The 1,151,354-nt window shown below is 41.1% G+C and overlaps 11 protein-coding genes and 8 long non-coding RNA genes across 45 annotated transcripts in view; 8 read left to right on the plus strand and 11 right to left on the minus strand.

The window, feature by feature from the left end:
- Positions 1-515: 515 nt before the first annotated feature.
- On the minus strand, positions 516-18,850 carry LOC310770540. Of its 2 annotated transcripts, XR_014552250.1 has the most exons (4): positions 18,691-18,850; positions 12,782-12,859; positions 5,114-5,168; positions 516-687 (listed from the first exon to the last, which is right to left on the minus strand). It is a non-coding gene; the product is annotated as an uncharacterized lncRNA (long non-coding RNA). The 2 variants fall into 2 exon arrangements; XR_014552249.1 differs by lacking the exon at positions 5,114-5,168.
- A 189,489-nt stretch (positions 18,851-208,339) lies between these two features.
- On the minus strand, positions 208,340-263,582 carry LOC310770553. The gene is made up of 3 exons (XR_014552265.1): positions 263,503-263,582; positions 227,941-228,052; positions 208,340-209,034 (listed from the first exon to the last, which is right to left on the minus strand). It is a non-coding gene; the product is annotated as an uncharacterized lncRNA (long non-coding RNA).
- Positions 263,583-384,365: 120,783 nt separating this feature from the next.
- Positions 384,366-409,303, minus strand: LOC310770566. The gene is made up of 3 exons (XR_014552277.1): positions 409,256-409,303; positions 408,686-408,757; positions 384,366-384,552 (listed from the first exon to the last, which is right to left on the minus strand). It is a non-coding gene; the product is annotated as an uncharacterized lncRNA (long non-coding RNA).
- A 360-nt stretch (positions 409,304-409,663) lies between these two features.
- On the minus strand, positions 409,664-572,925 carry LOC310770528. The gene is made up of 13 exons (XR_014552230.1): positions 572,532-572,925; positions 565,309-565,491; positions 519,152-519,262; positions 512,828-512,954; positions 510,321-510,443; positions 501,223-501,271; positions 500,165-501,108; positions 492,076-492,195; positions 474,362-474,480; positions 459,027-459,158; positions 433,178-433,332; positions 415,409-415,543; positions 409,664-409,890 (listed from the first exon to the last, which is right to left on the minus strand). It is a non-coding gene; the product is annotated as an uncharacterized lncRNA (long non-coding RNA).
- On the plus strand, positions 562,004-592,970 carry LOC310770521. Of its 3 annotated transcripts, XR_014552213.1 has the most exons (7): positions 573,804-573,818; positions 574,467-574,600; positions 576,925-580,584; positions 590,664-590,946; positions 591,906-591,995; positions 592,548-592,660; positions 592,757-592,970. It is a non-coding gene; the product is annotated as an uncharacterized lncRNA (long non-coding RNA). The 3 variants fall into 3 exon arrangements; XR_014552212.1 differs by lacking the exons at positions 573,804-573,818; positions 574,467-574,600; positions 576,925-580,584 and adding an exon at positions 562,004-562,835; XR_014552214.1 differs by lacking the exons at positions 573,804-573,818; positions 576,925-580,584 and having other exon boundaries at positions 574,168-574,600.
- Positions 577,417-738,072, minus strand: RAPGEF2 (Rap guanine nucleotide exchange factor 2). 12 transcript variants are annotated; one of them, XR_014552132.1, is made up of 31 exons: positions 736,412-738,072; positions 684,576-684,646; positions 680,481-680,537; positions 675,192-675,275; positions 656,339-656,414; positions 654,274-654,441; positions 651,604-651,621; positions 622,546-622,677; positions 612,432-612,609; positions 611,978-612,114; positions 610,491-610,649; positions 606,950-607,102; positions 606,498-606,662; positions 604,132-604,239; positions 603,839-604,042; positions 603,624-603,732; positions 602,316-602,562; positions 601,569-601,726; positions 598,266-598,506; positions 597,727-598,110; positions 594,640-594,851; positions 594,394-594,517; positions 592,726-592,749; positions 590,600-590,823; positions 589,953-590,138; positions 588,176-588,328; positions 586,891-587,116; positions 584,802-585,361; positions 582,071-582,376; positions 580,402-580,561; positions 577,417-579,252 (listed from the first exon to the last, which is right to left on the minus strand). XR_014552132.1 is itself a non-coding variant. In XM_083630984.1 (30 exons), the coding sequence occupies exons 1-30, from the start codon at positions 736,478-736,480 to the stop codon at positions 580,536-580,538; spliced, it is 4,728 nt and encodes a 1,575-aa protein (XP_083487110.1). In that variant the 5' UTR covers positions 736,481-738,072; the 3' UTR covers positions 577,417-580,535. The 12 variants fall into 12 exon arrangements, 8 of the variants coding, with proteins under 8 accessions (XP_083487110.1, XP_083487104.1, XP_083487111.1 ...); XR_014552133.1 differs by having other exon boundaries at positions 580,383-580,561; XR_014552130.1 differs by lacking the exon at positions 651,604-651,621 and having other exon boundaries at positions 580,383-580,561; positions 585,033-585,361.
- On the plus strand, positions 607,057-627,210 carry LOC310770547. Its single transcript, XR_014552258.1, has 3 exons — positions 607,057-607,137; positions 610,382-610,467; positions 626,903-627,210. It is a non-coding gene; the product is annotated as an uncharacterized lncRNA (long non-coding RNA).
- LOC310770522 lies at positions 736,062-741,702 on the plus strand. Its single transcript, XR_014552215.1, has 3 exons — positions 736,062-736,371; positions 739,654-739,724; positions 741,462-741,702. It is a non-coding gene; the product is annotated as an uncharacterized lncRNA (long non-coding RNA).
- A 22,691-nt stretch (positions 741,703-764,393) lies between these two features.
- SPMIP2 (sperm microtubule inner protein 2) lies at positions 764,394-799,980 on the plus strand. 6 transcript variants are annotated; one of them, XM_083631406.1, is made up of 6 exons: positions 764,394-764,615; positions 766,060-766,172; positions 768,629-768,852; positions 772,020-772,078; positions 785,044-785,158; positions 789,386-789,875. In XM_083631406.1, exons 2-6 carry the CDS (start codon positions 766,163-766,165, stop codon positions 789,452-789,454), a joined length of 477 nt encoding a protein of 158 aa, XP_083487532.1. In that variant the 5' UTR covers positions 764,394-764,615; positions 766,060-766,162; the 3' UTR covers positions 789,455-789,875. The 6 variants fall into 6 exon arrangements, 5 of the variants coding, with proteins under 5 accessions (XP_083487532.1, XP_083487530.1, XP_083487531.1 ...); XM_083631404.1 differs by lacking the exon at positions 766,060-766,172 and adding an exon at positions 799,858-799,980 and having other exon boundaries at positions 764,396-764,615; positions 789,386-789,446; XM_083631405.1 differs by lacking the exon at positions 766,060-766,172 and adding an exon at positions 794,166-795,235 and having other exon boundaries at positions 764,396-764,615; positions 789,386-789,446.
- On the minus strand, positions 788,168-832,886 carry FNIP2 (folliculin interacting protein 2). 3 transcript variants are annotated; one of them, XM_083631062.1, is made up of 18 exons: positions 832,546-832,858; positions 813,954-814,080; positions 811,931-812,053; positions 810,878-810,978; positions 810,719-810,790; positions 809,842-809,942; positions 809,618-809,707; positions 807,070-807,141; positions 805,452-805,569; positions 804,055-804,256; positions 803,217-803,305; positions 801,476-801,622; positions 801,205-801,374; positions 798,872-800,060; positions 797,561-797,717; positions 795,992-796,192; positions 795,242-795,357; positions 788,168-790,951 (listed from the first exon to the last, which is right to left on the minus strand). In XM_083631062.1, the coding sequence occupies exons 1-18, from the start codon at positions 832,656-832,658 to the stop codon at positions 790,873-790,875; spliced, it is 3,267 nt and encodes a 1,088-aa protein (XP_083487188.1). In that variant the 5' UTR covers positions 832,659-832,858; the 3' UTR covers positions 788,168-790,872. The 3 variants fall into 3 exon arrangements, with proteins under 3 accessions (XP_083487188.1, XP_083487190.1, XP_083487189.1); XM_083631064.1 differs by lacking the exon at positions 809,618-809,707 and having other exon boundaries at positions 832,546-832,886; XM_083631063.1 differs by lacking the exons at positions 809,618-809,707; positions 832,546-832,858 and adding an exon at positions 817,354-818,576.
- Positions 832,887-832,931: 45 nt separating this feature from the next.
- PPID (peptidylprolyl isomerase D) lies at positions 832,932-846,590 on the plus strand. Its single transcript, XM_083631313.1, has 10 exons — positions 832,932-835,216; positions 836,991-837,131; positions 841,801-841,907; positions 842,571-842,759; positions 843,138-843,260; positions 844,030-844,136; positions 844,295-844,436; positions 845,478-845,564; positions 845,651-845,693; positions 846,094-846,590. Exons 1-10 carry the CDS (start codon positions 835,132-835,134, stop codon positions 846,180-846,182), a joined length of 1,113 nt encoding a protein of 370 aa, XP_083487439.1. The 5' UTR covers positions 832,932-835,131; the 3' UTR covers positions 846,183-846,590.
- Positions 844,488-864,518, minus strand: ETFDH (electron transfer flavoprotein dehydrogenase). Its single transcript, XM_083631195.1, has 13 exons — positions 863,590-864,518; positions 859,498-859,641; positions 858,568-858,797; positions 858,015-858,096; positions 857,242-857,360; positions 856,432-856,509; positions 854,970-855,116; positions 853,282-853,422; positions 852,352-852,495; positions 849,730-849,898; positions 848,238-848,420; positions 847,403-847,624; positions 844,488-847,200 (listed from the first exon to the last, which is right to left on the minus strand). The coding sequence occupies exons 1-13, from the start codon at positions 863,621-863,623 to the stop codon at positions 847,037-847,039; spliced, it is 1,857 nt and encodes a 618-aa protein (XP_083487321.1). The 5' UTR covers positions 863,624-864,518; the 3' UTR covers positions 844,488-847,036.
- A 30-nt stretch (positions 864,519-864,548) lies between these two features.
- LOC310770512 (uncharacterized protein C4orf46 homolog) lies at positions 864,549-867,761 on the plus strand. Its single transcript, XM_083631432.1, has 2 exons — positions 864,549-864,779; positions 866,541-867,761. Exons 1-2 carry the CDS (start codon positions 864,651-864,653, stop codon positions 866,694-866,696), a joined length of 285 nt encoding a protein of 94 aa, XP_083487558.1. The 5' UTR covers positions 864,549-864,650; the 3' UTR covers positions 866,697-867,761.
- Positions 867,762-869,940: 2,179 nt separating this feature from the next.
- On the minus strand, positions 869,941-900,128 carry RXFP1 (relaxin family peptide receptor 1). Its single transcript, XM_083572109.1, has 18 exons — positions 899,867-900,128; positions 893,743-893,898; positions 891,928-892,017; positions 890,449-890,554; positions 888,440-888,511; positions 887,171-887,242; positions 886,376-886,447; positions 879,417-879,488; positions 878,211-878,285; positions 877,762-877,833; positions 877,284-877,355; positions 876,931-877,002; positions 876,100-876,171; positions 875,446-875,517; positions 873,874-874,103; positions 873,352-873,762; positions 872,522-872,740; positions 869,941-871,313 (listed from the first exon to the last, which is right to left on the minus strand). The coding sequence occupies exons 1-18, from the start codon at positions 899,910-899,912 to the stop codon at positions 871,051-871,053; spliced, it is 2,244 nt and encodes a 747-aa protein (XP_083428235.1). The 5' UTR covers positions 899,913-900,128; the 3' UTR covers positions 869,941-871,050.
- A 36,811-nt stretch (positions 900,129-936,939) lies between these two features.
- TMEM144 (transmembrane protein 144) lies at positions 936,940-963,591 on the minus strand. 2 transcript variants are annotated; one of them, XM_083631326.1, is made up of 14 exons: positions 963,394-963,585; positions 961,510-961,712; positions 960,076-960,198; positions 957,674-957,773; positions 956,870-956,950; positions 955,996-956,074; positions 955,259-955,344; positions 954,854-954,972; positions 953,350-953,469; positions 952,247-952,344; positions 943,130-943,183; positions 940,024-940,991; positions 938,670-938,896; positions 936,940-938,590 (listed from the first exon to the last, which is right to left on the minus strand). In XM_083631326.1, exons 2-12 carry the CDS (start codon positions 961,646-961,648, stop codon positions 940,908-940,910), a joined length of 1,083 nt encoding a protein of 360 aa, XP_083487452.1. In that variant the 5' UTR covers positions 961,649-961,712; positions 963,394-963,585; the 3' UTR covers positions 936,940-938,590; positions 938,670-938,896; positions 940,024-940,907. The 2 variants fall into 2 exon arrangements, with proteins under 2 accessions (XP_083487452.1, XP_083487453.1); XM_083631327.1 differs by lacking the exons at positions 936,940-938,590; positions 938,670-938,896 and having other exon boundaries at positions 940,580-940,991; positions 954,863-954,972; positions 963,394-963,591.
- LOC310770572 lies at positions 936,940-1,042,253 on the minus strand. The gene is made up of 2 exons (XR_014552283.1): positions 1,042,075-1,042,253; positions 936,940-937,080 (listed from the first exon to the last, which is right to left on the minus strand). It is a non-coding gene; the product is annotated as an uncharacterized lncRNA (long non-coding RNA).
- Positions 969,606-990,856, plus strand: GASK1B (golgi associated kinase 1B). 2 transcript variants are annotated; one of them, XR_014538659.1, is made up of 6 exons: positions 969,753-970,175; positions 970,992-972,324; positions 984,012-984,226; positions 986,982-987,208; positions 987,767-988,588; positions 988,666-990,856. XR_014538659.1 is itself a non-coding variant. In XM_083572140.1 (5 exons), exons 2-5 carry the CDS (start codon positions 971,355-971,357, stop codon positions 987,972-987,974), a joined length of 1,620 nt encoding a protein of 539 aa, XP_083428266.1. In that variant the 5' UTR covers positions 969,606-970,175; positions 970,992-971,354; the 3' UTR covers positions 987,975-990,856. The 2 variants fall into 2 exon arrangements, 1 of the variants encoding a protein (XP_083428266.1); XM_083572140.1 differs by having other exon boundaries at positions 969,606-970,175; positions 987,767-990,856.
- On the plus strand, positions 1,006,812-1,017,610 carry LOC310770509 (uncharacterized protein). Its single transcript, XM_083631429.1, has 4 exons — positions 1,006,812-1,006,862; positions 1,009,534-1,009,611; positions 1,015,362-1,015,477; positions 1,017,396-1,017,610. The coding sequence occupies exons 1-4, from the start codon at positions 1,006,857-1,006,859 to the stop codon at positions 1,017,556-1,017,558; spliced, it is 363 nt and encodes a 120-aa protein (XP_083487555.1). The 5' UTR covers positions 1,006,812-1,006,856; the 3' UTR covers positions 1,017,559-1,017,610.
- A 106,778-nt stretch (positions 1,042,254-1,149,031) lies between the features above and the next one.
- The window catches only part of GRIA2 (glutamate ionotropic receptor AMPA type subunit 2), a 74,478-nt gene continuing 72,155 nt past the window's right edge, over positions 1,149,032-1,151,354 (minus strand). For all 4 annotated transcript variants that reach the window (XM_083631110.1, XM_083631111.1, XM_083631112.1 and 1 more), the window contains exon 16: positions 1,149,032-1,151,354. This exon is cut by the window's right edge and continues 167 nt beyond it. The gene's annotated coding sequence lies outside the window, so the exon portion shown is untranslated.

The following is a 1,151,354-nucleotide window of genomic DNA, read 5'->3' on the forward strand; positions in this document are numbered from 1 at the left end:
ATCGGTGACGGGATGGAGGGAATCCTAATCAGATTTGTGGTTAACACAAACTTGAGAGGGATATCATAACTAACACCTCAGAAGTCCCGAATAAAATTCAGAATACCCTCAATAGAATGGGAAATGAGGCTGAAACTAACAAAATGAAATCCAGCAATGATAAATGGATAGTTCCACATTTAGATTTTTAAAAAGCACAGGAAAAGGATGTTCAGGACTGCAGTCAATCATAAGCTGAATATGAGTTAGCAACTTGATGTGGCTATAGAAAAAAAAACTCATTCAATTTTAGGCTGCGTTCCATGTTACAAGAAGTAATAGTTTGTACTAGTCATTTTGCATTAGTTGGAAAAGGAAACTATGTGAGAAACATTCTATAAGAAAAGGTATATTTAGGGTGGTTTCAGCAAGATTTTACTCAGAAAAGACCCACTGAAGAGGACAAGACTAGATGTAGTCAGTTCAAATTTTAGAAGAATAGATTTCAATTAAAATTAAGAAGCATACCTTGATGATGAGAGCAGTTTGCCAAAGGGACCAGTCATAAGGGGAACTTTCCCTTACAGGAGGTCAACAAGCAGAAGATGGGCATTATCTGTTACTTATGCCAGTTCAAGACTTCAAACAGTGAATCGATACCCTATGGTGAACTCTGTAAATCTGTGAATAATTTATTTCTCCCACTTCCTAAAAAAAGGAGCAAAAATGTCAAAGGAATCTCAGCACAACCATCCAGCTACTTTGCCATGTTCTCCATTGACATCTTCAATATATAACAAATATGTTGCCCTTAAAGCACCAATGTTACTGTTAGTTCAAATTTACAACTCAAGGGACAACTCCACAACATTCTTTTTCAGATTACTGGATGCTGATTATTGGACCCCATCTCTTCCAGGTTCACCTATAGACATTGGGTGCTTCTGTGGATATTGTTTCCACCATGGCCTACAACCAGAACTAGCAACACCAGGGTAATGAGGACAGAGCACACTGGACCATGATCACCAGTACACTATCTTTATAGACAACTCTTCTCACGTGAAGAAAATTGCCTTAGCTTCCCAGGAAAATCTCTCAGGCATTATTGATCCTCCCTTTCACTTTTCATTCTGCTTATTGATTTTCATTTTAAGCAGGTTGGTAGCAAGTGCTGCTTCACTCATTTCTGGCTGGTGATTAGTAATAAATATCCACACAAAGGGATATCATTATCGGATTCTGCAGGGCTGATCTGTAAACACAAAGCAGCTTATGAGAGTCAAATAACGTAGAAGGAAAAAAGGACATGTGGCATTGCGGCAACCAAGAAACCATTTTGCACAAAAATATTGGCATGTCAAAAGTGTGGGTTGAGGTGTTCTGTGTGGATTTCTGCATAAGGCAGTCATCTGGTTGCATTTCCATCCAATCAGTTTGCAGATCAGCTCACATTTGCCAAAGCACTGGGAAACTTCAGCCATAAATGTGGGGTAGGCTTGGCAAGTGGTGGAACCATCATATGATACTTTTAACTGAACATTCACCATTGTTTCTCAACACACAATTATCCTTCAGTATGAAAATACTGAGAAAAACACACATGCATGCACACCACATTCCAACAAATTTACCATAAATATGGGTTCCTTCATATGGGGCCACAATCATGACCCTATGCTGAAGGTGCATCAGTTGAATCATGCCATAAATAATGGAAAATTTGTGGGAGTAAGTTTTCTGATTTATGGCTAGAAAATGGTTTGGTGGACTGATCCAAAACTTGGCTGTGTAAGAGAGGAATGTTTGAGGATGCTCCATGCCAACACTGGCATAGAAAGAATATTTTTGAAAATACTTATGTTAAACACATTAAAATGTGATGAAATTAAATTTATGAGATACTCTGGCATGTTGACAGCTTGGTGTGTGTTTTTCTTCCATAGATTTTTTTGGGTGTTTTTTTTCAGAAATATTTATCAATTCATATTCTGACTTTGAGGAAACATTTGTTGTTTTAGATCCATGGAAAATTTGGTATGTACTTTTACCTATAAGACATTTTGTAGGGGCAGAGTTTGGTAATATGGTGCCCTGAATGAAAACAAAATTTGATGCCATAGATATTTCTTATTTTCACAATAATTCATTTTGGTACAGTTGTTGTTTTTTAATGGATCTTCTCAGTAGGTACCCATATAAAAAGGGTTATCATCATCATCGTTATGCCCCCTTGGCATGGCACTCTAAATCTGCCCTAAATTTGGCACTGCACATCAGTAGTTTAATTAAAAGGACCTGTTTGTGGCCACTGTTAGTCAACCGAGTTGCTTATGCTATTGTCAATGGTCAACCATTTCTGGCCAATATTAGCCTCTGGAGGTATAGAACCTTGCTATTTCTAGGCAAGATTCTGATAGACCAGGCCTGAGCTATGTAGAGTTTATGGTTTAGGTGGGCCAAGAGGTTAGAAGTTAGGTATAAAAGGTCATGGGGAGAAGAAATCAGAGGAGATGAGTACAAACAATTTGAGAGAAATGGGGGGCTGGATTTCTGTTGGACAGCTTTTAAAGATGCAAAAGAGCTTTTAGGGGAAACCGTTCAGGAGCATAAGGTTCATGGGACAATTGAGTGTGGCATATTATTATATAAACATCATTTTCATACTGTGGTAAGTGTAAGAAGTAACAAGTCCTGCCCTTGTTTTTGATGCAGGCCATTTTGAAGAAGAATGGAAATGGTGGGTAATAATAATAATAATAATATTTTATTTATACCCCACCCTCCCCAGCCAAGACCGGGCTCAGGGCAGCTAACAACCAATAATAAAAACAAGTTGATTAAAATACAATTTAAAAGATTAAGATACAACATTAAAACATTAGGGTGCAATCTCTTCATAGGAGGAGAAAGGAAAAAGAAAGAGGGAGAGACAATCAAACTGATTCTAAGCCAAAGGCCAGGTGGAACAACTCTGTCTTACAGTCCCTGCGGAAAGAAATCAGGTAAGAACCTCTGCAGCCTGCAAATTCCACTGTCAAGTCATGAGTGCCTCCACTATTATTTCTGGGTTGGCAGTTGCATCCCAACTCTTAACCCATGGGATTAATTAACAGTTGGCTCCAAATGGAAGGCATGTGAATTTGGGAGAGGTCTGTTTAGGTCAGATCTGTTTAGGCCAGCTGTAGTTAATAGATGCTTTTGAGGGAGCAGTATAATAGGATTCAATTTTAAAATGGATTTAAATTGCATTCTATAGTTCTAATGTGCAGTTGCTTATGTCTGTAAACGTTCCTGGGATCATATCTGATGAAGGACAAGTAAATACATGAAACCTCCAGCTCCTGAGTGAAAAGAAGGACTGAAGATTATCACACATTTCATTATTCTTACCAAATACATCACACTTCTAAAGCTCACAGCCAGTACATTAAGATTTCTTTCTATATATCTATCATGTTTAAGATGCCTATTTTACTAGTAAAATTGCACCCCCTGTACTGTCAACTGCATCAGTGCTTTTAAAAACAGGGAAAGATGATTCCCACACAAACACCTCCAACCAAGCAGCACTTGACAGTACCTGGAAAATTTGGTTCTTAACAGAAGTCTGAAGCGAACTGAAATTGCCTTAGTATATTTAAAACGAGTATGTGAAAAATCATGTCTTGCTCATGAATATTAAATTTATTCTTATTTTAATCTTCTTGATGGAGAGGGGGAAACCTTTTGCTATTAGGTTGTTAATATTCTTTCCCTTTTAAAAATCTTCCTGATGGCCATATCTGATGCATATCTTGGTGCTACTGAAAGGCATTGTTGGCTCAGCTCCCTTCTAAATTCTTCCTTCATAATTAAATTTCAGGTAATTTCTCCCCCTTTTAATTAAATGCGCACTGAATGTGTAATGAAAAGCAATGTATTTCTCTGTTGAAGGTTCTTCAGAGGGATTTCTTTTTTTTCCTTTTTTTTTTACAAAATGAAAATCCAATTGCTGCACCAAAGGAAAATTAACTGTAATCTTGAGCAATAAGTGCAATGACTTGGGAACAATAAACAGCAGCGCAGTGAAGTGAAAAATAGTCATGCCTAGGGACAAAGATGAATCAGGACTGATAGAAACTTTGGAGTAAGTATGGCAAAAAAAAAAAAACTAGCACTGAAAAATATAGGCTTCCTTTCCAGGCAAAAGGCAGCAGGCATGTAGTGCTTTGTCTCAAAGTGCTCAGAGCAGAAGTGAGGCACCAGAGGACTTCAGAAACTATTATTGACAATAGTGCAGCAAATTTATTCAGAAATAAGTGTGATGAATTTATGACACTATGAAATTAGGTAAAGATTTATTTCCAGGTTCATTAGCGTTAGCCAAAAATTCATCAGTAGTTAACACGTTCTAAAGGAAAGCTCATGATCAGCAATTCACTCAGAAGTTGTAACTGAGATCTGGTAAACACTACAAAACCACTGAGCCTCTTGGGCTTGCTGATCAGAAGGTCGGCAGTTCGAATCCCCGTGATGGGGTGAGCTCCTGTTGCTCAGTCCCAGCTCCTGCCAGCCTAGCGGTTCGAAATCATGCCAGTGCAAGTAGATAAATAGGTACTGCTGTGGCGGGAAGGTAAACAGCATTTCCGTGCACTCTGGTTTCCGTCACAATGTTCCATTGCACCAGAAGCGGTTTAGTCATGCTGGCCACATGACCTGGAAACCTGTCTGTGGACAAACACCGGCTCTCTTGGCCTGAAAGCAAGATGAGCACCTCAACCCCATAGTTGACTTTGACTGGACTTAACCATACAGGGGTCCTTTACCTTTACCTTTTTTACTACACAACTGTAGGCATGCCATGTAGGTCTACAATCTGGAATATGTCATGCTTGGAATGAACTAGTTCATTTGAGCTAGTTCAAAAATCTCTGAACTAAGCCTGAAAGTCAATACTATATTTTCCAGGAGCTAAGTTCATTTTGGGGTAGAACATTGGATGATTTCTTATTCAACTTCACAGTGAGGGAAGAGAGGGGCAGTCAGACGGGGCAGAAATTAATCTTCTCAGACTGGAGGAGCAACAGGGAAGAGTAGGACCACGGCCTACAGCCTCAAAGCTAGAACCAACCAAGCCTATGTCCTCACTTACCAGAGATGTAAGTCAAATGCAGCCAACCCACATTCCTAGTGGAATTGCTTTTCTCCTTTAAGCAGTGATAAAGAGCAAATATCAGAAGCATGAAAGTCAGTCAACATGGAATGAGAAGATAGAATCGGGATTCAAGATGACCTTAACAGGTTGGAGAACGGGGTCCAAACTAACAAAATGAATTTGAATAGGAACAAATTAAAGGTTCTACACTTAGACAGGAAGAACCAGATGCACAAATATAAAACGGGGAACACCTAGCTTACTAGCTGTACATGTTAAAAGAATCCAGTGGTCTTGGTGGACCATAAGCTTAACATGAGTCACCAGTGTGATGCAGCAGCAGAAAAGGCTGTATCAACAGAAGTACAGTGTCCAGATCAAGGGAAGTAATAGTACCACTCTATTCTGCCTTGGTCAGACCACACCTGGAATACTGTGTCCAGTTCTGGGTGCCACCATTTAAGAAGAATGTTGACAAGCTGCAACATGTGCAAAGAGGACAACCAAGATAACCAAGGATCTGTAAACCGAGCCTTATGAGAAACAGTTGAAGGAACTGGGTGTGTTTAGACTGAGAGGAGAATTGATAGCCATCTTCAAATATCTCAAGGGCTGTTACATGGAAGAGGGAACAAGCTTGGTTTTTTCCACCCAGGTGGGGAGAACTTGAACCAATGGCTTTAAGTTACCAGAAAGGAGATTCCAATTAAACATCAGAAAGAACTTTCTGTCAGTAAGAGCTGTTCAACAGTGTAACAGTCTCCCTCGGGAAGTTGTGAGCTCTCCTTCCTTGGAGGTTTATTAGTAGTAGTAGTAGTATTAGTAGTATTAGTAGTATTGTTTCCCTCCCATTTGACTGCTTTCCCCCAGCCACTCTGGGCGACTTAAGCATATATAAAAACATAGTAAAACTTCAAGCCATCTGTCATGGATGCTTTAGCTGAGATTCCTGCATTGCAGGGGTTGCACTAGATGGCCCTTGGAGTCCCTTCCAACTGTACAATTCTATATTTCTATGATTTGGAGAGCCATACGTAGGTTCCTCATTCCTGCCCCAGATAGACAAATTCATGCAAAATCCAAATGGGATGGCATTCTATGCAATCTTCATGATGGTGTGTGGGTGGCAATGAAGTTTTTTTTTCAAAAACCAAAACAAAACCCAGTGATTCATTCAGGGATTGTGTGAATTGGTTCTTACTCAGTTTGATTTACTGACATTAGAGTCTGATAGTACTCAGAGATCAGGATTCGGCACTTATCTTCACTGCATGGTTTAGAAAACAACACTGGCCCCATTTCCATATCTGTTTATATGAGTAACAATGGCCTTGACCTGGCTGGCTCACAGGACCATTTTGAAAATTAACACGATACTGATGGCAGCACATTATTAGCGTCAGCTTCAAATGATGAGTATTCATGTGGGTTGCATAATTTTCTGGAACATTTATCCTGCCACATTTCTCTAGCTTTCTATATTTCCAATGCTTTAAGTCTTCATTCCAGTAAATGTAAAACTTTCCAAAAATATTTTTAACAGCTTTAAACCCCTGTTAATTTTCTAATCTCCAAATTTGAGTTTTTAAGTTAGCTCTATTCTCATTTCAATTAAACTTCTCCTTTAAGCCAGAGACCTAACATTTTTGGGTCAGTGATTCATTTCATGATTACTGGTTTTCATGAACAGATGGAAATTATACTTTGTTTTCCAAGGATTACCTTCAATCTGTTGTTTGTGTTTTCATGTCCATTTCACTAGTGATCATTTATCTGCTTTCAACGCAGTTCCATGCATGTTCAACCTAACATCCATTCTTGTTTCATTCAATATTAGGTTGATTCCAAATAACTACAGGAACATATATTTATTTTAACAAGATATTTCCCCTATACATTCATATATTCCACCCCCTGACACTTGCATGTAAAACAGAATTAAGAGGCAAGGAGTTGGTTTGTTTTTCCATTGCTGATCATTCTAACAGGATAATTTCTGTCATAAATTTTGAAGTTTCCTAATGATTCCCTGCTAACTGTACAGCAATCTCAATGAAAGACTGATAGCTTATCTGCAGATACATGGCATTAGGAAGCCATCAGAAATCATATCAGTGTGTGTGGCACTAACAAACCAATAAATTTCATCTCTCTCTCTCTCTTTCTGTATCATCTTTCATATAAGAGGAATGTAAGATGTGATTATTCTACATTCCTGGCTAGCCTCTTACTTCATAATACAAGTGTCTGTACAGGCAAAGCGAGAACATAAAATAATTGGAGAACTTTATCTCCTGCTGTCCTAGCAGGTAATAACTATTCCTTGCCCTACCCTCCACCATTTCCTAGGCATGCAATTAGGAGACAGTAAGACCAATATAAAGCATCAGCACAGTATTTACCGGTAGTTATTTTGCGACTAAGTTTTTTGTTCATTTTATATATGTGTTGCAATCTTCAGGGGAGAAATGTGTTGATTATGTAGCCAAGACAGCATCACTTATGTACATGTGTAGTATCACCAGATTCAGGGAAATGTCAAGGTTTTTTGAAGTACAATGAAAGCCTCATGGGGAGAAACCCACTTTCCAAGATCAGCCCATTGAGGATTGAGTAAGCTCAGTGGCCAGGAAGGATGGAGGAGGGGATGTAATGGAGTATTATTGGCAGGTGGGGAGGACAAATTAAATAAGCTTAGATTTTAAAAGGGTAGAATGAAGGATCCTTTGGCTTGGGCTCTTTTAACTCCCAAGCATAACTGGCATCAATCAAAAGAGAAACTCATAACTAGCAAGAGGAATAACTATTGAAGAAGGGGGAGGATCAACAAAAAAAAAGCTATGAAACAGCCATATGGATTTTCCATATGGATTTTAAAACCTTGTAGAGAAGTGGTGTAAGGGAAGAGTAGCAATAAATAATTTTGGCTTCTATATAGATGGCAATTTTCTGTTTGACATGTTAACACCTGTCGCAGTAGACAGCCTAACATCACAAAGTTTCATTTTGAAACAATGCAGGAACTAAATATGCTTGGCTTTGACTGCAGGCAGTGCATATTCCACCACCCTTCCAACTCTTAGTAGGCTTTTCTGTTGTACAATAGCTACATTTTGATAACAAATATTCTAAAAAATAAAAATTCACTGGTTTCTTTCATTAGAACTGAATACTTACAGTCAGTGCTGTATTCCTGCTTTAATGGGGAATAGCAGCATAGTTTGCAAGAGGGGAAATGCTAGCAACAGACAAACACACGCACACTTTTTCCTGATGCTTTCTTTCACTTGACCCTTGAACTGCTGGAAATATTCAGTGTGATCCATTGTCTTAATGGCCATTCTGAAGCTTTCTGCCACTGTCAAGCCAGTTGAACACAGCTTTGATCTGGCTCACCGTATTCTCAGACTCTTCACATCAAACATATTACAAGCTCGCCAAACCCAGCAGGCTTTGATGCTGTGCATTTCTCAAGCAGCAGCCAAATTGTAAGGTGCTTCTGAAAAGCAGGAGGTTTTGGAACTATTTATGATACAGTATGTGAAGCGATACTGGCCAAAGGGGAAGGAAGCAAGAGCCTACTAGCTACTCAAAAGCCCTTGGGCATGCCTAAATTTGCTCTCTCCCGACCAAGGAACTCCTACACAAAAAAAGACAGAATATTTAGCTTCAGGGCAGGATCTCCGCCACACACATCAACTCTCCTCAGCTTAACACACTTAACCCTGGCCACAGTCTGCCGCAAACCAAAATCAGGAGCAAAAGAGATACAGTCCACAACGGTGCCTGTAAAACTGGCGAGTTTGTAGGAAGCCAGCTTGTAAAGCCAGCATGTTAGAAAGAAGCAGGCTAGACACAAATGCCATATATAATCCAAGTGAGATGCGAGCAGATGGGAAATGATCAGGCAAGGGAAATGTAGCTCTAGGGAGGGCACAGCAGGTGGAAAAGCTTCAGACTTCATCTCTTTTTTACTTAATTAATTTAAGCTTTTTATTTAATTCATGAATAACTATTTAATAAACAGGATATGATGACAGTTCTACCTCAGGTGCAATGCCTGCATGCAGAAATATTACTGCAGGACTCACTTCTGGTGTCTTTCCTTCATCATTTGTGCAGGAGGAGGATGTACCCATGCAGGAATGAGAAGTCTGTGCAGGCCTCCCACATCCCCATCCAGCTCTTCATGCAAATTATCATTAATACTCTGAGAATCATTAAATTCCATTGTGCAGGGAAGCAGAGCTGGATGGGAGCATGGGAGGTGTGATTAAACAAAATGCTGTATATTAGACAAAAACACATTAAAATGTGTATATTAGGGGAGAGACACACTAAAATTCTGATGAATTTTCATGAACGTATTATTCCAAAGAATAATTTGGAAACAGATGCAGAAATGTGGCAAACTGAGCTAGTCTAAAAAAATGTGACGGTGACAGAAATCAAAATTTACACATTTATCTGTTGCTAAAAGGAAATCTACCCTCCGCCCCTTTAACGCATATGCTATATCCACGTCTTTTAGGCCGTGTTCTACCAGTCTCCATATTGCTTTGCTTTGTCTTGTAGATCTTCTAAGTTCTTGTTCAATCTGTTTGTGTCTTTCTGATGTTTGCTCCAGATCACCATCATATCAACCCTTTGTAGAAGTACTACTTTCTGTGCAGACTGTCACGTGCTGGGTTAGAGCTCCTTAGTGTTGCATGCTCTGACTTGAAGATGCTGTGCTTTCCTTTTCTATTATTGGCCATCCAAAAGTGGCACTAAAAAGGACCGCAAAGCCTCTTTCTTAATAACTTTTACAGTCTGTGTTCATGCTGAGCCATCATAAATGTGCACCTGCTCATTTGCCTGTGAGGGTTTTCACGTTCTGTGAGCCAATGGCATGCTATTATTTAATATTTATATTTCATACTGCCTTACCAGAAATGTACTTCAGACTAGCCTACTTCTGGCACCATGTGTTATTGCTAGTGAAGCAATGCTAGAAACTGTTATATGTTAATAGCAAACACTGTGTTGTGGCTTTGCAGAAGAGCATTCCCTATTATGATGTTAAAGAAATCTAGCTGGGAAGAAGCCTTATTGAGTTAAATCGAGCTTGCTCCTAGGTAAAAAGGTATAGGGTTGCAGTCTTATATAACACTCCAGCTTGTTCTCTTCCACTCCCTCTGTCTGCTACTGCCATTATCCTTTCAGTCATCTCTAATATATTTGCATTTGACTGTCCCCTTCTCTTACCACACACAGATGGATACATGAGACCAAACTCAGTTATAGCTGTTAAGACTATGAACTGAAGCCCTCCAGGTGTGCCTGGAGAGCAACTCCACTGAACTGAAATTTTAGCCTTCACAACATAGGAAAATGGCCAAGTAAACAGCTATTTTCGTGGAGGAGGGTCAAGATATTAACTGATATGCATGAAATTTCATATATAGCTTTATAATCCCTAGTGTAGTAAGATAAGACCTTTGGAGCAGGCATTTTCAAAAAAAAAAGTTTTTTTATGAATCGCCCTAGTAGGGCAGTAATTGTTCCTTGATAATTTGTCACCCCCCTCCATGATGGCACCTGGGGAGGACCGCCCCCCCTTTTCTACACCCCTGCTTCTACCTAATGCATGGTACCAGCCTCCTAGCCAGTGTTAACATTCCTAGAATCATTTCCAATGGCCTGTCAGGTCTTATCAATGCCTTTCTTCTTCATGAAATCTACAAGATTATTAGCAATAACTTCAGCAGGTTTTTCTCTCTTTGAGCCTTTCTCTTAAGTGGTAAAGATATCTTCCACATGCCTCACTGCACACAGAATAATGCTGTTCTGTGGTGATGCTGTGGAACTGCTTATTGAACTGTCTGCTCTCAGCATAACTTGAGTTGTATCTTCATGGTCATAAAAGAAGATGCAGTTGATTCAACTCTTCTGACAAAGATAATCAAATTCTTGATCCAGGGATTTCATAACTTTTTCTTGGATCTCCTCTTGTCTCTTGTCTCCATGATCAGGCCAGCATCCATAAAAGCGGAAGTGGTGATAGCAGCTGTGGCATGCAGGCCAGAACCAATCTGATGCTCTGCATAGCAATATTATGTATTTCTAATGTGATGTACTCATTTCTTTTTATTATGAATGGAAAATGTACTTGCTTTACCTTATATCAATTCACAACTTCCATAATTTCCATTTGGGCATTAGCCATTTGCTTTTCATTTTAATCAGCAGAGAAAATTATTTCGTCTGATATTCTTGAAGCATTCTGCTTACTTCTCTGCTTATATTCAACAAGCCTTCTTTTCTTGTCTTCTTGCCACTTCCACTTTTTGTTATGCTCCAGCATATTACTTGGTAAATGTTTTTAATGAACTTTATGCAATTTTGCACACATATTTTTCACAAACAATTAATAAGACAAGTTTAAAATCAATAGTTAATAGAAATTACACAAAAATGTAAAAAAGTGAGAAAAAAAGTCAACATTTTTATGTAGTTGTTTACCAAGCAAAACTAAATTTAACCAACATATATTTTGAATTCCCATGTCATGTACAACTTTCTAGCACCCCTCATTTTTGGAGATTGAAAATTGAAAAATTCAACACAACTACTAGTAGGAAAAGTGGAGTTACACAAGGTAAATTTTTTGAGAAAAATTCAAGGGGATAGCAACAACAACAATGAGCACTCACACTTCACATTGTGGGTGTCCTTTGCAGGATCGTGTGTGGTGCTACAGTTCCCAGGGAGCTTACTGGCAAACAGGAGCTGGCTTGCCTCTCAGTGTTAATTTTTGGAGGTTCACGCCCAGACTCAGTAATCAAGTTTCTTGCTGGGAGGTGGGGCCAGCCCCATTTATAAATAGGGGGTGGAGCTGACAATAGTCAGGCAGTCAGCTCTGGAGAGTCACCCTCCCTACCCTCCCTTTGTTTAATGTTTCTTGTTTGCAGGTTAACTTTTTCTTCCTGTTTAGCCAGCGCTGCTACGGTCTTTTGACTGGTTGCTGTTGAAGGACTAGGAAGAAATTTTCCTGCACTGGCAGGTTTTGTCTTCCCCATAGCAATTCGTCACAACTTTGTGGGTAATGGCCTTGGGTGGAATCCTTTAATCTTTTCTTCCCTATATGGTGTGTGTGGGGACACGGGTGGTGCTGTGGTCTAAACCACAGAGCCTAGGGATTGCTAATCGGAAGGTTGGTGGTTCGAATCCCTGCGACGGGGTGAGCTCCTGTTGCTCGGTCCCTGCTCCTGCCAGGTACCGCTCTGTCGGGAAGGTAAACAGCATTTCTGTGTGCTGCTCTGGTTCGCCAGAAGTGGCTTAGTCATGCTGGCCACATGACTCGGAAGCTGTCTGTGGACAAACGCTGGCTCCCTTGGCCTATAGAGTGAGATGAGCGCCACAACCCCAGAGTCGTCTGGACCTAATGGTCAGGGGTACCTTTACCTTTATGGTGTGTGTGTGAAGTGGTGACTCACGCCCCTGCATTTTTATTCCTTCCTTATGATCCCTGGGGGCTGGGGCTGTCACCGCCTGATCACACATTAACAATTCTAATACTAAGATGATGATAAATATATTGTGTGTGTTTTTTAAAAAAGTTTTAATGCTTTTAATTGTCTTTTAATTGCTATTTTTCTTGAAAAAAGAGGTGCTGGGACTCACCATGAACACCTCCCTTGTTCTCTTAGAATGGCAATGGTACGCATCTGAAAGGTGCAGAAACTGAGTTCTGGCGAGTTCCTGCTAAAAAAAAAAAAAAGCCCTGTAAATGCCACACTTTTTTAACAACAAAAGAGGTGCCGGTTCTGTGTACCCTTGATTACCTCCTGGAAAAAGCACTGCTTTTATCTATAATTATGTTTGTACATTGTTTGGAGAGCTTTCTGATCATTTCCTAAATCATCATCATCATCTCTTCCTGCTTTTCTACTAAATGTACTTAGAGCAGCAAACAATAATAAACCCAAACAGTATACTAAGTAAACCATGCAAAATCATGATAGCAAAGCAAGTGCAAAATAAGATAATTATGTTTTGCAGTAGTCACTGTTGGAAGCCTCATGTATGCAGTCTGTAAAACTTAAAGAACCATTTCAGAATTTAGACGGATTGAAAATGGCTGGTGTTGGGAAAATTGTTCCCCCTTGTTGTTTTCTTTTTCAGTATTAAAAAGAGAGAAAAAGAGCTCTCTGCCGTCCAAAGCAATGGAACCTGCACATTTCCCCCCTTTGTTCTTTCAATAAATTATTAGGCAATTTAAACCAGATAGTGTTCTGGTGCTGCTGAGAATTGCATGTCAAGGCATGTGGTAACTTCTACTTCTTGGTTTTCATCCCTGTAATGATTTTGAAGAATAACACTAGTAAACAAAGCCCTACAGGTAGGAAAATAAGCTTTCTTTGGGTTTGTTGTATTCATGCTGCTCAGTGTGCATTGAAAATCCAATTCAGTGTGTGCTGCAAAAAATGTGCTATGAAGGGTAGTTGGTTTTGTAAAATGGAAGGTTTCTAAATAAGACGTTTACCCACACAATGTTCTCTGCTATTTTAATGGACAAATTTTAATGAATAGGCATCTTGGAAATGGACAATGATCTTTCTCAAAAAGCACATCTTTCTCCACGGTGGTTGACCTACAATTTCTTTTATACAATGCAGACTTTATGCAATGCCATTTCAGGAAGCAGGGGAATATTGCTTCTCCCTCCTCATGTTTCTGACCAAATGCAATTATTCTCCAGGGGCACCTATAATTCTGGCCAATTCACAGCTTATACACATACTGAATAACTACTATTACAAACTAATTGTCCTATAGACTAGGACTACAACCCTTCCTTATGTGGGCACAATATCCATGCATGGAGGGATTCCCCATAGGACTCTCCCCCCCCCCAACTCCTACCCTTGCTCTGTAAACATACAATGTTCCAGGATAGACTAGGAAATGGGAGCTCTGCATCTTCCATCCCATTCTTTGCTCAGTCAAGCTCTAGAGTAAAGTGTAACTTAACCAAGAGGAGAATGAGGGTTAGGTCAGCTTTGTATGGCTCTCCTATTCCCTACACAGCCCTAATGAACTGGTTGTGTGTTCCTGAATGTGTGGAGTAAAAAATAAATAAATCTGTTTATCCCTCAGCCAGTGGCGTAGCGTGGGGGGTGCAGGGGGGCCGGCCGCACCGGGCACAACATCTGGGGTTAGGGCAAATCCATGGGTTAGGGGGCGCAAATCCACGGGTTAGGGGGCGAAAATTACTTGCCTTGCCCCGGGTGCTGACAACCCACGCTACGCCACTGCCCTCAGCAGATTTCTCTGCATGCTGGAACAGCAGCACACAGAAGATAGTTTGGTAGTTCTGTAAACCAAAGACAGAAATCCCTTTGTTGAATTGATTGTATGCGACTATGATAGCATTGCTAGAGTCATTATGAAGTATAAAAGCTACAGCAAATTCTCTTAAAATATTTTTTTGCTGCTTAAATCTGAACATATTCCCATGTGGGCCTTTTAGCATTTCTTCAAATTTCATCTTTTTCCATGAAATGGTACCCCTCATGATAATGAATGAAAACCTGAGTTTTATTTGGTTTCTTTAATAAAAGGAAATTCAGAGTAAAAATTGAGAGATCTTCTCCATGTAGAAAGTGAAATGTGAAGAAGCAGGAGAGTTCTGTTCCTTGACTTCCAACTATTAATGAGGGCAGTGTTGATCAATACATAAATATTATACTAGTATTTGAATATTTGTCCCTTCTCTCTTGGTACTCTTCTGAAATCCTATGCAGAATTAAATGAGGCTGCATTTAATACTTACTTTTGAGTAAGCATGCATAGGATCACATTGTTAATTGCTTGAACTCCATATTGTTTTGAAGATTTGGAGTGTTCCTAATTACTAATTTAGGCAGTATTCTAAGCAGGAGGGAAATGGTGATATGTTATGCCTAACAGGGCTTGAAAAAGAAATGACTACTTCAGTTGGTTCACAAATTTTCAAGGTTATATCCTTTGAGTAAATGATGCATGTGGTCTTGTGAGATCTCTTACATTATAGAGAATAGCTTCTCTGAATTCATCCGCCTCATTGTGAAGCTCTCTAAAGACCCCTTTCCATGTTAGAATGGTCAGTAACAGAAGTGAGTTGACAAGTTACTCCCCTGACTGAAATTATAATGTGGAAAGGGATTATATGTATATATGCCTACTGGGAGCTCAGGCACAGGCCTGCCAAGCTGCTCTCCAAGTCCCAGTTGAGAAAACTTGAGACTTCGTGTGATGCATTTGTATTTGTATTTTGTGAATGCATGGGGCAGGTCTCATCTTTAGCCAAGAAAGCACCATAATCCATAAGTCCACTAATGTTGTCCACAATTTAGACCTGCTGGGCAGAGATAGGATTGCTCCAAAGTCTTCTTGCATCAAATATGTGTCAGTGAATGGATTCTATGCTGGCATAGCGCCCACTGTTGTGTGCCAGCAGCATCTACCTCCGTTGGAACCATTATACTAGAAAAATGCTGTCAGTGCAATGGGGAAGTGGGTGGAGTTTGGATTGTGACAGGGAGGAATTCTGCCGTTCATCATGTAACAGTCTCAGGGCAGATCATGACGTTCATAGTAGCATGGAAATCATAACTATATCGCATCATCTTGGCTGTGAGTCCTGGGAGATCTGCACTCTGGCTTGCAGGTCTTTTCCCACTTGGTCTCAAAGGGTGAGGCCCTGACTGACTATGGCTACAAAAGCCAAGGTTGCTGAATAAACTATTGGGCTGGCATATTGAGATTTCCGTATAAAACCAAGGTAGCTAACCTTTAATCAGAATACAATTAATACAAAAGCTGTGTGTGCACTTCGGAATGCCTGGTGGGATGCAAACATTTCAAACTGGTGATGAAAGTCGGGTAATACTGATATCAGGTAAAACTCAGGGGGAAGAGTGATCCACATCTGTGGTTCAACCACCAAGAAGGCCCTGTCACATGTTCCTGGTATGCCAGGCTTTATTTGGTGCCAATGCAACCAGAAGGGTCTTTCTGGAAGACCTTTAATCATGGGAGAGACATTCCTCCAGGTAACTAGGTCCTGAAACTTAATCAGGGGTCTTGATGCCACTCCCACATACAATGATGGTGCAATGTGAAACCTGAAAAAAAGAGGAAGCATACATAAAAATATGCCCACGGAAGTTAATGGACAACCCAGAATGCCTGAAAACAAGCAACTTTTTGATGGGAACTTGGTGATAGATTGACAAACTGCATATAGTCAGGAAGAACAAAATGAAACGAAGAGCTGATTAATAACGCTTGTCCTCCTACATGTTTTATAGGTACACTAAAGATGACATTCCACTCTGCCTGTTGTTCCCCTCATATTTCCTTGCAGGATATTCATCTTGGAGCTAAATAACCAATAACTTCAGGAAGATCTCACACAGCCGCCGCCAGTGTAAGTATTGTTACAATGACAACATCATCTCCCCAAATCAGTAGATAATGTACTTCCAAATATAGATACCAGGGAGGTTGCAATTTGAAGAATACAGAACTAGCCTGGAATTAATTATAACTGGGGGGAAAGAGGAAAAATTCACTGAGCAATTGCATTTACCTGCTGGGAGTCTGAGTAGTAGGCAAAACTAGTTAGATGAATGAATAGTCTGATGTGGTATACAGCAGCTGCTTATTTACATTCCAGTGCTGTACTGAATAAACATTATCCAGCTTTCAATAAATATATGTTCCTGTTGTTATCTATAACTTATTCTAACATAATTTTACTATTTCTGCTCTCTGAATTTTTAAAAAGACATTCATTAAAACAGTTTCAGCATTATCCTTCCACTTATCTGCTATATGCAATGCATTGATCTGAAACAAATTATTCATTATATGTTTCAGTTCGGCCCTCCAGATAATACAAATGTAAGACCACCAGATCCCTTGGCAAATCATATCCCAATATTTCCCTGATTTGTTTTGTAACTTTCCCCCAGAATGTTTGGTGTTTTTTAAAAAATATTTGTTGCAATGCCATCATATATGCATAAAAGCTGTTGGTCTGTTTTATAATTCACATTTCCAGGGTTTTTCCATTGTTGAAATTAGGTTTCTGTTGTTGAAATCACATAGTGTTAAGTGCTGCTGAAACATATTTGAGAGACATATTCCTTCAGGATTATGCCTATCAGTTTATAGGATATATTATACCAAATCAATTCTCATGCAACTTGCAGTGCAGCAAAACTCCAAGCCTTCCTCCCATTTAGTTTGATATGGGCAAGTTGCCAGGAAATCCTGCCATTATTTCCTTATTCGATACCTTAATTGTTTAATATTGTTTGTGGCCCAAGTTTCTCAAACTTTGATCTCGCCCTGACATGTTGCATGATTAATGTGATAACTATGCATCTTTCACAATATTGATGGAAAAGCAGTCTTTTCATTTTTATATTGATTGCCACTTCTTGAAACGAAAGTACTGTATCTGATCATTACATATCTTGGTGATATTATGGGTGAAATTAAAAGGCCCTCCAATGAAACAGAAACTGTTTGTGGAATGGACTGAGGTTCCCTCTGCAGCACCCCCCCTCGTCCTCCACATGCCGCCCCCTAATCTGCTTGAGGTGGTTGCCCCCCTCCCAGCAGATTTTGGAGTTTGTGCAAGGGGTACTGGAGAAGAAAGGAAAGAGAAATTCTCTTGCAAAAGTGAAAATGTTTTCTGGATTTATCGAGACCTACATTCTTCTATTTATGAAATATTCATGTTAAAGATTAGAAGTAGAGGCTCAGTTTTGATCTGTGCATATCCCAGCTTTCATTGTTAACTTTGTTCCATTTTCTAACAACAAAACATGGAGTTGGATCTGTGGGAAGAGTTCCTCTCATATTAAGGGCATTTCTGGCATCCACTAATGGAAGTTCTGTCTCTTGCAGCCTGATACCCCCTCCCCACCAAATGCTGCAGATGGTTGGGGACCATAATGCAATACATAGGGTTCTTACATTTGCTTACTCTAATACCTAGCTTTATCAAAATAGGCTATTAGGTTTCTCTAATTTAATTGTAACGTGCAAACAAAGCATCCTATATAAATATTCCTTAGCATATTGACTACATTCTGATTTTCTAAATATACACACATTTAAAAGGCTAACTCCAGGCAAATTGTAGCCATGAAATGATGGTGGTGATGACTGATTATTTTATGATCAGGACAAAACACAGAGATTATCTTTTTGACCTCACCACAGATACCTATTGGATATCTTACCCTTTCTTGAAGACAAATTTACTTCTGCTGTGCCTGTCACCAAAACAGACAGGAATCATAATACTTAAAGCACCTGCAACTGATATCACAATAACGTGTTTGTCATTTGGATACACTCAATCAACACTACTTTTCATCATCTGATGAAAAGGATTGCTGTTTATGACTTCCTAAAAATGAAATTATTAGCCTCTAGCTTTGAATGTTCCAACATAGATGCTACTAGGCAAATAGTCCCCAGAAGCATTTGGAGAGGAACATTTCTAACTTTTTTATAACATCATATTTTACCTTTATGATTTGCTGCTTTGAAGGTTGATCCTTGAGGGTTTATTTTATTTTACTTTATTCCTGCACAAGGAGAAAGTTTGAAGCATTGTCTGTGCTAGCCATCACCAATGTGGTACCTTCCAGATGTTTTGGCCTATAACCCCCAACAGCCTCAGCTTCCCAGCTGTGGAAGTTGCAATCCCAGACATCTGCAGGGCACCAGGTTGCTGAAGGCTGGTCTTCTTACATCAGAGTGAGGTAATAAAATGCTGATTGGCAAAATGGACTGTACCACTTCAGACTGCATGTAGGGGATACATTTTTAAAAAAAGAGTTGTTGTTTTAAAAAGAGTTTGACTGCATAACACTTCCCCACACTTAAAAATCTAGCTTGGCTAGTTTTCTACTTATCAATATTTCTGTTTTGTTTTAAAGGAAGGATCACAGTTTTCCCCACCTGCAGGATGAAGTTGTGTTGTCAAGTACCTCAACATTCTGTCTTGTTATTTCCATTTCATTCTGAGGCATATGTTGAACCAGCCTCACACATTCCTTCAGAGGAAATGGAGAAGCAACAGCTTGACTTGAAAGCCTCAGAAGGTTTGTGTACCCATGTTATCACCAGCTGTTATCGGAAATTAAACAATGTCTGTGTTTTGAATTTTCTCTTTACTATTACTCATTATATAGTACAACACAAGAAGTACAAATGCCCACCATCTGCGGTTTCCCTCCCTCGCTTAAAATACTGTTTATTGAAAATGATCATGAGTGGACCAGACAGAAGACTTTGCTCTTCCTGGTCGTCTCCGAGGACTTAAAAGGCAGGCCCCATCTGTTCTCCTTTCCTCAGACCATTCCAAGATTTGATTTTCATTAAAAATATTTTATTTATGGGAAATGATTCGGACTTGGTTCAGATGAGCAACTTGATCATAAATAACTTAACCAAATTATATGCTCTGAAAATAGCAGCTTATGCCTTGATAAACCCCATTGCCTACCCCTCAACTGCCCTGATTAAATTGAGACATCCCATTGTGAGGTCACAATCCCATGCATTTTGCCCCAAAATATGTGTTTTGGGGCTCAGTGATCTCACACAGGTCATGTGAGTCATGTGGGAGTGCAGCTGGAAAGGTGCACATTACAGTTTTTGGCCTCAATATGTTGGAGTGCAGGACCAGCAGCATAGACTCTTTGCTATGCCTTAGGCTTGAAGTCCAACGTTGACATAAAGATGTGATTCTGTGTTCTTGGGATACACAGAGAGGTTGCACGAGGGAGAAGACTTGACAGCAACTAAGGCTAAAACTTGGGCTTAGATAGGCATGTAGTAGATCCAAAAGTGTGTTTAGGTGAGCCGGCATGATGACCAATGAGAGGAGGTTAAAATGAGGAAATGAAAGGGGATTGGATAAATTCCAGCGTGGCATTGGGGAGGGGTTACAGGAGAGAAGACCCAGTAATATGTCAGGGAAGGTTCTGCTAAGATGTAGACTGGGGCATGTAAACAAGGATGATTCAACTGGAAGATTTATCTTATAGATGCTCTTTCTGAATGTATTTATCTTTCAAGAACAATAACTATACCAACTGTCTTCCTGGTGACTCATGCTGTTTTTCTTGCATATGCCTAGTGTTCATCAGTATGTGGATGATACCCAGCTCTACCTCTCTTTCAAATCAGAACCAGTGAAGGCGGTGAGTGTCTGGAGGCGGTTGGAGGATGGATGGTGGCTAACAGATTGAGGTTGAATCCTGACAAGACAGAAGTACTGTTTTGGGGGGACAGGAGGTGGGCAGGTGTGGAGGACACCATGGTCCTGAATGGGGTAACTCTGCCCCTGAAAGACCAGGTGCGCAGCCTGGGAGTCATTTTGGACTCACAGCTGTCCATGGAGGTACAGGTCAATTCTGTGTCTAGGGCAGCTGTTTGCCAGCTCCATCTGGTACGCAGGCTGAGACCCTATCTGCCTGCAGACTGTCTCGCCAGAGTGGTGCATGCTCTAGTTATCTCTCACTTGGACTACTGCAATGCACTCTATGTGGGAACCTGGACTCCTCACAGCTGCCCTCATTGCTGAAGCCTCACTTACTGGGGTTGAGTTGTGGGAGCTTCCAGCAAGTTCTCATGAGAACTTTCTGGAAGCCGCTGCCATGACACCCTAGTGAAAGGAATGGGTGGGGCGCTGCGGGATTCTGTCACCTGAGACAGCTGCTTCCGCCTGCCTAATGGGTAGGCCATTTCTATCTGCATCTATATTTGTGTAAAATTTCTGGTTTATGGACAAAGTTTGTGTCTGGAGCTCAGTGCAGGGGCTTTTAGATGCATAAACCATCATTTGGTGACCTTTTGATTACCCATCATTTTGCCTTATTATCGTTATTGCAACCTGGTAGTCCATCAATCAACTTCCTGGATACTCATGACCTCACTGACAAGAAGGCCAAGCACAGAGAAATCAACTACAAGACTGGATGTAACTTCAAGAAAGAATGGTCATTCCCATGTTCCTGTGCTTTAGCCAAAGCACTCTTTGGTTTGCCCCAAACACAAAATGGAAGCTAACAGCAAAAGCCTTGTAACAGCATTTCCATTCATGAAGGTTGGTTTTGCGTGTTATTTTACTAGTACATCCATGCATGCGTGAAAAATAGTAAAACACCACACACAAAAGGATCTTGATGCAATCACATGTATGTACAATTGCTTTTCCTTTTCCTTTTGCAGTGTTTTATCACAGCAAAATAGACAAGGAAAGACTCACAAATGCGTGATAGGAACTCAAAGAGGCAGCAGATTCCACATGTACTACATTCAATTCAAAATTTAAAGGGGGGCAAAAAGAACAATGAAGGATTCCTAATGCATCAGTTCCACTTTGGAAACAAGATGAGATAATTCAGAACTACAGGGAAACTCCTGGATGAGAAGATCACTGAAAGCATCACAAGTTACTAGCAGCCTCTCTTGCCAAAGTGTTCATAATTCAGATTATTCATAATGCATCACAGCTCTTGTGCATAAGGACTCTTTTGTAAGTCAAAGCAGTTAGTCATACAAGTTCTCTGGAGAAATGTTAAGGCACCAAGAGAGAAAGCAAACAGGTAGGTAGTCTAGGTTTATTCTATGTCCTTCAGCTGGTTGTGATGGTTTTTTCCCCTCCACTGTAGTCAGAATCAGCAGTTGCTTGCTTCTGAAGTTAGAAAAGTAGATATATTCAGTATTCAGAGGAGAAGCATGGAGAGAGGATGTAATGCAGTTGACAAGTAAGGAATCTGTTTTTGCAGAAGCTGCCTAGATACTTTTAAAAGAACTTTTGGACACCAGAGAGAATATCTCACGCTGGGCTTTCACATCATTAATCATGCTAGAGGTGGCTATTGGTAATGACAAGCTGCAAATCTGTCCCGCTGATTATTCTTCTATCTCCAAGTTTTAAAAGTAGAGTTTGACTGACATTCGTAATAGCCTCTCCTCCTTGCTCATATACACTGCTTCTAAGTCTCTGGTACTAAGCACACTCTATTTTTGGCCTCCCTAATCCCAATTTCCATTTTTCCTCCATCTGCCTCAAAAAGCACTAGCTGAAGACCAGCGATTTTTACAGAAGGAGTGAAAGGCACCTCTTACCCAATGAATGCATGAAACGGCTGGCTCTCCGAGCTGGCTGTAACTACCTTGGCGGTGGGAAACAATGTTCTACATAACTGCACAGGCAGCAAAGTGAATAATGAAATCCACAGCTTTTATGAAAACCTCAAGGACGGAGATAGGATTTTCTCCCTCCACTCTATCATCATTCCAGATGAACTATCAGCTTATGGACTTAATATGGTAAAATCTGTAATTATCTAATTGCTTCTAAGGCTGGAGAAGCAAGCTGGCTCACACTTTGCTTTGAACTAGTTAAGCGTGAGGCCTGCTTCCGCTTGAAATTGCCTGCCTGGCATCTCTTTTCATTCTCTACATTTGCAAAGAAATCAAACATGGGGAAATAATGCCTTACAGCCTGAGGGCCACATTTCCTTCTGAGCAACCTTCCAGGGGCCACATGCCAATGATAGGCAGAACCCAGAGGCAAAAGTGGGCAGGGCAATGAATGTGAAGTTTGTCTTTGTACAATAGGGCAGGTTCTACACATGCTCACTTGCCCATCTCTACCATCCATCCAGGGAAGCAAGAGGCATGATTATAGTTCAAGGACACATTCCAGCCCAGCAAAAGCACACAAGGAGGGCATGCAGCAAGACCAGTCAGTGGTGCAAGGTCTGACTGAGGAGAATCCTGAGCACCAGATACAGAGGCTTGAGTGAGGGACACTTTTGGCCCCTGGCTCTGAGGTTCTCCATCCTGGAAACAGAAGGTGACACTGGAGCTACAAGGAAAGGAGTGGATGAAGAACTGCTGTGCTCTTCTGTGTCCCAGTAGTAGTTGTGACTTTTTTGCTTACCATAAAAGCAAACTGCTGGAGAAACTGCCTGCCCATAAAAGCAACTGCTGGAGAAATGGCCCAGAAGTTGGCTTTTCAGAAAGGAAGGCACAGTATCATTAGACTTCTCTCCTTCAAATAATAATAATAATAATAAATTTTTATTTATACCCCGCCCTTCCCTGTTCAGAAAACCAGGCTCAGGGCAGCTAACAACAAATTTAAAACACTTAATTGTGATACAACAAAAAACAGCACAAAATATAGTATAAAAGTGTGAATAACAATAAATTCAAATCCTAAAATCAATTTAGGGGAAATCCATCCAATAAACATTAGATGATCACCAGGGCTAGCTGGCTAAATTAGTCCTATTTGGGCCAGCAAGGAGGCCAGGGGAGAATTAGCTGTGGGATCCCAGAGCGGGTAATCTTCATAAAAAGGGGAGGGGGAGGGAAGGAAGGGGAATAAAAGATCAGGCTATATTCAAATTGAAAGCAAGGCGGAATAGCTCTGTCTTACAGGCCCTGCTGAAGGAGGTTAAATCATGCAGGGCCCTGGTCTCATGGGACAGAGCATTCCACCAGGTCAGAGCCATCACTGAGAAGGCCCTGGCCCTGGTGAAGGATAATCTGACTTCCTTAGGGCCCGGGACCTCTAAACTATGATTATTCATGGACCTTAAGGTCCTCTGCGGGGCATACCAGGAGAGGTGGTCGTGTAAATGGAAGACAATCTTATGTTCCTTACTGAAAGGAAAACTATACTTGACATTATCTCATGATAATGACAGCATCAGAAATAATTGGGATTGAGTAGAAATAATTGGGATGAAACTCAGTCTACATGTATAATGTCCCAAGCTTTCAAATGTTTTCTATAACCTGAACTCTTTAGCTCACTCTTTATGAATGCTACCAAATTTTCATTTGTTTGAATGCGAGTCTCCTGTGAAGCTTTCAAAAACCCATGTACCTGTAGTCTCTAGTACTACTTGGAGCAAGTCCTTTAACATCTTCAGATGAGGGGATATACTTTCATCTATTTACCAATATTAATGTTTTTTTCATTATTCAGAGGCATCTTTGTAGCCAATGGAGTTTGCCTCAAGACAAATTTTGGAAGGTTTTACAAAATAAATTTCCTCCTTCAATGTGAGTTTAGAAGGGTTGACAACTGAACTATAAAGAGATTTTCAGATCTGAGTGAGTTTCCAGAGGCACCAACAATATTTTCACACTTAAAAGCAGCAATGTATTTGATACACATTCCTCATACTGAAAAGGAGCAATGTATTTGAGGCAGATTCCTTACATGCTGTTACACCATATTTCCCACTCTCTGTTTTAAAGTGAGGTCTGTTATTACTGCACATTTTGTAAATCAGTTGACTCCTTCTAACACCCCACTCCCACACACAGACACAAACTTTGTCCATTATTTTTGGTAGCCTTGGATATGGCTATGTTGTTACTGCCCAATGATCATTTATGCACAAAATGCAGGAAGCTCTTTCCTTCAAATGCTAAAAATTCTCTTTCAGAAACCACTTGCCTCCAGCCAAGAATCAGAAAAGAAAGAGATCAGGGTTTCTTTTTATTGTGCTTCTTCCCTTGAAAGACTCTGAATAGCCTGCATTGAAATATATTCTATTGAAACTATTTAGGTTTCCGTGGTGGAAATGTTCACTCAATCTCCTCCACAGAATATTGATAGTCTTTCTCTTTTTTATTTTGTGAAAGGGAGGCAGCAACTAAAGAATATATTTCAATTTCCCAGATGGAATACATAATTTCAAAAGGTTTCTTGTGGCACTTTTCCCCCTCAGTATTCGCATTGCTCTTTTTAAAGTTTTGATTAAGGGGCACACCTTTTACAATAGGAGGCAAAATGTACACTTGAGAAGCTACAGCTTTTGAATTGCACTTGGAAAGAAAGGGCAGCTAAGACGAATGAATTAGACGCCTTTTAAAGTATATTTTGTGTGAGTGCCTATCTAAAGTCTTTCAGGGACCACATACCAATCCATGGAAACAACCTGTGAGTAAGAGCTGCCCTATGTGTGGATGACTCTCATTGAGTGGAGAGATTTTGCTCACCACCAGTTGCTTCTGGTGACAGACTGTAGCACGGAAAAATCTCTGTCAAGAGTAGAACTCTGCATAGTGGCATTGTCTGTGCTCTCCATTAGGTATGGAGAACCTTTTTTGGGCTGACGTCCACATGACCTGGCTGAAAAACTGATGGGTGTTGCATTGCAGTAATGCATAAGGCCATACCCACATGCATCCACCCTCAACACACACAAACATACAAAGCTATTTTTCATGGAATATGTTTATTTCTTAGGAGCTTCACACTGATATCACCTTCTATTTTCTCCTCATGCTTGAAGAAAAAAAAATCTCCACAAACTCAAATGATAACATACTGTTACAAAAATTGGAAGCCACCCCCCACAGGGCCATAGGCATCTCAAGAGGGGCTTGTTCCTCATAGCAGTGCAGCACTGGAGCCCAAAGCATCTCATCCAACCTGCCTTCAGCAGCCTGCCTGAGATGGATCTCTTTTCTCTCCTCCTCCTTCTTTTTCTTCTTCTTTCTCCTCCTAGCACACCTTGTTCAAGACTCTCTTTCCCTGTCACCTCACCCCCTCCCCATCACCTTGGCAACCCCTGTCTTAGATGGGCCATCAGCACCCTTTGTCATGTTAACGGCTTTGCTCTTCACTAGGCTGGCCAGGTTGGTTTGCATAAGCCAGCTCAGGGTTTCCTTGTCTAGCACAGTTCTGCAGTGAGTATTTTCATGCATATCCCAAATAATCAAAATTCTACCATTTATTAATTTCCTGGGTTTAGCAGGGTCCTCCCTATAACACCATGCAGTTGCAAAATTCATGATTCAGCTATGTATGCTGTGAAACATCTGCTATGGTTCTTGTGGTGGCAGTTAACAGTTGCCATCCAAGTTTGCTGAATGGAAAAATGGATACAATTTTTGTGGGTCCTGGCAAGCTCCTGCTCAGGCAAAACACTATAGGAAATGGAAATCAGAGATACTACTCAGCAATGTGCATGGTCATGTCTAGGTTGCCATCAAATCTGGAGTGTCCTTCTCAAGTAGAACATACATTATATAGTCTAATGTAGGTGTCATTAAATCTTCCAGTTTTGGATTCTCTCGATTTCTCATTTTCCCAGTCTAAAGTGCAGTTCTCCACATTTCCAAATCAGTTTGAAGTGCTTTTTAAAGTTCTCTTGAAAATTCATCGGTATCTTAGTGCAAATTTCTCCTAATACACCAATGTTTCAATGCAATTCAATAAACACATATATGCACACTTTACCCTGAGGTATGCATTTTTTTTCATTCAAATTGCTTGTCTGGAGAACTTCACTGCAAAATTCAGAGAAGTGCAGATGTCAAAGTATGATCGTGCTTTGGTTCATGTATTGTTTCAGAAAAACTGAATTAGGTAGATTCGCCTTCAAATGCAAACTAAATCAAATTTCTCCCCCACCCCAGTCTAAATCTGGGGCAGCCAAAGTGGTGCCCTCCATATCTTGATAGATGACAACTTCCATCACCCCTGAACATTGACCATGCTGGAATTGATAGCAGTTGGAGCTCAGCGGCATCAGGTGGACACCCTGTTGGTCTACTCTGGTCTAGATAATTTTGATGTGATTACTGAATATTTTCTATAGGGCTTCGTACATCCTTATGCAGAATCTCAGGAATTGCTGAAGTGCAGTAGTTGGGGTTTTTTTTTTTTTTTTGCATGGCCTGTTAGCCTCTAGATATACTAAGAAATTAATTATAAAGAAATTAATGGCATATACCTCCAAATTAATCCCTTTAAGACAAATGTGTAAAATTGAAAGTTAGCTTAACTGAGAGTAAACCCGACTGAATTCAGTAGGATTTGCTCCTGAGTACACACAGTTAGGATTGCGGCCTAAGTCTGAAGAAGTGGAGGTCTCTAGATTTCAGGAGAGGTCTAAAATGTGATTAATGTACTATTTCCTGGGTAAACTATTCTTTTTGGCAATTGTTTTTTTCTAAATAAAACTACAAATTATCCTATCATCTGTTTTAAAATGACAAATCTGATGCTTTAAAAAAGAGAGAGATGGAGAGGTGCCAGCTGTGGTGGGAAACTCTCTACTTCACAATGAAATCTCCTTCCCAGTCACGGGGGATCTTTCTAGTCTTACTCGCTATGTAAGAACTCACTATTGAAAGAACAGTCTGTCTATTACAAGGGTTATATTACTAAAATGTGATTTATATGTAAATGCCAGTGACCTGATTTTCTTCTTGAAATAGTCTATATAGCTGCTTTTGGATGGGTGAGGTGTGCCTGTGTGTTTTGTGTTTTGCAAACCTAGCCATAGCTATCAAGCTAAGATGTCCTCTAGTGGCAGTGCGTGGGTTTGGTTGAACAAGGCTTGTGGAGTTATATATTTGAATCAAAGTTGGGAGTTTAACTTGGGGTCCGTACTCTTGGGATTCAAAAAAAGCTCCATCGAGATCTCTTTTTCTTTTATCTGTTTTCATCTTGCCTTCCTTGAAACCTTGCATCACAGAAAGACTGCAAGGAAAGGAAAGGACGGGTCTCCTGGCGGATCCTGTCTTATGTATTCAGCCAGAGGGCTTACTTTAAGTTACATGAGTCAAGAGATATTCTGTCTCCATAAGAAGTTAAGTGAGTTGTCAGGCCTGACCCCTGCTGACTGGGGAATGAGGGACCAACATCAGAATCATACAAGAAAGCTTTATTTCTGACATGTTTGGTGCAAGAAAGAGATTCATTAGAACAAAAATCCTCCCCCAGAAGCACTTACCTCAAGCAGGTACTTTTATACTCTAGCACATATTTGCTTGTGCTCCCTCCTGGTGTAACTTGTCCAATTTTTTAAAATAAAAAATACCAATTCCTTGCTCTAGAATAATAGAATTGTAGAGTTGTAAAGGACCCTGAGAATCATTTAGCAGGCACCTCAACCATTGATATGAAGACTGAAAAGACTTTCCAAGGAAAAGTCAAACAGATTAGTGGAACAATGAAACACACATTACCTTTGTTTGTGGTTGTACTTATGCTGACATTGTATCACTATCAGGGGTGTGAAGCAGATTTGGATTAATCCTAACACCTGAGCCAAAGGCAATGGCCTGTTGGCTATGCAAATAAAGTCTATTCTATTCTATTCTCACCTGAGCCAAAGAGTGGTGCATCACAAAAATTCTGGGCCTGTCCAAGGTGGACCAAGGTGGTCCAAGGATCTGTATTAGGTGCCAGTAATGGAAGTGGGGAACCTCCTCTCTCCCCAAGTTTCAGTGAGTTGGACAGCCAAAACATGCTACAGACATTAAATCACCTGTGTGTATGCTTTGTATATATCTCTTTTTTTGGGGGGGGGTGGAGTTATTCATTAATCTCTTCAACAGTAACAAAAGACACGACTTTTTTCTTAAGCATATTTTATATTTCATCACAGCAGCTTGTAGCATTCTGAATGTTGACCCCCCCCCCCCACAAGGCTCCTTTAACTTGAACTGAGCTGTGAACTGAAAAGGGGATAAACGTGAACTGGATTCATTCCTTTAGGGACATGTTTCAATTGAACAAAACCTAATTTATTTTTAAAATGAACTTTCCAAGTTCTGGTTGGCGCTAAACCCTAGTCTTTATAGGCTTGTACTGCATGTGATTGTGAAGCGTTTCCATCTGAATTTTAGCTGCCTGTAATAAGATTCTTGCAGCACTTTTTGAGAAAAACATTGTTTCATGTCTCGTGAATCCTTAACTGATGTGTCCACACAAAGGAAGGTCCCTTAAGATAAAAATCAGTCTGACAGTTTGATGGCTCTCGTTTTTGTTGATGTCTAAAAAAAACTACCTCAAGGGTTTATTTCTTGTGCTGACACCTAAATATTATCTAAGTTATGATGGACACTCTTAAATACTCTGTGGAGCCATCCACTTAACTCCCTTTTATCATAGTACTCCATCATGGCCCTATAATACATAATTTTGTTGCAGCTGGAGAGCCCTATATTAATTATGCTTCATGGCTATTAAAACCCAATCTTGTTCTGAGTCAGACGGTGGTCAAGGCTCATAAGCTTCACTGTCCTACATAACAAAAGGTGCTAGCCACCCGTTTAGGAAGGAGTAGGGACTGAATGCCGTCCCTTCCTGAACAGGACTGCACACTTGGTTTCTAATCCAGCAACAAGAGGCAGGTGTACAGCCACAGATAGTTAGAAATATGACCAAGCATTAGGGATTACAGTGGTACATCAGGTTAAGTACTTAATTCGTTCCGGAGGTCTGTACTTAACCTGAAACTGTTCTTAGCCTGAAGCACCACTTTAACTAATGGGGCCTCCTGCTGCTGCCGTGCCGCCGGAGCCCGATTTCTGTTCTCATCCTGAAGCAAAGTTCTTAACCTGAAGCACTATTTCTGGGTTAGCGGAGTCTGTAACCTGAAGCGTATGTAACCTGAGGTACCCCTGTATTATACACCAGCACCTCTTGCCCAAATGTGTGTCCTGATTCAGTAGAGGAAATGAATAGGAAAATTTGAGCACTTGGGGCAGTATTCTGTCATACAGTTCTTTTCTGCCACTTTCGTGAGTAAATCACAAGGAAACAAAGGGGGCGGGGTTGATATGTCAAATGACATCCACAGTTGTGTTATACCATGTCCTCTGGCAGGAGTGAAATTTACACAAGTGAAATTCATGACACAGCAGTATCTTGACATTTCCATTATGCAACAGATAATGCAGTGTGAACTGAACATTAGAAACCAGAACAGAAGTGCTGACATTCTAAGCAGGAAGCCTAATGCAATAACCCCCACTTCTGAATGCACTCTTAGTCTGATGGACTTTGACAAAAGCTTTTTGGAAGTCCAGATATAATGTGTATTTTATTCCAAGAATGGGGGATTTCATGATCTTGTAATGACAGGCTCCTGCTTAAAAAATAAAGTCAGGGAATTAGAAATAATTTGCTTGTGCCATCATTTTAATAATGTTATACTTTTTTAATAAAAAAAAATCAAATCGTGAATAATTGAACTTTTTACACAGTCTGAGTTCACTTATAAAATCAAAGCTGTTAAACCTTTTAGCTTTATGACTTCTTGATAAATGTGGGCAGTCTTTGGGGTAATGTTTTCCTCCCCTCTTGCCTGAAACAAATTAATTCCAGGGCTAGGGCTGCAGATAAATTGTATGATATTTAGCTTTCAGAAAATACTCTTTTTCCAAATGGAAAATATTTGGCAGGCAGTTAAAGCTAAATGTAAAAAATATGATTCCCTGTTAGTTCCAAGATGCCATAAATCAAAACATAAAGCCCAAAACACCACACTTGTGCACTAGCATCTATTAGAACAACAGGACAGTACTGCAAATTATTTAAGAAAAATGAAACATTACAAGGCTTTTAAGTGTGGCAGGAGAAAGTTTTGTCCATGATAACAGTTACGGGAATCTGGTGAAGTAGAGGGTGTAGCTGTGCCAACACATAGGGTGTTTTTTAAACAGTGGCTATAGAATTCCTGCTGTCATTCCCATCTTTACAGTTAAAGACTCTAGTATTGAGCATAGAATATTGAAGAAGAGTTCTGTTAAGTATTGATCTGCAGTAGAGCATGTCATTTGATCCTGGACATCTTTGGCTGCCAGAACAATTTTTGGAATGGTATGAGGCTATCTCCCTTTGGCGGATTCTGATCCTGGGTTGGGGCACTTGTCAGATGGGGATGCAGCTTCCTGAACGTGTTTGTGCAATGAGAACATTGTCAAGCTCCTACCCAGGCAATGATAAAAGGTGAGTACACTTGGGGTAGCATTGACAAAATGAGCCCCACTCTTGGCTTGGCTCAGGACTTAGCGTCTCAGAATGAGGAAATGAGATGGCAAAGCATCCAAGGTGGCAGACCACCAGGGATGTCAGAGGATTCTGACAAAAGCAGAAAAGGAGCAGAAATGGCAGATCTTTGCTTATCTGCCACATGTCTGGAATGGAAGTCAGTGCCACTGAATATGATCGGCATTCACTGATGTTGTTGCTTTCAGTCCGCAAATGATTTGCATTGTGCTTCCTTTGCACTGGAATGAATGGAGTGATGTAATGACAACATAATTTTGCCACAGTGGACAGCGAGATGCTGGAAGATGAACTGCAGCGGAATGGAAACGATGGAGAATGATGCCTTCTTTCATCCCTACAGATCACACAATAGGTTTGTGGTGGTAGTGAGATGTGTGAAGGCACAGGGGTCATTAGCTCACACGTGCCAGCTGCTTCCATCTATACCTACCTCATATTTCAGGTCTTTCCTAACTCTTTCATAAAGACAAAAGGTGGTAAATAAAGTGTCTCTCCTCATGCCAAGAAAATCAGAGGCCCATAGAATACGGGTTTTTATTTCTTTAATAAAGGGAGCTACTGTTTAATAATATAAAATGAGTATAAAGGAAATCACACTGAAAGGCAGCAAGTGTATACAAGGATGCTGCTCACTTGAGACTCTAAAGCATTATAAGCTTTGGGATTTTCTGCACACAGAGAAGTATAAATTATGGCTGACCAAAGCAAGTCTGCAAACATCTCACTGTGCTGAAACAACAAGCTGTTGAGAGAGGAGGGAGGAAATCCAATAAAAGAATGGAGTAACTTTTAGCAGGCAATAAGTTATGATTTGATTCCTCACAAAATGTTTAAGGAAACCTGTTTTTGTGGCATTCTGCAGATTTGCCTTTCTTTTGCTAACTCTCAATGTGTGAACTTTTCCATTTAATCTGTCAACTCTGCTGTTCGTTCTGTAAAGTAAATACCTTTCTATAGAACCAAGGGCAAGATGTGAGAAGTTAAAAAGATAATATCGTTCTGTGCCATGGAATCAAAACCATTTGCATGGCAACAAGAAGTGTCCTGGCATTTGTTGTTGGGTGGTTTTTTTGGGGGGGGGCAGTGGCTGTTCCTAGCTCCTGCTCCTTCAGTTCAATAATACACAAACAGAAACAGGGTGCCGAATATGTAAAAATACCACAGTCTTCGAATGGAAGGTGCAGTGCTCTGTTGTTGAATGATCAGTCTCTTTCGTTGCTGTTAGCCTACTGCAAGGCACTCTGTGTGTGGTTCCACAATTATTTGATACATGGCAGCCCACAATCTCTGTATTCATTATCATTCATTTTTAAAAGCCTTGACATCCATTTGTATTTCCCAAAAAGAAAATGAAATAATAATTTAATATACAAGGTAAAAAATAGATATTTTGGTGAAATATCCCAACAACTATCTGTCTGCATAAAACAAGACAAAAAACAAAACAAAACAAAACAAAACAAAACAAAACATGAGATGAACTCAACTACTTCACCTTGCATTTACCTCAGGCTAATGTTGCTTATGGTAAAACAACTAAAGGCATGTTTTGAATTTCCTGGTTGGGCAAAACATGGAAGAAGGGAAACAACAATTGTTTTGATGAAGCCTAGCAAAAATTTCTTACAGGGGTTCTGAAGAGTCCCATATCAAACATTCCTCTCCATTGTATACCACCACCTGCTTATAAAGCTTTCACAACAGTACAACATTTTATGGCAGATTTAAAATGTGTGGTGTAACATCTTCCCCCTGGAGACTTAGTGACCTACTTCACTTCAGTATGTATGATAGCACAATACTTCAGATAAATTCTGTCACAGCTGCCAAGACTTCACTGCCAACATAGTGGTGGGAGGGATGCTCCTGTCGAGGTCACCCATTGCCAGGTGAGGAATCTCTTCAGGGGATTCCTTGTGCTAGCTTCCTGGGAATATACAATGTAAGAAGATATAATGGCAATTGAAAACTGCTGTTAGCTCAGTAAAAACTGAACCAGACTCCATTTAATTGAAATAACTGCCGTGCGTTCACACACTTCCTGAAACATCAAAGTGTGAGGAACAGATGGGCTGTAAGAGAGAGAAATCCTTTTGGATAAAGAGTCCCAAAACATGCTATAATTAGTAGAAGCATCAGGGAAAATTATTAACACAAGACAAGTAAATTGATCAAAGTTTTCTAAAAGATTGTGAGATTAGTGCAATGTGACAGTCCTAATTTGAATTCATTTTCAGTCTCCCTCCTAATCCCCGAAACAAAATATTGCAAAATACCATCTGACAAAATATCAACAATAAGAAAGCAGATTGGCATCCTACCCTTCAGTCTTACTAAACCAGTGGGGTTCCCCCCTCCATACTCACATTTTGTTTATGCATCTTCTAAATTATAGAAACGGCCTGCAATTCCAGTTGCAATCCAGAACTGTACAGCACTAAAGGCCAAATTCAGACAAACAAAGTGAAACTGTGCATTCTCTTTGTCAAGGGGGGAAGAGATGAAAAATGTTTATGGTGTGATGGGATCAAATTAAGGATTAGGAAAGTGATGATGTGGTGTGAGATGAATAAATGATTAATGGGAAGACGTATATACACCCTGCAAGCAAATGAAGATGAATGCTCCATAAAGACTGGACATAGTCTAACTGCTGCATAGGCTTTGTGCACGCAAATCAAGATGAATGCTCAATGTACAAGTAATCTGGAGAAGCACCTCAAAGGAGGATACCATAGATAAAGGGTTATAGCCAACACTAGTCATACTCAAAGTGCACCCATGGAAAGCAATGGATTTAAATGCTTTTACTATCACTCAAGAGGTGAATATGTTTATTACAGGTGTATCCCATCATTCCTCGCAGAGCATGGGGCAGCTAACAGTCTTAATCCACTTTATCTCCCTGGATTCCTTTTGAAGTGTGTTCATGTATTTAGTTATGGAAAAGTTATATGCACAAACCAGTCTTCTGACTTGTCCATGGAGATGCACTTACTTTATTTCTTCAAAGAAGTGATGGAATCTGCCCCGATCCACGAATTTTGTGTTGATGTTTAATGATGTCTAAGGGACACACACTTTTGTTTATTGAAAGTAGGTGTCTGTTACGAGCATGCATAATACTATTAAAAGGAGGGTTATCCATAAAAATAACTTTAAGAAGCTATCAGTAGCAATCCTATATGTTACAGTTGGTAACACCATACTCCTTGCAACTTTCACCAAGATGAAAACAGAACCTAAAGCAGCTGGGGTGGAGAAGGGTCCATTATGCTGAATTGATTTCTATGTGAAAGCCGGTGAAGAAAGCCAGGTCCAAATCAACTCGCATGCAGTTCTAACAGCATTCATGTTGTGCTTGATTTATCTAATCAACAACATTATACACCCTCTGGACCTAAATGTAACTCAGACTGCTCCTAGGTGAGCATGACCTACAGAGTTCTCCAGATAGATCTCCTAATGAGTTTAGAGCAAATAATGATGAAAATCTAACCAGAAGAGAAAGGTAGTGGTGCAAAGGGCATGGTCAATAAAATGTTCACAGAGCTATACAAACAATGCAATTTCTTCTTCCACAACTTAACCTGAGGACTAGAGTGAAGGGAATTTTAGTTCAATTTGTGCCTGATTTACTTTTGACCTTTCTTTTTAAAAGTAATACAAAAGGAACTGGATTGCTTAACAAGAGGAACAATAAATAATCCTGCATGATTTATTTACTCATTTACGATTAAGAAAGTAAAGGTCAGATAATCAAGCACTGCTTTTCTTTTCTTTTCTTTTCTTTTCCTTTCTCAGTCACTTGCTTTGGAACAAATAATTGCATGCTTCAATTTGCATCTCTGTTTAGACAACTTCACTTACTTCAGTCCATAGATAACTCATGGAACCAAAACCTCACAAACAAACAAAAATTTGCAGAAAGCAAGCCAGGTATCAAAGGTCTACCTGTATCATTCATGTTCTGTTGAATAAGATAAACGTATTATGCACAGAACTGTTGTGAGCTACTTGAAATGCAAAAATTAAATATTCATATCTCTATTTATCTCCACACAAAACCCCTCCTCCTTCAAGAAATCTCGAGAACTACCGTATTTTTCGCCCTATAGGACGCATTTTTCCCCCTCCAAAAATGAAGGGGAAATGTGTGTGCATCCTATGGGGTGAATGCAGGCTTTCACTGAAGCCTGGAGAGCGAGAGGGGTCAGTGCACACCGACCCCTCTCTCTCTCCAGGCTTTGGGCAGCTCTCCGCAAGCCTTGGGAGCCTGGCAGGAAGTCGCGCCGGTCACCCAAGGCTTGCAGGGAGCTGCCTGCATCCTGAAGCCTGGGGTGAGAGGGGTCGGTGCGCACTGACCCCTCTCGCTCTCCAGGCTTCAGCGAAACATGATCCTCAGCCTACAGCTAAAGGCAGGTATGGGGAGCCTCTTGTCCTGCCTCCTGAATATTGCTGAACTACAACTTCCATCTTGGTCATGCCTGCTGGGGCCGGTATAAGTTGGAGTCCAACAACATCTGGAGAGTTGCAAGGTCACCATTTTTTATCTAAGGTTATAGAAGCTAGAGAGAGAGAGAACTGGTCCTTGAAATACATCCACCTTACAGATCAGCACCCATATACAGAGTTCCCTACCACCATTTCCCACTATCTCTTTTGGTACTGCTCAATGTGTGGACTGCAGCTATTATGTGGTAGTGATTTCCATCCCTTCCTGGTGAATACCATTGACATGGATTATGACCAGACCAAGGAATGAAGAGACAAGATCCAGAAAACAGGTTGCACAAGTTCACATTTATTAACATAACATCTGCAGGGTGAATGGAAAAGTGTGGGAAACTAATCTCAATTGACGCCCTGGGCAAGCCAAAACCTGTTGATGGCAAGGGGCATGACAATGCATAGCTCCAATGACTGGTCCTCACCCTCTGGTGAGGATGGAGGCCCCACAGTACCAGGCAGATGAGGTAGATTGGCCACAAGAACATTCCATATTCATAATTTATTTCTTCTTCTTTGGGAAGATACCTGTGTAGAAAATAAGGCTGGAGCAGAATTCAAGGAGAAATAAATTTGGGGAAATTTGTGGGAAATCATTTTTTGGTGAGTGTCGGAGGATTTGTTTGGGAAGTGATTCTGTACTACACTTGTGGTACAAAAACTTCTTGACAGTAAGAGCTGTTCGACAGTGGAATTTGCTGCCAAGGAGTGTGGTGGAGTCTCCTTCTTTGGAGGTCTTTAAGCAGAGGCTTGACAACCATATGTCAGGAGTGGTCTGATGGTGTTTCCTGCTTGGCAGGGGGTTGGACTCGATGGCCCTTGTGGTCTCTTCCAACTCTATGATTCTATGATTCTATGAAATGGTGATTTGGGAATTGTAGAATTAAGTAGATTTCTCCTGGATCACACCACTGTCCATATTCATCTGTTTTCAACAGCAGCCATCCAGATCCCCATGGGATCTGATAAGCAGGTCATCTAAGTGTTGGACTTCTTTTGTCCTTTGACTGAGGAGAGGTATGCTATTTTGAATAAAGATGTTTCATTGAGATTCTCCCAATTGTTCTCCAGCTGATTGGCCCAGTTCTAGCTTATCACTGTAAACCTTGAGATGTATCTTCTTGTCAGAGCTACCCATAGATCATTCTCTCATCACAGCTAGATGGAATTCCATGTTATCTATTCTGAAAGAATCTCAGGTTGGCCAATAATGTGTTGGATTCCAAATCAAACACTAATGTGTACCACAATCTATATTATCTATTTATAGGTATTAATTATGGACTTCGTTGGAATAAAATTTGCACAGTAGGGGGATTCCTCTGCTGTTGCCAGATGGTATTTGTGTCACTTCCACATCACATGCAAATCTATCCAGTGTGTTAGATATCCCCTCCCCACTAAATCTGAACTCGTAATATCAAATCTGGCTTGATACATATGAAATGTTCAAATAGAATGCTATATTGAAGACATTTATTTCTACTGAATCTAGATTCTTGACCTTTATCGTTTATGTTGTGCATTAGCTTAGCTTTGATTTAATAGTTTAATATAATCCTTTAAAGGCTTCCTCTTGATGCTTTTCTTGTTCAAAATGTGTAACTGCTTGAAAGATTTAAAAGAAAAGAGATAAGGTGAACACTTGACTAACAGACTCAATTTTCCTGAATCATGTCTATGTTTCCTCTTTTCCAGGCTAAATATATCCAGCTCCCTCAAATGTTCCTCACAAGGCCTGGTTTCCAGATCCTTGATCATCGTGGTCACCCTCCTCTGCACAAGTTCCAGCTTGTCAATATCCTTCTTAAATTGTGATGCCCAGAACTGGACACAGTAGTCCAGGTATGGTCTGGAATCCAATTTTCATGTCACCGGGGACATGGGTGGCACTGTGGTCTAAACCACTGAGCCTCTTGGGCTTGCTGATCAGAAGGCTGGCAGTTCGAATACGCGTGATGAGGTGAGCACCCATTGCTTTGTCCCAGCTTCTGCTGACCTAGAATTTTGAAAGCACGCCAGAGTGAGTAGATAAATAGGTATTGTTGCAGCAGGAAGGTAAACTGTGTTTCCATGCACTCTGGCTTCCATCACGGTGTCCTGTTGCACCAGAGGTGGTTTCCTCATGCTGGCCACATGACTCGGAAAGCTGTCTGTGGACAAACGTTGGCTCCCTTGGCCTGAAAACAAGATGAGCTCTGCAACCCCACAGTCAAGTATGACTGGACTTAAACATCCAGGGTTCCTTTACCTTTACCTACCATGCCACCACTTTGGGTGGTGGCAGGTCATGGAGCTAGAGAAGTGATGATAATGGGCAGAGATGTACTGGTGTACAAGTAGAGTGTGTTGAAGTTTTCAGAAATATTCTTTTATGGAGCTACCGATTCTCTAATATTACATACTGAGAAACCTCCCTTCCCTCATAAGATCTTTGGATTTTATTTTGTCCTTTCATCCTCTTTCTACCAACCAATTGCTTGTGTGAAATAGGAACATGGCTGTTTGTGCAGGTGAAACATGGTTGCCAGAGACTAAACCTGATGATTTTATGGGAGACTTGCCATTTAAACGGTATGTCTGTTATTTGCACAGTACAATGAAAAATCAAACCAGCACAATACTGTTACAAGACACTGGAAAATCAGATTGAAAAACTGAAATGAAAGCCTTGGGGGCAAAGTTCCATTTGCAGAGTGTTTGATAGGTGTCCACTTTCATTTCTAACAGGACAAATAGATTACACTTTTGCAATAACTGGATGATGCAATCTAGAGCAAGAAATAGTTCAGACATGAAATTTGGAGCCTATCCAGGTATGCAGAAAGAGATCCAATTAGAGGCCTCTCAGCATACAAACTATTATTGTAGGTATTTTTTAAAAAAATTATAATAGCCTATGCTCCTTTTTTCACAACCTCAAAATGCCTTACAAAAATCAACTCAAAGAGTAACAACTAGAGATAAGTATATTCATTCATTTCTATGAAATTTATTCTACCATTCAGTTATGACTTAGTTACAAGGTGCTTATCTTTTTTGGGGGGAGGGAAAGATTTATTTTAGAATATTGCTAATGACTTTTGCGCACATTCAAGACAACAACAGCAACTCCATCATACAAAAAAGTTTGTTCCTTTGAGGTTTTTTGCATGCGTATGCTGCCTTTCTGCTGGAGTGTGCCAGGTGTGATCCTGCGGGCTGCTGATTCTGATAAGCGTGAGAGCTGATACACGGAGGGATGCTTTCTAAAGTCCAAGCATCCCAGGACATGAATGGTATTCAGTGTTAAAACTAATTCCTTGAATTGGTCTTGGAAGCAAATAGGTAGTGGGAAATATTAGTTAAATCAAAACACCAGAGTTGTGAGGGTTGGGGTTTTTTTTGTTTTGTTTTTGCTAAATATTTATCTCTGTACTGGTTCTTAGACATCTTGGCAACCTCTAATATAGATGTAGCCAATGTGGTGACCTCCAGATTTTGATGGACTGCAGTTCCCATCACCCCTGACCAGAGCCCATGTTGGCTGAGGCTGGTAGAAGCTGCAGTCCAATAATATCTGGAGGTCAGCATGCTGCCAACCCCTGGATTAATAATGCACAAAGAAGATCTCCCCAATGAAACTTTTATTTTTAGCATGCATTGGCTTTCTACCTTCTATGGGAATGCTTGCCAACGGAATGTGAGTTTGAATTCCAAACAATACCTCATACATAATCGAAATAAGGTTTCATTTATTTCACTAATCCATCCAAATCCATTTTTAAATGGGAAAACAATCTGCTAGAAGTTAGTGTATTGCGATAAACAAGCCAGTATGAATAGCACTTCTGTGTGTGTCTTGCAACCATTTCCCTTGAACTATGTGACCAAGGATTTGAAAGCACGGGTGGATTTATTATAGGAAATGGGTTGTATCCAACCAAGTTATACTCAGAGTAGACCCATTGCAATGGAGCTAAGCTGTGTTCATTAATTTTAATTGGTCTACTTTGAATATATCTAATTTGGATGTAATTCAATATCTGGAAACTCAATGCATTTCTTGAATGTGTGTTGTGACCATCTTGGTGGTCTTTACCTTTTCCTGTGGCAGAGTGCTTCCTTTAAGTAGCTGTGTGATATGTGGCAATGCAACAGTAGAAATTTAAAACTGAATCTCCCCAATGGGAAAAGGACTATCTGCATATTATGTAGCTATGAAAGCATAGGAGTCCTTCCAGAAAAAAAGTGCTCAGCTTTTATATGCACATTATTTTATGAGGTGCATGGGGTGTTAGGGAAGGCGTAGTACCTCTGGTGGAGGACACATTGTGCTCCTTCTGGGATAGTACATCTGCCTTTGGTCCCTACCCTCTGGGAAATGGCTTTGAATGGCTGGCTAAACCAGGTGAGGGTAGCCGATGGGTCTCAAATCCTCAGTGTGTTAGGGACTTCATCTGCATGTAAAGACAGGCTCTGGCAGATTGAGCAAACATGACCAATAATGGGTTCTACAGTCAAGAAGTAGAGGGAAGTGAGGGGCTTGTCAACCTGGGAAGGCAGCCCATCTAGGAGAAGGGAAACCCTGGTCTAAAGAGCAAACTGTACACAAATCCAGAGTGGAGTCTGTAAGACGGTTGGATGGTGTCTGGTACGCTTCCTTCCGGCAACTCCTGCAGTCAAGCTGGTGCCAAACATATTCCTCTGCTTTCCTCTGGACCATTATCAGCAAGGCTGAGGGGAGGTCTTGTTGTCTAGGCAGCTCAGGACCTCCATACACACTGCCTGCATTTCTACCCCAGGGAGGTCACTTTGGCACTGCTACTGCAGTGGTTTGACTTCACCTCCGGAGGTGCACTCCATTGTCTCTTGAGACAGATGGATGCCAACAATATATTTATTTATACCCTGTCTTTTTCCCTGACAGAGACTCATGGAAGCTTACAGATAAAAATAAGAACAGCTAAAAAATAGAAAGAAAAAATTCCTTAAGAACAATTATTGATTGGATTGAATTAAATCTATCTATCTGTACGTATGTGTGTGTGTGTTTGTGTGTGTATAAACACACAAGCGTGAGAGAGAGAAATGTAGGGACCTTACAGTGTTGGGGTTTTAAATGAACATTTGAAGGTTCATCATGAATGAAGAAGGGACTGAAATAGCACAAGATGAATCTATATCACATATAGCTGCATGAAAAGAGATCAAATAGGATTTCTCAGTTTGATTATGTGAACGAGTTTTCTTGATCCTCAAGCTTCTGTACTCCCCACTCCTCCAGCACCATATGAGCCAGAATTGGCAATATCTGCTTCCCATTTAGTAGTAGCAGTGGCTTACTGTTATGACCCTAAAAGGAGTGTGGCTTGTGTAAGCTACAGTTTAGTGAGACAAGCCAGACTCAGACCATGGTTTATGGTCTTGGTATATTAATAAATCAGATTTTACACTAATCTACAATTTGTCATTTTGGGAGATACAATAAACTGCAGCTACTGCTAAACAGGAAGTGGATTCTTCCAGTCTCCTTCTTGTTGTTGTACCAGGATTGGGGTATGGAGTGGGAGACTAGGGCTTCAGCAGGCTCATTCATATATCACAAAATGGTTTAGCAATACAGTCGTACCTCTACTTATGTATCCCTCTGGATACGGAATCTTTGTGTTACGGCCACGGCAAACCCGCATGCGCAGAAGCGCGCCTCTATTTACGTAATTTTTGGAGTGCGAACGGAACCCCGGAACGAATTAAGTTCGTATCCAGAGGGTCCACTGTATATTCAATCTGGGTGTGAAAACTAGCAGGTTAAAAGCAAGTTTAGTAGTTTTGTTGTTGTTTTTACCTTGTGAGCAGAATGCGCCATAGCAAAATGTTGCAAGCCTTTGAGTGTCTCAGAAGGAATAAAAGCCACATTTGCTATTTATTTGAGACATACACTGTTGGACAATAAGCGATGATGATTGTGTGTATCAAGCATCTGTTAGTGCAGGGGAACAAGAAGCTTTTATATTTGAGTCAGAATGGGACAGCAGTGTTCATTAAACAGCAAATACAAAAAGCTTACATGTTTACCTTTTAAGCCCATGGATTCTGTTCTGATTAGTCTGAATGGCAACTGAAAATCATGCAAGCAGTGTAATTTTTCAGGAGGTACACAGGAGGAACAAGAATCCTACAAGAATGACATTGGTAGGATTTCTGCCCAAGTAAAAGTTAACTGGAGTTATTGCATTTTAGGAAGAGGTAGGACAGAACAAGCAAAAATGTCTATTTGGAATAATAAAATAATCAGTACAGACAGTTGCTGCTGCCTGCATTAGAAATTAAAAAAAACCACATAAAATCCATACAAAATAAGCATGTGTCAGGTGGCTGTAAGCAACTCCCACAGCTGGTTGCCAGGAACATACAAAAACAAGGACAAGTTCTTATCATCTGCTTTTTATTCAATATTTACATAGGGTGGCTTGGAACATTCCCCAACCCCCTTCTCTCTCACTTCCTCATTTGTCATCAGCATCATCTTCTCACTTACTGCCATCTGTCTTTGAGCTCTTTGCTCTCCTACTTTTAAGGCTGGCCAGGTTCTGGGAGATGGTGGGTCTGGAATGCTTTCTAGTGACGTGCCAGCCAGCTGCTGCTCCAGCTCTGCCTGTTCCTCCTCTTCCATTATTTCCCAACTTTCCCCCTCGTCTTCTTCTGAGCTGTGACCTCCCTGAAACCCCTGTTGTGATTCTGAACTGTCTTCCGCTTCTCTGGAAGGGTCAGGCTGGGGAGGCGGTCTCCACCATTCCTCCTCTGCCCAGTCCCTGACAGCAGGTCATGATTTATCCACTATCCAGAAGCTGCTGAACTCAAACTCCTATTGTTCCTATTGGCCATACAGCTGCTGAGAGTTGTAGTTCAGCAACATTTGGAGGGCCAAAGGTTCCTCACACCTGTTTTATTGGATCAGTTTCTTCCTGCTTTACATTTCCACAGAATTCACAGTACAGATTGTTAAGGCTGGAGAAGGAGGGAGGGAGTGATTACATTTCAATCTTTTACTGCAGTTCTTGTGCTGTGTCCCACCCAGGTATATAAAGCAGATACCTTGCCAGAGATATTAATCCTTCACATGAGCTGAAGGGCAAGAACCAAAGGGCTCTCATCCTGTGGCTTGTCACCTGTACCACAAAGACTGCGGCAAATAATCAAGACACACAGGGCACAGAGTTGTTGAGATTTGCAGTTTTTTTTCCTGGAGAAGATCCACAAAACAACTTTGATCCTGGTCAGGACTTCCCTATTGTGCCTGCAGCTTATGTGACTCCACCCTCTTTATTACTTCCAAAGAAAACTTGCACAGGAGAGCAAGGAACGGCCTTCATTTGAAATCCTTTGGGATTCTGTTTTTGCTGCAGCAGCTGTGCGTTCAGAGATAATCTAAGCCTTAAGGCTTATCTGAAGTTTCTACAAGAGTGGTGGTTGGCAGTTTAAACTGCAGTATGGGGATTAGGCGGTGCTCCCTTTGTTGAGTTCTCTGGGTTCCATTTATACTTTTTTTAATTATGTGGATTTATTTTTAAACTGCTCTGGGTGACCGTGGCTGGGATATTTAAAGTTTTATTTTTTTCATACCATTTTACATTTTTAATGCTATATAACTTTTTAATTTTTATTTTTATTTTTCATGGGTGTTTTTTTAAAAATAAAATGCCCAGGTTACATTTCCACCACAACCCAATGACAAATAATTTAAAGTGGGTAAACTTTAGAGGCAGAACATACATTCACAATACCAGACTCTAATAGATTTCATCTCCTAGAGAAGGAAGAGGCACAAGTGTCTCCAGAGAACTTGAAATTTCAAGACTAAGAAGGAAAACTCATAGGCAATCATAAAGGTTTCAGACAAAAGCAAACAGGTTTTCATTCAGTAGCCAAACAATGCTTTCTTGATGCAGAAAGGGCAACTAAAATTGAAACTAGCTGAAGCAGATATCTCTGTTCAGCTGCTTTAATTCAGAAAGAAAATACTAATAATGATTTTCCAGGTAAACATGTAGTGACAAGACTATGCACTGGTCCCAGGAATACATTTGTACAGTGGTGGCTGGTGTGGAAGACAAGGAGGCTAATGGTAGGTGGCACTAGAGCAGGTAACAGGCAGAGACAGAGCAATGATCATTGGAGCCAACTAATTCTAATTTCCCCCCAATCCTTCTGCTGAGTTCTGTGAGGGCAAAACTGCAGCCAAGGAGAAGGAAGCTAACAGCCAGGGCCACATCCTGAACTGCTGGTAAGCAAGATGGCAAATGTAGGTTGGCTGAGGGCAAATGGTGGCTGGTGGGATAGTGCCACACTTGCCCTAATGGACCAATCTCCCCTGCATTTATAGTTGTAGTAGTCACCTCATGAAGCAGCTTTAACTGTTCTGAGACTCTGTGTGGTCTGTCTGCTTTGACTCACACTCCAGTTTCAGTGGTTATTCAGCCTCTGCTTAAAAACCTCTCATGATAGAGTCTACCACCTTCTGAGGCAATTTGTCACACTGTCAGACAGCTCATACCATCTGGAAGAACTTCCTAATGTTCAGTCTTAAGTTCTTTTTCTCATCACTTGAACAAGTTGGTTTGGGTCCTGCTTCTGAAGCAACAGAAAATATTGTTGCTCCATCATCTATGTGATAGCCCTTAAAATATTTGAGGAGAGCTCTTCTCAAGGCTAAACATATCCAGCTCCTATAACTTTTGTTTATCGGTTTCCAGGCCCCTCACCATGTTTGGCACTGCATTCCAGTTCACTGTTATCGTTCTTAAACTGTGATTCCCAGAATCTGTAGCACTGCAGGTGACCAAAGCAGCATAAAGTACTACCATAATTTCTCATGGCTCGGAGACAATACTTCTGTTGATGCAGCTAGAATTGCTTTTGCCTCCCCGTTCCCATTTGCTGCCACATCACACTGCTGACTCTTGTTGAGCTTGTGGTCTGCTAAAATCCCTATATCAGGTTTTTTTTACATGTATTGTTGCCAGGCTAGATGTCCACTATCTGACTCTGACTCTTGCATCTGACTCTTCCTATCTACATGCTCAACTTTACATTAATCTCTGTTGAAATTATTTGTTGTCGTTAGTTTTGGCTACTAGTAATCCATCTTCCAATATCATCTTGAATCTTCTTTCTGTCCTCTAAGGTATTAGCTCCCATACTTTGTTTGGAGTCATAACCATGTTTCATGAACATCCCCTCGGCTTCTTCTTCCAAACAATTTATAAAGATGTTAAACAACATCAGGGCCACACCGCTAGTCACTTCTCTTACTGGTGAGGAGCTGTTCATTATCATTGTTGGATATGATCTATCAACGTTTTATCAGCTACCCAGCAAAAAATATCACAGGGACCTTGTCAAAAGCCTTGCTGAAATCAAGATAAACTAGGTCCATAATATTCTCCTGATAAGTTTTTTAATTGATCAGGAAAGAAGGTACAGTTAGTCTGGTGTGGGTAGTTCTGTGTTGACATTTTGTAATCACAGTATTCTCCTACTCCTATGTTCACGGGCAACAGAGACTACTTAAGGAATAGCACATGGTAGTTTGCAACTCATCTTCAGATGATAGGGTCATTTTGCAGGTGCAACTGGAAAAAAAGAGCTATTGGGGGTCCAAAAGGGGCTTCAGGACATTTAATGCAGCAGACTAACATGCTAGAGACATAATGTTAGCTACAGGGGGCCATTCTGGTAGAATAAAAGGGGAATTATGTAATGGGCCTAAATTAGCCAGTCAGCTATTTATTTATTTTTTAATGCTCTGGCTATATTGTTTCTCTCATTCTAATTGGCTGGATAGAGATAATTTGTTACAAAAAAACCAACATGATCACATTCTACAGTACTTTGGCAGAGCCAAATCAAAGCAGCCCTCACAGGTAGTAATGAGAACTTCAGCATAACGATATTTTCTATGAAGCATTTCTAAGATGTTCCCTGCAGTACTTTAAATACTAGTCTTTCAGAGAAAAGAAAGCTATGCCACGGCTTTTAGTTGTTGTAATAAAGCACTCACCAGCTGTTCAGCCCATTTGCATTGCTCCAGGGTTTGCTCCTCCTTGGGTTGTTGATGCAATCTGAAGTTGATTTCATTTTTCACAAGAGCAGTGAGATGCATACCTTCAAGAGCACTGGGGCAGAGTGGAATAATTTCCATTCTGAATTCAGAAGTGAAACTTCCAAAGGGCACAGGGCTAAATCCTTCTTAGTTTACCCTCAAGACAGTTTGGATAATGTTCAGTGGTTTGGGTAATGTTTTGTATGGTATCTGCTTAGTATTTTCTACCCAACATAGTTCTGTTGTCATCATGTGTGAAAATCATAAAGATCCATGAGGAACTGTGCCCGGGGTCAATGTTTTTGAGGTGCTTGCAAGCTCTGGATCTCTGATTTCTACTTCACAGTGTACCAATATAAGCTTTCATTTGATAGTGGCTTGTGGGGGTAAAACCATGCAAATCCCAAAGATCTATTTTAATTTTTTTGGATCCACGTTTTAACCAGATCTCTGTGTGAGAGAGAAAGAGAGAAAGAGAGAAAGAGAGAAAGAGAGAAAGAGAGAAAGAGAGAAAGAGAGAGAGAGCTTTGTGTTCTTTTACCTGTTGAGGGGAAACATACATGGGGTTAGGGTTGGGCAAATCTGTCAATTTTGATTTTTCACTTTTCCAATATTTAATTCATTATCCACATTTTCAATTTCTCTCTCTCTTTCTCTCTCTCTCTAAATAAAAAGTTCCTCATGAAAATTCAACATTTTGGTAGGAAATTCCAGGGAAGACTGAATGTGGTTCCGAGTGCTCGACCACTGCAAATGGTACCTTCACCATTGTTAAGTGTTCCTGGAAAGCTCTCCATGGCCCTTGTCGACTCTCTCTGGTGTACTGGTGTATAGCATCCCAGACCTTTAGAAATATAAGAGATATGTGAGTTTGTAGTGGTAGTTGTGTTGACATATTTTCCCAGCACAACTTTTTCTATTTCCTTGTGGCTTCCTACTGTTTTGAAAGACAGCCAGTTCTTGTCTTGAAAACTCTAGCACATCAAATTGAAATCCTTTTATTTTCCATCAACATTTCTACAGATTCTGCAAAATTGCAACAGAAGTCTCACCTTGTTTTCTTTCAAATTTCAGAATTTTGGTGGGAATCCAAAATGATATTGCCTAAAATAAGGAGTCGCTTCTTTCTCAAGGTTAACCAAAGAACACCCTTTGGGGCTTTGGAAGAATTTTATATTTTAACTAGCATTATGTAATAAATAATGTAATAAAATAAGCAAGAATTTTTTGGAACAAGCATATTTTAAAAGTATCTTATAATCCAAATTTTATCTCTCGTGTTTTTTGTTTCTTTTATTTTTCTGACTTAGAGTAGTTTCTACATTTAAATTAATAAATTCCAAAATTAAAAGTCAGAAATTATTTAATTGCGCTACATTTGAGAATGAATGGCAGTATTTCTTTCTCTCTCTCTCCACTCTCTCTCATATAGATATATAGATATAGAGAGAGAGAACCATTAAACATTGTACCTTAAATTGTGATTGATGACAAATCTTTGGAAATGGTGTCAGTCCAATTAAGTGGCTTTGTGACATGCTTGAAGCATTGATTGTTATAAATTGAATAAGAAAAATCAGCATTAATAGTTTAAAGCATTCAGGCAAAAGGGAAAAATACAATTAGTCTGAGACAGAGAACACAACATAATCTAATATGCAAACAAATAAAGGGTTTTTTCTAATAGTTATTGGGGATTTTACCAAGTTTTAAATTTTTCATGGTTTCTCACTCCCAGCTCTACACACTACTCCTCTGACTCCTATTTGTCCTCTCATTTAAGTGTTGTGGCTCAGTCTCAGACTTGGTGATTATTATTTAATGAGCAAATGTCCGCCTTCAATTCCAGCTATTTGCTGGGTAGCGCAGTTATTATGTGTTCACTTGCAAATTTCCTCTTCTGTATCTATGATCTTCCACTGTGGATTCCATTATCCAGACAGCTATCTAGACTGCTATCGATCTTATTTAAGTATCAGTGTTTTGAGCTGTTACATATTGTTGCTAATATATAGGACTAAACTTCAGTGCTCATCTGCTGAGTTATCGATTCAAGGGGGCTGCATTGTTAACAATGGAGAAAACTTTTTGTTACAATTTTACCTCAGTGTTGTGGCATTTAACCCATACTCTGTTAATACACTTCTCTTTGCAACTTCAAGTGCTTTGTATGTGTGTGTGACCACATATCTGCACCCCTCTTTTCTGTTCTCCAACCCACAGCACCCACAGTGGCAACTCCCTATCTCACAGTGTCTCTCAACTATCCCATTTTTTTCACTCCACAGCTGTCTCTATACCCCCACGTTACCCCTTTCCTATTATTAAACAATTACCTACTCTTTTCTCTCTGTACTTTCACTGCCCACTTCACTCCTTTTCTTTCTACAGTCTCTCTGTGTGGTTGTGTGTTGCATGCTCTGATCTGTCCACCCATTCTATTCCTCTTCATGCAATTCATCAGCAACACCAAGTATTCCTCACACCGACTAAACACCAGAAAAAGACGGGGTGTGCACCATTGCAACCTATTCAACAGGATGGAAAAGAATGATCCTCAATTCCACTCCATATCTCTGAATCCAGAAAGGAGAAGCAATGCAGGTACTTCTTCCTTCTATAGCCCCCAGCCTTGAGCTTGGAGTGGGCCTTAGATAAACTTAAGTGTATAAATACACAAAACTGAATAATGGATATTGCATGTGTTGAGTTGGGACACTCTGAGAACTTCACCCCTCTGGTTCTGCAATAGCAATGGATGCTTCTGATCATCTGACTATTATCAGTAGAATCTAGTAGACCAGGAATGGGGAACCTGGAGCCCTCCAAGTATTGCTGGGCTATAACTACCCTCACCCTTGACCATTGGCCATGCTGGCTGGGATGGATAGAATTTGGAATCTAACAACTTCTGGCTTTGCTGAATCCCCTCGCCTCAGCCCCCCTTCCTCCCACTGTCCAGACTCTCACTTGGGAAACTGGGGAGGGTACAACATCAGAGTGGTGGGGGAGCATGCTTGCATCAGAGTAAAATATTAGAGGATGAAAAGCCACAAATGAAGGTTGCAGCAAAACCATATATCTATAGTGCCCTGTACAAAAACAAAAACGCAACAATGGAGAATTCTTAATACACTGGTATTATTAATTCTGTGGTAAATCCTCTCCTCCTCACAGAGGGGAGGCGTTGTGATCGGGAACCATTCCCGCACGGAGCAGGAGGCATTCCGGCCCCTGCTCCATGTCACCGCTGACGCGCCACGCCCCCAATAAGCCTGCCTATCAGCAGCAGGCTTGAGGGTGGGGTTTAGCCGTTTAAACACGGCCACGGCAGCCCCTTCCCTCATTGCGCTGCCAGGGTCTTTCTGATCCCAAGCGAAGGGGGCAGGTCCTCGAATCACAATATATCTATATATATCCACAGAATTGATAACTCCAAAATCTAGACAAGGACAATTTTGAAAGCATCCCCAGTAACACTTCAGCAGCAGCAGATATACAATTAAAGAGGAAAACATGACTTTGAAACTTCTTGTAGTTTTAATTTCAGGTATCCCTATTTGTACATTACTGCTGGGCAGTGTCGTATGTTTTGCCCCCATCTCTTTAAGATCAGCCACACAAGACTAGTTGGAGAAGCAAAGCAACATACATTGCAAAATGAGGTGCTCATATGGCCATAGAAGTTTACATCAAGTTTAGACAGGACATTATAGCAAGCACCTTTCAGAGTGTTTAAAGAGCTTTATGTACATAATCTCAGTAATCCCTATAACCAAAGGCGGGTCAGTGGTGTTATCCCCGCATTGCAGATGAGGAGGCTGAGGCTGACAGAAGTTTCCCTAAAGCCACCTAGTGAGTTCATGACAAAGGTGAGACTGAAGCAGGGACTTTGGGGGTCAGGCTTTAATGTCATACCCTTCACTCTATCTGCAAGCAAAGCATCACATATTACAAAGACAAGGCAACACACTCTGTGCTGCCAGTGTAGTGCACAAAGGGAACCTGCACTTCCCCCTTCGCAGCACGATGCATTTAATCTGTATCTGGCAATGGGGCTGTTTCTTACTGCTTCTAAGCAATGCATGAAGCTGTTCTAAAGGAGTGGGTCTAACAGCTCCCAGACAACTGAGGGGTTAATGTCTGAGGGTGTTAAACTATTGTAGGAAGGTATAAAGCTAGTTATCGCTGTTAAATTGATGGATTTTGATATCCAGCAGAGCTAGGAATTATAGTTCTAGGCCATTTTTTGGAAGGCGTAAAGATTTCTTTTTGAAGGGGAAGAAAGAATTGAGTGATCAGAAATAGAGTACTTCTATTTGACTATTCACCCAGGGATAAAGGACTGTTTGCTACTGTAGAATTTTGCATGTGAACTAATTAGTGATTCCAGCTATTGCTTAGCTTCGGTAGCTTAGTTGCTAGCAAACGCATGTGATGCACTGAGATGAAGGAGCATCAGAATCTGCTTTCATCTGATTATTTAATGAGCAACATGTGCATTTGTTTGCAATAAAAAATGAAACAAAAATAACAACTGGCTTGGGCTATTGTGCTTAATATCTATGTATTGATTTTCAGGCATTGTTGCAGGTAATGATGAAAGGGACATTATATATATATAGAGAGAGAGAAGCATTATGATTCACGTGTTACAGAGAGGTGAGAGGATCTGGTTTACCTAAGGCCTTCAGATGAGTTTAAGGCTGATGTGAGACTTACACTAAGGATGAGGAACCTGTGGCCATCCAGATGTTGTTGGACTATAGCTCCCGTCATTCCTGAGCATAAGCCATGTTGAATAGAGCTGATGGGATGTCCGCTCTTCTTCAATGGCGGGCAGTTAGGCATTGGGTAGGACTTTGTCTTGGCTGGAGGGGAGGTTGTAGCCTCTGCTTGCCCCTCCTTGGTTAAGGGTATCTTGTTAAAGGGATCTGGGAGGAGTAGCTTCTGTCTGATGCCCAGATGGGGGCTAGGGCCATAGCACTCCCCCCAATGGGGACCCCTGAGTAGGGTCCCTCTACTTGATGTAGGTCATGAGCCCCCCCCCCCAAGTTGTGGTTTATGCTTAGATGCACTCTCAGAAGATGGACTGGAATGGTATAATTTGGCTTCACCCAATGCCTATGTCAAACCGTTCACATCTGTAACCAATAAGTATTGTGGCCTATTTGAACCCATAAACTATATGCTGTTGTCTTGTCTGGTTATTCACTCCTTAGGGAATTATGGGGTCACAGGGTCTTGGCCACAATTGAGTTCCAACAATGCCTGCCAGGGCACAGGTTCTCCATAGCCCTCTGCTCATACTAGTACAGTGCAACTCTACACACATCTACTCAGAACTAAGCCCTGTGGAACTCAATGTGGCTTACGTTTGAGTAGATGTGTAGGATTAAACTGTTAGCCACTGTGTACCAAAACTGGCATATCACATTTATGTTAACACATTCCTATTGAACTAGTTTATGAGATGCCTTAATAGAAGTATGCACTATGTTATTTGTGGATCCCAGCCCCCAAGTGGTATGAACTTTTAAGCACCATCAGAGATCCCCATCTTTCCCTGGTGCTATGTCAGGTATTCCTTAAGTTCAGATTGCATACAAAGGAAACACAGCCATCACTCCAGTCATTCTCAAAAGTCCAGCTTATGCAATTTACAATTCTCTCATGATGCATTGTTCTCAGATGATCCCTGGAGATTTATTCATTCATGCAGAGAATGTATTGTAAGAACCATAAAGCTGCTGCTTTTTGGCAGCAATTTCTTTTATTGTAGCTGCAGTCATAGAAATAGCCCACCCAAGAATGGTGGTTGTATTAATAGAGAGCTAGTTTATAGAATAAATTATCTACGTGGATGGGTCCTCAGGGGCATCTAGAGAGCACTAGGAGGAGAGAAAATAGAATGATAGTATCAATTGGAAGAGACATCAAAGATAATTTAGTCCAACCCCCTGCCATTGTAGGAAACACGTTCAAAGAAAGCTATGTGAATGTGTTGTAAGCATCAGGTGGGTTTTGCCATGTTGTGCCAAGCAACATGAAAGGTAGAATCTTGAGTTCCTCTGTTGACATGGAAGTCAATAGGTGTCTAATCTCTTATTAATATTTTTATCAGAAATACATGTACATGCTGCCAGTTGAGATCTAATTTCTAATCAACGGGAGGTAGAAGACTGCTTAATTTCTTGAATACAAAGCAAAATAAATACTCAAGTTTATTCATTAATTCAATTATTCTAATAAAAGCAAACTAATTATCCTTGTCTATGGTTACTAAGGCTTGTTTCTCCCAAATAGCTTTCAAAAGAGTAGCACTGTTATGCTGTTTTTCAGAATGCTAACAAAGCTAAACACCTTGGATGTCCTCCACGACAACAATCTAGCTTTCTTTGAAACTTCCTGAAACATATGTGGATAATTTCTGGTACTTTTGGATTGGAGCTGTGCCATATTCTCTTGGGCTCATTCTTCTTCCGGGCTGTTTCAAGTTCTTGACCACATCTTGATTGCATGCATGTTGCTTTTGCCTCATTTTGCCACAAACAGTTTATTTATTAGTAAAATACTACACAAAAAGAACCTTGGTGCAACCAGTTATCACATCAATACTCATTTTTTCAGTGTATTATCAAAGTGCAAATTCACTTTGATATTGTGGGATGGAGGGAAAGGCATGAATATACTGAAAGCTGAGCCAAACTATACATGATCATCACTCTACAGAATTCAGAGGTATATAATTTGAACAATTGAGGGCTTGCAACATTTCCTTTTACTAAAGAAAGCAGAAGACGAAGGAATTCAGATCTTGGCATTCCAGGTATGGAAAGTTCTCCCCAGTGAGGCTCACTGGCTGACTTCTTTAGATATATTTAGGCATCTGAAAAAAAAACATTCCTCTTCTCCCAGGCCTTTGGCTAATTAAACAATATATGGCCTTTTAAACTGGGGGGAAGGGAGTTAATGTTTTTGTTTGCTATTATGTTTGTATTTTTGTGTTTTTATATTGTAAACCATCCTTGATCTTTGGATGAAGGGAGGTACAGAAATTTGATGATGATGATGATGATGATGATGATCATGATGATGATGAAGAATTTCAGAAGCTTTTCTAATCTTTGGCTATTTCTTTCTTTTCCTGAGATTACTATCATTGCATTGGCACTTTTACATTGTACAGGACCATTATCAGCCTTCACTTATCTCATTCCACTTGAATGCTAATCTTTTATACCCCTTCTGTAATGTAGTGTTAGACCACAATTTTTCAAAGGGACAAATGAAATACTCCAATTCACACTCCATCGCTTGGTAGATTTAATGGTAGGTATATCTTCTATGCATTTGTCTATATCAATCAATAGCTTAATGGAGTATCCATGTTTAGAGCCAGTATACTTTTAAATACCAGATAATGTTGTCCAAAAAAAATGAAAAATGACAACCTATCCCATTGACTATTGGTGGAACCATGACATCTCCACTGGAGGAGAATTCTTATTCTAATCTAGGGCTATACTTATATTATTCTGCTTTTCTGCTTTTGCATGAAATCCAATACAGGAAAAACAACTCTCACATGCTTACAAATAATGACCATATATATGGAGAGTCTTAGTGCCTGCACAGACATTGATTGGTTTAATGAGACGTGGTAGGAAGAGCCAGCTTTAATAGCTATTATTTTCTCCCATAAACACCTGTTTCACTCTCTTTCTATTATGTAGTTCATCTTCTCCTTTTTGCTAAAGTACTGCAATGTTGCATGTGTTTACTTCGTTTTAGCTTTTGTCAGCTGGGCAATTTGCAGTGTAAACTAGAAACATGGGCTGAGCTCTGTCGTTGATTTTCACTCCCAAATCTTGTAGCCACATAATTATAGCATTTCTGATAAGGATTACATTCTCTCTCTTAAATTCAGCAATCTAAAAGTCATGTATTGAGCTTTATAAATTCAGAACACTTCACAACAATTTGGTCATCCAGTTTGCAAAGTCTGTTTCTAATGATCATTTATAAATGTATGGTGCATTTTTAGTGTTATTACTAGTAATGAAGAGAATTCCCCCAGCCAGGCTCAGTACTGGCAAGGGAGGAAAATGAACCATTTGTTTCATTGCTCGCATTCATTTTTGTTTCAATTTTTTCTTCTAAACTTTTGGTTTTGCTGCTGCTTGTGGTAGTTCACAACACTGGAACACACCTCTGCAGCGGCCTTCTGAAAGCTACCATATTATTTTCCCAGAATGCTCTACCTATTGCATTATTTTTGGGCTGCCACAAAAAGAATAGCTGACTGTCTGGTAGCCACCATTTTTTGGGGAACCAATGTCATTTTCCTTCCACCTTCCCAAATGTCCCAGAATGTTACACAGAATGTTCTGGAAAAAGAAAATGGCAACTGAATGGAGGCAGGCAAGAAGATGGTAGATATTGTAATCCCATTTACATATGTGGAGTAGTGAATGGATACAAAGACATTATGAGAGAGAGAAAGAAATGAATCCTATTCATAATCTTGGTTTTAATTTTGTGACAAATGAAAATTGAACTCCATTCAGTTCATTTTGTATTCGTTATGAAATAAATGCATACCCTTTCTTTAGTATACAGAAAATAATGTCTCTATATAATCCAGAAAGCAGATTGCACCTATATTACAAGGCACCGGCAATCCACTGGCCATTCCTTTCCATAGGAATTCAGAATTTACCAAACCTATTTGGAATGATACTCCATTTTTTCTGCTTGTAAATCATAAAACTTTATAATATAGATCTTTCAAATGCCTGTGTAAAAAAACAGAGATAACATTAAAATGTGATGAGAACAGAAGCTACCTCTTCATTTTTAATTACCTTTCTTGTCAATAAACATAGGAAAGCATGGAGATAAAATGCCTGCTGGAATCTAGGAAATTATATGTGAAAATGCGAATAAAACAATCACAAGGTATTTCATGCTGTGGCATACAGTGGCTGCCACACACATTCTCTGTATAACACACCTTGTCTAAGGACACAACTTGTTAAAACACCACCTGAGAAAATAATTCATTTAAGACCAAAGGAAGAATACATGCGATGGAATACAATAGATCAGGGATGAAGATTCTGTGACCTTCCATGTTTCAAGAGTCAAGGGGGTCACGGGTGGCGCTGTGGTCCAAACTACCAAGCCTCTTGGGCTTGCCAATCGTAAGGTCGCAGTTCGAATCCGCGCAACAGGGTGAGCTCCCATTTCAGTGCACTCTGGTACTCATCATGGTGCTCTGTGTACCAGTAGCAGTGTGGTCATGCTGGCCACATGACCTGGAAAAGCTGTCTGTGGACAAACACCAGCTTCCTCAGCCTGAGAAGCGAGGTGAGCATCCCACCCCATGGTCGCCTTTGACTAGACTTAACCATCCAGGGGTCCTTTACCTTACCTTTCCTCAAGAATCCAGCTCCCATCAGTCCCAGCCACCATGGCCAAAGCCTTTACAGAATGGTGCCTCCCACCCACTGGAAAAGAAGGGGTGAGTGAAGACCTACACCAGGAACAAAGAGGGGGAATAAAGATGTACATCGGGAACACAAGGGGAGTGAAGATCTACTCTGGGGACAAGGGATGAGTGAAGTTGCATCAACAGCAGGCAATGTACTCCTTGGAGGCTGCATCTGCTGCCCAACACCTGCAGAGCCAAAGGTTCCCCATCCCTACTTTAGAAGATGTAGTGGTTAAAAGGTATTTTGAAAATGTGAGCCTGCCATATCGTAATTTAGCCACACACTTCTAGGCCACTGTTAGCCAAATACTACAACTAGGTTATAGAATTTCATGTTGTTCTTAAGTGGCCATATCATGGACCAAGGCTGAGGTAGGGTGCATGGACCTGCAAATTTAATACGTCTATATGCTCCAATATATCAAGGTAACAGAAGTATGGTTGAAAGTGGTTGTTCCAGCAATACTCTGTCATTGCTTGATAAGTGGTCTATAGAAATTAATCAGTACTCCACTGATGATTAGTTTGTAGGAAGCTCAGTCTCTTTACCCATTATTTACTGTGGTAGCAATGCTTATGCGGGAAAAATGTCATTGCGACAAAAGAAATATGAATATGAAGCGTATTGTAGGAAAGGTCATTAAAAACCCAGAGCTAAATGGAATCGTATTTAAATTATATTTTATGAATATATGAGTGGCAAGAATGTACCTAGTTAGAGGAGAGAATGAAGATGATATATTAAGGCAGCAAGCTACCTGACTTATGAACAGAAATAAGCCTTATAAGACAAAGTTCTACTGTACACGATAGAAGTTAATAACCAGAAACATGATCTAGTAAGTCTTTTTTAAAAAGTCAAGAGATGAAAGGTTAATGTGGTAATTAAAAACCAAAAGAGATGGATACTAGTGACTTTTGAAAGCATAAAAGTCAACAATTGCCAACAGTTCACACTCTAGGGTACATTGCATCTTCTAAGAACATCCCCCTTTGAGTTTAATGAAGCTGCACATTGGTCTCTTGGGGTGTGCTGCTTTGAGAAGTAGATATTCTGCCTTGGGCCTGCTACTGAGCTCCATGCAGTTTCCCATTTTTTGCATGGCCGTTACTGGCAGCCTAACTCCACTAGCCAAAGGCAGAGAATTTGAACATGCACAGACAAATAATCAGCCAATGAGTTAGCACTATATAACAAGCTGAAAATAGCTGTGTTCAGGCACTTGCCTGAACACGCAAAACAGTTAACACACATGGGGCAAGGGTGCACACATCCAACATCCTCAGGCACTTGAGTTGCTCTTCATATCATGAAATTATCACACAGGACTGAAGACGGTTTTTAAGCTCGTTCAGTTGAACACACTTAGAAAGATTCCCCATTATCATCAGTGGTGGGTCTTAGGTTGTGGGTGCACCACTTCCCCATCCACAGTTTTATGCTGTGATGCCTGAACACTGTGTTCAAGCAGACACTTGTACATAATGGGCCTTTATAGCTACCAGTAGGTCACCCTAATCTTCAAGCTTTTGGGTGAAGTGGTTCATCACCCTGTCCTGAATCATCAGCGTATTCAGGCGACTCAGCTACATTAGTAAAGAAACAGTGATTTGAATGCGCTATAAACATGGGTACCAGATGGCACCAGAAAGAAGAAAATTTTAAAATGCGGTTTTCCATAGGGATTTCCTTCTTTTGTGATAATGATCTAATTTCTGATTTATTTATAGCGTTCCCCCCCCATGTCTATATCCACCCCAAGCACCCCATTAGAGGAGTTGCCAACATGTCATCCACAGGTGTCAGTTTGCCTGCCAGTACCCACCATAGCACTAGTGAAAGATCTCAGTAAATATTCATTCTGCATTACACCATGCCCTCGTGGCATCCAATTTGTAATATACCATGCTCCACAGCAGCTATTTTGTGACTGGAGCCCAAAATTCCAGATGTAACCACTGTATCCTCAAGCGTAGGTTCATTGAGCAAGAGAAAACCATGGAGTCTTGCTCAAGGGCGCTCCCAAACTTGTCTGTGACTCACCTCAGACTGCCAGCCATCCCTCAGCCTTGACCATCACTCCACAAGTCTTCAGGCTGCCTGAAACTCTACATGAAAAATTCACAGAATTATAGAATTGCAAGGAAACCAAGGACCAGCTAGTCCAACCTCCTGCATTGCAGGAATCACAGCTAATCATCTTCATGTATGACACAGAAAGCTGGAACAGCTGGAGGGAGACAAGACAGAGGCTGCATACGTACCATACAGTTAAAGTACACCCCTTCACAAAGCATCCTGGAAACTCTAGCTTTTGGCTCACAGACCTACAATTCCCAGCACCCTTAAGCTACAGTTCCCTGGTTCTTTGGCAGGGTGTGGAATGGGCTTTAACTGTGCCTTAAATGTGTGTACACAGCCAGAGTAAGATCAGAGCAGGGGCCCATGCACAATGGCGGAGCAAGCTGATTGGACACCTGGGGCGTCGTGTGTGCCTTGCGCCCAAGGGTGAGGCCAGCTGCTGCAGGGGTGGGGCCAGCCACCTGCGGTGCGGGGCGAGCCAGGGCAGGATGCTCCACGGAGCATCTGACGAGTCTGCCTGCCTCCTCCCACTCAGCTGCCCTACAGCTCGGGCGCACTGCAGGCTCCACGGTGAGTACCGCCCAGCATTTTGTCACCCCCCTCAGTGGTGACACCTGGGACACACTGCCCCCACCACCCCGCTTCCTCTGCCCCTGCCCATGTAACATGGGTTATTGGAAGAGGTCTTGTTGCTGCCATTTCTGTGGTCCCTTCTGCACCGTGGCTGGCAATGTCTATCCTTTCTGCCCATTTAACTATGTGGTTATATGCCACATAAGCAGCATCTGGGTAGATCGCTGCTCCGAGTCATGGAGCCTGAGAATTCCTCTGTTGTGATTCTTGCTTGCTTGCTTTTTCTTTTTTCTTTCACAAAGCACAGTGCAGGAATGTAGCTGCTCTAATCTTAGATGGGAAAGTTATTATGACAGTATAGCATCTGACATCCTCAAGCCTTCAGATACGGACCATTAAGTAGGCTTTAGTGTCTGTTTAGTGATATACATAAAGCTTTCAGCCACAGGAATCATCTGTGCTCATGAGGAATGAAATATACAGGCTTTTTTCATAAGCGACTTGTATGGATAGATCCATGTTTCAAGAAAGTACAAGGATTCCATCCACCCCCAGTAGAGATTATCCTTGGGGAAAAGAAAAAAAACCTTAAAATGATGACTCCACCAGGGATATGCCATACTGTGGATTTTTTCCCCTTTCAATTTTATGAACTATCCATCTAAACTATTATACATGCCACACGCTTCTCTTTTCAGATGAAATGTGTAGTACTTTGGTGATAAACGAAGCATATCTTTAAAGTTATGTGAAATATACAGCTGGGAACTGAGAATATTTGCAGTTTGGAAAACAACCCATCATAGAGTCTTTTGTAATTGTTGCATAAATGTGATTTTTCATTGAACCTGAATATTGCATTTTCTAGGCCCCCTGAATATTTATCTAAGGTGGTAGGAACTAGTTGAGGTACGCAAACTATGGCCATCATACTTCCTGTCCAGTTGCAGGTAGTCTGCAATCACATGTATCTTATAAAGTGCTTTATTTATTACATGGGGATCTTTCCCAGTTTCAGCTGATGCATAGGGCTGCTGTTCAACATTATGCTTTCTACTACAGTGGTACCTCGGGTTAATAACTTAATTCGTTCTGGAGGTCTGTTCTTAACCTGAAACTGTTCTTGACCTGAGGTACCACTTTAGCTAATGAGGCCTCCCGCCGCTGCTGTGCCACTGCCACGTGATTTCTGTTCTCATCCTGAAGCAAAGTTCTTAACCCAAGGTACTATTTCTGGGTTAGCGGAGTCTGTAACCTGAAGCATTAACCCGAAGCGTATGTAACCTGAGGTACCACTGTACAGGGAAATTCTGTGCCAGCTACCCAGAAGTGAGATGCATTAAGAAGTTCAAAGGGACTTATTCCATGTATAGGACTTCAGCTTAAACGTCACTCCAGCTAGCTTGGGAGAAGATACTACCTCATTTGACTCTTTTGGGTACTTCCCTGTGATTAAACTCTGATGCAATACCATGTGTACAGTTCTATTTCTCTCTACAAGGAAAAAAATGTTACACACACACACACACACACACACACACACAATCATCCTATTCTTCCTCCAAGAAGACCAGGCTAGTGTATATGGTTATCCCCTTGTCCTGGGACCCTGCATTTCTTTCTTAAGCATAACTGCACCTCCATTCAGTCGAAATTCAGGCAAAGGCAAATGATGATATTGACGATGACTTTGTTATATCTCACTCATTTGGCTGGGTTGCCCCAGCCACTCTGGGCAGCTTCCAACACATATAAAAACATAATAAAGCATCAAACGTTAAAAGCTTCCTGAAACATAAAGCAACTTGACTCATGATGCTTTTATTGTTACCAGATTAAATTATATGATGGAAATGTAACAGTGAAGTTTTCAAATTTAGTAAAAAAAATAAAATTCAATAACTTTACTCATATCTGCAGAAAACTGTAGAGAGGGAATATAGGTTTTGTGCAAAGTACAGAACATGTTGCTAAAGTGATACTTGTGTCCTGAAACGCAACTTGTGTTTTTGAAAAAAATGTATATTATGTACATTATGAGAAAACCTCCAACTTTAAAAACAAAAACAAAAAACCCCCACAAACAATCCTGATTCTTTCTTTCTTTCTTTCTTTCTTTCTTTCTTTCTTTCTTTCTTTCTTTCTTTCTTTGTTGGCTCCACTCATGGAGGGAAATTGAAACAGGCATTGTGGTCTCAGTTGAGCTTCGGTTAGATGGTTGCATGAATAAACCCCTTTAACTGTTTGGCACAGTGCTCCGTCTTTGCTAAGATGAGAATGGGGACTCAATTACTCTGTTATCCCTAGAAAAGATGGCCTTTTCAGGTCTGGATTGTGGTGTGATGGAGCAGAACAGGGAATATCTACTAATGGAATAATAAAAGGATTTCTCCTACTCCCTACCCCCGCTTCTCCTTTCGGCTAATGAAACTCCTTGTGGGATTTTCATGGACTGAATAGCTGACATTAAAATGTGAAATCTTGAATGGGGAAGGATCATTAATAGGCATGGCAAATACATTCTCCCCCCTCCCCTGTCCAAATGTTTAGAAGCTAAAGAGCTAATTCTTTACCCTTTGCTGCATCTGTGCTTTGAAAATGGCAATGTGAATTCAAGTAGCTGTTGAAATGTCTAAACGGGTTACGAAATATTTCCAGCTGTGGGTCTACTTTGTCAGAAATAACTTTTAGCTTATGTGCTCTGTCCCATTGTTCAGTTCCCTTTAGGTAATTAAACTCAATTTTAGATAGCATTAGAGCTAAATTATGTTGGTAATTATAGTACAATGATAAAACCCCAGGCTATTGATCCTAGTGATATTTGTACTTATCTTTTATTCAGTGCACTGTTTGAAAATGATTTATTACTGCCTTAGGCCATAGTTAGTGAAACGAAAGCTCTGAATTTAGAATATCTATTAATACCCATTGGGGATCCAAAAGGCTCTGTCTTCTATCTTTGTCCTAAGATCATAGTTACATATGTGATTGAATGGAGTAGGAAAGACTCTTTAGCCGCACTTTTTAACAAATAACCAAGGTGTCATCAGATTCTTTTTATGCACCATCTGTGCAGTTACAAAATTAGCGGCTCCAGACGGCGAAGAAAGAAAGCTATTTAAAATGGTCAGCAGCATTCTCTGTTATTGCATTCGTTTCAGACTAGTTAGATATGCCGTGCTGGTGGCGACATGTGCCGTTTTGTAGAGCTGGAAACCAAAGCTCTGCAGAATACACAGACAGAGCTTTGCACAAGCAGAAACTTCAGTGTTAGGATACATGTGTATCCTTACCATGTCCTTTGTGGGATGTTCAAGCAATTACTCCTCTTCACACGCCAGCCGCAGGCACCAACGTGTTTGGTGGTTTTGCCCTTTTATATTGTTTTGATTCCTGCACTGTGCTTTTATTGTATGTTTCTTTTGTATTAGGAAAAGTTGTTAAAGTTTTGCTACTGTTGTGAGCAGCATGGAGCTCAACTTAGACCCCATCTGCAGTACAGTCGTACCTCAGAAGTCAAACAGAATCTGTTCCGGAAGTCCGTTCGACTTCCAAAACATTTGACTTCCAAATCGTGGCTTCTGATTGGCTGCAGAAAGCTCCTGCAGCCAATCGGAAGCTGCAGAAGCCCCGTCGGATGTTCAGCTTCCAAAAGAACGTTAAAAAACCGGAACACTCATTTCCGGTTTTCAATCGTTCGGGAGTCAGAAGGTTTGACTCCCAAGGCATTCAGGAGCCGAGGTACGACTATATACTTTAAAGCAGAACAGGCATGGCTCCCTGCAAAGAATTCCCCTTTCAGTGTGGTTTAACAGTCAATCCCTCTTCACTGGGAACTCTGGGAATTGTAGCTGTGGGAAGGGAATCAAAGTCTCTCCTAACCTCTCTCAGCACCCTTTACAAACTGCATTTCCCAGGATTCTTTGCAGGAAGCCATGGCTGTTTAAAGTGGCATGATACTGATTTAAATGTATAGTGCAGATGGGTGCCACAGTTGCTGGAAAGCTGTCATATTAAATCAAAATCAATGTGGAGTTGCTCCCTATAAGGGGAATCTTGGGCAAACATGAATTATGTGCAGGTTGATAGCAGGAGGCATGGCTCTTGGGCTGAGTGACAGAGGGCAGAACTACACGACTCGCCTCAAGTATTCACCTTAAAATGTGTCTAAAAATGGATGAATCTGTCCATTTCAGTTCATGGTTTATTTATTTTAAAAGACCGCATGAAAATCCATTGGCATTTTAGTGCATCCCTCCCTAAAATTTTGCCTAATATACAAATTTTTGCAGAACAGTTTCCCATAACATTATGCCTTGGACGGGTTGTTCTTTTCATTAATATCCACATTTGTGTGCACAGTTTGACCCAGTACACGCACATATATATTTACACATTACTTGGCTGGAGAATAGCAACAGTTGGAAAATCTTGGAGAATGGCCGTATCTTTGTTCTTATATTGTTTTGGGAAGTGCTAATGAAGAGGGTTTGCTTTTAAATATGAACTGAATCAAAATTCTTGCCCAGCCCTATGTATGTAAGAGTTCATCTGACCGCACCCTCTTAGTATATGTCCTAATGTTGAAGAAAATATTGCCCTTCCTTCTCCTGTATAATTCTCCCCCAGTGGAGAAGTTCTTAATTGTGCACTGGGTATGCTGCATAAAGAAATGTTTTATTTCTAGTGATACCAAAAGTTAATAAATCTTCAAAACAGACAAGGCAAGCTCTCCTTCACGCCACACATAATTTATGGAACTCTCTACCAGAATATATGGTAATGACTACTAGCTTTGATGACTCTAAAAGATAAGTTCACCATGGGAAACCACCGTCTGGTGAGGCAACTAGAGGAAGGCAATGTCTTCTGTTCATTCCCCTGTTTGTGGTCTTTGCAGAGGCAGCCTGTGGGAAATGGGATACTGGGTAGAAGGACCTTTGGTCTGATGCAGTAGCAAACACGTTGTCAGTCAGAAAAAGAAATTGGGTGCACTATCAATATTCCCAGTGTTATTTTTCTAGCGAAAGAGGTGCTGGAGATCACCATGAACTTCTCCCTTGTTCTCTTAGAATGGCAATGGGGCCCACCTAAGAGGTGCCAGAGCTGAGCTCCAGTGAGTTCTGGCTGGGGGGGGGAGCCCTGAATAGTCCTCTGTTTGTTAACAAAAACCAGCATTCCCTTGTGGAAACTACAGGGCATTGACAACTTTTAGTGAACATCTTGAAATCCTGTTAAGTTCCTTTTTGACTTGAAAAGTCTTCAAGAAATGTTTTGACATGAATCAGATCAATAATTTTGTTCCAAGTCAAGCGGACATACAAGTGCACTGATGAGTTATGTTGACAAACTACATTTTGTGTTTTATGGTTTTGCAATGGCAGTCAAGGATAAGAAACCCGTTGCCCACTGTAGCAGAAGCAGAAAGAGAGAGCATGGGAGACTTGAGGACATGGATGCTGCATTCTGCTGATTTAGCCCCTCGATCCATCTAGCTTTGTATTTTTGACATAGTGACATAGGCTGGCCATTGTGAGCACGGGGTGCTAGACTAGATAGGCCACTTGCCTCATCCAGCAGTTTATTCTCATGCTCTTACAACCCTGACGAGCAGTGGGTCGCCAGAGTGTCAGAAAGGTATCATTCCCATTCCTATCTGGAGATACCAGGGTTTGAGCCTGGGGCCTTTTTCATACAAAGCAGGTACTCAATTGCTGAGCTCCTTCTCCTTCCCTGTTAGAGGAGTGACTGTTTAATGCTTTGATAACTGGCACAGGAAGGCCTCACCCATAAGGCAGTGAGTGGGCTTCCTGAATTGCTGCATGGCCAGAGCAGTAACAGCAGCACTGAAGGCATTTCGGAACAACTGCGGGGATTACTCTGGAACTCCAGTGGAGATGCAAAATTCAGCGTACAAACAAAATCAGGTATGCTCAAATGTAGTTAGATCTGCCTGAATGAGCTAGCCTTCTTTCATAACTTCATAATATTTGATAGTTGATGACAACATGGTGATATTTAATGGGGTAATGGCTGACTGTTGCAGTTCATAGATTACGAGCAGCACACTTATGAGCCCTGTTTCCCACTGTCAGTGCTGGGCTACCTATAACCACTTGACGCAATAAAGGTTCAAATCAGTTCCATAACTATCTTCTTACTCTTCTTTCTTTGCTATTGGAAGGTGAGCCTGACCTGAACACAAGGTTGGAAGCGCTAGCTCATTTAACTGACAATCAACGTTTTTCTTAGCCTCCTTTGATTTGATTTGGCTACAATCACAAGTCCACTTACCTGAAAGTGAGCCCCATTGAATTCTGTAGGACTTATATCTATCCAGATTAAACTGTGAGGGTCCAATCGCATACCCACCAACCTGGCAGAAAGTCCTCAGTGGGACTCACTTCTGCATGGGCATGCATAGGATCACCTTCACTACCAGTCATGTGTGTGGTATGTAGGATAGCCATTCAAGTCTTACAAGACAGGCAGAACATAGGGAGGAAGGACTGAGACCCCATAGAAGCAATAACAAAGCAATATCAGTTCCTCTAATAGCAAAATTTGTTTGTGGGTGCTGATAGGACTAGAGACAAAAGAGGGGTTACTAAGAAACAGGAGGGAGGCATGCTTGGGGAGACCCCAAGATTGCAAGAGTACCAAAAATATTTAAAGGGGACCCCCCAAAAAAAATAGTTTAAGGAGAACTGAGCATTTTCAGTTGCCACAGAACACTGATTTTTTGGGTGGGTGGGTGTAAAATAGGTGGGAAGACAGAATGAAATGAAGACTATACTAGACAGTGTGAGATGGTAATTATCCATAAGATCAATACGTCTGTCTGTCAGTAATAGGAAAACAGATATTTAAATATGTACATTGTAAAGTGTTAGTACATTCAGAACAAGAACCCTTGAAACGTGTACCTGCCTTTTGTGGAAATTTCTTGGCTGAATGTAAACAAGGAAATTGACATATTGGACAAAACCTGAATCTTTATTAAGAAGGAAATATTACTCAGTGTAGTTTCCTGGAATAGTCGTAAATATTTTGAGGTTCCTTGGTATATCTGCTAGTTTTTCTTATGCAGCCTCCTCATTTTGGGCAATAGAAATCCCAGGAAACAACTTTTCATTACAGAAATCTCAGTGTTATGGAATATTTTCATTAATTTAGCAGTACAGAAACACTCTGTTACCACTAGTCAGTTAATGAAGGGAGTTAATGGTAAGCAAGCATACATTTTATAAATATTTGCTCAACTCCGGGACTTAGCTTCAAAATGAAACTGATGACATACTTTTTGTGACATGCCAGTGAATATATTTCATTGGTCCTTTCTGACAGCTATGAGGAGTAAAATTAAATCTCTCAACAGGAGTTTTAATGAAGTCTGATGGGACTAGTGCATTACCAACATAGTATTCCTAAGGCTAGCCTTTGGCTCCTATCTATATCAAGAATATGTTTAATTAGTTAGCTACCTTATACAACCGTGCAGGTTTTATTTAAAAAAAAAACCCACATAACTTTACTGAATCAATATCATCTACATTATTTTGAAAATTATGCGCTTGGTTTTACTGCTTTTTAGAATAACGAAAGACACTTCAGAACATGATATGTGACACACTGCTACGTTGTGTGCTGAATTTAGTAATAACGTTTTAAAATATTATTGGTACTTTAAGGTCAAAGAGTAGACCAGAGGGAGAACGGTCTTTCCTCTCATCTGAGCTCTACACACCACCTCCAAGGGGCCAGAGCAGAACACTGTGAAAACACACCACCTTTGTGAGTCCCTTCCTCCCACACACCAGTACACATTGACACAGAAAATTCACTTTCTGCGGTGTTTACATTTTCCAGTGCACAACACAATGTGCACATCTTTCCATATAACGACATTCCATATAGGACAATGACGTTTTCCTTTCCTTTCTTGCTTGTAATCATACCAAAAGTTATTATTAATTTCCAGACTTCTCTCAGCCAGTCATTAACAATTAGGTGTGTATTTCTCTTCCTCCCCGCCCCCCTTTTTGGGCTAGCATTAGTATCACAGATATTAGGAGGCTGCTAATTAGCAAGAGCTGTCTTAGCAGAACCTGTCTTCTGTTCACGGCTCATTTGTGCTATCCCTACCAACAGCATGAAAGGAGATGTTGATGCGGAGAACCTACACTTAGCATTTGGGTTGCAAGCTCAGTGCACCTGCTAAAGATTTAACTGCATCTTGATCTATGTCATTACAGAATAACCTAAGACAGGAGGAATAGTGTGCTGCACTGTTGCTGCTGTTGTTGTTGTTAGACCAGCTTCAACCTGAGTTCACAGGGTGGTGTACAAAAGTACAGTAAAATAAAACACAAGATCAACAACAAAACGGCAAAGCCATCCTACTTACTATTATTCCTCCTACCATGAACACTCTTTCCAGTTCAAGTCATAACCTGGAGTAACATAGGAAGTTACTCCCGCCATTGGTCCATCTGGCTCACTATTGCCTCTGTCCCAGGCATGAGGAATGTCAGCTTGGCGGCCAAATGTGGCCCTGCAGACCTCTGTATTGGGTCCTCCGGACCCTACACATGCCATAGCCCTTCTTCACGCACACAGACCCTCTCGCTAACCCACACCTTTCCCCAGCTCTGCTTCAAACTCTCCTTGAATGTTTTTGCTTGCCTGAAGTGTGTCCTTGAACTCCAATGATCCTGAAAAGGGTCCTTTCCCCACTGGCTGGCAGACACTTGCTTGGCTTTCAAACAGCGGTCTGTACAAGATTGAACCTGAGACTGAACCTGGGAACCTGTTGCCCAGCAATATCCCTTACTGAGGTGGTCTCTGGCATGGCATTCAGGGAACCCAGGATGATAGTTCTGGGTGACTTCAGTATTCATCCGGAGGCAGCCATGGGGTGTCATGGCCTCCATAATAACCGTGGAGCTGTATCAAATGGTGTTGCAGTTTGTCTACATAAGCTTCCAGGGACATGTATCTTGCTTAGTCGAGCGAAACAGCAGGAAAGTGTTTATTCTGAAAGGAGAAGGAAAGTCCAGGCTCTCTGCGTACAGGTACTGTCAGATTTGCTGCAGGTTTTTGTTATTTTGTTATTTTGCTAAAAGGAATGTAGTTCAGGAGGGCAAAATGCCTTAGGGAAGAGTGTTTTCTGAATGCCTTTTGCCTACTCACGGCTAGAGTTGTTTAAGTTGTTTTCTGTGAAATTCCATTCAGAGAACTGAAACCTGTCACTACTCCCTGAAATTTACTATGGCTCCATAGGATATCTTCAGATCCTTCACCGCTAGAATTCAATAGTCATAAACACTTTGAATGGTAGGCCTGTTTGAGATGGGGCATGGGGGACAATTGCCTTGGGCCTCACACATGCATGAGGGGGGCTTCACCTCAATACTGACATTGCTACGTTGTCAACTCATTTTCTCCCATAATTTTCCTAACTTCTCCCAGAATCCCAGTAATTTCCATAAATTGAATAGGGTGGGCTTTCTTTAAAAAGTTTTAGATGATGACATGGTGAAATTGGCTGAGAAGGTATGTGTCATCTGGAACACGAGACCACAACATCCACAGGCCTATTCTATGTACCAACCACTCTGTAATTGTTGTGATTTCTCTGCCCCACTTTGTCCATTTTTCTCCTGTTACAATTTCAGAAATGATGGTACACCTAGCATTGATAAAAGAGCCAAGCAGCAATCCTATACCTATTTACCTGGGTGAAAGCACACAACTTAGTAGGACTTGCTTTTCACTAGACATGTATAGGATTACACTGTCAGAGGATAATTTGCAATTTATCTATGGCTACATCACTAATGTTTCCTATTTCTCTGTTTGAATGCTGAATCTGCCCCTCCTCTACACTCTAGGCGAAAATGAATACAAAGAGGTAGCAATTAGAAGCAAAATGATGAGAAGTAGGTTCATATGCTCTCTACAAATTAATTGTGAATATTTATAATCTGATATTATGAAGCTATAACTATTTTCCCAGTAATTTATGCACTTGGATAAAAGCTCCCTGGGAGAGAGCACACTGAAATCTATAATGTTTTTCTTTAAAAAATTATTTTACAGACATATGTTGTATAATGAAGTTCATATAACACCTTGGTGATTAAATAAAGCATCAGCCCCTTCATTCTTTTTTTCACCTCATTAAGCATTTTACAGCTGCAGCTAATGAGAGAAAATAATCAATAATTCTGAGACAATTGAAATGGACTCTTGTTAAGCTCGGGTCATAGACTGAATCTACAAATTCTGCTTTCAAATTATAATTTACATTTTCCTCTCACATCAGGGGCATATGTAATGTAACACCTTAGCACAGCTGAAATAAAGATTTAACAAAATCACTTCATCAGAGTACATCCAGACCACATTGAAAATTGTGTTGTATTTTCACAGAGTGAATTGCAGAAACTGACAGGAGTGTTTTAAACAAGAGGAAATATACTATCTCTGCAAGACTGCTTATTTTTCCAACCAGAAGCTGTCCTCAAAAGCTTTAGAGAGCTTTTAGGAGGAGCAGAAGCAGAGGCTATAAACCTGCCAGGCAGTTTGGGATGGGAGATCATCATGGAAGCCTTCCCAATGCCATTGGAATTAGCCATGCAGCCTCTGGTACCTGTACCAGGAAACACTGACCCATTAATTAATGTTGTCCCTCCACCTGCACAACTATTCTCTTTCGTGGTGTGTGTGTTTATATTCTTCCCTTATATATTGTTCTCAAGTATGTGTCATGTCAGCTCATCAATACGAAATAGTTGTTTTTAGCAGAGTCATTTTACTTGGCACACACACTCTAGATTTACACAAAGGTTTCTCTCTCTCTGAGCCCAGTGTGGGGCCTTTGCTTCCAAGTCCTTGCTGTGTTTAAGCCTTCAGCCAAGTTCTAAGTTCAGTTGTTTTGAAAACCCATGACCACAGATTATAGGTACTATCCAGTGCTGTATCCTCTGCTGATGGAATGCATTCTTCAGTAGAACAGGGAGAGAGGCAATTTCCAGTGATTCCTTCTCCAACCTGCAGCTTTCTGTGTCACCCCCCCCCCAAAAAAAAAGCTGAAGGGTTGGGGGACACAGGGGGCAGCAGGAAGGAGAAGGAAGTAGCAAAATTTGCTTCCCTCCAGGTTCTGTTGATAGATGCCTTCTGCAAACTAAGAAGGTAGTGTTGGATACTGTGTGCTTGTTTAACTATTACTTTACTGGTTTATCACTATTTTATTTACTATTCCTTTATAACAAATGAATTTTAAATCAATTATAAATAATAACTCATTCATACATTCATTCATACATGTAATACATGTTATGTTAACAATGATACACAAGTAGCCATATTCATTATAAAAATATATTTACAAATAAACATCAACAGCATTATGTTATTGATTCACTTGTTCTATTGTCCACATACACCTTCTTCTTCCTTCTCATTCTTATTGTCACTATTAAATTAGAATTGTACATATAAAAATAAAGGGAGGTGTGGACTAAGTTTTATCTAAAACAATCAGATCTTGTTTGCTGTTGGGGAACACCACAATTCTCAAGGGGAAATTGTATAAAGGGACACCAAATTTCCAAAAATGCATTTCTTCTCCCATTTGAAGCTTATGTTCTTAAATAAGATGCCAATTTAACCAACACAACAAAGTCTAATGTATTATTAAATCAATATTTCTAGTGAGGTAGTACTAAAACTATCAATTTTGGGGGAAGAAACACTGTTGCTTGTGCTTTTATAGTTGTTTATGCTCCCCTTTTCCGTGATATGATATTTTGTAAACCACTTGGAGGTTTTGTTTTGCTTTTTACCATCAAGCAGCATAAAAGTTTTAATAAATACATAAATAGTAACAATGGAGGGTCTTGCAGTACATTGTTAAAATAATGACCACAATTTTGAATTATAATCTTATTCCACTAGTTTTGTGCATGTGAACAAGTCCAGCACATTGGAAAATATGTTTCACATTCTTTTTTTATACCTCCAACACATTTTAGCATTTATCCATCACACCAATAATTACAGGAGTTAGGTACTAACTTGATGTGGTTGAAAGCAATTGTCTCTTATGTTCCCATTTACACTGACTTTATATCTCTCCCCCCCCATAGCTTTTCCCATGTTTCCATAGGAATATTACTCCCAATATCTTGAGCTCATTTTTTCATGTACTCCGCTTGTTCTTGTTCACAATCTTTTTCACAAAAGATGATATATTTTAGATATCTGTTGTTTCTTTATAAATTTTAGAACTATTTCCCATACTTGAAAATACTCAAATGGTTGTGTTCTTCAGGAACATAAAATGTTCAGTCATATTCCCACTTCTTATGCAATCCTTGCAATCTAAACAAATTAATTTATTCTCCAGTTTTTAAAACTGTAATCTGACTGCAACTCATCTGATACTGATTGCAAAGGAGAGATGGTTGGGTTTACCAGACATTCATACTAATCTTTAGTCAATTGGATATGAGAAATTATTTTTAACTTCTGTTATCAATTAACTATATCCCTCCACAACATTTTATGTAATGGTTTTGTCAATATTTTCCCCTTATATTTCCGTTTTTCTGAATGCATTTCAATTGTCAGCAAATTAAGTGAATATTTTATTTATTTTGAAAAAGCCAACACTATATTCCAGACAAGTTATGCTAAATTTTGTTTTGTGCTCACTATGACATTACTTTCTTGGGTGCTCTATAAACTGTTGATCATTTAACCCATATCACTAACAGGATAACGGTTAGGATACTGAAAGTCTAAGTGAAACAAGACTGTAAAGTGTGAACTTTGTGACAGATTCTCAGATTCAATACTTAAAGAAAGAAAGAGAGAGAGAAGATATGCCTGAAGTCAGACATTTGAGACTAGGCATTTCGAGGCAATTTGGTTTTATGGGTTAGATAGGGGCACAAATGTTCAAATGGAGGGGAGGTCCTCTAAGGAATGTTGGCAAATGACAGTTCAGATTCATCAGTATTTATAGCATTAATGTTATATAGCATGTTATATAGTGGATTGACCTTTTCTACAACAAATGGCACTAAAATTGATGGTCCTGATCTGTGTAATGTGTGCATGCTTTGTGTTTCATAGTGATAATGCTGATTTACGTTTAGATCTAAAAGGAATGTAACAAAAGTGATAGCTTCAGGGGGAAACTATAGCCAATGTGGTGAACTCTGTGTATAATAATAGACTGGGTTACCATAGTAAACTAACTCATATGCTTTAGTTGACTAGTTTTAATTAACACTTTAATTCATAGGGAAGCTTTTTTAAGGTTTAATGTTTTACTATGTCTTTATATTTGCTGGAAGCTGCCCAGAGTAGCTGGGGCACCCAGTCAGATGGGCGGGGTACTTGAAGAGAGATACTCCATCATAATATCTGATGAGCCTCGAAACATGGATATTGCTTGGTTTGTCAATCTATCTTAAATTACGACATCTGCAATAATTTATTTATTTTATCTCATTCCAGCACAGATTATATAAAATAAGCATATGTCCCTGGTGTGTAGCTGTAGATTCCACACATGTTGGTCTCCATTAGAATTTCCAGGTATACACATATGCGCTGTCAATCAGTCAGTCAATCTTTCTGCTTGTCTTTCTTCTTATTTATTTATTTAGAGCAAAACACTGGTCAACAACAAATTTGTTGTCTGCATTTTTTCAGTTGATTTAGGACGAATCTGATGTGCTGAATCCAAAAACCACATTGGTTTTGCTCAGTCAGGTCAAGTTTTTGAGCTATGGCCACATGTCATTTTTTTACGTTTTTGTTCACATGTACGCTTGTGTGGAACATTTTAGAAGAAGTTGGTGGGGGTAAAATGCAATATCGAATAATTGTTTTGATTGGAAATGATTATTTTAATGGCAAGAAGTATTCAGGTCTGATAGTTCTGGGTGATTATGTCGAAAAGGGATCAGTTTGAAGTCATAAAACCTCGAAATCTTCCATAAATTGATGCGGCAAAGCATAAAGTTGGGGGATCAAAACTAAGTTAATGGGGCAGCCGCCCCACGAAGTATCCTGATCTTCAATCAGCATGTCGTCCTGTAGCTCATTGTGATGAAATTCCAGCGCCTATCTTTGGAGAACTTCCTGACATTAGTGACGAAGATGCCTCCAGTGTTGAAGGACATGAAGAAGAAGAAGTGGTTCTTGAAGATGATGCTCCGCATCCATTTTCCCAAAAGGAGTTGAATGATCTAGTTCGCGACCTCAGCTTGTCAAAGGACTCTGCCGAACTGTTGGCATCCAGATTGAAGGAAAAAAACCTCCTCTCTGACAGTGCTCGCATCAGCTTCTTCCGCAATAGGCATCAAGAGTACCTCCGTTTTTTCTCAGAAGAGAAGGACTTGGTGTACTGTGCAGATATTGCACAGCTTCTGCTCAAGCTTGGAGTGCCACAGTGCGAACCCAAAGATTGGAGACTGTTCATTGACAGCAGCAAGTGATCACTGAAATGTGTTCTGCTACACAACGGCAACCAGTTTGCCTCTATACCCCTGGCTCACTTAAGTACACTGAAGGAGAACTATGAAGCGGTGAAGTATGTGCTGGAGAAAATTGGTTATGATCAGCATAAGTGGTTTATTTGTGTTGACCTGAAGATGGTGAACTTTTTGTTGGGACAACAGTCTGGCTTCACCAAGTACCCATGTTTTCTATGCATGTGGGGTAGTAGGGACCGTGCTCAGCATTACACGAAGAAGGACTGGCCTGTGCGGGAGGAATTGGTGCCTTGCAAAGAAAGGAACGTCATCAACGACCCTCTGGTGGACAGAGACAGAATACTCTTCCCACTGCTGCACATCAAGCTCGGCTTAATCAAGCAGTTCACCAAGGCTCTGGACAAGGATGGTGACTGCTTCACTTACTTGTGCCAGGCTTCTCCGGGATTGACCATGGAGAAGTTGAAAGCTGGCATCTTTGACGGTCCTCAGATCCATCAGCTCATCAGAGATCCAGAGTTCGGAAAGTCAATGAACAAAGTGGAACTGGAAGCATGGAAGGCATTTGTTCTGGGAGTGAAGAACTTTCTTGGCAACAATAAGGCCAGAAACTACGCAGAACTTGTCAACAGAAACCTGGGCTGCAACATGAGCCTCAAGATGCACTACCTATTTTCGCATATGGACCGGTTTCCTGAGAACCTGGGTTCAATGAGTGATGAGCAGGGGGAGAGATTCCATCAGGACATGAAAGAGATGGAGACCAGGTATCAGGGTCGCTGGGACGCAGTCATGATGGATGACTACTGTTGAACTCTGAAGAGAGACCTCCCTGCCGCTGAGCATTCCTGGAGTTCCAAGAAACGGAAGTTCAAGCCCTGAAGTTTGAAAAATGGTGAAGCAACATGCAATTTACGTGCACTTACCTTTATCAATGCCCACCATTCAGTTTACAGTAAACCTGACCTGATAGAGAGAAACGGATGCCATTTCCTGATTCAGCAGTGCAAAAATACCCTAAATCAGTTGTAGAAATCTAGACAACATTCAAAAAGTAAGAAATTGTTGCCCAGTGAAATCAAAACTCAGACACCAATTTCTACACAGGAATCAGCAAACTTTTTCAGCAGGGGGCCAGTCCACTGTCCCTCAGACCTTGTGGGGAGCCGGACTATATTTTGAAAAAAATATATGAATGAATTCCTATGCCCCGCAAATAACCCAGAGATGCATTTTAAATAAAAGCACACATTCTAGTCATGTAAAAACACGTTGATTCCCGGACCATCCGCAGGCTAGATTTAGAAGGCAATTGGGCTAGATCTGGCCCCCGGCCCTTAGTTTGCCTACCCATGTTCTACACTGTTGTTACTGCGCTGACCAGCTGGCACAGTTTAGTGGCAGGAGGTGCCCGATGCAACTGATCCTCCAGCAAAGCTCATGAAATGAGCCCTGCTTCCTATATCTCTGGCTGACACAGATTGAAGGAATGGCTATTCCCAAATGCCAGCTGTTGGGAGAAGATGCCTGATGGAACTGGCTTATCACAACAGAACTGATGGAGTGAGCATGGCTTGCTCCTCCTCCTGCTCCTCCTCCTCTTCTGTGCCTGATGGCATGTTGGATAAAATGCAGAGAGGGAGCATAGCAAACATGAGGTTAGATGCAGTCTTGGTCATGCTTTGTGTAGATGCATTGAAATTGTCAAGACTTAGATTAGTTATATGTTATATTAGCATCTGAAGAAGTGTGCATGCACACGAAAGCTCATACTAATGACAAACTTAGTTAGTATCTAAGGTGCTACTGGAAGGAATTTTTTATTTTGTTTCGACTACGGAAGACCAACACGGCTACCTACCTGTAATTAGTTATATGAGTTACTTTAGTCCCACTGATTTCTGTTCCAGGAGATGACATCATGGTGACTTCAGCTACCAGTGTCACTGTCATTGCCTCCTATGGTGCCCACAAAAGATCTCGATAAATGCTCCTCCATAATCCATGACCTTCACTTAGTAGTTTACAATTTATCACATTGGATAAATCAGATTTGATTTAAAAACCCCATTAAAACCATATAACATAATTGAAACAGACAAAATATTACTAAAACAAGTGCTAAGCAAACAAAATATCCAACATGACATATTCAAATATAGCAATTTTACCTGGATGTATGGATGTACAGTATGCCATATAATTTTTCTGGTGTGCAGTGAGACTTGAACATATTGTGGAGACCACACACTGGTATGGTTTCTCTCTCACACAGATTCACTTTTTCCCAATAAGACCTGAGTTGCATGTGAAGCTCCTCCCACAATCTACCACTTTCGGGACCAGCCCGTCTATGAGGCCAGGTGAGGCGATTGCCTCAGGCGGCAAGGTCCACTGGGGCAGCAGATCTCAATGTTGATCTTTCTTCCCCCCCTTCTTTTCTTGATATCTTCCATAAATCTTTCTTCTTGACTGGGGGGGGGCACTATTTTGGGTTCTGCCTCAGATGTCAAAATGTCATGGGCCAGCGTCAACTTCTTTGGTTTTTTTGTGTGAGTGGTGATAACCCTGACTGTAGCTTTTCCAACATCTTAAGCATGTAAGGCCTCTCTCCAGTATGGAGCCTCTGATCTGCAATAAGATACAGTGGTACCTCGGGTTAAGTACTTAATTCGTTCCGGAGGTCCGTTCTTAACCTGAAACTGTTCTTAACCTGAAGCACCACTTTAGCTAATGGGGTCTCCTGCTGCTGCCGCGCCGCTGGAGCACGATTTCTGTTCTCATCCTGAAGCAAAGTTCTTAACCCAAGGTAATATTTCTGGGTTAGCGGAGTCTGTAACCTGAAGCGTATGTAACCTGAAGTGTATGTTACCCGAGGTACCACTGTATTCCAGTTGCTTGAAGCATCACCCACAATTAGTGTCATTGTCCTATGCAGATTCTTCCAAAGCCTTGTTTAGCTATCTCTCCAAATATCTGAAGTCAATTGAAATTTTACCACAGCCTGTCTGTACACAGATCCTGATTTTTCTTGTGCATGCATTTCTCAGTAACAGTAGGGCTACAACTGTGCCAATGCTTTCCCCCATAGACTGGGCACTGAAGTGGCTTCTGGCTTCTGGATTCTGCATGGATATCACTGTCTTCAAATGATTAGAAATAAATAAATAAATTTAAAAATGCAAGTCTGCACAGCCCCAAATGCCTTGCATAAGTGATTTGACAGAAATGAAATTCAGGCTGTGCTGCATTTGTTCAAATTTATTTTGGCTAAAGAGTCGAAAGGGAGAATTCACCTTCAAGAGCACAAGTCAAAAGATCAATAGAGTCAGCATTTCAATTTACGCTTTCCTTCCCAGCTCTAGAAATCCCTGATCACAAAGAGATGTTGTATGGTATTTTCTTGTACATTAAGAAAGGCATTTAAAATATACAACACAGGCTTTGGGGAAATTGTTTAGACTCCCTTTTGCAATCCACCTGACTAAGCTTCTAAAACTGCATTTAATCTTTGTTTTAAAGCATCAAGTAGCTTGTCATCCCACCCCTTTACAACTCAAGGCATAGTTCAACGAACTCCTGACACAGAAAAAAGAATTGCACCATATCCATGGAACCTAAGGCTGAACTGTTGTTGTTGTTTTAAAAATGCATTGGGAACCATACATCTCTCCCTCTCTCTTGATTCCAGTGGTATATTTGTTTTTGCTCCTTAAGGCAGATTTCCATTATTGATTCCAAGTGGGGAATATTTCACAGATTGACTTATATAATGGCTACAGAAAGATGATTTCAAGTTATCTTGGGGCAAGTGTGTTCAAGATCTACCAGCACCAGCCCCCTCTGTGCAATCTATCCACTTCTTTGCCCAATGAACTTCACGAGCAGGGGCCTACACATATATCCACGTGCATATATAAGAAGCTCCAGTTCATGCAAATGGTTCCCTTTGGGTTTGTGGTGCAAAACATGTTCCCGGGGTTGAGAATCTACCAGACAAAAATCTCTGCCAGCCAATTTCAGGAGGTAATCTGTCTTCCCAGATGCTTGAGAGATTCTGTCCTCTGCCCAGTTTTCCCATCCATATTTACTGAGCAGCAGCAGCTAAAGTGAAAGTCTGTGCACATCCATCTATGCATGCATGCATTTCCAACCTGTTATGCACATTTTGAAATAGCTGCCCTGCCTAGAGTCGTGGATGTCCCGAACATCAATGAGGAAGAACCAGGCTGGATGCCTTGCTTGCATGCTTTGGGTGCCAATGGGTATGTTGAACATTCTTGCTTCTACAAGGGTAGTGGCATGGATTCATGTCATGTTAGCATGCAAGGTGAAAGAAGGCACAAGGAGGCAATGAGCAAAACATTGCATAAACTGGCTGACTCACCCCAAAGGTTTGCTGCCTGGCACTCCGCTGACACATGGAGAATCCACTGGCTGTCCTGCCTACACAATAATATGAGATGAACTCACCATTTCTTTCTTTTTCCTCAGTACCTGCCTGCCTTCTCTGTTTGACTGCTTAATACCTCTCTTGGATTGGGAAGATAATTGACAAGGAGCATTGCAGTGGTACCTCAGGTTAAGAACTTAATTCGTTCTGGAGGTCTGTTCTTAACCTGAAACTGTTCTTAACCTGAGGTACCACTTTAGCTAATGGGGACTCCCACTGCCGCCGCACCACAGTCATGCGATTTCTGTTCTCATCCTGAAGCAAAGTTCTTAACACGAGGTACTATTTCTGGGTTAGTGGAGGCTGTAACCTGAAGCGTCTGATACCCGAGGTACCACTGTACTTAGTATTCTCATTCTCTGGTTCTCTCTGTGTGTTTAAGCTAGAACAAGGATCAGATTTTCTCCAGTATGTGTTTGCCCTATTTAGATGTTTGACCATATAGATCAGTCTATTGACCTAACTAGGATCCTCAGCCCTTGGAACCTGCATTGCCAGGCTATTTGGAATAAATCACACCCACTTTTCCCACACCTGAAGCTGCTCAAGGGAAGAAGAATCCAGAGTGTACTCTAAACATGCTCCTAATTCTTATTTTTCATCAAAAAGTTTGTACCTTGTCCTGCTGCCCATGAGTTTTCCTGGCTTGAACTGCATCTGCAGAGAAAGATTACTCCTTTGCAGCCATGCCTTGACATCAAACTAATGACACAAAGGGGTATTTTTTATTTTACAGGCTGTTCTGAACTCATGCTGGACTACAAAGGAACAATCTAAAAAATATCACCCAGTGTTTAGAATAGGTTTGCACTGCAATTTTTCAGAAGGCATTTTTCCCCTTTGAGATAATTTTGTGATTTCCTCCACCCCAGAAGAAGACAGCACTGCAGAATTTTCTCTGTACTTTCCCCATCCTTTTTGTATGGTTGCTGTCTTTCTCTCTCACCATGCCTGGAACAATGCAAAATGATTGCCAGGCTGCCAGCGCAAATGCTGTGACAGCCACTTGCAGCAAGAGCAACAAAAACCTTAGGGGAAATAATATGTTCTCATGTCACTACCCCTGAGAAACTCCCCCCACCCCCACTTTTCTCAGCCTGCAATAGGGCAGAGAATTTCAAGAGGCCATTTTCACACAACTCTAGGTTTGTTTTGTTTTTTTTTCTAGTGATGAGCTAGGGTCTGCAATAATTTACTGAAGAATTATTCCCCTTTTCAACCTTGACAGGGAGTTGCACCCTCAGATGTTAAGGTCAGTAGCCTCTTCTTTCACAAAGAGCACATTCTTGTTGGAAAGCTGCATGCAAGGATCATAAATCCATCACTGGCAAAGAAATGTGCTCTTCACCACACTAATCTGTGGACCTCATCTTCGGATAAGTACAACCAGTAAGGTTCTTGCAACATCATACCCTTTTTCGTTTGTAGAGAATCAGAATTTCATCTCCAGCAATACAAAAGCCTTTTCTGATCTTATGATGGAAAGCTCCTTACAGCTTTATAAATCACTAATAACACACTGAGTCAGGCAGCTCCCACATCCCTTCTTCCATGTACCTAGCAGAGCACTGCAGAAGCTCGGCTGCATCAATCTTCAAAATGTACAAAAATGTACAATTCCTACTGCTTACTCATCCACTGTCTCTAAACTTTCTTTTCAATATAGGCGACACAGTGCACTTGAAGGGGAAATTGTTCAATAAGGTAATAAATTTCTTACTCATATCTAGAGAGGTTTGTGCTTCAACTGTGTACAGTTAAATGCAAAGCTTTTGTTCGCACTGATAAGTTAAATCTAACTTGCAATCTTCACTTTGAGTATTTTTGTTGTTGTTTGTTGTTGTTGTTGAAATACCTTTGCCTGAGTCAAGTGTTCTAGTAGTTTTCTTTTATGGAAACTGCCAAAGTACAAACCGTCATCCCAAAGTCTGTGCATAATGGATAATTTTCTGCTGTCATTCTCTCTGTCATAACCAAATCAACAGGTTTATGGGTTATTGTTGTTTTAAGTATGTATAAAACACATACATCTTGGTTCTTGTTACAAATTTATGTTACAGGAAAGATGTATTGATTCCCTAATGGGAAAGTAAAAACATAAGCAACTTCTTGCCTGCATTCCAGGCTGCCAGATGCACCCCTGACTGTATCTGATACCTGCTCTGTCTTACAATAGCAATAAATCAGAGCCTGCTGGATCAGGCCAATGGTCCATCTAGTCCTGCATCCTTTTCTCACAGTGGCCAATCAGATGCCTATGTGAAACCTGCAAACAGGACCCGACTACAAGAGCTGTGATTTCCAGAATATGGTATTCAGAAGCATTTATACCTCAGACCATGGAGACAGCACATACGTCATCATGGCTTGTAGCTACACATTCAGTCTTAGATGCAAGCAGGAGGATAGTTTGTAGAAGCTCAGCCTACACTTGAGTAGGATCCTGACAGGGACACATGCCCGATTGGCATGTTCTCTCCCTCCTGGTCAATCATTCGGGAGCTTCACAAGCTTTTTTCCGTCCGAACATCACAGCGACCGATGCCAACCGACACCGGCACACTTAGGGATCCACAGAGTTTGTGCAGTTGTGTAACAGACCTCAGCAACTCAGCATTTTGGCTAATCTACTTTATTTACATATAAACACACACGGAGCACTACAACGTGGCTCCCTCTCTCTCTAGCATCAGACCGCAAAGAGAAAAAGAACAAAGGAAATAGTCCCACTTCTTGGAACACAGTAACACAAGCATCCTGTCTCCATCACTTCCCACTCTGTGGAGTCAAAACATATACTGTCATGTGAAAGACAACAATCCCATGACTGCAATCATGGAGCAGGAATTCTAACACTTTCCCCTCATTGCAAACTTTCTTCTGGCAATGCTCTGTCCTGTTCCTGTGCTTCTGACATTCTCAAATGCAGACTGGGTCGTAGTTGTGGGGTGAATTAGGGAAACCATGCCAGGTTCTGTGATCCACTTTGGGATAGGTTTGGCAGCCTTCTCCAATTTGGTGTCTTTCAGAAATTTTGGACTACAATGCCCATCAGTCTTAAGCAGTGGTCAGGGATGATGGGAGTTGTATTCTAAAACATCTGGAAGGCATCAGATTTGGGAAAAGCTGGTGTAAATAGCTGGAGCTCCAATGAATGATTTTGTTTGTGAACTTGTACAGTTTGATGGCATTGGGTGAATATGACTTTAAGTTGGTGGTTCTCGCTAACAAGATGATTCTCATCTGTATCATCTCTGTTAATGACAAACTGCATTTTGTATCATGTGTAAATTGCTACACTAATTTGTTTGGGAATGAATCCATCACCAACATGGCAGGTGATAATATCACCTTTCAATGAATCATGGCTTCACTGTCTTTTGCTCTCTCCCTTATGCATGATCCTTAACACCTTGATGGTACAGGAAAGGTCAAAATGAAATGCATGCATTGCTTGTTGCATCCTCCTGAAATTTGCTATTGATCTGTCCATTTCTGCCACCAGAAGTTAAAACAAACAAGCACCTTCACTCACAACTCATCTGAACAGGAAGAGGAATATCAGGTTTTTTTACAATGGAAAATGTGATAAATTCAAGTGTTCCCCTACAGATAGTTTAATTAGTTTCCCTTTATTTCCTTTCAGTGCATCAACATGACAGCTGGTGGTTGATCAAGCCTACACTATATTCCAATTCCTTCCAAGGTAAATAGTTCATTTTTACCTTACATTCTTCCATTATCTCAATATAGGTTTTGAAAATCAGAACACATGCATTGTTAGGCTGGCTAAACCTTTCACATATTTGTGAGTAACTTCTAATCATATAACAGCAGTGTTGATCCCTGGATGATGCTGGTTTTATCTTAATGGCCCTTTTATTGATATGTAATAGGGTTATGGAAAAAGATCAATGACTGCATTCACTCTGTTGTTTCATAATGAGGAGAAGAGTTGGGGAGAAAATCGTAAGAAAAATGTTCATTGGTTTAAAAAAATGTAAATTGCTTTCAGATTCCAGCAGACAACTTGAAGACATGATGTAAATACAAAGAGAGGGAAATAAGATGGCAAAATAAATAGAGAAAATGCAATCTACCAGCCAACCTCTACTCATATTGATAATGAGGTTTCAGAGCTGCCTCTTAGCAGAAAAGTTCTCCTTCTTTAGTCTCCAGAGGAAATTATTTGTCAGACACTTCTCTCATTGCCACTGACACATATTCAATTGTGTGGGAGCATTTTGAGTAACTGTAGTTGTTGATCTTCAAATGTATTAATTGTTTAATTGCTATATTTGTGCAGTGCCTTTCAACTAATTAAATGAAATAAAGCTAAGCAGATCACAGTAATCCCTTTGTTTCTCACTGTCTTACTCCTTCCCCACATTTCAGCTGTGGGAATGACATTTGCACCCAGCCCTTTGGGGCCAGTAGCAAATTATTTTTGCCTAAGCCAAGGGGAGGCTGGCTCTAGCCAGTTTTGTCTGATATCTCCTCCTCCCACTTTTCAGGTGTGACTTGGCCAATCATCATGGACTGGTTGGACGCCGAGGAATGGTGGAAGGAACCAGCTGGGCAGCCACCAAAGGAAGAAGGTTCAGAGCCTGGGGAGTGCTGGTGGGGCAACAGGGATAAGACTAGGAAGAGAAGGTGTTGAAAACTGAAGAGGTAACAGGGCTTAGTGAGCTGGAAGAGTCTGTGGCAGAGAGAAGTTCAGAATCAGAGAGAGAAGCTGAAGCAGGATAGTGGGAGGAGGGAAGCCAAGAGGCAGAGATGAGTCAGGCTGGTGAAGGGTCACATGTTGAGATAAGCTCTCTTCCCCAGTTGTTTTCCAACACCAGAAGGGGCATAAAAAGGACAGAGAAGAGTTTGGCTTCATAGAGGTGCAGTCTCTGATTGCTTGGGGAAAGCCCTGGAGAGGAGAGGACTTAGATGGCTGTGAGAAGGCAGGGACTTTCAGTCTCAGCAACTGATTTTCATTGAGTAAGACTACTGGAAATGAGCTGCTCTGCTCGTTAGGTCTGACACTCAACCAAGTCTGTGGAGATCATGTTTCTGCTAATAACTCCAACTTTGAACTGTGTGTTTACTGTGTGTTTACTGACCAGCACACTACTGTGACAATATTACTTGGCTGCTACTGTGGTCTGAGTTCCCCAGTGCTACGGAAGACTGGGACTAGTCTACCATGTTCTCAGTGGTATCAGTGGTGGCATTTTGAGGGTCTCACCACTTGTTTCTGTATCAGCTCTACTGGCAATGGAGCTGTTTTGGTTTATGTGAGGATTTGCTTTCTTGGAAAGAGAAGTTTGGAAGACAGATCTCTTATTGTCTAGCAGCAGAGTTAGCACAATGGTTAGCAACATTTTAAAAAAAACTTGGTTATATTTGCATCTGCCCTTATCCACCTTTAAACTAACATTCACCACAAAAAATACTTAGGCTAGAATAAATCACAGATACTTAGCTTTGCAAATAATATTTTATTCACAGAGTTTCCAGAAGTTACAGCAAATAAGTCTCCATCTATTGGAAGTAAAACAAAAAAGAAGGAAGGTTCCAAATGACTAAAAAAGAAAAGAACATGGTTCTTTACAAAAATGATCATGTCAGCTTCAGGTTAGCAGAGATGCATGTTTTAAAATCTTGCTTTTGGAAAGATTCACTTCACTTGTTTTTTCCTGCAGCTGAGAGCTATTGGCCACATGGCTCCTTTTTTGCTTGTTCCAATGACTAGGAAAAGGAAAGAAGATAAAGTGGGGGAGCATGCTAAGCTACACCCACTCTGGTAATCCGAGTACAGGTTAATCCTTTCATGCACACAAGTGTGAGTCAGTAACTGTATATTACAACAGGCTTTCCCCTCAGTTTCTCTTCCCTCCCACCACCCCAGGTATTTTGAGCAGCCATAGACACTTTAGGCACGCAATTTGTTTTTGTTTATCTCACTGCCCCATTAGTCATTTTGGAGTCCTTTTTATATTTTCACTTGAAAATTGTTATGTTCGGCCCTAAAAGAGAGTCAGTGTGGTGTAGCTGTTAGAATGCTGCACCAGGACTTGGGAGACCAGGTTCAAACCCCGTTCAGACATGAAGCTCTCTTGATGACCGTTGGCTAGTCACTTTCCCTCAGCCCAAACTACCTCACAGGTTTGTTGTGGGGATAAAAAGAGGAGGAGATGTCCGTATGCTGCCTTGAGCTCCTTGGCGGAAAGATGGTTCTGTAATAAATGAATGAATGAGCCTTGAAAATCAAAATAAAAATAGTGTCTTGGTCAAGCATCCTCCTCCCAATTGATGTTTGTGTGTAGATCCCCACACAGTCTTTTTTATCCTGGTCTCTTTCTTTGATTTGATAATAGATTGGAGATTACAGTCTGAGACTGACTCAGTCTCATGGGCAGTTACGGAGTTACTTGAGCAAGTGGATAATTTCACAATGACAGATCACAACTGGATAATCCTCTTACTGATGCCATCATTTTCTGTTACACATATTGACAACCAAAGATCTGAACACCCAGTAAAATTCTGCTCTTTAAGGGTTTTCTTTTTTTATGGTTTGTGTTCATGCTGCTTGTTAAAACAGTATACATTTAAAATACATTTTAATATATTTGATACACATTTTGTTTTATTTTTTTAAATGAAACAATGTTCAGATTAGAAAGGTAAACATGTAAACACCATAACACCTTAACAGCATATCAGTCAGCTGATTTCTTCAAGCTTAGCCCCTGACGCTGGTTTTGGAAATGCTTACTCATATAGTTAGTTATTTTTCCCTAGAAATGTCCCTTTTGGACAGGAATGGGAAACAGTGACTCTCCAGCTGTTATTTGGCTACAGCAGCAATACGGGTTGGACTCAACTTCCAGCATCCTATGCTGTGTTGGGTGGGTGGAAGTCCAACACCACCCAGAAGGCTACACAATCCCCATGCAAGGTTTAGGGCTTGCACATGGATTTAATGGTTGGTAGGCTGTCAGACATACCCTACGAAAGAATTCTAATAAGTTGCTTATTTCATTTTATTTATAAAACACCCCATCTCATCCAAGTGACAATATTCAATGTGAAAATTGAACCACCAGAAAATTTTCTCTCTAGAGAGGGTTAAAGCAGGTCAGAACAAATGTAAAGGAAAACTGAAGTACAAATGCAGAATAATAATAATAATAACCCTGCTGGAATATAAAACATAACTAACTGAAATCACTTTAGGAAACTCGTCCAACACTTTTTAAATTTAGCCAAACTTACTTGAATGTCCAAGAAAAGTTGTTGTCTAATGGATAGTGCAAAGATCATGACAGGATATAAGGGAAGAATTGGTTTCTAAATAGTTACCTTGTCCTAAGTGTCAAAGGAGATGACAGAAAATGTTAAAATTGCAGGGCCAAAGAGCAAAAGTAAGACTGAACTATTGAAGTGCTGACATTGGACTTCCCAATCAGCAATGCATGTTTCATGAAAGCTGAGCTGAAATGGACAAGGGGAGTGACTTTCATGAACACTTTTGTCCCCTTTTGGCAATTTTTGCAAGATTTTCTGAAGGCTTAAATATGTTAAGGGTGCGACAGTTGTGAAAGCAGCTGGGCTGACACTCTGCCATGAAAATTGCCTCAGCGATGTGATTTCCCACCCCTTCCCCACATCAGTCTTAGAGCAAGGGCAGAGCTTCACACTTTCCAGTTGGATGCAAATGTTCATCAAAAGCCCATTAGCTTCCAACTGATTTCTTATTCTTTGCAGTGTAGACAAAAATGAGCAAAAATGGGTGATGCAGGCCTTGTAATAAAGCTGATGCTGATTTTCTACAAGTGGTAGGTACATTTGTCCTAAAATACATGATTTTGGAGGAGGTGGAACAGTTATACATATAAGTTGATGACCAGATATCAAATTCTGGTTAGGCCAACAAATGTTGTTTGTTGTTATATGTATATTGTCAGCTCTGTGGAATCTTTTAACTATGTCTAAAATTTTGAGAGTTTCCAAATGGGGCTCTCCAACAGCTTCCAAAAACTGTAGAAATGTCAAAATTAACAAAGATTGCGCAAGTAAGTGATGGAAGTGAAATCTTTTAATTGAGTTTGTTAACATTTATTAATTTTTTGTAAATCCATAAATCTGTAAATAGAAGGGGAATGTTGATATGTTGGCAGCTTTACCATCAGCCATTCCCCGAGTCCATCTGCAGCTCCTTCTGCCCATTCTCTCTGTAAGGAAGAGACTGACATGCACACAAACCAATACACCCCTAATTATACTTTTGGGTGGCTTTTAATTATATCCTGCTTTACAGAATCAGTCTTGGCTAAAAAAGAAATCAGAATATGCATCTATGTCTAAACAAATAAACAGTGCTGCAATTTTCTGTCTATGTGCCTCATAATAGCTAAAATTATAATCATATACCTGTATACTTAGATTTAAGTGCCATTTAGTTCCAGGCAAAGAAGCATAGGATTGTGGCAACAATATTGTACATCTTTCATAGAATCATAGAGTTGGAAGGGAGCACAAGGCTCATCTGTTCCAGCCCCCTGCAATGCAGAAATCTTTTGTCCAACATGGGGCTTGAACCAAGTCTCATGCTCTGCCAACTAAGCTATCCATAGTCAACATTACTTCTAATTAAGTATATAGTTTATTTCTGTCATGTATTTTCCCTTTTATTTATTTTATTTCCCTTCATGCGCTGTGTGTGTGTGTGTGTGTGTGTGTGCGTGCACACACAATTATGCATTACAGATTGCAGGGTGAATAGCTTGCCAGATGTGAAATTTGCAGATGTTACCTGTCTCATGGATAGCCTGGTAGATAGTGCTGTGGAGGAGTCAGTGGTCATGGTGCCTGTTGCCACCAGTGACATGGGGCCATGTAGCTATGAGGTCCTAGAAGCAAAATTTAGGTTACTAGGTAGGATACTCCAAGGCACCTTTCTCTAGAGAGGTCAAAGCACTACAGGTCAAAACGCAAGTGCCAAAGACGCTTGAAAAGAGAGACTGTATACAAATGTTTATATACTGGTGCAAGATGCCTCCAAGTCAAGATGGGTGAACTGGAGTTCTTGGCCTTAGAGGATGGCACTGAAAGAGTGGGCAAAACTTAAATAGAGAGAACCAGTGGGACATTGGTACTTGTACATCTAAGAGGGCATCAAGATAGTAATCGCCAAAGGGAAGGACTTTGCCACAGAATCATTGTAGGTGGTGATACAGCTCAGCTATTTGCACATATTGTATACTCATTGCAAATACCCAGGTATCTTCCGACAAAAGGCTGTGCTCTGTATTTCCTTTCTCCCTTATTTTCATTTCCCCAAACTTTATCCCCCCGCCCCGGAGCTCTATGCATTCTGTCAGGAAAATCTGAGACTCTCTCTGAAGCAGGACCATTTGCTATTTATTTATTTATTTATTCTCTCTCCCTGCCCCCTCCTTAGGTATTAGGAGTCTCTTTTTTCACACTCCCAAGGCTTAAACACTATTGCAGCATACGTTTGAGGTATAATCCATTTCATAGCTTAGTTCCCATGATAGCATGCTTTCTCATTAAGGCAGCACATCATTTTTTCTCTCAGCCATGCATATTAACAGTTTTCATACAATGTGAAAACTCTTTGCAAGAAATCAGGCCATTTTTTGGAATTAAAAAAAAAATTTTTAATTTAAACATAATAGACACTGCAAATGGTCTGCAAATCCCAAATACACATTTTCCCCCTCAACTATTTACTGGATAATTTCCCCATGGATGGATGATGATAATGAGATCTATGGGAGAGAACCTTGCTTGAATTTCCCCACAAAATGTATTGATTTATCTCATGCCTTGGCTGTTGCAATGGCCTAGGAAAGAATTATTCGATTTAAGGGGGGGATGTTTAATGACTATTATGGTACCCTCTTCCCTCTAATACCTGAAGACCCATTCAGGAAACATACAGATAGATGAAGGGTAGTTTGGGTCATCAACTTCTATGTGAACACTATCTCAAATTCTCTTCTAGTGACTTTCTAGTAGTTAGGTTTCTAATAAATTATCAGCTAACTACTGTTTACATTGCTTCTGACACGGCAAGCGCTAACTGAGTAACCATTTCAAAGCAACTTATGCTGCAAATATATGGGGAAACATGCAGTACTGAAAAGAAGGCAAAAATTAAACCCACATTCAAATAATATTCTCTGCAAATAGTGGAACCCCACAAGAACTTTCCAGGTGACAACAAACAATTGTCTTTCATCTGCTTATGACTTGGTGGGGATTTTTTTTTTCCACCCAGCAGACCTGATTTTTATCCCACTTCTGCCTTGAAGGCTGACTTTGACAGGTAGAAGAGAGATTCCCCTATCAGTCATCTAATGCCACAGTGATGTCAGGTGATTGACAGATTAGTGGTCCTGCTTATTGTAAAAGTTGGTCCATAGAATGGGGATAGATAGTGACTGAACAGCATTGACCTTCTCATGTATCAACTGATGGGTGGGGAATTCAATCTTGATTTCTGTGGGGTTCAGGTGCACAAGAGAGCTACCTTCTATATGCCATGTGTCATGAGGAGACATCCTGGCAAGGGTAGTCTGAAATGAATGAATGGGATCAGGCTGTGGAACTGGATTCTGGGAAAGGGCCCAGAGATTTGGGAGGTTCTGATCAGGATGCTGGGGAGGGGCTGAGTAAGATGTAAGGAAAATCTCTCTCCTCAGCACCATAAGACACCTCAAGAACTTGATGTGATTCTACCCTAGCCCCCCATCACTGAAGTGCTCCCCACCTCCATGGAGGCAACTGAGACTAGATGGGAAAAGTGAGCCAGCTTCAACTCCATCTCTTCTTCAAGGATGTGCTGCTGCAAGTGTGAACATGAGCAGATCAAGCCTACTCCCAGGAAGGCCTGCTTGCTTGCTGAGTCCCAAGATTTGGGAAGCCAACCACGTGAGTGATTGTACCTGCCTCACTCCTCCCAAGCTGAGCACGTTAAAGGGGCATGTTAAGTGTTGGGACAACATCTTAGCTTATACCTAACCCTGTGCCTGAAAGCTCTGATATAACAACTGACTTGCATACCTTGTAACCTGACTGATGTTCAGGCCGTGTAATGATTTCTGGAATAAAGTGTTTGGCAATAATCGAGATGAAAGTTCAGGTGCAGCATCCATGAGAGCAAGCCAAGTCATTATGAGGATTAATAAAACCCTCGTTTATTTATCTTCCCCAGATGATCTCACTCTGTGTATCCAATTCAGGCTTTGAATAAAGAAACCTGTATGCACTTAATGTTTTGTTTTACAATATATAGCAATGGGAACCATTTTTGTCTTTGGGGATTTGGATGGCAGACACTCATGCACACCTCGTAATTCACTGCACACATGAGGACTCCGGTTCACACACAAAGCAGAATAATCACAAGTCAACTTCACTTACAACAAGCAGAAAGGTCTGGAGATCCTTCAGGCATAAAACTTTATTATTGTGAATTATATTTATAACCTGCCTGTCTTTCATAATTGTACCCAAGGTGCGGGCTCCCGAGTAGCCACCAATCTTGGCCCAGAGCAGACCCAGCTTAGTTTCAGCAAGGTGGTGTTTCTGGACTATGAACTAGGTCATGCAATATTTTGTAATATATATTAGAGTCTTATTGAAACCGTAAGTGTCTTGAAAGATCATGGCCTTTTCACTGACCTATTCCTCATTCAAGTAAAGAAATATTTTATTTTTATTTAGCAGAGTTCAGTGTTCTTCAGTGCTGCTAGTTGCTTAATCAGGTCATTTAACTCATCAAAGAGATTTCTTCGCAATGGCCATCATTTCCCCTTTCAGTTATGCAATTTTAAAGTCTCCTAATCAGAAAAAAAGATCATTCAAAAACAAATTATGGTAAATTTTCGGTAGGTTCGTTACAAGCTTGACATTTTTATTATTTTCATCAAGATGATGAGCGTTCCTATATAAAACCTCAAGGCAGGGAATATTAAATTAAATGGGTAAATCACATTAAAAAATAGTTCATAGACTATGTCTTCATTATGTTGCCCAAAATATGCCCTGTATGCAGCTTGTGAATTAGGCTAGTTATGCATTTAAATTGCGTAGGTTATGATACATATTTATTACATTTAAACTAGGCAAGGGTTTTGTTTTGGCCCAAGCAACCTATTAAAGGGAAAGACTGAGCAATTATATTTCACTAATGTTTGTTAAAAAGGGGGGGAGAGAAGCCTACATTCTGTTATTATTTTCTGATCTCAGCTAACTGGAGTCATTTAATTTGGGTTGAATAAAAGAGCAACTGTGATGGACCATGAGGTAAGTTTGGGTGGTTTAACAACCAGTGCTGAGTCTGTGGTGGTTTGTATATCATGGCACCTTTTTAAGGTTTTCCTGCTGACTAGAATTCACACCTGCAGCATACAAATGCCCATCCATCCTTTCCAAATTTCCTCACATAAATGGTAGATGCCAGTGAGGGCTGCCTTTTTTCCTTCTTGGTTTTAGCGATAGCCCTCCCTCCCTATTGTTAACAATGGATGGTATCAAATGTTAATCATACTTGGATTACGACTATTGAAATTAATGAACCTAAGTAACTTGTTCATTGATTTCAATGGGTCCCTACTGAGAATGAGCTCGTTGGATATCACCATGTGTATTCCATTGGAGAAAGAACTACTTTAGGGATGCTCAGCTGCCCCAGTGCCTTGTTGTTATCATCCAGCGCAAGCAGAGGCACTGGTAGCAATTTATTGCAGACTTTACGCAAAAAAGCAGAGTTCTTGGTATCCAAGAACTCAGAAATTATTATTAAAACCATGGAAACATAAACACGAAACAGCTGTGAACTGATTAATCATTTAATTCTCCGCAACCCTTACTAACTTTTCCCCCATCACAGACTCTCTTAACTCACTCTTCGCTGACTCAATTTAGTTATCTCAGCTCATAATGTACATGAAAGTCTCTGCCTTTTCTAACGGCTGTTTAGTTCTGCCATCACTCAAAAGAAGCTGCTCTCAATGTTCCATAAGGTGTATGACAAGAGTGGGCATGGCTGGCCCAGCCATTAGGCAGCGTGAGGCCACTGCCTCAGGTCGCCGAAGCCCCTGAGGCAATATCCCTGTGGGTGCCCTGCCTGTGTCCCCACCTCTGCCAGAGGAAAAGAAAACAGCACTACCATTGGCACCAGTTTGGAGTTAGATCATGTACATTTTGGTGGCAATTTCACTCAAAATCAAGTGAAATCTTGCAGAGATCCTACCAGTGGCAGCAGCGGGGGTTTTTGCCAATGTCAGATGTGGCAGAGCACAAGGCAGCCTGGAAGTGAAAGGAAAGTCCAGTGGTGTAAAGAAAAACATTGCATAGGAATTTGGAATGTAAGATCCATGAACCACAGTAAGCTGGATGTGGTCAAAAATGAGAAATATACACCACTTGATGATGGTGAATGATCGGTAGCTTAACAAGGTAAAAACAGAGCTGCAAGGGACAGATAAAACTTGTTGGACAATCAGTTCTATCACCTTTTCGAAAAAATAAATTGAAGCTGATGTCTTCCCAGTTCCTGTGGAAATACCTCAGGAACTTTGCAAAAATCATCCACATTGGTGGAACAGACAAACAAAATCTCTTCAAATGAGGAGTGATGCTTTGTAGAGCTGGGAAATACATAGCGGAGCATTCAAAATTATATGGTTTCATCCAACCTTGTAAAAGTTCATAACTTTTCATTATAATTAGTGCATCGATAAAACATGGTTTATATTCAGAGCATGAATATAATGCATGTGGGAGTCCTTTTGTTGTCTGTAAGCTTTGACCATTCTCTGGCATTCATATTTTCAGATGAACCTCACTCTTTGAATTCAGGTTGTCAGAACATATCTTTGTCATGCCAGATTAGCTTATCTCAAAAGACATGCAAACTTACCTTGATATCAAAAAGCACAGAGTCCACAGCAAATTATTTCCACTCATTCTATCTTCAATGCTATGATCATAAAAGTGAAGTAGTGAATTAATAATGTGTGTGAGAGATACTGATCTGTTTGCTTATGGATAAAAGTTATTTCAAAGTCATATCTTGTTTATCTATGACTATTTTGCCTGAACGCTTGCATATTTAGCATCTAAAATAGAGTATTAGAATCCCATTAAATTTATTTCCATAGCTGGCTATCCTCATAGTAATAAATTGCTGGCTTTAGGCTCCCTACTTTAGTAATGTAAAGACTACAGCCTTGGTTATATGAACTCCCTGGAAGTTATCAATATATGGACAGCAAGGAATTTGTTTAAAGTGGTCTAAACCATACATTAACCATATTTAACTTAAGTTCACATTTGGAACCATGAAGTGAATTCTTTTAATGCAACTTTTGTTTGGGAAATGGCGAGCCCTTTTAAAAATAATAATAATAATAATATTTTAATTAATTTTAATGTCAGTAAATTAGTATTAATCAACAACAATCCAGAGCATGTTAAACATATTAAACATATTAAAAGAAAACAAAATCAAAGCAACACAAATCCATAATCTAGTAAGCACTTATATCAGACAAGAGGGAGTGCATTTCTGAAAGGTAGAATGTAAGTTTAAATACAGTTGCATATATAAATTGAATATAAATGATCTAAACATAATCAAACAAGAATGTATTTTCTTCTAGGAACTGGGGATACACTCATTCCGTTGATGTTGGAACCAAAGTAAAGGGGAGGTTTCAGACCAGCCAGATCCATTTATAAGCAGGCAGTGGAGATCGTCCATGTTTTTCTCATATTTGTATGCTCCACAAAATTGTATCACATAGAAATAAACTTACCCCTTTCCCTCTGACCTCTAACAAATATTACATTTTAAGCTAGTTTCTTTGGAAGAGCTGTTTCCCAAACTACATGATACAAGTAGCTTAGGTTTATATATCTTTCCAGAACCGTGCTATGGTGGACTTTGCAGCTTTTAGTAGATGATATTAGTTCCATAACATGAAGACCCACACTTTCATGCAAAAACAAGTTCAGGAGAGCCAACCGTGGGGCGACCTATTGTGTTGCTTGGTTCCCAAAGCAGTTTGGCGGGTTTTATCAAAATGTTAGATTTCCAGGGGTAACCCCTTCATATGGTCCCCCATTCATAATCAACACACACACACACACACACACACACACACACACACACACACGACATTTGTAACTCTACACACATCCTGTTTTCCATCCATTTATTGAGAATGTAATCTGTTTAAAATGTCTTTGCTTAGCAGTGATTCTGAATTTCATGCCCTTGACACAAAATTAAACCTTGACATGTGGATCTGATGCCAAGCATTTCAAGTAGAAACTTAGAATTATCTCCCTTACTTCACAGCAGGTGACTAATACCTACTGATCCAGAATGCAGATTTTAGTCAAACTGCATGCACACTAACTTAAGAGTCACATATTTAGCAGTGCCCTTAATTTCTCTGCTTACCATTGCCGCATGCTGTTTCAAACTGTTGCCATTTAATTAACTGATAAATGAACACAACTAAATTGCTCCAATCTGCAAAATTTATGTGCATACGTTACGCACACTGACAGTAGCCCCTAGTGAGGCAAATGCCCTTGCTCATTATATAGAACACGTATGCAAGATTTTGCAGGTTTGGGGCTTAACACTGATACTCGTTCTGTTCAATTACTGCTGGAATAATTACACAGATAGTACAATTCTGTATTACTGGCTGTATGGATAGTCCCTAAAGTGTGAAGTATAAAAATATAAAAAATAAGCTGCAATAACAAATAGAAGTACTGCAAAAATATCTAAGCTTTTTATATAAAAGTCTGAAGAAATAATAATTTCACTAAATTAATATTGAGGTATTCTCATTCCTTTTGGCTGTTATTCAGAAGACATCTGAAGGCAGCCCTGTTTAGGGAAGGTTTTAATGTTTGATGCATTACTGTATTTTAATATTTTGTTGGAAGCCGCCCAGAGTGGATGGGGAAGCCCAGCCAGATGGGTGGGGTATAAATAATAAATTGTTATTGTTATTGTTATCCCTTTAATACATTATTTTGCTAGCCTTTGCAGTCATTGAATGTCCAAGAATAATGAAAGCTTGTCAACTCCACTCCTTGGCCTGCATGCATTTGTTGGAACGGGAGCAGAGGAATCTGTGATGCTCCAGATGTTCTTGGAAAGGGGTGCCCAGGTAAGCTTCACCCTACATAATCAATCACAAGATGTGGCACACACTAACCACCAAGGTGGGACTGGTAGACAAACGAGGTCTGAGGAAAATACATGGGAAAGTAAAAATAGTCAAAGACAAAAATGGAATTTCATGTGTAATGATATTGGAGGATCTGACTGATAAAGATGGTACCTTGTGTGAAATGATTTGGGAGGCTCTGACTATGTTAGAGAAGAAACAAGAAGGGAGGGCAAAAGGTTTAAGACGCTACCCTTGATGGATTGTTTGAACGAAAGACTTTGTTCTGATATGCGAGATTGGATTCCAGGACAAGACCAGTCAGCCCCTATGGAAGGAAGAAGCCTTGGCCAAAGAACATAAAGAAGAAGATAAACAAGACTGGCAAAATAGACTATTGAACTATGCAGGACAAATTATTACAAAAAGGGGCAATTGTTTAAAGCATATTTTCTAAGCTTTGTGTACAGATTTTTACATTAGTCTAACTTTTAAAAGTCACTTGTTATAAGATGAAGACGGTTTTAAAAATGGATTGTTAAGTATATAAGGTTTTATGGACGTGAATAAACAAGTATATTATAATGGAACCAAGAGGGGGAGTGGAGGGAAGTCAACCAAAATTTATGGTTCAATTTGGTTATGAATTTTGTCCCCTGTTGTTGTTTTTGTATTGTTATTTTTTGGAAAATCAATAAATTGTTATCAGACAAGAAGAAGAAGAAGAAGAAGAAGAAGAAGAAGAAGAAGAAGAAGAAGAAGAAGAAGAAGAAGATGCAGCACAAATACTGTTTGAATGGCAATGCCCATTAACTTTGGGGGTGGTGTTCCCCTCAAATATTTTATTGGGGAGGGCAATATTGGCTCCTATGTTGTTGGACTACAATATCCAACAGCAATATCTAGAGGTCCCTTGCATTAGAATAAAGGCGCTCCATTTTTACAGATGTAGGAATCAGTGTCTCTACAGTTGTTCTAATCAATGAATTGGGTATGATGGGGTGGAGCTTCTTCCTCCATGAATGTGAAATGGCCGGTAAGGGGACTATGCTTTCTCTGCCCCTCTGTAACTTAGGCATCAGTGAAGGAATCCCAATAGCATCATTAATTTAGTCCTGAGGTGATGAGGGGGAGAAATATCACAATTAATTCAGTTCCATTGCAGGAGTTCCTCTCCTGGTCACAGAAAACTTGCTGCCCCTGAGTTGCTGACAGACCGCTGCTATATCAACATGCATAGGGTGGGTCTTTTAAAAGAGGCCCCGTGGAACATGTGTACTCTGTATCGATGGGGCCTCTTTTAAAGGACTCACCCTGTAGAATCACTAAGAGGAGGATTGGTTGATGGCTGCTGGCAGCCAGAGAGGCTCCAGTGTCACATAAACCCAGTGCTTTTTTTCTGGGGGGATTCAGGGGGACGCATACCCCTAAACATTTTGTGAACATAGGTTTGGCCTCATTGAGGGGCAGTATTTCAATATGAGTAGGAAAAGGAGAGTACTCCTAAACATTTTTTTTAAAATAAAAAAAGCACTGCATAAACCTAGGCAGAGGGCCTTCTCGGTAGTGGCACCTGCCCTGTGGAATGCCCTCCCATCAGATGTCAAGACAATAAGCAACTATCTTACTTTTAAAAGATATCTGAAGGCAGCCCTGTTTAGGTTTTTAATGTTTAATGCTGTATTGTGTTTTAATATTCGGTTGGCAGCCTCCCAGAGTGGATGGGGAAACCCAGCCAGATGGGCGGGGTATAATTATAATTATTATTATTATAATTATTATTATTATTTTATCATCTATTGTGCTCCCATTCTCCAGCAATGATTGAAATAGCATCCAAAAATTATCAACCATGAAAGAAAATTCTTATGGGTGTGGTTCAGGGGTTTTGCTGCACTTATGTTTGTTGTATTGTGTTGCAATTTCAAGGTGGCCAAATTTTATATTTCTCATTCTAAAAATCATCCCTACAGTGCCTTGGATTCTGCAGCCCACTAGAATGTCCCCATTTCCTAAAAATCTTCATACACACAGAAATGTGGGGAAGCTTCCTACTGTGCATCTTTTTTAAAAAGTGAAGTCATCTTACTTTTCAAGAAATTGATGTGGGATTATTATGTTAAGAGCTAAATTGATAGACTTCTTTTAAAGACAGAGTCAGGTAGTGCACTGAAGACAAAACAAGATAATTTCTGCCATGGTTTTTTTTCCATAACTGATCAGGAAGGCTTCACAGCTCTGAATAAAAGTTTAATCGACAGAAATGCACAAGGTTAACCACAACCTCATAGCAACAATAAAGTAAGCTTAATCCAACATCTACCAAAATTCTAAAAAGTGTTGAGTAAGAATTGGTGTCGGGTAGAGTGGTGGGGGAAGGAAACTTTTTTCTCAGGGAAAGAAACTTTTTGAGGAGTTGAATGATAGGTTTTGGCAGTGCACGAGAATAAAGCTAACATGTGAAGCATTTCTTTTTCACACCACGAGAGGAAAGATTTAGCAGTGTAACAGCTGTTCTAGAGAGGTGCAGAATTAGAGACCTGTATAAATAAACTGACATGCATCTATCATTTATTTTTTTCTCTCCTGAATTCCAGTGAAAGCTCATGGCAAGTCTCTGGAGACATAAGCAGATCAGTTTTCAGTATATCAAAATGGATTCCACAGTCACCTTATAGAGTGAGGCTAATGAAATAGTGTTGCTGCAGAACCATCATGGTGCAAACCATTCAGCCTACTGGGCAATGTTATCAAATATTTGTTCATCTCATTTTCAGTTCTTTGTATGTTTGGGTCAGGAACTGCGACCCATGTTTGCCATCATGTTTTGCATATAAGCCTGCCACTGGTCAATACTGCAAAATATTCTGCTTCTGTTTTGATAGGTGGTGTTGGGGGAGAGATAATATGTGTTGATCTGATTGTTCATTTAGTTTGTATGCTAGCTAAAAGGCGCACACTTCTGGCAGATTGTGAGAGACTGACTGGCACAGTTTTGTTTCATATTTCACTTGAACTTGAATCCTGAACTCTGGTCCTCAGTATTCATTATGGGAAGTTGAATAATGCTATGCATAAACTGGGGTAGGAGTAGCTGATTGCCACATTTCAAGTCTTGACAGACCTTTCTTAAATAATAATTCAGTACACCATATGTGCTTAACCAGAGGCTAAGAGCTACTGAAAAATTGTTTTCAAGATTTAATGGATTAGTCTTGTAATCTATTGTTGATGTAATCTATGGTTGGTGTTTCAGATCTCAGCTCTGAAATATATTTATTTAAAGCATTCGTATCCCATTCTTCATAAGGAAAAAAGGTTCCAGGAGGGGGTTTTTACAAACAACAATAAGACATGTGTGCGTATTTTTGTGTGTATGTGTGTAGGCATGTTCAGAGCATGCTGCCAAATTTCAAAAATCAAACAATAAGGAGCAAGGTTTCTATTTCAGAGGGTGCGGTTTCCAGGCAAATTTACACACCAGCACTGCTTCTGGACAGACAAATCCAATGGAGAACAGAGGGGGGGGGGGAAACCAAGCTATTATTTCCTATGTTCTGCCTGCTTGTGTTGGCATGGCAGGAGGGTGTGTGTGTGTGTCTTTCCCCAATTTATTTGATCTTTTATGGTTAGTTTCCTGAAGAATGTTCCCTCCCATTGGTGTCAGAGTGGGATTCAGCCAATCACACCCATTCCTGGCACACCTTCCACTTCAGTTGCTGTAGATCATCAAATGGAAACACAGTGTGAACCCCAGTCATTGATGTAGACTTTTGGCACTTGAGGACAAATTAGAATTTGCGAAGTACTTATCTTTCAGAAGAATGCAGGATGAATTTTTCATACTCTTGGAAGGAAAGTACTGTATGCTTCCTTTTACCATAGATTCTCCCCGCCTCTCCAAGCATAGGAAACCAGAAGTTTCAGCGGCATGGTAAGCTCTGAGAATCTTATATCAGTGAAGACACCTTTGTCTTTCTTCAAAATTCCTCAGATATTTCACTTAAGGAGGAATGGTCAAATTCTTAGAATTTCACTTCTGGAAATGTTTGTCTGGCATCTTGACTACTGCTGAATTCAGCCAAGGAGAACTTCTCATTTGCAGAAATCCTCCAGTTCCTCTAAAAAAAAACTTTCTTTCACCCTTGAGCTATTTACAGAGGGAAAGAACAACTAGTACGCAGCTTCTGAATCTTTATGTTTCCCCTGGTCCATTTGTTATGATACTTTGGATTGCTCCTAACAAGGCAACTTTTTGCATTATTAATTTTATTGTGTGTTACCCAAGACATCTTGGGGAATACCACATTTGTCAACAATAAGTGTTGTTGTGGGAGGGGAGGGGCAGATACAGAAAAGTACAGTGTGCAGTCGGAGGAGTGGGGAAACAGTGTTTTAGTGTCTCAGATACAGAAAGGACAAACAATTAAATGTGTGGATCCTTGAGACTAGGCTGTTGCTACTCTAATCTCTTCTTCTGCATTATAGCTACATAATTAACACATGTGCTCCCTTTTTCTCATGTCCACAGCTTAGCTCATTGTCAAAATGAAAATGCTGGACATTTGTGCTAATTCTATTAAGCAGGATTTTTTGTGTGCTGCTGAAACCTCATTCCAATTAAAACTAGTGTTGGGTCATTTGAGGTTATGGTGACCTTTAATTGACTTTCTGAAATTAAACTTTGTATGCACATGCTGATCAAATACCCTTCTGCTCATAAGAAATACTTTCCTCCTGCTTTTTCGCAGTAAGGAGTGGTTTGAATTCTTTGTAGGAGGCACTGTTGTTTGCAGGTCATTGTGCGCTACAGTGGATGGAATCTTTATCTGGTCACATTTTAAACACCTATTTGAGTTTGACATTTTAAACCAGAGCATTGGATAGCTACATGCATATGCAAATTCCAACCTGCTAGAACTCAACACGTGGATACACAGCATGAGCAAAGACGGCCCCTCTTCATTTTATGCAAAGGAGAGAAAGGTGAGAAAGGTAAAATATCTAACCCAGTTCTCCCTCCCACTAGCACAGACACAATCAGTACTTTGTATTGTTCCCATAGTGTGTGCCCCAGCAGGGGGACTCACCATGAATCTGGGCCAGACCTTCAGGATTTCTTAGCTGAGCCAAGAAGTTTTATCTATCTGACATTCTTTCATGACAATTACTGAATTATGCAAAACTAATACTCCCGTTTTGAAAGCAGTATTTTCAATTGCCTCTTTAGTTGTTTGTTTTCCAGTTTCTGTTGCTTTGAGATGAATGTGCATCCTCCTAGACCTATTGATGCTTGAAAGCTCGTAGAAAGCTTTCCTCCGGCTTATATGTAAAACAAATAGTGCATATTATCCATTTACTTAATATTCTCGAATCATTACTGAAACTGAGATTTTCTTCCCAACCTCTTCTTTCCCTTGGCCTCTTTCAAGCCATTGTCTTGGGTAGTGATTTTTTTTAGCAACATTCGGCCTAACTTTGTCATGTTGTAGACCACTTACTGTATTTGTACCTAATGCTCAGAATAAAGGTAAAGGGACCCCTGACCATTAGGTCCAGTCGTGGACGGCTCTAGGGTTGCGGCACTCATCTGGCTTTATTGGCCGAGAGAGCTGGTGTACAGCTTCCGGGTCATGCGGCCAGCATAACTAAGCTGCTTCTGGTGAACCAGAGCAGTGCACGGAAACGCCGTTTACCTTCCCACCAGAGCGGTACCTATTTATCTACTTGCACTTTGACGTGCTTTCGAACTGCTAGGTTGGCAGGAGCTGGGACCAAGCAATGGGAGCTCACCCTGTCATGGGGATTCGAACCGCCAACCTTCTGATTGGCAAGTCCTAGGTTCTGTGGTTTAACCCACAGTGCCACCCGCGTCCCTTTAATGCTCAGAATACTGTACAATTATTATTGTTACTATTACTATCATCATCATCATCACTGCTACTATATTTATTACTCAACCTTTGCCAGCAGGTCTCAAGGCAGGTTGCAATTCTAAAATAAGAATTAAAAACAGTGGAAACAGATCAAACTCACAGAAATAGAGTGGGTCCTGAGAACACACATATCAAGTGCCAAAGGGCAGGGTTAAGAGGTACATCTTCAGCATTCACCAAAAGCTATGCAGTGAAGAGGCCAGATACACCTCTGTGCAGAGGGAATTCCACAACTTAAGGGCTGCCACAGAAAATGTCCACTCTTGAGCCACCTCCCACCTTAATTTCTGAGGCAGGTGAGACAACCCTATGGTTGTCATAGAAGCCATGAAGCCCATTTGAAGCATCATCAGCACGGATATTGAAGTCCCCTAACACTATTGTGAAAGGATTCTCCAACACCGCCTCTGAGACTCCTTGCAAAAGCTCAGTTAGGGAGGTTGCAGTGCGGCTGAATGAAGGGGATAGGATACTAACAACATCCATGTTCCGCTAGGTGACAAAGTCAAACACTCACATCAGGAATGTTCTGTTCTCTCCAAGCATACTGAAGAACTACATTTCCCTGCATCTTGATCATTCTTAAATCACATCCTTCACCTTCTTTTTGATGCATTGGTATGCTAACATTTTTTACTGATTACAGCTACTTGACGCTGCATCATTTTGTCCTGACATCCTGCATTAGACTACATCGTTTTGCCATTCTGTAGTTTCATTTTCTCAGTCTAACAACATGATTAAAAAAAAGGAAAGGTGGTGTTTACTTTCACTTTCTGAAAACTATACTGCACTTAACAGTAGTAATGCCAGGTATTGCTCTCATTCCCAAACTGAAATTACAGAGACCAGGACAATCTGTTTTTCATACTGTATTATTTTCCTGGCGGGTTTTTATTATAGAAAATAGTCTGCCTGCTTGCTAACTTGTCCTAGACTTGTTAGATCATAGGATCTGTTACACCTGAATTCCGTTGACAGGTTTTTTTCCTACCCGTTCCAGCCCCATCCTTCGGCTGTGTTCTAATCTGTGTTGAGAATTATGAACCAGAAGAATTAAGCAGAGATAACATATGCAAACACTGAATATAAATCAGCAAACACTAGATAATAAAGATTAAATCCAGATAACTCGGGGATGAAAGATCTTCCTCATGCTCATTAATATGTGCTACGTGTGCATTATAATTTCATTCTTTTTTTCTTTAGTTGCATATGCACAAAAATGGCAATTTAAGGGGAGCATATTTGGTAAAATAAAAGGCAGTGGAAAAGCTATTTCTGTGCTAAATTATTCCAAAAGGCAAAACCTGCAGGATTCAACCTTATATTAGCAGAATAGCAAGAAAGTAAATATTTCCAGTTCCAGTCAAAGTGAGCCTGAGGTTGGAAGGGCTGGGGCACATGTAGTACAAATGGCGTGACAACATCTAGGGATCAAAATGGCCACAACTTTATTGATTACAGATGACAATAGGCTTTGACATCCCAGCCCAATTGCTGACTGATTACTTCATCAGGTTCAAAGGGTGTCCCCTCCATGTGGCCATTTGGGGAGTTCTATGACCTTTTAGCCCATCTGGGCATCCAGACAGAAACCTTCACCCTGGGAACTGGGTTACTCCTATAATCCTAGTCATGCTTAAAGAGGGGGAGAAATCCAGACGCTGCTACCTGTTTCATTCTAACAGTTAAATGGCTCATAATGCATAAACAAGGTACATAAAATGCTTGAGCCAGGAAGTTTGGAAAGCTTTCTAAACTTTGCTTGTGGTTTTGCTCTTCATAAATTATTGACTCATTGTTCATATGTGAGCAAAACTTAATTTATACTGTGACATTTCTGTATGAGTACAAGAGGAGGCCATCACACACACCAGCTTGCAAGGCTATATAAGCAATTAAATAGTGCTCTTATGGATGATTCCTCCACAGAGCTGAAAAATAGGCCTTTTCACTTCACAAATGCTCAATGTACAAAGGGAAAGTTCAGTATAGCCTTAAGGCGCTCTGGTTAATCTGCAAATCATTTGTATCCAGCCATGTCTTGCAATCCATTAGTGCGCCATGTTTTTATGGGAAAGAAGTCCAGCCATTAAGTTGTACTTCTTAGAACAGCCTGCTGATTTCTAGATCATGCATCCTCTGTGTACATTTGTCTTTTATTTGGCTGGAGATATGCCATAGAAATTCTTGGGTGTAGGGGACTCGGTGACAGCATAATCATGCATATTGTATTAGAGTTCTAGCAGGCAAGCACATTACAGAAAAACAAGATTAATTTAGTTTGGCAGCACAGACACAGCAACATTATATGAATATTCACAGTTTGTATTGTTTTATGGACTTTTAAGTTCATTTTTATTTGTTCTGTTCATAGATTTGTAACTTTATGTGTTCTGTCTCAATTATTATGCTATGGTGTACATCTCTGATTGCTTGTTTATGTATAGCACAATTGATTTTGCTATTACCGATGGTAAAAGCAAACAAAACCACGATGGGTTGGAACCAGATTGAATTGGTTGAATTTAATTCCCACTGAAATCAATGGGACTGAAATCATTATTAACTTGTTCTGTTGGTCTTAGTGGGCTGTATCCAACACAGTGCTAGGTAGTACCTTTTGCACATAGAATGACTTCTACTACACGATGGGACTCTCCACCCCTCTCCGCCTCCTGTGTGTTCCATAAATTCATTATGGTTTTTTTCTTCCTGTCTTGGGAGATGGGTATTGGGGATTTTCCACTACCCAGTGGCTCAGAAAGATAGTGTCCATAGACCCAGAAAGGTTGTCAACCCCGGTCTAATGACAACATAGGTAATAAGTTCAGAAGACAGAAGTAAGAAAGAATGCTGACAATCAGAGGTATTCTATACCTTACTTTTTAGGATTGAGCTGAAATGAGGGGTGTGCGTAGTGGGGGGGGGGATAGTTTGCTCCCATGAGTCAGGGGTCCTCATTTTAGCAAAATTTGTGTACATATGAGAAAAGGGAAGATTAAACCATCTCCCACTGTACTTTGAAGCAGTGGAGTCCCAAAAACAGCCTCCACCTGCTGCTGCGTTCTGTGTTGTGGGATGCAGATATGTGTAAATAAGTAGAAAAAGAAAAGTCCATAATTTAGAAGGTGTAGTGGAAAGAACAGGTTGCTTTCCAATACAAAGCTTCTTTAAAAAAAGAAAAGTATTCCTGTTTAATTTGCCTTGACCTTCATGTTACAAAGCAAAGGCATTTATCAGCCAGCCTGGTTTCCTTCCACTGATTCCCCCCCCCCCACACTGCAAAAGTCTGTAATTAGAAACACCTGAACCAGAAATGACATAAGTCAGGTAACTATATAGGGATTTAACATGAGACAGGTTTTTCAAGCCCTTTTGGGAATACTGCCTTTCAGCCTCATCGTAGTATTAAAGAGCAATTATTTTATGCCCTGAATGCTTTTGACAATACAAGTAGGAAGGGAACACTCCTGAAATATCAGAATTTTTGAAATGAAATCTTAGAGAAGTGAAGATTCAGAAGCAAATCTACACCTACAGAAAGCTGCAGTGACTTTGCTAATAAGGGTTCTACACAGTTTCCAATTTCTGAATTTCTATCCTTTCATGTCACACTCACCCCCTGAATGTTAACTGCATTCTTCACTCCCTCTCCCTCTCTCCCTCTCCCTCTCTCTTTGGAGAAGACTGTAACCCCCCCAGGGCATCATCTAGATGTATATCTTTATTCTGAATCAACTCTATTTACATAGCATACCTCAATCCAGGAGAGTATTAAGGAATATGAAATCAGTGGATACATATCTCTGAAAAAGGATAGTGATTTGCCATTCATTTGTTCATTTCAAATATTTATAACCAGTCTTTCCATAAATTAGTATCTACTCGGTAGCTTTGCAACAATTCATTTAAAAGCATAATAGAGCATTTACATCCTAAGACCGGCAGCAAAAACTATCAGCAGTTGCACTTGCCTTGTCCAGCCTTTTGGGCACAACCATGGAGTCCTTGTGCCAAAGGAAGATGGAAAACCAGTTTGATGAGAATCTAAAAGATTATCAAGGTCAGCCAGGAAAGCCTAGAGCTGGACCACCACTGTATGTTCCAGCACTTTACCCAATAACAGTATGTCTAACATTGAGCAAATAGTTGGTGATTTCCCTTCCTCCACTGCCTGGAGCACTGAGTTGTGGGCTGTGTCTATTCTATGCTTCACTATCACATGGAGTTGACATGGCCACTAGCTTAGATTGCTTTTAAAGGGTTAGGCAGACCAACGGAGGACAGGTTTTTCAATGGGCGTTTAACCATGATAGACATGCTCAGTTAGTATACCTCTGAATAACTAATATGCAGACAGACAACACGTGAAGAACGATGCCTCCCAACCCTGCTTGTGAAATTTGTGGATGAACTTGACCAAAGTTGGAACCAGGGCACCTCCAGATATGGGAGACTACAACTCCCATCATCTCATACAACAGACCATGCTAGGTGGGGTTGAAGGGAGTTGGCATATAGCAAAATATGGAGACATCAAATTGCTTGCCCCTGCTTTATTGTGAGAAATGAAAAGGGTATGTTTCAATTAGGTTTTCTGCAGGCAAGTTCTGGATCAGACCGAAAGGCTGTGTAAATGCCACTGGTTTTAGCTCTTGAATAAGAATGTTCTACAGTGGTACCTAGGGTTACATACGCTTCAGGTTACATACGTTTCAGGTTACAGACTCCGCTAAGCCAGAAATAGTGCTTCAGGTTAAGAACTTTGCTTCAGGATAAGAACAGAAATCGTGCTCCGGCGGCGCGGCGGCAGCAGCAGCAGGAGGCCCCATTAGCTAAAGTGGTGCTTCAGGTTAAGAACAGTTTCAGGTTAAGAACGGACCTCCGGAACGAATTAAGTACTTAACCTGAGGTACCACTATATATCCTAGTGAATCTGTGATTCTTTCGGGATGCATTCATTTGAAGACAACAAAAAAAGCAAAGTAAAGCATCTTATAATGTTAAACTATGCAAATAAAATATGTCATTTCCCTGCCCTCTCTTCTTCATACATTGTATGTAAGTGCCAACATCTGAACCTAAGGAATAAGACAACCTTTATGACAATTTAATCAATATCATAAGCTTCGTGCAAACTCTGATTGGTGATGCTATTGACCCCAGAAACATGATATCAGCTATCAGCCTCATTCTATACAAATCTCTTTTCTAGGTAATATGAGGCAAGTGCTTCCATTTTAAAACATGTCATTCCTGGGTAATTGTTTTTCAGTGCATAAAATAAGGCATTTAACAAGGTTGTCTTTCACTCTGGGTGACGGGCAATAATGAAACGAAGCTATTAACTGTAGATCCTCTATCATGTTTACACTAGTTTAAAAAGGAAGAAAATAATTTTTAATTGGCTTCTTTTTGACAGGTGTAGATTCCATGACAAACATCTATGTATATTCCATGAGATTAAAAAGAAATGAGACCATATTTGCTTTTTCTTATCTGTTTCTAGTCAAACTGCTTTGACAGCTGCTGGATATCTGGGCTGCTTCAAGCCAAGGAAACTGATATGATGGTTGTACAACAGAAAAATATAACGATGCAGAAGATTTACTCCCAAAGCTTGTCTTAGGAAGAAGCTGTCAAGGAAATAATAGTTTTCAAGAGAACTAAAGTAATATCCCTCTATATAAAAAAGTTAAAGAAAAAGTGCACATATCCTAATAGATAGTTTTACTGCTAAAATTCCAGCTGTTCGTCTCCTGCAATTAATCCCATAGATTCTCATCATGCTGCTACTGCTAAAAGTGTCAAAAGTGAAATATACCTTGTAATTGTCCAGTGCCTAAACTCTTTCTCTCTTTATGAAACATAAATATACGGTTCCTTCCTCGCCATAAATGCATCATATGACAAATAAGGGGCGTATCCTATAAAGTGTTTAATTAGTTTGAGCTTAGCAACTGGTGGGGGGAAACTCTGAAACATTATTAATCGTGTTGCTGGCTTTTTACAGCCTTGGTGTAACTGGTCTCCATATTGATGAAAAATTCTTAAAGAACAGCAGAGGCTGGATCTCACACCAATGAAACAAAAAGAAATTAGCCCAAAGCAAATATTGATCTGCCCCAGTATCCTTCCAACAATAAGCTGAAAACTGATCATAGAAAACAGATAGAGGATTTTGAGCCAATTATTTTTATTCTTTTCTGTGGGAATATTCTTTTCTAGTTTTGACTTTTTTTGTACCAGTAAAATGGGTTGTTGTTGTTTCATTTTTTTTAAAAAAGGTTGTATTTCCTTAACATCATGAGCACAATCCATTTTTAACAATGTTGGCTTCACAACTTCCATCCATTTCTGTTAGATCTGCACACCACTTGCTGGATGGCTTCCTTGTATGATTTGTGAATGTGGAGCATTTAGCAATAATTTTTTGGCATAGCATATGTTTACTTGGTGTTAGTTGCACTATATGCAGAGGGTGTGCACAGGACTGGAGCTTTAAAGATGGAAGTGACTAGAATAGGTGCTTTTTTCTGGGGGGATGCCCAGGGACACATACCCGTAAACATTTTGTGAATCTAAGTTTGGCCTCATTGGGAGGCAGTATTTCAATATGAATAGGAAAATGAGAGTACCCCTAAACCTTTTTTAAGAAAAAAAAAGCACTGACTAGAGTGCACCATCACTTCCAAAGCAATGAATTAATAACACCATCTGAAAGTATAATATTTGACCAGGGCTTAGGTTTCTTTTTTCTTTCTTTTTTTTAAAAAAAATGTGATTTAAAGAGGAAGTCATGAGAAACCATGACAAGTTAGATAAAATGCCAATATTTTATTTTTGCTGCATCTACATGATATTGTTGACATATGGGGGAATGACTAAAAAAAAGTCATCTACATGAAAAACTCCATATCATCAATCAGCACAACAGACAATGTGCAGGTCTAGTACCTTTCTACCTGGTGTGCTAGGGTCTTTGTACCTGTACACAGGAGAGGATTCAAAATTGGTGTCATGGAATTGAATGATTTCCACTTACGCAGTGGAATGTCCCTCCCCTTTCCTGCCCCTGCACACACTCTTCCCCAGCACTATCACAAAATCTGCACCCGAAGTGTGGAGGAAAACCCAGAGAAGATCTGGGGAGTGATGTGCGGAGAGGAAACTGCAGGAAATTTCAATTGCATGATCAGAACTCGCTCCATTCCTGCTGTGTCAGATTTAGGATGCTGTGGGCAGTTCTACTACACAGGGCACCAAGCCAAAATTGTGAAGATCCAGAATTGAGAAGATCCGTTTGGGGGCACCAGTTTTTGGTCTTGGGCCATATTACCAAAGTCTGCCCCGACTCATAGCCCATTAGCCAGGCATAGGCAAACTTGGCCCTCCAGATGTTTTGGGACTACAACTCCCATCATCCCTAGCTAACAGGGCCAGTGGTCAGGGATGATGGGAGTTTGCCTATGCCTGCCCTTAGCTGCAGTCTGAAATAACACATTATCATTTTACCATTTTCATTTCACTATGCTGCTTGTGTAGTCCTGTGGTTGTTTTTTTTAAAATAACCAATGTGATGATTATATCTGCCACATATTTTTGCATTTGTTTTAAGTCTAAGACCCTTTTCAATTTTTTAAAGAGCAGCAGGTGTGAATACCAAAAATTACAGTAAACAACAGACACCTCAACAACAAGTTCTTGCTCTGATATTTGCTTTTTCATATATGTTTATTTATTGTATGTTTCAAGAAGTGAATTTTTATCCATGCTCCACTCTGGGAATATGTATCTTATTGAACAGCTTCTCTGTCTCTGTCCTCTTCCCCCTCCTGCAGTGCTCAGTAAACCATCTGCAAAAAAGAAAAGAAAACTGCTATGTAGCCAAATGCAGACAAGAATCACCAAAAAGCCTAAAGATTAGTTTGTGCTGCGGGAAAGTAGCAGTTCACAGCAACTTTCTCTCCCTCACCCCCTTCTCTTTGCCCTTTTGGTTGAAGGGCACACACGGGTTATTGTAAATTCAACAAACAACTTGGTGTTGCTCACTGTGAATTAAGGTGTCTGAGTCAGACAGTATATCATTTTACAGCCAGGTGAGATAATGTGTAACCCATATAAGTTGCGGGGAGTTTTATGAAGATGTGTTGCTATATTTATATTGGTGTCAGTGGAGAATCACAGGTTTGACCAGTTGGGCAGTGGTAAAAAAGTTTTTTAATGTTTGGAATTATATGTTGTCAGTTTTATTATACATTTTTAGATAACAATTAAGATAAGGTTAACCTTTATTGTGCAATCGGTTTATTTAGTTGATATTGTTATACAGATTTAATAAATATTTTCAATAATTGTTTTGACCTGGCATCTAAAATGAAGCAAATCTGGAATTAGGCAAATTTCTCAAGGGAGGCACCACCTCAGAAAAGGCCCTTTCTCAGTTAACACTCTTAATGTTAACGCCTCAGTCCAGTCATAAACAAATCAATTATACATCTGCTAATCAATCAGACAATGAGGAAAGTGTCTATACAACCATTAAATGACATGAGTCAGCAAGACAAGGAACAAATGACCTCTACATTAATGAGAAAACTCACATAGGAGTGAGTTTCCAAAGAGTTGATTATCTTTAAAATGAATTAACGAAATGTTTAGAATTTGCAATTGTTCTTTAGATCTTATGGCAGGGGAAATTGGGTATCTGGTGAAAATGATTACCTCATGGACCTATAGAATTCAACAGAAGCAATCTTTGGTCAAGAAACTCTGGCTTATGGTTTAAACAGGCCTCAACATCTTTCATAGGGGCAGAAAGGGCTCTCTGTGCCTGGACTCTGGAATGTCGGAAGCAGAAATGTTGACATGATCTCAGCTGAGTTAACCAAGGGCACCAGTGTGGAGATTGTTGTGTATTGAGTCAAAGGATTTTATATCTGTATTATTGTTGTCTGTATTTGCATTAGGGTAAAGTAACTGCCTTTTGGTTCCAGAGGGTACAGCTACTATTGGTTCATTTAAGCTGCTGTATTTGGATCCTCTGTCTTATTGGTTTCCTCCAAAAGGCAGGACTGTGATTGCCTGATATTGTTCCCTCCAAAATGTATCCTTTCTTGCTAGTTCCCTGTCCCTATAAATGTAGCTCTCCCCTCCTCAGTTCTCAGTCTTGTTTGCTGTAATAAAGAAGCGTTACTACAGAACTGTCTCCAGCATATTATGTCAAGAGAGCTGAAATCACAAACCCCACGTCACAACAACTGGCGACGAAGGTGGGATCCGGAATGCTGAGGAGCGGTTAAACGCAGCCCTGCCTCAGAGTCCGGATTGTAGCTAAGAACAAGACTCACTGGCCGGCTGAGAAGACGACCCTGCCCACAGGACAATGGAGAATCCAAGGGTATTGGAGCCCTTCCAGCCATCAGAGCCCCACACGTGGGAAGACTACGTCGAACGCTTTGAGTTCTTCGCAGTGGCTCAAGGGATCACCGATGCCAGCAAAAGAAGGGCCACATTCCTGAGCTACTGTGGGCCTGAGACCTTCAAGCTGGCCAAGGCATTGCTTGCTCCAGCGAAGCTAAGTGAGACACCTCTCAAAGATATTCTTGCCTGCCTGACAAGCCATTTGGCGCCTACTGAGACCAAGATGGCCCGGCGGTTGGAGTTTCATAAGAGGCAGCAGCGTGCTGGGGAGTCTGTATCTGCATTCCTAGCTGAACTGCGGAAGCTCGCTCAGCACTGCGACTTCCAATGTCTGGAAGAGACTCTCCTGGATCGGTTTATCGGTGGTCTGAGCAGCAAGAAAGCCAGAAGACGCATCGTGGCTAAAGAAGAGGTTACCCTTGCTTCAGCCTTGAAGGAGGCCGCTGCCACGGAGAATTATGAAAGAGAGGAGCTTGATGCCAGTCGCAAGGCCCCTAAGATAGAAGTTGCGCATGCCATGGACGAGCTAGAGGCTACTCCGAGCCAGAGCCCAGTCCGTGGGGTTGAGTCAGTGCGTCAGGCCTGCACAGTGCACAAAGATCACCGAGGCAGGTGCCCTGGTTGTGGCGGAAACCATGAGCGGAAGAGTTGTCGTTTCCGGGATGCTATGTGCCGGACGTGCGGGAAGACAGGTCACATCGCCAGGGTCTGTAGATCGGCGGCGCTGGGAGCGACAGGAGCAATTAGACTGGAGCATCGCAGACCGTCCACGGCAAACCATGTTCTAAAGGACTGCCACTACGTAACGGAGATCAACGGGAGGGTCGTGCAGTTTCCAGCGCAAGGCAAGGCACACGTCAAGGTGAAGATTGAGGGTCAGCTGTGCGACATGGAGGTGGACTCCGGATCTGGATTCACTATCGTGTCGGACCAGACCGCGAGGACATTCTTCCCCAGGGGTAAGTTGCCCCCTCTGGAGCCCTTCCCGGCAACCTTGCAGTCATACTCAGCGGGCCGCATCCATGTCATGGGAATGTGTGCCGTGAGAGTACAGTTCCGGGACAAACAGGCAGTACTCAAACTGGTGATTGCGAAGGGCAGTCGCCCCAGTCTCCTGGGCACTGACTGGTTCCCCGCCCTGGGACTGAGTATATCAGGGCTTAATTCAATCCAAACCTGCCCTGAGATGAGCGAGGCATTATGCAAAGAATTTGCCGGTCTCTTTAATGGAAAACTGGGTTGTTATAAAGGGCCCCCAGTTGACTTCGAATTGGACCCTGGGGTGGCCCCAATCCGACTCAAACCAAGGCGAGTGCCATTTGCACTGCAACCCAAGATCGAAGCAGAGCTGGATAAATTGGTCAAGCAGGGAGTTCTCTCACCCGTGGACTCTGCTAAGTGGGAGACTCCAATTGTCACGCCCCTTAAAGCAAATGGGGAAGTCAGGATCTGTGCAGATTACAAATGTACTATCAATAAGGCACTCAGGGGAAACTCATACCCCATTCCAGTCGTATCACATCTGTTGGCTAAACTGGCTGGGGGCAAGGTGTTCGCCAAAATTGACCTGGCACAAGCTTACCAACAGCTGCCAGTAACCCCACAATCAGCGGAAGCACAGACTATTGTCACACATAAAGGGGCGTTCAGAGTTAACAGATTACAATTTGGAGTTTGTGTGGCCCCAGGGATTTTTCAAGGGCTCATGGAACGCCTGTTAAGAGGTCTGCCGGGGGTCTTGCCATTTTTTGATGACGTTTTGATTGCTGGAAAAGACCCACAGGAACTGGTTGCGCGTGTCCGTGCAGTGTTGCTCAAGTTCAAGGAGGTGGGGTTGCAACTGAAAAAGGAAAAATGCAGTTTTGGGGTGCCAACCGTGGATTTCTTGGGGTTTAAAATTGATGCATCAGGCATCCACCCCACAGATGCTAAGATTAAGGCCATCATCGAGGCACCACGACCACAGAACAAGACGCAGTTGCAGTCATTCCTGGGACTTATTAACTTTTATCATTCGTTCTTACCCCACAAAGCTTCGGTGGCTGAACCATTACATCGACTGTTGCAGAAAAAGAATGTGTGGCGATGGGGGCAGGGGCAGCAGAAGGCTTTTGACTCCTTGCGAGGAATGCTGAGTAGCAGGAGCGTCCTTGCTCATTACGATGAGTCGAAGCCGCTGGTCCTGGCATGTGATGCCTCTCAATACGGCCTGGGGGCGGTGCTGAGTCATAGGGAACCGGATGGGTCGGAAAAGCCCATCTCTTTCTATTCCCGTACGTTGTCGCCCACGGAGCGCAACTATGCTCAAATTGACAAAGAGGCGCTTGCAATTGTGGCAGGAATCAAAAAGTTCCATGATTATGTGTATGGTCGCCATTTCTCCATTGAAACGGACCACAAACCACTGTTAGGGTTGTTCAACCCGAACAAACAAACGCCACAAATTCTCTCCCCCAGAATGTTGCGTTGGTCTATATTCCTGAACGGGTTCCAGTACACCTTGACCCATGTGCCGGGGAAACGGTTGTGCCACGCTGATGCGCTGAGTCGATTGCCTCTTCCTGGCGGGAGCAATGTGGATCCTGCTCCAGCGGAGCACATAATGATGCTGGAAACACTTCTGGGGGCTCCTGTAACGGCTACTGATATAGCTGAGAAAACGAGGAAAGATGCTGTTCTCTCCCGTGTGCTCACTTGGGTGGGGAGGGGGTGGCCAGGTGGTCCGCATGAAGACAAATTCAGGCCTTATGCGACAAGGCAGCACGAGTTGTCCATGCATAAGGGTTGTCTCCTGTGGGGAGATAGGGTGATCATCCCAGCACCACTGAGAAACAGGGTTCTTGAGACGCTTCACATGGGACACCCGGGAATGGTCAGGATGAAGTCGCTAGCCCGATGTTATGTGTGGTGGCCTGGAATGGACCAGAACATAGAACAATGGGTACGAACATGCAAGGCATGCCAAGAGGTGCGGCCAGAAGTGGCCAGAGCACCAGTTCACTGGTGGAGCAGTCCAGATCTCCCTGGAGCCGGCTGCACTTAGATTTTGCTGGGCCATTCCAGGGGAAGGTCTTTTTGGTTATTGTCGATGCATATTCCAAATGGTTAGAAGTGGCGATGGTCCCTAGCATGGCATCAGCTGCCGTAATCAAGGTGTTGAGGCAGCTGTTTGCAACCCACGGGTTACCTGAGACCATTGTATCAGATAATGGGGCAGCTTTTGTATCCCAAGAATTCAGGGCATTCTTGGCTGATAACTTCATAAGAGGGGTCACATCCGCGCCCTTTCACCCATCCTCCAATGGGCAGGCTGAGCGCATGGTAAGAACAGCCAAAGAATCCATTGCGCGCTTAATGGAGGGTAACTGGTCAGCTCGCATCGCGCGAATGTTATTTTTGCAGCATGCGACGCCGTGTACTGCGACAGGCAAGTCGCCAGCTGAGCTGCTCTTGGGTAGAAGACTGGTAACGGTGCTGGATTATGTCCACCCCGATAAAATGCCAAACCGTAATTCAAGAGAAACCCCCCAGGCTGAGGCTGACACAACAAGGTATCTCGCCCCTGAAGATCTGGTCTGGGTGAGGAACTATTCACGAGGTCCGCGGTGGGTGGCTGGTGTGGTCACCCGGACTAGTGGACCTGTGTCCTACTATGTGACCTTGGAAAATGGGCAAGTTTGGAAGAGACATATAGATCAGCTGAGGCGCCGGGCGCTCAGCAGGGAGGGGTCAGATAATTCATCCCTGGCTAACGACGCAGAGCTGCAAGACCAGAGTGAAAATGGCCCAGAGGTGCAGTCACCAGGGGCTTCAGCAAATGAACCAGGGTCTGCTAGTCCTCAGGAGGACGAGGTACAGGTAGGGGACCCTGCGATGTCTGGGACTCCATCTGCTCCTGACGAAACCCCTATAGCACCCCCCCTACCACAGGTAACATCCAATCCAGAACCGGCAACACCTGTTGTCAGGAGATCAAGTAGAAGTTGTAGGCCCCCACAGTACCTGAGAGATTACGTCTGCAGTGCTCACTAGGGGGGGAGGGGTGTTGTGTATTGAGTCAAAGGATTTTATATCTGTATTATTGTTGTCTGTATTTGCATTAGGGTAAAGTAACTGCCTTTTGGTTCCAGAGGGTACAGCTACTATTGGTTCATTTAAGCTGCTGTATTTGGATCCTCTGTCTTATTGGTTTCCTCCAAAAGGCAGGACTGTGATTGCCTGATATTGTTCCCTCCAAAATGTATCCTTTCTTGCTAGTTCCCTGTCCCTATAAATGTAGCTCTCCCCTCCTCAGTTCTCAGTCTTGTTTGCTGTAATAAAGAAGCGTTACTACAGAACTGTCTCCAGCATATTATGTCAAGAGAGCTGAAATCACAAACCCCATGTCACAACAGAGATCATGCAGGATTTGTTACCTTTTAAGAGCTAGTGGCTTTGAATGACCTTCCTGGGTCTCACATGCATCTTGATAAAGCTCAGGAATGCATGCCAGTCAATTCCCTAAAACAATGGAAAGAAGGTTTTGTTTTGCAGTTTCTTCCTTCTGCTCTAGCATTTATTGATTAATTTTAAATATTTATATGCCACCTGTCATGCAGGCATCTCCAAACAGTGTCCAACATGAATACAAGATACAATATAGAATTTCAAAATACAAACACGGAATACCATAGCATTTAAATTCAGCACTGTGTGTGAATCAAGCCTATGCTTACTTGGTTGCACTGAGCAACTCACAGATAACACATCTGTATATACTTATACAAAAATGAATGCTAGTAAAAAAATTATTAGAAATATTATTATTATTAATTACATAAATATGTATAGTGCCCTTCACCCGAAGATCACAGGGAGGTCCACAACTGAAAAATACAAAATGAGAACACAAAATATATAATAAAACAAAAACAAACCAACAACCCCTCCCCCACAAACACATAGAATCTTAATCAGCCAACGGCCTGGTTATAGAGAAACATTTTTGCCTGGTGCCGAATGATATGTAATGAAGGTGCCGGGTGAGCATCCCTGGGGAGAGCATTCCACAAATGGGAAGCCACTGTAGGCCTGTTCTCATCTGGCTGCACACCAGACATCTTGCAGAGGAGGCACATGAGGAAACGCCTCAGATGATAATATCCACTCACCTAGAACTCTGGGTGAGTGGTCTGTACCACATGGTGTGCCTGTGGTGGTTCATATGGGGAGATTTGGTCCCTGAGGTACTGTGGTCCTGAGCCATTTAAACCTTTATAGGTCAAAACCAGCACTTTGAATTGGACCCAGAAATTAAGTAGCAACAGGTGAAGTCAGGCCAGCATTGGCATTCAGCTTGCCCCTGTGATCAACCCATAGCTGTCAACTTACAGATTTGAAAATAAGGGACCAACAGCCAAAATAAGGGATTTTAGTCAACCAGTTATAAAAGGGACCAGATAATTTTGGAGAGCAGCGCCGGTTTTTAGCCCTTTGTTTCCAGAGGTTGCTGCTCAAGACACCAGACGCGCCTCCACCTCCTCCTCTCCCTCCTCTCTCTGAACTGCTTTCTCTATGGCTGCCCTCGCTCTCCTCTCAAGGCTCCTCATCAATTCATAGACCATGCCAGGCTGCCCATCCCATTCGGGTCCTTTGGCGGCACAGCCGCAGTACGGCCTAGCGGGAGCAGGAGCGGTGGTGACGGGCAGAGGGGAGGCCTCAGGCAGGGACGCTCAGTTCGGCGGCCATGAGGAGGATGGTGGCGGAAGGGCCCGAGGCTCCCACCAATCCCGGCGGGGAGGGGTTCCTGGGGGCCGAGGCTGGTGAGAGGAGGCCGGAGGGGGGGCGGGCCAGCAAGCCAACCAACACAGTTGGAGCCTCCCTCCTCCCTGGCCGGCAGGGAGGGAGGGAGAGGAGCTGCTTCCTTTGAAACCCGGGAAATTTAAGGGACATCCATCAATAAGGGACAGCAGCGGGACATGGCGCTGGGATAAGGGACTGTCCCTCCAGATAAGGGACGCTTGACAGCTATGGATCAACCTGGCTAGTGAATTCTGCACCAGCTGAAGTTTCTGAACCATCTCCAGAGGCAGCCCACATATAACACATTAGAGCAGCCTTTCTCAACCTTGGGTCCCCAGATGTTTTTGGCCTACAACTCCCATCATCCCTGACCACTGGTCCTGTGAGCTAGGGATCATGGGAGTTGTAGGCCAAAAACATCTGGGGACCCAAGGTTGAGAATCACTGCATTAAAGTAATCTAACCTAGAACATAGATGTCAGAAATTAGACTATCTCTGTCCAGATAGGTCACAGGTGGGCCACCAGCCAAATCTGATAGAAGGCACTCCATGTCACTGAGGCCACCTGAGCCTCAAATGACAGCAATGGGTCCAGAAGTACCCCCAAGCTGTGTAGAGGGAGTGAGCCCCATCAAGAGCAAGCAACCTTCCACCCATTTGTTTGATTAAAGAACAAATCAGAAGACAAAAGGTTTCGTGGGTGTTGGGAAGATCAAAAAGAGATTGCATGAAAAGAGTCAGAGTTCATCTCTTGCTCACTTCTTCACTTAGTTTTATTGTTATTGCATAGTGTCACTTTTAATATCAGAGTCCACCATGTCTTTTTTGCCATAAGGGACTTCTTTGAGCATGTTTGGCCTCCTGTTTTGAAGCTGATTGTAGCAAATTCCTCCAACTTTGGGTTGGATATCTGGCTCAGTAACAATTGAGAACAAATCTCAGCTCCTATACGCTGGTGGTAAGCAAGTACAACTTGTGACACTGTACATTGCATTTATTGCTCATAATAGATGATATGGAAGTGAAGGCATAAACTTTTACTTACGATTTCCCTTCTCCTTTTCTTTCTTCCTGTGTGTGTTTCTATCAATTTGGAGAATTGCAAAATTTGCCTTAGTTTCATTTTGCTTTAATGTTGTACAAATAAGTTTCTGTCGGAAAGTTGCAAGGAAATGTCTATACAGTGCCACCGGCTTTTTGGCAACCTGTCCATAATCTACAAACGCACATTCACAACCATTTCTGTGCATTTCAGAAACATTTGTTAACAACTCCAGTCACCTTAACATAACCATAAATGCCAGCTGAGAATTCCACAACAGCTTGTTGCCATGGATAACTTCAACAAGAATGTCACACCAAATGACAAGACATTAAATAAATCTGAATGGTGACATTTGTGCCTTTAAGATCCTGGGCTTCAGTGTATGTTAGCAAAACTTCACCTGTTTTGAACAAAAGCACTGTGGAAACTCCAAAACTGCAGTGTTGAGTGCAGAAATAGTCCTTCTTAGTATTAATAGAATACATTTGCAAGTGGCAGAAATGTCACGTTTGCCTGGTTTATTGGATTTTCTGATAAAAGATGAAGAAAGGAAAATGTTGTCAGTCATCTAGAATGAAGCAGTGAATGTGGTTAATCAATTTGACATGTCATCTCCTCCCGATACACATGCATACATATTTGTGCCTTGTAAATACATGTGAAAAGGCTGGAAAAAATAGAATATGGCATTATCATTTGTATCTAAATCTGTCTAAATCCGATCACTTTCATGCAAAGCAGGAAGACGCAACAACAACAACAACAACACTATTTCTGATGTACTCCTTTAGTCCCTAAACTGCCAAAAGTGACCAAATCAAGAAGATTAACCTATTTAGACAACACAGCAGTCAATCTAGCACTCCGTGCCACTATTCATTGTGAAGAAGGCAAAAAACCCAATCTGCGATCCAAAATGCAGATTGGGAAAATTTCCTACATGGCCCCCTAGTGGTGACCCCAAAGCACACTGGGCAACAGGTAGGGAGGGCGGGTGCTGCTGCAAATGGAGAGGCTGCAGGAAAAGCAGATTGTCCCTTAATTAGGGATCAAGCCCTGCCCACTTAGTCAGACCACCTTAGAAATGCACCAATCGGTGCAGGGAATTTACCTGCTCTGCCTCTCTTGCCCAACAGGCATCCAGCCTTCTTGGCACCATCAGGGCCTTTTGGCTGAGCGTTGCTTTGTTCTCAACTAATATACACCAAGAGAACTGAAATCCTCAAGAGATCTGCATAGCACATAAACTACAGAAATTCCCTGTGCTGCATAAGCTGCCCACACTTCTCTTTCTGTTGAGTAAAATGGGAATATTTAAGCTCCCAGGTTTAAAATCACACAACACATTTCCACCAAACCAATAATGAAACACTTTTATTTTTAAAAAACCCAGTTTATTTTCCTTTTCTTGACACAGTCATAAGAAATAGTGAAAATAACTTCTCCTTGCCAAATCTTTAAACTGCTTTTGCTCAGTTATTTCATATTTAATTTGTCTGAAGCATGGAAACATTTTACACATTATGCGCCTTATGAATGAGAAGCTCCATGCCAAATATCACCACGATAGGATGGATTCTATTAATTTAAGGAGGAATAACAATTGTGTGTTTATACATTTTCGTGTGCTAAAATATGAAGAAGGAGTTGTGTGTAAACTATCAATCTGTTCCTATGGATCTCTCCATATATCAAATGAATAGTAAACTCAAAAAAAGTTTTCAGGAAAAGTTACCTACTGCGAGGGATATCTAGAAATCTAGGCTTTCAAGGCTTTCAAGGCTTTCAACAAATCAACTTCACTGCTTCTGTTTCAAAAACCATTGTGCTTGGGCAGGATGAGTGGTGGAATCTATATGAATAGAATCTGGTAAAGTGGGAGACTTATAATGTGTTGTGGCAGGAGAGAAGCCATAGTTCCTGTAGATAAAGCCAACACAAATTGCCAGCAAACCACTTCAGAAAGCATGAACTAATAATGTGCAGAATGGAAGGGAGCATGGGCAACCCATGCTGGCACCCAGTGTAACAGGGCTAACCAGGAGTAGCCAACATGGCGCTTGTGGGCATCAGTGTGCCTGCCAGTATCTCCAGTGATGCTCAGAAAAAGGTCTCAGTAAATGTCACCTTAAAAAAAAAGACAATGCATGAGACAATTTGTTCTTCCTTCCCAGTTCCTGTTTGCACTGGTTCAGCCTCTTCTGCATTGAACATAACCTTGTACACTTGCCCTGTTTCAGGGGTTCGCAGACTGTGGCCCAGGGACCACCAGTGGTCTGTTAGCATCATAAGAGGTGGTCTTTGGCATGTATGTGAAGAACACTTGCAGTCTGAATTTCATGGAATTCAAATTTTGAACAATAAAATATAGTATGAGAAATGCTAGCAATGAAAATACAGTTAAAAACCATACAGAATCCAGCATAGCACGCTGCAGATGCTACAAGTTGGAAAAAAATATTACATGTTTTTCTAAGATCCTCAGCAATTTTCAAGTGGTCCATTGGGAAAAAGCCCCGCTACACTGGATGCCAGCATGGGATGTTCATGCTGCCTTCTATTCTAAACAGAAGAAACATGTGAGGAGGCTCTCTTTGTGTGCTGATGTAGGTGCATTTTTGTAGGGGGGGGGGTGTGTGGAGGTAGACATGCCTACACCATTTTATGGCCCTGTCTCATTCTCTATGATTTTAAATGTAGCAGCCATTATGTGTAAAGCTGCTGCCATTTTGTGTAAAGCTGCACACCCATTTTGTGGTGGCCATTTTGTGACTCGCACCCATGGCACTTTCTTAAGATTCCAAATGTGCCCACTGACCCAAAAAGGTTGGCAGCCCCTGGTTTATGCAAGCCAGGGATCTCCATAAAACACAGTCAAGTGAACTAAACCACAGACACTAGAAAAATATTTCACACATGAATGCAGTATAGTGGTTAAAAAGCAACTGAGCAATTATACCATTTACAAATGCATCTGTGCCCAAAGTTCCAGCAGCAAAGGCTCTGGCCCTTCATTAGCAGCTTGTCCTATATATTCCATTTTTTTAATGACAAGATTAGCCCTTGGGTTGGATGAATGAAATACAAAATGAATTATGTGAGATGTTAAAACAAACGAAGACCTTTTGCAGTCATAACACTGGCCGCAGCATAAACGAGGGGAAAAAAATGTTTCCCTTGGATTTAAAAATATACCTGTAGTACTTCAGGTGATTGTTTTCTTACTGACTTCAGATTGTGAGTCACAAAGGGTCTGCAAGTTTCATTTGATGAAGCAGATCCCTCCAGGTCCAATTATAGAGGGTGACATTCAATCAACCACTGCGGGTTTGCTTAGAAATGTTGTTTTCCTAGGACTGATGTGGATAACAAGAGAAAATAAATAAATGAGTGCTCAGAACATAGAAATGCATCTTTCAGTTAAAGCAGCCAAAACTGTAGCAAAATATTTCTGTGAAATCAGTTATTTTGTACATACATGCATGCATGCCTATATATTGTTTTGCAATACAGGTGCCCTAATGTCTTATCTCTTATATCAACTTTAGATTAAAATGTGTAATTAGTTACCAGCATTGCTTCAGTTTGCTTCCTTATTTTTTTATATAAAATGTAACAGTATTCTCTTTAAGGCAGTTAGAAATCTCACAGCTATTTATTCTGGAATAAAAGGGAAAAAAATGATAAAAAGAAGTGTGCAGTTCTCTGGTCACTGGGATATCAAATGGAGTTCCCATATAAGAGAAAGAGATCCATCATCTCCACTATTACTGGTTCCTCTGCAGGACTGGGCCAACCAATGTTGTGTGGGGCCAAAAGCAGGTATAGGTGTGTCTGGACCATTCTGGGAAGTGGTTTGGATCCAAAGCCATCCTAGTTCACACACAAACACAAAACCTGAAGAATATTAAGGCATGCTTCTGTTTAAAGTCAAAAGAATGATTCGGCTGAACTGGGAAACTCAGAGGCTGAGGCTTATAGCTTAGTTATGGGACCCCTACATTTCTTTCCAAAATTTTGAACACCACCCTAAGCAACCCAAAGTTTCACAACATGTTTGGAGTACCAGTATAGTCTATGACTAAACTAGGTGAAAAATACTGCATCACAGAACTAAGTCTGAGTTGATAATACCGGCTTCCACTAAAATCAAGTTAACTTGTCCTAAGGTTATTGAATATAGGATTCTAATCCTTCTGTCTTCAATGCTTAGAAGCTTCTTCACACCAGTGTTGCACCAGTTAATTAAATGTGAGTTTTGCTGCTTTTATTGACATGCCAGCTTTACCCTGGAAGATGCATTGCATTCTTCTGCATGAAATAGACAGATCTTCTGATAAACTTTAGCACCATTACTAACTAAAATAACATTAATGGCAGTTATTTTAAAGGACTGATAATGATCACACTCCCTGGTGACCTGTCCCAAATATCTTTTGGGGGAAGCGCTTTCATCACTCCATTATTCAGTGTCATGACAGTCCTTTCAGATTCATGGACATTTGGGACAGCTTTAGATAAATTCATCATTTCTAAATCCTTCACTTCTAGCAATGAACTCCTACAGTTGTGTGTTCATGTGTTTTATTTACTGGGAAGTCAAGGAAGCCCATCTTTCAGAAATGTTATTGAATGTGCAATGCTCTACAGCTTTGGATGTGATAAGTAGCATGCATCCAAAACTGTTTTACGTCATTTTATGTGTACATGTAGTTATTATACCTTTTCCTCTAATAGTGAACTCAGGTAAATTCTCTTTAGATCTTCATGTTCTAGCCATATGGCTATGCCCAGTTACTCCATTCAACAGCATGCCCTTGGACTCCCAAGATTACTCCAAATGTGAATTTAAGTACTCACATCATAGCATCACATTTTGGGCAAAGCTGGGACCCTGTCACAAGCAGTCCATCCCTTTTAATCCCTGAGGAACAGGAGAGGTAGATTGCAGGGTTTTAGCAGCACACAGAGCCCTTTCAAGGCACCTGAACTCAGGTAGAGAGTATCAAGAAAAATGGAATCAAAATGGAGCCACTGAAAAACAAGTGGAAGATTTTAGCATACTGTACTTGGAGGGAACCTTAACTTTTCAGAAATACAACCCCCACATACCTTCCCCCCCTTTTTTTACAAAACACCCAAAACAGTGAAGAGAGGACTGAGCATGTTCAGTAGCAAAGGGGTATTAGTATAAAAAGGATAACCAGGGTTATGGAAATGGAATGGAGTGGCTTCCTGTAGGAAGACATGATAAGCTAGCTGGAATTCTTCACAGGAGCACATTGCAATACATTGCAGCATTTTTGCTGCACACTCTACAATTGTATAAAATGCCATTTCAAAACAAATGGCATTGGTTTCTGTGATATACCTTATGTTGTAAATTGAAGGTTTTTTGTGATGTGGTAAAAAGAGAAATCTTTGAGGCAGCCTGATTTCAAATTGTGTCAGGACATATTTCCACATAAAATGGATCCAACCATGTACTTTGGGACTCACAAAACCCAAACGTGCGTTTGGGGTGGGCGGGGATGTCATCCATCTCTTTTACATTATACATATCATCAAATGCCCCTGAAGCTGAATGATTTATAACACAAATTTGTTGTATAAAAATATGAAGGTTGGAAAATTCTTATGATCTTAGCAGATGGTGTGGTGTTGCTATGCTGCTCACCTGATGTTTGTGTCAGGGACCGTGCTGAGGAGGGCTGCACTGAGGAAGAATGGTGGGAGCCTCCCCCTCCCCCTGCTCCTGCTCGTGAATCTTCCTAGGAGCAGGAGGACAGTATAGATTTGGAACAGTGGTTTGCAGAGGGACATAGTTCAGAAGGCAGAAGCTGGGAAATACTGGATGGGGGACAGCTAGGAGAAGAAACACTGGAAGAGAGAGGGTTAACAGATTCACAGTCTCTGGACAGCATTCCTCCACTCAGCCCAAGGTGAAGAAGAGCTCAGAAAGTGTCAGAACAAAAAGCACAGGGGATACAAGCTCATTTTACAAGACGTGGGAGTGGCGTAGATTAATAGGGATGGAAGGGGGTGTGATCCTTAATTGGGAGCGCCGCCATTTCTAGGAGATGTGTTCTTTGTTCTCTCACTGTGATCATTAAAGTTTCTAACTGGTAGGGCGTTCCTTTCCTTGATCTTCTTATCTACTTCCACAGAGGGGAGGAAGCTGATTTCCTGAAGCCTGATAGTTTGTCTGGCTGAGTCACTGCTGCATATTGGAACAGAGAGGGGCAGGAGCACAGTAGAAGTGAGGTTGGCATGGAGGAAACACACCAGTGGAGCCAATCCAGTGCTACTGCTAGTGCATTTGCACCATGCCTACATTGCTGCCCCACCTCCCCATCCCTGCATACTGCAATGCCTCAGCCAGGTGGAGGTCAGGTGAGTGACAGAGCCCCACCACACTGACCACTGCATGCTATAACTTAAGTAGAACCATGAGTAATTAGATTAAGGATCCATCAAGATTTCTCCAGGAGTCTGTGAGGAAATGTGCATCTTGCACTACCCACCATCACCACCTCCCATCTTCTGACTTTAAGAGATTTTGTGTCCTGTAAGATTATACCGTTATTGTTATTGTTCTTCATTAAAATCGCCTTCCACATATATGTGTCAAGGTGAGGGACAAGATATAATAAAAACAGCAAAGAAGATAACAGCACCTGAATTGAAAAACAATAAAATGAGGCATTCATGGCAGGTCCACATACAATAGCATTGTACCAGCTTGCGGGGATGTAACAGATTGCCTTTCTTCTAGATCACAATGATAGTTCTACTGCCTTTGGGAGATGGTACTGCTGCCATCTATTATAGAAAAGGTGATGGATCTGGTAAATGCAAGAAACAATGGAATAGAATACAGACGTGAATTCCTGGTCTTGGTCATTAAAGGAAGAGAAAGTCACACCTGATTTTAATAGAAGTGCTGAAAACCAGGATCATATGAATGGAGCCAAAGCTAATTGAATTGAACCTAATTCCTCAGACATAAAGTTCTCTAGTTTATTGTAATTGTACATTTTCCCACCAACTACAGTCTACTTAATCTAGAAAATAAGTGGAGCGTATGTGTGATACGGATGGGGGTGTGTGTGTGTTTAATTTGCATTTTAACACAAACCTATTAAATTCACAGTTCCCCAAACAATAAACAAACCAGAACTCATGATCCATCACAATTCACACTTCCCTGAATTTTGTGGTACAGTTCAACTAAAAATGATGTCTAAAAACACATAATATTGCCTGCAAAAATGTGTATGTTTGGAGATACACACAAAATGCACATAGATATATACATATTCGGAGAGAAACACACATTAAAATGCTGAGAAAGTTTCTGTGTGGTTAAATGGCATGCTTATTTTATAGATTAATTAAAGAAAATGTGAGTAACAAGCTTATTGTGATGAAAAAAGTGGCTTTTAAAAATCTTGGTTTTTTACAGAATAATGAAGTGGTGTTAAAAAAAGAATCAGAAAGGACAACGATATAGCATGAAATGGGAAGTGCAATGTTCAGTGGACCAAAAGTAAGAGAAAACTGAAGACTTATTTTCCTTATGAAGAATTTTGCATGTACCTTTGGTCTTGTATAAAACAGCATGCTGAACATCTGCAATTGAAGAAGGAAGGTCACAATTACTGGCGGTAGAGGCTGTGGAATGAGCTTTTAACTGCCAAGAAATGAGTAGCTGGCAGGCAGTTACAAAAATAAAACATTGTGAGGCCACAAACTGCAAAATGTTCTACAAATTCATATTCAGGAGCTATTCTACACGTGCGAACTCCATTGAGACCACAGAGATTTCAAATTCATTTTAACAGATTAAAGAAGACCAATTTGACGTGCATATCCTTTTGTTCATTCAGATTTGCACCCAACTTTAGTCCTATTCAGAGTTCACACCTCATCTGATAGAAACCACAAGAGGGGAAGAGCAGGACTGCATTTGCTACCCCTGCTGTCACACGCACACGGATGTCACACTAACCTCCACATCCATGTGTTGGGGCAGAAGATGATTACACAGTGCTAGTTTCCCAAAACATCGTTATTCAAAGGTCCATCATCTGCAGAATCTCATCTGATTCAGAGGATTTGGAGAGAGTGTGCAGAACATGGTTGTCATCTACATACTGGTGGCATTGGGCACTAAATCCCTGAAACGACATATTCGTGACCTTGTGGTCCAAATTCCCCCAGTGGCTTGATATTGATGTTAAAAGTATAGGGAACAAGATGAAACTCTGATGTACTCTGCAGCACAACTACCAAGCAGTCAAGCAGCAGTCCTCCAATCATTCTCTCCGGTAACAGTAATGCAAGTCATCAGCAAGTGCACCTAGGCTCTTTTGGTTCTGGACTCCATGGACTCCATGACCTCAACCTTCCTCCAGTTTCTTGTAGGTACCTATAGCTCACATACAGTGAGTGAGCCATCCATCCACTGCAGTGTGGCAAAACAATGCATTTGATAACCAACAGGGCACACCCAATCCATTCTGGAGTAAGGTTCCATGTGATTAGGAAGTATCCTTGTAATACGGTGAGTTACTATGACTTTGTTGAATTATTTGGATGGGGGTTTTTTTGGCTCTTGTTTGCTTTCTTTATATGCTATTGTGATCAGTGCTATTTTTCTAGAAAAAGAGGTGCTGGAAGTCACCATGAACACCTCAATTGTTCTCTTAGAATGGCAATGGTGTCTACCTGAGAGGTGCTAGAACTGAGTTCTACCTGGAACAAAAGCCCTGATTGCAATATTTGCTTTTTAAAAAGTGCTATTGTGATTACAGTGGTACCTCGGGTTAAGTACTAAATTCGTTCCGGAGGTCCGTACTTAACCTGAAACTGTTCTTAACCAGAAGCACCACTTTAGCTAAAGGGGCCTCCTGCTGCCGCCGCGTCACCAGAGCATGATTTCTGTTCTCATCCTGAAGCAAAGTTCTTAACCTGAAGCAATATTTCTGGGTTAGTGGAGTGTGTAACCTGAAGCTTATGTAACCTGAAGCGTATGTAACCCGAGGTACCACTGTATTGTGAGCCACTCTGAGCTCAACATTTGTTGTTGGAAAAGCAGAATACAAATATTAAATCAAATCAAATCTTGTGCTGGGATCAGCGAGTGTGGCGCCAGTCTCCCCCTCATGTTATTACCGCTGCATGAGGTTTCAATGCCTGAGCAGTGCATTTGAAAGGAAGCATGTACCCTCCAGGCACAAGTGTCCCTTAGCATACAGCTGCTGTGCTGGAACTGCAGAATCTAGATGCAGTAGCTTCAGAGTAATCAACACAGCCAAGTGAGGGCTCTCTGGTTAAAGCAATATGGTACAGTCATATAAAGCCAACAGTATACTGGATCTAAAACAGCAACTGGGATTTACTGACTAAATATCTCATTTAGATTGGCATGCTGCGCTACAGGTTTGGATGCTATTTTATATGTATCCAAGCTGCCTAATATTACATGCATATACATAGCCATTATATCACTCTTGTAAGAGTGAACTCTAGTGGTGAGAGGTAAAAGATATGGAGCCAAAAGAGAACCACTTAGATCAAAAGGAAATGACATGCTTTTCCTCTTAAAGGATACTCTAAAAAGCAAAGATTTTACTGTGAATAAAGCACCTTATTGCCATCTGTGTGTTTGAGGAACTAGCTCTGAAAAGCAAACAGGACACAGGGTCAGGAAATCTGGGATCTGTTGCGAAGAAGGTCTATAGATAACTTCTGAGACATTCAGTGAGAGACCTAACATCTTTGTATCTCCCACCACCACCACATTTGTAACATGAGCATCTCAATCAAAGAGCCCAATATTTGAAAAGTTCTAAAAGATCCAGAGATCAAACATTCGATGGATGTACAAGGTATTACTGCTGTTGTTATAAAACTTGTCTGATTAAGCTGTTGGGACCTTTTTATTGAAATGATAACAAAAGAATGCAGACAGTATTAAGCGGCTTTGATTTCAAAAGGGGTTTGAGGCAGCCTCACACAATAGATGTACAATAGAAAAGATTAACAAATAAGGTATAAAAAGCCTCCAACCTTGAATAAATAAAACAGATTAAGTGACTAAGCACAGCTTGTGACAGCATATATTTTAGTAGACTGTTAGGGCAGATGAAAATGGAGTAGCACTGGGTGTTTGCAGCTTACTCAAGATTTTTCATTCCAAAAATGTATATGCAGGGATGAAAATTCACATGCAGGGAGATGTTTTCTTCTTGAAAATGAAAACAGGATAAACCAGCAAGCAGAATAAACATGCAAACTAAAGTCTTTGAGGTGAAGTTGCAGGATCTGAGGCATGCAGCAAATGACCTTAAAGGACTGTTTCGGTATTCAAAGCAGTTCTGCATACGGCCTGGCCTCAGATTTAGAGGGTGAAATGATATTTAAGGGAAGCAGGAAGGAAATTGCTTGTGCTGAGCAGAAACAGGCGGGCGATTTTTGTGGCCGTTATGATCATCTTTACCTGAGTTTTGAACACCCCTGTGAAAGGGTGTGAAAGTGTTGACAAGAAGGAAAGCGTCCCCATTTGCTGATGCAATTGGGCAAATGCTCTTCTGTCCCAACTGAAGCAGCTTGCCAGAATGGGAATGTGCTTTGGATACACATCCAAATACAATGCAGTTTAGTTAGACCTCTGAATGTAGATGTCCATCTGTGCTACATTACTTTTAATGGAATGGGAATTGGTGTGCTCGTCCAAATGCCTATCCCCATCTACATTCTGCCTCCACAAGGCATGTGTGACCATGTGCAAATAGAAATGGAATTAGGAAAAAGACTTGCCAGCACAGTATGGCAAGATAGGGAACATTGAACCAGTTGCCTGTGTTAAAGTTTAATGCTGTATTCAAGTATATTGTATTTAGAAATGCTGTATAGGAAGTTTGTTTGTTTTGCCTTAAGCACAGGGCTAGTGTTTTCTGTTGTGAATGAGCTAAACACCTTGTGACCAATCTAATGACTAGAAAGTCACAAGACATAACAAAAGATGTAACCTGAGAACCACTTACCTGGAGGTTGATTGCAGCACATAGGTGCAGAAGCAGACAGGCAGATGCAGGGTATTGTTGGAGAGATACACAGAAACTTCATTTTAGTAAATATGCTTAATACAGTCATAATTCGACTCCCGAACTCCTTGGGAGTCGAATGTTCCAGCTCCCGAAAAATCGAAAACCAGAAGTGAGCATTCTGGTTTTCTAACTTTTTTTGGAAGCTGAATGTCCGGTGCAGCTTCTGCTATTGTTTCCAGCGCACCTGCGCAATCGGGAACCAATCAGAAGTTGCACCATGGTTCCTGAACTTTTCGGAAGTCGAACAGACTTCCAGAACAGATTCCATCCAACTTGCGAGGTATGTCTGTATCTCACTTTGGGAGCAGAGATAGGAACTTTAGGGAACTGAAACTCATTACAATGTATGACTTTGTTATTTTGTAACTAAGCGTTTAAGACTGTTCTGCAGTAAAGCTTTAAGATTTCTTCTTGTCTTGTGTAATTTCTACACAAGATCCAGAACAGGCTTATTTGCTAACAGCCTGGACAATAGAAATGAATTCACTCTTCCATGCGGCTCTCTGAATGAAAAGTGTTCTCATCCTTGGATTGCACTATGGCAAATAAACAGAAAAAAATGGTTCTTAAGCATAGTTATATTACTACTAGAAGGAAGCAGTAAGCCATGTTGGAGTCATCTGGACAAATAAGATGCAACCAACTGAACAGTGGGATTGCTTTAATTTGCTACAGAAAATTTAAGAAACAGAACCAGCAGAGTACAAAGTATGTTTATCTTTCTGCAGTGGAATAGCAGAAATAATCAGATTCAGCATTTCAGCTCAATAGGATCTTCAAGTGGTTACTTTTACTCATATGTGATTTTAAGTGTGCTTATCTTTCAACATATACAAACAGCTCAGTCCAGCATTTTAGGCTAAGTGACTTTGGAGAAATTGGTGGGTGATGGATAAGATGATCAATCTACCAATTTAAAAGGAGTTAAGCATGCCAAGCTGAAAGGCACAGATTTTCAAGAAGTGAAGCTTTTCAGAAAGAATGAAAAGAAAGAGAAAGTGAAGATGGTGTAGGAAAAGGTGTGGGTAGCGTTGCAGACAGAAGGGCTTGCTTAATGCATTTCACCAATTACAGAAACTCCATCCAAATCTGAATGTTGTTTTGCTCCAAACAGTTTACAGTTCACTGAGCAAATACACTGGACCAAGCTTTCCTCTTGCTAGAAATTGCTCTGTGAGTTGCAAAACATGTGCAAACACATACCTCATGATGAAAGCCTGGCAGTGCTCATGAAAAGAGGCAGCACAAGAAAAGTGATTGGTATTCTAGCTAAAACAGTATCAAAGAAAACAAAATGGAAGAAACTGTGTTGGGGGGGTGGGATATAGCATTAGAATAGAATGGTGTAGTTCTCAAATCCAAACAGAGACCAGATTGCAACTGAAGGTAGGCCAAAATGCCAAAGCTCATTTGCACAGGTATATCCATCCTCCACAAAGATGGATTTGAGCCTGTGAGTCCATTCATTCATCATGTAAATGAAACCTAAGTTTCCGCAGGGTTGTTTTTTTAGGGAGTGGGGTAGCACAGAAAAATGTTCCTGAAATTTTCAGGGTGGGGTGCTTAGATGTAGGCTGTTTTTCAAGTCTAAACCTGCACAGTGGATAGTGTGAGTGGGACTCTGTAAGCTGGGTGGGAAGGGCCCAGGGGCTGTATTTCTCTATCACATAATAAGAACATGTTGCCTGGTGGTTTGCAGAGAACAAATGTATTGATTTTGAGTATTTTTCCAAAAGCTGTTTCAAGCTTCATTGAGATATATCCAGGGCCGTCTTTACCTGGGGGTGCAAGGGGTGCAGAGCACCCGGGTGTCGAATTCTGGGGGACACCAAATGTATACATACTGCTGTATACTGGTCCCTCTCGATTGGCAGCAGTGAAAAGCAATGGAGCGAAAGTCTCCCCCCCTCCCGTTGCTCTGTTACTTTGGCTCCCCCCCCAAAAAAAGAGCTCAAAAAAAGTTAAACTAAACTAAATTTTGGAGCGCTGGGCAGATCTTTACACCCCAAGGCACATATGCTAAAGACGGCCCTGGATATATCCATGCAATGAAGGGATACCCTATTATTGAACATATTGTACAGTATATTTAATATGATGATCTTTTCCAGTCCCTGTTTCAGATATCCCACTGAACCTTTAGATTGTGATGCAAGAATACATGCACCAATATGTGTTGTTGTTTTTTGCTACAACGATTATGTTTCATCATATTACAAAGCAACATAGCAGAGGAAAGCAGTCTGCAGGAGAAAGACGGAGCAGGGGAAGTAAATGACACACAGTCTCCTGTGCCAAGAGTGAACTCTATCCAATGGTTTTCCATGACTGAGTGGAGTTTCTCTGGCTCAGGTACCAAATGATGCTGGTTTGCCTCTGAAATTGTCAGCCAATTTAAAATTTATGCTTTTCCCTTTCTCCGCTCTTTTAAGGGTTTCAAGATGAAAATCATATTCTTTGGGCAGGATGCCCTTTTGCTTGGCAGAGCACAGAACATAATGAGGTTTTCCTTGTTCCTGTAACTTGTAAACAGTACAAAACACCTGAAATTCCACCCCACCCCTTTCTAATCCCTATTATTTGTCCATACATCACCTTAGTTATTTTGACTAGGGAGGAAAGGTATATGCATACCCAAAGAGCAAATAAGGAGTGGAGAAGTAAAAGCATTTTGGTTTTGGTTTTTCCTTTTTCAGAGATCCAACTGCATGCTGGCTTCACCCACAACAATACAACAAACAGGATGTTACCTTAACAACAACTGTAAGCGACTAGCCTGTGCTTGTCACACACGTTGCTTTCTTTTCTTTTCTATTTTACATTGTCTTGTGCGTGAAATATCCCTCCCCCTCCCCCCGCACTCCCATTTCTCATTTTCACATCTGACTGAACCGCTCTCAAAAGCTGACAGGAAACTAAAACTTGATAAAAGGAGAATCATGATCGCACGTTTCACTTGGAACCACTTGCACATATCCCAGACTGACAGAATCCTTGTCAGCTGAGGTGTGCGTATGCTTAGTATGCTTGAAGCATGACTGTGGCATAGTTATCTACAAAAATTGGAGGCTCTGCTCTGCTGTGGGTGTAAATTAGTCAGGCTGTACTGAAGGCCTGGGACTCACTCGCACTGGTTGAATAGCAAGCTCAGAACAGTAAGCTGCCAAGGAGTTCTCACATGAGGTGACTGGTGCTTTAAAGGTGAATATTTAGTTTCTAGCAGAGGTAGAATTCACTCCTCTGATGATACGAGGCACTCATTCCATTACATCAAATTGTGACACCCAGGCCCACAAGCCATACCAACAAAGAAACCTGCAGTATTCTGGAGCCTGCTGTAATAATATGCATGTATTAAGAATCCTGTGTGGTTTCTTAACTAAAACACCCCCCCCCCCACCTTATGAAATGTTACTGTTTTAGGTTGCAATCCTAAACACAGTGGACCTACTTCCAGTAGCAAAGCTAGAGATGCAGTTTGTTTCCTGCTTCAAATACTTTTTCTTAAGACTACAATCCTATACCTATTTACCTGGGAGTAAGCCCCACTGAACTCAATGGCACTTACTTCATATTCCATGTACAGTGGTACCTCTACTTATGAACCTGATCTGTTTCGGGGTGCCGTTTGCATCCCGAAAAGTCCATAAGTAGAGCGCCGCTACTGCGCATACGCAATAGTGCGCTTCTGCACATGTGCAAAGCACGCAGATCGCTTCTGCGTGTGAGCGCGCAGTGAAACCCGGAAGTATACACTTCCAGGTTTGCCGTGTTCGCAACCCGAAAATCCACAACATGAAGCGAACACAACCAGAGGTATGGCTGTATTATCTGCCTCTGGTCTTTGGTCCTTGGCCCATACCATTTTCAGAGGCAGATTTAGGAGAGCGTGACCAGTTTGCCTGCACTGAGTGCCAAGCCACAAGGCTGCTGCAAGGGGCATCACAACAGTGACTTAAACCAGAAAGTGAGAGGTGGGGGAGAAGCAAATATTGGCATTGCACAGGGTGAAATTTGAAATCCTAAAGTCTGCCACTGCCGTTTTCCTGCAGTTTAAAACAACCCAGAAATAGCACATTTATGTGGCTTTCACCCATAAGTTCCCTACACCTGGTTTTTTTAAATAAATAATAATAATTAAACAAAATGGTAGCTTTTTGTGTGTTTTCAAGGGAATGTGCTTTCCTTTAGGGGAAAAAAACAACCATGTGGTTCCCCTCCTTCCATTTTTATGCAATTATCAATAATATATTCAATCAAATTTATTTCTGAAATTAGAGGGTAATAAAACATTATGCCTTATAGCACATAACTCAGCTATATAGCAGTGGCCAATTCCAAATCAGCGCTCATCAAGCTTTGGAATAAGAGAACCAATCAATAGCTAGTGTAAATCTGCAATGAGCTCCCACTCATTTATGCCATAGCTGAAATTCTGGCATGCTGTGCTCACTAGATATCTACTTAATATGGATTAATACCAGCTAGGTAATAAATTCTTCAACATTAGGATTGAAATGGAAATGCTGACGGAGTGTTAACTACCCTTATACTGATGAATGTTGCTATGACGGTACAGTAGAAATCTTCTGTGGTACTTGATGTCTTTAATTTCCAGGATGCATCCTCTCTCATCTTAAACACCTGCTCACAAACATGATTGAACATACTCTCTCCAAGCAGCTATCTTTAGCTTAACACTCTCTCTGCTTAGCTATATATTGTGCACATTTTGATGGCGCAGAAAACACTTTAAAAAAATATTGTGAGCTTGTTGTGATGTTTGACCAACCATCATTCTATATTGTATTGGCTCTGCTGAAAGGCTGATCATATTAAGCCAGTTTTATATGTTGCTTTGTTGGTTATACCAGTTCATGCAGCTCCTCTAGTTGGTGTGTGTGTGTTTGGACTCTGTGCAGTTTGTTGTTTTGGCAGCTGAAGTCCTAAAGCATCCAAATGCACTAATATATCCAATTTCACATCCTCTTACCACTTTGCAATACAACTATATTTCAAAATAAGCCTTTGCAATCTCCTATTAATGCTTGGTGTGCCACCAGATAAGTGCTTAGGAGGATGGGCCTTATTGGCGGCTTGTCAAAGCGTGACTGAGAGATGGTCTCTTTAACTATAGTGCTTTTCTGTTTTTGGCCTGAGAAGGAGTTTATGTTTATCACAAATTATTGTCCAGTGCACAAACCCCAGACTATTCTTTCAGCAAATGCAAAGCCGCTTCTAAGTCTTTGGTACCTTGACACCTAGTCCTTTAAAGACAATTACAAAGACATCTCTTTCTCAAGCCCTACCTTTTGGGGCTCCTTTGCAAACTGGAGAAATGGATGTGGACAACACACACACACACACACACAGAGAGAGAGAGAGAGAGAGAGAGAGAGAGCGCAACCAGTTCTATTGGTTACAATATACAGCGGGTTGCGCTGTGGTCTAAACCACTGAGCCTCTTGGGCTTGCTGATTGAAAGGTTGGCAGTTCAAATCCGCACAACGGAGTGAGCTCCCGTTGCTCTGTCCCAGCTCCTGCCAACCTAGCAGTTTGAAAGCATGCCAGTGCAAGTAGATAAATAGGTACTGCTCTGTCAGGAAGATAAATGGCGTTTCCATGCACTCTGGCTTCTGTCATGGTGTTTTGTTGTGCCAGAAGCGCTTTAATCATGCTGGCCACATGACCCAGAAAGCTGTCTGTGGACAAACACTGGCTCCCTCAGCCTGAAAGTGAGATAAGCACCGCAACACCATAGTCACCTTTGACTGGACTTAACTGTCTGGGGGTCCTTTACCTTTTACCCTTTTCCAGCTTTTTTCAAGCCTGATTTTGGTGGGGGAGAAGACCCCACAGGCACCAGGGAAGGACCTTGTGGGCACACTTGAACCCACTGGTGCTGCATTCGCAACTCTGCTCTATTCTAGTTTTTCCTTCCAGATGATGCATATAACTCTATCATGAGCCTCATCCTAGATAATATTCCACCATACCTTTCCAGATGGGTATCATCACTTTATTCCCTGCAGCCCCAATTATTATATAATTAAATAATATATATTCTATAATATTATACAAGTACACTAGAAAAAAAGTAAAAAGTAGAGACATCACCTTGCCAACAAAGGTCCGTATAGTAAAAGCTATGGTTTTCCCAGTAGTGATGTATGGAAGTGAGAGCTGGACCATAAAGAAGGCTGATCGCCGAAGAATTGATGCTTTTGAATTATGGTGCTGGAGGAGACTCTTGAGAGTCCCATGGACTGCAAGAAGATCAAACCTATCCATTCTTAAGGAAATCAGCCCTGAGTACTCACTGGAAGGACAGATCGTGAAGCTGAGGCTCCAATACTTTGACCACCTCATGAGAAGAGAAGACTCCCTGGAAAAGACCCTGATGTTGGGAAAGATGGAGGGCACAAGGAGAAGGGGACGACAGAGGATGAGATGGTTGGATGGTGTTCTTGAAGCTACCAGCATGAGTTTGATCAAACTGCGGGAGGCAGTGGAGGACAGAAGTGCCTGGCGTGCTCTGGTCCATGGGGTCACGAAGAGTCGGACACGACTAAACAACTAAACAACAACAACAACAAATACAAGTACATGAAGAGCTGCATTACTCAAGGAGACAACCAAAGACTCAAGAATGCAGTTACATATATCCTCTGCTCCAGCACAAAGGTACATAACATGGTGTAGACCAGAGAATATGTCAATGCAACGATTATGATAAAGGGCGTTGTTTTCTTAATGGATGCATATTATTCACTTTCCATGCCATACAGCTGGGTTCCTATTTTTGTCATTTTATTAATTCATTTAGAAATAATATTTCGATTCTACTGCATTCAATGCAATGTACAGCCATTATAAATTCAATTTTCTGGAGCCCATACAGTTCAGGCAATTTCACCTGGAGAGAAATAGGGAAAGAAAAATGATGGGAGAGCAGAACTAATGTAAAAGAATAAAGTCAAAACAAGATAATTTCTGCTATCTATAGGAAGTGTTTTATATAAAGCACGTATTTAAAGTCATGCTTGAATTTATGGGATACATAAATTTGACTGAATATCACTATGGCCATATGTTGAGTAACAAAACACACTGGAGAGCTGCTGCTAGTGCAAAATGCAGCTGCTTCACTGCTTACTGGGGCAGATCATCATCACCATGTTATGCTGATTTTGACAACATTGTGCCAGGTGCCAATTAGCTACTGAGCTAAGTTCAAGGTGCTGATTCTGGCATGCAAACCCATATAAAGCCATCAGTTGATGATAGTCTGTGTGCTGCACTTAGTTAATTCTAGGTGCTTTATAAATGAGTTATTACTATTAAATATTTGGCCTCAACTTTGTCTGGATAGCAATTCTAATATGAACTCACCTGATCTGTACATCCTGGACCAATGTGCAGATCCAAACAGAGTTATTCTTTGTATTTCACACTTCACAGAATTTTGCAATGCAGTAAGCCATAGGGCGCTGTGGTCTAAACCACTGAGCCTAGGGCTTGCCAATTGGAAGGTCAGCAGTTTGAATCCCCGCGACGGGGTGAGCTCCCATTGTTCAGTCCCAGCTCCCGCCAACCTAGCAGTTCAGAAGCACGTCAAAGTGCAAGTACATAAATAGGCACCACTCCAGTGGGAAGGTAAACGGCGTTTCTGTGCGCTGCTCTGGTTCGCCAGAAGCAGCTTAGTCATGCTGGCCACATGACCCAGAAAAACTGTCTGCAGACAAACGTCGGCTCCCTCGGCCAGTAAAGCGAGATGAGCGCTGCAACCCCAAAGTCATTCGCAACTGGACTTAACTGTCAGGGGTCCTTTACCTTTACCTTAAACATGCTGGAAGTATGTTCCTTTAAAGATAATGCCTTTGCAAATCTCTGCCACTAGTACTATTTTTGGAGCTGCAAACTTACATTTATGGCAATCTCCTATATTAAGGATGAGACACGCCCCCCTTCATTTTGTTTAAATGGTTCCTTCAGTCTGGACATCAGAAATTCAAATGCCATATTGGCCCTCCCTACGGACTCTGATGAGGATGGTAAGGGGAAGGAAAGGGTCATGGATCACAGCCCTCCTGCTCAAGTCAGGACTTTCTGTTGAATATTTTCCTCTAGAAGTCTTGCAGCCCTGCCATTTCAACTCTGGGTAGGTACGGGCTAGCCAAGTCCTGGGAGGTCACTTCTCGTGTCAGGTATGGGAAAGAGGAGCTCCATTGTACAGACTGAGCTATCAGGAGAGGAGGAAAGCCACGCCTTTTGTCTGAGACAATAGTGGCACATTAAGAGGCAGGAGAAGGCCTGGGTTCCATGAAACTGGGTTCCACAGTTCTCAGCAAGACAAGCATGTGAGCCAATAGCTGGACTTTCCCTGTCTTGTTGAAGAACATGGTGGGTGTTGGAACAACTTCATGCTTCTGTGCATGAAGCTTTGAGCTTATGATCTTGGAATTCTGACCAGTGACTTTGTCCCTTATCTGTATTTAGAGATTCTTGAAGCTCCTCTCCTAAGTTGGTTAGATGGTTGCACATTTTTTTGTGCCTAAGGGTTTCTGGACTAATTTCTGATCTTCCCATTTTTCTGAGATTGTACTATGTGCCATCTGGAATAAAGCTTGGCTTCTTTATGTATAAGAAAGTTGTTCTTGGACAGGAGCAGCACACCAAGTTCTATTCTCAGAGTCCATCCAATGTACCTGAGAGAACATTTGTTCTGAAAGGTTTTTCTGGGATGTCTTGTTTGGTATGTGTAATGTTCTGCTCAAAGTACTCAAATTCAATGCACATTTCAGTTTTTCCATATAATAGCATAATGGCCATCTGTTAGGCCGGCAGGATGCCTAATCAGAAATTTGTTATGCAAGTATAAACAATGCATAGAAGAACTGTTGATGGAACAGGTTGCTTTTTCTTTAGCCAGAAGGCTCCTTATGTGTGCAACTTGCACTGAGGCGCCCCTTTCTACTTAATCTATTTTGTCTGCTTTCCCAGTGTGATTTGAACAACTGGAAGGCAGCACATGGAGAATGAGATGTGCTTAAATTTCAAGCATGAATCTCAATTCTGTTTTAGTGTGGTGGGAAAAATATTTTGTGAAGTTTGCAAGAAGGCAGGTCCTTGTTTGGAATGTTTTACAATCTGCAAAGATAAAGGACAAGCAGGAGCAAAACAATAAATACCCTACAACATCCCTTAGTGCAAAACAAGAGGCAACCATTTTGACAATATACATAGAGAAGGTACATGCACCCAGATCCTGCAAGCTGTTCCAGGATATTCATGAAGCAATCCTTTCTGAATTTTTATTTGAATAAGTTTATATGTACAATTCTTAGTGGCTTAACATGCTGGAATAGGGAGATTTGAATGGCAAAATGGTTTTGTGGGTTTCCAGGAACTGGGCAGATTTTCAACATATTGAGTGTTGGTTGGATTTGTAGTAATATATGACTTCTATCATCACACCTCAAATAAAAATGAGCCATTAACTGGCTTGAACTATGGATCACAGCTGTATTAGAACCCAGTTCCAAATTTCAGACCCTTTACTGCAGCAGTTTTCTTCACCTCATTCTACATCATCCACAAAGATTTCCTAAGGCCCCAGAAAGGCTTTTTGATGGTCACTGGTGGCTTGGCTGCTGGTGGGAGGAGGGGATGTGGAAGTTTCCTTCCATGACCTTTCCCAAGTTAAAGGTAAAGGTAAAGGTACCCCTGCCCGTACAGGCCAGTTGTGTCCGACTCTAGGGTTGTGCGCCCATCTCACTTAAGAGGCCGGGGGCCAGCGCTGTCCGCAGACACTTCCGGGTCACGTGGCCAGCGTGACAAGCTGCATCTGGCGAGCCAGTGCAGCACACAGAAACACCATTTACCTTCCCACTAGTAAGTGGTCCCTATTTATCTACTTGCACCCCGGGGTGCTTTCAAACTGCTAGGTTGGCAGGTGCTGGGACCGAGCAACAGGAGCGCACCCCGCCGCGGGGATTCGAACCACCGACCTGACGATCGGCAAGTCCTAGGTGCTGAGGTTTTACCCACAGCGCCACCCGCGTCCCTTTCCCAAGTTAAGATTCAACCTAACATTTGTAAGCCTGTCTGAAACAGGAGAACATTTTTTTCCTGTCACGTTTCAATAAAACCAGAGAAAGGAAGCATTATTATTTTTATTTGCCATTTTTCAAATGGAATTTGGAATGTATGCATTTGCCTTCAAGCCTGCCACTCCTGAGGGAAAAACCCATGTTTGTATGTGTCTGTAATGAGAATCTGTAGATGTGGGCACAGCAGCCCCCAAAGGGAAAGCATTTATCACATGGATATAGATTAGAAAGGTGTCAAGGTTTGAATCCAAAATGGATGTATGAGCAAGGCTTCTTAAACTTAGTTTCTGACTGAAACTGATTTTAACCATTGAACCTGAAGTGAATGCTGTGCTGATACCACTCTACTTTACATAGTACATTTCTGCAACAATACGAAGCAAGCTAAAATCAGCATTCAGATAGCTTGTACTCTTATCAACAATGAAGCCTTCATCGTGACTTTCCTCTGTTTATCTAACCTCTTCTGGTTCAGACTGTTGAATATACTGGCAGCCATAACATACTTGTGAAAAGAGTTTTGTGGACAAAGGTATATCTTCCACACTAAATTTGGTTATTTCTCTTGATTTCTCTTTTATATATTCTAATTTGTAAATGGCATTATAGACTATTAATGGCTATTAGTTCTGCCTGTTATGCACTCATCAATATAAAATATTTATCTAATGGATAGGGAAGCCTGTGGCCCTCTAGATGTTCTTGGATTCTAATTCACATCAGATCTAGCCAACATAGTCAACAGTGAAGGATGACTGGAAATATAGTTCTGTGACATCTGGAGGGAGACAGGCTCCTTATCCCTGCTCTGTCTAAAACTAAGATTTGCAGTCCAGCATCTTTTACTTGCTGAGAGCATAAAAGTTCAGGAGACAGTCTATCTTTTCTATTTCCACAATGCCCATCTCTCAAAGCAGGTGATGATAACAGCAACTGGCTTTCTAAAGTTGACAGACAAACTAAGTAAGGCACCGGAGAAGGGCACCTCCATTCTTTAGCAATATTTATTTGTTTATTTAAAAGATTCCTACAGCACTTTTCAATGAGTACTGCCATTGTTCCAAACAGTTTAAACATGACCAAGAAAGAGAGGTTTTAATGAGTAAACATTAGGTCTTCCAATAAAGGTATTTAATGAATTATTCAATGTGTGAATTAATAAATTATTCAATTAGAAAAGGGGTGTGTGTGTGTGTGTGTGTGTGTGAGAGAGAGAGAGAGAGAATATAAAACATCCCACTAAAAAAAAATCATATTTCAGACCATGCATTGCATGGAAACTACAACTAATCCAGAATGCGGTTGTCAGACTGGTGACTGGGAGCTGCTGCCCAGACCATATAACACCAGATTTAAAAGATCTACATTGGCTCCAAGTACATTTCCGCCCCCCCCCCTCCCTAGAATTAGGGTTGTTCGCTTTGACCTTGCTATGCCTGTCATGGGGTCATCTGCTCTTGGGGCAGGGGCCTGGTAGGAATTTTGTCCATCTGGCTGATTGGCTGGGGCCATTTGGTTTTTGCCTACTGCGTAGCAAATCGTCACAACTTGTAAGGTTGCGGTTAGGCATTGGTTTATGGTTTGGTTGGTTGAGGGGAAGTGGTTGAGTGCCTGCCCTTGGAAGGTTGAGTGCCTGCCCCTCTAATGCTGCTGCTGCAAGGGATTCCGTTAAAGGAATTGGGGGCTAACTATTGTTTGTCCACTCTGTCAAGGGGGCTCGGGCCATAGCAATGAGCTCCTGGCTGCATTTGGTGTGAGGGCAGGTTCCCTGCTCCGTGTAACCCCCAAGTGTATTCCCCTATTCTGACTTTCGCATCGTGCGGAATGTCAGTCTGTCCCCCATGGTGGGGGCAGATAGTCGCAACTAATGCCTAAGCAACCACTCACAAATTTGTATTTCAATAAAGTTGTGGCCAAAATTATGCCAAAAATCTTAAACAAAAAATTCTGTGTGATGTGTGAGTTGTTGGGGTGGCCCTGGGGACCTCGACACGCAACAATTAAAATGTTGGTGCTGACTTTTAAAGCCCCAAATGGCTTTGGCCCTGTATACCTGAAGGAACATCTCCAACCCCATCGTTCAGACAAGGGTGGATCTACTATGAAACTAATGAAGCTTAGCTTCAGGGCCCTTAATCCCAGAGGGGTCACAAAAGCAACTTTAGTCCACATGGCTTAAAATTTTGGGATCTCATAGACCCAATTTGAGTGGTACTACTGCAGGGTATTGGACTACTAGATGAGCCTCAGGGTCCCTTCCAACTCTGCTTCAATGATTTTTTGTTGTTGTATATATTTCAACAGTCCCAAAATTTGACAGCAAATAGCACAGATGTTGTAAAAGTGTGGTAGCCTGCCATGGAACAAGCCCACTGCAGAAGATAACAGTGGTTACCCAGACCTTACTTCTGTGTCAGGAATGAGCCAGCTCCCAGTGCAGAATTGCAGTTAGCTCCCAGTGAAGGGGTACAGCCAGCTCTCAGGGAAGATTTGCAGACAACTGAAGGAAGCAGCCAGGAACAGAGAGGGTTAACTTTCATGCAGGATGATCAGCAGAAAGACCTAACTCCCCTGCCCCTAGGAATGCCTGGTGATAAGAGAACGATGGGGCGTGGGCGGGAACCCAGTTGGAGTTCTTGGGAAGTTCAATCAGGCGGGAACAGAGACGGAAACAGTTTGTCAGAAAGGGAGGAAGGGGAAGCTGATCCAATCTCTCCTCAGAGTCAGTTCAGGGGAGGGTTGCTAGACAGGAAGCAAAACAAGAGACACTGGGTTCGTAAGTTCAATTTTTGGCCTTTTACGGATTAGAAGGATTAGAGGGACCTATGGTTTTAATGCATATAAACAGCTTCCTGTGTTCCTCTGAAGAGCAGTGCCATACCCTACTACTGCATAGGATATATTGCATAGACACACTATAAAGTGCTGTGCTCCATGTAATAGCAGATATTTGCAAACTGGCCCACAGTTCCTAGACTATGATTATACTGTTTATGACAAGCATATTTTCCATGTAACAGGTGGCTGTGAAACGAGCTAATATTTGCTCCTTTTATGAATGGTAAAAGTCAATGTTTAACAGTGCGGCACATCAAGATAGGAGCTTTGCATAATCCTGTTTTTTGGTGCTGTGGCATGTAATTGTGAGCATGGTAAGAGTCCCAAGAAAAGGGAGACACTTGTGTCATTCTGTCCACCACAAAGGAACAGTCATTCAGTCTGCTCCACCTGTGCTTTTCACATTCAAACTGGTATCAGCAGTGAGAAGCAGGAAATGAATAGCACCGGGTGTAAGAGAACAGGTAATTGTCAATATTAGAACTGTCTGAGTATGCCCTGGGAGGACAGCTTAGATAGATACACACAGTCACTGTTTAGGGTCCACCTTTGATGTTTTATGATTGATTTAATTATTCATTGTATTCAAGTATAATCCTACAACTGTCAGGATGTGCCTTTTTGCTTTCATGTTGACTTCTGTTCATATTTTGGCAGCTTCAGGCATTCAGATGATGACAGAGAAAGCATCAGTCACTTCTCTTTGTGTATCCTTTGTAACGTGGATAGTAAAGGATTTGCTCACTCGTATCTCCTGCGGTGAGATGGATGAGCTCCACATGAATCTGAAGATCAGGCATCCACATATTTACTGCCTTCTCAGTCCACTTTCTGGATGAAGTGGGCTCATGCTTTTGAAATCTCATTCTAGAACAAAATAAAATGTGGCAACTCTCTGACTCTTAAAAGAAGAATCTCCCTTTGCATCAATGGATGGACAGACAAATCCATAGGCAGTGACTGCTTTGATCTCTCTCCCATCATAGAAGTAGAGGTGGTGTGAAATAGGGTGGGGAATGTTTTTTTAATGTTAATTTGAACTGTTAGTTTAGAGAAAAGGCAAACAAGAGCTGAATGACAGAAGTGTATAAAAGTATGCATGGCTCTCAGGGACTGGGCAGAGGAGGAATGGTGGAGGCCGCCTCCCCAGCCTGACCCTTACAGGGAAGAAGAAGACAGTTCATAATTACAACAGGTGTTTGAGGGAGGTCACAACTCAGAGGAAGATGAGGGGGAAAGTTGGGAAATGATGGGAGAGGAGGAGGAGGCAGAGCCGGAGCAGCTGGCTGACACGTTATCACTAGAAAGTATTCCAGACTCACCATCTCCCAGAACCCAGCAAGCCTTTAAAAAGGAGACCAAATGGCTCAGAAGCAAAAGGCCCTCAGTGCCAGCCGCAGAAGGGATAATGAATGAGGAAGTGGAGAGAAGGGGAGGGGAGACTTACTCGGAGCAACGCCATTATTCCAAGACATATCTGTCAACGTTTTCCTTTTTTTAAGGGAAATTCCCTTATTCCGAATAGGATTCCTCACAAGAAAAGGGAAAAGTTGACAGTTATGTTCCAAGAGGCTGCCTTTCTAAGCCTCTCTCTGTGAACAGTGAATAAAAAGCAATTGGTAAGAACTTCCTTGTCTCATCCATTCCTGGCAACTTACTGTGGGGGTTGGATCCTCTGACGCTTGACAATGGCGTGGTGAATTTGGATAGAGCCAAGTTTTTCTCCCTTTCTCATAACACTAGAAATTGGATACATCCAATGAAGCTGAATGTTGTAAGATTCAGCACAGGGAGAAGAAAATACATATTGACACAGTACATAATTAAACAGTGGAATTTGTTCCCACAAGAGGCAGTTTATGGCCATCAACTTGGATGGCCTTAAAAGAGGGTTAGATAAATGCATGAAAGTTAAGGCTATCAGTGGCTGCTCACCCTGATGGCTATGTTCTACCTCCACCGTCAGGTGAATCCAACAGGCGCTTCTCATGTTTTCGACACTGGATCAGGTGCTACAGTTCTAGCCTTTTTTTAAGTTTTGTTTGCCCAGTACCCCTGGTAATTCTTTGCTTCATTTTCTGTAATTAAAAAAAGAAAAAAGAAAAGAAGCAACCTCATGCAATTTGCAGACTTACCCACTCAATTGTAGAAAGGCTTCTTATTTCAGAAGGGATGGCATGCACATAATTCCTGCCTAGATGTTATTTCCAAAGAAGTAGTCAAAGTACTCGAACCAGAAAAATACTATTGACAAAAGTTTATTATCTACAAATCCAATATTGCTTTCTGCTCCTGCCTATGTAGGGAAAGGCAGAAATTGCTAAGAAGTCCACCAGAGAATGACTGTATTAATGGAAAATGTATATTTTGGTTGACTTGTGATTTCTTGGGAATATTACCAGAGTCGTATATTAAAGGGAATTAAAGACAATCTGTCTGATCTTTGTAGCTGGATTATGCAGTGTTGGAGCAGAGTTTACAAGCGAGCCAAGAAAATCAATGATTAGAAAGTATAAAACATAATTTTAATTTAGAAGAACTAACATGTTACCAAGAATTTATTTTGCACTTGGTTAATTGCTATTTTCCATCACCTGTGAACTAGCCCACTATGAAATGATCTCTGTTTCATTACTTGGACCAGTGGTTCAATCAGATGCAAAAGATCCAGCCATGGATATCACCTATTTTATTTAAATTCATTGTGCAAGGGAGAGAGCAGGGCAACACTGTATCAGAAGAGACTTGAGCTGCATGAATGCATCCATGGGATGCTCTGATGGCATTGTTCCTGGAGATCAAAGTAATGTCACTGGCTTTCTTGTACTTGTGATTTGTATGTTTTGTCATTTCAAGGACACCTGTGTGATTTGGTTTCATATGCCTTTTGTGTGTGTGAAGGATAGCAAAGCAAATGAAGGCAGACAAACAAGTAGCAACACTGGTAAAGCTAGTAAAGGAAAAGGTAAGGCAAAGGGCATTGCATCAAATCCCACTGAAATGCTCTATTTGTAACACCATTGCCACCCGTTAATAGTCTTTCTCTGTCCTTACCAGTTACTTTTTCAGTCTGAGGGACACATGCTGTCATGCGCAGCCTTCTGAGGGCTGAATGCGAATGCCGAGCGAGAGTTAAAAAGTGGTTGAGATGATAGTTGTAACTTTTAGCTTTGTGCAGTAGACTACATATTCCAGCAACACAAAAACCAGAGGTTTCTACATGCATCTGTTCATCCTCAATCCAGGCAAGCAAAAGGAATGATCACAGTTCAGGTACACATGGTGGCCAGCCAGAAGCAGTTGAAGAAGTTGCAGAACAGGGCTGGTGAAGAGTGTGGCATGGCGGGGTAGTGTCAAAGATCAGATAGAAAGTCCTGGAGGGTCATATTCAGGGGGTGCTCAAGGGTACGCAGTACCAGCACCTCTTTTTTGTTGTTGAAAAGTGTGGCACTTACTGTAACAACTTCATGGTGACTACTGGCACCTATTTTTCTAGGAAAAAAACACTGGTCATATCCCACCATGTTCCCTATTTCTGTTCTATCGAAACACATTGTTGGATGTGACACCATCGCAGTTTGAATGCCACCAGCGGGAGATGAAAAAGTAATAGTGTGATGGCACCATGGCAAGTGGTGAATTTATCTAGACATAATGGAGGGTTTGAGAGAACTAGATACAAAGATGTTGTTTTTAAGACAAGTCCCTTGTTCTGTACTGGCTTCACAGTACAGGCTGCACAAGTGACTGCTTGGGGGACATATCCTGCACGAAAGCCATTGTTGTATTATTACTATTGCTTGCAATGCTGCCTATGCCTCCATGAACAGTGCTAAGTCTAGGATAAACCTTCAATGGCATCCCTCTGCCTTACCTGAATTAGGCCTTAGGTTTTTTGCCCTCATCCCAAAACTGCTTCAAGACTTCAACAGCTTCCCTATAACCAGAAGATGGAAATGAGAGATAGAACTGTATTTCATCTACATACTGATGACACTTTAGCCCAAACCCCCTCTCAGTGGATTTATGTAACTGTTACAAAGCACAGGGTTAACCTGAGATGCCCCAGGAAACAAGGACCAGGTATGGTTACTACAAGGTCCAGAGAACTAATAGAGTCTCTCTCTCACACACAAACATCCCTAATATATTTCCTGGTGTAAATCAACTACCAGGGTGTTGGGGGTAAGGCTGTTTATGTCCAAACATCAGGTCAGAAACCTTATTGGAATGGTTAGATCCCCAAGACATTGTACTATCCTTCTGATAACATTTTTTCAGAACAGTAGGTCATAAAATAGTAAAACAGCAATAGTCAGTGAAATAGCTTGGTTGTGAATTAATTAGCTAATTATATGGTCTATGCAGAAATATGGAGAAAGTATGGCGCTTGTAGTTAAGTCATCTATTTTTAAATACATACATATGGAATGGTCACTGGTAGCCTTAAAACATCCTCTTGGTTTTTAATTCATGAACCAATCCTGAAATAATGAAAATGGAGAGAAAGAATGAGAGAGAAAAAATTTGTCTTGCACCAAATGGGGGAAATTCCTTTCCTTTCATACAATATCTAGTTCTGCTCTAATTTCTGTAGCATTTCTGTAGCTTTCCTTGTTAAAGACCAATTACAACATCAGTGTGGGAGTTGCTTCCATATGCTTTCTTCATAACACACAGCTTGCTGGAACATAGACAGTGTTTGTATAGGAATGAAACTATGTCATAGGTCCTGCCCATGTTGTTCCTTAATCCATATGCTATTAAGGGAGTATGGGAAAGAGTAGACCCAGCCCTACCATTAGGCAGGATAAAGAGGTCCTATCAGGCAGCTGGGTTGTTGGTTTTTTTACATTTTGGGGTGCTTTTTAATGTTATAAATTATAATAAAAGGAAACAAGCAACATTTAGAGTATAGTTCACAGAATTAGATTGTCATTCTACGGTTAAGAAAAGAAAGCTACATTTTGTTCAAGTAGGTTGATATCTCTCAAAAAATAATGTGTTTGAGACTCTTGGAAGGCAAAGACCACTTGTGCTTTTGCTTATATGAGGTAATAATGGGAATCATATTTCTATAAACTGATCTTTCCAGTCCTCTAACAATGGATCAACTTTCCCCAGCACTCTTCATTAAATTCTATTGTATCAGCCTTGGGTATTATACCCTCTTCAAGATTTTCAGTGTTTTCAGCAGTCTCAATAGATGCTTCAGCTAACATGAACTGAATTGTTGCTGGCATCTGCCTCCCTTGAGAGTCAGTGGAGTGCGCCTCCGGCAGGGGGAGAAAAAAACCACTGTGGTAGCAGCACCAAAGTAACTTCTCTGGGATGTGCAAGCCTGGGCAGTGTGTATGGAGGTCCTGGGCTGCCCAGACAACTAGATCCCCCCTCGGCCTCACTAATGTGGTCCAAAAGAAAGCAGAGCAATACTGCAGCTTGGCTGCAAGAGTTGCCAGAAGATCACTCACCCTCTTGGTACAGTGGCATTGCGTTACAGTGGAGGCTCCTTCAAAGCCTCAATGAGGGAGCTCAGGATCAGCATCCTATATGGATGAGTGGAAGAGCCATAAGTATTATTTGCTGGGGTCTGTTTGCATTATTTGCTGAGCCCCCTCAGAAATTACACCAGAAAGTCTTCTATAAACTGACTTTACCACATATAAAACAAGGAACCACTACCACCCCACTGTTTAGGTTGCCCCCAAACCCAGATCACAAACTCTTATTTATACAAACTATTATTTTTAGTTTGAGGAGCTCCCTCTATTCATAGACTGAGATACTATCTGCACTACTTTCAGGGTTGTTTCTTGGAGTATAGTTGACGTAAAGTTGTGTCCAAACATGTCCTCCTCAAAGTAGACCAACAAAAATCAATGTACATAAATTAGTCAGGACTCTGAGTATGACTTGTTTGAATACAACCCATAGTTTATGGAAATGGTTAGGCCAGATATTTTACTAAATTCCATTGATATAATGCACATTCTCCAAGTCATGATGGGTGTTATGTATACTGACTTGGAAATGTGCACACTTCTATCTTCATGGATGGATGAAGTCTGATGAATGTGCACAATGGTCAGTTATTATGCACATCAACTGCCATCCCCCTTAACATCTCTCTCTCTCTGTGTGTGTGTGTGTGTGTGTGTGTGTGAGAGAGAGAGAGAGAGAGAGAGAGAGAGAGAGAGAGAGAGAGAGAGAGAGAAGCTATTGCATCATAAAGTGGGTCTCTCAGAAGTAATGTTCTCATTATTGTATTATGGACATTTAGAAATGCAATTTGAAACAAATGTACCTGTTTTTCCTCTGTCAAGTGCTGGAGGATTTGGGAGCTTGGATTAATGGTTATTGCCAACTTAATTTGATAATGTGAGTAAATTTTGGATTTTCAATGTGTGGTTTCACATATTGTTTTAATTGGTGATCTAGCTGTACAATAAATGTGTTGAGATATCTCCTTTACATTGTTAGCACTCATTCCCTTTTAATTAGCATCATTGTAAGCGGCATCATTGCTTTCTAATTTGAATCTTTTCCCAGGCCAGGCTTGCAAAATGTTTTATAATAAAAACAGAAACTTTATTTATTTATTTTTGAAAGTTTCCTGCTTGCCAATCGTATCCCATACATCACAGTCTAATTAGAGGCAAAGAGCTTTTTTTTTCTTTCTCCTCTCATTTTGGAAGTGATGTTTGAGAATGGGAGGTAGAAGTCCGTCTTCAGCTGCCAGATCTACTCTGGACCCTCCCATCTCTCTGATTAAAAGTCTCCTGAGGTCAGCAGCTCATTCGCTTATGCCAGGAAATGACAGTTGCTGACAACCAAAGGCAGACTATGGCTCAGTCAGTCATTGGCTTTATGGTATAAAACATTACCATATTATGATTAGTGGTCTTAAGTAATACACAACACAGCCTGTAATAAATCATCCGGTAAGTCTTTCATCTAGCAAATGGCTTACTGAACAAGAAAAGAAATGACGATGTTCTCCATCGCATTGGCAGTGCCTCTCTTTGAAACCTGCCACTGTATCTGGCATTCAGGGACACCAACTCATGGGGGCTGAGCTGCTTTGCACACCCAATATCTTTGGGGAGGCACACACACACACACCCCATGTTGAGGGGGCAGACGAGGCCGAGTGCAGCATAGTGCATCTTCATGGAAGGAGGCTGAGTGGGAGAGAGGAGGAGCTGCTGACCACTGAAGCCATACTGCAGTCAGCTCAACTATCGGCCTCCTCCCGACAATGCAATGTGTGATGTTACATGTGCGACCCCGGGCTCCCCTCATTCTTTGGCGCAAGTTGGTGCTTCTGCTGGCATCAATCGTCTTATACTGCCTGACTTGCTTAAAAGATTGTTCATTACAGTGAGCCAGCCATCTGGGCTCACATTGATAATCATTTAGTCCCTGCCTTCCATGCAGGTGTTCCTTTGGTTGTGCTCTTCTCCCCTAGAGAATTCCAGACAGGGAGACAGGCTGCAATCACAGTGTTTTATCTGGCTTTGACTCCATCTCATGAGTGTGAATGATAGCGCCATTACAAGTTTGATGCCTCTTGCACAAATATGATTCCTCCCTTCCAGGATGTCAGAGTGTTTCACCACCCAGAAAGGCGTATTACCGTCGGTACAATCATATAATGTTAGCGCCCTCACAGAGTAGAAATGGATTACAGGATTATAGAAAGACTGACGTTCTTAGGCCTTGCCATATGCTTAGTGAAAGATTGGGGAAGGAATGATTAGGGCTGGTTCAAGGTTTGGGCAATAGGCTTTCCAGTAATAGTGGTTCCCTTGACATCAATGGTGGGCCTCCCCAAAGCTGAATCCTCATGATCTATGGTGCACAACTGCAAACTGGCAGCCATTTTAATTACCCAGCTTTCCCATTGCTGTGCTAGTGGAGCCCCAACTGCACCACCATCTTGTCCCATCTCCATTTTAGAACCTTTCACATTGTAAATGCTTCTATACAAAGCGTCTTCTCTGTGAAGCTCTTCCAGTTCCTTTGCATGCCAACAAGTTTGCTGTATTTGCTATTTAAAAACAACAACAGCTAATCAATGCCAAACATTTCTGTGTATGTTGAGAGCAAACAAGTACTCCACAGCTGCACAGTTAGACGGTGGTGTTTTTAGATGCCAGTTCTTATGCAGAAGACTTCACAGTGTACGTCTACCTTAAAAATTCTGCATTACTTTTGGTGAGAAATATACCCCCCCAGACCTACTTTATCAGTGCAAAGTTCTTGCAATTTCCCTTTCCACAGTCATAAATTACTGCAATGCTATATGTGTCCCTTAAATATCCGACTTCTGTGTTAACAACCATGACTACACATTTCTACTTCATTGGTTTTCTTTTGAGCTGGCAACAATGCATTAAGTTACCTATAATGGAAGGATTTGGTGGTGGCATGAGGCCACAGCAAACAACTCATTTAATTGTGTCTGAGAGCAGGAAAGCTGGGCTAGTGATATAAAGAATCAAGATAGTACAACTTATTTCTGAAAAAAACTAATAGGCCATGTCTGCTGCCATTTATAATGAGTCAAATCTGATATAACACCATGGATTCCAGAATCTCATTCTGTACTGGGGCTGAATTGTGCCACCTTCCCCCACTTTGTGAATACTATTCACATTTCAAGCCCTTTCTGAAAACATCATGCTCATTATCAGCCCCTTAATCCACCTTTCTTGGTCCTTTCTTTTTTTATACTAGAGCAAACTTTAAATGAGGGGGTTGTGGCAATCAATGAAAGAGCTCTTCCGTTGATAATGCTATGGGTGGAGCAGACAGCAAGGATGTTACCCACGTTTTCTTAAAAAGTATTTAAGATGCTTCAACTTTCCCTTGCCTTCCTTGTTTCTTCTTCTTATATATACACTGACACACACATACATCTAAGTTGATGGCGCAACGGTAAAAATGGGGTTTCTCATAAGTGCAACCAACTCGAAATAGGGTAGGCGTAGCCAATGTGCTGCTCTGCCAATATTGTGGACTTCAGTTTCTGCCATACAGCATAGGAGTCGGTGCCTATGCTGCCAGCCAATTCACTCATGGCACCAGCATGCCTGCTTTGCTCGTCACAGCACCTGCTGTTGTCACACTGCAGTTCATGTGGCCACCTATCAGCAGCCATGCAAAATGCAGCATGACAACTTTTTTTCTTACAAAAATACGATATACAGTAGTAAGACATTGTTCCATACTTTGTTTAAGAGAATTCACTTTGTGTATTGGAACGTTCTCACTTAGGTATATTTTCTTTTTCTTTTTCTAGTAATATTATTATTGAGATTTTATAATTGCAAATATCAAATATCATATACCATTATCCAATCCTACCTTACCTTACATTTACAATCCCCTCCCTCCCCTACTGTCTTCCCTCATCTTTCCCTTCTTGTTTGTTACATTGTTTGTTGTATTCTGCATGCATATATACTGTATATAGATGTATTTTCTGTTCCAAGAAAGCAATGGCATTTGGTTTCATGAACATCTCCAAATCCCACAGTGAATTGGTTGCTTGTCTTTGATCCCAAGCCATCTGTTATCCTCTAATGTAGCTGAGTGTAGTCCAACATGAATCTCTTGAAAATGGTCACCACTGTACCATAGCTTGCTTAATTAAATGTGTTATTGCTTCTCTATGTGTGTGTCCAGAACCACTCCCAGCCATATCCAGAGGACAGCAGCCAGGTGGAACGGAATGCCCTGTTATCACTGCTGCTTTATATACTTGTGCTATTCCAGTGGAGCGAATCTGGATCCATATCTCAGGACCTGAATATTATTTACAATTTTGCATTCTTATTCATTCTTTTATGAAGATTTTCATTAGTCTGTATTGTAGTATTCCATTTTATTCAATCACATTCCCAAGACTGAAAATAACATACTGCAGAGAACTGCCTCACAGTTTCAGTGGGCAGATTTATTAGATTCAAAGCAATTCATATTGTAAAAAGTGATTTATACATGCAGTGTATTTTAAGAAGTGACGTATCATTTATAAAGTGTCCTGCAAAATTAAATTTTATTTCATTTTTCATATCCTTGTTATACATGGCACACTTGACCATACTTTCTTGTTCAGTTGTATTTCTAACCTATATTCTGCTGCACAGTTGTGGCAGCAGATCAGTTCCAGCAGAAGGTCCCCAGCACGGGTTTATTGTGAGTATTTCATATAATTTTGAGAAGGGCTGATGCTCAAAGTTGGAGCATCTGCTTTGCATGCAGAAGGTCCTAGGTTATATCCCTGGCATCTCCATGGAGGACTGGGAAGCCGTAGAGTGTCTCTGCCAATCCATCTAAACAATACTAAGAAGGGGGCTTCCTATGTTCCTAATTTCTTATGGTTATCCTTAGAAAGTCTTCATTTATTTACTCTGGAAGACTGCAAAGTGGGGAGAGCATTGCAGAGCCCAGGAGAGCTAGACTCATTCTCATTTAACTAAGGTGCAAATGGTGGGGAACCCATCTGGACTGCAGGAGGAAGAAGAAGGCATGGCTTCACCAATACGGACATGAAAACACAAAAAGAGCAAGGCAGGGATTCAATATAATAAGGGACAAATATATTAAGGGACACTAAAGCAGCAGAATCTAATTGAGGCTAAATCAGCAGCCTAAGTTGACACGCATTGGGCATTTACCTATTTCATTTAGTTTTAATGCATCTGGTTCTGCATGTATTCAAGCATGTCTCCAGTTCCACAAGTTTTCTATAATTGCTGCTGCATTAACAATTTCCTATTGGTCTCAGCTGCAGAGCATGTGTGGCACCCAAAAACAAAGAGTGTCCAAGGCCACACACAAGTATCTTTTTGAGCTGGACGTTACCCTACAGGCTAGCAGTTTGACATTCCTGGGTTGAAGGACTGTTCAGAGGTCAATGAACAGGAAGGCCATGAGAATGGGTTCAATTGCTCTTAAGTTAATTTCCAACCAAATTCCATTCCAGATTGTTGCAACAGTGCCTCTAAGATTCTGCAAGATTCATGAGAATTCCTGTTTCCAGGGAACAAATTATTAATACAGACAGTCCTCAGAAAATAAAAATATTGTGGGCGATGAGAGCATCACTCAGTGTTGTGATAGGTATGGAGAGTGTTCTAACCACAGCAAAACAAATGAGGTTGTGATCGATTTATCAATCTAGTAATTCGCATGTGATGTCCAAAACTGAATATCTCAAAATCATCGACTCAAGGCAAGGGTGTCTCATCTTACTAATGTCTCTTGGTGGCTGTAAGATGAAAATATACCTATTTTCCATGTCACAAAATATAATAGTTTTGACTTGTAGCTTTCAGTGAAATCTGATTTCATACTGAACACAGCAAATATTAGTAAACATTACACATGTGGCGAGGGGAAGAGGGTTAATGGTTTATAGATTTCTTTTCTGGTCTAAGAACATTGAAAGAGCCAATAGTATTTACTCTGTTTAATGAAACCATGTACCCCTGTTAAATGTAATTGTTCTTGTCAGTCTTCTGCTTGAAATTGCACTACTGCTCTTAAGTGGTAAAAAAAAAAAAAATCCTGTCTACAAACACAATAGTACTAATGCTTATAGCATATATATTGTTAATTTCTAGCATTCTGAAAGTCTCTGAAAGGCTGTCCAGAAGGAAACAATAGCTGTGAGCTGAAGAATTAAACTGCCACTCAAATTTGAATTATTTGTTGCTTAGAAAGAACGATAACACAAGTATGGAGGACCAATACTGGTTTCTTTAAAACAAATTTGGGAATTGCTTCCTGTGAGAAAAAGTGTATTGGTAATGGTAAGTGTAATTCTGAGTATTCTAATACCTTAGATATCTGAAATCAGATTTACCACATCCTCAACCTGGAGATGGAAAGACCAATCTATTTCAAGGCCATGTTGATTTTGCATTCGTCCATTCAATTCCATTTGTCCATTAATATGTGTTGGGTTTTTTAAAAAAAATCCATGCAAAAATTAGATTTAAATGCATATTTAAATATTTTTTAATCACAAAACACATATTTCAATACATATTTTATCTCCATGTATGTATTGCTATACATATTTTATGGGGGTGCCTGGACTGGAAGACGTGGTTCAGTCCCTGATTCAGCACTTTGGAAAACACCCCACTTCATTCCAAAGTTAGCTGACTGATTCAGTTTGGGGTTGATCCAGTCTGCTTCTTCCCTTCCTTCAACTCACTATTAATTTTTCCCCTTTTGACAGAAGTGGATGAAATTTGCAGACATTCTACCTCCTCCAAAGGGGCAAAAGCTTGTCAGATTGGAGCTAAGTGGGTTCAGGTACTTTTTTGGTTTTTTTGCTGGGCATCTTTAAAATATGATTTATTTACTAACAATCATTTTTCTTTTATTTGGGGCAGAGTTTGATGATATTTGCAAGCAAAGTTGTCCCTTCTGAGGGCATGAATCCCATCAAATTTCAGAAGGACAGCTGTAGTGGTTTCTCCACAAGCAATTACAGTTCAGAAGCAGCAAACAAACAAACCCTTTCAGCTAGTGTTTTGTGACCAATTGGTCGAAAAATTACAGACATGAGACAGGCACCCCAAGCAAAGAACCTGCCAAATTGCTTGCAAATAATTCCAAGGCCTTCTGTACTATACACCTTTAAAATTCATTTTGAGGTTGTAAGAACTAGAATGGATTCAAATTCTGGATATGATCATTCCTTTTGATTTAAACTTGCCCATCAGTGACAATGGAGTTCTCTCTCTCTCTCCCTGGAGAGCCAGTGTGGTGTAGTGGTTAAGAGCGGTAGTCTCGTAATCTGGGGAACCGGGTTCGCGTCTCCGCTCCTCCACATGCAGCTGCTGGGTGACCTTGGGCCAGTCACACTTCTTTGAAGTCTCTCAGCCCCACTCACCTCACAGAGTATTTGTTGTGGGGGAGGAAGGGAAAGGAGAATGTTAGCCGCTTTGAGACTCCTTAAAGGGAGTGAAAGGCGGGATATCAAATCCAAACTCTTCTTCTTCTTCTTCCCCTCTCCCGAGTCTGGTACATGTTCTTCCTTCTTGCATCATCCTGAACTGATCTGAATCCTTATATGTTAAGCTAGAGACATTGCTTCACTTTTAGTTGATGCTTTTCTGTAGCATTTATTTAACATCTACATCACCGAGCTATCACAAAACATTTCAGGAATCCCCTAACTACACAGATCCTGCATCACTTCTGAAAAGCCTCAAATTCCTTTAAGGAACTTCACTTCAGTTGGGAATTCAGGATACATCTAAATCCAATGCACACCCTTAACATCAAAACATGCATTTTAGCAGACATTTGTGAGGTTTCTTGAGCTGAGAATTGCCTGGGCTGAAAGATAATTTTGTTGCAATTCACACAGTAGTTTGTGAGATGCAGTTCAGGAACATTCACATTGGTTTTCAGAGAAACTGAATTCTTCAAGTATTCCTCTCTTATATCTGGTACTTTTCTGTGTGCTCCATACAGATCCTTTCATGTTCATCAAGCTATTATCTCCATTTAAATAAATGGGATGACTCATGTGAATGTGGGACATTCTTGTACACATATTTCATGCACTCAGATAAGATTTCCGGACTAGAGCACAGACTTTGATTCAATGCTCAAAATTTACCTCTGAATATGAGACCTCTGCCTACAGTAAAAGCTTAAGATAAACAAATTGGGTAAGTTGGCAACACATTTATAGGACTACACATTTATTGAATGACAGCCAAAAAAGAACACTGTGAATTGCTGTCAGGATATTTTTTATCCTTCGGTGCATATTTTGATCAGCTGAAAGGTCTGGATATTTTTGGTGATGAAAATCCATAGTAAGCAAAGTACTGTACAAATAGAATCTCTGTGTCTGCATTTTTACTGACAGCACAATTTTGAGATGCTTTATGCAGTTCAACAAATCTATTGGAGATAAAGAGCAATGGAAAGTAATTTACAATTTCATGGACAACTCAAAAGTTTCAACAAGCAGAAAAGAATCAATCAGATATCCTTGAGATTCAGCTCAATCAACTAAAGGGGGCTTGTGTGTGGACACACCATTCTCAAGCAGGCAAATCAGGACATGGTAGCATTAGCTAGCTGAGACAGGGAAGAAAGTGTTATGAAGTCTAAGTCTGGATGCTGTAATGTATCATAGGACATGACTAATGTTCTTGAGACTTAAGTTCCAGCTTCTAAACCATAAAAAGTACATCTTAACAGGACAATGAAGAAATACAAATTAATACAAATAGTAGACAACAAGACGATGATTCGGAGCAAGAGATACAAGTTGTAGTAAAGTCAGTGGCATTCTCATGGGAGGAAGCGTGGGATATAAATTTAGCAAACTAATAGTAATACTACTAGTAAATCAATGATGTGTTGGGTTTTGTTGCACTTTTCTTGCTTTTGAGGTGGGCAGACTCTGAGGTGAGTCCTTTCATTCTGCAAATTATATCTTCCCAGGTGCCCATTGTTTCCGAAAACCCCAAGGAAACTTCAGCTGGGCTTTCCTGTGTGGGAAGTGTGGGAAGCCAGAGAAGTCAGGAAAGTTGTAAACCATGCTTCCAACAGCTCTTTTTTTGTTTTGTTTTTAAAGAGAAGCCTTTTTACTTTTAAGGAAATCAGTGTGGATTATTATTGTTCTTGTTGTTATCAAAAGGAATGACTTTGCATAAGAACAACAGCCATAAGTGTGTCAACTCAAGCACTCGCAACTTCCTGTACATTAATTAAAGCCCAAGGGAAGATGGAATGTGATAACTCCTATAGGCTTTTTCAGATCAGGAAACGTGGAATACGACAAGGCTGCGGAGTAGTGGGGGACATGTTCCATGTAAATAAAAAGGAAAAAAACCCAAAACATTCAGTACCCTTGGCCATCTTCCAACAAAAAGGTAAACTCAACCCCTCATCTACTAAAATTATAAATAAATTCATAGGGGAAGGTTTCTTTTTTAAAGAAGCTGAAGGACCAGTTTTAGCACAGCTGTCCTCTGAAATCATCTGAAACATACCAGGTACATATATCTCCTATGCCTGTTGATGACAATACATTCATGGTTTCTTGTGACATACTTTGTTCTCTCATATTGCATGATGGAGGGGACTGGGTTTTTTGGGGGGTTGAGGGGGACACATAATGAATGCTTGGAAGTTTGGAATAATTTCTTTTGATGAATACTTGATGCATTTGCACTGTATAGCTATTTATATAGATATAAATAATTATACAGAAGGCGCCCTGACCCTCCAGAGATGATTTTTGACTGACACAAGAGGCTGCAGCACCAAAGAGTGGACAGGAAACTTTCCTCCCATGAGTTTCCCTAAGGCTGCAATCTTAAGACTTGGGCTGGTGGAAGCAGATGAAAGCATTTCATCTATCTTATCCCAAACCCTGCAAGACTCTTTTCTGTGTATTGTTTTGTTTTTAATGTTTGATGTTTTAGTATGTTTTGATATATGCTGTGAGTTTCCCAGAGATGGGCGGGGTGTTATTGTTGTTTGTTGTTGTTAAAATATGTTTTCTCCCGTTGTTCTCAATGGAAGGGAAATAAATGGGAAGAAACTATGCTGGCTCTTTGCCATAGTTTATTCCCTGGTTTGGGGGCATGTTGGGGGACTGGAAAGTCCACTCCCCGCATGCCTCCAAACCACCCTGTACATGCGTTCTATTGGTGTTGATGCTCAAAGGGTTGTGAAATTTGCTGCAGCAGTAAGGAAGGGAAATCCAACATCTGGTCTCCCTCTCTGAAGTGTTTACTCTCCGTTCTCTGTCCCCCTTAGAGAGAGAGAGATCTGATACCTATGTCTCCTTGGGTGTTCTCCCTGGGGCTATAGGATTGCACAGTAGGATCCAAGCTACCAATGTTAATTGCACCCTTTCCTTTCAAGCCTTCTCGTTTCATATTCTTAAAGAACCATTTAAACATTAATACAGATGTGTGCTTTTGTTTTGAGTCCCACAGTATAGATTACAAGTAGCTGACTCAGAACTCTTAAAAGCTTCTGAAATGCTGTCAAAGGACAAAGTTTTCTTGAAGTGGTGTTGTGATAGCAATCAACCCACCCCATCCTCACCCTGTTATTTACTGCTGAATACTTGATAAGCCTCAGTCAAACCGTTGAGTCAAGTTCCCAGTACCACATTTAAAGATGCACCTCTGCAACCCAGGGGAGATCAAGAAGAGAGAAATCAGAAACATGAAATGTTCATGTGCATGAAATGTACATTTTCAGTTGTGAAATAGAAATGTGCTTTTAAATATTTAGAAGCTTAGGTTAGCATCAGGGATTCTGACAAGGGTGGAGTAGTTGAGCAAACTTTAAGGGGAGGAAACAGTATTTTTATATAAATATTTACAAGTAAGGAATAGTTGAGAAGATTCTCCTGTGTTGATCCCAAACAACAGAAACATAGAACATATTAAGATGGTGATTTTGACTGGACCATTTTTCATTACTTTAAAAATATGATGTCTTTATACTTGTTCACATAGCACACTGAAGAAAGGTGTAAGCCGTGTCTACGCATGTATAAGTGTCTGTGTGAAAGAGTGTACACTTGTTGATTAGTACAGCTCAACTATTGTGTATACAGGCACACAGCCCTCTACTGCCATTGTACATTGCATGTGGAAAAATTGCAGAAGTGTACAGTTTAACTATTGTGCACACAAATCATACACCTCTTGAATGTGATGTGCAAACACTCCTTTTCTCATGCTAACCCAGTCATTTGACTCACATTTCCAAAACTTTACATGTCTATATATTTCCGGTCCTGATGGTCAGCTGAGTACGTTAACTCAGCTGATGGATGCATCCACTGCATGGATAGACAGAACACAGCTCTTGAGTTTTCCTCTGGATGCTGCCTACTAGAGGCTTCGTTGTAAAGGGACCAGATCTGTGGCATTCATCCAATATTTTCAGCGGACTGAGTACCACAGATGGAATTGTTCCTGTTTCATTATTGTAAGGTAAATGTTAGAAGGATGCAGCCTAAGCCAAATCAGCCAAACCAGCAGGCTCACCTGTAATGATAGTTTAATGGAGACTCAAGCTGGTCGAGGAATGCAGATACATTTTCCTTTTCCTTTATTCCGCTCACTTACAATTTCCCCTTTTGATAATAGCCTGCGCAGTTTATCCCTCAGAGGTAGCGCAACACGAGGAAAGAAATTGTAGCTCTGCCACTTGCCATGTATTAAGCTATGTCCTCCTGACTCTGAAATATTTAGAAAAACAATCTTGCTGTGACCAGCATTGTATTTTCTCCTCCTGATGGCAGCATTTGGAGCTGACGACCACAAGCCCTACATTAGAAATCGTCTCCATAGTGAGTCATCATGCTGCTCACTAAAATGGTTTAATCTTCTGCCACAGTGCTATTCTGTACCATTCATATTGCCGCCTATTACATAAATTAGATGCGGAGTCCTGTTATACTTTGCTGAGTGATAATATACCCCTCTCTGAGACATAATTGGCATTACCACAGTACCAGGCCAAGGCAAGCAAGGCTTTTATTTCCTATAAGTGGCAAAAAGTTTTCTCACTCACTCCCCCCCCCGCCCCCGGCAAAAAAAATACTGTGTTTTTTTTAAAGAAAATAATAGGTAACTACAAAGCACATAACAACCAATTAAGTTTATGCTCAAAAGAAATAGGTTGAACATAGCTAAAGCTCTGCTATTAAATCCACTTGCACACAAGTGGATTCCACTGCAGGCTATGGGATGAAAATTCAGGCACAAATTGTTGTAAGCTCGCAGCATTAAGAAGGATAATGGCTTCATTTGCTTTCATCACAGCTGACAATCAAAGTTACATTTCTCTGCAAAACTGTCCTTTCACCACTCCCCCCACTCCAGCTTATCAAAAGGCTTGTGTATCTTTTGCTGCTGTGGCTGAGCAGATCGGGACTATGCTACCTGCTAACACAACTCTGAGCATGATTAGAGAAAGACACATCAAATGAGCTCAGGGAAGGGATCTCTGGGGAGAGCTGCTGAGGATACAAGTCATTATTGCGGTATCTCTCTCAGGAATCCACACGTTACAGTAGTTTCTCCTCCTCCTCCTCAGGAACCTGCCAATGACATCTCATTTTGAGTGACATGGTCAGGGCTCGTGGACAAATTCCACAGTCACCGATGCAATTACAAATTCTGCGGTCATCCACCACCATCAGGTCTGAAAGTGGAATTTGGCCCATATGCCTAGGGAAGCATCCTTTTGTGATATATGGGTGGAATATAAGGAATCAGGTTTTTAAAAAATCAAATGCAAGCAGCCTACAACCTTTTCCTCTGCGTCAAAGATTCTGGTCACACACAGTTGAAGCAGAATGTGCATTACTGTGTGTCAAGTTTGGGGGGTGTAATTTGGCTATGTAAAATGTAATGTTCCCCCGACAGTCCATGTTAGGAATAGTAAAAATATTACTAGAGAGAGTCTTTATAATACTCAATAATGCTATGAATTTAGGAGCGGGTGTGCTGTATGCTTGAGACATTTCTAATTCCTGGAATAGTCAGACTGACTAGCTTCCTGGTGAGGTAATGGCCATTAATGTACTAAGGAAGTAGATCTGTGCCAGACAGCAAATGGATGTCCCCACTTCTTCAACTTACTGGTAGTTAGAAGGACAAAGGCCAGAGTTGAGAGTTGAATTATGTAAGCTACAATCTGGAAGCTGGCAGGCTGCAGGCTAGGCAGATGAGGGACAGAGTCATGCCTGATTTCTGCTGGAATCCAAGGCGGTGGCTATGGGAGAAGCAAGACCCTATTGGGGTGTTAACGCTGTGAGCCCCTCCATCATAGGCTCAGGTAGTATATATGTGTGAATAAACCATACACCACATTCTGAGGAAACTGAACCCCTGGAAATCTCGCACCACTCGGAGATTGTGGGTGGTGTGCCAGCTTAGTTGAAACTGAAGTCCCATTGATTCCAGTGGAAGTTAGGATGCATCCAGACATAGGGATTATTGCATTAGTTTTCCTGATGCTAATGCTTCTATCCTGGAATATTCTAGTATTCCTTTTACACTGCACACTACCTGCTACATTATGGAACTGTGGCTAAGTGACTGATATACTGGCATGTCATGCTACAGTTTTAAGGTGGGAATGAATTGTTTGGCAGGATACTGCCACAAATCTAATCGTGTTAAATTACACTGCAAAACTCCTGTGATTTTCCTGGTTGAAGGGTTTTCCCAGGCTGCAAACAGATATTTGTTTGTTTGTTTGTTAATAGAAGAAGATGATGAAGATGAAGATGAAGATGAAGAAGAAGAAGAAGAAGAAGAAGAAGAAGAAGAAGAGAGATCAGCACTACACTTCTGTTAAATTCCACTACTTTTCCAGAAGTGGCTTTTATGTTGTGTGAAAGATCACATGAAACAGAGAAATTATCAAGTAAGGAAACATTGGAGAAATGAAATAAAGTGCTTTCTGAATCTTCTTCTTCTTTGGCGATCACTCATAGCCAAGTAAGATTGTCTTCCATAAACACGGTTTTAACAATGAGTCTGTAGGTGACTGTGGAGGCCAATTCTGGATCCATACGTCCTTCCACAGTGGAGACGTCAGTTTCCAGGCGGGAGTTGATCATGGTGTGGATTTGCCAAGTGTGCCTTCCTCTTAGCACATTTCTCCCTTGTGTCCTGAGATCGAGTGTCTTCAAAGCCCATGACACCTTTGGTAAAGCCTGTTCTCCAACTGGAGCACTCACAGGCCAGTGTTTCCCAGTTGTCAGTTTATACTACATTTTTTTAGATTTGCCTTGAGACAGTCTTTAAACCTCTTTTGTTGACCACCTGCATTACACTTTCCATTTTTAAGTTCAGCATAGAGTAGTTGCTTTGGAAGATGATCATCAGGCATCCGCACAACATGACCAGTCCAACGAAGTTGATGTTGAAGAATCATTGCTTCAACACTGTTGATTTTTGCTTCTTCCAGTACACTGATATTAGTTCGCTTGTCTTCCCAAGTGATGTGTAAAAATTTTTGGAGACACGCTTTCTGAATACAGCCTTAAACACCACACTACTTTCCCCTCAAATTGGAGTCATCATGTTCATTAATAAAAATATAGGTATCATACCATATGTTAGCATTTCCACTCTCATAATTTTAATGAAATGGTTTCAAGAACTTGCATACTTTGAGAACAAAGCATTCACCTGCCACAATCCCTTCTGCAGTGCAGGGAAATTGAATTTCTAAACGAAGCTCACCAAACTGTGTTCCCCTAATGTTCATCTTTTTTTGAAGGAGAAAGACTTGTTTAGTCCTAACTTAGAAAAGCGTAACTATCACAAAGTGCACCACTGATGTGCCTTCTCACTGGGTACTTTGTTCCAATAGTTAATCATCCTCACTGTTAAAAATCGGAGACTTCTTCCTAATTCAAATTTGTCCAGCATTAACTTCCAGCCATTAGTTCTTATTATGCCTTCTCCTGCTAAATTAGAGTCCTTTATTACCCCATTACGTTTTCCATGTAAAGGTGCTTATTCAGTGCAATCAAGTCACCGCTTAATCTTTGTTCAATAAACTAAATGGGCCAAGCTTTTTCCTCAGAAACATGGAACTCACTAAGATGTGCACCCTTCTGGGGGCCTTTTCGGTTGGTTATAGACAATTCTTGCCCATTTGTAAGTGTACCCAGGACTAAACATACTTGCATTTCAACCCCAAAGATACCTGTCCTCGCAGTAAGAAATTGGACAGTAAGGTTTTCTAAAGACTGTGACTGTAATCTTATGCATACTTTCCTGGGATGAGGAATGGGAGCTACATTCGATTCAGTTCACATTTAAATGCAATTCTGAATAGTGAATGCTTTATGAAACAATCTGAGAACTAAAACACAGCCGTCCTTCAAATTCGTCCTTTTCCCAGTTTGGCAATGCACTTCTCTAGGAAAGTTATGTGTACAAAAAATGCATATGCTCAATGCATATACTGGGTGTGCATAAAAAAACATACATTTGTGAAAATACCATACAAAGTTCTGGTTTGCTGCTCTGTCTGCCTCTATACTGGCTGGGGCAAATCTGTGGCCTGTTCAGGCCAAGAGAGACAGCCTGTCTGATGCTCCTGCATCAGTCACTTGTGGGTAGGGTGGGGGTGGACCATCTTTTTAAGGGTTGGGCAGACGCCTCCCTCCCTCTTCTTTTCTGGGCAGCAGCACCCGTCCTTCCATCTTGTCTCTCAGTGCAACTTGTTGGCTACTTTGGGGCTGTGTAGGCACCTTTGGCTGATGCACCTCTTAGTGGGCTGATTTCTTCACCTACTCCATCCTGAATATCTGAGTGATGTATATTAGATGGCCTGCTGTACTGTTAATTAGGATAATATTGTATTTAATTTGGTCACAAATTAAATTCATGCTTTTGAATTATGGTGCTGGAGGAGACTCTTGAGAGTCCCATGGACTGCAAGAAGATCAAACCTAGCCATTCTTAAGGAAATCAGCCCTGAGTGCTCACTGGAAGGACAGATCGTGAAGCTGAGGCTCCAATAATTTGGCCACCTCATGAGAAGACTCCCTGGAAAAGACCCTGGTGTTGGGAAAGATGGAGGGCAGAAGGAGAAGGGGACAACAGAGGATGAGATGGTTGGATAGTGTTCTTAAAGCTACTAACATGAGTTTGACCAAACTGCAGGAGGCAGTTGTCAGGGAGAGGCAAACGGGAAAAGATGAAAGGACAGAAACCAGCAGTTATAGAGAGCCTAAAGAGATTATCAGCAGCTTGTCGTCTGACAGTCAGCATGACGTAGAGGGGGAGGAGGATGAGCCTGGGACAAGTCATGCTGTACACAGAGGAAGTAAGGGGAGGAGTTTTCGCAGACTTGCATGCTGGGTGCGGAAAAGGAGGAAGTAACATTAGAGGGAGCAACTGCGCACAAGGGGAAGGAGGTTAATGGAAACACTGGAGATGTACGTTTGAACTTTGTCAAATAAATCAATTGTTTGGAACTGGCTGGGAGCCAGTTATCTATGGCCAGCTGGACAGCACTAAGCCTCTGACAGCAGTGGAAGACAGAAGTGCCTGGCGTGCTCTGGTCCATGGGGTCACGAAGAGTTGGACACGACTAAATGACTAAACAACAACAAATTTGGTCACTTTTGGCAGTTCAAGTGCAGGAAGAAGAGTACAGTGGTGCCTCGCAAGACAAAATTAATTCATTCCGTGAATTTTTTCGTCTAGCGAATTTTTCATCATGCGAAGCACGAAATCCCATAGGAATGCATTGAAAATCAATTAATGCGTTCCTATGGTCAAAAAAAGTCCAAACAAAGCCAAATTTGGTACAACAAGAGTTTATTAAGTGCTCTTTAAAGTCACACATACTGTAAAGAGCATTTCAAAATTCAAACTCAGAATTTTTTTTAAAAAACAGCAGAGTGGCCCAATGGTCACAGAAAATCATAAAAATGCAGAAAAAAAACAAGCTTCCAGATTCTTGCAAACCCCGCCCCAACTGTTCCCCCAGCCACCCAGCACACAGAAATTCAAATCCAGAATTTTTTTAAAAAAACAGCAGAGTGCCCCAATGGTCACAAAAAATCATAAAAATGCAGGAAAAAAACACACAAGCTTCCAGATTCTTGCAAACCCCTCCCCAACACCAAATCCTTGAATTCCAAACACCCCAACCCAAAATCCAACCCCCCCCAAAAAAGTTTTAAAAGCTTAACTTACCAAATGGCTGCAAAAGAAGTTTTGGAAAAGCTTCAAAAATCACCAAAGTCTTTAAAAACCTCAAAAAAGGCTACTATGTACACTGCGTTCTATGAGTTGCTCCTCAAAGTCAAGTCGCAACTGTATTAACGGTGTTAAGAAAAAGGAAACAAACTTGCAAGACGTTTTTGTCTTGCGAAGCAAGCCCATAGGGAAATTCGTCTTACGAAGCAGCTCAAAAAACGGAAAACCCTTTCGTCTAGCGAGTTTTCCGTCTTGCGAGGCATTCGTCTTGCGGGGCACCACTGTAGCTGTGCTTCAGCCTTTATATATCTTTCTGGGTGTTTGCTGGGCAAACTTTGGCTGTTCATATATCTGAATCTGCAGCATGTATGGAGCAGTTTGGGCCAGGGGAATTTCAAATCGTCCCACTTTAAAGTGGCCAATCACTTCAGGGGAGTGGAGCTAAGACTCAGATGAAGTCTTCACTCAGGTCCAATCCCATGCATTTAAATTGTCCCACTTTGTCACCCAGCACCACAGTCACCTTCTGGGTCTCCCTCCCTTACTTATTTCTTTGTTCTGGTATTCACTTGACCTTGCTATGAATTGCCTCATTCATCATAATCGAGGCCAGAGTGAAGTTTGGCCCTCAGGCTAATTGGGCCTAACTGGTGTGTTTTTGCCTTCCTCATCACAATCGTCACAACTTTGGCCATCATGGAATCCCTCCTCTTTGTCAAAGAGGAAGCACAGGCCTCATCCACCCCTCTCTGCAGCAGCAGTGTATCCCATTAAAGGGATCCCAGGAGAGGTGCACATCTGTCAGATAGTATCAATTTGGTGTATGTCATAGGACATCCTTTATCAAGTTTGATCACGGATTTGTCCAGCCGGTGAGCTGGACAATGTTGGATGTGCCCAATGCATATGTCCAAACATAGGTAAAGGTAAAGGGACCCCTGACCATTAGGTCCAGTCGTGGCTGACTCTGGGGTTGCGGTGCTCATCTTGCTTTATTGGCCGAGGGAGCCGGTGTACAGCTTCTGGGTCATGTGGCCAGCATGACTAAGTCGCTTCTGGTGAACCAGAGCAGCACACGGAAACGCCGTTTACCTTCCCGCCAGAGCAGTTCCTATTTATCTACTTGCACTTTGACGTGCTTTCGAACTGCTAGGTTGGCAGGAGCAGGGACCGAGCAACGGGAGCTCACCCCGTTGCAGGGATTCGAACCGCCGACCTCCCGACCGGCAAGTCCTAGGATCAGTGGTTTAACCCACAGCGGCACCCGCATCCCAAACATACATCCCTAATAAATAAAGTTGTGGCTAATTTTGAACCCCAGGTCCTTGTCCAAGTCTTTATTTATTTGTCACATGGGATAAGAGGGTGGCAGGTCACATTGCCTGGGTACGCAACTTTGCTTGTGTTCTAGTAAAATGTATAACACACAGCAATACTTAGGATTGTCTCATACTTACAAATGCTAAAGTGCATTTGTTTAACCATTCACTATAAGTTAACATGGTGCAATTTCATTCTCAGCAGAGGTCCTGCAAATCTAGACTTGATGTGGTACTTTCCCCCCACTAAGTTTGAGTTAACTCTTCTGTGTACCATTTCCCATATAATGGAACGTTGGCTTATATATATTATAATAATGGTGCCCACTCTAAATTCAAATTAAAAGTTAATTTCAAATGTGAAAAGGTTGGCCATGCAGGTTGAAGTTGAAAGCACTGAGCAACTGTCTGTCAGACAAGGGTTTTTTTCCTGAGGCATATGTGGAACTATGATAAAAACCTGGGTGGACTGAATCAAACAGCAGAGAGAACAGCTGGGCCCCAAAGGAGTATAGAACACTGAGAATTCATTGGTGAAATTGCTAGGGAACTGCCTATAAAATGCAGTTCAAGTAAAAGAGATTCATAGTAAAGTCAGACGGTAAAGAGCTGTAGGGCTCAACTGCTATGATTAAGCATGAACAAAGCTCAAATGGGATATCTGGTATTCTGTTGCATGCATTGTATTTGATGGAGCAAAGGAAATGGAATGTTTAATTCTTTGTGTTCATTTTCATTACAAGACTTCATGGACCTCTATGACAGACACCACAGAAGGTAAGCAGCTTTTTTTTTAAAAAAAAAAATTAAAGCAGTGAGCAACACAAAGCTATTTAAGAAAATCTAAAAAAAATATTTATATTATCATAAAATTTAGCAGTCACTTGTGAGTAATCCTGTACACAATTACCTAGTAGTAAGTCCTTTTGAAAACCATGACTTACCCCTAAAATAAGTTAACTTAAGGTAGTTCATAGAAGGTAAGTTTTAAGTCCTTTTCTACCTCCAGCTAGGAATTAGGGTGGAAATTCAATTTGGTATGAATTTAAATGTGAATTTATCTCATTCCCACTTCACAAAACAATCTGAGAACTGTATTGCAACCATTCTTCAAAATGTGCATTACTCCAAATTTGCCATGAAGTTCTTCAGCTTGCAGGGGCTTCCTACCCACTATGCACCTCACTGTGCATTGATTCTTCTTTTTCCCTGCTGGGACACAATGTACCCATCTCACTTCCTCTCTGAGAAAAGGGAGCGACTAGGACAGGTTCAAACCACATAGAAAAACATCTTGCAGTCTAAGCTTGGAACATCCAACTTAGACCTCCTTACTGGTATGTCACATCCCTTAACCTTGGGTGAAAGTGTTACTATGTGAATCCGACCATTAAGGCTATCTAAGCTGGGTGCTTTAGCAACCTTTATGTTTCTATTCAAATAATTTAGAAACACTCACCATTGTGGAACCTAAGTTATACTATCTGGGTTTTTTCTTGCTGTTGTATGGAAAAGCACATGAATCTGACCTTTGAAGAGTTTGTAAGTAGACCATTTTTAACTTACCAAACGTGTGGTCTGTATGCTAAGGGAAGTGGGGAACTTCGGAAGCAACTTAGAAGGGAATATTTTAAAGCTCTAACAGCCTATATTTCCACGCTTTACTTTGCTGCTGATTTTGTGATTTTAAATTTCTGCTGGGGCTTTCCCACCAAAGAGTACTAGCCCCAAAACCTGGATCTAAGCATCCAGATTGTTCTGTTTTTATTCTACTGCATCTGTCTTTCCCTTTAACCAAAATGCAACATACCAACAAAATGATGCACACCCATGTGTAAATCGGCCCTGCTATTCCGAATTAATAGTTGTGAAGTTCGCCATGTTGATTAAACAGCTCTCAAACTAGTTATGCAGCAGCAGTTTCTTTGTGTTGTTCAAGCGGTCGCATCATTCGATAACTAACCACAATCCTTTGCATGTCTGCTCAGGCCTGTTTGAGTGTAATGGGACTTACTCCTAGGTAAGTGGGGGCCAGACTGGAGCCATAGAAAAATGGTTCAGTATGAGGGTTCATTTTTCATATTGTGTCAAAGTAGTATTTGTTCCTGGAGAGATTTGAGCATTCATTTCTCACATTTCAAATAATAATAAAAAAAGGCTACAGCACTTCTAGAGATTGACACACCAGAAGAAAAAGCTTCTGCAAGAAACTGATAAATTAAGCACCATCAGGTGGCTTGCATCCAGAGGTATGAAAATGGATGTAAGAATGAAGTGCCTATACTGCTAATATAGCTAGCAAAGACTTTTTATAAAAACCATGTTATACCAGAGATTTTAAATGACCCTGGCAACCAAACGGTATTGAACTTCTGATATTAGGTAAGATGATTAAACCACCAATTAACAGCTTTTCTTCAATGAAACACCATGGGGTTAATTGCCCTGGTTTTGATGTTGTCAGGATGCTTAATTGAATTTGGATATTTTACGAACAAGGTAATAACTGTGTGAATTATCCTGGCCAGTGATGCTCCCTTCCTGCTGCCTTTTATCGAAACAAGCCACCTCTTTATGCCATGGTCCCTACCTTGTGTTAATCAGTTACAAGCTAGTAAAAAGGTAAATGGACAGTAAGATAGTAGCTAATGCTTCGCAGCTTAAGACAGTAGTTTGGTAATGTTGTATCTTTAGGCCCAAAATAAAAGTGGCATTTCTGAGATGTATCAACTATATGAGATACATCTAAGTACAGTGGTACCTCGGGTTACATACCGTCCCCCTTACGAATGCTGTGGGTTATGTGCTCCACTAACCTGGAAGTAGATGCCCCTTGTTGCAAACCTTGCTCCAGGATGTGAGAGGAAGTCGTGCTCCGGCGGTGCAGCAGCAGCAGGAGGCGCCATTAGCGAAAGCGCTCCTCATGTTACGGGCAGTTTCCAGTTACGAACGGACCTCCAGAATTGATTAAGTACATAACACGAGGTACCACTGTAAACGAAAGCAGCTACTCACCATGACAGCTATGTTCTACCTCCATGTCAGGGCCATTTGGAAATACACAACGAAGAAACTTGAATAATAAGAATCCTGCTCATATTTTATTCCAGAATATATTTTTATTACTTTGAAAACACCCTCCCCTCACTTTTGCTCAGTATGGGAAGAGGGTGTGCCTTAGAGGAAGATGTTGATACATCTGAGCTCCTCAAGAGAGCATCTACTTGGCCTTCTAGATAACCTTGATCTATTCTATTATTTCTGATAAATATTTTATATTTTACTTTTTCCCAGTGTTGACAGAATAAAATGATTTATTTATAGGGTTAACCTTTACACAGTACCAAAAGCAGCACATTTGATATGTTCAAAGGTTTGGGAAATGAGAAAACAACTTTCATTTCCATATTGACAGGTGCTGTTGATCTCTGCAAGCTGAGCGGATCTGATTTCCAGTTGTTCCAATGCATATGCACAAAACTAACATTAAACTTCAGTGGGGAAGGTATCTTCTGAAGTCCTAGTTTTCCAAGGATTCATAGGTCTAAAATTAAAATTCTGCAAAAAGCTTGCCCGTCTCAAAATCAACTATAAAGCAGTAATTATATAGCAGATCAATTATGATTATCCTACAAGCTCCAGCAAAAGACGTGGCATTTTAAAGCCTGCATATTGATTGTGTTTCCTGCATCTGTTTATGGTGACATTTGGATAATATCAGGCTTATATATAACACTACAAAGCCAGAAGCAAATCAAGACGTGTCATTACTGTAAGCTGATGATGTAGAAGAACAAGATGATGATTATAAACTGAGTGTCAAATAAAGGAGAACTTAAGTCAAAATAAATGCCTTCTCTAACATTCCTGAAACCATTTCCTAGCAGTTAGGCATAATGTTCCACATGATTTAATAGCATATTTTACATTTAGCAAGTGTTCTAAAGGACACACCCTGTCACAGAAAGGCACACTCAAGACAATTCTTGTAAGGTAGAAAAAGGTGAAAGACATTTCCTTCTTAAATCCATCACGGCTGCTGCCACATTGATGCTGCATCCATGCCATGAAACTGTAGTTTGGACCTATAACCTACAATTTCCAGCACCTTTAACAAACTACAGTCCCCAGAATTCTTGGTGTACATACAGCCTAGCTCTACTAATTCTTGGAATCCAAATCTGCAGAGTTTGCTTATAAAGATGATCATATACATTCATTCTCCTTAAAAGCTTGAAGTATGGACAAGTGAATGAGACAAGTCCAGAGTGGGCAGAGTACTTAGTCTGTTCGAAGGATGTGAGACACAACAAAGGACAAAAATAATGGCTTGCATTAAAAAGAAAACAGTGATTTCCACTGATCCTAAATTGATATCTTATCATCATCATCATCATCATCATTATTATTATTATTACAGTGGTACCTCGGGTTAAGTACTTAATTCGTTCCGGAGGTCCGTACTTAACCTGAAACTGTTCTTAACCTGAAGCACCACTTTAGCTAATGGGGCCTCCCGCTGCTGCTGCACCGCCGGAGCACAATTTCTGTTCTCATCCTGAAGCAAAGTTCTTAACCTGAAGCACTATTTCTGGGTAAGCAGAGTCTGTAACCTGAAGCGTATGTAACCCCAGGTACCACTGTATTATTATTTCAGTTTATATACCACCCTTCAACACAAGATCTCAGGGCAGTTCACAAGATAAAAATACAAGGAAAAAACACAAATAGCTAAAACAAAAACCATGGAGAGGTTGAGGAGAATTAACAAGGACATATTCCTCCAGGATGTTGAACATTATTGAGGCTCACCTGCCACATCTGCCCAGAGTTGTGGGGCCTTGGAAGAGGCATGAAAGGCTCCCTACCCATATTGTGGGACCCACATTTTGGGTCTATGCCTTGTCATGTCCCTTGAAAAGAGCAGGGTTCAGCTTGCCCAGGGCTGAAGTTATGGTAGCTTCCCACTCTTCTCATTTCCCCTAGAGAGTATTACTAAAAAAGTGACTTTAGTTCAACCCTTCACTGGTGTCTTGCCTCTATATTCCTGGATCTAGTCACATCACAGAACTTTGGTTAGATTGAGAATCACATTTCTTTTTACTTTAATACATAGATATATGTGGGTCCCTTTTAATGCTAATATTTCCTGTTCTGAATTCAGAATTACCTGTGCCTCTGATTAAACTAGGGAGCAGCTGTTCAAGAAGGGGGGAAACATCCCAATTGTAAACTGTAGAAAAAGAAGCGAAAGAAAGGAGGGGATGTGTATAAGATCTGAACTAAGTACTTCAAGGTTGTGGTGAGTGATGTCTTCCCTTGTTTCTAGTAATTATCCAGGTGTGTGCCTTTGTGTTAAGCATGAAGATTTATCACTTAGAATGCCCTAGTTGGTCATGAGACCAAATGAATCACTTTTTAGAAATGCATAGTTAAAACTTAACGTAAGTCCAGATGAAATTTGGGGGGTGCTTTAAACTAATGTATATATTATTCCTTTTCCCACCCCCTGTTTTATTCTTTCCTGGTTTTAGTGCCTTTTGACTGATACCATACAATGGAAACCTGGATTAGAGCAGTGGTTCCCAAACCTTATTCCCCATGGACCACTTGAAGACTGCTGAGGGTCTTGGTTTTCTGCCTCTTGTAGCAACCATGCTAGATGCTGCTTGATTTTTAATTGTATTTTTATTGCTTCTTTTATTTCTTGCATATTATATTTTATTGTATTACCATTTAAATTCCATAGAATTTATTTACTCATTATAACCCAAAGCGCTACGTCTATCCCAATGCTAACGGAATAAATATATGTATCCTAGATCTTAATTACTTTTTAAATAATTTTAAGTCTTAAGTAAGAGTTCCTATATTGTTTTTACATTTTTACTGCTTTTGCTTTTAAGTTAGCTGGACTGGAGAGTGGGTGTTAGGAAGAGGGCTGCTTTCTTATTTCTTAAACAGCTGATGCAAATAGCTTCATATTACTTCTGTTTAGTGTTCGCAGCACTCTCATTCTCTGAATCCATTGCAGTGCAGTGCACCATTGGATTCAGAGGCATGCTTGTGTGTCCAGCCAGCTAGCATGGGTGCTTCCCTTCAGTCCTTGCATGGAATTCTGCCCTTTTCCTCCTCCTTTCCCCCAGCAGCACTTGCAGAAAAGAACTCCTCTCCTTCCACTTGCAGTGTCGCCCCTCTGCTCTCCCTGACCACTGCCAGATTTACGTATAAGCTAAACAAGCTATAGCTTAGGGCCCCACTCTCTTGCCCCCCCCCCCAATATACTACATCTTAATTGTATTTCACTATTAATATACTTTGTTAAGTTGTGGGTGAACATATCAGACAACACAGCGATTCTTCAAACAGCTCTTGTTTATTCACAGGCCAGAACAGAACAGAACTGAAGGGTTCAGCCAGCCTGCTTATACAGAGCTCCAGTACAACGCAACTGTTACAACTTTCTGTAACTATCCAATCACTGAACATCACTTTCAATACCTTATTTGCATATGTGGACCTGAGTGAAAACTATCTACAGTATCCCCCTGCTAGCCCAGGGTGAGAACTTCAGTACATAGTATACTTCTTAATTGTACGTGGTACCTCGGGTTAAGAACTTAATTCGTTCTGGAGGTCCGTTCTTAACCTGAAACTGTTCTTAACCTGAGGTACCACTTTAGCTAATGGGGCCTCCCGCTGCCGCCGCACCGTCAGAGCACGATTTCTGTTCTCATCCTGAAGCAAAGTTCTTAACCTGAAGTACTATTTCTGGGTTAGCTGAGTCTGTAACCTGAAGCGTCTGTAATGTAACCTGAAGCATCTGTAACCAGCGGTACCACTGTATTTCAGTTCAACAATTACTTTGATAAAATACATATTTTGTTATGTGCAAATGGCTTTAGATACCTATTAGGTCCATAAATTACTATATAGCATATATTCAACATAAAAAACAGTGACCATTCGTTGTTGACAAATGACTGCTGGACATATAAAGGGCCCCATTACCTTCAGTAAATCCACCCCTGACACTGACCATTGCAAAAGGCACTGTTTCCTCTTTCTTAACATCAGGCCAGCAGTAATTCTACCCCAAAAGCTACTGGGCAGAGAGACTTATGATTTGCCGATGGCTTATCATTATCAAACAAACCAGGCCATTATCAGTCTTTTGCCTCTTCAATGACCTACCCCCCAGAAAGCCGTTGCCAGGCTGGCCTCATGAGGAAGCTAGTCAGTATTATTTCCAGCCCTTGTTAAATTCATGAATTTATGGGTTCGCTCAAATTCTATACCTTCACTGAATGTAGATATTATGGGCGGGCCCTGCTCCCCACAAAAGCTCGTAACAATATTTCTGTTAAAATGTTCTCCACAGAGCAGTAGCTATAATGCGGTCCCCATTTTATATTAAGGAAGCTACAGTAGGCAGCAGGGAAATAGTGAGAAAGCAGTGCTAATGAGTTGCATCAAGTGGATCACAAAATGGCTGCCCCACCCCCCAGTTTTCAATAGACTGATACAAAAGCAGCATTCTAGTTTCTAGTGTTTACTCATGAAGGAGCCATATTCTACAACACGTATTGGCTCAACACAATTGACTCAAATAAACATGTCTAAAGAAATCAACTCACCCACTGAATATATAAATAAAAGATGTTGAAGTGAGTCCAATACCTGTGAAGGATATCTGATTGTGTATGCAATTTGTCCCTATTGAATGCAATGAGAATTATGTTATACTCTCGCGACATATGATGCTCCTGCCGCTGTTTGCCTCATGGTCCTGGCTGCATACCGTAAGGCCGTGAATATAAGCCGCACTTTAACTTTTCACGGTTGGAATTTGGGGGAAAATGAGGCTTATATTAAGGCCAATATGGTATTTCCTCTAAGTAATGTGAGAATTGTATTCAGTTACAAGAAATGCTAAATGATTTACGGTATATAAAAGCCTACGTTTCAAAACAGCCTTTAATGGGTGCTTTGGTGCATAGGTCAGTGGTGGTTATCATATTACATATTCCGTCCTGCGTAAGTCAAATATTGCTGTATGATACCTGTAGTTACTTTGTTAATGCATTGTTGATTAAAACAATAAAAAACATATCCCCCAAATTATTTTAATGGCTATAATCCTTAATGCCAACTCTTGGAAGTAGTGCCATCGATTTTGAATGGTAGTACATTTTTATTTTGTCATAATAAAATATCTCCTATTCTGAGCATTTAAAAAAGAACAGTACCACTGGTACACAATATTAATCTTGTAACAAAATTAATAGATATTCTTAAGCACACATTAAAATATCAATATTTCCAAAGGTGTATGCATGTTAAATAATTTATTCCAAAAATCCATAAAGCAATTTCTCTTCCACTAATTATGCTACTGCAAAAAGCCACCGTTTTAAATTCAGAAATAACAAAAAGCCCACTCTTACCTAAGGTGACAAACTGAACATTCTAGTTCTGCTGCCATCATTCTTCCATGCATTTCTTCATCCATATCAGCTCAGGATCATGTCTGTGACAGAAGTTAAATGCATTGCATTTAAAAGATATAGTCCTTTCCAAAGAAGCAGCGATTAAATCACAGTATCTGCACCATGTGGTTGACTTAGTCAGACTTGGAAGAGAAGAGTATTTGTACTCTCCTCACATATGATGAAAGATAAAAGTGTAAAGAAGTAATCTCCTGAACAAACTACATCAGTCATCTGTACCTTCCCAAAATAATGCTCGTAATTAAGAATACTGCTACCTTGGTCTGTTTTTTAAAATAATAGGGTTTCACATTTTTACAACAACATGGTTTAGTTAGCTATCCTACGCCAACCTTTATCTCTAAGTCTCCTTTGAGATCATATTTTCGCTTTGGTTATTTGTTCTTTCAGAAGCTGGCTGGATACATAACTAGGTCTTTAAGTTAATGTTAAGATAATTATGTTACAACATCTTGTCAACCTTAGCCTGTTGTCACTATTTGTTGAGGGCTACGCTACATCCGGAGAAGGACTCTGCACTCCTGTCATCTTGAGTGCCTTTGTCAATGCATCTCCCAGCATGTAGCTGCTTCTGCAAAACACGTTGAGTGCTGCTGTTCATCTCAAATGAGAATTAATGTGCCACTTGGTTCCAAAGGTTGTCTGCCAGTGGGTGTGATGAGCTAGCTATGCGGAATCCACTGCTGTTCATTGTCACACTGATCTTTTAATTTGTGACCAAGACAACTTTGACTCATTATTTCTCAGTCTTTAACAGAATGACAGTGTTGTATGTACAAGTGCCATTAAAAAAACCCCTCTGTTTTATTAGTCTCACATTCTTTTGGCAACATACAGAAAGCTGTTCTGCAAGGGAACATAGTAAAGTGTGCTGGGCCAGGTTATTACTGAGCCAGTATGGAGTCAGACTGAGAGCAGATATGGGTGGCCATTATGGACACTCTGGTGACATCTAGTTAGGTTTTTTTTACTGGAACCTCAAGCTCCACCAAGCAGAACCAGTACAAAATAGCTGTGAGGAGGAGGAGTCAGATACAAAATGGTGGCTCAGGTTCACAGCTTACTGCACACCGTGAACCATACACCAGGGTGACTTGCACGTACAAGTACAAATCTACATTTGAGTTTTGACCTGACAAGAATTTAAAACTTTGTGGAAGTAATACCTGCAATGTTATCAGGCATACTTGGTTTAAATACATTGTTTTATCCATATTAGATCAATTTTATTCTGTCTACTTGTTTTGAAAGTTAAAATTCTTTTAGAGGAAACATTTTCTAGACCCATTTCAATCAGGACTTAGCACAGGCTTTGGGACAGAAACTGGTTTGCTCTTCCTATATGATGACTTCTGTCAGGAGACAGGAGAAATGTGTATTGTTACTTCTTGGCATCTCAGCAGCTTCCAATACCAGTGACCATAGTATCCTTCTGGAGTGGCTGTATGAGCTGGGGGTTGGGAGCACTGCTTTGCAGTAGTCATTCTCAGAAGGCAATGTTTGGGGAGTTTGGTTTGGCCCCATGGAGTCTACAATGCAGGGTTCTTCAGGGTTTGATTTTATCCCCCATGCTGTTTAGTATCCACATAAGGTTGCTGAATGGGGTCATCTGGAGATTTGGAATTCATTGTCAACAGTACGATGCTCAGTTCTACTTCTCCCTTACATATGCATGTGTGGCAGTGGGTGTATGGGTCTGATGTCTTGCTTTGGTAATGGACCAAATGATAGCCAAGAAACTGAAGCTCAATTCAGATAATACTGAGGCACTGTTGGTGAGTGGTTCCCTAAACTGGATGAATAGGAAGTTGCTTGCTACTAGTGTGGTTACACTCCCTCTGAAAGTGCAGGTATGCAGCTTGAGGGTACTTCTAGACACATTGCAGTTGTCCAAGGCTCAGGCAGCTTCAGTGATGTGGAGTGCCTTCCATCAGCTTCGGCTGGTGGCGCAGCTGTGCCCTGATCTGGACAGGGATAACCTAATGACTGTTGTGCCACATGGCCTACCTCTGAGCATAGTTCAGAAATTTCAGCTGATACAGAATTTAGCAGCCAAGTTGCTCAGCACGGCAAAACAGTTTGAGCATAGGAACCAACTCCTACGGGCTGAGGTCCTCCATATAATATTTGAGGGAGCTGCCCCTCAAAGTTAATGGGCATTGGCATTCAAATGGTGTACAAGTGCCACATCATGTGATCAATTATGTGGGGCAGGGCTTACCTTGAGGCCCCCCCCCCCAATATTTTATTCAAGTTGGAATCCCTGAATTTGAGCATATAACACCAATCCTGACCCAACTGCAGTAGCTGCCACTTGGTTTCTGGGCCCAATTCAAAGTTCTTGTTTGGACCTAATGGCTCAGGACCACAATACCTCAAGGGACGCCTCTCCCCATAAGAATTGACTCAGAGCCTAAGACCCTTCCTCATGTTCCCCCTCCACAAGAAGTTCTGAGAGTGGCAACATAATAGTGGGCCTTTTCTATGGTGGCTCCCCATGGAATGTTCTCCCCAGGGGCATCATTATAGATCTTTAGGTGCTAGATAAAACATTCCATGATAACCAGGCCCTTTAGCCTTTAGCTATCTGTGGCCTTTTGGAAGTAGGTGAGATATTTTAATGCCCCCTTCCCTTGCTTTTAATGTATTTATGTGGGTGGTGGGTTGCTGGTTTGTTTGGATAGTTGGTTTGTTAGTTGTAAGTAACTTTGGTTTGCCTTGGGCAAGATAAAGTGACTAACAAATTTAATAAATAATAATAATATTTTCTTATGCTTAGAGGTTTTTTCTGATTGTATGTTATATACTCTTGGGAAATATAAATAAATAAATAATGTCCATATTTTACAGATGAGGAACATAGAAGTTGTTGCGATCTACATGAAATCGGTTCATTTCTTTCCTAGTTTGACAGAAGATAACATGTAAAGGTTAAAGCAATTAAATTACTGTAATGTGATGAAATGTGATAAAAGCAAGCATAGCACGACTTCTCTGCCCTATCTAGTATTTTCCATCAAACTTAAGAAAATTAATTAAATTGCAATGTGTGTGTGTGTGTGTGTGTGTGTTAATAGCCTTTCATTAAAACCTTGCTCTCCACTTCAATTACTGGAATTTAAACTGTCATATAGTTATGTAACAGAGCACCTATCAGCCCTGTATCATTCCAGCAGTTGAACACAATTAGTGGTTGTATTTAATTTTTGATATTCATTATTCGACCTGGGCAACCATTGTTCCCTAATTAACAACACAAGATAGTAGTTGCAATCCAAATTTGCCACATGTTTGCTCTTTCTATTTTTGCAATAGTATTGCTGATGCAATTGCAAGTTGAGAAGAACAGCGTAAAAAGTTGACGAATGCTGCAGACTGAAATCATAGATCTGAGAAGATCCTTCCTGGATCAGACCAAAGCCTTTTTAGGCCAGAATTCCATTTTGCACAGTGATCAGCCAGATGCCCATGGGAAGCTCACAAACCGGACCAGAGTATGAGAGCCCTCTTCCACTGGTGTGCCTCAGAAACTATTATTCAGAGGCATGCTGGAGGTACTGTATAGACAACATGGCTAATAGCCATTTAAAGTTATTTCCTTCATGAATTTCTCTAATCCCTTTCTAAAGTCATCTAAATTTATGACTACCACTGCATTTTGTTCTAGTGAGTGCCATAGTTTTAACTGCCAGTGAAACAGCAAAATTTGGAAATATAAAGTTGCCACTATCTAGGCTGAAGTCCGATTGATCTATCTTTTATCACTATTCTACAATTCATTTATACCTGCCAAATCATGATTTAAAGAAAGCAAGTAAATTCTTCAAAAAATGCATTGTTTCTAAAATGGCCATCCTTGGGGGGGAATGAATAGGTGCTTAGGTGTTTGTGATCATTCCCCTGATATTTTCCTACAATGAAAAAAAGCCAGGCATTTTCTCTTGCTGTGATTTTAAATAGCCTGTGGGACGGGAAAGTGAGCTCTTGCCTTGCAGTGAGGGATGTAAGAAGGCATCAACTTCCATTTCACCTTGTATTCATTGCACACAACACTATTTCTTTTCATCTGCCATTCGCCTTCCACCAAAAAAACTGTTCATCACACCGTCTACTTTGGCAAAATTATGCAACTCACGTAATTAATTACATGATTTACGTGAATTGCATTGTATTGCTCCACCCAACCCTTTCAGTGCAAACGAAATGCAATGCAAATGGCGAGGGACATGTAATCGATTATGTATCATTTGCTGACTGAAATAGTCACAACAAACATACATTTCATAGAATCATAGAACTGCAGAGTTGGAAGGTCATATAGCCCCTGCAATGCAAGAATCTTTCGTGCAACGTGGTGATCGAATCCATGGCCCTGAGATTAAGGGCCTCATGATCTACCAACTGAGCTATTCGCCTTCTTGTATTGCCAAATGCAAGGTGGTTCTTTTAAAATGAGATTCAGAAGTAATACAAAACACAAGTGAGTGAGAAGATTAAAGTTTTTATTCTAAACAGCAAGCATTAGATACATACCAAGCAAGCACCTCAATCTGCCACTTGGAAGCCCTCAAGAAGTGGTGAAGTGACTCTTCAGGTAACCAAAGTTTCCACAGCCATCAGTCCATGCATGAGTTTCTCTCTAACACTCTGCCCACAACCATCCGATTTATAGATAGCTAACCTGTGTGGCTTGCAGATCACTAGCTACGTGGAGATTATTCATTATCCACCCTCTCCCAATGCCTCACTTTCTCCAAACAATGTCCAACATCAAAGAAGGTACTCATCACTATAGCTTCCTTCCAACAGATTAGGACATTAAAGACCATGGGTACTCAAACTAAGGCCCAGCGGCTGGATCTCACCCAATCGCCCTCTAAATCTGGCCCACAGACGGTCCAGGAATCAGCACGTTTTTACATGAATAGATTGTGTCCTTTTATTTAAAATGCATCTCTGGGTTGTTTGTGGGGCATAGGAATTTGTTCATTTTTTCCCTTCAAAATATAATCCGGGCCCCCCACAAGGTCTGAGGGACAGTGGACCAGCCCCCTGCTGGAAAAGTTTGCTGACCCCTGTTAAAGGCTGTTCTCAGCCATCAAAGAGCTTAACAAAAGATAGGGGAAAGGAAGGAACAGGGGGCAGGAAGGATAATACAAATATCTTCTGGATAGATTGCCCATACACTTATTTATTTATTATTTTTATTTAAATCAGACTAGCAAGTGAATTTGACTTCAATAGTGGTGGCCCCCTCCACCACTCCTGTGGTCAATATGCTCCTTTAGTGGATCTAGGGTCGGAATAATGATTACCCATAGCTCTTCAATACTCAGCACTGTACCCCACCTTCCAGCATCCATTTATGAAGACAGCTGCCTTATTCTAAGGGCAGGTCTGGCTCTCCACCATCATTATATCCCTCAGTCTTAATTTCTGCTGTTGGAGGCAGGGCAAGAAGACTGAAGGAGTGGTGCAGCAAGGTATGTAGTGCCACTACCCTTCCTTGTTTCTTGAAACTTTCAAGGAAGGAGCAGTCTAGCATCTCTGGATTAAACTCCGGCAGCTCTCATGAATATGCAGTAGCCACTATTTCAGACCCCTCCCCCCAGTTTTCTTCTCCACTTAGGGCAAAACGAAGAAGAACAGGAGCAGTTTTATCCTCCCGGAAGTCATTGCGCTTAACAGTACAGAAGTGAGACGCTTTACTGCTTTGAGGGGGAGAAGCAAACTGCTGTTCTTTGAAAAGTTAGGTAGGTATAAATTCACCTTCTTACCGCACAACCTCAAGGGACTAACTTAAAGCTCATAATGCCAGCTAGAGGAAGCCAGCCAGCACTTTGAGCAATAGTACGCAAATACAAATAGTCCTAAGTGACTATGTCCTGTGACTCATAAAATCAGCTGGAAACTCATCTTAGTGGCAGCTGCAGGTTTGTTTAATCTTTCTTCCTTCTTTTCTTGCAGTCTCACAGCATCTATCAAGTGTGCGGCTTTTATCACATGAAATACACCTGGGTGACATTTGCTTAATGGTTGGACAAGTGTCGCTTTCCAAGCACACACACACACACACACACACACACACACACCAGCACATCTCCTTCCCAATGTATTTGAATTCATTTTTTTTAAAAAAGGGGAGGGAGAATATATTTTTAAGAGTTGTCATATTGGACTACAGATTTATTCTGATGGTATTAGAAGTCACATTTCCTTCCTTTCTTCAGATCAAACCTATATAAATGGAAGTAATAGGATTCCTCCAAGCTTCTACAAGAAAATAACACAGACAACCAAATATAAGGATGCCTACTTCAATAACACACTTGGTCAGGAAGGTAGTACTGTTGAATGAAACCATTAGGATTTATTGATTTTTTAGAAAAATAAAATTGCTATTTTAGAAAAGTTTTATTTTGCTATTATTGCATAGAAGTTACTACAGTTATTGTTTTTTAGGGTCTATATGTTACTGTGTGTGTGGTGGTAGTATTAGCTCAAATGTATGCTGCACGCCACCCCCAATATCTGTGTGGTACAATATTTCAAGGGCGTTTCAGACATGCTTACTCAGGGGTCATGTTTCCTTTTGGGAATGAAACACAGCGGAGACTGTGGTGTCTTTATGATGCATGGTTTATTTACACATATATACAACCTGAAGCTATGATGGAGGGGCTCACAACAGTAACATTCCTAGTGGGACTTGCTTTTCCCATAGCCAAAGTCCTGGATTCAAACAGACATCAGACATTGTGCTTCTTCCAGCCATATATCCTCCAACATTTGTCTGATGAAATTAGGGACTTCCTAAGGAAAAGCAGAGGGCTGGCAGGTGGCGCTGTGGTCTAAACCACAAAGCCTAGGGCTTGCCGATCAGAAGGTCAGTGGTTCAAATCCCCACGACAGGGTGAGCTCCCATTGCTCGGACCCTGCTCCTGCCAACCTAGCAATTTGAAAGCACGTCAAAGTGCAAGTAGATAAATAGGTACCGCTCCGGCGGGAAGGTAAGCTGCGTTTCTGTGGTCTGCTCTGGTTCGCCAGAAGTGGCTTGGTCATGCTGGCCACATGACCCGGAAGCTGTACCCTTGGCCAGTAAAGCGAGATGAGTGCCGCAACCCCAGAGTCGTCCGCGACTGGACCTAACGGTCTGGGGTCCCCTTACCTATAAGGAAAAGCAGGACATTCTGGGATCAAATAAGAAACTGGAATGGCTTCTGTAAATCTGGAACTATCCCTGGAAAATAGGAATACTTGCAGGATGTGCAGTCACAAAACTCTTAACTCTAACCTCTGTCACTTAAACTGTGGCTTTATCTATTCAGTGTCAGGCACCAAACATTTGCTGTCTCGCACCAAGTTCCTTTGATCTTAATGGATCATCTTCCAGGCTATCACCTCAACAATCAGTGCTAGCCTAGCTTAATTAGCATTTAACACATGCTAATTACAGGATTTAGAAGTGTCGAGCACACTTCTAAATACACACCTAGTTTTAACACCTCGTACCTTAATTCTAACACTAGCTCACACTGAAGATTATAGTGGTCTAGCACCCACAAACTCATAACAAATATATGTATGGAGGTGGGACAAGAAACTCCTATTCATAGTGCCCAATTATTAGGGCACATGGTGCCTCTTCATTGTGTAAAGGTAAAGGTAAAGGGACCCCTGACCATTAGGTCCAGTTGTGACTGACTCTGGGGTTGCGGCACTCATCTCGCTTTATTGGCCGAGGGAGCCGGCGTACAGCTTCCGGGTCATGTGGCCAGCATGACTAAGCTGCTTCTGGTGAACCAGAGCAGTGCACGGAAATGCTGTTTACTTTCCCGCCAGAGCAGTACCTATTTATCTACTTGCACTTTGATGTGGTTTCAAACTGCTAGGTTGGCAGGAGCAGGGACCGAGCAATGGGAGCTCACCCTGTCGTGGGGATTCGAACCGCCAATCTTCTGATCGGCAAGTCCTAGGCTCTGTGGTTGAATGCAGTGAATGCAGAAAATGAAATTTGTGTAGTTGTTATTCTCCAATACAATGGAGATGCAAATAGTCCCCTTTTAACTTTGGCTCCAGCACACCCTATATGAATCCATGGCAACTCCTCCTCTTTAATTATCTCCTCAAACCTTTCTTTAAGCACTTTAAGTAAGGTGAGATGGATGCCATGAAGGGAAAGAGCTTTTTTCCCCTTTCCCTTTCCCTTTTTTTGCTTTGGTGCCCCAGTTATGAGAGCCAGCTCAATTACTGTATTATCATTGTTCAGTTGCCAGGCGTTTTATTCACCCAGGTATTTTAAATTGCATAGGTCGCTACTGATAATTCTTCATGCGTTTCTGTCCTTTTGGTTGCTGGATGACATTGTATTAGTATGCTTTTATGCTGTTGCAAAGCATCTTGAACTCCAGTAAATAAACAAATACATCTTGCCAGTGGTTCCCAAATCCCCCCCCAGCCACCGCTGCCACCAACACTACTTGAAAATTGCTGAGGGTCTTAGCGTACCACTTAATGATTTTTCTGCCTCTTGTAGCAATTGCAATGCACCTTGCTAGACAGGGATAGCCTAACTTCTGTCATCTATGCTCTGATAGCCTATAGGTTAGATTACTGCAATGCATTATACATAGGGCTGCCTCTGTAGGATGGTTTAGAAACTTTGGCTTGTGCAGACTTGGTAACCAGGTTGTTCACCAGGACAAAACAGTTTGAGCATGTTACACCAATTCTGGCCTGATTGTACTGGCTTTGCCTGGCGCCTTCATTACATATCTTTCAACACCAGACAAAAATGTTTCTCTACAACCAGGTCTTTGGCCAATTGACATTTTGTGGGCTTTTAGATGTTTTTTGTTGGAAGGGGGTTATTGGTTTTGTTTGTTTGTTTTATTGTGTATTTTGTTGTGAACCGCCCTAAGATCTTAAAAATTGAATGAATGAATGAATGACAACACAGATTGTATAAAATTCTGGGACATATCCTGGAGTGCAGTTTTAGTACAGTACATTGGCCAATATGCCAGGCCTGAACACAGTTCAACTTTTTGTTTCTGTTGTTAGTCATGAGATTTCTTCCAAGTGCATTTTTCTCACAGATGCAATTCTTTCTTTCCAAAAGAAAGCTTCTCAATTAAATTAACATCTAGTATATCTCTAACGCTTCAGTCGGTTCACACTCAGCCATATAATCTTTGCAGAGTGATAAGTTATGATTGCTGATTCGGAACTTATATCATTCTTGGGCTTATTCTCTCTTGCCATATATTATTAACGAAGTTGCAGGAGTCTTTAATTCGGCTCTTGATAACATTAATGACCCTCTATGGATCACAGTGTTACAGTGTGTGTTTTAGGTCACTTTGATGCATAGCTGATATTACAAAGTGAGCAGGGTTGGAGGCTTTTATGGCAATAAAAGGCTTTATAAGACCTTTTCAGAGACATAATTCCAGTGATTTTCATGGGTCTTGCAACTGGAGCCTGAATTTTAATTGTGTTTCCTATATTGACTGTTTTAGTTCAGGGACATATTCCTTTGATAGATTGCAGCAGCAAAGCTAGTCAGTTTGCTGAGGGTCTGAGTTTAAATTAGAGAAGGGTGATCAACATGGTGCCTTCCAGGTTTCATTGGAGTCTAATTCCTAGCATGCCTAATCTTGGGCCATGCTGGCTGGGGCTGCTGGAAGCCACAGCTGGAGATTGCCTCAGAGCATTTTTCATGCTCAAGTATCTTGACCAAGATCCCCACACCACCACCATAGCGTTATATTCCTTCTCAGTCTTCTAACACTCTGCTATCCTTAAAGTGAGGAGTATCTGTATACTATGCCAGCCCTGGATCTGTCAGTCACTTTTGTTTCTGTTATGTACTGAGCTGAATCCTAGAACAATAGGATCCAGAATGCAGTAGTCTGATTGGTCCGCAGGAGGCACCCAATCCCGCTCCAGGTGGAAGTGAATCAGCAAACTGACTGGCCTACAGGGAGCAGCCAATCAGGCTTCTGGAAGAAGTGAATCCGCAACCTGATTGGGCTACAGGAGCAGCCCGGAATTAGTCAATCACACGGGGCCCACTGTGTAAATAATGTATATATAGCTAGACGTTTTGGGGAAAGTTTCATTCATTGCTACTACGACCTGAATAAAGAGCATGAAATTCACACCTGACTTCGAGTATATTTCACTTTCCTTCCCGTTGTCTCTGTTCTTGGGGACACAGTTAAGAAAAGAATGGAGGAGGAATACACAAGTTCATTTCCACTCTCCCTTCTGCCCTGCTGGTGAGAGCCTAGCAGGGTGTGAGGTGTTATGGGCACTTCACATGCCTTTGCCAAACCCACCCCACCCTCCTATAGAACTTCAACCAGGGCCAGGCCATCCATGAGGCAGACTGAGGCAGCTGACTTGAGTGGCAGACTCCTATGGGGCAGCACCTCCACTGCCCCACCCCCGGCCGGTGCCAGAGAAGCAAGGAGATGGGGCAGCAGATTTGGGGGGGACGGGACACCTTCCCATTTCGCCTCAGGCAGTGAAATAGGATTGGCCACCCTGATTGCAGCCTTAGCAAGTTTGGGGTTGGGGTTTTTTCTTCCTTAGGAAAGTTAAGAGGAATTATTGCTCTTTGATTTTTCTGGCTTGCGTTAGAAGCTGTTTGCTTTTCAGAGGTTACACGGGGAAAGTTGGAAGGAGTGCACAGAATGTTAAGTGGATCTCCAGGGCAAAAGGCAGGATTTTACATGGCTTTAATTAAGTACACTAACACCATAGGGCACAAATAACTTTTCCCAGCAGATGGTTTATTTCTGTTTATTTTGAACTATATTTCAGCATTTTATGTAATTAAAAGGTACGAGCTGCTGTGGATTATTTGCCTTAAAGGTTGCTTAACTTCATAACATGCAATATTTTAAAAGGCACTCGCAACTGAGTGATGGGAAAATATAAGTCAATTACTGAGGAAATGGAGGTCGTTGTGGATTTCTTGTGGATATTTGTTTTCATCTAAATAGACCCAGGGCCAGTTCTTGGAATCATCTTGATGTGATGAGACATCTGGTAAATGCTTGCCTTTTTCGCCGAATGTATTTTTTCATCATGCACCCTGTTTTGTTTTGTTCCTTTAAGTTTGCTGACAGCCCAAAAGCTGGCATGGCTGGCCTATTTTAAAGTCAGGAATTTTTGTATTCTAGACAGCTACTCAAGTGTCATTCCAGCTTGTTGAAGGCTCCAGCAGAGGGCATATTTGCCTACTATCACACATTCCCAAGGATCACACAAACACACATATGCACACACTTGAAACTGTCTAATACTTAGTCATTCCATTGGTCCATGTAGCTTGGTACTGTCTACACAAACTGGCAGAAGCTCTCCAGGGTTTTAGGCAGGGAGATCTCCTGCCCTTCATGGAGTTGCTGGGGATTGAACCTGGGATCTTCTGCATGCAAGGCAGATGTTCTTCCACTACAGCCCTTCCCTGAGAAGGACAAAAGTTCATTCATATGGTTTTATGTACCTTCCTCAGTACATAGCCTCTAACTTCATGGAGTTGCTGGGGATTGAACCTGGGATCTTCTGCATGCAAGGCAGATGTTCTTCCACTACAGCCCTTCCCTGAGAAGGACAAAAGTTCATTCATATGGTTTTATGTACCTTCCTCAGTACATAGCCTCTAACTTCATACTCCACCCAGATCTGCCTCTGGACAACACAACTGCTTGACCGCCTCACAGATTGGTCTTCATTCTCCATTTTGAGTTCAACCCTTCCTTAAAATTTCACACCACTAATTCTGCTGTTTCGTGGATTTCTGAAGTACATATAAAGAGGGGCCAAACTAGATATTTTAGAAGCAAACCCATAGATCTTAGAACCTTGAAAGAAAAAAAGGGAAAAGCTAAGCCAACCTGAGTAAGCGCAAGAATATTGTGCGTACAAGTCTAGCTTCATGTCACTTCCCTAATGGAAGAAATCATCTTCATCATAGCTGCAGAGCTCTCAAAGTCATTTTCTCTGAGTTCTGTCACAGGATGGGCCATTGACATTACTTTGGACTAACTAACAGATGTGTTCCATTTCTTTTAGGAAACAAAATGTTTTTCAAAATATTTATAGATGGCTGAACATAACCAAATACCATAGCTGGGTACTATAACAACAAAATGAAATAAATGGGGAAATGATTTTTTCCCCCAAGAGGGAATCTGATATTACCTGGATTTATCCATCTGTAAAGGCCTGCAGACAAAGGAGTTTTTACCATCTGGCCAAGAAGGGTTTGTCCAACTTCAGTCAACAGTGTGCTCTGCAAAGCAAGTACAGAATATATTGTAGGACTATGACTTCTAGGTCTACCTGTGTGCTAATATAGCACAATAAAACAGGCTTAGGTTTTGAACAAAAACAAGTGCTGGGGTCAGTCACAAGTATGAGCCATACAGAGAGGACTAAACAGAACTTGTAATTTTAGTTCTAAAACATAAAATGAACACAGCCGTAATAAAATCTTCAGACAGCTCAGGTGCATTTCCATTTGTGTTGTTGTTGACGCAGTGTATAATTTCAGGGTCATAAAGCTGATCTTTGTGTCAATGCCATGGAAACCTGGCAATGTTTCAGTTTTTTACTTCCTAACCCAATAAATGGTAAATAAACATCTCAGCTGCAATTCTCAAACCACTCTTTTATTATTTTGCAATCCCATTTTAAAGTAGTTTAAGTGATTTTGCTATGAATCACACTGGAGAAAGTGCTCTGAGCCTTAGGATTTCATCCTGATGATCTTCACTGCAAAGGTAGTACAAACAGCATTTACTTCAATCTGGTGCAGTGAAATACAGATTCACCTGCTGGTCAAATTAATAGGGAGCAAGAGTTCCTTTCTCAGTTGTGTGGTGTAAATCAGGGATGGGAAACCTTTAGCCCTCCAGATTTTGTTGGATTCTTGATTCCATCAGCCCCAAGGCCAATCTCAAGGATCATGGGAGTCCAACAACCTCTAGAGGCCCACAGGCTCTCCATCCCTGATGTAAATGAAACACCAATGGCAACATGTATTCTTTGCACCAGTGGTTTGATTGTGCAGGATTCTAAATCATGCAGAGAGACAACTCCCTGCTGCAGCCATTTATTGTCAAATGTGTGCAGGGATATGGGGATGTAACGTTAAGAATGTGATAGAGGAAGTAGGGCCAGTGAGAGCATTTCTTCTGCTACCCAATCACATGGTTGGATTTGCAAAAGTGGGGATGTCTAAATAGTGATACAGTGGTACCTCTGGTTAAGAACTTAATTTGTTCTAGAGGTCCGTTCTTAACCTGAAACTGTTTTTAACCTGAGATACCACTTTAGCTAATGGGGCCTCCTGCTGCTGCCATGCCGCTGGAGCACGATTTCTGTTCTCATCCTGAAGCAAATTTCTTAACCCGAGGTACTATTTCTGGGTTAGCAGAGTCTGTAATCTGAAGCACCTGTAACCCGGGGTACCACTGTATTGCTAACTGTCTGACTGAGATTGTTATAGAGTTTGGGGGTGCAAGGGCACTTATAACTGCTAGTTAGTGCATATTAGAAATTGATACACAGTAGAATTCAGATAACATGTGAAGTATTGAATGGAAGATGCTAGGACAGTGAAAAATACAGGCTAGAGCCTCACCTGGGATAGAAGTCATTAGGAATGATAGAAGGTGTTGGAAGCAAGCCATTAACTCATCAATGAAAGCCATCATCAAGCCAAGAGATTCTCTGTCAGTGAACAGAGGGGTGGTGGAGTTCCCATGGTTCCCATGGCCAGAGAAAGGTTTAGGATTGTAGATTCCATGATGTAGGAAAACTTGGAAGGGGGCCAGCTGCGCCCACAAGAAAAAAAATGTGTTATTGGGTTTTTTTCTGGCATGGGTCTTTGGAGAGGAGAAGGATGGAGCCAGAACTCCAGTCTAAGGCCATGTGGGACAGATCTATCTTGGCAGGCTGGGACAGGAGCCATGGAGATGGCATACCTTGCACCCCAATGCTGTGCTGCTATGGGGAACAAGCTGCTCTGGAGATCTAATGCTCTGAACTCTCTCCATTGAAGGCTGTAGGTATAGATATCTGTAAATAAACCACATTTCTTAAAGACACTAGTCTCCACTGTGTTTTGATTTTGCAATAGAAATGCAACCCTGGGTGAGTGCCTGGAACCCCTGGAATCTCATGTAGCTGCTCAGTGGAGATTGGAGTTTGTGCTCATATAGTTTATATGTTTCAAATCACGGGCAACCAAGATAGCATCCTCCACATATATTGAACTACAATTCCCATCAGCCTGAGCCAGCATGATCAATGGTCAAGGTTCTTTTGATGCACTGTTAATTAAATTATCAACAATAAAACTGTATGGTGTTGTGGTAGGTCTGTTGTTACAGGGCAGTGGTGGTGAACCTTTTAGAGACCGAGTGCCCAAACTGCAAACCAAAACCCACTTATTTATCGCAAAGTGCCCAGAGTTGTTGAGCTTTTCATTGAGTTTTGGGGGGAGAGAGAGAACAGAAATAAATGACAAATAATACCTTTGCTGGAACTAACATGCAGCACAGACATCATCGTCTGCCAAAGTGCCAAAAATACTAGCACAATAAGGGTTAAAAAATGAAGGCTGTTACACCCAATCAGAAACAGCCACTGATGCAGCAAATTGAAAAACAGACCAATCACTGAACACAATCAGCGGGGGGGGGGGGGGGAAAGGTTCCGTATTTCAACAGCAGACACAAGCTGTAGCATGGGTGGGGGGAGTGGGAGAACAAATGGGGAATAAACTACAACAGCACAGATGGGCTGATGGCGCACGTGCAAGCAGTGAGGGCTCTGTGTGCCAAGTCTGGCACATGTGCCATAGGTTCGCCACCGCTGTTATAGGGCCTGGGAGACCTGGGTTCAACTCCCCATTTAGTCATAAAGGTCAGCCTAACCTACCACACAGGGTGGTTGTAAGGATTAGAATGAGGAGGAGGAGATTAGTACGGTAAACAAATCATTTAAAATACTGGGAAAAAAATTTATTGTGGATTTTTAAATCACATTGTTCTGTGAACTGCTTTGGAAAGTGTACTATATAAATTAACAACTGACTCACAGCAATCTATTTAGCAGCTCAGATAGTTATTATGTGGGCACAATGTTGAGATTATTGGAATTAGAGATTGTTCATTAAGCTGTTGCATTCTTTCTGTTTATTAAAGCTTTGGATTGTTAAACAATAAATTGCTAAACTGTCAATTGTATTTTAATGCATTAATTTATTGTAATGCATAAGATTTTTTTATTATGTATTGTGATTACGATGGTTAGCAAAATTCACTGTTACTGTATTTAGTTTACTGTCACTTTGTTTTTCTATTGTGTGAAATGTGGTATACATAAAGAATCCCCACTTACCTAGGAACATGCCACATTGAATTCAACAGGACTTCTGAATGTGCATGGGTTGGATTGTGTTGTATGTCCATGAAAGGAGGCCTAGGATTCATTTTCAACAACTGTCGTTCTGTTGTGTGGGACAAAGCAAATAGATTTCAGTCTAAGACCACAGATGGGACTAGCACTAGTAGCCAAGCAGCAGTTTCAGTTCCCACCAAAGTCATATCCTCTTGAGTGCATTCCTTTACTTAGCTTCACATAAATGAATGCTTTCTTATGGTTTACCGCTATGGAGAAAAGCAAAGTAGGGCATTGTTGCAGTGAGGAAAGAAGCTGCCCTCTAGTTGTGATGCTGTGTAGTCTGGTCCCTCTTAAGAGGAGCCCTGGAGGTGAGTGCAACACACCCTGAATTTAATTCCCAGAGGCTGTTGAATATACAAGTGTTCATCCCAAACATCATAATAACAAATGTTTTGATGGCTGTTTCTTCGATGTATCACTGAATTCTTTTTAAAGACAATTAGCATTGCTTTCCTTTGGACCACATCAGCAAGGCTGGGAGCAGGGACTCAGGACCTCCATACATGTGGCCCCAGGGAGGTCACTTCAGTGCTGCTTATGCAGTGGTTTGACTTTACCCCTGGAGGCATACTCCACTGTCTCTTGAGACAGACAGATGCGAACAACAAAGCATATGACACATCATATTTTCTCAATGTGTCGTCAGTTTTATGGGAGTGTTTAATGCATGGCGTAAAGTTATCTTAACATCAGAAAAAAGCAAGCCTTGATTAAAACAAAAACAAAAAGCAGTCCCCAATCCAAATGGTGCTTTTGGATGGCTTCCATTGTTGAAGTCAAACACCTAATTATGCTTGGTTTCTTTAGTCCAACTCATAGACTGCTGCTTGTAAGCAAAGAAATTTGTTTTCCTTATCCCATCTGGAATTAAGTAACATATGTTTCAGTCTGTTTCTCAAAAAGATGATTGTTGGGCAGTTACTTTACTGACAGCTGTTACCTGAGGCTATATATGAACTAATTATCCTCCAACAATGATAACCGCAAGCATCAAGTATATCTGGTAGTGTCTTCAGTAAGTTCTCCAAAGGCACACTACACTGAAGAATAAAGGAAAAGTACTGCACTGTGGTATTTTTACAGTTGGACATTGCGATGCAGGGACAGGAAGACATGCACAACTGACTTGAACATCTGTGTTTCACTTCAGGTGTAAATGTCCCCAGAGCTAAGGCAGAATCTGTGTTTGTCCACAGAGATCTATATGGATTTTAAAAGCATCACATGCTCATTTCTGAAAAAGCAAGGGTCTCAAATGTGTGGGGAAGCCACAGTTGTACAGATGAAGGCTCTTTCTGGATCTTCTTATGAACCAGTGGAAGTGGAGTGTGCATTATGCTGCTCCCCCACTGCAGTCATAGTCTCTGAAAGGGGCTAGGCCTTTTCTATATGCCACCTAATAATAAAGCTTACCTGCAGCTTACAGCAGGTTGGCGGCCCAAGGTGGTGCATATTTACTCAGGATTCAAATGCCTTAGTGACAGGAACCTATAGGTTTGCTTGTGAAATTTGGCAGAATGTCATGTATATTTCTGGAGCTGAATAAATAGAGTAAGTCTCACTGGATTCAGAGATGTTAATTCTCTATGAAGAGGAAGGGTGCTAGCTGAGTGGTAAACCATGATTTGCCTGCAGGTAGTCCCATGCTGAGTTGCTGGCCTGTGCAGTCAGGGCTAAGAGAAACTCATACCAGGCACCCTGAAGAGCGTTTCCCAGTCACTGACCAATGACTAATATGGTATAAGGGCTGTTTAAGATGATCTGCTTGTTGGGCATTCATCCTGATTTGTTTGCACAAAACTTATGCCAAGGTTTGACTATGTCTAGGCTTGGTTCAGCATTCATTCTGATGTTTTTGAGGAGGTTCTACAAAATGCTCATTCATAATGTTTTTCTTGTGCTGTGTTTACACATCTTCCTTTTAATCATTCATTCATCCCACATTTTTGATGCATTCCCTTATCACATTACTAGATGTAAAAAAAAGGGTGGGAAAGGGCCAATATAAAAAGTGCATTTATTGCATTAGACCAGGCTTCCTCAGCCTCGGCCCTCCAGATGTTTTTGGCCTACAACTCCCATGATCCCTAGCTAGCAGGACCAGTGGTCAGAGATGATGGGAATTATAGTCTCAAAACACCTGGAGGGCTGAGGTTGAGGAAGCCTGCATTAAACAGAGCACTTTAACACATTTTATGTGTGCAAACCTAAATGTTGGTATGTAATTGAATCCCTTCCCCAACTAGTGACAGTCTGAAGGTGACAAAAGGTAGCATCCGGTGTACCTATGTTCTGAGTGTGCATAGGGTTTCAGCCTAAGGATGCAGTCCTGAACTGGACACAGTGGGCCTTTCTTCAATGTAAGAAAGATGCACAAAATTTCAGCCCCACATGGCAGTCATATAATTAAATTATTTCAGTTGGATAAGGCAGTTAGGAGTTACAGTGCCATAACTTGATCTGTGCCAATAAGTGTGCAAGTTGAAGTGGAAAGAAATGTGTGGAGTTGGGACATGATGTAGGAAGACTGGAGGAAAGTCCAGTTTAGTCCAGATCCTATGGTGCTGGAGATCCATATAGATCATCTTGGGCTCGTTGGCAGAAAGGTGTGATACAAATGTAATAACTCATCATCACACTTATAAAAGAGTAAGCCCCTTTGGATTGCAATGGTACTCGTTTCTAAATAGATGTGCACAGCAAGTTTTTGAGCATCAGATACTTTTAGAATCCAGATGAAAGAAGTATTCAGAGGTGCATTAGCAGGGTAGATGGCCATATCATATAAATAGTAATGATGTATTTTAAAGTAAAGAAAGGAGATGTTTACCAGAATATTGATAGCTTATTAATCATCCACTATTTGATGCCAGCATTGCTCCCTACAGATCATATAAGGTTTTCTCATCTGCTGTTAGATACAGGGCCATCTGTTTCTGAGCATGTACTGTTTTAATTATCTCAAGGCTTGGCTACTTGGCAAATGCATCTATCTTGTGGGGCTCCTGCGGTTTACAGATTGATGCTTGGATACCATATGGGAGTTGTGACTTGAACTTTCATTTCTAAGAGCCCACAGGTGTGTAAATACATTTATCCTGGTTGTTCAGGATTCCCAATCACATGGAGTGCCTAGGAACACACAGCCATATGTGCATGGGTTTAGTTTTCAGAATGCACAGACACTGGAGATGGCTCAATGGGGGTACATGATGATTGGGGCGAGACAGTGGGTGTGGTCCCATTTCTCCCCACACTCATTAGATCGCTGAATGCATAGGGGGGGATCATGAGTATAGTCCTCAGGGTGGTAACACAAATTTAGAGCTCAGCTATGTGAGAAAGACTGGAACAAAAACCTCAGAAAATGTGAAGTTTACAGCTAGTGGTCTAAAACAAATTATACAATGAGTGATCTCTGCGGCTGCTGCAACAATTTAAACAAACACTTTTGGTTGTGAAAAATAGCCAGATAACCATGTTCCTTAACTACACCACATATTCCTGATCTAACAGGGGAAAGAACCATTAAGTATTATGGGAAGGAACATGGTTAAAATTGTTTTTGTTGTCAACTCTGACACAGTAATATAAGGTTAAATAGGCTCTTCTAAGGCAATTGTTTAGATTTTTCCCTCTTAAAGCACATTACTATATGTATATGTATAATAATGTGTGTATGAGTGCATATAATAGGCAGAAAGCATTCATTTTAGCAGAACTGGTTTTTTTTTTTTAAATGCTTCTCAGTGAGATCAAGGAGATGAGAATTAGAGGGAAAATCAGTACAGATATTGGAAGTTTTATTTTCCAACTATTTCCAAAGGATCCGTAACTTGGATTCCCTGTCCCCCATATCTGCCATACACTAGTCAATGTTTTAATTATGCTGTCCATCATGACCACAAGACCCCTTTCCTGGTCAGCAACTGTTAGTTCAGACCCAGCTCGGACATCCTGAAAAACTCCTGATGGGGTGATCTAGAAGTTCTAGCCCAGTGTCTCTTCAAGGTTCTGCCTATTTGATCTTTAGATATTGGGCTGCATGACATCATATTAAGATCCAGCTGGTCCTTTTTAATGGAGCAAGCACATAGTCCTATTCTGTCATGAACCTCCGAACTATCCCCGTTTTTAGTAGTGCCCCAGCACCACAGAAAAATGAACATATGACCTGGATCTTTAACTAGATATGGGTCTCTAACTAGACAGATTGTCAAAGCCTTTAGCTGCCATATCTATTTAGAATATAGAAAAAGGTCAGCATAGATTGAAGCCTTAAATGTAACCAAAAGCGACAATTTTCTGCGTTTTATTGGAAGCAGTGTGCCAGGGCCCTAGCAATGCACGATGCTGTAACAATTATGCCTTTTAATGGGAATGAAATTAACTCCTGTCACCGGTACTGCTGAAAACTGGGAGATTTGCACACTGCTAATGTAAGTGGAACAGTAACCTCTGAAAAGAGACATTGTTATTAGCTGTACATCAGGTTTCACATAGATACAATGAAACAAAGAGAAAAAGATCAATGAGGCAAACTGCTGAGATACACCTTGACAGCCAGGGCATAACAATAGAATTCTACACTTAAAGTGTGTGTGTGTTTGGTGGGGAGGTTTAATATATTAAAGGCTTCCTCCTATGCTATTCACAGGTCCTCAAAAAGGTACAAAGACTTGAAATCAGTGTTCGGGGGGAGAGAAATAACTGAAAGAACAGGGCTGAATGTATATAAGTGAAACTGAAAACCCAGAGTTCTATTTAGTAAATGAAATCAACTGCACACAGATTTTGCATATGCCAAAGAAGAAATATATTGTTTCACAGGTTGGCTTGCTCAAATGCAGTCTAGTATTATAATATTTGTTGCTTTGTTTTTAAGAATCTTGTCTTAGAAGGAGGTGAGTCTTCAGTGTTGAAGAGGCATAAAATTGCAAATGAATGCAGAAAATGTCTCATGTCTCAACTCTTGGCACCCCAGTCTATAGATAAATGATAGGACTATGCACTAGGATGGAGGAGAAGTTTATTTTGTTCATATCTTAATGTGAACCTGCCTTACTGACAGTTCCTGGACTGGAAGAGCTTGACCCCAGTGGTTCAGGCACTGATGGTTTCTAGATTAGACTACTGTAATGCACTGTATGTGGTGTTTCCCTTGCATTTGATCTAGTGCAGAATGCTGCAGCACAGTTGCTGACAGGCGTGAGACCCTGTCAGGATATAACATCTATGCTCAGAGATCAGCATTGGTTGCCCATAGCTACTGGGTCAAGTGAGCTATGGACCATTAAGCATTCAGATCTATGTACGGATTAGTGGCTTAAAATGCAGCAAGGTCTCCCCCTCCCCAGGTGCCTTGCAAACCACATTTGTACATTGCTGTACACACCAGAAAGCGGGCAGCGGGCTCTTCACTCAATGTGCATTTCCCACTTGTTTTTTCTGTGCCTGCAACTCCTCTAGCTCCCATTCATCTGCACATACACAATGGCTTCCTCAAATGCACACATCACAGTGGATTGGCTTACGTTTTCAAATCAGAAAGAAGCTAGTTTGAGGGGAAACACATCAAACAACAGTATTTCTCAAGAAACTACAGGATAAATATGGATTGCGGTTAACATCATGTCTACATGGCTTCAAACACCTGCGGTGGAAGCACGCTGCAGCCACAATAAACAGTAATGTGCACACAACTTTTGCCTCCACTGCCTGGGGGAACTGTGCTTGTTCACATCAGCCTCAGGAGAGGCCATGCATTCCTCTGTACAACAGAAAATGGATCCTACTTCGTGTATGTTACTGAGCTAATTCAGAGACCATGTTAGCAAATTGTTTGGTTGGAAAATTATATTCTTTTTATGCAATTTCTAATATTGCCTTCTCTTTCACCTTTACGTCTTTAATGAAAGTATCTTGAATTAGATATCTGGGGTTGGATGGGCAATTAAAGTAGTCTTCATGGTTGCAAAGAGACTTAAACTTCAAGGCAGGAAGGATAAACTCTTACCATCTATTACTCAGTGATCTGAAGATCTCACTTCTCTTTCTGAATTTCAAAACACATCTTATAATTGTAAATCTCATTTGGATACCTATTTGGGCATATGGACTGCTTCTGCTAATATATGTGTTAAGTAGGTATTAATGGACCTGACCATGTTTCTTTTTCACACACACACCCCTAGAGTTGATAAAATATCTGACTGCTCTTGTTAAACACTGTTTGATTACTAGGAGGTGCCTCAGGTCTCTTCCTCATAAGCCTGAATTTCCATGTGTTCAAATTAAAGGTAAAAAAATGTGGTGGTGGCAGCCCTCATGTTCAAATAACCAGAAAGGTGTCTTCCAGTTGTGTGGGAATCCCTTGCAGATGACCACAGCACCTGGAGACAATCAGGTTATGTATCCACAGCAGTGACCAGAGGAGGAATGCATGCTAGGAGGAGCACTGAAAGAAGAAACATCATGGTATACCTGCATCAGCAAAATTGGCTGCCTTCATCTGCCCCAGCTGCAACAAACTGTGTCAATAATTACAGCCACACAGTAGATGCTGTAACTCTCCAATGGTTTGGCTTCATCCCCAAAGTCACACTCCTCCATTGTCTCCTATGACAGATGGATGCCAACCAACCATCTTCCAGTCTGTCATTCCTTGTAAGGTAGGCGGGAAAGAGTGTCATTGATTTACACATTTTCATTTTTAAAAAAACCTTTTCCTTTAAAAACAATAATTAGAACGGTATTCTCTTTTTCTGTTTGATTGATTTTTCCATATTTCACCTTTTCCATTCATTTCAGTTTCCCAATGAGTCCAATAAGAGAGTCAGGAATTCCTCTGCCTATAACTTCAGAATTTTTCAGTTGGAATAACATTTACAGGCATTTACTACCCCTTCATTCAAGCATACCGCCCACATTTCCGACAGATGGGGGAAACAATCAGGGAACTCAAAGGTACTTGAAGATCCCCACTGTCTCAATCCACTGCCTAAAGAAAGCATGGGGGGGGGGGGACGGGACACAAACAACAATTCCAAAAATGGGCAATAGTACAGAAAATGGCCTAATGTGGACCTAGCCCAGAGTCCAGACTGGGTTGAGGATAAGGGTATTTCTACTCAGACTTACATTAAAGGTCTAGAATTCAAATACAGTGGTACCTTGGGTTACAGACGCTTCAGGTTACAGATGCCGCTAACCCAGAAATATTACTTCGGGTTAAGAACTTTGCTTCAGGATGAGAACAGAAATGGCGCAGCGGCGGTGTGGCGGCAGCAGCGGGAGGCCCCATTAGCTAAAGTGGTGCCTCAGGTTAAGAACCGTTTCAGGTTAAGAACGGACCTCCAGAATGAATTAAGTTCTTAACCCGAGGTACCACTGTAGTGGGTTGTATCAAATGAAGTCATCCCATTTACCCAAGGACTTCCAGTGAGCAATGGAGCTTCCTTCCCTCTCCTTTTTGTGTATTTTCCCTGCATCCTCTGCCCCCTCCCTAGAAACCCCAGAACAGAGGGGAGGAGAGGGGACAGAAGGTTCTTTTCTTCAAGCAGAAGACCTTGCCTGAGGAGGATGACACAACCTTATATCCTTTTAAAAAATGGCATTAAATTGATTAAATTAAAAGGATTGCAGAATGCATTAATGACTTCCCTTACATCTTCCTAGAGTGATATTATTTCTGCTGAATTTCCTTCATTTGAACTGCTCTCTCTGGAACATCTCTCTAGTCAGTTACCTGGCAACCTTGACACATTCAGGCTTTAGCTGCCATCTGCGTCATTTTCCTCACCTTTAGCAAAAAAAAAAAAAAAAGGCCCTCATATATGAGCACAGGCTTAAGGTGGGTTTTCTTTTTTGAAATGCAGTTACTCAAATGCTATTCAGAAGGTTTCTGTGTCCTCTAGGCCCACAAGATTAACCAAGGTTCAGATCAGACAAATTTACTTACCACAGGTTTATCACTGTGTGTCACAGTGGCAAACAAGGTATTGTTATGTTTAATATTCCATCAAATCATTCCCAGCTGTCTCCACTGCTGTATTTCACTGTATGAAATATAGACATTGGGTGGAATTTGAACTGAGTTGATTGGCTTGAGGCCCAGTTTAAACCATTGTGAAAAGTTAATCATCACTGGAGTCCCACTGATTTCAATAGGAATCAAGTTCAACTAACTTAGACTGCAATCCTGTGTCTATTCAGAGGTAAGACCCTTTACATTTAGTGGATCTTACTCCCAAGTAAGTGGAGTTAGGCTTGCAACCTTAGTCTGGATTCAACCCACGATGTCTCAGGAAAAGCACTGCAACTCCAGCTTCTATCAAAATCAAAAAATAGTTATGTTCCAATGTGTTCCTGTGTTCATTTTTGTTGCAACAAAAATCCACCATAGGTTCATTGCAAATTATACTGAGGCATCAATAATTTATGAAAACAAATTTCCAATTAAAATCTCTAAATATTTTAAATACAGACTGGAGCAATAGTTACCGGAATCTATATTCCTGCATAAATCAAAATGAACTTGGGCCAGACAGATCAAAACAGTGTAATGTTTTCTATACTCCCTTATTATGTTTAATGCAAATGGTTTGGGTGGGGTGGGGTGGAGTGTACAATCTGTCCTTTTCTCATGCAGCTTACCACTGCCTACACAAACACAAGCACGCACACACACACACACACACACACACACACAGGTAGTTGCATATCATGTTACTGTCTCAAGAAAAGTAAATAATTTGATTTTAGCACTAAGATAAAAACATTTTATTTCAATCTCAATAATTAAGTCATGTTCCATTGCCTTTTATTTGGATCTCCTATCCAAATGAGGATAGAATGTCCTACAATATCCATATAACATTGAGAAGATCAAAACACAGTCTGTCTTTTCCTTTTTTTCTTTTTTTGCTTTGCTTTCTGAAGCATGAGAGAAAATTGTAATTTACTGACTTTAATTAAGCGCATCCCTCCTAGCCTTTCAAATTCCATCATGTTTACAAAATATGTAAACTTATATTCAGTACAATGCACTGAGTTTTCTGGGGCACAGTGTACCCTTGAACTTGGCAATACAAGGACAGGATAGGGAGAAAGAATACGTAATCTCTACAAGCAGCAATAACAACTACCCACTCCTTCTTATTCTGTTGTTTAAAGGCTATAAACCACTGTAGCATGCTTGCTGAGGGTTCCATCCTATATCAAAGACACACTGGATGATGGGCTATAGGAGCCTTTCTCAACCTGTGGGTCCCCAGATGTTTAACTACAGCTCCCATCACACCTAGCTAGCAAGGCCAGAGCTCAGGGATTATGGGAGTTGTATTCCAACAACATCTGGGGACCCACAGGTTGAGAACTGCTGGGCTATAGGATTCGTCAGAAGCTCTGCAGTGCTGGCTCATTTCAAGGTGTGGAATGAAACATAAGCTATCATTGTAATAATACCACCACTGGTGAGACATCTCAGATATGCTGGCAGAGCATTCCACTGGAAAACCATGCCACCTGGAGATATAGTCAAATAACCCTTGGAGGGCTATAGGTTCCCCTCTCCGTTTAACAAAGAACATCTTTGGGGCAATTTGATTTTCTCTTCCCTCCTCAAAACTGGCAAAATGCCCTGCACTAACTCATCCCCTGCAAATGGGATGGTGAATTGGGGGGACTCATGCACAATATCTCTAGAAAGCTTAGGAATATGTTTAATTGGATGTCACAGTGCTTCTTTTGTGTGTGACTAATTTTGCTTATCCCCTTTCTGCTGTGGAAAATCATAGTTTGTTATGTGGAAGCAGACCGTTTCTCCCCACTTCTCACAAAAAAAAAGAAAATGGCAAATATATTTTATGCCAGTGGAAAAGAGCTGGCATTTGAAATGTTTCCTTGAGAATAGACAAAGCTGATATCCATTGTTAAATCTCTTTTACAAGTTCATGCCTGTTCATCGCAATTCAATATAGTATTCAGTTGGAAAGCAATACTTTATTCAAGATTGTTTTCCTTAGGTTTGTATTCCACATATTAATCAGAAAGCTGCTTATGCCTGTAGGTTATTATCATTGGCACTGATTTGTTTTCCCCAAAACATCTTCATAGGAAAGTGGCATGGTGCAGATGGATGCCCATCAATTTGTTCCAGCCTACCAATTATTTCATAATAGACATGAAAATTAATTCTTGATTAATTAACCTCCAGCATTATTTTTAAAAAACAAAAAAACACAAAACAGCATTGCTTATCAGCATGTCACCTATGAATCCTTCAGATCATCCTTGAGCACTCAACACCTTGGAAAGAAAGGAAGGATGGAAGAAAGTACATTTGTAGCACCATATGGTTCCAATCATTATCAGTTCAACCATGCAGACAAGTAGGAATGCAATCTGAAAGTTTTACTCAGCCCAGCTCACTGCATATTTTTAGCTTAATATTCAATGGGAACACTGTTGAGAAAAAGTTGAATATTTTGTTGTGAGACCTTTTTCTTACTAGAAAAAAAACTGTTTACTCAGAGTAGACCTATTGAAAATAATGGACCTAACTAAACCATGTACATTAATTTCAATGCATCTACTCTGAGTAAACTTAGTTGCTGAGTAAACTTACAGGGAAATGGCACAATTCATTCAGGCCAGCCATCTTTGAGATAGACTGGGTTTTTTTAGGATTGGCTAAAATGGGGTAACCAACATGGTGCTTTTCAGATGTTTTGGGCTAGAACTCCAGTAACATGATTTTGCTGCCCCAGCCAGCATGGCCAACAGTCAGGGATGATGGGAGTTGTAGCTTGAAAACATCTGGAAGACATCATATTTGCCTCCCCTGGGCTAAGAGTTGCTCAAACTGAGGGACTAACAATGGAGTAGCACGTATATATTGCCAGAAGGGCCCTTATTGGTTTCTTGGGTTATGTGGTTTGGATAGGCAGACAAAGTCATAGTATGGTCTTTGGCCATTACAGGCCAAAGCACAGCACAGATTGGTACGGATGACTGACTGACAGCTGCTCCAGTGATGCAGAGAATAAGACACCATTGCCCTGCTCCTAGAGTCACCAGTTCACAAGCCTATGTGATGATTTATGCAATGATTGGGCTGATAGAAGGTTTTGTAGACAAAGGGTGTAAAAAGGATTCCCCCTAAGGTGAAGGTAAACTAGCAAGGATCCTTTTCTGGAGCCTTAAAAACCAGCCTTTGGAGGCATTAAATGAGCTATATTAAACATTCCATCACATTGACAAACACTAGATAAATATTTCTGGTTTTTTGAGACGTTTTCATGCATGTTCAACCTTAAACATGTAAACTGAAACTCATTAGCTCAGCTCTGTTTGTATTAGACCAATGCCAAATCATAACCACACACATTAATTCTCATTTGCCACCCATCTGTGAAAACTGTATCAAAACTAGGAATGGTACATTGATTGTATGCTGGTCAGCCCCATCTGCAGTCATATGGTTGTCATGTGTCCCTCTGTGCTGAAGTTGGTTAGCCAGTCATGGTGCTGTTGCTTGGGGAAGCAGAGATGACCCTACGCCATGTGCAAACTTATCACAGCATGTATGCAATCAGTTGGTGAGGCAGGTAGTTCCCTTACTTCATTTTGCCTTTGTAAGGAATATATTATCAGTCCATCACTTCCTAGGATTTCTGGTGGGTGTCAACTATGTTAGCATTGTCCTGAGCACCTGACAAGATGGTAGCTTACATAGATCCATGTTGTTATCACATAGCCAACACCGTGCATCCTCCAGATGTTGGACTTGACTTTCATGAACCCCAGACATCATAGAACAAGACAGTGGGAATTGTAGTTCAGCAACACCAAGGGGCCAGCATGTTGATCCACACCTTGCTTAGCATATAATCGTTTGTATTCACCCCTTGCTTCCATATTACAAAGTTCAGGTTATGAGATGTAGGAGACAATTCAGAATGAGACATAAATATAACAAAAAATATTATCCTTTCTGAATTTAGACAGCAATATTATGAAGGCATTGTTTGTTTTCAAGACCTCAGGGGATCATATTCTACCCACTCTTTTCAGACTATTTATGGATTGTTGATTCCATTATAATCCCTTCCAGAACGCATGACCCTTTAATAGCAACCACTAAAGCTCTGTGTGAGATGGACACTCTCAGCACCTTTAAAGCTATTTAACATTGCTCCTTGAGAATTGAAATCCTTCCAGACAAAATCTGGCAAGTTAATTATCTAATATTTATTGCTAGAAATAAAAGAATGCAGTGTAATAAAAGGTAATTGGGGGATTCCCTTTGAGTCAATAATTTTTGCTCAAAATAAAGTGCTGTAAAATAGCAAGAATAATAGCAAGATTATTCTAGTCCGATCCTTTAACTCTGGTGTGCTAAAGTTTGTCAGAGCTTGTTGGTTTATACACTTAAGCAGATGCAACATTGGATTTCAGGAATGGAACTAATAGTATTATCCAAGCCACACAGAATTCATAAGAGAAGATATCATTGAAAGTGGGCAGGACCAGTCTTATAGGTGGTGTGGTGAGATACACTGCTTCCAGATCTCCAACTTAAAAGGACTAAGCGGGTGAAGTGATTTATAAATGTTGGCTATGACTGAAGCTCTGTAAATGTGCACAGACATCAGAACATAAGAAAAGTTATTCTTTTAGACCAAAGGTCCTCCTATTCCAGGATCTTTTCCCCTACCTTAGCCGGCCAGATTTTTGAGAAAGCCCACAAGCAGGGCCTATGCATGTAGACCTTTCTGATACTGCCAAGAACTGGTATTCAGTTGAACACTCCTCATTTGGATGTTCTTTACTATCATCCTTTGACAGACCTATTCCTCAGGGGGTTGTCTAATCCCCTGTCAAATATTCTCTAAGTGACGTAGTATCTTACTTCCATATCACGTAGTAAATTCCACCAGCAGAAAAGTATGTACTCTGCAGATACCAGTTGCTATCAACATGCTATTGTATGGCCCAGGCTGGTTGAAGGGCCCAGTGGCAAACCTTAGGATCTCAAATTTCAGCGGTGTCCTGCACAACACCAAAATTTGGTGCCCCTCAGCCTATCACACTCCATTCTAAATCAAAGTTGTGGTGTCCCCTTTGGTGCCCCCAAGGCTCAGCTCCCAGACTCTGGTGTAAAGCATATTGTACTCCAAAGATCTTTCTGCCCATTTTAAAAGAAGAAAACATGAAGTGTTGGTCTGGGAGCTGAAGGTCAGGTAGGAATAGCCCACAGACCAGAAGCAATGACACAGGAAATATTGAAAGAAAGGAAGACCATTTCCTTTTTTATTTGCCATTTATTGAAAAGCATTACTGTTTAAAATTGCATGAAGTTAGCTTGACCATAATTATGTGACCTTCAATGATAGCAGAAATTTCTCTTGAGTTGCAGATGTGCTTCTGATTAGCTGAATGTAATGTGGATAGTTTCTATGTAATAACATTCACCAGCAAAATAAATTCAAATGTCAACCCTTTAACATATTTTTAATACAGATTTGATAGCGGCTTTCACAAGGCATGGTATTCTATGCCTACTGCCACGGGAAAATATTATGGGCTGTCCCATAGCAGTCAAAAATCATTTTATTGATTTAATATACTTGATACATTTTTTTAAAAAGTCAAGAACTGCACTCGAACTTTTAGGAAGTACTAAATGTGGTGAATGACTAACTTCCCATCAGCAGATTCCTCCAGGATGTGTGGATCAGGCCTGTTTATATCAGAATTTGCAAACATCTAATTCCTCAAGCATCCCTGGAGGTAATCTCTTGTCTCTTTAACTGATGAATGGAAGTTGATAAAGTGAGTCTCATATCGCCTGGCTGTGCCCAAGATTTTTAAATTGTTCTTCCACCTCTACATCTAACATCTCTGAAACTGAGTTTAGTCATGATCGCCTATGGCAGTGCATTGAAATGATGACACATCAGCGAGATCTATAGCGAAACATAAAAAAAAATACTAAGGAACAAATAGGTAAAAAGAGTTTGTTTTCCTGACTTCTTTCATGGCAACACTGCAACAAGTCCAATAAATTATCAAGTGCAATGTTATCGTTGCATGATAGTGATAGCTATAATAATGTCATCTTTCCCACTTGACCAGTATAGCTCAAAATACTCTTGTGTTGCCTGGTATTCAAAAATAGACAGTAAACTTTTATTTTCAAATATGAATGCTGCACCTCTTAAAGATGGGTTCTGATAACCATTGTTTGCCACAGTAGGGCTGTGCATAGAAACACACAGGTGTTTCTACAGTGCCCAGGTGGCACTGTAGTCCCAATCCATGGGTCCTGGATGGAGCCTATTCACCCTAAGCTGCCCTGAGGGAAGCCACTTGTGAAGGAACAGCACCATGCTGGATAGAACCCTCCCATTTAGCAGCGGTTGAGTGGGAGGATCAGTTCCTGCACAGTGCTGCTTTGGGGGCAGGAAGGAGGAGAGGCCTGATGGAAAAGGCACTCCCATACTTTCTTCCATGAAGATACAGCTACCTATTAGGTCCCTCCTTTTCACGGTTTCTCCTTCTCACTCATATTTGCTTCTCCTGCCTGCCTGCCACCTTGCTGCTTGACTCTGGGCAGGTCTAGATCAACTTTGGACAGCAACTCCCAGAATCCCTGACTATTGGTCATGTGGGCTGAGGCTGATGGGAGCTGTAAACCAAAACATGTGGGGAGCACCAGGTTAGGGAAGGCTGGTCTACAGATTCCGTTTAAATGGATCCTGTTCTACTTTAAACTTGCTATAAATCAGTCAGAGACGTGACTAGGCAGAAAGGTTCCCTTAAACAGCCTTACCTGCTTAATATTTTGAAAGGAATCATGCTTAATATTTTGAAAAGAAGATTACAATCTCTAAGCTTTGGACAATTAAAATTATTGCCATTTTAAATCACTTTTCTATTATTTTTGATACAGAGTAGTCATTTAATACACATCTTCATTTTCCCTAGAATCTATTCTAATGTCAAACCATAAATCAACATTTGCTAGTCTTGGTTCCCAGTTGGGGAACTGTATCTAAATCTCTCACTCTGAGAAACAATGCATTATGGGGAAATTCATAATTTCTCACATATATCTTCCAACTGCCAGCAGTCAGGCATTTTTGTTTACTGTTCCATCCCTCTATGCAACTTACTTTCTCAGTCTTGACCTTTCTCTAAACTCATTTAGTATTTTCTTCTTTGGCTCTGCCTGCTCTGCTGTCTTTTGAAAATACTTCATATTAAACTGCAATCTAAATGTCAGATTTCATGCTGAATTTACTAACATTTCCATGTTTGTTTGTTTATTTCAGGGCGTCTGAACTATTCTTGGTAGGTTCAGACGTGCTCAGGTTTACCCGTTGCTGCAGAACCGAAAGTTTTTTGTGCATTACTGGAGAACTTCAGTTTATCTGGAGCTGACTTTGTGTAAAATTGCTGGGTGGCTGGCAGAAATTTCCATCTCAAGTTCAAGTTCTGTGAGCAAATTTAGAGGCTGCCAAGTGTGATGGAAGCCTTATTGCTTGAGACCACTGGTTACTGTGGTTTCTGTATCTAGATAATTTCAGGCTTCAGAGGAGACATGTGCCTTGTGTTCCCCTCCTCCCCACATTTAAACTTAAGAGATAAAAACAAAAACAAACTGTAAGCTAACCATATGAGACATACTCCAGTAGAGCACACTCTGAGACATACTCTACCCCTTTGGCACCTTTTGCATTTTTTGCTAGTTGATTCACTATTTAAAAATTGAACAGGACACTGCTTTGGACAGAAACCACCAAGCCACTCTCATTTCAAGCCTTTAAGTTCCATGGGCTGATAACAGGGAGAAAAGGCATTGCATTTTCATGTGAACATAAGTAATTCTCACTTCCTGAAACAGTACATGAACCAAAATGCAGCAATCCATTGACATTTGCACTTACTGAATTTTGCAAAACAGTTCTTCAAATTCCCCCCTCCCCCCCAAAAAAAATGTGTTTAAAACTGCATATACTCGAGGAAACATGGCTAATTTGGAGCTTGTTTGTTTTTTGGTGAAAATCATCATCCTCTGTCACATGCGCCCTTTCCACAAAATTGTACCCAAAGTGGCTCACCACATATCAAATGAGCAATAAGTTTTTAGCACATTAGAAACAATTATAAATCACCATAATGGGCTATACTCATAACATAACACTAAGCAATCAGTTCTTTCTGTGCAAGTATTTCTGTTTGTGCAACCAAACTTCTACCCCTTCTACCCCCCCCCAGCCTACATCTGTTCTAGGGATTCCCCCAACCCTGCGGAGCAGATTTGGGGAGGGCATGAGATATGTCAGTGGGAAGGCTGGGGGAATTCCCATTGTGGTAATTTGTGGTAATCCTTCTGCTGATGAGATGAGTTCCTAGAATGCTACCCAATATCAATAAGTACGAGAACGAATATATATATATATTCAAACCATACAAATAACACACACACACACACACACATTACATCAGGGATGTCCAACAGGTAGATCGTGATCTACTGGTAAAAAGCTCAACAACTCTGGTAGATCAGTGTCAGGTTTTTTTTTAATAGTGGGAGTAGTTCTCAGTCTCTTGAAAGTTGGAAAGTTGGACATGCCTGCATTACATACAGTACATGAAAATTGCTTTCAAACCAACTCTAGTTCCCGTCATCAGTTCAGCCATTACATGGCCCCTGTTTATCACTGCCTGTCCTTTGAGGAAAGTAAAGTAGCTCCAGGTAGCATCTACAAGCTACCCAGCCTTTGAGGACAACAAAACCATCTGTGGGAGCTATTTAAGTTCACCTTTGAGGGTTGGCTTTTGTATTTCCCCTTCATCATAATGCCACAGAGGTGTTCAACAATGTCCTCCTTTTCTCCATGCCTGCTCTACACCTGCTAGTTGTGGTCAACTACTATACCCTCTAAGCAGAAACTTACAGAGGTATAGTTCTCAGATGTTTTCAGACCAGGAGCAGGACACCTGTGAAAGAGGTGAAAAAGAGGCTTTCAAGTTAATTTGTGACATAGTATGAGGAAAATAATCAAGCAGGGGTTGCTTTTTTTCTACTTCATTTTAGCCATTTAAATATTATTTTACTTATTAACTTCATATATCCTGCCTTTCCTCCCAAAGGAGCCTGTAACCTTTTGCATCTTTTATTGCATTTCTAATTAAAAGCTAACATCTGTATTTAGCTTTTGTTAAAGCTCACCATGTTTTACAAGTCGAACCCACGCAGTCAAAACTGACATAACCATCACTGAGCTTAGTGGCGTTTACGTAGGAAATTAGCCATAAGATTGCAGTTATGCTGAACCTAATAAATTGGTTCATGTGACCATGGCTATGGACTATACTTAGGAGCATGGCTAGGGGGCCTGCCATGATGAACATTGAAGAATTTACCGCTTCACCACTGGCCATGACCAGGGTAAGGTAAAACCAACCAAGGCAAGGAGTGAAAAGTCCTTCTTCATGGGGCCAAAGTTGAGCAGACAAACTGCTACTTTACTTTAACGAGTTAGTCACAGTTCCAACGATCAGACACTTAGATCAAGACAAAAGGAGTGGCACAACCAATCCTTTTAAATTCTGGGTTTCACTTGAACTAGCTTAATAGGCCTACCTATTACGGACACAGTTTAATAGGCCTACCTAGAATTCTAAACATAGGAGTCCCAGAAATGTATGCAGGAAGAAGATGGTGTGGATTGTAGAAAAGTTCTACAAATCCTAAAGGCCTTCTCAAAGGCAAAAGCTGTTTTTTTATGAAATTCATTAAGCCTAATTATTCCATCATTTGCTAAGACACCATATGGCATCAATAAATAATTTTTGTGCATTCCTGCTAGCCCTCAAAAACAGACAAACATATATCAAGTACTGGTAATTGAATCTGTTTCATTGTCCTTTGAAATATATCCATGCCAATTAGCTTCCTAGAGTTGACTGGCAACGTCTTCATCACTTGGCTGATGGTTGTGGACATCTCAAGGGCACTTATTCCTTGAGAGAAGCTGGGGTACTTTGCTAGCATGGCTCTACAATATATGCATCTATTCCATGCTACAAAATACTGGGGCATCTCTTTCACCTCATCAAATCACCCTGTCAACCTAAGCAGCTACTGAATAGAAGTAACCCTTTTTGATGGTGGTGGAGAAGGTCATGAGAAACAGGGTGTCTCAAGGGTGGGCCGGCCCTGGAGTTTTATGAAGACCTTAAGTAACATTTCACTTTTGAAAATGCTTGTGCGATTGGCCATTCTGCTTACTTCTGTATCCCTGCTAATTTAATTCCCCATTCATAGATGACACTTCAGAAACTCATCAGAATATTGTTGTTGGCATCTGTCTGTCTCAGGAGACAATGTAGGAGTGTGCCTTTGGGGGGTGAAGTCAAAATATAGTTAGTACAGTGGCTGACAATAACAAACGATCCCTAGGCTGACAGCATTAGCTCTCAAGCATGAATACAGTGGTGGTTCGTTAAATGCATGATGTACGGTGGTCTATTAAAAGTTCAAACACTTCAACATGATTTTCTATGGGTACCAACACAGAGACACAAGCTAATTATTTATTTTATTTTGATCTTCTGCCATCCCAAAGACTCAAGGCAACAAATACCTTAAAATGTGAATGGATGTAATAATGCAGCATAATATTTTGCCAGCCTTTTAAGACTTCAGTAAGATACAGTGTATTGTTATAATATCACTTGCATTCCAACTTTAAACACCCTGTATGCTACAAGGGAAATTATGCCATCAGTTTTCATGATGTAGCATTTTTCAAGTCCTCAGATACCTAGATTAGCTGCTTCTGGGTATACATTATGAAGCACTTAAGGTTACTGATTAAAGGGTACCGGTTTCTCTAGTGCAATTAGATTGCTTTTAGAGAGTGTTCTTGTGTCTCAAGAACTGTAGTGATAAGCCATCTAGTCAAATCAATATTCCATAGGACCTGCCAAGTATTTGTCTTCATCAGCATAAAAGGCATATCACCTTATTCTATAAATCAATCTAAAATAGAAAAGAAATCTGGGACAGTATGTTTCATTTACCATCTGGAAATGGCTTCAGAAAAATATCACACAGCAAACAATCAGTCTCACTTTAAAAGACTTTTTTTATTATTATAAACGTCTTTTCAGATGGTATCTTATTCCAGCCAGATTAAATTGGATTTCTCCAACATCTAACAACATGTGCTGGACATGTAAAGCTGCACATGTTGATATTATGCACATATTTTGGTCAGGCCCAAAGCATTGTGGGACATGTTTTGCCAACAAAGCCACCAATGGTGTGCTTGGAATATATAAGAGATCATGTTTTACCAAGAGTTGCAGGGAAAGGGTCAGGCAGGAAACTTTGGAAGCTACTTTGACCTGCCCCACCCCCCTTGCAATCTGGTGGGATCTGAATTTCACAAAATAAACAAATTAAGCAAATATTTGAATTTTTTTCACCAAAGAGTACTTGCCCCAAGCATATATAGCTCAAGGGTCATCTAGTCCAACCCTTTGCAGTACAGAAATCCCCTGGGCCCATAATCCAGATATAGGTATAAAAAGAGAGTTTCCTGGATGCCAAGTATCATACATACAGCAGAAAGCAGCCTATAAATTCAGAAGTGATTGCGTCCTGCTTCCTGTTTAGGTTAACTTAACTTTTTTTAAAAAAGTATCTAGCAATGATTTGATGACTTAGTCATGCAGGATTCTACGGTGAGTGACTCTCTCCCTGACTCTGACCTCCATGGGATTGCTCTGCTAGTCTTATACATTTCCCCCTTTATTTGTCTAATAATAATAATAATAATAACTTATTTATACCCTGCCCATCTGGCTGGGTTTTCCCAGCCATTCTGGGTGGCTTCCAGCAGAATATTAAAATACAATAATCTATTAAACATTAAAAGCTTCCCTAAACAGGGCTGCCTTCAGATGTCTTCTAAAAGTCTGGTAGTTGTTTTTCTCTTTGACATCTGGTGGGAGGGCGTTCCACAGGGTGGGCACCACTACCAAGAAGGCCCTCTGCCTGGTTCCCTGTAACTTGGCTTCTCGCAGTGAGGGAACTGCCAGAAGTCCCTCAGTGCTGGACCTCAGTGTCCGGGCAGAATGATGGGTGTGGAGACACTCCTTCAGGTATACTGGACCGAGGCTGTTTAGGGCTTTAAAGGTCAACACCAACACTTTGAATTGTGCTCGGAAACGTACTGGGAGCCAGTGTAGGTCTTTCAAGACCAGTGTTATGTGGTCTCGGCAACTGCTCCCAGTCACCAGTCTAGCTGCCGCATTCTGGATTAGTTGTAGTTTCCGGGTCACCTTCAAAGGTAGCCCCACGCAGAGCGCATTGCAGTAGTCCAAGCGACAGATAACTAGAGCATGCACCACTTTGGCAAGACAGTCCGCGGGCAGGTAGGGTATCAGCCTGCGTACCAGATGGAGCTGGTAGACAGCTGCCCTGGACACAGAATTGACCTGTGCCTCCATGGACAGCTGTGAGTCCGGAATGACTCCCAGGCTGCGCACCTGGTCCTTCAGGGGCACAGTTACCCCATTCAGGGCCAGGGAGTCCTTCACACCTGCCCTCCTCCTGTCCCCCCAAAACAGTAATTCTGTCTTGTCAGGATTCAACCTCAATCTGTTATCCATCCTCTATCATTCATCTTTTTCTTTTAGAAGCATAGTTCCTTTATCAGTTTTTTAAATTAAAAAAAAATGTCTTGCATTCACTGTAAATGGTTAATTTTTCTCCTATTTTACCTTAACTATTTCTACCTAAAACTCCTTTATCTTTCAAGTTTTATTTTCCTCTCAGTTTAGCCTGAAGATTTGATGTGGACTTTATTCCAGGCACATTAAGGTTTGTGTTGCTCCAGGTAACTGCTGCAGCCCAGGAAGGGGTAGAAAATTTGAATTAGCACAAAGAAAGAGCCTGGCAATCAACAAACCATTTGTAATAATGGGGTGGGGAGAGAGGAAGCAGGAATCTACAGGAAAATGCTGTTTCATGCCATTATTATCTTGAGGCTTTATTGTTTCATTGCAGGTAATAGTGAGGTGTGGGCGGATAATGTGATTTCAGAGCTAGCAAAAAGCACTAAAAAAAAGAAATCTAATGTATTTACCTATGGAAAAATCTCACACCGTTCTTCCTCTTCTTTGTCTTTTAATCTTGCTCCCATTTGTTACCTCTGCCATTTTCCTTTCTTTATCAGGAAAGAATTGGTGTGTTTTGTGGGGATCTCCTCTGAGCCTAAGTTCTTGGGAAACAGCAGCTCTCCTTTTCCCACAGAAGCTGGTTTTGAGGTTGGCTCAGAGATGCCACAGGCTGCTGTGTAGCCATAGCCAAGTGCCAAGAAAGCATCACTTTTTTCCCCCATTAAGCAACTCAGAATCAAAGGGGACTGGATGCTTTTCGCCAGTGCTGCCAGAGTACAACTTTCTGCCAATATAGCTGCTAGATGTGAAAAGTTAGCAGAACCACAGAGCAAGAGAAGACAGGAGAACTGTGTGCTGTGCCTCTCCCGAGCTCAGAGAACCCCTCTTCCTTGTTATTGCCACTTTATATATTCCTGGCATTTCAAATAGAGTTGATCCTTGGGCTTCGATGAAGGCCAGATCATTTCTCTCTTCCAAGTATACTTTCCAACTTCACACTTCTCTCTTCCAGCTATCTTTCGACGAAGTCCCTTTGAAAGTTGTGCCTGAAAACTGTAGAAATCAAAGAAATGCTCTCAGTATCAAAATATCACTTGTATCGGGGGGGGGGGCGGGAATGTCAAGTACCAAGCTTTTCCAATATTGCCAAACATACTTTGGAATGAGTCAGTCATTCACCACTGAAGCAGCCACCTTGGGTGCAGAATCTTGTGGGGTAGCACCTCTGCCTGCCCCTGGGGCTGTGGGATGGCAGCTTCTGGTGACATCTCATGAGATCTTCTTGAATTTGCACCAGAAGCTGCTGCAGCAGCAGCTGTGTGACCCTGGTGAACAAAGTGGTGCCAGTGCAGGGACAGTGGCACCTTTCCACTTCGCCTCAGGAAGCGAAATGGGGAAGGGCTGTCCCTGCTAGTTACTGTATGCATGATTGCCGAGCCTTCCTTTTGTGGCATTCTTGCATGGATGCCTTCAAACATTTTATTTTATTTTATTTATTATTTTTATTATTTATATTTCTTTTTTTATTGCATTGCATTGCATTGGCAACTTGGCTTACGTTACCCTCGGGTAATGTAAACTTTGGGTTGCGAAAGCGGCAAACCTGGAAGTGTTTTGCCACGTGCGCATGCACAGAAGCAGTCCCTCTGGTTGCAGAAACCTCAGGATCCAGCCGGAGCTCCAGAACAGATCCCGTCTGCAACTGGAGGTACCACTGTATATGCCAGCCACCTTGGAAAATAATTGTGTGAGCAACATAAAATCATTGAATAGCATAACATCAAGAATAAAATTACATTCATTAAACAAGTTACAGGTAGGTAGCCGTGTTGGTCTGCCGTAGTCGAAACAAAATAAAAAAATTCCTTCCAATAACACCTTAGAGACCAACTAAGTTTGTTATTGGTATAAGCTTTCATGTGCATGCACACTTCTTCAGATACCAAAGATTTTTTTATTATTATTCATTAAACAAGTGCAAGATACATAACAAATCATTAAATCAGATTAACATGGCTGGTTCACCCCCACTCTCCAGGGAAAACATAGGTGAACAGATGAAGTTTAGGAAGGTGTCTAAATGCCAATACTATTAGTGCCTCCTTGAAATATATTGGGAGTGCATCCCAATGGGCACTAAATAATAATAAAAATGGCCAAGGACCTCTGGGTAGTTAAGTCCAGTCAAAGGAGACTATGGGGTTGCAGTGCTCATCTCGCTTTCATGCCAAGGGAGCCAGCATTTTTCCACAGACAGGTTTCCGGGTCACGTGGCCAGCATGAGGAAACCGCTTCTGGCACAACGGAACACTGTGACAGAAACCTTCCTGCCACAGCAGTACCTATTTATCTACTTGCACTGATGTGCTTTCAAACTGCTATGTTAGCAGGAGCTGGGACCAAGCAACGGGAGCTCACCCCATCGCAGAGATTCGAACCGCCAATCTTCTGATTGGCAAACCCAAGAGGCTCCTGCATCACTAAATATCCTGGTGTTAATGGACCTAAGATGAACCTCAGGAGCACACAGCACTACTAGAAAGGTCTCCACTGAGGACTAAGTGACTAAGCAGGGGTTTACGAGGTAAAGAGGGCTTTAGGAAGGGCGCTTCCTAATATGCCATACTAAAAGGCTTTCCAGATAGGCCAATCCAAAGGGACTGCGGAACATGACATCAAAAATGAAACTCATATGCACAAAGCAATGACATTTAAAAAGGGGCGGGGATGAAATCACCACTGGGGTTGTCAGAGGATTCCAAAGAAAACAGAAACAGAAATAGAAGGAAATAATGAAAATCCCTCACCCTAAATCATATTCATGCAAGATTATGAGTACATTCCTCATGGGAAATTGTGTTCCCCATACTCAGTGTCGCCTCCCCCAATCTCAGGATGTATTATGGCCCTACTCACTTCCTTCTGAAACTACCAAAAATTCCATGTTGGGGACATTCCACTGCAAGGAGATTGAAATAATCTTGTTGTAATTGTTATGTATGCAGCAACTGGAGTTGCGGAGCTGTGCTGCCTTTGTTTTCGTAGTGCATAGCAATACATTTGCAACTGAGCAAATTGATGCAATTTCCCTAGAACTTCCAAGCCCTAGGAATATTAAATTATTTTTGTATTGATCAAACTTTGTTTGCCTGCAGAGCACTACACAACTGCTTTAACTTTGAAGAAAAAGCATGTCGGAATAAGTTCAAACAAGGAGAACCATCTTAAACAGAAATGGCATATGGAGAGTGTGCATTAAAGATGCAAAGAAGAAGCAGGGAGAAAAGAAACCTTGAGATCAGATAAGAGGGCAAAAACTGTGATTGGGCTAACAGTGAACAATGGCTGGAATTTCTCCTGCATTTAATTCTACCAAATCATTTCACTCATAGCATTTCAATCAACCAATCTAATTCAGCTAATGTTCAAAAATTACATATGGTTCATAGACAAATGGCAGCAGCGCTGTGCAGCATTCTAAGAGAGAGTTAGCAAAACAATCCCATGGCACCCAATTATTAAACTTTAGTTCTTTTGAGGTCGATATACCTCACCTTTATTAAATCCAAAGACCAGTAACCCATGCCTCTGTCTAGCTGTCGATGTTCTAGTGTGAGTGCAGAACTGCCCACAGGCTGTTTCCCAAACACTTGCATGGAGGGAACGACTCAGCATGGTTAAAGAGATAACATGTGCAAAGATCACACCCACACACCGCAGTGAATGAAGAAATGCTCACATGCAGGAATTCTGGGCACACAATTTAGTACCCCTTTGGCTTTGCATAAGTATGCTCATACCCTTCAACTTTCAGAGGAAAATAGGGGGCATTTCTTACTCCCCCACAACTGACTCACCCTCCTCGACCCATCATTTTTGTTTTCCCCTCCACCACATAGCATTTCCTATTACGAAAAGGGCAACCAGCACCACACCAACAGGCCACAGCAAACTCTCTCTCCAGCATCCTGAGACACTCTTGACTAATGAATTGGAGCACACATCGATCCACTGAAAATCCGATCATTTGCTCTGGTTCAGTGGTAAAGAACAGGTTTTCCCAGGAAAGTGGCAGGGCAAATGGAAAACCACTCAGACCCATGCATTCTAAGCACAGGACAAGCAGAAGTGTGGATGACCTAGGGTTGCCATATTTCAAACAGTGAAAATCCGGAGAAAAAAGTTGTTGATCCGACATGGGCAGTGGTGGTGAACCGCCTAGTACCCAGAAAAGGAACACTTCTCTTGGGGAATGGGAATATACTGGAATATTTTACAGGCCCAAGTCCTTAAGACTAGGGTTCACACACGATTGAGGAGAGAGAGGGGAAAATCAAAGATAAAAAGGGAGTCGCTCACATTCTCCCTGCTGCAACCCTACATATTTCCTTGAGTATTCATTTCGTTTTCTTATATGTAAAATTCCTGTTAAAAGCTATTGGCTCGGCAACTGTCTTAACTAATGGATTATGGGTTCATAAACAACCGTGTCTTCTCTTTTATGCATTTATTCTTTGATGTTATTTTCCAGCTTGTTAATCTCACTAACTTTACTGTCTTCTGCTTTTTTTTATTAGAGTTATTTCCATCTTCGTCTAATAACTCCATTTCACGTTTGCTGAAGTCGTTAAGTCTGATGGCTCTAGCTCATTCTTTCCACCTACAATAAAACTCACCTTTAATCCTCTTTCATCATCTGCTGTGTTTCTGAACCCCAGAAGGAAAAAAATGCATTGTGTCCTTTTGTCTCCATATAGAGTCAAAATTATCTCTTCCTTCAGTTTGCTAACAGGGCTATAGCAAAACCAAATACTTTAGTCTGATGTCTTTCCTAAAAGGTATATTAAATATAATTAGACATTTTTGCTGAGAACAACCATCTGGCACTGTGTAAAGGCTTCTTTTCAGTTGATTATAGTCTGACCTTCTAGCTTTTGTACCAGAGCTCTCCAAACTACCTTGTCTGCAAACAGATCCCAAGGGGCTTTTTTTAATGCAATCATTTTCATCCTACCTTCACTTTTTGATAGCAGTTTTCTGCCCAAATCCATTGCTAAATCCATTGCTAAAATACTAAACTCCTTATACAAATAGTTTCTTTCCCCTTTACTTGGACACATCAAAATGAATTTCTTTTACACTTGAGCTCTTGGCCAGCATGAAAATGTCCTCCAGTCTTTATTTACATATTTGCTTTCCATACTGCTGATTTCCTGAAGTTTGCTTAATGGAGTCATAGTATTCTTATGTATTTGATTTGAACAAATGTAGTCCATTTAACACTTGTGGGGTTGCATTATTATTACTATTGTCATTAATACTAATAATAATTTACACCCCACTCATCCTTGGGGGCAACATGGTATTTCCATTTCCCTTATCCTCACAACAACAAACATCCTGTAAATAGGTTGGGCTGGGAATGTGTGATTGGCCCAAGGTCACCAAGCATGCCAGAAATTAAACCTCGTCCTCCTTGATCCTGATCCAACACACTAAACACTACATTCTAACGGCTCTCTCATAGTCTTTTCTTTAACTTCATGTAGCTTAGTTATTTGGTATCACTGTAGTCCCATCAGGTGTTCTCTGTGTAGAGTGACACAGTCATTCAATATGGTGTGCCTTTCAAAACGGATGGAATACAGGCATGCCACAAACCCCACGACTCATAGACATGACTCATACTATTTCTTCATGTTGCTTCTGTGAGCCAGCTTGACCTGGTTCAGCCTTAGCTGTGGGCTGGAAAGATCCGTGGTCAGATCCTCTTCCAGCTACAGCTTCATTAAATGGCCTTAAAGGGTGCATTATTCTCTCAATCTCAGTTCTACATTATAAGAATAGTGAGCTGTAAAGGACTGCTGATAGAAATATATTGAAGTCCTGTGCATATTAACGATGCTGCATAAACTATATTTATTCAATAATCCTGTTAATATGACCTTGTGTGCAGATTGGTCGTTTGTCTCCAAGCCTGATCTGATTTTCTGGATTTATTATTTCCTGTGTTAAAATACAGGTTCTTGCCCCACCTTTCTTTACCCCATCACAGTTTCATTTAGAGTATTGAATATCTTTCCTGGGTTCTGATTGCTAAAAATAATTAATTTCCATTTGTTTTCACTTAATTGCTTTTGCACTCTGCCATCCAGGTGACACAGATAATCTTTTAAAAAGAACCTCAAATGACATTTTGCCTTGTTTGTTCTGCCTCCAAATTTAACATTTCATATTCTTTGGAAATCTGGTTTACCAGCTTTTGTTTGAAGCAAATCTCTAGGTTTGCCTTGGGTATGCCTAAGAAAGTTTGTACTTAGGGTGCAGACTTTTATCCTTCATAGTGCTGTGAAATTCAGAAAAGTTCTACTTATATGTGAAATGAATCATTCATGTATCAGGCTTCTGCAGTTTTACCCACATAATCTTCTCTAAATAATGGCTCTGTTGTTAAAACGGTTCATGGAAGAGATTGAGAGCTATTCTGCATCCATTTCATACTTCCTTAAAAAAACAAAACAGTGAAGAACAAAATTCTAAATTACACTAGTTTGGGGAACTAAATGATGATCCTGTTAAGCCGCCATCAAAATAAATGAACCGTTCCTCCTATACTTTATCTATATCTATATTGGGGGGCTGGGAGGGGGCAGACTTTATGCTTATGCAATCTACTTTATTCACCCAGGCTCTACCAACATGGAGTGAAGTGCAACAGACATTCAATAAGACTTGGAATCTCTTTGGGTTTTTTAAGTACCAGAACTGAACAGAGTTCAGAGTTTATCCATTCAAAAATCTGCTCTTTGTTACTGACCACCTCCTTCCCAGTCTCATCATTTCAACAGTTTGGTTTGGGTGGGAGAATGTATTTTGTTGTTACTATTATTAAATATTGGAAGTCAGAAATCCTTGACAATTTACTGAGAATCACCCAGAGTGGATCCCAATGTATCTTCTGCCAAGCTCTGATCTATGTATATCATGAACACACACAGTCAGAGTATTGTTAGAGAAAGGATGGTTCTTTTTGGATACTATAATTAGTCATAGCATTAATTAAAAAAAAATTGAAGTAACACAATGAGCACACAAATGGGGTGAAGCCAAAACAGCCCAAAGAAAACTACAAAGCACTGTCATTTTTTATGCCCCTGGTGCTATTGGTGATAGCTTGACATAGAGGTTCCTACTAAGAGAGCTGTTCTAGGGGTTTATATACTGTTGGGGTTACATAAATCACAGCTGGTATTGAGATGATACATCCATTTCCACCAAAGTGAACTGTTGGGGCCATATCTGGTGTTTGGGTGACACATCAGTTTCACACCAGATAGAAGACTAAATAATACTAGGCAGGGAGTCAATACAGATAAGGCCAGTTTATATTTCTTATTCCAGGTTCCATAAAGTGGGTAAGTTCTGACCAGATTTTCCTAATGGGTGAAAAGGTTTCTGCTTTAGGTGTTCGTTTCATATTGTTTGTGAAGTTACCCTCAGCTGTTCTTTGTGCTGGTTTTAAAAATAGCTTAGCTGATTTTGTAGTATGTTTGTAACACACCATGAGACATGTGTAAATGGTAATAACGATATCATCATCATCATCATCATCATCATCATCATCATCATCATTCATGCCATTGTGTAAGTAAATTAAAGAGGGTGCGTATATAATCTATATAGTTTTTCTTTGCCTGTATACTGTTTTCTGTCTTTACCTTCTTTCTCTCTCTTCCCCCCCCCTCCCCCAGGCAGAGCCAGGTCAGTGCACAGAGTAAAAGGAGTGACTCTGTCTCTACTCATCTGTGAAGTATTCAGATTCAGTGAGTGAACTGTGCACTGTTCTCCTAAACACAATCCAGCCTCTAGGCTTCTTTCCCCCGCCTCTCTTGCCCAAGCAGCAACTGCAGACTCATGTTGAAAATCCTCATAAGACGATAACATAGAACCTTGAGAGTGATACTAATTAAGTTATTAACATTCAGTCTCTGAATTTCATAGTCAAGAATCAACAAACAACATTTAAGCTACTATAATGATAAATGTTCTACACATGATAAAGACCCTAAGTGGGTGAAAGTTTGGCCTTGAAAGAAAGTGGGTAGGTAGTCCTCAGATGGTAGCATAGAAATGTACTATTGTCATCAGGTTCACAAAATAACCCACACTGAATGAAGCCATTGGTTCTAATGCAAACAACAAACATTTCAAAATGTTGTGGCCTTTCTCAAAAGCAACTACAGCATGCCTATATCTGAAATGACAATGAGATCCTAACTCGTAAATGTAGCTTCAGAATGCTTTAGGATGAACTCACCTCTTTTATGTAGCAAACTATATAAGATATGATTTTTTTAAAAAAAGATTAAGGCATTCTACATAAGGCATTACGAGAGTAAAAATACACGAACCATAGAATTTTTGTCTAACGAGCTGAAGTGGCAGCTTCATTATCCTGCAGCACCAAAGCCATCTTCCGCTGCCACAACAACAAAAAAGGCATTAGAACACCAATAATTCTATATAAAGGGAAGGATTCAATGTTGCACTGTTATAAATGGTTCATCAGCACAAGAATTTCTACTTTCCTAACACCCTTCTCACTTCCCATCATATGCTGTTCTCCCAATCCCCCAGAGTCAACTTAGGGGGACACAGGGGGGAGAAGCCCCTTTGCACCAGCAGAAGTCCTTGAGCAGGCTTCTGTTAGCAGGACCAATTAGCTGAATCCAGCCCAAAGTCTCTAATTTTCACCATACTTATTTTACATATATTTGCGTGCACCTTTAATGTTTTATTAGGGAGCTTGACCTCACTGACATTTTGAATACCTCCTTAGCCTCTTCACTCTGGAAGACTCTAGGCTGCCAAGAAAGTGCAAAACAAGGACTCAGATGCACAGGGCATAGAAAGATCTAGACTGTATTTGCTGACCTTGATTCAGATTGATCAGTGTGTTACTCTCCCCAGTGATACATATCAGCATGAGGCCTCCAGGACACACAAATGTCTCTCTCCTTCTGCCTCACCTCTAACTCCATTAAGTCATCTGTGGCATGACCTAAGTTACTTAGCATTAGAGCCCCAAAGCTACATGCCACCAACATTACCACCAACCAGTATGCACATTAGTATCCATTACCGTGGTGTAACATTCAGTTCCTTTTGCACACAACCCTCCATTTTCAATCTGCATTTTATTTACTTGAAAAGCCCATGACAAAATATCTGAATACCCAGTTGCCTAAACAGCACAATCTGTTCCTTGATCCCCTGTTCTCTCCCTTCTCTCCTTAAGTAACCTAACCTTTAAGAATTATTTCCTTTGAAATTAAGTGTTGTATCCTCATGGGTTCTCTTTTCTAGTCTGGTTCCCCTTCTTATCTCCTAACCTCCAGGCTTCATTGCCTCATAGAATCATAGAATTGAAGAGTTAGAAGAGACCATGAGTGTCATTGTTGTTATTTTGTACTCTTGGTTATAGAACTAAGAGAACCCATGGGTACACACAGCCTTGTTTTCCTCCTGCCAAATATCTCACTCTGAAGAGAACTCCCACCACAGAGAGATCAAGGAACCAGAAGGACTTCACCTGAATCCTCTGTTGTCCATTGTAAATTGCCCAAACAACTCTGATGACTTAGCACCTAAGGTAGTCCACAAGCTTCTACCCCAGAAGAAAAAGCGTGCTTTTCTCTCTTCATTTTAGGTGAAGTGTATGTTCTCTAATCAGCAGTTGACAGATGGTAGATCACATTCTACTTCTGGAACTCTGGGTTATTTGTAGCAGATTCACTTCCAATCATTTATCAATAGCAGCAACAACATAACTTCCCCTCTTCTTAATTATACTCCTGAAATAATGAAAGCTGGGGATGGTAACCAGGAGTGAATTCATGTGCAGAAGAACTGTGAGCTCTGTTCAGGTCTAGTATTAGAAAAGCCCAAACAAATTCCTGGCCTAAAAATTATTTAATTCTTAGTGTATGTCTGTTGCACTTAACTCCACAACCTCAGAGTTCTAGTAAAAAAAATAGAATTCATAAACCTGAAATCTGCCTTCTCCTGCAAATCTTGTTGTTCCTATTCTAGTTTCTGAGCAAATCAAGCTGCACTGCTTCTATCCAGTGCTGTTTTATTCAACCTCCCAGTCCAATTTGGCTCACCATGCTCGCCTGCTAGTATATATCACACTTCCCTTGCAATATTTTGTATCAAGATCCTCCTGTCTCTGCCATTCATTTCTATTTAATCCTAAGGTTCCCAGACCAGTTTTAATGCTGCCATTGCAATCTTTTAGTTCTGGAGCAACTTGCATACCAGTCCATCTCTCTATTTTTGTACACTTGGTGATTTTAAGCTTTAGTCTGATAGATAATCTCCCCTAGTATAAATGTAACTAAGGTTGCATACACCCTATACCTTTAAAGCATATTTGAAGCACATTATTTTCCTCAAATAAATCTGGGCCCTGTAGTTTACCCCTTGTAGAGTTACAGTTCCCAGCAATCCTTAACAAATGAGGGGAAAGAATGTGTTTTGAATGTGTTTTAAAGTTATAATTTGTCCTGTGACTTGCTATGACTCTTAACACAGGACCCCCCAAAATACACATCAATTGGGTATATGTGCATGCATGTACACACATCTACATGTGGGCCTGAGGTGAGATTTTAGACGTGTTCTGCTGAACACGGTAGGAAGTTTCCCTGCTATCAGGAGCCCTTCTTCCAGGATGGCTTCTAAGTGAGTTCACCCTTAAAATCTGCCTTCAGGTTTTCATGCTGAATTCATAAAGGTTTACAGTGGAACTGATATATCCTAGGTTGTTGGGGAGCAGACTTGCTCACATGGTCTCTTACCCCATTCAGGGCCACACAAATTTGCCCCAAATGTTTGAACAGGGATAACACCACCCACTAATACTAGTTAGCTGTTAATACTGAATGTCTAAACAACTAAAACATTTAAGGAAATACTCATATTGCCGTTGCTACTTCCTGCTCTGGCTCCTTTTCCATCAAACTAAGGACAACATAGTTGCGACTAAACTTTTCAAGACACATTACAAGAGAGTGAAACATTTAAGCTATATGTGATAGGGGTGTTCTGCCAATATGGTTTTCATGTAACCTCAGTATATTTAGTTTTTAAAATCTCTGGAAAGCACTTAAGAACACCTGCGATTGTTCTATTGATTTTCGTAATATCGCTTGATATACTGATTAAATGATTCAGACATTGATATCTGTTGACTGCAAAAGGTCTTTTTCGTGAGAATCTCAGAGTATGAAAAATGAAATGGGAGAAAAGGAGTTGAAATGATTGCTTAACACACTAATGCTTCCTGCCTTAGTTCGCTGATCCTCTACAGTCTTTAGTGCCATAACTTTGAATCCCATTGTGGGTTCAGCCTTTGAGACCATGGTGAGTTTCTGAATTTATATCATGTTGCCATGGAGGTCATTTTTCTTGGTGATAAGGTGTGTGATTGCTTCTAGAGAGAGAGAAAAGGAGGAAAAGAATTGGTAACATTTTACAGTCTTTGAGTATAGCAACCCATTACAGACTGAAAAGCTGATATGAACTGAATTTGCTCCTGGGTGAATGTGAAATTATTCCATTTCTACCTTTCTCAGCAGGTGTAGCAACAGGTAGATATCTGCCAAAGGCAACAGGAGTAACACCTTTTTGGCATGGAAGAATATCTACCCATTTCATAAGTAGAAATGAAGGGAGAAATTATTGTTATTACTATGGTATTACTATGGTATAACTTTTTATTAGAACAGTGGTGGCAACAAATACATTTGTGTAATATTTTGTCCCTTTTTTTCTTGTACAGTCGTACCTTGGTTCTCGAAGGCCTTGTGACTCAAACCTTTTGGCTCCTGAATGCCGCAAACACAGAAGTAAGTGTTCCGGTTTGCGAACGTCTTTTGGAAGCCGGACGTCCAACTCGGCTTCCACAGCTCCCAATTGAGTGCAGGAAGCTCCTGCGGCCAATCGGAAGTTGCGCCTTGGTTTTCGAACGTTTTCAGAAGTCAAACGGACTTCCGGAACGGATTCCTTTTGAGAACCAAGGTACGGCTGTCTTGGAATATAGTGGTATCTAAGCCTATTGAGAGTCGTAGGGCAGGGAAACCAAACACAGGTGGAGCTGAAGCTACTGACAGACAGAGCCAAATAATTGAGTTACACAGGAACCAAACTGGGACTGAGGAGGTAGAAGTGGTTACCAATGCCACCATGGGCATAGCCAGGATTTTTGTTAGGGGGGGCAGGACTTTTGTCAGGGGAGGGCAGAACCAATGTGGTCAGTTAGTTAGGTATTTCTATTTTTTTACGTGATCTGGGGGGGCAGCTGCCCCTGCCCCCCTTGGCTACACCCATGAGTGCCACCCCCCTCCCGATTGGCAGTAAGGAGTCCAGCCGGCATGTGGGGACTGGTTGAGACTGAGATGGGCAGGACACTATCTCATCTTCCCAAATGGACCATCCATCATTACAGGAGGTCAGGATAAAAGTAAACATAAACACTGTATTGAAATGTTGCTGTAATCCTGAAACAGAAATGCTGAGAGCACAGGCAAGAGTGGTGACTTTTTGTCCCAGCCATGGTCCACATCTTCCTCCATGAGATGGGAGACAATTGACTGCAGCAGAGATACTTGTGAAAGTTCCAGTGAAATTTAGAGCTCTGATTTTCAAGGGTTCTACATTACACAAGCAGCCTTCTTGAGTCCAGGGGCCTCCAGACTTCAGATAGTCACCTCCATCTCATGGAGGGTGGTGGAGACTGCAACCAATGGGGTGGGAGACAGACCAGAGCTTTCTTTTTCCCACTCTCAGCACTGCTGTATTTGGTTTCTGGAGTACTATAGTGCCTGAAGGCAGACATCAGATTTCTACCAGGTGTAAAACTTGGACAGGATCAAAAGAGTTACATGAAGTATAGTGTCCTGATATAGTGTCCTGATCAAGGGAAGTAATAGTACTGCTATATTCCGCCTTTGTCAGACAACACATGGAGTACTGTGTCCAGTTCTGGGCACCACAAGCTGGAACATATTGACAAGCTGGAACGTGTGCAGAGGAGGGCAACCAAGATGATCAAGGGACTGGAAACCAAGCCTTATGAGAAATGCGTAAGGGAATTGGGTATGTTTAGCCTGGTAAACTGAGAGACTGTTTGATAGCCATCTTCAAATATCTAAAAAGCTGTCACGTGAAGGATGAAGCAAGCTTTTTCTCTCCTGCTTCGAAGGCTAGGACCTGAACCAATGGATTCAAGTGACAAGAAAGGAGATTCTGACGAAACCTTGGGAAAAAAACTTTCTGAGCTGTTTGACAGTGGACTCTCCCAAGAGGTGGTGGACTCTTTCCTTGGAGGTTTTTAAGAGGTTGGATGACTATCTGTCATGTATGATCTAGTGGAGATACCTGCATTGCAGGGGGTGAAATAGATAACTTCTAGCTCTAAAATTCTGTGATTCTAAGAGTACTACACAAGAGGAATTTTCCGTCTCCTTCCAATGAAGCCTTCCATGCACACACAGAGAGGATCAAAACCAACAAATCACAGGATTTCCCAGAGTGGCATTCCAAGAGCCACAAGTGGTTTCTGCTAGAGGGAAAGTAATCAACCTATATTAACACATAAATACACATTTTGCATCAGTGTATAGGATTCTTGAATTCTGAAGCCTTAATAGCAAGATGTGATGTATTTCCTTCCTTCAGCAGTACCCCAGTCAAAAAAAAATATTCCACAATTTCTGCAGTAACACATTTTGTATTTTTGTGTTGTGGATCTAGAATGGGAAGTAGGTCATTTGGAAAAGAACTACTGACTAAGCAATTCTGAAACAACAAAATAATAATAATAATAATAATAATAATAATAATAATAATAATAAATTTTATACCCCACCCATCTTGGGTATAACAGCAACAGAAATGTTCATAGATCCACATTCCAAATACTTTCCTCCCCCACCCCATCACCAACTGCTGCTCATTGCCATATAGGAAATACATCCATTGACAACTTCTTGATGGAAGACAAATACATTTCTATTGATGAAATCCAGGCGGGGGGGGGAATCTTGTAAAAAGTTCTTTGTCATCATCAAAAGGCAATAGAAACTGTGACAAGAGTGAGGGATATATTTTTAAAACAACAAACTTTTTCATCTTTTGGGGGGCAGAGCACCAGAGGTAGGCATAAAGAATGCCTGGTGACTACTCAATGGCAGGATCTTTTAGAACCTATACCAGTGCCTTCTCCAATGTCTCATATGCAATAAAACTTTGGTCAGAATGAATTTTTTATGCGATTTGATCCCAAAGAGGGAAACACATAAGTGCACACATACTGCTCTTCCCCAAGTGGCAGTAATCTGTTAGGGGAAGAAGAAGAAATGGCCTTTTTGGAGATTCATGTAGTACATAACATTTATTTGCTTGATGAGACCTGTAACCCTGTCTCAATGGCTCTGGAAAAGCTACAAAGTTGTAAATCATAATAAAATATGGTATTCTGAATCCTCACAAAATAGGCAGTTGCCAATTCAGGCTGGTTAGTCTCAGGTAAGTCCTTTACATAATTAACAACTCATTCTCCCTCGCCCTGCAACACTCGCCAGTGGCGTAGCATGGGGGTGCAGGGGGGCCCGGCCGCACCGGGCGCAACATCTGGGGGTTAGGGTTAGGGGGCGCAAATCCACGGGTTAGGGGGCGCAAATCCATGGTTTAGGGGGCGCAAATTACTTGCCTTGCCCCGGGTGCTGACAACCCACCGCTACGCCACTGACACTCGCTAACCAAATTATCTCCTTACATCGGTTTGGGGTAATATTCAGGACCACATTTCTCTTGAGGGGCAACCTCTGGTGAGTGATTCCAGAGGAAAGCAGTGGGCAGATATACAAATTTGATTCATAGCTTATGTAAAGGTAAAGGGACACCTGACCATTAGGTTGCGGCATACAGCTTCTGGGTCATGTGGCCAGCATGACTAAGCCGCTTCTGGCAAACCAGAGCAGCACATGGAAATGTCGTTTACCTTCCCGCCAGAGCGGTACCTATTGATCTACTTGCACTTTGACGTGTTTTTGAACTGCTAGGTTGGCAGGAGCAGGGACCGAGCAATGGGATCTCACCCCGTTGCGGGGATTCAAACCACTGACCTTCTGATCGGCAAGCCCTAGGCTCTGTGGTTTAGACCACAGTGCCACCCATGTCTATCCTATAGCTTATGTACCATAGCCTAAATTCTAATCATGCAAAACCAGAGGTTTCTGCCCAACACCCCAATCACACCTCCCTATTCTCTATCCAATGAGAAAGAGGCATGATCACACCTCAAGAACCAATCCCAGCAAGGCAAAAACTGGAGGCAGGGCTGGTGAGAGGTGTGGCATGGGGAAAGAGGGTGTGGCCTAGGGAGAGGATGGAGTCCCAAGGGTTAGATGGAGAGTGCTACATTTGGCCTCCAGGGTTGAGGCTCCGTACCCCTGCTTTGTATGATGTATGGTGCTGTATTTAAGAAGTCCTTTTACTTCAAAAATCTAACCAGGTTTTCCTTGGATGGTTTACAACAAATACTGACTTATTTGCCTTGAAATTCTCAATCTAATCTAAGTAGGGCAAGGAGAGGCTGCATGGAGGGCTTAGTGTGCTAGATCCTGAATAGCAATCAGCCTCTTCATGCATTGCCACTCACGTTGGCTTGTTGAGTGTGACATCTGCAAAGCATATTACACTCATCTGAAGACGTGTGCATGCACACGAAAGCTCACACCAATAAAAAACTTAGTTGGTCTCTAAGGTGCTACTGGAAGGGATTTTTATATTTTGTTTACACTAATAATGACAGTGATCTTTATAAAAGGACAGGAAGCTTATTTTTATTTATTAAATTCATATCCTGCCCTTCCTCCCGAAGGATCCAATGGTGCCACAGGTAATGCCACTAGGATCGAGGATCCCAGCTTGACGGCTGAAGCCCTATAGACACCCTTCTGTGAGTCAGGCCCATTGAACTCACTGGGACCTACTTTTGAATAAACTTTTATTGGATTGTACTGTTTATGCATTTTCCATTCATATGTTGAGAAGTAATTCCCATGAATAAAAAAACAACAACAACTGATGGCAATTTTAGAAACTGTCATCAAATGGCAGCTGTCACTGAAACAAAAGATATCGCAATACGTATGGAAATACTGACCCCTTTCCAGCCTCAGACTTGTGGGCTTTCTGAAAAAAATATATAGTTCAATTGCTTTACTTCTGCAGTTCAAACACATATCGGGGGGGGGGGGAGCTGCAGAAATGGCTTTCACAGGGCAAAATGGTTGTACAGCTGTTTCCTTCCTATCAATCACCTTTCCAAACTGTCTTTTAGAAAACTGTTTATAAAGCCCTGGGAAAGCAAGAAGAATTGTTTTGTGTGACATTTTGGGAAATGGCTTTCTGTAGCCATTTTATAACCTCTTCTGGTCTGAATGTGAAATCAGCAGAAGTTTATATCAAGCTTTTGGCTAATTAAACAATCTACAGCCTTTAAAACTGTGGGTGTGGGGGTATATTTTGTTTGTTTGTTATTATGGTACATATTTTAGTGTTTTTATGCTGTAAACTTCCCTGTGAACCTCAGATGAAGGGCTGTATAGAAATAATAATCATCATCATAATGTAATGTGTGATAAATTGCCAATCGTGCAATAACAATAATCAGACGGTGTTCACTGCAGAGAAGAATACAGATTTAAAAGGTTCTCTCCAGAGATTCCTGATGCTTTCACTTTCAAATCTCTATTGTTTTGTAGTAAATATGTTTTAATAACCTGATATTATTTTCATTCAATAATTGACAATTTCCTTTTTTCCTTGAAAGGAAGAGGGTTCAAGGCCTCGAGTATCACAATTACAGTAGTTTTAAAAAATCACTTACATCTTAATAGTTATCATTCCCCTTGGTAAAAAGACTGTAATTTATCATTTATTATGACAGATGTAACAAAGTCACTTATAATAAGACAGAAATGAAAGTATCACCTTAGACATCATTTTAAAAGAAATTCAAGTCATTAAGGATTTTAAAGATAACTAGTAGTTTGTGATGTTTAACAAATCATATCAGGTGTAAAGATGCAATCCTCCTCATACACAGCCTGGCCTGGCTCTACCATTGGGCAGAGCGGGGCATATGCTTCAGGCAGCTGCTTTTGAGTATCATGAATGGGTAGCAAATTGTTGGGTTTTCCTGGATAGTATCAAACTAAGTCATAAGCAGAAACCAGTGCTTAACTTAGCATTTACTAAGGTAAGTACATTGATTTCAATGGGGCTACTCTGTGTGCAATAATTGACACCCCTTAGAAATTATAATTGCTGCAATTTTAAGGCCAGGCCGAGAGAACATTACTCTTGGAATTGTCTGTCTTCAAAACAAAATGACTTAACATTGCTTATTATTGGTTGCAGTCAATTATCATTCGGAGCAGACCCAATGAAATTAATGGCCATATCTAACTGAGGTTCAGTAATTTCAGTGGGTCTACTCCGAGTAGATACTTGTTGAATACAACCTTATGTACCATGGCATCAGAAGCAGGGTAGTAACAAAATATATTAAGCCATGTACACTTGGTCTTTTAAAGCAGAAGCCATGATAGTATTCAGATTTGAGGTTTATTGCATTAGTTTTACTAATGCAGCCAGGGCTGGTCCGTGGCAGCGGCAGCCTCTTCTTCTCTCTGCAGCAGCCCACAGGAGGAGGCCGGCAGTAGAGGCCATGGAAAGGCAATGGGATGCTCTCAAGTAGCTGTAGTCACCACTTGGGACAAGAGCTGGCTCATCCTCTTCCACAAGTTCAGCAGCAACAGCACCGGTGGAAGAAATAGGGACATTCTGGGATCAAATCAGAAGGCAGTATGGCTTTCATAGTTCAGAGGCTGTCCCTGGAAAATCAGGACATGGTGTGTGTGTGTGTGTGTGTGTGTGTGTGTGTCTGCACACACACACACACACACACACACATTTTACTGCCTTTTGCTTAAGTTTAGCACTGTAGAGTCAGTAAAATAGAATAGACTTTTAATGTTCTGGTAGTACAGCTCATATAAGAGCATTAGAAATCTAATGATGGTTTGTTTTAAGATAGCAGAGCATCAGAATTCTAGCCAGGGTACTGTAATGCCAATTACTAAATCACCTCACACGCTCTAATTCCGCCTTTTATATCAATGACAGTTTTCGCTATATGAGAATTTAAAGAGTGACCTTAGACTGCATCAGATTAATGGCCTGTCTAGCCCACCAACTGGCACCTGTCTCAAAATCAATTGCTGTGTGGCATACTGATGCCAATTACTTGAGAGATCAAGTAAAAGGAGGTGTGGGGTGGAATGGAACTCGGGACCCCACATTTGCAAAGCACCTCTGAGCAATTGTATAATCAATCCTGTACTGCTGTGTGCCATCAGAGTTAAGCATAAGAAATGGTTTGATTTAAACATTGTGCCTAGTGTAGCACACGGAAGATTATAGGTAAGGGTTGACTAATCGATACGTCCAATGCTGAAGAAAATAGGCCAGATTTCCAGCTTTTGTCAATTGACTTTGCAGCCTCAAGTGGAGTAAATCTATTGAGTGGAGTGAATCAATGGAAGAGCATTGCTTTGCAACTTTGCAGCCTTATTTCCAAATATTCTGGTTGCTGAAAGATTGTTCCCTTGAACTGTGAAGTAATTTGAGGGCTGGAGTATAGATCTGACTCATAAATTATGCCAGTAGATGCCATTATATAACTATAAAGTCATTAAAATAATCAAATTCTACTTCTATTCACCTGCTTCTATTTATATTCTTCTACTCCCCCAGATGCAAAAGATGTGTTGTTGGTCTCTGTAAGAGTTTTATTGCTTTATAATTCCATCAGAATTATGCTTGAATTCCTTGGGTTACAAAATGCCCAAATTTCCAGTAAAATGTGCATCTGTCTTCCTTCTCCTCCTCTGCATTTTCTTTAGCACTGAATACACCCCTAAAAATTAGGTAGGGGCTTTTTGCCAATATTAGAGTTGCTGGGGGAAATCTAATAATTGGAGTGGGAGTGAGGGGCTTACTAATAGAAGACAAGGCAGCCAAAGGATTGCACTTTCCACTATGCAATTCTATCTCCGAAGCACAACTGAACTTAATGGACCTTGTTTCTGAGTAAGCAGATTATAGCAGTAAACTTGTAGAAGACCCAAAAAGGCTTGATTTCTGAGCAGTAAATAACATCACTTGGCCCATTTCTCTCATAGAGATGCCTGACAGACACTTTCTCATGGAAAACAGCATGATGGCTTAGATTTTATTAGATTTCCAGTGGCCTAGAGCAGAGAAATGTCCATTGTCCATTGATATAGTGGTTAAAACTCTATTACCGTATGTATGTACACAGAAACAAGGTAGGTATGTATGTATGTATGTATGTATGTATGTATGGGGTGTTGGATATGCAACAGCAAGGGTCATTTGCTTGTAATTTAAGGGATTAATTCTATTCTCAGTGTACATCTGCTACCCAAGCCAGTGGGTGGAAGTGTGGTATGGCAACCAGTCAGAATGGCATGATCTTCACTAAGGCAGCAAATGCTCCTATTGGTTATGTAGTTCTTAGGGAGTTTACCCCTGTATGTTTGTTTGCATATCTTACACTATTCTCAACAAGGCCCTTCCCTGAAACCCCAAACACCTCTGTTTCTTTCTCCTCAACATATACCCTCATTTTTGTTCTGTTTCTGTCAGGGTTGATTTTCTCTCTGACTCTGTCTGCATTAATTAAGTGACTCTGTTAATGTATGGATAAGAGTGGGTTATGCATAAATCCAACCAAGCTGGTTTCCAGTAAGCTTCTAAAGTTTCTGTTACATTTCACAAAAGGAGGTAGACTGCACATACTGTAAGTCTCGTTGACAAGCCGTAAGCCTCTGAAGATGCTTCCTCTGCTTTGTTATCAGAAGTTTCATTCCTCCAATCAGTCTCATCAGGCTGGGATTTCCTTTGGTCTTCCCTTTAAAATTCATAGTGAATACAACAGTATTTATTCTCGTCAGTGGTGCTGTTTCATAATCATTGACAAGCCTGGCAGTTAAAAATTCATAGTAAGGAAAGCAGCTCATTAGAGCTTTCCTTTAAACACTAATACATTCCTGCTCAAACAATTATATCACATAATTGTTCCAACTCACAGCAAGGCTCTCAAGCCAGTAATTACAGATTCACCCAATGTCTCTTGTAGCTTTTAAACCCCCTGGAGTGAAGCCAAAGTTCCTAAACACCATTATATTTTTTTAAAAAATCCATGCAATATTCATATCTGAAGTTGTGGTACTATACACCCTAATCCAAAACTCAGTTAAACTGGAATATTTGGATTCAAGGCAATTTGATCCCACTGGCTTCATTTGGGTCTGTCACCAACATTCAAGCAAGTCTCTCAGATTCTATGCTTTGCAGCTGACACTTTTCACCATATTAAAAAAATTACAACTCAGTTGTAATGAGATGCATAGTGGAAACGAGCCAAGGATCCATTGGGAAGATCAGAACCCTATTTTGAAAGCTGTGCTTTAGCCCTGGATTATGTTACCTAATGCGAGGTAACATCCCTTAGCACAAGGGTGCCAATTTGAATAAAATATTGGGGTGATCCAAGTAAGCTCTGAATAACTGATCACATGACAGGGTCACAGACACCATTTGAGTGGCAATGCCCATCAACTATGGGGGCCCAGCCCCCTGAAATATTTTATCTGGGGGGGGTGAAGACCCCACAGCCCCTCAGAGTTGGCTCCTAGACCCAAGCACACCCATTTCCCTCATATTCATGTGTAGGTTCTTAGCTCTGTACTTCTAGACAGGCTGAAGCCTGAAAGCTAACAAGTCCTTCAAATCACAAGCCTAGAGCCCTCATCTGCCTGTCTGAGGATTCCTGAGCACAGTGAATGCAATATTTTGTTATTCTGACAGAAGTTACCCAACTATCTACTCCAGGAGTGGGAAAACTCAGGCCCAGACACAGGTTCAGCTTGTGGCTTTAGAAGGTTCAGTGGCTTGTCTAGATAGCAGTGTTCCTCATTCCTTTGTTCCACCATAGGTTTGGTAGCAATTTGACAATATACAAAAGACCTTTCATAAAATAAGACATTATTTTATTATTCATTATAAATCAATATTTAGAAGACATGGATGATTGTTTCCAGCATTTTGGGGGGTGAGGTGGGGATCAGCGACTCAGCATTGCTTGCAGCTGTGCTCAGCTATGATTCTCCTGGGATATTCATTATGTATCAGCCGAAAAAAGCCCTACTCCAGCTTACTGACAATGAAGTATCTAAACAATTTTATCTCCAGAAGGCTGTTCTCCCACACAGCAATTCCCTCGTTACAATGCTAAATATTACTCACACTTCAAAATTTTCTTCAGTATACCACAAATATATGATACAATTTCACCATGCTTAAACATTTTCAGTTAATTAATTTCATTGGGATATTTAGGCACATGATTGAATCTCACCCACAGCTTAATGTTACAGGATTGTGCCAAGCAGTAAATCTCTTACGTTCTACCCTTCCAAACATAGGGAGGAGAGGTAGATATGTGGAAGGGTAGGGCAGACTTTCAGTACTGTTCTGTGTGGCATTTCTGAATGTGTTATTGGTACTGCCCCAGCTGCCACACACTTGAAATGGGACCACTAATGTCCCTATGGAGGATGGCCACTAGCCACAATGACTATCTTCTACCTTCCCTGTCAGAGGAATTGCAGGTGGACAGAGTGCTGTTGTGTTCATGTCCAGTTTGCAGGTTTCCCAACAGGCATCTGGTTGACCACTGTAATAACAGAATGTTGAACTGGATGGGCCTTTGGTCTAATCCAGCAGGCTCATATTATGTTCTTATGATGCTTTGTAAGTACCTGGCATCATTTCCAGGGTCATTTTATGCTAAGAGCCCTGCTCCTGCCTCTCTCCACCTGGCCCAAGGTGGGGCCTGACAGGCTTCATAAGGACTGCTGCTGCCCAGCAAAGAGTACTGCTTATTCTTTTAAATTGCTTTTGAATTGTGTTTTTAAAAATGTCTTTCTTTTTAAGTTTTAACTGGTTTAGATGGGTTGATTGGCACCCTATGCCCTTTAAAAATGTGTTGGGAGGTTTACCTTCCCTTTCTTCTCTAAATGGCTCATCTCCCAGGCGATTACCTCATCAGGAAACTGGCCTGGCTTATATTTTAACATTTGCCTTGATTAAATTCTAACCCCTTCCGGACCCAGAAATATAGGGAGTCTAGTATTCATTAACTCATAACACTATGATTCATTGTCCAACCACCTGAGTATGTCTCTATTACTCTATATGTTCTACAGCTGTTTACTGATGCTTTGAAAAGATACAACCAAGGTTTACAGGGTATTCTGTGCTATACCCAGTGCCATAGCCGTGGAGGATTCAGACTGCATTTGGGCTTTGATATCTGTGTCAGAGGTACCTTTCATGTGAGCAATGTATAATCTAGTCAAACCTATGTTTAAGGTTGAGCTTCCTCTGTAGAGTGCAAGCAACATGACAAGATTTTTAAATGTCTTTAAAATGCATCTTCAAATGGATCTAAAAATATCTAACGAGATTGCTGCCTCCTCCTAAGAACTTCCCCAAGCAACCTGACTTTCTTCAAAGTTCCAGTGGGAACTCATTTTCTCTCAAGAACAACAAGTTCTCAGCCATTGCTTGAGGCAGGCTGGTTCTCTATTCTCCATAGTGACAAAGCACACCAAATGTAAGCATGTTCAAAATTCTACAAAGCATAACTTTCATTTTGTGTCCTGATGATTATTTATATCTGCTGTGTCTGTGTGCCATCTTTTGTTTTCTGTAGATGGAAGAAGAAGAAGAGGAGGAGGAGGAGGAGAATTATACATCTGTGCCTAACCTAGGAATAACAGGACTGGGGTAACCGTGGGCACAGCTTTATGAACTTTGATGTAACAAGGATTTGCAACAAATGTTTTTAATGCATTAATTCAGGGTCAGCAAAACCCACTGTTGAGTTTGAGGTGTTATATTACCTATATTCTTCTCTTCAAGCCACATATTTCCTGGTATTTAGGGATAGCTTCCTGAGTCACAAGTGGCCCAGCCCCACAATTGTAAATGTGTGGACCAGATTAATTCCAAAGGTGCTGCTGCCCTCAGTGCTAGGTCTGACAGCCAAAAGAGGTGGTTCTAAGGAGTCTCCATTCACCACAAAGGTGTCTCTGACTGCTCACCAGTGTGGTTGCTTTTATCTCTGAATTTTCCTGCCCTGTCCTGCCATTGCAAACAGACCAAAACATCCATTTCCCAGCATTACTCACATACTTTCATCTGAAGTAAACAGTGTTGAGTATACGGTGGTGGTTGTAGGAAATCTCTCTAAGCCAATCTCATCGAAGGGCAAAAACTTCCTGCTTGGTTATTATTATTGGTAATAGTTAGAATAAGTTATTGATTGACTTCTATACAACCATTTCAGAACAATTTACAATAAAAAAACCATTTAAAACAGTTAAACAAGCACACACATTTTTTTTATAAAAAAAAGGCATTCATGGCAATGTCCCATTTATCCAACTGAAAAAACCTGTCAGAACCAAAATATCTTTAATTGTTTCTGGAAAGTGCAGCTAGCAGGTGCCTGTGATATCTTAGCATGAGTGCTGTTTCAAAGAACACCAGCAGCAACACCAGAAGCCCTGCTCCAAGTTACTGCAGAGCAGGCTTCCGAGATCTTTGAAACTTGCAAGAGCTCTTCCACACACCACAGTGATATACTGAGTATATAAGCTGCTTTCTCAAGTAACCATATATGAGTGGCTGCTATTACAGTTCCTTTAGTGGGTGCCAAAATCAAGTCACTTCATACAGGCCCAGCTAACTGTGGCAGTGCTTCTGTCCAGGGTGCTGAAAATTCTAATGGAGCACTTCCTTGAAACACTCCATGAGATGCTGTTGTTCAGGATGCACAGGCTTACAGGGTGACCTTTGAAGCATTTAAAGAATTGCTAGTTTGTCTTAAAAATGAAATGCATTGAGTTCAGGTTCTGGATGGGCCACTTTGAGGAGCTGAAGATTGAAACCATCCCACTGAGCAGTGTCCTAAAAGGAAGGACAACCTGTAGCCTCCTCTATCTAGTCTGAAGCAGATCCAGAGCTTGTCTTTATGCACATGGGGAATCTTGTCGTCTAAGTCTTCCATGTTCATGCCTTATAGTAAAGCACCTCTGCCACCATTGATATAAGCTAGGTTTGTGCTAATGCTGACACATTTGTATAGGAATGGCCTGTATTGTGCTTATATCTTTCGAAGAGAAATATCTCATTCTGATTTTTAGATTCAACCTGCCTTAAATCCTAGTGGCAAATGTGCTAGATAAATATTGAAATATTATTTTACCTTATTATTAAAATTTATAGATATGTGATGTTCTTGAATGAATAAATGGTATGAACATGAACTTCTTTATTATGCTAAATGTTCACCTGTCATGTGGCTGATTATTCTTTTTTTTTTTAAAAAAAAAGATATTTTCCAAACACTTAACACAGAATATAAAATATGAGCTAAGGGAGAGAAAGAGAGAAGAAGGGGAGGAGGCAAGGGATCCATCCAAACTTTAATTGCCATGAATTTCAATGATATACTTGTTAAAATTCAGCAATTATTTCAAAAGCACAGATGAAAAGAGAGCAAATTAGATGAAGTACTAAAGAAATAAATGTCCCCACTGTCTTTTCTTTAAATCTTTTTAACTGCCAAATTAATGCTCTTTCCACTGCACTAATGTTGTTCAGTCGTGTCTGCTATTCCAGTCAGGGGGTAATTCTAGGTGTCTCTTTCCCTAAGGATATATCTATTAAGATCTCTTTTCATTTGTAAAGAGAATTGCTTTAATTTGAGTACTAATTGCAGGGAGATCACATGAGCTGCCATCTTTTAAATAGCTCTCAAATCTGTTAAAATAATTCCAATAATACTTACTTTGTGGATGCTTCATGATTGCAACACCTTGCAATCCCTTAATAATGCTTCCATTTCTGTTCTTTTTAAAGAGAAAGATACTAACTTAATGGTAAGGTTTCCATTTTTCCTCCACACTGTTATGTTAGTAGAGTTGTCATGTATTCAAATTAACGAACTGAAATACAACTACAGCGTTTTTAAAAACAACAATAGTTAAATCTACAGAGAGCTTTAAGGTTGTCCTCGCAAAGATATAATACTAATATAAATACTAATAAATACTAATACTACTACTAATAATAATAATTTATTATTTATACCTTGCCCATTTGGCTGGGTTTCCCTAGCCACTCTGGGCGGCTTCCAGCAAAATATTAAAATACAATAATTCATCAAATATTAAAAGCTTCCCTAAAAAGAGTGTGTCAGAAATCCTGGAGTTGTTTCTATCCATTGAAATGACTGGAGAATGTCATTTATAAAGGAGCTCTAGTCCAAATGAGAACACACACACATGGCTCTAGATCTGGGTGAGTGTGTGTAAATGTATTAGGGAGCCCAGCATGGTTGATTGGTAGATACGATGCACTGTCTTTGTGAAGCCCTGACTTATGGGCAGTTTTCAGTGCAGTGTTTTCTAACATAAAGACCTGAGGCAGTAGTTCTTAGAATATATGAGAGATGGTGATTATCATTTAATTGAGAAATAATTTATACTTAGCCGAAATGCAGCGATATCAATATTTTGCAAATAACTCTTAAGTCCCCTTTGAAGTGATAAGACTATTCCCCGAAAGAGACAGAGAATGATTTATAACCACCTTCAGTTGTTCCATTATAAAACATATGAGCTGTACATCTGCTACGCATAAAGGCAAGGAAGAAGCGACTTTTATTCCTTCCTCAATCCCTCCACAGCAGCCACCACTTCAACAAAGCCTCTGGATTATAAGCACATGGCAGCAGGCTTCTATGTAGGCATCTTTAACAAATACACAAATGGATGCAGTGTGTGTTATTCCCTAGCTAATTCACTTATTAACTGGGGTTGTGCAATCTTGGCTGGAATCCTGCCAATCAATTGGACACAAGGGACTGCAGGAGCTCAACATCCCCTTCCTTGTGCTTACCAAACAGTTGGTTTTTATGTTTGCTTCTTTAAGAACACAGCTACTTGAGTCAGACCATTGCTCCATCGCTCAGTTTTGCTTACACTGTTTGGCAATGGTGCTCCAGGGTTTCAGGCAGACTCTCCCAGCCTTTCTGGGAGGTGGTGGAGATTGAGCATGGAGCCTTCTGCTCTACCACTGCGCTACCACATCATGTTCCATTGGAATACAGCACATGCATGTTTAGGTGCACACTTTTTCAGCTGTGGAAAATGCTGACCGTAGTTCTTCTGCTAAAGAATTATGCTTCCATTTTCTTTCTGTCACCTCCATTTTGTGCAGGACTTGATGTGAACACCGGCAGCATTACAGAAGAGCTTTTTGTACTTCTTACTGTACGCTGCTATATTCTCATTTTTATCTGTCAGTCTGATAGAGTGCACAATTTTTCAGGCATAGTGTAGGCAATGTGAAACAGAATATACATGCTAGGGTAGTAGCTTTTTACATTGCATGTTACAGCAGTGTTCTTCTAAAATGCCCAGAGAGCTTTATGCTTTTCTCATCCCATTCTTGACAGTATAAACTCTAAGGGAACTCTGGATGACAAGGATTTATGAGACTCCCCATCCTAACATCAATGAATCACAAACACACATATATAATGGCACCTTCAAATTCCGGGGGGGGGGGGGGCTGACGTTACTATCACAATTTTAGTCTCACACCCTTAAACCAAAATGCAGGTAGAAGCAGCCATACAGAAGGCCAGGAGGATGCTGAAACATTTCCTTATTATCAGGAAGAATGAGACAGTTGCATAGGGGTGTCACACAAGTTATGCTCAGATGCCCATGAAGCCACAGATTTTTAGCTGCCAAGACATAGACTAGAATTGTTGTTCCTGTATTTGGAATTTGTTTCCAAAATGAGGGCATTGTATTGCAACAGGCCTAGGTATTATCCAAAGAGGTATCTGAACAATTACCAATAGCTTTGTCAGCGTCTATAAATAGGAGCAGAAGAAGATGCAAGGGAAGGGAAGGAACATAGCAAGTCATAGGTGTCAGGGAGCATGAAGAAGAATGATTTCCTCAGAAGATAGAAGAATTGTATGATACTTCTACTTCAGCAACTAAATGGCAATTCAACAGCCCAATCACATTGCATAGTCCCAAAGTTTGAACTCATCTTTAGTTAGTGAACACTGAACCCAGGTCCTGGGACAAATGTAAATATGCTTTCTTTCAGACGAGGGCTAATCTTGGATGGTGTCTTCACACTTCCAATAGAGATCAGAAGGGCAAACAACCCTACGAAATAATTATTTTCTGTTTAACTTAAATAAAGACCACAGTTTCAAAGCTATGTAGTCATGAATGCTTTTCACGCCCTATATACAAAATAGCTTTGTCCTCATGAAAGCTTCATTACAAAGCAGCTTAAATATAATCTTGAAGCCATAACCCTCAGCAAATGCCAATTCAATAACACTATACAAAGATGTACAACAATAAAGAATCTGGCTGCGTTCGTACAATTTCCTAGGGGCTACTTAACATTAATCTTCGTATTCTAACAGCAGTGCTGGAAAATGATAGAATTTCCTGGTGTGAAAAACATTTATGGTTGATTAGCCATTTCAAATTGATTTTGTGTGTCTCTGAAAATGGCAGAATTTACACAAACAATACTGCACAAAAATTGCAGGCAAGCTGCAGTTTCTATTTAATGGTCAGTGATGTGGAAGCAATTGCATATAAATTAAAAAAGGACGTATAGGCAGGAAAAAAGGCATTTTCCTAAGAAAAAGAATAAGCCAGATGTCAACAATAAGAAGTACATGGTGGAGTTTTGTTTTAGTAACATAATTAACAGTGCAATCCTATACATGTTTATTAAGTTGCAAGGTCCGCTGTTCAGCGGACTTACTTCTTGGTAGATACATTCAGTCTAAATCTTTTTTCAGTAAAGACTATTACATTTGGTGTTTCAGGGATATACTATGTTCAGTATAGGAAGCTGCCTATAAGTCAGTCCCTTGGTTCAGCTAGCTCAGTACTGTCTGCTGGCATTGGCTTTCCAGGGTTTCACAAAGAAGACTTGGAAATGCCAATGGTTAAGAGCATATTCCTATATATTTCTACTCAGAGGCAAGTATCATTAAGCTCAATGGAACAAACCTAGACAGCATCTTAAAAAGCAGAGATATCACCTTGCCAACAAAGGTCTGTATAGTTAAAGCTATGGTTTTTGCAGTAGTGATGTATGGAAGTGAGAGCTGGGCCATAAAGAAGGCTGATCGCCAAATAATTGATACTTTTGAATTATGGTGCTGGAGGAGACTCTTGAGAGTCCCATGGACTGCAAGAAGATCAAGCCTATCCATTCTTAAGAAATCAGCCCTGAGTGCTCACTGGAAGGACAGATCGTGAAGCTGAGGCTCCAATACTTGGGCCACCTCATGAGAAGAGAAGACTCCCTGGAAAAGACCCTGATGTTGGGAAAGATGGAGGGCACAAGGAGAAGGGGATGACAGAGGACGAGATAGTTGGACAGTGTTCTCGAAGCTACCAGCATGAGTTTGACCAAACTGTGGGAGGCAGTGGAAGACACGAGTGCCTGGTGTGCTCTGGTCCATGGGGTCATGAAGAGTCGGACACAACTAAATGACTAAACAATAGAAGAATTCGAATAACAGTTGTAATGTAGCAAACACTATGGTCAATATGGACAGATACAAAATATAGATTATGAAATAATATGCAGTTGAAAATGTTGACAGTAGGATCCAGGGAAGGGATGGTGGGAAGTCTTGAGATTCAGAGAAATCTCTTTATATGGATATGTGTTTGGTGTTGTTATAACTTTACACTTGTAAAATACAACGATTTTAAAAAAAAAGTCAGCAAAAAAGTGTCCTCTTTTTTGCTCTTCAAAATATGGCACCCCTATGCCTGTAGGCTGTTAATTCATATGCAAACCAGAAGCATAACTCTGCTAAAAGAAGGACCTTGCTGCTGCACTAAAACAAGCTAAGCCAATGAGACAGGTCCCACATTATGTACAAAAGGCTGTCACTTTCACCATTATAGGGCAAAAGCATTTGCTACTTATGTCAACCAATGATGAAAGCCAAGAGATTGGCAGCCAATTATATAGCCCCACTGTGATTATGGAAGAACACAAAGCATTGTTGATTGCATGGGTGTTTAATACAGGGGTTGAAAGGTTGGCAATCAGAATTTAATTGATACACAGTAGCAGATACCTAAATAAGGTTAATAAGCTGCTGAGTTATGCTCCAACAATCAGCTGTTCTTACAATGCATTATTCTGGCATAACAGTGGGAGGAAAGACATCTGAATCTCTCTGCAGGTATCAAAATTAATTACATCACTGTATGAAGAAGTTGGAAATCTAATCCTTTTAATTGTAAGCACAGCTACATGCTGATATGTCAACTTAGTTTTGCATTTAGAAGTGAACTTCTAACAACAGTAGCCATTGAGCTATAATCAAAGCACCATTGTGGTTGAGAGTGAGTGACAAAACTGAAAAATCAAAAAACAATTTAAGTGCTAAACTTAAAAAGCGAGAACACCAACATGAACTAGCAGTTAAAGTGCATATTCAATGATATACAGATATATGCTGAAAAATATAATCAACACGTAACCATGAAAAATGCAGACAGGAAGAAAATTATGTGCAAAAAAAATAAAATGTGCCTACTATGTGCTGTCTTTTTACAAGAGAAGCCCAAAAGATTTCAACATAACACAGACCAAGTGAGAGAATGGCTGCTTACCCCTTTCATGGGTGGACAGCAGTTGTAGCTTGGCTAGCCAATTGGTGATTTCCCCAGGCCAGTGGGGTGAGTTTGACCGCCAATAGAAAATTTGAACTGGCCAATCAGAGGCTCCACCCAGTAGACAGTGCCTCTGGACCCTTGGAACCTTGGCCAGCGCCTGCCAAGACATGTGACAAAATCTTCGATGTGCTTCATGAATGCATCCTGCATGAAGAACCTTGTTAGTTTGTGCAACACAACAAGAATCATTATTAGACACAGCAACAGCATTGTCATCATAAGTTAAACAGAACAAACCATCTATAAACTTTGCATGCAAAATGTCCTCTTTGCCTTTCCTGATGACACAGATGCTCCTCTTGAAGGAAATCTCAAAGCCACGCCCAGTCAGCTGTGGGACACTGAGCAAATTGTCTGCAGCACCTGGAACATAAAGTACATCTCTGATGGTAGTGTGCAGACTTGCCAGTTTCACAGTCCCTTCTCCTGCAATTCGCAACGTCTTTCCATCTGCCAGGTGGATCTCTCCATCTTGAGGCTTGAAGGAGATAAACAGGTTCTTATCATTTGATAGATGGCGGCTGGCGCCAGAGTCAATAACAAATCTGGCCTCGGCCTTTGGAGCAGCTTTTCCAGCAAGCAAAACCTTGTTTTCCACCGGTGTGGGCTTTTGCTGCTTGCCCCCCTGCTCCTGGCCATCAGACTTGCCTTTAGCCTTTGGTGAAGCTGTGCCAGCAAACAAAGCCTTGTTTTCCACTGGCGTGGGCCTTTCACCCCCCTTCTGCTTCGGGCCATCTGCAGGCATCCATCTCTGTTTACTTCTGGCCTTCCGGCCTCTGCAAAGTTGACCTTGGCTCCCATGGGAAACAGAGCTCTCAGCTGCCGACTCCTTGGCTCCCCCTGGAGGCTGGAATGCTGTCTGGGATGACATCACAGTCAGCTCCCCCTGCAGCTTGCAACCAGTGCCCTCGGCATCCCTGCATTTACTTGCATTCTGGGAAACAGCCAGGACCTCCGACGCAGTCAAACTCTGGGCTGGGATGACCAGCAGATGAGCTACTTTCAAAGCATTCCACATCTGACGTGCAGTCGTATTGCAAGCTAGCGTAGCAATTTCCTCCAGAGAGACGGACAAGACTATTACGTGCATGGCCCTCGAATCTCGGGCCTTCCATCTATCTGTCAGAGGAACTGGAGGGGCTTCACACACAGTATGCCACACTCCAAACTGACGCAGCAAACTCTCACACCATTTTGCCCAGGTCTCATAATTGTGCCTGTTTAACTTTGGGCACTCAGCAGCTTCAGAGGCTTGGAAAAACTCCATTCCAGCTCTTTACTTGAGCCATGAGTCTTTTTCACTTCAGAGACTCCTTATCGTGGCTCCCATTAATCACGAAGCCTGCTTGGCTCGACTCCCAGGCCAATTAGGCGGCCGGAGTTCAAAGAGGCTGCCGCGGCAAACAGAAAAGCCTTATTTGCTTTCGCTTTCCCACACATACCTCAGCAGTCTGTCGCAGTCTTACTCTCCTGTAAGTGCTGTGAATCTGGGCCCGAAACCTGTTGTTGGGATACTGCCAGGGAGATAAAGTCCATCATGACTCTACGTCGTCTCTGGACGTCCATCGATCTCCCGTAGACACGCAGTATCAGCAATTAGCAACACAAGCTCCAGAAATAGATTGCCACATTCCTGGGCTGATGCACGCTCTATCAGCAGAATTCACACAGCGAAAGATGCACAGCAGGAGAGCATTTTTCCAAGTTTATTCAGCGTTGGTCAGAACAAAGAAAAACATGACTGCCTGCTTGCATGTTCAGGCAAAGAGAGAGAGAGAAACGAAAGCAAAGACACAACAGAAACATCCTGTGAACAGGAAGTACGCAGGCTGTGACACAAACATCCTGCTCCCTTTTAAGGTGGAACGGAAATATCCTAACACTTTGGGCTGATAAAAATTAGCAGGGAGGAGACAGCCGTCTGGGACGGGGAGGTGATTAATGCCTTCTATTGAGAGGGAGTGGTTCCCGCCTGCATGAAGGAGGCAGTGGTAAAACCACCCAGGGAGGTGTGATTTGCACCTTAATTTCATATATTTAGGCACCAGGTGAAAACGCTTCTCTATAACGTTGTTTGGTCTGATTAACAATGGCCTTCTAAATGTGTTTCGGGGAGGGGGTTATTGGTTTATCTTTGTTTTTGTTTTATTATATATTTTGTGTTCTCATTTTGTATTATGTTGTCATCTTTGAATGAAGGGTGGTATACAAAGTTAATATGTTATTATTATTATTATTATTATTATTATTATTATTATTATTATACAACAGAAACAATCACCCACTTTTGCCTCTGGTTCCATCCACCACTGGCCCATGGCTGGTTGTAGCAACTTCTTGTCGCTTTTGATTTCCCAGTTTTCTGGCCTCTATGTGCTTTTAAGGTAATAACTAACACATTAAATTGTGTGCAGAAGCTAAATGGAACTAGCAATTCACTTGCTATCAAATCAGAAGAAATAAATAGTTCATGGAGTTGCTCTCACAATGTAACATTTCTAGACAGAAATGCTGGTGTTACTCCATGAGGTAGGTTCAGGGTCGGCTCTGGGATCCAGTGGGATCCCTGGCACAATGCCACCTAAATACCCTCCTTTTCCTACCCTGGGACCTCCTTTCCTACCAGTTTATATATATATTTTAAAAATGTAAAGAAGACATAATCAGAGCAAAGGGAAGCCCAGGGTGGGCATCAATAGTGGTCTCAGGTTGCTGGGGTCCAGGCCCAAGCTTGAAGGTCCTGGCACTTATATTAGCATTATCTGTAGGATCACAGCTAATGGAATCAGGTTGCTGCAAATGAAGTCCCAGAGATAAGCTTTCTGTGCTGTGTATTTAGATCAAAAATGGATACGTGCACGTCACTTTCCAATTGATACTGAACATTATTTTATTTCCCTAAGCATTTTCTATACTACTTAATGCTGTAGTCTCTGTACTGTAAGGTTGCAAAAGATATAATAAAGTTTAAATCAGTTAAAATAAACCAGAAATTCAGGAAATTTACTTAAAACACTTCCTGGTATTCACCAAAGGCAGAAACAAAATGCCCATTTTTGAGTCATCACCCTGTGATATTCTGTAGGTTACAGTGCCACAAGTAGAATTTTATCCAGGTCTATATAGGGACAGGCAGCTTTTCAGGTAACTAGATTACACTCCTTTTTTGTTTTAATTGGGAAAATGTCCAGTTAAGCAGCTCATAGATCTGAATCAAAAATGCTAGCCTGCTTTGAGCCAAAGTGAATAAAACACTGAATTTCATGAAAGCAAAAGCAAGTTGTAAAGTTATTGCTGTGAACTTGCCCACTATCTAACCTCATAATGTCTGTCTTATGAAAGACATTATAGGTCTTCACAGAATCACTCAACTTCCCATGTTTAAAAAAATATATATCAGTGAAGTACTATAACTTCATAAAGTTCTAGTTCAAATTCACACCCGTGAGAGGTAAAGTTGATAACAAGTGAAGCGTTCTTTGTTACAGAAGTCATTCCATTCTTTTCTGAAATACAAAAGGATGCCTTTTGAAATGCCACTATATGCACTTGCTCAAATGACTCCTGCTGAAGTTGCTAGAGATGCTACATTTAGCAGTTCTTAAAAATGACTTCAATTTTTCTAAGTTCTGATACAAAAATCACTGTAATCCCAGTCGGGGGTGCCAACAGAATTTTCTGGGCCCAGTACACTGCTTGTGGATTGGGCCCTCCAGCCAACTCACAAAATTTGTGGACGCCGATTTGCATGAAGTTTACGTGTGCATTATGTCATATGCAAATTTGTGTCACCTTTTGCAGGTTAGCTATAGAGTGGCTTCTTAAAGAGTGCCACAAGAAAGACATACCCTCCAACATTTCTCAGACCCTCCTCAACTCCTATTTTTTTGTGGGGCCCCCACCTGCAGAGAATTTCCTATCAGAAGAAGGGTGAGCATCACCACAGCTGCACCAATGAGACACAGCACACACACCCTCCACCGTCCCAAGAAAACCCCTTATTCCAGATTTTATGTTATTCTTTGGTAGATTTACAAAAACAAAAGGGGGGGAACAATTAACACACCAATAAATAAATTTTAGAAAGGGGCAAGATTAGACCGGGACACACGAAGCACTTTTCTTTAAAAAAAATCAAGACTCCTTGTGCTCCACTCCATTCCCCCTTTCTTCCCTCCCAGCCCTCTGCCTGCCCTTCAGAGCAAGCATGTTGTGTGGGTCTGGGTCTTGGAGTGGAAGCCTCTCCTCCTCTTCCTCACCTGCTCTCTAGCAGCTGCTACAAGCTGCCAATTGAGGAGGCCAGCAGCAGCGGCCATGGAGAACCAAAGGGAAGCTCTCTTGCAGCCGCTACAGCCACCAACGTTCTCACTTGAGAGAAGCTGTTGTGTACTAAGCTTGGATCCTAGAACAATAGGCAAATAGGATCCTAGAATGCAATAACTGATTGGCTTGCAGGAAAAGACCAAACAGGCTCCAGGAGGGAAGCAGAATCAGCCAGTCAGATGGGGATACATTGTGTAAATAATGTATATAAAAGCCTGAGGTTTCGGGGGCAATTTGATCACTGTTTTACAAGCTGCAATAAAGAGCATGAAATCACTACAGGACTCCGAGTATATTTCAGAAGCATTAGCTCATCCTCCTGCCCAAGGTTGGCAGGGGAAATGGGGACATTCCAGGATCAAATCGGAAGCCGGGATGGCTTTTGTAATTCTAGGACTATCTCTGGAAAATCGGGACACTTGGAGGGTATGGAAAGATGCATCCTGCAAACTACAGAGTTTTCAAGGACTAGAAAATGAGGCAGCTATTCCTTATTTGTTCTAGACTTCCTACATCCATCATATGATTCACTATCATTTCCACTTGTGATGAGAAGTTCAAACTACTTTCAGACTACCTCCCAACTCAGACATAAGTTCTGTTATTTATTTATTTTTGAAGAAACTTTATTATTTTTTACAATACAGACAAAATACAAACAACACCAAACATACTGATGATACATACTGATACAGGGAGGGGAAGGAAATAGAAAATAATACCTTACATTAATTCATGTGGTGCATCATTTATAGTCACAATCCAAGACATTGAGAAATCACTTTATCCTAATCTTCTAAAATATATCCTCTCCACAAGCTTAATTGGACCATTGGGGTGGGGTGGGGGTCTATGTTCCATCTCTGTTGTATTGATGTATGTCAAAAATTTAAACCAAATGGTATAAAAGTGATCTGATTTAAATTCTCCTTTAGTTACTTTTCTTTGTTATGTGAGACACTCAAAAAAAGCTATATCCCAGACTCTGTTATTTAATGTGATTAATGTATCTAGGGTTGCAACCTCAGTATTCAAACCAGCCTTTGGGTGTATAAACCCACATATCAGCAATAGGACATAGCTCTCATTTTCTAAGGTCCTTCTTTTGGAGTTAACCTGCAGGTAAAGTCTCCTGTTTCTTGCACATTCATATTGCTTCTCACTAATAATATGGATTGTTGTACCACTTGCTTGCATTTACTGTTGGCAATAACAATGGAGCTGCATACAGAAGGTTGCCTGAATTGACAGGCTAAGTTCTGACTCTAATGACTCCTTATGTTAATATTCTCCTCCTTCACACGTCTGCTGCAAACTGCTAGCAGCTAAGTGAACCTTATCGAAGTGAACTTTATGCAGTGTGTTTTCTATTCTTGATTAGATAAAGATTGCACTAATCGCCTTGAAAAGTTCGAATCCATTTAAACAGCCTCAGGGTGGCTGACCATTTCATAGCTAATCCTCCCATACAATTAAACAATTAAATTTTAAGCCTGCTTGTTAGAAGAAATAGCCTTATCCAGGAGCTGGTTTTTTTTCCATTCAGTGCACGCAGCTTGCTGAACCACCATCTTGAGGGGGGAAACAAAACAAACCACAACAAAACTATTATACATTGATTTTTAAGTTTGAAAAAAGATTTGGGCCATTTTTAATTTTTGCAGTTAGAACAGCAATTGGAGCCTAGCGAGCAAGCACACCCCGAGGTGCTGGATAGCACCAGTTTGTCAATGCAGGGTGGAGCATTTCTTCTGATTTAGCAGTGAATAGTGGGGAAGAAGAAGAAGAAGAAGAAGAAGCGGAAGCAGCAGCACCTCTTGGACCCATCACTCGAAATCACAGGACAGTGGGAAGTGTGGATGAGCCCATTGTTAGAAATAATTGCATCTTAATGTAATGGATTTTTGATACAATGAAATATGGCAAATTTATGTGATGGAACATCTTGCCTGTAAGTTGAGAGCACCAAGCAAAAGGACCAAAAGCAAACAAATTTCATAATGTGTACTGAGTACGTTGTCATGTTGGATGATGTATTTCAATCTCTATTGACTCATGGGACATTTTGGGGAAATTACACCTACGTGGGCCAGAAACTCTGAAAGAGAATGAAACTAATTATTTGGTTGTACAATTATAGACTGCAATTTACCTCTCTTGTTTTTCTCATCCATTTGCTGCTTTTCCTCCCATTTTGGATTTGTTTTGATACTGCTGTTTTGCTGTATGTGTATGTTATGTGAGCTTACATAAATGTGTATGTAAAAATCAGTAAGCACATTATAAAAAACCATCATATAAGGAAATAAAATATTGGTTTACAGACCTCCTTCTACTTTCCTTATAAATCCTCACCATGTCAAAAGCAAAAAGTTAAACAAAGCAAATTAACCTGAAAAAAGTTGGGTTTAGAGATCTAGTATTATCTGGAACCGGTGGGGATTGTAGTCCAAAACTTATGGAAGCACCAAGTTGGAGGAGGCTGAGCTAGGCTACTCTAGCAGTTGAGAGCAACTATGCAATTCGTTTGTATTAAATCCCCAGGAAAATCCACATCTTTTACAGGTGGCTCTTGTCTAGTAAGCATATGCCCCTTTAATATTTCATTGCATTGTCCCTATGTACTGTGCTATTTTAAAGAACAATAGCTGTTTCAAGCTCATGTCAGTGCTTTGCCTCCTGTTTCAAGAATTTGGAAGCTAAATATTGATTTTCTAAAGAGAGCCTGGTATAAATTATTCACGTGAAGTCATAAAGAAGCAAGTGTAACAAATGGGAAGATGTAGACTGCAATGCAACACCTACTTGTGCTCTTCAGTTGTAAAGATCCTGCTCAATTCAATAAAAAATAAAGTTACTTTGCTGCAGCTGCACCAAAGTTTTCGGACTGCAATCTCAATCATGAAGTTTCCAATATGCTATCAAAATAGAGGGGATGGGCAGAGTAAAGCTTTGCGAATTTTAATTGTTGGCTTTGTGTACGAAAACATAGGCTCTCAAATGCAAGATGCAAAGTTCACATTCATCTGTGACCGCTTTCTCTTTCTCAAAATCAATAGAAGTCAGGGACATCTTTATGTTTGCCAGGCTTTAACAAAAATGTGAAATGTAGGGATGATAAAGTTTATGGTGAAACGCAGTTGGGGGAACTTTAAATAAATAAAGTTTACTTGCCTTCTTGTCATGTAGTACAAGAGCTTTTGGGTGCTTATCTCTGGTGGGTTTGAGATTAAAAAATTCTTTCAGACCAACTCCTGTTGGGCTTTGCATTTGGCCCACATTATTCTGCTTCTCTGGATACCATCTGAAGCCTATTGATATTTTCCTCCTTGGAAAAAGTTACTGGAAAAATGTATATTTGGACTTTAATATGAATTAATGTGTACCCAAAGCTATGTATCATACCCCACTTTCACGTTGTTCAAGATACATTTCGTCAACATTATGGCTGATTCCTGATGTGGTACGCTATTAATACACATCTCCATACAAATGACAATGAGAAGCTATTTTGTAACAATTTAGCACATATCAGTTATACGGAACCCAAGACTGCAATCTGATACACATTTACCTGCGGGTAAGTCTCGTTGAACATAATGGTCCTTGTATATGCAGAGGATTACACTGTAAGCCTCACTGATTTCATTTGGAATTGGGGGTTTTTTATTCTTCAAGAAATGCTATTGCTAAAATAGAAAAGATAGACCACAGCTTTCCTGCATATGATTTTCTGTACCCTCCCCCCCTATACACACACACAGAGAGAGAGAGAGAGTCAAAAATTGTAGGAGAAAGAATCGTTACAGTACAAAGAATCCCAAGAAAAGAAACCAACTCTTATAAAAGTGAATTGATTTCTCTTATTTATTAAATATAACTGTTTCCCAGGAGGCTAATGTACACAGTTCTTCAATCCAATTTTATATGACTGGAGAAATGTTTAGCTTTCCAGTATATCAATATAAGAGCTGTTGCTTGGCTTCATTTGAAAAAAACCAAACCCCACACATATGAATAGAAAATTCCCCAAAATAACACATACTGTATAAGGCAACAATGCCATGGAGCATAAGAGCTATTAGATTTTTGTCTCTGAAGTAACAGAGAAGACTGTCCTCAGAGAGAGTGGTCTGACATCAGACAGCTCCTATGGGTGGCTGTGGAAAGGTCCACAGCAAGTTCCTCTTTGACTTTGCAGCGGGAAAAGATAAGTCTTTCCAGGTGTATTTCATGGTTTTCTGGAGGAGGATGCACAGCTTTGCCATTCCCCAACATGCCCCAGAAGGGAAGGGAAATCACACCGGTCCTTGAGGTGATGTGCTTTATTTCCCTCTCATTGGTTCCAATGAAGAAGACTTTACAAAATGACAAGAATGAGAAACTTGCACAAAGCCCCCGCCTTCCACCCAGCCTGCATGAGCCTATCTTCATTTCTCCCTCTCTCTCCGCTGCTTTTGGATTTCTCTGTAAAAAGCACTAATTGTGTCCAATACCATTTATAACCTTTACTTCCACCTTGATCAAAAGGCAGAACAACCATGCAGTCCCACAAGACACTTCAGTGTGCCAACTCTTTACTTTGCTACTGAGCTCTCATCATATCACTGTTGTATGGATTGCTGATTCGGGGGTTATGGATTTTTTTCTGTGTTGTTATTATGCTTTAGTCCACCCTGGGACCTTTTGGTGATGAGTGAGTAGGAGATACTACTACTACTACTGATGATGATGATGATGATGAGATTTACCCCCCCCCAAAAAAAAGTCTAGTTCCTGTTGCATAATGTGAAAATAGTAGTGTTACTGCATGTTTAAATTCTCGTCCACTTTTGTTCATTAAGTTATTTAATGTTGTTTGTTGTTATTTCTATAGTGCTTGAAAAACAAAGTACACAGCAAATGAAACCCAAAGTAGCCCTGCATGCCGTATTTCAATATAATATTTTGCCTTGCAAAACACACATCCATTTTGTCTGCTGATGTAATGCTTTTAACCTTTATTGTGTTGCAGGCATTTCTCTTTGAGCTCAAAACTAAGCTTATGACTAAGGAGCCTTTCAGTGGACATTGCAGGAAGCTTCTAGCTTCTTTTCTGCACGCACCTGCAGAATCCATGTTCAGCATCCTGCTGTCCTTTTCCACCCAAAAGCTCAAAATCTATTTCTTATCCCTGCTTTCTAGGAATACCTTATATTTTTTTCATGGCATAACTACAGTCTATTTGAATATTTGGTGTGACTATGGGGGGAAGGCCAATGGCACAGCCCCACACACATGAAAGAGCTAGTAAATAACTTACTTCTTTTGGTCTTCAGAATGACCGCTCCCCGCTTAAAACGGGGGGCGCCCTTTGCGTGGACGCGTGCAGCCCCTAGATCTGGAGCGGCTCCATCAGCATAGGCTTGGCTTTGCCTTCCCTCAGATGGGATACCTGGAGGTCTCCGCCTACCTCAGTCAGTTGTCCAATCCCACCTGGGGGAAGCGTTGCCAAGGAGACCAGGCCAGGTAGGGGAGGGATTACCTGCCCACACAATAGAGGGAGGATCTTACCTGGGAATCCTCACTTGGCTCCAGAGCTTCTCCCACCCTACCCACCCTCAGTTAATGTCCTATTTTGCAGGTTGACTTTTCTTACAGGTTTTGCAGGTTAACTTTTCTTCACAGGTATGCGGGCGCTGCTACGTTAAGGTCGCTGTTAAAGGGCCGGAAAGGAATTTCCCTGCATTGGCAGGTTTCGCCTTTCCCGTAGCAAAACGTCACAACTTTGGCGGTATCAGGCCTTGGGCGGAATCCTTTTGTCCATCTTCCTCTTTGCGGCGGCGATACCAGGGTTCCCCGTTAAAGGGGTTTTCTGAAGGGAGGCTTTGACCGTATGCCGAAAGGTCGTCATTGCTCTCCCCTGCGGCGGCGGCGTTATGGGGGCGGCTATCTCTCTTGAACATATGTTCTCCAGAGCCGGCCCATCCCCCCCCACACTGGATAACCCTGATGCTCCCTAGGTCCCCGGCTGGGGACTGGGGAGGGAGAACGCCCAATGCCTGAGCCAAGGTCTACCCACATTTGAAATTTAATAAAGTTGTGGCCAATTTAATCCCATAGCACGTTGTCTTGAGTCGTTATTCCACATGACGGGGGGACCGCGCGGGATCTGGGGACTCCGCCTGTCCACGCAATAAAAATCAATCCAGTTCATCTTTGGTTGGACAGACTTCAGAGTGCTGCTGTTGAGCATACAAAGTGTTAAGCAACGGTACTTTTGAAGTATGTGCATTAATAGATGAGTGTGTTGGTCACCTTTAAAGACTTAAGGCACCCCAAAATATTTTCAATAATCTGTGGATCTCTTTGGGTTACATATCCCATTTCAAGGCCTGTGCATTTGATGTAGTGAAGAACATTTTGCTTAGCTGTCAGAAGGTGAGCAAGGAAGCAAAGAGCTTGTGTATTATGGGAGTGTGAGACCCAGCTAAACAAGGTCAGGAATTCAATCTCAAGAAGCCTATAAAACAGAACATTGAATTTGTGGGGGGTATAGGTGAGTACAGGTGGATGACAGAAGACATTAATTTCATTTAAACATTTATTTCACATAACATTTTGTTTACTAGTAATAAAAGTCCTTTAAAAACAAATTACACAAAAGATACATAGCAATAATTAGTAAAATTGAAAAAGTCTTCCTAAAAGAAAATACCTCCAGTATATTTTGGCATCATATTTCTATATGCTTCAAAGCAACAAAAGTTATTTTTTCATTACAGTGGTACCTCAGGTTAAGAACTTAATTCCTTCTGGAGGTCAGTTCTTAACCTGAAACTGTTCTTAACCTGAGACACCAATTTAGCTAATGGGGCCTCCCGCTGCCGCCGCGCCGCCGGAGCATAATTTCTGTTCTCATCCTGAAGCAAAGTTCTTAACCTGAGGTACTATTTCTGGGTTAGCGTATGTAACCTGAAGCGTATGTAACACGAGGTACCAATGTACTGGAATTCCCATGAATAAATTGCATACCCTCCAACATTTCTCTGATGAAAATAGGGACGTCCTATTCCATAATAATGATAATAATAATAATAACAGTGGCTTCCAACACATATAAAAACATAATAAAACTACATAGGGCTGCCTTCAGATGACTTCTAAAGGTTGCATAGTTACTTATCTCCTTGGCTCTAGGGTCATACCATCTAACATTTCTCCAATGAAAATAGGGGTGCCCTAAGCAAAAGTGGGAACTTCTGAGATCAAATCAAAAAGTGGGATGGCTTCTGTAAATTCGGGATGTCCCTGGAAAATAAGACATTTGAATGGTCTGAAATTGTGGCTATAGATATCTAGGGCAAATACTTTGTTTTGGATGTACAGGGGCATTGGGTGGCAGACACTTCATTCCCCCACATTTTACTACCTCAAAAGGCTAGAGAAAACTCTAACAGATCCCTAGAAACTTTCACTGATTTCTCCCTCATGTATGGAAGGTTGTAAATCAATCAAAATCCACCTCGGATCCACTTGGAAACTCCCTCTAGTACAGACAGTGCTCTGGATCTGAAGCAATAACCACTCTGAATGAAAAGCCTGGCCTGGCCACATGCTCTGGGCCCCGTCTCTTCCTGGGGTTGACAGCTACTGTTGCCATATTAATCTTCCCCAGATGCAGGATGACTACCATCAGGACCACTACCATCCTGCTAAGCATTGCTCCAAAGCCAAGTGAAGCACACCCATCAACCAGACCACAGCCATTCCCAAACCCATTTTTCGGCTACCAATGCCTTTCTGGCTACTGCTCTACTCCCTGTTATTGGTCATCCATGCTAAGAACCACAACCAAGAGGCCAGTGTACTGAAGCCTTATATGTGCTCAGTGGCCCCCAGCTCCTTCACTGCCTGGTATGTACATGCAATGCACACCCTACACATTGGCCCTGTGTGCCCTGCTTGTCCCTTGGCTAACCACAGCACTATCCCACCCACTAACATCATTTAGGCTTGAAGGAAAGGACAGATCTGCTTTTATCCTTCTTTGCTATTTTCATGTGGTACCATATTGCACCACTATTGTGCAATGTAGGGCAATCTTCTCCCTCCCACCCTCATACAGCCTTCTAATCAGTTTCCTGTTTTAAATCCAATCTTCAAAGCTTCGTTTTTCCATCTCTGTGTGATTGATTCTTTATGTAAAGTGCTTTCTGATGACATGTAGGAGGAAAGCTATAAAAATAGAATTGATTTGTATTCTATTTATGGCTAGAACTCTGCCAATAAAATCAGCCATAGCTGGAGCCTGCAAGCAATATGGAACAGTGAGTAGTTTAATTTCTTGCTTTGTCAGTGTAAGTTAGGACCGTGGTACTATGCTCAGTTTGCATATCTTGGGCCTTATATTATTCATAAGATGAGAAGGTGAAGCTAAACATGACAAGGGAGATGAACTTCAGACCTTTCAATTTTATTATGAGCACATTCACTGTGGTTGATGTGTCTTGACCGATGACTTTTACTGTGATTGTTAACCATTTCTCCTTTGAGGACTCTTGACTTAATGAACTAACTTCAGGTGGCTTTAGATATTGGCTCCGTTCCAGAGAAAGTGAAAAGCTGTGCAGATGGTACTTGTGTGGCCTTTTGCATGTACAAATATATAGGTTGGGGATTAAGATCGTGCACACTGGCCATATCCCTTTGTCACAAGTGATCTCTATGTCCTCAATTTCCAAGCAGTTGTGTCATGCTCCCCAAGGCACATAGGCTAGGAAAGTGTGATCTGTATACTGGAAAAAAGCAAACTACAAATTACACATTGGGAGCCTTGGTTACTCAAGTTTACTATTCCTAACCAAACTACAAACCTCATGCTCTCCAGCAGGAATATCATTTGCAGCCTGAACCTACAATGGAGGGGTTCACAGCATCAACACCCCAAAAACGTTCATATTTTTCCCATAGCCATAGCCTTGAATTCAAACCAAAATCAAACATTTCCTTCAAACATTGCTGTGACTCTCTCTCTTCAGCTTTCTGCTTTACTTCACTACTAAACTCTGCTCTAAACTCTGACTTTTTCTGTTGAGATGCCCCCCAACCATTTGCCCTCTCACACCAAGCCTCTTAATCACCTCACCAGGAAGCTAGTTTGGCTGTTTCCAGGAATTAAAAGACTTGATTAGCTTTTAACACTTGTTGGAACTAGGGATTAGAAACCTTGATTAGCTGTTAACACTTGTCAGATCCAGGAATTAGAGGGGTCTGGCACCCCACCCAGATTCATAACAATACTAGTAATATCAGCCCTCATCAAGAAGTAATTGTATAGGAATACTTGCCCTTTGTATCTTCCTCCTTTTTCAGTTCATAGCTGAAGGGTTCAAAGAAAATTAAAACGTTTGAAGAAGCATCTTTATTCTTCCAACAGCCAGCAGCAAACCTAAACGTGTTAAATGTCATTTGTATGTTTTCAGAGAACTTTTGTGTCAGGCATTTGTGTCCATGGATACAAAAGCATCGCTTCAAATAACATCCATTTTGAATCAGAAAGAAGATGATCAAAATCTTCCAGGTCTAACCTTTAGTATTTCCCTTGCTGTATTTCAGTCAATCTTTTGTAGGAAAAGATCTTTACATACAGTAATGGATGTGCAACCTGCTGCTGCATAACTGTATCTCTGGATCAAGACCATTAGCTGCAAAATAACAATGAGCTGAAAGATTTCTTTCCATGTACGGTATAAGAGGAAGGAGGCTCTGATATTTACTTGACATTCCCCACGGAAGCTTCAAGAAACTGCCATCTTGCTTCTCAGAACAGCCAGGAACTTTACTGACAACATATTTTTTTAAAAATCCTTTTCTGTGATGTTGTACAACGATGTTTGACGTTCAGTGTGAATTAGTGCTGATGGGAAAATTACTATCTATACTAAACATTGTTTCCATCATCCCATATGGATTTAGGGGAATGCGACCAGTATGGTCACGCTGGGCGTGGAACCTCATAGACGCCACAACTATGATGTAGAATGGAAAGTGATAGGCCAGGGGTGCCGAATTTTGGCATTGCACAGGGCGCTGCTGAAATTTGAGACCCCCAAGGTCTGCCACTGCGCTCTCTCTCTCTCTCTCTCTCTCTCTCTCTCTCTCCAACTATTACTACTGCAGTTTCTCCTGTTTATTCTGTCTTCCATATGTCCAGGATATGGCAGAAGCAGGGTGAGAAGACAGAGCAGTGATTACTAGGCTAGCACAAACCAACTTGGCTGCTGCTGCTACAGCTAAAACTCCATAGCCTGCTCTTCAGCCTCTACATCCCAACTCAGTGTAGTGTTCTGAAGCAAAGAATTCTTCTATGTTCTGTCGGTGATGCTCTGGAATATGAGAAAGGCCTTATAAAGAATAGCCCCTGTATAAAGAATGTGCATCAATCTCTCACTAGAGACATTGTTAGAGAGAAATGGTTAAGAGAATGAGAGAAAGCCCTACAGGAACCTAATAACCCTATAACCCCTGTGTGCCAGTAAAGCAAGCAAGGATTGTAAAGCTGTACACATCTGTATTTAGGGTAGAGAAGATTTGTGTAGCTGGCTGATCAAAACCCTTTATTTAAAAAATGAAGTTTACTTCTAAGGTTTTAAGAAGTGATTATCTTGTGCTGTCATAAAATTTGTTTAGCCTTAGAGCAGTGGGAAATGATATATGGTTAGCCATCATAACTGGAACACTATTTGGTAAATAATTCAGAGGCACTCTGGAGTTTTATTGAGGACAGTTTGCCATTGTGAGTACATGAAAAGCTGCAAATAAAGCATGGATTTAAGTATGCTGACTCTCTTCACAACCAAGGAGACAAAAAGAAGCTCTTAATCAAAAGAAAAGTTTCACTGAAGGGTTAATGGACTGAGTCATACACCACCGCATGTACTGTGTTTCAGAGAAAACAATTAAGGGTCATTTTCACGAACCATGTATGTCAATGAAACTGTAGGATTTATATTGTCTGAGAATGAGGCCCAAGTAATGCACTTATACCATAGCTATTGCAAAGTGAAATTAAAAACTCAAGTGCTCTTGGATACAGGAAAAATAAGAGTTAAAGCTTTAGTATTGTGCTTAAAAACGTGCTAATTTATACTCACACAGCACAATGTATTTATTACGTGGAGCAGTATAAATTGATCATGGATGGAACTTACTCATCTCCATGCTTCTTAAAGTGCTTTCAGTTGTGCTAAAGTGCTCATACTGTGCTGTCACTCGAATACCTTAATTGTGCCTGAAACTAAACTCGGAGGTTGTTTAAATCTCCCCCCCCCCTTTTTTTCTTTTACATTGTTCAAAACTTTATTGCTTGTGAGTAAGGGCTGTTTACTATATACAAAAATGAAAAATGAGCCTCACACTGGGTCCAAAGGGTGTGAAATTCCTGAAAGACTCAATTCTTAGCAATCTGTTGTCCAAATTCAACGAGCTGTAACACTCTTTCCTAGTGCAAAAAGTTTCAAATCTCTTGCTGAAATTTTGTTGTTGTTGGAAATGCTGGATTACAGGAACAAGAACATATATATTTTTTCCTTGTCACAAACTTGAATGATGACATATATCACATGATTGATCCATGGAGCAAATAACAACTCCTATTAGGGAGTAAGCTCTGTTGTGATCAGTGAGGTTCAGTCCCATGAATATGGGTGAAGGACTGCTTTTAGAGAGCCAGCCAAAACATGTCTTTGTCACAGTTTAAATCATTTATAAATCATTTATTTCACAGTTTTTTGATCCAAGAACTGTGTTGGCATCTGCCAAGTGGAATGTACTTTCATAAACTGCCAATCTCCATATAATTTAGGTACAATTTTAATACAATGCAACTGTATCTTGAAAAGCTGGTGTTGAATCTGCATGCATACAGACTTTGAGATATGGATGGAGAGTATTGATCCATTGATGAAATGAATGCAGTGATTTGCAAGGGGGAAGGAACCCAGGTTTATTTTTCTTGTGCAAAAGATATACCAGTGGGACAGAAATGTCACATGAATAATCTAGCTGTTTTTTTATGAATGTAATCTAAGGCCAAATCCTCACAAGCACTATTTCTCTGAATTAATTTATTTATTTAACACCATTTAGATGCCACCTGATTGTGGCTTACAGACTAACAAGGCCACGCAAGAAAGGCATGGAGGGGAGAGAGATCTTTGATTGCTGCAGCCAACTGGAGAGGCGGTGCCTTTCCCGCAGGGCATTCTCAGTCTGCTTGCCTCCTCCCACTCTGCCCACCCTACAGGCAGAGGCATCATGGGGGAGGCTGCGTGCAATCTGTTTTTTCTGCGCAGGATCTTTGCGCAGCTCCATTTGTGTGCGGGCAGCGCAACGTTACACAGGAGGAGCATAAGGCGCGATGTTTCATTGATGTTAAAGGCGCAGAGGGGGATATTGCTTCAATCAATCAATCAATCTTTATTACGGTCCAGAGACCCATAAGCTTTTACTAAATATCCATTGCAACACTCTAATCGCGATAAACTTGCTTTGCACGGACCCTCAGCACACTAGACTCATGCTGACATTTTCCGACTCGGCTACCCCTAAAAAGCTCCTGAAATATAGGGCCGTCTTACAGGACTATAATATTGAGTTGATGTGTGTTTTTAAAGACACAGAACAAAAACAACTACTGCCAAACTTGTCGTATAGCCGGACCAGCCCCAAGCAATCAACGCCCTCTCTGCCAAACGGCTTTTGCCATAGGGCCATGATTCATTTGGAAGGGCCGTCAAAGATGGATACATGCAGTGAACCCAGCCATAACACTCCCTTGAAGAGGAAAACTTTAAAGCAAAAGGGCCAAACACACAAAGAATGCCAGCCCAATCTAGATGATTCAAAGATAGGACACTCCATTACACCTTTGGCAGATCCTGAATTTCACCACTCTTTACCCCGGCTGGAATCTGATCAGCCAATGCCAAGTGACGCTCCTCCCAAGAGAAATGTGACACACCGAAAGCCGGAGACAGTTTTAATTGTCTTTGATGAAGACCCCCCTATGGCCCCAGCAATTCAGATAACACCGTCGATGCCGGGAAATCGGGAAAATGCTGCAACTCAACCCCGAGAACAACACCGTGCATATCCTAAGAACGGTTGCATCACCAGTGGAAGGGCTGATAACAATTTCCCCACCACAATGAAGCCAAGCCAATTATGGAACTTGCAGCCTTAACATTATCTCATGGAACATAGCGGGTTGGGCCAGGAAACTAGGGGACGTGCCATTTCGTGATTATATAACGGGTTTTGACATAATAATGCTGCAGGAAACCTGGGCAACTGACGACAGTTCTCGACGGTTACCATGCCTATGAAATCAAGGCCTCTAAACCACTCAGAAGGGGACGACCGAGGGGGGCCTAGTAACTCTGGTTTCCACTCAATTGGCGTCACAGGTTACTGAGTGCTCAGTTTTCAAGCAGTTGGGGATCACTTTGCATCTGGAATCCAAAAGTATCATTCTTGTTTTAGCTTATATCCCACCATATACAGTGCAAACACAGATCGAGAGCACATGGTGTCAATTCCTTAGTTTCCTGTATTCCCTACAAATTAACTACCCCAGATCGCCATTTTACCTAATGGGAGATATGAATGCCAGAATAGGCTTAAATGATGATAGCCTGGAAATAAAATTCCCAATATTAAGAGATATTACTTCAATCGCCGCACTCTTCCTGTGTAATGTTGCACCATCCATGCGCAAATGAAGCTGTGCGAAGACACTTTGTGTAACGTTATGGAGAGCTCTGGCTGTTAAGGCTTGATGCTGGTAAGGCTTGTGTCCTGCAGCAGCACTACTATGGAGGTGCTCCAGTTCCTAGAAAGTAGCCCAAATTAGCACACACACCAAAAGCTACTTACAATTCTTTTCCTATCCCCTTCATATCTGGTATATTAGCATCGCTAATCCATGCAGAAAATGAACAAAATGCTAATTCAGACTATGCAGTTGAATATAGATTTTTTTGGGGAGGGGATTCTATAGCTGTTTTCTATGTTCAGCAGCACTAATCTTATTATAAAACAATGTCTGTTCATAACCTTCAAATAATGATGCTCCAAATAACTCAGGAAAATTACTATTTTATAAGACTTCCGTCCAGTCTAATTAATGCCCACTATTGTCATGCAACGCTTGATTAGAACTGTCATAAATTCAAGCAATTTCTTTCCTAGGAGCACCTCCCGGGGGGGGGGGGGAGGATGAATTAAAAACAGACATTAGTTCAAATATAGGGATTTTAATATTATTATTTTTGCTAGCTAATTATACACGTGTCTCATGAAAAATTATTGCTAGGCCAAGAGGTTCCACCCCATTTTTAACTGCCTCTTCATTGTTTCCTGTCATCTTTTTCAGTCGTAAGAACCATGATATGCAAAAATCAGCTTCAATCAAGGTTTAGTTCAGTTAAAATTAAACCTCCTTTTTATTTGTCTGGAACGTATGCCTGCATATCTGTATGCAAACAGGTCCATGTACTTCATGCATAAGCAAACAGCTCAGTGATAGGATCTGGTTCAAACTAAATGTCCTGGACAGATGAGAAGGGATGTGAACATTAATTTCTTTCATTTTGTGTGTGTGTGAGGCGTGTGTGTGTAGAAAACACAAGCCAGGACCATGCATGAACCAGCCATGATGGCAGCCCATTTCACTTGTTTTCCTCCCACAATTCTAAGCGTGTGGAGCAGAGAGTGAAGCCATCCACATGTAGAGGGAATGTCTTCAATGGGTGAGCCTGCTGTGCACATCAGCAGTGGAAGGAGTGTCGATGGTGCTCTCCTGGTGGTGGCACTACATTTGCTGGAACTGGGTGTCGCGCAACGGTAAATTAATCAACGCAGAGTCTTCTTTATAAACAGAATGAAATTTTACCTGAAGAACATAAACTTGCTCAGAAACAGCATAGTTAAAGAGCATACACAGAGTACTCATAGCAGCTATCTGACTCTTCACAGAGGCACAGTCTTAGTTACTGATTCACTAGAGTCCTGGAGCCACTCTGTCTGCCTTAGCTTTACATAGCAACAACAACAGCACAACAGTATTCCACAGACTACTCCATACACCATCCATACAGCTCTCTGACTGAGGCCCATAGAGAGGCTGGATACTTTTTATAGGGAGAATGAGTCAAGATGAGTCACAAGTCACAGTGACTTAGCAGTTTGCTGTTAACAGTTAGTAGTTAGCCAGTTTAGGCTTGAATGATTGTGTCGGCCTTGCCTTACTGCTTCTGCTCTTAAGAACCTTTGTCTCATGAAGAAGAAGAAGAGTTTGGATTTGATATGCCGCTTTATCACTACCCAAAGGAGTCTCAAAGTGGCTAACATTCTCCTTTCCCTTCCTCCCTCACAACAAACACTCTGTGAGGTGAGTGGGGCTGAGAGACTAGCCCAAGGTCACCCAGCAGCTGCATGTGGAGGAGCAGAGACGCGAACCCGGTTTACCAGATTACAAGTCTACCACTCTTAACCACTACACCACACTGGCTCTCATGATACTGGGATGGTTTGGGGCAAGGTGGCAGAGAGGTTGGGGGAGCTCGAGGTTGGTGGTAGCTCACAGGTGTGGGATGCTGCTGCCACTGCCAACCAGGTGCTCCCCTGGCTTCACCACCACCTCTCTCTACCCGATCCCTGTTCTGGCAAACCCACCACCAGTGGGAGGCTACGGCTTCTAGCCTGCCCCACACATGCTGCAATTACACTTGGTTTCAAACTGTGGGGGGAAACCTAACCACGCACAATGGATTTTGTCTTTAGATATTCCCCCATTGTGTTGATGGGACAAAGTGGGAACAGGGCCAGTGAGTATAGCCATTTCCCCCCTTCACATGTTGCAATTAAATTAAAATCCTCTAAAACCTAGGTCAAGTTAAATTAGTACATCCTACATTAGTGTTTTATAAGACCAGTTCATCATTTTATAAGACCAGGTGCATCATTCTGCTATCACTGCTAGCGGTTGAGCCAGAAAGAACCAGGCCAGGCTAGTTACCTCTAGTAGAAGTTGTGGCTCCAGTTCTTAAAGCACAAAAGTCTTCATGTGACCTGTCAGATGGCAATGGTGGTTGCTTGTGAGTAACCAGTCAGGACTCCGACCTGTCTTTTGCAGGTTTTATTTTGGTGCAAAACTATTTACAGTGCAGTACCACAAGTTTGGACACGGGTGGCACTATGGATTAAACCACAGAGCCTAGGACTTGCCGATCAGAAGGTCGGCGGATCAAATCCCTGCGACGGGGTGAGCTCCCATTGCTCGGTCCCTGCTCCTGCCAACCTAGCAGTTCGAAAGCACATCAAAGTGCAAGTAGATAAATAGGTACCGCTCCGGCAGGAAGGTAAACAGCGTTTCCGTGCGCTGCTCTGGTTCACCAGAAGCGGCTTAGTCATGCTGGCCACATGACCCGGAAGCTGTACGCCAGCTCCCTCGGCCAATAAAGCAAGATGAGCGCCGCAACCCCAGAGTCAGCCATGACTGAACCTAATGGTCAGGGGTCCCTTTACCCTTTACCTTTTACCACAAGTTCATGTCTGCCTCAATCGCTAGCAGAACCTGGGAGTGGTCATTTCCAGGTCCTCCCCCAACATAATAGCTTAGTCACCCCCAGCCTTTTCCTTCCTTCTTTGCGTTTTACACCTCTGCACAGGGTGGGCGACGGAAGAGGTGTGCTTCCCTCCTTACTAGCTTGACCAGGAGTGGTGCTGAGGCTCCCAGCAGCATCCTCTGGTCCCTTCTCCTCTTTCCCACAGGAGGTGTGGCTTTCCCCATCACAGGAAGAGGAACTGCGTCGCGAGGTTTTCAGAGGTTCCCTGTAACCCAACTGCCCCTCAGCTTCCCCTCCCTGACTTCCCAGGCAGTCCCCTGACATCCCCCATTTTTATTTTTTCATTAGGGAAAAAAACTGCCTTCCCCTTTCATTCTAGCTGCCATTGAAGCCTTACTGCCATTACTGCCATTGAAGTGTCACTGAAGTGCGGGCTGGGGATTGTTAAAATATACACACTTCATATATGTGTACTAGGGGAAGAGTCCTATTAGTTGTGAAAATACCATAACAATATTGATACTGGCCAAGTCTTTATATATGTGAGATTCAAACATGCTCTATGTGCTCCTACGTCCAACTGAATTGTAATTATTCCCTGGCAAATACATAACAATGAGCAGCTACACCCATACCACAAAAGTCATTGATTCACGCTAAGCTGTACTCAGAGTAGGCCAACTGAAAGTAGTAGGCCACCTGAGGATTGGCAGTTGTTTCATGCATCCTAATTGTAAAAAAGAAACAAAAGTTAAAGAGTGGAATGAACAAAAGGCACCAACTATTCCCTTACTCCCTAATAATTCCCACCCTGCTCTTCCTTTCAACTACCTTGTAGATGTTTATTTTGGAAGTGTTTGCTTATCCTGGAGATGCTTGGTATCAGATCAGTAAAGGCACACAATAGCTATGGCTTTCACATGTAGTTTTACAGATTTCTTGCCTTTGCGCTAGATTTCCACAATAAAACTTTTCAGCCTTTTAGAGCACACCAGCTGTGCCACTCAACAAGAGAAACAAAAAGGTTTCACATTTCTTCTAAAGATGTGCCCTTCGAGGCCTGTTTTTTTCTAACTTACATTCCATTTTAGCTTTCCTTCCCCCGCTATAAAACCCTCAGAGTTCACCTGGAAAACAGCAACAATAAAGATGCAACTGTTAAAAGGCACTTAGCGTACACCTGTTTTTGAGGTGGCCAAGGAAGATGTAAAATACGCTATCAGAATTAAAAATAGTGTGCACATTCAGGATGACATTCTGTATTTTCCTTAGCACTGTGCTTGAAATTATCCTGCTTTTTCGCCATTCTTTATCAATTTACAAGAATAGAAACTAGATCCAAAAATTATGAAAGGGAAGAGAGCATAGTGCAGAAATTCTCATCTGTGGGGGTGCAGGTTTCAGTTGTGATTACTGAGGCAGAAATTCTGCAAAGTCAATTCTCAGTGAGGCCAGCTTCATGCATGCAATGGTACATCCTGACCACAAAACTGCCAACAACCAGTTTGGGAGGTGCCTCATGTTGACTGTTATAGTGAAAAGCAACTAACAGAGAAGATGCAAGGAAGGCTCTGCACATAAAGCAAAAAAAAAAAACAAAAACCTGGGTTGAATAAGTGTTTTCAAGGACTGTAGATGGCTGAGAGATGATGGGGTGACAGAAGGTGGGTGGGGAAAAGATGAAACAGCCTAAATAACACATTTTCCCCTATATAGCATGTATCATAATGGATATGCTCTCACAGACTTTTTTCGACTCTGCCCTGTAATGCATTACTGCATAAAAGTCTGACTAAATGGGAATTTGGTTTGAGCCCAAGGGGATTTTCTCCCACATTACCCTGCTTTCAAGGTGGCCAAGAGGTGCTTGTCAATGTCCTGTCACTCATTCTACAAATCATCTTTTCAGTGGCCTGCTATTATACAGCCTTCTTGAGTGCCTGTGTTTGGTAAAAAAAAAAAACCCTTGATGGGCTTTCCTGTAAGGACAAAGACATGGGGAGCCTATTTGCTGTACACCGGACAAATATATAATCTGAATTCTTTTTATTTTTAAAGAAATATGGGGGTGTGGGTGGTTTTAACATAGAATTGAGAAGTCCTCTTAAAAACAAAATCTGCATCTGCATCTGCATCTGCATCATCTCAGGTCATCTCAGCTAGCTTCTGTAGCTTCACATTCTTTATAATTAAAGCTCAGGGGAACACATCATGAGGTAACTTCTCCTAGGAGTCTTATTCACATCAGGAAGCACACACAGGAGTGGAGCATGCAGAGCATTGAATAAAAGCTTAATGAAGAGAAAAATGCACATACCACCCACAGTCATTCACAATGGGAAGGTAAGCTCAACCCAACAGTCACCTAAATTATAAGGAAATTCTAAAGTGCCCAGAGAAAGAAGCAGAAAAACAGAAGCTCCTTTCAGGAGAAGAAATGTTTTGAAAAACCGGAGGAGAGAGGTTCTGGCACAGAACTAACTTTCATGGATAAATACCAGCTAGACCCCAGTTTTCCAAGGAGACAGGTGCAATTTGTCAAGTCACAAGTTCCCCCAGCCCTGCTCAAGAAAATGAGTACAGGCACACTCACCCACACACTTATGCACATCCCATTTGCTTGCAATTGCATTCATGCGGGGCACTGTGAAATAAATAAATATATTGGCCTTTCCTCACTCAGTGCTGCTGTCCAGAAGTTGCCTAGGGCTGCTGCCCAAGCAAGCGAAGGCAGCCTTTGATTGACCAATGGCACAGGGTGGGATGTGCCTTCTCTCTGCCTCACGTCCATGCCCACATCCTGGCACCAGTTCTGCTGCCATTGCACACACTGGTTCTCCGCAGGCAGGCAGGCAAGCTCAGGACAGGACAAGCAGTGGCCCCAAGCAATTTCCAGGGTGAGTCTCTCTCTCCCTCCCTCCCTCCTGCCTGTGTGCCTTCCCTATTAAAGTGGGGTGCTCCCCACTTACATGATTTCACTTATGTGGGGGAAGGGGGATGTAACTTTCAAAAAGCAGTATAGGCAGTATAGGCATGATAAATTAAGCTCATATGCCCTGCCATAAAAATATAGAAAATAAAGCAACTGGCAGGTTAAAGGATGCTTAGTGAAGTAGACTATCTAGCAACAGTAGAAAATGATGTTCTAGATATGTAATTTTAAATTTTCAAGGGTTACATGGGAAGACAGAAACCAAAACAGGAAAAGGCACTGGAAGGTGTGTGAAATAATGTAAAATAAGGGTATATCTCTTAATATTATTTAAACACTTTATCCCATCTCCAGTTAATTTGCTCCTGTTTGCACACAAATGATGAGACAAACATGGCTTGGGTTTAAAATGGGCAACATTTTGCATTAAATATAAGTAAATCTCCATGGAGGGAAAAGCTTATTTGTTAACAAACAGACCTTTGGAGACACCAACCAATCATACTGCCCAACTGTCCCGATTTAAGTGGGACATCCCAGAATTAAAGAAGGCATCCCGGCTTCTAATGGGATCCCAAAATGTCCTGCTTTTTGGTCTGGTGCTTTGGTTCAAGTCAGCTGGCCCATGCCATAGCACTAGACCAAAAGATGTTCATTTTTGGTCTCACGCTTTCATGCAAATCAGTTGGCTCCCGCAAGAGCTCAGACCCAAAGAATGAGCATCCTGATTTTGGTCAGCAAGATATTGGAGGGTATGACCTATGTGAGTTTTTTGTCTCGGATAAAGCAAATACTTTTTGCTGCCACTACAATATACAAGCAGGCCATGTCAAGAGCATACACTCCATCCAAAACAATGGCGAGCCCCCAAAAGATATTATTGTTCACTTTACCTTCTTCAAGCTTAAAAATGACTTATTTCAAAAGTTTGGGACACTGGAAGTTATAACAGAAAATTCAACAATAAATTTCTGCCAGGATCTTTGTGCAGTAATGCTGCAACACAGGTGTGGGTTTAAAATTTACACCACCCGTTCAAACAACTTCCACACAACTGGAAGCTAAAAATTATTAAATCAACTGGGACTGCAACCAAATGAAGATAAACAACTGAGAGAAGTAGGCCACAGAGAGGAAGACACAGAACTCAAATAAGAGTTATTTTCCAAACAATTGATTAAGAGTTATTCTCTTATTTGTGTTTGGAATATAAGCATGTAAAACATGTTCTGCTTCTTGAGGGAGGGGGTATGGGTTAATGTTTGCCTCCCCCAGTTTCATCTTACCTCAGGAGCATTTGGATCATAAAAGAAGAGATGAACTATTCCACTCTCAATCGATAGATGTAGGGATAATTCTGTTGGGAAGGATGGGGGGATTAGGGAGGGGGGAAATTAATCCCTTTTGGAATTCAGAGCATCTTTCTTTTGTGCTGATGGGATATGAAAATAACACTGAAATTACTAAGATGCATAACTCACACTGTTAGTGGCCTGGTCCTAGCTTGAGACTGAAGACCTCTCAGAGATATAGCAGTTATCTCAATGTACCAGACCAAGAGTTTAGATGGGACAAAAAAAGATAATTAGATCCATGTATTTTTACTTACTGCTCCAATGTTGACAGACACTGCCTGAAACACAACAGCATGGATTTGACATTGGCTCATGTCTCTCTCCCATTTCCCCTCTCCATCCCTTCTGCTGTATTTTTTAGAGAACTGTAATAGAAGGGACAGTTTTCTAAATCTACCCTTTCTATCATGTTCTTGGATTCTATGCAGATAGCAGATAATTCATAGCTTTCCTTCAATTCACATACCCTCTCCATATTCTTATATTTGCCTTCTTTTTCATTTCAACAAAACATTTGCCAAGTTAAGCTTTCATAGTACTGAAAGAGGGATCTTGGCAGACATTTGGTTTGGTTGCTAATTCTTCTTCTTCTTCCGTCCCATAAATTGCAAAAGGAAACATTGCCACCAGCATACAGTTTTTTCACAATGAGCTATGAGTATGACCTCTTGGCAGCAGCTGACCTATCACTTTGGCCTCAATAGATGCAAAGGGATTTTTAAGCGTGCCTCAAATATATGAGCTCAATTAGTGAGGGGGCAGGGGGGTGTCATTAGAGCTTTGATACTGACTAACCTCAAGATCACAACCCTGCTTAAATTTTGAACTTCTCTGCTTATGTCACAGATATAGAGGTGTACCCAAAAGACAGCTGAGAAGTCTATGTAGCTGTGAGAACATTGTTTGAAAGAAAAGCATTGGTAATTAGATTTTTGAATATGTTAAGAGAGAAAATAGTTTCAGTAAAACACACGCAGCATCCTGGCTGTATTTTTGAGCTGCCCACACTATATAACCTGATGTGGCTGGGCTTTGGATTTAAACCAACTATCATAGTATTTGTAGGCTACCTTTTAGGGCCCAGACATTTAAAGATGACTTACACGACAACATTCAATTTACATTTTTTAAAAAAATCCCCAAATAAATCTTAAAACAACTAGCAGCAACTTTAAAGTACCAGAAACATTTCAACAAGTTAGTCTAAAACAACGTTAAACAGATCAGTGATTTAAAAGCAACAACAACAGTAAATTAAGGCATTTAAGAAAAAGCAATCCAGAACACATTTCTTAAGGTCCACTTATAGGCTTTTCAAGAAGAAAGCAGGTGCAATTCAGCACAGAGGGAATTCCATAATTGGGGGTCAGAACAACAAAAAATAGCCTTTTTCTCATGCTTGCTTATTAAGCAGAGGTTCCATTACTGTTTTAATTGGAATCAATGACTAGCCTTACACATTTCTATAAAACATGAAAACTTTTTATTTATTGATTTTATGTTAGCTAATTATTATTTTCACAACTTTGCCTTGGTTATCAGACAATGCTTTATATCGGGCAGGGGTGTGTGTGTGTAGAGAGATCTAAACTGACGGACAATCCCAATCCATTGTATCATATTGACATAATTTGCACATTTTTTAATTTATGTATTAATTCATATATTTAAATATGTCTTAACATCAACCACCTCTGTATATATAAAGGTAACAAATGCTGTGCAGTGGATAAACAGATATAACAGATGATGAAACTGAAAAAATACTTAGCAAATAAAACAAAAGAATCCCTCCAAAGCAAAAACATAGGAGCACATTTTGAAAACAACTTTAAGAGTCAGAGATCCCCGACTACCAATGGCTTGCTGAATCCATTGTTTTAACAAATGAGTTGGTCCAGTTAACCAGTTAACAATGAGTTATCCCATAGCCTATCAATCAATCACGAACAAATAATATCTTTTTTTCGATATTTGAATTTTTATTGATTTACAAATAAAAGATAAACAAAAAATAAGAAGAAAATAAAAAGAAAAGAAGAAAAAAAAATAGTACACGTTACATGTTTCACATCAGATATTTCACATTTCCATCTCTTATAAGACTTCCTTCAGCTTGTCCGTAAATCATTCGTGGTAATAATTAAGATTACGCATTTCCTAGCTTATATTGACAATATATATCTCTCTCTCTTCTATTCCCTTTAGTCAATAACTCTTCGTCTTTCACAATGCTTCTTTAAATCCCCTTAACGTTGTTTGTCCCTCACTTATATATTCCAGGTAATCTACATATTTTCCCCAATCCTTAATGAACTTTTGGTCTCTTAAATATCTAATCTTTCCTGTCAATTTATCCAACTCCGCGTAGTCTAATAATTTTGCTCTCCACTCATCCACCGTTGGTATTTCCTGCTGTTTCCACTTCTGGGCTAGCGTTACCCTTGCTGCTGTAACCGCGTAGTACACAAATTTACAATCCTTCTTTTGTATCTCGTTCCCTAGTATCCCCAATAGGAAGATTTCTGGTTTCTTTAAAAACGTATATTTTAGGATCTTCTTGAGTTCAATATATATTTTTTCCCAGAATTCTTTCACTTTTCTACACTCCCACCACATGTGGTAAAAGGAGCCTTCCTTGTCTTTGCATTTCCAGCACTTATTACAAACCTTGTACATTTTCGATAATTTTATAGGTGTTATATACCACCTATAAAACATCTTCATGACATTTTCTTTTATTGTCGTACATGCTGTAAAGTTTAATCCATCTTTCCACAGTTTTTCCCAATCTTCAAATTGTATACTATGGCCCACATCTCTAGCCCAGTGAATCATAACGGACTTGACTTCCTCATCTACTAAATTCCAATCTAACAACATCTTATACATTTTAGATAAAGTTTTCACATCATTGTCTATAATTTCCGTCTGAAATTTAGAGTCTTTATCCACATATCCTCTTTCTTTGCTGTCTTTTTTAAACATTGCATTTATTTGGAAATACTGTAGCCAATCAAATACTAGTTCTTTAACCTGCCCATAAGGTTTCAATCTCCATTTCCCACCTTCTTTAATTAATAATTGGCTGTATGTTACCCAGTTACTTCTCATATTAATCTTTTTCACACTTAACACTTCAAGAGGTGATAACCAGTGTGGAACTTTAGGCTCCAACAGGTTTTTGTACCTTTCCCATATTTCAATTAGTGGACCTCGAAAGATGTGGTTTTCGAATCCCTTATGTACTTTCCTTTTTCCGTGCCACAAGTAGGCGTGCCAACCGAACCTGTTGTCGAAACCCTCCAGATCTAGCAATTCATTGTTCACTAACTTGACCCAGTCTTTCAGCCAGCAAAGACATGATGCCTCATAGTATAATTTCAAATCTGGCAGGGCAAAACCTCCTCTTTCTCTTATATCTGTTAACAATTTAAATTGAATTCTCGGTTTTTTGCCCTGCCAAATATATCTTGAGAGCACCCTTTGCCACTCCTTAAAGACTCCATTCCCCTTAATTATTGGAATGGTCTGAAATAAAAACAACAACCTTGGTAGCACATTCATCTTAATTGTGTTAATCCTTCCCCAAAATGACAGTTTTAGTCTTCCCCACACTTCTAGGTCCTTTCTGATTTCTTTCCACACTGTTTCATAATTATTCTTATATAAGTCTATATTTTTAGGGGTTACCCAAATTCCAAGATATTTAACTTTTTTAACCACTTCTATCTGTGACTGTTGTTGAATTGTTTCTATTACCCTCTGATCCATATTTTTGGCTATCATTTTCGTTTTCTTCTTATTTAGTTTGAAGCCTGCCACATCTCCGAACAGATCTATTTCCTTTAAGATTTCTTCAATTGTAGCTATGGGATCTTCAGTCATTATTACCAAGTCGTCTGCGAATGCTTTAATTTTGTACTCATTATGACCGATTGTTACTCCTTTTATTTTTTTGTTTTGCCTAATTGAATTCAGAAGGACTTCTAGCACCGTTATAAATAGAAGTGGGGAAAGTGGGCAACCCTGTCTCGTTCCCTTCTGTATCTTTATTTCTTCCGTTACTACATTATTTATGATCAATTTAGCTTTCTGCTCCCTATAAATTGCTTTTATCCCATTAAAAAAATCTTTGCCCACTTCCATATATTCCAAATTTTTCAACATAAAGTCCCATGCCACATTATCGAATGCTTTCTCTGCGTCCACAAACATCATTATAGCTTGTTTGTCATACCTGGCAGACAGATATTCTAACATATTAATTATGTTCCTTATATTGTCTCTCATCTGCCTGCCAGGAAGAAAACCCGCTTGGTCTCTGTGGATAATTTCTGATAACAAAATCTTCATCCTCCTCGCCAGAACTCCTGCAAAGATTTTGTAATCTATATTCAGCAGTGAAATCGGTCTATAATTTTTGACTTGGGTTGGATCTGCATCTTGTTTTGGAATAAATGTAACATATGCCTCTTTCCATGTTTCCGGAATTTCTTCTTCTCTTAGGATGTTATTCATAACCTCCTTCAATGGGTTCATCAAGATGGATTTCATCTCTTTGTAATAACCCGCAGTGAATCCATCAGGTCCTGGGGCTTTTCCTCTCTTCAATTCTTTGATTACTTCTACTATCTCTTCTGTTTCAATAGGAGCATTCAATTGTTGTTTTTTATCTGTTGGTATTTTCTGCACCCTTTTATCCTTCAGAAATCTCTCTATTCTCCTCAAGTTGTTTCTCTCCTTGTTTTTGTAAAGGCTTCTATAGTAGTCCAAGAATTCTTTCCTGATTCCTTTTGGATCGCTTATTTCTTCTCCCTCTACTGTAATTTTATTTATTGTGCTCTGTTCTTTCCTTTTTTTGATTTGCCACGCAAGCCACTTGCCTGGTTTGTTTGAGAATTCAAAGTTCCTTTGTCTTAATCTTTTAATATTCCATTCCACCTCTCTATTTATTATTGTGGCAAACTGGGCTTGTAAGATTTTGATCTTTTCTTTTATTTTCCGACAGTTAGGTTTCTTAATTAGTTTTTGTTCATTGTCCATTATCTGCTTTAAAATTTCCTCTTTTCCTCTCTCTCTATTCCTGTTTTTAATTGCATTCTGCTGAATGAAGTAACCTCTTATTACGGCCTTGCTCGCGTCCCAAACCACTTTACTCTTTGTTCCTTTATCACAATTATCAGCAAAATAATCTGTTAGCTTCTTCTGTGCATTTTCTACAATTTTTTGATCGTCTAAAAGATATTCATTTAATCTCCATCTAAAAGTTCTTTTCTCAAAACTCTCCAACTCAAATTCAATCGGATTATGGTCTGAAATTACTTTGGGTCTAATTTCTATTTGTTTGGTTCTTGGTGTCAATTCATTTGAAATCCAGACCTGATCTAACCGTGACAGCGACTGGTTTGGTTCCGAATAGAAAGTGAATTGTTTATCCAACGGGTGTCTAAACCGCCAGATATCTATCAGGTTACAATTTTTTACCATTGAAAAAAAAGATTTTGGTAATTTCCCTTCTTTGCTTGCTCCTTCTCTCCGTCTATCCATTTCTAAGGAAACCACCCCGTTCATATCTCCCATTAAAATAATTTTCTGATCCATGTACTCGAGTAATTTCTCTTCTAGGTTTTCGAAGAATTCAGTTTTGTTACCATTTGGTGCATAGACCCCCACTACGACCAGATTTTCTCCTTGCCAATTGATTCGAATCGCAATCATCCTTCCCTCATTATCCTTAAAGATTTGTTTGGCTTCAATCTTATTTTTAACATACAATACCACCCCTCTTTTCTTTTCTTTATCTGAAGATTCAAATTCATTCCCTAATCTTTTGTTAATTAGAATTTTTTTGTGTCTTCTAGCCACGTGCGTTTCTTGCAAACAAATAATATCCAAATTTTTCTTTTTCAAAAATTGTTCAATTTTATTCCTCTTTTTTTTATTATTCATCCCATTAATATTCCAGTTCCAAATTTTTAACCCCATGGTGCCCACCATTTGCGTGAGTTTCCTTTTCTTTATAAATTCGCCGAGTCTCCTTCTTCCTCCTCTTCTTCCTCCTCCGTCTGTCTTCCACTCCTTTCTTCTTCTTCCTCCGTTTTTGGTTCTCCTGGTGATCCTCCCTCCGCTCCCTTAGCTCCATTCACCTCTGATCTTAATTCCTTATATTTCCTCAAAAATTTCCCTGTTTCTTCTAAATTTGACAACCTGTGTCTACGAACAAATAATATCTTATGCCTGCAAAGTTTGTTTTGCTTTGTTTTTCAGATGGTCTTTCCTCATGCCTTTGTAGTTTGGTGAGGTCTGGAGTAATCAAACAAACCATGATTAAGAGTGCTAGGTACACATGTAATGCCAAACCATACTCAAAACAAACCAAGGTAGACAGGCCAACAAAATATCATGGCTTCAGATCACAATTTGTTGGCAATAAACATATTGTTACAGGCCACCTCAATCTCCGAGCTGTGTGAGATTCCAGGGGTACCAGGCATGCTTACCAAGGGCTGTGTTTCCTTTTGGACAATGGCCTTCTTAATGGGTCATCACCCATTTCTTTGCACTCTTTTAATGGTCCATCTCTCCAGGCAATTAGTTCATCAGGAAGCCAACATAGTTTATTTCTTAACATGGCTTATATTTTAACATGCTTAAATTGAATGATGGTACCCCAGAATTAGAAGGGAGATCCAGAATTAGAAGTGGAGTCCAGGCACTCCACAAACTGGTTATAATACCATTGTTAAGTCTCTAGGTAGGCTTCACACATAACATTAAGCCATTATTTAATAGTTTAATAAACCATGATTTAGTGTTATTTTTCAAACCAGGACAGTTTTGTAAACATTTTTCTATACTCTCAAATTCTTGGATATTAGAACATTTGTATTCAATGTGCTGAGGCTTCTGGGGGAAAAAATGCTTTTCTTGTTTTCAACATAGGCAGAAAAGATCAGTAAAATATAGGCTAGATAACAAAGAAAAAGTATATCTATATATAGGCTATAAGGTTATTTGGTCAGAAAGTGTTTCAGGACTTGGTCAGACAAGTTCAGAGATTAAACAGCTCATTCGTTTCCTAAGGCTCCAGAGTTTATCTGGGCTTAGCCATGTTCGTCCAGAAATCCTTAAACATTGCCCTTTGGGAGTGTTTAGCTTTTATATGAGCAGTAAATTGTTTCCAAAGCTCGGCATCAAAAAGTTTTGTATTAAAAGTCCTCTCTCCATATATGCAGAGAGTCTCCTTTTACAATCCAAGCTGTACAATAAAATAAGGTTTGATTGACACAGCAAACGCACATTATGACTAGACCAAACTTCTGTTCAAAACTGAGTAAATCTGGCAATATTGTTGATTATGTGACCAGTCAAGAGATCTAGTGAAAAAATGGGATCAACTGGTTGCCTAGAGTAGACAGAAGCAATATAGGAGCAAAGGATCGCAATTCTGGAGGCAAAATGAAGTCTCTGAAAAACTGAAACAGTCTTCCGAAGTCTGCTTAACATAAGCACGTAAGAAAAGCCTTGCTGGATCAAGCCAAAGGCCATCTAGTCTAGTATCCAATTCTCAGTGGCCAACCAGATACCTACGGGAATCACAATACCCAGAGTGGTTTAACAATCAGTCCTTCTTCCCAGGGAACGCTGGAAATCGTGGGCTCCTAATGATCTCCGTATCAACCTGTAACTATGGTAGGGGTTCTTCTGTAGCCCAAAGCTCTCCTAGTGGGGCTTATGTATTCACTTCCTCCTCCTATGAAGATGTTCCTCCCAACGGAGACTGGAGTTGACACCTTTGACCAGCACAGTGGTACTTTGCTTTATGAACTTAATCCGTTTCGGAAGTCCGCTCTTAAACCAAAGCGTTCTTAAACCAAGGCGTGCTTTCCCATAGCAGCGGGGGACTCAATTTACAACTGGAACACACTCAGCAGGAAGCAGAACATGCTTCCATGGCAAAGTTCACAAACCAAAACAACTACTTCGGGTTTGCAGCGTTCTTAATCAAAGTTGTTCATAAACGAAGAAGAAGAAGAAGAAGAAGAAGAAGAAGAAGAAGAAGAAGAAGAAGAGTGGTGGTTTGGATTTGATATCCCGCTTTATCACTACCCAAAGGAGTCCCAAAGCGGCTAACATTCTCCTTTCCCTTCCTCCCCCACAACAAACACTCTGTGAGGTGAGTGGGGCTGAGAAACTTCAAGAAGTGTGACTGGCCCAAGGTCACCCAGCAGCTGCATGTGGAGGAGCAGAGATGCGAACCCAGTTCACCAGATTACGAGTCTACCACTCTTAACCGTTACACCACACTGGCTCTCACTTAAGCCACACTGGTTTAAGAAGCTGTTCTTAAACCAAGGTACCACTGTATAAAGCTCAAGATCTCCAACTAGAATGTCATTTGGTCCTAACGTTCGAGTCACTATTTCAAGGGTGTCAAGGGTATATGTCAAGGGTGGGGAATCTGTGAACCCCCAGATGTTGCTGGAGTCTCTAATTCCCAGCATTTTGGTGACTAAGGCTGCAATCCTACACCTGGTTTCCTAGGAACTGACCAGAATAGAGTTGTGCTGTATAAGGTCAACTTATCTTACCTTACCATATCTACGTAGCATAGGTTGCTGTATTTGAGATATAATATCATGTAAACAGCCTTATCAATCTACTTTTTAAAATTTAGTTTGCTTTGCTATGCAGTGGGGTTTAAATACACCTCTTAATTAATTAATTAATTACAAATGCACAGCAAAGTGTTCTGCTTCCCATTCTCCATATTTCATTTCATCACTGCAACTTTATTTCCCTTTAAATGTTTCTCATCTCATTTCATCTTATAATTTCTTCGCCCTTTTCAACGTCTTCAAATCACATTCATGCTTAGGTGTGGGGGCGCCTAATTCAGTGTAGCTAATTGTCTGGTAAATGAGCAAAATGAAAAGAAAAATGTAGACAATTATGTTGTTTAAAATATGTCAAGGTAATTGTCACTAAAAATATCCCAAAGACTGCGGTAAAGTTAATCTTTTCCCTGTCACGTGGTATGTTATCTAAACAAATTACCATGGGTTTGAGAAGTATGAATTGTTTTGACTTGTACTTTGCTTATTTATTCTCTAAATAAGCCCCATTTCCCCCCGTCCTTAAATATAGATACTTGCGGGGAGGGGTTGCATATTCCATGGCATGTTACTAATTTTGTTCTCAGCAAAGGTTATTATTGTATCAAAAGCCTTCAAAAGCCTTCTGAGAAGCCCTTAGGAATGTAAATACATATTTTCTATTTTATGCTAACAGGAATAGATCTAATAAAGATTTATTTAAAATATTATTACGGTAATAATAATAATAATAATAATAATAATAATAATAATAATAATAATTTATTTCTTGCCTGTCACCAGTAGGTACCAGGTCAGTTACAATAATTATTATTTTTTAAAAAAATCAGGATTAAAAACAGTTAGAATAAATTACAATCACAGGAATAGACAGAGGGAGGATGTCCAGAAAACACAGAGATCAGGTGCCACAGGCCACAGTAAAGAGGCTTATCTTCAGCATTCACCCAAATCTGTATAGTTAAGAAGCCAGAAGCACCTCTGTGGGGAGGGAATCCCACCACTTACTGTATGAGCTGCCACAGACCTCCAAACCACCACTGCCTGAACGTCTGAGGGCAGTGGCACTACAAGCAGTGGTTCTGCTGTGCTTAACATCTGAGGTCTGAATATGACGTCCCCTGCCCTCAGGTTTAGAATCTATAAGACATGACACAAAAGGGAAAGGGATTGGGAGGGAGAAGGAAAGAAGGTACTTCAATCACTATTATTGTGATTGTACTTTGTTTTTATTATTGTGTTTTAATATTGTAACCCTCACTGGGATCTTAAGGTGAAAGGCAGGTTAGTTGTTGTTGTTGTTACATATAGGGTTCTTGCAAGGACCACCCAGAAAGGAAATATTTGAAGGAGAGATGGAGCAAAACATTACTGGTCTTTTAAGAGAACAGTCATACCTCATGTTACGTTTGCTTCATGATACGTTTTTTCAGGTTGCATTCCACGGCGACTCAGAAGTACCAGAAAGGATTACTTCCGGGTTTCACTGCTTGCACATGCACAGAAGCGCAAAATGATGTCACGCACATGCGCAGAAGCGGCGAATCGCGACCTGTGTGTGCACAGATGCGCCACTGCGGGTTGCATTCTATTCATGTTGCGAACGGGCCTCCGGAATGGATCCCGTTCACAACCAGAGGTACCGCTGTAGAAGGAGAGGCCCTAAAGTACCATCACAATCTCCCTCAAGCCTGGCGGAATGGCTGCCGCTGAGGGTTGAAGGAGGAGCCAGGTGAAGTTGGTCTTTCAGCATTTGACTGCTTCCGTTACATCATTGACATGCAGAGATATTGTGGCCCAACATGATTGCTGGGGGTTGATGGGAGCTGTAGTTCAGCAACATCTGGAGGTCCAAAGGTCCCCTGGAGCTGCTTGAAAACACTAAGCCACACTGGCTCTTGTATTTTCAAGAAAGTACAAAGAGTACAGTTGGGTGGAATTGTGAGGAAGAATAAAAATACAATGAAATAAACAGAAAAAATGTGCAGGAGAGGCAGAAGTAGCAGAAGGCAGATATGAATTAAAAAGAAGTGAATTAAAAGTAAAGGCAATTGCAAAAGTGTAGGAAAGGAGGCTGTAATGAACTGTTTTACTGTTACATTATTTTCTGGCTCCCTGACTTAAAATATGCTGGAACATTGCTGCGCTGTGGTAGTATGCTGTTGCCTCAATGTGGCATTAAGCCTTTTTATTGCACTGAATTGGCATAGTTGATGGTATATCCCAACTAAGTAATTGTGTTCCAGTGCAGTAGGTTTTGTGATTGGAGTGTTAATTATCTTATTACAAGATAGTTAAAGCATTTAGCATCTATGGTGCAACTCCACTGACATCTTTACCATGCACAAGGCTATTACAGTCTCTACTAATGAGTCATCATACCACAGAATGAATCCAGAACTGGAACAGCAGATGGTGTCCCGATGAATAAATTCCCTTCTCCCATAAGTGAACCTATGTGAGGTGCAGTTAATCTGTAGAAGAGAACAAGAACTATCACAACATAGAGGCAGGACCTGTCAATAGTACATCTATGAAGGGCAACCTGCAATCATCCTCGACTGTAATAACTCATCCTCAGGAAAGTTACAGTAAAAGTCCATTAACATTATGCTGAAAATATCTCCATTAATTTAAAATAAGTAGGAGCTGTGTAACCAAAACTGATTATGACACTTTTAACTTCTTAAGTGGCTTTTATCCTAAACTTTATAAACCAGACAGAGCAATCCATAATATTGCTGTAATGCCTAACTAACAGCATTTAATGATGTCTGATCATTAGGTTAATACATAAATTAGGCATTTTGTAGCTCAGTAAAAATAAAGATAGCATTTTATATTTCATTTTTTCTGCTTTTCATGAGCTGTTAACTTTTGGTTTAAATGCAGAGTAGAACACTCAGCTCTGAATGCTACATCCTGAAGAGGCTACATTTGTAAAAATTCCCTGTTCTATACAACTGTGAAAGACACAGGAGCCATGCTGTCCTTTGCCTCTGGTCAATCTACTATTTTATGTTTGTGTAATGGAGCTTTTTGGACATTTCTGTGTATATTATGTTTGTGTAATGGACTGTGGACACTAATGAGAAATGATGGCGCTCAGTACCTTGTCAGATGAACCCATTTACAAAGTAAATTTGCACAAGGAAAAGAAAATTGATGCATTTATGAATTCACTGTCTCAGGATGCTAGTTTATCATTTTGCTGCTGCTGAGATAACTGCACCCGATCAGATAAAAAGGCTGATAAAACTTGAAGAACCCGAACATAAATGTTACCACTAGAATCTATGAAGACAGATGGCCACGCATCTCACAAGGCTCAAGTATTTATGATACACACTCAAGTTGGTCCACAATCTAGTTAAGCCCATGTAATTCTGTTTCAGGGGAGATATCAGAGGCATTATCTCCTTTGTTGAATTGACTAGAGTAAGGAGTCTCCTTCTGCTCTTCTGTTTTTGCTGGAGAGAGACAATGACGTTACTTGCTAGCTCCCTTACTGGTGTGTCGTGCAAGCCTTCCATGACAGCATTTTGCACATACATTAGCTAGCTGTAAGATAAGTCAGCATTATCAAGGCTTTCATGATTTCATTTGGCTTTTGACACAATGTTCCCCCAATGCAGCCACACTTTTCTCTGCTGCTCCAGCAATATCTCCACTTTCTGCTCTCCTCCCAAGGGTCCCAAACAGCTGGTATACTTCCCAACCATGGTGACCACCTCCCATTTTTATTCACCCAAAATGCAATGACCAATATATCACATATGGTGCCATAGCCGAATCAGGTCAGTGAGGTCACCTTCTGAGCCACTGGGGCCCTCAGCTAGTGGCTGCCCACTGGTGCCAGGCCTAATTATTATCTCCCACATTGCAGGTGGAGGGACTAAGACTAGGAGTGCCGTGCCCTGCCTAGAAGCCAAACTCCACATGGTGTCAGTCATGTAGCTCCACTTTTAAGTGTAGGGTTTTCTTTGCCCGGGTGGTATGCTTGCTGATGTGGATCACACAACTGCCAAACAATTTAAACAATTTGGACCTTTGGGGGGAATGACAAGTGAGGCACAGGGAACTGTGACCTCCATCTCTCACTGTCAGAGACCAGGCTGAGGAGTACAGCTCTGATGAGGAATGGTGGGAGCCTCCCTCTCCCCCTGCTCTTGACCAGGATCCTGAAGCTGCCCAGGAACAGTGGAGCAGTATAGATTTTGAACAGTGGTTTGCAGAGGGGCATAGTTCTGAAGACAAAAGTTGGGAAGAACTGGGGGGTGAACAGCAAAGTGAAGAAGAACAGGAAGAGAGAGAGCTGACAGACTCTCTCTCGCTGGAAAGTATTCAGCCTATCAGTCCAAGGTCACGTCACACAGATAAGGTGGCTGCACAAAAGGCAGGGTGGTTGCAAGATCAGGTTGCCATTAGAAGTGACTAGGGGGGAAGTGGGTGCAATCATTAACTGGGAACACCTTTATTCCAAGAATGGATGCTTTGTTCTTTTGCTGTGATCATCAAAGACTCTTTAAATGGTAAGCGACTCTTTTTGCTTTGTCCTGCTTATCTGCAGCCAAAGTGGGGCATAGCTGTCAACTTTTCCCTTTTCTTGCGAGGAATCCTATTCGGAATAAGGGAATTTCCCTTTAAAAAGGGGAAACATTGAGGGCTATGAAGTGGGGGAGGAAGCCAAGTCCCCGGAGCCTGACACCCACACTCTAGGATCCCGATCCAGATCAGGGTCCCCACACTGGTTATTAACACAAGCAAACTTTGCATTTAAGGGTGTGCCACATATAATCTGTCCCTAAGTGTGTGAGTTCACAGAATAGGAGCCTTTCTGATTTAGAACTTAGCTATGACACTACAACTCTCTCAGATTAGTGCCTGAGTAGCGATTACACTGACAAAAGTTGTCTCTGGCTTCACCCTGGCATGACAGCTGGTATAAATGTTGAGTATAGTGTTATATTCCAAGTTGGGCAGCATCTCAAAGGAACTGGGCCAAAGTATGACTTTCTGTAGAATTTTAAATTGTAGGCAGAGAAAAATGCTAGCTTCCAAATAACTTCAATGCAAAGCTCAACTGCATTTTTCTTCTAGCGTTGTTTTATTTCACTGCTACTACAGTTGTTTTCCCCACAGTCTCTATGGGAAACCATAAAATTTTCATTTCTGTGCTAAATATTTAAATCATATCAGACCATTTAACATTTTACAGAATCAACATGAAGGAACTATGCAATTACTTTCCAAGTTTTACAGAGAATATAATTCTGAGTGAAGCAATCTTTTTAAAAAAAATCTCATGAACTGGAAGATATTTGCTCCTCTCCTAACATTAAGGAAAAACTTCCCTCCTGTGTGTATGAGAATGTAAGCTAATGACAAACCTCCAAATCTGGTCTATCTCCTCAAAACTTATGCCATTTTTTGGTGCTAGTTTTGTGCCACAAACACCATCTTTTGAGGCAATACCAGATTTGACAGCTTGGTATGTGACAGGACTGTGATTATGAAATGGAATAAACCTAGTCAAGCACACTGGACATTTAAAAAAACAAAACCCAGTCTGCCCCCCACCCTCCTGTCCATGTCCACAGCTTGTGTGGCTGAGTGATAAGCAATGTTCATAAATGGAACCAGCCACAGTGATATTTCTTTCTCTGTTTCTTTGTCTACTAATGGATTGCACAGGGACTAGCCCAAACCTTTTTGCTTCCAAAAGTGAGCTCAGGTAACATACCCCATTGAACCCAATTCACATATTTAAGGGAGTACAAAGGAAACCTACCAGCTTGTCACACTTTTCCTGGCTAAAGCAGGCCACCGGCTGAAAGCAATAAATGCTTCTTTACATAATGCATAGTTAAACTATGGAATTTGCTCCTCTGAGAAGTTCCGATGGCCACCAACTTGGATGGCTTTCAAACAAGATTAGATAACACCGTGGTGTATAAGGCTATCATTTCCTGGGAATTCCAACTGAGGAGAGTGCTGTCATGCTGAAATTCTGCCTGTGAACGTCCCCTAGACTTCTAGTTGGCTATCTTCTGTGTGAACAGATTCTGGACTAGATGCACCTTTGGCCTCATCCAGCGGGATTATTTTTATAGGATTTTAATAAAAGGTAATGAATTAATAGAGGGGGAAAAGGAGTTCAACAGTTTTAGATGGGAATCAGAAAAGAAGCGGAGATTATGGCTCGACAAGAGGCAAATGATTAAATACCATTCCTTGGTTGAGATTGTCAAAGCAGATTTGTTACTGCATATATAGTTTTAGGAAAGCAGGACTATGAATCTTCTGCAGTGGTTGCATAGTTTATTGTGCAGAGAAAGGTGCTCACTCTAAGAACAATAGCAGACAGAACTACAAGCAGCAAATATATTTTCACACACCTCTCAAATTTATAAAGAGCAACTGCTGTCAGAAAAATAATATTACTTGGTCACTTTAATAGCTTTTTTCTCCCCATGGCAACCACATCTGACTGCAGCAGAGGAAAAAAACCACTTGCAATATGATCAGTTCATTGAGCTCGCCTTTCAGTGTTTGGGCTATTAGGCCAGTTCTGTTTCTCTGAGCATTCAAGCAGATGAAGGAATCACCCCAATTATTCCTACTCTTGCTTTTCTTAATACTACAGTCATTGTGTTTTCCTGGAATCTCTTCAGGAACAAACTGCCTGGCATGTATCAGTTTCTTAAAGGCTTCGCTGTAAGGAAGTTTGACTCAACAGTACTGTTTCAGTGAAAACATATCTACTGTCAAATTCCTGCCTTCTCTTAAAAATCTGCTTATGTATCTTGTGTTACTAGTTTGTTTGCATACCATCACCAGAAACCAGTAGCATTTAGCCCAAGGACACATGACGCAATAGCAGAAAGTGAGGCACTTTAAATATACTAGGGTTGCCATATTCCCAAAAGTGAAAATCCGGACAGAGTTGTTGAGCTTTTGGGTGGGGGAGCATCTTCCCCAAAAACATTTGTTATGGGTCTTTTCTTACATTTTTAAAGGAATATATATATATATATATATATATATATATATATATCCCAACTTACCATGCATCCAGGACATATTGCCAATTCAGCAAAAATCTGCCCAGATGCCATTTTTGTGAACAATTCCCGGACGTATGACAGCCCTAAAATATATGAATATATGCAAAGCAATTTCCCTTCTTCCCAAAGTATTCACAGCAGATCCACGCAGTCCTGAGGGCCACTGAACACATTACATTTTTCAGGTATAAACAATGTGTTTTAAAAGTACCAGTACAATAATAACCTGCTCATATAGCTAATACATATTTCTGGTCATGTATATTGTGTGTCAAGGTCCCCAAACCACCCTTGAAATAATTCACAATAGACACAGAATTATGGTTTAAGGTTTTTTGGCATAATTTTGGCCACAACTTTATTGATTACAGCTTGTGAGTGGTTGCTTAGGCATTGGTTCGACTATCTGATTCTGCGCTCAGGCAGGACCAGAACTGACAACTGCAGCACTGCAGAAGTCAGTAAGGGAAAACAATCTGGGGGAGGACTGAGCTGTACACCAGTCTCTAACCTCACCCCCAAAGCTCCCAGGGGCTCTGGCGTGAACCTAGCCCCTTGACAGGGGTTCGGACAAGAGCAAAGTGAGCCCCTGGATTCCTTTAATGGAAACCCTTGCAGCAGCAACTTGGAGGGGCAGGCACAGCCAACCACATCCCCTCCACCAACCAGCAGAACCAATGCCTAACCGCCAACCTTTCAAAGTTGTGACGATTTGCTATGCAGTAGGCAAAAACCAAAAGGCACCAGCCAATCAGCCAAATGACAAAATTCCTACCAGGCCCCTGCTCCAAAGCAGATGACCCCATGACAGGCATAGCAAGGTCAATGCACACCCTAAATATAGGGATGGAGGGTGGGTGATCCTGTGCATGCAGCAAAAAGAGGAAGCTCAACGACACATGCTCAGATATACGGTAAATACACTAAAAAGTGTAATTTATTTTAAAGGATGCTTTGGATCTAGTGTTTTACTATACAGTGGTACCTCGGGTTAAGTACTTAATTTGTTCCAGAGGTCCATGCTTAACCTGAAAATGTTCTTAACCTGAAGCACCACTTTAGCTAATGGGGCCTCCTGCTGCTATCACGCTGCTGGAGCACGATTTCTGTTCTCATCCTGAAGCAACGTTCTTAACCTGAGGTAATATTTCTGGGTTAGCAGAGTCTGTACCCTGAAGTGTATGTAACCTGAAGTACCACTGTAATAGGAATGGGAAAAGGGAGATAGTCTAGCCACAAAGCCTGCATACAAAAAACGGGGGGGGGGGGGCGAATCATCATTGCAATATACAAAAACTATTTCGGAGCATAGGAAACTGCCTTATACTGAATCTGACCCATAGTCCATTTGACTCAGCATTGTCTACACAGCCTGACGCTCCAGAGTTTCAGGCAAGACTCTGTCCCAGCCCTAACTGGAGATGCATGCAGAAGGTCCCAGGTTTTATCTCATTTATGTTATGTGTAGATGCTGAACAATAAATGTGACAGTGGTCACATCAAGAGGGAACACCAAGATAGGATGAAGCTCCCCATTTTTCTACCCTTTATAAAATTCAAGAGAGTTCAGCTTCAGCATCTTTTTGACTTGTAATACTATATCTTCTGATAATTTCATGCAACGGTTTAAAATAATCCACAGGTGCCTGTTAAATTAGCATATTTTTAATGAGGCAGAATACAGAACACACTACAGGACAACTCACGCCCTACTGGGTCCCACATTGCAGGGTTGTGAGCCGACTAGCTTGCTGGATAATAAGTAGAAGAATGCAGCATGAATGCCCAAAGAGATTTGAAAGCAGCTGTTGCACCTTGGAGCTTTCTCTTATGAAAAAATTCTATTTATATATACTCAAGGAAAATAAAAAGCAACCTTTCCCCAAAAAGTTTTTTAAAACCTTACATTAAAAAATAACCATCACAATTAGAAGTTGTAATGTATCCTTTATTGTGATTTAACAAGTAGTGACAGGAAAAAAATAAATTCAGTTACTGGGTTATCTATATTTTTAAAAATGATAAATGACTGTCAATCAGCTAATTAAAATTTTTGTTTTTGACCATTATAATGCTATACTAGCTGCATCCCTCTCAAAACATGGAAATAATGGTTCTTCAGTTGAGCTTGAGCATTTTCAACCTCTTGGTAGGCTTGGCCCAGGATATTTTGCAGGTGAATTGTTCCAACTACTAAGAGGTCCCATTTTTTTGGCTATTATGCGGTAGGAAGGAGGAGAAAATCAGTTCAGTTCTCATTTAAAGGCAAACCTCTCTAATTCACATTTTCCAAAACACTACATGAACTGAAATACAGCTATGAGGAACCCAGTCGCCTTCTAAATCCGGCCTGTGGACGGTCTGGGAATCAGCGTGTTTTTACATGAGTAGAATTTGTGCTTTTATTTAAAATGCATCTCTGGGTTATTTGTGGGGCATAGGAATTCGTTCCATTTTTTTCTCAAAAAAATATAGTCCAGCCCCCCCACAAGGTCTGAGGGGCAGTGGACCGGTCCCTTGCTGAAAAAGTTTGCTGACGCCTGCAAAAGACCATTGCAAAATCTGGAGAAGTGTGTAATATGACTGGGAGTCGTGTTCCGATTTGTAAGCAAGTTTAGGACCCAGCCATTCTGCTACGAAAAGCCGACAAACGAAGTCTTCTCCCAGCCCTAATAGAATCTCTGTGACACAGTCCCAAAGCATGGTTTGAGGGCACATGATGCAATTGAATCTAATCAGGTTTCAGTCTGGTTAGTGACTGAGCTTCATAATGGAAGCGAGGTGGAATATCAACAAATCTGAAATCTCGGCTGTGTCTTGAGGAACAGAATTCTCCCCTCCAAACCTAGTGCCATTTTCTCCTACAAATCAGTCCTCAAAGAAGGTATATCAAGGTGTTATTTTCCATGACACAGCTGGGGTAGCCCATTGACTGATATTCAGAACAGAGGACACCACCAATCAAAACAGTGTAAAGCAAAAATCCAGGTGTTAAAACTGCTGAGACTAAGACATCCCGAGGCAAAGTATTCAGCTATTCAGTGTATAGAATAGTGAGAACACAGCACATATTAAATACTGTTCTCAAAACATTTTAATTATAAATTGAATCTTAATAAAAGGAAACCCTGTGCATCAAAAACAATACAGATAGCCTCTCTGAATCCGCAAATCATTTTAGATCGACGACGTTACCAGGGATTCAAAATGACTGATAATGTTGAAGTTCCATGTTGAAATCTAATGAACTGGGATACCTCATGAGAACAGAGCCTTTCTCGCCACTGGGCACCAGGCTAAAATTAATAACATGAATCACTTCACACCATGTAAACGGCAGCAGGGGTTAAACAACACATAACCACAGGAACCAGAGAAGCACTTGCCAGACATACAAAATCCCTAATTTAACTGTAATCATTTTAGAAAATGTAATGGAGATGTGACAGAAGGCACGTTGGCTAATTCTCAGCAAAACAAGGCATCGAAACTTGCTTTATATTGATGTGGATTGCTGGTCAGTGCCACACAACATTCATCTCTTCAGCAGTTTTCCAAAAGTCTGACAGAGGTCCTTCCTAGCCCTGACACATTAAGTCCGTTTTTAACTGAAAAAACCAGCACCCAGACTTTGGCATAAACACCACATGTGATAGAGGTGCCATATTTCAAGAGGAAAAATCTGGATACCACAAAAGTTGTTGACGTGTTGTTGTCTTTTTAGGAAAACCCCAAAACTGTTGAGCTTTTAATTACGAAAATGACAAAAAACCGTGATTTCTCGGTTTACTTGCCAAAGATTCACCGCCTTCCGGAAATTCCAGGTGTCACTTCCACCTTTCAAATCCCGACAATGTCTGGAAAATCCTGGACATATGGCAGTCCTACACTGTTGTCTTGTCAGCCCTAAAAAAGAGAGTTTCAATAGGTGTAGCCTGCATTGTAAAAGAATTAATGACTTCTGTAAGGTACAAATCAGACAGAGGAAGTCTTATTTTTCTCCCTCTATGGAACTTTTTTTTTTTACCCATTATTTTTAATCTTGGATTTTATTTGCTTTTATCTTGTAAGCTGTTATGAAGGACCTTTGGAAGAAAAACAACCTAAAAATAGAAATAAATAAAACATTTGTTTTAATTTAGGTGTTTATATAGATATATAAATTAGTTATAATGTGAAATAGGAGCCAAGGCAATTTGGGCATTTGGAACATCTCACCTAGAAAAAATAAAAGTCTGATTGGCTCACATACCTCATTTTCTTGATAACATACGGCCACCCATTAATTGTCCTCTCTATTTAGAAAAAAGAAACCCCACACTAACATTGCAATACATTGTTTAAATAGACTCTCAGCTTGAGTTGCTAGGAACAAAGGTGGCTAAAATGGAACTGCTAGAGGGTGTGAAATTAATAAAGTCTAAGTGAAATTAGCATGCTGTGTGACAAGTTGACAATCTAACAAGCTGATTACTGTATCCCAGGAGCAATTATCACATAGCAAAGGGAGAAAGAAATATATGAGTGAAAGCAGCTAAGAAATATGCAGCGAAAGAGAAAGGATAGAACTTAAAAGCAACCCATTAAATGTCATAGATGGAAAAGCATGCTACTTTATGGCATTTAAAATGCAGCAAACAGGTGAGCAATTAGCCAAATAACCTGCATCAGGCACATAGCAGATGGAACGGAATGCAATTACTGGGTCTTTCAACTTACTGCACCTTCAAATCAATAGCACCAGAGACTTAAAATAAAAAAGGCTGGGCAATTCAATAGGATAAAAGTAGTAATACAAAACGGTTAGTCCCAAATCGCAGGGGGCTGGCAATTTTTGGCTAAAATACTGAGAGCCCTGAAACTAGGACTGCAAGTTTTATTGTGAGGTTTATTTCAACTCAGAATGTGTTGATAATCAACAAACCTTCATCTTAAAGTTATTTGCTGGACTGCCTCAATTCTGCCTCTGAATGAGAAAACAGTACCAGAGGTCTTCCTCAAGTACTGACTCGATCAGTCAGTGAGGTTTGTGGCTTTGAAATTGTCTCCTTCAGATCTACATCATGGTAATATATTGCAAGGATTTCTGAAGTTTTTCTTCTATTGGCCTTTCATTTCCAAGATTGTTTACCTTTTTATTGCTGAGTTGATACTGTTCTAATTTGTTTTTGTGGTCTTGTTTATTAATGGTCTATTTATTCATGGATTTTTGTATTAGTTGCATTCCCCCCCTCAAAAAAGCAACTTTTACCATTAAATAAATTAAATGAAGACCATTAAATAAATTAAATACAAATAAAATAAATATAACATACCCTCCAACATTTCTCAGATAAAAACAGGAACATTATATTCTATATCAGGAAGCCTCTCCTGTGTTTGATCTCGTTGCAGACATATATGTCATATATGCATATACAGCTGTCACCTTGAGCCAATTACAACTTCTGCCCTGAACCTACCCCACACGATTGTCATGAAGAAAAAATGTGCAATGGAAGAGATCATGCACAAACCTTCAACAGATAAATGGATTGAAATAAAAATTTAGCTGTAAGCTGCTGCCTCGAGTCCCTGTCAGGGAAAAAGGCAGGATACAACAATAACATCAACTGTGAGAATGACCAGGAAAATATCAGAGAGTAAATCCTATTGAACTCAGTGGGACTTAGTTCTGAGTAGAAATGCTTAGTACTGTGCAGTGTAAAGCTGTACAGTCTTTACCCTGGGAGTAAGCTCCATTGCATATAGTGGGACTTCTGAGTAGACATGCAAAGGCTTGCAGTGTAAGGCTCCATCAGCACTCCACATGTTTCCAAAATTGGCTGGCTGCTGAAGCATTGCAATTAAGGAAGGTAAAATGGTTTGGGGGACGCGGGTGGTGCTGTGGGTTAAACCACAGAACCTAGGACTTGCCGATCAGAAGGTTGGCGGTTCGAATCCCTGCGACGGGGTGAGCTCCCGTTGCTCAGTCCCTATTCCTGCCAACCTAGCAGTTCGAAAGCATGTCAAAGTACAAGTAGATAAATAGGTACCACTCTGGTGGGAAGGTAAATGGCGTTTCCGTGCGCTGCTCTGGTTCACCAAAATCGGCTTAGTCATGCTGGCCACATGACCCGGAAGCTGTACACCGGCTCCCTCGGCCAATAAAGCGAGATAAGCGCCGCAACCCCAGAGTCGGTCATGACTGGACCTAATGGTCAGGGGTCCCTTTACCTTTAAAGTGGTTTGGATACATTTTGCTTCAAAATTATTGGAAGGGCTTCGTATGCCAGCCTCACCATTTCCTTCATTGGTGAGGACTCCATATTTTCATCTACACACACACCACTTTTAATTGTTCTCTGAGACGTGAAAGGGAGGAGAAAGGAAAATTAGGACATTCCAGAATCAAATCAGAAACTGGGACGGCTTTAATTCTGGGATTGTTGCTAGAAAATCGGGACACTTGAAGGATATGAAATAATCAGTGGAGTTGCCACATGTTTAATTGTTGTGCATATTTGAGGGTTTTTTTATTACTGCAACAGGGGATGTAAAAGGAAATATTAAAAGTGGTCCTCCCCCTCCCAACCAGGAGTGGTAACTTCTGTTTTTTCCACTGTTATGCTACCTTACGTTCCCTTCAAAACCTCACAACGTCTCATTAATTGCACTTTTAATAAAGTGCAGCTGTAAGTTTAATCAATTAATTGATTCCCTCTGGTGATTTCCCCAGAGCTGGCCCCACTATGAGGCAGCCACCTCAGACAGCTGATTTGTCATGACAGGGGAGAAAATTGTTAGTTAGGAAAAAGGCAACAATATTATATTAACTTTCAGGTGCCTGTGAGATTTTCTGCCTCAGTGCCAAAATAACTTGGCTGCCCTTGGGTATTTTGCCCCTTGACTGGAATGGACTAGGTAGAAATGCTGTACCACCTCAAGCAACAAAATGTTTTGAGCCAACCCTGGCCTTCTGCCACATAGTAGGCATGGAATCACTGAAGGTAGTTTTTACCCAAACTTCTGAAATACTTGGATCTGGTTCTAGGGACAGCTGAGGCTCAAGACAGGAATAATAATAATAATAATAATAATAATAATAATAATAATAATTTATACCCCGCCCATCTGAAGAAGAGGCACTGTAGCAGACCTTTTTGGAGTTGGCTGCATGGAACTAACTCTGGGACAACCACTACCTCAACTGCTCCTCTCTGAAAGCCATGAGATAAAACCACAGTGTTTATTTTGGGTTGGGGGGATGGATATTGTGACACCTAATAGAAATAAAATTCACGCATCCCTATAAGCCCAACACACACCCATGATCCTTCGGGCTGTTAAATGTCTTCTTCCAGCAGAAGGGACCCTACTTTTTGAAAACCTGCTTTTACAATCAAGCAGTGTATAAATTTTATTAACTAAATAAATACCTGGGACAGGAAGAGGACTGGGAAATAAGTGGGGAGTTTTTGCCTCATATTTTCCTCAATAACCTCATCACCATAGCCTTCTCCCTTATTACCGTCCTTCTCAAACTTCTCTGTCACATCTCTACTTCCAACCAGCCTCCCTTCATAACTGTTGCCTGGAGCTGGCAGCTGGGCAAGTGTCCTCTTGCCTAGTGTCTCATGTAGCCTTCCACCTCACAGTATTCCTCAAGGCAGCAGGTGCTTGGGCAAGGTGCCTAGCTGAGGCAAAGTGAGCTTTACTGGCTTAGACTCAGGCAACACAATTATACCCCTTCCTCAGCCCTGCTCTATTAAAGAAATCCCCTTCTCTGCTTTGTTCGGAGCTTCTTGTTGTGCCCCAGCAAATATACAGAGTCAATTTTCCCTAGGGGAGAAGTTTGTGTGCAGGGTCTTTCCTTATAAAATTCTTAGCACCTCTCTTAGCTGTAAGTGCTACATAAATATAGTAATAGTAAATAGTAAATATTCTTTAACTGGTTGACAACTCTGCTTGAAACATGACTTTTATCATGATCTTGAAATCTATCAGGAAGGAATTCTGAGAAAAGCAGTAGCATTTTTTTAAAAAAAAACCAAAACAAAACAAACCCCACAATTCTGGAACTGTTCGATTCTGTTTCTGTCAGAGATGAAGGACTGACTACTTTACTCTCCGCTCCAAAACAGGCTACAAATATTTGAATGGGAAAAGGCTGTCACAACACTCAGCAGGAGAGCAATCAGCACGATGACTGGTAGAGTCACTGCACAGTTTTGACATTATCTGTGTAACTGGGTTCTTCATACAGCAGCAGTAGGCCCATTTCAGCAGGAAACGGTGTCATTATTAAGGTGTTATGGATACAGCCATTAAAAGATGTGGTAGATTTGTGTTTTCAGTGTGAGCCACGCTGCACAAATGTGCTTTTGGCAATTTTCATCTTTCTTTGGAATAAGGGAATATAGGGAAATGACACATGTATTACCTGACAGCTTGCCCACAGGGGCATCATTACAAACGTGTACTATGGAAAATCAAGATAACATTTCTTTCCTTGAAAACTGTAGCTGAAACCTGTCAAGTTCAGCTCTCTTCCTGAGCATAACAAGCTGCTGCTGTTACTGCTGTTGCCATAGTGCTCCGGTGGTCTCAGAGATTATAAATTATTCTCCAAGATTGCACTTTTTACATTTATCATTTGCATGTGTTCCGGAAAGTGTTGTTTTGAACATTTATTATTTCTATAACCAAAGTTCCCTAAGCTGTTCACCATGGCTCATCACCTGACAGGAATACAGTGGTACTTCGGGTTAAGAACTTAATTCGTTTTGGAGGTCTGTTCTTAACCTGAAACTGTTCTTAACCTGAAGCACCACTTTAGCTAATGGGGCCCCCTGCTGCCGCCACACCACCGGAACACAATTTCTGTTCTCATCCTGAAGCACAGTTCTTAACCTGAGGTAATATTTCTGGGTTAGCGGAGTCTGTAACCTGAAGCATATGTAACGTGAAGCGTATGTAACCCGAGGTACCACTGTAAAGAGTGGGCACCAAAGAGAAGAGGAGACTTTGCTGCTAAAAATACACAGATGTTCATGAGTTGGTTCAAACTGAGTTAGCAGCTTGTTTAATCTTTTCCACTTTTCCCAAGTTTTATTGATTTGGCAATTTTTTTTGGGGGGGGGGATCTGCTGCAAAGTAGAACAAGTGCTCTGAATGAGGCACAACAGTCCCTGCACTAGTGGCTAGAGATAGAGGCCTTGGTGGGACATCCCAGCCTGAAATCTTCACTTAGCCATGAAGCTCAAACGAATTGGTTGGAGCAAGGGTATAACAAACAAAGTCATATGCCGTCAAGACTGAGTATCCTACACTAACCAGGTATGCCGTTGGGGCACAGCAGCATGGAATCAGTCCCATACAAGGAACATCTACCACCTTCAGTTATGCATCTCATCCAGCAGTGGTAGTTCAACAGCAAAATCGTTGGTGTCTGCAGCATGGTACCTAAGAGTGAGTGAGTGGGTGGGTGGCTTGGGGGTGGAATTCAGACCCTTTTCTCACTAGATGACAGCAGTGGAAGCAGTGCCTAATAGCAGCTTGCGCCCATGCTGTGGTGGCCATTGACTCAGAAAGCTGTGGCATTCCTAGTTCTACTGCTGTCTTTTAGTACGAAGTGCTCAGCTGCTGAACTGATGGCCGCCTTGGCCTGCTAATATCAGCACAGGTAGTCACCATACAGTCAGTAACCTTTGAGTGTTGGCTGGTGGGGTCTCTCCAGTGCCAAAATCAAGTAGTTTTGCATCATAACTGATGTTCTGTTACAGGGATGGGGTACCTCAGGCCCAGGGGCCAAATGTGGCTCTCCAGGCATCTCTCTATGGCTCCTAGGACCTTCCCTAGGCCTCTCTCCCTCCCTCAAGCCCTACCCCTGACCCTGCTTTATGCCCCCCGTATAATGTTTTGGCCAGCTTGAATGTGTTTCTCAACTCTAATAATGCTTCTTGTTTGCTTGGTTAGAAGACAGAGAGTGGTGTGTAGAAACTGGGCTACTGTACAAAGGTGACATTCACATTCACTGTGCCCACTTTTGCCTCTTAACCTGACCCCCAGGGCATGTGTAACCCCCCCCCAAAGGTGGTCCTCGGGTGGAAACTGGTTTCCCATTCCTATTCCATTATCTTTATGGTTGTTGATACTTACCGTTTGTAAGCCGCTTTGGGATTCAGTTGAATGGAAAAGTGCATATAAATACAGTAACTCAAATGGCAAGGGTGAGTGTTTCCCCCTCTCTTGGTTGTTCCATTGCAACTATCGGCAGTTTCACCAGTGAACTGCATCACTGCTCACCACTAAGAAAGGGGGGAATCTTGTTTCACATTTTGCCAGTGCTAAATTCAGTTTTCTACATTTCCACATCAGTTTGAGATTTTTTAAAAAAATATTAAATGAAAGTTTACCAGCATTTTAGTAAAAAAAAGTAATACAGACATTTGTATGACATCTTGCATAATATACACATTTTTGCAAATTGATTTCCCTTGAAGTAATGCATTTGTGTATGTTCTTTTCCACTAATCTATGCATTTCAGTGCACACTTAACCCCAGCATATGCCTTTCATAGACCTTACTTGGCTGGAGAAATGCATTCCAAAATTTGAGAAGTGAATTTTGATGGATATCTGTGTTTTAGTCCATGTATTATTTCAGAAACTGCATGATTGCTGGGTTCGTCTTTAAAGGTGAACTTAATCAAATTTCTCTTCCATCCCTAATCACCACTCATCTAATCTAAGTACTAACTACCCTAGAGATTGGCATGCCTATAGCATTTCCTTCCCTTTTCACTCCTCAAGCTATATCACCTAGTACAACTGCCACACCATTAAAAAATTAGTTTCCTTAGTACCACAATATCACTTCTGTAGGTTGTGCAACTGGGGAAATGCATGATCCAATGACCTTGACTCGTGGAAGGAGCTAGTCTAAATGATACGCCTGGCAGTCAAGAAACTCATCATGGAGATGCTGATCCTTGGGGTGATTTTGATCTATGGACTATCTCTAACATAGCTCAGGATTAGACAGAGAAGCCGAATGGGGAAAGGAAAGGTGGAATGAGATAGGGACCAACTCTGCCACGTACAGGCATTTTAGTCATTACTGAACCAGCTACAGCAGCAGCAATCCTACACACTGCCAATTATTTTGTAATAACTGTTAGAATGAGATTTCCAACAGACACACTTAGTAGCTGCAGAAATATATCCTGTTGGCTTTTATGTGGTCTACTGCCTTTATTATTGCTTGGTTTTGCTGATATATTGTTCATTTTTTTCTTACTCCAGATCCCTTCGGCGAACAATATGATTGAAAAGTGGTCTACAAATATTAATTATGAATTACATAAACAAGAATATTCCAGTTAGCTTTCCCAAAATGAGAGTTCATGCTGGTTCCCGCATTAGCATTCAATACATATCTTCAAGATTAGGATCCTCATAATTTTCTATTTTTCAGTATGACATTTGTATCTGCCATTCTCAAGCATTGCATGACTTTACATCCTTATCATTATTAATTCTTGAGAAAGCAGCTATCTTCTTCAAAATGTTTCCTTACAACATCAGTCAATCAGGTACACATGCATACCCTCATTATTTTTAACTGCAGTCTGCAATCCATCCTGATCAAGGGTTTGATACCAAGCCGGCCTGCCCATGAGGCAGGATAAAGTGCATGCCACAGGCAGTGGAACTGCAAGAGACAGTGCTCTGCCTGCCCCACTGTTTCCACCACCAAGAGGGATGCATTCCAGCGTGTGGCACTGCCAATCGTCTTCCTCACTCCAGGTGGAGAAGCTGAGCAAGTGGCAATTCTTTGAGGAGCGCCCTGAGGGAAGCCCTAGGATGGATGCATTGAGGAGTGCTCTGCCTCCCACTGTGTTTAACTAGAGCCAAGGGCGTTCCAGTTGTCAAGCCAAGCAGCCACACTTTAAGGTGTGCCCCGGCTCCTGCTGAGTTCATCGAGGGCTGAGTTGGGGCTATAGTGGCAGGGCAGGCAGGAAGCAGCAATTCCTGTTTTGCCTCAAGTGGAGAAATGGGACAAACCTTAATTCATGGAGAAGAGAAAGATGAAACTTCTTCAGAGCATGTGGGTTCTGGGTGTATCCAAAATACAGAGAAGCTTTAATTGTCACATGAAAATGCAGAATGAAATGTTCAATTCCAGATCCACTCAGAAACTAATTGATTTATAAAATATTTATTTACCACCATCTCATAAAAGATCAGGGTGGTGTACCATAATTTATATACAACAAAACACAAAACATAATTAAAACCTTTTATTTGCTTATTTTAAATATTTATATACTACTGTCCCTGGCAAAGGCTATCCACAGTGGCTTACAACAATAAAATTATTCAAAAAAATATTTTATTACCAATGGGCTCACCATTTCTATGTGGATTTTGCAGAAGAGAATCTGCTGGAAGGATTCTATAGCCCAATTGGAGATATTTTTCACTTGTATTCTAACACAGGTATTCCTCCATTGAGATGGGGGCAAAACTAAGATTTTAAGGGTCAATTTCATGCTGTATTTCATCAGTAACTGGGCCCCATCTGCAGCATACATTTAAAGCAGCATCATACCACTTTAGATAGGCATAGCTTTCCCAAAAAATGTCATGGGAATTTTCATTTGTTAAGGGTGCTGATGGTTGTTAGAAGACCCCAAACAGCACTACAGTTCTATGTTCACTGGGAAGAGGGATTAATTTTTAAACCACTCTGAGAAGTGTAGCTCTCTGAGGGGAATTGGAGTTTCCTAACAATTTTCAGCAGTGATAACAAACTACAGTTCCCAGGATTTTCTGGGGAAAGACATGGCTCTTTTAAATCTTTTGGAGCTAGTATGGTGTAGTGGTTAAGAGTGGTGGACTTGTAATCTGGTGAACTGGGTTCGCGTCTCCACTCCTCCACATGCAGCTGCTGGGTGACCTTGGGCTAGTCACACTTCTCTGAAGTCTCTCAGCCCCACTCACCACACAGAGTGTTTGTTGTGGGGGAGGAAGGGAAAGGAGAATGTTAGCCGCTTTGATACTCCTTCGGGTAGTGATAAAGCAGGATATCAAATCCAAACTCTTCTTCCTCTTCTAAATCGTATGGTGCTGTCTTAAATGTGCAGTGAAGATGGGACCTAGGTTACAATTGGAGGAAGAAAACCAACTGGAAATAAAGAACTTGGAGAAGCCTAGAGCTGATCCTTCAGTCATATTATGGATGAATATTAACCATTTGAAAGTCAATTAAATGTAGAACTGGGACTATACTTCACCACTGATGTGAGTCTACAGTTTGGAATGAACATTAACTTATATCTCAATGTATGTAAGGGTGGAATATATGTGTCTACCGTTCCAAGGAATATCAAATTACGATACTCAAAAACATGTTAACTGATTCCCTTTCCACTTAATTTCCACCCTTACCATACATTTTTTTTAACCAGGACAATAATGAATTAGTCCTCTGGGCTCATAAACCTACAGTACATGCCTTGAAACACACTGCCACAATGCTCCACTATGATTATACCAAGAGACATAAAAATGGATAATACTTCAAAATCTATTCAGAAAAAAGTGCCACTAAAATTGCAGCCCTTGCCCAAAAGAAAATCTTGAATGTCATTCATCTGGACGTTTAATGCTGAAATAGATAGCTCTTTAGAGCCTTCATCTCAATTGGATATAATGGATTGTAATTACTACAGAAGTACACAAGGGAAAGCCAGAACGATGACATATTCAAGAAAGAGGCATTTCTCTCCATGGCATTTTTAAATTATGATAAAGCAGGCTATATCAGACCTGTTCCTATGATCGTCCTCCATGTAGTTAGCATCACATAGTGAAAGAAGGATGGATGATGAGTGTGCTCACATGCAAAAAGCTTACAGAAGTGGACCTGATTTCCACTACTGACATCCTGTGGGGATGGAAGCGGGCAAGAATGATCATCTGCAATTCCTCCTCCATTTATTTATAGGGCTGATGTTGCTGAAAGCATATATAATTTCTTGGCTTAAAATACCACTTTGCGGAATATGTGCCTTCAATACAAAGGTGAGCCTAATAGTCCCTTGGTTCAGCTTCAAATGTGTATTTTAATCCGTGAAAAGAGCTCCTCCCTCTCATTCTCATAAGGATGTAAGGAGGCATCGGTTTCTGTTCCCATCTTTGCCGCATGCAGTGCTGTTTCTGCTCCACCACAGTTGAGCTTCTGACAAAAAATCTATGTTATTCATCTCACAGTCCAGTATGGCAAAATGTTTACAACATTATCATTACATGATTTAATACCATTCATTTCAGGGCAAAGGAAGTGCGATAGAAATGGGAGAGCAAGAGTCATCAATCATATATAACAATGTATTGTTTAGGAACTGAAAACAACAGCAACAGTGAATACCGACTGTATTCACAGGAGTGATTTCCATTCCAGAAATGGCATGAATAAGCAAGCAACAGTATCTTAACACATTTCAGTTTTAATTCTCTAACAACCTACTTCCCTGCTAGTTTTTATTTTCTCTCTTTGTCTTTGTCAGTGGTATTTCTCACTTTCCTTGCTCTGTCTCCGGCATCCATTGCTGCATTGGGAACTCACAGCAGAGGTGGTTCAGGAGCTCAAAGAGGAGCTTTCAGTTGGCAATTACATACTGAATTTAAAAAAAAAAAAGGTTAAGAGCCTTAGAACAAAAATATGATCAAAATGAACAATATACGCACACAATATAATTCCGGAAAACCCATGTATCTTATCATGGAAAACAAATATATTGAACCAATCTGCAAGTTGGATTTTGAACTCTTGAGGGAGGAAATGGACTTTTGTCTGGGAGTTCTCATCTTTCATTCATAATTGCTACTTGGAAACCGAATCATGCCAGTGGACTTTATCTCATATTCTGAAAAGTGCCAGCACACTGGGCATGGTGACCAGGAATGAGACTTAGGGGTCATAGTTGATAGCTCAATGAAGATGTGTGTGGCAGCAGTGGGAGAAAAGGCAAATTCCATGCCTTTAGGAAAGAAATTGATAACAGAACTGCCGATAATGCCATTATACAAATTTATGGTGTGACTGCATTTGGAATAATGTGTATAGTTCTGGTTGCCTCACCTCAAAATCGATATTGTAGAGTTGGAAAAGGTTCAGAAAAGGTCAACCAAAATGATCAAGGGGCTGGAGTGATTCCCTTATGAGGAAAGGTTGCAACATTTGAGGCTTTTTAGTTTAGAGAAAAGATGAGCAAAAGGTGAGAAGTTTATGAAATTATGCATGGCATGGAGAAAGTGGAGAGAGAGAAGTTTTTCTCCCTCTCTTATAACACTGGAAGTTGGGGACTTCCAATGAAATTGAATGTTGGAAGATTCAGAACAGGTAAATGAAAGTACCTTTTCACATAGCACATAATTAAGCAATGGCATTTACTCCCACAGGAAATTATCATGTCCATAGACTTGGATGGTTTTAAAGAGAATTTGACAAATTCATGGATGACAAGGTTATCAATGGCCACCAGTCACGATGGCTATGCTCTGCCTTCACAGTCAGAGTTTGTATGCTTTTGGGTACCAGTTTCTGGAAACCACAGGAGGAGAGAGTTTTCTTGTGCCCAGGTCTTGCTTGTGGGTTTCCCACAGGCATCTGGGTGGCCACTGTGAGAACAGGATGCTGGACTAGATGGGTCATTGGCCTGATCCAGCAGGCTATTCTTATGTTCACAGAGCAAACACAGAATCAATAATTTTATTGATACTTTTAATTTTTGTTGTATTCCTTGGAAGGCCATGAGACATTCCTCACAGTGACAGCCACCCTTTGTCAGCAGCTGTTAGGTTTGAACCTCAGACCTCTGGATCAGGGGCTAAAGACCACAGGCTCCTTCCTAGAGCAACAAAAGTGCAGTGGCGGATTTGATCTAACCTCCACAGCCCACAGCATCCGCCATTGCATAAATATAGAGACTGGCCTATGGTAGCCAGTTGTCACAAAAGAGGGAATCAAAGAATCTTGCAGTGCCCCAGTCACCTCAAAGCAAAAGAAATGCACGGTGTTACACAGAGAAGGCAAATAGGGACATGAGGTCTATAGATAAGAAGAAACTGATAGAATCTGTTGTGAAGTATAAAAAGCAATAAAAGCAGATAACAGAAGAAATGTAGACGTTGCTTTGTACAAATTGGGTGTTATCAGAATATGTACTAGCTCACATGTAATTAGTGGTTTTATTTAGAAACTAATGAGTTTCTTTTGATTGGGAACAGATATGTATAGCTATTTTTCCAACTGCAAAACAAGGCGGAGGAGGTATCTTTCAGCCTGCCAGCCCCAGAGTTCTTTAAGGGCTGATTCGCATGGCAAGTGAATTTCAAGCACTGCACTTTCAGCATGAAGTGTCATCAGGCATAAGTGATACTCTGTGCTCTCCACATGAGGCCATTATATTTGAATTGGCCATAATTTCTTCCGATAATAGAGGAAAAGGTACAAATTAATGAACAAAGGAATATGGGTGCACATATACACACGGAGATATACACAGATGCATATTTAAAGTTAGACTTGGCAATGAACTGTGTTAGACTGATTAAAAAATTAATGGAAATAGCCGAGTGTAAGTGAAAATTCCATATGAATGATTTATTTCCCAACTGTGTATCAAATACTTATTAAATAATTCAACAATTGAAATGTAAATAATTGAATATTATTCAGCTCTGTAATATAAATTATGCAAATACAAATGTCTCTGCATAAATACAGTATTATTGTACAAAAATAATAGATTTCTTTATAATGGTATTGTAATAAATACAAAGTTTGTACCACATACTGATGACTTAATGTACTGCATTGGGTAGGATCTTACTGCGTATGCATTTCAAAGCATAACAGGGAAGGCAAGCCCCAAGGATAATTGCCCAATCTTTTGTCTCCAAAACAGGAACCACCACACCAGAATCCTCTTTTTCTTGCTATTCCTAAGAGCTGCAAATTAGCTTCCTGTTCTGAAGTTTGACCCTTGAGAATCACTGTAGTCTGACTGTGATAGCTACACCTCCCAGGGTGCTTGTGAGGGAAGAAAAGTGGGAAGAGAAAGAAAGTCAAGTTGTTGGGTTTAATTTCCGCCTTTTGTGTTGTTCTTATCAGAAACAAGCTCAAAAATGAAAGTATGCCTGATGTAGAGATGTAAAAAGGCAGCGATTTCTGTTCTGACTCTTTTTTTGGCACATGCAGTGTTGCTTCCATTGCACTGTAGTTTGGCTTCTGCCAAAAATTGCTATTTGGCTCACTGTCGTTACATTATTACACATCATTCCTTTCAGTGCAAGGGTCATTCATTTCAATGCAAAAGAAACACAATGCAAAAGGGCGTGTTTGTGTCATTCATTACATTTCATTTGCAGACTGAAAACAACAACAGCAAATACTGGTTGTATTTGGTGGATTGATTTCTGTTCTGTACATGGAATGAATAACAGCATTAGCAGTTTCAACCCTCATTTTTGCTGGGTTATGATATCCCTAGTCCTATCATTATAAATAAGTATAAGTAGTATAAGCATAAGTATAAGTAGTGATGGGTGAAACCCAATTGTTCTCTTTGGCTTGGCTTGGAATAATCTGAACTGATCCCTCCTTCCCAAAGATACCACTTAGCTTTCTCTGATCTAGACCAAGTTCCATTGGACCACACCACATCCCCAAGGGGATTCAATTTTCCTTTCGACCCCATGAGCTGCCAGACTTCTCCCATTCCCCAGGTTTCCAGCCTCTTCTGTCTATCCATCCTCTCCACATATTGGTACTGCTTGTACTTGGCACTTGCATCACAAGTCACCCAGGGATTATGAGATTTAGTAACACTGGTAGTTACACAGCTAGCAGAAAGGAGGTACAGTATAAACAAAGCATGGCATCACGGTGGTCCCTGAGGAGTCTTTGGCTCCAGATGACTCCAACAAAATGCTGTAGAGGTAGTGAGAAAACATCTAGTGCAGCGGTAGGCAACCTAAGGCCAATGGGCCAGATGCGGCCCAATCGCCTTCTCAATCCGGCCCATGGACGGTCTGCGAATCAGCATATTTTTACATGAGTAGAATGTATCCTTTTATTTAAAATGCATCTCTGGGTTATTTGTGGGGCATAGGAATTTGTTCATTTTTTATTTATTCAAAATATAGTCCGGCCCACCACATGGTCTGAGGGAGAGTGGACCGGCCCCCTGCTGAAAAAGCTTGCTGGCCCCTGATCTAGTGTCACCCCCTTGTCTAGCCTAGAGAGAGAAATTCTGAAACTACAACTAGAAGGCAAGAAACATACAGATTATAAACTGCAATGTGATTGGCAGTAGCCTCCAAAGGAACTTGGGGAATGTTTGAAAGTTGTAGAGTGTACCCTGTTGGGAGGGTAAAGTAGCAGTATCTTAGATGACTTAAATGAGGCATGCAAGTCTGTGCTGCAGTGTAGAGTATTTCTGTTCAGTGTTGCAGCCATCCAACCATGCTCTCCTCCAGGAAAAGGAATGGGGAGGGGAGATAATGGATAATACTCCACAAGAAAGATTGAAAGTGGAGGGACTGATTGTGATGGGAATAGGGAAAATGGTCTTGGACAAATATCAGGAATCATTCCATACGTTTCCCAAACTTTGGATGGTGAGTGAAATCAGCTTATTATGCCCCACCAGAATTCCAGACCATATTCAGATTTGCTGGATGTTCCAACACTTTTGATATGCTTTGAGACTTGCAATATAGCCACTTCCTCAGCTCCCTAGAATCTGCCAAGCATGGGCAGCAGGGGACGCAACTTGGCCCAGGGACACCATATCACACCCTCCTCCTATGTACAATTCTGGAACTTGGGATCTGAGTCTATTCCCAGATGCTTCCATTCATCTGACAAGCCACAGTTCTTATCTGTATTTGGTCTGGGACAGTGATTTCAACGAAAAGAAGTAAGGAAGGATATAGCAGTAAAGGGGAATTAGAGCAGAACCATTAGTTAGCCACATTGAGAAAGACATAATATGGTGTACAGCAAGAGAGGCAGGCAGGGAGGGACAGAGATGTATCAGCCTTAGCAGCAGAGAAACCTAGAGGAAAATAGAACATGCAATCCTGCAAACAGCAGAAAAAGAAAATGTTTGAAACTTGGAGAACCAAGGGAAGTATTTGCTAAGGCTAACCTGACCTGACATGTAGAAGCTGTTCTGCTTGCCCAGAGCCCAGTTCAGAGAAAGAGAGAGAGAATTTATACAACATTTTACTTCTTCTCAATGTATTTAATGTCACTAATAATTCTGCTTTTAAAATATGAAGCTGGCATGAGGCTAAGGAAATGGGGAAAGAGGAACCAGCAACACCAACCTGCCTGAGTCAAATGCATGAAATCAAAATGTTGAAAGATAGCAAGCCTGCTTCAAGGCAGGTCTAGCCAACTCCATATCACCAAACATCATCTTATAAAATCCACAGAATGCTGTGTACTGGCAAAGAGAAGGTGCAAATTGCTCCAGGTGACTGTTGTCACTTATTCAGAGTTTCTGAAAGCTCAGTTTGGATAACAACTGAAAGAGCAAAAAAGTCACTCCAGAAAAAGAACAAAATATACAATCTGCCTGAAATGCTTTTTTTAAAAAAATCCATTCATTAACTCCTGAAAACAAGTTCAGAAACCTTGACCATTTTGGAACCCCCTCAGCCAAATGTTTTACAGTCTCTTACAATATTAGCAGAACCCCAGGTCATCCAATGAAACTGAATGTTGGAAGATTCAGCTCAGGCTATGTACCACCTCCAGTATTGTGGGTAGCATGCCTCTCAACACCACTTGCTGGGGATGATGAGCGGAAAAGTGCTATAATTATGTCCTACCTGTGGGCTTCCCATTGGACTCTGAATGGTCTCTGTGAGGACAGAATACCAAAGGCGGCACTGCCTCCTGGAAGGCTCCATTGCTGTTCCCCTGCCCTGCCCTGCCACCCACTTCTGCTATCACGCTGCTTGGTCTGATTTGAAAGAGGGGCTGATGAATTAATATCTCTTATGGGATCTCTTAGCCTAGGATGTGATATAGAAGTGTATATTACCATTATCTACTGGCACTGATATCAGTCCAGCATCCTACACCAAACTTGTGACCAAAGAAGTGTATTTGAAAACACCCTGCAGCCTAACTAAACTAATGGACTTTACTGAACCATTTGAACCCCTGAAACGAAAGTAAATGGAACAGGCTGGGGGGAAAGAAAGATGAATTATCACAAAACTTTTTGGAAATGTTGTATTATACTTACTGGTGTTTCAACAGTTACCCAACTGTGAAGCACTGTAATGTGTGTCATTGAGGTCTGCTGTTTCCCCACTATTCACTTAGCAGGGTGTCCGATCTGCTCTTCAAGGTTTGTGACAAAAGAAATGCGACAGCAATCAGTGGGTGAATAGTGAATACATGAGCAGTGCTGGAGTAGTTTGTTGCTGAAGTGAACTTTGCAGTACTTGATAAAAAACTATACTGAATGTTTAGCATATATATATATATATATATATATATATATATATATATATATATAATATTCTAGTAAACGAGGGCTAAAATTGATCCCTTTGAATGATTCAGAGGGCTCAAAGTGACCCCCAACCCACCCCCTCACTGCAACTTTTCCAATTTTGCTGCTGTTCGCAATAGTTGTTTCCTCTCACTGCTGCTGCTCCAGCGCCATTTATTTCCCCAGAACTTATTTCTCCATTATATGATTCCAGTCAATCAGAGATCACATAATAAATGCAATTATTGGCTATATCATGAAGTCAATTCACATGGCTTCACATCAGGTATCCTGTTTGCAGTCCCTCCCCTCAAAAATGTGAATCAAATGGTAGCTTTTTTTAATTCTTTTTAAAATAAATGGCTACTGATTAATTAGGAAATTTCTAGTAACTTGGACCACTCAGACATTTTATGCCGGTCTATGCTGGACTGTAGCCTTCTTGGAGTTCACCAATTGGGTCTGCATTGCTCCGGGACAGGAGGAAGTAAGTCGAATGACACCGAGGTTGGTTCGAAGAAAGAGTTTATTCTGCTCTCCGGATAGCAGAAGGCACTTGTGTGATCAAGTCCACAGCAAGTCCAAAGAAATGACAAGTTTCATGCAGTATATACGGTATATCCTCCAGGCACCCTCTTCCCCTTCCCCAGCCATGTCAGCTTGTACACGCAGGTTGACATCACAGATGTTCCTGCTCCGGCACTCTTAACCATAAAAGGGATTTCCTTCCTGCACTCCTGACCATAAAAGGATATTCCTGTTCCTACTCTTATCTTGGAGCCAGAGGTCACCATTTCCGAGAACACACTCTGGCGTTATTCCCAGACGTGGGTCTGTGCGTCTTTGTGGTCAGAACATAAGATAAGGCACAAACGTGTTTTCTCTGTTCTACTGGTATAGTCAGGGTCATCCTTGACGTCACAAACTGATAAAGAAGAGAGTTGTGTTCTTGTTATGCATTTGCTCAACAGCTCAAGTTTATGCATTTTAGCTAAGGAAAAATAGGGATTTTGGTGCAGTTTAAAACTGCCTGCACAGTCAGCTTTTGGGTTTTGGGAAACCCATTCCTTCGGGACTTCCTGTGCAACTGTAGATTGTGCTTTCTATTACTTGTATTAGATGCTGGCAAACTGTTGTTTGTCTAGTTAAAGAGTTTCAATGCCTGTCTCTCACACTAGTTACTGACTGCAGCCAAGAATTCCCACCTCCTGCTCAGGTTTACCATTTCACTTTGCTGTCTCTGGTGAGATGCTGCTTCTGTTGTTTTCCAAAACCTCAGACTTTGTTTCAACCCACCTGAACTCAAAGCTATGGTTTCAACTAACTAAATAAATAAAAACCTAGGTTCCCAAGGTATTTTATTCTTGGTGTGGAGAAGACTTGAGTTCTGTAGGAGAACATCTGCCCTGCATACAAGAAGGTCTGAAGTTCACTTCCTGGTGTCTCCAGGCAAAGCTTGGGACAGGAGACAATACTGAGCCAAATGGATCAGTGACCCACCTCAATACATGGAAGCTTCCTATGCGCACCTCATTATCACAATGGTTGCATGCATATGATATATACAAGACATTTAAGGACACCCAATGTAAGAGGATACAAGGCATTCCCCCTCTCATGTAGCACTTATTCAGAATAATGGAGGAGCCTACATATTCTGCAAGTGCCATGCGGATTAGATTAGCAGTGCAAGATTTAACACTATGCTAATAGCAGCTACTGGTAATGAACTTCTGTGACACCAGTAATTGCAATAGCAGTCATAGGACTACAATAGGATAGTTATAGATTCTGAATCCATGAAACCTGAACCAAGCTGAAAATTTACCATACTAAGGAAAAATGCTTAGGATTTAATGCAAAGCCACAAACATGTTGAGGCCTCAGAGATCTCAGCCAGAAACCTTGTACAGTGGAACCTTGTTTCTCAAACGGCTTAGTTGACGAACAAATCAGCTCCCGAACACCAAAAACCCGGAATTAAGTGTTCCAGTTTTGGAACGTTTTTGGAAGCCAAACGTCTGATGTGGCTGTCAGCTCTTGTTTCTGGGGTGCCTGCGCCAATCGGAAGCTGTGCCTTGGTTTTCGAACATTTTGGGAGTCGAATGGACTTCTGGAACGGATTACGTTCGTAAACCAAGGTACCACTGTAATTTGAGACTGAGATTTTGCCTACTTAATTATGTACTATGTACAATTGACCCTTAGAGCGGTCTCCTTGGCTCAAAAGGAAACTGGGGGTTTGCACATAGTATGGAGCTTCTGAATCCTAGCAATCTGCCTTTGCTTACACAATAGGAAAGTGCATTCTGCTTTCTGTATCACTTCTGATTTTGCCCTGGCTTGGCAACACAGGAATCCTGCATTGGAAAGTGCATTCTCCAGCTTCAGCTTCAGATGGAAGTGCCCCAAACCCATGGGCATGTCCTGACAAGCCAATACAATGCTATACATCTATGGAGGCATATTTAAGTATTGGTGATTTTAATGGGAGACCTATTAAAACTTTCTTAATGGTGTCAGCATTAGTTCTAAAAAATATATATATTAATGCTGGAAATAAAAATAGTGGTGTTTTCTAGATGTGCTTTATGCTACTCTTGTGGATGTAAAAGCAAATATAGAAGCCCAGAGCAGAAACTGCATAATTGTAAGCTCCTCGAGCTCTGCATAGCTTTATGCCTGATAGCTCAGTTGGTTACAGCATAGTGCTCATAGTGCCAAGGCTGCAGGTTCAACAGCTGCATATTCCTGCATTGCAGCGGGTTGACTAGATGATCCTCAGGGTCCCTTCCAACTCTATAATTCTACGATTCTACGATTCTATGCCTCTTCTCACAAAGATGTACTCAGTCAAACAGGGCAGTGTTTTCTCCATAAAGTTCCTCTGATGTAGGATCTGATAGATGAGCTATGCCTTAAAACCTAAACTAAAATTCTGCACACACTTTCCTGGCTGTAAGTCCCATTGAACACTTTGTAAACCTCTTTGACGTTTTTTTGTTTTTGTTTTGTTTTTTACAACCAAGCAGTGTATACATTTTATGAAATAAACTCAACACAACATACCTCTGAGTAGACACACATAGTATTGTACTGTTGGTTTATAAATTAATTGGCCATGAAAACCAGCAAGAGGAAAAACTGTATCATTTCATTAACATAAAATAGACAAAGAGAGCCTTCTGTAGACATTTATGAAGTTTTCAGTGGGAAAATGATGGCAGATATTACCAAAACTTCAAATATAGCCACATACCACCGCTTAAATATATGAAACCATTCTTTCATCCTGCCCCATCTCTGCAACTATATAAAGCTAAGCATTATTAATGCCATAAATACTTTGACAGGGGCTGTATAATGTATTGTAGCTGTACGGCTGGCATACTGGCCTAGAGTCATGGCTTCTGCAATATGCTCTCAGAAGACATCAGAATTATGTTATGGACGGTACCAATATGAATCAATGTAACTGCTTCTGAAGTCAGGAAAAAACTTTCTGGATTTTATTAATTGAACCCAAAGCAGAAAGAAGATGCCCTGAACATATCTGAATCTTTTTTTAAAAAAAGTGTATGTGTCAATTCAGTGATTTCAAAGCACTTAGCACTGAAAACATCTCAGGTTGTTTCTCCTCACTCGTTCCCCAAATATAAGTAAGATTTTGGATGAGTGAAAAAGTTCAAGTTTAGTTTTCAAGCTAATAGGAAAGCAAACCCAATCTTAAATATATAAAGCAATTTCCCCAAGTGTGAGGGTTTTATTCCAAGAAGTCTTCTAACAATTCACTAGAATACATGGAGGATGCATCATTAGCTTGGCAAGTCTGTGCCAGGTTTGCAAATTAATATGGATACTAGAAAAAATCTGCACACATTCATACCCACATTATAATAGCTTTCATCACTGGAGTAAATTTGAAAAAAAAATTCAAAAACTTGTAAAAGCCTTGAATTGAATGAAAATGTCATTTTGCTTTTTAATCCGCTTATGTTAATAAGACAGAAAAGAATAAGCTTGGACTGGGTCACATGACTTTCCACAAAACTTGAACTTCCCTAAATTATGACAGTTTGAAATTGTGCCAGTTTGAGATTAAAATCCCAATTCCCCTTGAAAAAAATCTGTAAATTCTCAAATGTCCACTGTCTCTGGCTCCACTGGTACGTCCCACTGCCCTATATGTGCTGCCACTCTCTCTGCCACCCACATATTTAACTTGTAAATGGACTCTGTGCATAAAAAGTATAAGAGGAAGCATCCCTGGGTGGGATGAAATTTCCATAATGACATTATAAATTGCCAGCCTCTAATTAAAACTTGCTGCCTTTACATTCATACTGCATTTTTAAGGGTTTAAAAATAATTGCCTAATTGATTTTAATTTATTTCTTTCCTCTAAAGGTGCAGAAAGCAAAAATATTTCAGCCTCAATTAAAAGCACAGCAAACCCCAAAATTAACCACAAAAGTATTATTGAATTAGCAGTGGTGCAAAGAACCCACCACCTATTTGAGCTGCAAAATCAGAGTTATAAATTGTGCAGAGAACTTCCATCAGTAAAGGGAGCTCCCTGCTTCAGATTAAGCTCCCTAACCCATGGGGATAGTGATACACGGGGGTCAAAACTTACTATATTCATCCCAGCTCATGTGTAGGATTTACACATACTCAAGTATGACTTAATTTAGTTGCACTTGAAATCAACTGAAATCAATGGAACTAGTTTTTAATGAACTCAGACTAATTCTTTCATAAGGCACTAAGAGCAACTAACTCAGTCTGGAAACAACCCTTTGGTTTTATTCTACAAGAAGGATTTTACTTGCATTTATTTTGACATATTCTTTTCTAAACCAGGGTTGAGACACTCATAGTCACGTCCAGTGGGTGAAGCCCAAGAGGCTACGCTTGTGTGGGTGCCCCACCCACCTCAACGCCTCTGCCGCTGGAGAAGTGGTGCTGTCTTTCGGCGAGATCTCATGGATCACATAAGATCTCACGAGATTTCACTGAGATCTTGCAAGACCTCCATGAAAGCTGCTGCCGTAGTTGCTGCAGGTGCCACCACACAACCCAAGGGAGGCAGCGGCAGGGCAGTGGCGCAGCACGTTCCCTCAGGTGGCACGTTCCCTCAGGTAGCAAAACAGGAAGCACCACCCCTGTTCTAAACCTTGCAGCAGTTTAACTTTCATCCTTACTCTTCTATATCTTTTCCAGTATGCAACCGCACTCAAATAACTTTTACATTTATTCACATAAAATAAAACAAGTCTCCGAATTTGTAATGTGTGTACCATGTAAAATAGTCACGATCCAATAAACCGCTCTGTGCATTTGCAAGGAGCTGCATGCATGCAGCATAATTAATTTCTAAACATCCATTTCTCTCTGCTCTTCAGCCATGCTACACCAGGAGCTGCCTTTTAAACTTCGAAGAGCATCAAAAAGAGATTGTGAGGGAATCGCGGCTTCATCTTCACCTGCATTACCGTATTTACTTCTGGGTTAAATTCTCATTGCAACCACAAAAATCTCTTGATAGTCTTTTACAAATCACTTTCAGTCAAGCTGAAATTCTCAGGTTCGTTAAACAAGAATTGCAAATGAATTTTGTACAAATGTGGTTGAAATTATTGGAGAGTGATAGTGTGCAGTTTCTTAAATGATTTGCTGGGGTTTCTGCTCATTCTCAGGTGTATGTGTGTGTGTCAGTGGCGTCTCAGGAGAAGGAGCTGAGAATTGCACTAATCCTCTGTTCTTCCTCTTCTCTCTGAACTACTGATTGGTATTATATCACCAATTATCTAGTCTGGATAATAATGCATGTGTAGCTTTGTCTCCTATGCACGCATATAGCTGGGCTGGGGCTAGTGAATCTTGGATTTCCTGAGTGCAAACAAATCATGCTAATTAGTATTTAATTCCATTGTGCTGTAGTCGTTTTGTTGTATTTCTTAGCTGCTGCTGCCATGAAAAAGACAATTTTAATAGATTTCCCCCGTCTTCTTCCCCTCATTACATAGTTCTCCGATGAACATGAAAGTGAAAAAGCCAGTTATATTTCATGCTAATGATGAAGTAAGACTAGTGAGAAGCACATCGGAGCCATTTCCAAATTAACTAGCATCAAACCAGTAATTTTGTTTTACTGAACACCACAAATAACTATACTGTGTTGTGTACAATATGTCCACTGAAGTACCTGGAGGGTTCCTGCTTTTCTGCCGGTGTACAAAAAACAGAGAGTAATTGGTCACTTAGATAATTACCTTGGCTCTGAGTGAGCTTTGCTTCTGGGTGACTACAGAGTGGAACTCCTCTTCCTATTGATGCCAGGGAACTGTATAACGGTGACTGCCCAACCTGAGATGATTGAAAAAATAGCCTTGTCACCAACTCTCAGATGCAATCAACACCTTGAAAAGCAATAGAAGCCAAAACCAGATTCATTCGATGTTCCTGTTAAGAACTGCACAGTGGTGCAGACCTTGGTAACATCAGATCAAACCTCCCCTGCTCCACCCAGAAGCTGCTGAAGCTTTTGATGACTGAGTGCAGGAAGCTGTTAATACAGACTTCATTACTGTCAGGAAGGAGGGTGTCTAAGTGAATTATAACCTCCTGGCTATAACACTGCCTCCTGCTGCTTTTACCAGGTAGCGGGAATAAAAAAATAGCAGTGCCGGCTCTCCAGAGAAGCTCAGGCATTCATTCATGCCTAAGGACAGGACTCTATGCCTACAGCTTCCCTATCTACCAATGAACAAGACAAACTTCTCTCCCAGCTGGCTGAGGGACCAGCAGTCTAGGAACTGGGCGTGTTTGTTTGTTTAAATTTATACACCACTTGAATGTAAAATGGGGGGGGTCTCAAAACGGTTTGCAGTAAGATAAAACAATAAAGCCAAATGAGGCAAAGCTTGATCATTTTCCACTTGGAGAAAAGTGTTTCCTGGAAAACCATCAATCAACATCTACTTAGGGGTTGTTGGGTTGTTGTTTTTTTGTACAAAGGGTCTAGAGATCAGTATTTAAACCTTTGTTCACAATGGGTCACTCTAAAAATCTCCACTACAGTTTGCCACTGTTAGTATTTCACGCCTCCAATGCTGCAGATGAGATTGGTGTAAATCACATGCCTGTCTGGGAAGAGTGTGGGCACGGAAGACAGTCTTATCTCTTCCACTGTATGTACTACTGTACTGTACTTTTGCTTTTACTTCTTTCTGTTTCTTCTCTCGGAGCTGGAGAGAGAGGACGCCATGACTCCTTTGTCTGTACATAGCGTGTAAATAAATATGTAGATTAGCTCTACGATGTCTCACGCTACTTGCTGTGTTAGGCTAGAAGATTAGTGTACATATATCATTTGATATATGTTGCTGAAGCACACTAGAGAAGAAGGGAAATGTCTTTTCCAAAGCTGCACATAACAGAAGACACTTAGAGTTCAGGGGCTACAGGGGCACCCCAGGGAATTATTCCAACAGCCATTTCATCCTAATTTTGTTTACTGGGAAGTAAGTATTGCCATTTCAATGGTGCTTACATTATGGTTACCAGATGCCCCCATTTCCTGGGGAATAGTCCCTGGATTCACAAATCTGTCCCCGAACAAAATCCGTCCCCGGAATGTCCCCGGTTTCATTTAATGTCCCCGGATTTATATTTTAAGTGTTGTAGATTTATTTGTAGGGGATGAATGTTGCGTGATTGGTTCAACGGCACAAGACACATCATATGGTGACTTCTGGCGAGGCAAAATGGTGGGCGCCATGGCAGCGAGCAGCTCCTGAAACCAGCCAAAGCTAAATGCACTATCAGGCTGGCTCCGGGCTGCTGAAACTGCTGCTGCTGCCGCCACTGCTGAGGGGGAGCCAGGGACGCCCAGCGCATCAACTGGGGGAACTGCACACACACACACACACACACACACACACACACCACAACCCAAATCGAGCCGGGAGTGAGAGTGCCCAGCACCGCTCTGGGGCCAGTAAAACTCCCGGAGATGATGCAGGGAGAAGGAGAAGAGAAGGAAAAGGAAGAGGGAGGAAGAGGAAGGGGAAGGGGAAGGGGGGAAAGAGGGGAGCCCTGACCTTGCTGCGTCACTGCCACCGCTGAGGAGGAGAGGTAGGAGAGCACTGGGAGGGCAAGGATACATGGCTGAGCCCAGGCCCGAACCGCGCCTACTCCACGGTGGCTAGCGCTCCAAGACAGCAGGCTGGGGCCCAGAGGAAGGCCGCGCAACAGAGGAAACCACAGAAGAGAAGATATTACTTCTTAATTTTTTTAAAAAAAACTTTTTTAAATAACTTTTTTTCTCTTGTCAAAAAAAAAGTGTCCCTGGATTCTCTGGGGGGGAAATCTGGTAACCTTAGCTTACATCCAGTTATGTGTGTTTAGGTTCAGCCTAAATTTTAATTGTCAAGATGTTAAGCTTTTAAGTCTTAACCTAGTGAATTAAAAATATATATAACTGCATTGTATTTCAATTATACAGCACATCTCATGCCAAAAATAGATAACCCTGTAAAAATATCTCTTTCTAGAACTGAACATGAGTGTTGCTATCATATACTCTAGCCTGTTGTTGCTCCTCCACCACCACTAACCCAAATATTGTTTGTTTTATTATTAAAAGAGTAGTTAATGTGTTAAGGTGGGTCAAATGTTTTGCAGCTATGAAAAAAACAATCATTTAAAGCAAACAGTATTAGATCACAAGGTGTTTTCAATATAGCCAAGCCAACTTACTGGTCACGAAATCTATACAGGCCACAACTTTGTTACATTATGAGGGTCACCACTGGATCATATTCTTTCAGTAACTATCTTAGTCTAGAGACTCACTTTCCATGACTTATATATAAGCTGCCAGAAACAAAACAAAAAAAACCTAGAACTGTGCTGAAACAGAATTCTTTAAATATTTGGAACTTTGTACTGTATATAAGAAGGTGCTCTGTTGTCATAGCACTCAGACTGATGTCTGTTTGCCCTAGGATGCCTCCTGCCCACAAAAACCCACCGTTCTAGTAACCACAGGGGCCTGGAGGCAGCTAGGTCTTGGTTGTCATCACACACCACAACACCTGGAGAAAGAAAAATTGCTGCAATCCTTTTCTCTGCAAAGTTTGGCACCATGAGAGGGACAGGAACTAGCATGCTGTGTCTCACTTACCAAGTTAAGGGCATCATTTCAGCAACGCTATACACACTGCAAGCAGAATTTGTGTTGCTGACAGCGTTATACACATGGACTGAGCTATGCTAGTAAATTCGACTGAAATCCATTTTCTGCTGTACAGAGTCAGACCGGTACAAATAATTGCACAACACAGAATTGCATAGTAACAGTTTCTTTAGTTTGTGCTATCGCCTCTCTCTTGAACCTGGAACTCACAATGTCTTGTCAATGGAGAAGCTGTTTACTTCTCTGTGCAAGATGAATTATAAGATGAAGCCGGAGTGCTTGCCCTGTGATTAACAGTGACCATGGCTGCCCTTGCCAAGATGCCCCATTCAACTGTTGTGCAATCCACAATGTGAAGGAAATGTTTTGTTCTGGGTTTATTTCACCTTGATCTTCTGCTCTCTCTCTCTCTATATATATATACCAGATCAAAACTCATTTTTCATTTTGTGGATAAATTGTTTGCTTAATCACAGTATCATAGAATCATAGAATTGTAGAGTTGGAAGGGACCACAAGGGTCATCTAGTTCAACCCACTGTAATGCAGGAATATTTTTGGCTGCTGCTGGGCTTGAACCCCACGAGTAAGAATCTAATGCTCTGCCAACTGGAGCCATCTCAGCCAGCATATTACAAATCACTTTGTCTAAGAAGGGCCATAGCCCATAGCTTAGTGGGAGGACATCTGATTGGCATGCAGAAGGTTCCAAGTTCAATCCTCAGGCAGTGTAGACAATATTGAGCTATATAGACCAGTGTTCTGACTCTGTATATGTCAGCTCCTAGGTGATATTATTATTTATGGTTTGGGAAATGTTTAATATCATGCTGTCCACAGCTGGAAGAGCCTATGGGAAGGTCCTACATGCCAGTTCTAGGCTTGCAAGGAATTTGGGCTCTCAAAATAATTGGGGGTAATAACTTAAAGTAATTGAAAATAATCAAGGCCCAGGAACACAAAGAAAGTAGAATCCAAAGTGCCCAATCCTAGCCAACAGAAAAGGGCAGTGGCCTTCAACAGCTGTTTCCCAGTCACTTTGCTCTCACACCCCAGGAATAGCTGACTTGTCCCCAGAGGTTGTTGGATTCTAATTTCCATCAGCTCCAGCCAGCATGGCTGAGGCTCAGGGCTGGTGGGAGATGTTAGCTACCTCTGCCGTAACCTGCGGTGGAAGATGTGTGCCTCTCCTGTTCACTTACCACCAGGTAGCAATTTTCCATTGCTGAAAAGCAATGATGATGATGATATGAATTTGAAGGATGGCTGTGTTTCAGTTCATAAATTATTTCAGGAAGTGTGAGCTATGTAATTTGCCTTCAGATGCAAACTGAATCAATTTTATTCTCTAATACAGGCATCCCCAAACTCAGCCCTCCAGATGTTTTGGGACTACAATTCCCATCATCCCTGGTGGGTCTTGTTAGCTAGGGATGATGGGAGTTGTAGTCCCAAAACATCTGGAGGGCCAAGTTTGGGGATGCCTGCTCTAATACTAGAAGTTTCCAGTTACTAAATTCCTCTATTCCCATTTCATTTTGAGCTGTGGCTCTCCTTCAATCAGCAGCAAATCACTCAATAGCAAAAAGGGTCAGGAAGGATATGAAGTTCTCCCAGAGACAGAAACATGCTGTAAGCATCTGTTTAATTCCCTCCTTACTAACACTGTCAACTTTGAGAGGCCTTTGAGAGGACTTTTATCTTTACACGGAAGTCTTTCCTTTGATAATATGAAATAATAGGTGTGCCAAAATATCTGTAAAATAATTCATTGAGTCAATAGAAGAACAAACTAAGGGTGGGGGGAGAATATCTACAAGGCTCAGTTAAAAAAAAAAGATGATTTGATTTGCAAATAAACCACTCATTTCTTGAAAGCTCAAGGACTGGGGGGAAATGTGTTGTGTTATTTAAGTTTTGTTTTTCTCCTTGTGCTTGTTGTGCTTATTGTCACTTTAGCATGCCTGATAAATTGGACAAGGTAGTAAGAAAGGCTGGAATCTCTGCCACTTGTGGGCCAAAGTGCAGCAGGCCAGCAATTGCTGAGGGGCAGTGCAATATACCTTATTTGCGCATACTGAAGAATGCATGGATGAAGGAATTCCATGGTTGCTCCCACATAATGAGAGTTCATGTAAAGACTTCTGCCCAGTGTCTACATCATTTCTGTAAGAGCCTGTTTAGAACATAATGCAAGTGATCTACAGTTCAGGCTGTCACTTCCATGGTATGCTAAGCATGCTGTAAAAAGAGCCATATGGTCAGAAGCCTTAAGAAAGACTCCCAACTCGGGATCAATGAATCTGCCAGTTTCTGTTTCTCTCTGTTTCTCATTATTCCAGTCGTAAGTTCAGTTCAGCGCATTGATTTGTGATTTATTCATTTTTAGAAAGCCTTCATTAAAACGCAACAGTGTGACAGCATGCATTTCTCCTGATTTTTCCAACCAAAATTTGCTAATATAATGCACTTACATGTTAATATATGCATTTTTATGCACACTTTCTCCTAATACACATATTCTGGAAACTTTTTCCATTGGAGAACTGTATTGCAAAATATGGAGAAGTGTGGATTTCAAACAATATCTGTCTTTCAGTTTGCATATTGTTTCAGGAACTGTGAAGTTGGTAGGTTTGCATTAAAATGCAAGCCAAATTTATCCATCTCTGCTCCCAACCCTTTAGGTGTTACTGCATGATATGCTAAAGCCATTGGGGGGTGGGGGCTGAATGAAGGAGAAAGCCTTTTAATAGTCCCTGGCTAGTATGACAATAAAAGCTGTAGCTATAGGTGAGGGGACAGCTTTTACATACAACCTGGAAACGGATATAAGGATGTATCTTGTGGCACAGCAGATCAAAATGGTTTGGATCAGGACATCCTACACCAGCCTTCCTCAACCTGGTGTCTTCCAGGAGTTTTGCGCTACAACTCACATCACCTTGAGGCAGCGCACTATGATAACTGGGGCCAATGGGAGTCCAAAACATCTGAAGGCACCAGGTTGGAGAAAACTGTTCTAGGCCTTTGCTTGACAAACACACAGTCTAGTGTTCAGAGAACAGCATTTGACAGATTTCACATCTAACAAATAAAATATTTTAAAGCTGAGGAGTGTGATTCCGTATGCTTTTTTTTGATGGGTGTCATATTTAGGTTCCAATGCTTTCCCTCTGCTACAGCTATCTACTACAGCAGCCTCTTTTTTTGTAGCTGCTATGACTAAGCTGATGGTTTGAAAGTTGTGGGGGTTTTTTTTACAATAAAACCCTAAATCCTTTTCCTGATCAGTGCACTGGATGATTGTTCCACTTAGCAGCTATTCCCTAGTCTAGTTAGTCATTCACTACACCGTACTGACTGAAAATAATTCACTACCAAACCAAACAGGCTTTTCTCAGCTAGGTTTATTCTAACAAAATGAATAGCTGCAAAAAAGGGGGGGAGAAGAAAAATCAGGTTTAACCATAAGTGAAGAGTTGTGATTTTCTTAAATGTTCAAAGAGAAAAGTAGAGAAGGGTTTGAATTAGCTACTATGACAGGTAGAGGTGGGGAGTGTTTTTTCCTGTTGGTTTGTTTTTAGAATAGGGGTTAAAAAGCAAACAAAAATGGTCCAATAAGAATATATATCATTTCAGCATGAAAATAGAATTGACTATTCTTATAGTTTTACTCCAGCAAGCCAGTGCTGCTTCAAAGAGCATCAAAGTACTCTTTTGATCAAGTGGGAAATGATCAAAGTCTAAGCCTCTTACGGAGGAAAAAAAAATAGACGAGGAAGACATTCCAGTGTTTCTTTCATTTTCTTTTTAACCTCATGATTTTTGATTATGCACTATTGTTTGAAAATACACTTTCAAGAATAGCACTAGATGGGGGGAAATGAGGTTTTGCAGGAACATTGGCCAAGTATCACACAGAAACCTATCTGGTACACTTTCTGTGAAATGAATTAGATGAGAAGGACTAATGCAAGGCTCAGACCTTAAGGAGCAACAGTGCCTTGGTCCCAGAAAAGTCCTCAGCAAAACTGGCAAACATGTTATTTTTTAAACTTCTAGGAAGCACTTTTGAAAGAGCTACAGTAAATCCCAGTGAGAAGCTTATTTTAGCGTTACCTTGCAAATATCAAATACAGAGAATGAAACAAAACTCAAAATAATCAGTGAGGGCCAGTGCTAAACACATTTCCGGCATTTCAATAGTTTGGCCATTCTGAATTTCCTGTAGGATCCACATACCAGAATGTTCAATATGACCAAGGGACGAAGCTATACTGCTGCTTTCTTATTGGCTCTGTGGGTTTGCCTCTCTGCAGAGGAAAAGGCAACCCCAGTGATTTGGTGTCAGGTGACTTTATGGTCTGTTTGAAAAGCTGAGAGGCAAAGAATTGGCAAGGAATGTCTTCTCCAGATCTCCCACTGTGATGGCACTGGCTATAGCCTGCACCATGAGATGCAGGGAAGTGGAGAAAGCCAGATCATTTAGCATCTCTTGTGGTTTTCACCTCTGCCAACAAGTGAATTTTTTTTTCCAGGTTTCTTCTCCTAAAACAGCCCTTTATTTTCTATGACTTCACTTGTCACCTATAGACTTCCTTACTGTCCCAGTCAACTCACTGTCTCCACATGATGGCTAGGAAATTAGGCATCAAACAAAAGCTAAACCACCCATGAAATTTAATTTAGGAAAGGTTTTGAAAAGGGACAGTTACTATACTGAAAATTCTAAGGCAAAATTGTTTTCTATTTTGTTTTGTTTGGTATCATTTAATACCTTTGTACAAAATGTATTTTTTGAATATTGGTAATTAATGTAGTATGAGTATGATAAAGGAACTGATTTTAAAAGAGTTTTAGCAGTTAACCACAAGCAAAATTAAGACATGATAATATGTTATTATGGGGTAGGTATTTATCCATCTAAACCTTCTCTTGACTGTTTCCCCCACATAAGTCAAAACACAGCAATAAATAAAATGCATTTCTAGATCCATTTCAATCAGGGTCTAGTCCTGGTTTTGTCACAGAAGTTGCTTTGGTCACCTTCTATGATGACCTGTCCCCACTGTGTAAGGATGTGTGGATCCAGAATTGGCCTCCACAGTCACTTACGGACACACTGTTAAGACCATATTTATGGAAGACAATCTCCCTCTGCTACAAGCGATCACCAAAAAGAAGAACATCTTAACTGGTAGCTAAGATGCTCAAAAAGCTCCCTCACATTACCTTTTCTCGGGGATTTGGAGCAGGAAATGTATGAAATTAAACAATGGCATAATAAAGAACAGGAATGAAATAATATGAATGTGCTTGGAACAAGCACCAAAAATGACGGGAAACAGGTGTTTTTTGTGACTCAAAGGCAAAGCAAGGGGAATAGTTGGCTCAACTTTTCCTTACATTCTTTTTTAAGTTGCAGGACAATAGGATTTAAAATTTACAAAATTTATAAATGCCACCTATCTGTTTTAATGATCTGCCAGATGAAAACCATTGATCCATACGAGCTGTTGAGCCATATGTTATGTGTCCATGCAAAATCTTCAAAATGGTGCTGATTGTATTTACAAAGTGACATTCATAAACTCCTATCGCTTGTATCTTTCCACAAAATTTGGCTTACTGAGTAATGATACAATTTAAAGCCCTTGTCCTTTTTGCCATCACAAATGAAAGCTTCAGTCTGAGGGTAAATGCTGGTTAAACCCGTGAATGGAAGATAAAGTATGAATTTCTGAGCACCTTGTTAACAAGAGCAGGTGGGAGGACACTGTACATCATCTCTAGTAATTCATGTTAAATTACCCTAGAGCAGATAGTAGTGGACAGCATAACTTTACAATCTGTTAGCTCTAAATTTCACATAAAATTGTTGCAGTGGGAGTTTGAATACAGGTTGAAAGTATAAAGAAATTAGCACAGTCTAATAGAAGAATGGTCTAATGAGCTGAAGTCCAGGGAAAGGTACACTAGCTTGCCATGACCCAGAAATAAGTGCAGTCTAACTAAGGGTCTAACTGAAGCGCAGTGTAATGAAAGGAAGTTGAGGGAAAGTTATAATTATTTCACCAGGTTCTTAACATACTGCAAATAAAATATTTGAAAATCTTGAGTGCACTGGACATTGAATCATTTGCATATGGAGCCGAAATGCAGAGCTTAAAATATAACTGAATTTGCTACACTTTTAGGTCCCAATTACACAGCCCCTTCTAAGAATAGTAGCTACTACTTGTTCAAGAGGCAAGTTGCAGCTATAATCAAGAGAGCAAGTCAAGTGAAGGCTGATGGTTTATGCATAGGAGGCTCATGCTAAATATTAGTGTTAGCAGATTTCTCCATATGTTCTACCCTCTCATATGTCTGACTTTCCTCTTGGTAATAGAAGCTAGGGATGTAAGTAAAATATGATTCAGTCTGCATGTACAGTGGTACCTCGGGTTACATACGCTTCAGGTTACAGACTCCGCTAACCCAGAAATAGTGCTTCAGGTTAAGAACTTTGCTTCAGGGTGAGAACAGAAATCGTGCTCCGGTTGTGCGGCAGCAGCAGGAGGCCCCATTAGCTAAAGTGGTGCTTCAGGTTAAGAACAGTTTCAGGTTAAGTACGGACCTCCAGAACAAATTAAGTACTTAACCCGAAGTACCACTGTATAGGTGAACCAACCTAATTCACATTTTCCCAAACAACAAAAGAACTGAAACCTATCCATCCATCTGAAATTCTCATTTTTCCGAATTCCATTGTGCAGCTCCCAAGCCAACAAATGAATACAGAAATGCAAATAATAATAATAATAGGTAACGTGCATTAAAATGCATATATTAGTGAAAAATAACATACAACAATGCATTCCGAAAGGGAATATTGCATACAATAAGGAAATGCAGAGAACTGAACTTAGCGGTGGAAATAAGAGAAACTGAGAGAACCTGAAATTGACAGAACAAACAAAAAAAAAATTCCTTCCAGTAGCACCTTAAAGACCAACTAAGTTAGTTCTTGGTATGAGCTTTCATGTGCATGCACACTTCTTCAGATACACAAGTGTGCATGCACACGAAAGCTCATACCAAGAACTAACTTAGTTGGTCTTTAAGGTGCTACTGGAAGGAAAAAAAAAATTTTTGTTTGTTTTGACTATGGCAGACCAACACGGCTACCTATCTGTAACTGAAATTGACACATTCCCCCCATCCCTAGAAGTGGCTTTCTATCAGAGAGAGATGTGGTTATCACACCTAGAGAGTTCATTTAGTTGGAGAACCCCCTCCCACAAAAAAACACTCTACACCAAGTACATGAAAAAAGGAAAGTGCTCACCATCACTTTCACACTTGTTTCACACTTGTTCAGTGTATGGAAGCCAATGCAAGTATTATAAATACACAGTTTCACTGCATAACATGATGAAATACTTTTCAACATTCTGGTCCCTTTCTAGGATAAGTTAGCCATCAAATTAATAGACCAGTTAATCATAATCAACTAACATATCTCATAATTGACATGGAATTTAAGCATGCATGACCAGATTTACACACATAGCAGAATGAAGGAATTAGGTGGCAGCATCCTTGAGAGCTCATCCACTCTTCCACTTGTCCTGTGCCCAGAAAGCATGGGTCTTGCCTTTTCCCCACTGCTTTCCCATGGGAAACACTCTCTTTAGTGCTAAATTTGAACAAACAGTAATCCACCCCAAACCCGATTGCTGTTTGTTCCAGTTCAGCACTAAGGAATGGTCTTCCATGGAGGGTAGCAACAGGGCAAATGGAGGTGTGAATAAGCCCTGAGTGGTAATGTGGCACCATTTGCTGCAAATACTGCCACTGGAGCCAAATAGAAGCTTCAGAGGCAAATTTACAGTAGAAAAACAATGCAATGTTAATGCCACTCCACTGGCCATGCCATGGTATCAATCTGGATTGGGGGCACCTGGCTACTTTTTATTAAGAAGGAGGAATGAATAGCCTATCATAAGTACATTGTTAAACTTGTATTTTCACATAATATCTGCGAAGAACACATCTCCCCAGTCTATTGCCTATTTAGGAAACATCCGCAGGTACTAATAAAGAAGCACTGACATCCTATTGTCAGATTCTGGATTCTCATATCAGGGTCACATTATATAAAACTTTAAACCCTTTTCAGATAAACATTCCAGCAACACTGAATGCATGACAGGGAGGAGAAGGGAGAACAGGATTGCAATGGCAGGTGGTAGAGCCCAAATGTGATGGACAGCCTGATGTTTGCTGTACAGTGGTACCTCGGGTTACATACGCTTCAGGTTACATACACTTCAGGTTACAGACTCCGCTAACCCAGAAATAGTACCTTGGGTTAAGAACTTTGCTTCAGGATGAGAACAGAAATCGTGCAGCAGCGGTGCGGCGGCAGCAGGAGGCCCCATTAGCTAAAGTGGTGCTTCAGGTTAAGAACAGTTTCAGGTTAAGAACGGACCTCCGGAACGAATTAAGTACTTAACCCGAGGTACCACTGTATTGACAAAGATATGTTTTGAGAGAGTGACTGTGTTGGAGTAACATAAACTAAAACCTGACCTTGCTAACTGTGATAGTAACCATGGTTACAAGTCCAAGAGGGGGTGGGGAAAGAGAGGATATCTCTTGATAGAGACTGAGATGGGAAGGATGGGAAGAAGAGATCATAATCATTCTCTTGGGCTCTTGATGACTTATAATTGGAAGGGTCCAGAAGGGTCATCTAGTCTTGCTTTAGTACTAAAAGAAGGGATGTGAATGAATTCATTACACTGGTCAACAACAAATTTGTTGTCTGCGTTTTTTCAGTTGATTTAGGACGAATCTGATGCGCTGAATCCAAAAATCACATTGGTTTTGCTCAATCAGGTCAAGTTTTTGAGCTATGGCCACGTCGTTTTTTTACGTTTTTGTTCACATGTACGCTTGTGTGGAGCATTTTTGAAGAAGTTGGTGGGGGTAAAATGCCATGTCAAATAATTGTTTTGATTGGAAATAATTATTTTAATGACAAGAAGTATTCAGGTCCGATAGTTCTGGGTGATTATGTCGAAAAGGGATCAGTTTGAAGTCATAAAACCTTGAAATCGTCCATAAATTGGTGCAGCAAAGCATAAAGTTGGGGGATCAAAACTAAGTTAATGGGGCAGCCGCCCCACGAAGAATTGTCAAAGGACTCTGCTGAACTGTTGGCATCCAGATTGAAGGAAAAAAACCTCCTCTCTGACAGTGCTCGCATCAGCTTCTTCCGCAACAGGCATCAAGAGTACCTCCGTTTTTTCTTGGAAGAGAAGGACTTGGTGTACTCTGCAGATACTGCGCAGCTTCTGCTCAAGCTTGGAGTGCCACAGTACGAACCCAAAGATTGGAGACTGTTCATTGACAGCAGCAAGCGATCACTGAAATGTGTTCTGCTACACAACGGTTAGCCTCTGTACCCCTGGCTCATTCGACTACACTGAAGGAGAACTATGAAGCAGTGAAGTATGTGCTGGAGAAAATTGGTTATGATCAGCATAAGTGGTTTATTTGTGTTGACCTGAAGATGGTGAACTTTTTGTTGGGACAACAGTCTGGCTTCACCAAGTACCCATGTTTTCTGTGCATGTGGGATAGTAGGGACCGTGCTCAGCATTACATGAAGAAGGACTGGCCTGTGCGGGAGGAATTGGTGCCTTGCAAAGAAAGGAACGTCATCAACGACCCTCTGGTGGACAGAGACAGAATACTCTTCCCACCACTGCACATCAAGCTCGGCTTAATCAAGCAGTTCACCAAGGCTCTGGACAAGGATGGTGACTGCTTCACTTACTTGTGCCAGGCTTTTCCAGGAATGACCATGGAGAAGTTGAAAGCTGACATCTTTGACGGTCCTCAGATCCGTCAGCTCATCAGAGATCCAGAGTTCGGAAACTCAATGAACGAAGTGGAACTGGAAGCGTGGAAGGCATTTGTTCTGGGAGTGAAGAACTTTCTTGGCAACAGTAAGGCCAGAAACTACACAGAACTTGTCAACAACATGCTGACAGCTTTCAGAAACCTGGGCTGCAACATGAGCGTCAAGATGCACTACCTATTTTCACATATGGACCGGTTTCCTGAGAACCTGGGTTCAATGAGTGACGAGCAGGGGGAGAGATTCCATCAGGACATGAAAGCGATGGAGACCAGGTATCAGGGTCGCTGGGACGCAGTCATGATGGCTGACTACTGTTGGACTCTGAAGAGAGACCTCCCTGCCGCTGAGCATTCCAGGAGTTCCAAGAAATGGAAGTTCAAGCCCTGAAGTTTGAAAAATGGTGAAGCAACATGCAATTTACGTGCACTTACCTTTATCAATGCCCACCATTCAGTTTACAGTAATCGATGTTTCTATCAGGTAATCAATATATGTTGTTGGAAAAACATTTTTTTCTCTTAAAAACATATTTAGGATGATATGTGTTGACAAAAATCAGCTGATAATGCCAGAAAGATGTAATCGATTTTGTCATAAGATCTGATTTTTTTCAAATCAACACAGCACAAAAACCTGACCTGATGGAGAGAAACGGATGCCATTTCCTGATTCAGCAGTGCAAAAATACCCTAAATCAGTTGTAGAAATCTAGACAACATTCAAAAAGTAAACAATTGTTGCCCAGTGTTATTTTTGTATAGACTGTTGTCTTGTTTCTATGTTTAGTTACTTTTAACTTGTCTGATCCTTTCTGTTTTAATATACGTGTGTGTGTCTGTGTGTGTGTGTGTGTGTGTGTGTGTGTTATAAAACAAATAGAAAAACTGCCTATATTCTGTTATCAAATTAGCTCACTTGAGTATAGCAATATTCTTGTGCCTGGGAAATTGGAGGCTAGCTGCTGGCCTCCCACATTCTAAGGAGAAGGCTGTCACTCAAATAGGAGAGCCTGATCTCTGATAGGCAAATAACATATGTATACATCCATTTCAAGGTCAGGAAGAAAACCCTTGGCACATAGAGTTGTATGTGTGTAGACTCTACACTCATGTATGTGTGTAGACATACATTCAAATGAATGTACTGTACGTAGATTTGACATGGATAATGCATGTGATGTGTCTTCTCATTGCCAACGTACATTCAATATCCTTTGACTGGCTGTGTGAATAGGGTTATAAGTGGTTCTGTTTTTATCTGTAAACCGTCATGGGTTCCATTAGGGAAGAAGGTGCAGTATAGATAACGAAAAAGAAAAAAAGAAAAAAGATAGACCCATTCATCAGCAAAATTGAAATACCATGTTGTTTGAAGCTGATAAAATGATATTTTTTAAAATAATGTGTAAGTGTGATAATTAATAAGGGACACGGGTGGCACTGTGGGTTAAACCACAGAGCCTAGGACTTGCTGATCAGAAGGTTGGCGGTTCGAATCCCCACGAAAGGGTGAGCTCCCGTTGCTCGGTCCCAGCTCCTGCCAACCTAGCAGTTAGAAAGCACGTCAAATGCAAGTAGATAAAAAGGTTCCGCTCTGGCAGGAAGGTAAACGGCGTTTCTGTGCCCTGCTCTGGTTTGCCAGAAGCGGCTTAGTCATGCTGGCCACATGACCCGGAAGCTGTATGCCGGCTCCCTCGACCAATAAAGCGAGATGAGCGCCGCAACCCCAGAGCTGGTCACGACTGGACCTAATGGTCAGGGGTCCCTTTACCTTATGATAATTAATCAATTAAGCAATTACTATAAATGTCCTGGCCAATAGTTATCTTGTTGCCAATGATGGTACCTCAGTGTTGAAGAGGCACTCACCATTAGATGAAACCAGCGCCTTGTGGAAATTGTTCTGGGGTGCTATTATTACTTGGGGAGGAGGCGAACAGGAAGGGAGGGTGGCCCGTTTGAGAGGCTACTTTATGTGGTGGCAGTGTAAGGTTATTTAAAAAGCTTGGTTAATGTTATGTAATGATTTGAAGAAAATGCTTAAAATAACCTTGGGGGGGGGGCAGAAGCCTTGACATTGAATCACACAGGATTGGATGTCTTCAAAGAACCAAAAAATCTCCCTCTCCTTTTGATAGCAAGGCCAAGATCCTCCCAGAACATGAAAAAGAAGAAGTCCCAACCAAAGAAGATTGGCAAAACAAACTAATTGACTATGCTGGGATGATTAATGAGCTTGAAATTTTATTGCATATTTTTCAATGCATTGTGTACAATATTTTACATCAGCAGGATTTTGGAAAACATTTGTAATATGATGAACAATGTATAAAATTTGAAATTATTGTGAATTGAAGATATTGAGGCCGTGCATTTACAAATGTAAAACAAAAGAACCAGGAAGGGAAGTGGAGGGAAGTCAGGGGATTTTGGAAATCCTACATTGGGGAGTTGTGATGTGATATTTTTATTTTCTGTTATTGTAAAAGTTAATAAAAAATAGTATAAAAAAGAAGAGGCATTCACCATTATCTGATGGCTTGGTAGGCATCTGAATGAATTTGTTTAAAGCAGCAGAGAAGCTAGAAAATTTCTGTGCTAAAATGGGTATGCCTGGCCTTCATAGCTTTACCGCTAACAGTGTATAATTGAAGGATCATCAAGCTGAGTTCAGTGCTCCATCTCACAGCTTGAAGAAGAGATGGAATGTCTGCCAAGCAGAAGGAAGCAAAACCAAAGATCTCAACCACAGCATTCCAAATGCCACCTATCTATCACAGTATTTTAAAGGTTATCAGAAATTGAAAGTTTGGCAAGTAATCACCCCAAGGCAATAAAACCCTTGGAAGTGACACACATCAAAAGATAGAAGATATTGTACAATGGAGAAGCTCTTTCTTCAATGGTGGACAATGTCTGCATTTCAAAGAGAACAATGGTTGTCAAGCGTCCAAACGCTTGCACCTGTTGACTATAAAGAGGTTATTTGATCTTTCTCCTAGTAACCCACAGTTCATGTTTGAAGTGACATTTCCAGCTTGGATTTGCCCTGTTGAAGATCACAGAGGAAACAACCAACTTTCTGTCACAGGCAGGGACAAAGGCTGATGAAAGCTTACCAAGAAAGGGGTTTGGATAGCACCATGTAATCAGAAACAAGGGAATTCTGAGCATAAGTAGTGTCATGTTTCTAAATTGGATGCAGCACAGTATTACTGGAATAGGTCATAAAACACAGCAGGCCTAGTTGTGAAGTCTGCCAAGAGACTAAGGATTTGAATAATATGCTCTGAAGGCTGCTTCCCACATTAAAACTTTTGTATCAGCTGTGTGAGCTCCCAAAAGGCACTTCCATGCATAAAATAGCAGGACATTTTAATATATTTCTACGGTGCATACGATTAAAAAAAAAGAGTGAATTTCAAATATCTGGAAATGTCTAAGACAGTCTCAAGTTACAATTTTAACAACAAGAAATACTTGAGAGAGAAGTCAGCATAAATAGTGACCCTCATTGAAATTTCAATCAAGATAGCTTTAGCTGGCTCAACATGAGAAATTTCCACATCAATATATTCACTAATTATGGATCATAAACATAAGGCTAGGAGCTGGAGAATTGACATGGCCTCCTTTTCAAATTCTGACCATGTGAAAGCATACGGTCAGACAGTTTGAATTGTCTTACAACAACAATTTTATTATTTATTCCCCACCCATCTGGCTGGGTTTCCCCAGCCACTCTGGGCGGCTTACTGCAATACCTGGCCTCTCAGAAAGAGAGGACATAAAAAGTGGAGAAGTACATTTGGTGCTCTTGTGTGGTAGGGTGGAGATCAGATTCATAACTCAGTTAAAAAAACTTAAGCTTGGTAACTCCATAACAGAGACCAAGCCACACATAATCTGTAATTAAAATGACCAGTGTATGAGCACCAAACAAATGCCAGCATGACCAGGATAACCTTCATCTGAGAGGTGCATAGGGACTGATTGCTTTGTGATGGTCTCCTACAACATAAGGACACACCTTGAGGTTCTTAGGTAGATAGTGAAAAAACATGAATATATGCATAGAAATACAGTCTATTTGTTGGTGTATGTGTGTGTTTGTGTTTTTAAAAAACCAGAATAGCCCTATATACATAACCCTGACTGTCAAATATTTGCCTAAATACGAGAGATTTAGGGTCAGGCTAAAATCCACTGGAAGAAAATTCTATATATGGAAATCAGGCACCATTAACATAAGCTTTATGTTAAGTGTGTCTTACTCCTGCCAGTAAAATTATAAATGTTGTGCTTGCATTTGGCACAACAGATGTCTCTTTCTAATTTTATTATTTTTCTGCCAAATTAAAATATGACACTTAAATTGCTTACTACTTCATGTTAACTGATTTGCCTTTAATATCAAATGTTGGGTTTCTGTCCTGAGTCTATAAGGAGTCTGTTCAAATGCCCTCTCCATTTATTTATTTTTGTTCCAGTAGAGCAGGAGGCAGACCTGTAGTTATTTAGTTACAGGTAGGTAGCCGTGTTGGTCTGCCATAGTCGAAAAAGTTCCTTCCAGTAGCACCTTAGAGACCAACTAATTTTTATTCTGTAGTTATTTGATACTGATATCCACTTGATGCTGCTAATCCTGATTACCTAGTTTTCCATAATAAAGTTAGCATTGCTTTCTCAGTTGCTTCAATAGAAAATGAATTGTTTGAGTTTCTTCTACAGAGCAGCCATCAGTGGGCCATCTCCTCTCCTTGTTCCTCTTAGATCATATATTTTTTAAAAAAACACAAAAAATAGAACTTGCAGGTCTTTTTCTGGTTTTTATTTAACACAGCAAGCAATGCTTTCTTCCACACTAAGTTCAATGGGCCCCAAAGACTTTCCAACAATGCCCAATGAAAAATCTATCTGTTCTACTTAGCATTTTATACCAGAAGCCGGAGGAGGGAAAGGAAACATCTATGCACCTTATATTTTCATATATCAGGGAATCTTTGGCATTCTGGATGTTGCCAGACTAACTCCCACCATCCCTAGCCTTTGGCCATTCTTGCTGGGACTGGTGAGAACTGCAATTTGTCAACATCTTTACGGTCAAAGGTTCCCCACCCCTGCCATATACAATATCCAGAAGATCTACCGTTACTTTGGTTGGAATTTGTAATTTCCAGTTCACAGGGCTGAACAGTTTGTTATGCAGATACAATAGGGCTTCTCACACTACTTTCCACAAAGTAGGCCACAGGCCCTAAGTAGCAGCTCTGTGTCACCCAGTCAGACCTTAGGCAAGGCCCTGGACCTTTATTACCTGGGGGGGGGGGGTAACAGCGCAGCCTTAACAGCCAGTCATTCCTCCCTTCCTCAGCTTCATCCCTACAGGTTAACCACATGGAGTTTAACTGCTCCACAAAATGGAGTCTGAAAGAGGAGATGTTTTGCTTGCCTATCTGGATATGTCCACACCTAGAAGTCTGCGGCTATTCCATCCCTTCACTAGCAATGCGGAGTGGCGGGGATAGTCATAGTGTGGTGGCTTCACTTTACAAGAGAAAAGGTTACTAAATATTATAGCAGGTGGCAAGCTAGTAAAGAACACACCACAGGGATGCCATTTTCAGCAGCAGCCCTGTGGTGTGATGCATGTGCTCTAGCTCTTAATAAATGTAACCTGATTCTGTAGAGCTAATGGGCAGCCAAGAAGCAACTGCATCACAGGAGGAGGAGAAAAGGGAAGATTCCCTCTGAAGGCAAAGTTATCTAAAGAAAACAACAATGAACTTGAAATAACACATCTACCCAACAAACCAATTGCTGTTACCCAGGATATCATATGAATCCATAGAAAAGGCAATCTTCTGCTGCTGATCTCCTGTGGAGTACACCTTTGTGCATTATATGCCTTTCTAGTACAAGATGACAGAGAAAGTTTATTTTTATTGTTTCCATTAGCACAATAGGAGAAGGAAGGCATTCTTTCCCCTTATTTTATTTTTTTAGAAAGTGTAACAAATATGATCCATTGGAGAAGCAGCAAGAAAATTAGGATTATATAGAAATAGCAGGATAATGAGAAACTGCAGAAGAGCGCACAAGAAAGGGATAGATTCTGAATGTATAATGGAACAGGGATAGCAATGGAACAAATTATTGTGATAAAAGGACAGAGGTGGATTCTAAATTGCACCAACATAAAGCATAACATGTTTAATAACAAAAATGGCAATGTATACAATATACAGAACATTACTAGGAAGAATTTATAAGCACAATAAAAGCAATTTACCCAGAGAAATATTGAAAGCTGCTACAATACAATATGGAAAACAATATAATTAATAAAATGTAACAGAAAAGAGCAAGAAAAGTTGCAGAAGGATAGAAACGTAACAGTCTAACAGAAATAAGACCACCATAGGTAACATCTTTCATAGCTGTGTGACATCCAGTAGGACATTCCAATTGCTGCTAATAAGTGCACACACACGCACATGCAAACACACATACACACACACACAATTAAGTCAATTTGTTAGCAAAATTATTCTTCCCACACTAAGAAATCTCTGTTTCCAAATCATAAAGACACGCTTTGGAAGTTCAGTCAATACTCAAGATCCATCCACATCTGTTCTCAGCTCAAATAAGTTATCTGTACAGTGGTACCTTGGGTTAAGAACTTAATTCGTTCTGGAGGTCCATTCTTAACCTGAAACTGTTCTTAACCTGAGGTACCACTTTAGCTAATGGGGCCTTCCGCTGCTGCCACACCACCGCCGCACGATTTCTGTTCTTATCCTGAAGCAAAGTTCTTAACCCAAGGTACTATTTCTGGGTTAGCGGAGTCTGTAACCTGAAGCGTCTGTAACCTGAAGTGTCTGTAATCTGAGGTACCACTGTATAAGCCATACCATACTTCTTCTTTTTTTAAAAAATACATTTTTTATTAATTTTAACATACAAATTATAAAACATACCCCACATATAACAAATACATTCTTTTTGGACTTCCATCAGCACCTCTGATGATCTTCCGTCTTAATCACTTTTTATGCATTACTTAATTTTATATTGTCTTTACCTCTTTTAACCTATCATCTCCCCTTCTCCAATTTTACAATATTTCTGACAATACTCCTCACATAACTTCTTGCAAACCTACAAACGTCATTTGTTCACCACAAATACTTTTCATATAGATCATAAATTTACTCCAGTCTTCGGTAAATCTCTGGTCCCATCAGTTTCGGATCCTTCCTGTAAATTTGTCTAGTCATGCAGAACTAAGCCATACCATATTTCAAAGTTTCCATTACTCACCCATCAATTCTTCTCCAAGACTGTCTTGCTCAAACTTACTATATGGTCAGTGGTTGCTTTGCTAGGAAGGTTCATGGTCATGCCAAGGCACATTCATTTTCTACACAGGACAGGCTCTTGCAGATCACCAAATGAAGATGAAATGCATCACCAAAAAAGAGGACAAAGAAAGACACAGCTTTGCATACAATTTGCATGTGCTCATATATACATAGGGATACAAATTTAGGAAAAATTTCTATAATTTAAATAGAAATATTGGGGAAAGGTGGCCTGCATGGCTGCCTCCAACTAGCAGTTAGTGAGCAACATCAAGAGCCTTGCTCTGCCTTCCTATGCTTCTATATCTTCAACTAGACTTGGACTAGACAGCCCTAGACAACATAGCACACCTGCAACTAAAGGGAGGTCTTCTGACAGCCATCCAGCAGATGATTCTCCTCTGTAAAGTAGCACAGATGGTACACCCAATTTCCAAGCCATGTCTTAGCTTGAGATCCAACAAACCCCCTCCCCATTGTTTATTTGTTTGCTTTAGAATGAACACAGGGGCATTATAAAGCTGGTGCTCCAGTATTTGGAGTTGCTCCTGCGTTACGTTGATATACATGAAAAAGATCATTTTGGCCTATAAAGCCCTGGGCATATTGAACTCAAGTCACTTGGAGGCTTTTGATGGCAAGATGAAACTCATTGCAGATACCAGGTGTAACATCCTCCTCTATGGCTCATGATGACCTCTAAGTTCAATAGACGGCATCCTCTTGACAATAGCATCCATAGACCAGCTTGAATAGCAGAAGTGTATAGAGAGCAATTGTAATATTCAGCCGGCATGGATGTTTCTCACAGTGAAATGCCAGCAAATATAGATCAAATACTGGCAAGTTGAAAATGCAGTTTCAGAGGATGCCTTTGGCGCCAAGACTCCGGTCTTGTCAACCTCGTTCACATATATTAACCACACATAATACAGATGAATTGAAAATTGGGACTCAGATCATAGTGCAAATTTTATTTGAGATGGGGAAGAGTTCCACCTAGAATGCTTTAAACTCACATTTGTTGTTCACTCTCAGCAGGGTTGGTGAGAAGGCATATTGTATCTAACTATTGTGGGATCAAATATTTCAACCATACCCCCCCCCATCCCTCATATGTATGCAAAACTTATTTAGCCCTTTAGCTGCACATGCATATGGATTAATTTGAAGAAACATACTTGAAATAAACTTTGAATCTAAAGACACCAATACAAGCATGCACTTTCTATGTCTAAAAGAAAAGAGAAGGCTCCGAAAAATTGGCTCCAAACATGAACAGATGGCAAGATCAACAGAAGCATTATTTGGCCTGGTTTTTATATAGAACAGATGATAAAGTCACAAAGGTGCCGATAAAACAAAGTCAACAACTAAAACAAATTAATGAGGTCCAAGATAGTATGGGAAGCTACAAATAAAGAGTGGAGAGAAATAAATCTATATTACAGAGGAAAACTTGGGACAGAAAACTGACTGACACCTAGAGGATCCTGTGAAGTGTGACAGCAGGTATTGGTTTTGAAGATATCAATGTAGCTTGGGGGTAGTATTAGTGTGGGAATGTTCAGGGATGCAGGAGAGAATATATTGTTTGATTATATCCTTTCCAACTTGTGTTAACAAGTACCACCATTTAGCAGAGTAACATTCCCCTTTTTAAACTTACATAGCAGATGCGTTTGCTCAGGCTTGCTAAAGCCTCTATAATAAATTTTAAAGGTAATTCCCTATTTAGTCCCTCATAAAAAGATAAGACATGACACAGGCTTCTATAAAAGTATAAAAAGGGTTTACTCACACATTCTGTTCACAATTGGATCCCAGAAGGCAGACTTAGCTTAGAAAAGTAATATACCTGGAAAAGTAATATACCTGGAAACTATCCCATAAGGAGACAATCCCCTTGTCCTCTCTTGGCTAGAAGCCAAGAGAGCATCTTAGGCTAAGCAGATGTTGCGTCTTTGGTGAATGTGGTCAGAGAGAGAGAGAGAGAGATGGCTGACCAGTCCTGCTCTTTTGTTACATGGGCAGGTGAGGTCACGCCCCCCTCTAGTCACATGCAGAGGAAGTCTGTCCCAGCCTATGAGAAACAGGAAGTTCCAACTGGCTGGCCCAGACACCCCCTTTTATGTCCACTCTAGGGATGTTGTACTTGACTGCTCTTGTGTTTCACAATTAGCAATTGTGTTTCCACAATTAGCAATGTCGCAACTTCTCCCACATGAACTTTATGGTCTTCAGAAATCTACCTCTGAATCCTCCTTTCCCTGCCTTCTAAGGTTTGTCAGGTAATCAGCGAGAGTATGTTTTCTGAGTTGTGGAATATATGTGAAATACCATATGTGGAATACCCTCTCCAGAAAGCCCCATCTGGTGTCAAGAATATACATTTTGGCCTTCCAGCATACCAGTAAAACTAGCTTTGGCTGTTCATTTATTTTTTATTGGGTTTTCTGATTATCTCTCTGTTGCATAGACTTCACCTTCTGAAGAAGAATGGGGGGACAGCAGCACATGGCTTGTGACATTGTGTGTGTGATGTAAGGATGTGGGAGGAGCCAAGGGAGGAGCCAAGCATGGCGACAGTGCAGCTGCAGCACGGCTTCAATGGCCACGGCTCCTTCTCCTGCCACCACTGGCCTGGGGCTGCTTCCCCCACCATTGGACTTTGCTTTGCAGGATAACATATATGTAACTATATTTCTTTAGTAATTACTCAACACTCATTCTGTCAATCATTTCAGAACTGAGCTCTAAACTAATAATGTTTCTGCTACAGGGATTAGTAGTAAAATAGTTAATACTAAAATATTAAATTATCTTTCATTACACATGACAGCGACCACTTGACATAAGTTCACAGAACCTCTTGCAACACTAATTGGAATTTCTCTCAGGTGTGCTAATTGAATTAATCTTAGACTCACAATTCATTACCCACAGGTTGTATTCAACTTTAATTATTGTTCAGACCATATATAAACAATTACTCTCAAAGCAACAGTAGTTGTGCTTGTCCTGTTTGCTTATTTAAAAAAATAATATCGTTTCATGTATTCATATGACGTTGGTGATATCTAAGACATTTGCATGCCCAGGCACCATGATCTGCTCCCTGCAACACCATGAATTAAATGACCACATGTAATAATATTATTTGTTTCAAATTACCGTAGGCCATAAATTTATAGATTACAGTTGTATATGGTTTTGGCTTAGACATTGGGTATATGCTTTATAGACCCATCCGCCTGTGGGTCGATTCTCCAAGGGATTGAACCTATATTGAGGGAGTCATTTGACATACATAATATAGGAATGACCTACACAGAGATCACCTTGAAGACTGCTATGGCTCTAGCCATGTCTGGGCATTCAGACAGGAGTACCTCCTCCAGGATTTCTTTAACAGGCAGGATACCCCAAAGACTTGGAGGGGCAGGCAAGGCATGCAACCTCACCTCCAACCATGCCTAAGGCTTTTACCAAACACCTTTTCTGCCACTTGAGCTGGACCAACCAGGGGCGGAGGAAGGGGGTGTGGTGGGTGCGGACTGCCCTGGGTGTCACCACTGGGGGGGTGACAAAATGCTAGGCGGTACTCACTGCAGAGCCTGCAGCATGCCCGAGCCATGCATGTCTCCTGGGAGAGACGCGGTGGCTTGGGCGCGCACAGGCTCCATGCTGCCCAATGGTCCACAAACTGCCTCCCCCCTAGCTGTGTATTTCATTTTGTCTGTCCCGAATCTTCCAACTCATTCATGAGTTCTAGTGCTATGAGGGGGAGGGTTTATCCAGTTTCTGCATACCCTGCAGAATTTCATACAAAGCCATTCAAGGTTTAAAAGGCGTTGCATTTGCTATAAGAACCTGGTGCATTAAATTATCTTCTTAGGCAGTCCCTTTGCGTGGACTGCTGTTTAGAGATAAAAAAAAAAAGACAATTCTAGTTCATGCTGAAATACCCCAAACCACTACCTTGTTCCATTCTACTGTGTCTGATATCACTACAGTCTAGTCTGTGTACACAACCAGGCCCACTTGCCTAGTCATGCAAACACTCCCAACAGGAATTATAACACTGGTTTTAATCTACAAGTGTTATAACAGCTGGTTGTTTATATGAGCCTTCTGAATAATTACTTGGTACTTGCTGCGCCTAATTTTTTACTTCCAAATTAATATGAGGCACAGATGGTTAACTTACTATAAATTCTTAGTAAGATGTAAGGAAGTTTAGATTCTGTGAGCTCAAAAACAAAAACAAAAAACAAAAAACTTGAGTTGTCATAACAATGAAATACCACCAGGGTTATAATTCTCTTGTTACTTGGAACATGATCAAGCAATGGCTCTTTATAAGAAGGAGGGATTGTGAAATGTAATGCAGCCATCTCATCCTGCTCTCTAAGTCCTCAGCACATCTTATCTCCAAACCATAATCTAATCTCATCTCTATTAGATGCTGAATAATTCTTATTTCACCCATGTGACTGCACATTTTAGAGCTTGCAGTTTTACAAATATGGGTTACCTTTAGAAAGAAGAGAGTGAAATGAACTATCATAGATGTGCCTGTAGGGAATAATGAGGATGAGCTAATGTACATCATAGCAGGGCCACTGCTGGTCTTTTATCATGTAGCTGAGGCCAAGTTGCCCATTACAGGCAAACTCTTGCTCCTTTTACAGTGGGTATGCATTCACACATTACATCAGTTGCTGTACTAAACAGTAATTGATATGGTTTCTTCTATATGGCTATAAGCAGGCCTTTCAACACTGGCTAGAAGTGATTCAGTAGAGATAAATAATAATCTATTGTGAGGAAATTTTATTCAAATTTTACCAGAGCACTGAGGCAAATGGAAACAACTTTAAGGCAAAACTGATTTAGTCCAGCATAAGCAATAGCCCTGCTGAACAGATGGCCTAGGGCAGCAAAGGTAACCTTGCATAGTCACCCTTTGGGGAGGTGGGTTGAGAGGTGATGTTCCTCCACTCCTAGAAAGAGATTATGGGAGCTGTCAGAACCAGCCAATCCATCCATTTGTAGTGCATGTGCAACTAGATGCTGCCAAAGAGGATTTCTGCACTGGTCTCTTAGGCTTTGAGAGTCTTTACCTTGGAGTCAATTAGTGCCCTTCAACACAGCAAAATCAGTGTAATTATGATTATTTTTTTAAAAAAATGATTTTGGCTGGGAAATGCTGTGTGCCTGTTGTGCAGTACAATCCTAAACATCAAAAGTACTACAAAATAAAGGCTTCTGTTTTCAGAGAGGCTTACTCCCATGTAAGCATGTAGGCATGGAAAGGATTGTGCCCTTACATTGGTTTTCTGAGATGAAAATACAGTGGGTCTACAATACAAATTTGTTATTGGTCTACATCCAACAATTAATGACTACTTTTGAAGTGGTGAGGTTGCTGCATTATTAGACCAGAGTTTTCTTTTCACAAAGCAGCTAAAATTCAATCCAGAATAAACATGCTTAAACCGCACTGATTGCAATGGAAAACTTAACTGCAAACTTAAAACTCTCCAACTGAAATCAAAAGGACTTACAAGTGCTTACCTGTGTCTTTATCATGCCCAAATTAGAAAAGAATAACAGAGCATACAAATCATGCAAGGGCAGTGCAAAACGGAATTTAGAAAATCCCAAATTCATAGTAGAGTTAATATACCTGATCAGTATTCTAGACCAACTATATGATTCTCATTTTAGTTAGTCTTTTAGCTTTTGCATGTGAAAAGGCCAAATTCAAACACTGCTGCTAGAAATTGGATACACTGCGCAGAGCAAACACTCAACATGAAAATCAGATTTCATTTTCAAGATCAGAGCTGGTAGAATAGGTATTTGCTCCCTCTGCTATTTGTTTTCAACAAATAGCCATGGGAGTTGAATGCTGTTAGCAAAAATTTCGAAGGAAAGGGAAATTGTTGTGAATTAGGACGTAAAGATATTTGTGTATTCGTGCATATCCGAGGCATTTGCATGACCCTCTTGAAAGCTATTTTTGGCGGCATTGGTCTGTAAAGGAAAAATGACATTACTATTTTGTTTCTGCTTTTTATCACAAATTACAAGCAGAATATGTGCTATAGAGCCACCAGCTTCTAAGAAAGGTCCCAGAGAACAAGTGCTTATTAGTAAGCAACTTTTATATCAATCAGACACAACTGAAGGTGCATAAGTTTCTGTGAAATGTTCTCTGCTGGCTATGCTTTTAAGAGCATTGTGAGAACTGTAGCAACCCTTCCCTTCTCCCAATAAATGTTAGCTGTTAACCCCTATAAATGTAAATCAAATTTGGGATTCAAATTGGCCACCAACCTTTGGGAGGCAGAAGGGAACTTTCGTTCCCAAGGGGTTCATTTTTACATTGAAAAAAAAGATAGTACCAGTTAAGAACCACTATACTCAAAACCCTTATACAATGGTCATATCTAGCACCATCTTAGAAGTCCTCTCAATTACCAGAAGAGGAATGAATAGAAATGGATAAGGCTAACCATATTTGTGTTGCCATAGTTCCCATCAGTAGTGATGCATATATTTAGTTGCAGGTTAAATAGGGTTGCCATATTTCAAAAAGTAAAAACCAGAACACCCTGAAATTCATTTGTTGTTGGGGTTTTTTTTACCGTATGGCAGCTAAACCATCTGAAATTCGAGTTTATAGGAGCTCAATATGAGAAAGATCTCTGCTTGAGATCTTAGGGAGCTGATGCCAAAACGAAAACACTGGGTTGAGTTACATGAGCAATGAATTGGATGGTGTTGGTTCAAATTTGTCATCCTTTACTTCTACTTGGAGTTCTCTATTTGAGAAAAGAGTTGTAATCATATCTGGAAAAATAGTGGTCCTTATCAGGCCTCCTGGTGTGCATGACGTCACATGTGCATGACACGCATGAGACGAGCCCCTCCCTACCCCCAATGTTGGCACATAAGTATTTGTGGGAAATGGGATATATAAATATATTGACTATGACATACATAAATTAGATATACATAGGATTGCAGTTATTCACTAGTAAGTGTCATCCTACACGTATCTACTCAGCGCTGTTGAAGATAGAGGGACATTCTTCAAAGTAAGCATATATCGGATTGCATTGTTCCTCTGTAAGTAGTGTATCTGCTTCTTTTCAGGGCCCTTTTAGAAAAGGCTACCGAACGATGCTTTAGGAAGGTTTGTTTGTTCTGTTCATACAGTCTTTTTACTTGTTTAGGTTTCTTCTAATCGCTACTGGTACAAAATGCAGATCATACCTTGTTGCTAAGTAATGATTACTTACAGTTTTAAATGAAGGTTGGTACCAAGCCATTTAATTTTTTGTGCTGAAACTAAAAGATTAATGTGGATTTTTACACATTTTTTCAGTGTAATAAAACTAAATTTCAACTCCTCTGTCTCAAAAAAATTATTCTACCAGTCTTTTATTCAATTCAGTATGTAATTGGGTATACAGCGGTACCTCGGGTTACATACGCTTCAGGTTACAGACTCCGCTAACCCAGAAATACTACCTCGGGTTAAGAACTTTTCTTCAGAACAGAAATCGCACGGTGGCAGCACGGCAGCAGCGGGAGGCCCCATTAGCTAAAGTGGTGCTTCAGGTTAAGAACAGTTTCAGGTTAAGAACGGACCTCCGGAACGAATTAAGTACTTAACCCGAGGTACCACTGTATTGACAAAGATGTTTTGAGAGAGAGTCTGTGTTGGAGTAACATAAACTAAAACCTGACCTTGCTAACTGTGATAGTAACCATGGTTACAAGTCCAAGAGGGGGTGGGGAAAGAGAGGATATCTCTTGATAGAGACTGAGATGGGAAGGATGGGAAGAAGAGATCATAATCATTCTCTTGGGCTCTTGATGACTTATAGAATCATAGACTTATAGTTGGAAGGGTCCACAAGGGTCATCTAGTCTTGCTTTAGTACTAAAAGAACGAATTAAGTACATAACCAGAGGTACCACTGTATGCTTTTACTACAGTTAAAGAGACAATTCCAAATTTAAATGATTTAGCTGAACTAGTAGATTAAGAGCTACATTTATCATTTATTCCTCTTAAATTTGGCCTTTAAAAACATCATTTCCAAAAGTGATGTTTTCAGAAGTGGCATTGTGATATGTTTTGGTCTAAATCACACTAAATTTAATCTATTTAATTCAAAACACCCTTCTTTATCAATGGAACTTTGTCTACATATGTGCTATGCCAATGTTATTTAAACCCAAATGTGAGCATGCAGTAGGAACTACCCCTGCTCCAGTTTTAGTCCCCAGCCGCTGCCCGCCCCCCAATCAAAAGCAGGCTTGCAATATCCTTTGCTCATGACAAGGAAATTGTAATATTAATTTGTTTTTTTTAAAAAATAATACAGACAAATGTATGAAACATTTATGCAGAAGGACTTGATTCTAGCTGATTTGCCATCTTATCACAAGGTTTATTGCACCAGCAAATAGGTAGCTGAGATTCATTATTTATTTTACTTTACTTCAACTATTTATATTCCACTTAAGATATAGTCTCCGAGTGCAGCAAGGTTAAAAACACTGGGCTCAAATGCCGCTATATAGCTATAATTTGTGCCATCATTGTGTGAAGATTGCGCATTCAGTTGCAGTCAACCCATTTGATCACTGTGAATATTTACAATTAGGATGTACAGTAAATCCTGTTGAATCGGAATGAGTCTGTGAATGAAACCCTGTGTACAGTTGCAATGGACTACGCCTCACTGAAATCAATGGGCCTTACTTCTGAGTAAACCTGCAGTAGATTGTACTGCAAGATCAAATACTAACTTTCCGTATTCTGCCTTAATTAAAGTAGATATTGGAACACAGATCAATATACTGGACCATGTACTGTCCGTTACAATCTGTCAACAGTTCTTTCCATTGCTCCCCTTGACATATAAGATAATCAAAAATAATAAAACATGGACATTTATTACAGCTTCCATTTTTTGAAGCTTAGAAGACTATGTTAAGGTTTGCACGTGTTTAAATGTAGTAATCTGGGTAGGTTTTTCAAGCATCTTCTTGCTGTCACATCTATTACTTTTCTTACTTTTTTTCACTTGAAACATTACCCTTCAGCTAATCACTGACTAATGGAATTTCAATGAACCATTAAATCAGACCAAAATAATTTACTCTTTGATGGAAACTCAGAATTGTCAACTACTGTGGACAAATTCTGGAACATGTGTTCCTATCCTAATAGCCTTCCCTAATCATGTGGTAGGCTTTCAATGCTATTACTAAATCACATATAATACAGATTTTCAGCTCTATTCTTTCACAGAAAGACGAGCTTGTCATATTAGGAAGGTGTTCTTTTGCTTCCTTTCTTATCTACTATGGAGATCTCAGATGGAGATTTTTGGTTCTGTGTGTGCTTTTTTAATTCTACAAAGCAGTTTACTATTTAAACTGGAGGGCAGTGAGATATATTTATTTACTATTTGGCCACTGTCTACCCCCTATGATGGACCAGTACTTTGGTATTATTTGAAAAATAAAAGGTATCGCAACACATGCAAATCTGACATGGGAACACAGGTCCATGCTTGAGAGCTCAGAACCCAGACCGTCCAACACGATGAAGCCCAAATCTGAGACACCATCTTCCAGGTCCACACTCCTGCACAAGTCACGTGACTCTTGAGAGATCACAGCCCCCCCCCTCAAAAAAAACATTTTGGGGAGCACAAATCCCCCAAACACATATTTTAGGTGCCATGCCCCCCGAAGTGCAGCCCAAAATTGTGTGGGATCATGGTGGCCATTTTGGCTGCTGTCCTCTCACAAGGAGGGGACGCAGGTGGCGCTGTGGTCTAAACCACAGACCCTAGGACTTGCTGATCAGAAGGTTGGCGGTTCAAATCCCCGCGACAGGGTGAGCTCTTGTTGCTCAGTCTCTGCTCCTACCAACCTAGCAGTTCGAAAGCACGTCAAAGTGTAAGTAGATAAATAGGTACCGCTCCGGTGGGAAGGTAAACGGCGTTTCCGTGCGCTGCTCTGGTTCACCAGAAATGGCTTAGTCATGCTGGCCACATGACCCAGAAGCTGTCTGTGGACAAACACCAGCTCACTTAGCCTATAGAGCCAGATGAGCGCACAACCCCACAGTCGTCTGCGACTGGACCTTACAGTCAGGGGTACCCTTACCTTTACCTCTCACAAGAAAAACTTTTTTTTCTTTTTTTCTGGAGCAGTTGACTGGTATGATAGCCACAATCACCTGAAGGAACTATGAGCATCCTGAAAGAACAGCACCACCCTTCTGCCAAGAGATTTTAATGATGGTGAAGGGCTCCAGCTTTCCTATATTTCTTCATACCTTTTTCAAAATGTAACATTTTAGTCCAGACTTTTAGTTAAGACATACTACAAGTCCATGAAGAAATCCATAAATATATCCTTAAGATAGCTAGTAGTTATAACTGTGTTCTTTACTTTTATAATGTCTAATATTTCAACTGGCCAACATTTGGCAACAAAACTTTATTCTTTATTTTTTGAGGGGAGGGGAATGGTTTCATGTTTTAAAAGTGATTATTTCCAAAGCATCCTGTTAGCTGCCTTGAGCATTGTTGATCAGATGAAATATAACTTGACGGCAGTAATGGACACAACCCTTCATGTTACAATTTCTTAGGTTTCAACAGGAGAATTAACCATGTGATTCATTCTCTCCAATTGCAATTAGTAACTTTGGCTGGATCGCATCCCCAAATAATAATAATAATTGTGTCTTATTGATATTTTACTGCTCCTGGAAAATGGTTGTTTGCAATATCTACACAGCTGGCATTTTTATGGTCATTTCCCTTAATTGAAATAAATAAATAAACTATACTAATCTACTAACAGCTTACTAATGGTGGCCATTAACTTCATTCATGCCAGTTCAGTAATAAAAAGTGGTTAAGAAAAACACCCATTAAACAAAAGGGAAGGGCAGTCTACCAAATGAACTCTATTACATTACATGAATCAAGCCCCCAGGTACTCTTTTGTTGAAGTGCTTCCAACCCCAGACATTGCCTTATTGATTTTTTTTAAAATTTACCTCCCAGTTTTAGACATACTGTTCTCTTACCTTCGAGGTTTTAAGTTTAAGCTTGTATGTGTCATGCCTGCGGAAATCTTCCTGTGCACATTGCACTTACTCGAAAATGAAATGTTCATGTTCTTTATTTCGCCTTTTCTACTCATGGAAGTATCAGTTCATTAATATTTGTTTGGAATGCCTAAGGTAGCTTGCTACTGAGCACAGAAGAAGCCCCATGCTGTATTTTATTTCAGCATCATAAAATTGTTGGGTTAATAACTCAGGGCTATCTGAGATAAATACACTGGCACGTTTGCCTTCATAATACCAAGACATCACCATCGCATTTACAGACCACTTTTCAGCCAATATACCAAAGTAGGTATATACAATTAAAGCATTCTGAGCAAATTAAAAACACACTGCTCAGTTAAAATGTACATAAACCAGTCCACAACACCCAATACACCAATAACACAAAGTGCAGAAACGAAACCATTCAGTCAAAGGCCTGGGCAAAAATATGAGTTTTTAACGGGCAAGAAAAGTTTGAAACTGTCAGCATAGACCTTACCTGGAGTGAAAGAGAGTACCATCTTTAGCCTCTATCAAGAGCGCCCTTTCTCAGTTTGTTGCATACTGAATTCTGGGCAGGCATGCCCACTTGAATAAAATATTGGGGAGGTAGGTAAGCCCCACCCTGCATAATAATTAACAAGACACAGTGCACACACACACACAAACACACACCATTTGAATAGCATTGTTCATCAACTTGGGGCACAGCCCCCTTAAATATTTTATTAAGGGGGTTGAAGGGACCTTGGTCCCTAGGAGTTGGCTGCTATGATTCCAGGCAAATCTTACATCATCAACAACAACATACCCAATAATCTCTCAGACTGAAGGAAAGCAGTACTGATGAAATAAAATGCCAGTCCATAGGTAAAAATAAAGGGGAAAGAAAATATGACACTTGGCCTTTAAGATTTCTACAACAATGAAGCTGGCATGTAAACATTGTGGCACGACTCAGATTATTATTTTATCAGGTTCTAAAGCCAGATTCTAAATCTCTTTCACGAAGGAGGAATAACTCAATCTTCAATCTAGTCATACTTGTGACTAGACATGTGGCCTGGGCTGCATTCACGCGGCAGTTTATTCTGTTTTCGTGACTCTCCACTAATTCACCCCACTGCTCTATTTCCAGGGTCCAGAATGCTCTGCCTGTCATCCTTTTAAGCTGTATGTGAAAGTCCACCTATTGTTGCAAAGGGAAATCTTTTGTCAGGATCAAAGCTGCCTATCCACCTCATCCTGTCAGTTATGAAAAACTGACACCAGAAAGTGGACAGGTGGGAGTAAAACTATATGAGCATCATGGTATAAAACAACCACCACCACCTTATCCTCTTATTCTGAGTACCTCAAACTTCTGCACATTTTTGTTTGAATTTTAGTTCTCTTGACATATCTGATTTCTGCCTGGGAAAGAATGGGGAGGAGTAGAGAGATTCAGGAAAGGACTGTGTTTGGCAATAACACCCCTAGGCACTACCTTCATTTTCATACAGTGCTAAAGAAGTAAGAAAGACATCCTAGATGTTTGTTCCCATTCCAACTGTGTTGCATCTTACTTTGTTTTCTATTGATGGTGACTTGGGGATAAGTGATACAACACAGAATTTTTAAAACAGGCAGGAAAGAATAGCTCTGCTAGAACGTCGGCTTTCTTTGAAATCTTTTGACACACACACACACACAACTGTAAGTACAAAACAAGACACTGTGCTTTTCTATATTCTTATATCTGCTTGGGGACAAAGAGGTCCAAAAGAAGCAAGAAAAGAAATATTTCAATTCTCCTTGGGTTCCCCACAATTTTTTTTTTGAAGTGAATACTAAGATGATGCTCAGGTTCTGACATTCTGAAATGGCAAGACTCCCATTGGCATGAGTTGATGCAAGACATTTCTTTCTTTCTTTCTTTTCTTTCTTTCTTTCTCTTTCTTTCTTTCCTTCTTTCACCTGTTGGAGGTTTTCTGAGACTCGAACATGCACTTCAAAAATACTGCCAAAGTTCCTCCCATGATGATGGGTTCATCATGGGTTCATTGCTTATTATCAAATTATACGCTGGAGAGTGAACTCTATACATAGTATAGAGTTGGTTGGTGCAGCTGACAAGCCACTGAAATTGCCTAAGCATTTATTTCAAAAGGCATCATTTGTTTATGAGAAAATGCAGGAAAAATCTGGGACACAAATTTCCATGGCCCTCTAGCAACTATGGTGGCTCATTTACCAGAAGTAAAATATTTAGTGTTAACTCTGGAAGTGTATTCTCTATCCTGACCAAACTGAGTCTCCTAAGCTGAATATTGTTGTATTTGAAATTCGTTTCTCATTCTTGTACTGTCTTATTAAAATAAAGCAACATCTTAAAGATGCTCCATATCATCAGTGCTGGATTAGACCCTTGGGAGGCCTCTAGGCAGTCAAAGTCTTGGGAGGCCATTCACATGTGCGTGCTCTAGTGGGATAACATTGCACCATGAAAGCTTGGTTGAAATTTTCTTTCAAGATCAAATCAATATTATTTTGAACCGTTGTCACAGGGGCCCTAAAAGATGTGGAGACCATAGGCTGGCACCTACTCTGCATACTTGGTAATCTGGCACTGCATATCATTGATTAAAGTGAGAGAGGTGAAGGTTTTGTGGTCGTATTAGGCGGAGGGGAGTTAAACTAATGTATATTTTGCTCTAGGAAGCTTAGTTTGGTCAAAATCGAGTATACACTGTCAGAGTTAACATTAAATACATTACTTCTGGTAAATGAGGCACCATAGCCCAGGGGTAGGCAACCTAAGGCTAGATGCGGCCCAATCGCCTTCTCAATCCGGCCCACGGAGAGTCCAGGAATCAGGGTGTTCTTACATGAATGTGTCCTTTTATTTAAAATGCATCTCTGGGTTATTTGTGGGGCCTGCCTGGTGTTTTTATATGAGTAGAATGTGTGCTTTTATTTAAAATGCATCTCTGGGTTATTTGTGGGGCATAGGAATCCATTCATTATTATTTTTTTCAAACAGTCTGGCCCACCACATGGTCTGAGGGACAACGGACCAGCCCATGGCTGAAAAAGGTTGCTTACCCCTGCCATAGCCACAGAGGGACATAGAAATTTGTGTCCCAGGCTTTTTAGAATCGTCTACCCATGTACTATAGGAAACTAAAGGGCTGCCAGATGTGATTTTTTTCCCCCAGCTCTCCTATGCCATTATATCTAGGTAGATGTATGCAGGCAAAATCCTATTTGTGCATGCAACCCTTGGCTAGATTATACTGGTTGTAACTTTTGCATTTCTCATTGGTATGCAATGCAAACAGATACAGTGGAACCTCTGGATATGAACGCTTCTGGTTGCGCACGCGTTGGGTTACGAGCTGCGATAACCCAGAAGTAGTTGTTCCCGGATGCGAACTTTGCCCCGGGATGTGAGTAGAAATTGAGTGCCAGAGGCATGCACGCAACGGGAAGCACGCTTTCACTAATGGCGCCTCATGTTAAGAACAGTTTCAGGATAAGAACGGACCAGAGGTACCACTGTAATTGTATGATAGATGCAGACTTCAGATGTACTAGATGCTACACATGGCTATCTGAACTAGGCGTTTAAAAGATCACATTTGAAGTTGGGGCTCAAGGTTCATATATATAAATTTGTGGTTGCATCCAGCTAAATTATACTCTGAGTAGATCTGTTGAAATCAGTGGGCTTAAGACTGCAATTCTGGACACAGTGGTGTAGGTCTCACTGAACTCAGATCCAAGGGCAGAGCAAGGGGAGGACGGAGGGGACGGGCCGCTCCCGGCTCCATCTTTTAGGGGGCAGCGAACGGAGGATCCTTCCCACGCGGCTGTACCCTCGAGCGACGCCATCGGCAAACTGCCCGCCTGCGCATTTCCTCTGCGTAATCGGATCCATCCGCCACCGCTTCGACTTAGCTTTCCTTGCTTTTCAAGCATTTAATTTTCAAGCCTCTTAAACGCCTCTTTTTGACTGTGGCTCCTGCTACTTTTATTCTGCTACGTTCGTGTATCTTTCTGCGAGTGTAGCTACTGTTACTTTTAATTGGTTACATTCCTGCGCCGTTCTTCCAGCGAGGCTACTGTTGTTACCATTGTTTTGTTACATTCGCGTGCCTTTCCTGGAGTGAGGATTACAGTTGCTATTGTATGTGTTACTCTCGTGTATGCTGTTCTAAGCGCGTTGTATTTTGTGAGTGGGTCATTTTAAGTTTTCTGGGCAGCTGCCTTTAGCTTCTTTTTTTAAAAAAAATAATTTTTATTAACCGGCCAATCACATCAAATTAAATCACATAAATTCCGAATTACAAAGCCGAATTTTAAATTTTGTTGGGGGGACCCATATTTCAAGATCCGAAGGGGGATTCTGATCGTCTTCTTGCTGCTGCGTTAATGTCCAAATCAGTCCAAATCAGTCCAAACAGAGTTCATAATTCTATCCAATCTTATCTTGCTGTTTCCACATCACATCTTGTTCATATATTTTCTCTTTTTTCTTTAGGATCTCTTCTGATAGTCTCCTTAAGCCGATAAACCATCGGTAATAATAATCCTGTGTGGATTTTCCGTTCTTCCAATCCTCAAATCGAGATGGTTTCCATATATCATCTCCTTCATAGATAACATCGCTCTTTCCATCATAATCTTGCAAAACTGTCGCTCTTAAGTCCCTCTGAGGAGTTTAACCCACAATATATAATCAGCTCTATTTCTCTCTTTCTCCTCCCAGACTCAAGACCTCCGACAGAACTTCCCAATATGGCGACGGCATTTTTAACTGCATCGTTCCAAAGCTCTTATACATTCCACACTCTTCTTAAAACATGCTTTGGTTCGAAAGTTTATCTCCACACAGCCTTAAATCCACAGCTTAAGTCCTTAAAACGACATTTCTGACTCGTGAGGGGAGGGGATTCTTGTTTAATCACATAAGGAAAGAAAGGAAAGTTTTTCCCCCCTCCCCCATCAGTCAATTGCCATACCGTGTCTTGGCGTATCTTCTCATGTTTTATTCTTGTCTTGTTTTATCAGAGATCTCTTCTGTTAGCACTCTTTACTCCCCCTCCTTCCTTGAAATATGTGCATTCCTTTATCCAAATTGTTTCTTTTGAAGTTCTTGCAGCTAGTGGCGCGAATCAGGGACGGCGTCCAGGAGTGCCGAAATCCCACAGGAGGACTTTGTGCCTAGTGCCCCCATCCCCACAAATTCAGGGGTGGTATAGGGCACAGCAGGCAAGGGCAGTCCCCCCCCACCATCCTGGGGGGGTTAGGGAGGCTAATTACTCCCATCATAGCCTCCAAATTACCTCGTGTGGGTCGGAGAGATGTTATTGTCAGCCATCTTCCGATGCGCCCCCTAGTGGCCCCCCACTGCCTTTAGATTCTCTCTGTCCTGCGCCCACGCGCCCTTGGCCAGGGTCATTGCTTCGGAGTTATCTATTTGCCACTACCGTGCAAGCCCCTGATTGGACGAGATCGCTCTGACTCCCCCCTCCCCCTCTAGTTTTTTCTCTTTGCAATCTTTGTATAATTGGCAAGCAGTTTAGCTTTAAACTTTTTTTGGGGGGGAGCTAGTTCAAAGTTAGGAAAAAAGAGTTTTAAGAGCTTATGCTCACAATGTAAATAAATAATTGTAAATAAACCAGAAAATAACTCTTAACCGTAAGTATATTATTTTTCCTTCTTTTACTAATTTCAATGGGGGGGTGACAAAATTTTTCACACCCGGGTACCAATTTACCTTGCTACGCCTCTGCTCAGATCTGCCAGAGCCTGTCTTCGCTTGTATGAGAAGTCCCAACCCAACAAGGGTTTGAAATCCATCAGCTACCCTCAACTGGTTTAGCCAGCCAGTCAAAGTCGTTTCCCAGGGTGTGGCTGTTGTCACATGCTGAAAGCTTCTAGGAGCCCCAGGTGAGAGCTGAGTTCAAGGGTGGACAAACCACCTCAGGAGGAGCACGTTGTGTCCCCCACCAGAAGTTCTACACCTCTCTTAACACCCCATACAACCCCCTTCAAGTGCGTGGGAAAAGATCTACATGGAGCAAAAATCATGTTCTTTGCCAAAGAACTGTGAAGGGTCAAATCTTTCCTTTGATGTGTATTTAGCTACTGTACCTACCTTGGAAAGAATCCTGCCCATAGGATTTAATTACAATATTGACATCTCCTACTCAAAAAGATTAAAAAAGAGATTATGAATGTAGATGCCTCAGGTTCATAATGTTATGTGTAGAGCTTTTTCAACATCTTTTGGTAATATTTTGTTCTTTTTTTAGTGCAAGGATTTAAAGCTAAAATAATAATCTCCGAAGGTATATTGCAGAGGAATCTGCTTTTGGTCCCAATTAATTCCCTGACTTTGCCATCTTAAACACAGAATCAAATGATTTATTCAAATTTTCCTCCCAGTTATATTTCCCTAATATTGCTGGTAAAGCATATAGTATCAAAAGGTTTTGAAGCAAACAGATTAATTTCCTGGAAAAGAAATATATATGATAGAAGTGTGCAGCAACCACAAAATTCATCTTGTACCTACATCTGTCTAGTCTGGAAGCCGTGTGTTTTATTTCAGATCCTCTGTCATTCCAATTCAAATCATTATTCCAGTTTGAAGCTGATCTGTTAAATCTGAAGCTCTTTTTCACCTCCATTGACTATAAACAGGCATCTAAAAGTGGCTATCACTTTTTCCTTTCCACAAGTCAAAAGTACCCTAGATCCCTCTAGAGGATTTTGTACTGGGAACTTTTTTTTCCTCCAAAAAAGAACAATCCTGCCACATTAGCTATTCACTTGTAAATGTTAGACAGAGGGAGAAAGAATAAACTTAAAATTAGCCCTTGCTGGTCTCCCAACTGTAAAAAAAAGTAAATCAATACATAAAAACAAATCATGTAGTGAAGAGCTGCTGTTAATTTGCCAACTTGGCAATTATTTGGAGCATGGCTTCTCCTCTCTGTTTGTATCAGACTTTGCCTCAGGAGCTTCTGCCAGTTTAAGATATCAGGGTTAGTGGAGTGTCTTCCTCATCGTGCTAAAATTGGTAAAACCATTTAATCACAGGCTTAGGGTGTTATTTCACTTTTCCTATTACAGGACATTCAGGGTTTCTGAATCCAACAGCCGGCATGTCTTGCATCACTAGCTAAGAGTGGCATAAGTTGCCAGCTTTCATTACATTGCAGGTTTCTCAGCCTCTGTGTCATGTCTCTGCTCTTAGCTTCCTGCTTGTACACTGCAGGCTACGGGATACTGTCATTTGAATTTCAGCAAACTGTAAAAACAAACAATGCCAGCCAATTTCACTGGTGTTAAGAGTGGGATGGAGGCTTGCTAACAGAGCCAGAGCAACAACATGCATTCAAGCTTCTGGAATATATTGTGCTCCTTTATCCTCTATCCCAGAGCTTTCAGTTAGCTTAGGTCCACCTTGAGAGGGAAACCAGAGATATTATAAAACGCCTCTGCTTTATATTTTAAACCAGTTTTTAGAATCCAAAAATTTCAACCCTGTGCATGGGAGTTATGTTTGTGCTTCTACCATTTGTTAAGCCTTATTATTTGCACCTGTTTTTATTGCAGTGGTGATAATAAGTGGAGGAAGACACAAGATTCTCCCCACAATTAAGTAATTATACCATAAATGAAAACATTCATATTCAGGCAACATTTAATTAAAAGTAAGTGTTTACTTTGAAAACATGCTGTTGAACTGTTCTGTCTAATCCCAACATAATTTGAAATATGTTACTTAATGAGGAATGGAGAGACACTGTAACCCATATTCAGGCTTGCTGCTCATGTGCAAAGGCTACAAGCTAGGGAAGCACAGACGGATGGACTAAGTTCCTATTTGGGGGGTGGGATTCAATCACATACCATTAAAATTCAAGATCTTGGGAATCAAACCTGCTTTGTGGCCCCCAAACTGGACTTTTGCCATAAGGATAGCAACAGAAAATGCACTGGAAAGTGTGGGGCAGGGTGGCACAGGAAACTGAGATGCAACATTCTATGTCCTCCCTATAAACAAATCAGAATGAATGCTCAATGACGAGCTTGTTCCTCTTTTCTGCAAACAAATCAGGGTGAATGCTCTATAAGCAGGTCATGTAGAAGCAAGTCAACCCCCATCCCTAAAAAAACCCCTTTGTGTCCAGTTCATAGGAGGTCTCTAGAGATGTGGGTGGCGCTGTGGGTTAAACCACAGAGCCTAGGACTTGCCAATCAGAAGGTCAGCGGTTCGAATCCCCGTGACGAGGTGAGCTCCCATTGCTCAGTCCCTGCTCCTGCCAACTTAGCAGTTCGAAAGCATATCAAAGTGCAAGTAGATAAATAGGTACCACTCCAGTGGGAAGGTAAACGGCGTTTCCGTGCGCTGCCAGAAGCGGCTTAGTCATGCTGGCCACTTGACCCAGAAGCTGTACGCCGGCTCCCTCGGCCAATAAAGGAAGATGAGCGCTGCAACCCCAGAGTCGGTCATGACTGGACCTAATGGTCAGGGGTCCCTTTACCTTTACTTAATAGGAGGTCTCTAGCAGTATGTCTGGCTCCAACAAGCCTATTTTGTCCACTACCACCACCCAATCTTACATACATTTTTAAACTCTGCCACTTTGGGAATGTAAACCATGTTAAGTGGCTTAAACTGGGTGGCATTTAGCCCCCATGTAGATGTGCTTGGGTTTGGTTTGCAAGGCCTAACAGATATCCATTACCAGGAAAAAATGGTTCTTGGTATTAGGAAAAAAATAAAAAGGGGTTTGTTTCTTTAGTAAAAACTCAGAGGTTTTGGAAGGGGAAGTATAATTCACTCTCAGCATTGTATTTCAAATGCACAGGACAATATCTGTAGTTTACAGTTGGTTGCTGGAAAGTTAATGTTCTTTAGCAGTGATATCCATTCTATAGTGGCATTATATAATGGTACGAAGAAGTAATACTGTCTTCTTTCCTTTCAGCATAACCTGCATTATTTATTTTCAATACAGCTACCTTTTTTTCCTAAGCTTCACAAAATAAATTTCCAAAAAATCCAGTCATAGCTCTGCAGCACTGTTCATATCAGCGAACATTTGTGCCAGCACCAACATACAGGGCTCAGCATTCAACTTTGAATAGCTTGCCTATAAAATTTCACTCTTATGCACACTTTTCCTTTAAAAATACTTGGAACCAGTACTTATCTCAGGATATATTTTAGTTTCCCAGCATATATCCTGCTACAGCTAAATTGACCTCCTTTTAGGTGCTTTTTGCCATTTGCAGTGAAGGCCAGAAACCACTTTTTGTTGCCGCTGCTGTTCTTATACATTTTTAATCATTTTCACACCACAATACCCACATAAAAATACCAGCAGCTTAAAAACATTTGAATGCAGCATTTTTTTATTATTATTTTAAAGGAAGTGTTACAGAAAAGGAAGTGAAAATAAGACCTTGAAAGGAAAGGGGCAGTTTCATCAAAACGGTTTTAAACAGCCGTTGTTTTTTTATTAGCTACTGATAATTTCTTCAGTATATCTTTAACCACTGGATTCCATACTCTTGAAAAAAAATTAGGGGAACAGGGGCCTCCTAACAACTCTCAGCACCCCTAACAAACTACAGTGCCCATAATTCTTTGGGGGAAAGCATGACTGTTCAAAGTGATATCATTGACCTTTAAGTGTTTGGTGTGAATGTGGCCCTGGTCTAATTCATCTCCATCATTTTCACTACTCACATTAAAATCTGCCATCGTTTTTATACAGATGAAATGGCTAAAATTCAAAAATGAGCCCATTTTTAAACATTTAGGTCTTTATATCATATGGGCTAAAAACAGTTTGCCAGACAAAGTGGTGGGGCCAGTGGCGTAGCGTGGGGGTGCAGGGGGGGCCGTCCGCACCGGGCGCAACATCTGGGGGGGCGCGCTCGCACTCGCAGCTCTCTGCCCCTACCTGGCTCGCTCACTCTCTCTCACTGCAGTGCTGGCTGTGCGAATCCGATCCGAGCCACCGGGTCGCCGCCCACTGTGGAGGGGGTGGGTGCCAGGCGTGCGGTGCGGAGAGAGAGTGAGGGACTATCTGGGGGAGGGACAGTGCAGCGGCCGCCCAGCGCAGCGCTGAGCACGGGAGAGAACCACACCAGACCAGACCAGGCAGCAGCAAGAAGAAGCTGGCAGCGGCGGCAGGTTAGGGGTTAGGGGGCGCAAATTACTTGCCTTGCCCCGGGTGCTGACAACCCACGCTACGCTGCTGGGTGGGGCTTACCACTGCAAAGCCCTGCTTGAACATCTACTCACTGCAAATCATAGCTCAGCACTCCCTGCAATGAACTCCATCTGCTCATGCTGGTAAGGTGAAGGGTAAAGGGACCCCTGACCATAACGTCCAGTCGTGGCCGACTCGGGGGTTGCGGTGCTCATCTCGCTTTATTGGCTGAGGGAGCCGGCGTACAGCTTCTGGGTCATGTGGCCAGCATGACTAAGCCGCTTCTGGAGAACCAGAGCAGCGCATGGAAATGCCGTTTACCTTCCCGCCGGAGCAGTACCTATTTATCTACTTGCACTTTGATGTGCTTTCGAACTGCTAGGTTGGCAGGAGCAGGGACCGAGCAACAGGTGTTCACCCCGTCACAGGGATTCGAACCACTGACCTTCTGATCGGCAAGTCCTAGGCTCTGTGGTTTAACCCACAGCGCCACCCACGTCCCATGTCAAATGAAATGAGGCAGATGCCATGCAGAGGTTCTCCAAAGAACTGCACTGGGATACAGTCAAATTAAGTAGGGGAGGGCGGACATTCTAAGCATTTTAAAAAGCATTTTTAAAGCAACCATTATTTAAAGTGTTTACAGGCAATTGTTAGAAATATACTGCCTACTTAAAAATAATAATTAGGTAAGTAAGGAACACATCACACAAATGCAGGAAGACGATGGGCACTGTAGAATCCAGATTAATCAAAGAAATGGGTCTTTGTCCCACTATCTCTTTGTAATTATATAGTTGTAACCAGGGAGGAGAACTTCCTTGCTCTACAAGAAACAGAATTAAGCAATATCCTCACAAACTCCAGCTTTTAAAGTTGAATTATATTCTTTTGCAAGGACTCTGACAGAACTTTTCCAAATCATTAATCTACTGAATGGCTTCTCATTTGATACACAATCATTATTTTCAAGCAATGCCAATTGGTTGGCTTCAGATAACTGATTATTATTAAGCATGAATTGCCTGCCACCCCCTGGGACCATGATGAAAATGAGATGTCGCTTCTCTAAAGAGACCTCCTGAAAAGAAACATTTACAAGTAAATAGCGAAACTGAACATTTGGCAAATTGCTATTACGTACTGTAAACAGTAAATCACGCTCTCCTTAAATTGAATCATATCCTCAACAGTTGATGACAGACCTGTGAATTAGCTTGTGCTTCCATTGGCAGTGCCAGAATTCCATTATGGACAATGAAATGATACTAAACACCACAGGATAACTTCATCAAGAAAATTGGTACTACAGTAATAAGTAGCACATCGTTTTCAATTGTTGCACAGTTAGTTCCCACTGCTTCCTCCATGCCGTTGTATATTATGGTAAATAATTTCCTGGAGAGATGTTAGGGTAAACAGGATTGTGTGTGTTGTGAGCTGACAGCCATTTCCACCACTTATTTCTCTGGAATAAATGCCGCCCCCGTGTTGCTGCTGATGCTAACCTTTTCCCCCTGTGACTATGCACCCTCACATTTGACCAAATAAACAGATACATCACTGTGAACTCGTTCTAAGTTGCAATTTACCAATATATTACCAGATTTCTACACAAAATAAACCTTTAACAGCAAACTTGCCTATGAATTGCAACATGTCATCACCATCATCTATGCAGAAATTTTCTCTGTACAGCAGCTTAGAAGATATAGAAAGAGGTCCATCTTGATTTTTTTTTTTGTGGGAAAGGGCTATGTGTCATGATTTTTAAATCTATCTCAAAGAAAACAGGAAGTTGCCATTGCCTTTTTGAATATTGACAGGCAGTAGCTTGAGGGGCAACTTTCAAACCCCAGAAGTGACAATGCCTTTCACATGAGCAGTGTCAGGAAGGTTTTGGGCATCACATAGCAGGACAGAGTCTCAAACAAAGATGTGCTCTTCCAAGCACACATTCCCAGAATGTTTGCACTCCTGTCTCAGTGATGTCTTCATTGTCTTGGTCATGTCTGCAGAATGCAAGTTGGCAGAATCCCCTAGGACATGCTTGGCAGGGAGTGGGCTTCAGGCACCAGGCCCATTGGTAGACCAACTCTGTTACAAAGATGGCTGCAAACATGACAAGAAGGCTGATGGCATCAACCCCAGGTCATGTATCACAGCAGTGATCAGAGGAGGAATGACCACTGGGAGGAGTGTAGACTGAAGAAGTGCCATGGTGCACCTGCAGCAGCACAGTTGGACGCCTTCATCTGCCCCAGCTGCAACAAAACATGTCTCTCCTGTATCAGTCTCTATAGCCACAGCAGGTGCCATCCCAGAGTTGCACTCCTCCATTGCCTCCCAAAACAGGTGGATGCCAACCAAATGGCTTGCCAGGTTTTTTTTTGTTTTTCACATCATACCTAGCTTATCTTTGCAACTGAACCTGAGACCTTCTCAATGCAGGAAGAACTAGCCCTTCTCTGTCAACTTTTGAAACACTGAAATATTGTTGTTTAATTGTATTAATGATAAGGATATGTGCAGTTGACAGAAATAGTTCTTAGTAGCAGTGGATATGAAGGACTCCTTGATGTCCCATTGGTGATGACTCGCAAAATAATATAACTGCTTCTGGTCCTTCATTAACTAAATTAATGGGCTGGAGTGCCCCCTTATTTAGAGATGGTCCTGATGTCCAAAGTTAGCTCCACAAGATTTTCATGTCCGTATCTGAATAGACTTGGGCTCATTAAATTATTCTGGAAAGTGAAGAATGTCCCTTGTTTACTAATAGCTTTTGTAATAAAATTCAGGGCAGAATCACCTGTATACAGATTAGTGAAGCCACACATAACATCAATAGACAAAGCAGCCCTTCCATGAAATAAGCCCCTGTGCATCTTGTGTCAGCAGTATTCACAAATGACTAGCTCTGTTGTTTTTCAATGAAGCGACTAAACAGTTCTGTTTTTCCCTCTCGCCTGCCTCCTCCCCCTCCCTATTAATCCCTGACATGAAAGTTTCTAAGGGAAGTTTGAGAAAACACTTTACCAGTCATGCACATTTTGCATTAGCAACACCAAACAAAAAACACATTTTCAATACATTATTATATTCTTTGCATGTCAGCAAAGTCTATTATAATCAGCATGTAAAGCTATTAGTTTGTCAAGTGCTAAATTGAAATCTCATCAGCTTACGCCTTTAGCCAACTGTGCAATAGCCATAGTAATTAATCCTTACAAATATGCCTTCCAAAGAAAGGTCTGCAAGGAGAATGACTTGGCTATCCTCAGGTGTTTTAACACAGCCAGGCACACACTTATCACCTGACATTGTATATAACAATTTCTACAGGATCTAATTGAGGCTTAACTAAATTTCCTGTTAATTTCAAGAAGCACGGTTTAGTATTCAATTAACGAAATTCAATTTAGTGGCGCAAGTAATAATATAATACGGTGTTCCTCTAAACAAAATAATCAGACATGAGTTGGTACACAAGATCAGTAAGACGTTGATGAAAAGTGAACTCTTGCAAGCATTAGCAAGTTGCACCCTAAGTAAACCTTTTAATTCTCAAAATGAACAAAAAAGGTTAACATAAAAATTGAAATAACACTCACAAGACAAGCTCCACCCCAAGCCAAATAACTACTTTATAACTCTCTCTCTGTGTGTGTGTGTGTTTGAATATGTACACTCTATGTGAATTCTCTTGGCTTAGTATACCAGAGAGAGCCTAAGTAAACCCTAAAGCACTGTACCAGCTCAACACACTTGACTATAAGGGTTCTCTGTATATGACACTTGTTAAATCAAGTGGTCTATGCATCCTCTGTTGGGTCACCTTCTTCATTATCCTTAATAACACGCCTCTTCCCCTACGAGGCCAAGCAACAGTGCCCTCCTCCATGTTTTTGGTTCATTCTGTCAGCTAGCTTTCTGCATTTCAGTGTACTGATTTCACTCAAGCAGATGCTCCTACCTTAAGTTTGAAGAAGTGGTCTAGAATCTGATGTGAAGTATTTCACAGAAGATGACACCAAGAGGTATCAGCCAAAACAGAAGCTTTATTGAGAACCACTTAATGTTATTCACTGTGGCCAGCTACTTTCTGTCTAAAAGCCTGCTCCACTTTTCTGAAATTGACCACTTATTGGAGGTATCACACTTATCACACGTTTCCACCAAAGCCCATAATCCAGGGATAGGGAATCTGTGGCCTTCCAAATGTTGCCAGAACCAACAGCATAACCAGAGGTCATGGATTATTAGAACTGCAGTCCTGAAACATCTGGAGGATCAAAGGCTCTTCACCACTGCTAAAAAACAGTTACTGATAAAGCAAACAGTTACTGCTATACAACAACAGTTACTGCTAAAACAACTTGCAAACTGTGTAGGGTTAAATAAATCTCTTAACTGCCTCCTCAGGACTCCAAAATACAGGGGCTATCAAACAATAAACATGGCTAGTGGGCGGTCTACTTGCAGTCACAAGTTTTATAGTCCTGTCCTGGGGGGGGGGGGAGAACTTATTTATACTGATCTCCCTGTCCAGCCAATGTTAATAAAGTGGTTTTCTTGACCTGACAATGTCAAATTTTCCTTTGAAATTTTCATTTAAAACATTCCCCTCAAGAATTTTAAAGGGCTTTCAAATCTGGAATAAAAGCAAGTTCTTTATTTCTTCTGTGTTCAATATCCAATACTGTTTGGAGTGTGACTAGAATCTGCCCCTTTCTAAAATTTAAAAAGACACAATATCATACCCTTCCTCAGATGAAAATAGGGATATTTCTCCCCCCCCCCCAACTGACCCTCTTGGATGCCCCTTTTTCATGTCCCGCCCCCACATGGCATTTCTTGTCAGAAGAAGGGTGAGTGGCAGCACCACTGCACCAATGAGACACAGCACACACACCCTCCAATGTCCTGAGAAGACCCCTTAGTCCCAATTTTGTTTTATTTTTGGTAGATTTACAAAAAAAAGGAAAACACCTGCCAATAAATAAATTTAAGAAAGGAGCAGATTAGATGTGGAAGCACAAAGCATCTTTTTTATTATTAAAACCATACATCAAGACTCCTATTGCTCTGCTTCACTCCCCCCCTTTCTTCCCAACCCAGGACAGCCCTGTGCTCTGACTGCCCCTCAGAGCCAGGGCATCACATGGGGCTAGGCCTTGGCAATGACAGCCTCTCCTCCTTCTCCTCATCGGCTCTCCAGCAGCTGCTATGAGCTGCCCAAGAGAGGAGAACAGTGGCAGGGGGTCATAGTCCTTGCTGCCAGCCATGGCAGAGCTCAGTGGAGGGAGAAGCCAGCCAACCAGCCGAGTTTCAGTGGGGCACTTACCTGGAAGCAGAGTCCATATGCAAGGTTCAGCCCAGTCCTAAGGTCAGGAGTATCTCAGTTCACGTAGACAATCCAGGGGTCAAGAAAGCCAAACGTCACAAGAAGCAGCAAGGACTGGCCAGGAATGAAAAATGTTGTTTCCAGCAACTGACTGAGGCTGGAAGCCCTGCTTAAGAAAGCTGGAGCCAGCTGGTTCTCATCAGGAGCAAGAAGGCTGATCAGCAGCAGGTGGAGTCACTTCACCTTCTGCTCCTTCAGGCTGCTGCTCAGCAGGTGAAGCCGACTCCTGATCCATGGCAATGGGATGCTCACTCAGAGCTGCCACCATTATTGTCGCTTCAAGAAGCACCAACTCATCATCCCCGCTGAGCCTGGTGGTGGTGCTGGCATGAGAAACAGGGATATTCCAGGATCAAATCAGAGGCTGGGGTGGCCTTCATGATTCTGGGACTGTCCCTGGAAAATCAAGACACTTGGAGGGTGTACGATCTGTTCCATGGTATGGCCTCAAGGCATGTGAAGGCACCACCTTGTGGCAGCTAAGCCACTCTGTCAGTCAGTACCAGGATGGGAGATAACTGTTAAGAAATGAATGGAATCTATCACAACTTGACTCCTACTCCATTATATCTGTGAAGGAGGACTCCAAGTGCAGAAGGGGAAAGCTGCTTCCTCCACCCATAACATCACAGCCATCTCTGGTGCCACATCCTGATGACAATGCATTCACTATGTACATCTGGAAAAGGGAATCTATGTATTTGCAGCAGATGTTGATATTTCCTTTCTCTCTTCTCTGACTTTCTCTCTCTGTATTCCTGCTTCTTTTTGCACCTGTTTAGCAAAGCTCCTTGCCTTATGCTTTGAGAACCATGCCTAGAGAGAGAAAACTTTTCGGAACTGGGAATGTAAACATAAATCCTCCCATTTTAGCAAGGTTTATTACCTGGCTTGGATGAACATTAATCGTGTTCAGCTTCTTGGCTTCTCAGGCTAGGAGTACATAAACAAACAGATGGCAAATAAAAGTCTTAAATGTCGTTTGAAATGAAACATACATCCCAAAAGGTAAATTTCCCAAGGTCACTTTCAAACGATAACTTTGAGGAGAGCACAAAAGGAGCAGCCAAACAACACTTTTGTTTCTCCCCAGATATGAAATAACTATGTGGAGGATGGCAGAATAACCTCTATGAAGTTTCCAAATGGGAAGAAAAAAGGCTGAAGAGATTGCCTGCTTCTTCAGTTTGTATGCAAGTTCATGTGTTTATTAGCAGTATTTATAGAAAGCCCTTTGCAGATGGCTGATTTTACATTGTATGCCAACCTCTCAAATTGATTTGTTTCTATATTCTTTATTCACTACTACTACTATTATTTTATTTTCTATACTGTCCTTCATCTGAGGATCACAGTGTTGTTTACAATATAAAAACATAAAAATACATAACGGAGTAACAAACAAAAAGAATAACCCACACACACAGTTTAAAAGGCCGTAGATTGTTTAATTAGCCAAAGATCTAGGAGAAAAGGAATGCTTTTCCTGGCACCTAAAGATATGTAATGAAAATGCCAGGAGAACCTCCTCAGAGAGAGTATTCTACAAGCGGGAAGCCACCACAGAAATGGCCTGCTCTTGTTTTGCACTCTCCCGACCTCCTGTGGAGGAGGCACGTGACAAAGAATTGTCCCCCCTCCCAATCAAACCCAAGAAAATATAAAATAAACGAGACCCTAGTACAAAAGGAATTGGTAAGAAGATGGGAAAATAAAAGAAAAAGACTGAGAAATATAGAAGAATCGAGGAGAAATGGTGAGGGGAAGATTAGCACCACAGAGTTGTTCATAAATGGTAATTCTGTACCGTTTGCAGACTGCTGCTTTCCAATGCTCCTCTCAAAAAGAAATCATATCCTGATTGGTTATAGGCATCCCAATTGTTGTTTCAAGGGCAGACTGTACATGTTTGAGTGAAATTGCTGTGGGCCTCTTTATTCATTTCTGTTGTGCCACACTTGCATTTATGCCACACATGAGGTACCTTCCCAGTAACCTAGGTTTGTAATCAGTTTGACAGAACTTTTCCCCTCAAGAATTCCTGAAGTAGCTGTTGAGTAGTTAAATAAATTACAGCCCCCAGCACATGATTTATGACACCTCCTGATCCATACAGAGCAGATATTAGGAGTTTCCATTGTTTTTATGGCAAGTACAGTCATTGAGTGAAAAATAAAGCATTGTCGCTGGCTAGGGAAAGGAAACATTTATTACCTCTCTTGCAAAACGTATTCCCTAATAAATATGAAATATGAGCGAATAAAGTGTCAAGAGTATCACATTCATTTGCTGATATTATGGTGTTTCTGTGATATACAAGGCCAACTAGGGCATAGATAACAATATTTCTATAATCTTCACCATTGTATAATTTTGCATACTGTGAATCACTTTAATAAAATGTAAATTTAGAGTCTAGTTTCCTCATTTATGTGTGCATTATTAACCATGCTTCTTGTACAGTTATTGAAGTAAGATCTCTCCTCTGCTGTGATAATACTCAGTGCTCATCAGCTTGCCAATATGTCTCCAAAGTTTTGTTTTCTTAGCATATGGAAACAGTCTCCTTTTTTGGTAGGTCAACATTCCCCCTGCAGTGCCAGAAAACCTCAGATGTGATCCCTGTGGCCCAGTTGTGATGATTTCTCAAGAAATAAGCTTACTGGATTTCATACTCCAAAGCTCAACTGGCCCTTTGATGTAAGCAACCACATACAAACACACTTTTTTTCATTTAGCATTTTACAATTTTAACTTGTACCTTCTTCCATAGCAAAAATATCCACCCCCTGCCATCAAGCAATCCTATGAGTGGCTGGTGCAACCCAGTGAAGATGGACAGCATATAAATACATTGTTGTTGTTGTTGTATAGCATAATTGACAAAACACAGAATTCTTGAATCAGAGTCCTCCTGATTTACATTAGTTCACATTTTGTTTTGTTGTGAATGGTGAATAACAACAGATATATTATACTGGCTGGTAAAATATAGTTTATGTCCCTTTTTAAAAAAAAAAAAACAGTAAGAGCAGGAACTAACCATGTCACTAGTTTCCATTAGCTTAGGAGTAGGGAACATTTGTTTAACACAACACCAGTTAATTCCGCCCCCCTCAGCCCACCAAAAAAGGAATAAATCATTATTATTAATTATAAAATTTCTACACCACCCTTCATCCAAAGATCACAGGGAGCTTTACAGTAACAAACACAAAAAGATATACAATAATAACAAACCAAAACAACAACCCCCAAACACAGTTTAAAATAATTTTTTTAATTGGCTCCTGAAATAGCCACCATCATCTAATTTCTCTGCCAACAAATCAGGCCGAATGCTTATTAAACAGGTTGTCTGGAAGCACTCCCAGTTTTCCTTTTGAGAAAATAGCAGCTTTGGGGTATTTTCTTTGGGAGACAGAATAGGGGAAGAGGGTTAACCTCCGCTCCCCCATGCACTGTGATCCGAAACAGTTGGACTGCAAGTGACATATGAAATGTCTTCACGCATCTCATTCCATGTCTAGCTCAGCCCATGCTTCATCAGTTCATCAGTCATTTTCGTTTGAAACCGATACCACGCATCCTTTTACACTAATGCTTTGAAGTTATGTACTATCAAGGACTGATCCACTTTGCATACCGTTAATGAAACTCTTGTTTTTCTCAGCCTAAAAATACACCTGGAAAGAATGGGCGAGGAAGTGACCTCACACAACAAATTCTTTTCATACTTTCAGCTTCAATTCACCACCTTGTAAAACTTAGGTGTAAAATTATGTTGACTTTATGAGAGTCTGATACCATTAGCATATAGCACTTAACTCATTCCACTTGTATATGCAATGCATTTAAATGTCAGCTTTGACTTTAATGGGACTAAACTGGCAAAAATCCAAGGAGAAGAAGAGTTTTATTTGTTTGTGTCTAAGGCTGATTTACTTTGGATTAGCTTCCTGAATTTTATGTGCTATTAGGTAAGCAGGTTTGGGAATGCAGTCTACATGCTGATGCATTTGTTTCCTTTTGGCTGTTGGTTGCACCTACATAATTCTGTTGAGTCGGAGCTGTTGTAAGCAATTGCTTAGCTGTAGCATGGCAGTATCTGAAAACATCATATGCTCTTCTGCTTCTACAGCAAAGTAAAACTGAGCATTATCCTCACTCAGCACATGTGATATCCTCCAGAAGGATAACCAGTTTAATAGTTGTTTCCTTTATAACATAACATTTCCTGTTTTTATTTACTGAGAACAAATGAGAAAACGCTTTATGGGCTAATTCCTTCATCTTGTTTTGAGTCATGGTGGTGGGACTTAGCTCGACCTGGTCATTCATTGTGGGCAACAAGAGCTCTTAAATTTTGGCTCCTCTTTGTTAAGGCTACTTTTCAGCCCAATTCATTTCACATTCCAAATTTATGGACCCTTTAAGGTGAAAGGGAGAGTAAACATTTTAAAATTGGAAATCCATTGAGACACTTGGCTCAATTACAGGATTATGCTTGATCACCTTCCACTATCAGAATGACCAACATCCAAACCTATTGAGTTTTGTAGCCACCTTCACAAGTATTACTGAGAATTCCAATTTAAAAAGAAAAATCAGTCCTAAAAAAAAGTTATGGATTTTCTTTTCTGTGCTGTTTATGATGATTTTTTTAATTCATGAAAAACGAAGCCTGGAAGTTAAACACTATTTATTTATATTATGTTGAACTTCCACAATATGGTCAATTGCTTTGTTTTCATGGAGAGTGATGCACACCATTTCTGGCGTACAAACGAGCCTGATGTACTGTTGCCCTCGATGCATAGTCAGCTACTGCAACCCAATTTACTCATCTGCACACTGTAAATCATGTGTACTATCTTTCTCTTCATTCTGTCTAAATTATTATGCTTTATTCTCCCTGGCATGCATTTCAGGATATGCTGCTAAGAACTATTTGTGATGTGTGTTGTGTGTGGATAGCAATGGATCCCATTGGTTCCCTGAAGAGGCATAATGACTGATACCTACGATGCTAAGATCAGCATCTTTTGTTAAGAGTAGACATATGAAGATGTGAGACATAGAAATCAGCAAGGAGTTGCAAATGTGAAAAAGTCAAGGCTGATTGTCGAGATTCAGGTTTAGCAATGTTGTGGATTGAGATACAAGTGAAAGAGTTGAGACCACATTGGCTGGTGTAAACAATGATGTCATGTGGCTTTGAACTTGCTACTCTAACACACAGGGGGAAATGGAAAGAAGCACATTAATAATCTCAAGGTCTAAACCAGGAAGACCACCTCACCAAAGTAAACCATTACTAGGCATCAGAACAAGACAACATGCAACGTTACTGAATTGGCATCTATGACTATTTTGTCAGAAACAACATAAAGAACACATCATGCTACTTTGCAGTCATTGACAAGATGCTGCAAGAAGAACATGCTCATAAAGCAGTGCCTATTCAGTTAGCTAATATGAATGATGCAATAGCTAAGGTAAGTGATGTAATAGCTGCCAAAGGAAAATAACTTTTGAACTGTCTGAAAGAATTTTACAGGCAGACACATGGAAACCAGGAACAAGCTGTGACTTCTGATGTTGCCATGGACCGGCTTTTGGAAGTAATTCAGCATAAGCTCAACAACAGTGATATCCATCAGCTAAATGATGTGTGGGAACATTATGTACTGCTAGCAAAGTGCTCATCTACAATTATCCCAAGCTACATAAGTCATAAATCAACATTTAAAGAAGAAGCCCAGTTGTTGCTTGGAGACACACCAATATTTATGCCAAAGAACAGAGAAAACTTTGCTTTACAACTTATTTACAATGAATTTACTTTTCCAAATAAATTATTTTTTTCCAGAGTCTGGAATCTATACAACTCTCTTGAACTCACTAGAATGGTGCCCACAAGACTACAGATGATGGATTTTTCCTCCAGCACATACTGCGCTTGAGATTTGTGGTGCTTTCAAGGTTCACCCTGCTGTCCAGCGTGTTGGTGTTGGTGCTGATCATGAAACTGCTCTCAGTATTGTACCTGATAGCCTGTTTATGTTTTTGTGAATTTTGATTGAAGGGCAACTGAGGGGAGACTGGTGATGAAAACAGGGATAACAATGAACCTACTGATCAGTGTTGTAGAGGGAAGTGAGAGGCAGATGAGGCTTGTCAACCTGGGAAGGTAGACCATCAAGGAGAAGGAAAACTCTGATCTTTAACCTCCACTGCCATGCAGGATATCTTTGGGAGAAGAAAAGGCTAATGAGTAAACCCTACACAAATCCAGAGTGTAGTCCCTAAGATGTTTGGATGGCACTTTGTAAACCTCTTTCTGGCAACTCCTGCAGCCAAGCTGGTGTCAAATGTATTGCTCTGCTTTCCTTTGGACCACATCAGTCAGACCAAGAGGGGGATCTTACCTCCATAAGAGCTCAGCACCTCCATACACACTGCACAGTTTTGTACCTCTGGGAGGTCACTTTGGTGCTGCTCATGCAGTGGTTTGACTTCACCCCTGGAGGTGCACTCCATTGTCTCTAGAGACAGACGGATGTGAACAACTACTCTTGGTATGCATGAAGCACCATGTGCTTTTTGAAGCCTCTATCAGTGATTTTTTACAATTGTGTAGTTCACAACTTTTGCAACAACATAAGGTAAATAGGCTACCATTGCTGAAAATGCAGCAAGATGAACAAGGATGCCTTTTCCCAACGTAGCAGCAAAATTGGGAATCAGAAATTTGCACTCTACTATTTAGATTCAGTTTCAGTGTACTTTTTTTAATCAGAGAGCACCAGGTTACTACTGATTCCTCAAAATGCCATCAACAAGTCTTCTAGAAGCCTTTTCAGAATTTTGAACCTGTCTAATAGTAGAGGATAAAGTAAAGCTGATTTTTAAAAATGCCATTTATATTACAAAGCCATCCCTTATCTGAAAGTCCATTAGTTGGAAGCAAAGCCCATTGATTTCAATCTGATTCATTTTCAAGTATTGTTAGAATCACAACCTAAGTGTCAGGTTCTATTCACATGGGCAACAATTATGTAGATTTGAAATATGTAAAGCAATTGAAATGACAGAAACAAGTTTTTCACTTGGGAGAACGGTTTAGGGAAAAAAATATGTTTTATGCCCAGTTCTGAAGAGAATATGATTTTTAGCATGTGAGAATAGCACATGATAATGCTACATTATAATCTTCTTTGCAGCTCCCATTCCATTCCATGCAATGCAATTTGACTTTGCAATTTAAGCACCACACTTGTGTTTAAGTGCGCAAGAAATGGAGGCAGAATCAAACATTACAAGGAACTATTTAGAGAACAGAATTTGTTTTTGTACTGACAAACAAAACCATACATTACCTAGTTCTCATCTGGCAAAAAGACCGTGCCTTACCATTTTTCTCTGTCTTGAATTCACCATTTTGATACTGAGAAGCATCAAAATAAGCCACAGACTGAACCAGGCATAGATTTCTGATTTTTCCTACATTGGGGTACAATTACTTCCTTCTTCTGTGATCCCTCCTCCCTCTCCCTTTTTGCTAGAATTCTTGTGGTCCAAAGATGTATTTTTTAAATTGTACTCAGATGCACTCAACAGTCAAAGCATAAACAACCCTGTTCCTCAGGAGATTTTGATACCTGGAATGGTTTCTATCTGTCTTCTGAGATACAGGGGTGTGTGGAAGTATGGTCTGGAGGCTGTGACTGGGGTGGGGAATTAGTAGTAGTAGTATTTACCTATTGCTTCCAAAGGAGTGGCAAACAACTAGGAAGCAAAACAATACAATTAAAAGAAGAAGAAGAAGAGTTTGGATTTGATATCCCGCTTTATCACTACCCGAAGGAGTCTCAAAGCGGCTAACATTCTCCTTTCCCTTCCTCCCCCACAACAAACACTCTGTGAGGTGAGTGGGGCTGAGAGACTTCAAAGAAGTGTGACTGGCCCAAGGTCACCCAGCAGCCGCATGTGGAGGAGCGGAGACACGAACCCGGTTCCCCAGATTACAAGACTACCGCTCTTAACCACTACACCACACTGGGAAAATGAAACAGAAATATTTTAAAGCTTATAAAAAAAGAGGTAAAGGACCCCTGACATTTAAGTCCAGTCGCAGATGACTCTGGGGTTGCGGTGCTCATCTTGCTTTACAGGCCAAGGGAGCTGGCATTTGTCCGCAGACAGTTTTTTCCAGGTCATGTGGCCAGCATGACTAAGCTGCTTCTGGCGCAATGGAGCACCGAAACCAGAGCAGCGCACGGAAATGCCGTTTACCTTCCCGCCGGAGCAGTACCTATTTATCTACCTGCACTTTTTGGCATGCTTTCAAACTGCTAGGTTGGCAGGAGCTGGGACCGAGCAACAGGAGCTCACCCCATCTCAGGGATTCAAACCGCCAACCTTCTGATTGGCAAGCCCAAGAGGCTCAGTGGTTTAGACCACAGCGCCACCCACGTCCCTCCTTTAAAGCACAAAAACATCCCCAAAAATAAACAGAGTCTCCCATCCACAATTTGCTTGTGGGTAAGGAGGAGGCAGATCTAGTGTTCATTCCCAAGGCTAGGGTAAGTGAGATGGGAGGACTAGGTCTGGCCCAGCTTTTATCAGATTTGGAGCAGCTCCAAAACACTGACCCAGTCTTTCCTTGGATGTGTTTCAACCTGTGCAGCCTGACCCTGTAGATAATCTATTTCAAGGAGTTGGGCCCTCTTGACCCTTGCTCACCAAGGCTTATAAAACTAGCCAGAGGGAATTGCTAGGGTGGGTCCAGGACGTGATTATTGCCTCCGTGCAAAAAGGCGAAGTGAAATTGGCCCTGAAGATGCACCCTCTCCTTAGGAGGACCTCCCTGGACCCAAAAGCATTAAGTAACTATCACCCAGTTGCAAATATCCCTTTCCTGGGCAAGGTGCTCTAGAAGGTGGTGGCAACCCAGCTGCAAGCATGCTTGAAGGAAGCAGATTATCTGGACCTATTTCAATCCATCTACAGGCCTGGAAATGGAACTCAAACTGCCTTGGTCACTCTGGCTATTGACCTGTGTCACTCAGGAGAGAGGCGTAAGGGGTGTGATCCTGTTGATTCTCCTTAATAGCCCCACAGCTTGTGGTGTCATTGACCACAGCATTCTTCTGGACTTACTAATACCATATTTTTTGCTCTATAAGACGCACCAGACCACAAGATGCACCTAGTTTTTGGAGGAGGAAAACAAGAAAAAAAATGTTCTGAATCTCAGAAGCCAGAACAGCAAGAGGGATCGCTGCGCAGTGAAAGCAGCAATCCCTCTTGCTGTTCTGGCTTCTGGGATAGCTGCGCAGCCTGCATTCGCTCCATAAGATGCACACACATTTCCCCTTACTTTTTAGGAGGGAAAAAGTGAGTCTTATAGAGCAAAAAATATGGTGTGTGTATATATATATATATATATATATATATATATATATATATATGTTGTTGTTTAGTCATTTAGTCATGTCCAACTCTTCGTGACCCCATGGACCAGAGCACGCCAGGCACTCTTGTCTTCCACTGCCTCCTGCAGTTTGGTCAAACTCATGCTGGTAGCTTTGAGAACACTGTCCAACCATCGCGTCCTCTGTCGTCCCCTTCTCCTTGTGCCCTCCATCTTTCCCAACATCAGGGTCTTTTCCAGGGAGTCTTCTATTCTCATGAGGTGGCCCAAGTATTGAAGCCTCAGCTTCACGATCTGTCCTTCCAGTGAGCACTCAGGGCTGATTTCCTTAAAAATGGATAGGTTTGATCTTCTTGCAGTCCATGGGACTCTCAAGAGTCTCCTCCAGCACCATAATTCAAAAGCATCAATTCTTCAGTGATCAGCCTTCTTTATGGTCCAGCTCTCACTTCCATACATCACTACTGGGGAAACCATAGCTTTAACTATACAGACCTTTGTGTTATACACACACACACACACACACACACACACACACACAAACAAGCAAAAACAAGCAAGTCAATAAACAATCCACTGAACTAATTAAGTAAAAAGTACATCATTGTTAGTATTGCTGGAAGCAAGCTAACAGAGACCTCCTTTTGCCATATATTTTATCCTTGATTTCCTTTGCTGGCATGTGCCTGCCAAACTTCATCCATTAACATTTCATTTTCTGTGATTATTCTTGATCTCTAGCTCATAAAGTACACAACATTATCCTTGTCCTGACTGATATTCCTAAGCCCAGTTTCTGTCCAAGGTGCCTACCTGCTAGTTTGAGCTGCACAGAGAACTGGTCCATTTAATTACTATTAACCTCACATCTTCATTACAGTATGCTCACAAGAAACTCATATTCACAGCAAATGGCAGTAATTAGCAAATTGCTCTCATATGGCATGACTTGAGCCTGTCACAAGTGAGTAGTGCAGTCTAACAAGCTGTAACCTGATATAAGCAGGATCTTTTCTATTGCATTTGCAGAAAATTCAGTAATAGATCCTTCACCTGTGAAGTTTTGCACTGGAGTTTCTTGGCTATACAATTCTGATTATCCCCTTGAAAGTGTAAAGGGATAACCCTCTTATTGATCTCTGCAGTACATCAAGCCCACACAACTTGTGACCCACCAAGTAAAACATAAGCCACCAGCCACAGCAGTCAACAAATGGCTTGATAAATGGTCTCTTTGGGAGTGTAAAAATGGGGGACAGGAGGTGTCAGACACTTGGAAAGCCATCATCATGATTAGTGGCTACATTCAGATTGGCTGGTCCCTTTGTACAGGACTGCAATATGCCATATGTTCAACTTACTGATAAATGATGGCAACCATAAGTAGCCACAGCAGACTTCTTACGCCTTGCTGAGTGAACTGGGAGGAAGTGAGAAGCAGAAAGAAGGAAGAGGTATCACTGGCTTACAATCCTCTATGAAGGGTGAAAAACGAATGTATGAGAGAAATGGGTGGGTGGGAAAGTATGGTAGCTCAGTGGTAGAGCAACTGTTTGCATGCAGGAAGTTGCAGGTTCAAATCTTAGCATTTATTATTATTATTATTGCTAGTAGTAGTAGTAGTAGTAGTATACTGCCCTATACCTGCAGCTCTCAGGGCGATTACAACATAAAATCACAATATAAAAACACAAAATACATAATAAAAACAACCCCATAACCCCCTCTCCCCAACACATTTTTAAAGGGCATTGGATGTCAATCAAATCAACCAAAGGCCTGGTTAAAAAGGAAGGTTTTGCCTGGCGCCTAAAGGTGCATAATGAAGGTGCCAGGCGATCCTTCCTGGGGAGAGCATTCCACAAATGGGAAGCCACTTTGGAAAAGGCCCATTCTCCTGTTGCCATCCTTTGGATCTCTCCTGGAGGAGGCACATGAAGAAGGTTCCTCAGAAGTTGTTCTCAGGGTCTGGGTAGGTTCATATGGGAAAAGGCGGTCCTTGAGGTATTGCGGTCCTGAGCCTAGAATGCCCCCTGTCTGAAATCCTGGAAAGCCATTGCCAGTTAGTGTAGACAGTTCTGAGCTAGAAGGATCAATGGTCTGACTTGGTATAACACAGCTTCTATGTTCCTAACAGAGAAAGAGACAGACAGAAAGGGAGGGTAAGACTATGAATGGCTGTAAGTCACAATGGCCATGTTCGACCTCCAGTGCTGGGGTCAAAATATCTCTGGATGCGCTGCTGCATTCAGGTCCTGCTTGCAGGGTTCCCATAGGCATCTGGCTGGCTTCTGTGAGAACAGAATGCTGGACTAGATAGTCCTTTGCTCTGATCCAGCAGAGATCTTATGGGACAGAAAAATACATTGCTTGTACCTCATTCTGATAAGGATACAATGCAGATTGCCATGGCAAGAGTTCAGGTTTTGAGTACATTTATTTTGAACAGGCCAGAAGGATTTATTTATTTTTTAAGACCCATTATCATGTGCAAAAGGATGGCCGAGAGCCAAAGGATGAAGACTGCCAAGCACAGTTCCTGAAGTTAACTCTAAAATTGATTTCCTCGCTGCAAATATAAAATTCTGTTTTCCTATAACTTCTAATTTTCTTTGGCTTTGGTAACTAAACCCCAGAGAGAAACGGTATTTGTTGATACTTAGGTGATGTATGAATTCTTTGCGCATACAGCTGATATGTTTTCAGAAGCCCTGTAGCATCAACACTACAGGTTTAAATGGATGGTTTGGGAAAGAAATGAAAACTCCTGAATACTGTGTTTTTCAGACTAATATGAGAAACGATTCAGCAGTGTAGAATTAGATTTGTTATCTATCCTTTTCACCAAGATTTCTGCATTTTCATCCTTCCCAGGGAGTAGCCACAAAATTCATCCTCTAAGCTTTGTTTAATGGTTTCAGGTTGCAATATCCTACACACCCTCCGCTGGAAATAAATCAGTGGGACTTATTCTGAGAGACATGTGTAGGATTGTGTAAGAAGCCTCAGCATGGGGATTGATTCTCACACAGTTTGCATGCCTATGTACATAAAGGAGAGGGAGAATGGATGAGCAGTGGAACCAGATCAAAACAGAAACAATGGCATATGAATTGTTTTTCTGAAAAGACCATTCATTGGGAACAAACTCAAGGAGCAAAATCAGACCCTGGTACATAGAACTACCTCGATTTCAAAATGTTGGTACTGACCAACCATTTTGGTGAAATACCAGCATTATAGACAGGGCCGTCTTAAGCATATCTGGCACTGTGGTGCAAAGCTCCCTCCAGCGCCCCCCCCCCCCCCGTTTCCCAGAATTGTCAACCTTTTCTTAGGGAGGATGGTGTTGCCAGTGGGGCTGGAGGAGGCGGGCAGTAGCTGGAGGGCAGCTTCTCCAGCGAGGAAGAGGTGGAGGCTGGCCGCTTCATGCCGCAGTGGCCATGGCAGACAGAGGCTCCGGACATGGCACTGCTTGGGCATGGGCGGCATGGTGGAGGTGGGCAAGGGCCTCCGCCTTTTCCCTGGTGCCCTCCAGAACTTGGCCCCCTGGCACCACGTGCCACTAGACTCTATAGGTAAGATGCCCCTGATTATAGATATGACTAAGCGTTTTTTTCTTTTCCGTCTTTATGTAGTCCTTTTGGGGTCATTGTCTCAGTAAGTGTCGATAAACCTTGAGAGGTGGGTTTTTGGTTTTGTTTGTTTTTTGAGAAATCAGTTATTGTGTGCTCTATCTTATCAGTTCCTATGTGCAGAATATAAGGAATGTAAATGAGAGTTTAGTGCCAGTGTGAAATCACAACCTTTGTCAATGCTGCAAACAACCTCAATAAGCACTCACAGCTGCTGACATTACTCCCCTCTTGTTCCATCACATCACAACTCTATTTCAAAGGTGGGAAGGAAACTGGACAACCTGCTCCACAGTGATAGGAGGGTATATCTTTCAAAGGAGGGTGTGACACTTTCCATGGGGATCTGCAGCAAGGATTAAGGGGTGCAGTCGCCGCTTGTGGCAGATGCTGTGTGGTTTCAAAGGAGAAAAATTAAAATCAAGACTCTGAAAACAGATCTTCAGGCATCTGCTACAATGAAGGAAAGCTTCCCCAGAACTGCCTCTTCCAAGATTGTGTGCTTGGAAGGCACAGGGGGTTTTCTGTCTGGCCTTGAGACTATTCCCAGGCATCCCCTCCCCAGCCACACTCCCTCTCCCAAGGGCAAATATTTCACTAGCCTTGCTTGGCCCCCTCCTTGAGAGTTTTTGCCACCTGGAATGTGTCCTTGGTCTCTGATAAAGCTTCTTGCTTCCTTGATGGAAGATAGAGACAGGTAGGGGGGGTGGTACATGCATGGGTGCATGCAGAAATTACCCTACTGTACAAAAGTAAACTTCACATTCTACCTTTGGCCACTTCTGTTTCTGGCTTTGCCTAATATGTGATCCCCCAAAAGGTTGTTTTAAAAAACTGTTCTCCTTCCCTGCTTTAATGTGAAGGGCCAAGGGTAGGAGAAAGACTGGCCATCAGTCTTGGGCCACGGAAGCTCGGCCAGAAAAGATTGAAGTGGAAAGGCCAGAACTCCACTATCTGATAAGCATGTCACCCACACCAGAGGAAGGATGTTGCTTCCGTTTAGCTATTTATCTATTGCAAATAATGTTTTACAAAGCCATTGCCTGTTTAAGGTCCAGATATGTGCCTCCTGCCTTTTTATTCTATTTTTAATAATATTTTATTTGTTTTCATTATACCAAACATCTTCTAACAATGAACATTAAGAAATAAAAAATAAATATTGAACTGTATCATTTTGCATAATGATTGCATATTCAATACAGTACCAAAATTTGGAATTTCTCCAATCCCCCGACTTCCCTCTACCCCCTCTGTGGTTCCATTATTCCTCTTGCCTCTTTATTCTGGTGGTATGAGTGAAAATCAAATTAGTGTAGCTTCTCCTGGCATGGAGGTAGAAAAGTCTTCACTCGCTTAATTTCAGTGTTATAAATGCTCAGGTGCTGCGGAAAAGCTAGTAACCAAGGTCTCAGGTCACTTGAATTTCTTACCCACCCACTGACTAATTGCCTCTGGTGCTCAGGAACAGAAGACACCTGCAAATTGTTACTGCATTGCATGCAGTGCCATTATATGACTTGGCAGAGAGCAGCTATCTGTAACCCCTATACAACAAAAGCATGTACAAATGGGGGAAAGCATACAACCAGCAGAAAACAGTAGGGGTGGTAGGTGCACCAGCGACAACTGATAATGGACTGCAGCTGTGTATATCAAGTAGCAGTGGAAAATCAATATAAAGACTAATTTAAGTCTGTTGTGTTCATAAAAAGTTGCAAAGGAAAAGCTTGTAGAAAAATGAGGAACTTGGCTTTTGTGGAACTCTGAAAGGGGACCACAGTCTTGTTACCATAAACTCCCAGATGACCTGGATGTTCATTTGGTCATCTGGATTTGTTTGCTGAAACTTTGTGGGAAGGTTAGACAATGCTGGCTACTTATTATGCATTCATTTTTATTAGTTTACAGAAAGACTACAGGGATGTTCATACATTACCTTGAACCAGGTTCAGATGCTCCTGAGAAACCATTTACGTATGGTGATTTTAAAATTCACCACATGTACTTGTACCCTGAAGGTAAAAGGTAAAGGTAAAGGGACCCCTGACTGTTAGGTCCGGTCATGGATGACTCTGGGGTTGCAGCACTCATCTCACTTTATTGGCCGAGGGTGCCGGTGTACAGCTTCTGGGTCATGCGGCTAGCATGACTAAGCCATTTCTGGTGAACCAGAGCAGCGCACGGAAACGCCGTTTACCTTCCTGCCAGAGCAGTACCTATTTATCTACTTGCACTTTGACATGCTTTCAAACTGCTAGGTGGACAGGAGCTGGGTCTGAGCAATGGGAGCTCACCCCATCACAGGGATTTGAACTGCCGACCTTCTGATCAGCAAGCCCTAGGCTCTGTGGTTTAACCCACAGCACCACCTGTGTCCCCTGAAGGTAGAAGTACTCAAACTTCCCAGTGCATTTGCCCCTATCACTTTATGTATCTGAAAAAGTCTGATGGGGTTGAGGGGTGGGGAACTGGTTGTTGTGCAAGAGCACCAAATCAGCTTGAATTGTGCAACCTGATCTTGCCAGTATGTGATTGAATCCCACCCAGAAAAAGGACAATCTGGAAGCCCAGCTGAATATTAGAGGGAAGTCATTTGTTTAGAAACCAATAGCAATGCAGTTGGGTCGTTCTGTGTGAGCTTTTCTTGCTCATTAACTGACAAGGTGGACAACCCTATGCTAGTCTGTTCAGCATTAAGTTGAAAGTAACTCAGCTCCTCAGCAAATGTATATGGCAGTGAAGCCATTACACATGATGATTTTAGACTTGTCAGTGTGGCATAGATCACATCACAACAAGCAAGACCCTGGGGGCATACAATATTCCAGCCATGACTCCACTTTCCCCAATCTGCATTTGGCACTGTGGGGGCTCTTGTGTGAACGTCAAGTGGCTGCTCTGGCAGGCCAGCTGAGCAGTGCTGCTGTTTTATGTGTTCACATTGCCTTGAAAAGCAAAGAATGGTTGGGAGGGCATTTTAGATGCCTTGCTTCCCACAGCATTGATCTCATTTAGCAGCTCAGACTGGAATTCAAAATCAATATAAATTTTATTTCAAGAATATGAAAATATTTTACCAGCAGCTGGTGAATGGTGCCTAGAGGAACAATTGTTTGTGAGGGTTTTGTTTCTGCTTTTTTAATTAATCGTATAGAGCTAAAGAAGTCCCACTTAAATTGATGGAATGCTTTCGCTCTTGTTTCTACTACTACAACACAGCTTTAACAGCAGAAACACTCCAAATCTCAAATAAAGGCATAACCTCAAAAGCAGCTTTCTAAAGCATTTCCATACAACTGGTTTATTACAGAGCAGGGGTGGGGATCTTATAATAGCCACATTCCCAGATGGGCAACCATTCGAGAGCCACACGCCAGCCGGGGTTGCAGCAACGGATATGTGCACTAGGCTATAGTCCAACCACACAAACATGAGAGATTTCTACGCATCTCCATCAAGCAAACATGAGGCCTTGTTACAGTTGAAGGACACATTCCACCTAATAAAAGAATTGGGAGGTGTGAAGTAAAGTCCATGAGGGAAGTGGACTAAGAAGACTGGATAAGGCCTGGGAAGAAGTGTGGCCTGGAGGGCAGGGAGCCTCCCAGGAGCCACAAGATTGCAGTTTAAATGTAGAGAAACAAGATTTAGACAAATGGGAACCCACAAAAATAATAATAATCCATAGTTGTGTATATAGTTTAGGGCAGGCTTCCTCAAACTCGGCCCTCCAGATGTTTTGAGACTACAATTCCCACCATCCCTGACTACTGGTCCTGCTAGCTAGGGATCAAGGGAGTTGTAGGCCAAAAATATCTGGAGGGCCGAGTTTGAGGAAGCCTGGTTTAGGGTGTGGGAATTGAATGGGATTGTTTAGAGCAGTTATGGTAAACATTGTGTTTTTGGTACAGTGGCCACATTTACCCTTAGCCAACCATCTGGGGCCACACAACAGAGATGGTGCAGGCCACACACAACAAATTATCAATCTGATGACTAAGAATGGGACCATTTACTGGTACATCTCTATCAAGGCACTTGGATGACAGAGAGGTTTAAACTTTTTGCCATTGAATAGGTGATGTCTTGGTGTGTGGGCGGGGGACCCTTGGTTGACAGCCTTTCTCTATGCTGATCTAAGATAGTCCTGTATTTTCAAATGTCCTCTTTAAAATATAAAAAATTGTAAATTTCCACATTCGGGGTTTTTTGTGGGGATTTTTTAAACATTTGTCTGCAGGAGTATTTTACTGAAATACTAGGACTATGCAGGTGCTTGTGTAGAATATAGTTAAAAGTCCTTCTGTTTGCAATTAGTTTTTGTACATATATCCAAGGCCTTCCATGGGAGATTCACAAGGACAAGTTGTGTGCCTGAAAATGATTGTTTTCTACCTTGTGTCCTTAGACAATCACTAAACACAGCATCCTTCGTATCCTTAGATGACACTTAAAAGATTTTTAATTGTACCACATCTGATTAATTAATCCCTTCCTTCACATTAATGTTGTACCCAGGAACCTTGTGTTCATAAGTGAGCTATAAAGAACATCTTACCTCCTTGCGCATTCAGTTTTTCCAGCTTGTTAATTAAAAAGTAATATAGCTTTGATTCATTCCATTCTTAAGAAATAAGAACTGGGAGCATTATGATCACTATTATTAATGAACCTCGATTTGAAAATTGCTTTTTTATGATGTGCATGAAGAACAGAGAATAACAGTATAACAAATAGGTAAAACAAATGGCAAATGGAACGTTGCCAGATTTAGATTATGGTGATTAGAAATATGGAAGATTATTGGTGAAGTAGCCAAAAGTACTTTAATATTTAATGTGGAAGTAAAATGCTTTTGACGGATTCCCACTAATTAAGAATTTACAACCACTGTTAGCACAAATTGAGGTGCAGTAGTGAGATAATACTTACCAGTTAGCAAAGAGATTGTACTGATGGTATGCAAGCAGTTGCCCATTCAGTTCAAAGAACACATGGCTTGAATGATTGCTCAGTTCTGCAAAGTCTTTTCGTCCTGCTGGAATGACAAATGCTCACTATTCAGTTCTATTGATTTTCATTCTAATGTATTGTAGAAGATCCTTGTTTTGGTACAACAGTAGGCAATCACTGCTAATTCTTTCCCTTCCATCCTGCTCTGCATAGCAGTGCAATATTTGTCTCACAGTCCTCTGTGCTCCATGATATTTTGGATGTCTGCAAAAGAGGAAGGGCATTTTCAGATGGGTCTTCTGCTGTGGGTGTTTTCTGCAATGTGGCACTGACACATTGGTAGTGAATTAAGAGGAGAATTTGCACTGAACTGTCTGCTGCATAATTTGTTTGGTGATGTTTCCCCCAATAAGCCTGCATGTTTTGTCAGAGGAGGAGGAGGGGAAGGTGAGTTGTAACGCTGAAGACATGCCCCCTCCCAGGATAAGATGTATTATTTAGATGATGGTGATGGTGATATTTATACCCTACCCATCTGGCTGGGTTTCCCCAGCCACTCTGGGTGGCTCCCAACAGAACACTAAAACAGAATAAAACTTCAAATATTAAAAACTTCCCTAAACAGGGCTGCCTTCAGAAGTCTTCTAAAAGTCAGTTGTTTATTTCCTTGACATCTGATGGGAGGGCGTTCCACGGGGCGGGTGCCACTACTGAGAAGGCCCTCTGCTTGGTTCCCTGTAACCTCACTTCTCACAGTGAGGGAACAGTCAGAAGGCCCTCAGCACCGGACCTCAGTGTCCGGGCTGAATGATGGGGATGGAGACACTCCTTCAGGTATATTGGGCCAAGGCTGTTTGTGAGGTCTTCCTGCCTCAATTCCATCACCCACCTGAAAGGAATGATTGGGACCCTGCATCAGTGTCTTTCTCCACCACCCCTGTTAATTGTTAGCATGCCCAGCTGCAAAAGTAATTCACACAATTACTGCCCTCTTTTTTTCAAGCTGGAAGGTAGTTGCGCTATGATGTCATGCCTGTGCCCACAGAGTAGAAGCCTCAGAATGGCTCCCAGGCAAGACTGGAGAAGATAGGAAGGCGGTACAACAAATGGACAGGTGGAGAAAAGCAAATCCATACAAATCAGAGGGTGAAAGCAGAGAAGGGAAGCAAGCAAACAAACGACAAAGTGGAAAATGAGCCAGTAGTCATGGGCCAGATAGATGGAAAAGCAGGCAATGGGAAGAGCCAGTTGAGAGCCTGCATATGCATGCACACACCTCCTGCTGCCCCCCTTTTCTTTGCAAAAACCCAGCAGGAAGCAATTTCAACTCAATAAATTGCCAGTACTGCCTAGCACAAGCTTCTCCTCCTTTCCACCCCTTCAAATGCCGTTATTTGGACACAATGCCACCGCTCTTAAACTTTTCAAGTTTTAGTCTTTTAAATGCTATGATTGCTGTGCTAGACCTTCATTCATTTCCAAAAAAACAGCCCCACAAGAATGCTCACAAGCAGCATCAATAGAAAGTACGTCACATAGAAGCAAAGTTAATTTGGCACATTCCCAGGGCACCATTGTACAAAAAAGCAGGACCAAAATGAAATCAGAATATTTGTGAGAGAGAGGACTGCCATCTGCAGAGTACCATACATGACCAACTTACATATCAAAGAAAGCATTTTGTTAGCATTCTCAACTAAATAGCGAGACTGCCCAAGTATTACTACATAACTAATTTAGATTATTTATTACCATTGATAAAGACATAAAGACAGGGAAGGAAGCCTGTCTTTAGTTCTAAGAAGCAGGCTGAGTCTACCAATGTCATTGGGAAAACTATCTTTCTACACAATCAGCTGAACACATTTTGACAAAGAGATCAATGTGAAATAAGGAACGTTTTGATGTTTTTATATTTTACGCTCCACAGATTAGAAAGTCAATTTATACTGCCGAATTACAGACCTGGCCTTCATGCTTCTCTGGGACCTTTCACAAGGTCTCTAAAAGCCCTCATTGGCATGAACTGAGTTGATCTAGCTTTCAGCAAAGATATAAAAGCTGCTTTATACGGAATCATACAAAAAACTTCCTCAGTCCCAGTACTGAAGCCGTGACTCTCCAGGAGCCTTAAGAACTCATTTGCAATGCTGCCACCTAAGCAACTATAATGATTTATAACAAAAAAAATTTTTTTAAAAAAAACTGTCTTTAATTGCCCCATTATTGGTTGCATCATGGGAGTAAAGTGCTCAGTCTATGCAGTTTTATTATAACCTATTTTCTAGTAAAATATCCCAAGCAGCTTACATATAGAGAATAAACTACACTCAACAACAAAATTATAAGATGCATAAACTTTCTTGCTATGGGCAAGGACTATTTGTTAATTAGCCAATCAGAGATAGACAATCTTTTTACGAAAGTGTGCAAGCAAGCAATCTAGGCAATCTCTTGTATGAAACAGAGGTACAATGTTGTTGTAGCTCAGTATACTGCAACTAACTGACATGCAGAAGTTCCAGTGCCAATTTCTGACATCTCTAGGTAAGGAATGTCACTTGTCTGAAACTCTGACAAGTTAGGCCATCCTTTAAACAAGGCAGATTGATTTTTTCCTCACAGGGGTAAAATTCAGCTGGTGGTGCCTCACAGGTGAAATGGGGAGGTCTAGAGGCACCCCAAGCCTGCTGTAAGCATGTGTATTGCCTTGACCCTGCAGTTGAGTGGGGCCAGGGCCGTGCACTGTCAGCACACCCAACGGCATGTGTGTACAGCTGCTGTGAAATTGGGGGGGAGGCCTTTCATTGGAAATATCAGGGGCTGGCCCCCTGCTCCCCCTTCAGCATCCATGGCTCTAAGTTCTGCACAATGTTGACTCTCACAGTCTTTAAGGTATCTGAAAAGTCTTTGCTGTTTTAAAATAAAGCTAGGAACTGTCAGGGTCAAAGCAAAGCAAATGCCCCATAGATCTTCCCAGAAAGTTCAATATTACAGATGAATCTAATGAGCTTCCTCTTTATCTTGCTAGCCTCTGAGCTCTGTGTTGTCCTTTTAACAACTAAAACATTCACAAATTTCACTCCACTCTGGTCAATGGAATTGGCAGTTTATGTTTATTTAAGGGTTAGCTAATCAATGATCAGCTTCCTTGAGTTTATCAGCTTTTGTGGTGAAGAACACATGCACAGCTCACATTCTTTTATTAATGTGAAGGACTGTATCTGCAGCACCAGCTGAATTTTACCCGTGTGAGGAAAAAACCAATCTGCATTGTTTAAAGGATGGTCTAACTTTCCAAAGGATGTCTAACTTTCCAACAAGAGCTATATACAGTTGTATAATGAAAGAGGGGAGAAGATGTTTACAGAGAGATGTTGTTGGCATCTGTCAGAGGCAGGTGATCTATAAATGCACCACAACAACCTTGGCACAAAGCTTTGCTTAAAATATGTGTCAATAGGAAACAGAGCAGTTTAGCTTCTACATTAGTCATTTCATCTCAAACCGCAGTACTTCATTCTCTCACTTTCTGTAGAAAATCCAGACAAAGTTATTTACCGGTCTGCTGGATTCCAGTGTCTTCTATGTTCTTGTTGTTTTTTTCTGACCTGATTTGGGCAGTGATTGGATAAATAGTCTAAGGGAGGGTAGCTCAAAAAGCAAACTCACCCCACTCAAATAGGCTGGCCCCATTTGGTGGTTGATTCAGTCGCCCTCAAACTGGACCTGACCCAAAATGGGCCCCATATCCCATCTACTCCCATCTCTCTCACACACACCATCTCAAAAACCTCCAAAAAGAATCCCACTAAAAATAAAGGCTTTATAAGATACTAAGGACATATTCCTTTTTAAGCAAGCAGTTCAATTTCAAGAGGGTTGTAGAAAGTTTTTGCTTTGTGCTTAGTTAACCACTCTGCTGAAGTGTTTTGAGTTTTATTGCACTTTGGAATTCAGTACCTCTCCCATCTCTCTATAGGTTATATTCCATTCCAGAAAAATAGAAATGTATTCTGGTGCTGAACATTGTAACTCTAAAGAACAAACCACAGCTGTCTGGGTCTTAAGAGAGCTAGCAGCCATCTTACTGCTTTGCTACATTAAAAATGTACGGTCCACAAAGCTGGATGAGGGGAGAAGGATGAATAAAGCACACTTGTGGTGGTTTTTTTCCACTTCAAGTCTGCAGCTTCTGTGCTAATGTTGAGCCTTAATGTGTTTAGACAGTTATTTTATAGGAATGTTCAGAAGCAACAAATATATTTCATGCTTTTGTGGCGTTACAGTAGTATTTTTTCTTCTTTTGTTAATGTAATGAAATGTACACCCACGCTGAGCATAAAAAGCATGTAACTGAGGATATAGAAAAGGGACATGCCACTTAGACAGTCTGTCCTGCCATTAGTTAGGGGCTTATTTGTTTGTTGTTGTTTTTACTAAATTTGGACCCAAAAAGGCTGCTGTGTGAGTTGATTTTCCAAATGGCAAGCTGCCATGGAAGTCCCAAAATTGCAGTTTTTATCATCACAGCATTGCAGGGGCTGAAAAACTTGCACTTCTCTCCTACAGCCTATCTCAAAATAGGGGCATACACTAAAGTTCTGTTCCTTCCACTGACCATTCTCAATCAATTAATGAGAAAAGAAATTGCATTCAAAAATGGTCATTGTTGTTGTCGTTTAGTCATGTCCAACTCTTCGTGACCCCATGGACCAGAGCACGCCAGGTCATGGCGGGGGGGGGGAGGAAATGCTGGTTAAATTATCATGGATGGGCTCTGGGGTTTTTTGATGAGCTTACTTTACTTTCAAGGCACCCAAGGGGTTTTGTGACATTTTAAAGCACATTCAAAGCACATTCCCCGCCACCCCAAAGAATTCGGAAAACTGTAGTTCATTAAGGGTTGCTGTGAATTGTAACTGTGTGGGGCAAACAACAGTGTCCAGAATTATTTGAGGGGGGAAATGTGCTTCAAATGAGGTATAGTGTGCACATTGCCTCTCTTTCATGCAAATCGCCTCATGTAGTCTGAGTTCTGTTGCCTTTCCAGTTACCTGCATTTTCTGAAAATCCCATGCCATCCCTTTAAGTGTGAGGAGCTGGAGAGGCCGTTTACTGGGCTCCTGAAAGCTGTCCATTTTTAGCAAGTGTGTTTACTTTTAAAGAAATCCGGAGTATGCCAGTATCAAGTTGGCTAATTATTCTCCCTTCAAAATCTCAATGCTGTTCCCCAACACCACTCTTCCCATTTGAATGACTGAATCTTGAATTTTTCAGGAAAATGTCGCCATCCCAATTATTATCCTTTTGACTCCTCATTTTCTCCACATGTTTGAGATTCATCCCACCTCTCTCACTTTCATTGTATTCCTAGTAATTGAATGAATCTACTGGCTTCCAACCAAAGAGTCAGCATAAATTGTTACAAGGGCAACCAGCTTATACCATTGACTGGATAAAACATCCAGAGAGATTTTCAGCTCGAAACAAAGAATACACCGCTATAGTCATTAAGGTGCTTCAAAGAGCCACCAGATTAAGAGCATCCCCACTGGTGTCACCATTGTCCTCTGAGAGATATGATTCCACTGCTTATAAACAGTCCAATAATAGAAGGATAATGGCCAAATACAATTTCATGGTACTCTCATTGTGGCATGATCTCATTGGACATGGATCACATTAAATTGCCACCAGCATGAAGCATAATACATGGTCTCATGAATAGTGATAGCTGGGAGCTCTTTGATTTGGCCATTCGAAAGCAGTCTGGCTTTGGCCAAAAGGCCTAGGTAAACATAACCTAGGTATATGTTGAATCTAAGAAGACACATTATGAAGGAACAGATGGAGTAGCAGCAGCAGCCCCACCAGAAAAAAAATATATTGTGGGGGGAGCATAAAAGAAGGTGGATCTTGGGAGGGAGGGACCAATCTGTGCCCTACTTCTTTGATTTCTGGAAGAGAAATGGTTTCTTTCATACAATTTCCCCATCCCATTACAGACTTGCTGTGATTACTATCGATCAGTAGCCATGTGTGTGTGGTTGTGCAGAGGCATGGAGCCACCCTTCCAACACGCACATTGCTGCTGCTTACCTAGATCGAGTCAAGTACAAGGGCAAGGCTGTTGGTTGAATCAGTATCAGGAAGGTGGCTCTGTGACTCTGCTCCACCACAAGAAGCCATTACTGCTATAGTTTTTGATTGAGTTAACTTTCAGGAAAGTATGCTTTGGATTGTACCCTTATTTTAATTTCTTGTTTATTGCACAGTTGTAATTTGCATGTAAAAGTGCATCTGCTTCAAATAACTGCATCCTTCTGATGCTTTATGTGAAGGTAGTCTTGGCAGAGGTGACAGAACAGAGTCTGTGGGACATGTTGCTTGTGAAACAGTTGTGCTTACATTGAGGTGAGAAGCAGGTTTTGCTTCACAGTAGTGCCCAGGGAACACCTAATCTGGAAAATGGGTGAAAGCTCAAATAGATATGGGGTTTGTCCATATCTGAGCATTCTTTACCTGTTAATCCACTTATTCCCCCATTTGAATCAGACCAGAGTAGTCCACACCTGGCTTTATTTGCATTTGTATATGAGGAACAACTTTGGTCTTTCCTGTTTACACCAGTTGGTGTTGCCTTTGGTCTTTATCCCACTTTATAGTTTGTTGATTCTGTTATGCTGATTAAGTACTGACTGGGCACACACTCCAACAGCTGTGCCACCCAAGAAGTGTGCAAAAGCACTTAGGCAATTGTAAATTCTCAGCAAACACTTTTTCAGTTTTCTGATTTTGTGCAAATCTAAGGGATCAAAAGAACACACACACACACACACATTCAGGAGGGCACCTGAGGTTAAGAGCACCGTCAGAAAAGATGAACACAGTTGTAAATTCTCATCACACACTTTTCAGATTACTGCCAATATCTGGTATAGAATTTTTCAGTGTGGTTTGCTTGCGCTGTTTTCTGGTTTTGTGCAAATCTGAGGGATCATAAGAAATATGTATGTTCCATCCAGGAGCACACCAGAAATTGTCACAAACACAACTGTAAAAGAAATGAAACCACTGAAGAAGTAGCAGGGATGAAAGGGGGAATAGCAGAGAGTAACAACTGATCCCACCCCCAAACACCAAAGCAAATTGTGACCCTGAGTAGAACAGTTTGGAGCCTGATTTTCCCCAGCTTATCAGATTCTCCTTGCATTGGGTAAATCCAAATTTACAAGGTGTTTGAGGGTAATGTCATGTGTACTACATAAATTAAATGGGAACACGAACAGTGGCAAGCGCACAGTAAACTATGGCTTGGAGAAGCCCCTTGGTGAGGTAGTGCTCTGTGCCTGACCCAAAGGCCCTGATGAGGAGACTGAGCAGTGTTTAAAATTACTTATTCCTTTCAGTGAAAGGCCAACTTCCTCTCTGCTTATGTTTTCCCTAGTATTTGTGTGCCTGTACTACAGCAGACCTTCGTTCAAGACCTCAAGGCCCTGACAAGGAGACTGAACAGCCTTTAAAATTACTCGTTTCTTTCCATGAAAGGCCAGCCTCCTCTCTGGTTGTGTTTCACCTAGTATTTCAACAAAAATCATTAGCATTTTATGTTCTATTTTCCAGTAATTTGTGGGAAAAGCAGGAAGGATGTCACCTTTGGGAGTCTAGAAGCCAAAATGTTTGACCTGAGAAGGTTGCAGTGACTGCTCTGGTCTTATTCGTCTTCTGCTTTTCCCAGTGAATCCTATGAATAATAAATAGAGTTTCGCAGCAGGAGGTCTTTGGAGGTGCTTTACATGGCAAAAGAACGTAACAGCACAGCAGAGCTCGACTCTGAAAGCTAATAAATCAAGCAAGAGTCTATGCGGTAAAATTGCAACACAAGCACAACTTGTAAACAAAGAAGAAATCATTGCATTTCCCTTTGTTTTATTCTGTGCATACTTTATGCTGGCAAAAATACATCGTTAGCACCCTTTTATGAAATACACTCCTTTTTTAAAGACTGGGGGCAGGTGTTTTCAGCTTGCAAGTGTATTAAGAATCCAGGTACTTTTTATGGTAAAATATTTTATATTATGAGGGTTGCAGTTGTAAACATGCACAGCAGAAATTTTCACTGCATTCAGCAGCACTTACTTCTGAGTAAACATATTTGGGATCAGGCTTCTTGACATGATTTCATCATTTATATTTTCACAAAGGTAAACTTTTAGCTGAAACAGAAACTGCTTGGGTCCTTTTTTTATGAGACTTTTAAAAGCCCAGATCACCACACAAAAATAAGAACCAATAGGATTCTCTACCTGCTTGTAGGACCTTTGAAACTTATTGAATCCTTCCCTCTGTTCAGCCTCTGAGTGCCATTGCTTATGTAGCCAAAACAACAATACTCTTGACCAAGGGAGAGGTTCCAGCAGGTTTGCAGAAGTTCTGAAAAATCTACAGTGGTACCTCGGGTTAAGAACTTAATTCGTTCAGGAGGTCCATTCTTAACCTGAAACTGTTCTTAACCTGATGTACCACTTTAGTTAATGGGGCCTCCCACTGCCACCACACGATTTCTGTTCTCATCCTGAAGCAAAGTTCTTAACCCAAGGTACTATTTCTGGGTTAGCAGAGTCTGTAACCTGAAGCGTATGTAACCTAAAGCGCCTGTAACCCGAGGTACCACTGTATAGGAAAACCCCTAGAGGGCATGAAGCCTGATTATTACATTGGGTATGTGTGGGGGGAAATGGAAAACCAGAATTGAATAAAGCAACAGGAATCCTGATCAGAGAGCACTGCATGTTGTAACATTTTGTTGCGGCTACCATTTGCAAAAGCCTCAAATCTGCCCAACAGCTTTCAGTGCAACACACGTGTCTTTGAAGAATCATTGCCAAGAGCAATGCCAAGATTTCATGTAAAGTATTGCCGCTTTTGCCGGTGGAGAGCTTTCTGTACCTGACAGTTCTGATCAGAGTCAAATCTGCACATTATTGATTCGCAAACCAAATGCCAACATATTCTGAAGCATTCTAAATCTTTGCAAGCATGTGTGTAAAAAAGAAACAGAGAATAATGGTTCTGTAGTGAAATTGTTCATACTCTGGAATTCTGAATCCAGCTTTATGAGTTCCAGTGTTGATGGAAACTTATTAAATGGGGAGGACCAAAGCTCCGTGGTAGAGCATCTCTCCTGTGTGCAGAAGGTCTTGGGTTCAATTCCAGGCATCTCCAGGTGGGGCTGGAAAGGGCTACTGCTTGAAACGTTAGAGAGCTACTGCCAGTCCGTGTAGGCAATACTGAGCTCAATGGACAAATGGCACAAGGCAGCTTCCTATGTTCCAGTCATCAAAACAATGGCTTGATCCTTGGAGATGCGGTGCACTGCTGGTCCTCCAGACTTGCCAGCTCCATTGCCAATGTAGCAGCATAGCAGAAAGTGGTAATTTCCACCATCCCTGATACAGATTGTATGTGTGGTGGCAAGTGCACAATTAAATATCATAAGCCTATACAACCTGTGATCCTCAGTCCACGTATTGCAGCACAAAAGTCTTGCTCTGAAGACTGCCAGATGCTGGAAGAACTCACCAGTCTTCACAAACTAGGGATTTATCAAGCAGGTGGTGAGTTGTTGTGCAGCAAATGGCTGGTTTGTCATGGCCTGGGGACCAAACGTTTAATAGGCCTGACAATTTCTTCTGGAAGTTCACAGGGCCTTTAGGATGCTATGCAGTGATACACTGTACAATCCTTTCCTTGATTAGTATGGTGATGTATAATAAATCCACTCAGATGTCATTTTGGCTGCCACGATGCAAATTGCTATTGTTAACATCATACAGTGGATTTGCATAACATATAAGCAGCATGATGGACAAGTCCCACTTGTCTTCCATAGAATGCTACTCTGGTAAAATGAGCACACGATAATAGGAGTACACAGAGTACAAAATGACTGGGGTGTTTGTTGACTGAGAATAACTCACAGCCCACTCTTCATCATCATTGCCAAGTTGGTTAAAGATACAGCCTACAGAGGATATCATGGACTAGGGAGATAAAGGGAAGTAATATTCCTGCTCTGTTCTGCCTGGGCCCCACAATTTAAGGAGGATATTGACAGGCCGGAACATGCGCAGGGGAGGGCAACCAAGATGATCAAAGGTCTGCAAACCAAGTCTTATGAGGAATGGTTGAGAAAGTTGGGGATGTTTAGCCTGGTAAAGAGGAGTCTGAAAGGATATATGAGAGCTATCTTCAAACATCTAAAAGGCTGTCATGTGGAGAATGGAGCAAGCTTATCTTCTCCTGCTTCAGAGGCTAGGACCCAAACCAATGGCTTCAAATGACAATAAAAGAGATTCTGACTAAACGTAACTTTCTGACAGTAAGAGCCGTTTGATGGTGCAACAGACTCCCACAAGAGGTGGTGGGCTTCCTTGGAGGTTTTTAAGCAGAGGTTGGATGGCCACCTGTCATGTACGATCTAGTTGAGATTCCTGCATTGCAGGGGGTTGGAACAGATGACCCATGGGGTAAGGTTCCTAAATGATGTCATAGATAGCCAATAGCTGGCTAATGCACAGCCTCATTAAAGGAAGTCCTGGGAAAACATGTGGGTCCAGCCAGTGCCCTCAGCAACTATACATAGCCATTTGCATACTACACAAATGTGATAAGCATAAAAACAAGCACTTTCTTAATTGGAGATGTCTACATCTCATGCCACATGTGATCGATAAATCTGCACTTGCTGCACCTTGAAGTGTGTTCATATGGAGCGATGTCTTCTTACATGCGGTCATGCATTTTTAAAGACATCGCCAGAGAAAACAGCAAGAAAGGTGACCAACAACAGAGAGGCTTATTTGGAGTCATTTTTCCCCTAATTATTTTGGGAACAACAACCAAGCTAATTTGCAGAATGTTGGATCCGAGCCTAAATACCCGACATGATTAATTACATGTGCTGAGATATGACTACTACTAAATGAGAAGTTTCAAAAGGTGAGGCGAATCCTATGCTCGGCACTGGAAAAATCCCTTTTTAAATGCTTTTTTCCCCTTCCTCCCCCATATAAAGGCCAAGAAGTTCTAAATTAATTAAAATAAGAATGGAAACTTGCATTTGGCAGAAAGCCCGAAAGCTAGCAACCACTAAACATTCAAAATGGGAAACGATATAATGACTCTAGTTCCATGTTACTTGCTATCTACTTATTACCATTAAGCTATAACCCAAATGGAATGAATTAAAAGGCAAAGATGAGCACATAAGGCATTACAAGATTACAAGAAGAAAATGAAGGACTTAAATTATGAGCATGTCAAAAATATAACATATGGAGGTTCCTGCAGTATCAGAGCGCACAAGACAATCCTTTTATTTAATGGATTCCCCCTCCTCTCTCTAATTACTGCAGTGCCTGGTTTTGCATAGAACCTATTGCCATGGTGTGCATTTGTCATTCCTATGGACTTCCCTCCTCTATTCCAGGCAGTAGCTTAGCTTTTAAAAACAGTTCTATTTGAATCTGTGCTAAATCTTCTAAGATTCATGCCTTAAGTGCCTTTTATAACTGAGAGTGGGGATCAGCTAGGTCAAGTCCATGTAATATATTCCTAACACTATTCCTTTTGCAAAGACGGTGGGCATTTTTATAGAGGAAGAAACTTCTGCATTAGTACACGTTATCAGTTTAAAGTCAAGGGTTTGAGTAAGCAACCACAACTGCACTGTCAGTGTATGCCACATAGCTCCTGGTTTCATGGATACAATGGGCTGGTTTGGCTATAATGCTAGACCATAGTTTATCAGATATATTGCTAAACCATAGTTATATGCATGAGCTTGCTCCCCCGCCCCCCCTTCTCCAGCATGGCCACAAAGAGGGGATTCAAAAGCCAGAAACCATGGCTCATTTTAACTCTGGTTTATCAAACCTGCCAAGATCAGGAGCCATAATTTTATCCATAGAATCACAGAATTATAGAGTTGAAAGGGATGGTGAGGATCATCTAGTCCAACTCCCTGCAATGCAGGAATATGCAGCTGCCCCATAGGGGGATCAAACCTGTGTCCTTGGTGTTCTCAGCACCATGCTCTAACCAACTAAGCTATACAGCAACATAGTTGAACTAATAACCATCTGTCCTGATTTTAAAACAGTACACTGAAGTTAGCCCCCAATACGACTGCATGCTCTGTGACCACACAAGACAAGGAGTGGGAGGAAGGAAAAACTTGTTCATATAGCACTAAACTGTGGTTTGGTGTTGCATTCAAATGTCCACAGTGATGTACCTTTCTCCTGTATCCTACTGTACCATTTCAGAACACCAATGATCCATAATTTACGTATTTAGGAGGAGGAAAGTGAGCAATCTTCATTTTAACTGCTGCTTCTCCATGTGGTTTAACATAATCAACATATAGAAAAGTTATGCCTAATCATTACTGGGGGAAATAACAAGCCCTCAAAGCAGAAAGCACCTCATTAAAGAAATACCTTCTGCGGGGCGGGTTGTGCTATCATCTCCATGTAAGCAAGATTTCCTTCTAACCCAGAACTGGATGGATTGCTTCCACTAGTGTTGTCTCTACCTCTTTTACAATGGTTTGTGGATGATCTATGCAATGCGTCTCACTCAAAATACCCTCAATGGTGTTGGGAGTAAAACAACAATTGAGCTACCTGAAACAGTGAGTGGTGATAGACAGAACAGCAACCTGTTTTTTTCTCCTTGCTAATTCCTCCATAACTATTTGTTGATTACTAGATTCTTTACACAGGCTTTACTTCCTTCCTGCTTTTGCTCCAAGCTTAGTCAGCATGAGCTAGCATGTGATAGTGTTAACATCTTGGCTCCATGTTGGCCACATGTAAAACCTACACTTAAAATGGCTTTGTTTGTCATGAGTAATAATCCTTAAGTTTTCCTTATACTGTCAAGCAGGAGTCTTAACAAGCTATTTCATTCTGCATAGAGCTTCGATGTGTGTACCAAACTCTGACAAACCCTATTCCAAAATGCTCAGAGTGACAACATTCTGGTCAGGGAGCTTAAGAAGAGACTGGACCAAGGTCATGCTGTGATCTTCAACACTTAGCAGGGATTTCTTCCTAGTCCTAGTCTGATACTCCATCCACTGTACCCCAAAGGCTCTTACCTGCTTTTTATAGCATCCTTCCTGGGGGTTGGGGTGTCTGTGTGTTTGGGATATGCAGCAGTCTAATATACTAGATGCACCGACATACTTCTGTCACATCTCTTGAAATATTTCCAGAGGCTAGTTGCTCCAGATATATGACACTGCATTTGAAGCATTGTTTTGAGACAAGGCACAACTGTTAAATGAAAATGATTATGATGATGTACATGAACCTTAATAGCAAGAAGAATGGATTTCTTTTTTCACTTGCACATTCTAAATGAAGGTCACCTTAGTGTTAAACTATGTGATTTTATTGCTCTGTTAAACATTATTTGTAGAATCATATAATAAATCATGCCAGAGGCATCCTATAAATGACGCTGATAATTCCCCAAACGATAAAATCAAAATGTTCTGAAAATTATGTGATTTATTTTCCCATCTCACTGTTGAAGGAACAAGCCACCAATCTTCCACCACTGAAGCACAAATGAAGAAGTGTGCATCTTATAAATGTTCAATTAATTTTCGGTTAGTTAGCTTTCACTTTCTATACTTAATCTTCTTAATGTCGGCATATTTTAAAACCTGCAGTAGTGGAGAAAGATACAAGAAACGAAATAGTATCCTTTCAGAATGCTTTTTATCATGCCTCCCTTATTGGAAAACCCAACAAATATTAACAACACTGACAATAGTAATTTTGCAGTGGCTAGGAGAAAAGTCCACTCCTAGACACGTGTACAAGATAAGATCATCACAGTTATTAAAAGAATTCACCTAGAGTGAATGTGATTTATATATTTCTCCAATTGCTAAATGGAGTGGTATGTTAGAGGAATTTAAATGAACAAAACTTCATCATGGCAAAAACAAAATGCATGTTTCTATGGAATGGAAAAAAGATATTTGAGCCTCTTTAAAATAATTACAGGGACGCAGGTGGCGCTGTGGGTAAAACCTCAGCGCCTAGGACTTGCCGATCACATGGTCGGCGGTTCGAATCCCCGCGGCAGGGTGCGCTCCCGTCGTTCGGTCCCAGTGCCTGCCAACCTAGCAGTTCGAAAGCACCCCCGGGTGCAAGTAGATAAATAGGGACCGCTTACCAGCGGGAAGGTAAACAGCGTTCTGTGTGCTGCGCTGGCTCGCCAGATGCAGCTTGTCACGCTGCCCACGTGACCCGGAAGTGTCTGCGGACAGCGCTGGCTCCCGGCCTATAGAGTGAGATGAGCGCACAACCCTAGAGTCTGGCAAGACTGGCCCGTACCTTTACCTAAAATAGTTACACCATTAAATATTTTTAGCATGGTGCTTTGAGGCACAGCTGCGCCATGTTAGAATTATGGCTGTTAATTTTGCCTGCTACAATCTAATCAGCTCCTAAACCAAATAGTGATAAAAAAAAGATGAGGTCTGTTTCATACATGCAAGCATACTGCTTTGGGCTTGCATGCTCTCCTCCCCTCTCCTTATCTAGTGCAGATGCAGCCATGAGGAGATCAGAAGCTTCCACTTCCATCTTAGATTAACCATGGTTTAGCATTACTTCATAACCCTAAAGGTAAAGGGTAAAGGGACCCCTGACCGTTAGGTCCAGTCACGGACGACTCTGGGGTTGCGGCGCTCATCTCGCTTTATTGGCTGAGGGAGCCGGCATACAGCTTCTGGGTCATGTGGCCAGCATGACTAAGCCGCTTCTGGCGAACCAGAGCAGCGCACTGAAATGCCGTTTACCTTCCCGCTGGAGCGGTACCTATTTATCTACTTGCACTTTGACGTGCTTTCGAACTGCTAGGTTGGCAGGAACTTCATAACCCTAAATGGTTTGTTTTGTTGAAACACACCAGCTTCTTTAATTATGGTTTGAAGTTGGCTTGCTTCAACACATCATAGTTAAGGCTGGTCAGTTTGTTGGGTTCATATGACACAATAAGCTATGGTTAAATTAAAACATAAGGAAATGTTTCTGAACTCTTTTGCATGGCTAATGTGTGGCTATGAAGCACAGCAACAAGAAACATTGTCCTCTGAGACATAAGCCACATGGTAAGGCTGTCAATGAATACTAGTCATAATGGCCAGGTTTTCTCTTTACTGTCAGAAGCAGCATGCCTCCAAATAACAGTTGCTAGAAACCACAGAGGGGTCAATGCTGTTGCACTTAGGTCTTTCTTGTGGGCTTTCCATTTGCATCTACTTGGCTGCTGTAAGTTCCGGAATGCTGAATTAGGCCTTTTGCCTTGATCCAGCAGAGCTGTTCTTCTGTTCTTACTAATTCATATTTTGCTTGTGGAAGCAACACAGACATGATGGTTGTGATCAATTAATTGTTTATACTAGGGAGAAAATATTGGTATAGCTGGTAACCAGCAACCATATTGCTTACACCATCCTGCTCTTAGCCAGAGGCAGTGAGGTTTGTACTGGTGAAAATGGTATCGCTGGATTCCAATACTGGGTTCCATAAATTAACTTGCTGGATTTCTATCTTCCCCTTCCAAGTGTGCATCTATGTTTGTTTGTCAGGTTTTACATCACATTGTAAACGATTGTGTAATTATGTGGCACTGTGTGCCTTGGTTTCTTTTCTTCACAAGGCAAAGTTGCCAAGCCTGTAGCACTGGAAGCATCACGCCAAGTTTGCAAAGTTATAAGTGAATCCCAACACCTGTTCTCCCAAAGAATTCAGAAGTGTTAATCTTATGTGAAAAGACACTTTTTGGAAGCAAAACCCATACAGAGAATAAATTAGCAGATTTTCAGTATAAACCGTCACAAAGCTGTTCATCGTCTTCACTCTGCTCAGATGATTAGGCCCTAGTATCAAGCAGCCATAAAAATAAATGGTGATTATAAAAACATTAATTATTTTAGGGATGTGAACTGTAGGCTGTGATCCAGAGGTTCCTATGCCAAACTCAGCATGTAAATAAGGCCCTTGGGGTATTATTTCTCTTAACACTGCACAACCTTTGACAGCTCAGGGGAGTTTCAAAAGTAGGGTGTGCTTTTTACAAGCCCAACTAAAGAAGCAATCCTATACATATCTACTGAGAAATAAGTTCCAATGGATACAGTAGGACCTACTCCTAGGTAAATGTGTACACTTTTGCAACCCAAACATGAAACCTATGGACTCTGGAGCTTCTAAATAGATCCTGAACTAAAATGAAATTTAGATCCTTACTATGTAAAGCATTTAGAGATTTTACGTAAGAGAAGAAGAAGAAGAAGAAGAAGAAGAAGAAGAAGAAGAAGACGACGACAAATGTCATCAAATGAATAAATAATTAAAAACTGGGAGAAATAACTCAACTTGGGCTAAGGCTCAACTTCATTGCTCTGATCATGCAAATGAGCTTGCACTGTTGCAATAATCTCTGTCGGATAAGAAGCTCTATAAATCCCCCCAATGTGACCAAAGCAATGGAAAGAAGATGTGACACAAGGTGAAGTGGGTTTAAACATAGAGCACTTTTATTCAAATTATAACTGAGGATCTGTTAGATGACACTCTGTGCAAAGCATCTAATAAACTGTCAATCTGGGCAAACCCTAACCTTGCTCTGAAGAAAGGGGGGCACCTGCTCCATCCCTCCCTCTTACGCCCCACGCATTTGGGTGAGCAGAGAGGCCTTCCTGACCCATCCCCTCCATGCCAGGGGCCTCACAAATTGGCTCCAAAAGCGATCCTTACTATATCAACAGGCAACTCTCAGGACTCACATTTCACCCCAAAGTCACCCAAGGGTGCTCACTTAAACTTACCCTTCCTGTTGGATTCCCACACATACCTGCCAAAATGTGGCCTAATTGACCTATTTAACAACAACCCTCACTAATGAAACCAACAACTGAACAGAAACTGTGCAGAGTAGGTGGAGAAAAACTAAAAAAAAATCTGTGACACACTGCTTAGCAGGCAGAAAATTCTTATTCAGCTCCTAAGGCGACTGGTTTAGAAATCTACTGCTGTTATGCATTTGTGCACAATGTGTCTGTCTCAAGCTTATTTCACAGTGCTCTTTTCCACATTTTGGACACTGGTGACTGGACACAATCCCAGCCTTGTGTGCTAAAGGGTCTACTCTTCAGCCTCAAGGCATAGCTGTATAGCTATGCTTTATTATGAGTGTAAAGTGTTTAGCATCCTGCGAAATCTGATGTAATAACTTAGCGGCTTTTGTGGCAGGTGATGCATAGCAAAGCATCGTGCCAGTTGTGAGTGCATCTTTTGCCGTTTAAAGTATAGCGGGTGCTTTTGCAGCTGAAGTTGATCCATAGGATTAGGCTGCCTGAAATACAATCACGAGGTGGATAAGATATGATTTACAAACTATAAAACTATGTTAAAGTTGTGATACAATGTCATGATGTTTGATCAGCTGAAGGCAGATCATTGCTAATAATGTGTCTGAGTTTTCTTTTGAAATGATTACACTGTGACAGCTAGGCAGAACCTCTAACCTTGTTCTGCACCTTTCTAACAGAATTTCCAGCAGATTGACTACAGTAATTCATAGTGCATACAATTGCAACCTTCATCTGTGGGGGAAAGTATTTTGTGTTTGACGTGAAGGGTGGGGAAAATGTGACAGCAAGGAAAGGCAATTTTATTTTCCTTTCATAATGGCAAGATAAGCTTGGAAGCAAACTGATTATGCATATAGGTCCCTTTCCATTGTTTTTTCAAATGTTACAAACGTGTGAGAGTAAGCTAAAGTAAAACCAAATGTTCATTTGCTGCTGGCCATAAGGTTCACTTGAAATAAATCTAGACCAGTGGTTCCCAACCTTTTTTTGACCATGCTCCACCTAAGAATCTCTAAAATCCTGATGCCCCCCACTGTGACATATAATTCTTATTATTCAAAAGGTGAACTCCTAGTCATGTGGAGGAAGCCTAAAAGGCCATTAACTTAGTCTAAACAAGCTTCCAAATTGCCCCCCTTAAAAATCAAATTGCCTCGCTGTGGGGCGTGTGCCTCACATTGGGAACCATGGGTCTAAACCAATCTGGTGTAGAGAAAAGGCTAGTGAGAGATGATGTGATAGAAGTAGCTAGAGGAGGTGGAGAGGACAGAGACTGAAGGAAGACCTGTGAGTGGAGGCAGGCCTTTTCCCCATCCTTTGTACACTCTGGGAAACTCAACAAACCTTCTGTACTTGTAACTGGGTGTGGAGAGTTCAGCTGAATGGAACACAGCATGGGGACATACCACCCACCCCTGCCTATAACAAGCAAGTCTAGAGTGAGAGACGTGGATGTTATCTGCTGTTTCCAGGAACTCTTCTCATTGTGAGATTTTTGTGGGTGAGCTGAGAGTTTGTTTGGACCCTGCATGAGAACCCAGAGGCTGAGAGGGAGGGTGCGCCAGAAGGAAAATGAATTGATTTTTAGATATTAGTAACTTTGCATTGATGTAGCATTGGTGTATTTTTATAATGTTTTGTTTAAGTCATCTGCTGTTGCTCCAGTTTTCTGTACAACCACTTAGAGATAGTTTTAATATATTAGGCAGTATAGAAATTAAATAATCAATGATGTTTATAAAATTATGCCTGGTGTGCAGGAAGAGGACAGAGGACAGTTATTCTCTCTCAGCACACTAGAATTCATAAAATGAAGCTGAATGCTGGAAAATTCAGGACAGGTAAAAGAAAGTATTTCTTCATATACCACATAGTTAAACTAGGGAACTTGTTCCTGTTGGGATACTGCCAGGGAGATAAGATGCATCTGAGGCCCCAAGCTCGGATGCCGGACGATCCATCGACCTCCCGTAGTCAGGCAATATCAGCAATTCAGCGACACTAAGCCTCTGGCTTAGAGCACACTCTTTCAGCAGAATTCACACAACAGAAGTTGCACAGCATGAGAGCAGAACTGCATATTTACAGTTTTATTCAACGTTGGTCAGAACAAAGAAATCATGACCGTCTCCTCCAACTGCTCAGGCAAGACAGCCAAAATCGAAAGGAACATATAACATAAACATCCTGTGAGACAGGAACTTACGCAGGGTGTTATACAAACATCCTGCACCCTTTTAAGGTGGAACGGAAATATCCTAACATCCTCCCCCTTTCCGTGTAACCTGTAGTACCTGTGGTTCAACCCAATTGCAACCTTTGTGCGTAAACCTTCAGTTGTTCTCTGTTAACAACCTTAGACAACAGATCAGCAGTAATTTCATTTCCTGGCATGTAGGACACCTGAATGAGTCCTTTCTGAATACACTCTCTTGCACGATGTAGCTTAATCTGCAAGTACTTGGTCCTTTGCTTGCAACTCTCCGAGTTCAGCAAAGCCAAACAAGATCTATTGTCTTGATACACTTGTATAGGACATTTCACAGAAACCCCAATGTCCTTAAACAGTTGCATCAACCATTCACAATCCATGAGTGAAAATGACAGAGCATTGAGTTCTGCTTCACAGGAACTTAGGCTAACTGTTGTTTGCTTTTTGCACAACCAGTCAAACAGGCAGTGGTTGTACATGTAGCACACTCCAGAAGTGCTCGTACCATCCGTGGTGTCACTTCCAAAACTGGCATCTGCAAAGATTTCAAGACCTCCAGTCTTCTGACTGGTGAACCTCAGCCTGTAGTGCATAGTCCCTTTCAAATACCGGGCTATGCGCTTCAGAGCTTTCCAATCCTGAACAGTAGGATTGTTAGCATGTCTGCTAAGCAGGTTAGTGCTTACAGCAATGTCAGGTCTTGAACATCTAGCAATGAAATTCAACTTGCCTAGAATGCATCTGTACAGCGTTGTGTCAGAAAACGCTTCAGCAGTACTGTCTACCTGGTAACCTGTCACCATCGGTGTGTCTGCCGGGTTTGCATCAACCAAATTCAACCTGGTTAATACATCAGCAATTTTCTGTGTTTGGTGTACCAGAAAATTACCTGCTTGGTCCCTCTCCACCTGCAGAGAAAGATAGTTGGATACCTCACCAAGATCCTTCATGTCAAAGTGCTCCTTCAGCTGAGCTAGGGTGCTTTGGTAGAAAGCCTGATTCTTCCAAAACATCAGAAGATCATCAACAAAACATAAACAATACAGTTTGTTTTGCCCCTCCTCCTTGACAAACACACACGGATCAGCTTTGCCCTGGTGAAAACCTAGAGAAAGCAACGTTTCAGTGAGTTTTGTGTTCCAACACCTGGCACTCTGCTTGAGACCATATAATGGTTTCCGCAGTTTACAGACCATTCCCTTCTGTATCTGCATCCCGTCAGGTGGAAGCATGTACAGCTGCTCGTTCAAAATCCCGTACAAAAAAGCTGTATTTATGTCATGATGGGAAACATGCAGTTTCTCCTCCGCAGCGATCTTGAGCATCAGCCGAATGCTCTCATATTTGACCGTGGGTGAGTAGGTTTCGTGGTAATCCTGCCCTGGTACCTGTGAAAAACCTCTGGCAACCAACCTGGCTTTGTGTCTGACAACCTTGCCATTCTGGTCTGTCTTGGCCTTGAAGACCCATTTGCTGCCAACCAGTCTCATCCCTGGGACTACCGGTACCAGCTCCCAAGTTTGGTTCCTGTTCAAGGAATCAACTTCAGCCTTCATGGCATTTAGCCAAGGCTCAGCATCTTTAGAGGTTAACTCCTGGACCTCTTTGAAGCTTGAAGGTTCCCACACCTTCTCTGAGCTACTAAGAACAGCAGTTGCCATCTTAGCAAACTCATCAGCAAATCTCTTTGGAGGTTTGCCTTTGGTCGCCCTTTCAGACCTGCGAACTAGACGCAAGTCTTCTGGACTCATCTCCTCCTTCTTAGGAGAAAAGTGACCAATGGTGAACAGTGGTTCTTCCAGTTCATTGTCAGACGCATCAGATGGTCTGACTGAGGCCTTTGCGCTCTTGTAGTCTGCTGTGTCATCACTGTCACTGACAGCAGCAGCAGCGCCGCCCACTGAACTGGAATCCGAACTCTGATCATCATCATCATCATCCTCAGTTTCCTCAGCTTTCTCAGCATGATCTGCTTTCTTCACATCACCTTCATCCTCCTTTGGGTAACTCTGGAAAATTCCCACATTTTCCCCCCACTTAGGATTGTACTCAACACTCCTTGTGAACTTTATGGATTTAGAGTTAGTCATCCATACTCTGTATGCACCTTTTTTTTGTTCTCTGCACAAGATACACATTTCATGTGAAATTTGCAAGGTTTGATGTCCAAACCTTCAACCAACTCAGGCATCTTGGCTAGCGCTTGCCAAGAGAGGTGACAAAATCTTCGATGTGCATCATGAATGCATCCTGCATGAAGAACCTTGTTAGTTTGTGCAACACAACAAGTATCAGCATTAGATATAACAGGAACATCATCATAAGTTAGACAGAACAAACCATCCAACAACTTTGCATGCAAAATGTCCTCTTTGCCTTTTCTGATGACACAGACAGTCCTCTTGAATGTAATTTCAAAACCACGCCCATTGAGCTGTGGGACACTAAGCAAATTGTCCGCAGCTCCTGGAACAAAAAGTACATCTCTGATGGTAGTATGCAAACTTGCAAGTTTCACAGTCCCAACTCCTGCAGCTTGCAAAGTCCTTCCATCAGCCAGGTGGATCTCTCCATCTTGAGGTGTGAAGGAGATGAACAAATGGCGGTCTTTGGTGATATGTCGCGTGCATCCTGAATCCACAATAAACCTGCCTTTGGCTTTCGGTGAAGCAGTGCCAGCAAACAAACCCTTGTTTTCCACTGGCGTGGGCTTTTGCAGCTTGCCCCCCTGCTCCTGGCCATCAGACTTGCCTTTAGCCTTTGGTGAAGCTGTGCCAGCAAACAAAGCCTTGTTTTCCACTGGCTTTCCACTCCCCTTCTGCTTCGGGCCATCTGCAGGCTTTTTCTTTTGTTTATTTCCAGTCTTTCGACAAAACTTCTGAATATGACCTTGATTCCCACAGTTCCAGCACTTCACAGCTGCCAACGCTTTGGCTCCCCCTGGAGGCTGGAATGCTGTCCCACATTGCTCCCCCTGAAGCGCACAAGCCGATTCAGCTGCATTTCTCCTGTCGTATTCGTTTTGCAAAGTCGCCAAGACCTTTGTAGCAGTGAGGTCTTGCGCAGGGAGGGTCGCCAGCTGACTTGACACGGCATGATAGCTTTCATCCAGGGAGTCCAGGATGAGAATTGCAAACAGTGACTCAGGCATATTGAAACCTCTCTGAGTCAATTCCTGTCGGAGATGCTGCAAATGTAAAACGTGGGCTCTAAGGTCTTCCCCTGGCTCCAAACGCTTCCTGTGCAGCTTTCTGAAATAAAGCAACACAGACCCAGCCTCTTGTCGGAGATGACAGGCTCTAAGCCCGTCCCACATCTCACGGGCACTGGCCTTGCCAGCCAGGGTGATTAACTCTTCAGGAGCTACTGAGAGCAAAATTACCCCCATGGCTTTCGAGTCCTGTGCCCTCCATTCATCTGTCACAGGGGCTGGGGGGTCCTCTGAAATAGTATTCCACACACCAAGCCTTCTCATCTGGCCCTCACAGTACCTTGCCCAGGTCTGATAGTTGTGGCCATTTAGCTTCCGTGGACACGGAGCAGCTTCAGAGGATTCTAAAAGATCCATCTCAGCTATTTGCTTCAGCCGTGAGCCTTTTAAGACGTCTTATCTCGGCAGCTCATAAATCACGATGCCTCTGGCTCGGCTCCCAGGCCAATTAGTTTAGCCGGACATCAAAGACGTCTTCCGCGGCAAACAGAAAAGCCTCTGCTTTCGCTTTTCCAACATACCTTAGCAGTCTGGCGCAGTCTTACTCTTCTGCAAGTGCCGTGAATCTGGGCCCATAACCTGTTGTTGGGATACTGCCAGGGAGATAAGATGCATCTGAGGCCCCAAGCTCGGATGCCGGACGATCCATCGACCTCCCGTAGTCAGGCAATATCAGCAATTCAGCGACACTAAGCCTCTGGCTTAGAGCACACTCTTTCAGCAGAATTCACACAACAGAAGTTGCACAGCATGAGAGCAGAACTGCATATTTACAGTTTTATTCAACGTTGGTCAGAACAAAGAAATCATGACCGTCTCCTCCAACTGCTCAGGCAAGACAGCCAAAATCGAAAGGAACATATAACATAAACATCCTGTGAGACAGGAACTTACGCAGGGTGTTATACAAACATCCTGCACCCTTTTAAGGTGGAACGGAAATATCCTAACAGTTCCTACAGGAGACAGTGATGGCAACCAACTTGGATGGCAGTAAAAGAGGATTGGACAAATTCATAGAAGAAGGAGGGGGGAGGAGGAGGAGGAGGAGGAGAGGAGTTTGGATTTGATATCCTGCTTTATCATTACCCGAAGGAGTCTCAAAGCGGCTAACATTCTCTTTTCCCTTCCTCCCCCACAACAAACACTCTGTGAGGTGAGTGGGGCTGAGAGACTTCAGAGAAGTGTGACTAGCCCAAGGTCACCCAGCAGCTGCATGTGAAGGAGCAGAGACGCGAACCCGGTTCTCCAGATTACGAGTCTATTGCTCTTAACCACTACACTAAACTGGCTCTCAGAGAAGACTATTGATTGTTACTAGCCTTGATAGCTATGTCCTGACTTCAAACTCAGAGGGCACAGTGCTCTGAATATCAGTTGCTGGAAACCACAAGAGGGAAGAGTTCTCTTGTGTTCAGGTCCTGCTTGAGGGTTTGGCATCTGGGTGGCCACCATGAGAGCAGAATGCCTGATCCAGCAAGCTCTTTTTGTGTTCTGAACAACTTCTGACACACCCAGCTCAGACCCTCCAAGTGTCCCTATTTTCCAAGGATGTCCCTGATTTAGAGAAGCCGTCATGGTTTCTGATTTGATCCCAGAATGTCCCACTTTTCTTGAGGATGTCCTTATTTTCATTGGGGAAATTTTGGAGGGTATGGAGTTATCCAACCCCTGAGCCATCTGAAGGCAATTCTGAATAGGGAAGTTTTTTAATGTTTTATGTTTTATTATGTTTTTAAATATGTTGGAAGCTGCCCAGAGTGGCTGGGGCAACCCAGTAAAATGTGTGCGGTATAAATAGTAAAATTATCATTATGGAATGGGAGGTCCCTATTTTTATCGGGTATGCCAGCTGAATACTGTTCCACTGTCTGCAGGCAGACCTCCTTGGTTTGGGTGCTTGCCTAGGGCTGCAAAAATGGAACAGGAGAGTGTTGTCAAGCAACTGGCAGGCCACAGTTTGTAGTTGGTGGACAGCATTCAGCTTAGTGGGTCCCCAGTTGTGCAATCCAGAGCAGTACAAATCTTCAGACTTTATCTGTGGTTGAAGATTACATTATATAAAGCAGGAGTGGGGAACCTCTGGGTATTGCAAGACTACAGCTCTGACCATTCCTGATCATTAGTCATGCTGGCTAAGGAGGCTGATTGGTGCTGAGCTCCATCAATATCTGAAGGACCACAGGTTCCCCACCCCAGTATAAAGGAGTACATAGGTCACAATCAGGCACACAGTCAAGTATGCTTAAAGCCATAAATTTCACATTAAACACACTGCCGTGGCAGCGTGAAATCAGAGCTGAACCATAGTCAAGTTGAAAATTGTGAGCATATAAATTACAAGGCTTATTCTGAAAGTCAAGTTCAGCCCCAGCATATATTCATATATCTGGAAAATGCTGAGAATGCATCTACTTATACAACCCACTTAAAGCTATGTATGCATCTCCTAAACGTTTGGTAAAATTCATATACCTATGTGGCAAATTCTAGATTTGTGAGATGCATGTGAATATGATTCGCTTTGTGTTTACAATAAATTATAGAATTGGAATGGAAAAGGAGAAAAAATATGTATATGGATAGCTAACCAAATAAAGTGTTAATATCTGAATTCCATACAAGACCCTAAGCAACACAAACAAAGCAGGAGAATAATTCTAATAAGGCACATGGGAACCTGTGACCCTCCATTGGTTGTTGGGTTTCAATTTTCACCAGTCCCAGCCAGCATGGCCAGTGGACAGGCATAATGGGAGTTTTATTCAAACAACCACCAGAAAACTACAGTTTTCCCACCCTTTTAGTTAGGAAAGTGAGCTATCCAGACACTAACTCAGTTGGGCTTACAAGAGAGGCATTAAGTGTAGATTGTATCGAGGTATGAACACCAAGCTAGTTTTGAACATGGAACCCTTATTCATACGTGATACAGCAAACACATTGCTCCCTATTTTTGAAGCATGGGGTCACCATCCATATGAATGCAGCATTTTTCTCAATGGCACTGCAAACATCTTAAAAGTAAGCTTTGCATTGATTTGGGGGAAAGAATCCAATAGGCGTAGGAAACCACATCACATGACCAGCTTACCACACAATGGCAGCCTCCATGTGAAGAAACACAGAAGAGCTGCCTCAGTGAGAGAGATGGGAAGAAGGTCCATTCTACCCATTCTGCTGACAGACCTGCTCCATCAGCCTCTGAACAGTTCCCATTCCATGCTAGTCCTTAAGAACTGCTATTTAATTTTAAGAATTGTTTCTAAATTGGCATTTTTCCTCATCCCTCCCTGGTTGCTTTCCGTTCTGTGCCATGTCCTTTAGATTGTAAACCTGCAGGACAATTTTAACTGATTTTGTGTAAAGCCCCTTTGGGAGACTTTGCAGCTGAAGACCAAGGTACAAATGTTATAAAGAAATAATAATAAATAAGCAGTTTAATAAGTAATGAAGTTTTAGACCCAGTGGCGTAGTGTGGGGGGTGCAGGGGGGCCGGCCGCACCGGCCGCAACATCTGGGGGGCGCGCTCACACTCGCAGCTCTCTGCCCCTACCGGGTTAGGGGGCGCAAATTACTTGCCTTGCCCCGGGTGCTGACAACACACGCTACGCCACTGTTTAGACCTGCTTTAGTCTTACCTCTTGTTTGTTGCATTTTATATGAATATATTTGGTGAATTTGGTCTTTGAGTTTATGGTGTCCCAATCCTGATTTCTCTGCACCAGCATTAATATTTGAAGGAATGCTTTTAGGGGCTCTCAATATTAACATGTTCTAGCTTAGGATTTAATGCTTACACTGTTTCACTTCCAGAAGTTCATATCGTCTCTTGCAGAGGAGGCAATTATTTAATGTTTCTGTTAGGATAGCTCTGAGTCACTGCCTTGAATTCTTTATCTGTCTTTAATGGCTTTTTTATAGACATTTGTGCCATAAATTATCTTAACTGTTCTGTTTGGCCCTCTATCCTTTGTTAAGAATTATTATTGTGGAGCTTGCTTTTAAGTTTTATTGCTTATTCTCTAGCCTCCCTACAGCCTTTTAAGAATCATTGGATCCCATTCTCTTAAGGAGGACTGCATGGGCAGCTGCTTTTCTCTGAGATTCCATTTTGATATATTAAGCTTCAATTGGAAAGTAAAATATTAGGCCGAGGCAAAACGTATATTATTTCTCAGAATCAACTTACTTTTCCCAGTTGGAAGAGGGCCATTTTACTGTGGTGCCAAGTGGCAGGATGTGTTATTCTTGGTTACTTTTCTGTCCCTACCTTCTTCCAAGAAATCCAGGGTTCTGTGCTTTATGGGTTTTCCCACACTTTATGCTTGCTATGGCCTTGTGAAGTAGGTTAGGATGACATTTTCCCCACTGCATTTTGTTGACACCTCTACCAATAAGCACCTCTTCCTGTATATGTCAACACAATTTCTTGTTGCAGGGATGGGGAAACTGGCCCTCCAGATGGTGTCGGACTACAACACCCATCTTCCCTGACCCCTGGCCATGCTGATGGTAGTTGATGTCCAACATCTGGAGGCCAAAGGTTCTCTATCCTTATCTTACAGTGAACAATATGAGAAGTTAAGCAAGGCAATAAAAATGGCCAACTCATACTCCCTTACACCAATATAAGCTGGTCCAAGCACTGCATTACATATTACTCCTTTGTTCCTTCATTGACTTTCTATTCATTAGAGTGTTGTTTCAGTGCAAAGTTATGCCACTTGAGGCATACCTACAGAGAAAAATATTCAAAGTGCTATTAGGACCAGAAGTCAATGTGGCTGTAGAACGATTACAGAAGAGAACGGAGGGCTGGGAAGGCTCTGAATGCTAAGCCTTACTCTGAACCACTCATTCATTCTATTACCTTGAGCAAAGAAGCACTATACTAGAGGGGAAAACATGCTGAATAGGAGTGGGATTTCATTAGGTAAATAAATTGCACACAGTAACCAAACAAACAAGTAGTGTTGGATTGGTACTGAAATACAGCTAACCTGGACAGTGCATCAAAATTACCTTGGGGTAATCAGGAAACAGGCTTCATTTACTTCCCTGAAAAACACACAGTGGCACTTCAAGTGCCTAGAGATATAGTCTTAAAATTGACTGGCTTGTGTGTGGGGTGGAATTCTTCCTGAGAACTGTTTGCTTTCCACTAGCCTCATGGCAATAGCTGGAAACATGTGGAAGAAGCAAACAAACGTACAATTTCTAAGTTAGATATTTAGCAGAAACACTTTGGTAGGAACTTTCCGTATTCAACACTCCAAGAGTTGAACCAGGCTATATGGGAACCTTTACTAGGCTAGATTGTGTTGAAAGGGGACTCTATGCTACTATGCACACATGCATTCCCTCCAGTACCAATACACTTAAACTTTACTCCATGCCATTCACATACTGAAGCCTTTCCCAATCTAGCTACTATGGCCAATGGTCAGGGGTGATGAGAGTTATAGTCCAAATCATTGGGAGGGTACAAAGTTATTGGAGGCTGACTTGTAGATGCATACTGATGTCTGTTCACATATACCCTGAGGGCTTATCCACACATACCTTTTGCCCCAATCTTTCCAGGACCAGGTCTGTGCTGAAAACAGCTTGTATTTGTTTGTTTGTTTGTTTGTTTGTTTTGCTGCCGCAGAGCCTTTCCCATGAAAACCCTCTCTTTAGCATTCAACTGGAACAAATATTAATTAGGGGTTTCCATAGATTGTCATTTGCTCCAACTGAGCTTTAAAGAGTGGGTTTTTCTGGGAAAGCACCAGAGCAAAAAACAAAACAGGGCACTTGGCCACAGAGCTTTAAAGTACCTGGAATGAGCAGAAGAAAGGTAAGTGTGGATCTGTGAGACAGAACTAGCTGATACATATTTTTCCCAGCAGCTGGCAACTACTCCTCCATCAGGTTCCTGTGCAAATATGTTGTAGGAACAATGAGGACAAAGGCCATAGGTTCAAAGAATGCCCAACGCATTTGTGCCACCGAACAAATGTTAACAGAATCAGTGTTAAAATATAAATGAAATTACCTGATTGACTAAACAGGTTTAAGAGCCTTGTTGAAATCTGAAATTAGGTATCATACTCACTCTAATTTTATCATGCTTCCATGGCAGCCATTTTGAGTTATGCCAGATCTCCACGGCAGCCATGTTGTATATGCCACCCACAGTGCTCTTTCAAAATCTGAAATTTGCTCACCAGTCCAAAAAGGTTGACGACATGAGCTCTAATAAGTATACCTTTTGTTTCTGTTTGTTTCTCAACATACCTAGGAAAAGCCCATAGGCACATACATTCTGTAATCTGAAAGACAGAGAAAGTAGCTACAGTAGTGGCTTACAGCCATTAGCTCCACATTGAGAAGGCAAATAATGGAAGAAACAAGATGCAGATCAAATGCCAGATTAGGGTTAAAGCAGTATAAGATGCAAAGCTATCTTGTAAAGCTGTATAAGATGCAAAGTCTCAAACTCCTTTGTAGTAAGATCACAGTAAGAAAACATTGTTCGAATGCAAACCTATTGTTCAGTGAAAGTATGTTTTCCAATTGAACTGTCTAATCATAGGATCCTCATTATCCTCTTGAGACTGAGAGAGAAATGGAAAGGTGCCAATTTCAGCAATTTGATAATAGCATGTGTAATTTTTGAAAATGCAAATCACAGGCTACTTATGGTGATGTCTTAGAGGTTTTTCTTCAAGACCAGTTTAAAACATGAGTTTAATCAGCAGTAGTGGTTGTAGCAGAACTGCAAATGATGGCTGGAAGCAACCATTTAAATTTCCCACAATGTCCCAGAGCAAGCATTAAGTAAAGTGGCATTGTGGGAAATTCAGAAAAGACTGACAGATCCAGCCACACAGACAGATCCAGCTTGGTGGGCCCTACTGTCTCCATGATGCTCCCCTTAAATCTCTCTGGATCCAGCCTCAGAGTGAAAACCCGATATGAGGACCATTCCTACAAAAAACAAGGGTAGCTTGTATACACTGCCATTTGCTAAAATTATGTGTTTTTAATTTTGATGCCAATAAAAAGGTTGTGATTTTTTTAAAAAAGTGAACAAAATTTAGAACAAGGTTCATCATAGTCAATTAAGTGTATAAAGATGGGCTTAGAGCAAACACTGTACCTGCTCTTTTGCTTTAAAGTGAAGCATTAGGAAGTTGCTTCTGCAGTGATCAGGAATCCAGTTTAATACCTACTTCACTTTATTGCACTAAATATATATAAAAATAGAATATGAATCAGCACACCAGAAACCCACAACAATATTGCTGCTCCTGTTTCTCAAAGCAAAACTCCAGGGCTGTTACAGAAGTTTTCTATTTGACTGGCAATGGTGGGATCAGATTTGTGACATTCAAACTGGATCAGTTCAACACATGTTGAACACAAGCCACCCTTGTCCCTAGACTCGTAGGCCTGCTGCTACTTCCATGGCTGCTCCTACTCTGATCCAAGTACTTGATAAGGTGGTGATAAGGAAAACACTGTTAGGAAGAATAACATGGATGGGCATTTTACATGTATTCCAATCGGTGTAGAAGCAAGTATAGAAGCCCCTTAGCAGTCTAGCAGTAAGAAGTCATGTACAGTATTTGACATGGGTTGAACATATATATATTAACAGAATTTGCACTTTATCCAGCATTGCACTTTTTTGCTGTTTCTGTTGTAGAATTCTTGTATTACATCCAACCTTAAGTTCTGTGCATCTTCATATAATATAATATATCACAACCTTAAATGGGACATGCATATTGTCAAAATACAAAATGATCATAATATGATGGCAGTTTCTCTAAGCCATTTGAGATTAACTTTCCCTAACCTTTCGTTTGTTGTTAGAGCATATATTAATGTATTCATTTTTTAAAAAATGAATTGTCTTGGATCCTAACACTTGTTCTACTTATCAAATGGTTTAACACTTGCAAAGCAGGGTTTTCTCAGCTCCCAAAATTCAACTTTTGTGTTGGGAGGACTGCAGATAAGGGGGGATATGTGAAAATCAACCATTCCTATGTGAGCAGAAGTACCTCTCGTTCATGCAAAAGAATCTTAAGATCCAAGCCAATGAATAGAACTGGTGGAGAGTTAAAGAAAATAGGGGGGGGCAGGAACAGAAAGATACACACCAAGTCCTGCAGCTGCTTTGTAAAGATGACATTTGTAGAGTTGGCTATATGTACATTTTTGACCCTTCAGCAGTTCTGCTAGTGCAGCATGATCATTTGATTAGACTACAACAACATCTTGACATATTTACACTGACCTGTTCCAGGCATACTAATGAAAAGACCAACCCTATTCTTGTGCGCAGTGGAATATGGCATGCCTTCTGCTTGCTACTGACAAAAGCCTGCAAAAGATGTGTTTGTCAAATGCGTTGCTGAGAAATAAGAAAAGCAAATAAAAGCTGTGGTTTCCATTTAAAAATAAAGATACCTTTCCCTTCTCCAAATTCATTTTCTTTCTTGGAGAAATGATACTCCAGTGACAGCAGATGCCTCTGAAGTATGGGAAGTTTTTGAAAGCATTTATTCTCAAATGGTGCTCTCAGCAGAATCATCAACATGAAAGCTCTGCCATCCTTTGACAAGTGCATAGCTACCATGGAACCTGACAATTAGCCCAATTAGCTAAAACAAGGGATTTGATCCATTCATATGTAAGTTCATTTGCATGCTGCCTTTCCACAGTTCAAACTATGCTCAAGGTAGCTTACAACATGAAAATAATACATAATACATAATGGCAACGGAACGAAAGTAGGCATAAAACAATAAATAAAACAACAACAAATGCACAACCAAACTGAACAATTTCGACATAAATGGCAATATCTAAAACAAAAACAACAGCAGCAACAACTCCCACCAACAAAACCCCAAGAGTCTGTTCAGCAGCCTCAGCATATGTAGCTCAAGCCATTCAGGGCTCTGCCTTCCCAGGCTAGATGAAAAAAGGCCTGCAAGGCAAGGAAGAGGTCTTCCAGGACTTACAGCCAATATGGTCCCAAGTTCTATGAATGGAAATTAACTCATGCAATGGGGCTTTCCTGCCATCTCCTCCCCATTGCAGCCTCCTGGGCTATAGCTTCAAGTCAATCTTTTTTTTTTTTCCCTTGCGACTGCAGTGGAAAAAAGAAATCTTTGAAGACTGAGTGGAAAGCACCTTGCAAGCAGAGCAAAACAAGGTGGTATCTTCCCCTTCACGATGGCTCATGCAACGCTAGATTCTTCCCATTATTTTACAAAATTTCAAGTGAAATTTGGGGTTTATAGAGTAGAATCTGAGTGAACCTAAGATAAAACTTACTAAATCCTATACCAAGGAATATACTTTGTCAAATATTGCCAAATGTCAATGACTACATCTAAGATAATTGTCAAATGTTAGCTGATACAAAATCCTAGAATAAAAATTTTGCTGAATACAGATGTCCAAATATGTAGGTAAAGTTTTGAGACTATTCACTATTAAAATTCAGAAATGAGGCTTTTCAAGAAAATTTGAGGGAGTGAGAAAATAATTTTAGTTGTGAAACAAAACAAAAACCAATTTATCAAAGTGAAAATGAGTTTAAATGAAGTCATGTGGCATTAATGTATTGCACTGTCTACAAAAAGACCTTGAGAGAAGATAGTAATTGCATAATTACTTCCTAATGGATTGGACCCTAAAAGTGGTAGTAAAGCTTCCGTCATCACAAAGGAGCAATTTTCAGTGACTCACACATTTTCCTGCAGCCCTTTCACAACCTCCATATCTGCTCCACAGGTTTGAGGGAGACATCTAAAGCACTTTTAGTGGGGCATGGCAGGAGTGCCAACTTGAATAAAATATTGTGGGAGCCCATTATACAGTGCACACACACCATTTGAATGGGAATACCCATCAACTTTGTGGGGGCCCAGCCCCCTCAAATATTTTATTGTAGAAGCCAAAGCCCCCACAGCCCCTGGGAATTGACTCCTATGGGGCATGGGATGGCTACAGGGGAGGGGAGAATCACTGAAAACTGCTTCCTTCCCTGTTTTGCTTACAGAATCTTTACAGTAAGCTGAGTGACACCATTTGATACAACCAAATACTGATAAATTTTCAAAAAGAAAAAGAAAAAGGTATAACACCCTCTAAGGGAAAATTAAAGTGACACCATCTCCATGGAAGCCAAACATACATAGAAAGGACATCACAATCAATGAAATAATTACTTCATGTGAACTATTTGGTGAAAAGATCAATAAGTCTGTTGATCTTAATGACATTGTTTTAATTATAAATCAAGTCAGAGCTGAAGAACAGAATAGAAAGTGACATGTAAATGAGGAACAATGTCAGAGCTGACATTATCAGCAAGGTGGAAAGACAGACCAGAATGCGATGCACTCCGATAACAAAGATAATACATTATAGTTTATTAACAGCATTAATGAGTCATGCAGCATCCTGTCATCAGTCAGGCAATGACCCTGGCAGAGATTAACGCATCCTTACTTGACATCTGGCTATTTATGTGTGCATCTCTTTCTCACAGATTGAAGTCACAAATCATCCTGTTCACTGTACTGAGACTACTTGCAAGTAAGTAATTATAGATCAGCAGTCCAAGAAAAAACATTGAGACAGATTTTAACCCACTTTGTCATGCTGTCTGTGTACTCTTGGTTTACACGAGGTGGGATCAGGTTGTGTAACACTGCAATTATTCCTCAAGTAATCCCGATGGAAGAATATGTAGTAAAAATCACCAGAAACATGTGAATTCTGCAAGCAGAAGACTTTTCGCATGCCTAGAATGTCAGCATGTTCAGACCTACGTGGGAAAAGCCACTACCTAATAGCAGGAATGTTTGGCTATCACTGACCTCACTGTTTCTGATGCTTATCTTCTACGGGTTTTTCCCCTTTATGTGTAAATTTGTATAGGCAAAAATGTGTCAATGCTTCTTTCCAAGCACCAGTATGCAGAGTCTTAGCTAAATATTTGACTAGCTATAATTCACTGGCTCAGCCACACACAGGAGCATGTGTACATATAACTGCTTCCATGTGATTTCAATAATGGAGAATAGTGTTATCAAAGTTAGCATCAAAGCTTTTTGGAAAATGGAGACAATCTAGCTATATGATTCCACAGATTCAAAGGTGCAAATTTTCCTGTCAGAAGAAGCTCAAAGGGTATGAAGCAAGTAATTGAGAGACCCAGACTAAACCCAATCAGCTTATGATGTGTTACCTGAGGGCTATTATGCTGTAAACCACTAGCTGCATGGGATGAATACAGATGTTCTCTTATAGGTGGAGAAGTCAAATCACTTCTCATACATTCTCACTTTAGAAGTGAGATGAAAGCATGATGAAAACTGATGGACAGTTTTTGCATCCCTACCAGTTTTCTCTTTTACACTAAAGTGCAAAAAGTAGAGCAAAAATGGTGGAACAAGTACAATTCATCGTCAAACCAATTCTTATTTTTGTACAGCAATGACGCTTCTTGGACAATATTGTACAGTTTTACTGCTCTAAATCATCCACAGTCTGCTGTAGTGTATCTAAATTGGGAACTGGTAGGAGTGCTATGTAGCTTACAATGGGTGCTTTTTGTTTCCTGTTGATCTGGCACAGCTTGCATTGCAGAACATCTGAAAGTGTCTTGCTAAACATATTCCTTCTTCTCAAGCAATCTCTGACAGCATATGGCACTCTGATTATACCCAGATTAACTTAGTCATGCAAATAATTTACTCTTTATTTTGGCAGGATTTAAACATAACTACAGTGGTACCTCAGGTTAAGTACTTAATTCATTCTGGAGGTCCATACTTAACCTGAAACTGTTCTTAACCTGAAGCACCACTTTAGCTAATGAGGCCTCCTGCTGCCGCCGCACCGCTGGAGCACAATTTCTGTTCTCATCCTGAAGCAAAGTTCTTAACCTGAAGCACTATTTCTGGGTTAGCGGAGTCTGTAACCTGAAGTATATGTAACCTGAAGCGTATGTAACCTGAGGTACCACTGTACTTGTTCTAGCTTTAAGCCACTGTGTTTTTGTGGCAACAATTTCCTTCTTATATGTTTATTAAGAGTATGCTCCCCTCTTTTCCAAGGAATGAGAAGTTCCAGGGACTATGCTATACATTTTGTAGCAAAATCCTATTGTCACATGATTCCTCATGCCCCAATCCTCCAGAAAATATTTTGAGGCACACAAGCAGCTGTTGGGGAAAGAAGAATCAGTGAAAGTTGACCACTTCTGCTGGTGGGAGTGCCCCATAAGTAGAAAACTGCTGTATCTGACACACAATCTGGCAAGCACTCATCTTGGATCCCATCACTATAGGAAATTATCTATTCAGGAGACTACCAACAGCCAATGAAGGAACTAACATTAACACCGTTTTTGTCAGATCCCAGACTCTAATCAGACAATACCTTCAGGCAAAGCCATGTTGATGGGCTCTTTCACAGTAATCGGTCACACAAAGCCAGAAACCGATATTAAAGAATTAGAAGAACTCACAAGCTAAGTGATGATCTACTTTTTCACTTATATTTCTCCTTCCTAATTTGTTAATGTTGTCCTTGAATATGTATGGTGGTTTTTTTTTAAAAAGGATCAATAAAAGCTGCAACAAACAAGCCATAAAGAACCGATCTGTACTATTTATTGGGCAAGCTTTACACTTGAGCTGAATGTTAAAAACATTAATTTGTCTGCTACAGGAAAAATTGAATTACTTCCAGTCTCATTTGCCAAGCCTTGAAAATTGAGAACGATGTATGTCTGCCTGCACATATTAATAGATATGCTTCTTTTGTAGCACACACTTTTTCTCTTTTTAATCCAATAGGCCCAGTCTGATCTGGTGGACTTCTCCACTCAGACCAGGGGGAAACAAGTTATAGAACCTGGGTCAATAATTAAGAAAAACTAAGCCTCAATCAGCCTCTTAATCTGAGGTACCGCTGCCAACATTGATCCTTTCATTATTATTCAAGCAGCTCAGAGGCCTAAGATATGACTGCGATAATTACTTTCAGATTAGGGATAGTGTAGGAAGAGATTGTCATGGGGCAGAAAAGGAGCTTAAGTGAAACAGGCATACAATTCCAAGGATGTAGCCCCATGGATGCTTACTTAGGAATAAGCTTCTCCTGGGCAAACATGGATGGGACTGGGTTGCATTGGCAGAGGGAATGTTTTGCTGCCCTGGAAACAAAAGATTCATTCAACACACTTTCGACACACTTTAGATTGTCTGTTTACAGACAAACAAACAAATGCAAAGGCTGAACTCCACATTATAAGCTGACTAGCTGTGTCAGAATAGCTTAAGGCAGGGGTAGCCTTGCCACCTCTTACTCACCTGTGTACCATGAGTGAGCCTATCCCAGGGTGGGGCATAATAAGCCAGACATTTGAGGCAGTGGAAGACAGGAGTACCTGGCGTGCTCTGGTCCATGGGGTCACGAAGAGTCGGACATGACTAAACGACTAAACAACAACAACAACAAAGCCTAGTTCTGCCCAGCTGGCTACCTTTTTGTTGAGGGAGGCCTTCCTGACTCACTAACTCCCAGAGCCCCAGGTCTTTAGAAATGTGCTGTCAGCAAGCCTCATCTGCTTTCCCCACCGGCATCACACAGCCCTTTATGACAAGTCTAGGGATGCTCCTTTCATTGTACAACTGCCTCAGCATGCTTGCCAATGTTTAACTTTTCCTCTAATTGTTCACGTTGCCCTATAGCTTTGATCAACCTATTTAACTGATCTCCACCCATGCCAATATTTCCAGAACCCTTCTAGAAGCTGTGCAGAGTTGGCCAAAGGGGGTGGGGAATCAACCGGGGAAATCAGACCAGTGAGGGATTTCTAGCTATGTGCAGGATTGGGATCCCTTGAGGCTGAGGGTTCCCAAGTTATTAGTATAAATTGTTGAAGCCCAGTGCTGAGGCATCATCATCATAATCTTTTCCTGGATTGTTCTCAATTTGTCTGGTTGTGGGATGGATCAGTGCAGAAGCATTATCATCTTCATTTGTATCACCATAATTTTAAATCATATTTCCCCTTATTGTTCCCTGATCATGTTCTGTGGGGAGGACACAGTTATCATTATTATCATCACCTTTTCTTCCTGCCTGACCTAGAGTGAGGACTGTTGGGGAGTTTGGAGCACACTGCAAACACAGAAACATATTCTCATATACCCCTGATTTTTACATAGACATATTTATTTAGGTGAGTGGATAGCCCCCCACAAGGGCCCCCCACATCATAAATCTTCCACTGAGTTAGGCTAATAGAGGGCTCCCACGTGACCAGTAAAACATATAGGATAGGAGGGTGGAGCTACAAAGTTCTGCAAAGGGTCAGGTTAGGGTGGGCTGGACTTAAAAGAGTAGTGGCCTGGCACCATGTCAGCCAATGTGCCAATGTAATGTGTGCCCACATACCACACCAATGCTTCATTTTCTACGGGACTGGACACAATGTCTCCTTCCAGCCCATTTGCCTAACCAGGTGCAAGGGAAGGGATGTTAAGACAGGAATACACTGGCCTGCTAGAAACCATACCAAGATGACATCAGGAGCATGGAAGTCTAGAAGGAGAGAGGCAGAGGCAGAATGTCCCCATACCATCTACAATTAAGTTATTGCATTTCTTGAGTAATAGGAAATGTCTTTCTTGGCTCTCAAGAGAAGTCTCAGTATTATCACAATGATAATTGTGGATTTCCAAACAACAAGTCATGGCTCCTTATTTTAAAGATAAGCTTCCATGTAACTTTGATTTTGTACCAGAAAAAAGGATTTTCACCAAGAAAACATGATTTTATCAAGTTTTCAATTGGACATGTCTACTAGCTGGCTTAGTACTCAAAGAGTACTCAAAGGTATAAAGAAACTATTCAGTACTTCCTGGGTAATAAGTTATGCATTTCTACTGCTGTCGTAATGCTGCTTACAGAAAGATATGTGAAGAGAATAACAGAAGGGATAATTTCCGAATCCGGCCAAGATGGCTTTTATATCTGGGGGGGGGGGACCACAAACCCATTATTAACACCATAAACATATCCATCACATTGACACGCAACCCCAAAAAAACTCATTTGGATACATTCTTGGAATACTTGCTAAGGCAATGGCATTTAAATTGCCTCTGACATATTTAAAGGTAGGCTTTGGTGAGGGTATAGATAGCAAAAACCTTTTCTTTGGTATGCAACAGCAATCAAGAATTTGCACTTGCTATAAAGCATGTCAGAATAATGGATGGCATTCTCAGTAAAGAAAATTAATTTAAACAAGTCAGGTAGAAATTCATATCCTTCTTCAGTTGAAAAAAATGCAAATATACTACTTATTTATTATCTGCATGAATTAATACAGGGAGAATGCAATCCTATACAGACTTACATGAGAGTAAGTGTTATTTAATAATATCACTTACCTCTGAGTAATCATGGATAGGATCAGCTTGCACGTATTGGGGAACCTTGCTTTCTACATTTTCTGTTCCAGCCTAGTGATAACATTGAACAAATCAGCCTCTCTGAAATTGCCTTCAAATGATTTCTCAGCTATATCACATCCGACATATTTGTGGCAATCTGATATGGTTAATGAGCACAACTATTCTTTCTACATAAATATGTCATCTCAGGAAAATTGTTATATTTGGACACAAGGATTTGTGTGCCTTCAATTTTTAACTATTCAGGTGCTTTGTTTCTTACGCATTGGCTTCCAATAGTTTGGAATATAATATGTTAATAAGAATTCTCTTCTCTTTATTGGCACCAATAAATGATAGGATCTGTAAGGCTAATTTGATTTCTACTTCTTAATTTCTTGGTATTATTAAAAAATATTATGTGGCTTGTTTTCCCCCACATTCCCTTTGTTTAAGATAACGCACAATACTGAAAAATCTACAGTCATTCTGAGGATCAGAAATACACCAGGCATCTCAGAGGGTAGAAATACAAAGGGTGATTGGTTGGGATGGGAATTTGTCTACCTTAACTCATTTCCTAATAGCCAGCAGCAAAAATCTAAACCAAGAAGAAGAAGAAGAAGAAGAAGAAGAAGAAGAAGAAGAAGAAGAAGAGATATGAATTCACACCTCAACAGGTGAAACAGATGTATTCAACTTCTTTTCACCATGGCTACACAAATCTAGCAACTGGTAAATCCATAGAACAGGCATCCCCAAATTTGGCCCTCCAGATGTTTTGGGACTACAACTCCCATCATCCCTAGCTAACAGGACCAGTGGCCTGCCATAGAAGTTGTAAAGAGCATTGTACATTCAACTTGAAGAGTGTCTGAATCTTCCCTTTGATCACAAACCCTGACCATGTAGGTTTCCTGAATGTGGAGACGATTCTAAACATGTTCAGCTGAACATGAGAAGAATCATCCTTCAGACCTTCCCACTCAAGGCACAAAGGTTGGCGATGGAACCAGCAGGTTTGGACATGTTTAGGGCAATAGTGGGATCCATGACCTGGCTCCTTCTCTCTGTGTTCTTTGAACACATGTTGGGAATAATATCCACTCTGTACATTGGCTTGGTAACTTGCTCTGACTTGTTTTGGCTGAAGTCAAAGTATGTTCCTTCTTGCATCCTATGTACTTTTCACCAGTGGTACTCTAAAAGCACAAATAAAAATGAGCACAAAACTAAGAATCAAAATGTGTTCCCTTGGACCAGACTTCTCCAACCTGGTACCCTCCAGATGCTGTGGGATTCCAACTCCTGTCATGTTTGACCATTGGCCATGATGACTGGAAGCAATGGGAGTTGGAATCCAACAATATCTGGAGGACCACAAGTCCCCCATTCCCTGCTGTATAGTTTTATATATGGTGCCTATTATCTTCAGGTTAGGTAAGGTTCACATAGTTGTTGTTGCTTGCATATGTATCCCTGGGGTGGTGAAATCTTCTAAATGCCCAAATCTTTGGCTCACATGTTCATATAAAGGGCTAGACTGTGTACCTGTGTGCCTATGTCATTCAGCACTTAGGCGATTGGAGGTGACAGTTCTCCTTCCAATGATAAAGCAACAAGAAAAAGAAAACATGTCTCTAGTTCTTGTAAGTGATATGCAGATTATCATGCACTTCACTGTATTGTAGACTGCCATGTCATAGTTTAAGTACTGAAAACCTGGTGCACAAGTCAGTGTAATTTGATCTAACTGAACTGGAATTACCCACAATGTATGCTAAAGTGACAACCCCTAGTCTATTTGAAGCTTTGAAATCACTTTCATCACACGTCACTGGAAATCTCTCAGAAGGACAAACATAGTAAACAGAGGGATTTTCTAGCCTGCCTCAACAGAAAGGAAAAAATATGTATTTTCTGTCTTTATACGCTGAGCTGTTTGAGCAATGAAAGGAGTGAGCATTGTCTGTTAAGCCATTATCTATAGAATTCAGGCTTCACAGAGATGTTGGTTGCTAACAGGGTTATATTCAGCTCCTTGACAGAGCTCTTATGGAGACCTGCAGCAAGGTTTCACATAGACGGAGGGAAAACAGAGGCTGGTGGGGAATTCTGGGGCTAGGCTGCTCTTAAGAAAACAGTTCACAGTTATTTCACTAGGCCCAAAGGCAACACAGCATGAGACAAATTAAAATTCCACGACAGGAAACCAAAAGGAATTGAAAGTTCGAAGCATGGTCACAGGAACAAGGGAGCACAGCAAGTCTGGGAGCCTTTTACTTCATCAGACCATTGTTTCCTCTAGCTCAGTATAGCCTAGATTCTTCACTAACTGGCAGTGGTTCTCCAGGATTCCAGCATTAAGTATAATTGTTTAATTTACACTGAAATGAAGAATGCCTATGTGCATTGCTGAAAGGGTTTAACTCGAAGATTCCATTGCAGATAAAGAAAAGCAAGAAGAGCTCTCTGAGCTCTTTGATGGGTTGATAATTAACTGTTGTTCTCTGGTAGCTCTGACAAGGTGTTTCACCTTAGATCACATGAGAGGCTATTGAATTGCAAATTCGCCATCTTGGAAGGGTGATAATGGAGCTCACTCCAGGAGCACCGCAGCCTCAGACTGGAATGGAGGCTGGAATGGGGGGAGGGGAGAGAGTTTTGATCTCAATCCTGTTTAAAATTATTTCTAAGATGATGCTGAGCCTATGCTTGGATAAGCATATGCTGTATGGAATTATTTGGATGTGGGTCTCAGCAATCTTTCATTCCAAAAGGAGTCAGTTTTTATCCATCCAGTTGCTTCAAGCTGCACAATACAGTGGTACCTCAGGTTACTAACTTAATTCGTTCTGGAGGTCCATTCTTAACCCAAAACTGTTCTTAATCTGAGAAGCGCTTTTGCTAATGGGACCTCCTGCTGCTGCCAAGCGATTTCTGTTCTCATCCTGGGGGAAAGTTCTCAACCCAAGGTACTACTTCCGGGTTAGTGGAGTTTGTAACCCAAAGTGTTTGTATCCTGAAGCGTTTGTAACCTGAATTACCACTGTATTAATATCTGCAATATCCAGGAAGAGGTCTCTCCTAGTCTCACATGGAGATACCAGGGATTGAATCTGGGACCTTTTACATGCTACATCTCTACCAGAAAGGGTGGGCAGAAGGGCAAAACAACAATGTAATTATCTGGCTATGAAAGAATGAGTATCTAGACTACTCTGAGCTTGTTTCCACAATCACCCATAATGAAATAACAAGAACACTTTAATCTTGCAGGTATAAAAAGGTAAAGGTACCCCTGCCCGTACGGGCCAGTCGTGTCCGACTCTAGGGTTGTGCGCCCATCTCACTTAAGAGGCTGGGGGCCAGCGCTGTCCGGAGACACTTCCGGGTCACGTGGCCAGCGTGACGAAGCTGCTCTGGCGAGCCAGCACCAGCGCAGCGCACGGAAACGCCTTTTACCTTCCTGCTATAAAGCGGTACCTATTTATCTACTTGCACTTAGGGGTGCTTTCGAACTGCTAGGTGGGCAGGAGCTGGGGAAATCCAAGTTGAGTCAACAGCTCCTGAGTCTTTACTTGCATATGGGGGCTTTTTTGAAAGGGATCCCAAAACCTTGTAGCTATCAGTGAGCAGCAATTTTTTTAAGTTTATGAGCTAGTATTGCACAGAACCTGGAGTATTAAAGTCTAAAAACCAGGCCAGATTGCAACAGCGTAAAGAAGAATAAGGTCAGGACCAACGCATATAATGCAGATTCTGCCACCACAACCACCAGGGTTATAGCCTGATACTAGAGTCAATTGCATACCCTTGTGGGGGCTTAGTGATACTGAACTTCATGCCTCTGAAACAGAAAAGGGAATGGGAACAAGAAAAGAAAAAAAGGCAGTAGAATTTTCTTTTGACACCAGCTTTCAAATCCTCTAATCCGGCCCTAACCATTCCATATGTAAATCGCAGATTCTCCCTGTCAGTTTAAATCATGTTGAAAACATTTGTGTGGGTGGGTGGTTGCAAATGTCAAATAAGTATGCCTTCCCCCATCTGTTTGCACAAGCACATTGCATGATCTGAATCACTTGAACAGCAGATAATTTATGAAAGACAATTTGTAAATAAAAATAGCTTTATTGTTGCAGATTTCCAGCAATTTCTCCCTATGCAAATATTTATATCTTGGATATGATTTAAATCCCCTCAAGAGGATGGATGATCAGAACCAGAGAAAAATGCTATAGGCAAAGGAAGAGTTATCAGAATATGGAGAATTCAACATTTAGCAGAAGGCTAACGCAGTGCCTCTATTCATCTAGGCTGTGCTTCACGCTGTCTGGTGACATGCATTATTTATTTCCCCCAATTGCAGCAATATAATGTTTTTATGGCATGTTATAGTTCAGAACCTGTATACTATTCTCCCCATTGCAAAAAATAATTGCAACTCAAGGTGTTATTTCTTCTAACACAGGCACACTGCTTTCTATGGGAGTTAATACATGTCAGTTTTATATTGTTCTTCTTTCCTTGTTGCTTGAAATGTATCAGGTAGATATCCCCCTGAGTGCCAAAGGAAGGTAAACCATGGCTCACCTCCAGTTAATCACATTCTTGGGCATTAAAGAAAAACAAACAAACAAACAAAACTTTAAACTCTTTTATGCCAGGTCTACTGCAGAACACAGTAGAAAAGACAGCACATTTTGCTGTCAATTTATCAGTCAACAATATTTCAAATCATTTTTCAGGCTGCCCTGAATGCATCTTCATACCTTGAAAGATAGATTGAGAAACTGATTTCTGAAATGTCATTTTATCTCCTTTAAAACTACCAGCAGGGGCAACTCAGGCAGCAAATTATAACCACTAAAAGGCAGCAACTCTTTCATTGTTTGGTTTATTATTTTACCACTTAATTATTTTTTAGTCACAGGAAATTAAATGTCTTTGTCCATCTCTAGGTCTTTCTTGCATCTCTTTATCAGGAGGCAAATTGTATACCACTGAATTAAAGATATTGAAAGCAACCCAACTACAGCAAAAGTTAAAAGTCAAAATTTAGTGAATTTTCCAAATTTACAGAGCAAAATGCAAACACTATTTGCTTGTCAAGCTTCAATTCAAAATTTGAATGAATTAAACTTCTTAGCACATCTTGGTTGTTGTTTTTTATTTCACAAGCTTCAAATCCAAATGCTTTCTGATTATTTACTCTCTGTACCACTCTTCATACAAATATATATATCAAAGAAAACATAAAATGAAAATATGGAGTTAACAAATGGTATTAACCCCCTGTCCCAATATACTCAACAGTGCAACATCAGTAGAAACAAATCACACTACCATATCATAGAACAATAGAATTGTATAACTGGAAGAGACCCCGTGGGTCATCTACTCCAACCTCCTGCAATGCAGGAATCTCAACTAAAGCATCCATAACAGGTGGCCATCCAAGCTCAGCTTGAAAGCCTACAAGGAAGGAGAGTCCACCACTTTCCAATGGAGTCCGTTCCACTGTCAAACACCTCTTAACGTCAGAAAGTTCTTCCTGGTGTTTAGTTGGAATCTCCTTTCTTGTAACTTGAAGCCATTGGTTTGGGGCCCAGCCTCCAAACCAATAAGACTGCAGAAAATCAACCAATGACATGGCCAAGGACCTCTTGGAGACCCAAAGACAAGGAAAGGCCAATTTTAGCTATCAAGTGTCAAATACAAATTACTATTTAATGTAATCTGTCAAGTGTCATTAGATACTAGATATAATTGCGAGCTATCTATCAAATGCTATAAGATGAAACAGGCCATCACATATCAAATATCTGCTGATGTTCCTATGCAATGTGCAGCAGCAAGAGAATATTGGGAGTGTTTTAGGACAAACTTGCTACTGGGGGGGAGGGAGAGACGGGACAGAATGAGAGTTCTATTCACAGAAGGTATCTTTCCTTGACCAGAAGAAATCTTTCCACGAACACCAGTCTTCTTCAGAAGATTATTCTCTCACAGGGGAAAAACACTGGATATCCAAGCAACTGTCAAATCGCAATAGGCCATTGGAAGGCTTTGTGTGAACTAACCAGGCACAGCAGAGCAAGTCTCAGGAATCTTTAAGGCATGTAAAAGTTCTTTGACAGGCATGTATCCTTGTAATATATACCACTGAATATAGCTTTCAGTTAACACTAGTGACTGTTGACATTGCATGTCAACTGTTATATACTACCAGATGTCTCTGGCGGTATATCAAACTTTATACAATGAGAACCAAACCATAGCTCTTCTTCAAAACTTGCATTTATTCAAATTTTGCAATGCTGTTCTCCAACCGATGTTTACAAAAATGCATACATTGGAGAAATGTGTGCATAAAAATGAATACATTAGTAGGGGGAAATATAAAAGTGAATAATATTAGGAGAAATTGCTTGCAAAAAATGTGTGCATTACTTAAACTGCATACAAAATGTGCTGCTTAGGAGAAATATCTCATGATTTTTTTATTTTATTTTTTTGCAGAAATGTGGAGTACTAAATTGAAACTGAAAAAAAGAGAATCCAAGCAAACAAAAATTTTCAGAACCTTCCATTCCTAGTATTGACTTGAAATTTCTTTTACATTGTAATTTTGGTTGCTCAAAAGAATGAGATGCACAGAATCGCTGACTAGAGCCTGACCCTGCTTCTGTATTCACACAGAGATGGTTTCCCTACCTGCCGCCCTCATGTCATTACGGCATGCCTAAACTGGCATATGGCGTGGGAGCTGACTTTATAGCTGACTTTCCTCCTCGACAGCTACCTCCTGGCTCTTCTCTTCAAATCTGGTCATCTGATCATCCCTCTGCCCTGTGTGAATGTACCAAACCATATGGCCCATAATTAACAATTCAAATATATAGCCGCTCCATTAAAATAAAGGACTGAACTTTTCTGCACACTTTTCAGTTGAGACAAAAAATCTTCACTTTGAAAGGTTTCATAACTACAAAGTGTATCCTACATACAATGTAAATCTAGTTCCTCCTTGATACAGCCAAATTACTTAGATTACCAAGAGGCAATAAGCCCAACTGCACAGTTACAATGACAACTTGGCCATCTGAGACAGAAAAGGAAATACAGACTTAAGAAGCTTAATGTAGGCACTTTCATTTTTATTTTTATTTTTATTATAAAAAAATAAGTTTAAATGAAAAGCTCAAACTTCATATATTTAGCTGGGGAACCAACACTTTACCTCCTCGTTTGTATTATAGATGTGAAACAGTAATATTAAACTTAGAAAGATACTACGTGTAGTGGAACAGTGTTAAGGTTTTAGATAATATTGCTTTGTAATACAACAAACTCTGCATTTCAAAGCAGAGTCTTGGTCTGCCACTGGCAAAACAGTGATCAAACACATCCCAGTTTTGATCTATGTTAGTTGTACAGGATTACATTTTTGGACATAGTATACACTATAGGAAATCTGTGAAAGAAGCTTTGGGAGTAGTAGGTTGACTGTTTCCTACTTTGTATTTTAGCTTGCTACACTGTCCCAAAGGCCCAAGTGTGTATCCTTTAAAGTTTATAGATTAATGATGTTGAAACTTCCCCTCCCTTTCCTCTAATGTGTGAACACCTATCTAATTATTTTGCAATGGTTGGGCATGACCCAGCCAAAGTAAATGACGCTCTAGGCCCCATTTATTTTAATGGAGGAATTAGGCACCTGTTTAAATGTTCTCCTATTAAAATCAAGGGTACCTCCGCTAAAGCATATTTTTAATGTCGTTAATCTAAAGGGAAAACAGTGGGACAATGTGTCCCAATTACTGTAAGGTTAAGAGTAATCTCACTTCATTTTTTATTTTTTATTTGTCAATTGCCCTTCATCAAGAGATTTCAGGACAGTGTACAAAAGTGCAAAACTAATTTGCACACTACTTACAGTTTAAAACCAGTATACAAACCAGTAAATAATCCTAATCCTAATAAAATATAGACAAAAAATAATTAAAACCTGAATGACTACAATCAGGGCTGGCTCTAATGTTAGACAGAGTGAGGTAGATGCCTCAGGCAAAAATACAGGGACTTGGGTCCCAGACATTTATGGCTCTGGGGGTGCAAATCTTTCTGTATGGGGATTTTGTAAATTAATAGTTTAGAAGAAGAAGAGGATGGAATTCATGTTGGGATTCGCAGGATACTGAGTAAGTCTGCAGGCTTCAACAGGCTGATGCAATACTCTGTGAAGTGCTGGGTCAGAGTGACTCAGCGGGAATGTGATTGGCTATCACCTGTTTTAAAAGGAAAGCCTGTGCAACAGTAATTGTGGCTGTGGTGGTTGTGCTGTGGTGTGGTGATGCTGTGGTGGAGAGTATTCGTTTGCCTTAAGGAGCAGGTACTCTGTATGGACTGTTTTTGTAAATACCTGTATATAGCTCACATTAAAAAGACTGCACTGGGAAAAACCTGGGACTCTGAGCGTTTCTGCTAAAAGCGCCGCGAGGAATTCACAACAATTCAGTGGGGAGGAATCGGTTTAGGAGATCACTAGTTGTAATCACATTCATCTCATATTTCATTTTATTGTATATTTTGTAAAGAAATTGTCCAAATGGAAATGGTGTGTTTGCTTTCACCATTTCTCAGATAAACACTCTGTTTATTGCTAACCCTGGGTAATTGCCAGTGATACCCATGCTTAAAGAGTCTGAAGACCTACTCCGTCCCTCCGCCTACACAGTGCAGTTAGCACAGCAAGCCTGTGACAAACCCTTTTACAAAGTCAGTTTTATGTTTAACTTCCACATCAACCGAAATGACAGTGCACAAATTTCACCCTGTTTTAAAGGCATCATTATGTGCACATGTTTGTCAAAAGCAAAAGGGGAAGAAAACACAGTCTCGGAGCTTGGAAGCATGTGAAATTACTGTTTTGAGCGATACACTGAAACCCAACTTCATTAAACACTGACTGCTGCTGTGACTACTGGGGAGTGAGACTTGAATGGATTCATAATAAAAGCAATTTTATGTGGATGTGAAGAAAACTGGGAATTATTAAGTGAACAGTAATGAACACCTTGCCATCGGAAGATGGATGATAAGAAACTGTAGTCAATACCCCATTAGCAAGTCCATTATAACCTTGGAATAGAAACATACTTTATTGCAGAAGGCTAACACAATTGTAAGTGAACTTTAACAGCTGAATAAATGTGTGTGGTAATGTATGGTTACAGGAGTTAAATGAGTCTCACTCTTATTCCTGCTGCAAACAAAAAAAAAATAGTTAAGTCATTATCGGGCACATTATCAAACCCTTCATTACTGCAACTTGTACAGTTGTAGTTAATGTCATGTTGACGCTTCCATTACAAATTCCCGTTTTTAAGTTGCTCAGTAGAAATTCTGCATTCTGCAAGTCATCTCTAGAACATGGTTAAAAAATGATTTCCAGTAATTAATGTTTTTTTTCAGGAAAATTTCATAGTAAATTGAGAATAGCAACTACTGGGTCACACATGGCTGCTGGACCTTAACTGACTCAATATGAACATAAGAATTGTCTGTGCTGGATCAGACAAAGGCTGCAATCCTATACACATTTACCTAGGAGTAAGCCCCACCGAACATAGCGGGGCTTGTTTCTGAGTAAGCATGCGAAATTTTCCACTGTAAGATGTGATCTAGTTCATCAGCTTTTTTCCATCATCACTGGCCAACCACATGGCACTTAGGAAGCTCATAAACAAAGCAAAACAGAGATTGACATCTCTTGCTACTTTCCCCCAAACTCTAATAATCAGAGGGATAATGTGTCTGAATATAGAGGTCACATAGCTGTCGCTTGATATGACTCTGTGTTATGAATTTGTCTAACCTTTTAAAAGCCACTGGAGCTAAAGGCTATTACCACCTCTTGTGGTTATTAATTCCAAATGTTATGTTACATGATAGCACTTTATTGTGTGAGTCATGAACTTGCTACTAACTAATGTCATTGACTATAGTGTTACAGGCTAGAAGCATTTCTCTTTATTTCATCACTCCACAGCCACTAGCCATCCTATTGGCTATAGCGTTTCATTTATTCATTCATTTCATAAAATTTATATACCACTTGATTGTGGAAAAAAGGCTCAAAGTGGTTTACCAAAAGATAAAACAAGAAAGGTATCACTAAAAATTTACAACCATAATTTAAAACATACTGAAAGTGAAAACCACAATAGAACAGGCTAAAAGAAATTAAAACTCATGCATACTTTCTAAACATCTGGGTAGGCCTGTCTAAATAAGAATGTCTTCAGCAGGTTCTGAAAATAAAAGTGTGCTCGCAAGACGTCTGATCTACACTTCTTTTTGTGTTGAGTTTCTAGGCACAGGTCTATGATTTCCAGGTTCATGTCTGACCATCTTTTTCTCTTCTGTCACTTTCTCTAGATAAACCCACATTTTATCACTTAATCAGAGCAAATGGCAATCGGGTTTGCTGTCTTCCAACAACTTGTGACCACTCGACCCTCATGCATCTACTGCCAGAGCTGGTAGCTTAGAATGTCCAGCCCCGGATAATATTTAAAGTCTAACTTTAAAGGACTTTTGCACTGGAATGGACTTTTAATCACTGTCATGAAACAGCTATAGTCTACTTTTAATTTAACATTCATAGTGTACACAACACACATACATACACACACATATTTGAAAAATCAGAACTGGCTTTTCAGGGAAGAAAGGAAAGTACTAAATGCAGGGATGAAAGGGAAGAGATATTTGAAATGTTTTGAAAAATAAATCTGTGCTCTGCCCCTTTTGTTCCTGTTAAGTGTTGTTACCCATCCTAAGTGATAGGATTGCTGCTGGTTAATATATCAACCATCTGAAAATAAAATAAAGAATATTGAAAGGAAAATCTGTTAATTATGTTATTTGACTGAATACAGAATTGAGATAAGATAATACTTACAAGCTGTATAACTGATGTATTGTGGGGGTGGATTTAGGGCTGGGAGAGTGGTGCAAACACACTGGGCGCTGAGCCAAGGTGCTGGGCTTTCAGAAGGAGGCATGAAGCTCTGACAAGGTCCAAGAGTCCTCCTGTCTTCTTCCCTAGCGTTTTTCTTACCCGCCTTTGAGAAGGCAGTGCCTCCTTGCTAAAGTCGGGTGCCTTGGTTGCAGCACAAGAGCTGGGAGGGGGTGGAATTTTGGCCTTGCACAGGGTGCTATTAGTACCCAGGTCCACCACTATGGTCACGGCACAGTCAAAGTCACCGCACAGGGGCAAGTTAAAATGAGCAGAATAGGTTTCCTTCTTAATTTGTTCCATTGTCATTTTTTCCCCCAGAAGAAGCAAGTAATGGCAATTTGCCAGGCATCTGCTTGGCAGCAGCATTCCCACAGCATGCCAAGGCCAAGGAAGTCAGCCCTGTGCACACTATGCCCTGAGAAGAACAGTGCCTGCCTGACAGCATCAACAATTCACCCACAGCAAAGGGAAGAAGTGGCAAGGTAAGAGGTCATTTTGTTGCCTGCACAATGTGGGTGCTTCTTCCATTCTGAGGAGCTCAGGCGTCTCGCAAAATAAGGGAGAAGGGTGGGGTGGCTGTCAGTCCTGCAGCCAACTGTTTCAGAGCCCAGAAGTTGGAGGACATAGAGAATTCCTTTCTCGAGAGCCCAGAAATGCAAGGCTGGACACAGAGCAGAGAGAAGAAAGAAGACTGCCCTCTGCATCCGACCCCCAGCTGACAATACAGTTCTTAGTATCCTGCTATGCTGTAAAGAGAAGGGCCATAGTAAAACGTCGTCTGAATTGATTATGAATAATAGAATAAGGAGAGTTGAATAATGCTGTCACCAGGGGTGGACTTTGGTAATACAGTGCCCTGAGCAAGGACCAAAGTTGGTGCCCTCCCCAATCTCACCTTCTATTCTGCACATGCTCTCAAAATGTGCTATGTCTTGTGCCCCCTTGGCTCAGCACACTGGGGGGGGGGGGCTGCCCACACCGCCCCATATCCAGCACTGCTATCACTAAAGGCAAATTGCACACACTTTTTGAAATTCAGGGCTGGCATTGTCTGGGGATATGACTAAATGTATGTAGCACCTTTAATTGGCTCCACAGGAAAGACATAATTAGCACCTTTTTCGAATGTAAATAAAAAAAAAATCAATCAGTAACACTTAACTTGGAGATTTACCAGTAACATGCAGTACAGAAATATTTGTAAATCCTTATTCAAGTGTTATAGGTCCCAAAATCTTGCAAGTGACATCACTGCTACTAGTCAACAATTTTCCATGGAAATAACAGTCTCATAGTCATAAAAAAGTAACCATGATACCTATGTACTGCCTCCACTATCAGAGGCTACAGATCTCTGAATACCAGTTTCTGGCAAGCACAAGAAAGAGAACGCTGCTTCACTGAGCACCTGCTTGCAAGCTTGCCATGGGCATCTGCCTGGCCATTGTGAAAACAGGATGGTGCATTTGTTGGACTCTTCTTGAAACATATCTAAAAAATGGATTTAAAAAATATCTATCAGAGTTTTAGAAGGATTGCTTAGCTGCAATGATAATGCAGTGAAGCCCCATCAATAGCCTTGTCCTCCATAAATTGGTCTAGACATTTTAAAGCTACCTAAGACGTATTCACATCTTGTAGCATGTAATTCTGTAAATTAATTATGTGTTGTATAAAAAAAAGCATCTTCTTTTTTGTGTGTCCTACCAAGACTAGTGTCAATCAGTTTGACCGGCTGATCCCAAGTTCTATGAGAGGGTGCTGTGAAATAATAACACAAAAAAGCAAAAAGGCCCATGTTAGTTTCCCGGAGCTCCTTGGATGAGGATCTGGACAGAAGTACGATAAAAATAGTGTGAAAAATTAGACTATATTCTGTTTTGACACTACAGTATAATTCATAACACAAATAGAAAAGATTGCAATCAGACCAGTCAAGATGGGAGTAAGAAGCTGGTAGCTCTTTCTGAAAAAATTGTGGTTGCAAGGGAACAAGGTTTTTCAATTATAAATTTCATAATCCAAAATGTGTGGGTTTTTTCCATTTCAAAAGTGGTAGGATATTATAAGTGCATAGCTATTTGCTACCTCTTCAGAACACGGCTTTTCAGAACATGGCTTTTCAGAATGAAAAGTTTAAACAGCTGCACAATTTAAGCCAAGTCTATAGCCCACTATTTTGCTTGATACAGTAGGTGCGTTTCTGTGCGCTGCTCTGGTTTCACCAGAAGCGGCTTTCGTCATGCTGGCCACATGACCCAGAAAAACTGTCTGTGGACAAATGTCGGCTCCCTTGGCCAGTAAAGCGAGATGAGCACCACAACCCCAGAGTCATTCGTGACAGGATTTAATGGTCAGGGGTCCTTTGCCTTTACCTTTTTATAGCTTGATTTCATTTCCATGAGACTTTCATGTCTCATACACACTTCCCCATTTAACTCAGTGTGACTTGTTTCTTTGGTTAATAAACTAAACTAAAAGTGAAAAAGTAACACACTGCTGCTGTTAGCTGGATGGTGTATATCAGATCTTCTCCATCAGACTCCCCTTGGACGGGGGCACCTCCACCATAGTGGAACCCCTCCTGTGCCTGGACAAGGGGAGAGGGATAGTGTCCAGTTCTAGTGCTGGCAATAACAGATTGATAGCTCTTTTTCGATTCTGTGGGTGGTGGTGCATGACCGTTCTTAGTTGGTGGAGCGATTTGTCTGCTTAATTCCAATAATGAATGAGACCCTGGCATGCTAACTAGTTATGCGACCCCCGAGCAGAAGCTTTTAATAGCTGAAGAACTATTGTATTGTTGGAAGCCGTGGATGGGTGGGGTATAAATAATATATTATTATTATTATTATTATTATTATTATTATTATTATTATTATTCTCCTCTGTAAATGCTTAAGTGGTGCTACAGGGAACAAGATAAGGAATCACTTCATAAGTTTTGCCCCTCAGTAATCCACCTGTCTCTGTATCCCAGTCAAAATTGTGATAGTTAGATTTGTTTTCATTTATAATACAGCACACGGCAAAAAAAAGGATTTGATTAAATAGCTTTTACTCAGCATTTGTACACTGTTGCCATCAGCTAAAAAGAGAAGGAAATTATGCCGGAGGGAGGGATGTTGCTGTTGTGCGAGTATCAAATGGATGGGAAATGGGCCAAAGTTTGGGTCTGCTTTATGAATTCCATTACTGTCCGTTCTGAAAGACCTGTTTTACTGATTATAGAGTCTGGGTTATATGTAATCATAGGCTGTGTACACATTACCATTTATTCTGGCTCTAGTGTGCTCCCACCGCTGGGTTTTGAATCAGTGCATACACAATGCTACCCCAATGCAGTACTTGCCTGTAGTTTCTTTGAGGCATTTCTCCTCAAGCCTGCCTCAATCAAACTGAAGCCAAATTCACTTCACAGATGAGCTGAGGTGTGTACACTTGAGATTGTTGCGTCTGTGCAGATTACAGCACATGTGCAGATGATAGCTTCATGAACAAGAGTTGCTGCAGTTACAGGGCCAAGGGAAACCAAGCAGGTCATGTGCAAGCATCCCCCCACTTCCTCTCTGGTGTGTTCAACAATGTGCAAATGTGACCTGAAACACAGCAAAGGGAAATGACCTCACTGCATTTTAAGACACTAGTGCATACATAGTTATAGTGACTGCTCTGGTGTTAATTGCTTTATTCTCTTCACAGTGATGGGTGATTGAATGAAACTGATTAAAGAGAAGAAAATAAAGCAAATGAACACAAGAGAGAGAGAGAGAGAGAGAGAGAGAGAGAGAGAGAGAGACTCTCTAGAACTCATTTTAGCTTTTCTCCATTGTGTGTGTGATACCTATTTATAGTACAAGTAGCACAGAACTTAGGAAATGTCATAAAAGCAAGTGAATTACAGCACCATGGCTTATATGTTTTCTTGAAAGCAATTCCCACTGTTTTCAACAGGACTTACTCCCAAGTAAATGTGTCTAGGTGTGTGCTGTGAAACTGTTCTTTAACGTTTGATCCTTATTGATCCAAGAATATTGAAAAATGCAGCACTACTGCAGCTATACACAATGGGAATAGGCAGGTCTCTCGCATATCACAGGTGAAAGCACATTCAGTGTAGCACTATTCAGATGTCCACCCTCAGGTTACAACCCCATGATTGTATATATGTTTAAGGAAAGATGATTGGGAATAAAAGCATTGAGTGTGGCTGGGAATGACCAGCAGGATTGAGAAGTGTTACCTCCCTACTGCTCTCAGGAAATTCCAAAGCTCTGAAGCTCTTCCAGCTTCAAGGGCAGGGAAAACACAGGGGTGGTGGCTGATTATTAAAGGAGTAGCTGAGTTGAAAGCACTTACTTGTTTGTTATGGCATCTTAGTACAAATCAATATTGTACTAATGAACACATTAAGTCCCATCTGCTATTTCAACTTGAATTCCCTCCTTTAGGTAGATGAGAAATCAAGTAGATTGGTGTTTATGTTACATACACCTGTACTAGTAGGGAGAGGAGGAAGTTTGGTTTGTTTGGCCCATTTTTTTTACAGCAGATTGACCTGACATGATGCTCCTGAACTTGCTTGTGGATCAGAACACAACTCCCATTCAGATTATAGCCTTCTCCCAGTTTTGCAATGCATTTTCAGTGTGCAAAAGGTTAGCTCAAAAATACCATCACATCTTGCATAAAAGATGTATACATAATGCAAATTTTACTGGTGAAAGCATCGACAAGTGTGCATTCTACATAAGAAGTACACACAAAATGTGTACAAAACGTGCATGATGGGACGGGACAGATGGGATGGGATAGAATGGGATGGATTGAAAAGCAATGTTGCACAACAGATGGAGCTGCATAGAACGGATGTATGATTAAGTACCAGTGACCCAAACTGGATGGAATCAGCTGTTCAGCCTGCCCCTGCACATCATTTACATTCAATAATTTAACAGAACCTATTACCTTTACCTATGTTGGATCTGCTTAAGCCTGTGTATCTGAAAGACATTTAATTACATATATTCTGCAGTACAGCCGCCATCCTGCATCTCGGGTTCTATTAAACTTTACTTTGCCAGACAAGAAAATGTGAAAGGGGACAATCCAGATCAATGCTGTTATCTGGGAGGCATTGCTGAAATAGATTTTAAATCCTTTGATTCAATTGCCTGCTGAGTTTGTGATTAGAGGAGGACTATCTTTTTGACTAATTGAAGGCTGTTAACTTGGCAGTCTTTGTAAAACTGGAGCATCCATCTATAATGCATATACTAAAAAGATAGTATGTAAGCACTGGTAACTTAATGAAGAAGTTTCAAGAAGAGAAAAATATACATATGGATCTGAACACTGGATCATACATCAATCAGAAAGGTTGCATAGCCAGTAAAACTTGGTTTAGTTTCAAAGTGTCAAAGTTTCTAAATTGTTGGTATTATTGGAGCAAACAGCTCAGACCTCCTCACACATTTAGCTTCCTCAGTAGACTGGAGGTTGAATAATAGGCTTGATTAGCTTCCTCCCAAGGTGAAGGGGAGTGACCTAGCTAAGCCTGGCAGGACAGCATACTCTATGGCATTAACCCCTTCATGCATTAATTAGACTTAAGCATGTTGATTATATGAAGCTGGTTATCCCACAGAGTACAGTAATTGTATTTAGCTGTTTCAACAGAAGCATATCAGTGCGTCACCCAGTGCTCTGATCAAAAGAACCAGACATAAAGGGAAAATATTGATGAAAGGCAAATGGGAATGGATTTATGTGTAATTATTTTCTTGAGTAATTTCTAGCATATTAGTTTTAGCAGTGCCCATATGTTGACTATAGGTAACCTTTTAAGAGTTTGTAAGTAAACCAATTTTTAACCAAATATTACCTTTTCCTGTGGTGGGAGAGAGCAAAGTTTTGGAACTCACAAGGGCATATTTTTAAAATCCAACAGCCTATATTTCCACACTTTACTTTGCTGCATGTTTTGTGATTTTAAATCTCTGCTGGGGTTCTCTCACCAAAGAGTACTTGCCCCAAACCTGGACCTTGGTATCCAGAAAGTCTCCTTTTAATATACCTATTATTAACTTGCCACCAACATACTCCAATATCCTTTTCCAAACTGCTGCTTTTCCCGAGGCAGCCAATTTGGCACATAATGTTTGTCTCAGAAATGCAACCCCACATTTAGCTATTTTCTAATATATTATACTCAGGACCTTTTGACTTTTCTGCAGCCAAACTATGCACACTTTCTTACTTATTTGTCTCATCTCCTTTGAGTTACCTGCAGATTTTCTTAGTGAAGGTTTCCTATCATCATTATAAACATCCTCCTTCTTCTTCTTCCTCTTCTTTAAAAAAAAGCCTAATGTTGAATCACAAAAAAATTCCCATAAGACAGCCTTTTAAATCATTACCACTCATGGATGTTTCTCTATCGACAGCCAGCAGCTTCAGACTTCTGAAATCATTTTGGGAGCTAATGTTCCGTATTGGAAACGTGCAGGCTGCTGGAATAGACACTCCTATCCATTGTCTGCGGCATAAAAAGACATCTGTTCTCAGACATGACATAGCATGGAAGGAAAACCATTTCACAAAAATGTCTTCATGATCAATAGATCCAGTCTTTCAAATGAACTGGGGCCAGCATCAACACCTGGCATTAGCTGAAGGGCCATAGCTCAGTGGTAGAGCATCTGTGTGCATGCAGGAAGCTCAAGGTTCAATCCTCCACATCTTCAGGCAGGGCTGGGAGAGATCCCTGCCTGAAAACCTAGAAAGCCGCTCCCAGTCTTGGTAGACAATAATGAGATCAATGGACTTGACATAAGGCAGCTTCCTGTGATCCAGTGTTCTGCCACACAGTCCAGGAGTCACCTGGTGGTTGGGTCTAGATACCACTGTTCTCCCAATGGGGAATTCTAGGGCATGAAAATGGTGGCTGCCACCTCTGAGGCCTACCAATAGAGGAGAGAACCCTACCAGAAGGCTCATTGCTAAGGACACCTCAGACCTGGAGCTGACTCTGGAAAAATAATAATACTCAGAAGCCCTTTAATCTAGCCAGAATTGGGGAACCTTTTTCAGCCTGAGGGACCTGTTCCCTACTAGAGGCCAAATGCCAGTTGGTGGGCAGACCCAACATGACATACTTTCCAAAACACTGAAGTGAAAAACCGGGAAGCGTGTCTTCCGGGGCTGTGTTTCCACACGAGTCATGTGGCATGTGTGAGGTTGCAGCTCCCAAGGATGTACTTTTTTGGGCCCGTGCTCCCCCAGTGCTTTTTGAGGGGGGGCAAGATCCTGGCACCCAAAAATGCATGTTGTGCACACACAAAAACAATGTCCCAATTTTATCAGGACAGTTGAGGGGTATGACATGAGTAGAGCCACAAATGTTAGTTCTACCTTTTTACAGTAGGCATCATTCTACCCATAAACATCTCTCTCTCTATCTTGTTTCTACCCACACTCAAATGTCCTTATCTATGTAGCAAGAGGCATTATCAGAGCTCAAGGATGCTTTCTAGCCAGGTGAAAAACACCCAAGAAGGTTGAAAAACAGGACTGATGAGGGGCGTGACCTGAGATTGGGGGGGGGAGGTTAGCTGGTGATGGAATGTGGTTGTGGGAGAGTCCCAAGAATTAGTCAGAGCGGCTCCAAAGCCTGAACTTCCCTATCCCTGGTATAGTTCTATCCAGGGCCATCTTTACCCAGGGGTCCAAGGGGTGCAGGGCACCCAGGCACTGAATTCTGGGGGGCACCAGGCACCCGCCGCTGAAGCCGCCTAAGCTCTTAACTATCTACCCGTTATGAAATAATAAATAATTTTGATCAAGCTAGAAAAACAAAATACATATATACCTAGGTATTACCGAAATGTATACTTACTGTTTCACTAAAAGACTTTGGACTTGTGCGCTCATTTACCAAAGACACTTGTGACGTCATTCACAACGGTGGTGCTTGTCAGACTCAACAACGGCACTTGTCATTCTCAACAGCGCCGTGCACGCAAAATTAACTCTTACATCAAAATATTATGTTACATATTGTATTGAGCTGCTATGCGGCAGCAGGGTCAGCGGCACCTTTGACATGACTGGTGTTTCTCCTAAGCAGGTGCCTAAATAATACTTATAAGTTTAAGTGTGGTGGTGTTGTATACTTAAGTATAAGTGTACTGTAAGTAAATGAGCAAATAAAGTTTGTTTCTTTTTCCTCCCTTCTTTTGTAAACAAGAGATAAGGCATAAGCGTGGTGTCTGACATAAGCATAATAAAAGTTAATTGGGGGCTAAACTAAATTTGGGGGCACTGGATGGATCTTTGCACCCCAGCGGCACATATGCTAAAGAGGGCCCTGGTTCTATCCATCACTTAATTTCAGAGTTTGAGATGTTTGTAGATCACTCTAGATCATGGGTAGGCAAACTAAGGCCCGGAGCTTGGATCCGGCCCAATCGCCTTCTAAATCCGGCCCGCGGATGGTCCGGGAATCAGTGTGTTTTTACATGAGTAGAATATGTCCTTTTATTTAAAATGCATCTCTGGGTTATTTGTGGGGCATAGGAATTCATTCATTATTATTTTTCAAAATACAGTCTAGCTCCCCACAAGGTCTGAGGGACAGTGGACTGGCCCCCTGCTGAAAAAGTTTGCTGACCCCTGCTCTAGATCAACTCCCATCAACCTTGACCATTAGCCATGCTGGCTAGGCCTGATAGGAGCTGAGCCCAACAACCAGTAGAGGTTAGCCACCCCAGATCTACATGCTAAAGCCATGTTCTAGCTGCTAGGAACATATTATACAAGAGGCACTGCTGTTGCAAGGCAGTTGACAGCGGAGGGGAATACAGGTCCTTTTATCTATAGTCATCTATAGTCATCAGGGACAGCCACAGCGTACGTCCATACTGTCTATAGTAAAACCTCTAGATCTAGATCCTGGAGTGATCCCCAAATTCAGGAAAGGAAGCTAAACAATAGAATCAGAAGAACATGTTGCAAAGTCACAAGACATAAACATTTCTAGCAGCCTGTGTGGCAAGAACGGCCTTTAGGGAATGTGAGTATGCTGGGCTTCTTTAAGTGGAGCAAAGCTAAGTTAGGAAATCCTGCTTGCATACTTCTGTCCCTCTGGGCTCCACAGCATGAGCTAAAGAAGAAAAGCTCATTCAGGTTATTTCTAGTAAAGGGCTAGCCCAAACATTAAACAGAGAGAAACAGCTGCCTGATACTGCAGATACTAGAGGTCAGGAAACAGGGACAAGGTGTCTTTCCTCTGTCCTCTAAATAAGAATCAGTGCAGTGGGGTGGTGAGTGTCAGACTAGGACCCAGGAAACCAGGGGTCAAATTCCCCATTTGGCCATGAAGCATGCTGGGTGATCTTGGGCTAGCCACCGCCTCTCAGCCTAACCTACCTGACAGAGTTGTTGTGTGGATTATTTTGAGATGGCAGGGAGAACCATGTATGCTACCTTGAGCTCCTTGGAGAAAAAGGACTGCAATCCAGATTTCAGGTTTAGTAGAGAACACAACATATTGAAATGCAATCCAGCAGTTAATCCAGCTGTCTCAAGCAGCAAAATGTATTGAACTGGAAAAACTGATGCATTGCAAAAAGGGGAAACAGGCTTTGGGCAACATGCATGGAAACAATAAAATGTGATATAATGGCCACTCATAATGTTGTTGGAAGGCTGCAATATCTGCCCAAGCCACTTGTAAAAATGTGATGGGAGGAAGAATCACCTCCGACCTTAAAAGAGATGCATATAAAGCTGGATTGTTGTTCCTTTTCTATGAAGAAACAACCTTTGAAGGATTCCAATTCAGAGTGAAAAGAGGTGGTCAAGTTCTGGAGGGAGGGGGACTCCATCATGTAAAGAGACAAACTGTACACACTCAAGCACGATGCCTTCCTCTGTCTTTGTTCTCTGTTCCTGGAGGTGAAAGCACCAGCCAGCCAAGAAAATCGAAATACAGTCTGGAACAATGGATAAGTTCAGTGTTTCTGTGTTTCGTTTGTTGCTAACATTTTCTCACCCTGTGCTTTGTGAAGCTATGTAAATACACAAAATTTTGAATCAGCTGCAAATTTCGTTGGCATCCAATGAATTAATTAGCAAACAGAGGCTGATACATCATATATCAAATCTGCAACCACACAGCTGGATGACACTGCCTTTACCACCGTCATTCCCTGATAGTTGCTGGGTAAGGGTCTGTGTTCTCCTCACCACCTGATTACCCCAAGATGACAGCAAGGAATTCCCAATGATTATTAGGCAAACATCTGAGCCCACATGTGTATAGATCCAACAAACTCTCTTGATATACAGGCAGCAAATAATCATTCAGTACATATAACACCACTGTAATAAAAAAGGTATAAGAGTTAAAAAGTCCCTAACTACCCAAAGCCTAGAAAAAGGGAATACAGCAATGTGCCACAGTATTCACACTACAAGAGAGAGAAAATAGAGGAGCACAAAGTCAAGGAGCGGAGCTCTGTGCCTTCTGCAAGAGTTAAGCTCTCCCCTTCAAATCCTATGCCAGCAACACAACAACTTCACACCATTTCTTGGTCTGTAGTCCAGTGAAGCCTAAGAGGCTTGTTCCCTAAGATCACTGAGAAGTAAAGAAGGGGTCCTGTTGGAGCGGTGAGCTAACAAACCATTGAAAACCATGGGTTTAAGTATAGTTTGACTCTGGCTAACGGCTATAGAGAGGGCAGGGGGTTTCCTTGGTGAGTAAATAGCACAACATCAAGTCCTTTGAACTGTTGTTTGCTCTCTCTAGTGTGCTGCTGGGCTTTGTGAGATAAGTTTGAAGTACAGAGGACACAACCTTAATTTTGGGAAGACCACATCTTTATCTTTACAGTTCCTGAGTCATAAATTTACTTTACAAGAGAATTCCATTGACTGTGTGAAGGCCGGTTGCATACAGCAGGGTGATAACGAGATATTTCTGGGAAATATAAAGATTAGTGCTCTGATATTTTCTGCAACAATTAAGGTCAGGATGTTAGCTGTTCTTTCCAAGACACATCTGAGAGAGGAGTTTTTCATGAAGGGTACATTTTAGTTTCAACTTGTGCCAGCTGCACTGATGCCATGATCCATAGAAATAAAACCATGTGAAATGCCATGTTAGAACCCACCACTGCACAACAACCTTCCTCAACGGCCACCATTGTATCAACCAATGTCCACAGTATATGTAGCCATGATGTATAACCACTGCAAGCTACACTGCTATCAAGCCACAGTGCTTAGCAATCCCAGCACTCAGGCTAGTTGAAAGCTCTGATTCATTTAACAGAGACTATTCAATTACAGCACTGGCATTTTAATCCTAAATATTTGCATTAGAACACCTGCTGCAATGCTATGATGACAGTGAACATAAGGGCACTCTTCTGCTTTTTTAATGGAAATACCTGCTAATTATTATGAGACAGGTCAAATCTACATAAACAAGGAATGGTATGTTAGCTGTTTCAAAAGCAGGTGGTGAAGGTTGCTGCATGGGGCAAGAATAATTGGTTTGAAGATGTCATTTGCCATCATTATTAATAAAGGTATTTTTGTAAGCTATCTGTGGAAAATTTTCTGCCCATCTACGTGTGTGTGTGTGTGTGTGTGTGTGTGTGTGTGTGTGTGTACGTGTGTGTGTGTGCACTATTATGTTGAAATAACCCAATTGCTGGGAAAAGTAACAAAATAAATGTTCATCTTTGCTAATGCTGAAATGGGACTATCAGTGTGAACGTAAAGGACACACACTCCTTGAAAATTAGCAATCGGAAATAATTGTCCAATGCAGCAGCAGCAGCAGGATTATGCTACATATGAGAAGGGCCAACACCACTTACACCATGACACAGGACACACACCCTCCACTGTCCTTAGAAAATCCCATAATCCCAATTTTATTTAATTTTATTCTTTGGCAGATTTGCAAAAAGAAAAATACACACCAATAAATAAATTTTAGAAAGGGGTAAGATTAGATGTAGGGACGCGGGTGGCGCTGTGGTCTAAACCACTGAGCCTAGGGCTTGCCGATTGGAAGGTCGGCGATTCGAATCCCCGAGACAGGGTGAGCTCCCGTTGCTCGGTTCCTGCTCCTGCCCACCTAGCTGTTCAAAAGCATGTCAAAGTGCAAGTAGATAAATAGGTACCACTCCGGCGGGAAGGTAAACGGCGTTTCTGTGCGCTGCTCTGGTTTTGCCAGAAGTGGCTTAGTCATGCTGGCTACATGACCTGGAAAAACTGTCTGCGGACAAATGCTGGCTCCCTCAGCAAATAAAGTGAGAAGAACGCCACAACCCCAGAGTCATTCATGACTGGACTTAACTTCCAGGGGCTCTTTACCTTTACCTTTTAAGATTACATGCACAAAGCATTTTTTTTAAAAAAAAAAATCAAGATTCCTTGTACTCTGCTTCACTCTCCCTTTCTTCCCACCCAGGGTGCTTCTGCCCTCTGCCTGCCCCTCAGAACCAGCGCATCATGTGGGGCTGGGTGGCAGCCTCTCCTCCTCCTTTTCTGCCTTCCAGCAGCCACTACAAGCTGCCAAAGGAGGAGGCCAGCAGCAACCATGGAGAGGCAACATGGTGCTCCCTCACAGCCTCTGCAGCTGCAGCTGCCATCGCTCGAGACAAGAGCCAACTCATCTTCTTCCTCAAGTTCAGCAGTGGAAGCACTGGTGGGTTAAATAGGGGCACTGGTGGGTTAAATCCTGGCACCAAATCAGAAGCCAGGATGGCTTTCGTAATTCCAGGACTGTCCCTGGAAAATCAGGACACTTGGAGAGTATACAGTAGACCTTACTTAGACTGGCCTCCCTTGAATCTGATTTTGTGTGTTTTCTGACTGTTTGTTTTACTGAACGATACTTTTGCGATTTTTAATTGTTTTCATTGTGTAATGTGTATTCGAGTTTCTGTTGTTTTAATGAAATTCTCTGCCTTGAGCACTCTGAGTTCAGAGTGGAAAGGCAAAATAAAAACACAAAAGAGGCAAAGTGAAAACATTCGGGAACGGGGCTAACTAGCATTTAAACAAGAACAGCAAAGCACACCAGCCCACTTGCGGGACCTATTGAGGATCATTCCCACTTCTCACATTCTTGGATTATTACTGAGGATTAATTGTCAACTTCCCTTTTTTCAGGAGGAAAAAGAGCAAAAGTCATAGTGCTTTGGTAACACCTCCCAAGGAACAAAGTTGCAAAATACTCAGAGGCAGTGAATGGTATAAAAGGAGCTTGTTAAAGCTCATGACTTTTAAACTGCTTTTGGCGAAATATAGTAATAAAACAATTAAGAAGATTGTAGCCTACATAAAATAGAATATTTAATACCATCCATCTTCAAAGATCCGATGTTGCAACAAGGTCAAAAATGAGCTTGCAAATTAATAGCAATGAATTCACTGACCTTGATTCCTCTCTACCTTTGTTCATGCAACACAAATTCCAGGGTCACATCCAGCTGCCAGCACAATACCAGTACAGCAGTGGAATTTTTCCAGAGAAATAATTATTTCACTCCATCCCTGTTCACGACATATATCAGTGCACAGTCTGATGTACCTAATGATGAGAAAAGCAGATATGCTACTAAATATTTGGATTAAGATAGGCAAGGGTGGCTCAGACTGCTGAAGCAGAATCAGTTTAAGCAGCATTAATAAATAAACAGTGAAATTCATGTACTAAAATGTTTGTAACCATCAGGATATGTCCCTCATGGTGAAGGAGTCTGTCCATAAAGAAGGATTTGAATGATATGGACTCTTAAGCGTTCAATGACATGCAGATGCACTGATTTCCTCCCACTTATAGCAAATTGGAAAATCTGTAGGTTTATGGTTGAACATTGGGAATATATTAGGATCCCCTTCTGATCCTCCAGGTATCTTCTTAAATGTTATGGATGCTAGGCAAATAAATTGCTCATTCTTTACAGCAGGCATGTCCAAAGTCCGTTTTGGGGGCCTAATCCTAAAAAATGCTCAATAACAAAAAGCTCGTGCATGTTCATTTCATCAAATCTGGCCCTCTTTGAAAAAAATTTGGGCACCCCTGCTTTACAGGAACAAGGTGGGCAAAGTATGGAGGGGAACAACGTGTGAAATCTACAGCCACATCAAAAGGTCCATAGGTCCATTGGCTTCCACATATCAGGGCAGAAGTAGGGGGAGGGGGAGGAGGAGGAGGAGGAGGAGGAGGAGGAGAAGGAGAAGAAGAAGAAGAAGAAGAAGAAGAAGAAGAAGAAGAAGAAGAAGAAGAAGAAGAACAACAACAACAACAACAACAACAACAACAACAACAACAACAACATTTGTACCCTGCCCATCTGACTGGGTTGCCCTAACCACTCTGGGCTGCTTCCAGCACATATAAAAACACAGTAAAACATTAAACATTTAAAAGCTTCCCTATACAGGGCTGCCTTCAGGTGTTTCCTAAATGTTATATAATTACTCATCTGCTTAACATCTGATGGGAGGGCATTCCACAGGCTGGTAAAGGATGGTTTCTTTCCTTCTTTTCACTACACACGCTCTAGGCTGGAGTAGATGAAGGGCCTAATAGTAAAGACTCTCTAGGAATCTGTTGGACTTCAGATCCAGTGGATCCAAAACCATCAATACTCCACCTCTGCTACAGTGGAGTCCCCCCCCCCCGTGTCACTAGCAGAGGTCAGCAGAGAAGCACTAACACACCATCCTACCATCTCCCCCCTGCTCTCCCAAGCCATTGTTATCAGAGAATTTGGGTTTGTTCTTTACTTTTTTCCTTCTAACAATACAAATCATTCAACTACTTCAATCATGAATCCACTGAAATCAGTGTCAAATGGTGCTTTGTACTCATTTATTTTTGAAGTCTTTCCTCTTCTGCTTAGGTGCCTTAATGTCATAGAGAAGATTCCATATGTTCATTAAAAACGTTTTAACAAAGAGTGGTAGGTTTGGTCACTAACAGCACAACCCTAACCATGTCTATTCTAGTTTTATATAATTCAATGGGACTTAGTCACAGGTCTGTGGGTTGAGGATTACAGCTTTTGCTTTTTTCTCATACTGAAGAGAAACCTTTATTTCTGGATCTTCAAAGGAGAGATTTCAATGAAGTTCTGAAGCATATAAATTTTAAAAGTATAAGTCAATGAATGAGTTAAAAGCCTGATAGTTAATACGGTTTTTAAAATGTAATCAGTTGGCAGTCCTAAATTTAAGGTAGTAATTCAAAGACCTCAGCCAGGGGAACTATGCCAGTCTAAGTAGCCATTAATCACCTCTTAATGTGAGAATGTTTCACACTAAACTGGCAGATTTGTAAATATGTATCTACACAAAATTAGAAACATAGCTCAAAAAGTATCACGACTGCCTGAATTTTCTCACTGAGATAGGTGGGTAGGCTTCTGAAATACAATCATCCAATATTTACACCCCATGCAACACATGGGTGAGATTGTAGACTGGCTGACTTATAATGATAGCCTGTCTCTCAGGCTGCTGGCATTCTGAGATGCACTGCCTGAACTCACCTACAGTAAGAACACGAGGAACTAAGGTCTGTGCAAAAGAAGGTCAACTGCTGAACAAAAAGGAAAAGTTTGATGAAAACTAAGGAAGGCTTGCAGGCAGAAACACATTACCCTTTATGACAAAGCATCGGGGCAAAGGGATCACTCACACAACAAATGTTACAGGAATTTGAAACAAACCTAGGAGGTTGCCTGATCACCAACAGATTTTGCCAGGCCTGCCCTCCCACCAGATGTCAAAGAGAACAACAACTACCAGACTTTTAGAAGACATCTGAAGGCAGCCCTGTTTAGGGAAGCTTTTAATGTTTGATGTATTACAGTATTTTAATATTTTTTTGGAAGCCGCCCAGAGTGGCTGGGGAGGCCCAGCCAGATGGGCGGGGTATAAATAATAAATTGTTGTTGTTTTTGTTTACAGAACTTCCTCACAGCAGTGGAGGAAACTACTTGGGCGCCTGGGGCGGCACACCCAGGGGCAGGGCGAGCCGCCCATAGGGACGGGGTGGGGCACACCGCGGGGCCTCCAGGGTCTGCCTTCCTCCTCCCAATCAGCCGCCCTACAGCTGGGGAGGCAGCGGGCAGACCGGAGCACGGAGCCTGCACGCGCCCAAGCTACCATGTCTCTCCCAGGAGAGATGCGTGGCTTGGGCGCACTGCACGCCCCACGGTGAGTGTCACATGGCATTTTGTCATTTCCCCCCCCCCTTGGGCGGCCCGCACCCACCGCACCTCCCTTCCTCCGCCCCTGCTTCCTCATCTTTTATTTTGCCTACCTTAGTACATTCTAAACCTGGCCAGGGACTGGTAGCCTTATCAGGCGGGAACTTTAAGGGAGAAATGACCAGAGTGAGACTTTAAGCACACTTACCTGAAAGAATCATCATGAAATGCAATTTGACCTCCTCAGAAGTAATTGTATTTCAGATAATGGTGCCAGAAATGCAATTTGATTTTGTATGCCACAGTTATTCATGTTTATATGAATACTTCCCTCTGGAAAATAAGCCAGTTAGGATTATTATTCAGATTGCAAAGATGAGGTGGGCAAATGTTGGGCATGATCTGTTGGGAGAAAATGTCCTGGGGTGTCTGCAGCCCCCATTCCTCTGGACATACTCCGGAGAGCGTAGCTCTGGAAAAGGCATCCCCTTCTTCTCCAGGGCACTCCCAGCGACCTACACCAGTTGGTGTAAGCATACTATCCTTCTGTCTTAACCCAGCAAGAAGTTAGAGACATTGTAGTTCTAAACTACTAATTTATTTACAGAATATACAGACAAGCAATCATGGTGCTCGCTCTCAGATCCGAGAGAAGAGGAATCCAAAGCGTAAAAGTGAAAGTACAATTTTAGTCTCATACCGGAAGAAAGATAAGCCTGTCTTCCCTTCTCACGCTCCTCACAGACAGGCGTGTGAATCACACAAATCATACAATGCAGCTTCGGAGACCTGGTTTGCTAACATGATCCTGGGCACATTCCTAGAGTTAAGCACATTTAATTCCCCTTTTTTTCAGTGAACGTGAGCTAGGCCTTTAAAATACATTTTTGAGGGGAACTTAAGGGGAATTCAAAATTAACTATATGACCAAAATCTCCTCATGCCCCACTGAAATCAATATAATGACTTAGTTTTGACTAAGGATGTTGGAGAATTGCATCAGAAATGGAAATTTGCCACAAGTCACATGTTGATCCAAGGTCAAACAAAAATCACACAAGTGAATAAAAGTAGTATTCATTATGTGATTCCTTTCAGTTTGTAAACCTTACAAAATAATTACATTATTTTCTGAATTGTTTGTAATGTTGCCATTCCATTGAAATGCATTGAAATTCATTACATAACTAGTTACATTAGCTAGCAGAGGTCAAAGAGTAGCAGAACAAAAGCAGAGTTGGTTATTATGAATATGGGACAGGCTAGAATTTGCTTCCTCCTTTCATCCCTAGTTGTGACAAATTTATGTTCATTCATTTCAATGAGACTTTAGTGTGGCTTTCCTAATGTCAGCCATCCCCCAACCTGGTAGGGGACAGATAGTATAGACTACAGGCTCCCTAATTCCTGGCTATTGGTCATGATGGCTTTGGCTGATAAGAATTTCAGTTACAACATCTGGAGGGCATGAGGTTGGAGAAGGCTGGGTCATTTTATGAGTGAAAGGAGTCCTGTAAACAGAAAGGCCTCTTCCAATTGTAAAAGGAGCTGCAATTCAGTTGAAGTTTTCATAAACGCAAGGTGCAATTTTCACCATGCTGTTCTGCAGGGACTCTGTCAAACCTGTAGAGCAGATTTTGAAGGCCAAATTAGCTTTGGGCAAAGGAAGAACTGGGGAAAAAATTGCCTCCTGCCCCATGTTTGCATTCCACAAGTAGAACTCTGCTAATACCTCTCCCAAACTAAACTTTTGGATTGTGGTCTGTGTAGCCCTAAAACAAATGTAAGGCTGAGGCTTGGGATTTGTTTTCAGCATGAATGTCAACTGTGGGGCATTTGAAGATTGGTGTCCTAATTCACAAACTGCATGAGAACACTAAAGTTCTGATCTGTGCTCAGAATTGCCCCATTCAGTTCAACAAAGAGACATGCTCTATCATGTCTTGAATGGAAAAATGCACATCTTTCATTGAAATCAGCCAACCCATTCAACAGATCCATGTAAACATCTACATGGAAATCGGGACATCTTTAATGATCTGCAGGCTGACAATGCCAGAGGGACTGAAACTAAGCAATATTTATTACATCAGCTAAAGGATTCTTCTCCTTTTTGTTTGAATGTTCCTCTAGCTTGCGATCACCATGAGGGGGAAAATAAACAGCTGGCCAAAATTTCAAATAAATGAAAAGGTATGGCGGTGCATAAACTAACAATTCTCATTAAATTATATGTGAATAGAGTCTACCATTTGGTTAGGGTTTTCTTTTCCAGCTTTCCATTTGTTTAATCTGACAATATTTAATCAAATCACTTGCAAGATATCCCTAATCAGTGAGAACGCCAAAACAATGTAATGCTTCTCACTCTAGGATGATTACAGTTTGACAGAGGAAAGGGAGAAGCTGAATCATTTACCTACAAGCCAACTTTTTATGCCTGAATATTCTTTAAACACAATTGATTGTTTCATATAAATTAAGCACAAGCCTAGCATTGTAAAAATTTCATCTCATGAGCCTTTGCAGGCTATATTCAAGTCATTAAAGAAAATTTTTGATAGCACACTGTTAGAACTTAAAAACACAGTGTGCCATTTGCTTTTATATTAACTGAAACATTTTTTCTTTTTTTTTTCTTTTTGAAGGATAGAATACCCAGTTTTGATCTTTCTGTTTAACACAACAGTAACAAGAATCTACTATTAGCTTTTCAGTTAATTTTTAAAATCCACCGACAGAATCATACAACACATTCAGAAGCACTGGGCACACTGCAGTGCAACACTGTGTCCCTACTTAATTTGGCTAGTAAATTGGGACTCAACCTGAGGAATGCATACTTTCCCCGCAGTCCTTTGTAGATGTTCAAAGTGGGTACAAAGAAAGTAAATTGGGAAAAAGACAAAACTCAGGTCCTACAATGCCCTACAGATGTTCTGTTTAAACATCTGAAAAGATGTCACACATGTATGCTGTATTCAGACATGGGGTTCATTGCATTTGTTTTCCTGGTTTTAATGATAGCGCTTCTGTCCCAATTTCTAATGTTCCTTTTACACGGTAGTACTTGTTGCATTATGGAGCAGCAGCTTTTTTACTGATATGCCACCATGTCACATGAAATTTTAATCAGCGGGAAAGAACCGTCCGCTAGGATTGTACCCCAGATTTCACAATGTGAAATTACAGTGCAAAACTCCCACAAAGGTACTGGGGTTGCAAACAGACATTTTTGGGCTCTCTTTAGCCCAGTCATAGGCAAACTTGGCCCTCCAGATGTTTTGGAACTACAGCTCCCATCATCCCTGACCACTGGTCCTGTTAGCTAGGTATGATGGGAGTTGTAGTCCCAAAACATCTGGAGGACCGAGTTTGCCTATGCCTGCTTTAGCCATATAAATTAATTCATGCATCTTGAGGCAGCGTTTGCTGCCACAGTGCTATTCCTTCCTGTATCCACTCTTAACATCTGTAAGGGGTTAAGCAGGCTTTCACTTCTTTTCCACTTTTAAAATGTGCTAAAAGGGGGGAAATTGCTCTTATCCAAGAGCAGTCGCAAGGCCGGCTCCCAATTCACTAACCAAGTTAGCAGGCAGCTAGTATGTCTAGTTAGCAGTTATGCCTATAACAGTCTTACATAGTTAATGTCCTTTCAAATATTTATCTTCATAAATTCTTCCATTACTACAACTGTCACAGAGGCGCAGGATTGTATATCCAACACTGTCACTCCATGAATTCTCCATTCATGAAAGGAGAGTTCATGAGCAGACCCTTCTGTGAGTACAACTTTCCTTCCATTCACAGAGAAACAAAGCTTAGGCAAATGAGGTTATAGTTGCTCTGAGTTTTGAAAGGAGATCTGAAAGGGCCAAACTATACACACTTGACCTAAAAGACTGTTCAAAAGCTGCAGTTAATGCAAAATATAGGCTGCTAGATTACCAACTGAATTAAGCATAATGATCATATTATGTCTGTGCTGTGCCAACCTCACTGGCACACAGTTTCTAGGCCTAATTCAAGGTTCTGGTGTTAACCTTTTAAGTCCTCCAAATTTATGACTAGAATATTTGAAGGACCAACTGCCTCCATATGTACCTACCTTTTCTCTATAATCTTCAAGGGCAGGTCTCCTGAAGGTACCCCTACAGTCTGAAGGGAGGCATCTGGCTATTAGAGAGAGGCCTTCTCCGTGGTGACCCCAGTTACGGAACTTCTGCCTGAGAAATTCGCCTGGCACCTAGCTTAATGACCTTTCAGCACAAGAAAAAAACTTTTTTTTTCATTCCTGAGCTTTGTACATGCAATTTTAATGCTATTAAACTGTTAACCTTGCTCCTATGCTTTTGTGTATTTAGGTATTTAGTTTTTTTTTACCATGGCAGCACCTGGCAGAGGAAGGGAGCAAAAAGAGTGATTGCAGAGTAGAAGAAGGAGGGCATGCCAAAAAGTTTGACCAAGACGTAGTTAGGACCATCAAACTCCTGAAGTGTACAAATATCTGACACCCCCTCTCCCCGCCACTTCACAGCAAATCAGAGATCAACAAAGAAAGACCCAAGCAGTTGTGCAAACCTGAACTCCATCCTTGAATCACCTAAGCTACTACTGGGCCTGGTCATGCCAACATGTGTGTTCTTGAGAAAGTAGGCATAAGGCCTGTCAATTTAAAATTCAAACTCTCTTTCTAGACCCTCCAAGTGTCCCTTTTTTCCAGGGACAGTCCTGGATTCACAGAAACCATCCCAGTTTCTGATCTGATCCCAGAATGCCCCGCTTTTCCTTAGGACATCCCTATTTCCACTTGATAAATGTTGGAGGGTATGTGACCCCTGAACCAAGGAACCAACCCTTAGAAGACATCTGAAGGCAGCCCTATATAGGGAAGCTTTTTTTAATGTTTAATGTTTTAGTATGTTTTTATATGTGTTGGAAGCTGTGCTGAGTGGCTGAGGCAACCCAGTCAGGTTGGCAAGGCATTATTATTATTATTATTATTATTATTATTATTATAGGGTATGTGTTTCAGAATGAGAGCTCTATTTAAGTGTGGTAACTAGTAGATTTGTTACTGGGAATAAAGGAAGCTTCATTCACTATTAAAATTGGTAGGAAATAAAACTTTATAAACCTTGTGATTCTGGGTATCTCCCCCCCCCCCCCACAAAGAATCATCTGTTAATTGGTAAATTTGTAACAAGAGGACTTTGAGGTTTCCTTCACAAAGTACCCTCAACAGAGTTTGAGAACCTCTAGTGTATGAAGAGTGAACGTATTATCACATCTATTACACCTGTTTCCTTTGATAGCAGTTTTCCCAAACTCTTGGATCAACACACACAGATATACACACTGAATAGGGAAATCTAAAAACATGTATCAAAAGAAAATGCAAGAAACCGATAGCACTCTCATGGCTTTCATTTCATTGTCAATCCGTATAATCTCTCCTGTGAACACTTGAAATATGCATTCTATATAGCATAACTGGAAGTGTTCTATGATTGCCTTTATCCAGAAGTTGAATGCCCTATGTAAGGATGGAGAAGCAATTCGATTCAGGTCACATTTAAAGGTGAAGCTTTCAAATTCACACTTTCTGAACATGCACAAATTAAAACACAGCCATCCTTCAAAATGTGCACTTCTCCAAAATTTGCAATGCCATTCTCCAGCCACAGAATGCTCTAATAATTACAATAATAATATAATTTATTATTTATACCCCACCCATCTGGCTGGGTTTCCCCAGAATGAAAAGGACAATTTGAGAGAAGCCATATTAGCTGCAATTCATATTACAATCAGCTGAGTAGAACAGAGAGGGCTGTATTTTCTGCCCATACTTAAAATAATTATTTTATTTATTGAATAAGAATCTTAGAGTTGAAAGCAAGGGCCATCTAGTCCAACCCTCTGCAATGCAGGAATCTCACTAGTTTATACATGACAGATGGCTATCCAACCTCTGCTTAAAAACCTCTAAGGAAGGAGAATCCACCACTTTAATAATAAAATAGATCTAAGAGATTTATGGAGGGACATGGGTGGCGCTGTGGGTTAAACCACAGAGCTCAGGACTTGCTGATCAGAAGGTCGGTGGTTAGTTAGCGGCTTAGTCATGCTGGCCACATGACCCGGAAGCTGTACGCCGGCTCCCTTGGCCAATAAAGCGAGATGAGCGCCACAACCCCAGAATCGGCCACGACTGGACCTAATCGTCAGGGGTCCCTTTACCTTTACCTTTAAGAGATTTACATAAAACAGTATCAGATATGTATCAAGAAATACTGATAAAAGCAACAACATTTTAAACAAGTAGACGTATTAAAAGTACCTGTCTGGGTAACTGTTTTAAACTGTACAGTAGTTCCATCTGCCTGGTGTTAGGTAGGTAGGGAGTTCCAGAGCTGATCCCACACGAAAATAACTATTCCTTGCACATGTGGAACAAACACTACATGGCACTTGTAAAGTGGCTAGTTTGGCAGACTAAAGCTGTCAATTGTGGATGTATGGGGTAAGGCCATCCTTCAAATTATGCAAGTGTTATCCAAGGGTTTAAGGTCATGGCTGTATCTTGAAGTTCTTGGGGTCATTAAACAAGCCCACAAGTCAATGTTTGCAGACTGTGCTTCATCCAGCATTTGTCAGCTTCAGAGTCAGGCATTTGCATCTATCTGGAGCCCTTGCTCATCACAGACAACAAGATTAAGCTTCTCTCCTATAAATGAAGATAGCTAGTTTATGCCAAGGTATGCTTCCGTTGTCATGCTTGTCAAAGCCTCACGCTTTGCACAGATATTTGTAGAGCAAAGCTAAGAGACTCATGGTATTAAGAGGCATCGTGTTCGGAATGGCAGCGAGACCAAGCACCTGGGTAGCATGACAGAACTGTCATCAAAGCACTGGCAGCATTGCAGCCCATGTTAATGGGTATAATAAAGAAACTTCATGATCACATTGAAGGGAAAACAGATAAGAATGCTGAAATGCCATCCTTTAAAAGGAAAAGGAAAAACTAGTATTACAGTGGACGCTCGAGTTGCGAACGTGATCCATGCGGGAAGCACATTCGCAACCCACAGTGTCCGCAACCTGCAGCGCTGCGCCGCGTCTGTGCACACGCGGGTCGCGATTCAGTGCTTCTGCGCATGCGCAAAGCACGATTTACCACTTCTGCACATGCACAAGTGCCGAAACCCGGAAGTAACCCATTCTGGTACTTCTGCGTTCAGCGCGGTGCGCAACCCAAAATCACACAACCCGAAGCATTTGTAACCCAAGGTATGACTGTATTATTATTCACCTAACCTTGGCACCAGTGGGACGCGGGTGGTGCTGTGGGTTAAACCACAGAACCTAGGACTTGCTGATCAGAAGGTCGGCGGTTCGAATCCCTGTGATGGGGTGAGCTCCCGTTGCTCAGTCCCAGCTCCTGCCAACCTAGCAGTTCGAAAGCATGTCAAAAGTGCAAGTAGATAAATAGGTACCGCTCCGGTGGGAAGGTAAACGGCGTTTCCGTGTGCTGCTCTGGTTTGCCATGCTGGCCACATGACCTGGAAGCTGTACACCGGCTCCCTTGGCCAATAAAGCGAGATGAGCGCCGCAACCCCAGAGTCGGCCATGACTGGACCTAATGGTCAGGGGTCCCTTTACCTTTTAACCTTGGCATCAGCAGGATCTTTCTGGATCATGGCAGATTAAATAAACTGTAGGTTTTTAATTTGTTCTCCAGAGTTCATTAAATTCAGTTTTAGTAACTGGAAGATTTTTTTTTTAATGGTGCAATTTCTCAAAGATGAAGAAAAACCAAGTTGTTAAAAGAAACAATATGCATTAGTTTCACAATAGCCAGCCAAGCTCAGTTTTCCATCTGCTAGCCATTGTTTCACAATGAAACAAAACCTGCTGAGTTCATCAAAGAAAAAAGTACTTTGCTGCTACATCGACCTCCGGATCTCAGCAAAACTAATCACAACAGGGGAAACAAAGAATGGTTTAATGAATTAGCCGGGAATGAGGCAACCATTTTCTCATTTCCTATACCTCTATTGGCATGCAAATCTGAAGAAAAGGTAGCAGAATTCCAGCGTTTCTGACAGAAAGGAGAATTAACCCTCACTGAATCAACAGATTCTCCATGCACAAGATCATAACTCTGTAACAATACACTTAAAAGGGTCCCTTGGCCCACATTGTTGGGCTGGGAAACTCTTGCTCAAATATGTGGTGCTGATCTCAAGTGAGGATTCAATATACAGTCGTACCTTGGAAGTTGAACGGAATCCATTCCATAAGTCCATTGACTTCCAAAATGTTTGGAAACCAAAGTGCGGCTTCTGATTGGCTACAGGAAGCTCCTGAAGCCAATCAGAAGCTGCAGAAGCCCTGTAGGACGTTCGGCTTCCAAAAATAGTTAACAAACCAGAACAGTCACTTCCGGGTTTGCAGCATTCGGGAGCCAAAACGTTCGAGAACTAAGCTGTTTGAAAACCAAGGTATGACTATACTTCTTACTGAACAACTGGGTAAAGCATTTTTTTAAAATCCAGCAGAGCTGGAACTTCTCTAAGATTGCCATATCTTCAGAGCTCACCTGTGGTTATTGACCTGATATAAATATAATCATAATTAGGTACTATATTTGAAAAGCTGCTGGGGCTCAAGTAAACTGAAACCATATAGTTTCAGCCAGTCCACTTCAGCTCACAAACCACATTATGGAAGAAATAGCTGTGGTTATGCAGAGTACAAATAGGGAAGAAATTTAGTTCAGTTGGCATTTAAAAGAAAACGATCAATTCTCAATTTCCAAGGCAATATTCAAACCAAAACAGCCATCCTTCAAAATTCAAATTTCTCCAAATTTTACAATTCAGTTCTCCAGTCAAGTAATGTCATGAAAAATCTACAAGGGTAAATTGTACATATAATATATATTAATTAAATAACATACAATGCTCATTCTAGAATGGGAAATTGCTTTGCAAAAATATGTATATCAGGAGAAATTGCAAATAACCATGTGTATATTAGGAGGAATTTGCTGATAAATTTTCATGAGGACTTTTTAAAAAATCACAAACTCATGTGGAAATGCAGGGAACTGAACTTAAGATTGGAAAAATGAGAAACCGAGAAAAACCAAAACTGAAAGGCTTACTCATCCCTAGTTCAGAGATCACCTATAACAATTAAAACAGGTTCTGGACCTGAGATTTGCTAAGACCTAGCTCAGACAAAGCCCTGGGCTCAAGAACAATGCTTCAGCATTTATATCAGTTTGTTTCACATGAAAAGGAGAAGAATATTAATGTATTGCATATATCTGCTGGTATCTGACATACAAATCCTTGGAAAGGTTAATCTGAATTTCAAGGCAAACAAATGTCTGCAAAGAGCATAAAATTAGATGAGGTTACAGAGTTCCACCTAGTGGTCAAAACAATATCCTCAACTAAACCAAATACGTCAAAGATCTACATGTATTGAAACATAGAAATCCTATCATCGTTATATGAGCTGCAGTTTAAGGCCTGCTTTGTTCCAGATGGACTGGGACCTGATTTCTGCACAGCAAAGCGATAAAAACAGCAGTTTCGAACAAACACAGCATTTCTCAACGCTTCTCTTAAAAAGCTATTATTGATTCTATATTGCGGCAGTGTGGGAATCTTGGCTTGTAGTGAACATGGTTACACTATTTCATGAACAGCATAGTGATAGCTTCTCCATGAAGTTACTTTAGCTCATAGAACCAGGGATGGGGACCCACTGGCCTGAGAGCAAAATCTGGCCCTCTGAGCCTCTCCCTATCTACCCTTAGGACTCTCCCAAGGCCAAACCCACTCCCTCCATGCCAAGCTCCCAACAGCTCTAATTCGTACCCTCCTGTTCTTCCCACTGGCTGGCAGGCATCCTTGTACACTGATATTGCCTCTTGGTTGCCTGGATAGAGAACTGGGAGGTGTGCCTGAATGTCTTTGTAGAAACTAGTCTACTATACAAATTGGGGGGGGGGGGTACATTTGTTGTTTCACTCACTTTTGCCCCTGGCCTTGCCCGCCATGGACTTCAGCTAGATTCAATACTATACCACCTCAACTTACAAACCAAGTTTTAGCTATTAAGAAGAGTACATATTCCTGCTCTCAGTCCCATTCTTTAAAATACTCATAATTCCATCAATCACTCCACAGGAGAAGGGACTAATTAACAGTTTGATAGAGAATCTCATCCATATACTAGACAAGACTTGAAACTTGTTCTATTTTGAGTGAACTTTTAAAAGTACATATTCATTTTAAATTGCTCACTAGAGAATTTATAGTTTGACGTGTTGTGCAATTTCCATGAAAACAGAAGCTAAGTGCTATGACAAACATTTTGCTCCCAAAAAAATTAAAACTGAAAACACTGAGCTGCTAAAAGCCTTTCCCACCATATTTTTTTTAATATGTTTTGAGTGATGAAATGTGAATATTTTTGTTTCTATATTTCAGACTCCAAAGTTTATATGTACTGCTTAAAAACAAAACAAAAATTAAAATTTGAACTAATTCTTGGAAACTATATATAGTCTCATAAAAGTACTGTGTTTTAAAATATTAAAAGATGCATGCCCAGTTCAGACATAATGGTAAACCATAGTTTAGCACTATATGAACCACCTGAAAGAGGCTTGACTTACATGCTCCCTTTCCCCTATCCTCATCCAATATGGCCATGAGCAAGAGATTGGAAGCAGCCATTTCCTGGTTTATGCCAACCACAGTTCGTTGTTGCATCCAAACCAAGACTGCAGTTAGTTTTAAACAAGCTGGCATCTGAAAGTTTGAACAAGGTAATTGTATCACTTGGGTTTGATGCATGTGATAGACATTACAGCTGATATTTAACACTGTGGTGGTCCCCCTCCCCAAGTGGTCTCACCTGAGGGGTTAAACATATTTATTACACAAAATGACCTGGGGGAAGGTAGCATGAGGCTTGACAATAGAAAATACATCTGGCTACAAAAATCAAGCTGCCCTCTGTGATTCCATACTAAGGGTAACACAAATTATCCTGGCCACAACTCACTGGAGTATAACTCTAATGAAGCTTCTTTAGAGATTCATTCTGAATGTAAAGCTATCTGAAAGATTAAAGAAGTAGAAGATATGAATAAATGCTGTGGAAACACCATTAAGCTTTAATGCATTATGGAGGTTCATCCGAGATGTATAGCTGACACGTCTGATTGAAATTATGCTTAGGTCAAAGACATTAAAGTATTACTTCACTGGAGTTTATCAGACAGACATCTTATGCATCATATCGTGAGGACATTTTTTTTGTTGTTGTCATCAAAAAATTATCTATAGCTGTATAGAACTTCATTGTGAAGGTTGCTAATATAACTGTGGGGTTTGTGTTTAATTCCATTCAATCATGTGTCTTTTTTATGTTACCAAGTAATTGTCTAAATAAATAGACTGCAATCGGCACACTTAAGTATATTGATTTAATATTCATTTATATTTTTAATAATAATTAAGAAGATGTAATAGAGGGACTTAAAATACTAGCATAAATATTGATTGTGGATTTTATGGGTTTCTTATTAAAAAATATGGTAAGTATTTCTGATAGCTTGATTGAAGGGTGAGGTTTAAATCAAATGAATGAATGAATGTTTATTGTGTAAACATTTACAGCACAATCCCTCCCAAAGATTCAGGGGCCTTGATGCATCTCAGGGCACTGAACGCATACAGTCAGGATTCTACATATTGAATAATAGAATTGTTGAGTTGGAAGAGATCCCAATGTTTATGTAGTCCAACCTCCTGCAATATAGGTAACCTGCCCACAGCCATTCCTGGGTGGGCTTGAACCACCAACCTTCTGGTTAACAGCCAGGCACACTGACCCATTGTGCCACAAAATTGCCTACAGACTTGGGGTAACGCCACAATTTGCAGAGTTACAAAAAGTATCTCTGGGAGAAACCATAAGCAAGGATGCACGCACAAAACCAGTCCAATGAGAACTGAATGTGCCTGTTGACCATGGAATGCTGACTGGTTGTTGAGAGAGCAAAAACAGAAAACTAAGTAGAGTAGAAGGGTGGATGGAACAGAGCAGCTAGAAAAGGGGGAGAGAGAGAAAGATACAGTGGTACCTCGGGTTAAGAACTTATGGTAATTCATTCCGGAGGTCCGTTGTTAACCTGAAACTGTTCTTAACCTGAAGCACCACTTTAGCTAATGGGGTCTCCTACTACCGCCACACCGCCGGCAAAGTTCTTAACCCAAGGTACTATTTCTGGGTTAGCGGAGTCTGTAACCCGAAGCATATGTAACCTGAAGCGTATGTAACCCGAGGTACCACTGTACATAGATTTAAAGGCACCTGCCCATTCAGTTACTCTTTTAGCAGCTTGTGCCTGTTTGCTCATGTCTCTGCCTGAGAAGGGAGAGCTTTGAAAGCCCCAGCTCCTGCTGCCACTCAGAAATATGCACACATCTGGTAGCAGGGCCCCACTTCTGTTTAAAAAGTAGTGACTTGGATTTCTAAGGGAACAAACCTGGTTCAATCATGATCCACATCAGTTCATGAGCCCTGAAACCCAAGTCCTTCAGGTTCCCTTATTAGGCAGCCCAAGAACTGCATCACTGACTTCATTTTTGTAAAATATTTTTCTGTCTTTTAATATTTTTTTTAAAAAATAGTAATCCAGCCACCTGCAGCCTGGATCAGCTAGTGTACAGGTCTTCTTGACATCATGCACTTTGAATGCAAATATAGTAGGTTCCCCTGGGAGCAGTGGAACTTGATAATGTCTACATGGGAGCAGCCATGTCCCCCCCCCATACAATTCCCTCTTGGAGCAACAGAACACAATCAAATCCCATCACTCCTCTGCCCATGGAATTTAACTTGCAGTTGCCCCTCACTCTCTTTCTTTCTGCTCAATACATCTACCTCATCTGAACTGGGGGTTTATTCAATCTGAAAGCCCTATTTTGGACCAGTGATGTTCCTGCGGAAAGAGAAAGGAAAAGGAATAATGCAATACTGGACCTGAAAAAAACGTATACTGGGTTTTTACAGAAGCTGGCCTGGAGCGTACAGTTGCCATTGGTTGTTATTTTCAGTTTGTTTTGTATTGGTATAATTGGATATGCTTATATTGTGTTGTGTTGTATATTGTGTTGTGTTCCTGTGCAGGTTTTTAAGGCTTTTTGCTTAAAAATCCATGCTGAAATAGGACAGGACTTGGTCACATTTCTGTGCAGACCCAATGTTACTGTCAGGGAACTGCCATCGGAACTAGAGGAGGAGGCGAGGCTCCACAGCAATGCTGGAGAGGGGCCAAGCAGGGAGAGAGGCAGGTCTCCTGTTGGGGAAGAAAATCAGCGCAACACCAGGGATAGAGGGGGGCCAATGGGGGAAGCAGAGAGCAGGCTCCGGGACTCTTCACTGGACACCAGCGGGGAGAGCACAGGTCCTCCGCTACCCACGCCCTCCCTGCGCAGAAGACTTCCGCGCAGGGAGAGTAGGAGGAGACTGGGCGTCAAACAACTTTTATGTTGGAAAAGGTGTAAGAAACGCCCACTGACGGATTCTGCCAGCGACTGAACAGCCACGGAGTGGATGGCTGTCCAGCGAGAAATGGTTTAACCAGCCAACCTAGCCCAGAGCGGCGGCAACTTACGCACAAGCAACCCCTAAAGCCATTACAGTTACTAAGTATGAACTGGTGTCCTTCATATCTTGCATTGTTTTTGTCTGCTGTGAAAGTAAAACAGAAGCAGGTTGTGATGCAGAAAATAAACTAACTATTAAGAGTAGTTTAAAACATAGCTTCTCCTCAATTGCTAATCATTTTCTTTTCCAGAAGGGAAATGTTAAAAGACTCAATTTATGGAGAGTCAAAAATAGGCAGTTTGAATATTGGAAAGGTAGGCATGTAGGCGTGCAACAGTCCGAGTTATTTCATATAAAGAGGAAATAAAATGAAAGCTTTCCATAGTACAGAATACTTATTGACTATAAAATAAAATTTACAGGAGGCAAACCATATAAAAGTCTTTTATATAAAAAAAGAAAACTGCATCTGCAATCTATGGACTATCACTGCTTCTAGCCATTTCTATGCCAGTTTTCATTAAATGGAAGAAACAACTAGCTAATACTTCTTTAGCAGAACCACTTTTGAAATGTGTTCAGAGACTTTTTTGGGGAGGGTGATTGAAATCTTTAATTCACCTTAATATTGTAGCAATCATAATGGGCAGATACAGACAACTTTTACTATTACTGTAGTGTACAAGCAACCATTTTCTAAGCCCTTTATATGATCACATATTCCTCATGGTGTCTTTCCCCATTCCTCTTCATTAAGCATTTTTTAAAAAAGGAACTAGGGATGGAGAAGAAATTCAGTCTGCTCACATTTTAAAATGAACAAACCTAATTCTCCACTCCCAGTCTTATATGTTGATCAGCATGAAGCTAGTCATCAGATAATGTGTTTCTCCAAATTTTGCAATGCAATTTCAGTTCAAAAATGTGTTTTACAGGGAGGAAATGTGTACAAATACATAGGTTGACAGATAGATCAACAGACAGACAGACATGGAAATGCATTGAAAAGCATACAAAAATGCATATTGCTATGAGTTGGGGGCGGGGGGTAAGCTGTATTCTTGAGCCCCTTCTAATTCCTGGATCCAGCATGGATTCAATTCCTGGAATAGCCAGCTGGTAACAAAGGAAGTGTCTCTGTGTCAGATAGCAAATGGGTCTGCTCCTTTTCATCAACTTGCTGGTAGTTAGAAAAACAAAGGGCAGAGTAGAGAATTATGTGACCTAGAAGCTAGAAGCTGGCAGGCTGGGCAGCTGGGAGACAGAAACATACCTGATTCCCATTTGAATCCAAGACTAAGGGAGAAGCAAGGCCTTCTTGGGGGGTGTTAAAGCTGTGAATCGCTCCACTGTAGGTTCCGGTTGTATATATGTTGAAATAAACCACATATCTTAAAGACACCACAGTCTCTGCTGTCCCTAATTCTGAAGGAAACATGACCCCTGGGCAATCTCACACCACTCGGAGATTGGGGTGGCGAGTAAATGTGTTTTAAAGAGCTTCACAAAGCAGAATAAAACAGACCTATGACCAAGTGAATGCAAAAAGGACATGGTATGAAAATACCATTCATCCCTAATAGTAACTACTGTGATAGGATCACTGCATGGTTTCTTCCCACTGGATAATTTTCTTTCTTTCTTGGCTGGGAACAATCCAGTGTACACATCAGGCTATTTTGAAAGAATGCTAGGGTGGAAAGAAAAAAAGCTTTCCATAAATATTCCCCTCTTCCCTGACTTATTCAGCCTAGCAGAAGCTGTTGTCCTCAAAAGCATCATTCAGTTCTTTGTCACTGATCATCAAGACTAAAGTAAATCTTCCCAAGCTTGAGCAGTTTGTTACATGCATATTCTTCACCTGTCTGCATTATTAGGATTTTGGCATATTTTATCAACAAACAATGCCCCAATGTGGCGGAACAAGCAAACTGCTTATCAATGAACTACCCAAATAGCAGCACACACTGTGAAAACATAATGTGATTCCACCGTATGTCCCTCTGAATCGCTGTTCAATTTTGAAGCGGTGCTTCTGTCTAAAGTTGCCTTGATAATGGTGAAGAGTGAAAATGCAAGCTGCAGTATGTGGCCTGACACGGTGAAAGTAGGTGAAGGGGGAAGATGGGGTGGAGCTGTGAATATAAATGCGGAGAATTTCATATTTCAACCCCATCATGAATATTCCCATTTATTTTAGCCAGACTAATAGGAAAAGACAGGTAAATCTTAAAGGATTGAGAGCAAAAGCTCAGGAAGGATAAGCCAATGAAATTCAGAGGATTATGGAGGAACTGAGAGAGCTTATGCAAATGTGATTGCTCTAGAAAGACAAGCTGACAATCTCACAAGGCCATGTCCCCTTGCAAGAGCTGACAGTTTGGAAATACATACAATTGTTTCCTAAAAAATATTACAAATCATTCACAGAGTTGCTAACTTTCGATTTGAAAAGCAACAAAAGTGGAGCATCATGTAGATTGGGGACAGAGCCTGATCAGTTTGGGATTAAAGTGGGGGAAAGCATTTGGGGTGCATGTCTGGAGTTTATTGATTGCCTGCCAGAACGTGGCTTTGTCTGAAACAAATTATGCATAAGAACAATTGTTAGAGTCTGGATCTTAAACCTGATGGTAAATAGGGCTGTATCCAACTAACACATCCTATTTCTGCAAGGATTTCCACTTATGTAATGGGACTCCGCCCCCCAACCCTGCAACTCATTTTCCTGTGTGCCCTAAATCTGTTTTAGGGGTTTCCTCAAACCGCCGGGACAGATTTGGGGAGGGTGTGGGACACATGCGGGGCCATTTTGAGAGGCTGCCCACCTGTCCAACATCTGATTTCACCAGGACATCTAGTGAAGTGTTTTTCTTTGCCTGCAGAATTTGAACTCAAACAACACAGACAAAGGAGAATATGTCACCTGATATCAGGGTAATGTCAGGTGATTGGTATGTGGACAGCCCCACCCACCCCTCAAAATAGCTTGTGGGGACTGAGAAGGTCATGATCTGGTCTGCCCGCTGAATCCAGTTCCCCACCCCAGTATGAATAATTGCATCTTTTATATGAAATAAAGGTAGGTTCATTTCAGAGGTTGTGGGGTTGGTTTTCAGATTGTTGCATGCATATGTACATTGTACTTTATATATTGATAAGTTATGAAAATCTGGAGGTGTAAGGTACTCTAATGGCATACCTGAAGGTGATCCTCTAGCTATAAAGAAAAATGTAGAATCCTGGAAGTTAAAAAAATGGCATAGATGTGCATATAAATTGGTTCTGAGTCAGTGATGAGAGAAGATGGTTTGCAGAGATGCCACCAAACTGCAGGGATTGAGAAATCATTATGCATAACATAGTTTCCAACCAAACTTAAAGCCATCCTAATATTTGTTTCTTGCTAACACTGAAGAATCTGTGTATAGTTGACACTGATGACCGTTAGCAGTTGAGTGTGGCATTATGGGAAATGGTGCCTAGCAGAGGAAAGCTGATAAAAGAATTATGGGTTCCAGAGAAAGGCAATAATTTTTGCCTTCAACTCGTCTACAGGCGTGGACTTTGGATGATACGATTGTCTCTATGAATTTCTAACAATTAATATTCCACATCCCATAGCATGTTTCTTTCTGAAAAATATTATGGTCCTGAATGCCCAAAGCTTCTCACATATCAAAATGCTTTGAGCATTTTGTCAGTTGCCAAGCAGTCAGGAATTACTCCCTCTAGCTCTGCTGACACCTGTCTGTTATAATATATATCTTGCTGCACCATTGCCTGTTTTTTTATTACTATTATTTTACATCTCAAAATTCTCTATACCATTCTTAAGGCCTCTCCTAGACTATAAGATCTGGACTAGATGTGATGTCAGTTGCATGAATGCAATCAACCAACATGTTTGTGATGTGAATAGCAGGCCTACAAAAACCTGAGCAGCCTCGGGCCTATGTGGAATGGGAAAAGATAAGTTTAAGTCTCTCTTTCTGCTACAAAAATGCCTTCTTAGCCACTGCTACTTATGTTTTGAAAGATGCCTCTATGAGCTGCTGTTGCCTTTATACTTTATAATATGTTCACATCCACACCATTCATTTAAAGGACATGGCTGCCCACAAGAATCCTGAGAACTGCAGTTTACCTTCACCAAGTTAAGATTCGCAGCACAACAAACAACAGTGCCCAGGCAGTGGCAGAGCTTCATGCTCCGGTGCCAGGGGGCAGAGAGGAGGTAGGGGCGGGGCTCGCGCATGTCCTGGGGGCATGGCGTGGTGCCCGCAGGGGCATGGCGCCCAGCGTGGGCGGGGGGACAGCCATGATGGCACCCTACTGGGATCGCACTCCGAGGGGCGATGCGCTCTCCCCGCACTCCTTTTCCTCCTCCAGTGTGCCCAGGATGCTTTGGGTAAAACAATGTGCTTTAAATGTATGGGGTAGATATGGCCTACCCTGGGCAAGGCAAAGCGGGAAAATGCCTAGTCTGAATAGGTAAGGTAAAACCCTCTGCTATCCAGGGAACACCCCAGTTGTAGCATACCTTCCAAGTGTCCCTATTTTCCAGGGACAGTCCGAGAATTACAAAGGCCATCCTGGCTTCTGAATTGATTCTGGAATGTCCCTATTTCCCCTCCCATCACCACTGCCACCAAGCTCGGGGAGGAGTACGAGCCGGTGCTTGTCCTGAGTGCCAACAATGGTGGCTGCTGTGGCTGCAAGGAAGCATTCTGTTGCCTCTCCATGGCCGCCGCTGCCGGCCTCCTCCCTTGGCAACTTGTAGTGGCTGCTGGAAGGCAGGCAAGGAGGAGAGGCTGCCACCCAGCCCCACATGATGTGCTGGCTTGGGGAGGGGGGGAGGCAGAGGGCAGGGCAGCCCTGGGCAGGAAAAAAGGGGGAGTGGAGCAGAGGGCAGGGAGTCTTTTAAAAAATGCTTTGTGCATCTATGTCTAATCTTGCCTCTTTCTAAATTTTATTTATTGGTGCATGCTTTTCTTTTGTAAATCTAACTAAGAATAAACTAAAACAAAATTCAGATTAAGGCATTTTTCTCAGGACAGTGGAGGTGTGCTGTGTCCTATTGGTGGTGGCACTCACCCTTCTTCTAATAGAAAATGCTCTACAGATGGCGGGGGGGGTGAGAGAGACACAAAAAATGGGGTGTGAAGGAAGGTCTGGGAGTGTGAGAAATGTCCCTATTTTCATCTGAGTAATGCTGGAGTGTATGTCTGTAGCCCTGGTTGTTCACCATACGTGGCAGAAGTACAAAGATCTATTGGTTCCTGAAGGAAGAGAATGGCAAATAGAGAACGTTTCTGTAGTTGCGAAGGTTCCGATTTTCTTTAAAATGAGTCCTGCCCATTTGCTTTATGTTTGAGCCTAGGATTACAATGACACATCTTTCTGCCAATTATCCATGACCCATGGAATATTCCTCCTTTATCCATTGATCTTGCAAGATTGTTTTCTGTGTAGATAGACATTAGCGGACTTTTTAAACTTCAGCAATAACGTGCCATAACATTTCCTAGCAGTTCTGTCCTATTAATTCTCTGAAAATCTAAGGACAATGTATGTTAATTGAACTGTAATGCTACGATCGAGTGATGTACTGCTAATGGTATGTGTACCTGTAAGTTAGATATAATTGCTTTAATTGTTCCTTTTATTGAATGTACAAACACCTCTAATGCAATTCTACCTTCAGAGCCAATAGAGTGAATAGTTAAGCGATTTAATATATGTTGTCCCCCTACAGTTCAATGCTGGGGAAATTAATTTAATTTTGTGCAGTCTTCAAGCAAGTGTTGGACTAAATGCAATTAGTTTACTGAGACATGAACAAACCAAGGACAGGATTTAATTATATTTGTAGAAACATAATCTAAAGCATTAGGCTGTGTTTCTTTTACTATCTAATGGTCCTTGATTTAATCTTTACAGGTAAATAACCCAGATTTTTTTTTAGTAATTACAAGACAATGGACAGACTAATCCAAGACACAGGCAGATGGTGCTGACAAGGATCAATACACAGCACTTTTAAACAGGCATCAACATGCACAAGAAAATGAAACAGAAACGTAAAAGAGATGGTTCCATGGGATGCAGGGACTTGATGAATAGACTTTCTTATTTCAGTTATATGTACACTCCCCTAAGAGTAAGACACATTCAACACAGTGGAACTTACTACTCTATACCACTGAGCCTCTTGGGCTTGTCGATCAGAAGATTGGCGGTTTGAATCCCCACAATGGGGTGAGCTCCCGTTGCTCTGTCCCAGCTCCTGCAACCTAGCAGTTCGAAAGCACACCAGTGCAAGTAGATAAATAGGTACTGCTGCGGCAGGAAGGTAAACAGTGTTTCCGTGTGCTCTGATTTCCGTCACGGTGTTCTGTTGCGCCAGAAGCAGTTTAGTCATGCTGGCCCCATGACCTGGAAAGCTGTCTGTGGACAAACGGCGGCTCCCTTGGCCTAAAAGCAAGATGAGAGTCGCAACCCCATGGTCGCCTTTGACTGGACTTAACCATCCAGGGATCCTTTACCTACTACTGAGTAAACATGCAGATTGTGCAGTTATGAAGTGCAAAATTACTCAAGGCTCCTAATACTCCAGGGTATATTCTTGCTTGCCCCACCACAAATCACAATAACTGCATACTATTGTTTATTTTATTTTACTGTCCTGTATTACCTCCATTATGGAACTCAAAGTGGCATATATGTGATTCCCAGGTTGCCTCTTATTCAGAAAATAACCAGATCTAGACCTAGGATAGGAAGGTTGCTGTATCCTGTGGCTTCAGATCATGTTCTTTTTAGACCTAGGCTGGCAAGCTGCTTCTTCCCCTGTGTTGTGAGATGATATGGATGTTTCATATTCTGTTCTCTGAAATCTCTTTGAACCCGCTTGGTTATTAACTGTGAAAAATCACATAAAGTATTTATTCAAGGCATGTTTCCGTATCATCATGAGAACACACTCATGAGCCTGACACTGCTAGTTAAATTAAATAGGTGTTAAAGCTTTTTTAAAACGATAGATGGAAAGCAGAAACTATAAAATGCAAACATTCACTTGTAAGATCTTCTAACAACATTGAAAGGGGGGTGTTTTGCTTCAGTTTAAGATTAATTGATATGCCACCAGTTATGTGGCTACCAATTTCTACAGGTTTTTTCCTTCTATTAATCACACCAGCTCTTATTTTTAAGTTCACAGGACTAAACCGGGAATAACGCCCTTCAAGGCAACTTAGTGCAAATGCAATCTGAACCAGTCATATATCCTCCTTTTCCCACAGAGAAATAAAACTCTTAAATTAACTTCATATTGAAGTTCAAGTTAATTGGTATTTGGAAAAGGTTATATCCCCAAGGAACTGACTTCATATTTTATTCCAACTGCCACTCTTCCTACTTTTGCCTCGTCTTTTCTCTAGAATATCCCAGAAAGCAATGGAAATTCAAGCGGGAACTCTTGCAGTGTTACAATAGCATTGATGTTTGTTCCAGCCAAAGAACCATGGGTCTGGATCAGACAATATTTACCCTGGGTCAGTCCCAGGCATATATGATGGATGGAGAGTAGCAGCATGTCTTGCCTTCCTTTATCCCACCCAGCACACTTTGCCTTCCTTTGGCATCCCAGTTGGAGGGATGATAGGCTCTGAATACCATTTGAATAGGGATTTTAAATAGGAAAGGTTTCATAGGTTTGTTTTGCATAGGTAATATCAGAGGAAAAATACAGGAATCAAGTAGTGATTGGGCCCGATGTGTTGATGCCCACAGAAGACAAGTTGAAAGTGACAATGTGCAGTGTTCTGATGGAGCCTATCGGTGTTAAATCTAGTGTGCGTAGGTGCTATTTGAACGTTGCACCTTGTCAAATTTAGCTTGTCTTCCTGTATGGGACATTCCCAGGCCTACCTGATGTTCTACCACCGAGCTGTAAACCTTCCTCAAGTGTATATCCATACAATACCCAACATTTGAAAGGTTTGTTGCCATACACATAGGCAATGATGCCAATTATTCATACTTGAGGAAAAACTCTGCCAGAGAATCCATGCAGTCCTGCCTTAACCAATGCCTTTCCCCACCCACTAGTCTTGGGAGAGCAGCCCCATGACATCACCCTACACACTAGACACTCCTATCTCCATCACTGTCCTAAAACCTTCCAGTCTCAAACAAGAAGTGTCTATACACACACACACACGCACACACACACACACCACTAAGCATTTTGTGTACGTTTGCAACCTCAAAACATTTTAGAAACTGTTTCATCCTAACTTTTCATGTGTTGATCATTCGCTGGTTAGAATGAATTTCTTTTTTCTACTCGTGTTATGCTTTGCTAATTGCATTATATGGTTAGCTTTAATTTGTTACAATCATTAGTTTTCCTCATGTAAATTCTAATTAACATTATTTCTACATCACTACAATAAATTATTAAGGGAGATGGCTGTCCTGAAGGACACCACTTAGGCACTCCCTCACTCCCAGCTCAGTGACCTGAATGGAGATGTGGACAGCTTAGCCCCTGCATAGAGGGAATGAGATGAAACTATAATGTGTTTCCCAGAGAACACAATATGCTTTCCTACTAGAGCATTTTATTTAGGAGAAAGTGAGACATGTATTTCCAAAACAAATGATTAAGAAAATGGAAGGGGAGTTCCTGAGATGCCACGTAATATTCACCTCTTTATTAAATACTTGGTGCTTCTATTGGCTATGGAAGTTCATAAGTAACGATGACAGTACCAGTTTAGGACATTTTGGTACCTAAAGTGTATCCTAAGAGTATGTACCTCCACCTGGTAGGGCCAACGCTAGAAAAAGTCTGATGGCCCCTCCACACTGGTGTTCTGTTGTGAGTGTCTTCTGCAACATCTTCTTGATTCCATAATGACCCATTAGTGGTGGATTTATTCTGCTTTTGTTTGTTCTGTGATGTTGCCCCAATGTTATCACATTCCTGCTGTGTGGAGGGGCCATAGCACAACAGAAGAAGGAGAAAAACAAACTAGAACATTTGTGGTAGGAACAGTTAGGGATTCAAGAAGGAAGTTATGGTAGAAGAACTGATTTCAAATGCAGTGTGACCATCCTCAAACATTTGCAGGCACAAACAGTATCAAAAGTGGGATTGTGTGTGACCACCGTGATAATATCATGTGCATATATAATCATGACTTTACAATAAAAATGATATCTGGAGGGATCCTTACTGCACTATTAAGACACTAGTTCCTACCTTCATCAAGTCTCCTCCACTGATGGTGCCACTTTAAGGAGGCTCCTTCAACCGGCTGCAAGGACAGATTCAAGGACAGACCACAGGCTAGGAACAGGTGGACAATTTTGTATGGAAGTGAAAATACATGATGCCTATTGTACTTACACTTCACATTTTTCAGCAATCGTTTGCTTTTTTGCCATTTTCTCTGCATTTTTTCTCCTTATTATTCTTCCCCTTTCTTTTCCTTCATGCATAATTAACAGTTCCTCTTCATCTTCCAGTCTTTTTCTTTTTCTTTTTTTTTACAAAATGTTATAAGAATGAGTAGTTAGTCATCACTTGTAATTAGAAACAGCAACAGACAGCAAAACTCAGTCATGTTTAATAAGGCTACAGTACTCTTCCAATGTAGGGGGAAAGTGGTGTAGAAACATGACCTACTTTCTCTTTCACCATTTTTCAGGTGCACTTCTATTTACCAGCTACACAGATTAGTCCTGGCTAAATAATCACTCCCTATCTTCAGTTCCTGAAGATGATATTTTAAACAATCTTATCATGAAAGAACATTTTTATGCCCATAAATCACCAGGCAAACTACCTTAGCCTTTCTTTTTTAAAAAATGTATTTGAGTTTTTTGAAGAGCTTTTCTATTGAAATAGATAAAGTCCTTCCACTGAACTTAAAACAGAGCAATCAGTTTCAAACTCAGTCCATGCATTACTCACACATATAGTACAGATCTGTGTTTAGCCCCACTTCTAAAATTATGCTCCTCCTCCTGCCCCAAAAGTTGAGAAAATCATTTACACTATAATATCTGCAGTGGGACGTCTTCCCTATGCATGGAAGCTCCCTGTGCAATTTAGAACTCTGATCACCCAAGTTTGTTCCATGGATTCCATGGATTCCGTTTGACTTCTGAGGTACATCTGTACTCTATTCCCAACTTAAGAATGGAAAGCATAATGCTGGTGGACAACAAAAGAGGTTTAAAGACGCTCTCAAGGCAAATCTAAAAAACATGTAGTATAAACTGGGAAACACTGACTTGCAAGTGCTCCAATTGGAGAATAGCCTCTACCAAAGACATCATGGACCTGGAAGAAGCATGAACTCAGGGGCTGAAAAGGAGAAGTGAACTAAGAGGAAGGCACATTTGGCAAATCCTCACCGTCATCAATTCCTGCCCAGAAACCTATATCCCCACTGTGGAAGGATGCAGAATTGGCCTCCACAGTCACTTACAGACACACTCTTAAGACCATATTCATGGAAGACAATCTTACTCAGCCACAAGAGATTGCCAAAGAAGAAGATACTAAAGGAAAATGTACATAAAAGTGCATATACTAGTAAAAAAGTAATAAAGATAAAAGAATAGCATACCCAAACACAATGTGATGGAAAATTGCTTTGCAAGAATGTGTGTATTAGGGAAAATTGCATACAAGCATGTGTATGCTAAGAAAATGTTCATGAGGACTTAAAAAAATATCACAAACTGATGTGAACATGTAGAAAACTGAATTTAAGATTGGAAAAATTTGGGGAGGAAATTGACAGTCACCCATTCCAATACTCACTCCCTGCTAGGTCAGAGTTTAAAAAGAAATCATAGAAAAGCAACTTTCAAGTGAGATGCAGAGGAAGCAAAAGAGAGAGGTGTGAGTTTTGGGACTCTGTAAGCTAAACTGTATCTTGGGGTGGTGGCTGCCTCTCTGGAAATATGATGAAAGCAGTGGCTCTGGCTGTCTGTTTAAACTGTGCCTCCACCTATGCTCAGCTCATATGCTTGAAAAATAAACTCAAATGTTATAAAATGCCACAAACTTCCTTCCACAAGCTTCCTTCCACATGATAATGTCTCATAGCTCAAAAGAAGTGGGGTGGGTTCATTCAAAGCAGTTAACTTTCAGCTTGTATGTTTTCCAATAAAGGCATCTGAAGGAACTGTCTGACCCTCAGCTGCAACAAAACACACTAATGAACAAGTGCCGGCCTTTCTATCGAACAGGGCAAAGCAGTCTGCCTCAGGCAACAGATTTTGCCTCAGGTGTCAAAATACTTTGGGCTCCCTGCAGCAAACAACCCATTAGTGGTTCACTGGACCTGCTGTGAACGCTGCAGTGGAGTCAATTCAATGGTCAAACAGGAGTCATTCGTCGCTTCCTCGCAATAAATAACTCTGCTGCAAAGCCATTTACATGAAGCAGAGATCAGTCAGTAGCGATTTAGCTGTGTGTGACATTAAGCAAGGCATTATCCAGCCTGTAAGCATGAGCCCTCAACCATAAAAGGAAAGGACAATAAGGACAATTTCCAGGTTCACTTCCAAAAGCAACAGGTATGACATCCTATTCACCCAGGGATGACAGAAGATGACTTGGCTGCAGCTGTGGCAGGCAGCAAAGATTCCAGCTGGGGATTAAATATGAAAATATGTATTCTTAAAAAATGGGTTGAAATTGTCGCCTTATTTATTTTCCATGCTGCCCCAGATAATAGCAAGTCTTTTTAATTTAAAAGTGGCATGTTCACTGGGTAGGTGAAGTTACAGGCTTGCTTTCAACATTAGTCATACTAAGAACAGACCCATTTAAATTAATGGCCATGAATATCTCAGGTCAATTCATTACAGCAGGTCTACTCTGAGGAGAACTTGGTTGGGTACAATCAACAGTTTACATATCTCTGGCCCCTACTTCCTTGTTCCATTTCAATTAGTGTCATAATCTCCTGTGAATAGAGGTTAAAGAAGACTGCTTTTCACTGCAGCGTGTCCTCCCAACACTGATTTTGCAGTATTACTAATCTTCTAAGTTAATAAAGCAATGTACTCAGAGGAAATGAATGTAGATTTTCCCCCTTCCCTAAAAGGGAAAGTGATATTTAATCATCTCATATATTCTGTCCAAAACCTTCTGAGATAAGTCACTAAGGCTGCATACACGCCATACATTTAAAGCTCATCTAAAAGCATGTGACTTCCCCCAAGAATCCTGGGAACTGAGATTTGTTCAGGGTTCTGGAAGCTGTAGCGCTGTGAGGGGTAAACTTGATTTTTCAGGAATCTTTGAGGAAGCAATGTGCTTTAAAAATGCTTTAAATATATGGTGTATACACAGCTCTTCATTCCCATTTTCTAAGGAAGTAATGCAAACAGGATTGAAGATCAGGGCTTTTGATAAGGAAAACGGGTTCGTGTGGGTAACCCTGGGAGAGCAATTAATAATCCTTGCTCAATGTCAGTGAGGGGAATGGCACATGGAACAGTGGAATACAGTAACTTTTATACAGTCTGCATGTGTATTTGAATTCGTTTTCAATGTTTTGTTTTGTTTTGTCATTTGTGTGTTTGCCACCTTGGGCTCCTCTGGGAGAAAGAGCAGGATATACATTTTAAAACTCTTATTACTACTGCTTCTACTACTGAATACACCACATACACAGAAAAGAGATGTACAACACCATGTCCTCTAGTTCCACCCCCCACTGGCCCCACCTCCTGAAATTTATACATTCAGTGCAAAGTTTGAAATTGAGGATGTAGGCTCCTCTTTCACATGCTGTGATGAATACATACATGTCAGAAGATAGTACAGCATATGACCATAGCTGTCGACGTTTCCCTTTTTTAAAGGGAAATTCCCTTATTCTGAATAGGATTCCTCGCAAGAAAAGGGAAAAGTTGACAGCTATGCATATGACAGTGGGGGCAGGGCCAACAGGCAAAGTCCCTCCCCCTGCCTCCATGAATTGAATGTACAGTGGTACCTCGGGTTAAGTACTTAATTTGTTCTGGAGGTCCGTTCTTAACCTGAAACTGTTCTTAACCTGAAGCACCACTTTAGCTAATGGGGGCTCCTGCTGCCGCCACACCACCGGAGCACGATTTCTGTTCTTATCCTGAAGCAAAGTTCTTAACCTGAAGCACTATTTCTGGGTTAGTGGAGTCTGAAGCGTACGTAACCTGAAGCGTATGTAACCCGAGATTACCCGCGGTATATGTAAAGGCGGCCATTTCAACTCTCCTAGTATCTCTCTGAAACATCAACAAAGATGCTTTTCATGCTAATTTCTTCTTTATCAATATGTGGCCTGATTCACACATGTGCACTTCCACATACACACACTTGCCTCTAGGCACCCAAATTGCTTCTGATTTCCAGGGCTAAAAGACAGTTGCAGGTGCACCCTTGCATGGAAGCCTCATTGCGTAGGAAACCACCTTTACAAGGTCAGGCCTAACATTGCTTTCTCTGACTGGCAGTGGTGTTTCAGGGAACAAAGTCATCCAGATGTTTTTCTCATCCAGATGTTTTTTTAAAGTAGATATTCCAGGGATTGAACCTGGGACCTTCAGCATACAAGTCTATCACTGAGCAATAGCTCTTCAAAATGATGCCTTTGGCTAGAGGGATGAGGAGGGGGGGAAACCCAACATCCTAGAAGTATATTGGATGCTTGCACCAATATTTGTTTCCATTTATTGTGTGGCTGCTTCCTAATATTTATGCACTCTCCCATTCTGTGTGCTGATAGAGGTTCTGAAATAACTCCTGTGGTAATATTGGCATAGGTGAAAGGTCTAAGGGAAAAAAAATCCACGGCAAACCAAAACCCAAACAAATCCCAGGCACACTAGAGCATGGAAACAGAGTGACAGCTTGTGCTTTGCATCCTTCAGTCACTGAGCAGTCTAATTTTTGAAGTGTCATGCATTTCCATGGCAGACTGAACATTTTACTTCACAAGCTGGCAAAGATCTGCTCAAGAAGGCAGAATGTGACCTAGATATTTTCAAACTGACCCTGAACTGACGAGGCCTTGAATGAAGGAGATGTTTTTTCAGCCGCTGAATATGGAATGACTGATTGCAAGTGTGTGGAGTATTTATGATTAATCCTATTAAATGCTGGGCCACTGATGACAGTAGATTGCAAACATCTCCACTTTCCCAGGAATGAGCATATGACAGCCTTTATATGCTTGTCATACTGGTAGATTGACTAACAGTTTCTGCAGTCCAACATACAGGTGATATTGCCATTCATACTGACATTAAAAGATTCTGTAGCATTTTTCTTGACGGAAAAATTGACCACATGTCATTGGGTTGTATCAGGGCCGGCCCAACACACACAAAATGGTGCCTCTCCACCAGCCAGGGAAGAAGAGGTGAGTGAAGATCTACATCAGGAACAAAGAGGGGGGTAGATTTAGCCTGCAAGGAGCACGCCACAACAGCAGCAGCAGTGGGCAATACATTCCTTGAAGGCCAGATCTGCTGCCCCTGTGGATCCTGCCACCAAAGGCAGTCCCCTCACCTTGCCTCATGGGTGGGCCGGCTCTGGGTTGTGTCCAACATTACTCCTACTCCTACTCATGGTAGATCCACTGAAATGAATGAACATGACTAACTTAGGCTTATTCATTTCATGGATGTACTCTGAGTAGAACTTCTGGCACCACCCACAATTGTTGTGTGAGCTACCCATCCCACTATATTGTCTCCTTTTCCTCTCCTGTCTCTGGGACAGCCTTTATTGAAAACCATTAAACTGCCATTTTGTTTACATTCTCAATAAAACTCAGTTTCTGATAAAAGCCCTGCTCTTGTGCCTGTTGCTCTCCCAAGCACAGAGCCCTGGTTATGGAGATCAATAACTTTTATGAAAGTTGATTTCTTTTTCAAATCTGCTGTTGCCAAAATTCATTTTGCTGGCAGCTTATTAGATATCTTGAGGAAAGAAAGTTAATTCTGTCATTGTGAATTACTTATAATGCACATGAGAGATGCTTTAAATTTTATCTGCAGTTTTAACAGAAAATGTTATTTAACAGAATTCTTTAAAATCTCCTTGAATGTATATTGAGGACCTAAAACTTTTAAAGATCAATAATACTGAGCAGTTTGAAAATAATCTTATATGTCAGTCTACTACTACCTAGTTGAGAGGCTTAACATGCATGAGGAGATCTTTGAATGGATGATACAAAAGTTGGGGGGGTCAATTTCTTGCTCGGTAATATTTTTTATGATCATAATCTGAACTATCTTCAGAAAGTATTGCAATATCCATCAGATTTATACACCAACACACTACTATGACATTTTATTGAGATTCAAGAGATAAGCATGGAATCATATTCATGACATTTGAAATATATAAAACTCACAGAAATGCATGCTAAGAGGGGGCACTTGCTATGTTACATATCCTAAATCCACCGAAAGCTAGAGCAATAGAACCATGGTGGAGGGAGAAGAAACATTAGTTTCATTAAGTCCATAAAGTGATATGATACCACTTAAACAGTCGTGGCTTCCCCCAAAGAATTATGGGAGCTGTAGGTTGTTAAAGGTGCTGAGAGGCCCCTATCGCAGAGTTACATTTCTGAGAGTTCTCTGTGAAGAGAGACTGATGGTTAAACCACTCTGTAAATTGTAACTCTGGGAGGGGAATAGAGGTCTCCTAACAGCTCTCAGTAACCTTTAATAAACTACAGCTCCCAGAAGTATGTGGGTGAACCCTTGACTGCTTATGGAGGTTATTATAGTATTTTATATAGTGTGAATGTGGTCACTATATATCTTGTGTTGGGTTTAGGGAGAAAACAATACATGCCCAGGACTTCAAACACAACCTTACATTATTGCAATGTAACTAGACTGAGGGAAAAGTTACGCCCAGTAATCAGGACCTGGAAAGAACCAAATCAGGCCTGAAAGTGCTAGTGCAGTTATAGGCAAACTCGGCCCTCCAGATGTTTTGGGACTACAACTCCCATCATCCCTAGCTAATAGGACCATGGTCAGGGATGATGTGAGCTGTAGTCCCAAAACATATGGAGGGCTGAGTTTGCCTATGCCTGCGCTAGTGTGACCCACTAGCATACACAACATCATCACTGTATGTGTATGTTTAAGAAGGGGGAAATAACTTTGCTCAAGAATATGTTGGTTTTAATGTTAAATTACTTATTAAGCAACTTTTAACTGTCTTTCAAAAAGCACCCAAAGGCAGCTAAAAGCAATAACTGAAACACTGTAAAATAATTTTTTCTCATTACAATTTGTATTTTATCATCACCATCATTGTGCAGTCATGAACACAGTGCTTACTATAAATTGGGAGCATAGGGTCCTGCCACAAAGCACTTACAATCATGAAATATATAAGTATCATTCATCCATTAGGGAGAGAAAAATCAAAAGGCCCTATTTAGAATCTTGATTAGGAACAACTAAAACGTCACAAAGCAATGAGCAAGATCTGGAGCACTCTGGAAGCTGTGACTTGCTCAGCACATCTTACTGCCTGAGGTTAAGTACAAATTGAGCCCCATTTCAGCTATAGTAGCTGAATAGACTAGTTGATACTGATAGCATCTTCCAGTGCAACTGAGGGCAACAGGGTAGATAAGGAAGTGCAAGGCAAATACAGCCCTGTCTTCAAACAACATGCCACCACTCCTAGTATCTGTCATGACCTAGGAGTCCGACTCCCCTTCTTCAGGGATTTAGAGTAGGAGAGGGAATTGCCCCAGGGCCAGCAATTCTCCCTGCTCTAAATAGAGATGGAAATGGAGATACATACTGAACCATAGGTAAAGGTAAAGGTAAAAGTACCCCTGACCGTTAGGTCCAGTCACAGACGACTCCGGGGTTGCAGTGCTTATCTCGCTCTATAGGCTGAGGGAGCGGTCCGCAGACAGCTTCTGGGTCATGTGGCCAAACCAGAGCAGCGCACGGAAATGCTGTTTATCTTCCCGCCGGAATGGTACCTATTTATCTACTTGCACTTTTATGTGCTTTCAACTGAACCATAAGAGTGGCATAAAAAGAGCACATTGCACCACTTCTTTTCCACCCTGAGGAGGTTTTGTTGTCCTTTTCTGAAGCCCTAGTGGTATCATAGACTATGTATACACTATACATTTAAAACACATATTTGAAACACATTATTTCCCTCAAAGAATTCTGGGCACTGTAATATATCCCTTACAGTTATAATTTCCAGCAACCCTGAATAAACTGCAGTGCTGAGAATTCTCTGAGAGGAAGAAAGTGCTTTGAATGTGCTTTAAAGGTATAGTATGTATGCAGTCACAGTCTCCCTTGTTCTGTCAAAGTCAACAGCTGCTAAAGCTGGCTGGGCCCCTTTGCATGAAGAGGTTCCTGTCACCCAAGGCAGAGCTACCTACAAAGATTGAACTGTAATTCCTATTCAAAGAGCAACAATTGAGCTCTCCTCCTGTGCTGTTTCTAGCCTAAAGTCCTCCAGGATACAATTAAAAACCAGCAATAAAATCATAACCATCAGTATAAAAGCCAGCAAGATGAGACCAAAGGTTGAAAAAAAGTATGGTTAATCTAAGAATTGGGCTCTGAAAATTTGGAAGAGCAAATACATCTTAACTGTGTGGCAGAAACAAAATTTTAAAAATCCTTCCAGTAGTAGAATTTTTTTATTTTGTTTCGACTACGGCAGTCCAACACGGCTATCTACCTGTGTGGCAGAAGTCCATCAGTGTCACAGCAAGCTTGGGAACAAATATTTCAATTTTTGCAGACACATTGCACTTTTTTTTAGTCAAAATCTCTAAATTCCTTTAGAGGGCCTCATTTTGGTTCAGGGTGCTTTGGATAGTTCCCGCTTTGGGTTGGACAAGCCCCAAATCTGTCTGAAGCAGCCTGCTTCAGTTCAGGATTTGGACAAATCCACTGCATACCTCTAAAATATTGTTATGGATTGGGGGGGGGGGTTTGCTTTGCATGATATATTTGGGTCCCAGCCAAGTCTGTGGTTTTGTAACTGTAAGATGGGAATTTGAAGTAAAAAGGACTGCTGAACTGGTCGAGCCAATCTCCCTATTAAGGTAATGGGCCTGGCCAAGTCTGTTTGGCATCAATTTACATGTCTAAAGAGTTGGTCAAGTGCAGATGCATTGAGACAAAGATACCTGGCTGGTGATGCTCTTTCATGAGAGGGATAAGAAGTCTCCCTCTCCCATCAACTAGCTGGAGACCACATCTTCTTGTAGGTAAGCGAACAGGCCAGGAGCTATCCTTTTTCTAAACTGAAGTTGTGAGCTAAAAAGACCGAATACTCTGTGCTAAAACCAAAGCTATGACCTTGCGGAGGGGCTTGAGGAAGCAAGATCTGTTGCAGCGTTAGTGCTGTGAACCTTCCACCTTATGATCAGGGTATAAATAAAATCATATATCCTAAGGATACTACAGAGACGGGGGTGGTGGTGTTGAACTACCATGTAGAATAACATAGAGACAGGCAGTATTCCAAATGCCTTCTCCACGTTAGCTTAGGCCAGATGGCTGGTTAGCATTTTCATGATAAAAGTTATGTTGCTCATGAATGTTCTAGGAAGAGGAAATCTTATCCTCACTTTTTCAACCAGCATCTAAGTCATTATGGCACTCAATAAAACACCATCACCCTGGTTCTCTTTATGTGATAATGATTAATCTGGAATGAATAGATTTCATCAGACTTCTAAGAATCTGTTTACAAAGGCATGAGTGTGCTTAAATGCTGATGGTAACTATCAGTTGAAATCTATATAGCAAACATGTAAATAATTTGATATTCTCTTTTCCATGCACAGCAGAAGCTGCATTAAGGCTGCAAGGCTATGCACACTGACTAGACTGTAAACTCCTTGAAACACAGTGGGACTTACTTCTGAGTAAGAATGCATATGATTGCATTGTAAGAGGCTGTTGTGGTATCAATGAATCCAGAAGACAAAACAATCTCAGATTTCACACATTTAAAAAGTGCTCTCAAGGGAGTAGGAAGGGGAGGGGATTATTCTGCTAATGTGGCCATTCATTGCACACTAATGATTTACCACACTGATGCAACTACCGTGCATTAATCTAAAACAACCCATGGAGGCTTCAATTGTGTAAGGGAACTGGGTATGTGAAGCAACTGCTAAGCACATTCAGCTATATGCACTTAGAATCATCACTGCAACTGGGGACCTTGCTTCATAAGGGTTCCCAATCATGAGGTTTCTAAGCATGCTCAGACCTCTTTAGACCTTTTCACATTCAGGAGTGGAAGAGGAAAACCTGGCTTGGAGGCAGGATTGTTGAATGAGCACCTGCATCCACCCCACATTTCGCCTCCGCTGCCCCTTTCTTTTGAGTGCATGAAGAGGCCTTTAGTGGCTACTTCGCGATGCAGTGGAAACTCAACAATCCCTATTTATAACAAATGTTGCTTTTTTAAACAAACTTTAAAATCTCATCTAGAGGTTAATCAGCAACCAGTAAGAAACATCTTAAAAACACTGCTTACCAATTATGCATCTCTAACAACAATGCATCACATCTAGCAGAAGAAGCCTATGGATGTTAGCTGTAAGAAGAATAGACTTCAAATCCATACACCTACATTTGTATCTCTCTTCAAAGGTCATGGAAATAATAGATGTGTAGCCAAACACTGGCAAAACGTACTACTTAAAATTCAGCTGTTCTCCCATGTCTGTTGGTACACATTACATCTAACTGATGTACTTTACAACCATCACAGGAACAGAATTCATAAAACATTTACTAATCAGCCATGCATTAGTTATATAGCAAAGGATTTTCTTTTTTTTCCAAAAAAAAATATGGAAATTACATGAATTGGGACTAGATTCCTCTTATTTAAATATATTTTGATGTGAATGCACAAAGCATCAGCAGATAAAATACCCGTTAACACCCAGGGATACACATTGAAGTTTGACAGAATATTACCATATGAATGAACTGCAAAAAAGGTGTATATAAAAGAAATCCTTTGTATTTCTCTTTAGTAATATCTGACACTACATGAGTTTGGGATAATGCATTTACTGCTTTGGGATTGACTGGAGAAGAATCTAATAGATTTTCATTTTTTTGTGTGTAAGTTACCGTACAGCTGCTTGCAGAAGTCCACTGACAACGTTCATCAACGTTCACCCAAGCTTACTGCACAGGAGCCAACAATTAATGTGTAATGACCTCGGCCATAATCCAGCTTGTTAATAAGACAAATTAGACTTGTGAGTGAATCGGGTCGCAGCTGAAACCACACTCTGAATACAATCTAAATATTCTGGCAGTGGAAAATGACTGGGGGGAAATATTTTGTTCCGACTGCATGATGACTGCCTTAATGCAAGCCCCACAACAAAATTCTGAGCCTGATATTAACCAGGCATGAATTGGGGTGTTACTTGACCTTTCTCCTGAAATGTTGAGAAGAGCAGAGTTCAGAAAATTTGTAAATATTGCTCTGCAAGTACGATAAAATTAATTACAGCTGGGGATTCCCAATTAAGCTAATTGTTTTCATCCTGGGCAAACTGTCTATATTGGTGTACCTGCAGAGAATAAATTATTGCAGGATGAGTTGTAGAACATCTGCTTTCCGTGTAGAAGTTTGTAGGCTCAATTCCTGGCAGCTCTAGCCAGGGCTTGAAATGTGCCCTTGTCTGAAACACTGTGGAGTCACTGCCCATAGGTGCAAACAGTTCAGAACTGCCTCCTGATGTGGAGGCAGAACATAGTCACCAGGGTTAGTAGCCATGGATAGTTTTATCCGCCATGAATCTGTTTAATTCTCTTTTAAAGTCATCCAAGTTGGTGTCTATCATTACATCTTGTTGGAGAAAATTCCATAGTTTAACTATGCACCGGGTGAAGAAGTACTTTCTTTTGCCTGTCCTGCGTCTTCCAACATTCAGCTTCATTGTGTGGCTCTAGTATTGAGTGTGTGTGTGTGTGTGTGTGTGTGTGTGTGAGAGAGAGAGAGAGAGAGAGAGAGAGAGAGAGAGAGAGATCTAATCACTTTCTCCACACCATGAATATCTTTATACAACTCTCTCATGTCCTCTCTTATTCACATTTTCTCTAAAGAAAACTGATCGGGTATGGATCATGTCATTGCCAGCAACACAGCAGCCAATGCCAAAAACTGTTGGGCAGGGAGAGGGTGTATTGGTTATTTATGAATTGCCCATTCCTCAAACAGAGCTTAGGGCAACATACAACACGCAATAAAGGATAAACAGCATAACTCAGCAGCTACAATCTATAAGAGTCAAGCTGCTTGAATCCTGTCTTACTGCTTTGATTTCCACAACTCTTTGAGGTAAGTCATATAATAATACCCAAAGACAGCCAGTAAGTTCTGTATCACAGTGAGGTTTGGACTACAATTCTTCCCATTTCAAGTGTAGCACTCACAGAATCATAGAATTGCAGAGTTGAAAGGGATGGTGAGGGTCATGTAGTCTAACCCCCTGCAATGCAGGAAACTTAACTAAAGCATCCATAACAGATGGCCATCCAATCTCTGCTTAAAAACTTCCAATGAAGGAGAGTCCTCAAAAGGGAGTCTGTCCAACAGTCAAACAGCTCTTACTGGCAGAAAATTCTTCCTAATGTTTAGTAGGAGTCTCCTTTCTTGTAACTTGAAGCCATATCATAGCCTCTGGAGCAGGAGAAAGCAAACTTGCTCCATCCTCTATGTGACAGCCCTTTAGATATTTGAGGATAGCTCTCATATCTTCTCATAATAGTCTCATAATCTGGTGAACCGGGTTCGCATCCCCGCTCTTCCACATGCAGCTGCTGGGTGACCTTAGGCTAGTCACACTTCTTTGAAGTCTCTCAGCCCCACTCACCTCACAGAGTGTTTGTTGTGGGGGAGGAAGGGAAAGGAGAATGTTAGCCGCTTTGAGACTCCTTCGGGTAGTGATAAAGCGGGATATCAAATCCAAACTCTTCTCTTCTTCTCTGCTCAGGTTCCTCTTTACCAGGATAAAGATAACCAATTCTCTCAACTGTTCCCCATAAGGCTTGTTTTCCAGAGCCTTTATCAGCTTAGTCACCCTCCTCTGCACATATTCAAGCTTGCAAATTTCCTTCTTAAATTGTGGTGCCCAGAACTGGACAAAGTACTCCAAAGCAGAATAGAGTGGTACTATGACTTCCCTTGGTTAGGACACTAGACTTCTGTTGATGCAGCCTATAATAGCATTAGGCTGCTGCATCATACTGTTGACCCATGATAAGCTTGTGATCTACAAAGACCCCCTAGATCCTTTTCAAATATACTACTGGCAATCCAGATGTCCCTCATCTTATATTTGTGCAGCTGACTCTTCCTGTCTATGTGTAGAACCTTATGTTTGTTTCTATTAAGATTCATTTTGTTAGTTTTGACCCATTTCTCCAACCTGTTAAGGTCATCTTGAATCCTGATTCTGTCTTCATTGGCACTGGCTACCCCTCCCAGTTCGGTGTTATATGCAAATATGCTCAGCATCCCCTCAGCACCTTCATCTAAGTTGTTTATAAATATGTTGATCAACAACGGTCCCAGGACAGAATCCTGAGGCACCTCACTTGTCACTTTTTTCCAGAATGATGAGGAACCATTAGTGAGCACCCTTTGGGTTCAGTCAGTCAACCAGCTACAAATCCACCCAACAGTTACCTTGTCTAGTCCACATTTTACAAACTTCTCTGCAAGAATACCATGGGAGAGCTTGTCAATAGCCTTACTGAAATCAAGATACCCTATGTCCACAGCATTCCTCTGATCCACCAAGCTTGTAACTCCATCATAAAAAGATATAAGATTTGTCTAGCACAACTTGTTTTTGAGAAACCCATGGGATTCTGCCAGCCAAAGTCGCTGCTTCAGTCCACCTCATGTGCAGGCTGGCCATGTAAAGGGACTGCCATTTTGAACTTTCTTATCACTTGTTGGAAGCAAGACTTTTCTTGCTGCCAAATACTAATTGTTTCTGATTAACAGCTCCAATTGAAGCAAGAGTACCTAGAACTGCCTTAGCCCTTGAGAAATAGTTATACAAACTATATTCATATATCACCAAAATCACCAGTCTGGAGTACAAAACACACAGCCCAGGTCCTAATGTGGTATTCCAAAGGGCCACCCATTTTCAACTCTCATCAGCCTGCTTACTAGAAAAGTCTGAACAAAGTTTCTTCTGAAAAATGTAGTGCCATCTTATTAAATAAATTGATTTTTATCTGCTATGGGACAAGTCCTACTAGGTGTCTCAACTAATTGCCAGAAATAATGAGAAAGTGTTGAAGAAAAGTAAATTATAGAAATGTAACTCCAATTATCTCATAAAGAAGACTGAGGACGTGATAAAAAGAGGGAATTAGTTACAGAAAACTTCTGGGAAGTTTTTATTTCAATTACTGTGTATGTCTCCTCCCATTCAAAGTCACCATATTACAGCAACAGCAATACATTCATTACATCCAATGAAGTACACCTTCATTAACTTGAACTGTATTTGCTTATTCCAATGAATTGTGCCCTCTAAATGAAGCTGACTCTATGGACTCTTGGGCCAGCTAATGAGTCTCCTTGTGCAAGAGCAATTAGCAGACAGCCTGTTAAGATGGCTGTCTTCTTTGCACTATTGGAACAATACAAAGCAGCCAATGCCAAAAGAAAGACAAATAGGCTCTGAATGGGTGGTTTATTCATGCATGCTTTGCTTTGTTGTGATAAATAATTTTGCATCCTGTGCTTATGAGCAGAATCTCATGCACTCCTGAATGTCATATAATCAGGACTGTACTCAATGGACTGAATTATATTGCAGTGTTGCACATTGATGAGACTCAAATGTTTAAATGACATTTGCAAAATCAAGTGCTTTCAGCAAAATTGTTCCCCCACTATTTTGCCAATCGTTGCTGTTTAAGGAACTTTTGTACACGTTAAAATATATTTATTTATCATCCTTTCATTTCTAGAAAGCTCATGATAACTTTGCTGTTGAGATTTTTAAAGCCATGATAATAGATTTAAATGTGAAATGAAAACAAACTTCATCCAACAGAGCAAGTAGTCTGGCTTTTCTCAAACAACTGAAAATGACAGATAGTTTTTTTTAATCTTAACAGTGGACAGTGTTTTCAGAGAGTGCAGTCTTCACACTCAATAAATATATTTGATCCCAAATGTAGTAAAAACTAGTTGAAAAAAGGGCCAGACTAGATGTGAAGTGTCTTTGCTTAGAAACCATCACTGGAGGAAGGAGTATGATTCAGATCAGGTCTGTAGATTTGGGGCAGCATTTGTCAACCCAATTTAATTCTTCCCAGTCCCTGAAGTCCATATTTTATCTTTCTTTCCCCAGCTCCTGCCTCCATGGCTAACAACTGCCTTGGCAGGAAATTAGCTAAATTACAGAAATGGAGGGTTAACTTCCCCACCCAGCAATGCAGCAGCAACTGAAACGGAGAGGATGCTTGATCGGTTTTAAATAAAGAAAAATGTGTTGGGAGGTCCAGTTAGGGATATTTAATTTCTCTGTGTGTCCCACTAACATTGTGCAAAAGTTATGAAAGTGGTGCACAAAACTGCACAAAAGCAGCAACCGCACTTTACTTTTAGATTACCGGTAGGATTTTTCTGTAAGAACTTACTTTAAGCGACTGGCACTTGCTTTAGGTTTCCAAACTTTCTGTTCCAGATGCACAGTTGTTCTTCCTCTTCAATGAGGCTCTGCTAGCACATTTTGCCCAGCTGTAGATCAACAAAGTTGCTGCAAAGTATTAAAACACAACTCCATTGATTTAGCATTGCAGTAAAATCTATTGTAAAGCACAGGCCATCAGAATATCACATAATTCTATTGAACACCTTGCTTTCTTCAGCAAATAGCATATTTTGAGTCCTGTCACTTGGCATTTAACTTCCATTATTGATTTTAATCATGATCAGCATCTATAATTCCTTTCCTCCACCCAATAACATAGGCAGGGTCCAAAAGGTTCTTCCTATAAATGTCACAATGAAATACTATGAATGGTGCATCAAAGGTGAAGATGAGTCATGAGGTGGAACAGCAATGAAAAACATTTTGAAGTAAGTACATGATGTGCAAGTATAGATAAAGAGCTTTAGCTTATACAATCAAAATAGCAGGAAATGCTTCCAGAAAATGTATTATCTTACTGGATTTCTTTCTGCAAGGACTATCTCAGGAAACAGTAACCTAAATCCTGTCCCAGTTGAAATCCATTTATGTTTCTTTATTGTTTGCCCGGGATGGGTTTGGGGGCAGTGTCACATTTTCACTCTAAAGGTAATCTCTAAATCTAAAAACACAAGTGTTTCATCAAATTTTAGCCTATCCTTAGCTTCTTTTCTGAGATTATAGCTACAAAAGACTGAGTTCAGCTATTGTGGATTTTTAATTTGGCTTTAAATAATGTAATTGTCATATTCAGCCTTAAAAATTTTATTGGAGCTCTGTGAAATATTTCTAGTTTTCAGTGATGGGCTTTGAATGTATGCAGTCAGCATTAGAATTAATGAGTGCAAATCCAGCCCAAATTATTCATGATAACTAAAATACCCACTTTTAACCTTGACCTGTACTTCCACTTATATCTATGTACTTAGTAAAGACTAATTTTTTATTATTTTCACCCACAGAACATATACTTTCACTCTTTCCCTTAGTCAGTGCTATTATGTTGAATGGAAGTCCTCACACTGTGGGGACTCTGAAATTTGCTGGCTTCATAAAGTGTATCTACACAGTGCTTTTGTAATTGAATAGCTTGGTCATATAGCACCTTCATTCTGATGACTTAACATGAGTCAAAGAAATCAAGACCAATGAGCTGTATTAAAGGACAAATATTTTATTAAAGGAAAGGACAAATTTAATTGACTAGAACATGTTAAGGTTGTGTTGGCAGATGCAAAATGTATATGCAGCAGAATCAAGGAGATGAGCACATATGGATGAATAAATAATCTGCAGAGTCAGTTGAATGCCCCTTCCCACCACCTCCAATTATGAAATGCAAATACACTATGAAGAAAATGTTTGAAGTCAAATAGAACACCCTCATCTCCCCAGAGATTTTACCCGGTCAACATCATACACAGAAGTCAGCAACCTACAGGAATTGTCCGTAAACAGAAATATATAAGCGTATATAAATCTATAAATAAGTATAGTAGCGGGATCGCCAATGTGGCATCATCATATAGACATATACCTGCTTTCTATGTTTCAGAAGATTCAGAATCTCGAAGGACTTTGAATGATGTTTGTTAAAATCATTGCTACCATTAGCTATGGGCATTTGTGGAAGACAAAAAGCAATCGTACATATTTTTGTTCAGAAGTAAGTCCCACTACGTTCAATAGAGCTTATTCACTGGTTTAAGTGTGCACAGGGCTGCAGCCTTCTTTGGCAGCAACACACTTCACTCGAATCCCATATTAGAAATATGTCACTGCAGGTTAAGATATTTTTGGGGCCATAATTTATTTTCCTTTTGTTTATCAAGCTTATTGCTTTTCTGAAAGTCACTGAACCGGTGTACATCTGCAGAGCACTACCAGCTTCATGAAATCAGGTCCATATTCCATCCTTCTCATGGAAGAATAACCCCAGAGAGGGCTGGCTCAAGGCATCTGGCATCTGACACAAACCACAATATGGTGTCTGCGACCCTACCAGGGAAGAAGGAGTGAGAAAAGATCTACAGCAGAACAAGGGGGAAATAAAGATCTATATTGGGAACAAGGGTGGGAAGAGACCAGCAGCACCTCCTATTCACCAAGAGGCTGCTGCAGAGGCAGCACTGGAGGGGGGCGCTGCTGAGGAGGGGGCAGATTCAGCCTCTAAGGAGCTCACCGGGGCCATGGATGCTACCATAGGAGCAGCAGCAGCAGGCAGGCAATGCATTCCTTGAAGGTCGTATCTGTTGCCCCTGTGGATCATGATGCCTGAGGCCTCATGTGTGGGCTGGCACTGCCCCCAGAGAAGTACTACTTCCTGAAAAATATCCAAAGGTAACATCCTTGAGTTACAGGGAAAATCCATCAGCAGGAAACATGTCTTCCCCCCCCCCCTCTCTACAGCCACAGCAGGGGCTGTAACTCTCCAATGGTTTGATTTCATCCCTGAATGTGCACTCTTCCCTCATATCATGAGACAGACAGATGCCAACTGATGGTCTCAAATGTGACAGGATACTCATGCTCACATTAAATTTTTGCATTAATTGAACAGCCAATTGAGGTTAAAGTAATAGCATGTTTGTGTGAAACAGCTCTCACAGAGATTATAAATCAGTAGATATCAATAGAGGCATGCTTTTCAAGTCAGCCTAATAAATCAACAGCTCATCTGATTTGATCCTCGTTTTATAAGAAAGAAGGTGACATAAAGGAAACAGATTGCCTAAAGTTCTCATAAGGACTGGAGATGGAAAACATGAAATATTCTCACTTCACATATTTAGCCAATTTCAGGGGGGGGGGCACAAAAACAGGATTTCTGTACCATGCATACTATTCCTGTTATTGTTGTTGGTATATGGAATTTGGTCGTTCAAAAGCAAAATTATACCATACACATTTTCCCCACTTGAAACGGCAACTGCAGGCAGTTTGTGTCAATTGGCTCTCATTTGGTTGCGACTATTTTAACCACACCAGATGGCATCTCCAAACCGTGAACCATTTCTTTCAGAGGGCTTGTAATTCCACCCAGAGCAGCCAACTGGCCAATCTTCCAGACACCAGACCAAGCAATAGTCCCAATCTTCCTGAACTCCAAGTGCTACACAAACCTGACTTAAATATTTTTACATGCCACACCAGTCTCCGAGCGGCGCAAGATTCCAGAGATATCAGGCGTGCTCAGCAGGGTCTGTGTCTCCTTTTGGACAATGAGGCACAGTGGAGTCTGTGGTGGCTTTATGATATATGGTTTATTTACACATACATACAACCTGCGTCTAGATGGAGAAAGCACAGGGCATTCACATCCCAAGAAGGATCTGTTCCTCCTGTTGCTGCAGCTTCAGATTCCAAGAGACTCCCAACATCATATCTGATGCTCTTTGCAGCATAAAAGAGATTGCCTGCCTCATGCTCCGCTCCCCCTTCAGCTTCTAAAACTGACACTTTTCTCCTGTTCACTTACCTCCTCACCCACTGCAATTCTGCCCATCCCTCATGAAACTCTGCCCTTTTGTTTCTGCTAACTATCTCTCACCTCAGGGAGGGGCTTTGTCCATTATCTGTCCATCCCAGAGAGTCTCTGTTAATGACCTTCTTAATGGCTTGGCCATTCCAGTGATTACCTCCTGATAGTTCTTCTGCCAAGAAGCTTCCTGGACACATAAAAGCTTGTCTAGACTCTAGCTCCCACTAGACCCAGGTATTTAGGGGTTTGCTTAAATTCTAACCCTTTACTGAATCCAGATGTTTTAGGTGAGTCTTGCCCCGCCCCCCAAAAAACATATAATAATACAGTTCAATGTCAATAGTGGAAGGAAAATGTTAGATGTTGAGAAACTGATAAACAAGTTGAAGATACACAATTTTAGGGTGCAGCACCTCTTAACATACTGCAATTGAGACAGGCACAATAACATGTCTATTTTACAAGATAAATCTAGATTCTGTCCTGCTCCCACCCTCCCAGTGTGGATTTAAACAGCTGCCAAGTAGAGAATAGGTCTTATTTCTTGCCTAACTGGAAAATGTTTTTAAATTGCTCCCCAGTGTGATGTTTGTTTCAAAATCTTTTGTGTAGCTTCAACACCTTACGGCTGCCGGAGAACACTTGAAAACACTTCTTGCGGTAGTTGTGTTTGCTTCTGACATTAGTGGCCCCTGTTCAGTTCAGTATTCTTTTAAATTTACCATTCTGCATTATAACAGCTGGCCAGGAAGTGCAAAAAGAGAAAAATATTCCCATTTTATTGATTAAGGCCTCACAGAAGGAGAAGACGATATATTTATTCATTAGCAAATGTACCCTTTAAAGATAATGCTCTTTCCAGAAGGCACTAAGAATAATGTATTTCTGACATAGCTATAGAAAGCAGAGTGGAGGATTGCCTCCAGTCCTTTCAACCCCCTTCAAGTCTGGTGTAAGAGGGGTTTGGATGACTCTGTAATTTGGGAAAATGCCTTGCACACTAGTAGGGATAGAAAAATCTGTTTCTAGGTTTACTAAAAAAATCCATAGAAATATGAAATACTATTTATATATTTCATCACAATATGTACATATTTATCACTATGTATGGCTTTCTAAATGTGCCCCCCACCCTATAACTGGAATCCAGGTCTCCCTAGTCCAAATTCAATTTTTTAAAAAAAAAAAGGTGCATCCTTTGTCTCATAACTTTGTCCTTTCTCCAGTCCTATTTTTCATTCATCTTAACTTTTTAGGTTACTTAGGGACATCTCTACAATATATACTATTTTTATAAATAAATAAATTCTTCCTGCCCCAAAATCACAGGGGGTAGCAGATGAGAAAATACCATTTCCCACCCCCCAAAACTGCAAAGACCCTAACCCTTGCAGAACCCCCATGCCTACCTGTTTGAGGTTTGGCAGGCTTTATTCCCTTAGAAGGGATAGCAATGCCAACAAATTTCATCCAATTCTGTCATGATTTTTAAAAAAGTTATAGGAATTCTCTTAAAAACGCTCTCTCTCTCGCTCTCTCTCTCTCTCTCTCTCACACACACACACACACACACACACACACACACACCAATCCTCAGACTGTAAACCATGCAGCACAGAAAACCCAGCAGCTATTTGACTTCATCTCCTAGGAAAATCTGACTATTATTTTTATCCAATTAAAATGTGGTTGCCATTTGTTTATTTTCCTATATAAGTCAACGGATAGGCATTTGAAGCCTCAGATCTTCTGAAGCAAAGTTCTGAGTTGGACCTGAAATGTACCAGATTCTGACCAAAGCATTCAGAGTCAAATTTCGTCTTCCAAAGTGGGATCTGAAATATATCTTGCCGTTGGTGCACACACCTCATAGAATTGCCCTGAAACATCAATGCTTGCTTTCCTTTCTTCGTTCCTCTCTCTCTTAATTCTGTTTTTTCCCTTGTCTTTTTTTGTTTTGCTATCTGTATTTTTACCATGCAAGGATGCTCTTTGCTGCAGCACTACAGGCTTTCTGATCTGTTGAACAAATCCTTTCATTATTAGTATTCGAAGTACAGGTCAGCGGAATTGCTCTGACAGCAGTGGAAGCTGCATTACTCACCCTTATTAGAGATGGCACTAGCCCCTTTGTGATCGGTACCATACATCACTAGGAAAGCCACAGCAGACTAAATTAGGCCGTTTTCATTTTCTCTTTGTTTTAGCATGTCATAACAGGTCACTGTTTCTGCATTAGCAAAAGGTCGGATTAAGGTGAATAACCCACAAGAGAGGGGACTTTTCATATGCAGGCCCAGGACAAATTAAAGCAATGTTTGACAGATCTGCCAGTCTAAGCACAATGCTGCACCAGGACTGCCAAGACTGACTGCCATCTTCTGGTCTGAGTAAGCTTGTTACGCAGCTTAAAGATCGCTGCTGAGTGAGCCCAGCCACAAATCACAGAAGTGCAGTAAAGGAAATATCAGCTCATAAAACAATTAGCCCAGTTCACTGCAACAGCAGGAGATGCACTTTGTCAAAAGCACATAGATTACTGCAGTCCCGTTCCTTCATTTCTGGCTTCAGCAGGGCAAAGGACTGATCTTCAGAAGAATTTGTTAAAAGAGGGCGGGAAATTGTTGCTTACTGGGTTTTTAAAATCAGCAATGCCACCTGCACTTTACAAAGAATAAATCAGAACTAAGTATTTTAGAATATGACCAACTCTGCGGAGGTAAAATAAATTATCACTGATCTCCATTGCCTTTCCAGTTCTGCAATTCACCACTCTGGTCATGTGTTTGTACTTAGCCTCCATAATCACTGTTTACTCTCTGCCTTAACTTATCTCAGAACACCAAAAGGCTCATGGCAGATGGTGTCATGAGAACCAGATGCACAGTGCTATTTTTCTAGGAAAAGAGGTACTCATCACGAATGCCTCCCTTGTTCTCTTATAATGGCAATGGCGCCCACTTGAGAGGTGAGTTCCAGCGAGTTCCAGCTGAAAGAAAGCTCTGCAGATGAGAGCCAGTGTGGTGTAGTGGTTAAGAGCGGTAGTCTCGTAATCTGGGGAACCGGGTTCGCGTCTCCACTCCTCCACATGCAGCTGCTGGGTGACCTTGGGCTAGTCACACTTCTTTGAAGTCTCTCAGCCCCACTCACCTCACAGAGTGTTTGTTGTGGGGGAGGAAGGGAAAGGAGAATGTTAGCCGCTTTGAGACTCCTTAAAGGGAGTGAAAGGCGGGATATCAAATCCAAACTCCTCTTCTTCTTCTTCTTATCACAGAGAGGGGAGGGGAGGAACCTCTGCATAAATTTTATTGGACTGATGCCTGCTCTGATTCTGGTTATGGACTGGAGACCTCCATGCTGATTACTGATTCCCATTCTTGCCTATGGCTTCACATATGTGTTGAAACAAAGAAGTGGCTGGAAATCTTAATATTCAATGTCAGTTTTAAAAGTAGGTGAGGCTTGTGGTTGGACCAGTCCCAGTACTGCTCAGATCGATGCAGACTTAGTGAACTGGAGCAACAATCAGTATAATAATTCCACCTCTTTGGATCATAGGAGTCAGTTTGTCACATGCAGACTTGGTCTCTCATTGGAAGGCCATGAGATACCCATACATAGGTAAGAGAGCAAAGAAGTACTGCAGTCTCTTATTGATGAAGAGTCAGCCATTTTCATTTGAGTGGAACACAATATCAAGAATGCCATTAGAATAGGGATGGAATTTACTGTGGCCCTTAACAATTATTTCCTGAAAGGTTTTACCCATTTCCTTAATAAAATCACTATTTATTTAATTTGGCAACACAGAGAAACCAGGCATCATTTCATACTGGCATTTTCACTTTGCATATAGGTAAACCTGAATTTTAAATACTGAAGACAAAACTCATTACCGAAACAAATTATTGCTCGATTACTGCTTTGTTACGAATTCCATTACATCCACCAACTTTTAGACCTGTGGTATCAAGTCATGATCCATCTAGCCATTTTATCATGCTGAACACACCAAAAAGCTATATAGGTCAGGAATAGGCATGTTTGCTTTATATTTTCTTGAGAGGCGAAACTTCTTAACTGAATCTTACACTTAATCATTCCCAAATCCCAGGCTATAGCAGCTGATCCCTATTTCAATTTAAGATAAAATTCATTTTCTGGTTTGCCATACAACTTTTATTTCAGACTTGACTTAGAGATTTATAACAGGGATATATAGCTTTTCTCGCCAATCACTTCAGCAGCTTTAGTCCCTGTGGCGATTTCCATGTTTCTGAATGTGAGGAAGAAGCACTCGCTGCTGTAAAATGAGATGAAGATGTAGCAAATGCCCTCCTTCTGGAGAAGGAATGGTCATGGGGGGAGTCACTGTGCCTTTATCTATGTTGTAGGAAACCGCTATAAGGACTACTAACTTAACCATCACCTTCATGGAATTAGGTTTATTAACAGGAAAACTGGCTTTCAAAAGCCAAATAATTCTTTGTGGAAAACATCCATTGGTTCCAAAAATGTAAAAAACAAAACAAACCCCTTCTCATCACCACCATTGGCAGGGGGGTGAGATGATGCTGAAGCATTTGCAAACAGCAGGAAATGCATATGTGTAAGATGCATACTAATCCTCCTTTTCTTTAGCAAAACCATGTGAGTATATCATAATCAATGCTCACCTTGGAGGGAAATGGGATTTAAAGAGACCGTTTCTGAAATCTGCATTTGATTATTGCTAATGGGACCCTGGGAGCCAGTTTGGTAGACACAGAATCAGGAGAGGCTATAGAATTGCAGTGGGGGAAGCAAGAACATTTCCTTCCCTAGCAAAGTCTGCTGACATCAGCAGGGGTGACCATTCACTCAGCCATCATGTGCTTGCACTACATTCAACCCACTTCCATCATGACTCTGCCTCCCTCTCTATCATGCTGTGGCACTGGTAGTTTCACCCAGCATACCATCTCACTAACCAAGCTGATCACAAATGTGCAAGCTAAAGAAGTGAATTCTAATAAGAAGCTTGGAGAAACACTAGCTGTTACTACATTAAAATGCTCAGGTCATCAAAAGTTCAGATAAACAGGGATGCTTCCTCAACAGCATTGCATTTACATGAGGATGATGAGAAGGGAGAGGTAGTGAATTTGGATGAGCAGGAGTTTGCATTTCCAAGGTGGGGGTGATGTTAAATACTCATTGCTTGTACTAATTAAAGTTTCCAGAAAGCCTAGGATAATTAACCAGATGCCATCAAGAAAACAAGGCAGTCAAATCTGATAGCCATGCCTCAGTATTCTAATGAAGGAAATAAAGGAACAATGCAGTGCAGATATAAAAACAGAGCAAACCACCTTGTGTCTGTATTTTTGAGCCAGTTGCATCATAGAGGGACATGTTATTTAGCACTTCCCTGTGCTGAACTTTATATGAAAGTGAAATGGGGCATTAATCACTGATTCACTGATGAATAAAGAGCTCCTACATTTTAATGGGCCAGGGGAAGATTTAATCTTCTTTAGCAGTTTTGCTTTGGAAAGCACTTCCCAAATAATTAATTTCAAGCAACTTATTGCATTCAACGAGTGACTTCCTGACTATCTATTGCTGCAATCCACACTCTATTTCCAGAGCATTTCACACTGAAATGAGCTTAGCAGAGGTGTGAGTCATATATTCACCTAGGACTGCTGAACCGTTTGGTGTTTCTATAATCACAAAGCACAATCAGTGCGTCTGAGACCTTTCTTCTTACTGTTACATGCCACCTCAATCTCTTGAGTTGTGCGAGGTTGCAGTGCTCATGTTTCCTTTTGGAATGAGGCAAAGCAGAGACTGTGGGGCTCTTTGTGATATATGGTTTATTTACACATATATACAAACTGAGCATATGATGGAGGGGTTCACACTATTAACTTGCTGAGAGTGTCTTGTTTCTGCCATAGCCACAGCCCTGGATTCAAACAGAAGTCAAACATTGCTCTGATTCTCTCTCCAGCTTGCTGCTTTACTTCCAGGTCACATCAGTGCTCCCTTTGCTCCAACCTCTGGCTTTTTCTATTGAGGGAGACTCCCCCACACTTGCCATATCTTGCACTGAGCTCCTCCATTCCCCTTAAAGGCTCAGGTGTATCACCTCACCAGGTTTATCACCTCACCAGGAGGCTAGCCTGGCTATTCCAAGAATTAGAAGCCTTGATTAAATTCTAACACTTGCTGGATCCAGAGATTTAAGGGGTCTGGTACCAGCTTAACACCTCAAATTCATAACATTGCTTATTTTATTTTTCTACCTGGTAAATGGAGGGGAGAGGGAGACTCTTTTCTGTTTAATTCTTTCCCACAAACATACAACACACACAGGCAATGTATATGCCCAAACTACTGCCATTGTACTAATGAGACCTCCTATGGGTGGGGAAGCAGTGATAATTTTTAAAGGATGCTACCATCTGAATATCCTAGTATCTAAGTATTCAAGAGATGTTGCAAGAGCTCCACCCTGCAGCTATCCTCAGAACTTTATTGGCTTTAATGGTCTTTCAAAATCTCTTAAATTAAACATTGATTTTGACAAGACTACAATGACTCCTTCAAATACTTTAGTTGAAAATTTGGGGCGCAATTTACTGTGAAGTCTGCCTGCGCATCCCACTGAAAAGAATGAGAGCTGCGTGGAGCTCATTTTACTGGGCCATGTGCAGCAGAACATCCTGGGGAATGGTGCCCTTGATTTGATACAAAACAGGAGACATTATTGCATCACAAGAAACACAGATAATGTGTGACCAAGATGACAAATCCCCTCAATAGCTTTCTCTCTTTCCTCCTGTCAGCTCTAGTCACAAATGGATCAAAAACCAGGCAAGAAACTGAAAACCCTGCCCTTTGCTTTATAGGCTTCAGCCTGGGAAGACACAAAACTGAGTTGTAGGGGATGAATAAGATTGTACTTGCTTTCACACTAGGCATTTACTTTACATACTTAGCACTTTCACAATAGCCACACTTTGTTCACTCACTTTTTATGGTTACAGGTAGATAGCCATGTTAGTCTGCCATAGTCGAAACAAAGTAAAAAAATTCCATCCAGTAGCACCTTAGAGACCAACTAAGTTTGTTATTGGTATGAGCTTTCGTGTGCAGTGAGCATGCACATGAAAGCTCATACCAATAACAAACTTAGTTGGTCTCTAAGGTGCTACTGTAAGGATTTTATTTTTTTATTTTGTTTCACTTTTTAATGGGTCATCTGCATCAGGCATCTTCAACTTTTTCAGCCCCAGGTCCCCCTTTTAATCCAAACATGCATTTGGGAACCCATTTTTTAATTTTATACCATTTATTTTCATGGTGGCACTGCTCCTGTTGTGGCTCAGCTTGGATCAGGCCACAACCCACTGCTGGGTTCCAACCCGCCAGTTGAAGACCAGTGATCTACATGATGCCATCAAATCATTGTTTTGCTGTATTTTCCCCCCATGGTTCAGTAGCACAATTTACACAGTCATGCTCAAGAAAAGAATTGGAGCACCAAGTAGGAGGTGTGCTCTACTAATGGTGGTTGTGGAGGAGTCTACAATGTTTCTCCATTTGTTTTTAATTTGAGGATACTGAAGTGGCATCCACGTGGCCTGTTTATTGACTATCCATCTTGAATTGTTTACAGGGGTGTTAGATGGTGTGGATGAACTACCCCAGAAGAATCATGATGTGTCCCACAACAGAGGTATTACCACTTCCCTAAAACTCCTTATACCCCCATTTAATATTATTATGTCTTGGTGTGTTGGAGTGAAATTGCACTCCTAATTTTTTGAGGAGGAGGAGGAATTGGCTTCTTATATCCATGACTTTGTAAAGCAGAGTTCCCCACCTTCGCTGTGTAGACAGACATTCAGCATTTTAGAGAGAGAGGGGACAGCACTCTGCTCTGTGCCATGTGGACTGTACCCTTTTAATTCTGCTTCCAGCAGATGGTGGAGCAGCAGCTTCTCAGGAGCCACAAAGACTGTCTTGTAGAAGAAGCTGCTCATCACTAGTAATGCTAGACAAGATACCTTCAGGGAAAATAATCTCCCAGACATTGCTAATGTCACAATTGAAGAAGCAATCTGGCTATTTCTGACTCAGCCAGAACAATCCATTAAGCATCCATTAAAGCATCAGTAGGAAAATATGTTTCCCCCCCCCTTTAAATAAAAGAATCCATAAATACATTGCCCAAGGACAGGACTAAAATGAGTTTTGCTTGTTATTAGATATTACTTTGATTAAAATAATGTCGCATCTATAGAAAGAGTAAATACGATGCACGGTATACCTTTGACTTCAAAAGCACTCAGTTTGAACTCATGCAACATTATCTATAGTCATGTGAATGAGGAAGCCCCAGATATTAGTGCTAAATGATGCCAGGGAAATGCCATAGACTACTGCAGGCATGTGAGTTTACCATAGGCATCTAATTGGCCTTGGAGGTACTGTATATAGGATGCTGGACTAGACAGGTCTTAGAAACCTAGCAAGTCTAGGTTAGATAGATAGGGCTCTTCTCAGGCAGTGACAGCAGGGCAGCGCCATGCAGCCAGTGGAGGACTGGTCCCACTAGGGCAAATGGGAAACTGCCCACCAACTTCTATGTGTTCTCAGCCAGGCCCCACCTGCCTACCTGCATACAACCAGTCCAGGACATGACACTGCCTGCCAGATTCTTCATCCTTAGTTTCAGCGTAGAACTCAGCAGAGAGGAAGATGAGGTCAAAACTAGAATTAGTTAGCTTTGCATAGAAGTAGGCTCTGGTCCTACCTACTGTTGGTCTCTGCCTCCCACCTACCAGTCCCAATGGGCATCAGCAACAACTGCATGGAGCCACCTCCCAACAGTGGCATTACTGCCACTTACTGGGACAGGACGGCTGCAAGATTGGGGTAGTGCAGGTGCACTGGCACAGCCAATCCTGCACTCCCACTAGTGCACCCAAGCAACAATGACCTCACCACCTACACCATCCCCCAAAGTGGCAGGGGGACGAATGCCAAGAGGCCAATGCCACAGACCCATCCCACCTTGGCAACTGCCCTGTGGATCTTCTTATTCCCTTCACTTTGTATTAAAGTTTTCTCATGGCAGGAGTGATGACATCATTCGGCAAAGCGTCACGGTAATTGCTCTGACACTCCTTGCTCCGGCAAGGGAATGAGGTGATAATTGGGCTTTCAGTTTTTGCTATTGATTGTGACAAAGTATCAGTGGAAGTCAGAGCAAGTCAGAAATCATCAAGAAAAGGGTGGCTATTTCTTTCCCTGAATGTGTTTCTTACATCATGCTCACAGCTGAAAAGGTAACACTTCTTTGCAAAGATCATTTGCATTTCTAATTAAGAGCTAAAGGTTTCACATCCGCTGAAGATCTTTTATTGAACTTCAGTATGTTTTACGCATTGAACCTAGGCAGTTTGAAGCAACCACCACTGAGTTCAATGCCACTTTCCCTCAGGAAAGTGTGCATAGGATCGCAGCCATGCCACATGTCTGATCAGAGATGTGAACCCAGACAAAGTCCAACATGCTGGATGTGGTGCTGTGTCCCTTGCCGACATTTTGGACTTGCACCTTGGAAATATGGCTATGGACTTCCTTGGGATGTGGCTATGGGGGCTGCCATGATGAGCTCCTGGACTTCAGAATTCCTAACTACACCACTGACTAGAACTTTGCTCTTTCGGTTCTTTCATCTCCACCCAGAATTCTGCTGTCAAGGTAATTCACTACCTCCTGCCTCCCTCAGACTTGGGCTCTGTACACACCATCAATTTAATGCTCATTATTTCCCCCCAAAGAATCTTGGGAACTATGGTTTGATAAGGATGCTGGGAGTTGTAGCTCTCTGAGGGATAAGTTCCCAAGATCCTTTGAGGGACATAATATGCTTCAAATGTATGGTGTGTATGTAGCTTAATGCTTCTCCAGGTATGGCTGAGAGAGACTCAGCCTGAAATCTTGGAGACTGGCTTCCGGTCAGGGCAGACAATATTGAGTAAGGTAGGCTAATGGTCTGACGCAATATAAAGCAGCTTCCTATGTTCCTATATTCTTGGCAGATCTAGTAAGCCACAGAGTGAGCAGCACAAGAGTGTAAGCTGACCCACTACCATGAGATCTGAAGACACCCCTGATCCTGTTTGGGATTGCCACAAATCTCTGCTGCCTTTGACCCAAACTGGTACTTAGGAGTCACAAATGAAAGTGCAGTTGTTAACTATGGAGGACATTCTGTCACATTAACGTTATCATGACCTATCATTCAAAGTTAACGTAGAGTATGACTTTGATCAGGATTCCTGCTTGCATTCTCCTAGGCCCCTAACGTTGGAACTTGCACACAATGCAGTTTCTTTAGTTCAGCTTGTCCTGCTGACTGATCCATAAAGTTTGCATGAGTCAACCTTTTCTCTTGCTGCGTTATTACCACCAGCCAGGACTGAGGGAGGTATGGGAGCTATTCTGGAAGCCAGAGAAGCACTAACAGCTGGGGGGAGGGATCCATCTGGGATTCAAACATAAGGCAGGCATGCAAGCCTGCTGCTTTCAAATGCTCCTTGTTGACATTCCCGCTAATATATGCACCACTAATGAAAGGTAGATTCTTCTCAAAGGCAAGCAAAGCACTTTGTTTTGAAATGCTTTCATCAAATGCATTCTAAATTTCTGCTAATATTCATTTAAAAGAAATACTTAAAAGCAAGAGATTGTTGGAATTGGAAAGGCCAGTCACCTCCTGAGCACTGAATATGTCTAACCTCATTTTATGTTCTAAACATCTGGGCAGTTACCTGGGAATAAATGAAATATTTCTGAGATATTATGAATATGTCAAATGTACCACATTCAAGATGTACATGTCTTGGAGGAGAAAGTCACACACAAAAAAGAATAAGTAGGGATCATGCTAAAACTGACCAATTATGCAGAGTGAACTCTGAAAAAATGTGGAGAATCTAAGGGCTTGTGCACACCAGAGCAGAATGTGATTTTGCACCTGCCTGTCTCCCAGTTAATTAAGGGGTGGTCACAGGCTGTCTATCCCAGTGTTGTCTTCAATGTTTCCCCCTTTAAATGTGGTGTTTATCAATGCCTGGAAAGGCTGAATTTTTTTGGAGGGGGCCCTCACATTTAATGTATGAGACGACACTCTAATGGGATCCACATTTTGTACTGGTGTGAACTATGAACGCAATGACAAACCTAGACAGCATCTTAAAAAGCAGAGACATCACCTTGCCAACACCAACAAAGGTCCGTATAGTTAAAGCTATGGTTTTCCCAGTAGTGATATATGGAAGTGAGAGCTGGACCATAAAGAAGGCTGATCGCCAAAAAATTGATGCTTTTGAATTATGGTGCTGGAGGAGACTCTTGAGAGTCCCGTGGACTGCAAGAAGATCAAACCTATCCATTCTGAAGGAAATCAACCCTAAGTGCTCACTGGAAGGACACATCGTGAAGCCAAGGCTCCAATACTTTGGCCACCTCATGAGAAGAGAAGACTCCCTGGAAAAGACCCTGATGTTGGGAAAGATGGAGGGCACAAGGAGAAGGGGACGACAGAGGACAAGATGGTTGGATAGTGTTTGCGAAGCTACCAGCATGAGTTTGACCAAATTGCGGAAGGCAGTGGAAGACGTGCCTGGCGTGCTCTGGTCCATGGGGTCACGAAGAGTCGGACATGACTAAACGACTAAACAACTAAACAACAACGAACTGTGAACTGTGGAAAGCTTAACTAAGTGAACCACAGTAAGATTGCCTTGCCTACTTTTGGATGCCATGGCACAAATAAATACTGAGGAGGAAATCAGGAGAACAGTATATGAAAATCAGAATCTTCAATGCATATTTATGTGCATGATTTTATAGTGCTGTACAAATTTATTGCTTATGTGAATTATATTGTTACATGTCCCGGGTTCATATATTTATTTGCCTGCCCTTCACCATAATGTCCACAAGGTGAGTGACAATAATTTTAGGAGGAGGGGGGTTAGAAATCAAAATAATCAGATATTAAAATAAAATAAAAAACATTCTAGTGCTCAGACTGAGTATTAGCATTTGCTAAGACATCATGATATACTCAAACACGGGGGTGATATATATCCCACCAAAATCAATGGTAGAATCCATAAATGAAAACTTGCAAGACACTTGAGGGGTTAAACTTTTACCACTGTGACTAAGGTAAGTGGAAATGTTCTCATTTCCCGGGCTGAATTCTTGCAGTAAGAAGAATAAAGTGTTACACAGTCATTGCCTTAGGCTAGCCTAAGCCAGTTTAAAACCTTAACAAAAATCTTCAAAATGTAATAAAATGGTAGTGGTATCCAGCTATCGAACTTTAAATATAACTTTTTTTTATTAAAAAAAATCTATTTTTTAATTTTAATAGGTCTCATAGTGAGAAATTGGTTCAGAAAGCCAGCATTGATCTGTAGTTTAAAAGTTCATAACTGCTACAAAATTAATACATGCATTGTATAGGTGGATGTAAGCTCTAGGACATAACAACGCTATGGGGTTTTGTGGAGTGGAAATTATAGTTTAATATCTCAGCTCTGGGAAGAAAACATAAGCTCCTATTTCCAACTAACTTCCTTAGCATTTGTAGTGTGGTGCTTGCTATGGCAGAATGACTGCTTAGGAAAATTAAAGGACGATCTGCTCAAGCAGCCATTTTGCAGATTTTTAATGTCAGATGTACCCAAACCGAAAACAATTGCAACACAGCTATGTGAAAGAACAAACATCAGTTTATTAAAAAAAAATGTATGATTCATGCAAACTTTTCACCATTTGCATTCTCTCTGTGTTCCCAAAGGATGATTCCCCAAAGCAAGGATACTTTTTTAAAAATGGATTCCCTGAAAAATAATTCTGATTTATAAAGTGGCATTCAGTCACCTTTTTAAAAGCATTGTAAAGTGTATACAAGCCATCAGGGAAATGAGAATAGGGATGTTAAGCCTTTGTAAGGAAAGCTATGAATTATTGCTGGCATAATAACTACTATGCGTGCCTGTGAAAGTCAATAAATTTTATATTAAAATCTGCATAATATGTCTAAGAATTGAAAGTGTAAATGGGCAGGGGAGGGGAGACAACTTTCACAGATTTTCTTTTTACAAAGGTGGAGCCGCAAATTATTATTATTTTGCATTGGATAAATCATCACTATCTGTTTATTTGTATGCCACTTTCCCCATCTCCCGCCTAGGGTAGTGCAGACATTCTCATTCAGGCTCTCGCTGAGAGGGGCCTTTTGCCCACCATTGTCATTGTCATCCCACATGGCAGCCAGCAAATAACCCACAATCTGCAACTTCACTGAGACATCCCAGACAGGTCACATGGCTTTAGGGGTTCGAAGTCCCCAAAGAAAGTAACATCTCTGAGAGACTGGACCTGAGTTTAGCTACAATACAATAAACTGCCATGCCTTTATTATTACAGCAGTACCTCTAGTTACGAACTTAATTCGTTCCAGAGGTCCATTCTTAACCTGAAACTGTTCTTAACTAGAGGTGTGCTTTCGCTAATGGGGCCTCTTGCTGCCTCTGCACTGCCGGCACATGATTTCTGTTCTCATCCTGGGGCAAAGTTCCCAATTTGAGGTAATTCTTCCAGGTTAGCGGAGTTTGTAACCTGAAGCGTTTGTAACCTGAGGCAATCGTAACTCGAGGTACCACTGCATTATTATTTATTAAATTTGTTAGCCACTTTCTCTTGCCCAAGGCAACCCAACGCAGCTTACAACCATTCAGTCTAGGTTATTCATAGTCGCTCCCCACAAAAAAATGAGAATTTGCATCTTCCAAAATGAGGATGCTTATTTGCATGTATGTGTGCAAACTCAGAAATAATTGAGATAATTTAAATACAGTGGTACCTCGGGTTAAGTACTTAATTCATTCCAGAGGTCCGTTCTTAACCTGAAACTGTTCGTAACCTGAAGTACCACTTTAGCTAATGGGGCCTCCCCCTGCTGCCGCGCCACCGGAGCACGATTTCTGTTCTCATCCTGTAGCAAAGTTCTTAACCCTAGGTACTATTTCTGGGTTAGCAGAGTCTGTAACCTGAAGTGTATGTAACCCGAGGTACCACTGTAGAGATATAATACATCTCACCATAGTGGGGAAGTGGCCAGGTGCTGCTGTTGAAAGGCAACTTCAAGGCTTCTGCACTCTCTTTTTTGGTTCTTCATCTTTAAACCAGGCTTGGACTGTGCAGCACTCCAATAGAGGACACTGTAAAGTAAGTCACATGACCCCTCTAAAAGCAAGCATTTCTAAAGCATATATTTAAATCATATTTTATTACTTTGTACATGGGCTTACCCAGTGGTTTTTCCATCCAGGCATTACCCAGACAAAGACCCGCTTCACTTCAGCAGGGCTGCCACTTCATATCTTCAGACCCGTATCTCAAACAGCTGTGGTACAAGGTACTTACAAGCAATGTTCCAGGGCCTATTTGGGTCATGGTCAACTTGTTATACAAACAGAATTATGCTTTCCCTACAAAGGCGTTTCTATTCTTAACAAATGCTTCAAAAACTTCTGCTAATATAGAAAGTGGAAGTCACATTATGAATGAAAACACAAAGGTGAAAGCATACAACACCGGTTCTGGTAAACTGCACTGCCTGCTGGTTAGTTTCCAGACGCCATTCAAAAAGCCTTTTTTACCCATTAAAGCCAAATGTGGCTTGGGAGCCCAATACCTAAGAGACTGACTCATCCTATAGAAACCTGTTGGGACACTGGGTTTGTCATCTGAGGCTCTTCTCTGTGTCTCACCTCTTAAAGAAGCACAAAGAGTGGCAACCAAAGAATGGACCTTCTCTGTTAAAAGCCTCCTGTCTTTGGAACTCTCTCCCAGGGAAGCATGCCTGGCACCAACCTTACTATCATTTCAACACTAAGTTTAAAACATTTTTATTCTCCTGGGCATCTGGGCATGATTTTGTTACCGTTACTCTTGATACAATGCATCACTTAATACGCTTTTATTACATTTCATTGTATTATACACATTGTAAATTGCTATGAGCCTTTTTTATATATAAAGTGATAGGCAAGTCTAATAAATCATCTCAAATCATTCACAGAATCAGATGTAGGTTCAAAACATCCCTCTGCATCGGAGGGAATGGAAAAGCCCCTTTATATGGTGGCTCCATTTGCTCAGAGTGCATGTACACTAGGCTTTGGGCCAGGGACGTTGTGTGGAATTATGGCCCACTGAACCATGGAATATATTTTCTACTCTATGCTGCTGAGGATCATAGCTTACACTCGTTTCCAGAGCCAGCATAAGAGTAACCCTCTGATCTAGCCTTCCTATTCATATGTGCCTAAAAATAATTAGTAATAGATAGGGATATAATTTAAAATCTGCCTTAAGGGATACTGCTTTTGACATATATTCTTGAGATACATTTTCAGAAATAATATTCTAACCACCAGGGATCATCATATAAAACCTTTAATGTGATTAAAGTGGGCCAGCATCCATAGTCATTTAGAGCTGGTGGAGAAGAGATTATATTATTGTGGTTTTTTAAAAAAATGGGGAAAGAGGAATCTAAGACAATGCTAAGAACAGGTTTTTTTATTTATTTTAAAAAGCTGCAGAGTGCTGCTAGATCAGAAAGCTACGCAAAGGATGCTTAACGTTCTAAGAATATGGGAGTTAAATTATAGGAAATGCAAAGGAAGCTACAGCAAAAGGTACACCACTCAGTTTGAAAAGGATGTGGACCTATCTGTCAGCAAGGAGATTGCTGCAGCATAGAGTGCTGTCCCACCTCAAGTTGCAGCAGAGATTTTATTACTATATTCTCCCATAAACTATTTTATATGCATGGTAACACACTGCAAGGCACGCATTCATCAGCCAGCAAGCTCTCACGTTGAATACAGACACTCTTGTAAAGGGGCATTGCAAACTTGAAATAAGATTAGTTTATAAGCATTTTCAAGGTCTATGCCTTTCCATGCTGATTTGGCTAGTATTATACGGTAAATCACATTTCCCTACCTTTTCTCCGCTGGACGGTATGAAAGGTGGGGGGAAATCAATTGGTAATAAAACTAAATTTGCTGTGACTAGGCCAAAGTAAACAAGGGGGCAGGAGGCACAGAGGAGAGGAATGGATTTAAAGCAGAAGCCTATAAAAATGCTGGTTTTTGAAAAGGACCCCCCCAAAAAAAAACACGCTACACCATTTTCAGCCAGTAGCAAGCCAGGACTCTCTTTAGACCAGCTTTCTTCAATTAAATTGCATCATCAAACTACACAATGCCACAATAAAGAAGCATTTAGACAACAGGAATATGGGATTCTCTGGAAATTGCATGATTTTACATGTGGCTCCCACAAAACCACTAAGGAATTAAAGTTTATAGCCTTGGGATTAAACAAAAGTAAAAGTAAAAACAGAAAACAAAAACAAACCACAGATCTGGTGCTTGGTAGCACCACCAAGAACAATGACTCTATACATAGCTCCTGATGATCCCAGCAAAAATCTCCTATAAGGAGCTGCCAATGGACTGCAAGAAAAGCCTCCATTGGCATCAACAGGAACTTCCTGAGGTTAATGTCACATCACGTTTGGTCCTTAGAATGCTAAGTGTTCAAAGTGTCTGTGTGTCACTACCTTTGGAGTGTCACTACCTTTGGGACTGGACAAACTAGAGAAAGTGACACCACCGACAAAACAAGAACAATTACTTGGTGCAGTTGGAGGAATAGCAAAATAACGACACCATGTCTCTGCAACTATTAAGTTGGAATATTCACGGATTTAATTCCCCCGAGAAAAGGAAAAAAGTTTTCCATTTATTGAAAAAGGAACAATTGGACTTGATTTGTTTACAGGAAACACATGTGATAAGGCTACATAGGAAAGTATTGATTAATAAAAGATTGGGCCAAGAGTTTATTTCATCGGACAAGGTTAAAAAGAGAGGAGTAGTAATTTATGCAAAAGAGAGCCTATCACCGAAATTTATTTTTAAAGATGACCAAGATTTGTGGCAATTGAGATCCAAACACAAGGAGAAAAATTTTTGATAGTAGGAGTATATGCACCAAATGAGGGGAAATCTGAATTTTTTAAGAAGTTGCATGAGACATTGTTGGACTATATGGATTACAACAATATCATGATGGGAGACATGAATGGAGTGGTATCTACAAACATGGACAAGTCGCAGAGACAGGTGGTTACCAAAGATGGCAGACTACCAAAAACTTTTTTTGAGATGACTGACAATATGGACTTGATTGACATTTGGAGAATAAAGAATCCCTTGGGTAGAGAGGGAACCTTCTTCTCTGAAGCCAAAATGACATGGACAAGAATTGACCAAATCTGGATAACTAGAGGACTGGCACCTAAGACTCGAAAAGTGGAAATTTGCCCTAAAACTTGTTCCGACCATAATGCTGTGAAAATGGAGATGAAATTTACACCAACCGGTTCCTTCAGATGGAGGATGAATGACGCCTTGTTTAGAGATCAAGAGGTTACCAAGAAGGCCCAAAAAACCTTGAGAGACTATTTTGAGATAAATATGAACACCACCATTGAAAAAAGAGTAATCTGGGACACAAGTAAAGCAGTTATGAGGGGGTTTTTAATTCAACAGAATGCAATAAAGAAGAGAACTCAAAATGAGAAAAAAGACAAAATTTTGGAAAAAATAAGAGGGTGAGAGGAAACTGAGAGCGAAACCAAAGTCACAAGAGATTCTGAGAGAAATAAAGTTATATCAAGTTCAATATATGAAGATGATGAATCAGGAAATAGAATGGAAAATTAAACAGATGAGACAAAGGACATTTGAATCGGCCAATAAATGTGGAAAATTGCTAGCCCGGCAAATGAAAAAAAGACAAAAACTTAACACTATTACCAATTTGGAAGGAAAGAATATTCAGAATCCAGTGGAAATTAGAAAATGCTTCCAGAGGTACTTTAAACCGTTATATACACAAGGGCCACAGAAAGAGTTTGATATAGACCAATTTTTAAAAACAAATGGACTACAAAAAATCTCTCAAGAAAACAAGTTAATGTTGAACTATAAAATAACAGAACAGGAGGTGGAAGGTGCCATCCAGAATATGCAGTTGGGCAAATCTGCAGGGCCGGATGGTTTAACCTCAAAATACTATAGATCCTTGAAGGATTGGATAATTCAACCACTAAAGGAGGTTTGTAATGAAATTTTGGAGGGGGAAAAAGCGCCAGAGTCATGGAAGGAAGCCTATATTACACTTACACCGAAAAATGAGTCTGAAAAGACACAACTTAAGAACTACCGCCCCATATACCTGCTTAATGTGGATTACAAATTTTTTGCAGATATTTTGGCTAAAAGGTTAAAAAAAGTATTAGTGGAGGAGATACATAAAGACCAAGCTGGCTTTCTCCTGGGTAGACACTTGTCTGATAACACGAGGAATATAATCAATATTTTGGAGAAGTTGCAAGTGAACATTAATACTAAAGCAGTCTTAATCTTTGTAGATGCGGAGAAAGCCTTTGATAATATTTCTTGGAGTTTCATGAAGAAAAATCTTCAGGGGATGGGGGTTGGTCAAGGGTTTGAAAATGGTATAAGTGCAATTTATTCAGAACAAAAGGCTAAACTAATAGTTAACAACGTGGTAACAGAGGAATTTAAGATAGAGAAAGGAACACGACAAGGCTGCCCAATTTCCCCATTGCTTTTTATTTCAGTCCTGGAGGTTCTGCTAAATATGATCAGAAGGGACCGTCTGATTAAAGGTATACAGGTAGGAGCTAAACGGTACAAATTGAAAGCCTTTGCAGATGACTTAGTACTGACGTTACAGGAGCCAGAATCTAGTACTAAAAGAGTATTAGAACTGATTCAAGAATTTGGTCATGTGGCAGGATTTAAGTTGAACAAGTTAAAAACTAAAGTTATTGAGAAAAACTTAACACCGATTGAGAAAGAGAGGTTTCAGAAGGAGACAGGTTTAACATTGGTTAAGAAAGTAAAATAACTGGGGGTTAATATGACTGCTAAGAACTTAAACTTATTTAAAGACAATTATGAGAAATGTTGGTTAGAAGTGAAAAAGGATCTAGAGATATGGTCAAACTTGAAGCTTTCCTTGTTAGGCCGAATTGCTGTGATAAAAATGATTGTATTGCCAAGAATGTTATTTTTGTTTCAATCATTGCAAATTTTGGACAAAATGGACTGTTTCAAGAAGTGGCAGAGAGACATTTCTAGATTTGTCTGGCAGGGCAAGAAGCCCAGAATAAAATTTAAAATATTAACTGATGCAAAGGAAAGAGGTGGATTTGCCCTGCCAGACCTTAAACTTTATTATGAATCAGCAGCATTTTGCTGGTTGAAAGAATGGCTGCTTCTTGAGAACACAGACATCTTGGATTTAGAAGGTTTTAATAACGTTTTTGGGTGGCATGCATATTTGTGGTATGACAAGGTTAAAGCACATAAAGCATTTAAAAACCATATTGTCAGAAGAGCATTGTTTAATGTCTGGATAAGATATAAGGACTTACTTGAAAATAAAATCCCAAGGTGGTTGTCACCGATGGAAGCGAAGGCTCAGAAAAAGCTCAATATGGAGGCCAAATGGCCGAAATATTGGGAAATATTGGAACAAGAAGGAGACAAACTGAAATTGCAGAGTTTTGAGAAATTAAAAGATAAAGTGCGAGACTGGCTTCACTATTATCAAATAAGGGAGGCTTATAATTTGGACAAAAAAATAGGCTTCCAGGTGGAAAAATCAAAATTGGAAACAGAACTGTTAGATCCCAAAACAAAGATACTTTCAAGAATGTATAACTTGCTGTTGAAATGGAATACCCAGGATGAAACGGTTAAATCGGCTATGATTAAATGGGCACAAGATGTTGGACATAACATTATGTTTGCTGACTGGGAACAGTTGTGGACCACAGGTATGAAATTTACGGCATGTAATGCCCTAAGAGAGAATATTATGAAAATGATATACAGGTGGTACATGACACCAGTCAAGCTTGCAAAGATCTATCATTTGCCCAATAATAAATGTTGGAAATGTAAAGAAAATGAAGGTACATTCTTTCACCTTTGGTGGACGTGCCCAAAGATTAAGGCTTTCTGGGAGATGATCTATAATGAAATGAAAAAGGTATTTAAATATACCTTCCTGAAGAAACCAGAGGCCTTCCTCCTGGGCATAGTCGGCCAATTGGTGCCAAAGAAGGATAGAACTTTATTTATGTATGCTACAACAGCAGCAAGAATACTTATTGCAAAGTATTGGAAGACACAAGATTTACCCACCCTGGAAGAGTGGCAGATGAAGGTGATGGACTATATGGAACTGGCGGAAATGACTGGCAGAATCCGAGACCAGGGAGAAGAGTCGGTGGAAGAAGATTGGAAGAAATTTAAAGACTATTTGCAGAAACATTGTAAAATTAATGAATGTTAAAATGATGTTGGATTGAAATTAAGCGGCCTTAGTAACAAGGTCAATAAGAATATGTAAAAATGGATTGATAATGGATGAAAATATATAGTTATAATATGTTGAGATATAGAGTTAAGATAAATGAAAGAGGGTAAGGATTTGCTGAACTAACCATGTGAATGGGAATACAAAAAAGGGAGGTGTGAGGAGGTCAGGGAAATAAGCAAACGAAATTTAAGACATGAAAAAATTGATTTGTTTTTAATTTTTTCTATATATTTTTTCTGTATTTTGTATCTCTTTTCTTCTATGTATTTTTGTATTTTTTGTATTTTTCTCTTTTTCTTTCTCTTGTTTTCTTTTTATTCTGCAATTTTCTTTTGTTTGTAAAACTTCAATAAATATCTTTAAGAAAAACAAAAACAAAGTTTCTTTTGGCTCCTCATGAGGCCTGCACTATACATACACCAGAATGAGGTGAAACAGTCCCGAGACAGTGCAAAAGACTGACAGTGTCGCTTCAGACTATGGATGGGCAATCATATTTTTGAAAGTCCCCACCTATGTCAAAAATTGTCTGCAAATAAAAAACGAGCACAGCAGGCAATGAGCTCATCTAGAAATTCGCTCCCCAGTGTGCCACCTTTTAGTATGTAGAAGAATCATGTTTGGAATAGGACTGTGGGCCACCTGTGGAACCCACACCTCCCACATGGGGCCACCTGTGGCCCTACCTCCTATATTAGTGTTAGGTATGCACACCACTGAGCCTAGGGCTTGCCGATCGGAAGGTCAGTGGTTCAAATCCCTTTGACGGGGTGAGCTCCCGTTGCTCGGTCCCAGCTCCTACCAACCTAGCAGTTCAAAAGCACATCAGAGTGCAAGTACATAAATAGGTACCGCTCTGGCGGGAAGATAAATGGCTTTTCCGTGCGCTGCTCTGGTTTCGCCAGAAGTGGCTTAGTCATGCTGGCCACATAACCTGGAAAAACTGTCTGTGGACAAATGTCGTCTCCCTCGGCCAGTAAAGCAAGATGAGTGCCACAACCCCAGAGTCATTTGCAACTGGACTTAACTGTCAGGGGTCCTTTACCTTTTATGCACACCTGCAAGGGAAAGACTACTAATTCACCCTCCATATTACAACATTCGATACCCATGGAAAGTCTACATGTCAAGGAGTTCCCTTGAAGATGCCCATGCATAACACCTGTACTTTGGGAGTAGGCACATGGCCCTGCAGCCTTGTTCTGTGTATGGGTCTCCTTCACACATTGCATGTGCAGGGCTCACGCTGCATTCAAAGGCAGAATCCCTTGTAATGCAGTCCCACTCTAACAGCATAGCAAACTACGATTTAGCAGAATAAGCTTATGCAGAATAAAAGCCTGAGATTGGTGATACTCTGACAGCAACTGTGAGTGGAAAGGTGCCCCAGCACATTTCTCAGTCGCACTAAAGACTGGAAAGATAGAGCAGAAAAAAGTGGGGCTGTAAAGAAACTATAGGCATGACAGATCAGATTATGATCCATGTAATGTAAGATTTTGCAATTACTGTAAAGTTGGGCAGCCTTTTCATTAGGAATGTAAGTAAGCTGCCTTACTCTAAAACCAGACCATTGGGCCATTTATCCCAGTATTTTTAATACAGTGGCTTTCCAGGGTTTCAGACAGTTCCTTGCCCTAGCACCTTCGAACTGCTGAACTATCAGCAAAAATTACAGTTGCTGTGTACCTGGGCAGAGGAGAAGAGAGTCGACTTGCGCAAAAGTTTCCATGAAAATGTTCTGCAGAAAGGGAGTTGGAATCTTACACATGAAGAGATTTTATGGAATGAAGAGCAGTGGTTGTCCTGTTTGCTGTGGCCTTCACCCTAGTTCAAAGTTGTGTAATTGCATTTTTGGAAGGTGGGGTGATCCGGCAAGTGCAAGAAGGCTTTCCATCTGTCAGCAAGAAAGTGGCTTGTCCTCACGAATCTTTGCTTTCCATAGTCAACAATGTGACCCAGCCGTACACACAGTTCTCTGGATCACAGACTGATTTTAATGAGATGATTCCGGGTAATTGGTTTGTGGGACTCTGGGCCAAGAAGGCAAAGCGAAATTCTACTTCCATAGATGCAGAAGCAGAATCCACTTACTGACCTGTCAGTCTTCAGAAATGTCAGTACTCTGCATGCTGATATACCATCAGATAAAGCTGGCACTGCTATATGATCTTTCCATTTTTAAAAGACACTCACAAATAATGAGCAGGAGATGTCCAACCATAAATATCACAGGCAACTTTTAAAATGAAATTATTGATTAAACAACATCCATCTTCATGTTCATTTCCATTAACTGTCAGCATGGGGCTCCTGAAACATAACTTCTTGTTTCCTTAATATGATTTGGGAAAGAAAAAAATTAACACATTCACTCTCTCAAAACAATTTAATTTTGTACTCTGTATAGCTTGTAGCAAACAGCTATTAGGCGTTCTTGAGATAATGAATCACAATATGATACATGTCTGTTTACCAGGACGTTGTCAGCCCTGCCTCCTTAACATTCCTTATCATCATTCAGTTGAAAAATCCCAGCACACCAGTTTCTTAGCACTGAATGGTTAAGTGGATTCCACACTCTTTTCTGCTGCATATTCATTTCATAAATGTCACTGCACCCACTGAAGTTTCTGAGATGAAAAAAAGAGGGAGAAATGAATGGAGATGAATTGTTTAATGGGTTACTTCAACTGTCCACAATTTATAACTTCTTGTGATCCTTGCTGTGAAAAAGACTGAAATACCTGCTTGAACAGTAGTAGCTTCAGTTTCTAGTACCATGGTCAGCTCCAGCTACATTCACATAAATGAAGGAAAACAGACTTAATTTTTAATTCATCATGAGGATTACATTTGGTAAAAAAAAACACACCTGACTTTTCACTGCATATCCCACCTTTCTACAGAATATTCAAGATGGTGTACATTAACTTTAATTGTGAACTGCCCTAGAATCCATTTTTTGTGGACAATATTTGAAGGTTTTAAATAAGTATATAAACATATAAAAGAAACAACACAAAATACAACTGCACAATAACAATTGCACTCATCTAATAAAACAGATGAAAAACAGCTATAAAGGCAATTGTGCTGTAACATCAACTTAACAGCAATAAACTGGAAAAGCTGGCTGAAATTTACCTAAACCTGTTATATCCTTCCTAGGAAGCTCATCAGCTCTATCCAACCCTGCACCCCGTCACTCCTGTGAATGAATTCACTGGCTGTACTAATCAATCTTATCTTCACCCAGCAGAAAAAGATTATTCAGTAATGATCCATTTTGAATATTCTGCATTACTGAGAAAAACAACTGCTTGTTTTGTGATGCATTTCTTGTTTGCTTCTATATTTAAACTCTCAAGGGCTTTTAACTCTCACCTGATGGTGTTCTTTGGAGCCAGTCTACATCTGACACTAAACTCTGATTATTGCTGTTTTCTTTCACATTGAAGGTCATTCAGCATTAGGATGATGCATACAGCTCCTCTGGATTCAGGATTCAGACTCTGGTACCTCCTGATCCCCAAACCAGAGTTAGCCTAGAGAGGTAGTCAAAGTGGTGGTCCACAGACCAGTCAGTACCTGTCCACAAGCCACTGGCTTCCAGTCCCCAGTGACTCCACTTCCAGTCCCCAGTGACTCCACTACATTTGACTTTTGGGACCAAATATGGTACTGGTTCCTGGAACACTGGGGGGGGGTGCAAGTCCACCTCATCAGAGAGCTTGAGAAAAACTGGCCTAGGGAATCAAAGTGCTACTTATTCTTTTCTTTCCAAGGAACTGAGCATCTGGATGTTAGAGCAGGTTAGATAATCTAAAGAAGTAGGGAGAGTGGAAGCATAAGCAACCTGAGTTTTTTCTCACCACACTTTCAGGTCTTATCTAAAGAGGAAGATGTATTCACTGAACACAAATATAGACACACCTTCTTGGATATGACTTGAAAGTGCAGGGAAAGGCTGCTTCTCATACTTCCTTTCCCATTACTCTTCTGGAATTTCTATAGTAATGCTTTACTATACCTCGCTGCATTTTGGGTTTATGGACCACAAAAAAGCCATGTGTACAAAGCAGCAATAAAAGGATAAGAACTACTGACTGAGTGAATAATCTCATAGGTTGGATCCAGATGGAAGACATGGTTAGAGCAGAGCGTTAAGTTACTCCCTCTAGTTGAGCATACTTAAGTTTGCATCCAACCCTATAAATTCAACAATCTGAACATAAGATGAACCTGTTGGATCAGGCCAATGGCCCATCTAGTCCAATATCCTGTTCTCAGAGTGGCCAATCAGATACCTATGGCAAGGAAGATCAAGGCACAAGAGCACTTCCCTGCCATGCTGCAACCGTGATTTCCAGCAACTAGTATTCAGAAGCATTACTGCCTCTGACCATGGAGGCAGAGCATAGCCATAATCATTTATAGCCTTAGATAGGTATAAATGAGACCATTTGTATCTCTTGGTCTCTTGGCCTAATAAATACAGGATAGTGAAATTTCCTTCTGATGGGTGACAATTAATTGTGATGGGTTTGAAAATGTTTGTCTGCCAATTAGCTCAGGCATCACAGACTTGCACGGATAAACAATAGCAATATTTGTTTAGCCGAATATATTGATTGCCTTATCTGGCAACAAAAGGAAGAGTGTTAATGATGTCAGCAGAGGACAGAAGAGAAAGAGCTTGGTTTCAAATGGAATTTGTATTGAAGAAAGTAAGATTTCAGGATGACATATTAAACTTAATTTAAACTGCAACGAAATCCCAGGATGAGGAATCTGGCAAGGCAATTTGTTCTGCAAAACCTTTTCATCATCGGGGGAAATGGGTCGGTTTTATTAGGCTTCTCCCAGATTCCCACCAACGTTGTATACAGTTGGGCAGAAGAAAAAAGGAGATCTATTGACTCTCAATTAACGCACTTAGAATCAACATAGCATAAATTATTATCATCACCACCACCACCACAATGTATGTATCCACACCAATGGTAGCCAGCATAGTGCCATCCACATGTTATCAGATTCCAGCTTCCATCAGCCCCAACCAGCATGGCCAATAGTCAGGAATGATGGGAGTTGGAGTCAAAGAACATCTGGAGGGCACCACATTGGTGACCCTTGTTCTATATAATGTATTCCATAGGCATACATTCCTGCCACATTAGAGAAAGAGGGTGAGGAGATTAGCATAAATATATATATTATCCTCATAAGCACCAGACTGCCAAGCACTCTCAGTTCAATTCACTTTCAACTGAGAAATTCATCTGATCAATCCCTGACAGCTGTTGTTCATGTCTCAGCTCAGAGAGAGAGAGCAGGAGAGAGACAGAGAAATAATGGCACTCTTATTAATGCGCATATCATCTTGCCTATGGGAATATCAATATGCATAAAGTTTCAAAGTGATACTTGAGCTGTTTGCCACTTACCTCCTGTGGCTGACATTAGTGCTACAAGAAAATATCATCCCTAGAAAAGAGGCTAGTGATCTGAAGAAGGTAACAGAGACCCAACGGGCCCACTTTGAGAGTAGGCTTTCGGTGCTGCCATGGATCTTCCTGAAGGAGGATTCTTGCACTTGCTTTTGACATTGTCATGTAAGGTAATTGTCTTAGAAGTATGCTGGTGTGAAAACTGACATGGATTCAGTTATTTCCTATTATCAGTGGCAGGGAACTGATCACTTGGCCCTTTTTGCACAGCATGGAAACCACAATGATCAGCTGGTGGGTCTTCAGTGCACAGAGCCTCACAAGCCACAATGATCAGCTGGTGATCACTGAAGCTTCTGTGCACTGCTATCCCTTGCTATCAGCTGCCCACTGGCCGGGTCCAGTTCTCCAACACACAGACACACACACATACTTTGGGTGCAATGTTTCAGAAAAGTGGCATACAATCATACCTTGGGTTGAATATGCTTCATGTTGAGCACATTCAAGTTGCGCTCTGCGGCAACCCAGAAGTAACAGAGCTTGTTACTTCCGGGTTTCACCGCTCGCGCATGCGCAAATGCTCAAAATGACATCACAAGCATGTGCAGAAGCGGCGAAAAGCAATGCGCACATGCGCAGACGTGCCGTCACTAGTTACGTTTGCTTCTGGATGTGAACGGGGCTCCGGAATGGATCCCGCTCGTATCCAGAGGTACCACTGTACAAAGAAGCAAATGATGATGATGGGGTGATAGGAAGTAATGGAGGCATAACTGATGTGTCCAGAAATTGCTATGCACATGTCATTATAAACCAGATCCTTGTCTCCTAGCTTGCTATTAGGATAAACACTGTTTCTTTTCTCCTGCTGTTACTCATCATGGAACATGAAGCAGAGAAAGTGGTCCTGGCTTAGGTGAATTTGTCATCACAGAGAGAAATGTCGTAGCCTCATTGATATGGGACAGATAAATTAGGAGAGCTTCTGTTCTAAGGCTATTGATTTCAATGTACAAATTTATTTTTTATTTATTTAAAATACCAACATTAAGAGACCCTCCCAATTCCATGCATGGAAGCCAAATGGAGTGACAGTTAAATCTTAAACACTGGCAGCCAAACAACATACCCCACCACATATGAGAGCAGCAAGTTAACCTATCTGAAGCTTTCTCTAAAATTCACCTTTTAGGCAACACTTCTATTTCCTTTTTATGCCTGAATTATGCTTTACGGAATTTTAGAGATTGGTTTTTCTGATACCGTCCAAGAGAAACTTCTGGTATTTAAGAGCCACTCATTTGATACATAAAGGCAATTCTGGTATTGCTAGGGGGGGATGCCTTATAGAAAATAGCAAAGAAAATAAATGTTTCTCAAAATAACTATGCTTTTGTAACATATTCATTTACTTGATTTTGCATTATTTGGGGAAACTTGAAAGGAATACCAACAATTCAAGTTAGGAAATTCTCCCACATGTAATCTTGTTTAAGTCAAGAAAATATTCAAAGTCATGAAAATATGCTCAAGCCAAAATTATGCCTTAAAATTCAGAGGACTCTATATTTGATCAACGTGTGGCTCCAAGTAATTAAGGAAGATGTGGAAACAATCAATAAGCATGGACATCTATGATGGGTTGCCAACTTATGGGAAACTGATTCACCTAAACCTGAAGTTTGCTGTCTGGAAAGCATCCAGAAGCTTTTTCACACCCTGGGGGTGGGGGTAAACATTATAGCCTAGTAAGTCCTGAAGGTGTTGGTACAGTGGTATACTGGAAAGTTGGCACTTCTTACTGGGGGATACAGTGGGCCATGCAGGTCCCACAGGCGGAGGAAAAGGCATGTGGGGGGAGCGCACCACCCCCGCCAGCGCGATCCTGGCGGGTGCTATCGCGGCTGCCCCCCCCCTTGCTGGGCGCCACGCCCCTATGGGGAGCATGCCACGCCCCCAGAATGCACACCACGCCCCTACGGGTGGTGACCAAGCCCCCGGGACGTGCGTCAGCCCCGCCCCCACCTGCTCTGTGCCCCCTGGTGCCGGAGCATGAAGCTCCGCCACTGGCAGGTCTCCAGGCTTATTTGCCAAGATACTCTCCTTCACAGTTTGAGTGTCTCTCAAAAAGTTCCCAAGCACAGTTTCAAAGAGCAGCCACAGAGATGTTTTGAAAATTGAACAAAAATTAAACTCATGTTTCTCCCTAGTGTCATTTATAAAGGCAAGATTAAACTCTGCTTTAAGATGCAAACGCTATACAATGGTTTATCTGCCACCTAGTGGTTTAGTTGTAAAGATAAGCATTTTTTTCCTCCTGTTTCATAGTCTTCCAGACAATAATGTCTCTTGTATGAGAAATATTATTATCAGACATTTATTAGATATATAAAACATATATATATAAAACCTGCGGCGCTCCAGATGCTGTACGACTCAGGGATCGCGGAAGTAGGAGTCTAGCATCTGCAAGGCCACCAGTAACCAATTCTATTTAAAAATAAACTTTACTGAATATGGTCTGATTCAAGTAAATAAATGTGTTACTAATACAATTTATTCCTTACTGAAGATGCTCAAAGTCATGGCATCGGCAACAAGGGTTTTCACAATATTGGCCAACATCCATATCAGCCAAGTATCCATATATTGTCCAAGAGAGGATAATGGATGTCTTAATCCATTTTAGTAACTTCTCTGTAAAACGGGAACAACCACATTTATTACATTCTTTTTTGGGCACTGCCTGGCAAAAACATTGCGAAGTGTTCAGCACATACTCAACCTGATACATCACTCTCTTTAACAGAGAACTTAAGATGGCAAATGCTGACAGAAATGAAGCCAAAACAAGTCTCTAAGAAACAAGAACATGGTATTAGGATGCCAAATGGTCTGCGTAAGTGCAAGGGTGTTTAAGAAAAGCTGTAAATGCCCAGCTTGTGCTTCTATCAGCTTACATATCCTAGAGAAAAGCACTGCTGCTTGGCTGGAACTCTGAAAGGGGCTCTCTTATCAGGAGGTGACGTGGATATACTGTAACATTTTGTTGCAGGCCTCACTTGTAGATGTTTAACCATCATTCCTCTTGGGACTTGTTCCTCCTGTTTGCCAAATGGCACAAAATGCCAACAGATCCCAGTCACAAAAACAACGCTGGAAAGATACACAAATGTAAAACTGCAAAATCTGTTCAAAATCTGTGCAGAAGCAACACTCATTGCCACTTGCCTTTTGCTTTCAAAGTAATGGAACTGGGTTGTTGAGGTAAACGTTTAGTAAACTCCATGAAGTTGCCTCTATTCTCCGCATGAATCATGACTTCTGCTATTTCCAGGAAAACTGCATAACAGCTAAGCGCTATTATTACATCTTTTTTCCTGCACAGCAAGTTGTCAATTATACAGTGATGTGACACCACAGCTTAAGCATTATCTGATGATTCAGTGCTATGCACGCCTTTTAGTTCTAATTACGGTTACTGAAACTGTGCTTGCTAAGAACTTCCCCAAACCTTTTACATTGGAGTTAGGCATACAATGATTCTGGACATTCAGAATCTGAAAGCTGGTTCACTTCAAAGGTACCTCTTTTCAAATCTGAAAAGAGCCAAGCTGTCGAGAATTTAAAAGAGAACAAGGATATAATGGGCCTGCAAAGTCTATTATTGTGATGCACTGCCCTTCAATAAAGATTTGACGCTGCAGCCCGGACCTGGTTGTGGTCATGAACCATGCTGTGTCCTTAAGCAGACACCTGTCAACCCTTATGTGGCTCAGCTCTGTAGATGCTCCCAACTTTCAGATATATCATTGAAATCCAATTATATCCCAAGACTACTGATGATCCAGGCCATGTTGAACGGAAATACATCTTAAAAAATACTTAAGTGATGATGGGGTACCTGTGGCCCTACAGACCACAACTCCAGCGTTTTCTGGCCATTGGTCATACTATCTAGAAGGCTGCAGTTTCCCTAACCTTGAGTTAAATGTTGTTTCACGCATTCCATGGTGGCAAACACCGTCAAATGTTTGACAATATATATGGGGAATATTGCATTCAATATCCCTGGTTATAACGTTAGTGCTTCTGCCCTGTTTTCTAATGCTCCTTTCACATTGCAGTACCTGTTGCATTATGGAACTGTGGCTTTTGAATCACTATACCGGCATGTCCTACTAAATTTCATTCACACCAGTGGATGTGATGTGACACAACAACGAACGCCATTGGGCAATATTGCTTTCCCTGACCCTTTCTGCACATGCATGCTTCTGTTCAGCCATGATTCAGCCGCAACAATTGCAGGAAGCAAATTTATGCTGGTATACTGTCCCCAAATTTCATCACTTCACCCCCACAATTTTCTGGGTTAATAGGGTTGTAAATTGATTTTTTTCTGGAACAAATGAATACAGAAGCAAGTGGTAAACTTCTACTATATTCCACTGGATTTCTAAAAGTGGCTTTTATATTGTGTGAAAGCTCAAATATAATGCGGAAATTAATAGTTAGAGAAATGTGAAGGAAAGGAAATAAACTATGGTGCAAAGATAGTCAAAGAGCTGCAGTGAGGTCTGCATCCCTAATGACAAAGATATTTACATGCTACAACGTGTACAATCTGTGTGGACAAATTCACATGTAACATTTAATGACTATATAGTTGGTGCACCTGCATGCACAATACTTGAGATGTATAAATCTACTTGTGTGCAATATGTTCATTGTAACATGTAAGCAAGCCTTGTATCTTTATAATATATGTATTTGCGTGCCCATTTTGGTTGCATTCCTGCATTAGGTTAGTTGCTGCAAAAAAACATGGGGAGACTTGCAGCACCTTAAAGACTAGCCCATTGATTATGGCATAAGCTTTTGTGGACTCCAGTCCATGAAATCTTATTCCATAGTAAATAGGCTAGTCTTCAAGATACTACTAGGCTCTTTCTTGTTTTTTTCCCTTAAAAGAGAAACGGAATACGTAAAAGTTGTGGTTTCTATAAACAGAAAGGTTTCTAAACATAAATAAAAATAAATCTTCTGAATAAATCTAAGAAATATAGAGAGTACTCCTCTAGAAAGTGTATTAAATGCATTTCTGTTTTTCTAGCAAATTCAAAGTTTTGAAAATGAAGTGTGTTTAGTGTAGCTATTCAGTATGGTTTACATGACCCTATTTACTTCATGGGACTGAGAAGTCAATCAAATTCAATTTAGGTAATTTATATGGATTGTGTTTGATCAACTTAATTACAGAAGTAATTGAAACAGCAAATGAATTTTTCCCATATGCGTGTGAAGCTATCAAGTCAAAAGGGATAAACCCAGAACAATCTCTTCATTATCTGTGTCAGTGACGCCCAGATCTATCATTAGTGCATTGCCAGGGGGAGGAGTGGAGAGCTAAACAGAACAAGGCCACAACTGTTAATGCCACCATAAAAAAAAGGAAACCCAGTATTATTTTTGTAACATTTTTCTTTTGAATATTGTAATGTTGTAATGTTTAAACAACTTACTAATTCAGAAGATTCAAAGATTAAGAAATAATAAATTCCTCTTTCCCTTAATAGGAGAAAGGGACGAAGCTCAGTGGCAGAGCATCTGCTTTGCTTACAAAAGGCCCCACATTCAATCTCTGGCACCTTCAGGTAGGGTGAAAATGCCCTGGAACCCTAGAGAGCCATGGCCAATCAGTTGAGGCAATACTAAGCTAGATGGACCAATCGTCTGGCTCGGTATTAGGCAGTCTGGTTCTGAGGAACTTCAGTGGCACACTTCCTTGCTAATATAATTTGGCACTTTTATGTGATTTACTTGCCTTAGTTCTGTGTTCACTCAATACAAATCCCAATTTCCTCCTCCATGCCAATCATCTTTAGCCAGACGTTTTGGCTTCACAAGATATGAAAAACCAAACCCTGATGAACTGTGGGAGGTTTGCTTTTGGGTTTGTTTGTTTTTTGCTTGTTTATTTTTTAAAAAAGATATAATTTGTTTCCCTCTCTTTCTCTCTCAAGTCTGTTGCTAGGGGAAATATGGGGGGGGGGTGATACACAACTCGCTGAAAGCATTCTGCAAATAAAACTGGTCATTACACAGGACTATCAAGATAAATCATTTGTTCTGTTCTTAGGAGGATTTTCTTCATGACAAGGCACAGCTGTCAAAGCTTCAGTAGAACTTGACTATTTTTGGCAGGAAGAAAAAGCCACCAAATGGCAGTCTGCAGCTTGCAGCAGTTTGAGGAATGCTTTCCAACTGCGGCTCTCGATTGCCATAGTCAGAGCAGACATACTGGAGGAGATCCAGCTGAATCAAAAAGAAAAAAAGAAAAAGAATCCCTGAGAGATTTTTTAAAAGCAACTTACAAGTCAACTTACTTATTTTGAGCCTGTCAAGAGCCTCAGCTGGCTCCCACAGTGATTTAAGGGAATGCTGCTTCAGAGATTTTGCAAATCCTTCCTCTGTGCCACTCCAAAATTCTGTAAGGACATGGAATGAACCTGAAAACCAAGCATGTGATAATTCAGAGACAGAATATACTGACATGTGCGCTGTTCTAACAAACTGTTCCAAGACCAAAATGGCTTCTGAGAAATTCAAGCACAGGACAGTCTTTGGCACCCATGTGCATCTGAGTCAGAATTCACCAGAAGATTCTCTTTCCATCCCCTCAGTATTGAGGGTTGTAGATAAAAATGTACTAAAGATGTTCTGCTCTTGAGCTGATTATACGCTATGCAGAAACAGAGACCATGAGCTGAAATTCCTAATACCAAGTATTGCTTGTATTTTGGGAAGGATTCCACACACACACACACACACACACACACGGCAGATCTCACAAGCAGATCTAGGTCTTTGCACATTAGCTTCTGCTAAACCCCTTGACATTTTATCAGAAAAAAGTGGCAAGGAGATAAGAGCACAGGAAAAGCCATTATGCAGCTGATCAGCAATTGATTTAACTAAGGCCTAATTCATGCATACCTCATCAGAGTGGTATGGTTGTTTTATACCTCCTTAGCTGTATCTCTCTCTGCAGGCAGCTGAGGAGGAACAAAGGTGCTTACTACATTTCTGGACTGAAGAAATGCCTCCCCGGTTCTGTGCCAGGTGCCTTGTACTTACCTAAATGCTAACAGCACCATCTTTTATTTCCTGTGTAAAAACAGCAGATGGCTATCTTGCATGAATCAGCTCTCAGAATAAAGGTGCACATGTTGGCTGTATAAACACAACAAGCTTGTATTCCACTCTCACTGATGGCCTGTTCAGCCCGCACCCTCCCAGTACTTATCAAAAGAGTGGTGAGTGTGGCAGACTAAAAGTGGGCCTTAAACTTGCAAAGGAGATCAGGGTTCCAGCATGTTTAATAGATGGGTGGAAGAAGAAATTTCAGCAGATGCAGGCTTTCTGTAAGGCAAAAAGCTCCAGACAAAATTTTATTAAACTTTCAGAAGGCCTCCTTCTCTCTGACACTCACACACAGGGCTCCTCAATACAATCTGCTTATACAGCATTCACAGACTCTCAGAAAAACAGAGTTGAAATTTAGAAGGGACCCAAAGGGTCATCTAGTCCAACTCCCTGCAATGCCCACAGCTATCCCTGGGTGGGCTTGAGCCTTTTGGTTAACAGCCAGACACACTGACCCATTGCGCCACCTGGGGTCATTTTAATTTGCTTGCACAAATGTGTACATCGTGGTTAGACTGTGTTTGTGTGGGATGTAATCCACTGGAGCAGTCAAATACAACATTATCTGTTTTGCTAGAGTGGACATGCAGGGAATGTTGGTCCAGCCAGTCGAACTTCCTGTTACACCTGGCTGGAGCATCCTTTCTTTGCATGTGACCAGTAGGTGGGCATGACCTTTCCAGACCCGGTAAAAGCCAAGTCACATAGCCACCTCTCTTCTTTTTCATCCTGCCTGCTTCCTGCTTCACTTAGACTGGGTTACCTCCCATATGGGGTAAAACTATTTGTACTTATTTGTAACTTTAATCCTAAAGCCTGTCTTCAGGGATCACACTGTGCTCTGCCTGATCGTGAGTACAGTGGTACCTGGGGTTAAGAACTTAATTCGTTCTGGAGGACTGTTCTTAACCTGAGGTACCACTTTAGCTAATGGGGCCTCCCGCTGCTGCCGCGCCTCCTCCGCCTGTTCTCATCCTGAAGCAAAGTTTTTAACCCAAGGTACTATTTCTGAGTTAGCGGAGTCTGTAACCTGAAGCGTATGTAACCTGAAGCGTATGTAACCCGAGGTACCACTGTAAACTTCTTTTTGTTACTTATGAATAAGACTGTTGTGTCTTCATTCTTTTAGGAGGGATTCAAGGGATATTACCAGGAACATACCCCAACCTGGGCAATCCAGATTGAATTGCTTATTATCTTAAGAGATTCTAATGAGTCTGCAACCAGCTTCCTGCTGTGTAATAGGGGAATGCACTCTGCTGTATGAAGAAACTTGCTAGCACAAGTAAGGAAGGATAATATTAATCAATATATCCTCTCCTGTTACCCACAACATTCCCAGAGTTTGGTCTTTATTGAACATTCGTTCTGATTTGCTTGCAAGGTGTTTACCATGGCTGCATACAAACCATGCATTTAAAGCAAGCGTGTGCACACATACATCTTGAAAAGAATCCTGAGACTGTAGTTTACACTTCACAAACCTGCAATTTCCAGAACAGTTCTTTTGGGGGGAACTGTGCTGTATCGCGTGTACACAGCCCATATCTTCCTGTGCATCATTCTTTCAGCCCACACTGTTCAATACATTTGCCCATCACTTTCCAAACTGCAAAAGTTCAAGTTTTTAAGTGGATTTGATTTGCAAGGGTGGCAGAGCCCTTTAATGCACCTTAGCTGCGCAAACGTGAAGTTCTGGTGTGACTCCCTCCCGCAAAATACTGACAGTTTGGAGGCACTTATGGATGCTTTTCTTGGGAAACAATCTAAAAGAATGCCCATATCATCTTTCTTTTCGTTCACTTTTAGTTATCCTATCCAAAAGCAAAAGCAAAAAACATAGTAAAAGAATAGACGGCAGACGGGAGAGAAAAGAAATGCAGTTATGTAAAGGTTACTTCATAATTGTACCACCTAGCATTATATATATCTCCCTGGAACATCAAAACAAAAAAGCCAAGAACAGAGTATCAAGCCCATCTATTACCTGAGATGACAATTCCTATGTTCCCTTGCTTAGTGAAATAAATCAAGACATGCTGGTGTTCTCCCTCGTCTGAGAGATGGGAAATACGTGAACATACACGGCCATTTGTCATGTGTAAGCAGAGACAGATTGGTAAGCTTGCCTATTTCCCCCTTTTCTATTGAGAAGATTAGTTTTAGTGGTCAGGAGTTAGGTCTTCAACTATGCCACTGCTGAAACTACTGTTTCACTGGCCAGTAATACTAAAAGTCTTCCTGCCTTCTTAGTGGTACATTGCTGTTTTTTGGGGGGGGTTGTGGGATACGGTAGAATAAGCAGTCACCATGACAAAGGATGGAACCCTAGGCAATCATGCTAGGCTAGAAATGGCTACCATGGTCACACAATACTCTCTTCCTAGGTTCCACATTGCAGATGTCGATGACATTCCATACCCTTGTCATGATATTTGTTAGGAGCTAAAACAACAGGCAACATTACCTGGCCTTACTAAGATGAGGGCCTGAAGCATAGTGCAAAGCTGCTGCCATGGCCGGGAGCGAGACAGTACTGAGGCAGGTGTTTGAGGTGCTGAAGCTGCTGCTGGGAACAGCTGTGGCTGCCGGTGAGGAGAAGGGGAAATGGGGGCCTTCGAGGCAAGGGGTTCTACACCTTTGCGGTGCAATGAAGGCTGCAGGCACCCTGGTCTCTCCTTCAGCTGACTGGCCTCCTTGGAAAAGCTGTGCTGGGGCAGGTGTGGCACAGCAGCACTCACCCAGAAAGCCCATCTGAGAAAGCCCATCCCTCCAGGGTATCCTCTTTGGCCAGTTGTACAGGGTGATGTGGGAGTGGTATTGCTTTTTATTAGCCACCCATATTTTATACCTTTGTATCCCGCTCATCCTCTAAGAACCTCAGGGGTGTACAAAGTTCTCGGGCTCCCCTGCTGGTAACCCGCTGACAGTACTGCAAATGGTACTAGTTACAATGGGCCAAAGGTCAGGCTGAGTGTAAGGCAGCTTTCTACAGTCCTGTTTACATTCAACTGGAACCATGAGGACCAGAAGCTTGCTTCATTTTTTAGGGGAATGGCCACAGTTGTAGCTGCTCAGTAGCAGAGCACCTGTGTCAGGTTTGATTCCCTGACAACATATGCAGGTAGGACTGGGAAAAGACACCCCAACTGAATTCCTGGAGAGCTGTACTGCCAGTCAGAACAACTGAGAGGAGCATGTCGCAACTTAAAGAATAACAAAATGCCAGACTAGAGACAATACTGGGCTAGCTAAGGGTTTGACTAAGGCACCTTCCTATGGAAACTTTAAAAAACTCCCCATGAAGTGGTAAGAAGCATGGGGGGGGGGGACAGGATAACATCTATGAATGGCCAGAGCAAGACAAGGATCTTAGAAAAACTAAGGCTCCAGTCGTAGCCCCACTTAACCTGGGAATATGCCCTATTGAATTCACAGGTACTTACTTCTGAATTGATATGTTTAGGATTACACTGTAATTTAGCAGGGAGAGAACAACCTTTAGGTGGGAAGAACATAACAACCCTGTTAGATCTGACCAGAAAGCACACCTGCAGAAACCCCACAAGCAGGGCTTGTGGGAGAAAGCTGACTCCTGCTCCCCAGCAGCTGTTGCAATGGGTGCCCCTAATTTCATCTGCGAAGAATCGGAGGCTATGGAGGTTAGATTATATCTACCCTCTGTTGAGCATTTTTTCTGATTTGTTTGCAGGACAGTTATACAACAATAAGCATCCATCCCCATTTGCTAGCAGAGTGTTTATACGTCTTCCCTTTAATCATTCGCTGGTTCCACACTTCTGAATTCACGTCCCTGTCATTGTCCTAATTGCAAACAGTTCATTTTTATAATGGGGATCGTTGTGCTTTGCTGACAGAGCTCTTTTAATTGCTCAAAGCGAAATGTCCAAGTGTGTTCTTGGATCATGCCCAGATAATACTGACAGCCCGCAGGTGCCCTAAATTATCTAGATCAGCTTAAACAGGGTAGCCAGGTACTATGGACCTAAACAATTGCAGAATTAAGATAACCAAGCCAGAGATCAGTATCCAAGGCAGCACCCTATAATTTCAGGGCAAAAAGACAGATAAGGTTAGGACAGACTGGGACCAGAAACAGCCGAGGAAGTCATAGGACTGGGACAGAAACAGAGGAAAGCCAGAGGTTGAAGCATCCAGTCACAATATCCAGGAGTGATATCTGTTAAAGGCTGTATTCCAGGCATCCAGGCCAGTCATGGCAGAAATACAGATGACACATGAGACATGACAAGAGAGTAAGGATCAGAAAAGTTTTGTATGTAAGAGATAGGAACAATTTGACAGAAACAATCATCTTTGAAAACACACCCCAGGGACCTATGAAAATTCTGCTAAGTAACTATGATGGAGACTAGCAATGAATTGTACAGGGTGAGTGAAATGCAACATGCATATCTCTCTCTCTCTCTCTCTCTCTCTCTCTCTCTCTCTCTGTTAATTTCTAACATTCTAAAATGACCCCATGCCTAGAAGGCAGGGTCTGAAAGAGCCTATTTCTGAAACAGTGTGAAATCATGTAACACCAAATTATACAGGCTTTCTTTCGTTCCTTTTTTGTGGAAATACATTCACACTTTAAAACTTACTACAGTCCACTTCTTCAGATGCATGGAGTGTTATCCTGCATTGCAGGCAGGGATGAGCAAATCTCAGTTTCTCATTTTTCCAATATTACATTCCATTCTCCACATTACTTTGCTTTTTTTTTTAAAGTCCTCATGAAAATTCATCAGCATTTGAGTGTGAATTTCTTATAATATACACATTTTTAATGTAATTCATCCCAATATACATTTTTGCATGTTATTTTTAATAATGTACAGTTTTATGCACAGTTTATGCTTGCATGTGCATTTTTTGTACACATTACTTGGCTGGAGAACAGCAGTGCAAAATTCAAGTAAGTGTGACTTTCAAAATATTGCTGTGTTTCCGTTTACATATTGATTCAGAAAGTGTGAATTGGGTAGGTTCACCTTTAAATGCGAAATGAATTTTTCTTCCCCATCCCTAATTGCATACACATATATACATGATGCTGGAGGATTGTAACAGTGAGGTCAAAAGGAAAGGAAATGCAGAAAGGCACAGGTGATAACTCACCCTTGAGGGCTTGTTCTGGGGTGGTTAGACTCAGGTACATGTGTGTATCAGCTGATATACTGAGAGTTCCTAGGGATGCTGTGTGTGCTCCGTTCTGTTTGCTTGCATTCCTGGGCTGCCATTTTTGAGCCACTTCCCATGTGCTGTCTCTGTGTACCCTTGCAGTCCACACACACCTGAGAAGGGCAGTGGGGGACCTGCATGTTCACAGGTGGGCACAATTCCTATGGTGATGCTAAGTTGGCTTTCAGTGCTTCATTGGCTCATTTCCATTCCACTGGGCAGCTGCCCGATCCCAGGCCTTCGTGGACAGACTCTGGGTCTGGTGTAATTTATGCCAGGTTGCTGCACTTGCGGCTGCTCTGTAAAATAGCTGCCTTTAAAAACATTTCACAATGTCTAATAGCCTATTTTCTAAACAATCCTCACAAACAGAGTCAGACTCAATTATCATGTTTCATTTATCTGTTGAACTTTCACCTGAAAAACATGTTATATTCCCCTGAAAATTTGAATCCTCTTATCAGCTGGGATTTCCTCTTCTTAGCTACAAACCCTTCTTCCTTAGTCACACAAATAACCTTTTAACCCACGCAGAATGCTGCCTTCTAGGTCAGTACCAAAAAGTGCAGAGGCCAGGAGATGATCAGAAAACACATTTAGATTTATCATTATCAAAATCCTGAAACCTTTGCTGTTCTTTCCAACTTTTCTTCCCTTTGTTATATGAATGAACCTTCTGTTAACTGATGGTATCCTTCTGAGACATTCCGCCCAACGACCCACTGCAACTGTTATCTCAACTCTATATTTCCACTAGTACTCTCAGCTATCAGATCTCATGCAAAACACATAAAGATGCTCTCCCATATTTCTCCTATCACTGCCAGTCTAGTCATGACATGGGAGATGCATGATTAAGTTATCCCACAGCTTTTTAAAAAGAAAGATTAATAGGCACCACTGCAGTGGACCCTGAATCCGATTGAACCATGCTTCTGAAGTGGCGCAGAGGTAACTTTTTGTCTTCCTATTTTCCTGATTAAAATTGGTTCTGCTTCCTGCAGGGGAAAATACTGTAGCAGCTTTGGGAAGCCATTTTGAATGGGGAAAGGATACACAGCGAGCAAAGGTGAAACTTCACACGCTTCTAAGTGCCACACTCCCAATCTGATTCCGGTCCTTCTTGGCTACTATTAATCCTTTTAAAACAACAACAACAGGCAAGCAGAAAATCCACAGGAGATTCTAATTACCAGTCTCCCACTCCACATCTAGTTGCAGCCTCAGTAACAATTCATCTCGGCTTTGTGGTGCCTCTTCTAAAACCTTGATGTGTTATAAATGGTGAACATAACTGGAATCTACATGCTGCTTCTGTTTAAACACTGCATTCAAATACAACACACAGATGCTCTCTTACTTTAAAAGGACACCCCAGAGAGCCTTTGTCATTTGAAAAGTCCTGGGATTCACAAGGCTGTAATCAGAAGAGCTGATATTGCCGCTCTTGTTGGACTTCTAAGCACCTCTGCGGCTATCAAGGGCTGCCAGCCAGAATCTTCTGAGAAGCTCACAATAGGGGTTGGTACCAACAGCTGGCCCTCCACTATTGCCCCCACCTCACTACTGGTAACCTGAATTTTCCATTTAAATATACTTTCCTCTATTTCTAGTGTTCTACACCGAATAGGGACGGGCAAATCTATCAGTTTTGTTTCTCTCAGTTTCTTTCTCTTTTTTCTAATCTTAACTTCACATTTCCACATCAGTTCCCTTTTTTAAAAAGAAAGAAAAGTCCTCATTAAATTTATCATCAGTTTAGCATTTATTAGGGTCAACTGTAAGTCATAGAATAGTGAGCTGGTGGAGTAGTGTTGTGGTTTAGCATGCACAACCCTTATCACACAACTAAGTTTCCTAGATAATTTTGGACCAGTTATTGCTTGAGCCTAGCTCTTCTAATAAAGTGGTCATGTGCCGGGCTGGGCCCTCTCAGGTTAAAAAAGCAGCAAAAGCTGCTGGCCATGTGCTCTGGCACTGAGCTACAACCCTCTGAAAGTTCCAGAAGAGGAGGTCAAACTACAAGAGAAATTATTGTTCAGAAAGCTGCTTTCGTTATTCTTTCTTCTTTCATGCTAGAGGTTCAGAGAGGGGAGTCAGCCTTGTTTTGTGGGATACTGCCGGACCTTTTTCTCAGCAGATCTCATCAGAACTCAGTTCCAACACCCCTCAGGTGGGCACCATTGCCATTATAAGAGAACAAGGTTCATGGTGAGTTCTGGCACCTCTTTTTCTAGAAAAACAGCACTGGATACTGCAGATCAACCCATGTTGGGTTGTGCTTGTGGAAGTGAAGTCGCTCACACAGATTGCCACACACTGTTCAGCCAGCTTGCTTCACTGCTAGAGGTCTTTACATCTGCTGAGCCAGTGCTTTTCCAGAGCTGAAAGCGGAATTCAAATAGGAGATTCCACGTGGCACTTGGAATAGCATTATATTATCCAACAATACCATCCTGAGAGCAAGATGCTTCTGGAATGTTTACTCACAAGTAAGTCCTGTTCGGCATATCTGTCTATTATATTATCTATTCTATTTATCTGTTATCTAGAGTGTCCATATTCTGCTTTCCAGGAGGACCTCACAGAGAAGTTTACATAGGATTATTACAACAATAAGCATCCATTTAAAAAAAATAAAAAATTAGAATGGGGAAAAACAACATCTGTTTAGAACAAGTTGTTACTGTTTCTTCTCCTTAGGACAAGATGATCCTTCAGATGCTCTTGTGGTGGAAGTTGAGGGGGGAGGGCATAGGTCTTTTCTAATCTTAATTAAACATTTCCTGTTTGAAGGTCTTACCCATTATATTGTTTCCTGTTGACAGCATCTGGGAGATTAGTGACATATAGACTGTTAATTGCCTCTTGAACAGCCTCTCTTAATTGCTGCAGCACCAGTTATTTCTGTATCCTGGAAAGAAGGGACTTTTAAATTACTAGTATCTTTAGAAAACAATGTTTAATAAAATAATTATCCGGCTCTAAATAGGGAAAGGGGGGAAATTATAAGGAAGCACAATGAAGCTTACAATTTTAAAAAATCATATGAACAAAGTTACCAAGAATTTTCACCCTAAAGCTGTTCTGCGGGGAGCATACTCCAAAATGGGGGTTACCACCATGGTGCCTGTGACTGCAAAGGCAGCCTTGATATCTTCTCCTGGCACCCATAATATCTTCAATTGCCACCCCACCCTGCACCATTCACTGTCCTCTTGAAGGTGGTGAGAGTGGTTACCGTACTTTTCTTTTCCTTGGAAAATACATAAGACTGAAGGAGTCAGTTGGAAAAGTGACACTCCTGTTTCAACTCAGTGCTCAAAGCAGGGGCGAAACTAGTCTTGATTTCACCTGGGTCAAAGACCCACTTTGGCACACACACACCATGAGCATTTGCATACACACACACACACACACACACACACACACACACACACAGAGGATTGGAGCCTCAATGGCGCACCTCTGGAGGCTTCACCCCAGGGCAACAAAAACAAAAACCCAGTAGCACCCCCTCCCCAGCTATGGCACTGCTCAAAGTGCAGATGACTTCTGCAATATTCAACTTTTACCCAGATCCCTTGGAAAAATGAACTGTCTGTGTGCATACTTTCACTCCCCCTTAAACTGCAAATATAGCACACAGGTTCCTCTCTGGAGCTTGTTAGCAGTCAATATATTCATCTAGCTTTCTTTCTTTTTTTACAGTCACAAGGTCATAAAAACAGACACCATCAAAAAGGCTTGTTTGACTGTTGATTACTCTGTCTTACCTTTGCAACATCTCGTGTTGTGTACCCCAAATTTAAAAGGGCAATCTGCAGAATTCTCGATACATTCCACTCAAGGTCAGAGTATGAAAGAAACACAGACCTCAAGTAAAGGGGGAGGAGAGAATCCAAGCTACCTGCAGTTTTCTGCTGTCATGCACTTTTGGCATGATGAAAATATATTTTACAAATGCAAGTGGCCAAAGGTCATCCAAATAAAGGAATTGGTTTCCCCACCGCTGAACAGCCCAGTGCCTCTTGACATCAATATTCTATCTTCTCAGGCACAAATGAAGAGCTTCTTCTAATAAAATAAGCTGTGAAGCCAATTCTGTGTTGCTATACTTGCACTGTCAAACAAAGCCTCTTCCCCATTTTTGAAATTCAAAACCCACCCTTATTTATTCTTCAAAATAATTTTGCTATCCATTCTTCACCCAAAGCCCAGTTTTCATTTAACAAAATTTAAGCATCATTTGATTGCAGGAAAACCTCTAAGCAGTTTGCGGAAACATTGAAATTATTTTTTAAAACCAGTTTTGAAAAATTAAAAACATTTAAAAATAATTAACATTAACACTAAAGGGGAATGGAACACCACATCTGTGTACAGTGGTACCTCAGGTTACAGACGCTTCCGGTTACAGACTCTGCTAACCCAGAAATAGTACCTCGGGTTAAGAACTTTGCTTCAGGATGAGAACAGAAATCGTGTGGTGGCAGCGGGAGGCCCCATTAATTAAAGTGGTACCTCAGGTTAAGAACGGTTTCAGGTTAAAAGCGGACCTCCATAACGAATTAAGTTCTTAACCCGAGGTACCACTGTAGCGGGATAGGTTTGCCTAAATAAAAATGTTTTAAGCAGGTGCCAAAAAAAGTACAGTGAAGACACCAGCCTGATGTCAACAGGCAAGGAATTCCGAAGTTTAGGTGCCACACTAAAAGATCAATTTCTGATAAGTGTAGAATGAGGGTTGTGTGGCAAACTCTTATCTTCTTTTGTAGTACCAGAATGCTTGGATATGTTCTGAAGGAAAATATGGGGTTAAAGGCGCAACTCAAGTATTCCTGAAGCACCAGAGACCAATTATATCTCTCAACTCTTCTGTATATGGAGTATAATGGATTTCCTTAGGTGAAGAGGCACATAGTTTGGGAATGTGTGATGCATCATTGAACCGCAAGTAATTTAGAACTTTGGGATGGGGATTGTAACAGAGGTTGGAGCAATTTGGCAGAGGAGTGGTAGTTGAACGCTTCTGTGCTTAACGGAGGGGAGCTGAATTAATTGAATGACCACTTTCTCTGGACAAGGACTGCTTCTCCTCTCGCTCCCTACCCATAATACTAAGATGAGCCCCTTATATTCTGATGTATTTCAACAGTGCCACCTAGAGGGGTCTGTGATTCTGCTCCCCCTGCAATGAACCCTGAAGAGACCGCTACTGTTGCTTTGTTTCTAAACATCTATCCTCAAGTTAACCGTTTTTAAACGAAGCCTAAGTGTAAAGAACTGCCAAGCTCATTTGATACATAACTGCAAAGTCATTAAGGAGGTGGAATTAGCCTCCAATCAAATTTCTAAATGGTCAGCTAGACCACTAGAAAAGGTGAACAGGCAACCACAATGGAGCCTAAGTGGCCATTTTCCTCCCAGGCTATATCTGCATTGGATTTGAAATTGTTTTTACATGTATTTTCATTGTTGACTTTTTATTGTAATTTGCTTTGGGATGTTTCATGGGAAGTGATTCATAAATGAAGCAGATAAACTGAAAGAAGGATGAAGATTGGAACCGGGGGCTCTGGAGGTCAGCAGTGGGAGACCTCCTGGGTGTCAGCCACAGCTGATGCTTAACTCCTGGGCTGCAGGGGCTGTATGCACATTTCATGCATAGCCACACAACAACAACCCACAACTCACAAGTAGAAAGAGGCATGAAGTGGATGGAAGGCTCATTTATTGCCTGTGGCTCTCACAGGGTTGGACTGAGTCCTGGCAGAAGATTTGTCTAAGCGTATCAAGGCATTTTGTGTTTTCCACCCTATAGGTTTTTGTGGCATCGGGGCATAAAGAACATTTTTGAAGTTGAATTGCAGAAAATTCAAATGGAAAAAAAACCTTTGCAGGTCCCTATCTACTCAGTCAAGATGCACAGCAAGAAAAGTTTGCATTCACCACAGGGGTAGCTGCTACTGCATGCTTAAACACACACGACACTCCTGCCTTTAGTTCTGTCTGCTTTTCCATTTAAATGGTGGAAATTGTACCTTGCAAATCTGCTGCTGCTCCGAAATCTTGACCTGAGCAGAACAGCAGGCCCATCTAGGCTCCCTGAAGAACCATACCCAAAGGGCAGGCACTGCATACTTTTCTTACAACTACTTCTCAGAGTCTCTTGGGCAGCTTTCCAACAAGTTTTTAAGATTTCTTATAGTCCTCCCAAGGCACCATTTCCCCCCTGTAATCCATCAAGCAGAAAGCCAGTAATCTAATTGAGATTTCCAATGGTTGTAAATATTTCACTGTAATAACACAGGTCACAATTCATTAGCCTCACATCATTAGCTCCAGCACTTAATATCAGCAGACCTCATTTTTCATTTTAAATTCAACACCTTTGAAACACCTGAAGTGTAGCAGTGACCTCTAAAGTACATAGATGGAGAGAGCGATTCAAGTGGTCGCATTGTTTTCAAAGCCTTCTGCTGCGGAAGGATAAGTTGTGCTGCTATTCTCCTGCTGATTATTATACAGATAAGGAACTTTTCATTCTCTTTTCTTGTTAAATATTTGCACATATCTTTCAAGAGCATAAACTTGAACTGAATCAGCTATTAATCAGTTTCTAATCCACATGTTTATAGTTCCATGTAATCCTCACAGGTACTATCATAGCAGAATTATTTGTTGAACATGCAACAGTGGGCAATTGCTCCACTGAAGTACATTTTTCATCTTCCCAATTTTCATTGTGTTGCTCGTTAAAACAAGACACTCAAGACATGGGCTCATAGAAAGATTCTCAGCTCTGTAAAAGCACATTTCCAACCTCACTACTCCCCGTTGCATAAAGGGAAGATTGATTCCAGAGCCCAAAGCAGAATTACATTTCGAAACATGACAATTATATTAATGGCTCAGAGCCTGCACTTGGTTATGACTGACTCTCACTGTTGAAAATGTTAAGCATCGTAAGTGCTAGGCTTGCTGCAACATGAGTGAAGATCATCGGAAGCAACTCTCCACGACTTTTCAGAGTGGACGTGCCATTAGCTACTCATCTGGTTGCTTGTAGTGAGTGAAGATTGCATCCAGGTGAGTACAGAGCCTGTCGTGTGCTCAACTACCAGAGTGCTGTACTATTTCACACTGTACTGCGCTATAATATCGCACATGGCCCTTACTCCTCCTTAGATTCCTACATTCCTTCCAGCACTACAGTTCTATGATTCTAGAGCCAGGCTACACCAATGAAAGATCACATACTAGAACTAATATGGGAACATAACACTGAGGGGATTGTATGAATGAATGGTCCCCCATAGAAAAACACACACTGCCCATTCAAAACTAGATGTACCAGAATAAAGCTAAGAGCCTTATCATTGTAGCTTTTCCACAACCTGAAACTGGCAAGAAGCATTATTAGTCAATGATTTCACCTGAGCATCCAAAAGCAACACCAAGAGCTAAGAGAGAAACTACTTTGCATTGAATAATGATCATTTCTAACCAACAAAAGAGTGCCTTAAAACAATATATGCATTTGTATTGTATTATTTTTTGTAAGCCACCTTGGAGCCAATTCTGGATTGAAAGGCAAGATAGAGCTCAAATGAACAAACCGATGCAAGATATTTTGTTTTATTTGGAAATATAGAAAAATAGATTTTGTACATCTCCATTTCCACAAATGCAGTGTCTTGATTCATACAGTATTGCCTTACTCTGCCCTTTCAAGACGGCTGTGTGAACTGTCTGATATCATAAAGCAGAAAAAGCTCTTCTCTGAGAATGAGCACTCAAATCTGACAGGTACTCTCTGCAAGCGTACTGTGATTTTACGGTATGAAACCACAGAGAACTTGGAGTCAGCTAATGCTGCCAAATTGTTTTGGGCTTCCAAATCGTGAAGCTTGTTCTCAATTTCGGACTTGGCAGTGGTTAAATTAACCCTGTAAAATGAACCTCAGAAAACTCACTTTACTCCATTAGATTGGTTGCTGTCTCCCCCAGGAAAATCTCCCATCATCCACAGACTGTAACCCAAGCAGTAAGTGAAGACGTCATAGACACAGGGAGTTCTCCCATTTCCGATCTTAAAAGCACAGCAAGCATATCTGGAGGACACCGAGTATTAACTTCAGAAATGACAAGGACTCCCATAGTTCAGCCCCATATGCAATTGGTGGGTGAACTGTTGGAAATTTCAAGCCAGACAGAACCAGTTTGCAACAATGTTGGCTCTTAACACACCACACACTGAAAGCACATTTAAAGCACAAGACTCCCGCCTGCCTTCCAAAGAATCCTGAGAATTTTAGTTTACCCTTCACAGAGGTATAATTCCTAGGAGGAGGAGGTGGTGGTGGTGGTTGTTTTGTAGGGAGTCATGTGCTTTTAATGCAAGGTGTGTATACAGCCATTGTCTCCAAAGCTCAGCATATTTCTAAATCTGTAGATTTTGCTGTTTGCAAACAAGAATGCCAGTTTATAAGGCCCCAAATAAAACAACCAGATGCTTAGGAGATATTTCACACGCTTTATCTGCTGCTCACCAATATGCCAGGAATTCAATGACATCTTCTCATGTTTGTTTGTTTTTTGGTGTTTTTGAACCTCAACAATTTTGGGGATTTCCTTTAAAAAGCCAAACAACCTTTGGGGTGTCCTGGTTTTTACTTTTTGAAATATGGCAACCCTAGGGAAAGTACAATATCTTCACTACATAAAAGTACAGAGATCCCTTAATAAAAAAAATAAAAATGTTTTTTTTAAAAGCAGAGAGATCCAAAACTGCAAATGGGACAAATCTGCCCTAAAGTTCAGGCAATACATGATTCATGTCAGAGGCAAGGAACTGGAACATATCCATGTTGAGTCGCAGGTTTATGACAGGAGAGCAGATGAAAGCAGTGTAACTTCTACCCACGAATTAGACATAAAAGCTTTACCCAAATGTTAACACAGTCTGAAATCACTGCTCATGAGATATTAAAACAGGATGAGCAGCTAACCTGTGAACCTCAAAATGTTGTACTCCAACTCTACTTCATCCGCTGCAACCAGCATAATCAATGATCAGTGCTGATGGGAGCTGCAGCTCAACTGCAGCTCTCTTGGCAGGAATAGGAAATGGCCAATTTTTCTTTTCCTACCATAATCTATCCTTATTTAGTAAGGCAGCCAGTGGCCTTACCATCTAGTACAATCTTCCTACTGGATTTTTATTTTATTTATTTAGTTTTATTTATTAAATTTGTATACTGCCCTTGGTGGGACATGGGTGGCACTGTGGGTTAAACCACAGAGCCTAGGACTTGCCAATCAGAAGGTCGGTGGTTCGAATCCCCACAATGGGGTGAGCTCCCGTTGCTCAGTCCCTGCTCCTGCCAACCTAGCAGTTTGAAAGCATGTCAAAGTGCAAGTAGATAAATAGGTACCGCTTCGGCGGGAAGGTAAATGGCGTTTCCGTGCGCTGCTCTGGTTCGCCAGAAGCGGCTTAGTCATGCTGGCCACATGACCCAGAAGCTGTACGCCGGCTCCCTCGGCCAATAAAGCGAAATGAGCGCCGCAACCCCAGAGTCGGTCACGACTGGACCTAATGGTCAGGGGTCCCTTTACCTTTTTATACTGCCCTTCATCAGTCGATCTCAGGGCAGTTCACAACATAAAAATACATGATTAAAAACACAAAATGTATAATAAAGCAACAACAACAAGAAAAAAACCCAATAACTTCCCCACCCCTTCCCACAAATACATTTAAAAGGGAACATTTTCCCCTGGCACCTAAAGGTGTATATAATGAAGGCGCCGACCAAACCTCCCTGGTTCATAAAAATGATCAGGTGCACTGCTACACACTGTATGGTGCTTTTATAATATTTGCTTTATTTGCAGATATGCAAGCAGAGGAGAAGCAAATGCACACCACCAGTAAATTCACCGATGCTGTATCAGATCCCCAGAGAGAAACTAGCATGGCTCCCCATCTGCCCCCACAGCTGCAGCTCAGCTTCAATTAGAAACTCTCAACTCTATGGGCTTTTCAAAACTGCAAAGTGTACTTTTGCCTTCTCTGTGCCCTACTGTTCTGCCGGAAGGGTGTCACTTTATCCAAAGTATAATGGGCATCTAATTTTTAAAGAGAGGGAAAAAAGTTTTAGCTATCAGGAGACCATCTGCCATCTTTATTTATTTATCAGTCGATTCTTAGCCCACCCTTCAGCAGCTTGTGGGTGAAGTCACTCAAGAGTGAATTAAAATAACAATATTACAATAAAACCAGAAAAAAAGCCTTGTGAGTCTCTTGTGTGGCCCCTGATATTCAAGCCAATTTTGCCACTGCCATCCTTTCCCTCTACCTAGTTTTGCAAAATCCTACATTTCCTGCTTTCTGGCATTCATCATGGTCAGCTCTCTGTGAGCTGCTTCTGGAAGACCTACTGACAGCCATGTTCTGTGGGCTGACCACAAAAAAATGCTTGGCTATAAAAATGAATGCTATCCTCTTCTGCCCTCTTTAATTATCCCCATTAAAGAGACAGGGAAATTGAGGTAGCAGCATACTGCTATGCCCTAGGTGACAGACATTTCTAGGAGCTCAGGGTGGCAATTTTGCTTCACAATGGTTTTGTGAGATGCATTAGACAGAGTGGCTTACCAGAGAAGCCTCCCACAACCATATCCATCTATTCACTGAACACAATCAGCACTCCACTAATGTCTGGTCACTTGACAAGGATTTTTCACTTGTAACAAAAATGACTGGGGATTAATAAAACAGCTATGGATTTGGAAGGCAAGTCTCTTAACCAAGGAAAGCTGTAGAGGTTGCTATGCCATCCTTCACAATTTTCATTTAGATAAAATTTCAGTAGATAAAACTTTAACTACCAGCAAGCTTCACTTATTTTCTGTTATCCTTTCTCCTCCAAATCAGAAGCAGATATTGAATTACATAACCATTAAAAAAAAAATACCTTGACTTTGTTGTGTCCTAGCAGCATCCTTATCAATGAAAGAAAGCAGTGCTTTCAACATTATTTCATAGATAAAGGCCAAAGTATGTTCTTTCTGCTTGCCCTGATAGAATTTACAGCATGCTACTATCCACAGGATTTCCTACAGAGGTTTCTAAAGCACATCTTCCATATCTGAAATGATGCATAAACCATACATTTATACATCACCAAAAAAACAAGGTGCTGGCACTCATACTTTGATAAATTGTAAAATGCCTCTTCCATTCCTCTCCTCTTCCTGAACCCACTTCCCTCTGTTGAATTTGTGAGGAGCTTTTAATTTTTAAAAAAGATGGTAAAAATAACAAAGACATAATAAAAATAAAAATGTTTAACAGCTTACAAGATGACGTTTTATTATTTTAAGTTGTAAAGAATTAAAAATTACAACTAGTGCAAAGGGGACCAGTCACAAAATTACCAGTGTCTGTTATAGAGGGCATGGCCTAGCACAAATTTAGAGCAAATTGGAGCATTGCTGCTTGCCCCCACCCACCTCATGGTTACCATGGGGTGAGCTCTATGTCCTGCTAGCCCTGTTTCTGGGAATCACACACTATTGATATTCTACACACCGAGCTTAAATGGGGCATATAAATAAACAGTAACAGAACACATGCAATGCTGCTGCTGTCTACTAACAAGAGAAGGTAGAACACACCTTGGTAAAAGGTAAAGGTAAAGGGACCCCTGACCATTAGGTCCAGTCGTGACCGACTCTGGGGTTGCGGCGCTCATCTCGCTTTATTGGCCAAGGGAGCCAGCATACAGTTTCTAGGTCATGTGGCCAAAATGACTAAGCCACTTCTGGCGAACCAGAGCAGCACACAGAAACGCCGCTTACCTTCCCGCTGTAGCGGTACCTATTCATCTACTTGCACTTTGACGTGCTTTCGAACTGCAGGGAAAATTTACACAGAAGCCAAACACATTTTCTCTTGCATGCGCACAGCACACAAATGCACACATTGTACACATACAGATCGCAGACACACATGCATCTCCTTGTCTCTCTCACTCACACACTTCACCTATACACAACCACACACATGTAGCTCCCTCCCTCTCTCTGCCCAAGTGCATCTCTCCCCTCCTTAGGGACCTCATACATAAATTGGAGGAGGAGGAGAAGAAGAAGAAGAAGTACTACTACTACTACAACAACAACAACAACGTGAAGGAGGCACCCACTGCCAGGAACATGCATGGATAACCCCATTGTTCGTCCCTTCCCTCCACATTATTTTTAAAAAGTAACCCCCTGTGGAATGAAAGAGGCAAGTACCTCTGGCTAGGAGGCAGCCTGGTCAAAGATGCTGGTACTCATTCCAGAGCATTCCCCCAGAGAAAAGGGGTGTGTGTGTGTGAATTCTCTTCTGTGCTGCCATTAGAAAGGGAACAGCTTTCTGTGCAGCAGGCGTGCAAATATGGATCTCTGGTGCTACATTGTTAATAACCAAGTGCAATGGAAAGATAAAATGTGCATCCTGTCTACTGAAATCCTGTCTCCAACCATCTCTAGGACTCAGCTACATTAGTAAAAAGAAGTGACACTAGATGGTGCTGTGGAGCTGAAATTGGAACTCGGTGAAATTTTCCATTGTGAGCTTTAAAACGGGTTCCTCCTCGCCCACCCCCGAGCATTTTCAGAGCATTTTTTTTTATAGCTGTGTAGATGCAGCCCTGGTCTCCATTTGTACACCCAAGGTCAGTTGTGCAGACCCCAGATCTTGGTTTTGTCCTCACCACCACTAGTTAGGCTGTCTAAGAAGCAAAATGTTTATCTGGGTAAGCTGGCCACAGTTACACACAGTCTGGTAATCTCCCAGCTTGACTACTGTAATGTGTTCTACATAGGACTACACTTGAAAATGGTTCAGAAACTGCGGCTAGTGCAGAATGCTGCTGCGAGAGTACTCAGTGGCATTTCAGTGTGCACTCATATAAACACCTATTCTGTGGCATCTGCATTGGCTGTCTATGTGTTACCAGGCCCAATTTAAAGCATTGAAGTTTATGTATAAAACTCTGAGACACTTGGGTCCTGGGTATTTGTCTGAGTATCTCTACCCTTCCCAGGGTTTAAGGCTGGCTGACGGGTTATTTCTTGTTGTCCCATCAGCAACAGTTGCGTGTTTTGTGGCATCTCAGCTGTCACAGTGGGATTTTCTTCTCCTAGAATCACAGGTGACTGATTCAGAACAAGCTTCGGGAGAGTCCCAGGGGCCAGACAGAGAAGCCTAGAGGCCACATCCCGCCCCCAGACATGAGGGAACTCAACCCTATAGTACATTGTGCATACTCTAACAGTGTCTTCACTATCAAAGGCCCCTCAGTAGTCAAAATATAGGCTGGAATCTTTCACAACTGCAGGAGGCTCACACTTTCCATCCTAGTGTTGACGGAGCCCTCAAAAAAAGAAAAGAGGATCTAATTTACAAGCTCAATACATGTGGAAATGCTCTGGACTTCTAGGGCCATTTATTCGCTGGAGCACAATGAGATCAATTCACATCTGAAAAAAGAGGAAAGGGAGAGAGAAACAGCCTCTGAGTTAATAGGCTGTAAAGGACAAAAGTTGAAAATTAAATGTTATGGCTTAAGCAGTTCAACATCCAGCTCCTCCATTAGGGAAATAAAGCAAAACTCCTCACAGAGGAAAGGAAGACAATCTCTCCTCTAATAGTGCAGAGTTTTCTCTGCAACATGAATTTGAGCTATAGTGCTTGATGTTGTGTGGCGATAAAGGGGAAGCAGCAAGAGCCATCAGGAAGGAGGGCGTAAATGTGGTGCTAAAGGGAGAGGAGGAAATCTTGGTGTCCACACACTGGCTCATTAGAACTGGAGGTGTTTTAACTGCTTTTCAAAAAACACCACAAAGCTTGGAAGAGCCTCCTTATTTAATTCCAGGAGCAATTAAGGAAAGGGAAACACAGGCCGGGCGACTGCAGGCTGCTCATTACATCTGCTGTGCCAAAGGGGGCATATTTGAAATGTGAAGATCAGATAATTTATAAATGTAATTTTGGATATCAAGGACAAGAAGGGAGCTGAAACAAGATTAATGGAGGGAGCATCTTCTGCACAGCACTATTTTCGATATTTTAACAGGCCAGCGTTGAAAGGTGGCGCCTCGTGGATCAACTTCTCGTAAAAGCGTTTTTTATTTAGGCATAAGGCAAGGCTTTTAAAATATATTCCACAAAACACTTTGATTTAGTAGTCGCACACATTAACATCCTCCAGCAAGACTTTGCTGCTCAGGAACCCGTGGCAGTTTTATTTGTTGATGTTATTTATATATGGCAAAGCCGGTGTAGCAGAAGCCTCCGATTCATTTGGAAACTTGAACTCTCTCAGCAATATAACGTACAAGGCAGCAAGGAAAAGGGATATCTGAGAGCAAGAGGCTTCCACTCTCAGTCCTTATCTCAACAGCCCATTATGTGGTAGAGGGCTCAACCTTAGCTCTCATTTCACACTGCGAATGCTACATAAGCAGAGGTGTCGCATACATAGTAAGCGGAAGAGGCAAGTCTCAGATCCTGCACATAACAGATGTGCTGAAATGTATGACCTGTGCTTCCTATAGAGAGAGGCAAGCTCTCTCTGCAAGGGTACCTGAGAAGGAATTCTAAAGTCCACCTAGACATTACTTCTCCAGGGCCAACCAGCTGGTAAGGACATGCAGAGCACAGATTCACAGAAAATAACTGTGTGCAGCCAAGTTCAAAGGAAAGCAGGAAGTACCAAGCAGTTTAGGACTCGGTGATGACAGAGACAGTAAATGCTGTCATGGGCTAATAATTGGGAGTGGGGTGGAGTTATTTACAAGACTGAAGGGAGTGAGGAAACAGACCCTAGTCCTGGGCATCTGATCCTATTTGCAGGCTGGGCCAATCAATCAATGGAAACTGTCAGCAAGTCCTGCTTTACAAGAAACAATCAGGAGAGCACTTGAAGACTCCCAACAGTTCTTTTGTAGCTATGTGTTTATTTGCCGCCACCCCCACCTGATGTCACATATAACATCAGGTGTGGGGCAGGTGATTGTTCTGTGGGGAAAACAGCCTCATGGACCAAATAAGGATCCTTGCCAGGCCTAATATCTCCCATGGGCTGGAAGTTTCCTGAGCCTGCCCTAGACTCATGAGATTTAAAACCCATTGTTATCAACATGTCCAGGAAATCTCGCCTAGTTAGCACTTCATCAGAACATCTGCAAACTGATCAGAAGAGCAACATCATATTAAAAATGTATTTTCTTCATCACTGCTAGGTTTGTTTCTCTGAATTCCCCACCCCCCCCTCAAGTCGGTACTGCTCTTTTCTTTAGAGTGCTAGAATTTGTTTAGGTGTCACATCTCCCTGAAGTCATGTTTCAGTGATAGCATTTCCACATACAGCAAGAATCTTTTTTATTAGCTCTCCTTTTGTGTGCTAATAGTATAGAATTCTTCATATTTGCTTCCCTCGGTTCTTTCCCCCCCCCCCTCTCCCCCTCCCCCCCCCCCCAGCTATATCTTGCCTCCATGTATGGCATCTGGAACAATTTCAAATATAATTTCACTCAACTTCCAGAAAAGTAGGACACTAAGCAGATGTGTCAAGCATCTGGTATCCTTGTTGGGGTCTGGATGACATTGCCAAATAATTTATTGTCTAAGCTTTTACTTGTAAAAATAAGGATAAAGCTGCTCTGTGGGGGAAAACTATATAGGCATCAAGGCTATGACTCAGCTGCAGGGAGGATACTCTAGGGCACTGTTTGAGTTCCTCTGTCTGCAAGAACCATTGAGTGTACTAGAGGACATAAGTCTGCAAAATACACAACTTCCCAACCACAGAACTGAATGGGGCAGTTTGCATGCATAGTGGGATACGATGCAGGACTCCTGAACGGCGGCAAATCTCTTCCCAAGCCTCCAAGTGAACAGCTTGAAACTGCAGTTCATTTCACCTCTATAATAATTGCCTCTAAATGAGAAGACATCATTTTAAATGGGACCATTCACTATTTCACTAGCACTATTTTTTAGCAGACAGAGTGGCTCAAAGACAGAATTGAAATCTGTGATACAGAAAAGGATAGGCAAATGAGAAAAAGATTCAAAGGCAGCATCAAGAAGCAGAGGAAGGAGGGTGAGCTAGAAAAGAAGGAAAATGATAGTTACTCTGTCTTAAGGAGGGGATTTGTTTGGATGTGAAATGTCAGTAATAATTTGAATTATAATTCTATGCTATTTTATTTCCTTTTTTTTTTTTTGCTTCCTAGGGTCTCTGTTACAATATTTTCATCTGCATTATCTTCAGATTCAAAGCTTCTTTCACATTTGAGCGATGTCATTCCTAAGTATCTTAAAATTTGCATTTTACAAGCACATAGCGTACTTGGACTGCCAAAATGCTTCTGAAAAGGTACCTCACCAAAGGAGTCTGGGTAAGCTAGCGGCCATGGAATAAGATGAGAGGTTCTCTTGTGGGTCGGGAATTGGTTAAGTAGCAGGGAGCTGATCCACAGAATCGACATTCTGCTTCAGATGTACACCCAAGATTCTACAACAGGACATATATAATTTTAATACATTTTCTTCTTTGCACTGTACTTTTGTTCCATTTCTGCTTTCTGCACCATATTGAACAACAGAATAGTTCCCTTTTCATCTCTCTCAATCGAGTTTGAATAATTTATAATGGTCTGTACATCTAGCATTTTCCTAGTGGCAGTCCTGGTTCACAAAGCAGCTTCTCCTTTTTCTCCTTTCCTGGAATTCCAAAGTTCCTTCTCTTCCTTATTAAGAAATCTCTTAGATGGCAGCGCTCCCAGGCAGTAAGCTTATATCCTTGATTCGTGCCCCACTGTCACACACTGATTGGCCATGTCAACAATGCTGGCACACGTATGGACAAGTTTCTCTCTCTCTCTCTCTCTCTCTCTCTCTCTCTCTCTCACACACACACACACACCCTTTACATTACACAGAAAATGACAATGGGGTGACCCACATTTCTTCATCCAAATTAATATGACTATTCAATGTATCATTTCCAAAACTGCAGATGTGTTCAACTGATTACTTTCTTTATAACTGGTTTTATTTTATTCTGGATAAAAAATGCAGGTTGAAACACTTATGCCATAGTAGTGCACCTCTACAATCGCAGAACTCTGATCATCCCCACCACCAGAGGGTCTCTGCTGCCCCATCTCAACTGCATCCAGCAGCATGCATCAAATATATGAGGGAACCATATTATTCATAAATTTATAACATGACAGTTCCATGACAAGTCATTGCTTTTCATTTTTGACCTGACAACATGAGAACCATTCATTATTATTTTATAAACCTTATAGGAGTCACATTCCCTCCCAAGAATCTTAGACACTAAACAATTTTTTCTCAAATACTTTTTGAATAATAAATAATAAGAATAAGAATAAGAATTTATACCCTGCCCATCTGGCTGGGCTTCCCCAGCCACTCTGGGTGGCTTCCAACAAAATATTAAAATACAGTAATCCATCAACAATAAAAGCTTCCCTAAACAGGGCTGCCTTCAGATGTCTTCTAAAAGTCTGATAGTTGTTTTTCTCTTTGACATCTGGTGGGAGGGCGTTCCACAGGGTGGGCACCACTACCAAGAAGGCCCTCTGCCTGGTTCCCTGTAACTTGGCTTCTCGCAGTGAGGGAACTGCCAGAAGTCCCTCAGCGCTGGACCTCAGTGTCCGGGTAGAACGATGGGGTGGAGATGCTCCTTCATGTATACTGGACCGAGGCCGTTTAGGGCTTTAAAGGTCAGCACCAACACTTTTAATTGTGCTTGGAAACGTACTGGGAGGTGTTTTTGTACCCTATTCCAGACTATTGCGATTTCATAGACTGTAAAAGATTTTTAAGATATCACAACTCCATAAATTCTCCATTATTTTAATTCTTTGGCCACTTTAGTTTGTCCAGGGTATGGGTCTGAACACATACCTCCCATATTGAAAGGTGCATTCATTTTCTCCCCAAGATACATCCTCCACAACTTTTCAGTCCCTGTATTATGAAACAGGAGGCTATTTATAAGAACAGGGTTTGCAGACATGGCAGCTTCAAGCACACATGCACCTTCCCAGACATCCACAGTGTCCTTTCCTAGCCCTTCTGCCTGCTGAAATTAGACTTGAATTCTATAAGCAGCCAAGAGAATAGACTGCGGTCTCTGTGTTATGTTGTGCTCACAACAGTTTCTCCGGTTTGCAAATGTGCCCCACAGCCCCAAAAGTATGGTGATTCCTAGAAGAACAAGACCTTTCCAGCTTCTGGAAATCTTATAACTGCATGGGCTATTCTGCATGAATCATCCTGCAGCCTACTTAAAAGTCTAGATACCCAGTGACTTCAATGCTATGCACCAGCTCCATTCACCCAATTTAAATTTTACAGACTAGGGTTTGGAGAAGAGGGATAGGGGCTATACTATGTATATGGGAAAAGTAGTTTTTGCACAAATGACAGAGGATATTTGCAATAGTTCTTGGCACCTAAAACAAGTTATACCTAACCTGTTATCAAATTCACCTCAAGTCTTGGAGTTGAAGCAGTCACTATTGTTGCAGACATTTTTGCTGGTGGTGTGTGACAAATGTAGTCTAGAAGATGGCATTTCAAGAATTACTTTCTAAACTAAAGAGAACAGTGCAGGAAGAGACAAATTCATCTCTTTTGAGAAAATTAATTTGAAACCTTCTGTAGCCCACATTCATCTTAATAGACAGTCATACGGCAGACTCTCAAACAGCCTACTCTGAAATGTTAAGCTATCAAATACAAGGGTGGGTTGGTTGGGGTGTGTATGTGTGTGTGTGTTTTAATGAGCTGATACCAAGGAGAGGGGATTGAATGCATCTGGAAGAATCCAATTCCTCAACTCTCCACAGACTACTATCCTATGAAGTCAGGTGTCTGGAAATTCACACCACGTTTGCAAAAGAAGAATAAAGTGCAAGTTAAAGTATGCTCCCAATTCTTCCTTTGCACCCCCTGCTTGAATTTGGCTCCTTTTTTCTGTTGCCATGCAGGGCGGCAGAAAAAGGCACCACATTCTGAAAGTGATGAATTTTGCTTATAAAAGTAGAATAGGCGACACACTTAAGATGGTGTTTCTGAGCCTTCCTTTGCATTGCAGCTTGAATTCCCACCCCTACCCCACCCCCGTCTAACGCTATATGACAGCAGGAACAGGAAAGTTTCACCCAAAACAGCCTGCAAGGCCAACCGGTGTTATACCAGCTGCACTGGCTCCCGGTGGAGTACAGGATCAGGTTTAAGGTGCTGGTTTTAACCTTTAAAGCCCTATATGGCCTAGGACCCTCGTACCTACTGGACTGCCTCTCCTGGTATGTCCCACAGAGGAATTTACGGTCTTCAAATAAAAACGTACTGAAGGTCCCAGGACACAGAGAGGTTAGGCTGGCTTCAACTAGAGCCAGGGCTTTTTCGGCTGTGGCTCCGATCTGGAGGAACGCTCTGCCACAAGAGACTAGGGCCCTGAGGGACTTGACATCTTTCCGCAGGGCGTGCAAGACAGAGCTGTTCCACCAGGCCTTTGGTCAGGGCACAGCCTGACCCCCTCCTTTGGCAATCTTCACAGACTCTCTAGCCCAATGGTTGCCATCAGTTTGATTTGAATTAATTTTAGAATGATTGATTTTAGAATTTTGTACTATTTTATTGTTGTTAGCCGCCCTGAGCCCGGCTTCGGCTGGGGAGGGTGGGATATAAATAAAAATTATTATTATTATTATTATTATTATTATTATTATTATTATTAGCAGGCATAATTGGGCCCACAGACAGGGGTGGTACATCCCATTTCACCACCTGAGGCAAAACAGGAAGTGACGCCCTGTTGCTGCCACCAGGCTTATGCCCCTGTTGCTGAAGTTGCATGGTGGTGAGCAACAGGTTCCAGCGAGATCTCATCAGAAATCAGTGCCGATGCCAGCCCTACTTCTCCACAGATGGTGTGACAGGCTGGTCTTTCATGGGAGCACAGGGCTTCCACTACCCAAGGCAGCTGCTTCATCCTGCCTCATTGGTGGACCAGCCCTGCCCAAAGGACAGAGTTCCCACCACTAATCTATATCATCAGTTTTCAACCAGCACGAACCAAAAGTGAGGCACACCCTCGTCTAGTGTGTGATCTAGAGAACAGAAAACAAGAAAGGCAGATGTATATGGTGAAAATCCACAAGTGAGTCCTTGTGGACCATTGGAGTGGCTCCTGAGTCTAGAAGGTTAAACATACTTGATCTGGACCAAAGGCAAAATCTCCTTAAGCAAGATCAGAGTTAAGATGCAGACTTCTTCCTTTCTCCCCCTAAACAGCTTTTGACAAAATGCATAGCACCCCTTTCCAACTGGCCTATTTAAATGCAGATGTCTTTTGGAATCTCTTTTGCACTCCCACTCCTTCCCTTATAGGCACACCTCTCTTGTTAGCCTTCCAGACATACCCATTAACTTCCCTTTTGTATTGTTGATGACTTGGCATGCCACCTCTTAAAGCACTTCATTAGCATGTAAATGGAAACCTTGCCCTAACAGGAGGCACTAGCATGCAAAATACTATATGATTTAATGGAAAGTAAAACTTTGGTGTTTTTTGTTTGGTTTTTCTTTAAAAAACAACAACAACGACCCTATATTCTTGTAAAGGAAACTTGTCTAAATGACAAAAAGGGTGTGGTTTTTCACATATTCTATGGGGCACAGCCCAATGAGAAGTTCCTCAGCATAAATCCAGCTGAAAAAAATGAGAACTACACAAGACTCTAATTTGTGTCCAGTGTGTAGGTGATTCTCTAAAGCAGGCTTTCTCAAACTCGGCCCTCCAGGTGTTTTTGGCCTACAACTCCCATGATCCCTAGCTAGCAGGACCAGTGGTCAGGGATGATGGGAACTGTAGTCTCAAAACATCTGGAGGGCCGAGTTTGAGGAAGCCTGCTCTAAAGAAACTCACCAAGTTTATACTGCAGATTAATTTAAATTAGCTGGCGACGTTCATTGGAACCACAAGAAGTGGTTGAGCCTTTAGTGTCATTGGCCCAGTACAGGACAATATTCTGCCAACAGAGATTCAGCAGATGCCTTCTGTTTCAACTTTTAAACACCTGCTGAAAAATTCTATTCTGCCAGCCTTATGGAGGCAATTAAGAAGACATCTTTACATAGCAGTTAGCTGACTTCTGCTTTCAACTTTTTTATATGGTTTTATGGATGATTGTTGTAAACCACTCTGATATTTTTTTATAAATAGCGGTGTATACATATTTATATAACCAAAGGAGTAAAGACATATGTGGTCTGAGCTATTTTCTATGCATTGAAGTACATTGGAAGTCTATATAAACTCCCTCTTGTTGTTGTTGTTTAGTCGTTTAGTCGTGTCCGACTCTTCGTGACCCCATGGACCAGAGCACGCCAGGCACTTCTGTCTTCCACTGCCTTCCGCAGTTTGGTCAAACTCATGCTGGTAGCTTTGAGAACACTGTCCAACCATCTCGTCCTCTGTCGTCCCCTTCTCCTTCTGCCCTCAATCTTCCCCAACATCAGGGTCTTTTCCAGGGAGTCTTCTCTTCTCATGAGGTGGCTCCCTCTTACCACATTGAAACTGTACCAGCTTGACGACAGGCAGGATTATTATACATAGCGCCCACTGCAGGCCTCTAACAGCACAATCCAACATGTCACCTCAGAAGTAAGTAGCTCAACAGAACTTACTCCCAAGTAAGAGAATATAGTATTGCAGCCAAAGTGTGCTTCACAATTTAGGACCATGCAGAATTTGAAAATGACAATTTCTGGCCTCTATAAAATGTTGGCGAGTTGTAAGGAAGAAAGTTAAAGTGTAAGTGTTCTCTCACACAAATGAAGGAGCAAAGTGATGCAAGCATGCCCTGTGTACCACACCAATAAGAGTTTCTTTTAGTTGCAAGAGGTCTGTCACTCCACATTTCCACAAGACCTCAATTTCTTGCTCATTCTACCAAAGGTTCTGAACTGCAGCCACAATGATTGATGTTTAGCTTTGAACTTCTGCAGGGAGATGTCACGACTGCTTGTGATTAACTTGGCTAAAGGGGAAGGAAACAGAATGCCCAACCCTCCAACCCTGGGGGGTCTGTAGCGATATTCATAAAAACCAGGCAGAAGTGATGAGATGCCAAGAATTTGCATTTCTTAATGCAGAATTCCTGTCCTCGTTCACTTTGTGGGGCCCTAAGGCTCTGCATCAATAAATATAGATAGACTTTCCAATAAAGGGAACAAGACAGAAATACAAGCACACACCGAGTTGCCTGGAATACTGAATACCCTCTCAACCTGCGAAGCATGGCAACAACAAGTGTACCAGAGTATATGGAGGAAGCAATTCATGATGGCCTTCCTCAGCTGTCCTAAGTCCATAGGTCCAGTGTTACTTCCTTGACCTTCCTGCAATGGCAAATAATCTACAAGTTCGATTTTACGCAGCCATCATTGTTTCCAAACCCTCTAGATTCAGAGAACCTATTCTTCTGCAATGTTTTCCCACAAGACATCACTTTCTTTTCCTTTCCTTCACAGTAAGAGGACTGCTAACATGGTGGCAATTGTTCCAAACTGCTGCTAACATATTCACTGAGAAGAGATGGTGTTAAATAGTCTGTAACATCCCATTTTACTTGCACATCTGCATTAACCTTTAAGGCTGCTATTAAAAGAGTGCCAAATCTCCTCTGTGCTAAATAAAAACAGCAATGTGTAGGTTAAACACATTGCTTCATCCTCCCAGCCTGCGATCTGGAGGTGTTTTATTCAGCAGCATCTGCATTCCCCCTCCCCATTTAACAAGCAGCCCTCACTTTGAAACTCACACATACTTTTCTCAGTCTTGCTATGTGCATCAAAGTGCAAAAGAAGAGGAAGCAAATCCACGGCCTGTCACTTTTGTCTTGGGTTCAAGTTTGAATTGTGTTTGTTAATTCACTCTCGGGACAAAGGCCAGCTTGGTTGGTGCAGAATGGGATATAAGAACTGCCACCTGTCTTGATGGATTTGATGGAAAGGCAGGGCTGTAATGAGAATGGAAGAGAATCGGGAAAATACAGTACTCTGTCACTCTGAACTAGAATGGTGTCATAGCATGGCTGAGGATTTAAGTGCACTTTAACACTGATAAGAGAGGCAACATTTCGTTTCTCCAGCAACCGTAAGTCAAGCCTCTTCCACACAAGAATTCTCTTTCATTTTTATCAGAATTTAGATGTCACGTGGATAAATTATAGACATTCTTACAAAAAGCATGCTGTGAACACCTTAACCAGGTGTCAGTCAGCAATGATGATGATGAAAATGGAAGTCGCTCCACATCTAACACACATACCGTGATTGGCAACTGTCACCGAGGGATGAATGATGGAATCTCAGCACAGGGAACTCTTGCACTCACAAATGCTTGATGATGGGCATGATGCCTGACAGACATGGAAACCTTTCCACTAGTCAGGCTTTTTATGCCACTGCCAAATCAACAGAAACCTACCGAGAAAAAATTGTCAGGAGGACCGGTGGGTGGCAAAACCCTGAAGCTATCTGTCTGCAATTTGCTAGGATTAATCCCCTCATAAGGACCAGCTTCTGCCAACCTAGCAGTTCAAAAGCACATCAAAGTGCAAGTAGATAAATAGGTACCGCTCTGGCGGGAAGGTAAACGGCGTTTCTGTGCGCTGCTGTGGTTCGCCAGAAGCAGCTTAGTCATGCTGGCCACATGACCCGGGGGGGGGGGAACTGTCTGCAGACAAATGTCGGCCCCCTCGGCCAGTAAAGCGAGATGAGAGCCACAACCCCAGAGTCGCTTGTGACTGGACTTAACTGTCAGGGGTCCTTTACCTTTAGGAGCTAAAAATTGTCTCCAAAGCTCATGCCCATGTGCAATAAAAAAAACAACCTAAAAAGTTACAATCATGTTAATTTTAAAATATTTTAAACTGTAACGTGAAAATCTCTGGTGCTACCTGTCTGCAATTTGGCATAACTAATCTCCTATTGGGGGGCTACAGAGTCTCCAATTTAATGCCCCTATGTAAAAAAAAATACACAGTGGCTATTTTTATTTTATTCATTTATTTATATTTTAAAGGCTAGCATGTAGACCCTTGGAACGACTTATATGCAGTTTGACAGGGATAATCCTCCATGCAGAGGCTATCATGTCCCAATGTGAACAAACAAGTAAGTTATGGCCATTTCGGTTTCCAAATGCAAGTCAACAGGATTCCTGAATATTTGTGTTTTTCAGATACCAATTTGGATCCCCACTGCCTATGCTGACTGGTAGCCCCCTCTCTGGGGTTCCAGTCAAGGATCTTCCCCAGCCCTTCTGGGAAGGAATCGAATCAGGGACCTTTTGCAGGCAATCCACATGCTCTGCTCCTGAGCTACATCCCTTCCTCAAAGGCTGTCGAACATATTACATACATGATGGAAAATCAGGTGCTAAGGATGGAGGTAGAAGGATAAAGAGATGGTACTTCTAGAGGGAACTGGGAGCAACTCATCAAGCTACAGATGATCAACAAGAGCCCAAGAAACAAAGACTAGCAACAACTCCCTCAGTACACAGATTTTGTTAGGTCCATTAGGGCAAATGAGCTGCCGCCCCACCAACCTCACCCTGTCTTCACCTTCAGTTTCTTACTTGCAACTAGTGCAGGACATGACAGTGCCTATTGGGTCCCTCCTGCTTAGTCTCAGTGCTGCTCTTGTACAACTAAGCAGGGTGCAGGATGGGGACAGAACTAGAATTAGTTGTTTATGCCTATTATTGGCTCTGGAGCCAACTTCTGTTGGGCTCCCTGCCTTTTGCCCTACCAGTCCCAATGGACACCAGCTGCCACTAAATCAGACCTATGACATCTCCTTCCGGAGATGGACTCTGGTAATATGACACCCTGAGCAAAGCCAACATTTGGCACCCCCCAAAATCAATCTTCTCCATTACGGGTCTTCTCAATTTTGCACCCTCTTAGCTCAGCGCCCTGGGTGGGGAAACTGCCCACACTGCTCTAATCCTTCCCTACACATTACATATAGAATTCAGAATCAGAACTATGCAGCAAAGTCTCAGAAATGTGGACCCCGCGACAGATGTAATGCCATTAACTTTTAAGTTTAAAATACCTTCTCAGTTTCAGTTACCTGCGTGATATAAATTACATGAAACAGTAAGAGAAGGCTTTGCTGATTACTGCATTCATGAAGGTTAAACAGTTGAAATCCCTGACATTCTCAAGCCCAGGAGAGACATTCTTGCAGGGGGACTGAAAAAGTTATTTACTTTAATAATAAAAAACAACAACCATCCCTTCTGAGTTCCTTATGCAATGAGCCTATGAATATTAATGTCTTCTTATTTTCTCACCTTTGCAATGTGGTAATGAAATACCTCCAGGTTGCAAGTGATGCAAATTAATTACTTGTGTTTGATTAGCTAGTTCCAAAGAAAGATGGGGGGAGGGGGAGAGAAAAAAGGAGTGTGAAACCAATATAGTTCAAATACTTTTCAAAAAATAAAAACACCCAGTTATAGTTGAATTAACATAAAAGAAAATTAGGCAACGACCTATGAATATGAAGAGATGCCAAAGTTTTCAGAGCAAACTACAAGTGTCATGTGGAATGAATCATAGAATTATAGAGTTGGAAAGGACCCCAAGAGTAATATAGTCCAACCAACTGCAATGTAGGAATCTCAACTAAAGCATCCATGACAGGTGGCTATCCAACCTCTGCTTAAAAACCTCCAAAGAAGGAAAGTCCACTACCTCCCAAAGGAGTCTGTTCCACTGTCAAACAGCTCTTACTGTCAGAAAGTTCTCCCTGGTGTTTAGTCAGACTCTCCTTTCTTTTAACTTGAAGCCATTGGTTTGAGTCCTGCCCTCCATATCAGGAGAAAACAAGTTTGCTCCATCTTCCATGTGACAGCCCTTGATATTTGAAGATGGCCATCTCCTCTTATTATCCTCTTTTCTAGGGTCAACCGTTCCTCATAAGGCTTGGTTTCCAGAACCTTGATCATCTTGGCTGCCCTCCGCTGCACACACTCAAGCTTGTCAATATCCTTCTTAAATTGTGGTGCCTAGAACGGGACACAGTATTCCAAGTGTAGTCTGACCAAGGCAGAATACAGTAGTACTATTACTTCCCTCGACCTGGATACTATACAGCCTAGAACAGCATTAGCTTTTTTTTGCTGCTGCATCACACTGTTCACTCATGTTAAGCTTGTGGTCTACTAAGACACCTAGATCCTTTTCACATGTACAGCGATACCTCTACTTACGGACACAATCCGTTCCGGGGTGCCATTTGCACCCCGGAAAGTCTGTAAGTAGAGCGTCGCTCCTGTGCGTGACGAAACCCAGAAGAATACACTTCCAGGTTTGCCATGTTCGCAACCCAAAAATCTGCAACATGAACCTAACGCAACTAGAGGTATGACTATACTACTGGTAAGCCAGGTATCCCCCATCTTATATGTGCGCAGCTGGCTTTTCCTGCCTAGGTATAGAACCTTCCATTTACATTGAAATTCATTTTGTTAGTTTGGGCCCAGTGCTCCAATCTGTTTAAGGTCGTCTTGAATCCATTCAGTTTGCCTATTTAGAAGATATGTGTTCCCTCTCCTTATGTCAATCAAGCATGGAAATGACTGCGAAGCCCTCTAAACATGAAGAACGTGCCAAATGCAAGCAAATATATCCCTTCTCCAGCCAAATCAGCGGCCCGCTCTTTGCTTAACACTCTTTCTTGTTAGCTCTTTGGAAGCTTTCCATTCCTTGCTAAGGCACAGGAGTGCAAATAAATGGGACTACAGATCTATTCCCTCTCTATACCAGCTCATTCCCACTGCATAACATCTGGATGGGGTATTGCGCCATGACCAGTGGAACGGGGTAGAACACAAAAAATAGTTTCCTTTTTGCTGGGGATATTTTCAGTCATCTGTGAAATCCTAATCTTCCAAGTGCTTCATTAAACAGTTCTAAAGCATTAGCAACTTACTAACTTTGCCACACTTAATAAGCACACATTCTGAAACTGGGACTAATTACACAAATAAAAGCCCAGTAATGTAAGGAAGAAAATCCACATAGTCAACCAACCATAAGATAATGAAGAGTAATTTTCCTGGAACCACAGACATCGCTAAAGGAAAAGGATGCTTTAAATTAAGAGCATAAGAAGTTGCCATTGTGTTATCTAGCTCATTATTTCCTGCACTAGCAATGGTCTTCCAAGGTTTTAGAAAGGACCCCTTTCCCAGTCCTATCTAGTGACCACCTGCATCCACAACGTAATTTGCCACCATTGAGTTACAGAGTTCCCCTAGTTTACTTCCTCTAAAGGATGAACAGTATCAATTTATACATTGATGGGTTGGGTTTTGCCATTGGTTTGCCCAGTGAATCTGGCAGGCTATTGAAGTGCAGTTAGGACAGTACTGGATGTGAAGGCCCCTGTTTCCGAACTTAGACATGAAAACTCAATGGTCAACCTTGAACCAGTCAGAATGTCTTGGCCTAATCTACCTCAAGGGATTGTTGCGGGAATAAAATGAGCTAATAATAAGTATGCCATCTCAGGTAGCTTTGGGGAGAGATGGTGTGCTAATGTATAAATGAATAATGGGCATAGAAGCTTATACTGCTCATCTAGCATCAACATGTGACCTGCATAAGATCGCCCCCCCCCCAAAAAAAAACAACACCAGTTTTGTTCTGGGTGAGATTGCAGCACCCAAAATGGCTGCCGTCCTCTCACATGAAAAAAAAAATGAGATGTCCTGCTTTTTCCAGGATAGTTCAGGGGTATGCACTATATGCAGAGATGCAGCACCATCCTATATGAGTGCTATTTCTTTATTTCATAAAATTTATACATCGTTTGATTGTAAAAAACAAAACAAAAAAACCAACTCAAAGTGGTTTACAAAGTATATAATCCAGGGCTACTGCTCTAGTGGGAAGCCTATGTAACGTTGCTGGGGTAGGGCAGAATGAGAAATAAAAAGGAGAGCTCATGGCCTGTATGGAAAAACAACACTTGGAACCAGCCTCTAATTGCAGAAATATTTATTTTTCACAGTTTAGCAGAAGAATCAGGCTCTGTGCTAATTAGGCTCCTGAACAAGTGAAAGAAATGTAAGATCCTACATGTGAACAAGAATTACATTTTCTTTCTCTCTCTCTCGCTCTCTCTCTCTCACCCCAGCCTAGAATATTAAATCGAAGAGATTATTCCATTGATATTTTGTACCCCCATTCTCCTCCTCCCCCCTCCCCACCCTTGTCGAAACTCACCATGCTGCTATAAATGAATTCATTAATTTTTAATCTCAAACACTTTCAATTAATTCAGGATGTGAAAGGTTAGATTTGAAATAAGGTGTAACACAAAGGGGATGTCAGGCACCCTGATGGGAGCCAGATTGGCTCTGATCTTACGCATTCTGAGTGAGATGTTGTTGTTCAGTTTTAGATGAAGGGGCTCATTATCTCCAAGATAATTGCCCAGATGCCATATCAGTGAGGTCACACTAAACAAGGCTGTGGTTTCTGAACCAGTCTTTAGCTAATCAACAGTTAACAGTGGCAGCAGTGACTTTAGGAAAATGTCTCTGACTCACGAAACCAAGATCTCTACCCTACCAAGCCAAGAATAACCATTTCTTTGCTCTCCTTTTGCTTCTCAAGGTTTGAAAACAGATCACGGGCAGGTGGATTCAGACACCTCTTGGGGTGGGCACTAATTTGCACAAACAATCTGAAGTCAGATGAAGTGGTTTTATGAGCTTAGATGATGTATTTGAAGCTTTTTTGTGGACCGAATGCACCAAGATCAGCATGTCTATGCCCTACAACACCTGGGAAAACATGTCAAACTTTTGCTAGGCCACACACTGGGGATGTTGGGGTAGAGGGAAGAGACTGTGGGACACAGGTGCCAATGTGAATAAAATGTTGTGGGGACCCAGCCCCCTCAAATATTTTATTGTGGGGGCCAAAGCCCCCACACTGCAAGGATATGGCTTCTATGCTGTGGGATGTCCTATGCTATAAAAGTCATCCAAAGAAATAGGCAAAGCCATGTACAAGCTGTGCCTCTCTTTATATACTGCTTCCTGCGCTTCCAGTTACTGTTAATGGGAGAAATAACACAGGGAGTAAGAGAGTGGGAAGATCTCCAGTCAACTTGCCAAAGTGGAGTAGCCCACTGAAATGCACACAGCATTCATACGTCTACTTTATCACAATTATGTTTGAATTGAGGCTGCCAGGCTTTTCATAATGAAACCTTGTGGGCATTCACAGAACTGTTCCAGTATTTCTGCTCAGTTTTCTTTCTCTGTCTCTCTCTCTCTTTAAAAGGTAAGGAGGTGCTGGAGAATTGTGACAGAAACCTGCTCTTTGCAAGGTATTGCTAGTTCCTGAAAAGACTTGAGGCACAGACCTATGACAGAAATTTGCATAACATTTGCACACGCTAATTTACATGTAGAGACGCCAATTTAGGCTGACCCAGAGGAAAAAAGAACGCTATAATCAAAGTTTTTCTAAGTTTTACAGATGAGTGTAGAGCAGGGGTAGGCAACCTAAGGCCCATGGGCCACAAGCAGCCCACGGGGGTCGTTTAACCGGCCCACGAGTCACTCCCGAACCGAGCTGCATGCTGCACTAAAGCAGCGCAGCACAGCGCGGGGACTCACTTCTGAGGCGCCAGAATTTGGAAATCGCACCTGCACAGACACCGGAAATCGCAGATGTGCGCACGCAATCCGGCCCACAGAAGGATCTCCGCTGGAGTGAACCGGCCCAGGTGAGGTAAACCTTGCCGACCCCTGGTGTAGAGGCCAGGAGACCTAAGGCTTCATGAAAGATTCCCTGGGCCACCACCAAACCTTTGGCTCTTTGTTTTTCGGGTAGCATAATATTTATTTAGGTGGGGATTTATTTCTAGCAACAGTCCCAATGTGGAATACAATGTTAACAACCCAGTGAAGTACACAGTATCAATATCAATCAAATCAGTCTATACAAATATCAATAAAAACAACAAACATAAAAACCAACTTATCTATTTTCCTATGTTTCTGGATCAATATAAGCATATTGATAGAGAATTCATCATGGCTAAGCAAGGGCCTGTGATGGGTTTGATAAAAGTATTGGGCCCACTGTTATGCAAAGAGTTAATCTTTCAATGGTCATTTACACTCATAGTTTCTGTATGATCTTAAATTTTTTGCTTCGTCTGGATTTCCAGGCATTGGTGGTAATCCAGAGAATTTAGAGCAGGGGCGTGTTAATATATTTTCATTTGCTTGAATCTTATCTTGCTTTGTTCCATTTTAATAGAGATCTGCATCTGCTTTTTCATTTGCTCCTACCTCCACTCAGCTTTGGGGCTGAGTACTACATTTCAATATATTCACCGTCAAATATATGGCTTTCTGCCTCTTGGAGCTGCTATCCCATATGCACTTATGTGGGTGTGAAACCCAGTATATTCAACAGGGCTCCCTTCTGAGTAGACATGGATAGGATTGCACTGTAAATAACTTACAGATAAGATTTGGCAGGGACAGTAACCCAATGCCTTTCTACCTTTGCAGATTCAGTGATGGAAATATTAAGAAACTAAGACCCTGTGGGCAGCAGTATACTTCCCTCTTCCTGTCAAGCTTCGAGAAAAAACCAAATTTGAGGAAGAAGCCTGAAGTAAAATAACTGCAGAGAAATGCTCTCCTCTCCATCCTGACTCTACAGAAAGGAACAGGCAAGTCCTTTCATTTTGAAGGCCAAAGCTGAACTCTGGTGAATGTCAGTTCAAATTAAACCCTGGGGCTGCAAGCCACAATGGATGGACCCACAATGTTCCCTATGATCTATAGAGCTCTTCTGCAATATAAAAATTGGGAGATGATAAAAAGGCAATTGCAAAATCTCATCTCACATTGCAATTCATACTGACACAACAGGCCTATTTGCTACTTCCGAATCATTTGCGCCAAGTACTTCCTCTCAAGATCGTTATACCCAACAAATATCAATTTCAGCTAGTTGATCTAGTTAACTTTAATCTGGTAAGTGGTCAACACCAACTTGCTCCATAAAGAAAATTATCAAGATCATAGATTGCAATCCATAAGCCACTCGACGCTGAATATAGGGAGTTAGTACTTTGGGGTGTATCAAGGGTTCAAGATTAAGAGATTTATAAATGCTTTTGTTCCAGATCCCTGGGGGGGGGGGGGATTACTTCTCTTGAGACAGCAGCTGAAAGACACTTGCTAGCAGGGCCAGCCTGTCTATGAGGCAGGGTGAAGTTGCCACTCGGGCAGCGGAAGACCCAAGACAGTGGCCCTGTAGGCGCCCTGCCCTCCCTGCTGCCTCTGTTGCAGGCACCACGCAGGATTTTGGCAAGATCTCACTGGTACCCGCTGCCACAGCTTCGCAACCCAAGGAAAGGAGGTGGCAGCAGTGGGGTAGCGGCAGGACCAGATGGCATGTTTCCGTTTTGCCTCAGGCTGTGAAATAGGATGTGCTGCATCTGCTTACTATGGAGAAAGCCTCAATGAAGCAGTGGAACACTAACAGAATTGTGCTTCATGCATGGGTGGGGCCATAGCTTAGCGGTTGGAGCATCTGCCATGCATTCAGAAGGTCCCAGGTTCAATCCAGTTAGGGCTGAGACGAAGCCTGAAATCCTGGTGAGCTGGTGCCAGTCAAAACTGAGCTGGATGGATCAATGGTCGGACTGAGTATAAGGTAGCTTCCTAATCATGGATTCCTGCAATATTCTCTTTTAGACCACCTTTTCTGCAAGGAATTTTGTACATGCTTTGAAACCCAAGACTCCTGCCACTTGCAGGTTTTTAAATTGCAGCACACTTTTTTGCGGGGGAAGGATGATGCTGAAAATGCCACTGCCGCCTGCTGGTTCAGTATTGTGGAACATTTTGCTTGTTTCTTGGAAGAGAAAGAGAGACCCCCACTAATAGTTTGCATCTTTGGGTTAGCTGTGAGTACAGGCAACAAGCAAGCTTTTCATTAGCACATCTAGTCATTCAGAGAAAGTAGAGTTGGCACCCCAGGTTACTGTCATGGCTTTGACTATGCTACTATTCTTGTTGTTGATGCTGTTCATTAACATAGATGCTGCTGTTCAGGCATATCTCAGGTGTTAGGACATATCCAGCTATCCAGATAGCCAAGGGGACAGCTATCCAAACTGGGGTCCCAGGTTGTTCTGGCTAAAACTCAGTATATAACACTGAACTTAGCTCTGGGTGTTTATCCAAAGGGAGAAACAAAATTATTGGTGCATTTCAGCCTCCAAATTTCCCCCAGCCCAGATGTTATGTCACCCCACATAAATCCCATGGTTTAACGTGCCCTGACATGTATCAAAACAGCAATACTGCATGAAGTCTATCCCAGTACCCAAGACCAGGCTTTCTCAATCTCGGCCCTCCAGATGTTTTGAGACTACAATTCCCATCATCCCTGACCACTGGTCCTGCCAGCTAGGGATCATGGGAGTTGTAGGCCAAAAATATCTGGAGGGCCGAGGTTGAGGAAGCCTGCCCAAGACAAAGCACTTACGAGAAAATAAATTCTGTGGCAGGAAGTCTACAAGAAGCAATGTATACCTCTTGGAATTGCAGCCTGCAAATTCCATCGCGCACACACATCCAGAAAAGCATAGAGGTGTTCACATAAAAAGCCATTCATATGTAAAGGAGAGTGGGATCACACATAGTGGCCACCCCCTCACCCATCCATGAATTCAGCATTCAGGAGAAGGGGCTGTTTGCACATTCTGACATAGCATAAAAAACAAAATGAGGACTAGCATAAATTCTAATTTCAATATGCAGAATCAGTACATTTTTTTCATCTGCTCCAACAACCTCATGTCACTTTAGAAGCTGCCCAGAAATTGCAAACTTATAGGAAAAGGCTTCATTAGCATTCCAAATAAGGGAATGTCTTTTCTGGAAAAAGAACCCATCACGATAGTATCCATTCATTGTGCAGTAACCTGTCCTGCACAAATTTAAAAATCAAAAAGTTGCTTGTTCTTTGAGTTTGAGATGTAGCAGAAAAAGCATCCTATATTATATTATTGATGGGCTGAATTGTGGTGGCCTATGGCTCTGAGCAATAAAGATTCAGTTCAGTAATTATAGATCAAAACCACTCTCCTCCGGAGTGTAAAACGAAACATTATATAGGGCACTATCTTGGGCTTAGTGTTCATGTACACTTGAATATAAGCATCCAGGAAGCAAAATGCCTCCCACAGCTTCAAGACAGATCAGGGTAAGACAGACTGGGGGACGGGGTGGGGGGGCTGAATCCAGAAGATCATCTATTCTGCAAACCCACAGCAACATACTTTGAATGAGGCATCCCCCTAAGAGGAACTGTCAAATGACATTATGGTGGACCTACTATAAAGAAGTTTTCATAGCAAGCAGATAGCTGCTTTTGAAGACAGTATAGCAAGGTTATACATCCCAAAAGCATTTGACACAATTAATTCACCATTGTGTAGTATAGTCCAGCAAAGCCTTACCACTTGGTTTGTTGAATTCATAGGGTCGTTGCAAGTATCATGTCATGCAACAAAAGGAGAGGTTAAGATCTCCTTAGGTCTATTGAATCGTATTGATTTTATAGAATGGTCTCCATGTCTACCCGGATTCATAGAGCATAACCAAGTTCTGTTGAATTTGCCAAGCAAAATTAACTAATAAGGAATATAATTAATTGCCTATCTTTCTATTAAGTGCATTATCTGCCATGTAGCACAAGCATGGCATTCTGTTGAGAAAAGACAGCTTTAAAAATAGTATTTGCATTTTTACCATAACGTTCAAAATGTTTTAAACATTGAAGCAGCCTCCTCTGGAATAAAAAATGGCATTTGGGTTTTAAAAATGAGAATGTAATATCAAAGTGAGTCAAGCTTCAGGCTTTCCATGTTTTAATGTTATTATGTATGACATTATGCCACTATAATCTAATATTCTGTTATGGTGTCACAGCACAGAAGAATCACAGTAAAGTGATTACAGATCACCAGGGACGTGAGATGTAAAAGGCTTGCGCAGCACGAATAGCAGGAACATATATAGTCATTTCTCTTTCCCTATACATCAGATATTTGCTTGCAATGGGGGATAAGAGGTTCAAATGGAACAATGTTGCATGCCATTGACAGCTGTTAGAAATCAACCCAATATACTACAGCATTGCCTTTTTTCAGAAAACTAATACGATATAGGACCATTTGGCTAGAACTGGACAGGAGATGAATCGTGTACTCCTTGCTTCTCAACCTTGTCTCCTGCTTTGACTTGTGGCTGTGACTTGTTCTTTGGTCCCGTGGCTGGTGGTTCCCCAGCTCCTGGTTCACCTTAGATGGTCTCCCTTGCTTGTCAATACTCAAGACAAAGGGGACAAACTGTTCAAATAACATGTACAGGGGCAACAGAGCAGGTAACATGTGCTGAACTGGACAGAACCAGGTGGGGTCAGAAGTCTGGGCAGAGGTCTCAGAAAAATCCCCACATTCTTCTTTTCTGAGGTAGGTGGGTGGGTGCCTTTCTATTGTAGTAGCTCCATACAAATAGCAGTTCTGGTTAGTCATCAACGACTTAAATGTTACAACCTATGCAAATATATCATGCTCACGTTAGATCACACAAGATACCATTTAGGCACAACATTTTTAGAAGAACATGAGAAAGGAAATATACTACAATATGCCATTGCTGTTCCAACAATTGAAATTCATTTAAAAGGGAGGTGGGAAACCTCAGGTGCAGGCGCCAAATGTGGCCTTCCCTCTGGCCCTCCAAGCTCTCCTCTGGCCACACCCCTCATCAGTCTAGTTCTGTGCCTACCTTGGATATATTTGTATGGCTGGAATGTGAGCATACTTATCTCAACAGTTGGTTCTAGACGTTGGAAGGGAGAATGTTAACAGAATATCGATTCAGGAAGTACACTAGGAGTGAAAAGGCGTAAGCACCAGAAACCTCTGCTTGCATAAACATTCATGAAAGCAGGATTACGTGCGACTGTCCCAACAGCACCACATAAATGTGCAACAGAAAATGTCTGGAGGAGCCTCTAATGTCATAGCACCTGGCTTTTTGAATTGACTAGATTTTGGATGCATCTTTAAGAAACTCCTTACCCCTTTCAAAACAAAATTTGTGAATTTTGCAAGCCAAAGGTAACTTCTTACAACCCCACTCCAAAATAAGAATATACAGTTACATTTTTGCCAGCTAACAGCCTATTAAGAACGCCACTGTATCACACCAGCCAAGTTTTTACATCTCTGTGTGTAAGTCTGTGGGCAGATCCATAACATACATGAAAAGCACATTTAAAGCACACTCTTCCCCAAAGAATCCTCAGAACTGTCGTTTCACTCTCACAGAGCTACAATTCCCAGCCCCCTTAAGGAACTACAGTTCCCAGGAGATGCCATGTGCTTTAAATATGAACTAATGTGCTTTCAGTGTATGGTGTGGATCTGCCTTGTGTGCACGCACATGGATGTGCGCGCACAAGCAGTGATGAAAGGCACCTCAGTCATCCTTCACTAAATCTAATCTGACCCCAATGCCATAGGAAGCTTCTGCCAAGGAAAAAAGGGGGGGGGAGGCCTGTAAGGCAACTCCATTAAAACATCCCCATTGTCATCTTGCTTTCCTCACAGATGGGACAGAGGAGAAAGTTCCTGTCTTGTGGGTGGAGTGAACAGAAGGCTACACAGTCCAAATCACAGACTGTGCCACTCCCAGCCAGCCTGGAGCCAAGGAAAATAAGACTACCAGCTGGCACTAGCCTCTCATGCCTTAAAAGCCATCCCCACTAGCATGTTGAGAGGGCGTTCTTTAACATTAGAGGGAACGCTTCCAGAATGTATTTCTATTTAGGCTAATAGGCTGCAAGATTGCAGTACACAGCCCTGCTGTATTAGGGAGATCTATTTATAAATACCATTTGGGAGTGTATTCCATGTGCTTAGAAAAGCAGGAGCAATCCCCGATTCACTGAGATAGGACTGAGCACACTCTACTGGCCAATGGTAAACACTACAGTTTCTTTCAACGTTGTCATTAGAACACTTCAAAAACAGTGTAAATGTAAAACCTATCATCTTCTTTTTTAAAAAGAAAAAGGAAAAAGAAAGGTTGTTTTTCTATGATTCTACCTGGAAGACACTATGGGGATGAAGACAGGAGGAAAATACAGATTTAGAGCTGCTCCAGCTGCCTACTCTGCACATGAAACCACCATATCAGGTTACATGGGGCTGTATCCCGGCTCGCTTGGCTCACCAAACCCCTGCCATTCCCCCTACCTTAAACTCCTATGCAAACACTAAGCTCATTTCTCAACTCCCCAACTCCGTTTCAGAAGCCAACTTCTCTTTTATACTGCAGCTCTGCTTTGCCATTGTTTAAAATTGCCACTTGCCCCCTCTCAGTGTCTCTCAATTCCCTCTTCACTCAAACTTCTGCCATTGTTTTAAACCACCGCTTTCTCCCCCTCAGTGTCCCTGCCTTCACTCTCCCAGGCCACAGCCGCTGCCGTTGTGCAACCTGCCATCACGTTTGCTCTCCTACCCAGCCCTGACTTCATGCAAATCCAGGATTGTGATGCGGCTCTACAAATCCTCCAGTGTGGACTGCGTGATGACGTTATTTCATTTTTATTGTATATAGATAGTTGTTGGATGGATAGGAAAGACAGTGATCAGATATAAAATCAGATGGAAGTGATGAAGCACAGAAAGCTCCACAGTAGAGACGCAATTCTTACACTGTACATGATATTGTTGCTTAGTTTCAAGCCACATCCCAGAATGGCTGGCAAAGAATGTCTGGACATTTCCAACAAGAATATATGTGCAATTTTCTAGAGAAGAGGCTGCACACCTCACGCTAATAGACATAGGAACCCTGGGAGTAGAAAGAAGTAAAGTAGTTGCTTCTCTGGCCTTGGTCTAAGGATCCAGGTAAGAGGTAGCTGTGGCCGATCCCATAACTCTAGAATGTATTCCTATATGAAGCACATGGTTTCAAGCACCTCTTGGTGACATTTACGCTCCACATTTTTAACTGTACCCTCAGAACTTCTGCCTTAAAAAATGGCGTGTGAAGAGTCCTTAAGACTTTGTATTCCTGTCTCTTCGTACTCTTAGGAGGCATGGTGATTAAATCAAAACACCACTCATGCCCTTGAAATCATGTCCAATAAACAAGATGATTAAAAGTGTACCTGCATGAATACAAATCAGTGGATTGAGTCATATTTTCAGCTGCCTGCCAACCCACAGCTGACCTATCTGTTGTATACTTGCTGATAGCTGCAGATTTCACACCACTAAGTTGGGCTACACAGTTTTTGTCAACAAAGTTTCCGTGTTGCAGTCTGCATAGAGCTTGGACTGGTGTGCATGTTGAGCCCCTCACACCTTCAGTCTGCTCATGATTCCAGAGGTACAATGGGATTCTCCGTCATTTCTCCTTGTCCCTGCTGGGATGGTGCAGAAGCAACAGATGGCACAGAAAGAGCTAAAAGAAACCAACCAGATTATGATTTAGCTCCTGTCTGATAGCATTTCTGGGTGATCTCCCCCACCCCGCTGGTTCAACAAATGAATTACTTTCTTTCTCTATTTGGTTTAGTCCCCATCTCTCTCTTCCGTCCCTCCCCAACAAACACAGAATCAAGCCAAAACCTTATTAGGCACGGATATTCTGAAGCAAAGCAGCAGTTCCGAAAAATTCAAGACTGGCATAAATCCATAGCCCACAGCAGCTCTTTGCTTAAGACACATTGCCATCTAGCCACAGTACAATGTAATCTACAGCCCACACACCATAAAGAAGGGCTTTAAAACATTTTTTAAAAATGTCCTGCCACTCTGAACAATAACAAAGCGTTGATTCTGTGCTTTTCTGTTAAAATGGGCAAGAAGAAACTCAGCAGAAAAGGGAAGAAAATAAAGGGATGCATTAGTGGAAGATGGAGGAGGGGTAGTATGCCGTATTTCACCCCCCCCCCCCAATATTGCCTTTTTGAATTGAACATTTCCATGTCCTAGGAATAAATGATGTTCCCTTATATTAAGTAAAAACCATTGGTTCATCTAGCCCAGAACTGTCAGCAGGTCTCCAAAGGTCTCAGAGGGGTTGTGTCCAATGTTAGTCCTACTCAGAGTAAACCTATTGAAATAGACATGCCTAATTTATGTACACTGTTGTGTGGTTACAGATAGGTAGCCGTGTTGGTCTGCCATAGTCAAAACAAAAATTTTTTTTTCCTTCCAGTAGCACCTTAAAGACCAACTAAGTTAGTTCTTGGTATGAGCTTTCGTGTGCATGCACACTTCTTCAGGTATCTGGAAGGAATTTTTTTTTTTTTGTTTTGACTGTTGTGTGGGTCAGTCTTGTCTCCCATGTTCTTGAACAGCTGCATAAAACTGCTGTGTGACATCATCCCAGGGAGGAAGAGAAGATCCTAAACAGATGCCTGAGATTAGTGGTGGAATTGGATGAGGACAAATGGATATGTGCTTATGTGTTCAACTTGTTTTGGATGGGATCGCACTCTCCATGAAGACTGTTAAGCCTGAGAGCAGGGACTTGTCACACTGCTAACCTTTGTAACCCTCTCGGAGAGGCCTTTTCAGGCAGAGTGGAGTAAAAATGCAAGACACTGTTATTTGGAAGAAAAAGCAATGGAGCTCCAATCTAGATCATGCAATACACTGATACTTGGCCTATGCTGGTTTCCAGCCAAAAATCCCCTTTCCTGATTGCAAACTGAGTTTTTGGGTAGAGCAGTGCAGTGGTACCTCTGGTTAAGAACTTAATTCATTCTGGAGGTCTATTCTTAACCTGAAACTGTTCTTAACCTAAGCACTTTAGCTAATGGGGCCTCCTGCTGCCGCTGCTGCACGATTTCTGTTCTCATCCTGAAGCAAAGTTCTTAACCCAAGATAATATTTCTGGGTTAGCGGAGTCTGTAACCTGAAGCGTATGTAACCTAAAGCATATGTAACCAGAGGTACCACTGTAGCTGCAATAGAGTTGGATAAAGTGAATCTCACTCCAAAGCTTGTCACCCCCTCAGAAAGAAAAAAGAGGAACAAAATGACAGGAAGGCCACATGAGCATTTCTTCAAAACCATAAAACATTATACACATCATCACTTTGCAAAGGCTTCAGGTAGTGGATAGGTTTGAAGGTTGGAAGTATAGCCTGCAAGTTTCCCCTACAATAAATAGCATTTGCCTTTATTATTTATTGGCAGGAAGAAATAGCCTTTACTAGTAGATAAGTAGTACACTGCATTCTGCTGGTCAGCTTTCTTGCTCTAAAACATGCAAGCACTCAACCAGCAGATCCTGTTTCAAAGTTTTCAGTATTTTTCTACTGTTTTACTGTCTGTGAACCTGGGGTCAGGGACCTGCTTTCTTGCTTCTTTCTGCACTACTATTGTAGTGATAAATTTCCTCTGTATTACTACTGAAACTCATTAGTGTCTTAGGAAGTCATTGCTCTGACAGTAAGCATGTGCCTCTGCTGTTGATTTAGCTGACATCTTAAAAATGAGTTTACATGAAGCAAGTATTGCTGTTCTACTCTATTTTCTTCAGAGATGGCACTATCGACACATGAACCCTCATGGTTCAGTAGTTTCACAATGCATTAATTTTCTTCACTAGATGACTAACAAGAGAAAGTTGACTTTGTCAACTTGATTTTTCATTGGATAATGCATTGGGTTCTCTGACACCCCACCTTATGAGGACAACAAGAACAAGTTGCTGAATGTCCAAAGGAAAAGCTCAAAGAACTCAGGCATTTCACATCTCATCCATTCTTAAGAATGTGGGTAGAGTGTTGGAGTTTGGTGGACTGGACACAGGAAACAGGATAAAATACTTATTCTGCGAAGCTCAGGGCTAATTATGTAGTAATCGGGTTCATACATGGCTAGGCTAATATCACAGCTGGATTTACTGCAGTAAACTAGAAAAATTTTCAGGGTAAATGAACATTCCCAAACAATCAGGGAACACATACTTGGAATCCACAGCCAATCAGGGTTTCCCCAACAGTTGCTCCCAAGAGAATTGTCTTTGTTTGTCCCTAGAGCTGAAGTTCTTTAACCCTCACCTGTAGTTACCACCACCATACCAGGAACGGAAATGTAATGGAAGAAAGATACATGTGCTCCATTTCTGCTGACCATAAAACTTTTTACATTGGGGGGCAGACAACAGTTCTATCCTTGTCTGAAGCTTGTCTACATACTAGGGATGGGAAATAAATTTGATTCAGTTCACATTTGAAGGTGAACCTCCCTAGATTTCCAAAGCAGTACACTTTAGCTTAGTCGATAGAGCATGAGGTTCTTAATCTCAGGGTCATGGGTTCGTGCCCCACATTCGGCAAAAATATACCTTAATTGCAAGAGTTTGGAGTAGATGATGCTTGGGATTCCTTCCAACTCTATAATTCTGGGAGTCTATGATTCTAAACACAACCTTCAAAATTTATACTTCTTTGAACTTTGCAGTCCAGAACTCCAGCCAACTAATGCCTACAAAAAGGCATATCCTAGGATAAAGTGTGCATAACCATGCATACATTTGTAAGCATAACATACCCTGTGAGGGGTAGAGGAAACAAGGATTGGGCCCACCTTCCAGAGCCAGTTTCTTACACCTGCATTGGAGTATAACATATTTTGGATTATGATCAGGAATTGACTAGATCCTCCCCAATCCCTGTAATTAACTGTGTTGCTTTCAGCTGAGCTGCTGTACCTCCATCCAACACAACATTGCTAATTTGAATTTCCAAAAGGTACAGTAATATACAGTGGTACCTCAGGTTACATATGCTTCAGGTTACAGACTCCGCTAACCCAGAAATATTACCTCGGGTTAAGAACTTTGCTTCAGGATGAGAACAGAAATCGTGCTCCAGCGGCGCGGGGGCAGCAGGAGGCCCCGTTAGCTAAAGTGGTGCTTCAGGTTAAGAACAGTTTCAGGTTAAGAACGGACCACCGGAACGAATTAAGTACGTAACCAGAGGTACCGCTATACATCGCTTATACCATTTTTTTACACCATTCTCCTATGCATGTGTACTCAGACATACATCCTACAGTGTATCATGCAGCTGATTCCCAGGTAAGTGTATACAGTGGTACCTCGAGTTAAGAACTTAATTCGTTCTGGAGGTCCGCTCTTAACTTGAAACTGTTCTTAACCTGAGGTACCACTTTAGCTAATGGGGCCTCCCACTGCCACCGCCGCGTGATTTCCACTCTCACCCTGAAGCAAAGTTCTTAACCAGAGATACTATTTCTGGGTTAGCGGAGTCTGTAACCTGAAGCGTCTATAACCTGAAGCGTCTGTAACCCGAGGTATCACTGTATAATATTTCAGCCTTATTGCACCTATTTCTAGTTTGGTAGCTGATTGACTGACCTCTTTTACTCTCCCACAACGAGCATTCAAGCAAAGCCTGCAGTAGCTGCAAATGGCCACATTAGGGAGACAGCCGACCACCAAGAACAGACAAGAAAGAAAAAGGCAGAAATCAATACACACTTCATAGAGGTGGAAGCTTCTCTGCTTTCATTCGTTTTAGATAAGGTTAAGGCACAATAAACTCAATACCAATGCACACTGTTGGTAAAAAGGTAAAAGCATTGCCAGCACACAAAACTCACATCTTCCCTTTGTACTGCAAAAAAGTTCAAAAGCTTGTTTTGCCTTTGGAAACCCTTCATGATGCTTTTATAGTGCACTTTAAAAAAATGTTGTTTCCCAAGGGGTAGGGATTTGTTTTGGGCCAAAAAATGAATGGGGTAAATATATGATTAACATACTAACAAACATTGTTGCAGATTGGCAATCATTTCCCCACAATTTTTAATTAAACTAACAACAAAAAATGTCTCTACTAGAGGTATGAATTAAGGGCAAGCAACAGACAGTCCCTGGGTACACACTAATTCCCTGGGTGCTACCATATGTCAATTCCAGAAGGAAAACAGCATAATGGAACCACTGTATCTTTGGCAATATGATTTGACACCAGAAGAAAACGTCTGTGGCCTTGTGTCAGGGGTGTGGAACCTGAAGCCCTGCAGGTGTTGCTGGCCAACACCTTCTGCCATTCCCAATAATTTATCATGCTGTCTGGGAAGGGCCACAGGCCCCATCTTTGCCCTATGCCCTTTATTTCCCTTATCAAAGTAAAGACTATCATACAGCCTATCCAGACCCTTTCCTTGGCCTAGTGCACAGCACCTACACCACCCCTATCTCAGCCATCTTTTGACAGCACTGCTGGTTTGCCCATGAGGTGACCTGAGGAGTCACCTCAGGTGGCAGAATCCCAAAGGGCAGTGTCCCTGCATATGACCCACCCAACCCTGGCACTGGAGAAGTGAGGAGAGGCAACGGCAGAAATCTCAAGAGATCTCATGAGAAGCTGCCACCATGCAACCTCAGTAAGTGAAGCTTCGGTGGAGGGAGCTGGCACCTTCCTGTTTCACCTCAGGCAGCAAAATGGGATGGGCCACCCGTTAGATAGTGCAGATTTAACAGCTGGGGATGTCAGATGCAAAGACCTGCTACCTGAATTGTGAATGCAACTTCATTCCTCTGGCCAACTGTCAGCTTCAGTAGACTTTCTACTCAAGGTGAGAGCTATTAGACATCTCCTGCCTCACACTTGGAGCAGCTTCAAGGTGTTGTTTCCTCTTTACTGCCCATACACTATAAGGCAGAGGTGGGGAACCTATGACTTTTCATAGAATCCTAGAGTTGGAAGTGACCCAAGGGTCATCTGGTCCAACCGCCTGCAATGCAGGAATCTCAACTAAAGCACCATGACAGATGACCACCCAATCTCTGCTAAAAAAAACTTCCAAGGAAAGAGTCCACCACCTCTTGTGGGAGTCTGTTCCACTGCCAAACAGCTTTAGTCCATTTCTGGCATGCCTGAACGCTGGCCATGTTGGCAGGGTCTGGGGCAACTGAGCTTAGTACAATCATAGATTTTCGCATTCAATTTCTCATGCACAAAGATTTAGCATGTGCATTCAATTTAGCACGCCCTCTTGATAGGAAGTCTGAAGGTTGCTTCTTACATGATGCTTTGTGCTCTGTTGCCACTCAAGTACAAAAATACATGAATATGGTATTTTTGAAACACCTACATGTATAAATCACTCCTTTATCAAAATGCATGTGAGCTTTGTGTGGGTAAGGTCTAGCTGCTGTTAATGTTATCACTGTATTTATCATTGTTTATAAAGCAATCAAAATAACATAAAACACAACACAGAGATTGTCCACGTGCTTACAAACTAAAGTAATTTAAAAGGGGAACAGAAATAACACTAGCATGGCCTTTATATCCAATGGGATGTGCACACACAATGTCATCCAACACACAATGTCATCCAAATGTAGAACTGGAAATTGTAATTGTTCTGGGATGTAAATAAATGTCACAAATAATTCTGTATTAACACTGTAGTACTTAACTACAAACACAAGAGGTCTCCTTAAGTATGTATTTCAGATGCTGCTTTATCTCGTTAACATACCTACACCAAATATATATTCTGCGAGGGGAAAAATTAATAGTGCACAGCATAGCATCTGGTAAAATCTTAGAATTACATAAGAACTTGCTGAAGACTAGGGGTGGGTGGAAATTTGGTTCAGTTTGCATTTTACGATGAACCTACCTAATTTACCTTTCAAGAAACAAGATGTGAACCCAAATACTGTACAGCTGTCCTTTGAAATTCACACTACTCCAGATTCTGCTGTGCTTTTCTCCAACCGTGTACCAAAAAATGTGTATATTAGTGGAAAGTGAACATAAAAATGCACATACCCATGAAAATAACACACAAACACCTTGCAAGAATGCATATATTAGTCAAAACAGCATGCAAAAGATATATATTAGGAGAAACGGACTGAAATGCTAACCTTTGTGGGAATGTTAAAAAAATACAATCTGAAGTAAAACTATGGGAAACTGAATTTAAGATCAGGAAAATGAGAAAGTTGAAATAGACAATTTTTCCATCCCTTCTGAATGCTCATCCCATATGGTTACTATCACTTTAAATGACAAAGCAAATACAATATAGGCTTCCGGTCACTATAAGGAGGTAGTTGTGGAGATTTCAGTTCCATCAAGTATTCCTGCGGTCTTCAATCAGGCCCATGACCTCTTCCCCCTGGGGTCAGATCCAAATAGTGAACCAGTGCACAGAAATGGCTCACTATGTGGAACAGCAACCATGTGGTACAATGCAGTTGAACCAAAACTGACTTTCCCCCTGTTTTTCCTGTCCAGTTTGCATTGATGACTTGGGCAGGTCATTTTGATGATTTTCGAAATCTCTCTCATACACACACACAAACATGATGGATTCCTTCCTATTACAAACAACAATTCTAACCAAATCAGAGAGCCAGTGTGTATAGTAGTGGTTAGAGTGTTGGACTAGGAACTGGGAGACCAGAATTTGAATTCTCTCTCAGCCATGAAGCCCACTAGGTTATATTGGGCCAGTCGCTGCTGCCTCCCAGCCTAACCTACTTCACAGGGTTGTTGTGGGGATTAAATGAGGAGAGAAAGAACAGTGTACGCCACCATGAACTCCTTGGAGGAAACGTGGGCTATAAATGTAATAAACAAAAAATCATGCCATTAATCTATCCCCATTTGGCTACCCAGTCACCATCTCAGATTTGGATCACATGTAGAACAAATACCCAACACGAAGGATAGAAAACATGGGGACTGGAAAGAGCAGCAGTATTTTCATCCATTCATATATCCAGATTTCTAGCTTTCTCCAAGTGGAAGGCAAGAGTGTGGACAACACAATGGTCTAAACAACAACAACCCCACCCTACATTCAAAACTGTTAATTAAAATCTGATAAATAAAGCATGCCACAAGCTCTAATCCTGGTACCCGTGAGAGCACATTTAAATAGTGTTCCTATTTACATACCATTGAACGGCCCATTAAATCCAGCCTCTCTCTTCTCAGCTTGCTTAACCTTTCCCTGCAGGTCAAGGCATATATATCATCCCACTCACATTACAAGCACAAGAGGTTGATGCTGAACATGACAGCCAGCTCTCACATTTCACAGATTTGTAGAGTTCGAAGGGACCCTAAGGGTCATCTAGTCCAACCCCCTGCAATAAAGCAATCTCTACTAAAGCATCGGAATTTTGTATCAGATATGTATTTTACCACATAGACCTTGAGAAGCAACAGAAAAATCTGAACAGACAGATGGCAAAGTGTGCTAATTCCACCACATAAGCCCATCTGAAAACATCAGAAAGCTGTGCTTTTAAATATAGACTGTCAGCATTCCAGCTTTACATAAATATACAACACAGAGAAAACGGTTGTGTATGTTTTCTGTATATCACAGCATAACCAATATGAAAGTTAGCTGAAGCTTAGTCCATTTTTTATAAAGCAAGTTTCCAGGGAGGTACAGCTCCAGTTTACTTCCTCCCTCTCCAAAATGGATGACCATAGGCTTGGGAGTCTGTCATAGCTGCTGCTTTTGTCATCAATTCTAGCTTTCCTTTCACCTTCTAAATAAAGGGATGCCTTTGCAGCAAGCCAGCTTCCCAATTCATTCACACTCTCTTCTAGGCATTTGATAGGTGTCATACTGCTAGGAGACAGTGTCCTAAAGTGACTAAGGCTGCAGCCCTATTCCTTCCTAACAGGGAGACAGCTCCATTAAACACACTGGGACTTACTTCTGAGTATACATGTACAGGATTGTGCTGTAATGTTACAAGAAAGACAACTGACTGTATTACTGCATTATAAATCCACCCTTCCTACAAGGGTAATGTACATGGTTCTGCTCTGCTCATTTTATCTTAAAAACAGCACTATAAGTTAGTGGAGGCTGAGAGACAGGGACTCATCCCATCAAGCTTTGTGGCTGGGGTTTGAACTCGCACTAGAAGTGTGGCGTGAGGGAACAATGCTTGAACAGTTGCATCAGACCAAGTTGTTGTCATAGTCTTGTTGCTAAGCAACAACATACAGATCTCAGTGGAGTGTGAGGCCAACCAGCAAAGAGTTTATGAGGTGTACTTGCCTGGAGGCAGAATCAGCTTGCAAAGTCAGGTCAGGTCCAGCCCTAGGGTCCAGCAAACAGCAATCCGTGTGGTGAGACAGAAGTCAAGGAATCTGGTGGTCAAGGGTCCAGTCATGCAGGAATCAGCAAGGTAGGACCAGGAACTACAAGTGTTGTTACTAGCATCTGACTGCTGCTGGAAACTCTGCTTAAGAAGACTGAAGCCAGCTGGTTCTCATCAGCACCTCCTCCACCACCTCCCCTTTCAGGCTGCTGTTCAGCAGGTGAAGCTGATTCCTGGGCCATCACAGTTGTGGGTGTTCAGTATGGGTATGTGGAACTTGTGGCCCTGCAGGTGCTGTTGGATTCCAAATCTTATTATCTCTGACCTTTAGCCATCCTGGGAGTTGGAGCCCGACAACGTTTGGAAGGCCACAAGCTCCCCATCTGACCTGTGGAGGATAACACAACATTCTTGCAGGAGAACAGCTGTATTGAGACTTGAGGAAACATGCTCCTCATCTCCCTTTCTCTGATCACCCCATCTACCCGTCAGATGTCAAGGCAATAAGTAATTATCATACTTTTAAAAGACATCTGAAGGTAGCCCTGTTTAGGGATGTGCTTAATGTTTAATGCTGTATTGTGTTTTTAATATTCCATTGGAAGCCACCCAGAGTGGCTGGGGAAACCTAGCCAGATGGGCAGGGTATAAATTTTATACATATATATATATATATATATATACACACACACACACACACACACACACACACACACACACATATATATATATATATATATATATATATATATATATATATATGAAAGTGCCTGCCCATATATATTTTTTAAAAAGGTAAATGAGCCCTGACCGTTAAGTCCAGTCACAGATGACTCGGGTTGCGGCACTCATCTCACTTTACAGGCCGAGGGACCCAGTTTTTGCAGGTCATGTGGCCAGCATGACTAAGCCAGTTCTGGCTCAACGGAACACCGAAACCAGAGCAGCGCACGGAAACGCTGTTTACCTGCCCACCAGAACGGTACCTATTTATTTACTTGCACTTTTTGGCGTGCTTTCGAAATGCTAGGTTGGCAGGAGCTGGGACTGAGCAACGGGAGCTCACCCCGTCACAGGAATTCGAACCGCCGACCTTCTGATCGGCAAGCCCAAGAGGCTCTCAGTGGTTTAGACCACAGCGCCACCCGCATCCCTACGATATATTAGTTATTTAGAATTTTGTACACCGGGTGATATAGCAAATTAATGGCATGCAAACATTTTAGGAAAGCTGCCTTCTCTTGGCATTATTCCAAGGACTCATTTGGCCCTACATCATTGCAATCACATCCTGATTGCCATGGAAACTACAAATTCAGATCCAGTTCCAAATTTCCATGGTGAACACTTAGTAGCAAGAGGCGTACTGAGAGAAAATAGAAAGCAGGTTTTTGGTGGAAGGGGAGGGGGGGAAGCTGCCTCATTAAATGATACACCAGACACTTAACCAGCGGATCTTTCTATCTTTAAGGTCAGTTGGAAATAGGATACATACATGCATAGTTTCATCCTTCAACCAAGAGGACATTGACTGGTTTCAAAGTACCTTAGGTTGGACCTGAAGAGAGGCAATGAAGTCACAGACCATAGTAACAAAGTCCACACACAGACGGTCCCAGGACCAAACCCTAGCAGCTCCACCATAGCAGAGGATGGAAAAGGCTGCACCAGATCCTGGGGAATTGCTGCCATCCAACAGTAGGCAGCGCTGGTCTAGATCGATCAATAGCCTGCACCTCAGAAAAAGGCTGTATACTACATCCCTCTCCAATAGCAACAGTTGAATATTCCTCCCACCCAAAGCAGTTGGGTGTATTGAACTTTATCACCTTTATCACAATACTAAGGGAGCACACAGTCACTTACCTGGTTGTAAGCTCCATGAACACAGTGGGGCTTCCAAGAAAACAGATGTCTGTATATAATATATAATATGTTATTATCAATTATTACAGAATCAGAATAAAGCTTTGGTTATCTGATGGTACATGGAGGTATAATGTATACAGAGTAGGAATTAAAATAAACACAACGTGCAAACTGTTAAAAATATATGAATTAAGCTTTTATACTTCACTAGATGGATTAAATGGAGCAGATTGTAATTGTTATGTACTGAAGTTCTCACCCTGGGCCAGCAGGGGGATACTGTAGATAGTTTTCACTCAGGTCCACGTCAGTTATTTTAGGCGGGAAACCCTGGATTGTTGTTGCTACAATGTTGACAGCCGGCTGCCTATAAAAGCAGGCTGGCTGAGCTGTTTGCTGTTCAGTTCTGTCCAGCTTACAAATAAAGAGCTGCTTTGGAGAAATCGCTGTGTCGTCTGCTATGTTCGCCCACAACTTAACAGTAATATTCAGGATTACCTAGTAAACTGTCTACTCCCAGGGCCCACTAAGATGGCTGAACATGACTAAGACCCACCAGTCACAAAATGGTGGTGCAGGGGCAGAAGTTACAAAATGGTGGCAAGGCAGACTTTGGCACAAGGAGCTGGCAATCACTTGCATGATGTCCTACTGGTATCAAATCAATCTTTGTAAATGGCTATTTTTTTACCTCAGCATTTTCCATGCAGCAAGGAATCCACTACGTCAGTTTTCTTAATGCTAAATACTGGCACTTTTTCTGGTGGCATTGGGAAAGCTGATTCAGCTTTCAGTGGGGAAAGCTTTTGCTTTTATATTTTCGTATTTCCACCCAGCCTCTCAAAAATATTTTACCCATCTCTTGTGGTTTCTTCTTCCATTTTCTCTTCCATGGCCATGTACATTCACTTTTTTGTCCTGTTTCTTCTGATATCCCCCCTTTTCCATTCCCGGTTTGTCTGTTGTTGATTATGTTATATATTAGCCTTTTACCTCTCTAATTTCCTTCAACATCTCCTCAGTTCCTTTTCCCTTAGCGGAGGGAGACATTTCCCTCCTCTCAACTGCCAACCTCTCTGTCTCCCCGGCCCCATTGTCTCAGCATGGAAGGAGTTATGGGTGCTGGCATGAGTATATTTTTCCCAAGTAGTTTATAATATTGCAACTGAAGCTAAGTTTAAGCCACTAAAGAATGAATTTTAAAAGATCTTGGGGGTTTTAATCTCAGTTCAAAATGACACCTGCATTTGCAGCATCACAAACGTATGTTCTTGTATACAATTTTGTGAAGTAAAACTAAAAGTGCATTATATTATTTTATATTATATTTAGCAACTGACAAATGCAGTCACTCATAAACAAAAACACTGAGATTATGCACCATAAAATTGTAGGTCTTTTCTGAACTGCAATGTTCAAGCAGTATTTGTGAGTTGAAGAATCATCAAAAGATTATGGTAGCAGTGGTATGGCTTTCCTGTCTTATCAAAAGTGTTCTCAGATCTATTACAACATTGCTTTCCAAACACTGTTGGAGTAACAGACACTTCTATAAACAAGGACCATTTTTAGTGCAAAGATGTGGCTATGATGATCAGTAAGTGTTTGTTACTGCCAGATGGAAGTATTGTAATGAGTAATACAGTAAAGTCTATTCAGAAACTGCAGCTGTAAAATGCTGTGAGTCATTCCCTTAGTATACTAGCAAAAGAAGCATGTTATTACCAGAGGTTTAGAAGAGACATAACCAGCTCATTTGGGTGCACTGGTGATATTGATTATAAAAGCCCTCTGTTGTCTGAAACATAGATATCTGACTTTCAGCCTTGCTTTCCATAGTTAGTTGAAATGGTCAAGAAAAATGTCTGAATTCAATGATCCTAACATTAAATGTTTTAGAGCTGCAAACAATTTTTTACAGAGGCCACCAACTGTCAAATCTACTTTTCTCTCTCAGATGCCCTAATCTTACTGCCCTTTACAAGAAGTATTAGTTTCCCTTTTCATTAATTATTTTTATCTGGAGTACTGTAGCCTGGTGCATCACAGCTACATTTCCACCTACTCTGAAATTTAAGTGCAGATTAGGATATATTTGAGGTCTGCTGGGGATTGCTTTCCTTCAAGTGGCTTCCCTGTAAGACTGAGATGGAATAGTTGACATGATTGCACTTGTAGGTGTGTGCACCACTTTATATCTTAATACAGGGTGATTAATAATGAAATATACCGTTTCAACACACCATAAAAAAGAAGAATGTAATATATATTACCTGTAACAGAATTGCAGGGGAATGTTTAAAGTTTTTTTAGAAACAGTCACAGATGTTCTATATGTGCACCTATTGTCACACATCGAACCGGTAATCCTTATCTGCTGAAACATGACTCACCCTACGTGCTGATTTTCCCGGGCTTCGTTGAATGATGGTGCAAACACTACTGGCTTCTTCCGATACACACGGTTGTCCAGGACTTCTAAGTTTGCACAATCAGCCTGTAGTTTCACATTTTTTATGCCAATTGTAGATACATTTTCTGCTTGGAGGTTTTTCCCCCGAATCACAACCAAAAATGCCATCACACAACAGTTACAGATTCCATTTTGCTCAATTCAAGAACACGAAACACCTTCTCCACTGCAGACGCAGCCATTTTGCCTGACTAGTCACATGAATCGCATGCTATCGCCTATGTCACTTCCCTCAGTAGTGGAACACAAACTTTATGAGTACACTGGTACCTCGGGTTAACAACTTAATTCGTTCTGGAGGTCTGTTCTTAACCTGAAACTGTTCTTAACCTGAGGTACCACTTTAGCTAATGGGGCCTCCCGCTGCCGCTGCGCCACCGCGGCGCGATTTCTGTTCTCATCCTGAAGCAAAGTTCTTAACCTGAGGTACTATTTCTGGGTTAGCGGAGTCTGTAACCTGAAGCGTATGTAACCTGAAGCGTCTGTAACCCGAGGTACCACTGTACATCTACCTCACGGTTCGCAGTTATGATCCGTGTCGTTGCCTGTTACTGTCTTACAGCATCTGGAAACTGTATACTTCATTATGAATCACCCTGTATATTAAACCTTTGCCCAACTAATTTGTAAAGATCCCTCTACCTGAACTGCACATTTCCTCTCAACAAATTCAACTAAGGAAAATCTAAGCTCTAGTAAACATCTTACATAAGGTTGCAACCTGAAACTTAATGCCAAAATAAAAAAGGCAAGGCAGTAATCTATTCTCTGGTTCAAAATTCCAATCTGGCAAAACACTGAAAAGGCTATCAAAGCTTGGAATATGACTTTTTCACCATACAGAATAATTGCGAAGGAAATTTTTCATTCTAAGTTCATGATCTGTATTGCCATGAACATCCCCATACTAAAATGTTGAATTACAAATCCACTAAACACAACAAGCATTTTTTGTTCCTTCTCTACTCCCCCAAGATCTATGTAACAGCAATTCTGACAGGTTGAGTTCTTTCTGCTCTGGTACATTCGATTTCCTGAATGCCTCTCCCATCTCCAACACAGTCCAAAGTAGCAAGAAAACTATTGAGACTTTACATTTTCTGAAGTTTCAAGTATGAATTGTGGCTTAAGATTATAGCCCAACTTTCTTTAAAGCCCTCAAGGGAGCATTATACGTTAATGTTAAATAAATAGAGTACATAAAACTGATTCAAAAAGAAACACCACTAAAGAAAAATGCCTAGCAGTGTATACTAGAAGTGATTTTAATGTGCTTGTACCATTTTACTTGGTTGTAAACTGCCTGGTATGTATCTTTTTATGACAGGTGGTATATAAATGGTTTACAATAGATAAAACAATAATACTTGTATACAATAATCAACAAATATCATACAATATAGTTACTTCATTTCTCCTGTCTATAAATAAGCAATACTTTGTATTGTTGTTGTTGTTGTTTAGTCATTTAGTCGTGTCTGACTCTTTGTGACCCCATGGACCAGAGTACGCCAGGCACTCCTGTCTTCCACTGCCTCCCGCAGTTTGGTCAGACTCATGTTTGTAGCTTCGAGAACACTGTCCAACCATCTCGTCCTCTGTCGTCCCCTTCTTCTTGTGCCCTCCATCTTTCCCAACATCAGGATCTGTTCCAGGGAGTCTTCTCTTCTCATGAGGTGGCCAAAGTATTGGAGCCTCAGCTTCACGATCTGTCCTTCCAGTGAGCACTCAGGGCTGATTTCCTTAAGAATGGATACGTTTGATCTTCTTGCAATCCATGGGACTCTCAAGAGTCTCCTCCAGCACCATAATTCAAAAGCATCAATTCTTCGGCGATCAGCCTTCTTTATGGTCCAGCTCTCACTTCCATACATCACTACTGGGAAAACCATGGCTTTAACTATACGGACCTTTGTATACTTTGTATACTTTGTATACTGTTCACTAATACTGAATGTGAAGCTTATTGACCGCATGTGTCTCCTTGTCAGTCTCTTAACTCCACATTTGGAGAAAATAATTTTCCTGTCTTATTACCTACACCCCAAGAGATATTTATCCAGAAATTCTACCTTGAATTGTTCTACTTAGTTTTGGCTGCTTCTCAACTATTTTCAGGTTCCAGGGACAACTACATCCATTTCCATTACCCCAGCCCTTTTAACATTGATTTGCATGCCCCCACTATCTGCACAGTGACAATGATAAATAACTGCTAACTAATAATAATGGTACAAATTTATTGCAAAGTATTTCAGTAGATCAGACTATTTATGTGTCCTAAAAAGAAGAAAAACAGAGTATTTCTCTGTGAATTTTCTCAGTGTGATTTGCCAACCGCCCACTGCGTCTTGGTTGTCGAACGTTTTGGAAGTCAAACAGTTTTCCAGAACAGATTACGTTCAACAACCGAGGTTCCACTGTATTTTAAAAAGAAAGGGGAACAGAAATAACACTAGTATGGCCTTTGTATCCAATAGGATGTGCACACTTTGCTTTTGTGCTTGAATAGCTGCACCCTCATGGTACAAGCAGCTGTTAGATTTAATTGCAGAAAAGCGAGGGTAATCCAAATGTAGACTTGGAAACTGCACTGTTCTGGGACGTAAATAAATGCCACGAATAATTCCGTATTAAAACTGTAGTACTTAACAACAAACACAAGAGGTCTCCTTAACTATGTATTTCAGATGCTGCTTTATCTCCAGTTAGCACACCAACACCAAATATATATTCTGCAAGAACTTTTTTTAAAATACTGCACAACATACCATTTGGTAAAATCTTAGAATTACATAAGAACTTGCTGAAGACTAGGGGTGCGTCGAAATTTGGTTCAGTTTGCATTTTGCGATGAAGCTACCTAATTTACCTTTCAAGAAACAATATGTGAACCCAAATACAGCTGTCCTGTAAAATTCACACTAAGTGTATATTAGGAGACAGTGTACATAAAAATGCACATACCCATGAAAATAACATGCAAAACACCTTATACTGTATCTTGAAAGGATGTATATATTAGTCAAAACTGTGTGCAAAATGTATTTATTAGGAGAAATGGACTGAAATACTAATCTTTGTGGGAATGTTAAAAAAAATGCAATCTGATGTGAAAATATGGTGAACTGAATTTAAGATCCGGAAAATGAGAAAGTTGAAATAGGCAAATTTTCCATCCCTTCTGAATGCACATGCCATATGGTTACTATCACTTTAAATGAAACAGCAAATACAATATATAGGCTCCCTGTATTAGAGGTAGTTGTGGAAATTTCAGTTCCATCAAGTTTTCCTGCACTAAGATTCTGCAGTTTTCACTCATCAAATAGACACTTACAGTCTTCAATCAGGTCACCATTTATTTCTTGAAGTTTTAAAGCCATATGTCCGGATTTTGCTGGACATTTGATCTTACTTGTACTGTTAGGAAAACAGTCTGGTCTAATGGCAATTTACTTTGGAACATCCTGCCTATTGATATCTGGAATGCGCCATTGCTGTACACAGTACATACCCTTCTGGGCACCTACTTAGAACATTTTTCTTTAGGCAAGCCTATCCAGGCATGTAGACGTCACATGTGTTTTATCTCTTTATGTCTTGCCTAGAAGTTTTCTTACAATCAAGAAGTATGTGAATTATATTAGATGAATAAAAATTTCCGCTTGGCCTTCTCTCATCTTTTGCTCCTAGTTTGTCCTATGGGAAGTGGGGGGGGGCGAGGATATGGTTCGGTTGCTTTCATTTTTCTTTCTACATCTAGCGAGTGGCGCTGGGGACGCGGGTGGCGCTGTGGGTTAAAGCACAGAGCCTAGAGCTTGCCGATCAGAAGGTCGGCGGATCGAATCCCCGTGACGGGGTGAGCTCCCGATGCTCGGTCCCTGCTCCTGCCAACCTAGCAGTTCAAAAGCACATCAAACTGTTCTTAACCTGAAGCACCTGAAACTGTTCTTAACCTGAAGCACCACTTTAGCTAATGGGGCCTCCTGCTGCTGCCACGCCGCCGGAGCACGATTTCTGTTCTCATCCTGAAGTAAAGTTCTTAACCTAAGGTACTATTTCTGGGTTAGCGGAGTCTGTAACCTGAAGGGTATGTAACCTGAAGCGTCTGTAACCCGAGGTACCACTGTACATCATCCCACTCACATTACAAGCACAAGAGGTTGATGCTGAACATGACAGCCAGCTCTCACATTTCACAGATTTGTAGAGTTGGAAGGGACCCTAAGGGTCATCTAGTCCAACCCCCTGCAATAAAGCAATCTCTACTAAAGCATCGGATTTTTGTATCAGATACGTATTTTACCACATAGACCTTGAGAAGCAACAGAAAAATCTGAACAGACAGATGGCAAAGTGTGCTAATTCCACCACATAAGCCCATCTGAAAACATCAGAAAGCTGTGCTTTTAAATATAGACTGTCAGCATTCCAGCTTTACATAAATATACAACACAGAGAAAAAGGTTGTGTATGTTTTTCTGTATATCACAGCATAACCAATATGAAAGTTAGCTGAAGCTCAGTCCATTTTTTATAAAGCAAGTTTCCAGGAAGGTACACCTTCAGTTTACTTCCTCCCTCTCCAAAATGGATGACCATAGGCTTGGCAGTCTGTCATAGCTGCTGCTTTTGTGATATATTCTAGCTTCCCTTTCACCTTCTAAATAAAGGGATGGCTTTGCAGCAAGCCAGCTTCCCGATTCATTCACACACTCTTCTAGGCATACTGCTAGGAGACAGTGTCCTAAAGTGACTAAGGCTGCAGCCCTATTCCTTCCTAACAGGGAGAAAGCTCCATTATACACACTGGGACTTACTTCTGAGTATACATGTACAGGATATATGAAAGGTTTTATACTTCACCAGTTGGATTAAAAGGAGCATATAGTATTATTTAGGATTAACTAGATCATAAATTATTAAACTGCTTATCCCCAGGCCCACTAAGATGGCTGAACATGACTAAGACCCACCAGTCACAAAATGGTGGTGCAGGGGCAGAAGAAGTTACAAAATGGTGGCAAGTCAGACTTTGGCACAAGGAGCTGGCAATCACTTGCATGATGTCCTACTGATATCAAATCAATCTTTGGAAATGGCTATTTTTTACCTCAGCATTTTCCTTGCAGCAAGGAATCCACTACGTCAGTTTTCCTCGTGCTAAATACAGGCACTTTTTCTGGTGGCATTGGGAAAGCAGATCCAGCTTTAAGTGCGGAAAGCTTTTGCTTTTATATTTACATATTTCCACCAAGTCTCTCAAAAATATTTTACCCATCTCTTGTGGTTTCTTCTCCCATTTTCTCTTCCATGGCCATGTACATTCACTTTCTTGTCCTGTTTCTTCTGATATCCCCCCTTTTCCATTCCCGGTTTGTCTGTTGTTGATTATGTTATATATTAGCCTTTTACCTCACTTTCTAACTTCCTTCAACATCTCAGTTTCTTTTCACTTAGCAGAGGAAGACATTTTCCTCCTCTCCCCTGCCAACTTTGTTTTCCCTGCCCCGTTATCTCAGCATGCAAGGAGTTTTGGGTGCTGGCATGGGTATATTGAACACATTTAGTGAAGGATTTTGTTTTAAAATAAGCTTCTGTATCATGTATTTGTACATTAACAGATATTTTAGGCTATATATTTTCTGGTGGGAGTGTTTTCTTGCAGGAGGGGAGCTGACAGGAAAAAAATAAAAATCACCTTTAAGGACAATCAAAGATGAAGGAGAAGAATGTTTGGAGGGGCTTTTGACTTTGCAGCAGAGGGATGGGAGGGGGGACGGTTGTGGGGAAAGCATCCATGTTGAAAGAATAGTAACTCTGGCCAGAGAATAAGAGATTACATTTACTGCTGGAATATCATCTTGACTGTGAGTCCTGCAAGCCCTGCTCCCTGCCTTCTTCCAACTGTCCTGGGAATGACTGCAGGTAGAAATGATGAGGCTGCTGAACAGACTCTGGGTGGGGGCATTGCTTAGGGATTTTTTGCAGAGGGGGTGTTATTGTTGCTGTTATTGATATTAATTTGTGTAGCTTTATTTTGCAGCTTTATTATGATTTATGTGGAAATTGTTCAGTTTGGTTGTGTACTTTTTGATGTTTTGATTATCCCTTCTGACTACTTTTGCTGTATTTTGAATTGTGCATTTCTTTGCATGGCATAAGCCACCTGAAGCATGGCTATAACTGGAAAGGTGGCATGCAAATAAAATGATGTATGTATGTATGTATGTATGTATGTATGTTTACTGCTTGGAAACCTATTCCTGCAGCCCTATTCCTTCCTAACAGGGAGAAAATTCTATTATACACATTGGGACTTACCGTACTTCTAATTATATATGTACAGGATTGTGCTGTAATGTTAAAAGAAATACAACTGACTGTATTACATTATAAATCCACCCTTCCTACAAGGATGATGAATGGGTGACAATATTTACAGAAGCAATATATAAACTGTGCTGATCTCTGTAAACAAAAAACAAAAAATACACGTAATAAATACACTACATAATTTATCTCAGTAATCCTCAAATTCTGTAGCACAGAACATCTTTAGTACATATAACTGATAACTCTATGTCCACTTTGGCAAAACAAAAAACAAAAATACCACAACCAAAGCATAAACAAACCCATGGACAGGGAACTGCAGTTCTTCCAGATGTTTCTGGACTACAACTCATATCATCCCTGCTCATTGGCCATGATGGCTGCGACACGTGAGCGTTGAAGTTCATCAGCATTTTGAGGGCCACAGATCCCCCATTCCTACTTTAAATTGTTAAAGTAAGAACTTGGCTGTAGAAGAATTCCCACCACCGCTACCCCCCATAGAAAGATTTAAGGAGATTGCTGGATTTTGACCGTAATAAATTTGTGCAGCCTTTGCAGTTAGAATATCAAAGTGAAGCACTGCTGTCAAGCACACAATTTCTCATTGGCAGGCTGCAGTGTGTGTATTGATTCAGTCCACCTAACTCCATGCTTTTAAGATACTGACACACTTCATCTGAAAAGGTGTATTTCACAGCCGAAGGAAAGTGACCTTCATGAACAGTATTTTAAAAACTATAAGGATGCAACTTCAGAAGTGTGCATTCATATGTTGTTCACGCGCGCACACATATATCTATATTATACATATATGTTATTATCATGCTATTATTACAGAATCAGAAGCAAACTTTGGTTATCGGATGGTACATGGAAGTATAATGTATACAGAGTAGGAATTAAAATAAACACAATGTGTAAACTGGTAAAAATATATGAATGAAGCTTTTATGCTTCACTATTTGGATTAAAAGGAGCAGATAGTATTATTTAGGACTAACTAGAACATAAATTATTAAACTGTTTGCTCCCAGGGCCCACTAAGATGGCTGACAATGACTGAGGCCCAGCCGTCACAAAATGGTGGTGCAGGGGCAGAAGTTACAAAATGGTGGCAAGGCAGAGTTTGGCACAAGGAGCTGGCAATCTCTTGCATGATTTTCTACTGGTATCAAATCAATCTTTGGAAATGGCTATTTTTTTACCTCAGCATTTTCCTTGCAGCAAGGAATCCACCACATCAGTTTTCTTCGTGCTAAATAGTGGCACTTTTTCTGGTGGCATTGGGAAAGCAGATCCAGCTTTAAGTGGGGAAAGCATTTGCTTTTATATTTCCGTATTTCCACCCAGTCTCTCAAAAATATTTTACGCATCTCTTGTGGTTTTTTCTCCCATGGCCAAGTACATTCACTTTTTTGTCCTGTTTCTTCTGATATCCCCCCTTTTCCATTCCCGGTTTGTCTGTTGTTGATTATGTTATATATTAGCCTTTTACCTCACTTTCTAACTTCCTTCAACATCTCAGTTTCTTTTCCCTTAGCAGAGGAAGACATTTTCCTCCTCTCGCCTGCCAACTTTGTTTTCCCTGCCCTGTTATCTCAGCATGCAAGGAGTTTTGGGTGCTGGCATGGGTATATTGAACACATTTAGTGAAGGATTTCATTTAAAAACAAGCTTTTGTACAGGGTGGATAAAAATCAATGATTTAAATTTTAAAAGATCAGATTTTTTATTTAAATCGGATTTTTTAAAATTTAAATCGGATTTTTAAAATAAAATGCTTTTGGAGGAAAAATCTTTCTAAAGATATTTTTCTGTTTAAGTTACAGCATAGTCCAAAGGCTATACTGGAAATACGGATTTGTTTTAAGTTTTTCATGTGTGCTAAAACTCAGTCTAGGTTTGTTTATTTTTTAAGCTCAACCACATCAGTTAACAAACATGGATACATATGCTATAATATTATTGATTTAGTTAAATAAATTGTTTAAATTGTTATTAAGGAAACGATTATTTTTCTCCTTCCAATAAAGTACAAATATAAAGTTATTAAACCTCACAATAATTTCATAATTATCTGTCTATGTATTTCTAATAGTATAACTCAGTGACTTTTTTATATAAGTGTAAAAACTAATCTGAAAATTTATTATTCCAGAAATGAAACCTTCATCTGGTTGTAAATATTAAGATTAAACCACCAAGAATGAGTCTTTCTGTAAAAAAAGTGTGATGTAAATCAAGTCTTACTGACTAGTAATTTAAATCAAATCCACCCTGCCTTTGTATCATGTATTTGTACATTAACAGATATTTCAGGCTATATATTTTCTAGTGGGAGTGTTTTGCTGCAGGAGGGGACTTGACAGGAAAAAAATTAAAAGCACCTTTAAGGACAATCAAAGATGAGGGAGAAGAATGTTTGGAGGGGATTTTGACCATTGCAGCAGAGGGATGGGGGGGGGGGAGAAAGCACCCATATTGAAAGAGTAGTTATTCCGGCCAGAGAATAAGGGATTACATTTACTGCTGGAATATCATTTTGACTGTGAGTCGTGGAAGGCCTGCTCCCTGCCTCCCTGCCTTCCTTTCTTTCTTTTTTTAAATAAACATTTTTATTCGATTTTCCAATACATTTATTTTTAAAAAATTCATATACATATTCATATACAGAGATTCCTCCAAATCTCAGGACTAACCCCCCCACCCCTCCCTGGATCCCCATTTTAAACATTTTAAACTGCATCTTCTTCCAGACTCTAGTATATCAATCGATATTTCCCATGGTCATTTTTACACTACAAGTGAAATAAAAATCCTGCCAATGTTTCCATCTGCTTACAGTGGTTTTTATGTAAACATTTTTATTTGATCTCCCTGCCTTCTTCCAACTGTTGGGGGGGGGCACTGTCTAATGATGAGGCTGCTGAACAGACTCTGGGTGGGGGCATTGTTAGCTGCCCTGAGCCCAACTTCAGCTGGGGAGGGCCGAATATAAATAAAAGTTTATTTATTTATTATTGCTTAGGGGTTTTTGCTGAGGGGGTGTTATTGTTGCTGTTATTGATATTAATTTGTGCAGTTTTCTTTTGTACCTTTATTATGATTTATGTGGAAATTGTTTGGTTTGGTTTGGTACTTTTTGATGTTTTATTTATCCCTTATGACTACTTTTGCTGTATTTTGAATTGTGCATTTCTTTTCATGGTGTAAGCCACCTGGAGCATGGCTATTAACCGTGGAACGGTGGCATGCAAGTAAAATGATGTACGTATGTATGTTTACACTGGCGACTCACAGTAATCCTCTCAAAGTCAAGTTTTAATTAAATGGTAATTCTGTATCTTGGCTTTATCAGCACGGGTGTGTGTGTCATATGGTATAATGCTTCTTCATTTTTTTTTAATTGGTTCACATAGAAAATTGCCATGTCAGGAAGAAGACTAGGTTTTAACAACTGTATTTCCCTGGCACCTGCTTTTCTATTTACAGGGATTTCCATTATTACTGACGAGCACTCAGACATCTGAACCCCCACCTGAAATAGTACTGCTCAGATACAGTTTTATTGAGAATGGGGCTTAAGTGGCTTTGCAAATCTGTCAACATTGACTGTGAATTGTTGGAAACATAGTTAGGAAAGAAAGGAGCACCAAGCTGAGAAAAGGCAACAAAAGGGTTGAAGGCTGCATTCTTCTAGAGTTGGTTTTAAAACAAACATGATGCCAAGGAGCTGAGTCTTAATTAATTAGCATCATTTAGTGAACATTAGCGTAGCTGTCGTTATATAAGGCCAGGGCTTTACAAGTCTTGGTGAAATGTCATTGTATAAGCTAAAGATCTGCTGGTGTCGCTATACTAGCTCAGGACAGCCTCTAGTAGTGGCACAGAGACTAGCAAGCACAGCTGCACATGCAGTTCTCTCCCATATATATGAATAGCAAAGCCTAAGAAAACATCCAAGACAGGACAAAACAATACGGAGATCATTAACATTATATTTATTTATATTCCAGCTTCATACAAACTGGATAGAAGCATAAACATAGTACATTTCTACCATTTTCAACAAAAATATATAACCAATATGTACAATTATTGTATTAAAAATACAAAAGGGATACAGACTCCACCAATGTCTTTCTAAAAGACATACAGGTACAAGTAGTATCAAAAGTATGAGGAAATCACCAGTTAGTTGTACATTCTGCACTTGACATCACAGAGTGAACTGAGATTAGCAGTCCTATGGTCTACAATTACTTAATGCCTATATAACATTTGTGCAACTTGTGATACAGCTAGGTTTGTTCTGTCTTGCTATATGCACATGTGGTCCATACCCTATATAATGAAACTGGCAAATGCATATTACATGTAAAATTACAAATGTATAATTGACAATGTGATATATGAGCAAATAAGACAAAAGCCATGAATACAGGAGAAAGAGAATAATTAAATAAAGCACTGACATAATTCAATACAGTGAAAAAACACTGCAATTTGATCTTTAGAAGTTGAAGTTATTTACGTTTATCTACTGATCAATATGATCAGCTGAGTTCAATGAAAAAAAATTCCAAGACCAGCAGTTCCTCACATCTGAGTACTGCTCAGATTGGCAGCCTTCACTTTTCCGGAGTCTGTGCAAAACCAACACAAAAACAGAAAGTAGGGGGTGTCATTTCATTTCAGTCACTCAAGGATTAATAGCAGCTGTGAGCATGTGATTGCTACCCGATTGGCCTTCTCTATACATGCAGTGTTCCATAAAAGTAATCCACAGTTGTGAATGTTTTTGCACTGCTAAGGCTGGTAGATCTTCAGAGATTGCTCCTCTTTATAAAAAGGTATCACTTCCTAATGCAAAGCCAATAAAAAGAGCCTATTACATCACTATTAAGGGTTGGCATTAGTTGCAGTGTCCTGCATTGCCTTAACTGTAGTATTATCCTCATAATTTGTGTGTGACAACTGTTAGTGTATTACAAGGATGATAAAAAGGAAAAAAATATTTGAAGTAAAAGATGGAATTGCCATTTGTCAAAGTGCGACAAATGTTTTTATTCACCATTCTGTATTCCTCAAGGCACAGGAAAGGGATGCAAAATGGATTTGCATCTATTAAAATGCAAGACTAATTGTCCTGCATCAATATAGATGCAAATTAGCAATACCAGCAATTCCAAAACTGATCAACTGTGCTCCAAGTGTGGAACACTAAAAATGAAGGTTGAAGGTCAATGAAAGGCCGAATCCTCCCTATAGACCACCCTTACTTAGATACACTATAGCTTTTTAAAAACCGCTTCTTAAAAAGTACAAAATAATACTGAAATTATGCAAGTGTAACTCCCCCCCTCCGAATACAACATTTAGAGTAGCAACAAAGGCATTGTAAACAAGCAAACAAGCACTGTGTACTTGAAGGAATTCAACATGTTTCTCTTAGTAGGGTAAAGGCCAAATGTAGCTTGTCAACTAGTTGATTTCATTATCCCAACGAGGTGAAGTGCACGGATTGTGATCAGCGGCAGGGCATGACCCGGTGGTGCCTGGGGTGGGTGGGAGCGTGCCACACAATGGCAAAAGGGCACGCTGTGGGGTGGGGTATGCCATCGGAATGACTGCGTCCTTCTCGGCCGTCCTTCCTCGGATCTTAATCACAATCAGAGGCGTAGAGTGAGGGGTGCTGGGGGGGCGTCGCCCCAGGTGCAATCTTGTGAGGGGGGTGCTGGGTGCCAGAGCTGCTGCATCCTTCTCAGCTGGAGGGCAATAACTTCACAGTATTTCACATGCAGGGGAGAGATGTGGCAGCTTCATGCACCAGCCTCACACTGCTTTTGTGGGGATTGTGGGACCTGTAGGGCGCTCAAGCCACTGCGTCCCCCTCAGCCACCCTTTGGCTAGAGGGCACCCAGAAGAGATGTGGCAGCTTGGGTACCCTGCAAAAGCAGCGAGAAGCCGCAAAAGTAGTGTGGAGCCGGCGCATGGAGCCGCCACATCTCTCCCTTGCATGTGAAATACTGTGAAGAAATTGTCCTGGCACTTTTCAAACTGTGTTGCTTGAAATGCACAGTGCAGCGTTTTCCCCAGCTACCGCTGTTGCCGTCTTCCACATCACAGTATCATTCATATTACAGCTGTATGAGAGGACTAAAAAATTCTAAATAGGCCAAGGCTTTACAACCGAGCGAGGGTATCTCTTCTCCATCATTGAACCAGCCAGAAATACATGTCAGCATTTTTCTTAGTTGGGAATCAAAAACGTGTACTTCCAACATCTACACATCACAATGAATAACTGACTGTACTTCCCCAATGCCTGGAAGCATTTAAAACCTTCCTCAGATCTTAATCACGATTACAGGCATAGGTTGGGGTGTGCTGGGGGGGACATCGACCCGAGTGCAGTCTTGGGAGGGGGGCACAGGGTGCCAGAGCTGCTGAATCCTTCACAGTTGGAGAGATGCAGCAGTGCCGTGTGCCGGCCCCACACTGCTTTTGAGGGCAGCGCAGGACCTGCAGGGTGCCCAAGCCACCACATCTCTTCTGGGCGCCCTTTAGCTGGAGGGTGGCTGAGGGGAACACTGAGGGTCCCATGTTGCCTGCAAAAGCAGCACGGGGCCAGCGCATAAAGCCGCCACACTCCTCTGGCTGAGAAGGAAGCAGCAGCTCCGGTGCCCTCAGCAGCCCCCACCCCACTATACCTCTGAATGTGATTAAGATCTGAGGAAGGTTTTAAAAAATGCTTCCAGGCATTTGAGAAGTGCAGTCAGTTATTCATTGTGATGCGTAGATGTTGGAAGTTAGAATGATACTGTGATGTGGCAGACAGCAACAGTGGTAGCTGGGAAACTGCTGCAATGTGCATTTCAAGCAACACGGTTTGAAAAGAGCCAGGGCAATTTCTTCACAGTATTTCACATGCAAGGGAAGAAGAGTGCGGGAGGAAGGGGGAGAAGCCCCATGCTGCTTTAAGGCAGGGAAGGAGGCAAACAGGTCCACCATCCTTTAGAGTTCCAAGGCTCCTATACTAGGGGCGTCGTCTTGTGCTCTCCTTTAAGTTGGCTCACGCAGGATCCAGAAAGCCCCAGTTCTTAGACGGCAGAGACTTGCTCATCTTCTGCAAACACAACAGGATAGGAGGTAAATACATCTTAAGGTATTTAGAACTAAAATAGCCAATGTATTTATATGTTAGGCTTGTTCACTTGAAACACTAAACCCATAGTGTAGCATGCACATTCACTCCCCATGCCCTCTCCTGTGCAGCCAGGATCAGGACTTTGGAAAAGAAGGTAAATACTAGCCATGAATTCTCGCTAGTTGGTACATAGGAATCAGATATTAGAGTTTAACTAACCAATTTATGTTTTGAAACAAGCCAGCTTCATAACCTATGGTTTTAAAGTTGGTCTGTTTAGAACAGGGCTGGCAAACCTGTGGCACACTGACTAATCTTGACCCACAAGGCCATTTCGCACACCCACTTGTCCATCAGTTAGTATCACTGATTGAAACCAGCTGCTTATTACAAGGACAAAGTACCTCCCTCTGTTATCTGTTTCAGCAGCATGTTCACCTGGTGAGCAGAGAGTTATAGGATCTGGCTGGTAACAGGCATACACAGCCAAAGCCCTGCAGTACACTTTAAACCACTGGTTGGGTTGTTTGCAAAAGGGCTTTCAAATATCCCTTGATGGTGCTTTGAAGTCCCAAAAGTGCAGGCTTCAAAGCACAATGCTACCTGATGCCCCTATGACATCAGGTGATTGACAAGTGGACAGCACTACTCACATGTCAAATTACAACCTCCAGAGGTGGGGAGATAAGGATTTGGTTTACCAGTCAGAAAAATGTCCCCAGCCCACTTTAGAAACTAACCAGAGTCTGTTTTAAGCTCCAATCTCTAGCTGATCAGTAATAAGTCAGGTTTCTTTAACACTGGAAGTAAATACTAGCAAAAGCCTTCTCAGGCTGTCCAGCAGAAGCTGAAGGGATGAAGCAAGAGCCTTTGTTTGAGTTTGTGTACATAGTGCTAAACCACAATTTTACTTTTGCATGTGAACCAGCTCACTGTGTTTACATCTCTCTCAAGTAAATACTGAACCTTATGTTTCTTTCAGCATGGCTCTTCCATTTACCCTTTAGATTAAAATACCATTTGGCTGCTTTGCCATCTCCACTTTAATTTTACCAAATCAGACTGTTTTTAACATTCAACTCAGTAAAGTTCTAATGTTTACACCTTTGCTACAAACATTACATGGCCCTGCACTTGACTCAATATTAAGTTAAAATCCTGAGAGCATTGATGTGCTGCAGAGGAAGTGCAAACTTTACAGCTTTTTAGTCTACAAAGTATTTGAAGACCTCTTCGATTTTACAGCCCATAGAAAATCCTCCCTCTCAGAACCAAGATATACACCACATAAAACAATCAATAAATGATTGGATGAGCTGATAGCACTTCCGTCATATGAACAAGAAACAAAGTCAGAAACACTTCTGAGCTCAGAGCTGGATAAAAGTACACGCCCTCTCTTGCACCTGCATAAATGTTCTGGATGCAAAAGAACTTATGGAAACAAACCCTTAACTTATTATTTTCAAAATGTTATAAGATGTTTACCATCCTCCTCTGTGGAAAACCCTTGAGACTGATAGTGAACCAGATGTGGGTCTGACTCATTTGGTTTGTGCCACTGAGGTTTGCCCACAGGCCTGCTAGATGGAGGACCCTGTGGTTGCTGCTGTGAAGCTGAAGTCCCAGGGGCTTCACTTGACCGTGCCACCATCCTAGACCTCTGAAGTGCCACGTTGTAATCCGGAGGTTTTCGGGCTGGGTGGGAAACTCCTTCAGCAAAGTCAGCAATAGGTATTCCTACATAACCAGGCGGGGTTGGTGGTGGTTCACGATAGCGGCCCTCTTTTCGAGCTGCAGTAAAATAGTGCATCATCAGCAATCATAATCATTTACATATATTTGTTACAACTACTATCTATGCCTGTACTTAGTTCTATTATGTCATAATCCTGGTAGCTCTGATGTGCTTCCAAGGGAGTTGAACAACTTGGCATTAAAAACAACCACAGTATGGACATGAGGCAGCCCAAAAGTAAAGGCATTTACATTTCACTGAGTCCAAATGGGAGTTGAGCACATTCTTAAAACTTTCCCATTCAAATCAATGGAATCTAAAACTGCTTAATTCTGGCTGGATTATACAGGCACATCCATACCAAATACCTATACACAGTGGCGTAGCGTGGGTTGTCAGCACCCAGGGCAAGGCAAGTAATTTGCGCCCCCTAACCCGTGGATTTGCGCCCCCTAACTCTAACCCCCAGATGTTGCGCCCAGTGCGGCCGGCCCCCCCTGCACCCCCACGCTACGCCACTGCCTATACACCTACATATTAATTTTATATATATTATGCAATTAAAAACATAGACATAAGCAAAGCTACAAAGAAAAAGAACAAGTGAAATAGAAGATAACTAATACAAAACCTGAGCCAATTATAGAAAGCAGCTTGTGATAACACTTAAATTATGTATATAGGGCATGGTGACATCTTGAAAAAGAATCTCAAACTTAGATTTGTAAAGAACACAGTTGATAAAAAGACACTGTGAAGCATAGACATATATGACTGTGCTTTCATCTTCTAGCAAAAAAAGAGAAATAGCACTAACCCACTTTGCATATTGAAGTATATACAGTTCTCTCACTTGAGGTGATATTCTGACAAGATTCATGTTTTGCCTAATTCTCTCAGCATAGTTAAATAAAAATAAAAAGTATTTATAGTTCAAATAATAAAGCACATATATTGTGCTCAGGTTCAGAGTTCTATACTCCTTCCTTACGCATCATTAATATACTTTTAAATGCCTATATTGTCTTTCCAAAAAGAAGTTATCCAGGATGGTTCACAAAACAACATAAAGAATAAATACATGAATTAGCTGTAATAAGTGAAAAGGAATCTTAAAATCCAGGAAGTAAAATATTTAAGATAAGCCAAAGAAATGAGCTCCCTATTATGTTGACTGGAGAAGGGGGGGGCATGGCAAAAATACTCAACGACTTAAGAGTGAGGGCAGGAAGATCATTGTGTGATCATGTAATCATGTAGCCCAGGGATGTGAATTTCAGGACAAGGGACTAAATGCAGTCCTTTTGGACCACTCTAGTCAACCCTTGGCCACACACCTCACTGGTTCTGCTCCATACCCATCCTCTGAATGCCTTTGCCTGGTTGGAATATGAACTGTGATAATGTTTCTCACTTGCCAAAATGGAGAATGGAGAGAAATCTCTCTGTCTGCATCTGCATGCATACATGTTTGTGTAAAAATGAAGTAGCCACTGTCGTTGATTACTGAATCATTTTGGTTTGTGCATATAGCTGATGAGTGCTCAAAACGTCAGAGAGAAAGAATAGTGTGAAGTCAAGGGATTACCCATGAAGAATATATCCCAGGGACCGCCAGTCTGTTTAGACAGTGTCAGGGGGACATTTCGCCTTTCCCATATTTCTGTTGAAGGTTGTGGGGTTCCCCTTGTCACTCTACACACCAGAATCTGTGACATATGCAGACTGGCATAAAAAAGTGTGCTGTCAGGAAAGAAACACAGGAAACAGCCTGCATTTCCTAAGGCAGGTTATTTGCCCATCCAGTTCAGTTTTATTGCTAACGGGCAGCAGCTCTCCAGGGTTTCAGACAGGAGTCTTTTGTCAGCCCAGAAGATGCCAACAACTGAACCTGGACCTTTTGCATGCAATGCAGTGCTCCACTCCAGATCTACAACCCTTTCCCATTTATATCCTGAAATCCTATAGCAAGATTTATTCAAATCCTTTCATCTCCTGCTCTCCAACACCAGCATCTTCACCTTTTTATATCCCTAGACAAGTTTAAATCTGCATTAGTGATTAAGGCATAGAATAAAATTGTGCTAAACAACTGCATGGAGGTATAGGGCAGAGCACACTAGGGCTATATTACTAACATACACAGAGAGAGAAAACTGTACCCCCATATTATAAGACATTGGCCTAAGCATATTAACAAACTAGAAAGGAAAAGAAAACAAGAGTTTATGTTAATGACTGAAATGTGGGCAGTTCTGAGGCAAGATAAAAAAAATTAACTAAAAAATAACAATGGAATATCTGCAGGAGGAAGCATCACTTCAGCACAAAAGGCTTTACTGAAAAAGCAAAACACAAGTTAAGACTATGAGCTGGCTATATGTTTTGCTTAAAAAAAGATTAAGAAAAAATATTTGTAAAATAAATTCATATTTATAGCAAATATGTAGGATACTTTGTGGTAGACAAAGGTAAACTTACCAATAAGACCCTTTGTATTACTTGTTGACACAGCTATATGAGCTGGCATGGGAACTGGCTTTGAATCCTCTGCTGTCATAGATGTTATGCTACTGGTTTCAGCTTCAATTGACACATCCTTCCCACCCCTCCGTTTTATGGTACCTGTATCACCTTCAGAGTCCTCTCCCCAGTAGCCTGTGGAGGATGCCCAGCTTGCTCTGGACTGTGCTTGATCAAGGCCCTCCCTACCTTGACTCTGCCTGCCATACTTTGTGCCATGATCGGAGAACATCATCGGGTCCATGTGGCTGCCTGAGGCCCACAGTCCTGCCCCATCGCCTGAACTATCGAAATGAGCATGTCCAAAAGGAAGAATCTCCCAACTTCGCTGGTGCTGTATTGTCTGTATGTTGTCATGGGAACCACTTGAACAAGAAGTCCAGCTGCCACGGCCACTATCCGCTGCATCAAGTGATGCTCGATCTCCCTGATCCTGTGACAGCTCCTCAGTGCTAGGAGAAGAAAGCATGGTTGCCCCAGCATACAAGCCTCTGTTCTCTGACAGTGGTGGGTAGTAGCTAGAAGAACACAGGAACAAAATAATTAATAGGCATAAAGCAACAATGTTGCCACTAGCAATTAGAATATCAAACCACAGTAACAATTTGCACAAAGCATTTTGTTCAATTTGTAGTACAGATCAGTTAACTCTAAAGACGTCTGTGCTCAAATTCACATGCTTCAGTAGCTGCCAAATATACGTCTAATGAAATTGTTGTGATACTTTGTGCACCAACTGAACACTAGATCAGAAATGTCATTTGTGTGTTTTTCAAAGATTTTTCAAATTGTGAATCTGGTAAGAGTATTAGGAGCATGCATTTTCCACATTCTTCCCCTAATATCTCTTGGAGAGGCAGGTATATCATCTAATACTTATCAAAATAATTGGGGAAAAGATTTAGGACATTAGTCACTAAACACTATCTGGAATTGGATATGACAAAAATGTCCCTCAACAAAAAATCAGTGCACATTTAAAAGAAACTTTTTACAAGTTCATTTTTCATTGGTGCTTAGAGGTCTCTTGGTGTCTTAAATGGTGAATTCAGCCCTTTAATATTTAGTGAAAGAATTTACATTGTATTCATTCTGTGGTAGTTTAAACACAACTTTTCCCAAATATTGATTCCTTAATTTTGAGAATTTTATAAATGTAGTCCCCAGCACTAACATTTTCTAGATTTCCAATTTAACATACTAATTTGCACTGCCACCTACTCTCTCTTTTCCCTTATTGACAATAATTTACTTTTCTTTGTTCTTCTTGATGAAGTGCTTCTCTAGTCCCACTTGCTGATTCAAGTTGTATTTATTATCTTCATTATTCTGTTTTTATATTTGATAAGTTTGAGTGTTTGTCCTTTCCAGTATCTGAACTAAATATTCCTTCCATCTGTTATTTATTTTATTAGCTATTGTTTTAATCAGTTTAAAGTAGTTTAAATGAGGTCCCTCGTTGATATTTTGTTAATTTTTGCCTAAGCAGTAGTGTGAGAAACTTGAATTCCATGATTTTACTTGAAATATCTGGGTGCATATCAGCTAGGATTTAAAACAGATTTCCAATTAAAATAAGTGTCTCTTCTGTCCTGTAAGTTGCAGCTTCTTTTAAACTAATAAATGTAACCAAGATTTCTCTCAAGCATTCACTAAACAACAACTCAAAAAACTTGGGACCATTCTATTTTTAGATCCTATTCTAAAAGACACCTCAGTCCAAGCCGATCGAAGTTTGTCCAAATGTACATAATTACACAAGCGTTCTTTTAAGAAGACTACTAGGTTTCCCCTCTCCATTCCTTCTGGAAGACCCCTACATTTTAAAATAAATAACAGGATATTTTGGAAAGATCGGGCCAAGAAAGCATTATGCATTATGGGACACAGGTTTGCAGTGTTTTGCTTTTCCTTTAAAGGCAGAGTCACTCAAGTGATGCCTTGTAACAGAATACATGTTCCTAAAATCTGCTCATGAGAGAAAAAGCATCTACAGCTCTAGAGTAGGCTTTTGATAAATGTAATTACACTGACATGTACTACCTACCCTATGCTGTACTGATCTGGTTCAATTATGGCTCTTCGGTCAATCCTGCCCACTCCAAGATTAGTCTCCACAATGCTGACGGAGTGCCTCTGCCTCCTGTCATCATGTAGTGATACCGGCATGGAGTCAAATGAAGAGTTGCTGACAATGCTGGATCTGGAAGAAATTTCACTATGACCAGAGTCTGAAAAGTTATCCACGGTACCACTGGGAGCCAGAGTATAACCTGTACAGGGAAGAGTGATTATAACCATTTTGATCATAAAAATTTCAGCATTTGTATAAATATTCAGATTATGCAGCCCCTGTACCAAAATTACTTTTTAAATTGTTGTTTTACGTCTGAGAACAAATAATTTATAAGGGGGTATTTATAGTATCATCTTATTTTTAAGACAGAGAATTTGGGGGGAGAAAACATTAACAGATGATAATTTAAAGATTAAAAAAAAATTACTTGCAGTTTCAATATCTAACTAACATGATTCAAATGGGTTCTACACTGTATGCCTTTGCCATCCATTGGGATAGAATCTGAATAGAGAAAACCAACCGTATCCCTGGACAAAGCCCACAGCAATCCAATTATAGGAATCTAATTTTGCTTAAAGTGAAATAAATTTGGGGGATGGGGCGTGCTGCCACACATATGAACAATAGTAAACATGCTTGGTTCCACAGCCAGGATTGATGCATATGGGAAACATAAATGTGGTCTCATTTGTAGAGGAAGCTTCATCATAATTCCAAAAAGAAAATACTTTGCATGAAGATTTTTATTCCACACAAATTGTCTTCATCGTGATACCCTTATACATTTCTACCCATCCTTGATACTGTGGGAGGCTGCACACATGAATGGTTTCAGCAAACAGGGCTGAACAACTCATATTCAACAACATTATGGTTCTTGGCACTTGGATATGGGGATCGTTAGGCTGCTTTATCTCCTTCCCCAACTGCATCTGAGAAGGCAGGAACATAGGAAGCTGGTTGTGCTGAGTTAGGCTGCGGGTTCATTTAGCTCAGTATGCCTGCACTCAGTATTGACTTGTACTCAGTATTGACTTGTACTCAGTATTGACTTGCATCAGGATTTCTGACAGAAAATGTTCTGGCTTGCATACTTAGAATGTGACAACTTTGTGCTTTTAGGAAATATCTGCCATGCTAAACCTCAACTGACTACATATTTGGCATCTTAATTAGGTTTAAACAGTTATCACTAACAATTACAAGAGAGGTGAACTTGTGAGAGGTGAGGAGTATTTAGACCCTGGCATACTTTTCCTTGGAGAGCTCTGTGGCGAGGTGGGAGGAGAAGATAACTGTGAAGATGCATTTGAAATTGTGTCCTCTGCTTGTTTCTTATGACGATCCAAGCTTCCCTCTTCAGAGAGTGAAAGAATTTTCTTTAAAGCTTGTGGAGAGTTTATGCCTTCAATAAAGAAGAAGTAACACATCTGATATAAATTCATGCACTTTTTCTTGCATATTCAAATGAGGCCATTTCATGGACCATGGATACTACCATTACTATGATATTTTAGCCCACCCTTCTTTTGCAGATCTGAGGGCAGTGTACATTACATACCCACATTTATTATCACAACCCCCCAGTAAGGTTATGCTGAGAGAATATGCTTAATGGGGATTTAAAGCTAAGTCACTCCAGCCACTACTCCACACCAACATACAATTTATTCAAAGAAAATTATATGCAATTAATAAAAACAAATTTAAACATAACTATTCAGCCCAAGTAAAATGTAGATTAGACCAATGTTTCTGTTTTACATTCACTTGGAAAATGTGTTTGGTTCTTAGTTCTCAGCCATTCATGGAAAAACATTGACTACAGCTAGTATCCCAGGTTATCCCCTCCCTCAGGCCTGCAACTGAGACAGAAACCTGCAGCTTAAACATGTCTGAAGTGCCATTAAATTTAGAAGGTAATAATAATAATAATAAATTTTATTTATATCCCGCCCTCCCCAGCCGAAGCCGGGCTCAGGGCGGCTAACAACAATCAAATAATCAAACAATCAAATAATCAAACATTCTAAAAATATTTCATTATAAAAATTAATTAAAATCAAGTTGATGGCAACCATTAAACAAAATTCTGTGCAGGTTGCCAGAGGAGGGAGTCACGCTGCGCCCTGACCAAAGGCCTGGTGGAACAACTCTGTCTTGCAGGCCCTGCGGAAAGATGTCAGGTCCCGCAGGGCCCTAGTCTCTTGTGACAGAGCGTTCCACCAGATTGGAGCCACAGCCGAGAAGGCCCTGGCTCTAGTTGAGGCCAGCCTAACCTCTCTGAGGCCTGGGACCTTCAGGATGTTTTTATTTGCAGACCGTAGGTTTCTCTGTGGGGCATACCAGGAGAGGCGGTCCCGTAAATGGCTACTTCACTGATTCCATGGTGTTATATATATATAATCTATGTCTTCAAAGTAAGTATAAATGAAAAATAGAGTTAAAGAACATATAGACTCTACAGACATTGATTACAAGATCAGGAACCATGGTTAAAATTGGATAGGTGTAAAAATGTGCAGTGGATGTCATCCGCTTCAGAGTGCTGTCAAGACTGGGCTTGCATTAGCAGGCCCCAACATAGGAAGAAGAGGAAGATTGGTGGGGACTAGAGTCAGAGGTGGGGGGGAGGGGCTCTCTAGCAACTGTCAGCTCCCTTAGCACACTACAGTTCCCAGGATTCTTTGGGGGAGGAATGACTTTTTAAAGTGGGATGATACTGCGTTAAATGCAAACTACAGATGAGACTTTTGTGTGATCTCTTAACATTGATTTTGTTACACTTTTTAACTGAACCTTCCATTTCCAAAACACAACAGTAATAACAATGTATTAGAACCTGTGTTTTCCCCACCTTTGTTTGCAGTTGTTCAAGATGCATACCTGTCATTTGTAAAAATACAATCCTGAAACATGGAACTTCAGCTAGTAATTTGAAAACTTTTTTTTAATGCTCTTGAGAATTTGTTTACCCATTTTTAACATAAAATTGTTTTCTACCGAACAGAACAATCTGCAATACTTACCAAAGGGTGGAAGGTCTTTGACTGGTACTTTCTTACGAGAAGGATAAAGTGATACAGCAGGGACCTGCAGTGCTTGGTTTGCTTTGTGCTGCTGTTGCTGCTGCACTTTCTGCTGGATCCCTGACCTATGTGCGACTGGGGATGTTTCAGGTTTTCCAGACCGTTTTTCCCCTGGAGTCTTGGGTACTTTAAATAAAAAGTAGAATTAAGATTACAGTTAAGACTACCTCAAGAGTACTTGATTTTATATTAAACGGTGTCCGGAAGAATGATCAATGATGGAAAAGAGATATCCTCTCTCGGTTGAAAAACCTTGGAATTTGTTAGTCCTCTCATTCAGCTATAATATACTACCACAAACTATAGTAAAATGATGCCCTGATCAGCAGTTGGAGAGCCAATTAGGTAATGTATGCCATTTAAGAAACAAGTACCACATATGCCAACTGTAATATTGTCTACAATTTGCAATGGCATGGAATAACTTGTTTTCTAGTGATCAGCTTGATTAGAAACACATACTTCTCTCAATGATGCTGTGGCCAAGCCTAAGCCTGAGGGACAGTTAAGCTGTAGGCTAAATAAAGATAAATTAACAGCTCATTTGCCATGACTGAGGTGCACACCCAATTAAGAAAAATGCTCACATGTATTGCTGGCTGGTTCACATTGTAGAGAGAGTGCCTGAAGGCTCTCTTCATCCATTTCCAGATCCAAATTGGAGAGATACTGCTTGACTTTCCGAGCCATCTGAGCATCTTCATATAGCTTTTTGGCATTGAGGAAGGAGCTGCGGCGGACCCGCTTTTTATGTCCACCTGTTTGTGCAACATCAAGGACTGCTGCATTTGTACTGCCTTGACTGAGAGACCTGGGGTGAAGAAAGACAAGATGACATGTAACTTAGCTCATCGCTGCATCCTTCAATGACTTGAAACATGCAAAGGTCTGCATGAATGTCAGTCTATGGTCAAAGCTTACATGCCTCATTCAAGTAAGTCATACAGCTACAATAGGAAAAGGATAAAAATAAAGAACAACAATCAGTTGCAATTGTGAATATGGATTCATTAAAGTCAGCCCCTGAGAATTACTCTGCTCCAAGTATGAAATTCCATGTCATTGGGAAAATGGTTAAACTCTCTCCCAGTAGCCTTGAGTATTACAAGGACAGAAATATTAAGGCAGGCTCATGCAGCAAGGTGTCTCAGACCAGTAAACAGTGGTCAAGCCTCCTGAAACTCAAAATCCACTACTCTCAAAATCAGGCAGGAAATATCCACTTTGTACTTTTCAGGTGCCTCTATTAAAACACTTAATTCCATCTGCAATGTGCCAAAAAGTCTACTGCATTTTCATTCCCCACTTCCCTCGCCTTAAATAGGACTTCATGTTAAATAAAAATGTTCAATTAGTTAATGAGGAAGCATGCAAATTTGGATGTGTTTATGTATGGGAGCTATTTTGCTTCTAATATGTTAACAGCAATAATGAAGGCTGGTTTGTAGAAAGAAAATTTAGTTAGTTGAGCTGTTAAAAATCACAACATTGGAATAAAATTTGTGGATTTGGATGGTTCTATTAACTTGTGTGGCGTATAAATTTACTGCTTATTTTTATCTGAACCACCATCATGTAACCCCATTTTGGTATACTCTTCCCATTGAAACTGGTTACGTATGTATATATGTTACGGATAATGCAAGCTGAGAGGCTAATCTGCATAACAGCCAGCCATTGTGCACATTCATCATGACTCATGGAGAATGTGCACCTCAACTGTCCATAAAGATAAAATTGTGCATATTTCCTGGCCGATACGCATACTCTCAAAAACATGATCATTTTTCTCAGCATCTCAGCATCATTTTTTACATTCTTTGAGCAATATGCATGTTATCCTGTCACTAGATATACTCTACAATAGTATGTCCTCTTTTCCATGCCGCTCAGCTGTTCTGCACAACCAACTGACTCTGGCATCTCTTCTCCACAACCCAGCTGTCTCCCCACTGTTCAGCGATGTTAATGGATACATGGGAGGTGAGTGTATGCAAATGGACTGGGAGCTGAGGGGTGCATGTGTTAATTCATTCACACAGAAGTTCCCAGTGTCTTTATGCGGGATGGAAAGACAGGTAGAAGTAGAGGGGTGTGTGGGTGGGTGTGTGGGTGTGTGTGAGTGAGGGAGGGGGAGGGAGAGAGAGAGAGAGAGAGAACCACCCACACTTTATTCCTTACACCTTACACTCTTATGCATCCAAACACATATATGGTTGTATGTATGTATGTAGTGCTTGTGTTGGAACAGTGTCCCCTGTGAATTCTGTGTGAATATTCCCAAAGAATGTGGGGGAAAACCTGTCATGATATGCACATTCCTTGAGGTCTGCTAGAGAATATGTATACTTGCTGGATAATGTACAAAATGTTGTTGAGATATGCTCAGTCCTTAAGACCATATAGAAAATTGTTTTGCATGGACAAATTATGTCCACTCAACTCACATTATCCCTAACATATATGAGGCAATTTTATGAATTCTAGATCAAACCAATGAATCTCACTGCTTTGCACTTCTTTAACATTTCACAGCTCTTGGGTTTATAACCTCAAGCAAAAGCAGCACTGGATTAAATCTGATGCAGGTACAGAAGGGTTAACAAAAGGAGGAAAATGCCAGAGCACCAGAAAATTAAGGGAAGCAGGTAGGAAACAATGCAGATTTACAGAAAAGGAAGTTTGTCTGTATGTGTTCTCTCCAACCACTTACCCCAAACTCCTCCACTTCTTCTTCCTGCAAGTGAGAGCCATGAGTATTGAAGCATGGATTTAAGGAAGAGACAGAGAGATTATAAGCTCAGAAAGAAAGGATCAGACTTCAGGACAAGCAGTACCAGAAAGCCCAGAACAGCCTTCTCTCAGTCAGTCAGCATAATACATTAAATAGGTGTCTATAGAGTGCCCATAAGATTAAAGCTCATTTCACACTAAACTGAATTCATCTTGGATTACTTACACCTTTAGCGTAAAATAGTGTTCTAAAATCTGGAGTGAATTTTGTTTCTATCCTCTTTCTGCTTTTCAGCTTTCACTTAATATAATTTCCTTTTAAAACATTTATTCATTCAATATGCATTTCCTATACATTGAACCAAAGGGGTTATTTTAACTATCCCAACTGATTCAATGCAAACTCTGCTTATATCTATTTTATCTAAGTAAGAATAAGACTAGTGATTAAATATCTATTATTTCTCTTGTTCTCCATGACCTTTAAACAATGAACGTAACATAACTACGCAATGACAGGAAGAGCCATTTCCATCTGTACTGCCTTTTCCTGATGGGGGCATTTGATTCTATGATTCTATGATTGGTTGCAACACTTACCCACCCCTGTGAATCAGTTAGTTTACACAACATTATAATTAGAGACCAGACAAGAGGGGAAAATGTATTACTTGAATATTTCTTAAAACTCAAAACTTGCAAAACAATGGCTTCAGTCTAGCAAGTGTATGCGTCATAATTATTTAATAGTTTAAGTTATACTATGAGATTTCTGAAGCAGTCTTCAACACTGAACTCTTGAACTGCTTTTCTTGTTAATTGCTTTTTGGGGAAAGGGCTGTAGCTCAGTGGTAGATCATCTGCTTTGCATGCAGAAAGCCCCAGGTTCAATTCTTGGCCTTGACAGGCAGGGTTGGGAAAAGAGCCCTGCCTAAAATACTGGACAGCCACTGCTGGTCAGCATAGGAAGTTCTAAGCTTGATAGACCAATGGTCTGACTCAGTATAAGGCAGCCTCCTATGTGTTCATATGAGTTTAAAAGGAAACATGGGTGATCTTATTTAGAACTCACTATTGGCACAAAAGCCCAAATAACTTGTAATGCAAGAACAAAATACACATCTAAGATCAAAACAAATCTCATGTATGTTTGTGTTTGAATTCATTTGTGTTAGCAGTATATTTGTAATAGTAGAATATCCTTCATGAATGCACATATGTAGAAATCAAACAAAACCATTGTAAGAAAAAGTGTTGCGTATAATGGTGAGGAAGAATCAAATTCTGGGTAAAAAGCAAGCATGGTCTACTTGCTATGATTGGGCAATGCTCATTTGTCATGAACTTTAGGAAGCTTGGCGTAGATATCAAGAGGACAACACAGATGAAAGGTGTTACTCATCTTGATGAAAAGACAACTGCGTACTTTCAGGCTGATATATAAAGAGAATATCTGATTGCTGTCAAATAACTTGCAGCTAATTAGCTGGAGAAATAAAGACAATTCTATGTCTTACGCTTGTTCTCTGAATGCAAGCATTAAACACTAGCCAAGTTTAAAGTATGTATCTGTAACACAAGACAATCTTAGCTCAATGGTTTTTATTTCACACTTCAAGTGTGTTAGTCTTTGGTCAAAAGAACTCACCTAGTCCTGAACATTAAAGCAGGATCCATGTTAACAGAAGCCATTCGACCCACATGGCGAATCTCTTTTGCGATCATTCGTAATTTCTCAAAATTGACCAAACCTTCCACTTTGGAATCATTTCCTACATTGCCAAAAGAATGATAGGAAATAACTATAGTACTCTGCAATTGGTCAGTGAAAGTAAAAACACAGGTGTTGCCATCACCAAAGAGTCAATACAGAAAAAACACTTGCAACATTTACCTTCATGGAGGAACGTAAGGTCCTTTTTGATTACAGGGAACAATGGAATAATAGGAGGCTGTAGATTTTGGCTATTCAGGACATTGCGATATTTTGCCATGTTCCTAGATGGATCAAATAAATCCTGAAGATCTTGAAACAATTTTTCATATTTGCTTGGAAGTTTTTCCCAAGTAGTTCGTAGTCTTGCAACTGGAGCTAAGTTTAGGCCACTAAAGAATGAATTTTAAAAGATGTTGGGGGTTTTAATCTCTATTCAAAATGACACCTGCATTTGCAGCATCACAAACATATGTTCCTGTATACAATCTTCTGAAGTAAAACTAAATGCATATCATATCATATTTAGCAACGGACAAATGTAGACACTGGTAAACAAAAACACTGCTTTCAGAGATTATGCACCATAAAATTGTAGGTCTTTTCTGAACTGCAATGTTCAAGCAGTATTTGTGAGTTGAAGAATCATCAAAAGATTATGGTAGCAGTGGTATTTCCTGTCTTACCAAAAGTGTTCTCTGATCTATTACAACATTGCTTTCCAAACACTGTTGGAGCAACAGACACTTCTATAAACAAGGACCATTTTTAGTGCAAAGATGTGGCTATGATGATCAGTAAGTGTTTGTTACTGCCAGATGGAAGTATTGTAATGAGTAATACAGTAAAGTCTATTCAGAAACTGCAGCTGTAAAATGCTGTGAGTCATTCCCTTAGTATACTAGCAAAAGAAGCATGTTATTACCAGAGGTTTAGAAGAGACATAACCAGCTCATTTGGATGCACTGGTGATATTGATTATAAAAGCCCTCTGTTGTCCGAGACATAGATATCTGACATTCAGCCTTGCTTTCCATAGTCAGTTGAAATGGTCAACAAAAATGTCTGAATTCAGTGATCCTAACGTTAAATGTTTTAGAGCTGCAAACAATTTTTTACAGAGGCCACCAACTGTCAAATCTACTTTCCTCTCTCAGATGCCCTAATCTTGCTGCCCTTCACAACAAGTATTAGTTTCACTTTTCATTAATTATTTTTATCTGGAGCACTGGTGCCTGAGATTATTGACCACCTTTGATCCCCAAATCAAGTTTCATCAAGTATATTAGCAGAATAAGTTACAGTAATTTAACACAGAGGCATGAAATTTAACAAGGCATGAAAGTGACCAGTCTCAAATGCAGGCAGACAATGTAACTTATTTTACTTAATTTGAGTTGGTTAAAAGAATTCCTGGCTTGGAACTCTATCAATAATGCCCCCAAATCACAGTGTTCCATGCCCAGGCTTTTCTAAATTGATGCTAAATATAACTTTCCGAAATCACTGTCACCCATAGTGAAAAGGCAAAGGAGCATCAGCACTGTGAGAAAAGTGGGCATCCTGAGTGTACTGATTAAAAATCCCTATCTTGCCTATGTTCACGTATCAGACTACAGGAAGGTTTAGTAGAAATGGCATGAAGTTGTGGAGTGAGGAGTGCTTGAGAGAGGTATTCGGTCTGTGAGGGGGATTCTGTCAGGAGGGTTCGTTCAGACAAGTGGTAGAGCTGAGGAGAGCCAAGAACTCTCAGTATATGCTCTAAGGTTCTGAATTGCAGAACACTGTTAAAATAGAAAAGGCACAGTCTCCCACGGTGTTTACAGGAAAAAGGGTCCTCAGAAGGAATACTCTGACATGAAAGGGCAGTAGTGATTCCCAGGCCAAAGAGGATTTGGGGGTCTGTAAGGAAACAGTCCAGTTAAAATGCTAAATTCCTGAAGTGTGTGTGGAAAAGTCTGATCTATGAAAGATGTGTAAAAGAAAGTAACCTTAAGCCTGAACAGCATACAGCCTATAACTTGAAACAGTATACGTTTTAATAAAAAGCAACAGCACTGTGCCATGAATAATCTCACTGTTTGATATATTTCTGTGGAAGAAAAAGAACCAAAAACTCCTTGTTTACATCTGTTATAATAAAGTTTGTTTGCAACCTGTTTTCCCCAAAGAAAAACCCACTGTCGCTCGTGATTCATTCTCTATTGGGGGAATTCACCTGAGGGAAGGGAAACTGAGGGCTGGCACAGCGGTGCCAGGGAGGGAAGAGTGCTGTTGCGTTGTCCCAGAAGTCCCTCCACATCGCCTGCTAGTTTCAAATGGTAATATGTCAAGACCAATGCTATCAATACTTGCTGAGATTGCTAATAAATGCAACAAAGCAAAGGTTTCCTTACCATGGAAGCCTTCAAGTACAGTCTAGGGATTGTAATTGCATTCAAAAGCCGAATAGCAGGCTCACATGAGGCCTAAACAACAACCAAATGTGCTTCATACAAAGTGACAATCTGTTTTGAAACGACCCTTTCAAAAGGAAGGTAACCGGAAAATTCAGAAGTGTACTTTTTGTGGGGGTAGGAAGGAGGAGAACCAAAGATTTAAGGCTGCCTTGTCTAACAATTAGCTTCTACTGCATTAAGTTAAAAACCTGTGTAACCTATAACTGGGATTTTGAATGCCAACATGCAAACCTTTTAAATGATACTAAATGAACTGGATTCATACAGGACTGTGTGCAGTCTTTCACACATAAAACATACTCCATGGTTGCATACTAAGTGGAAACAGAGATAGATAAATGACTTCTTTTGTAATTTTGCTTTTTCCAAGTCTGTTCCAAAGGATATTTTGATTTCTAGAGATAACAAATGCTTATAAAAATGACAAACACAACAAAGACTAATACATTTATAATGACACACGTGATCATGGAGTAGAGTCTACTTTCATCAGATATATCATTATGATGTTAGCAATGACAAGCTTGCAATGCTAATTTAAACAGCTTTTCATGGAAGAATCCTCTAGCCTTTCAACCAGTCTTGCTCTTTTTGGATTAGGATTTTGTCTAAAGCTGCTGCTGAGGACTGTTAAGTTAATGAAATATTACTATTGTAGTATTAAATTACTAATTCATAAAACAGTAAAATGTACACATAGTATCTTTCTTAAAATTTAGTATCATCATTATGAAGCATCTATTTACACTTTATTTCTTATAAATTGTATGCAAAATCATTGGGGGGGGGGTGATCTAGTCTTGTTTACCTTATTATTGCAAACATGGAGTTGAAGTTCTTGCATTCCCTGCAGTGCAATGCTATCTTAATGAAGTGCTTAATTATCTTCATCCTTTTCAGCTGGTTGGTTTCTCGCAGAATCTCAGATGCCACCCAAAAGGTTTCTTGGTTTATTACTTCTTCAAACTTTTTCAAGTTAGTACAGCTAGACTTAGATTTCAGTTTAAACAAGTCATCTATGTATTCTGTAGGTTCAATGTTACGGAACAGTTCAAAGTTACGCATAGAGAGTTGGGTTGCCACCTCAACAGTACTGAGTTGCAATAAAGAAATTTGACTCTCTCTCAGCAATTCCTGAGCATCTTCATCTGAACACAAGGTTTCTGTCTCCATGTTGTTCTTCAGATAATACCTGGGAGAGGGGGGAAGAGGGAATAAAGTTTTCTAGAAATGAAAACACTAATAGTAATGGAAAGCAAAGGTAGCTTGCTTAGAATTTAAAAATCAGTATATTTAAGAAGTACATTCAATTATATTCTGAAATGGCAGATGATGTACGAGTCTCACCTTCCACTAAGCTGTATTCTGTCAGCAAGCTTGGAAAGTTGATCTGGAAGCCTCCTCTGCTTGATTACTCCCTCTGGAGTGACTGAAACTTCACATAAAGAATATGCATCTGGGGTGGTGGTTAGAGCAAATTCTCGGATTGCTTGAATAACCACTTCCTTTGCAGTTGTGTCCTTACTGATCATAATGTAGCGGCTTTGTTGGTCTGCCTTAAAAACCCTCAGAACCTGGTCTGGTAAATCTGTAGGGAGGGGGGGGAATCCTATTACAGCATATAAACCATATAATAGAGTAAAATTATTTATTTTTCAGCCAGTATCTGAATAGGAACAGATACACACTTAATTTTCTTTAGTTGCCATCTTGCTCCTGTGAAACTGTTCTAGTCACTATCCTTCTTTTGGATCATCATTCTTTTTTCTGCCAATGATCAGAAGTCATTTCCAAGCAAAGCAAAATGGATCAACATGCTGGCTTTGTGCCGTAAACGTTTATAAATTGCTAACCACAAAGTATATAATCAGTGCATTCAGCTTTGATACTACTGACTGCATACTGACATGCTACTAAATTGCAGTTTATTCTTAAATGAATGAATCTCAAGCTTGCCCCTCCCTCCATTCCAATGGGGACATGAAAATAGAAAATACAAAATTACAAACTGTATTTTTTTATTAACCATAGTATACTGAACCAAGCCAACTTCAAATAGGAGAGGGCATGAGTGATTAAGTAACCTTCATTTTAAGTCATTATGAGCTCATAAACCAAAGTATGCCTGCCTCAGTAGTTGCCCTACAAGACACTCTAAATACTCATTAGTGCCTGTATGGCCCCAATTTTTTAGCTTGCTATATAATTTCCTGATGACTGGGTGGTGATGGACCTTTATTTCTTAGCACTTATCAAATATTATTGTTTCAAACTGAAAGGAAGGTGTCCAGGTCAACCAATAACTTAATGTTTCTTCAAAACTCTGTTTTTTGAAGTAATTATGTAAACAATCAAGAAAAGGTTGTGTCATCAGGTTTTTATAAATTATTCATCTGTCAACACACACAAAAATTCAGTTTCCTTCCTTTCCTTCCTCTTAAAATACTGTATACATTGAGTGATTGACAATGGCAATCTAGAAAAATGAAACAATTCAAACAAGGAACAGCAAAAGGGGAGAGGTTTATATTGGAGGTGAAATGGATGCCATAAGCAAGTTTATTTTTACTTATTGCGGTTAATCTCAAATAAAAAACGTAGCACTAGAAATCATAAAAATGTAGTATGATGTAAAGTATGGGTACAGATTTAACCCTTGCCCCAAATAAAGTCCCTTATTCCCCTGCTCTTTTCACCTACGGGGTGGGGCGGGATCCATGTTTTGCAAAGCCAGACACACACACAAAACCCACAGCTGCCTTTTGTTGAAATGAAGCTGGCAGTTTCTGTTGTTTTTGCCTCCTACTTATTGTGTGAACGAGAACAGTAGGCTGTAGGAGAGAGCAGTGTTCAGCCCTCTCACCCGCTCTTTTCTTGCTGGTTTCTGCACTAATAAACAAACCTCATCACACAATCAACTCTATTCCCCAGCAACAAGGGATAAAACCACATTGTATCCATTCACGTCCTTGCCTGCTCTCGATTATCCTCCCCAACTTCATCTTCAGTACCTCCCCCTTAGTTCTGTTGACATGTTACCAAACCACTGGTTACCATTTCTACCAGTTCTCTCCCCCTTTCTTCCTAACTCCAGATGCATCACAGCTACATCTCCACCCACTGTGAAATTTAAGTGCAGATTAGGGTATATTTGAGGTCTGCTGGGGATTGCTTTCCTCCAAGTGGCTTCCCTGTAAGACTAAGATGGAATAGTTGACATGCATGATTGCACTTGTAGGTGTGTGAACCTCTTTATATCTTAATATATTAAACCTTTGCTCAACTAATTTGTAAAGACCCCTCTACCTGAACTGCACATTTCCTCTTAACAAATTCAACTAAGGAAAATGTAACCTCTAGTAAACATCTTACATAAGATTGCAACCTGAAGCTTACAGCAAGGCTGAAATAAAAAAAGGCAAGGCAATAATCTATTCTCTGGTTTAAAATGCCAGTCTGGCAAGACACTGAAAAGGATATCAAAGCTTGGTTTTGACTTTTTCAACTTACAGAACAATTGTATAGGAAAATGTTATTGCAAGTTCATGATCTCTATTGCCATGAACATCCCCACACTGAAATGTTGATTTACAAATCCACTTAACACAGCAAGCATTTTTTTGTTCCTCCCTAAGCACTACTCGGCTCCTCCAAGCTCTACGGAACAGCAATTCTGACAGGTTGAATTCTTTCTGCTCTAGTACATTCGATTTCCTGAATGCCTCCCCCATCTCCAACACAGTCCAAAGTAACAAGAAAACTATTGAGACTGTACATTTTCTGAAGCTTCAAGTATGCATTGTGGCTTAAGATTATAGCCCAACTTTCTTTAAAGCCCTCAAGGGAGCATTATACGTTAATGTTAAATAAATAGAGTACAAGAAGCCAATTCAAAAACAAACACCACAAAGAAAAATGCCTAGCAGTGTATACTAGAAGTGATTTTAATGAACTTGTACCATTTTACTTGGTTGTAAACTGCCTGGTATGTATCTTTTTATGACAGGTGGTATAAAAAGGGTTTTCAATAGATAAAATAATAATACTAGTATGTAACCATCCACAAAGTAATATCACACAATATAGTTACTTCATTTCTCCTGTTTATAAATAAGCAATACTTTGTATACTGTTCACTAATACTGAATCTCTCTGCTTCTGAGAATCTATATGCCCACGTATCTTTCAGGCCTTTCATTAAATGTGAAGCTTATTGACCGCATGTGTCTCCTTATCAGTCTCCTAACTCCATGTTGGAGAAAATCATTTTCCTGTCTTATTACCTACACCCCAAGACATATTCATTTAGAAATTCTACCTTGAATTGTTCTACTTAGTTTTGGCTGCTTCTCAACTATTTTCAGGTTCCAGGGACAAACTACATCCATTTCCATTACCCCAGTCCTTTTAACATTGGTTTGCATGCCCTCACTCTCTGCACAGTGACAATGATAAATAAGTGTTAACTAATAATAATGGTACAAATGTATTACAGAGTATTTCAGTAGATCAGACTATGTGTCCTAAAAAAGAAGAAGTATTTTTATGTAAAGCAGACATGGAAATCCCAACTCGTGGAACATAGTTTTTGTACCCATTTACACCTATCAGAAGTAGCCCAAAGGACACCCATGAAAATTTGAGACTTACCTGGGGTTGTGTTGAAATCTAAGATGCGGTGATGTGACTGCATTAAGTCAGGATTGCTTGAAGACAGTGTTCCACTGACCGGCAGAGCAGGAGGAATGTGCTTGGACTGCCTCAATCCCACAATGCTGTCATCCTGAGATTGGCCAATTCCAATATCGCTACGACGATGGGAAAAACAAAAGTATTTAGTGCTTTTATATTATCGTGACCTATATTGCTTTATTTCCCCCTGTATTTCTGATTTCCACATAAGCCATTCATCTTACAGATTTCTAAAGTATAAGCATTGCTTTGGCAAACTTACTCAACAGGAAGTTTTAACCAAAGCCATATTCACTAGTAAGGTACCAGCAAGATTGGAACTGTTACACCTAAATGTTGATTATAAATAAAGCTCAGGATTTTGTTTTTAATGTATGCAGAATACATGAAAGTATGTGATAAAATTTCCAGCAGCCCTGCCCCCTTTTTTTGGAAAAGAAATGTTGATGTATTTATTTTATTCTTCATGAACCATTTCTACACAGAGATTCAACTCGCTATTGGGTAATGGTATTATTTATTAAATTTATATCCTGCTCTTCCTCCTAATGGAGCCTAGGGCAACAAACAAGTGATAAAACATTAAAACATCTTAGAAACAATTCTAATACTGATGCAGATTTCAAGGCAATAACCAATACAATAAAACTACAGACTGAGTTGACATAATGGAAAACACTCTGCGGTGCTGTGCATCACACTCACTTGTATGGTTTCTGAGGCAAGATACTGATGCGGGTTTTGTCTAGTATCTTCTTGAGCTTGTTTCGCCCACCAACAGTGTTGGCTTTGCTCTTCTTGGTTACCTTTTCCAATCCTATCACCTGCTCAACATCAACTCCAAGATCTGGTATGGAATAACGGCTTGCTTTTTTAATATCACCAATTTTAGGAAGATGAGGAGCGCCGTTTCTTTTCTCCTCTGACAATCTTGTTAGAAGTTCCTTAAAAACTGCAGAAAAGACGGAAAACACATAGAAAATAAACTCAAAAGAAATACATCAGACCCTTCTTGCACAGGCTATGAAAAGCAAAGAGGCATTTCACATTTGAACAAAATCCATGCTTGGATTAACGATACTTCTAAAAATCTATTCCTGGGCATAGAATTAAGCCTCAAAATAAGTTGTTCACCTTATACCTAATAAAGAGAGTTTAAAAATCCATACATAGCTAAAGAGCAAGGGCACATTTATGTCAGAAACAAGAAAAAAGCTATGGCATATTTCCTTCCAGAAGGTCAACTGAAATCCTACAGTGGCAAGTCTAGGAAAGCCATAACACAATAGTTATGCACGTTGTCTCAACATATTCAGAGGAATGCTGCGAGGTACAAAGGTCTCTAAGAATGATTTTCCACGAACAGTTTTAGTAACTTTACGCTGCTTCCAAAATCATTTCACACTAAGGGTCTTGGCTGTAGTTACTTTAGAAACATTATGCAGACATACATATTATCTTATGTATGAAGTTAAATTTCATTACTGCAATAGTCTTTTCTGACCTTAATCTTTCCTAAACTTCAAAAGGGAACATTTGTAATTTAAGGTTACAATTCCCACTTAAGAGGAAGTAAACCCCACTGAACTAAGTTGGACAGCAAATACATTCCATTTCTTATTATGATTTTTTTATCAGTTTTTAGCATTGTTATAAAATATTATAACATCTGTACATTTTGTTCTTATACAGCAGTAACTATGGAGACTGAAACATTTATTGCAAATGTGGATGTCTTGCTTTCTACCTTCAGTGAATCTTTTTCCACACCGACCTTGCCTGTGGAAATTCTGTTCTGCACAATTTAAAGATGTGTTCTGGAATGCACCGTAAAACATGGTCAATACTCATCTATGGTTGTGCATTGCAGAAAAAGATGGCAAGTAGTGAACAAGCTGTCTTTGTGCTTTTAAGGACATCCCGGTGAGGGTACTCCTGGTCTCATCGCAACACAATTCTAAAACCATTGCATTATAATAAAAGTTACACTTAAACCTATGGCTTTAAACTTACCAAATAAGTTAGTTTTCACAGTGATAGACAAATGTGTGTTATTTCGAAGAATTTCCATGGCTTTAGACAGCTGAATGTTTTCAAAATTTTGGCCATTTACCTCCAATATCTAGAAAGAGGAACAAAAGGATTGAATCCTGGCAATTCATAACGATGAAGAGTCTCCACTACAACTATTTGCATTCCAAGAACCTGATGAAATTTAATTTACATACCTGATCACCACGTTTCAAGCCTGCTTCAGTGGCTTTGCTACCTGAATCAACACTGTCAACAAAGATTCCAAATCCCTTTTCAGATCCTCCCAATAATAAGAAAGGCAAAGGGGCTTCCCGAGATGGCTTTGTTAATGTTATCATTCTTCGTTTAGCTTTAGCAGCACATGCAATATTTAACAGCCTCAGATGTCCACCCATTTTCTGTAGGGAGAGAATCCAGAGCCATTTGTTAGATGTAAAGTCACCTCAGTGTAGGACAGCAAGTCTCTTACTTTGCCAATAATCCATACCTCTCTTTCTAAATTGTTCTCAAATTCTTCCAGAAAACGAGTCATTGCAGAATCTCCCTCAAAATCATTGAAGTGATTGTTCACCCACAACAATACTACCCGTGTAACCTGAAAGAAACAATATAAATTCTTTATATAAATGCAGTTTTAAAAACCCAAGGAAAACTATTTTTCAGCTGCTTTCTTATTTTAGACATTTCCCCAACACCATATACTTCAGTATCTGATCTAGTGACATTTTTTTTAAATTTCTAGAAGTCCACCAGGTTAAAAAAAAGAAAAAGCAAGAAACTGGGTTTTAAACATAAAGCTTCACATTTGTACAAAATCCTTCACGTACTTCTTTTCAGAGAAGAGAAACCTGTTATCCTACATTTTTACCACAGGACTTCTATGCAAATAAGAAACACTACCATATCTCTTCATGAAACTATAGTGTTGAAATGGTAGCAATTTAAAAAGAATTGCTTCTGAAGCAATAGGCTCCAAACAGTTAACTGTCTTACAAAAATAACAGATTAAAAAATAAATTTGGGTTACTTTTTCTTCTTTTTTAAAAAGGCCTAAAGGCCATTTCCAATTTTGCATGTTTCTGTAATATGCTTTTTAGCTATGCTACCTTAGTTCAAAAGGAAAACTTTGCTCCTGCTGTGTCAGCAAACCGAGTCACTATCAGAAGCCACTATTCATTATATAGATTTTAATAACATGGAATCAATACAACTACCACTTCTATGCACTAACAAAACACAAAATTCAATGCAGTCTTTCGTTACAATGAGTTTAAAGAATCCATAAATAGACCTTGACAGGAACCAAAATTCCGACAATGTGCTGTTGAGAACCCGTTACCCTTCAAGTTTCTAAAATCCCTGTTCTGCTACAATGCCACAAATTTGAAAGTAACTGCTTGAATTCTTAGACCTAACATGAATTGAGGCATCCAAACACAGAATTCTAGAATTGTAGAGTTGGAAGGGACCCCAAGGGTCATCTAGTCCAGGTACCAGCAATGCAGGAATATTTTGCCTAACATGGAAAGAAAGAAGCAAGGGACTTTGTAGATCACAGAGGTCTGCTCCCTTCTCCCCTGGATAACCCTGTTGGATCTGTCAATAGATCTTTATCTTCATAGCCATTAAAGGCTAGAAACAATCTTTCAGGATGCTGAATTCTATGCACCATAAATTTAGTGCACAGCTGAGGAACTGGACCTGGCTAGTGTATTGTAACCTTCCTTGCTCCAACCCATTGGCCAAGTGGGTGGTGGTGTCCACCTGTAAATCACCTGGTATCATTATGATGTCAGGTGACAACCTGAAAGGAGCTCACAAAGCCCCTTTGAAAGCCAGTTTTCGGCACCAATCAGTTTACAAGCTACCCCCTTGACAGTCCATTTGCTAGTGGTCTGAATATAAGCCGCTTACAAACATATTCCAAAGGGTGGCTGTCAGCACCCAACAGCTGATGAGAGCTGAGAGCCCTACCAGCTGCAGTAGGGAGTTCCTGATGAAGTGCAGCCAGTCAATCTCAGTGAAGCTCCCTTTTTGAGCACTGAAGGACAATCCTGTGTGTTTCTGAATGTGGTTGTCAACTCACCACTCTGCTGCTTCCAGCTGGGGCCTAGGACTGCTCTGCCCATTTCTAACTCCAGTTAAAGCTTTTTAACCTCTTTCACATATTTGGCTAAAATCTAGTCAGACATGAATGTCAAATGTGAAAACTTTAATCTGATTAACACAAACAAAAGTTTTTAAAACTGATTTTCAGGTCCAGATGAAGATGGGTACATTTAACGCTGTGGTCTAAACCACTGAGCCTAGGGCTTGCTGATCGGAAGGTCAGCGGTTTGAATCCCTGCGACGGGGTGAGCTCCTGTTGCTCGGTCCCAGCTCCTGCCAGCCTAGCAGTTCAAAAGCACATCAAAGTGCAAATAGATAAATAGGTACCACTCCAGCGGGAAGGTAAACGGCGTTTCTGTGCGCTGCTCTGGTTTCGCCATTAGCAGCTTAGTCATGCTGGTCACATGACCCGGAAAAACTGTCTGTGGACAAACATCAGCTCCCTTGGCCAGTAAAGCGAGATGAGCGCTGCAGCCCCAGAGTCGTTTGCGACTGGACTTAACTGTCAGGGGTCCTTTACCTTTTTTTCATTACATGCATTGCTACAAGTAGTGAAATAGACATAGGTGGCCAATCAGATTATATACATTCTTTTTCTCCTCCACTGAAATGTTATCTCCAGTGGGGGGGGGGAATATTGCCTGCTTTGTTGTCCAATTAAACTAACCGATACCACTTTACAATTTGTTTAATTAGTGTATATTAAAATACGGTCATATTTTAGAATGTCATTATTAATGCAACCTTATCCCTGAGGCTAGGATCATTGAACCACTCCAATAACTTCTTCCCCACTTCCATCGGGCTGGAAAGAAATGTCCTGTAGGTCAACAGGAAATCCTCGATAAATGTTGGATCAACCACTGAATGTTCTTCCACCAAATGCATTGTCAACCTTTCCGGCGTTCCCTATAAAATGTAAATGTTCAAATATCAATACACATGAATGCATCTCAGCTTGAGCCTTTTTTTTTCCTTTTTTTTTGTGTCTCACTGAAGTTAACATACATGTACTGGACCAGATTTACACAAAGTACCATACACAGCAATTAAGAATAGTTCTTTGGTAGTTTTTCTCATTAAAAAGTCTGAAAAAAGATAGCATCTGTATAACATTAGGATATAAATCAAAAAGACTGTGGTTTGAAAGAAAAGGATAAACTGCTATTAGGTATATTATAGTATAAAAAATATACCTTGATAACAATGTGACCCTTTCTTGTTCCAGTGCGATCCAATTCCCTATGTTCTTTAACCATAACAATCTCTCCTTCCTCTTCTACCTTCTGCATGTTTTTCTCCACTTGGTTGAGGATGCGGCAATAATCTTGCTGGGCTATGCACACAAACTAGGGAAAATAGATTGCAAGAGACAAGTTCAAAGGTAATGGTTTCTAAAATGTTAAGAGTACTTTGTCCAACCTGCCCTGCTGTCTAGAATACCTTAGTCCCAAGTGTAAGGGATGCTATAGATTTGCCATCCTCAAATGTAGCAGAAACTATGAAGTCAGACCTTTAACTTCATGAGATTGATTAATAACCCCCATTAAAGCTCATTATTATTAACTTCTTTTTACTTTTATGGCACATACATATTTTTCTAAATTAGTTTTCCAGCTAAATGCAGAATAAATGCAGAAGTTGAACTTCTACAGGTTCCACTATTTCTCTGATTTTGGAACTGTTCACTATCACAAGGGGTACCATAAGCAATTTTTCTGTTATCACTGCAGATAAAGTGCTTTATGCAATGAATATCCAAATGTGCCTTATGATCATTTCTGCTACACTAAGTGGTTGAATAAGCCAGGATGATATATTCTGTTATAATTCTTGCCTTAGGAAAGTGCATGATTAATTGATAAAATATGAATTAATGCCTATCAAAGAAATCTCATATCTCTATCCTTCTCCTATTGCCCTAAATAAAAGCTAAATCTGACTTGACATTTATTTTAAGGAAATTCCTAATTTCCATCTTGAGGGCATATAAAAAGTAAATGATGAAAGGAAAATGCCTTTTTAACAGTTGCTTCTACAATTAAAATAAGCAGCTATTTCCCCTTTTTAATCAGAATATTATTGCCAAGCATAATAAAGTAAAATAAAATATGTGATTCCTTCCACCTGACAGTCATGTCCTCACCCTTTCACAACATGCAAGTTTTTAACTGAACACACCACACTTGTGCAATGTCCAATTTTTATCACCCAGGCTTGTTGATGAACTATTTTGGTTCTAGAAATGAATGTATTCCCTTTTATACTGGAATGTTTAAAATTACAGCTTTTTATATTCTTGGATACAACTGCAGCTGAGATTCTCCCTCTGTCTAACTGCCAACTGCAACTGCTGAGGCCATCAGAGGGAGAAGCAGCAGCAGCAGCAAGGCACTCCTCTCTCTATCTGTTATGAATATGAATCTAAATTATCCTGCATTTAATACAAACTAATTACGTTTTGTAAGCCACATTGGGCGGGCTCTACCTTGAAATACAGCATTTAAGAACAAAGAAAGAAATGAATAAATATTCATATATTTCAAATTAATATTCTTTCATTTAAAATTCATAAGAATGTGATCTTTACTAACAAGTGCTGCAAATAGGTTCATTAACCACAAACACGGGATATTCATTTTGGTTTTTTGACAGATCAATGAGGCCACGCTTGAGACACTGAAGTTATATTACAGCCACAAGTTTACATCACTTAATGTTCTCATATTTATGGCACATAATGGCTTTGTTCAGCTGCAATACAGTTTAGTGCTATGTGAGTGAGCCTCAGGCTGGCCAGCTCACCTCTCCATATTCCTCCTTTGGCACAGCGATGGGTAGGAGTACAGAAGCAGTCACTTCCATTTTTAACTAACTTAAGGTTTTAGCTAACTGATCAACCCCAGTTGGTAGTTGTCCAAACCTGGATAACCGTTGGCTGTTCTTTTTATGGTTTAGTAAACAACTTCATACTGTGGTTTATTATTGTTGTTGCTACCCTTGTTATATTAATTGCCTTCTAAATTTATAGTTTCAAGGCGATTTAAATGTAAAATAATTCTTAAAAAAAATAAAACACAAACCTATTTAAAACAGGATGAAGACTCTAACAAGTAGTCAGTTGTTAAGACCCATTTATCCAGATGGGAAAGCCTGTTGACATTTCCCAAACCCATAGATCAGGCATAGATCTCCAGATCTATGGCGTGCGAGCGGCAGGGACTCCTTTCTGAGGCTCCCTCTGCCTTCGCTGGTGTGGGTGAGCTACCTTTTTCTGGAGGGGAGAGAGATCGCCCGCTCACCCCTCCCCCTCCTCAAAGATGGAGGGAGCCCTGGGATGGAGCCTGACAGGCTCCTTTCCGAGGCTCCCTCCACCTTGGCTGGTGTGGGGGAGGTGGGCAAGCTACCTCTTTCTTCTAGGAGAAAGAGATAGCCCATTCGCCCTCCACTCCCAGAAGATGGACTAGGTGGTAGTAGCCAAGAGCACCGAACCTGTCAGGCTCCATACATTTGACTGCCTTCACCCAAGCAGGCAGGCTGCCTCTTTCTTCATGGGGTGGTTGTATTCCCTTGGAAGAAAGACACAGCCCACCCTCCCAGGTGAAGGCAGCCAGGCAGTAGCCAAGTGTATGCTTTGCCCCAGCACCACCATCAGGCAGCCTCTGCACCACTTCACAAGGTGTACGGTGCAAGCCACCCTATCCAGCCTTGCAGAACAGGGCTGCCTGATGCTGCTGGCGAGCGTTGGGCCTAGTATCAGCATCAGGGAGTCTCTGTACCACGAGGCTGCCTTCACCTGGGTGGCTGGGCTCCATCTTTCCTCCTGGGGTCTAGCACTCACAAAGCTGTTTTTCCTCAGCCGCACCCAACTGTCCCAGAGCTGATACCATATGACAGCAGGTGTGAAGAACGTCAAGCTGCGGCTGCAAAGACACACTAGAGTAGTGTACTCCTGGTGCGGGACTTACATTTGTTGTCTTTTGCATTTTGTGTCAAATGCATGCTCTGCTTTGTTCCACTTAGGAACTGTTCATGTAAATTTAGTGCCAATTGTGCCTTGTTGGAGATTGGCTCCACTTAGAACTCTCCAACTGGAACTTCTGAATGAAGTCATCTCTTCCAAGAGTGGCACTTGCATTTTGCACTGAATTTAAATCCACCGCCAAATGCAAGAATCACTCTTGGCAGGAATCTTTGCAGCTTGAGTTCAAGCTGAGACTGCAAAGGACAAAAAAAACGTTCCTTTGCAAGCATAGCTTGAATTCATCCTTAGACCACAAAGGAGGAAGTGGATGCTCTTAAGAGTGGCTCCTGATTCCTTTGCCATGGGTTCAAAGTTAGGTCACCTGATGTTATGTTGTGTTATGTTATGTTATGTTTTATGTTATGTTATGTTATGTTTTGTTTTATGTTGTTATGTTATGTTATGTTATGTTATGTTATGTTATGTTATGTTATGTTATGTTATGTTATGTTATGTTATGTTATGTTTTATGTTATGTGAGTGGCAGGTGGGTGATCCTGACCACCTGCCAAAAGTGGCCTGTGGAAGGTAAGGGAATTCTGGATCCAACCCACTGGCCAGCTTTATCATAGAGTAACCACATATTCTGATCTCTTCCACACAGCTGTGCTGGAGAAGAGAGGAAAACACACCAATAATAATTCAGCATTACATCTGAGCCTGTCATATATTTGCATATTATTCTAACAGGTAATTCAGATTTTATTTTCTACCTGGCAATCATCCACTTTGGTTCTCATTACTCCTTTCATGTATTCTTTGTCCATGGTAGGGGAAACACCAAAACTGTTTCCCATGCATAATATTTCTGATCTTCCTTCAGGATGGGTCACTTCCACAGAACCATTCAAAATAACAGACCAGGAGTCCAGCTAAAAATGAAACATAGAGTTTGAGACATACAAACATAGGAAAACCATTTCACCTTTTTAGGTATCATTGTGTGAATTTGTTTTTCAATAAATGCTTGCAAAAGGGAAATGAAAAAAGCGGGAAAGTACACATATACATAATAAAAAACCACTTCAAGATCCTGCAGTTTTACCAACATAAACTTTACACATGTACAGAGGTTAAAGGAGATGCAGACATATCTACTGGATATGCTGCCTTATTTATCAGCTACTTTTAAGGCAAAGAAGATTAAACATTGGATTTGCTTCTGCTATAAGCAGTATGGAACAAGACAGCTAACCTTTTCAGACCCATGGGTCACATTTGAGCTTGCCAAACCATCCGAGGGCTGCGTGACACATGGCTCCTGATCTCTCAAGCTCTTTCTTACACTTGCTTGCTCTGCTCTCTCTTCAGGATCTGCATGCAGACAGGTACACTTCGAGCACACTTTCCCCATGCCTACAACACTCACTGATATCGCTGATATCACACACCAAATGCTGTTATCACACACCCAACACTGATATCGCACACCCAATGCTGATATCGCACACCCAACACTGATATCGCACACCCAACGCTGATATCGCACACCCAACGCTGATATCGCACACCCAACGCTGATATCACACACTAAACACCGATATCACACACCCAACGCTGATATCGCACACCCAATGCTGATATCGCACACCCAATGCTGATATCACACACTAAATGCTGATATCACACACCCAACGCTGATATCGCACACCCAATGCTGTTATCGCACACCCAACGCTGATATCACACACCCAACGCTGATATCACACACCCAACACTAATATCGCACGACCAAACCAGACAGCATTCTATCGCTTTCACTCCTGACTCTCCTCAACTCCTCTGATCAAAAGATGCTCTAAGCCAAGCTGGCAGTTTTAGAACACGGAGGGTGGGACAGTTGGCAGTTATAGATCACTGCAGTTGCTGCAACTAATTTGCATCTGATGTTATCTGTCAAACTGAAGCCTTGCGGTTGCAAGGAAGGGCTTGCAAATACAGGAACATAGGAAGCTGCATACATTTAATACCATTTTTCACTGGCATAACATTCAGCCTACATTACACCCATCTGTGATCTACTACAAATGTGAAAGTGAACTGAAGTCTAAGTTCAAGCTACATCAAGAATATTCTGTTCAGCAAATAGTTATCTGTAAGCACCGGTGCAAAAATATTTTATTGGGGGGAGGGGTTTAAGAACATAAAAAAGAAGTTTTAGATCTCTCAGGAAGGACCACTGAATTATGTAACTACTTACCTCTTCTCCATCATTTAGAACTATGGTCCCCGCCCTTTCTACGACTGCAAACACCATCACAGCACAGAGTTCTCTCCTCACTGACATTGTCATATTAGCAAAAGCGGGTAACTGATGCATGAATTCCAGGAGTTGTTCTAAAGAATAATGAACTCACTGAGTTAAACATATATAAGCAATGACAAGTACTTGATAATGAGATTTTAGGAATATGCCATGGGATTCTAAGCTTGTATTATTCCACAATGTGTTGTGTACTGTATTTTCATTATATTCTACAGGTTTAACAAGTCATAAATCATACTACATTTCAAGCATTTTACAACTTCCTTTTGTTTATTATATTAAAAATCTTTTTTTTGTTAAAGTGTCATTTAGTAAAATTTTGGAAAATAAAATACATGTTAAAGAAACTGCAAATGCCACTAACATCTTCCTCTGATGGGTTTCTTACCAATATCATCATCTGTCCTGTCTATTGGGTCTTTCTCCAGGCAATCTCTAACAATATCCCTGCTCATTAGAGGATCAGAAGCCCTCTCAATATCCTCTTCATCATCATCATCCTCAGAATCCACTGCTGTCTCTGGTAACCCACTCAGATCCATATCGCCAGCTTCACTCTCTGTGGCCTGAAATGATCATTAAGTATCGAGAAAAAAACATTCAGAGGCCTCTTATAATACTAAACACAACTCAAAACATGTACATGAAGCGAATTTAATATTTACTCCACGGACAAGCCAAGGTTCATTTTTTCTCAGCACTTTTCCATTACCTGTGGGAAGTATATAACAGGAATTCACTGTATTTTGGGTAAAGTAGACACACCTGGAACATACTTAAATCGAAAGCAAGATTAATATATTTGTGGGTGCTGCTTAGTCCCATTTTCAAACCCATTTAAGTATTACATGTTCGCGATGAAACCTAGAACACTGACATCAATTAATCACTCACTTCAGTCATGAACTCAGCAGGTGAGCACCACCAAAGGCAAAGCAGAGCTACCAAGAAGCAAATGGGATGCTTCAGCATGCTTTGGGGAGCTCTTATGTTTTGTAGAAGTACAGATAATTTTCAAGAACAGAAACCTAAGAGCCTCTACCCCTACTCCATGCAAAGGAACAGCTCAATGAGGACTTGGCATGCTCACTGGCCACAGAATAATGTCTGATTGGGGCAGAAAAATTGGGGTGCTGCTGGAATGCAATAGGGTATCCTACAAGAGGACATGGATGGAACCATGAATAGAAAAACTCCACGCTGCAGCATCTGGATGCAGGTCACATTTGTATCGTAAAATTGCAAACAGCCAGTCTATCAGATATGGGAGTTAACTTCCAGACACTGTACGTGTACCAGAGGGGAAGAACACTATCTCCCAATTCTAATCTGCTCTGTCGATCATATGGAAATCAGAAAATCCAGCCAACACATGGCTTAAGGTCATTAATAGGTACCTAGAGGTGAATACATTTTATTATTTCAGTTCTAAGATGAAACACTTAATAAATCCCAAACATATTTGCCTGCCGTCTGAAATAAAGCTGCTTTTTCTGCAGAAGTAGATTTAATGCCACAGCATCTGCTAAGCTTCAACTGTTATGATTTGAAGACGATGAAGACTATTGAGAATGCTCTGTAAACCATTGCTTTCCAAACTGATGTTTACTAGACTTGGGGCTAAAATATTAAAGGTCAGATAGCAGTAGAAAAGGTCAAGTATGTTTTTTTTTTTAAAAAAAGTTAATTTGAGATATGAGATTATATGAGATGCACATGCTAGACTTTCCACAGATATTCTATCCTTATAGAATTTTAAAAAGTTGTTTTCAATTGACAGCTGAATAAATGCTCTAGCATAAAAATTGTGGATTTGACACTCTAGCCAAGCTATTCCAAGTATTGTACTGAAAAGACTTTTCCTGCTGGAACAAATTTATCTGCCCCCCCCTAAACTTTTTGTTTTAGTCTTAACTGATAGTCCCTTTTCACTTATAGACTCCATTTAGAGGTATTAAACCATTAACCACCCAAATACACTGTGCTTTATTTCAGCCCAATGATGTGGCCATGCCAGATTTGTTCAGCTAATCTAGTATCATCTACTCTAACAGGCAACAGGTTTCCAGGACCTCAAGTTTTATCTCTGGTTAAAAGCCATTTTAGCAGAAACTCTAAGGTCCATAAACATGACCTAGTATACAGTCACTTTCTATGTTTCTTGAGCAAACAAATTATTAGCCATGTTGAACACAAACTATACTATTTGCATAGACTTTATCTTTAAGGATCATAGACCGCATGCTTCTGTAAACCAGGAGGCGGCAGGAGAGGGCTTTTGCACTCATGCCCTGCTTGTGAACTTTCTATTGGCATTGGGGCTGGCCACTGCAGGAAACAGGATGCTGTGCTACAAGGGTGAGAAAACTTTCTGGCCAGAGAGTCAAATTCTTATCCTCCCACCCCTGCTGGGCCAAATATGACAGGTGTGGGGGGCTTCACAGTGCAGAATCCTGATCGTAGGGTATTTGCAGTGCACTTTGAAAGCTTTTTTGGCAAATAGCCTTGCACTGTTGTTTAAACCTCTGCAGTTCAGAAAGACCTTTCTATGATGCAACGGAAACACTTGTCTAGATGCACCCTAACTGAAAGCAAATATTCAAAAATTGAAATGAAGCAACAAGACCATGTCAATTGTATAATATTCCTAGTGACAGATTATTATACATGCCTTTGCTTCCTAAGCCTAGGCTTTAATTATCAGCCACTGCTCTGTTTCAAGGAGTTCGTCAGGATTAGCTTTTGCTGTATTTGTGGACTAGTACAAATGATACACACAACTTCAAACTGAATAAACTGTACTGGGGTGGAAGAATTCAAGTTCAAGCAATCTGTTAAGCATCTAGGTATGTAGTGAAATTATGTCAAATTGGAATATCACTTGTGTTAAGTTTGGCTGAATATGATGAAGTTTCTCTTTTTTTCTTTTTTGGGTGTATGAGTATACTTAATCAATTTATTAAAAGCTACCTCTGCAGGGTGGCCAGGTTATATGGACAGCTGATGATAATGCCATTAGGTCAGACCATGCATCAAAGTCCAATAAAAGGTTATGACCACCATATGGATGCATAATTATTCAAAAGTGGTTCATGGCAGCCTCTACATAAAGACCACATTTTTTAAACTGGCACCATAACATCCATTTATTATTTTTTCAATAGGTAACAAACGAGGAAGGTAAGTGCCCCTTAAATTAGTGTGGCCAGGCACCGTGGTGTACTGGTGTACTGACAGCTCTTAACATCCAAATTGAAGTCTAAATCATGAGGTATGGTGACTGCAGCCTTTGGGCAATGTGGGGAAGGTATTGGATGTTTGGTTACCTAGTATTATCCATCCAATTGCCACTGTCAGTATTTTTGAAGATACAATCTAGCCTTAAAGGCCAGGAATTTGTTACGGACGTGGAATTTGGGATAGCACAACATTCCAAGGAAAGCTTGAATGCTACACAATACTACTGTTTTGCAGGGCAGAGAGCAAACTGCTTACCCTGACCCTGCAAAAGTATTAGAATTTTTCAGTATATTCAAAGGGACCTCAATGACCTCTTACAAATAATGATTGTAGGAGATTTCATATTGGCAAGTAATTCTTGTTTTAAATGGATTTGTCTTTTATGTATAACACATGACATACAATTTTAGAAACAAACATGAATATTTAAACAGGAATATTCTCAGATTATTGCCGAAAGCATCTCAAGATTCAGCTTCATGATTTATTCAACTCAAAAGGACGTCTATGAATATATTTTCATTGCATAGTTGCTCTTAAACCTGCAGTATTAAATACTTCATATGAAGCAAATACTGGAAAGAGTTAACTGAGCACACAACACCATAAGTAATATTTGCAGCTACTATTTTTTACTCCATAATCAAACATAAGGTGAACCATTACTTCTGGGTGTGATTTGTGAATGTCTCCATAAGAAGGTGCCCAAACAACTAAAGGAAGAAACCACACTAACAAAACCCACAGTGTAGTCAGTAACATTAATATGTACATAATTTACCATTTTAAAAAGAATAAGTATAATATATATGGATATCAACCTTCTGAGAACTACAAAAGTCTCTTATCTTCCACAATTCATTTTCTAGTTCATTTATTTGTGTCTACTAGACTATGTTAAATAACAAATGATGGATAGTAGTTTTTATTAAGTGCTTGTTCAATTCAATAAAGTAACATACTCATCTATTTCCCAACCTATAAACAAAGTTACCTGCAACAATGTGAAAACAGAAAGTAGTCTCTAGTACAGCACCACAGAACAAAACAAAATATGCATTTTAATTTCTATTGCTCACATGTCATAAACAACTACTAATTCTACATAAGCATAATACCAGCTCTCTCAAATACTTTACTGCCCCCTCCTGAGACTGTTGCCCTTTCCTTTCAAATTACTTTCTTCCACACACTTCTCACTGGAGGTTACTGTGGTGGTGGCCTTTGCACTCCCAAATTCTCCCTGCTTCTGCTGACCTCTCATTCCACTGCCTCCCAAATTCATTCCACAAAAATCTGTTCCCCTTTGCATGTCATCTCTATATTTCTATCCTGTATCACCTCCTGGCCACTCTCAACTTTCCATTCAGACTCTGACAACTTCTGTACCTTCCTCTTGAACTTAACATTCATTGTCTCTGTGACACAGCTGCTTCCCATCTCCTGTCCCTCATTCCTTCTATGTTTGCTTTGGGATGCATTCCCCAACATACGACTTTGGGCATTTTCTTGTTCTCTACTTCACTTGGAAATGCTCAGCTTGTGCCACAGAGTTCATCCAATCTGAGCAACACATTCTCTCCTTCAACATGCACACTCTCTGCCTTCTGTATATTCTACTTCTTGCTCCATTTGTCACCTGTAGTCAAGTGGTGAAAGGCTTTCTTGGAAACATTGCCTAGTTCTCTGCCATGTCTCCCTTATGCTCTTCAGGGGTTAAGTACAGTTCATCAACCAACTCTAGATTTGTTTGCCCCAGCTCTCTCAACTAACTATTGACCCCTCTAAATACCCCAGCCTTTAGCCAACATCCTCAAGTCAATCTCTTTGAGTCAAACAACACATAATGATGAATACATAGCCTAATGATATGTGGTCATTTTTAAAACAGCTGCTGCCAGGAGGAAAGGACAATACAGGTAGGATCCTATTGTGTAGGAGGAAGGTTAACCCTTCCCCCTTGCATTATGTTTCCGACATACATTGCATACCAGTTTACTGTTTCTCACCAAACTAAGGGGAAAATTTTGCTTGGACCAAAATGCGGGTGTAAAGGGTAGATCCACCTCACACACATGGTCCTGATTTACTCATGTAAATGAGAATTTCTGTTCATCACACAATCATGAACACAGTATCCAAAATGCACATCTTTCCTCTCATTTCTAGCTATTTTGCCTCTTAAACCTACTTCAACCAATTTTTGCTTTCTCTTTGGTTGACCATTATGTTGTCCTTTATTACCTGCCCCATGATCCTGACTCCTGGGTGTCGTATCTTTTTATCACAAATATCCTTCCACATATTAAATTTCTCCACATCCTCTGGCTCTTTCCTTTCTGCATTTAAATATGCCTCTCTTTTTCACATTCTTAAAAAAATAATCTGAGCTTTACCCTTTGCTTTCGAATCACTGGACTGTGCCACGTACTTCCCTGTCTTAAATTTCTCTCAATTCCTCTCAGAGTTCCCTGTAATCTGGCTTCTACCTCTTGAACTCCACTGAAGCTACCCTCATCAAATCACTCCTCAATGCCAAATCCAAAAGGTCTCTATCTATCTTCTTCTTCTTCTTCTCATTGGTGCCTTTGTTGCCTCTAATACAGTTCATTACTTTTTCTGCTTCGCTCCTTTTACGTACTCTGTTTCTATGGCTCTGTTCTTAGCTGGTTTATTTCCTATCAGTCTAATTACTCGATCACTGTTTCCATAGGGAAAGTTCTTCTCTGCTGAACCTCCACAGGGAGTTATTCTCAGCCTTCTGCTATTTTCTCTAACTATACTGTTCCTTAGTGACTTCATTAAACTTTGTGGCTTTCAGTACACACTGATGACACCCAACTCTACCTCTCTGCCCAATAACATTCCTTCTACATACAATCCTTCATTTCCAACTGCTTTTTGGTTTCCCTGTTTTATGTTTCATTGTTGTCTCAATACATACAGGGCTGAACTTTCCTACTGAACCTTACTGTCTTTGCACATGCTCCTTATCCATTGATAAGATTACTACCCACTTGTTGATCAGACACTTGCTGATCAGCTTTGTGTTTATCTTTAATTCCTCCATTCCATTTTATACAATCTGTTAAGTCAAGTTGCTTCTCCCGGTACAACATTATGAAAATAGCCCCTCTGACTTTTGTGCAGAAGTTTGGTTCATGCTCTAATCATCCCCAAACTTTAATTGCTACACTATTCTCCTCTCTAGCTTGCTGTTGTCACATTTAGCCCTCTCTCATCTCCATCCTCTATTTTGCTGCCAAAATCATTCATTGACTAGGCTATAAAACCACCCTCCCATAACACCTGCACTGGCTGGCTCTTACCTTAACCATCCTTACCCTCTCTGCTACTGCTTCCATGTTGAACATTAGATTTGTTAGTTCCTCCTGGTAGAGACCTGTACTTTGTTATCTTATAAAGCACCATACACATTATGGCACAAGCATAAAGGAAATTGACTAGATACTTGCAGAATAAGGGGCACATGAACCAACGTACTAAGTATGAAGAAAAGACTTTGAGATGACACAAGGCCAATATCCGTAAGTACAACTCTAATGGGATAAAGATACTGTATTCAGGATCACTTATTCTGCAAGAAGCCTCCAGATGTAAAAGTATTGAACAATGTAGCTTTCTTTATATCTCAAGATTGTGTATTCCCTTCTTGGTTCAGCTTTTTGATTTGGCTTGTAATTTTGGATGGTTCACTGCATCAGAAGAGCAAGACTAAACAAATGCCTGGCTGCTCAATTCTGTTGTAATTCAATGCTTAATAAGGTCATCCAGATGGAGGGAGTCCCTAAAGGAAACAGGTTAAGCAACAGACCTGTTGGAAACAAGGAAAACACTAGGTACCCCCTTGATTTGGGGGACAATAGGGTATAAATAAGTCGTGAAATTGCACTAGTTCCCTGAGTTATCATCTAGACTGAATATCTTGGCTAAATAATCAGTGCTATATTGTAATAGTCACATGATACAGCCAAAGACTGAAGCCATTATATTAATATTGTTGAATCAATATATGTTTGCCTAGTCTATCACTTACAATGATTTTATCTTCTGGATTTAGTTCGGCCAAAGGCTATCTTTTGCTTTGTTTTTGGTTATTCCACCTTCAAAACCCCAGGGAAAATTAAGCTGCTCTTTGAATTGCTTATTATTATTTTTAAGAAAAAAAGTATCAAAGAAGTGAGAAAGTGTGGAGAACGTCTCATGGGTAGGTGCACAATTTTGTTGTTACTTTCAAGTTGGCCAAGGCATGTTTCTTAATGTTCTTTCAATCATTCTACAAATCATCTCGCTGGTACTCTATCTACCATTCTTCAACCTTCCTGTGTGTTTTCCTTTTCTGGAAACTCCTTAAATTCTCAGCTGGACTCAGCTGTGTACCTGACAACTGCTCATTGTTATGGTTTTAAGTGAAGGCCTTTTACTTTTAAATAAATCAGTGCTGAGAGGCATTAAAAGGTAAAAGGAAAGACTTCCATTAAAAAGCAAAATCAGCAAGTGCACCATGCTCAGGAATTCAGTATCCAGCCTCCCTTTCCCACCACACTTCATTTAAAGTTCAGTAGAAAATGTTGTGAGGTAATTCCTCCTATGGATCAAAAATCCCAGGCAGACAGAGAGACTGTGGAGTGCTAATAAATATTTAAAGTATAGAGAAATGTACACCCAAACCATGGACACCTTGGAGCAATAAAGTAAATTCTAAACCCTGTGCTCACCAAAAATTTCAAAAGAAATGCAAAAGTGTCCTGAGAATGGGGGAGGGGTGCCTCTTTTCACAGGTTTTTGTGTGTGTGTGAAACTGGAGGCAGCATTTGGCTAATGTGCCTTTGTCTGCGTTTTCCAGTAAGCAACTAGGACAGGTGATCCCAAAGGATGTGATATGCACTAATTATTTGATTCATTTTAAGGTTCACCAGTAAAAAAACACATTGGCCCTAAAAATACAGTGTTTTGCTTCCAGGAATCCCATTTGCTTCACACTCTATTTCGGCTAGTTTCCTGTTGCTGGGAGTTAGCTAGTATAGGGAAGGTTTGATCTGATAGTATATTTAGAACATATTGTTCACTGGACACCAAACTTATCACTTGACAATTATCAGTTCAATGGAGTTGACCAGCAAACTGGCCCAATGATTTCCAAAACTTTAAACTAACCTACAGACTGCTTGAAGTGCCCCACAGGCACAATATGTCTAGCTGCAGATCTGCAAAGGCAGAGGAGGGAAACCCTGCTTTTTCAGGGGTTTCACTTGAGCTTCAGGAAGTACCAGCATCACAGTCTCTGCCTACCATGGGGAGGGGAAAGCCGCCTTGCAAGACCCGAACATAGGTTTTCCTCATCTGGTGTGGGAAAGCAGCGAGGAGGAAGAAGCCTATTTTACAAGCACCATTAAACTCAAGAGAAGCCTCTTTCACAGAAGATCAGAAAACAGAAGGGAAAATCCTGTTTTTTAATTCCACTGTGAAAAGGGGTTTCTCTTGAAGACACATTGCTTGTAAAATACCAGCATCTGTCTCTCCAGCCCCTGAAATGGCTTAAAGCGGCCAAGTGCTGTTAGAACCAGCCACCTGCCTCTGTCTAAAGGGAACATGAGGGCTGGCTTAAAGCAGCAAAGTGTCATTTGACCCAGTCTCTCCCATTCTTTAAAGAGCTGTTTCAAACAGCATTTTGCTCTGCTTCTCCTTTCAGCAGGAGGAAGACAGCAGTGGTACTCTCTCCCCTTCATCCTTAAATAAGCAGGGAAGGGGTTCTAAACCCTGTCCTCTTGCCCAACAGTTGGTACCACCAGCAACATCAGCTGATGGGTGGGTGTAGCTTGGGAAAAATGGAACCCCTTAAGTGACCCAGGGGCTGGCAGTTCCATTCCCCTGATTACATTATAGTTCTTCCACAAGACTAGAGCAAACAATCTTCACACAATCGCCATAACCATTCTAGATCACATCTTTGTATTCCAATCAATACAAAAGCAGAGGGGTCAAACTGAGCTGCAGACTACATATCTATAATCTGACCCTCACCTTCTCACAATATTTGTTTTATTGTGGGACAATCAATCCCAACCTTTAGTAATTACATCCTACATTTATTCTGAATTCTAACTTTTTTCCCTTAGGCATTTCTTAATGTACAATTTAAGACATAATCATAGAATGAACTTGCAGAAATGCCCCACCACTATCACCAACGGCTGTTTACTTTGTTCTTCGTGACAATGTTTTAGACTCTGAAAGTGTTATGAACCATATCCCTAAATCTACTAATTATTTCCCATTACCTTACATACTAGAAACATAGGAAGCTGCCTTATACCAGCTCAGACCATTAGTCCATCTAGCTCACTACTGTCTCTGCTGATTGGCAGTGGCTCTCCAGAGTTTCATACAGGAGTCTTTCCCAGTCTTATAAGGAATGCCCGGGATTGAACCTAGGACCACTAGCACAACCCTTCTCAAACTGTATGTAATGTGCTTACATTGAAACATGTTTAGTCCCAGGCTAGGCTCTTCCTGTTCTACTTCACTTTCTAATCTGAGTTGTAATTATTTTAACCTGCTGTTTCTAATCATTTATTTGTTTATTTCATGTCTGCTCTTGGCCTGCACTGGGAACTATTTGGTTGAAGGGCACTTGATATGTTAAATATAACAGTAAACAAAAACAGTGGAACAAATAGTAAGATGTCACTTGTAGAAGGTTAACTATTTCATGTGCATGCATGAGTAAACTGATTGAGCTGTTCAAAAGTAAAGACCCTTTTGTAAGAAACAAGTTTTATTTATGACATCTGGATAGTTTGCCTTCCACTTAAATGGATGGCAACCCATTGTGAAATTGCTATGACTGCACTGAAATAACAAAGCATGATGTTCCCACCATTATCTTCATATTATCCAGATTTCTACCAAATTACTAATTACCCAGAGTAAACAAGGTCTTCCTCCATTAAGCATGTAGGAAAGTGTGTATCTCAATCAGTAGGGCTATAAAGTGGCATTTGCCTCCAAAGGTTCTAACTGGCATTTGCAAATGAATCTGTTTTCTAATAAAAAAATTAAAAAAATACATGAACACAGAATAGGGAAAGGAGATGTATGGGCGTGGGTATAAGATTCTGTAGACTATGAAACTAACCACTACAATTTAACCGAATGCTCCCAATCTCCATGTAGTGATTTTGCTGGTTGCCATTTTTAAAATGCTGACTTAGCTCAATTACAACTGTTCACTATCATACCTGGTAGATATCAGACAGGCTGCTGCTTCCAGAGTCGCTAGTGATACTACATCCTGAATGACTAGATGAAACGTGGGTCACCTGTGGGTGGAGACTGTCAGTAAGGTGCAGTTTTGTGAAATCTGCAGGAAGCTGTAGACAGAAACAGAAAAGGCATAATTAAATTGTGTACCTAAGCATTCACTTCATAAACATTTGAATGATTAACAGTACTCATCAGTACTAAAACCATACAAAATTCATTAAGCAAATCCTTAAGGACAGAAGGGTTGAGAGGGTGTTTCAAATGTATGCTTTGTAAATATGTGACAAACATAAACATTACTATAGCTGTTGCTGTAAATGTAAGAATGGAATATGACTTGCTAAGAACAAACCCTTTAGCGACCATTTACTCATGATTCCCACTGGAATCATGCAAACGGTCTCAAAGGAATCAGTGGGAGTTACCATGACTATATTTAGGATGGTAGTCACTGGCTTTTGTGAGATGAACACCTGTTAATGTACAAATACTTGTGCCAAGTAGGGTTGAGGGAGCAATGCTTAAATATTGGAATATGTTTCAAACTTGTTTGATTCAGTTTTTAGAAACTAATGAGAAGTGGGAAAATATTACTTCATTTGTGAGGCAGAAATGCAAAACTATAGCTATGTATCATGCAACATGTAAGCGACTGAAATTGTGTTAAACAAAGAAAGCTCTGAAATTTCTATAGTCTGGTTTTTTAAAAAACAAAACATGATGCTCATGGCTAGCATAACCTCTCAACTGCTATGTTGTTGTTTAAACACAGGTTGGTTGACAACGTAAAATACTTTTTTGGGGGGGTGGTACTATTTTTTTCTAAGCAGTAATCTGAAGTAACAAATAAATAGTAAAATAATTTATCTCTCTAACCCTTAATTGTTCATTCAGAACCTATGTTCATTTTATGCTTCTCCCATAGTTCACAAATTTCCAGAGGAACCAAAAGATACAGACCCCTGTGATGCATGCATACTTAATAAGAATTTGGAGTTAGTTTCCCAAGTTTTAGACATCCTTACCAGTGGTTTTTCTGGAAAGTTCCCACACTCCAGACCCTCTCATTCAATTAGAATGAAAGTGGATAGGGGAGTGCATGGGACAAGAATAATAAACTTGCCTTTGCTATCTGCTCTAGCTACTTTCTTTGTTTCCAGTTCCCCTATAGGAAATGAACCATCAGAAGATGAAGCTCAGCTAGATTAGTCTCTATCTGGTTGCCCTCTACCCAAACTATGGCTTTTAAAGAAGTTACAAGACACTACTGAAAAGCATGGCTCCAAAGAGCCACACAGTCCTCTTTAAATATTTCCACAGCTGAGCCTGAAGCAATTCAGCTGATATTGACAGTGGGAGGTTATGGAAGAAGCTACTACTTGTCAGCTAAGCACAGTAATAAGATCATTCCAAAGCACTTCCCCACTACTAGATTCTACTTTTGAAATGCAGAGCCTACATAAGATCACCGTTTCCATTGTAGAGAGCAACATCTCCCTACATCACCTAATAAGAACACTTATACAATCTTGCACAACTCTAAACCTAATCTACCTTGCCTAGTTTTTCACTTAAGAATCTTATTATATTGTTTAACTAAATCATTGCACACACAAAATAACATCCATTAGTACAATGGAACTTCCCTTCTCCTACTCACCCTGCCCCCTCAAACATGCCCCCAGAGCATATTTTGGGGTAGCGCAGGGAACAGGCGGTAAGTGAAAAGGAATGGAAAATTACGTTCCCTTTGCAGAAGTCATTCCACACATACACAATAATTTAGTTGGATACAACTCTAAATATCTGCATGTTAAACTAAGTGCATAAAACCCCCACTTCTTGAACTGCTCATATGTAGACCTAAGACAAACCATGGCTAAGTGCAAACATGTGGGTTCCTCAAGAGGAGATTATGGCCACTTTGGTCCTGCTTTGGCCCTGCTGCACTGCAGCAAACTAATTCATGGCTTGGCTTCATGCTGCAAACAAGGTTTGTTCTTGGTTTATAACTCGTTGCTTGTCTGGAGAAAACAAACCACAAGCCATGGTTTAAATGAACACACTTGATAAATTCACAGCAGTGCAGCAGGACCAGATAAGATTAGCTACAATCTCCTCTCTGGGAGGCTGAACACACAAAGCCATGGTTTGGCGTACACACACACACACACACACAGAGAGAGAGAGAGAGAGAGAGAGAGAGAGAGAGAGAGAGAGAGAGAGAGAGAAAGGCTTCACAGGTCAAAACGTTTACAGAATACCATCACCATGTATAGAGAATACTACAATGTAGAGTTATGATTCGTGTGTGTGTGTGTGTGTGTGTGTGTGTGTGTGTGCAGGGTGGCCACACCTCCAGTTGGTTTGTAGGCCCCAGAAAGTTGGCCAAGGTGGAATTAGCCCTACCCTCAAAACAAGCTAGCCACCCTTGCTCTACAAATGTTCTTCTTTTTTCTGGTATTCAGGACTGCTCTTTTGTTCTTTTGTCTCTATCAAAGCCAGATTCCAAAAACTAAAGCAGAATTACATGGTGCTGTTAAACACTGATCTAGGAAGCACCATTTTGTACTAATTAAAACTAGCATACTGATGAAGAGTATTACCCAAGAGTCATTTATGGGGTGGGGCAAATGGGGAAAAATAACAGAATACAGAAGTGTTTGTTAAAAGTAGCCTAGAGAATATGGATGCAGAAATGTGAATTTGTGATTGTCACTATAGTTCACAGCTACTGTACTTTAGTTTTATTCCACCAAAAAATAGAATAGTCAGTTACAATTCTAAAGTGATTGTGATTAAATATTTAGGAAAACAAATTATGACCCATTCTAAAGCAGCAATTTCTCAATGTTAAAGCTCATCAGTATTTCAATAGGAAATTATAAGGAATAACTGGGTCTCTTACTTAAGGAAAGTATGAAAGGGCCATTGAAATGCTCTGTTAGTCATCATTTCTGAGTGACCTTATAAAGAATCATAACTATGGCTGACACAGATTAACAAAGTCCAAAGACAAAGGCATTTCAAGGTCCTGTGGTAAATTATTAAAATAGATTTTCTATATTGTTTCAATTCTACAAAGCTAACATAAATACATTTTTAAAGTGTACTGTTCTGGAATCTTGACTATACCACAGGGTTGTCATACACTATTCCCTCTCAGGCCCTTTCCAGCAATATGATTGTAACACTGAGCTACTTTGCAGAGTGGAGGTAACTCACACATTCGCAGCCACATCACCCCCTATAATATGATACAATATTGGACTTTGTTGTGCAGGCCATTTTTTTCAATCTGCCTTTGCTGCTAACCATTTTGTTTTGGGGTGCCCAGTTACATTACTAAAATCCTTTGTATTGTGAGGATAACATGGTGAGGGAGAAAATAATGTATGCCTCATTGAGATCACTGGAGTAAAGATGGGATATAAACTGAATAAACAAAATTAACAAATGTACTTCACCCACCCACCCCCAGTCCATTTCCCAACAAACTCTCTTTGCCCGTTACGCTCACTCAGCAATCTATTAAACTCCCAGGCTTCTCTCAAAACAGTTTAGTAATGAGTACGTGAAGGGAAACCCTTCTGAATTCCTGTTGCCTAACATTAGCCATAAAAATGCATTTCAAACAAAGATTACAAATATTTTATGCAACTCATGGGTAATAATGACACTTACTAGACATTCCTCTTGACCTAACACAACAAACTATTTCCCCACAGTGCAGAGATATATTTTTCCCTAAACAACCCCAGCAAAGTCTGTAGAAGAAAAACACACATATCTTGCGAACTTTTGAGCATCAAAAGTCAAGTGGTTAACAAAATCAGAACAGTTTCTTATCCTTTCTATCCCCAAATCGGCATGAACCATCCTCAAGCTTACCTTTCCTATGATGCCAAGTTTAAAATCAATCCATTGAACTATTTTCTAACTGTACTGTCTTCCCTCCCCCCAAAAAATTATCATTATAATGGCAGGATTCAATATAGCTGGCTCACACTTAACATAGTGTCAATACTGTGGCCCTATAAATCCTGACAAGTGATGGTTAACACTTCATGCATCTGTTCTTTAAAAAATCTTCTATAATTTATTTTGAACAAATTACATCCTCACAAGAATACAACTAGAAATGCAAAAATGAAGGAGGGGCAGATTTTAAAAGAGAGGGAAAGAAGAAATGAAATAAAATTACCGACCAAGTAATAATACAAAGGCTTTGCACAATGTAGTACAGTAAGCAACATTAGGCACAAGGTTGTCATAACAATACTGTAATTCAAACAGTAATAATAATATAATTATATTTTCTTGTTCTTCCAGGTGTAAGAGAGTGTTATCCAATACCTCTTTACTCAGGAAACAATGTTACCACATTCAAAGATATACAAAGGCTGGGGGGTTATCTCTTATTAGCGAAATCAACAAAGTCATGTATCAATTGAAGTGGACTGCAGCCCACAAAAGTACAATATCATAAAAGCATACTGGTCTTTATTGGTTTTGCAGCCTCTTTTTTCTTTTTGCTCCTATAGACCAACACAGTGACCTGTCTCAAAGTTGTTCACGCAGAAATGCCAACACACATTCAGCACTCTTGCTACTAAAATGTTTTCCCCTCAAATAGCTACACTGGCATTCTGTCTATCCTTACCTTCAAGTTCCCTACATAGCCTTGCCTCCCATATCTCACATTTCTAATATTCCAATACATCCCTCCCCATGATATTCTCTCAAGCTCCACCAACATCCAAAGATCTCCTGCTCCTTCAGTGGCAACCTCCTCTCCTTGCTGCACTGTATGTTTGGAATTTCCTTCAATGATACCAGCATGATGTCAGCTCTCTGACTTCATAAAAACAACATATGCGGACACCTCATTAGTTACTCCTGTCCTAACTATAGATCAGCCTGTAAGGAAGCCTAAGCACATGTGACCAAAATAATCACATAATGCTTCCCTATTAATTTCTGGAATAATTGAACACTGCCAGTTGAACAATAAGATCTAGGTTAAAAACAAGGTTTGCAGTTATTCGTCTTATACACTTCTTATTTCAAGGCAATTCATTTTCTTTCCTAACCAAGTGAAACATTGGAGGAAATATTAGTTGTATGGTTCAGTAATTTACAGGGCGGCAGTCAATATACCTAATTACAGAATAATGAACTGATTTCTATTGATTTCATTTATAGACATGCTGCACAAGGACATGCCCAACATAGTGTTAAATCTAACAGACAGTTTACACTGGAATGTAACTAATTAATGCTTTATGTTTGTATAGTTTTAGACAGCATGGAGTAGTTACTATAATTTCACATATATACCCTTCCACATCTGCTCTACAAACAAACTGTGGGGAAATATGCTACCCATAAAGGTCAGTGGACACACCAACTAAACTGCTCATTTACATAATAAGCATTATTTCATAGTTTTTGTTCATATATTACAGAAATAAGGGCAATTTCCAACAACAACTTCATGGATCAAGGAAAAACTAAGTTACAAGTCAGGTGTGTGTGTGCGCGTGCACACGCACGCACACACATTCAAGATTCATAATATATCTAGAAATAGGCAACTTAAGACAACAAATCTAGATGATGATTTATTCTCAAAAAAGAGATATGTGTTAGAATAAAAAATGATTTCAAATACAAAGTATTACAACAACTGCATTAGTATCAATTGTTGGTGCCCTATGTGAAATAAGTTAGCAGGGACTAAAATTTTTCCTGTACTTACTCCAACTTTACAGAACAATCTTCTAAAATGCCCAATGAAATCAAGGAGTACCTGTTGCTATAGCTGCTTTGATGCTAAACAGGTATGGTTTGATTGATGCTAGGCTGGAAAACCACAGGAAGCCACATTTAAGTTGTTCTAAGCTTCCAAAAGAAGACCAGAACCAATGTAAAGTAAATAGCATGATTGTCAGGCTATGGCTGTCAAATAAAATGGCTAATTTTGGGTCTTGACCTCACTGGCTAAAAAGACCTTCATTCTTGTCATTGTACCCTTTACTGGCACCACCACTTGCTTCATACAACCAATTGCCTATGCGAAATGGAACCTATTAACCTTTTAACATATAAGATGCTAAGCAAACATAGAAACCATAGGAACTATAGAATTCTACTATCATCTACTTCTAGGGTATTAGAGGAGTTCTTATGTTCAAGTGCACATGTTCAGCTACAATCAAATGGATTTAAGCAGCTCCCAACCTCTGTGCTGAATTATTGCATCTGAGTTTGTGTATAGTAATCTGTTTTGTGTGATTTATTATTCACTGGTTTCCAATTAATCATCTCCCTGGAATCCTGAGATCAAGCAATTGTCTCTATGTATTATTGTAAAAAATTCCTTATTGGCAGGTATTATAAAGTCATATTTTACAGTGGGAAACATAAAGATAAATGTTACGAACCACATCTCAAAAAGTCATTAACAGAGCTTTTTTGAGATCCCCCAATGCCTTTACAAAGAGAAAGTGACCATGTGAGCAGATATCATAGCATTCTAAAAAGCGACAGGTGATGTTTGAAAAATTAGGTGGAAGCCGTATAATCAGATCTGCTGGGAAAGGGAGTTCCTGGCCGAAGCTGCTGGACAGTGGAAAGGCATTAAAAAGCTCCAACTGGTATCCCATTGAGTTATTCTATGCAATCTACAGAGGTATTAACAATTAAAATATTAAATAAATAATGAGCAACTACAAGGGAAAGCTAAAGGTGGTATTCAACCAAGTTTTACTCAAACCCATTGAAGTTAATGGACCTAACTTAGTTATGTTTATTAATTTCAATAGGTTTCATCTGAGTAAAACTTAGTTCAATACCACCCTAAAATTGCAGCAAATAACTTTTTTTGTAAATCTCACTTTGAAATAAATTTATCAATAAATAGCTCTGCATTTTAAATTCAAAACATACCTGTATTTCTTACCATTAAAAGGTTTCTAAATTTAGATTGCACCAATCTAACAGTGGATGGAAATAGGAAAGGGCCTCTTTAACCTCTTTTAATTCTTGCACTGTAGGCAGGGCATCCAAGCATGCTATTGTAGCCCAGCCTCAACAGTCTGTGTGAACAGGTAAATACATTACAGGCTCCACAGGTCACCTGGATCCTACCAAGTTGAAAGCTACAGTACCCCTGATGGCCATCTGTTAATCTGGAGATCCCATAAACACTAGTGTTTATCAGCCAATTCTTGGCCAACACACCAAAGTTAATTGGGTCCTTTAACCAGGGGTCAAAATTTGCTCATTAGCAACTCAGTTCAATGGGAATTAAACATAGCCAGTAATAAAGACCACAGACTCAAGTCTAGAACTAAAATGAATCTGTCAGCTTATTGGTGTCCAATGCTTCTTTCAAAGCATATTATTATCTTTATATGGAAGATACTCTGAACTTTGAATCACAGCACAGGAACATAAAAACAATGTAGTACTGCAAAAATAAAATATACTAAGAATTGTATAAGAACAACATTAAAATAGCTTTAACAAAGCAATCCATCAGAGTTTATTTCCTTTCTTAATTGACGATTTGGCCTCCTTTTGACTTATTCCAGCCCATCTAGTTGTGAAACAGAATTTCTCACATATTAGCATTTTGGAATAAAGTTCAGTTACCCATCCATGGCTGTGAGCCAGGATCTTGTGGGTTTCAGCTGAGTGAAAACACATGAAGCAAAGTTGAACAGACAGCAAGTGGAGGGAGTTGGGGAGAATGTTACTTTGTAAAAGTATGATGCTGTTTTTAAATTTACCATCATCTAAGATGTTAACATCTCACATGCAGTGTTAGAAACTGAGATATGAAAGCTAAAAGCTAAATGGCACCTTAAGCCTAGGTTATGGGTGCAACCATGGAATGTCTAGGCACACTTTTCTATAACAAAAATACAAAGCTGAAAATGAATGAACTGCAGCTAAAATATTAATTTTTCACATGGTCTAGGCCTTCACCTGCCCCCCCCCCTGATATTCTTAAGAGGGTATCTTCTCCAGTGTTCACAGAGTAGCTGGAAGTGGGGAGGCAGAAAAAGGTCCTCCTTTCCCTCTGCTCTGCAATTTTAATCTGAAATCTTAAGCGCAGTACTGCGCTCAGAGCTCAGAAACTGCTCACGCTAATGAAATTCCCTGTTGCAAGATGTGCCTAGAACAATGGGAGTTTCGAGCACTGCTCACATGACTACTGAGAATCAGCAAAAGTTCCCAATCAGCAAAAGCGTGTCGAAATGTTGCAAAGCTTATTTTCTTTCATCCATTTTGATCCATCATGTCTGCTCTACTGTTTGCTGAAAATTGCTGTAGTTGATGGTTATGTACTTAGTTGGGTTCTGAGTAACATCTGCAGGGTAATTGTACAGAGATATGTGCATCATTTTCCTCTGTCTGCAAACTACCCAAGTGGTGCAGGGAAGGTACCTGAGCATTGCTGTCAATGTCCCTAATTTGAGATGGATGGTGCCTTAGCATTACCACTGGCTATTTGAAAAGGAGCTGTGAATATGGGCATGTTTTTAAGATTATCAATTCTGGCAGAAGTTAAGTAAAAACTAGGTAAATTTGTTTTAGTTTAGAAATACTATCTCACCAAATATTTTTCCTACATCTACAATGAGTTTCCTACTTTCTTGTAGTACTAAAAGTAGGAGGAACACAAATCTGTTCATTAATGCATTGCATTGCCTGTTTTTTTTTAGTATATGTCTAACAGAACAACACTGTCTGGCAAACATCATCTGCCAAGGAAAATGGCAAGAACATTGATTTCCATGTATCTATTTATTTAAAACCACCCTTCAAGAGATTCAGGATAGTATAGAGAAGAGCAAATAAAAGCTAATTCAGAAATATATAGATGCAATTGTAAACCAACCAATAAATATAAAGGACAATAATGCATCAACAACAATTAAAATCTAAACAGGCAAAGATAATCTAAAATTAAGACATGAGTTTACTGGTATGGGAAGAGATATTCCTTCAAGTATTTAGCCCAAAACAGTTAAGACTTTTTAAGATAAATATAGCATCTTAAGTTGGGTTCAGAAGTAGAGTACCAATGATATAACGCATGGTTGCGATTCAACACTTTTGTGCACTATAGGGATGTGTTATATTTCTTCAGCATGACAAGTTTTAACTGCCAAATTGCTAGCCCAAATCTTATATGGTGTTCAGATTTTGATTTTGAATTCAAGTGTTGAAAAAGTTTGTTCAAGGCTCTTAAGGGCTATGTTTGGTGTCCCAAACTATGTATCATCATCAGCAGTCCTGAGCTTAGAGATGAGGTTTGAATTCTAGAGTGAAGAAAGGAGGCAGAGATTAGCTCTGACTAGAAGGTCAGATAATTATTTCCCCCACCCCCACCCTTCAGGAACCAAGTTGCAAAGGTGAATGGGGAATGGGGACTTCCCATAAGTCAGTCCTGGGCTATCACAATGATGTTGGGTAACTCTTTTTGCCCGCATGGACACCAATGATCAACTGATTGCTGGGTCTTGTGAACCCCCTTGCAAAACACTCAGCAAGATCCAACACAGATGATTGTCAAGTCATGCAAACCACTATGCACAGCACTCTGCACAAAGCTGTGTTGCTGATTGGTGTTGCATGCAAACACTTAATAATAATAATAATAATAATAATAATAATAATAATAATAATAATATTTACTTACTTACATGCTGCCCATCTGACTGGGTTGCCCCAGTCACTCTGGGCGGCTCCCAACAAAAAACAGTAAAAAAAATACATCATCAAACACTAAAAACTTCCCTGAACAGGGCTGCCTTCTGATGAACCAGGTATTTACATGCACCACAATCTGATGCCATATTTAACATCAGATGCACGGCTGGTAGTTGTGTCTTGGCTGAAGTGTCTTCATAGGCTAAAGGGGAAGACCTAGCCCACAAGCCAGAGGTTTCTTGCCTCTGCTACAGAATCAAAAATTCAGTGTTAACGTCCCCCTATTATCTCACACAGCTACCTATCTTCGGTTCATGCAGACCAGTTTGCAAGTACATAGATGAAGTTGCTAAGTAACAAAATTTGTGTTACGGTTTCTCTGTCACAGCTTCGGGCTAGATCTTTTATTAAATAAATAGGCTTCCAAAACCTATTTTTGAGAGTCAAGACGACTTGTTCAGCTTTGGTATTTGGCATTTCCAGTACATCTGTTAATTCTCAGACAAAATATCCACTGAACTTAAGCATAACAAAATACAGGAGGGCATTCCTATCCTGCATGTTTCAGTGTGATACCTTCAGCTCTTATGGAGAGGAGATTTAGGGTAACACCCTACTCTTATAAGTGATGTCTTTCTTCCTCAGAAGAAATAGAAACCTTCATCCATGTTTTGTAACTTTTATAGAGGTCTCCAGAAAGAGTTGATTGATTCAGTAACCATTTTGTATCTTTGAAGATTGCCTGCACATTACATTTCTCTTCTCTCTGATACAAATAAGAGTATTACAGCATCTGTAGCTAAATTCCTGTCGAGAGAAATGAAGACATGAGGTAATATCTTACCTAAATCAATGTGACCTTACTTTCCATAACATACAATACACCTATTCAACCTTATTTGCATGTTAATAGATGCATAAGTTTTATTGTGAGGTCTCTTGACTAGCTCAGTCAACTGAGTCATTGACAACTCAATGTAGTTGTAGATGGAGTATTAAATTATTTGTCTGTACCCATCAGAATTAAACCAGCTGAGCTCTGAACTAATCAAAGCTTCTGGGTCATCTTTAATGAGCTAGCCATAAATGTATGCAGACGACTGCAATAAAATTATATGTTGAAAGTAGTTTGGATCATAGGTGTCCCTGAACTTGCTAATGTGGCTGTAAACTAAATGAGTAAGCTAAGAGAAGGCTCCCATGAAACTCCACTCAACAGCAGCTGAATCTGAAAGAAGCAGCCATCCTGTGGAAACCTAACCTGAAGAGCAGAGAGCCGATAGCCACCCAGAATGACCCCACAGTTGCATCAGTGCTGCATAAATCTATTTATTTAGCAGTTTTAGCCACAACTGAAGACACTGTGATTAGCTGGGTCAATGAAGCTTTCGACTTCCTAAACAGATGGCTCACCCTACCTACAACAAACTATTTTGGAAGCACACCAGAGTTCAAACACAATGTATAAGGAGGTCTGAAGACCCGCCATTTATAAGGAATGATGTTAAGAGTAGAAATCCCAATGAACTTCTCCATGTTTGGGCTCAGAAAGAGATGATAGTTCTTCAAGCCCACATATTCTTTTCCAGTTCAATTAAAATCTGTGCTTAAAAAAACCATGTAAGTTTGTGCACCACCTACCCACCTGCCCCCCTTACTACAAAGACATCCTTTCTGTCTGCCCCTCACCCCCAAGATCCAGTGGTAACAGCAGTACATGGAAAGGAGAATTAGGTCTGTCCCTCTCTCCATGCTTTCTGTCCACCTAATACTCTGCAACCTCTAAGACAAAAAGCATAGTGGCCATGGGGAAGAGATAGCATACCTTTCTCACTGCCAAATCAACAAATTAGAAGTATGTGAGATTGTATTTTGGTAGTGGGGGGACAGATGAGTAAATGGGTTGGCTAACAGCCTTCCTGTAATTCCCTAAGTGAGTCTGTTGCCTTCAGGTGCACTGTCCTACTGACATCAACACTGGCAACAGGACAGTGCACCTGAAGGCAACAGACTCACTTAGGGAATTGCAGGAAGGCTGTGAGGCACACATTGCTCTGTCCTTCATCGTGCATTGCTTCTTTCTGTCTCCCATCACCTGCCACCTGAGGCAGTTACCTCACGCTGGTCTGAACTTCCAATATTTGTTCTTCCGGGGGGAGGGGGGGAGTCCCATCCCCTCTGCCACGTAAATGCACATGTTCACAATTTTGCATGCCTAAAAACCCCAACAACATTTTACATCATTGCAGATTAGTTCAGCTCACTAACATACAATAGCTTAGTTTTGTATTCCCAAGACAATTTAATGCAAATTTACTGAAGCAAACTTGCATGAGCATTAGTATATAAACGATAGAAGCATTACGTAAGGCTAAAAAGGGTGAAACCTCAAAAGGTTGCGGAAGGCAAAATGATTTTATTTTATAGCATACTATGACCAATGCATTTCAGCTCATCACCCCTGGAACAACATGCATAAAACAATGCATTCTAAGTGAACTGCAATGTGGAATAAGATCTGCTGGCTCCTGAAGAGGCTGACATGCTGAAATGATAGGGAATACTATATTATTTTGCTTCCAGCATTGTTCCAGGTCTTCAGAGATTCCTCTTTGGTGGGAAGGGAAGCTTCTTGTCCCTTAGGTGCCACCCATCTCTTTTTCTGTTGGCGTTATGAATAAACCAAGTGGCACCATAATTGCCAAGTTGCTTTGAGACAGTTTAACTTGGCCAGTTTGTTTTAAATCAGGGTGAGGAACCTATGGCCCAAGAGCCAAACTCTCTCCACAGTCCTGCTTCATGTTCTCCTTGGGTATTTTTGCCTGAAAGGAATGTGTCCTCGAACTCTGATAATGCCTCTTACTTCTCTGGATGGAAGATTGTGTGTGTGCACGTGTGCAAGCACATGTGCCTACTGTACAAGGATAAAATTTGCTCTGCCCAGTGTTGCCTTTACCCTCCTCTGGCATGAAGTCTGTCTAGATGAGAATGTGGCCCTCAGAATGAAAAGGTTTCTCCACCTCTGTTCAAAACAGAGCTAAACAATTTGCTAAACAAACAAAAAACTCCAAAGAGCTGTGTCACCAAGCTTCTCTCTCTCTCTTTGCATCCAAACACCTGCAGGAAAGGCCCATGAGCGTGCTGCTTTTACATGGCAAAAGTAGTGCCACTACTATTTGGGTGCCTGAGAGCAGCTTAATATCCATATTACCTTCCAAACTACTATAGGACAAAAATTCTTATTTGAATGAGTGTCATGTATGTCACAAATAATGGAAGGGGGATGTGTTAATTCAGTGCTAGTAGACCATTTAAGGGTATGTTACTAGTTTCCCTTAAAGAAGTTCTTACCCCTCACCTCAGAAAAACAAACTGTTTAGCAACTAAATAACTTAAAGATTGTTACTACTAACCAACCAACCAACCAGGGAAAAGGCCACTAACAATGGCAAACATGTTTACAGGATTGCAGGACCTGAACCATCCACTAGCCAACTGGGATAAGGTTAAGAAGATACAAATAATTACAGAATAGTTTACTAGTTTGATAATTTGGAAAATTAAGCCGACTGTATTTGGGCATACATGACACAGACTCTATGGAGATTCCAAAAATCTGACAAGGCCAGAGTTTAAATTCTCAACCTAGAGTAGCAATTTACAAATATTCTGTAAAATGAAATAGAGCATTTAGAAAATCAAGAAATAGTAGTATTGCTAATTCCAGTTCAATAAGTTGCATGGCTATTAATATAGATTCAGACAATAAACACCTTGGTGGTATTCAACTAGGTTTTATGCAGTGTAGGCTTATTGAACTTATAGGACCTAACCTACCCATGGTCATTTATTTCAATGAGACTGATTAAAACTTAGTTATAGATAGATAGATAGATAGATAGATAGATAGATAGATAGATGATAGATAAGATATAGATAGGTAACATTTCATTACTGTCCCTGTTCAACCATGTCTAAGTTTGAATGAGAAATTGTGCTGGTATATATTTAGAAAATCAATGCAGCCCCAGTCCTTCCCTAGTCTTGCTGGTGCCATGCTCCTGGGAGCTAAACCATGGTTTGGCTTAGTATTACATCTGAACCTAGGCTTGTGCTTTATCTCATTCCAAACCACAGCTGTTCTCCTCCACTTATTGGTTCTCCTCAAAATATGAACCTGCAGCAACCAATTTACATGAGGGCAGGGGGAATCAATGCTCCTCAGCTGGCTTCTACTAACGTCCATTTATAATATTTATTTCCAATCTCTTTCCGCTTTCAAGAAGCTGATGGCTGACAACAGTAGATAATGCCATGAAACAGAGAACAGTTTATTAAACACATTAAAAACAATACAGCTCAGAAAAAGGAAGTTAAACAGCTGCTTGGACAGAACCAGCAGCAATTATCACACACATGTGTCTAAATAAAAAATGTTTTCACACTTCTAAAATAATAGAGTTAGAATCTAGCAACTGCTTATTCATGAAGAAGTTCCAAAACAAGGGTGCCATGTTCTTGAAATTTGACTTCACAGATAGATAGAATCCAGAGCATGACATTTCTCCAGCTCACCTCCATCAGTTCACTGAGGACTGTATAATTTCATTAGGTGGAATCCAAGTGGTGCCCATGCACTTGTGAAAAAGCTTTTGATCCAGTGGGCACCTCCGCTTACTGAAAGGGAGGTGAAGTGATTTGCACCAATTTGCAATTCCCTTTATGGACCTCCATACCACTTTCTACCTTGCTATGGAATGTTCCTCAAGCTGGGGGATGCATGAGATACTGGCAAAAAAAGCCCCTCCCCTCTTCTTCCATTAATGGAGGCATCAGTTGAATTAAAAGTCCTTCTGTGAGTGCAAGGGCACCAAATGAATGCCACTCATTAAGTTTTTCACCCTACACTAATATGCTGTGTTTGGGGTGGAATGGTCTTACAACAACTCAGGGCAGAGAATGATTACCTAAGATCTTGAATAATCTAAATGTTTGTTTTACACATCTAAAGTCACTGTATAATTACTTTTGTAATGTTAACAACCACCTGATTCATGACCTAAATATTATATTGTATGCCCGCACACAAATTTTAATAGTCACGTATGTCTCCATCTCACATGTATGAAACTTTCATGCACACTTCTGCACATTCTCACATGTGTCAAAAACTTCTTGCTTCATATAAGTCCCAGTGTGACTTCATGAGGATTAAGAAAAAACAAGTAGTTTGAAGAGTGAAGCATGTCTGCACACCTTGGTACCCGGGCCTGAGATGTATATTTTAGGGCCCGCCTTATTTTTGTGATTGCAAGTTGTTTTAAGCTCTTTTTAACACTGTGTTTTAATTGTTGCAACCCACCCTGGGATGACAGAGTGTATAATAATAATAATAATAATAATAATAATAATTTGCAAAATCCACACTTGCACACTTCTCAACAACAAAAATTTAAACAGAATTCACTGGTAAACCATAAAGATTTATGTAATAGTAATGCCTGAGGAGTTAGTATACAGTTTTATATTTTTTAATGGTTTTGTAAGACTTAAAAAACAAATCTAGGCCACAATTCAGACAGCCATGCAAGAAGACTGGCACCACCCAAAGGGGTTTTTGACCTCTATTTCTCAAGCAGCAGCCTCCTGCACATCATGGCAAACTGCTTTAGAAATTCAGGGGAATTTCCAAGCAGTTTGATCAATGCGGCATTGGGGGTGGGGCAGGGAAGGGGGGGAATCTGCCATTCAAATAAAAAACAAAAAAGACAGATGCCCAGCTGGGTACACCTAACAGCTGTCTAGATCGTGGCCTGAAATCTTTGGCGTTCAAGGCCCACACTTCTAAAGATTTTCTATTTTGCCTATGAATGCTATTTTCACAAACAAGGAACAGTACCTTCCTATGGGATTACAGCATGACAGAGGTGTAGTTGGCCCTTGGGATTAATTAAAAGGGCTAGCATTTATTGCTTGCTCCTTTTAAATTGTTCCCATTTTTGTTAAACATTACTGCTTTTTAAGTTGGTCATGGTATGCCAAACCAAAATGACACAGACCTTTCATGCAAATACAGGATAATATTGGTTACAGAAGTATTCGACATCACTATACGCCTTTAAGAAATCTTAACTTTGTATTTCTTTTCAAGTCAGAAGTTAGCTGAAACATACTCTATATAAAGTATAATATTTCAAAGTTCTCTATTTAGAAGCAAGCAACTTCCATATTTTAAAACATGAAATACCAAAGTATTAAATCACAACTGACACCACGGCAGGCATCTGTTTTTCTACTACAATTTAACAGCCCCATTATATCCACAATCAAAGCAAAATGAGCATGTATACAGGCAGTTACAATTTAAAATGAAATTTAACGAAAGCCTGTTCCCAAAATAAGCAGAATTTGCTATACTTACTGAATGTTTCTCCTGCTGGCCCATAACTCCATGGTTAGCTGGGATTGCAAGAGGTTTCATAATGAACAAACATATGCTGAACTGAATTTACACATCATGTACCAATTTCTCATGGATAGCAAATCATCCTCTACTGCATTAAACTAAACAAACAAAAACCAAGGGAAAAACCAAGCCAAGAGCTCAAAGTGCCGTTCACAAAATCTCTCACACTTGTAGTGCAGAAAAGCAATCCAAACAGCAGCAATTGTCTCCATTTTTATAACACTCGAAGTCTTAAGCGTGCAAGGATGTAAAGTGCCTGGCAACACCATACATATCCAGCATTCTTCTACAAGAACGAGAGCATTCCCTGAGAGCGAAAGGGAGGAAAAAGGGGGGGGGGGGAGAAAAACTAAAATGGCTGACTGCACACAGACTCCCTCAAAAAAGCTTAATACAGTATTATATTAGTAAGGGTGCGGGAACCAGCTTCCTGCATTCAGCCAAGCATTGTTAATACTCCTGTTTAATTTGCAATCACAGTAATAAAGAGCCCCTCACCCCCATTAAAAAAAATAAAAAATCAGGGCAGAGCATGTGAATAGGGACCTCCCCTCTGACTGCTAATGATGCTGACAGGGTGACCAGTGATCTCTGTTCCACTCAACTAACCAAGTTCACACAATTAATCCAAGCGGCATGACATTGACGGACATTTAATTTAATGATGCCTGTCCCTCACATTCAAGGAAACCATGCCTACCATCAAGAGAGTCACTAAGGGAAAAAAACAAAAAAAAAAAACCAAACAAACCAAAAACACCAAAGGCACATACACAGAGAAAAACCTAGAGAATCATGAGTCTGAATGTAATACGCCAATATAATTACGTTATTGTGCTTACTTTGGAAGACCATGGCTGCAGGCAGTTGGCATAGCAACGCACAAGGAAAGCCATTTCCTGGGTAGAAAGAACGCTTCCTTTTCTAAATAAAAAATTCCTCTTAGGATACAAACGGCATTGCTGCTTCCTGCAGAAAGCAAAGACACTGTAGTCTGTCTCTTAACCTGCACACAGGCACACTCAATGCAGTTCTAATGATGTAAGTGGATCTCTCTCTCTGCCTCCCTCCCTCTCCCCCTATACATCGAAATATTCAACTCAAATGGAAGACACACTCCTTGCGGCTTGCCCCCTCGGCTGCTTAACTATTTCACTCATTAAGGTACAGATGGACAATTCAGATAGAGTAACAAGCGCTTGCCTGTATTATGTCAGCTTCTGTAGGTCAAGCAAATCCCAAAGGGGAAGGAATCCATTGATTGCTGGCTCCAGTGAATACCACTGAAGGCAGGGTGGGAATAAGGAGAAAGACTTACTTGAACAGGCTCCGAACTAAATATTATTTTTCACCAAGGTGAATATAAAGCAATGGTGTTTGCTGCCACCTCCTCCCCCACCCTCCCCCACCCAAAAATAATGTTGCGGCAAAGCTGTAAATATCTCTATCAACTGCTTAATAATGGCATACTTGACAAGCTTTCATGGGCACACAGGTATGATACTGTTCAGGCTTAGGTAACTGAAAGGTGCATAGCTGTGAATTTTCACAATCCTCCGCTAAAATTTGTTTAAATAAAGTCTGCAGTTTGCCACACAGGTCAAACATGTAGTTTCCATTAAAAGAGGTGTACAGTTCACAGAATATAGCACTGGAATAGGCAGGCAGGCTCTAAATTTGTACAGATCCAACATGTCTCTTGAAGGTAGTATTTCATTTTTAAAATGGAGAAATTAACCTAGCCACTCCCATGTAAAACTAGCTCTGTCACCACAGCATTATGGCACATGAACTAAGCTGAAGGGCATACTCCAGCCAAAAAAAGCACAAAGCCCTGCTACATTACAAGCAACACACTTCCACGATGTTTTTATGCAAGTCATCAGTGAGAAAAATAAGAAAGACTTTTTGCCATCAATTTTTTATCATGAAAATCTGACCTTTTTACACTTACAATGCATTCCTGGTATTCAAGCCCATGTGCACACACAACTTGGGAGAGAAAGGCAGGGAAAGAATGCTCATTTCTGCTACTACAGTAACAAAAATCGAACAGACGACAAGAACTTTAAACATATATTTATGAACAATATAGAAAAGTGCCAGAGACAGAGGCTGCAGCTGTTTCTACCAGACACATGCATTCTCAGTTGGTTAATTTAATCTGTCATACAGTAATGCTTTCCTGTACTGACTGCAGGTCAAAGCTCACTTGGCAGACCAAAAGGTGATTCTCTAAAAGTCTATTTTTATAAAGCCATAGAATTCTTTAAAAAATAAAAACAAGCACCACCACTAAACCATATTTTAACGTTTTGGATCATTCATTTTTAGGCTTGTGTATACCATAATAATCTGTCCTGTATTCTTTTTAAAACACACATTAAAACATGTTTCCTTAGAATGGAAATCTAGAATAAGACTAATATGGGACCGTAGGTTTTTCTGCAGGGTTTGACTATGGAAGAACTGCCTTTATGCATGTGTGTTCACACGTGCAAGAGTATTTTTGAAAGCATTTTACAGTATTGTGGGAGCTGATAGCACTCATTTGAAGCAGTGGTCTTCAAATTTATTTTTAGCTGTAGCCAAAGAACAAACGTGGATACGTTTGTCACCCTCCCACCATCACTGTTTATTCCGACTGCAAATCTTTTCCCTTTAAACATATAAAAGAAAGCAAATGAGGAAACGCCCTACTCTGGACTCTTTGGTTCTTAATATCTAGGAAGCACCCTCCCCAACACTGGTTTTCTTATTGCATCTTTTCCTCTTGCTGCCATGTCCAGAACACTTCTGTCTCTAGATTTTAGTGGACACATAACACTGGTGGTAATGTGGCTAACAAGTGCCACAGGCAGTAGTTTATAGTGGGTAAGGCTTGAGCTTCCTTCTGCAGTGATACCTACTAGGAAAAGCAGAAGTGGGATGTGAAGAAGTGTGGCAATTGCTTCTCCCACCATGTGCTATGGCTGTCAAAAGAAGACAGCTCAGATATACTAATTCCAGAGCAACACAAAACCTATCTAGAAGAGCTCTCACACAGCTGCTGGGCTTTCTTCTGGCAAGCTGCAGCAAGTCGTCTGACTCACTAAGCTCTTACTACTTCCTCACTGGAGTGGAAGGCACAGCCCTGTAGACAAAAGCTCTCTGTTTGTTTGGGGTTTTTTTCCTGTTCCCATATTCTGGTTTCTTATCCTCTTTTTCTCCTTCCTTCTTCACATTTTGTTCTGATAGCCCGACTTATGACAAGACTCCGCAGGTGCAAAGGCTTGATTCCATGACTACCTGGCTACTGTTGAGCTGCAATAAAAAATGTGTTAGGCTCATGTGGCAGCAGCCTGAGGTATGTGGAACTAGCAGAAGTCATTTTCAAATGCCCTAAGGTGCCCACAGAGAGGTGGAGAAAACAAATGTTTACCAAGGTCACTGAAAGAAGCACGTTTAGATTTAAATTAGGAAATGCTGCTCAGCAGTTAAGCACAAAGGCTATACAGTCTCACTTCACAAGCTTAAGTGGCTCACTAAGTATGGGCTAGGGACACTGAGGTCCCAGTCACAACTTGTCGATTTTACAGATGGCAGAGATGCATAGCATTAGCCTTGCACACCTTCCCCCACCATGTGCAAAACCTTCAAGGTCAATTATCTCAAGCCACAAAAGGAAAAAACTTAAGGATGATCAAAAATTAGTTGCAGAACAAGTGAAAATTACAAATAAATGGAAAATCTTTAAATGTTAAAAATCAGCTGGACCTGGTTCGTTCTGTATATTCTATGCATGGCATGGGAAGGTTCCATGAGCCCCCCATCCCCAAGTTTCAGTTCTATACCTTAGAACATAGGTAGGCAAAGTAAGGCCTGGGGGGCAGATCCGGCCCAATCGCCTTCTAAATCTGGCCCGCAGATGGTCCGGGAATCAGCGTGTTTTTACATGAGTAGAATGTGTGCTTTTATTTAAAATGTATCTCTGGGTTATTTGTGTGGCATAGGAATTTGTTCTTTTTTTCAAAATATAGTCTGAGGGACAAGGTCTGAGGGACAGTGGTCCAGCCCCCGGCTGAAAAAGTATGCTGACCCCTGGAGCAACCTCCCCCATTTGGTAACACTCAAATTGTTTGTCCTAAATTCCCATCTTCCATAACCAATTGGCCATGCTGGCTGAGGCTGATAAGATTTGTAGTTCAAAATATGTGAAGAGCACAAGGTTGTGAAAAGCTGTCCTACTGTATATAATGTCTGTACTCTGGAGCTGTGAAAACAGGCCCAAGTCTAGAATAGTAGTAAGCAACTGACCAATACAAACACACTTAACACAGGCTTGGAAAAATTAGGTAGCCTTAGGATACAATTTAAAACCTCACTATATACCCATTACTCTGTTATCAAACCTATGTTTTTCATTAGAAATACATCGGAACTTACTAACAATGAAATCCCTATGGACACAGATGTCATGTCACTTGCATTTCAATTCCCAGAATTTACTCTTATCTAATGACATGATATCACTGTCATGCAAATTTAGATGTCAGTAAAGTATGAAGTAATGGAATTATTTATTAGTGACAAAGAATTAGTTCAGAAATAGTGACCATAATTCCATCATAGAGTTTGAAGGTGCCTGAAAGGGTAATCAAGTCCGATACTTGCTGATGCTGGAAATCTACTAGTACAGCATCCCTGATAAGTAACTACCCAGACTTGCTCTGCTTAAAAATCTGTAAAGAACAGTCAACTGCCTTCCAAGGCAGCCTTTTTCATTGTTAAATAGGTTGTGGTGTCAGAAAGTTCTTCCTAAAATTAAGTCTAAATTAGGGGTTCCCAAACTGGGGCTTGTGGACCACAGACCACAGCATGGTGGTCCGCAGCAGGTCTGCATTAAACATTCATATTATTTTTTCATTTACATTTGTATTGTATTGTATTACAGTTTGCATTCCATAAAATTGAAATTGTAAGAATACAAATGCAATATAAGAAATAAAAGAAGCAATAAAAATACAAATAAAAACCATGCAGCATCTAAGCATCTGTCACTGATGCTTTAATTGAGTTTCCTGCATTGCAGGATACTAGATGACCCTCGGGGTCCCTTCTAACTCTACAATTCTACCATTCTAAGCACAATGCATTACAACTGCTACAACAGACAGAAACTAATAGCACCACACATTGCAATATTCAATATCTTTTAGAAAGAATCATTGTAACACAAACTGCCAAAAAGGGGGGAATCCTACTCATTTACAATTTAACTAAACACCTTTTAACACCACTGTTGGCAGTCCCATGTACCTGACATTCTTTGGCTACCTTCATTATTTCATATCATTAAGGCAATGCCATTCTTTTTTAGTAGACAAAAGTGCTACTAGAAACCTAGCTAAATCAATTATCCAAGCAGTCTAATTTGTCAGCAAAATATATCAACACCCCCTCTGCTACCCAAAACCTTGCTTCTCAATCATTCTGTGAGAAATTTTCATCTGGGGCAGTTATAAAAACAGAACTGCAACTATATATTCCATGGGTTCCATTGCTGGTTGGTAAAATGGTAAAGGTAAAGGACTCTTGTACGGTTAAATCCAGTCGAATTTGACCAGGGGGTGCGGCGCTCACCTCTGCTTTCAGGCAGAGGGAGCTGGTGTTTGTCCACAGACAGCTTTCCGGGTCATGTGGCCAGCATGACTAAACCACTTCTGGTACAACGGAACACTGTGACAGAAACCAGAGCACACAGAAACACCATTTAGCTTCCTACCGCAGTGGCACCTATTTACTTCCTCGCGCTGATATGCTTTCAAACTGCTAGGTTGGCAGGAGCTGGAACAGAGCAATGGGAGCCCACACTATTGCATGGATTCAAACGGCCAACCTTATCATAGGCAAGCCCAAGACACTCGGTAGTTTAGACTACGGCGCCACTCACCCCTGCTGGTTGACTATACACTGATGTCATTGTAGGCAAGTACTAAGTGTCAAGTACAAGATCCAACATTGATGAAAATAGGGTGGTGGTTGGGCATCATTAGTGATGATGGCAGTGAACTTATGAACACCTTACTTTGTGGTCTCAAACACAAACAGGAGGTAGAAGATTCAGAATAGCATCAAGTGAATACTTTAATAAGGACATCCAGTAAGTGATGAAAACCACCCATTATACCTATTGCCACCCTTCCAATCTGTAGTGCACTGAATAACTCATCTGCATTGCCATAAAGTACTGCCAACTTCTACAGCCATGACACCAATACATCACAATCTCAGTGAGATTAAATAGGGTACTACTTCTCCCTATGAACGATGAACCATGAACAAAAAGTGCCTTCCCAGTACTATAACCAACCTGGAAGATGAACACGTTGACAAAAATATCCAGGGACAACTATAGCAGCAGAATGACTATCTCCTCAGTAACTTTCTTTGTAACTAATCTTTTTGCAGGGCTGTAGTAGTAACAAGCAACAGTAACACTACTCAAATTGAGTAGTAACACTATTCAAATTGCAAAATAAAAGGGCAGGTTTCAGCACATCATTACCCTTTGGTCTGAGTGGCTGCAGTAGATATAATGGCAGCAATTAAGAACTATGTGATCTGAATCATGGTTGCCAATCCACTACTAAAGCCAACAGTAGGCAGGCAGGCAATCATATGTGGATGCCAGAGTATGGCTCTTTAGTTTATTCCCATACCACTTGAAATTTTGAGTTTTGTAAAAAGGAAAATATAATTACCCTGACTTATTATTGTTAATGTATTACTATTTAACCTTAAAATATTACATTTGCAAATAATGTTATAGTGCATTTTTTCTTAGATTCTCTAGGTTTAGGCTTAGATCCTGTTAACATTCTATCTTCACCACCTCTATTAGCAATATATGCTGCATGGTTAACCCATTTGCTGGTGTTCCAGACCATCTGTACAAATACCATTCTGTTGAGCTGTTACTGTGGATGAATCCATAATCCAGATCTTTAATACACCCAGCACTGAGCACAGACACATTGGTGCCTTAGCTGGGTTTGCTGCTGACACCTGCCAATCTTGCTTTAATTGCAGATTGGTTAGTCATATAGCACATTCTGTTCTTAGCTTTTAGAGAAAAACATTCCATTTACATTTCCTACTGCTTAAAAGAGCAGCAGTTTGTATAAAGGTATTAAATATTTTTAATCCATGACTCCTGTTTAAATAGCTACTTTAAAACAGAAACATTAGAAAACTATGGAAGTGTTTGCGCCATTCCAGCTAATGCCAGCTGTTTTGTTAGCAGGATTTAATAACTAAACTAGAAAAGCCTGCCATATGCAAACACACAAGTTTTAAGCTGCAAAAATACTTTAAAATCTATTTTAATTATACCTCAAAAAAGGAGGCTTAAGTGTTCACATATCTTACAAATCTTATACCTTGGAGCATTTCAAATGTTTCAAAAGCAACAGCATTAAAGCAATCCTGGCTAGTACAGGTGGTGGCCCTCAATTTTTAAATTTGCATATTTATGGATGTTTATTCATATTTATGGATTGCTGAAGGAACTATCACACAAACAGGATCACTTTTCCTTTGGAACAGCCAATGTGGAGGGGAGGGGCAATCATGCTTAGGGCTCTGCTCAGCTGCACAAGAGCGTTTAGAGAGCTTGTAGCAATCTTGTGTACCCAAGCCCATAGCTTAGCAGGATTGCTCACCCTTTGCAACAGCGATCCTGCTTAGTGCTGGGTTCCAAAAGCGCTGTTTGAAGCATCTATCTTTGAAAGTTTGAAGGAGAGGGGGCTACTTTAAACAGTGCTTTTGATAAATTCTTTAAGGCAGCCACTGCACTCCTGTTTTAGAGGACCTGAGGTTCCCCACTCCTGCTACAGTTAATGACAGAGTGGGCACTGTAACTGCTCCTTACTCTATTAGGACACCACAGGACGAAGGAAAGGGAGTATGCTTGGGGACCTGGGAGTGACAAGAGAGTAGCCGATGGTGCAAGAGTTCAGTCAAGGTATCTGAAGGTTTATGTTCCATTTAGCCTTGTCTTCCAAACTCCCTGGATTTCAATCAAAGTCAGGCTCCAACAGTTACTCATAACATCCCTCATTTTCAGTGCTGAAGCTCCCTCAGTTCTCAGACATGCTGCTTTGAGGACTGGCCAGCTACTTGGACTTGGGTTCTGCGGTGGCAAAACTATGGTCCCAGTTAAGTATGTGCAGCTACTTATTTCAGACATGTTTAAGTCAAGTCTCCTTAGAATCATAGCCATCGACACTGATGTGATCAGTCTAAAGTAAGCACTCCACAGCTTTAATCAGAATAATGAGTTTTGCTGTTGTTTTTATAACAATCATAAGCTTATGGATACTTGGAGTTTGAACAGTCAGGGATTGATTGATTGACTGACTGACTGACTGACTGATTGATTACTTAGTCACCCTTAATAAATATTCATTGGGTATCTTACAAACAAAACATTTATAAATAGAGAATGACATCCAATAGTGGCCACCCACTAGTGGACCAGGCTTCCACTGGTGAGACAAGACTTACCCTTCCTCTCCTCCCTTTCCCCCTGCAGCTCCCATACAGCCCAAAAGTTCAGGCCACAGAGACGGGGAAGCTTGTATGACATGGATACCCCCCCATTATACTTTTTAGGAAAAGAATCCAAAAAGACAGGAAAATACTTAAATTTCATAGCTACAGTACCATGGCCAAGAAAGCCCTTTCCCTGGTAGACATACGCCACTGATCAGATGTCATGCAACCAGAGCAAGGCTTAAGGTTTGAGTAGGCTATGCAGGAGGCAATCTTCCAGGAAACCTGCCCTAAGCCAGTTAGGGCTTGTCAGGTTGAAACCAGCACTTTAATTCCCAGGAATGAGCTGAGAGTCAGGAGTTGCATATATTGACAGACATTTCATCTCTAGGTCCCTATTTCTAAGTGTGATCAGATTAAATGTATTTAATGCATACTGACTGGTTACCTCTGCACAAGTCATAGCAGACTAGTGCCCCCACTCATTAAAAATGGCAGCTCAACAACAAATTTTGATGCATGAATTTGACTGAATACTATAGATTATATTTTTATTCATCAACATGAAACAAATACCAAGATCTGTATTCCTTCTCTAGAACTACAAAAGGATGCAAGATGCCCAAGCATAATGTATATACAATATTCAAATATTGCAAAGTTAGTAGCAAACCAGTGGTGAAGAAAAGTTTTAGTATTCAATATTTTTCCAAGTTTTTAACAATCGTCTGTCATTCAATTTTCTACTGAATTTATATACAGGTTTCAATTTTCTATTATTAAATGGATTTCTCTCAAGGAAGGTTGCCCTATCTTCTCTTAACAAATAAGCATACATTTAACACTAGCATTTAATGTGACACAACTCCACATTTCAGTAATTCAGAAAAAATGCCACCTGATACAAAAACTGCTTATTGAAGAATATCTCAGTAACTCTCTTAACTGATTTATAAGCTTACAGGGCAGGCAACCCAGCACTGTCAATTTTCACAAATTGGAAACAGGACCCAGACTGGCAGGCATATTACTGACACCTAAATTGCCTAAAATGCAGCATGGCTTGATACACAACACCCTTATTACAGTGAATTTCCAAAGCAACCAAAAGATGGGTCCAATTATGGCATCAATACAAGCTCTTCTTCCAAGGGGAATGGAAGAAGAGCAAATCCCAGTGGACACACACGTTTGCAGCAAAGATGATGTAATGTATAGAGACAGAAAGGTATCCTCAGACAGAAGCTGAAACTTGGGTAAAGAGACCACACAGTACCTTGAACTGCTGTGCACTTCTTTCAACTGTGTGTGCGTGTGCACGCACACACACAAACACAATGGCATCAGAAACTGTAACAGTATCTCAGGTTGTTATCCATACATTTGCCACATTGATATGACAAAAAAAAAAAGCAGTATTGGCTATGAGTTAAGAATAGTCACTCAAGCACCTTGTGAAAATATAAATTTAGGATATACATAAGCAAAACAAAGTTAAATATGCCACGACAGCTAATAAATCCATCTATCCTGACATACATCAAAAAATTCAAAGCCTAAATGTTCTTAAATCATTATACTTTAGGAATACTTAGTACCTGGTTATTTTGTCTAGTACAAAAACTACTTTTGACTTCTACCCTCAGATGCTGCTAATCTCTATAGGATTTCAGATGTTAGCATGAAATATTACAACTGAAAGTATTAAAAAGAGCAGCCTATGACAAACCAATGAAATTAATAGTGTTAAGCTACTATTAAGTATTAAACCACTAATTTTAGATATACAGCTATAGATTGCAAACATAGTACAGTCGTACCTTGGATCCCAAATGCCTTGCAACTCAAATGTTTTGGCTCCTGAACGCCACAAACCCGGAAGTGAGTGTTCCAGTTTGCGAACGTTCTTTGGAAGCCGAACGACTGGCGCAGCTTCTACAGCTTCCAATTGAGTGCAGGAAGCTCCTGAAGCCAATCGGAAACTGCGCCTTGGTTGTTGAACATTTTCAGAAGTCGAACGAATTCCATTCGACAACTAAGGTACGACTGTAACACAGTATTTAACTACTACTTTTAATATTTTTTTATTTACAGAATTGTATTAATGGTGTGAAGTCAAGCTTATATTTTGATCTTCACCTTTCCTGAACAGTACATAAAAAGATACAGTGGTCTCTGATGCATTATCTATCTTACTAGTAAAAAAAAATTCACCTTACACATATCTATTACAAATACAAACCAAGCCCTACGAGGAACAGTTGAGGGAGTTGGGTATGTTTTGCCTGGTAAAGAGGGGACTGAGAGGAGACATGAGAGCCATCTTCAAACATCTAAAGGGCTGTCAGCAATAAGCAAGTTTATTTTTTCCTGCTCCAGAGGCTAGGACCTGAACCAACAGATTCAAGTTATAAGAAAGGAGATTCTAACTAAACATCAGGAAGAACTTTCTGACAGTAAGAGCTGTTCCACGGTGAAACAGACTCCCACCACAAGTGGTGGGCTCTCCCTTGGATGTTTTTAAGCAGAGATTGGATAGCCACCTGTCGTGTATAATCTAGTGAGATTCCTGCATTGCAGGGGGCTGCACTAGATGGCCCTGGGGATTCCTTCCAACTCTACAATTATATGATTCTATGACCCAAAATTTGGAGCTGGGTTAGTTTAAAAATATTGTGGCCCCTATTTGACCCACAAGGCTGTTACTGACAAACCATGCAGACACTGACATGGTATCAAAGGAACAACTAGGAGCTTAAAGTGAGCTCTTGTTATTTAGCTGGAGCATGGCATGCTTCTACCAACCATCAGCTGGATGAATGGTGGAAGCACATCTTGACCCAGGAGCAGAAAGTGGTTTGCACTGAAACATCTGCGAAAATGAATGGGGGCGGGGGACAACTCCATTTTAGCAGTGGTTTTAATACAAATCATTTCTTGCTCCTGTAGCAACCCTCTTTGAAGGTGCAAGGTCACCTGACACCATTGACAACTGTGAAATATGGCCTGTGAGGGTTAGGGAAGATTTCCACCCCTGTTGCAGTCAATGCATACCCCTAATGCTTACATAACTGTGTTGGATTCACTGCCACGTGTGCAAATGGGGTTAAAATAGTGATTGACAACTGCTGTGGTAGTATAGAAGGTTCGTAAACAGTAAAAATTCACGTAATAAAAGTGTCAACATTCATGAAAGGAGAAATGAGGCAGAGAAGAGTGGGGCTGAGGAAGCTCCAAAGTGAACCTTGTGCTCTCCTGCCAGGGACAGCTTTTCTATTTATGTTGAGTTGAAAACATCAAAGCATCTACATATATTACACACAGAGACATATTACATTCAGTATCCTTTTATCAACCAGCGTTCCAGTAAGATGCCTTCTTATGTTGTGTATTTGGCATTCTCAGAGGCCACTACAGTCATTATTTCACACAAAACACACCATGATTGCAATTTAAAATGAAAACAGTTATGCTATAGTGATTATGCTATTACCACCTTAAATTTGTATGCAAGATAAAGCACTGGAAGGATAATATAACCATAATAATTATATGTTTTATGCATGTTTTTCACTGCTTGCTTACAATAGTCTAAAAATCATAATTCTGTGACATAAAATTAACTCTTACTAGCTAGTTCATAACAAAATATCACACTGTTTAAATTTTAAACAAGTGAAAATACTGCCACAAATAATTAAAGTAATTCCGTAAGTCCCTCCCCTCCAGCTTCCATTCCACTTTCTGTTTCAACACCTTCTGTATTTTAGGAACGTGTGGTTTCTATAGTATCTTTAGGTGCAACTAATATAGAGCAGAATCAAAATAATCTGTTTTATAACAGTACGACCTACAAATATTCAGCTTGTATCAGAGCCATTATCTAGAAACTTCTGCTTCAAAATGCAACAGCTAAAGAGTAAGACAGAGACAATGGTTGGGTAATGGATATTAAATGAGGACATAAATGGAGAATGTTCTGTTCAATGTGAGTACTTTATCATTTTTGTATGTCATATATTGATACCACATGACGAATTCTAACAACAAAATACACCACCACAGGAAACGACTTATTATTTTTTTAAGGTAAAAACTGAAATGCAAGTAATGGTGATGTCACTAGGCTCTATCTACATTCAGTTTGTGTGATTTTAACTGAAGGTAAACTGTGTATCATATAGTGTAACAGAATGGATGCAGAACAAATTTAGCAACAGCAAACTAGTATTAAGACATTAGTTACACTCCAAAGTGGGGGGGGGGGTGTAAAGGGTTAGAGGACCATACACATAAGTTACAATACCTGCTGTTTAGTGCATTCCTGTGAGCCAAAATGAAATGAATGCCATATAGGAGGAAAGGAAAAGATGAACATTATCAGAGATGCTCAAAACATATAGTACTATTATGAAACTAATGCTATTATGTAAGGAAGGTTCTTAAATGGACTTATGAGTTTGGTGTAGATACTCTCCCTGACCCATATGGCCACTTAACATACAACAGTATAATAGCAGCATTGCTAGTATTTGTCAAGCACTTTCTTTTAAAACAACATATATTCACTTCTCTGTCATTATGTACACTAGTCTTTGAAACACAGTCAGCTGATCACATACTATCTCAATCAGTATATCTACATATTATAACCCTAAAAGAAACTATAACACTGTAAAGAAATTCATATTTTATTTGGCAGCCATGTTTTCCTGCCTTGATATGTATAGCACAAAAGGGAAGACTTGCATCTCTAAACTCTCTGTGGGTACATATGAGAAAACCATATCTAAAATGAGGTTCTTTGCATGTTCTTACCATGTGTTTGGAGAGGCACGTCTTCCCACAAACAAACTGATTAACTTTGAGTAATGGGAACATATGATCATAAATTAACATTTTCCTTTTAGTCATTCATAAAACTGATCAAGAAGTATGCCATATTAGTACACCACAAATCAACTTATTAGATTTCAGTAAATTGTTCATAATAAAATTACAATGAAAGCTGGGGTTATATCAAAACCTGAAAAATCAAGCCTTCTGTCATACAAGCAAAACACCTAAGTATTGAAGAATCTCACAAGACATCTAAGAAAAAACTTGGAGAATTAACAAGAGACATAGTTAAACCTTTAGGTGCTAACAGTTGCAGGTGGAATTGTAGATGGAAATTGACAATAATTTTTTTAATTCTTAATTAAATTCCTAATTTAATTAATTTAATTTTAATTAACTCCTAATTTTTAGGAAAGGAAACAGTGGGAAATCCTTAATACTTTAAAATCCGAGAGAGCACATGAAGTATCAATGGCTATGTACTCCTGAGGCTTTATATTGTGAGGAACTCTGAGTTCCTACAGAGTTAATCACAAACACTAAAGAATAGCTCACATAGTCATTTTGGGAAACTTTTATTCCCTGCATGAAGAACTGTATTCCATATCAGCTCTGGAATACAATTATGTGAAGATAAATCATGTGAACTAGCGATATATAGGGAGATGCTGGTTCCCTTTTCATAACATTGTGAAATGTTTCTGGTTTGTCAAGTCTTCAAGTGAAACTATATTTTTTGAGGTGCTTGTAGTAGTTTTAAATGTTTGTTTTATTTGATTGTATACCTCTCTGGAGCTTTGAGAAAAGAACTATTAAAATACTTGTTAAATATGCAACACAGCATCAATATACGTGATTGTGAGGGTTTTTTGTTGCCACACAACAATACTGAGTATTATTATTTATAGAAATATGGTGGCACTGCTCCTCAAGGCAATTCAGATTAACAAAACAAATTCTTAATATTAGAAAAAAGTGAAAGCAACAAAACTACAATAAAAACAAAGTAAGAAACAAATATAACTTATGAGTTGAAACTCATTAAAAACCTGATGAAATAAAAATGTATTGACTGCCACATAAAAACCATTTATGATGCGGCCAGTCAAGCCTCTATCAGGAGAAAGCTACACAGATAAGGAAAGGCCCAATCTCACACTACCATTACCCTTGGTGGCAGAACAGAACAGGGCTTCAGATGATGACTGATAGGCATCTTCATGCAGAAGGATGCAGTCCCAAGGAGGACATTCTAGTCCCAAGATATTTATAATTTTATAGGTATGTGTAAATGTCGTAATTCCCCATACAATTATGTACTAGAATACTGTTTGCATAATGGAAAGTGCTAATATGAATAGCATTGGTGCCAAATTAGTTCCAGCAATGTGTAGCTGATACTGTGAATTAGTAAGAAACAATACTTGATGATGATGATGATAATAATATATGTTTTAATATAACACCCATCTTAAGCACTTAGGCACATAGAACACAAATATGGGTTTCTTCCATTCTGAACATCAGTGTTCGCAATTTTGTAATTCTACGCTACAGTGATGAACTGTGAAGACTTTTCTCCATCAGTCTGAGAATGCAGAATAATTATAATTTGAAGGCTAAAGCAATATAGACATAATGCTCTCTCAGATGATAAAGGCATGGTGTAGATTTGTTAGAACAATTTGATATTAGTCACATCAGTATAAACAACCCGCTCTGGTCTACTTCTCATGCTGAGAAGAGATAAAGCAAAATAATGGCCTAAATAGATGATAGTGCTTCAAGAAGAAGTGGCTATTCACAGAACTTAATGTTTCAGTGATTGGTTTATTGATGTCTTTTAAACTAAATAAAGTCAGCAGAATTATCTATTACAGAGATCAAATTTGAATAAAGTGTTTTAAGCTGGCATTTTGAAGCTGATCTGCTCCAAAAGCAGTATTTCTAAACTATTCCAACGACTCTTAACTACAAGTTCAGTTTCTTCTTTATAGCTGCTAAAGAATCTCCTGCACATGAAATTTTAAGAAAGGCAAATTGTGGCCATGTGAATCTTTCACAAAATAAGAATGAGCATTTGGCAACTGCTAATATTCAAATTTGCTACACTATCAAAATAATTTGGATGGCTTACCGTGTGATAACCTCTAGGTAACGGTGGTTTCCCTACAGGATAAGCATCCACAGTGTCAATAATTGTTTGTCTTTCTCCTTTTTGATTGATTTTCCTAAATCTCCGTCGAGATTGTCTATGAGATGCTTGTCGCTGGAAATATTCTTCATTTTCATCCATATAATCCACCTGATAAAAAGGCATATTTAATAGCAAAAAATTACATTTTGTAATATGATAAAAATAAATAAGGTTATGGATGGCCTCTTCTCTGCTACAATTAGAAAGCACGGGCATTCATTTCAGTTTGAGATAGAACACACGAAATGGTACTCTCACAGAAATCAGCAGTAAGTAGTTATAAAAATTTCTGCATTTTCCACAGTAGAAGCTATTCCTACATAGTGAGAATGAACAGGCATAATTCTTAAGACAATTACTCAGCTGACATTCATATATTCTACAACTGACCTACTGTGCGTGTGCACACCTATGTATTTAGAAGCGTCTGTTTTTTTCTCTCTCACACAGAAGGCTAGTTTCTTACTGGGGAGAAAAAAAGAATATTTCTAAAGGAAGCAAACTTGAAGCTTTCCGGCTGATCTCAATAAGCCATTGGGGAGCTACCCCTCCCATCCTGTGGGAGCCAGCTCTTCTAAAACACAGCATCCTATTTCCTCTAAAGCAAGCAAAATTTTTAAAAGAAAAAAGAAAGACTTGAAGGAAAACTGCACAAGGGTATACTATAATAATGTCAACCCCCACAAAAAAATCTTCTGATACACACCTACAACAAGTATTGTATTTTGCATCTTGCACACAGCCATTTCTACTTTGGAGAGGGTAGAAATCTGGATGCTCAGCTGCTAAGGTAACACTGTATTTGATAAGGCTCTGAGCTATGACAAAGCATGCAACAACTATTTTATAAAGAACTTCATGCCAGTTCTGAATGCTACTGCAAGTATTGTGTGAGGTAGTATTAGCTGCAATACTGTATTGTGCAGCTCTACACCCACTGCTTGAAATACGGAAGAGGGGTAATGCCCTTGTTTCATATGGCGATTAATCCAATTATAGCAGGGTGAGCGGAAATCAGTCACCAAAAGGAAGTATTTAAAAATGTAAATGTTCCCTATACGTAGTGACAAGAATTTTTACTTAGAATTTGTAGCGTTGGAAGGTGCCATGAGGGTCATCTAGTCCAACCCAAAACATTTCCCTTTACAAAACAAAAGCAAAAAAAACCACCAAAAACAATAAGATGCAAAACAATTATGTAATGGATTTTGCAATGCCTGAAATGTGGGGGGGGGGGGGGGAGAAAACGGGAGGTCTTGAAGGAAATTGGTCAGACCAGACCAACCTGAAAAGTAGGTTGTAGAGCTTCCTAAAAGGTCACTTTATGAATCTGCTAGTAGATATATTAATTGTGTGCTAAGAAGGCCTATGTAAGAAAGTTTCTTTGCACAAAAATGAATTTATTCACTCTACTGCCCACTAAAATAGATATTCTGACAGTATCTCCAGGTGTGTTGCTAAATCCAGCTATCTTAAAGAAATCTTTAAAAATTCCTACAAAACTAGGATTCCTTATTCAACACTGAATTTTAATCTGTATAACAGATAAAATATAGTTATCCTGTATGCATACCTATTGTACACATAATGACTTGGACTCTAAGGCAAGTTAACTTAAGAAAGTTCATGGGAAGAAAGTTTCCCATACCCTCATTCCCTCTGCAGCCACTTGTGCCTAAAGAAACTTGTTCAGACAACTGGGGGTGTGGGCTCCTCCTGAGCAACATGGGATGGGATCCAGAGAGCTCTCCAGCACCGTTCTATATAAACACAAACACCCTTTCTAGACAAGTTTTTCAAGGGTTGCAGGTGGATGCAGGAGACAGGAGTTCTAGAATCATAGACTGCGGGGAAGGGACATAGAACTTTCTTTCCATGGTCTTCCTTAAATTAACCTATTTTAAAACCCAAGCAACTAACTCGTTTTAAAGATGGCAAATGATACACTTCTCAAATACATAATTGTACATTTCCTTAACATGGACATTCATCTAGTTATGCTTACCACAATCATTTCAGATGGCTCTAGAACAATGCATTCACAGCCACGTCTGAAGCTTCCTGCAGAACGTTTGCCAAAACTGAAAGAGGACAGAAAATACTTTGAGCAAAACCAAGTCTATAAAGCTACAGTTTTAAAATTTAATGCTACGCACATGACAAAACCACATTTTCAATCAATTTTCGTCTTCTTCTGAGGCAATATCAGGGGTGGGGGTGTATTGGCAATACAAATTAGACTTAAAGGCTGCTTAAAATTTATGGGATTCTTCATTTTGTATTTTTGGCACACGTTTCATAGTAGAAATTTGTCCCATTACTTTCTCCAATACTATATTGTTGAATACTAAGGCACATGGATCCAAATGTAAAATGTAAGACATTAGGACCACTCTTAAAATAGAAAAACTCAAAACGTTTATTCTCACCTCTGCACAAATTTTGCTTGTTCTGATAAAATGCAAGTCACTTGTAAAAATCTGTTAAACCACTAAGAACCTGTCTTTATATAGCTGAAATGTCAATAATTAGAAACTGCTATACTTGCTCAGCATCACAATGACGTTATGCTAGCATTACGAGGACTATATTACACAGCAATCACTGTAGTAGAAAGGCAGTTTCTGGTTACTGGGGAAAAATGTTCGTAATCTTTGTCACTCCCTTTTCCTCTCAACCTGAATCCATCTGTGCCTCATATATGTGGAATTTCAGGTCTTTCAGCTCCAGAGCAGGAGTTCTCAGACCTTGTAGCCCCAGGGCCCACTTCAGATGGCTGAAAATTACAAAGGTCAGCCAGTGACAAAATGGTGGTGCAGAAGCAGTTACAAAATAGTGGGCAAGTTTGACAATCAACTGGCAATAATGGACATCACTTTCTACTAATATGTCATCCATCTTTGGAAACGTGTAAATTCTTCACCACTGTGTTTTCCTTGCAGTGAGCAGTTCCATTGATTAACTTTCCTCAAGCTAAGTACAGAAATTTGCTATGGAGGTATTGCGAATCAGTGTCCCCATTTTAAGCAGAATTTGCTGATCTAAGGAAGGTGGCTTTCTCTTTTTTCTTTTTCCCTTCCTACCCCCACATGCCTCCCATCTCCTGTAATTTCTTCTCCCATTCACCTTTTACATTCAACTTGAACCTTACTCTCCTCCAACTGCTAATAGCGTCTTTCATCCCTCCTCTCTGGTTTTTTATATTCACTTCTTCCTCCTACAACACCTTTCCTTCCTTATCCCTTTCATTTCTATTCCCTGTTTGCTGTACTATTTTTTTTTATTAACATTCATGGCGAATATTAACATTTTAGCTTCCTTCCAAATTTCCTTCAACACTTCCTGTGGTGGTTTCTCCTCAGAGGAAGAGAACTTCCTTTCCCTTTTCTTTCTTCCTTGAACTCTTCTCCCTGCCACCATTGCTCCAGCTGGCGCTGGAATCAGCTGAAGGCTATGTCATGATTTGGGGGCAGGGAAGGCAAGTGAAGAGGCACTGGGCAGGCTATGGCACTGAAGCCCACTTGAACATTGCGTAAGCCCACTGGTGCATCCTGGCCCACTGTCTGAGAAACACTGCTCCGCAACCACACTTCTTTGCTCATGGCATTCACCTTCCCACTTTCCATCCTTCAGTCAGCAATTTTAATTGATTAAATCAATTAAGTTATTGCACTCATACTACGAAGGCTGAATTTAGATTATCAATGAGAGCCTCTAGGTCAGGGTTACCTAAATGCCAGAGTACAAAGTTGTCAAACCTGAATTTTTAGGAATGTAAATGAAATAAAGTCAAGAAATGTCAATATATAATCAAGATTTATTAATCATCCATCAACATTACTAAGAATCATCTTATTAAATACAAAGATCCCACACTGGCAAGGGAGGTGCACTCTGTGTAAGTCAATTCCCTGTATTAATGAGGCTCACAATTCCTAATTAATTTTTGCACTATAACTTGTGAACTTCTTTTCCACCCTAGGCCCTTTTCAAAGCATGCTTTTGACTCCATGCTCTTTATTCTCCCCATGCGGTCCCACTGGTCAAATGGGGTCGCTCTTCACAGCACAAATGAAAAGCAGCACTGTCATGCGAGAGACCACCTTGAGATTGGTCACGTAAGCCAAATCATCATCATCACCATTTTATTATTTATACACCGCCCATCTGACTGGTGTAGTAAAATTGTATCACACAGAGGGAAGGGAATAAACAGTCTTGGTATAGTAATTCTGCTGTCGTCCCGGTCCTGGGATTGCCCAGGGTGTCTGTGTGTTCCTGCTCCCATGGAAAAGCATTAATTGATCCCTTGTAACAGTTCTACCTTTACCTCTAATCCTACAAGCCCATGAAACTTATTTGGTTCCCAATTTGGATAGGTCAGCTGTCTTGAGGTGGAAGTGCAGGCTCCTTAAACAAACCATGCTTTGTGGTGGGAACTGAATGATATTTCACCACCTTAAGTGTTCGTGGGATCAGTTAAAATTACACCTGAAAATTATATGTCAGCTAAATTATGCAGCAGTTTATACAGATATTTGCTGCTGAAATTAATCTGCAGGGACTCCAACATTTATTTTTGCATTTAGACTGAGAGTATGCTGAGTGACACAGATGGATAGAAGTATCATATTTTTTCTTTGGGACTATGATTCAAAGGCTGACTAGGAATGCCATGCGGAACAGACAGCAGCAAGAATGCTATGTCATGAGACAGGATGACCTAATTCTGCATCACCCCATCCCCCGTCCTGGGTAGACAGTCAGACTTAACCCATGGCACCAATTAGGAATTAAGGAATGCTGGGAAGAAATGCAAGAGTAGAACCTCTCCCCCTCTCAGAAATCTCCCTCCCCCATAGGACCATATTCCTAAAATGACCATATTCCTTCTTGTTATCTCTTAGCAGCTTTCGATACTATTGACCATTGTATTCTCAAGAGGTTCTGTGAGTTAAGAATCACAGCCATGACATCACGGTGGTTTTGTTCCAAGCTGCAGGGATGTTTCCAGAGAATTCCAAACTCTGCAGCATTCCATTTATTTAAGGGCTTTATGCACTGCTACTCACTATATGTCTCAAAGACATTTTCAAAAAATATATACAATACACAAAACTGATATCATAGATTAAAATATCAAGAAACAGAACCATTAAAACAACTTTAATAATACAAACAACCTGGCATCTGAAACTTAGCAAGGACAGCGCTGCCTGATTTCTAATGGAGGAAGTTCCATAGAGCTGGGCACACTACACTTAAAGCACAACTTCTGGTTGTCATGAGACATCCTTTTGGTCCATGGGGGAGGGAGTGTCATTAATAGTGCTCCCATCCAGTTATGCTGTGGCATCCTGCAAGATTTAATCTTCTCCCACATGTTATTTAACATCAGTATGAAGCTGCCAAGAGCAGTCATCCAGAGATCTGGGGCTCATTGCCACCAATATGCAGATGATACCCAGGTCTATTTCTCCATGCCATTAGAACCAGATGAAGCTGTTTTATACTAAACCACTCCCTTGGGGCAGGGGTTGAATGAGGTCCAATAACTTAGGCTGAAACCTGGCACGATAGGTTGATATATGGTTCTTGTATACAGGAATAAAATGAATGGCGTGCTCTTGATGATCTCTCTCTCTCTCTCTCTCTCTCTCTCTCTCACACACACACACACACACACACAGAATGTGTGTCACAGCAAGGGGTGCCTATTTCCAGCTCTGGCTGATACACCTGTTTCTGGACTGAGATGGACTTGCCTTGGTGGCTCATGTTAAGAGTACTGTAATGTAATCTCTGTAGGGCTACCGTTGAAGTCAATCCAGAAAGCATAGCAAAAGCAGAACTCAACCTCCAGAGGGCTGACTGATGCACCTGTTGCGATGGTGCAATGGCACATTTTCACTCTGGCACCGTTGAGCCGGCCCTCACTTAAATATAGTGCAACCTCCTCACAGTACTCCAGTTACACAAATTTCTACAAATTACCTCAGATTATCTAGTGGGGGACTTGTGTGAGGGAAAACTTCATAATTTGGAGTCTCAGGCAGGATTTGATCAAACAAACAAGGAAGATTTTATTAAACAAAGGAAGTTTATGACACAAAGCGGGTAAAACAAAGGATACTTCAGGTTATAATGTTATTTCAGGTAACCGTTCACCTAATAATACTGATACTAAATCTAACTGATGTTATGGACTTCTAATCAAGCACAACTTCTTTTAAACTTCAGTTGCTTGCGTTCAGTTACTTCGCTTCAGGTAGATGTTACAGGTTTGTTTTGTTTTTTTAGACTAAAGGGTAAATGCTCAGCTTATTTCCAGTTCTTTCACTTCAGTTCTTTCTCAGTTGCACAGCTGTTGCCGCTTAATACTTTGGTTCTTAAACAAGGTGGTACTTCCTGTCAGTTACACACCCCTTTGACAACCCTACTCCTGAGCTACTTCAAGTAACAGACCCAAGGGATCACCACACCCCTCTTAGCTGGTTTGGGAGTCTTCTCTTTTTGTAGCACAATCTCTCCCCTCCTGACTGGAATAAGACCTAAGTAGACTGTATCTTTCCAGCTTCTACTTCTCCTGGCTCAGCCTCCCAGTTAATTCCTGGCCTATTACTCTCACAGGACACCACACACTGTCCTTCACACTAAGCTCAGAGACTCCTTTCTGTAGCTTTTGATATATTCCTCAGATGTTTCTACCCAGAACCAACTCTCTCTCCTCTCACTCCCTATCTCCCAACCTGAAACCTGTCTCTCCAAATCCTCTCCTTTTCAACTCCCTCTCCTGGAACCCCAGCCAATCAAAAGCTGCCATTTGTTAACCATTTACTGGCAGGGGAAAAGGAAAAGGAAACACTTGGTGACCCAACCTGCCCGGCAAAACAAACGTTTCCATCACACCTGTGCATATTACATACGTTTTGCAGGATCTGCGTTGGCCACCCCTTTGTTAGTAGGCTCAATTCAAGGTGTTAATATTGACATAATAAAGCCCTGAACACCTTTTCCCTGTATAAACCAATGGGGGTGGGGGAGGAGAGGGGAAGGCTTTCACTGATACAAGGGTTCTACGAAGTGGCACCCTTACTGTGGAACGCCCTCTCTAGATGCAAAGATGACTCTTACGCTTTGGGGCTTCTAACATCCAGTTGAGACTTATTTGTTAGCACAGGCCTCTGCTGGAAATTGAATGTTCAAGGTCCTGTTACTACTGTAACAAAGAACTGGTTTGAGGATCATAGAAAGTGTACTCTTTCACTGTTGGTTTTAACACTTTGATAATGCTTTTTTATTTTTGTGTGTTGTGTTCTGATTTATATAACATTTTGTAAGCCACTCTGGGATCTACTTTTGATGAAAGAAGTTTGAAAGTTCAATGAATGAGTAGAGAAATAACAACAATAATGGAGCAACATTGTTGCCTTCATTTTTTTACTCTTTTTTTGGGGGGTGGGGGGTGCTGTCATGAACCGCTCGTGTACTTAAAAAGTTTACCATTACAACACCACTGAAAGTTGCACATGCTTTCATAGTACTATATCTTGGCATATCTTCTCCTATTACACTATCTCAGTCTGGCACAGATAACACAACAACCTAGACTAAAGCAGACTCAAAACAAAGCTTACCTCACCTTTTCCAGAACAGATTCATACAGTACAACCATTTGGCATTGAAGTAAGCCCTCTTAAAAATATGCTTACAATGGACAGAGTCAAAGCATTCCTAACTGGCTGGAAAAATAGAAGTCACTTCACTTGTATAGTTAATTTTATTATAATATTCACTTAAGAAGAAAATGCTCCATATGGTTCTATAAAAAATAAATGGTTTCCAAGGGAACAAACATACTGGCTTTACTAATTGTTCTGAATATAAAATATGCTCTCAAGCTACACTATTTCCAAAACCTAATTTAAAGGCATGGCTGAAAGCATGTTCTCTCTTACCTCTTAAGACTGAAATCATATACACACCTACTAGGGAATAAACCCAATTCGAACACCGGGGGGGGGGGTGGGTCCTACTTCACAGTAGACGTGCATCGGATTGCACTGAAAGTTCATTCACTACCTTTAAGTGGTCTGGTTCACCTAATGTGGCCAGACTTTATATGCCATCACGCCAGGTCAGGATATGAAGCTTTTTAAAAAACAAAAAATGGCCCTAGAAGTTATATTTATTTACAAAGAAAACTGCTTGATAAAACAGAATTAATTATAGGGCCACAGTTAAGAACAAGTCGGCTACATTTCATTCTGCCATTTATTTTTGTTCCTGTGGCTGAGGGCTGACGCAAATAATGTTTCATTCATTCTGCCATTATAATGAGAAATCAGAGAAAGGTGGGATCTATGCCTTATAGTTCAGGTGACTGATTTGAAACTTGGCAGTGTAGGGGAAGGTATGCAGGGCTGTCTTAAGCATATGCAGCGCTGGGGTGCAAAGATCCACCCAGCACACAGACACCCCCGGTTTCCCAGTCCCAGGAGGGCGGAGCCGGCCAGCCACCTCAGCGTCTTGCTGGCTCAGTCACCCCCAAACTCACAGCACAGAGCTACCCGCAGCAGAAGAGCCCATCGCGGCGCTCCAACCGATGGGCAGGCTCTTCCCCGGACTCAACTCTCAGGCCCCGGACTCTCGGCCTGGCTCCCCTGAGAGCCCGGCACCCAGGTGCCCTGCACCCCTAGCACCTATAGGTAAGACAGCCCTGAAGGTATGTTTAAGGATGGTCCATCTCAAAGTTGGGAAATAATTGATGAGAAATGATTTATTTTGAATGAGTTTATAAGGGACTCTGGTAAGTTGATAGGTGTTCTGTGTTTTCCTTCTATAGGCTTTGCTGGGTGCTTTTTTCTGCAGAAAGATGTATCCAATTATACCATGTGTTTTGGAAAACTGGTTGTTCTTCTGTTGCACAGAACTGATGTGACTGTCTCAGTGAACAAACAAATCTGTGAGTAGGGTCCATACCTTTGCCACCTACAGCCATCCAACGCCAAGGTATTTGTGAAGCTGAAACTAACCACAGGGCAGGATACCACACCATATTAATAATGCGTGTTTGGGGTGTGGCCCTTAACAGCCATAATTTCCTGGCATTTTGAAGCCTGAATTAACATGGGAACCCTTTAACACAGTATGTTAAACCCAAAGGTGTTTTTTAATGTTGCTGCTGTTTTTTTCATTTTACAAATCATGTCAGAAAAGCATAATCCTCTCTTCTGTCTGTTCAGCAGAACAATGACCTGCATAGAAACCAGGTTTTACTACTGTATTTGTTTAACAGTCAGAATTACATCATGAAAAATTATTATAACAATTGTAAAAAGGATGCCAAAACATCAGCTGCACTCTAAATACAGAAAGAGAATCAAGCATTTCTGATTCAAGTATAGAAAATGTTTGCTGGCAATACTTTTTATCTGCATATTTGAAACAAGACAGAAAGCTACTACTGTATAGAAAGCTGCATTTGTTGTCTCCAAGCTATGCAAACCCTTAACAATATTTTTTTTAACACTTGTTATTTAGAAGCACCAAAAAGAGTAGGGGAGTAACAAAATATGCTGGGAACATGCACACACATGAGCAAATTGGAGACAAAAAGACAATCTGTGCAATTTTCCTATGTTAATTAAAAATACCATGACATCAACAGGCCAGAGGAACTTTCTCCATTCAAGTGTTCTATTCACAAACATCCACATTGTCAGATATGCTATAATACACACTGGCAAGTAATTCAAAATTTTCAACAAAAAACTTACAGTATTCATTATTACTCCCTTGCCCTTGCTGGGCCTCTACATTCCTAGTTTTCATGTCCAACTTCACTTCAGTGGAATGTTATTCATCATGAGAATAAATGCTGAAAATGTTGCGCCAATACCAAAAAAATAAATAAATCCTGGTGAATCCAAGGTTTATTTAGCATAAACTCCCAGGTCCTAGTCTGACATTCTAACCACTACATCACACTGGCTTCCTAAAGTACTTCTGCTATGGGGCAGCTATATAAATCAAAAAGGTAAATAAATATGGAGAAAGCAAAATGTCACTTAGAGAAGGATCTAAAATATTTTCCTTGAAGCTTGAATTTGTTTAATTCTGGATTGTTTTATTTGATGGTTTGATGTGTTGTATATTGCTTTGAATTTTTTTTCTTTAAAATATAAAGCAGTATAGAAATGAAAGGAATAATATTAATAATAACAACTAATTCCATTGCAGCAGCAACAACAACAACAAAATGACACCTAGACAATCTGTTGCAACGACCATAATCTACATGTAAGTTGTCATTTGGCGATTAGCTTATATATCTGAATTTCTAACACTGATAATGAGTCGAATGTGACCCTGCGCCCAAAATTCATTATTGCCCCTCCCACCAGTTCTGTATGGGCAAAGTAGGTATGCTTCCAATCTATGCATTAAATAACATATAATATTTTATGCCATAAGACTGTTAACCATAAACACCACACCATGGACAATACATATGGATCAAATAGAAGGATTTTAAGCCAAATACTAGGCAAGGATTTACTTCATGGGTGAAGGGAAACCAAATTACAAAAACTATAACAGGAGCTGCAGGGCAGAGGAGATGTTAATACTTTCAGACACCTGTGTGAGCTTCCACATCTCTGGTGAAGAAAGAATGTTCATGAAAGAGTAAGCATTTCTATCTCATCTAGAACCACCAGCATTATGAACTCACTTGTTTAAAACATCTTTGAGACAAGCCAATGTACTACTCTGACAGTCTAATCATAAGGAAAGGTTTGCTGCAATAGCCCTCAGTGTCATCATTGTTTAAGCACCAGGCTACATTTCTATTAGGGACGTGGGTGGCACTGTGGGTTAAACCACAGAGCCTAGGACTTGCCAATCAGATGGTCGGTGGTTCGAATCCCCGCAACAGGGTGAGCTCCCGTTGCTCGGTCCCTGCTCCTGCCAACCTAGCAGTTCAAAAGCATGTCAAAGTGCAAGGAGATAAATAGGTACCACTCCGGCGGGAAGGTAAACGGTGTTTCCGTGCGCTGCTCTGGCTCGCCAGAAGCGGCTTAGTCATGCTGGCCACATGACCTGGAAGCTGTACGCCGGCTCCCTCAGCCAATAAAGCGAGATGAGCACTGCAACCCCAGAGTCGGTCACGACTGGACCTAATGGTCAGGGGTCCCTTTATCTTTTTACATTTCTATTGTTCATTCCAACTGCAGATTCACATCACCTTTAAATAAACAAACAAACAATCATTGGTTTTTGTCTCATACTGCTGGATTTTTTAAAATGAAGTTCCATTATTAAACCCGAACTGATTGTTTGCAATCTTATGCACAGTTGTCTGGCAGGAAGGCCAACTGAATATTGTGGTACTTACTTCTGAGTGCACAAGCATATGAATGTGCTGCCCTTTGCTTTCCCTGTTGGAACAGATTCAACGGTAGTTCTTTGAAGACAGCAAAGTATTTCCAAAACTTCATAACTGCGGCAACTTGTGTCTCAACAGAACACAAATTGCTATTCGGATCAGCTAGGATATGGCATAATGATTGGGCATAAGCCTCCAGATGTGAAAACCAGGGCTTGAGGGGCTCTCTCATCACAAGACAAAAAGGCTCAAGGAGGAAAATAGCCTGAAACAAACTATCAATAGCTACTAAAGAATAAGGCTAAGCAATATATTATCTCATAGATTCTCCAGTCCTCAGAGTGCTTCAGCTTAAGTGCTATTCATTTCAATGGTACTTGCAGAAGCACAGTTCATTTGGGGCTCAGGTGTGCTGTATATCAAAACAAGGAGACTCAAGAGCAAACAACTGCTGCAATGTCTTATTTATAGGGGCTCAGTTACTGAAAGGCGTCTTGAGCATTTGGAAGGGGCAGATCTACTACAATTGACTGTGTTTTCCAAAAGGATCCTTTTTATTTCATTGAAAGGAAAATAGAAAGTAACTGCAAAGAATCTTTTGAAGTCTCCATGAAAAGCAGTTTGCATGCTGTTTTAGCAGTCTACTGCAGTTGTTAAAGAACAGTCAGGATTCCCTTGGGCAGAGGATAGACCTTGAACCCACTTGTTCCTTTTAGGGTTTAATTCTAAACACTAAGAGATTTATTATTTTTTTCATTCGGCTTTGGATAGATTCTAAGCCCTGTCTTTGTCCTTTTGCTATTTTATTGTTTTATTATGATTCCATGCAAAATATTGCAGCTGTCTGCAACATGTAGCAAAATCTTTTGAAAACTTAACAGTTAAAAAATGAAAACATTTAAGCTTCCCTTCTTTCATTGTTTGTGTTTGATGATGTAGAGAAATAAGAAATATTTTATTTTCCTTTACTGATCAAAAACCAATGTTTCATTTCAAATGTTTCAGAAAGAAAAATCACTGACAGCCAATCACAAACAAACAACCACACCCTAGGGCAATCCCAACCTCTCTCACCACTAAAGAAACACAAGTGAATAGCAGAGAACCTGCGCAAGCGACGCTGACACAAAACCCCACATATATTAAGTAAAACAGAAACATCGCCACCTGACCCCACCCCCACTCACCTTTTCCCCCTCCACCTCTTTCCCCTTTTCTTCCTAATGTCTCAACAAATGAAACTGATCTGTAAAAAAATTTACTTGGAGAGAAAAAAGAGACATTGCACATACTTTTGTAAACCAAGAAAATCTTTAATAAAAATATATTAAGAAAGAAAGAAAGAAAGAAAGAAGGAAGGAAGGAAGGAAGGAAGGAAGGAAGGAAGGAAGGAAGGAAGGAAGAAAGATCACTAAGCAATATTTCCTATAGATGAATGTATGAATGGGACAGAGTTTACCATTTCTGTTACTCTGCCTGCACTTCCAAGACATGCAAAAACAACTCACAACTATTAGATAAACTGCAAATGAAAAACATGGTAAACATATACCGTATTTTTCGCCCTATAGGACGCACCGTCCCATAAGGCGCACCTAGGTTTTTTTGGGGGGGGAATAAAGGGGGGGAAATTATTTTTTCCCCCCCAGGCACGGGGCTGGGGCAGGGGAGGCCCGAGCTTCCCCCAAACCCAGCCCCCAAACAGGCAGCTCTCTGCAAGCCATGGGAGCCCAGCGCTGGCTCCCGCTGCTTGCGGAGAGGTCCGTGAAGCCTGGACGCGCTGATCTCAGCACGCGCAGGCTTCGGCATGCAGGCAACTCTCCGCAAGCAGTGGGAGCGCTCCCGCTGCTTGCGGAGAGGTCCGCGAAGCCTGGACACGCTGAGCTCAGCGCGCGCAGGTTTCGGCATGCAGGCAACTCTCCGCAAGCAGCGGGAGCGCTCCCGCTGCTTGCAGAGAGGTCCGCGAAGCCTGGACGCGCTGAGCTCAGCGCACGGCTTCGGCATGCAGGCAACTCTCCGCAAGCAGCGGGAGCGCTCCCACTGCTTGCGGAGAGGTCCGCGAAGCCTGGACGCGCTGAGCTCAGCGCGCGCAGGCTTCGGCATGCAGGCAACTCTCCGCAAGCAGCGGGAGTGCTCCCGCTGCTTGCTGAGAGGTCCGCGAAGCCTGGAGAGCGAGAGGGGTCGGTGTGCACCGACCCCTCTCGCTCTCCAGGCTTCAGCGAAAGCCTGCATTCTCCCCATAGGACGCACACACATTTCCCCTTCATTTTTGGAGGGGAAAAAGTGCGTCCTATAGGGCGAAAAATACAGTAACTCATACATATGCCTTTTAAACACACCTTATTTATCCTCATTTCCTTTGTTCCCTTTGCAGCACAATGCAACCCTCCAAATCTCCTCCAGAGGGTTTCCCAAACTTTTGGAGAAGATTTGGTATGTGCTTGGGACACTACAGAGCAAAAATTGCATCCCTTCCTTTTCTGCTTATGGAAGCTTTCTAGCAGCAGACAGTCATCAATGGATACCATACACGCTATGTATTATATTGTTTACTTTTAAGAATAGACCAAACAATGACATTTGCAGATAAAAAGGGGGGTGAGAAAAAGAAGGGAGGACTGGAGAATGGTTAATTTGTATTCTATGAGAAACCCTTTAATAAAATGATAGTGGCAAAAAGAATCCTTAACTAACATGCAGAACTGAATGTAAAAATTGTGATCTAGAATAACTACAACTTAGATCAAAATAGCTGTGCAACCAATTCTACATGCCCAGCTTGAGCTTGGACTTAGGTTTCTTGAACAGAAGCTACTACACCATGATAGATCACAAGTGACTTTTGAAAAATAGAAGTGTTCCAAAAGCAGTTTATAAATATAGCATGAGATATGCGCTATGCAAAGTAAAAGTAACAATCTCACTGGAATATCAAATCTTTAAGTATTCTATACCAAAATAAAAGTTGACATCAGTCCAACTTGACTGCATACTTTGTTTAATATATTGTGATTAATATGGCGGGTTCAAGGGAAGACGTACAATAAATGAAACACAAAAATAAACTGAGAGGTAGTAATCCTGAACAAACAAATAACAGAATTAATCTTCTTTTTAACATTTACTGTATAGTCTACCATTCCTTCTAGTAACTCGGAGCTGAATTTGTTACCTCACAATATTCACTACAGTGGTGCCCCGCAAGACGAATGCCTCGCTAAACGAAAAACCCGCAAGACGAAAGGGTTTTCCGATTTTTAGCGGCTTCGCAAGACGAATTTCCCTATGGGCTTGCTTTGCAAGACGAAAGCCCATAGGGAAATCTCCGGGGACAGCGGGGAAGCGCAGCGCGCCTTCTCCTCTGTTCCCGGACCTGTCCTGAAGGCTTGCGGTGGGAGGTCCGGGAACAGAGGAGAAGGTGCGCAGCGCTTCTCCTCTGTTCCCGGGGCTTGCGGTGGGAGGAGGGTTTTTCCTCCCCACCGCCAACATTCAGAACAGCCTTCTGAATGTTGGCGGTGGGGAGGAAAGCCCTCCTCCCACCGCAAGCCTTCAGGACAGGTCCGGGAACAGAGGAGAAGGCGCGCAGCGCTTCTCCTCTGTTCCCGGACCTGTCTTGAAGACTTGCGGTGGGAGGAAGGTTTTCCTCCCCACCGCCAACATTCAGAAGGCTGTTCTGAAGGCTGGCGGTGGGAAGAAAAGCCCTTCTCCCCCGCCAGGCTTCAGAAGAGTTCCCGCAGGGCTGCCTAGGCTGCGGATAGCACCCTGCTGCCCCGCGCGAGGGGCGCTCTGCTTCAGAGCGCCCCTCACGCCGGGCAGACATCCGCAGCTTGGGGAGCCCTGCAGGAGTTCCCCGCAGGGCTCTCCAAGCTGCGGATAGCAGCCTGCTGCCCCTATCCGCAGCTTGCGGATAGCAGCCTGCTACCCCTATCCGCAGCTTGGAGAGCCCTGCGGATAAGTCCTGCAGGGCTCCCCAAGCTGCGAATGTCTGCCCTGCGCGAGGGGCGCTCTGAAGCAGAGAGCCCCTTGCGCGGGGCAGCAGGCTGCTATCCGCAGCTTGGAGAGCCCTACGGGGAACTCCTGCAGGGCTCCCCAAGCTGCAGATGTCTGCCCCGCGCGAGGGGCGCTCTGCTTAAGAGCGCCCCTCGTGTGGGGCAGCAGGCTGCTATCCACAGCTTGGACAGCCCTGCGGGGAACTCCTGCAGGGCTCCCCAAGCTGCGAATGTCTGCCCCGCACGAGGGGCGCTCTGAAGCAGAGCGCCCCTTGCGCGGGGCAGCAGGCTGCTATCCGCAGCTTGGACAGCCCTGCGGGGAAGTCCTGCAGGGCTCCCCAAGCTGCGAATGTCTGCCCTGCGCGAGGGGCGCTCTGAAGCAGAGCGCCCCTTGCGCGGGGCAGCAGGCTGCTATCCGCAGCTTGGGGAGCCCTGTGGGGAACTCCTGCAGGGCTCCCCAAGCTGCAGATGTCTGCCCCGCGCGAGGGGCGCTCTGCTTCGGAGCGCCCCTCGCGCCGGGCAGCAGGCTGCTATCCGCAGCCTAGGCAGCCCTGCGGGAACTCTTCTGAAGGCTGGTGGCCGGAGAAGGGCTTTTCTTCCCACCGCCAGCCTTCAGAAGGCTGTTCTGAAGGCTGGCGGTGGGGAGAAAAGTCCTTCTCCCCCCGCCAGCCTTCAGAAGAGGCCCGGGGACAGACTGTCCCCGGACCTGGTCTGAAGGCGGTCTCCATAGGAACGCATTAATTGATTTTTAATGCATTCCTATGGGAAACCGTGCTTCGCAAGACGAAAAACTCGCAAGAAGAAAAAACTTGCGGAACGAATTAATTTCGTCTTGCGAGGCACCACTGTATTATGAGTCAGGATTAAGCTGACGTGTGGCTATTTACCCATCTCAGAACAGAGCAGAAATTTGAACCTGGGTGTTTAAAATCTCAAACACTCTTAGCAGCTATATAAGTGGAACCTCTATGAATAGAGATATAAACCTTCTAAAATATCTCTTGTAAAGCATCTCTTGTCTAAGCAATTTGTCACCTGTTGTTTTAAGCATCTATTTTCTTCTTGCCACCCAACTAATGTTACCGTATTTTTCGCTCTATAACACGCATCTGACCATAACACGCATGTAGTTTTTAGAGGAGGAAAACAAGGAAAAAATATTCTAAACGAAACAGTGGATGTATGATTTTTATGGTTCATGCTGTGGCCACAGACATGTGATCTGACAGTGAGTTTGGGGTAGCCCAATGCAAAAATCCTGAGGATCCATGTGGATCCATGCTTTGTAACGTTTTTGCGCCATTGCGGCCCCATGAAACAGTGGGTGCGTGTGTGTTTTTTGGTGCAGGCTATAGCCATGGAAATGCTATGTGATCTGATGGTGAATTTGGGGTGACCCAGTGCAAAAATCCTGAGGATCCATGTGGATCCATGCTTTGTAACCACGTTTTAAGTGGGGAGGGAAGGAAAAGAACTCAAGGGACAAGGAGCACGCGTGGGGTGTGTGGAGAAGGAGCTTTTCTGCGAGCTGAGCGGGGGGGGGGGAAGAGCACTGTTGCTTTAAAGGTATACTTAAGGTATTTGCCCTGTGCCTGGGTTTTTTTTCCATTTAACAGTTTGCAGCCTTTTCCTTCCGCTCCTTGTTTTGAGGCAGAATAGATTTGAGCAAGTGAGGAGGACTTGGATTGCAGGGGATTCGCCATTAGCTGTGTAAAAGCGCTCCTCCTTGCAGCCTGAATGATAAGCAGCCACCAGCAGCAATAGAATGGAGCACAAAAAAGCGGTAGGGGCACTAGGACCCAGACAATGCTCAAATCTATCCTGCCTGAAAATAAGCTGCTCCGTCCCGCGGATCAGCTGAGACGCGGGGGGGGGGGATTTGCGAAGTTTCCCCCTCTCCCTCATGCCCTCCCCAGCCTTTTTTTTTACTTCCTGGTTTTCACTGCGCTGGCTCAGAGCTCGAGGTTGGTTTTATTTTGCTGCTGGTTGCTTAAATTTTATCTTTCCTGCCATCCCTCTGCAGCCTCACTGCTCTGTTTAGAGAGCGCACGGACTTTTGCTAGCTCCGTCCCTCCTCCCGTGTAAGCGGCTGCTGCCCGCTTTGCTGCCATGACTCTCCTTCCCTCCCTCCTCCCCGGCTCCAGGTCGCTTTAAAGCAAGCGAGAGCCTCGTAGAGTGTGTAAGCGGCTCCCGCTTTGCTTGACTGATGGCAGCCATGGCTCCGATCCGTGCATTCGCTCCATAACACGCACAGGCATTTTCCCTTACTTTCTAGGAGCAAAAAAGTGCGTGTTTTGGAGCGAAATTTACGGTAATTTCCATTAATCATGTCATATCTAAAATTTAGATTGCATTTGTTCTGGCAAATGCCTATTAACCTTTAAGGTGCTCCAGAGATAATAAATTGAGTTCACTGTCAATCAGTATGAGTGATGTTTTAAGCAATGCCAGTGAAAAAGTTCCACTGTATATTTCACTGTATATTTCAATATTTTCAAATATTTTTTAAGGACAGTATTAAAGCAGGTCCTATTACAAGATACAAGATATTGTATAGTATTTTATCTGAATTCTTACCACTCACCTTAAACATAAATGTTCAATTTTATCATATTTTGTTAAAACATAAAAAATAAATGTTTGAATTAATGCTTTGAGTTGAATTATCATTTGCTAGAATTTCACCTAAAGTCATGAAAAAGAGCAGATCATAAGGCCTGAATACAATACAAAGCATACTTCTCTACACTTATCAGCAACTTCTAGTATGTCAGACATACATATGCCTATTTGAACCACAATACTTTCAATGGGGTGCACATTTCTACACACATTCCATTCATATCCCAATGTAGATGTGGATTCACACTAAGTGCCTATCCAAATACACAAACAAAGTGTGGATTCGAATTTGTGCCCTTTTGATCTAGGGGTCTCAGTAGACAACAAGCTTAACCTGAGTCAAAAGTGTGATGCAACAGCAAAAAGGCTTAAGCTATTCTAAGCTGCATCAACAGAAGTATAGTGTCCCAGTCAAGGGAAGTCATAGCATCACTCTATTCTGCCTTGGTCAGACCGCAATTGGAGTAACATGCCAGCTTTTGAGTGCCCCATTTTAAGAAAGTTATTGACGAGCTGAAACGTGTGCAGAGGAGGGATGATCAAGGCTCTGGAAACCAAGCCCAATGACAGTTGAGGGAGTTGCGCATGTTTAGCCTGAATATTAGGAGACTGAGAGGAGATATGAGAGCTATCTTCAAATATATAAAGGGCAAGAAGATGGAGTAAGCTTGTTTTCTCCTGTTCCAGAGGCTAGGACTTGAACCAATGGATTCAAGTTACAAGAAAGGAGATTCTGACTTAACACCAGGAAGAGCTTTCTGACAGTAAGAGCTGTTCAACAGTGGAACAATACTCCCTTGAGAGGTGGTAGACTCTCCTCCCTTGGAGGTTTTTAAGCAGCGGTTGGATGGCCATCTGTCATGTATGATCTAGTTGGGATTCCTGCATTGCAGGGGACTGAACTAGATGACCCTTGGAATCCCTTCCAACTCTACAATTATATGATTCTATGATCAAGCCGATACCGGGGCTAACAGAAAAGAAGGGAATGTGATTGTGCTGACTGGCACACCCCATACCATCTTCCATCCTGTACCAAAGGGTTCCTCAACTGTCTGAACAAGTTTTGGGGGGCATTGCAGGGCTGCAGGGAAAAATTAGCATAACACTGCATCCCTTCTTCATCCATTAGACCAAGAGCCTTTTGTGAGCAGAAGAACACATAAGGGATGTAATATATCTAAAATTTTATGTAGTGCAAACCAGTAACTTCTGCATTCAGATGCACACCTAATTTATACTGTTGACTTCCAACATACGAGCACAAGGTTGTGTGCATGTACAATCGCCTTCTGGGATCAACATGTAGAGATACAATCCTCCAAGCAGTGCTATTGTGCAACTTCTGTTTGTTTTAAGGAGTTCACCTGGAAAGCAGCTCAAATATTTTGAAATGAATGAATATTAAGCTGCAACTAACTGATCACACTTTCTGGTAGTTAATTCAGGAATTTATAAAATGGTCAGTGAATACTGTTATCAGTAACTACCACTTTTTACTAAACACAGTTCTGCAACTGCTTGATATGATACACACGCTATCCATTTGGTTACTACTGCTTTTTAAATCATGATAGAATGCATGCAGTTTCTTGTGGTTTTAATCCACATCTGTGTATTACCTTGCTGACAGCCTCAGGCAAAATGGCATAAAATTGATTTAAATGCTATGAGACACCCAAAGCGAAGGCACAGGGAAAGAAATCAAGAGAGACCTTTTCAAGGTTGACTTAAATCTGTATCAACCTGCTACTTGGCAATATTTTTGTCAGATTTTTCCTCTGTATCCCAGAATGCAAGATGAATACAGAAATCTTTTTCACACTGCAGCATTCGTTCATTTAGCATACTGGCTCAAATTTCATGTAGTAGCTACACACACCTACTTGAAAATGTACATTTTATTTCATGGAATTAAAGGCAATTCGCATTAACAATAGGTCTGTAAACTAGTTCTAGTGAATTAGGTCCTCTTTGCTCTTTCAAAGAACTGGAAATACAGCTTCCCTAAACCCTGTTATGTTGGCAGTGCTCTTCCTCATACACAACGCAGCACCTTGGCTGGAGAAAACAAGGGTCACAAGAACAAGTAGAGGCCTTCCACCCCCTTTGCTCAGCCACAAGTACTGATAAACTATTCTTTCTTGTCCTGGATAAAATACATATGTGCAGGGGATCATGGCTTGTATAGTGCAGGCATGTGAAGAAAGACTCCCCCCCTCTACGTCCCACATTGCCACCACCTCTCTGATATTATCCACAACTGACAATCGCTTTTGCCCCATTTCTAAAGTCTTTTTCTAACTTTTCAACATACACATTCCAAGAAAAATGGGGAAGGGGGGAACCAGCATCATGCTTTTACATTCAATGAACAGTACCACTTTACATTAACCATGAATGATCAGTTGCCAACAACATGTCTCATGCAGAAGAGTTCCCTGTGTTACACTACAAACATGGAAAACAGGTTACTTAGTGATAGCCATTATGCCCCAGAAGCAAGGTCATGTCCAGAGAAGATCCTGGTGACTGCTGCTCAGCTTTGAAACACTCTTCCTCCAATGGTTCAATGCCAGCGTATTTTTAAGGAAGAATACAATGCCTTTTGAATGGGGCAAGCACTGTGTGGCAAGAGGCGGGTGTGCACTCTCTTCAAAGCGTATGAACATAGGCTCAAATTACTTTTGAAAAGTGATTAGAGATCTAATTCAAAGTGTGTTGATGAATGGACTCAAACCTGTAAACTATGTTAAGCCCCTCAACACTTTGATGCAATTAATTAATATTTCTTTCAATATTAGATGAGAACTATTTATCTTTAATTATGTGAACTATAAAACAAATTCTAGTCATACCTGCTCCTTGGAAGAAACATTGATTCTTTGATAAATACTGAACCAGACAGAAGAATATACCAACAGGTCCCAATATCATCGGGGCTGTAAATAAAAACAAGAAAATGTTAGGAAGTGCAATTTGGGTAACAGATGCAAACAGAACATTATCAATATAAATCTACATGTGAGTTGCCCATGACAGACTGCTTTTTAAGTGGTGAATTTTCTAAAACTGATTCTTCCTGAACATGTAGTGGTTACATATATAGTGTTGTATCCAACTCAGTGATACTCAGGATGGACTCACAAAAACCAATGGACAAAATGGATTAACTTAACCAATGGATTAGCTTGCATGTATTCATTTCATTGAATGTACTCTTCAGCAAGATTTAGTCTGATACAGTCCAATACTTTTATATATCAAAACAACCTTAATGGTACTTTGAATGCATTTGATAACAGCAACTGGCTTGTTAGAACTGTACAGCAGCCTAAGGCTGCAATTCTGTACACACGTATGTGGGAGTAAGTCCCACGAAATTCACTTGTTTATTCAAGAGTAAGTCTCAAACATAGGATTAAGCTGTAATGATTCACTCCTACAGAACAACCACACAAACACATTTTAATGTCTTCATTTTTTTTCTTTCACTATTTAAAGTTCCTCTTCTCTTCTCTTCTCTTCTCTTCTCTTCTCTTCTCTTCTCTTCTCCACCACCCCCAAACTAAATGCTGCTACTTTGTGCAAAATGTTCTGAGTTCTTTCCTGACAAAGTCAAGATTAGAAAGCTGCTTAATTTTGGAGGTCAGAACCAGCTAAGTATTTAGCTGCTGGTGGAGAAAACTGTTTGATCTTATTTCTTCTTGCGATATTAAAACACGTTTCCCGAGAGACAGGAAGATCCTTCTGTTGCAGAGCATTATCTCTCAAATTTTAAGCATACAATTTGGAACAATTTGGAAACCAGACTAGCTTCTAATGAATGCTAGGATTATGTTAAAATACTATTTTCTGCTATCTTTTACATTGAAGTCATTGGCCTTGGCACAACTTTTGTTTTGCCTTTGCAATTATGCCCATATTAAATTGGACATCTGTTTCTATAACTTTCATAACCAACACAGCCACCAAAGTGCGGCAAATATGTTTAAGGACCTGCGTTATTCAATCATTCTGTAAGCATTAAACCAAGTATAAGTACAAGTCACAAATAGTTAGCATGAACGAAAAGGGACCAGCCCATTGATTGATTGATGTGACAGCATGGTTATTAAAGTTCAGAACTAGTGGGCTAATTCCAGTTGAATGCACCACATCCAATTTCTTTTTATAAAAAGTAAGGCTTCTTTAAAATGGACACTGTGAGAACAGGACGCTGGACTATTGGCCTGATCCAGCAGGTGGTGGTCAAACAGCTCAGTTGGTTAGAGTTGGTTAGAACTGGTTTGGTCTACTAGTTGGTGTCTGAAAATTCTTCCTAAGAGGGAAGTCATTCACAAAAATGTTTGTTAAAAAAGCTGTAAATCCAAGATTGTCGAAGTTTGTGCATGTTATTCATTCACTGCCTGTTTCACAGCAGCTGCATACTGGGTCAACATCATCAAGCCATTTGCTATGACCACAAGGTCTCTTTCCTGGTCCATTCACTGTGATATTACATCCTGTCCACCAGCAAGAAACCTTGCCACTAACATCCAATAATAATCCCCAACAACTGGCCACAGGATTTGGCATATACCCTTTAGAAGAAATGAAGCCTGGTCTAGAAGCTACAAAACTATTTAATCATTATATAGCCAAAAACAGTGACTGGATTTTTTTACACACTGGTCCTAGTGGTTAAGGCTGACTGGAAGCTCCCTGTGGAAAAATATGTTCCCAATAAGCAATTCTGATTTACTGCAGTGCAGACCTGGCTAGATCCCAAGACAACCTGGCCAACTGTCTAGCTATCAGAAGGTATAATATACCTCAGGGGGAGGAAGGGGGAGTGAAAAATCAACAGACTAGTCTGGCTGCAGCTACTCTTTGCATTATTAAATATCCTATTGGATGACTTTCACAAAGACAGTGGAAGCACAATGCAAATGAACGTCCATAGCTTGAAGAGGCCTCAGCACACTGTTTGAAATTGGTACGCAGAACTCTGCAAAGGCTTCAAGAACAGACTTTACTTAAAATAATTTTCTAACATCTCTTCTTTGCCCTTGGAAACAAACATTAAGGACCAGGTAATACTCTGAAATCAGTGTTTATCATGTAACACAGGCTATGGTTTACACATCGGCAGCCCAAATTGAAACACAAACTTTTTCTCCTCCACCAACATTCACAGACACCTCTGCAGAACAATCGTGCTCCTTTGAAAATCAAGCCTTTGTATAATCATAAACCCTATGGTCCACAGTTAATCCTAAAATAAAAGCTGTTTCTATATCTTATTGCAGCAATAAAGGACACCAATTGCTTTAGCTAATTGTCTAAAAGGTATTCTAAATTCTGTGGCTGCAGCCTCAAGTTGTCTCCCATATTTGGGTATACAAATTAAGCATAAGAAGCATTGTCATTTCACTGCCTACCCTTGCTTTCTGGCTTCATTTTAAACTCCTCCTCCCCCTTTAAATCGATCCTACCCAGATTCCTTCTCTATTTCTGAACACTCCCATCTCATTTCTCTTTGTTCTCTCTTTAAATCTTAAAGCCTCACATCCTTTATTCTAACCATTTTCTTCCTGCTTCTTTTGGAATGCACTTCCCCTAGATATTCATCTCAGTCTTTGTCTTGCTTCCATTTTCTTAAGAAAACATATTTTTAGAATCACCTCTTCTTTCAAGTTTACCCTGATTAATATTGTTCTTATCGTTCTCGTTCCCTGCCTTACTGGCATTTTGTTTTGTTTTTTACTATCTCCTTCCTCCCTTTTTTCTTGGATTGCCAGTTGGAGAGCAGAGGCAATCTTTACCCACCACACCCTCTACAGCATTTACTATTGTTAAACACTTAACAAAGCAGTTGTCATAATTATTAACCCAGACTGCTCCACCCCTTCAATTTTTTAAAAAACCTCTTACTGGTTTGATTATAAGTTCTGCAGAGACCACCTGAAGTGCTCTTCTCCATATGGGTTTGCTCAAGAATATAGCTTCTCTTGAAAGATATTTCTATGGATCCCTGTGCCATCTGCTAGGTCCTTTGCAGCTGTGCCACCAAGAAGCAACCACCCAGGAGAGTACTGTATTGCTAGTACAGTGGTACCTCGGGTTAAGTACTTAATTCGTTCTAGAGGTCCATTCTTAACCTGAAACTGTTCTTAACCTGAAGCACCACTTTAGCTAATAGGGCCTCCTGCTGCTGCCATGCCACCGGAGCACGATTTCTGTTCTCATCCTGAAGCAAAGTTCTTAACCCATGGTACTATTTCTGGGTTAGCAGAGTCTGTAACTTGAAGCGTATGTAACCCAAGGCACTGTATGGTTTTAGCCTTCTTGTGTACACTGTTTTAATAACTGCTATTTTATTGTCATTACTCTATCCGTAAGCTGGCTAGGTCATATTTAATATAGAAAGTTAAGACAATAGTGTAAGAAAAAAATGTCTTGAGGCTGATATCTGCAAGCAATAGCATTAAATTTCAACATAAGTTCCACTAACACAAGGAACTACTGAGTTGACACTTGGGAAAGTTATTCAATGGGGTGGGGAAAGGGGAGGTGGGGGAGTGGGAATTGTACTCAGAGGAAGTGCATCCTCTGAGTCCATTTATTTACATCCCACCCAATAAATCCTTTATTCTGCAAAAAACAAAGCAAAACAAAACAAAACCTAAAACTAAAACTTCTGGGGGAACAAGAATTTGACTCTGCTTCCTCCAAAACATTTCCCCTCTTCCTACAGTCTGTATCCCAGAAATGGAACACACCCACTTGCAGTTAATAACTCCCTGTAGGCAGGTTAACTGACCTCAGTGGATGCATATCTCCCCATGCCTTCTCCCAGGGATCCTTTTCCCTCTTTTGCGCTGCTGCTAAAACAGGTTAAGGATGGGTAAGGAGGCTTTGCATGTGGAGCATCTTGCACCCAATATAGGCTTGAAGCTCTCTCTTCTTCCTGTACCCAGGATGCTCTAGAAGCATGAGGGCAAACCCAGTGTAACTCCTAATGTTTTCTGCCACAGCAATCCAGTGGATACACTTTCTAACCCTATTGGCTGACAGAAAGTGGCACATCTAATTTGTGTGGCATTTCCCCATACTGTGCCTGTGAGAAGATACCATAGCTTCTATTTAAACTTCCAAAAGAAAAGACTTCTAGCGCATTCCTATGTGGGTTTAACATAGCATTCACTCTATTAAATGTGCACAAGAATGGAGCCATAGCTTCTCAGTATTGATAAAATGTTTTGCCCAGAGGAGGATACACACACGCACAAACACACACGCACACAGAAAAATAGGCCACTCAATAATTTATGGGTTGATCATAGTAGGAGCTAGTTTTGAAGAGAGAGCCTCAGGACTTACTAAAGGGCAGGGAAGAAAAACAAACAATCATGCTCAAAATCACAAGACAATATTATATTGACCTGCCAGTATATCTATAGAGTGTGACCCACAAACCAATTCAACTGGATCGTAAGATTATGCAACAGGATGAAGCCAGAATTGTGATCTAGATGTCACCCCATGCTATGAATCAGTTTGCACCTTCATGAAATCCCTAAATTTGTTCTATGTCTATAACAAACAGGTCAGTCATGCAAGTGCCAAATGGAAAATGGGTGGATAAACATGGCATAAAATTCTGTTTTCTACTTGTCCTATATGGAAACTGCTAGAAAGAAAATTCAAATTTAAAGCAAGAGCATTGTAAGGAGCTTTAGATCTCGAATAACTGATCTCAGAAAGTATCAAAATGCTACTGAACAACAAGTGCTATTGGTCCATAATATTTTAAACTATTTCGACTAACCATACCTGTTAAAAATGTAGTCAAGTTGCATATACACATCTTTCTTCTCAATACTTACAAAGGAGTATGGACATTACATAAGCACAATATTAGGACAAGTACACTGTGGAATGTCGCTAGGTAGAAAGACTCCCTTAAATTCATCTCTGATGCAACGTAATCTAGTTCACTGTATTTTATGCCAGTACTAGTAAATGACATCCCCCTGCCCACTACCTCCCGCCTACCTGCCCCCCCCCACAGTGATACAATTGGAAGTGGCAAACTACTGTGCAAATATCAGATAAAAGTTTCCATATAAGCAATGTAGTATGAAAGAAAGATAACCACTCACTAGTACAAAACTTCATTTGCTTCGTGCCTCTCGTATCTCACTGTTTCACACATCATTCTGTGAAAAAAGAAACAAAAACCATTTATAAGTAAGAGCGCTTTTATTAGCTGCTATTTTATATTACAGTTAGGCCAGTTCCCTTAAAGCCACACATGCTGAGGATAAGTGGCTGTCACTAATATATGGCTGCAATGTAGCAGTTTTCTCACAGTGGGTTTTCAAACACATATCAAAATAGATGTGCAAAAAGCGAAGGTTGCGGACCATGATCTGCTATATTTGATTTCAGGGAAGTGAAATCTTAAGTCCTCACAAAGAATGTTCTTTGTTGTTGCAGACATCATGAGGAAAATAATGTCAAGATCGCCATCCCTTAAGTGACAGTGATTCTATTCCATTCCATGTGTCACTTTCCATGTTATTTGTTAACTCTGCCTGAAGATACATTTATTTAAATTTGGTCTCATTCCAGAAAGCAAAGCGTGTGGCATATTTATGTTTTTTAATACTGGTATATACATACACAAATTTCTCAAAATGCTGAATGCAGGGAGTATAGGATATAAACTTATTTTTAAAAATTAGATAATGATATTGCTCTGTTACAAGCACCTTAAGTCTTACATGTTTATGCAAACCTGGTCCTGGGGGGCAGGAATAAAGAGATAAAACAGATTTACTTAATTAAGTCTTATTCATTTTATTGAAATGAATGGTTCCTCTTAAGTCGGGGGGGTGTCTTCTACTGCATAGAAATACCTTTCATGTTACATGTAAGCTACAAATCATGTTAGCACAGAAAAGTTAATACATTTACCCAGTATCCCAGGGCAGGAATGGAATTCTTACTCAAAAGATTTATCAGAAAATGAACAAGCAGACTCCTGTACTTTTGGGATTTACAACAGAAATGGAGGATTCCCTATTGTCACTTCTGTCAGCGACTGTGGTTCTAATAACTGATTTTATGCCACTAGACTTTCTTTGCCACCATGAGTTGCAACTCACATAATTGTGCTATTTAAAAATCTAATATACTAATGTCAGTAGCTACCTTCCCTCCAGGTAACTTCCAAAGCTCATCCCTTGGCAGAATCAGCTACAGAAGGAGTCTGCTGGGAGTCTGTATCTCTGTGTGTTTCCACCTGGCAGCTGCCAAGCTTATTGGGGCTGTCTGTTCTCTTTCCCTCCAGATAACATTAAAAGCTCAAGCTTTGTCAGAGGTGTGAGCCTTTTGGCACAAGTCAAAGGAACCCGTGCCCCTGCAATGAGGGAGAGAGAGCTCAGTGCAGACTTCCAAATGAGCTGTGAAAAGAAGTTACCCTAAATACTGTATATGGAGAAAAGAAATCATAGAGAATCTGGATATTCTATGAAAACTGTTGCCCCACCCCTCCACAGAAGTGATCAAATTCTTAAGGGTGAAAAAGAAGCTGAGGATCAAAACTATGAAAGATTTTGCTGCCTGGGAGTGTGCTGCTACACTGGGTTAAAAAAATACCCTTACCAGAGAGAGACGGTCAACTAGCACTGGTGCTCGTAAGCCCATTTTTTGATGCAGTATTTTGAATCTCTATGTGATTGTATTGAATTGTGTTAATTGATGGATTTGATTGTTTTTCTATGTTATTTATATGCTATTGTGTTTTTGATATTATAGTGGTTGTAATGTATGCTAATTTTAAATCCTATTGTTATTATTGTGGACTGCTTTGAGTTCGACATTGCTGTTGGAAAAGCAGGATACAAATATTAAATTTTGGCCTAGCTCAGGGCACCATGGTACCTGCCCCTGTCATCAGCAGGCAGCAACGTAATTTCAACCTGTGATAACAAGTAATAATATGATGCTGGAACATGTTTTGACATACAGCAATGCAAGAGCAATTTAAAAAAAAAATGAAAGCAAGGCAGAGAATGCCACTGTTGCACACTCTTTCCAATCTAATTTTCCAAGTTGTTTGTAATAGTAACAGGTACCATGACAGAGATGGGAAACACAAGATTTATTGCTCAATATTATAATAGTGAAATGCTTTAATGATAGCAGTAAAATGTGTCTGTTCATAAAGTTGACATCTGAGATTTTCACATGTATTTAACAAAGTTTATCTAACGATACTCCTGGAATGTGAATTAACAGATTCTATTCCCACCAGTTCCATCCTCTACAGAATGGCTTAATTGCTAACTTGAAACACTTTACCTATAACCTACATTCAGCCAAACTACTTTCATTAAAAATTTCATTTCAGAAGAGCTGAATTCTCATGATACGTTTATTCCAATTAAATTTAAGACTCTGATTGTGCATTCACAAAAGAAAAGATGTGTGATGAAGAATGAAGGAACTGTTACCAACTTCCATCTGGCTGTTGATTTCTGATATTTCCTTAACTTTCTGACAGAACTTGTCACAGCCAAGTGTAGGCATGTATAGTTCCCAAAGTCATACTTAGTATTTCAGAAAACTAATTAGCAGGTTTCAGTTGTCCTTGAGTTCCACAATACAACACTGTGAGCAATTTGAAGCAATTGCATTCACACATACTCTTGCTTTTTCTCTTTCTTCTAACACAGCTTGCTCAGAGAGCCAATGTGCGAACCCACATTTGTCCATATGATTAGGAGACAACACTTTAGCTAGCTGTAGATGGGGCAGCACTCTCGCTGGAGGAGCAGATTCGCAGCTTGGGGGTTTTCCTGGTTACATTTTAATCTCAGGTAGCTTCAGTGGCACAAAGTACCTTTTACCAGCTATAGATAGCTCACCAGCCACAGGCTATCCTGGATAGGGATAGTCTGGCCTCAGCTATCTTTGCTCTGTTAACCTCCCAATTTGGTTACTGCAATGTGCTGTAAGTTGGGTTGCCTATAAGATGGTTCTGAAGCCCAAATTGTTTCAGAATACAAGAGCAAGAATTTTAACTGGCACAGCTCTTTCAGGTCATATCTCACCGGTTTTAAAAGAGTGTCCCTCGCTGGCTAATCATTTTCAAGTCCAATGCAAACTACTAACGTTTACATCTAAAACTCTAGGTTGCTTGGAATCCAAATATCTTAAGAAGCACCTGATCCCAATAGTGGGTCCAATGGTTAAGAAGGCAGTTCCTGCACATGCTGTAGAGAGCAGTGAGGGGCAGATGGGGCTTGCCCACCTGGAAAAGTAGCCTAGCCCATCTAGGAGCAGGAAAACTCTGATCTTAAACCTCTCCTGCTTTGCACGGTATCTTTGGGAGAAGAAAAGACCTTACACAAATTCGGAGTGGATTCCCCAAGACAGTTGGATGGTGCCTTGTGCAGCTTCTGCTGCCAAGCTGGTAGCAAATGTATTGCTTTGATTTCCTTAGCACCACATCAGTGAGTCTTGTCATCTGGGCAGCCCAGGACCTCCATACACACTGCCCAGGCTTGCACCCCAGGGAGGTCACTTCATTGATGTTAACACAGCGGTTTGACTCCCCCCCCCCCCCGGCACATTCCATTGTCTTTGAGACAGATGCATGACAACAACCTGATCTCATATCAACCCACTTTGGTTATAAAACTATCGGCCAATGCCCTTTTCCAAGTGACACCCTGTCAGAAGTAAAAATCATTAGCTATTTTTACTGTAACTTCCTTTTCTTACATATTGAATTTCATATTAAAAGTGTGTCATAAGCTGCTTTGAGTTAAGTTATAAAGAAAATGGGATCTAACAACTTCAAATAAACAGATTTTTTAAAAAATCATTAAATAGCATTCTTAGAAGACACCCAAATAAACTTCATGGCCATCACTTTTCATTGCTCTGCAAACTTCACTAATCAATAGTATGTAAAACTGTGTCAATATAGGAGTTCTACTTGGTTCTCCATTCTCTCTCTCTCTCTCTTTCTCTCTCTCTTGTGCGTGTGTGTCTGTGTGTTTTCATGAGACCAGTGGCTGTATATTTAGGTATTCCTTATCTCAAGTTTTTAGTTTTGCTTTAAGTTTCAGTTAATCCACACTGAGAGGAAGTGTATTACTTAACTTCCAAAACAGAATCTTTTCTGTTAAAACGCAGCACCTTGTGTTAAAAAGAGGATAAAGCACTTTCATTAAACAACTTACCGGAGCTGGTGTTCTCGTAGATTAGACAAAGCTTCCATTCCGTGTAAATAGGAATACACAATCTCCAGATCCTATAAACAGAGAAAACAATCATTAAAATTTTGAGATCAATGAAAATCACTTTAAATACTTACTACAGTATTAAAGTATGCAGAGGGGAGCTATATTTTTATATACATAAACACAAACAGCCTCCTAAAACAAATGAGTGCTAATCTATTGGACTATTGGGAGAATTGATTATTTTTACAAGACTGGGATTTTCTTGAAGGCATCTTTCTTCTCTAAATAGAAGAACGTAAACTGGACATAATTTAAATGCCATTTCAAGAATATCTCTAATGAAATGATTTCATTGCCTATACATCACCTTCTTTCTCCCCTGCCCTATCACAAATCTTAAAAATATCTTGCAAGCTAGAACATTATCACCAGCTATTGCTGAAAAACACATCACCAAGCGCACAATCTCAGAAATTCAAAGAACCCATTATTGTATAGATCAACGGATTATAGATTAAAATGCAAAGCACTTGAATTAAAAGGAAGAAATTCACTAAATTAAAAGTAGATTACCTGACCAAAATAGTTTAAGTAAATCAAAATTAGTGTAACTTGAGCAGTATTTTTTTGGGGGGGGGGATAACTTTTTTTTTTTAATTCTTAAAGGTTTGAGGCTGCATCTATTACTGACAAGAATAATAGAAATAAATTAGAGAAATTCCATTGTGCTTTATAGAATTTTAAAACCTGTGAATAAAGAACAAACCAAGTCACCATGACAAGATATAGAACTGATTCCAACTACACGCTAGACTGAGAATTGTTATCTGAAATACCACCATCAGTTCAACACAGCTTTTTGTACCATTGGTTCTCAAATATTTTCCACTACCAATAACAAACAATTAATGCCTCAAAGCCTTCTGTTCTAGCCATTATAACATCTTCTTAGCCCATGTCTCTGGTAAATGAAGCTGTTCTGATACCAATCATTCTTAACATATGAGCCAATTGGCTACTTGTAAGGTACTATTCTACTTATGGACCAGAGGCATATAGAAGGTCCTTAAATTGTTGTTCTTGACATTTCTTTTGAAGATTCCATCACTTTAATGTATTGGGAAGTTTTTGATGTTTGACCTTGGCTGTGCTTTTATTATATTGTAAGCTGCGGCAACCCAGCCAGATGGGAAGAGTAAAATATTATTGATGTTCTGGACTATCCCTTGAAATGTCACAGCAGCACAGGTATACGCTATAGATATTGCATGTACCCACCCACAGCAAAAATTAAGACCACCAATGTAGTAGTAGTAGTAGTAGTAGTAGTAATAATAATAATAATAATAATAATAATAATAATAATAATATCAGTTATTTGATATTTTACTCTCATTTTAAATTGGGAGTTACTTTAATGCAGTTTACATTTTAAAAAATCTCTACGCTAGATTTTCTAAAACAGGAATGGCATTACTAAGAGTTGTGAATATCGCTACACTTTGGAAAAGTGGTCCCAATTTTAAGTTAGAGTAGGATATCAAAGGACTATGTGGAAAATCGCTGGAACACTGTCATACTCTAAGTAGAGGATACAGTAACTAGGTAACGGAAACAGTGGGTGTCTCTGCATGCACCATGAAGAAAAATGAATCTCTCAAATGTAATAATAATAGACTGTGATCATAAAATACAGCTGCTTCATTTATATTTTCACTAATCTATGTATCTTGAAGGGGGGGGGGAAATACTATAGAGAAACTTAGGAAAAAAATTTATCCCCAGCAATATAAAGAATTATTCTGTTTAAAATTCTGTTGGGAGCTGCCCAGAGTGGCTGGGAAAACCCAGCCAGATGGACAGGGTATAAATAATAAATATTATTATTATTATTATTATTTCCATAGCAATGAATAATGCAAAAGGAGCTGGGTGACGAGAAGTCTGTGCATGCCACTCTAATGGTCAATTGTGTCATCTGGCAACAATAAAACCACACCCCAACACACACACACCTTTATCTTTATTTATTTTATGTTAAGAAATTTATATTCCACTTGATTCTTTAATTTAAAAAACCTCAAAGCATTTTTTTAAAAGAATAAAGTAGTAAAATCAGTTTAAAAACAGTTTAAAATGTTAATTAAACATTCTACATATCTGTCTAAACAAACATCTTTTTAAAAAAGGTAAAGGTACCCCTGCCCGTATGGGCCAGTCGTATCCGACTCTAGGGTTGTGCGCCCATCTCACTTAAGAGGCCGGGGGCCAGCGCTGTCCGGAGACACTTCCGGGTCACGTGGCCAGCGTGATGAAGCTGCTCTGGTGAGCCAGCATCAGCGCAGCACACGGAAACGCCGTTTACCTTCCCGCTATAAAGCAGTACTTATTTATCTACTTGCACTTAGGGGTGCTTTTGAACTGCTAGGTGGGCAGGAGCTGGAACCAAAAGACGGGAGCTCACCCCGCCGCGGGGATTCGAACCACTGACCATGCGATCGGCAAGCCCTAGGCGCTGAGGTTTTACCCACAGCGCCACCTGCGTTCCCAACATATTTTTAGCAGGAACCAAAAAGTAAAAGGAAGTATGCCTGATGTCAATAAGCAGGGAGTTCCCAAATTATGGTTGCTGCCAGACTTTCTTACACAGGAATGAGTGTGCAGGCTTTCCTTAATTAACCAGGAGGGCAAGAGGAAAGTAATCTACATCCTATGTCTGTTTTAAATAAGTACAGAGCTAGAGATGAAAAAGAAAAGTATACGCACAGACACACAGATCTTATGAAAACAGATCGAAACTCTGCAAACATTTTTCAAGCTGCTGCATAATCTGAGCTCCTGTCATCTGTTGTTAGGCAATCTATTCCACAAACAGTTGCTTTGAAGGTAGTGTGAAATCCTGTAAAGCTCTTCCACAAAGCGCTAAGAAGGAGCTTCTATTAGGAAACAGCACTCCCCAACCGCCCCTGCCATTCACAGATAATGGAAAAATAAGTATTTTGTGAACTTCTGGGTGGTGGGTATCGACCACCTCAAACTCTTTTTCAATCAGGAGGCAACACTCAGAATAATTTTGGAGAGGGATGAAGTACAGTCATACTTCATGTTACGTTTGCTTCATGTTACGTTCTTTCAGCTTACATCCCGCGGCGACCCGGAAGTACCAGAAAGGGTTGCTTCCGGGTTTCGCCGCTTGCACATGCGCAGAAGCACAAAATGATGTCACGCACATGCGCAGAAGTGCCAAATCGCAACCCGCACGTGTGCAGACGCGCCACTGCGGGTTGCACTCTTTTCATGTTGCAAACGAGCCTCTGGAATGGATCCCGTTTGCAACCAGAGGTACCACCATACAAAGAGATATTTTAGTTTTGCTTCTGCTGCCTGTTTTATTTAATAAAATTAATACAGTGGTACCTCCAGTTACGAACTTAATTCGTTTTGGAGGTCCATTCTTAACCTGAAACCGTTCTTAACATGAGGCATGTTTTCGCTAATGGGGCCTCCCACTGCCACCACCGCATGACTTCTGCTCGCATCCCGGGACAAAGTTCACAACTAGGAGCATCTACTTCCGGGTTAGTGGAGCTCATTACCCGAAGCGTTCCTAAGGAGGATGGTACGTAACCCAAGGTTCCACTGTATGCCACCTGGCTGTACATGGTTTTATTTGTGATGGTTATAAATTTTATGAGTTTATTTTGATTTAATTTTTTTATTGCTAATTGCAGTTTTAATGTTTGTTGAAGGTGAGGTCAGCATGGTGCCCTCCACATATTGCTAGACTACATTGCTATCACCCTTGACCAGGGGTCAGCAAACTTTTTCAGCTGGGGGCCAGTCCACTGTCCCTCAGACCTTTTGGGGGGCCGGACTATATGGGGGGGGAATGATGCAAGAGCACCACGAGCCCCGGTGGCTGCTTATCTGTGTCTTGTGAGCAGCAGGGGCTGGCGGCAGCGGTAGTGGTGGAGGCACGATGAGTGACGCGCAAAACGGCTCCAGAGAGGGGCTGCGTAAAATGGCAGCCACTCGAGCACTGCTGCTGCTAGTACCAACAAAGCCCAGACCCCTCCTCCTCTAGGCAGGGCAGGGAGAAGACGGGAAGAGGGAGGGAGGAGGCACTGGCGCCGCCCTGTGAAGGAGAGGGAGGGAAAGGGAAAGAACGTGTGCGCTGGTGATCAACGCGTGATTCCCGGACCATCTGCGGGCCAGACCCAGATCGCAATTGGGCCTGATCCGGCCCGTGGGCCTTAGTTTGCCAACCCATGCCCTTGACCTTAAAGATTGGAACTGATGGGAGTTGTAGTCCAGCAATATCTGGAAGGCACCAAGTTGGCTAACCTCAGGTTTATCATATACTGCCTTGGAACCTTTGAATGAAAGGCAGACTACAAATACCTCCAGAAGGAAGGAAGGAAGGAAGGAAGGAAGGAAGGAAGGAAGGAAGGAAGGAAGGAAGGTAAATTCAGATCACAGCCACACTAACCCTAGTGCAGGACTGTATGTACCTCTGTGTTGTGTGCTTTTAACTATGTCTACAGATGAGGACAACTACAGGCAGAAGCAGGAATATGCTTTTCTACTGGGCTGGAGATTTATAAAAGGGAAGCAAGTAATTCCATTCCAGCTTGCAGATAGGAAATGTTCATGTGATAAAATTTGCAGAGGCAAAACACCACTGAATCATGCAATGCACTGAAATTAATGGCACAGCCAGCTACTGGACTTTGATAGACACATTCACTGCAAAAAAGGAAGTAACTGCTCTGCGTATATATCAATAATGCAGTTAATATCTATTACCTATTGGCTGCAGATATTACCACTTATGTAGTACTGGGAGTCACCACAGAAAGTTTAGATCAAAATTGCTGAGACTCATCAATTATATTTGTGCTACTTGGCCATGCACATGAAATCTTAAAATCTAAGTCCTCTTGGAAGGTACTATGAATCAACCCAATAAAATATTTTACTTTACAGAGAAAAGCAGATGAAGGTTCTATCACTGCTTGTGTATATCTTTCTTGGGAAACTTTCTAATGTACTATTTCTTGGAAGAATACTACTATATGACCTCTTCTTTTCTACATATAGCAGATTTATGGTGCATAAAGAAACAGGACAATTAATTCTAATTGTCCTGAGATGCAAAAGGAGAATAAAGACTGATTATTACAATGTAAAACAGAAGGAAGTAAAAATGACTTAGATTTTCATAATAGATTTTAACAGAGGTGGGGATGTATGGTCCTCCTGATGTTGTTAGACTTCAGCTCCTATCTTCCCTGACCATTGGCAATATTGGCTGCAGTCTATAGAAGTTGGGAGTCCTTTTTCTTATTTTATAGTATTAATAAACTAATTCTTGCCAGATTTTTGTTTTGTTTTGTTTTTACATTTTTAAAAAGGAAAACAAAAATTATTTTAGTATCATCATTATATTCCTTATGCACACAGATGCTCACTAATTGTTTTTCAAAGTGAAAATATTCAAGTGAAAAACTGATTTCTGAGCAGTACTGCTAGGTTCCAATAAGTAGCATGTGCATTCAATCACATGACTTTTTGGCATGTTTGCCACTCAATGAAGATCCAGAGTCCATGTTCTACAGCCGCAACATTCTTTTAGATAGAATACCAATATACAGCCAATATTCCTGACAGAAATTTAAAAAGTTTCAAATTTCCACTAGATGGCAGTCTGGACCAACTTTGGTCTTTGAAAGCTTGATTTAAAAAAACCAAATTCAATTCCAATAATTAAAGATATTCTGTTAACAAACTAGACATAAAATTATGTTGTTTAGGTGTTTCACCTGACACACAGTATCTGTCAATGTCAGTCGAGCTGCTCAGTACATAATTTTTATTCTTTTGAAATATACATAATAGTCTTTAAAAGCTTTGGCTCTGAATAGAATGAATCATTTTGAAATGTAATTATATTACATTTTACTTTACTATAATTCTCTTCTGCTTAAATGTTTTATTGAATGTATTATCAGTTTATGTTGGAAAGTTATTATAAAATGAATTATTGATTGTGCCCCCCCAACAGGGACAAATTTTGCACAATTTAAAGCTCCTGCTATATCCACTGCTTAATATTTAATCATTGTTAAATGAATTATGACTGAATTTGTTTGCAATGCTGATGCTACAACAGTTATAGACTGTGTGTCTCATGAATGAAAAAAACAAACCACTTGAAATATATTTATTGCAGCAAATACAAAAAACCCTAATATTTTAAACACAATTTACACGATGTTGAATGTGGTATTCAACTTATTATTGTTATTTAACTTGCAAGCCAACATGCACAAAAATATTTTTGTGGAAAGCCGGCAAACAAATTTCATTAGCTTATTTCCTTCAACCAACAGTTGTTATTCATGTAAACTATGTCAACAGAAAGACAGGATAAAATACATGTTGCATTTGTTTCCTCACAATATAGAATTCTTGACTTTAATGACGACAACAACAACAACAACAACAACAACAACAACAACAACAACAACAACAACACACACACACACACACACACACACACACACACACACCTCATTTGAACATCCTATAAAAACAACTTGCTGAACAAGTCCTTGAAAGCAAGTCACACTTTACTACAAGCTCTCTGTCCGCCCCCTCCCCCTTAAAAACACAAACAAATCTAGAAAGGGGATAACCCACTAGAAATAGCATTTAACTGAATGAAAGCAGGTTTTAATTGGCAGATACAAATAGGTAGTCTGCACTGAAACAAATATTTCATGGGCTGACTCAGTATGCTTGCTGTCAATTAACCAGAGTTAGATCAGAAAGAAAAATGGGTTCAAACCAAATACACCTGGCCAACTTCTCAGTTTAGAGAATAATGAAGGATAGTTACTGGATAGATGGGCATGCCATCTTTGCAAATTAAATGAACTCATGCTGTTAAATATAGAAATCAACTAACCATTACTTAAGCTCGGGTGAAGACAATCTGATTTTGCCCTCTGAGGACAAAGCAAACATGGGAGGTAAATTCAGCTGAGGCACAACAATTTGCCTGAGTCTACACCGAATTTCATGGCTGACTTTACTGACTAGTGCACATTAATTTTGTCCAGCTTTGCTTATATAAAAAAGCAAGCATGTTTCTCTTTGCTTCTATTTTGGGCTTCACAAGGAATCTATGCATTCCAGTTATTACTAGGTACAGATATCAATAACTGCATTAAATATTTCTTTAATGGAGGATCAGCTATGGTTGTTTCTTTTTCCCAGCAGCCACTGGTGAAACCTGAAATTAAAGAGGCTGATCTAATTAAGTCTGCACAACTGGGCCATCTTACAACTAATGCAAATTGTTGACTTCCTGACTTCAATGTTCCACACACCCCTTTTTGTTTAAAATTCAGCCTGAAGACAAATTGTTTGAATTTTAGATAGAACTTGTGTTAGTCAGATTACTTTATACTTAGCCATCAGAATCCCAAACCTGACAACATTTGCAAACCAAAAATGTTTACTTTCTGAATATCAGAAAAAGTGCTTGCAGCCTGCAGTAGAGAAGTAAAATATAATGCACTATTGTGCACCATCTCCTATAACTAGCTACTTGTCCTTCAGACCTGGATACTATTGCCTTTCCTTCACAGTGTAATAGCTCCATCACAGTGTAATAGCTCATGAACTAGTGTATATAAAGAGGCTTCCAATTAATATAAGTAGTAATAAGAGCTATGATTCTGGAGATGAGTGGCAAGGATTGTACGCATTAGACACCCAAATGCATATCTGATATACAGTAATTGGAAAATTAATAGCAGCAACATGCAGGTTTCTTTAAGCACAGTATGGGGAAAAAACACTTTGGAATTAAAATACTCTGTTTCATTGCCATTCTTCTTGAATCAAGTCATAATTTTCTCAAAACGTGACATTTTATTTAACTTTGGCATCAACTGTGAAACAACATGCAGCTCGTCTATTTTAAATATCTGTGTTAGAAGATGGCAGGGATGTTTTTTTTAAGCTATATAAAATCCCAACCATAAAATGAGCAAACGTGCCAAGTTAATACAACTTCCAGGTTACTGGAGCAGTATTTATTAAGAAATGAATCTGCTTTGGACTGCAATCCTATACATGCCTACTTGAAAGTAAACACTGATAGCAATGTAAACATACATTGGCTTACACTATTAAAATAAGGTAAGGCACAGTCATTACAAAGTTGTTGTTTTTTAAAGGGAACATTGTTTTTTATTGACTTACAGTGTAATCCTATTTATATCTACTTATAAAAAAGTTAATTGGGCTTACTGCCAGGTAAAGATTGAAGTCTTTATAAGTTAAGATTTTACTTGTACATGGTTGCATTAACTACATCTTGTCTCCTTTTCAAACTCAAGAGCTGTTCGTACAGTATCCTTTGGTGTTGTTATCAGTGAAGACCCTCTTACACATATGTTTCAGTGACTACTACAGACAAAAGAACTGTTAAATTGTTGTGGGGTGGGAATATTTTAAGCTATCAGATAGCAGTGGGTAGCTTTAGAAAGTGCATTTTTCCAAGTCAAGTGCAAAAATCCTGTAACACCTGTCACTTTATGCTTTTTAAAAGATGCTCAAAGGCACTCTTAATTCTTTAACTAGCAATGATTGCTCTAGGGTTCCTTAAGTCTTTGAAGTTGGTTTCCAGGGTTGGGGGAGTGCTTGCGGGTTGTTGACACAGACACACACACTACCCATGCACCCATTCACAAAGAGCACATTCACAAAATCTCCACTTCTTGCATATACATCTATTCATGTAAGCTTGTACCCCATTAATTCACTATCTATCCACCTGTCCATCCATCCCCTCTCTCTCCTAACACCAAGACAACCTGCAGCACACAAAATCAACCCTTCCAAACCGTGAAGTGTACAATCATTCTTGAAAAATACAAGGGTTGAAGAAGTGTTGTTGTTTCCTACTTCCTTCCTCAACTTTATGGACTCTGCAAGTTGAGATCAGCACTCAAGCTGCAGAACCACAGTCCAAATAAGGCACACCTCACGAGATACAGTTCTACATCAAGAGTCCAACAACAGTGGCTAGAAACACAACACCAAGGACGTCAGGGGCAAGACAACATTCATTAATGTTTGCATTCCTCCATTTTAATGTATCTTAGGTTTCTTAGCACTTCATAACTTTAAAAAATTGAGCAAATACAAACACATATGGGGGTTGGATCCAGACATGCCTTTTAAAAAATAGACTTCCTTCCTTCCTTTCACAGAAAGGGGTCTGTCTGATTCAGTGGATTTTCCCACTAGAGGAAGGTGGAGAATAATTTGTTGTTGTTGTTGTTACCAATTCCTCCTTCTCCTGCAGCACCCAAGTCAGCTCCCACACTGTTCCAGAGTGCTGCCTAAGCCTTCATAGCAGCTCTTCAGGGAAAAGAAAAGGCTGCAGGGTAAAGAACAAATTGGCAAAAACAGTCTACCCTCCACCCTTCCTCAGTTCCACTATCAGGAGCATCCCATGAGCCGTGGCATAGCGTGTGTTGCCAGCGCCCAGGTCCACACAGAGGGAGGGAAACTGATGGAGTACACATGTAGAAGAAGAAGAGTTTGGATTTGATATCCTGCCTTTCACTCCCTTTAAGGAGTCTCAAAGCGGCTAACATTCTCCTTTCCCTTCCTCCTCCACAACAAACACTCTGTGAGGTGAGTGGGGCTGAGAGACTTCAAAGAAGTGTGACTAGCCCAAGGTCACCAAGCAGCTGCATGTGGAGGAGCGGAGACGCGAACCCGGTTCCCCAGATTACGAGACTACCGCTCTTAACCACTACACCACACTGGCTCTCACATTCAATTGTGCATTCAATGTGCATTCAACTGCCTAACAGCTTCCCCATCACCCAGGATATCACAGCCACAGAGATAAGAAAAGAAGAGTCATTCCATTGTTTGGAGAAGTCAATTTCTGGTCTGCATGGAGAAGCCATATTTCAATGGAAGTGCACAGCTGCATTGAGGCAGCACCGTGTATTAAAATTTTGCTTCCCCTAACAATTTTGCATCTGAGGCAACTGCCCCTGTGCCCCCCCCCCACAAACTATGCCACTGCCCATGAATAGAACTCTGATCATGCTAAACCTGGATGCAACACAACAAGAATACAACTACATCAGAAACCCTATTGCCCTTGAAAATGGTCCGGAAGTTGCAATTCATGCAAACTCTGGAGGCCAGGGTGCTGGGAGACACTCACATGTAACACCAATTTTAAAAACAACTACACTGGTTGCCGGTTGCCTTTGAGGCCAGATTTATGGTACTTTTGCTGACATTCAAAGCCTTAAATAACCTAGGCCTCAAATAAATGAAAGAACATCTCGTCCCACATTAGCCTCATTGTGTTTTGAGATCTGAAGGAACCTCTGCTAGTGGTCCTCATGCCCAATGAAATATTTGAAGGAGAGACCCATAGAAGGGCTCTCCCTTATAGTGCCCCATGCCTTTGGAATGACCTCAACTCTGAGACATGTTTCATTATTAGGTGAGGATGCACTAGCTTGCTCAGGCTTTAAGGGAAGGATGAGGTACATTAGATTTGGCTTTTATTTCTGCTGCTTTAATCTATATGGAATTCATGTATATAGAGAGTGTGGAGTTAGTTGAGTATTGTTTACTTTTGTGTGTTTCCACCCTGGGACCTTTAGGTATAGGGCAAACTAGAAACATGGTAAATAAGTAAATAGCCTTCATGTTTATCCTGTATCATTAAATCAGATAATTTGTCATTAAAGGATGTTTCCAGTAAACCAGTGTGTTGCTCATTATGATAGATATATAGATGCAAGTCTTTCTCAAATGCATTTTTAATTGTTTCTTTTATTAAAAATCATTTTATTGAGTATACAGGATAATCTACTCAAGCGAAACAGTACAAAGACTTAATGATCCACCCACACATGGAGGTTTTTATATACTTGAGGTTCAAATCAACACAATTTATGCAACATATGCTGCTGCTGAATCTTTTAACAGAATAACAGTGATGAAAATAAGACATCCATGATTATAATGATGCCACAAGAAGAAGATAAATGTGAAAGAGGCTAGATGGAAAATTAGAGCCTGTCACCTCTTTCAGTCAGAAAAAAGTGAACAGAAAATTATAGGGTGCCCCATTCTCCTTTCTTACACACTTCAGAGACATTGTCAGAAGTCATACAATTAAAGGACGTTGAAGATCTGGAGTAAGAAATCTATTCTCAAATCAGGTTACGCTTTAACTGCAAACAGTGCTTTTTGTACCACAAAATGTATCTCAGAAACTGATGGATATATTTGTACCAGATTTTACGCCACTCTTCATACAGAGCACCATAATGCTTCAAACTTGAGAGACCAAGAAAGATTAAACACTATGTATTATGCATTGTTTTGCCTTAGTCTACTCTCCCACCCACTCAGTCAGTCACACAACTGCCAACCATCATTATCTCAGACTTGTGCACATTTAACTTCAGTCAGTTTACCCAGAGCTTGGCTCCCACCAGTTTAGGTAACAGATAGTTAAGACACAAAGACCTGGGTCATATTAGAGCAGGCATAGGTGAACTCAGCCCTCCAGATGTTTTGGGACTACAACTCCCATGATCCCTAGCTAACGGGACCAGTGGTCAGGGATGATAGGAACTGTAGTCCCAAAACATCTGGAGGGCTGAGTTTGCCTATGCCTGTATTAGAGCATAAATATAGTCCAACGTATAAACTTTTTGATCCTATTAACTACCATTAACACTTGACAGACATGTTCAGCAAAATTGTGATTTTCTAAAACTTTGATAAATTGTGAGGTACTTTCAGAGGCAAATGGGCAAGTACTAAAACCAAGCAAAACATAAAATATAAACATTGCTAAAGGAATCTCATGAAAAAGCTAGATATAGCTGCCAAAATTGAAGAAGAGGAAGAAGAGGAGGAGGAGGAGGAGGAGTTGTTAAAATATTACAACTGAAAAATGGTTGCTGCCTACATTAATTGAAAAGGCACACAAAGAGGCATATATCTGGGGTGGAATAAGTAAAGCTATTCTATAGATAGTATGTGTGTTTATTTTCTGCAATTTGTTTTATACTTGATACCCAAACAACAGGGATCAAAGCTTGCAGCAGAAACAGCTAGTGTAGAGAAATCAAAGCATTTAACAGAAAAACAGTGCTGGTAATTCAATACAACAACAACTCTGGACAGCTTCCAACACATATAATAAAGAAAATGAACACTCAATGTCCCATGTTGTTAATTTGGGAGTTCCATTAATGTTACTACTTAACTAGCCAATCCTAACCAATTGGATAATCAGCATTCAAGTTTGCACATTAGTGACCTAGTGAGACAAGGAGTAAAGCAGAACTGGTCATGATGAAGATCACACACTCAGGGTTGTAACTGAAATGAATCAATTAGTTTGTTTAAGCCACATTACCATTTTTACATAGAAGACAGTAACTCATTCTGTCAGTGAAATGATTTCCATTTCTGCAATAGAATGTCCTTCCTCTCCCGGTCATCCCACCACCCAAACAAGCCTCTAAATCTGTTCTGGCCTCTTCTGCTACTTCTTTGCACATGCCCACCTCCATTTTGCATGATTCTTTAGTCTGACTGAAATAAAAAGGGACAAAGTGGTAGATGAGCTGTACCTATGTGTTCATGTATTAAAGGATGGGGAATACTGAACTGTTATGTTTTGAGCAACGGCATCATCAGTATGGAGGGAAGGCTTCAGTATCCTTCAGTGGTACCGTGGACAGCTCCAGGCAGGGCTGAAATGGGCAATTGCCAAGAGCGGGGCTCAGGTGTTGTTTCAGCAGTCATCCCCCAGAATTTCCCTTAAATAGGAGCCTCAGCTCTATCTCAGTAGCTGAATCGGCCTTCCATGGAGGAGCCATTTCATTTAAAACCCTGCCCCGCCCCAGCCTTCTTTAGTAGTCACTGATTCTAACAGAATGGGGAAAACTGTGTTTTCCCTAGTGTTCATAAGCTGTAGTTTGAGCAGAGCAATTCTACTTCAGCCCAGAAAGGTACTGGCATAATGGACTTCTCTTACACAAGCTCTTCAAGTACAGTATATACAACCTGGTGACCCTGAGGGCAACTGACTATCCTCCAAATCCCTCACCTCACTCCCTAAAGGATAGAGTTAGATCCCAGGAGCAGGAAAAGGGACACATGTGTTTCAGATGAATGTTTGCAAATGAAAAGATGGGGTGTAAATAAGAGAAAGTGACTGATGGAGCGATTTGGAAAATTGTGTGCCTTCTGAAATGCTCTGCTGGACAGAAAACTGTTCAAGCAGAAGTGTGCCTTTGTGTTTTGGACTTCTGACCCAACTGTGATATTTTATTTGGGGGGCATCTTCCAGTTGGCAGCAGAAAATTGTGGAAATGTGCAGTTTTGTTTTCTGGGATTAGTTTCTTACTTTTGTTTATGTCTAGCTGCCATCACCCTGGTCACCATGCTGTAATGATGCCCATAATTGGTTTTTCAATTTTCAAATCTGCCAGAAAAAGTTGGATACCCTTATATAACCCACTTCTGGTTTGCAAATCCTCAGAACAAAACTTCAGGTTAAAAGTTCAAATTTCCCTTGTCTGATATAATGGGTTCATAAAGTTGCCATAGCTTGTACTATACCACATAACTTCAATTGTCTACAAGTGCAGAGTTTATGATAATGCAAACATACATACATTTGTGTGCAAAGAAATCCATAGTGAACTAAAAGGGGCTTCTCAGCAAACATGCATTCGATGGTGGTGGTGCAAGCTGGTTTGAGATATATATTTAAAAAATAATTTCATGTTCAATTGAAAATGTTAAAAGAAATAACCTTTGTAATTCATTATAAAACAAGTTGACTACTGCTATTATAAAAAAATGGAGTTTTCCCCAAAGTAGCTCACAAGTAATCAATAGGTCATAACCGTTTTTCCAGTGGTCTGCTTTCAGATAAACCAGTGTTCCACAGAGGGCAGGAAATGCAAAAATCAATATGCATTTAATGGCTAACAGGGACTTGCTTTTTATACACTATACATGTTGAGAAGTCCCACTATTAAGCACCAGTATTCTGTGTACCTGCAAAATAACTAACAGTTACATCATTATTACTGTGGCTTGCTACATTTAAAAAAAAAAACCTGCCAGGGAAGCTGATAAAAATATTATACCATCTGTAATGCATCTAGCTTGTTGTTGCTGCTTCCATGTCTAACCTCTGAATCCTGAGTAAAACAATAATCCTTTCAGCACCGAACAAGCACCAAGTTGCCCTAATTATTAACCAATCCCACAATGAGCTCAAATAGGAGAGCATATTTCATGAAATCACAAGACCCCAAGGATTAATCTATTTAACACAGGACCTCTGAAACAAACAACCTCAAGACAAAGATTGCTATAAGCAGATTTTATACCAGATAAGAGATATGAAGAAAGATTAGAAAGAATCAATAAACCACAGTCATTTTTCTTCTTGTCAGCAAACTTTGAGGAACAAATCTTTGCTAATGCTCTCTGTAATTCAGTGTCTAGTTAATGAAGCATAGCTCCTTGGATGGTTAAAATATAAATAATAAAAAGGCAACTCAAAGGCTAGCTGCAGGTATGCTGGAAGTACAGCTTCAGATTGTGCTAAAGCCCAGGCAATGGAAGAACGTTACAGATTTACCAGCAGTAGTCCACAGACCAACAAAACAAAACAACACCAGCATCCTCAAACTTGCACAAACCTATGAATAAGGCAAACACAAAACATTTCGCAATCCCTGATTTTCATAACAACTAACATAGCAAGGGCCCCAAAATTCAGCTTGTATCGGTTTCTCAACCACTTTGTGCTATCTTTGTCCATTTAAATCTTTGATTTGGGTTCTGAGACACTCTGTACAAAACAAAGCTCTTCATTCCCCATTCTATGGGGAATCTGTAAATGGATACAACTTTTTATTTCTATTTGGCAGAAGCAGATGAAATATTCAGGCACAGAAGCCCCTTCAGAGTGGATAAAGTCTGATAAATTGCAGGTCCAGGAGCTTTTCTGTAGTAAGCAGAAGGTATTCACTTTTCTCCATAATCCATATTAGGGCAATACTTATGAAACCAAGCAAAATACAAAATTCATATTAGTTTCCAATATTTAAGCGCCTTTGTCTCTTTCTCTTTGAAGTAATTAAGGGATGGAGTATATTTTGCCCATACATCTTTTTAACAATAGCATCTTCACACTGGCCATTTGCAATGTTTGTGTTGGAAAAGAATGTCATCCAATAGGCCTTAAAAGGGGAAGCTGCCCTTGATACTGCCAGTGGACTGCTGAAAAGCTCCAGAGGATTCCTTTTTTCCCCAAGCAGAGCAGCAGATGAAATAAAGGTTTAACTTTTAACTCTGCCCTTCTACTTTAACAAACAATAACCCAGAACTCTGTTGTGCTCCACAGGTGGTATTTAAACAGCTTAACTTCTTGCAAAGTTCATGAACCTAGAGCAGAGAAACAAAGAGGTACAGAAAAAAGAGATATAACATACAGAAAAAAGGAGGTGGGTGACAGTGACAAAGTGGCAGAAGGCTTTGTAAAGGCCCTGATCCAACTTGAGGTGCTTTGATGACGTCATGGTTTTACTCAGTGAGCGGTAAAATCACCAAAATAAGCCTCATTAATCAGCTCCAGCACCACATGGTCACACAAATGCCCTAAGTATTTACCAAGGCAATCCTAGTCAAAACAATTATTTAGGCCAGTTTTACTAGAAAGATGCCTGGCACCCTGTCAATTTTCTTATGCAAGATTTATGTGCCTTCTTTAAGCTTTCACAACTTCTGTCAGCAACTGATTTCTTCTGATTTACTTAAAGTTACAAAGGCCATTAAATTTTCTAATGACACACATGATATTCTTATCTAGTTAATGATGTCTAGACAAGCAAGGATGAACAAAATAACTGGATGCTTCATTTAAGGTCATTGCACATGACATCTGTCCTCAATGCAAGATTAATCATAGTATAGGAACACATATGTGCATATTCATATATAATAATTATATATGTTTAAGATATTATAATTATACATGTAAAGTCACTGTGTAGCAGCTTCAAAACACACATATTTATTGAAATTTGCTCTCATAATGAGGTACACATGATTTTGTGCATGACCCTCCTATTTATTTGGATGTTTAATATCCAACTCTCAAGAGTTGTTGGCATCCATCTGCCTCAAGAGACAATGGAATATAACTCCGGAGGTAAAGTCAAATTGCTGTGTTAGCAGCAGCGGTCCTGGGATGCAGTCGGCAAAACCTCACTCTTGGCCTTGCTGATATGGTCCAAAGGAAAGCAGAGCAATATGTTTGACACCAGCTTGGCTGCAGGAAGTGCTGGAAGGAGGTGTCTAATGTGCCATCCAACCATGTTAGGGACTCCACTCCCAGATTTACATAGGGTTTATTGCATGGGTAGTCAAACTAAGGCCCAGGGGCCAAATCTGGCCCAATCGCCTTCTAAATCCAGCCCGTGGACAGTCCAGAAATCAGTGTGTTTTTACAGGAGTTGCATGTGTCCTTTTATTTAAAATGCACCCCTGGGTTATTTGTGGGGCCTGCCTTGTGTTTTTAGATGAGTAGAATGTGTGTTTTTATTTAAAACGCATCTCTGGGTTATTCGTGGGGTATAGGAATTCATTCATTATTATTTTTCAAAATATAGTCTGCCCCCCCCCCACAAGGTCTGAGGGACAGTGAACCGGCCCCCTGCTGAAAAAGTTTGCTGACCCCTGGTTTATTGCTTAGCCTTTTCTTCTCCTGAAGATGTCTCACAAGGCAGTCAGAGATTTTCCCTCAGGGTTTACTCCTGAAGCCTTTCTCATGAATGAGTATAGTCACAAGGCAGCAGACTTTTAGGATCAGAGTCTTCATTTTCCTAGGTGGGCTACCTTCCCAGGTTGACAAGCCCCACCTCCCCCTCACTTCCCTCTACACCACATGCAGAAACCGCCTTCTGGACCGCTGGACCCACTGTTGGTCTCACCCACTCAAACCGCTGGAGCCTGTCTTCACATGCAGGGGAAGTCCCTAACACACTGAGGATTTGAGACCCATTGGCTGCCCTCACCTGGTTTAGCAGTCAGTCAAAGCTGTTCCAGGATGTGGCTGTTGTCACATGCCAAGAGCTTCTAGGAGCCAAAGTTGAGAGCTGAGTGCTGGTTGGAAACCAAATGTGGGCAAACTACCACAGTAGGAGCACGGCAGGTCCCTTACCAGAGGTTCTACCCCTCTCCCAACTCCCCATACACCCCACTCTCAGAGTGTATTTCTAAATCAATCATTCAGTGGGTGTCTTCTCTGCCAACTTTTTAATACCTGTTGAAAACTTTTCTATTCCACGAGATCTATGCAGGCAATTAAAAGTACATCTGACACAATGGTCTATTTATGTTTGTTTTTAATTTTCTTTTGCTTTTAAATCTATCCCTATAGTGTGTTGCTTACATTTTGCAATACTGAATTTTGCACATTTTTAGCAACACTTAAGTTTCCAAAATTTCTGCTTGTATTAATCTAGTTCTATGTGCATCCTGTTCTATCAGCACAGAGGAATGAGTAGATTGTATCCAGATCAGTGTATCTTTCAACACTTAGAACTACATCAAAATTGTATTTAAACACACAATACTCTGTGTGTGTGTGTGTGTGTGTGTGTGTGTGCGCACACACACACGCAACACAAAAGTTGGCTGAGACTATATTTGCCCTGGGGAATCTCATAGTTATCCCAAGGTAAAGCTCCTAAGGTAATATGAATTTACACACTGAAATAACCCACAGATTTCCCATTCTCTATCAGTGAGAAGAAGGAAGGTGGAGATTGAGAGACCAAAAGATCTGCTAAATTCTCTCCTGGGCAAAATAAAATCTTACCAGGCCCTCAATGAAGTCTCAATTCAGCCAAGCTTAAAATTTAAAAACCAGTCAGAACATACATTCCATCCTCTTCAGCCCAGGTAATATAAAATGACAATTCCACTGCGATATGCAAGTTGGTCTCAATGAAGAAAAACAAGGACTGGGGATCTTCTCCCACCATTACACAGCTTACAACATCCTAGAGCATTACTAAAGTTTTGCTAGAAGTCTATCTACAATGGATCCTGTGTTATGTGGCTTGCAGATTACTAGTTCAACTGAAAAGTCTGCCTCGTCAGCTGTACAGAAAATTTAATAAAACTTCAAAGAAAACAAAGATTGCAGCATTTATCCTGAAGGCAGGAGCCCGAAACACATTGATTTTAATAAGGGTCTACTGAAGTCAACAGACTTACTTCCAAGTAAATATTCTTAGGAGGAAAACTATCTAATGCTTATGGAACCATGTGCACTATAAATCTGGAGACAGAGGTTTGCCAAAGAGCAAAAGTGTCATATTGTCTGCTGGCACACAGCACCAACCAATTATCCGTCAATATTCTATGAAGTTTTAAGATTTTAAAAAAGTACTTGTGAAGAACAAAAAAATAGCCCACTCCAAAGATTTTTAAGGTAAGCATTTAAATATTTACAAGTACTGACTACTACTATTATACCACTACAAACAATTGCAGCATTGTGCTGGTGCTTCAAAACATATTGCATATTACAGGCTAATAACAATATATACACATGTTTAGGCTTAGGGTGTAAGCCATTTTTATACAATATATTGAAGCACATTTTGCTTACGGTTCTGTCACAGTTCACAGACTGCCTTCCTTTATTTCAATATGCTACAGGTTCTCTGTAATACTACATTTTTGACATAGCATTAAGCACCTTAAAATTAGGGAACAGTTAGGTTTCTTGGGCACATGGTGTTGCTGTTTCCACATATAAGTGTAAGCTATATAAAATATTACTGCACTCTTTCCCTCTAACAGCAAACACAGGTGCTTGAGAACTTGAGTAAAAAAATAAGGAGTTGGTTTTTACATACTTGGGGGATTCTATAGGTCAGCAAAAGTATAGGTTTGCAAAAATTAAGAAACTGGAAGGAGTAATAAGGGAAAGAGTGGGAGATGGGGTTTGGAGGATATGTGCCATGATGTTTTAAAAAATTCCTGGCACCATAAAGGGATGTTTCGGGAGGAAATGAAGGTAAAAGGACACAATTTCTCTTTCCCACTATCCAGAACCCTTTCTTTCCACACATATGCTATAAAGTGATCAGGTTCAGGACTGGGCCAACCCCAAAATTGAGATTAGCTCAGTTGGTACAGCATATGACTCTTAATCTTGTGGATTCAATCACTACAGTGGGCAGAAATTTCCTACATTGCAGGTGGTCAGACTAAATGACTCGTGTGGTCCCTTCCATGAATCTGGTAATCTACAGAATGGGGGGGGGGGGGAGAGAGAGAGAGAGAGAGAGAGAGAGAGAGAGAGAGAGAGAGAGAAGAGAAAGAGAAAGAAACCAGAGGGCTTCCAGTATCCTTTTTTCTCTCCTCTACCCCTATTCCCAAGTGGCAAGGTCTGTGGCTCTGCTTAGATTTCTAAGGAGGAGGAATCCCCATCATAGATGGTAGGGATACACTTTAACATTTTCTTGCAAGTCTGATTTATAATAATTTCCAATTTTCTCAAAATGATGCCCCTTTTGGAAAGTGGGTATCCTGCATGCTGGGCTCCAACATGAGGCTCTAACATGAGGCAAGGCATAAGCTGGGGTGTCACTACAAATAAGTGGTAACACCAAGGTTAAAAGGAAAAACCTCCTTTTAAAATAAGTTTCCCAAATGGCAAAGTGGTGTGTGTGCTGCCCTCATGATGCCAAACAAGGTTGGCAGAACAAACCACTGAGAAACCAGAAAGGTCACATGACATAACTGGGTTCAGAGAAAAACTACAAGAGATACATTACCTACTTTTCCCCACCCTCCAAATGACTTCTGGTGTCTATTCTGTGTATGATCAAGACACTGTAAAACAGCAAATCAGTATAGAATGTGATTCATACACTCGTTCCTTTCATAATGCTGTAACAGTAGCATTAAACACATATCTACATTTCAGAAAATAAAAACAGGGCAACCCAGTTTACAAAAGCTATCGGCAAGAGGAAAAGGACACCCCATTCCAGTCTAGCCCCTTGACTAGTGAACAATTCTAGCATGTATGGCAAACTTCCATGACTGCAATACTAAAAAATTGAGTTTCTGGATCTTGCAGTGGACACTAACTCCACAGTGGACTTGCAAGTGGCTTTTACTGTACTATGTTAGCATAGTGTTAAATTAGGAAATAGCCTGGGCACGTATAATCAATATAAGAAAATAAATGCAGCAATTTAAAGAGATCAAAACCTTCTTTCAGAAACCTATGACAAAATGATCGAAGCACAGAATACACCATGCCATCTGTTTATATAGTCATGTGCAGTGGGGAGAAGATTAAGGCAATCTTGGTATTCCCTCTATGAATTTGGAGCTTAAGATGGGGCCCGGGGAAGAGATGAAGTTACTTAATATTTTCAGGAATGTTGTTGAGGCCACAACAGCTAGCAAATAAAACTCGATACCTATTGTGAACTTCCAAGCAAATGACATGTTTGGTTTTCCTTCCACCCACCCCTCCTTACACAGAATGCCAATTCAACTACAGCAAATAGGAATCATCATGTTCAAACAGAGAGTGCAAACTTTTTGTGTTTGTACCAAAAGTGGTCTACAGGCTCTTAACACAATAGCTGGACCATAGCTCAACTCTGCTTTTAAGGTCATAAGGAACAATACAGTTATTGGCTTGGATCCCAAGAACTATAAAAAGAAGAAACTCATGAGACAAGGATTTTCCTATCAACTCCTCACCTGCATTCTATGCTATTCTGGTGGACCACAAACCACCAGAGAAGCTTGAGTGTGGGGGTGGGGAGAGGAAGGGAGAAACTTATTTCCATTCACAGAGCCAAGATGCTATGCTTCTTTACTTCTGTTTTTTGTTAGGGGGGAAGGGGAAGAGATTTATCTATTTAAGAAATAATAAGGCAGAAATTCAGAGAAGTCTAATCATGCTAGAACATTTACACATCTCACATAAATCATATCTAAAATAAGACAATTTCAGTTAAATAAAGTGACTGGTATTACAACATGTGGCTATACTAGGGATGGACAGCTCAGTCTATTTCTGCTGTGTGTCAATTTTGTATGTTCCATTCACAAGTCTTTTCTGTCACTTAATCTGCGGTTAAAATGCTTATTCAAACACTTTGAAATGTACATATATACATATTTTATCACAAAATTGTATTTAAAAATGTATTTTACCTCTAAACATATTTTATACAATACATGTGTAGATGTATGTGTGATATATACATACATACATTAGGATATATACATACATTTATCCTAAAATACATACTTTTAGTATAGTTTGGTAAGTTTCTTAAGGTGAAAATTCTATCACAAACTTTGGAAAAGAATAAAATCCAATGGATAATTACATTCTAATCCATATATTAGTCCAAGAGGTATTAATTAGGTGAATTTGTTTACAAATGAGGACTAAATGAAAATAATCTCCATCGCTACCCTATACAATGCTGATTACGAATAAAAATATACCATCATTAGGTACTGTCAATATTCCAAAGGCTCTAAAGGTCATTAACACTTCTATAAAGTCAACTTCTTGTAATTTCTGGTCTCAATCACATGACTACTTCTCATTAGAAAACTTCTCTTTCAAAAGTTTATCCATTAGGCATCATCATTCATTTATTTTAATAGCCTACAAGTGCAAACAGATTTAATCCATCTGTGTGTAAGTGCATTAATTTATCTCTCCCACTCATCCTCAAGTTCGCTGCCCCATTATTGGCAGGCTGCCACAGAACCCTTTACTTTACATGAAAAAATTAACAGCATGCTGAATTATGAGAAGCCTCTTGATATTCAAGGATTATAAATACATGTCACTAAGGAGATAAGAAAGGCTAACTTACATTCGTGCTGTTCATTTCCCGCACAAAGGACACTGATAATATTTTGACAGCTTCCTTCCTTATGTTTTTTAGACTTTAGGAGATGATCCAAGCACACTGTTCTGACCAGTTACAGCAACATTACCTATCCACAACACCAATGTGCTGGTGACAATATAAATACAATAAGCCCCCAAAATATGAAGTCTCAAGGCAAGGGATGAGGTCATCCCTTTATCAGAAACAATAAGAGTCCATCAATGAAAAACTAAGCTTTACCAAGCTCTACTTCTCACACTGCAAGCTAGACTGGCAATCAACAACTACTCCAATATATTAAATATCCGGAATAAAACCATGTCAAAGTTTTAACCTATGAATTTATGTGCTCCTGGTATGTTAATAGTTTATAAAGAAAATTAATTACAGAATGACACTGAGAACCTGAAATTGTGACTAATCAGAAAGTCGTGGCATATGGTGAATTATGAGTCTCAAAAAGAGGAGACTGAGAGGAGATATGATAGCCATCTTCACATGGAAGAGGGAGCCTGCTTGTTTTCTCCTGCTTTGGAGGGTAGGACTCGAACCAATGGCTTCAAGTTATAAGAAAGGAGATTCTGACTAAATATTCAGGAAAACTTTATGACAGTAAGAGCTGTTCGGCAGTGGAACAGACTCCCATGAGAGGTGGTGGACTCTCCTTCCTAGGAGGTTTTTATACAGAGGTTGGATGGCCATCTGTTATGGATGCTCTAGCTGAGATTCCTGCATTGCAGGGGGTTGGACTAGATGACCCTTAGGTCCCTTCCTACTCTGAGATTCTATTATTCCTATTTATGATAGTGTGGTGTGTATTATCCTCTAATTATGGTCAACAAATGTAGATGACAAGGATCTTTCATTTCTAGGCCTTGCAGTGTAGCTGAAAGCCTCATCCCATTTCACTGAAATATCAGATATTCCAGGCTTGCTAAACAATTAGTCATCTGTGGTAATAATGGTTTCCTAGGATCAAGCAAGACTTTTAAAAAACAAACATGTTTTTCCTGTGTGTCTTTCAGGTTGTGGGTGTGTCTTAATTTACATATTACCAGGTAAATTGCCAAAAATGTCAAGTGCAAAGCTTAATTATTATCAGTTTTAATCCTCCTTCCTCTAAAATATGAACCGAAGCACAAATATGTCCGCAGGTTTGCCATTCATAAACTATTAGAGATTGCCAAGGTTAAATTGCAGAGAAAAATAAGGCCAGTGTGCTAAAAATAGAACTGCTAAAAGTCGATTTTCAGCTGTAACAAGAGCAGGGCACAGCTTGAAAATAAAGCATTGTATTTACAGACAAAGATACATATCCCTATCCCAAAATAATATGAATGTACAAAATAATCCTTATACCTAGAAATTAAAAGTAACATGGAAATGATACCAGACTATGCTGGACTACTAAACAATTTCAGAAAATAGGTCCAAGCCAGTCACAGTTCTACAGCACTTAAAGAATTTGCATGAACACAATTGGATTCTTGTCATTATTTAAATTTTAACACAGCTTCAATTTCTATTTATTTAGTAGCAAAAGCAAGGACAAGGTCTTGACAGTTGCGTTCTCTCAAGAACAATAGTTCTTAATTTAGCCGTGTGAAATCTTTGACTACACAGGCTAAGCTTATCCTTCGTCCTTTGAGAATGGATTGGACGGCTCCATTTCCTTACAATTCTATGGAGTTCCTGTTTATCAAACTATTTCTTTCCACTGAAATGACCCCACCTTTCATGGAACAAAAATAAAAACCTGAAGGAATTTGGTCTCACCCAACCTCCACTGGAAACTTTACACAGACTTAGACAGACAAGGCTAGGGGAACTTGAGTTCTGAGCCATTTTTAATCACTGCTATAGCTATCTGCTCCAAATTTTAGCATTATCTACCAGTACATACTACCTTTACATTGCAACTGTTTAGGGTCACTTCTTACATTTTCTTGCAAAATATGAATGTAATATTTGAAAAAGTTATAGTGTGCAAAACATGGTGTAGGTACACTGGGTGAGCTATACCTTATCCTCACAATACAGTTAAAAGTTACCATATGCACTGAAATAAATACCTTCCCTTACACAGCCAACGCACATCATACATTTAAAAACTTGCTTGGCTCAAGTACTTTAACCTACAGTGCTTTGAGTAGAAATGTATGAACTAGACTCAAAATTAATGAATTAGAAAGATTTTTTTAAAAAAATCTAACAGCAAATTCAATAATTATGTTTGTCAATTTTGCTTTTTTCTTCTATAACCAACGAAGACTTCTAACTTCTACAGACAAACATTTAAAAAACAAAACCCAAAAGCAATCCATAAATATCAGAAATGGACTGCACAAGCATTTACAACACTAAGAAATGATCATATTGAAGTGTTATATAGGAATGACTAGCTGAATAACTCAATTAACAGGAAGTCAGAAGAGAGGGGAAATATGCTTCTTCACACCCATTCCTATTAAGAGATGGGCCACAGTATTCTCTGCTAACTGAAGCTCCCAAACAGCCCAACACAGATCATGTTGCAGAAGCTGATATGAGGTATCACCAAAACATGAATAACTGAAGCCAAAACCTTGTTTGAAGGGACTGCAGCCAGTTCACCTGCATAGGCTGATGAAAAGCACCCCTGACTGTGGCAGTCATCTGAAAAGCCAGCAGAAACACAGTAGAAAAACAATTTCCTCACAACTCTGGTCTTTCCAAGTATGTAATGCACACACCTACAAGGAGAGTTGGGTGTGCTCAGGGCACAGGGCCACATATGTGGGACAACAGCAAGTCTGGCCAGTGCCCCACATGGAGTATGCTAGAATATAATCTCTAAGTATTTTAATGTTAAATACTCAGAAAACAGCTTTATCTGAAATTTGAAATCCATAAACACAGGGGTGGGCAACCTTTTTTATTCTACAGGCCAGATCCTTCTCAAGATCTGCCTTGCAAGCCAATCAATGGTTCCCCCTTCATTTCTGCAGCTGTTTCACTGCAAACCCCTTTTGCACTGGGGTTGGGTGTGCGAGGAAACGCCCTGCAGGGAGATCACATGCAAACTTGGACTAAGCAGGACACCCATCTCTTCACATTGGCTGGGGGGGGGGGGGCAACCCTGCTTAGCACTTGACTCCTACTTAGCAGGTGTTTCAAAAGCTCCAGCCAGCCAGCTGGTTGTTGATCGCTTTGGAAGCTGCCTAAGTGAGCTTTGGCGAAGCCCCGCTCTCAACTTATAAAACACTCAACCACGTAAGCATATACTTGATCCAAGTCGATAACTGTCCACCTCATGTATTTGATGAAATATGCTCTGAGCTAAAAAGAACCCAGGCCACTTTAAATAGAAATGTGTCAGACTTTGAGGTGCCACAAGTTTCCTTTGCTTTTGCTACAGCAGACTAACACAGCTGCTCTTCTAGAGTTAATTACAGCAGTATCTTTAAAACATCAGTTCTGTAGGCTACTCACGATGGAGTTAATAAAAACTTAAATCACCTACCATAGATTACCTTGTGCAACTATAAGACCTGCTCATTTAGATTTTTCTAGCATCAGTACATACTTTTGTGGCAGCATTTCTAGGCCACCATTAGACAAAATATTAAACTCATTCACTGGGTGTTTACACCACAAGCACTACAGCTTAGCTGAGACTTCTTTCCACAACTATTTAGCACTGACTAATTATAAACTGCTGCTACGTTCAAGACTCGATTTCTTCTCTGGAATATCACTATATCAGCACTTTCATGCTTTGCAAGAAATAATAAGAATTCTTTGGGACATTTACATTTTGATTTGCACATCTTCAAAGAATTCCGACTTATTTTCCCATGCAATTATCCCCAAAAATGGGTTTTGAATTTGGCAGGACTAGGGTCACTGGCCCTTGATCTTTTATGGTTTGAAGCAATTTAAAGATTGATGCTGCACTGACAGCTTAATTATAGTGTATCTGCCCTGCAGCTGATAGAGAAAAAGTTTGAAAATCCAACTCTATTCATACATGCAAGATATTACAATGAGAGATCAAACTGCTAGCATAAAACCCTAATTCAGTAATAGAAGATTTACCATTTCCAAAATTAAACTGCTTCACAATGATTTTCAGTAAAATAATGAACTGATAAATGACTTGACAAATTTAGCAAACTTCTCTCAAGTGACTATCCTGAGGAAGAACACATATACAAGCACAAATTCAGTGCCTGCTGGAGGGCAGGGGAGATGTTAAAACTTCAATATAATAGAAATGGGGGAGGGCATCTTCTTCTTCTATAGTGTCTCACATCCATCTTTGGATATACATCTCTTCAATTTCTCTCCAGCATTCTCTGTTGTTTGCTTGCTGCATCCACTTAAGCCCTGCTATTTTAGTCCAGTGTGAACAATAGGTGAGGTTGACGTTTAAGTAAGAGAGGTAGTGGGAAAAGCCACAAAGTTAGTTTAAATGGGCATAAACAATTTTAAAAGACCTAGGTGGTAAGTTTCATAGAAAGGAGATTCCGACTAAACATCAGTTTTAGATTGTCCACCCATCAGATAGGTGGTCATCCCCTTGGTCATGCACAAGGCATGTGACAAGAGATGACTCAGGTCAATGGACTAAAGCAGTGCTAGTGTGCAAAAATCAGCAGTTGCAGACCTCATAACACTCTTGAGATGGCTTTGGAAGGTACAGTGTACAAAACAATTCCTGCCACTCCCTAGAGGAGGAAGAGGCATGTGGTGGTCATAGGTGACTTCCTGCTGAGGGGGACAAAGGCAGCAGTGTGCAGGTAACACATTGTTTCAAGAGGTGTGCTGTCTTCAAGGTGTGAAGGCTCAGTATGTGACAGACAAGTTGCCAAGTCTTATAAAGCCCACTGATCACAACCCCTTCCTTTTGATTAATGTGGGTACAAACAATACTGCCACACACAGCCTTTTACATACAGCAAGGACCTTGGGGTACAGACTGTGTGTTTTTTCTTCACTCCTTCCTGTTGAAGGTTGTGGCCCAGGAAGAGAAGGGGAAATACTGGAAGTAAACCACTGGCTGTGCAGGTGATCATCAGGAGCTTACAGATGAGCTGGGATTTAAGAAGGGCATGTTTAAGAATTGGAAGAAAGGGAAAATCATGAAGGAGGATTATACAAGAGTAGTCAACAGTTGTGGGGTGAATGTCAGGTGGACTAAAGCTCAGAATGAGCTCAGGCTTGCAAAAGAAATTAAACATAATTTTAAAAAGTTTATTCAGCTATGCTGAAAGCACGAGGAAGACCAGGCAAGTAGTTGGCCCTCTGCATGAAGACAGAAATGCTATCAGGTGACAGAGAGAAGGCGGAACTGTTCGACACCTAATTTTTCTGGGTCTTCACATCCCTAGCTTAAAACTGAAATATTCAATATCTCATAAAAGTGTAGGAAAATACAAACCCATGAATTTCACCCAGCTGAAAAGATTCTGAAGAGACTTGCTGAATCCAAACAGCTGGGCTCATCTGACAGGTGATCCAATCCTTGCTTTCAACTCTGAAAGCAGGGATGAGAATGGTTGGCTGGCTAATAGCCAGCCTGATCTGCACTTTCAAAGCTAATCTCTGTCAGAAGATGTGTATTTTGCTTGTGCTTGGCTCCCAATTAATTCTTACTCCTTCCTGATAGAAAAAAAAAGTTTTGTCACTCCATATTTGTGAAGATTGACAATACCAGGTTGCTTTAGAGAAAACTAGAAATTATGGTAGTGTAACCCTTGCCAAATTCACATAAAGCTAGTGATGCCCTAGGAGTTGGGTAAAATGCAACATAGGCATGCAGAAGGAAACATAACCCCAACCCAGCCAGCCTTTCCCTTCTGTAATCAGCCACTCTTTGAAGATACTTCCCCATCTTGGAACCCCACTTTTTATTTAAAAAAATGCTGGGAATAAGCAATTTCAGGGAGTGAAATGGTGGGAGGGAGGATTCAGATCCCACCCTCCTGCCTGTCCCTTGTTGAACTCAAAAACCGATCCCTGATTGATATGAATTCAACAACAAATCAACTCTTATTACAGGTCTGCTGCTGTAAAATCTGGTTTGGTTCTTAAATTAGCATCTTTCTTTCTTTTTTCCTACTTGATCTCTCAAATTACATCATCATCATACAAGTCATGAGAGTAGCTTGGAAGAAATTACCCTACAGAAAGTAGACAGTAACCAATAGTTAGCGTGCATGAATTTTTCATAACAGACTCTCCGTTGTCTAAGTCTTCACCAAAATAGTTACCCCTGACGTTCATGTGAAAGCCAAATTTACCCTTACCTTTTGTTCATTTTTTCTGTCCCATTGCTTGTTGGAAATATGTGCCTGCATCCCTGAATTGGAGATGAAGAATGCAGTCTTGGAAATAATACAGCTCAATAAATACCGCATTACCACTTGGAATCCACTCAAAAAAAGGTTTCCACATACAAACCTAATAGCTATGAAAAATTTCAGCTATGTTCAGAAGGAGATCAGAGAGCTACTCTTACATAACTCCCTATGTGAACACTGTCAAACAGTGCACACTGTTAACTAAACTAATAAATAATCAATTATCTAAAATAGGCTTAATTACACAGCTTGCATAGATCAGTTTATTAAGCAAAAGCTTCTACAATAACCATCCTACGCAAGTTATATTAGATGTATGTCAAACTACCTTGAAATATGCTATTGTCCACAAAAACAGCTGTATACAGCTTTTCAGAGATGAAAACCAACAGGTACAAGGTGATACTATCAAACCATGAAAAATCTTTTCCTTCCAGTAGCACCTTAAAGACTAACTAAGTTAGTTCTTGGTATGAGCTTTCGTGTGCATGCACACTTCTTCAGATACCTTTTCCTTCCAGTAGCACCTTAAAGACCAACTAAGTTAGTTCTTGGTATGAGCTTTCGTGTGCATGCACACTTCTTCAGATACTGACTATGGCAGACCAACACGGCTACCTATCTGTAACATGAAAAATCTGCAATCCACATCAAAAGCAATATACTCCTAACATTATCTGCCCTATTTTTATTGATTTCCTGGGTTTACATATCAATATGTAACAGTGCATAGAATGAGGCCACAAATAAAATGTCAGTTTACAAACAAAGCAGAATATAATGTAATCTCAGGGGAGGTTTGAGGCTGGAGATTTCAGAAAGGCCACTTTTAAAAGCACTAAACTGTTGGTAAAGCCTAACTATAATAACATTACCGTAAATATTATATTTTGCTTCATGAGATATTTTTATTACCTCCTTCCGTTTGATTCAGTTTAGATATAAGTAGTCATGGGAGTATTTCTATTCTTGTACTGTTTTCTTTGCAAGCCTGGAATGAATTCTTCATTAATGTAAAAAGTCATGAAGGTGAAACGTCAGGGCTCAAAATGCAGATTCAGCCCTATTTCTTCAAGTGCTTACTTACATAAAGCATGCTTAGCTCAGCATTCTTCATCACTTAGAAAATTAAAGCTTCTAAAGGAGTTACATTTTTTCCTGTATAATTTGATTCTTCCTGGGAGTTATTTAGCTGTGCTGCCCTAAACTGTCAACTCACACTCTAACTTGAAATAAGATAATCATAGCCTGGTAATAAAAAGTATTTGGAAAAAGTTCCTACAAATATTGAAAGATCCCCAACCAAACGTATAATATATGTATTCTATCAAAGTTTAATCATCATAGGAAACATGTGCCAATGGAATCTCAAGAAGTTTGAAAAGTTGTAACAGGTTTTGCAACAACAAAATGCTTCCAGCTAATTGAGAGTCTATTCAACTACCATATATCACCATGGCCCTTATCTGCCGTGTTTACATATAGTTCTTAAGTAGGCATTAGGCATGCCTGGTTGACCATCATTCAGGTTGTTTGGACAGCTTATCGCAGTTAACACTCATTTTAAGTTAAGGACAATTAATTTCTGTACTACAACTGGCATAATTTAAATGGTGGCCACTTGAGAGGGGGAAAAAACCTATTCCTCAATGTTACCCAGGAACATAGCTATACAGTGGTACCTCTGGATGCGAACGGGATCCGTTCCGGAGCCCTGTTCGCATCCAGAAGTGAATGCAACCCGCATCCGCGCATGCACGGGTCACGATTCACTGCTTCTGCGGATGCGCGTGACATCATTTTGACTGTCTGTGCATGTGTGAGCGGCGAAACCCAGAAGTAACGCACTCCATTACTTCCAGGTTGCCACAGCGTGCAACCCGAACATACTTATCCTGAAGCTACTTCAACCCGAGGTATGACTGTACACATTATTTAGCATCATAAGATTATAGAAATTGTGGTTATAAACTTCAATAAAGTATCTAATGGCATGTGAATCCTTGCACATAACAACAAACGAATTATTCCTTCCAAAGAATGCTTTTCACACTCCATCATGTAGTCATGCAGAAATCTCAAACACTACCACAAACATATCATACACAATTGGGAGACACTTGTATGTGCACACCCCTTCCAAAAGTTGCTCCAGAATGTCTTCCAGTTTTCAGAAGGGCCTTCCGGGGATGTAGGGAAAAGTAGGAAATTCACCCCCCACTTCTGGTTAAAGCCATCTAACATTACTATATGCAGTCGTACCTCGTTTTGCGGCCAGGATCCATTCCGGAGCCACGGCCACTAGCCAAAAAGGACACAGAAGCAAAGCGCCACGTCTGCGCATGCGTGTGGAGCGGTTTGCATTTCTGTGCATGCGCGAGCGGCAAACCCGAAAATAACCCATTCCGGTACTTCCGGGTTTGCAGCGGACTTTCGCCGGAATGGACACTAGACAAGGCGGATGTTCGCAGAGGTATTACTGAATGCATAAATTTAGGGAAGTTATCTGTCATGGGTGGGAAACTGGTCTTAGCCCAAGGACTGCATTCACTTCTGGGCAACCTGCCAATGTGTCAAAAGTAGGTAGAAAACTATTTTTTAAAATATTAGTAGTAATAGTAGTAGTAGTAGTAGTACACCACCCTACATTTATTATATTGTATTTGTTTATACCACCTTTTATCAAAAGATCCCAGAGTGATGCATAACATTGAAAACATATTTTACGGAGCATAATACAAACATAATTCAAAGCATAGTAATAACAGACAGCATGATAATAAAATAATCATAATAACATTCCCCCAACTTTAACAGGCCATCAATTATTTAATGGCCAAAGGACTTGGTAAAGAGGAACTGTTTTGCCAGGCACCTAAAGACATGTAATGATGGTGCCAGGTGAGCCTCTCTGGGGACTGCATTCCACAGACGGAGAACAAGCATAGAAAAACCTGTTTGTAAAGTAGGCTGGTTTTTGCATCCACTCACACACCCCTGTCTGTTCCCCATCCAAGCAAAAAAGGGTCAACATCAGACTTCAATGACACATTGTGGCCAGATAAAAACACCCAAGGAGGGTGGAACTTGGGAAGGGAATGTGGTCTGTAAAGCATCCCCAAGGAGGCCTGGAGGGAGGACCAAAGGTTCCTCACCCCTGCCTTCAGAAAAGAGTGAACATGTAAATAGGGGGGTGGAGTTGCACTTACCTTAAATATATAAAAGTGAGAAATCAAGCTTTTCCTGATTCTAACATATTTTAATGGGAAACAAAGCTTTGGGGGAGGGGGGAATCCCACAATGTAAAAATGTTGAAGAGCACAAAAAGCAGCATGAGAAGCTGTCCTCAAGGACAACACAAGCCTTCTTCTAGTTATACAAGAGGGAAATAATTGTCCTACACCAAAAGGAATATTTGCACCACACATATATTACAGAGTAGACACCGTCATGTGTATAAATATCTGTGTGGTATAAGCAAGTTAATAGATAAACTGGGGGTAATTCAAAAGTTCTTAGGGAGGAGAAAATGAAAGTGAATGACGGTATCCAGTGAGGATTATTCCATCAATGCAACTATTTCTATTACAAAAATGGGAGCTAATAAAAACTGCCAGGAATATTAAGGATGGTTTAGAAATAGGCAACAGCAAAGGAATGCTAACAGGATAACTAGGGAAAGCGCTCCAAGAAAAATAACAGCTGTCAAGAAACAGGAGCAATAATTCCCTGTGGTTGGCTGGAAAGCAGCAAAAAGCTACAGCAAAACACCCACTTTTGAAAACTAGGAGTTCCAGCAGACAGGAGTAGAATCAAAGGGTGCTTCTGCAGTGAAGTCAAGATGAGACATATAAATAAGATTATCCTGCAACACAACAGAAATCTCCTATGTTACATTTAAAATGCCCAACACTCTTCCAAAGTTTAATTCCCATTTCAAAACATAAGCTGCCCAAATACTGCAGAACTTGCTAGCTACAATTACTGCAATAAGCAGTCCTTCATTCTAGAGATGCATACACACGCAGCTAAACAGGAAATTGCAGCACTGATTTTGGTTAAAACAGCATCCTCTATGACAAAGTAAAGGAGAATCAAAACACAAAGGGAACAGTATTACAATAGGTAAGGAAAGAATTCCAGTTACCTAGCACTTGCAGGGCTGCATTCCATAAGAGTCAGCTTGGCTAGAAGATATCTGGTGGCCTGCCATTAAGCTTTTAAAGCAAATCCACACTATAGCCACCCTGAAGAATTCACAGTGCTCTACTGTGCAGATATGGAACAGCCAAGGGATCACTGAGGAACAGCTAAAAAGGCTGAAAACCAGACTATATCCAGTGTAGACATGAAAGAAACATTAAGCATGAAGCTTACATAAATAAATGGAAGGTAAAGGGGACAATTATCAGTTCTGAAGGTTATGTCACCCCTCCAGGAGTGACTGCAGATACCATGTAGCTACAAGGCCCAGGAGTGCAGGTGTGTTACACCTCACAACTAGCAGCAGTCCTTTCTTAATAACTAGAACTTACTGTTATCTATGCACCAATAACCACTTGGATTACTGTTACGTGCATCGTGTGGTTATACCCTTAAAGATAGTTCTGAAGCACAGAATGCTGTACAGTATTGGCTAACATTAATTTTTGGACCCATCAGACACGCAGAGTTTACTGCCATAAATGGAACTCTTGTAAAAGGGAACTTTCCTTTAAACTAGGAAAGAGAATCCTGCAGCCCTCCAAATAAAGTTGGATTCCTACTCCTTTCAGCCTCAGTCAGCATAGCCAAAGGTCAGCCTAATGGGAGTTGTACTCCAACAACACTGAGAGAGCCACAGGTTCCCTAACCCTACAGTTAGAAGTGTTCTTGGTTTTAATGCAAGCCCTTTTTGAAAAATAGAGGGCAGGCTTCCCACTAAAACTCAAGCTTAGAGCTAGAAAGTTCTGGCTGACACTCTTCTCAGGTGCAGAACCCACACATGGGACTGTACAGAGACCGTGAAAAGAAGCATTGGGCCTTTTCAAGTAGCAGTGCTGCAATTATGGAATTGTTCTTCATGTAAAGACAAGCCAGTCCATGTTCCTGCTTATCCTTTTTTTTTTGTATTGGTCTTTTAAATCCAAAGTTTTATTCTCCAGGTCAGCCTTTCTCAATCCTGGGTTCCCAGATGTTGTTGGACTACAACTCTCATCATCTATGACCACTGGTCCTGCTAGGGATGATGGGAGTTGTAGTACAAGAACATCTGGGAACCCAAGGTTGAGAAAGCCTGTTCTAGGTTTTAAGTGCTACTGCTTTGGTTCCATGCACCGGGCATTTTTTGCTGCTCATGTTTTTTAATATGTTTTATTTTAGTTAGTTCACATATTCATAGGTTTTAGAAATATTATATGCTGTCTGGAGTGCCTAAATGGAATAAAGTTTGCAAACATTAAATAAATAAACCACTAGTCAAAAACTGAGAAAGCAAAAGGTATTTCCCAGGAATTTTTAAAGGGCACATATTTAGCTAATGGCCCTAACATTGATATGTTGTCAAGGGCAACCTAAGAGTAAGCTTTCAACTTCAACAAAGAATAATTATTGTACCATCTCATCAACTGGTTTTGGAAGAAGCCTACTGTACAAACAACTGGAACATTGCCTAGACAAGTTCTGTGGTTGTATAAAAAAAGAAGGCATTAGGGAAAGCATCAATCACACCTTCACAGTCAAGGGCACAACAGAAGTCAGTTATGCTTATCCCTATAGAAGTACACCATCCAACTGAATGTCCATGTTCAGACATTACTCTAAACTACACTGTATCATGACAGGAACAAAGATATTCCCTCCCCAGCAAGGCCATGAGGAGGTTGGAAGCGTCTACTTTCAGACTTCCATAGGAACCACAACCCACAGGAAAATATTGGCCTGCCTGGAGCTCCAGTCTGGCCCACGAGGACATTTTCCCCGAACTACACACTGATGTCACTGGTGATGTCAGCTATGGAGCAGGACCTTCTCCTTTAAGCAAGTGGCAGATGTGCAAGCAGAGGAAAGATTAAAGGAGCCTGTACAATGAGGGCTTATTTGCCTCTCTGCACCTCTGCCTGCTTCAAGGAGAAGCACTTTAAGGCAGCCCCACTCTCCCATCTGAGCCTGGGAACTGCCTTAAAGTAAGCACTGTTCCAAGCAGTCTCTCCACCCCACCCTCTCTGAGACTGCCTCAAATAACACTGCAAAGTATTTCTGTGTGGTTGCCGTACCCCACTTTTTGCTCCTATTTCCTCTTCCTTTTTTAAATCCCGTTTTTCAGAGCAGTTTATGTTTAAATACAGTTATCCAGTTGACTTTTGGTCATGGGATAAACCTATTAGTCCCTTCCCCCTGCACCACCTCCTACACTGTACTGGAGGGTTGGGACACACACACACACACACACACACACACACACCCTGCCAAATAATTGAGAAAAGCTGCTGGGGATTGAAGGCAGGGAGAAAAAGACTTATACCCAGTGCTTTTTTTCTTTAAAAAATGTTTAGGGGGTACTCTCATTTTGACTCAAGTAAATCACCATTTTATAGTTCAAATCAGGTGAAATCAATACAGTAAATGGACAATAGTACAAAGATTCACAAAATGTTTAGGGGTATGCATACCCCTGTGTCTCCCCCCAGAAAAAGCATTGCTTATACCTTATGTTCCTCTCTTCCCCACCCCAACCCCAATCAGCGGGATTCCTTCACTGGATCAAAAGTTTTCTGTGGACAGAAGGAACCTGTCTGTCCACAGAAGGCAAAGTCTAGATCCAAGTAGTGGTGTGTATTCTTGATGTATATGGATTACTTCAGTATTCATTACTCTCTTTTGTTTGGCTCTCCTGTTTGTATCTACTGAAACTCAGTAGTTTCTGTTTTCCAGTTTCCAGTTTTTCTTCAAGAAGTATTTTTTTAACTCAACTAACCCTTTATTACCAGTTAATTCCATGACCTTTGTTTAGAAGGCTTTTTGTACCTCACTGAAGTAACACATCTGCATGCTTTGCAGTTTCCACCCCAACACTCCACTAAAGTGTTGTGCTCTGCTACTTCATTTCCCTGCTGCTTACTGACTACCTATACTCTCCACATGTCTACCATACTTCGTGCAGTAAGTTATATGTAGAGTTGAAAAAATTAACTTCTAACCATGCAGGCTGTAGTCCTAACCACAGTTACACTGAAATATGTTCCATTAGAACAGAAGTGAGGAACTGGATTTCCCCACAAGCCAACTTTGAGCAGTGGTCAGTACTAGCCACCTATCAATCACCTGTTATCATGACATCAAGTGACAGACAGCTGTCCAAGTTTAAAGGGGGTCACTGTAACTGCTGATCAGTGGTTACAGCTACCTCCTTTGTCAGTGTGCTGGGAAAATGCCTTCAAAGGGGCTTGCTGGAAATACTGATCACCAGCCATGCCCCTCACCAACTTGCTCTGCACACTCAACTGGAATGCGCCCTTGGCTTTGCTTGTCAGAACAGAATGGTAGTAATAAAGGTGTGAGGGGTCCAGAAACCTCTGACTCTTGGATGACTGGAGCAGGGCCTACTGTGCAAAGGTAAAAGTCACATCCACTGCTCTGCCTACTTTGGCATCTGGCCTCATCTACTTCACCTCAAGCTCCAACCACCACTGGCATGGAGGCCTCATAAGATTGCCCAGAAGGAAATGTGGTCCTCACTTTTGCTACCAGTGTCTGAAATCAGTGCGACTACATGGAAATTTCTGGGTGCCAGGTTGGCAACCACAGTTTAAAAACCTCTGCCTTATTCCATAGTTAATACCATTTCCATTTCCACTGTGTGTTTTTCTCCTTCTTGCATACTTGAACTAGTGAACTGTTGTAAGGACAAACTACAGTGTAGTTAAGATCACAGAATTGTAGAATTGTAGCATTGGAAGGGACCCCATAGGTCATCTGGTTCAACCACCCTGGCGAATAGACATTCCATTGTGGCGACTGCAATCTAGATTCAAGGTGCCATTTGGCACCTAGCTTACATACCTGAGTTTCTAACACTGACTGCTACAGGGAAAGTGATGGTGCTAAACAGTGGCCGCATAACAAACATTCCAAAATCAGATTCTTAAAAGCCTGGCATATTTGGATTCTGTGGAACTCAAACACTTGAGTTTCTCCTGAATGCTTGCAGCAGTCTAAAACAAGTTCATTAATCCATGTAGCTGCGCACACAAGTGCCTGTCCATCACATATTCTAATTAGTTTTTGTTCAGCTTGACAGTTGCAGCAATCTCCTCCCTTAGAGGAACTGCTGAGGTATCACCTATCCAAGGTTTGGAAGAGAGCTGGAAGGGAAAGATGAATACTGTACATAGGTTATAATAAATTTCTCTGTTTTTGCAGCAAAAATATGGGACTATTCACTTTCCCCCTAATTTCACTCCACTCTTAGCAAAACTTGAAGAAGTGAAGTACACGTGCAAAAACAAGAAATAGCTCTGATATTGTGCATTTGAAGTACTTCACATACATTCTGATCACCATCCTGCATTGTTGGTTAGTATTATCTCAAGATTACAGATGTCTGTGATGTGGAGGAGAAATCTCCACTCCACATACTTGTCTAAAGTCACTGAGGCAATGGCAAGGCAATATTAGAACTAAGGAATGTCCTGGCTCATAGCTCAGTGTAGGAGAGTCTGTTACAGTCCAGCACCAATAACAGGCTGAATTTGAGGTGACTGGAGCGAGAGGGGAGAATACAAAGCAGCAGTAGAAACATGTATAATTCTGATTAGAAAGAAGGGCATCCTGCAAAGTGGGTACTGCCCCTTCCCCCCAGACTGCTGTGCTGTCCTCTCCCACACAGACTATGTATTTGTTTTCTGCCTTTATACTACACCAAGACTACACCACTTGTGCTTTCTTTGCATTTGATTTTTGTTTTTGTTATACGCAGCTCCAGGGGCTACGAAATAAAAATATAGGACTGGTATAGTGAGACAGGGACTTCTAAACCCAGGAGTGGGGAACCTTTTTGGTTCCACAGGCCAGATCCTTATCAGGACTGCTTTCATGGGCCTCATTGGACATAATGGCACCATTATGATGTTAAATGATTGACAGGTGGGAGGTGTGCCCACTCCTCAAAATCGCTTGTGCAGGATTTCCAAACAATGGACAGAGAGATGGCTATTGGGTGCTTGAAAACCTGAAGCAGTTTCAAAACCCTTCTACTGTTTGCAAAGGGCTTTCAGGCAGCTCCGGTGCTCCCATTTGGACTTCCCCCATGAACTCACTTGTGTAAGTGGCCATCCACAATCTATATTCTCTCAAACCCTTTCACATCTGCAAACTGAGGACAGGAATACTATCTTCTTCCCACAGAAACTGGACTATTTATTGCCAGGGGGTATAGTTCCCAACAGTTGGAATGTTCATAGACATTTCTTCTCAAATGGGCTTAGCTAGTCAACACCAGAGGCTTCATAACCACAAAATATAGATAATTCATTGAGAATGGCCCATAACTCAGTAGTAGTTAACATGCTTTGCATTCGGGAGGTCCCAGGTTTAACCCCTGAAATATCCAAAAAGAGCTGGGAAAGACTACTGCCTGAAAAACTGTCAGTCAGTATCCACTATACTGAGCTAGATGAAGCATTGATCTGATTCAATAAAGGCAGCTTCCTATGTCTATGAAGTACTATGAACAATGCAAATATGCCATAAAATGCTAAATAATACTGCCCTGTTTAAGGCAGGATGGTTATTTTAGATAATGCTGGCCTAATAAAGTATTTAAGTGATGTATATATAGCATGTTTGAGTTGCCATATATAACAGATATGCACTGCAATGGAGACAATTCTTACATTTCCACAGTGTTCAGAGTAGCACTGGTTGCTGAGGGCCAGTGACCTGACAAATTCAAAGAAGACAGGTTTAAACTAGATGAATTAACAAATCTGAACTGCCAGAGTATAAACTAAGCACCACTTGATTGCAAAAGATAGCAGAGTCACAAGTCTGAGCCCAGGATTAACTTTATAGATCCATTTTTAATACTTTTATTCCACCTTCCTTTTTCCAATAAATACTTAATTCAACATCAGTGTACAGTATTTGCTCGAGTCTAATGCCCCATCAAATCTAATGTGCACCTTAATTTTCAGAACCTAGAAACCAAAAAAGTATTTATTGGTGAATGTAAATGTACCATCAAATCTAATGTGCACCTTAATTTTCACGTGATTTGGCCAAAAAAGGTATGCATTAGATTTGAGTAACTACAGTAATTAAAAGTTACAATTCAGAAGTCAGCACAACTCATAAACCAATAAGCTTCATAACAGAGGTTATCAAAATACTGCCCTACCATCTGCTCAAACAATTCAATGAGAATTCTATGAAACATGTTCCCCAGATGTACATTCTCCCTACAGAGAAACAACACTTATGAGTCAGATAATAGCGCTAGAAAATCCCAGACCCCTAAACATTTGATTCTGCTGCCAGATACTGAAATATCTTTCCTGTCCTAACCAATGAAGTTCTCAAAGCAACTTCCACATATAGCACTTGTTCCACATCAACTTGAAGTAAAAGATACCTTTAGAATCACAGTTCCACAAGTTTTATGCAACATTTGTCTGCTTTGTATTATGCTATTATCGTCTATGACTACCACTTTTTAAAATATTTCTAGACCTGAAATATTTTGCAAGTGCCAACAACTAAAAAATAACTTACAAACAAAAAAATATGGTATACTTCTAAACACATTACACAGTATTAGAGATACAATGGGTTTTTTTCACAGGAATCAATACCAAGCTCTCAAATAACTATACAGTGGTTTTAACAGAACACTGTTCAGTCGAGAACTGCACTTTTAATACAAGAATATATTTAAAAATAAATCTATATTATAGCATGTTCACAATTACTGAAATACATAGTGATCACTGGCTAGCAATTTAACAGAGCAAACATATCTTTAGTTTCCTTGAATACCCTATTGCAACAAATGAATTCCTCTTTCAATGGAATTCTGACTTCAAAGCTCATTATGAAATTCAGTGAATTAATGATTCCCAGTGGATATGTGGCTTGCTAGAGAAATGCTCAGAGAATTACATCTACATAATGAAGGGGTTGATATAAACTACATAATGAAACCCCTTTTTAATGGGTTGATATAAACTGCTTAGTCTCATCAACAGACAAAAACATAGCTCAACATGCCTTAAAAAATTATGCTATTTACCTCCATTCATTTTATACAGAGGTAATCACAAAGCTAAAATCATTTCCTATTAAGATTCAGCTAGGAAAATTCTCTATTAAGACTGATAGCCAAGTACTGCAGTGCTTCACTGACTTTTAGAAAGCAGTGTCTTCTAACAGATTTTTTTCATCTGTTCATCATCTCCTTTGCTTTCTCTCTCATGCTGCTGGTTGATTCCTCGCTCACTAGCATTCTGTGGCCCAGGGCTGCCGCATTCATGCATCCTAAGAGCCTACCCCCATGGCTACTTCAGCCTTTATGGCTTTGTTTCTATGCATACATTTTTACTATATCTCAATATCTTGTCATACTGTGCATATGTTCTTCCCCAAATTTTCTACTCAGCTCTTTCAATGCAACTCTTCCCATTACTCCCAATTACTCCTAGATGCTTCATTGTAATTTACTTCCAGGTAGTAGCAGCAGGGGACGTGGGTGGCGCTGTGGGTTAAACCACAGAGCCTAAGACTTGCCGATCAGAAGGTCGGCGGTTCGAATCCCCGTGACGGGGTGAGCTCCCGTTGCTCAGTCCCAGCTCCTGCCAACCTAGCAGTTCGAAAGCACATCAAAGTGCAAGTAGATAAATAGGTACCGCTCCGGCGGGAAGGTAAACGGCGTTTCCGTGCACTGCTCTGGTTCACCAGAAGCCGCTTAGTCATGCTGGCCACATGACCCGGAAGCTGTACGCCGGCTCCCTTGGCCAATAAAGCCAGATGAGCGCCGCAACCCCAGAGTCAGCCACGACTGAACCAAATAATGGTCAGGGGTCCCTTTACCTTTACCTTAGTAGCAGCAGACATTTCTGAAGCAATTCTAATTGCCTTCTGCCAATACAAAATCTTTACATTCAATCCTTTCTAATATTGCTTCATATCAAATATTGCTCCATAATGCCCACTAGGTCATTTACACACCTTATTACTCATTGTTTATGAGCAGTATTAGTAATGGGTGACTTGCCTGTTTGAGCAAGGCACTACATCAGAGCAATCAATATGGGGCCCTCCAGATGTTGTGGAATGAAATTCTCATCAGCTCCACTCAGAATGAGCCATAGGCAGAGATGATGGGAGTTGTAGTCTACAACATCTAGAAGCCATCAAGCTGACTATCCCTGCACTACATATTACACACCACATGTAAAATTTTCATTGAACTTTAAATGTCACCGTATGTCAACTCAAAGCAGTATTTTCAGTAGAGGGAGTTTCCAAATTCATCTAAAAGTCATTAAGCGATGGAAAGTCAATATGCTTTGGACTAGGACCATGGAAAACCAAGTTCAGATCTCTACTCTGCCACAAAGCTCACTAAGTGACCCTGGGTCAGTCACAGACTCTAAACCTAACATACCTCACACAGAGTTGTTGAAATAGAATGAATGGTGGGAAGAATCATACAGATTGTCCTTAATTATTTGAAGGAAGGATAAGATAAAAATAATGATGACATGATGACCAACCAAGTATTGTACACGGATATCCAACAACCAGTTATGAATCAAAATCTGTACACCTGCATTTGTCATAACATTCCCCAGAATATTATTCCCCCATGATGACAGGTGGTGGAGGGGGTGTCTTTTCTTCTCACTCAATGTCCTGTCAAAATATGGTCTATTCAATCAATTATCATTTATCCATAAATGATATGCAATGAATCTCCTTTTCAAAACACTTCTCTCTATATATATGCAAAGCCAGCATATTGTGTTAAGATCTATGTCTCTCCATAGGATAATTATGATAGACTAAACCTTTGACAGAGTACATGCAGTTGACATTAACAGTTCAGACACATCTCCAGAGTTGGACTAGTTTTACATAAATAGAAGAGGGAAAGAAGAAAACAAGCAGCTTAGAAAAAGGAGGAACACACACATTTTGACTATTACCAAGAATTATTTGTGGAAAAACATTCCTCAAAAATACTGGCTAATGTGAACTGTTTCTGCTTTGTGCTATTTAAATTCCTTTTAAAACCATTATCATATTCCTTTGAAATTTAAACAGAAATAAAAGATTTGGCAGACAAATTCCACTCAGGTCAGCTATGCCTTCATCCCTATAAAAGTGATTTCTCTTTGTGCAAGTTACATAAGTAGATGAGCACCACCATTTGCCTGTATCCTACAGATGTTACTCAACAGTTGCTTTTTCTCTCCAGAACTCCAGTGGTACAGAGAATAAACTCAGCTGCTATAGAAACACTTTCATAGAAGCTTCCGGTTTACACTCACACTGATGTAAAAAGTGGCTATTGAAGACTTATGGTGAACAAGGTTCTCCAAATTGTGAGGATAGCCAGTGTCTGTGCACTGTCTACATGCTAATTTATTAAAAGGTTCTAATAACATGGAAAGTGACACTTTGCAACTACCAAGGGAAGAGGGAGCATAAATGTAAGAGGTACTGCTGTGCATTTTATGGGAAATAGAACTTGAGTACTCCATGAGCAAAGGAACAAAGTACATGGTACCTAACCCCCTTCACTTTACAATAAGCTCTGCCCCATAATTCCATCCTTCAAGCAAACCTTAAAGATAGTCTTAACAGAAAGATTGAGATGCTGTGTTTTTTAAGTTATGAAATTTAAACTGTATTAATCACTGCTCTAAGGCTGCAACTCTATGCATACTTACCTAGAAGACAGTCCCACTGAACTCAGCAAGACTTACTTTTAAGTAAGCATGCCTAAGATTATGCCTTTAATTGCTGTTTTTATCACATACTGTCTTATTGTGTTATAATGCAAGAACATTATTATTTTAGCATTTTAAACCACTTTGGGAAGTGTTTGACTCAAAGGCTATATAGGATTTCACCAAATAAATAAAATGTGGTCTCACTAAAGAAAGAGCATGTGTGTAACACATTTCCTTCCTCATTCACAGCAGGTACATTTTTGGATGTCAGTCCCTAATGAGCAATATGCACACCTCAAGCAGAATGCCTTTCATTCCCACTCCCTTTTCATATTTAACAGATGAGGCAACCAATTATCTAAAGATAGCACAAGGTCAGCTCTAGCTGATGCAGTGCAGAACATGCTTCATATATAAATGTAGAAAATCCAAGCTTCTGAATCCTACACAACTATAAATTTCACAACTATAAATTCAAAACCAAGCACTAGATAGCTACAAAATAACATTAACTGATTCCAAATAGCTTTACCATTAGCTCCCCAAAATTAATTACTGACCAATCAAAGCAGTAATACTGTCCAAATGCAGAAAAGTTGCAAGAGTAAAGGGATACGTTTTGCACACAAGGATTAAACTCAGATCAGATGCTGAACACAATCTCAGAATGGCTTTTCTACCCTATCCAAGTTAACTGCCAGACCCACTATACAGGAATGGAAAAACAGGTTCTGTTGTATAGAAACTTCTTTCCACCTACCTTCTCAACAATAATACACACAGATAAAAGAATTGTATGCAGTACAAGGAAGCTTAAATAAATAACCTGGCAAAATAACAGGCAAAATTTGTTTGAGCATCTGATTGGTGTGGCTTCCAAGACTAAGTAAATGGTACACATTCTGGCACTCCACCATGTTACAGTCTTTGATCAAACAGACCCCTAGGTGTAAGCAAAATGTACTTCCACCTGCAAAGGGGATCTCCAATTTCTACTGGGAAATAAGGAACATGAAACGTTTCTTTAGTTAAAGGAATGACTAACAACTTTGTGTATACTTTTAAAAGAACCTAATAGAGAGGCACATGGTATGTGCACTTTTGTTTGCTTTTTTCAATTGAGTACTGTATTACTAATATTGGATATTAATGCAATGAAAATCACAACCAAAAACAGTCTTGATGGGAACTTCTGAGGAGAAAACCATAATACTAGCAGAACAATTTTCTGCAACCTCATTCACTTGAAAATATTTGTTGAAACTTAATACAATGTAACAGCAAGAAAGTAAAAATAAATTGTATAAGTTCGGTGAGATCTTCAGGTAACTGAAAACAGGAAGTGTTGGGCAACTTTTAAGTACAATGCTCAAAACACTTTATCCATCAGCATAGTTAGTCATGCAAGTTTACCAACAATTATCTTCACCTTCTTTTCCTACATTTGTTGATTTGTATCTATTTAAGTTCTCTTGTTGTCAGCACTTCCGGTAAATGAAGTGTTTCAAAATCATCACAACAGATAGCCAACTCAAACCACAAAGTATGATTGTATACAACTGTTAAAATACCATGAGCAGCTAATAATTGAGAGCAGTCTTTTGAGGTCCTCTCCATTTTGTAACCAGGGACCATGCCACTAAAAACGTTATTACCATTCAAAGCTTAAAAGTCCAAACATTTTAATACATAAGATTTTATTATGTACACCACAAAGAGAGTCAGATGCTTTATCAAAAGCACATTTTATTTCAGTACTCACGTGTGACACACTTTTATGCATGCTTAAAAACTGAGATACGCTCTCCCCCCCCTGCCCCCGCAAACTGAAATTCTTCCATGTTTTTCCTGCTGAAAAGGCTGAAGTTAGCAGGTGCGCTGGAATAGGTGGAACAAAGGGGTCAGTGTTCCAAAACCCTGAGAACTACTCATGGCTTGAACATTTGTGTCAATTAAGAGTTTCTTGCATGAAAGGATTTTAATTCAGCAAGTTCAAAAGCCTATGTCATAACATAACCAGCTCACAAAATTGAATCTAGAGAGTAATTGCTGCCTTCTTAATTCTACTAGCTCAATATAGTAAGAGAGATCTTGACAACTTTACTAGCAAGAACCAACCTACAGTAAATACAGCATGGCTGCCAAAAAAACAGTTTCCTCAGGGCACATTCTCCCCTTTCCCTTTGTGATGTAATGTCATCACATACGTATTTCCCAATTCCTTCCACCTAATAATGTGGAGCAGTGAACGCAATATGAAAAACATGACATAATCACTTTGAGAACTTTACCAAAGGCTTCTCCACATCTGAACATTATTTAGCTCTTAATGCACTTTTCTCTCATTCGCATTAGACCAGAGTAGTCCACATTCATACAAAACTGAATTTGTTTTCCTGTTCATACCAGCAGGCATTCCCTTTTATGTTTGCCCCTGTCTTCTAATTTGTTGGTTCTATTATGTTGATTACCTACAGGGCTTGTGCACAGACAACTGCATGGACCTTATTTAAAACATCCCCACCAAGGAAGTATGCAAAAGCACAGTCAAGCAACTGTAAATTCTCAGCACACACAAATTTGCAGTTTCCTGGTTTTGTGCAAATTTGAGGGATCAAAATATATGCTAGCTACTGTGTACAGTACTGCACTGGAAGCAGTTATGAGAAGGAACAGGGAAAAAATGAAAGCATTGGACAAGTACTGGGCACAGAAAGTGATGACTGATCCACCCACACTGAAGCAAATAATCTGTGACCCCATGTGGAACATTCTAGAGCCCAATTTTCCCCATCTTATTATATTATCCCATTACTGGGCAAACTCAAATATACAGGGGGAAAACATTAAGATTCGTGTTGTTTGAGGGTAAAATAATATGGACCACACATGTTAAATGGGAATACAAACAACTGCAAATATACAACTCTGTGTGTACAAACTACAATTCTAATTACTTTGGAGCTGTTAGATCAAGGATTGAGGTTGAATCCTGACAAGACAAAAGTACTGTTCTTGGGGGACAGGGGGCAGGCTGGTGTGGAGGACTCCCTGGTCCTTAATGGAGTAATTGTGCCCCTGAAGGACCATGTGCACAGCCAGGGAGTCATTTTGGACTCACAGCTGTCCATGGAGGCGCAGGTTAATTCTGTGTCCAGGGAAGCTGTCTACCAGCTCCATCTGGTACGCAGGCTGAGACCCTACCTGCCCGCAGACTGTCTTGCCAGAGTGGTACATGATCTAGTTATCTCCCACTTGGACTACTGCCATGCACTCTATGTGGGGCTACCTTTGAAGGTAACTCAGAAACTGCAATTAATCCAGAATGCGGCAGCTAGACTGGTGACTGGGAGTGGCCACCAAGACAATATAACACCGGTCCTGAGAGATCTGCATTGGCTCCCAGTACGTTTCCGAGCACAATTCAAAGTGTTGGTTCTGATCTTTAAAGTCCTAAACAGCCTCGGTCCTGTATACCTGAAGGAGCGTCTCCACCCCCATCGTCCAGCCCGGACACCGAGGTCCAACACCGAGGGACTTCTGGCAGTTCCCTCGCTGCGAGAAGTGAGGTTACAGGGAACCAGGCAGAGGGCCTTCTCGGTAGTGGCGCCTGCCCTGTGGAACGCCCTCCCAGCAGATGTCAAGGCAATAAGCAACTATTTTACTTTTAAAAGACAACTGAAGGCAGCCCTGTTTAGGGAGGTTTTTAATGTTTGATGCTGTATTGTGTTTTTGATATTTGGTTGGAGGCCGCCCAGAGTGGCTGGGGAAGCCCAGCCAGATGGGTGGGGTATAAATAATAAATTATTATTATTATTATTATTATTATTATTATTATTATTATTATCCTTTTAAAAACCAGGATAACTAGAGTATAAAACTCTAGAGTATCAAGTCTGTGGTAAACATCTCAGTGATTGGGATGATGTGCCAACCAATAATGTCAATCTACTAACATTGTTAGTCCTTTACTTTTATCCTATACATTCTTTATTCATTAAAGAAGTACTGAATGCAAGATAATTTCATTTTACTTCAAGTTTTAGCCTACAAGGCCACAAATGTAGTGATCTGCCAAGAACAAGAAAACCAGGGCGGCAGCAGTCCCCAATAACCTTTCAGAAACTGGTATTTCTTGCCTGTATTTTCAACTTTATTTTTAAATAAAAAATGCCTACAAATTAAGGAACTAGCAATGGTTTTTAAACTCATCAGGATTTGAATCCCAACATATGCTCTTGAAATTTACTTCAAATACGTGAAATTTATGACAGAAAGAATGTGTGGAAATTGTGCCACTGAATAAAGTAAGACTTCCTTCCAGGTAGCCCCACAAAGAACGAAGTAATATATTTGAACAAAATAGGCATCACTGCATTCATTTTGGTAAGTCGTTTATCATTTACTTTCTAAATAGTAAATAAACCAGAAGTGTGCATGCACATGAAAGCTCATACCAATAACTAACTTTGTTGGTCTCTAAGGTGGTACTGGAAGGATATTTATTTATTTATTTATTTATTTATTTATTTTATTTTGCTTCAAACTGAGTAAACTGAACACGTAAAATTATCAAAAGGATTATGTGAGAGAATATTTATTTCTATAAAGGTGACCTACAGCCCCAATCCATATATATTTTGATTTCATTACCATTTCAAGGCTTTTCTGAATCAGCTTACAACTTTCTACTTTATAGTTCCACCAGGTTCTACCAACTAGAATAAAAGTATTCCTACAGTCAAAGAGCTATTTCAGGTTTTAAAATGGAACATTCCAACACACCCTGAGTTCTTGAAAGGGACAAAAAGATGACTTACATTTTTAACAGTCCAATTCTATGTACAATAAGCCCACAACTTACGTGGGGGTTAAATTGTGGGGATCGCACCTACAGCCCAAATCGTGTACAGTCAAAACACATTGGGTTCAATGGCAGGTGGGATCGCCAAAGTCTTTTTCCTGGACTCCCACCCCCTTTTCTTTCTTTAAAAAAAATTATTATTATTTTGACAAAGCTGAATGCACACAAGTTAAATGAGCGCAAGTTGTGGGCTTACTGTATGTCTACTCTAAAGTAAGTACAATTGTCAGCATGCTATATTACATCATAACTCTTTTTGCCAAAACATAAATGAACATATGTTCATCAACCATTGCTTATCTATCTCCTGCTTTCATTTGCTCCATTGAAACACACTATGGACACAAATCATTTCCCTTCAGATGTAGCACTCAAATGCAGATGATTTCCACAGTATAGCTGAAGTCCTCCCCACTATACATACACATAAGCAGTTATATGGGCCATTAGGGGAGAACAGTAGACCTTGGAACACTTGCCACATCCTATTCAGCATTCTCCCTCTATTTGGTGGATGGAGAAGCAAAATGGTGGGTTGGATGGAAAGATGGTAGGTGTGCACTGGCCCTACTATTCTCACTGTCACGCTGCCTGTCTGAACACAGGTAGAGGAGAAAACAGATCTTGTAAGTCTAACAGGATTCCTCTGCATGTGAGAGTGCATTGTATCCACCGTGGACTAGATTATGTCTGAAATTTCCAAGATATATTCAGGGTTAAAATGTGATTTCTAAATTGTTAAAATACACACATACACATTAGGGGGAAATACACCTATGGGGGAATGAAAAGATACACATAGGGGCATCTTCCACATGTTTTGCCTTCATCATTAATACTTTATATGCCACATCCTGCTCACAATCCTGGCCTGACATCTTGTTAGTCATGCTGCAGTGGCACAAAGGTTAGGAGCCTCTTATCCCCATTAATTTCAGGACTGACAATTTAGCCATATTTAAACACTGAGCCTGTTCAGTTTGTACCAACCAGTGATAAAAGGCAAAATATAAATCTGGTTGAAAGGTTTCTCTATAAAACCAGTATGAAATGAACAGACTCAGATATCTGAACTTAGGTAAACCATCTGAACTTAAGTAAACCAAGAACTTAGTTGGCTGTCTTAAAGATGCACTGAAATAGTCTTACAGTGCAATCCTATGCATGTCAATTTATGAAACTTAATCCAGGTAAGTGTACATAGACTGTAGCATTAGAGGCACCTACTGAGACAGTGCAAGATTGAAAAGAAATAACTGAAATAACTCTGTAGTTATGCAAGAGAAAGTTTAATATTGAAATAGCAAGTGAAATCACAATAAGGGTAAAGTATCATCCTTTATTCAGTTGGTAAAATCCAAAACAAAATGACCAAAATGTTTCCAGTGTTGCCAACCAAGTGCATTCCCTTCAGTCTGAATTTTTCTTTTAAACTAATATAAAAGGCCAACTGGGGCCTTACTGATATAAGCTACCTTTTAAAGCATGTTGCTACAGTGTTTTCAGTCTGCAGATACTTAACGGTTGCAGTGCTAATGCAGTCCTGGTGTTCTGGATTTAGCTTTCTGCACCATTTATGTTGGCCCTATCTCTACACTAAAGCTATTTTTTTTACTGTGTCACTTCTTTCCTTTTAAAAAAATATATATGGCAGCAAGACAATAAAATAAAGTTCACTTTATTTGGCACAGAACACAGTTACCCTAGCCTAATGGACTAGATGATGCTGAAATCCAGCCAATTTTCTTGCTGCTGACCAACAGTTTTCCTTTCCTATCATTCCAATATGCAGGTCAGAGGCCCATTAATAAAAATGCAGCTTTTCCTGGGCCTTACTACACACAACCAGAACCCCAGGGAACTGTGTAAATATAAAAAAAAAAATTTCTTCCAGTAGCACCTTAAAGACCAACTAAGTTAGTTCTTGGTATGAGCTTTCGTGTGCATGCACACTTCTTCAGATACACTGAAACAGAAGTTCAGTGTTTCTTCTGTTTCAGTGTATCTGAAGAAGTGCATGCACACGAAAGCTCATACCAAGAACTAACTTAGTTGGTCTTTAAGGTGCTACTGGAAGAAAAAAAATTTTTTTGTTTTGACTATGGCAGACCAACACGGCTACCTATCTGTAACTGTGTAAATATAGTCACAGTTAAAAGGTCAAGCAAGGACATAAGAACATTCCACTAAAGCAAGATAGTAAAAACCAGTAACAACATTCATCAAAAAAGAAAACAACTAAGATATGGTTTGACTCACATCCAAACCATAAATACCAGATGTATGTATGTGTGTGTGTGTGTATGTATGTATTCGTGTGTGTGTGTGTGTGTGTGTGTGCGCGCGCACACACACACGAGCATGCGCATGTCTGTGTACTCCCATTGTTCTAGGTGCATTTTGTGACAGGGAATTTCATTAGCACGAGCAGAATGGAAGGAAAAGAGGACCTTTTTCTGCCTTCCCACTTCCAGCTACTCTCTGAAGACTGGAGAAGAGACCCTCTTAAGAATATTTGGGGGGGGGGGAGATTAGACCATGTGAAAAGTGAACATAATATTTTAGCTGCAGTTCATTCATTTTCAGCTCTGGATTCTTGCTATTAAAAAAGTGTACTTAGACATTTCGTTGTTGCGCCCATAATCTAGGTTTAAGGTGTCATTTAGCTCCTAGCTTTCATATCAGAGTTTCTGACACTGCCTAGTGCAACTTGTTAATGGTAAGGGTTTAAGGGTGAGTCATCTCAAAATCAATTAATTGGATTTGTGCACAATTTAAAACTTTTGCCTAAAAAGGACCCCAGAATTGCCCAACAATCATGGAAATGGATGGCAATACATGGCAATACAGACCCCTTAGGAAGCAAGACAGATGGCACTAACTCCAACAAGCAAACTAACACCATAAAGCATTAGCTATTGAGTCAAGGCTATACAGAGGGATCAGGTTTGTGTTAAAAAAAAAAAGCTTATTTATCTTTTAACAATTGGCACTAATAACCCATACAGTCACTGTTCCAAATCAGACAGAATCTGTTCACAGCTTAGCACAACCTTAAAAGGGTTATCCTATCAAAATGTACTCTATGAGCCTCATCTTCCAATTCAGATCCTGTTTACCAAGAGCTAATAATCTGACAAAGAAACCAAGCCAATTCCTGACATTCCACAGAACCAGGCCAGAAATGAAATGTACAGATGGATAAAAAAGAAAAACACTTATCACATTGCTGGAGAAGTTCATTGCATTTTTGAGCAACATACATCTGCCAGAAGTACCACAAAGCACTGTGGATTAATAAAAATATGGCAAAAACAGTAAGGAAAGAAAGCAGATGAAATAAATGATTTGTTCTTTCAAGTTAGGATGTGAAGCATCCTAAACAACAAGCTTTCGTGCATGACATTATAAAATATGCCCCAAAAAGTATTTTATCTAAATGTTCTCTTCCTAGGCAGAATCACTGGCATACTTTACAATGGGTATCTTAAGCACCACATGCAAAGGAGACTACAGGTTATTGCACCATTATCTCATAGCAATCACAAGCCAATACACCAAATGATATATCTCAGTTCCTTTACAGCAGAGCTCAAAACCCTTACCACAATAAACAAATCTCAACGCCACTACACCCTAACATTTTAATAAGTGTTGAACTTAGCTTGTTCATTAAAGGTTGTTTTGTTTTTTAGCATAGCTATTCAGAAAGCAATGTTGTGGAAATCCAATATCCAAACTGGGAGGGGAGAGATTTTAAACCACAGTGCTAACTGCCCTCTGCCCGCCCCCCCTGCAAGATTAGGTATGAAGCTATCAACCTACTGAAATGAATGCTCAAGTCAAACTTAGCAGCAGAGAAGGGTGAAAGACTAAATTAAGCATCCATCTTAATACTAGCAACCATCTAAGGGGTTACAATGCTGGTGGAGATAGGGGGAGGGGAGCCTAGTGATAGTGTTGTGAATGAATGAGAGAAGCTTTTCTTCCCGTAAGTAGAAAAGGGATTAGAGATATCTGAAAACAGCAGATTAGCTGATGTATCTCTCTGTGTAGACAAGAGAAGGAATCTAAAGTAACTCAGTTGTTTGGAGAAGGAGGGGGGCGTTTGGGAAAAACATACACACTTTTCTAAGAGCCAGAGAATGCCATTCAATTGTAACTACATTGACCAAGCAGGCGGGCTGTGTGTGTGTGTGTGTGTGTGTGTGTGATGATACCCACCCGTCACCCTTACAATCACTTAACATCACAGCTCTGTTGACATAGGTGGCTATGACATTTTTTAAAATAAAGGAACACGGAGTGAACTCGCCGCCCGCGATTGTGCCAACAGAGACATTATATTCGATGCATTATATCTCATTTATGGGGCATTGGGAACTCATACTGAGAAGAGCTCCCTATATGTGTAGGCCGAGCTGGCGTGGGGAAACGCAGGGGAAAAGAGGGGTTGTTTATGGCTGGGCTCTCCTCTCGACGACAGACAGATAAATTATCCCCAAATGAGATACATGGCGAGGGTGGTGGGGGTGAGGAGAGAGAGAGAGAAGAGTGGGGAATACTGTATTGCAAGACCAGCAAGAGGAGATTGAGGTGAATTTCGGGGGGAAGCTGCTCGGGGGTGGAGAAATACCTGGGGGCTCCTGTCGGCCGGGTTTTTCATGACCGCCTGGCGGAAGTTGTTATCCACGTAGGACGCCATCTCGCCCCTTCTCTGCTCCGGGCCGAACGAGGCGCCCCGGCCCCTCCGCTCGTCTCCTGCCGCTCACCAGCGCCTATTCCTGGCCCCGAGGCGAGGCGGGCTTCTCAGAGCCCCCAGCGGCGGGCGCCGAGAGGGAGTTGGGGGAGAGAGGCGGCTCCCGCTGGCCGCCCGTCACTCACTCGGGCCGCCGCTCTTTCCTCCTCGGCGGCGGCGGCGACCAGCCCCTCGGCCTCAACAGCGCCGCCGCCCGGTCGGGGCCTGTTGCCGGCAGCAGCAGCAGCAGCGACTCCCAGTTCCGCCTCTGCCGGGCTGCCCGGCACTGTCTTCGGCGTCCTCGCCGCCGCCGCGGTCGTCGTCTTCGCCCTGCTTCTCCCACCTCAGCCGCCGCCGCATCCCCTCAGGCGGCGGGGCGGGAAAGGGGCCGCCGCGTCCTGGCCGCGCTCGGGCTCCGTCTCCGGCCTGGGGAGGGAGGGAGGGAAGGGGCGGCGGAGCTGTGCCTGAGGGGAAGCAGAAGGAGGAGTGTTGTGGTCGGGCAGGCCGAGGCTCACGGCGGGAGCGGCCTCCAGCGCTCGCTCGCGCTTTGTGCTGCTGCAACCATGGTGAGGAGACGGAAGGAGGGAGCAGCGCCCGGCCACACCGGCAGCAGCGGCGGCGGCGGCGAAGACGACGAGGAGGAGGAGCCGCACCGCCTCAGGTTCCCGCCCCTCGAGCCCTGCTGGTCTCCTCAGCCGCAATGCAAAGCGCCGCCGCTCTCCTCGCAGCGGGGTTCAGGCCGCGCTGCCACAAAAGACTCCGGAATGCCTCGCTCCCTCCGAGAGCCGCGCTGCTTCTTATCCCTCTTCCTCGCCTTGTTGTGGTGTTTTGTTTTCTTCGCGCGCTGCCTGGTAGTAACCCCGCTATGGGCAGCCTTGCAGGCGCGAACTTCGCGGGAGGAGTTGGGGAACGCAGCCGCTCTCGCTTGGGGAAGTTTTCGGCAATAAGAAGCCGCTTTCCAGCTTCATTCCGCGGACTGGCAATGGCCCGCTTCACCCGCCACTAGCGCGCGCTGGAAGAGGCGGACCCTTGCGAATGGGTTTCTGAAGAGGTTCTCTAGTTTCTGGCATCAGCGGGAGCCACGTGAGAGCCGCTTTGCAGCCTGTGATAACCCCATTCCGTTGAGATATGTTGCAAAGGTGTTGACAGTGGTCTACTGGTCGGAGAGAAGGGGGGTGTTAGTGCCAGTGTCAGTATGCCAACAATAATGAAGCAGGAGGAAACCTGCGGGATGAAGGCCACCCACATGGTTCCTGGATCGACGAATGTTTCGCCACCCTGCATCAACGTTCAGGGGCAGCATCCTCCCACCTCTTTTAGCTGCACAACAACACTGGGAGGCAAGGCTGAGAGAGAGGGATTGGCACAGGGCCGTCCTCTGACTTCTTCACCCAGTGAGCTGCTTCAGTGAGTGGTTCTGAACCTAGGACCTAATCCAGCAGTCTAAAATCCTATACTGGCTCTCTCAAGTGTTCACACAATGGTAGAGAAAAAACACCAGCAGTGAGGTGTGCAAATGGGACTTATCGTGCCTCTTGCAGGATTTGCCACATGCCTCTCTAAATTCGTGTGTGTGTGTTCTGTGACCATGGCAGTTTCTCCAGTTTGCGCAAAGAGGTTGGCGAACTGTGGGAAATCGGCTGCTGGCATGAACACTGGCTATGTCTTTAGTTGAACTGGTCGAACTAGATCTTACAGGCAGGTAATGGGGAGTTCCCATGTGAAAACAGTCTCAGGAATATATGATATGTTTACAAACAATGAGCTGGAAGGGACCTTGGAGGTCCAACTCTGTGTCTAACTCTTTGCTCAATGCAAAGTCTGCCATGCAAGATGCAATTATAACATCCCTGACCAATGGTCATCCAGTCTCTACTTAAATACCAACAGCAAGAGAGAGCCCAGCACCTCTTAACAGTGGAATAGCACACTTGCCATTAGGAAGCTTCCCCTGCTGCCCTGCAATTTCCACTGTTATGTCTCATGATGCCCAATAGTGAAAGAGAGAGCAAAGTCTGCTCCATGTTCTGCATCATAGTGCTTCATATATTTGAAGACCACTGTGTCCTTAATCTTCTCCAGGATAAACATACTCAGCTCTTATAACTCTTTGTCACAGGACTTTGTTTTTAGACCCATGCTGGTCACTTTCAGCTGTACACATAGCCTTCTTAAAATGTGACCAGAACTGAGCACATGACTTCAGATGTGGTATGACCAGCACACGATAGAGAAGAAATACTGCTCCCCATGATTGGGACACTGCTTTTGATTGTGCAGTCTACTCTTTATTTATTTCGTTTTTTAACTAGAGAGAAAGAAAGAGAGAAAAACACCTGTCACACTACTAGCTCATGTCCAGCTTGTGATCCACTAAGGCACCTAGATCCTTTTCACATGGATAGACCAACTATTTAAAATAAAATGTAGGAGATTGTTCTTCCTGTATGATGTCTTCATGCATGATTTTCCTCATGCCTCCCTAATTCTATAGTGATCCATGACATCCAAATGACCACCTCCTCCTGAGCTAACCATTGTTCTTCAGACCCTGAGATGAAGCCTATCCTTGGTTTATACCACCAGAAACCTAGCTTATAGCTTATTAGCATTTACCTTCTGAAACTTAGTTCTGCAAATCCCTTTATTATGCCTCAACATCTGTACAAGTTCCTAAATGTGCAAATAAGGCATATGCTCTCTTTTGTTTTGGCAAAACTATTTTGGCTGCCCTACATCAACTGCACCACCTCAATCAGTGAAGCTAGAATGCATTACCGTGCCCTTCCCTAACTTTCAAAGGAGGTTTTCTTTGTGGCATCTATGACTGGTGCTCTTTGAAAGCAATTCCAAAGCCTTGTTGGATAAACAGGTTGCTTATAAACCTCTTGATAAAAAAAAAAAAGAAATCATCCAAACGGTGTACTGATAAAATTCTAGGTAAAACTTGGCTAAAATCCATGAAAACAAATAGTCACAAAACCATAATTAAATCAATAAAAATTTAAAACAAATAGCACTTACCTTTATAGCGTGCTTTAGAGGTGTTCAGAGTGCTTCACATTCATTATCCTGTAATCCTTACAAAAGCTTTGTAAGATAGGTTTATAAAGTTTATTACCTTTATATTGCATATGCAGGAGAAGGAAGTGCTAAGCCTAAGAAAGAGTGACTTGTTTCAAGTGAGTGCATGGTAGAGGCAAAATTCCAAGTAAGTATTTCCTAGTTTGTCAATCATCTCTTAGTTGGCTATCCTATATTAACTATAATCATGCTACTCATGCAGTTTTCTGAGTTGTTGTTGGCATCTGTATGTCTCGAAAGACAATGAAAGAGTGTGCCATAGGGGGTAAAGTCAAATCATTGGAGAGTTACAGTGCCTGCTGTGGCTGTAGAGACCAATATGGGAGAGACATGCTTTATTGCAGCTGGGGTAGATGAAGACGTCTGGTTTTGCTGATGCAGATGCACCATGGTTATTTAGGCTTATGACTAACAGCAGTAAAAGATAACAATATATTGCATGTGAGGAGATACAACAAAAGCAATAATAAAACAACAGGCTCTGTGCACTAGATATGGGACCCAAAATCTGCAGGGCAAATAGTATGTTGGGCCCATATTTTGAGGGAGGGGGAGAGTGAGAGAGTATGTCATTCTCTTGGCATAGCTACTTTTCTCACTTCCCCCCAAGTTCGCCCACAGCTGACAAATGTCCTTGCAGGAGAGCAAAAGCAAATTTATAATACAATTTAACACCTCATTTTGTATTATGTAATGGATTTTGCTTGTATTAAATTGCTTAAACACTTACATTTGTGCTTGCCATAGCACTGCACATTACCATAGATGCTTAAATAGTAATTACATTTGTTGCAGCAACACTTCTAAGCAAGGTGCAAGTCTGTTAACTGCACTTGCTTCCCATAAACAATTTGTACTTTTTATGCCCTGGCCTGTTACAGAAACAGTCTGTAATGTTAAGGAAGCGCATAACAATCACTTGCTGGTAGTCTAGCACTAGTGCAAGTTAATATGTAATAATAAGTAAAAGATATGTAGGAAATACGGTTTTGAAAAGATGGTCCTTAATTGGCCGGCTCAGTTTCTCCATACGAAATCTTTATCCCATTGCATACATAGAAAAATAAAGTTTAGTATGATATCCAAGTCCAAAGTTTACAAAAACCTCTGGCTTCCAAGGCTACTGCAAAAAAAAATTCTGTGCATGAGGGACAAGGTGGTGAGGGTTTGCTGTAAGAGATCACAGCTGCCTAACCCACCAGTGCTGCCAAGTGCAAGCTAGGAGTGAGTGGGTAGGGGAAACACAGCACAGGCGTGGAAAGCAGATGGTCTCAAGTAAATCCAAGCTCTGTTATCCGAGGCTCACCCCAGGCCTTTGCCTCAGAATCACCTTCTAATATGGCCATCTCTCTCCTCCATACAGCCTCTCCACTATATATTTAATGCCTCTTCTACTTCTTTCTTCCGTTAACATATATCTAGTCTGAACTGAACAGGTTCCAAGCTCCAGCTTTAGGGCTTTAAAAGTAAGCATCAGCACTTTGCATTAGGCTTGGAAGTGAACGAGGAATCAGCCAAGCTCTTTTAAACCTGGCAAGCTGTGATCTGAAGGAATTTTACCAGTTAAAAATACAGGGAGCAATATTCTTAACTGGAGCTTCTGAGCCATCTTCAAAGGCAGCCCCACATAAAGTACATCATAATCTAACCAAGAGGTTATTGTAGATTACTCTGGATAGAGTACAGTATAAAGGTAAAGGTAAAGGTAAAGGTAAAGGTACCCCTGCCCGTACGGGCCAGTCTTGCCAGACTCTAGGGTTGTGCGCTCATCTCACTCTATAGGCCAGGAGCCAGCGCTGTCCGCAGACACTTCCGGGTCACATGGCCAGCGTGACAAGCTGCATCGTTTTTTCTTTTTCTTCAGCAGTCTTATGAAAGATGTCCTGGGAAGAAGAAGGGAAACAAAGGCCAGAACCATCTTGGCAGGCGGGCTGAAGAGAGAATAGGAGAGATGCCTTGGGCTCCAGGGCTGTACTCCTGTGGGGAACAAGACCCTATTGAGATGACCATGCTACTTTTGTAACAGTATAAAGGCTGGGTGCAACCTCTGTTTTCATTATGTTTCCAGTTCATTGCAATAAAACTATGCATTTGCAACACAAAGGAGCTCTAAAGTGGAAGCAGTTGTTTATTTTATTTTTATTGTTTATTAGTCACGTCTTCAGAAAAAAAACTCAAAGTGACTTACAAAAAAACTTTTAAAAACAAGTGTAAACAAGTTAAAGAGTGCAGCAGCAGCAACAGCTGTTCAAGCTACTCTGTCACTACCTAAGATATATGCGTTCTTTAGGATCAGAGTTGCATTCTGGTTTGTTATTAGGTTTTTCTTTTCTTTCTTTTCAGGCTGAGCTTTGAGCAACATTCACCTGATGATCTGTTGCCTCTCAATTTTTCTCCCTCAATTACTCCATAGTTTTCTTATTTCCCACCAACAGCCTAAAACAGATATGGCATTCCCTTATTGATATTCATTACATTAAAAAAAATCTTGTTTCCGCCTCCAAAAGTAATTCACAACAAAACTAGATAACAGTATGATAATAAAGTATAAAATGCAGTACTGGAGAGAAGTGTAGAGCTAGCTTAGTCTTCATTCAGATATAATACCAACTGGAAGCTGAACAATACTTAACTATAAAACACCAGGTTTATTTTATGTGGAATCTCTAGTAAAATTTCATTCCTCATTTTCATAGTCCGTGCTGGAGTCAGTAGCAGGCTGTTAGTTCCACAGCTAATTTTTCAGTTGAAGAATCACAGAACATTTATAGTTTCACATCAAGATTACACAAGATGAATGAGGATATGGCAACTGACATGTGGCACCAGTTATTTAAAGAAGTCAACTGAATCATAATTAGGTCAAAATGGGTAGGACAGCCTTCCCCAACCTGGTACCTTCCAGCTATTTTGGACTCCAACTCCCATTAGCTGGGCTTTAATGCAGCTGGGTTTTAATCCTTCTGCAAAAGTGTGCCATCCCCTGTAACCATATACCGTATGCTTGAAAAGAATGTGATTCCTTCTGCATAAGGCCACATACAAAGCACTTACGGCAATATATTTATTATAAATTCATGTGACCTAACTAAGTTAAGGTTACCAGATTTTTTTCAATGAATCCAGGGACACTTTTCAACTTCAATGGATTCTGTATGGGGACTGATTTGTAAATCTGGGGACTGTCTCCGGGAAATGGGGACGTCTGGTAACATTAAACTAAATGCTCTGGCAAAAGATAATTCTAGTTTAAGAATTGTATCTACTGGTATGTACAGTGGTACCTCGGGTTACATACGCTTCAGGTTACAGACTCCGCTAATCCAGAAATAGTACCTCAGGTTAAGAACTTTGCTTCAGGATGAGAACAGAAATTGGGCAGCGGCAGCACGGCAGCAGCGGGAGGCCCCATTAGCTAAAGTGGTGCTTCAGGTTAAGAAAAGTTTCAGGTTAAGAACAGACCTCCAGCACGAATTAAGTACGTAACCAGAGGTACCACTGTATTTCATTTCTAAACCATCTATCAGTACAGACCCTTGAATCAATTTCAGTTGTGATTTTATCATTGTATAACCACATTTCCCCAAATAACTATAGCCTGATATTTTTATGCTAGCATACAGTACATAGGGGAATGTTGGCCTGTTGTTGTCACATACCAGTAATAGAGATACACAGAACTGAAAAGTGCAGTTTAGGTGGAAGTCCTTTTTAAAATCTTTTTTGTACAATGGGTTGTGTGTCATTTTTCCTTTTTCCTTTCATTCAGCATTTCACAATGGAGAGCCAGACAGTTATTAAACTTCAAGAGAAAAAAACAATGGCTATTGAAATGAAATTTTACAAATGCTGAACTTCATTAAACATAAAGGCATTTATTTTCTCAAAAGAGTGATGACATTTAATCATTTCCATTACTTACTGTTGATTACCAGTAGCTGAATCTGTTCCCTTCATAAGCTCATGAAAGGAGTAAGAATGATGGAAACCAAACTGGACAGAAGAAAAACACTACAGAAAGTCCAGATACAATTGAAGTTAATGGAAAAGTCACCAAAGGTACTGATGAATGTGGAGTTAAACATTTTCAAACTAGCAGCCCATTACTCCTACTAGTAGAGCCTTAGAACTTTTAGTTTTCATTGTTTTAAAAATATGAGACTTGAAGTTGCTTGGCCATTTTTCCAATTCAGAAAATCTGTCTGCAAACTTTTCCTGAATAATTGGCAGAGTCCTCACATGGGTACAGGGTCACTTCTCTCCCCATCTGTTACTCCAACCCCCCATCCCAACTTGCTCACATACACATATGCAGGAAAAAAGGGATAGAGCTACACACACACACTTTTCCATGAGGTCTGGGTAAAAGATGGATCCAGAATTAACATGAATCCTCTTGAATTTGCATGATTTTTACGTAGGATTCCCCCAAACCACCATCAAATTAAAATTAAAATTTGTAGCTCTAGAGGTCCAACACTTGCCAGGGAAGCAGTGTCACAAAAATGTTGATCCAAAATACTTTTCTTTTTTGTTGAATGCCAGCAAAACCACCAGTAATTCGCAGAACACACCTGCGGACACAAAGGTGCCATATGATTTCATTGTGGTTTGAGGGGTATCATCGTAAAAAAAGAACGACAAACCATAACAATCCAGTCCAATTATTCATTTTATGTGCCATAGTGGTACCACAAATGCCAGATCCATTATTTTTATGGTTCAGAGTCTGGAAATAGATGTGATCCATTATTTAATGGTGGCTTTGGGGGTCCTGCATTAAAACTATGCAAATTCAAAAGCTTTCAGTTACGCGTGTGTGTGAGAGAGAGAGGGAGAGAGAGAGTCTTCTTTCACTGACTTTCCTCTGTGCCCACTCTTTCCGCTGCTTTCTTTACCCCAAGGCTTCCCCCCCCCAAATATCACTCTTCATTGCCTCCCACATTGCATTTATCAGGCAGTGCACAGTCCCATTTTAAAAACATTTTATGGGCCATTAGGCAAACTTCAAAGTGAAGTGCTAGCAAGACTCCAGCTGACTACCATCTTTATTTCCAAAATAATGCCTTTGGGCCTACACTGGGGCCAGCGGCATTCTGGAGAAATGAATAGGCCAAACAGCTAGAGCCTCACCAGGACTTTGCTTTGAAGCAAGCCTAGCTGCCTGGAATTTTTAAAAATTAAAATCTTGGGTCAAAGGCCTTGTGGGCACATATAGAGATCTTTATGCCTCCCATTAAGGAAGGCAGGTATAGAAGCGAATCATCAGAATATAACTTCCCACTTTATTAAATGAAGGCCCTATTTTTCTCGTTTCTTCAGTAGTGCTTTTAGAATCAATTCCACTGATCTGGTTGGTGCAAGACACCTGCATACTGTACTTTGAGGAAGTGCTCCCTTCCTCAGAACCTGACCTAGAGAGCACCTGTGACACCCATCTAACCCACAATATCTTCCTCAGAGTGAGGCCAGAGGTGGGCAGACCAGAGAGTCTCACATTGGCCCTTAGCCACTTTTTGAAGTACCAAATGCTACAGGCACAAAAGCAGTGATGGTGGGTGGCAGTGGTATCAGCCATGGGGATGGATAAGGGCATGTGATTCATTGTCCCACATTATCTGCCACTTAAGCCATGTAGGTCATAATATGGCCAGATCTAAGCTCAAGGTGATAAGCAGATGGAAAATGTTACATTAAGATCTTTGTCCATGCCTTTTTTTCTTGGATCACCCAATGAGTAGTGACCAACAGGATCTTGTATTTTCCACGTCCTTCTTGGATACAAACATACAGAACCAATTGCAACCTATCTTTTTCCATGTGGGTACTGGCCAACACAGTACAAGAGAATTTCTGATGGGTGTTCTCTTAGGTAAGAGTGTTATGGCATCTTAAGAGCTATGAGTGACAGCAGCCAAAAGGGAAGGCATGTGGATGGAGGAGCTGAAAGTCAAGCCAGTGCCCATGAAGTCTTTAGCCAGTTGATTCACCACTTTTATGACTTCTTTGAATAAGCGAGGAAATATAAAAAAGTGAAACTATAACAGTTTGCCATATACAGTACAACAAAACAGAGGTTTTTGGTTGTGCAAAGAGTCTTTGGCTTCTTTGAGATTTTTTCAATATATTTACTTTCCAGGAGTCATAAGGTAAAGGTAAAGGGACCCCTGACCATTAGGTCCAGTCGCGGATGACTCTGGGGTTGCGGTGCTCATCTTGCTTTATTGGCCGAGGGAGCTGGCGTACAGCTTCCGGGTCATGTGGCCAGCATGACTAAGCCGCTTCTGGCGAACCAGAGCAGTGCACGGAAACTCCGTTTACCTTCCGGCTGAAGTGGTACCTATTTATCTACTTGCACTTTGATGTGCTTTCGAACTGCTGGGTTGGCAGGAGCAGGGACCGAGCAACGGGAGCTCACCCCGTTGCAGGGATTCGAACTGCCGACCTTCTGATTGGCAAGTCCTAGGCTCTGTGGTTTAACCCACAGCGCATAGGGTGCACCAATAAATTATCCTAAACTAAAAGCACAGGGGGATCTAAATGTAAGTTTTGTCATCAGGCTCAATACAGCTTGCATCTATGTAGACATAGGACTGAGCTGTAAGTCTTTACTATAGAAGAGCATTATGAGCATTTCAGTGAATACTCATAAAATCTTGCTAATCAGAACTGGTTTTCAAAGATGCTCCTTACAAATGTGCTAAAAGCCAATAATGATAATCCAGTACTATAGTTCTATGAATGAAACAGGTGCTATCTATGCTGAATATCCTATTAACAATGAACAGAGCATCTCCATGACAACGGTGGGCTATTTAAGTTTCTGCAAACTACTCCCTTCTGAAAGTTGACAATGTTCATTGAAACAGTCTCTCTCCTGAACCATTAGGGTTGGAAAATGATGAGTACTATGCGCAGCCACATTCCAAGATATAGTGCTTCAGTCCTTATAATTTTTACTGTAACACACACTTCCAGAGTGTATAAGAGAGAAAGAGTAGAAAAGCAATGAATATGCATGACTGTAAAAACAGAATGCATCGAAGCAAACATGCAGATCTCACCCCCCACACAAAAGCAGATCTGAATGACCCTTTTGCAATATACAGCCACCCTCTAGAAGTTCCCATAGAAAGCTAGGAGAAAAGTCCTTTGGATTTGAAAGGATTTGAGTTAACTACTACTTTCTCCAGGTTTATTGCAGTGTCATGCTTATTAGAATATTTAGCATGTATTTATAACAAATTTCAAGTATTCAAATTACTTCATTTACATTGTGATAGCAATCCTTACCACAATCCTAGAAGGCAAGTCATATTGCTGAAACTACGAGAGCAGTGTTACTTAGTGGGTTCATGATGGATGACAGCTCTGAACTAGAAATTTTCCAGCTCACATCCTACAATTTCTTTGCAAAATAGGTAAGATCAATTGGTGAAAAGCAAATTCCTTGGAATAAAAAGGATTTTTGTTTTTCCAGACATATCAAGATTTTACCAGTTAGAAGTTTGCTAAACATCATTTCAAAATCAATGGGCTGTAGTCAGTGCAAGTCCTACTCAGAGTAGGGCTATTAATTGGGTCTACTCTGAGTAAAGCTCAATTAATGACACCCCCCCATATTTCAAAAGCAGATAATGCATATTTAAAAGAAAATGTGCTTACAAAGTGAGCTTCAGATTGCTCTTTCTGGAAAGCTGATATACCATACTTGCTCAGATTGAATGTTTGTAGTAGGACAATGTTGAATTACACCCATTGAATATAAGAGGGGGATCCAAATTTTATTTCAATTACTTTCACAACCTATGCTTACCGGTAATTTGCAAGAATGCAAACAAATGTTTGAAAACAAACATGAAGACATGGATCTTTCAAGCTGTTCACAACAATAAAGCACACAACACAATCTTCCCAATGCTCCTATTGGCCAGCCTAGGAAGTCTAGGCTCAAGGGGCCTTCAGACAGTGCCAGAAATGGAAAAGAGGGATTCTCAAACATAAATAAGCTTAGTGAGTTCCAAGCCAAGTCTTTGGGACCTGTAGAGTATCTCAGGAAAGGCTGAAGACATAATGGGGTTTCCTCAAACAGGAGCTTTAAAAAAGTAACTGATTCTGTGCCTGAGTCAAAACATTATTATTCCAGACACATAATTTCTTTTGTCAATCAATATCCATTGTTTGCTATACAACTGAACTAGGTTATGACGAAACAGTTCCTTGGAAAGAGTCTTTGGGCTCCACAGATTTGGCATGCTTTGACTGACTCATTTGATTACTATGTACAAAAGCCACTCTCCCATCTTTTCTGTATCTTAGATGCTTTAACAGTATGTTATATATTTTTTGCAATAAACGTATGCAATTTTTGAAAAATCCACGAGTGGTTTTGTTGCTTTAAAAGTAGTGATCCCTTGGTGGAACATTTACCTTGTTTGTGTCTCTTCAACATGTCGTTTTCACCCAAGTCTGTTCAAAGCATATGGCCTAGTGGGTGTGTGGGAATGAATGAATCTCCGCATAGGCTATAGATTTTAAGTAGATCTGTTTGGAATGCCAACCCAAACAACAGAATGATAAATACTGTGAGGTACCAGTTTCATCCACAATTTAAAACTCAGTTAAGAGGGCAAACCAGCCAGACAAGAAAACGTCCACTCCATGCACACACCAGCAGCTGCTCATTGTTCACCTACTAGCCTTTTCCTATAAAGCAGCAAGCATCCCCCCAGAATCCTGGGGATCAGCTCTCATTAAAACCTAATCACTGCCTCATCCCAGCAAAGTTCATTCCATGTAGGTCAAAGCTGTGGTGAACTGTTAAGGCAATCTAAAGCCTTCTGTGGAATTGTTCAAATTGCATCTGACAAGATGATTCTAATGCACTTACTCTCTCTCTGTGTGTGTGTGTGTGTGTTAAATATATATTAGCCAACTTCTGCAGTTGCGGGGTGGGGAAAAGAAGTGTACCTCATGGAAGATCAGGTGATACAACGAGGTCAGTAATACTTCTAGTACAGAATCCTTCACAAGTATTCATGTAGTATGAAGTAATTATTTGGGAATGTTTGGGTTACTTAAGAAAAGTGTGCTTCCTCACATGAGCCAAAATGGCAGCTGTCTTTCCACAATGTACAAAACGTAGTACCTTGGTTATCAAACTTAATCCATTCCGGGAGTCTGTTTGACTCCCGAAATCATTCGAAAACCAACACATGGCTTCCGATTGGCTGCAGGAGCTTCCTGCACTCAATTGGAAGCTGCAGAAGCCGTGCTGGACGTTCAGCTTCTGAAAAATGTTCGCAAACCGGAACTCTTACTTCTGGGTTTGCAGCGTTCAGGAGCGAATTTGTTCGACAACTAAGCCATTCGAGAACCAAGGTACCACTGTAGTAACATAAACTCAATACTAGAAGTCTCCAGCCAACTAATTAGATGTGTATTACAAACCAATACCCACAGTCCCTTGCTTTTCACCTTATTTTGTCTCCCTTCCTTTAACTATCTTATCTCTTGGCCACTGTCCCTAGTACACTTGCCCCTTTCTGGCCTTAAGTATTGTGAGGTTTCTTCATCTTTCCTCCCTCTCGTCCTCTCCACATTCCTCTGTGTACCCATATATCTACATTTTTCTAACATGAAAACACACACACAATTCTGATATATCTGAATTAATGAAGTCATATGGCTATCTCTCGGCTCAGGATTTCTTTGTTTGTGAAAGCCTGCACATTGCTAACTAGTCGCAGATGTCTGGATCTATTGAACAGAAGCAAATGATTCATTTTCCTCATTATTCAATCATTCCAAGATGCATTTAAACATCTGTTATGTAAGTCTTCTCAATGACAGTCCAAAACATCTGATGCATTTTTATCCCAAAATGACAGACTATAGCAAAAATCATGCTTATTTCTGGAACCTATGGGAAATATCACAAAGGTTTCAGTAAAATCAGTTCCAGGTCCATCCTTTGGCGGCTGGAAATCAAAAGAAACAGAAATAAAAATCAATTACTTCAAATGTTACTATGTCTTCCTAAATATTCAGGAGTGGTTTCATAATCTCTCCCCAGAATACTTAATTGTCTGGAAATTGGACACTATTACGTGACTGAAAATGGCATCGATGCAAAAGGAAGAGATTGGCAGTTGCTTCCTTGGTGGAGGAACTCAGATCTTTTGTATCACACATAGTACCACAAGATAGAAAACGTTTCATTTTTACAATGCACAAAGGGCAAAGCAACTCTGCTTACTGCTGCATTGATGGAGCAGCCACTGTATCTTATACATACTCAGACCAGGAGGGGAGGGGAAAAACACACAACCATAACATACAAAAACAACATTAAAATGACAAACATGCCCACAGTGTTCCTGGAAACACCAGCAGTGGCAACCAAATAGAAACTATGCAAGTGATTGCCACCCACACATGGAGCTAATGAACTCCATGTTTGGGTTGGTATAAAGTTCTGCCACTGACAGGGGTGCAGCCATGGATTTAGGTGGTATAAGATACAGCATAAATGTGCTCATCCTCTGTATTGCCCGTATCATAGTGACTGCACCTTGTTTCAGCCATTCTGCCAATGTATCTGGAGGGTTCTGCTGGCACATCTATTATGCCAGTAGCCTATCATAAGTTCCATCATATCCCATAGCCCCTCAGTCAGCACAACTTGCGTATATTAGGACTGCACCCTAAACATCCTAGAACTAGGGCTGCCATACATCCGGAATTTCCCAGACATTTCTGGGATTTCAAAGGCAGAATTGACATCTGGGGGGAATTTCCGAAAGGCAGCTCTTTGTCATGGATCTTAGGCAAGTCAATAAAAAATCACCTTACCAGAACTCACACTGCAGCCTTGAATTTCACTATGGTAGTCATGTCCTATATTATTGGGAAATATTCCATAGTTATGGAATGCTGTCTACAGAATATATCATAAATACATTTGTTGTAACCATCTAGTACTCAAAATTTAACATATTGCAGCTGCTTTGTCAATGGTCTCTTCTTATAATCCAGCTTTGGTCTCAGAAATCCAAGACATTTAACATCACATCATCCAAATGAGCATTCCTCCACCCCATGAAAGCTTTTATTTATTTATTTTAAAAAATTAAGACATCAACAGAAAAGCTCCTGATTTAGACCTGTGCTTTTTATGCTTTTAGAAATTAATAGTAGGGCAGTGGGTGTTGGTGACAGCAAACACGGAAAACAAAGCATTTTAACAATACCTTCAGGCTGTAGTTCCTTCTCCAAAACCATTTTTTTCAAACTTACCTGTCTTATCACTTCAATGAATTTGTTTCAAGTTGTGGCTAATGAAAGGACAGCGGGGTGTGGGGACGGGGAGGCTTGAACATTGCTCAGTCTGGGGAGGAACTTCGTCAGGTGTCAGAACTTAACGCGACTAGTTTGTGCTTGTTCCTTTCTCTCCACCCTTGAGTTGGCCCAGGGTTTGGACCTGGCAACAGTTGGGAGTTTTTAATTCACAGCAGCCAGGCTTTCTCCTACAGAACACAAGAGACTTGGAATCCAGTTTCAGAAGATTCTTTTGAAAGGGATGTATGGGGAAACCCAGCCAGATGGGCAGGGTATAAATTATATATATGTGTGTGTGTGTGTGTGTGTGTATATATATATATATATATATATATATATATATATATATATATATATAATTATTGTTATTATTATTATTAATGTATGTGAAAACTATTTCTGTATCCATTCCTTCTTGCCAGCCTCTTCATTTTAGTACATTAAAATGCATCTTAATCAACTTCCTTCTCCATTCTAATGCAGGGCACATATGTAGGAGTCTCAGGGAAGCAGCTGAGGTTGGGAGTGTCTTTTATAAGCTTTGGTTGATATGCCAGTTACACTTGCTGTTGAAAGATGAAAGACCTGGCAACTGTCATCAGTGTTTTGGTCACTTCCAGACTGGATTATTGTAGTGTTTCCTACAATACCGGTAATCTTTGAAGACGGTCTGGAAACTTAAAGCTTTTGCAGAATGCTAATGTAGAATGCTTGATTACTGACAGGTTGAAGTTGGTGCTCTCATATATATCACCTTTTCTAAAAGATCTGTAACAGACTCCATTAATTTCCAAGCTCAGTTCAAGGACCTGGTTTTAACTTTTAAGCCCCAAATCTCTAAGGAGGTGCCAGTTATCTCAGAGAACACTTTCTCCCCTATAAAACTCCTCGACATTTGAGATTCACCAATGAGGTTCTACCACAGGTTCCATACTTGGCAAGGGATACAAGAAGCAAAAGATTTATTTCCACTGGAGCTTTGGAACACCTTTTCACCTTGACACCTTCTATTTCTCTTGTACAGTACCAGACTGGCCCGACCAAAAGCTTCCCTCTCATGACAAATACCGGGGACGGATGGACTTTAATCAGGTCCACAATGCAGCCGAAAAGGACTTCAAAAATCTTCCCTGTGCATTTTGGTCTTGATTCCTGTCCCCCCCATACTTTTTTTTTAAAAACCCCATTAAGCTATACATTTGATGCAATGGGCAGTTTGGTCCTTACTGTCTAGTAAGTATGCACAGTGTTTCAGTCAAAGACAACACACATATGCAAATATATGTGGCATTAAACTCTATTGAACTCAGTGGACCTTGGTCATGAGTAAATACTCAAATAATTGAGCTATCATTGTAAAAAAAAGAAAGAAAAAGAAACAACACTTCTACACTACTTCATATCCCTGTACAGTGGTACCTTGGTTTATGAACTTAATCTGTTCTGGAAGTCCATTCTTAAACCAAAGCGTTCTTAAACCAAGGCGTGGTTTCCCATAGCAGTGGGGGATTCAATTTACAAATGGAACACACTCAACAGGAAGCGGAAACATGTTCTGATTCCAAGGCAGAGTTCACAAACCAAAACACCTACTTCTGGGTTTGAAGCATTCTTAATTCATGTTGTTCATAAACTAAGCTGTTCTTAAATCAAGGTACCAATGTAATATGAATACTGTGAAAATTACTATTTTTCAAATCTTCTAAAGCATACATACATCCTGCATGGGGGAAAATATCCGATACCTGAGTTCCTCCAGCTGAAGGGGCTACAGAAATTAGTGCAAATGCAGCACACCCCAGAACACATTCTGTTGACAGAGCCTTTGCACTGGCAAAGATGGCAGAATGGCCCAAACAAAACAGTGTCAAGGGGGAATGTAGGGATGGACACACTGTCGCCATATCTAATGCTGCTTCAGTCCACAGCTACATCCTTGTCAACAGCCCAATTCTACGCCAGCCCCAGACCTGGCACAAATAATTTCCTCCCCATTGACTTCAACAGGAGGCAGGAAACAGCAATTTCCACCTTCTGTGACTCCGTCCACATTAGCCAATGGCTGCCCTTGTTGCTGGCTCCTCCCATTGGCTGCTTGGCCAAAAGAAGGCTTATCCTGCCCTGGGTGGTCTTGAATGCTTATCCTAGGAGACCTGTGTATGCTCTTCACAGGCAGACTTTAATCAGGTGCTATGTTTATGTAGCCCCACCTTCTTCCCTCTGGCCTGAAGGGATGCCTGAGGAAACTGGTTTCTGTGCCATTGGGGCCAATGGATTTTGGACACTGTGCTGCCATTCTGTATATTGTGTGTAAGCGGGGCTGCAAGGGTATGTCCTTGTTGTCATGAGTTCATTGGCTGACTGGCACAGTCCCTGATTGGTGGGCACTGGCAGTGTTCCCAGGGATGCTGGGGGCACGTCTGTCATTTTTAATGCAGTTTTTGTATTGCTTTTTTTATCCTGGGCCAAGGTTACTTTGATTCAATGGCTGTTCAGCTTGTATAGGGGTGGTGCAATGCACCCTGGCATTATGTTAGCCTAGGCTTGCTCTATAAGCATCAGAGGCTTTGTGCACCAGTTCTGTAGGAATGCCTGTATCTATCCATGCTTTAAAAATATGTTTCTGTAATAGCATCCATATGCACCTTGAATACAAGAAAGAAACTGCAAGACAGCTTGTCTGTGAAAAAAAGCTCCCCCCCTTATGCTGCCCACCCTACCATTTGGCATTTAGCCAATTGTAATAGATGGTGGAGGGGCTGCAAAGAGCTCTGGAAGAAAGAATGTGCATGTTAAGCAGAGCACAGCTTTTGTGAGGGGTGAGAAAAATAAGGGAAACATTCTCCACTGCCAAAGAACCAAGTGGTAAATACAGAAGACAGGGAGGGGTGGGGGTGGGGGATAAATTGTCAGAGGCTGCTGAATAGCCGCCAATATGTTTAGAACAGCTCAGAATGTGCATAAACTATCAAGGCTATTCCTCAATGCCAGTGTACATTTTTTTATTTTTTTACAAACTTCTTTTTCTATACAACTCAAAGTAATCTAAAGTAAATATAATAAAAACCTGAGTGCAGAGCAAATATTGGTTGATGTTGTTTTAAAAGACTTAAAATCTAATTAACAATACATTCCATCATATAGTTCAATCTACCATCAATGAAAGCTTATTGGGCACTTGTCCAAACAGGAAGATTTGAACCAATTTTCTGACAGTTATTAATGTGTGTGTGTGTGTGTGTGTGTGTGTGTGTGTGTGTGTGTGTGTTTAAACCCTCCCAAGTCCAAGGTTCGGTAATGCTTTTATATAGGACCAACCATTTAGTCACAAAAATGTGGCAGGCGTTCAAGTTCTCCAGAACTCTTCATTAGGGAAGATGTTAACAAAGCAGAGTGTGGTGGGGTAAAGGGGGGGGGGGGGACAACAACAAGGAAGTACAAACATTAAGCTTGATGCTGTAGCCATGAGGTCATCCTGTAGAGTCATTTCCAAGATTCAGATTGCAAGCTGATGAAGTCCGTCCCAGGTGCTCCAGATATCAGCTAACACAGGGGTCAGCAACCTAAGGCCCATGGGCCACAAGCGGTGCCCAGGGTTTGTTTAACCAGCCCAGCAGCTGTTCCCGAACCGCGCTGCCTGCTTGGCGAGTCCCCACGCATGCGCAGATGCCGGAAATTGCGAGCACGGGCGCTCACGATCTGGCCAACGGAGGGATCTCCACTGGAGTGAACTGGCGCAGGCGAGGTAAACCTTGCTGACCCCTGAGCTAGCACTCCTAAGAAACAATGGCTGCTTTCCACATTGTTAGAAACAAATAAAATAAAGAACGATTTGACTACTTGCTAATGGCAGCTGCACCAAACATCACATGCTTTTGGAAGTACATGGATAAAGCCACGGTAGAAATTTGGTATGACAAAGTCTGATTTCTGGTGATGTCAGAAAAGCTAAGCTTTGCACAGAGAGAGATCTCAAGATATGACATTTTTTATTTAGTGTGGTGTGACTTTACTAAATATATAAATGAGGGGGTAGAGGCCCCTGATATACCAGCAAGGCATACAAGGTTTGTGAAACTCTTAATAGTTAAAAGCCTTGCTATCAAATATCAGTCATCAGTACCTTGGGAACTCTATGGTGCATGCTATGGAACTTGTGAAGAGAGGCAGAATAATCAGACTAAGCATCAACCTTGGTCTTATATCTTATTTGCTTTTACTTGCCTTTGTGGTAATTTTGGGTGTTTCTCTCTTGTGTTTGTTATTTATGATTTGTAGCCTTTTACTTAAGAATAAAATAAAATTATCCATGTACAGAAGCTTTCTGGGCTGACAGTTGAATCTATGCAGCAGCAGGCTAGTATTTTTTTTAGATATTTAAGCAATGAATTTGGGTCATATGTTGGGCTGTGCTGATATTGAAATGAGGCCATTTTAATCTGTTTCAGGGTTGGCAATCTGGTACAGAGGGGATCAGCTAGCCCAGTGGACATAATACCAAGCTTCCTGGGGGTACCCCAGCATTTATAGGCACCATGTCAGTGACCCCCAACCTTAGAAGGTCTAACTATACAAGACTTGTGGATGGGCGGGTGTGTATGTGTGGAAATCTGGATTGAGCCACAATGCTGGGTGAGGAGGGATTAATCTTTTCCTGCAGTGCTTTTGCAATGACCCCTGACCCAAAGCTGGTGTTTGTCCCACTAGAGGACACTTAGGTGCACAGACAATGCAGACTCTTGGGGTGAAATCAATCATCAGGCTCAGATACCATCACTGGAAGAATTCATTTCCTGTAGGACTAAGATAATGTACCGTACATGCACTTATAAATGCCCCCATGTATGAACTCACCAACTCAGATTTCACCTTGAAATAAGTGAGGAGGTATACATTCTTACATAAGCCAGATGTATATATGCATTATTTATATGAAAGGTAAGAGGGTGTGGGGAGAAACAGTAGATAAAATTACACTGGGCTTCTAAGGTGGCTTATAGGTACTGTCCATAAAATACGTTAGTTTTACAGTGCAATCCTAATCCTACCCCCCACTTGCCTGAGAGTATGTCCCATTGAACTCAATGAAGTTTACTTATGAGTAGACATGTATACAATTGCACTGTTAAATTCACACACACTCTCTCTCTATGGTTTCTCATTGCTTATTCTAACCAATATGCTTTCCTTATTTTTCCACAACTTTCCCATTCATCCTTAACAAATGACATACCTAAAGGATGGCCCCTTATCAGGTTGCATTTTTCCTAGAGCTATTAAGTAGCCTGGTGAGAGGAGATGCGAACTGGACTGGGCATGGATTGGGAAATTCCGATGGCCAGATCGAGAGGCCTGTAGAGAAACATTTGGCTTCCGGCTTCAGGTTTCTAACCTCTGTTCCAGAAGTTTGATAATTTCCACTAATTAACACAGAATAGACTAAGGTGAGACAAAAGAAGACAGGTGGGACAACCAGAAAGGAGATTGCATTAAGATAGCCAAGACATGATCAAGTCATGCACCAGAGTTTTTGCCAAGAGGAACAGCCATATTTTCAAAATGTAATAAAGGGAGAAGTGACACATTTTAGCAAATTACTTAATACAGGAAGCAAAGGAGAAAGAGTGGGGAGTCAAGATAAAGCCAAAGCTTGAACAGTAACATTTGTCAATGGATAAAAAGGGTATGAGAGAAGGGCTGGAGGAAAGATTGAACATACTGAGTTTGAGATGATGACACCAAGCATCCACGCTGAAATACTGAAGAGGCAGTTCATGATGCAGGACTGGAATGGAGAGGAGAGTTCAGGGTGTGTGTAATCTGTAAAGGAGGCACTGAAAGCTGTGGGATTTGATGAAGTCACCCAGGGACAGTGAGTAAAGGCTAGAGAAGAGCAGAGGGCCAAGAACAGATCCCTGGGGAACAACGCAAAGAGAAAACAGACTTGCTAATCATGATGTGGTCATGACCATGTGTGCCTTTGTGTATTTGGTCTCTGCTTTGCTCACCCAGTTCAACTTCAGCAACATCCTCATACTCACAAGAGAAACAGGCAAATCTCCCGTTGTATTTCAGTACTCTTTAATTACTGCAAGCTAGAGAACAAAGCAATTAATGGCAAGACACCAGGGGGAAGAATGCAGAGGATAATAATTAAGAAAGGGGGGTGGGAATAATCTAGGACAGAAACAATGGATTTAGGAAGAGAAATGCTTAGGCACCAGCAGGGAAAGTAAAAAAAAAGGCAAAACAAAACTATTGTCTTGGTATTCCTTCTGCTATCAAGAAAGAGTTCTCCAAATCTCTGTGTTCCATTTTCATCCATCTATTCAGGGTTCCAGCAAGCACATTTATTTTAGGATTTATTTGGTACATGTTAGTTGGCACTTGGATTGCCAATGTGCATAGGGGGAGGGAGGAACAGTCCAGTCTGTTCCTGTCCCTTAAGCAGGGGTTTAATAGGGAGAAATCAGCAGGCGAGCAGCTTTTTATGGCATGGAGCTAAATATTATCATCTGCTAATTGCTGCAGATCACACTGTTGTTAAAGAGACAACTAAAGGGGCTGCTTCAAAAGTTGGCAATCCTAGTTGGCATGCAGCAAAAAGTTATCCAAATCACACACTCTAGCTCTGCAATACCTCAACCCATATTCCCTTTAAAAAAAAAAGGTGTGCAATGTTCCCCAGCCATGTATAATAGCTCTGATTTTCCTTATCTATTACAGTTTTGCTATGCTGTCACTGGGGGCTAAAATGGTTTAGCAAGTGGAATATGAACATTGCTATATGCACTGGATCCAGCATAAAGGTTTTGAATAATGGTGGACTGCTCCTCTCTTTCAATGATAGCTGTAAGTCTGCAATCAAGTCTTCAAATGCATTACTTTTGTGAACTAAAGACAGTGTTGTAGAACTATAAACAGATTCTAGTTGGGTCATCTTATGTGGTCAGGTCACATAATACCACAACTTTTAAAGGTAACGAACACAGGCATCAAAGACAGAAAAAGCTAATGCATTTGAAAAAACTTTCCAGGGGATTGATATGAGCCAGAAGTTTCGTATCAAACGGCTGAATTATGTAAACATCATTCATGAACTGGCAAAGCCCAATCTAGCTGAAGTTCCAAAATAAAGTTCTTAATTTGATTTTAATCTAAATCCGTTAACATTTCCCATGGTTTGAATGTGTCTCACCTCAAAAGTATCGGTTTGGTGGTGTTTTTTAAAAAAGTTGGCAGAGGTGCCATAGATTCACAACAAACCATCTGGGTCTTTTATCCTTTTGAATATTGAGCTTGCTGTATGAAATGTATTGTTAGATGGCATGGCTTTAAGCAACACCTTCATGTTTTAATGCTACTACATGCGTAACTAACTGCAGAGCTAAAGTAGGTGAAATAAAAAATGAATTAGATTGCTACATGCTAAAATGCTGAAGTTTCATAGCAGGGCTTGAAACTGCAAACGATGAGCATTCTTGTTTCAGCCCCGTTTATGTTGAGGCTAATTTCAGCAACAACGTTTTTAAAAGCTTTCATGGCCTCAAGCATGACATCCATTAATTATGCAAGTTCTTCTACTACATTGTCATCAAAATCCAGGCTGGTGAAGTCTTTGTTGCCAGAATATATGTCAAATATTCACAATTTCAGGTCTATTCAAGGACTGAGAATGGGTTGTTGATGATGTACTTGGGTAAAATTATTTATTTGTGATCTGATACCTGAATTCTGGCAGCTTTGTGTGGTTTTTAAAGCGAATACCTAAAATGTATGGTTTATTTATTTTTTAAAGAATACTTGTATGCTGCAATTTCATTAAAAAAGTCAATTTGGTTTTCAACAGCTATAGCAGGCTTCCTCAACCTTGGCTCTCCAGATGTTTTGAGACTATAATTCCCATCATCCCTGAGCACTGGTCCTGCTAGCTAGGGATCATGGGAGTTGTAGGCCAAAAACGTCTGGAGGGCCGAGGTTGAGGAAGCCTGATCTATAGCGTTGTGAGTTGTATAATGCCCAAGTCCCTTCTAATCACCTGGATCCAGTATGGATTAAAATCTAATGGAGGATTCCATTGTTGAATTAGCCAGGCAAGGGTCATAATTGCTACCTAGGTAACTGCATGTATGGTGATTAGTATAACTAAAGAGGTTGCACTGTACCAATGGGCTCATGGGTAGACCTCCCTCCTTCAACTGGCTGCTGGTGAGGAGGACAATAGCCAGATTAGAGTGTGTGACAGCTGGGCAAGAAGCAGGCAGAGAAGCCAGAGAGAAAGAGCCATGCTTGATTTTGGCTGGAATCCATGGCTGTGACTATGGGAGAAGCAAGCCCTTCACAGGGCTAATGCTGTGAGCCCCTCCATCTTAGGCTCAGGTTGTAGATATGTGTAAATAAACCATATGTTGTAAAGAAGCCGCAGTTTCCACTGTCCCTTATTCCAAGGAAACTGACCCCTGGGTAAGCGCTGGGAACCCCTGGAGTCTCACACCACTCAGAGAATGGGGTGGCATGCAAGAATACATATATACAGATCACCAACTAGCTATTACAGAAAGTGGTTATCTTAAGCCTGGTGACAATTGTGTGATGTTGGTTTTTCAGTCACACATAATGAAAGGCATCTATGTGTAAGGATTCAGACACTGGCTGCAGCTCTTATGCATAAACACAATAGGTTGGATCCTGAGTAAGTTAGTTGCGGATGGATCCCAATGAGACCAATGTGAAAAGTTAGTCATGACTTTATGAACTCCCATTGATTTCAATGGGAGCTAAGTTTTACTAACTTAGCCTGGAATGACAACTGCACATTCTGTGCTTTTGCTGTAGCAATTGTGATATGTGGAATGACCCTAAGACTGAAACACATTCAAAATTATCACATGGATGAGATCTAAATGGCATGCTTGAATTCTCACATTTTCTCAAGTTAGTGCACAGAAGAAATTTGGGGACCATTCCGCAATATTGCTATTTATTAGTACTTTTCATAAAATTATTAACTTACCTTTCTGTATTAAGGCATCCAAGGCAGATAGCCTGCAATTCCAATAAAAACACCTTAAAACAACTCACAATTCCAATAATAAAGTACAATAAAGCAACTATCAAGACACAGAAACAAGTGAACAAAAACAGGCATGGACATAAAGAACCACCAGCTAAACTAAACACATCAATGAGCAGCAGGAGCAGAACCTAATCAACCTGGCAGGACAAGACACCTTTCTGAACATGGTGGCATTTACCTGTTGGCAGAAGGCCATCAAAGAGAGTACAAAATGGACCTCAGGGCTGGGGCAGTCCCCTTAGCTATTGTTTTTAGGTGGTTACAATTGAGCTAAACTTGGAAAGTTAAAGGGCTTGTGAGTTTTATTATGAGCCCCCTACCTCACCCCCAATAATTTGAGCACTGCCCTATGGTGTTGATCAATAGGACTCTCCAGTGCCCTTTTTGAATTCTAGTGCCTTGCTTCCTTGTTTTCACATGTCTACAGATTTTTGACAGCAGAGTATTTCCAAACTGATCTACGTGCGTCATAGGCAAACTTGATATTTGACTTAACACTTCCTGTTGCTTTAATAAAAGGTATCACTTTATCTACATTTATGTCTAACATTGTTTACACTTCCTTTTATCGAACTAAAACACAAAGGCACATCTGAAGTACTAGATATGCTTGGAGCTATGTCAGAGTACGCTGACTGTAAAATTACCAGAAAGAGTGACGTTGATACTTCTTTGCACTCCGGCCTTCTTCTCAATTTGGAATGAAAACACATCAAGGCTCTGTATTTCATAAATTATAAGATAGATATGGTTTGTTGCTAATGCAGTATGTACACTTCCCAAACCAGCAATGGGTGTGCACTGGGTACAGAGTACACTGGAGTGTGAACCCAGCAACACAGTGATGGATTTCTGTACACACAATGAAATGGAGACTGTTATGTGTCTTTTTTGTTTATTAACATAAAGCAATGAAATCACCAATGAAATCACATAGCTCAAGGCTATGTTCAGCAAATGTAGTGACACAAATGCTTCATGGTGCATGTAGCCCAGAACTTTAAGCTGCTAGTTTTGGCATTTTAAAACAGAGATGGCGAACCTGTAACTCTCCAGATATCTTTGGACACTTAACTCCCATTACCCAGGACTCTTGGCCATGCTGTCAAGGGCTGATGGGAATTAGAGTCCAATAACATCTAGAGGACTATGTAGCTGCTGCTGTTTTAAGCACTTTCACAGTTTGAGATGACTGGCTTAGCGGTGAATTTATAGTCCATTCATGAAAGCATCCCTCCATGTTACAGTGAAAACCCAGTTTTATGCTTTTTTGGTTTCCTCAGATCATTAGCACCTCAACTCCCTTACTCTCTTATTTTCTTTATCTTCCTACTTTTCTGTCCCACTTTGATTGAAAAGCTAGTACTTCTGCATATAACCTTTCACCCGTTCTGCTTTAGTTTCTTTGTCCATGGCAAAGCTGAGTCTGTAAGGTCCAGCCTCCTAATTCCACTGAACGCAACTCTCTGCCTCTAAGCTTCTCCCAGTTTTTGCACCTTGCTTTCCAGGCACAGATCCACAGTTTAAAGCTTCGTGTCCGAGTGGTTTTCCTTTTCTCTTTTGTCCTGGTGCTTTCCTTGGGAAAACCCATTGAAGAAGAGCAAATGGCAATCCCTAATCAGAACAAACAGCAATCCTGATTACCATTTGCTCCAACTCAAATGGTAAAATGTGGGTTTTCCTGGGAAAACAGCAAGTTAAAAAACAAAACCCCAAAACCTACACCTGCAGATGTGGAACTTTAAAACCTGGACTTGTGCCTGGAAATGTAGCACAAAAGGAAGTCTGGATAAGCCCTAAGCATATAAGCTAGGCAGCATGGGTGTGTGGTCTGTGTAGCATCTTATTAACTCTTTGAACCCTATATATTTCTGTAGCAGCATGTCAAACCACAGAAGCCATTATTTTCACTCTTAAATCATTTTTTATTCTTTTTTAAAATATTACAATTGCAACAGTAGCGTGGTTATTACCAGTTCTCAAGAACAGATGTGGGGAACCTTACAAGAAAACCCTTAATAAAATATATTTTTTTAAAAAAAAAGATGTGGGGAACCTTTAGACCTCCAGCTGTTGTTGAACTACAACTCCCATCAGCTCCAGAAAGCATGGACAATGGCCAGGGATGAGGGCAGAGGAAATTCAGCAACATCTGGATCTCTAAAGGTTCCCCACACCTACTCTAGAGCAAGCACACTAATGTTGGTTCTTTAGTGGTCATTGCTTAATCCCCCAAAGTAAGGAAGGTATTCATAGCCAATGCAATCTTGCCATTAAGACCCCAATAGTAGTATTGGTAATTTCCCCCCAAAATTGTTTTTTGATTAATACACCTGCAGAGTATGTGTTCATGCGCTCACCTGGTATCCGCCTTTTATAAACCAGATTAAGACATAAAAAACATAATACATAAAAAAGAACAGATTAAGACTTTGCTGCTTTATTGAGTTTTAATGTGTTGTCATTGTTGTAATATTGTATTATAAATGGTATTGTAAATTGTATGTGCAGGGTGCCAAGCAAATTTCTTAAGGAAACAAACTCCAATTCATGCAGCAAAGAAGCCAAAAGGTGGTTGAGCAACAGCATGGCAAATAGTGGCTGAGTTGTAAGCTGGATGTATAATTAAACAAACACATTCTTCTTCACAGTGAGGTGAAAATCAATCCAGATCCATTCAGGCCACATATTCTCCATGACAATATGGTGATGTGAATTGGCCCCTCTAAGCTAAACTGTGCTTGCAAAACAATTGTAATTCTCTAAAGAGAAGCCAAATCCATTTTATGAAAGGAAGCTTCTGCCAAGAGTATTGTGGCTTTATACAAACACTTGATTGCCCTTGCTGACAAGAAAGGTCATTCTCATTCGGAGTCCCCTATTCCTGTTTTGAATCAGCTGATCTGTGCAGAAGGCAGACTGCCTGGCATGCCGGAATGCACATTTCAGCCAGCATCCTCTGCTCACTGTTTGGAAGGGAACTCGGCTGTCTAGCAAGCAACTGCTGCAGTCCCAAATGCAGAGAGAGAGAGAGAGAGCGAGAGCGAGAGCGAGAGAGAGAGAGAGAGAGAGAGAAGCACAGTAGCTGCAAATCGCTAAATGCTTCTGGCTTGTCAGAGGTGTCAAACAAACTAATAGCACTCTGAGAAAAAAAAAGGCACTGGAATTCAGTGTTGTGCTTGGCAAGTGCAAACAAACTGACCATCAAAAATATGTGCAGATTACATAGTGTCATAGAAACAGAGTAAGATTAGACCACAAAATCATACAAAACAGCCTCTTGCTGCAAGGCAGGACCAAGGCAGCAGAAGTATATTCGAGTTTACTTGGAAAGTCCCACTATGTTCAATGGTGCTTACACCTTAGGCAAAGGTGGGAAGGATTGCAGTCCTTAATCCCCAAAGTACAGACTTAATTTTGACCTCTTTTTTAGAAGGTAGTGTCCTATGGCACATTGCTATCTGACCCAGGACCTTTGAAGGGGTGTGTGTGTGTGTGTGTGTGTGTGTGTGTGTGTGCTATAAATGAAATAAAAGCAGATGCCACTTGCAAATTCAATATGAGATAGGAAGCACAGAAGAGTCCTTCCTTAAATCAAACACTGCCACTCACTACGACAGATAGATGATAGATAGATAAGCCAGTGGTTGGGCTTGCAGGTGTGGGAATGGTGGCAAGCAAGCAGGTGGATTCTGGGAAAGGAGGGAATTAAGTCCTCCCTGTTTCACAGAGCATCCCAGAAGCAAACCTCATGTTAGGTAAAGGTCTGCTTTTAGACTGAAAACGCCCTTCCCCAGCCTCCCCCAACCTGGTGACCTCCGAGCCATGCTGACTGGGGCTGATGGAAGTTACAGTCTGATCCTGAGGGCATCTGCTTGGAGAATGCTGCACTGCACTAATGGAAAATAGAAGGCAGACCTCTTTCACTTTAGAATAGCAGATGATCAATACAGTACTGTAATTAGAAGCAAATATTCCTTGTTGCTTTGTGGCAGCAGAGCCAAAACCGCATTGTGGTTATGAGAGAGAGAGAGAGAGAGAGAGAGAGAGAGAGAGAGAGAGAGAGATAGTTTTGTGTGTGCCCTTTAAATACATTATTTTACTGCCAAACATTGAAGGAGGCCAAGTATCGGCAAGCCAAGTAAACCCTCCTCCTTTATATTTACAAATGTACCAAATGGCCTAAGAACTTTAGAGGACATGTAAGAGCTGGCTCACAATGTATTTCTGAATGAAATGCTCGAAGGTGCTGTAGAGTCGAGACCTCTTGCTACTTGGTGGGAGAAAGCAGGCAGCAGCTAGTGGGATCCTCTTGGCTTGCAAGGTCACAAGGACAATATGTCACAATGTCGCAAGTGTCACCAAATAGCCCTTGTGTCCTCCAAAGCTGCCTGGCTTACCATTTTTCCTGTCTGCGCTGTCTAGCGAGGCAGCCAGCAACAACAGCTGCCGCAGTGCTCAGAACTCGTGCGAGCCTGCCAAGGATTAACTGATTGGTGACAATGCAGTCTATAGACCAGCCTGCCAAGGGCAAGGAGAAAAAACGCGCTTTGACTTCCAGCACCCAATCCGAAGGTTCAGGGAATAGAATGATATTCACAGGTAACCGCCACCGTTCCATAGCCGCTTAAATGGCTGGCTGCCAAATGAAGCTGAAGCAATAGCATTCATCATATCGATGGAGCAGCGTGAGAAGTGACACTCAGCTGCTGCATCATACGCAGCATTGCATATCGTCGCTCTGTATCATGTTCTATAAATAGAGATTCGCTGTTCTGTGCTGCTAAAGGAGCATGGAAGGACAAAAATGAACGAACCTGATCATGTAGCAGAGAAGTTTACATTTATATGACTTCTGATCTGAGTGGAACCATCTGACTGATGACATGCTGGGGAATCTAAAGTGTGGCCTTGTTTGGTTCTCCTGGGCTTCTCAGCAGCTTTCAATACCATGCATGTCTTTCTGGGTCATCTCACTGGGACAGGACTTGGAGGCATGGTTTTGCAATGGTCACAGTCCTTTCTGGGGGAGGATAGGTCCACAAGGTGGTGGGAAGCCACAATGTTCCATTTTGTCCCTGTCCCATCATGTCCCCTACTCCCCACATTCAAACATCTACATTGAACCACTAGGGAGGTCACCTGGGGGTTTGGAATGTAAATGTTACTGGTATAATCCAGTGCAGTGATGGAAGTTGTCTGGAGGCAGTTTGGGGTTGGATAAGAGCAAAGCACACACACACCCTGGAGCTAAATCCTGATAAGACATAAGTCCTGTTGGTTGGGATATATGCTGATCTGGCAGAGATGGACAAAATGAATCTAGGCAGGTTTGCCATCCTGAAGAGAGTGAGGCATATAGCCTGGGCTTTCTTCTGGATTTACTGCTACCAATGCAAAATGGCATTGGTGGCCAGGAGTGGGTTTCTTTTCCTTCATTGGTTGACTCACCAGCTGCAGTCCTATCTAGAGGAAGAAGAACTTGCCTCAGAACCACATGCTCCTTTTAAATCCAGGCTAGATTCGTATAGCATGCTCTGCTTCTGGCTTCTAATCAAAGGGAATTATTTTACCAGAGCTCCAATCATAGTGGTTTGGGGAGTGGTGTTGAAGTAATATATGTCCTTGTTCTTGCCTATATTGTGATTTTTGCTACTTCTAGTGGTACATGTTTGGGAAATGTTGGACATTCAAATACTACTCCCCATGTGTCACATGCTCACACACCATCCATGTTTGTCAAATCAGTTTTGCACTTAGTTTCTATAACTTTTGGTTCCAGTTGAACAGAACTCAGACCCAAAGCTACTTTTTTCATTCATCATAACTCCTAAGCCCCTGCTCTCATCTTCCTGAAATTCTGCAGGTTACTTTCCCAGGGGAACCTTTACGATATATGCCATGTTCGTACTAAAACAATTGACCACAAAACCACAATAAACAAAGTGATTCCTTTTAACTTCCTTCCTCCCCAAAATCAACTTTAGTAGTGCAGAAATCTCTCTGAACATATTAGTCTAAAATTTGGCAGGCTTTAGTTTTTCAGGAGGGGTTACTATTTTTGCAAATTCCATCCACTTCTGCCAAAAAGGAAACAAAATTCTGGAGTGATGTCCTCCTGAAGGAAGAAAGGAGAGGATGCTCTCTACATGATTAGAGGTACTTCTAAAATATTACATTATGCATTTATTTTTTAAGGAGCCATGCATTTATTTAAAAAAACATTTCTTCTTTCTCTATTAGGGGTTTCCCATTCACTTCAGTGCAAGGGATATTCCTTCTTTCAGATAGTTATATTTGTTTCCATTTCCAAATGAATCTTAAACAAACAAAAAATCTTAGTGATTTTAAGGGACAACCTGCTGGTTCTCTCTACTGCTTCCTTTTCATCTCACCACCTGTTCTCCATCTTCTTTATTTTCTCTTACATTTTGAAGTGAGTTAACTTTGTGTAAAGTATGCTGGGTAAGATTTAGGGTTGCTGGGGCTGAATCCAGTGGGACTCTTTCTTGTGCTGGAAAGCATAAGATTGTGTTGCATCTCCAAGGGGCTGAGAACTGATTGAAGCAGTAGCCTCTTTTTTCTATAAGGGAAAGTATCAATTTCCCCTTTTAGCTTTCTGTTCTCTAATTCATATGCATTCTCAGGGAACTCCTCTTTGCTTCTACATTTTGCCGAAGATCCTCCTTCCTTCTTTTTAAGGGGTCAAGTTTTTCCTTACTTGCCTCACACTTTGCTAAACAACTCTGGTGGCCCTCACAGCTTATAATATTGATGGGATACTTGTGGTCCTTCAGATGTTTCTGGACTACAACTCACATTGTCTCTGACAAGTGGCCATGCTGGCAGGGATTGGGGGTGTTTGAGTCCAACAAAATCCAGAAGGTCACTGGTTCCTCAACCCAAGCCTTCCCCCTACCACATCAGGGCCTCTAAGACCCCTCTGTTAGTGTGGTGTGAACTTGGGTGTGTAGTCTACAATGGCAGGGTAAAGGAGCTCTTGCTTTTGGTTCTCATTTTTATTACCCCACAGATTTGGAAAGAGTAAAGAGAACACTTCACCATGTTCTTCTGACATCTATGTGTTTAGCAGATATCAGAAGGAATCATACCCAGATGTAGATGGGTAGAATTCATCCACACAAGGTGTGGAGCCCTAGATGGTAGCCAACAAATTATAAGATGATGCAAGAGAAACATTTAAAGCATAACAGTCTTCTGCATGTTTAAAGGTAAAGGTAATGTATGTTTCTGCATGTTTACTTGGAAGTAAATCCCATGCCACTTCCTCACAGGTGAGTGTGCATAGGACTGTAACCTTAAATAGGGTAAGACAAAGAAACCACGTTGCAGATTTGGGTTAAGTTTACCATGAGAGAGACTACACTTAAACAGGGCGGGGAAGAGAGAAAAAGAAGGAAAGAGCACACATACTATAGTTCTTATTTTATCATTTTTGTTGGTTTTGAATCTATATATCACACACTCAACTCAGAAGGTCTCTCAGTGTCTTAGGAACTCAGTGCCTATAGGTATTGTTAATAAACTATTAATTCACAGAGAGCATACATATGGCTGGAATAAAGAGCCTCAAATCCTACATGGGTGCACTTCTTAACATTCAACAAAGGGATTCCCATTTAATGCATTTTGCAATCATACATAGTACGAAAGATCCCATTCCCCAAAGACAACCTTCTCATTCTTCTGAACATAATATTAGAAAGTAACAGTAGCCTGTCATCATCATAATCCTTAACACAATAAAGGCAGGATACTTTTGCTTACTATAGGCAGTGGCATGGTACTACTATAAATATTTGTCAAATCAATCTCAAACACACAATTTCAGCCTGATTGGAGAGGAGTTCAAGCTTTATTTTGAAAGAGTTGAACACAATTTAATCACTCCTCTGCTCTAGCTAAACATTCAGGACACTGAAGTGCCAAAGAAATGAGTAACAGAATTTACTTCATAACTCACTGGATGTTTTTGTAATTATGTCATACTTCATTTTTTTTTTCAAACAGGGCCGCACAAGGATTACTTTAACATAAAGGGCTATAGGCACCATGCATTGAGTTGAGTTTAGTACAGTAGGACCATCCATGCAAACATTTATCCCATGCAGAAATGAAAATGAGGAGGTGGAGGAACCAATAGCACAGCCAATGGTCTATTCCCAGTCTCCATGCATTAAGGCATTGTAGGCACAGGACCCTATGCATGAAGCATACCTTCATGATATAGGGACACTGTGCACATTTAGGGGCAAGCACAGAGAATCTGGAAAGCTGTCCAACATTTACTTCTATATGGCATTGCTGGCATCCTTCCCTTCTCCACCCTATCGTGCTGCTATTGCTCACAGCTTTCCAAGGTCAATATAGGATATAGGGGGCAGCACAAGCACATTCAAAGAGGTAGAAGGTCTGCTCTGGAATAAATGCAGAATCAAAAGGATCTGAGTTAGCAATCAAAAAAGAAAACAATTCGCAACCGTTTTTAAATACTGAAATGCGTTTAGAGTCAGGATGGGAGTAGCAAATCTAAGATTATGTACCCCATCTTTGCCTTTGTATAACCATATTTTAAAATACTTTCTATTCTCAAGGCCCAGATGGTTTGCGTAATCACAGATCAAGGCTTCCGGAAACTACGCTTTATATAGGAGGAGCAACTGCGCCAGTAGAGGGCACTAGTGAAGCTGCTTACCTGTGGAGACCTGCACCAAGGAATCCTCCTCCATGGTACCACAGGTGTTGCTATGTAGGAGAAATTGGCTGGGGAGTAGGAGAGTTTAATTCTCTCCCCCAGAAAAACGGCCAGCAGTTAATGGTAACTAAACTCTTTATTATTTCAGAATGCCCTCTTATGCTGGAGTAGCTGAGGGATAGCTGGCACAGTGCCCTCCAGATGTTTTGGACGGCAGCTTCCATTATCTCTGATCAGTGGCAATGCTGCTGGGGCTGATGGGAGTTGCAGTCCACAACTGCAAGGCACCTCATTGGCTACCCCTGGAGCAGCGTCTAGAGACTTATGCTGCATAATTGTAGTGCTTTAGCTAAACAGGTTTCCTCATGACTAAATAACATGGTGATGTTTCTACACAAAAAGACCATGCACAATCATTACTATGAGGGGCAAAATAAATCAGCCTGATGTGACAGTTCATCAGTATTGCTAAAGCTTAACTTGTGTGTAAAGTATATATCATCCACTATAGAAAAGGAAGCTTCACCCAGCATTAATTCAGTGGAAGATCCTGCCGTGTAACATTAAGCATGATGTCAGGATATTGTGGGGTGGGAGCCCCACTCCCAGTCACCCATAGACCAAGTTTGACCAGTAGGCAGGGCTGCCTTCCTGTCAGCCAGCTGGTGTCTCACTGACACCAGGCTACCAATTTTCCTATGTCAAAATCAAATTGTGCCAGCAAAAGCATAACACTTTGCAAGCACTGGCGACCACCAAGGTATCCTGAATCCCTGGCCTACCTGGCAGCAAGTCAGTATATCAAGTCCCAAATCCGGGATCAATCAATGTGTCCAAAGTCCCATAGAGATCCTGGAGTATTGAAGCTAACAACCAACAACACTGGCAGATGCTACACTTCAGCTCTGCTTCCTCTTTTGTACTTTGCATGCTGATTCCAGCATCTGGGCTTGATGAGGCATGTGACCCCCACCTGTTCCTAGCCTACTCCAGCTGAGGCATCACAGACCTCCTCCCAGAGCTAGCAAGCCTTACCTGGCCAGCTAGTGAGCTGAACTGTGGGCCCTTGCCTGCCTCAGGCTCCCTGTCTGCTGCTCCTCCCTACGCCTCAGAGTCCGTGTTCATGGAGAGTGAACACATGTTCTGGCTCTGGTGATGAGTCCTGCTGCTCTGGTTCCTGTGCAATGACCCCCAACCCCTCGCCATCCTCCATCACCCTGTGAGTATTTCCTTCCCCGTCCCCTGCTTCCTCAGATGTGTCCCAGTCCTGGCTACACCCCTCGCCGGGATCCTCTTCCTCCTCCCCATTGTCCTGCCAGTTCATGACACAAGGCCGCTTGCAAAGATGCAGGGCTTTGCTGACACTGTTGATCTGCCTGCCAAACCCACTTTTGGCCCAGCCACGTCTTTACCTCCCCATTATCTGACATCATATACGCCATTGGGTATATGGTAGGATGGCCTGGTTTTCCTGAAATGGCCTCGCAAACCAAATTGGAAGGTCAGGCAGGTCAAGTTATGCCCGTGGGCTGGTGGTTCCCCTTTGCCAGGATATACAACAGGGAGCAAACACTTTTTAAAATGTAGGCTGCAATCATACAACCATTTACCTGGGAGCAACTCAATGAGGCTTACTTCCAAGTAGACATGTATATTGCATAGTCAGCCCATATCAGCTGAAAGTATAGTTGAAATGCATAAATTTAAGACAGAATTTCAGAATTCCAATTCATTATGGTGGATTTCAACCCTTTTCAAATTCTAGTTTTGATTTCTTTCTTTTTAATGAATAATAACAATAAAAAATAATAATAACACCCTCAGAATTAGGAAAATATCATTCAAAGTTTGCAAGAAACTTCTGGAAGAAATAGCATTGAAAATGTTTCTGTGCCAAATGTTTCTACGCCAAATGCTGTCCAATCTTGAAGGCTTTTTAGGGTTTATTCCCTCAGCCTAATGCTGCAACAGCATAATTACTGCAGGGTGGCAAGAAAACTTGGCATAGCCATCACCGAATGCGTTAGGACATTGTAAAAAAAATGGAATGGGTAGGGTAGATGGACTCTGTTACTGAACCAGCAATCTGATACATTCTTGTTAATCTAGATAATATCTAGAAATTATCTAGCAGACATGTACTATTCCCAACAATTTCCACTGTATTGAGTGGTACTGGACACAATCCTCAAAAAAATGATAAGCTTAGAAGCATGCCCTTAAGATACAATGGCTACTCTGCAATAATTCCAATAAGAGAATTAATTTCATGGGCGACTGTCTCTAACATAGGAAGCTGCCTTAACTCCAAATCAGATAGATAGATAGATAGATAGATAGATAGATAGATAGATGATAGATAGATGGATGTCCTGCTATCTTTTCAACCAAATTCTTCTTCCAGTTTTGAAGCTGCTAGCAGAAAAAATTAAAGAAATGCCTAAGAGATGATAACTGTATTTTTGGACTTAAAATTGATGAGAATTTGATGGCATCAGCATGGTTTTAAAAGAGAGAGAGATTGTGAATTAAAATGTAGATTGTTTTTATTCAATGATCCATATTTTGTCATAATTATTGCATAGCTCTGCAATGCCCTGTTCCTCATAACTCAAAATAAAAAAAAACATTGATCACTTCTATGTAAATTTCACATGGGTCAACATTGTTAAAGAAGGATGTAGCTTAGAGACTGGGAACCTGTGGTTCAGCAGATGTGGCTGTACTCCAAAACCAGTCAATCCCAGACAACATGACCACTAGGGATGATGGGTGTCCAACAGCCTATGGAGGACCATAAGTTCCCCACTCCTGGTTTAAGCACAACAGCCAAAGCCATGACACAAAACCAATATCAGAAATGGCAGGATAGGAGGTGTATAACCCTCCCAATATTACCGAACTACAAATCCCATCATCCCTAGCATGCTTGCTGAGGCTGGTGGGATTTGGAGTTCCACAACATCTGGAGGGCCACAGGTTCCTGGTCTATAACCCTACAAAAAGGGTAGGGTTTATGGCCCTTTCTCTCACACCCTGGGAATCCTGTGTACCACAGGTGCCCATGGCATACTCTGCAACTAGAATCTTTATATTGATCCCCAATTAACCATGGGTCCCTGTGATATGTACACAATATATGTACTCAGGCAGATTTGTTTCGCTCTTGATTGCTATGTAACGAATCTGCAAATATCAGAATATTGAAAGTGCCCCCCTCCCATAGACAAAGTGGCTTAGTAGAGTGTAAACATGCATTGTAAGCATAATAATTTGTTTCTTTTTGACAGCATGAACGATTTCCTCCAGCTGAAGAGTTTGAAATAGTGGCTCGATACAGAAATCCCAGGTAGGGTTATTTGAAGGCTGCTATGGGGTTTTGTTTTTTGTTTTTAAATTGCTCTATAAAAATTTCTTTTTACTCTCCTGTACGGACTAACCTACTGTAGAAGTGATGGGCAAGATATAAGTAGTATTGTCCATATTATCCACTTTGAATGGAATGGCTTTAATAATTACATCTTGTTATGACTCAATGATGCCTTCCAATATGATGACAATATCTGCAGGTAGGAAGGGCTTTACAATTAATGTTATGCTGAGCAGCTTAAATTACAGTTGGCTAGAAAGAATTCAGCAAATACTGCCCACATGAAACACTCTGTGTATATTAACCAGATGAGAACAGAGATACTTGCCTTCTCGGTTTTCCAGTTTGGCTGCCCACTGTCAAGGCTTAAATATGTTCATATGCTCAGCTGCATTGCAGGGGAGAGGAAGGGGGTTGCTTGGCAGGGGGTTGGACTCGATGGCCCTTGTGGTGTCTTCCAACTCTATGATTCTATGATTCTATGATTCTATGATTCTAAGGAGACAGATGCCAAGTGCCATTTATTTTGGTGCCAAAACAAGGCCAAGATCATCCCCAGCAACCAAAATCCTTTCCTAAGGAGAAATTAAATATTGCTCAAAGCTCCATCTCAAATCACCTGGGGGGAAATGAATCATTTTCTCATAAAACCAAGTAGTCAACACTCTGATCCGGTGCCTCCACCCCTCTTTCCCAACTCATTTGAAGTTAAGCAATAACCTGACTCCCCTAAACTCCGAAGGACATGTATAGGTTCCATACTTGTTTACGCTTTAATTCCTCCTGGAGCAGCAGTGAATCATAAGCACACACATATACATAACCAAATACATTTTCATATCTGAAGCAGGATGGCAATTATTATTATTATTATTATTATTATTATTATTATTATTCACAATGAGACTATGCACCAGCTCTGGCTGCAACAGTGTGAAGTTCAGAAATCCTACTAAAGTGGAAGCAAAATTGTCACACATTCCTCTTTCCTTGAGTACTGACTGAGTTCCAGGGGCAATACTGCAGCAAATCTGCAGGTTGCATTTAGAATGACAACTTCTTACTTGCTTTGCTAAACTGCCAAGCATATTCTGGGTATATTAGAACATGCATACAATTGCTTCTGATACAAGATGACAGCAGCTCAGAAAGATTCCATGAGTGAGGCTGGGCCTCAGTGGAAGCAGGCATACCGCTGGGAGAACAACATGAGTCCTGACTGTGTGTCATACTTGCAAGCTTTGCTGGCTGCTGTTACTACACCAATTCGTTTGCATCTCCAGCAGTGGAAATTGCTGAAACAAATAAGAATCAGCGCTCTAATTGCGCGCGCACACACCCTTTCTTCTCTCAACATGCACATTTCCTCCCTAGATGGATCAGATAATAGCCAGTACCTGAGTTCAGACACCCTCCTGCCAATAATTTTGGATGGCATAGGAGTATGTGCATGCCTCTCTCCTCTGTCATATACCTAAGGTAATGGGGGTTCTTTATGTGGGTTGGGGTGATAGCTCAGAGCTGGTGTGGTGTAGTAGTTAGAGTGTCATAACAGGGAGAGTCGGATAAGTACTCTTCCTGTGACTCACTCCTTGTTGTGTCTGGGCTGTATAGTCTCATCTTAAAATCTTGGCTATATGTAACAGCAGCATCTCTGTGATTTTTTAAAAAACAATATGATCTGTGTATGGTTCTGTTATTGTTTGCATGGTTATGTTTGTACAAATGTTGATCATAAATCAATTTAAAAAAAATTTTTAAGTGTGTCAGTCAAGGACCTGGGAGACCAGGCTTCAAATCCCCACTCAGTTATGAAGTCTCAGTGGGCCAGACTCTGTCTCTCGGTGTAACCTACCTACCAGGGTTGCTCTGAGGATAAAAGGAGGAAATCCATGCATGCCACTTTGAGTTCCTTGGAGGAATGGTCAGATATTTAAAAAAATGTAACAGGCAAACATGTTGCATGCAGGAGACCCCAAGGTTCTTTTTTCTGCAGCTAAAGTTAAAGGGCTTTTAGGTAGCTGGGGTGGATACAGAAAGGCTTCTGCTAGAGATGTTGGACAGCACATCAAACCAGACAATGCTGGTTAAAATGGAGCAAGGTCCTGACTTCGCGAAAGGCGCCTTCATGTTTGTGATTCTTTCTTTTCCAAGAAATAAAAATTAGGAGACGAGGGTTCATGAACTGGGATACTGCACAGACTGCCTACTTGACAGGATGTGGGAGAGGGGAAGAGGTACCCATTTTACCACCTCACGGATTGGAATATGGGCAAAAACTTAGGAGCTCAGTTAAGTCCATGGCTAGTCTTAATACTAAAAGTCACAGTGGATTTAAAAGGTAGCTACAGAGATGCATACAATCAGTGAATGGAATGCTTCCCAGATTGAGATTCTGGCTTGGTACATAGTTTAAGATCCTGGCTAGTAAACTGACATTAAATCACAGTTGTCCATTTTGGGCATACTGGGGAAATGCAACTTAGGATAACTGGGATTGACACACCATTCAGGAAGGGAGTAGGTGAGTGAAACTCATTCCCCAATTCTAAGTTATGGTTTAATTAGCTGGGAAGCATACGTATGAGCAGAGCCAATGTTAATTAAATTAATATCTCAAAACAGAGCACAACCCTTTAGAAAAATAATGATGTTTATGCCAACAGCACAAAGCACTGATAACCATTTTCAGTGAAATGCTACTGAAGACACTTAGTCCTCAGTTCTATAATAAGCTGTGGGGAACATTTCTGGATGATCCTATTCCCAGAAAATTAGCCTCCTCTATTATATACCCAAAGTAAATGTGGGCAACAGCCTGCCTAGTTATTCTAAAATGTTTAGTATTGCAATGTATATTTATTTTAAAACATAAATCAATGTAGTGGTCTAGTTATTGCTACTGAGTTGACAATTGCTACTTTTACATTAGCACAGCAGACATGGATCTTACACCTTTCCCCAGAGCTCCTAAAGCATTTGTTGCTTGCACTATGCTTTTGGCATTCACCACAAGGGAATTCCTATGCTCTCTTCAGACTGAAACCATGAAAACCAGCACTTCCTTTTTGAGGTTCAACTTCCTCAGAAAGCAGATAGTGACCATAACAGAGCATTTAAAAAAAAAAATGCAAGTGAAAATACATATGCAGTAGTGGATTTCTGTGGAATGTTCCAGGGTACTGTGGAGTGTTCTGTGACTTTTCCAATAGAGTCACAGTAGTGATTCCTGTCTGGGACCCTCTTCGTATCTTGTTCCTCCTGATGTGTTTAATTGCGGGTTGCCTGTACCAAATGTTCATGCTCTGAGTCATATTTTACCCATGACTTGGCGAACTGAGGGAAGAGGGGTGTAGCAATGCTCACCAAGTGCCAGAGACCAATGGCCAGCCCCTAAAGTATAAAAGCGCCATGTGATAAATGTTTGTAAAATTTGTCTGCACAGTGGTACCTCGGAGGTTGAACGGAATCCATTCCAGAAGTCTGTTTGACTTCCAAAATGTTTGGAAACCAAGGCATGGCTTCCGATTGGCTGCAGGAAGGTTCTGCAGCCAATCAGAAGCTGTGGAAACACCGTCTGATGTTTGGCTTCCAAATAATGTTCTCAAACTGGACCACTCACTTCTGGGTTTGTGGTGTTCGGGAGCCAAAATGGACAAGTACCAAGGCGTTCGACAATCAAGGTACCATTGTATATGGGTATTTGCCTTTTTCCAAGGCAGACCACTGGTTCATCTAGTTCCATATTAACAACACTGTCTTGCAGCAGCACTCCAGGGTGTCAGCCAAGAGTCTTTCCCTCATCTTTTAACTGGTGATACTGGTGACTGAACCTGAGACCTTTTGCAAGCAAAGCATGTGTTGTGTCACTGAACTATAGCCCCTCCCATGCAGGTATGGGCTCATGCTCATCATTTTCTCCTCAGTTTTTACACACATTGCTCAGCTGGACTGGAATCCTATTTCCGGCTCTTCTCCCACCAAAACCACAGTGTGTTCATTTAAGGTCATATGTAATTCCTGAGCTTCTGGAAACTAAAGCTCATCAAGCCATGATGGGAAATGAAAGGCACATGCCTTTATCAAAACTAAGCATTCCTGTTGAAACACACAAGAGGAATACGTAGAGCGCGGGTGGTGACACACTTTTGCCCTTTTGAAAATAGCACACACCAGAAAGGAATGTAATCTGAACCAGTAGTTAAACTAGCACAGATGTTACTGGTAACATGTTAAATATATTATTACTACTACTATATTATTTCTGATCAAATGTGAAATTTGGTCCACTTCTGGATTCCCCACAAGACATAATATTTTCCTAGTTGGATTAGGTAAATTACGGAACTGAAGTCAAGTTCTGAATGTTTTTCAGCTGGCAACATGGCTATTTTTGTTACAGTCCTCACAGAGAGAGAACTCCACAACAGTTTCTCACACCCATATAGTATTTGTTCATATTTCAATTGACATATCTTATGACTGACTTCTCAGTTTGTGTTTCAGTTCTTGTTAGCTCCACCCTTGGGCTGCTGTTACACTTTTCTTTCTTTTTTTGCAGTTTCTACCAACCCTTTGTTGTTTTTGTTAGGGAATACTTTGTGTATTCCACAGAGTGAGCAAGTCAGGTGGGTGGGATGGGATTTCCCTTTCCAGGTAATTCATATTAAGGACAAAAGATATCAGCTGCTTGTTTTTACTTCCTATTGAGTTTGCCAATTCATCTTTTCAAAACAAAGAAGCTTCTTTTCAAACTATAATATGTATACATCTCTTATAACTACTGCTCCTTTGTGTAACCTGAGTGCAAGTACACATGCAGTTTCCGTGTTTGCAGAGGTTGTTCTACAAGGTTGGGAGAAAAGGCTATATTCAGACCATGGGGTTTTGATGCCACTTTGCACTTCATGAATTACCAAGAGTTCTCAATTTGTCTAGATTTGGTTTCTGAACTTGGGTCACATCCCACACTTAAAGCACAGGGGCTCCCCGCACCCAAGAATCATGGAAACATTAGTTTACCCCTCACAGAGATACAGCACCCTTAACAAACTACAGTTCCCAGGATTTTTGGGGAGGAAGCTACTTGTTTGGATGTGTACCTGGCCAGTCTGCATGTGGACAGGATAAGAGTCAGGGCAAGAGTCTCTATAACCATGTTAGAATTCTTCTCATGCATTCCCCCTCTTTTCTGTAGGGAACAGCAGGTTTAAGGGAGGGTATGGGGCTGCATGGGCTGGCTCAGCCTCCAGACACTGAAATGCACAGGTGGGCAGCATGGGCAAAGCCAGGATTTTTGTAAGGCGGGGCAGGCTTTTGTTAGGGTAGGGGGGCATAACCTTGGTTAGGTAAAGATAAAGGGGCCCCTGACCATTAGGTCCAGTCGTGGCCAACTCTTGGTTTGCACGCTCATCTCGCTTTATTGGCTGAGGGAGCTGGCATACAGCTTCTGGGTCATGTAGCCAGCATGACTAAGCAGCTTCTGGTGAACCAGAGCAACACATGGAAATGCTGTTTACCTTCCCGCTGGAGCGGTACCTATATATCTACTTGCACTTTGACGTGCTTTCGAACTGCTAGGTTGGCAGGAGCAGGGACCGAGCAATGGGAGCTCACCCTGTCACGGGGATTCGAACCGCCGACCATCTGATCAGCAAGTCCTAGGCTCTGTTGTTTAACCCACAGCGCCACCCGCGTCCCTAACCTTGGTTAGTTAAGTATTTTTATGGATTTTAAAAATTGATTTAGGGGGGCAGCTGCCTGCCTCCATGGCTATGCCCATGGCGGGCAGCTTGAGAAAGGGCTCTCCACAAAACTGATGTACACAGGTAGAACTCCTCCACTGGACGGCAGGGATCCTGATTGGTCCAGAGTCTCTCCCTGTCTAGAGAGCCCTTTTCCATGTTATCTGAATGTGTGGAAGGCATGGCCATGACAGACATCAGCAGTGCAGGTGGGGCTAGCCTGTGCAATCTCATGGCCTCTTCTATCTTGTGTGTGCGCGTGCGTGTGTGCGCACACACGTAAGCCTTATCTGAGTGAAGAGGGAAATGCTCTATTTACAACAGGTGCAGTATGTGAAAGTAGCACTTCCTGACATTTCTGGGCTGAAGATTCTCTGCTTCAAATTCTAACAGCGTGTAGATGAGATAAACGTGTGTTGCACTGCATTTACTGTGGCCATGCTGCCCTGTTGGTAGAGTAGGTTTCATCTCCTCCAGGTTTGATCAGACAGAAGTCACTAACATTTAAAAAATGCTATGAAAAAAGGTAGATAAACCAGAGGAGAGCTAAGAATAACTGACATTTCTCTTATCAATTTTTGTTTCTTTTCAAGAACTAGATCTCTCTCTGTCTCTGTCTCTGTCTCTCTCCCTCTCAAACACACACACACACACACACACACACACACACACACTCTTTGTAGTTGTGCATATGTCTTCATTTGCCTAGGCACACTGCAAATGAGGGGATTACCTTTTGTAAGAAATACTGTCTTATTTTTTTCCAGTACTTTTTATGTTTTGCCTGTCCACTTCTGGCATAGTACTGATCACCAGATCAGGAATCACCACAGAGCCTGTTCAAGTGAAAATACACAAATGCACTGAGCAAAGATCCCATACAGTGGTACCTCAGGTTACAAACGCTTCAGGTGACAAACACTTTGGGTTACAAACTCCGCTAACCCGGGAGTAGTACCTCGGGTTGAGAACTTTACCTCAGGATGAGAACAGAAATCGCGCAGTGGCAGTGCGGTGGCAGTGGGAGGTCCCATTAACGAAAGCACACCTCTAGTTAAGAACAGTTTCAGGTTAAGAATGGACCTCTGGAGCGAATTAAGTTCGTAACCCGAGGTACCACTGTACCTACTTCACAACCTTATGTTAACAGCATGGAACTATTTTAAACTTTCCTGCTTCCTGGGCAGTTCAAAGTGAATTAAATTGCAGTGCTATTTTTAGAAGCATGCTTACATCTTCACTATTAAATAATTTGGGTTTACTATTGCCAACAGGCTATAAAGCAGGCTGAGGAACTGAATCCAATAGGCTGGATCCTTAATTCCTCCATCCCAGCAGGTCCATTTTGACAAAGTGGGCAGCCCTGCCCTCCTCCCAAGGTTAAAAGGGGCTTGCTCTCTATAGCCGATCAGCAGGTAAGCAAACCACTTTGAAACTCATCTGCAGGCACAGTTTGGATTGATTTATCTCCCTGCACATACTGTCTGCTTGAGACCTGAAGGCAGACCTCTTTACATAGAAGTCTACTAGGCAATAAGAGAGGGGGGCTTTTCAGCAATGCCGCCCCACCTGAGGAATGCTCTTCCCAAGGAGTCCTGCTTGGTGTCCACTATACAGTGGTACCTCGGGTTAAGTACTTAATTCGTTCCAGAGGTCCATACTTAACCTGAAACTGTTCTTAACCTGAAGCACCACTTTAGCTAATGGGGCCTCCCGCTGCTGCTGCGCCGCCGGAGCACAATTTCTGTTCTCATCCTGAAGCAAAGTTCTTAACCTGAAGCACTATTTCTGGGTTAGCAGAGTCTGTAACCTGAAGCATATGTAACCTGAAGCGTATGTAACCCGAGGTACCACTGTACACACTTTTTTGTGCCACCTTTTATTCCAGGCCTTTTAGTAACTGTCAGCATTTTAAACTATGGGTAGGCAAACTAAGGCCTGGGGGCTGGATCCAGCCCAATTGCCTTCTAAATCCGTCCTGCAGGCAGTCCAGGAATCAGTGTGTTTTTACATGAGTAGAATGTGTGCTTTTATTTAAGATGCATCTCTGGGTTATTTGTGGGGCATAGGAATTCGTTCATTCCCCCCTCCCAAAAAAATATAGTCTGGCCCCCCACAAGGTCTGAGGGACAGTGGACCGGCCCCCTGCTGAAAAAGTTTGCTGACCCCTGTAATTTACACCATCTTAGAATCTTCTATCAACCATTATTTTAATATTGTTCACTGGGAATGTTTTATCTGAGGAGGATTTTTATTTACGCATGCGTCTATGATTGCAAGATGGATTCTGTTGTTAATTGTTGACTTGTGTAGTTTAGTCATGTTTTAGATTTGGTACAGTACTTGTTATATTGTATGCTGTTTATTGGTTTTAAACTGTAAGTCACTTACAGGCTTTTCTCCATGGGCAACCCAAATTTAGTAAATAGCAGCAGTTCATTATATATATATTAATATGGCAGATGGTATTCGTGAGCAATGCATGCAATTAAGCAAATCTTTAAAGAGAACTGATTGCAGCAATTTATTTATTAAATTTATATCCCACCATCCCTCCCAAAGGATCCCATGGCAAAATGTTGAAGTAGTGTTTTGTTTTGTTTTTAAAAAGAAATTCTTCTAACACCTGCAAGTCTTTGAGTTCTTAAACTGCGCTGTGACATATTGAGACTGACTGGGTGGAGAAATTTGTTGTTTTGCTTCCTGCATGTATGGATAACCAGATGGATGAGGGTTGGGTGTTGTTGTTAGGCCGTTGTTTTTTGGCATTCTGCTAAACAGAGTGGCATGTGATGTGTTACTCCATCTTTCAATGTGTGAGCTTTTCATCCACATTAATTCATTATTGTAAAATTGCTATCAGAATGTGTTACTGCATTTCATGTTTTGAACAGCTTAAGAAGAGGCAATGAGACAAATAGAACGTTCTGTTTTCCTTCTGCAAATGGGCTGAATAGTACACGTAGTACACTCCCATTTAGAAGCACATTTAGGGCCAGATTTGTACCTTCCCTTTCATCACTCACTGAGATTGAAATCTTGCACATAGGCTTCTTTACTATAGACAGGCTTCAAAGTGTGGGCAGTGCCTGGCAATATGCCCAGTGCCCAATGCTGAAGATGGGATTCCACACCTGACCAATAACATGAAGCTGGTGATGGTTTGCACTTAAATCAGGATTGAAAACCAGGATCAGACCGCAGTATGCAATCCTGGTTTGAGCAGAACCATGGCTTTTGCTAACCATGATCAGAAGCGTTCGATCTCAAAATGAGCAAACACAAAAGCCTGAAGTTCATGCTTGCTTGGAATGCCAAAAAAACATGGTTTGGTTTATATCTGAATAGCTCCAGAGAGTAACAGTATTTCAGGGTCAAATGACACGTGGTACTGAATAGGTGGCATTAAAAGGAAAACTGCAAATAGAAGCAAGAGCTGAGAGCATGACAAGGGGGGGCGCGTAATAATTTCCCTCACATCTCAGACCTACCAGCTACATCCAGGTGCTATTGAACATTTCATGGTGGAAGGGAGCTTATATTTATCATGGGAGGAAAGCTTTGATGGGCGATTTTTCAGTGGGACTGCAGTGGGCAAAGGAGGATTAATCCTCACTTCTCATACACCACGGTCCTGATCATGCTCCTGTGGCTATAGTAAAATTAATAGCCGTAGTTTAACAAACAAATAGTGTGCCCTTCTGCCCTTCAACATTGTTTCCATTGCATGGAATACCTACACAGGTAAGTGCTTTTCAAAGGCCTTTGTCGCCTTTCATGTTCCCAAAAGCTGCCAAAAGAGCAAAGCTGCTCTAAAGTTACACAAGATGGCAATTAATTGTCACAGACTACGGTGCTAACAGCATTGATGTACGGTAATTAAGGTAAAACAGAAAAGAACTACGGTGTTTGTTAACAATAAAAAACAGCTGCCTTTGCTACTTCCGTAGCACTGGCAGAACTTTTTGTTTCATTTTGTAACACACACACACACACACACACTTTCCTACAGCACTATAAAAGGCTACAAAACAGGCAGGAAATTGAAACATTCAGAGGAATGTCCTCAGGAAATACGATTGCTGTGAATATGTTAACACAGCCACTTAATATAGGCCTATCTAAAAAGGTTTTTTGCCATAATTACTATTTACCTCCCTTTGCATGTGCATTATGGAGATATCCCAACTCCACCAGTGGCAAGGACAGTACAGGAATGTCTCCATGCTGCATTTATTAGTCATGTAAACACAGAGTAGCTATTTTCAGTTTCCCCTGGCAGAACAAGCCACCTGGAGTTTATAGGAATCATTAATGCTGTTAGTAGAACATCAGTAGTAATTAAAGTCCTTTCCAAGCAGGACTTAGCAATAAATATGAAGGTTTTTTTATCTCCCAACCCTTGTAATGCCAGAACCAGAATAATGAAATATGCAAGCGTAACAGTTGTGATTATCTACTTCTATTGCAGCGAGTTAAGGAGCAGCAATGAAGAAAAATGAAAAGCAGTTGCCAGTCCATTAACTTCTCTGACCATGACAGGATTTTTACCTAGGAGTCCCTGGTGCAGAGGCCTTATTTCCCCCACCCAACCCCCAACCCTTTGGGGAAGCTGCTTTGAAGAGGAAAATAGGATTTGCTTAGGTTGCATTACCTCAGAGTAATTTGAAGCCCAGCTGGAATCTGTAAGTAGCAATCAGCATTGTGCCTGTGACATCACCATGGCACTGAGACATCCCTTCTCTGCAAACAACCGCCCACCCCAGTCTAGGGCAGTGTAAATGTCATTTGTCAGCGTAGGAAGTCATTAACACAGACACACGCCACAAAAGTGCAACCTTAGCTTTTGCAGATGATCCGCACCTGAGTGCAAGGTCGGGCTTCTCAGATGCAAAGAAAAATAAAATGCATACACAGAATGCCAATCCCCACCCCTAATAAGTCCCATTAAACATCTCGTTAAATGATAATTAACTTTAGTCAGCATCATACTGGGGCATGGTGTGCTCTCCCTTCATTCCCCTCCTTCAGAAGTAGGATGAAGATTAGCTGCAGGAGATAAATGTCTTCAATATACACCCTACTTATACATGGCTTATTTTTAATACCTAACAAGCCTCGGAAAGCTAGAATTCCCCCAAACCTTCGCTAGTATTTTGCTCTGAAAATTCACCAGTTGGATTTAAGGCAAATGAGAGTCAGTTTCTACAGCCACCAATAATTATTTCTTACCATGTCCTGAGGGGTTATTACCTCATGCTCTTTCCTACATAGAACGTTCACCAGGGCTGGCCCAAGACGTTTTGGCACCTGAGGCAAACCACAAAATGACATTTCCTCCCCTTAGCAGGGAAGAAAGGGTGAGTGAAGAGCAATATCAGGAACGGGAAGGGAATAAAGATCTATACTGGGAACAAGAGACCAGTAGCACCTCCTATTTGCTAAGAGGCCGCTGTGGCAGCATCGGCCTTGTGGGGGTCAGATCTGGCTTCTAAGGAGAATGCTGCAGCTGTTGTTGCCACTGCGGCAGCAGCTGGCGCCACATTCCTTGGAGGCCGGATCGGCAGCCTGTGGATTCAGCCCCCTGAGACAGTCACCTCACCTTGCCTCAGGCATGGGCTGGCCCTGATCTTCACATTACGTTTACTTCAAATGTGTAGTGGTGGTTTCTTTCTTTGTTTTTGTTTAAAAAGCAAATAGTATATGCAGGGAGGGGGTTTGATAATTATGAAGATTGGAGCACATGAGTAAAGGAAATTTAATTTTTTTGTCCCTTGCTGCAGTCATGAGGAAAATTCTCCTTTGAAGGTGATATTTGTGAGGGTAGGGGAGGACAGAACCCCTCATTGCTCAGTATTCACATTCCATCCAAAGGATTATGTACCCCTGAAAGTGAGTGAAGCCTAGTTAAAATTTCTTAAGAAATAAAGGGGTGAAGTACAGCAGAAACTGAATGACAGAAAATAGACGCAAACCTCCTTAATTTACATAAATGTCTACACGTTTCAAATTTTCATTTTTTCTTGGCACATTGTAAAGTGCAGGATGCGCATACTGATAATGAGCAGAACTGCCTGGAACAGAGGATATCAGTTGTGGGCACCTTCCATGCTATCAGTATTACCTTCCTCAATAATAAAGAGTGCGGTCAAAATTTACCACATCCTTTGATTGAAATTGGGTAGGGCCACTGCTGTGCTTTGGCCCCTGCGGGAGGGCAGTTCCAGTCCCTCAAGTCAGTCAGCAGGCCATCCCTGGAATAGACACAGAGGTCTTTTAATAACTGGAGATCTTGTAACAATAGACGTAATGGACAAGAAGTATATTGCTCCATAGCCCTAACACCATGCCATTGCATCCCATAGCACAAATACAATATAAACATCGCACAGGCCTAGAGGAACATTTCCACTGAATTTACTTCATGAAGTGGCTAAAAGAGAGTGCCATTATGCCATTAGACCAGTTTGTTAGCTAGCGGGACTATTCCGAAAAGGCAGAATTAGTGCTTTTGTTCTTTATTATGGGGTTTTAAGAACGTGACCCTAGGACACTCTTAAACCTTTTACAGTTCCCACAGCCTTCTTTGAAGGCATATATGTAAGCTAAAACTAATTCTCTCAGGGAATACTCTTGAACACTATTATTTCTCATTAGGGTCAGGGATGGCAAGAGGCCTGTTTGGGACAGAATATGTAAACCTTCAGCTTTAACCTGGTATAATATGCCAAATGTTTGGGAGACATTCTCACACACTTCTGGCCTCTTTCCGCTCATCTGTGACATGATCTGATGTGCTGGCTTTCCACTGCTTCGAAATGGAGGGTGGGAAGGTTTTTATCACCCCAAGTCCATTGCTACCAGGCAGCACTGCTGTTAATGGCATCTAAAAGGAAAACAAATTACACTAGGCAGTGGTTTGAATTGGTGAGATTTCTGTCCCCCGACAGTGCTCAGTTTGTGTGGTGAGAAATGGAATTCATTTTTAAAAGGTGAGGCAAACTTGACACGGCAAATGTTAAAAGAGGCATTAAGGAATAAAACCACCCTCCCTTGACCCAGATGTCAACATTGTACCATGCAGTTTCAGTATCTATATTTTTATTTAACTATATTTTCTACCCAGCAGCATTGTACCATGTCAAAAGGTTTCTAGCATGTTCTTTCTTGCGTGCTGACATCATTTTTTCTGAATTGTAGTTTGAGGATGTATCCTGCCCCTGATCCACAATACTTGGGTTGGGCAGACGACCCAAACTATCATCCTCCTATGATGACCTTGGATGGATCAGAAACATCACCTCGTCAAATGGAGGTAGGGTTGGTTACAGGTTTCTTCTCTTATCATATAGGGAGTTCTACGAGCAGCACAGATGCCTGAAACCATTCAGCAATTAAAAATAATCAGATGGAAGTCAAGGGATGCATCTCAACAAGATCTGAAATCAACCAGACTTACTCCTGAGTAAATATGCATAGGACTCCACTATTGTTGTTGTTGGCATCCTTCTTGTCTCAAGAGACAATGGAGTGAGCCTCCAGGGGTGAAGTCAAACCGCTGTATTAGCAGCACCAAAGTGATCTCCCCAGGGCACAAGCCTGGGCAGCATGTATGGAGGTGCTGGACTGCCCAGACAACAAGACCCCCTCACTATCCAAAGAAAAGTAGAGCAAGATGTTTGGCACCAGCTTGGCTGCAGCAGTTGCTGCAAGGAGGCATAAAAGGCGCCATTCAACAGTCTTAGGGACTCCACTCTGGATTTGTGTAGCATTTATTCCTTAGCCTTTTCTTCTCCCCAAAGATATCCCACAAGTGTCACATTTAAATGCATCCTGCTTAAATTAGTTACTATATTACAGGACTGCCTGTTTATTCTCGGTACAGGAACTTCTTGTTAGCGTCAGCATAGAGGGCTCCCCCCGTCTAAGGACTTTTGGCAGATTGTTGTAACACTGAATACAAGAAATCCAATTTAGCTGAGATTACATTTATTTTTAAAGACTTGACAGGCAGTCTCTCCTAAGCTTCCTTGTACTGTCTTGACCTTGATGAATTCCTGACTATATGCAATTCATTACCTTCGGCTAGCTCTTATAAGACCACTTCCTCAGTCCTGAGACTCAGCAAGAGAGACAAGTGCCTATGACTTGACATGTTTTACAGGGTAGTTTGCCAGCATGCAGATTACCAACATGTGGTAATTAAGCTAATTTTGTGTGGTACTAGAAGTAGGTCAATGCTTTGTACTTTGCATGCTTGCCAATCCAATCAGCCATCAGGCCCTCCCCCACCAACACACACAACCATTCCATTTTGCATATTTTAGTTCCACTCAGTCAATCTTCTTTCATGGATAAAAGTAAACACGCATTAATAGCTAAAAACCTGATCCCACTCAACACCTCTTTTATTTATTTGAATTTCTGAGCTTAAACTGTAATTCTTGCAAGTAGTTGCTTTTATGTGAACTAAGACTGACAATCAGGACATTTCTATTTTGATTGTCTCTCGCTGCGTTTAAAATAACCTCGTGTTTGAAAAGCAAGTAAGGGGTCATTGCATAAATTAGATTTATTTATTTTTAAATGGTACTCATCAAAGCTTAGAGGATTTTAATGTTTAAACCACTATTTTATCTACCCACCATAATTTTGTTTTTGAATTTTGCTTTAAAGAAAAACAGCGCCGCTCACTTGGCAAATGGCCATAGTACATGCTGCTGTAGGTGATCACAGAGAGTTCTCTTGCAAGGTTGTATTAAACTGCATTCTCAGAATAAGTCATGCAATGGATGGTGACCGATAAAAGATGTGGTAGAATGTTTGCCCCAAGAAAAATCCAAACAATTTAGTAAGAAGGCCACATGTAGTTATGCACCTGGGTACCTGTGTGAACACCATGGTTTTTTCAGATTAAAATGTCTGAGAGCTGGGCACGTTCAGAAACTACATGGTACAACCCTTTTTAGACTGTACCACTTAAACTTTGGAGGTAGGGATTTAAATGTCACACACACAAACACAAAAAATAGCATTCCACATAGAAGAATAACAAAGCTGTGAGAAGGCTATGTGATAATTTGTATGATTGAGTTGTTGTTATTTTGCTTATGTATTTTGTGGTTTTATATTCTGATTTTATCCTGTGAACCACCCTGAGACCTGCAGATATTGGGTGGTATATAAATTCTAATAATATTAATAATAATCCATCTTTCCCCCAGAACCAGGGCTCGAGGTGGCTCACAAAAACTGAAACACAAGTAAAACACAGATAGCAAAAAACATATAAAAGATAACTTAAAAAGCAATTAAACTATAACAGAATTAAAATGATGTAAAAAGATTTATTAAAATGCAGATAGCAAAAACAGTGCAGCACTATTAAAAAGCCCTTTCTTTAGAAGCAGCCAGTTCCCCCAAGCCTGCTAGAATAAGGGAGTCTTCAGCAGCTGGCGGAAAGACAGTGAGCAGGGAAGCCAGTTTAGCCTTTCTAGAAATGGAGCTCTGAAGTCTGGGAGGAACTATTGAGAAGGCCCTCTCCCATGTCCTCACCCAACTCTTTTTTCCATGCAAAATTTTCCACAGGCAGGACAGAGATATTTCAGAGTGCCAATATTCAAAATACTTGATCCAGCTGCAGTTTGAAGTGGTGTGGCCTGGGAAAAGGCTGTACCCTGTGGTTTTTCTGAGCATGACATGAACCCCAGTCCTTTGCTGATCAGAGCTTATCCCTTCAACTAGATCCTCAAGTACCATTCTGGCCTCTGGCCCTTGAGAAGATTCAGTGTGCATGTCAGGAAACTTAAGAGCTAGTAGGAACATGTAGAAAAGCCTTGGCCAAGGATATATTTCTTAATAAATACTAACTTCCTTTGCATGATTCAGGTTTACAGAACGTTCAGGAAATATTTTGTAAGACAGAGTACAGTGGTACCTCGGGTTAAGTACTTAATTCGTTCCAGAGGTCCGTTCTTAACCTGAAACTGTTCTTAACCTGAAGCACCACTTTAGCTAATGGGGCCTCCTGCTGCCGCTGCGCCACCAGAGCCTGATTTCTGTTCTCATCCTGAAGCAAAGTTCTTAACCTGAAGCACTATTTCTGGGTTAGCGGAGTCTGTAATCTGAAGAGTATGCAACCTGAAGCATATGTAACGCGAGGTACCACTGTACTCCCATTTGTTAGACATTAGTAAAGTGTGAAGACCCCTCTGCGAAATTTTGCTAAACATCTGAGACTATGAACTCCTGATTATAATATTTCGAACTGTTTCTTTTGGTTTTGAATATGTGTCTCAGTAAAGACAATATTGTCAAAGAGAGATTTATGCAATCCACTAATGAAGTGGTTTTCTACAATTTATTGCACCAATGCCACAAAGAAATTGACAAATGATACTGTACAATTACAGCCCAAATTAAGAAGTTTCCACAGTTTGACATTAGAATCCAGTCAATAAAAAAAACCCCAAACACTATTTGCTTTTCTCTCTCTGAACACACACTTGCAGCAACACACACACACACCCTTCTCCTAGTACAGTATATGTTAGTTCATCTGTTCCAGGTAACATGCTTTATTATATAAGCTTGCTACACTTAAAATATGGTCCATATGAATCGGAAGAAGTTTGCTCCTGCTTAGGAAACAAAGAAGTAGACATGTTTGGAGGGGAGGACAGCAGAATAATATTAATACAGCATGAAAAATAAAACGTTTTGGAATCTTGAAGATTTCAGACAAGATTCCTTTCTCATTGCCACTTTCAGTGTTTCTCAGGTACATTCACATTACTTTAAAAACTATTAAAAATATCAGAACTAAAGCATGCTTATGATAAAAGGGTAGCCATTGCAGTGTATCACCAGTGCAGTTTTTGCCCTCTCAAATGCTACAGCACAATCTTTCAGAAAATTCATGACATGTACAACTTTTAAGTTGCCCCCTACTGGCAGCTTAATTCTGTCAACTGAGGTAGTTTTTTTAAAAAAACGGAAGGATAAAACACATTATATTTTCTTAAATATAGAATGAAGCTACTTTTTCTAAAACGATACAGTTGTTAAAGATCTGCATGGTTCTTTTAAAGGGGAAAAAAGTATATTATGATTTTATTCTGAGATAAAAGCAAGGGTTGTTAATTAATTTGATCCCTTGACCATAAATAAGTACAAGAAGGGTATCTTTAACCCTTGCCTTTGTGGTCTTCTCTGTCAAAAACTGGGCTTCATTCATTTGGAAGGGAAGGTTTCAGAGGAAAATTGATTTTTTGAGCTAATTTGCAATAGAAAGAAAGGCAGGGAACAGAATAATGCTGCTATGGATAACTACTAGCTTCTAAAACAGGAATGACCGTATGATTAAGTGTTGTCATGAAAGTATTGGCAGGGATGAATAAGCAATGAGACAAAATGGAAAATCTGACAAGCCCCAGAAAAAGAAAATTATTAAATCGGTATTTGGACAAACATTGCATCCAATTGCCAACACTGCTTGGGTCAGTTGCCAAATATGACAAAACTTCTTTCTACTTCCATTTAGCACTTTCAGTCCAACATGGGAGATTGCACAATGTGCCAACCGGGAGTCTTTCAAAAAAATTGTAAGTAGTTTTTGCTTTCTTGCTCTAATTTCACACAGTCACCTGCAGAACTTGGAAGTTAAAATGAAGTCACAAGATTTATACTGAACCTTCTAAGAAAGCCCTGGGTATAGGGTTTGAAACCAAGACGAATACGGTCCTATGTGTACAGTTGTATAGCAACACAGAAAATTGAAAGAGAGCTCATGTTACTAACTTCCCATTTAAAACCACATACATTTCTCTTTTAGAATTAAGACATACAAGAGAGGAAGGCACCAAGAGGCTAGTGCAAAACGTTCTGTGGGATCGCTTCAGACACTTGAGAATTATCATAATGAATTGCTGTCACTGTTATCATGACCACCTTCCCCTCGCGATATCCTCTCTGAGATTTCTTCTGCGTGTTTCATCCGTCCACTTAAAGAAGTTGATCCTGCTTCTGCAGTGTGCTGAAGAGAGATCTCTTATTCACGGGGCAACAGATAAGAGTTTATGTTTTAAAACCAGCTACCCAGAGTTGATGCTAATGGGTGCTTTTAATGTTAGTCCTACACAAAGTAGACTCAGTGAAATGAACACAGTTTCATTCATTTCAGTGTTTCTAATCCAAGCAGGACTAGGATTGATACAAACCTATGTCCATTATCATATCGGTTCTTAGGGTTCAAACACGAGCTTTTTTGAGCTGGTTGTACATATGTTAGGATGCTCAACCTGTAAGACCAGAAAACTGGAAATTCAAGATGTGGCATTTGCAACAAGGTAAGTTTGCAGTGGAGATTACTACTACTTTCTCCCATTTTCATCTAGCTGTGATGCAGGATCCAAAACTTCCGTCTCCGCCAAGAACAACCAAAAACAACACTTCCACTCTCGGGCTGCTTTGTCCATTTTAAGAGCCAATCAGCCACACAACCAGATTGTGGTAGCTGACTTCCAACTTCTTGTTCCATGGAGGTTTGATGAGCTAACAAAAGAGAATGGGCATGCATACGTACTCCAATTCATCACCTTGTCCATCCAAACACAGGAATGCTTCTGTGCATACAGATTTGCTTACTGCTCCCCATTTGGGTGGGTGGGAAATCAGAACAAGACAACAATAGTACGGAAACCATACTCAGAGTTGTTGTTTTTTTGTTTGGCTGAAAACTATGTATAAGTAGGGAATCCTCCAATAGTGTTTAATTCTTTTGTCCATTAAAATACAAGGATGCATTCTTGATTAGTTTACTCCAAAAACAGTATAAAAACCCTGAATGTCTTTTATATTATGTAAACTGAAATTCCGCTGGTAAGCGTCCCGACAAAATGCAGAAGAGGAAAAGTGACAGAATGAACTGTCACCTGTGGTCCTCTGTTCCCCCATCTCTTCATATTTGCTCTCTTCTGCGCATCCCATCTGCTTTACTTTGCTAGGGAGTTGTGACTTCAAGTTTTCAGCTCAGAGGAGTATCTGAGCAACATATGGAGAATGAGTACTCGCTATAGCAGCCAACAGCGGCAAATCGTTGGATTCAATCCTAGAAATTAAAAAAAGGGATGTTTTTCAATATGTAAATTATAGCAGAGAATTGAAGTACCTAATTAAAAGCATTTCTGAACCACTTAATATTTAGAAATCTCTAATGAGATGCTAAAATACAACATAAAAACCAGAGATGCAACATAAAAGCAGATAAAGACAGTAATAACAGGGTCCAGTTTTATAGGTCATGGAAAGCCTGGGCAAAAAGATGTCTCTAAAATGTCTGTGGCAACTGTCAGAGGAAAGAGCATCCACAATGCAATGAAGAAACATGCCTGTTTTACCCTGTGTTATTCTGTAGCAAAATTTCTCCAGATGATCAAGTGAATTTAAAAGTCTATAGAGGGACAGGTAATAATAATAAAATAATAAATTTTTATTTATACCCCGCCCTTCCCGGTTCAAAAACCAGGCTCAGGGCAGCTAACAACAAATTTAAAACACTTAATTATAAAAGCAGCATAAAATACAGTATAAAAACATGAATAACAATAAATTCAAAAATCAAAAATCAATTAGATAATCTCCCCAGGGCTAGCTGGCTGAATTGGTACTACTTGGGCCAGTGAGGCGGCCAGGGGAGAATTAGCTGTGGGGTCTCAGAGCGGGTGATCTTCATAAAAGGGGAGGGGGAGGGAAGAGAAGGGAAATAAAAGATCAGGCTGAATTCAAATTAAAGGCCAGGCGGAATAGCTCCGTCTTACAGGCCCGACGGAAGGAGGTTAAATCCTGAAGGGCCCTAGTCTCATGGGACTGAGCATTCCACCAGGCCGGAGCCATCACTGAAAAGGCCCTGGCTCTGGTGGAGGATAGTCTGACTTCCTTAGGGCCCGGGACCTCTAAACTATGGTTATTCATGGACCTTAAGGCCCTCTGCGGGGCATACCAGGAGAGGCAGTCCCGTAGATACGAGGGCCCTAAGCCACAAGGTGGGCTTGCAGGTAACCTGGTGCCAAATTGTTTAGGGCTTTACATGGTGGTTGATTGGAAGCCAGTACAGTTCCTTCAGTGGAGGTGTAATATGCGCACATCAAGGTGCTCCACTCAAACACCTGTTTGCAGCATGCTGCAGCTTCCAGATCAGTTTCAATATGGTCAGGGTAGGAGGAGGGACAGAAAAGACATGCTGGTGAATGGTCATATTTGAGAAACTAAGGCCACAGTCCTATACTCACTTCCTCAGCAAGAAGGGACTGCCTTTGAAGATGACTTGGAAACTTCAACTGGTCCAAAAGCCTATTGTATCAATATGTTTGATTATTTTTATTTTTGTATTTTATTTTTAGTTTAAAAATTATTAAAGTGACATTAAAAAAGTTAATTCTACCCTGCCCTGCATCACATTTCCATTTCCAAGTTGACGAGCCAAGTAGCACATGATAGTCTCAGGAATCACCCTACCAGCAAGAGGAGAAAATACTGTTTTCCCAAAAGTCGCTCAGACTTTTCTTGAATGACTTTGGCAAAGGAGCAAAATGAATCTAAACAAAGACAAGGTTGGGGGCAGGGAAAATCGATGCTTATGCGCAGCCAAGCAACTGTATGGATTAGGGAGGGTCTCGTGAGAGCAGATATGGATTACATAGCAAAAGCGGAGGTTGTAGTGATAGATGGCCCGGTAACAAGACCCAGCGCTCTAGCAACACAAACCTGCAAAAAGGCCCCGAAACAAGGTTAAATGTTCTAATTCTATTATTCAGTGTGCTTTTAGGAAGACCATTTGGTGAATGTCTCTGATTCAGGTACAGTAACAGAGAGATGGGAAAGTTCAGCACTTCCCTGCTCTATAGACTAAAACAAAAACATTTCCTGAACTAAGGACTGAATTATTTGACGCTTTAATCATATACTTTTTAAGAAGTGCTTTTTAAAAAGCATTAGATGGCAAACTAAATAGTGCTGCTTCTCATGAACCTCCTTATTTATTGTAAATAATGGACAGTGCATTATAGACTAAAAACAACCACCCTTCAATGTTATAAAACTGGGACAGCTTACTACAGAGTGATTTTATCTTTATACTCACCACACAGTAGCCTTCAGACATAGATATAGATATGGTCTCCTTCCTCTATATTTGATTTTAACTTACTTGCATTCCTTACATGCTTTACCAAATACATTATTATTTACAAGATAACCTTATGGCAGAAAACTGTTCAAAGGGCAGCTTTTTTTTGGGGGGGGGGGGAACTGCTGTAAATAATCCATACCAATGGATAAATATATAAGCATTGAGAAAACTATGAAAGAACCATAAACTCACAATGGAATGAAAGCATATCTTACTTTTCTACAAAGGGAAGACTGCACACAGCCATTGCACAGGAGAGCATTCCAAAAGTTTGGAACTATGAGAGAAAAGGCTCTTCTTCTAGTAAGTTGACCTTAATTCTCTAAGGAGAGATGGGGAACCTGTGACACCTTCAGATATTGTAGGAACTCCCACCAGCAAGCCCATAAACAGGGACAAGGGTAGAGGAGATATTCTTTCAGTGAACATTTTTAAGTGAACCAACCCAATTTGCCACCTCCTTAATACATAAATAGGATCATAAATATCATTCAGAATGAACGCTTTTCCAAATTTTGTGATACATCTCATGGTTCAAAATATGTACCGTGCTGTGCAAAACACATGCACATTTTAAGATAAAATAACTTTAGAAATGCATATACTGCAATTAAATATGAATTTAAATAAAATTCTTGCACACTTTTAAGAAATTGCTATTTATGCAAAAACGAAACTGAACAGATTTATGAGCACACATACACATGAAATGGACACAGATTGAAAGAGACTGATACAACTCCCATCTTCTCTGACTAGGAATGAATATAGCACACAAAACACTGGGAGGGCCCTAGAGACAGGAGATCAGAGCAGGACTCATTGTAGTTCTTAAGGTTCCTGGAGGGGTTTACACAGGAAAAGGCATTCTTTAAGATACTTGTGACACAGATCATGTAGCGATCACAACCAGCCTGCTGAATTGGGTTCAGAAACATACCAGTAACCAATGTGGATATTTAAGTACCAATGTAAATCTTTTAGCTACTTATACCATAAGACAGGCAGCAGCATTCTGCACCAGCTGTAATTTCTGAATCGTCTCCAAGGACAGTTCCATGTACAGCACATTACAGTAATTTAGTCTGGCAGTCAACAAGACCTAAATTATGTAGCTAGGTCTCTTATCTTTCAGGAGTTGGCACAGTTGCTGAACTAAGCTGGTAAAGAAAGGCACTCCTGGATGCAGCACCACCTGAGAATCTATGAGCAATTGGAATTGAATTGCGGCCAAGTTTTTGCCCACACTATCGCTCTCAAGGTTCCTCTTTGCAAGGTTGAGAAGGGGCAACTCTGAACATCACACAGCATTCTAATTTGCATGGAATGCTCCAGCCCATGGCCACTAAGTGACAACCTATATCCCAGGTCTTTTGCACAGCTAGGTGCAGAACAGTAGGATCTCCAAGAATACCTGAATGAGTCGCTTCTCATCTGACAGTTTTTAGTAACCCTCAGAGGGTGGGTTTAAATACCCCCCCATCTTAGGAATGCACTTAGAGCAGTGCTAAAGATTCTCCCCCCCACCCTTTTATTTTATTTTTGAGCTGTTCAGAAAGGAAGGTTCCATGGCTTGAAGTCAAGAATATATTATCCAATTAAGATTACAGCCATGCCATCATCTCACAGCATGTTTCATAGGAGACATCCCGTTCCATCTCGACATAGGTTACTGAATTCTTTCCTAACCCATTCCACACAAACCACTAAAGTGACTTGAACAGAACTTTCATCTACAGTGCTTATGCAAAACATGGTGCTGACCAAAATAAGACTTTCTACCATTGCCCCTCCTCCTTGCCCTCCTCCATTTACTTTTTTAATGTATTGACGCGACTGTTAATGCAGCAGAAACAGCACTTGCTGTCCCTCTGCCTGAAAAAAGGGGTCCTTCTTCAGGGTGAGGCATTCTGGGTGAGGTGGCCCAAGAGGCGCCTGCCTGTGCTGCTGACGCTTTTCTATAACTTCCATTTTGTTCAGAACGTGAAGGAAGGACAAGAAATAATTCTATTTTGCTACATTTAACAGCTTGGTTCGATTTCCAGATGGCTCAGTGGAACACACACATGCTACACTTCACACTTCGGCAGGTCTTTCACAGAAAATGTGGCAATGGAATAAACAGTAGTATTCTGAATATTCAGTGCATGGTGGGGGTGGAAAAACTAAAAAAAAAAAACTTTAAAAAGGAACTCCAGCATCAACACTCACCCCAATACTACTCCAAGTTCTTTCACATGGACTCTCGTTTGGCCTCGCAAATATTTAGACAGCATCGTGCTTTTGAGGTACATTTCCTGTAGCCGATCCTCAAGATGCATAATGCACTGTAGAAAGACATGAAACCCCACAGTGATCCAATCCAATAGAATAAGAGGGCAAAGCCATGCCACACATAAATGCATCAAACGTGAACTGATCCTTCCTGGGGCCAGACCCAAGTTCTGCTTAGTTCAGCACCTCTATGATTAGGCTGATGGTGTCTAGCCAGTCTGGACCCATCATAGGGTAACTGCTATAGTTGCCCCTAAGAATCGGGGTGTTGCATTGCTAATAATCAGGAATGCCTGAAATGGTATGTAGTGTTCAGCATCCTCCCCGCTCTAGTCTGATGGGAGGTACAAAAACAGAATGCAAGCAACTCACTTTTGCTTTGGGCCTTCAGACCACAGGGAATAAAGGATGCAAACATGGCCTGCCAGCGGACAGAAACAAGTCTGCACCAAAGAAGAAAGGCTCCTAAAGAGCAGTAGTTAATTCTCTAACAGCTACCAAAGAGGAGAATTCCTAGACTATTCAGTTATGCTGGGGGGTGGGGCGCTATTTCCACTATGCAGTCTTCCTTCAAGGTCTGAAAGAAGTCAGTGTTGTGGTCTATGGAATGCAAAAACTGGCTGCACATCACACTTTCCCTGTTAATCAATTCCTTCTGCAGGCAATCATTTGTAAACGTGGACTTACAAAGTCAGCAGGAAGGTTAAGTTTGTAAAGCTGTAAAATGGATTGTAATAAAGACGACACTTGGCTGGAGACCAGGACATCCTTGCCCAACTTCATGCTGTCGGTTATCTTTCTTTGGCTTGTGGCCACCTGTACTGTCCATTTATCTGTATCTGCAATAATGCAAACAGCTTCTGCTATGGGCTCATCTAGTACTGGATGCTGTAGAAAGGAAAAAGAAAGTAAATGGAACTGTTTGAAACTGCTGCCTACCTTTTAGATAGATAGATAGATAGATAGATAGATAGATAGATAGATAGATAGATCTCTATCTATCTCACATACATATATTCAATTTACAAATTGAAAGTGTACATTCAGCATAGTTTACTGCAATCTCTAATGACAAATGGCTAGTAGCATTTGTTCTTCTTAATAGAATATGTTTGTGGCCTACTGAAATAATAAATTTGGATGGCATTGATCAAGTGATATATGTAAACTATTGTCAAATATTGAATTAATTGAAAAAAGGTTTTGGTTTCTTAATATATATTTTTTATGCAATAGCCTTTTCAGACAAAAAAAGTTTCTTATCCTAGCAATCATGTCCACAAAAACCCTGTTAATTTCAGGGCAGAGATTAGGTGCACATATGGACAGGACTCCCTCCATTTAAATAAATAGGTGGTCCCATGTATGCAAAAGCTCAGAATGGACATCAGAGTATGTACACAGTTTTTGTTCAAGGCAAACAGGCACAATGTGGAAGATGTACTATGCATTTTGGGGGCATAACTGATTGGTAGAATGGCTGCCTTGCACTCTGAAGGTTTTGTGTACAGCACCTGGCATTTCCAGTTTTAAAAAAAGTTCAGGTAGGTGATGGCAGAGACCTCTAATGAGCCACTGCTAGGTAGGGTAGGCAAGTACCAGGCTTGATGGATAAATAATCTTGACTTGGTATAAGGCAACTTTCTATGCTTAACTGTCAATGATATTAAAAGGATTCTGTGTGGCAAGATCCAAATGGAACAGCCTAGCACCGCAATACCTCAAGGACTGCCTCTCTCCATCTGAACCTACCCAGACCCTGAGATCACCCTTCCTTTGTGTGTCTCCTCCATGAGGGGTCCAGCAGGTAGCAAACTAAGGTATATCTAAATCCAGTATTTGTTTCCAATTAGAGGTCAGCTGTGCACTTCTAGAAGCCCCAAAGCAGGCCATAATGATTACAACCTTCCCCTGTTTGTTCAGGGCATTTGGTACCCTGCCTCTAGAGAGACAGGTTCTATTTTAGCTGCAATGAATAGTAGCCATTTGTAAAATTGGTCTAACCCTTTTAAAGGCCACTTAAGTGAGTGGTCATTAATGCATCTTGCAACAGTGAGGTCCAAAATTTAAATCAGAATTCTATTAATAGAAGGAAAATATAGATTAGGGTGCTCCCCCGCACTTTCCATTTTCTCTCTGGCGTACTGCCAGATCTGATCCACCTACAACTATCCCACTTTTACATTTCCTACTGCCAGCACTTGGCCTTCTATGTCTCGCTGCAAGAAAGAGGCTCAGAAGTATGTCCAGACTTACATTCACTGCATGACTCAATTCAGCTGATAGGCATTGCTTGAGCTGCTCATCGTTACTGATTCCATGCAACACCAGGTCAGGCATATAGGAGGCACAATAGCCACCGAGAAGGGACCTTCCAAAATGCTTTACGCTTTGATTGCTGATTGTGTTGGATCTGAAACAGAGGAATTGGTTGCACGCTTAGTACTCAGCCATTTCTAAGGCCAGTTTGTGAAAAGCTATTGGAATAAAGTGGAATTATTTCAGTAAGATTGGCAGATTGCAATGCTATGCGAATGATGACACTGCCTTCTTTGCTTGCAAGATTACAGCTCATGATCAAAAATGAGCATGGAAAAAGTTACTATCATTCTCAGCTCTGAATCACACAGTCAGTCCACGGTTCCCAAACTTTGTCTGTACCACAAAATATTTTCCCCAGCAGGAGCCTCAGTTATGGAACTTTGACATGACGATCCGGTTATTTGATGATTGCCTCATTTATAACATTTCTTACCTGCCCTTTACCACACAATTAAGATACTAGATGCACCTCTGTGGGACAGTGGTCCACATTTTAGAGGCTGCCATTCCCCACACTTCTGAGGGTTGCAGGACTACCAAGAGAGACCTCTCTTTGCTAATCTTAACACGCAGCAAGAATGGAGGCAATCTTTCAGATATCTGGAGCCCAAATCATTTAGGGCTTTAAACACTAATGTAAGCATTTTGAAACCATTCATCTGATCATTATCTCTTAACATCTCATAAATGTGAACCTAATGAGTTATCCAAACTGACAGCTAGGCAAAGCTGGTTAAAATGAGTTACATACTTGTTAACTTTTAAACTGGATCACTTGTGCTCTGTTGTAGCCGAGTTCACAAAAACCACCTGTTTGTAAAGACTGAAAGGCTGCATAATGTAGCATGTGAAGTAGACACTTGCCCATGAAGGCTCATGCTAGTCTAAGACTTTGCTGTTTTCACATATTGTAAAAAGAGAAAAACGGAGCCTTTTAGTCCATTGTACTAAATTGATAACAGTCTCTATTATTGTAAAACCTTAAAATTATGATGCAAGTATTATGCCTAAAATTAATAAGGGGGGGGGAGCCCGATTTGCACTGTACTAGGTTGTCTCGGCTTTCCCAGCATAGGGTCAATACTACTTTATAATGAAAACATTTGGTTTAAGTTGGTCTAAATATCAGACTAGAGGTTCCTTCTTCAGATTTTTCAAGAGCTATCTTAGAACAGTTAAAATAACAATGCAGCAAACCCCTGAGGAGTCACACCTTTAGAGCTGGTCATATTTACTTATTTTTACCTTGGCAAAGCAAGTTCTACTTCGGAAAGTTCTTCTGTCCTACTGTTGACAGAGCTCAGAGATTGCCCATCTGGAATATGTGCGCTACCTTCATCGTCACTCTCTCCCAGGGCACTGTCAGAGCTCTCATTTCTAGGCATGTTCTCTTCCACCCTGAAAGGGTGTTTGCTTCCAGCATCCCCACAGGGGACATCCTCCGTAACGGCCTGGCCAGATCTCTGCACATCAGCGGGACTTCCTGAATCACAGTCATGAGAAACCCTTTCCAAGTTTTCACAGTGTGTGCTTTCAGCTTCCCCCAGTCTTCCTGGCTTTGCAGTTTTGACTTTGCTCTCAGAAGGGGCAGGTGGATGGCATGACAACCGAAGTGCACTCGGTAGTCGCGTTTTACAAGCTTTCTGCCTAGCACGTGGTTTAAGACAGAAGTAAGATTTCTCCTGCTGGACTTGGGCAGTTGCATGTACTGGACTTGACAGGAAACACAGAGATTTGCTTTTGCTCCTCGGCATCCCTACAGTTTCATCCAGATCCTTTTGGGTGGGTTCTAAATCAGATACGGGTGACGGGGAGCTTCCAATTTGGAAGGTAACTCTTTCCAACTGAGGGTACCTCTGGCTAGCCCTTTCACTGCAAAACAGCTGTCCTGCTGCGTTACACTGGTTGTTGTCCTTCATTCCTGTTGTTAAATCCTCTAATTTTGCACACCCCCTGGATACACCTTCTGAACCAGCCACCGTTTTCCCCTTTTGAGCTTCCTCCACAAGTCCTTTGGAGGAGCCAGCTTTGGGCAAGCAAGAGGGCAGTTCAGAACTCTGTCCAGCATTTATTCCTTCACGCTCCCGCTTCAAGCAGGCAGGTTCAAAGCAGCTCTCTCCCACAGCAGCAGCGCTCCCGGTTCTCCGGGGCAAACTGGGAGATATGAGAGCAGGTTCATTTCTAACAGTGACTACTACATAATCAGAATCCTCAACTTCTCCCTTTTCCAGAGTTGTTGAGATCTTGCCGCCAATCAGGGCTTGCTCTCCTCTGCCAACTTGCCCACTCCGGGTCAGGTGATTCTCCTGCAGCTCAGAGCACCGTAAGAAATACGTAAGAATGTAGAGGATGCGTTGAACCAAATCTTTACGCTTCCCAACAATTACAGTCCTCGTCATCCTGACAGGTGAGCCTATAGCACCATACAAGTCACCTGGAAAAAGCATAAGGAAGAAAAATGGACATTTGTACTGCCTTTTAACCCAGAAGGCCATAAGACAACAGGCCCATGTCCAATCCAATCCAGTTTTGTTTTGTGGCTTTTTAAAAAAAGATCCACCCAGTTACAAAATGTGCCATGAAAATTTGCACTGAGGAATCAAACATGATTATAATCATTGCTCTATCCTAAGAGACATATTAAAACTGAAGAGCACGATCCAGTTCAAGTTAAGCTATTTTACATTTCATTGATTTCAATAGGAGGAATTAAACACACATGGTTAACTTCCCATTGAAAATCAATGGGACCTAAAAGTGCTTACCACTGGCTAGATCATGCCCTCAAGTTTTATTTGCACTACATAATTAGTTATTTTTTGAAAAAGGGTTCTTCCCAAGTCATTAGCAGGCAGATCTTACTCGCCGTGCTAAAAATCAATTACAATATCTGTGCCAAGAACACCTGAATTATGTGACCCCTATAAAAGCTAAATGGTGTACAATTTACATTTTTATTTCCTATCGCAGGAGAAATGCAGAAGTGTAAAATGAAATGATTTATGACAACCCATACTTTACAGGTCTGCAACAGATGAGAGTCAACAAAAACCAGTTATCGTTATAGAAATTGTGTTAGCAAGTCACAAAACATGAAGCTCTATTAAAAACACACACACACCACGACATTTAGAGACTATTAAAGTGCAAGCTGCTCAACAAAACAAAAAATCTATTGCTTGCACCTTCACTTTATTACAAGTACCAGTAGAAGTAAGTCTGTAGCTTATGCGGTAACCACTAGAGGGCATCTCAACCACTGGCAACAGAATCCCTTAGCCCTGACCAACATCTGGCTGCAAGGAGCAAGCTTTTATGCTGAATGAAGAATTCACTAAAGCTGATAAAATATGTGCATGCTCAAAGCATGATTTTGGTAAGTATAATAGAGCTATTTCAAAAACGTATCCCCTGTGCAACCATACATCAAGCAGTTTTCTAATGATTCTCCATTTATTCCTCAGCCTAATATGACAAACAATTTTAAAATGCATGTGCACAAGGACATTTCTGTGCAGATTAAATCTTATCCTATAAAAAAGATCGTCTTGGGTTTGTTTTTAAAGTTTCACACTGACCAAGCTGTGCCCAGAGCGGATTGTAAGGGTGAGATTTTGCCAGCATGTTCACAGACTGAGAGGCACGTTTCTCAGAGGAGGCCCTGATGGGAAGGTGGTCAATTGGCATCACTGTGGGGACCCAAGCCAGGTGATAGGTCAGCACGGCCGTCAAGAGAGCCGCTAAGAACCTGTGGAGAAAAGAGCCACAAGCAAGATAAATATGGCGACGAACCTACAGTTCCAATGAAGGGGAGCAGAGCAAGCAAGCAAATAGACAGCAACGACTTACTGGTTTTTGCTGGTCTGTTCTATCAAGATGGTGAATTCCTTGAGAAAGTGTTGGCACAACTGATTCTTTTCAGAAGCGCCGGACATCATGGTTAGCCATACAGGCTCTGCAATCCTTGGAACTGAATACAAGTTCCAGATTGTAATTCTGTAAGAAAGGGGGGGGGGGACCCAAAGAGAGATCTATTAGCTAAAACAGTATATGCTGTTCAAAATGCAAAGCCTCTATCCCATAACAAAGAAGATGATCTCAAGTGTACAAAGCCAAACTATTAGTTCTGCTTCCCAAGCACTGCTGCAGTAGGCCCAGAAAATATGGGGTCAGTGACTGTTGACAGATTACTGCCCAGTAGTCTGAAGCATTCCCTGTTGTACTGTTTGGGGCTGATTGGAGTTGTAGTCCAAACAGCTGGGGGGGGGGGCAGACTGGTGAAGGCTGGTTTATGTTGCGAACAATTCACATCCTCTTTTATATAATCCCTCTCCACCCTCTCAGTCATGGCCATGGCCTAAGTCAGGTGCCTAAATAATAAATTGAGATATGGTCAGGTGACCAAACCCAAAGAGGTGGGAAATCCAAAAACTAATTCTTTTCAAACTTGATAATAGCTCCCCCTTATTTCACCACAGGCAACATTTTATATGCATCACAGCATAGGTTAATAGGATGACACGGACATTCGTAATTAGCTATCTGTGATTGCTGGTAAAACATATCCTGGACATGATTTGAAAGGATTTGTGGCCCAATTTCTAATCGTAGTGGCTACAGCTGGGAAAGGTTGTTCTCTGGGATGAAGCAAAAAGTTATAGGATAAATAATGCCAGGTGAAGAAGTGAGGTCAGAGGAGCATGCTTACACCTGGCTGTCCATTTTGCATGTATGTTTTTCCTCTTAAAACTTATTTCCTCCTCATCTTCTTCCTATGGTTTAAATCTCTCCCTGGTTTGGAGGCATGCTAGGCAGTGGCGGTGGCTCCAAGCAGTTTCCTAATCTTCTACCAGCACATTCCTTTTGTGGTTGTGCTGATGGAGCTCCTACATCAATTGGTGTCCCCTGATACACCTTCCTGGGGCCCCACAGCACTGCAGCTGAAGTCATTCTTCAATTAATTTGCATAAATGACAGCCTCAAATGAGTTGAAAATGTAGACCTTGCCCACACACACAGCAGAATGAAGTGGGAGCAAGGTGGCAAAGTCAACTGCTGACAGAGCATTGCATTTATGAACTTCAGTGGGTTTTTAAATACAGGGTTTAATGTGAAAGGAGCCTATAGTGACATATTTCACTCTGCTACCTCATTCTGCTTCATGTGCACGTCACTGCAGCCTCTTTTGGAGAGTTAGGTAGCAGACTGCCGCAGGTAAGAATGGCAGTTTTTGAAACAAACTTCTATTGACATTACACAATGGATGCAAATCCCATATGCTGGGATGTTTCACCACTGCTGCATTCCCCCTATTTCTCCATGGAAAAGCTGGAGAAATGATTAAAGAGGCATCAGTTTTGGCTTTTTTTTTTTGGTAGAGAAACAGAAAAACCATGTAGCTTCACTTTCTCCATCACCAGAGCCAACCTTTTTGTTTGTTTGTTAAAGGTGAATCTGTGCCTTTGTACCTGCAAGGCATGTGTACCTGGGAAATAGAGGGAGACTAGTGCAACAGGGACAAAGCTGCCCTGGATGCCCTTTATGAAGAAGTACAAATCTACTGCTTGCCTTCCATGGACCACTAACTTACCTGAATTCACCCAGGGCATCCATGACACGGCTGATGTACACTTGCACTCTTTGGCTTGTTTCTGCTATTTTTCTGCAGGTGATCATGGCCTTGGAGAGAAAGCAATCATAATAGGTTTTTTAAAAAAGAAAAGCAAAAGTTATTTATTTATTATTATTTCAAAGGTTTACTAAAAACTTTGAAAAGTCAAGCACTGGAATCTAATGAATAGAGGAACAGCTCTAGTTCAGAGGTGAAGCATATGCATTGTGTGCAAAAGGCCCCAGTTTCAATTCTTGGTATCTCCAGATAGGGCGGGAACCACAATTCCCATCATCCCTGACCACTGGACATGCTAACTTGCAATGATGGGGTTTGTGGTCCAACAGCATTTGGGGACTCAAGTCAGAGAAGGCTTCTTGATACTGATAAGAGAGATCAAGGAGCAATATGCCTGACGGTCTATGCGTGAAGCATCTATCACATTTCATGGAAACCAGATAAAATGTATTTAAATAAAAAATTGGTTGCTGGGGGCAGGGGAAAGAGACAGGAATCAGTGCTGTAGATCGTTTGCTCATTCTTCCCAAATAAAGTTTCTGTCTGTCTTGCTACAAGAGGCTCATCTGCCAAGTCCATGTCAGGTTAGACAGGCCTACCTCTGCAACGCTACGTAACTTTCAGAGCTTGTGTGGTGCCATGGAAAAGATCTTGAGATTTCAAGCAGAAGCTGTACTTTGTCAACTCAGGCACCCAACTCCCTGGAGATCTGCCCCTGACATGGCATCACTCAGCCCAGCCTGCCTCCCAGATGGTTAATAATAATAATAATATTGAAGGGATGTGTTCCATGCTCTACCATTTCAATGGCGCTCTTCAGCTTGCTCATGTGTGATTCAAATAAGGGGAAGTGAGAGAAGAAGAAATCCTGGAATTCCCTCTGGGCCTCTTCTTTTTCCGGGAGGGTGAAAATGACACTGATGGCAATTTTCTTCCTTCGAACCATTGCAGGATTGAGGCCACAGCTTTCATCTGCCATGCTGAAAGTTTCTTCAGTTGACCTGAAAAAGAAAATACAGTGGGAAAATTATAGCACAGCTATGTGCTCATTTAGAAAAATAAACAATGTTCAAGAGGTTTTTGTTTGATGCCCTAGTGCACCGATATTAGCAACGGGTTTAAAAACAAGGACTGTGTGCATGCATAGAGTGCTGGTTTTAACTTTTAAAGTCCTTAACCATTTTGAGACCATGTTAACTGAAGCCTGCACCAAGAATGGGGAACCTGTGAGCCACCAGATGTTGGACTACAACTTGCATCATCCTCAGCTATTGGCCATGCTGGCTAGGCCTGACGGGAGTTGGAGTCCAACAACACCTAGAGGGCAACAGGTTCTCCAGTCCTGGCCTACACCCTTATCGTCCTGCCTGAGCACCAAGATTGGCTGCAGAGATCTTGCTTAAAAGTGAGCAGGCTGCTATCAGGTATCAGTGGTAGTTCATCATTTTTTGAATTCCCCACCCCCAAATCTGTCTTATCCCTCACTTCAGAGAATGATGTAGGCTCTAAAGACTTTCTGTTTTGCTGGGCTTGTGTGATTTTGTCACTGGCTTTTATGTTCCTGCCATTTTTCCTTTTTTAGAAAAAAAAATCGAAAACTTCGAAAGGTGGCTCATAAAAAAATTAAATACAAATACTGAAGTATTGTATGCAATTTCCCCTCCCCAAATAGCTTAGGTGCCACCACTGTTAACAGGGAGATTACTTCCCACTGGAAACAGGGTGTACCAATCTACAGCAACTACAGTGCGAAACTCCCTCTCCAGCAAAGTCCACCAGGTCATTAAAAATTATTATGCATGTACTTGATCTAAGCAAGCTTTTAAAGGCCTTTTTTTGTTGGTGGCATCCAATTGCTGTTGTTTTTAACTCTGCAGTCTTTTGAATCAGTTTTACAGATGATTTATAATTGTGGCAAGTCTCCACGGAACTTAAGACAGGGGGCGGGGAATTAAAGTCTATAAATTTTAAAACCAATTTGCACAACTGGACTTCTCTCCAGTTTTTCCTCTTCTCCCTTCAGACCCTCAAACCTCCTCCAGAAGGCCCCCCAGTCCTCTAAAGAAGATTTTGGGGGCATACAAACGGAAGGAGATGCCCGATTCCGTAAGCAGATGCCTGCTTGTGCTATGCTGGCTCTTTGTGGAAAGATAATCCTATAAAATCCTATTCCAGAAATATGCCCTAGAAACCTACCACCTAGGAATAATGCCGTTTTCCAAACTTGTTCTTTGACTTCGTATCCAGCGGCGGTGGTAGCTGCTAGAAGAGCTTGGCGACAGCAAAGGAGTCATCAAGAGGCTGCTTAAAGAAGCTGGCAAGAAAGCAGAAAGAAGCATCACTCAAGATGGTCCTTCAATAGCGATTTCCCCTGGCACCATGCTCCCTGCCCCCAGGTCTTTTAAAGACATCTTCTCTTGGGGTGGGGTAGGAAAAGAGAGACCCACAGCTTCATCTTAAGAGCACTGAAAATGCGGAAACCCCACCACAGAGCGATAACAACTCCTCCGCAGTAGGGTCACACATTTTAGGAAACAAAAGTTTGTCTTACTTAAAGATGTGGCAATGCAAAAGAGCAGGCAGCTCCCCTACCTTTCCCACAGGCAAAGCTTAAAAGTCTTTGTAGCAATTACATTCAGAAGCAAATAGATTAATATGTTTCCCCCCACTCCAGGGGTCTTCTCCGATGCTGCCTTTCTGCTACTACAGCAGACATCTGCTAGGCAATGAAACTATTCCCTCCTCTCCTTTCCCCAGAGATATGGAGGACCCCCTGGAGCAGATTTTGAGGACATGCGGGGAGAGGAAAGGAAGGGAAAGTTGCACTGTGCAAGTGGAACTCTGCATACACAGTGTTGCATGCAACCAGGTTTCTAGATTGTGTGGCAGCCTTACTTGAATGCAGTAGGCTCCCTCCTGCAGAAATTCAGCCCCAATGTATTTTGGGGTGGGGATGCTGCAGGAATGGCAATGAAGACATGCAGGAGGGGCCAATGGGACCATCCCCAGGCACCCCTTTGCAAGATGGCCATCTTGGGGGACAGGGAGAGATAACAGAATAAGTCTAAATCTAAAACAGTGTGCCAGACACTGTGCAGAACAAACTGGAATGTTAAAGAAGCTTACACTCTACAGGAAAATCATAAAGATACTACACAGGGGAAAAGTCAAATTAGCATTTAGTACCAAGAATTAGTTTGGGGAGGCAGGTAATAACAATAACATTAATAAGAATAATTCAGAAGTAAAGAGACGCGGGTGGCGCTGTGGGTTAAACCACAGAGCCTAGGACTTGCCGATCAGAAGGTTGGCGGTTCGAATCCCCGTGACGGGGTGAGCTCCCGTTGCTCGGTCCCTGCTCCTGCCAACCTAGCAGTTCAAAAGCACGTCATGTGCAAGTAGATAAATAGGGACCGCTCCGGCGGGATGGTAAATGGCATTTCCGTGTGCTACTCTGGTTTGCCAGAAGCGGCTTAGTCATGATGGCCACATGACCCGGAAGCTGTCTGCAGACAAACGCTGGCTCCCTCGGCCTATAGAGCGAGATGAGCGCGCAACCCCAGAGTCGGTCACGACTGGACCTAATGGCCAGGGTTCCCTTTACCTTTTTTATGGCCTTAAAGAGACCAGAAAATGGATTTTACAAATAATCCTAGAATAAGAAACTAATGAGCATACATTTCCATTTTTAACACAGTATCAGGGTTCATAAAAGTGCCATATCAAGTGTGATGAAATCTGGAACTGGTGGCTCATATGTCACTAAAAATTTCTTTGCCACGTTTGGTTGGTACAGCAGAGAGGAGTGATATACCTGATCGAGCGATGCCACTGTCTCTGTCTTCATTCTGCCCCCTGCTAGGCATGTCAACAGGTGTGCTGTGCGCTGAAAGGGGGGGAAACGGAGGAGATTTAGCAGGCATCCTATTTCTCACCTGCTTTTAAAACAGGGCCACACAAGCAGCAATTTCAATTCAACAGTGATATTTCTCAACGCTCCAGAGCAAATGCCTCAAGAGTGACAAGGAGGGGGCAAGGAGGACACAATCGCAGGCTTAAAATTAGTCAGGTCTGCTTTAACAAACATACTATTGATCCTGCAATTTTATCAACGCATGTCTTTTGTCAATCAATCTTTATTACGGTCCAGAGACCCAACAAATCGTATGTCTTTTGTCTGAAATCCTAGTCTGACTTCAACTAGTTTGTTAGTGTTATCAGGTTGGAACGTTGATTGGAAGGAAAATAGCCGTTAGCACTATTGTGCAAACAGTTGCCTAATAGCTGACATGGTGTTATAATTATAGTCCCCATAGAGGTTTTCATGCTTCTGAAGACACTGAGAAATGAAGGGACATATTTTCAGTTTGAAAACAACAAAATCTCCCTTCAGGCATTCTCCTCGCTGCAATTACCAGAAGGGAAGAGAATGGGGGAGACCTCCCTGCTCCTACTGCCAGTTATTGCTGCTGCCACACCCTTCCTTCATAGCAGGCTGAACTCCTACAGGGAGCTTTTTCTAATGTATGCTCTCCATGCAGTTTAGAACATGGACCTTCCAGCGTACATGACCACAGCTGGCTCAAGGCTGCAGAAATTTACCCACTCTTGTCTTCTCATGGGGTAGGGGGACAGGAATGGACTCCATGGCATAGTATGGCTGGGGGAGGAAAGCCTGAGTAAGACTAAAGCCTTACGTTGCCTAGATAGCACCTATGAGGCCAGGAGTGGTTTGAACAAGTATGGAACTCCTTATTCTCAAGACAAAAGATCTGTGTAGACCAGAGCTGTTTTGTATCCCAATTTCAAGGGCAATGTCTTGGAGAAACAGACCCTACTTCTGGTATATGTTGATTAAAAAAAGAGAGAGGATACATCACAGTCCTGCTAAACTCAACATACTCATGGACACATACACACACACGTGTGTGTGTGTGTGTGTGTGTGTGTGTGTGTACATGTGTGTGTATAATACTGTCAATTAATTTGATCTCTGGTAACTCTGAAAAGAGCATATGTAAAAATAGGTGATTATGTTTTAAATGAGTACCTTATGTAATGTTAACTACTATATTGCTCTGTTGTAACACACACACACACACAAAATTTAAATGAATTTATCGTGGCATTAGTTTAAGTTTCCTATGTAACATGCTAGCAGGAAGTAACACAAACTATCCACAAGTTAAAGGCAACTTCTGTGGTTAGAAGTGAACTTCTGGATCCATTGTTACTCTTACATGCTTTAAAATGATAACACACACAAATGACAACTATCTGTTTTCAGATGGCTCCCAATGCTAGGCTGAACAGCAGTTGTAGCTCCATAAATTCCCAACATTAAGCAAAGAAGATGGATTGATTACAGGGCATGCAAAATTTGTGACCCATGTTTAGATTAACTCAGATTCCTTTGATCACACTCTTCCAAAAGGTCAGCACTTTCGCTATAAAATTAACTGTGCTTATTCGGTGGCATTTAGGTGACTTCACCATGTGGGGGCAGGGGAAGATGGCGGGGGGAGAGAGAAACCACTCCAACATTATTACATGTGAGAAAATTAACAGAACACACCAGCAAATGATTAACCTGGAAAAAACAACTCCTCTCAAAACTGGAAGGGCTCTGTCATCTGGGAATAAATATGGCGCTATGAAGTGCGACCAGGGAAACACATTACTGAGGATGCTACATGGACAGCGTGAGGAACTTGCAGCCCTCCAGATGTTGGCCAAAAGCCATGGCTCAGTGGTAGAGCCATCTGCTTTGCATGCAAAAGGTATCAGGTGCAATCCCCAACATCTCCAGGTAAGGCCCTGGAGAACTGCTGCCAGTCAGTGTTGACAATATTGAGCTAGAAGGAGCAATGGTCTCCTGTGTTCCGATTGCACTGCTCAGCCAGTGGCGCAGAGCCGCAGCCTCCCAGCAGCAGGGTCACTGCTGCTTACTAGGGTTGGCAAAGGACAGCGTGCTGTGGATACCCCAGCAAAACCAATTTGGTACTCCCACCTTCACCACTGTGTGTCCCCCTCCTGGGAAGTAGTTATGACTCCACTGCTGGGAGGCTATTGCCCTGGCTCCGCCCCCACCAAGTCGGATGGTCCTGATCCCTGACCACTGGCCACATTGGGTGAGGCTGCTGGGAGCTGGACTCCCACAACATCGGGAGGGCCACAGGTTCCCCACACCTGCTTTAGATGATCTCTTGTTGGATATTTTAGAGCAACCACCATCACCACATCCTCAGCCCAGTCCATTTGTGGAGAGGAGTTATTGATCCCATGCCAAGAGATTTCCACCAGGAGCTAGCTAGAGGGGCATGTACAGGCGCATCACCCTGTGCTCGACGCTGCACACAAACCTGCAAAGAAGGAAGCACTCCGGGTGAGCCAGAGAGGCCCCCCTTCAGCCACACCATGCAGCAGTTTGTTGCTACACAGCTGCAATACACCTAGAAGGCAGCAACACAAGAAACATACAAAACAAAACAAAATCAGATTACATGGAAATGTAACAGACCACGAACCAAAACTTGGGGTCCAAACAAATGCACACACAAATAATTAAACCGCTGAATGTACTTACCCAGGTTACTTCCACTGTGGCAGGGGCCCAAACTATTTGGATTAGAGTTCAGTCTTGCTAAATTGGGTTCTTGATTCATGTATTCAAAGCTACCTTGCAAGCTGTGAAAGAAACATCCATCCAAGAAAGATGGATTAAGTCGCCATTGAGCACTTCCTCCCCATGCTGCCCTCCCTGTACCCCTGCAATTGGCTATCCATGATCATAAAGAGATTTCTACACTTATGTAAGATAGCATCAATTTCGCCCACACACAGCAGGCAGCACTGCAATGGGAAAAAGTCAAGATCTATAGGTTGCATCCCAAGTAGCACTAAGTAATTCACTCCAACAACGTAAGGATTTGACTTTGCACAACACAACTTTTCCTTGCTCTCCTCTATCCCCACTCACCCTCTAAATCTGTTTTGGGGGTCCCCCCTAACCCTGCAGAGCAGATTTGTGGGAGTAAGAAGTGAGGAAATGAAAGTCCAATACCCAAGTGTAAATCTTTGCACTGACAGAAGGCTCTTGTTGGCTATAACACCAAGTAATACCACCACAACTTGACGTGATGATCATGTGCACAGGAGTTTCTTATTCCTCTACACCAAATGGTGAATCCCTCCACTTTTAAGAACTTAGTTATCTTTACATAGCCACTTCTAGCTGCTTTTTGTGAATTCTGAAGACAAACACCCTAAATTTAGTTGAGTCTCATAGGACTTGACACCTGTGCCTCAACCACACAAAAATAATTTACGGTGTTGCACTCTTAGTTTATGATTACCAAGGCAGGATTTTTCAAAAAATAAAATACTGAGTTGAGTGAGAAATGCCTCCCCCTTGAAAATCTGAATCTGAAAACAGTAAAAGCGAGGAAGGAAGATGCTCTCACCTATTTGCACTCCCACAGAAGCTGCCTACTCTGGCAGAGAAAACTTTGCTCATCATAAGCTGCGGAGGAGAGCTGAAAGGATAAACAATAAAACTAATAATTCAGCTGCTCCAGTAAGAACTCCATGACAACAAGAAGGAACTGGAGGCATTAGCTTACCGTATATAGTGGATCTTCAGTGTAGAGCCTTTGTAACTCATTGCTACTGAACCAAACATCATCTCTCCCAACATGTTGACATCAGAAGCTGGCCTGGTGTACTAGAAGTAAGGAAGGAAAAACAGTTGCTTTCGCAAACTTTGCCATATGCTGCTTTCTAAACCAAGCAGCTTTTGAGTTGTACCGTTGTAGTACATTGAGTCCCAATGAAGTATTAACACAAGCAAGTGAAAACACAACAGGCATAGCATTACTGAATTACCAAAGTTCTACCGATTCTGCACAGCCGCTACTAAAAGCAGGCAGAGTGAAAATGGGGGACATCATATTACAATCTGATTTTGAATACATTTTTAGCTGCCCCAATTTAACAACCCCCCCAAAAAGGATATGTACGAGATCATGGAGCAAAAGAAGGTCTATTGAAACAAAAAGATATATATGTTTGGGATTTTAAAGCACCAATACGTATAATATACTAAATTTCATTTGTTTATTTTTCCTCCCCCCCCCCCATTGATTTTCTTTTGCATGTCTATTTCATCATTCACATAAAATCCATACCATTTTTAGTTTAAAGAAGCTGGTGTACAACAAACATGGGATATGCAGAATTAAAATGTACTAAGCATTTTATACTCCTTCCTCTTCAGACAGCAGCTCTAGTGAGAATTTAGCCATTTTCAGGGCAATGCAACTTGTAAAGCTATTCTTTTTAACTGCTTTTTAAAAAATGCAAATGTATTAAAGAAAAAAGAGAGGAAAATAAAGAAGGGAATAAGCATCAATACATCCATCTTAATTTATACATACAAATTGATACATGCCATCCAAATGCCTTTTTAAGTATCCAAAATTGGTACAGAAAGTACTTTCAAATTTGGCAAGGGCATTAAGGCCCTCATTACATAAATAGATGGTGAGGATTTATCCCTCCAGGCCAAATGGAAAGTAATTCCTTACCAGATATGTGGCAAAACGTAAGACAAATCTGGTTTTCGATTCAGTTGACTTGGGGGTATGTATAGATGCCAGTTCTCATGTTCAGGTTACCTGATACTTAGGAATGTCTTCACTGACGTTCTGCCTACTGTCCATTGAAGAACTACAGGGAGAAGCTGCACTGGCTCCACCAGTTGTTTGGCAGCCCTTGCCCCAAGTCTTCCCAGAAGCATCCTATAGGAGGAAATATAATTTCTAAGCAACCCTGGGGCATTTCAGTGCAGAAAACATTGTCTCCATGTTAAAATGGATCCACTTGCACTTTTAATCCTGGTCATGGTTGTTTTCCTGATCTGCTAATTGGGTGCTTCCCATATGTTGTTGCACTCCCAAATGACATCATCCCAGCCAGATGTTCGTTGAGGCTGATGGGAGTTGTAGTCCCAACATCTGTAGGGCACCAGGCAGCCAAAGGCTGCAGTATATGAACTGGACTTTTCTGGTTTCACTTTCCTCAATACAACCAAGCACTTTCGTTGCGCTCAGACCCCCAACACTTTCCTGTCTTCTATTTACACACAAAGCCCATGTTCTGAGGACTAACTCTTCATGGCGTCAAGGCCAGCCCAGGCTCCAGGGCCCAGAGACCTCCAGTGGCAGGCAGGGTGGGACAGGGAGCCCTGCATGGGGGGGGGTGCCTCATTACTGTGCTCCCACAAAGTGGTGCATCTGTGCTGACAACCCCAGTGTGTCCCCCCAATGCTATGCCCCTGCAATCAACCCCTCTTCCCAGGGAACTCTGGGAATTGTAGCTCTGGGAGGAGAATAAGGGTCTACTAGCAACTCCCACCACCTTTCTCAAACTTCCCAGGATTCTTGTGAGGGACAGCCATGGCTGTTTAAAGTGGTAGAATACTCTTTGGAACATATAATGCAGATTGGGGCCTAATTTATTCTTTTAGTTTAAACTCATTGATTAGCAGGGCTCTGAGGGGCTGGGAGTGGGGAGGTGAGCTCATTGCCACATGCTCCTTGAGGTAAGAGCGAGTCCAACAAGCCATCGGTTTTAGTAGGTCAATAAAAACCCGAACTCATTAAAATCAGGAGCATAACAGGGTTTTCTCCTCCCCAGCCTCACACCTACTCCTTATCTGCCCCCATAAAGCACACAGGCTTTTTGCACATTCAAACCACCTATTTACATTCCTTTTGTAAGAGATTTTGCTTTGTACTACATTTATTTAAGGGCTGTTAATCTAATCCCCCAATGTGACTGTCATTAGGGAAAGAGCAAAATTGTTGGTTGTCATGTGTTTGACACAAGCTACTGACAAGGGGGGTAGGGAGAGAAAAGCCTTCTGTAATGTGTTTGCCTGTGGGCCACCCACAGGAAAAGCCTGGAAAAGAATTCATTAGCTGTACTTCATGATTAAGCTCTGCTTTTTACATGCAAGTAGCCAGCCTAGGCTTCCAGATAAACAAACCCAATGGGAAGTTGGCTCAACCTGTACGTTTGGTTGTTGCTGCTCTGAAGACTCTTTTTTAAAGAGTTCAGGAGAAAAAAGCCCAGCGAAGTGAGGAGTGAAATGGAAACCACGGCTGGAATGGACAGAAGTAATTTACATCAATTAGCCAAAGCTGAGCCTTGTGTGTAAACTGTATTCAAAATGAGCTTTTATTCCAAGATGACATCATAGAGCCAGATGCATTGCAAACCATATGTTTTAAGCATATAGCTTCCCCCGCAGAGAATCCTGGGAACTGTAGTTTGTTAAACATGTTGGGAACTGCAGCTCAGTGGGAGGAAAAACTACAGTTCCCATGATTCGGGGGGGGGGGCGCAAAGCCGTATGCGTTAAATACATGGCGTGTATGCAGCCAGAGTTTGCATATAGACCTGTGTAGCCACCAAGTCTACGTACACCTAGAGGCAAAAGAGTGGCGTAGCAGGAAGAGGGAAAGATCTCAGGCAGGCAAGAGGCTAATTTTCCACTGAGACGTAAACAAAGAGAAAAGAATGGTGATGTTTGTATTAAGTAAAGGCGGGATATAAATAAATATTATGATAATTGTGATTTTAAAAAATTGTGGTCATTTATGGCTGGATAAAAGGAAGAAACAACAAAACCCATACCTGAACTGTTGTCTCATCAATTTTGTGGACTGCCGTGGAGTCAAACAAGACCTGTCTGCCCCGCCTCTCACAATCTTGATAGACTATCAAGCGAATTTCATTTAGGTCAAACCCTGAAGAGGACCAGCTGTGAATTGTAAATACAAGAAGGAATGACGATAAATAGCCATTTATTCAAGAGACTTTTTCCATGGCGTGGTCTTGTGAATGTTAAAGCCACAAATGTTCTCCATACATTCACACTGAAAAGGTAGCAGAACAGTTGGGTATTACATCACGAGCCATTTCAAAAGTTAAGTCAAACCCCCTGTGGGGTCAAATGCACTTTAAAACAACAACCCCGGTTTCAAAAAGTGCTCATAAATAAATAAGGTTGGCTAAAGTAACTAAAACAAGGAAAAAAGAAAAGTTTGCATTCTGTACATGTGTGACTCTGTTACATTTTCATTTAGTCTGATGAAGAGTTAATGTAAGTATAGACGGAAAATTCTGAAGAGTCGCTTTCCAACTTATAGGAATACCACATACATCTCCACATACATGCCTACATGTAATGTTCAGTATTAATGTGGGACGGCCACAGTAGTATATACAGGAGTTAACTGGAAAGCCACAGCTAACCCTAACCCTAGTATTAGTCGGGACAGTCAGTGTGGCGAGACATACCAAACCTCATTACTCAACTCCAGGTTTCTAATTTAAGACCCTTAATAAACCATTCAAGAGAAATTGCAGGTTGCCTTAAAAGGAAGAAAGAAAAACCGCACAACAATATTGTCTAGGTAACCCTTAAGAATCGGATTAAAAAAAACAACCCCCCTAAAATTCTACCTGAACACATATAAAAATCACTTAAGCATCCTTCAGCATGCCAAGGTCCGATTCTGCCAGGGAAGAGGTGTAGCCACAAATCAAACTCTTTTTTTAAATAGCTGAATTCAGGACAGGGAGCAAAGTATCAGCATCACTAAGTCCAGCCCACAGGCAGGAAGAAAATACTTGACATCTGGCTACCCCAGGTTAATAGGTAGAACATTCTCTTTCCCTTCTGACAAATGCTTCCTTGTGTGTTTGGAGGCAGGATAACAAGAGTAGATGTGTATTACCATTTTTTTCTATTATGCATAGAGAAATTGTTACATATGGTTTACTGGCATATACGGAAGAGTCATAGCTGTCTCTTCTATTGTAGATGCCAATTACCAGTTCCTCCACTATCCACCATTTCATGCAAATCTATGACATACAGTTCAGCTTGTTCATACAGTTAAAAAAACCAACAGGAGGGCTCTCACATTATATGCATTATCAAGCAACCTGAAATCTGACCACTACTATTAAACTTATCTTACCCGGTATTAGCAACAAAGAGCTCTAATGAACTCAAATAGGTAAGAAATAAGTAGATGTGTCTTCTAAAAGTAGTTTACCATTTTAACAGGTAAGACCAACTTGTGTATTCCTTGTTATGCATTTTTAGGAAGAATTGTTGATTATCTTTTGGGTTCAAACGTGCTCTTTTAAGTTTCCAATGAAAACAGAACTTGGATCTGTTTGCCAGTACTGTACTTGAATCACATGGCATTGCCACCCTGCACTTTTGAAATGCACAAGACTTTAGAGCACATGGAAATATTTGAAAGGGCTGCTACAGTGCTTTGCTGTTGCAACATAGAGATATGCATTTTCTTGCAGAGGCTTCCCTTATGTATCATAGTTTCAATTCAGTACAGCCCTGACCCAGCTAGACCACACCTACAGGGTAGAGAGAGAACACACGCTATTAGGCAACGTTAATTTATCCTGAGCATGCAAAAGTTTTGGTTCTCTTCCAAAAGCTCTTTAAAAAGTAGGATTTTAAAACTTTTTTTTAAAGATATACCATATTTTTGAGGAAGGGGGAAATGGGTACCTTTCCTTAGCCAGAAGGAAAACATTTAAAGTAATGTTTATTAAACTTTTTGCTTTCTATAGGCTAGCAATCCTCAAATGTTTGTGCATATTACAAGAAGCCAGCAAAGAGTACCAGCTTATACACTCCTCTTTGTCAATGGCCCAAGATGGGTGGGAAATCTGCAGCTTCTCCAGATGTTGCTGCCAGACTCTATCAGTTCCAGTCAACATGATGATTCCAGTCAGGGATGATGGGAGCTGTAGTCCAGCAACATCCAGGTGTGCTACAGACTCTCGCATCCCTGGCTTAGAATCTCACAGGTGGCTGAACTCCTTGATTCCGCCAACAGATTTTAACAGTAAGAGAGAAGTCAAAATCTGTTTCTTTCAATATTATACCATACATGGCTCAGTATCTGCAAGACATCCAGCTCTGTGCTAAGGAAAGGTCACCAAACACTGTTCTCGGGTGACAAAATTATCTACATGTTGAAAAGGACTGCAGTTCTTTAGCCACTGAACACACTTCTAACACGAACCTGCCCTCTCCCTTCCTGGGCGTTTGAGTTTCTGAACATAACTATGGGTTTGTACTGCAATATTTATTACTATAGGAAAGTGGAAATCTGCCTCTTTTTCCAAGTTGCTTGTCTACCTAGCTGAATACATACAACCCGCCTTCATGGAGAACTTCAACTTCAGAGGTTCAAAAGACAAATCGAACTAGGTTTCTGCAGCTACCAACGTATGCCCACCCTACTGCTTCATTGCCACTTTATAGGTGCCACAGAATATGCATTCCACACTTGAAAGAAAATATATCTTTTAGCATGGCAACACCTACTCTTCGGAACTATCTCGCATCTTCACTGCACTCCTATTGGCACCCGCTGAAAACATTTTATTTTAGACAAACATGTGTTTTAATCTTTTCCCACTTATTTTAAAGGTTTTTTATTTTTAAAATTTCTTCTTTATTTTCAGGCTTGCTTTATTTTTTTGTAAATTGCTTAGAGGTTCGATTGACAAGCAAGCGGTACATTAATTTTGTTAAATGATGAAGTGCTGAAGGTATAAAATCAGTCTGTTTTACATGCCTTTTGAGGAACCTATTCAAATTGTAAACTTTAAAGAATTTCACTTATTGCTAGCACTTTATTGGTAAACCATATCTGTAGCTCATAGGGCCACACATGGAGAATCCTTTTTCAATCTCCTTATCTTAATATACACAACCAACGCAGGGACAACATTTCAGTCAAACACTTCCTTCTCTCAGTTAGTTAGATTCCAACTAACCTGCACAATAATTTGTTAGCATCCAATATGCAATATAGTTAAGATATTAAGGGTAACTGTCAAGTGATTCCCTGGAAGAAAGGTTAATTGGCTAAAACTGTGATGCCCCTTTTTAGGATAAGTCTTACTTTTCTCCTATGCAAGTTAGAACACATAGTCTCAAAGTCATACCCCACCCAAATGCAGTTTTTGAATTAAGCTTTCCTACCTTTTTGATAGCTTTCCAGATACTCCCTTTGAATAATTGGAACTCTTTTCCACCACAAGTGGTTTCTTAGCCTTATTCAACCTTGCCTTTGAAAAGCTGTTCTCCAGTGCGGTAGAGGAACCACGAATCTCTCTTCCTTTTTCAGTCTGGTCCCCTGTGCTGTTCGACGTCTTTGGCGGGCCTCCACACATGTTGAGCTCACAGGTATCCCCTCTCTCTTTTACACAAACACACTTTCATCACTTCTTTGAAGTAGCTAGTGTGTATTGAAGAGTGATCTACCTAGGGTCCTTCATTACAGTTTAGTATCTATTGGTTATAAACTTTCTCACTGGGGGGAAATTCAACCAAGAATTGAATAGCATTCATTTGGGTATTCTTCTTCTTCGTTGTCGTCTTCTTTCTTTAAAGGAGTGGTCCTTGCTGCATCATGCTTGTAAATATTCTCTATTCCAAAGGCTCACAATGCACTACATAATTTAATTTCAAAAAAAGAAATAAGCACAACTTGTATATCCTAGTAATCCAACCAATTCGCTGTCAGATGCAGTAGCTAGCAAGAGCTATGACTATCTTGCTTCCTGGTATGCTTCTGTAGCTAGCAATTATTTGATCACAAGACCTAACCAGATGGCCTTGGATATAGAGAGAGAGGTTGCTTTCTCACTGACTCCCTAGTTGCAAACTTGTTTTAAAACTGGCTGCAACACCCTCCTAATGGGCTCATGTGAGCAAGTGTCATCTGACAGCTCTTAGCAACCTTGTGTCTCAGCACCATCACTTCCAATGCAAACAGGAACCTGTCACCAATGCCACAGGTTATCGGTAGGGAATGATTAACACAAAGGAAGGGACAGCGACCTCCCTACCTCCCACCCCTTAGAATGTTTGTCTTCTAGTGCTGATAATATTGTAAGCAATTCCCATATACCGTAGTGCAAGATGATGATCAACACACAGGGGCTGGTTAAAGAGCACAGGAAAATTTTGAAGGCCTGGAGAGATTTCTAAGAGACACTCCCCTCCCGACCCTTTACACTTAAGTTACAGTCAAACACAACCAGTGTTTTAAGTCAATGGAGCAACACTGCAGATTTATTTCAGATCCATTATTGCTTTTGCCTCTGTCACAAATGGATAGAATGGAAGTTAAAGAATAAAGTCAGCACTTCATGCTGTTGGGACCACAACTTCCACCGGCCAAAGGCAGGATAGCCCATGGCCAGGTAAGACGGGAGCTTTAATAGGACAACAACTGGAGGGCATCAAGTTGAGAAAGGCTGCACTAAACCACACAGGGTGCCTATGCTCTACCTCCACTGTCAGAGGCAAGTGCACCTCTGTATACCGGATGCTAGGAATCACAAGTGGGATGGGTGCCACTATCCTGCTTGCAGGCTTTACATAGGCATCTGGTTAACCACTGTGGGAACAGACAGATAGGCCTGGGGCCTGATCCAGTATGGCTCTTGTGTCCTCCCTTCTCTTTCTTTCCATGCAGAAGAATTTGGAAGGCTTTACTTCTGCTTAACCATGGGCCACTGCTTAGTCCAAAATGACAAAATGTTGCTAACACCTATGACTAGTTTGAAAACAAGCCAACTTGAACTCATGCAGGAGTACAGAAGGGGAAGGCATGAGCATGAGGTTTGCTACACCTCCTTCACTTTGCACTAATCTGGTTTAACATGGTGTGCAAACATGGCCTTTAGCTCCAGATTATATGACACTTTAGTTCCATTATATACTTTCCCCACATCTGCCCCAGCTGCAACAAAACATGTCTCTCCTGCATTAGTCTCTACAGCTACAGAAGGCACTACAAGCTTCCAACAGTTTGACTTCACCCCCAAAGGCGCACTCCCCCACTGTCTCCCGAGACAGATGCCAACCAACTATTTTTTTGGTTGCTTTTCACAGAACAGTTACAAGCAAAGGTATACAGAATCTTTCACAATGCCCTCAGAATAAAGGGCATAAACAGCTGCAGCAAGATACCCAAATGTGTCCCTCACTGCACACACAGTATAAGGACCGCAAGCAATGGATCTATAATGGAATACAGTGGTACCTTGGGTTAAGTACTTAATTCGTTCCGGAGGTCCGTACTTAACCTGAAACTGTTCTTAACCTGAAGCACCACTTTAGCTAATGGGGCCTCCTGCTGCTGCCACGCTGCCGGAACACGATTTCTGTTCTCATCCTGAAGCAAAATTCTTAACCTGAAGCACTATTTCTGGGTTAGCGGAGTCTGTAACCTGAAGCGTACGTAACCTGAAGCGTATGTAACCTGAGGTACCACTGTACAATTCAACAGCCTACAGACTTCCACAGCAACAGAAACATAAATGCTATCATTCCAATAGATGCATGGGCTATAAAGGGCTCATCACATTAATGCAAAGTTCACACTGAATGCAAAGCAATTGGGCCAACATTGCTGATCTGTAACCCACCTGTTTAACTGTGAGGCAGCGTTATCAGTTTCTCACAAGGCCTATTTGTAAGCCACAAATACTGAGGGCATGTGATTTACAGAGTCTAACTTTTAGTCCTGGGTTGAGTTACACAGGGGGAAACAGAATGCTGCTAATGAACTAAACTAAAGGAATGGAAATTTTACAGCTACCACATCAAAAGAATTATGCAACAGGGAGGAATCAACTTTTAGTTTCTGAATAGGTTCTATCAGATACGCATAGAGCCTACAATACAGGGAAAAGTGGCCTGGTAAATGTATAGACCAGGCATAGGCAAACTCGGCCCGCCAGATGTTTTGGGACTACAACTCCCATCATCCCTAGCTAACAGGACCAGTGGTGAGGGATGATGGGAACTGTAGTCCTAAAACATCTGGAGGGACAAGCTTGTCTATGCCTGGTATAGACACATGGGGGGGTACCAATTATGTATGCCTATGCACAAAAGGATAGTTGCTCCAGCAAAATCTGCCATGAAGGAGGTAGGGGGGTGATGGAGCAAGTTCCAGAAATTCCCATTCCCTCTGCAACTCCCCACATCATGCCTCCCAAAATGTACTCCAGAAACTTGGGGGACCCTTTGGAAAAGTGCATTGGGGGGCTCCCCCCTCTTTCTGGACATAGAAGCTTTCTCTGGGTCAGAGAAAGCAGTCATAGTTGGATACAACCCATAATTTTCAAGAGATAGACAGATTTTCCTGCCTTTCTTCCATCATGGAACGCATGTGTCTTCTATGTAGGCGCTGATCAGATCAAGACCTGCTTAGCTTCAGCAAGATGGCTATACTAAGTTTCCTCAGATCGGGCTCTAGAATATTTTGCTATGCAGACGTTAATAACTGGTTATAAAATCCAATTATGTCCACTTCTATCTTTATAGTTCTCCCAGTTACCACAGATCTTGCAGAAATGCCAAGGAACCCTTCATGATCCTTTGTTTACATGTAAATCACCTTCAGAAGAAGGGCATATCCTAGATTTTCCAAATTCCTCTCAGCTTTGTGAGGAGCGGGAAGAGGGGAGAAAAAAACCACCTGAGCTTTATCTGTATGACACTTTGTTTGTAGATCATTGTATGCCATAAACCTTCTGAGGAATGGATGCTGCGCATCTTATGATCTAATGGAACTGAGAAAATCCTGAGGAAAAATCCGACACCAGGACGCCTCTAGGACCACAAGGCAGACTGCAAGTTCTAAAGTGTACTGAACTGTTATGTATATTGGAATAGTTAATACTGATGCTTTGAATCCGAGTACATGGGATCACAAGATCCAGTTTTGCAAACCAAGACTCAACAGAACCATTAACCCTCTCTCACTGATGATTAAGCTTGACCAGCAAGCAGACAATGGTCATAGCACAGAAACAAAGAGCCTTGTGACTAACAATTTAATTGTGGCCAGCTCAACTCCAGGAAGCAGTTAAATTTTCCTTCTCTCCCTCACAGACAACTGGCAACTTTCCTTCCCTACCTTACAGGACTCCTGTGCCTTTAAACAGCTGTGGAATGGGTATGTGTATGGAAGCGGCATAAATTTTCCTGGATGCAGGAAAATGAAGATGCAGCAATGGGAAAAAACAAAACCACTTGCAGGGTTATCACAAACATATTTAGACAGCCAGTGTGATGTAGTGGTTAGAGTCACGACTACGACCTGGGAGACCAGGGTTCAAATCCCCACTCAGCCATGAAGCTCATTGGGTGACTTTAGGCCACTCACTGCATCTCAGCTTAACCTACCTCACTGGGTTGTTGTGGGGATTAAATGACGAGGGGAAAACCATGTATACCACTTTGAGCTCCTTGGAGAAAAATGAGGGATATAAATGCAATAAATAATAATGAATCATAGTTTAGAACCATGGTTCTCAATGTGGGGCACACACCCCACAGGGGGGCAATTTGATCTTTAAAGGGGGCAATTCAAGAATGAGTTATTAACAGTGAGTGGCCTTTTAGGTTTCCTCCACGTGAAAAGCAGTTCACTTTTTGAATAATAAGAATTATATGTTGGGGGGATCAGGATTTTAGGAGTGCTTAGGTGGGGCATGACCAAAAAAGGTTGGGAACCACTGGTTTAGAAGGTACAGGAGCTCTTTAAGAAATAGGTTAGCAGCCATGCAAGTAAATGAAAACAAATTGATTCTTTTACACAAGAAGTAGGGAAGTGGGGGTAATAGTTCAAGTCTGATTTGTTTTTAAACACACACACACAGTCACACACACCTGGAGGTCTTGAGAGACATATATATAACAAGATCTTTGTCTTCCTTGATGTATCAATATGGAATGCAAGCACAATTAAGGTCTAGCACCAAACTTCCTGCATCCATTTAATCTTTGCTGGTGCACAAAGCTGTTTTGCCAAAGCATTTGCTGTTTTCCAAACAAGAGGCGGGGTTCTGCCCAGAGTCATTGCATTTCGCATTCATCCTTCCTCATCTCAGATGATGCCTCATTTCACAGGGCACTTGTTCCAGACGGAGCCATGTGATGCATCCAACTTCCAAGAACACAGTGCTCAGCAGAGAGGCTGCCAGGACATAACCAACTGAAAAGCTCTTTGCCAGACACAGAAATCTACCTTATGCCTTAATGTGCCTGCATTTACCTTCCCAACCCACCACACCTTTCCCTCAAGCCTCTACCATGTATTTTAAACGTATCATTTTAAAAATCAAAGCCTTTCTGTGACGGCAGAGAGCCCAGGTAATAGATACAATTAGCACCCACAGTCGTTGATTGCACCAACTTCATTTTTTGCCCTTCATTACTAAATGATGTCATTGCCCAAGATTTCCCGTACAGCAGGCACAGGTCAGCTGAGTCTTCCTGACCACACCTGGGTTTGGCATCCTGATACATGGGCTTGGCTACATTTTCTGACTGGTGTTTCCTAGTTTGTTCAGCAGTTTCCATGTTCCTGTTTGTGGAGGAGTGTTAGGGGTTCTCCCTCTCTCTCTCTCTCTCTCACACACACACACACACACACACAGAGAGAGATGTTGCTTCTGTTACCTGCTCAATGACCAGAAAGCACCAGCTTGATTAAAAGTGCTGCTTCAGAACTGTTTCAGTGATGCAGCTCAAAGGCCTCTTCAATAAAAGTAGTCAGCTAATAATAATAATTTTATTATTTATACCCTGCCCAGCTGGGTGGGATTCCCTAGCCAACCTGGGTGGCTTACGGCATATCTAAAAACATAATAAAAACATCATGTGTTAAAAACCTCCCAATACAGGACTGCCTTCAGATGTCTTCTAAATGTTGTGCAATTCTTTATCTTCTTGACATCTGAAGGGAGGGCATTCCACAGGGAGGGTGTCACTACAGAGAAGGCCCTCTGCCTGGTTCCCTGTAATTTTTCTTCTCGCAGTGAGGGAACCAGCAGAAGACCCTAGGAGGAGGACCTCAGTACTGAGCAATGAGGGTGGAGATGCTCCTTCAAGTATACTGGGCCGAGGCAGTTTAGGGCTTTAAAGGTCAGAACCAACACTTTGAATTGTGCTTGGAAATGTACTGGGAGCCAGTGAAGATCCTTTAGGACCGGAGTTATATGTCTCGGCGGCCATTCCCAGTCACCAGTCTTGCTGCCGCATTCTGGATTAGTTGTAGTTTCCGAGTCACCTTCAAAGGTAGCCCCACGTAAAGTGCATTGCAGTAGTCCAAGCGGGAGATAACCAGGGCATGTACCACTCTGGCGAGACTGCCCCCTGTCTGTGGGCAGGTAGGATCTCAACCTGCCTACAGATGGAGGTAGGAGACAGCTAAATTCAGTGCACTGCTATAGGAAAGAGGGCCAGCATTCAGTCTTGCGTACTGAGCCCAAAATGATGCTGCTGCTCTTACAACCAAAAGTGTGGCAGAGCAAGGATGGGCAAGGATGATGCAACACCAGCACAGCAGAGATGATGATGGCATCTCCTGGGGCACTATCTGCCAGTCTTTGGCATTCCAAATAAGTAAGTTTTTCTTAGAGAGATGTCCACCAAGTAAACCAAGCAGAAGGATATATATAAAAATATATATAGCTATGCACACCAAAAAACTATGGGTTAAAGTACCACTTTTATTTTGCAAAACTCCAAAACCACTTTAATATGATAAACACAAATGTGACAGAATAGTGTGCAAGCTTTGGAATCCACCAGAACTCTTCATCAGGCTAGATGTTAAAGTGGAGATCACAGTACGAAGAAAGCTGGGTTGCTTTAGAACAGGAGTCAGCAACCTATTTCAGCCTTGGGCAGGTCCACTGTCCCTCAGACCATGTGGTGGGCCGGACTATATTTTGAAAAAAATATATGAACGAATGCCTATGCCCCACAAATAACCCAGAGATGCATTTTAAATAAAAGAACACATTCTACTCATGTAAAAACACCAGGCAGGCCCCACAAATAACCCAGAGATGCATTTTAAATAAAAGGGCACATTCTACTCATGTAAAAACACGCCGATTCCCGGACCGTCCATGGGCTGGATTGAGAAGGCGACTGGGCCACATCTGGCCCAATGGCCTTAGGTTGCCTATCCCTGCTTTAGAAGCTATAATGTTTGTACTGGTCAGAAGTTCATTTTTGTTCTATAATCCTAGAAGTGGCATAGCTTTGGGGACATGGCTATGCATTGTCACCAACAGTGCTGCACTTCAGAATTTTCCACTACACTACTGCTGTTTGCATCAAAATGTTTAAGCTACCATCACCCACTGAACAAAAAACAAACATTAATGCACCACATCAAAGCACCACAAGTGAAAATGGATTTAGGAGACTCTGGGGAAAGGAAAGAAGCAGCCACAGAAGATGACATGAACCAGATCTTTGATTTGTTTAATAAATGTTATTTCATGGCTTGCCATTTGAAGACTAAGCAACAGCTGTGCTAGATAATTAGATGAGATTAAAAGAACAAGGGTTATATTATATAAGTTATATAATAATAATAGTCTCCCATTGGCACTATCCTCAAGTTAACATGCTCGTATAGGTGTTATTCTAATGTATGAAGAGGAATAGAATTGTCACAACTAGCACAATGCACATAAGTCTTTGTGCAAGGAGAATGAAGGCACAATGCCTACCATTATAACTTTATCAGCATGTAACATTTAAAAAAACCCACTATGGAGTGATGTTTACATATTCAACTGGTGATGAATGCTAGGAAATCCTGCCTCCGATGAGCTAGATGATAAACCACAGTCCGGAAATGGCTTTACTGTTTTCTATACTCATTTGTCAAGGTATATGGGAGCTGGTAAAATTGTTGGAGTCAACTTACTATATTCATTTCAAAGGAGGGGTTTTTTTTTTTTTGAAGGTTTATTGAGAAGGATGGAAGAGCTCGTTTTTATAGCTTGCACACGAGACGGAATAATTTTGCTACAATGAAAGATATTTCAATTTAGACTTAATGAGAATTCACAATATGAGTGGACATTTAGCAATCACATTGCAACATTATCTGATTTAATATTTAAACCGGAAATGGAGCATTAAAAGGCTAAAATGGTTTCATCCTAGGTGTACAGCCATGACATGGCCTTAAGCTGTCTCTTTTAGCAAAAGTGGCAATAGATTCCAGAGACAAGACATATCTATCAAAGGTTGAATGCAACCCCCCCCCCCATGAACGGTAGGGAAATTGCCTCTAGCATTGTTCCGCAAACACTTATGCAAGAGTCTGCAGACACGTTTGTGTAATGTTATAATAGGTAGGTTCTATAGCAGCTCTTGTGCTTCCGCCTGTGTGACCTCTTGCAAAAGAGCGTGTTTTGAGTTTGAGTTTAGTTTCACTTTTCTTGCACAACGTTCTGGTATGACATGTAAAATGTCATTCCAAGGTCAGTTCCACACCATACATTTAAAGCATATGGCTCCCCCTGCCAGAAAAATATATTCCTGGGAACTGTAGTTTGCCAAGGGTCCTGGAAATTCTTGCTCTGTGAGAGGTAACCTCTGTATTGTCTGGATTTGTAAATCTCACCAGGGATGGTTATGGATGGAAGCGAGAGCTGCCTATAAAAGGTTTGATGTAGTAGGAGGAGGAGCACCTCATGTGCAAAAAAACCCCGGTATGATGCAGGGGGAACTGAAGCAGCCAAATTAAGGCATGCTTACTGAATATAGAAGGTTCTGGTCTGGTGCAGAATGAAAAGAAATAAAACGAATCTGGGGGAACTGTGGAGCAGGAATAGAATGAAGTGACTGCAGTACCAAGCTGAAGAAGAACTCCCCACTGCAATATTTTGTGGCAGTTAACTTGTAACTACAATAACTCAATTACAGTTTTATATCAAGAAAATAGGAACATTAGCACTGTATTTTATATTGTTGTTGTTGGCATCTGTCTGTCTCAAGAGACAATGGAGTGTGCTTCAGGGGGTGAAGTCAAACTGCATGTCTCTTTGCCCAGGCATCTCCTGGCAGTTGATGCCAGTTTTCACTGCCCCTGAATTAAGCTGATGATGTTTTAATGAAGTGTTTTACCATACTGTTCTCACTAAGACACTCCTGCTGTTATGTTGTGTTTCTTGTCATAAGGCGCTCTGAGATCCTATCTTGAAGTGGTTTAGAAATTATTTGAAATAAATCCAGGGAGAAGTCCTGCCTGAAGGCCTCCTGCTTTCTGCCAAAAATATGTTTCCATGGTAACCAGAAGCAGCTCTCTCCTCTGAATAAAGTTCTGTGACAAAAACAACCATCCAAACCCTTTCAGTCTTAGAGAAGCTTAATGACACTTACGAATTCACTCATGCACCTCATTTAAAAAAAATAAAATGAAAAGCCCTTACCTAACCTCAAATACTTCATAAGCAATAAACATGTTATATAGATTCACATACTGAACTCTCTTGCACCCTAGCCTTCACACAACCACCATTTTCCTTCCCTTCCCTTAGTCTTTCAGGTTAGGGCCAATACTCAAGCAAAAGACACAATGGACCAGTGACCACCTACCTAGGTACCAAACCTTTGTTTTCCTCTTTATATAGTAGCTCACTTTGCTATATACAGAAGATACCATTGAGCGAACTCAGGACGCCAGGGAGAAACGTGCTAAGAGGAAGGCATGCTTGGCAAATCCACACCATGATCAACTCCCGCTCAGAAGCCAATGTCCCCACTGTGGAAGGAAGCGTGGATCCAGAATTGGCCTCCACTGTCACTTACGGACTCATTGCTAAAACCGTGTTTATGAAAGACAATCTTACTCGGCTACGAGTGATCGACAAAGAAGAAAGAAGATACAGAAGATACTTGATACAATACCAAATTGCGCCCAGCCATGTGTCTCTCCCTATATTTTCCAGCAGCTGTTTTGACCACCACTTTCTCACCTATCTTTCCTTAAAATCTGGCAAGTTGCACACCTGACTCAAGGTGCTTCTTCATACCAAATTACTGACATGAAAAGTCACAACGTGTAGAATTTATACTTTATAACAGGAACACAGTATAAATCCACACAGCCTTACATTTAGTATTGTTCCATAGCCTCTATGGTACCCTTAAAGTAAGTAACAAGTAAGCAACAAAATTCATTACGCTTTCTTCCCTTTTACCAGCAATGGAGTATTGCTAATTTTTAAATTTCATGCTGGCAGACTCTCTCTAAGCGTTGCAGCATGACCAAAGGAATGGCTTGCAATCTACTGCCAACTGAATGAGCTCATTCACCAAAGCTAACATATTGTTACCAGCTAAGGATCCTGCACAGCAGCAATAAAGCATGTGTTCAGCTGCAAATCCTAGAAAGGACAGAACTGGAGTATTCAAAGCTTAAGTGTATTCAAAGCAGAAGCCTACTGTGTTCAAAACTTGCTAACACATATCCCAAGGTATTATTTAGATGCAGCAGTTTTAGCAAATTATTGAACACTGGTTTTAATATGTTTTCATTTTGGTTTTCAGCAGGAAATAAGTTATACCGCAACTGTGCTGCTTATATCACACATTTCCAAATAAGGATGCTGCTAAGGTGGAAATGCCTGTAGTCAAATTTATCAACCGTGCTGGACCAGGGTATAAAATCTAGGCGGCGAGGGGGGGGGGAAATACATTCCCACAAAACATTTCCATAAGCAGGCACTCATGGGATCACTTTAAAAAAGGGGAAGTCTCACTAACTCACTCTCCACCTGCAGGCTGCTCAAGACAACAGCAAAGACAACCTCAAGCTCCAAAAGAGATATCTTGAGTAATATTAAGGATTTCTCTATGGACATGCAACCAAGTTTTGTTACCCGTGCACTGCATGCCTGGCAATTCAGCTGAAGGAAGAGGGGCCAGATTCTAGAAGACACAGATGTACATCAGATTTACTCAGGGCGCTGAGATACTCTCAAATGCTTCTAAAATCGGATACTAGAGCCAGTGGCGTAGCGTGGGGGGTGCAGGGGGGGCCGGCCACACCGGGCGCAACCCGGGCGGGTTAGGGTTAGGGGGCGCAAATCCACGGGTTAGGGGGCGCAAATTACTTGCCTTGCCCCGGGTGCTGACAACCCACGCTACGCCACTGACTAGAGCTCCATGCGATTCCATACATTTCAATTCTGCAAATGTTGCCTGTGGCCATGCTCATCATCACCAGTTTGAACAGCTCACCACAACCAGCCTGTAGTATATTGTGATGGCATCACACCAAGAGAGCTTTTAATAACAGCACGTAGGCATAGAGATCATCTCCTTCACCTGCTTGCCAGCCTACTAGTAATTTTAAGCCCATGTGAATGTATCAGAAGCCAAAAAGCTTTACGCCATAAAGTAAAAGCCAAACTATGTCAATTCCCCCACCCTTAGGAAGTGGGTCATCAACACTTTTCTAAATTGCCTATTTTACATTTGAACTCTCAACTAGTTCAGCTAGTCCAGCTTGATGACACAATCACAGTACTATGGAGTAAAGGTACTACGTGGCTAGGTGTTTAGTTCTCTTATTGTTACTAATGGCTCATTGCAAAGCAAAAAGATTTCACAACTGCACTAGGAAAGGACAACACTCAGCACAGCAGCTGATCTGCCTCTATAGGGCATGATCGTGCAAGCTGTCCACTTCAGGTTGACATATGGGTCCTGCAGCAAAAGGAGCAAAAATTGGGTATAACCTTGGCCTCTGATAGGGTTCAGTTCCAGAGCACAGAAAAGAAATAACAGTAACAGTGACCCACCGTCAAGTAACAGGGGATGAGGGATAAGAACTTCCAGATCAGCTTAAGTCAAAACACTTTTAGAAATTATGCACTCAGAACTGCACAGATGGCATGCACAGAATGGTTGTGTAGGGGATGCTGGCAACTTCACAGGAAACATGGAGAGGTGGCATGGAAGTCATCATATATCCATCTTCCTTAGCCTAATGCCCTCGGGATATATCGAGGGTACCGGACCGAGGAAAACTGCTATATAAGAATCGCAGCCAGAATGTGTGCAGCTAACTCCAATAACCTTCCAAGGACCCAGCAACGGTTATGAGGCTTTAATATATGCAACAGGATTCCCACCTGGAAACATCAGAAGGAACCAGGAAGGGAGGACCTCTCCACCTATGTTAAAAGTTGGCCATTTGACCTGAGGCTGCAAAAGAACTGCAGTGTTAACTTAGCATGATTAACGAAAAAGAGTAATCTGAAGGGGAGGGTATGTTACTTTGAGTGGTTTAGTTGGAAAATAAAACGTTAAAATGAGCAGAACTAGTTTTTGAACGGGGAGAAGGCGAAAATCAAAGCCCCCAGCCCAGTCCTTCTCCCCGCCCCCTTTCAGTCTTTATTTTCCCAGCATATTTAGCATTTCAAAAGGATAGAACCTGGCAAAAGATCCAGACATTACCCAGTCACAAGACCTAACCAGTCACAATGAATGGAATGGGATGTCATGTGAAAGTGTGCTGTCTACACATGTGATGTAATCGCTTTGGCCTTGACCAGCCTCTCTCACAATACAAGTGAACAGATTATGAAATGACTGATTTCTGAACCCTCTGATTATTCAGCAAATACGGGGAAAAGGGAACAGCAAACACACAGAAGTTTGGTTCTGTGGTTGTAGATTGCTGCTCCATTTGGTTCTCCACGTTAGCAATGAGACTAATTACAGGAAATAAAAACTAATATGACCCCAAACTGCAATGGAGAAGCTCTTTTTATGAATGCAAGTCTACTGGGGAGAAAGTCACAGATGAAAGAAAATGATGATGCGAAAACACTGGGTTGTGTCTGAGTAAAGTACACATTGAAATCAATGGGCTTAATGATTAGCTTTCAATGGGTCTACTCTGAGTATGACTTAGTAAGGTACCGCCTGCAATGCTCAAGCAAATTGTTTTATTTTGCTTGTATGTTCAAAGCAGATAGAATAACTGAGCTTGTTCAGATTTCTAGAAGCAGAAATGAGGACTTGGTTTAGAAATATCCTTTCACTGTACAAAAGTGTGAAGTGATTTCAGTGATCATGGAGTCACCTCAATCCTTCTGTCCACTCCTAAATATACAGAGCTACCCTGAAAATAAGTGCTGAGCAGCCTGACCAGAGATGGTCACTGATGCATTCCTCCATGAACATAGTAACATTTCCTGTTCTACTCTCCAACTGCTGTTATAAGCTTCACTTTGTACATGGCTCAATTCATACACAGAGATGGTGAGACCTGTAACCTGGCAACACCTGGAGGGCCACAGGTCTCTCCCTTCTAAATCCCTGCTTACGTTCTACCACTACAGTACAGTGCTCATTCCACACCATGCCCCATTTCCACAAGGCTGAGATCTATTAAACCTGCAGCTATCTCCATGAAGCTGTAATTCTCAGCATACGTAGGAGCATTCTGTCAGTACTAACACAAGGCAAGACACCAGTTGCTATCCTAACCCAGGAGTTGACAAATAGTCATACTGGGCAATGAGGTTGTTTGCATGCATCAGTATGCATGTGTGTAAATTTAGTACACATACACTAAGGGCATACAGTAGTAAATTAAAAACCAAGTAGTCTAAACATCATTTGAAAACAAATTCAGAACCGAATACTGAATGCAATTTTCTCCTCCCTCCTATTTTCACAAATGACCTACAGGAGGGGCTGTGTGATAGAAGCATGGGCTCTGTGATAGAAGAAAGGCAGAATATCAATACAAGAAAAATAAATATTAGAACCGTCAGCTCATCATGGGGCTGGCATCATTTCATTGCTCAACAGATGAGTAGCACACGTCTGTAATGTTTTATGCTAAATCGCCTTAATACTTACTCTCTGGCTACAACAAGGCGTCTTTAAATGGCAACATCTAAGAAAACTGTAGAGAGGATTCACAAATGCTTAACATTATAAAATTGTTTTAAAACACAGTGTGTAAGCTTTTAGGCTAGAGTGGGCCTAAGTTTTCTCTTAGGACTTCATTTTAAACATATACGTACTAGGGAGAGCAAATAGCAGAAGACTAACATTGTGTTGATTTATAGCCCAATAGCTTGTGCATCTTTTAAAACTGAAGGATTTAAAAATATTATATTGGGTTAAGAAACAAACCTAAGAGGTGTCCTTAGAATGAATGATGTTGTTTAAGACTCCTATTGAAAACATGTATGAATTGTATCAGAAGATACAGGGTGCAGTGTTTTTGAAGCCATACTAGCAAGTTCACGTAAGGCTACATTCTCAACTCCTAAAACATTTGGGAACCTATGGCCCTCTGGGTGCGAATGGACTCTCAATTCTCATTATATGCTGTCAGCATGTCCAATGGTCAGAGCTATTAGGAACTGTAGTTCAATAAGATCTCCAGGATCATAAGTTTCCCATTCATCATACACTACTTACTGAGGACTGAAATCCTGTGCACACTTACAAGGAGCCAACCCCAGTGAACACAGTGGGGCTTAAGTGAAAAGGGGAATGTATTGCAGTGTGTTGTAACACATAGCACATACATCACAAGAGTATTATATTTGTATTGCGTGCATCTTTCAAGACGTTCAGAGCTGCATGTGTCTTTTTCTGACCTCTTGGTTGAGTGAAGATTTCAATCAGGGTACAGTTCAAGTCCTACATCCCCTCTCTACATCACATCAACTTGAATAAAGTCTTTCCCCAACCTGAAGCTCAGTGCAGCAAAAAAACCAACAGCATATTCCTAACCATGCCTATGAAGAATCAAGTCCTATGGAGCTCAAAGAGGTTTACATGCAGGGTAAGTGAATTCAGGACTGCAGCCTAAGGTACCTCAAAGCAGAGAGAGGTGCCTAAGGCACCTCAAATGGGAGGGCGCATCCTAGTCTAAAGGCAGCCACAGGCCTGGCCCACCAGCTGCGTCGAGCACTTTACCCATGAGGGGAGGCTGTTACGAAACAGCTGCTGAACATGTGCAGCACGTCTTAACCATTTCAGAGCCATTTAAACATTAGGATCAACTCCATTCCTCGCGGAGCGCTGCATTCGCTCAGAGTCCCAAAGCGACCTGTAGGACCTGCAAAAGAAGCAATTTCTCCCCTCGCCTTTCGATCTGCAGAACGAGCCGACCAATGCGCCCGCCGTGAGCGCAGGGTAATCCCGGTGGCTGCTGCATAAGCAAAAAGAGAAAGAAAGAAGAAGAGAGCGGGGCAGAGAGGGAGAGGGAGAGAGAGAAAAGCTGGATGCATAAGAGGAAAAATAACTCGCGCAGAGGCACCTCGATGATCCGGGCACAATGCATGCACTTTGCTCACTCACCTGAACGCAGAGCCTTCCTTGGCCGCCTGACAAGGAGAAGCTGAGTTGCTGCTGCTGCTGCCGCCGCCGCCGCCCCTTTTGTTAAACAGCTTCTGGAGCAGCGTGGGGGCCATGCTGCCGCCCTAAGCTTAGGGAAGCATGCGTGGGGAGCCAGGAGACACCTGCGCCAGGTCGCTCGCTACTGCTGCTGCTGCAGTAGCATCCATGCCAGCCACGATCTGGCCAGCCCGAGTTGCGCTTCCAGCGCTCCGCCTCGCCCCGCCGCCCCCTGAGCCGGCGCCTCCCTCTCTTCCCAAACAGGCATTAATGGAGGCGGCCAAGTCATATGACTGGGAGCGAGCCAAGCGGGTTTGCCCGGCGGCACGCACAGCTCCCCCCTGCGGCCGGCTCGAGTTCCGCAGCCCCGCAATCCAAGCCTGGGAGCTTCCCGAACGCGCAATCCCCGCCCTGCGTTTTGTCATTGGATACTCGGGGATTCCGAGCCTTCCCCGGGCGCGCCGCAAGAGGCACGCTTAAAGGGACGCGGGTTTTATCTTCTTTCCCTGATCAGTCTCAGAGGGCCTTGAAAGGGCTGTCTTTGGATGGAAGCGAAGGGGATGCGAGAAGATGAAGGGAAAGAAAGGATGGCCTCCTTTTCACACTGTGGTTTCATATATGGCACAACGCAATATTTCCGGTTTCACGAAATCAACACACTCACAAGAACTACGCACAAAGAACTACTGCAAATGTTAAAAGTAACTGGATTTTCAGTTATGAATCAGCAGCAGCCTCCTGCCGAAAGAAAGAAAACCAGTGGATTTCAACATCAGTGGTTTAAATCAGTGCAGTTTGGAATGGTTCAGTCTGCCATCTTGATTCAAAGTAGTGTCCAATCATATCCAAATATAGACAAAAACCTGCTCCTTGATCTCAAGAACCATTATGCAAAATATGATTATGCCATCTTAGGAGGTGTCCAAACTCCACCCCCACCATAGCAAACAATCAGCCAAAATATATACAGTAGTAGATTATATCCCAGCTGAGACCAGTTCTGGTTTTTTCTAGGCAATCACCACTATAAAGGCCGATGTGTTTCTTGAAATACATTTCTGCATCTTCTGAAGTTTGGCTTTGCTCTAAACATTTTCACATGCAGCCTTATCCTGTTTAGAAGCCACTGTTTTCTGTGCAGTTTGTTTATAAGAAAATGTATATAACTGTGCCTATATGCGCTCAAGCTGGCAGCCCAAGCCTATGTATGTTTAGTAAGTTCGATGGTCACTTAGTTCAATGAGACTTCACTCCCTAATAAATGTAGTTCAGATTTCTAGATGCCTTGAAAGTACTGTCCCTTAGAAAATCCTATTTGGATTTGTAACAACCATTTGCTAGTTGCAAATATCCCCTTCTTGGGCAAGGAGCTAGAGCAGGTAATTGCAGCCCGCAGTCCAACACTAGACCATTAAATCAGACTGATAATCTGGATCTCTTTCAGTGGCTTCAGACTGGTTTCAGACAGCAGCAATATAGTCACCCTGATGGATGGCATATGACAGGAGAAGGACAAAATATACTTCTCCGGGCCTTCCGGTGTTGGTGCTTACCTTTAAAGTCCTAAATGGCTTTTGACCTTAAAATCAGCCTTCTTCTATATGGGGCTGCACAAACATTAAGGTCTTCCTATCTGTTGTTAGGAGGGTTGTGGCCACCAGAGGGGACTTTTTTTCAGTCACAGATTCCTGCACATAGAATGCCCTTCACAGGGAGCTTATCTGAAACTGAACCAAAAACTTTTATATTTCCCCAGGAACTCTGGCATCTTGAGTAGTTGGTTTTAAACGTTTCGTTTTAAGGTATTTTGATTTTCTGTTACTCATTTTCACACAACCGTACCATCCCTCCTCTTCTTTTTAGCCTTGAAAACTTGCCTACGCGAAGCCATCACGCAGTTGAATACCTAAATATGTGGTTATGTGGTCTGTCACTATAAGGCACTCTGCAAAAGCTCACAGGTGAACTTTAATAATGATGATGATGACAATGACATTCCTGTCCTGTGCATCTAAAGCCGCATTTCACTTCAAAATCCCGCCCCTCCTGCCTCAAAAACTAAAAGATGACGGAGAACTGAGGTCAAGCGGCGTAGGCAGTGGTGTTAAATTAAAACGCAGAAATATCGTCCTCTTGGAGAGTGCATATACACCGAAAGTGTTCGCGAGGGACAGGAGGACGCAGCTCTGGAAACGAAGCTCGTCGGAACGTTGTCCTTTCGCAACGACGCGGCCTGCCACCCTTAATTTACTCGGGAGAGCCAGTAAGTAAATTCCACTGAAGACGGGAAGGGAAAACCAAAACAAAACGACCGTGCCCAAAACACGCTCGGGCTTCGATGTCCCCAGCAGCAGCAGCAGCCTCCGCCGCCATGCGCTCTTCTAGACGTTCGCCTCTGAGCTACAGGGAAGGAGGGGCGGCCGGCGAGCTTCCCCCGCCTCATTTGAAGCAGGAAGGCGGAGCCTCCACTGCAGGCCGCAGCGGAAGGCCGAGCCGCAGAGGAGGCGGCGGCGGCGGCGTGAGGCAACAGCAGCAGCAGCAGCAGCCGGCATGTCTCACGAGTCTCCTCTCTGCAAACCCTCCAGCCCGAGCAACCCCCGGGTGTTTCTCGATGTGGACGTTGGGGGAGAACGAGGTGCGGGCGGGGAGAGGCGAAATGGCAGAGAGGTCGTGGGGGGGGGCGGGGAGGAGAAGAGGCGGCGGAAAGCGCCCGCGGAAGGTTCCCCGGCGGCGCGAAGGGCGCGAGGGGCCTGAGGGGCAGGAGGGAGGGAGAGTGGCCGGCCTAGCCGAGGCCCCTTCAGTGGCCGGCAAGCAGGTGGTCGGAGGACCGTGTGCTGCTGCTGCCGCCGCCGCTGTCCAATGTTCTGCAAGCTCTGCCTTAGCCAACAGGGCGGGCAGCGGGAGGAAGCGGCGCTGCCCCCGGATCTTTTGTATCGTTTCCCCCTCGCCCGAGTGGGAATTCTCCCTCAGGCCGCCGTCGCCGCACGGAGAGCAGCGCACCCGTAGCGCGCGGCGTATATATAGTAAAATATTGGGGAAGCGGGTTGGCGGAGACGGGACCACTTAAGGACCCTTCCCCCGCTTTCCCCATAATTAAAAAACAAATAAACCCAAATTAGAATAAATCCCGCGAAGTCCCTCACGGCACAAACAAGACTAGAGAAAAAACGTACTGCCCCATCCTGCTTTATATGTTAAATATAAAATAAGTTTTAAAAAAAATCCCCTCAGAACAAGCGATTCCCTCATCAGCAACCTGGAGTGGTATGTTCGAGGAAAAGCTTTTACCACTTTGTCGCGTGTATTTGTGTAAACCTTGACTCTCTAGATTTAAAGAATGCTAAGGCAGGCTAGAAAATTCCAGAACTAATTTCTTTAAAATATATATATATATATCGCCTTCTAGTGTTATATATCGGTTCATTTCGCCCAATAACATGCCTGCACAGATTCTGATTTTGAGGAAAGGGTCACATAACAGCTCTTGTGAGTGGAAAGCCTGAGGTCAGGATACTTTAATAGAGAACCATAGAATTGTAGAGTTGGAAGGGACCATGAGGGTCATCTACTCCAACCCCCTGCACTGCAGGAATCTTTAGCCCAACTTGGCACTCAAACCCACAACCCTGAGATTAAGAGTCTCATGCTCTATCACTTGATCTGTCCCAGATGTGAACGATCTGAATGCCAACGTTGCTTCCCTTCTATTAAATTTCCCTTTTGGTGTGTGGTTTTTGTTTACCTCTTTCCGTGCAAAGTAAGAGTTTCCCCATCACATTGAGGTTGGAGCTCCCTAAAATGCAGTGCTTGGGCAGATGCAGAATTGAATTAATTCATAACATGGCATGTAACAGCTATATCAGGTTTCAGAAACAAGGCATGGCCTCAAATTAATGGCAGCAATCAAGAATCAGTGTTCCCATTCTGATCAGAAGTACTTTGGAATGGAAAAAGCTGGTCTTTAAAAAAACACACTGTATAATCTTCAATGCACTTGTCAAGGCAAAACAAATGGCCTAAGGCAGACTATCAAATTTGTGTTGATTAGGATTTTTCTAACCGTATGCATACAGACTAGTAACACCACCAACAAGCGGCACCCAAGGTGAACAATGGGCCTCTCCCATGTTATTAATAAATAGTGGCATTGAGTCAAGTGCATGGGTGCCAGATAAGATAAATTTGAGCTTTACCTAGGTTGTCACTGGAATCGCTCAATCTTGGCATAGTAACTAGAGTGCTTCATTGACTCGTGGAAAGCCTGTGTTCAAGTCGCTTTATAGCCGTGAAGTTATTTGGGTATTGTGAAAATACAGTAGGTGAGTTAATGGTACGCTACGTGAATGTACATGGAGGAATGCAGGATGCTGGTATGATAAAATAAAACTTTGGACCTCTTTTCATTCCAGCTGGCCGAATCGTATTAGAATTGTTTGCAGATGTTGTACCTAAAACTGCTGAAAACTTTCGTGCATTGTGTACTGGAGAAAAGGGTATTGGACCAGCCACTGGAAAGCCTCTTCATTACAAAGGATGCCCCTTCCATAGAAGTAAGTTTGTTTTGTTTTTGTTTCCTTGGGTTAGCTGAAAGGAAGATTATACTTGTTTTAAATCCTTCCCTATATTTTGGTGTCCTACTCTTCTGTTTAAACGAAAGCTTCCATGGTGAAGTATAATTTATAAATGAAACAATAAATAACCACAAAACAGACAAAAAATACAACATAAAAGAGCATCACCATTAAACCAGCAAACTGAAGCTGAATCCTGACAATAAGTAGGCACTGTTGGTGGGTGGGCCCAGTTCTTTGCTCTGTTGTGGATGAAGTTGCGCTCCCCACCAAGGAGGAGACAGGGGACTTCCCTGAGAAGGAGGCTAGTTCACCAACACAGGAGCCAGATATATGGAGAAACGTGACTCAAAGAAGTAGGAGGCCCAGGGTTCGCTCTGATTGTTTAGAAATACACAATCGCTTTGAGGTCCTCTCCCCTAGCATGGAAGACGAAGAGCAGACTCCATTTGAGGATCTCTCCCTCATTACAGTCGATCAGGTATATGAAGACGAGCAGCAAAGTCAGTCCTCAGGGAATGTGCAGGCGACCGTGGAACGGACAGCTCACGGAAGAACCCCGACCAAACCTAAGAGGAGGCGTGTAGTGGTGATAGGGGATTCCCTACTGAGGGGAACAGAAGCAGTGATCTGTGGGCCTGACAAGATGTCTCGAGAAGTGTGCTGTCTCCCCGGGGCTAAGATCCAAGATGTAACTGAACGACTGCAAGGAATCATAAAACCCACTGACAAATACCCCTTCCTCTTGGTTCATGTGGGAACCAATGACACTGCAAGCAATAGCCTCCAGAAGATCAAAAGAGACTACGAGGCTCTGGGCAGGAAATTGAAGCAATTAAATGCACAAATTGTCATCTCATCTGTCCTCCCAGTTGAACGACGTGGCCCAGGGAGAGAGGGAAAAATAGTGGAAGTGAACAGCTGGCTTCGCAAATGGTGTAAACAGGAACGGTTTGGATTCTTAGATCACGGACTGCAGTTTCTTGAAGATGGACTTCTGGCAAGCGATGGGCTGCACCTCACAACGGTTGGGAGGAATGTTTTTGCCAAAAATCTCAGAAACCTCATCAGGAGGGCTTTAAACTGACTAATGTGGGGGAGGGAGACAGTGCTCCTGAAGGTAGGAGTCTATCAATTGATGAAGATGATCATCCAAATGTCATAGACCAAATGGAGCAAACAGCACGCAGACCTAGTGGTGGGAGGAAAAAATCCTTAAATAAGAGACACGGGGGAATGATTAATGGACTTCAATGTCTGTACACTAATGCGCAAAGCATGGGAAATAAACAAGATGAGCTTGAGCTCTTGGTACAGCAAACTAAATATGACATAATAGGCATCACTGAAACCTGGTGGGATAAGTCCCATGATTGGAATGTAATAATGGAGGGATACAATCTATTTCAGAGAAACAGACCAGACAAGAAAGGAGGAGGAGTGGCGTTATATGTCAGGGATGTGTATACCTGTGAAGAGATCCAAGATTTAGAACCTCAAAGCCAAAGTGAGAGCATTTGGGTCAAAATTAAGGGAGGGAAGAATAACAGTGACCTCATTGTGGGAGTTTACTATAGATCCCCAAGCCAAACGGAGGACATAGATGATGCCTTCCTGGAGCAGATGGCCAAGCATGCAAAAGGAAGGGAGATAGTAGTAATGGGGGACTTCAATTACCCGGATATTTGTTGGATGTCAAACTCAGCCAAGAGCATAAGGTCAAACAGATTCCTCACTGGCCTTGCAGACAACTTCATTGTCCAGAAAGTGGGAGAAGCAACAAGAGGAACAGCCATTTTAGATCTGGTCCTAACCAATGTTGATGACCTGGTTAGTGGGGTAGAAGTGGAAGGATCATTAGGCACGAGTGATCATGCTCTTCTGAAGTTTACTATACAGCGGAAAGGAGCAGCCAAGCATACTAGGACTCAATTTCTTGACTTTAAGAAAGCCGACTTCATAAAACTTAGGGAAGTGCTGGGTGAGATCCCATGGACAGTAATACTAAAAGGAAAGGGAGTTCATGATGGCTGGGAGTTTGTTAAGAGGGAGATAGTAAAAGCACAACTTCAGGCAATACCAATGAGACGGAAACATGGAAGGTGCCTAAAGAAGCCACGGTGGCTATCTAAAGAACTTTTAACTGAGATAAGATTAAAAAAGGATGTGTACAAAAAATGGAAAAGGGGGGAAACCACCAAAGAGGAATTCAAACAAATAGCCAGCACGTGTAGACGCAAAGTCAGAAAAGCTAAAGCACAGAATGAACTCAGGCTTGCTAGAGAGGTTAAAAGCAACAAAAAAGGCTTTTATGGGTATGTTCGTAGCAAAAGGAAGAACAAAGAAACAGTGGGGTCACTCAGAGGAGAAGATGGTGAAATGCAAACAGGGGACACAGAAAGGGCTGAACTCCTCAATGCCTTCTTTGCCTCAGTCTTCTCCGATAAAGAAAACAATGCCCGACCTGAAGAATTTGGAGCAAATGATTCAGCAGAGGAAACACAGCCCAGAATAACTAAGGAGATAGTACAAGAATACTTGGCTAGTTTAGATGTATTCAAGTCTCCAGGGCTAGATGAACTGCATCCAAGAGTATTAAAAGAACTGGCAGATGTGATTTCAGAACCACTGGCAGTCATCTTTGAGAATTCCTGGAGAACAGGCGAAGTCCCGGCAGACTGGAGGAGGGCAAATGTTGTCCCTATTTCAAAAAGGGGAAAAGAGAGGACCCAAATAATTACCGCCCAGTCAGTCTGACATCAATACCAGGGAAGATTCTGGAGCAGATCATTAAGCAAACAGTCTGTGAGCACCTAGAAAGGAATGCTGTGATCACCAATAGTCAGCATGGATTTCTGAAAAATAAGTCATGTCAGACTAACCTGATCTCGTTTTTTGACAGAATTACAAGCCTGGTAGATGAAGGGAACGCAGTGGATGTAGCCTACCTTGATTTCAGCAAGGCATTTGACAAGGTGCCCCATGATATTCTTGTAAAGAAGCTGGTAAAATGCGGTCTTGACTATCCTACCACTCAGTGGATTTGTAACTGGCTGACTGACCGAACCCAAAGGGTGCTCATCAATGGTTCCTCTTCATCCTGGAGAAGAGTGACTAGTGGGGTGCCACAGGGTTCTGTCTTGGGCCCAGTCTTATTCAACATCTTTATCAACGACTTGGATGATGGACTCAAGGGCATCCTGATCAAATTTGCAGATGACACCAAACTGGGAGGGGTGGCTAACACCCCAGAGGACAGGATCACACTTCAGAACGACCTTGACAGATTAGAGAACTGGGCCAAAACAAACAAGATGAATTTTAACAGGGAGAAATGTAAGGTGTTGCACTTGGGCAAAAAAAATGAGAGGCACAAATACAAGATGGGTGACACCTGGCTTGAGAGCAGTACATGTGAAAAGGATCTAGGAGTCTTGGTTGACCACAAACTTGACATGAGCCAACAGTGTGACGCGGCAGCTAAAAAAGCCAATGCAATTCTGGGCTGCATCAATAGGAGTATAGCATCTAGATCAAGGGAAGTAATAGTGCCACTGTATTCTGCTCTGGTCAGACCTCACCTGGAGTACTGTGTCCATTTCTGGGCACCACAGTTCAGGAAGGACACTGACAAACTGGAACGTGTCCAGAGGAGGGCAACCAAAATGGTCAAAGGCCTGGAAACGATGCCTTATGAGGAACGGCTAAGGGAGCTGGGCATGTTTAGCCTGGAGAAGAGGAGGTTAAGGGGTGATATGATAGCCATGTTCAAATATATAAAAGGATGTCACATAGAGGAGGGAGAAAGGTTGTTTTCTGCTGCTCCAGAGAAGCGGACACGGAGCAATGGTTCCAAACTACAAGAAAGAAGATTCCACCTAAACATTAGGAAGAACTTCCTGACAGTAAGAGCTGTTCGACAGTGGAATTTGCTGCCAAGGAGTGTGGTGGAGTCTCCTTCTTTGGAGGTCTTTAAGCAGAGGCTTGACAACCATATGTCAGGAGTGCTCTGATGGTGTTTCCTGCTTGGCAGGGGGTTGGACTCGATGGCCCTTGTGGTCTCTTCCAACTCTATGATTCTATGATTCCCTCTAAAGAAACAGGTTTGTTGTCTGCGGGTGCTCCTTGATCCCGCTCTGTCATTGGGTGCCTAAGTGGCAAGAAGTTATTTTTCCAGTTACATTTGGTTATCCAGCTACAGCCATTGCTGGACCAAGATAGCTTTGCCATCATCTTGCTTGCTCTGATAACATCCTGTTTACCATCTTACACAAGTGTTGCTTATTGTGTGGGGATGTGGGATGGGGTCTTCTTGGTGGTTATACTAGTATGCAGAACTCCCTGTACTCAAGAAATGTACCATATTTACTCAAGTCTAATGCACCATCAAGTCTAATGTGCACCTCAATTTTCAGAATCTTGAAACTAAAATAAGTATTTGCTGGTGAATATAAATGTGCTATTGAATCTAATGTGCACCTTAATTTTTGCAACATAATTTGGCCAAAAATGGTGAGCATTAGATTCGAGAAAATATGGTATGTTTACTTAAGCTTATAGATTTATAATTTATGCATTACATGAAATAGGACTTTGGAATGTTGTCCAACCTAATGTTAGCTTTCATCTTTCTGTGTTCAAATTGTAGTTATCAAGAAATTTATGATCCAGGGTGGAGACTTCTCACATCAAAATGGAACAGGTGGAGAAAGCATATATGGTGAAAAATTTGATGATGAAAACTTCCATTACAAGGTAATGGCTTAATAATTAAAATTGTCACTTGATAGAATTATGAATGTTTTTCATTTTTACCATAATGAAATGTGACTTTGCCTTAAAAAAAAGTTTTATTAAAGCTTTTTTTGTGTAACAAACAAGCAAATAAACAAATAAAATTACATATAGTGTCTCCACTTTCAATTCATAGAGTCTTTTTCACAATTCATTTCAAGTAATTATCTGTATAAGGTCAACTCTAGCTGAAGTATATTTAAATATAGCTAACATTTAACAAGTATCTCATTTGAGGGAAATGTTTCAGACTCCTACTTAGTATGAATTTTTGAGATCTAATATAAAAGCTGTTAAATGTGAATAAGATACTTCAAATTAAATTCTGCACATTATCTTAAATATCTTATTTAACTTTATTATTAAGTTCGTTGAGTGTCTGGGTTATTTATTACCCCCGTTTAATAATTTCCTTTGGACAGGCACAAGCCTTGCTTGGCATTGTATCTGCTTCAGGAACAGCTTCTCTGCCTTTTGGCTAAGATCATGTGAAAACATTCACTACGTTAATTAAGATACCGCAAGCCATTTTCCTTGTAACCTTTTGTCTTGTTAGCAGGATGTCTCTGATTCTTCATTCATGAATTATTCTAATCAGAATTACACTGGTATCTTTTTATATAGCACGATCAGCCAGGTTTGCTCAGCATGGCAAATTCAGGATGCAACACAAATGGCTCCCAGTTCTTTATCACAACTGTGCCAACTCCTCATCTTGATGGGAAACATGTCGTCTTTGGCCAGGTGATCAAAGGCATGGGTGTTGTAAAGCTACTAGAAAATGTTGAAGTAAAGGAGGAAGAACCTACTAAGGTAAGCTTCGACAGCTTTAGAAGAAATACTTTTTCAGTATTATAAATGAGTTAAGTTTTATTTTGGAAGTGTGAAAAACAGCTGAATTATAAAAGATAGCTACTGAATGGTAAACCAAGGGTGTGCATACAAACTTGGGTGGTGGGTTGTTGGCTGAATTTGGCTGGGACTTGTGGCAAAATCTCTTCTCTTGTAACAGTTACACGTATCTAGTAATTCCCATTATTTAACTGGCATTCTAGCAAATTGTATGATATTCAGTGGAAAACTGCACAATGGCTTGAAATCAATAGCACATATTCATGTTTTCTGAAAATTCAGAGTAAGCTGTCTTTCGCAGGTAAAGTTGCCTTTCATGTACTCTTATTATTCTTACAGTTATGCATCATCGCAGAGTGTGGTGAACTGAAAGAAGGGGATAACTGGGGACTTGCTCCTATGGATGGTTCTGGAGATACTCACACAGATTTTCCTGAAGATTCTGATGTGGATTTAAAAGATGTAAGTATCTCTTCTCATTGAGAAAAGATGTTAGTGATGCAGTGGGAATTGTAAGGAAACAGAAAATGAACCTCTCTTACCAAAAACAGCGTAGCATTTATTAAGACAGCATAAGGTTGTTGTGAGGGTCAAATGGGGAAAGGGAGAAAAATGTATGCCACTTTGAACTCCTTGGAGGAAAGGTGAGATTTAAATGTAATAAAAGAAGCGAGGCTGCTGAAGATCTGGCTCAGGCACCACCGATCAGCAATGACTGCAAAACCATGTGCAAGATGCTTTGCAAGCTCCAGTTGACCATTGGGTCTTGCAGAGCGCTGTGGGCAGGTTTTCACAAGGCATCATAGGCAAGGGAGTAAAAAATATCAGTGTACTGCCTGCAGACAGCATGCATAGCAAAGGGTGCATTGGTCATACAACAAAATACTAATCGGCTCCTGTATCAGGAAAGAATACTACAGAACAAAAGCCACACTTCATCTCAACTCAGTCAGAATTTAAGTGCCAAATGAGTTTAATCCAAGCTCTTCACTAGGCAGAGTCTATATAATCTTTTAATATGCCAACTGAATAAAAATACAATATAGTAAAGTGTTTTTCTGACCTATGACAAAGTAATGTGTCATTACATAGTCGGTTGTAAATCCTGTTGCACTGAGGTTTTACCCAGATTCTAAACTTGCAGGCCTTCTCATAAAAAATCAGGAAAATGTTTTTGCAAATTACAGAATGATACCATCTCTCTCTCTCTCTCTCTCTCTGTTTTTGGTAGATTCACCAGGTTGTGTCTATAGCTGAAGATGTAAAAAATATAGGTAACACTTTCTTCAAATCCCAAAACTGGGCAATGGCAGTCAAGAAATACAGCAAGTCTTTAAGGTAATGAAATTGGGGATTCGAAACTAACATGGTCCAGATATTTTGGGACTGATCAGAAGCATAAATAGGCCATCCCCCCTTTATCTGCTTTAGCTAGTGTTGCAAGTTAGACATGTGGTAATACAATAATGCAAATTCTGTCATTTTATTTTGTACAGGTATATTGAAGCTTCTAAAGCTATAGTAGACAAGGAAGATTTAGCAAAGTTGAATGCTGTAGCATTGAGCTGCTACCTAAACATTGCTGCTTGCAGACTGAAACTGTTGGAGTGGCAAGATGCAATTGAAAACTGTACTAAGGTATATTGCTTATATTTTGGCTCAGAAAAATTGATAAAGTAGAATCCAACAAACAATTTATGACACAATTTTATTTAAAACAATATGCATAGCAAAGCATTCTTAATTCTTATCTGTCCAGTTTCTGGATTTATTGCATTAGGTCAGCATTGATGAAAATTTTAAAGCTAATAACCTGCCATTTCTTGTTTGGCCCTCAAATAGCATTTCCCCCTTATCTCCCTTTTTGTCCTACACAATAAATTCTGTTGAGGCATTTTTCAAGCCCAATTTAGTGTTCCACAACTCTGTCATATTTAAATGCTCTTGCCATGTGCCTTGATCCATTCATGTTTGGCATCTGCATGTTGGGATGTATTGCTTGGGCCATTGATCAGTAACACATATAGGCCAACACATGTCTTAAGAGATATAAACATAATGAATAGGGGAAGCCAGCAATTTTTTTGCAGACCTACATTGTGTTATATGTACCTACATATACCCCAAGAAAATCAATAGGAGCCCTCTTCTGTGTGTCCTCACAAGCTGAGATTCAGTATGTGGCTATAAGAAGAAATTGCTTTAGTGCAGCTTGATTGAATTCTTGGTAATTTCGTGATTAAAATATTTTGGTACTTAATAGCCATTGATCTCTAGGTGATGTAAATTGGTTATCAGAGTAGCCACAAGGTGTCGGTATACTGTCCAGATCTTTTTCAGTCTTATTTCATACTGATTGTTCAGCATGGTTCAGCGGCTACTTAAATGGATAGATACCAGAATGTCCACAAAAGACTGTGTAGAGGAAAACAAACAGCCATTTATGTTTTCTATTACTTGGGCACACAGGAAGGTTTTGTTGCTTATCAGATTAGCAACTTGAATTAGGCTGATAAGGAGAACTAGCTTTTGCTTGAAAGAAACCTAGGAAGGAGTTGCATCATTTGTTTCCTTGCTAAAAACTTCTTGTGAGATGCTGCTGCTCAAATTATTGCAGTAGCTGGTTTTGCTTACTGAATCTTAAGAAATATCAGAAATACTGTTCTTATTATTTTGCAGGCTCTGGCCATAGATCCTACAAACACCAAAGCACTTTACAGAAGGGCTCAAGCTTGGGAAGGAACAAAAGATTATGATCGGGCATTGGTAATTACAAGTACTTGGTTTGACATACAATGTTAAAATAAGATATACATAAACATATTGCTTACTTCTTTTCTTTTTCTTTAAAGGCTGAGCTTCAGAAGGCTCAAGGCATAGCACCTCAAGACAAAGGTAAAGTGCCATTCTGCTTAGTACCATTGACTAGGTAGCCTTTTGAATAAGCTGCACTAGTTTCACCGCAGACTGAAAACATTTTTTTGCTACTTGAGCCAGTATATGTATCCCATTGAGGGTGGGGAGAAAAGTAAGGGAAGAGGGTGTTATGTACTCTGAAATGAACATGCATGACTTTTAAGTTACACAGGCTTTTAAGTTACACAAGCTATATTCACACTATTTTCTCTCCTGCGTTTTGACTAGCTTATTCTTAAATCAACCCTCTCTTGGGGAAAATGAATTTTTGGAATGGGAATTTGTATTCTAAATAGGTTACTTTTGGAGAAAGGTGTGAAAGTTCTGCAAAAGCATAAAACAGCAGTTTTAACCACTTTTTGTTTGTTTACTTCCACAGCTATCCAAATGGAAGTACAAAAAGTTAAGCAGAAGATAAAGAATGAGAAAGAAAAAGAGAAGGCAGCTTATGCAAAGATGTTTGCTTAAGTCAAGATAGTTTCTCCTCCTTAACTTGTGCACTGATAAAGGCAGGATTAGTATGAGTAGCAGTGACAGTGTGTTATTGACTGTCACTAATACTGATGCTGTTTCACATGTTTACATCTTGGCTTTTCTTAAGGTTGCATATAATTTCAAACATCTTTCATTATTAAGTTAAATGGTAAGGCACTTAACAGTAGTAGTATTTTAACCTAAAATGTGTCTGAAAAGCTACTTCGTAAAACTTCAGAACGATCGAGTGCAAAGAATTTGAACAAAGTTTGGTTACATACCAGAGGCTTAAATTCAACAAGCTATTTCCATCCCTTTTATCCCTCACTTGTAACTCTCATTACTGAAGATTCAAATGCTGTTAGAATTGTGTTGAAGAAATAAACTGAATTTGTAATCATATAGGGAAAGCATTCTTTATTACTTGAACAAAATCAAGTTATATCAAACAACCCCTAGCCAGCAGTGCTCTGTACCTCGTGTTACATATGATTGAGGTCTGACTAATCTTTACAATCAAAATCCACTGAAATTTAGCCTTCAGCTTTCATATATTTTACTCTATTAATGTTCAGGTCTAGAGAGGTTGGGCAAATCAGACCAGATTGTACTCAAACTGTTCTTGTTCCACTTTGATAGACCAAGGCTTATTTGAGTGTACTTTCCTATTGCATCTGAACATGCAGACAGTTGCATTTACTGCTTCAGGTACTACCAAGTTCATTCAATAGCATTCAATAGAATGCTAACCTCACAGAGGACCATTGATAGCAGCTCTTGAGAAAAATGTGGCAAACCCAAAGTTGTATAGTTCTGCAGCTAAGGTGTTCCTTTAGTTTTGATCAAGACTACATTCCATTATAAGCTGGTCCACCTCCACCTTCAGGTACAACCCAGTTAATATTTTGGCTGGGATCTTTAATATCACATGTCTTGCAATGGACACAGTTCTGAGCATTTATCTGTAACCGCAATCCATCTCCAGTTTCCACAGGAACATATTCATAAACTCCTGTAAAAAGGAAAATTGAATTTAGTGGAAGAAGTAACCTAATTCTAAAAGTACAGTAGAATTCAGCCAGAAAACGCCCCCATCAAAAACCAAGGGGTCAAGCTGATAAGTGAAGTTATGGTATGTAGGAGAACAAAAAGTGGAGAAATGGGAAAAAACAAACAAACCTGTAATTCCACACACTACAATTTGTGCTAGGTACCTGCAGGGCAGAATCGTTGTTCAGGTCCATCGTATATAGCTAAGTTATGATTGACAGGAACACTATCATCTTTCAGAGTCAAATGAGCTGGCTGGTCATGTTCGTGATTCGTGCCACTCAGAGCCACTGATGAAAGCAAGTCAAAACTGATTTTTCCATCAGGTTTGGGGTATTCAATAGGTGTGCAGTCTTTGGCTGGCTTTAGCCGCTTTGCATCTGTCCCTAAAATATCAGCAGAGGGAAAAACTTAAATATAAGCAAAACTTAAATTATATTGGTTTCACCATACTCTAGTAAAGGAGCATATCAGTACCATTTTCTAAGTAACTTTGCTTCTCTGAAGGAAATGCCTCTACTGCTGTGATGTGTTCCGCAACTGGAAAGGGGGTGGTGGTGAAGGTAGAGTAGGCATGGTCTTTGTTGCTTTTTTTTTAAAGGACAAATCTTGAGGGGTGAAAAAATTCCTGTAGGCATGGTATCACAGAAGGGCACTCAGGAGTGGTCAATAACTTTTTTAAAAAAATGAGAAATTTTGGGGGATCCTGAGAGCCATAAAGAACTTGGGGGAGTCATATAAATGATGCAAGGTATCCACCCCTTTTCTATGGTGTTGGCCTGTTTGTGGAAAAGATCTCAACAGGAAAGAGTGAGCCTGCTTGCACAAAAGTTACACTTCCTCTCCTTCCCTCTGTAGTCTGTTCCTAGTGGATCCCCCAAATCAACAGAGCACTGGACAGTCCAACAGATTTAGGGGCATGGTGGTCTGAAAAGGAAAGGAGAGAAGAAGGGAAAGTCTCATGGCTGCTGCCCAGATGCTGTTAATTTAGAAACCTACCTGGATGCTTTAGGGTCCAAGGTTCCATTCCTCTTAGTATCCAGTAAAATATGCCTGTGTAAATCATTCCACCATACACACCCAAGGGTCCATGGCATGAAGGACGGATATTCCTGACTGCATAGAGTTCTTTCCATACCCAGGATTTTTTCAGATTGTCTTCATATTCAGGCACATCAAGTCCTAGAAACAAGGGGCTGTTTATTAAATGTTTAGAAAGTCAGTAGCATCTTACAGTTCCACTTCCAAGGAGATAACTAGTGCTGCTGCTAAGAGCCAGGCTTTCTATATTTTGCAACAAAGCAGTAGTTTACATTTGAGAAAATATAAATTGCTCGGGAGAGCTATACTTCAATAATTTTATATCTGAATGGATACTGAAAAAGCAGAGTGGAAGACAACCTTGAATATGGTACGTATATATCATTGTTTACACTTTGAGTTTTACACTAATAAGACCAAAAATTAACATGTTTGAAGGCTGTTGAAGGATAGTAACATTTGTTTCTATTTAAAAGTAGTAAAATTATACACTACAGAATTATAACACAGAGGTTGCAATTCTGTGCACACTCGAGGGTAAGCCTAATTGAATTCAGTGGGATCCACCTTTGACTAAATGCACAGGATTGCATGGCACATGATTAACCGTTTAACAGCTAAACATAGGCATTTTCCCATGTACTAGGTGCTAACTTTTTAAAAACAGTGAATCTGCATTTAAAATGAAGAAAACAACACCTTGCATTTAAGATGAAAACAAAAGTGATTTTAGACAGCAACTTTAGTGGAAATACTATTTAAAAAAAAAAGTTGAAAAGAAATGCAAATACACATCATATAAATTTTCCGCCTGTAATTTCCAATGTAAACTTCAGATTAATCTCACCCAGTGTCATTTGATACTTGAAGGGTGTGACATGCCATAGCAGAGACTCAATTGTCAGGACTAGGCAAGGTATTATAATTAGGCTCCACTCGTAAATTCCTTCCATTATATCTGCAATATGGTGATGAGACTTTAGGGCAGGCTTGTATTGTACTGGTCCATTATCCACAGGTGATAAAGAAATGGACACAGGTGAGTCAGTAGGGTGGAGACAGTAGGGTGGTGTTTTTCACGCTTCCAAGGTCTGTGCCAGCGGCTTTTTTTTTATCCCACTGTTTTGCCTGGGGAAACCCTCTGTTTACCACTGAATCAGAACAAATGGCAATCTGCAGAAAAGCCTATTGCTGTTTCCCCAGGGAAAGTGTCAGGACAAAAAAAAAAAAAGACCTGGAAAATGAAAGACCTGTCTGAAAATTGTTGTGCAAAAGGAAGTCTGCAAAAGGAATACCCTGAGTGTATGCTATTGAATTGTGGGCTTTCTACAAAGCTGTTTTAGGTCAATACACCAGTGACAATTAGCTTGGCTTAAAGAGCTCCTTGATATTTAGAACTGTCATTGATCAGAAAGCATCAGTGATAAATGTTCATATCATGCCATCTTACCCAGTGTTTTTGATTGGAGATTCTCATTCGTTAGTTGGTTGAAAATGGCTTCCGAAGCCAGCATACCACTTTTCATTGCAGTGTGTGTGCCTTTAATCTTAGGAACATTCATGAAACCTGGACTACAGCCAATAAGGAGTCCACCAGGAAAAGTGAGTTTAGGTATGGACTGCGGAGATAATAATTTATTTATTAACTATTCATGCAAAGTAAGAAAGATTGCTTTTTTGAATCAAGCAGTCACATTTTAAGTTTGATTGCATTAAGCAGATTAAAGCATACACTTTTACAGCATGCTTGCATTCTCTTCTGCATATCCCAAGCCATTATGTCTACATTCGAGGCTAGAACCATCTATATATTGAGGCATAATCTATTCGGCCTGAAGATTCATCATGCACTGTTTTTCAGACTTACTATTCCTCATTCTTTCTGAAATTCTTCAAAGCCTACTAGACCTATATCCTTCTACCTTAAACTAGAAGGTTCAGCTGCTTGTCTCCAATTTCCCAGCACTACCTCAACCTTTACATCAGTATCTACTCATCTCTCCATTTCTTTTTAAAAATTTAATCCCACCCTCAGAGATACAAATCTGGATTACTCCAAGCAGGTATATCTCATAACATCATGTTTCCAGTTATGTGGTAACATCAATTACAGTATATACTCATACCAGCCAAAAAATTCATAATGTGAGGCTGTCCCAACCTTTTGCCTTCTCCTATGTGCATAATAAAAGGGTACCAGCCTCCTGCAAATGTGCCTTTTGTTTTCATCCCCTTTGCTGATTTTGTTTTATTTGTTAGCTTGTCTGTCGAAACTAGTTGTCAGATTTTTCTTGTACCATGAAGTCAGTGTTGCACCCTCCAGAAGTTTCCCATATGTAGCTATCACTAGTCTTGCTGGTAATAATCATTGTTATAAAGCAGATCAGTATTATCTCCCAAATAAAGGTTAAGCAATACCAACGCTTTATCTCTTCCTTTTCAGTCTGATGCAACTGGAGCTACTCCAGTAAAACATTTGCCATTCTAAACTCCATTAGCATTACAATCCACTCCACAAGGAAGCCAGGAGCGTTGTTTCAGGGTTGCTGTTTTTAAAAGGCCAGCCCAGACACTCAAAACTACACTGCCTCTGCTTCCCTCTTGCAGTGTTTAAAGAACACCGTCTTCAAATAAATTAACTTTGAACCAGGGAAACCTTTAGCTCAAACAAGGCATTAAAGTGCAAATGCAGTGGTCCAGAAAAATAGTCATAAAATGGGAATACCTATAAAAAGGGAACCAAGAACACTACCCACAGAGGCAAATTTTGTCTCTTTCTGTTATCTATATAGTTCCTGAATATGATATCAATAAAGAAGAAGGATTCTAAGTGTTATATTTTAACTCCATAGCACTAAGAATGACATCTATGAACCTCAACCTTTTAAAGAAGCTACTGAACTTTTCAACTGCTACATCAAGAGACAGGAACTCCTGACATCCAAGTATCTGAGAGGCATTATAAATAAGAGCCAGTATCATTCATGGAGTACTTCTAATCCATTTTTACACCCCTGCTAGATTTCTACAGCCAACTAGTATACCTGAAAGGTGAAAAGGGTTTGGTTATTGTAACCACTAGTATTTTTGTAGATATGGCTGCATCAAATAATTCAGAACATCTGTCCTCTCTGGGTGTATTTGACAGATTTAGTAGAGCATGCTTTAGAGCTATGGATACAGATTAAAAAGATGTCTCTGGAATACTGCAGCAATTGTAAAACTAGCAGGTTTTAGTATAGAGAAAAGTAAACTTAAGCATCACCTACAATGCAGGTAAACCTTGAATCAGAACAGCCACACAACTAGTGTTACAAATGCACAGAGACTTCGGCTTAGCCCTTCATAAAATCTATGGCACTCTTTGGATCAGAAGTAGGGTTCTACTGCCGTTTTCTGGTGAACATGTTTCAATTGGGTTTAAATGCAGAAACCTTGCCAATTCAATGTCTTACCAATCCACACCAGATGTATGTTTAATTACAGGAATATAGAATTCACAACCAAGGTATAAATTATTTGTGAAAATTTGTACAGTTATGCTGCGAGTTATCGCTCCAGGATGAGGCCGGCTAATCTTACCCATGGATGAGATTGTGGTGCAACATTTCCCGGGACAGTTTGTAATATCTCTTATTTTGACATTTAAATAGGAGAACCAGAGACATTTATTAACTGTTCAACAACAGTCCAACTAGAGAGTTTTGTCTTTACTAATGCTGCTGTATTTAATTGATTGGTTAGATCAAACCAACAAAAATATATTACAGGTCAATAGGGTAGCTAGCAAAGTTTAATACAAAGTGCTTTTAAAAATCTCAGATGCAAGGAGGCTCACTCCTGTCTCTTGCAGGAGGATGCCTGCTGTGACAGGTCTGTCTCTCACCTAGAAACAAAGCATTTGCCCCCACAGAACTAGTGTTTTTCTCAAATACAAATTTAGTCAAGCAACTAAATTCATGATTGATTAAGTCTGCTTCTATCAGATGGCAGCTTTTTTAAAACAACAACAACAACAACAAAACACAACTGAGACATTTGAGGAAATAACCTTGTATTACTAAAACATCACCTGGAAGCCACCTTCGTTAAGAGCTCGGGCACCATAGGCGATTCTCTTTCCACCTTCTAAAGTAGGCTGTACAGTTGGATGGTGCTTCCACCTCTGAAATTCCTTAAAGGGGTTCAAGTAAGGATTTTGATAATCCAAACCGATCTATAAGACATAATGCGAAAATACTTACTTTAAAAAACAAACAAACCTGTAGGCTATTACTAATAGGGCATACAAAGCTTCAAACACACTCCTCATTTCCCTATTATGCTACTCGCTGGATATATTTAGCTTACTTTGGATTTCAGTATTACAAGAAGTAATTTTGTCCCTATGAAATGTACGGCCATGCAGCTCTTTTGTGTGAATAAGTGATTCAATAATTCTGTATACAGGCATAATAGCTCATATACATATTCTTCCCCTGAGAAAAGCTCCAATTTGAAAAGCATGTGGCCAGTACTTGGGGACTAACCAAACCTCACACATCATGGAGAAATGTTTTCAAGGTAGTAGTTCTTGAACCCTGCTAACCTTGAAGAAGTTAAGCACTGACAATCTTCCGTACTGAACATCACAAGTAAAAGTTAAAAAGATATGATGTATGCAAGCAACACTAATACAGTGGTACCTCAGGTTAAGTACTTAATTCGTTCCAGAGGTCTGTACTTAACCTGAAACTGTTCTTAACCTGAAGCACCACTTTAGCTAATGGGGCCTCCTGCTGCCGCTGCGCAGCCGGAGCACGATTTCTGTTCTCATCCTGAAGCAAAGTTCTTAACCTGAAGCACTATTTCTGGGTTGGCGGAGTCTGTAACCTGAAGCGTATGTAACCTGAGGCACCACTGTATTAGAATTCTGTATCTCAGTGCCATCCATGAACAGACTTACATCAGAAGCAAAAAATGTTCAAAAAGTTAAGTTTCACTGCAAGTACAAAATACTTACCACAAACCCCAAAGCTACTAGCGGTTCACCCTCATCTAGATGATAAAGAAATGATCCTCCGTATGTATGTCTGTCCAAAGGCCAGCCAACAGTGTGCTCCACTCTTCCTGCTTTCCATTTCTTTTCATCAATAAGCCACAGCTAGAAATGGGGAAAATCCAGGCAATGCAGTTCAGCAAAGACGTTACTAGACTTTAAACCAAAGTGAAACTGCTATGTGTAACTTTCCATACTACACAATTGGACTCAGTGCTGAAAGCAAATAGAAGTCTTCATCTTTGAAACCTTCACATTTAATCTATAACCTATTGGCTTGAGTGAATGAGCTGTCAAATAATGCTGCAGTGGCAGGTCTTTGTAAGTGGGGCAAAAATGGGTGGAAAATATAATTTATTTTCACTTATGACCCCTCTGCCTGACACAACTGTTTGTTTGTTTATTTATTTATTTATTTATTTATAATCCATATATATATATATATATATATATATATATATATATATATAGCAGTTTTACAACATAAGAGAATAAAAACAACAAAAGTATCCATAAGGACATCAATAAATACTCATTGGTTAAAAAGTAAAATTCATATTATAAAGCCCTGTGTAAATAGTTTTCAAAAGTCATTGAAATAAACCTCTACTGCGTTTCACAGGACAGGTCCTGCCTCACGAAAAGGCTCAACCCAACCTTGGGAGTGTGGGAAATTCACTCCCATTGGTAGTCTCACTTCTTTTAAAACATATCGATTGCTTACAATGAATTTTCTGAATCTGAAGCAGAAAGGTTTTTCTTCACTTAAGTCCCAAATCATGCCCACACCTATTAAACACAGTTTTCAGTGAAGAGGTTTAAGACAGTGATCAGCAGTGTAGAACAGGTAACTCAGGAGCAATTACCTGGATTAATATCCATGTTCTATCTTTGGTATGCTTTCTTTTTAAGCTTCTATATTTAAGCTTCTATTTTACTTGCATTAGAACCATTTAAAGCACTGCTAATAATATGCCTTTTCTAGAATGGCTTGGGATGGATAGAACTACTGCCATGAACGACAGGACCAGTTTATGTAGCCAACACTATTTTGGAAACTAGAGTTTTTAGCCATCGTTCTAAACACAAGATAGCTTGCAACAGTGAAATAAAACAGCCACAATACAGAGATGGGGCCTGCAGCCCTGTAATACCTGGAAAATCTTTCCAACTTGGCTGTGCCTTGGGTCTCCCTTTAATTCAGGGACAAAGACAATTAGCCATAAAGGCTAAATGTTGACCTTAAAAAGAAACATTGAGACACTTCACTTGTGCATTGTTTACAAGCCAGAACTATTTAACATATGAAATCTGTTTGTCCTAAATTTAAAAGCTTGCATGAATAAGAATGCTGTGAATAAAACTGGAATACAGTGACTTCTACCAAAGAAAGCCACAATTAGTTATTGCAAGGTGGGGAAAGTGGCTGTAGTAATCCTTTAGATCTAGAACTAACAAACTAAAGAACAGATCAAGGTACTACACAGTAAGCATTAGCTAACAGTAAGATTAGCTAACCTTTCCCAAATTTTCATACCATTTCTATTCTGAAAAGGCTTTAAAATGTACCCTGAGACAATGTCAAATACGCTTGTGTTGTGGGATTCAGAGAGCAAACCTTGGATTGTAACCGATCAATAATACAGCGATACCTCCTTAAGCCCAATGCCGTAAGTCTGGGGTTGGCAGTTCTGCCTTAGATTGTATTTGTTGTACAACTGCTTTGCAAGATGGCCGTGACAACCTTCTGCAAACACGGTGATTTTGGCATGCAGCTCCAAGCCTCTTTCAAACGTAGCCTGCCACAGAAGATAATAAATACCATCATTACCCACATAATACGTATTTGAAAGTGAAGTCTGTTTGGCGAGATACGCTGCAAGCAGTTGTGTAACATGTTTTCATTATGCCATGTTGCAGAGAATCTTCCGAGCACCTGCTCTGAATGCAGAGATCCCAGCTTCAATCCCCAGCATCTTGAGGGAGGGCTGGGATAGTGCTCTGTCCGAAATACTGCCCCTCCAAGCCTCTCTATCTAGCCGTTAGGGTTCTCCTCGGGCCATGCCCCTCAGTGGTGCTTCTCCATGCCCTACTTAAATCCTTTTGCCTGGCAGAAATATGTCCTTCAACTGTGACAATGTCTATTGCTTGCCTGGATAGGGAAGGGTGTGTGTTAGCTCTCTTGCCTCTACCCATCACTGGCACCTAGACCCTAGGAAGTTCCTGATGAGGGAATACAGACTCTCGTTCTGCTTTAAACATTAGAAAGGAAAACTGGTAGGAAAGATTGTAAATCAGCAGTTCTTTTCCTACTTAAGTTAGAGCCAGTTTAAACTTTGTGCAGCCAGCTTATGCTTGCCTTGTGCAGTGTGGTACAGTGTGTGTATGCTGCATATGTGTATGCTGCATATACTAAAATGTTAAAGGGTGATGCTCATTCCCAGCACTTAGTAAGATGTAGGGGACACAGTTCAAGTGTCCTGCAGCATATTTACTTCATTCTGTCTGAGACGTACAATTACAAACACCACTATAATTGTAGGAAGCACATTTGGAGCAAACAGTATAAACTGACCCTTGATGCCAGGCTGATAATGAGTCCCCCCCCTCACACACTATTTCCTTGCATGTTCTATTAGTCATCTCTGTTTTAAGTTGATCTACTCAGAACTTTAAGGAATATACTGAAGTGTTTTAATTTTTCTTCATTATATGTAGAGTTGAAAAGCGTTGTTTTCAGTCCCTTATAAGTATTTATAACATCTCTGCTTCTTTCTCTGCATGGTTTTAAATCTACTGGCTCTCTGGGTGCAGAATGCAGAGATGTCTGCATAGTCACATGTCCTTCAAAATGCTGTTTAAACAGTGTCTTCCATTATACAACCTCTGTGGCAATAATACAATAATGCCTGTGCTCATCTCAACCCTGGAACTTTGAGCCATATTTTTCGAGTATACTACCTTTGTGTTTACTTAAATGCCTACATTAAGCCGCAAATCCAACATCATCTTCATACCACCAAGCATATAACAGCAGTTTTACAATATCCATTTTTATGAGGAGCCATCCAAGTGAAAAGCATGATGTTAATAAAAAAGTAAAGGAGCATTTACCTTGGGTGCCCCATCCTTTTGGATGCCAACATCATTTGTGGCAATCCCTTTCACACTGCCATCTTCATGGAAAAGAACCTATAGGAAGGAAATCAAATAAAGATCTGTTATTTCAACATTCTGAACATGAAGCTGCAAGCAGAGTTGTGCAATTTTATTGTTTGTACAGCACCTGGTTGTAGTCACCCGGTAGATATTTTTATTATTATTAATTAAATTTGTATACCAGCCTTCATCCAAAGATCATAGGGCTGTTCACAACATTAAAAGCACAAAAGAACACAAAATACATAATGAAAAAATGGAATAACCCTCCTCCCACAAGCACAGTTAAAAGGGCATAGAATGTTAATCAGCCCTGGTTATAGAGAAACATTTTTGCCTGGCATCTAAAGATATGTAATGAAAGCACCAGGCGAGCCTCCGTGGGGACAGCATTCCACAAATGGGGAGCCACTGCAGGAAAGGCCCATTCTGGTACAGTATCTGCATGGAATATCCTGGAAGTTTTCAAAAACCTAAGGATGCAAATTAGATGCAGCAAGATGCACCCGTCCTGCATCTGAGCTTGTCAAAAGGCATGAAGTTGTCCTCCGTAGGAGACAGCATGCTGGATTAGACAGACCTTTGTTCTGCTCAGGAGGGCTCTTATGTTCTTACATCATTCTGCAAACAATATAGTGTAGTGATTATTTGTGTAAACTGAATACATTCATTCTAATAGGTGAAAACCTATCTTAGGTGTCATATGAAAGTTTGACAAATCTCAGACATGCACACAAACATGAATGGCAACAGCTCTGCCAGTACCTCAGCTGCAGCATAGCCTGGGTAGACTTCAACACCAAGCGCTTCTGCTTGCTCACCCAGCCAGCTCACAAAATGCCCTAGACGAACTATGTAATTCCCATGATTAGTCATCGGAAGGCCTAGTTAAAAGGATGAAACACACCACAATTCATTTCACGAAACAGTAAACACTAAGACTAGTTCAGAGTTACAATTCTACCATACGCATCAGCTTACTAGCAGGGTGAAGTTACAGTTTATGACTTAATTAACTCTTACCACTGCACAAAACGTGTTCCTAGTCTGCCTGCTGTACCTATGTTTCAGTCTATGTTTTAGTAAACATAAAATCTCTCATAGTTTACAAAACAATTTTCTCAGGTTCAGTGCAGGAGATTCTTAATTGCCTCAGACACCAAATCAACTGACTTACAAGCTTGTCCTCAACACAACTTATAAACTATAGTGCATGTACTGGAACAAAGTGATGTGACATTTCTTCACTATAAAGCAGTGGTAGCTAACCTGCGGCCCTCCAGAAGTTACTGAACTCCCATCAGGTCTAACCAGCAGAGCCAGTTGTCAGGGATGAATGGGCACTATGTAAGTGGGTTCAAGTTGTTTTTAATTTTGTTTTTTAAACTGTTGTAACCCACCCTGAGACCACAGGGTGAAGGGCAGGTAATAAATTTAATACTTTTAAGCAAAAGAATAGCTCATACAAGCACTTTATACCCCAGCTCAAAACAAAAGATTTACACATAGAGGTTTTTCGTCTTCATCAATAACTGTACCTGGAAGAATAGGAACTGGGATTCTAGAGTTCTTTGTTAATATTCCAAATTTGTCTTCTGTTACAGAGGTATGCAGTGGAGCCTAAGAAAAATGAAATAAAAATAAGTAGAAATATTTTGCAAAACTTCCAACCTCCTTAATAAGACATTTGAATACCATTAGCATTATAGATTCACATAAAATTGGAGCAGACATACTTATGAGTTTCAAGGATGGTAACAGATGTCAGATTAAGCACAAATAAGAAAAGAATGAAGTGCAAGAAAGGCACTTGTATTCTACTGCAGGTTGTGATCATCAAAGGCAGCAAGCTAAAGGATTTAACAGATAAAGGTATTTGGCAGAATTTTATTTATTCTTTGGCAAAAGATACTTTACCAAATATCTTTATAGTGCTCATTATTTCCCCGGATACTTTCTATTTCATAGCATTCAGAGGAAACATATTATATATAATTTTTTTAGCAATTTCCTTTAAAATCACTAGCATGCATTCTAAACAGAATTAAGCTACAACTGAAAAAAGTTGTAGTACAGAAGTTAAGCTCTTACCCCTCGTTCTTTCCAATCTGGGAAAAGTTCGTTTAAGGCACGTGGCTCAAGGCAAGCTCCAGAAAGTGTATGCGCACCGATCTGAGCAGCTTTCTCCACAAGGCACACACGGATCTCTTTGCCGTGTTCGCTAGCTAACTGCTTGAGTCGGATAGCTGCAGCGAGTCCTGCAGGGCCTGCTCCAACTACAACAACATCCGCTTCTTCTGCAAATCTTTCCATGCTTATCCCTTTAACAGAGAGCCATATACCAGAAAGTCAAATGGAGGCTAGGCCCTTGCTGTCAAAATCAGCTGTCCCTCTCCTTCTTGAAGTCTGATCTTGCAGACTCAAGTGAAAAAAAATAAAGTGTTGGGTCAAGACTAAAAAAATAAAATAAAAAATGGAATAGAACTTATAGGTATTTTTCAACTGTGGGTTTGCTAGGATGCACTTCAATGACCTTTTACTGGCACTGTCCCACATCACAGCTAGACTGCCACTTGAAGCTCTTCCCGGGATGTGGCTGCTGCAGTCACATGCTGACAGCTTCTGGGAGCCGCAGGTGAGAGCTGAGTGCATGGTGGGGACCAAAGTAGGACAAACTACCCCAAAAGGAGCACCATGTGTCCCCCACCAAAGGTACTACCCCTCCCCTAACACCCCATACACCCTAAAGTAATACACTACACTAAAGTAATAAACAATTGCGAAGTTAATTGTTAAATATAATTATAAATACAGATACAGTTTTACAGGGTTTCCCACAAAAATATATAGCTGCCCACGTGCTATCTTCTATTTATCTAAGTGTCCTTTAAAGAAGGGACTACCTTTGCTATTTGTTGATCAGTAATTGACTCTTCGTCGCCACAGGCGACTAGGCAAATAGCTATTTACAAGCCTGGTTATGCTACAAAAATGAATTGTACTTAAAAGTTTGTCACTTACCTTCCCACCGGTTGTCTTTGTCCCGGGGGTGGATAGTATAGTGGGTGGTGATACGTGGCACAGTGGAAGAAGCCCATCGTGCTGCACACAAAGGCAGGTGACAATCTTTTCCTGCTGACCTCAAGGCATACAGACAACGATGTGCTGTTGCAAAGAAATAAAACAGTTCTGAGCATTCAATTTTTGTTACAGCTCTGTAACTCGGACAACAAGGACACAAATATTCTGCTACTACATTAGGACCGTTTATTTGTACACTGTATGATTTACATAAATACCATACCATTTAGAGAAGCAGTCTTATATGTAACAGTTACATTAATGTTGGGTCCCATATCAGTTCCAGATCCTTTGTTTCCCCCTTTTAATTGTCTAGTGCAGTGTTAAACAGTTGATCATCAAAGATAAGCCACGCATCGCCGCAGATCTCAATGATGCCTTACAGTAGAGGTTTTCAACCTTTTTGAGTCCACGGTCCCCTTGACCAACTACATTCTTTCTGCAGCACCTCTGTGTGGCTCAGGAGCCCAGTTATATCTCTCCTTGCCTGCAGAGCTGGCAGCCTCTCACCCTTTTTCAAACACCCTTCCTTGTGGAGTGCTCCCTCAGCCTCCTCTCCTCTCTCCTTGGGAGCCTTCCAGGCAGCCACTGCTGCAGCCCCTGGTCTCTGAGCTGCCCCGCTCCCTGCCTCAAAGAGAAGTGCCTCCTCACACTGCCCCATAGGGGCCTAGGACTCGTCCAACAGCAAGGGTTGGTGGACTGGCTGGCTGGGCTCCTCGTCCACTTGCTTGCTTACTCTGAGGCCACCTCGGTTCCTGGCAACCAACACCCCCTGGCCAGCCCCAGAGGCACCATTTGCCTGGGGAGCTTGTAGCCAGGGCTGCTGCAACAAGCAGCTGTGCAAGCCTTTAGGAGGCAGAGAGGGCATCAGAGGAGAGAGGGAAGGAAAGAGAGAAAGAGGCTAGTGTTGCCCACGACACCCCTGACCACCATTCAAAGCACCCCAGGGTGCCAAGGAACATTGGTTGAAAACCATGGCCATACAGCTTTCCCACACCTCTGAATATTTGCTGTAATCCATATGTTACAAATCTGTGTGGAGCACAGCCATATATAAAACATAATGAGCTTTACAGTGTCTACAACGAATAAACTCAAAATTGATTTAATGCTCACAAATGAACTCAACAGGTGACTTACCTATATGCATGTGTGTGTGTGTGCGTGCACACGCACACACAAAATTTCATAGTGCATGGGTAAGTTCTATACCAACACACACTTCTACGTAAGCAGCAGACAGCTCGCCACGAACTCTTCTGATTTTGTCTTTTCCATTTTGGCAGCTTACCCAATGGCTAAAGTTTTGACCAAGTAACTACTGTTCTGGCTTGCTAGCAACCTAGATCTTTGCAATTTGGGTGCCTATTCAGATATGATTGTTACAGTACAAGGCCAGCACCAAAAGCTAGGCCATGTAATGAAATTAAGAGGGGATTTGGACAGAAACTCTCTGGAGTTGCAGAGCAGGAAGTGACTGTTCCTAAATGAGAGGTGTGTACATTTGTAGCCCGGGCTACTAGAGAGAACTGAGCAAGCAACTCCTGCCACTGTAATCAACAGCATGACATAACAAAAGAGTTGGGCTGCTACTTATATAAGGTCATGTTTGACTATAGATGAATCCACCCTAGTTGATCAGCATGGAATTTTCAAACTTCTGTTTACTCACTTTTTACAAGGCCCTCACACAACATCATCATCCTGCTCTTTCCCTGTTGTACTTCCATCTTTTCTCATTCAACAGAGTCTGACTTTTCCCAGAGAACAGATGAGTAGCATAATCATTACCAGTGTAGATGTTATTGGTGCTACTATTCTATCCTTGCAAAATGACAGAACTTTGACATACGCACCACCATGGTGGGTAAGTGAATCAGCTTAGTACACATTCATAATAACTACTGCAGGGGCACCATTTTATCACTCCATATTTTTGCACTACAATGCTTTTCAAACTATGTTTTAAATACAACTAAATTGAAGGCTTTACAGTGCTTAACCAATTAATTCAACAAAGTTATTTTTTAAAAATTGATTAAACATTCCTTCCTTGTTATTAACAATAGCCACTTTACTAAGATAGCATTTACGTGAACTGGTCTTTCCCAATTTTCTACCCACTGCAGCTATGTCACATCCACTTGTGTAGGCAGAACATAGCAGGAAGAACATACAGAATAAGTGCAACATTCCCAGCAGGGTGGAAAATCAATTGCGCTTGTAGTATACAGTAAAAGAGCATTGCTTATTAACACTAGGAGCCACTTGTCTGAAAGCAGGCTATATGGCCTATCTGGCAATGTGTGACAGCAATCAGTCCCTTGATAATATATACTTAAACAATTCATCAACCCCCCATGCTATAATAATAATAATAATAATTATTATTATTATTATTATTATTATTATTATTATTTATACCCCATCCATCTGGCTGGGTTTTCCCAGCCACTCTGGGCAGCTTCCAACAAAATATTAAAATACAATAGTCTGTTAAACATCAAAAGCTTCCCTAAACAGGGCTGCCTTCAGATGTCTTCTAAAAGTCTGGTACTGTGGTTGTTTTTCTCTTTGACATCTGGTGGGAGGGAGTTCCACAGGGCAGGTGCCACTACCAAAAAGGCCCTCTGCCTGGTTCCCTGTAACTTGGCTTCTCGCAGCGAGGGAACCGTCAGAAGGCCCTCGGAACTGGACCTCAGTGTCCGGGCAGAACAATGGGGGTGGGGACGCTCCTTCAGGTATACTGGACTGAGGCTGTTTAGGCTTTCTACTTCATAAAGGACTTCTAGGTAAAACATACAATTATTTGCACTTAACATTATTAGTATGTAAAGGAGAACCAAGCTATTCTATTTCTGCCCTACTTTTCTTATGCTTGCCAATTGCAGCAAGCTATTATCATTGCTATATTACCGCATGATGCAAAAATCCAGATGACCATTCATCACTGGTGCCTAAAGAACTGATAGTGGTAGGTTTCTGAAGGTGGTAGGAAGCCGGTTTTTCCTCATCTCATGTGCTCTACGTGGCTGACCATCACATCCTCTTACTCCTTAACCAGCAGCAACCACTCATTGGAGTAAGATCTTTCAAGTCAGAGGCTATGATTTTCAGGTAGACTTCTACCAGGTAGAGATGAAAGAAAAGTGGAGGAAACAGAGACCAAAAAACACCAGCAAGAACATTTCAAGCCCCCATTTCTGTCCTTCCAAGCTGGTTCTTAAGATTCTTGCAAAGGATTCATAACAATCACTGCCGAGACATGAGCAGGGCTTTTTTTAAGAGTCTCCATTCCACAAAAGGACTGGTCTCTGTCCAAACAAGATCTGTTTTGTAAGAGATCCTACAGGTGACCTTTACCCTGATTTTTATTCTGGCCAGCAGGGGGAGAGGAAAGAGGAGAAATACCCAGGGTCGGCTCTGAGAGAAATAAGGATTTGGTGTGGGTCAGCAATCCCACGTGAAAAGGCGACTTCTTTCTTGTAGCTTTGTTGTCAACCCCATTCTGTTGACCTCTGTCTGCGCATACTAAGGTCACGGCCTTGCCTTTTCCTAGGCTTGACAGGTGGGGTTCAAAACCAAACCCCGACAACACCTCTGACTCACAGAGCTGCTCCGTGCACATTTACACTGTGGGACACTCCCCCTTCCCTTACACAGAGACACAAATCAACACAGCATTGCTACTTAATCCCCTGACAGCTGCCATCGAGCCTAAGCACATTTAGTCAGGGGCCAAGGAGCAAGGCGGGTACAGAATCAAGCTGAGGGGGACAACTCTCACCCAGAGAAAAGCCACTGCTTTCATTTTCCACTTCTCACTTCTAATAGTGGGAGCCATGACTTACACCAGGATTGAATGCACATTTATTCCTAATGTGCTGGACATGCATGACCCTGAATCAATGATCTTCGTGAAAGAAAGAGATGGCTTATCGACAAACGAAACACAAGCGTGCAAAAAATTATGGAGATTCAGGGCGAAACTTACTCGCCAAGTCCGGAAAGCAGGATTTAAATGCACTTTACCTTGACGGGAAACTCTGCAAGAAGGAAGCAGCATGGCGCTTAGCGAGAAGGCTCCTGGCAATCCAAAGGAGTGGGTGGGCGACCAGCTATGGGGGGGGATCTCCCACAGGCGCTCTCCTCTGTCTCGCTCGCTTGCTATGCAGAGTCTCACGGGGATCTTACAGCTCGGCCCCCATGCTCCTCCGGGTTCTCAAGCAGCTGCAGAAGCCACGAGCAGAATTCGCTGGCGTCGAAGTTAACTTGAGCAGGCAGGACACACGTTGGGAAATGGGCGCGACCTCCCAGAGTGACATCCCATTAACAAACAAACTTAAAAAACAAACAAACTATAATTCCCAGGATGCCCCGCAGGAAAGGGCTGCGCCATATTCACGAGTCTGTCCGCCGGACTTTAGGCGGCGGGAGTGGCGAAATGCACGCCGGGAAAAGTAGTTCCGGGCTGCCACTTTGTTTCATGACGAGTTCGTAGAGAAAAGAGGGAAGAGTGACACGCGATTGCAGGTCTTGTTGACTTCCGGTTCAAAATATTTTGATTGATTGATTAATATATCGCCCTATACCCAGGGGTCTCAGGGCGGTTCACAAAATACATAATAAAAATTAAAACAACAACCCAATAGCCCCCCCCAAAGTAACAAATTTTAAAAGGGCATAGGTATTGAATTGCTTTCCTGCGTCATCCTCCTAGCAGTCACGCAAATACAATGCACTGACCACACGCTTGTACCTATGCGACATCATAGCCAATAGCGACTTTCTTTTTTCCTTTTTTCTTTTGCCCAGTTAGCCCTGCTCTGGGTCACTTCTACATTTTTCCTTTCTCTATGGAGTCAAGGGTGAGGTAACCGAGATGGATCGGCGGATGTTGAACCCCTTACGTCAGTGACAGGCAACGGTGACAGGTTCCTTGAGGCGAGCCCTTATTTCCATTTTTGTAGGCGGAGCTCCAGCTGTGTCGTCACGGGAGAGTGGGCGTGGCTTAGAACTCGCGCCTCCCGCCTCCCACTCAGCCCGCGGCAGTTGGCGAGGAACCGAGTGGCGGTTATTTTGAGTCCGGCGGGATGGCGGAGGCGCCGACTGTGACTTCTTCCGCGGCCAGGAGCGCTCCCGGCCGAGCCACGCCACCCTCGGAGCAGCTGGCAGAGCCGCCTCGCGGGCTCCTGGAGACGGTGGAGATGCAGCTGGGAGACGTGAGTCTTCTTCCTCCCTTCGGGGTTTTGTTCTGCTGGGCCTCCCTTCAAGGCCCTTGGGATTCTCCTATCACACAGTGCATGGGGTTGCTGCACGGAAGGCCACAAGTCTTTGCCCTTCTTCGTGTCTGCACGTGTGAGTGGCCCAGCAGCATGGGGGGGGGAGTGCAATCCTATATATTTCTTATTAAACCCCCCCACACTTCTTGTTCCGGGGGGGGGGGCTATTGGGTTGTTGTTTTTATTGGGTTTTTGTTTTTATTAGGTATTTTGTGGTTTTAAATCTTGATTTTATTCTGTGAACCGTCCTGAGACATCCCCCCCCCCGGGTATAGGGCGGTATATAAATTCAATAAATAATAATAATGAAATAATAAAATGGCTTGCGAAGGGGGAGGGAAATGCAATCAGAAATAAAAATCCTGCATAGATAAAAAGAGTGCAGAAGCACTAAAATGGCAAAACTCAATCATCATCATCATTGGAGGTAACAATTCAACATAGCATTATTTTTTAAAGCATCGTTTTGGAGGGAGGGTGGGCTCTCTCCTAATAAACATCCCTGGGACCCCACTGCAGAGAAACCAAACCTGGTTGATCAGTATATAAGTACTAGCAGTTGCCTCCATCTCTTGGAGAAGAGCTCTGCACAGAAGAGGATTATCTCCAGCTTCAGTAAGCAGAGATGAGTAAAGTGAACTGAACTTGCTAGAGATGTTGCCATTTTTTAAATGTCTGGCATGAGATGGGTGGTAAAGTGATTGTGGACCACTTGACTATTTTGTACGGAATTGCGGTTCCTCTAAAGGAGCAGGTGCTCCTTTAGGTTGGGGCAACTCCTGGAAATATAGCTCCCACTAGAGGCTCAAGCAACCTCTGTGGCTTTGGTATGTCACCGACAGCTGCATCTGAATTGGGATCACTTGACCACTGTAGTCCATTCACACTGGTAACCACGAGACTGGATTACTACAATGTGCTCTGCATGGGTTTGGTCCAGAAACTCCAGTTGGTGCAGAATGTAACATTTAGACTGCTGATGTGAGCAGATGGGTGACAGCATGTGACACGTGTGTCAAAACATCTGCTCTGGCTGCCCATATGTTACTGGGCCAGGTTCATGGCTGTTGTGTTGATTTACAAAGCCCTGAACAGCATGGGTCTAGCTCCTAGAACATTTTAAGGGCTATCTAAATTCTTATACCCCAGCTTGATCACAGATCATCCAACTCAACTAGAAGTTAGGCATTTACTGTTGATAGTTCCATGCTCTGGAAAACTCATCCAACAGAGGTTTGGCAGACATCCCTACTTGCTTTTGACTTTTCAGGTGTACTTACATGTCTTTGCCAGTCATTTTTGATAAACTGTATTGTTTTGATGATGTTTTATGTTTCAACATTGTATACCATCCTGATATTTTATGATATGTTGGTATAGAAATACTTTTATAAATAAAAGAATACAACAGATGAATTAACTAACTGAAGCTTTTCGAGTTCTCGCAGTTTTAATCAGTTGGGCATATTTCTTTACATTTTAAGGCTATTTGTTTTCTTATTTATTGTAATAATAGGGATTAAGCAAAGAAAAATTAAAGAGGGCCTTTCCTCCACCATCAAATATGTGTCCTTGGAAGGAAGGTTGCTATTAGATATGGTAGCTAGAAAATGACATTTTAATGGACTGAATTTTATCTTGGACAAAAAGTAAACTCTAATAATAATTGCTGCGGAAACTGAAAATTTCTTTTTATTGCAGGCAGCATTTTCACTCACCAAGCTTTTGGAGGCCACGTCTGCAGTGTCAGCCCAGGTAGAAGAACTTGAAACCAAATGTACTGAACACGCTAGATTTCTTAAAACATGGCGGAGTCTTCTAAAAGAAGGATACAATTCCCTGAAACCCACTGAGTGATTTGAACACCCATACAATGTTGCTGTTTCAACTGTTTAAGGAAACCAAAGGCAAGACTGGCCAACAGCACATAACACTTTTTACTACCTTCATATGGGGAGATAGAACTACTTCAACAAGCCTTCATTTTAAATCTGCAAAGAAAATACAGAACGGTGGTTTTTAACTTCATAATACAAATAAAGCAGCTCCCTTAAATACCTTGAAGCATGCTCACCATACTGGATAATTTGTTCCTAGGGAACGACTGAAGGAGTATGTGCTGTAAAAATATTTTTCTTAAAGGTCTGGAGATCAGACTGAAATAGTGATTAAGAGTTTCATTTGACTGTTACTTGGAATTTTACTAGTTATGGATGACTGTAACACCCATAGAATTCATTGTATAAGGTCTATAGGCTGTTAGGCTAAAATATTTAATTGTATGGAAAACAGCTGTGTTTAATCCTCTTAAACTAAGTAATATCCAACACTTTCTGCCCTAAAGAGGTATGACTATGGCTGTCTGGAAACTGGTTGCTGTTTTACGTAGTCTCTTGACTGCTTCAATATATTCTTAAGTTTTTAAATCATATTTTTATATCTTGAACATGTGATCAGAGTATGTTTTGACAAAATAAATTGAGTATAGAACCTTATGCATGACAGATCATAGAATTTTATCTCCTGCTCTTATTTCTCTTATTTATTGTGCAGTTCTAATTACATATAGGGTGCAAATATATATGACAGTGTGTAATCTTTTATCAGCATATTGTAAATCTGCTACTTTGAATATAAATTGAGGAAACAATGTTATTTGTAAATAAGGACTGTATGCAAATTAATTTAGTTGCATTAAGCCCCATTGAAAGCAATATGATGATTTCATTAGTACTTTGTACCTATTGAAATCACTGGGTAAGTGCAGGTAACATTCTGGATCCAACCCAATTACCCGCCTTTTGTTTTCATCCTGGAAACAGCATTTAAGTAAGTTAAATAACAGGAAAACAAATAATTACATCTCCAAATAAATTCAGTGTATTTAAGTGTTACTGTATTAATAAAGTATATTGGTATAAGGTTGGAAAGACTCATCTTTTCTCTAGCATTTCAGATTAAGTAGCCAGTATACCTTAAAATTTGCCTCTATCTGAATACGGGCTAATTGTGGTCTAGAGCCTTGAAGTGTGTTATTAGGCCTATGGATATGGAGACTTTGCTGAAAATAGCAGGCCAGACAATTAGAAAAACTGCTCCAATCAAAACTGTAGTAGCAGAATAAACTGATCCAGCTGAACAAAAAACCCATGCTAATGATAACTCACATATATTAATGACTCCTATAGTTTGTGGAAGAAATGCCAAATCAAATTCTACAGAATACTAGATACAGTATAACCTGAGGTTTCCCAAAACCATTTAGGTGCTCTGCTGTTTCTCTGGATTTTTGGTTGGAGATGGAAGATGGTACATCAATTGCATTAAATATTCATATTTATTTTAAATTATATTTTTGTTGCTTTTATTTCTCCTGGATTGTAATACAATAACACACAATCTATGAGAAATAAAAGAAGCAATAAAAATACAATTAAAAATCATACATCGCCCAGTGCAGTGCATTATAATTGCTACAACAGAAAAAATATGAAGTCATCCACCCAGAGTTTCTGCAATCTTCTAGGTGTGTGTGTCTGAATGATTGCTATAGCCCTAGTCACATGTTACTTGGATGTAGGGTGCTCACAGTTTCAAGTTAGAGCAGGGTCACTCTTCCACATAGATGTTACTACATTAATATAGCTGTCTATAAGGAAACATTTCAGCACAAGCAGCTGCTCACACATATGTGTTTCTCTGCAGACAACCGTTTAATGTATAATTGTTGGAAGGTGGAGCTAAATGTAGCCTTGCTCTGGCTTCAAACAGTGCATGCCATACACCTAAGTAATGTGTGAAGAAGTCTTACAACACTTGAAATAGTTAAACTGATCCCAGATTAATGGGAGAGTTGCAGAAGTAATGTTACTGGAGGGTTTAATGAGTGACCTTATTACCCATATGTACCTTCTGTATACTTAGCCTTTAGGTTTCCATATTATTGGGCAAGAGCATCAGAATTTGTGACTATCAAGTCCTAGATGAAGATACACATATTCACATTATTCTTTGTCCCTCCATCACTTTACCAACATCATGGAAAAAATCCAGAATTTATCGCTTTCAGAAGTGAAAGATACAAAATTATTTCACAATCTTCTGTTTTGAATAACTTGCTCTGAATACTTTCAGTTCTAGTTAACTCAACAAGCTTTATTTTTTTTATTTAAAAAAATAGACCGATTTTCCAACAAAATGTTTTCCAAGGCAACTTACAAAAATATACACAAACTATTGTACACTTTTAAAAACAGATGCTTTAAAATAGTAAAAAAATATTACTGAAACCAGCATCAGCTAACACCCATATCTAAAAACAGACAAAAACTAGCCATTCAAAGCAGCAGTAAAAATATAATTATTTAGAGGTGTTGGTGGATGGAACCTGCCTAGCTTCATGCAGATTTGAGTTTCATAACAGACCACTGTCTATTGACATAGCTGTCATCGTAGGTGAGCATCTAAGCAGGGCTTTGAAGTGGCTCTTACACAGATTTTAAGGCATGGGCAACTGAAAACCACTCCCACAAAGGATTAGATATATAGCCTGGGATAGTCCTGGATCCAGCATTGTCACTTGGTTGTTCAGGTGACTTCAGTGGCCCAGAGTGGCTCACTCACCAACTGACTGTTCCTGGACTGTGTTAGCCTAGCCCCAGTAATTACGTTTGGGTAATCTCCTAGTTGGACTATTGTAATGCATTCTATCTGGAGCTACACTTGTAGATGGTCTGCAAAATGCAGCCATCCAGAACCCAGGAAGGCTCTTCAGTGGCTGCCTGTATGTTACTTGGTCCAATTCATGGTGTTGACTTTAACATTAAAAGGCCTTGATGACTGGGGATCCAAATAGCTGAAGAGCACCTGTCCTTATACTAACCTGCCTATGCATTAAAATCTATAGGAGAGGACGTTGTGGTCAAGCTGATTGCACAAGGACACTGTGTCATGAGCTGGAATTGGACATTTGTTCCATTCTAGTGCTAACTGGTTACTGTTTGGAGCCAGCTGAAAACATACCTCTTCAATCAGGCTTTTGTAGGGGACTATGTTAAGCAGGAGATCTACGAACTGATCAGAGTTAAGGTCTGTTTCCTTATTTTATTTTATGTTGGTTTCATTGTGTTTTTTAAATAGCTTTAATGGTTTTATTGTAGATATTGTTTTCCTGTTCATTCTTGCACTCTGCTTTGTTAACATCATTTTTTGATGAAGGGTTGAATAGATATGTTTTTAAAGAATGAATAAGACAGTGTTACTTAGAAATACAACTATTTTACATTAATTAACTCCAAATCTCCACATATACAGCAGTAAAGCTAAGCATAAATAGCTGTGTATGAATATATAGTTTAAACACGTTTTAAATATTATTGGATCATGTTTCCTCAGGCAGTGCTTCATTTGCAAACACAACAACATATGTACATATTAGTAGAAACTAGATATAAAATAACATTCTTTTCAGCCAAGTTTAAGATAATCCAAAAATCTGTAAACATTAAAGTGCAACTATACAACTTCTATTCTTTAATCCTTTAAGAAATCCAGTGCAAACATCTATGAAATCTTTCATTGCCATTCCCATATTTATTTGCTTCTTCACTGTGTGAACTTGGAAATAGAAAATGCTGTCTCCCATATTAAACTGTACTGCAAGGAAATTGCCTGTTTTCAGACTTGCGGAACTAAAGTAGCCCAGTTCTATTTATAAACATTAAATAATTCGTGACACTTCAGCTTTGTGTGTTGGTGTTTTAGATAATACTGCCTACAGGTTAGATATAATACTGGTCACTGAGAAGAACTGTTACCACAAACCTTGCAAATGAAAAAGTGTTTTAGAACTGTCAAAAGATGTAAAGTAGTCCTTAGATTCTGACCAAGTTTCTTTCACTTTCTATTTCCTCATCAATTCCACAATGCAAATTCACCAGGATAAGCATTTCCCCCATTAATTCCAACCTCTGCTCCATATGGCTAGTTCTTCTAAAGGTTGTTAATAGATGCGTGTCATGGTAGCTCAGTAGTTTGTCTTCTGTCATGCTAAAAAATGATTCCATGGCCTGGAGCCAGGGGTCTGTTTCTTTGCAGCTTTATGTGGCAGGATCTTCAAGATAACAGTGCTGAGTGTGCAAGTCTTAATGCACTTAACTTGTTCTGAATCATTTTCATGTGTCTTTTTCAGGCTTGCTGAATGTCAACTTACTTAACTCTCAGAGGAATCTGTAAAATTGGCAGGATTTGTCAACTCTGGTGAGGTATCTTCCGTAGGCCACATCTCTACCCAGATAAATGATGGACCATACATTTTCTGGCTGTTTTTGCCTCCCAAGGATCTTCTTTGTTTGTAATTGTGCCAAACTTGATTAATCATTTCCTTGAAAGGCCTAGTGGTTAATGTATAGAGAAGAGGGTTCAAGGCACTATTTATTGGTAATATGAAAATCACAACCCAGGAAGTTATAGAACCTAAAGGGAAGGGAAAAAAACATTATTCACTTAATTGTGCCTGTGTATTTTTAACTATACACTTGCTTTTGAATTACAATACACTGCTTTTGAATTATGGTGCTGGAGGAGACTCTTGAGAGTCCCATGGACTGCAAGAACAAACCTATCCATTCTTATGGAAATCAGCTCTGAGTGCTCACTGGAAGGACAGATCCTGAAGCTGAGGCTCCAATACTTTGGCTACCTCATGAGAAGAGAAGACTCCCTGGAAAAGACCCTGATGTTGGGAAAGATGGAGGGCACAAGGAGAAGGGGACGACAGAGGATGAGATGGTTGGATAGTGTTCTTGAAGCTACCAGCATGAGTTTGACCAAACTGCGGGAGGCAGTGGAAGACAGGAGTGCCTGGCGTGCTCTGGTCCATGGGGTCACAAAGAGTCTGACACGACTAAACAACAAACATTTTTAACAAACGAGGTATATGTTGTGGCAGTGTGGGGAACCTTTGATTCTCCAGATGTTGCTGAACTACAGCTCCCATCCACCCCAGCAAGCAGGACCAATTGTCAGGGATGATGGGAGTTGTAGTTCAACATCTGGAGGGCCAAAGGTTTTCCCCACCTGTGCTAGAGGATGTTACTAGACCAGATATTAGTGTGGATATATGCAACATTTCAAATCTTGCCAAACATTTCAACGTATTGATTGATATTCTAATGTGCGTTAGAGTAAATAGGCATCACTTCCTCTAACTGCAAAATTGGGTGGCTGACTACAAAGGGCTGGAGCCAAACAGAGCAACTGAGAAAGAATAGGGAGGTGTTAGCATGCTGTTAGGAAGCCCAAGAAGTACAATTTTAACACCTCACAAAAAACAAAGGGGGCAAAAAGCCCATCCCTGTTCAGTGAGCACCGAGTAAGTTAAACGAAATTCTAAGCATCATTTGGAAAAGAAAAAATCACAAGGGGGAGCAGTAGAAGGATACAGTTGCATTATTGAGCTTACATCTTATAGTGCCTTGGAGGAAGGCATAGATGGTTAGAACTCTGAGCAGGGATGATTGAAGGATGAGGATGGTGCATTTTTTAAAATGCAGGGCCCACACTATTTTAAATTTGCCCACTTGCCCTCCTCTGTGGTCCAGGAGAGGTAAGTTGCCCTTGAGTTCCCTATTGCAGACTGAAAACAACAACAACAGAGCAATTGGGAAGGAAATTGGCAGTACCTGGAATTTCTACTTGAAGTAAGGAAAGTAATTTTAGTGTAAATATGGGTATCCAGCATAGTGCATCCGTAAATACGATGAAGAAAAAGCGTTTGGCAAGGGTCATCTCTTTCTTCACATGATTCTGGATTTCCATTGCAGTAATCGCTGTCTGATGGACGCTATAAAACATACTTCCATAGCAGAATACTATGATGATAAACGCTACCAAATTTACACCTGTTGCAAAATAGAAACAGTTTTAATTCTATTTAGGAGTCTCTTTGCCAGGTTAAAATTCAAAATCTGATGACTAGTATGTATGGTGTGCAAATGTAAAAGGTTCAGAACTGAAATATATCTATCTGTAAGTTCACATTTGCTGAACGTAACTGCTTTTTAGATTGCAGCATTAAAACGTCATTAACAATAATGTATGCAGACTAATTAACTCTTGTTTAGTCTTGCTAACTTCTGTGTGAGTTCTATGGTTTAAGCAGTTTGTAGGTTACAGCTGTTCTTCACAGTAATATATGTGATTTAACCTATAAATTCATTATTTCACAATGAATATTCAGTGCTGTAAAACGAGAATTAAAAAAACTGTATAAAATTGTGTTTCATAGATGAAAGCAGACATTACGATGAGCATCCATATTCAGAAAATGAGCAGATTAGAATAGGGTCTTCTGGCCAAATTATGTATAATCTGACATGAATTTAACACACAGGTTTAAAAAAATGCAAATTGCTTCAGATGGCCCGAGGCAGGCACTGATAATTAGAGGATCAGGGCAGTCATGAACATAAAGGACTTGCTTTGGGGAGAAAGGAACCTGGAGTTTACTTACCTAGGAAAATTATGACAGAATAAATCTGACCTCCAGTACTTTCAGATTGCTCAGAGTGGAGAGGGAAACAGACACCATTAGTGCCATAGTAGTTATGGAAAAAATCCTTATTGCTGAGTGGAATAAAAGCAACTACAAACCCTATCATCCAGATGAGAATTAATATGGAAATTGTCCTATATTTTCCTGGCCTCAAGAATCTAAATGGGTAAACTATGCAGATGTATTTTTCCAAAGTCAGGTAGGTTAGCAATAAAACGGATACTTCTGTAGATAGAACAGCCAGAGATCCCACCAGCTGACAGTGGATACTGTCCATCCACAACTGAGCATGCTTATTGTACTCCCCACGGTATTTCAGGTCAAAGGCTCCAATCATAAACAAGTATATTCCCATGAGGCAATCTGCACCTATGGAGAAAACATGCGAGTGTATGTTATTTATACTAGCCTCGTTTACACTCTCTTTAAATAACCTCTGGTGAAAATCTAGCAAAGAGCGAGGCATGCCTAGATACTTACAACAGAGTGACATTATCGACAGAGCATGGAGTTTGTTCTCCGACTGAATGTAAGGCCGCGTGCAGATGACAAAGATGTTCCCGAAGCAAGTGGCAGCAGACACAACCCAGACAAATACTCTCTGTATTATGCTGGCCAAGAGGTTCTCAAAGGAGGAGATTCCGTCAGTATTTGGTTTGCAGCTGCGTACATGGGGAGCATAGCCACAATACTGGAATTTTTTGAAATATCTGGAGGGTAAAAAAGCAGAGGGAATTTGCATATCAATCTTTGGTGTACGGGATTGTATGCCTTATAATACAATGCATATATTCCTTGAACTAGTACAAACTAAAATAAGGTAAAGAGAATCATACAGTTGGAAAGGACCACATAGATCATCCACTCCAAACCCTTCAATAAGTTAAAAAAGAAAAAAATGGTGAGAAATTGAAAAGAGGGATTTTTATTTTTCTTGTTTTTTCTTGTTTTTTCTTCTTTCTTTTTTCATGCTGTTTGTATTGAACTTATGACTTTGTTATTGTTTAAGACTTTGTAACCTTTTCTTTTTTTTCTTTTCTTCTTCTTGTTAAAATCTAATAAAATATTATTATAAAAAAAAAACCAAACCCTTCAATGCAGGAATCTTTTTGCCCAATGTTGGGCTCAAACCCATGACCCTGAGATTAAGAAGAGAACTGGTTGGGAAAATGACCTGAATTTTATTTAGTTGATGCTTGATAAATACACATTGCATATTCATGTACAGTACATGAATATTAGTTAACCTCTATATACAGGATTTTATATTTTGTTGTAGAAATTGGCATTAGCTATAGCAACAATCCTGATGACAGTGTGTCCAAGCACTAAACAGTTATATTTATGTACAGAGATGCATAAGGCTTTGCACAAGAAATTGTGTAGCATGAAGTGTAGAAGGACACAATTATGTAATCCCCCCCCCCTTATGCAAGCTTTCTAATGGAATCAAATAAATCGACTGGTCTATCTAGCACACATAAGACCTCAAAGAATTGTCTTAGCAGGTCTCCCTGCTACCTTTCTATGGAAGATGATAGGTTAGGTATATACCTTATTTTTCGCCCTATAGGACGCACTTTTCCCCCTCCAAAAATGAAGGGGAAATCTGTGTGCGTCCTATGGGGCGAATACAGGCTTTCGCTGAAGCTTGGAGATCGAGAGGGGTCAGTGCGCACCGACCCCTCTTGCTCTCCAGGCTTCAGGAAGCTATCAGCAAGCCTGGGGAGCCCTGCGGGAGTTCCCACAGGGCTCCCTAGGCTGCGGATAGCAGCCTGCTGCACGGAGTGCGGGGAGCGCTGAAGCAGAGCGCCCCACGCTTCGGGCAGACATTGGGCAGCCCCACAAGCTCGGGGGACAGCGGGGAGGTGGAACACCACCATACCACTGTTCCCCGACCTGGTTTGGATTCCCCGACCTGGTTTTGGGGGGGAAATAAAGGGGGGGGGGAAATTCCTTTATTTCCCCACCAAAAAAACTAGGTGCGTCCTATGGGACAAAAAATACGGTATCCTTGCTATTTGTTAAGTTTTTTTTGTAGATGATACTTACATATGGGAAAGCTCTTTAAGTGGGCTGAACATTCTTCTTTGGATATTTGTAATCTCAATGCCTTCTAGGCTTCTATAAAAATTAGAACAGAGTTTATGTCTTATTAATAGGGAACTTACTGAAAAATAAATTTGCTTCTTCAGCATAACCTATGTATCTTTAAAATGTATTTTGTTGGCAAGTTAATTAATGGTAACACATAGTTTACTGAATACAGTGCTTTCAGCTCAAAGCACAATAAAGTCTGTGATGTCAAAAGTATGTCCCAAGAATTTTGACTTAATTGAAGGCTAGCACTTAATAGTACTACTTAATAGTAGGCTAGCAGCTGCATGATAATCCTAAGTATTCGAAAGAAGGCTGTTATTGTTTATTGGACTATTTAACAGTGAAATTTAATAATTAGATTTTTTTTTAATATAGCAAGATTCCTTTGTTTTTATATAGTTTGTGATTTGAAGGTTTCTAAAGACTAAAGTAACTACATTAATCAAGGCATATATCATTAATTATTTCTGCCATTTCCAGTTAACCTTGGTACATCATATATTATCCATAATTTAAAATTACCTTGTTCTAAAACAGAATAGCTAAATACTAGAACGCATTGACTTAACTGACGAAAGATTGTTCAAAAGGAAGACACACACTTACAGTGAATTGAGTTTAATAAGATAATCGAACTGGTTTGCTTCTATTTTCTGGATCGGATTGTATGAAAGATTTCTGTCAAAAGAACAGAGTAAGTCATAGCTTAAATGGCAATTTTATTGTTCTGTCATGTGTACTTGATGCTATCATGACTCAATTATCAAAAAATGAAAATATGTACATATTAATATTGATTGTGCAGTTGAGTGTAAATTGTGACTAAACAGATTCAATTGCCAAAAACAACAAAACCCACAACTGGCTCAGAAAACTTAATTAAAGTAGCATTTCTATAAGAAAGTGTGTCTTTATTCCCTCAGTATATTGAGTTGTAGATAAAAGAGTAGTTGTTTCCTTTAAAAAAAGTAAACAAACTGGCAGTGACCTAACTGAAGTAAATAATCTTTGCTTTGTGTTCTGCTTTGGGATTTGAAATTATATTGAAAACTCTTACTGAGGCTTCTCACTTAGAAGATCTCACTTTGTAAGTCCTGGAGTTATGGGACTATATGTCCTAATATATATGTCTGCTTAGAAGTAAACACCATTGAGTTCAATTGGTCTTGCTTCTAGGTAAGCAGGTACTGTACATACAACATTGCAGCCTAAAATTTCAAACAATGGGCAATACTAATATAATATTGGAAAGCAATCTTAATTCAGCATAACAGACATCAAAGCAAAAAATTTTGGGACAGCTATCTCAAAAAGAAATCATCCATATAATATGCAGGTGCACCTCTTCATTCCAACACAATTTCAGACCAGAGAAAATCAATTAAAAACATTTAATGATTTACATTCAAAGAACAATGGACTTATTACAGATCTTACAGCTGTGAGAGTTCCTTCAGATCCTTAAATAGGTGTTGAGGAAGCGATTTGATCTTGTTGTTAGCCAAGTCTCTGCGGGGAAAAATCCCCAGAATTTAGTAAACAGATTGCTTATTTTGCCATCAATGCTTCAAAACTTAAGAAGCACCCTCATTCTGTCTTCTTTAATTCCCCCTTCTCCTTGTGCCACTGTCCCAGTCCTGACTGACCCCCCCTCCCCATTTTTGAGACAATTTGACTAGTGCTTGAAGGACGAAACACACACTGTCACAATAATATAAACTATATGCTTGCTTACAAGATGTGATCACAAAAAAGTGGTTAATCTGCTCTCAGGGAAAATGTTTACTTACAGTTCAGCTAATCTCTGAAGAGCAGAGAAGCTATTTTCATTTACAGAGCTGATTTTGTTTCTTCTCAAAACGCTGAAATGATAAAAGCTATTTTAGTGGGTTTTAAGGTGAGACGTCTTCTAATCCTTTGTAGTCTCTGGCCTAGGAATGGGGAACTAGATATTGCTGGACTACCGCTTACTGTCCAGATGTTGTTGGACTACAACTCCCATCATCCCATAGCACTTGCCGTGCTAACTGAGACAGATGGGAGTTCAGCCACATCTGGAGTGAGACGGGTTCCCCATCCCTTCTCTGGCTCACTAAGATCTTCAGATCGGACTCTGCTCCATATGCCTTGAGCAATCAAGGCTGACTTAATGGGTACATGGATTCTTCCATAGCTGTATGTAATTCCTTTTCCAGCAAGGCCCATGCAGGTAAGTTGTTAGGACCATTAAGGTCTCTTTTTGGCTCAATAGTAATGCTTCAAACTCACAGGACTGTTAAACTCCTACAGGAGATGAAGGTGACGTTCCTGAAATTGTGGATATGGTTGCCTTCAAAGTCCCTGGGGGGAAAAAGGAAATATCCTGTTAATTCTTAACAGCAAATATTCCTCAGATACTTCTATACGGACTGATAATATGGTAGGACTCTTTGCATGCATGTTGTCTTTTTCACTCTGTCTTCCAGAACTATTGTAGAAACCACATTTCAGTGCAAACAAACAAACTTCACTGGAATCAACAGAAATGCAGTCCAATAAATATTCACTGCAAAAGCCCAAACCTGCCTTTCCTGTGATAAGAAATAACTATTTTTTCTTGTTTTCAACATATAATTGCTAAATATTTTCTTGTAGAGAATCTTTATGAACAAGAAATGGGACACATTTGATTCAAACCAAATCTAATGATAAAGTAACATAGGAAAATGTGGACTCACAGCCAGTTTATCCTTGGCATATGTTGACAAAGATGTTTATCAGGCAACTGGACAAGAGAATTGTTCATCAGAACTCTAGAGAAAGGAAAATAATATTAGGTTGATAGCAATGGAAAGATGGTTATCTGGGTTACAGCAGTTATTTTAAAATAATCTTCAAGAGTACTGTAGTAGGTTTTTCACGTGTGTTTGATTCCCTTGTAGAGATGTTTCAGAACCCAATACTCCACTTAGAAATATGGGTAACATAGTACAGTGGTACCTCGGGTTACATACGCTTCAGGTTACATACGCTTCAGGTTACAGACTCCGCTAACCCAGAAATAGTACTTCGGGTGAAGAACTTTGCTTCAGGTTGAGAACAGAAATCGTGCTCTGGCAGCGTGACGGCAGCGGGAGGCCCCATTAGCTAAAGTGGTGCTTCGGGTTAAGAACAGTTTCAGGTTAAGAATGGACCTCCGGAACGAATTAAGTTCTTAACCCGAGGTACCACTGTATTGTCACTGTAAGAGGGTGGTGGTACCACTTCACTGTTGGACATACAGCTCTGACAAAGCTCCCTCTGCTCTCAGTCTTTCTGAACAATCTAAAGAGGTCAGTGTAACTGGGGAAAACTGGGGTCTCTTTAATAAGAGAGCAACTTCTGCTAAGAAAGTTAAAAATGAGGTCCAAATTGGGGAGAAAGCCCTGAAATGTTCTCCTGGCGCAACAAAGGTTTGTGCTGCAATGAACAATTTTATAAACAGCACTTCACTGTAGCAGCAAAACCATTTGCATTTGCTGATAATATCAAAACATGAATATTAAAATTTCATGGGGAAGACTGTTTTCTATAATGAGCAATTGCTATTATAAGCAACCTCTTGCAATCTTTACTTCTACTGTATTTGTTAATCAAGTTCATTTAAACAACTAATTCCAACGGTCCCCTAAAGTTTTGTTTGTTTATTTTCACTGTAATGATAATATTAAGAGCAAAAGAATGGCTGCAGAGAGTGGAATATGCCTATTTCTGTTTCTGAAGTGAAAAACCACTGGGAAGATAGTAAAGTGTTGCTGATTAGAGTACATTAACTTATTCTCTCATGTGGAGTGGGGGTGGGAGTGGGGATGAGGTTGGAGATACTATCCTGTTCAACATAGCTCTTTGCTTTTGTATTTTTTAAAATTATAAATGGTATTTTACATCAATTTCTCAATACTTACAGGAGAATTAGTGAGTTCAGTCCATAAAAGGTTAGTGGTGAGACACATTTTATTGTATTGTTTTCAATTATGCTGTAAATCAGAAAATGGTGCATATTAGGTTAAAAATACTGCTAAGTCATAGCAACCTGTTTCCCTCAGATTTATAAGCTATATTCATTTATAACAGAAGATAAAAATGGATTGCTATCATGGCATCATACAACCACTTATAATGTGCCAATCATTTTATGTTCTAGTCCATACTGTGAACTCAGGTTCTTATGTAGCTACTAAATGATAGACCCATTTCCTTCAAACCACTGCGAATGAGGCTCTGGGGGACTTTGCAGCACAGAAAGCCAATTCATACAGAGTTAGGTGATGTGATGGGATGGTGAGCTGCTTGTGCGTAAAATCCTGATCCCTCAGAGTTTGGCTAAGTTCCCAAACCTCTGTCTGTGATGGAGCTCCTTAAGCATGGCTCCATCAATCGCTCGTTGAATCGGACAGTGGGCGTTTATGGAACTTCTTCCAGCATAAAAGCTCCTTAACGGAAACGCGTCTTCTGGACTCTCGGCGTGACAGTTTCCGCCGAGGAGTGGGTGTCCCTACGGGAGGTCCTGAAACCTCTCCACTGTTCTCGCTTGAAGTATCTCTGAGCCCTCCCTCCGACTCACTTTCCCTTGTAACTCCACTTCTCCCCCTGCTGGTCCCCTCCTCCGCTGAGTGGTCTCTCTCACCCTCCATGAGCCCTTTCACCTCCTTCGTCTCAGATGACAGTTCCCTGACATCCACCTCCCCTCCAGGGCCCCCTTCACCCCCTTCCCTCCCCTCCTCTGCGGGAGGCGAGGGAGCAAAACCCCTGAAGGAACCTCCCTCATCTTCCGAAGTTTCGAACACTTCCCTCCACCTTTTGCTGTTCCCGGTTTCCAAGTACTCCTCCTCCTCGGAGTCTGTACCTCCTTCCAACTCCGATTCCCTGAATCCCTCCAGTTCCTCCTCATCGTCGGTGGTGCCAAAGTACTCCCTCCGGAACCTCGCTACTGGCTGAGGTTTTCTGGGGAACCTTTGGTGGAACGTTTCGATCAAGACCTCGTCATGGACCTCCTCTGCCTTCACCCAGGTGTTTTCCGACTCCGGTTCCCCTTCCCACGCGACCAAGTACTCCACCTGATTACCCTTCCACCTGGAGTCGATGATTTCCGCCACATAGTTGCGGCTTTCCCTTTCTTCTATGGCTGGCCCCCGTGTGGATACCCCTTCACCTTCCCCCCTGTATGGTGACAGTAATGACCTGTGGAATACTGGGTGCAGTTTCATGTGGTTCGGTAACCGGAGTCTGAAAGCCACTGGGTTGACCTGTTGGATGACCTCAAATGGTCCCAATCTTTTGGGTCTCAATTTCTTGCAACTCCCCTTGAACGGCAACCCTTGGGTTGATAGCCAGACCCGACTCCCCACCCTAATTGTTTCACCTTCCCTTCTGCTCTTGTCCGCCTGCCTCTTATATTCTTCTTTGGCCCTTTCTAAGTTGTGTTGGAGTTGACGATGGATCGCTTCCATTTCTTCTACAAAAAGTTCAGCGGCCGGAACACTCCATCTCTCTCCTCCTTCCCCTGGAAACGCCCTGGGGTGGCACCCATAATTAGCCAAAAAGGGGCTCATCCCGGTGGACACATTCTCTGCATTATTGTAAGCAAATTCCGCTAGTGCCAACTTTTCGACCCAATCGTTTTCTCTGTCATTGACATAACACCTCAGGTATTGTTGAAGGATACCGTTTGCCCTCTCCGCCTGCCCATTGGTCTCAGGGTGCCTGGCAGTCGAAAAGTTGACCTCTACGTGCAACAAGCTCATAAGCTTCCTCCAGAATCTGGACGTGAACTGTTTCCCTCTGTCGGAAACCACCCTCAAGGGGGCGCCATGCAGCCTAAAAATATGTTCTACAAACAATTTTGCTGTCTCTTCCGCCGTGACTGCATGTGAGCAAGCTACAAAGTGACCCATCTTAGTTAACTGGTCTACTACGACTAGTATGGCGGTTTTCCCCTGGGATTTGGGCAGATCAGTCATAAAATCTATCGACACCGCCTCCCACGGTCGTTCTGGTGTGGGTAACGGTTCTAATAACCCCGCTGGTGCCCGCCTTTCTCCTTTGGCTCTCTGGCATTGGTCACACCTTCTCACATACTCCCGTACATCCTCCCTCACCTTGGGCCACCAAAACTCCCTGGTCACCAACCACATGGTCTTGTGTTGCCCAAAATGCCCCGCTGTGGGATTGTCGTGCAGCTGTTTGAGTACTCTCCCCCTCAATTCCCCTTCGGGTATATATAGCGCCCCTTTGTAATACAATGCCCCGTTTCTTTCTTCAAAATCTCCGGGGTCTTCTCCCTCTCTCCTTAAACCTCTGAGCTTCTCCTGGGCATACTCATCATTTACCGTTCCCTCTACCAGTTCTCTTTGCCCCACCCAGGCCGCACCACACACCCAGTGGTCCTCTGGGATAATATGTCTCTCTTCTGGTGCTCCCTCCCCCTCCAAATATTCAGGTTTGCGAGAGAGAGCGTCCGCTCTGATGTTTTCTGGACCTGGCACATAGCAGATTTCAAAATGGAATTTGGAGAACTCCTGGGCCCATCTCACTTGTCGTTGGTTGAGCACTCGTGCCGTTCTCCAATACTCCAAATTCTTGTGGTCCGTACACACTTGCACCTTATGCTGTGCGCCAATTAGTAAGTGTCTCCATCTCCGGAACGCTTCGTGAATGGCGAGTAGTTCTCGGTCATATACCGTGTAGTTCCTCTTGGATTTGTTCAGCTTACGCGAAAAGAAGGCACACGGTCTCCATCCCGACTTATTGCTCCCTGGCTGAAGCAGCACCGCCCCCACCGCCCGGTCTGAGGCATCAGTTTCCACTCTCATGGGTTTTTGTAAATCCACATGCAGGAGCTGTTCTTCCGAAGCGAATGCCTTTTTCAATTCCTCAAAAGCGTGCTCCGCCTCCGCCGTCCAAACGAATTTCTTCTTGCTGCTTAGACAGTCCGTGATGGGAGCCGTTAAGTGGGCAAAGTTCTTGATGAATTTACGGTAAAAGTTCCCAAACCCTAAGAACCTTTGCACATCTTTTTTCGTTTTCGGTGTCTTCCATTCCAGCACCGCCTGTACCTTGCCTGGATCCATGGCTAATCCCTTGTCTGATAAGCGGTACCCCAGGAATTCCACCTCCTTGACGTGGAACTGACACTTCTCCAATTTCACCCACAACTGGTTTGCTTGCAGCTGGCTCAGCACTTCCCTGACATCCTTTACATGCTGCTCCTCATTCTCTGAATATATCAGCACGTCATCGAGGAAGGCCACGCAATTCTTGTAGAGCAAAGGTCCCAGTACATGGTTCATGAGCGATTGAAAACAGGCGGAGCCTGCTTGTAATCCAAAGGGCATAACGAGATATTCGAAAGCCCCTAGGGGGGTGAACATCGTTGTCTTCCATTCATCCCCCTTCTTTATTCGTATCAGGTTGTACGCTCCTCTCAGGTCCAGTTTCGTGAATATCTTTCCCTTCCTCACCCTGGTCAAAATGTCATCAATCCTGGGCATGGGGAAAGTCACTGGTTCTGACACGGCATTTAGCCGCCGGTAGTCCACGACCAATCTCGGTTTATCCGTGTTTTTTTTGTCCACAAAAAACACTGGGCTGCCCCCCACCGCTCTGGACTCTCTGATGAAACCTCTCTTCAGGTTTTTGTCAATAAACTCCCTCAACTCCTGCATTTCCCTGTCTGACATGGCGTACAGCTTGCCCACGGGGAGCTGGGCCCCAGGGACCAGGTTAATTTGGCAGTCAAAGTCTCTATGCGGTGGTAGTTTATCTGCTTCCCTTTCGCTGAAGACCTTGCTCAGGTCAGCGTATTGTTTGGGCACCTTCCCTTTGTCCGCCACTTCCATCCCTGCTAGGGAGGCTTTTGCCCCTTCTGGCACCTTTCCCTCTTTGCAGTGTTCCAGGCAATGTGCTGACCCAAAGGAGACCACTCTCTGATGCCAGCCCACTAGCGGGTCATGCAACGCTAGCCAGCTCATTCCCAAAATGACTGGCGCCCCTCCCAGGGTGGCTACATTGAACGCTATCCTTTCAGTGTGCCTTGCCACCCTCATAACCATTGGGACGGTCTGTAGGTTAACTTCTCCCCCCAACAGCTCCCTCCCATCGATCGTGGTGACCTGCAGGGGGTTGCTTAAAGGGAGTGTCTGTATCTGGTGTTCAGCTGCAAACTCCTTGCTCATAAAATTACAGGAGCTGCCTGAGTCCAACAGCGCCTTGGTCTTTAGTGGGTATCCGTTTGCCAGCTCTAGCAGCACCTCTATTACTAGGGCTGGTCTTGGAGGTTCCGGAGTGGGCACTTTTACTGCTCCTTGGCCTGTCTGCAGTGCCCTGACAGTGGCAGACAGGCGTTGGCTTTTACTGGCTCCTGGACTTCCTCCTCCTTCCCCCCAACAGCTCCCGCCATCCCTTGCCATTCCTTTCTTTGCGGGCAAACTCTGGCAAAGTGACCTGGCTGCTGGCAGAGGTAACATTTCTTGGCGCTCTTTCCCTCCTTCTTCCTCCCTTCACTGGGATTTGAAACTGCGCGCGTGCGCGCTGTTCCAACTTCCATTGGCTCTCCGGGCGGGAAACTTGGTTCTGGAATCTCTGGAATGCGGAAATCCCTCCAACGCTCTCCTTTCCCCTCCCGCTTCTCCAAGGCTCTTGCCTCCTGGCGCGCTCCAATGGTCAGCGCTGATTTGGTCAGCTGGTCCATAGACTCCGCCCTGGGCGCCCGGGAAAGTTCGTCTTTCACCGCCGAAGAAAGCCCCTCTTCAAAGAGCATTTGAATGGGTTCCGCCGATAGGTCCCACCCCAATTTATGTATCAACATTGTAAACTCAGTCCAGTACTCACGAACCGATCGGCTCCCCTGTTTGCAAGCCATCAATTGTCTGCGCACCCGTCCCTGTTCAATCTCGCTGGAAAACATCAAATCCATGGCGCGAAAAAACTTCCTCGCGTCCTTCAGCATGTCACTATTCCCTGCCATCAGGGGCCGGACCCAGTCTCTCGCCCCTCCTTCGAGATGGCCAATCACAAACGCCACTCGCGATGCCTCATCGGGAAAGTCGTTAAACTGCAGTTCGAGCATACTGCATCTCTGTCCTAAAGGCTTGGTAGTTCCTGGGGTCCCCCCCAAACTTCTGCACCATTCCTGGCATCTTTCTTGCTAGTGTAGCGCCTTTTGCCTTTTCTGCATCCTGCGCCCTCCTTTCTTCTAGCCTCGCCGTTTGCATTGCTAGCTGGAGTTCCAAAACTCTGTACCTTTCTTCCAGAGTTGGACCTTCTCCAGCTCCTGCTGCTCCTCCGGCTCCGGCTGGGTTGCTCATGATGCCTCTCTGCACAAGCTGCTTTCAGGGTCTGTCCGATTGCTGTGATGGGATGGTGAGCTGCTTGTGCGTAAAATCCTGATCCCTCAGAGTTTGGCTAAGTTCCCAAACCTCTGTCTGTGATGGAGCTCCTTAAGCATGGCTCCATCAATCGCTCGTTGAATCGGACAGTGGGCGTTTACGGAACTTCTTCCAGCATAAAAGCTCCGTAACGGAAACGCGTCTTCTGGACTCTCGGCGTGACAGTTTCCGCCGAGGAGTGGGTGTCCCTACGGGAGGTCCTGAAACCTCTCCACTGTTCTCGCTTGAAGTATCTCTGAGCCCTCCCTCCGACTCACTTTCCCTTGTAACTCCACTTCTCCCCCTGCTGGTCCCCTCCTCCGCTGAGTGGTCTCTCTCACCCTCCATGAGCCCTTTCACCTCCTTCGTCTCAGATGACAGTTCCCTGACAGGTGACTATGATTTAAGAGACAATTTTTCTGAAACCACTGTATTTCAGGAGAAAAAGCTTGCTGGAAATAGCCGTATGAGTAAAACTTTTAAAAATCCAATTAAAACGTGATCCCCGGCACAATCCTATGCATGTCTACCCAAGAGTAAGTCCTGCTGAATTTGGTGGCTTTCACTTCTAGGTAAGTGTGTTTTTATCTCAAAATGATGACAGAAACTACCCCCCCCCCCGAGAGATTAAAAATAGGTTTGGGGGTGGGTGGGAAAGGAACTTAAATGAACAATTTTCTTGTCAGCTTCTGCAGTGCTTGATGAGCACTTTGACACTTCACAGAACATTATTTTGAAGCTGCTGTATGTCACAGATCCCATAAGACAATACTTCCTTTGAAAAGGTGCAGTAGAAAAAGTTGTCATGCAGTTAATTCTTCAGAATACTGACAGCTATGTCACTAATGCTCTCTGCTCAGCATTGTTTGCTTTTAAATCACAACTACCAGTAACAATGAAACTGTTCTGTTTTTTAAAATGCGGTAACAGTGTTAAGATGTCTAGTTACAGATGTCTGTCCAAGCTAAAATCAGGAATGGGAAAGCGAGATGACCCTGTCAAAAATCTTCCAAACAGACTGATTTAGATCTGTTTCTTAAAGGAATAAAAATGTGAGTGAACATTTCTCCCACTGAGGATACTTCCAGAAAAGCAAATAGATAAATTGCAACAATCCTTGTTTGGATTTAACAGCAAATCTTAATGATTTTTCCTTTCCCCTCCATTTCATGAGGTGCAAAGTTCTCTCCAAAAAGTAGTTTTCCCTTAGGAAAAAAGCAGCCCAGTTTTTTCCCCTGCAAAGCTGAGATTCTTCTCATTCTCTTGGCGAAGTGTTTGCCAAGAGATAGTGAATAGGTTGTGATGTGCATTGTATATAGGACAATCTTATGCATGTCTGTCTAGTCAGATATGCTCCATATTGTTATATAGGATTTAATCCTTAAAACAGCACCTCTTCTCGCTTTATCATTTATAGGCCCATTGAATCCAATGGACCTTATTCCCCAGTAAGTATGTTCAGGATTGTAGCCTTAATGAGATACAAAGGCAGTACATACAGCCATTCAAGTTTATGTAGATCTTCAAAGACGTGGGGTTTCAAAAAGGTTATCTTGTTGTGACTCAGATATCTGAAACAAGACCAATAAAACATAATAGAAGGTCATTGAGCAACGTTTGTTTTTTCATCCATTCATTTGTTTCCTATCCTATTGAATTGTTCAGAGTGGTGTTTGAAACCCTAGGGCCTTTCAGAATGGCCACTTTGAGCATGATTTTTGTGTGTGGAAAAGCGCCATAACAGTTAAGTACGTAGTTGAGTGGGAATTCCAACTGGGTTTCCTACATCCCTGCCTAACATTGTAGAGCCTTGACCTACAGTTGGAAAAGAAGAATCAGGAGCACACAAGAGTGCACTCCCAATTCTTCCTTTGCTGGCATTGCTTGACTGCAAGCAATGGAAATATCAGGATCACATATTAAGTGAGAAGCCAATTCTTCCATTGATGTTGACTCATGTGACACCAGGTAACATCAGGTGGTTGACTGTCCTGCCTACTAGTCAAAATGGCCTGCAGGGGTGAGGTGGGGAGTTTCGGATCTGCCCTACCAGTCAGATTTAGGCATATATCACACTGAGTTTGTAAACTTATTTGTCTGCAGCAGTACACCCTGGGTTTTCCATTAACAGCTTCTGGTTGTCGATTAGTTGGGCAATTTTGGAGACTCTTACTGGGATGACGGATGACACTTTTTGTTTATGTATGTGACAACGAACCTACTGAAGTCATCATTACAATTATTAATGTGGGAATATATTGAATATATTGTAGAACTGCAGGGGAAGCACTTACAGCTTTGTCAGATTGTAGAGTCCTCTGAAAGCATGTCCTGACACGAAACTTATATTATTATTTTGAAGGTACCTGTGAAGATAATGACAATAGAAGGTCATTAAAAAAAATATTTACAGAGCCTGAATGACATAGGTGGCCACCAATAAAATGTTAATAATAATAATTTAGTCCAACTTCTCAGGGACCTCAACATTTTAATATTTTTATGTTAAAAATGTATCCATTCTATAATTAAAATATGGGAAGCTTGACTGTGGCTTTCAAGAGAGAACTGAGCAGATGACCAAAGCATTTCCACTATTTGCCTCCTTTAATGACAGTACTATATTTTCCTACAGAATTTACAGGCATAACTGTCCTTAAATGTGTGACCAGAAGAGGGTGCAAGATACAAGAATGGTTAAACTATATGGCATTTGAAGAAATATTGTAAAAGGAAAGTAAAATCAACATGCTTGTTCTCTTTCTGTCCAAAAAACTAAATTTCAATCAGTACAAGATTATTTCATAAATGATCACATTTAAAAAACAAATTAATCATGATTAAATGAAAATTTATTTAAAGGACAAAGAATACCTACCCATATGTAGAATCTCATACTGTTTTGCTAAGTTTACTTTTGGTTCTTTGTCGTAATGCTCTGTTCTAAACTGTACTTCTTTAGAATATGATGGACAGTAAGATCGACTTTAGGATAAGTTTACTGCCAGTAAGAATCTGAGTGGTTATTTTTGGCCATCCATTGGTTAGACTCAAATATTAATAAAACAATTGGTTAGGCTTGAATGAACAGCTTAAATGAATAACATAAATATGTTCATATTAGAGCTTGTAGTTCATATAGGAGCCTTTCTACTCCGGATCTTGAAAACATACCTGTGAGTATACTCCACCAGTTTCAACAGTTTACATGTACATGACTTAATTAGAAGCATAACCTTGTGTTTGCAATCATATATAGGTCATCTCAGAGATTATGCTATGGGGCATGCTCCCAAGTAAATGTGGCTAGGATTGTAGCTTCAGGCTGAGTTCATTCTAACACTTGATACAACTATCATCTCTCAACTTGCCTCCCAATGTCAGTTAATCGTACAGCCAGCAGATCCATGACAGTAGCATGTCAGGCAGTCAAGTGATCAAAGCATAGTTCCAACTAACACTTCCCATAATAAATGTAAGGTGTGAACTCATCCTTGGTCACTACATCACAAAACCATTATGTTGCAATAGGTTGGTAATTTGAAGTTAAAATGTTGTCTTACAGGTATTGAAGATCCGGATATTTTTTGAAAACATTGGCGATAAGCTTTCTCAGCTGATTCCCTTTTAGGGACCTGTAACACAACAACAAACAGACAAAAGATGAATGACTCACAGCATACATCAAACCACTACACAGTACATGCACATTTTATTGATACCAGGTTATACAGTTGACAAACATTTCCACAAATGAAATTATTCCATGTAGGTTGATTTTATTGCTTGCTCAGTATTAGTGTAAGCCACCTTGTTAGTGGAAACACTAAAGGATGGGAGACAAGTGATCAGAATAAATCAATCAATATGTAAATAAATGTATGTATGTGCATGAGCATTATTTGCTAACAGCCTGTTTTTTCAACAACTGCAGTTTTAGATGAATTCATCAAGCTATTAGTGGCTACTAGCTGAAGTGGCTATGTACTATGTCCCATTTTAGGGGCAAAATGTCTCTGGATGGCTGCTGAGAATTGCAAGTGAGCAAAGCAGTCTTGCTTCCTATAATTATATGACTGGCCACGAAGAGTACAGATCCTGGACTAGATCTTTGGCTTGACCCAGTAGGGATCGTCTTACGTTCTTAATAACTTTCTTCAGTTAGTTCATAACATAAGCATAGTTAATTGTGAAGATCTTCAGTTAACCTTTTAGGGGCATTCGCCACACAGACTCATGAAAAAGAGTCTTTTCTAAGTTTCTCTGCACTTAACAATATAAACCCTAGAGGTCCTCACAATACAGGAAATACTTTAGTCACAGAACTCAGCAAGGGATTTTCCTATGGTGTCTCTTAATTGTGCCATATGAGACAATTACTCTTCCATGATTGGAACAGATCTTCAGCACACCTTTCACTAAGCAACCTAATGAGCATAAAAAATTTAAATCGGTTCTTTGCAAAAAGGACATATCAAGTCACAGACAACTGTGGGCTGAAAACTTGCACACGCACAGAATAAGCCTCAATTTAGAAAGCTCAGGTTGATTCTTAATGTAGTGGTGCTATGGCCCTTAAATTAGATAATTTGTCTGTCCTTCAGTTTAAGCATCCTGTGCAGCGAAGATGACCATTTTCAAACAAACTTTATTCACAAATTCATAAGCATCCTCAACTTTAAAAATGGGTCCAGAAATTTCAACCCTAATAATAAAGCTATAATTAAGAACAGAGGCACATAATAAGAGCCTTACTTGATCAGACCCCAAACCTCAACTGGTCCAATATCCTCTTTCTCGCAGTTGCCAAGAGGGTGCCTATGGGAAGCCCTTCAGCAGCACAATAGCACTTTCCCATGGTTATTGCCCAGCAATAATTATTCAAGTATAGTAGCACTTATATCCTTACTTGCCAAGCTTTTAAAACCATGTAAGTTGGTAGCCATCAGCACATTGTGTAGCATCAAATTCCACAGTTTAACAATGTGCTAAAAGGGGTACTTCCATTTGTTTTAGGTAGGATGAGGTTATCCCTAGGGCAATACTTGAGCAACTTTTATTTCTCCCCTGCTCTCTGAATTCCTTCATTATTGTAAGAGTCCTTACAAAATGTATTTTTGATGCATGTAACAGAGCTGGGTAACCCAGCTTTCCAGATGTTGTTGAACATCAACTCTCATAAGCCTACAGCCAGTATGGCAAATGATCAGAGATTGGTCTTGCAGTCATGTGCCAGCATAAAAAAAAAAAATCATGTTTAAAAAAAAAATTCCTGTTGCTCACTAGAGGGCATTGATGTTTATTATTCCTTTTTTGCCCTTTTCCAAAATGGTACAGTGTGTTCACTAAATAAGAATCTCATCTGAGGGTGATAGCAGCATCCTAGACTTTCTGTTCACATCCACTTTCAAGCTGGTTCTCAGAAACAGGCTTAGGAGCATCTTTGCATGCTTTGCCAGTAACACCTTGTGGGTTACATACCAGTTGTAACCTAGCCTTGATAACTTTTACTACCTGCTGAACAGAGATCCAAGGCTATACCCATAATTTACGGCTATTTATTTTTACTTACATCAAAGTTACATTAGAAGAGACTGAAGGAATGACGAGCAAACCAGCACCATCGCAGTCAAGCTCTAAACCACGGCACAAACATTCTATTGGCACAGAACCAACCACTGGATAAAGACAATGCCATAGATGAGGCAGATGTTGGCATGATGATGGGGAGAGAAAAGAGAGGTGGTAAAATCAACTCATTGATTAATATAGGGGTGAGGAATATGTGATCCTCCAGAGGATGTTGAACTCCACAACTCTCAGCAGCCCCATCTAGAACACAGCCATCAATGATGATGTGTTATAGGCAAACAATATCTGGAGGACCACTAGTTCTCAAGCACTGGCTTAGGACAATTAATTCATACTTCATCCATTGTAGCCAATGGGCTACAATGACATGGATTGCATGGAGGACAAGGTGAGGGCTGTTGACAGGATTCTGCTCCCCATTCACAAGTTAGGAAGGGATGCGGCTCAGTGGGAGATCACATGTTTTGCATACAAAAAGGTCCAGGTCCAATTCCTGGCATTTCCTGACAGGAAGTTGTCTCAAATATTGAAGAGTTACTGTCACTCAGTGTAGACAATGCTGAACTAGATGGACTAATTGTCTGACTTAGTATATTGCAGCTTTCTATTTTCACATATTCTGAAGATGACAGGAAACGGTTCTTTAAACTTTTGAAAAGGGTTATAGTTAGGTGCAAATGTAGACACACAGCTAGAAAAGTGGAAGGGCAAAGGAAGAGGCAAGCCAGTGCTTAAAAGCAATAATTTGTTACGTAAATATTGCTAAATGTGCATTGACCTGTAAATAAGTTGCCTCAATGAATGAAGCAGAATAAGACACCTGAAGACCTTTTCACCCCAAAGAAGACCTTTCGTTAAAACATGTCGGGCAATTTTCACTGAAAACATTGCTGCAATAAGCATAAAACTTGAGGCATGCTTCTTTCTTCACTCTGCAAGGCCTGTGGAAATCAGCAGTGTAGTGCTCAGACACACGGGATAGGGGAATGGAAGGTCAGAAAGCTTTTCTTCTACCTGTCAGAAGTGTTTTCAAATAAACATTTGCACCATGCTGTAAACTTCAAAATTACCACATGTAATACTTAGACTGTGGTTTGTTTAGCTTATTGTAGTTCATATGTTTGATTTGGTTTGTGGCCAACAATCTAGAATTTGAAACCATGGTTTGAAATCATTTATGAACTGTGGCTTGCATTAACCATGATTTATTATTACGTCACAATCCTGGCTTAATTCAGGATTGTTGAGGACACACATTCCATCTTTCACTTGATCAATGTGATTTAAAGCAATTTTAAGTTACGGTATATTGTTTTAAAGCTTTGTGTCCCAGTGTCTTTCTAAAACAGAACTGAAATGTCCACATGCCCACTGAAACTTGGTTCCACAGTCACCAGATCTGTGGTATGCTTTCCCTTCAAATTCTACAAGTAAACAATTTATTTCTCTTCCTACTTACAGCATTCATCTGTTTCCAAGTCCAAAGAATATTGAAAAGCCTTTTTATCATAAATTGCATCCAGCTGCTGAGACCATCCACTGTTATCACCTAATAGAAGTTACACAGTAGAAATATCATCATCATCATTTACTATTTCTAAACATGTCTCAGAGAATTCCAATGGAAATTGCTTGTGTTCATTTGTTTGTCCCATGTCTGGAATCCGGTGAATGTGATTGGTATTTACTGCTGCTTTTTTAGTTCGCAAATGATATGCCATTGATGATGCTCCCCTCCATTTCCCCCATTTGCACTGCGCCTCCTTTCCAGCTACTACTAGAGGGCAGGAAGGCCCTTTAGGGTGTTGTCACTGTCAAAAACAACCTAACTTGTAAAAAAGATATAATTATTCAGCTATGGATTTGCTACTTATTAGACACAAATCTTTCTGCTCAATTAAAAGTCTGGACACACTGCCCTAGGGAAAACCATTTGTATTTCTCTCCTTCTTGTTCTAACCATGTTCCTCTTCTATGACACAATTATTCAAAGGGGAGAGTGTGCACTTTGCCAGAAACAGCTTGTTCTCTGCCAAGAAGCAATTTTGAAGAATTACAATAAAAGATGGGATAGAAGCCATGTCTCTAATCACCACAACCGGGGCCATTTTGGACCACTATTTTTCCCTCCAAGGCTGCTTACACACCATATATTTAAAGCAACCCTCACCCTAAAAAAATCCTGGTTGTTTCCCCACTATGGTTATGGTCTTGCACTGATTCAGGCATTAGTAGTAGTGAAGTCAATTCAGTTTACCAAGTAATTTGGCATGTTTGCTTGGAAGTCCTGCAACGTTCAACAAGGCCCATGATGTTTAGGATTCCAGCCTTAATGTGATTTTCATTAGCAAATGATATCTATCCACTGTTTAATCATCACTTGAGCACACAGAATAGTGTGCTTTACATATATACTAACATACATCTATAGGTAGTTCCTACGGTAGAAAAAAATGGGATTATTGTTCCAATTCCTTGACATATGTCCTATTACATTGACATTAGTGAATTCCCATCTTTTCTGTATCATAATCCCATTATATAGCTCCATGCTCAAAAGCTTGCACCATGGCTGCCCATACATTACTGGGCCAGGTTCAAGGTTCGTGTATAAATTTACAAGGCCCTTAACAACTTGGGTGCAGGATTCCTCAAGGGCCTCCTGATCCCTTATAGCTCTGCCTCATCACTGAGTCTTCAGTGGAGTCAATGTTTGTGGTCCCCCATGGCTCAGATGCATCGCTTGTATCCACCATAGATCAGTGTTGTGTGATCAGTATTATGGGCCCAATTTTATGAAATTCCTTCTAGTTGAGGTCTGATAGGCCTTCTCTCTGTTGAACTTCCAGCACATACTGAAGACATCATCCTCATCACCATCACCATCATTCCGGCAGGCATTTAACTGAATTCTGAATTTATAGTTTTAACTTATTTTCATTTTCGTTGTGTTGTATTCTTTGCACACCACTTAGTGGAAAAGGTGGGGGAAAATATTGTCTAGATGGATAGATTTTTAGGAAAGATTCAATATATACAAAATCATTTCTTCTTAGAACATGAGGTGATTTTAGAGTCCTGCTAACCAAGCAGCTTATACCAGACCGATGCTAAGAGAATGCTTAAAAAAATACTTAGTTATTTAAAAAAACAACCCAACCCAATACCAAGTTTTTTTGTCAGAATAGTTACTGAGAAAACAAGAATTGTGATGTAGTACCAAAGGCTTTGTTAACTCACACTGAGAGCCACTGTGGAAAAACTGTCAACTTACCACAGTTCTCTTCATCTGCGTGATTCCCACAGTCATCTATCCCATTGCAGTGAAGGGGCTGAGGCAAACATTTCGTGATATTCCCACAAGGGAAATAGCCAAGAGGACATGCAATTCCAAATCCAAAATCTTGAGATCCTGAAGCAGCATGAAGAGCTATTAAAAAATAAACACCAGAAAGAGGCTAGGCTTTACTGAAAGGTTTTCAGTGTTTAGGTTACATTGTTGAACTGTTCAAACACATTGAATTAAGAGTGTTACAGCTTGGGTTACTTACAATTTTGCATCAGTTCTTTTAATTTCTCAAGCAATATTTGTAGTGATCCTCAGCCTGCACTCTTGCAAACATTTATATAAAAGTAAGTTTAACTTAATCCCTGGAACCTTCTTCTAAGAGTAAATGTGCTAAAGCTCATGCTATTTGTTGCAAATGTGAGTGCACAACTGAATTTATAGAGTTTGGAATGTTATTATGGATATTTTTTGTTAGTTTTTGTATAATATATACACACAAACAAAACGTGCATGCCTGTTTTTGCAATAGCTCTTCAGAACACTCTAGAACAAATGCAGACTTTCCATTCCCCTGTGATTACACCCAAAGTGGCTTCAGTAATGCATGAAACTCTGATTCACATGGGGTCACAACTGAACACATTGTTCCTTCATGAACTTCCTCAGTTTCCAGTTGAGAAACCAAATTGATTTTACTAGCTTAGAACAGATCTGCATTCTTGGTGCAGGTTCAGGAGCTGATTTCCTAGTCCCTACAAAATCAAATGCTGGTCAAAGGAAGGAAAATCAGGTTCTTCAAGCTAAAGAGCAAAAAGTTCTGCGCACATCCCACATAACTGCCAGCAGCTTCTGTTGCTGTTCTCCCTGATCACATGAATGACACACAGAAGAGATGCAATCATGGCACGCGCTCTTCATATCGCTTCTGAAAACAGCCTTGATATGCACATATTGGGTCTCATTGTGCAAGGGAACTTGCAACATTACATGAGCAATCCTTTAATTTTTCACATTTATGGTGCATGCACAGCAAAGTAGTCTTTTGTTTCTTCTTTTTAGGCACTCTTACTTTGGGACTCCTTGACTATCAACATCAGGCCAGTGCCTTCACAGTACTATTTTTGGCGCTTTCTAAAAATGTTTATTTAATAATAAATATTTACTTAATAAACATTTAAGTACACATAATAAAAAACCAACAAATGCTCTTAAAATATACTGCTTGCTTTTTCACAATTTAATCTTGCATTTATCCAAGCATGGGCACCTGAACCTTCCTTCTGTGGCTCTTAAATCTCTCTTGATTACCACCACCCCTCTTGAAATACCATGTCTAATCTTAGGCTGAACATAGTTTTGTCGGCTTAAGATCCATTGATGAAAGATCCAACTGATTTGCAACTCATGTAACTTGAATTCTTTGCCTGGTGTAGGCTTAGCTTTGGAGAACGGCAGGGTTCATGTTTATGACAGCTGTGTGGGCAGAGAGAAATTCAGCAGGTTGAGCATTTCCGGGGGCAGTACTAAAATACAATGATGAGAAGAGCTTCACTTGTTGACATGCTGTCTGTTGGACATCTTATTACTCATGTGTGGCCTCTGATTTACTCTTAGGCCCTCCCCCCATGTGCAAAAGAGGATACAAATATAGATATGACACAAAGCATACACAACTTTGTGTCTTCATTTGCGAGTGGGGCAGAGGTCTCCATCCCTGCGCAATATGTTGGTTGCAGAAAATCTTGTTAGCATTCCTGTCTCCTCTTCTACCACATGGAGAGAGTTCACAGCCAGTGCCGAGTGAACAAAAAGTGTTCATTCAGCTAGCTATGTTCAAACTATACACTTTTAGAGGAATACTCTTATAACAGCTTGTGTCCTTCCTATATTTGGGTGGTCATTTGTGTTTATTCACATATTTAGTATTCACTGTTTTTGATTCATTCCAGAGATACAGTTCTGGGTGAAAGCACAGAAATGAGACTTTGACTCCTGAAATAAAGATCTGGAACATAACTCTTGCGTTTTCACAATCAGTCGGGAATGGCTTTGCTCCTTCCCTTTTGGCACACTTTTAAACAAAATGTTGCTCATAAACAGAACTGGAAAACATTAGCATAGCATCTTTTATACAATGTTTTGTTGCATCACAAGGCATTCCAGGCAGGGCACCATACTCTCCACAGCTTCCCATTGTTTGCACTGCACTTCCTGGTGAGGCCTAGTAAACTAAGCAGTAACTGACACCTGATTTTTAAAGAGAAATTTCTCCACCTCCTCTACAGAAGCAGCAGAAAACTGGCTCCTGTTTTGTAGAGAATTTTGAGAAACAGGGGAGAGAATTCATCCCAGCCTTATTAAAAATGCCTTTCCTGAGGAAATAGAGCCCTTGCCGTGTATTTCCGTACGCAAAAGTGACGTTTTCTTTTCCCTCTTCTAATGTCACTTTAGATACAGACTTTTTGTTCAGCCACCAGCTTTATATGTGACATTGATCATGCTGGCACTTCATTTATAATAACAATGACATTTCTGGAGCTTTAGGACCTAAAGCAAGATTTTCTAAAGTTAAAATATGCTAGGTGAGTCATCTAAGACAATACAGTGCTGGAAATTGTCAAAGGATAAGACAGAGAATATGGAAATCAAACTGCCACAGAAAAGAGTGCAAACAGGTTTTGGACCTCATACCCCAAGATCACTTCTCCAAAAAGGTTAAAAATATAAAGGTAAAGGGACCCCTGACCATTAGGTCCAGTCGTGACCAACTCTGGGGTTGCGGTGCTCATCTCACTTTATTGGCCGATGGAGCCGGCGTTTGTCCGCAGACAGCTTCCGGGTCATGTGGCCAGCATGACTAAGCCGCTTCTGGCGAACCAGAGCAGCGCACGGAAATGCCGTTTACCTTCCCGCCGGAGCGGTACCTATTTGTCTACTTGCACTTTGACGTGCTTTCGAACTGCTAGGTTGACAGGAGCAGGGACCGAACAACGGGCGCTCACCCCGTCGCGGGGATTCGAACTGCCGACCTTCTGATCGGCAAGTCCTAGGCTCTGTGGTTTAACCCACAGCGCCGAACCCTCAACAATCTGTGATCATCTGATGTTCATTGGGCTGTCTTTAGATAACTTAGAATATCCTCTTATAAAAAAATGTTCAGTGTTAGCTGCAAACCTTTGCATGTGAATCGCTTTGATACTGGAGTCACAATGCTGTAGTGGTTGGACTAGGACCTGGGAGACCAGGGTTCGAATCCCCACACAGCCATGAAATCCACTGGGTAACCTTGGACCAGTCACTGCCTCTTAGTCTAGCCTACCTCATAGGGTTGGGGGGGGGATGGTAAGAGGAAGAAGTATGATAGAAATGTAACTAACTAACTAACTAACTAATTAACTAATGAAAGGTGTATACATGGAAAGACCAAGAGGAAAATTGAAACAGTGCAATTAAAAAGAATTGCAGTTTGGAAACATTGAACAGAGACTTTGGAATGCCACTCCTAGGGAAGTTAGACTGGCTTCCTTCTTGTTGATCTTCAGCTGGCAGGTGACAACCTTTTTATTCCAGCAGGCTTTTAAGAACTGAAAGGAAAGGGCTACTACTGTGATGCTTTGTTGTTGTTATCTGTATTTTTAACATATTTTATATTGGTTTAAATCTATTAGTGTTGACTTCCTCTTTAATGACTATCTTTTCTATGTTTTTAGCTTTCTCTCTTTTATCTGTAAGCAGCCTTGAGTCCCAGTATGGGGAGAAGGCAAGATATAAATCAATATAATTAAATGATAATAATAATAGTCTGACATGAATCAGGAATAACTTATTTTGAAGGGAAGGATAAAACTTTTATTTCCCTCCGCCCCCCAGCTTTATTGCATAATATTAGAGGGCATTCTCTAATATCTTAGTCATTGTGGATATGTATGAAGAGAAGCAAGAGACTCAAATTCCACAGCAAATAGCTGCCTAACTGCTTGCTTTTCTAATAAACAACCTAAGTCCTTCTTCTTCTTACAGTTTGATGTTAGTTCCCCTTCTTCCCATATTGCTGTTTGCACTCTAACAACGTTTTCTGTGCAACAGAGCATGCAACTCAAGGACAACAGTGTGCTCATTAATACATGCTGCTCACAGACTATGGAAGCTGGTGTGTTAGCAGCATGATTAGGATTATGGATGAATGCCTTAGATTGGACCAATGCCCCATTGTGCATTTTCACCTACCCAAAAGGTGCACTACTGTTATCCATAACATCATCGCTTAAGCAACACTCTGGTGTGCAAAATGCTCTGCCAACTTTATCTCCTCCATCTACAATTACTTGGCCTAAGGTATATGGCCATAGCAGGCACAGTGCCTGCCATCACCGCCCTATCCTTTCCAATTTTTTGCTGCCTGAGGCAAAGGACAACATTGCACTTCATATTACATGTATAGAAGCTGCCGGGACTGGCTGAATAATCTTAATTCAACACTGGCACTAAGACCGCATCTTCCACCATGCCCGAGGACAGCAGGCTAGTTTAAGGGGTGCCTGACAGGCTGTATGATACACCCAGCTCAGCAGAACTAGAGAGCTTGGCCAAAGATCCTGTAGCCCACAGCATTTGACACCTGAGGCAACTGAAGGGAGAGGAAGGCTGCAGCCTCACTGCCACAGGGGAGCCTAATATTGTTTAGATGTCTGTGGAGAAGCTTTGGATTGGCTCCAGAGGTTCTCTTCTTCACCAGAGGAAGCCTTTCTATAATGGAAGAAGCACCTTGTGCCTTTGGATCCAACCCATGTCTCTAAGCAGCTAAATGGACAGCATAGGTCACTTGAATATTTTCAAAGGACCTACAGGCATATGATTAAAGAGACAACTCAGTTGATTAAAATGTTCTTTCTAAGTTGCTTTTGCATTATTGTTGCTTTGTTGTTGTTTAGTCATTTAATCATGTCTGACTCTTCGTGACCCCATGGACCAGAGCACACCAGGCACTCCTGTCTTCCACTGCCTCCCACAGTTTGGTCAAACTCATGTTAGTAGCTTCAAGAACACTGTCCAACCATCTCATCTTCTGTTGTCCCCTTCTCCTTGTGCCCTCCATCTTTCCCAACATCAGGGTCTTTTTCAGGGAGTCTTCTCTTCTCATGAGGTGGCCAAAGTATTGGAGCCTGAGCTTCAGGATCTGTCCTTCCAGTGAGCACTTTGCATTATACAGAACCTTAATGGTGTTTAAGAAAGGTATTCTCCCTCCCCATAAATATGTATTTCAACTATAGCTATATCTATCGATCTATCAGTCTATCTATCTAAAGTTTAAGAAAAGTGAAATAAAATATATTGGTCCAAAACAAGCCGGAATATTAAAAAAATTTATATATACCATCTCAGCCACAGGCATTCACAGTTACATTTACCAGTTATTTGCTATGCCAAATATAAGCCAGAGCTAATATTATCATGCAGCACAACCATCCCACAACTAGACATTCCTTAGAGGACCTGCAAGGCACCCTCCCTGCTAGCATATCTTAAGTCAACAAAGCCACACAGAAGTGATTGATGATCAAAACTTTGCCAGTTTTCTCCATTTGCTATTACTTCTCATGGCAGGAATAAAAATCCTGTGGTAAGCGTCAACCAAGTGGACATGCATACTACTCTGAAACAGAATGTTAGAACAACTAAAAACTTCTAAAAAGCAAAGAGTCAAATACAAAATCAGCCACAGCTACCATGGTATAATTCTTAGCAGCAGCACCGAATTCTGAATGCAGCTCTGCAGCCAGTCTGAAGCTGTATTTGAGATCAGTGCTGGGATTCTAGAATTCAGAGCTGAGATACACTTACAGATCATTAAAAAGACGGTGTGTATTGGCATGCTGGTGTGCTAGCAGCTGCTGAACAAACCTAACGTTTGCATTTCTAATACATCTGAAATGTTGGTCTCTCAAAATTCCAGATATCCATCAGAGAATTGTGGCAATCTTTGTGCAGGGTTTCCTTTCTTTTTTTTTTTTTTTAAAAAAAGAAAACCATAATGACTAATTAACAAAACATCAGTTGCTGGAGTTTCCTACCTATCAGTGTTAACATAGAAAATAGTAAGTGTACTCACCATTCACTTCAATAGCTAAGAATAAGAAGAAGCAACTAAATGGCATCTCTGTCTTGCTTCAGAGAAATAAAGAGCTAGTGTTGTCCCACAGATTTCATACAAAACCTCAGCAGTTTCTATTTCTGGTTAGAAGAAGCTTCCTTTCCATTCCATTCCTTGCTTTCTGTCTCTAATTCTCCTTTGCAACCTCTCTCTCTCTCTGTCTGAGCAGAGCCATCCAACTCAGAAAAAAGAGGGGTGTGTGGGGGAAGTTTCAAAGAACAGACTGTCTCTCCTTCTTTACTCCAGGTTCCCGTTTCTGTGTCTGTTGGGAAACATGTGCTTTGATCAAAGCTATTATGACCAAAATAGTCATTTTATCAATACAGCTAAAATTGATTCATTTTAAATTACTGACTGGGAAGTGATTAGACAAGCATAATCTCATTTAAGTACTGTAGGTCTTTTCTAACCAAAAACATGAGCTAACTTTCATAGGAGAGAGTTTTTCTCCTCTTTTCCTCAAAAAAAGAAAACTCACAACAAACAACTTCATAATAGGAAAATGTTCATCTGGCTATAGAAATGTGCAATCGTGAATTCATTTCCTATAACAGAGCAGTGATTCATATGTGGACAGGACAGGAAAAAAGAAACACATTTTATCCAGAAATATTAGGATTTTAAAATATATATAAAGTAACTTGTTATTTGAACTACCATGGGGCATTAACATGTAATTAATATTGATTGTTAAAATATCTCAGCCCCCTGAGTTTCTATGAGTTCCAACATAGCACGGTAATCGCTACCATTTATTTAATGTTCAATATTTTATCAATATTAGTAGTGCTATGAGTTTGTGGGTTTCAAACACCTATAATCAGTGGTGAAGCCGCATACTCCACTACTGGGGGCAGAGAGCAGGCGTGGGCGTGGGTGGCACCCCTCTGGGGGCGTGATGCGTGCCCTGGGGGGGCATGGCATGCTGCCTCTGGGGGCATGGTGCGCGTTCTGGGGGCATGGTGCGCCACCTGTGGGGGCGTGGTGCCCGGTGCGTGGGGGGGGGGTGCGTGGTGCATGTCAGGGAGGCCGCTGCAATGGCACCCTACCGGAATAGTGGTGCTGGGGGCGGTCTGCTCCCTCCACACCCCCTTTCCTCCACCAGTGCCTATAATCCCCAGACCTAGTAAGTGTTAGAATTTAATCAGTGCTTGGAGTATTAAACTGGGTGCCAGACACTGAACCCCTGGATTCAGCAAGTGTTAACATATAAGCCAGGCCAGTTCCCCAATGAGGTAATCACCTGGGAGATGAGCCATTAAAGAATATGATAGGCTATTAAGAAAGCCAATGAGAGGGAGCTCTGTGTCAGATGGCAAGTTGGTAGGGCCCTTCCTTCAGCTCTGAGATAGTTAGAAGATGTAAAAAGCCAGAGTTTTAGAGTTGAAAGTATGTGGGATGTTACCCAGGCGGGAAAAGGTTGCAGGCTAGAAAAGGCAGAGAGAGAGCATGCTTGAATCCAAGGCTGCAGCTATGGGAAAACAAGACCCTTTGAGGGTGTTAATGCTGTGAACCCCTCCATTGTAGGCTCAAGTTGTATATGCTGTTGTTGTTGTTTAGTCGTTTAGTCATGTCCGACTCTTCGTGACCCCGTGGACCAGAGCACACCAGGCACTCCTGTCTTCCACTGCCTCCCACAGTTTGGTCAAACTCATGTTAGTAGCTTCAAGAACACTGTCCAACCATCTCATCTTCTGTTGTCCCCTTCTCCTTGTGCCCTCCATCTTTCCCAACATCAGGGTCTTTTTCAGGGAGTCTTCTCTTCTCATGAGGTGGCCAAAGTATTGGAGCCTGAGCTTCAGGATCTGTCCTTCCAGTGAGCACTTTGCATTATACAGAACCTTAATGGTGTTTAAGAAAGGTATTCTCCCTCCCCATAAATATGTATTTCAACTATAGCTATATCTATCGATCTATCAGTCTATCTATCTAAAGTTTAAGAAAAGTGAAATAAAATATATTGGTCCAAAACAAGCCGGAATATTAAAAAAATTTATATATACCATCTCAGCCACAGGCATTCACAGTTACATTTACCAGTTATTTGCTATGCCAAATATAAGCCAGAGCTAATATTATCATGCAGCACAACCATCCCACAACTAGACATTCCTTAGAGGACCTGCAAGGCACCCTCCCTGCTAGCATATCTTAAGTCAACAAAGCCACACAGAAGTGATTGATGATCAAAACTTTGCCAGTTTTCTCCATTTGCTATTACTTCTCATGGCAGGAATAAAAATCCTGTGGTAAGCGTCAACCAAGTGGACATGCATACTACTCTGAAACAGAATGTTAGAACAACTAAAAACTTCTAAAAAGCAAAGAGTCAAATACAAAATCAGCCACAGCTACCATGGTATAATTCTTAGCAGCAGCACCGAATTCTGAATGCAGCTCTGCAGCCAGTCTGAAGCTGTATTTGAGATCAGTGCTGGGATTCTAGAATTCAGAGCTGAGATACACTTACAGATCATTAAAAAGACGGTGTGTATTGGCATGCTGGTGTGCTAGCAGCTGCTGAACAAACCTAACGTTTGCATTTCTAATACATCTGAAATGTTGGTCTCTCAAAATTCCAGATATCCATCAGAGAATTGTGGCAATCTTTGTGCAGGGTTTCCTTTCTTTTTTTTTTTTTTTAAAAAAAGAAAACCATAATGACTAATTAACAAAACATCAGTTGCTGGAGTTTCCTACCTATCAGTGTTAACATAGAAAATAGTAAGTGTACTCACCATTCACTTCAATAGCTAAGAATAAGAAGAAGCAACTAAATGGCATCTCTGTCTTGCTTCAGAGAAATAAAGAGCTAGTGTTGTCCCACAGATTTCATACAAAACCTCAGCAGTTTCTATTTCTGGTTAGAAGAAGCTTCCTTTCCATTCCATTCCTTGCTTTCTGTCTCTAATTCTCCTTTGCAACCTCTCTCTCTCTCTGTCTGAGCAGAGCCATCCAACTCAGAAAAAAGAGGGGTGTGTGGGGGAAGTTTCAAAGAACAGACTGTCTCTCCTTCTTTACTCCAGGTTCCCGTTTCTGTGTCTGTTGGGAAACATGTGCTTTGATCAAAGCTATTATGACCAAAATAGTCATTTTATCAATACAGCTAAAATTGATTCATTTTAAATTACTGACTGGGAAGTGATTAGACAAGCATAATCTCATTTAAGTACTGTAGGTCTTTTCTAACCAAAAACATGAGCTAACTTTCATAGGAGAGAGTTTTTCTCCTCTTTTCCTCAAAAAAAGAAAACTCACAACAAACAACTTCATAATAGGAAAATGTTCATCTGGCTATAGAAATGTGCAATCGTGAATTCATTTCCTATAACAGAGCAGTGATTCATATGTGGACAGGACAGGAAAAAAGAAACACATTTTATCCAGAAATATTAGGATTTTAAAATATATATAAAGTAACTTGTTATTTGAACTACCATGGGGCATTAACATGTAATTAATATTGATTGTTAAAATATCTCAGCCCCCTGAGTTTCTATGAGTTCCAACATAGCACGGTAATCGCTACCATTTATTTAATGTTCAATATTTTATCAATATTAGTAGTGCTATGAGTTTGTGGGTTTCAAACACCTATAATCAGTGGTGAAGCCGCATACTCCACTACTGGGGGCAGAGAGCAGGCGTGGGCGTGGGTGGCACCCCTCTGGGGGCGTGATGCGTGCCCTGGGGGGGCATGGCATGCTGCCTCTGGGGGCATGGTGCGCGTTCTGGGGGCATGGTGCGCCACCTGTGGGGGCGTGGTGCCCGGTGCGTGGGGGGGGGGTGCGTGGTGCATGTCAGGGAGGCCGCTGCAATGGCACCCTACCGGAATAGTGGTGCTGGGGGCGGTCTGCTCCCTCCACACCCCCTTTCCTCCACCAGTGCCTATAATCCCCAGACCTAGTAAGTGTTAGAATTTAATCAGTGCTTGGAGTATTAAACTGGGTGCCAGACACTGAACCCCTGGATTCAGCAAGTGTTAACATATAAGCCAGGCCAGTTCCCCAATGAGGTAATCACCTGGGAGATGAGCCATTAAAGAATATGATAGGCTATTAAGAAAGCCAATGAGAGGGAGCTCTGTGTCAGATGGCAAGTTGGTAGGGCCCTTCCTTCAGCTCTGAGATAGTTAGAAGATGTAAAAAGCCAGAGTTTTAGAGTTGAAAGTATGTGGGATGTTACCCAGGCGGGAAAAGGTTGCAGGCTAGAAAAGGCAGAGAGAGAGCATGCTTGAATCCAAGGCTGCAGCTATGGGAAAACAAGACCCTTTGAGGGTGTTAATGCTGTGAACCCCTCCATTGTAGGCTCAAGTTGTATATGCTGTTGTTGTTGTTTAGTCGTTTAGTCATGTCCGACTCTTCGTGACCCCGTGGACCAGAGCACGCCAGGCACTTCTGTCTTCCACTGCCTCCCGCAGTTTAGTCAAACGCATGCTGGTAGCTTCGAGAACACTGTCCAACCATCTCGTCCTCTGTCGTCCCCTTCTCCTTGTGCCCTCCATCTTTCCCAACATCAGGGTCTTTTCCAGGGAGTCTTCTCTTCTCATGAGGTGGCCAAAGTATTGGAGTTGTATATATATGTAACTAAACCATATATAATAAAGATAGCACAGTCTTCACTGCGCCTCATTCCTGAAACTTAGGTAAGCACACATGGAACACCTAGAATCTCACACCACTCAGAGATTGGGGGTGCATACAACAGTATTCTTGCTTGAGGGCCCATGTGGTGCACTGAAGTTTTTGATATGAGAAGTTTTTGATATGAGAAACAATAGGTTGGAATTTCTCCTCCACCTCAAAGGTCACTGAAGAGGCTTGAGAGCATTATGTTCACCCTAATCTTTCCCTGTTATGCTGCTCTGAAGACAAATAAGAATTACAAGAACTGTACACTGAAAAGTGCCAGAGTAATTAATTGAATAGATATATGTGGTTGCTTACGTGGAAGTGAACTCACTGTGCTGAACACCCTCCTAATGCTATAGCTTATAGGCTTGCCCTAAAATATATTAGATGTGAGCTGGAGTTCATGGGTGCATTTTGTTCCTCTCTCTTAGCTCATTGGTTGCAAAAACGAACAGGAATGGCTATAGTTGTTGCACCAGTCCCAGCAGGTAAAAGATGCTTCTAGCCACTGGGCCTCTGGTGACAGAAAAAGTTCCAGAAGCACCCGCAGACCTGCTCCTTCAGTGGGAGTGCAGGTCAGGAGCTCAGGCAGGAAAGCAGGACAGGGTTCAAGCAAGGCCTAGCAACCAACAATGTTGCTCCCACAACTTGGGACTGGGGCTGGCTGGCTTTTATCTGCACCGAAGCATAGGGCGGCCCCGATCCTCTGGTGACTTGCCTCTCCTGGCCTGGAGGCAAGCACTCCTCCTGCGGGAACTTAGTTCCCTCCGCCTCTCTGCCCTGAACCTCTGCGCCTCAGGAGAGGCTGGAGGGTTACCGGACCCAGAGGCAACCTCAGCTTCCCCTGACAGGGCTGAGAGTGGAGCACCTGCAGGCAATGGGTCCTCCATCACCTCAGGAGCCAGAGCAGACGCAGCTGATGCCTGCACCTGAGGATCCAGCACAGGTGAGGACCCTTCAGGCTCATGCCCCAGCCCCGACTCAGCTGGCTCTGGAGGCGGGGAATCCTGTGCAGGCTGGGATCACTCAGGTTCAGCATCCGAGTCCAAATCCCAGGCCATCACAGGCTTCATTTGGATATTAAATAACACTGGGGATAGACTAGTGTCCTGAGGCAACCTGTAGCATAACCCAAAAACATGCTCATGTGGGTGTTTTGCCCAACATCTGGCTTGAAAAATAGTTCTGGGCACCTGTTACTTGTTTGCTAATTTGTGACATTTGGGATCTTTAGGTATTATACTACAATGACTTTTGCATTTTATCTAAGGGCTACCTATAACCGTTGGAACTTTCAGTTCCTGTGAACCTGCAAAGGAAAAAAAGAAAAGAAAAGGACTAAAGGCCAATACCCAAATATTTGCATTTGTATTTGAGGTTAAAATTGCCCCAACCTTAATTTGAGCTCTAATATAGCTAAAAAGAAATGCCTGTTACCATTACACAAAACAAACAACTGCCAATCAGCCTCACAATACAGTGGATAATATTTGCACTCTGAGGAAAAAATGTTTTTTACTATATCTGCAGTTGAACCACTTTGCCATATTTGAACAAGAAGGAATTCAGCCTAGCTGTGAGGGCAGCATTGAAATGTTTGACAAATACTTCACAATCCAGATATAAATATTTTAAGTTTTGTAGCAAGACTGCTATTTATACAGGAATATAGTTGGTTCGTGTTTACTTAGGGCATTGGGACGTCTTAGAAAAAGCGCTGTGGATTTAAATTAAATGCAGAGTATAAAAATATATATATACAAATTTTAGACATATCTGATGATTGCCACCTTGTGCGTGTCCGTTAAGGCACTTATAATCCTAGAATTATAGAGTTGGAAGGGACATGAGGGTCATCTAGTCCAACCCCCTGCAATGCAGGAATCTCAACTAAGCATCCATGACAGATGGCTGTCCAACATCTGCTTAAAAACCTCCACAACCTCCTGAAGGAGTCTGTTCTACTGTCAAACAGCTCTTACTGTCAGAAAGTTATTCCTGATGTTTAGTCGGAATCTCCTTTCTTGTAACGCGAATCCATTGGTTTGGATCCTACTCCCCAGAGCAGGAGAAAACAAGCTTGCGACAGCCCTTTAGATATTTGAAGGTGAATATGATATTGCCAGTTACCTTGTCCAACCCACATTTTACCAGCTTCCTCGCAAGAACATCATGAGGAACTCTGTCAAAACCCTTACTGTAATCAAGATATACACATCTACAGCATTCCCCTGATCCACCAAACTTGTAACTACATCAAAAAAAGAAATGAGATTCGTCTAGCATGACTTATTTTTGAGGAACCCATGCTGGGCTTTAGACATTCCAGTATCCTTTTTCTAAGTGCTCGCAGACTGACTGTTGAATTATCTGTTCTATGACCTTTCCTGCAATTGATGCCAAGGTCCCTGGTCAGTAGTTACCTGGGTCTTCTTTTTCTCCCTTTTTAAAGACGGGGACAACATTTGCTCACCTGCAGTCTGCAGAGACCTCTCCTGTTCTCCAAGAATTCTGCAAGATTATAGACAGAGGCTCTGAGATTACAAGCTCCTTTAGTACCCTTGATACAGGTAGAGCTCACCAGGCCCTGGAGATTTGAATTCATTTAAAGTAACTCGGTGTTCCTTACTACCTCTTCTCTTATCTTGGGCTGCAGCTCCCTCATTGCATCGTTTATTCTGTTATCACCAGGTTGGGCCTTCCTTTCCTTTTGGATGAAGACAGAGCTAAAGTAGGTGTTGAGCAGTTCCGCCTTCTCTCTGCCACCCAATAGCATTTCTCTGTCTTTTCCACACAGAGGACCTACTACTTGCTTGTTCCTCCTCTTGCTTTGAACATAGCTGAAGAAACATTTTAAATTAATTTATCCTATCTTGCAAGCCTGAGCTCATTCTGAACTATGGCTTGTCTGACCTTCATTCTGCAACTGTTGGCTACTCATATATATTCCTACTTAATGATTTCCCCTTTCTTCTGTTTCTTAAATATGCCCTTATTAAATATCAGCTCATTTGTAAGCTCCTTATGCAGCCACACCGGTTTCTTTAGATGCCTCCCACTTTTATTTTTTGTTGGAATTGTCCTCATTTGTGCCTTCAATAAGAAACTCCCATCCATCTTGGATTCCCTTCTCTTTGAGTACTTCTGGGATCTCATCCAGCAGTTCCTTAAGCTTGTGCATAGCTCTTTTCAACTGGCATTATTAATTACATTCTATCCCCTTGATCCTCAACCAGTCTTAACCATCTTGGTGCCATCCAGATGTTTTGGATTAAAATACCATCAGACGCTGCCAGAATGTAGTGCCTGGGACTGATGGAAGGTGTAGTCCAAAACATCTGGAGAGCACCAGGCTGGCAAATGCTTCCCAAGTGCTGATCCCTATAGAGCCAGAATGACAACTTCCATACCCCAAGAGGGAGGCATCAGCAGAACTCCAAGATCTGCAGAAGGACCAAAACCAAAACCCTTTAGATAATACACTAATGAAATTACTCTCTCCCCTGTCTCCCATAAACAGATCAGTGGCTGGTTTTCTGCTTCTGATGTAACTAAATCTCTATTATTCTGATTTCCAGTACCATCCAAGCCCCTTGTAGCAATTTGACCCCCTTAACTTGAAGTGGTTTGACCTTTTCAACTTCCTTTTAACTTTTTAGAAGTTCCTTCTTTTGAAAATAAATCTGAGGAAGCTGGATGTTCTGGGGGACATTAAGAACATGTGATTATGCTGTTCTTGATCTTCTATTATTGTGACTCATTTCACTTTCTGTATTATGCTGATGGCAGCCATCACCATCTTCTGTAATACTTCTGCTTCGATCTGCGGAACTTGTGTGTTTACAAGCACCACTTAATGGTATGCAATGACTCTTTTAATCTGGCAGCTCCCTGCCTGTTGACATTAGGCATGTACACTTGCTGTGTTGTTTTAGATGAGACAAAGAAAATCCCCTGTGTTACAACACGAAACAACCTGGTCAACAAAATGTATTGGCAATATTTATGATACACTTATCAATTGTTTCTGAATTCACAAACAAAAAGCCATGTAATACGTGCAAGAAGTCACGAACTAATAGAAGTCAAATAAATATTCTATCAACAGGAATGCTTAGAATGGTGTGTAACCACAAAGAAACACTGAAGTTGAGGCAGAAAGCCTTTCCACAGCTCATATCTATATCAAAATTTGGTTGAAAATGAACTGGAGCCTGTTGATGGAATATTTATTTGACTTCTATTAGTTTGTGACTTCTTGCACTTATTATATGGCTTAATTTAGAAACAATTGATAGTGTTTCATAAATATTGCCCACGCCTTGCCTTTTGTTGATTAGTGTTGTTTTAGATGCCTGCTAAAAGCTTAGTAATAATAATAATTTAAAATAAAATGTATTTTTTCTTTTTCTTTCTTTTTCGTTGTTCCTCTATTTCCTTCTTCTTTCTACCTCTGTTCTTTTTTAGATTAAGTATTTTTTTTCTTCAGTTTGTAATAAAAATATACTTTGCATTGGGTATGAACTTTTGTATATCTTTAGACAAGTATCAATACTTTTTAAAAAATCAATATTTAAATACATATTTAAATTTGAACTTTTTATAAACCATACTTAAATGCATATTTTATACCAATGTACACATTTCTAAATGTATTTCATCCCACAATTCATAATTTTCTCACATTTGGGTATATGTTTTGAGCCATGAACTGTATCACCAAATTCAGATTAGTGTGAAATGCAGAGGATAATTTTCTTTTGATTCATGCATTCACCTGGGAGGTGTGAATTAGGTAGGTTTGCATAGGAAGGTGGGCCAAATAAAATTCTCCTCCATCCCTGCCCACCTGTAAATCGACTGATCCTGTCAATTATGAGGGCAGACTATATTCAGAGGCTTAGAAACCTGCTTGGGATAGGCAGCACTTATGGATTCTACAAGAATAATTGCTAATGTAAGTGACCAACATTCAACAATTATTTTGTTACTCTTGTAGAAGCCACCGAAAGCAATGCTTGAATAGTTAAATCCACAAAACAGTTTAATCCAAATTAATTGACTCTAGTACAAGAGTACCTCAGTTTAACTTGTTTGCTTTGCAAAGCATGGACAGTACTGATATCTATGGACACAGAGTCAGAATGACTGACCAAATGTATTCAGATACTTTGGCTTAGCTTTCCCAGTGATCCTTCATGCTTTGTCAGCAGAAGAAAATATATGGAGATGAGCAACAGAACTGCAGAAACTGTATTAACATGACTGAGATGAAAAAGCAGCCGAAACCTCTTAAAGATTAATTTGAGCCAGAATTCATTGGGACTTATCCCCAGAATCTGCTTTGTGTCAAACCTAGAATATATGATATGCTGGGGCTAATGCATTTGAATTGGTAAGCAATATTGCAGACAGATACCAGCAGAAATTGTTCAAGGAATGGTTTTCTCATTCGGGAATGCAGCTCTCCTGGAGGCTGATTCAAGAGAACATCACCAAATTCCCAGCAAGTTTTATATGTCCCTCAGGTTCCTTTTGCAACTGGATCAATGACAAGAAGCAAATTCAAAGCTTCATTTCAGCTTTGCTGGTCTAGACCAGAAAGAAATCTCAGGCTATAAGGCAAATATATATATCCACAGAACAAACTTGCATCAGATTTATATGAGCACAAGTGGAATCTCCAACAAAACATTGCTCCTGTTCAGGGTTCCAGCCAACCAGCCGTGCCCACTCTCAGGATTCTATTTCTTCTTTCCCACTCTTTTTACACATAGAATCATAGAATCATAGACTTGTAGAGTTAGAAGGGACCACAAGAGTTATCTAGTCTAACCCCCTGCAATGCAGGAATATTTTGCCCATCATGGGTTCAAACCCACAACCCTAAGATTAACAGTCCCATGCTCTACCAAGTGAGCCAAATTAGCACACACACATGTCAGTAATTTGTCCCCACTGTGGTAAACTTTTCTATCTTCTTCAAACCAACCCTATGCTTCTTCTGCTGTGTATGGGCCTTGACTTCTGCCGCAAAGCGTGTTCTCCCTAACAGAGAGCACGTGTTGCGGTTGGGGGAACAGGCCACCCTGCAGTGACTAGGCAAATTTGGTAAGGAACCCAAGCCTTTAAGTGGTTAAATTTGGGTTGCTGGGGAGTTTTGATTGTTGCCAATTTGGAGGAGGGGTCAGAGTCTTTAAATACAGGGGCCAGACGTTGGACGTCCTCTTGGCCGTTTTGCACCGGATCACCCGCCCTCCCTCCCTTTTATAGGGTGGTTTTTCTTGATTGCTTGACCTTGCTATGCCTGTCATGGGGTCGTCCACCTTGGAGCGGGGGCCTGGTAGGAATTTTGCCATTTGGCTGATTGGCTGGTGCCATTTGGTTTTTGCCTACTGCGTAGCAAATCGTCACAACTTGTAAGGTTGGCGGTTAGGCATTGGTTAAATTGGTTCTTGGAGGGGTAAGTGCCTATCCCTCCAAATGATGCGGAAAGGGAATTCCGTTAAAGGAATCCAGGGGCTTGCCATTCTTTTCGTCCTTGTCCCCGGAGTCGGACTTGGGCCGTGCAAGCCCCACAGGAACATGAGGGTGAGAAGTGAGGGTCTGTGGCCCAGCTTCATTTTCTCACCCAATACTTGTTTCCCACGCTGGCTTCCGTTGGTGTCCGGAAGGCCAGCTCTGTCCTTGAGGGCAAGGACAGATAGTCATAACCAATGCCTAAGCAACCACTCACATTTTTTGTATTTTGAATAAAGTTGTGGCCAAAATTATGCCAAAAACCTTAAACAAAAATTGATGTGTGAAGTGTGAATTTTTTGGGGGGTGGCATTGTGGGACTCAACATGCAAAGTCCTGGCCTGGGTGCATTGCTACACTCACCTGCTACCTGAATGGAAGAGAGCTCTGGATTTATAAGAACAAAGTCCATTCAGTTAGTTCCCTTTGCTGCCACCTGTTATTTAAGCAGCTTTCTTTAGGAGCAAAACCTGACTTTTATTTACATTTCTTATGTTCTGTTACTGTGACATAGCCTGATCCTAAGTAAGATTGAAAAAAATATAAAATTCGGCCATCTCCTATATTATTCCAACATGGGTTATAGGACCTATAACTAAAATAAAAAAAAGAGAATCAATGCAAAAATGTGTCCAGGTTACATAACATAGCCAGTTGCAGACACTAAGGTGGCATATATAATCTACCTTTAAGGCATATTCAGAGCATATTTTCCTTCTGAAAGAATTCTGGGCACTGTAGGTTACCCCTCAAAGAATTACAATTCCCACCAATACTTAACAAACTACAGCCCCCAGAATTCTCTGAGGGGGAAATATGTTCTGAATGTGCTTTAAAGGTATATCATGTGCACAGCCTAAACGTTCCAAGCACAAATCTCAAGATTTTTTTGTGCAGAATTTCAAATCCCCAACTCATAGATTTCTTTCTGTTGGAAGCAATTTGCATTTAAATAATAATGTGCCCTTTATCTTTGCCCCGAACAATTTATTTATTGGCTCCATGAAACAATTTGAAGAGAGGATAAAAGATCATTCAGACGTTTTGGAAAATAGTCCAGAAAACTGTGCCTGATGCTAATGATGGCTCATTTGGCTGCCTTTCTTCTCAATGTAATTAAGGAAATAAAAAACCTAATTTGGTTTCAAAGTTCATTAAAATAAATCAGAGGGGCCTTCTATTAAAAGGGAACAAAATGATCACTTGGATATGCAGACCAGATGCAAAAATGTCTTGGGGGCTGGAGCCGGGAGGGAAGCCTGATGTGAAGTATATTTGAGGTACAATACTATCATAAGAGCATAAGGTAACGTTTTGTAACAAGGTCCAGAAGGGCATTGTTATTGAGTATATTTCAGGCATGTTCCTGCAAATGTGGGAATGCTGATCCCTAGCTATGATTTGTAGCCATCAGTACCAGGGCAGTGTACAACATAAAGTTCAGGCACAGCCTTAAGAACCCAAGATAATAACCAGATCTTCTTTTTGTTCAGATTCTCTTCCTTTACCTGGACTGCATTTTCTCTGCTTAACCTTTCTAGTGAACCACTTTCAAACTCTCAAATCCCCTATGACAGATTAAATTTACTGCTAAGTAATATGAATCTGGACAAGTGCAGTAAAACTTTTAATCAAAGATTTTTCATCCAAGTAAGCCTGTTTAATGTCTTTGTTCTCTCTTAAACTGAGACAAGGGATAACTTTCCCCGCCTGTCATATACTGTATTCCTTAAGCCAAACAACAGGATTTTTTGTGCTGTTATTTTTCCTGAAGAGAAATTGACAGCCTTGCTTCCTTGCTTCCTATTTTTGTGATTTTTGTTTTAAACAGCAACAGGCTGTTTCCTTTTCTTTATGAAACCTTTGCTCAATGTAATTGCACACAAAATTCTTACTTCTATGTAAAACATCATTCCTTTTCACCACTACTGCTGCCGCAGGATAAATAAACTTCCCCCCTTTCTTTTTGCTGCCTCTTAGGACGGTTCCAAATATTCTGTAACAAAGCCAACAGTTTCTGGTACTGTATTAGGTTTGCCAACATGAGAGAAAAGTAGCTCCTAAAATTTTATTTGTATATTTTTATAGTTTTGTGTAATTTTCCACACCAACAACATTAAGGGAGAAGGATATCATGACTATGAATACCTTAAAACAATAACAAAATCACATTAATAAAGTAAACTGCATAAGTATTAATAAAGTAAGTAATGTGGATGGAGGAACACTCATAGAATGTGGTCACAGATTAAAGATGATTCACCATATTGTTTGCTTACTGAATCTGCAAGACAGTCTACCTAAAGGGCATTGAAATAGTCTGGCTGTGAGGCGGTGAAGTTATGAATCATATCTGTCAAATTCTTTCACTAACCAAGGTGTAGTCAGGCTCTTTTTATTTTCCAGAGTTATGACCGCAGGGCAGTTTGGAATTGGGAGAGATATGTGATCCAAAAGTGAGAGGTTAAAACAAGATTACAGATTAGCGGAGGTCAACAGCCACTGAGTTTGTAAAATGACAGCAGGAACACAGGGACAAGTCAACAACTGTATGGGTACACTTATCCTACAAATGTACAATATATTATTTATTTATTTTTGCTAGTTTTGCTCCTCTGTTAAGAATACTAAGAGAGTTACAATTTCCAGAGATTTTTGGAAAGAGGGATTGACTGTTAAATCACTCTGGAAATTATAGCTCTGTGAGGGGAACAGGGTCTCACCACCCCTAACAAACCATACTTACCAGAATTCTTGGGGGAAAGCCACCCTTGTTTAAAGTGGTTATGGTACTTATTTATATGTACAGTGCAGATGTGGTCTTTCTGAAGGATGCTGAGATTTACATTAGAGGTCATGAGAGTACTGAGAGTTCCTTGAGTGAGTAGGAATGACTGTTTCACCAATTATATTTTGTAATGTAGGTAAGAGATGGACCAGAGCAGGGGTGCCAACTTGAATAAAATATTGGGGGGGGGAGGTAAGCCCCACCCCACAAAATCGACCACAAGATGCAGTGCATGCACATCATTTGAATATCAATGCCCATCAACTTGGGGGGGGGGCTAACCTCCTCAAAGATTTTTATATCAGGACCATATAACATTGGTCCTGAAAGACCTAATTGGCTCCTAGTACGTTTCTGAGCACAATTCCAAGTGTTGGTGCTGACCATTAAAGCCCTAAACGGCCTCAGCCCAGTATACCTGAAGGAGCATCTCCACCCCGTCATTCAGCCCGGACACTGAGGTCCAGCACTGAGGGTCTTCTGGCGGTTCCCTCACTGCGAGAGTGACATTACAGGGAACCAGGCAGAGGGTCTTCTCGGTAGTGGTGCCCACCCTATGGAATACCCTCCCATCAAATGTCAAGGAAATAAACTATATGACATTTAGAAGACCCCTGAAGGAAATAAACTATATGACATTTAGAAGATCCCTGTTTAGGGATGTTTTTAATGTTTGATGTTTTGTTGTGCTTTTAATATTCTGTTGGAAGCCGCCCAGAGTGGCTGGGAAGACCCAGCCAGATGGGCGGGGTATAAGCAATAAAATAATAATAATAATAATAATAATAATAATAATAATAATAATAATAATAATAATAATTGAAGGACCTTGGACACTATGAATTGGCTCTTATGGACCAGAGTCAGGAAAAGGTATGGAACAGGATGAACAGGATGCCTTTCCCAACCTAGTACCCTCCAGATCCTTTGGGACGACAGCTCTCATCAGCCTCAGCTGGCAAGCCCAATGGTCAGGGTTGATGGGAGTTATCATTCAAAACACCTGGAAGAGATCTGTCTGGGGAAGCCTCATGCAGACAAGGAAGGAAGATATATTGGATTGAGCAGGGGAAGGTGTAGAGAAGCAGGGGCTGGATGCAGACACAGGAGTCAGTAAAGAATTGAAACATTGCCAGCAGAGTATAGCCCAATTCATGCACTATTCCAATGTAGGGCACATCTGTAGTGGCAGGGGAGCAGATCCACAGTTTTAGCCCTGTTCCTGCCTTCTTCTTTCTGTAACAAACATATGTTGGACACAATCGCTGGCAGAAAATTCCAATGCTCCAGCACCTACTCGCATGTAAGGGCTCTGTTTAATCAGGATACCTGGTTGTGCACAGATACGGAACTGCAGGATCCTCTAGAAGTATACGTACCTATAGTCTGCAGCCACAGATGTGTTTTCTTTCATAATCCAGTAAGACACTATTGGTACTAACTTCGCTCAAGATGCTATATAAGCATCTAGTTATACAAACACATAGTTTGTACTCAACAGCGCACCTTGAATTTAAGCTGGTTGTTTCAGTGCATCTGGTTCATATATTATACTCTTGGTTACATATAATTATTTTGGTATGTAAATGACCCCACCCCCACCCCACAGAACTCATTTGGATATTGAATCTTTTCAGAATAAGAATTATACTAAGATGTGTTTGCTTCAGCCTAGAGAAAATAACCATACTGCCTGAAATTAGATTCTCTGCTTTGCATTAGATATATTTTCCTATACAGCAGGGCAATGAATACTATAGTGACTGATCATTTGCACCTATTTGTATAAAACAAAATAGCAAATTGCTGACAGCATCTTGCTTGTAATTGAGAAACTAGCCTTAAATGAGGCATGATGCCATAGGCTAGCTGTAGGCAAGGTGGACTTTGAAGATACCAATTTAATTTTTCTAACTTCACATTGGTTTCATACATTTTACTAATCTCTGTTCCAAACCTCTGAGGAATTTTTAATGCAAAAAAAATTTGCCCACCGTAGCAGTTGAATTCTCAGCACAACTCAATTGCATTAGAGAGTCAGCGAGTCACTGAATTTGGAATCAATGCTTGGTTTCCAAGGTGACATTATATTGCTTATGATGAGCTACAGCTGTCCCAGAAGCAGAAAAGCAATCTAAAAAGTTCTCACTTCAAACTTTTAGAAGCATAGTAAACAACAATTTCTATATAAAGCCTATGAATCTTGCTGTAGATTGGAGAGATGATGCTCTTGACAGGCCTTGCCAATGCAGGACTGACTTCTTTAACAGGGATAAGAGCATTCAAATGAACCCATTCAAATGCTGCAAGTCCTTCTTTTAAATGTTTGATGGAAAAGAGACACTACTTTATGAATAGCAGCTGAACTTACATGTCTAAAATGATGAAAGCTGCTAGGATGCCTGTGATCCTGTAAGTGCCACAAATCTCTGTAGGTGTTACAGCTCAGTTCTCTGCTTTCCACCAACCGAGGAACTTGTGCATTTCAACTAAGGATGGAGATTGAGCTGAGAAACAGCTGGATTTTATCTTTCTGCGAATGGGGGCTCAACCATTGTATATTTCTTTGCCCCAGCAACCCCAGGTGCAATAGGAAATCTGCAAAGCACCTAGTGAAGCCTCATTTGAATGTCTGATACCTCCTCCCACATTCTTCCTTAAGACTGTGCATAAATGCAGTCTCCACCTATGGTTTCAACATCAGCCAAACTTTTCCCTTCCATTTCCCTCTCCTTCATTCTTGTTTGGCAGATAAAATGGTATTCTAGCTGGATGAAGTGTTCAAAATTTTGCACAATATTTTCTAATATTTTGATTGACTGGCCTAAGGATGGCATTGCTCTCACGAGGGGGTTTTTCTTTAGGGGGGAACATGGCTGCCTTTGATTTTTGCTTTTCAGGTTCCTTGGAAATTGTTCAGATATGGAAGGGGTTGAGCATGCTTGATTGCACAGTATGTCTGGCAAGTCACAACTATAAATCATTTATTCCTGATTACACTTTGAATAAAATGTTTGCTTTTAAAGAATGATTTATTGGCTTGAATGTTCAACATCCCACTCAGAATTGCATAGATGAAGGGCTGAGTTCTTTTAATCAGTGTGTTCTGTTGTTCATTTAGGGTGTAATCCAGTGTGTGCTCCAGGCTCAGTGTGGTGCTGTGGTTAGATGGTTGGTCTAGGACTTGGGAGACCAGAGTTCAAATTCCCACTCAGTCATGATGCCTACTGGGTGACCTTGAGCCGGTCCTTAGTCTGACCTGCCTCACAAGGTTGTTGTGAGAAGGAAATGGAGAGAGCGAGAAACATGTATGCCACTTTGAGCTCCTTGGATGCATATAAATGTAATAAATAAATACAGCCATGTTTTTCAAAGAATAACAGGGTAAAATGACTTAGGGGAAAATATGTTCTACTTACAAAGAAAATCTTTTGTGCTAGGTTCTCTGAAAATGCATTGTCAGCTTGTACTTAAATTACAAATGAAGTGTGGGTTTGCACCTGCCTCTCTCTCCATAAATTTTGGGGCATCCCCACGACATCTTCTGCATCCCAGTGCTGTCCCAGTCCTTCCCTCCATTTCAGTGTGTGGAGTTTTTCAATCCTGGTCATTTCAAACTTCCCAAGGATTGAAAAACCCCTTTAAAAGGAAAAAGATCCAGGAGAATGATCGGGCTAAGGGGGGGACGGACATCATGTGGATAATCCTACGTTAATGGGGTAGACAGCATGCTGCAAATCTACATTCTGTTCTGATGTGGACAAGCTTGGAAACTAAGCAATAGGCTGGTCAAGCAGCTGCATCCCAAGAAGTGTGTCCCAGCCCAGAAACCCCATCAAGCTGGACACAAATTTTGGATTGGTATATACCAGAGTCAGCAAACTTTTCCAGCAGGTGGCCGGTCCACTGTCCCTCAGACCTTGTGGGGGGCCAGACTATATTTTGAAAAAAATAAATGAACGAATTTCTATGCCCCACAAATAACCCAGAGATGCATTTTAAATAAAAAGACACATTCTACTCATGTAAAAACACCAGGCAGGCCCCACAAATAACCCAGAGATGCATTTTAAATAAAAGGACACATTCTACTCATGTAAAAACATGCTGATTCCCGAGCTGTCCACGGGCCAGATTTAGAAGGCGATTGGACCAAATCCATCCCCTGGGCCTTAGTTTGCCTACCCATGGTATATACACTCACAGTCCAAGAACTGTGTACAGTATCCACCTCCACTAGGGGTGAGGAGTCTATGCTCTTCAAATATTGTTGGATTCCACCTCTCAACAACATGGTGAATGATAAGAGATGATGGGACTTGGGGGTCCAACAACATCTGGAGAGTCACACATTCCCCATCATTGCCTAAACCTGGACCTCTTCAAACAGCACCCCTGATTCCATCTTTAGCTGGTGTTGTCCCCACGGAGGTTCTCAACTGATTACCCACTGAATGTTATCATATCTTGGCAATTTATTCTCCTATTTGAAGCTCCAATTTTACACGTCTATTTTAAAAGAAAACGTTACTTTGAGTGCATAGAAAACACACCACTGTTGATAATAACACCTAATGTAGATATGAGATCTTTGACAGGGTACTGAATAATAGAGGCTTTTGGGGAGCTGCTTTGTAGCAACCTGGCAACGGAAAACTGTTACTAAGATGGAAATTCTAACACACATTAAACAGTGCTTGAAGTTGCTGGCACAGATACTAGCCAATTCGTTGTTGACAAATGACAAGGAGTAAGAACATTGGACAATTTTTTATTAGAATGACAAGAGGCTAGATCATCGCGTACTAAAACATTTTTTTTAAACCGAGTTTGTCTTTAGTTTTGATAACATTTTATTCTTTAAAATGGTCTCTTCCATAAAATTAGATTTAGGCTATTTACGGTGGCTAATGTGACAACAGATAAGTTTTGTGAAAAGGGTAATATAGAATGACATTTGTTGCCTCTGTTGTTTCTTTTTCAGGAGCTCTTTTATCACAGAACCTGGAGGCTATTTTTGTTTTGTTTTTTATTTAAAAAAGCAGTCATGCTAAATGCAATAGTGCATTTAACATAACTTGCTGTTTGGCATTGTCCTCTGTCAGAGATATATAATCTAAGTTAGGTATTAATACACCCACAGTTGTATATTCCTTATCTGCTTGGAAATAGTGGCATAAAATTAAAACTCCAAACACACAGGTAAATTACCATCTGATAAGATCTAGTGGGCAACCTACCGAACAAGCCCAGTTGGAGGCATGTAGGGCTGTAGAACTCTGAGGCACTGCAATAACACTTTTGCACACACACAAATCACATGCTCCTAGTTTTATCCTTCTAAAACCCAGGATTTTCCAAAACAGCACATACAGTACAAACACAATTAAACAGCGTAGCCTTGTATAACAATGCATGATGACATCAGATCCCAGGTGCAGATGAGGAGAAGGATTTATATTACTAATTATATTTTTGTGTTTCTCTGACTTTTAGGTCATTGTGGGGAGTATCTTTAAAAGTACAAATTTGAATAAACCTTTGTTTCTACAAATTTGAATAAACCTTTTTTGAGTCCTCTATTGTCTTCTTGAGTCTGTGTTGTTGAAGATGAGTCGGTTGCCTTGGGATTTCTGAGTGGCTCAAGGTGGCATGTTAAGCTGGAAACCTATGAGGAGGAGCATGAGAAGCAGTGCGGTGTGGTGGTTAGAGCATTGGACTGGGACTTGGCGGAACAAGGTTCAAATCCCTCACTCTGCCACAAAGCTCACTGGGTGACCTTGGGCCAGGCATAGTCTCTCAACCTAACCTACCAGGGTTGTTGTGAGGATAAAATGGGAAAAGAACCATACATGCCACCTTGATCTCCCATGGAGAAAAGCTGAAATATAAATTCAATGCATTTAGCCCAGAGAAGAGAAGATGAAAGGACATGGTCCACTGACTTCAGATATCTGATGGTCTACCACCCAGAAGATGGGGCAGACTTGTTTTCCGCTTCTCCAGAGGACGTGATTAGAATCAATGGGTGGCAAGGGTGGGGAAGCAGATTTCACTTAAACATGAAGAGATGCTTCACAATGGTAAGTGAATATATTTGGACAGAGGCTGAATCTGCCAGTGGTCCTATAGCTGCAGCCTGCATTGCGGATCCTACACAGAGAAACGGGTTGCATTGGGCGACCTCCAAGGTCCCTTACAACTATATTCTATAATCCTTTGGGTCAACTCCAAAGACTTTGCTGTTACTTTTTCTCGTGGTTTAAAGTTGCTAATGTGTTATTATTTAAAATAACATAAAACACTTAAACTTGGTTATTATCCAGGACTAAGACTGCAAGTGATTTTCTTGTGCAACTTGTGTTCATCTTTCACAATTAATTTCTAATTGCAGCAGAAAAGAGTGTGAAAGATGGATAAAAAAGCTCCACCTATCTGCTGTTCCCTGAGTAGTTGCTTTGGAGATACTTTTTCAAAGTAAAATTTTAAAATACACCCCGACTAAGCTTTTGTATTGATTGGATAAACCTCATAATAAACAGGCTGTGTAGGCGGTCATTTAGAAGTAATAATAATAATAATAATAATAATAATAATAATAATAATTTATTATTTGTACCCCGCCCATCTGGCTGGGTTTCCCCAGCCACTCTGGGCGGCTTCCATAGAAAACCAAAAATACACTAAAATATCACAGATTAAAAACTTCCCTGAACAGGGCTGCCTTAAGATGTCTTCTGAATGTCAGGTAGTTATTTATCGCTTTGACATCCGATGGGAGGGCGTTCCACAGGGCAGGCGCCACTACCGAGAAGGCCCTCTGCCTGGTTCCCTGTAGCTTTGCTTCTCGCAATGAGGGAACCGCCAGAAGGCCCTCGGCGCTGGACCTCAGCATCCGGGCAGAACGATGGGGGTGGAGACGCTCCTTCAGGTATACTGGGCCGAGGCCGTTTAGGGCTTTAAAGGTCAACACCAGCACTTTGAATTGTGCTCGGAAACGTACTGGGAGCCAATGTAGGTCTTTCAAGACCGGTGTTATGTGGTCTCGGCGGCCGCCCCCAGTCACCAGTCTAGCTGCCGCATTCTGGATTAGTTGTAGTTTCCGAGTCACCTTCAAAGGTAGCCCCACGTAGAGCGCATTGCAGTAGTCCAAGTGGGAGATAACCAGAGCATGCACCACTCTGGCGAGACAGTCCGCGGGCAGGTAGGGTCTCAGCCTGCGTACCAGGTGGAGTTGGTAGACAGCTGCCCTGGACACAGAATTGACCTGCACCTCCATGGACAGCTGTGAGTCCAAAATGACTCCCAGGCTGCGCACCTGGTCCTTCAGGGGCACAGTTACCCTATTCAGGACCAGGGAGTCCTCCACACCAGCCCGCCCCCTGTCCCCCAAAAACAGTACTTCTGTCTTGTCAGGATTCAACCTCGATCCATTAGCTGCCATCCATCCTCCAACTGCCTCCAGGCACTCACACAGGACCTTCACCGCCTTCACTGGTTCTGATTTGAAAGAGAGGTAGAGCTGGGTATCATCTGCATATTGATGGACACCCAGTCCAAACCCCCTGATGATCTCTCCCAGTGGCTTCATATAGATGTTAAAAAGCATGGGGGAGAGGACGGAACCCTGAGGCACCCCACAAGTGAGGGCCCAGGGGTCTGAGCACTCATCCCCCACCACCACTTTCTGAACACGGCCCAGGAGGAAGGAGCGAAACCACTGCATAACATTATTTTCTCATTATTTTATATATAAAAAATATACTTTCTCATAAAATCAAACTGCAGTAGGAATTATACTGAATCATAAAATTACAATGGCATTAGCATTTAAGTGATAAGCTTGATGGGAATAAAATGAGCTGTAGTCAATCCAAAGTAGATGGTACTATACCCCAGCAAGTACAATGTCTCCAGACTATTGGATGGGGTGGCGGTTCATGGGGGCCACTTATATTCAGCAGTGGTACAGAAATGAAATTTGGGATTGGGTACTTTTAGTCAGGCAAACTATGAAAACATCTCTATTAAAGCTACTTTCGCTCTATGATTGCAGGGGTGGGGCAACACATATATTTAAGGACTTTATTAGATACGTGTTAGTTCCTGCCAGACTTGTGACATTGCAACTATGGGAGAGCAATAGGATTCCAACCAAAGATCTCTGCTACAGTAAGCTATGGAAAAGAGCTACTGCAGTGAAGCTTTCACATCAAATCCATGCCATTAAGAGACAAATAAAATAGATGCCTTTCTTGCAGAATGGAGTAGTTTCATTTTTTTATATGAATAAGACTGATAATTCCAGCACAAAATGCCAAAAATTAATGTTCAAGGTTTCAGAGAAGTATCAGTTGATGTTGTTTATGATGCCTTAATTCCTTTTGTGTCATGCCCCAGAGGGAGGAGTTTTCTTCAGAAGAGGACCTGGAGCCCTTCCTGAGGGACACATGTATTTGCGCGGGCAAACAGAAACTAGGGAAATCCAGGATTGTAATGGATTGAACAGTAACCAATCATTTCAGTGTATAAATGGCTTCATAAAACAAGAGGAAAGCTTATGCAATTATAAATCTCTCATATTTTGTGAATAATCACCGGCCAGAAGTCCAAACCAAAATTGGTATAAGTGGTTTGCCCTGAACCCTCTCGCACATTCTGTTGTAAATGTCTACTTTCATGAGAACTGAAATGGTTCCATTTTACTTTTTTAAAAAATAGAGAGAAGAAACAACTTACTTTGGGTAGGCAGGGGAAGAGGGGAAATAACCATGACAATGTATCCGCAGAATATCAAACACTTAAATGGTTTTATTAATGTTAATAATAGAAACTACTGTGAAGACTTGTGGGGATATTGCCTTCTTGCCAATGTAATTTCCTTGGGAACCTATTTTGGCACCAGTCCTGGTTATTACGGTATGCATAATGTATGCCTTTTTTTGTCCAGCCTTGTTTCAGTATATCTAATATTTGGGACAAATAATTTCCTGTCTCTGCAACAGGACATATTGGCCTGGGTTGTACAGAACTTTTAAAGTGAATCCAACTGAACTCAACTGTACAGAAAGATCGGGTCATTTGAGCAATCAGCCTCATATTATCACAAAATGTACTGTGTCAAAAATTCTTTGCTGGTTAAATGGCTTCATTGTCAGCCAAAAGTTAAGGCATTCCTCTGCTGATTGTGTTGGTTTAAGTAACCACAGGGAGTCAAGAAACTCCTACCCTGTATTAATTAGGGGGCAGTTTACATCATACCACCAGAATTGTGATATATATCGTTCATTTTCTAAAATTAGCTTATTACCAAAAAAAAGCAAAAAAAAAAAAAAAAACCCGCCTAGGTGGCTTAGTTTGCTCAGTATTGAGTATAAACTTTCAGAGTTAACACTAAATACATTACTTCTGGTAAATGAGCCACCATAGCTGCTAAAGGGCTGTGAAAATTTGTGTCCCAGGCTTTTTAGACTCATCTACCAATGTACTACAGGGACGCGGATGGCGCTGTGAGTTAAACCACAGAGCCTAGGGCTTGCTGATCAGAAGGTTGGTGGTTAGAATCCCCGCGATCGGGTGAGCTCCTGTTGCTCAGTCCCTGCTCCTGCCCACCTAGCAGTTCGAAAGCACGTCAAAAGTGCAAGTAGATAAATAGGTACTGCTCTGGCGGAAAGGTAAACGGCGTTTCCGTGTGCTGCTCTGGTTCGCCAGAAGTGGCTTAGTCATGCTGGGCACATGACCTGGAAGCTGTACACTGGATTCCTCGGCCAATAAAGCGAGTTGAGCGCCGCAACCCCAGAGTCGTCCGCGACTGGACCTAATGGTCAGGGGTCCCTTTACCTTTACCCATGTACTATCTGAAAACAAAGGGGCACATTGATTGCCAGATTTGAATATATTGGCATTATCTTCAGTTCTCCCACTAATGGGGAAACTGTGAAGTTATCTGAACACTCTGAGAAGAGCTTGTCTGAGAAGACTTGGAAAACTCGTAAGCTGTTGCATGTGGACTTTGTTCAGCAAGAACTTTGAAGTACAGATACCCCTCTGGGACCAGGGAGAGAAAAGCATGGCATCTTTTCAATTTGTGAGGGTGCCTCTTAATGCAATATGCACTCATTCATTATCACTTGCCTGCACAGAATTGTATTTGGTGGAACCATATTTAAGTCCTGTTTGGACATGAGAGAGAGAGAGAGACAGGTCTGTGTTGAGCAGCCCCTATCCCTGACATTCACCAGTTCAGTGCAAACATCTGAAGTGGGGAGCTGTTACAGGTACAGGCTTCCAAGCAATCAGGAGTCCTGAGTGATTGGGGTTCCAGATTGTGTGGAAGCCCTTTGGTCATCTGCATTCTCTGGTGGGGCTACTTGATATAGCTCTGTTTCCTGCTTTTATGTTGGTGTTAACCATGGGTAGGGCTTGAATAAGTCTTAAATTCTAATTACTGAGGTATCACAGGCATATGTTTAAAAATCAGGCGGGATCACATGCTGGTTATGCTTCAGCCATAAAATATAGCTGAATGATATAATGGAATTGTGTTATCTTCATGTCAAAAGTCATCAATAACAACTTGTTATTTAAGTGATAATGCTTATGCCTACAGACATATTTTTAGGAGAAAATCTGGCCATTGTTAAGTTTGTAAAAACAAGCCAGATTAGGTTAGTTTTCCATCACTGTCAAGTGAGAGATTGTATGTGAATTGATTAGCCAGGCATTCGAGATGTCCAGTACTGTATGTCCCTTGAGCACAAACTGAATTATGCCAGTTAGAGTTTCCTCATTTTGATGAAAGATAGGCAAGGTTTATAGCAGAGAAACCATTTGGGTCAGTGGCATGTTTCAGGAATGCACACATATATCAGCAAGGCAGATTGCTAGAGGGCACAGAACAAACTATAAAACAATGATTTAAACTTGCATTAAAATCACACTACCTGCTAGATTATTTATTTTAATAAGGCTTTTAAAATTTATCATCTGGGGTTTACACTGAGCATATTAACACATAAAAGTCAGAAAAAATTATAGAAGCATATATGTTGCACCTGAAGGATGCAACAGTCACATTGGTCAATAAAACCCTCCAGAAATTATGATACCTTAGCTGAGTTGTGCTCTCCTGTAATTAGTGTTTTTTATTTTCATGGAAGGGATGGTGGAACTGGAAATACTGGATGCTGTTCTGAATTTGGGACCCACATATTTTGTGAGCCATAGCTGTGGCATCCAAATCCCTTTTACAAAACTCATCCTTGTGACGATGCATTTATAGCAATAAATGATGGTGTGAAATGCTTCTTTTCGTTACCAGGAAACAGCTTTGCAATGTGCTTTGTGGACAAGTGAAGGTATAGAAAACATCAGAGTAAACTTGAAACCTCTAGGTGGAGAAATGGACACAATAGCGGGAGGAATCAGAAAAAGTAGGCACCGAAGAAGAAGAAGAAGAAGAAGAAGAAGAAGAAGAAGAAGAAGAGGAAGGGGAGTTTGGATTTGATATCCCACTTTATCACTACCCGAAGGAGTCTCAAAGTGGCTAACATTCTCCTTTCCCTTCCTCCCCAACAACAAACACTCTGTGAGGTGAGTGGGGCTGAGAGACTTCAGAGAAGTGTGACTAGCCCAAGGTCACCCAGCAGCTGCATGTGGAGGAGCGGAGACGCGAACCCGGTTCACCAGATTATGAGTCCACTGCTCTTAACCACTACACCACACTGGCTCTCCAGCATTTGCTTTTAAGTTTTTTTGTTTTTTTTTAATGGAATAAAGTAATGAATTTTCAGTAATGCAAGTAATTTTAATGTACTGCCAGATGGGGGCCTAATATGGTGCACAGATCATATTGGAAAGCAGACAGATAATAATAATAATAATTTATTATTTATTTATTTATACCCCCGGGTTCGCAGATGGAAACAGGTTTCAATGTTGTGTGGATGCAACAAAAAACCAAACCTGCATGCATGAGCAGCTTTGATCCCACAATCAGGGCTGGCCAACCCATGAGGCAAGGTGGGGCGACCACCCCAGGCTGCAGCGTCTACGGGAGCAGCAGGTCCTGATGTAGATCTTCCTTTCCCCCTTGTTTCTGAGGTAGATTTTCCCCACCGGTTCTTCTCTGGAGGGGAAGGGGACACCATTTTGGTGTCCACCTCAGGTTCCAAAATGTATTGGCCTGGCCCTGCCCACAGTAAACATCTACTTGAAAGCACCCTGAAACCGAAATCTTCTAATTCCTTAATAAATAATAATTTCTGCTTTGAGACCCATTATACCTGATCTGTGGTTTGTAAAGATGGTAAACTTTTCTTTAAAGCAACAACAGTACAAGTTGAAAAAGTGGCTGATCTGTCAGTTGCAATTTCAAGAGCCTGAGACGCCAAATAGCATAGATTTCCAGTGACTTGACAAATACAATATGGACCTAAGAGATGAATGCCAGAACTCAGGTGGAAAACATTCTGTAATAATGCTGTTTTACACTGGGCTGACTTCTGAACAGGGGCTTCCTGTTAGGTGAAACTTATTTTGACGACTCCCTCCTGTCAAGTAGCTGAATGGGAATTTAAATGCATCATTTAACATAGGGCAGCAATAATTATTTCAGAAGGCCATTTGGACTTCTTGTAGGTCTGCATGCAAGCTGCTGCTTGTTTTTTTAAATGCCCTTTCATCCTAAGAAAATCATTGACAATTGGAAGGCAATGGGTCTCAAATCAACCTTTCATTAAGAGGCATGACTTATTGTCATCCTCCTGAGTTGCAGACTGACTTCTTCTAGAGTCTGAGCTTGGCAATGCTATAGAATTATAAGGAGGAAGAGAATAATGAATAGACTGCGCCAGGATTATATTTTGCAGTCTTTGAATGCAAAGAATATGTGCTCTCTCCCACAGAAACACTACCTTAAGGAAAGTCACTGCCTGGATCCAGGACAATAGAATCATAGATTCATAGAATCATAGAGTTGGAAGAGACCACAAGGGCCATCGAGTCCAACCCCCTGCCAAGCAGGAAACACCATCAGAGCACTCCTGACATATGGTTGTCAAGCCTCTGCTTAAAGACCTCCAAAGAAGGAGACTCCACCACACTCCTTGGCAGCAAATTCCACTGTCGAACAGCTCTTACTGTCAGGAAGTTCTTCCTAATGTTTAGGTGGAATCTTCTTTCTTGTAGTTTGGATCCATTGCTCCGTGTCCGCTTCTCTGGAGCAGCAGAAAACAACTTTTCTCCCTCCTCTGTGTGACATCCTTTTATATATTTGAACATGGCTATCATATCACCCCTTAACCTCCTCTTCTCCAGGCTAAACATGCCCAGCTCCCTTAGCCGTTCCTCATAAGGCATCGTTTCCAGGCCTTTGACCATTTTGGTTGCCCTCCTCTGGACACGTTCCAGTTTGTCAGTGTCCTTCTTGAACTGTGGTGCCCAGAACTGGACAATAGCTATATGATTATTTTGTTTTTAATTGACAGTCTGGAGAAGCTCACACAGCAGGAGGAGAAAAGCATGGGGAGAAGTACAGAACTACAATGAAGTTGTGAGAAAGTTTGTGGAGTACTATCCAGGAATAATTACTCATGCTAATTTAAATCAGTCTTAAAATGGTCACAAATGAGGTTCATTTCATTATTTTAACAGCAGATTAGTTGTGACTAATTTGGCATGGATTGAGCTGGAGGTTTGTACCAACCAGAGGTCTTTCCACTGCTGTTCCACAGGCACCAAACCATGATCACTCAGAATTCATGTGTTTCTAGCCATTTCAGTCTCATAGAGCACAGGGGGAAGATCACAAGATCTATTTATTTATTTATTTATTGAATTTATATACCGCCCTATACCTGGGGGCCTCAAGGCGGTTCACAGAATAAAATCAGGATACAAAACCACAAAATACATAATAAAAATAAAAACAACAACCCAACAGCCCTCCCAAACACCACATTTTAAAAGGGCATAAGATGTATAATGAAGGTGCCAGACGTATTTCCCAGGGGAGAGCATTCCACAGACAGGGAGCCACTGCAAAGAAGGCCCTTTTCGTGTTGCCACCCTCCAGACCTCTCAAGGGAGAGGCACATGAAGAAGGGCCTCAGAAGATGATCTCAGGGTCTAGGTAGGTTCATATGGAAAGAGGCGGTCCTTGAGGTGTTGCGGTCTTGAGCCGCTTAAGGCTTTATAGGTCAAAAACAGCACTTTGAATTGGGACCGGAAACTAATCGGTAGCCGGTGCAATCTGTTTCTTTATGCTAGCTGGAAGACTTGTTGGGTTGTGTTATTCCAAGCCACTGATGAGGACTGAACAAAGTTTTTTTTTTAATAAGCTACTGAGAAGCTGCTGAGAATCAGGCATCATCATTACTGTCCTGGATTAACCTACATAACCCAGCGCCTAACCAGAAAATGGTCTGTGTGCCTTTGCCCTATATCTAAAAGGGATAAATTATGAAGCCCAGCAGAATTTCTGCATGCACTTAATCTTTGAAGAAATTGCTGCATACAGTACAGAGCTTCCAAGTTTCAACAGCTGGCTTCATTTTATCTTCCTGGCTTAAAAAATGAAAGACTGGATACATTTTTTAATTTGGGCCTCCTGTTGGTAAAAAATGTGGCTGAAAAGTTAATTGGATTGGACAGATGGACTTGCAATCACCATTGGAGTTTTGATGGGTTCTGCTTCTTTGAAGCTTCTCTGAAGGAAGGAGGATCTTTGGAAAACTGAGTTTGCAGCCTTCGTGCCTTTGCTTGCTCTGGATGTTGTATAAAAAGATGAAGAGATTTTCTCTCTCTTTCCCTAGCCACCTAGATCAGGAAAAGTTGATATGTGATATATGTAGCAGGGACACCCTAAGGGGAAGAGAAGAGATCTGCTATTGAATTATAAAAGTACAACCAAAGGCCCAAGGAATTGTTCAAACAATGGAATAAAACAACATAAGGCCTTATGCAAGAATTTTTTTAAAGAAAATTATACCCTATTAATTTCCATAAACTAATAATCAAAGGCAACTAAAATTGTGACATATAATTAACTTTGCATACACTCACATCCTACTTCCCCAATTCTAAGCAACACTGGATGATTTGTGCAATAATTCAATATTCCATAGGACTTTTGAGTAGCCATGCATAGAATTGTGCTGTCAGTTTCCTTTGGAGGCACATGACGCCCTCACATTTTTATGTATATGGGAAGACATGTCCCATGTCAGATTCTCTCTTGCTTCCCCATAACATTTATGAATTTTAATCCACATTATGAAGTCATCACTTTGTGTTCTCTCACACTTGCCTCCACAGCCTTGGCTACCAGTGGCAGGAACAAGGAAACTCACAATGTTATGAAGTTGCAACACAGGATTAAAAAACGGAGGGGGGGGTGTTGATAAAATGTAATGAATGGTGAGATTTTAGAGACTTTCTATCTGAATGCGAGGAAAAAAAGTTCTATGATAAAATCAGTGGAAGGATTTGAAAGAATGCTGTTTCCTTGACAGTTAATATTGTACACGCTATTTATATGCATGCTTGAACTTCTGGTTCAGAGCGAAAAACAATGTTTTTCTTGCATTATACACAACAACGGCAGGCATGTGAAGAATTTCCTCTGTTACTCCAACACCATTAAAAAAAAGTCTTTACAAAGACTTGGAACCTGCGTACTGTACATGAAACCTTATCTTAAAGGCATTGGAATTTTTCCTATTGAGTTTAATGGGGCCAGAAATGTACTGTAGTCTTTAGGTGCTTTCATTAGATGTTCATTGATGAGATCAGTGTTTCTAATGCACACACATTTTTCACAGCATGATGTAATTGGCATCAAAACGACAGGCCATATTTCCACCCCCTCCACACACACACACAAACTTATTGCCTACACCCTGCTTGCAATATTAAGTTGCAGATGGAAGCACCCTTTGTCTCAGATATGAATTGCTGCCAGACAGGCTGGATTGGATTTAACTCATTTGTGCTGGGAGAGCTCAGTTTGTAGAGCATGAGACTCTTAATCTCAAGGTTGTGGGTTTGAGCCCCACAAAAGATTCCTGCATTGCAGGGGGTTGGACTAATCAGGGGTCAGCAACCTTTTTCAGCTGTGGGCTGGTCCACCATCCCTCAGACCATGTCGTGGGCCGGACTATAGTTTTTTGGGGAAAATGAACGAATTCCTATGCCCCACAAATAACCCAGAGATGCATTTTAAATAAAAGGACACATTCTACTCATGTAAAAACACGCTGATTCCCGGACCATCCACGGGCCGGATTAAGAAGGGGATTGGGCCGCATCCGGCCCCTGGGCCTTAGGTTGCCTACCCCTGGACTAGATGATCCTTATGGTCCCTTCTAACACTAGAATTCTATGCTTCTATGATTCAGTGTAATACAGCTGCTTATGAAATGTTTTGCGCAAAAGCTGGGTTTAAATTAAGAGGGCTTGAGAATGAAGGGCCTTTTGGAAAATAATGAGAAGCATGTTCAAGGATACAAAGAAGCATGGCAAAATGCACAGAGGGAGAAAGGGTGAAGAGAATCAAAGGGACTCATGTCATACGGAAATCCCTGGAGTAAATTGTTAACCACATTCATGTTCATCACTCACTGACTACAAGATCAAGAGATGCCTCCTGTGTGAGAGAAACACAGGAGAAGCACAGGCCACCATTCACATAAGTTGTGTACCACAATAACAGTGGAGGCTGTTTGCACACTCTTTAGCTGCCACTCTTCAGCTAAGACTTCAAGAAATTAGATAGTGAGTGATGAATATGCATGTGTTGAATCTCTCCAGACCAGGGTTTATTCTAAACTCACCACCACCGCCAAGGAGCCAGCTCTCACAACCTCCCCAAACTTTTAGTAACAGAGGGGAAGAGAAGAGACAGGCAGGCAGGAATCATAGAATTGACTAGTTGGAAGAGACCACAGAGTTCACCAAGTCCAACTTCTGCAATGCAGGAATCTTTTTTCCAACATGGGGCTCTAAACCGCAACCCTGAGATTAAGTGTTGCATATTCTACCGACTGAGCTATCCCTGGAAAGTGGAAGGCTAGACAAATGAGCAAAAAACAGAGAGGGAGCAAGACGAATGGAGGTGCCTTGAAAAATAAAAGGTGGATTTTTTTGAGGATTATTTGCCTTCCCAAATGAATACTTTCTCCTCTCACAGAAAGAACAGCTGAGGGCTCAGCTCTTTTACACCACTTTATAACTGTACTGATTAGAACTTGCCCTCTGACAATATAACAATTGACCCTGTAAAATATGTCAAAGGCAGTATTTAAATTTACTGTTATGGTGTTGTAGGGCCTTTCACAAAATGGCCACTCAACAACCACATAGTGGTTGTCTGTAATAAGGAATTCATGTAGTAACACTGGCTCAAATAAGGACAAAAGCTTATTAATTTGTCTGAAGGGCTTGACCCTCTTGGCTTAGCTAGCTCAGTTTGTGGAATATATTTTGCATTTGAAGTTTTACATCTCCAGCACTGATTGCTTGTTTTTAGATATATTTTTATTAATTTAGCCAGGTCATGATCTTATAAAAGTCCAAAAAGGTTTATTTAAGGTTCATGCGTAGTATGAATTTGGAGAGGTTCCTCTTTTGGTACATGTTGTGTTTAGAGATGAGAGCATGGAAAATAGTGAAAGGAATAATTTCACACTTTCTAAAAATATGATCCTTTGCTTCTGAAACTGGAAGAACGTTTTAAACCATTTTATTTATTTTAAATTTGGGCACCAATATTATGTTGGCTGAAATGTATCATTACATTAGCCATTACATTCAATATTAAAATGATTCCTTTCATCAACCAGTAACAAACAAATTATGAAACAAAATATTTGGAAAGAGATTCCAATATACATGCAGCAAGAATATCAGGCTTTTCAGAATGATTATTGGAATAGATGGAATATTTGATACTTTATCAAGTTATAAATAAATGTGTTGATTTCCACTACCATTTATTTCAGTTGTACAGTTTAATGAGTTTTCTGTTGCAAAGTGGAATCAAAGCTATAGCCAGCCTTCTTTGCTAGCTAGCAACCAATAGACAATTCCATAATTGTTTTGCCAAGTCCCAGGTATGAGAAAGGGCCATAGCTCAGTGGTAGAGCATGATTCGGATGCTGTATGAAACCCACATCAAGAACATTTGATTACTGGCAGTACAGTGATCACAGTTCTTCCAAGATATTTGGAAGACTATGGGAAGATATGATCTGGTTATTTGGGGCAACCATCAGGGGACAGAACATCATGAATATAAATCGGAACATATCCACTAACTCTTTAGTCTTGGCCATTGATACAAAAGTGATGTCTTCCAGGTCTGTGCTCACTTTGATGTCTGTATGGCACTCAGGAATAAAACCATAATGTCTTTGCTCATCATTTTTACAATGAAAGGGAGTTTCCTAACCTATCTGCTTGGTGTGTTGCATTCACTTCTCCTTTTTGTGAATTAAAAGTGGCAGTTCTAAGCTGGGGTTAATTAGATTAGGAACAAATTGTATTTTATTAGGAAAAGTCAATCCAACGGTATGAATATATTTTTCTGGGCAGTTTAATTTTAGGTCACTTAACCAAGGTTAACTGCTAAACTCACACCTGCTGCAATATAGGACATTGCTTAATGCTTTAATGTGCTTCATTGGCACATTATAACTAATAATGTGCTTAAATATTTCCACCTCAACAAAAATCAGTGCTGAAAAGAAAACGTTTCTGTCTATATCTTCTGCTTTTCAAGATTAAACAAAATGAGATATTCTTTTCTTAGTTTTCTTGAACCACAGTTCAAATTCAGACTAAATCATAGAAAGGGACTTTATTTATTTTTGCTTGGGCAAATGACCAGGGAAGCTAATGGGAATGTGCTTGAGTGACTCTGGAATTACAGAATGAGAACAGTCAGGCAATGGCCTTCATCCCAGATGCTTCCCTTTCATCTGCCAGTAGATGTCAGGACAATTGCCAGGTGTTTACATCTGTTCTCTTCCGGGGCACCTAACCCTCCAAACTCAAAGGAAACTAGCAGTGCTGTACGTTAAAGGACAGGACCTTAAAAACACTTGTGGGTTGTCTTTCCCCCAGTACAAGTAAACTTAAGACGCACAGTGCCTTTTATCCTTCATAATGACAGACACCTTACCACTAACATGGTGCCCTTCATATGTTGCTCGACTCCAGCTCCCATCAGCCCTAGTCCATGTGGCCAATGGCTGGGACTTGGATGTCCAAGGCTACTGAATCCCCATCCCTGCTTCAGAAAGATGGTAGCTGGTTAATTAATTTGCTTTTCAAGGATTCTTCAACATGAGGAATGTCTGTTTCATTTCCACGTCTTACTTACTGCCTTTGGCCTGGCAAGGTTCTATCTACTTGTCTATTTGTCTCAGTGCTTAAGGAATAAACGTTCGACTTTGCCAAATGTAGGATACTCCTTATGGTTAAAGAAACACAGTATTTTCTACTTTGTAAGACAACCAGAGACCCAGTTCACTATGAGGCAACAGTGATTTCTGTGGTTTACTCCAAGAAGCTTGGTGATATGTTTAGTTAGGTTGATGTATAAAGAAATTTGCTTTACAATCTTAGGTGGAATCTACACACATATAAAAATCGCTCTGAAAATGCTTTTTTTTTTTTTTAAAGCGTTTTTAAAAATAGATTGAATTTTCCATAAGGCTCACCATCTCCATCTTGTGTCACACTGTAAAGGTAAAGGGTAAAGGGACCCCTGACCATTAGGTCCAGTCGTTGCTGACTCTGGGGTTGTGGCGCTCATCTCATATTGGCCGAGGGAGCCGGCGTACAGCTTCCGGATCATGTGGCCAGCATGACTAAGCCGCTTCTGGTGAACCAGAGCAGCGCACGGAAATGCTGTTTACCTTCCCGCTGGAGCGGTACCTATTTATCTACTTGCACTTTGACGTGCTTTTGAACTGCTAGGTTGGCAGGAGCTGGGACTGAGCAACAGGAGCTCACCCCATCACAGGGATTCGAACCGCCGACCTTCTGATTGGCAAACCCTAGGCTCTGTGGTTTAACTCACAGCACCACCTGCGTCCCGTGTCACACTGTATATTACACTTAAAACACACTTAAAACGTTTTATTTGCAGCTGTATAGCTGAGTCCTTACAGATAAAATACTTTGTTGTGCTTACCTTGTTGGCTATTTTTATTGAAAGAAAAGGGTATCTGTAGTAGAGTTGGTCAGAGCATATACATATACATATACATATACATATACATATACATATACATATACATATACATACACTAGCTTATACATACAATGCATTCTGTGGCTGAACAAACTGCACAAGAATCCAGCTCAACTTGGTCCAGAGAAAGTTGCTTGCAGCACCTCAATTCCTAGGCCAGGACTAGGTTCACTATGCCTTTAAGATCAGTGACTGGGAAGCTGCGACCCTCCAGATGTTTTTGGACCCAGATAAGCATGGCCAATGGTCAGGGGTGAAAGGAATCCAATATCTAAAGGGCCACAGTTCTGCATTTCTACCTTAAGTGACCTTAATTTTAAGGCAGGATTTACAATTAAACTTGAAGCTGATACGTATCTGGTATTTGGCGATCTGGTGTTTTGCTCTCCAAGTACAGGAAAAATGGAATAAAACTGGTCTAAGCAATTTGTAAGTAAATGCTAAAAAAGGCTAGAATAAATACAAATTCCCTGATTAACTTTGATGGTAATCTGGTAGATGAGTCAACCCTTTCTGATAAACTTCTGTTTATCTTTAAACAGCCCAAGCCTATTCCATTATGCATTTTAGTAGCATAACCATTCTAGTTCTTTCCCATTATCTAAAGGTTGCACATTTAAAGATAAGAGGGATGCTTTTCTGCCTCATTGGTTCATACATTTCTGGCCCTGTGACAATGATGTCACTGTTGTTGGTTTCAACCCAATGAAACCAACAGCCGTGACATAAACATTTCCCCCCTTTTCAAATATTTGCTTTATGAGTATTATTTTTAAAAATGGCACCCGTGGAAATGGAAATCATATTTGTCATGTCATAATTTAGAATGAATTTCTGCTGTTTCTGTTCTGAAATATATTCCATGAATGACTCATGGTTTAGAAAATAAAGGCTTAAAACAAAACTTCGGTAATTTGCAGATTTGATGATTGACTTGAGTTGGAAGAGACTGGTGATTTGGCTGCAGAATTTTGGCTTTTGATGACAAGCAAATAAATGGTGAGTTCTCACAGGTGTCTTTTATCACAACAGGGCTGAAACACTGTGAGACACAGCCATCACAAACCTAGTATCACTAGGCAGAACTTTCACTATCTCACATGACAGAACAACAGGATTCAAACATTCAGCTCAGAATCATGAAATGATGCAAGTGTGCGAATAGCCATCTGTCATGGATGCTTTAGCTGAAATTCCCGCATTGCCGGGGGTTGGACTAGATGACCCTTGGATCCCTTTCAACTCCAAGATTCTATGAATCGGCCTAAGATCTGCTTTAAAAAAACGTGGTTTAAGAAGGCAACCCCACAATATTCAAAGTAAGCACAAATGAGATGTAGCAGCATGTATTCATAGACACAAAGGTCAAAGACAGACTCCCACCCTCGGCTTGAGTGGTTAGACAAGAGGAACAGAAAATAATAACAAAATAAATCAGATGATCAGCAGCATTCATTTTTGTACAAGTATGCTTTTAGAAGGAAAAAGCAACATGCAGCTTGAAGCAGTCCTGAAACTGAATGAGTATTGATTGCTCCAATTTTAGAACAATGCTTGGGCTACTGAGTAATGGAATGAGTAAAAGAGTGAAGGCAAAATTTGGTTTACAAAATACAGTGGAGGAGCAGGACAGTAATAATAATATAACAAAAATTATTTAACCTTTCAGTAGAGGCTCCTGTGAAGAACAGAGTTGCTCTCAGCTCATAAACTGCCTTATTCTGCAATACTGCATCTCCTATTCTTTCTGCTTGAGTTAGATTTGAAGTGAAGCATTAAAGTAATAGATAAACAGCATTTGATAACAGATATGCTAGATGATGATTGGTAGATGGCTGGTGCCAAGTGGTGTTAGTTGGCTGGGACCAACAAACATAAGATATACAGTATGTGCATAGGGCTCCTGCCATGGGGATGTGAATCCTGATTGACCAGGATTCCCAACCCCACTGAGCTGGTGTATGTCCATAACCCCCCTTTGGATTGACCTCAATCATGCATTGTGTGGTTGGCATGTGTGATGTCATGGTCTCAAAGGAGACTGGCAGCGCAGACCTTAAAAACACTTGTACTGATGTACCAGTGGTATTTAGGTAAAGGTAAAGGGACCCCTGACCCTTAGGTCCAGTCACGGACAACTGTGGGGTTGCGGAGCTCATCTCGCTTTACTGGCTGAGGGAGACGGCATTTGTCTACAAACAATTTTTCTGGGTCATGTGGCCAGCATGACTAAGCCACTTCTGGCGAACCAGAGCAGCGCACGGAGACGCCGTTTACCTTCCCGCCAGAAGGTATTTATCTACTTGCACTTTGACGCGCTTTCGAACTGCTAGGTTGGCAGGAGCTGGGACCGAGCCACGGGAGCTCACCCCGTCACGGGGATTCAAACTGCCAACCTTCCGATCGGCAAGTCCTAGGCTCTGTGGTTTAACCCACAGCGCCACCCATGTCCCTTCCCGGTGGTATTTAACTCCTAGTAAATTAGTAAAAATGTATAAAACAAGTACAAATACCTGCTGGAAATGTAAAGAAAAAGAAGGTATCTTTTATAACACATGGTGGTCTTATAAAGTAATAAAGGCTTTCTGGGAAATGATACATAATGAATTGAAAAAAATGTTTAAAATAGCTTTTGTTAAAAAACCGACATCCCAAGGGAACAAAAAAGACTTTTTATGTATGCAACAACAGCATCACGGATGCTACTGGTCCAGAGATGGAAAGAAGAAAGAGCCCCACCAGAGAGGAATGGCAAACTAAGCTGTTAGACTATGCTGAAATGGCAAAAGTGACCGGGAAACTCAGAGACCAAGAAGACAAGAAATTCAAGAAAGAATGGGAAAAGTTTATAATTTACTTAGGAGACCACTGTAAGCAGATGAAAACATTAGCAGGATTTTAATACCACTTGTAATGTAACAAATATTACGGATAATATGGATAGATACAAAATATAGACTATGAAGTACAGTGGTACCTCGGCTTAAGAACTTAATTCGTTCTGTTCTTAACCTGAGGTACCACTTTAGCTAATGGGGCCTCCCACCACCGCCGCACAATCCTGAAGTAAAGTTTTTAACCCGAGGTACTATTTCTGGGTTAGCAGAGTCTGTAACCTGAAGCGTCTGTAACCTGAGGCGTCTGTAACCTGAGGTATCACTGTAATATGCAGTTGGTAATGTTGACAATAGGACTCATGGAGGAGATGGGAGGGGGAAGTTGCGAGAGTCGGAGAAATCTCATTTTATGGATATGCATTTGATATTGTAACTAATTTGCACTTGTAAAATCAAATAAAAATGATTTTCAAAATAGCTAAAAAAAACCCACCACTTGTACAAGCAAATGTGGACCGCCCCCCACAGTCTACTTTACTCTGCATCTTTCTCAAGTGCATTATCTTCACTTAAAATGAAAATGCTTCCTCCAGATGATCCAAAAGAAGCTACAGACAGATATAACAGAAACAACTTGGATGATGTATTTCCCTCTGTCAATCTCCGAGCCCAGATAATTCACCCTAATTACAAAAGCATATTCATCCCATAACCAAGTCAAAAACCAGGATTCAAAGGGTTGAGGAAGGATGTTTGTTTGTTTTTTATCCAGGATTACCAGGGATTGTTCTGTCAACACATGCCACCTAAAGGGAGGCCTGAACAGGCCAATATCAAGCTGTTTATAGACGGAATGGGATTCCATAAGGAACTGCTTTTCCGTCTCATGGAGCCAAAATTAATTACAGCTAGACCTTTGTTAGTTAAACCACTGATACAGAAAATCAGCGGGGTGACAGACACAACAGATGGTATGTTTGCTACCTAGAAATTGCCTGGAACATAATAATTAAGGGCAGCAGATGGACTAGAATTGGAAACAGAACAGGTAATGCACAAAGAATGAAAGCATCTTTATTATACCTTTCATCTTCTTCCTTCTCCAGGCCTGTCAAACAAGGCTGGGCAGTTTCATGGTCCAAATTGGCAAACTCAATAATTTCACTGGAAATCGTGCTATGATTTTGTTTTCACAAGGTTTCTATACTGTTTGGTTGTAATAAAACCTCAAAGTCATTTAGAAAATGAAATTGTCAGTGAAAAAAAAACCCCAGTTTTAAAATAGCCATATAAAATATCAAATAATTAAAATCAACGATAAACTAAAAATCAGATAAAAACCGCTCGACTGGATCCAAGGCCCTGCTAAGTGTTTTTAATCCTAATTTTTCCTTCTGGTTAGCAAAATGTAATTCTCAGTCCACTCCAAGGGTGTGGTCAATTGCCCTTGTTCTGCCATGTTCTGTTACTCTTCCAAGTCAAGAGTATACCTGTTCATCTTTCTCATGACACCAGTACTTTGATAAACATTCTTAATCCTTTTACTCAGCCTCATCCAATTAAAAATGCATTTTCACCCATTTGCATCTATTTATTTATAACATTCCATATCTTGACAATATACCGTATTTTTCCATCTATAAGATGCCCCTATGTATAAGACGCCCCCGATTTTTGAGGACTCAGATTTCTAAGAAAATGGCGGGGGGGATGTATCCGAATATAAGACGTCCCCTAATTTTTTACATTATTTTTTAGCCTTATACATGGAAAAATACGGTGCATATATATCATAACAGCTTTGCTGATAGGAGGAGGAATGTATAGAGGCAATCCCATTTTAGAGGGGAAGCAGGGTTCAATCTCATTACAGCACCACCGTAGATGACTGTCCAGACTCAGCTTAAATAACTCCAGCGAAGGACAGCCCAAAATCTCCAGAGGCAGATTCTTCCACTGCCAAATATCTCTCTCTTTTTTTTAATAATATTTTTATTCAAGAATTTTTTCCATATAAACACAACATACATAAACATACAAAGACAAAAACAGAACAAAAAACATGTATCATTTCATATCCTAATTTCTTATACCTTTCTTCCCCGACTTCCTCATGCCTCCCTTTTCTGTATTCCAAATTCTTATCGATTGTTCAGCAAATCTTCCCTTATTTTAATTTAAATTTAGACTAGTCTTCCTTATTCTCCTTGTCTTAACCATAGCTAATAGTAACCATTTACTTTCCAGTCCAGCATCATTCTAACTTTCATTAATTTTGTAATATTTCTTTAAATAGTCTTTAAATTTTTTCCATTCTTCTTGCGCTGCTTCTCTTCCCTGGTTTCGGATTCTGCTCGTCATTTCTGCCAAACCCATGTAGTCTATCACTTTCATCTGCCATTCTTCCAGTGTGGGTAGCTCTTGCGTCTTCCAGTACTTCGCAATGAGTATTCTAGCTGCTGTTGTAGCATACATAAAGAAAGTTATATCCGTCTTTAACACCCCTTGGCCGACAATACCCAAGAGAAAGGCCTCTGGTTTCTTGGGGAAAGTATATTTAAATACCTTTTTAAGTTCATTATAGATCATTTCCCAGAATGCCTTAATCTTCGGGCAAGTCCACCAAAGATGAAAAAATGTACCTTCAGTTTCTTTACATTTCCAACATTTATTATCAGGCAAATGGTAAATCTTTGCAAGCTTGACTGGGGTTATGTACCACCTATATATCATTTTCATAATATTTTCTCTTAAGGCATTACATGCCGTAAATTTCATCCCGGTGGTCCACAACTTTTCCCAATCAGCAAACAAAATATTATGACCAATGTCCTGAGCCCATTTAATCATGGCTGATTTAACCGTTTCATCTTGTGTATTCCATTTCAGCAGCAAATTGTACATTTTTGACAAATTCTTAGTACTGGGTTCTAACAGTTCTGTCTCCAATTTTGATTTTTCCACCTGGAAGCCAATTTTACTGTCTAGTTTAAACGCTTCATTTATTTGATGATAGTGCAACCAATCTCTCACCTTCCCTTTTAATTTCTCAAAGCTCTGCAGTCTCAGTTTGTCCCCTCCACTGCCAAATATCTCAAACCATTAGGATACTCATCCCAATGTTTGAGCTGGTCAATTCCCCTGAAATTGCCCAAACTTTGGGAATGGCCTCCAGTGCAGGTCCTTGGGCAAGCTTAAAGTTATTTATTTGTTCCATACATTTATCTCCCATCATTTTTCCACTATGGAGCTCAATATGGCTTACACAAGATTCCCAGATGGTCTCTCATCCAGGCAATGACCAGACCTGCTTGGCTTCAACAGGGTTGGTGCATTGTGCTCCCTCAACAGGATGGTCCAGAAAATTTTTGGTAGCTACCTTGGGTTCATTACAAAGAAAGCGAAACAAAATCTACAAGGGTAAACCAAAATGTCATAAAGTGGTGAGGAAGCTCTTTGAGTTCTCCAGAACTCTTCATCAGACTGTTTGCTGAGCAAACTCTGTGTGTCTTTGTCTAAAGGTGGTGTATCTGGGTGATGTTCTTTATTAAAAGGTCCTGTATTAGAAATAAAAGAAAGATGCAATGCCCCAACGCAAACATTACTTCCTCTGTATAGTAATCAGCACTTACACTTCACTGAACTCTTCCTTTTATACGTTACCCTCACCCCAATAAACAACAAGCCATAATACAAAACATAATGGGATCATTAAAATCTCTGACCTAGATTTCAGCCCATAATCATCCAGCTGAGAGAACATAAAAAGGTTTTCCCTTATCTTCCCAAATGTGGAAAACATGATGAATGCCTTGCATTTCCCACAAAAAGTTCTTGCTCTATGGACTTTTGCCCCTTGCTTCTCTGGCGAGAGTGATGATATTAGTGATCCAAGAAAATGCCATATATTATCTTCTCTTTCGTGTCTTAAGCCACAGCTCCACCTGCTGGTTCAGCCAGTGGTTCTTCAGACTTTAGAAAAAGCTGTCGAGAGCGACCCAGCCAAAATAACACAAAATGCTATTAGAAGCAACAGATAGTTTTTCAGCCCCTGCATAGACACAGAAAGGGGTTATTGGTTATTTTTCAAATGTTCTTACATTTGTATCTTGCCTTTCGACCATTATGACCTCCAAGACGGCCTACTCTGGTTCCTAGGGGGTGCCAGACTCACCAGACCCAGACATGCTTGATTTCAGCAAGGTTGTGCCCTCATGTACCTTCAGACCACCCCCTGGGATGTGTGGGGAAGAAAGAGAAGTGGCATTATTTTCCAGAAGTCAGGCTTGGTATTGTGTTATTTGCAAAATGCTGCACACCAACAACTTTATTGTATAGTAAGATATGCGTTTATCGGAACACATTCTACAAATGGTAGCGGTCAGATAATATTTGCTTAGTTAGATTTATCTGGCCAAATTACCTGTATGAAACAGTATGTAACATCAGTTTGAGTGTTGAACTTGAACTGGAGATCCCTGGGTCCCTTTCTTATACAGAGTGATCTTGGTGGGCCAGTCATTATCTCTCAGCCTAACATACACTGCCTTGAGCTCCTTGGAGCATGGGTGAGATATAAATGTGATAGTAACGTGTGGAGGGGCAGCTGGCACTCCTACCGGTACACACCCACCCACCCACCCAACTTTGCTGTTCCCCCTTCTAATGAGTTGCAGCATCGCTGCTGCCAGGAGACTATTGCTTTGTCTCTGCCCCACTGGACGACCTGAATGTAAACAAACACACCCATGTAGGGAAAATAGACTGGTTCAATGCAGCAAGGAAAGACAGGACTAGGCGTTATACATGGACACGGGGCAACAAATTCCAGCAGCTGCTCATTCTAGGAAAACTGAAGCTCTGGAAAGGGGTGCAGAGGAGGAGGAGGTCCTTGCCTCTCCCCATTTTGCAGCTACAACATCCTTCTTAGGGACTTTTCCCACTAGCCTCCCACAGTGTTTCAGGTGAGGGTTTACTCTTTCAAACCCAGAACTAGTAAGGAGAATAGTGGTGTATTAGCGTGTGTGAGTGTATGTATGTATCAGGGAAGTGGCTGGTTAAGCCCCTGCTTTTCCACAATGCTGCCTCACTACAAGTTGCCCCTCCCAAAAACTTGGATTTATTTATTTTAATGTTTAAAATGTATATGCCATCCTTCATTTAAAGGACCAGAGGGCGATTTACAACACAGAACACAACAAACAATATACCGTATTTTTCACTCTATAACACGCACCAGACCATAAGATGCGTCTAGTTTTTAGAAGAGAAAAACAAGAAAAAAAATATTCTGAATTCCAGAAGCCAGGACAGCAAGCGGGATCGCTGCGCACAGATCCCGCTTGCTGTCCTGGCTTATGGGATAGCTGCGCGCAGCCTCTCCCGGGCAGCGGGATGAAGGCTCCCCCAAGAGCCGTGCTCCCTTTAAATGCATAACATAAGGAAATTCCTTTGCTTAGCAGAAGCTGTCACTGGGAATTTTGTTACGCACATAGCCCCCCAAAAGTAGGAGCTATGAGAAGACTTGTCCACCATAAATTTGTCTGAATGGGGTCTGTCAGGGAACTGCCATCGGAGCCAGAGGGAGAGGGAGGGCTCCAGAGGGATTCCGGAGAGCGTCCCGGGAGGGAGAGAAGCAGCCCATCTTCTGGGGAAGGAAATCAGCGTAGCACCAGTGGAGAAGGGGGGCAGATGGGGGAATCGGCGCTGCCCACACCCTCCCTGCGCAGAAGGCTTCCGCGCAGGGAGAGTAGGCGGAGACTAGGCGTCAAAGAGCTTCTTTGCTGAAAGAAGTTCAAGAAACGCCCACTGACGGATTCTGCCAGCGATTGAGACAGCCACGGGTGAGTGGCTGTCCGGACAGAAAGAGTTCACCCAGGTAACCCAGCCAGGTGTGGTGCTGATTTACGCACGAGCAACCCCTAGAACCATTACAGGGTCTTTTTAAGCCATCTTAGTTGGTGGTCACATAGCAGCAAACGCCATAGTTTATCTATGTGCTGTGGGAAGAATCATTCTGAACCTCCCACCTCACAGCTTCAATGGATGACCTCGGGATCTAGTATTACTAGAGAAAAAGAAAGAAAAAATCTCTAGATTTGCCTGCCTCTTCCTCCCCAGCTACTTAGAAGTTCCCATTTTTCAGATGCGGATACATCAAAGATGAGAGGAACATGTTGCAGCCCTTACCTTTATTTCTTTAAATACCAGGACTCCCCACATTGCAGCTATAAAGCCAGGACCCTGGAGAACAAGATTAAGACACGATGAATAAGCATAATAGCATTTGTTCATGAGGATTTGCTAGAGCCCAATTATCTTATTTAAATTCAATCTTGCCTTCACTGAAACGTAATCGTGTGCTAAATTGTTGCTCATGATGATGACAGAAGGAAGAATGTGAGAAGATAATGGCCTTTAATAAAAGGCATGCCAATCCCGCAAAAACAAAACAAACCTCTGGGGGGCACTTACAGATTACCTGCTTTAATGAGCCACCGCCCTGATTTGTTTGCAGGGAGGCCTGTGTTTTATTGAGAATCCATTCGGATTTGTTTGTTTTGGGGAGGATAGAGGATGTTTCATCAACCAAGTGTTATCCCACATTTTCCAGTATGCTTCCTTACCGCAAAAAAGCCTCCCCCCCTTTTTTGAGGGGGAATCAGGTTTGTTTGGCGAGAGCGCCAAATAAACTGCAATTTCACAACCCGAATATCCTGATATGCAACTAAATCCCATACTAGAAACACCCTGGAAGCTCCTTCGCAGGGGGTTGGGCTAGATGACCCTCGTGGTCCCTTCCAACTCTACAGTTCTATGACTCTACAAAGACACATTTACAATTGCAATCCTATATATCAGGCACGCCCAGCTCCCTAGAGCAGCAGTTCTCAACCTGCGGGTCCCCAGATGTTGTTGGACTACAACTCCCATCATCCCTGAGCTCTGGCCTTGCTAGCTAGGGGTGATGGGAGTTGCAGTTCAACAACATCGGGGACCCACAGGTTGAGAAAGGCTGCCCTAGAGACTGTGATCTACTCCCAGTATAAAATAACTGGCATTAATCTACCCATTGTCATTGGAGGGAGTGTGCCTTTTTTGGGGGGGGGCGCTTTTTTGTGGGGGTTGGTCAGAGTTGTTGAGCGTTTGGGGGGGAAGGCACAGGGGTTGTAGAGCTTTTTTGGGGGGAGGGAATACAAAAAACGCTCACAAGAAACTGAAGTGCTGACTATCGAACACAGCACTAAAACTAACATTACTTTCACTTTTCGGTAACTGATACTGATGCCAACGGAGGAACCTTGCGACTGGGGCGGGAGGTGGGAACATTACTTGCATGCAATCAACCACGATCTACCGGGAACATGAAGGCGATCTACCTGTCGATCATGGTTGACCGGTTGGACATCACTGCTATATATGTCTACTCAGAAGCAAGCACCACTGATTTAAAGTGGATATAAAGCTTGCCACAGGGTTACTCTTTGCACATATTACAGACATCCAGGTCACAGACACCCAGGCTGAAATATGCCCATGCACAACATCTATAATAGGCTTTGCTCTGAAAGTGGCTTTCCTTCTCTCCTCCCAGCCAATCTCTAGAGCACAATTTCCCCACTGCTTTTCAAGGTGTTTCCAATCTTAGTTACCTTGCTGCTCATCCCAGACATCCATTTCCATAAATGAAGTACAAAGGTTCCTATTTTTAGTACCCAGCTGTGCGGTAGCCAGAATATTTATTGCAATTTCTTTTCTATTGCCAGCTTTGACCTCAGCTGCCCCTGCACATTTTATCTCAAAACGGCTCAGAAGTATCTCCAATTTCCTCCTTCTGGAAAAGGACAAGATATATGTGCTGAATGATCCTCATCTCTGCAGCTTGTTATAATTTACGGCACCCTATAAGTCAACAGGACAGGTGCAACTGCAGATTGCCATGATGAAAAGTGGCGCTTGTGGTGGGAAGGACTTTTTATCCTTTCCCTCTTCTCAACTGGAGAATAAAGAGAGCAGCTTGCCCCCTCCCCTGACACAATCCCTAACACAGTTCCTCTCAATGGCTGCTTTGAACTTTTCCTTCGTGCCTAAAGGGGTCAATGGGCTATGAAACAGTGCACTCTTCTCTGAGCTGCTCCATTTGCTTGAGAGAGCTATTTTGAGGAGTTCTGTCCATGTACCAGGGTTTATGCATGCAGAGAAAAGGGACAAAAAAGGGTTAAGTTAGGTGTGCTGGTTAATTCTGGGTGTATTTGTCCTGCACCTGCAACTAGCTGAGCATGTGAGAGGGACTCAGCACAATCTAAAGTATAAAAATGCACATGTGTTTGAAGTCAATTTGCCCTTGGCCACAGCCTAGTGTGTGTTGGAACGCTGCAGGAGACTTTATGTTACAACTGCGTGTTATATTCAAACGTAATCTGTTCCAAAAGCCTGTTCCAAAAGCAAAGCATTCCAAAACCAAGGCACACTTTCCCATAGAAAGTAATGCCTACTGCTTCATTTCCCATTTAGGGGTTCCTGATAGGTGGGCAGGTCAGCATCCTTCTCTAACAACACAAAGATTCTGACCACCTTTCTTTCCATCAGAATGAGCGTGGTCAAGCAGAATGCAACAGATGCTAGAGAGATGAAAGCACACTCTCTTAAAAGAAAAGGCAAATGAGAGGAATGTTATGGATGTCGTATGTCAGAGCTGGAAGAGGACAGATCTGGATTTCTGGGCAATTTGTAGTTGATTTATTAGGATTCCCAACTGCCAATGTGTGATGGGATGGTGAGCTGCTTGTGCGTAAAATCCTGATCCCTCAGAGTTTGGCTAAGTTCCCAAACCTCTGTCTGTGATGGAGCTCCTTAAGCATGGCTCCATCAATCGCTCGTTGAATCGGACAGTGGGCGTTTACGGAACTTCTTCCAGCATAAAAGCTCCTTAACGGAAACGCGTCTTCTGGACTCTCGGCGTGACAGTTTCCGACGAGGAGTGGGTGACCCTACGGGAGGTCCTGAAACCTCCCCACTGTTCTCGCTTGAAGTGTCTCTGAGCCCTCCCTCCGACTCACTTTCCCTTGGAACTCCACTTCTCCCCCTGCTGGTCCCCTCCTCCGCTGAGTGGTCTCTCTCACCCTCCATGAGCCCTTTCACCTCCTTCGTCTCAGATGACAGTTCCCTGACATCCACCTCCCCTCCAGGGCCCCCTTCACCCCCTTCCCTCCCCTCCTCTGCGGGAGGCGAGGGAGCAAAACCCCTGAAGGAACCTCCCTCATCTTCCGAAGTTTCGAACACTTCCCTCCACCTTTTGCTGTTTCCGGTTTCCAAGTACTCCTCCTCCTCGGAGTCTGTACCTCCTTCCAACTCCGATTCCCTGAATCCCTCCAGTTCCTCCTCATCGTCGGTGGTGCCAAAGTACTCCCTCCGGAACCTCGCTACTGGCTGAGGTTTCCTGGGGAACCTTTGGTGGAACGTTTCGATCAAGATCTCGTCATGGACCTCCTCTGCCTTCACCCAGGTGTTTTCCGACTCCGGTTCCCCTTCCCACGCGACCAAATACTCCACCTGATTACCCTTCCACCTGGAGTCGATGATTTCCGCCACATAGTTGCGGCTTTCCCTTTCTTCTATGGCTGGCCCCCGTGTGGATACCCCTTCACCTTCCCCCCTGTATGGTGACAGTAATGACCTGTGGAATACTGGGTGCAGTTTCATGTGGTTCGGTAACCGGAGTCTGAAAGCCACTGGGTTGACCTGTTGGATGACCTCAAATGGTCCCAATCTTTTGGGTCTCAATTTCTTGCAACCCCCCTTGAACGGCAATCCTTGGGTTGATAGCCAGACCCGACTCCCCACCCTAATTGTTTCACCTTCCCTTCTGCTCTTGTCTGCCTGCCTCTTATATTCTTCTTTGGCCCTTTCTAAGTTGTGTTGGAGTTGACGATGGATCGCTTCCATTTCTTCTACAAAAAGTTCAGCGGCCGGAACACTCCATCTCTCTCCTCCTTCCCCTGGAAACGCCCTGGGGTGGCACCCATAATTAGCCAAAAAGGGGCTCATCCCGGTGGACACATTCTCTGCATTATTGTAAGCAAATTCCGCTAGTGCCAACTTTTCGACCCAATCGTTTTCTCTGTCATTGACATAACACCTCAGGTATTGTTGAAGGATACCGTTTGCCCTCTCCGCCTGCCCATTGGTCTCAGGGTGCCTGGCAGTCGAAAAGTTGACCTCTACGTCCAACAAGCTCATAAGCTTCCTCCAGAATCTGGACGTGAACTGTTTCCCTCTGTCGGAAACCACCCTCAAGGGGGCGCCATGCAGCCTAAAAATATGTTCTACAAAAAATTTCGCTGTCTCTTCCGCCGTGACTGCATGTGAGCAAGCTACAAAGTGACCCATCTTAGTCAACAGGTCTACTACGACTAGTATGGCGGTTTTCCCCTGGGATTTGGGCAGATCAGTCATAAAATCTATCGACACCGCCTCCCACGGTCGTTCTGGTGTGGGTAACGGTTCTAATAACCCCGCTGGTGCCCGCCTTTCTCCTTTGGCTCTCTGGCATCGGTCACACCTTCTCACATACTCCCGTACATCCTCCCTCACCTTGGGCCACCAAAACTCCCTGGTCACCAACCACATGGTCTTGTGTTGCCCAAAATGCCCCGCTGTGGGAATTGTCGTGCAGCTGTTTGAGTACTCTCCCCCTCAATTCCCCTTCGGGTATATATAGCGCCCCTTTGTAATACAATGCCCCGTTTCTTTCTTCAAAACCTCCGGGGTCTTCTCCCTCTCTCCTTAAACCTCTGAGCTTATCCTGGGCGTACTCATCATTTACCGTTCCCTCTACCAGTTCTCTTTGCCCCACCCAGGCCGCACCACACACCCAGTGGTCCTCTGGGATAATATGTCTCTCTTCTGGCGCTCCCTCCCTCTCCAAATATTCAGGTTTGCGAGAGAGAGCGTCCGCTCTGATGTTTTCTGGACCTGGCACATAGCAGATTTCAAAATGGAATTTGGAGAACTCCTGGGCCCATCTCACTTGTCGTTGGTTGAGCACTCGTGCCGTTCTCCAATACTCCAAATTCTTGTGGTCCGTACACACTTGCACCTTATGCTGTGCGCCAATTAGTAAGTGTCTCCATCTCCGGAACGCTTCGTGAATGGCGAGTAGTTCTCGGTCATATACCGTGTAGTTCCTCTCGGATTTGTTCAGCTTACGCGAAAAGAAGGCCTCCATTCCAACTTATTGCTCCCTGGCTGAAGCAGCACCGCCCCCACCGCCCGGTCTGAGGCATCAGTTTCCACTCTCATGGGTTTTTGTAAATCCACATGCAGGAGCTGTTCTTCCGAAGCGAATGCCCTTTTCAATTCCTCAAAAGCGTGCTCCGCCTCCGCCGTCCAAACGAATTTCTTCTTGCTGCTTAGACAGTCCGTGATGGGAGCCGTTAAGTGGGCAAAGTTCTTGATGAATTTACGGTAAAAGTTCCCAAACCCTAAGAACCTTTGCACATCTTTTTTCGTTTTCGGTGTCTTCCATTCCAGCACCGCCTGGACCTTGCCTGGATCCATGGCTAATCCCTTGTCTGATAAGCGGTACCCCAGGAATTCCACCTCCTTGGTGTGGAACTGACACTTCTCCAATTTCACCCACAACTGGTTTGCTTGCAGCTGGCTCAGCACTTCCCTGACATCCTTTACATGCTGCTCCTCATTCTCTGAATATATCAGCACGTCATCGAGGAAGGCCACGCAATTCTTGTAGAGCAAAGGTCCCAGTACATGGTTCATGAGCGATTGAAAACAGGCGGAGCCTGCTTGTAATCCAAAGGGCATAACGAGATATTCGAAAGCCCCTAGGGGGGTGAACATCGTTGTCTTCCATTCATCCCCCTTCTTTATTCGTATCAGGTTGTAAGCTCCTCTCAGGTCCAGTTTCGTGAATATCTTTCCCTTCCTCACCCTGGTCAAAATGTCATCAATCCTGGGCATGGGGAAAGTCACTGGTTCTGACACGGCATTTAGCCGCCGGTAGTCCACGACCAATCTCGGTTTATCCGTGTTTTTTTTGTCCACAAAAAACACTGGGCTGCCCCCCACCGCTCTGGACTCTCTGATGAAACCTCTCTTCAGGTTTTTGTCAATAAACTCCCTCAACTCCTGCATTTCCCTGTCTGACATGGCGTACAGCTTCCCCACGGGGAGCTGGGCCCCAGGGACCAGGTTAATTTGGCAGTCAAAGTCTCTATGCGGTGGTAGTTTATCTGCTTCCCTTTCGCTGAAGACCTTGCTCAGGTCAGCGTATTGTTTGGGCACCTTCCCTTTGTCCGCCACTTCCGTCCCTGCTAGGGAGGCTTTTGCCCCTTCTGGCACCTTCCCCTCTTTGCAGTGTTCCAGGCAATGTGCTGACCCAAAGGAGACCACTCTCTGATGCCAGCCCACTAGCGGGTCATGCAACGCTAGCCAGCTCATTCCCAAAATGACTGGCGCCCCTCCCAGGGTGGCTACATTGAACGCTATCCTTTCGGTGTGCCTTGCCACCCTCATAACCATTGGGACGGTCTGTAGGCTAACTTCTCCCCCCAACAGCTCCCTCCCATCGATCGTGGTGACCTGCAGGGGGTTGCTTAAAGGGAGTGTCTGTATCTGGTGTTCAGCTGCAAACTCCTTGCTCATAAAATTACAGGAGCTGCCTGAATCCAACAGCGCCTTGGTCTTCAGTGGGTATCCGTTTGCCAGCTCTAGCCACACCTCTATTACTAGGGCTGGTCTTGGAGGTTCCGGAGTGGGCACTTTTACTGCTCCTTGGCCTGTCTGCAGTGCCCTGACAGTGGCAGACAGGCGTTGGCTTTTACTGGCTCCTGGACTTCCTCCTCCTTCCCCCCAACAGCTCCCGCCATCCCTTGCCATTCCTTTCTTTGCGGGCAGACTCTGGCAAAGTGACCTGGCTGCTGGCAGAGATAACATTTCTTGGCGCTCTTTCCCTCCTTCTTCCTCCCTTCACTGGGATTTGAAACTGCGCGCGCGCGCGCTGTTCCAACTTCCATTGGCTCTCCGGGCGGGAAACTTGGTTCTGGAATCTCTGGAATGCGGAAATCCCTCCAACGCTCTCCTTTCCCCTCCCGCTTCTCCAAGGCTCTTGCCTCCTGGCGCGCTCCAATGGTCAGCGCTGATTTGGTCAGCTGGTCCATAGACTCCGCCCTGGGCGCCCGGGAAAGTTCGTCTTTCACCGCCGAAGAAAGCCCCTCTTCAAAGAGCATTTGAATGGGTTCCGCCGATAGGTCCCACCCCAATTTATGTATCAACATTGTAAACTCAGTCCAGTACTCACGAACTGATCGGCTCCCCTGTTTGCAAGCCATCAATTGTCTGCGCACCAGTCCCTGTTCAATCTCGCTGGAAAACATCAAATCCATGGCGCGAAAAAACTTCTTCGCGTCCTTCAGCATGTCACTATTCCCTGCCATCAGGGGCCTGACCCAGTCTCTCGCCCCTCCTTCGAGATGGCCAATCACAAACGCCACTCGCGATGCCTCATCGGGAAAGTCGTTAAACTGCAGTTCGAGAGCATACTGCATCTCTGTCCTAAAGGCTTGGTAGTTCCTGGGGTCCCCCCCAAACTTCTGCACCATTCCTGGCATCTTTCTTGCTAGTGTAGCACCTTTTGCCTTTTCTGCATCCTGCGCCCTCCTTTCTTCTAGCCTCGCCGTTTGCATTGCTAGCTGGAGTTCCAACACTCTGTACCTTTCTTCCAGACTTGGACTTTCTCCAGCTCCTGCTGCTCCTCCGGCTCCGGCTGGGTTGCTCATGATGCCTCTCTGCACAAGCTGCTTTCAGGGACTGTCCGATTGCTGTGATGGGATGGTGAGCTGCTTGTGCGTAAAATCCTGATCCCTCAGAGTTTGGCTAAGTTCCCAAACCTCTGTCTGTGATGGAGCTCCTTAAGCATGGCTCCATCAATCGCTCGTTGAATCGGACAGTGGGCGTTTACGGAACTTCTTCCAGCATAAAAGCTCCTTAACGGAAACGCGTCTTCTGGACTCTCGGCGTGACAGTTTCCGCCGAGGAGTGGGTGTCCCTACGGGAGGTCCTGAAACCTCCCCACTGTTCTCGCTTGAAGTGTCTCTGAGCCCTCCCTCCGACTCACTTTCCCTTGGAACTCCACTTCTCCCCCTGCTGGTCCCCTCCTCCGCTGAGTGGTCTCTCTCACCCTCCATGAGCCCTTTCACCTCCTTCGTCTCAGATGACAGTTCCCTGACACAATGATTTAACAATTGCAGAAACAAAATGACTTCCCCAGCCCTAAATCATACCACTGAAATGGAAAATTTTGCGTAACCAGGAGTGTATTTTTTTGTGGGGGCTCAGTTCAGTTAGAATTATAGAATTGTAGGTGTTGAAAGGGACCCTGAGGATCATCTAGTCCAACCCCCTGCAATACAGGAATATGCAGCTGTCCCATACGTGGATCGAATCTGCACCCTTGGCACTGTCAGCACCACACTCTAGTCAACTGAGATATTCAGGCAATATGGGTTCAGGCTATTCAGGTTTGGTGCCCAAACCAAATTCCAGGGCTCAGAATTCTTTTGCACCAAGCCTGATTGGTAGATCTTGCGGTTACAGTAAAAAGCAAAAGTAGATCCTACAAGCCTGAAGTCTGCCCACCTCTGTGTCAGTTTGCATTTCATAGGTTAGAAAGTATTGATCTGATGTGTAGAGATCTTTCCTATTCTAATTAATTCAAGAGGGTTCTGGAAGCTTCTCTGTGTGAAAGAAACAAGCAGAAGGTTCATGATGTTTGGGTTATTCCTTTGGTTCTGTTTCAGTCAAGGTCATGCTTACTATAAAACTAAGGCCAGAAGGAGCCTAGGTTTCACTTTTTCTTTCTATCTCTTTTCCTTCTGATGTGGTGTTCTGTATATAGTGTTAAGGTTTTAGACTTTTTATAAGTTATTGTAAGTTTAAGTTGGGTCTGCTGCAACTGGATTTCTTATGGACAGTGCAAATCCTGAATGTATTGGATTTGTGACCATGATGCTCATTTGACTTCAGTAGCAGTAAAGCTCTGCTGCATGAAATGCAATTGCCTCTGATCTATTTTTTGGGAATCCTGCAAAGTGTTTTAAGTTTTTGATTTCTTAACTATACGTCAGAGTTCTGCTCTGGATCAATATTGAGTAGAATTTCATGACACTCTATTGTACGTGAAACCTCCATAACAAAGGCAGGAGTGGGGTGGGGTGTATATGTGGTCTGATATGCAAAAAAACCCCTTTGAAACCTAAGTTTATGAGCAGGTCCTTCTTTGGTACTTACCGCTGTGATTATTGGAAAGCTGACCACAGCACTGAGGTAATGATTTGCTAGGAACCAGCAGGAAGTGGCGATCGCCCACAATACACCAGAAACAAATCCTGACAACAAATAAGCATATATTATCATCCATAGAAATCATAGCAATATAGACATGGAAGGGACCCCAGGGGTCATCTAGTCCAACCCCCTGCCACGCAGGAATATCAGCTAAATCATGTATGACAGATGGCCATCCAACCTCTGCTTAAAAACCTCCAAGGAAGGAGCTGTCTGCAAGCAATTTGAGCTGGTGTGATGTATTGCTGACCCAAAATGTCTGAAACGGGCACTGCGATCTGAATGGCATAGAGGTTTCAGACAATTTACCAATATATTTCCCAGCTCGAATCCTAAGGCCATGCTGCATTTGCAAAGGGCTTTCAAGGGCTCAAAGCTCTTAGCTTGCATTGGCTACTTTCCTATTCTTAACAACAATCCTGTAATGGTTATTGTAAAAGGGCGGAACTGAGGCTGAAGGAGAACAGCTCACCTTAAATTCACCAGGTGTACATGTCAGAAATGAATACGAAGCAGGGACTACCTGATTTTTAGCCTGGGGTGAAATACACTATATAACACCAGCCTTTGGGTCCCTTGAGGAGCTAAGGGGCACTAAGTCAGTGGGGCACAGATCTTTCCCTGCAGCAGAAACACCCCACCTGCTCCTGGATGCAGGCACAGCTGTATGCATCCTTGCAAACGCAAACATATTCTTTGTTGAATGAGCTGATCAGATGTATTATTCAATATGTAACAGGTTTCTTTTTGTGAGGAGCCAGTGCAGTGCTCTCCAAATGATCCAGATGTGAATTGGCGTTCAACAACTTCTAGAGAGCACCGTGTTGGCTACTTTTCCACTACGACATTATTAATATAATACTTCCCCAAAATACCTTCTGGATATATATATATAGGCTCTTAAAGACTGTGTGCAGGATAGAAACCTCATCACTCCTGAAAGTACCTAGAGTGGCATACTCAAACATTGCCTACATTTGTCTAATAGCAACAGAACAAAGTTGTTTGATAGTGATCTGCAATGCACGTGTATTTCAGAATTCTACCTGGGATGATGGCTTCAGGATAAACCTTAGGTCTATTTTTCATCACTGCACAATAGATCAGGAAGTAGATGGTACTTGTAAGGAAGATGCCACTGAAGTGGGCAAAGACGTAATCTAAATCTGAAACAAAAATGGGAGGCATATGCATATGTAGAATATGTTTAGGAAATTAACAATATTATAGAAAAGCAGCAGTTACTTCTGGTAAGGTCTTGCTCCTACCTTAGCCACACGTTTGTTCTTATAAGGCCTTCAATACCTTCCCCGGTTTTAGCTGATCAAGATGCTTTGCTCAGTATGTATGTGCGATGTAAACGTGACTGTAAATACTATACTAAATGTCTCACTGATTTAAACTAAATGATTTCTTTGTGGTTTACAACAAATATTAAAAGCATCAATAGAAATAGTTAAAAACCATTCTAAAACATTTAAAAACAATTACAAATAACAGTAGAAAATATGTAAACACATCAACACCTGTCTGTCTGGTGTCTGGATAGGCTTGCAAAAATGAAAAAGGTTTTCAAGTACAGTGGTATTCGGAAGTCGAACAGAATCTGTTCCGGAAGTCCATTTGACTTCCAAAACATTCGGGAACCAAGGCGCGGCTTCCAATTGGCTGCTGGAAGCTCCTGCATCCAGTAGGAAGCCGTGGAAGCCGCAATGGATGTTCAGGTTCCAAAGAATGTTCACAAACTGGAACAATCACTTCTGAGTTTGCAGCGTTCGGGAGCCAAAACATTAGTCTAGCAAGATGTTCAACTTCCGACGTACGACTGTAAGTGTCGGAAGGAATACAGTGAAGGTAAGTTTCACAGATCAAAACCTTTGAGTGGGTACGTATGGGATAAAGCGATTCTGCAAGTAAACTGGTCCCAAGCCATTAATGGCTTGATATAACAATAGTAGCAACTTAAAACTTTACCCAGTAAGAAATCAGCAACTGCACTAGCATTCTGCACTAACTGCAGTTCTCAGGTCAAGCGCAAGAGAAGCCCAACATAGAGTGCACTGCTGTAATTCAATGTTGATGCCACCAGTGCATGAACTACTGCAGTTTGTTAAGGATTGCTGGGAACAGTAACTCTGTGAGGGGTGAACTACAGTGCCCAGAATTCTTTGAGGGAAAGACTGTGCTTTAAAGGCACAGTAGCCTAGGGCTGGGAAAGTGTGCTCCTAATTCTTCCTTTTAAATTTGCTGCCATGACTTTATCTAACTGGCACCTGATGTCATATGACATCAAGTGATGGACAGGTGGGTGTGGCTTGGGCCAAACCATGTCATGGGACAAATTAGGCATGCAAACTAGAAACGCCTCACCAATGACCTAGAGAAACTATATTATGAGGTGATTAATACATATAATAAGCAAACAAACAAACAAAGAAGGGATAGATAAGCAAAGGGGGAAAGACTTTCCCCTCCCCTTTCACCCATCATGAATGAGCAAAATTTCCCACTGGTTTAGATTTGATATTAAAACAATTCATCTGCCTTTACCAAACTGACTTGCTCCGGTATATTTCGTTCCATTCCTTCTGCCATGGTCCTTGATGTAAAGCACTGGCACAAAACTCGAGCCATAAAACATTCCAGCTATCACAGCCAGGGAGCAGCCTCTTCCAGGAAAAAGAAAGAAAGATCAAGATATTACAAACTCAAAGACACCCATTGCACTACAACATTCATTGCAGGTTTGCAGAGCTGCGGCCGAAAACATGCTGGAGAACTGCCAGTAGTTTTCTAGAAATTGCTGTCTTGAAAGAGATGTTGGAGGACTCATCACTGCCACAGAATGGTTACAGTTTGTCGTCTTTATGGCCTTGTGAAGTTCACCAAAGGAAGCACGGAACAGGAAGCCAGGTAGGCTAGAGGTAATTCACCAGAAAGGGCTGGACAACTTACATCATTCTCTTTCCTAACGGAGAAAGATGGTCTACCCATGAAGCATCAGTCCTGTTTTCAGTGCTATGATCAGAGCTGTTGATTGACTGTTGGTGAAAAGGAAAGCCATTAAGGCTAAGATTTCTGAAAACATTCAGACCTGGATTGTGCTAGGTACGCTCATTCACTTGGGGATGAGGAAGGAAGTCGTACAGCTAGGAGCTGACAACTAAAGAATTCACAGCTGGTGCATCTGCGGATATTATTCATTTCATTTCATCGCTCTTCTTTTCTTTATATCCCCACTTTCTCCTAGTGCAGTACCCAAGGATGCTCACAGCATAAATTAATGCAGGTACAACAATACACAATAAATATAGATATTAAAAAACAAATAAATAAGTAACCCTATGAAAAAAATGCACCGAAAACACAAAAAAAAATTTAAAGCACTCACACACATTGAGATGTCCAAGAAAAGAGATTTCTCAACACCCCAGCTAGTTTCATTTTTGAATTGATAATTGAACAACATTGGAAGCTATATCCTGGTAAGTTTGTCTTGCTAAATCTTCCTTGCTTCCTAACCCTAGAGGGCACAAATAATGGTACTTTCTCTTCTTTCCAATATCCTTTACAGTTGTGAAAAAATGTGGGAGGCCTCGTAAGGGCTACCTTGAAAAGAAAGTGGTTGGAATAAGTGTTATAATGCTTTTTTCTAGTGCGGAAGTGTAACATGAACAAAAGCAAAAACTTACATGTCTTAATAGAGGGGCGCTCTCCGATGACGGTGAAGAGCTCTCAACATCACTTTTTATGAAAAGAAATAGGATGGCACTGCAAATGAAATATCATCATGAACTAAACACCATCTTGGTGTAGCATTTTATGCACACACACACACACAAACAAACACACACAGTCGTACCTTGGTTGTCAACAGCTTAGTTCTTGAATGTTTTGGCTCCTGAACGCCGCAAACCTGGAAGCGTTCTGGTTTGCGAACTATTTTTGGAAGCCAAACGTCCAATGGGGCTTCCATGGCTTCCGATTGGCTGCAGGAGCTTCCTACAGCCAACCAGAAGCCACGCTTTGGTTTCCGAAAGTTTTGGAAGTGGAACGGACCTCCGGAACGGATTCCGTTCAACTTCCAAGGCACGACTCTGTGTTTGTGTGTGTGTGTGTGTGCGTGCACACGCATGTGTCTTAAAGAATCATAGAACTGTGATTATTTAGTTCAACCCCTTGCAATCCAGGAATCTCAGCTAAATCATACATGATTTAGGCTTCCTTACTTCATTTTGCTGATTTAAAAAAATCATTTGTTAAGACATTATCCTTTAATATCTCTGGCTGAGGGACAACATTGCTTCATAAATGGTGCTATCCTATCCATATTTACTAAGAAATAAATTCCACTGGGCCAATGGGACTTCCTTCCTACCTAGTATGTGGTTAGGAATTGCAGCCTTCAACAGCTTACCTGCAGACTCAAAAGAATAAAAGTTTTACTTTGCCTCAGTCGTTTTTAAATTCTGATTCACTTGCATATATGTATATACACACATACACATGCATACTTATATGCATAAGTAGTGTTTCAAAATAGAAATATAGTAAGATTATTAATACCTTAATACTGAAAGTCCAGCTCCAATGTAGTTTAAAGCTGGTTTTGCTACTTCTTCTGGGTCAATCCCAAACCAGCCAAACCTGTGAACAGAAAGGTTAAAAACTCCTTTAAATTGTTTCCAAAATGAGAAGGGCATAGAAAAGTGCAGGGAAAGCTATCTAGCTTGCATAAATAAATTGCGTGTGGCAATCACAAGTACAAGGGAATGATAGCTTGGCAAAGAACATTGATTTTTTCCCCCAGGGTCACAGCATTGCAGTTTGACATGCTCTTGTACATGCCGAAAGGATGTATATAAAAATATAAATGAATTCATTCCTGGAAGTAAAGATGTCTCGATCTCATGTACCATCTGAACAATAAAAATACTGTCTTGAAAAATATTTAGTAGTTGAGGCTAGTCTTGTACATTGCAAAAATTTTAACAACTCTTTAAAAATATAAGCAACTATTAATCGCTCGTGGAAACATTTAACTCAGCCTATTAAGGATCCTCACATGGTTTATAGGGCCTAGCTGACATTATATCTGACACACACATAATAACATCTTGAAGTCAACTTGTGAATGTATAAAGACTGAGAAATTACATCAGGGAGGAAATTACATCAGGATGGAAGTATCCAGATAATATTTTGAGCCTGATCTTTGGGGCAAGATCGTATATTACGATGAAGTAAGTTACAGAGAGAGAGAAAATGCTTTTGTCAAGACATTGGTCTTGTTAATGGTAATTTTTAATTAAATGTTACAAATACATAAATGATGACTCATACTATAGGTGAAGTATACAAGGTGCTTACCTTGAGCTTGCCCAACCAGTTAGCAAGTTAAAAGAGGCCCAGATTAAGAGACCAAGGCCCAACCCAATGGTTTTGACAATGGGGACAACTGTTACATTACCTGCACAGTATGAAAAGAACAAAAGCAAAATTAGCTGATTATTAATACAGTATAATCTTACTACAGTAGCTCTATATCAGTATTATTAATGCAACTGCTAATAAGCAGAATCTACAATAAATCACTACATTTAGTGCGCTAGATTATGCATCATGGCCAGAGAATGTACAAAACTCAACCGAGATATATACCTGTTTCCTGAAACCCATTGAGGATTTCGTATATTGACCAGGAATTGCGCACAATTTCCTCCCTGCGGATGGATGATGGGCACATTCGCCATGAGGCTTGGTGAATGTGCACAGCGTCCAGCTCTTATATACATTAACTGCTCAAATTACATGCCTCTCCTCTTAACATATATAAGGCACTGGAGGATAACAATTTGTCATTCCTCCATACTCACATACTGTACATTTCCATGCTGGGGGTACAAATTACTCCCACGACACATTCACCCAATGTGTTAGGAGATTGTGAAACCATCTTGAGCAGCCATCTCTGCCACTACTCTTTTTGGCCATGCCCCCGCTTCACAGAACAGGCCCTAAATACATACACGCGGGTGGCGCTGTGGGTTAAACCACAGAGCCTAGGACTTGCCGATCAGAAGGTCGGCGGTTCGAATCCCCGCGACGGGGTGAGCTCCCGTTGCTTGGTCCCTGCTCTTGCCAACCTAGCAGTTTGAAAGCACGTCAAAGTACAAGTACATAAATAGGTACCGCTCCAGTGGGAAGGTAAACGGCGTTTCCGTACGCTGCTCTGGTTTGCCAGAAGCGGCTTAGTCATGCTGGCCACATGACCAGAAGCTGTACGCCGGCTCCCTTGGCCAATAAAGCGAGATGAGTGCTGCAACCCCAGAGTCGGTCACGACTGGACCTAATGGTCAGGGGTCCCTTTACCTTTATATACAAATGTGGATGCTTAGAGTCCTTATGCACAGAGGTCTCTTTCACATGACTGATGACTTTGCGGCTGGCAGGTGGGAATGGTAGCCCAGCACAACCTCACAGCAACATCACTACAGTCTCTGAGTCAATGTAAACAAACTTAAAATATTCCTTGTGGGTTGGATTCAGACTTAAGTCTGGGTCAGCCCAGTGTTTTCAACACAGTAACGGAATGCCACACTTGGCACTCTTTTCTGAAGCAGTCACACTAAAGCTCTACCAGCCTTTAAGTGATTTGACATGAAATCTCAGAGAGGAAAAAAAAGACCACTGAACAGACAGACAAATCACAGCTGGAAGAACCCTGAAAGTCCTTGTAGGATCTAGCACTTTTTAATGCAACTCTACCACGCAATAGCATTTAGTATTCTTGTCATGCTGAATTACATAGCAGTGGACGTGAGACAAAATTAATAGCCCTCTTCAGACATTCTCTCGTCATATTTCGTAAACAGGTGGGAGGAGGGCATGAGGACAAGTGCTCTGGCTTTGCCCTTCTGATCACCCTCCATGAGCTTTGCCCCCCTAGATTCTAAAACGTGCAGGAAGCCTCCCAGAGCACAGGTGGCGCCATGCTGCAGAATACTGCTTTTCAGCCTGTGGAGGGTGATCAGAATGCAAACCAAGGTGTGGATGTGGGTAGAGCTAATATGCTTGTAATATGCTGAGTGTTATTCCCCCCGTTGCTCATTATGAAGCTTTGCCAAAGTGTTGCCTTTGTATCTTGCTTTTTATCTGAAACCACGATGCACACCTTAAGGTCAAATCAGTGGTGTGTTTACACTGCAGAGTAGCTGGCAGTGCAGGTTTTACTTCAAAATGAAAAGCAAATGTTAACTGTTCTATTTTCTTGTAATACAAAATACCTGTGAAGTATATGTGTTGGAAGCCGCCCAGAGTGGCTGCAGCAACCCAGCCAGATAAGTGGGGTATAAATAATAACATTAGTATTGTTTTTGGTATCATTAAAGCCCACCCATCCTTCCTTAAGACAAAAATTGTTTGAAGAGGGCCAATACATGCATATGTCTCAGTACAGTCATACCTCGGGTTACCAGAAGTACCAGAAGTTGTTAATTCCGGGTTTTGGCGCCTGTGCAGAAGCGCTAAATCATGCTTTGCACATGCTCAGAAGCACCAAATCGAGACCTGCATGTACACAAACATGGCGCTGAGGGTTGTGAATGCTGCAGGTTGCGAATGTGCTTTCCGCACAGATCATGTTCGCAACCCGAGCGTCCACTGTATTAACAATTGCGTTTTACGATATTCCTGCAATCTGCAAATGGTGCATAGATTCACATGTGCATGGGTGTTAAATTGTGACAAGGTAAGTGTTATTTCAGCCATACCTGTAGCCCATAAAAAGCCGCCAACCATGGCAAGAGGCCAAAATCTAGGGCTGTTCTGAATAAGGTTAACAATCAAAGAAACTATCCAGATAGCGGCACAGAGAATCCACTGGAAGAACATTCCTAGAACACAAATAAATCCAAGAATAATTAAGCACAACAGATCATTCTGCAGTCATGGCTGTTTAGTTTTAGTCCATATCATAAGAAGCGTTGGGAGATTTGGTGGCGGTGACGTCTGTGGCTGAGCAGCTGTGATATCACGGAATGTTTCAAAACTATTTGGGAAATGAAGATGTAAGAAACAGAAGGAAAACATCACTTTGGCTGGTGTTAAACCTCACCTTGGCAACAATACAGAAAAGTATGGAAGCTGAAGACAGAAAACTGAGTTATAAGGGGCCTCTCAAAGTGGGGAAGAGAATGCACAGTAGGCAGTAGATTAAAAACAAGAATCTAAGGGAAGGGCAGGTAGAAAAAAAAGATGTGGATAGACTGAGAACATGATAAGGCAGAGCACAGAAATATAGGAAGCTGCCTTAGACTGAATCAAATCACTAGTCCATCCAGATCAGTGTTGTCTTCACTGACTGGCAGAAGCTCACCAGGATTTCAGGTAGAGGGCACTCCCTGCACAACCTGGTACATCCAAGGATGGAACCTGGGTCCCTCCATCACTGAGTTACAGACCTTCCCCTGAGTGATGGCCCTTCAGTGTATCAAGACCACTGAACTGGGAACCAAACTATGTATTGCAATAAATATGTTTCCCTTATTCCTTATGTCAAACTCATGACCCAAAATGAACTCTTCACTCGACTCAGGGCTCTGGGCTGGTAATAAACAGCACCTTCCACAGCCCATCAGTAGCCAGCGGTAGAGAGTAGGACTTTCAGCAGGAAAATGGGCAAAGGACCCCACTTTAGTGGCTATTTTTCCATTCAGAACAGAAGTGGCCAGCTTTAGCATGCTTTTTAATTTTTTTTTTAAAAAACCATGTGTTTACCTTAACATGTAGTTTACTGAAAAACAACATTCGAAGCATGCTTTGTTGGATTTTATAAAAAGCTTGGTGTCTGTTGCAAACAGAAGCAGGGGCAATTCATTTGCATTGACTCTTCACATCCCTGCAATGCAGGAATCTTTTGCCCAACATGGGGCTTGAACCCACAGCCCTGAGATTAAGAATCTCATGCTCCACCAACTGAGCTGATGATGTGCTAACTTCTAGAAAACACCAGCTTGTTTAGTGGGTGAGTCAAATACTAAATCCCATTTATAACAATGTTTATTTAGTTATAGAAATGTTCCAGCTCTGTGATTCTATCATCAACCTGATATAAAGTAGCTGTTGTTTTAAAGAGTACGGAAATTTTGCAACATGTACCATGTAAAGTATAACAATAGCAATTCAGTTTAAGCGCAAACATTTACCATCGCCAGTGTCAAATTTCTTAACTGGTACAAAGTTTGTTCCAAACAAGATGACAGCTATTGCTGAGGAGGTGAAACCAATTGTTAGATCTGTCACGTTGCTGCTGACAGGGCTGGTGGTTCCTTGCCAGCTGTCCATCTCTGTTCTTCAAGAGAGACTCAGAAGTCTTTACGGAGCTATTTGGATCCAGTTTCTGGCAGCTCTGGAACCAGAGAAATAAATGGAACAAATAACACATTTCGGCAAAAGTATTCCCAATGTTTTTATGCAAGAATCATTCTAGAATTCTTCTATGATCTCTGTTCCAGTATGTTACTATGGATATTGAACAATAAATCTAAATGCAGCATGGGTTGTAGCAATGTATAATATGGATAGATAGATATAGATATATTTAGATATATTTAATGTACTGTATATAATTAACACTAATATTTAGGAGGATGTCCATTAGGGTAATACATAACTTCTCTCTCCCTCTCTAACACACACACACACACACACACACACACACACTGCATATATTCAATGATTGGAGGGGTAAGTGGAACTCTGCCCATTAGCCTTGTCCTCAACATTGATGCACCAGGCAGTCTCACTCCTGACTGTCATGCATTGAACATCATGGTGATTGCCTACACAGTGACAGTTGTATGAGCACAGGCGTTCCATGCCACCATGAACTGCAGAAGTGCAGGGTTCCTAACCTTAAGTTTATGCAGTTGTACACATCACAGACTCATCTTTCAGAAGTTCTGCATGGTGGGACAGCGCGATGAGCACTGCAATGTTGGGATCAGATCTCATTTCCCCTTTAGACAAACAAGCAAGCAAGCAAGCAAGCAAGCAAACAAACAAACAGGTGGAGGGCAACATTAACATCTTATAACAAATGCATTCAGGAGGGCAGGGCTGGAGCCAGCACATGAACTCCCAGGCACCCGCCAGAGCTCCAGAGAGCTGGCAGGGCCAATTGCTGATCCCTGCTCTGAGAACCCATAAAAGAGGGAGGGGTTACTCCATGGAGCATCGGGCAGCTGTATTTAGGCACCCTTTGAATTTCCCACAATGCCCCCAACTTAGTATCATTCTGAGGCATTGTGGGAATTTAAAGAATGGTTAGACCAAGCCTCCAAGCGAAGCCAGGTAAACTTGCCGTGAATTACTGACAGATGACCCCCCCCACACACCATGAGGGGGCACTTTGCATGAGGCTGGCATGGAGAGAGGGGAGCTCACTGCAATGCCTCCCCCCCCATTCATAACGTCTGAAAGGGGCTACAGTGTTTTGCGGGCACACAGAAATGAAATAATAAATGGACGCTATACAGAGTGGAAAGCCATCACTTAGTGCTAGAAAATCTTTAAGCGGTCCGCACAAACTGCAGTAATAAAATCACAAACAAAAAGTAAATACGTGCATAATATGAAAAAGCAGTGTGTGATCATAAAATTACGAGTCAGGAAAAGCCTGTCCAAACATGCGATTTTTTTAAACCTGTCAATGCTGTGGGAGTGAATTGCATGAGCAAGAGCAGGTCTGAAAACCTGTTCGCGTGCAGAGTTGTTCCACCAGTGTCTACTCATTTAGACAAGAACATTTTATTTAATCCCCAATCTGGTAATATTTGTTGTTTCCAGACAACAAACCACCACAGTGGCCGCTGAACCAAAACCCTCAGATATTATACCATTCACCACCCCCAAAGAAGGGATGGGGCAGCCGCGGCCCTACAGAGCTTGCCGGACTCCAACTCCCACCGTCCCCAGGAGCACGGTCGATGGCAAAGGATCATGGGAGCTGTAGTTCAGCCGCAGGGTCCTCCTCCTTCGCCCAAGTCTTGCTTTGCAAACCGGCAACGCGGGAGGAATTTAGCTCTTACTTGCTCTGTTGCCCTTCAGCCTCTTTCGCCGAGAAGTTGCTCAAGTGCTCTCAATCAGAAATGCAAACCTGTCCCCTGAATTTACTTACAGAGGTTCCCTTGCGGATCCTGCTTCCTGGTCAACGCTAAACTGGGGGTGGGAACGAGGAGCTCCACCCTGTCCTCATGTGATCAACCCACTTTCCCTCCCACTATGTTCCTCGTTCATTTGGGAGGCGTTTTGCAAGCTGGCCGGTCAGTTTTGTGTTTTGGGTACGTTGGAGAGCCGAAGAGGGACGGCGGGCGAGAGAAACCGCTGGGTTTAAACCCAATTCTGCACCCCCTCCTTTTCTGTGCCATGGATTGAATGCCCCGTGTGTGCTTCGACGTGATCACGAGATTAGGAGCTAAGGGAAAGAGGAAGACATGGCTTTTATTTAAGGCAGACTTGCTAAGGTTGTTTTGGAGTCGACCAGAAGAGAAATTCCTGGATGGTAATTGTGTGCGTGCCCTTGCAGCTTACACACCCACATTCACCCACCCCTTGAAGACTTAACAGATCTATCAGCGCTTGTGGGCTAGATACAATATACATAGGGCCATAGGCAGATGATATCTTTATACCAAGTCAGAGCATTGGTCCATATTGCTACACTGAGTTCCCATCATTCCTGGTCACCAAGTAAACTGGCTGGGGATGATGGGAATTGTAGTCAAACAACATATGACTCTGCAGCATCTAGGTCTGGTCTGCACTGCCTTGCTCCTGCTTCCAGGATTTCGGGCAGGAATATGCATATATCTAATTAATCCCCTGGAGCTGGTGGTGCATCTAATGCAAGTAATGCAAACAAGGAAAGACTGAAATGTATCGGGGCTAATTTCTCCAACAATGAGCTATGTGACATTGGGGGTCTCTAAGGCAGGCACCCCCAAATTCAGCCCTTTGGCTGTTTTGGGACTACAACTCCCATCATCCCTAGCTAATAGGACCAGTGGTCAGGGATGATGGGAATTGTAGTCCGAAAACAACTGGAGGGCCGAGTTTGGGGATGCCTGCTCCAAGGCAATGAGATCCAGTGCAATAATATCTGGGGTATGCAGCTGTATCCAATAAAGATCCCCAAACAGACAGTTCTGCCAACGCATGGATAAGATTCATGTAAATGTGCATCTCTAGATGGTGATAAATAAGCAGACAGGTGTGTCTGTGTCCTGGGCTATCCAACCATACTGAAAAATGTAGTGCGAGCAATTCTTTATCACTGTAAATGTGGCAGCTCTGTTCTATGCGGCCAGCATTTTGTTAACTTTTGTTATATATGGTTGATAGCTTTTTGTTAATTTTCAGGGAAAAAATCATATGTTGGTGCTCACTCAATAAATGGTGTGGGAGAGTGGTTGTGACCAGGCCTATGAGGGCAAATGTTTTGTCTCATAGAGGGAAGGCTCGTGCCGAAATATGTGGGACAGGTTGGGGTGGAGATTGGGGGACTGAAAATTACTTTCCCTTTTGCAGAAATGACTTCAAACCATTACAGTGGCACATGGGGTTTGCAGTGCTTCATTCAGTGAAAACAACAAAAGCACTATGATTTACAACTGCAAGAAAAATATTGCACATTACCTGCATAGCTGGGCTCTGCAATGTGAATTGGTTAGACAAACTCCCTCTCTCGCTCTCTGAGTCTGACCCACCCTGCCCCCTCTGTGCATGCAAAAACCCTCTCTCCTGCACAGGCCCCAGCAAATCCCCTCTCTCACTCTCTGATCCACCTGCCGCCCCTTGCCTGTGCAAAACCCAAGACTCGACTGTAACAGGCCCTTGAATTGCAAACTCCCTCTCTCGCTCTCTGTGACGCACCCTCTGCCAACGCTAAAACTTTCTCAGACTCCTCCTCCCAGACCCACCCTACCCTCTGCCCGTGCAATTTTGAGAATGAGGATGAGCTACGTGAAAAAAGGTATCCCGTTTGAAGTCCAAACAGGACAGGGGACACTCTTCTCCAAAAAAGGATGATCACGTTTTCTTAGGCACAAGTGGCAGCCACTGAGCTATGGCTCTTTCCCGAGGCTTTGACTTTTCCCCAGGAATAGGCTTGTTCTGAAATTCTTATAATACAGAAGAACTTGGCATTTTGCATTGCAGTCTGTAGCTTCAGGTGACTTTTAAAGTGCTGTCAGATGTTCTTGACAGTCTTGCTGACTCAAACTTGAGTCAGCCAGCCTTGATTTCCTTAACGATTTGCCTCTTTTAACTTTCCTCTGACAGCTTTGGTTTCCTGCAATTAATTAGAATTGTCTTTCTATTATTAGAACCCCTTCTACCTAACCTTGCTTCCAACTGAGCTGGGACTGAATTCTGCCCAAAATTCTTCTACTAACATGTCAGTTTCCTTTCTTGTGATTGCAACAGCCATTATAGCTGTGCTTCTCAACCGACCCTTAATCTTTTTTACTTAGAAGTGAATCACACTTTCCCTCCACTTTCAGCCTGCTGCATCATTACATACCATTACTAATGCTCCCCTTACCCTAGAAACAGATATTCAGGGGCTGCGGAAGAAAGGGGAAGGTAGGAAACCTTCCTTTTGTTCTGGAAGGGAAATTAGGATCTAAGCCATTATGTTCATGTATCAGTAAATCCACATGTTCTGCAGCTGTTAACCCCATTCTGTTTTTTTGAAGAAATTTGTGACCCACTGAGCCAAACCCAGCCCACCAGGGACTAGGTAGGCCTCTTCTTTTTGTTCCCTCGCTGCAACTAAAATGAGAGGTAGGTGGTGATGATGGTTATGATTATCAAACAGAAAGCAAGGCTACTTGTCTGGTATACAGTGGTACCTTGGTTCTCAAACGCCTTGGTACTCAAACAACTTGGAACCCAAACACTGCAAACCCGGAAGTGTTCCAGGTTTGTGAACGCTTCCGTTCTGAGCACCACACTTCCATTTTGAGTGTTTAGCTGAGGTCTGTCATGTTTTTGCTATTTATTTTGTGTTTTTGTTTTTACTGCTTTTCTGTTTTCTTTTTGTGGCTGTGTGGAACCCAGTTCAGCTACTGATTGCTTGATTGTGTGACTGCAGTACATTGTTTATTGTTTTCATTTTATCGATCAATGGTCTTGTTAGATAGTAAAATTCATGTTCAATTGCTGTTTTAGGGGTTGTTTTTAAAAGTCTGGAATGGATCAATTTATTTTGCATTACTTTCTATGGGAAAGGGCACCTTGGTTTTGGAACGCTTTGGTTTTGGAACAGACTTCCGGAATGGATTAAGTTTGAGAACCCAGGTACCACTGTATTTATACACAGCAAATGTCTCCACTGTTCTGCTGTTTTTAGCAACTCATGACCCCCTTGAGTCACCTGCAGACCACCACAGAGTAGGGGGTGCAACATGGATGTAGCCAGAATTTTTATTAGGGGGTGTTGCCAAAGTTTTTGACCTTTTTTAAAGGGGATCTGCCAGAGTTGTTCAACTTTTTAAATGGGATCCGTCAAAGTTGATCAGCTTTTTAAAGGAGATCTCCCCCTAAAGTTGGCCAGCTTTTTTTGGGAAAATTACCCCCCCCCCAAAACAGGACATTACAAGGAGAAGGCTTTGGTTGGGGGTGGGCAGAACATCAGTTAACTGGGTACTGTTCTTTCAAGGCTTTTTGATAATTTTCGTAGATCTGGGGGGGCTACGCCCATGGGTTGCAAAAGCGGACAAGGCTCACTCCTGTGCTTTTAATAGATATGAGGAAGAGGGAATTCCAGTGTCTGTAGCGACAAGAGAGGCGGATATAGGGGAAGCAAGTAGCACATACAAACTCGGCTGCATTGCCATGTGGAATGTTATCTCGTGCGGGTGAGCTGTTTGATTACGCTGGCTGGCTGGACGAATGAACTACTCTTTTGGATCCAGGATGATGTAGGCTAGATTTGTGTTTTTGTTCCAGAGCCTATGCAACCCTAACTCCACTTACCCTGGAGTAAACCCCACTCAGTTCAGTTGAACTTACTTCTGAGCAGACGTGGTTGGATTGCAAGGCTACATATTTATTGTGGTTCTGAAGAAACTAAATCATAATTGAATGTCTTGACTGCCCTCTGGCGGTCCTGATGAAACAAAGCTCAGACTCAAGTTGGCAAGGAATGTAGTAGCAAAAACAACAGCCTTGTGGCTTACAGATTTAGGCATTGGAAAGCTTATGCTATAACAGTCCGCTTACAGTAGGGCTGTAGTCTTTATCCAGTTCCCTGCAAGTAAGCCCCAAAGAGTACAATTGGACTGATTTCTGAGATTGCAATGCAGGTCTGTTTAAAAATATTAGGAATGAGGAGGCCTAGTCCAGCTCTATTCCAGACCATTGCTTCCTTTCCCTTATGCAATCTAGAGAAACTGACTTTATTTCCCATGTTTAGAAAATACCCTACCTGTTTCTGCAGTCCTAGAGTGTTTACAACTAACAGGCATTCTGTTTAGATGAGTTGTTGCTTTCGATTGTTATTATTTCATGTAGTTTTAAAAATACGGAGGATTGATTTTTCATGACTGGGAATCATGCAGTACCTCTGACTTGTTTGTGGTTGAGCCTCCTGCAGCCACTAACCTGCTGTTTCCATCCCTCTATGGCCACCATGAAATATTGAAGCAAAGAGGTGGTAAAGCAGGGCTTCATCCTGTGCATGAAGAATACAGGCAATTGCCTTTTCCTATTGTTACTGACTGCCATGCAGCAAGCTGTTAAGGAGTTCTCACAGGGATTCCAGTTACCAGGTTACATTATTTAAGGTGGGATGGGAAGTTGTACTTCTTATCAAGTATCCTTAAAAAAACCCTCATCCCCCCCCCACTAGGTATAACTGACCCTCTGATCTAACTAGAAACAAATCCAGTTCAAGTCTGCCTTTTTAAAAAGCAAACTAGTTTAGTTCACGTTGACCCAAATGAACCTTTTCATAAAAAGTCTGTCCTTAATCATCTTCCCCATCATTCAGAATGGTACAAGCTGAAGTTTAGGGCCCAAAATTAAATCAGAGGCCCAGACTTATAATTAGATGCCTGGCATACAGAATGTCAACTGGTGAAGCTTTCTCATCGTTGTATTTCCATACTCGAAAGGGCTTGCCCTGTTTAATTTGTGCCAGCCATACAGCTGATAAAAAGGCACAAGGCATTTTTTTTCCGTCGTTCAACGGAATGAATTCATTCCAAGCCTGGCCTAAAACAGACTTGACTACAAAAGCACCCACTAAAATATCAGTAGCTTATATATTGTTTGCATTTTCATCAAAACAGAAAATTGCAGCAGAGGCTGATCATAATGTAATCAGGTTGAAATTCATACATGGAGGAAGCTTATGGGATTTGTCAGGAGTGAATTTCTCCACTTAGGTGAGAAGAGTACCAGGACTTCGGCTCCTCCGTACGGCTCTTGTCATCGACATTTTAAAGCAGCCTCCAGAGCATCTTTCACCAGGAAAGAAAATACTTTGTCAAGCAGGGAAGAATATTAAAAATATGCTAAGAAGATTAATGCAAGGTTGTTAATACACCTCACCAGTTCGCTATCATTAATGCTGTCAGTTTGAAGAATTTTATTTTATGTCTTCCGTCAGGTTTTCTTCATAGAGACATAGAGACCAACAGTCTAGTTTAACTGCCAAGGTGCCTCAGAGCACAACTAGAGGGCTGTTCAGACAGCAGCACCCCCCAGTTCAGTTTATATATATATATATATATATATATATATATATATATATATATATATATGTATGTATATATATACCACCCTTTATCAAAAGATCCCAGGGCTGTGTACAACATTATGGAGCATCAGTAATAAAAAGGCTATTTCATGGTGGGTGGGCTCCTCCTTTGGGCCTCAGCAACTTACAGGACTCTCCTCAAACAGGGTGTTCTTGTTTTAACCCACAGATGGGGAACCTATAGCCCTGCATGCATTGCTAGACTACAACTCCCATCATCCCTGACACTTATCCCTGCTTGGCTTGGGCTGATGGAGTCTAACAACACTTGTACGGCTGCTGTTACCCCATCTTTGGCTTAATCCCTTAGTGCCCATCTTCAAAGTTAGGTTGGATTGAATTGAGCTGAACATATATTGTTCCCTTGTGACCCTCACTACCAGCTCCTTGCCCCTTTCTGTCTTATGAGTTTCTGATTACAATCTTCTTGGGGCATTGATGGCCCAATAAAATGAATGAATCACACCTAGCCTCACTCAGTTCAGTGGAAATGACTGCCTAGTTTGATGTGCGGAGGTGTGCTGCTGTAAACTGTCAAGACTTCCCAGATGTTTCTTCTCAGTAAAGAGGCTTGGTATTTCTTAACTGTTTTTTGCACTAGGGGGCTCCCAGGAGTTAGAAAGAAACAGACAGAAGGCTGTTCTTTTTGGAAACAAGACATCACACTGGGGTTTTCCAATGCAGAATTTGAAATAGCCTAAAAAATAATGACGAAAAGTTCATGTAAGTGTGTAGCAGTTATCTGGAAACAACCGCCCTGTACAGTCAGAGCATTCTGAAGGTCTGTAGAGTTTGCAGTGAAATCTCCAAAACATGAGCTGTAGAGTCATGTATGACTTGTGTGTTCCAGGACTTTGAACACAGAAATACAGGTTTGGATAACTTGAAAGCTTACTCCCTATTTTGTGACAGCTTGGATGGTCCTAAGAAAGATACTGCCCAACTGTGGATTTTGGATTTTTTATTCTTTTTTGCATGGACCAGCACAGTTTCTTTTGTGTTTTTAAAAGAAGTTTTACTAGACAAAGACTGAGACAAGCTGTGTAGGTAAGATGCTTTTTCAAAATAATGAACTTATTATAACTGAACATAAGTGATTTCTTGTTCCACTGCAGGGTGTGTGTGTGCTTGTGTAATAAAGTTCACAGACTTGTACACATTTGTTTATTATCAATATAACTGTTGCTCTTGGACTTGTGTGTGTGTGTGTATACACAAACATAAAGGCTTGCGAGCACTCACACCAATCTGCTGCAACAAGGAACAGCTTACAATTGTTATTTGCAGTAGCGTAGTTTTGTGAATACATCCAGACCATTTTTGGAGACACCGCTTATGTATGCAATTAATAGCAATGTACCTTTAACACAGGGCCAGGAAGCATTTTAATAGTTGGCGGGTATGTTTAGCTCAAGTTAGGCCTAAGAGAATTATAAAATAATGTAAGCATGCCTGATTGGGGTAGGGTAGGGTAGCTAATGCAATATCTGAGCATAATTATAGGAGGCAAAAATGGTTTTCTAAAACATCTTCCCTATCATTAGCATGGGAAGAGGAAACTCTGATTTCACTGAATCACGGAAAGATGTCTCCTTTTCACAATTGTTATTACATGTTCAGTTATTGTAGATAATAAATTCATTTTGTGCTGTGTTTGGAAGGGTATTTTCATGGGTTTCTATTAATTTGATATACATAATATGGGGCATTTTAATATCTTTTTCCTTTCGGTGTGCATATAATATATACCCATATATATATCCTTAACTGTAGCTTTAAAATATAAAGATTTACATGGGTTTAAAAATAACTCCATGAATGATGATGACTATAAAATGGTATTTATAATTCTCTCCTCTATAGCCCTGCGCCAGCCCAGAAGGGACTCCCAGACTTTTCCTACTGTGACTCAGTTAACTGTGTTTACACAGCCGACTCCATTCATTCTCTGAAACAAACTCACACCCTCTGTGGTGGCAGATAAGATTTTAACAGCTTGTTGGGGCAGCCTGTCAGATTAATTACAACTGAACATTCACATTCCTTGGGCATTTCCAGTGTGTGTGTATGTGTGTTTGTGTGTGTACACCACACACACACACGAAGAGCTGGAAAAAGAGGAGGAGAAATCCGATAATTTAGAAGGCATGCATCATCACCATCATCATCCTAGCAGGCAACCAGTGAATTCCTAAGCTACATTCATCATGTTGATTCATTGGAGAAATGAGCTTCCTGGATCAGACATGCCAAATTTTAAACTGGTTCATTTGCTCTCTGTGCGCACCCCAGTTGCTGAGACTCTGGAGTGGCAGGTGCCCAAGGACCAGAAGGAATTTGTTGTTGGGCACAGCCTTTGTGATATATCTGGGGTTCCTTGTCAGCCAAGTAGGTCACATTGTCCCACAGCACAGAGTGAGACCCCTGAAAGCAAATTCCCAGAATCTCCAAGATGCTGCCCAGACTCTTTCCCTCGAAATCCCATTGGATGACACCTTGTTGCTTTCTGATCTGGAAAGACCCCAGATGGGAACAAATGATACTTCAGCACTGCCCAATGTGGTGTATATCACCCTGCGGTCCAAGCGCAGCAAACCTGCCAACATCCGAGGAACCGTGAAGCCCAAGCGAAGGAAGAAACAAACAGTACCTTTGCACCATGAAAATAAGGACCCATTGGTTGTCACTAGCCAGGAGAAGAGCTTAATCCAAAAGCCACTTCATGGGACTAATAATTCTATGAATAAGAGGAGAGCAGGGGCAGTCCCAGAGAGAGCAAGGGACCACCAGGAGAAGTTCAAAGAGAAAGAAACACCCAAGAAAGACAAGAGACACTGGAAACCTCTGGTAAGAGGAGCAAATGTTCAGCCCAGTGCTCTGGAGAGCAATATCAGGATGTACAGCGAAAGCCCACCATCTTGGCTGAGCAAAGATGATATCTTAAGTATGCGTCATCTGGCGGATTCCAAAATAGAGAATATACAAGAGGCACCTTCTCAGTATGGAGTACTTCTGGTACTTGAGGGGGCTGCTACGGTTAACAGGTCAGCCAAAGGAGGTGTTTGCAGCCAAGGGCACTGTGGCCTCATGAAGAGACCTTTTGACATGAGTGAAGTGTTTGCCTTCCATTTGGACAGGATCTTGGGGCTGAACCGGACCTTGCCTACAGTAAGCAGGAAATCAGAATTTGTACAAGGTAATTGGTTTACATAATGGATAGGAACCCAGGGCATTCCTACCCGCACTCCTGGCCCAACTATTGGACATGTGTGTTCAATAACCAGAAATAAATGCAGTACAAATACCCTGAAGAGTAGAGTCAAAAGATAAACAGAAAATCCTTCAGATAAGCGAAAAAATGATTTCAGGTTTCCAGATAAACTTTCGCTCTTTGGAATGTATAAATATTCCAGGTATCAGCATGTATATAAAATGTGGGAAGGGGGAGGCTCCAATTTTGCTTGTATGGTAATTAATGTAAAGCACAGGGGGTGGTATTTTTATTTAGATTCATTATCCATAGTTAATATAAAAGTTGCAGAAAGTGATGAGAAGGGAAAATTGATAGTGTGGCAGAGCTTTGAAATTGTCATCAGATATAGCAAACCACATCAGGGTTTTGGACAGGAGGCCTTGATTGGATTTTGGTTTTTTATACTAGAAAACTTTATGAGCCAAAGATAGTGTCCCTGATGGAGCTGTGCAATATCTGTTCGCTTCTGTGGGCAAACTTGTGGATTTAATGTAAGATGTGAAACAGCAGTGCCTGGTGGTTTGTGCCCAGAGTTTAATTTAAGAAACATCAGGCAGTTCTTCAGAATGATTAAGGTGAACTGTGGGGCCCTCAATATGATAAAAGCTAGATTTCTTCCAACACCATTGGTTATCACAGATGCATAGCACCGACAGTTTCTGTCACAGGCAGACTAGAGGACAACCAGCCATTATCTAGTCTCGATTCCTACGATCAATGAGAAAAGAAAGGGGGGGGGGGAGAGTAGCAAAGTCCCCAAAATTCAAACAATGAAAAAATATAACGATGACTTTGCTTTTAACTTTTTTTATTTCTCAGTGTGCCAAGGGAAGATGCTGAATATTTTAGGCATTGAACTTCAAGACTGCTTATATTAGGCAAATCTGGAAATGAAATGAAAATAAGACCAAAATAAAACCCCCTCGATATATGTGTCTCATAGGCCACAGTTGCGCTAAATTATGGCTTGGGCAGAAGTTTCAGTCAGAATAATATAATATAGCACAGTACTGTAGTGATAGCTGGAAAAGGTAGCACTGCATTTTAATGAATCAGTGCTAAAACAGGCTTGCTATTTATGTTCTAATTTTGACCTAGAGCAATCGTTACTTTATTTTATACAAAATATGTTACCAGCATTAAAAGACGAGTAAAGGAAAAATAAAATAAAAATTCACTGGCAGCAGGCTGCAGAAAGCAGATAAAATAACAGTCTCAGGTTTATCTACATTTTGTAAGCTTTCCCAGTGGCAGACCCTACGAGAGTGTCAATAGATTTCTCGGAGCAGCGATGTGCTTTCTTAGCTTGCTTCCAAGAGATATTCAGGTTAGCAGAGCATAGAAGGCACATTATGCATATATTATTTTTAGTGAGAGCTTTTACTGCCGCAGAGCTTTCAGAAGGAATGAGGTAATCCATTTTAGGGATCCTGGACAGTGTGATCACACAGATGATTGACTGCAGGCCCCTTGTGGACAGCTCTTAGCCTAACGTTAGGAAGCGTTGCTTTCAGTCTGCATTATTATTCTAGATTGTCAGACTGAATTTCTCTTTCTTTTTCCCTTTCTCATTCTCGTGTTCTGTCCTTGGTGATGTTCCAGACATGAAGAGCTGTTGTTATGCAATGAGTAGGTGGAAGTGAATAGCCAGTTTTCATTTTGGTTATTTCTCGACAAGCAGTTTCTTAGCTACAGATGAGATCAGAATGCAGAACAGCCACAGCTCACCACTTTCCCCAGAAATGTTCTGGATTTGAAGCATCCCCTTTTAACCATCAATAGTTACTGTGGACTTTATCCATGGAACACAAGTCCCACTCAAATGAATGGGAGTTCTTCCAATGATCTCTAATGGGCCTTGTGTTGGAGAATCTTTTGTGGTGAAGTGGAAATAGTCTATTGTTATTTTGGGGTCAGAAGCAAATCTGGGCCGCAATCCTGTACTCACTTAGCCTGGGGCTAAGCCTCACTGAACTCAGTGGGATTTCTTTCTGAGTATGCATAGGATTGAGCTGTCAATTAGCTTTATTCACCAAGCTCTCTTGGATCCCCACATCTCTGTGATAGAAAAGCAATATATACAACCCCCCCCCCACAAATGAGTACATATAAATCAAGAAAATCAAACACGTGATATAATCAATAAATTCTCATTTGGACTCTTCAGTTCTCTCTTATTCAGCAAATGTATTTCCAGGTGAGGTTACAGAAACATTTGTACCCAGTGACTTTCTCTGTCTGTTGAAATCCAGCTTTGGGGCTGACATCTCCACACGATGTCTCCGTTTCAGCCTGCCTCAGCACCAATGTGATATATAAAGACAAGTTTGCTGCCATGTTAACATCTCACAAAATATGCTCCTCAAAGCTGTCATTCATTTGGTGGAAGCCTTTTTTCGGAGATGCACTTAGGAAGCTCATATAAAGCAACTTTCGCTTGCATTCCCCCTTGCTCCCCCCTTACCCCTCTCCTGCCTGAAGTCCTTTTCACATTTGACAGGCTAACAAAATGCACTCTGTTTGCAGTTGCCCAAATGAATTGTGAACCTTTCTAAATCAAGAGAATTAATTCACATTGTTCTGTGACACGTCTGCATTATTAGAAGGGAAAGCTGACTCCTGACAACTTTCCCCCCTAAGATTCATTACTGTTGACAGATCAAAATTTATAAAGGCATGGGGGCTGCAAGAGAGGGAAGCCTCCCATAGTTCTGACTTGCAAAGCAAACAAACCATAATTCGTAATGTCAGTTGCAAACTTGCTGCTTTTGTCCCTGAGCTCACATGCGATGTTGGCTGAATGAAGGCCCTTCATCCCAAGGGGGGTGGGGCAGTGGAGGAGGATGAACAAATAGGTATGTATTAAGGGAGACAAACTTGCAGCAAGTGCCTAGATCCAATTCCTCAGCCATCTGTGTTTGCTGAGCCTGGATTGTGAGCAGTGGCAAAGATAAGAATAAAGGTTTCTAATATATGTATACTTTGGGTGGAATAGGTCCAGGAGTCAAAGATCTGTTTGGGGCTTTATTTGGTTGGTTGGCTGGCTGCCCCCAAACCTCTACATTTTAAAAGAAGAGAGTGCATGGGGCAAATTGTTTTTGTTTTTATAAAAATGTCCAAACCTTAGATGAACAGAACTAGTTACATGGTTCTCTAGATCTTAGCCTGAGGAAATATGAAAGCAGGAGTTTTTATATATTATATATTTTCTTTTATCTTGCTGCTTCCTCACAGCAACCTGTGGGTGCTGGATTAGGTTGAGAGACAGGGGCTGTCCTGAGGTTACCTAAGGAGTGTCAAACTGAGTAGAAGTCTGAACCTGCTTCTCCCCAGGTCTATTCCAGCACTCAGGTTTGATGCTTTTACTTAGCAGAGCCACTCATTTGTAAGGAAGGAAAAGATTCCACTCTAAAGGAGGGCTTTCTGTTAATGGTGAAATGAATAATCAGGGAAATGATGGATGTGTGGGGGAAACTATGGGGTGTGTATAAATGTGAGGGAAGCCATCCTGAGGGCCACTTGGGTGGAAAAGTGGAATTAACATGGGGGAATTAAAAGCAAATAATAAAATTAGCTGTACGACAGGAATGTTAAGGCAAAATCAGATTCCTGACACGCAGAGTATTTTATTATTTATAGCGCTATGTTTTGCAACAGGGACTTGATTTGGCAAAGTCTCTTTATCCACAAACAGAGCAAGTCACTGAAATGGTGAAGAAGCAGGTTGCTTTGGCGGTGTTGTCACAAATGTTGTCAGGAAAAGAAAAGTTGGTGGCAAGAGTTGGGAATAACTAATAGGTTGGATCCAAAGGAATTACAAGCAAGTTTCTCTTCCTCTGCAGTACCCTGTGGCCCTATTCCTGAATTCCGTTCCTTAATATTTGGGAACTTTGGGGGGACAGTATGGGATGTAGCACTTCGTGGGGTAGGGGGAGTGGCAGAAACTGAGTGCCACCATTAATGAGTAGAACAGCCATCCACTTGCTCAACAGCAGGTTTTGCCCCAAGCTGTGATTACCTTCAGATTGGAAGGTATTAACTATGGCAGTCTTCATTGCCACACTAGATCCTCTTGCCTTGTGATCTTCTCTAGTCAAATGCGCTGTGCAGGGTTTTGAACCTTTGAAGAGAGTTGGCTGTAGGGATGTTCACACATTACACTTGACAAATGTACTATCTTAAGTACCTACTAGTTTAGCTATACTCATGGACAGTTATCCACCCGTTAATGTTCAATGACTGTCCAGTCTGCGTACATAGCAACTGAGCTCTGCAAATCACCACGTGTACCTTCTGTCACACAAACACTTGTATGTGTGTAGAATCAGCTTGCATCTGTGTTCACCGTAACATGTGAACAAGCCCTGTTGGACGAGGGCTAACAAAACAACTTAAGCTCTCTTAGAAACATTGCCTCTGTTCATGTCCTCTGCAGATGAGTGAGAAGCAGAACTTTAACCCTTGTTGTTGCTGGCAAAAGTACTGCAGCAATGCTAGCTAAGGAACGAGCTCATATTCAGAGTTGCCTTCATCCGAAATATACTTAGTATGAAAGAGCATCTGACTGACTTTTAGCCTCATTGTGTTTGCTCACTCCGTAATTGGTCTTGTACCAACAGAGGCTGGGAACTTGGCCCAGACAGAAGGGGAAGCTCCATTGATTCCATTTACCATGTTACTCTAGCGATCGCCACATGCTGATAAACGTAGTCAGAGTGCCGCCTTTAGAAAAAGAAGCAGCAGCCGGCAAGCAACGTGTTTATGATGCTGCCCCCCCACACTTAAAATTGGACGTCATCATTATGATTAATGTTTGGGCAAAGGACAAGGAGAAAACCTGTCCTTGCTGAAGCATTCAGTTTTATTGCATGCCCTGGATCAGATTTAACTGCATTTGTTCACAGCTTGCTTTCATATACTGATATTTAACATATGGTAATTGTTTGTTTAGTCGTTTGCTCGTGTCCGACTCTTTGTGACCCCATGGACCAGAGCACGCCAGGCACTTCTGTCTTCCACTGCCTCCTGCATTTTAGTCAAACTCATGCTGGTAGCTTCAAGAACATTATCAAACCATTTCGTCCTCTGTCGTCCCCTTCTCCTTGTGCCCTCCATCTTTCCCAACATCAGGGTCTTTTCCAGGGAGTCTTCTCTTCTCATGAGGTGGCCAAAGTATTGGAGCCTCAGCTTCAGGATCTGTCCTTCCAGTGAGCACTCAGGGCTGATTTCCTTAAGAATGGAGAGGTTTGATCTTCTTGCAGTCCATGGGACTCTCAAGAGTCTCCTCCAGCACCATAATTCAAACGCATCAATTCTTCTGCGATCAGCCTTCTTTATGGTCCAGCTCTCTCTTCCATACAGTAATTACATACAGTAATTACCAGGGGCCAAAGAAAGATTGAGGTGTGTGTGTGTTTAAGTGCGGTAATACTGTGTGTACTATTCTGGTCACTTTACCTCAAAAAGGATGTTGTAGAACTGGAAAAGGTTCAAAAGAGAGGAACCAAAGTGATCAAGGGACTGGAACCACTCTCTGAGGAATGGTAACCAACCTGGCACTCTCTAGAGGCTATCGGAGACAGTCTCTCCTCATCCCTGACCAGTGATCATGCAGGCTGGGAGTCCAACATTATCTGGAGACTCCCACCTTGGCTTCTACTGGGTCACAGCACATGTTTGTTGGTTTTTAGTTCAGAAAAAAAGACGAATAAGGAAGGAAATGATAGAAGTGTGGAAGGTTGCACATGGTGTAGAGAAAATGGATAGGGAGACGTTTCCCCTCCCTCTTCCACAATACTAGACCCTGAGGGCATGCAGTGAAGCTGAATGTTGGAAGATTCAGGACAGGCAAGGGACAGTGCTGCTTCACACTCCACACAGCTACACAATGTAATTTGCATCCACAAGATGTAACGATGGCACCAACTTGGATAGCTTTAAAAGTGGATTGGACAAATCAGTGGAGGATGGGCTATCAGTGACTACTAGCCCCAATGGCTATGTTCTCCCTCCACTATGAGAGGCATTATGTTTCTGAATGCCAATTGCTGGGAGTCACAAGTGGCGAGAATGCTATTGTACTCAGCCCTGCTTGCAAGCTTCCCTTAGGCACCTGGTTGGCCACTGGTTGACTAGGATACGGAATTATACGGGCTTTTGACCTGATCCAGCAAGGCTCTTCTTATATTCTTATATTTGTGTACTCCACAGTACAAGCTAAAGGTCATATCGGTGATTATTTTTCCCCTCCTGCATGTCTTGGGCTGGCCCTGCTAGCCTTGTATTGTGACAAGGGATGGGTGAATCTGTCAATTTCAATATTTCTCAGTTTCTCATTTTCCCACTCCATATTTCTACATCAGTTTGTCATTTATTTTTTTTTAAAAACTAAGTCTGCATGAAAATTCATCAATATTTTGATGCGATTTTCTCCCACTATACAGTACACATCTTTTTGTGCAATTTTGCCTAATCTACAAAAGTTTGCAAAACAATTTCACCTTATATAGTGCACATTTGAATGCCGTTTTTCATGAATACATACTTTTTGTATGCATACCTAACCCTGGCATTTGCATTTTGTACATATTTCTTGGCACGAGAATTGCATTGCAAAATTCAGAGACAGTATGTGTTGATTTCCAAAGATGGCTGTTTCAGTTTGCATATTGATTTGAAAGTGTGGATGACGTAAATGCAAATGGAATTGAATCTCTCTCCCATCCCAAATTGTGAGCTGCCAGGATTTTGATAAACCTTCACAATACATGAATTGTGAATGACACGTGCTTAGTTTGGTGGGTCTTAATATTGTGCAGGTCTGGGTTACAATATTACTCCTCCTTAAGTTGGAAAACCTGCTTCGTACGACAGATTCCCCATGCCCTTTGTTTGTTAGTCTGAACTTCATAGAATTTCCCCTTTCCAGCTCCAGAATATGCAGCCAACGTCCTGTGATTCACATTTGCCATGCAAGTGGTATTACACTCTGCAGTAACTAGAGAAGTCAATATGGCACCCTTGATTCGTGCCCCCATGTTTACTTGCATAGACTTGCAGGTCTAGGATTGATATCCTGGGAGATGGTTGTCTGTATCAGTGACTGTTTCTCAGCTGCAATTTTTTTTAATGTGTCCAGATGCAAGGGAAAGCAGGGGTCTACTATTACAGAAGAAATAATTTTTGAATGTATAGCTAGCAACAGAAAGGCTACAGTTTATGTCGTTCCCTGCCTGCGAACTTAACAGGGAATGTGAGGGATACTGTTATAGTTTCACAATGGAAATGCCTATGGCAGCAGCTCTGGGGTTTTGGCAAGGGCTTTTCGGTTCCTCTTTCCTTTTTACTTTGCTTAGGCCACTCCCAAAATCTTACTGATGCGTTGCCATCCTTTACAAGTGCGTGCATGGTCCTCTGAGAGCAACTCTAGTTCTGAATCCTTTGGAGGTTTTATAGTCTGTGGTTTAATGAGTCTTGTGTTTGAAGAACCAGGTGACTGAACCTGCAGAAGAGAACATGGCTTTAAGGGGAAAGCCTTTAAGGGAATTAAAGCCTTTAAGGGAAAAGAGCCAGGCAAGAGTTCTCTAAGGTGGTTTTTTCATGTTCTGACTATGTAGCAGAATGTAACAAAACTGCAATTCTTACATTAGGAAATCTGGAGGATACATTAGTGTAGGCGAGGCACTAAGTTGCTATGGAGATGGAAACCAAGTTAGGTAAAAATAGCTGGTATGTCAGCAATGCTGTGTTTATCACCAAGCTAGTGGTTCTGCATTGCTCTCTCTCCCTCTCCTTCTCCCTCTCTCTCCCTCCCCTCCTTATCTCCCCTCCTCTCCATAGTTTTATTTCTTGCTCAACTACTTACAGGACAAGAGTTAGATCATCTGTTGTGCAGATGGCCCCAGCTTCAATCCCTGACATTGGGTAGGGATGAGAAATCCTACGTGTCACCGTGTGAGTCACTGCTAGTTGGTGTAGACAATACTGAGCTAGATGACTGACTCAGTATAAGGCAGCTTCTTCCTGTGTTCCTATGAGCTCCGTGTGATCCATATGTTGCATGGTTTTTCTAATGGAAATGGAGAGTCAAAATGGTGGGATGATGGGAAGGTTGGCTAGAGGTTCCAGGTTCAGTGCAGAACAAGCATTCCCATGGCTGCAGTAATAGCTTTTCCTACCCAATCCTGGGGCATCTCAAAACAGCAGGCTACAGAGTTGAGTTGCCATTTCCTTTTCATTCCCCACCTACAGTGTGGCTGGATGCTAATGGAGTCTGCTTGCTGGGAGGACCGGTATATGTGTGTGGAAGCTTAATGGTTTCTGCTTCTAGCTCAAGGTTTCTATTATATCAGCTGAGGCTAAATAAAATAGATGACATTCTTTGAGGTGAGGGACATGGCCTTTCAGTCACACTGGCTGGCAGATCTGTTATGTGAGCTGTTGGGTTATTTAGCTAAACATTTATATTTGCTGTTTCTGCTGAGGGGATTCCTTGTTCACTCGAGGGATCCTTTAACGTAGCTGTGACTTAGGGCTCCTCCAGACAGGCGTTTTATTTTGAGAGTCTTCTTCAACATGACACAATAATAGTGAAACAATGGCGGATTTATTCTGCTTTCATTTGCAATTCTTCCCCAATGCTGCCTCATTATTGCTGCCCAGAGGAACTGTAGTGCAATGAAAGCAGGACAAAAATAAAGGAATATTTTTGTGTATAAAATGTTATGGGGTGCTTAGCAGGAAGTTGCAGAATATGCACTGATAGGAGATGAAACAGTGTGGCTACACCAAAACTTTTGCAGTTTTGAAAGCAGCATCACATATGACTACCCTGGTAACATCATGAGCACAAAGAATCATGTATGTACAATATAAAGACCTGGAGGAACTCTTAATCAGTAGAAAATGTATTGCAGTATGGCTAAATATTTCCATTAGGATGGGCTGCAGAATAAATTATTTTTCTGTTCATTTTATTAACATTATAATGTGACACTCAATGTGTTCCAGCTTTGCCCCTCCTGTATTTCTTTGGACAAGGTTTATTTGTTTCAGTTGAGTCTGTTTTGGCAGAACACATTGCAGATAGCACTGTTTGGGATGATTGATGTTTGCTAGGTCTGTTTCCTGTGAATCACACACATTTCCTCTGATTCACCTTAGCTGTATTTTGTTCTTTCCAAATAGCAAGTTTTCACATTTGTTCAAGACAAAACTTTTGTATCTCTGTCTCTCTCTCTTCTATCCCCCTTCCCCATCATGAGCCCATGGGAGGAAGCAAGTAAAAAGAAAAACAGGAAGGGCTTCACGTGAGGAATGTGCTTTTGTAAAGCAAGGCTGGGTCAGTGTACAGAGGAGAGGAATAAGGAAGACATGTACTTCTTTGATTTGCAGGGGAAAAAACACCCCATGACCTGTGACTATAGACATACTGGCTGGTTTGGCTATAAAGTGGGGGAGGAGATGGGGATGTACTTTGATTACTAGACAGAGCAATCCCTTCCTCACCACCCTCCTTTAATCTCTTCATTCCAAATGCCCATTCATATACCTGATGCGACCCAGTTGGGGAAAAATGCTAGGGAGGGGAAAGCTGTAGGTCATGATTGGAGGAAAGGGAAAGGTGTGATATAAATCTAATAATGAAAATAAACCAACAGAAATCTGTGCCATGGCTGAACCACTTTTGAAAGCTGGTGTGAGCTAATATGAGAGAATTCTCTTCTATACATACAAATCATTCCTGAAAACTGGAGAGAAAGCTTCCAGCCTAGCCTCCTCTCACACACCTAGGCTTGTTTGTGTAGGGAAATGTTTTTCGCAGGGAGTATTCCCTGTTCTGATCATATATAGATTGGAAGTTGGTGGGCAAGACTCATTTTAACAGTGAAATGGGAGAGAGGTTTGCTAATGCTTTCCTTCTCTCACAGCTGACTACCCATAGTCCTTTGCTCCAAATGCTTTTCTAGGCAGGAGGGAGAGACAAATGCCTGGAGAAAGAGACTGAGAGAATGTAAGGTAAAGTGGGATTGGGCAGCAGGGAAGGAAGGCCTCGTTGTTTGTGATGCCATTTGCTCCTGTGTGGCTGGGCCCACCAGCACCACACTTCCAGTTCACAATAGTAAGAAAATGCAAACATGGTGTGGTGGGCATCCAGTTCCAACTGGGACCACAGTGGGGGCAACAGGTTTAATCCCCCCTCTCCCCACATCACAGCTCCAATCCAGCTTGAGGCTTCCCTAGCTGGCTTATTGCTTTAAGACAAAACTGTTATATTGGACCAGATTTATCTGTTGTGCTCAGGGTTTCATCCTCATGTGGGAAGTTGGAAAGGTCTAATCGAGTTAAGTTTCTTTCAGGAAGGTCAGATTAGGCATGGTCAAGGCTGGTCAAATCTAGTTGGGCAAGGTACCATTCAGCAAGAATCAGGACCCTGGACAGCTCCTAATGGGCCTTGCTAACTGAGCTATGAAAGATGTTGCTCCAACAGGGCACCATATGAAGCCAGCTGTTTCCCTTAAAGGGCCTTTGCCTGATGTTGTATCCTTTTACTTTTGCATGGTGTGTGTCCTAGACTCTAGGAAACAGAGGAACTGTTCAAGACAGTTTCCTGAGTCCAAGGAAAGAGGTAGGGGCCATATCCTTTAGTTGGGAGGGCATGGGAGAAGCTACTGCAGGTCCTGCCCTGGGAAAAGCGGCTTGAACCTCATCCTCATCTGAACACTGTCATGGATCATGTCACAAACTATGTCCAGTCTGGCCCTTGGTTACCTCTTGAATTCTATGGGAGGGGGGAAGCAGACACCCACCACTTCATGTTTAGTCTGATCTTGAGAACTAGGCATAGTCACCTCTGCTTACAAATGCAGAGCTAAGCAGATTTAAAAACTTACACTTTCAAATGTGTGCTGTATAACATATGCACCATGCACCAAGAATGCATGAAAGCACTCTATGCCATGTGATAAGAGTTGCCCAGCTTTTATCTTGGATAACCTGAACAATCTCATTGTAGGTTTACCTTTGGGAGTGATTCAGCCACATATATTTTATACATCCTGTCTCTCTTAAGATATTGTAGTTACAAAACCATACATCGCTAAAGAGGGGGGAAAAACCCAAAGTGGTAAAGATGAGGCTATAAATCTATTTGTTATAAGATGGAATTCATGGCTTGCTCATGCACATATCATTTAATGACGACGCTCTCATAAACGAATATTGCTTTGTTGAAATTGAATGTGCTACAGAGATTTACATCAGCTGCTGATCTGTCAAACCACTTCTAATCTATTTAATATATCTTCTCATAAGGATGGATTGTTTTAAGCGGTTTGTAGCATAAAGTCAGCAGTTATTCTCAGACAATGATGATAATTATAATGTCCAGGGTTCTTCCTTTCCTGTGGTGGCTTCCTTTACATGTGGAGTATGACCACATTAACCAAAGGAAGTCAAATCATTGCTGATTTCTTATTCATCCTACCACATCTTTAGAATACCTCTTTAAAAAACATGTGTGGAAAACTACTGTGATTTTAGGAAATGCCTACAGAATGATCAAAGGTTGAAAAATGCAAATCTTAAGTACATTAATGGTTTTGTTTGGTCTTTTTATTTTTTCTCATTAGATGATCAACCATGTCCTATTATTCTTTGGGATACCTCCTTGGCTCAGACCGATAATGAGACGCACTCGTCATTGAAGCTAACATGGGGGGCTTACAAGCAACAGTTAAAGCAAAAGTGTTGGCAAAATGGCAAAGTACCCAAAACAGAGTGGGGATGTACAGATATCCATCACTATGAGTGGTCCAAGATGGCACTACTTGATTTTCTTTTACAGGTAAGGCAAATGGACTTATTGCAGGTATACAGGATTAATTATAGCAACACAGTTTATTGAATAAACTATTTATATAAAAAATGCTAGCGGTAAGGGAGCCACATTTGAAACCTCTGCAATGCAAAAGTGTTACAGAAATTAGACGTCAAAACTAAGTATGATAGAGAATGCTTACCCAGAGGGCAAATGGTTGACATGTCCTAGCCCTTTCATTATAACTCACTCACTTTAGAAATAACTGAGGAAATTCTGGTCCATTTGTGTCAATTCTTTACTCTTAAGAACTGCAAAGTCTTTGTGTTCCTGACTAGGGCAGAAGTAGCAATGTTAGGTTACAAGTTTGGCAATTCAAGCACATCATTATGAAACTGTCTGGAGCTTGAAATTCTCAGAGTTTTACCATGATCCACAGGATCTCCTTCCCTGCCCCGATCAAATAATGACCATGTAGGGGAGTCACCTTATTCATCTCATTCATCTAAGTTCTTACAAAGTAAGATTCCTCACTTTGTAAGCCCAGAACAAGAGGCTGTTTGTGGATGAACAGTTTAACACACAACTGCATGGGAAAATGAAAGCAACCACAAGAACAAGCTAAAGGGTGGAGTCATAGCTCCAACCCATATAATGGGAGGCAATGTTTAATTCTATCATTACCTATTACTACAAGGAGAAACATGAAATAAGCCTGATTAGGTATCCTTAAATAAATATACTATCCAGAGCATGTGATGCTGGCAACAGGGCACTATTAGAGTTCCGTTTCTACACATGCAGCTTTCAGTCATTCCATTGGTGCAAATCCAGGAGAAGGTTCTGGTTGTCTGTAACTTCTAGTTACATGTATAAATTGCCCTTTGAATTCTAAAATAATTCAGCTTTCTGCACACTTGTAAATTGCAGAAATCACTGAATTGCCGGTTTTCATAATGGCACGTAGGTAGTACATACAGTATTGAAGTATAATTCATATGCAAACACTATAGGTATGGCTATTACAGGACATTGATTTCTAAACTAAAAATAGATTGTCACGTCTAATGTCTCTCAGTATATCCCTGAGTATGTCATGCTTGGCACCCAATAGAAAGTCATGGTATTTATTGTACGGGTACTAAACATAGCAACAGCCATACAGGAATAGCATAGAGACTGTAGCAGTCTCAATGTGTTCATGTGGAACCATTAATATTTCTCTCAGTAATGGAGTATATAGTAAATGGTCTTCTCTCTAGGGAACTGCATTTAAGCCACATTAGCTTTGAAATTTAGGGGCCTGTAGCGTAAACACTGCAGCTTAGCAGAAAGCATGGCACCATTATCATTATTCAGAAATAGTAGCTGGAGTGTGTTGGTAAACTAAAGTAGCCATAGCAAGATGAAAGGACACAGAGTATGGATTTATGTTTGGGGAAGAGCACATGCTGAGTTTACCACACACTGAAATTTAAGGAAGTGAGTGCCAGAAGAAAGACCTGCTCCCTGCTGCAAAGCCCATTTCCACCTGGCTTAGGGGGCAGAGCCCAGACTCACTTTGAAGAGTTAAAAGAGGCTCCTAGGAGGCCACTGGGACATTGCTGGAAAAACTCTTGGGTTGGGGCAACTGGCTAAAAAGTTTTAAACTGTTCTAATTTTGGTTCTTCTGTTTTATTTTTGTCGGGTTAGTGTTGGTTAAATGTTTAGTTGGGGTTGGCGGTTATTTTAATTTGGGTATAACTGCAAACTGATTATTGTTGTTGTTGGTTTCTTTTGATTTATTGGTTTGTTTGTTGCTTGTGTAGGATATTTTATTTTTAAATGTTTGATGTTTTGTTGTGTTTTTAAATATGTTGTAAGCCACCCAGAGTGGCTGGGGAAACCCAGCCAGATGAGCGGGATATAAGTTATTATTTTATTATTATTAATAATTCAGAGGAAATTAATGACACAAGTAGTGCAACATTTCAGAATGGTAAATTGCTATTTGGTCAGATAGTACTGCTACTATTAATGCTGCACAACTTGCAACATGATCTAGTCTCCCTTTGTATCCTCCTCACTCTCTTCCCACATACCCTTTTGCATGGGAGCTGATTGCCACTGACCTCTTCCCCTTTGGTTGACATTCCAGTCATACACAAATGGGCAGCTCTTTGGAGGAGAGTGTTGCAAGCATGCAACTGTACCTAAGTGGCTGGATTGGGCCCAAACAAACATATCCTTGCCAAGAAGGAATGATCATAACAAACATGAACATGCCAAAAATTGCACATGTAGAAGCAATCATGCTGAGTATGGAATATATAGGTATCCTGTAGACCACATGCCATATATTATAAGAGCTGAGCGAAACATATTTCAGGAAACTTTTCTTTTTTGCAGGCCATATGCATTTGTGCTGGGAATATGAGTGTCACAACTCTAGGTAGTTGTCAAGTGCAAGTTTCGTATACATTTGTATATGCCTGTCTTGTCTTCAAATGTTAATAAGGTTCTGGGAATGCTAGGGTCTATTTTTTTTCTGTAACATGTGAAACAGCTCCTCTACAGAGTCAGAGAAATGGTACATGTAGTTGACTCTTCTCAAGCCTGGAAAGCAACTCTCCAGGGAGTCAGGGAGCAGCAGCTCTGTATGAATTAAGGATTTTAATTTATTTCTAAAGCTGATGAACAGTTGTGATGCCTCATGTTCACATGTGCTTTGGTGGCATCCCATAAACCTGGTAGATGTTTTCATATGATTGAATCTTGAAGATTTACCCGAATTCATTTTCAGATCTACCATCGCTTGGACAAGAACTGTTGCGGGTTCAAACCGCGCAAAGAAGATTCCTGTGTCCAGAAAGGATTCAACCTGAATTGTGATGACCAGGATAACGTTGATTTGACACACATTATCCAGAGAAAAGATGATCCAAGGCATTTGGTCTTTATAGATAATAAAGGTTACTTTGACAGAAGTGAAGACAATCTGGATTTCAAAATATTACAAGGCATAAATGAGTATGTTCTATAATATACCAGCAATGTGTATAGGGTGGGGAGCTTCCTGGCCAGCCAAAGGCTGAATGCAGATCTCCAGGCCTCTCTGTCTGGCCATACATTGGCATCAAGCAACACGGCTGGGGAGCTGTAAGAACACTGGGGTTACGTTCAGTGATGTGGACTCTAAGCATTATCCATTTCCATGTGGATAATTGTGGGCTCTTGACCTTGATGTATCTCACTACACTTTGATTAATCACTGCCCTTTCCTCTTCATGCCTACCTTCCTATATGCAAAGCATATTACATGTAGATCTCACAAATATTGTTCATTGCTATTCCTGTTCCAGCTCTGCTTCTTGAATCTTCTAGCTTTTCACTGGTCTCACCACTCTTGCTACCTGCTTTTTGCTTCTCACTTGACATACTTGTTTTGGGGAGGACTGAATTCACCTTGCCTCTTTTACATTTACTACAAGTGAAATAATGATGTATAAAAATAGGAAAGGCTTAAATCATTGACAAAAAGCGTTCCTGTGAAATTTGATCAGCGCTGACTTGTTTGTTTACTTGCAGGTTCCCTGAATCGGCAGTCTCCGTGCTGAAAAGCCAGCGTTTGCGAGAGAAGATTCTACAGTCTTTGTTCCTTGACAGAATTTTTTGGGAAAGCCAAGGTGGTCGTCAAGGCATTGATAAATTAATTGATGTGATTGAACAGAGGGCCAAAATTCTTCTTACTTACATTAATGCTCATGGGGCAAAAGTACTGCCAATGAATGAATGAAGGCTCAGTCCTGTGCACACTTACATGGGAATAAGAAACACTGCACACAGCAGGACTTACTTCAAAGTAAACACACATAAGATTGTGCTGAATGGGGGAATGAGAAAAAAACTAGTTCTAATGAAAGGGTCACATAGTTTCATTAAATAAGAAACTCAGACAAGCACACCTGATGTGAAACTTGTTGACAATACTTTTAATTTATAAAGCACACATGGACAAATATTCAAACATTTTTTAAATAGGTATTCTCTAAAGGAGCCTGAGATGTAAGCATCCCAAATCACTTGCTTTATAAACCATACATATATCTATTTTTGTTTCTACTTTGGACACCAATAGTATATGATAGAAGTTTCACCATTTATTTGATTTCAATAGATGTTGCTCACTTTAGGGGGGAACCCCCCCTCTTAGACTACTTATTTCAATGGGACTATTCTAAAAAAGGTGGTTTTTAGGATCGCTGCAGACTAGCGTCAGAAAAACATTTATAGAAGGATTTTTCTGTTTCTTTCCAACAAAAATAGCAGACCCCAACTGCTGTTGATATTTCTGTATGTGTCAAGTATTGTTTAGTAAAAAGACCAAATTCAGTGTTCTTGGAATTAGGAGTATGATATTTTATATTTAGTTTTTTTAAAAGAATAAGGAAATATGTTATCCATTGAACTAAGCAGATGTTTCATAGTTATGTTTCATACTTGCTTTTGAGGTTCTTTTTAGAACTTGTCTACAATCTCAATTATTGTTCAAAAATTCTGCAGAGAACCGTCTACCTTTGTTTAGCTGTTTAACCAATGAAATCAGGTTTTCAGTATGTAAAATACTGGCAATTGTAACTTTAGTTCTTGAGTATTCTATGATATCATAAAGCATGACTTTGAAGACATTCCTTCCAGTCTAAATCCTTAAGAATACTGATAAAAACATAATTAAAAGGGACATGAATATCGGTATTGTGACTAGTATGGAAGCTTGGCATAAAGCATTGTGTTCTGGTTTTTCGATCTCATTGTTAGCATATAGGCTTTGAACTCATGATGGGATAGAGGCAAATGCACCTCTAGTATCCTGGAGATAGAGTCTGCCCCAAGAGTGTTTAGTATTTGTATAGCTTCATAGTGACCAGCTGCATTGTCCTGTGTCTCACCAAAGAATCCTGAAATGTATAGTTTGATGAGTGTGTTTTAGAGTATGGATTAACCAACCTAAGTCTCTGGGTCATAGGTTTCAGGTCGTACAGAATCTCATTCTCAGGTGGTTGCCCTTTATTCATTCAGTTGCAAATGACAGAAGGGCTTGGCTGAAAAGGGAGTCAACTGCCTCAATGGAAAGCATAAAACCAACCCCCCCCCAGGCCACAACACCACTGCAATATAAGTTCTTAAAGTAGCTTCTCCCCTGTTGTTCTTTGTATGAGAGATTGCAATCACTCCTGTATCTAATTATACACACGCATGATGGCGGCATGCTGAATGTAAATGATTGAATAGCTCATATTATGATGGCCTATGTTTGTCCCTGAAAGAAAACCGCCCTTTTTTTGTATCCATAAATCCAACCCTGTGTTTTGTGTGCCCGTTTCCCCAACTGTGGCTTGTGCCAAACAAGCACTCGCCACAGGCATTTACATGCTATTACATTTTTTTTCCTGCTCACCTTAACTGCTGGGGCAAGGGTGACAGCTAAATTAAGCAGCAGGCTTTTATTCCAGCCTGGGAAACGGGACAAAATGAACTATGAAACAAAGCTTTCCCAGGCAAACACGGAGCAGCGTACCCTTGCTTCAGTCACTTATTTTGTAAGAATCTGTATCAGGCTACTTTCCATTTATGGGCGCATGGGATCAGACATATTTTCACATTCCAGACTAGTCTGAAGCAATGGGAGTAGCAAGGAATCCAAGCTCTTTTGTGTGGGAGAAATATTCAAGAAAAATATTGGGTGAAATGCCAACTTTTAAACAACTCTGAATATTTTCGTAATTATAAAATCTAGGGATGTTTGCTGGCTGTTCTCACGCTAAGCAATCCCCTGCTTTCTCTTGCTGCAAATGATAAAACTGGTCTGTCCAGATCCCCATTGCAGTGCCCACTTATTTACAAAACTGTGTTCATTGTTATTGTTGTTGTTTATTACATTAAGGAGAAATGCTCCAATTTGGAGCTCAGCATTACACACACGAAACACCCCCCCCAATATTTCCCATCCAGTTTAATAGAGACTTGTGAATAAATTCTTTTTGCACACTTGGTGCTAGGAGTCTTTGCATATACTGGAGAGATGGGTGTTCATTCCTCCATGCTCTCAAACATTCTACCCAAGGAGATAAGGCTTGATAAGAAATAGTCCCTTCTTATGTCTGAACTGGCAGACAACAGAAATTATAATCAGACTCTGACTTTTCTTTGTGGTCAACATGGAACCTGACCTGAATGTGCACTGTCCTTTTAAAACACATTGTATTAGACCAGCAGTATAATGAAATTTTAATGAAACTCTTGCTGGCAAACATTACTGTAAAAGATGAAATGTATTGAGAGCAGGCAACTCTATCCTTCTGCTGAAATTAGTCTAAAGATAGAAGAAAACATGTATAGAAATTAAACAATGAAAGTAAAAACCAAGCAAACATGTATTTGAAATATTAGCAAGACTCACTAGAATATTAATACAGAGTAATGTGGATTGTGTTGTTGGTAACAACTTTGCAGTTGATTCCATCTATGTTTGTGCTTTGAACTTATGTATATTTTTGCAGCATTAGCATATTTCACTTGCACTGCTGATGTTAAATATATTTTTGGTTTTATAAGAGGATTTTAAAAAATGTCTCTGCTGTTGTCTTGGTAAAAAAAATTAAAAAGCTAAAAACAGTATTTCACAGCTTTATAAATATTGGATGCTTCGAAGTAATTATATTAACTCTATTGAAAAGCACAGGTCGCTAATTTATTTTTAAACTTGAATAAGCTTAGCTTAGAAAAACAACCCAAGATAGATTATGAAACCTTGTTTGATGGAAATATTTTTAGTTGTTTATTCACTTGACTTGTAATGGTTGCCAATATCTTGCCTTTAAATATATCCTCTGGGTTTTTCTGTGCTTGCTCTTCCAAACGTATTTAGGTTCAAAGCTAATCTTGTGTATTTGAGGTGGAAAGCAATGGCAATAACTTCAAACAACACAAACTGGCTGATGCTCAAAATCATGTCATACTTCTGGGAATGTACCACTTAAGAATGCAGGTGGAGAACAGGGCTTACACGCACATGAAGGGGCATAGCTGGACAAGTTATTTTGGCACCCAAGGGGGGGGGGGATCCCAGAAACACCTCTTCCCCTCCCTAGCAGTAAAAATACAACAATATTTTCTTCCCTTTCATGACACCCAGAATCAGCTGCCCAAGATGGCTACCTTCTTCTGCTTAATGGTAGGGCCAGCTCTGGCCAGAAGGCCACATGTTTAAATGCTTTCCCAGGTAAATAAAAATAAATAAAAGTGCATTGGCTAGGCCAGAATGTGTTTTCAATATGCCAGGGTTTTTTCTTCTTCTTGAAAAATATGCTGGTTTTCTGTCCTGAATAAGTCTTGAAAATACACCAGGTTGGCTCTCAGACTTCACTAGGGCCTCCTTTATCCCCCCACAACTGGCCAGCCACCAGGATAAATGAAGAACAATCTTCCCCTAAAGGACAACATCTGCTATGAGCAGCTGTGTAACTGAGGAGTGTAAGCCTCTTGTGTCCACTTTCCTTGAAGAGCCAAGGACATCATATGAAACAGAGTGCTGCTAAAGGAGTGCTGTGGTCCCCTCCTCTTTCCTTACTAAATGAACCTGCACTGTTTTATGAAAACAGATCTTGACTGGATTGTAACAATACCATGTGTTTTGAATCAGAACCCCTCCCAAAGCTAGTGGCATTTCTACTATAGTTACGGATTTACACACCAGCCATCTAGGCTTGGGATAGGGGATGGGGCGAAATTTGATTCAGTCTTCTCCTTCTTCTTCTTCTTCTTCTTCTTCTTCTTCTTCTTCTTCTTCTTCTTCTTCTCCTCTCCCACTCAATGTGGCTTACAGATAAAAACAACAACTAAAAACATAGAAGAAAAACAATAATTAAAGGTAAAGGTACCCCTGACCATTAGGTCCGATTGCGGATGACTCTGGGGTTGCAGCGCTTATCTTGCTCCATAGGCTGAGGGAGCTGGCGTTTGTCCGCAGACAGCTTCCGGGTCATGTGGCCAGCATGACTAAGCTGCTTCTGGTGAACCATAGCAGCGCACGGAAATGCCATTTACCTTCCTGCTTATTTATCTACTTGCACTTTGACGTGCTTTCGAACTGCTAGGTTGGCAGGAGCAGGAGCAACGGGAGCTCACCCCGTCACGGGGATTCGAACTGCCGACCTTCTGATTGGCAAGTCGTAGGCTCTGTGGTTTAACCCACAGTGCCAGCCCTTTGGTGATGATTTTAGAAAAGGGTAAATTCTTGCTCTTTAGCACCAATACATTAAATGAGGATTTAATCTCAATCTGGTCTATGATTTGATCCAGAAGTCTCTTAAGTTGTTAAAACTGCATGAAGGGCTTCTTATTTGCTTTGAAGCACCTGGAGAAGACAAAGAAGTCCAGTTTCTGAGAATTGTGGTACTCAGAGCAATGGCTACCCAAATTCTATCTTCTAAATCTGGAATGACTGACCTGTAGCCTGAATGCCACAGATATATCAGAAGTTACAACAGGGACATGAAAAATGTAATATATATTTTGGAAAGTTGTTTATTCACTATAAATTTGGACACCTCTTCAGCTTGTAACCAACTTTTTGCATACAGATCCTGAGTTCAGGGAGCAGGTTTTCAACAAGGTTTGGATATAATTGGACAGCATTTTGAATCAAAATGGCACACTGAACCTTTCAAAACTGCACTGATGTTAATCAATCACGGATTTCAAAACTACAATGGTTGTTTTTTTAATTAGAATTCCCAAGTAACATTAAGGCTGCCAGTAAATCAATAATCTGTGGGAAGGAAAAATCATTGGGAAAATATACATTTGGAATAGATAAAATAATAAGTAATACAACAAAACACAGCACCCTTTTGGCTTATTCCCCAGTGCTTTTCAAGTCAGATATATGCACAAATTATACCTCTACAAAACTGATAAAAAAGGATTTTCCTCCCACAGAAAAATCTATATTAAAGCAGCTCTAAATTGTAGACTTTCTGGAAGGAAAAAAACCCTGTTTGCCAACAGATCTTTAGTTCCACTTTATAGAACAGCTGCCTGTATTTCAGCATGGAATAAGAGAGTGATTTTTTTTTTTAACAGAAAGGGAAACATGACAAAATGAAGGCAGCTGTTACTTTGCACAACGTGCCAACATTTTTCTTTTTTTATGCCTTTGTGAAGTAATGTATTTGCATTCATAAGCATGGAGAGGGTTTGCATTCCAGAATCTGTTTAGCTCTGGGATAACTTGACACATTCAAATAATACTTTCACTGACTGTCCTTTCAGAGTGACAACCTATGATCAGTGATTTAGGGAGGGTTGACCAAATATAAAAGTGGGACCAGCAAAATAAATGTTATAACAGAAATGTAGAAAGAAAGAAAGAAAGAAAGAAAGAAAGAAAGAAAGAAAGAAAGAAAGCTTTCCAGTTTTCCTGTAAGATAAGAACCTCTAGGACAGATTTTTTCAATTTTGTGAAAATGGTCCGGAGACTTGTAGCATTTTAATTTTAGCTATTTATAAATATATAAATTGATTATGGGGAGTGGGCAAGCGGAAAGATAGAATTAGTATTGAAAGCATCTTCAGTCCCCTCCAAATGCAGTGTATTAGCAATTCCATTTTCTGTTTTCTTTGTCAGAAAGAAAACTTATTTCTGATCGCACACGTCATCTGCTACCTGATCCTTTTAACTGGAGATGCCAGGGGATTGAACCTGGAACTTTCTGCATGCATACCATGAACCATGGTCCCCCTCCCAGTTTTCCTTGCAAGACTTTTGTGCTGCAATTGTGATCTCATTGTGTCATATTAGCGTCATCTGAGGAATGATATTTTCCCGTCAGGAATTAATCTGGCATTCCTCGAAGGCCATCCGAGCAATGTGAGCTGGACTTATCAGTGATATTCTTTGTTGGGCCATGTGAAACATGTCCAGATTTGGCAGCAATTCATAACAAACACAGAAGAAAGTATGCCAGTGTTTAAGGCAGTTGCCTGAAGTGTGAGAACTATGTCTGACAGATGGTGGGAGATATCTCCTACCCGAAGCCTTCTTAATTTGGGAATGTTGAAAAAACAGAGTTATCCTCTTAGGCCTTGCACCCCCTTGACCCTAAAGAGCAGAAAAAGAAGATGCAACAGAATTCAGGAAAAGAAAAGAAAAAGATGATGGATTTCCTGTTTTCCACAAAAGGAAGCACAACCCCCAAAAACTAAAAATATCAGTAACCTAAAATTAACTTTTGGACTTGCAATGTTATCAAATTCTATAAGAGGAAATAAGGATATAAGAAGCAGGCCTTTAAGCTATAAAGAAGCTATCAAGAGAAAAAAATATGAAAGTTTGTGAAAAGACAATGCATTCCCGATAAAATGTAAATGTAAAATGTAAACTGTGCAAAATGGGAAAATTAGTCCACTCATATTTTCACAGCATCGTTGTATAATTTAAACACATCAAGGAAAGTAAGCTACAAATTGGCTACCAGAAAAATGTATCTGTCACACCTCTCTGTTTCCCCCTTTACAGCCAGGGTGGGGAAACTGTGGTTCTCCAGATGTTGCTCATCTACAGCTTCTATCATCCCTGGTTATTGGTCATGCTGGCTGAGGCTCATGGGAGTTGGAGTCCAAGAACATCTGGAGGACCACCCCTGCTTTACAGGATGGCTCTCTCTTATGTATTTAGACATTTCAGGAGGACATTGAACCCTGACTGTTCCTTTGTGGAAATGTTTGTTCATGTGACATTACTCATATAACCAACACAGCTTCTTTGTCATTTGGAAATCATTTATTGATTTTATTATTATTTATTGAATTAATATACCACCCTATACCCGGAGGTCTCAGTGCAATTCACAGAATAAAATCAAAATATAAAACCACAAAATATATAATCAAACTAAAAACAACAACCCAATAACTATGGTTGATGGTATCGAAAGCCACTGAAATTATTGCTTAAGTTCAGGAATATTTGACCCATGTAGCATACTCCACAGAGCCAGCATATTTACTTCTAGTAGTAAAAGAACAATGTATTTAAACAGCTACAAAAGCAAAACTAAGCTGATGAAGAAAGTTCATGTGAGCCAAAGTGCTGACGCATTTTAAGTGCCAGAAAAGAGCAAAGAAGGAAGTTTAAATCCCCTTAAAATCAGAACTTTCTGCTTTGTTTTATTTTGAGCATGAATACTGGGGTTTCCAGTTGGATCGTTTATTCACACAAAATTGGGTTATAACCTTGCACTTTCCAGTGTATGTGTCACTAACTCATTCCCTGCAGGTTCCAATTTGCCCACCAGGACCTCCTAGGTTTCCCGTGAAAGACAAAGCAGGAAGAACACCTGGTCTCTCATGCATTGTGGATTTTTGAGCCTGCCTTCAGCTTTAATGTGACTTTGTTTTATATAGAGATAGATGAATCATGCCAATTTTGTTGTTTCTCGGTTCCTAATTTTCCCAATCTTAAATTCAGGTTGTCTCATTTCTTCATCAAATTGCAATTTTGGGTTGTGCACAATGCTAGCCCTACTCAGAGTAAATCTACTGGAGATAATAAACATCAATCATGTAGGTTCATTAATTTATTTCATTTATTTTGCTGATGTGTTCAGCATAGGCCACCCCATTACTATTAGCTAGCTTCATATCCAGTGTTGCTTAGGAATTCTAAGAAGCCCTATATATGCTGTAAGCCACTCAGAGTGGCTGGGGAAACCCAGCCAGATGGGCGGGATATAAAAAAATAATAAAATTATTATTATTATTAAGACTTGGGATGTGGTACAGTAGTATCAATGATCTAATCAAAAACTGTTTCAAGATTGAAAACCTAATTGTATTGAAACATTGCCCTTTATTGTCTCAGTCTGTGCCACCAAATTTATTTATAAAGTTTTACACTGCTTCCAAGAAATGTCCGTATTTGGGCCTTTGCAAGTCTTCAAAGGACAGAATTCCACAGCTGTGTGGCAGCCATTTCAGATGTCTCTCTATTATTTCACCCTTTTTTCTATGAGTGTTGCAGAAACAGCCTGGTACAAGCAGGCTAATTCTTTATGAGCAAAAGACATTTGTTTAGAAAGTTCTAGAGCATATTCTGAAATCTATGACATTTTTTATTACAGTGGTGCCTCGAGTTACAAACGCCTCAGGTTACAAAAGCTTCAGGTTACAAACTCCGCTAACCTGGAAGAGTTACCTCGAGTTGAGAACTTTGCCCCAGGATGAGAACGAAAATCGTGTGCCGGCGGTGCAGTGGCAGCAAGAGGCCCCGTTAGAGAAAGCACGCTTCTTGTTAAGAACAGTTTCAGGTTAAGAATGGACCTCCAGAACAAATTAAGTTTGTAACTAGAGGTACGAACATTATTTGTCACATTATTTCCTAAGGGTTTGGGAAGCGGGGTAAGAGGCAATATCTTGGCTAGCATTTATGCCTTCTGTAGGCTGAGCATTGTTGCAAGAAATCATAGGCTGTATTGTATCTTCTGGGAAAGGAGGAACCATGGCTTATTGATAATCCGTTCATATTTTATAAAGGCAGATTCTTGGATGATTTCTCTCTTCCCCAACCACTTTTCTTTTGTCCTCTTGGCTGCAGATTATAGCATTTTGAATTGGTTATGCTTCCTGACCTATTCTTTTTAATATGACTGCCATAGCATTTAAATGTTTTTTTTAAAGAAATAAATTGGTTCCAAGCAAGAATGTTTGATCTGTTCATGGAGTCAGGACTAGCCCAAGACAGTTTGTTGCCTGGGACAAGGGAGGATCACTTTTCAGCCCCCACAATTCCATGTATTGAAGCTGATCGTATGTAGCATGCTTTTGATGACACACTAATGCATTCTTGCCCAACCTGGTGCCCTCCAGGTATTTGGACAACCATTCATCCCATCCCCCTTAACCGTTGGCCATACTGACTGAACCTGATGGGAGATGTAGTCCCGAAGAACAGGTTGAAGAAGGCTGAATCAGTTAAACCTAGAATATGGGAATATAACCACTGATGTATCCATGCCATGTGGACTGCTAATATGAATATGTACCAGTATTAATAGTGTTCACCATTATGATTTGCACAACTGTATTACAAATGAAAATAAATAAAAACACATTGGCCCAAATTCCAAGAAAGGCACACTAATTTAGTTCCACTGAAATCAATACAACATAATTGATACTATTATTTAACTTTCCCTAGATTGGGGCCAGCATCAACAAGAGTTAGAATCAATATGTACAGTATATAAAACTGACAAAACTGAAATCAAAATGCACAATAATAGTTGTGTATGTGTTTGCAGCAAACAGGAGAAACAGCTTCTCCCTGCCCTAAACAATTATTTGTTTCTTCAGCCCGTTTCCATGGAAAATGAACTTGGTTTCCCACCAAACATTGTTTCCTTCCTGCACTTTATAAAAGAAATTCTTTTTTTGGCTAATGAATAGAAACCTTGTAATGTTCATGAGATTGGGGAAAATAGGAAATTAAGTCACGTCTCTCCTCATACTCAAAGGCCACCAAAGGGTGTGTAGTTTAATGTTTGTGTATGTTAGACATTGCCAAAGAAATATATCATCTGTTCTCTTAGTAAAGTGGAGCTTAAGAAAGTAGGCGTGATGGGAGAGGGAAGGTTTGGCCACCTTGCAGGTTGGAAGAATCCCAAAAGTATGCAGGAAAAAAACCTTCACTGAAATAGTTCTGCCTACCAAACAAGCCTATGGAAGGTTTGAGCATGCATACTAGATATGTGTGTGGGAATTCAACACTGCAGTAATTAATTTTTAGGCCTTATTAGCCACCACACCAAACTGGCCACCCAACCCAGAATGCTTTGTTCTGGGGAAGGATCCCATTGACCCTTTCTATAGCAAGCCAGTGAGGGAGGAGGGCATTTTGGGGCAATGGGGTAGCAGCCAGGCTGGTCAGGTCAGGAGAGGCAAGTGGTGGGACTGGGGATGCCAACTGGCACAGATCCCAGCTTGTGCCACCTGAGGCAATTGCCTCTGTTCCTTAAGAGCAGGGCTGTTCCTGAATCTGAAATCCTTCCTTCTTCTGCAAAAGCCTTGGCTGCTCACACAACGGGTGTGGGAAGCTTTAGCACAGGAACTAAATGTGGTTGCCAGCTCTGAAGAAAGGGAGAAAGGGGTCTTGTTCATTGCACTTTCGTTGCTGCTGAATGTTCTGAATGTGAGCCCATGATCTACCATCTCTGCATAGTGGAAGTCACACTCTTAACCAAACAGGTACAGTGGTACCTCGGGTTAAGTACTTAATTCGTTCCGGAGGTCTGTACTTAACCTGAAACTGTTCTTAACCTGAAGCACCACTTTGGCTAATGGGGCCTCCTGCTGCTGCCGTGCCGCCAGAGCACGATTTCTGTTCTCATCCTGAAGCAAAGTTCTTAACCTGAAGCACTATTTCTGGGTTAGCAGAGTCTGTAACCTGAAGCGTATGTAACCTGAAGCGTATGTAACCCGAGGTACTACTGTATCTGAAAATAGATAATGTTCCATTAGAAGTTGCACTGGCAGGATGAAAGGGAGGGTGTTAATAAGTTTTCATAGTAGTGTGGCAATGTTAAAAATGGACTTTTTTCTGGCCAAGATTCAGAAATGAGTTTATCTGATGAATCCCCAACTTGACAGCAAGGCAGTACTTCCCATTTTTACATTAATATCCCATTATGCATAGCACGAATTTCCTGTACATGTTGTACAGTACTTTCCCCCCCAATTAGCTATTTCTGTTCTCATGAGGCTACTGCTGTTTCCTTCCCAAGATTTAACAGCAAGGGAACAAACAACTCAGTGAGGAATGAACCTAACTAATTTCAGTCAGAGAGCAATTAGTCTTAGTTGTTCTCTGGAGTGAAGACAGAAAGCTGGAACATGGAATAGGAAGGTTTGCAAGGAGACTGCACGATGCCCATCATGGGTGTTTTAGCTACTAACAAAGGAAGAGTACATTGCATGACTTCTGTAGCTCAGGGCAGCAAGCATATCAGTAATAAACAATATAATGTTACATGTAATATAATATTTACTGCATTTTGTACATCATTTTCATCAGGTGGAGTTGTATTAAAATGTGGACTGATATCAATCCCCCCCCATCTGTTACCCAACACGCATATGGCGTCATAATACCTATTTTACCATGTCGTTCCACTTAGAAAGCACTATATTCAATGTGGAATATTAAATTAGCCGTTACTTGAGCTTACTTGCCTTCTCTAGAGTAAAAGGGAAACCTTTCTACTGCAGATGGTACTTGCAGATCTCCTAATGGGAAGATGAAAGAAACATCTGTTGTGTTGGTTTGATCTGCAGTTACTGGTTTTCTTCTTCATTTCAGAAAGCGTCTGTCAAATATTGTTTCATTTTTTGCCAGGTTAACATTTGTCTGTACAAGTGCTAAATTCTTTGATCTATTTTTATTGGGCATACAGGAAAGCATTACCAATCCTACTGGATTAAGTGGCATGTTTCTTCCTGTATAATTTATAGGCCTCAGTATATCAGATAGATGCAGAGGCTACTGAAATATTTTTGAAAAGGATATGAAACTCTAAGCAAGCTCTGACTTTTGTAAAGTTATGATTCTGAAGTTTGCCTTTGAAAGGATAGTGACTGTGCATGTAGCTCCTTATTTTTGCGGCTACTATTATACAGCAATGTAAAGCTGGTATATTTTAGAATATTCTGAATTCAAAAATTCTGTAGAAATTTTTGTTTTCTGCTGGCTTTACACTGCAAGGTAGCTGATTCCAAGAACAGCTTCATGAAACTTAATGAAATTTATTTATCAATGATGATGTATTTTAATGTAATATTTTGGAAGCTCCATCTACCCATTCTATTAAATAAACCTTAAATATTTAAATTAATATTGAATTTGTATAATCCTCTTTTAAAGTCATCCAAGTTGCTGGCTATTGTTGCCTCTTGTGGGAGTGAGTTCCATAGTTTAACTAAGTACTGCATGAAGAAGTACTTTCTTTTTCTGTCCTGAATCTTCCAACATTCGGCTTCATTGCATTTTCACGAGAGGGGGAGCGAAGCTTTACTCCATGTCACATATAACTTTGTAAACTTCTATCATGTCACCTCATCGTTGCTTTTTCTCTAAATTAAAAGGTTCCAAACAAGGCTAGTTACCTCATTTTCCAGTCTTGTCATGATTCAGCTTCCGTCAGCTCATTAGCCTTTGCCATGGAACAGATGCTAGATAAGACAATAGGAATGGACATATAAAAACATAAAATAACATTTGCTCAGATGTTCACAATAAACCATAACAGAAGTTATGAGTCAACATCTCCAAGTGTCCAGTCTCATATCACCCTTTGCTCGAGATGCACAGCATTTTCTTCTCTCTGTGTATCATGTTTTGGACTGTGTCTACTGTGAGCTTTTTTTTTCTTCTGAGAAGCTCATTTTAGCTGATGATACTACCCCAAATTCACACGTTCAGTTTCCTGATGCATTTAGATTCATATTACCTGGAACTGATTTCATTCCACATTTTATGTGAGTCCTATTTTCATTGGTCATGTGTCTTGACATGCTGAATATGTTCAATGAATGGGATATTGGATGCTTTCCAGAAATTTTGTAAGTAACTGATGACTGAAATGTTGGAGAGCAGAAAACTGTCCTTGGGTCAAAAGAGCAGCTGATGAACAGTACAAAGCAAATCAGAAAACAATGCCGTGGTTGTAGCTTCACCTCTGATTTGCCCCCGTTTAATGGGGAAATGCCTTTAAATGTCTGCAGAAATTCTGTAATTATTTTGTTATTCCTCCTTTCTCTCCACCATGTATGTAAGGGTTTGTGTGGCTCATAGTTCCATGCACAGAGCTCTCTTTATAAAAGTGTGGACTATTTTCATACAGAGGTCACATTCCTTATACCATGAGATTTGGGAAGGCTTTTTTCTTTATAACATTCCATATAAAGAATGCGTATTCCACTGCAATGCATCACATCTAATTTCGCCTTATGTAGCTAGACACATCTGTTACACATAACAAGGATTCATAATTCTCAAAACAGACAGAGACAAATGATTGGGGCCAGAACTCACAGGAGATATGTATATTTGTGGGAATCTTTTGGGGGAGAAAAATGTAAATTTCTCAGAAATGGGTACTTTAGGTCACTGCATGTGCATTGACCCATGTTCCTGGGGGAATGGAATCAAAAGAGATTTGTTTGAAAATCCATTTACTTATTAGAAAAACAAGGGATAGTTTTCCTAGAGAAGCCGTGATGATAATTCACTGAGATCTGCTGCATCACAGCTTGGAACCATACTTCTCATCTAGACACTACTAGCAGGATAGTTCACATAAAATAAATATATAGAACAACATTTTACAGATTGTAGTATCACTCACTTAGAAACCTGAAGCAGTGACACCACATATAAGAGGTGTATCAGTAAGGGGGGCGGCGGCGGCAGAAATCAAATGTGTTGTCTGCTTTCTGCTTATATACTATATAAAGTGACCATCCAATTAGACTTGATCAATTTTCTGATAGTTTTCTTTTCATTTAGTATGGATTTTTTTAAGCTAACCTGTTCAATGAAGACTCAGTGTACTCTCATTTGTATAATACAGTGGCACCTTGGGTTACATATGCTTCAGGTTACATACACTTCAGGTTACAGACTCTGCTAACCCAGAAATAGTACCTCGGGTTAAGAACTTTGCTTCAGGATGAGAACAGAAATTGTGCTCCGGCAGCGCAGCAGCAGCAGGAGGCCCCATTAGCTAAAGTGGTGCTTCAGGTTAAGAACAGTTTCAGGTTAAGAATGGACCTCCGGAACGAATTAAGTACTTAACCCGAGGTACCACTGTAATGGAAAGAATCTGCTTCGCCAACCAGCCTTTAAATGAAGGGCTCATCTAGACGACTTCTTGTCCTGCTGCTTTGCCCCAGGAAAACCTGCTCTTTACTGCTGAGTCAGAGCAAATGTCAATTGGGTTTTCCATGGATTGACATTTGCTCCAATTGAGTGCCAAAGAGCAGGTTTTCCTGGGGAAAGTGATGGGGCAAACGAAAAACCACCTAGGCCCGTGCCTAGCATGAGACAAGCAGAAAACTGCTCAGACCACAGGACATGCAGAAGTGTGCACAAACCCAAAGACTCTAAGCCCATGAATACATACTTCTTGGGAATAAATCCCGCTGAAATTAATTTTTGTAAACATGCATAGGCTTCATGGCTGTAAAATGTAGAATAAGTAAGTGATTCTTGTTCCATGCCAGTTAAATAAAGATGAAATGAATGCACGATGAAAGATGAAATGAATGCATGATGAAAGATGAAATGAATGCATGGAACAACTTAAATCAAGGCTATCCAGAACTCAGTCTACCATACCTTCTCCTTCTGTTCGTTGATGAATCCACACACCATCTATCACATCTAAGGGCAGTAAATTTGTAATAGTGTTAGGAGCTTTCATGTCCACACTTCTGCTTGCCCTGCTATTTCCCCCTGATGAAGTCCTCTGCTTATCACATCTAAGGGCAGTAAATTTGTAATAGTGTTAGGAGCTTTCATGTCCACACTTCTGCTTGCCCTGCTATTTCCCCCTGATGAAGTCCTCTGCTTACCACTGCATTGAGCAAACGCCAATTAGGTTTTCCACGAACTGACAATTGCTCTGATTCAGTGGTAAAGAGTGGGTTTTCTTGGGGAAAGCAGCAGCAAGGCAAATAGAGACTTGGATTTGTGCCTAGAAAGAATGGACAAGTGGAAAATGTCTCAGGTCCATGATTTCAAGCCAAGGGGTCAAGGGGGAAGTGTGGACAAGCCCTCCATCTATGTAAGCGAAGAGCCTAGGACTTGCCGATCAGAAGGTCGGTGGTTTGAATCCCCATGACGGGGTGAGCTCCCGTTGTGTGGTCCCTGCTTCTGCCAACCTAGCAGCTCGAAAACACGTCAAAGTGCAAGTAGATAAATAGGTACCACTCCGGCGGGAAGGTAAACGGCATTTCTGTGCGCTGCTCTGGTTCGCCAGAAGTGGCTTGGTCATGCTGGCTACATGACCCGGAAGCTGTACGCTGGCAAGATGAGCACCGCAATCCCAGAGTCGTCCGTGACTGGACCTGGTCAGGGGTCCCTTTACCTTTACCTATCCCAACTTTAACAGTTATGATTAAGAAGGATCAAAAATGATTCCCCCCCAATCCACATTCTCGACAAGCATGTAGAAGGGAGATCAGGAAAAAGGGTGGGACAAGAATCCGAGGAGAATGCGGAAGGTATGTTCCTCATCAAGGCTGTCAAGCAATATCACTTTGTGCAAAAGTTGTAGATTTGTGATACTAGAAAATCCCAGAAGAACAAATTCTGTGGCAGAAGTTTGGTTTAGCATTTCTGTTTCCAAAAAAGAATAAGGAATACAAAGTGCAGAGAGGGGAATCAAAGAAGAAAACAATTTGTGCAGATTTTGAGCCACATGCATGTGCAATGTGTGAGAGGCGAATGATTTCCCAGCTGCCCCTCTCCCCATATCTCTTTCTTTGTCAAGGCCTGAGTGTAAGGGTTACAGTGGGACAGCAATAAAATGCCAGGAAACTGGGAAACGGATGTGGTCAACACAAATCAATTTTCCATTGCCACTCCATATTTACAACCAGGCCATTTCAATGCTTGCTTAGAGCACTGAGGCCCTGGGGGGCTATTGCTGTCAGTAGCCATAGACAATATATTGGGCAAGGTGGACAAACAATGTGAGTCAGAATAAGGCAGCTTCCTATGTCTAAACCAGATGAAGCCTTCTGCAGCAAGCACCGTTTTTTATCATTGTGCATCTGTAACAGGCACCTAACTGGATAGTGTCCACAGTGCCATGAATTAAAAATGAAATTTTGATTTGTCCAGGCCCCTTCAGGAATGCATATTAAACAGGATATTTATTGGTGTTTAAGCACCATAATGGATGAGCACCATACCTCTGCGTATGTGCTCATTTAGCTCTTATTAAGGAGGACTCTCCCAATGAGGCTGGAGTGCTAACAAACCTATCCCTTCTCTGCAGCCTCAACATGATTTGTTTGCGTAACAAAAATCCTGATGCAGAAGAAAGGCAAGACAAATGGAGCTGCAAAAGAAGCTTTGTGCAACTCCTATAAAAGTTTACAATGTAAGTTTCTGAACAGATGCTGCATAATAATGGACCATTTGTACAAAGATTGTATTTTCTTAATTCTTCCCTGATTGCATTTTGGATATACCTTTGCAGAGAGAGCAGGCTGCTGAGAAGTTATAGGCCCCATGAGTCACTTAAAAAAACAGTAACTTAAAAACAAACAAACACCTGTACTTTTTGGGTGGCATCTTTCTGACCTCCCCTGTTCAACTTCTATTTGCAGTAACACCTGGAATCTGTCTTCAGTGTTTTTCTAGAACAATAGCACTCTTCCATTTATTTCTGGTTGCCCTGGTCATCAGGCTGAGAGCTGTTTTCATTCCCCATCCCATTACTGCAACAGATACTTTCAAGCTTGGGACAGGCAAACCCCTGGGGTAGACTCTCCCCCTCCCCATTCTGCATTTTTGTCTGATCATAACTCTTGCAACATTTTTAGTTAGTTGGGAGGGATGGTCCCCACTGCCCCTGTTCCTTCCACCTCTTATGCAAAGATCATTTTGTCCTTTCTTTGCAGTTCTGAGAAAGATCCAAAGTTCTGACCTAAAACACTGTCATGGACTGGCTGGATGTGGAGGAGTGGTGGGAAGCCCAGAGGGAATCCCCAGGAGAAGAAGGTTCAAAGCCAGGGGAGTGGTGGTGCGACGGCGATGAGCAGTCAGAGGGAGAAGAAGCAGCAGACTGGGAGAATGAGGTATTGGAAGCTGAAGAGGTAACAGGGTTTAGTGAGCAGGAAGAGGTTGTGGCAGAGTGCAGTTCAGACTTCGAGGCTGATGCAGAGGCTGGAGAGGAGGTTAGCCAAGAGGCAGAATTGACATAGGCTCCAGGGAGTCTCCCCCTCCTGATGCAACCAGCTCCCCTATGCCTGGTCCCCTAGAACATGAAGAGAAATGAAAAAAGCAGAGCAGAGAATGACTGTGTGCGTATGCCGTTTGCGACTGCTTAGAAAGGACCCTGGAGAGGAACCTTAGGGAGTGGTGGGAAGGTAGGGACCTTCAGTCTTCACAACTGCCTTGTTGGAGCAAGACCTACTAGGAAGAGTTGCTGGGATCACTAGGCCTGCGGTGTTTAGGTTTCTTTGAATAAAGAGTTGACTGCACTGGCACAGTCCAGCTCTTGACAAACACATGTTACGCACGTTGAAAAAGCAATGGACAATTAACTGAAGAAAACCCCCCACACTGGTTGCTAGCCTTGATGGCTAAGTTCTGTCTCCACTGTCGGTGGCTGGATGCCTCTGAATACCAGATGCAGAGAATCAAAGGGAGGTGAGTACTGTTGTGCTCACTGCTTGCAGGTTTCCTATGGGGATCTAGTTGGACACTGTGAAAATGGGATTCTGGAATAAATGAGCCTTTAGCTTGACTCCTCATATGCTGTTGAGCCTGACTGCTGTCATTCCTGCCAAGTAGCCTGCAGCTTAGATTATTGCAATGCACTCTGTGTGGGGCTGCCCTTGAGGTTGGTCAGGAAGCTGCAGCTAGTGCAAAGTTCAGTGGCTGGACTGCTTACTGGGACAGGATAACACCATCATGTTTTGATGCTACAACTTCAAGGTGCTGGTTCCAGTTTATTAAGCTCTACACAGTTTGTGACCAGAATACCTGAAAGATCATCTCACTCCTTATATAGCCAATTGATTATATAGCCAATTGACCCTGAAAAAGGCATGTACAAGTTGCGCATGCATTGGTTCTGTTCAGACCTTCAAATATACTCTGAAAACCAGCAATTTGGTAAAGTTAGACAGGAAAAAAATGAATTTCAGTCAATATAATCTGGAGTTGATATTTATTTCCTGCACAGTACAATCATTGCTTTAATTTAAATAGTTGTTTGTATGTTTTCATTTTCTGAAGTGAACACTTTTCTGTGCTTGGTTCTTAATGTGGAGAATTCTTGAAAGTGAATCAGAAATAAACCGGATCCAGCAATTATTAAGAGCAAGACCCAAGTGGGTAACATGCTTGCTGTGGATTTTTCCAATGTTAAACAGGAAACGTCACTCTGCAGGTCTTATGCAGGAAAGGAAAAAAAGTGCAATGCCCGTGCAGGCTGCTTTCCAACTCTCTATTTCCAAATAAAAATAGACACAGTCTGTAATGCTTAGAAAGATTACCAGGCTACGAGGCTAAAAAGTTGCTGATGTATGAAAGCTAAGGAAAAGAAAATAGCACTTATCTTCACAATCACATTCCTCCAAAGGAAATATCACGGCTATCATGATGCCTCATACTAGTGTGTTGCCCAAAATAGCTCTGGCAATAAGAAGCTGCATCAGTGTCACTTTTTCCCTTGAGCTTTTTGAATGCATTGTTTGCCACATAAAGCAAAGGAACTTAGAATGTAAACTCTGACAAATACAGTGTTGTTAGCTATTCATTCAGGCCCATCCTTTTAAATGCCTGGTGGGAGTTTTTAAGTTTTGACTGTTTCATATCAGAACTGGAATGCAGGTGAGTATGGGAGGAAATGAGAGAGAGGGCAAAGTGAAGCTTTGGCAGGGAGTTTTGGCAGACAGGGTGCTCCTATACAAAGGCCCCGTTCCCTGTTGCATGTCGAGGCCCTGTGACCACCCTGTTCCCTGAGGGGATAAATAACTAGACAGTGCACAATAGGTTGGTGTTATGGGTTTAAATAAGGCCACAACTTTATTGGTTACAGATGTGTAGGTTTTGGCCATAAGCAATGAGGAAAGCAACTGCAAATATCGCTCTAGCCCATCTGCTGGCAGTGTCACTAAGGGTGAAGCCAATTGACAGGGAATGCCCTATGACCTACATCAAATTGAGGCGTCCCTCAAATGGTTCCCGTTGGAAGAGTGGAATGGCCCTAGCCCCCGTCTGGGCGCTGGACAGGAGCCACTCCTTCCAGATCTTTTTAACAGGATACCCTTACGCTTGGAGGAGCTGGCGGAGGCTATAACTTGCCCTGCATTCAAGATCTAAGCTTACCCAATGCCTATCCACCAAATGGCCTGGCAGGTCACCTATTATCTTGGCCCTGGGTGTGTAGCCAAGTGCCCCCTTTGGGCAGTTGATCCTGCGCTCAGAGGAATACCCACGAAGCTCTGCCGCCATTGGTCAATTGGGTTTACCACCACCTGGCTGCAGTAGATGGGCAGATTCTGTATGGGAAATCAGTCATTATTACTATTATTAATTTATTACTTATTCAATTTATATATTGCCCTTTATCCGAAGATCCCAGGACAGTATACAACATCAAAAACATAATTTACATAGAATAATAAAAACAATAACAAAACAATTATAGAAAAATAAAATCATAATAACACTCCCCCCACTTTAAAAGACCATAGATTATTTAATGGCTGAAGGCCTGGGGAAAGGGGAATGTTTTCTCCTGGCACCTATGGACATGTAATGATGGACCCAGGTGAGCCTCTCTGGGGAGAACATTCCAAAAATGGGGAGCCACCACACAAATTGATAACAAAAATTTGTACATTAGTGCAAAAATGTGTTCATTAGGAAAAATTTGCACTGAAATGCTGAAGAATTTTCATCTGGATTATATTTATTTATTTTTAATTTTTATATTTACAAAATTGCAAATTGCTGCATATATGTGTAGAATTCAATTTAAGATTGGGAAACTGAGAAACTAAGAGAACAAAAATTTACAGATCCTTCCATTGCTAGCTGTGACTCAAGAGAGGGCCTTTTAAGATGTGCTGCCCTTTTCATTGAATGGTCTCCTCTAGCAGGATTTGCCTAGTTTCTGGAGATATGACTGTTGGGTCTTTCTATCATGAGACATTTTTTTTTTACTTGTCTCTGCTTTTAAATCAGCTCAGTTTATTATCATTTTATCTGTTTGTTTGTTTCTTGGCTGCCCTTAAAGGATTCATACTTAAGGTGGGGTATACATATTTCAATCAAAAACTAAATAACTGGGCCTCTGTTTCTCCCGCATGCCCACATAGATTTCATGAACTGCAAGCTCAAAGAATAAACAGACCTACCATTTGATACAGTCTACCATTTCAGACACAAGGGATAGCTTGTTTGAAAGGACTCCAGCTTCAAAATCTCCCTGTGTATGCAAAACTAGCATGACAAGAGAGAAAAAAGACTTAATTGTCAGAAGCATGGCTGAGGAAGAAAGGAGCTTGCAACTGAAGGATGGAAGCTGTTAGGGTGGCCATTTATTTTTTCTGGAAGGGTTCCTGTGTCTTTAACAGAGATATAACAACCAGTGCTTGCCCTGCTTCTGCTAAATGCAAAACCTTCAGAAAAAAAGACCAGCTATTCCCCAGTTTGCATGTAATGTTGAACAACAGTTATAAATAAACTATGGTTTAATATCAATGAAAAGGGTGCCGGTGCACATTGCTTTAAAGCTGGCTTTCTCCCTGCTCGTCCCATTACCCCATGAGGAGGAAACAAACCACAAGTAGTAGCTCACATATAATGCTAAGCCAGTTTGTTTCCTCAAGTCTGGCTGAGAGAAGTATGGGAAGAGCAAAGCAAACACTTTATAGCAGCATGCACTATCACACTACTCATTTGAATTAAACCACATATTATTTTTAACAATGGTTTAATGTTACATGCCTAGAAAAGAGGAGACAGGAGATATGAGAGCTATCTTCAAATATCTAAAGGACTGTCCCATGGAAAATGGAGCAAGCTTGTTTTCTCCTGCTCCGGAGTGTAGAACCTGAAGCAATGGCTTCAAGTTACAAGAAAGGAGATTCAAACTAAACACCAGGAAGAACTTTCTGATGATAGTTCTTGGGAGATTGTGGACTCTCTTTCCTTGGAGGTTTTTAAGCAGAGGCTGGACGGCCATCTGTCATAGATGCTTTAGTTGAGATTCCTGCATTGCAGGCAGATGACCCTCATGGTCCTTTCCATCTCTACAATCTGATGATTCAAACCTGTCAGGAAGAAGATGCTGCTGAGATTCTCCTGCCACCAATGAGCAAAATATTATGAATCAAAGGAAGCACAAAAAGGCCTTCATTTAGTCTGGCTGTCTCATCCATCTGAGACAAGTTTCTAGAGATGGGTCACGAGTGTTTTCTCAGCTGACAGAAATTGTGGGCAAATGGGAAGGAAGACTACCAATTCTGCTTCTTTATTTATTTGTACTAATCAGCTTTGCCTGCCTGTGTGTCATCATAGCACCTTGGAAATTATCTCAAGAAAGCTTCTGCCGTCTGAACCTCCCATACACGTAAGTTATCTACAGAAGTTATGCTCCATGTTCTCTCAGCATCAGAGGTATGGCAGTGGTAGAACAGGGCATTTTCATTAGCAGCAAGGGATGGATTCTTTGAAAATCATGAGGCCAGGCTTATCCACACAGATTTTTAAGATTTTCATCCTGGTTCTTAATCTTAACAAGAAATGAGTTATGCTAAAAATACGATTCTCCTGTATGATATACATTATTATTATGATGATGATCTGATAATACTATATGCATATACACCCCAGGTGTCCTAAAATAGCCAGCGCATAAGCAGATGCATACAGTAGTGCATTTAACTTCATTAATTTTGCTGAAGAAATATTAATAAGTTGAAAGGGGGCTTTAACATTAAAAATGTACATGGTTTCTTATTCATAACACTTTAGGGTTAATATTTAGGATAGGAAAACACTAGTAGACAAAAACTACAAAAACTTAGCCATTATAGGTGTGGTATTTCAATCTCCATTATGTACTTACTGTTGCCACATCCCCTGTTCTAGTTTTCTGCTGGAGCTTGTCAACATTTTTTTTTTTGAAGGAACATCTGGGTCCACTCTTTGCCATGAATGGCTTCCTGTGTGCAAATTTCTGCTATGGGACACTGGGATTTATTTATTCAGAAACACATCTTTGAAGCCCCATTTTGTCCTCACACTGAAGTAGACTTTCCAGATGTCCAGGTCTAAAGCAGACAGTTTGTGCTGGGTCTGTCTCACTTTTCCTCATGAAAGGACGATTCCTCACTACAAATCTATCTTCTTCTTAGGCTTCTTTTTAGAATTAGGCAATCTAACTGCACACTAATACAGGACAAAATGGACTGGAACAACACCTATGGTTTTATTTTTTAAAAAGTATGTTTTATTTATTGAAATATCTATATCCCCCTTTGATCTTAAATGGCAACCCAAGACAGCTAATAAGACTCCTTGAGTCCCTGTCAGGGAAAAAGGTGGGGTATAAATGAATCTATAATAATACTAACACTAACAGCACCTTGAACTTGGCCCAGTAGTGATGACTGTTTAATGAGTATTCCTTCTAATTATTTTTCTGGGGAGGATAGATGCTGCTGCAGAGCAAGTGCATTTCCATCTCACTTTTCTTATTGCAAAAAGTCCAATCTCAGGAAAGTAAGTTTGTTGGCAAGAGCTCCAAATCAGCTTTAACTGTGCAACCTGAATTTGCCAGTCGGTGATTGAATACATCCTGAAAACAGCTACAGTCTGGAAGCACCCTAAGGTGTTTGGGGGCAGAGATTGAGCATTAAAAAGCTGGTAGAGTTTCTCCTGGACATTTTGTGCTGAAACTGCAAAGCCATTTATACACGCTACATGAATTTCTCTGCTCTTTCAGTCACCTCCATCTGCCATGAAGAGAGGTTGCGCAGAAGCCTGCAGTGAGTGCAAATGGCAAGGAGGGATGGCTGCATGGGAGGTTAAACTCCTCCACCTCCTTAGAACCAATCCTGGCTACTGTGTAAATCAGGGGTGGAAGACCTGTGGCTCTCTAGCTATTGTAGGGCTCCAGCTCCCATCACTCTGACCCACCAGGGGCATAGGAAGGGAGGTGCGGGGATGCGTTCCGCCCCGGGTGTCATCCCTGAGGGGGTGACAAAATGGCACACTGCGGTGGGGGGGGGGGGAGCAGCACTTACCATGGGGCCTGGCCTGCAGCGTACCCGAGCCATGCATCTCAACTGGGAGTGACGCGGTGGTTCAGGGCCCTGCGCTGCCCCAGACAGCAGCGTGGGGGTTGTGTCCACCAGGCGGACTCCGTGGGCAGATCGCTGCAGCGCCGCCGTGGGCAGATCGCCCCGCCCCTGCCGCTCTGGGTGCCGGAGCAGCTCGCTACACCCCTGTGACCTACTGGTGATATTGGCTGGGGCTGTTGGGAGTCAGAATCCAATCTGCAAAGCCACAAGTTCTCTTTCCTATGTGTAAATTTTTCTGCACTCACAATGTTAGTTTCTGGTGTCAGAAGAGATAAAACAGCCTCTGTTAGTCTCTGCTTAACCTGAGCTAGCCTTCATGATTACCAGGAACAATGTGCCAATTCCAACTTTCGGGAAAACTACTGTTCACCCACTCCCCCCTGTGCATGTTTACTCAGAACTAAATATTGTTACTAAAGTCTGGGTGCCTGCCCCTCTTTCGGCCAAGCGGTGGCAAAACCCATGGGGTCCCAAGCACCCACACAGGGTCTGTATCCCTTTAGAGAATGGAAGAGACTGCAGAGGCTGTTGTGGCTTTTACAACTCCAGTCTGCATGGAATCCGGATTTTGCAGCATAGTCCTTTCCAGAATTGCTGGTGCCCACAGCAGCACAGGCAACCTTCTGCCATCCTGCCCAAGATGGATCTCAGCTCTTCTTCCTCCTTCTTCCTTCCAGCAATCCTCCCCCACCAGCAGTTACCTTGGCAACCTTCCAAATCTCCAGTCTCTGTTCACACCTGGGGCAAGATGGAAGGAGTTCACTTGTATTGTTAATGTTTCTCTGTTGTTCTTTTGATAGCCATAGCTCAGCCAGGTTGTTTTGCATAAACTAGGCCAGGAATTCCTTTGCAGCTTGCATTCTCCCTTCATATCACAAATAACCCAAATCCTAGCATTTATTAATTTATAAGGTTTAGGGGGGTTATAAATCTATAACACCACTCAGTAGGGCTTACTCCCAGGTAAGTGTAAAGAGGAATGTAGCCTTAGCATGGTTTGTGGTGGCATGCCAAGAATCTAATTCAGTCCATGATGGTGGAGTCAACTGATTCGCTTTGCATCTGCTGGGACTGCATAATGCATTGAAGTGGTCAGAAGATCTTTCCAGCTGCGTTATTCCTCTACTTGTGGAGTCTGGTGGCTTCTTATATAACGATTCTCAAGCCGGTTTTGTAACTGTCTTTGCCCTAAAAAAACTCTGTGAAGTAAATTAAAAACATTACTGTTCCCCTTAAAAATTACTGGGTTTGAGATCTAGAAGCCTGACCAACTTTGATGACTGGTCATCTTTGCTGTTGCACACATGAAAACAAGTCCTTTGATAAATGAACCCAGCATGTTCAAACTGTGTAAGAAATGAAGCAACGAAAGGAGTGCAGAACAGACGTTCTAAATTATTACCTACATTTAAAAGATACAAATCTTTAGGGAAGCATCTGGCTTTTCCACTCTTGGTTCACTTCTGCTTCATTGCTACACAGGAGGCTGGCAGCTTGAAATAAAAGTTTTGCTTTAGTAAAAATATAAATGTTAGTTTTATTGGGAAGATTACATGCAGAGATGCTCGTGTATATGCTTTGTGATGACTGGGGGAAATGTATTGGGTGGGGTTATGCATAAAATACATTGTATTATAAAATTAGGTTGCTATATAGTGCTTAATAGAAGTCCTGGTTTTTCACATCATGTGAATAATGGATTCTTTGCAGTGCATCACTTACAGTGTGATTTAATAGGGTCTAGTTACTTCTGTGCCATAAATGTCAATGTACCAGTCTCGCTTCCAGTACAGTCCTATACATGTTTACTTGGAAATAAATCTCTAGTAAGCATGTTTAAGATTGTAGTCTGAAGCCCTTTACTGTAACCGTGGCTGTACGATATTAGTGCATGTCGTTTAATAATTATTACAGGAAATAAAGTAACACTCATTTTCCTCAACATGATTGGCAAATCTTTAATTTGCAGCTCCCTAAGTGCAGAATTGGAAAAGTATCGGCTCTGCTTGGCAGGAAATCTACAACAGCTGAGCTGTGGAAGTCCCATAGAGACACCACAGCTGAAAGAAATTTTAATTTAGGCCATATATCTCGGTCTACCTTCTATGAAGTTTGCCGCCATCTAGTGTTGCAAATATTGGTTAGTTGCTTCTACCAATTGCTCAGACGTATGTACTGTAATTGTACCTACATACCTACGTACCTATGCATCTTTGTATAAAAGCAAATAGATACTTATGGAAGATGCTGTTAGTGGTGAAAGAGAGACTCATTAAAAAACAGACCTAGAGCACCTTTACCATACGGCTTTTTGAAGTGGAGGAAGAGTTTGTTTTTCTAGTTGCTTTAATTGCAGGATGGTGTGAGGCTTTCAAAGCTGCTGCTGTTCTATGAACTAAGGAGGAGACATTTTTGGTGCAGGCACCCCAATAATGGATCTCCTTTCCAGTAAGGCTTGCCTGCTGGTGTGCATGCTAATGCCTTTCTTTTCATTAAAGACTTTCTGATTTTTATTTTCCCAGACCATTTAAAACCATGTTTAGTCCTGGATACTAAAGATTTCTAGTGGGGCTTATACAATGTTTCTAGAATTATTTTATGCTGCATGGGCTGGTTTTTAGGTGGATATTGTATCGATTTCAGGTTTTAACCTCATTTTGTTATTAACCTCCCCTGGCAGCTGCAAAACAGGCATGCATGCACGAGATGACACTTTCCTCTTCAAAACACCTCAAAGTGGCAACATCTGAAACATTTCTACGACTCATACAGTTATTTAAAACATAGAAACAAAGATGGCAACAACCCCATCAACATGCTATTTTAAGTTATTAGCTGCCTTCGTGATCCCTTGGAATGGGAGATGAACTAAAAAATCTCTCTCTCTCTCTCTCTCTCTCTCTCTCTCACACACACACACACACACACACACACACACACACAAACACACAGAGCAGACTAGGAATGTAGAAGGAATGATGTTTTAGATTAGAACATGGCTGTGTACAGATCCATCTTGCAGTTCTATGATGTGACGCAGCATCTCTAGAGATACTCCTGTCAGTGGTAGAGACTGGGATATGAAAGCTAGGAGCTAAACAGCCCCTTCAACCTAGGTTATGGGCACAATAACGGAATGTCTAGGCAAACTTTTTTTAAATAACAAGAATACAAAGCTGAAAATGAATGAACTGCAGCTAAAATATTATGTTCATTTCCCCCATGGTCTAGTCTTTTCCCTGCCCACCCCCCTAATATTCTTCAGAGGGTCTCTTCTCCAGCCTTCAGAGAGTAGCTGGAAGTGGGGAGGCAGAAAAAGGCCCTCCTTTACTTCCACTTTACAGATTTAATCTGAAAACTCAGGAGCAGTAGTGCGCCCACAGCTCAGAAACTGCCTGCGCTAATGAAATTTCCTGTCGCAAAATGTGCCTAGAACAATGGGAGTTTTGAACACTGCCTCCTGCACCTTTAATAGTTCTGTAGCCTAAGAAGTTTAGCATAGGTTCTGATGCATTCTGAGTAATAGAGCAGTCCAATGGAGTTAGGGGGGCAGAGTGAAGTGGCTGGTGATTCGCCTACTTTCGAAGCCCAACAGGCTCATACTAGATGGGGTAAAAACTGGGGGTGTTTTCCTCATCTTTATTTATAAATTTGTATTTATTGGTTTTGGGTGCAAGGGGAGATCTAGGTTGCTGTAGTTGAAGAGCTTTGGATTCAGCAGATCCTAGCCCACCTATGCCCTTGTCCTGCAGCAGCACTAATATTTGGGGGGCTACTACCAACAGGAGATTTATGCCTATGGATCTGTTTGCAGCTGGACACACCAGGTCTGAGGTGCCTTCACTCCAGTGGAATGTCTCTCTGCTGGCAGAGGGGTATGTCTGCCCCATCCTAACCCCCTCTACCAAGCAGGTCTGTGCATCCGGATTGCTTTGGAAGTCGTCTTCTTTTTTTGACCCATTTAAAAATGGAACAGATTTGAAAATGTAGTGACTAACACTGCCCTATTTTGCAGGTGCTGAATAATGCCCTGCTTCCCTGGATGAAAGCAGCTGTGTGGAAGAAAATAGGCATTAAAAAAAAAAAAATCAGACACTATGCTGCCCGAACATCAGATGCAATGCTGGCAAAGTTAAGTATTTTTAAAGTCCAATTGATTTCTGTGGGCACCTGAGGAGCCATGAGTGGAAATGGAGACTAGCTTGAAGAGCACTGAATATGGAACAATAAAGCCATCATCGCCCGTGGTGTTCTCAGCACACTTCTTTCTCTCTACATGAATGATATCAACCCAGGCTATTGAAGTACCCCATTTCCTGTTCTGCATCTTATTAAAAGGACTTTCCCCTTTACTTTCTGTTCCTGCATCATGATGAACCTCAAGCATTCAATGAACATCTGAGTGGGGAGTTAGATCACAACTGCTAGCCACACTTCCTGCATGCTGGCATGCATTCCTGCATGACAATGAGGACCCTGAGCAACCCATCCACTGGCTGTGTGCTTGGCAGAAGTGTGATGATACATGTATACAGATGTACATGCTGAGACCTCCACTGGGGCTGATCAGGGTTGCTGCAGAGGCAGATTTCGGGGAGCATGACCACTTCAGCTGCACAGGGCATGGAGCCTTGGGGGATGACGCAGGAGACCCCACACCTATGCTTTAGAACAGGGGTCAGCAAACTTTTTCAGCAGGGGGCCAGTGCACTGTCCCTCAGATCTTGTGGGGGGCCGGACTATATTTCAGGGGGGGGGGAATGAACAAATTTCTATGCCCCACAAATAACCCAGAGATGCATTTTAAATAAAAGGACACATTCTACTCATGTAAAAACATGCTGATTCCTGGACCATCCGCGGGCTGGTTTTAAAAGGTGATTGGGCTGCATCCGGCCCCCGGGCCTTAGTTTGCCTACCCATGCTTTAGAATGACAGGGGGCACAGAATTTGGGCGTCATATAGGGTGCTGCTGAAATTTGAGACCCCAAGGTCTGCCACTGGTTGCTGAATGCACGGAAGAGTTAAGTGCAGGGTCTCTTCACATTTCTGCTAAATGTGTAATTGGCAGCGGTGTGACTGATGGGTGCATTGATATTTGATAATGTGGCACATCCATGTCAACCTTGTTCTTCCCACATTCATTTGGGAATGTATGACAAGGGCCATGTAATATGAGCATCTGGATTAGAGAAGAAAATAGGGAATGGTGGTTTTGACAGCAGCACAGAAGTCAGAGTGGGACTTGTAGATAGGGTGCTTCCAGATGGGTATTTATTGTGCAATTGGTGCTGCTCAGGAAAGCAAGTGTTTTGCAGTGTTCACACATCTATTTGGAACATCTAAATTACCGGTGCTCCCCCCCCCTTGAAAAATAGGTTCCAGCACTCACCATAAATTTGTTACAGTAAGTGCCACACTTTTTAACAACCACAAAATGGTGTCAGTACTGCGTACCCTCGATTACCCCCTGAAAAAAGCACTGTTAATGACCTGTATGCAACACTAAACCCTTATCTAGAACCACCCATATATAGCTTTTTATGCAGCATAGTTCCTTTTCTCACTGTTATGTCCCATATTTCATGCTGGCCTAGTTTGGCAACTCCACATGTTCTGGTTTCTGAAGCTGTTTTCACCCTGGAGTTCTTTTGAGGCACTGCATTCCCACAATTAGCTCGAAGTGGAATTAAAATGGTGGTCCTATGCAATCACTTAACAGACCATAATGGTCAAAGTGCACCAGTAATATTTGGTTGTAAGTGCCATTCACCAAAGATTCTTGGCAATGCTAATTAAGATTTTCTTCCTTGTAGGTTAAGACTTTTCATTGGTAGGTCACAATCCTAGCAATGTCTACTCAGAAGTAAGTCCTAGTGAACTGAATGAAGTGTCTAGTAATGATTGCCCCTTGGGTAGACTTTTAATTGCCTGATGTCAATTCTGTTGGGATAATGTGGAAAAGTTTCATCAAACTGATAGTGGCCTTGTTTCAAAGCGGTCTGTAACACATTTTCTCATGCCCTCTCCTTGATTTCTTTGTTGCAAGGAAACCAGAAGATTTGGCACTCTGCAGTCCAGATGAAAAGGTTTTGCTGGAAGCACAGCAAATTGTTGTGAAGGTCTTTGCATTTCCATGCCGTATTTCTTCGCAGTGCAAAATGGTGTCTTTTCTCTCAATGTTCATGCATAATGGAAGCCACAGCCCATAGCTGCAACCACTAGAGGGCGATGCAGCACTGAAGAATGACAGCGCCGAGAAAACAACCCAGAAAATAGCAAATATTTGGCATAATAAAGATTGGGGGGGGGATGCGCTCCATTAACAAACAAGAGCAATTTATCACCATTCATTTTAAGCAATGTTTCAGCTTCCATTTTAAAGCTTTTACGTAGCTTGAGTAGGTGTGAGTAACTATGAAAGCATTCTGGCTTCTTTTCAAATTGGAATTCATACAGTTTCTTTTCGTCAAGCGTTTTCATTTTCTTTGAACGCTTTTCCTTCTATGCAAAAACCCCAAAAACAAACCCCCACAAAAACAGGCTTGGGGGAGGATGTTATTGAAGTAAACACCTGCTAAGTTCCACCCACCTTACCACTGAGAGCTGAGAATGGGAGGCTGCAGCTTAGATTTATAGTCACAGCATGTTTCTCGGTCTCTGTGTCCATGATGAGGGACCCAATTTATACCTATCTTTCTTTAGCCTGTGCAATGTCTTGATTTTTTTTTTGAAAGCACAATCAGATTCCATTGTATTTCTGCCTCCCCCCCCCCCCCCGTATCTTCTCTCCTAAGGCTTTCTTCCTTTATGAGAAAATCTATAACACACCTTTAAAATCTTATCTAGTCTTGGGACATCGCTCAGTCTAAATAATGAAGTTAGCAGGTCAAACTGAATACACTATCAGTCTTACACACTTCTTTGCACAAAGCAGATGTCCAAATGACACCCCTTGCTTTTGGCCCCCCCTTTAAATGAAACCTAAAGATGGAGAATGAAGACAGGAAAATGGCCGCCCTGTGAAATTTACTGTTCAAAACAAATAAAAAAGGGTGATTTCTAGGCCTAGTTACACCAAAGAATTAACCCTTGAGTTAAATGGTGTTGACGAAAAGGTGTTTTACACAGTGTAATATGTATTCTTGTGACCTTGCTTTTCTATACCTATAACAAATAATAGCACATGTTACAGCTTTTCCTTGTCTTCTTCCTCTTCAGTCTCAGCAGTTTTTTTTATTGTTTTCTCTCTTCTGCACTGAGTTCGAGACTTCCATCATTCCTTATGCAACATGACTGGTGCTTTGCTCTTTCCTTCCTGTTGGTTCATAATACTCTGTTTAAAAGCAACAGTGAGCCTAGACTCTGAGATGAGTGATTGGGTGACTGGATGTCATTCTCCCGATCTAACAATCATGGCTGCATCTCTTATGCCACATAGAGTATATCTTGCACCACCTTTTGCAGGGTTACCTTATGCCTTGTACTTAGTTTGGTTCTGCCATTTTAGTTTTCTGTCCCAAGTTCCTACCCCTGTGCTCAGTGCCGGATTTATGTATAAGCTAAACAAGCTATAGCTTAGGGCCCCACTCTCTTGGGCCCCCCCAAAAAAATTTAAAGGGGAAAAAACCTGGATGTACATTTCCAAAATATAAGATAAAAAACAAATACAATAAAACCTACATATAGCAACAGTGTTTTGTGTTGTGTAGGCTCCTATGATATAAGTAATGCCCCCCCCTCCACTAGCCTGCTCTCTAAAATATCACATATTACCTACAGTAGCTTAGGGCCTCATCAAACCTAAATCCAGCCCTGCCTGTGCTTCATGGAAACCCCAGAATCCTCCTTATACCGCAAGCCCCAACCCAGAATTTGTGTTGAACCATCCTCTCTCCTCCTTATTCCTTGGCTTCTCAGCTCCATCTCTTTTCCTTCTTAGTCTGAGTGATTTCAAAGCCTGAAGATGCTCTTGTCACTGGCAAGGAGCTGCCATTGCTATGGCTTTCCTGTCATAGTTCTCACTTCAAATTAGCATCTCCCTCCAATATGAGCCACTTATCCATGATGTGTGTTTTCACAAGAGGACCAACTCTTTAGAGATGGCTGATGGCCACGCTGCTTTGTAAAGCATAAAACAACACAGTCCTGCATGAAGGAAACAAGGGACAGCTACCAGGGAGACTGAATCACCTATTATTCCAGAGAAACAGGGGCACTTCCACTTTTGTCAAGAGGAAATGCTCAAGGGCACTGGAATGTAGCCTGCAGATTAGAACAATCCACATAACTACATGGGATCATCTGGCAATCTGAGTTCGCAAATATGCTCCTGCAGGTAATATGGATCACTGCATATTGCATAGTCTCTGTGTTCTGCCTGAAATGATCTCATGCATAAAATGGCACTGCTGACAGAGGGATCATGGGCTTAGCAGGCCTGTGCAATTCATTTCATTGGCAAAGTAATGATGGCCGAGGAAGAAACTGTGACCCACACAATTTCAGGCGCACTTCAGCCACAGGCTTAGAAAAGCAGGTAAGACGTTCCTGTGTAGATACTGCCTAAGATGCCCCCCTTGGCTCTTGGCTTGTTATATTTGGCATGCTGTGCTTTTGCCTAGTATAAAGGTTTGTTTAATAAAGGATAACAAAATATAATGCGGTTACTGGTGGCAAAGATCCATGCTCCACTTCTCTGGCCTGGAATTAGCAGCTACCTACTAATATGCACTGTGACTGGCAATAATCCAGGAGAGGAAACAAAATAAATTGAACCAGTGTGCATGGAATGTGCTCAGACTTGTTAAATAACTCATCCAAATGAAATGTGATGTTTTGCCAGGGAATCAGATACAAGTATGGAGATTCGATTTGTGTGTGTGTGTGTGTGTGTGTGTGTGTGTGAAACAGAGAGAGAGAAATGCGAATATAAGAACCAAACATATTATTTATTTATGGGTGCTCCAACCAAGGTGTATGATTTGTGCTTGCCCTATGGAGCTTCCTATCATTTTCGCTCTCATGTGCTTCCCCAGTCTTTTCCCTGAGAAAGGAGAAAACTATTTGGACCTCCGCCTAGAAAGCATGTGTCAAGTGGAAAACTGCTCTGACCTGTGATTTCTAGGTATGGGACAACTGGAAGTGTGGAAGAGCCCTTAGTTCTGAAGGGAGGCAAGGAAAACCAACATTATTTTTCATGGTCAATAAAGGGGACTCTAAAAAGCTCAGCAAATAGTTCTTTGTATGAAGTAGATACCTATTGTTTGCAAATGAAAACCAGATCCTGATTTAACGTAACTCAGGGTGATACTTCAGTAGGAAAGCTCAGTTTGAGAACAACAACCAAAGCTATTGTCCATTTTAAAAGCTATACATACATTTAAGGACTTTCAAAAAAATTATAAGGATGCAATGCAGCCAATTGATGCACTTTAAAGTCAAAATAGTTTCACAAGCTGCCCTGTTCTGTTTACATCACTGGAACCCAGAAGGGCTACACACACACATGACTGAGTTACCTCCATATGATTAGCATAATAAATATAATAAGTTTTTCTCTTTTCCTGATACTACTGCATAGTATCAGCACACTTCCGGGATGCTTCTGCATACAAAACATTTGGGAGACATCTCTATACTCTTCATTATATTATCTATATGTCAACATGAAAACATATAGAGGCATTCTGGGTGATTACTCACAATTACATGGTAGGAGCAACACAGCTGTAGATGCAAACCATATTATGCAAAATAATCCATACATGAGAAGAACTCTATAAACTAGAGCTTTGCACTGGATTCAGCTGAGAACTCAATCCCAAGCCAAATCAGGCCCATTTGGTGGGATCCAAGTTGTGTTGACACAACCTCGGATGGGTTGAGTGGCCCAGTGCCATCCTGGGCTGCCAGCAATTAGGAGAAACTGTGGGAAAGAGTGTGGCTGTGTTATGTACTGAAGTTCTCACCCTGGGCCATCAGGGGGATACTGTAGATAGTTTTCACTCAGGTCCACATATGCAAATAAGGGATTGAAAGTGACGTTCAGTGATTGGATAGTTACGGAAAGTGTTACAGTTGCGTTGTAAAGGTAAAGGTAAAGGGACCCCTGACCATTAGGTCCAGTCGTGACCGACTCTGGGGTTGCGCCGCTCATCTCACTTTATTGGCCGAGGGAGCTGGCGTACAACTTCCGGGTCACGTGGCCAGCATGACTAAGCTGCTTCTGGTGAACCAGAGCAGCGCACAGAAACGCCGTTTACCTTCCCGCCGGAGTGGTACCTATTTATCTACTTGCACTTTGATGTGCTTTTGAACTGCTAGGTTGGCAGAAGCTGGGACCGAGCAACGGGAGCTCACCCCGTTGCGGGGATTTGAACCGCTGACCTTCTGATCGGCAAGTCCTAGGCTCTGTGGTTTAACCCACAGCGCCACCCGTGTGTTGTAGTGGAGCTCTATATAAGCAGGCTGGCTTAACCTTTCAGTTCAGTTCTGTTCTGGCCTGTGAATAAACAAGAGCTGTTTGAAGAATTTCTGTGTCGTCTGATATGTTCACCCACAACTTAACAGGCTTCATGGGAGAAGGTGGGAGGTGACTTTCCCAGCAAGGCCTCTCCTTCTCTCTGCCCCTTGAATCAACACCAGGCAGTACAGTATTGGATTCTCCATGTAACAGGTGTTAAGCATGAGCAGTGCCAGTCACTTCTCCCTTGCAAGCAGCTTCTCTTGTATACAAGGAAGCAGCTCATGAAGGAGCAGCAAGGTGCAGGATCTGATCCCCTGGCTTAAAACCCCCTCCTGTCCATATTTTTAAACCTCATTTTAACCGTATGTTAAACTCAGCTTTAAAAAACTCTTTAAAAATCCTTAGCCCCACCCCCTGAAATGCTGCAGGGATGAATGCAACTGGGTCAGTGGCTTGCTGGGTGCCCCAGGGCAGATCAGCCCAATCCTTGGGCCACGTCTTGGGGCCACAGGGCAGATCACGGGGTCCATGAGCAGTTCTTATATAAATGCTCCAATTATGGCAAAAGTTTCAGAAAGCAAACACATTTGATAATGCATCAGAGAACCCACCCAGGAGAGAAGACATATAACTAACCAGACCTTGGGAAAAGCTTCAGTCATAGTTCACTGCTTACAGAACATAAAAGCATAGACACAAGAGACAAACTGTATAATTTTTTTAGAGTGTGTGAAAGGCATCCGTTGTCGTACTGATGTTCTCTGACCACAAAAAATCCACATAGGAATGAAAGCGTAAGAATGTAGGGTAGACTGGGGAATGAAAGCTCTGTGAAGGATTGTGTAGGGGAAATTTCCTTAGTATAAGGATTCAAGTTGTCATTTCTTTTTGGTACTACAGAAAGCCATTTCTGAGTATTTTAATATACAAGGGCAAAAAGCATCAGAAGTAAAGGCGTTGCTCTACCACTGAGCTACGCTGCTTCTCTAAAAATTATGACAGCTGGCCTTTGTTGGCCTATATGAAGTCCGCCTCACAAGTGATGATTCAAGGTGTAATTGTTCACAACCTGCTCTGTTTTCTTCTGCTCCTTTCCCCTGCTCTCCCCCAAACACCCACTCCACGTCCATCCTGTAAGGATTCAAGAAAAGGCTCCCTATTGGTGTCTTGGGTTTACCCATGACTGTGCCATGGAAGCAGCCTTTAATGCTCTGTTTGCCCCCTTCTAACTTTATAAAACAAGCAGAACCATGTGAGAGAGCAAATTTAGGCATGGGGAGAAATTTGATGCTAAACTTAGCTCATTACTGAAACAATATGCAAACTGAAACACAGCCACTCTTATCTAATTTTTGCAGTTCAGTGCAGTTCTCCAGACAAGTAATGTCTACAGAAATGTACACACTAAAGCGTAAATATGAATGCATATATTAGTGAGATGAACACACAAACATGCCTTATCTTAGGGGCAATAGCATTCTGAAAATGTATATATTAGGCACAATTGCATATAAAAATGTGTGTAGCAGGAGGAATGGGTACACAAATTCTGATGAATTTTCATGAGGACTTTTAAAAAACAAAATCGCAAACTGATTTTGAAAGGCATGGTTGGAAAAAATGAGAAACTGAGAGGAACCAGGATTGACCTATTTATCCTATCCATCCTGATTTGCTTGCAGAAAGCTTAAGGTTAGGTTAATGAGCATTTGTTTCGATTTTTTGTAGGTTGGTTATAGGGCAATGAGCATTTATTCTGATTTGCTTATGGGGTGTTATTTATATGTCTTTCTGTTAGCTATATTTTAGTGTATATCCCTATCACAGCTGTTTTTTAAAGTGGGTTTGTTGTTCTAGGGTGACAGAATATAAATCCACTTCAACTGTGCAAACCTTTATGGTATACGCTTGAATCCTTCCTGCAAAACAACAATAGTCTATAAGCAACCCATATGACCATTGTGCCTCATTAGCCGTTTGACACATCCATCTGGAAATTATATATGGGTTGCATGTTGGTAACCATTTTACGCGTAGATATGTGGTCTTCAACAATAAGAATGATAGCTTTCCAATGCCTTGATCTCTGCTTTCTCTTATTCAATTGGACACAGCAATAGTTCTCTTGGGGATACATGCTGTACTAGTGCTAAACAAGAAAGGCATATTCTGAAGCAAAGGGGAATCCAAGAGGCATCCTGAAAGCTCTGGGACTTAAGTGCTTTGAAGACCTGTCTGCTCTTGAGCTGCGCTGGCTTATATAACTCATTCAAAACTTTTGGGAAAGCTGCCCTAGAACACACAATGGATGCCCGTCTCGACCCTTCCTGTTGAGAAGGTATGCATAAATGTGCACAGGGTAGCTTAAAGAGAATGTTATTGCTTCAAATAATAGAAAGGGGTGATTTGATTATGCATCAGTGTTACTCGGCAGGGAGGATGTATTATTCACTTGCTGTTGCTAGGTTACCAGCCTTATTTACAGATAGAAGTTTCCAGAGAAGGGAAATTTGAGAAGCTTCAAGGACAGAAGGCGAGCGGGAGGGAAGAGGCACCAGCAAATCAAAGCTTGTTAGTCTAGAGTGAATGTTAAACACCTTTCTACAGTGAGGCCTAGAATAAAAAAGAGAAGAGTGGGTGAGATAATATGAGAAAGCATGTCAGTAAACTGTCCTTCTTGACCAGCAGTTCTGATTTCAAAGGATGCTGTTGGCTAAGGAAGATAGGGAGAAAATTAAGTGTGGGTGTCAATTTATAGAATCATAAAATTATAGAGGTGGGAGGGACCCTGAGGATCATCTAGGCCAATTCCCTGCAATGCAGGAATCTCAACTAGATCATACATGACAGATGGCCATCCAACCTCTGCTTAAAAACCTCCAAGGAAGGAGAGTCCACCAACTCTCATGGGAGTCTCTTCCACTGTCAAGCAGCTTTTATTGACAGAAAGTTCTTCCTGATGTTTAGTCAGAATCTCCTTTCTTGCAACTTGAATGCATTGGTTCGGTCCTAGCCTCCGGAGTAGGAGAAAGAAAAAGCACACAGGTTTAAATTAGATTATGTAGGCACCTGAGAAGAAGCAAAGACTACAGAGTAGTTTTAAAAAGAGCATGTACAGCCAGATGCTATGGCAAAGGGCTCAGATGTGCTAGTGACCTTGGAAATACATTGTTGTCTGGGAGGCAGTTGATGTAGACCTCTTGTACACATGAGGAATAGGATACATGCAGTATGTGGAGAAGCTGCATCACGTGTCATGCTACAGCCATTGATGTACAGAAAATGAAACTAAATTGTGCTATATTGGTTGAAGTGGGGCGGGAAATAATTTGGGACCTGAAACACATCAGAAAAGGCTAGCAGCTCTGGCCTCCAAACATATCCACATAATCAGTGTCAATAAACAAGTGTCTCTTCGTACAAACAGAAGAGCATAATTTGCACCAGGTTTTGTTCAGGAAAAGAGTATAAAACGAATCCCTCAGTACATTTGCTTTATTTTTTTTTTAGCTATTACAAAAGGAGCTTAGAAGCCACTCAGTGACTCATCACTTGTAGGTGGTAGCTTTATGAGTAGCTAAATGCAGCCAGCAATTGTTCTCAAACTAGATTTCTATCTGAAATCTAGATTTCTATTTGGTACAGCAATGCCAAACCATTTTCTTATAGCAGTAGTATGAATGCTACATAAGTTGAGCCCTGAAGGTAAAGTTAGTTAAATTTCTGATATAATTTAAGCTGATGGCATCAAATTGTAATAGGTGTTTCTTCCAATTCAGACACACATCAGAAAGAAGGCAAATGTAATTTCGATTATTTCTGATTCTGTGAAAAGGAATGTTAAATATAACAATAAAATGTTGCAGTGATGAGTGGTCCCCTTTAGGATTCCAGTTGGCCAGCCATATGGTTTTTCAGGACACTCCATTCCATTGTCCCTTCCCCTGGGTTCTGAGGCCACAGAGTGATTAGCGCCTTGGGATAAATGATCATGTACACAAGTCTTTAAGCAATCATGAAGTTGAGGGTGGGCATGACTTAGAAAAAGATCACATGCTTTGCCTGTGAGAGATCCTAGAGTCAATGACTAGCATTACTGCTTAAAGCACAGCGGCAGCAGGATCTGAAGAAAAGCCATTGCTAGTTAATGTTGACTTTCATGGGTTAGTTCAGGAGTAACCAATGTGATACCTTCCAGTTGGACTACAACTCTCTTCAGCTGCAGCCTGTAGGGCTAATAATCAGGTATGATGTCTGTTGTAGTCTAAAACTACTGGAGAGTATCATGGGCACTGTCCAAATAGACAATGGTTCTATGTTGATGCAAGGCAGCCCCTTATATTCAATAACATCTCTGGCAAAATAATATTGTTGGATGTATGCAGCCATCTTTGATAATTAATGATTACTGAGCAGAGGTCTTAGTGCTCATACACACTCACTCACTCATGAAGTAAAAAAAAGAAAATTTAATGACAGACTCAGTTGAAATTCCTTTGTTCTGTTTCTATTTTTATAAAAGCTACAAGAGATTAGGTTAGAATTTCCTTGTATAACAGTGATTGCCATGGTAACTAAACAAATTTAAAGCCTTAGGTGCTCCCCACTCTCAAGTCTTTCCTTTATAGTGAATATAAGGATCTCAAGTTTTGTCCTCCTGCCCTCCAAGTTATACAGAACCCTATGAAGAAACCTGCTGAGTTCTCAACACCCGTGTGGAGCCTGTTTTTAGTAATTAAGGCACAACACACAACACACTTACCAAAGCCAAGTTTTTGCTATTAACTTCTATTTGCTATATTCTATTCTATTTGCAGTAATTTGCTCTCACACCTTCCATTTTTTTAACATTTCCTGGGAGTTCAAGAATAACTTGTGAGAAGGTAAGTGAGACAACTACATCTTTTATCTCTGTCTTCTTATTCCTCCTGTAATTTTTCAGAATTAAAGTCCAGTACTAGGCACACTTACTTTGCCGTGAGACCTGTTTTTAACACGGTCGTCTTGGAACTGATACAGCTAGGTAATGGACCTCATCATTCAGCATCAAAGTGAGCTCCTGCTACTTCCTGATATGGAGCCACTGTAGATACAGGATTTCTATTCATGGTAAAATTGGGAGCTCAGTACCACCACTCAGCACCATTCCTAGAAGCTCTCGCTAAACATTTGTCCCGATGAATATTTTGCAAAACCCACAAATTTGACTACCTGCTGACCAAACTCTCCGTGGTCAACTCACCTTTTGAGAGATATCAACAACTGAATTCTCCCATTGCAATTAATAGAACTAAGTTAGTGATGTGCGTTAATTTTAATGGGTCTGCTCTGAGTATGATTAACATTGGATGTAATCTATAATTATCAAAAGAGCCTTGCTGGGTCTGAACATTCTCATTCATTAAAGGTTTTAAAGCAGAAGTTGGATGGCCATCAGTCATGCATGCTTTAGTTGACATTCCTGTAACCTCACTTCTCATCGTGAGGATCTCAGTGTCCAGCACTGGTGGAGTCAATTCAGTGCTCCTGCTGGTGTGTTTCCCCCACCCCTAACCTCTCAGTCATCTTGTAGCACCTCTCTTCCTCCTGGTAAGCAACTGCAACCCACCTGCTAAGAAGCTAACATAGTGGCTCTGCCCTACACAGTCCGCCACTTCTGCATTTCAGTGACACCTCAAATTCTTTCCATTTTTTGCCCCTTTTACTTCAGGTGTCACACTGAAGTTGCAATTATGCTGGTGTACTAATGGTGCACAAGAATGACACGAATCCACTTTGCTGGAGTATCTTTGGACTCAGTAGCACTGGGGACTTATTTTATTTTTGTCCAGGGTGCTTAAGTCAAAAGTTGAATTGTACTGTTATTCTTTTAAAAAATGTTAGTAACAATGGTTTGGGTACTTGCAAGGTAACCTGTTTTTATGTCAAGATATATTAGTCCCCCCCCCCTTTGGTTATATTTCAGTGTGAATTTTTGAGTCAGATACTGTTATATTATAAAAAGCTTTTCCTATCTCTTCCACTGTTAAATGTTTTATACTGTAATGTATTATAACACAACACTTAATAAATTTTGACTTGGCACCCCACAGGGCAGACACTATTTCAGCCTGACTTCAGCACTTCATGATTCTTTCTGCAGAGATTGGGGATTTGTATTCCCCTCAAATTCTGCAGAGATCCCCAGTCTTTTATATATACAGATGCACTCATACTGGATACTTTTGAACTGCATGGACCGTGGATTAGACCACGGCCTCCTAAGATTGATTCCTGAATTAGCTTGTTGCTCCTTAGATTCTCAAGGCTGATTTTCTATCATATCCATTCATCAAACCCATAGGAAATAATGTATCCTGGAGATGTATTTCAGAGATTTGCTTCAAGAGGCAACTCCCTCATATCCAGCAGCTGATACATATTTTATGCATGTGTCAGGAAATGGTCCGAATGGGAGGACTGGGAAGTGCATCCTCAGTCAGATCAGTTTCTCTCCGAAGCGGAGGAGAGGGGGAAGATTCGCACCCCTTCTCCCCAGCAGTTTCAGTAGGAGAGAGGAGAATGCTGCACAGCCTCCGTAGGAGTTACCTAGCTATGAGATAGTGGAAGAAGAGGAGAAAGGGAGGGAACAGTCTCCCTAGAGAGCCTGGGCAACCCCTCTCCCCTCGGGCTCGTAGGTCTCTCCATGTTAGAGAACAGAGAATGCAGAGGGGCTGAAATTCCCATTGGTGCCCAGGATGTTGCTGGGGACTGAGGGGGAACTCTCTTTGTGGAGAGATGTGGATTCTTGCCTTGCAACCAGATGACTGAATAAAAAGGACTACAAAAGACAAACTGCTTGTGATTCTTGACTGTGAAGTTACCAGAGGAGGAGAGGACTCTCCACGCCTGACAGTATGCTGATTTGGTAGATGGCATGGCGTCAGCAATGAAGTGACCTAGGGGTAAATCAAATAGGCAAGATCAGTTACACGAAAATATTATCTGGCCTCTGCAGAAAGACATTAATCATGCCAGAGGTTTTCCAGTTCTGCCCCATGGGTGCCTGTGATACTCAGGTGAAAACCTTTGATTCCAGCCTGGAAGTAACCCAGTTCCACCATATTATCGCTTTTTACCACATTTTAATATTAAAATAATACCTGAAGCAGCTTACAATATGACTTAAAATACACAACAAAAATACAAATACTAAAACTGCATATTAAATATGATAATATCCAGAACAATAATAATATATTCCACCTGCCCTTCTGGCTATACCCAGTCTCTGAGATTCTGACTTAGATCCTGCCTAAGTCCATTCCAGAATGCTGTCCTCCCTATAGTATCCACTCAAAGGTCTCTAGCCCTAGGCAGCAGCCCTTTGTAACTGTATTCTCCCCGGGCCACTCTGGACACTGCCTGGCCCAACTGTTAATCTGAATCCCTTCTAATATCCTCCACCAGCACCTTCTCCACCTCTCTATATCAGACGTTTGGAAAGAGTGTGGTAGTTCAACATTATTTCTGAAGTGTGAAACCCCTTTGTTGAGTGTGGGTCAACAACATGCCAGAATGGCATATCTTCCAACATGACATGGCCCAAATCTGGGATGCCATCTTTTGGGTCCACACTCTCATGTGAGTCATGTGACTCGTATGAGATCATGCCCCCCAAAAGCGCTTTTTCCAGGCATAGTGGCCCAAAACACATGTTTTGGGGCACCATGCCTGAAAAAAAGCATAAGGTTGTGGAGGCCATTTTGGCCACTGTCCTCTTGTGAGAAAAAAGGGATGTCCCATGTTTATTGGGGCAGTTGATGGGTATGTAAATGGGTTGGCGACATCACTGCAAAGCCAGACTGTTTCCATTTACAGACAGATGATGCGAGTAAATCTCTACTGGATCTCATTCACAGTTACCTGCAGCAAAATGTTTGCCCACGGACTGTTCACTTCTCTCATAGGAAAAAAAGAAGTAGTACTGTCCACTCTTGAATGTCTTTTCTTCTAGTTTTTTTTAAAAATGTTATTCAGTGTGCTAGTTTGAAGCAACAATTAGATGCAAGTAGGCTACTTTTCCTTTACAGAAGTAGGACAGCTTGAGATGCTTGCAGTACCAAGTCACAAGAAAAAAGAATGTTTAGATCGCATGAAAAATATTTTATGGTTTACGTAAATCTGTGTGCAATGGTCTGAACAAAAATACTGTAAGAGATGCCTTTCTGGACACTTTATAATTTAAAAACCGATGGCAGGTTACACTGAAAGGATGAGAAGATTATATATATTTATTTACAGCTGGTATCTGTTTGTTTGTATTGGGATTTATTTCAACATAGCATTCTTTAGTCAGTTTTTATTTCATTTAACTCAACTAAGAAGAAGCCATGCATCCACTTTCAACTTAAATAATAGTGACGTGCTACTCTGTATCTCCTTCTGCTTAAACATTAGCTTCACATCCACATTGATTCGGAGCCAGATATTGGGTGGGGAGGTAGATCCTCAATTCACTTGGGGCAGACTGGCCTGATCTGGAGGGGGGACAGTTTGTGCCAAGCCCAATCCTTCACTCTCCTACTCCTCAGGCTCTTCAGATGTAAGTGTGTAGTGCTATTCCCTGTCTTTCTCCCATTCCTTTCTTAACCAGAGTCCTTGGATGAGATCAGGGCTACAGCAGCACAAAGGAGTGAGGATGGAGGGCTGGGGAGTACCCATCTTACCATTTCATCTCTACAACAGTAGATCCTGACATACAGCAGTTTACAGCATGAGCATGGTTAGACTCAAGGGTCCTCATGTATTCTTTGTCAAATGGAAGCTTAGTGCTGAGTAGAGGAGGTCCACATGATATAGGGTAAGTTCACAAAGGGATGCAATTTCCAAGACTAGACAACAAATATGTCAGATTATCAATCTTTTCAGAGTTTTATGGGGTGATTGCTCACTTGTGACAATCTATTAGCCTATTTGCCATTTTGCATGGCAAAATTTAACACACTTTAACACCCATCCCTCTTGCTAAATATGGAGTTGTGCTGCACTTATTGTGTGGTGTGTGGGGCAATTACACAAACTAGCTCATTGTGTGGTGGATTCTGGTCTAATGAAATTATGCACATACCTCATACAGTAAGGTGAGCACAACTCCATATTTTAAAAGTGGGACCAAAAGGTATGACATATTTTAAATAAACTGTTCTCCATGAGTTTTATTTTTCTACAGTTGTCCATGTTAAGAGGACAACCAATTCAGAAGCCATTCATGTGCTTGCTGAGGATAGAAGCTTCATGTAAATACACCTGGTGGGGATAAAAGGCAGAACATTAGTAGCTGATGGTGGGATTTCAAAGTGAAAGCAAGGTTTGATATGGGAATTTTTGCAGGTTATTATTTCCAGAATTTTGTTTTTCCCATCCCAAAGATTAAGCTATTGTTTGCTCACCTTAAGTTCCATCAATTATTAATTCAAATGGAGGTAACTTGCTTGACTGAACTTTGCATGGTTATATGAAGTGCCTGGCTAAAACGATTCCTTCTTTCTCTAAAGATAAGGAGAAATAATCATAACTGCATGAGCTTTAAGTGCAGCTTCAGTACTGCTCACAGGGAAATAGGTTGAGGATTGCAGTGCCAATGTTCTCATACAAAATAGAGCACAATATGTTGTTGCTGTGAAATGTAAGGATTTCAAAGTTCACTCACTTCCCCCTAAATTAAATAATATATATGTGTGTGTTTGTGTGTATTTAGATTGTCACCATTTCTTATTTCTGTTGCATAAAAATGCAAACAGAATGAATATCTTGGGGATAGAATGCCTTCCCATAGGCTTCCATGTCCTTCTGCATTTGCAGGATGATGCCCATGTGGCAAACAAAGAACTGCCAGTGACTAGAGCAACCAGAAAAGATATGTTTCAGGTTACTGAAGCAGGATTTGAATGTGTGAAGGATCTCATAGGATTAAGAAACGATGACAGTTATCCAAACAATGAGAAAAATTCAACCTCCTGCTCTCCTGTCATCGCAAAGATCTTTCCCCCATCCCTCTTCTGGGAGTTCTCCTGACCCTCCACAGCAGATATGAAGGAGGAGAGGTGGGGAAGTCCCATTGCACCACCAGGAGCCCCTGTACTGGCTTTTGCCAGCATGCTGGGTTTATGGAATCTGGGCCTAAGTCCTATTTAGCCAGGTCAGAGAACCTCAAGCACAGGGAAAATGTGTGGTGTTCCAGGCCAATCTCCCAAGTCCTTGGACTCTCCTTCCCAGGCTCTTGTGCTAGGCTGGAGTGTGATAATGTCTCTTGCTTGCCTTGATGGAAACCCTTAACTTCCACATGGTTGGAATGTAGCCTACTGTATGCTCTGCCTCTTTTGCCTTGGGTCCACCTACTACTAGCGTTTAGCCCCCAGAAGATTGACCATAAGTGAATGTCAACCTCGGGCTGAAAAATATAGTATATATTTGCTATATGTCTGCTATAAAGTAATAGTCAATCTCCCATTAAAACGGTAAAGGACCCATGGGTGCTTAAGTCCACTCAAAGGTGACTGTGGGGTTGCGGCGCTCATCTTGCTTTCAGGCTAAGGGAGCCGGTGTTTGTCCACAGACACCTTTCCAGGTCATGTGGCCTGCATGACTAAAATGCTTCTGGCACAACGGAACACTGTGACAAGTGCCAGAGCGCACGGAAATGCCGTTTACCTTCCCGCTGCAGTGGTACCTATTTATCTACTTCCACTGGCGTGCTTTAGAATTGCTAGGTTGGCAGGAGCTGGGACAGTGCAACAGGAGCTCACTCTGTCATGGGGATTCGAACCGCTGACCTTCTGATCGGCAAATCCAAGAGGCTCAGTGGTTTAGACACAGCGCCACCCGTGTCCCTCGCCCAGACACCTAATACCTTATGGGAACTGCTCCAATCCATTGGTGGATTCCTTGCAGTCCACACTGAAGAATAGGGCATTAGTGGGGGAATCAATACAAATTTCAGAGTACAAAGTTCAATGGAAACGTTGCACAAAACTCTCTCTTTTTTCAAAGTTCTACTTCTTGTATTTTGTTGAAAGTTGTGCAACCAGTCTTGCATTGGGGAGCCTAAAACAGGATTCTTGGAAATGTGCAAGTACTATTTATAATGGTGGTGCCTATCACAGATTCATTCTGGGTTGGACTGGATCAGAAAGCAAGACAATTCCAGTTCTACGTAATGGTATTCTACAATAATCTGGAAATTAAATTAAATTAGAGGTTCCAGGCAGCACTAAATAAAAGAGAGTTGCATCATCCAACAATGGCTTGTGACAATAATTCTTCAATAACATGAATTCACAGTGAAGTCTTTTTCAGTAATGGTTTTCTGCACTCATAATTAAATATTTTATTGCTTCCTGGTCAACATATTAAGGAGCAATTCATTAATAATCCCTTAGCCACTCTAAACTGGAAACAATGCAATGAACAGAGCATGTGAAGAGAAAGCTTTTTATTTAAGGCACTGCAGCCCTTAAAAGCCTCAGTAACAGTTTATCAATTCATATTGAATAGGCTGGCACTGTTAATGCAAATATTAGGTCCCTCCTCCTTTTTTAAAGACCTTTATCATTTTTACATGGAAGTACAACACAAAACAGTGGAATGCAATGACTGGATTTGGCAATGGTGTGATTTGAGGTTTCTTTAAAAAGTTAATGAATGAAGGATGGGCATGTGTGGAAGCAACCCTAGAATTAAGTTAGATGAGATATTTTTATTAAAAACAGGGCACTTAGTCACTGTACAAGCTCTTTGAAATCTACTGGCAGGTAGAATAAAAGCTAGCAGTTTAGGACACCTTGACCTCGTTTATGCTGACGCTTTCAGAAATTGCATTAAGAGGCTGCCAAATGCTTTAAGATGGTACTCTGGGACAGCTTTAGGCATGCACTTACAATGGAAAGAGTGTACAGCTTTTCATTCGCATGGTTCTTTCTTTTTAAGTTTTCAATTTAGCCCTGTCCCTAAACAGAATGAAATGAAACCCTAATTTTGGTATGTTTTCATTTTTTTGTATTCTTTCAAACTTAAAGCAATAAACAGCACCAATAAATAACAGCAACAGCAGCAGCAACAACAACAACATTCATGGATGGTTTATTATCAACTTCTTACTTAAAATGTCACCACAATTTTTATTTTCTTTCACAAAAAGAGCAACAGCAGCACAGTGAGTCCTCTCAGCACACCTACCTGTATGCAAATTAGTCATATGCAGGACAATATGTGTGTTGTCTATCACAGCCAATGAGAGAAAGTTTTGGGATGAACAAAATAAAGTACCAGTAATATATAGATATATATTTGTGACAGGATGTGATATGTTGTCAGCAAAGTCCTTGACATTGTGCTTTTAAATATCATACCCAAGAGAAGAACTGTTTTGCCACTTTATTCCCATAGGAGACACCAAGAACTTGTTAAAAGAGAGTACTATTTGATTTAGTAATTCTATAGAGATTCAATTTATGGAGTCACTAATTTCTTCCTCTGTTGCTGATTCTTTCCTGATATTTTCTATGTTCCCTTATTGTTCCTATCTAATCATTATTCCTTATTGATCCCCCCAATATTTTTAGTTTCCTCTCTCCTGCATGATAAATACATATTGCCTGCCAAGCTGTTTGCTGAACCAACTCTGTCCTTCACCTTTCTGCTAATATCTTGATCCTAAGTATGATATACCCAAAGGTAGCTGTGCTTGCCCCAATGAAATCAGTGGTACAATGAAAGGGCAATATTAGGTTGACCGCAGCAATGGAACAAAGCTATAAGAAACTGAGCTGGATTTTGTGCTTGATGGTCACACTGGGTGACATTCAACTAGGTTTTACTTAGAGTAGACCCACTGAAATGAATAAACATGACTTAGTTAGGATCATTAATTCCAATGGCTCCACTCTGAGCAATACTGAGTTGACAATCACCCACTGTGTCTATAAGTAGAATGCTTGTCAAATTCATTATTCAAAATTCCTATTTTTTTCCAGTTTTATTAATTTCCCACGTTTCCGTTCGCATCATAGTTTTAAAAAGTCATCATTTTAGTGCACTTTTATCAAATATACATGCATTTGTATGCCATTTCCCCATAATACCTTTTTTGAATGCTGTTTTCACTAATATATGCATTTTTTCCTGTAATATAAACATTTTTGTAAACAAGTTTGGTAAAGGTAAAGCTAAAGGGACCCCTGACCATTAGGTCCAGTTGCAGACGACTCTGCGGTTGCGGTGCTCATCTCGCTTTAGTGACCGAGGGAGCCGGCATACAGCTTCCGGGTCATGTGGCCAGCATGACTAAGCCACTTCTGGCGAACCAGAGCAGCACACGGAAACACCATTTACCTTCCCGCCAGAGCGGTACCTATTTATCTACTTGCACTTTTGATGTGCTTTCAAACTGCTAGGTTGGCAGGAGCAGGGACCGAGCAACCGGAGCTCACCTTGTTGTGGGGATTTGAACTGCTGACCTTCTGATCGGCAAGCCCTAGGCTCAATGGTTTAACGCTACCTGCGTCCCCTACACAAGTTTGGTACACCAACCCAAATAGCTGTGCTTCTGTTTGCATATTGTTTGGGGAGCTACAAATGAGGAAAGTTCACATTAACATACAAACTAAACTCACTGCCCCACTTTTTGTTTTTGACCTTTTCAAAATCATACATAAACATCAATCCTTAGTACTGTAATATCACTGGGACCTGATTATATTTAGATGAATAGGATATTTCTTTCCAAAATGTCTTTGTGGCAGATGGTGCTTCCCCATCTGTGGTATTTGAACCCTAGTTCCTGTATTCCATGAACCACCTACTGCCATCTGCTCCTTCCACCAAGTACCATTATTAATTTGCTCCATTGCCTTTCCAGAGAAAGCCAGTAGAAGGCAATTTGCTTCTTCCAAATTTACCAGGGATCTCCCACTTCAGAGCTGCTTGATCTCCGCTTTTACTTGGGCCTCTTCCAAATCATCAACCAATTTGGGCATTTTGTCTATTAGCATGGAGTCTGTTACATTGTTCCCCAAGACAAACAGATGCCAGCCTTCATACAGATTACAGGTGACAATATGTTGGTCATATCTAACAGTTCAGCTGCACTGGCACAAGGGACTTCTCTGCTTGCAACAGAATTTCCTCTCCCTCTCCTCTGCTTTCCTCTCCAGTCCCCTCAAAATTAGTTCAAGACCCTTGCTGCCACAACTGGACACAACTCTGTACTCATAAGTTGTCTCCATTGAAATGATCTTGTACAAACTCTTGTATCTTTAATTCATTACTTTATATGAATACAATTAGATTCCAGAAATGGGGGGGGGGGCGTTTGGGGGAGAGGAGGGGATAGCTCTTGATTTAAAGGTTAACCTAGCAATGGCTTCCCCTGTCTTTCAATACAGTTCCTCCATGGTTTCCCATCCTGTACTTCATTGGCATATCATTCTTGATAAAGACAGGGTACCATTTTGGCTGGTGAAAGCCAGATCAACTGATGTTTGTTTGTTTGCTTGCTTGCTAGATGGCTGTAATGTTTTATTCTGTTCTAAGCCTTCAGGATGTGCATTTTATTATTTATTGAATTTATATCCCACCCTTCCTCCCATTGGAGGAAGGAGTTCCCAGGATTTGAACATATGACAAATAATTATATATTTTTTACTTCTCTCATTCAAGCAGTAAACCTGAATTCATAGTTCAGCTAGTAATTCAGAAGGCCCCTGACCTTTGATTAATGAAAATTCCCTTGTATTCAAAAAGGGTTGTTTTATACACTTATCTACTAAATTAAGTATAACCTACATAAAAAGTGACCTTGCAAGTTACTTCACAGCTATTTTTATGCATTGCTGCAATATATTTGCATACTACAGCAGGGCTAGTAAGTAATCTTCTCCTAATGTAAATTAGAAGTTGGCTAGGCTTCTCAAACAAGACACAGCAAATTAACAAAAATCATTTTGCCACAGCACATAATTACCTCCAGGGAGCCTGTCTGAAGTTCTAAAATCAAGGCAGAGAACACAATGGAGTTTTACAGCAGATTTGGAATAGACTTTTCTGAATGCCTTGATGCCAACTTAGTAGAATTATTTAGTAAATTAAAAGAATATGTGGTAGATGTTTCGTATTCATTTCAGACAATGGCCTGATTCAGCTAATATTCTTCCTTACTTTGTCCCTATTTATGATTTAGGAGGTTTATCATGCTTTCTTGCCTGGCCTATTTAGCACATCTGTTCCATCTCCACCCCCACATGTTGGAATGTCTGCGCATGGGCATAATGTTTGAAGAGCATTCAGTGTATCTAAGTACCAAACAATATGATTGATTCCTAATTTTTATATATATAAAACCTTCAAGAGTGGACATTTGAACCATATATCTCAATTAGAGCTAGACTGGTGACTGTGAGCGGCCATCGAGACCATATAACACCAGTCTTGAAAGACCTTCATTGGCTCCCAGTACATTTCTGAGCACAATTCCAAGTGTTGGTGCTGACCTTTAAAGCCCTAAATGGCCTCGGCCCAGTATATCTGAAGGAGTGGCTCCACCCCCATCGTTCAGGGCCGAGCGCCTTCTGACTGTTTCCATAACTGTGAGAAGTGAGGTTACAGATAACCAGGCAGAGGGCCTTCTCGGTAGTGGCGCCCACCCTGTGGAATGTCCTCCCATCAGATGTCAAGGAAATAAACAACTACCTGACTTTTAGAAAACATCTGAAGGCAGCCCTGTTTAGAGAAGTTTTTAATGTTTGATGTTTTATCATGTTTTTAAGATTCTGCTGGGAGCTGCCTAGAGTGGCTTGGGATACCCAGCCAGATGGGCGGGGTGTAAGTAATTATTATTATTATTATTATTATTATTATTATTATTATTATTATTAATTATTTTGCCTTGCCTGGGCTTTGCCTTAAACTAACCTGTTTAACATTGTTAGAACAATATTAGATTGTTCATTCTAAAACATCACAGGACATACTTGTAATTTTAATCGTATTTCTTACCTTGTTGTTAGTTTATTTTCATCAAACTGTTGCTGGTTGCTCTGCGGCACCCTCTGGTTTCACATTTTAATAATGTGTTAAGAACGTTGTAAGCAATGCAATCATTTGTTCCTCTGTGTAACTGCAACCGTTCCTTAACTCTTTCCTAGCGTTAAAAACACAAGTGTAGATCCACCCTTAGTGTCTTGTTTTCAACAATAGCGAGATCACAGATGCCTCTAAAGATACTGTAACCGTGCTAAACTTTATCCCTCTTCAGAAATGACACCCACACATTCAAATGCATAAACAGGATGTGGGGCTGCACCCGTTACCCTGACTTCTGGTATCCATGCCTCCATCTGTAGCAGGGCTGGCTTTGTATATACAGCTGGCTGCATAAAGACTTCCATGTTGCCATGAACCCCAGTAACGCAGGGGTCTCCTGCTTGGTAACTACAACTGCACATGGAATCTTCACATGTATGTGCTCAGGCTTCCTTGCTACAGCTGTGTATGTGTGGATGCCAGGCAGTAGGGCTAGCTGTTTGGCCCCGTTCCTCGCTCAAAGAGTTGATTTAATGTGTGGGCATCATTTCTGAAGAGGGCTAGAATTTCCATCTCAGGCACTCCAAGTATGCTATATACATATTATAGATCTGTATAGCACCATCAGTGTGTACAGTAGTTTAGCATATGGGGGGGGGGAATGTCCTCTTAAGAATCTTGCAATCATCAATAGCAAGGGTGAAGAAAAGGTGGCATCATATACAAGTTCTGGAAGAGCATTTTGGCAACCATTTATTTAAGTGCCATCTGCATTAATCATCGTCCTCCTCATTATATGTCCACACTGAGTGGCATTACTGCTATCAGCTCAAATTAGAAATTCTTTAGCTGGTTATTTGGGACTGAAAATAAGCAGCTAAATTTTCCCTTTTACAGAAAACCTGTGTTTCCCAGTGCTGGCACAGGCTGAAAGAAGGCTGGCTGGACTTCACTCACCAGTCAGTTACACCCACACTTTCCAAAGAGTTGAAAGCCAGAGAGTTTCAGTGTGGGAGACAGTTCAGTACTGAAACTGATGATGAGAACCATTGGTAGAGTCAAATGAACAATGAAAAATTCATACTTCTTTCTCTCCCACACAAACAGAAAGGCTATTCATTTACATGGGGACCAGATTATGTTTGTGAAGAGAGTTTTCTGATTACGGATCTGACTTGAGCTTAATACCATCTGACTAACACATCACTGATATGTAAATGTAAAAAAAGTTGAAACTGTGTTTTTGCCTTCACAAAGCTTATTGTTAATATTCAAAACTTGTTACATCTTTCCTAGATGTTCTCTTCAATGGCTTAATCGCAGCCAGTCATAAAATATGGTTTATTGTGAATACCCAGCCTAGGTTTTAATATCATCATCATCTGGAATAATAAAAAGGTGTGCATTTCAGACCATATGTGGAGTGCTACCAGAGTGAGTCCACATGTCTGCATTAGAGGGAAAGGTTGCTATTCCTAAAAGAGTGACTTCCATTGAAACTAGAAGCATTGTATTTCCTTTCCTTTTTGTAAAAAAATTGTACTTCTCTAAAAATGTTTCCATTTCTCCATTGCTATGATGAATGGATCATTACATTTACGAATTCTCACATGCGAATCCAAGATTAGCAGGTATTTTATGCATCTTGGCTGTGAGTCCTGGAAGACCTGCTCCCTGCCTTGCTAGCCTTTCCCCAGCTGGCTGACTGACTCCAGCTACAAAAACTGAGGCTGCTGAACAGACTCTTGGGTGGGGGCATAGTTTAGGGTTTGATAGATAGATAGATAGATAGATCTTATAATTTATTTAGAAATGGCTTGATTTGGTTGTGTGCTTTTTGATGTGTTTTATTTATAGTTTATGACTACTTTTGTCATGTTTGTGATTATGTAAATATTTTTACGTTGTAAGCTCCTTGAGGATAGTTGTAACTGTGGAAAAGTGACATACAAATCAAATTATGATGGTGATGATGATTCTGGGATTCCTGGAGGCCTTGTTGCCTGAACAGCAGTGGCTCATGCTGTAGAGCATGTTGTGGTGTCTTTGTGCCTTGCAGATCATGTTTTGTGTGTCTGGTGGAGTCTGGTGATGACATAGATGTGGAATAGCACCTTCCATGTCGGGCTACTAAGGAGTGGGGGTGGGTGGAATGTGGTTGGCACAGTGATTGGTGATTGCTGGGAGTCAAGAGTTGGCATGGCTGCTAGGGAAATGGCTAGCAAGAATGATCCATTTAATTGTGTGGCGTGCTGCTAGTATTCTCTCCTCAGCTTCTGTGTATAGGAGCATATAGGATCCCAATTAAGCATGCTGCTAGTGTGTGAAGATACAGGAGCGCTTGCCTTGACTACAGAACCCAATAATGCAGTGCATTCCTGAATAAAAATGTGTACATGGCTATATCCAAGACCTAAATAGAAACTAAATTATGCAGAAGTATGCATGGAAATGGGTGAACTTTAATTCAGCTGGAGGGTTTTCTGTGGTGATGTATTGCTTGGACCAAGAATCTGGAGGCAATGATGAAATCCTCAAGTGTATTTTGCATCTTCTTACATCACCCTGATGTACTAGGGCCATGGGAAGACAAGCTCACACCTTCGTATTTTTGAAATATTTGAAGCTTGTACTGATTCTTTTAAGGGGTCTACTGGGGCTTCTTTCCTTACTCATATAAATAGAATGACAATATAAACCCCAACACTGGATATAATTTGAAAGTGCAGAGTTTAAGTATGCATTATAAGTCTGCTTGTTAAAATCCAGGCTTTGCCAGGCAAGTGAATAAATCAGTGCTAATAAAAGGAGAAAAGGTCTTGCAGCTTCTATAACAAGCTGATACAGTCACCTTTCCCACTCCAAGGAGGAAAACAGCAGGTTCCTTTTCTTTCCGCCTCAGGCAGAAGAATGGAAGGGCTCGTCTGGTAACTCCTGAGGGAAAGAGAAATGTTAAATAAGTTCCTCCCACACTGTTTTCAGAAGAATGCATGGCTTCTGACTCCTGACCCATCTATCGCCCTGATATCCAGCCCTGAGAGGAAAAGAAAGGTGCCATATTTGACTAGCTTGGCAAAACAGGGAAGGAAATGGTGAAATATAACAGTTGATCAAATTCTATCTTGTCTCAGGCCTATTTTCATATTCCCGTAGGATACTGTCATGCTGCCAATGCAGAACTGTTCTCTACAGTGTATTTGCGAGTACTTTGTCTGGGCTGGTTTAAAATAGCTTGAATGAGGGTTTCAGCAGTTGCAAAGCTTATTCTTGGGATTTTTTCTTTCTCTTCAGTATTTTGCCTACCCTTTCTCTACCCCCCGCTCAAGTTTAACTGACACCCTTTGGATTTATTCAGTGCTTTTTTTCTTTAAAAAAATGTTTAGGAGTACTCTCATTTCGATTCAAGAAAATTACCATTTTACAGTTCAAATCAGGAAAAATACAGTAAATGGACAAAAGTACAAAGATTCACAAAATGTTTAGGGGTATGCGTCCCCCTGCGTCCCCCCAGAAAAAAGCACTGGATTTATTTATTTGATTCCATTTATGAATTGCACCCCATAAAATATCACAAAGCAATTTTCATATGTCTGTTAAACCTTAAATGCTTAAATGTTGCAGTTGTCACAGTGTGTCCTTTTGGACACAGTTGGACCTGCTTCTGAGTGGAAAATGCAAAGGATTGTGCTGTTAAAAGCTGCAACCTCCACAATAAAGATTATACAAAAGAAACATTGTACAGAATAGACCATAGTGGAGAGAAATTTGCCCTTCAGACACAAGGTATTAGCCCTCACCAAAATAAATGTAACTTAAATCAAAATAAATGTAATCTTAAAGTACAGGTACTGTACTTTAAGATTAGAATAAGCTCCAAGTAGTTTTATGCAGTAACCAACTGGCCCCACTTGGTTCTCCCCCATCTGGGGTTGGGATTTCTCCAAGATGTCATTTCTGGCTATTAAAGAGCTAACACATCTTCATCAGAAGGAATTTCCAGGAAAGAGGCTACTTCTGGGAGTGCTTCACAGGTGTGCCTCCTGCTTTTTGGGGAGGCTTATTGGAAGACCTTAAAGGGGGGGGGGCAAAATGAATACTTTAAGAAAATTACACGAACAACTGCAGAGCAGCCAAGCTGGGAAAGAGTAGGGTATGTGGTAGCTGAATGCTCTTGTGCCCCTGCCCCCATGTACAGTGGTACCTCGGGTTAAGAACTTAATCCGTTCTGGTGGTCTGTTCTTAACCTGAGGTACCACTTTAACTAATTGGGCCTCCTGCTGCCACCGCACAATTTCTGTTCTCATCCTGAAGCAAAGTTCTTAACCTGAGGTACTATTTCTGGGTTAGCGGAGTTTGTAATCTGAAGCGTCTGTAACCTGAAGCGTCTGTAACCCGAAGTACCACAGTATTTGGACAAGAGACTACAGAGAGTCCAAAGTATGCAGCCCTAAATCAGATGAGCAGGGGTTTGGGGGTCCAGAAGTTCATTACTGGAAAATCCGTGCTCTGAAGATGTGGTAAACCCAGCTGAAAGACTGAAAGACAACTCAATGGGGTTGAAAGAACGATGTGATTGGCCATTTCGCACATATCTTGAACAGTGTAGGATTACTATGTTTGATCAGAAATTTGAGTCTGGGTCTGTAGATGCCACTCTGTTCTCACCTCTCCTGCACCCAGGCCCCACCATCCTCAATCCACTAGAATGTTGTGACATTTGCTTATATTTTTTCTCAGTCTTCTTGTAATCTTGTAATTCTTCTTGTAATCTATTCCTGCCCAGGAGGAAAGATTAATTGAAACAAATCCTGATATGGGCTCTTCTCAAAGTACTCTGAGTACATTTTCAGTGTTGTGGCCCCACTTAATTCTTATACCAACACTAGCATTAAAATGTTAATAGAGAATTGATGTTGATGCAATTTTAATTTAAGAATTGTGGACTTTTAGAATATAGCAAAAAGATGCTGCTGCTTTTAATTTATTACCCATCTTGAGGTCCCAGGGCAGGTTGCAACAGTTTAAAACTCAACATTAAAATGATGGTGCAATAATACACAGAACAAGGGCAATTCAGAGTTAAATGATGGGGTCTTGTTGTTACATATCTTGGGAGCTGGCTTCAAAAGCATACAGGGAAAAGGTTCTAGTGGTCACCTGTCCAGAAGACGGACTTCATTGGGATGAATGGACTGCAGCTGACATGTTTACAGTATTCTGCAAGAAAGGAGGATCATGGCAAAGACTAAAATGGAATCACTGAAAAGTACACTTTAATTTTTAAAACATAGTTCATGTTTAAGTGAAGAGGAATAAAAAGCACATTTTACTTTGAAAAGTGTAGCTCAGGTTTAGGTGAAGGAGAGGATTAAAATATTTATCATTAAAGCACTTTGATGTTTAAAAGGATGGATGGAAGGCAACCTAAATGGGACGAATGCATGGTAGGATGGGATGCACAAAGTAGCTGGGATTGTGGGTGGGTGGTCTGAGTCTGGTGGATATGAATTTAAAGGGAAGTAATAACGAGCAATGTTATTTCAGCATCTGTTCAGGTACTCAGGCCACATGGACACTACACATTTGAGAGTGGTTTAACAGCCATTCCCTCTTCTTTGTGGGGTTGGTGGTGGATGGGTGGGATCCAAAGGTGTCCCAGAACTTACATGAATTTTGGACAATTTTTTTATCTAAGGGGGTTCATTTCAAAAGCTAGATAATGGGCGCATTCAGATGTGAGGAATATTGGGTTGGTTTTTCCTGATTATAACGCTAGACCTTCTGTTCTGTTTTCTAATGTTCATTTCACACTCCATTAGTTTCTCCTCACAAATTAACTATATCCAGAAGACATATGCATATTTAGATATTAAACTGGAGGATGACATCAGCCATTGTTAGTTACTTGGCAGGCAGCCCACACCTTGTTAAGCTTTGGCCCTATATTGGTTTGTGGCTTACTTGGTCATCATCTTTTAGATTATCAAACATCATCAAGGAATGTAGGTCTGAAGAATATGTTTTCATATGTATAGCATTTTCCATGAATCAAGCAATTAAACAAGAGAGAGGGGGAAATGATACAACACAATACAAAACCACTATAGAAAACTATAACATCTCAAAACAGCAAAAACATAGCAACATATTTGGAAGGCATCCTGACTCACAGTATGAAACTTTCTGTCTTCCACCTGCACAAATCATACAACATCCTATCTGCTATTCAACTGATTCTACTCCTGCATCCACAAACACATCACCCACCCACCCAGTCACTGCAATATCTCATACTCCACACTCCATCACACTCAAACTGCTATCACTAACCACTTCTTCCACCCTACTATTTTATTTTATTTTATTTTTTGCAAAAGCACCAGGAGACAATGAAACCATTCACTGGACAGAACCATATAAAATATCAAAACAAATTCCCGCCTGTCAATCACATAGATGTACTGCTACCCTGGCCAGGAATCTTGCTCTCACTCAGGTTGCTAATTTCCACCCAGGACTCTCACTCAAGGATGGGGAGAACTGCACTCATTCCTCTCACCAGTGAGTACCCTTAGACATTTCGACCTGCAGGATAGACACTCACAGAATATATGTTTGTGCCTACACTGAATGTTACAATGTACCTACCAAGGATTGTGGTCCTACTGTTATCAAAATTTTCAACAACTCATATTGCTTCTGCTGAATACAAGATCCCAAGAGAACTCTGTCTCTGGTTGTTTCACTCTTTTTCAGACCTGCATGATTCATGGGGAAAGTTCCATAAAAAGCACACTGAAGGACTTTTTAATGAGACCTTTTTTTCCATCCTACATACACCGACATCTTTTTATTATTGCATGAGCCTAAGCATCCAAATTTAGCTCTTTGGAATTAAAGATAATCTTAGAGCAATATGTTCCACTGTGGCTCCATCTCAAATCGCCTGACAATGTGAATTTTATACTGGCACCTTGACATGAAATATTGCTTGATGTTAGGGTGCTGGGTCTGATTCAGCGCTCTAATCAAAGCTGAAACGAATAGAGCTTTTTTCCAGTTCACAAATACAATTTTAGCAAATAGTTGGAGATTGTATCCCATTGTGACTTTGCATCCTATTTTCACCCATTCCAACTGCAGCCCTCTATGTCGTATCACATGTTGTTCCAGAGGGGCCCCCTTAAAAGAAGATTTTGGGTGGGGAGGTGCAGGGGCTGCATTGGGTAGGAGAGATCAGAGCAAATCAGATACTCTGCCCTGCATTTGCAAGTGAAAGTGCTTCTGTTAGTGCAAAGACACCATGGGCTACAACTTTGGGTTTGTAATAATTTCATCTGAAGAAGTAAAAAAAATTTTTTTTCCTTCCAGTAGCACCTTAAAGACCAACTAAGTTAGTTCTAAGAACTAACTTAGTTGGTCTTTAAGGTGCTACTGGAAGGAAATTTTTTTTTGTTTTGTTTTGACTATGGCAGACCAACACGGCTACCTATCTGTAACTGGATCTGAAGAAGTAGTTTTGTTGGAGAGTTGCAGTCAAACTTAACAGTGCTAAATTTTTAGAAGAGATTCAGTGATATCCCATCCCCTCTTCCCATTCCCTCTTCTCCTGATATTTTTTATGCATATTGTATTATTTAGATGATGTTAGTCTCTCTGAGCCCGGCTCCGGCCGGGTACAAATAAAATATTATTATTATAATTATCATCTTCATTAGATAAGGAGGAAGTAAGGCTTGTTTCCTGTTCTCTCACTTGCTGCATGTGATGGCGGCAGACATGCCGCAACGTATCTCCTTGCCTCAGACATAAGTCTGAAGCTTCTTTTGCTGAATTTCTACCCAGTAACTTATACCTGCATTTCTTATTGTTACTACATAGGATAATGCATGACTGTGACCTCAGATTGAGTAAGTAAAGCATTTTTGAACGTACTTCAGAGTGTGGTCTGTTTCCTTGCATTAGAGGAGAAGTGGGGAGCCAGCTGCCTCAAACAGCTGGAATGTATTAAAAGAAGGTTTCATAACCTATTCCTTTGTTTTTTTTTTATCTGCCTAACAATGGGGTTTAAACTCTGCTCTTTACGTGCTAGTCCTGTGGTTTTAAAAGAGGCAGCCGTTTTGTTCTTTTGTTAGTTAACCCCCCCCCCCCCCAGATCTGTAGAGGATTAAATATGGCTGATATATCTTCACACTAATACACATCATATTTCAACTCTAATGCTTGGTCACTTTGCTCTGTTTGTCCTTTAATTTAGTGGGTTTTTAAAAATCCACTTAGTCATTTTGAAATGCATTGACCAAGGCAGGTCACAATATATTAAAAGACCAAATTTCATTCCAACATAATACGGTCCATAAAACCACAGTCTAAAAATATTACAAACAACATTATAACAGCAGAATAAACATCAGCAGAATAAAAGGGCATGAATATAAAAAGGCAGCAAAAAATTAAAAGCAACAGCAGTTGAATACAGAGCATTAAAATGTCAGTTAAAAGCAGTTTGAAACAACAACAAAAAGACTTCAAAGACCATCCTAATGTCATCAAGTCAGCACAGGGCCAGGGCTCTATGTACCTGCTTGCTTTTCCTATTTCATCTCATTATGCTTTCTTTCTTTCCCTCTGGCATGAGTTTAAAATTGAAAACAACAACTGTCAGACGCTTTCTTAAAAGTGTTATTTGTCCAATGAACACGGCATGTAAATATGAACAGAACCAAATTTCTCCTCCATCCCTGGAAGGGAGAGAACAAGAAGCTAAAAGCACCTTGCAGATTTAAGTATTGTTCTTTGGGAATCTGATGCAGGGTAGTGGTTCTGCTACATGTTCTGCTACACATGTTCTGCTACACTTGTCTCAATTCACAGTCAATGTGTATATTTCTAAATAAAATATATATTACAAGAAATGCCACCAATTTCTCACTGTGCTCTCCCCTAAGGAAACCAAGCCCTGGTTATTCTGCCTCTGGAACTTCTTATTGCTCAGGAAAACAGGGAGGACATAACAATATTGCACTCTATTAACTGCTGTTGATTAACTCCCTCCATCCATGGAAAGACTTTCTCCTTTCTTTCAGAATATGTGACATCTCATGATTAGAACTATCACAAGCTAACCAATCCAAGAGTGGCTAACCAGCAGTTCATTACTGTTCCAATATTTATTTTCTGCTCAAAACTGCTGAAGAAATCCTCCTTGCATTGAGAAAAGTGTGTGAGGGAAACTCTTTAAGACTCCTTAAATAAAATTAAGGCTGTTTACATGTTAAAGCCCCACATATCCTCTGCACATGAATGTGCATGTGGCTCCATGATTGCATTGAGAGACAAAGGTGTTAGAATTTTCTGGAAGAGACATAGTTGCTCACAATGTAAGTGGCTGAGCTCTGCATTGCAAGTGGTTCAAAATATTGAAGGCTGTGCTGAGATCATTTAACGTGAATTTGCTGTGCTTGGCCTTATCTCCATGACAACCATTACATATGCTTTGGCTCATAATTATTGATTAAGATGAAGTGGGCAGGTGCTCATGTCCGGCTTGACTCGAAAAATGGGCTGGAAAGGGTCAAGCGTGAACTGATCTTTCAGTCTTTACAGGATAGTCACTCACTTTGAATACTGCAGCTTTTAATTTTTTTTAAAAAAAAATCTTACATGATTAGAATTGAAATTTGAAATGGAGACATCCTAGGCTCAGTCTTGTACTCTTTGCTTTGCAGATAATAAAACTGTGTACTCAAATGTGCTCATCCTGACAGGGGAAATTAAACTCCAGCCATCTGGAGGACAATGTGGAATATAAAACTCTCAGCATGAGGCCAAAGAAACCTCATAAACTGATAGATTATATTGGAGATGATTTCCTATTGCTGTGTAATATCTGCTGTTTTATTTTAAGGCTTGTAGAAAGCAAAATGGCACTTTTACCTTCCTTAATAATAAAGGGTGGAGGTCTACAATAAAATGAGAAACTTGGCCTGAACAGCTGTTGAAATTATTTGGGAGGTACCTATGGCCAACTGAGGAGTGGCGGTAATTTCTGAAACGCAAAGTGAGAAATCAGCTGTGTGTTGATACCTCTTCTCTGTGTGTAATAAAAGGAAAGCCTATTTGTTGTTTACACTTCATCTCTCTGGCTGTGAATCTTCTGGGGGAATGCCTGTACTGGTCTCTGAAGTGGATGACAAATATAATTGAGAAGAAAAGTGACAAAACCATGAGCAGCACAGAAGAGGATCCAACACCCAAGGCAGCTTGCAGATGGAGCTTACAAGGGCCTTTTGGGTCTCGCCAAAACCGCTCACAGGAATACTGTGAAACTCTCAAGCTGAGCGATGAGACACCTTGTACTCAGTACATTATTAGACATTTCATCACAGGAATGACCTTCCTGTGAAAAATACAGCTTTGACTGGAGAAAGCATTTGAGTAAATAATACTTTCTCCATAGCTATTAATTTAGAAGTTGTATATGCAGAAGATCATGCAATTTTTAGAGGGGACTCCATGATGTCTCATCCCCTCTTCCCATCCCCTCTTCTCCTGATATGATAAGGAGAAAGTAAGGCATGTTTCCTCTCCTGCTGCATGTGATGGCAGCAGACATGCCACAACATACCTCCTTGCCTCAGACATAAGTCTGAAGCTGCTTTTGCTGAATTTCTACCCAGTAACTTATACCTGCATTTCTTAAGGATCAAGATAGCCTGACTATGCTATTATAGGCAGAAAGGTATATGCAAGCAACTGTTGCATTTTTGGGGGTGTAGGGGCATTATGTGACCAAGGCTCGTTAGTATATTGCAAGGTGAATTACAGGACCTTGACAAAAGATGGTCTAGTAGGCAGAGACTAAATGTCCTTAACTGACTTTGAATTCAGTTGGATTTATTTCCATGAAGGATGTAGCAGTTAGAACTCGGAAATGTGTGTTATGTAAATAAATCTAATTCATGTATAATCCCTGATCTTCTGTGTCATCATAATATCCCTGCATTTTCAGTATTCCTTGGGTTTAAATTATCCCTGAGTGATGCTCATTCAATCTACTCCTATAAGCTCCAGAGAAGACAGTTTGACAAATGCCCATGGGAAACGTCCTTCAATGAGAAGGTATACCTAGCATTCAACCAATAGATATGCAGCTGAAATTTGCACCCAATCAAAGTCAGTAGTCCCACCTATATGAGATAGAAGGGCTTTGACTTTTCTAGGTATAGAAGAAAAAGAATCAAGATTACCTATGGGTCTTTCTATCCAGCAATCCCACACTAAAAACCACATGCCTGTATGAATCTCTACATGAGGGACATTGCCTTTTGCCAAACCTTAGGTCCTCTACATGTGGATACATCTCTTAACGAATTTTGTGCTATTGATTCACAGACTGGTCTTAGGCTAATCATAGCATTCATTGGCTATAAAATGAGATCAATATCCACAAAGATATAAATACAACATTGTGTTTATTATATGTGTATTATATGCATCTGTCTTGCCATGTAATGTGTGGCTTGCTTCACTGCTTTTCTTATCTGAAAACATCTACTAGCATGGACATTTAGTTCATGCTTTTTACTTGTGGTAATTATTGCAGTCTCATGAGTAGTGAACAAATTCAGGCAGACAATGATCTGGGTTAGAAAAAATGGCCACAACCTTATCGATTCCAGATCTAGGTTGATTTTGGCTCAGGCATTGGGTGCATATCAGTTCCAACTCCTGGGATGGAATTTTTAGGGTTGTGCTAAGCAGTATGGTCTACACAAGATGTCAATCTACCATAAAGGCCATCCTCAGGCCACTCCTGGAAACTCTACGACCCATCAACTCCACACTTGGCTTCTGGGCAGAAACTTCCACCGAGATCCCTCTAACAAGGTACACTGAATCCACTGCTGACTAGGATTCCACCCATTGCCTTAACTGCCAAAAGTTGTGACAGTTTGCTATGGGGAAACTGGGTGTTTGCAAATGGGGCCAATCTGTTTACAAGTAAATTCCTTCCCAGCCCTGAATATGGCAACCATTGGTAACCATAACCCCACCAACACATCTGCCAGTTTTCTCTATTTTCATTGATGAAATGCTGGTGGTTACATACAAGGTAAAAAAAAAAAAAAGGTAAAGGACCCCTGGATGGTTAAATCCAGTCAAAGGCAACCATGGGATGCAGCGCTCATCTCGCTTTCAGGCTGAGGGAGCTGGCATTTGTCCACAGACAGCTTTCCATGTCAAGCATGACTAAACTGCTTCTGGCACAACAGAGCACTGTGACGGAAGCCAGAGTGCACGGAAATGCCATTTACCTTCCCGCCACAGTGGTACCTATTTATCTACTTACAGTGGTGTGCTTTCGATTTGCTAGGTTGGCAGGAGCTGGGACAGAGCAACAGGAGCTCACCCCATTGCGGGGATTCGAACTGCTGAACTTCCGATCAGCAAGCACAAGAGGCTCAGTGGTTTAGACCACTGCGCCACCTGCGTCCATACAAGGAAACATGAATCAGGCTGCATGGGCGTGAAATCTAGCCTGTATTATATATCTAACAGATGGGGGAAAACAAATTACAATTGGTCAAATGTGCTGCAAGAGCCTGTAAACCACTTACTCTGTTGTAACTATAGTAACAATGAGGCCATTTAGAAATCGAAGAAGCAGAACAATATTTGCAGTGTTGCTAACTTGTACGTTTATTTCAAACCTCAATCGTCTAGGCACTTTTCACAGTCTAAAAATGGTAATGCTTACAACAAAATTAGAAACAGAGGGAGCTGGTTTATATCGAGGGAAACCATTGGTCCATCTAGGACAAGGCAGAAATCTTTCACAGACCTACCTGGAGACACCTGGGATTGAAACCTTCCACTGATAGAACATGCTCTATGCCCCTTCTCTAAAGTGGAAAATATTACATTCAAAACAGGAATGGGGAGATTCTGCATCGTATATTGAAGTTAAAGCAACCAGGAAACATAATTTCAAGAATTCCCTCACGGTTTTGAAAAATAACATTTTAAAATATGTATACATATCCATTATTCTGAAAGACAGGTGAGGGATGATCCAAACTCTGCACATTCTGGGGCCGGTAATCTAGCATTTAATCCTGGGAATGTCAGAAGAGGATGTCAATGTTCTTTTTATACCTGACATTTGGAATGGGCCCCTTGCCTGAAGAGCTCTCTGCTCTGTAACAAGCCCACAGCCTTTTCTGCTACATCAAAGCCCTTTATGAGATCAGGGAATCTGTGAGTGGAAAACGCTTAGAAACAAGCACCACGATAACTGGATAAAGTGCTCTGCAAGATAGATAGCTTGTAAGGAGAGCTATTATTATTTCATTTGTCTTGTCGTTTGATGGGCCAAAGCACTCCAGTGTTGCTATGATGCTCGGCACTATTTGGCAAACTGCATAGATGGTGGTGGGGGAGGGGGGCAAAGTGGTGCACCGGTTAGAGTGTTTGGCCAGTAGTGGGGAGACCCAGCTTCAAATCCCCACTCATTTATTTATTTTAGTATTTATATGCCACGTAAAAGTATCAAGGCCATGAATCTCAATGGGTGACCTAGGGTCAAGCACTTGCTCTCAGCCTAACCTCTCTAAAAGGGTTGCTGTGAGGATCAGTGGGGAGGGAGACAACCATGGATGACATTAAAAATAATTCAGTTATGTTCAAAGCAAGAGGAAGAGCAAGCAAGTAGTAGGTCCCTTGTGTGGAGAAGATGGAGAAATGCTTTTGTGTGACAAAGAGAAGATGGAACTGTTCAGCGCCTATTTGGCCACCATCTTCACCCGAAAGGAAAGCAGTGCCCATAGCTTGTTAAAGAGGAGACTGGAGGGGGTAATATGATAACCATCTTCAACTATCCAAAGGATTGTCACATGGAGGATGGAGCAAGCTTGTTTTCTCCTGCTCCAGGGGCTAGAATCTGAAGCAATGGATTCAAGTTACAAGAAATGAGTTTCTGGCTTGACACCAGGAAGAACTTTCTGACAGGAAGAACTGTTCAGCAGTAGAATGGACTCCCTTGGGAAGTGGTGGGCTCTCCTTCCTTAGACATTTTAAAAAAGAGGTTGGATGGCAACCTGTCATGTATGATCTAGTTAAGGTTCCTGCATTGCAAGGGGTTGGACTAGATGACCGCTGGGTTCCTTCCAACTCTACAGTTCTATGATTCTAAGAAGGAAACAAAGATTTATGACACTCCACACTTTTTGGAATGTAGGTTTCTTCTTCAAGAGCAACCTTTTTTTACTTTTGAAAAATAAGCACATGCTCCAAATTGCCTTAACAACAGGATACACCCCTTAATGTAAAAAGAAATAAGCGGATGTCAATGAAAAGCTGTTGCCATAGTGACGAGTTGCACAGTCTAAGGGCAACAGTCAGGTTTAATCTATCAAAACGCTTCCTGTCAGAAACATAAGAAAATCCATACAATATCCGTGAGAGAGGGGAAGGGGGGTTAATTATTATTTTTCCTAAGATGCACTACACACCGAATTCAGCTCCATTCTCCATTCTAGGCATCTGATAATATGGGTTCTAGTCCACAATAGCTCTTACCATGATAACATTTATTATTCTTTCTGTTTCATGGTTTATTTTTGCTGCAACAGACTAACAAGTCTACCCCTCTGGAAATGGTTGCAGCCTTAACATTAAAAAAATCTGTTGGGAACATTGTTCATAGGGGAAGTTCTACAATGATTTATAGGAAAATGGCTGTCTACTCCTCAGAAGGTGAAAACAGGAAAGACCATTTTTTGTGGTTAAAAAAGTCAGAGTTCATTTGGAAAGAAAAGGGTTAAAATCCCCACCTTTCACCTAGTTGGACCATTGGCCCACCCATGTCAGTACAGTCCACACCAGGAACAGCCAACACGGAACCTACAATATGTTATTGGAATCCCAACTCACATCAGTCCCAACCAGCATGTCCAATGGTCAGGGGTGACAGGAGTTGTAGTTCAACAACATCTGGAGGGCACCACATTGACCATCCCTATTCTGTACCAAGGATAGCTCATGAAACACTGGCTTCCTCCCTTAGATCCTTAGACAAGTTCTTCCATACACAGTGATTTTAACTGAATGGCTCATGCAATTCATCAGTGGTGGGGAAACATTCCTAAAGACATGGGCAGCAATCAGAGGCTATGGAAAGTGTAGTCTCACAACATCTGAAAGGACACAGGCCCCTAACCACTATCATACATATGATAAGTACTACAATGAGGGAGGAAACTGGAGCTCATCCAAAGTGTCATGTCATTAGGAAAGCTTATTAAAACATATTCAGATGTTTCAAGTCTCATGTGGGACTCCATTTATTAGTCTGTTATGTTCTTTATACAATATGCCTAAGAAGTGATATTTTACTATCTAGATATTAATTTGACATCTAACAGTTATATATGAAACACATTATAATTGTTAATAGGTTATCATTATAATTGTTAATTGGTTATCATCAGCAGTTAAGACAGAGAACTGAGCTGGCCAATACTCCATAGAGTCTGACATGCAACATTTAACACCAGCCCCGTCTCAGTGTGCATTCAAGGCCTGCATATTTTTTTACCCTTTGCTTCTTGCAATGTCTCCCCTGAGGATTAATTAAATACAGAATTCACAAGTGTGTTATCTAAAGGAATGGCGTTTCCATATATTTTACAATCCTCAAGTTGCAGGGTGGTTGCAATTTCAAATCAACACATTCTGTAATAATGGGCAGCTGATATGAAACAGGACATTGCAATAGTATGTAATATATGTTCATCTGCGAAGGCTCACCTATAACCTTGTCTCTGTGTTTATAAACACAAGAGAAAATAAAAATAAAAATATCCACTTAAAGAAATAGTTTAGGATGTTTAATTCTTCTTCTTCTTACTATTATAGCAATACAGGCAACTTTCCTGTTGGCTCAGGGGCTGTGCTATAGGTCATTGTGCACTTGTGTGAAATTGCATGTAATCAAACACCTATTGTAAAAGTCAGCAAACACCCCGTTCCTGCCCTGCCCCTGCTCCATCCCCGTTCTGCCCTTCTAGTGAAGTTTCAGTGACATCTTTATGATGTTTCCGGGTTACTTCTGGGTTTAGCACTGTATCAGATGTGTCTAAACCAGGAGTTACTTGCAATCATCATCATCATCATCATCATCCCCCCCTTTCCTCCTAAAGAAGCCCAAAGTTGTCAGTTTAGTACAGGCATAGGCAAATTTGGCCCTGCAGATGTTTTGGGACTACAGTTCCCATCATCCCTGACCACTGGTCCTTTTAGCTAGGGATGATGGGAGTTGTGGTCCCAAAACATCTGCAGGGCCGAGTTTGCCTATTCCTGGTTTAGTACACTGCTGTTTTTAATGAAAATATATATTTAAGTTGATATCCTAATGGAAACCCTTTTTAGTTTCTTTTCCTATGATACAGAAAAGGTGTTTGTCCCAACAGATGGATTTGGGTGAAGTTATGCTTTGACTGCAGATAGAACAAGAAATCCTTTAGAAATGTAAGATGCACACACATCACATGACAGCACACGCACAAACATGTTCATAGTTTGTGTTTAAACATTAAATACAATTTCAATTCACCATCTGTCTTTGATGCAGCTTGCTTATTAAAATACTTAAATAAACTGCATTCAAGGTCTTGTAAACATTCCTTGACCTAGATTTGCGAAGCTTTCTGAAATTTTGTTTCTCTGGATACTTTGGCACATCTGCTTTGGGAGGAAAGTGCCTTGGAAGTTGAACAGAATCCATTCCAGAAGTCCGTTTGACTTCTGAAATGTTTGGAAACCAAAGTGCGGCTTCTAATTGGCTGCAGGAAGCTCCTGCAGCCAATCAGAAGCTGTGGAAGCCCTGTCGGACATTCAGGTTCCAAAGAACGTTCGCAAACCGGAACAATCACTTCCAAGTTTGTGGCATTTGGGAGCCACAACGCCAGAATACCAAGGTGTTTGGGATCCAAGGTACGACTGTACTTGGGGGGGGGAGGGGAGAGTGGGTTTCTGCCTGGAAACTTTATTTGCTGTGAAACATTTAATAGTTCATTTGAGGCATCACTCAGTCTCAGTATACCTTGTCTCAGTATTTCTTGCTCTGCAGTTCAGGGTTGGCTCTGGGTTTGAGGGGTACCTTGGCAAAGGCAGAGATGGATTTAGGGCAGTGTGACTGGTTCTCCTGAACTGGGCATCAAGCCTGGGGGGGGGGTTGCCACAGGTCATTGCAACAACGACATAGTGAATTGGAAGGTGAGAAGTGGGGGTGCCAAAGTTTGGCTTCACACAGGGTGCCACCGAAGTCCACCCCTGGCAAAGGGAGCCTTCCCCTAATCAGTGGGTCTCCCCCTGTGGAGTGGCATGAGCCATGGTGAGATTACTTTGGAGGCATGAGAGGACAGCAACAGTTCTTTGATCTGTTTCCAAGCTAGTGTCAGTCTAGGACATTGTGAGAAAGGGATATGAAGACTCCCTGATCTAGCCAGCTTGCACTGGTTGGTGGGGTGGGGGGACAGGTGTCAGTGGTGGGGCCACCTGGATACTGGAACCCCAGCAGCCACTGGAAGAGTGAGAACATGGTAACAGTGGACCATATTCATTGTTAAAGTCCTACCCATGCTTGCTTGCTTGTTTGTGAATGGGGTTGGCACATGAAAAGAATGTGTCTTGTATAGTCACAATCTGGCCCTTGGTCAAATAATACAGAAGCTTTTATTTTAAATACTTTTATAGTCACACAAGCAGGAAGAAATAGATAGTTCAGTTCAGCAACTTATGATTGTATAAATAAATCCTAGACAGGAAAAAAAACAACCCACCATAATATTTTCAGCATGAACCAATGTTCAGGAAAACAACCCATTAGGATTTCGTCTACATTTTCCGCCCTGTAGGGATAACTAAAAAGGACACCAAGATGCAATGCCAGCTCAGTTCTAAAGAATTGTTGCAAAATGCAAAATAGCCTAAGCACCTAATATGTCAGAAGAAATCCATTTTCATTGCCGGCACATCAGTGTTTCTAACAGAGACTTCATTTTGATGGGCATTTCAGATTTTGACTGGCAACGTTGAAAGCAGCATTAGAAATATATATATAAAAAATGAAAGCAGATGTTCGGATGCCTTTTGAGGTTTCAGAATTTGTTTTTCTATGTGTGCATTTTCATGCTCTGCAAAATGTTTGTGTAGCTAATGAGCAAATAGCATTTCTACCAGAAACGTGTGCGTGTAGCGCTTCCAGGCAAATTTTTACACTATGAAATATCAACTAGGTTAAGTCAGGGGAAGCTGCCTGGAGTTGTGCTCTGCAGATTGCACCTTAATCTTGTTAGCCTAGGTGTGTGATGGAAGAAGAATGAGGAATGGTTTTATTTTTTAACAAATATTTATTTTCCTTTGTAGTATTCTAAGTGCTCTCAATCTTTCTGCATGAACCACGGTTACATGCAATTTCCCCATCCTTTGGCCTTCATTGCATCACAGGTTTCCCCACTAACCACTGGAGGCTGGTGCCTTAGGGTGAAATGGGCGCTGCCCCACCAACCTCAGCCTGCCCTCAGCCAGCCTCCACCCACCAGCCTTCTTGTAACCCATCAGGGAGTTGCTTTCTCTGTCATTGGCTCTGGCTCCACCTACTGCTGGCCACCAGCACACATGGCAGCCAATGAAGTAAAACAGGGATGCGAAAATTAGTGTTTTTATTTATTTATTGCCAAAAAAGTATTACAGGCGAGGGATGGAGGATGGAAAAAACACCAGCTGCAGATTGTGGTGGTGTATGCTTGTCCAGTCTCAATGTTTGTCTGTTCATTTATTTATAACATTAAGGCCCTGCCTTTCTTCATAGGGTCTTAAGATGGATCTCCCACCTAATTATATCATCACAACAACCCTATGAGTTAGGCTAGGCAGAGTGACAGTGGCTGAGTGGGGATTTTAACCTGGGTCTCCTCATGTCAGGGACCGTGCTGAGGAGGGCTGCACTGAGGAGGAATGGTGGGAGCCTCCCCCTCCCCCTGCTCCTGAATCTTCCCAGGAGCAGGAGGACAGTATAGATTTGGAACAGCGGTTTGCAGAGGGACATAGTTCAGAAGGCAGAAGCTGGGAAATACTGGAAGGGGAACAGCTAGGAGAAGAAACACTGGAAGAGAGAGGGTTAACAGATTCACAGTCCCTGGACAGCATTCCTCTGCTCAGCCCAAGGTGAAGAAGAGCTCAGAAAGTGTCAGAACAGAAAGCGCAGAGGATACAAGCTCATTTTACAAGACGTAGGAGTGGCGTAGATTAATAGGGACGGAAGGGGGTGTGATCCTTAATTGGGAGCACCACCATTCTGATTAGATGCTTTCTTTTGTCCTTTGCTGGTAAGAATTTCTTTCGTTTGATCTGCTCATTTACGGCCAGGGGGGAGGAAGCTGATTCCCCGAAGCCTAACACCTCACTCTTAGTCCCAAACTCTAACCACTCTTAGTCCCAAACTCCAACTCTGGAAATGGCTGTTCCATTTCCAGTTATCACAAGCAAACATTTTCTTTTGGTGTGATCTGTCTTCATTTGGTAGGGGTTTTGCTTTTTGTCCCCTAATAATAAGATTCCTGTCAGGTTCTGTATGCAAGCATTCAGCTACGCAGTCTTCTCTGCTTTGTCTTAGCTGTAGCTTTTTATAAATGCTTCTATTTGTTTAGGTTTTTTGCACTGGCTGTCAGTTCAGCTATAGCTGAAATCATTAAATCCCCATCTAATTATAGTGTTGCCATTCAGACAGCCCATGCTCAGAGTCTGTCACTGTTTGTGTTAGAAATCCCCAGTCTTGGGGCTTTATTGCAAAATACTTTGTGAGGCATATCAGGGGAGGGGGGGAGGGTATGCTTTTTAGAGAGGAAAGAAAACAACACATTGTAATCATTGCAGATGTGATTTTATTCCTTACTCAGGAGGACTGTGATGGAGGCTATAGCTCCTTAGCTTTATCTGCACCACTACCCATTGCATACAAATATATTTCTTCAGCGCTTTCACTGTATCTCAGCATTTAACATGGTGGGTATACTTTAATAACATATGAGATATTTCCACTGAGGTTCCAGGTGGTGAAATTATGGATGTAGTTTGTATGTTCATCAACAGCTAACCATTGTTATAGGATTCTAGGGATTATTGACAAATTTTAAAATGAACAATTCATCAAGTCCATATAGAATCCCCTGAGGGTTATGAAAGAATTTTTAAAATTGCTGATCTTCCAACAAAAAGATATGGTTGCTCCCCCAACAGAATGAAGACACACGACAACCACTGAATCTCAGAGAACCTACACAAGTAGACAAGGTTCCCAACTTCAAAAGTTATGTCTCCTGCTTATGAGCAATAGGGATAAGGATGAGAATAGCACAGTTGATGCATTTATTCTGTTGCACGTCGAGGTCCCCAAGACACCCCAAATAAAAGCACAACGACACTTAATTTTTGTTTAAGGTTTTTGGCATAATTTTGGCCACAACTTTATTCAAATTATAGCAATGTGAGTGGTTGCTTAGGCATTGGTAGCACTAACTGACCCCGCACGGGGACAGCTCTGACATTCGCACTCCCCGCGAAGTCAGAAAGGGTAAGTCACCTGGGGAGAGAGACGGGACTGGGAATCATGCCTCACCTCTCCCCAGAATGCTCTCAGGGGCTCTTGCGTGGCCCTCGCCCCTTACCAGGGGGTTTCAGACAAAAGCATGGGGAGCCCCTGGGTTCCTTTAACGGAAAACCCTTGAAGCAGCAGCAGCAGCATTTTGGAGGGGCAGGCACAGCTGAATCCATACCCCTCCACCAACCAATTCCAAGACCAATGCCTAACTGCAACCTTACAAGTTGTGATGATTTGCTACGCAGTAGGCAAAAACCAAATGGCACCAGCCAATCAGCCAAATGGACAAAATTCCTACCGGGCCCCTGCCCCAAAGTAGACGACCCCATGACAGGCATAGCAAGGTCAAGCAAACAGCCTAAAATTAGGGAAGGGAGGGCGGGTGATCCGAAGCACGCAGTGAAAAGAGGAAGTTTGTCGCTGTGTGCAATGTATTTAACAAATAGGGCTGTCAATCACTAAATGGCAACATATAAATTTCCCCAGTAACAGCCTGCCCCTGCTTAAAAGATGGCCAAACCTTTTGCCTAGCAACAATGAGGTGTCTCGTTAGCCCCCACCGCAACACGTGTTCTCCATGAGGGAGAACACGCTTTCTGCAATAGATAAACGAGGGTGGTCTCCTTAGATTAACTTCTGCATCTAAAAGAAATTGATATATTACAAGGGGCAATGCTGATGGCCATTCAGCAGTGCAAATCAAATGTTTTAAATATTTTTTAACCATTATGTGCAGGAACACTGCGGTGTCTTTAATGAAAATGAAATGAAATGAACGGGTGGGGGGATTGTTGTGTCTATGAGTAGAGCAGTGCCTGATAATTTACATAACTTCATGTTTGTATATCTGGCTAATTTAGTGAGAATGTAACATAACTCATTGTCTTAAACTGAAATTGGATTGAGAAATGATTTATTATTTCAAAATGAAACTCCAGCTACGAAGCTAATTACATATGTCAGAATCAAATACCTGCCCTTCACTCAATTTATCTTCTGTGTAGGGATAGGCAAATTTATCCATTTTGGTTCCTCATTTTCCCCAATCTTAAATTCAGTTTGTCCCATTTCCACATCAGCTTGCAAACTCGTTTTAAATCATTGTGAAAATATGTTCACAGTTTAAGGCAGTTCTAATATATGTATTTTCGTAAGCAATTTCCCCTAAAATACAGCATTTTTCTCTAAAGTATACATTTTTGTGCATGCTTACCCCTCATATGTGCATTTTTGTACCCCTTTCTTTGGTTAGAGATGCCACCATGCTGATTTTAGTAAAGCTCCATGACCTAGCATGAATTGGAACTCTTGTCTACCACTGGTAGGAAGACATAAGACTGGCACCTGAGGCCTCGTGTGGAAAGCTACTTGGTGTACAGACAGAAGGCCGAAATAGTTTTCTTTTCCTCCATGTATCAACATAGCTCCAGGCACCCAAGGAACTCTTTGGTCCCTGGCCTGGGTATAAATACTTCTAGGTCAGGCCTGTTTCTCTGCCAGGATGACAGCCAGATTTGAGCCTTAGTTATTTTTTTTCTAAGTAGCTATATTCTTCTGGGTTTCTACCTACTGTATTTTTCGCCCTATAGGATGCACTTTCCCCCCTCCAAAAATGAAGGGAAAATGTGTGTGCGTCCTATGGGGCGAATGCAGGCTTTCACTGAAGCCTGGAGAGCGAGAGGGGTCGGTGCGCACCGACCCCTCTCGCTCTCCAGGCTTCCCGCAGCTCTCCGCAAGCTGTGGGAGCCCGGCGCTGGGCTCCCACGGCTTGCGGAGAGCTGCCTGTTCTGGGGGTGGGGTCGGGGGAAGCTTGGGCTTCCCCTGCCCCAGCCCCGCGCCTGGGGGAAAAGAATTTCCCCCCCTTTATTTCCCCCCCCCAAAAAAACTAGGTGCTCCTTATGGGCCGGTGCGTCCTATGGGGCGAAAAATACGGTATTTCCTTTCCCTTTTTTGTCTGTCTGTCTGCCTTGTATGTTCTGTCACAGACTTCCAAGCTCTGGACCTTCCGTTCTTCAAGTATCTTGGACCTTGGATTGCCCATACACAATTCTTGACACCCTAGTGGGTCCTCTGTGTCAGCCAGAAAAATGCAAAAAGTACATAGGCACCTCACACACACAATCAGGTGACATTTGATCACTAGCAAGCCTACCATGAAAAAGCTGCGAAATATGTCAGAACCCAACACAATGATCTATCCTTTACAGGAGGTCAAAAGATCAATATTCCTACTTAATTTCTAGCCATGACCCTGTTCCCCTTTGAGTAACTGAATTTATTTGTGTGACTTGTTCAAGTGGGAGAAAGTACGTTTGCTTCACTTTTCAATTTGCTGTTGCTTGATATTCTAATTGAGTCATCTTTTGTGGTCAAAGCCTCTGAGACCCCCTTCTTAATTGTTCACTCCCCCTGTCCTCCAGGTAGCATTATAATGGTACAAAGGAAAGTGATGCCTGCCTTTAATAGCCCTATTTTCATTTGCTATTCTTTGGAGAAATGTTCTGAGTAATGTAAGCCTCTCTTATTACCAGTATCCTTTGTGTACATGCTCATATTGTATTTCTAAAAGAAAAAAAACAACAACCGTACTACATTCACTTCCAAGTGACAAGATTCTTCCTATGGGGAAGCTTTTAATGACTGTTTAGGGAAGCTTTTAAAGACTGATGTTTTAGTGTATTTTTAATCTTTTGTTGGAAGCCGCCCAGAGTGGCTGGGGAAACCCAGCCAGATGGGTGGGGTATAAATAATAAATTATTAAATTATTATTACTATAGCTCAGTGGGGCAGGGGAAATCATTACCTGTGTCAACTATGTATCCCAAACCATCAAATCTGTTTTAAAATTTCACTTATCTAAGCAACTTTATTATGGATACAGACCATTGTGCAAAGTGGAGTGTATGCGTTTGAACTACATACAGGGAATAAAGCAAGTCTTCTGATGCTGAGGTAGTTTAAAAAACTCTATGCAACAATTTTGAACCATGCATTTCTACCTCCCCAAAATTCTAAACTCTGATGTGGTTGGCTTTTTTGTTTTTGTTTAAAGCAGATGCCTGATTTACACCCTTGAATGCCACACTGTCAGATTGTGATATTTACACACGTTTTATACCCTTGGCATGAATGTTAACAATCCTACCAACATAAAAAGACTTACAAATATTTTGAATGTCTCACAACTCTGCCGGGCTGCTTTGTTTGTTTCCTGTTGACTACACAGTCCACACAGGCTGGTTTGTTTCCAAGACAGGAAGCAAGTTGGCCTCTTGCTACAGCTGGAGCTAAAGCTCTATTCTCTCCTTCACCGAAAGCAAATTAAAGCCCTGTCCGGCTGGCAGCGAGGAGATGAACTCCAAGCCCTCATAAGCTTACTACGCTGCTTACTGCAGTTCTGTCTTTATATTTTATACACCATCAGTTCATTCTGCACATTCTTTGGTATAGAAGCCTTTATTCCTTTCAAAATAAGGTCCTTGAATTAATCCTTGGTCTTGGCTGAGGTTGTGCTCTTAGTTTCAAGAGGTAGAGAGACATCACTGAAACTTGTGTTTTTTGCTCAGACATATGAGTCTCGGAGCTCCTAAGGCTCACCTCAAATATTTTTTAATCTTTGCAGGAGGATTTAACTCCTTTCCCCACTTGCCATTAGAAAGAGTAAGGCTGTTGCCTTGGGCGACAGATGCTGAGGGACAGGGCAGCAGTACCCACAACCAGTCAGCACATATTGATTTGTATTTATTTGCTTCAATAATTTATATCCCACCTGTCACCATCAAAGATAGACCTGGAGTGGCTCATTTTTTATATTTTAAAAGAATCAGATAAAAATATCAAAATACAATGCCAGGTACAATAGTAAACCTAAAGAATACAACAATATTGCATCTTTCTAATCTGGATTTATTGACTTGGAATAAATGCAGTCCACAATAAACAGTGCAGAGAAGAAATACATATGCATACACAGAAATAATGTGTGTGTGTGTGTGTGTGTGTGTGTGAGAGAGAGAGAGAGAGAGAGAGAGAGAGAGATGGGGTGTATGTGTGCGTGTGTAAATTTACTTTTCCAAAATTCTAATTGCAAGCAAAAAGTACTTTTTTGTTAAAAAGAAGACATGCATATGGCTTCAGAGAGCTGAAGACAATTTTTAAAAAGAGACCACTGCTTATGGTATATTTGTTCCTTCACTAGTAAGTAAGCCTATCTGAAGTGTTTTTATTCACCGAAGTGCAATCAACATAGTAAGCGCTACCCCTCTTAAACTTCTTTCAGGTATCTTAAAAATTGTATATTGACAGGTATAGTGCTGTTTTCTTCTTTAAGCTTACAATTCCAACATCTATAAATACAGTAGTTGTGCTCAGGCATTTGCTTGAACCAGCAAAGAGTTAAATCAGGGAAAGAGCAGGGTGTGCACACACTCTATTTTCCAGTGTCCCTGAACTTAGAGACAGCTCTTCAGATCTTCACACAATTAGTGCAAAGGTCTGAAGAGGGATTTTAAGTGCATTCAATTGAATGCGCTTAGAAACTCATCCTGCAATTGGAAACCTTGTAATTGGATTCCTACTCACAGAGAGGTTTCTAAGCGTGTTCAATTGTATGCTCTTACAAACCCTCTTCTGACTTGGTGCTAATTGCCCAGTGGCCTGAAGAGCAGTCAGGAGATGTTGAGAAAGGGGCCTGTGTGTGTTCCCTTTCGGTATTCAGCAGGGAGCGGGTGGCGCTGTGGTCTAAACCACTGGGCCTCTTGGGCTTGCCGATCGGATGGTCGGTGGTTTGAATCCAAGCGATGGTGTGAGCTCCTGATGCTCTGTCCCAGCTCCTGCGAACCTAGCAGTTTGAAAGCATACCAGCGCTAATAGAAGACTAGGTACTGTTGCAGCAAGAAAGTAAACAGAGTTTCCATGCACTCTGGCACTCGTCACGGTGTTCCGTTGTGCAAGGAGTGGTTTAGTCATGCTGGCCACATGACCCAGAAAGCTGTCTGTGTACAAATGCTGGCTCCCTTGGCCTGAAAGCGAGATGAGCGCCACACCCCATAGTTGCCTTTGACTGGACTTAACCACCCAGGGGTACTTTACCTTTACCTTAACCTATTCAGGAAAAGGCCTGAACAAATCGAGTGGGTATCCTGCATTTCAGTTTGCATGAAATTTTTATATGCCGATTACATTTTGAATTAAAGTTACGTCTGACTTCTTGCTGTATTATGCAGGGGGCACAATATGTATCATGTTTCAGGAAGTTCCTACACAGGCCCCATTGAAATTATTGACAGTGGTCTTGTTCACACAACATGGCATGTAGAATGAAAACATGGAGGGGGAGCAGTGGTGAGCTTCACTAGTTCCATTCCCCAGCAAAACATGTTCAGTATAACTCATGAAGAGATCCTGTACTTTGTATGTTCAGTGTGCACAATGTGGGACCCTACCAAAGGGTCTTTCTTGAGTAGATCATCTCTATATTGGAACACTTTTCTGGGAGGATGGTAATGTTTAAACAAGCTCCCAATCCCCCAGGCGATGAAGAGAGAGAGCCAGTTTTTTATGTTGCAGATTGATTATGAAACTGCCATGTAGGAGGCATGATCTGCTTAGCTTTTCATGAACATTGGCATGAAGTCCAACAAGGATTGAATCCAATTTCACTTGATTTTCACACTGCAGTTGCAAAAAACCCCAATGCAACGTTCATGTATATTACATGTGGATGCATATATCCCAGCCTGTATCAGTTTGTCAAAGGATTTTGCTTGGTTTGGATGGGATATTAGGCTGCCTTGAGAGATTTTCCTAAACTGACTTCAGAAGAGGGTAGAAGGGAAGGGCTCCATCCTACCTCCTTCTCTGATATTGATTAAAATTTAAGTACAGATGCTAACAAAATCCTGACAAACAGTGGACATTTTACTTGAAATGGGATGCATGCTGCATAATATGCAGATTTCAGAACTGCTACAGTATGGTGTATGTTTTATTTAGAAACTGATGGGAGTTTACTGTGTTGCCAAGTGTCTATCACAAACTGGAATGAAATGTCTCTTGCAAAGCTATTCTTGAACACCTAGAAGAATCAAAGAGCAAAAGCCAGATTTATAGCCAAAGCTACCCCCATGGACAAGTACAAGAAACCCTTCAAAATGCAGATACACTAATTTTTGCATTCATGTGATGCCAAATGCAGGTTTTTTCAGTGGCATTTTATATTTGCTGAGGTATGCTTGTGAATAACAAGGTGTTATTTTTCATTATCACCATAGCACTTTTGAAATATGCTTTGCACTTTTACATTTTCTCACATCTGTCCAATGAAGTTACTTGCTGTAAGGGCTACTGAGTCAATCAGATTGACCACAAATACACTGGAGCTTGATTTGACCATATGAAGCTGCTAATACAGATTCAGGCAAATGGTCCAACTAGTTAAGTGTCAAGGTCCCAGTTCATGATTCACACTACAGCATGAATTACTGTGCAATTAAAAAAATGCAAATGAAACACAATGTGTGCAAGGGAAACACCTCAGGTACACTCTAGTGTCCCTGTATGCATCAAGTACACATGCTCCACCCTAAAATGTTCTGCTTTGTATGAGAAGATCTGAAGGGGTCTTCTAAGCATGTTCATCTGAATGCAATTAGATGCCTTCTGGTAGTGTTGCCATATTTCAGACAGTGAAAATCCAGAAAAAAGTGTTGTTGAGCTTTTTTTTTTTTTGGCAAAGTTGTTGAGTTCTTGTTTTGCTTTCTTTTGTTTTTGCCCAAAACTGCTTTACAAATGCCATTTTTGATCTATTTTTATGGGGAAAGGCAAAAACAGCACTGCTGCCATACGTCCAGATTTTCGCAGTCATTTCCCAATTTCCACCCAGACAATTTCACCAGCTGCAGTATTCTGGATATGCACTCATGTAGTGTAATAAAACCATTTGCCTCAATTTAACCCACAAGTGATGACATTGAACTTCTTAATTAATTAATCAATAATTATAATTTCATATTCTGTTCTTCCTTTTGAAGTTCCTTTGGACCAGAATGGTACTCAAGTTACAGAATGTTTTTGGGAAGATGATAGTTTCTCTCACTGGTTTACAGATATTGTCATATCTGATATCACAGAATCACAGAAACATAGAATCAGAGAGTTTGAAGGGACCATCAGGGTTATCTAGTCCAACCTCCTGCAATGCAGGAATCTTTTGCCCAATGTGGGGCTTGAACCTCACAACCCTGAGATCAAGAGTCTCATGCTGTACTGACTCAGCTATCAATTTATTCCTAGAAGAAAGGCACTCTGTACATGCTTAGAGATGCTTCCTCCCTGGTGGTGAGTTATTAAAAACCAAAATTTTCTTCCTATCACCGATTCCCCCCCCCCCCGCTCTATGAGACATTCTGTCTTTGGTGGCAGGTGTTTTGTTTTCAAAAGGTGGGAAACCTTAGTTGAAGATTTAAGAAAGGCTCATAACTTATTTATACTTAAAAAGCTGACCTTAACTCTGGATCTTCAGAGACTTACATTACAAATGTGGCATTTGAGGAACAAACTAGGTCAGGCTTTGTAAATATAAGGCTCTGGGACTTGCAAATCCTCAAGCTTCCTCTTGAGGATTTGAAGTATGATACATTTAGACTTACAATGCTTAATGTGTGCATATTAAAGCAGCATACAGTAGCCATAACGGAAGCTAATGTGCGATTCTTATACGTGGCCTGACAGTAGGTTGCAGACTTTTAAAACTGGGTCATTTGAAAGCGAAGCTCTGAGATCTTTGTAGCAATGAAAACAAGCATGAAATTAAAGCATGCATTTAAGCATGTCCAGTTCAAGTAGATGGTAAAGCTTTCTAAAAAGAAAGCTGTGGAACATATGTTTAAGATGCTTCTTAGGCAAAGAAATTTACCTTAAAAGCATGATATGAGTGGTAAATTTATTGGGGTTATATCAAAACGATAGAACCATTTAGATATGCAGCCTATTTCCATTCAGTGTGGTGCCTAACAAGGATGCCTCTTATCCCTCTTGTTCTTCATCCTCTCCCTGGAACTCCTGACAGAAGCGTTGACACAATATTCACTTATAGAAGTTTACCAGGAGAGGGTGAAAAGCAGCAGATCAACCTTTATGAAGAAGACATTATTTTAAAGCTAAAGAACCATGCTTGAGCCATGCTGACGTTATAGAAGGAGCTTTGCTTTGTTGAGGAAATAACAGGACCTGGAATCAAATTTTGATAAACCTATTATAATGTTCTTTCACATTCAACCTTCAGAGCAGGTGCATATCTGTAAAATTGCTTGAGTTCCCTAATGCCATAAGGCAGTCAGCTACTTAGGGGTGCATATCCCTAGAAAACTGTTTAAACCAGGGGTCAGCAAACTTTTTCAGCCGTGGGCGGGTCCACTGTCCCTCAGCCCTTGTGGGGGCCAGACTATATTTTGGAAGAAAAAAAAATGAACAAGTTCCTATGCCCCACAAATAATCCAGAGATGCATTTTAAATAAAAGGATACATTCTACTCATGTAAAAACATGCTGATTCCCAGACCATCCGCGGGCCGGATTGAAAAGGCGATTGGGCGTTAGGTTGCCTACCCCTGGTTTAGACTGTTCAGTTTGAAATCTGGCCCACACTGAGAGAAATTTGAACAGATGGGCTAAGGGGAGCATTCAGTTACCAAGCTTAAGGGAGGATAGCAACAGTTCAGATGAAGATCATGCTGTGATCCTTTTTTGTTTTAATCCCAGGCCCTCCCTATCGTTCTTTCAAGGTAAGTGGTCACATCTGGCTATGAAAATTCTTTCTTAAAAATATGATGAACTATCTAATAATAATTTATATTATGAGGCATTCCAGCTCTGGCACGTGGAATTTATACTGGTGAAAATGCACAAGGAATGGACAAATCTGGAATAGGATCCGCTGGGTCTGCGATCCCTACAGGAAAGTACTTTTAGACACATTACGTTTACACAGCTGGGGAAAAAATCTTAACAATTTCACTATGTTATGGACTTGGAAAAAGTGGCAAGGTCAAATTTCCCCAGCGTGTTCACCCTTAATCACCCCATAGTCGGTGATTCTACAATACATAAGGTAGTATCAGGGTTATTTTTGAATGTGTGACTTTTTCAAGAATGATGCACTTGTCAGCATTAGCTGGGCACGGGTTGGTTGTGTCTTCATCAGGTGACACAGCCACACAGACACTAGACCCCTCACTAAAACTGAAATTACTATTTTACACTTTAGCCATGTTGTTAAATGGAAAGGCCAGTAAAATCTTGTATTCCAGCAAATACAAGAGAAACCATGTTAAATGTATATCATGGTGTATGAGAGTGTGGTGCAGATCTCCAGAATTATATCAAACATGAGGCTGTGGAGACCAGGGTACATATTTTCACTTATAGTGTACCTGTGCCCAGCTTTAGGAATCTTGTTTAATGATATTTAAGGATATAGGAGTCACACTTAATGAACAAATTCAAATGTCATCCCTGTTACCCCTCCTATCTATATTTGAGGGTTACCTAGAATCATAGAATTGTAGAGTTGGGAGGGAGCACAAAGGTCAGTAGTCCAACCCCCTGAAATGCAGGGATCTTTTTGCCTAACATAGGCTTGAACCCATGGCCCTGAAATTACGAGTCTCTTGCTCTACCAACTGAGCAATACTAAATTTAAGGAATTACTGATCTTTTCGTTGGTTGATGTGCACTTATCTATTGTACAGAGATGGAAGACCTTACAAGACTTAAACCTTGCACTATGGTACAAGGCTTAGAACATTGCCTTAGAACATTGGGAAAAAATTCCATTTAATCTTTGAGCTTTTCAGGGCACTTCAAAAACATGACGCCTTTCATGCTGCACGGTGGAACTTTATATGTTAACGAATGCCACTTTCAACAACAGCTCACGGCAGAATCGGTTGACATCTGGAACTCTTGAACTGACTCTTGTTTTCTGGCACTGACATATGCTTGTTATCATCCTCTACCCTGTTCGTTGTTTTTGTATTTTATTTGTCTGTTGGATTTTTGCTTTTGCTTTCGTATAACTATACTGAAAATCAACTCTAAGTTCTCATGTGTATTTTGCGATTTGTATGCCATTGTGCCTGATACATACACATAATTGCAAAGCAATTTCCTCTAAAGTAATGCATTTTGGTATGCTGTTTTTCCTAATACATGCTTAACCCCTATACACATTTTGGTACACATTACCTGGCTGTAACTGCATTGAAAAATTTGGAGAAGTGTGAATTTAAAAGGAGGGCTGTGTTCACATATAAATGTAAACAGGATCAAATTTATTTTCCATCCCTGCATTCAATGGAGAAAATCCCTGCAGCCTCCACCAGTTTCTTGAAATTCAGAAGATTGTCTCCTCTGTCCCTCAAACTCTGAATGCCAAAGTAATTATTACATATTGTAAATAATAGTCTGAAGCTATTAAGAAACTTGCATCTCAGGTATGCTCACCTGGTGCTCGGTTATCTTTTTTGTGTTGGGTGAAAAGTTGCTGTTTCTAACTTGCCCTAGTGGTTTTGGTTTTGTTGGGCAGGGTGCTCAATTTGGCTGATGAAATTATCTCACTTTTGAAAAAGCTGTTTTGCTGGCTTTTTCTTCTGTTTCATTGTGTTAATTTCTAGTGAGACGATGGTATATTCTTTTTTTAAAAAAAACAACAACAACCCAATCCAGACTGTTTTGGGTGGCTGTATACCTTGAAAAGCAGTATATAAATGCTTCAGACAAATGAAAAAATATGCATTAAAAGGAGTCTGGAAGGCCTGAAACGGAAGATACCACAATATCCTTTCTAATTAATGCAGATGCTAACTGAAGATGTGGAAACAGATTTCTCTGGAAATCAGGACTGGAATATATTAATTTTGGTTGCCTGCTAAATCAGTGCTTTTGTTTTTCACCTAAATACATATCTTAGAGAAGTGCTTCTCCCCATCAGCTGACACATTAGCATAATGTTTACAACCAGTGAGGTTGTTGAAAAGCTTTAAAACAGAAAGTACTGTAAATGCCCTTTAATTGGGAATGTGATATCCTCCCATCTGGAGTGACTCACTGCTGCAGCAGCCTGTAGTTAGTAGAAGCTCTTCTAAAATAAACCACGTTGTAGTTTTAATCCCAAATGACTCCAGATTTAGTCACACTTTGTCCTTTGCTCATGTTGCGTTCTTTTCAATACCGAGTTGTGAATTTCCCAACTTGAATTTGATAGCAAATTATGTTTGTCACTACTAAAATAAACAGGTTTTGGCAACTGGTAGAATTCTTTGGGGACCTTTTGTCTAGACATGACTGCACTTTCCTGTATATCATGTAGGATCAGGTATGTGTATGTAGACTGCTGCTGCCCCTAGGGTTTGCTTCTGCAGATCTGAAATATACAATCAAATCACCTTTATGCATGTTTGTATGCAATCTGCATATGCTTTGAATAGACTCACAAATAAATAAAAATAAAAAAAGCTTTAAAAAAGAGTTTGACTTACAGTACCCCTTTTTATGGCATAAGTACTGCTGGGTTGTCATGTGTGGTTTTTGCATCATTTTAAAGTATAAATTGTATACTCTATGCTCAATTTATACAAACATCGAGAATGCACAGTTCCACTATCCTACTATGTGTTCAGGGCATGTGATTTGCCATCTATGCAAATGGGCATTTTAAAGGATTTGTTTTGCTAAAATCAAAACAATTTTTTTATTATTTTAACAGGAATGTACCTTGGCAGGTATATGGACTCAGCAAATTTTACATTGCCTACTCATGTGAAACTATGCAGTGATTTGGGGACAGAAAACGTCCCCATGGAAGTGGGTATATAGGATTCTGCAAGCTGGCCATTCTCGACTTCTTCTGAGGCCAAGCAGTATGGCTGGTATTCAACTAAGTTTTACACATTGTAGACTTATTAAAATAATTGAGCATAACTATGTTAAGTCCATTAATTTCCATGTGTGTAGTCTGAGTAAAACTTAGTCAAATACTCCTCTCAGAGTCCTCAAATGTGAAACAAGAACCTACAGTTCTATCCTCAGGAAAGGTAGGGGAACCAGTGGCCTTAGAGATGTTTAGGGACTCCAGCTCCCATCAGCTTCAGTTAGTGGAACTGGTGATGATGGATGATGGGAATTATAGTCTGACAACAGCTAGAGGGTTATAAGCTTCATATCTGTGATATATCCTATTGCCCAAGGCTGTGGGCTCTCATGTAAATTCAAGGCACAGCAGATTGAGGATGTAGCTGTTGAAGAACCAGGTGATGTCAGAGAATTAGTTTCCTAGTCAAGGGACGGTCCTTCCTACAATTGCAGCTAGGGTGAGGCTTGGACTCGTAGTAGGGTATGTCCATTGTGTAGTTCAGGGCTGGGGGGCGGGCGGGGCGGAATCAGCACAAGGGCCATATTCCCTTCTTAGCAACATTCCAGGGTCCACTTAACACTGGTGGGCAGGACCAAAGGCAATAAATATAAACACTCTGCTATTTTCCTTCCAGACAAGCAAGAATAATTATGCATCTTCAGGGTTACACTATAGTCATGTATAAACACTCAAAGAGGATCACAGGAAGGCCGGTGATGTGACTAGAGAGGGGATGTGGCTTGGAGAGAATTTCAAAGGCCTGATAGACTTTTGAAAGGTAGCATTTGGCCTGAGGTTCCCTACCTCTGGTCTAGGTGTACACAGAAGCAGACCTTTGTTTAAACAATTTCCATTGAGTCTCCCATGTGAGTTGACCCAGACTCTGCTGTGCCTGACAACACAGAAACTTCTATCTTCTCCTGAAATTGTTCCTCAGGTCAACCTTCTTGGGCTTGTTCAGCATTTCATAGGCTTGCAGCTTTGCTGGAACATCCTAGTATTCCTTCTTTTTAGGCCATAGAACTAAGGCAATCAATAACAGTATGACATGTGCTTTGGAGTGGGCAGTGATAGTTCAATTAAGAGATCAATAAGATACTTCCTAACCAAATGCCTGTCAATGATAAATCCATAACAGTTGTGTAAACTGTCTTTTTAAACCATTCATTGAATAATCCATGAGCAGAACACACAACATTAGAGGTGTGCTTGGGCACCAAGATTTGCTTTTTCTCTGTATTTGTTTATTTTACAATTATAATCTATTTCTGAGTCACTGTTCTCCATAATCCCTTACGGGGGTGGGAACTGTTACTTGTTTTTTTTCTTGAAATAATTCAGAGATGTGTCAAGAGGTGTGTATTCCTGCTTGCTCCTTGTTGTTGTTGTTTTAAAATCTTTTCAGCTTCACACTGTCCTTTGCTTTCTGGGGGTTATATCCTCCAATAGCCTTACAGGCTTTTGATGGGCCTTAAAATGTGAAGCTGTCACAAATGTCTGAAGAACTTTGAATAATTTTTCTTGTTGCTGTTGATAAAAGTAGGATTTTTTTGTTAGGAATGTGTTGTTGTTGTTGTTGTTGTTAAAACCTTGAAGTTGTTGTTTTTAAAGCAACAACTCTGCTGCTGTACTTTAGTGAAAATAAAATAAAATCCAGAGTTCTTTAATACTTCACAAGCAACATATTGGACAGCCTCACTTCTTGCAAAGCCCATCGACACATAACAAACATGAAGATATGGACAAGCATACAGAAAATCACAGGAACAGAGTGACACAAGTCTTTGCGAGGGCCCTGATCCATATCAGGGTAGGGGAGTTATTGACATTGTACTTCAACCCTGAATGACCCCAGTTTGCCTTATTATTATTGTTTAAGCCCACACAGAACAGATGCACATTCCTAGCAAACACAGTGGCTTTTCATATATGTAGGATAATACCAATTACAGCCAGCAATCTGAAAAAAATATATTGTGCTCTTGTTCAGAGCACTGTGCTTTATTAAGTGCTGCTATGGGCTATTCTTGTTTATCCATCCACATAAAATCTCTGTTGTGTATTGCTGAAAACAGGAATGATGTAGATAAGGAAACCAGACGGATATTCCAATTCTTGTATCCTTTCAGCAGTTACCACATAGACCACCACCACCAAGGCTGCAGAAATCATGCTGAGTGAGAGACACTCATAGCTGTGTCATTTGATTGCAAAGTATATAGGTGGAAGCATAGCAGGAACTGGGTAAAAACTGGGAAGACTGCAGAGCACCACCTGTCAATGCTGTCTGTTAAAACTGAACTTGTAAAACTACCGTTGTGTTAACATGAGGGAATAGAAAGGCCAGTCTGGCAGCTGTGTTTTTCCATTATTAGACAAAATGCTGTTTTGTGCATATGCAGGCTAATAAACCGAAAGGCCACTGTCCAGTGTTTATACTCTCGTTGACACTTTGCCACATTTTCTTTTGGTAAATATTTTTATTGATTTTTTTGTCATTTTTTGGAGAATATTTTTATTGAATATTTTCCACATCTTTTCTACATATTATTTATAGCACTTAATAGTATAGCTTTATGTTTCAGACACACCCCTCCTATGCTTCCTGGGTAATTCCTTCTATCTTAACAATTTTAAAATGTCATCTTGATCCCTGGGAAGTTAAATCGGCAGCAGAATCATCTATTGCTGCACTGTCTTTCCTAAACAATTATGTGATTTATGTGGAATGACTGTATCATCCAATCTGTAACACCAACAGCAGCAACAAGCCCTGCTGCTATATTTGTGATACAGGATTTAGGTTTGATAAGGCAGGCTGGGCCCCATGAAATACATTATTTTCCTAGCTGCTCAGAACTGCAATTCCTATTTAAGGCTCAGTCTGAGGTACACTACTGCTGAAACAATGGTCTCGTCCATTTGTGTCACCGTTTGCCCCCAGGAAAACCCACAGTTTGCCATTGAATAGGTCCAAATGGCAATTGAGTTATCCACAGATTACTTTTTGTTCTGATTCAGCAGCAAAGAGCATGTTTTCCAGGGGAAAGCTGCAGGGCAAACACAAAACCACTTGGACCCATGCCTAGAAAGCATGGGACAAATGGAAAACCACTCAAAACCATGCTTTCTAAGCAACAGGACAAGTGTGGATGAGTCCTGAAAACCTGACCTCTTCTTGTGGCATCTCCAGTCTGAGCCCTGGGTGGAGCTGTCCATGGTATCATTGGATCCTGAAACTCTCAGCTCAGCCTAGACCAGGCTTCCTCAAACTTGGCACTCCAGATGTTTTGAGACTACAGTTCCCATCATCCCTGACCACTGGTCCTGCTAGCTAGGGATCATAGGAGTTGTAGGCCAAAAACATCTGGAGAGCCAAGTTTGAGGAAGCATGGCCTAGACATTGGCCTACTATTCTTCATTTTGTTTTGCTTGTTCAACACGAGCTTTTACCTTAGGTCAGAAACCACAAACTGCTTAGGCTATCACTTGAAACAGAGCACATCTGTCTGATACTCAAATTACTCAGAATATGGACACATCCATTTTACAAAGCATTGGGTCAAACAACATAATTGTGTGAATGTAAGTAATATACACAGATGTGGGACTGCAGAGATGGACCTTTATCTTTCTGCCATGCTCTGGGTGGTTCCTTGGGTAGCTACCGCTCTGCCATATAGGTAGATGTGGGTCCTTAGACAGCTCATCTGCTTCTTCCCCCTAATTCACATGAAATGATAGGTACACAAATGCCTGCCCTATAGCAATCTGAGTTGCTTTACTGAAATTCTCCATCCCATTCTCATAAGAGAGTTCTATCACAGATCTTTTAAGTTAAAGAGTGTTACAACTTTGCTGGTCTGGGAAAATGTTGATCACTTTCACTGAATTGTCAATTAAAAAAAAATACAGTAGTGAATCAGATGTCCTATTTTCTGTGTTTCCTTAAATAATAGAAGTCCTGCTCTACATGTAGAGCAGCCAAATGGTAGGGAGAAGTCTCAGCTTGATTTCAGTGGAATGTAAGCATATACTTGGCTGCTTTCTGAAACCTGCACTTAAGCAGTATTTTGTGGATAAACAACATTGATTGCATTCTTCTTTACAATTCCCAGCAGACACCTGCCTTTCCTAAGGTGAAATCTAAACAGTAATGACATCAAGTGGGAGATTTCCTTATTGACTTCAGTGAAGGCTAGAGTTAACTCTTGACATCTGCCGCTAGCTGCTAGCCAGTTCCTTTCACCTTTATGCTTGTTAATTTTATTACTATGTTTAAATTATATTAAAATAAATACATTTTGACATATTTATCACATTTTATAGTGCCTATCAATCAGTCTTCTCAGTGGTTTACAAAGCACTGAAAACCATAAAATACAAAATACAAACAAGAATAAGCTTAAAACTTGTATCAATGGACTAACAATACTGCCAGCATACAAAATCAGCACAAATTAGAAAAAAGCAATCCCACCAAAAATAGCATAAAATCAATATAAAGGTCAAAAACAGCGGGGGAATGGATGTAACTAGCACCAAACTCCTAAAATGTTCTAATAGCATACAACTAAAAATATCAGCCAATCACGAGTTTCCACAGTGCTTTCAGGGGAAAAAAAGTGAATGCAGTGGTACCTCTGGTTAAGAACGTAATTTGTTCTGGAGGTCTGTTCTTAACCTGAAACCGTTCTTAACCTGAGGTAGCACTTTAGCTAATGGGGCCTCCCACTGCCGCCACACAATTTCTGTTCTCATCCTGAGGTAAAGTTCTTAACCTGAGGTACTACTTCCGGGTTAGCAGAGTCTGTAACCTGAATCATTTGTAACCTGAAGCATTTGTAACCTGAGGTACCACTGTAATGTTCTATGTAGTTCCCCTCCAAAGCAGTAAATGACGAACATTTGAAAATCAGGGTTTGCCAACTCATTAAAGAGCTTTAGTTGACTTATCATATTTCTTTGACCAGTTTACTCAATTAAATGTAAACCATCTTGGAAATGATTAAAAATCAAAACCTCATTCATGTGCTTTTTAAAATGCTTGTGGGAACTGGTAGAGAACCTAAAATTGAATAAGCAAAAGCTGCTACACATTGTTAGAAATGCTATCTTTCATTATTTCTTTTTAATGCCCTGTTATAACAACATACCAAAACAAAAAAGCCTCAAAATTATCCACATCGATGTTATGAGACACGTATACCTGATGTTGAGCATTAGGAGTATTCTGGAACTTTTACTTGTGTACAGTACTTCTTACCTTGCTGCCTAAATGATTCCACTATGAGCTACAAGAAGCCTCAGACTTGAATTCCCTTCTCATATAAGATTCTCCCCCCCATTAGAATTAAAATGTCCATTCAAGTATGTCTTGAAAGTGCTAACTAATGCGGCCATGTTCGCTCTTGAAGAAAAACATGCCACATTTCCAGTGTGTCAACGACACTTAAATGACAGCTGAGATGGCAGTGAGGAAATCAAGGAGGGTCAGATGATTGGCCCTAAATGCTCATGACTTTACACACCTTTGAAATGTACGCATCATCAAAGCTTGAGTAAAGCTGTCCTATTTGCATCACACATAAGTTCTTACATTCTGCCCTAATTTAAATGTGTTATTTAAGAACTATAATAAAATATTAATAGGAGTTCTCATCACTTATTTATTTGATTAGCTTAAAAAAGTGTTATGTCATCACTCCATGGGAATTGGGTAAATGGGGAAAAATTAAAGCGATAGTTTTAGACTTTTGACATTTATGAAATGAACATTTTATTCTTAAACTTATTTCTAGGTCAAAAAACTTCGTAGGGAAGTGTGGGCCTCTGAGAGGGCATGCTGTATCAGACTTGCAAATACTTAATGCAGTGCACTTTGCTTGGTGCCCTTTGGTTGCATGGGAGCTGTTCACTCATGCACACCAGCACACAAAAAGACAGAAGGATGGAGGAATTGATGGATGGAAGGAGAAAAACAGGAAAAGTATCAGCAGAGCAGCAGAGTGGACATAGTTTCCTCTTGGATGTTTTCTTCACTTGAATATGGAAATTCTCATCTTTCTCTCTACACGTTTCCCCACCATAAATCCTAAAGTCTATTAAAGGTTAAATCCTAAAGTCCTAAAGTCTATTAAACCCTAAAGTCTATTAAAGGTTACAGTAGGGTATCTAGATATAGGCTTAAAGAAATGACATCTGTCCTAGCACATTGGAATATTGATTATTAGATTTGTAAACCAATACTGGATTTTGTTGTGTTCGATAAAAGATCTGGTACAGAAAGAGAATCAAGTTAGGGTTACTAATTGCAACAAATACTGAGATAGCTATTAAGTAGAAAGATGGTGAACGCCCTAATTCAGTAAACCAAGGTATTGGAATAGCTTAATAAATTTACAGATCTGCTGTGGTTTTGCTCAGTGGTTTTTTTCTAGAAAAATAGGTGCTCACCATGAATTTCTTACAGCAAGTGTTGCACTTTTTAACAACAAATTAAAGAGATGTCGGTACTGTGTACCACTGAGTACCCCCGAAAGAAAGCACCGATTTTGCTAATGGAGAGGCTTATTCCTTAATATCCAACCATCTCCAATGGTTTACAAATGATTCCAATTTCCCAAAATGATTGGATGTTAAGGAATAAGCCTCTCCATTAGAAAACCTGTGCTTTATTTCGGGGGTACTCAAGGGCACGCAGTACCGGCACCTCTTTTATTTGTTGTTAAAAAGTGCAACACTTACTGTTAAGGAGGCATTTGGGCAGAGTACAATGAACACCATTTACGGATCAGATTAAATGCTTTCTTAGTTAATGAACCTGTAGAAAGAACTGAAAAGATCTACTGCTTGGTGATTAATAGATTTAATTACCAGGTGTGTCTGTCTGTCTGTCTGTCTATCTATCTATTCAGTACAATTGGGTGCAGCTAACACATGCCATACATCCCTGTGTCTTGCTCTGCCCAATATTTCATATATCCCCAACTAAAGTACAGTGGTACCTCGGGTTACAAACACTTCAGGTTACAGACTCCGCTAACCCAGAAGTAGTACCTCGGGTTAAGAACTTTACCTCAGGGTGAGAACAGAAATCGTGCGCTGGCAGCACGGCGGCAGCAAGAGGCCCCATTAGCTAAAGTGGTACCTCAGGTTAAGAATAGTTTCAGGTTAAGAACGGACCTCTGGAATGAATTAAGTTCATAACCAGAGGTACCACTCTAAGTATTAGAGCAATCTCAAATGGGGAAATGACACCCGTGATTTGTTATGACTGGAGACATGGATTTTTCTTTGATTCTAGTGGTTATTTTGCCCACTAACCCATCTTTGTGCAGAATAGGAGCCATTGAAGGTCAACCCACTCCCCTCTTCACAATTGTTGTACTTCACTATACTAAGGAAGCTACAAAAATGAGTTGTTTCTTCAACAGAATAAGCTATATCCATATGATTTTCTCCCTCCTGCTTTCCTGCAGGTTGAATAATTGCAATATCCTGCTGATACTGCAAGTGGATTAGATAGGCATCAAAAATAATCCCCAGGATTCCATGTTTGAAGGCCAGCTATGCTTGTTTGGAACAAAGTTCTACTCTGACAGAACAAAAAGGGTCTCACTACCAAGCTAAGTATGCTCAGAATTTGAGGATGTTAATCGGGTTGTACTGCCAATTTTAAAGTACCGTAGAACAATGTCCTTAAGATACTTCTGGCCCAAGTTCTTTGCAGCTTATACTGATCTCTTATATTCCAACTGGATCACTGAGCTCCTCTGATGGCACATTTCTGATGGTTCCCCATGCCTCTGAGTTTCAGTTGGCCTCAATGTCCCAACTGTGGTTTAAGCAGGCTTTATCAGGCTTTTAACATTTTTATATAGCTATGATTTCAGTTTTAAAGTTGCTCTGTTGATCATTGCTCTCTGTTAAATATGTATTATATTATTGTTTTGCATGTTGTTGAGGATTCTTTTTCGTAACCCAAAGGTAGGATATAAAGGGGATTCTAAGTACCGGTAAATAAACAAATTGTTCCCCTTATTTCAGATACCTCAGCAGCAAAATGCCCTTAACATTTGGACCCTAACACCCACCCACCCTCCTGTACAGAATACTGTTTTCTGGAACTAGTGATATTGATTCATGTGCTAAGGAAATATGCTCTTACATAAGGTATATATTTTTCCTAAAGCAAATCTTTGGGGAAATCAAGATATTTTGAGCAATGCGTTCACATTTTCCTCTTCCCTGAAGCTATATAATAACCAGAGTTCAGATGGATATATACACACAATTGATTACATGGGAATATTCAGGTAAAGTGAAGGTCATAAGAGGCAAGAAATGTGTGTTGGCCATCAATATAATACATTACCACCTGCATACAAAATGTTAATGGACGGGACTTCAAAATAACATTTGTTCTTTGCACAAATACCAATAGGAGAACAGTCTTTATCTCCACTCTCAAGACAAAAAATATATTGCTCATCCATAAATGTGATGTGAAAGGGGCATGCAGTTTAACCATGACCCTATTCACATATTAATGGTGAGTCAGGCACACACAAGAGGAGCGTCACATATTAATGGTGAGTCAGGCACACACAAGAGGAGTGGCCTGCCTCTGGCTCCAACCCCAACATTCATTTCCGGGATAGCTCCACCTTTCATGCTTAGTTGTCTAAAAAGAACGCCTGCACATGAGCAGCTATATGCAATCCATAGGCAAGTGATTTGTGAATGGAGCTCACGAGAAACAGTTCTAGATTACCAGAGCTCTGGTCCAGTTTTATACTTCCACATTTTATTGTTGTACAAAGAAGCAATATATAACGGTTAATGACTGGTGGGATCTGCCACTATATATTTTTTTCTTTAAAAAAATCAGATTTGGAGCAGTTCCTGAAAACTATACCCAGTGGTGGACTTTTGTCTTTAAAATTTCAGTGGCGCCCTGTGAGAGACCAAAATTCAGCGCTCCTTGTCTCTCACATTCCTTTCTGCTCCATTCACTATCTTATAGTTGTGAAGCCCTGCAATGCACTCAAATGTCGGCGCCCAGTGCAGCAGAAGCAGTCACACCTCCTAAAATCTGTCTCTGCTGTACCTGATGTGCTAAAGGAGTAGGATGAGACAGTGATGAAGGCTACAAACAATCCATGCTTCATTTGTCAACTTGGTTCATATGGCTCTTGATACAGTTGATTATGCCTAGGATTTTGAGTTTGCTTCTGCTGGAGAGAGTGTCACATGACATTGCCACTAGTAGAAAAGCTCACCAGCTTCCTCTTCTCCCTGTAACCACTTGTGCTCCTAAAATTTGCTCTGGAGTTTGAGAGGGGGTTGCAGAGGAAAATAGGAATTGGCAAAATTACCTCCTCCCTTCTGCCAGTAGGATCTTTTGCTGGCTCTCAGTTCTGTCCATTAATGAAAATTCATGGGAGCCTCATTAGGATCCAAGCCATTATCTTTTCTCATTCAGCTGTGCCTTCAAGTCTAACATTGTTTTCTGGACAGTAACGTCTTGTGCAGTGTCTCAGAAAAATAAATTATATGTGGAATAGAAAGTACACAGCATGAAAACTATATTAGTGTGTCATGTGGCAATATCTCAAGTAAAACTGAAGAGAATGTTAGTATTGAAGTTCCTGTTTCTGGCTATCCACTCTCTAAAGCAACTGACCTTTATCTGAAACATATTTTTATGTTAGAGGGGCATTTACCAAAGATAAAAGATAGACTAGGTCATAAAGCCAGCTTGTACTTTGCAGAATAGACTTTATCCAATTGGGGAAGGTAATATTGTCGACACTGAGTGTTGCAAGAGAATAAAACATCTTCCTTTCTACTTTGACACAAAACAGACTTTTCAACTTCAAGAAGATACAGTAGGATAGCAGAATTGGAAAAGCAGCCAACCAGATTTGAAATGGGTGTTTGAAAAGCCTATTTATATTCTGTCCACCTATTGTTTTAGCATAGAAAAACATAAAGCATTTGCATTATAACTATAAACTCTGCAGTAAACTGATTTTAACAGTATTTCTTGAAAATTATTGGATCATTTTAAGGAGATGGGATAAAAAATGTGGACTAGTCACCAAGACAGTGTCTCCAGCTACAATCCCAAATCCACTTACCTAGGAGTAACTCACACTGAATCTGAGTAGACATGGTTAGTATAGCACTATGAATACTGTCTTGGTGGAAACGGATTCCTGTTGTACAAGTCAGGATATCCAATTTGCACTGCTCGTTGCAGCTCTCTGTCCATCTGTTCCATCTGGTTTTCCAATATTTTGGAGCAGCATCTTGAAATAGATGGGAAGATCAACAGAAATCTGGTGCTCCAACTTACACGAGCAGAAGTGTTTTCTGCTAAACCAGAGTTACCATTGGATATAGCTCACAGAGTTCCTTGTTTCTTATGAGTAAAAGAACACTAAGTAAACAAATGTCTAACAAGAGAGTGGGTTTAAAGTGTTGTGCTTTCGTTTGCTGATTCCACCACTAGTTCTGACTTATAGTACTTTATTGAGAATACTTCTACGGGTGGATGTTGAAACTCTTGCAGTGTGCATTTCAACCAGATGTTTCAAGAATATATGTCCCAACTGGTTTGGATGTGTGTATATGTGCGTATATATTCCTTTGTATGTGTAAGAAATCAAAACATGGGTGAATATAGCACACTTTTAGCGGATTCCAAATAGCAAACAATTCATAAGACACACATTACCAAATCTAAACTATAACTATTGGCTAATCAATTAATCAAACTACATAAAATGTTTAAATCAGACAATATTATTTCATCTTTCCTGATATTCAGGAGTGAGTGTTGATGCATTAGTAGCCTAAAATGGCACTGCTCACATATGAGAGGGAAACATAGGGAAATCCCAAGGTTTGTAGAAATACAAAACATTTCTAGAAGAAGGAAAAAAATGTTCAGTGTTGGGGACAAGCTACAGAAACAACACGTTGACGACTGAGCATGCCCAGTGGTCACAGAATGTTATTTTTTTCTGGGAGTGAGGGGGAAATGGAAAACAAAGTGGCTGATCAAAGCTGACAGTGTGGAACAGCAAACAGGACCATTGCACATTGCAACATTTTGTGGCAGGTCCTACATGTAACCTCTAAAAAGCCCACACTTTTCCCATTTCCTTTATAACATTTTCTCTCCCTCTTCACAGCACAAAAGCTGGTTCACAGCCTTGGCTGTTGCTGTGGCCAACTCTCAGCTTGGCTGGCAGCCTTCCCCTTGGACAATTGTCGCTGGACCTTCTGTCTAAACTCTCTCCCACAGGCTCAGGAGGCTGAGATCACCCTCCATTCCTCTTTAATGTTCATTGTCTGACAGATTTTCCTCAGGTTCCAGAGAGATCTCTCTTCCCAGCTAACTGTTCTCAGATGTCATTTTTATCCCCCTTTCCTCAGTTGACCTCTTTTTTGGAATTTTCTAGTTCCCATGGCAACAGTAACTAATCAGCAGTCTGCCTTTCACCCTGGGTTAACTTTTAGTTAGCCACTCCTCACACTACCAGAAGTTACTATGGTAACACATGGCGACACAGGACATCCATGTTCATCGTCTCTTTTCATCACAGTCTTTCCCTCTTTATATAAAAAAACAGTCTTTATTTTATATCTCTTTCATTACATTTTTTTAAAAAGAAAACTTTGCGTCTTTTCTGGTATGCAATTTAGAAGAGTACATAAATTAACAAATAAGCATCAAAGAAAGAAATCAGGATAGATAGTCTATTACGCATCACTTCAATCTACAAAACCCCATGCATACAGTTTGGGGTAGCAAAGGGGAGATTAAAAATGTATAAACTCTTATTGCCTTTTTATGTATCAGACATTAAGATTCATTTTTTATTATCTTTGGAAACAATTATATACCATAATAGGTATAAATGGAGAAAATTATTAATAAAATCAGAAGAACTCAAGACAGATACATCATTCCTTTTGGGTAGTACAAAATAATTGGGAAACTCCTGAGAATTAACGTCCCTGTTGTGATAGCTTAACTCTGCAGAGTTGTTAAAGCTACAGCCTCTTATCATTCAGGTGAGCAGGAAGAAAGGGAATGAAATAATGGAAAATAAAAGGAGGTGGGGCAATAAGCTGCTGTGTGTCAATCAAGAAGGAAGAACCAGATCACGGCACAGCTTTACCACTGCTTGCTACCTGACCTGATGACACAGATGTAATGCTGTGTGTGTTGTTCGAGTGCAAACTAAAACTATCATAGATGTGTGTGTTCAAAAAATGGTCCCGAGGCAACTAGTAGCTTTATAATTTAAAGGGGGGGGGGGATGGAGAAGAAGTAAGAACATGGGAGACTTGCAATTTTAAGAACTTGGCAAACAGTTTGAGCAAACTGTTTGGTAAGAAAGGCTTGGAAATCTGATATGGTGAGCTGACTAATCAGCACCAATCATGGGTTTTTAAATTTTGAAACTCTCCAACTTAGCCCTCTTCCAAGAAAATTAAAATTGGACACAGCTAGTTTTATGGGTTAGTTTTCTGCTCTGTGTGACTTCCAGTGCAGTATAAAATTGACACGCAGGCAGTATGAAACTCACATATGCAGTTTTATAGGGTATTTAACATTATGGGGCATTTTTCCTACCCTTAGCCAATTTAAATGTGGTAAAATGTCCCAGAACATGTATGTTGTGTCAGAAGAAGGGCAGAAGCTGCCATTGGGGTGCACTACCCAAATATCCTGAACTACTGATGTCAAGTCCAAGACTGTGGTCAGACATTGTCTTAAGACAACCCAGAGTGATAATAGCCTTAGTCACCGAAACCAGATAGTGAGGCCCACTACAGTAGATATTCTCAGACAATATATTATGCAGAATGAAAAGCACATGTCTAGATTTGACTTTCTACCCAAGTAAGCATGGTAACCAAATGAAATCAATTAATATTCAGAGCTGCTTGTGACATTCATCCTTATTTGGAGTGCCTTATGGCTTGTCAGCTTGCAGTGAACTAAGTTGTCTGTATGATCCATTTTAATTCTGGATGCCACCAGCCCTAAGAAGAATGCATCAGAGATGAAATGTTGCCACAACTGGCAGGCACTGATAAATATGAGATTAAGGAATGGTACCAGATTCAGAGGCAGTCCCCAATTAGCCATACTTGGCATATATTATTGTCCTGCCATGCACCAAGTAGCAGCTTGATTAATAGCCACAAGCTATGCGGTGTCATTTGTTATGGAAGAGCACATTTGTGTGTACATGTTCATTACGGGAAGCCATTCTTTCATCCCTTCAATCTTTCTTGCCTCCCTTGATGATTCCTGTCATGGAACTCTGAAGCTCACACAGCAGTGCAGGGCACTGTGAGAAGCCTTCACTGTTGATTATTGGTGTCTCACATGGAGCAAGCTATGCTTGAAGGACCCCCCATTGGAGTACAAAGGCTCCCTTCGCCTCCTGACTACAAATTGCGAATAGTATTTCAAAATGGTGACTATAAAACGGGAGCTGCAAAGTAGAATGAAAGCAACATTGTATAGATCAGTTTGGTGAGCCTTGGTGGCTCGTCCTGAAGGCAAAGGCATTTATTTATTTCATCAGCTGTCTCAGAGTGGCTTGCAATAGCATCACAATTTTACAACAACAAATCATAAAAATGAAATAACTCACAAAACAAGGCACGGCAGCGCAATAAAACAGGACAAAATGTTGGGCCAGCATAAACTCTCAGACACTTAGGCAAATAGAAAGGTTTCAGCCAGCATCAAAAAAAGCAAAGATGAAGCCATGCATATGGAGGGAAGAAATTCTAGAAATTGGGTCCCGCAACAGGAAATACCATGTTTGCTATCCTCAACTATCTTCCCTCAGAAGATGGTGGGACCTGGATCAGACTGATACATCTAAACAGGTTCACACAAGAGCTGGCAGTCCTTCAACTAACCTCATCCCAAGCTGTGGTTTTTGTAGGTCCAAACCGGAAAGGATCTCTCTGCTTCTGGTGGTGATGGGCTGGGGTGTGGGACAGGTGGAAGTATATATTCACAAATGTCTTTGGATTCCTGCTATTTTGTCAAGCCAAAATTGATTGAATAAGCTGAGGAATAAGGTTAGATTGTGAGAAGGCTTTGGTGTTCCTAATAGCTCATGTATCCCTAACTCCTTGGATGCTGGCCTGCATTGATAAGTTAATTATCCTGTGTAGTGGGGCAAGAACCCATTGTCTTGATTCAAGCCTAAATGACTTGAAAAGTTATAATTCAGTAATTTCATCCTGAGTCTCTCTTTGAAATTCTTTTGTTGGAGATTGTCCAATTTTCTGTTCAGCAGTGGGAGATTGAAGCGATCTCTCACTGGCATGTGAACAATGCCATTTCTGTTGTGACATGGGCACAAATACCTATTTATGTAGACCTAGTTGTCCTAAGCTAATACACCAAGCATAGCTTCAGCTCTTTGCTCAGGCTTCCTCAACCTTGGCCCTCCAGGAAGCCTGTCTTAGCTGACCTGAAGGATCATGTTGCATCAAAGCCACACAGACCCAAAACACAATAAAGTACAGAAATACAGTGTAAAGATAAGGCCTGTTTGAACAATACAGATACACACTGATGTTACAATATTATATATGAATAAGTGTACAGAAAATCCACATAATCTTGACGTCTCTGTCACTCTCTCTCTCACACACACCACATCACTTTTTGTTGGCTACATGTGGAGATATCATAGCTGGTACCAGATGGCAAGTACATGCATGAGAAATCATCAGTGAGATGGCAACATGGTGAGTCTTCCTGCCAATTTCCATGCAATATGTAGCTTAGCTCTGCTAAGAGATATTGCAAAGCAGCTGGACATCTATCTTTGCCTGCAGCAAGGCAGAAACTGACCTTCTGGCTATTGCACGGACTTTTGTGATGATTTATATTCTTTTGACAGTGTCTCGTCCTATTCAGAATACATTTTGTAAGACATTAATACAGTAGAAGAACAGACAGTTAGGAATGAAGTACAGTGGTGCCTCGAGTTACAAACACCTCAGGTTACAAACGCTTCAGGTTACAAACTCCGCTAACCTGGGAGAGTTACCTCGAGTTGCTGTTTGGTTTTAATGGGGCAGCAAGAGGCCCCATTAGTGAAAGCAGGCCTCTAGTTAAGAACAGTTTCAGGTTAAGAATGGACCTCCAGAACAAATTAAGTTCATAACTAGAGGTACCACTGTATAGAGAAAGTGCAGAAGTTCCAGGCGCAAGGTTTGAAGTAGGGCTGAGCCAAAACTACTTGCCCATTTTTGCCAAATTTGAAGATCATGCCCTGCTCTTTGGATGATTATGAGCCCTCTTTCCAATGTACTTGTCAATGTTTGTTTGAAAATTTCTATGTGTAAGCTGGTGCTTAGAACGTGTGACCCCATGGATCATAATGGGGTGTGCATGTGCCTGCATATTCCTAGATTTGTCTTTAGCCAAATAACTTTGTTCACCACACATCACTGACATCAGCTGCCCTATATCAGGGACACTGTGAATAGCTTAAAAAGAAAAAGAAGAAAGGAGCGGGGTGTATAGCAACAGAATTCTAACCAAATGTTATCAATACAGAAAGACAATTATTATTATTATTTTTAATAATTTTTATTAAGTTTCCATTTACCAAATTAAACATATCATACCAATTAATCCAAATTGTAACAATACACATCATAAAATCCAAATGTTTTCCAAATTATAATTTTTTGTGGGGGATACCCATGCTTCTCGATTGGCAGGAGTCCAATCATCTAATATTTCTGCTGCTTTCACATTTACAATGATATTTTCAGTCCCCTCTTCTCAAATCCTTGTCGTTACTCATTTTCCTTTTCATTCACCTCCAAGTTATCTCCGCAAGTGGATTGAAAGAAACAGTCTTATTTATATTTCTGTGTGGACTTTGTATTGCTCTCTTGTAAATCACTCTCATAAATCCAATAGTCCAGGCATTCCGTTCGAGCAGGCAATCGCCATCTTGTCCATTCCAATGAAATACAGTCTAAATGTCCGCTCGTTAACTTTCCAGACCTGCTGCATCGTAAATTAGTCTTTTCCAGGAGGGTTGCCCTTTCAAGTTTACAATCCCAACCTGATAACAGATCTCTGGCTCGCCCTCCCTAAGACCAAATATTTTGCAACAAAGGTCTGCCTTTCCATGTTGAATCTCATTTCTTGCTGCGTCACAAAGAGAGCCTTTCTTCTTTCCAAATCTTTCACAAAGTAAAACCTTTAATTCATATTATTTTCCCCCACACAGTTCATTTTTAGTCCCACTTGCAAATTAGTTGTTGTGACGGATCTTCTAAGGGGGAGGGTTGTTAAGTAAATCACATGAAAAAATAAAAAGTTCGTTCCCCCCCTTTCCGTTCCACATACCACATACCAGCATGTCTGCGATTCTTTGATGTAATCCTCCTGTTCCTTCTGTCCCAATCTTCATCTCGATGGTAAAATTATTAGCAGATAAAAACACTCCTGACCTCTCTTGAAGCATGTGCGTTTACTTCTCCAATTTTTTTCCTTTTAAGTAACGCAACTGGTTTCGCTCCTGGAAGCAGCTTCAGAGGAGTTCCGAGACCCGCACGAGGCTTATGCGCCCAGTGCCTCGCACCCCCTCCTTCTTCCGAACTCGGGGGTGATTTATGGCAACTGTGGGCGAAAACAGCATCTTCCCCTTCCCTGGGAAGATGAGGGAGACTGATTTACTCCCCATAATCAGCCTCAAATTACCTCGTGCGAGCTGGATAGATGGTATTATCGGCCATCTTCCAAGGCGCCCCTAGCGGCCCCCCAATACAGAAAGACAATTAAATGGGAATCACTCTTAGGCTAACCTCATTGTACTTGACCTTTACTCTTGAGAGAATGAACATTATTTCTTGGAATGTTTGCTGAAGTTTGAGAAGCTCATGGAGTCACACAGGGTCAGCAGACAGGTAACTCATAAGTTGTACCTGAACTGTATCACAAGAGGGCTTCATTATAGCTACCTGAACTGATTTGAATGAGAGTGGAGATGTTTGTGTCCGTTACACATCACCACTGCAGTCTAAGCAGAGTTTATTGTGGATTTACAGTTTAGATTTTCAGAAAGGTAGCTGGATTATTCTTTTACAGAGTCTCATGTCACCTTAAAGACTCACATTTTATTATGGTGTGAGTGTTCATGGACTTCAGGCAACTTCATCAGATGCATTGCGGGGGAAGGATTACAGTTTTACAGTTCCTCACTGTTACCATTCCACCTTCCAATTGTGTATATATTTGCCTGCAACTCAGGAAAACATTTCATGCCTCAGATTAAGTGGCCTGAAGTCCATGAAAACATATGCCACAATAAATTTGTTAAGTCTTTAAGGTGACACAAGACTCATTGCTGTTCTTACAGTTTAAAGTAATCACAAAAGACATTTTCCCAGACCACCTATTAAACTCATCTTTGCCATTCCTTAAATTTTCCCAGAAAAATTATGCTAATGGATGTATTATCTTGATGGATTGTATTTTAAATATTTTGTGGCTGTCCCCCAATGTAGACATCACGTTTTTGCCCTTACAATGTCTTTTGCTATGTTTTCATAAAGCATTGTTTTTTGTAACTTTGAAAGCCTTTCATTTAATTGCCATATCACATACACTCTGATTTTCTTTATTATCTTGGGTAATAACGAAAAGACCCTTAAATGAGTTTATAAAATGAAACAAATTTAAGAGAGAACCCACATAAAAACCCAAATATAAAACCAGCATAATAAATACTATAAACACATGTGTTGTACTACTACATAAAGGTCTACTACATAAATTTGAAAATAGCCCTTAAAAGGTCTGGAGAACAGAAAACCTAGCAACAAAGTAAGCACTAGGGAGAGTATTCCAAAATCAGAGGGCACCCCCATAAAGGCCAGTTCTCTCATGGTCACCCACTGAGCTTCAGATTGAGGGTCAGTGTCATGGACCGGGAGTCAGCTTCGCCTGCTGAACAGCAGCCTGAAGGGGGAGAAGGCAGAGTGACTCCACCTGCAGCTGATCAGCCTTCAAGGACACAGAGGAGGTGGCACAGATGAGAATGAGCTGGCCTAGCCTTCTTAAGCAGAGCTTTCAGCAGCAGTTAGATGCTGGAAACAACGCTTGTAGTTCCTGGCCTTACTTTGCCGCTTCCTGCTCATCTTGACCCTTGATCATCAGATTCCCTGATCCCAAATTGTCTGAACATGTAGATTGTTATTTGCCTGACTTTGGATGCTGACTCTGCTTAAGGCGGCTAAGGCCTCCAGGAAAGTAACACCTCAGAGACTCTTCTAGTTGGCTGGTCTCCCACCCCACTGAGCTCTGCATGTTGTTGCTCAGCAATGAGACTACAATAGTCAGCCTGAACAAACAAATGCTGTATGTGTGGATGGGAGGCCTCTTGCATCTTTCTGTGTGCTCAGTCCCTGACTTCTCATGTGCTGAGTGGGAAGATCTTCAGATGGCTTCTGCTCATGGTTGCTTGAACATGATTAGAATGTTAAGTATAATTGTTTAAATGACACTGAAATGAGAATGGCTGTGTGTATTGCTGAAAGGTTTAACATTGGAATTGTCCAGTGGAGTATGCTAAGCAAGAAGAGCTCTCTGAGCTGCCTAGATGGGTTGATAATTAACTATTGCTATCTGTTAGCTCTGACATGGTGTTGTAGCCTTAGATCACATGGGAGGCTACTGAATTACAAATTCACCATCTTGGAAGGATGGTGGCTGAGTCTTTGTTCTCAGGCTCTGTGAGAGTAAGATGCCTCTACAGGACCTGCATTCCAGCCCTAATGCAGACTAATGGAGCCTGTGAGCTATGTTTGTCAGTTCTGAGTATACGTTTATTTGATTTCTAAGAAGATGAACGTGTGCTGGACTTGCACAAAATTTTGTATGCAATTATTTGGATGTATCTTTGATGTTTTTGTTCAGTTTTGAAGAAAGTTCTGCAAGTAAAGTTCTGAACAATCTAATGGGTCTGGACGATGCTTCATTCCAAAAGGAGTCAGTTTTAATGCATCCAGTCACTTCAAACTGTGCAACATTAATATCTGCAATATAGAATCCTTCACTCAACTGAGGAGCATTAGGGTGGGGGCAAGGCTGCACAAGTGTGTTGCTGTCCTGGCTTCCCAACATCACACATTACTGCTGCTTAATGTGAGGGTGAGGGGTGAGGTGAGAGTTCAGCACATGGCCACAGGAGAGTCAGATTTGCTCTGTCATAGCTCCCTCCACCACACCTGATTCGCTAAGTAAAGAGCAGTTACACAGCGTAGAATCATAGAATCATAGAATCATAGAGTTGGAAGAGACCACAAGGGCCATCGAGTCCAACCCCCTGCCAAGCAGGAAACACCATCAGAGCACTCCTGACATATGGTTGTCAAGCCTCTGCTTAAAGACCTCCAAAGAAGGTGACTCCACCACACTCCTTGGCAGCAAATTCCACTGTCGAACAGCTCTTACTGTCAGGAAGTTCTTCCTAATGTTTAGGTGGAATCTTCTTTCTTGTAGTTTTGGATCCGTGTTGGGAAGCTGGGAGAGCTGCTCCTGCTGGGAACTCTGATAAAATTGGTTCACCAATCAATGTGAGTAGAAAACCCCAAATACCTTCCTCCCACAAGAAGTGTAGAATCACATTTCAGGAGTCCTGTTTGGAAACTCCTTTCCTATGTCATCTATTTCACAGGTCTTATCCTCCCACAAGGAGGATTTTTCATCGTTCTGTGTGAAACCATTAGCGGAGAACATCCCCAAGATTAATAGTGCTGTATAATAGTTATATAGGAAAATCTTATGATAGTCTTTATTATACTCTGGTCTCCCTTTGATAGCTCAACATGAAGGAAAATGGAACACACTAAAAATATTACAAGGCAAATTTGTATTCATTAACTGCACACAAAAAAATCTTTGTACTGCAATTTACATTGCTATGCAATGTTTCAAGTTCAATGTCTATGTAAATGTAAGCTTTAACGATGCATTTTTATGAAAGCTACTGTATGGGGTCCTCATGTTTTATCTTGTGAAGATAAATGGCAAACTCTGACTGTGATTGAAAACCGTATGTATTGGTATAAATTGTAAGAGGTATCCTGAAATTTATAACTTCAAATTACTTTAGTTCATAAAGATGAAATTGTACTTGTGAAAAAGAAATGGATTTGTGAAAAAGAAATGTATTTTTTATCAATTTCTCTTCAGGTTTTATATTGCATTGGTATCAGATTTTGGGGGCACCTTTCATCCTATTATTTATAAGCACTAAGTTTTCTGCTTGGTTTTCTAGGCTATTCTAATTCAGTAACAAAAATATTTCATGAACCATACCACAAATTTATTGAAGAGCAGTGTAGAGTGATGGGCATCCTGTAAAGTGGCATATTTCTTGCTGAACCCTTGCAACCTCTACCACAATCTTATTGTGTGGTACAAATCCAATGTCTTCCATTGAATTTGTCTTATTTGTTGAAGTAGAATGCTGTCATCAATGATAGAAATGGGACAACGATTTTATATCGCATCACCCCATGCCTATGTGTATGAAACGGTACTTTATAGTACAAACTACTTCTTTTGTCAAAAGTGTACAGTACAAAAAAACCAACAACAACCCACAGAGATGAAGTGAGAGATGTTTTATGAGCATGGATCTATCCACAATGAATAAGGATGAGTGGGTGGCTAGAAAGCAATTCAAGGAATGAAAGCTTCTTGTAAGGACCTTGAGCAATTGTATTCATCAGGACATTTATAGGTGTCCCTAAGAAAACTGTGGGAGGGGGCAAAATCTTTCTTTCTAGGTCAAGAACCCAGTAGTGGAGACAGGAGATCTTCAAAAGAACTGTGTTTATTATATGGATTTTTCAAAAAGCAATTCTAGAATGGACCTCAACAACAGATTGCACTGAGCTCTAGTCATATGACTCGAGTCCTTTCCCCCCTAGAGACTTTGTGTGAAGGAAAGTGTCTCCTTCATCCCTTCCCAAACCTGGAAGGTCACACTTTGTCTATCGTAAACTAACATAACTCATAAAGTGTAGGGAGGGAGCAGCAGGCAAGGAACTTCCTTGTTATAGTTGTTTCAAAATGATCAGTGAACCTTTCTGTGGGAGTTTAATTTAGTAACAATTTGATTTTAAGAGAGTTTCAAGTATGTACCAAAAGGAGGAGTTATTTTGGTGCTGGGTTGTAGAACCAGAATTATTATCTGATAGTTTCTGTAGTAATGACATATTTTCAACAGCAGTTTAGGGGAAAGGCCTTGAATCGGAATTTGAATGCTAGGCACAGTTTATATTGGATGCACCATTTGAAGTGCTTCATGATGAAAACTCGATATCCATGGCAACCAGGTACTTCTCCAGGGGCAACATATGACAAGTTGCATCACTCAAATATGCTACTGAAATACTCGAGACCATAAACAATTATAATTAAAAACAACAAAGCTTCCAGCTAGCAGTAAATAAAAAATTAATGATATTTAAATTAAATTGGTTTTGTAGTCAGGGAGTGTTCGCATCTAGAAACTGCCATGAATAACACATGAACTAGAGATGAGAGATCAATTTGAATGAAGATCTGAGAACCAGTCGGTATTTAGCTTTTTAAGTGACAGGATTATATGTCATTTTTAAGTAAAATTGCAGAATAAAAATAGGCCTCTCTCTCTTCTCTCCCTCTCTCTCTCTCTCCCTCTCTCTCTCTCCCTCTCTTGTACAATACTTTGAGAACTAGTTAGAATTTGTTTTTCAATCAATGGTATATAGCAGGGATGTCCAACAGGTCGATCGTGATCTACTTGTTGATCCCTGAGAGGTTTTGGTTGCTGGCCTCCCTCCGGCCCCACCCCCTCACCCCGCCCCACCCACCATTGTTGGAGAATGGAAGACGGAGTTTACAAATTGAGGCTGTTTCCCCCCCAGCGATCCTTTGGTGAGTTGCTGTTTCTCTTTGACCCCCCCCCCACAAATGTAAAAATATGCCCCCCCAATCTCAACAACTTTCCCCCTCCCTAAAAAAAGCTCAATAACTTTGACCTGAAATGGGGGTAGATCACTGCCAGTTTTTAATTCTGTGAGTAGATCGCAGTCTCTTGGACGTTGGCCACCCCTGGCATATAGAGATGGGACACCAGAAGGCAAACAACAAGTGGACATGGAAGACTTCATGTGGACAATCATTAACTAAGCAGATAACAAATTGTGCCATATTTAAGATGATCTCATGAATGAACTTCCTGATCCACTGTAACCTTTGTTACTATGCTTGCTCTACACATCTGCAAACTACTTTTTCATGTTATGTGAACAAGACCTTCTGGTACATGAATGACTAGGGTGAATTTAGCTCGATTGCTAGAGAGCCTTCTCCCAGGAGCAGACCTAGCTCTATTCTGCAGGTGGACAGGCTATCATAGTTGAGTTAACTATTGAAGACTGTCCCAGAAAAGCAAATAATAGAGAGGCGTGAGAAGTGCGGTAATGGTGACCAAGGAGGCTACAAGGTAATGCTTTGAGGTTTAAGAGAACAGGAGGGGGGTTTAAGTGGTAGAATTCCCTCCATTATACTGGGTCTGAAACCAGATATTTGCCTACAGTGTAGACATGCAGAACTTAGATGTCTGTGGGTTTTTTCCATTTTAGATTGTGTTGATTTTTATCATTTGCTTGAATATTTTTAAATGCATGCTTTTACCTATTTTTAACGACTAACAACAACAACAAAATGATAGTTTTCATTTATTTATTTCATTTTTTGTAATCCGCCTAGAGGTTTTCTTACTATCAAGTGGCACATACATTGTGCTAATTAATTGTACCAAATATTTATTTATTTAAGGTAGCATTATTTCCCCCCTGAATGTCACTGTGCTCACGGCAGCCTGTAGCAGTGTAAAACCTTTAGCCCTGCTGCCAACATTAGGCAGCGTGTTCTTGCTGCTTTCGTGTTCAGCTGTTACATCTATGGGGAAGACGCCTCCTCCACTTGTGGAGGCACTCCACATATTTTAGAATCCTGATATTCTAGGGTTCTAAAATGCATGGAGAGCCTCCATGAGGGCAGAAGGCTCTGTGCTTCAGATGTAGCAGCAGGACACAAAAGTAGCAGAAAGTCAATACTTGATGATGGGAGTGAGGCTAAAGCCACGGTTCTGGAGCCTCATTCTGCTTGTGTTTCCACTTCACAGTAGTAATGCCTGAAGAGAGACCCAGTTGCAAAAGAAACTGGGAAGTACTTTCCCTTCCTCCTTCACTGTGGGCAAACTTTGTGTGGAGAACCTCTGAACAATCAGAGGAAGCGGTGAGGAGATTTTCAAAGCCAATGAAGAGGACTGTGGTCAAGGGGTTGATAAGATCTAATCCTGTACCCACATTACCCCAGGACAGGTGATCATTGTTCCACATAGAAATGGTCACCATAGGAAAAATGATTTTAGAAGAGCTTTGAAAAGATTCTGGGTAAAGGACAGGGTGGGAGGGGGCTAGCACTATTGAACGCAGTAGAGTTCGAAATCTGAGCACGCAAAGAATTTAGTAGCACCTATTAAAATAGTGCATATGCTGCCTTATTCCTTAAAACAATATACAATGTTGATGTTGCATCCATCCCCAGACAATACCTGTCAACAAGGATTATACAGATGGATACACTTTGTAAGGTTACAGAGTTCTGAAACTGCCAAACTTTAAGGGCTATATTCCTTAACTGGATCATGGCATTTGCAACTAGTCAGTGCAATCTGTTTGGACTTAGAAATGTCTTATTAAGAATTTTGTTAGTATCCTGTAGCCCTTGGTAACTGAATGCAAGGTTCACAATAATGCATTAGGCCATAAGAAGACAGAGCAAATGAGAAGAAACTAAAATGGGCACACAGTTCATTAATGCCTTGTCCAACCAGTGTTTTGGGCTTCAGCTCTCATCGGTCCCAGAAAGCATAACCGATGGTCAGGGTTGATAGGTGTTGTGGTCCGAAACATCTGGATGACCTGGAGTATAAATATGGAAAATATATTTGTGTTTATTTCACAAACTTTATATATCACTTCACTGTAAAACAAACCTCAAAGCAGATTACACAAAGAATGAAATTATCAGTAGAACAGCTATTTAAATTATTTAAAGCACAAAGAAATAATTAAAATCAATGATAAGCTTAAAACCCACCCATTTCAGTGTTCTACATATCTGGGTAGGCTTACCTAAACAAAATTAATTTTAGCAGGTGTCAGAAAAAGTGCAGTGGAAATATAAACATTGAAACTATTTTTAATTTCTGCTTGAAAGTCAACAATCCATTGCTGTTGCTTTTTTTAAAGAATTGTTCATGAAATCATACAGTTTACAAGCAAACACTCTTGCTTGCCCTTCTTTGAAAACCTGCAGTTATCACTTGAATTGGGGGTAGAGTCATTAGAACAGGAATGTAGTCCTTTGCTGCCAAAGTGTGAAGGCAGCTGCTAGAATTATCTTTCCTCCTCCTCCTCCTCCTTCAAAACAGTGTGTTAAAAAACTACTGTGAGAAACATCCAGATCTGCAGCAAAGGAGATATGAACAACACATTTTATTTTTGTAGCCTTTTCCTTAAAAATAAAACGTTTCTGCCTACCTGTCGTGTATTCAGTTTCCATGGCCACCTCAATAATTGCCAGAACATTCTATCTGCATAGGGTGGGTAGCTGTTCTTACTCTTACTAGTATATAGACAAATAGCAGATCCTGTTCTTTTCTCTTGCTTTCAGTTGTGTGGGAGTCTGCCGAGGCAAAGCTTTTTTTGTGGGGTGTCAAGGACATTTGTGGAATGAATGGAACAAATCAAGAACTGAAGAACAAATAATGCCGGTATAGACAGTGCCACTCTGATGCCATCATTCCAGCAAAACAGATAGCTTTTCTTAAGAGAACTGAATGGCATGATTAATTAACAGTTGCATGGTAATAAATAGAAGTGAGTAATGGGCAATGCACTGGCAATTTATGCTGTGCAAAGCCCATTGCTATAAATGGGACTTGAATAAGAAACGACTTTTCTTATGCTGTTCCTATTAATATAAATGGGGCTAATGTGGGAGAATTGCAGATGCCCAATGCATCAGCGCTGGCATCCTCCAAAATAGGTTGGCAAAACTGGTCTAAAATTATTAGCGCCTTCCAAAACATGCTGGTTGCTAAGAAGCCTTAGACAAGTCCATGGAGGATAAGGCTGTGAGTGGCGGCCAGCCCTGATGGGCAGTGTGTTTCTGAATACCTGTTGCTGGAAATGGCAGGAGTCGAGAGTGCTCTTGTGCTCAGGTCCTGCTTGACGGCTTCTATAGGCATCTCTGATCAGCTACTGTGAGATGAGGATGTTGGATTTGATGGGTCACTGGCCTGATTCAGCTGGCTGTGCCCGAATCATAGAGTTGGAAGGGACCATGTGAGTTTTCCTGTTTGGTTTTAATGATTTCCTTGTTTTTGTATTATACTCTGTGAACCACCCTGAGCTCTTATGACGAAGGGCTGTATATAAATCATCACCACCACCATCTAGTCCAACGCCCTGCAATGCAGGATGTTTGCCCAACATGGGGTTCAAACTCATAACCCTGAGAGTAAGATCCTTATGCTCTATGGGCATAGCAATAATTATTCTATCTCTATGAAACTGAGTAAACACCAAACCAAACATACAACAAATGCATGGTTAATTGGGAGGGAGGCTGCACTGCTGCTCCTGCAGCTATTGCCTTGTATGACCCTAGTACCACCCCTGATGTCTGCACATCTGAAAGTCTGCAACAGGAAGCCTCTACATGGGCTACTCATGTGTAGGATCCTCTTTTGATCAAGACCCCTGTGTGATCTGGGATCCTGGTAGCTTGAGGTGCCTGCATGTGAGTGGCTGCTAACTAGGCTTCCCTTTCCAGACATCAGCACTCAGTATGCAGACATCAAAGGGTGCGGTCATTGGTGGATGGTTAGCAGCATGGTTCCACTTTTCTTAATTGGACGGACTCCCCTTGCAGTTCTGTGAACTGTTGTATGAATGCATATCTAGATTGTGCAGCTGACTTGAAGTTAAGGTGACGGTGTGTATCTGGCCCTGTGCTGTGATAGATATTGGTCTGTAGTGCTTCTTTTAAATCTGTGGATCTATATTTGGCCTCAGATCTCTGGGGATCTGAACTCAAATTTAAATGTAGGTTGCGTGGCAAGTCCCCTCCCCCCATGAGAAATGAAGACACTGGACACATTATATATGGTTAATGGGCATAAAAAGGCCACAACTTTATTGATTACAGAATTGAAAGGTATTGGCCTTAGGCATTGGCTCCTATCGTCTACCCGGCATGGAGACCGGGAAGGGTTGTCCACAAGCCGTGGGAGTCCTGTTGAAGTACGCCAACTAGGATCCCACGGGTGTCACCGCTTGGGGGCGTGCCGGGGGCCCTTACCTCCCTAGGTTTCGGACAAGGCAACGCCCCCCGGAGTCCTCTACCGGACTACCCTTTCCATTGGGGAAGGTGATGGCGCTTCCTTCCCCCCATTCATTTGCATAACAATTAACCCCTGCCAATGCCTAACCGCCACTCGAGCAAGGCTCGCCGCCAGTACCTTCAAACCTGCAACCAATTCTTAATCCCTGCTATGATGTCCCCCAGAAAAGAGGGCGGTCCCCGGGCGTGCCTGGCCTTAAATGGGCTAGGCCCTGCCTCCCCGGCCCGCCGATTGGCGGACGGGGTGGAAGGCACGCCCGGGGATTCCCTGTCCACGCGGGGGCAAGATCCCGCCCCCGCATGTGTGGGTGGAGGGTTTAGCCCGCAACCCCCTCTCCTCCCAGGAGGAAATGGCTTTGTGCCAGTGGAAAATAGCACATTTTGCAGATGGCATGGCATATGAGTTATACTTCCCTCTGCAGCTAGCCACCCTCATATATCACACACTGGCTTTATACCTCATAGTGGTATATCCTCTACATAATTTCTGGCCAGGCTTTCAATCTTGGTTAACATTACCACCCCTCTTTTTCTGACAAGCAACCTGTTTTCCATGCGTAGGCATGCAGCTTTAGGTCACTGTGTGTTTTCCTATGAAATGCATGAGAAAGAGTTGGGAATAAGGCAAAACGTGAGTGGTTTTAAATTTATGGTTTTTGACAGTCAAAGTCAATAGGCATTTTTACTTATTAAATCAAATGCATTCCATGTTGTGACTAGAACAATAAATGAAAATAGTCAGCTGTGGATAAATGCAATCCTGAAGAGGACACACAAATCACACCTATTCTTCCATGTGCAGAGATGCAGACACATTTTATCCCTGTCTCTCCCCACTCCCCCCTATACTTTCCAGCTGTAGGCAGACAGCCAAGGCACTCGGGCTTTTGGATTTTTCCATCTACATTTCCTACCATTCATTACATATGAGTCATAGACATTGTGCTTTGGATTTCTACATTTGCTCTTGCCACCTACTCATCCATTAGTCAGACAATCATCTTTGGCTGTAAGTGATGGAAGCGGAAGGGTAACTGGGCAGTTACATAACAATACGGGAGCTGATTCAACACTAGATGAAAACCCACATCCATTTCCACCAAAATGATTACCTAATTCTTCTTTAAAAATTATGGTGGCATTTGCTGCTCATTTAGGATGAAAGGATAAGGCGACATCGCAGCATTCTTATACCAGGAGCAAACAGATGAGATGCAATTGTGTGAAGGGCTTTCTAACAGTAAATAGCAGGCTCAGGGCCCAGTTTGGATCAGGACCCTGGCAAGATGATAGGACAGCTTTAACATTTTGACTCCCCTTTTGTCCCAATCTGAATTGCATCACCTGTGTTGTACACAGGTGGTGGGGATGGGGAACTTGTGGCTTTACAGAAGTTGTTGGACTCCAACTCCCATTGGCTCAAGCCAGCATGGCCCATTGACCATTGACAGGGATGATGGGAGTTGTAGTCCAGCAACTAGATAAAAACTACCATGCATGCCAATCTACTCTTTTCTCCTATTCCAAATGGCAGGTGTGAAAGGCCCAATAAGGGTTGGGGCTACAGTGGATGGGAAGGGATTAAAGTCCTCATTCCTAGTCTCCTAATCTGCATTGGCCCTGTCCCTGTTATTCAGTTTTAAAAAGCCATTCACACAATTGCTAACTGTATGAATGGTCTGATCCTTACTTGGGATAAATTTCATTGATTCAAATTAACGTTACTTAGCATAACATTACTTAGCATAAGTTTCCCTAAACTGATTATTTGTGTGACAATTACAGAAATATTTTTATTGGCATGATAATATTTTATCAGATCTACTATATTTGGGCTTAGTTATCTTAAAATAAGGAGAGGAATAGGTCATTATCCTGGTATGCCCAAGGAGGCAAAAGTCTTCCTCATAGTGGAAAAAATTATATCTGGCTGATGTGTATGTCTGTAAGCAAAATCAGTCAGTAGCACTTGAATGGCCATACACAGGGATCCCATAATGGAGGTTAATTCCCTCATCTCTTGTGCATGTTGCTTTGGCCCTTTTATAATCCTCAGGAGACCTGACAGCCTTTCATGCATGACTCATTTGATTCAGCTGAATCTTGGTTTGACCTGAATTGGCCCAGTTTGGTTCGGGATCTGAGATTCAGCCAGAACTGATCCAGCCCTATTCACTTCCCTGATTAAATTGCTCCATGATGCTGCTGTTAACTGCAGAGAGAAGGCAGTTAGCCTCTCACTATGGCTAACAGCAAGTCCAAGAGGATGTTAAAATAAGTGGAGCCAGGAAAGCATTAACACCACCCCCCCTGCTTCTCACTCAGCACTGTAGCATGAATCCAATTTATTTCCCCAGCTGCTTTTCAGCAACGGAAAAAATGTCAGGCTGTGAATCTTATGCGTGCGTCGTGTGTAGTTTGGCCTTTACAATGAAAACCAACACATGTCTACTCAGAACCATGTGTGAATCTGTCCATTTCAAACCCCCCCCCCCCGTTTTAACTTCAATTCTCCACGTTTCCACATTAGCTTGTGATTTTGTGATTTTCTTAAAAGTTCTCTTGAAAATTCATCAGCGTAAGTCTCCTAATATACAAAATGCTTGAATGCAGTTTTGCCTAATGTACACATTTTTGCTGTGCTATGTTCCTTGTATAATACACATATTTATGTTATATGCAGTTTTACACACACTTTACCCTAGCATATGAATTTTTGTACACACTGATTGGGAGGAGAAATGCATTGAAACATTCAGAGAAATTGAAATTTTGCAGGATGGTTGTGTTTTGGTTTATTTGTTCATTTAGAAAGGGGGGCATTGAAATGTGAAATGAATTGAAATTCCCCGCCATCCCTAATTTGCTTTCTGTTGGACTTACGCACACATATTGCATAAGTGGGCATTAGACTGCAGCCCAAGTCTTTATATAAGCTACATGGCCACATACTAATAGCATATGAGAAAGCACTGGTGGTACCTGATGTACAATTCCTTTAAATTAGGGGTGGAGAACCTGTTCCCCACCTCTACAGGTGTTGCTGGGCTTTAACGTGTAGGCTTAACCTTTTATTGGCTGATCTGACTGGAGCTGTTGGAATCCAGTATCTGGAAGGCCACATGTTCTCCATCCCTGCTTTAAGGTGAATCTTCTGCTTTAATCCATCTTTCCAAAGCTACATGAAAAGCAGCAGCTTTGAATCAAGTAGAAATGATTAATGCATACAATATAATACAAAGATTAAAGCCAATCATACTTTGGTAAGAATGGTAGTTGAGTGGCTATTTTAAGCAGCAAGATATCACTTTCTGACAAAGTAATGAGGCAGCATTTCTTCATGTATCAGGTAGGAAAAACATGAACACCGTAGGCATCATTATAGCCTGAAGTCTGCTTTTTAAGCAGAATGTTGAATATAAATTATTCCCCCAAACATTCACAAGCTGCAGGCAAAAGTAGCATAGATAGAGTGCAACTTTTTAAAGCTACTTTAACTATTCTCTTTCAACAGTGTGTATATATTTTGCCAGAAAAGGCAAAAACATATAACTGCAAAATAACAAAGTAGGCTGTGATAATCAATTTAGCTGATTCAAAACTAATATGGCTGCAAAACTAAAATTCTGTTCGGAAAAGAAGTAATTTTCACTCTGTGATGCCATATGAAAGTCCTTACAAATGTTGATTTCCAGCAGTTTTTGGTTAATGATCCCCCACACCACCACCACCCCTCTCTCTGTTTAAAGATTGAATGTATGGCTGCCCTGGGAAGGCTGACTTAAACAAACAAGCTAACTTGGAGAAAGGTCAATGCCCCCAGCATCTCCATGGTGCAGTCAACTTGACCAGAACGATTATCACAGAATCAAAAGGATTTGGAAAGGGACAGGGAATAATTTTGGTTCAGTTCACATTAGCCAATCTAATTCACAGTACATGAACCAAAACACGACTATTTTTCCATATTCACACTTCTCCAAATTTTGCAGTGCATACAAGGTGTATGCACATAAGGGCACATATCCGTGAAAATATCAGTGAAAATGCACATATCACACAACAATCCACCATATTAGTGAAAATGTATTGAAGGAAATTATATATAAATGCAAAATTGCATATAAAAATGTATATGTTAGGAGAAATGCAACCAGAGATGATTACGAGTTTTCATGAGGCCTTTTTCTACGAAAATAATAATAATCACAAACTTAATGCAGAAATGTGAACCGACATTAACATTTTTTTCCTTTTTGATATATTTGCAATATATGAGGGAGATTGAAAAAATGAGAAACTGAAACTGACATGTGTATTAATCACTAGATGTGGCATCCCCAGTGCATAGGCAGCCCCAGCACATACTGTTGGGACTGTAGAAACTTACCCACAGCTGGATCAAGAGTGAGTGAGTGAAATAATTAGGCATTTGAAGAGTAATAAATCATTGAGGTGGCAGCAGCGGAAGAAGAGACAACACACTGCCTTGTGTGACTCCTATATAGGTGGGTGAAGCTGGGAACAGAAGGAAAAGATGGAGAAGATCACAGCCGATCAAAACAGAGCTTGAAGGCATCACCAATCAGCTGCATGTGTATGTATATGTGTGCACACACACACACTCTAAATCAAACTGAATCACAATAGACTGTGTCAAAGGTGCAAAAACATTGTTAGGTTATGTTACAATAACATATCTCATTTATATAGGAGTCACACACAAACTCCTCAGTGGAAAGGCCTGAACGTATACTTTTATGTCAGCAAAATTAATTGGGATGAACAAAGCCTTGTTCATTTGAAAAGGGGTACAATATTTATGTTTCCTCACAGATTTGCTGTCCTAGAAACAGCTGCAAAAACCCCTTGCTCCTCACTTTATTGACTTAGGATGTAATCCTATATACACTTACCTGGGAGTATGCCCCACTGAACTTAATGGGACATACTTCTGAGTAGACAGTTACAGCATTGCACTGTTACTATAGTAGCCAATATTTTACCCATGTATGTCATCTTACAGGTCTGTTATCTACATTTAAGTTATGACAGTTTCAAGTTAGTGATAAACCTAAGTGACACTTCATCACCTCCATCTTATTATATATGATGCATATAATTTACTCTGCCAATATTTTTCACTTTAGTAATAAAATGTTATATGCTTTGATAGATTGTTCTTTCTAGTCTGCCATATTTCTCAGACCAGCCACCAGTGAAAATGTATATAAATCCAATATATGTTCTTCCAAAGCTGTTTTAGTAAGTATCAGCATTTTTCAACATTCAGCACTGAGCAGCCATTTTGGTCTTGCTTTCTGTGCCTTCTTTCTGGTTTGTAATTTAATGCTCCCTATTCGTCACTCAGATTTGGTTATTTTTTCATTCAGAAACAATCCTCTGGAAATAATGTTCAAAGGGTCTACAGTTTGCCAACATTTACTTTCTAATCTACTTAGAGGTAAGGGGAAGAGGCTTTGTTTGCATGGTGATGACTGCCATGTGGTTGTCCAAGGATCATGGCAGTAGCAACGCTTCTTTTTACAGACAGACTGGTGTCTTCTTTCAATTTCTGCCCTCCACAATCCTCGCCCCCCATATGTCACATGCAGTCCAGCATAGAAAAGCCTGGAGGTTGCACAGAGAGAGCAGATACCCAAATGCATATGAACACATTCTGACATATCATGAAGTTCTGTTTCGTGACTTCTGAAAATGTAACTAGAAGCTACTCCACACTAGCTTTCCAGCAGGTGGGTCATTGTTGCTGACTAGAAGGAGAGGGGCAAGGTGCCGGTGAGGTTGGTGTGTCACAAATGCCTCAGCGAGAGTGCCAGATTGAACCAATCTGTGCATTTGAACCACACCAGCCTCCCTGTCATCCTGCCCCTCCCTTCTCCCTCCAGGTAAGCTACAGCCACTTGGCTGCCAAGAAGCTATCATAGCAACACTTCTCCACCTGGAAGTGGGCATCCACTCATGCAACAGGATTTTTCATTCCTGTCCTTCCTCCTGCAGCACCTGTATGACCTGCTCCCTGCTCTGGAGGATTGGAGGGCCCAATAGAGCGGTTTGGGAGAACATGTGGAGAGGGAGAAGGGAAAGCAGAAGTTCCAAACATGTTTCTGTTTCACAAGCAGGTAGACATCTGGATGTCTGCTTTCAGCTTCTTCTCCACCCACAGCTATTCCTTTGGGTGGGTTCGACAACCAGAATGACTTCTCCACTTCTAAAGAAAGCCCTGTTATAGCTCTAATCCAACCACCATACTAAGCCTCCGTCTATGCCTTTCATTTATTTTTATTTTTGCTTTCTTATCTTTCTAAGAAGAATTATAGTCTTAAAATCACTGACAGCACCTACAATCAATGTGGCAAAGAATGTTAATGAAGGCCTAGTCTCTATTAATAAATTACCAATATGCCACTTTCAAGCCAGTAAATTATGCTATAAAACCATCCGGCATTGCTGCAACTGGGCAGAAACCTCATCTATTAGGTTATCAAAATCTGCAAGTGAATGCTTTTTGGCTTCTATAAATTCTAGGGAAGGAAGAAAATCTACACATGATTTACCAGGTGACACATATACTTTATCATTCAGTTACTAAGGCATAAAATGTGATACTGGAAGGGAAGAACACAAATGCTAGATGCAATTAGCACCTAAAGATGGTGTAAGAACTTCAGACTGCAATCCTATACACACATCCATTGATATCAATGGGGCTTACTTCTGAGTAGACTTGTAAAAGACTGGGCTTTAAGTTAAAGAAAAATAAATTTGACCAAGAACCAAGCTAAAGCATCATAGTATGTTCTGCAAGTCACCCCAATTTACACAATACCTAAATCCAGAGTGACTCCAACAGCACAATCCTTAAGCAGAACAGCAGTATCCAACAACAGAATCCTTTATTCATGTATCACATTGCACACATGCATCTAAGGATGATGTACAAGATACAATTCTAAAAAGTTAAGAACAACAAAGAAAATAGCAGACATATTTAAAAAACAACAAACCCATTCATCCAGTTTGGAAAGCCCATTGGAAAAAAATAAATCAATTGTGTCTGGAAAGTGCAGATAGTGGGTGCCTCTCATATTTTGACAGGTATGCTATTCCACAGAACATGGGACAGCCACGCTCAAAGCCCAACTATGAGTAACTGAGAAGTGGGCTTCTGATATCTTTCAGACTTGTGGGAGAAGCTCCTCTGCTGACCATAATGAGCCACTGGGTATATAAGGAGTAAGGCAGTTTCTCAAATAACCTAGCTATATGTTAGTACAGAAACTCTGACATGAGATCAGACTCACAACTGGTGCAAATCCCACAAGGAAGGTGTTAGATGCTTGTGGTACTTTGTGCCCACAAAGCAACCTAGCCATTTATCTCTGTGCCTACTGCAACTTCTAGACCAACCTCAAGGGTAGGAACACACAGAGTGAATTTGAGTAACCCAACCTTGAATAATGCATGGACAATTGTTGTCAAGGTATCCCAATCCAGGAATGGTCATAGCTGTCTTACCAGCCAAGGTTGGTAAAAGGCACTTGTAGCTACTGAGGACACCTGAATACAATCACAATCCAGTCACAGAGTTTGATCCAGATGCACCCCCAGATTACACACCAATTCTTTCAGGGAGAGTGCAACCATATCTAGGACAGGCAGCAGGACAGTTATGGCAGACAGGTCCCCCAGAGGGCATCTTGCTTAAAGATTGCTCAAACCTGGCAGCACCACCTCCCGAGATCTGCTTCCCTGTAATTTCCACCCATTAAACCAGGCTTCCTCAAATTCGTCCCTCCAGATGTTTTGAGACTACAGTTCCCATCATCCCTGACTACTGGTCCTGCTAGCTAGGGATCATGGGAGTTGTAGGCCAAAAACATCTGGAGGGCCGAGTTTGAGGAAGCCTGCATTAGACCTAGTCTTGCCCTCTCGAGCAATAGAAAACACATCTTTTCCATCTTTTGCATAGCTTCCTTGAAATAGCTCCTGTTTTGCCTATGTGACCTACATCTGCAACCACTTAAAAAAAACAAACCTCATCAATATCAAATGACTGAATAATTTGAATTCATTTTCTCTTAAGTTACACCTAAGAGGCAGTCTTGCACACTTTAAGGGTTCTTGCAGGAGAAGGAGTTTGCATTTCTCATGCTTTGAGACAGAGTGTTACTTATAGAAAAAGCATAACAATCACCCTTTACTTGATGCCAATGTGTTCATCTAGAAATAACAATGCAAAGGTTTTTCAAAGGGAATAAGTGAAACAAGGCATCTGTGAGTGGAATAGATTTAATGAACTAGGAAAATTATATAGTTCAATGTTGCTTTGCATCAGTTTAATGTACAATAAGTGCTCTTGAGAATAAGTGGCAGTTGTCTGTAAATGATGTGCACCGTTTTTAATGATGCCCCAGTAGGATCCAACACAAACAAAGGCTGAAAATTACCTAAGTGTAGCACACACATTCTCCCCGTATTTAACAAAAGGCTATTATTGCAGATGAAAAGAGATTAGAATCTCCAGTTTGGAGAGCTGTAAACCTCTGCACAAGTGTGGAACAAACATGTGGAGACACCCCTTGCAGGACCCTGGATAGCTCCAAGAGGGCCTGCCTGTCTTAATGAAATGTTTCTACAAGGAGTTAGAACCAACTGAAACCTAATAGAGCCTGACAAGATCTGGTGTGTGGTAGACTTCTGAGACACTGGGAAGACAGAGATGCTGCAGGGGCTCATTATCTGAGTAGGAGGAGGATGGCAGGGGTGTGCCTTCTGTCAACGAGGTTCCGGAATATGCTGCTGACAGTTCTCTTGCCCTTGCCCAAGGAAGCAGCCTGAACTTCTTCCTGACCAGAGTCCTCTGCTATGCTCTGCAAAGTTCCTTGATTGTGGGTCATGCCAACACAGTTTTTGTAATAGATAGATAATCAAAACATAAGAAAAGGCTGTTGTACTACTGTGAGCCTATACCTTAGAAAGCTGGAAAATGCCTCCTCCTGGAGAAAGCCAGGAAAACAACCCCCTCTCCCCCATTTCCCTAATCACAAGTAGATTGGGTGATACTGAAATATTGAAATGCCATCTACTCACAGCTCTAGATGGTAGGAAAAAGTAAGACAACTTTCTGTACAAGTGAAAGACTCACAAGTTTCACAATCCAATGTAAGGGGGAAAGCCAGTTTGAATTCCAAGCAGCTGACACCTTTCTATGGGGTTGTGGAAAATTTATCACCCAGTCTAATTCAGAGACAGAAGATAATCTATACCTGTAAATATTCTAATTTCAACCAGGGATGAGAAGAGTTGTAGTTTAGTCCCTATGATCCCACCTAGACTGAGACACTCATATTCCCCCCCTCTAGTTTTCAAAGGAAGAAGAAATAGGCCAAATGCCAGAGCTGTTACCACCTGCTATGACCCTCAATGCAAGCTTTCTACCATTGGCTACTGGGATGAATTGGCAGATTGTAGAATGGACAAGCTGACTGACTGGCCAGTTGGTGTGAAGAAAACAAATCAGGCCCCATCTTACTGGAGGAGAAGAGGAATCAGGCCTTCCTGAACAGTCCAATGAAAAGAGGGGTTTTAATTTGGTTGCTTGATGTGGGGAATTTATCTGGGGGGGCAATCAGACTTCCGGTAAGTTTCTCAAATGAGAATCTCCACTACACATGGTCAAAATCAGGCCATGATTGCAATTCTCTGAAAAGCGGCCCACTTACATTTCATTTACTTCAATAGGATTCAAACATTCAGGCTCTGTGCAGGATTGCAGTCCATTATTCTTCTGTTGAGAATTCTTAGCAATTAAAAGATCTTCCCAGCCTGGACAGGAGAGCGGTAGCTTGAGAGTGGCAATAAGAACTCAAAGAGCAATAAAAGAAAGCATAAAGATAAGTCAAGCTCACATAATTAGCTGCTAAATATGTTAAACATTTTCATTTTTAAAATAACCAGTAAAAATAGGTACAGTATTAATATCATGGTTCCATTCAAGCCAGCAGAAATTTAGCTGGTTTTGCTTGGACTGCACATATTACGCTTTCTCGGTTTCCAAATGTCTCTTGAATATGCTGCATACACTACATGCCATTGTCTGCCTGGAGCTTAATTTTACACATAGGAGTTATATTAGCCAGAAATGTCTTGATAATGTGCTGCACTGATCTGATCTCCAGATCACAACTAGGTTTCATGTAAATCTCGTGGTAGACATGGGTAGAAAATCACTAAATGAGCTGATAGGATTGTCCACATGAACACTGAGGCATAGAGAAGTGCTGGATTTTTCCATTTGACAGTAATTACCGTATTTTCTGGAAATGGAATGCCATGCAAGGCAGAGGTTTACAGGTAGGCTGTTAACAGCCTTAGCAATATATATAATATCCATTAAGTGCTTAAAAAGTGCCACGATGCTGTACAATGCAAAACATAAAATAAAAGGCAGCCCAGCCTGCGGAATCAAAATCTAAATGAAAAGGCTCAATAGTGAAAGGGAAGTGACCTGCCATTGTATACTAATGTCACACACCTGCTGTGAACCCATCTGCCATAAAGCTGTGAGCATAAGCCTCTGGTTATATTTGAAGTAAAAGGCTTTACTTTGCTATTCCACATGGTTCTCAGAAAATTCTTGATGATCCTTCCTTTACTCCTTACAGAACTGTTTCCTCACCCTAAATGCCTGCACCACAAGGCTAACCATTTAGATTACCTCATTTAAGCCAGTTCACCTTGACCACACTGGTGATGACTAGAACTTCAATTCATCACAATGATCTGGAGTCGGGGTGAACAGCAAGACACCAAAACATTCAAGGTACTGAAAATGTAAGTAGGCTGTAAAGAACTCCAAAGGATCTCTCCAAAGTGGGTTAATGGACAACAAAATGGTGAATGAAGTTCATTGTAACTGGGAAGTGATGCCCATGAGGGCAAAACAATCCCAACTTCATATGTTTACTGATGGTACCTAAACTGGGTGCGACTATATAGGAAAAAGGTTTTAGGGTTGCAGGAGATACTGGAGAATTCAATGAGTTCCGTATGTATTGGTGGTGAAAAAGGTAAAATTTGTGTAAATTGAGAAAAAAGCAAGCAATTTTGTAATGCCTTTATATAAATCTATGGTGTGGCTGAATTTGGAATTCTGAGTATAATTCTAGTCACCATGCCACATCCATGCAGTTTGGTTCCCATTCATATCCTTTATTGATGAATTGGCTGATAGAAGGAACCACAGAATTCTCAGATGGTTTCTGCAGAGCCCAAAGGTTGGGTACAGAGATCTGGAGGGTTGTATTTGGGTCCCCATTCCTGATTGTAGGCCTCCTATCTGGCCATGGTTAAAAATCCTTTCCACCCCCCAAGGCATTGCTTCTTATTTCTTTCTCTCATACTTTTTCTAATTTGCAGCTTGTTAATGAACTTGAGAGAATTAAAATGAAATCAATAATAAAGCACATCACATGGAAATAAAACTGTCTGTGCCACTCAATAAAGTGCTTTAGGCTGTAATCCTATACATGCTTGCCTGCCTTGGGAGTTAAGTCCCAATGAACTTGATGAGTAGACATGCAGAGACTGGCATTGTTTATATCCTTACATTGCATTTTCTAAAAGTTCATACACTTCTTCTTGATGCAAAACCCTCTCTCCAATAGCAGGCATTTTAGTAGTCTTAAGGGAGCTGGCCATAAATGTCAGTTTTAAAGTATATATGCATGGTTCAGAGAGCTGGTATGAAATTCCAGTGGAGATGCAAGCATAGGCAATAATATGTTGTTAAGTGGGATGCAGAGGTCTTTTTCCCAGGTAGCGCTTCGATTGTGGATTAGTCATTTTAAACCATCACGTTTTGCCTCTGGGATAAAGATGTCCTCATCTGGAAATCTATTGCTCATGCAATTTCTAAGTATGCCCTGGTTGCCCCAATTGTCAAAGGCAATTTATTGGGTATCACTGTTGATACCCCATTCCTCCCCATCCACTTATGCAGAAGTATTTTGAAAATTATTTCCCTCCATTTATACATGTTATTAGAGCCTGTTTAGTCCCCATTGTAGCACTCTACTTGGAATATTATTAGCAATACCTTCTGGTGTTACCCTGCCATTTCTTGCCCTTGTGCAGGGGGACAGGTGTGTGTGTGTGTGTGTCTGTCCTTATCCTTGTGTTTTTCATTTTAAGAAAGTTCTAAATTTTACACTCCTCTTTGTATATACCGTAATTGTTGTAGCACAAATCCATCCTGGCCCACTCCTTTGAAAGAGAGAGAAGGAGACCATCAAACAGGGGATCCTCTTACTCAGGGGTAAGAAAATTATTGCTAGCTTTGCCACTGAGATTTTCACTGTTGTTGGCAATAGCTCCACTTAAGCATTAAAGGATTTGGGTAATCTTGTCAAATGTGTGTACAGAACACTTTACTATAACCTCCTCAAATAAGGGCAGAAAAATGTGATTTCTCCTATGATAGATACCTTTCCACAGCTTCTATCGTAGATCCAAGTAACCATTGTGATAACAATGGGATTTAGTTGTGTTATTTAGAGCAAGAGAAATTACCAGAGGATTATTGGCTAGAGGCAGAGTCCACTAGAAAACCGTATAGCTGTTGCCATTATTTATTTCCATTCATCACATGGAAAATTAAGGGGGAAACAGAAACAGAATGTTTTCCTTAATACAATCCCACTGAAAATGTTGCTAAGGTGTGTTACTATGAACAGAATATTCCCTTCAAGGCTATTACATAAATGCCACTATAAAGCACTTCTTCATCCTTTTAAATTGCTAGTAAAACACCTTTTCTTTTCTTAAGAAAACCATGCCAATTAAATCAATGTAATTAATGGTATAGCGTTTTAAAACTATTTCCAATGATATGAATATAAATAGGGCTTCAAATCTCAGATCTGAAGTTATGCCATGCTTAAAAAGAAAATGGTGAATAATTTGAATGTTATTTTACCTATTTGTCCAATGGCTACAGTAGCAAAGAAAGATAAATTCAGACCTAGTCCAGTTCTTCAGACGCCACTTCTGCCTTTGTGGGTCCCTGGATTTGGCACCAGTGGACCATGGCAAGGAACTCCCTGGGGCCCCTGGATTTGGCACCAGTGGACCATGGCAAGGAACTGATCAGTACTGATGCATCTAGATGCTTATGTCCATGCTTACTTTATCCTGGATTTTGTAGTCTTAAGACTGCGTTACTAAAGACCACCAAGTTTTTGTTGTCGTGTAACTGTGAGCAAACTGCACATGCATGGAAACACTGGAGATTTAGAATTGTGGAAAGATTTGAAAGCATGGCTATGCAACTATCTGGAATCTGGTGAAACCACAGTTTGTAATCCAATTAAAAGCAGCAGACTTAGACCCACTGCATGCATTAAAGATTGTGTGATTCTACTGTGCAGTTCATAACATGTAAAACAGATATACTCACTTACTTCATTGAATGTATGCATGTGTGATGGGTAACACATGTATTTGCTTCACATGTTATGCAGTACTACATGGTCACTTTACCACAAATCCACTGAAGCCAAACTGGTGAACATACAGTCTACTCGACTGTGGTTCATTTGTCAGGCAAGTCTTCCTCTGCTGATAGTGCGGTTGTGCCATTCTACATGATGCTGCTGAGTCAGATATGTTCATGGACTACAATGCAAGCACATTCTGCTGCTTTTTCTTTCTGACTCACATAGTATGGCTGAATTGGAGGCTGAGTACAAGGATTTATGTAGTGTTAGCTACAAAAGTCCTTGTACTCAACTCTGATTCAGCCATACTAATCTGTATTGCTAACTTGGCAGTGGAGCTGTCAGCATCAACATGACTTCACCCCTCATTTTCTACGGCAATACACCTTTGAGGGAGCAGGCAGAATTAAAGCTCCTACTCACATTCCCTGCAAGCTATGGTAATGGTTTTAATTTAGCCTCTTTGCAATGATGGAATATAGACTCACAGATGTACCTCCCATGGTGAGCTTATCAAAGCATTTGAGTTCAGCATGTTCAGCTATGGATTAATCTCCCATGGTTTGGTGATGTTGGAATTCTATCTGGAGGAGAAAGTGCAGATCTCTGCGGTGAGATGACATTTTGGTTGGCTGCACAGCTGGGAAAGGAACAAGAGGCAACATTGCAATGCAGTGGGAACCAGTATCAGGAAAAAGATAAGGCTGTGACATGAAAATGGGAAGGTCAAGAGATCCCTGTCTTCTTAGGGTGTTAAATATTATATGGGAGTACTACTCTAACAGATGGTAACAGCAGTCATGAAATTAAAAGACGCCTGCTTCTTGGGAGAAAAGCAATGACAAACCTAGACAGCATCTTAAAAAGCGGACATCACCTTGCCAACAAAGGTCCATATAGGTCCATATAGTTAAAGCTATGGTTTTCCCAGTAGAGATATACGGAAGTGAGAGCTGGACCATAAAGAAGGCTGGTCGCCGAAGAATGGATGCTTTTGAATTATGGTGCTGGAGGAGACTCTTGAGAGTCTCATGGACTGCAAGAAGATCAAACCTCTCCATTCTTAAGGAGATCAGCCCTGGGTGCTCACTGGAAGAACAGATTGTGAAGCTAAGGCTCCAATACTTTGGCCACCTCATGAGAAGAGAAGACTCCCTGGAAAAGACCCTGATGTTGGGAAAGATGGAGGGCACAAGGAGAAGGGGATGACAGAGGACGAGATGGTTGGACAGTGTTCTCAAAGCTACCAGCATGAGTTTGACCAAACTGCGGGAGGCAGTGGAAGACAGGAGTGCCTGGCGTGCTCTGGTCCATGGGGTCACGAAGAGTCGGACACGACTAAACGACTAAACAACAACAACTCTAACTAAGGAAGACACATAGGCACAGCATCAAACTAAGGATGTGTTCATATTACTGCCTTGAAGGCCAGTGACGTTGAAGGGGAAGGGCTTGGTTCATTTCACAGCTCTCCCCCCACCCCTCAGTTTCATAGTGACAGATTTGTTTCTGTTTGTGTACACACCATGGGTGTTGATGGGATGGGAATGTCTTTACCCTATGCAAAGGTTGGTTAGAGATGAATTAGGAGTGGCTTAAGGATTCTGATTCATTGTGAATCTGGTTTTTAGAAACAAAACCTCAAACAGTAGTATTTTGAAACAAAGTACAGGCTATGGATACATTTTTCAATAATGCACACTAAACTGGAGTGTGTACACAGCCTAAGGGCAGGTGGGAAAATAAAGGAGCAAAAGGTGCATTTTCCCAGGTTAGCCAGAGCTAAACCCCAAGGCAACATCCCACTCTCAGGCCACTGCTCAAACCTTACAAGATAGAATTAGGTAAATGAATGACTAATTATGAGTTATCAGCATGAAGAACAGATTTGAAAGCGTCTGTCTCTCAGCTGTCCTGCAGAGAGAGAAACTGATATCCGTTCCAAGGTGCATCTTGTACCGACATTGTACAGTGGTTAAGAGGCACCTCTTTGCCTCAGCTTTTGGAGGACTGGGGTTCTTAGCTGATTCCAGCCTCCCTGTTATATCGATGCATTGATGCATTTATTGTGTATCTACTTTTATTTGGGGGTATTGTATATTTGTATGTAACATTTCCTGGGACCAGTGCTTTTTTTCTGGGGGTACGCATACCCCTGAACATTTTGTGAATCCAAGTTTGGCTTCATTGAGGGGCAGTATTTCAATATGGGTAGCAAAATGAGAGTATCCCTAAACATTTTTTAAAGAAAAAAAGCACTGCCAGGGACTGTTGGGTAAAGGGAGACTAATAAATTCCAGAGAGAGAGACAGTCAGTCAGACAGGCAGGCAGACAGACGGAGGCTGTGTCCGCATGAGGGCATTTATGCATAAACCAGTTTCTTCTGCCCTTGAGCAGCAACTGGAGCAAAGGGGAAGCTGTTTTCAAGCCCAATAGGTGTATGGAAGGAATTTTCAGGGGAGTCACAATAAAGAAGAAAGGGTCCACTTGCCATGCACTGTGACTCCCCACCCCTACAATGGCAATTAGGCTTGAGAAAGGGAAAGCTTGCCATGGGCTCCATTGAGAGGCTGTTTTCAAACCTACTTGCTCTGTGGGAGGGGTACAGGGAGGGAGCCACAGTTAAGGAAGGAAAGGGTTATTTATTTATGTATTATTCCTCTTCTCTTCTATTTTGGAAACATTTTGTATGAAATATCTCAAAGCAATTTTATAATAATAGCAGCAATAAAAACCATCCAACTTCATCTATAAAAACCATGATGGCAATTAAGAAACAATTAAAAAAATGCTTTCATATGTAAAAATGATTTCATATTCAGTATATGTACAGGCTGGGTTAACTCTGCCCTCCCTGTACGCTGCTCCCTCCCATCAAAATCATGTGGCAATTAGGCTTGAAAAAAAGCCGCTGGGGAACTGTTTTCAATTCTAATTGCCATGTGAGGGCAATCTTTGTGCACACATTTTTACTGATTGCTCCCATAGGTCCCACTGGGTGTGTGTGGTGCTGCTCCCATGAGCCCCCCCCCATTTGTCCAGTTTTTAAAAATAAATACATTCTAATTAGAATTATGGATAGCAATGAACACATCAAACAGCACTTCAAACAAGTTTGTTCTGGGTCCTGATAGGATGCAGTGGGAGCAAACCCCAAGTGGACCCAGCGCATAAAGAGGTTTTAAGCTCTTAGCCTTTCTTCCTGGGCAAGTTGTGCTCAGTGCACCCTGTGAGTGGGACCCTTTTGGTTAACAACACTGTGGGAGTGCAGGGGTCAGTGTCATGAGATCTCCTGGGCCAATCCAACTTCGCATCTCACAAATGCATCCATACCATGTCCAGAGCCACTGTGCCACCCAACGCAGGGAGCCCGCCAAGAGGGATTTATTTGCCCAGGAAGAAAGGCTGAAAGCTTAAAAGCTCTTTTCACACCATGTCTTCCTGGGGCTTCCAAGTTCCTCCCACCTCTGATTCTCTCCTTCTCTAGCAGCCTCATAAAAGGCTGGCTAGCTGTGGGGTGGCTCCAAAGGCAATTTTGGCTGTACAGTGGTACCTCAGGTTACAGACACTTCAGGTTACAGACGCTTCAGTTTACAGACTCCGCTAACCCAGAAATAGTACCTCGGGTTAAGAACTTTGCTTCAGGATGAGAACAGAAATTGTGCTCCGGCAGCGCGGCAGCAGCGGGAGGCCCCATTAGCTAAAGTGGTGCTTCAGGTTAAGAACAGTTTCAGCTTAAGAATGGACCTCCAGAACGAATTAAGTTCTTAACCCGAGGTACCAATGTACATGATTTTTGCATATATCTGAAACCCTTGGAACTGAACCCCCACAAATGATGTGAAAATGTTTTTATGACCCCCAAATGTTGTCTTTAAAAAATGAAGAAAGATTGGCCATGTCCACATTGACATCTTGGCCACACCCACTTCAACATGCAGGCTCCTGAAGGTTGAGTGTGGTCAATGCAGTGTTCAACCTGACAAGGGGTAGCCACCCTTGCATCAGAAGGAACCGGCAAATGCAGAACAAGATGTGGAACCCTTAAGAAAGCCAGATGTCACATTTGAGAAAGCTGGAGATTCCAGAAAGACTCTGTTGCCTAAGCTACAAAGCCCTTGTAGTTGCTCTCAGCTCATTGCTGTCAACATTTCCCTTTTTCAAAGGGAAATTCCCTTATTCTGAATAGGATTCCTTGCAAGAAAAGGGAAAAGTTGACAGCTATGTCCCAGCTGGTGCTGAAGTAATTTATCTTTTAGCTCAGCTGAAGAATTATAAGATATGTCCTAAACTTATTCTGAGAGTATCTGGTCCAGTATCGGCAGTACTGTCTAGGCTCCTGAACATGTCCCGAACATGCCCTGCTCTAGATCCGCACCAGCTAACTGCCTGGCCTTGTTCCCTCTCACCTGATTGGTTAGGCCAATATGTATATGTGTAGCATTGACCCTATATAGCCACTACTGGCTATGTAGAAGGTTAGTCACAATGGAATGCAGGCCTCAGACAAAAAAATAAAATGTACCCCACACGTGCTATATATCTAGTATGCCCCTTTTTGTGTGGAATGAGTACCTGAGTCAATTGCCTCAAACATTTGTGCCGAGTGACATTTTGTGAAAGCCATAGGAAAGAGTTGACTAAGCTGAATTTTCATTGGGTCAGCTTTCGTGGCATAATCATTTTTTAATCCCACAAAATTGTCAAGTTTCAATCCTATTTGGAGTTCTAGCTTTTTCTTCAAGTTTTCCATGAACCAGCCTTATTCTCACAGTGAAGAACTATTAAAACTTATTATTGCGGAGAGGATAAGCCTGTGGCCAATTCAGACTTTTTGGCTCGAGGCTCTTATAACTGAATGCTTCTCTGTACCCCCCCCCAAAAAAAAATCACACAGAAAACTGGATATCAAATTAAAGGACTCTAGTCTAGAACTCTCCTTGACACACCAGTGTCTCTGTGAAGTGGATTCTTGAGAATGCAGATTCAGTCATGTGGACCCATATACATAGTCTCAAAAAAGTTATGTTACTTGGCCTGGTCATGGAATGGGTTACACGGTGTGAAAGCATGCACATTGGTGGTCCTGTCTCTTTCCTGCTTTTTTGGTTATAGCAGCTACTTTAAGCTATGCCATGGCAGCCATTTTATGACTCCTGCTCATGGCACATTCTCAGAATTCCAAATGTGCTTAGAAACCCCAAAAAGTTCATGGCCGCTGCCATACAGATTCAAGAACACACAGTCAGTGACAACAGTGCATGTCTTGACCTATTAAAATACATGAGTCTGCAAACTTAAATACTTTTACTAGGGAGTAAGTAAAAGTAGGTAAGATTGTGCTGTTAAACATGCAGTTGTGTATTAGACTGTATTCAATGTTAGGCACACGATACAGTAGGCCAGATTTTAATTAGAGCACACTTTGGCATCAGGACCAGCAGAATCTTTATTTGTACTAGCCACTACCCATAGCAATAAAATAAAATAAAATGTACTGAAGATAGAAAACAAACATATCCTGTGTGGATTTTACACTCTCCAAGAGCCACATCACACAAAGGACAGACGCCATTTCCACACCTCCGCACAGAACATTCCCACAGTCTGTCTGTTGATTTCCACAGGCCTGCCAGTCTGCCATCTACTCTCTCAGGGGGCCCTGCCAGGTCAAATTCACATTCCGATAACCATACATTCACATTCCGATGACCATGGTCCTCCTCCCCCTTGTCCTCCTGTGGGCAGGACTGTCTTAACGAATCTCCATTTGTAACTGCGTCACAAAGCTTTCTTTCCATTCCCGATGTTCCCACCAGTCCTCTCTTTGGTCAGTAATTCATTTCCACACAGTTCTTAATCTCCTGCTTATGATTAGTAATTTGCAATGATTCTTTCTCTCCACTCCTCAAATTTTTATAAGGCGTGCAAACTAGAAGCACATGAGCTACTGATTCAATACTGCCATCTCCACATGGACAGAAGCGTTTTTCCAGTGGAATTTTAGAAATCAACCCTCAAATACAGCTGAAGGCAGTATATTTAATCTTGCATAAGTGAAAATGCATCTGTATTTTGGAATTGTTTAATTTTGCAAATAAGATGCCAATGTATCAACGTACACTTTGGCATGTCAGAATCCCATTTTGGCCTGATAATGAAAAACAGCATGTCCATCTGGGCAAGCAAATCTCTAAAAAGAAAAGACGTCTTTTCTCAACATTTCCCCCCTTTTCTTGTTTTGAAGGTTTGCAAATTCAAGAAGTACAAAAAAAGCATTATATAATAAGAGTACACAATTTTACTGTTGTGATGGAGTCAAATGAAAGTAATTAATTAGCTTCAAAAGCTCATTCTCCTTGCTGTGGAAACAAGATTGCATCATGCTTAACTTGGTATTAGCCATGCTTAACAGAGGATCTGTAAATCCCTTCAAGCTGTGCCTACTGTCTCCAAAGTACTAACGATATAGTGCATGATTCTTTTGCTTTGTATTTGGAGGATGGATTTTCATAATACCCAAGAGGGGAAAGATTTTTATTGTTAATATTAAATATGGCAGTGATGAGGTTGTTTTGTTCTGCTCCTGAGAGTTTTCAGTGAATATTTATTTTTAGATGTATGCACCCTGATTCAGATAATCCAAGATGCATGCAGCAAGACATACAGTTCATCCTGCAGTTTTCTGTTGCTGTTGCAGCTTTTCTGGATCGGAGCCTTAGACTGCCAAGCAATTAAGCAGCCAAAAACCCTAGTACCACTTTGGCTGCAGTGGCATAAGCTTGGGTAAATTTGGCTGTTTAACAATCAATCCCCCTCCCCAAGGAACTCTGGGAATTTTAGCCCTGTGAGGGGAACGGGGAACTCCTAACAATTCTTAGCAGCCTTAACTAACAACAGACCCCATGATTCTTTGGGGGGAAACCTTGACATGATACTGCTTTAAATCTGTAGTGCAGATGGGGCCTGATCCTCCATACTGGGCCAGCTAGCACAACAATGCTGAGTGCCAGAAGAGCTGCCCCATGTAGGACCACAAAAGCCAGGAGTTGATCGGGGCAGGGACAGTATTCTGCAGTGTGGAAGAGAAAGTATACCACATCAAGTTACTAAAGCTGTGCAATATCAGCAGTTGCCTCACATCCTGCCCTTCATGGCATGCTGAGCTCTCACACCAAGCTACTCGATCAGGCACAGTTCCTCTCATGCAAAGCATGCAGGATGAGAAAATGATACAGAAAGTCGCTGCATAGAGAGAGAGACATATGGTGCCTGTGCTCAGCATCTCAATGATTCTTTTCCGGGATTCAAGGACTCTCGCATGCCAATCCGAATCAAGTCAAAAGGAAAGCAGAATATCATTACAAACTGAAACCATATTCAGAAAGCATGCCCCAAAAGTCCGGGGCTGAACAGAATCCCTTTCCTTAACAGACACAGAACAAAGCACTGCAAATGGAAGCAGCGCATAAGCAGCACTGGGCAGACATGCTGAAAAGGGATGGGGAACCTGTGGTTCAAAGGCTGAATGTGGCCCTTTGGGACACTCTGTGTGGCCCTTAGGATTCTCCCCAGGCCTTGCCACTTACCATCCCTGCTCAATTGCTCTAGCATGGTTGGAATGTTATCTCCAGCCGCGATAATCCTTTCTTGTTTATCTGGATGACAAGATTAGTGGATGTGTTGAAACCTCTGGTTTTATGTGGTTACAATGTAGCCCGTAGTCACAAAAATAGCTTTAAAAATAGGTTCAGCACATTGGGGCAGTTTTATCTTGGATGCATCAGGACTTTGGACCTTTCTGCAATCTGTTTCCCCCCTATGAATCTTTCTATCACCTCATTTCCTCCTATGAACTTTTGTGCGGTCTCGCTGCCCCCATGAATTCGCTCTGCCCTCCTAATGAAACCTGAAGGGGTGTCCCTAGTTGGTGGTATATTCCGCTGCATCATTGTGTCTGTTGGTGCCACCCCCCTTCCTTTGCATGTCTCCACAGTCCGAGAGAAAGCTGAGCAATAAATAATGTATGAGAAAACTGGAATAAGAGTTCAGGAACAATAGCTTAATTCAGAAGGCGCTCCTTACAATGCTCAGCCCCCAGACAATCCTTGCAGTTATAGAAGTGAAAGCACGCCGCGGGGGGGGGGGGATCCTATTGGGCTTTGGCTTGCAGTCAATACAATAAAGCTTCCTTTCTCTGTCTAAGAAGTGAATGTGTGGTTATTTCTTTCTTTCATAAAGGAGGATTTTGGCATTCAGCCACTTGCGAGCCTCTTCCCCGTTCTCCCTCCTGCAAGCAGCTTCCTTTTCTCCTTCCGTTTGCCTGACTCTCCCAGGATCTGAAGTCCCAATAAATCCCATTCTGTTTATACTTCAAGTGCTCTCTTTTGTCTGTGTTTTAAAGATTGTGTTGGTGAGGCTGTTTTTATATTATCCCCAGTCCAATGTATGCCAGCCTCCTACATATTACTCTTCTTAAAGAAAGGGTAGCTCAGCATGTTTTAGCATGGGGCTTTTCTACGGCCATAAATTTTATCATAAGAGACTCTTTCAGGGGGTATTTCTTTTATGAGCAAAACTGCTGTTTCATTTCAGAATTTGGCAGGGGAGATCTTTCTTGCAGGCAGCCTGATCTGAGTCACTCCTGCAATTGCTCTTCTGCAAGACAAGCGGCTGTCCAGCTCTGCCTTCCCTTGATCTCATAATCCTCCTGGTTCCCTTAACTGTTACCTTTTTTATTTTTATTTTTGCTGCTGCACATCTGATCCAGGACTTGCTCAATATGGAAGAAACCAGAGCTTGTAAAGGCTCTTTCAACAAGTATTTCTCAGCAGTCCGTCATCCTGTTCTCACAGTGGCCAACCAGATGCCCAACGAAAGCCTGTGAACAGAACCTGTGAGCCAGAGTGCTCTCCCCGTTTGTGATACCCAGGAACTGGTATGCAGAGGCAAAGCATCCCAGACAGTGGAGGCAGAGCATAGCCATTGTGATTGGGAGCCACTGGCAGCCTTAAACCCATGATTTTGTTTAATATCCTTTTAAAGCCATCCACGTTGGTGACCAGCACTACTTCTACAATTCAATTATGCACTGTGTGAAAAATTAGGTTTTTTGGGCTCAATGCTTTTTGAGATGCAGGCTCCCCCCCCCCCCCGAGATCTTTAGAATTAAAGGAAGGCAGTTGGAGCTATTAAGTTCCCCAGTATTAACATCGACAAAATATCCTCTTTAGGTATGGTCCAAATCTAGTTCAGAATCTCGTTCTTTATCTGTCTCACTGGCCTTTGGGATGTTGCCTGAGTGGCAATTGGCAACTTTGGCATGAAAACCCCCCACCCCTGTGCTATATGGCAAGCATTTTCCTCCATATAGCAGTGCAATGTTATGTGTTCTCTCTAGTCATCATCAATCATCTGATTACAGTGTACACTTGAATCTCAGTGGAGTCCTCTTAAGAGGAAACCTGTGGAGCAGATCTTAGAATTGGGTTATTACATGCAAAATCACATTTGGTACCTTGAATATCCCTGTGCAAATTGAGTTTTGCTTGCTCCTCAAACTCATTATAGCAAATATGATCCTGTATCAGGTACAGTCCACAGTACCTACTAAGTCATATCAAGACTTCCCAGCAATACATCTCGATTTCTATAGACCAGTGCAGGAATTCTGTCAGAAAACAATTAGTTACACTGTGTGCACTTCTTAATGCGGCAATGTTACTTGTTGCCTAGCAGCCACAATCTTAGCTGAGGCTTATACTTGATTCCCTTTAACACTGAACTAACCAGAGATGGTTATACTGTGCTTCTTATCCTCATCTGAAACGATGGATTCATCACCCACAAAGTAATATTTTTGCTGCCACATGAATAATAGCTTGGTCTCTTACAAACTTGTTAAAAAGCATTAGATGTGGGAAAATGGAAGCCTAGGGCATGAAAAGACTGTGAGGCCATAGAGTTGGATATTTACGTTTTGCTGTAGCTGTTCTATCTTAAAAACGGGGGAAGGGAATACATAAATAGTCAGGTATCTGGTGACATTTTAACTTGGGAATTAATATTTCCATGGATAATATAAACCTTCCTCATTTGTGTGTACATATACACACACAGCAGTCACATCAACATCATAATTCCTCATAAAAGAAGTTTTCTCTGTATCTGAGATGCACTCAGCTCTGTCTGAACAGGCCATTGCAGAATTTTTTAAAGTGTGAATTAAATCCTCTGTGGCTGATTCATCATTCAGCCTAGCTGGTATTGTTTTTCCACTAAAGTGTAGAGGACATCAGCTTACTAATGAAGCCCCAAAGCCTGCCAGGAAAGTGATGTTAGCCATTTCAAAAGGTCTCGGTTCCTAGTGGGCATTTCCTGCACATTCACAGCTACGACACTTTCAATTAGCACTAGAGGTCAGAGGGAAAACAAGAAGAAGAAAAGAGAGGGTTGCAGTGCATTGGGATGCAAATGCATTTAGCAATGAAAAGAGGGAATTTCATGCTACTCTGAGTAGATAGGCATCTTTTTATTGGAGGCATTTTACATAGCAGGGAGCAGAAGGTCACGAGTGACACTGCCTTTGCTCCATGTGGGTATATGGAATGTCAGTTAGCCAACTGGTCAGCCAAGTGGCATCTTTTAGATAGGGTTTGGTATGGTCAGGCAGCAGGGCTAGATAAGGGAAATGCAATCAGCTTTTAACTTTTTAGTTAGCATAAAAGCTTGTCTCAAAGGGGAAATGTCCAGCCTTTCTGGAAGAACTAAGCTTCTCATCATGTTAATGAGAAAAATGCAACAAGGATGTCATTCTGAAGCCTTTTCATGCAGTATTGCAAAATACAATGGTGAGGCCTACAGGCAATGAGATGTCCTAGACAAGCAACACACATGTATTAGCAATCCTAAGATTCCAGTTATTAAGTGCATTAGTCAAGCACATTCCAGGGCTATGTAATATTCTCTTAAACAGATAATGAGCTATTTATTTTTTTTACCTTGAAGGTCAATCTTCTTTGCTATTAAAAAGCAAGCTATTGTTCCTAAATAATCCAGACCAGGAAAACTTGCTTATTAATTAGTTTCTTTTCTAAAAAGCACTAACTCCCCACATCATGGATGCCCTATTTTCTCTTAATAAAACCAAAAGAAGGCAGATCAGGCAAGTTGTTGTTGTGACATTTTTCCAATTTATTCTGGCAGATTCAGGTCATTTCGTTTATATTGCTTTGCTTTTTTGTCATCAGCTGAATGGCTGCATGAGGGTTTAAACAAAATAAGAGAGCTACATGAATATGGAGATCAGTCAAAAATTAATTTTGCTGCCCAGTATATACACATGGTGCTTCCTTATTTTGTTGTTATTTAGCTACCATCTGTGAAATAATTTGTTCAAATGCTTAAGTTGTCTTTGGTAACCTAAACAGGGTGAATGACTACTAGATCATGTGTGCATATTAAGCAATGGTTATCACAAAAAGCATTTCAGTTTGGAATGAAGGGCTTCTGTTTGGACCACTCTCTGTTCAATGATGCTATATAAGCAATGTATCTGATGGGATATACTTTTGATTAGAGGCAGAGACAGCAAAGGTGTATGGCTCAAGTTACTATGTAGGGCACCTTTTGCACATCACTGAGCCAAGTCTTACGTATGGCCACACTGTGAAAATCACTGGAAACATGACAGAGCATCCAATGATGGTTCTCATGTGTCCAAACTTTTCACACTGTGATCTACCACATCACACGACAAATTTCATGCCTGTGATATCCACTATACAGAATGTGTGTTTCAGGAATTGAAATACTACTTGCTATTAAGGGCAGTGTTTTTTTCGGGGGAGGGGGGTGCAGGGCTACGCATACCCCTAAACATTTTGTGAATCTAAGTTTGGCCTCATTGAGGGGCAGTATTTCAATATGAGTAGGAAAATGAGAGAACCCATAAACATTTTTTTTTAGAAAAATGCACTGATTAAGGGTGTAGGTAGTGCAGTGTTTATGGTTATGCTTCTGTCTATTAGCTATAACTCAAGAAGGAGCATCAGAATTGGCCACATATGAGTCAATTTTTGCAGTGTGTGAAGTTGATTTTGACCTTTTAGGATTTCCCATCTTTGTCTTAGCCTCCTGAAATGACTAGAGCATGGGTAGGCAAACTAAGGTGCGGGGGCCGGATCTGGCCCAATCGCCCTCTAAATTCTGCCCACAGACAGTCTGGGAATCAGCGTGTTTTTACATAAGTAGAATGTGCCCTTTTATTTAAAACGCATCTCTGAGTTATTTGTGGGGCATAGGAATTTGTTCACTCCCCCCCAAAAAATATAGTCCGGCCCCCCACAAGGTCTGAGGGACAGTGGACCAGCCCCCTGCTGAGAAAGTTTGCTGACCACTGGACTAGAGCCACTCTTTAAAAAAAGAAAAAAGCAGGGCCTACCTGATTTCTGTATTTTGCTGAGGTGTTTTCACTTACATTTGTAATGCATAGAATACTTCCTTGTTCCAGCCAAGACTGATGAGTCTAAAAACAACTCTGAGAAAGGCCCCTGTCTGAAACCCCAAAGAGCTACTGCTCATCTGTATAGACTGCACTGAGCTAGCCTGATCCTCCTCCTCAACTTCTCCTCTTTAATGGTGTTTCAAGACCAAATGGTGTTTCAATTACCATTGCCTTCCAGCAACAATAATATTACACTCACAGCCTGTCATAAAGCCCTGTATTTCCCCCAAAACTCCACAGAATGTCTAATGCTGGGGTTACTGTACCATAAGGTACACTGGCTCCTACAACTCTGGGAATAAATTAGCAATTTCTTCTCCACTTCCCGCCACAGTTTCTTTGCTTATAGGACAGTTTGTGTGTCTCTGGTATGCCTTTTGCAAAAAGGCAATGAAGCACCCAAGAGCAAAATGGCAGAAACTAGAGGATATTTACAAAATTACAAACTAGACTGAATATGAAAAGACAGTTTGACAGTGAAAAATGACATTTGGGCCTCTGTGCAGTGATACTTGAAATGTGCAGTGTAAAACATGACAAGAAAGGCTGCTAAACAGGAAAATAAATTGTGATGCTGAAACACTTTATTTACGTGAAGGTAATAGTGATGTGCACAGGGCCCAAGATTCACCTTGTACTTGTGCATTTTTTTAAAAAAAAATCCCATCTGTTCCTGCAATTCTGTGCTCTCTGTTTCAACCTGCAGTTTGGGTTCTGAGACATTCCACATTAAGACTCTGTGTCCTCTTTGACATACAAAGCAACACCACTCTTGGTTTTCCATTTCCCAATAGTAAGGGGTGCAGCAGGTAGAAGCTGTTTTGTGAAGCATTAAACTGGAGTCCAAAACCAAACATTTAGATTGATGCAAATCTCTAGTAACTACTCCCCCACCATTATGAGCTCATGTTAAGAAGACCCTCTCTGCTACTGAACCTGTTACAGCCTCATCTGTATACACATTTAGCACAGACTGAAAACTTCTATGTCAGTTTTCACCCTGCTAGATAAGGGAGAATTTCAGCAGTGTGTAGGCTTTCAAAACACACAATACACACAATTGGCAATCTAGATAAAGGAAGCACTGTTGAAAAGCTCTTGGATCACTTACTGTACTTGTTCCAATCAGTCACCACTATTTTATCTTTCTGATTCTTTCCTCTCTCTTTATGAACAAGACAGAGAAATGCTTCTCTGTACCACCTCCACCACCACCACTACTAAATTTATTATTTATACCCCGCCCATCTGGCTGGGTTTCCCCAGCCATTCTGAGCGGCTTCCAACAAAAGATAACAAATATATTAAAACATCAGTCATTAAAACCTTCCCTAAATAGGGCTGCCTTCAGATGTCTTCTAAAAGTCAGATAGTTGTTTATTTCCTTGACATCTGATGTGAGGGTGTTCCACAGGGTGGGCACCACTGCTGAGAAGGCCCTCTGCCTGGTTCCCTGTAACCTCACTTCTCGCAGTGAAGGAACCGCCAGAAGGCCCTTGGCGCTGGACCTCAAAGTTGTCAAAGCATGGGGCCAAACCTGATGACAATGCAGTATCCTTTTATCTCCAATGTGAACTGGAATCCTTGTATTCCGAAACTACCACAGCCTTTGACACCCTTGAAGCAAAAAGCACTTTGAAACTGTAATTGTGAAACCTTTACAAGGAATTTTTTTTGTTTTGCACTCATTTCTTTAGTTAACATTTTTGCATTTGGGGACACTCATAAAACAATATTGGTATATATTACAGAATACACACACACTCCATGCACAAAACCTATGTACTGGATACAAAACACAAGTCCAAGTATTTTTCCACTTCTCTTTTATTGAACACAGTTACACTGCCACAACCTTTTTTGCCCTTGGACACTTTTTCCATTGGTGAAGAATACAATATAGGGTCATTTTCTTTTCTTTTCTTTTTTTGGTGGTGTGCTGTAAGGCTTAATGGAATCCATGTATCATGTTGCACAAGGCATTCCATTGTGTTTAAAGAGAAGCAAGTCAGATACAAGCTATTAATATCTGAGACAGCTAAAAAAGGGCAACAACTTCACTACCTCCTACATTCCCCAAACCAGCAGGTTGAAGACATTCTGCATATGTTTAAGGAAAGGATGCTAATTATTTTTATTACTGACTGAATTGTACTGATTGACTTGTCAGCCATGAAAGATAACATGACAGTATTCCTTAAAAGCATTATTTGTTTTGAATTCAGTTTGCCTAATGGGACTGTGCAATGGTTGCCATGGTTCTACAAGACAAGCAATTCTTTCCCCAGGAGTCATTTACCTTGCAGAAGCAATGCTCAGCTGGCTCATAAGATCTTCAAGGAAGGTATAATACACCAGCAAGAACATCTCCCTGCTGGACTTCTCTGCTGTCCTATGACTTTTTAAGCTTGCACACAATGCACATCACACTGATAGAAATCAGTTATGTAATTAAGTTTTGATGCATTTCTATCCCCTACAGCCAACCCATGATCGCTCCTTACACCGACATAGGAAGTCCACTGTTAGTGCAAATGTTTCCACTAAGAGGTTTCATCAGTATTTCTTAATGCATGGGGAAAGGCTTGTTACCCTGGTCCCATTGCACTATTCTGTACCCCTGTTGATGTAGTCAGCCAGCACTACTGCTTTACTGTAACCTTTCCTTTCATTGGATCTTTTGGCAGAAGCTCTGCCCACCAATTGAATCTACACTCTGTGAGCCCCTTTCAAATGAATGGAGTTGTGCTTGGTCATCTATGAAGATCTGATTGGCAGTAATTTGTAAAAGCAGAGAGATTGCTAGTATTTTCCAGCTATGGAAACCTGCCAGCAATTCACTCGGTTCTATTCAAATGCAGCCTACATTTTATTGTCATTTCCTAAAAGCTAATTCATCAATGTATTTTTTGCAAATACACTTTGCCCTTTCAAACATTTCCTTTTTATGATAGGATATGCTTTTTAAAATGTAATGATTATTTGTGAGAGGATAATCTTCAAAGTTGCATTTGACAGAAGAGGCTAAATGTGTTTTGTGTTTTAGCTGTCCTCTAGCTTCTTTACCTATTTCTTAGAGATTAATCTTTCAAATTTTATTCTTCCAGGAAAACGATTTTTTTATTTGAACACACACACACACAATCTGCATAACATGTTAGAAATTAGTTTCTGGAATATATATATTTTTTAAAAACTCCTAATAGAGCTTGCTTCCCCTAATTTTCTCTTGGCACAAAGTTCTACCTCTACTGTCTAGGTCAATCAGAACCATGGAGAGCACCCTACTCTGACTTTACTTGTATGCGCTCAATGTTTCAAAATACAGTGGCACCTCGGGTTACATATGCTTCAGGTTACATACGCTTCAGGTTACAGACTCCGCTAACCCAGAAATAGTGCTTCAGGTTAAGAACTTTGCTTCAGGATGAGAACAGAAATCGTGCTCTGGTGGCGCGGTGGCAGCAGGAGGCCCCATTATCTAAAGTGGTGCTTCAGGTTAAGAACAGTTTCAGGTTAAGTACGGACCTCCGGAACAAATTAAGTACTTAACCCGAGGTACCACTGTACACTTTCAAACATGAGGACTAGAAAACAGCACTAAACTGAGGTTCTTGAAATTCTAACAATATTTGAGCTGTGAGGACTTGCCATTTCAAAAACAACAGCCTGTCAGGAAAAAGCCAAACTGCAGTACACATCCTGAGACAAACCAGCTTTCTCTTGATACACAGTTCTTTCAGTGCTGAATTGGAGTTTTTCTCTTTCAGCACCTGTGTTTCTTGCTGGGAGTTAAAGTTTTGGACAGAACATATTTAATCTGGTGATCTCCTGGGGATGTCATACCATGCTGTGGTGCGGTCCAAAGGGCAGAATATTGAAAATGGAACTGAGAAACTTGGTAGTAGGCATTCACTTCAATGCTTAGGTTTGATTTTTATAAGGATTGACAAAGATAATGGAAGAGTATGGTGGTAGGTACAGAGTAGTATGAACTGAAAACATGTCTTTGAAGCAAAAAATACCTGAAAAAATTAAACTGTGTGAGGCAGCAGTATGGTGTTAAAGTTAGCCTTTTGAAACCCCACAGACGAATCACATCTGTGGCCTGCAACATGTTTTTCCATTTAGTAAACATTAATATTTATGGTCCTTCATATAAAAAGGTAGACTTGGCTTTCCTTATTTTTGAATTCCTGTCTCTGAACACACTTTTTGAATTAGGAACTAGACTGAAATACAGAGAGGTAACATATCTGAGCTGATGTGAAGATGGAGGCAGGGAAGCTTAGAATGCATTGAGAATGCCATAACAATATACCGTATTTTTCTCTCTATAAGATGCACCCGACCATAAGACACACCTAGTTTTTAGAGGAGGAAAACAAGAAACAAGAAAGCAACGCAAAGCCTCTTGAGCGAAGAGGGAGCGCTCCTCCCTCTTCACTCAGGAGGCTTTGCAGGGCTATCCCTGAAGCCAGGAGAGCAAGGGAGATTGGTGCGCACTGATCCCTCTTGCTCTTCTGACTTCAGCGATAGCTGTGCAGCCTGCATTCGCTCCATAAGATGCACACAGATTTCCCCTTACATTTTTTTTTTGGGGGGGGGGGGTAAAGTGCATATTATAGAGCGAAAAATACGGTACTGCTGGAGCATTTTAAGTCAGAAAATAAAATTAAAGAACTAAGGCCAATGAACCATCTTAATTGCTATCAGGAGGGAATTCCCTCACCAATTAGGATTCCTCACTTACTCTGGCGTCTTTTTCAAACTTTACCAAAGGTTTGTCTGCTATTTAAACACTTGCTCTGTTGACAGAGTCCCAAAGGTATCTTTGCTGTTAGCTTTGCTTCCTCCTGCTTTCTATATGTGGCACGCTCATGTGGCCTGAAACATTGGATAATTAGAGAGAAATTAGCAGGGTCGCAACAAAATCTGAAATGCACTTTTAAAAGTGGAGTCCTGTATTTGGAAAACGTTTCTTTGGAATGGTGCACTAACTTGGTTTCAACATATAAAAAAGGCAAAAATGTCTTTTTAGAGATAGTGGAATTTTTAATTGATTTGATACATAAATTTCACTGCCGGCGTGATTCTTAAAAACCTTCTTCCACACAAATAAATGAACTATTAGACAAGACACAAACACAATACATTTGATTCCAAAGGAAGCAGCTTTATGCCAGGTCAAACCACTGGTCCAGCTAGCTTGGTTTTGCCTGCACTATGGGAGCCCTCCATATGTTCACAGAATCACAGAATTGTACAGTTGGAAGGGATCCTGAGGGTCATCTAGTCCAACCCCATGCAATGCAGGATTCTGCAGGTGCCTATGCAGGGATTGAACTTGCAACCTTGGTGTTATCAGCACCATGCTCTAACCAGCTGAACTAACTGTGTTGGACTACAGGTCCCCGACCATTGGCTATACTGGCCAAGGTTGATGGGAGGCAGAGTTCAATAACATCTGGATGACCACAGCTTCCTTATCCCTGGTCTGAATTCACTGGCAATGGTTTTTCAGGTGTCAGAGCAGAGTCCTCCCAAGCCTTAGCTGCCTGGAGATGCCAAGGACAGAACATGGTACTTCTTGCATGTCAAACATGTGCTCTGCCACTGACCTATGGACCTTCCAAGTAGGAAGGGATTAAGAGGTGTGGGATGTTGGTGAGCACCCAACACATCAGTTGAAAAGTAAAAAAAAAAGTTCTTTAGCTAAACTCTTATGGCTAGGAGACTTTTAGCAGTCCAGGAAAAGGAACCCTCCTTTAGAGCATGGTTTCCTCACACAGGTAATAGGACCAAGGAGCAATAGCTAATGCAGGCCTGTGTGGATGTGTGGCAGTGAGGAACCAGCAGCAGATACAGCAACTGCTCCTGGAGGCAGAACCATGAATTTTAAATATATCCAGATGTTAGGAGGGTTAGCAAGTGCGGTTTCTACTAATGATGTTAGGGACTGGACTGAAGAGGATGAGGGAGAGAAGGAGGAATGGTGGAGATCATCCCCCCTTCTCCTGTAGCTTCCAGAGAGGGGAGAGAGAGTCTTTAATTACAGCAGGGCTTTGAGGAAGGTAGCAGCTTTGAGACGGGAGAACAGCAGAGTTATGCGGTGTTAGAAGGAGGGGGAGGGGAGGCAGGGCAGCTAGCTGACACGTCACTGGACAGCATAACCAGTCTCCCTTCTGCCAAAATGCAGCATTCGTTAAGGGTGCAAGAACAAAGAGCACAAAGACAATTGTCCACAGACAGATGCCGTAGAAGCAAATGCTATGGCTAGAGGGGGAAGGGGGAGGAGTTCAGTGCGAGCAACTCCATTATGGAAGAATGACCAGAATTCTTTGTCTTTACTGTGATGACTGAATAAATCATACTTAAGAAATTTCTTGTTTTCTCCCTGCCTCTTGGTGCCAACTGGGTGGGGTAGGGGAGAGAATTCCTCAAATCTGACAAACGATAACAACTCTAAGTGTAATACAAAATATATTTTTATCTTTTTTTTAAAATACCATCTAGGCCAGTGGTTCTCAACCTGTGGGTCCCCAGATGTTGTTGAACTACAACTCCCATGATCCCTGAGCTCTGGCCTTGCTAGCTAGGGGTGATGGGAGTTGTAGTTCAACAATATCTGGGGACCCAAAGGTTGAGAAAGGCTGATCTAGGCACTGTGCGGCAATGATAACAATAAGTTATAGACTGCTTCAAAAAGCTGTTCATTTTCCTTCCCCATGTCCAAATGCCCTGTGACCTGGTTTGCACATAAAGCTAAACCATGGACTATAAACCATGAACAGCTTAGTGACCTGTGTGAATCCTACCCATTGGCTGAACAATGGTTTGTCTACTGCCAACAAACCATGAACTGAATCAATAGGTAGAGGCAAGAGTGGTTAGAAAACAAAACAAGCCACAGTTTGTTAGGTTGTCCATGGAATCACTTGTCATTAACTCTGGTTTGTTAAACAAACATCGCTTAGTTTTACATGCAAATCAGGCTCACAGGTGCAGTCCCAGATCCAGGAACACAAGTGTATTATAAACTGCAATATACCCAGTTTCCTGTGTATATCCACAGGGCTTCCATGACATTTAGGATCAAGGGCAAATATGGTTACAATTGCTGCCAAAGTGCAACCCAGCACAAGTTATGTAATCTTTAAGTCCCACTGAAATCAGTGATATGGGCAAGGTTGTAGATGGACACATTCTGGAGGGATGGGGTAGGAATTCCTGAATATACCTGCAGGGATCTTAACTGTGATACATTTTAATCCCCAGTAGATGTGTTTGTTCACGAATCTAGATATGCGGTGGGAAATAAGCACTAAATGGCTACAAATTCAAAGCTCTGTACATTGTGGATTGTTTCGTTCCCCTCTGGGTACTCTTCCAGTGGAAGAGAGCATCTGGCTTTTGATGAAGTCATCCATAAAAGTCACACATAACTGGATAGACTAGATTATGATCAAGACCTGTGGGGAATTAGATACAAGAACATTTCTGAATGCAGATAATAACACATGTTGCCACCGGAGGAAAATGTGACATACAAGAGTTGTCTCTGAAGTGCTACTTAAGACACCACTGTTTAAGTAACAGTGGGACAGTGTCACTGTTATTCATTTCAGATTCCTGCTGAAATATTCACTCAGTAGCCTCCTCCTCCAACTCAATGAGTCTCCAAAACCTCTTACCTGACTGCTGCTGTGTTAGTAGCCCTTTCTGCTGCCTCAAATTCTTCTTTGACCACAAGGAATGTGGGTGTTTTGTGTTTCTCCATTCCTTTACCTTCTCTTTCATCTCTCCCCTCCCCTTCATAGCGGATGAAACACTACTGTGTCAATGCTGTCTGCTCAAGGGATGCTAGGAGATATTTCTCAGCATGGCTGGCACAAGCAATATAGCCCAAACAGTGCTTAAATTTCCAGGAAGAATGGGAAAGGGAGGAGCATGATGTTCCCACAGCTGCTGCCAGGAAGGTAGGTGGGACTGGGAGGAGAGACAGGAGGGGAGTTCTTTTTCATCTCAGATTTCAGCTCAAAGTTCAAGCACCAAAACAGAGATTTAGTCATACTTGGTACCACACATCCCACCAGTGCATCCATCAGCCACATGCACACACACTTCCTGTGCCAGCATGTGACTTAGCCCAATCTGCATTCTGGCCTACACGTGTACAGTGCCTCCTGTTTCAAGGGAATTCTGGAACAATCAAGGGCCACCTCTTAGGTAGAGGTTCTCTGTGTACACGTTAGGCTGCTTTGCAAACAGATTGACATTGTAACTGGTGGTAGCATGACATCCAGGTGCAATATATGAAGTGTGTTTGTGTGAACACCCTACATGGAATTTTATTTTCCAGTATGGCGTTGAATGCATGCATGTGACAGGTGATGTGATGGATGGGTGAAGTGATTTGCTTCAGATGACACCTATGGAGTCACCTATAGGTGAAGGCAGGGTCTGGTGTGTGAGTAGTGTGGCAAGACTTTTTAATGTGGTGACCCTAGCAGGGAGAGGCAGGGTCAGCACTTGGCCTCTGCTTCAGGTAGCAAAATATCTTGGGCTGTCACTTTCCATCAGATTACAATTCCAGCTTTCATTTAGAGGGCGAGTTTCTACTGTTACATAAGGAAAACAAACAAACAAAGGTTCTTACAGGAACATGCTTTTAGACTTCAGGGAGACAGCGGAAGCTGGCTATATAGGGCACTTTTGCTGAAAGAACATATTAAAATATCATTATCCTTCTTTAGAAATGCTATAAAAAGCAATAAGAACAAAAAGGCACTTTGAATTAAAAACAAAAAAACCCACAACGGGGCATCATAAATAATGAATTATATTAATTCTAGCACAATGCAATATTTTTTCCAAATTCAGCAGAAAGTAATACCCTGACTTGAGTTGAAAGTAGTTTTAGCCTTATCCATTGAGTGGAGAGATTCCCTTGTAATGCGGGAGAGCATCAGTCAGCTGTGAGGGAGTCCAGACAACTGGAGAGAAGGAGCAAGAGAAGCCGACCCTTGTCCCCCCTTCATCATTGTCAACAGACCCACACCCCTCAGAGAAGCATGACCCTCCAAGTGCACGGGCAGAGAGAGTCTTGCGAGTGAGTACATCCTTCTCATATTCAAAAGGTGGTGGGAAGGATGTGACCAGTCATTAAAGACATCTCTGTAGCTTTTGTCTGGTCTCCATCCCCTGTTGTTGCTCTTGGACACTATAGTCTGACCTGTGCCACCACAAACCTTGAATAAAGCTTACTTCCACACTCATGGGCAACAGCCTCTGAGCCAGGAGAATCTAGGATATTGAGGATCAAGGGTAGGGGTTGCTTTGTGCTTGACCACAAAAACAAAACAAAACAAAACAAAACAAGCTGGATGTATGCTGTGTGTCAGTAAGTGGCCTTGGGGAGTGCAGGGGAGAGCTGTAATGCGAGGGGACTGGTAGTGCTCTACGTCAAACCATTTTAGCACAGCGATAGTCAGTCATGGCTTCCTATTGCTTTGTGATCATTCTGACATGTTATTTGCTAAAATGAAAGCTTCCTGCAGGAAATGCAAGCTCATCATTCTCCTTTTGAATACTGAGATGCACTTCCCTCTGGAAAAACACAAGCCAGACATTATGTCTCGATAAAAGGAAGCATTCTTCAACTACACAGGGTTTAAGTGACATGAGGGGGAACACCCGGTGAATTAGAATAACCAGGAGCACACTGGATAAACAAAGTCTCTAAAGTAACACAAGGTGTCAAATATTTGCTTGTTGGAAGGAAGTCGCATTAAGTTTAGTGGGGCTTCCTTTCAAGTAAGTGGACACAGGATTTCAGCCTTAATCTTCTGGGCTGTGAAATAAAGCCTAATTAGAAGCACTTGGGGAAAAGGGCTCATTCAAATATGTGCACTCATCACTTGATGACTGTATCAAGTGGTGAAATGAATGTGCACATCAGCCTTCACTTACCAGACACACAGGTATTTCTTTTCACCACACATTATCTCAAGTTAGTGTGACAAAAAAATAAATAAATCCACTTTTTTTTACCATTACTCATCAATTAATAAGGGAAGAAATGCAAATAAAGTTGAGCTTCATGTGTAAATGTGTATCTTGTAGATAAAAAACAGAAAAGCAAACATACATATCAATAATTGTTACCAATTCACAGTCTAGGCTGTGGTTCACCAAGTTTCTTTTCTACTACTGCATAGCATTTAGCAGTTAAGTAATATTTCATATTTATTTGTTATTATTAGAAAGGAGTTTTATGTAGTTTTCTTGGTGATATGTAAGAATGAATTAGCTCACAGTAAGCTAGCTCCTTCATGGATCACTGCCTTGTCGTGGTAAAGGGGCTTGAACAACTCAGAGAAGCTATGAGCTATGCTGTGCAGGGCCACCCAAGATGGACAGGTCATAGTGGAGAGCTTTGACTAAACGTGATCCACCTGGAGCAGGAACTGGCAAGCCACTCCAGTATCCCTGCCAAGAAAACTCCATGGACAAAGACAACAGGCATATAAAAGTTATGACGCTGGAAGATGAGCCCCTCAGGTTGGAAGGCGTCCAACATGCTACTGAGGAAGAGCGGAGGACAAGTACAAGTAGATTCAGAGCTGATGAAGTGGCTGGGCCAAAGCCGAAAGGTCGTTCAGATGCAGATATGCCTGGAAGTGAAAGGAAAGTCCAATGCTGTAAAGAAAAATATTGCATAGGAACTTGGAATGTAAGAACCATGAACCTTGGTAAGTTAGATATGGTCAAAAATGAGATGGCAAGAATATGTTTCCGAGCACAATTCAAAGTGTTGGTCCTGACCTTTAAAGCCCTAAATGGCCTCGGTCCAGTACATCTGAAGAAGCATCTCCATCCCCATCGTTCTTCCCGGACACTCAGGTTCAGTGCCGAGGGCCTTCTGGCGGTTCCTCACTATGAGAAGCCAAGTTACAGGGAACGAGGCATAGGGCCTTCTCGGTAGTAGCACCCGCCCTGTGGAACGCCCTCCCACCAGATGTCAAAGAGAACAACAACTACCAGATTAAATGACTAAACAACAACAAGCTAGCTTTAAGGCCATATTATCAAACATCTGCCTTTGTAGTATCATGCCCCCCCCCCACCCGGTAATCCAGCAATAACATTTAATATATCGCCTTCCAGTTTTGGTTTCTATGTGTATGCACATTTTCCTCCTTAATATTTACAAGGGTCTTTGAACTCATTCATCATCCATAAAATATAAAACTCACAAGGTGGTAGTCAAATACTCTGATGAAAGAAATCTCCAGAATCCCAATGTGGACAGCAACGGGATTGCAGGGAGTAAGTCATGTCAAACTGTGTTTGTAGTGTTTGTTGCTGTATCAAGACTTGCCAAGAAAAGATTTTAATTTAGGATTACAACCTTTGATTTAAATGAGTTAAATTTTAGATCCCACATATACAAATAACCAGCAATTGCTGGTCCTCGGATGGCAACTGATCATTGCTGGTATGGCTGCTACTGGTTAGAGTTATAAATGTATTGGGTCTCCCAGGACCTATTCCAACAAGGAGAGAGAAAGCAAAATGGAAGGTGGGTATTAATAACAGTGAGTGTTCTCATTATGTAGTTGCCAGGAGCCTGCTCAGCCCAGGTATTCTGTCATTTCTTCCTCTCCCCTTTCCACCCATTCAGCACACATATCTAACCTGCAGTTACAGATCTAAAAGGAGTCACTGGCAGTTTAAATGAAAGAAATTTCAAAAGAAAGTCTTCCTTGCCCCAGAATGTGAACACCATTAATAACACCTAGGTGGTTATTGTCATACGGTTTTTGAGAGAAATATTGCCACTTACTACCAAAACATATACTATGCTATATTTCTGTCTGTTGGATAACATAGAGAAAAATCCAACAGGAAGACTTATAAATGGATGCCATGTCAACAGATTAGAGCATATTTACTGTATAGTAAAGGATACATGTGTTGTGGATTAGTCCAAAGGCTTGTTGCCCTAGCAGGTAAGGCTCTAGGTTGGAATAAACTCCCAATATGTTTCCAAGCACAATTTGAAGTGTTGATGCTGACCTAAACGGCCTCGGCCCGGTCTACCTGAAGAAGCGTCTCCACCCCCATTGCTCAGCCCAGACACTAAGTTCCAGCTCCAAGGGCCTTCTGGTGGTTCCCTCACTGCGAAAAATGAGGTTACAGGGAATCAGACAGAGGGCCTTCTCGGTAGTGACGCCCGCCCTGTGGAACTCCCTCCCATCAGATGTCAAGGAAATAAACAACTATCTGTCTTTTAGAAGACACCTGAAGGCAGCCCTATTTAGGGAAGTTTTTAATGTCTGATGTTTTATCACATTATTATTATTATTATTATTATTATTATTATTATTATGATGATGTTCAGAGCCACCAAGAGTGGCTGGGGAAACCCAGCCAGATGGGCGGGGTACCAGTGCAACATCACAAGCCACAACAAAATCACACTGAAGCCAACAGATGGATTGGTGGAAATTTTAAGAACTGATGTGCCAGTTGGTCTGCAGCTAGTTATATAGGAATATTTATTTCAGCTTAAACTGAAGTGTGGCACCAGTCTCCATAAACACATTTATTGATAGCAACACACAACCCCCCCCCCCCAATCTAGCTTTCAGGTAAATCTGTTTAGGACCACAGTCATACATATTTGAAATTCTTACATAACTAGTGGCATAAGGTCTCCTTTTCTAGAAGTAGCTTAAAGGACAGGATGTATATTTCCCTGAGTGGATATGATGAAAAATAAGCAGCCTAAAAAGTCCTCTATAAGGAAGTTGCTGTTTTCATCTTGACAGTTTGCACCTTGTAGCATCAGAAGTCCCCCAAATGTCAACTTAATCATTTGAGATGTAGAACCTTTCCACTGTGTTATGGCAGATAGGCTGGAGGTTATTTCCCTGCAATCCCTGAATTTCCACTTCAAATAGAGAATTGTAGAAAGCAAATCTGGAATTACCTCCATTATCACCATCCCTTCAGTATAAATGAGTCTTGAACACATTTGTAAGCACTATACATTAACTAATATACATTACAATGTATAACAGACTGTGCCTAATGAATAATAACAAAGAAACATTAGCTGCAATGCAGCATTTAGTGATAGGAATGTTCAGTCGCATTAGGATCAATAGCATGCATAGCTTAGTAAAGGACTATGGCATAGAATTATTCTTTCCTTATGGTAAAATAGATTAAAGAAATCCATCAAGGTAAGGTGATATCATTATAATCAGTGGCAATTCACCAAAGAAGTATGTAATGAAGCAAATTAAATGACCACTAATTTCCATAGACCATTATATATATATATATATATTTACATATAAGGTGGATCTGAAACTGGGAGATTATTTATATTACATAGCTTCTCTCTCTGTAGAAAGCATTGTCAATGTGAGCCTGGAAGTGACATTGTTTGACCTATACTAAAGATGATCATCCGCTGAGTCTCTTTTTCAGTTTCTTTAAACATTCTGTTTTAGTCAGTGCTTGGAATGAACTAAGTCAGATAAACTAATTTACTGAATAAATTTTTTAAAACCTCCAAATTACACCTGGAAGTCGTTCCTATAATTTCCAGGTGAACTGAATGTGTATTAAGGGGGATTTTTTTGCATGGAAACTTGAGGTGATTTTTAATTCAATCCCATTTTAATTTTAATGAAATAATTTAGAGGTATTGGTGTTTCATCACACTTCACTCTTTGACGGTGGTCATTGCATTTACCATTTTGAGATTTCTCGTGTGAATTTGCACCAGGATCACTCTCTCCCCCCCCCCCAGCGGCAGCACTTTCTTGGGGCTGTGATCTTGTGCAGAGCACAGCCCTGAAAAAACACACATATCTTTTGGATTCTGTGATCTTGTGTGGGTCACATGACTCATGCGGGAGAATTCGCACGTCCTGGTTTTGGGACTCAGCTTGTTGTAGGGTATGTTATCTGAACAGTGGGGTTTTTTTTTCCAAAAAATGAATAGTCTGGTGTGTTCTATGGATGGCCCCTACCTCCCACCTGGTCCCTTTTGGGGTCATCAGCAGCTTCTTGTTGCTTATATTAGTCCAGGCAAGAGCACAGCAGCCCTGGGAGAGACTGGTACCTTACTCCTCACTCCTGGTGGTAAGAATCAGGGCCCTGCTGGGGCTGCTGTGATTACATGCTAACACTGCAGACACAGGCAAGGTGAACTGATTTAAAGTTAGATGAGATGCCAGGCATATGGGGTACCCCATGGGAACATTTTCCTTCCGTACATGGGGGTCATGTTTAAATGAGATCTAAATGCTAACACAAATATTTGAGTAAGAAATACTAATTGCAATAACCTTGAGGGGCTTAAAAATCATGCCACACAGATGCTCTAGAATAGAACATCCCTGGCTATTGTAATAATTATCCAAGCTGATGAGACCCAGAACCATCTGGAGTGTCAAGCTGTCTGTCTCTGTCCAGAAGGCATAGAAATCAATGCTGTGGCGCTTGCAGAAAATCTCTACTGGTTACATACAAACCTTGCTTTGCTATAAATTACTTTTCAATGAATTTACATCTGCTCCATTCTGTCAGCAGAAATCCGCCTTTCCAGATGGCAGTGGGAATTTACAAGAGACCGAAAGCCAAATCGAATTCTTAATTATTGTCAAAATTCTAACTTGTTGAAGACCGGAGTCAGTAGTCCCATGGGAAGTCATTGGGTGTGATGGTTACTTTGGCGAGACAGGGAAAGCTGTTACTTTCCTTTTTGGAATCTAAAATCACACAAAAAACAAAGCTACTGTTTTCCCCATTGCTTTATACTTGCCACATATGCACAGCTTATTCCTCTTGGCCCATTCACATTCCGCAATCAGGGTTGAGAAATGGTTTGAAATAAAGTAGGCTCACTTCAAACATGTTCCAGAAGCAATAAGAGGTTGAAGCATGAAAAGTAACAACAAGACTTACTTCTGCTGCCAAGTGAAGGAGAGAAAATATGGGTGCCTGCTGGGAAGATGGGCATTTTTCCAGTGTAGAGAGATATTCCCTCTTTTGAGGTGCCACAAAAGCAGAAGAGGAACAGGATGTGTTGCTTGTCTCTTTTCCTTTATTTTCTGCAGTGGGTCATAATGATACTTCAGCATGATGGGGAAGGAGTGAAGCAAAATTATCTATGCCATGTAATACCACAGAGGTAAATAGGCTTGCATTGGATTGTGTGAATGGTGGGCATGTCACTGTATATTTTATATCAACAGTGCGGGCCATCTGTGCTGCAAGCCCTATTCAGACCACAGTATAGTGGAAATATAGTGCCACATTACACAATGTGCATTTAATGTATAATATGTTAATTTTTGCAATAATTTTACATATAATCAGTTGGACTTCTTAAAAACACAACAGTAATGAACATGCAGGGACGCGGGTGGTGTGGGTTAAACCACAGAGCCTAGGACTTGCCGATCAGAAGGTCGGCGGTTTGAATCCCCGCGACAGGGTGAGCTCCCGTTGCTCGGTCCCAGCTCCTGCCAACCTAGCAGTTCGAAAGCATGTCAAAGTGCAAGTAGATAAATAGGTACCGCTCTGGCGGGAAGGTAAACGGTGTTTCCGGCCGCTGCTCTGGTTCGCCAGAAGCGGCTTGGTCATGCTGGCCACATGACACGGAAGCTGTATGCCAGCTCCCTCGGCCAATAAAGCGAGATGAGCGCTGCAACCCCAGAGTCGGCCACGACTGGACCTAATGGGCAGGGGTCCCTTTACCTTTAATGAGCATGCACAAGCAGCTTGGATATAAGCAAGAGCTCAATGCAAGAGACAGTTGGATGATGGCAAAGTTCAGTCAGGCTGGAACTCAATAGTCTCCTATCGACTACTGTATTTGTAGATGCATGCATGTGGAACTGTTTTGTTGGAATACAATATGCAGACAATTTGCTGTAATATGATCCCATTGTTTAGATCTATTAGGAATCCACAATCAAGTTTACAGGGCCACCTCTAAGAAGCCTTATATAATATGACTGCTCCCAAGAAAATGCTTTTATGAGCATGCATATATCAAAAGTGTACAAAAGCCTAGCTGATTCCCATTTTAAATCCTTTTCTACACTTATTCTGCAGAAACAGTAGGGAAAGCCATTTTGCCTGTGTGGGTATGGTTATAACTTGTCTTCTTATAAAACAAATAATAATCCTCTTTTGTATATAAAGCTTTCACTGCTGATTAATAGAAAATGATTAACTATTTTAATTAAGATGATAATAATACCTGAATACAGAGGAGCGCAATCTGTGAAGCAACAGCAAATAGAACTGAGGCACTATTAGCTTGACACTGATAAAAATTAAATTGGCCTGCTGAAAATATGAAATCATTAAACAAGAACAAGCAATGCAAAATAATGCTGGAATGCTGGCATGACAGGTATGGCAATGTTTTCTAGGGGTGTACATGGGCCCCAAAATTAGCCTTATATACTGTATATAACAAGATGATTTTTTAAAAAATCCAATGCATTTCTGAATCTCTCTGCTCCAGACTGTGGTTCAGATTCTGATCTTCTCTATGATGTAAAATGAACCTCTGTGTTCCCCATTCACTCTTTTTGAGAATATAAAATGGTTATAACTTATAGCAAGAATTCTCTCTTGGCTTTATTCCTTAGCTCCGGGCTGAGGGACAGGGAAACCCAAAACTTGCAAATTTTTAAAGGGCTTTTTTCTGTCAAGTGGAGAGAAGGTAACACAACTGGAACAACCAGAACAGCTTGAATGCATCTATTCTTCATGATGTCAAAATTGCTTCTCCCTGCTAAATTTGCTAATGCATTGTTGGGGGAATTGCAGTGGTTGGTGTCTGGATATGTAAAATTAATTGTGCATATATATGAAATCTAACCCTGAGGAATCCTCAGCTACATATCCCTCAGCCCCACCTAATGGCACTACATGTTCAGAGTCAGGTTCCCATACCCACGTCATCAGCTGGATGGGGAGTTGCATGAATCTGGTTCACCTTCCCAGTTCAAGAGCTTGGGGCTGTGTGCACACTTTCCTTTTCCACACGGTATTGTTGACCTATTTGCAGAGGCTCCACGTGTTCTCCTTTGGATCAAGGAGCTAATCTATTAAGAAGGTACTGAGGCACATTCCCCATGGGACTGCCTGCAGTACTCCTCAAGTGCATGCCATCAGAAAGAAAGAAAGAAGGGCAGAGAGCTGCAAATAGAAACTGGAACAGGGCAGGCTCCATTAATCAGAGTAGAATGTGCTATTTCCATTAGATTAGTTTATCTGCATCGGGTTATTAATACCATGTTTGTTTGCTGGACTAGGAATGGTCTGAACTCTGGTGATGGAAGCAGGATGGGTTTTTTAATGTATGGAAGCTTCGAGGGCATTTTCATGTTTCTCTGTCAAAGCCAGAATCTAAGTTTCTGATGCATTTTACATCGGGGGCTAAATACTGCTGGGAGACAGTGTTGATACTGGATTATTGCAAATGTAGCCTGTGGGACAAGGCAGGTGGTTTAACCCTGCCTACTATGTTTGGAATATAGCTCTAGAGGACATTGTAACAGAAACCCATGTTGTTCCAGCCATGAATGTTCCATTGTGGTGTGGAGCTCAACCACATCTGGGATGCGCCAGACTAAAGTTCTTTTAGCATGCAAGAGACGAGCAGGGATTGAAGTTGGGCCCTACAGGTTCAGCTCAAGGAAAGGGCCCTAGCTCCATTCATCTGGCAATTTTGATATCCAGATAATATCCAAGAACAGATGATGCCAAGTATTTGTTGAAAGGATTTACAGAGGGGTTTAGTATCCCTAATTAAGAGCCGAGGGAACCATGTTTTGTAATCATATGAGGTTGGTAGAAGAGGTGATGGGGGGAATAGAAACTGGGGGAAAGTAGGACATTAGGCTTCTTTTCCCATCCCTCTTTGCCTACACTGTACATCACTCCGTTGTTTGGCATCCTGAAAAAAGAGCCAGAATGGTTTAGGGTGGCACACTATCTTTCATATCCTAAAGTGGGCTCATCAAATGGTTTTCTCCTGGATCACCTGTGCTTGGTACATTACTCTTCATTTGATAAAGTAATGAAAATAGTGCACAGATATGGCATAGGGGCCAGCATTCAGTCCACTTTCTGAGTCCTCCCAGTCTACCCAGGATTTTGATTCATTGGGTTTCTGTTACAATGACCAATTTTATGTGGGGTTTTTTTGCTGGAGCAGCTAGGGTTGGGTTAGTATATACACTTGATGCAGCAATTTCAGGATTTATCAAGAGACCTGGGAGTCTCATTGTTTGCAGATAACTCTGAGGGTTGAATTCTGTCTCAACAATCACTAATGCATCTGTTTTGTTATGCTGATTGGCTTCTATGGACGAAGTTCCAGTTTGGGACTGTGGCAAAGTAAATGGGAGCTTCCCTAGGACTTCAGAACTCATTCATTCGGAATTGGGGCAGCAAATACCCAAAAGATCATTTCCTTCTCTATGAACCTTCTTGGGTGCAGATATTGGCAGAGCGTGCCCTGTTGGTTGTTCCACTGCCCACAGAAGCTTGGAGCATGAGGCGGCCATTCTCTGTGGCAGCCCCTAAATTGAGAAACTCCCTTCTGTTCCCACAGAGGTACATCTGGCACCTTCACTATTCAGCTTTTGGGGAATGCTGAAGATTAACTTCTTTACCTTGGCTTTTGACACTTGAGATTTATATTTTTAGGACTCACTGTATTTCTGTAATCTTAGGCTGTTTCAAACTGTTTTTAATATTGTGTTTTCATATTAAGGTTGTATTTTAATTGCTGTAACTCACCCTAGGGGTGAAGGGTATGTAATAAATTGTAATCATCATCATCATAATCTGTGCATATGGGAGTACTGCAGTCTGACATCTGTACTATTGACAGATGGAGGTCATCTGCTTACAAGCCATATGTATGGTCTCTGAAGGGGAGGCAGAACTAGTGTTAACATGTGTAAATTGTTCTTTATCATTGTTTTCTTCACAGGTGGCTGGCAGGAGGCCACGTTTGAGTCTTCATCATAGGCCACAAAATGGTTCTTGGGCCAGCTGTAGAGTGACACACTCAAGGTTGGAGACCTAGTTGGGGCATAGTCATATGGCAGCGGTTCAGTGGTTGTGTAGGAGGGACTTACATGGGATAGGATGTGGCTCATCTTCTGGACATGATCAAGCAGCCACCTCACATTCTGGTTCTGCATGTTGGTGGCAATGACTTTGGACTGTTGAAAGGCAAGGCTTTGATTTTAAAAGCTTGTTCTGATTTTGAAGTTATTATCCAAAGGTGGCCTGGAGAGAAGATTCTTTGGTCAAATATGTTACCCAGGAGAGAGTGGTGAAGTGATCCAATAACATTAGATAGGGCACAAAGGAAGGTGGACACAAATGACACTTGGCACTTCCTTCTGAGTCCCAAACAAACCTTTGTTGCAGCTGGACAATTAGCCCCTTAGTCTCCAAGAGAGCTTATGCTTGCTTCTTGCAGCCACCAAAAAATATTGGCTCAGTGATCTGAGAGATAGCACCTGGAAACTCTTCTGGGCTGCCAGGGATGTCCACAGCAGCTTGGGGAAAGTAGGCATGCCCAATCCATAGTCAATAATAGCTTCCACAACTGGGGGAAATTTCTGAGGGATAAACTGGGAGAGACTTTTCTCTAGTTATGGTTTGGATTCAATACTATAGATATACTAGGATAGCTTTGAAACTCAGGTGGTGAGAAAAGTCCTGGATCTTTAATCTTTTCAACTGCTCAGTTGTTCCTTCCATTGACCGTCTGATCCTGCTGCATTAGAAAACATCTGGCATCCTCCCAATTTTGATTCTTACCTTTTAATACTGGTGGGTACCAGTTGCCCACCGCCAGTTTTTCAATATATGTACAAACCATGTAATCGTGTGTCCTGCCGTGTTCTAATTTACTACCTTGTCCTTTTCTCAGTATTAAGTTAGGCTTTGAAAAGGTGTGGCAGGTTTACTGGGGACAGCTGGTGAGGTTGGGAAGCTGGCTGAGGTCCAACAGCAGATGCCAACCTTTCCCCTTTCTCAATGCCAGATGTGAAAATCCGGTGGCCAAGAACCCAATTACATGAGCTATAGGATCAAGGCAATTCAACATTGCCCATATTCTGAGCATATTTACCTAGAAGAAAATTCTGGTGACTTTAATGGATGTGTGGTGCCACTGTGTGCATGTTTCCCTCTATGTTCAATGGGGCTAACTCTTGTAGGTGTATTTAGGGCTTGCTGTTAAAATTATGACATGACGTATTCTGTATAAACAGTGTTTTGTGCCTAAAAATCAGTGCATTCTTTTCTAGATGCTTCTAGACCAATTATTGTTGACTAATGCTTAATAATCTGTTGAATTTTGCCAGGTATTTACACCAGACCTGCCTTTTCTCTCTTTTTCAAAGGACATTTGCCTGTCTCCAGTCTTCTGGGATGTCGCTCGTTTTCCAATAATTCTCAAAGATTACAGCCATTGCCACTGGATTTCCAGTAACATCCACAAGCAACACCCTAGGTTGTAATTCCTTCAGTGCTGAACTCCTTGAAAGTACCTAGGTTTTCCTAACCTATGCTACTTGGGCTGAAGCTCCCTCTCTAAATCATTTGTCCAGCTTTGTCCAGGTTGAAGACAATATCCATTTCTGGAAAACACTGGGGCAAAGCAGGAGTTAAGTCAAGTTGCTCTGTCATCTTTCCATCTCCTGAAGACCTTAGGGCAGTGTGCAAATGTGTGAATAAGTGTTTCCCGGAAGGTAAGCCCATGAGGTACACTTAAATAAAAGAAGTGTGAACATGAAAAGCAGATTTGCTTGTGGCAACAGCTTCATTGCATAGCAAAAGCAGTCATTCATCTCCTGGGGGGAGAGAGAGAGAGCTTTATTCTTTCAAGAAGTCTCATGATTAAACTACTTGGAGGGCTGAAGAATTTCATAATGTACAGTTCAGCCCATTTCTCTCCAAGACATCTCTCGTGCAGTTTCCAAGAAAGCACTTAAACCCCCTTTTGTATAATGTAATGCTCCGGAAAATAGAATCTTTGACAGTGCCACACCATCCAAAACAAATACATCTTCTAAATGTGGGTTATAAAGGTTTCATTTAACATGCTACAGCTATCTATAAAGGGGCCATAGCTCAACAGAAGAGCACATAGCTTGCATGCAGAATGACCCAGGCTCAATCCTTGGCACCTCTTGGTATGACTGGGAAATATTTCTGCCAGGAACCCTGGAGTTCCACTGGCAGTCAGTGTGGACAATGGTCTGTCTTGATATAAGGCAGTTTGCATGTTCCTCAATGACTACAATATGAAAGACCCCCACCATTCCCAATCTGAGGTCATGTTTTTACTGTATGGATTTGCTATGTGTTGTAGACTTGTGTGCATGGTTATATCTTACTGACCTAAGTCATAATATCAAGCTAGTAGTGAAGGAGTAGCCATACTAAAGCTAATGGGATTAACTTTAGTCAAGACTGTTCCCAAGGGGAAATTCTCTGGTCTAAGGATGAGGGAGCTGTAGTATTTTCAATTGCATTAAATAGTAAGTCCTTTTTCCCAAAAGAAAGAGGGAACTAGAAAAATAATAATAAAACCAAAGAGTAGAAGAAATGTACTAAATGTTACAGGGTAGTACTTGACTCAGCAAATAAATTCTTACTCGTACTATAAAGGACAGCTAAACCAGAGGTTGGCAAGGTTTACCTTCCCTGGGCCGGTTCACTCCAATGGAGATCCCTCCGTGGGCCAGACTGCACGTGTGTGTGAGCGCATCTGCCTGTGATTTCTGGCACCTGCATCTGCTCAGACGTGATTTCCGGCACTGCGGAAGTGAGTCCCTGCACTGTGCTGGTTTAGCGCAGCATGCGGGGACTCGCTGAGTGGGCAGCTCAGTTCGGGGGTGGCTCGTGGGCCAGTTAAATGACCCTCATGGGCCGCTTGTGGCCCATGGGCCTTAGGTTGCCTACCCCTGAGCTAAACAATACGATAGTCATCCCACAGGGTATCACTGTACCAGAATCTTGTCAGAAAGTGAAGTCAGCAAGTTGAAGCAAACTAAATACTAGCAAATTCACTACATAACTGATATTGTCAAAAATAATAACAGCCTCATATTAAGTCTATCAACACCAGCATATGAATGCACAAGAGTGTGGCTGTATCAACAGCAATCCTAGTGTAACATCACAAAATGTGGTATTTCAGAACTGTTGTTCCTGCAGCTCAAATATATACATTTGCTAAGATATTGTTGATATTGGAGAGGAGCCCATCAACATAGACACAATATATGTGAGCTTGACTGAGTAAACTGATCATTCAACTGCTTTGAACTGTGGAAGTGACACAGCCACAGGTGCCACATAATACACCTTGCATGCTTGTAAGAAATTAACCTTTAAGTGTGGCAGTGTCCAAATTTTGGAACTCTCTGCCACTCCAAGCCATCCCACTGTTTGAGTCAGTGTTTTTGGGTTGGTGGCTCAGTTGTCACTTTCCATTACTTGTACCTCAACTTTCATTTCTTTTTTGGCACTATTTCCAGCGTGTTCATGAACGAAGGTGCATAAACACAGACATACACACAGTGTCGGATTTACATATAAGCTAAACAAACTATAGCTTACGGGCCCCACTTTCTTGGGGGGGGTCCCCCCCCAAATTTCACTATTAATATACTTCATCTTAATTCTACTTCAGTTCAACAATTACTTTGATAAAATACGTGTTTGTTGTGTGCAAATGTCTTTAGATACCTATTAGGTCCATAAATTACCATATAGCATATATTCAACACATTTACCTCTCTTGCCCTGACCTAGCCACTGTGACGATCACCTCCAGGCTTGATTATTGTAACTCACTCTACGTGGGGCTGCCCTTGAGACTGATCCAGAAACACCAGTGGGTGCAGAATGCCATGGCGAGACTCCTTACGGGGTCCTTGCTGCGGGATCACATTCACCCAGTGCCATACCAGCTGCACTGGCTCCCAGTGAAGTACAGGATCAGGTTTAAGGTGCTGGTTTTAACCTTTAAAGCCATATACGGCCTAGGACCCTCGTACCTACGGGACCACCTCTCCTGGTATGTCCCACGGAGGACCTTACAGTCTTCAAATAAAAACATCTTGGAGATCCCGGGCCACAGGGAGGTTAGGCTGGCCTCAACCAGAGGCAGGGCTTTTTGGGCTCTGGCCCTGATCTGGTGTGCTCTGTCACAAGAGACTAGGGCCCTGCAGGACTTGACATCTTTCCGCAGGGCCTGCAAGACAGAGCTGCTCCACCAGGCCTTTGGCCAAGGCACAGCCTGAACCCCTCCTTCTGTAATCCTCATAGAACTCTAGCCCAATGGTTGCCATTAATTTGATTCTGAATTGATTTTAGAATGTATTTTAATTAATTGACTGTGATTTTATATAAATTGTGCTATTTTCACTGTTGTTAGCCACTCTGAGCCCAGCTTTGGCTGGGGAGAGCAGGATATAAATAAATTTATTATTATTATTATTATTATTATTATTATTATTATTATTAAACAGTGACAATTTGTTGTTGACAAAGGACAGCTGGACATATAAAGGGCCCCATTAGCTTCAGTAGCTTAGGGCCTCATCAAACCTAAATCCGGCCCTGCATACACACAAAAACACATTTTGATCCTCACATTTGCATAAACCCATAAAACTATGAAAGTGTGTGCTGGTAATTTACAATGGCCTGACAGTGTTCTTTTGAACCCTTGGTGGCTGAGAATTTATAAAAAACAACAATGTGAGCATCTGTGCCCTTGGTTGGCATCCATGTGTCTTGGGAGGCACTGGAGGAGTGTGCCTTTGGAGGTTACTTATTTGTCATAAAAGAACCAAAAAATTAGAAGGCAGAGACAAACAAATGGAAATGCCTGCTGGTATGAATGAGAAAGACCGGTGTTGCTCCTCAAATACAAATTCAGATATGTGCAGGTGTGGACTATTCCAGTCTAATTCAGATGGGGGAAAGTAGATTAACAGCTAAATAATTTTCTCATGTGGACAAGCCTGTACTATTACCACAGTTGTTATGAAAATATCATATAAGTGCACGGCAAAAGATGATATTTTGCCATTTGGATCTTATGCGGCTATCTAACTACTAAGATGTGAGCCTAAATATGGATTCTTATTTCACAAACGGAACAATTTTAGAGGGGCTGAATGAATTCCCAAGCCTGAGGCACCCATGCCAGAGCCCAAAGCAGAGACGGGACAGAGTTGCCCATACCAGAGCCTGAACCAGAGCCCAGGTTGCCTATGCCAGAGTCAGAGTCTGAACCAGATCCGCCCACAGACATTTTTAAAATTTTTATTATTTTTTAAACCCCAGATCCAGGACATTTGCTTTAAAGTGTAAAATCCCCCCCAGATGGGCATGTAGGACCCCAAATAGAGGACATGTCCAGGAATTCCTGGATGTATGGCAACCCTAAATAAGCTTACACTAGAACTAGACAATTAAAATTTATCATACTTCTGCTGCTTTGCTGCTGTCAGAGATCAGACTCAAGAGGACGAGATGGAGGAGGAGAACTGGTGGGGGTCACACTCCCCCCTTCTCCTGACGCTGCAGGAGAAGAGGGAGACAGCCTTGATTTACAGCAGGGCTTTGAGAAGTTTGAGGAAGGTCACAGCGCAGAGATAGGTGAACAAAGGAGTTGGGATGTGTTAGAAGAAGCGGGGGAGGAAGGGGGGAATTTTGACAGGGCAGCCAGCTGACACGTCACTGGAGAGTATTTCTGATCCCCCTTCTCCCAGAACTCGGCGTTCATTAAGGGTGCAGGACAAAGGAACCAGAGACTTTTGGCTACAAACAGCCACCGTTAAGGGAGGTGCTGTTGCTAGAAATATGGGAGGAGGAGCCCAGATTGGAGCATTTTAAGGCTTGTTGCGTTCTTTAGTCTCTCACTATTAGGATTGGGAAAAAACTCATTAAAAAGAACTCTACCTTGTTTTCTCTGCTCTTGCTGCAATCAGGGGAGGAATAGCTTTCCCAAAGCCTTGACAGCTGCATGAATCCACATTCGCCACATCCACAAAGAACAATCTGTTGATGTATATTGAATCATGTCTTGTTCTTCTGATTTTAGTTTTGTATATTGCCCTGGAAAATGTTATCTAAAGTGTTTAAGAAGTCCTGTTACCCCCCCCCACCCCCCATTTGTGATACAACTAACAACGAGAATCTTGTGAATTATATATATATATATATATACAGTTTGCATACAGTAGACGTCAGAATATGTCCCATGGGAGGGCATATAGTTCCTTGGTAGGAATCTCCCAAGCAAAATTCAAATGAGAATATTCCTCTGCTTTAGGAAGAGTTTTTCCTCTTTTTTTTTTTAATAAAAAACATCTCAAAGCATGTTTCTCTGAGTAAGTACCATATATAAATAATACTAAACAAACCACTTAATAATAATTTGCCTTTTTAAAAAAGAACAAAATTTTATGTATGATTGAAGTTTGTACAACACTTCAGAAAAGCCATCATGTGTTAGATTTAAAAATAAATCAGAAGCGGGTTTTTCTTTCTTTCTTTCATATAAGTACACATGAAAAACTGGAAATGATTCTGGCTTTACAAGCCTTTAAAAGTGAATGACCAGCTTTGTACTGATACCCACTTAACAAAGCAGAAATAAAGATACCATATACTGTGTAAACAAAAGGGTACAGTAAAGGACATTTTGAAATTTACACAAGAATTAGTTCAAAACATTTTGGTTGTTCCATAACAGTTTCCTATAAAATGAATTTTAAAAACCCCTACACAGCTGTCATCATTCTTCACTATTGTTTCCACTTAAATGCACACAGAATACTTTATATAGCAATATACTGGTGTACTGTAACATGGATATTAAATTATGATTACCTTTTTGTTCCAAAAAAAAAATAAAATTGAGATGTCTATAACCCAGTCAACATTATTGGCAATTGAAATATTGAAATACCCATACATTATGTATTCTCATCATGTTGGTAAGTATAAAAACATGAAAATATAACTTTACATTATTTCCTTTATATACAGTAGTTCAGGCTTGACAAAGAAAGATTTGTACACTACACTTTTAAGAGAAGTAGGCCCAAAGGTACAATAAAATAAATTTTCCATTGTACGCAGGAGTGAAATGATCTCTTTTGTCAAAAGGAAATTGGCTGGGAGTATCATATAAAAATGACTATAAATGGCCACTGAAGCACGGAATGATACTAATACCCAATGCAGTCTACTGCACCTCACTTTCCTGATTAGATGTGGACAGGGCAACTGTAGATCACCATAAATTGGCTCCTGAGAAATGGGAAGTTTTTAGCACTAGAAGGTGCGATACCACAGGAAATCAGCATAAAAAGTTGTCACAACTATCAGTTCTGTGTGCATGAGGGTGGTGAATGAAACCTACATACACCTGTGCCAAAGAGTAGGGATTTAAAATTGGCAACAGATTTACAGTGTGGCATTTCTCTTCATGGACGTTAAAATAAATGAGCATCCAAGTTTAAGGAAAACCCAGAGGACAGAAGGTTTTTCAGTCACACCTGCACCATTTAGTCTATAGCGGAGGATCAACTAAATAGAAATCCCTTTTGTATCGGCAGAAATGTAGCAGCACCACTCCTGCGGAATAATATTATTTTTATCGGTAGGTCTGGGTACCTGAAAGTGTTTCAATGAAATGATGGGCTGATTCACTTAAAACAATACTAGAAAAGCACTCACTGTAAATATTACTCTTTTAAATCCATTTATTGTTATAAATACAGTAATTGTATCTCAAAACTTAGGGCTATTATGAAAATTAACGGAAAGGAACATTGTCAAGGTTTTTCCCCCTCCAGAATTAAACTAGGATTTGTTCTTTACTTCTGGAGGCTTTAAATAGCCCTCTCCTTAGAATCAGGTATGACTCAAAATCTCAATTTCAGTTATTCCCATGTTAAGGAACATGGCCAATTCTGGTATAGTATTATAATCAGCTAAATTTCGTATTTCCAGCTTTAGTGCAGAATATCCCTGAATTCTATAAAGCCTATCTCAAATTTTAACATCTTAACCAAAAGACAAGATTGACACACACCAGCCTGCTTGATATCCAGTAGATAAAGCTAATTCTGTCCAGCTTTAACTTCCCAAAATTTGAAGGCTAAAGTATCATCTTAAAAGAGGATGGGCTGGAGGCAGCCACTGCATATAAACATAAATGGGATGTGGACCAACTTGCAAAGATGATAATGCAATAAGCATTTGGCAATAAGCATCAGAACTTGTGAAGTGGTTTTAGTAGAAACTAAAAACCTTAACTAAAGACCTACAGTTTATGCAGAGATTGTGTTTCATATGAAACAACATTATGAAGGAGTCTAAGAGCAGCTGTAGGTCTTCCAAAAAACCTTGACAGTGTCCTTTTACATTTTAAATCCTTTATAACCAAACGGTGGCTAGCAAAATTAACTGGACCACTTGCAAATAAAACCATAGAAAAAAGTTTATTTCAAATGTCAAGCATTGCCAAGTAATTTGATATTAACACCAAATGTTAAAGAATAGGATATTAAGTAAATTTTTTAAGAACAATATTAAATTACAAGATTTTGATCTTTTATTTCTGCGTTTTCCTCCCCAGCATTTACATATTTGGCTTTGAAAAACATGGAACTATTGTCTAAATCTTCTTCTTCTTCTTCTTCTTCTTCTTCTTCTTCTTGTTAAATCTCAATTTCCCCACAGTTTAAATTTTGATTCATCAACCATTATGGAAGCAAATTTATTTAAAAGCCAGTTTGTTTGTGAAAATACCTAAAAATATTTTTTTTTCATTTTAAATGTTTTTTTTTCTTATAAAACATGTCACATCTTGATGCAATTGATGTCAAGTGTGCTTAAGTCAATATGAATCAGAGAACTGACAACGGCGACTGCAGAAACTGGTGTGTTGTCTGTACAACGACTTCAGTTAGAATACAGTACTTCCATGTTAGCTGTGCATGTCAGTCAAACTTCATCTTGAACTGGTGTAGAAAATGATGTTTGTGGGTTGTTGGTTTTTTTGTTTGTACTAAGCATTCGTTAAAACTATTCGAGATGAACTCCACAAATATAAGAATTCTTGGCTGACAGAAAAGTCTTCAAGATACTGGATGCCTCTCACCACTTTGACAATTAACGCACAAGGAAACCATTGTGTAAGGCACTCAAAAGGTTCTTATC

This window comes from Podarcis filfolensis, assembly GCF_964270895.1.
Source record: "Podarcis filfolensis genome assembly, chromosome: 9".
Taxonomy (NCBI): domain Eukaryota; kingdom Metazoa; phylum Chordata; class Lepidosauria; order Squamata; family Lacertidae; genus Podarcis; species Podarcis filfolensis.

Coding starts and splice junctions, on each gene's coding strand:
- RAPGEF2 (XM_083630978.1), bottom strand. CDS start 736,480: ATGGCGTCCTACGTGGATAACAACTTCCGCCAGGCGGTCATGAAAAAC. Junction 606,663..606,949: donor AGGGTCACATTGTTATCAAG/GTATATTTTTTA, acceptor TACATTTTATAG/GGAACGCCGGAAAGGTTGAC. Junction 604,043..604,131: donor AGAACAATTTAGAAAGAGAG/GTATGGATTATT, acceptor CTCTCCCTACAG/AAAATGGGTGGACATCTGAG.
- SPMIP2 (XM_083631402.1), top strand. CDS start 764,516: ATGCAGTCTATAGACCAGCCTGCCAAGGGCAAGGAGAAAAAACGCGCT. Junction 768,853..772,019: donor AAAACGGCCAGCAGTTAATG/GTAACTAAACTC, acceptor TCTTTTTGACAG/CATGAACGATTTCCTCCAGC. Junction 772,079..785,043: donor GCTCGATACAGAAATCCCAG/GTAGGGTTATTT, acceptor TCTGAATTGTAG/TTTGAGGATGTATCCTGCCC.
- FNIP2 (XM_083631062.1), bottom strand. CDS start 832,658: ATGGCCCCCACGCTGCTCCAGAAGCTGTTTAACAAAAGGGGCGGCGGC. Junction 809,943..810,718: donor TTCTGTGGGAGTGCAAATAG/GTGAGAGCATCT, acceptor TTTCTTTCACAG/CTTGCAAGGTAGCTTTGAAT. Junction 804,257..805,451: donor AACGGCATTATTCCTAGGTG/GTAGGTTTCTAG, acceptor TTTCTTTTTCAG/GTCAACTGAAGAAACTTTCA.
- PPID (XM_083631313.1), top strand. CDS start 835,132: ATGTCTCACGAGTCTCCTCTCTGCAAACCCTCCAGCCCGAGCAACCCC. Junction 841,908..842,570: donor ATGAAAACTTCCATTACAAG/GTAATGGCTTAA, acceptor CTTTTTATATAG/CACGATCAGCCAGGTTTGCT. Junction 842,760..843,137: donor AGGAGGAAGAACCTACTAAG/GTAAGCTTCGAC, acceptor TTATTCTTACAG/TTATGCATCATCGCAGAGTG.
- ETFDH (XM_083631195.1), bottom strand. CDS start 863,623: ATGCTGCTTCCTTCTTGCAGAGTTTCCCGTCAAG. Junction 857,361..858,014: donor CCCAGTTCCTATTCTTCCAG/GTACAGTTATTG, acceptor CCTTTTAACTAG/GCCTTCCGATGACTAATCAT. Junction 848,421..849,729: donor TCTCCAATCAAAAACACTGG/GTAAGATGGCAT, acceptor CCTTGTTTCTAG/GACTTGATGTGCCTGAATAT.
- LOC310770512 (XM_083631432.1), top strand. CDS start 864,651: ATGGCGGAGGCGCCGACTGTGACTTCTTCCGCGGCCAGGAGCGCTCCC. Junction 864,780..866,540: donor TGGAGATGCAGCTGGGAGAC/GTGAGTCTTCTT, acceptor TTTTTATTGCAG/GCAGCATTTTCACTCACCAA.
- RXFP1 (XM_083572109.1), bottom strand. CDS start 899,912: ATGCCATTTAGTTGCTTCTTCTTATTCTTAGCTATTGAAGTGAATG. Junction 887,243..888,439: donor TATCCGGATCTTCAATACCT/GTAAGACAACAT, acceptor TTATCTTCACAG/GTACCTTCAAAATAATAATA. Junction 872,741..873,351: donor TTCTGTCATAATTTTCCTAG/GTAAGTAAACTC, acceptor ATTTTGCAACAG/GTGTAAATTTGGTAGCGTTT.
- TMEM144 (XM_083631326.1), bottom strand. CDS start 961,648: ATGGACAGCTGGCAAGGAACCACCAGCCCTGTCAGCAGCAACGTGACA. Junction 960,199..961,509: donor GAAATTTGACACTGGCGATG/GTAAATGTTTGC, acceptor TTTGTGTTCTAG/GAATGTTCTTCCAGTGGATT. Junction 943,184..952,246: donor GCTTTCCAATAATCACAGCG/GTAAGTACCAAA, acceptor CTTGTTCTCCAG/GGTCCTGGCTTTATAGCTGC.
- GASK1B (XM_083572140.1), top strand. CDS start 971,355: ATGAGCTTCCTGGATCAGACATGCCAAATTTTAAACTGGTTCATTTGC. Junction 972,325..984,011: donor GAAATCAGAATTTGTACAAG/GTAATTGGTTTA, acceptor TTTTCTCATTAG/ATGATCAACCATGTCCTATT. Junction 987,209..987,766: donor ATATTACAAGGCATAAATGA/GTATGTTCTATA, acceptor GTTTACTTGCAG/GTTCCCTGAATCGGCAGTCT.
- LOC310770509 (XM_083631429.1), top strand. Junction 1,009,612..1,015,361: donor CGTCTGAACCTCCCATACAC/GTAAGTTATCTA, acceptor CCTATTTTGCAG/GTGCTGAATAATGCCCTGCT. Junction 1,015,478..1,017,395: donor TCAGATGCAATGCTGGCAAA/GTTAAGTATTTT, acceptor CTTTGTTGCAAG/GAAACCAGAAGATTTGGCAC.